Source organism: Homo sapiens, chromosome 12, assembly GCF_000001405.40.
Source record: "Homo sapiens chromosome 12, GRCh38.p14 Primary Assembly".
Classification (NCBI taxonomy): Eukaryota; Metazoa; Chordata; class Mammalia; order Primates; family Hominidae; genus Homo; species Homo sapiens.
Genome location: NC_000012.12, coordinates 71,837,258 through 72,919,337, shown reverse-complemented (window position 1 = coordinate 72,919,337; position 1,082,080 = coordinate 71,837,258). Strand labels below are relative to the sequence as shown.

General features: G+C 36.9%; 3 protein-coding genes, 1 long non-coding RNA gene and 3 pseudogenes across 54 annotated transcripts, besides 21 other annotated features; 3 read left to right on the top strand and 4 right to left on the bottom strand.

Annotated features, from left to right (window-relative positions):
• Positions 45,604-46,803: an enhancer, noted in NCBI's record as "BRD4-independent group 4 enhancer chr12:73266315-73267514 (GRCh37/hg19 assembly coordinates)". NCBI's record gives its function as "activates an origin of replication core promoter dependent on BRD2, P300/CBP, MED14 and CDK7 cofactors, and independent of BRD4, by STARR-seq in HCT116 cells {active_cell/tissue: HCT116}" and the evidence as "EXISTENCE:reporter gene assay evidence [ECO:0000049][PMID:35650434]".
• Positions 45,604-46,891: a biological region, named in NCBI's record as "BRD4-independent group 4 enhancer GRCh37_chr12:73266315-73267514".
• Positions 46,390-46,891: an enhancer, noted in NCBI's record as "NANOG hESC enhancer chr12:73266227-73266728 (GRCh37/hg19 assembly coordinates)". NCBI's record gives its function as "activates a minimal SCP1, AML or CMV promoter by ChIP-STARR-seq in naive H9 embryonic stem cells {active_cell/tissue: H9 hESC(naive)}" and the evidence as "EXISTENCE:reporter gene assay evidence [ECO:0000049][PMID:30033119]".
• Positions 102,671-103,213: an enhancer, noted in NCBI's record as "OCT4-NANOG hESC enhancer chr12:73209905-73210447 (GRCh37/hg19 assembly coordinates)". NCBI's record gives its function as "activates a minimal SCP1, AML or CMV promoter by ChIP-STARR-seq in naive and primed H9 embryonic stem cells {active_cell/tissue: H9 hESC(naive and primed)}" and the evidence as "EXISTENCE:reporter gene assay evidence [ECO:0000049][PMID:30033119]".
• Positions 210,412-211,017: an enhancer, noted in NCBI's record as "OCT4-NANOG hESC enhancer chr12:73102101-73102706 (GRCh37/hg19 assembly coordinates)". NCBI's record gives its function as "activates a minimal SCP1, AML or CMV promoter by ChIP-STARR-seq in primed H9 embryonic stem cells {active_cell/tissue: H9 hESC(primed)}" and the evidence as "EXISTENCE:reporter gene assay evidence [ECO:0000049][PMID:30033119]".
• TRHDE (thyrotropin releasing hormone degrading enzyme) lies at positions 248,580-832,072 on the bottom strand. 5 transcript variants are annotated; one of them, XM_017019244.2, is made up of 20 exons: positions 831,899-832,072; positions 813,586-813,690; positions 632,384-632,657; positions 541,217-541,343; positions 449,426-449,580; positions 446,158-446,271; positions 419,703-419,840; positions 376,982-377,047; positions 357,108-357,173; positions 356,298-356,485; positions 350,682-350,770; positions 343,950-344,083; positions 343,796-343,851; positions 300,300-300,447; positions 298,133-298,230; positions 297,587-297,694; positions 266,849-267,016; positions 266,182-266,322; positions 262,330-262,411; positions 248,580-256,286 (listed from the first exon to the last, which is right to left on the bottom strand). In XM_017019244.2, the coding sequence occupies exons 3-20, from the start codon at positions 632,525-632,527 to the stop codon at positions 256,143-256,145; spliced, it is 2,166 nt and encodes a 721-aa protein (XP_016874733.1). In that variant the 5' UTR covers positions 632,528-632,657; positions 813,586-813,690; positions 831,899-832,072; the 3' UTR covers positions 248,580-256,142. The 5 variants fall into 5 exon arrangements, with proteins under 5 accessions (XP_016874733.1, NP_037513.2, XP_011536550.1 ...); NM_013381.3 differs by lacking the exons at positions 813,586-813,690; positions 831,899-832,072 and adding an exon at positions 645,781-646,968; XM_017019243.3 differs by lacking the exons at positions 248,580-256,286; positions 262,330-262,411; positions 813,586-813,690; positions 831,899-832,072 and adding exons at positions 265,546-265,693; positions 645,781-646,968.
• Positions 279,130-279,678: an enhancer, noted in NCBI's record as "NANOG-H3K27ac-H3K4me1 hESC enhancer chr12:73033440-73033988 (GRCh37/hg19 assembly coordinates)". NCBI's record gives its function as "activates a minimal SCP1, AML or CMV promoter by ChIP-STARR-seq in naive H9 embryonic stem cells {active_cell/tissue: H9 hESC(naive)}" and the evidence as "EXISTENCE:reporter gene assay evidence [ECO:0000049][PMID:30033119]".
• CHCHD3P2 (coiled-coil-helix-coiled-coil-helix domain containing 3 pseudogene 2) lies at positions 307,891-308,731 on the bottom strand (annotated as a pseudogene).
• Positions 328,231-328,416: a silencer, noted in NCBI's record as "fragment chr12:72984702-72984887 (GRCh37/hg19 assembly coordinates)". NCBI's record gives its function as "represses an EF-1alpha promoter that drives an FKBP-Casp9 reporter gene in an ReSE screen in phorbol 12-myristate 13-acetate-treated (for megakaryocytic differentiation) K562 erythroleukemia cells {active_cell/tissue: K562(+PMA)}" and the evidence as "EXISTENCE:reporter gene assay evidence [ECO:0000049][PMID:32094911]".
• Positions 398,390-398,971: an enhancer, noted in NCBI's record as "NANOG-H3K27ac-H3K4me1 hESC enhancer chr12:72914147-72914728 (GRCh37/hg19 assembly coordinates)". NCBI's record gives its function as "activates a minimal SCP1, AML or CMV promoter by ChIP-STARR-seq in primed H9 embryonic stem cells {active_cell/tissue: H9 hESC(primed)}" and the evidence as "EXISTENCE:reporter gene assay evidence [ECO:0000049][PMID:30033119]".
• Positions 398,972-399,554: an enhancer, noted in NCBI's record as "NANOG-H3K27ac-H3K4me1 hESC enhancer chr12:72913564-72914146 (GRCh37/hg19 assembly coordinates)". NCBI's record gives its function as "activates a minimal SCP1, AML or CMV promoter by ChIP-STARR-seq in primed H9 embryonic stem cells {active_cell/tissue: H9 hESC(primed)}" and the evidence as "EXISTENCE:reporter gene assay evidence [ECO:0000049][PMID:30033119]".
• Positions 453,902-454,102: a silencer, noted in NCBI's record as "peak1828 fragment used in MPRA reporter construct". NCBI's record gives its function as "represses an SCP1 promoter by STARR-seq MPRAs in K562 erythroleukemia cells {active_cell/tissue: K562}" and the evidence as "EXISTENCE:reporter gene assay evidence [ECO:0000049][PMID:32103011]".
• Positions 474,823-475,324: an enhancer, noted in NCBI's record as "NANOG hESC enhancer chr12:72837794-72838295 (GRCh37/hg19 assembly coordinates)". NCBI's record gives its function as "activates a minimal SCP1, AML or CMV promoter by ChIP-STARR-seq in primed H9 embryonic stem cells {active_cell/tissue: H9 hESC(primed)}" and the evidence as "EXISTENCE:reporter gene assay evidence [ECO:0000049][PMID:30033119]".
• Positions 487,195-487,814, top strand: H3P35 (H3 histone pseudogene 35; annotated as a pseudogene).
• TRHDE-AS1 (TRHDE antisense RNA 1) lies at positions 645,829-665,831 on the top strand. 2 transcript variants are annotated; one of them, NR_026836.1, is made up of 3 exons: positions 645,829-646,573; positions 647,176-647,515; positions 654,717-656,791. It is a non-coding gene; the product is annotated as a TRHDE antisense RNA 1 (long non-coding RNA). The 2 variants fall into 2 exon arrangements; NR_026837.1 differs by lacking the exon at positions 654,717-656,791 and adding an exon at positions 663,564-665,831 and having other exon boundaries at positions 645,829-647,515.
• Positions 703,116-703,913: an enhancer, noted in NCBI's record as "OCT4-NANOG-H3K27ac hESC enhancer chr12:72609205-72610002 (GRCh37/hg19 assembly coordinates)". NCBI's record gives its function as "activates a minimal SCP1, AML or CMV promoter by ChIP-STARR-seq in naive and primed H9 embryonic stem cells {active_cell/tissue: H9 hESC(naive and primed)}" and the evidence as "EXISTENCE:reporter gene assay evidence [ECO:0000049][PMID:30033119]".
• Positions 703,914-704,713: an enhancer, noted in NCBI's record as "OCT4-NANOG-H3K27ac hESC enhancer chr12:72608405-72609204 (GRCh37/hg19 assembly coordinates)". NCBI's record gives its function as "activates a minimal SCP1, AML or CMV promoter by ChIP-STARR-seq in naive and primed H9 embryonic stem cells {active_cell/tissue: H9 hESC(naive and primed)}" and the evidence as "EXISTENCE:reporter gene assay evidence [ECO:0000049][PMID:30033119]".
• Positions 881,488-881,989: an enhancer, noted in NCBI's record as "NANOG hESC enhancer chr12:72431129-72431630 (GRCh37/hg19 assembly coordinates)". NCBI's record gives its function as "activates a minimal SCP1, AML or CMV promoter by ChIP-STARR-seq in primed H9 embryonic stem cells {active_cell/tissue: H9 hESC(primed)}" and the evidence as "EXISTENCE:reporter gene assay evidence [ECO:0000049][PMID:30033119]".
• On the bottom strand, positions 886,898-980,493 carry TPH2 (tryptophan hydroxylase 2). 2 transcript variants are annotated; one of them, NM_173353.4, is made up of 11 exons: positions 980,247-980,493; positions 977,605-977,754; positions 974,861-975,044; positions 974,652-974,752; positions 969,683-969,750; positions 946,623-946,819; positions 940,251-940,386; positions 924,773-924,899; positions 896,844-896,939; positions 887,947-888,080; positions 886,898-887,817 (listed from the first exon to the last, which is right to left on the bottom strand). In NM_173353.4, exons 1-11 carry the CDS (start codon positions 980,349-980,351, stop codon positions 887,643-887,645), a joined length of 1,473 nt encoding a protein of 490 aa, NP_775489.2. In that variant the 5' UTR covers positions 980,352-980,493; the 3' UTR covers positions 886,898-887,642. The 2 variants fall into 2 exon arrangements, 1 of the variants encoding a protein (NP_775489.2); XR_001748575.2 differs by lacking the exons at positions 886,898-887,817; positions 887,947-888,080; positions 896,844-896,939; ... (1 more) ...; positions 940,251-940,386; positions 946,623-946,819 and adding exons at positions 953,848-954,960; positions 956,525-957,785.
• Positions 901,935-902,229: an enhancer, noted in NCBI's record as "tiled region #15256; K562 Activating DNase unmatched - State 12:CtcfO, and HepG2 Activating non-DNase unmatched - State 12:CtcfO". NCBI's record gives its function as "activates a minimal TATA promoter and a strong SV40 promoter by Sharpr-MPRA in K562 cells, with weak activation in HepG2 cells {active_cell/tissue: HepG2 | K562}" and the evidence as "EXISTENCE:reporter gene assay evidence [ECO:0000049][PMID:27701403]".
• Positions 902,000-902,169: a silencer, noted in NCBI's record as "silent region_4660". NCBI's record gives its function as "represses an Ori minimal core promoter by ATAC-STARR-seq in GM12878 lymphoblastoid cells {active_cell/tissue: GM12878}" and the evidence as "EXISTENCE:reporter gene assay evidence [ECO:0000049][PMID:35858748]".
• Positions 960,185-960,686: an enhancer, noted in NCBI's record as "NANOG hESC enhancer chr12:72352432-72352933 (GRCh37/hg19 assembly coordinates)". NCBI's record gives its function as "activates a minimal SCP1, AML or CMV promoter by ChIP-STARR-seq in naive H9 embryonic stem cells {active_cell/tissue: H9 hESC(naive)}" and the evidence as "EXISTENCE:reporter gene assay evidence [ECO:0000049][PMID:30033119]".
• Positions 969,263-970,121: an enhancer, noted in NCBI's record as "OCT4-NANOG-H3K27ac-H3K4me1 hESC enhancer chr12:72342997-72343855 (GRCh37/hg19 assembly coordinates)". NCBI's record gives its function as "activates a minimal SCP1, AML or CMV promoter by ChIP-STARR-seq in primed H9 embryonic stem cells {active_cell/tissue: H9 hESC(primed)}" and the evidence as "EXISTENCE:reporter gene assay evidence [ECO:0000049][PMID:30033119]".
• Positions 980,328-980,627: a silencer, noted in NCBI's record as "fragment chr12:72332491-72332790 (GRCh37/hg19 assembly coordinates)". NCBI's record gives its function as "represses an EF-1alpha promoter that drives an FKBP-Casp9 reporter gene in an ReSE screen in HepG2 liver carcinoma cells {active_cell/tissue: HepG2}" and the evidence as "EXISTENCE:reporter gene assay evidence [ECO:0000049][PMID:32094911]".
• Positions 995,025-1,079,579, bottom strand: TBC1D15 (TBC1 domain family member 15). 44 transcript variants are annotated; one of them, NR_169779.1, is made up of 20 exons: positions 1,079,527-1,079,579; positions 1,064,736-1,064,775; positions 1,064,485-1,064,553; positions 1,047,170-1,047,268; positions 1,046,335-1,046,409; positions 1,038,731-1,038,869; positions 1,034,317-1,034,527; positions 1,026,014-1,026,116; positions 1,024,455-1,024,652; positions 1,023,263-1,023,391; positions 1,022,558-1,022,661; positions 1,021,397-1,021,491; positions 1,012,200-1,012,316; positions 1,011,349-1,011,475; positions 1,005,412-1,005,512; positions 1,001,541-1,001,640; positions 1,000,790-1,000,887; positions 998,491-998,607; positions 997,884-997,970; positions 995,025-996,355 (listed from the first exon to the last, which is right to left on the bottom strand). NR_169779.1 is itself a non-coding variant. In XM_011538679.1 (20 exons), the coding sequence occupies exons 6-20, from the start codon at positions 1,038,774-1,038,776 to the stop codon at positions 996,134-996,136; spliced, it is 1,779 nt and encodes a 592-aa protein (XP_011536981.1). In that variant the 5' UTR covers positions 1,038,777-1,038,869; positions 1,046,335-1,046,409; positions 1,047,170-1,047,268; positions 1,064,485-1,064,553; positions 1,064,736-1,064,775; positions 1,079,527-1,079,579; the 3' UTR covers positions 995,025-996,133. The 44 variants fall into 44 exon arrangements, 18 of the variants coding, with proteins under 18 accessions (XP_011536981.1, XP_047285318.1, XP_047285320.1 ...); NR_169774.1 differs by lacking the exons at positions 1,064,485-1,064,553; positions 1,064,736-1,064,775 and adding exons at positions 1,006,206-1,006,258; positions 1,008,754-1,008,793; XM_011538679.1 differs by lacking the exon at positions 1,011,349-1,011,475 and adding an exon at positions 1,024,963-1,025,013.
• Positions 1,018,955-1,019,249: a silencer, noted in NCBI's record as "tiled region #15327; HepG2 Repressive non-DNase unmatched - State 13:Ctcf". NCBI's record gives its function as "represses a minimal TATA promoter and a strong SV40 promoter by Sharpr-MPRA in HepG2 cells {active_cell/tissue: HepG2}" and the evidence as "EXISTENCE:reporter gene assay evidence [ECO:0000049][PMID:27701403]".
• Positions 1,035,903-1,036,103: a silencer, noted in NCBI's record as "peak1826 fragment used in MPRA reporter construct". NCBI's record gives its function as "represses an SCP1 promoter by STARR-seq MPRAs in K562 erythroleukemia cells {active_cell/tissue: K562}" and the evidence as "EXISTENCE:reporter gene assay evidence [ECO:0000049][PMID:32103011]".
• On the top strand, positions 1,068,355-1,071,046 carry MRS2P2 (MRS2 pseudogene 2; annotated as a pseudogene). The gene has a single exon (NR_024072.2). The product of NR_024072.2 is annotated as an MRS2 pseudogene 2 (transcript).
• Positions 1,079,580-1,082,080: the final 2,501 nt, after the last annotated feature.

The window sequence follows — 1,082,080 nt, the reverse complement described above, 5'->3', positions numbered from 1 at the left end:
TTTCGCCCACATTTCATAGGGAGGTGTTTGACCGCTAGGCAGGGACAGCTGAGAGGGTAGTTGTATATTGTTTTTGCAAATCTTAGAAAATTGAAACAGCCAGGAGTTTGAGGCTGATGAGAGATATAGGGAGAGAGGGACACGTCTACCTCCCCTCAATACCAATGCAAATTACTTTAAACAGACCTCTAGAGCTTGAGAAACCCTGAGGTGGGCCATAAGTATCATGTCTGTGAGAAAAAGAGAGAGAACTTGAAGTTATTTTAGATTCTGCTCAAGAAGATCATCAGGAGGAAGAAGCACACCTTGGCAGAAGGAGGCTTGAGGGAGGTTAAGGGATCAGCCGGAGGCATATTCAGTGGAGAAAACAGAACTGCAGATGAGAGCAATTCCCACATCTCCAGCAGAAAAAATCTGCCTCTTTTTAGCTGAAGAGGTATTGGGTACAGTGAAAAGGATCTGGGAAGGTAAAAAGGAAAGAAGTGTCTCCCCACCTACCCACTATCCTCTTTCCAGATGCACTTTTCCTACTCAGCAGACTTGAACTAAGGTTGAGGCAAATATTTCACTTTGATAGTCAGAGATTTTATTATTACACTGTAATTTTATTATTACATTATAACAATATTATTATGAGGATATGTTAATTACTGAACTGAGACTATTTGAGAGACTAAAGTGATAAGAGGATTTTTAAATATTATTATTATCTTAGAGTGAATAGATAATCCACCCAGGCTACCTCCCCAAATTTATTATATGAGAGAAAAATAACAGCTCTTGGGTTTTGTAGATGCAACTGTGAGGAGAAAACATCTTTATGATTACACTCTGAGTCATGGTTATTCAATATAACAGTTTAATGAACATGAAAGAACTCAGAATTTGGGGTCCGATAGGATGGTATTCTAATCCCTTATTTCAGAATTACTAACAGTATTAACTTGGGTTCCTCACTTAATTCCTTTGGGTCTCAAGATCTTATCTGAAAAATTCCAGGCTATAAAGATTAAATGCAATTAAGTATTTATGTGAAAAATGTATCAGATCGCTTGCCACATAAAAAATGCTCAATATACATAAATTTCTTTCCTATAGCAAATACCAGAGTTCCAAGCACATAAATATGCTCTGTCAATGCATGTGAATTAAACTTGATTCAACTAAACTCTTTTCTTTCATCACTTCTTCATCACAATCAATATGGTATTGATTGAATAGAGAAGACAGCAAATTATGGCTTTTGGGCCAATTCTAACCCACCACCTAATTTTGTAAATAAAGTTTTACTGGAAAACAACAATACTCATTCTTTACATATACTCTATGATTGCTTTTAGGTAATGAATTTGCATTTTATGCATCGTAAAGGCAGAGTTGAGTAGTAGCAACAAAGAACATAGAGCATGCAAAGCTCAAACTGTTTACTCCCTGTCCCTTTACAGAAAAAGTTTGCTAAACACTAAATTAAAATTAATGAAAGAAAGAGTGAAGGAGGATTGCCCACTGGCTCTTACATTTTTCTGTATGGAAGTGACACACATCACCTTCACTCCTAGTCCTTTATCCAGAGCTATACATATAGCCTCACCCAGCTGCAAGGGGTTGAGGCAGGTGTTCAGTATATGCCTTTGCCACATGCATGAAATAGATTACACTTTATAACTATTTTAAAGATAAAGATACAAGGGGTGAGGGAGATGAAGAAACTTGCCTAAGGCTACACAGCTAGTATGGCATAGTCAGATTTGAAACCTAAGCCTTTTAATCTCCACAGACCATGACATCTTTTTGCTATATTCCTTTATTCTCTAAATGTTCTTTATTTTTCTTTATTTCCCCAACTAAGCTTGCTATTCCTAATACCAACTTGGTTTTTAGTATAATAGATGTTTAATACGATGGAGATTCTTATCTAGTAAGAGATGACCTCACCATAGGATCCCTTCATTCTTTGTCTTTTTGTTTGTATATCTAGTTAAGATTGGTAATTTAGAAAGCATTTTTTTTTGTATTTATTTATTTGGCAAGTATTTATTGACTTAGGGTCTAGTAAATACTGAGGATCTAGTAAAAAATTGAATAATATAGTATTTATTTGTGGGTTATCGTATAATATTTTCTGGGGAAAGTTTCTTTTCTTTTCTTTTTGAGACAGGTTCTTGCTCTGTCGCCCAGGCAGATGTGCAGTGGCACGATCTCAGCTCACTGTAACCTCTACCTCCCAGGTTCAAGCAATTCTCATGCCTCAGCCTTCCAAATAGCTGAGATTACAAGCATGCACCACCACACCCGGCTAATTTTTGTATTTTTAGTAGAGAAGGGGTTTCGGCATGTTGGCCGGCCAGGCTGGTCTCGTACTCCTGACCTCAAGTTATCTGCCTGCTTCAGTTTCCCAAAGGGCTGGGATTATAGACGTGAGTCACTGAACCCAGCCCTGGGGAAAATTTGAAAATAATAAAAGATGCTCCATAAGAGTATCTTTTATTCCATAAGAGGAGATATCTTTAATATAAATAGTTATGCTCATGCATAAGAGTTTATTTTTTCAGGTTTCATTTCGCTTTTCTCTTTCTTTTCCTGAATCATTGCAACATAATGAGAGACTTAGGATTTTCTTCATACTCTTAGATGAATGTGACTAATATTCCAAACGAGTTTGTCTTATGTTTTTGTTGTTGTCATAGATGATTTATATCTAGCACCAACAAACTAACTAAAAACCATTTGTTTTAATCTGGAATTTTTTTTTGCATACACAAGAGTCAGAATATCTTTTTTAAAATGGTTTTGGAGAAAAGGTTTAGAGAAAGAAGGATTTAACACATATTTCAAGTGGAATTTTTTGTCTTATAATTAAATAGCCACAATATAAAAATTTAAATGATATAAATTTTCGAAGTCTAAGTGAGAAATAAGCCTCTGATTTTTAATATTAATGTTCTAGTGTAACAAAATACAGAAAAGCATAAATCATAAAAATATTTTATTTTATATTTCAGTGTTTAATAATACACAATATTAACTTCTAGGCTAAACTGATAGAAAGCAGAGAAAAGCAATAGTTATGTGTTGGGGTTTAAGCCCTCTATTCATTTTTTTTTTTTTGTAAAACTTGTCCAAAAAAGCTCAGAGAATATATCAAAGAGATGGTGACTAGATCCTGCTGAAAAGTTCCACAGGCATATTATTCAAAATTAGATATACTTTTTCTTCCATACCATTACTCTTGTCCAGAACTTGAAGTAGGCAGCTTTCAGACATGCTGCTTTTTTTTTCCCAGTTGTAGCAAATAAATGGTATACTTATTCATGAGAATCTATTTCTAATTTAGAAGCCCCACCTTTACGTGTACCTTTACCAAGCAAACCTCAGGGGAAAGTAATTAAAACAAGTGTAACGTCATATGTATGTGTTGTATTCTGGAACTATAGAAATTATTTAATTGCCATTAGAATGGTACCTTTTTCCTATTTTTTGAATTTTAATATGTAATTATGTATTTGCTATTAAATTATCTTTTTCTCAGCCACTGGAATCAGATACTGCTGTGGTGAAATATATTTTCCATAAGTTATCTTTCCAAACTCAAAACTGATTTTATTATTTGCTTCAGTAAGCAACAAAAGGGTACTTAACCAACTATGAAAGATATGTGAATAATGGAAATGCGGACCTAGTGGGAAATAGATGCTTGTAAATAATTCACCAATTTTGCAGATGCACAAATCCATTTTTAAGCTTTCAATATTTACAATCAGTATAGGATGTGAACACACAGCTTCCAGAAGAGAAAATACTATGGCATTTAAGCATGAGTGAACATAAAACAATCTCAATCACACTAAACACATAAATGCAAACTGAAGCTTCAGTGATGTTTCATATTTTTACTTGTCACATTGGCTAAGATCAAAAATTGTAAAACACTGTATTTTGACCCATTGTTTTTTGAAATAGGCTCTCTCACATATTGCTTGTGAAAATATAAAGGTAAAGCCTCTCTGGATGGTAATTTGTAGTCATTTGTTAAATTATGAATTCATATGTCTTTGACCAGAAGTTTGTCTTTTAGAAATCATTGTATAGATGTATTTAAAGATGTATGTACAATTATATTTTCAGCATTGTTTATAATGGTTTAAAAAAGGAAACAAGTTTAAATATCGATCCATTAGAACTGGTTAAATAAATTATGGAGTCCTATCTTGCTGCTAAAAGTTTTATGTACTAATACAGAATGATTAGTAAGATGCAGTGTTGAGTAATAAAAGAAAGATGCAAAACAATGTGTGTGGAAAGACTAACGTGTCAAATATTTAAGCAAAACTATATAAAGATATGTGGGATATCTCAGAAACTGAAAAAAGCAAAAGCAAAAAAGAATTGCTCTGGGGGAAGAGGTTGGCCCAGGAAGAAAAGTGAAATAAAATCTTACATTTCAATATATTTAAGTTTTTATAATTTGCATGCAATGCCCATTCAAAAGTAATTAAGAAGATAATAATTTGGGAAGCTATTTCTGAACTGCAGTACAAGAATTACAGACAAGATCATTCAATTCTTAATTTCTATAAAAAACAAATATATATCATGAAACTTTGAAATTTATATTTAATACAAATGGATTTTATATTTATTCAAGGGAAATTATGGTATTAATGAGGCTAAATAACTTTAAAATATGGTTCCGTCTATTCTCCATTCTTACTCCTATCTTTTACAAGGGTTCTAATATTTAATTTTAGATAATGAGGCCTCTTCTAAAATTAATCTTGTGCCTTTAATTATTCAACTATCCAACCTTGCTGAAATCATTCTAATTATTACCACTGCTCAATAGTATTAGTAAAAATTACATTTAAATTCAAAATAATTTAGAGATCTTAATATTCCCACAAGCATTTAGCTATTTTTATACTTTCACCTCTTGAGATTAAAAAATAAATAAATAATATTGAATACAGATAATATCATTGTTTTAATTTAAATGATTTTGTATTTTTATCCCTAATGCAATGCCATAGAAGGTGGATTACAATTAGCTCTCTATTTTTTGATTTGTAAATCCCACCTCTTGTATTACCTTTTCATTTACACTTTTAAAAATTTTATGATGCTCATATTCTTTTATTATCTGTTAGGTTAATCAGCAGACAAAATGTTATGTACATTTTCTAGTGCATTGCCCTTGAGAAATGAAGCTTATTATTCATCTTGAATAAATAAATACCATGTGAGATTGTAATGGTAGATTTCAAACAACATGAACTGCCACCCAACATTATCTGGTCTGCTAGATTATGGCATCTATTTTCTAAAAGATTCTATGCCTACATATTGAAAATAATAGTATGTGTTACTGAAAATAACATGTGGCATTTAGAAAACTAAAAAAAAATCTTTACAGTGTCTATTAAATTATTTAACAAATAATTTCCAGACTATGATCCTTCTATTTAACATTGATTTGAGTGGGAGACAAGAACACAAGTCAGCCTGAAAAATAAAAAGTAGAAATGGGGGCAATACATATACTTCTTTCATGGGTGAGTCTTAAAATTTTGATTTAGGTTAGATAAATTAAATTACTTTGGCCTGTGCTGCCTCTCCCCCACCACAGCAATATTATTCCCAAGAGTCTATTTTCTACTGCTGTATATATGATTTGCAATGATGACATTCAAAGACTTTGTATAGCATTTCTCCCTTCTAAGCCATATACAACAGAGGCACAACACACAGTAAGAAAAAAAATGTCCAGCTTAAATATGAATCTTCATTGAAATTTCTGTTTGTGACTGTTCTAAAATTCTATACCATAAATATTCTGAGATAAGCAAGCTTAAAATATGTTTATTAAAGTTTATCTTAACAAGAAAATAACTTCTTTTCTGTGACCTTTGGAAAGTAATGTGAATGCTTTATTTTTCTTGATAGTGATGCAAAGCAACAATGAAATGCAAAGCCTGGTCATTAATCACATCATAGATTAAAGAGGGTATATTTACACTGTGCCCACAAAAGAGCTCTCTGATGGCTGGAACATTGTGCCCATAATACAATGACTCCACAAATTTTGTTAACTAAATGTCAATTCTGAGCCAGCACTACAGGAAATTTTAATGAAAGATTGAGTAGTACAACAAACTTGGACACTGGTAGTAATTTTCAAGTGAATGGGAAACTAGTAACCACACTCAAAACACATACAGATTCTCCACCCATGTTTTATTTGAACATAGCCAGATTAGCATCTAAAACAAGTCTCTCCTTTCAAGCAGATGGAAACATTGACTTGCATCAAACACTTCAAAAAGTCCAAACATCAAACCTGAAGATTGAATAAGTCAATGTTTTTTTCTTTTGTCCTTTCAGGAAGGGGGAAAACTCAACCACTTCTTGCTCTTCTTTACTCAGGTTTATCTTTTGATTGCTAGCAATTCTGAAAGATAGCATGGTTTGACCCTGTAGATGGACATACTTGTGACTAGGAACAATTGTTGATGTAATGAAAGTCTTCTTCCTTTTAAATCACATGGGCCTTTAGATCAAATTGAAAAATATGCTTATACATTTTTTGAAAACAATACTTCTAATCACATTGCTGTAGTGCTTATTTCTTAAATCCAGTAAGTAAAATTTTTGATATTTTTCTCTTATTTAGTGGGATCTTTTAATAGAAAATGACATGGTTTTCATGGACACAGGAAGGGGAACATCACACACCGGGGCCTGTTGTGGGGTAGGGGGAGGAGGGAGGGATAGCATTAGGAGATACACCTAATGTTAAATGACGAGTTAATGGGTGCAGCACACCAACATGGCACATGTATACATATGTAACAAACCTGCACGTTGTGCACATGTACCCTAAAACATAACGTATAATAAAAAAAAAAAAAAGAAAATGACATGGCTTATTGCCTTCCTGAGTGATGGTGATCAGTGGTAACTCAATAATTTCTGTACAGAAAACAGGAAAGTGGAAGAGGGGATAATGGGTGCCAGTTGAAGCCGTCTTAAATAGCAAATAAAAGATATTTACTTTGATTGTATTCTCATGTATGAGCAAGACTAATAAAAAATGTCGGGAGGTCTCTAAATCTCCAACAACTCTTCTCCCAATTTGCCACTGACTCCAACTACAGACAGTGAACTAAAATGCTTTGCAAAAAATTACCCAACCAGAGTACAAGGTCTGTAGGCACTGCAATTTCTGGCAGCAGACAGAGACCACACAATACACTAAGCACTGGCAGAAAATCTCTCAACCTCTTTCTTCCTAGAAATACTTGCAACCAGAAAAGTTTTTGCAAGCCATTGTCAGGTTTTATACAAAGTGTAATTACAAATTTTCTAATATGGGTCAAAATTTAAATGAGTTACTAATTTGATAAAGGACAGCCAAACATCACATTTCATCAAACTTTTAAACAAATAATTAATGTCTTAACATGTACTTAAAATACTAATTCCATAGTTTAAGTAGAATGTCTCAGTAGCTCAAAATGTCCAATTTAATTCAAATTATGTGTGAAGAAGAAAGTAATTTTCTGAAAAATCACTTAGATTATCTTGAGGACCCAGAAGCGATTTTTGCTTCTCACAACTAATTTGAGATAAGTTTATGCTTATTTTCAATCTTAGGTCTGCTTCCATGGAAAATAGACTCTGAACTGAATATTTACACAGAGGTAGTTTCTTGGGAAGTGTATTATTCTGTTGTCATACTGCTGTAAAAAAAAATACCTGAGACGGGGTAATTTATAAAGAAAAGAGATTTAATTGACTCACAGTTCCGAAAGGCTGGGGAGACCTCAGGGAGGAAGGGGAAGAAGCATGTCCTACATGGCAGCAGGAGTGATAGAGAAGAGCGAGCAAGAGCAGGGAAAACTGCCTTGTAAAACCATCAGATCTTGTGAGAACTCACTAACTGTCAGGAGGACAGCATGGGGGAAACCACTCCCGTGATCTAATCACCACTCTGCCTTGACACATGGTTATTACAGACCTCTCCCTCAACACGTAGGGATTACAATTCAAGATGAGATTTGAGTGGGGACACAGAGCAAAACCATATCAGGGAGTGTTCTTTATAAAAATGCCTGGATGGATTAAGGAAAGGATTGGTCAGAAGAGAAATTGTGATCCAATTGCGTTAAGACCTTGGCCAATACAACAGAGTTCAAGAGAGGAGGGCCCTTCAGGATCCTAAGTTGAAGCAAGAAGGTACCAAGGTCTAAACTCTTACATAGACAAGTCATTGCATATGGTCTCCCCAGGGAAGAAACAGGACCTTAGACAAGGTACCTCACTTCGGCCTAGGGGAAGTTCTGGAGAAGAACTGACTTGTAAGTCCTTGTTTAGGAACATTTCCAGCAAATGAACAAATGACTGCCTCATTCTGAAGTGGGGGATCTGCATGATACACTACAGGATTTACAGGGCTTTTTTTTTTTCGATATAAATCTGAAGTCATTCAATTTTTGATAATGAGAACCCATCAATTGTTAGTTTCTTATATCTGCCATGCAATTATGGGTATACAGAGTTTAATATATTCAGAATATTGTTGACTCTAACACGAACACATCTTGACTATTTGTGAATGTTTGTGTTTTTTATTGACAGAAGGAACTGTTTAGCATCATTGATTTCTCATTAGCAATCTTTAAAACATAGATTTTTGACACAACACACAGTTGCAAATAGACAAAATTTGTCAATACAACTGTCACAGATGAAAAGAAAGATCTGACTTTCCTTTTGTAGTTCTGCTTTTCGATCAATATCTGTTTAGGGCTTGGATGAAAGGGTCTCCATGAGCAGGTCACAAGCTTTTGTGCTGACATAAATTCTGTGTCTTTGCAGCTGTGTGTTATGTCAAGTCTACACCATCTCTCAGCTGGATTCTTACAATCTTACACATCTTATAAGCTGCCAGTGGTTCCTCTGTGTTCCATCCTTATTTCTCAAAATCCGTTCTCTACATAGGAGCCAGTGAAAATGTGTTAAAATGTGAATTGGAAGACCTCATTCCCCTGCTTAAAATATTTCCATAGCTCCCATTGCACTCTGAATATATTCTGAAGATTTTTATCATGGCCCACAAGGTCCTTTACCATCTGGCTCCTACCTGCTTCTTTCAAATGCCCTCATAAAATCAACTGAGTTCCTAAGATCAAGCAACACTGGCCTCAGTTCTGTTTGTGTAAAATAATAAACATTTTTGACTCAGAGACTTTGCACTCTGTGTTATTTATACCTGAATTATCTTCTCCATGAGTCTGGGCAATAAACGTCCTTTCCTTCTTTAATTAAGCTATCCAAGGATAGTTACATATTGCCCTTCCTTCCCTCCTGGTCTTCTATTACTTCTCCAGGTACCTGCTCACACCTTGGCCAACCAAACCAATTTTTCTCTATAACACCTTCATCACAACGATCTGTAGTAATCGTGTTTATGAATTTGATAACATGCTTATTTTCTATCACTTTTTCACGAGAATGTACACTGCATGTTTTCTTCCTCCAATTTTTAATAATCTGTAACATCTCTCCCAAACAATATTTAATAGACATAGAAAGCACAAAGGGGAGAGCATGTGAAAGTATGATACTTGACTGTTAGCCAAGGACTAGACCAAGAAAAGTGTTTTAGGCCATGTTCAACTTCTGGAGCAATAAAAAACATTGTTAGGATTTTAGGAGTATGGTCTTGAGGTAAGAAGATATGAATATTTCTTTTTTTTTCAGATAGAATATTCTGTTTGCAACATATACATTTTATTTTATTGATATATTTATTTAAATGGTTATCATTAAATTGCATTCTCATTGCAGATTAACACTAAAATTACCTATGTTTTTGAAGCATTCATATTGGGCCAATTCTTACAAAGTATTTCTATGTATTTGCAATATTTTTGTAAAGTACTCATGAAAAAGTGTGTTTTGATTCTGAGAAGAATCAAATATGACCAAACTGTTTGAAATAGTGCCTATCTCAGGCTCTCCCTAAATTCTTTTTTTTTTTTTTAATTATTATTATGCTTTAAGTTTTAGGGTACATGTGCACAATGTGCAGGTTAGTTACATATGTATACATGTGCCATGCTAGTGTGCTGCACCCATTAACTTGTCATTTAGCATTAGGTATATCTCCTAATGCTATCCCTCCCCCCTCCCCCCACCAGACAACAGTCCCCAGAGTGTGATATTCCCCTTCCTGTGTCCATGTGTTCTCACTGTTCAATTCCCATCTATGAGTGAGAACATGCGGTGTTTGGTTTTTTGTCCTTGTGATAGTTTGCTGAGAATGATAATTTCCAATTTCATCCATGTCCCTACAAAGGACATGAACTCATCATTTTTTATGGCTGCATAGTATTCCATGTTGTATATGTGCCACATTTTCGTAATCCAGTCTATCATTGTTGGACACAATTGCTTCAAAGAGAATAAAATACTTAGGAATCCAACTTACAAGGGACGTGAAGGACCTCTTCAAGGAGAACTACAAACCACTGCTCAATGAAATAAAAGAGGATACAAACAAATGGAAGAACATTCCATGCTCATGGGTAGGAAGAATCAATATTGTGAAAATGGCCATACTGCCCAAGGTAATTTATAGATTCAATGCCATCCCCATCAAGCTACCAATGACTTTCTTCACAGAATTGGAAAAAACTACTTTAAAGTTCATATGGAACCAAAAAAGAGCCCGCATCGCCAAGTCAATCCTAAGCCAAAAGAACAAAGCTGGAGGCATCATGCTACCTGACTTCAAACTATACTACAAGGCTACAGTAACCAAAACAGCATGGTACTGGTACCAAAACAGAGATATAGATCAATGGAACAGAACAGAGCCCTCAGAAATAACGCCGCATATCTACAACTATCTGATCTTTGACAAACCTGACAAAAACAAGAAATGGGGAAAGGATTCCCTATTTAATAAATGGTGCTGGGAAAACTGGCTAGCCATATGTAGAAAGCTGAAACTGGATCCCTTCCTTACACCTTATACAAAAATTAATTCAAGGTGGATTAAAGACTTAAACATTAGACCTAAAACCATAAAAACCCTAGAAGAAAACCTAGGCATTACCATTCAGGACATAGGCATGGGCAAGGACTTCATGTCTAAAACACAAAAAGCAATGGCAACAAAAGCCAAAATTGACACATGGGATCTAATTAAACTAAACAGCTTCTGCACAGCAAAAGAAACTACCATCAGAGTGAACAGGCAACCTACAAAATGGGAGAAAATTTTCGCAACCTACTCATCTGACAAAGGGCTAATATCCAGAATCTACAATGAACTCAAAAAATTTACAAGAAAAAAACAAACAACCCCATCAAAAAGTGGGCAAAGGATATGAACAGACACTTCTCAAAAGAAGACATTAATGCAGCCAAAAGACACATGAAAAAATGCTCATCATCACTGGCCATCAGAGAAATGCAAATCAAAACCACAATGAGATACCATCTCACACCAGTTAGAATGGCAATCATTAAAAAGTCAGGAAACAACAGGTGCTGGAGAGGATGTGGAGAAACAGGAACACTTTTACACTGTTGGTGGGACTGTAAACTAGTTCAACCATTGTGGAAGTCAGTGTGGCGATTCCTCAGATATCTAGAACTAGAAATACCATTTGACCCAGCCATCCCATTACTGGGTATATACCCAAAGGACTATAAATCATGCTGCTATAAAGACACATGCACACGTATGTTTATTGTGGCATTATTCACAATAGCAAAGACTTGGCTCTCCCTAAATTCTTACCACCATTAATTTTCTTCACAGCACTTGTCCTGATCACATCTATGTATCTGTTTATCTGTTAAGTGCATAACTTCACAGGGCAAAACTGTCTTGTGTTCTCCTTTATCTCTGTCCTTAGAATAGGACTTGGCAAATAGGAAGTGCTCCACAAATATTTGTCAAATTAATGAGTGAATGGATCTCCTGATCTAGGAAATTCAAATATATGGAAGCTACTACTTCCCAGTGAAGCTGAATAAATGAGATCTCTTAGTCACTACAGTCCTTTCACTCTGAAAAGGTAATAAAATCTATCTTTCCTTTAATTCCTTGTATTTAGGTATACAAAATAACTGTCTAATCTAAGGGGTTCATATCTTACTAGGAAGTAATTAAACTCTTTTGCAATCTCTTCTATGGTCATGTAAATAATGAATATCTAATTGTTACTCAGTAATAGCTGCATTGATAGTTATTGTTTTCTACATATCTTCTTGGTAAATATGTAGTTATCACATGATAGGAGTATATGTGCTGTTTCAAATAAAGCACACACACATTTGTGGGGAACAAGAGAAATTTTTGTCTTTTTGAATAGTTATTCTATTCATGATGCTGAGTAGTACTCATGGCATCATTCAATAAATATTTGTTGAATTAATATGTTACCATAATTTACACTTAGCCGAAGTGAAGGAAAGCTCTTTACTGGGAGAGGTATCCACATATGTATCTATTTTTCAGTTAGATTTTATTTTTACCATGGATTTTTACCAAGCATATTAGGGAGGCAGGAGCACTAGATTAGAAGTCAAAATCATACTTCTCGTTCAGGCCCTTCCTTATGTGACTGTATGTAAATACTTTAAACCATCTGGGATAAAGCTTCCTGAATTATCAAAAGAACACAAAGTTACTTTATTTTTTAAGGTTCCTTTTGAAATCAGAACTGTATGTTTTCTTTAACTCTTACCATGAAAGTCCATTTTCATATACATCTGTTTTCAGAGACAATGTGTAGATCAACATAAATTTTTGTCTCTTTTCAAGTATTGTAATGAGAAAGTCAACGAATTAGTCTTTTTAATTCAATTCCCCTTTGTTGTTTGTCTCCTGTCTGAACTATATGGCATCTTTCTAATTGCATAATTAAGGGATAATAATTGTATCAATGTTGTTATTAATCTAAGAATTAATAACTGTGTGAGACGGATAGATGAGTTGACTTACAACAGAGGAGTTTTATGCATTTAGGTGCTGTTGATTAAAGCGAGAATATAGTAAAACTACCCAGGCCAGTGTTCTATACTGAACAGCTAACTCAAGCAACTGCTTGCAAGGCCAGTATGACATGGATATTGTGTTGGCTAATATAGTTTCTATCTGATTCTTGCAGGGATTTTGAGGCAGTTAATGTTCTCTATTAGCCAGTTGGATCAGTTACATTACTTAGTAACCTTTTATTCAATATAGAATTACCAATGTCTTTGAAAGTGAGATGGAGTGCTTTATACCTTATAGTATTTAAGCTATTAAAGATTCCATTAAAGAAGAGTTATCAATAGAAAATTATATTCTTTATTATAGTTTATCTAAGAAAAAAATCTAGTGAAACAACCAGTACATAAAATAAGAATGGTTTCCTTCTACATTTCAAGTAAAAGTAATTAAGGTTTTAGTCTTTTTTTATCTCTGTGATGTGAGCTATGAGATTGGACTAAGAGACACCTTAACTACATTCTCTAGTACAGAGGGCATGGTAAAATCAGTCATGTGGTTTCTTCTGTGAGGCTGTCTGGGATATGCCAATACTTTTAGGGGGAGAAATCTTTTCCTCCAACTCATGTGTATGTCTGTTTGTCACCCTAAAACAAACTCTGTTTCCTTTTTCTTCCTCCCCAAATCTGGTTATTAGAATCACTTAAGACCATTCTTGGTTATTCACCTACAGAATCATGATTGTGTTTGGGGACCCGCCATTGCACTCACATAACGGGGAATTGAAATCATCTCCAGCTCCAGAATACATGTCAACCTAAGATAGTCGTGGCAGTCTGATTCCCTCTACCGATACATTAGTTTATGAATAGGCATGGGAAGCACATCTGACCTCTTTCATTCTTTCATCTTTTCAACAATTATTTTTGATTGACCCCTATGTGCCAGGCACTCTTCAAGGAATTGGAGATACAGGAGGAAATCCAAGTCACTCTACTTCCTAGGGCTCATATTTTAGAGGAACGAAACAAATACAACAAACATAAAGAAGTCAATAAATAATATCTCAGGCCATTAAAAGGGTCATGAAGAAAACTAAAGCCAGGAAAAGTGATAAAAAGGAATGTGGGAAAAAGACCCTGTATCAATATATGTGATCAGCAAAGCCCTGCATATTAAGTGGACATAGAAGTTGTGACAAAAAAGTTGGAGGGTGGTGGGACTAGAACACAAATGGATATTATTTTAATACCTATAATTGCTGTGCAACCCTAAGAGACAAGAATATATGGAAAGAATGTAGGATTGTCTAATGTCCTGTGATCTTCATATTTATATAGCAAAGGTATGTTCATATATCATGTAGCAGACAAAAAGAAAACTCACTCAACGAATACAGCCATTTCTATGTGGGTTTTAAGTGATATTTTAATTTCACTTAAAAATTAATATTGGCCAGGCACGGTGGCTCACGCCTGTAATCCCAGCTCTTTGGGAGGCCGAGGCAAGTGGATCACGAGGTCAGGACTTTGAGACAAACCTGGCCAACATGGTGAAACCCTGTCTCTACTAAAATTACAAAAATTAGCCGGGTGCATTGGCAGACACCTATAATCCCAGCTACTCAGGAGGCTGAGGCAGCAGAATTGCTTGAACCCGGGAGGCAGAGGTTGCAGTGAGCCGAGATCGTGCCACTGCACTCTAGCCTGGGCAACAGAGCAACACTCTGTCTCAAAAAATAAAAATTAATTAATTAATTAATGTTGATATTACTCAAAAACAAGGTGTGACATACATGAACACATTTTCCTCTGCCTCATGAACTCTGGGCTGTGAACAGGTTTTATTAAATTTCGGTTACTTCAGGCTTCCAAGCTGAGAAAGCACCCTTAAAACTTACTTGGAAAGGTATTCCTGAAGATTGTGTAATATTATATAATTATTTCCTTATTGGATAGTCATCTCTAAACCCTCAATAAATTTATAATTAACTTTAGGAATATTTGGAACAAGAACATAAAACCCATACTGTTAACGATTTATATTTAAAAATCTATGAATATTTGGTAATACAAGTACTTGGTAATACAAGTAATGTTAAAGAGAATGTAATCTATTAGACAGCTCTACTCTCTGACTTGTTTAACATGTAAACCTCAACATGTTTATAAAAATTATCGCTTTACTTTGGGAATGTTTTTCATTTGAGATAAACAAACATAGTACTTGAGGAGCAAATTAAATGTATCAAATTTGTAAATACACCTTAAATATTTAATGGAACATAACTAAGATTATTGAAGGGAACAAATATTAACCAAAGTTTCCTTAAAGGTAATCATTATAATTACTAGTCTTATAAATAGAATCATAAAGTATATAAGTCAAACTTTTTAAGAATGTGATTTTATAAAAGCAATAACTTTAGTAAATTGACTATTTTTTTTTAAATTGACTAAATGTCTGAATAATCTTTAGTGTGCCAAAAAGTACCTATGTGCACAAAATAAAACTTACATTTGTCAGTGGAGTAAGTTTTGGACAGAGACGTGACTATCATGGGGAAATTAGCCACAAGGAAAGGCTATCTCTGGCAGTAGGAATAGCAGTTACAAAAGCCCTGAGGCAAGAACATGCCTGCCTGATGTTGGTGGCCAAGTGTGATTGCTGGAATTTGTGTGGCCATCTTGCTCCCAGACCAGAGCATGATGCCTAAAATAGAAAAGGTTAGTCCCCAGGACCAATGTGAAGTAGAAGCCGATTCCTGGAATGCTCTGCCCATCTTAATTATTATTATATAGAATAACAAATGTCCCCTTTTTCCAAAAAAAAAAAAAAAAAGTTTGAGTTTGCAGTTATCTGTTGCTTGCAGGTACAACACCCCAATTCAGGTTACTATTTATATTATTTTAACCTTCTTCAACTTGCCAGTCAATGAGCAGGCAATCTTTACCAGGTAGGTAGACTAGGCTATATGATTTTCAAGTAGATTTCCATTTGCAGGTTAAGATGTTTTGTCTAGATTGTCACATAATGACTTACATATTCTTGCCATGTCAGTTTTACACACTTTTTTTTTCCTCTGAGTTTCATTGAAAGTCTTCTGATGAATTTCTTCTCCTCAGTTTATGAAGAAGTAGACTGAGAGGTTAAATAACTCATACTTGAAAGCAAGGTTTCAAGGGTCAAATCCGTTGCTATTTTATTATACTCGGCTGTTAAAAACTGGTCTTTGGCATAAAGCAGGGGACAGTTGAAATTTTAAAGTCATAAATCTGGGGAAATGAACCTTTAATAAGGGAATTTTCAGCAAACTAATGAGAAAAATGATTTGGTGGAGCAGCCTTCTATACAGAGCTCTTCCAAAAAAAATTAATAATAAAATAACAACAGAAGAAGAAAAAAAACAACTATCAGTAGCCTCATCTATTAACCCTGTGTTGGAAGAGCTAGGAGCTTGTGGGGGCATTTGAGAGAATGTCTATCATTTGGTAGCTGAGTATTGAGATTCAGTTTTCTGATTACTAAATTATCACGGAGAGTAATGTACACATATAACTGCTAGCATAGCACCTGGCACATAATAGCAGCTTAATACATGATAATCACTCTTGGATAAAATAAGAGCAAAAGTGAATTGCCCTTTAAAAATTTTACAAGACATCACTAGAGGAATTGTATTTTTAGAACATTCAGCAACTGATTCTATGCTTTGAAGTTGCATAGAAAAAAAATCTTAACTTTTTTTACTAATATATTTAACACCTCCCTCCCTCTTTAACTCTGCTATTATCTTATCTGTCTAACCTCTACCTTCAGCACTCAGTCTCTGGTTGATTCTGCCCAGCATCTATTAATACACAGTAATACAATAAAAATAAACGAAGGATTTCATGAAATGTTTGAACATGGTATCGGAGATGAAGATACAGCAGTTAGATAAATTAAAAGTGATAAAGAGAAAAAGATGAAGTCAACGGGGATAATAACACAAAACATTCTAAATGGAAAGTATTAAGACATTAAAAGATCAAGACAAGACCTTGAAAAAAATAAATTAACCTCAAATACTTTTATAAAAATGAATCTCTTACAGTCACATTGACAAAGTCCAAATAAAGTAAAGAATTCCATTATGTCATACCATTATCATACATTTTTATAGAAAATAGCATTTAATTCATTATTCTTTGAAAAGACAGAACTTAATGACAATTATGAGATATTTTATTAAATATAAGATGAAATAAATTTATTGTCAATTTCAAAATGTAAAAATCCAATTTTTTTCATGATTTCATATGAAAATTTTCCTCCTCTTTTAAGCAATTTTACTGTGTTATTTGCCTTAATTAAGTTATCTTCTCATGTTAGAACTTCCTGTAAAACAGTACTGTTAAAGGCTGTTTCTCAAATTACAAGAGAAGACTGAAAGTGAAAGAAAAAAATCCATTAATTGGGGGGTAGTCAGTAATGGAAGGTTCATAGCCTGAGGAAGATCACAGCAGCAATGTCAGTAATACTGGCCCTTTCTACTGCTCACAGAAGGAATAAATAATGTTTAATGGCCTGGATGGTTTCCCCACTCAAGCTATCCCTTTGGGCCGTGGTTTCATTCAATCACTCAATAAATATTTATTGAGCATTCACAGAGTCAGGTAGGGTCTATTGGGGATACAGTAGTGTACAAAACAGATAAAAATCCTCGTGAAGCTTTTTTTCTAATAGGAGATATACCCAATAAAATCACATGTAAGTGAATTATCTAGCATGTTTTCTACTAGTAAGTAAGAAAAGAATAACGTAGGTTTGGGGTATATAAAATGTTAGGTGGGGCTATATTGGAAATCTTAAATATGAGCTAGGAAAATCCCCATGAGTGGTTATGAAGTCAACACTGGAAAGCAAAGGGGATAGCTATGAGAACCTCCGTGAGAAGGGCATTCCTAGCAGAGACAATAGTGAGTGAAAGGGCTTAGAAGTGAGAGGATGCTGAGGTGTTCGAAGAACTGGTAGAAGTGCAGAGTGGTTGGAGGCCAGCAAACATGCAGGGGAGGCATGGGAAATATGACTGGAGTTGTGATAGACAGTCAGTCTTCCTAAGCCTTGCTTCCTTTTCTGCCAAATAGGTATAATAAAGTTGTTCTCTGCCAAGGATGGCTGTAAGTATTCCATAAGATAATTCTTCCAAAGTACTTAGTACAATGACTGACACACAGTAACTGATTAATAAATTTATATTGTTTGACATTCATGGAAATGGAGCCAAAAAACTATGCATCCCTGATAGCACCAAACATTTGATTCATTTAACTGACTCCCATAACTCTGACTCCATGACTGCTAGGAAAGCCTGGGATTGTAATTTCACTTCCTCTATGGTTTTACCTACAGGAGGAATATGCCAGTATTACTAATGTAGGTGTTCCAAATTAGATGACATTAAGAGTTCCCTTTCTAAGCTGAAAAACTTTAACTTTGCCACTGAGACTAAGTAATAAGAGTTTGCCAATGAGAAACAGATCTACTTTTGTCCATTTTGCTTGAAAAATCTGTTTTATAATTTGAGATTACCAGACTCTACCATAGAAAATTCCTTGAAGTTATTCAACTCGGGGCAGCAGCCTTCAGGAAAGCAGGGCTGTCCAGGTACTATGATTGTATCACTTTTTATTTTTAAATATTGCAAACACCTGACCACCACTTACCATTACTCAATACTGTCACATACATCATCATATCTTATTCTCTACATTTTTTGTGAGTATGCAAAACAGCTGGTACCATCCTTATTTATTTGTTTATTTTATTTTATTTTATTTTATTTTTGAGACAGAGTCTTGCTCTGTTGCCCAGGCTGGAGTGCAGTGTTATGATCTTGGCTCACCACAACCTCCACCTCCCAGGTTCAAGCGATTCTCCTGACTCAGCCTCCGAGTAGGTGGGACTTCAGGCACGCGCCACCATGCCTGTCTAATTTTTATATTTTTAGTAGAGACAGGGTTTCACTATGTTGGCCAGGCTGGTCTCAAACTCCTGACCTCGTGATCCGTCCACCTCGGCCTCCCAAAGTGCTGGAATTACAGGTGTGAGCCACCACACCTTATTTTATAAATGCAGAACTAAGACATTGAGAGGTGAAAAGACAGACCTGGACCCTGAACCCAGTTATTCAAACCTCTCATCATGGAAGCAAACCTTGGGATCTAGTCCTAGAATCTCCATTATCAGTGATGTGATATTGAAATATCCTTCCTCTTTGGGTCTTTGTTTCCCCAGGGAGTTGAACTATAATATTTTGAATATAAGGACTCTAGAACTAAGATAATAGCGAAATGAGCAAATTAATAGAATATTTGATAAATAAATTAAACTAGACCAGGAATTAACAAAAGAATATATATGTTACAAATGAAAAGAAACACCTCTCCCATCTACCGTGTACAATTTATGTAAAAGAAGTTGAGGAAGTGGGAGAAACAGAGAAAGACAGGCCCTGAACATGTGTATGAAGCAAAGGGATCCCAGGCACATTGACAGCTACTACTTATGTTTCTATTTTTCCCTTGGAGTTATTTCATGGAAAAAAAAAAGTTAATTAAACTTATATTTCCCAAACAAAGGGAAATTCAAAAAAAGCCTTCCTGAACACTCCAAAAATATCTATTTCTTAAAATTTTTCAGTTTTTTTAATTGCATTTGTTCTGAAGTACATGATGAAGCAAATTATTGAATTAGTCACTACAATATTTCTGTCCTTTTAAGATCCCACCATGGAATCTACAATGGTCTGTTTTTGCTGGAGACTTCTATCTATTATCTCTTGGTTCACTGATCTGTGTGTTTATTGGACATGTTGAAGAGGTCTTGAGGGCTTTGGCAGTCCAAGTCCCCTAGAGATTTTCTACCCTGTCATCTTAAAAGGGAACTGTGCTGCATCATATGAAACCACCCTCACTAGTGCAGTGAAGTGGCAGGGAAAAGGAGGGCAGTCAACTCACCTCAAATGACAGAATATGTTTTGGAAAATTGCCTGTCTGGTTTTCTTAATTTTCCTAATGAATCTACACCAGCTATCTGAATACAACAGAGATTTCAAGAAGCTACAATTTTCCTGCTCCACACTACACTGATACTCCAGTTAAATGCATGCATTTAGGGCAAGATAATTGAAAGGATCACAAATTAATTGCACCTGTTTCAAGCTAACATAGAAAAACTCTTTAGGATCCTATGCATTAAAATGTCATTTCTCACAGGAATATACCAGTGCACATAACCTCAGATTAAGACTCTTTTATTGGGGTAGGGAAAACGGGAAAGAGGATCACTTATTCCTAAGAGAATACGTATTTCTATATCCATACATAAAACACTCTTGTATTTTGGTAGCAGGCTTTTAATTATATTCCAGGGAGAGAGTGACTTACATTGATTATTTACTAATAGAATACTGAGAGCATAAAAGAATGTGATTCCCTCCTCTATAAACAATGATAGCATTCATGTTTGTTTGTGCTGGCATTTGAAAATTTCCTCCCTTCTCTTCCCATGATACAAGATTCATTAAAGCATCATCTAAGGTTTTTTGACTTTGAAAAATCAACACAGATTTTAAATATTCGTATAACAAGTGGGCATATGGAAGCCATAGAAACTAAATTAGTCACATCACTGGATTCCACTTCTCTATCTATCTCTGTGGTTTACTGAGAATGTAACCTTAAATTTTGCCACAACTTGAATTCTTATACATTAATGTTTTTCCAAAAACTGAATATCCATAATGTTATTATACCTGGAATTCTTCATTGCTCCATTTGTTATTCAAATAAGTGAATGCTATTTTCCATTTACTTTCCTTTGAAATAGGTTACTAATAAGTTTAAGATAAATAGGAATAAGAATAGGTGCAACAATATAAAATACAGAAAATAAGTTTGAATAGCTTAATAATTTATTTATTGTAAAATAAATAAGGGAATAGCAAGTGTCACATGTAAATAGACAACATTAAAAGGAAAAAGAAATGACGTTTACTAAAGTGTATATGTAACCATAGAAGATATAAGCGATTAAGATATAAGGACCTAATCGAACCTCACTTACCTGCATCGAGAAAAAAAAAGTAACATGCAAGTTGGATGGAAAAAAAGACTGTATTTAAATCTTATTTTCAATAGGTTTAGAACTACAAAAGGGATAGATTCTGGTGTATGATACAGTCTCTATCATAGAAGGAACTCAAGTGAAATGAGCATTTTGTCGCCACCTCCTCTCCTCGTCTACAGTAAGAACATGATGTGTTCACTAGAAAGGCTACCAGAAAAAAAAAGTGATAGAATCACAGATTCACAGAATTTACAGTATTCATAAATTTAGAGTTGATGATGTTTATGCAGAGTACTTTCATAAAGGTGAGCTATGTAATTATTTATTTAAGGGAAGAAAGACACAAGTGAATATCATATTTCTTTTGGATTTTAATGTTTAACCTAATCTCTTTGGGACAGAAGAAGAGCAATTACATTTAATATCAATGCTTCCAAAATGTTTTTAAATTGAGCTCTATGATTACTTATTAGATCATCACTTTCTCTGAGAATAGCCATATGTAAAGCCTATTAAAAATACTCAGGAAATTAAACATATTTGTTTTGAATATTTGCGGTTTTTTAGGCATCTCTGAAATCACAAAACAAAGATGAGGATTCACTATTTTACTGCTTTGAGACATTTAAAAATATGTATACCATGGATAAAAAGCTAATTCTATTCTACTAGATTATCACTCCAAGAGTCATTGAAAATATGTTTGTAAGCCACTAGGTATTTACTTCTAGACTGTAGGCTTTCCTAGGGAGATCACTTTTGAAAGACTGAAATAAAATGATCCCTGATTTTTTTTGTCATTAAAAACCTCTGTTCACAAACTACAAGCCTTAAGGGAGTGAAATCAACCAAAGAAAAATATGTGCTACAAAGACAGCTGTAGCTCATGTTCTGGTCATTTAGACAAGATTTAATGTCACCATTGATTTACACCATGTATTGTAGTTAAGATAGTAATTGCTACATCACATTTGATAGTATCTCTAGTACCTCTGAAAGACGTTCTTTTTAAAACACCATTGTACACTAATAAGACATTGGGCCATTACTGGCTTTGTTGTATTTTACTTCTCAGACAGTATTTTTTAAAAGGAAATGCAAACACTTTTCCCCTAGAGTTTTAGCAATCCAAATCCTTCTACAGAATCATTCCATAGGCTCACTAAAATTTTACATTCTAAATATGGGTTTCAAGTATCAAGTGCAATGCCTGTCACTGGGGAATCAGGAATGAATAACACCAACTCTGCCCTTAAAGAGATTTTAGTTTTTGTGACTGTAAGCAACCACGTGGTTACATTATAATGTGAAAATAACATAAGTGCAGTGTGTTACGGAAGAATGAATGAGAACATCAGAAAGAGTTATGAAGGTATCACAGTGGCTTCTGAAAGGGTTTGTTGTTGATAGGGGTTAGCTAAGAGAGAAGGGGAGTGAAAAATATTTTTGAAAGATTAAAGGGATACTCAAAAGTGCAGAGGGAAAAAAAGGAGCGTGGTCATTTAAGCAATCAAAAGTAGTTCGATGTTGCTGGAGCCTATAACATGATGTAGAAGTGTCATTAGAGGAAGACAGACAGTAAAGAGGGACCCAGATCTTAAAGGGTCTGGACTTTATATTGAGGGTCATGGGTGACTACTAAAGGGTTTTATATCAGTCACTTCTTCTATACCACTGCAGATCTGTCTGGACTGACTTATCTCTGGGACCTCCTGCCATTTTTTCTCTCCAACCAAGCTACTGCTGCAGAGATCAACTTTGTGTGGGTTCAGAACAATTTTACACAGGGACACGCGAACAACTGTATTCATGTTTGAAACAAACCATGAAGTTTCAAGCCTTCACTGAGTGCTTTTTGCCTCACACTCCATGGCTTCCCTTTTGTAATTGAAGCACGACATGTCACAGGAAATGATTGTTGCCTCTGAAGTGCAACCAAGAATGTGGGGAAGGTTAGGCCCATCCTTAGAGGACAAGAGTACAAATGGATGCGTCATTCCACACATCTAAAGGTACTAAATACTAAGAACTGAAAATTAACCTAACAAGCTCTTAAATATGTTCCATCATCCTACCTTAATAACAATGTGAAGGACAATTTGAAATAAAAATGTTCAGACTCTTTGTTGTTTTGTACATGTATCAGTTACCTATTGCTTTGTAACAAATTAGTTCAAAATTTGGAAATGTGTCAAAGAATTTCTAGATTTCTGAATTTTAAGCCACCACAGCATAAAAACATATTACACTGTCCAGGGCTTATGAGCCCACTTGCATTCCCTCTCTACCATTGATTAGCTCAGCAGCTTTGCACTGTGAGTGGCCTTATATGTACCTGTATGAACACTCAAACCATACATTCAAGCTGGGTCCATGCACCACACCAATAGCTGCTTCTTGGCTAATTCTCAGGCTTGGAGGTACAGAAACCAATTTTTTAGTCTGTCATGGGAGGGTAGACTAAGGAAAGAGACGTGCAAGCTGAAGAAGAATTGTCGTTGCAGCTATTTGGGCAGTGAATTCCAGGTACCCAGAGTGTGTGTGGTCAGAAAAGGAGGGCATGCATTCTGACCGGGCATGTATTTTGTATAGACAATCCCCCAGGTGAATGAACTCTTCAATTTGTGGGCGAAGGCCCAGCCAGAGAAGGAAGTAAATGGTGTGGAACTCTACAAAATGTAGGAGCCAAACAACAGCCCCTTATATCTAAAAACAGTACTGGGACAAACTTTGACTAGTGAAATATAGAAGGTGGAAGATATTCTCCTCCCTTATGTCCCCCAAGAAGAATGGCTGTGAAACCCTGTAATTAATACAGCTTCTGAAATCCATGAACTTAAGCAGACAGCTGCTCTTGATACTAAGTGGTAGCCAGCTTTCACCTTTATATTGGCTCTCCTTTCTTCCCTCACTTCACTTTTTGCCTTTTTCCTCACTTGAGCTTTCTATAGTTACATTCCTTAATAAAACTATAGCAGATTATTTTTTTTGTCTCACATTTTGCTTTCTGAGACCCCAAGTTTAAACAAGTTTTCAGCAGAGGAATAACATAATGAGATTTTTTTCCTGATAGATAAATGCATTCATTCATCTATTTAACAAATACTTCCTGAGTACCTTGAATCAAAGGAATGTGCAAAGTGGTGAGGATAAATAAATAAGACAGATACGGCCCTATCTTCATGAAGAACATAAACTGGTGGGGAGGGAGTGCAGGGTGGCAGAGAGCTTAACTGGCAGTTCCTATAGAATGCAGTGCGGGATGCAGTGGAAAAGGGTAAGACTCTATTGGAAACCATAAAAGGGATACCTAACCCATTCTTCTAAGCTGATGGCAAGTTTCCCAGAGGAAAAAAAGACTCTAGATTGCAAAAGCCTGGGAATCAGTGACTGTATTCTTCCATCACCCACATTCATTCCCACTCCTTCCTCCTTTTCCATCTATATTTACCTTTTGTTACATCTTCCAATATGCCAAGCTCTCTCTCACCTATATTATTTCTTTGATCTGAAATAGTTTGCATCACTTCCCTCTCCTACTGCTTAATTCCAATTCTTTTATTCTTTACAGTGCTGATAGAAAGTTCTAGAAAAATGAACAAAGCCCATGCCACAGATGAATTTACGTGCCAGTGTAAGGTGTTTGAACTTCATCCAAAAGAGCAAATAAAATTGTAATATTAGATTAGCACTTTGGGAAGAGTTTTCTGGCTACAGTATAGAGAAATGGAATGAAGTAAGCCCAGTAGGCAGAGAAAGCAGCTAAGAAGTTCCAGAAATAAGACAGGAGAGAGATTATGACAGTTTAGTTGAGGGTTTGGGCAGTAAGAAAACAAGAATTAGAGGCATCTGAGAGCATTTTGATAGGAAGAATAGGAAAAATAACGAAAAGAAAGCGAAGAGCAAAGAAAAGTTTCAAAGTCATACCCAGTTTGTACCTTAGGAACCTGGATAGGTGTTAGGCAATGCAATGGGGTTTGCATTGCCACTTAAAATATTCTGTTTACTAAGTCTGGCAACCCCAACTGAGTTAGGGAACACAGAGAAAGAATGTTTCTGAGAATTATGGAAAGGAGTTAGAAACATTTCCGCCACCATTCAAACATGCAAGGATCACTTAGGAACTAAATTCAGGTTAGAAAATTTTGAAAAATTGAGGGTGCTAATCACTCATTTCTCTAAGTTTGAGCAAACTGAGGATAAAAAGGAGCCAAAAGAAGATTTAAGTATGACTTATGATTAATTTATGAATAGTATAGTACAGTACACAGTAACTTCAAAGGAATAGGCTCCCCAGAAAAAGCAGTTAAATCCAGAAGCAAAAGGGAAAAAGAAAACAGAGTTTTTATTCTATTTCTCCCCTTCTGGCCATTCTTCCTACCTGCTCCACCTGTAGACCTTAAAACCCTGTCACAGAGAATTAGATCTACACAGAAGATATTTAGCTATCAAATGACAGGGAGAATGTCTCCTATTGCTGGTATGATCAACAGAGAGAAAGAAAGACAGAAACACAGACACATAGTATCTCTATCTGTAACCAGAGTTCTATATAAAAAGATCATTACAGTTGTTATGTAGATAATACTTTAAGGAGAAAAAAATTCTGGAAACAGTTTTTGTAGTGGATAAGATAGTGTTCAAACAGAAATTAATAGTGGAAATAGAAAGTATTAGAATTGATAGGGGTGGGATTGTCAGGACTTAACAAGTGGGTTTTAGGACAGAGAAGTGTTAACTGTAGTGTCAAGCCCGAGTTGTAGAAGGGACAGCCAAATGACAACATGTGATTGTGAACATGCTAGTGTGTGTGAATGCGTGGATATTCTGGAGGTGTATGTGTGGATAGATAGATAGATAGTCTGGAGGTCAAAGGAGTGATCAAGATAGATCAGAAGAAATATCTGGGAAGATAGCAAACATTGTAGAATAGTTGAATCAAATAGCGTATTTAGCCCTATTTCATCATGATCTACTCTAGAAGCTATTAAAATGAAAACTTGATTTCTTACCCTCCAATAAAGGTGTGAATGAGCGTGTGCCACAGTTATGGCCAGTAAGACATAAGGAAAATTCTAATGTGACTCCTCTTCCTTTTCCTCCTTTTATAAAGTTCAGAACTTAGACCTAAAGCCTGAACTCTAAAATGTAAACCTGAGGACAAAAATACTAGATGCTGTGGATGACAGACAAGAAAGATAGAAAGGGAAACATTGAGATGGTGGCATAAGCCCTGCCCTGTCTCCCTCCTAGACCTTACATTATATAATAATAATAAGTATAATGACAACAGCAGCATATCCTCTCTTACTTAAGCCACAGTAGCAAAAGTGTTTGTTGGTTAGTTTGTTTGTAACTGAATATATTCTTGACTAATATAGAGAATCATTAGAAAGAGATGATGATGGAAGCACTAGGAGTAGATGAAATTATCCTGCAAGAGTTATAGAGTAAGATAAGAAGAGGTTCTAAGGCAGAATCAATCATGTAGGAACTAATATTCAAGAGAGAAGAGTCTAAAATAAAAATAGTATTAAGAAGTAAACAGACAAGTAAGATCAAGTTGGTAGAATGTGCCACCACTGAATCTCAGGAGGAAAGATAGCATTATTCAAAACAGAGAGGATTGTATAGAGTTAAATGGTGCAGAGAGCTAAAGAAAAAAATGTAAACAGTAATTTACACTTAGCAACTAGTATTCCACTGGTGACCTTGGAAAGAGCAGTTTTGGTGAAATTTAGGCAGTGGAAGCCATTTCACAGCAGGTAAAAAAGTTGAACAAAAGGTGAAGAAATGGAGAAAAAAGTGTACACATCTCTTACAAAGGTTTTCCTGTAAAGAGGAGAAGGAAGTCAATAGCTGTTGGGCAATGTAGAGTTGTTGAAGATTTTAAAAAGTACTTTTATTATTGGTGGTGGGGTTGCTTACTGATTATTTGAAGGTGTCTCGGTGTTAATAGAAATAATATCCAACCAGGTGCACTGACTTATGCCAGTAATCCCAACCCTTTGGGAGACCAAGGCAGGAGGATCACTTGAGCCCAGGAGTTTGAGGCTGCAGTGAGCTATGATGGCATCATTGCATTCCAGCCTGGGTAACAGAGCAAGATGCTCTCCTCTAACAAAAAAAAAATATGATATCATATTCAGTGGACAAAGGTCTCAAAAAGGCAGCAGCATGCCAATTACAAGCAGATGAGATACTTGTTCTATTAAAAAAAAAGGAAAGAGGGTGTATAGAAGCATGACCAGGAATTAGCATAATTTTGTGTATGAAGTATTACTTTGTATTAAAAAAAAATGAGAAGACTAAAAGAAATGTCTTCATAGCAGTCCTGAGAAAACGTTGCGGTTGTCCAGAGATTTAGCAAACCTCTACTCTGCTTTCTGTTTACAGTTATTTGGGATTTTCTTACGTGATTTTTCTTAAGTTATAAACTAGAAGATTTGAGCTATTTCTGGGCTGTTTAGGGACTACATGCACAAATAGTAAGTGAAATTATTCCCCAGAAGTGATTACTAATTTATCAATTGTATATCACAAATTTTTTTAAGGTACCTAATTTTTTGTTGTTATTTTTTCTCAGATTGACTTCTGAATATGAACAGATTCACATTAAGCATTCATAAATAATCAATATTTGGCTTTGTGTAAACTTGATATAGGTTATTTGGCACCGTATAGACAAAACTGACTAATTATTTTGCCTTGGATGTTTTATTATCATAGAAAGACAGCCCAAGAAAATTCTCTTTCCAAATTTTGGTTTCTGCCAACATTTTCTTCTAATTACTAATATGCATAATAAAGTAAAAAAGTAATTCTAGCCCAGTAACACTGTTACTCCTTTTGTCAAACCAAGTTATTTTAGGAATAATTGCTGTTCTGACTACTGTTGTAGCTTTCCTTTAACCCCCTGCAGTGACCTCTCTAGCTTCTAACTTCTCCAGCATTACCAAAATGTATTATCTTTCAATGAGAAAAGCATTGATTTGTGAACACATAGCCAATCTAAGTTTGTTCGAAAGCTAGGCAGTGGGCAGCCTTTATTTTCACTTCATTACACGCCCAGCATTTTATCAATGCAGCCACATCAAGACCTACAAATTATGTGTCAAGAAGGCGGATCCACAGGATATGCCTTCCTGAATTTTTTTTTTTCCTTCTACTTCTGTTGCTTTCGAAATTCACAGATTGGAAGTAAACAACACATGGGTACCCTATATGTAAAAATTCGTCACTCTTTCCATAAAGAAGCGAAAGTGATTGAGCACTTAAATCCACTTTTGAAGATTTTAAGCACTTTCTAAGAGTATTAGAATATGCTTCAGCATTTCATCATGTGCAGGGAGCCTAAATTGTAGATAGTAATCATTTTATTAGCTTTTTAAAGGATTTGTATTACATAGAAAATCAGCAAAGTTTTATTCACATATTGGTTTTGTATGTCAAAAAGATATTCATTTACATCTCTGCTCTTATCAGAGATTTTTAAGTATTCTTAAACAAGAATAAATTTAAAATAGTTTATGTGTCTGATTTGGTGCTTAGAAAATTCTATTTTTTAATAGGTATGTACTGTTTCCCCTTTTACTACTTCTCACTAGTGCTATTTTTTCTACTTTGCCATATTACCTGCTTACCAATAAATATGCCAAAAAATTGAGATTCTTCATCTGAATCAGTCAAAGGAAATTATTTAGTTCATCTATTAACATTTATTTTTTAAAAACGTAACCGGGTTTTATAATAACAACTTTTACAAGAAAGACGAGTTTCCATATACCATTATGGCTCATATTTAAGACCACAGCAGTTCACTGATTTTTCACTCTACATTATCCTTGAAAAAGCATTTTGCAGCATCAAAGTAATGGATCGAATTAATGGTCAAACCCTCCGTTTGTGGGTCAGGATTTTTTTTAAATCAAAAAATATTCACTATAGCATATGTATTTGAACTAGCAGGTTGTTTATGGTGCTTCTGTTTAATTCTCATAAGAAAATAACACTACTTTTCTTTTGTAGAGGTTGCTATTCTTTAAAATTCTCATTTGGTGGCAATCTGAAAATAAAAATACTAAGAACTAAAGATCTGTATCAACCTAAATTTGGGACACAATGGCCCCTTCCCTCTAATCTCTTTATTTGAGTCACTTTGCAAAGCAAATAAAGACCAAGCTCATTCTCTATGTGCCTTTTTGGTCTCAGTGCACATGGGGAGATACCACAGAGCTTTCAATCAATAGCCTCCCAAATTCCTCAATTACTTTATTCTCAAGGGTCTGTAAAAGAGGTGAAAGGGCTTTTGGTCTCCAGCCCACAAGTATGACGGGCAACATCTGTTGCAGTTTTGGCTGAGCTTGCTCTTTATCAATTGTCCATTTAAATTATACAAAAAGACAATGATGCAAACAAAATAATGCAAGTGAATTAGCCATTTTGCTAAATTTTAAATTTTTCCCCAGGAAAATGCACATCAGTGAAATAACCTACATAGACTGTTTGTTTTTAACCTTACATCATTATAGTACTATATGTAAGCAACGAATATGAATTAAACCTGTCACTGTAGTGCATCAAGAGATGCTTTTAAATTGCATGTTATGTCAATGTTTTGATGCATATCTAAAGGAAGCACATACCACATGAAAATATGCTCACTTCTCAGAGAATAGAAATGGCGTATTACCAATTTTTTCATTTGGAAGAAAAATAAAACAATTTACTTCTCTTTTTAAATAGCGAGGAAAACCTAAGTAACATTTTTCTCAGATCAAAACAGGTAAAGACCCTTGTAAATCTTGCTTCTGCTATAAGAACTTGCAATAATCAGATGTAAGATATTTTGGGGGATTCTACATTATTATGACATTTGTATGAACTTTACAATTTTACTCAGTTATTTAAATGCATTAATAAGCCAATGTACTTTGCTGTTGTTGTTTTTGGAGGGAGATGTTGTTGTTCCATAGTGTGTTTTATGAAAAAGCATGTCATCTGCAATGTTCTATAATCTTGCTATCACAGTAACTAAATGAGACACATAGTTTAATCTACATTGAAGTTTTATTCATTACTATTTATAAATTACTATTTATACTATTTATTCATAAATATCAGTGAGGTTTTATATATCATTACATAAAATCATTTATTTCAGGAAAGCATATAGAAATGTTTGTACTTATCATACTCATAACCCACTAGCTATCTTCTTTTAAAATTATGCAATATTCTCCCTAAGAGAGCTAACAGTCAGTCTCCTCCCCAGTCTTTGCTCTGTGAATGAAAGAGCAGATAAATGTTTCTCCCTAACCGTTGCCACATCCTATTGTCATATAATAGAACCCTGAGTGACTCAATGAGTTACTTCCTTACCAAAGCAACCAATTACATCACCAATGTCCCTACAGAAACACTGGAAAAGAGCCTTAAAAAGATGGAGCTGCTAAATATTTAATTCTGACCAATAGCTGCACTAAGGCAAGACAATTAGTGAATTTTATTAGTCAGGGTTCAATCTACATGATTATTTTTAAAGATAAATCTTTATGAAAGTCTAACTTATGTGTTCATTACAGAGTCAGGGTATGGAAGTAGCAGCTAGACATCTTCTGTGAAATGCAAGGCTGTGAAATTCTAAAACTCCTGTATAGGTCAGCCACATTTTTAATTTTAGAGTCTGTACCTCAATGAAATACAGACATTTTAATAAATAAAATGGTTTAAGTCAATAACAAAAGCATAAATTGCATCATCACTTATGAACATCCTTATTATTTTTTTCCTAATTTAGACACTTATTGATGATTTGGCCTTTGTAGATAATGTTCTATTATTCTAATCTGGTATATTATCTTTTAATAAACTAAATGAATGGGTTATTTTTATGTTCACTAATCTTTAATATTAACATTTTGGGTAAATATATCATTCCAACACACTGATAAATATAAAGACAGAACTATAAAGAAAGAATATCTTTAGTATAGCAAATAAAAAGAAACGAATCCTTCTCACCGCATCTTTTTCACAAAAATAGAATTGTTAAGACTTTTTACTAAGCTGACAGCACTGTTCTACTACAAACTGTATTTCCTAGACTAGTGGATATGGGTTATGGCAAATATATATAGAGAAACAACATGTGAATACCAGTAGAGAGATTATCTAAACTATATATTCATCAATTTTTTTTCATGGTTTCAGTGTCTTAGGATCACAACTATTATAACTGCATGGAAACCTGATGATAGACTGTAAACAAGTTTATTAATCTAATAGAAATTTCGCTCTGGCTGTCTTATAACCCCATAGGGATAAGGAGTTTCCTTTTGAAAATAATTTCTTTTGTGAATCAAAAGATTCCACCTGGAATCAAAAGATTGTCCTAGTGACTGCTGAAGAGGATGATGTGAGTTGAATCAAAAAGTAAGGAAAAGTATGAGGGAAGGATAGCAAGTATGAAAAAGCTTTTCGCAGTATAAGGAGCTCTTGCTCCTAGGAGAAGACATTGCCCTAGACAACAGATGACTTATGCCCAAGACTTGATCTAAGTGAGGGTTGAAGCTCACGGAGTCAGAATCAGACACTGTTAAACTAAAGATGGGCTTTTCAAAATACAGAGCCATATTTTAAAAGATGATTTATCTTGTGAAAAATAAATATTAAATTATGAGATTTATTTTTATTTCTCAAAAAATGAAGCTTTTTGGGAAAAGCATTCTTATGAGCCTCTTGACCAATAAATAGTTTATTTTGCTGAGAAACTTAAAAAACTTAAGATTCTTCTTCACTGCATCATTTAAATTGCAGGGCCAAAAATAAAATGATTCATTTTCACATGTTTGAGACAGATAGCTAAAAGCTCTACTAAACATAAGAAAATATAATATATTTGAATTATATTCACTGTCAGCGGAATGTTGTCTGGAAGTTTCATATGTTAAATATGAGTTTAATTTGAGCATTTCCATTTTTCCAATTTAGGTTGAGATAAGTGTTCTTATGACAACTTATGTTAATAAAGCTAAACCCCAGAGAGTTTATTCAATGAACCAAGGAGCCATGAATATCTCCATGAGGAAGATGATATCATAAATGACATTGATTACTATTGCTTCCTCTTATGTCTAGAATTTTACTGGTTACTTGTCTAAGTGCATAATAATTTTTAGCATTCCTGAATTATTTATTATATGAGTGTTGACTTCTACAGGTACCTAATATGAGATATTGCACGGAATTTTGCAGCAGTACTCTGAAATCACATTGAAAATTGATACATATATGCTGATCTACATGGCTTCTAATACGTTATCTCTTGTTGCCTCTGAACATTCCATTTCTGTAAGCAATATAATACACTCAGAAGCCATAAAAGGAGCGGCAGCTGCACAGTGGAGAATCAGCCCATTTAAAGACTAGTCTTACAATCAAGGCTGTATATCTTCAAAATCAACCACAGAGATTTTAGACAAAACTGCAGTTCTGATGCCAAGTGCATTTGAGCAACTTGACAATAAATGTAAGCCATGTGATTTTGCCAAGCAATAATATAATTTAACAATAAAAACCCCAGTTGCTTTAAAGTAGAAGAGACTTTAATATTTTTAAGAATGATTTTAGACATAAAAAGGGGTATTTGAAATTTTAGACAAGTAGGTGATACGCAGGGGGAGGGCACTTGAATCTATCAATGTGCAGGTCCTTAAACTTGACTTCGCATCTATATTTTCTCTCCATCCCACCCTAGAAGCATTCTATTTCTCTTTTACAAACCTAATAAGCCTATCTTGGATCAGAAAAGAGACACACACTTTCCATTAAGAGAAAAAAAAAATGAGAGACAGAAAAATAATTTTCAACAAGTTTTCTCCTTTTCTGCTCTAGCTTCTGAAAAATAGCTTTTCTTTGTTACATGCTTTTTCCTCTATGGAATAGTAATCTTGAGCCACTTTCAGATTTGGGGGTTAGGATAAAACCAATGTTTCCTCCCAAGAACAAAGCCAGCAGCTGATTTTCCTTGAAGCTTGATGACGGTGATTTAGGCTCCCTATCTTCGAAGAGCAAGGTAGAATACGACAGCTTCTAGTAGCCCACTGGAATTCCCTGAGCTTTCATCTTTGCCTTAGTTTCTCTAAGAGCCACTCTTATTTACTGTTCCTGCCTGTACTGAGAAACTGTGTTTAGGGAGTTTGGCCTCCTTGTTTATTCAGGCAGAGCTAACAAAAAGAAGACCATTTTGTGGATTTTTACAATTTTTAGACATCTAGCTGTGGATATTTGAGTTGAAACACTAAATATGTGTGCTTGCTTTGCACAGTGCAAATAAAAACTGCTTTTCCAAATTGTCATTAAAACACCAGTATTTTCTCTCTATATATATCTTTTTTTTTATTATAGTTTAAGTTCTGGGATACATATGCAGAACGTGCAATTTTGTTACGTAGGTGTACATGTGCCATGGTGGTTTGCTTCACCCATCAACCCATCATCTACATTAGGTATTTCTCCTAGTGCTATCCCTCCCCTTTCCCCCCACCCCCCGACAGGCCCCGGTGTGTGATGTTCCCCTCCCTGTGTCCATGTGTTCTCATTGTTCAACTCCCACTTTTAACACCAGTATTTTCTACTGAACTGTATTCTTCCTAAAATATGGACAGTTTATCTTTTGAGAGTTGATGGCTGCTTTTATTTGGTAAAAATCATTTCCTTTGTTCCATTTCCTTCTGTCACATTATTCAAGGTAATAAATACTCTATGGCAGAAACTGCTCCTAGGGGAAGTCTGTTTAAACCCAATTGGGGAAATGCTGAACTTTATATATTCAAAAGCTGTCTGTCATCCAACATTGTACTGTCTCGACTGATTCCTGTGAATTACATATTTCTTTATACCTAAAAAAACACCAGGCAAAAATCTACTTTAGATCACTCACATGTCATGTATTGGCAAATTTGAGCATTTTGTCAAACTTTGATATGTTTTTAAATAACAGACTTATGAAATTGTACAATTTCACACTTTCTAAATTTCCTTAGTTTGCAGCCTTTCTGGTCATTAACCATTTCTTGCTGACCTTTATGTTTTTACCTTGAGTGGAAATGGACAGTGAACTGAAAAATCTATGATTTCCACGAGGGAAATAAATTAATTAACTGCACACATAGGAGTGAAGAACTCTTGGATTATTAAAGGAGTTCTTCTCCTCTACACCCCATTAGAATCAGTACTTTTGATTACGGGGTGGTGAATAACACATTCTACCAATTAAAGGAAGTATAAAACCTAATACTTGGCTGTGATAATCAGAACACCTGTTAATAAAAAATATATACATTTTTTAGAGTTGTATAAAGATTAAAAGTAAAAGCAAATAAATGTCATTGACAGGAACCCTTTACTCTATGAATTAGCTGCTTACTATCTCCCTCAGCCTTGGTTTTACAAAATTTTGAAAATTATAAGAATGAAATTAAGCATAAGAGAGCAACCACTACTGGAAGCAAAGCCCAGGATTGAGGATCTACTAAACATGCGCAATTATGGAGGGATCTTATTCCAATGTTACAATGTTAATGTGAAGCTGCTATTTATGGAAGGGAAATTCACTGTATATCAATTTAGAATTTTAAAGCTAGTAGAAAACCTCAATGGTCATCTAGTCTGACTGTGTTAAATCTCCTGTTTTACACAACCATATAAAAATAGGCAGAATCTTATACTTTCTTAAATAGCAGAATATGTTACATTATTCTTAGGTTCATTACTTACTAAAAATTATTTTCAATTTAAACATAATGGCTTTAATGCTTTATTAAAATAAACAAAACATTTTTTGACATTAAGAAAACCAAAATTGATTGTTTCGTCAAGAATGAGATATTCACCTGAAGTAATGAACAAGTATGACTCCTAAAGAAAATATCTAAAAATTATTAAGTAATAAGGGTAATGTCCTTTTATCCTAAAACACATAGTAGGCCGGGCACAGTGGCTCACGCAGGTAATCCCAGCACTTTGGGAGGCCAAGGCGGGCAGATCACGAGGTCAGGAAATCGAGACCATCCTGGATAACACAGTGAAACCCTGTCTATACTAAAAATACAAAAAATTAGCTGGGCGTGGTGGCGGGCACCTGTAGCCCCAGCTACTCAGGAGGTTGACGGAGCAGAATAGCGTGAACCCGGGAGGCGGAGCTTGCAGTGAGCCAAGATCGCGCCACTGCACTCCAGCCTGGGAAACACAGCAAGACTCCTTCTCGAAAAAAAAATATATATAATAAAAACTAAATAATTTTACAGTATGATACTTACATATTTGTAGACAGATAAATGATTAATGGAACAGTAAAAAAATGCAGAAATAGGTTTTATAGAATATAATATACCAAAAAGAAGAAGTTAAAGCATTAAAATTTATTATAAGAAAATATTTTTAATACTTGGGGTCAGTGATATAATTATATGAAATAAAAAAGGCAACTACTTCATGCATAAAATTACTACCTCATACATAAAGTTAAATTACAAGTGGATTAGTGAATTTAAAATTAAACTATTGTTCCAGTTATACTTCCTGTATAACAAATCACTCCTAAATTTAGAGATATAAAACTCCTCAATATTCAGGACCTCATCAGAAGGCTGAACAGGTGGTGGTGTTTGGGGGCTAGAATCATCTGGAGGTCTCCATTGATTAGTCTGACTCTTGACTGGGAATTCAGTTGATGCTTCCCATCAGGGCCACTTTGCGTGGTCTCTCCACAGGTCCTGGGTTTCCTCACAGCATGGAAGCCTCAGGGTAGTTGGACTTTTTACATGGAGCCTCAGGACTAAACATCAAGTGATTAGGAAGATAAGGCAGAACTTCTGTTAACTTCTAAGACATAGTCTCAGAAGTCATATATGTTTATTTCTTCACTTTCTATTTTGAAGTAGTTTCTCTGCCCAAATTTACCAGAAAGGGCTATAGACCACTCAATTTGATGGAAGGTTGGCAAAGTCATATTGCAAAGAGCATGTGGGATGAGAAATACTGTTATGGACATCTTTGGAAAAATACATCCTGATATAATATCAAACAGTAAGTAAAAGAGGAAGTGGAAATGAAAAGAGATATTTTTCCAACTTTTATACTGTTAAAAACAGTGGAAAAACTAAAGCTGAGCATAGGCATATTCTAGGATCCAGTAATTTTCCTGCTAGGATGTACTCAAGAGAAATACATTTACTGAAAAATATGTTCCTAGAAACTCTATTGATAATAGCCCCAACTGGAAAATACTCCAATACTCAACAGCAGTTGAATAGATACCTAAATTGGATAGTCATACTTTGGAATATCATACAGTAATGAAACTAAATGATATACAGCTATAATCAATAGTATAAATTAATGAAATAAATATCTTGAGCAAAGGAAATCAGACATAAAAGTGTATCTATTGTTTGATACTATTTATCTAAACACAACAGGATGAATTAATACATTCTGTTATAAATCAAAATAACAATTACCCCATCCAAAGATGAGGATTTATGACTGGAGGAAAGCAAGAAGACCTCTGGGAGTACTACATGATGTTTTGTTTCTTGAGCTAAATGCTGATTATATTTTCAGTTTGTAAAAATTCAATGGCTTACACATTTGTAACATATGTGCTCTTCTATATGTATATTATGTTTCATCAAAATTTACATGAAAATGTGGAAGACAGTAAAAATTTCAAAAATATAACTATTAAATGTTTAAGCTTCTCAATATAAAAATTAATTAAAATAAGTCAAAATAAAATTGGAATAAATGTTTATAATATATATTAAAAAGTTCACTATGTAATATAAAGGATATATACAACTACATAAGAAAATCATTAATATCTCAATAGATGAAAAATTGACAACTTTAAGTTATTCAAAAAGCATACAAACATTTGGAAAAAGAATAAACAAACATTTGGGAAAATTTCTAAACAAACATAATCAAAGAAATGAAAAATAAAGGGAAGAATAACCGAAGTGCCCAAGAATAGTGTATTGAGCATTGATTAGTAAGTAAATGAATCTATTCAATGGATATGTTGTGTTGAGAGAACAGCTTACACCTGAGCCCACGAATTTGCCTCAGCCAATAAATATCTTTTCACTGTTACTTCCACCCCCATTTTCCTTGAAGGAATTAATTTTACCTGTTTCTCTTTGCCTCCTCCATGCCCCAGCTCTTCCCTGTTCTTAAGCCCTCCTCCATTTTCACCTTCGTGGATCTGCAAAAGAAAGCATGTTCTTACCCCCTACACAGAAAAAGGTAGCTTCCTTTTCTCCTTTACTTTCTCTACATATGTGCTATATGCCTTCATTTTTTTCTTGCTTTCAATTAATTAAGTCGCTGGGGCAGAATTGACCTTCTGCCTCACTCTCCATCCAACTTGCAATTTGGTTAGGCATTTGTAAGTTATAAATGCAACTACGCGCTAAGTGAGCCCAAGCAAACAGATTCAATTATCTTGTTCTCGCTCAGTAGTCATGCATAAACGTGCAGTTTCCATGTGTTTCTTTGTTAGATTTAGGGTATGAGCCTATTTGTCATTTTGCCCTCAGATCTTTTCCTCACTCCTTCACTACAAATTGTGTTTCTCAGACTTCTGTGCTCCTTGATTCCCATGTTGGTTTGGTCCATAGGAAGCACTGAAAGGAAAATTGGAAAAAAAATAAATAAATAAAGAGAGGAGAAGCATGGAATTACTTTCTTTATCCACATTCCTTGTCTGCTTCACTTGGCATCTCTGACATGTTTTTCATAGATACAGCTCCAGCCTGGTGTCCTTATTACTAGGTCTTAGATCAGGTCTTAGAGAATCTTCCTTTCACCCTTCTTCTTTAGGGGTGAAAGAGGCTTCTGTTAGTCTCTGAGTAACGGGCAGAGGCTGTAAGAGGGTGGAGGGTTCAAAAGAAGATAGGAAGATGAGGGAAAGTTTGGAACTTCCTAGAGACTAACTGAATGGTTATGTCCAAAATGCTGGTAGAATGCACGATGAAGTCCAGGCTGATGATGTCTCAGAAGAAAATGAAAAACTTATTGGGAACTGAAGGAAAGGTCATTTTTGTTATTCCTTAGAAAAGAGCTTGGCTGCATTGTGCCCCTGTTGTAGGGGTCTGTGGAACTTTGAACATGGAGAATGATAATATAGGGTATCTGACAGAAGAAATTTCTAAGAAGTAAAGCATTTAAGATGTTATCTGGCTATTTCTAATAATCTACACTCACACACATGAGCAAAGAAATGACCAGAAGTTGGAACTTATATTTAAAAGGAAAGCAGAACATAAAAGATTAAAAAATTTGCAGCCTGGACATGTGGTAGAAAAGAAAAGACCATTTTCAGGGAAGGAATTCAAGCACGTTGCAAAAATTTACGTAAGTTATCAGCCAAATGCTGATAATCAAGACAACGGAGAAAAGGACTGGAAAGCATTTCAGAGATCTTCACAGTAGCCCCTCCCATGACCAGCCTGGAGGCCAAGGAGGACTGAATGGCTTTGTGAGACAAGCCCAGGGCTTCCATTGCCCTGCACAGTATGGGGACATTGCTCCCTGATCCTGACCACTCTAGCACCAGTCATGGCTCAAAGGGACCCAGGTACATCTCAAGTTGCTGTTTCAGAGAATGCAAGCCATAAGCCTTGGCAGCTTCCAAACCCAGAGGTGTTAAGCCTCTGGGTGTGAAAAATGAAAGAGTTGAGGCTGCGAGCCTCTGTCTAGATTTCACAGGTTGTATGGAAAATCCTGAATGTCCAGGCAGACGCCTGCTGCAGTAGCTGAGCCCTCATGGAGAACCTCTAGTAGGGCAGTGCAGATGGGAAATGTGGAGATCCCCCACACAGAGTTCTCCAAGGGACACTGCCTAGTGGAGCTGTGAGAAGAGCGCCACCATTTTCCAGATCCCAGAATGGTAGATCCACTAACAGCTTGCATCCTGCACCTGAAAAAGCCACAGGCATTCAATACCAGGCCTTCAGGGTAGCCACAGTGGCTGAACCTTATGAAGCCACAGGGGCAGAGCTGCTGAAGACCTTGGGAGCTCACTCCTCACACCAGTGTGCCCTGGATGTGGGACATGGAGTCAAATGAGATTATTTTTAAGCTTTAAAATTTAATGACTGCCCTGCTGGTTTTCCAACTTGCATGGGGCCTGTAACCTCTTTCTTTTGGCAGATTTCTCCCTTTTGGAATAAGAAAGTTTACCCAATGTTTGTATCCCCCATTGTATCTTGGAAGTGACTAATTTGCTTTTTATTTCACAGCCATTTTATTTCATATGTGGAAAGGACTAACCTTGTCTCAAGTGAGATTTTGGACTTTGGACTTCTGAGTTAATTCTGGAATGAGTTAAGACTTTTGGGATTGTTGGGAAAGCACGATTGTATTTTGCAATGTGAGAAGGACATGAGAGTTGGGGGTCAGGGGCAGAATAATGTGGTTTGGATCTGTGTCCCCACCAAATATTATGTCAAATTGTAGTCCCCAATGTTGAAGGTGGGGCCTAGTGGGAGGTGATTGGATCATGAGGTGGATTTCTCATGAATGGTTTAGTACCAACCCCTTGGTGCTATTCTCACAATAGTTAGTGAGTTATGAGATCTGGTTGTTTAAAAGTATGTAATACTTCCCCTCTCTCTCTCTTGCTCCTGCTCCCACCATGTGAGAGGCCTCGCTCCCCCTTTGACTTCTGCCGTAATTGTAAGTTCCATGAGGCTGCCCCAGAAGCAAGTAGATGCCAGAATCATGCTTCCTGTATACTCTGCAGAATCATGAGCCAATTAAAACCCTTCTTTATAAGTTTCCTAGTCTCCATTATTTCTTTATAGCAATATGAATATGGATAAATGCAAGATGCTTTTTAAAAAGTTAAATATCTAACAAAAACAAATATAATGTATTTCTCTGCCACTTAATAAAATGGTCAATCAATAAAAATACACCACCTTCTAGAGATGGCATTCAATAAGATTGGAACACAAAGCCTAGCTTAATGTTCAAACAAATATTAATATAAGTATTAAATTATAAATGATAGAAATAAGACATGACCATATTATGTTTGTTGGCATTTGGTAAGTTACAGAATAAATAATCTAAAAATTTTACTTTTAGTTTTTTTCCTCCTTCCCCCTAACTAAGACTCCTATATCTGGCAAAACTGTTTTTCAAAAGTAAGCAGAAAATTAAGGCATTTCTAGACAAACAAAAGCTAAGACAGTCTGTTATCACTAGACCTGCCTTTCAAGAAATGCTCAAGGGAGGCTGGGCATGGTGGCTCACACCTGTAATTCCAGCACTTCGGGAGGCCAAGGCAGGCAGATCACTTGAGGTCCAGAGTTCGAGACCAGCCTGGACAAGATGATGAAATCCTGTCTCTGCTAAAAATACAAAAATTAGCCTGGCATGGTGGCATATGCCTGTAATCCCAGCTACTCAGGAGGCTGAGGCAGGAGAATCACTTGAACCAGGGAGGCAGAGGTTGCCATGAGCCTAGATGGCCCCACTAGCCTGGGCAACAGAGCAAGACTCCATCTTAAAAAAAATAAAAAAGAAATGTAATTATATCAGTCAAGGTGAATATATGAGCAATTATAAGATAAATATTATTGTTACAATGGTTTATAATTCCACTTTTTGTTTTTTAATAATATTCTATGTATTGAATAAACCTAAATATAAATATCCAAAAAAGATATAAGGCTAATATATTTAAAAAAACAATTATTAGTCTAAAAGCTAGTATGATTGTAACCTGGTTTATAATTCCACACTTGTTTTCTATAAAATTAGAGAGACTAATTCATCTAAAAGAATTATTACTTTATGTTTTGGGACACACAGTATGTAACGTTATAATTATGTGATATCACCAACAACTGAAAGATGTTGGAAAAGAGCGCTAAAGGACAAGCGTTTTTATATGCTGTTGAAATTAATCTGATATATATTCAAATTAGAGTGGTATATCCTTACGATATTGAGTAGTCACAAAGCAAATAGTTGTAGAATATATACAAAAGGAATAAAAAAGAATTTCAGTATTTTATTACAAAGAATAAACAACATAAAAGGAGACATTAACACAAGAAATAAATACCTATAAGGCTGTAAAAAACAAATAGCAAAATGTTAGAAGTCCCTTTTTGTCAGTGATTACAATTGTGCCTCAATATCCACAGGGAATTGGTTTCAGAATGTCCCATTAATACCAAATTCCACTGACACCAACATCTCTTATATAAAGTGGTATAGAAATGGTCTTATGTAAAATGGTAAGAAAAAAATGTCTATACATGTTCAGTACAGAAGCAACCATCCATTTTTTTAATATTTTTGATCTACAGTTTGTTGAATTCACAAATTCAGAACCCACAGATACAGAGGGCCAATTCTACTTTCAACATAAATGGTTTAAATTATCTAATCACAAAACAGAGATTGACAGAATAGATTTTAAAAATTATTCAACTATATGTTGTCTACAAGAGGTTCCCTTTAGGTCCAATGACACAAATAGATTAAAAGTGAAAGGATGAAAAAAGATATTTCATGCAAATAGTAACCAAGAGAGAGCAGGAGTGGCTGGATTAATATCAAAGGATAGAGATTGAAGGGAGAAATAAACAGTTTCATGATAATAGTTAGAGATTTTAATACTTTACTCTTGATAATGGATAGAACAACCAGACAAAAACTAAGTGAGAAAATATAGGATTAAAACAACACAATAAACTAACTAGGTATAGCAGACATATACAAAACATTCTACCAAAAACAGCATATACATTCTTCTCTAGTGCATATGGGAATTTTTCCAGAATAGAGTATATATAGGCCACAAATTGTTTTGATGTATTTTAGAAAGATACAGATAGACATCATGCAAAGTATTTTCTTTAACCACAATAGGATGAAGTTAGTTCATAGATTCATGGAAATTAAACAACATTCTCTTAAACAGCCAATGAATCAAAGACAAACTCAAAAGGGACATTGGAAAATACTTAGAGACTAAGGAAAATCAAAACATAACATACTAAACCGTATGAGTGGCAATGAAAAGCAGGGCTAATGGGGAAATTTATAGCTAGAAACACTTACATTAAACATAAGTTCTCAAATTAACAGCTTAACTTTATAACCCATGAAAATGGAAAGAGAACAAACTAAGCCAAGGTAGAAAAAGGAAAAAATAATAATAATGATTACATAGACATAAATGAAATTTAAAAATAGGAAAGCAATAGAGAAAATCAATGAAATCGAAAGTTGGTTTCTTGAAAAGCTCAACTAAATTGACAAAATCTTAGCTATATGGACTAGGAAAAAAAATTCAAAATACTAGAATCGGAAATGAAATTTGGGATGTTACTACTGATTCTACAAAAATAAAAACCATTATAGAGAGTGTTATGATAAATTCTATACCAACCAACTGGATAATTTAGATGAAATGGACAAAATCCTAAAAACACAAAAGCTACCAACACTAAAGCACAAAGACATAGAAAATCTGTATACACCTACAACTAGTGAGGAAATTTAATCAGTAATAAAAAAAGTCCTGGATCTGATGGCTTCATTGGTGAATTCTACCTAACATTTAAATAACTAACACAAATTCTCCAACTTTTCTCGAAAAATGTAGAAGGGAAAACACTTTGTAACACATACTATGAGGCCAACATTACTTGCTAACAAAGTCAGACAAAGACACCACAAGAAAAGAAAACTACCAATCAATATCCTTTATAAACACTGATGCAAAATCATCAACAAATACTAGCAAATGAAATTCAGCAATATATTTAAAGGATTATAGACCATGATCAAGTGGGATTTATTTCTGGAATGCAAGGATGGTTTAACATATGAAAATTGATCTGTGTAATACATTACATTAACAGACTGATAGGGAAAAACACATGATCATCTCAATTGATGCTGAGAAAGCATTTGACACAATTTAACACCCTATCAATAAGCTGGGAATAAAAGAAAACTACCTCATCATATAAAAGCTATATATGAAAAGCCCACATACTATACAATGGTAAAGGGCTAAAAGGTTTTACTGTCATAACAGGAACATAGCAAGGATCCTTGCTTTCACCACTTCCATTCAACATAGTACTTGAAGTTCTAGCTAGAACAATTAGGCAAGAAAAAGAAATTAAGCCATCAAAATTGAAAAGGAAGAAAAAAAATTCCTTTTTATAGATGTTACAATCTTATATGTAGGAGGCTCTAAAGAGTCCTATATATGAATTGAGCACAGTAGCAGAATTCAGCTAAACAAACAAAAATCAATTGCATTCTTATACACTAACAGTGAGCAATCTGAAAAAGAAATTATAAAAATAATAAAATAATTTCACTTGCATAGAATTCGCAAAGAATAAAAGCTTAGAAATTAGGCAATAAGATGAAAGAATTGTACAATGAAAACAACAAAATATTGCTGAGAAATTAAAGAAGACAAATTAGTGGAAACACATCTTCTATTCATTGATTGAAAGACTTAATATTTTTCAGATGTCAATACTGCCCAAAGTGATCTACAGATTCAATGCCATTTCTATTAAAATCCCAATGACATCTTTTGGAGAAATAGAAATATCTATTGTAAAATTCATATGTAATTAAAAGGTACCACAGATATCTTAAAAAAAAAAAAACTGAAAGAGAACAAAGTGGGAGGACTCACATTTCATGATTTCAAAATTTGCTACAAAGCTATAGTAATCAAAACAGCCTGATACTGGCATAAAGGCAGAAATGTAGACTAAGGAAATAAAATACAAGCCTAGAAATAAATGTTGAGATGTATGTCAAAAAATAATTTTTGACAAGGGTGCCAAAACCATTCAATAGAGAAAGGACAGTCTTTTCAATAAATGATGCTGGGAAAACTGTATATTCACATGCAAAATAATAAAGTCAGACACTTACCTAACACCATATGCAAAACTAACTCAAAATGGATCAAAAATCTAAATATAAGACATAAAACTATAAAACTCTTAGAAGAAAACATAGGGCAAAACTTAATGATATTATATTTGGCAATGATTTTTTGGATATAAAACCACAGGCACAGGCAATCAAAGAAAAATACAGATAAATTGGACTTCATATTGTTTTAATTGTGTAACTAAAGACAAGATCAACAGAGTAAAAAGGCAACCTGAAGAATGGAAAATAATATTTGCAAAATATAATATTTGAGATACATACACAGAGAGAGAGAGAGAGAATTTTTATCCTGTATATGTATATACAGGATATATAGAATATATAAGGAATTCCTGAAAACAACAAAAAAAAACATATTCAAACATAGGCAAGGATTTGAATGAACATTTCTTCAAAGAAGATATATAAATGGCCAATAAACACATAAAAAGATTTTCAACATCACTAATTATTATGGAAATGCAAATCAAAATTACAATGAGATAACACGTCACACCCATTAGGATAGCTAGTATTTAAAAAAAAAAAAGCAGAAAATAACAAGTGTTGGTAATGATGTGGAGAAATTGGAACACTTGTTCACTGTTGGTAGGATTGTAAAATATATATACTGTTAAAAACAGTATGGCAGTTTCTCAAAAAATTAAAAATGAAATTACAATATGATCTAGCATTTTCTTTTCTGAGTATATACCAAAACAAATTGAAAACAGGATCTCAAAGAGATAGTTGTATAACCATGTTCATAGCAGCAATATTCACAATAGCTAATATGTGGAAACAAATCAGATGTACATCAACAGATGACTAGATAAGCCAAATGTGGCATATGCATACCATAAAATATTATTCAACCTTAGAAAAAAGTATAATTATGACATATTCTACATGGATTAATTTTGAGGACATTATACTAAGTGAAATAAGCCGGTTTCCAAAAAGACAAATACTATATGATTTCCCTTATATGAGATCCTAGAGTAGTCCAAATCACAGAGACAGAAAGTATAATGATGATTGCCAAGAGAAGGAGGAAATGGGGAGTTACTGTTTAATGTATATGGAGTTTCCGTTTTATTATGAAAATAATTATAAAGATGTATGGAGGTGATGGTTGTAAAACAGTATGAATTATTTAATATGACTGAACTTTACACTTAAGATGATTAAGAGGGTAAATGCTACATTATGTGCATTTCACCACAATAAAATAAATTGAAAAAAAAAAAAAATTCAGTACCTTGAGCCAGTATCAGTCTGAGCTGACTGCCTGGGGAATGTACTTGTAAATTTTTCTGTGTTCATGGCTAGTTGACTATTGTCAAATATAGTTTTCAGAAGAAACAAAACATATTTCAAATTTAAAATACATGCTCAGTGTTACATATAAGTGAATTAATATTCTGCCATTAATTGTTCCATAAAAATACTCCGAACTTTGTGGTATAAAACGGCAACTGTTGACTAGAAAATCAGGTAAGACACTATGGAAACAGCTTTTCTCTGCTCCATGAAGTCTGGGACCAAGACAGAAACCGAAGCTCTACTTGGACAACACTGATCTCAGGGTAAAGGAAAAAGAGTAAGAGAGGTGATAAAGGTATGTTTTGGTTCATAAATCTGTTCAGTGTTGCTCACATGCCATTAATGTGGAAGGAATATATGATCCTCCCACTGGAAGCATTGCAAATCACAAGGTAATGGGTAGGAATGCACAGTCATTTTGGAGGGTTGGAAGAAGTGGCAGTAATAGATTCTATCTCTTGCTACCGTTGCAGAATTTTCTCCTTAGTTTGGCTAAAACCAGTCTCTTGTCATACGACCAGGAAAGATAAGGCTCGCGGACATAAAGAAGGGTGAGGAAAATGGAATTTACTGGGTGAAAAGGATAATGGAAAAATAACTCTCAGCAAAGCAAGAGAGAGTCCCGCTAGCATGTTTCCTGCCTCACAGATTGAATTCCAGGTCACCACCCAGGAACTGAAGAGGCCAGGCTCCTCCCCACTGCGAACCAGCGCAAACTTCCTGAAGCTCCACCCTGTCCTCCCAGTGCGCAGGTGGGCATTGCTCAGGGAGAATCAGTCAGGAAAGGGTGGGCTTCATCCAGAACCAGCAGTCCAGTTTTTCAGCCTTCAGGCTGTTGTAGACTTGAAGGCAGGGTTTCCCTGGAGACCCCTGGCTGTCTCCTGTCTCTGTCACTACGATTTGTAGTGATCTTTTCCAATCTCCAGATAGTTCTTAAGACCCTGTAGCTTTGGGAATCTACTGTTCTAGGCTTGAACTCTAAACAAACTACAAAAAAAAAAATTACAAATTATATTTTACAAAACATTTCTCTTGAGCCATCTCAATTTGCCTCTTAAATGATCTTCATAGATTTATGAGTATGCCTTTGCCAACAAAAACAATAACATGCAAATTGTAAATCTTTCAGAGTGGAAAACAAAGACTGATGACGATTCCTGCACTCACCTCCCGGATCAAACCGACAATTACCCAGCAGGTGTCCCAGAGCATTACAGCTTTTCAGAGGAACAACTTCTGTATATGCGTATGTGTTTAAGCAAATGTTTATTTGTCACCCTTTACCTTAATTACAGCTACTTATTTCCAAGTGGTTATTTCAACTGAAAGGCAGAAGGGCTGTAGGAATGAAGCATGTCAGACTCTCTGAAAGTGTGAGTAACAATGGAAATGCAAAGTATTCTTAGCATTGAATAATGACAATCTAATAAAAGCTACAAATGATGAGGTTGTCCGCAATACTGTTTGGTTATCATTAACAAATCACATTATCTTCCCCTTCTCTCTGTAGCAATCAGTCTCCTGAAGCAAACTACATGTAAATTCTTTTGACAGAAGGCAATTCCTTTTCTCTATTTCCTCCTTAACTCCATAATGAAATCCTAATGAATGCTAAAGATTTCTGTGAGTAGTACAATATTCATCTATTGTATTACTGACTGAAAAGAACTTGCTGCATATTCAGAGAGATATAAAGGACTTGATTTTCAAACAAATAGTTTTGATAGGCAGATTCAGGACAAATCTAAATTGTATTTAATTATGCTACTGTTGCAGTGCTCTTATAACAATTTTTCACATGTCAAGTTATTATCTTTAATATCTTTAAGAACTATTGTAATATGTAGAGCCTATTTCCTGATTAGCTACATCCATTTTAATACTATTTCCACCTATCAGTACTATGGGAATAATGGCATAATGGTAGTCTAGGAAGTCAAAATATTGTCCTAAATAAACCCTTTAGGGATAAAGTCTTGGAACACGTATGCCTAAAGGGAGGGGTGTCTTCTAGCACTAATTTGATGGCCTTTCTAAAAACAAAAATACTTTTGTTTTCATGCACTCTCAATTGCCTACAGGTCTAAACTCAGTTTTGTAAGGAAATATATATATATGGAGAAAAATAAAAATAAATATATATATAATGAAATATATATATATAATGAAATATATATATATAATGAAATATATATATATATATATAAAATGAAATATATATATATATAATGAAAAATGTGCTGTTTCAAGGGTGTTTATTATGGCATCCCAACCTAATGAATGACTTGCGGTAGCCAAAAGCTTTAGGCTTCAAACCTGAACACTTCTACATATAACTCATCCTGTGTGCTCACTGTACCTTTACAGTGTTAACAGAGAAAAATATGAATACATCCAAAAAGTTTTAACTCAGAAGAAAAAGCAAATGTGATTTTGTTTTAAGTTAGACTTCAAAATAAACTCATTGGGAAATTATTGCCACTTGGAAAGAATTAGCTTCATTATACTCTATGTCTTTACAGTCAGGAGCCTAATAATATAATTTCCTTGAATTTTCACCTTTTGGTGTTATTTCCATTTTTATTCGTTTCACTTTAATCCGTCTTTTATGTTTTCCTAAATATAGTTTTGATTCCTCTTTATTTAGTCATTGAAAAACAAAACAGAATGAGTGACCCAATAGATCTTTGAATTAGACTAGTGGGCATTTCACATTTATCATTTTCTTTAACTTACAAAATGAAAGACCATTTGTATCCAAGTTTGGCTACCAAAAGGAAGTTTACCAAGATACCATTTGTTTTAATTTTGTTATTAATCTATCATCTTGAAACCACATTTCGTTCACTTGAAGTTTTCAAATAGTGTTATCTTCTGTGATCACACTAATTTCATTCCACAATTGGCAAATTCTTAAACCAAATGGTAGAGTCTATGTAGAAACAAAGTGATATAAATTTTTTTATAACTTTTTCTTCTAATTTCTTTAAGAACTACTGAGGTGCTCTTTAATTATGGAAATAATTATGCCTTATATAGTTATTAAGAACCAACTCAAAATGAGCCATCTCAGCTTGGTCTTGTATTTCAAAGGAATAAAACTCACTGTACAAATATAGGAATAATAAGATACTCATAAAATAAGAGGTTAATCATGAGAAAAGTATGGTTTTAAATGTGTGACTGAAAACTGCAGAAACACTGAAGTACAATCAAGGTGATGAGGGTATAATCTCTATAGCAGGTACTAGAATGTGATTGTAATTAAGAAAGGTGGAACCCAATCAACTGTATTATAAACTGTCAAAAGAAGGTATTCAGAGTAAAGTACATGAAAAGATAATTCAGATATGTGAAAATACAAATGACTAATGAATAAGATTGTACATTCATCTAGTAACTTAATTAAAAATGAGATGTTATTTTTGCCTATCAATTTGTCAGTTTATCAATAGAATAATACCAAATGCTTGCATGAGTTAAACATTGAAAGTAACCTCACACATTTCTGCTGGAATATAAATTTTTGCCCTTTCCAAAATGCAATTAATAAAAATGTATTAATAACTTTTGAGTATATTTATAATATTTTTATTAAAACTACTTTTAAGGAGTTATTCTATGGGGATTGTGTCTCAAAATGTATAAAATTATATACCAAGCTGTTTACTGCATTTGTTAATAAAAAGTTATAAATAACCCAAATGCCAAGAATGAGAGACTGATTAAATATATACATTATTTGATATGATGAATTAGTAGCAGTCTTCAATTATATTTTTGGAGAATTTAATAGCATGTTAAGGTATAAAAATATGTACATTTTAATTCATTTTACGATTCAATTATGTTACCTTTATGTATAGAAATATGCTAGTTAAGAACATTAAAATATTAAACACTGTCATCTTTATATTCTGAAATTGTGGTTAATTTTTGCTTAATTACTAACATACATAATATATAAATGCTTAAGCATTATCTTTATTTTGGCAATGTTTATTTATATTTACTTCTTAATAGGTTTGCAAACTTCAGGTAGACCTCTGCTACTTGCTTTTTAAAAAATTAACAGTACTGGCTGGGCGCAGTGGCTTACACCCGTAATCCCAGCACTTGGGAGGCCAAGGCAGGTGGATCACAAGGTTAGGAGTTCGAAACCAGCCTGACTAACATGGTAAAACCCCATCTCTACTAAAAATACAAAAAATTAGCTGGGCTTGGTGGTGCATGCCTGTAATCCCAGCTACTCAGGAGGCTGAGGCAGGAGAATCACTTGAACCCAGGAGGCAGAGGTTGCACTGAGCCCAGATTAAGCCACTGCATTCCAGTCCAGCCCGGGTGATGGAGCAAGACTCCATCTCAAAAAAAAAAAAAAAATTAACAGTATGTTATATAATTTAATTCTGTTGTATGTAACTGTTGGTCATTTCCCTTTACTCTCACAAGAGTTGGTTTTTGCTGCATAATAAACCATATCAAAACTCAGTGGCTTAAAAGAGCGTTCAAGGATAAGCTCACAATTCTGTGGGTCAACAACTTAGGTTAGGCTTAAATGGACAATACTTATTATGCTGGTTTCCCTATGCACACATGTACAGCTAGAATCACCTCACAGACTTATGTGGAACTTGGACACTCAAGGATGGCATTCCTTACATGTTTGGCGATACGTGCTGGCTGTCGGTAAGTGATGGCTGTCAGCTCAGGTTATAACGTTAACTGGAAAAACATGTTTTCAGCCAGTTGGCATGGGCTTGTACAAACAGTGGCAGTCACAGAGTTTCCATGAGCCACAAGCTCCAATAAACAAGCATTTTTTAAGTTTCTTCTTGAAACACGTTTGCTGTTGTCCCATTGGCCAAAGCATGTGGTAAGGCCCAGAGTCAGTAAGCAAAGGTGCTATCTAAACACATGGATTAAGGAAGGGATAAATAAAAGTTGGGATTTTTACTGCTACAATCTACTATACTTTTCTATTTTATTCTATATACACTCAGCCCTCTGTATCAGTGGGTTCCTCAACTGTGGATTCAACCAAACACAGGTGGAAAATACTTTTCAAAAAATTATGTCTGTACTGAACCTGACAGACATTTTTATTGTTACTATTCTCTAAACAATACAGCATATCAACTATTTACATAGCATTTACATTGTGTGAGGTATTATAAGTAATCTCGAGATAAGTTAAAGTTTACAGGAGGATGTGCATAGGTTATATGCAAATACTACACCATTTGGTAGCAGGGACTTGAGCAACTGCAAATTTCAGTATCCAAGGGAGGTCTGGAACCGATCTCAAACAACAAATAGAGATGACTGTATTACCACAGCTTGTTTATCCGTGTTCTTCTGAACATTTAGATGGTTCCTGGAATTTGTTTTTATGAACAGTTTTATTATGAATGCTTTTGTATGTCTTCTGTTTATAGGTGCAAGAAGTTATCTTAGATCCTTAACTAGGTGGAGAATTTCTGGGAAAATATGTGAGTAGTCAATTGTATAGAATAATGTCATTTTTTTCCCATCAAGATTAGTTCAACTGTACTCCCACTGACAATGCGGGGCACACAAAATTGAAACAAATCATTAACAGCTACGTAGTTTTATTAAAAAATATATCATTTTATCTTTTTATTTTTTTCCTTTTTGAAATGGAATCTCACTCTGTCGCCCAGGCTGCAGTGCAATGACATGATCTCAGCTCATCACAACCTCCGCCTCCCAGGTTCAAGCAATTCTCCTGCCTCAGCCTCCTGAGTAGCTGGAATTACAGGTGCCCACCACTATGCCTGGCTAATTTTTGTATTTTCAGTACAGACAGGGTTTTGCCATGCTGGCCAGGCTAGTCTCGACCTCCTGACCTCAAGTGATCTGCCCACCTCAGCCTCCCAAAGTGCTGGGATTACAGGCATGAGCCACCTACCCCAGCGCATTTTATCTTTATTATTGAAAAATAACAGTTTAGTCACAAAGTAACAAAGGTAGTTTGAGTTAAGTAAGGAATGGGCTACATTAAACATACAACATGAATGCTAGAATGTGTAACTGTTTGCTCATTACTTTATTCATTCAAAAACATGTGTTAGGTACCTTATAGGACACTGTGTTAAGGGCTAAATATAATTTTTAGACGTGATCTTTATCTTCAAGGGCTTATGATTTATTCCAGAGTTTGAAAAAATAAATAATTAACAGAAACAGCTAACACTTACATCGTGCCTTCTATGTACTAGATGCTGTTCCAAGTACTCTGCATATATTAACTCACTTAATCCTCACAATAGTCCTATGAGAGGGATACTGTTTTCATCCCCATTTTACAGATAAGGAAACTGAGGCCGAGGTTAGTATTTTACACAAGATCAACCAGCTAGTAAATAGTGGAGCCAGGACTCAAACCCAGGCACTCTGTTCTCAGAAGCTTCATCTACCCCTTAATCCCCATCTACCCCTTAACTCTTCTATTCATTCAAGAAGTAGTGAAGCAAATATGAACAGCAATATGCTCAGCAGATTAACATATAATAGAAATCTGCTTATTTGAATGTGGACCTGACCTATTTAATAAAATCTCCAAGGTTTTTATACCATAACTACCAAATCACATAGCAAATGAAAATAAATACAATCATGACATGTGATCTTTTTCTTTGGTTTTTAGCCAATTATGATTAGACAGAAAACAAGCGTTTTAATATGCTAAATGAACTCTGCCTAACTTAAATAAGAGTTATTGTTCTTCTTTTCCATTATGCGAATCAAATATGGCAGACATATATGCAGGTGGAGTATCCCTTATCCAAAATGCTTAGGGCCAGAGTGTTTTGGATTTCAGATTTTTTCAGATTTTGTAATATTTGCCTTATTTACTGGTTGAGCATCCCAAATCCCAAAATCTGAAATCTGAAATGCTTCTATGAGCATTTATTTTGAGCATCACGTTGGTGCTCAGTAAAAGTTTCAGATTTTGTACAATTTCAGATTTGAGATTTGAGATGCTCAAACTGTATATGTATACATATTTACATAGGTATATGTATATATACACACAGATCACATCTTATATATTACATACTGCTTGCTATGTACAATATATTATTTAGTACATTTTATGTTATATATATGTAAACAAACACATATGTATGTATAAAACAGTGAAGATCTATCATTTGCATTCTTCATTATCCATTTTCCCTAAAAGCAGCTTTATTTATTTTGAAAAATTACCCATTTCAAGTAAAGAGTGGTCTTGTTGGAACAGTAAACTTGGATGCTGATATTGTTTGGCTCTGTGTCCCCATCCAAATCTCATCACAAATTGTAATCTTCACATGTGGAGGGAGGGACTTGTAATCCCAATGGGTAGAGAGAGGAAAGTGATAGGATTTGGGAGAGGTTTCTTCCATGCTATTTTCATGATAGTGAGTGAGTCTCACGAGATCTGATAGTTTTAAAAGTGGCAGTTTTTTTCTGTGCTCACATTCATGCTGTTTCCTGCTGCCTTGTGAAGAAGGAGGCTGCTTCCCCTTCTGCCATGATTGTAAGTTTCCTGAGGTCTCCCTAGCCATGCTTCTATTATGCCTGCGGGACTTTGAGTCAATTAAACCTCTTTCCTTTATAATTACACAGTCTCAGGTAATATTCTTTACAGTGGTGTGAAAACAGACTAATACAGATGCCCTGCTTTCCACTAATGGGACCCAAAGGAATATCTCAAGGAGGCCTCCTTTAACCACAAAGGTACAGTCAAAGCAGAGTTATGTGAAAGACATCCCAAGTATTATGAGACTTGGCTGCCGCAGTGGGTCATTTGCAATCCAAAGGAATCATACTCTCTCAATATACTGCTCACTAGAACAAAGTACTCTTTGTTTATTGTAATAACATGATGTCTTAATGGATAGTCCTATAATTATTCTAAGAATTTCATTCATTGGATGTGTTCAGTATTTTGATACTCAGAGATAGCAAATTATAAATAATATAAAAAATTCAGTACAGTATTGTATATGCTAAGTCAGAAACTACTCATTTATTTCTCAATTCCCTATTCTTTCCCTCCTGAATACCAGGCTATAGTTTATTTCCTAACCTCCCATGCATTTAGATGTGGTCATCTAAGTAATTCCTGGTCAATGGAATGAAGAAAAAGTGAGGCACTCCACACCCAAGACTAATTCATAAAACTTTCCATGCAGCTACCCTCTCTCCTCTTCCATCTGTCACTCATTATTGATTCCCAGAGCAACCTTCAAAGTCAAAAGGGAAGTTGGCAAATCCTACATCAACCTGAGTCTAGTGACAATGTTGCCATTTATACTTGCTATTTCCTCTTGTCTGAAAGTTCTTCCACTGATATCTCATAATTCTGCCTCTACCTCTGTCAGGCTTCTGCTTAAATACTACTTTATGGACAAGGCCTTCCCAGTATATCTTATTTAAAGTAGCAGCATACTTGAGGACACTCTGTGCCTTCTTCTTCTGATTCATTTTTCTCCTATAACATTACTTTCTTGCATACTTCTTTTGTTGTCTATTACCTGGCTCTATCTACTAGAATATATGCTTCATGAAGGATGAAGCTCATCCCTCATGAGCTACAATTTTTTTCAACGCTATGTACTCATAACTAAATAGAATGCTACAATGAATATTTGTTGAATGCATGAATGAATGAATAAATGGCTATTGGGCATTGCGCTTGAATTTCAAGATATTACATATGTTAAGTGGAATCATGAAAAGAGAAATCTTATATATTAATATTTTCAAGAGTTAAGGGATATATTTTTAAAACAACATAAGTACAATGAGAGATAAAGAAAAAACTTCCCTTAGAGAGAGAGTTAGTATATAAATTAGAAAAAAAAAGGAGAAATGACAGAGAATAATTACAAGGAAAGTTCAAAGGCAGATTGGTTTAAACATTACTTGTAAATTGTCTCTATTTTGATTCGCTAGTGATTCTTGTTCTGTCACATGGATTATAGAGCAGGATGAAAGGTGAGCAGAAAAAGAAATACCAGACATTTAAATTATAACCCAGCAAAAAGGTCAAAGAAATGCTGCTTAGCACTTTTCTTCTTAGGGTAGAGGAAACATTAAAAGAACTAACAGCTCAAGAATAGAAGAGCATTTGCTACATTCATGCCAAACTCAAATTGGTTTCCAGAGAAATAATAAAAATGACATTCTTTTTGCAAACAAAAAAATGCAGAAATAAAAATGCAATATTATAAATAGAAAACAGCCATCCCTCTGACTAAGTGTCCATTTCATGGGCCTGCTTCATCAGTTGTTGTGCTTCCCAATCACTTACTGTTACATATCACCCAACAGATTAGAATTCATTGGAACAGTCTAGCTGACGTGACATGATCATGGAGAAAAAGAGGCCTTATTTATCTGCAAGTTCTGCATTTTTGAATTACTATTACTTTATAAGAATGAAAAAGGATTTTTTAAAAAACATAAATGTAGCTTTTAGCCAATTTCTAAATTATCTTGTTACTCTTATTATATATACACAGAGAGATGACAAAAAGCTAGATTATAAGAGGTTGGAAGCAGAAAACAATGGGAAAAGAATATCTGTGTCATAACCAATGTATGTGACTTTTTCCATTTAATGCTTCTATCAGTCAGAGTATGCCATGTTGCACTGAAATAATACATACTCCACGATCTCAATGGCTTAAAGCAATAAAAGTTTATTTGCATGTTACATGTCCACCAAGGGTTTGCTAAGGGCTTTACTCTAGTGGTTCCCATGATAAAACATTTACTAGAACATTACCAATGATCATAGCAGACAAAAAGAGAAGGTAACAAACCACACAAGTGATATATTAAAATTTTTGCCTACATACTAATGACAAAGCATATATGTAGCCTCACCTAACTCCAAACGGGCTTAATCATGCAATCCAACCAGGTGCACAGGAAGAAAATCGAAATATCTGCTGGATAGAAATAGCAAATACTACAATGCTAATAAAAATCTACTTGAGTAGTGAAACTAAGCCTCAGGGAAGTTAAATAACTTACTCAATGACACTTGTAAGTAGCATAGTCAGTTTTGAAATTCAGGCTTTTCTGACTGTAGGAAAGAAAGCAATAAGAATTAGCAGATGGTGAGGATGAGACCTTGATTAATTCAATATTACTAATCCCTTGCTACTGGAAGTGTTGTTTGTGGAACAGCAGCACAGCATCACCGGAGAATTTATTAGAAAGGCACAATCTCAGCCCCACCCCAGCTACTAAATCAGAATCTGCCTTTTAACAAGGTCTCCTGGTGATTCATATGTACATTAAAGTTTCAGAAGTACTGTCCTAAACTTTATCTCTAAGCGCATATTAAGTTACATTGGAAATAATCCATTATGGTCCCCTGCTCCAAGTCTACACCTATCCATTAATGAGGACTTCCACCAGATTTACCACCATCACGATCACCCAGGTGTTTCTGGGACTCCCGTGTAGGAACACAATAAATACACTTATCTTTCTTCAACTTTAACACACTACTCTTTACTTTCCCCATACTCCATGATCTTCAGGCACAGTGACCCCTTCTTCCTTCCTCTGTTAGTCCTTGGGACCACAAATACATCTTACTGTCTGTGTCGGGGTTGAGGAATGGATGAAAAATGAATATCTAGAACTCATGTCACCATTACCCCTGGGTCTCTCAGCAGCAGTGCTTTGTGCCCAGGGTCAAACACGTTTGTCCATATACACAGCTCATTCATCTTTTCATTTAGAAACACTTTTCAAATGGCTCAAGATCAGTTTATGGAGCAAGTGTGTGCATTCTCCTCATCTCTATCATCCTCATAGCTTTTTTTCTCTTCCCAAGAACATCAACCCCAAAAGAATCCCCTTTAGTCAAAAATAAATAAACAAATAAACCCTCCCATGCATGTTTAATCATGTAAAAAACACTTCAGGTAAGGGAGACTACAGACTAGCAGAAATTATCTCTTGTAATTAATATATCTAGGCTATCAAATAGAAAATTATCATTTTGAGTAAATCTAAAGACTCTTATTTGGACAAGTGATATGGCTTCATACTACTTTCAATCCAAATAATTACCAAAGAGGATATTGTCCTTGAGTGTCTTGGCATCTTTCTGCTATACATAATAAATTAAAATTTCATAAGAATATCTATAATTTAAAAAGCATAAAGAATGAAAAGAAAAAGACAGATAATGAATATACATTAATAGGACAGAATGCAATACATAAAATATAAGCAGACTTGGCCTGGTACGGTGGCTCATGCCTGTAATACCAGCTACTTGGAAGGCTGAGGCAGGAGGATTGCTTGAAGGCAAGAGTTTGACAACAGCCTGGGCAATATAGTGAGACCCCAGCTCTTACAGAAATACAAAAGTAAACCAAAAATTTTCTTAAGAAATATAAGCAGATATGAGTTTTCTAACACAAGGCTATCCTTCTTTGTTTTAGAAACAAATTCCTCTTACTTCCAATTTTGGTTGCAATGCCCACCTAGACATAACATTTTCCAAACCATATGACTAAGTTTTAGCCAATGGATATGAGCAACTTTCAGATCACATTCTTAAAAGAGGAAGGCTACTTGCCTTCTACGTATTCTTTTTTCCTCCTAAGCTGAGAAATAGCAACAAGCAGAACAATCACCTTGAATCCAAGGATGAAATTTATGCTGATGATGAATAAGCAACGTTTTCAAACCTGATTATATACCAGCTTAGATTTTTAAGCAGAGGAGAAATAAATCTTCTGTCATGTTTAATTCACTGCTAATTGATCTCTCAAAGCATTTACATTCATATTCTAATATAAGACTTAATACAAAAATTATTCCAACAAAACCTAACCAAATAAAGAAAACACATATACTGAGGGTCTTGCTTGCCTGCTGACTGAGAACTAAAAACAGCAGAATTATTACATAAGAACAAAAAAAAAGACAGCTGTATTTCACTTTTAAAAAGAAACAGTTTTTTATTTAAAAAATAAATTTGGAAAGGCATTTACATTTTTCGTAGATATAAAACAAAATTTATTTGCAAAATATTTTTGTATCTAGTGAGTGAGGATCTTTTAAGTCTATACAATTTATTTTTTTTCATTTAATAAAGTACACCATGTAGACTTTTAAATCTCTTCTCTTTCCAGATTTTATTTCTTAAAATGAGACCATCATGTTCCCCAGCTCCAATCTATCCTGCCAATTTTTATTTCTACTTCTTTCTGCCATCGTATTAGTCTCTTCTTTGCAGTGCCTTTCATGTGAATTTCTTCTGTTTCACTTCACTGTTCTATTCAAATCCTTACCTACTTCTTCCAGGGTTCTTGAAATAATAACACTCTATGTGGCCATTACTCCAGCTCCAGCCTCCTGTTGCCTCTAACCTCTTGCTCTTTCTCTTCTCCCAGTTCAGAATTTACTGGGACTTACTTTTAAAAAAATAAATAAATCATTTTTGTGTAAATCACCTCTTTTCTCAAATACCTTTAAAAGTTATAGCAGAAATTTCAAATTTGTATGACTACAACCTATTTTAATGTGTTTCTTAAGTTTCTCAGTAGTCATCCGTACAGTCCTTTGTGCTTCATCCGAAGACAACTGCTCTTTAATTACTAAGTACAACCCATGTATTCACACCTCCTCCATTTGCCTATTCTACATGTGCCTGAAAAGCATTCTGCATGCAAAACTTCCCTAAAGACTATTTTTCCTGCAAAACTCACATGGCCCCCCACTCTTTCCATTAGACTTTCTTCAGCTGTCCTAAAACCAATCTCTCTGCTTCTGGTTTCCCAGGGATCTTATTGTCTGTTCCATTGACTTGGATTTTCTATTATTTCTCATCCTTCAAGGGTCACCAGCAGACACCAATCAATTATTAAATATGTTTAACCTACCATGCAGAAAGTACTTGGCCTTACGTTGGGAATTCAAAGAACCAAAAGATATGATCATTTTAAGGACCTACAATTTGGAAAGACCCATCATGAAAATTTTAAAGGATAAGTTACATTTAGCATTCTTGGGATTCAGAATAGGACACATAAATAGCTGTAGCTCTTACACCAGCACCCTGAAGATTTTATCATTTTGTCTTCCTTCTTCTTAACATCAATTAAACTACCCTCAATAATTTATATTGAAAGTTTTTGGAATTAATACCATTTAGAAGACAAAGTTTGTGCCCCTGTCCAAATCAAAGCAAAATAGAAGTGAAGTAAGACATGAAGCACCTTACTTACTGTCATAGGGAAGCCTCACACTCTTTGGTCTGTTTGGTTTAAAAAAAAAATGCTGACTTTCTCACTCCTCGCTATTTTTGTGGGTTCTTTGGAAATCTCACTATTACTCTCTTACCTGAAGTTTCCTTGACTCACACAAATGCACTCTACTTTGGGGTTTGCCTATTCCTTCTTCAGGTTCTAGGAATTAGTGTTCTGCTTCTGGTTCCTCTGCTGAGTTCAGACATGCCCGTAGAGGTGTGAACTGGACTCAGCAGGGGAGTGTCCCTCTAGGAGTGCACCAGAGCAGGACACACACCCCGCACTGCTTTCCTTTGCCCATGTTCTACATCTGGTCAATGGGAGAAAACACCTATCCTCTGTTCAGGCAAATGACCAATGTAAGGCTAATCCCACCCTAAGCAGGTGACTAGCCCATCTAGATTTCCAAGGCATGTGTGAAAGATTAGTCAATTGTATTGCCATAACTAAGAGTGTAGATATCACACTCTCCTGGTTAGGGTTGTCAGATTTAGCACTTTAAAGTATAGGACTTTCAGTTAAATTTGAACTTTAGATAAATAACAGATGTTTTTTAAATTATAAATTTGGTTTGTATTTATTATGTTTTCTAAATACTAATTATGCAAAAATTCAAAATAAATATATAAAAATCAAGTAATACATGCTTTTTTTTTGAGACGGAGTCTCACTCTGTTGCCCAGGCTGGAGAGCAGTGGCGCGATCTTGGTTCACTGCAAGCTCTGCCTCCCGGGTTCATGCCATTCTCCTGCTTCAACCTCCCGAGTAGCTGGGACTACAGGTGCCCACCACCACACCCAGCTAATTTTTTTGTATTTTTAGTAGAGACAGGGTTTCACCGTGTTAACCAGGATGGTCTCAATCTCCTGACCTCGTGATCCACCCACTGTGGCCTCCTAAAGCGCTGGGATTACAGGCGTGAGCCACCACGCCTGGCCATACATGCTTATTTTGATGAAACTAAAGTAATATACTGAAGTGTATAAGTTAAAAAAGAAAGTCACTCCCTCAAAGAGCAGTCACTATTAATAGTATTCTTCTAGACCCTTTTTCTATTCAAGGATATGTTTTCATGTCAGTATATGAAGATTACACTCATTACCCTTAACTGCAGTGTTGTATTCTATAGTATGAATGCATCACAATTTATCTATTTTCTTATTGATAGGCATTTAGAGAGTCTCCAAGTTTAAACTATTTTAAATATGCTTATACCTATGCATTATGTTATTTTTTGCTCTTAAATTGTATTTTTTAATTGATATATAGCATTTGTACATATTAATGGGGTACATATGATATTTTGACACATGCATACAATGTATAAATGTGTAATGATCAAATCAGGATATTTAGGCCATCCATCCCCTTGAACATTTATAATTTCTTTGAATAGGAACTATTTTAAATATTCTTTTCTAGGTACTTTGAAATATACAAAATATTAATGTTAATTATAGTCCCCTCAATATGGATGCAACTTAAGGTGATCATGTTAAGTGAAATAAGCCAGACACAGGAAGACAAATATCATACATTCTCACTCATATGTGGGAGCTACAAATCTGATCTCATGGATGTCAAGAAACTGGGAAGGGTGTGGGGTGGAGGAGGGGATAAAGGGGAGTTTTTAATGTGTACAGAAATATGATTTAATATAAGGAATAAGTTATAGTGTCAGATGTCATTTTTAATATAAGTGTGTGCTTTGAAACATTTTGGATATATTCTTACTAAAAGACTATTCGTTCATTATTCAGCCATTCTAATTCAGCTTGGGTATCCCATATTTTATCTTTAAACCTTTTAGTAGGGTTTACTAGGAAATCCTACTCCTAATACTTCTGTAGTCATCACTGCCCCACTATTCTTCAAACTAGGCAATGGTTTTAGGTAGAGAGGGACGTCCTCAGCACTCTCCTTGAGTGATGGTATGCATGGATCTCTTAGCTTTATACCAAAAAGGAAAAATCCTTTTCACAAATCTACCAATCTCCACTCTTTAAAATATTTTAAGGTGGGGCACAGTGACTCATGCCTATAATCTCAGCACTTTAGGAGGCTGAGGCGGGCATATCACCTGAGGCCAGGAGTTCAAGACCAGCCTGACCAACATGGTGAAACCCCGTCTCTACTAAAAATACCAAATTAGCCAGGCATGGTGCCACACGCCTATAATCTCAGCTACTTGGGAGGCTGAGGCAGGAGAATCGCTTGAACCCGGGAGGCAGAGGTTGCAGTGAGCCGAGATTGTGCCATTGCACTGCAGCCTGGTCAACAAGAGTGAAACTCCATCTCAAAAAAAATAAATAAATAAAATTAAATAATCAACTTTATCGATGACTACTTTTCTCAATATCTTTTGAAAACTTGCATTTTGGTTTAGTAGAGATGCAAGGATAAAAGCACTCTTATGCCTTGCTGGTAAAAATGTTAACTGTTACAACCATGTTTTTATACAACCTAAGTCTACTATATTAAAATAAAAAATACCTAGACACTTTGGAAATTGCTTTTCTGAGAAGAATTTATCCACCATATGATATGCACATGCACATACACACATATAAATATGTAACATGACACTAGTATAAAGATTTTATAAAAAGATTAGTCTAGCAGTATTGATTACAGAAGCAAAAATGAAAAAACTTTACTAAAAATGTAAATTAGCACCAGTATAGGAATGGCTGAATAATTTGTAATACAAACCTCAATCTAAAATATTAAAAAGACTAAATTAGAACTTTACCAGTTGACTTGGAAAGATTTCCATAAGCTATAGTTGAGTGCAAAAAAGAAAATCTAAATTCACAAAAAAGTGTATACTATGACCCATTGCTGAAAAATAATAATTTATTTTAAAAACCCAGTAGGTATATTAATATAAGCATTTTTTCTTATAACTTTGGAAAATAAAGAAAATGCAGAAGAATACATATGCTTATGTTTATGACATGGTCATTGGGTAAATAATGTAGAGGTAGGAAAATCAAGTGGGAGGGCGTATTTTAGAAAATTTTTGTGGTGAAGCCAAGATGGCTGAATAGGAACAGCTCAAGTCTACAGCTCCCAGCATGAGCAATGCAGAAGATGGGTGATTTCTGCATTTCCAGCTGAGGTACCGGGTACATCTCACTGGGGAGTGTCGCACAGTGGGTGCAGGACAGTAGGTGCAGCGCACCGAGCATGAGCCAAAGCAGGGAGAGGCATCACCTCACCCGGGAAGCACAAGGGGTCAGGGAATTCCCTTTCCTAGTAAAGACAGGGGTGACAGATGGCACCTGGAAAATCGGGTCACTCCCACCCTAATACTGTGCTTTTCCAACAGTCTGAGCAAATGGCACACCAGGAGATTATATCCTGTGCCTGGCTTAGAGGGTCCTATGCCTATGGAGCCTCGCTCATTGCTAGTACAGCAGTCTGAGATCAAACTGCAAGGTGGCAGCGAGGCTGGGGGAGGGGCACCCACCATTGCCGAGGCTTGAGTAGCTAAACAAAGCGGTCAGGAAGCTCGAACTGGGTGGAGCCTACTGCAGCTCAAGGAGGCCTGCCTGCTTCAGGAGACTCCACCTCTGGGGGCAGGACATAGCCAAACAAAAGGCAGCAGAAAACTCTGCAGACTTAAATGTCCCTGACAGCTTTGAAGAGAGTAGTGGTTCTCCCAGCATGCAGCTGGAGATCTGAGAATGGACAGACTGCCTCCTCAAGTGGGTCCCTGACCCCCGAGTAGCCTAACTGGGAGGCACCCCCCAGTAGGGGCAGACCAACACCTCACACGGCCGGATACTCCTCTGAGACAAAACTTCCAGAGGAACGATCAGGCAGCAACATTTGCTGTTCACCAATATCTGCTGTTCTGCAGCCTCCGCTGCTGATACCCAGGCAAACAGGGTCTGGAGGGGACCTCCAGCAAACTCCAACAGACCTGCAGCTGAGGGTCCTGACTCTTAGAAGGAAAACTAACAAACAGAAAGGACATCCGCACCAAAACCCCATCTGTACGTCACCATCGTCAAAGACCAAAGGTAAATAAAACCACAAAGATGGGGAAAAAACAGAGCAGAAAAACTGGAAACTCTAAAAATCAGAGCACCTCTCCTCCTCCAAAGGAATGCAGCTCCTCACCAGCAATGGAACAAAGCTAAACAGAGAATGACTTTGGCGAGTCGAGAGAAGAAGGCTTCAGACAATCAAACTACTCCAAGCTAAAGGAGGAAGTTCAAACCCATGGCAAAGAAGCTAAAAACCTTGAAAAAAAATTAGATGAATGGCTAAATAGAATAACCAATGCAGAGAAGTCCTTAAAGGACCTGATGGAGCTGAAAACCTTGGCACAAGAACTACGTGATGAATGCACAAGCCTCAGTAGCCAATTTGATCAACTGGAAGAAAGGGTATCAGTGATGGAAGAGCAAATGAATGAAATGAAGTGAGAAGAGAAGTTTAGAGAAAAAAGAGTAAAAAGAAATGAACAAAGCCACCAAGAAATATGGGACTATGTGAAAAGACCAAATCTACGTCTGATTGGTGTACCTGAGAGTGACGGGGAGAATGGAACCAAGTTGGAAAACACTCTGCAGGATATTATCCAGGAGAACTTCCCCAATCTAGCAAGGCAGGCCAACATTCAAATTCAAGAAATACACAGAACGCCACAAAGATACTCCTCGAGAAGAGCAACTCCAAGAAACATAATTGTCAGATTCACTAAAGTTGAAATGAAGGAAAAAAATGTTAAGGGCAGCCAGAGAGAAAGGTCAGGTTATCCACAAAGGGAAGCCCATCAGATTAAGAGCTGATCTCTTGGCAGAAGCTCTACGAGCCAGAAGAGAGTGGGGGCCAATATTCAACATTCTTAAAGAGAAGAATTTTCAACCCAGAGTTTCATATCCAGCCAAACTAAGCCTCATAAGTGAAGGAGAAATAAAATACTTTACAGACAAGCAAATGCTGAGAGATTTTGTCACCACCAGGCCTGCCCTAACAGAGCTCCTGAAGGAAGCACTAAACATGGAAAGGAACAACCAGTACAAGCCACTGCAAAAACATGCCAAATTGTAAAGAACATCGAGGCTAGGAAGAAACGGCATCAACTAACGAGCAAAATAACAAGCTAACATCATAATCACAGAATCAAATTCACACATAAAAATATTAACCTTAAATGTAAATGGGCTAAATACTCCAATTAAAAGACACAGACTGGGAAATTGGATAAAGAGTCAAGACCCAGCAGTGTGCTGTAACGAGGAAACCCATCTCATGTGCAGAGACACACATAGGCTCAAAATAAAGGGATGGAGGAGAAAGATCTACCAAGCAAATGGAAAACAAAAAAAGTCAGGAGTTGCAATCCTAGTCTCTGATAAAACAGACGTTAAACAAACAAACATCAAAAGAGACAAAGAAGGCCATTACATAATGGTAAAGGGATCAATTCAACAAGAAGAGCTAACTATCCTAAATAAATATGCACCTAATACAGGAGCACCCAGATTCATAAACCAAGTCCTTAGAGACCTACAAAGAGACTTAGACTCCCACACAATAATAATGGGAGACTTTAACACCCCACTGTCAACATTAGACAGATCAACAAGACAGAAAGTTAACAAGGATATTCAGGAATTCAACTCAGCTCTGCAACAAGCGGACCTAATAGACATCTACAGAACTCTCCACCCCAAATCAACAGAATATACATTCTTGTCAGCACCACATCACACTTATTCCAAAATTGACCACATAGTTGGAAGTAAAGCACTCCTCAGCAAATGTAAAAGAACAGAAATTATAACAAACTGTCTCTCAGAACACAGTGCAATCAAACTAGAACTCAGGATTAAGAAACTCACTCAAAACCCCTCAACTACATGGAAACTGAACAACCTGCTCCCAAATGACTACTGGGTACATAAAGAAATGAAGGCAGAAATAAAGATGTTCTTTGAAACCAACGAGAACAAAGACACAACATACCAGAATCTATGGGACACATTTAAAGCAGTGTGTAGAGGGAAATTTATAGCACTATATGCCCACAAGAGAAAGCAGGAAAGATCTAAAATTGACACCCTAACACCACAAATAAAAGAACTAGAGAAGCAAGAGCAAATACATTCAAAAGCTAGCAGAAGGCAAGAAATAACTAAGATCAGAGCAGAACTGAAGGAAATAGAGACATAAAAACCCTTCGAAAAATCCATGAATCCAGGAGCTGGTTTTTTTGAAAAGATCAACAAAATTGATAGACCGCTAGCAAGACTAATAAAGAAGAAAAGAGAGAAGAATCAAATAGACGCAATAAAAAATGATAACAGGGATATCACCCCTGATCCGACAGAAATACAAACTACCATCAGAGAACACTATGAACACGTCTATGCAAATAAACTAGAAAATCTAGAAGAAATGGATAAATTCCTTGACACATACACCCTCTCAAGACTAAACCAGGAAGAAGTTGAATCTCTGAATAGACCAATAACAGGCTCTGAAACTGAGGCAATAATTAATAGCTTACCAACCAAAAAAGTCCAGGACCAGATGGATTCACAGCCGAATTCTACCAGAGGTACAAGGAGGAACTGGTACCATTCCTTCTGAAACTATTCCAATCAATAGAAAAAGAGGGAATCCTTCCTAACTCATTTTATAAAGCCAGGATCATCCTGATACCAAAGACTGGCAGAGACACAACAAAAAAAGAGGATTTTAGATCAATATCCCTGATGAACATTGATGCAAAAATCCTCAATAAAATACTGGCAAACTGAATCCAGCAGCACATCAAAAACCTTATCCACCATGATCAAGTGGGCTTCATCCCTGGGAGGCAAGGCTGGTTCAACATTCACAAATCAATAAACATAATCCAGCATATAAACAGAACCAATGACAAAAACCACATACTTATCTCAATAGATGCAGAAAAGGCCTTTGACAAAATTCAACAACCTTCATGCTGAAAACTCTCAATAAATTAGGTATTGATGGGACGTATCTCAAAATAATAAGAGCTATCTATGACAAACCCATAGAAAATACACAGAACGCCACAAAGATACTCCTCGAGAAGAGCAACTCCAAGAAACATAATTGTCAGATTCACTAAAGCCAATATCATACTGAATTGGCAAAAACTGGGAGCATTCCCTTTGAAAACTGGCACAAGACAGGGATGCCCTCTCTCACCACTCCTATTCAACATAGTATTGGAAGTTCTGGCCAGGGCAATCAGGCAGGAGAAGGAAATAAAGGGTATTCAATTAGGAAAAGAGGAAGTCAAATTGTCCCTGTTTGCAGATGTCATGACTGTATATCTAGAAAACCCCATTGTCTCAGCCCAAAATCTCCTTAAGCTGATAAGCAACTTCAGCAAAGTCTCAGGATACAAAATCAATGTGTAAAAATCACAAGCATTCTTATACACCAACAACAGACAAACAGAGAGCCAAATCAAGAGTGAACTCCCATTCACAATTGCTTCAAAGAGAATAAAATACCTAGGAATCCAACTTACAAGGGATGTGAAGGACCTCTTCAAGGAGAACTACAAATCACTGCTCAATGAAATAAAAGAGGACACAGACAAATGGAAGAAGATTCCATGCTCATGGGTAGGAAGAATCAATATTGTGAAAATGGCCATACTGCCCAAAGTAATTTATAGATTTAATGCCATCCCATCAAGCTACCAATGACTTTCTTCACAGAATTGGAAAAAACTACTTTAAAGTTCATATGGAACCAAAAAAGAGCCCGCATCACCAAGTCAATCCTAAGCCACAAGAACAAAGCTGGAGGCATCATGCTACCTGACTTCAAACTATACTACAAGGCTACAGTAACCAAAACAGCATGGTACTGGTACCAAAACAGAGATATAGACCAATGGAACAGAACAGAGCCCTCAGTAATAATACAACACATCTACAACCATCTGATCTTTGACAAATCTGACAAAAACAAGCAATGGGGAAAGGATCCCCTATTTAATAAATGGTGCTGGGAAAGCCGGCTAGCCATATGTAGAAAGCTGAAATTGGATCCCTTCCTTACACCTTACACAAAAATTAATTCAAGATGGATTAAAGACTTAAATGTTAGAGCTAAAACCATAAAAACCCTAGAAGAAAAACCTAGGCAATACCATTCAGGACATAGGCATGGGCAAGGACTTCATGTCTAAAACACAAAAAGCAATGGCAACAAAAGCCACAATTGACAAATGGAATCTAATTATACTAAAGAGCTTCTGCACAGCAAAAGAAACTACCATCAGAGTGAACAGGCAACCTACAGAATGGGAGAAAATTTTTGCAATCTACTCATCTGACAAAGGGCTAATATGCAGAATCTACAATGAACTCAAACAAATTTACAAGAAAAAACAACACCATCAAAAAGTGGGTGCAGGATATGAACAGACACTTCTCAAAAGAAGACATTTATGCAGCCAAAAGACACATGAAAAAATGCTCATCATCACTGGCCATCAGAGAAATGCAAATCAAAACTACAATGAGATACCATCTCACACCAGTTAGAATGGCAATCATTAAAAAGTCAGGAAACAACAAGTGCTGGAGAGGATGTGGAGAAATAGGAACAATTTTACACTGTTGGTGGGACTGTAAAGTAGTTAAACCATTGTGGAAGTCAGTGTGGCAATTCCTCAGCGATCTAGAACTAGAAATACCATTTGACCCAGCCATCCCATTACTGGGTATATACCCAAAGGATTATAAATCATGCTGCTATAAAGACACATGCACACGTATGTTTATTGCGGAACTATTCACAATCGCAAAGACTTGGAACCAACCCAAATGTCCAACAATGATAGACTGGATTAAGAAAACGTGGCACATATACACCATGGAATACTATGCAGCCATAAAAAATGATGAGTTCATGTCCTTTGCAGGGACATGGATGAAGCTGGAAACTATCATTCTCAGAAAACTATCACAAAAAACCAAACACCGCATGTTCTCACTCATAGGTAGGAATTGAACAGTGAGAACACATGGACACTGGAAGGGGAACATCACACACTGGGGCCTGTTGTGGGGTGGGGAGATGGGGGAGGGATAGCATTAGGAGATATACCTAATGTTACATGACAAGTTATTGAGTGCAGCACACCAACATGGCACATGTATACATATGTAACAAACCTGCATGTTGTGCACATGTACCCTAAAACTTAAAGTATAATTAAAAAAAAAAGAAAATTTTTAGGATACAAAAGGTTCACAAAATTATATGATTTTAAAACATTTAAATATGTATGCATTTATACACATATGTACATGTAAAAAATAAAATATTAAAAATCTACTCTTTAAGAAATTAAGAAAATAATGGATTTTTTTTTTGCTAAAAGCAAACTTCCCTTTTTCAGTGTACAAATTCCACTTTCAAAAGCTCTTTTACAACATATTGATTCTTTCCATTAAACCAGTTAGATCTAGCCTTTATTATTGATTTTCGTATATAACCTTTACCCTAAGGCTTCAGGCTAACTTTGTATAAGTAAATTGTTCAATCATTAAAATAGTTTAAATACCACATTCAGTAGTTTCAGTTGTTTATAGGCGTATATGGTAACAAAAGACAAATAAATAAATAAATAAATAATAACTTTATTCTAAATCCTAAAAGGCAGACAAGTTGATTTTCAGGGAGACAACAGTGAACAGAGAAAACTGAAATCCAACAGGGACTTTCTTAAATTGCTCCCACAAAACACAAAACTTACAAACCTATTTATGCCAGCATATAACATATTTTTCCCTCTTGAGTTAGAAGAGATGGTTTCTCCCTTCTAAGCACAGTCCTTTAATAATCTGCTTTGGGACCTCTTCACTTTTGCATTCTGATGATCCTTATGCAATTAATTATTGTCTTTAATTCCTATTTGTGTGCCAGTTCCTATTGCCTGGATCCATCTCTGTAACATAAAATTACACAAAGTCATCCTTAAACTCCAAAGTTGCCTCCAGCTTATCTCCACACTCTTCTTTACGTCTAACTTTAAGAAATAATTGTTCATAATTGCTATCTCTGTTTCTTCAGCTCCAGTCACTCCTCAATGTATTCCAAAATGGCTTTCACTCTTGTCTACAGTGAAAATTTCCCCTGATGTCACCACACCACTGACCCTCATGCCAAAAAATTTATGAATATTATTCTCTTCTTGTCTTATTAAAGTTTCCACAGCACCTGACAATATTGCCCAGTCCATAATGTCTAGTGTCCCCGATATCATCCTTCTCTTTTCTGGGTTTCTGTGACATAACCCACTCTTTGTTTCCCAACTGTATCTTTGTTCTCTTTTCAATCTCTTGCTTATGTCCATTCTCCTAGATGTAGTTATTTAATGGTGCAATTTTTCATGGCTGGATGTCTTCTCTTCTCTCTGATTCTCTCTCTCTAAGCAATCAGACCCATGCCCTTAAATACCATCTAGATGCTGGTGACTTCCATCTTTGTGGCTCCAGCTGAAGTCTCTTCTCTGGACTACACATCTAACTGCCTGCTCAACTTACCTGGATGCCAAAAGCATTTCAAACTCCTCATATCCAAGGTTCAGCATATTATCTTCCTTCTAAACTTTGATACTCTTTCACACTTTAGGTGCCACACGTCCTGCAGATGCATGAACCAGAAGCCTAGGAGTCATTATTATTACCTCTCATTCTTTCATAATTATTTAATCATTAAATTATTTAAGTTAATCACCCAAATATATTTTAAACTTCTATTCTTATTACCATCTCATCTGAAACCAGTCCTTATCCAAGCTACTCTCATCTACTTCCTGGGTAATATTTATAATGTATTAAAAATATAAATTAATATTATTATAATTATTAGTTAACCTACTAACTGCTTTGCCTTCATCCATATTGGATGCCTCCCACTATTCTTCAAACTAGGCAATGGTTTTTCCAGTAATAAATCTGATCAGGTCACTTTCTGCTTAAAATTCAATAACTTTAGATTGTCCTTAGGAAAAATCCCAAGATCCTTATTTTTGCCTACAAGGTCCTGTATTATCTGACCCTTGCCATCTTTTTAGTCTTATCTTTCAGATCTTCTTTTCTCAGATAAATATTTTTTAATCTCACAATCCTTTTAGATCTTCCTTTTGTCACGGAAATATTTTTTAACTTCACAATCCTAGTGAACTTGGTTTATTTTATCTTCTCAGGGAATCATATTTTCTTCCTTCTGAGTACCCTCAGTTTTTAATTAAATATCTATTAATGCCTACACCTTTCATTTGTAGTCTCCTTTAGAACAGGGAGAGTTTATATTTTCTCACCATTGCATTTCTAGCTGAAGGCCATCGACATGGCACTTAATCAGTACCAAAAATTGTTTATTAAATGAATGAAGAAAAACAAAAACATAATAATGTAATCATTGAGAGAACAAACTCTCTAAAGTCAGATACACTGCAGTTCAAATTCCAGCTCTATGCTTACTAGTTACATGGGTAGTCTCTCCTAGTCTCCCCATCTATACTAAGGAAACAATAATCCTCACTTCATATAGTTATTAAAAATATCAATAGCTAGTTTTAAGTAAGTAATCTGGGTTTGGCACTGGATTAATTACTTTTACATTAATTATCTTACTTAAAATCATTAATGTCATGGCTGGACACAGTGGAATTACACACTTGTAATTCCAGCACTTTGGGAGGCCAAGGTGGGCGGATCACTTGAGGTCAGGAGTTCGAGACCAGCCTGGCCAACATGGTGAAATCCCATATCTAATAAAAATACAAAAATTAGCCAGGCATGGTGGTGTGCACCTGTGGTCCCAGCTACTCAGGAGGCTGAGGCAGGAGAATTGCTCGAACCTGAGAAGTGGAGGCAGATGTGAGCCAAGATTGCACCACTGCACTCCAGCCTGGGGGACTGAGTGAGACTCTGTCTGAAAAAAAAAAAAAAAGAAAGAAAGAAAAAGGAAAGAAAAGAAATTAGTACCATGAGGTAGGTATTCAAAATAATTCCAATTTTAGAAGTGAGGAAACAAAAATTTCAAGGGTTGGGTAACTTTACCAAGGTTACACAGGCAGTAAATGGAAGAGTTATGAGTAAAACAAGTCTGTTTGACTTCAAAGTTTATTTTTTAGCCTTATTGCTTTAGCCATTATGCTTCCCCCCATATTTAGATAATGGGTGGCTCAATTTAGATCCTATATACACTGCTTATTATGGTGTCTGGCACATAGTAAATATTCCAAGAGTAGTTTATTATTTTTCTTGATATTACTAATTTTATTAACTACTAATATTAATTAATGTTATTATTATTACCACAGTTAAGATCTACGAAATTCAAATACTACATTTCCATTTTCCTGGAGGATAAATGCATACACTCAATAAGTCCCTTGTCAATGCCAACTGCTACAGAGCTAGTGGCTTACATCTAACATAGTGAAGCATTCTTCCCAGTCTTCAAAATCCCTACAAATTATGTTATATCCGAGAGTGCTGCCCAATATCTCCAACAAGAGAAACTTATCCTCCTCAGTACTCAGTGCAACTTGAACTTCCACTAAAGATAGGGTAATTAATCGTAGGTCATGAAGCACCATTGCTTTTTACTATTATTTTTCTTCTAAGGTTAGAGGCACCTTGGCATTCCAACTGAATTATAATTTTGCCGAACTCCAGCATCTTGCTACTTTGCAATCCCTAAGCACCCAACCAAATGCTTTGCACGCCATTAGCAAAGGAACAAATATTTGTTAACTGATTGAAAAGAGGCAAAAATAATAATCACAAAAAATTTTACATCCTCTTCAGAGAACAAAATATTAATATTCAGATGTGAGTAGATTATAGGAGGGATGTTTTAAGTTCAGAGAAAGTTCATTCAGAGGAATGGTTTTTTCAGAAGCTTCTCAACAGACAGGTTAATTTCTCACTATGACTACTGATTTCCACAGAGACACTATCATAGCTTACAGGGACATTTCTGTATTTTGAAATCTATAAAATCGTAATAGAATATTTCTTAATAGAGATTTAAGTGACTGGTTTTCCAAGGGCTATTGACATTATCTATATCTCTTGCAATTATAATTATAGCCTGTACACTAATATAAACAAAACAGTGAATGTATGACTGTGAGTTATGAAAATAAAAATATCCTTGTAGAAATATATCTCCATATATATTGAAGAAGGATTTTGAAACACTTGCAATATTAATAGATAAGTATAAGGTGTTCCTAATTAACAATAAGTAAACACATACACACAAGTATGTCAATAAGTTTATTAGTTGTGTTTTTTGACATACACATACCTAACTCTTTTGTAGTTCCTATTTGTTCCCACCGCCCCTTTTCACTGTGCAAAAAAATGGTATCTTAGTGAGTGCTGTCAAGTTCATATGTACCTGTTTATTCTATGAACTGATAAGGTTATTTGCCATTAAATTAAAATCTTATAATCTTTGACATTGAATTAAAATCTTGCAATCAATACTAGGGTCCCAGATTTTCTTATAATTGTGGTTTAGAGGTAGAAATTGGTTGGAAAGGGGAAAAGGGAAGATAGAATAGACTGGAGATGTTTTGAAACTGCACTTTCATGGCAAGTATACTGATTTGTTTAGATGAAATATTTTCTTGGATTGTCTTTTGAGTAAACTATTGGAGAATATGTTTGGGGGAGGCTAAAACTGCCTTCCACTTCCCTAGTATGTACACCTAATTTTTATGGTGGTGAACCATGAACATGCTGGCCAAATAATTCACAAAGGACATTCTAGGTGTTTCTAACTTGCTCAAATCAGTAATTAATAATAATAATAATAATAATAATAATGTTAACTTTCTGTTTAGGCAACCTCTAGCTAGTCAAAGCTTTTCCTGGATTTATTTGTGCCTAAATAGTAACCGAAAATATGTTTATTTTAAACTTCATATATGTGTAAAAACTTTGGAGTCATAAATTTCAGGTAAAGGACTTTCTTGCTGACATTTTCCATTAATATAACAGTATATTACTCAGTTATTTTGCAAATAATATGCTTGACTAAGGAGGGCACATATATATATCTTTTCTGCAAGTATGTCTTTCAGAAAGGCTAGCCAAATTGTCAGTTCAGAAACTTAAATTTTAGTGTTTTTTTCCTGGTCTCATGTAAACAATGTTTCTCCAGAAATACTTACAAACACATTGTTTAATCAAGAGAACTGTAAAATAAAGAAATCTGTAGAGTGTTATAGAAACAAATACTAATGACTAATAGCATTAAAACTCACATGATATTTCAAGAATATAAAATGTTATAAAACAGATAATCTATAGCAGAGCTATGTCATGATAAAGTTACAAGATACCGTGAATACTTTTGACCACTGACAACAGTCACTGCCATTTGTTAAGTCATATTGGTAAATATGTTGTTTATCTTCATCATTTTTCCAAATGAGAGAACAACAGCACAGAGAGGCCAAGTTTCACTTGTCTAAGATAAAATCACGAGATATTAAAATATTCATCACTAACATCAAAATTTTTTACAGTTATTAAATGTATGTTTCCTTTTTTTTTTTTTTTTTTTTTGAGACGGAGTCTTGCTCTGTCGCCCAGGCTGGAGTGCAGTGGTGTGATCTCAGCTCACTGCAAGCTCCGCCTCCCGGGTTCACGCCATTCTCCTGCCTCAGCCTCCCAAGTAGCTGGGACTACAGGCGCCCGCCACTGCGCCCAGCTAATTTTTTTTTTTTATTGTATTTTTAGTAGAGACGGGGTTTCACCTTGGTCTCGATATCCAGACCTCGTGATCCGCCCGCCTCGGCTTCCCAAAGTGCTGGGATTACAGGCGTGAGCCACCACGCCCGGCCAAATGTATGTTTCTTTATTGATACAATTTTGAGATACAGTTACTAATTGTAGGTTTATTTATTGATACATTAAATAACAAGAGCTGAGTGTCCAATAAGTATAATGTAATGATGGATGTAAACAATAGTTCAAGAAATCTGCAACAACTGTCAGTCTGACCTATCTGTAATTTTCCTTTTTTATTTTTAAATTTTATTTTTTGTTCAGGGGTATATGTGCAAGTTTGTTAGATAAACTGTGTGTCATGGGAGTTTGTAATATGGATTATTATGTCACCAAGGGAATAAGCATAGTATTCAATATGTCTTTCTCCTCTCCCTCCTCCCACGATCCACCCTCAAGTGGGCCCCTTGTCGGTTGTTCCCCTCTGTGTCCATGTGTTCTCATTGTTCAGCTCCCACTTATAGGTGAGAACATGTGGTATGTTTTCTGCTCCTGCATTAGTTTACTTAGGATAATGGCCTCCAGCTCTACCAATGTTGCTGCAAACAACATGATCTCATTCTTCTTTATGGTTGCATAATATTCCATGGTGTATATGTACCATATTTTCTTTCTCCAGTCTACCATTGATGGGCATTTAGGTTGATTCCAAGTGTTTGATATTGTGAATTGTGCAAAATAGAAATCATTCTACCATAAAGTCACATGCACACATATTCTGAATATTGTTTAATATTATTCAATCAATATTCTGAATATGTGTGCATGTGACTTTATGGTAGAATGATTTCTATTTATTTCTGTATTTACCCAATGATGAGATTTTTGGGTTGATTGGTAATTGTGTTTTAAGTTATTTGAGGAATTGCCACATTGCTCTCCATAATGGCTGAACTAATTTACATTCCCACCAGCAGATTCTCCACAACCTTGGTGGCATCTGTTATTTTTTTACTTTTTAATGATAGCCATTCTGGTGTGAGATGGTATGTCATTGTTTTAATTTGCACTTCTCTAATGATTAGTAATGTTGAGTATTTTTTTCATATGCTTGTTGGCCATGTGTATGTCTTCTTTTGAAAAGTGTCTGTTCATGTCCTTTGCTCACTTTTTAATGGGGTGGTTTGCTTTTTGCTTATTAATTTGTTTAAGTTTCTTTTACATTCTGGATAGTAGACCTTTGCCAGATGCATAGTTTGCCAATATTTTCTTCCATTCTGTAGGTTGTCTGTTTACTCAATAGTTTCTTTTGCTGCACAGGAGCTCTTAGTTTAATTAGGTCCCATTTGTCAATTTTTGTTTTTGTTACAATTGCTTTTGGTGTTTTGTCATGAAATCTTTGCCAGGCCCTATGTCCAGAATGGTATTTCCTAGAGTATATTCCAGGGTTTTTATAGTTTTAGGTTCCACATTTAAGTATTTAATCCATCTTGAATTAATTTTTGTATATTGTATAAGGAAGGGTCCAGTTTCAATCTTCTGCATATGGCTAGCCAGTTATTGCAGCAGCGTTTATTGAATAGAGAGTCCTTTCCCCATTGCATGTTTTTGTCAACTTTGTCAAAGATCAGATGGTTATAGATGTGCAGCATTATGTCTGGGGTCTCTATTCTGTTCCATTGGTCTGTGTTGTTGTTCTGATGTTGTGCCAGTACCATGCTGTTTGATTACTGTAGCAATGTAATGTAGTTTGAAGTCAGGTAATGTGATGCCTCAAGCTTTGTTCTTTTGTCTTAGGATTGCTCTGGGTATTTGGGCTCTTTTTTTGTTCCATATGAGTTTTAAAAGAGGTTTTTCTAATTCTGTGAAGAATGTCATTGGTAGTTTGATAGGAAAAGCATTGAATCTATAAATTGCTTTAGGCAGTATGGCCATTTTAACAATATTGATTCTTTCTATTCATGAGGATGGAATGTTTTTCCATTTGTTTGTATTATCTCTGATTTCTTTCAAATGTGTTCTTCACCTCTCTTTGTACAGATCATTCACTTCCTCGGTTACCTGTATTCCTAGGTATTTTATTCTTTCTGTGGCTATTTTGAATGAGACTGTGTTCCTAAATTGGCTCTTAGCTTGGATGTTGTTGGTGAATAGTCATGATACTGAATTTTGTACATAGATTTCATATCCTGAAACTGTGCTAAAGTTGTTTGTCAGATCACAGAGTTCCTCAGCAGAGATTATGGGGTTTTCTATTACAGACTCATATCATCTGTAAGAAAGAATAGTTTAACTTCCTCTCTTCATATTTAAATACCTTCATTTCTTTCTCTTGCCTGAGTGCCCTGGCCAGGATATCCAGTTAGAGTGGGCATCCCTGTCTTGTTCCAGTTTATAAGGCGAATGCTTCTAGCTTTTGCTCATTCATTATGATGTTAGCGGTGGGCTTAACATAGATAGCTCTTATTATTTTGAATCATGTTCCTTCAGTGCCTAGTTTGTTCAAGGTTTTTAACATGAAGTGATGTTATATTTTATTGATAGCCTTTTCTACATCTGTTGAAATAATCATGCAGTTTTTGTTTTTAGCTGTCTTTATGTGATGAATCACTTTCATTGATTTGCATATGTTGAACTAACCTTGCATCCCAGGGATAAAGCCTACTTGATCTTGGTGAATTAGATTTTTGATGTGTGTATTTATTTGGTTTGCTAGTATTTTGTTGAGAATTTTTGCGTCTATGTTCATCAAGGATATTGGCCTGAAGTTTTATTTTTTTGTTGTGTCTCTCACAGGATAATGCTGGCCTCATAGAATGAGTTAGAAAAGAGTTCCTCCTCAATTTTTTAGAATAAAAAAGTTCGCAATAAAAAGTTTCAGTAGCAATATTACCTCCTCTTCTTCATACATCTGGCAGAATTTGACTGTGAATCTGTCTGGTCCTGGACTTTTTTGATTGGTAGGTGTTGTAAAACTTGTTCAATTTTGGAATTCATTGTTGGTCTGTTCAGAGATTCAGTTTCTTCCTGGTTTCTGGTTCAGTCTAGGGAGGTAGTATGTATCCAGGAATTTATTCATTTCTTCTAGGTTTTCTAGTTTGTGTGCAGATATATGTCCATAGTAGTCACTGATTATTTCTTCGTATTTCTGTGGGGTCAGTAGTAATGTCCCCTTTGTCAGTTCTGATTATGTTTATTTGAATCTTTTCTCTTTCTTTCATATTATTCTAGTTAACAGTCCATGTTGTTAACTTTTTCAAAGAACAAACTCCTGGAATTTTTTATCTTTTGTTTGGTTTTTCTCATCTCAGTTTCCTTCAGTTTGGCTTTGATTTTGGTTATTTCTTGTCTTCCGCTAGCTTTGGATTGGCTTGCACTTGTTTCTGTAGTTCCTCTAGGCGTAATGTAATATTGTTAATTTGAGATCTTCCTAACTTTTTTCATGTGGGCATTCAGTGCTATAATCTTCCCTCTTAACATCGCCTTATCTGTGTCCCAGAGATTCTGGTAAGTTGTATCTTTGTTCTCATTAGTTTCAAATGTTTTCTTGATTTCTGCTTTTATTTCATTATCTACCTGAAAGTTATTCAGAAGGAAGTTGTTTAATTTCCATGAAATTGTATGACTTTGAGTGATTTTCTTAATATTAATTTGTGTTTTTATTGCAGTGTGGTCTGAAAGTGTGCTTAGTATGGTTTCAGTGTTTTGTTTTATCTTGTTTTAAATTGCTGAGGATTGTTTTATGTCTGATTGTGTGGCCACTTTTAGAGTATGTGCCATGTGATGATGAGAAGAATGTATATTCTGTTATTTTGGGGTGGAGAGCTCTGTAGATGTCTGTTAGGCTTATTTAGTCTGGTGTTGAGTTCAGGTCTTGAACATCTTTGTTAATTTTCCATCTCAATGATCTCTCTAATATTGTCACTCAGGTATTGAAGTCTCCCATTATTATAGTGTTGAAATCTAAGTTTCTTTATAGGTCTCTAAGAGCTTTCTTTATATATCTGGGTGCTCCTCTGTTGGGTGCGTATATATTTAAGATAGTTAGCTTTTCTTGTTGAATTGAACCGTTTACCATTACGTGATGCCCTTCTTTGTCTTTTTGGATTTTTGTTGGTTTAAACTCTGTTGTGTCTGAAATTAGGGTTATAATCCCTGCTTTTTTCAGTTTTACATTTACTCCGTAGATCTTTCTCTATCTCTTTATTTTGAGCCTATGGGTGTCACTGCATGCGAGATGAGTCTCTTGAAGAGAGCATACCATTGGGTCTTGATTCTTTACCAAGCTTGCCACGCTCTGCCTTTTACTTGAGGCATTTAACCCATTTACGTTCAAGGTTAATATTGATATGTGAGGATTTGATTCTGTCATTGTCTTGTTAGCTGATTATTATACAGACTTGTTTGTGTGGTTATTTTGTAGTGTCAATGGTCTGTGTATTTAAGTGCATTTTTGTAGTGATTGGTAACAGTATTTCCTTTTCATATTTAGTGCTTTTTCAGGAGATAGTTCTGGTGGTAATGAATTCCCTCAGTATTTGCATGTCTGAAAAAGATCTTATTTCTCTTTCACTTATGAAGCCTAGTTTGGCTGGATATGAAATTCTTGATTGGAAATTTCTGTCTTTAAGAATACTGAATATAGGCCCCCGATCATCTACAAAGGGAACCAAGTCAGGCTAACAACAAACCTTTCAGCAGAAACTCTACAAGCTAGAAGAGATTGGGGGCCTATATTGGAGGTGGCCAAGAAACAGATCTTGTGTAGTACCTCACAGGGGTTCTCTGCATTTCCTGAATTTGAATGTTGGCCTCTCTAGTGAGGTTTGAGAACTTTTCCTTGACAATATCCTGAAATACGTTTTCCAAGTTACTTGCTTTCTCCCTTTCTCTTTCAGGGTTGCCAGTGAGTTATAAATTTGGTCTCTTTACAGAATCCCATATTTCTTAAAGTTTTTTCTCATTCTTCTTTATGCTTTTTTCTTTCTTTTTATTTGACTGAGTCAGTTCAGAGAGCTCAGTTCGAGCTCTGAGATTCTTTTCTCACCTTGGTCTATTCTGGTGTTAATACTTGTGATTGCATTAGAAAATTCTTTTAGTGTTTTTCAGCTCTATCAGATCATTTTGTTTTTTTCCTTATAATGGCCATTTTGTCTATTAGCTCCTCTATCATTTCATTGTAATCTCTTAGATTCCTTACACTGGGTTTTGGCTTTCTCCTGAATCTCGATGGTCTTTATTCTTATCCATATTCTGAATCACATTTCTGTCATTTCAAACATTTCAGTGTGATTAAGAATGCTTGCTGGGGAACTAGGATGATCATTTGGAAGAAAAAAGACAGGCAGGCCTTTTAAGTTTCCAGAGTTCTTGCACTGGCTCTTTCTCATCTCTGTAGGCTGATGTTCCTTTAACTGCTTTGTCATTTGAATGCAGTGAGTAGACTTCCTTTCTGGATGTTTTTCAGAGGGCCAGGGCTTAGTGCAGAGTCTTTATTTGTAGCTGAATCCTTGTCCTTGGTTTCACGGGGGGGTATATTATTCAAGTATTTTGGGTGTTGAAGTTTGGGCTGTGATCCAGTAGATGGTACATAAGCATACTGCCCAGTATATAGGCTCTTGCTTAGCCACTTGGCTCCTCTGTATTTCTCATCATTGCAACCATGCTCCCTCTCAATGTGCTGAAAGTGTAGGCTCCTCTCCCACTTCACTGCTGGCTGCAGATCCTGGCTTGGCACTCCCAGGCTACACATTGCAGCTCTGGGATGAGCTCAGGCTTTATGTTCCCCACCAGCTTGGAGGCAGAGGAAGAAGACTCCTTGGCAGTGGTTGTGGTAGAGGGCCTTTTATTTGTCTCTTGTGTCTCCACCCCAGCAAGATGCAGAGCTGTTATCAATCACTGTGATCAGCCTAGGAGGAAGCAGATGTACTGTGGGCCCAAGCCAGGGAACGGGAGGCCTGCCTGGTGATAAGCAGGGCTTCAGGGATGTCATGTTTGAGATAGAGTGGTTCCTTCTCCTTTGGGCCACTGCAGCTTGCTGGCAGTATGGTTTTTAAAGCACTCAGGGTCTTTGCTCCTTCCCCAGTCCAAGGGCAGCATGGGCAGTACCAGTGCAGTGGCCATGGCAGAAGGGCTTTTGGTTAACTCTGCAGCTCCAACTCAGAGAAACATGGAGCCACTGGTAACGAGAATGTTCAGCCATGGGTTGGGTGGCTGTGCCTCTGGCCTGACCTGGGGCTTCACTTGTTAAGGATCAGGAGATTGAGAACTCACAGGGAGGAGAGACTGAACTCTTCTGTATGGTGATTGTCAAGTCCTAGAAATGTGAATGAAGCCCCCAGGCTTTTTGTTTTGTCCCCCGATGAATGGCAGCATGGTCAGAACTGCTGCTGTGGCAGTGGCAGAGGGGCTGTTGCTTGCCTCTGGTAGCCTTTACTCAGGGAAACACAAAGCAACTACCAGTGGGTATGTTAAGCCAAGAGTGGGGCAGGTGTTCTGCAGTCCTGAGCCAGGATCCCTGCCTGGTAGAATGAGGAATAGAATCTCACAGGGAAGAGACTGCACTCCTCTCTGTATGGTGGCTGTGGTATGCTGGAAGTGCCAGTGTAGCAACCAGGCCCCTTGCTCCTTCCCCAGCCTGAGGGTGGTTAGGGTGGGACCATCATGCAGCTGCAATGGTGGAGGGGCTATGGGTTGTCTCTGGGATTTCCTCCTCAGAGAAATGTGGAGCCATCTCTGACTGAAGTGTTCCAGCAGGGGCAAGGTAGTTGTCCTGAGGTCCCAGGTCAAGAGGCCCCAGCCAGTGAGCAGAAGCAGGAATGGGGACCTGCGTGGGAAACAGTCTGGCTGTGTTTCCTTGGGGCAGCTGCACTGTGCTGGGAATCCATGCCAGTCCCTAATCACTACTCACCCTCCAGAGCCTGAGGACAGCAAGTGGCAAGGGCTGCAGGGCAGCAAAAGAGGCAGCCTGACTCTCCCCATAAGAGCTCTGTCCCAGGGAAGTGCAGAGCTGCTACCAGCTTGAGAGTCCAGGTGGGGCTGATGTGGTCACACTAGGATCCCAGGTCAGTGGTCCTTATCCTGTAAGGTGCAGTGAGCATGAGGCTTGCAGTTCATTGCTGCTTAGCCCCATAGATTTGACCCCTTTCCTAGAGACATGAGAGGGAGCCTGACCTCCCCTACTGCTGGATCTGTAGCTGCTAATTCCATGATGCCCAGGGATGCAAGGATCTCAGAATTCCACAGATGCAGGAGCAGTGTCTCTACCCAGAATTCACATAGCTCTCTGGGTCAGTCTGGAAGCCCCACCTGGGGGACTCACAGGGGATCTCCTGAGTCCAGGGTTGCAAAGTCGCATGGCAGAAGTGTGGGTCCCTAAAAACTCTCACTCACTCACCATTTTCCAATAGTGGACAGGCCTCCCCGGTCTCTGTGCCATTCCCAGGTAAGCAATCATCCTGTCTCATTCCTCTGTTCTCCATGGGTTAAATTGTTTCCTTGAACAATCCCAATTTGTCCACCTAGATGTACCCGTTGAAGAGCCAGTATTTATTCGCCACTTTTTCTTCTGTCCATGAGAGTGGCACACACTAGCTGCTTCTAGTCAGCCATCTTGGCCCTCTCCAAATTTTCTAATACATTTTTATTACCTTATTCCCCAATTGTTTGCTCATCTAAGAATTTGTTATTCTTCAATAATGTTATAAAGAAATATTAAATATTGAGGTTTTGAAAAGGAGCCCATGTCTTACCTATATGAAATAAATTTTATTCAATGACCCAGAGAGAAATTGAATCTCTTTCAGTAGATTCTAGACAACCTACCACCAATTTCTGAAGTGCATGTGTATTTTCTTAACATTTACTTAATTTTTAAAACACATCTGGAGAAAAACATGGACAATTAACTCTACATCAGGTGACAATGTAAAAATGGAACAGAGTCTTATAAAGCACACTCTCCAAAATAGAATAATTATCCCCCCAAAAAAATCCTTATTGCTATAAAGTATCTAAAAATTTTGTTTATAATTAACTGATATTTTTTATTTTATTTTTTAATGGGCAAGCAATAATGCACATATTTATGGGGTACACAGTGATGTTTTGATACACATAATGTATCCTTAATACCTTTAAAATACACAATTAAACTTGTGAGAAGGTGAGGGACATCTCCAGACACCAAAAACCAAAGAGGAAGCAGAAAACTCGAGTAACAAATAAACGTTATGGTCTGATAATTACAGTAAGCTGTTCTGGTAAGAAGAAAAAAATCTTATAGTTGAGTTAAGAAAAGTGACAATAAAAAAATAAAGAAGGAAACAATGAAATAGAGAAGGAAGGATATAAAAAGAAGAGAAAAATAAATGAAAGGAGATACCAGACAATGATGAAAGGGTGTACAGAAAATTTAAAGAGTGATATGATAGAGGATGACTAGCTGGCTCCTTTGGATTCAATAGTCAGGGTTTCAGCATGTTGACATTTTCTGAGATGTGAATAATATAAAATGAGATAGTCCCACAAAAACCAGGGCAAAGAATATTTCAGGCAGGGGAAATAATATTATTATCTATGAAATTTCATGCAGTCATTAAAGAGATCACAGAAGATTTATTGAAGGAAAATGTCCAAAATAAACTATTAGGTGAATTTTCCTTTCAGAAGTCAAAGTATATATAGTGTGGTGCATTTCTGTAGAGAAAGAGGGACATACAGAAGCAAAAATAATTGTGAGAATAGACAACTAATGCTTTTAGTAGTTATCTGTGAGATAGATTTATGAATAATGCTTATATTAATTTTATGTTAAATTTTTCAGATGAACCTGCATTATCTTGAAATAAGAGAAAAGTAAAATATTAAAACAATTAACATCTTATTTGAAATTCTTGTAGGAACACCCCACTGTGATCAAGGCCCCCCATTCCATTCATCTATGCCCCTCAATCAAAACACCAGGCCCTTAATTTTGAAATGACAAACTACTCTTTGACAACGTTTCTCATTTGTGGTAAGATGGACTAAATTAAAATCACGCAATGAGGAAAATGAATATGCTCTAATCTCAGTAATTATGCAACAGTTATCTGTTCCTGACTTCCATAGTAAGCTTTCCAGAAATTGATCTCACTGCAAAATTAGCACCAGTGACTCAGAATAAGATGAGATAGGAGTTTCCCCACCAGCTATTTCGAGGCCATATCCCCAAGTGTGATATGCTATTTCCCAAAGCTCACAAATGACAGTCATTAAGAATTTGTCTTAGATGTTCTCAGAGGTACCTTTGATTTTCAGAATGAAAGCAAATGTTTAATTACTGGGGAAGTATGGGCTCAGTCTTATTTACACTAGAATACTAGGTGAAGAAATCCAATCTTTCTCTGTTTCCCTTGGGAGGTCTGCAGCTGGTGTACATCTCTTCTTTCTCTCCAGGCTAAGAGACACATCCACCCAGTCTGTTACTTAATCCTGCCTCTCTCATGCTCCCATAATGTACTCAGGATTTATGTTTACAGAAGACTAACAAAATTGCAGAGTAGCATCTACAGCAACATAGAGAACATTATTGCTCTAAATAAAGGGAATTATTTGCTACTGGCAAGATTACTCACTCAGAACATAGCTCATTGCTTTCTTGGACTTCACCTATGCTTAGAACATGAACAAATCTTAGAAATAGTAAATCTAACAATCTGCAGATTTTCTAAGAAAAACGTTACTGTTCTTTTCAGCAACACAAATATTTTTGGGGTTTTTTTCCCCCCGCTTGAGGGTTTCCTACATGATTCTGTATGAGGTACTGATTTCATGAATATTACAACACTTTTATTGCCCTTATTAGAGGTTCCAGACTGACACCCTAACTTTCCTAGGGTGGTAAAAACAGGTTATAGCCTCACAGATCTTGTTTCCTCATCAGGGGTACACAAGAAGATTTCAATTCCCAATCTCCTTTGCAGTTAGGTTAGGGTTAAAATGCCCATGAAGCATGAGCGGATATTGTATATCTTTTCCCAACCCAGTCTCTAAAATCTTCGGGGCAATTCAGCTCCCTTCCTTTTTCCAGGCTGTGTGTGACTGAAAGTGAATCCTGAAACTGCTGACTCTCACAATTGTCAGAGGTGTTTGAACCAGGACAACTCCATCTTGAATAGCGGCTGGGTAAAATAAGTCTGTGACCTACTGGGCTGCATTCCCAGGAGGTTAGGCATTCTAAGTCACAGAATGAGATAGGAGGTGGGCGCAAGGTAAAGGTCAAAAAGACCTTGCTGATAAAAGGATGCAGTAAAGAAGCCAGTGACCAAAACCCACCAAAACCGAGATGGCGAAGAAAGTGACCTCTGGTCATCTCACTGCTCATTATAGAGTAATTACAATGCATTATGTGCTAAAAGACACCCCCACCAGTGCCGTGACAGTTTACAGATGCCATGGCAATGTCTGGAAGTTACCATATATGGTCTAAAAAGGGGAGGAACCCTCAGTTCTGGGAATTGCCCACCCCTTTCCCAGAAAATTCATGAATAATCCACCCCTTGTTTAGCATATAATCAAGAAATAACCAAAAAATAGCCAACCAGCAGCCCTCTGGGCTGCTCTGCCTATACAGTAGCCATTCTTTTAGTCCTTTGCTTTCTTAATAAACTTTCTGTCACTTTACTCTATGGACTCACCTTGAATTATTTCTTGCACGAAGTCCAAACAGCTCTCTCTTGGGGTCTGGATTGGGACCCTTTTCCAGTAACACTATGACTGGTTCCTGGATCCCAGGGTCCCAGCTTGCGAGAAATTTGCCAAGGAGAGACTCTTGTCCTACTTCTGACTTACAGAAAGTGAGAAATACATTATTATAATTAATGTGTTAGGCTACTGAGATTTGGGGGTACTTGGGTTGTAGCTGCACTAGTTGCCCTAAATATATTGAGTTTTCTCATCTCTAACAGGGGCACTACTCTGTACACTACAGGGATGTTGTGAGTATTAAATGACCAGATGCATTCAAAATGCCTAGAGGAGTATATCATCTTCATTCGTGTTGTCAAAGAGCCGATTCTTTGGGGGTTTTATACTATCTGGCTTGGTTCCATTATAAGGATGGACCTCACATCTCCAGTTCACATCCTCCTTTAGATCTCTTCCAATCTCCACCGTTGTAACACCAACCAAGTCATCAATCCCATCCCTTCTCCTTTTTCGCTCAAGACATTTCACTTTTAGATAGCGAGTGCATTTGAAACTATTACTTACAAGGTGCTAAAATTAGTTCAAAAGGTTACCTTACTCCAGGGATATTTGCAACTTAAGAATGGTGCTTAGTGATTGAATGGCCTTTGAGACAAAAAACAATATTGAAGTTCTGATTGTGAAATTAGAAAGAAGCAAGAAACTTGTTGGCACGCTGGAAATTATAACAATTTAATGTTGAGCACTAACTATTCACCAGGTTCTGAATGAAACACTTCAGATTATCTCATCATCAGAGTACACCAGTGAGATAGGTACAGTAAAGTACAGAGTGTATACATAGGGAAAGCTGATTTTCTAAGTGAAGAAACTGAGGCTGTGTGTGGTTAAGTGACAGGCCCATGGTCAGACACAGTAGGTAGAGAAGCTAGAAAGAGAACCCTGCTCAGACTGGCTGGCTGAAGTTCATGCCTTTCTTGTACTATGCTGCCTCCTGAGATTTGGAGCTGGTTACATAGTGAGCATATTTATAAGTTATTTTTCCTTATCCTTTCTTAATATTGTCCTTCGTATCTTATCTAGTACAAAAGACCATCCGTTCTGCTTTGTGAGAAGGACTGTACTCATGCTTGACAAGTGGAATTTAGATCAATTGTTGCTGGGAGGTAGGCAGCCTCATCCACTCCTATACAAGACACAAAGCATTAGCTAGGTGTGCCTAAAAAGATATCTGTGACGTTTTTAAAACGTAATTGCTCAGACTCATTACTGAAGAAATATAGATAAAAACAAAGTCTTCTCCTAACACAGAAAAGATTACCACAAAAGTAGTAAAGAAAAAAGAAATTTGCTACTGAAAGAAACATTAAATCAGAATGTGATGAGTATCACAGGCAATCCACCAAGAGACTGCAAAGACAGAAAAAAATCTTACCTTTTTATCTAGGCAGGTAGATACAGCCCATTATATATATGTCTTCAAGATAAACAATAACTAGTCTTTAAATAAGAGGACTAGACAATGCCATGTTTTTAATACACATAATTCACCCTAAATTCACCTGGTAATTAAGATACTATATGTGTTAATTAATTGACTTTATACAAAGAAAAAACAAATTTCTCCTATCTTTATGACAGAAGGTAATTTTGGATGTTGGAGCAAAGAGCTCCTGGAAGTTAGGCTCCTATCCTTCCACAGACACTGGGAGATGTTGGCACTATCTCACTTGATGTTTACATTTCAAAGAAATGGTCCCAAGTACTTAAGAAAGACATTCCTGAGTTTTAAAAGTGGCAAGAGACTTATTTAGCTATTAAAAGGATTTATTTATGTTTAAACCAAAAGAAGAAAGAACTTAAAAGTTTTCTAAAGTAAATGCTTTAAGAAAATAGAAGGGAGGAAAATGTCTACATATTTTCGACAGAGATAATTATCTTTTTTTAATTTGTATTTGTCAATTCACCGTTTACCGATATGAATTGATTAATTTGTTCTGGGTTGGAATCAAGGACTCCAAATCCTCCTGAAAGTAGCATCTGAGAACAGACCTAGATAAGTAATTGGTCCATCACTGTCCACAACAATTCCCCAGAAATAGATGTGAACAGGAAAATAATGAGCACTCATTGATTAAAAGAGCATGTGTTCTGTAGTAGGAATTGGGGTAATGGAGTCACAGAACAATTTGACTCATTTAAATCAATTTAGTAACTGCTGACACCAGGATACCAGGGTTGGAGAAATGTAGGGGAATTTCATGTAGATGAGTCAAGACTTATTTGACTTCCAGAAACAGAAATACAACGTAAACTAATAATATGCAGAATTAGGAAAGGCTTAAATAATTAAGATATAGCAAGGTTGGAGGGGCAGCAACCAGAACACTTTTAGACTCTCTTTTCTTGTCTCTATTTTATTCTCTTTTATTGAAGATTGATCAAACAGCCCCTTCCCCACCGCCAGTGGACAGGACATATAACTTGCAAGCATGTGCAAGGCAAATCAAGGCCAAGGCCAAAGCCTGACTGATTCGACAGGTAAAGTTACAGCAAGCCACTTTTAAATTCACACAGTTTATGACTTACATTGACAGTGAAAGGAAAAGTTAAGTCAAAGGTGCCAGCTCCCCAGGGTTTTGTAGCACTCACCAAAAAGCAAGACACTGAAGCATGAGGGGACCAGATGACTACAGTGTGAGTTGTGAGATACCCTGTTGATGAAGAGCCAATTCTAGACAGCAGTTAAGTGTTTTTACAATCTGCAGCTCTATTCCTAGGGGAGGAGAAAAGGGCAAGGCATCAGCAGCAAAGTGTGGATGAGAAACTGTCTCATGACAGACTCCTAGTAAAGATGGGGAAGCAAGGGGGTGACGGTTTCGTAGTAGCTCCTTATAGGCCTCGCATCCTGTTCTGGGAGACTTGGAAGGCATTCTGCCAAGACTCAGAATTGCTGGAGTTGCTATTCTGAGTCTTGGCACAAGCATTTGTCTGTGTGGCCTGGGCAGGCATGTGCAAGGTCATCAGGGCACCATGGTGGGGTCACTGCATTATAATAATAACTAGCCACCCCTAATTTAGAAAATCTTACTCATTTACTAGAGAGACACGATGATTTAGAAGCACATTTTCTAAATCCACGTTCTTCAAAAAATACTCGAAAAGAGACTCGTTGATCCAGCTTAAATTAGGTACCCACATTTGGACCAATCAAAAGTCTCAGACTATGGCAGTATTTTCCCACAACTTTAAGGGAAACAGGGGAATATATATATTAAAATAAACACACACACACACACACATATATATTATATATATATATTTAATATTCAGAATCCCCTGAGTGCTCACTCAGAATCTCCTGGCCATCAGCACAGTATAAAAGTCCCTGAAAAGAGCTTCAAGGAAAAGGAGGTAATGCAGAAGAATAATAAAGTTCAACAAGACAGTAAATGGTACATTTCCTATTGTCTTGGAGATTTACAAAGGCCCCAAAATTGAGAGCAGTTAGTAATCAATAACTTACTGATAATGATTGCAGAGTTTAAGACATATCTCCACAGAAACTACACAGAGGTAACCTATGACTCCTAACAAATTCTACCTTCAATCTATACAAGTGTTTCCAAAATATTGAGTAGAAATAACATCAAGTATCCTTTGAAGATAATTAATAATTTTAAAGTGAGCTATGTCCTTTCCCTCTCTTCTCTCGCTTCCTCAGCTCATGTGCCAAGTTAGGAGACCCATGACAACCTTCATAGTGATGGTGTTTGACAATAAGCAAAAGAGATTACAATTTCTTTCTCTGGTAAGACAATTAATGAGTCTATTAACCATATAAGCCCTCCTAGCGCTAGAATAGAGTATGAGAGAATTCCTCTAACTTGAGTCTCCTGGAGTTTGGGAGCCAGAGACTAGACCCAGACTTTCATCTACAGAAATCTAAAGGTAGAAAGTTGAATGAACAAGGTTGCAGTGAAGGCAGCCTGCATTCCACTGCTGCCTGGGCAAGAGTGAGTGTGTCCCATGAGCCCAGTTCAGCTGGAAAGGAGGCTGTTAGAAAGGGCTGCCTGTTAGGATGAAGAGGCCAGGGATGTACCATTGGAGACAGTAGCAAGGAAATAATAAGTGGTCAACAGGAGAGCACCTCATCCAGAGAACACAATGTAGTATGTTCTGTGAGAGGTCTCTGAAGAGACGAAAGACATCCCAGGAGAGACAAAGCCCTATGTTCCAAAGACAGAAGGTATTAATATCCAGCACCAATAATCCAATGGTCTTTAAATTACTGAAATCTCTTACATCATAACCTATGGCATAAAATACGCTTTACATGGCAATCCGGTACACACACACACACTCTCTCACTCTCTCTCCTCTCTTTCTCTCCTTCTGTCTCTTTGTGAAATGTTGCTGAGGGACAGAATTAAAATTTCACCAATTAATGCATATCTTTATTGTAAAAGATAAAATATAAAGTGTTATGTAAATTTATGCTAATCAACTTAATTTCACAATATGTTCATAATCAATTAAATTCAGTATAAACTTTGAATGGATCTTGACCCATCAGCATCCTAGGAGCCAGAAGGAGCAAAATTCGTGCAAAGAAAGTGGAGTAAGGAAAACAGTAAAGCAGAACTTTACCTGCTGTTGACCTGCAGGGTTTGGGCTCAGGCTTTAAATTGTACAACAGATTGAAGTGATGATTTTATACTTGACTCGATTTTTTTAAATCTGTTCTCACATCCCCAACACACTTGGAAAAAAGGTGACATTTTCCTGACTCATTATACTGGGGTGAGCACAGGAGAATGACCTAACCTCTTAAAAGACCATATTTGGAAAAATAAAATAGAGCTATTTTCTCTTTGTACTCTTATTAAGTTCAGCCAATGCAATAAACTTGTCTCATAATAATAGTTAGCCTTTATAAAGACCTTAACTACATGTCAGCTGTTTCCAAGACCATTACCTCATTTAATCTTAACAATAGGTACTCATAAAGTACTTATTAAGAGGAGTTTGATGGTTTCAAGTTGAGTGGTGCAGTTTTCTTGTCCTCTAACCCTTGAAGCACAATACGCAGTGTCAACTGTTAGAGATATTTGTGACAGAAACTCAGAGTGAAAAGAAAGAGGACAACATAAATGCCTTAGGGTGAAGGGCTCAAGGAGGATCTCTTTTATGTAGGTGGACAGGGAAGGGTCACTGAGGAAATAGCTTGAGAGGCAGCTTCTGCATGTAAAGGCAAGACTACCAGGAAAAATTAAATTGTAAAAATATTGCTGGGGGTTTGTGTTTTCTCTCATGGAGTTCAAGAATACAGCAATGGAACTGAGAGCTATTGATGTTATATTTGCATGAAGAAGCTTAAGAAGTTTCACCAGCTAAAATGAGGTAGGGCTAGGATTTGAATCCAGACTAACTCTCAAGTTCATGCTACTGAACTTAGTTTGTAGACACTATTCTAATTGCTAAAATGAATAGGAACCTGCATTATCTGATTGTGAAGCTTATAAACTTGGCTGTCCCTGTTACCTAAAACTGTATTACAGGACACGCCCAGTGGCTCATGCCTGTAATCCCAGCACTTTGGGAGGCCGAGGCGGGTGGATCGCTTGAGGTCAGGAGTTCCAGACCAGCATGGCCAACATGGAGAAATCCCATCTCTAATAAAAATACAACAATTAGCTGCGCCTGGTGACACATGCCTGTAGTCCCAGCTACTCGGGAGGCTGAGGCAGGAGAATCGCTTGAACTTCGGAGGTGTAGGTGGCAGTGAGCTGAGATCTCGCCATTGCACTGCAGGCTGGGCAACAAGAGTGAAACTCCGTCTCAAAAAAAAAAAAAAAAAAAGAAAGTGTATTACAGAAATTCATTTATTATTCTTAAGAATTCTGGAGAGCTTTTTGTGTAACATTTACTCTGCCATGGAAATTACCAAAGAGTTTGATAGCATAAAATATTGTAATGGACAAACTGTTCCTCATAAGGATGTCACAATCTTTCACTGTTTGTCCACATCTACTTAAGAAATTATTAACAGCCAGGAGCTCTAAGGTATATTCTCAAGAGTACTTCATTTTCAGGCAATTTTTTCTAATTGCTCATGTCACTATGATTCAGGAATAGGCTCTTAATGCAGAAATTCAATGTATTTTGTAATTGGCTTCACATTTTCTCAGAAAAAAATTCTATGTGCTTCGATGTATGTATGTATGTAGCTCTCTGTACTATCACAATAGAATGAGGAAATGAGAAGCAGCAGGTAATCTATTCAAAGCACCTCTAGAATGCTGATAGAAAGAGAAAGAATATGTGTGAATAACTGAAACTCATACACTGAGTCAAAACTCATAGAACTACTCAGAAATCCAGAAGGGTTCCTATACAATTTTTGTTAAAATAAAATGATATATAAAAGGTTAGGATGACACCTTTAAAACTACCATTTCACAAGATATTATAACTTTATCTGTAGTTAAGTTTAACTTAGTCACAAGACTTAGAACTAGCTCATGTTGACATACAGGCTGAGTTAATGTTGAAAACATGTAATGGTAATCACAAAATCTCAAAATGTTAATTAATCTGATAAAGTTTCAACAATGAAGCAGTGGTTTTAAGGCAGTGAGCAGATACAAAAAGAAAAATAAGGAAAGTTTTTCCTTCTCTTGAAGTGAGTTTTGTTGTTGCTGTAAAGAGATTTTTATATGTCACTGCCTTCTTAACAGGGCTCCTCCAAATCCTTCCACTTACAGACAGAATATATACAGATATTAACTTCAAAATCATTTCCAACAAACTAAACTAAGTCAACAAAACTTTTCCCTATCACAGTAAGCAGCCTTCAGATATTTCATATCAAAAGATAAACAGTAAAACATGGATTATTATTTTTCCATTACACATGCCAACTTTACTTTAAATTATGCATTATTCTTTCCATTTTTGAATAATTTGATTAAGTTTTAGGAAAATAATTATTTCTTAAGATGTCTTAAGATTTTATCAGCATTGCGTTTATTAGCATTCATTGTTTTTCATCTTTACATTTTTGTAGGGATGTCTGGAAATACAAGGTGTAAAGAAAATATATCTTGTGGAAATAATAACAATAAGCCAAATTGAGAAATGAGAAATTCTGGAGGTGGAAAGAACTTTAGAGATAGCTAGTCCAATCACATTGTTTACAGATGAATAAACTAAGGTTTAAAGAAATGTGAATAAGCTGGTTGACCCCACTCATCCAAAAAGGTTATCAAAATACACATTGAGTTTAATAGTCTTTCTATTATCTAATATCGTCATTCTTCAGGTAGAGATTCTTTTTGTAAGCATTTTATTCCTTTACTCATTTAATTTATCTGTGAAGAATAAGAGGCTGTACTATACTTTATATATCAATGTCTTGCTTGATTAAATTATAACAGATAACTATCTTTCGACATTGATTGGAAGCTACCCAACTACTGAATCCAAGACCAAACGCTATTTTATTAATAGTTGGGTGTCATATCTGACCTTCTAAAGTGAGAGAAGATTTTTGTTTTTCCAAATAAATATAAAAAATTCATGAAAGTGTTTTTGTAAGGAGCTTATTACCTATAAAGGTATAGCCTTTTCAGACATACTTTAGTATAAAATATGTATAACTCCCTTATAGATTATTAATAGGTTCCCAGAATGTTTAGCACACTAAATGTGTTAGAGAACAAACTGGAATGTTGATCATAAGTCTTGTTTCAGATCTGTTTTTTTTTTAAATTGTGGGACAATTTTCCTAGATTATTTATTTCTAAATTCATCTGATAGGAAGGAATTGGCTAGATCATCCAAAATGATCTTATATCGAAGAAAAACAAATAAAATTCATTTATAATCATAATAACAAACTAATTTACTCCAGTGATTCAGGTTAGGATTAATTATACCAGAGTGTAATGCAAATACAATAAAACATGTCTGCACACAAATTCAGATTTATCTACTGGACATTTTTTCCATCAACTAAAGAAGAATGTGAACTGTGGTATATAGGGACCTAGATAAAAAGCAAGATGTTAGACTCTACCTTAGTGAGTGGACAAAATATTAAGGGATTGATTAAAAATATATATATATATATAAGAGCCAATACCTATTTGAAAGCTGGTAGTCAGAACTTGTTTAAAATTTTTCAAGAAGAACCACAGAGGAAAGTTTCCATATAATGAATTTCTTCATTGCCATAACTTCATTTATTCAACAAATTTTTATTGAACATACACTTTGTGCCAGGTTCTCTTCAGGATGCTGAGGATATAGCAATGAACAAAATTATCTGTCCTCACAGAGCTTATGTTCTGTTGTAAGGAAACACATAAAATGCTATATATCAGGTGGTGAATGTCACGCGCGTCTGTGTGAAGAGACCACCAAACAGGCTTTGTGTGAGCAATAAAGCTTTTTAATCACCTGGGTGCAGGTGGGCTGAGTCCAAGGGAGATAGGGGTGGGGCCTTTTTATAGGATTTCTGTGGGTAGTGGAAAATTACAGTCAAAGGGGGTTGTTCTCTTCCGGGCAGGGGTGGGGGTCACAAGGTGCTCAGTGGGGGAGGTTCTGAGCCAGGAGAAGGAATTTCACAAGGTAATGTCATCAGTTAAAGCAGGAACTGGCCATTATCACATTATCACTTCTTTTGTGATTCTTCAGTTACTTCAGGTCATCTGGATATATACATGCAGGCCTGGGCTCAGAGGCCTGACATTCCTGTCTTCTTATATGAATAAGAAAAATAACATAAAATAGTGTTGAAGTGTTGGGGCAGCAGAAATTTTTGTGGGGAGGTATGGAGAGATCATGATGTTTCTCAGGGCTGCTTCGAGCAGGATTAGGGGTGGCGTGGGAACCTAGAGTGGGAGACATTAAGCTGAAGGAAGATTTTGTGGTAAGGGGTGATATTGTGGGGTTGTTAGAAAGAGCATTTGTGTATAGAATGATTGGTGATGGCCTGGATACGGTTTTGGATGAATTGAGAAACTAAATGGAAGACACAAGGTCTGAATAAGAGAAGGAGAAAAACAGGTATTAAAGGACAAAGAATTGGGAGGACCCAGTGAGAGACAGGACTAGCTGGATTTCCTAAGCCGACTAAGAATCCCTAAGCCTAGCTGGGAAGGTGACCACTTCCACCTTTAAACACAGGACTTGCAACTTAGCTCACACCCGACCAATCAGATAGCAAAGAGAGTTCACTAAAATGCTAATTAGGCAAAAACAGGAGGTAAGGAAATAGCCAATCATCTATTGCCTGAGAGCACAGCGGGAGGGACAATGATCAGGATACAAACCCAGGCATTCGAGGTGGCAATGGCTACGCTCTTTGGGTCCCCTCCCTTTGTATGGGAGCTCTGTCTTCACTCTATTAAATCTTGCAACTGCACTCTCTTTTGGTCCATGTTTGTTACAGCTCAAGCTGAGCTTTTGCTCGCCGTCTACCACTGCTGTTTGCTGCTATCGCAGACCCGCCACTGACTTCCATCCCTCCCAATCCAGCAGGGTGTCTGCTGTGCTCCTGATCCAGCGAGGCACCCATTGCCGCTCCCGATCGGTCTAAAGGCTTGCCATTGTTCCTGCACAGCTAAGTGCCTGGGTTCGTCCTAATCGAGCTGAACACTAGTCACTGGGTTCCACGGTTCTCTTCCGTGACCCATGGCTTCTAATAGAGCTATAACACTCACCGCATGGCCCAAGATTCCATTCCTTGGAACCTGTGAGGCCAAGAACCCCAGGTCACAGAACACGAGGCTTGCCGCCATTTTGTAAGTGCTAGCCATCATCTTGGGAGTTCTGGGAGCAAGGACCCCCAGTAACACCAGAATATCCAATTAGAGAGTGACCATGGGGGTTCAGCATAATTACTTGCTTGGTTGGCAAGTTTTGGGGCTCTATCCTTGAGTTTTTTTATGTTGTCATACACCAGGCCAGATTGATGTAGGTAAAAACAAAACTCTTCATTTAAAAATATACAGAGTCCTCCTTTTTCAGCAATGAGTAAGTCAAGGCCTCTGCAGTTTTGGAGGACAACTGCAGCTAGAGAATCAACTTGGGTCTGAAGGACTGATAAAGTTTGATAGAGTCCAAAAAACTCACCAACAAGAAAGTAATTACGCTGCACCCCCTTGGTCATTCTCTAATTGGATGTCCTGGGTGCTCCCATTTCTTTGTCTTTTAATACCTGTTTTTCTCCTTCTCTTATTCAGACCTTGTGTCTTCCATTTAGTTTCTCAATTCATCCAAAACCATATACAGGCCATCACCAATCATTCTATATGACAAATGCTCCTTCTAATGAGGGAAGAGAGAGACCCTCTCATATTGTTTTATATTGTTTTATATGCAGTACCTGTTTTAAGAAAAAAACAAAGAAGTGAAATCAAAGACAGGCAGCCAGGCGCCAGGCCCAAAACCAGGCCTGGGCCTGCCTGGCCTAAACCTAGTAGCTAAAAATCAACTCATGACTTAGAAACTAATGTTATCCATAGATTCCAGACATTGTATAAAAGAACACTGTGAAATTACTCCCTGGTCTGTTCTGTTCCACTCTGACCACTGGTACATGCAGCCCGTCACGTACCCCCTGCTTGCTCAAATCAATCACGACCCTTTCTGTGAAACCCTTAGAGTTGTGAGCCCTTAAAAAGTTGTGTGTCCCTTAAAAGGGATAGGAATTGCTCACTTGGGGAGCTCGGATTTTAAGACAGTAGCTTGCCGATGCTCCCAGCTGAATAAAGCCCTTCCTTCTACAACTCGGTGTCCGAGAGGTTTTGTCTGTGGCTCGTCCTGCTACATTTCTTGGTTCCCTGACCGGGAAGCAAGGTGACTGACGGACGGCCAAGGCAGCCCCTTAGGCAGCTTAGGCCTGTCCTGTGGAGCATCCCTGCAGGGGACTCCAGCCAGCCTGAGTGATGCAATCCAAGTAGCGCTCCCAGGTAGGCAATTGTCCCAGTGGAACGCCTCACCAGAGCAGCGAGTAGCAGGCCCCCATGGAGGATTAACACAGTGGCTGAACACCGGGAAGGAACTGGCACTTGGAGTCTGGACATCTGAAACTTGGTAAGACTAGTCTTTGGAACTTGCCCACTCTGTTTGAGTGGAAGCGTGGTCTGATCACCCACAGCATGCCTTTATCAGCACTTTGGTTTTGGTTTTGGTTTTGACTTGGTTTGAATTGCTTGACAGGACTGGTCTTGGGAACTTGCCCACTCCATTTGAGTGGAAGCGTGGCCTGATCACCAACGGTGTGCCTGTACTGGCACTTTGGTTTTTGTTTTTGACTTGACTTAGATTGCTTGATACTTTGGTTTCAGTTTTTGACCTGGCTTGGATTTCTGGATACTCTGATTTTGGTTTTGATTTTGGTTTGGTGTAAACTGCAAAAGTGTGTGGGTGCCCTTTTTTACTTGTTCTTTGTTTTGTGGTGTGCTTGTGGTGTGATCATGGTGTTTTGTCTCAAAGAAGCATGGATCAGGATCAAAGTAAGCCCAAGCCACTATGTTGAAAAATTTCAAGAAAGGATTTAAGGGATATTACAGTGTTACTATGGCACCAGGAAAACTTAAAACTTTGTGTGAAATAGACTGGCCAGCATTAGAGGTGGGTTGGCCATCAGAAGGAAGCCTAGACAGTTTCCTTGTTTAAAAGGTATGGCACAAGGTAACCTGTAAGCCAAAGCACCCAGACCAGTTTCCATACATACACAGTTACAGCTGGTTTTAGACCCCCTTCCCCCCCACAGTAGTTAAGAGAACAGCAGCATAAGCGGCTGGAAGAGGCAAAGAAAGACAAGCAGAGAGAAAAAGAGGCCATCTATACCTATTCTAAGTTAATTTAGACTAAACAAGCTCTTATTAATAGCAAAGGATAATTGAAATCCCAAACTTACAAGGTTTTCAACAAAAGTGAAGTTTGCTAAAAGTTAACAGTGTCACATGTATTATAGTAACTCCTAATCTTGTGGCCTTAGATAGTCTAGTCCACAGACATAAAGGAAGTTCACTTTAAAAAAAAATGGTTATCTTCAGAAAAAAAAAAAAAAGGAAAAAAAAAAAGGGGGAGGCAGAATTTATATAAAAAGAGTGTTATATGGTAAATTCTTGTCCTGAAAGAAATTAACTGGTTGTTTAAAGAAAAAAAAAAATGTTTTTAATAAGTCAGAAAGTTAAGACATGTCGAAAAATTGTCTACAAAAGTCATGAAAGAACAAATGTTATAAAAGACAAATTTATGCAAAAAATGTTGTATAATTTAAAAGTAATAAGGCCTCCTGAGTACTATTGAAGAAATAGTTTATGTGCAAGGTGTCTAAAAAAAGTAAAATATACCTTTGGTTAAAAGATCATAAGGAGGCATAAGAATGTAGATTTTTACCTACATTAAAAAGTTAAAAAAATTATTGTTTTAAAAGTTTAAGCAAGTTTTAAAACATTAATTGTAAAAAAAAAAAAATATGTGTTTAAACATATTAGCTAAAGTTAAAAATGTACCATCCAGTTTTTCTGTGAACTGGACATTAAAGTAAAAATGCAACAAGTTTTTCTTAAAGCACCAACCTGCTCTTTAACAAAAATTATAAAAAGTTAAAAAGAGTCTATAAAATCTTACCTTATGGTGAAACATGAAAAGTTGGATAAATATGTCTACAAGATTTTATTAAAATTAAGTTTAACATCAATAACACACTAATATAAAGGTAAAATTTAACTTATCTGGTATAAAAATCATACAAGAAGCATTATTAAATATAAAATGGTGTTTAGCTTTCTTTGGTCTAAAAACTAATAAAAATAGGTGCTAAAGGAAACATTCATTCTACTAGAGGATCATAGAAGTTAAAGACTTAAAACAAACTTTGGCAATTAAGAGAGCATACCAAGATACAAATGCCTGGTTGAAATGGATCAAATATTCCATCTGCATGTTAAAAAAAAGCAATTGTTATGCTTGTGCACATGGCAGGCCAGAGGCCCTGATTGTCCCCCTTCCACTAAGGTGGTCCTCCAGTCGACCAGGCGTGGGTGGCATGGTAGCTCTTTTCCAGGATTCTACAGTCTGGAGTAATAAGTCATGCCAAGCTCTCTCTGCTATATCCCGAAGTCCCTTCGAGTCAGCCCCCGAGGGCCATCCAGCTTCTGTCTCCCAACACTAAGTTCACTTCATGTCTCTCATGGCAGGGAGGAGACTTAGCATTCCTTGGAGACCTGAAGGGATGCAGTGAGCTTAAGAATTTTCAAGAGCTTATCAATCAGTCATCTCTTGTTCATCCCTGAGTGGATGTGTGGTGGTATTGTGATGGACCTTTACTAGGCACTCTGCCAAATAACTAGAGTGGCACTTGTACTTTGGTCCAATTGGCTATCCCTTTCACCCTGGCATTTCATCAACAAGAGGAAAAATAAAAAAATAAGACATCGAGAAGCAAGAGAAGCCCCTTATAAGTTTTTCAACTCTCGCATCTATTTAGATGCAATTGGAGCCCCGCAAGGAATACCAGATCAATTTAAAGCTTGAAATCAAATAGTTACAGGATTTAAGTCAATATTTTAGTAGATTACAGTCAATAAAAATATAAATTTTTATTGTAATACTGTAATACTACATGTATTACAACCAACAGCAACAAGCTTTTCATGAGTTAAAAAAAAAAACAACTCAGGTCGTCTCCAGACCTGGGGCTACCTGACCTGACAAAACTTTTTACACTCTATGTGTCAAAAAAAAAAAAAAAATAGCAGTTGGAGTTTTAACCCAGACTGTAGGGCCCTGGCCAAGGCCAGTGGCCTATCTCTCAAAACAACTAGATGGGGTTTCCAAGGCTGGCCCCCATGTCCAAGGGCCCTGGCAGCAATGGCCCTATTAGCACAAGAAGCAGATAAGCTAACTCATAGGCAAAACCTAAACATAAAGTCCCCCCATGCGGTGGTGATTTTAATAAATACCAAAGGACACAATTAGCTAATGAATGCTAGACTAACTAGATACCAAACCTTGCTCTTTGAAAATCCCCGCATAACCATTGAAGTTTGCAACACCCTAAACCCTGCCACCTTGCTCCTGGTATCAGTGAGCCCAGTCAAACATAACTGTGTAGAAGTATTGGACTCAGTTTATTCTAGTGGGCCCAACCTCCGAGACCATCCTTAAACATCAGTAGACTAGGAGCTGTACGTGGAGAGGAGTAGCTTTGCCAACCCCTGCAAAGTGACTCTGAAGAAGTTGACAAGCCCTGCTCCAGTCACACCCGGAAGCTGACTGGGCCACGCATGGCCAAAGCATGAGGAAACTCATTCCGAGACTCATTTTCCTTAAAATTTGGACTTCTACAGTAAGGACTTCAACTGACCTTCCTCAGACTGAGAACTGTTCCCAGTATATACATCAAGTCACTAAGGTAGGACAAAAAGATTGCTACAGTCCTATTATTTTATAGTTATTATAAGTGTACCAGGACTCTAAAAGAAACTTGTTTGTATAATGCTATTCTATCCAAAGTATGTAGCCCAGGAAATAACCAACCTGATGCGTATTATGACCAATTTTAAGCCTCCCATAATCACAATTTTTAAAATAAAATTAAGGACTGGTCCTTTTCTAGGTGACACAAGTGAAGTAATAGCTAGGACAGAAGAAAGAGGGGTCTCCAAGCATATAACCCTAAAATTTAATGCTTGTGCCACTATCAATAGCAATTGGCATAGAATAAGATGCTCATGCACAAGTGTGTGTAATTACTGGTCTTGTGTCATCTAGACTACTTTAAAAAAAGATGAAAAAGATCCTGTTTAGCTCCAAAAAGGAGAAGGCAGCCCCTCCTGTATGAGTGGAAGCTGCAACCCCTTAAAATTAATAATTACAAATCCCTTAAACCCAAGGTAGAAAAAAAGAACACATATCTCTGGGCATCAATAGGAAAGGACTAGGTCCTAGAGTAAATATCTTAGTAAAAGATGAGGTTCAAAGACGCTCTCCAGAACCAGTATTTCAGACTTTCTATGATGAATTAAATGTGCTAGTACCTGAGACTCCAGGAAAAACCAGAAATTTGTTTGTGCAGTTAGCCAAGCACGTAGCCCAGTCTTTAAATGTCACTTCATGTTATGTTTGTAGAAAAACTGCAATAAGAGATCAATGGCCATAAGAAGCCTGAGAATTAGTGCCTGCAGACCCAGTTCCTGATGAATTCCTGGCACAAAAGAATCACCCTGATCATTTCTAGGTTCTAAAAGTCTCAATTATTAGACAAGACTGCATAGCTAGAAAAAGAAAATAATTCACTGATTCTGTAAGATGACTTAGTTGCCTAGGACAAAAACTGTATAATAGTACCCCCCCAAAAAAATAACAGTTATGTGGTGGAGTTCCAATTACACAGAAAGAGATCCATTCACTAAATTTCCAAGGTTGCAGCCTGTCTAGGCCCACCCAGAGTTCCACCAGGACTAGACTGCCCCCACCAGATTATACTAGATATGTGGACATAGAGCCTATGCTAAGCTGCCTGATCAGTGGATAAGTAGCTGTGTAATTGGCACCATTAAACCATCTTTCTTCCTACTGCCCATAAAAACAGGCAAACTCCTAGGCTTCCCTGTCTATGCTTCCCACGGAAAATGAAGCATAGCCATAGGTAATTAGAAAGATGATAAATGACCTCCTAAAAAAAAAAATTATACAATACTATAGGCCTGCCACTTAGACACAAGACAGCTCATAGGGTTACCATACCCCCATTTACATGCTCAACCGAATCATATGGTTGCAAGCTGTTTTAGAAATAATCACTAATAAAACCGGTCAAGCCTTGACTATTTTGGCCCAGCAAGAAACTCAGATAAGAAATGCCATCTATCAAAATAGATTGGCTTTTGACTACTTACTAGCAGCTGAAAGAGAGGTCTATAAGAAATTTAACCTTACTAGTTACTGTCTACATATAGATAAGCAAGGCAAGTAGTTAAAGACATAGTTAAAAATATGACAAAACTGACACATGTGCCCGTACAAGTGTAGCATGAATTCGACCCTGAAGCCATGTTTAAAAATTAGTTCCCAGCACTAGGAGGATTTAAAACTCTTATAATAGAAGTTATAATAGTAATAAGAACCTGCTTACTGCTCCCTTGTTTGCTACCTGTACTTCTTCAAATGATACAAAGCCTCATCATTACCTTAGTTCACCAGAATGCTTCAGCACAAGTGTACTATATAAATCACTATCAATCTATTGCACAAGAAGACACATATAGTGAAAATAAGAGTGAGAACTCCCACTAATAAAAAGTGAGAGTCTCAAAGGGGGGAAATGAGGGAAGAAAGAGACCTTCTCATACTGTTTTATATTGTTTTATACTCAATACCTGTTTTAAGAAAAAAACAAAGAAGTGAAATCAAAGACAGGCAGCCTGGTGCCAGGCCCAAAACCAGGCCTGGCCTGCCTGGCCTAAACCTAGTAGTTCAAAATCAACTCATGACTTAGAAACCATTGTTATCCATAGATTCCAGACATTGTATAAAAGAACATTGTGAAACTCCCTTCTCTGTTCTGTTCCACTCTGACCACTGGTGCATGCAGCCCCTGTCATGTACCCCCTGCTTGCTCAAATCAATCATGACCCTTTCGTGTGAAATCCTTAGAGTTGTGAGCCCTTAAAAAGGACAGGAATTGCTCACTCAGGGAGCTCGGATTTTAAGACAGTAGCTTGCCAATGCTCCCAGCTGAATAAAGCCCTTCCTTCTACAACTCGGTGTCTGAGAGCTTTTGTCTGCGGCTCGTCCTGCTACACGAACAACCCCATAATATTACCCCTTACCACAAAATCTTCCTCCAGCTTAGTCTGTCCCACTCTAGGTTCCCACTTCGCCCCTAATCCCACTCGAAGCATCCCTGAGAAACATCGCCCATTATCTCTCCATACCACCTCCCAAAAATTTTCGCTGCCCCAACACTTCAACACTATTTTATGTTATTTTTCTTATTAATATAAGAAGGCAGGAATGTCAGGCCTCTGAGCCTAAGCTAAGCCATCATATCCCCTGTGACCTGCACATATATATCCTGATGGCCTGAAGCAAGTGAAGAATCACAAAATAAGTGAAAATGGCCAGTTCCTGCCTTAACTGATGACATTCCACCATTTTGATTTGTTCCTGCCCCACCTTAACTGAAAGGTTAACCTTGTGAAATTCCTTCTCCTGGCTCAGAACCTCTCCCACTGAGCACCTTGTAACCCCCTGCCCCTGTCCACCAGAGAACAACCCCCTTTGACTATAATTTTCCACTACCCACCGAAATCCTATAAAATGGCCCCACCCCTATCTCCCTTCGCTGAGTCTCTTTTTGGACCCAGCCCACCTGCACTCAGGTAATTAAAAGGCTTTATCACTCACACAAACCCTGTTTGGTGGTCTCTTCACATGGACGTGTGTGACAGTGATGAGTGCTGAGAATAAAAAAAAAAGAAAGCAAAATAACACAGGGAGTTTGGGACAGTACAAGGGTGCTATTTTAGATAGAGATATTCAGGGAAAAATCTCATTAGTTAGAATTCTGAAGGAGTGAAACATACAGACATCTGAAGAAAAAGATTCTAGGTGGAAGGAATAACAAGTGCAAGGACCCTGGATGGGAATAAGCTTGGCCTATTGCCACAGCATCAAGAGTGTCAGGCCTCTGAGCCCAAGCTAAGCCATCATATCCCCTGTGACCTGCACGTATACATCCAGATGGCCTGAAGCAACTGAAGATCCACAAAAGAAGTGAAAATAGCCTTAACTGATGACATTCCACCATTGTGTTTCTGCCCCACCCTAACTGATCAATGTTCTTTATAATCTCCCCAACCCTTAAGAAAGTTCTTTGTAATTCTCCCCACCCTTAAGAATATACTTCATGAGATCTAACCCCTGCTGGCAAAACATTGCTCCTAACTCCACTGCCTACCCCAAAACTTATAAGAACTAATGATAATCCCACCACCCTTTGCTGACTCTCTTTTTGGACTCAGCCTGCCTGCACCCAGGTGAAATAAACAGCCTTGTTTCTCACACAGAGCCAGTTTGGTGGTCTCTTTACATGGATGTGTGAGACAAAGAGGTCAGTGTGGTTGAAGCAGGGTGAGTAGAAAGAGAGTGATATGGATGAGGACAGGGACATAACTTGATTTTGGAGGGTGTACTGGATCACTCTAAGAACTGTGGATTTTATTCTAAGTGAGTTGGGAAGCATTAGAAGAGTTTTGAAAGTGATACAAATTATGACTGCTATTTTAAAAGATTAACCAGGCTGCTATGTGGAAAATAGTCTGCAGTGGTGTTATGAAAAAGCCAAACTCTGTGAAATATTTTAAGAGGTTTATTCTAAGTCAAGATGAGTGACCATGGCCCACAGTAAAGTCTAAAGAGGTCCTGAGAAAGTGTGCCTGAGGCAGTCAGGTTATAGTTTGGTTTTATACATTTTAGGGAGACAGAAGTTATAGACAAGACATAAATCAACACATATAAATGTCAGGCCTCTGAGCCCAAGCCAAGCCATCACATCCCCTGTGACTTGCACGTATACGCCCAGATGGCCTGAAGTAACTGAAGAATCACAAAAGAAGTGAATATGCCTTGCCCCACCTTAACTGATGACATTCCACCACAAAAGTGTAAATGGCCGGTCCTTGCCTTAACTGATGACATTACCTTGTGAAAGTCCTTTTCCTGGCTCATCCTGGCTCAAAAAGCACCCCCACTGAGCACCTTGTGACCCCCACTCCTGCCCACTGAGCACCTTGCGACCCCCACTCCTACCCGCCAGAGAACAAACCCCCTTTGACTGTAATTTTCCTTTACCTACCCAAATCCTATAAAACGGCCCCAACCTTATCTCCCTTCACTGACTCTCTTTTTGGACTCAGCCCACCTGCACCCAGGTGAAATAAACAGCCATGTTGCTCACACAAAGCCTGTTTGGTGGTCTCTTCACACGGACATGCATGAAAATAAGTGTATACTATTTCAGCCCAGAAAGATGGCAAAGTGGGGGGCTTACAAGTCAGAGGTAGATTCAAAGATTTTCTTTTTCTTTTTTCTTTTTTTGAGACAGGGTCTTGCTCTGCCACCAAAACTGAAGTGCAGTGGTGTAGTCATGGCTGACTGTAGCCTCAACTTCTAAGGCACAAGCAATTCTCCCACCTCAGCTTCCTGAGTACTTGGGACTACAGATGCACATCAACCCACCTGGCTATTTCTATTTTTTTAAATTTTCTGTAGAGATAAGCTCTCCCTATGTTGCCCAAGCTGGTCTCAAACTCATGAGTTCAAGTGATCCTCCCATCTTGACCTCCCAAAGTGCTGGAATTACAGGTGTGAGCCACTGTGCCTGGCCAATTCAAAGATTTTCTGATTGGCAATTGGTTGAAAGAGTTAAGCTAAAGACTTGAAATCACTAGAAAGAAATGCTTGAGTTAAGATAAGGGGGGGGTTGTGGAAGCCAAGGTTCTTGTTATGTAGATGAAGCTTCCAGGTAACAGGCTTCAGAGAGAATAGATGCTGTCTTTTTTTAGCATCTTAGAAGGTGTCAGACTCTAAATCCCTTCTAGATATGGGAAAGACCTAGCTGCACTAATAGAGATCCTCTACAGATTCCAAGTTTCCCCTACAGATGGCAACATTGGAGGACCATTTCAAAATATGTCAACGAAATATATTTGGGAGTAAAATATTTTGATTTCTTTCAGAGTCTGCAACATCTGTCACGTCATGCCATACCAGAGTGACGTTGCAATTTGGTATCTTATTACTACAAAGAGTCTGTTTTGTCAGTCTGAGGATCCCTATTTTAATGTCAATACTAGTCATTTGTGCCTAAGCTCCAAAGAGGAGGAGGCATAATGAGGCATGTCTGACCCCCACTTCCTGTTAAAATCCAGAATTTAGTTTTTCAGAGGGGGTCCATTCAGTTGGTTGGAAAGCTTAGATTTTATTTATGGCTTACAGAGGCAAGGATAAAGCAATAAGACCACTGTAAACCAAAAATAAAATTCTAAGCCCCCCTCCCAACCATCTGAATGCACTTCCTCCTCAGCCAGGGCTCTTAAAATTTAACCTGAGAGTCTGTTTCAGGCCCTGATGGGAAGTGCTGTTCAAACATACCTCATTATACTTCTCAACATCAATACAGACTTTAAATCTGATAGGAAACATTTTACAACCTATTCTTTCTTAAGCCTCTTAGCTAAAAGCTTTATCTGCATAGTAAAACTTTGGTCTCTACAACCTCTTTTGCAACCCAGACATTCCTATCTATTGAACCCAGATCTTTAGACAAACTCAACCAATTGTCAGCCAGAAAATGTTTAAATTTACCTTTAGCCTGGAATCCCACCTCCTGCACCTCCCCACACTTCAAATTGTCCTCTCTTTCTGGACCAAACCAATGTATTTCTTAAATGTATTTGATGGCTCATGCTTCCCTAAAATGTATAAAACCAAGCTGCACTCTGACCACCTTGGGCACATGTTCTCAGGACTTCCTGAGGGCTGTGTCACAGGCTATGGTCACTCATATTTGACTCAGAATAAATCTCTTCAAATATTTTACAGTTTGGCTCTTTTTGTTGACACCAGTTATAAGATTGATATAATAATTCAGGCAAGAGATGATGTTGAACCACAGTGACAGCAGTTGTGGTAGGAAAAGTGGTGGCACAGTAATGTATTTAAAAAAATAGTAAAAATTTTTGCTTTTGGTAGCAATTTGCTGTGTGGAAAGCAGAATAAAGGCCTCCCAAATGTTCCTGTCTAATCCTCAGAACAGAACATATGAATATGTTTGGGTATATAGCAAATGGGAATTAAGGTTGCAGATAGAATTAAGGTTACACATGAGCATACCTTAAAATAAAGAGACTATGCTGGACAATTCTAGAGGGCTCAATGTAATCACAAAGGTCCTTAGAAGTGGATGAGGCAGAAGAATGAGGCAGAGGAAGAAGTTTCTACCAAACAAAGATGCATTGCTGCTGACTTTGAAAATGGAGGAAGGGCTGCATGTTCCCAGGAAAGTGAGCAGACTCTAGAAACCAAAGAGGGCAAGGAAATAGGTTGCCCCTTAGAGCATACTGTCTAGACTTATGGATCTAAGTTCGGTGAGACCCGTGTCAGACTTCAATCCTACAGAATAGTAGGATAAGAAATTTGTTGTTATTTAAGCTACTAATTTTGTAGTAATTTGTGGCAACAGCAATAAAATATTAATCCAGATTTGATATGGTGTATAAGAGAAAGAGAAGAGCCAAGGGTGACTCAAAGATCAATGCAAGTTTATTTCTATTACTTGTTTGGCTTTAAAGTGTGGATTCATTCTTTGTGTAGCTAAATATGCTGGTTAAATCTTTTCTTTTCAGGGGAAGTTCCAAGATGGCCAAATAGGAAGATCTCCAGTCTACAACTCCCAGCATGAGCGACACAGAAGATTGGTGATTTCTGCATTTCCAACTGAGGTATGGGGTTCATCTCAATGGGGCTTGTCGGACAGTGGGTGCAGCCCCCAAGGAGCATGAGCCAAAGCAGGGCGGGGCATCACCTCACCCGGGAAGCCCAAGGGGTCAGGGAATTCCCTTTCCAAGCCAAGGGAAGCCATGACAGACAGTACCTGGAAAATTAGGACACTCCCACCATAATACTGTGGTTTTCCAATGGTCTTGGCAAATGGCACACCAGGAGATTATATCCCATGCTTGGCTCAGAGGGTCCCACACCCACAGAGCCTCTCTCATTGCTAGCACAGCAGTCTGAGATGGAACTGTAAGGCAGCAGCAAGGCTGGGGGAGGGGCGTCCACCATTGCTGAGGCTTGAGTAGGTAAACAAAGCTGCCTGGAAGCTCAAACTGGGTGGAGCCCACCACAGCTCAAGGAGGCCTGCCTGCCTCTGTAGACTCCACCTCTGGGGGTAGGGCATAGCTGAACAAAAGGCAGCAGAAACTTCTGCAGACTTAAACGTCCCTGTCTGACAGTTTTGAAGAGAGGAGTGGTTCTCCCAGCATGTAGTGTGAGATCTGAGAATGGACAGACTGCCTCCTCAAGTAGGTCCCTGAGCCCCAAGTAGCCTAACTGGGAGACACCTCCCAGTAGGGGCCAACTAACACCTCATACAGCTGGGTGCCCCTATGAGATGAAGCTTCCAGAGGAAGGATCAGGCAGCATTTGCTGTTCTGCAATATTTGCTGTTCTGCAGCCTCCGCTGGGGATACCCAGGCAAACAGGGTCTGGAGTGGTCCACCAGCAAACTCCAACAGACCTGCAGCTGAGGGTGCTGACTATTAGAAGGAAAACTAACAAACAGAAAGGACATCCACACCAAAACACCATCTGTATGTCACCATCATCAAAGACCAAATGTAGATAAAACCACAAAGATGGGGAGAAACGAGAGGAGAAAAGCTGAAAATTCTAAAAATCAGAGCACGTCTTCTCCTGCAAAGGAACGCAGCTGCTCACCAGCAACGGAACAAAGCTGGATGGAGAATGACTTTGACGAGTTGAGAGAAGAAGGCCTCTGACGATTGCTAATAAACTTCTCTGAGCTAAAGGAGGATGTTCAAACCCATTGCAAAGAAGCTAAAAACCTTGAAAAAAGATTAGACGAATGGGTAACTAGAATAAACAGCATAGAGAAGACCTTAAATGATCTGACGGAGCTGAAAATCATGGCATGAGAACTACGTGATGCATGCACAAGCTTCAGTAGCTGATTCAATCAAGTGGAAGAAAGGGTATCTGTGATTGAAGATCAAATGAATGACATGAAGTGAGAAGAGAAGTTTAGAGAAAAAAGAGTAAAAAGAAATGAACAAAGTCTCCAAGAAATATGGGACTATGTGAAAAAACCAAGTCTACATGTGATTGGTGTACCTGAAAGTGACGGGGTAAATGGACCCAAGTTGGAAAACACTCTGCAGGATATTATCCAGAAGAACTTCCCCAACCTAGCAAGGCAGGCCAGCATTCAAATTCAGGAAATACAGAGAATGCCACAAAGGCACTCCTGGAGAAGAGCAACTCCAAGACACATAATTTTTCAGATTCACCAAAGTTGAAATGAAGGAAAAAATGTCAGGGCAGCCAGAGAGAAAGGTTGGGTTACCCACAAAGGGAAGCCCATCAGACTAACAGCGGATCTCTCAGCAGAAACTCTACAAGCCAGAAGAGAGTGGGTGCCAATATTCAAAATTCTTAAAGAAAAGAATTTTCAACCCAGAATTTCATATCCAGCCAAACTAATCTTCATAAATGAAGGAGAAATAAAATCCTTTACAGACAAGCAAATGCTGAGAGATTTTGTCACCACCAAGCCTGCCTTACAAGAGCTCCTGAAGGAAGCACTAAACATGGAAAGGAACAACCAGTACCAGCCACTGCAAAAACATGCCAAATTGTAAAGACCATCGATGCTAGGAAAAAACAGCATAAACTAATGAGCAAAATAACCAGCTACCATCATAATGACAGGATCAAATTCACACATAACAATATTAACCTTAAATGTAAATGGGCTAAATGCTCCAATTAAAATACACAGACTGGGAAATTGGATAAAGAGTCAAGACCCAGCAGTGTTCTATATTCAGGAGACCCATCTCACGTGCAGAGACACACATAGGCTCAAAATAAAGGGATGGAGGAAGATCTACCAAGCAAATGGAAAACAAAAAAAAGCAGGGGTTGCAATCCTAGTGTCAGATAAAACAGACTTTAAACCAACAAACATCAAAAGAGACAAAGAACGCCATTACATAATGGTAAAGGGATCAATTCAACAAGAAGAGCTAACTATCCTAAATAAATATGCACCCAATACAGGAGCACCCAGATTCATAAAGCAAGTCCTTAGAGACCTACAAAGAGACTTAGACTCCCACACAATAATAATGGGAGACTTTAACACCCCACTGTCAAGATTAGACAGATCAACGAGACAGAAAATTAACAAGGATATCCAGGAATTGAACTCAGCTCTGCACCAAGTGGACCTAATAGACATCTACAGAAGTCTCCACCCCAAATCAACAGAATATACATTCTTGTCAGCACCACATCATGCTTATTCCAAAACTGACCACATAGTTGGAAGTAAAGCACTCCTCAGCAAATGTAAAAGAACAGAAATTATAACAAACTGTCTCTCAGACCACAGTGCAATCAAACTAGAACTCAGGATTAAGAAACTCACTCAAAACCCCTCAACTACATGGAAACTGAACAACATAGTCCTGAATGACTACTGGGTACATAATGAAATGAAGGCAGAAATGAAGACATTCTTTGAAACGAATGAGAACAAGGACACAACATACCAGAATCTCTGGGACACATTTAAAGCAGTGTTTAGAGGGAAATTTATGACACTAAGTGCCCACAAGAGAAAGCAGGAAAGATCTAAAATGGACAACCTAACATCACAATTTACTAGAGAAGCAAGAGCAAACTCATTCAAAAGCTAGCAGAAGGCAAGAAATAACTAAGATCAGAGCAGAACTGAAGGAGATAGAGACACAAAAAACCCTTCAAAAAATCAATGAACCCAGGAGTTGGTTTTTTGAAAAGATCAACAAAATTGATACACCACTAGCAAGACTAATAAAGAAGAAAAGAGAGAAGAACCAAATAGACGCAATAAGAAATGATAAAGGGGACATCACCACTGATCCCATAGAAATACAAACTACCATAAGAGAATACTATAAACACCTCTACATAAATAAACTAGAAAATCTAGAAGAAATGGATAAATTCCTGGACACATACAACCTCCCAAGACTAAACCAGGAAGAAGTTGAATCCCTGAACAGACCAATAACAGGCTCTGAAATTGAGCCAATAATTAACAGCCTACCAACCAAAAAAGTCCAGGACCAGATGGATTCACAGCCAAATTCTACCCGAGGTACAAAGAGGAGCTGGTATCATTCCTTCTGAAACTATTCCAATCAATAGAAAAGGAGGGAATCCTCCCTAACTCATTTTATAAAGCCAGTATCATCTTGATTCCAAAGGCTGGCAGAGACACAACAAAAAAAGAGAATTTTAGACCAATATCCCTGATGAACATTGATGCAAAAATCCTCAATAAAATACTGGCAAACCAAATCCATCAGCACATCAAAAAGCTTATCCACCACTATGAAGTTGGCTTCATCCCTGGGATGCAAGGCTGGTTCAACATATGCAAATCAATAAATGTAATCCATCATATAAACAGAACCAAAGACAAAAGCCACATGATTATCTCAATAGATGTAGAAAAGGCCTTTGACAAAATTCAAAGCCCTTCATGGTAAAAACTCTCAATAAATTAGGTATTGATGGGACATGTCTCAAAATAATAAGAGCTATTCATGACAAACCCACAGTCGATATTATACTGAATGGACAAAAACTGGAAGAACTCCCTTTGAAAACTGGCACAAGACAGGGATGCCCTCTCTCACCTCTCCTATTCAACGTAGTGTTGGAAGTTCTGGCCAGGACAATCAGGCAGGAGAAAGAAATAAGGGGTATTCAATTAGGAAAAGAGGAAGTCAAATTGTCCCTGTTTGCAGATGACATGATTGTATATTTAGAAAACCCCATCGTCTCAGCCCAAAATCTCCTTAAGCTGATAAGCAACTTCAGCAAAGTCTCAGGATACAAAATCAATGTGCAAAAATCACAAGCATTCCTATACACCAATAACAAACAGAGAGCCAAATCATGAGTGAACTCCCATTCACAATTGCTTCAAAGAGAATAAAATACTTAGGAATCCAACTTACAAGGGATGTGAAGGACCTCTTCAAGGAGAACTACAAATCACTGCTCAATGAAATAAAAGAGGACACAAACAAATGGAAGAACATTCCATGCTCATGGATAGGAAGAATCAATATCATGAAAATGGCCATACTCCCCAAGGTAATTTATAGATTCAATGCCATCCCCATCAAGCTACTAATGACTTTCTTCACAGAATTGGAAAAAACTACTTTAGAGTTCATATGGAACAAAAAAAAAAGCCCGCATTGCCAAGACAATCCTAAGCCAAAAGAACAAAGCTGGAGGCATCACGCTACCTGACTTCAAACTATACTACAAGGCTACAGTAACCAAAACTGCATGGTACTGTTACCAAAACAGAGATATAGACCAATGGAACAGAACGGAGCCCTCAGTAATAATACCACACATCTACAACCATCTGATCTTTGACAAACCTGACAAAAACAAGAAATGGGGGAAGGATTCCCTGTTTAATAAATTCTGCTGGGAAAACTGGCTAGCCATATATAGAAAGCTGAAACTGGATCACTTCCTTACACCTTATACAAAAATTAATTCAAGATGGATTGAAGACTTAAATGTTAGACCTAAAACCATAAAAACCCTAGAAGAAAACCTAGGCAATACCATTCAGGACATAGGCATGGGCAAGGACTTCATGACTAAAACACCGAAAGCAATGGCAACAAAAGCCAAAATTGACAAATGGGATCTAATTAAACTAAACAGCTTCTGCACAGCAAAAGAAACTACCATCAGAGTGAACAGGCAACCTACAGAATGGGAGAAAATTTTTACAATCTACCCATCTGACAAAGGGCTAATATCCGGAATCTACAAAGAACTCAAACAAATTTACAAGAAAAAATCAACCCCATCAGAAAGTGGTCAAAGGACATGAATAGACACTTCTCAAAAGAAAACATTTATGCAGACAAAAGACACATGAAAAAATGTTCATCATCACTGGCCATCAGAGAAATGCAAATCAAAACTACAATGAGATACCATCTCACACTGGTTAGAATGGTGACCATTAAAAAGTCAGGAAAAATCAGGTGCTGGAGAGGATGTGGAGAAATAGGAACACTCTTACACTGTCGTTGGGAATGTAAGCTAGTTCAAACATTGTGGAAGACAGTGTGGCAATTGCTCAAGGATCTAGAACTAGAAATACCATTTGACCCAGCCATCCCATTACAGGGTATATACCCAAATGATTATAAATCATGCTACTATAAAGACACATGCACATGTTTATTGAGGCACTATTCACAATAGCAAAGACTTGGAACCAACCCAAATGTCCATCAATGATAGACTGGATTAAGAAAATGTGGCACATATACACCATGGAATACTACGCAGCCATAAAAAATGATGAGTTCATGTCCTTTGCAGGGACATGGATGAATCTGGAAACCATCATTCTGAGCAAACTATTGCAACGACGAAAAATCAAACACCATATGTTCTTATTCATGGGTGGGAATTGAACAATGAAAACACTTGGACACAGGGTGGGGAACATCACACACTGGGGCCTGTTGTGGGATGGGGGGAGGGGGGAGGGATAGCATTAGGAGATATATCTAATGTAAATGACGAGTCAATGGGTGCAGCACACCAACATGGCACATGTATACATATGTAACAAACCTGCACGTTGTGCACATGTACCCTAGAACTTGAAGTATAATAATAATAAGAAAAATTTCTTTTTAAAATCTAAGTAAATACATTTACAAATGAAGGTCATTAATTTAAATGCAGGTGTTTAACTGTGACCAGATCACCTCTGACTAGTAATGATGATTACACCAACATAATTTTTCATTTTCAGAATATGAACACAAACTTTTATTAAATTTGATCATTTAGCACAAGAATCTGTGAAGTGCGATTGGAAAGCATGGAAAATATTTTTATGTAGCTGTTAATTAACATGGTAGAATTTAAAAATGAGAATTGTCATTTCAGACTGCCAGCTTTCATAGCTAAATCCTAATAGCAATCTGGTGCCATGTCGAAATAGGTTTAAAATTTTTTGGCATTGCCTCTAGAATCTGTTTATAAATCCTACAAGCAAATCGTATTAAGAATTTACAAAAACACTTTTTTTCCCTGAAAACAAACTAGCAAAATGTATTGCTCAGTTTATTTTTTTATTTGTGTCTTCAATATTATATGAAAAATGCCAACTGGGACAAGATCAATCACTTTCTTCACCATGTGTAACTGTAATAACTCCATTGCCCAATGCACAAAGCAAGTCAATGCACCAAGAAACTGGGTTGCAGCGGAGAAACAGGTTTAATCCGTAGGATCACCAAATGAGGAGATGGGAGGAAACCTCAAATTTAAACTCCCCAAGGAATTTGGGTCCAAGGTTTTGGAATGAAGCAAAGTGTGGGGAACATTTGTCAAAGAGTGCAGGGTGAAGTCTTGAGACAGGGAGTTGAAGAAATGATATTTTCATGCAAATCCATTCCTCTCTTGGGGTCTTCAAAATAGCTGGCCTCAGCTGTTTTGCTGCAATTCAGGATCTGAAAAAGATCTTAAGCAATTCTTAAACAAAGCCTTATGATTCTAATGTCAGAGACCCTATTTATCTTAAATAAAAGCCCTGTGATTTTAATGCCAGAAATTCTATCTGTAGAAACAATGGAGATGCAAATGGTCAGTATCTAATGCTATGTGACTTGCAGTTACAAAGAAGTAGGTCAATGTGCCGCCTGATTAATGCCCAATTATCACTATATTTCTGTCCAGAATTCTTGTTAACCCTGTGAGGACAGCTTCACATTCAACAAACGTTTGTATTTTTATACTTGGTTCACTGGACCTATATGAAAATGTCTTGTCTGAGAGGACGTACATCAGCTATTTTATTCCCTTAGCAACAAGCTCCAAGGCAACCAATCAACAGGGGAAGTCAGGTGTTAGCCCAATTATTGGGACCCGAAAGAACAAAGACATGACAATGTCATTCCTAGAAATCTGAGCATATGTAGAAGAAATTGTCTATACTGGAGAGATGAGGCACGATCAAGCTCCTGGGAAAATTCATAAAAACAAGATCAAAGACAGAGCATAAGGCTGAAGTGAGAGATTTAGTTTACATTGAAGCTTTGATCCTACAGGCAGAAATTGGTGAAATAGAGTGAATCTTTAGAGTCAAAAAAAAGCTCGGTCCTATGGTCTTATAACTGGAACCATAGTAATATGAAACACTGTAACTAGGTGAACATCTTGGGCTTATATCTAACACACTTGACTCACTATATTGTTGGCAGCTAGAGGAACATAGGACATGAGCTACACAGAAAATAGATGGCTCTGAGGGTCTCAAGTGTAGGACAAGGACTTGATCTAAAGCCAATCGACAGAGGTTGTAGGGGTTAGGGAAAAGCTGAGATTGTATTTCTTGATGCTTCTGTGATTGACTCAAGAATTAGATGGGCCTGGGTCTACATGGAGCTGTATAGGAAAATGGAAGGGTATAAAAACATAATAGAGTTAAAATAGAAAAAAATATATTGGTTGGGTTAAAATGGTAGAGTTCAAAGAAGCTTACTTCTTAAAGATGAAAAGAGTAACAGAGTTCAAAGGGAAAAGGCATACATTCCCAAGGGCCTTTTACTTGTATCCTCCTATGCAAAACTGAAGCCCTTAGCATCTGTCTCACTTTAGTAGGAGTTTTTTATTCCATACCTGTCTATCGTGTCTCTTCTGCATTGGTTACACATCTCTTTTACCATGTTCAGAGCAGGAGTTAACTTTCTAAACTTGTTAAATGAATCTCAAAGTACTCTTTCAAGTAAATGTGTAATCTAGCAATAATTTAAAAGTTTCTTTTTTTCCAGATATGCATCAGGACTTGCCTTAGAGGGTGCTAACTTTCATTAGAACTACTCACATCAAAAGTGCAGCTTATCTCAAATAATTAGGGAAATATTCAGAATATCTTAAGCAGTTCCTCCAACTACAGGTGCCAATGCTGCAGACTTTTTGCAATTTCTGCTTATCTCAGCACCCATATAGATAATGTTGCTGCCACCCAGAGCATCAAAGATGATGAAGAGGCTGTGACAATTGTCTTAGACACAAAATTTAAGAAGGTTCCAAAAAATTCAGTAGCCAAGGTAAATAATATTAAATGCAATATTTAAAAAAATATAAATTAACATAAAATTAGTATTGAGAAAATATCAAATTGATAAGCAAAATGTCAACATTTTAAATAAAGACAGGATCAGTAATCTTTTTTTGGTGCTCTGATGAAGTAATATTTGGCCTAAGAAGTGAGAATGTACTCTAAATTATGTGTGCACTAATATATTTCCTAGCATTAAAAATATGGGATTTAGTTTATTACTTTTTATATAAATATGAGAGTGTTAATTGCTAAATTTTTCTTCCATTGAAGTTATCAAATTAATTGCTAATTATTAAGTCACTGAATGTCTGATACTTTTGATTTATCTCTCATTTATACTTATCTTTCACTTATCACTGATCTATACAGAACAGATTTTGCACACTTTTATGAGATTTTTTTTTGGCACCAAGTTTTCAGATACATTTCTCAAGATACCCTGGATACAGAACTACATGAATTTTTAAAAATGCTTTTGAGATAAAGTCAAATTTTATCCATCAATGAAAATGATATATAACTCAGCTGTTAGACATTTACCACTTCTGTATAATCCACCTGTATCTATCTGAACTCAAATTTGACCACCAAACTAGCTCCAATAACAGCTTTCTGGAGAAAGCTACACACAAAGCCTATAGCTCTAATGAATATTGTTGGAATGAGTGATGGGTTACTTTGCAGTGGGTAACATGTGATCATCAGAAGGCCTGCCTTGGATGCCCAGCATTTCCTCCTGGCTGCAGTCACCAGATCACATCTCCCACTCGACCCTTCCCGCTACAGCAGGGACTCTGCCTCTCTCCTCCTTCCCCTGCCTTCCTCCAAAGGCTGAGAAAACTACATCACTTTTCTCAAAGGAATTTCTGTGTCTGCTGCTGAAAAGATAAATGTTTCAATGTACTGTTACACATTTCTTTGAAAAAAGAAAAAGAAAACATGACTTGTAGTATTCCTTCTAGAGAATGCCTCTATTATCTGGAAGATAACAATGTAGAGCATTTACCTGTCATTCCTAGGTGTATCCCACTCTTCTGACTTTCCGGGCATCTGTAACTGCGTTTCAAACTGTCTCCTGAGCTACCCAGTTACCTATATACACGAAAGGTTTCCTTCTCCCCTCCTGGACACATCTCACAACCTAGTCAAAATATTCCCATTGCTGCTTCCTGAGTGTCAGCTTCTGTCTCTAGTGGTTCTTGCCCAGGAAGCATCATAGGGAGCCAGGAAAGTAAGCCACTTCAGCAGCCTGAGTTCTTGGCTGTCATTCCTCTCCTCTCAGGGCAAGGGTCCAAGGGTGTATATATACCGCCCATTTCAGCAACCTACTCCAGCAATTCTATATCCTACAAAGAGAGGTTTTTATTAAGGGTTTTTTTCTGTCATGGTACTAAAATTGCTCATTACTCCAACCCATTTCTCATTTTCCAACATTCTCCTCTCAACTATCGAGACATAGTTATCTTTATGGCTGTATGGTCCCTAAGATCTCCATTCTTGTTTCAACCCTGCTCTTTTCTACTTTACCTAATCCTAGGAACTCCTTTATATGTTCTCTCTTAATCTACCTCCAAATTCAACTTGAGATCCCTAGGTGCTAAGAGTTCAAAGCCTAGGTGGATAAACACAACTGCCCTATTTGGGCTAACATTTAGCCAGTTTTGCTAACTGGAAGCCAGGTGACTCGTATAGTCTCTGAAGAGACCACCTGGTATCTTCTGGGCAACATTTCAGCCAGAGGTGGATGATCTGGTTACTCCCATTTCCTGACACTCTGCTTGTGTGTGATTATATTTAGGGAGCGTAATCATGATGGTATCCATGTCAGCTCCCTAAATCTGAATTGTTGCCTTCAGTCTCAGTACAACACAACTATCCCATCTTTGTTTATTTGGGAATGCTGTCTCTTTCATTTCTTCTTCAGTAATTTATTTTACTAGCAGTGAGAAGTGGAGGAACCTTCTGGCCTTTCCTGGATCCTGCAGTTTTCTTTATTGTAAATAGCTCCTCCGGCAATGTGCCCTAACTGATGGTGATTTTTCATACTGCACTCCACGGTACTTCAATGCAAAAGTCCCTCAAGTTTTGACACATATACTAAGGTACTTCCAATGATGTGTGTTTACAAAGTTGACATATACGTCTCAGCATCTACTTGTGTTATTGAGTAACTTTTTGACTGATGTCAGACATTCTGCTGTAGAAAGGAAGGCATTTTGTGGTTTTTGAAAATGTACATAATTCTTAGTACCAGTCTCCAAAAACTTTCTATTAATCTCTGTTGCATCTATATCCCTGAGGCTTTGCACCCCACTAACATTCCAATGATGTGATCTAAACACAATACAATATTTACCTCTCAAGTCTATGGCATTGAATTTTTCCCTGTCCCATCCCTGCCAAGTCTCTAGTTCCCGGGTAATACAAGCTCTCAACCAAGAGCCCAAAGATTGGCTCTAATAAGGTTTTCAATAGCAGACCTGTTACAGCTAATAAAGCCAATTGGGTCTTTTAATTAGCTCAAGCATATATGCAATACACACTTTTTTCACTTGACACATTCCAATTTCCTAAGAATGATGTCAGCTTTGGTTTAAACAGAAATGTACAGTTAGCTCCTTCATGAAGGACTTTCTTTGATCGATTCTAATCAGCTCACAGACACTGGGTATGTGTGACTCTCCAGGTAAAACATTTAATATCCAACAATGCATTTTTCCAAAGGCTTTTCCACAGCATCCTTCTGACTTTCAGTTTCTTTCCAAAGACCAGCTCTGCTCCTCAATCGATGCTCCCCACACCATTAGCCATGCTGAATAGGCACTAGAGGCTCTATTAAGAGTGATGTTTTGGCCGGGCGCGGTGGCTCACGCCTGTAATCCCAGCACTTTGGGAGGCCGAGGCGGGCGGATCACGAGGTCAGGAGATCGAGACCATCCCGGCTAAAACGGTGAAACCCCGTCTCTACTAAAAATACAAAAAATTAGCCGGGCGTAGTGGCGGGCGCCTGTAGTCCCAGCTACTTGGGAGGCTGAGGCAGGAGAATGGCGTGAACCCGCGAGGCGGAGCTTGCAGTGAGCCGAGATCGCGCCACTGCCCTCCAGCCTGGGTGACAGAGCAAGACTCCGTCTCAAAAAAAAAAAAAAAAAAAAGAGTGATGTTTTAATCAGATAGGTATCTAGATGCCCTCCTTAAAGTATCTCAGAAAATTCTCTAAGGTCCAGATGTCAGATTCATCCCTTAACAGTACAGGTTTTCTACTTCTGCCCAATACCAACCCTGGTTTTAAAATACAGCTATTTCTTCAGTTTCCAGATAATGTACCATCACACCAAGTATATTAAGATCTTTACATTTTTTTAGTTCTACTCCAGTTTCGTAGGGACATGTCATTTATTTATTTCCTAACCCTGATCCTACTCACATGTAGATGCTGAGTGGGCAGTTTGCTACATAGTTCTAGAATTCAGGGAGGTTGAATTGAAGATGTACTCTTGGGATTTTGAGAATTAATTGAATAAAGAATATTTAGGAGCCTGAGCTCTGAGGCATTCCAAATTTGGGAGGTTTGGGAAATAAGGGAGGACTGACAAATGTAAAAAGGAAGAAGAGGTCAGTAAGAAGAAACCAGGATCATGTGAAAGCCAAGGAAATAAAATGTTGAAAAGATAAGGTAGTTACCAACTGTGCCAAATAATGCTGAAAGGCCAAATCAGAGGAAGAATGTGAATTAACCTTTGAATTTGACAATAAGAATAGACTGTCATGATTATACTGACAAGAACAATTTCAGTGGGGAGGAGCAAAGGTCTGACTGAAATAATTTCAAGAGAAGATGAGAAGAGAGAAGCTGGAGGTAATGAGCATAGACAATACTTTTGAGGAGTTTTGCTGCAAAGTGAAGAAGAAAAGGGATAGAAGGCAGTAGCATACATAGGATCAGTCTGAGATTTTTTAAGTTAATAAAAATAGTAAATTTTGTACGCTTATGAGGAGAAAATAAGAAGATACAGAGAAAATAAGAGAGTTTTTGTTGTTGTTGTTGTTGTCGTTGTTGTTTTTGAGATGGAGTCTCGCTCTGTCACCCAGGCTGGGGTGCAATGGTGCGATCTCCGATCACTGCAACCTCCGTCTCCCGAGTTCAAGCGATTCTCCTGCCTCAGTCTCCTGAGTAGCTGAGATTACAGGTGCGCACCACCACGCCTGGCAATTTTTTTTTTTTTGTATTTTTAGTAAAGATGGGGTTTCACCATGTTGATCAGAATGGTCCCGAACTCCTGACCTCATGATCTGCCCACCTCCACCTCCCAAAGTGCTGGGATTACAGGTGTGAGCCACTGCGCCTGGCCTGGAATAATGGTCTTGAAAGGGCAAGAGAGCTTGAGTGAGTACACCAGTGAAAAGGTTGACCTTTACTAGGAGCAGACAGGCCATCCATAGTAACCAGAAAAGAAGGTTCAGCATATGGACCCAGTTGTCCACATGAGTAGATTTGTTGGTGGGTTCCAGTAATATTTCTTTTCTAATAGCTTCTTAATTCTCAGTAAAATAGAAAGCAAAATCATGAGCTAAGAGTGAGTATAGGGATGGAGGTTGGAGGTTTCAGAAGAAAAGTAAAAATATTAAATAATTATCAAGGAGAGTAAAACGTTTAGCAAACTAGAAATACATGTAATCTCATGGCCAGGCAATATTAAAGGCACAGGTAAAATTAGTAATCATGAATTTAAAGTAAGATAGTTGGCTACAGATTCATACAGCTTTGATCAGTTGTGTGGATTCAGACATTCAGCGAGGGTAGAATTTGGTTAGGATTAATTAGGACTGTACTTGGCTAAAACAGGTATAAGAAAGTGAGAAAGAAACACAAAAGTTGCAGCTGTTATGCAATAGAGTGACCATAAGAATTGATGAGGGAATTTGAGCAGACTAAAAAGAAGAGCAAAGATATAAGACAGATAAGAGAAAGTATAAATGGATAGAATCAATGGATTTGAGACCATGCTAGGTACTATGTTTTCTGATTTTAGAATACAAAAGGGAATGAGATGGACCAAAAAAATGTATAGATTTTGATAGGAGAGAAAAAGATGATGTTTGAAATTAAGATTAAGAACAGGGTGCGCATATGTAACAAACCTGTACATTGTGCACATGTACTCTAGAACTTAAAGTATAATAATAAAAAAAAGAAAAGAACAGGGTGTGATTTTTTTTATAATGATAAGGTCTGAACTATGACATTAGAAAAGATGACCAAGAAAAAGTATAAAACAAGATCATTGGAGAAAGTTCACAGAACTAAGCAGCCACATCATTATACGACCATCTATGTAGATATTGAAATTACGATGAATTAGGGCAGGAGCCATGTAAGAGACAGAGTGTGTACCAAGAGCAAAATCCTTCAAGGAATCAGAGGAAATGACTTAAACATTTTTATTTATTTATTTTTTGAGATGGAGTCTCACTCTGTCTCCCAGGCTGGGGTGCAGTGGCACAATCTCGGCTCACTGCAACCTCTGCCTCACAGGTCAAAGCAATTCTGTTGCCTCAGCCTCCTGAGTAGCTGAGATTACAGGCACGTGCCACCACACCTGGCTAATTTTTTATCTTTAGTAGAGATGGGGGTTTCACCATGTTGGCCAGACTGGTCTCGAACTCCTGACCTCAGGTGATCCACCCTCCTAGGCCTTCCAAAGTGCTGGGATTACAGGTGTGAGTCACCGCACTCGGCCGACTTAAACATTTATAGAAAAACTAGTCTTTCTCTCTGTTAGTCAATCTCTAACAAAAATAGATGCCTTTTTATTATGTTCTCAATATAATGATAAAGGCAACAAACAAACATATTCAGTGCACACTAAATTGAACGTTGTTATTGTAGGCTGCTAAGCATTCATTTAACCCTTTCCCTTTATTTACTATGTGGACCCTAATTTTGTTCTGTTATCCTCTTTTGTTTGTTTGTTTTGAAATTATGTACCAAAAGGACTGTTGCCTCCAGTCCCCATCTCCAAATGGTGCCTGATTGTATTAAGGATAATCACATTCCCCTTACCAATGATTGGTTAAGGAATGACATGTAATCTAATTTGTGCCAATGAAACACCACAAGGATTTTTCCAGAGCCTCTGAGTAGTTTCTTTCCAGAACTTTAAAAAATTCTTCCTGAAAGGGCTTCCAAAAGGGACAATATCTTCCATCTTCCAGTTGTTATCATGTATGGATGTGATGCTTGTGCTTCTTGCCACCAGTATGAAGATAAAGCAAAAGCAAGAAAAGGGAAAGATATCCAAATATTTCAGATTGATTGAGTCTACCTTACAACCAGTCCTATTGAGGAATTTCATTTATATGAGCCAATAAATGTCCTTATTGTTTAAGGATAAGCCCTTTTTTTTCTTTTTCTTTTTTCTTCTTTTTTTTTTTTTTTTTTTTTTTTTTTTTTGAGATGGAGTCTTGCTCTGTCACCCAGGTTGGAGTGTAGTGGTGCTATTTCAGCTCACTGCAACCTCTGCCTCCCAAGTTTAAGTGATTCTCCTGCCTCAGCCTCCTGAGTAGCTGGGATTATAGGCACCCACCACCATACCCAGCAAATTTTTCTATTTTTAGTAGAGACGGGGTTTCACCATGTTGGCCAGGCTGGTCTTGAACTCCTGGATCCACCTGCCTTGGCTTCCCAAAGTGGCAGGATTACAGGTGTGAGCCCCAACGCCAGGAAAGGATAACCCTTTTGATGGGAGTTATTTCTTACTTAAATAAAGTAGGCTACTCAATACATATGCAAAGAAAATTATAAATGTCGGTGAAATTGTTTGCATCAGAGGCATGGAAATGTAAATAAAAACACTGAGAAATCTCCACTTCACAGAGTAGGTCAGACTTTCATGGATATATTAAATTGTTGATCATTTTGATTCTCCAGAACATCAGTAAGTGTTATATATGCCTTACTTTTAGGGAAGTAAAAAGTATTCTTTTTTATAAATTAAATTAAGAAAATGAAATTGTCCAATATGTGAAAAAACAATAATTTTAAAAATCCTGAACTGTTGATAATGGAAATATACTGAGTGAAAGCATGAGTAAATGAAAGTTAGTGCTGGTGATCAAAAAGGTATCAGAGAATATGTAAGTATTTAACACATACCTAATAGTCTCATAAAAAAGAAAGAAGTTCTAAGACTAAAAAAAAAAAAAAAAAAAAACCCAGGACCAGACAGATTCACAGCCAAATTCTACCAGAAGTACAAAGGAGGAGCTGGTACCATTCCTTCTGAAACTATTCCAAACAATTGAAAAGGAGGGACTTCTCCCTAACTCATTTTATGAAGCCAGCATCATCCTAATATCAAAACTGGGAAGAGACACAATAAAAAAAGAAAACTTCAGTCCAATATCCCTGACGAACATCGATGCAAAAATCGTCAATGAAATACTGGCAAACCGAATCCAGCAGCATATCAAAAAACTTATCCACCGTGATCGAGTTGGGCTCATCCTGGGATGCAAGGCTAGTTCAACATATGCAAATCAATAAATGTAATCCATCACATAAACATAACCAAAGACAAAAACCACATTATTATCTCAATAGACACAGAAAAGGCCTCCAATAAAATTCAACATCCCTTCATGTTAAAAACTCTCAATAAACTAAGTATTGATGAAACATATCTCAAAATAAAAAGAGCTGTTTATGACAAACCCACAACCAATATCATATTGAATGGACAAAAGCTGGAAGCATTCACTTTGAAAACTGGTCCAAGACAATGATGCCCTCTCTCACCACTCCTTTTCAACGTAGTATTGGAAGTTCTAGCCGGGGCAATCAGGCAAGAGAAAGAAATAAAGGATATTCAAATAGGAAGAGAGGAAGTCAAATTGTCTCTGTCTGCAGATGACATGATTTATATTTAGAAAACCCCATCATCTCAGCCCAAAAACTCTTTAAACTGATAAGCAACTTCAGCAAAGTCTTAGCATATAAAATCAATGTGCATAAATCACAAGCATTCCTTTACACCAACAAAAGACAAGCAGAGAGCCGAATCATGAATGAACTCCCATTCACAATTGCTACAAAGAGAATAAAATACCCAGGAATACGTCTAAAAAGTGATGTGAAGGACCTCTTCAAGGAGAACTACAAACCACTGCTCAAGGAAATAAGAGAGGACACAAACAAATGGAAAAACATTCCATCCTCATGGATAGAAAGAATCAATATCATGAAAATGGCCACACTGCTCAAAGTAATTTATAGATTCAATGTTATTCCCATCAAACTACCATTGATATTCTTCACAGAATTAGAAAAAAATACTCTAAATTTGACATGGAATCAAAGAAGATCCCATATAGCCAAGGCAACCCTAAGGAAAAGAACAAAGCTGGAGCCATCACACTACCTGACTTCAAACTACACTACAAGGCTACAGTAACCAAAACAGCATGGTACTGGTACCAAAACAGACATATAGACCAATGGAACAGAACAGAGACCTCAGAAGTAACACCACACATCTAAAACCATCTGATCTTTGACAAACTTGACAAAAACAAGCAACAGAGAAAGGATCTCCTATTTAATAAATGGTGCCTGGAAAACTGGCTAACCATATGCAGAAAACTGAAACTGCACCCATTCCTTAAATCTCATAAAGAAATTAACTCAAGATGGATTTAAAGACTTAAATTTAAAACCAAAAACCATTAAAACCCTAGAAGAAAACCTAGGCAATACCATTCAGGACATAGGCATGGGCAAAGACTTCTTCATGACAAGAACACCAAAAGCAATTGCAACAAAAGGCCAAAATTGACAAATGAGATCTAATTAAGGAGCTTCTGCACAGCAAAATAAACTATCATCAGAGTGAACAGGCAACCTACAGAATAGGAAAAAAATTTGCAATCTACCCATCTGACAAAGGTCTAATATCCAAAATTTACAAGGAACTTCAAAAAATTTACAAGAAAAAAACAAACAACCCCATCAAAAAGTGGGCAAAGGATATGAACAGACACTTCTCAAAAAAATAAATTTATGGGTCCAACAAGCATATGAAGAAAAGCTCAATATCACTGTTCATCAGAGAAATGCAAATCAAAACCATAACAAAATACCATCCCGCACCAGTCAGAATGGCAATCATTTAAAAAGTCAAGAAACAATAGATGCTGGTGAGGATGTGGAGAAATAGGAATGCTTTTACGCTATTGGTGGGAATTTAAATTAGTTCAACAATTGTGGAAGACAGTATGGCAATTCCTCAAGGATCTAGAACCAGAAATACCATTTGACCCAGAAATCCCATTACTGGGTATATACCCAAAGGAATATAAATCATTTTATTATAAAGATATATGCATATGTATGTTTATTGTAACACTATAATAACAAATACATGGAACCAACCCAAATGTCCATCAATGATAGACTGGGTAAAGAAAATGTAGTACATATACACCATGGAGTACTATGCAGCCATAAAAATGAATGAGATCGTGTCCTTTGCAGGGACATGGATGAAGCTGGGAACCACCATCCTCAGCAAACTAACACAGGAATAGACAACCAAACACTACATGTTCTCACTCATAAGTGGGGTTAGGGGGCAAGAGGAGGGAACTTAGGGAACAACAGGTACAGCAAACCACCATGGTACATGTATACCCATGTAAAAACCTGCAAGCTCTGCACATGTATCCTGTGTTTTTTTTTTAGAAGAAATAAACAAAAACAAAAATTATAAAATAAATAAATAAATCCATCCATCCATCCATCCATACATACATAAAAAATGCATTCTACCAATATCTTTTTAAAAAAGCATTAGAAACTAAACTGCATTTGTATTTAAAATGCATACAATGTCAATATATTTTCCCTCAAGCATATAAATTAATTGTAAAAATTAGAAAAGTTAAAATTAATTTTTAATGGTTTCAATTTATTTTTCTTGCACAATATTCAAAATTATCTATTAGAATTAACAGGCAAAAGGAAGAATAGGTAACTAATAAAAAACATTTAAATAAAAACAAATATAGGAAATCAATTGAAAATAGTTTTGGCCATGTAGCTGTCAAAGTGTCAAGAAAAACTGGAGACACAATTTATAAGAATTTGACTATTTTGGCATTACCTAATCAACTATTAAAATGAGGTAGTAAAATAGCCATGCTGAATAGAAAACTGAACAGCAACAATAGAGCTAGAGTACACAACATCTACTAAGATGTATACAAAGGACAAATTAATCTTGGGAAATAGAACACATTAATTTATAATTAAGGAAACATACAAATTACTAAATTAATATTCTCGATTATTCTCTGCAAGTGCAGTGAGAAGATTAACCATTCCTACCTGTGCCATGTGATTTGCAGTGTTCCTCCCTACAGGTGTCAAGTATTCCAGTAAAATATGAAGTTAAGTTTTCTGCAGAAGCTTTAGATGTCACTGCTAGGCTTTTCATCTTTTCTTTTCGCTTTTTCTCAAGGACAGTGTGTCTATGTAAGGGGCTTATCAGTCAGCCTGGATTCTAGAATGAAAACAAACTGTAAAATAAAGTTAAATATAACCCACAACAGACACACAAATTAGAAATAAGTCCCCTTTTCTTTTCCTGTAAGCTGAAGAGATTTTTGATTGTTTGTTATTGCAGCATAACCTAGTAAAGACTGACTAACACAAAGCATTCAAACAACATATATACACATGTAATCTAAACAAGACGCTTTAGCTAACAAGATGTTTTGCTTGTTTTAGCTAATCTTAAGAAAATCCACCTAAGAGTCAAAAAAAATGTATAAAAGAGCTGAAATTATATATTTATGTGTATGAAGACATAGATCTTAGCACATTGAAGATAAAATTAGAGTCTTGTTAATAGTCAAAAATAACAATTGATTTCCTCTCCTTCTACCTGCTTTTCATCTTCTTGATCCTCATACACAAATTCCCTCCAGGCATTTCCAGAAATACCTCTTGGATATTTCAAGGGAGATGCAAGATTAGTCTTCTTGATTTTTCTGCAACAATTACTAGTCTCTTCCTTTCTGGCTCAGCTTGCTGCACAGATGTCTTCTGTATCTGCCAACATAAGAAAGATTATTTCCATAGCTAGTGTACACCAGGGGCATTCTCAATGCTGTTGGTATCTTTTGGAGTCTATTCTGAGGCTTCTGATGCCAGATATCCAGGGAGCTGATGTCTGCAAGAACAGCATGGTCTATGTCCCTGCTAAAGTGGTGATTGCTAACTAAACTTCAATCACCAATTCTGTTTTGCCTTGGTGTTTCGGGTCCCTCAGAAATTTTAGTAATACCTTTCATTTGCTTTCTCTCCCTCTCTCTCTCTGGTATCTTTTGCTTTCTTGTTAAAGAAAACAGAGATGACTCTAGGGTACTGATCCGGATGAGATTTTAAAAGACTAACTCTATTCTGTATTCAAAGTGGTCCCTTCTCTCCCTTGCTAGTCAGATGCCTTTGAAACCAGCATCTGTAACTTCACTCTAGGGCAAATTTTTTTCCCAGATTGGTTCACAGTCTCTTGTATATCTAGATCCCTGCCCAACACCCCCAAATTGTTCAGAAATGTATTTAACAGTCATGTATGGAAGGCACACTTCAATACATGACTATTAAGTATATGCCTAGAGATGTATTAAACAGTCATGTGTTGAAGGCACACTCCGTATGGGGCATGATGATAGGTACATACTGGAGATGGAATGCTAAATGAAAACTCATTAGCAAACTCAACCTTGGTCCTCAAGAAGCTTGCAGTCTATTAGTAAAACTGAAAAGTAAATAGAAAATTGTAGTAGGGCTAATTCCAATGTACTACCCAGTGAGTGAGAGTAAACTAGTGGTCAGGAAAGACTCTCCTAGAAAAAAGCAAGTTTGATAACAAAACCAGGGCATTAGAGAAATTACACCATCAGATAAGAGGAAGAATGGCAGTAGAGGTAGGGGAGCAGTATTTTTAAAGGCCTAGAACTGAGACAAAGTGTGATCAGTTTGGAGAACTGAAAGTCAGACAACATAGATGGGTCCATGACCAGCACACATGTAATGTGGGCAGGACAGCGTCACTGAATTCACCACGCCTGGTATTTACCTAACACATAGTAATTATTCAAGATCGTGAGGGTCCTTGTAAGGTACTTTAAGTATTTTGGATCTGACAGCAATTGATAATCATTTAAAGGTTTTATTTATTTATTTTTGAGATGGAGTTTCACTCTTGTTGCCCAGGGTGGAGTGCAATGGTGCAATCTCGGCTCACTGCAACCTCTGCCTCCTGGGTTCAAGCCATTCTCCTGCCTCAGCCTCCCGAGTAGCTAGGATTACAGGCATGTGCCACCATGTCTGGCTAATTTTGTATTTTTAGTAGAGACGGGGTTTTACCCTGTTGGCCAGGTTGGTCTCAAACTCCAGACCTCAGTTGATCCACCCGCCTCAACCTCCCAAAGTGTTAGGATTACAGGCATGACTCACCACTCCTGGCCCCATTTACAAGTTTTAATAAGAGTAAAGAAGGACATGATTACATTTGTACTTTACCAAAGTGTTAGAATGGTTTATATTGATGACTAAGAGTGAAAAAGGAATTCTACTTAGTAGGTTATTGCAGTCATTAGCTAATATTAGTAATAACCAATGCTTATTTCATATATACTATGAGCTTGGCCCTATTCTAAATGTTTTACTTGCATTATCTCATTTAATCTTGTGGAAAACTCAGTGAAGTAAATAACATTATTTTATACATTTTACAAAGGAAGAAGCTCAATCATAGACAGTTTAAGCAACCTGCTCAAGCTCAAGATCACACAGCTAGTAAGTAGGTAAGTAGTAGATCCAGGATTCAAAACTAGGTAGTCTTACTCCAAATCCCACATTCTTTTTTTTTTTTTTTTTCTTAAGACAGAGTCTTGCTCTGTCACCCAGGCTGGAGTGTACTGGGGCAATCTCGGCTCATTGCAACTTCACCTCCCTGGTTCAAGCTATTATCCTGCTTCAGCCTCCTGAGTAGCTGGGATTGCAGGAACATACCACCATGCCCAGCTAATTTTTGTATTTTTACTTGAGATGGGCTTTCACCATATTGACCAGGCTGGTCTCAAACTCCTGACTTCAAGTGATCTGCCCACTTAGGCCTCCCAAAGTGCTGGGATTACAGGGGTGAGCCACTGTGCCTGGCCTCAAATCCCACATTCTTAAACTTTTGTATATTCTACATTACAAGAAAGATGATATTGATTTATTACAAAAATAAAATTTTAGAAGTATGGTATTGGTGGAGAAAATTGGCCCAGAAAGAGAGATACTAAGGGAAAATTAACAAGAGCAGAGAACAGGATTAGATGAGTGGGATGTGAGTAAGAAAGACAGAATCAAGAACAAAGTCAAAGTTTCCAGCTTGAGCAAATGAGGAAGCATAAAGAAAGCATATTGAGGTTGGAAAGAAATTGGGATAAGAAGCTAAGTTGTAAGTACTTGTGAAATATGAAATGGAGGTGTTGAACAGGTGGATATAACTCTAGGAAGGAGATTTAGATTTAGGTCATCAACTTTGATTGTCATTGAAACCCTGTTTGGTGCATTCATTCAAGGACTGTATACAGTGAAAGAAGAAGAAAAAGAATGAAATCCTGATGTACATGAAAATTGAAGAGAGATCAGAAGTTCCCATGAAAGAAACAGATAAGAGTTAATCCAGGAGAGTGTGATTTCACAGAAGCCAGAGGGATTGAGTGTTTCAAGAAAGAAGATGTAGCTGACAGTGTCAAATACTGCAGAGATGTCAACTAAAGTAGTCTGAATATATCCAGGGACTTTAAAAGAAATAAGGTAATTTAGGACTGTGAAAAAATAGGAGAGAATCTTCCTGATAATGAGAAATTTTTAACACATATAAGATGCTCCAAGAAAGGTTGACTATTTTTTAATGCAAAGAAAAGATGAGTCTAGTTTAAGAACAGATATTGAACTTATATAACTTTTTGTTTTCAAGCTTCAGACATCAACTTCAGCTGCCTTAAAAACGTAGTGGAATTTTTTTGTACAAGCCAGAAGGGTCTTGATATAATCCAGACACAAATGCAGCCAGACTCCTATGAGAGAGTGGCAGGCAGCCTGCAAATGGCCCCAAATGATGCCTGTTTCTCAGGATTTGTGCCCTTTTAAATTCTCTTCTCTTGGGTGCAGGCTGACCTAGTGACTCATTTCTAATGAATAAAATATGACAAAAGTGAAAAAATGTCACTCCCAATTATTAGGTTACAAAAATACTGTGACATTTGCCTTGTTCAGTTTCTCCCCTAACACCTCTCTTTCAGTTTTTGCTCAGGGGAAGCCAGCTACCGTGTTACAAATAGCCATAATTTTGGCGTGCGTATGAGTAGACAATTTTTCTCTTTAGTTTTGTTGATCTAAAGATTTACAGATGATAGGAACTCTAAGGAGCTATACTTAAGAAACCGTATCTAAGAATCTTCATCTGCACCTGCACCTGATTTATACAAAGAGCTTCTGGGCTTTGAGCTGATGTTGTAATAGGATGAGACTTTTGAGGACCTTAGGAGGGGCTGAGTGTCCTTTGAATATGATAGGGTCATGAATCATTGGTGGCTAGAGGCCAGGCTATAGTAGCAGCCACTAGAATAGCACTTAATGATCTTTATCTCCTGGTATTCATGCCCTTGGGCAATCCCTTCTTCATGAGTGTGGGCTGGCCCTAGTAACTCTTTTCTAATGAATAAAATACAGCAAAAGTGAGGGGATATAAATTCCCAAATTAGGTTACAAAAAGCTTGTGACTTTTGCTTTATTCACTCTCTCTCACTCTTCCTCTCTCCCTCCAAGCCCTAGCTCGTGGAAAAGTAGCTCTGAAGAAAGCAAGTAGCCCTGTAGAGAAGTCCGTGTGGCACGGAAATGATGCTTCAGACCAACAACCTTAAGAGAAGACCTTAAGCCTGACAACAGCTATATGTGAGTGACCCTACAAGTGGACATTCTGCAAATCAAGTTTTGAGATGACTACAACCCCAGCCAATCCCTTGATTGCAGCTTTGTGAGAGACCCTGGGAGACAGGTAGTTAAGTTCTATATGGATTTTGGATCCACAAACACTATAAAATTGTAAGTGTTACTGTATTAAGTTGCTGCATTCTGGAGTAATTTCTTACATTACAATAGATATCTAATACACAGAAATGAGAACCAGGGAGCATAACTGTCTCAACATCTCTACCTCTCTATTCACTGCTTCTCTGTATCTTTTTCTCTCTCTGTGCACATCATGGTAGAAAACACAGATGTCCTTGGGGCCTAAATTCCTGGGGAACTAACTGGCCACATTTGTATTTGCTGTCACTTCTAGAAATATCAAGTATGGTCAACAGGGTAGGATTACCTCCACCATAGCCACTATTGATCATGGGTGAGGAGTGGTTCAGGTAAATGAGGTCCTAAAAATATAAGCACACATCACTTAAGCATAGACACTAAAGAAGGTTCAATTTGGAGTCTTTTAAAAGCCAGTGTTTACAATTTATTCTCAAATATATATTATGTTAAAATTTATGTATTTTCCCTAAAAACTTTTATTATGAATTTTAAGTCGTGTTAGATCATTCAACTATGTGGGTTTTTTAATTGCTTTTTACATGCCTGGGGAAATTCTTTTTGGAAGTCAGAAATTATTGTCACTTTCTAAAATATTTAATACAAATGAATACCAATCACTCCTGATCTGAGTTTCAGAGTCAAACATTCCCTCAGTAGTTTATGCAGAAATAATAATAAAATTCAGGGAGAAATATGGCCTTCTCCATCCCACAAGTAAGGGATTTGAAAGCATTCCTTTGAACAACTCAAAGTATTAATTGATACACTAATGTTCCCATTAAACCATTTATTTATAATTATTTTAATAACACAAAGAACAATGAAGACTTGTTACAGAATAAAATTTACATATATGTCAATAGTTGGATTTAAAAAGATAAAAGGTATCCAGTAGGCTAATTTTAAACTTGGTCCTGTTAAAGTATTAAGAGTTCAAGGTACTAAATTAAAACCCAAATAATTGGTAACATAAAAATATGGGTGAAGGCAGAAAAGGTTAATGTTTACTGTATCAGTCTGTTTTCATGCTGCTAATAAAGATATACCCAAGACTGGGTAATTTATACAGGAAAAAGTTTTAATGGACTTACACTTCCACAGGACCTCAGCCTCACAATCATGGCGGAAGGCAAGGAGAAGCAAGTTACATCTTATGTGGATGGCAGCAGGCAAAAGAAGAGAACTTGTGCGGGGAAACTCCCCCTTATAAAACCATCAGATCTCATAAGACTTATTCACCATCACAAGAACAGTGTGGGAAAGATCCACCCCCATGATTCAATAACCTTCCACACAGTCCCTCCCACAGCAGACGGGAATTCAAGATGAGATTTGGGTGGAGACACAGCCAAACCATATCAATTTGATTGAGGTATAATCTTGCTTCTAAAAGAATTTGATATGGGGTAAAATAAAAACTCAGGTACAATAAAATTAAATATGTGTAATTATAAAAAAGGAATAGAAAAGCAATAGACAATTAGAAAAATCAAAATGTTAAAAATATTTTTTAATATTAAGCTGAATTGCTTTTATTCTTTCATGTAGTATACATTTATTTACTCCTTTACTCCTCAGATATACATTAAATCCTCTTTTATGCCAGGCCTTCTGATAAATTCTGAATAAGACAGATGCTATTCCTGCTTTGTTGGAGTATTCAGAAAAGTTTTTTCTTAAAACAAATATCTAGATTCTGAAAATATGCCAGCCTGAAGTGAAAGAAGAAAAATGAAATTCTAAGCAATACATTTTGTAAATGTTGAAACATGTCTGGGAATCAAGGGTACTTTTCTCTTGCTATATCATTGATTACAAGATTTCCAGAACACAGTAGATTAGAGAATGTGAATACTATGACTATCGTCCTGTTTTTAGGAATTAAATATTCAGGAAATGATGCTGCTTATATTTAGACACCTTAGGGATTTTCCAGTGTTTGATAAACTAATTGAGCTGACTGAGTCCTATTTAAAGAGAGCAGAGAAAGCATAATAAGCAACCTCACATTCACAAACAGATTTTTAACCCAGTCTTTACTTAAAAGATTTTGTATTTGTTTTTAATATAGTAATGTGTTGACTGTTTAAAAAATTTAACTGAAGAAGGATGCACAAAAAGGAAATGAAATGGGATTTGGGTGGTTAGATTTTGTGTGTGTGTGTGTGCATGATAAGTTGTGCTACTGTGCTTCCTCCCTACTGGGGAGTCCATATTTTAAGAATTGTGAAAAACAATGTGAACAGAGAAGGCCTATACTTTTTCTGTATGAGTTAAGCAAGCAACTGAAAAGCAAAGATGTAAGGCATGAATAAGGCATCTCAGTCACCAACACTACATCTTGGTGGAGGATATTAGTCTTAAATGCTTGTGCCATTCACGTATTTATTTACATATTTATTTATTCAACACACAGTTATTGAGCACTTAGTAAATGTCAGGTACTAAAGGTATGGAGATATAGTGATGGCAAGGCAAAGCCCCTATCCTCATAGAGTTTACAGTCTAGTGAAACAGACACACATGCCTCTGCACACGTGCACACACACATGCACACATGCACACACACAGAGTAACTTATGTTCAGTTTGTGACAACTGCTTTGAAGAAAAACAAAGCAAGATAAGAGGAGAGATAGTAAAGGTGATGGGCATTATAGAGACGGTTATAATGAAAGACCTTTCTGAGGAGATGGTCTTTGAAAATAATCTTCATGAAGTGAAGCTGGGGGAAAGAATATTTATGCAAACATTGGGAAGAAAAGCAATTTAGGAAGATAGAGCAGCCTGTTACAGATTATAAAAACAGGCCCGGCATAATCCCAAAATGTCAAGAAAGAGGTGTGCAGAAAACGGAGAAAGGCGATCAAAGAAGGAAGATATAACACAATATACACAGATATGATGCAGTTAACCTACATTTTCTAGGCCATTGAAAGGGCTTCATATTTTATTGCTCATGCAATGAAAAGCCATTGAGCATGATATGGCCATCTCTATTATTATCTAGTGGCAAAATTTCCAATTCAACTTTCCAAAAATCAAACTCATTATCCATCCCATACTTTGTTTCCCTAAAAAGTCTTTATGTTAAGATTCCTCTATGACATTTAAAAATCAAGATTCTATCATTCAAATACATATACAATATTATGGTCACTATCAATTCCTTCTTCTTCCTTGCCTCCCCCCATAATGTGTACATAAAACTAAACTAGAAATCTAAGCATCTGGATTCTAGCCTTTCCTGAGTTACCTACCTACTCAGTGACATTAACAGGTCACCAAAACTCTCTGAATATCTGTTTTCCCAGCTTTAAGATAAAAATAGTAGATAGCCACTGTCAGGATTATTGTTTATGGGGTGTTTATTATATGCCAGGTTCCTCACAAAAGACCAATTTACAGATAATAAAACTGAAGGACTAATAGGCAAATTAATTTTCCTTGAATTAGGCATCTAGTAAAAGGTATTGGGGATTCAAAGGCAGTTTTCTTACTGCAAAGGTGAGGCATTTAGTTAAGTTTACTATCCTTCATTTAAAGTGCAGCTGTGTATGAGAGTGTGCTTTGAAATAAAAATCAAAGTATTATTTTTTTCATCCAGTATTTGACATATTTTATAGTTCTTATTTCAGCACTTACTCTAACACTTATTCTGATTCATGCTCTGTCCAGAGGATAAAAATATAGGAGACTCCAATCTTGCCCTCAAGTAGTGTCCCATTTAAAAAAAAATCTTTTCAATATTGTTCAAGAGCCTTACTTCAGTGAGAGATGAAGCAGAGCAAAAAGGTTGTATATATAAATTGACATGTGCAAGAAGTCTTGAAGGATAGCATTTAACACAAAAGTTCCAACTTGGTCTTACCATTTCCCTAACCATCACACTGGTTCAAGTCCTTGTTGCCTCAAACATTAAAAGCGGAAGAAATCTTAGTGTTATGAACTGAATGTTTGTGTCCCCCAAATTTCATATGTTGGAACCTAATCTCCAATATGAAGGTATTTGGAAGGGGAGCTTTTGGAAGGCAATTAGGCCAGGAGGGTGGAGCTCTCATAAACAGAATTAGTCCTCTTATAAAAAGAGGAAGAGGCGCAAGATTTCTTTCTTCTCTCTCCACACAGGCAACAAGGAAGACCATGTGAGGATATAGAGGACATAAGTTGGCAAAGGCCCCTCACAAAGAACCCAACTCTTCTGGCACCCTTATCTCAGACTGCTAGTCTCTAGAAATAGAAGTTTGTTTTTTAAGACATCAGTCTATGGTATTCTTTTGTAGCAGTACAATAGAAGACACTTAAGAATCAACACTTTAAGACCAATTAGTGTCCACCTGCTGGTGCCACACTGCACATGCCAATGTTTATATTCATTTTATTTTTAGCATTGTCATTTTTCTCTCTATTCTGGCTTATTCTTTAAACGTCTTTATTACTGTCCGTATTTTTCTATTGGTAGCATTGATTTAGCAGTTTCCTGTGCCTATTTTTTGAATGATTAATTTTATATGTTTTGCCCTTTTAGTTTTTTTCTTAGTTCTCTTAACTCCTTTTTCACTTCATTTAGAGTTTTATTTCTTGTTTCATATAATCCATTTGAGAGTGTAAACCACTTGCAATCTATCTTAACTGCCCCATGCAAAATTGCACCTCTTACTCTCCACTTATTCTGTTTTATTTCTCTTCTTAGCACTTTTCTAAGCCAAACTTATTCTATTTTTATTTTCTAACTTCCCAATTTGTATTTATCTGTTTTTCTTCTTTCATTGCTGTCATCCCAGTCACTGGTACATGCTTATCACAAATAGGAAGCTCAGTATTTGTTGAATTCAATGAATCTCATTTTCAAAAATGTCTAGAAGTATATGTTTTCCTAATGTGAGCTCTATGCTTTTCTTTTGCAGGCTGGTGTTGCTTTCCTTCTTTGTGTTGCAGTATTTTTTAATAGATTCAATGTTGGGGTGACTTTGTCTCTACTTACATCTCTCTGAAAGTGTGCAAATTAATCAGCAACTGGTATTTACTTGCGAAAGAGTAGGTATATTCCATTTATATCTATAATCTGTTACACCTGAGTATAAATTTTCTGTTCTCTTTCAAACTTGAGTTGGAGAGCTGGCTGTTAAGGTTTCACCTATCCAGTAACCTGAAGGAGATAAAGAAGAAACTAAGACCACCAGCAGCCACAGTTATGGAATTTTATATCTGCATATTCTTTGTCTCTACGTTTGTTAAAATTCTATCTGAAAGTTATGTTTAACCTACTGAATTGGGAGCATTTACCACCTAATTAAGGTTTCTAATAAATTTGATTTCCCACCTTGGGACAAACTCCCAATTTCAATAAAAAGTTTATTTTGAAAAGTGTGGATTCTATTAATTTCATGTGACTACACATCTTGTCCTGGCAGTTCCCTGCTGTTGATGGCCTTTAGTTGTAAAAATGGCTTTGGAAGGCCGGGCGTGGTGGCTCATGGCTGTAATCCCAGCACTGTGGGAGGCCAAGGTGGGCGGATTATGAGGTCAGGAGTTCGAGACCAGCCTGGCCAATATGGTGAAACCCCATCTCTACTAAAAGTACAAAAATTAGCCGGGTGTGGTGGTGTGTGGCTGTAATCCCAGCTACTCAGGAGACTGAGGCAGGAAAATCACTTGAACCCAGGAGGCGGAGGTTGCAGTGAGCCATCACGCCACTGCACTCCAGCCACGGTGACAGAGTGAGACTACATCTCAAAAAAAAAAAAAAAAAAAAAAAAGAAACATGACTTTGCAATATTCTTTTTCACTCTTCTGCTTTGTGCTTTTATAGTCAGTTGAATGGTAGCATTCAATAGATATGTCCACAAACCTGGGAATGTGATCTTATTTGGAAAGTAGGGGAGGGCTTTTGCAAATGTAATTCAGTTAAGGATACTTAAATGAGAAAAGTTTGGATTATCTGGGTGGGCCCTAAATTCAATGATAAATGTCTTGGCAAGGATATACAGAGGAGAGACACACAGAGAGAAAGAGATGAGGCCATGTGGAGAAGGAATCGAAGGTTGGAGTTAGATAGAAGCCCAAGGAAACTAATACAGCTCTTTATGCTAGATATTGTCCTTCCAGGTAAGGTAGAAATTCTATTCTTTATTTGAATACACTCTGCAATTATTAGAGAGTGAAGACAGAAAAAAATTAATGGAAAGCTCTGGTCACATATATTCTCCAGAAATTCTCTCATTAAAATGTCAGTATGACATTAATAATGCTCTGAGGACGGTAGCTTCCAAATGGAATATAACCTTCTTTCTGTTGTTGTCCATGCCCCTCACCCAGTCATTCCTTAATTTGCAGAAGCAGTAGAGCACTCTTGAAAAGTATGTTTTATGTGTTGTCTGTGTAGGCAGTGGTGTTTGTGGAAGTCCAAACTATTTCTTGGATTTTACCTTCTTTTTGCTGCAAATTATAGTGTGTTTGGCAGGTAGTCCAAGCAATATAAATGGAAGAAAAAAATCATTCTCTGATTTTGAAGCTAATTTTTTTTTTGGCATTCAAAACTTTCAGTTGTGTTTTTGAAAGGGAGCAATTTATAAATCTGCACTTTACATCCTATCTTTTCTGCAGTACTTCATTTTGCTCTTGAAAACTAAGAAGATAGTTGGTATATTGGCTAATTGCTCTCCTCATTGTCAATTTTGATCAACACTTATATGTGTATTGTGTATGTATTATTAAAAATAAATATAAGAACCATAAATATAAATTTCTGGTTTTATAAAGTATCTGCTCAGCTAACAGCAATTCTAATAGCATAAACTTTAATGGTTCATTGATTATTGTATATGCTTATGATCAGAGTATCTTCCTGCCTCCCACATCTTCATGGAAGAAATCTCAGGCTATTCTGCATTCCAAAGAGTTCATGTGTTTGTAGAATGTTGAGGGTAATACCACTGACTGCAAGATCTACCCCCTTCATGTGCCAACTCATTGATTTCCTCCAAAATATATATTCTACTCAACCACAGAGTACAATCTCTATCAGAGAAGTATGAAAATTATGAGACATAACTAAAAACATATGATCAAAATATTCCTTTAACATTTCATATATTGTATTTCTGAAATACATTCACTTCCATACAGCATAAATTCTCTAAACCAATGCAAATAAATAAAAACGCTATGGGGAAGGTTTTTCCAAAAAAGTCTCTTGGGACGTGAAATAAACCCTAGTCTGTTCTGTTTTAACCTCCTCATTAATGACTTGGAAAAGGGTGGGAATCAACAGCACATTAATTAAATTCACAGATGTTTCTTAATTCAAAGGTATAGCACATACAGCAAAGGACAGAGACTCTAAGGTTAAAAATAGGAGCACAGAAAAAAATGTATAAATATACAAGCAGGAAAATAATCTAAAAATCCAATTCCATGGGTTGAAGATACTTGACATGGTGTTTATAGTTCAATGACTCTCAGGTTGAAAATGAAAGTACATAATATTATTATACTATGATCAATATTTTTAATAGAAGAAGTTTAATTGTTTCACTCTTTATAGACATATATAAACATACATTTTCATGTTTATATACATATATATAGTTCCAAATCCTATATACAAATATATAAATTCTATATATAAATCCTATTTTGGAACTTCTCTGAGTATTTATTATTATTATTATACTTTAAGTTTTGGGACACATGTGCAGAATGTGCAGGTTTGTTACATAGGTATACACATGCCATGGTGGTTTGCTGCACCCATCAACCCGTCATCTACATTAGGTATTTCTCCTAATGCTATCCCTCCCCCAGGCCCCACCCCCCAACAGGCCCCGGTATGTGATGCCCACCCCCACCTGTGTCCATGTATTCTCATTATTCAGCTCCCACTTATGAGAACAGGTGGTGTTTGGTTTTCTGTTCTTGTGTTAGTTTGCTGAGAATGATGGTTTCCAGCTTCATCCACATCCCTGGGGTTTCTGCAGAGAGATTCGCTGTTAGTCTGATTGGCTTCCCTTTGTGGGTAACCCGACCTTTTTCTCTGGCTGCGCTTAACATTTTTTCCTTCATTTCAACCTTGGTGAATCTGACGATTATGTGTCTTGGGGTTGCTTTTCTCAAGGAGTATCTTTGAGGTGTTCTCTGTATTTCCTGAATTTGAATGTTGGCCTGTCTTGCTAGGTTGGGGAAGTTCTCCTGGATAATATCCTGAAGAGTGTTTTCCAACTTGGTTCCATTCTCCCCATCACTTTCAAGTACACCAATCAAATATAGATTTGGTCTTTTCTCATAGTCCCATGTTTCTTGGAGGCTTTGTTCATTCCTTTTCATTCTTTTTTCTCTAATCTTGTCTTCTCGCTTTATTTCATTAAGTTGATCTTCAATCTCTGATATCCTTTCTTCCACTTGATCAATTCAGCTACTGATACTTGTGCATGCTTCCCGAAGTTCTTGTGCTGTGTTTTCCAGCTCCATCAGGTCATTTATGTTCTGCTTTAAACTGGTTATACTAGTTAGCAATTCGTCTAACCTTTTTTCAAGGTTCTTAGCTTCCTTGCATTGCGTTAGAACATCCTCCTTTAGCTTGGAGGAGTTTGATATTACCCACCTTCTGAAGCCTACTTCTGTCAATTTGTCAAACTCATTCTCCATCCAGTTTTGTTCCCTTGCTGGCGAGGAGCTGTGATCCTTTGGAAGAGAAGAGGCATTCTGGTTTTGGAATGTTCAGCCTTTTTGCACTGGTTTTTCCTCATCTTCGTGGATTTATCTATCTTTGGTCTTTGATGTTGGTGACCTTTGGATGGGGTTTTTGTGTGGACATCCTTTTTGTTGATGTTGATGCTATTCCTGCTTGTTAATTTTTCTTCTAACAGTCAGGTCCTTCTGCTACAGATCTGCTGGAGTTTGCTGGAGGTCCACTCCAGATCCTGTTTACCTGGGTATCACCAGTGGAGGATGCAGAACAGCAAAGATTGCTGTCTGTTCCTTCCTCTGGAAGCTTCATCCCAGAGGGGCACCTGCCAGATGCCAGCTGGAGCTCTCCTGTATGATGTGTCTGTCGACCCCTGCTGGGAGGTGTCTCCCAGTCAGGAGGTATGGGGGTCAGGGACCCACTTGAGGAGGCAGTCTGTCCCTTAGCAGAGCTCAAGCACTGTGCTGGGAGATCCACTGCTCTCTTCAGAGCCAGCAGGCAGGAATATTTAAGTCTGCTGAAGCTGCCCCCATGGCTGCCCCTTCCCCCAAGGTGCTCTGTACTAGGGAGATAGAAGTTTTATATATAAGCCCATGACTGGGGTTGCTGCCTTTCTTTTAGAGATGCCCTGCCCAGAGAGGAGGAATCTAGAGAAGCAGTCTGGCTACAGCAGCTTTGTCAAGCTGCAGTGGGCTCTGCCCAGTTCAAACTTCCTGATGGCTTTGTTTACACTGTGAGGGGAAAACCACCTACTCAAGCCTCAGTAATGGCAGACGTCCCTTCTCCCACTAAGTTCTAGTGCTGCAGGCCGACTTCAGGCTGCTGTGCTGGCAGCAAGAATTTCAAGCCAGTGGGTCTTAGCTTGCTGGGCTCTGTGGGGGTGGGATCTGCTGAGCTAGACCACTGGGCTCCCTGGCTTCAGCCTCCTTTCCAGGGGAGTGAATGGTTCTGTCTCACTGGCATTCCAGGAGCCACTGGGGTATGAAAAAAAATTGCTGCAGCTAGCTCGGTGTCTGCCCAAACGGCTGCCCAGTTTTGTGCTTGAAACGCAGGGCGCTGGTGGTGTAGGCACCCAAGGGAATGTCCTGGTATGTGGGTTGTGAAGACCTTGGGAAAAGCATAGTATCTGGGCTGGAATGCACTGTTCCTCATGGCACAGTCCCCCATGGCTTTCCTTGGCTAGGGGAGGGAGTTCCCTGACCCCCTTGCCCTTCCCGGGCAAGGCGATGCCTGCCCCACCCTGCTTCGGCTCACCCTCGGTGGGCTGCACCCACTGTCTAACCGTTCCCAGTGAGATGAGCCTTGTACCTCAGTTGGAAATGCAGAAATCACCCACCTTCTGCACTTCTGCATTGATCTCGCTGGGAGCTGCAGACCAGAGCTGTTCCTATTCTGCCATCTTGCCAGCCACCTTCTACACTATGATCAATTTTAAATGGCCAGTGATCCAACTTAGTCTCTGAGAGAGGAGCACACAGAAGGACATCATACACTGTACGAAGACGCAGATAGGTCTTGAAAAGATGTATTAATCTCAAGTTAGCATAAATGTAATAGAAGATAATTTTTTAAAGATTGGCAAGAAGAGATAGCTGAAAGAACTAATAATTCATAAAAATAAAAATTTATGTAAGGTTGCTTAATTTTGTTGAACTTTCAAAGGGGCCTGGTCCAATCACGTGATCCTAAAAAGTGCTCTCCATTTATAGATAACACCAAGAAAGGCTAAGCTACTAGCCCAGAGTCTTAGAGCAAATATTTGTTAAAACCTGGGCTGAAGGTCGTCTCCTGACTACTAATTTCTGTGCTAAACTCTCACATCATTGCCAGGTCCACCTTAAACATTAGCATCCCAGGGACATGAAAATATTCTGATTCTCATATAGGAGATACCTTGTGAGGGGAATCTAGTAGAAATTTAAAATTCCATACTAATTTCTTAGAGGACTAAAGGAAGTAGAGTTCATTCTACTAGGGTGAATGCAAGAATGGTGGTTTGCGGTAGTTTCTTCTCTGCAGACCATTTTGTAATATGTTCCACACTGACTTATAAAACACTGCAAGAACACCGGAATCAGAAGAATTTGGTCTGAAACCTTAGACATTTACTTCAGCATTGTGACTCTCAGCTTCTAAATTTGCAAATTAAGGCTAGTATCTGCGCTAACCAATTGACAAGGTTGTGGTGACGATCAAATTTTTAAAATTGTATAGGAAGAGTCCATGAAAGAGGAAAAGCCTATATAAATCAAGGTATAACTTTTCCTGAATACTGACTTGGTGATATGCTCTAGCTTCCCAGGGAAAGTCCACTGGATAGAGGCCATGTAACTGCAGTAGCTTTTAGAGAATGTCTATCCAAGAAGGGAGCAGAGATTCAAGGGAAGTAAACTAAAACAAGTTTAAAGAGCTATCCTCCACTGAAGTGAAAGGTTCCTGCCTTTAAGATAAGCCAAAAAATAGTAGGTTGATATTTGGCATATGTATAATCAGTAAGTAAGCTAAAAATGTCTAAATTGATTGATTAAAAAAATGCCCAAAAGTCAGTCCAGACTTAGTGTCCAGGATTTAGAAAGGTGTAGAGAATGTGGCACAAACTTTATTATTTACATCAAAAAGTTGTTGTAAGGATTCAAAGAGCACAGGTAAATTCTCCAGTACAGTGCTGAATCTACATCATAATAATTTTTATGCCTTTCAAAGCAACTGTGGAAAATTTCTTCCAGATTAGAAAACAGTACTGTAGTTTGCATGGAAGTCGACTTCTAGGGGATTTATTTGAAACCCCAAGATAGAAACTAAGCTGTCAATGTTAAAGAAAATAAAGACTAAGGCCATTGAATGTACCTAGTTATAACTCCACCAACAATACATAATCATACTGTGAAACAGTTTTGCCCTCACAAGATGATAATATTTTAGATAATTTCATGAATCCTTTTATTTCTAATTTCTCTGGCTGTGATTTTCTAAGTAAGTTAAGGAACAATTCAAGCCTATGTGGAGGTAGCTAAAGAAAAGATTGTTCAACTAACCTTTTACTGTGCTATTAGTTCCATTAAAACCAACTCATTAAATATAGTCAGGTCAGGTTCAGAGAACAATGAAAATTAGAAATAACGGGTTAGATCTTTTAGGTAGTCTGAGCCACAAAATAATCACAGCCATGATTTTCCCAGAGCTAACCATTTATTTGCACCCTAGCACTTATGAATCATTATGTTATTGTTTTCCTCTTAATGTCTGCTATGCATCAATGGTCATAATGGATGGAGATTGATGGGGAATTGAGACTTAGCAGTAACTTAGCAATTAAAATGCTCAACTGGTCTTTGTTCTAGTGTTCCCTGGTGAATATGGCTCTGTTCATTAATCTGCATGTTGATTACAACCACAGTGTGCTGTTGATCTGTGTTTCCCAGTCCTGTGATTGTAGGAGTATTAAGTTGCCATAGGCATCTATAAAAACTCATACCTCAGAATTTAATGCTGCTGACAGTTGTGCAATGAAAAAAAATATATAATCACCTATTATTCTGACTTGAGGATAGATATGAAAAATTTCAAAACCTACCTACCTTAAATTATTTTAATAAGATAAACTAAAGACTTATTTTACTTTATACCATAGATGTTGTTCTAAAATTTCCAGGTAATAAAACCATCTTTCCTTATTGGCCCATTTTATAAATTTCAAGTAAATATTGTTTTTATATTCAAATATTAGTGATTTCATTACATTAGCTCTAAATTTCTCTCTTCTGTTCCCAACTTCTTCCTCTCTATCAAGCAGTTAATGATGTGTAAAATAACACTTAGGTGTGTTGAAAGAGCTTATATTTTTTTCAAAGATGTGATCATGAGTCTTTTTATGAAACAGTTTTTTAAATTGTGAACAATTATCCTGATATGTATATGTTTATATTAATTTTCTTAGAATGGAATATACTTCAAAATAATTGTGATATGAAGAATGAAGCTATTATAATTACCACAAGATGAAGCCTTGTTTTAGATCACAGTGATTGAGAAGAATGATTTGGTAAGACTTATATTTAGTAAACCACAGTTAATAGCACAGGTGTTAAAAATGAATGTTTGAAACATTGTTAAACTCATCAGTAGGATCTATAAATACTTTCACTTAGATGTTTGCTTTAATTACTGTTGCATTTTAACAATGTAGTTAATTTCTTCCGTTCTGTTTTAACACTAGTAGTAACACCTACTTAGTCTAAGACATTTAAATTTTCTGGGGATGTAACATGACCTTTATACATATAACTCTGTTAGAAGGATGAGAGAGTACTGAATTAGTTTTTCAAAGTAACAAAAATATTTTATTAAAGTCAAAAATCATAAACCCATATTAACATGAATATTATGCCTACATAAACAAGTATATTATAAATTTTCTTCTTCACCAGAATTTAGATATTACTATCCTTTCACTACCTTGTCTATTTCTACAAAAGTGAAAATAAATGATAAATTAACACATTTTTAACATACTGAAAACATGGAGATGAAAAGAAGAGAATAAGTTACTATCCAAGAAGCAGTGAGATTGTCTGAATATTGCCTGAGAACTACTGTTAATGCAACAACGTATGGCCTGTGCTTTTAAAAAATTATTCGGCCAAAGTCCAGTGCCTAATTGCTCTGCTAGGTCTAAGGCCACTTTATAAAGTTAAGGCAGCATAGAACATATTTCACATTATTTGATATTAAGTTTGGAAAAGACCACTTAACTGGTCTAATTCATCCCACCGAATCACTTCATATGCCTTAAAAATATTCTCGGCCAGGCGCGGTGGCTCATGCCTGTAATCCCAGCACTTTGGGAGGCCTAGGTGGGCAGATTACGAGGTCAAGAGATCGAGACCATCCTGGCCAACATGGTGAAACCTGGTCTCTACTAAAAATACAAAAATTAGCTGGGTGTGGTGGCCCATGCCTGTAGTCCCAGCTACTCGGGAGGCTGAAGGGCAGGAGAATCGCTTGAACCTGGGAGGCAAACGTTGCAGTGAGCCAAAATCAGGCCACTGCACTCCAGCCTGGTGAGAGAGCGAGACTCTGTCTTAAATATCTAAATCATCTATATATCTATATCTATATCTATATCTATATCTATATCTATATCTATCTATCTATCATCTATCTCTCTATGTCTCTATCTATCTATCTATCTATCTATCTATCTATCTATCTATCTCCTCTAGGGTCCCTGTTTAGACTTGAATATGCCATGTAGAGTTCTTTTTCAATGGGTTTCAAATAAGATCTTAGTGTACAGTTGGCCCTTGAACAGCACAGGTTTGAACTGCACAGGTCCACTTATGCCACATTGTTTTTCAATAAAAGTTACACCAAGCGTGACTTTCTTTCTTGTCTCCCTTTCCACCTCCTCCACTTCTGCCTCTGCCACCCCTGAAAGCAACACCAACCCCTCCTCTTCTCCTCCTCTTCAGCCGACTCAATATGAAGATGAAGAGGAAAACCTTCATGAGGATCTACTTCCGCTTAATAAATTGTAAACAGATTTTCCCTTTCTTACGATTTTCTTAATAACATTTTCCTTCTCTAGCTTACTTTATTATAATAATATAGTACATAATACTTATACCATACAAAATATGTGTTCACTATTTATGTTATCAGTAAGGCTTCCAGTCAACAGTAGGCTACTAGTAGTTTAAGTTTTGGGGGAGTCAAAAGTTATAGGCAGAGTTTCAACTGTGTGGAGGACTGGCACACTCAACTTCCATGTTGTTCAAGGTTTAATACTATACTAAATTGTAAGTCGTCATTATGACCTTACACTATCTGAATTCCAAAGGATTCTGTTGTATATCTCTGAGATAAATTCACCTAAAAACATTGGAAAAGCAACATTGATCTGACTTAAGTGCAGCAATTGCTTCAATGATTTATAATTTCAGAGAAATCTCAAGGCCTTACCTTTCAACAACAAAAATGTCACTTACTTGCATGACACTGACTAAAACTCTTCCTTCCCATCGCCAAACTAGTCACTTCCTTGAGTTGACTTTTTTTTTTTACAAGAAAACCCTTGCTAAAATTTAAATGTATTCCCTGAGCAGAGAAAAAGATTTACCCTCTCACATCCATTAGGCTACAAAAAGAAAAAAAAATAGACGTAAGTCAAGAATAACCTGCTGTAGGTGAGAAGGTGTTGACGAGAGGGCTGAAAAGATTGCAAACACCAGAGGATCCAAGTGTGCAAAGGAGGAAGAGAGAATGAAGAATGAAGACATGAAAGACTTGGAGGTCAAGAGAAACAAGAAGCAAAAAACAGAAATGTGTCTCCTGCCTAAACATTTTCATTTTTTGTAATTTTTTTAGGTCCTCCCAAAGTTGTGCCACTCTGACATCCAATTTTTCACCAAGTAGTCGAAATTCAGAAGCACTAACCATTATTTAGAGCATAGAACATTTACTCCCAATTTTGTTTTCTCAGTTTTAGGTTATTGTGATGATGTCAGCTTCATCTTTTAACTAGGAGTAATAGTGCTACATCTCAGCTCATCTGCGTCAGAGTTATTTTAGTTTGAAGGCTTAAGCTAATACATTATGATTTAAAGATAATAGAAGTCTTCTTTTTGCCTAGACATCAGTACTGATCTCAGTAATATTTTCAACTCTGAAATAAACAAAAATAATATCTTCATTATTTCCTATCATTCTTTCTCTACCTAGAATTTGACTTGTTATTTTCATAATAATAAAATAATGAATATTGATCTTGATTTGCATAAACTCAAATTAAATTTATTATTTTTGTTTTATAATTTAAATTTACCCTGTTTAAAGTATTGATTACTTTTTACACTTATGTACCAGTGAGAAGCAGATAAGTAAAAAATGTTTTTTAACTCAAATGCAATCTCAAAAGAAATAACTTTTTAAAATAATTTACTCCACAAAAAGTAAGTTATAAGAGCTGTTTTTATCTGAGAATCATGAAGTCTATTCCAGCAACCATCTGCTTCTTTTTATCCTGACCCCTAATCTACTCTCTAGAACATAAGTGAAAGCCAGCCTGCAAGATCTTTGCTGATATTCTCATTAGCTAAAAGGAGTTGGAGCCTCTGCCAGCCATTTTTCATCCACCATCACCATAGTGCCTTCCATCATAATGCCCTGGTAATCTGAGACCCAACAATCATAAACATAGTTCCTCCTGTGAAAAGATGCTACAATAAAAATTATTCCTAGGATTTTCTTGGCAACAGGAGCCACTGTAATTCTCTACAGAAACTTTGTTCTTCTTTATTTTTCTAAGGGCCCTGATAAATTTTGTAGCATCCAAACTGTCCTCTTAGGTACTTAACCTCATAATACAAATATTACATGAAGAATAGTTGATTGTACTCTTCCATTTTTCCAGGTATTATAGAGACCATAGCCTATGAGTTCTTAGTATTTTTGTATGTACTGACTAATAAATATGACTTATACTGCACTTAATGTTACTTTCAGCAGGGGGCAAATAGGAACAAAGTTTAGTAGAGAATGACAACATGGAACATTATGTCCACAAGTTTTTCCTCTACTTTATATTGTATAGTTAATGCTACATGACTCTTTAATTCCTACGAACCTGACTCTGCATATTCAAGTTGTAGCTGTGTAATGTAGCTTTTCTTTTTTAGTGAGTGTGAGCCTTAAAGCAGTCTTGAAATGGATGGGGAAATAGGATCCAATTTATGTAGCTGCAAGCATTCAGATAATAAAACTCATACAAAAATCATAAGAGGACTAATATAGCTAAAAGATAAAAATCAGATCCCAGGTATCCTGTATGGGATAAACATTTTCCTTGAAGACACATTTTTCAAAAGGCATTAGAAGATGATCTGGTCTGTTTGCAGGCAGATTCAGAGAGAATGAAATAATACGTGTTGAGAATGCAGGAGAAGAAATCAGGAAGTGGGAAAGATAGAATAGACTTGTGATATTGTTTACCATGACATCTGCAAAGGAAAATAAATAGAAATAATATCTGTGAAGTAGACAAGATAAGAAATACAAGGCAAGAAATTGAATATATTTTAAAAGCTTAGCGTAGCATAAAGTGGCCAGAGAAGAAAGTCAATCATAGTCTTTATAACAGAAAAGAGAATGACCAAAATCAGAGAAAAAACATATATTTATCACAAGGAAAGTTTATGCAAATGTTGAATGAGTGACTTATTTTTAACTGTAGGATAAAAAGTAGAAACAACTGACAAGATTCTACCACAGTCTGAATGAAAATAGAAGGTAATATTCGCCCCAAAAGTTGTTTTGTAATGATAAAAAATGACTTCAGAAGTAGAAAATATTGGTCAAGAAAATATTACTAGCATGCAAAAGTTAAATAAAAACTAAACAAATATGTACAACATTGAACAAGACAATTTTCAGCACCAATATGAATCTGACATGCTCCTTGTCTTAAAGAAACTTACAGTCTAATGAGATAGACAGGCATATCTATTAGTAATTTTTACATAACAAACCACTGCAAAATTTAGTGGTTTAAAACAAAAGGGATTGTATTGCTCATAAGTTTATGGATCAGCTAATTATTTCTATTGATCTGAGACAGAGTTACTTGATTAAACCTTTTAGACAGCTACATGCAGATGGTAAATCATTCGGCTGGTCCAGGAGAGCCTCAGTTCAGATTATTAGTCTCTGTTTCATGTAGTCTCTCATACTCCAGCAGACTAGGCCAGGTTTATTCACAGGTATAACAACCTGTGTCTATTGACTAACGCAAGACACAAGGCTATTAGATTTAGGAGAGAGGAAATGGGTTCTACCTCTATATGTAAAGTGGTTGCAAAATCACGTTGGAAGGGAAAAGAACAGTGTTAAATCTTAGAGGCCTGAAAAAATATGACATTCAGAGACTGAAACTTCATTTCTAATGGCTGTAAAGTAGGCTGAGTGGGGAAGAGATAACATGAGAAGATGGCTTGTGTTAAATCTTAGAGGCCTGAAAAAATATGACATTCAGAGACTGAAACTTCATTTCTAATGGCTGTAAAGTAGGCTGAGTGGGGAAGAGATAACATGAGAAGATGGCTTGGTTATATTCTATAAGAAAAGTAGAGTTTATCAAGTACTTTCTGTGTAGGCTTGTAATACACCAAAAAAAGATACAGCATTGAATTAGGGGAAATAAAAGCAAATTTAGAGTATCTGACACTTAAGAGTTGTTCACTCTTTTTTTTAGAATGCATAATGGTTAGATTTATGCCTATGCTATGTGCTATGTGATTAACATACTTACAAACTTGGAAAGTATGGACACGTTCACTTACCAATGAAATGCTTTTGATCTATGTTTTTGACAGGGGAAAAGATGGGATAAGTCTTGGAAATCCCTCAAATTTATCTTCATCATTTAAATCTCCCTTGGATGTTTTTTCCCATCTGAGTTCCACATCTTCCCCCACTTTTGGATATTGAGATGCTGTCTATTTTCCAGTCTCCTCCACCTAAAGCAGGTCTGGAATAATTTTATATATTATTGATTTGTATTTTCACTTTGTAAAAATTCATATATCTAGCTTGGTGCAGGGAAACAGATCGTATGGCTATATCCTGTGAAAAAAAATATTTAAGTCCGAAAATATACGTACTAAATGGGAGAAAAATATTACCTAAACTTTCCTGTGTGTCCAATCTATGCCAAAACTTTACATAGATTATCTCATTTATACTCAAAACAAGCCCACAAGGTAGATATAATTATTATCATCATTTAACATATAAAGAAACTAAAGCATAGAGAAATTAAATAAAGTTATATGGTCACATAGCAATAATGTAGATTTGGGATTCCAACACAGGCAGCCTGCTCCTTGAACCTATACTATTACTTTACAAATCACTATTCTATTTTATTTCTTCTTTCACAACCCTCACCTCAAATTCTATAAGGGGGTCACTTCAAGGGAATCATTTATTAGGAATTAGATGGTCTGTCAGGGACAAAAATATATACTAAGAAATAATAAACATAGAACACAAAATCAGTTACATGAACTCTATTAGGTGTCTACTGCTACTATAATAAGTTAGCAAAAACATAATATCTTAATACAAATTTATCTTACAGTGAAGAAGGTCACACATCTAAGATCAGCTTCACTGGGCTAAAATAAAGGTATTAGCAAGCCTATATTTCTTCTGGAGGTTCTAAGGGAGAATCCATTTCCTTGTCTTTTTCACCTCCTACAGTTCACCTATATTCCTTGACTTGTGGTTCTTTTCTCTACATTTCAAGCCAGCATCTTAGCATCTCTCCTGTCTGGCATCTGTTTCTGCTGTTTTGTGTGGACTATTGCTAGCAATATGGGCCTTAAAGCTGTTGCTGGTGAGGGCTCAGAATAAAGTAAGGAGCATGGTAGAGAGAGCCTATATCTTCTTAGAGAAAAAATACATTGTCATAAAAAGAAAATTAGTACAAATACAAATGTTAATGTCTCTGCTGGTGAGTGCTCAGAAGGAAATTAGAAATAGATTATTGAAAACTGAAGGAAAAGTGATCCTTGTTACATAGAAGCAGAAAGCTTAGCTGAATTATGCTCTTCAGTTGTGTGAAAGCAGAACTTTAAAGCAATGAGCTTGCATGTGTAGCTGAAGAGGTTTCCAAGCAAAATGTTGAAGGTGCAGTCTGTTTTTTTCTTGCTTTTTGTTGTAAAATGCTACAGGAAAGAAATAAATTGAAGAAAGAACTGTTAAGCAAAAAAAAAAAAAAGAAGAAGAAAGACTTGATGATTTGGGAAACTCTCAGCCAATACAGATTGCAAAAGAATAAAAAATTCGGAAACTCATCATCATGAAAATGTGCTCTGGAGTGAAAACCAAGGGTGTGACTGGATAACCTTTTGCTAATGCCTTGGCAATATCCAAAGTTCACGGTATTCAATTACAGAGAAGGCTCTTTAAAGAGTTTAGACATATGACTTGACCCATAGATCCTCTTTAGTCTTTCAAAAGAAGCCAAAATAAGAGATATTATTATCCAGTTTAACATATGGGGAGGAGCCTCTTGTCTAATAGAATAAATATCTATGACATACATTTGAGATTCACAAGATTCTGGGAATGTTGTAACAGCAGAAGCACTGACAAACTGGACTAAAAGGGACACAGAGTGGGTAGAATGAAAGAAGGCTGCTAAACTTCCAAAATTCTATAGTCAGGAAACGGGCCCATAAAACAACTCATCTGCAAATATGTACTGCTCATTTTACGAAAAGAATGGCTTCAGAGGATGAGCTGTGAGCTCACAGGAAAGAGCTGTTCAAAGTAGAGGATTATCCCCAGCCCTTGAAACCTAATGGAATCTCCCTGCTGCGATTTCAAAATTCTTGAAACTGATAACTTCTTTCTTCTTTTTCATTTTCTCCCTTTTTGAGTAGGAATATCCATAACAACTATCCTTGCCTTTCCTGTCATCATATTTTGGAAACAGGTAACTTGATTTCTAGTTTTGCAACTCTAAAGATGGAGAGGAATTTTGCCCCATGATGGATTAAGAGTTGCACACATACCTGATTTACACTATGAGATCTGGGACTCTTGAGCTTACGAGACTTAAACAAGACTTTGGACTTGAGTTGATGCTGAATGGTTTGAGGCTTTTGGGAACCTACAGATGGGGTGAATATATTTTCATGTGGAATAGACATGAATCTTTGGAGCCAAGAGGGTGTCCCTTTTTGCTTCATGTGTTTTGAAGTTATTAAAATTTCTTGTGTTTTCTTAATGAACTCAATCCATGTTTGAGAAAAAAGAAGTAGAAAAAGTATGAGACAGAAATAGGACTTATTGGTAAGGTTTATTTTTAATATTACTTTCTAACAAATACGTAGTTCAATATTCTGTCAAGTCATCCAGACAGAAATTTATTGTATTTGTCAGGATGTAATTTGTCTTACAAATTAATTCCCACTAAGTTATGAATGTCACAAAGCAAAATGCAGCGGAAGGAGCAATGGGGTTTATCAAGATATTTCTGGAGAGAGTTCCTTCTTAGTCATGCTTCATTTCGACATTCTCTATGTATAAACTGGCTGTGTTGCACACAATCCTAAGTCTCGGTTGGAGAGGATAGCGCATTTACTTAGAGAAAAATTGCACGTAAATTATCCCCTCAAATCAGAAACTCTAGAAAGCACTGAGGAAGGGAATCAATGAACAAATATTGTGGAACACATGACGTCTTCCAACCTTTACAAATAATCTCTATTCTGTTTTTTTATTACGTATAGTTCTCTTTCTCTCTGCCATATAGTATTTTATTTATTGTTTGAAAAGCTTCAAAGGCAACCTGGCCAATTATATTCTCAGAAGCTTTGTTCGCGATCTGCTCCAGCAACAAAACTTCATAGCGCTTGGTAAATTATCAGTTTCAGGCTATGTCTACACAGCACCAAATGAAAGAGATTCATAATACTATAAATATTTTTCACTACAGACTAAGAGAATTAAGCTTGGAATACTTTATAAATCACGTTTTATTAATTGTTAATAATCTCAGTAAGTAAACATTAACCAAACTTTAACTGTTAATGAAGCTACGTGACAGAAAAGAGGCCTTCTCGGAAATAAAATTTTTGCAGATACAATAGTCTCGTTGTACACTTTTTCATCTAACACATATTAATTGAGCACTAATATACACCAGGTATAATTCTGTACATTGAAATAGTAAAGAAATGAAATAAAGTTCCTTCTTTTATATTTTAATGTAAGTACAGTCAATGAGCAAATGAACTTAAAATGTCAGTGAGAAATGCTTAGAAGTCAAAAATAATGGAGATACACTTCTGAAAGATGGTTAGAAAAAGTTTTCCTGAGGAGGTGACATTTTAACAGAGATAGGAATAAAGTGAGGGAATGAGCAGGACAGTTATGTGGTGAGAAATCATTCTAAGCAATGCAAACAGCTGATGCAAAAGCCCTGAAGCAGGAGCAAGCAGAGGCCAGTGTGGCTTCTGCGGGGAAAGTAAGGAGAGAGTGGTAGGAGAGAAACTCTAAGGTCACTGGAGGCATGTGGGACATTAGATCATGTGCTGCCTTTTGGATTTTATTCCAAATGTGATAGGAGATCACTGGAGAATTTGAATAGGTAAGTGATTTGATCGAGATATTGCATAGGTCGAAGTGGGTAAGGTGATGGCAAAATAAATAAGAAGTAGTAGGATTTGGGATCTTTTTTGAAGAGATTTTGATAACAGATTAGATGAGAGAAAAAAAAGAAATATGTTTTCAAGGTTACCAGGTCAGCACTGGGTGAATGAATGGACCAATTACTGGAATTGGGAACACTAAGAGAAGAGGATTATGCTATGGGGTGGGGAAGAATTGGGAAAGAATCAAGGGTCTAATTTTGAGTATAGCAAATGTGAGGTGTTTACTTTACATGTAAACTAGATGTTAATTGGGCAATTTGCAGAATCCCAAAATGTGTTTCACAAATTTGGGAGCCACCAGCATATAGATAATATTTAAAGCCGTGAGTGTGGGTAAAAAAGAGATCTGAGGTTGGAGCCTTGGATTACTCCATGTTGGTATCCTGGACTGCTCCATCACAGAGATGAAGGAATGACTACTGAAATAGAATGAAAACAAGAATTTGTGTGATCTCGTGGAAGCCTGTGAACAAAAGTATTTTAGAAGAAAGAGAAAGTGACTAACTTTGTGCATTTGTCTCTCAATCAAAATTAATGTAACTAGGAAGAAATACACATTTCTATCTGTGGAAGAGCTAGAAAATAAAGCTGAAATATAAAATAGAAAATGTAGGATAAAATAGGATTATATGCCATTTTTCCTGACCACGAAACCTGGAATCCATACAAAATACACCATCATCTTATTTATAAAACCATTGGAACTAATAGAATAGTACCTCAGAGGAGGAGCAGATGTGAATATATATCTATTCCTGTTGCTATGTTTAATGGCAATGACAGAATCATTTTCTTTTTTTTCTGCTTTCCAGATTCAGTGATGTGGGTAACCAATATATTTAGAAAAATACCCCTAGTGATGGTGGTAACCAATGTATTTAGAAATGAATCATTCACCAAGAAACTAAAATAACTATATAGGCTGTCACTCAAAATGATCTATTCCTAGTTGATTTTTTAAAAATCCTTCTAAACTTATATCTCTTACTTAAAATTTTGAATATTACTTTGGTGCTAAAATTTCCCAAGGCTTTTTTGCAACTTTAATTTTTTATTTTTTATTATTATGGATACACAACAATTATACCTACTTATGGGATACATGTGATATTTCAACACAAGCATAGAATGTGTAATAATCAAGTCAGGATAACTGAGGTATCCTCATGGCTGTAATATCTCTGTTACCCCATGATTGCAAGTGTACAATGTCCTCAGTCTAGACAGAACACAGGAGACATCTTATTTCTTTTTCTCTATTAAAGGAGCTAAAACGAGTATATTCCTCATGATAAACACACCATCTATCTATCCCCACAGAAGCCAGTCTGTGCAAGTTAATTGCTTAGACCTGACAGTGCAGAGAACAGCATTAATAAATGGGGTGTACTGGGTTGTAGAAAGAACAGATGTGAGTTTTCTGCTCCACTGTACGAAGAATTAATTCTCTATCTCTCCATTTATATACTGTGGTCACCATTCAGGACCTGTGTTTAAAGATCCTATGGTAAAGCACTCTTCATGTAACCTCCACTATTTCAAAAGTCTCCAGTGGCATTTGAAATTTCTCCTTTAAGACATAGTCCTTTTTCACAGTGTTGGGAAGGAGAAGGGGGAATTTTACTTGAAATACCACTGAAATATGATTTTTGTTTCTGGTTGCTCTAAACAACTTGTGTTTACAGACCTACTGCCTGGAGAAACTATAATTGTACAATAACCCGTAACTTTATCCCAGTGGAAAATGTAGTTCAAATATGTTTTGTAATAAATTTTGCCTTTTTATTTTTTATCTAACTTAAGGATTCACATCTTTAAGCTCCTAGGGATGTAGCATTAGTTAAGGATTCAGAAGTGTGACCCTTGAAAGAAGTGTACATATTTTAGTACCACACTGAAGTAAAAGTGTTTTTTGTCATGAATCTCATTATTTGATATCAAATGTCTTTGCAAACCTTATGGGTACTTATTGCTTCTCTGGATACAGACCAAACACTTCTAGATTAAAAAAAAAATTCTGAGACTATTACTAGACAGAAGTTAGAAATATAGAAATATTTTTCCAGTTTCTATGATATTCTAAGCATTGTGCTGTACATATTTGCTACTCTAGCACACTTAGTTATCACAACAGTCTTGTGTAATGGTAAGAGAAACTCTGTGGAACAGAATTTTCTTAAGACTCAATTTTCTTATCTGTAAAAGACAGAGATCAATTTTATATAACTCATAAAGATTCAGGGAGTAATACCTCTAAATTACTTACATTAGTTCCTGCATAAAAAGCTCTCTTGGTTAACTACATACCACCTATGAGTTAAATAATTTGTAACAAATTAAAAAACAAATTGCTTTCTATGTAACACAGTCCAATTTCATAGACCATACGATAAAAATCTGGAATTTATACTCAAGACGATTTCCAAACATCAACAACCCCCACATTTATTGAATGGATTAACTTTGCAACATGCTAGGAATTTTCAAGTATTATTTCACCTAATTAAAAAAACACTTGTGAATAAGGTAATAATATTTTAATTTCATAAATGAGGAAACTGGAGATTAAAGATATTAAGAAATATCTAAAGCTGCTAAAGTTCATACAAGGAGGAATCAAAACCAGTTCAGGTGCACTGCAAACTCTACTTGGAGAGTAGAAGTCAAGATTTGGTTCTGTGACTAGCATATGGACAGTGTCTACTGAATGGTTGTGGAATAAATCAACCTGACTCGAAATATATATTTTAATGTATCATCAATTCATCACACTTCAAAAATATCTTTATTAAAAGTCATGTTTCAGCCAGGCGTAGTGGCTCACACCTGTAATCCCAGCACTTTGGGAGGCCGAGGCGGGCGGATCACCTGAGGTCAGGAGTTCAAGATCAGCCTGGGCAACATGGTGAAACCCCGTCTCTACTAAAAATACAAAATTAGCCAGTCATGGTGGCACATGCCTGTAACCCCAGCTACTCAGGAGGCTGAGGCAGGATAATCGCTTGAACCTGGGAGGTGGAGGATGCGGTGAGCCGAAATCACGCCATTGCACTCCAGCCCGCGCAACAAGAGTAAATCTCCGTCTCACCAAAAAAAATATAAATAAATAAATAAATAAATAAAAATAAATAAATAAAAAATAAAAGTCATGTTTCATGGAGTAGCACCATATGTAGAGCCTCAAGCCAGTAACTTAACTGCCAAGCCAAGATGGGATTTTTCAAGACTGCCACCGCAAGGGTTCAAGATGAATCCTACAATTTCAATTGTGTGTTATGAACTAATTTCTTTGGAGAGAGAAAAACCAATTTGGCAGAGTCAGAAAGAGTATGTGGACCTCTATCATGCCATGGAAAGTCATGCCAGGACTAAGGCGTCTCCTGGACAGGATGTGAATTCTCATGCAATGATACCAAATAAACTAGATTTAAATTATCACCTATTTGTAGACATTGTTTATAAAAATAAACTGCCAATTACCTGGAGACTTTGGGGCTTTTCTTTATCAGGAAAAGAAGATGTCCAGAATGTAAAATGCTCTACCTGGATATAGCTGAGTGTGGAGTTAGTCATTTTAGAATCTCAGCTTAACTAATCATCAAAATTTGATTTCAATCCTAATAACCATAAAAGTTTCACAAAATATAGTTGGTGCCAATATATTTCATATAGTGTACTTGGATAATTATTTTGAGGTGTTTTTAGTTGATAAATAATATTTGTATATTTACATGGGGTCCATGTAACATTTTGTTACACGCATAGGATGTGTAACAATCAAGCCATCACCTCCAGTATTTTATTATTTCCATATGTTGAGACCATTTCAAGTCCTCTCTTCTAGTTATTTTGAAATACCCAATACTCTATTGTTAACTATCGTCATCCTCCTCTGCTATCAAACATTAGAACTTATTTCTTCTAACTATATGTTTGTGCCCATTAACCAACCTCTCTTTATCCTCACTTTCCACCCATACACCCTTCTCAGCCTTCAGTATCTACCATTCCAGTCTCTACTTCCATGCTGTCTATTTTTAATTCCTACATATGCATGGGAACATGCAATATTTGTATTCCTGTTCTTGGCTTATTTTACTTAACATAATAACATTCAGTTCCATCCATTTTGCTGCAAATGATATGGTTCCTTTTTTTAATGGCCAAATAGTATTATATATATATAATACTATATATATATATACACACACACACACACTATATATATATACTATATATATAGTATTATGTAGTATATATATACATAATACTATATATATATATACCTTTGGTATGATGGTGTATATATATACCTTTGATATGATGGTTTCCTTTTCTTTGGATAAATACCATATAGTGGGATTGCTGAATTTTCTGGTAGTTCTGTTTTTAGTTTTTTGAGAAATCTCCATACTGTTTCCCATAGAGCTGTACTAATTTACATTCCCACCAACAGTGTATAAGAGTTCCCTTTTCTCTTCATCCTTGTTAACATCTATTATATTTTGTCTTTTTAATAGTAGCCATTCTAGGGTAGGACGTGGTGGCTCATACCTATAATCCTAGCACTTTGGGAGGCCAAGGCGGGCAGATCACCTGAGGTCAGGAGTTCGAGACCAACCTGACCAACACAGTGAAACCCGTCTCTACTGAAAATACAAAAAATTAGCTGGGCGTGGTGGCAGGTGCCTGTAATCCCAGCTACTCAGGAGGCTCAGGCAGGAGAATGGCTGGAACCCAGGAGGTGGAGGTTGCAGTTAGCCAAGGTCTTGCCACTGCACTCCAGCCTGGGTGACAGAGACTCAATCTCAAAAAAAAAAAAAAAATAGCCACTCTAATTGAGGTAAAATGATATCTCATTGTGTGGTTTGGATTTACATTTCCATGATGATTAGTGATGTTGAACGTTATTCATGTGCCTGTCTGCCATTTGTATGGCCACTTTTGATAATTGTCTATTCATGTTCATTGCTTATTTTGAATGATTTTAATTGTTGCATTGTTTGAGTTTCTTATATGTTCTTTATATTAGTCTCTTGTCACATATCGGGGGAATAGTTTGCAAATATTTTCTTCCATTCAACAGATTGTTTTTTCACTCTATTGATTGTTTCCTTTGCCATGCAGGAGTCTTTAGTTTAACATTATCTCATTTGTCTATTTCTGTTTTTATTACTCACACTTCTGAGGTCTTAACAATAAAATTTTTGCCAGTGTTTTAAATCGTTTCCCCTATGTTTTCCTCTGGTAGTTTAATAGTTTCTGATCTTGTGTTTAGGTCTTTAATCCACCTTAAATTTATTTTTTGTATATAAGAGATAGGGGTTCACTTTCATTTGTCTGCATATTTATATATAGTTTCAAAGCACTATTTATTGAAAAGGGTGTCCTTTCCTCAATGTATGTTCTTGGCACATATGTCAAAAATTAATTGTCTGTAAATACATGAATTTATTTCTGAGTTTGCTATTTTGTTCCATTGGTCTATATTTCTGTTTTTATACCAATACCATGCTGTTTTGGTTACTGTATCCTTATAATATATTCTGAAGTCAGGTAGTTTGATGTCTACAGTTTTGTTCTTTGGGCTATTGTGGTTCCATATGAATTTTAAACGTTTCTATTTTTGTGAAAAATGACATTGGTATGTCACTATAGAGTGCAGTAAGTACATAGATTGCTTTGGGTAGCATGGCCATTTAACAATAATTATTCTGATCTATGAAAATGAGATGTATTTCATTTGTTTGTATCCTCCTCAATTTCTTTCATCAGAGTTTTGTAGGTTTTATTTTTCTTTTTTTGTGGAACTCTTTTAACTACATGGTTAAATTTATTTCTAGGTAACTTATTTTGTTATATATATATGGTATTGTCTTCTTGATTTTTTTTCAACTATTTCATTATTGGTGAGTAGAAATACTCCTGATTTTTGTATGTAGATTTTGTATCTGCAACTTTGTTAAATTTATTGATTGGATATAAAAGGGTGTTTTGTTGTTGTTGTCAAGCCTTTAGATTTTTCTAGATATAAGATCAGGTCATATACAAAGAGGGACAATTTAACTTTCTCTTTTCCAATTTAGAAGCCTTTGATTTATTTTTATTTTCTAATAGCTCTGTCCAGGACTTCCAGTACTATGTTGAACGGGAGTAATGAAAGTTGACATCTTTGTCTTGTTGCAGTTCTTAGAAGAAAGGCTTTCTGCTTTTCTTCATTCAGTATGATGAAAACTGTAGGTTTGTCATATATGGCCTTTATTATGTTCAGGTACTTTATTTCTATGCCTACTTTGTTAAGTTTTTATCATTCAATGTTTTAACCATCTTTGTATCTCTGAGATAAATCCCACTTGATCATGATGTATCATCTTTTTCATGTGTTTTTGAATTCAGTTTGCTAGTTTTTGGTTGAGGATTTTAAAAATCTATGTTCATCAGAGATATTGGCTGGTAGTTTTTTGTTGTTGTTGTTGTTGTTATATTTTGTCTGGTTTGGGCATCAGAGTAATACTAGCCTCATAGAATGAGTTAAGGAGAATTTTCTTCTCTCCAAGATTTTGGAACAGTTTGAGGAGAATTGATGTTAGGTATTCTTTGTAAGTTTGGTAGAATTCTGCAGTGAAGTCATCTGGTCCTAGGCTTATCTTTTATCAGGAGAATTTTTATCACTGATTCAATTTCATTATTTATTATTGCTCTATTCAGATTTTTTTCTATCTCTTTCTAAGTCAATCTTGGTAGGTTATATGTTTCCAAAATATCTATTTCCTTTAGGCTTTCCAGTTTGTTCGTGTATAGTTGTTCATAATAGTCTCTATCATTTATTTTTCTGTGGTATCAGTTTTAACGTCTTCTTTTTCACTTCTAATTTTGTTAATTTGGGTCTTCTCCCTTTTTTTCTTGGTTAGTCTAGCTAGTGGTTTATTGATTTTATCTTCAAAAATCCAACTTTTTGTTTCATTAATACTTTGTATTTTATTTTTAGTGCATAGTTCATTTAGTTCTGCTCTGATCTGTTTTTATTTTTTTTTTTGCTTCTACTAGTTTTGTATTTGGTTTGTTCTTGCTTTTCTAGGTCTTTGAGGTACATTGTTAGATTATGGATTTAAAATATTTCTACTTTTGATGTAGGTATTTATTGCCATAAACTTCCATCATAGCACTGCTTTTGCTGTATTTCAGATTGTGGTATGTTGTGTTTCAATTTTCATTTGTTTCCAGGAATTTTTAAATTTTCTTCTTAAATTCTTTTCTGACTCAGTGGTCATTCAGGAGCATGTTGGTTAATTTCCATGTATTTTTATAGTTTTCAAAATTCTTCTCGTTATTGAGTACTAGTTTTATATCATCATGGTCCATGAAAACACTTGATATGATTTTTTTTTAATTTGTTAAGGGTTATTTTGTGGCCTAATATATGGTCTATTCTGGAGAAAGTTTCATATACTGTTAAGAATGTGTATTCAGCAACTGTTGAATAAAATGTTTCATCAATGTGTATTAAGTCCATTTGGTGTAAAGTACAGTTTAAATCCAATGTTCCTTTGTTTATTTTCTGTGTAGATGATCTGTCTAATGCTAAGAGTGAGGTATTGAAGTCTCCAATTATTATCGTATTGGAGTTTATTTCTCCCTTTAGATCTGATAATATTTGCTTAAATATCTCAGTGTTCCAGTGTTGGATACATATAGGTTTAGAATTGTTATACTCTTGTTGAATTGATGCCTTTATCATTACGTAATGACCTTCTCTGTCTGTTTTTACTGTTTTTGTCTTAAAGTCTATTTTATCTGATATAAGTATAGCTACTCCAGCTTAATTTTTGTTTCTGTTTGCATGGAATATCTATTTTCATCTCTTTATTTTCAGTCTATATGTGTCTTAGAGGTGAGATGAATTTCTCGTAGGCAGTACATAACTCAGTCGATTTTTTTTTTTTGCCACTTAGTCTATATATATTTAAGTGGAAAGTTTAATCCACTTACATTCCAGGTTATTACTGATATGTGAGGGCTTTTTCCTGTCATTTTACTAAATTATTTTCTGGTTGTTGTGTATATCCTTTGTTCCTTTCATTCTCTTTTTTTTTTTTTTTTTTTTTTTTCACTGCAACCTTCGCTTCCTAGGTTCAAAAGATTCTCCTGCCTCAGCCTCCCAAGTAGCTGGGATTACAGGCCCTTGCCACCACGCTCAGCTTTTTTTTTTTTTTTTGTATTTTTAGTAGAGACTGGGTTGCACCATGTTGGCCAGGATGGTCTCAATCTCCTGACCTTGTGATCCGCCTGCCTTGGCCTCCAAAAGTGCTGGGATTACAGGCATAAGCCACCATGCCCAGCCTCATCCTCTCTTATTTTTTATAGTTTTGGTTGATGACTTTCTGTAGTAGTAATATATGAGTTCTTTCTCTTTCTTATTCATGTGTTTGCTCTACCAGTGTGTTTTATACTTTCCTGATGGTAGGTATCATCCTTTCATTTCCATGTATAGGACTCTATTAAGCATTTCTTATAAAGCTGGTCTCATAGTGATGAATTCTGTATGCTTTTGCTTGTCTGGAAAATACTTTATTTCTCCATTTATGAATAATAACTTACTTTCCTGGGTATATCCTTGACTGGCAGTATTTCTTCTATCAGCACTTTGAATATATCATCGCGTTCTCTCCTGGCCCATATAGTTGCTGCTGAGAAATCCACTGTTAGTCTGATGGGGGTTCCCTTGTAAGTGACTAGACACTTTTTTCCTGTTGTTTTTAGAATTATATCTTTTGTTTTTTTACTTTTGACAGTTTGACTAGAATGTGCCTTGGAGATCTTTTGTGTTGTAACTTTTTGGGAATCTCTGAGAGTTTCCTGTGTCTGGATATCAAAATTTCTTGGTAGACATGTGAAATTATTTCCAGCTATTATTTAATTAAATAGGTTTTTTATCCCTTTGGCCTTTTGTTTCTGCAACACCTAATATTCAAATATTTGGTTGCTTTATGGTGTGCCATATATCATGGAGGCTTTCGTCATCCCTTTTATTCTTTTTTCTTTATTTTTGCCTGACTGGTTTATTTTAAAAGGCCTATCTTCAAGTTCTGAAATTCTTTCTTTATCTTGATCTAGTCTATTATTGAAGTTCTCAGTTGTATTTTTTTATTTTATTCAATGAATTCTTCAGTTTCAGGATTTCTGTTAGGTTTTATTTTATGATCTCTATCTACTCAGTACATTTTTCATTCATATACTCTATCTTTCTTCTCATTTCTTCATATTGTTTATCTGTGTTCTCTTGTATTTCACTGAGCTTCTTGAATACTGTTATTTAAACCTCTTTTCTGGCATTTCATAAATTTCTTATTAAAGCCTATTGCTTGAGAATTATTGTGTTCCTTCAGAGGTATCATATTTCTTTGTTTTTCCATGTTTCTTGTGTTCTTATGTTGATATTGATATCTGATGTGATTAATTCTTCTTCCAATGTTTTGGCTTTGCTTTTGTAGATGAGGATTTTTCCTAAAGATGTATTGATAATATTGATGGTGTAGGGGCACCTTGCCTTTGATTCTGGGTACATGAAGCAGCATAGTGTGAATATACTTTCTTAAGCTATAAACAGCATCAGTGGTGTCTGTGATCTCCTCAGAGGCTTAGGGTACAATTGTTAGTGAAAGCTGTGGTGAAGTTTTGCTGAGGACAGGGATGCCAGGTGGGCTAGTCCTCAGGCCCCAGTGGTGGCAGCAGTGGATCAAACCTGCCTGTCCTTGGGCTACAGGGAGATATACACTGGCACCAGTGTTAGCATGTCCAGGTCAGTCGATTTATGGTCCTCCAAGTGGCTTACAGCAGTGGCAGTTGTGGGCTATGGATGGGTGGGTCCTCAGGCCCCTTGTCAGGCAGTGTGTTGTGGGTAATGGCAGTAGTAGTGGTGGAATAACCCTCTGGCTCCCAAGAGATCCATGATAGTGTTAGTGGTGGCTGCAATGGTCTTAGAGAGCTAGTCTCCAGGCTTGTAGTTGACACATTCAGTTGGATGAGCCTGCTTCAGGGTACATGCCAGTGTGCTATAGCCCTGCTGCTGGGGAGGGGGAGTTGAGGTTATTGTCAGTGGCAACAGCCATAGGCAGGTGGCTGGCATATTATTCCATTTTCATACTGTTATGAAGACATACCCGAGACTGGGTAACTTATAAAAAAAAAAGAGGCTTAATGGATTCACTGTTCCACGTGGCTGGGAAGGCCTCACAAACATAGCGGAAGGTGAAAGGAAAGGAAAGGCACATCGTATATAGTGGCAGGCAAGAGAGCATGTGCAGGGGAACTGCCCTTTATAAAACTATCAGATCTCATGAGACTTATTCACTATCACAACAACATGGGAAAACCCAGCCCGGTGATTCAACTACCTCCCACTGGGTTTCTCCCAAACACATGGAGATTATGGGAGCTACAATTCAAGATGAGATTTGGGTGGGGACACAGCTAAGCCATATCAGCTAGGGAGCATGTGTTTCAGCTCTAGGCAGCAGCTCCAGTGGGGAGAGTTTGTTCTCAGGGCACTTGTGAATGCATGGCAATCCTGCTGCTGTGGGTAGCAAGGTTGCTGCCAGTGGCTCCTGCCAGTGGCTGGCACTTCAGCCTCAGTGGCAGCAGCTAGCAACAGTAGCAGCTGTGAGTAAGGGAGCTTCTTTTCAGGGCAAGTGCAGATGCATGGAAGCCCCACTGCTAGAGGTGGTGGGGTCACTGTCAGTGGCTTGTGCTTCCATCCCGGCAGCAGTAGTGGCTGCAGGTGGGGGCTCTTGTCCTCATAGCATGTGCAGATGCACAACAGTCCAGTTGCTGGGGACAGTGAGGTCATTGCCAGTAACCCTCAGCCCTGGCAGCAGCAGTCAGCAGCAGTAGCAGCTCAGGCAGAGGATGTCAATGCAGCTCCAGTGATGTTGTGATGTAGGGGATGTTGGGCCCTAGGGCAGGATGCAATCTGGTGGGGGCTGTGCTCTCAAAAATGGCACTGTGCTGTAACTGCTTAGGTCTCTGTGGTTGTGTGGGACCCAGCATGAGCTCCCTCTCTGGAGCAATAGTGTCACACGGACCCCAGGCAGTTCACTATATTAGTTTTAGTGCCCCTGTGGGTTGAGAGGCTCTCCCATGGCTAGGATTACAGGCATTTGCAGTGGGAATATGGATCACTGGGGATCTGTCATTTATCCTTTCCCCACAATGAGGAGCCTCTCCAGACTGCCAGTCAATACTGGACAAGGAGGCTGCTTCACTTTACTCTCCTTCCTTGCCTGAGGTGTTTCCTGTCACTTTCCTGTTGAATGTCAGTTCTCTCTCTTAGATGACCCATTCAAAGTCTGATTATCTACTCAGTTTGTTAGTTCCTCTTTGTGGAGGAGATGAATGTCAGATACCTCTAGACAGCCATCTTGAAGCCCTACTCAAAACTATATTGGTGTGTTTTAATCAACAAATTTTTTGTATAAAAATACATACTTAAAATGATTTTACATTATCATCACACAAATATTGGAAACTTCTAGAAATATTTTATTTCTGTTTCTTCTTTTAAAACAAAAGGGATACATATGCAGAATGTGCAGGTTTGTTACATAGGAATACCTGTGCCATGGTGGTTTGCTGCACCTATTGACCCATCCTCTAAGTTCCCTCCCTTCAGCCCCCACCCCACAACAGACCCTGATGTGCATTGTTCCCCTCTCTGTGTCCATGTGTTCTCATTGTTCAACTCCCACTTATGTGATATTTGGTTTTTTCTTCCTGTGTTAGTTTGCTGACAATAATGGCTTCCAGTTTCATCCATGCCCCTGCAAAGGACATGATCTCATTCCTTTTTATGGCTGCATAGTATCCCATGGTTTATATGTACCCCATTTTCTTTATCCAGTCTATCACTGAAGGGCATTTGGGTTGGTTCCATGTCGTTGCTATTGTAAATAGTGCTGTAATAAACATACGTGTGCATGTGTCTTTACAGTAGAATGATTTATATTCCTTTGGGTATATACCCAGTAATGGGATTGCTGGGTCAAATGGTATTTCTGGATCTAGATCCTTGAGGAATCGCCACGCTGTCTTCCACAACGGTTGAACTAATTTACATTCCTGCCAACAGTGTAAATGTTTCTATTTCTCCACGGCCAGCATCTATAGTTTCCTGACTTTTTAATAATTTCCATTTGGACTGGAGTAAGATGGCATCTCATTGTGGTTTTGATTTGCATTTCTCTGATGATCAGTGGTGGTATTTCTTTTCCTGGTTTATGTTATTAGATTTTTCCGAGTAAAACCTCAGAGAGTTGTTTTTAATGTTGGTGAATCCAGGGATGAAAAAAAAAATGGTTTCTAGAGTAAGACATGCTGTAATATATGAAGCTTCCCACAGACCTATACCAAGACACCTCTGCTATTTTATTATTAAACTCAGATTTTCACTGATCATTTACCAAATAATACTAAGGCCTAAACAAAGTTAAAAGAAGACAAAGTAAATTAGAGCTGTAGAGAAACAGTTAAGTCTTCCACAGTGACAAGTAGCCAGGAAAAAGCCTAACATTCTTAAAATTCAAATTGACAAATTCCAAGAGACAGGATGAATGAACTAACGTTCCACTGAAATGTATCTTGATCAAGATACAGGATTTTTGTTTAAGAGCTGACATTTAACGTAGAAAGGGATCTAAAAGTAACAGATTGATTATCAAATTTGGCTGAAGGAAAATATGAAACTATATATGATAAGAAATCTCATGTGGAAAATCCAGAAGTATTATGGATGCAAAAAATGAGAATTTTTGGACCATTTTTGCTTTCAATGATCAAAATTTAATAAGGCCTTTCATGTGTATATATCTTTTAAGTTATTGTTTTATTATGTTTTCACAAAAACTCTATTTTTATATATGACTGGCGTTACTGACACACAAACATGTCAAGTTCATTCCTTTTCTAATCCCTGTCACTCCCTATCATGTTAAAAGTTATGTGTGTAAGATAGCCTTAGAGCAGGAGAACAAACAGGAAAGGTAGTAATGGGATGATGATATAGTTAAGAAAAAGTGCTAGACTGTAAAATAGAATGGAGTTGAGACTTAGTTCCAACTTGCTGGCTATGTGTCCCTGAGTAAATTATTTAATCTCCCTAAGCCTGTTTCCTTATCAGTAAAATGAAGATAATAATTCATACCTCATGGTGATATTGTGAGTTTTAAATGAGATTACACATATAAAGGGTTTTGCATAGAGCTGATGAATAATGACACTCAAGTTTTTTTGTTAAAAATACTATTGTAGCTATTATGAGTTATCAATTAGTTCTTTACATGTGCAGAAATAGTTTTGATTTCTCTGAAATCCTCCTTTAGACTTCATATGATATTAGCCTAACACGTTTTTCTCATTGGGGTTGAGAAATGAGACCACCCTGGCTCCAAGTGGGGTTATCATTCAAACATGTGGAGAACTCATGATCAATCATTGCCTGTTAAGCTTTGAAAAACTCTCAATCTAGGGGAAAGTTTGTACATTTCACTGGCACCCTCTCCACAGACCACCACTCCAATTTTTCTAAGAGGCTGTGAGCTGGGGAGTAAAAAGAGAGTTGGATGGAAAAAAAAAAAAACCTTGGCTGTTGATATTGGAAGCAGTGAGACTGAGGTAGACGTGTCTTTTCAAATTGTGGAAAATGAAGGTAGAGGGCATTTGAAGTCCACGTCCCCCCTGAGCTTTGAGGGTACTGCAGATGAGACACAGGTCACAGTGAAGCAATGACCAGAAGAATCACAATGGCGGCCGGGCGCAGTGGCTCATGCCTGTAATCCCAGCATTTGGGAGGCCGAGGCGGGCGGGTCACGAGGTCAGGAGATCGAGACCATCTCGGCTAACACGGTGAAATCCCGTCTCTACTAAAAATACAAAAACATTAGCCAGGCGTAGTGGCGGGCACCTGTAGTCCCAGCTACTCAGAAGGCCGAGGGGAGGTGGAGCTTGCAGTGAGCCAAGATCGCACTACTGCATTCCAGCCTGGGCGACAGTGCAAGACTCCGTCTCGGAAAAAGAAAAAAAGAAAAAAAGAATCACGATGGCTCCTGGGATTTCAGTGGCAGACAATATCTGATGAGGACCCTCAGTCTCAGAGATATTCAGTCAAACAATCAAACCTTACCTGAAGCTAGGAGAATGACATAAAATTCACTTGGGAAGATGATCTTTAACTCAATGAAGATACGCATCCAGAAACAGTAGCTTGGACTGTGTGGCAAAATGCCACTGCAACAAATGCCAGTGAAATTGGAAGCCAAACAGCTGTGCATCTCTCTGGATACGAGTACAGAACAGATTAAAACCAACAAGTGGAGTTTTCTCCCTTCCAAAAATACAGACGTTTTTCATAAGCTTTGAGGCATAGAATCAACTACAGAGATAAGGAGAGTAAGGGAAAACATTTCTACATTTGAGTTTGAAATAATTACAACATGTTTAAGTTTCCCTACAATGAATAGATTACAGATGCTGACACTGGATGGAAATGGGGAGCAAGACAGAAATTAACTTCAGGTGTGGAAAAATAATGTTACTTTTTTACACACTTGAATTTGTGGTCTGTGAAACTACTTTGTTCTACTTATGCAGCCTTCATTGACTTTACAGAGCAGGTTTTATTTCCACATAGAAGAGGAATAAACTATGTATCAAAGAGCTCATATAATTAGCCTAACACACATAGGCAGACACTGCAGCTGCTACCAGATGTACAATGAGTCTTACTTGTACGATAGACCAGTGTTCCTCAAACACTAAGGTGCATAAAGGGCTTATCAAAATTATCCTACACGTTACATATTCTGATTCCTTAGGTCTGTAGTGAAGCTTTAACATGGTACCCATACTATTTTGATACCAGCTAAGCTATTCAGCTTTTTAAACTGGCTTCAGTTTAAAAATAGGAAGCAAACAGAGACAGACAGACAGGTGAACATGCATGCAAACAAACACACACACCCAAAGAGAGAGAGACAGAGAGAAGGACTAAAGCATATGACCAAATATTAAAATGATTACATATTTAGGTCATAGCACTGTACTTACTCCTTAAGGTAAGAAAGACCCTGTTGCAATATTTAGGGACAATATAAATATCTAAATTTAAACTATTGGATTGTCCTCTACCTTAATCTATCATTTATTGGACCATAAACCAATTATAATGAAAGTAGTACAAACCTTATTAGAACAATTATAAACGCAAACATTACTAAAATATGCAAATCCACTGTAAGAGTAATTATTTTAGAAGTAAATCACAATAGTAAATATGTGTTACTAAATGGGCATAGAACAGCTATTTTAAAACATGTAAAACCTAACCTAGCAATATATTGGACAAAAGTCTGGTCACATAAAGAATGAGCTGTATCTAACAATGCCACAGGAATTAGCCATTGTGATATTGGCTAGGAGGTCAGTGATTAAAATATTTACCAATAAGAAACAAATTAACTATGGGAGGACCTTGACACTCCCTTACTGTAATTTTATCTCTAACCTGTATACCTCTGTAGAAACACCTTTCACCTCTATAGAAACAGAAGATTTTGTTAGGCATTATGAAGCCATAGAGACTTTGTCAGCACATTACCACAACGATATTATCCTCAAAGTTGCTCAACTTTGCAGGTGGGGTCAACAACTATCCAGTTTATTCAGGACTAGCCTAGTTTCAGCACTAAAAATTCCACATCCTAAGAAAGAAATCCTAATTCTCAGGCAAACGAGGATTGTTGTTCACTCTGTTTGCTGGAGAAAAGATAGCATGTCTGGTAGACATTCTACTTAGAAGAATATGAAGATGTTTGTGGTGGGAGCAACATTTTGAATACTAACCATGAATTGTGTCCTTTGTCTTCTTGAGCACAAGACTTTCAATGGGTCCACCCAAAGCCTTCATCTACTACGGCATGCAGATGAACAGTGCTATGGAGAATGACAAGAAATTTGGGATTTGACATAGAAAGGATTCTTGGTGAAGGAACAGTGTAATATTTGGCTTCAGATGTGTAACTCAGGGCTATGCACTGAGATGATAGTGTTTCCATCTAGGCTATATACTTGAGAGAGTATTTACTGGATTGTTTTAGTTCCCCCTTTACCTTGATGCACAAGCTGAAATACAGAGAATATAGAGTTCCTCCAGCATAAAAATAATATTTTACCTACCTCAGAAATCCAGATGACTTTTTTGATATACAGCTCATATGATATCAGGGAATTAAAAGAATTGTTCTTTTACCCCTGGGACACTGAGGAAAGAAGAAAAATGGAATGCAAGAAAGAGACAAGTAGAGTTGTACTGTCTCTAAGCACACCAGGGAAGAGGAGAGTGTTGCATTTCCTGATTAGAGTCCAAGGAGAAGACTCTCTCCCCAAATGCCTGTCACAGTTTCAGGCATTGACATATCAAGGTAACTGGTGGAACAGAAGACCCTAAGTGACTACATTCCCAAGCCATCCTTGGTTCCCATGTCATATGGAAAAGTTGAGAGTCAGTGGCCTGCAAAGGTATGCATTATGAGGAGAAAAGTGCTCCCCTTCCCCTGTCAAGTCTGTGAGAGGATCTCCAGGCCAGTGCAACAGATGGAGAATATGGCAGATGCCCATGGTCCTACGACCAGCAAAAACCAAAGTGAAGCAGTGCCACAGAGGGGATGATCAATAATAATAAATAATAATGATGGGTTCACCAGCTACGGACTTGAGCAACAGAGGCAATCACAGCCCTGATTATCCAGTTGCACATGAGTTTGCTTCAGCAGCCAGAGAAAACTAGGCCCAAAGAAAAAAGAAGAGTTTTCCTTTTCTAACTTAAGATCATCTATAACCTACACTCTTCCACCCATGTACTAGATCTCACCTGAAGGAGAGAAGCAGACGAAGAGGGAGTCTTTAGCATATGAGACACTAAAAAATTGTATCTAAGAAAGACTAACTTTTACCACAAGGGACGGTTTGAATTATTAGATCAATTAGACATACAGTTATTTTTTTCCTACTAACTAGAGAATGGGTTGTCACAATGAAGTGCAAGTCACTGAGTAAATTTTAAAAAAAAATAGGAAACTTTTTTATTTCCCATGATTGTTATTGTAACATGAATTCGTGCTATTTTTTTAGAGTCTACATACACCCACCCTTTTTTTTAAGTGTAGAACCAGTACCCTGGTATGGAAAAGGCTGCTATCTACCCATATTCTTTTTATCATTTTCCTGGGCAAGCAGCTGGATCATATCTACACGCCTACTTTGAAGCTCATGCCATTAAATCCTAGCTAAAGGAATATGAGTGAACTGAGAAATGCCACTTTATGTTTGGACAAATAAAATCTTCCACATATACGTCTTTCAGTTTCCCTTCCAGTGGCCAGATACAGAAAACTCCGAGGCAGCAAGCATCTAAGGTCCCTGAGTACTGATTCAGATTGCCCTCACCAGATTGTAGTTTGTGTCAGACAGAAATTTTTATTGTGTTAAGTCACTGGAAATTTGGGATTTGTTTTTACAGCAGTTAGCTTTACCTTAACTAAACACATACTACACAGAAGGGAAAGTTAGGGGTGGACAAAGAGGATTAGAACAGGACTGATGGGTTTAGAAAGGAGAAGAAGGAAGATCAAACAGAGAAGGAGATTCTCAAAGGTTCCTAGTGGTGGTCTTAGACCTGAACGGCACTTTATAATCTACTATTTTGCTTGAATATGACAGAAACATAACTCAAACTAGATTAAGCTAAAATGATATTATAATTCGTGGGCTCTTTAAATTAAAAATTTTACCCTCACAGAGCTGGAACCAGGAACTTTTGTTACTCTTAGGTCTCCCTCTCTCTCACTCTCTCTTTCACTGCTCTTTCTCACTGTCTCAACATTTTTTCTAAGTGTGCTTTATTTTTACCCACCAGATGGAGAAGGATAACTTTTCAAAGGAAAAGCTTCAGAGCATGCAAAAATAACAAATATCCACCACAATGACTTACTAAAAATACAGATAGATGGATATATACATAGAGAGAGAGAGACAGAGAGAGAGATAGACAGATAGAGATATATATATAGAGAGAGAAAGAGATAATGATTCACATCATCCTCTAGTCTCTTTGTGTCCGTTTTTCAAGAAACAGAAACACTTCCTTTGCTGAAGTGGGATGGACTAAAATATCATTTCAATTATTATGAGTATAACTAAGATGCTATATTTAGAAGACTGTATCATTGAACTGTGGAAGTATTGAATTGTGCCAGTTTATGGCTGTCCTCAAATAAAAACATATTAAAGAAGTCGGCCAAACATATTCTATCACAATAACATCCAAATGATGTTTATTTTTATTTATTTATTTATTTTGAGATGGAGCCTCGCTCTATCACCCAGGATAGAGTGCAGTGGTGCAGTCTCCGCTCACTGCAACCTCCGCCCCCGGGTTCAAGTGATTCTCCTGTCTAAGCCTCCTGAGTAGCTGGGATTACAAGCAAACGCCACCATACCTGGCTAATTTCTGTATTTTTAGTAGAGACGGGGTTTCACCATGGTGGTCAGGCTGGTCTTGAACTCCTGACCTCAGGTGATCCACCTACCTCAGCCTCCCAAATTGCTGGGATTACAGGCGTGAGCCACCATGCCCGGCCCAATGATCTGTTTATTAACTTCTGGATAACAAACCACACTCCAGAACTGAGTGGTATAGTGACTTAAAATAACTATTTTAATCACCTCTCATGATTTGGTGCAATGACTAGATAGCTGGCTGGATTTCTGTGCAATGTGATGTGGGCAAGGTCAGTAGTCAATGAGGGCATGACTTAGACAAGAATGTCTTACTTAATATGGCTATTGACTTGTTGCTCATCTGGGGTTGCTGACCAGTTCACTTATACGTGATCTTTCTATGTCACTTGGGCTTCTCATAGCATGGTGCCTGTGTTACAAAGGGAGTGTCCCAAAAGGAAATGATTCAAGATGGTTAAAGCAAAAGCTGAGAGTCTGCCTAAATGCTAGGCTAGAACTGTCAAAGTGTTGCTTCAATCACCTTCTGTTAGTTAAGCTGTCACAGGTTAAAACCAAATTCAAGGAGAAGGGAAATAAAGCCCAAATAAACTACCTCTTGATGAAAAGAATGACCCAAAAGCTGCAGCTATCTTTAATACACTACTCAAACTATCAGGAAAATGGTGTGGAAAATGTGCATGAGTCCATCATGAACAACCACGGCACTGGGATACCCTCTGTTTCAGTCAGATACTACCAGAGAAACAGGAGCAATAGGAAATATATATACATATATAGATGCATACACACACATATACATATGCATATACATACATACATAGAGAGATTTATTTTAATAAATTGGCTTATACAATTGTGTAAGTCCAGTCTGAAATCCATAGAGCCATCTAGTTTTTCTTTACAGAATATGATAATTTGTGGAGCAACTAACCAAGACTGCTTTAACATTCCTTTCTGCTTGACTAAATTTTAGATAGACCTCTTCCTGACTATAGGTCTCTGTCCTCCTGTTTGCTAAAGCATTTACTTCAAAACACTTGGAATTGTAAATTGTTTCTCTGCCCCTTTGAGATGCAAATCTTCCACAATCCAGAACCCTCTTTCTCAAGGACCTGGGACCATCTCTTTGAAATGTGATCATCAAGAAGACAGGACCCCTCTATCCCAGTCTCTGCTGAAGAGTAGGAACCTCACTTCCATAAATGCCAATTAGCAAACATAAGCGATCTAATTACATTAACCAAGCTCCCCACTAATGTCTTCTGGTACTTTTCAACTAGGTCACTCAACTGCTTAAAAGCTATCCTGCTTTTCAGTGAAGTTGAGTTCTATTTCTGTCCCCTATCTCAATAGTTTTGAACAAAGTCTTCCTTGCCCATTTAACCAGTCTAGTGTAATTTTCTTTTACAACAGGTATAAAGCTAATTGCTGATGAGGCTGATCCTTTTGTGGCTTGCTTTTAAGTTTTCTTAGAGTGGTTCTCTAGTAGTCTTTTTACTAGGGCTACTTTAGCCTTAGGCATCACAATTTTGTAGTGATCTTTATTGAATTCCCTTGTTTTGTGCCAGTGAGGTTACACCACTCTGATTAGTTAGAACTTGAAATTCTACCAATCTTCTACAAGCTATGGAAATTGTTTGACTTACAACACACTAGTATTATTTCCCTGAGCATGAGCAATGCCCCTATACATGTGTACAGGTCAACTCCTTAGCCAAAGATCCAACGGGACCTCAATATAGATTTTGAGCTCCTTATCTATGTAGCTCCCTTCTCTATAACACTTTGACCAGCAAAATTTAGCTGCCTTTGTCGTTTTCAACTCCTGTTACTGATCTTGTGACTCCATGAATCATGGTTCTGAGTCTCACTTCCCCACATTGTTGTCTGGAAACACTTCTCCAGGCAAAAAGCCAGGAGAATAGCAGAACTCACTTCATTTGTTTCCCTTTTTTCATGGACCACTATCTTCTGTTTGTTGTCTAGTAGGTGAAAATTGTTGCTTCAAATGTCAGTTTTAACCCTAGTTTTTGTTTTATTGTGGTGGTGGTCAAATACCGTCTTCTTTCCTTGATAAACGGAAGTGGAAGATTTAAAATATTATATAATTTGAAATGGCTGTTCTATGGTAGATAAAGGCTTTGTGCCCAAAAAGAAGTCATTAAAATTCCCAGTATCCTTATGTGTTTATGTAAAGTGTCATTTTGTTTCCATTTGAAAAACAGAAGTTTCCTAGATCAGTGCCTAAATACACAGCTGGTCAATTGCTTGCAATGACTTAATGTTAAATGCAATTTTATATAATTATTTTCATACATTTCTAACAAACACATGGTATGTTATTGGGGTTATATTTAGACCTGTAGTATATAAAAATCTTTTAAAGTATTTGTTTATAGAGAGATATATTTTAACTGTCCTTCAAATTCTAAAAAAATTAAATAAAACATAAGAATGCTATTTGCATGGCTATAAAGTTTTCACAGAGAGGCTATTAAAAACCTGCAAGTGCATCATCAGAAAGCTTTTTCCATACCAGTGCATTTATTTTTTCTCAAACTCAAAGTTTCCAGATTCTGTAGCTCAAAGAAAGATACCACATCATGTGCGCAAGTTAACACCTGAGAGCCAGCCAAAAAAAAAAAAAAAAAAAAAGTTATTGAATGATGAGGGTCATGGTTCAGTTCTTACTGGTGAAGATAATTGTGGTAGACAAAATAAAAAATCCCTAATAATTTGATTTTGAGCTAATCAAAAAAGAGATTATCACAGATGGGCAAGACCTAATCAGGTGAGCCCTTTATTTATGTTTGTTTGTTTATTTAATTTTTAAATTATAACTTAATTTAGGTTCAGGGGACATATGCAGATTTGTTATATAAGTAAACTGCGTGTTACAGGGGTTTGGTATACAGATTATTTCATCACCCAGGTATAAGCATAGAAACAAATAGGTAATTTTATACTTCCCCTTCTCCCACATTCCACTGTCACGTAGGCCCCAGTATCTGTTGTTCCCCTCTTTACGACCATGCATGTGTTCCCATTGTTTAGCTCCCACCTATAAGTGAGAACATGTGGTGTCTGGTTTTCTGTTCCTGCATTAGTTTGCTTAGGATAATGGCCTCCAGCTTTATCCATGTTGCTGCAGAGGAGATGATCTTTTTTTTTGGTTGTTTTTTTTTTTTAAATAACTGTAAGTATTCCCCAGTGTATATGTACCACATTTTCTTTATTCAGTCTACCCTTTAGGTTGATTCCACGTCTCTGCTATTATGAATTGTACTTCAATGAATATATGAATGCATGTGTCTTTATGGTAGGATGATTTATATTCCCTTGGGTATATACCCAATAATGGGATTGCGGGTTGAATGGTAGTTCTGTTTTAAGTTATTTCAGAAATCACCATACTGCCTTCCACAATGGCTGAACTAATTTATAGTCCTGTCTGCAGTGTATAAGCATTCCCTTTTTTTGCCAGCATCTGTTAATTTTTGACTTTTTAGTAACTGCCATTCTGACTGATGTGAGATGGTATCTCACTGTGGTTTTGATTTGCATTGCTGTAATGATTATTGAGGTTCGATAGTCTTTTCAAATGCTTCTTGGCTGCTTGTATGTCTTCTTTTAAAAAGTGTCTGTTCATGTACTTTGCCAACTTTTTAATGGGGTTGTTTTTTGCTTAGAAATTTAAGTTCCTTACGGATTCTGGACAGTAGACTTTTGTCAGATGTATAGTTTGCAAATATTTTCTCCCATTCTGTAGGTTGCATGTTTACTCTATTGATAGTTTCTTTTACTGTGCAGAGGCTCTTTACTTCAATTAGGTTCCACTTGTCAATTTTTGTTTTCATTGCAATTGCTTTTGGCATCTTCGTCATGAAATCTTTGCCATTTCCCATGTCCAAAGAGGTATTTCCTAGGTTATCTTCCAGGGTTTTGATAGTTTTAGGTTTTACCTTTAAGTCTTTAATCCATCTCGAATTTATTTTTGTACATGGTATAAGGAGGCATTCCAGTTTCAATATTCTGCATATGGCTAGCCAGTTATCCCAGCACCATTTATTGAATAGAGAGTCCCTTCCCCATTTTTGTCAACTTTGTCATAGATCAGATGGCTGTAGGTGTGCATCATTATTTCTGGGTTCTCTATTCTGTTCCAGTGATATACGTGTCTATTTTTATACCAGTATCTTGCTGTTTTGGTTACTGTAGCCTTGAAATATTGTTTGAAGTCAGGTAATGTGATGCTTTATTCTTCTTCCTTCTTTTTGTTTAGGATTGCCTTGGTTATTCAGACTCTTTTTTCATTTCATATGAATTTTAAAATAGCTTTTTCTTAAGTTTGTAAAAAATGTCATTGGTAATTTGAAAGGAATAGCATTGAATTTGTAAATTGCTTTGGGCAGTATGGCCAAGAATCAACAATATTGATTCTTCATATCCATGAGCATGAAATGTTTTCCGATTTGTATCATATCTGATTTCCTTGAGAAATGTTTTGTGATTCTCATTATACAGATGTTTCGCCTTCTTGGTTAGCTGTATCCTAGGTATTTTGTTCTTTTTGTGGCAATTATCAATAGGATTGCATTCCTGATTTGGCTCTCAGCATGGATGTTGTTGGTGTATAGGAATGCTACTGACTCTTGTACATTGATTTTGTATCCTTAAAATCTGCTGAAGTTGTTTATCAGATCAAGGAGCTTTCAGACAGACACTATCAGACTTTCTAGATATAGAATCATGTCATCTGCAAAAAGGGGTAATTTGATTTCTTTTCTCCCTATTTTGACGCTTTTTATTTCTTTCACTTGCCTGATTGCTTCAAGCAAGTATAGGACTTCCAGTACTATTAATGTATTGAATAGGAGTGGTGAGAGTGGGCATCCTTGTCTTGTTCTAGTTTACAAGGAAAATGCTTTCAGCTTTTGCACATTCAATATGATGTTGGCTGTGAGTTTGTCATAGATGGCTCTCATTATTTTGAAGTATGTTCCTTCAGTGCCTAGTTTAATGAGGATGTTTAACAAGAAGAGATGTTTAAAATGACTTCATTTCAATCAAATGAATTTTATCAAAAGCCTTTTCTGCATCTTTTAAGATAATCATGTGATTTTGTTCTCACTTCTCCTTATGTGATGAATCATGTGTATTGATTTACATATGTTAAACCAACCTTGCATCCCAGAGATAAAGCCCATTTGATCACAGTGGATAAGATTTTTGATGTGCTTATGGATCTGGTTTGCAAGTATTTTGTTCAGGACTTTTGCATCTATGTTCATCAAGGATATTGGTCTGAAGTTTTCTTTTTTTGTTGTGTCTCTGCCAGCTTTTGGTATCAAGATAATGTTTTATAGAATGAGTTGGGGAGGAGGATCTCCTCCTCAACTTTTTGGAATAGTTTCAGTAGGAATGATACCAGCTTTTTTTATACATCTGGTAGAATTCAGCTGTGAATCCATCTGGTTCTGGGCTTTTTTTGGTTGGTAAGCTATTTATTACTGATTCCATTTTGGAACTTGTAGTTGGTCTGTTCATGGATTGAATTTCGTCCTGGTTCAGTCTTGGGAGGTTGTATGTGTTCAGAAATGTATCAATTTCTTCTGGATTTTCCAGTCTGTGTGCAAACAGGTGTTCATAGTACTATAATTTTTTTTTTATTTGGAGTCAGTGGTAATGTCCCTTTTGTCATTTCTAATTGTTTATTTGGATCTTCTCTCTTTCTAGCTTGCAGTCTATCTATCTTATTAACATTTTTAAGTAAGAAACTCATGGATTCATTGATCTTTTTATGGTTTTTTTGTGTTTCAATTTCCTTCCATTCAGATCTGATTTTGCTTATTTCTTATCTTCTGCAGCTTTGGGTTTGGTTTGCTCTTGCTTCTCAGTTCCTCTAGCTGTGTTAGGGTGTTAATTTGAGACCTTTCTAACTTTTTGATGTGGGCATTAAAGCTATAACATTCTATCTTAACACTGCCTTAGTTGTGTTCTAGAGACTCTGGTATGTTGTATCTTTGTTCTCATTAGTGTCAAAGATGTTCTTACTTCTGCCTTAATTTCATTCTTTACCCAAAAGTCATTCAGGAGGAAGTTGTTTAATTTCCATGTAATTGTATAATTTTGAATGATTTTTTAGCATTGATTTCTATTTTTATTGCACTATGGTCCAAGAGCATGATTAGTATTTTTTTATGATTTTGCTGAGGATTATTTTATGTCCAATTGTGTGATCAATTTTAGAGTATGTACCATGTGGCAATGAGAAGAATGTATATTCTGTTGTTCTGTGGTGGTGAGTTCTGTAAAGTTCTATTAGGTCTATTTGGTCAAGTGCTTAGTTCAGTTCCTAAATATCATTGTGAATTTTTTGCATTGATGGTCTGTCTGATACTGTCTGTTGGGTGATGAAATCTCCCAGTTTCATTGTGTGAGAACTTAAGTCTCTTCATAAATCTCTAAGAACTTATTTTATAAAGCTGGGTGCTCCTGTGTGGATGAGTACATATTTGGGATTGTTGGCTCTTCTTGTTAAGTTGAACCCTTTACCATTATGTAATGCCCTTGTCTTTTTGATCTTTGTTGGTTTAAAATCTGCTGTGCCTGAAATTAGGAGAGCAACCCTTGCTTGTTTCTGTTTTTTATTTGTTTGGTAGATTTTTTTTCATTCCTTTACTTTGGGCCCATGGGTATCATGGCATGTGAGATGGTCTCTTGAAGGCAGCATACCACTGGGTCTTGATTCTTTATCAAGCTTGCCACTTTGAGCCTTTTAATTGGGACACTTAGTCCATTTATATTCAAGGTTAGTATTGATATGTGCAGATTTGATCCTGTCATTGTGTCATTAGCTGGTTATTAAGCAGACTTGTTTGTGTGGTTACTTAAAGTGTCACTGGTATGTGTACTTAAGTGTGCTTTTATAGTGCCTGATTATGGTCTTTTCTTTCCATATTTAGTGTTCCTTTCAGGACCTCTTGTAAGGCAGCTCTGGTGGTAACAAATTCCCTCAGCATTTGCTTCTCTGAAAAGGATCTTATTTCTCCTTTACTTATGAAGCTTAGTTTAGCTGGATATGTAATTCTTGATGGGAAATTCTTTTCTTTTAAGAATGCTGAAGGTAGACTCCCGATCTCTCCTGGCTTACAGAGTTTCTGCTGAAAGATCTGCTGTTAGCCCAATGAGTTTCTCTTTTAGGTGACCTGCCCTTTGTCTCATTTTGACCTTGGAGACTCTGATGCTTATGTGTCTTGGGGATGGTCTCATGTAGTATTTCATGGGGATTCTCTGCATTTCCAGAATTTGAATGTGGGCCTCTCTAGCAAGATTGGAGAAGTTTTCATGGAAGATATCCTGAGATATACTTTCCAAGTTGCTTGCTTTCTCCTTTTCTCTTTTAGGGATGCCAATAAATCAATATTTTCTCGCTTTTTATAATCCCATAATTCTCAGAGGTTTTGTTCATTCTTTTTTCTTTATTTTTGGCTGACTGAGTTAGTTCTGAGAGAGAGTCTTTGAACTCTGAGATTCTTCCTTCAGTGTTGTCTATTCTGCTATTAATACTTTTGATTGCATTATGAAATTCTTGTAATAGGTTTTTCAGCTCTATCAGATCATTTTAGTTCTTTCTTTTCCTGGCCATTTCATCTATCAGCTCCTCTACTATTTTATTGTAATCCTTAGATTCCTTGGAGTTGGTGTCAACTTTCTCCTGAATCTCAATTATCTTCATTCTTATCCATATTTTGAATTCTCTTTCTGTCATTTCAGCCATTTCAGCCCAGTTGAGAACTCTCGCTGGGATACAAGTGCAGTCATTTGGAGGAAAGAAGCCATTCTAGCTTTCTGAGTTGCCAGAGTTCTTGCACTCATTCTTTCTTATATGTATGGGCTGTTTGTTGTTCCTTTAACTGAAGTGTAATTTGTGAACAGTCAGTAGACTTTTCTAGATATTTTCAGAAAGCAGAGACCCTGTGCAGGGACTTTATTTATAGCTGAATTCTTGTCGTTGGTTTCCCAGGGTGGGTGTATTAGCAAAGTATTTGTGGTGCTGAAGATTTGGCCTGTGATCCAGTAGGTGGCACATAAGCAAAATGGCCAGTATGTAGCCTCCTGCTCAGCCACTTGACTCTTCTTTATTTCTTCAAGATTGTAGCCATGCCCTTTCTCAGTGTTCTATAAGTGTGGGCTCCTCTCCCACTTTATTACTGGCTGCAGATCTCAGCTTGGCACTCTCAGGCTGCACACTGTAGCTCTGGTGCAAGCTCAGGCTTTATGTTCCTTCCCTAGCTTGGGGGCAGCAAGGGAAGAGATTTTAGCAGTGGTTGTGGCAGAGGGCCTTTCACTTATCTCTTGGGGCTCCAATCCAGAGAGATGTGGAGCTGCTATCAATCACAGCAATCAGACTGGGATGGGGCAGCTGAACTGTGGGCCCAAGACAGGAGGGCCCTTCCTGGTAGTGAACAAAGAGGGAGGGTGGGTAACAGGAGAGACAGACTCATCTCTTCTCCTTAGGGCAACTGCAGCTTGCTGGAGGTGCAGTTAAAGCACTCATAGTATTTGCTTCTTTCCCAGTCTGAGGGCAGCAAGGGCAGTACCACTGCAGTAGCAGTGAGAGAGGGGTTTTTGGTGTTCTCTGGGAGCTCCATCTCAGAGAAACATGGAGCCACTGCTACTGGGAATGTTCAGCCAGGTGGTTGAGCAGCTGCACTGCTGGCCTGATCTGAAGGTTCTGCTTGATGAGGAGCAGCAGGGGTCAAGGGCTCACAGGGAGGAGAGACTGAGCTCCTGTCCGTATGGTGACTGTGGCATGCAGGGAGTGAGCCCTCAGGCTCTTTGTTTCTTCCCCAGACTGAGGGCATCAGAGGAAGGACCACTGCTGTGGTAGTGGCAAAGGGGCTATCAGTTGCCTCTGGGTGGCCCTCCCCAGGGAAACTCAGAGCCAATACCAGTGGATGTGCTCAGTAGTACATGGGGCAGTTCATGTGTGATCCTGAGCCAGGGGCCCTGCTTCATGAAGGGTCAGAGGTGAACTCTTAGGTGAGCTCTTTTAAAGAGGACAAGCCTTCCCTGATATTAGAGATTATCCTGTTTTCCTAGAAGAAATAATCAGCTATAAGAGAGGGCTACCCCTCTACAACTATGAAAGGCTTCTAGTATCTGAGAGTGGCCCATGGACAAAAACTAGCAATGAAATAACAACCTCAGTTTCTATCCACCCACAAGGAACTAAATTCTGCAATACCTCTGTGACTCTGCAGCTGGACCCTGAGCTCCAGAACAGAAAGCAGTCTGACCAAAACATTTAATTTCAGTCTTGCGATACTTTGAACAGAAAACCCAGTTATGCCTTGCCTGAACTTATAACCCATAGAATTTATGAGATAATAAATTTGTTATTTTAAATCAGTAAGTTTTGGGTACTTTGTAATGTAGCAATTGATAATTAGTAAAGCCACATTGGTTAGTAAAATGTTAAATACTTCTACCAGTTTGGAAATAGCTTCTGCCTAAGCTCCTGAATATCCCTCCACCATACCTGGTCATCAGACTATCATTGCTCTTAGACTTATGGATGCATCACCTAACGGGTTAACGCTTGAACCAGCAGGGACCTCCAGGAACTTGCTTCATCAGTATAGCAGTTTCCCTTCTGATTGGCCAGTGTTCAGGTAATACTAAATATTATACTATATTATATATCATTATCTATTGAGTTATATGTATCAATATGTGCAGATATTCCTTGATTTACCATGTGGTTACATTTAGATAAACTTATAATAAGTTGAAAATATTGTAAGTCACAAGCGCATTTAAAACACCTAACCTACCGAACACCCACAATTTAGCCTTATCCACCTTAAATGTGCTCAGAACATTTACACTGGCCTACTTTTGAGCAAAATTATCAAACCCAAAACCTACTAAAATTAGTTGTTGAATAGCTCATGTTATTTATTGAACACTGTACTGAAAGTGGAAAACAAAGAGGTTGTATGCGTACTTGAAGTATGGTTTCTACTGAATGTGTGTCTCTTTCACACCATCATAAACTTGAAATCTGTATATATATTTCTCTCTCTCTCCATATATATATATACACATATATATATGTACACACGTTTATATATATATAACACAAAATATATAGTAATCTCTTATTATGTTGGTGCAGAAGTAATTGTGCAGTTTTTGCCAAAAACTGCACAATTACTTCTGCACTAACTTAATGCATTATGTAATATATATTACTATGCTACATATGTTAAAGGTATATCAAAGGTATATCAAAGAGTTGTTGAAATTGTAGAGAATAAAGCAGGAAAAGTCCCTGCCCTCATGGGGCTTACTTATGAGCTAAAGAAGAGATAGAAGAAAAAAACATCAAGTTAACAAATATGATTTTAGACAGCGATCAATACTATAAAGGAAGTCAACAGGGCCTGCATGAGATAAACATCTGCTTCATGCCAACAGTTTGCCAACTTAGCTTCCTGCCCTATTTTGTCACAGCTTCCTTCTTGGCCTCTTTTCTCATTCTGTGCTGCTGCTGATTATAATGATGATACAATAAAAATAAACACAAGTATGCATCCAGCGTTTTCTCTGTGCCAGGCATGGAGATAGTTGCTTAACATACATTACCTCATGTAATTCATTCAACAACTCTGTGACTTGAGTACTTTTTAAAGTACTTGTTTGATATGTAATATATTAATATATATATAGCAAAATATATAACATAGTAAGGATAATATTCAAAATATTGAACAGCCAGTATGGCATGACTACTGGCCAAGCAAAATGATGGAGAGTCATTGGCAGGGAAAGGACCTCTCAGAAATGTGGGATTTGAGCTGAGATCTGAATGAAGCAGAGTCAGCCATGAGACAATCTCTAAAAGATAAGTTCAGAAAGGTAAACCAGGTCACTTTATTTAACACTACTCAGACAATTCTAAGGCATGTAATTTTGTTTTTAAGTGATAGGAGTGGGCTTTCAGTAGGCTTTCAGTAGGGCAATGACACAATTTAATTGACTTTTTAAAAACGCCATTCTGCTTCCTGCTGCATTTAACCTCCAGCATCTAATAGCCAGGCAATATTGCCAGGAGCTGTATTTAGGGAGTCCCTTTACAATACTTCTCTGGACCCACCCTACTAGCAGTGTCCCACGTGGCCTCTCAAGTGAACAAATTTTAGTTAACTGGCTCCTACCAGTGTAATTCCTGACACCCTATAGTTTACAAAAGTTTTAGGTCAAACCACGTAGCCGTAGTGTGTGTTACATTTTTAAGCATATTAATGAGGTAACTTCTTAGTTGATCCTCATTTCCCCACTTCTTAGAGAAGCTGGAGAATCTGTTTTAGTACAGCTGTAATAGAAAAATGTAGGCTGGATTGCTACATGGCTAGAAAAAGATTAACTGCTGCTATATTTCCATCATTCTTTCCCATGCCTGCTAATTTAATACAGTATTTTGATGATATTGTATTTTCGGCTAGGATCTAAGTCACACAAGCTTTTCTCACACAGGGTGGTCAACACATGACCTAAAAAGGGTTGTATTTAATGACAAGTTTTAGCTGGGTAGTGTGGACGACAGTTTGGGGCTATGTATGCTCCTCCTGATTCATTTTTGGCCTGGAGCAGTGCCTTTAAGGAGCTGTCCTGCCCTGGAAGTACATGCTGAGCTCTGCATGACAGAAACATCTGCTTTATGCCAGAGTTTGCCAACTTCGTTTCCTAAACTGCCTTGTCAGTGCTGCATTGCATTCCTCACAAGGTCTCTACTTCTTGGCTTCTATTCTTTCTATGATGATAGTAACGATGGTACTTATGATGATAATACGGTAACAATACCCAACACAGTATGCATCCAGTGTTTTCTCTATGCCAGACATGGTGATAGTTGCCTAATACATATTATCTCATATAATTCATTCTATAACTCTGTGACTTGAGTATAATATTTTTTTTTTTTTTTGAAACGGAGTCTTACTCTGTTGCCCAGGCTAGAGTGCAGTGGTGCAATCTCCGCTCACTGCAAGCTCTGCCTCCTGGGTTCACGCCATTCTCCTGCTTCAGCCTCCTGAGTAGCTGGGGCTACAGGCACCTGCCACCACGCCCAGCTAATTTTTTTGTATTTTTAGTAGAGACAGGGTTTCACCGTGTTAGCCAGGATGGCCTCGATCTCCTGATCTCGTGATCCGCCCGTCTCGGCCTCCCAAAGTGCCAGGATTACAGGCTTGAGTCACCGCGCCCGGCCCGACTTGAGTATAATTTTTAAGCCCATTTTACGGAAAAGAAAACTGAAGCCTGGAGGCTTGACGATCTTATAGCTTGTGAGACATGGACTCAGAATGTATACCCAGAATAGATTAAAGCCCAAAGAATTTCCATCCATTTTTCTTTTCTGAACTGCTGAGTGTTCTTGTTCCCCTAAGCTGTAACTGGTGACTTAACTCGATGTGTACATGGACTTGTTTGGGTAATAATGCTTCCAGCTTTGTCTTGCCTTGGAAAAACCCTTCTAGCGTGCTTCTCTTGAGTAACAAAGGCAGATCCATGGTTTTCTTACTCTGATTTACCCAAAATGCTTCCTACCAGGCTTTCTCACTTAAAGCCACTTACAGAGCTCATAGATCAAATGGAAACTAGGCTATAAAAATGTTGTAATGTATACAAACTGAATTGTTATTGAATTACTTTGCAGGGGCCAGAGAATTTTTTATAAGGCCAAGAAGTATATGTTTTTATTGATTAATATACACATCGTTAAAAAAGATTTAAGGCCATTAGAAATATAATATCAATTCAACCTGAGGTTCTTTAATACAGCCTTAAAATAGTTATAGAAAATTAATTGAAAATAAATTTATTTTATTAAGTAAAACTGTTTGGAATTACACTTAGTCAGAAATAAATTATATTTGTATTAGCCATGAAATATGTAATGGTTTTGTAAAAATCTATTTTTCTCTAATCACAATGTTGGAAGTGGTAAAAGAATATTTATCTTTTAGAATCTTCTAGATTTCATCAGTACTTGTATTTGAGTATGAAAGTCTTTTCTTTCCCACTTACGAACTGAGTTAAAATAATATTCACTTTCCACAAATGATTTGAACTTGCTTTTATGTTGCATACGCATTTAATCTGTTTTTCATACTCATTTAATCTGCTTTTTTATCTGTTTGTCATTGAATAGCATGACAAGGCAATTTATGATTCTTAAACAGCAGGTAGTATTTATTTTCTGGCTACCCTTCTAATGGATGCAGTCTTCAACACAGCAAGATAGAAATATTTTCAAAAGTGCAATATTTGGATATACCCTCTGGCTGACCACAGTACCCCAACTGAGTAATTATATTGATTCAAAGGGGAATAATTCTTTAAATAATATTGCAGCATCACAACACAGTAAACAGTCCAATAATTTTCAAGAATGACTTTTCTTGTTCTTAGTGCATATTAACTCTGCATCTTTATATAAGCAAATATATAGGTAAAAATAGACCTGGGCATTCTCATCCTCAGAAATTCCATGGTAAACAAACAGATGTGTTTTTTTCCAATGGTATTTCCAGATTTACAAGTCAATAAATTTAAAATATGTTAACTATTGAAAATAAAATATTTTTAAATAGTTTTTTCTCAATAATGTCAAAAATATATTTTGAATACATTTCTGATAAATGCATTCGAATTATTTTCCCCAAGTTATCTAAACTGAGTTTATTTTCTGACTGAATTTGTCTCATTGTTTTATCTTCTAAGGCAGGGAAATTGCTATCTTCAAAGAACATGGTAAATAAATTCAAAGGGCATAATCCTATTTCCTTTTGGATATCTAAGCAATTTTTTGAAGACTTGTTGAGTTGAAAACATACATAGTAATGGTAGCAATAATTCATTTTTTAAAAATAACATTTTGAAAATATTTGTTAAAGTGCAAGAGAAGAGACACAGGTGGTTGTTATAGGTATAAAACTTTTCTGATTCATATTGTACTAAACTTGTTATCAACTCATGGAATTTATATAAATCCAATGGAATGAAATTTGAGTTCATTCTAGTACCACAGAAAAAGTAACTTAGAATCTTCTAAATGCACATAAAAAAGGACATAAAAGTTAGGTAAAATTTTTTCCTGAATCTTGAATAATATTGATTCTGTAATATAGTGACTTGGATATGCTCACCTTTCTTATTTGTTGGTGTATATATGTAAAAAGACTGTGTTTACTTTTTTATTCAAGTACATTATAATGGATTTTTCCAATAAAACCTTTCAAATCTCCAAGAAAGTTTGATACTCATGAAAAATGGTAAGCATTCAATGAATGTTTGCCTTTCAAGATGATTTTGGTTAAAAACAAAGAGTCTGACTAAGCATACTTATGGCTAACATTAAAGAGATAATCGTGTTTATTTTCAGTTCTTTTGTGATCCATTTTCTCCCCCTGGAATCCTCATAACTAGAATGACAAGATGGTCTATATTGGTTTTTCTAGTTTTTATTCATTTTATTCTATTTATTTCTCTTGAGGTCTCAAATGCTATTATATATCATAGTTGTTTCCAATTATCTAATTACTTTTCATTTTTAAGAACTAAATGATAAGGGCATAGGCCCTGTGGACTACTGGAATTTTGCCAACTCTTAATTGTTGGAGTTAACAGCAAAGCCTTCTCCACAGACAGTGAAATACTGCTCAGGCATGATTGGAGTAGTTTCTGGGGATAGGAGATTATCTTATTGTGCCTCTTGCTGCCATAAATGCATTTTTATAAATAAAATCAGGTTAAAATGAATGTCATGGGGACACATAAAGGGAAACACAAATTGCTAAAAATGTAGCAGGCGGATTTGGAGAGCTGGATAGAAGGTTGCAGGGGCCTGCGAATAGCCAAGAAACTGAATGAAAATATGGACTGTGGACTAAAAACAGTATGGACTCGAGTTCTATCTCTACCACTTACTAACTGAGCAGGGCTCTGAATCTCTCTGAGCCTAATGAGTAAATAAAGATAACATTAGCAGGTATCTCATAATATGATAAATAATTTAATACTAAAATTAAAGAGATAATTATGTCTGTTTTCAGTTCTCTTGTGATCTGTTGTAGGCACCAGGAATATAGCATTAATAAAGTTTAATCTCTGACTTCATGGAATTTGCATGGGGGAAAGGGACAATAAATAAAGATGTAATTGGTCAGGGAACAAAGATAATATAAGGTAAAAGAATAGAGAGTGAAAGGGAAAGAAAGTAGGGAGGCTGTTGATATTTTAGAAAAGATTCTCAGTGAAGATCTCAGCAAAATAATTGAGTCTGAAGGTAATGAAATAGCAAGTTATGTAAATGTTCTGGAAAAAATCATTCTAGTCAGAGAATAGCATGTAGGAAGGATTGAGTCAAGAACACGTATGGTTTATACAAATAATAGCAAGGTCGCCAATGAGGATTCAGCAAAGGAAGACAGAGGGGAAAGAAGGTGATTTTCATTAGATAAGGGGCAGCGCGTGGGAAGGTAGCAGATTATACAGGGCCTTGAGTCAAGGTAAAGACTTTGATTGATATGTGAAGTCATTGGAGGATTTTGTGCAGAAACATGACAAAAGCTTGTTTATGTTTTATAGAATAGCCCTGGCTGATGAATTGAAAAGGCAGTAGGAGAGAAAGAATGGAAACAGAAAGAAGTCTAAGAAATAAGATCATTGTAACTCCAACTAATGTAGTAGCCCAGTGAACAGATTCAAGATGTCATTAAAACATAGACTTAAATGAATTTACTTATGTATTGACTGTTGGGTAGGAGAGAGAGAGAAGGTGTTTTGCCTCAGAAATAAATTACCATATACTGAAATAGTGAAAATTAGAAGAGGAGCACTGCTGATGGAGAAGAGAGGTTAAGGATGTAATACATTTGAAATGCTCATTGGTAGGTAGTTACATGTAGGAGACTGAAGTTCAGAAAAAGATGGAGATATAAATTTAGAATCCATCAATGTGCAGCCATTATCTTAAGTCAAGACACTGTGTGACTTCTTCTGGGCAGTTAGTGTGATAGATACAGGGTCTAAAAACTAAACTCTATGACATTCCAATATTTGAAGTCAGAGAAGATCAGTAGAAACCCACAAAGGGCACTGAGAAGAAATGGCTAGTAAAAAAAGGAGGCGCACTTAGATAATTCCAGAGAATCAAGGAAGAAAATATTCCAAGGAGTAATCAACAGTTTCAACTGCTATCAGTAGATGAGTAACAGCAAGTGACTATTGAATTTTGTAACATGGGAATGACTGTTGACCTGGATAAGAGAAATTTTGGTAAAATGGTGCAGACAAAAGCACTATTGAAATGAGGTCAAGAGAAAAGTTTCGTGAGACAAAAGACAGCAACTCCTAGCCAACTCTTTCAAGAAATTTTACTGATTAAAAAAAAGAAGGGAAAAAGAATAGTAGCTAGAGGAGGAAGTGTGATTAATAGGGTTTTTTTTGTTTTCTTTTAAAATAAGAGATTATTGTGTATCTTAAATGAGATTATATATATATATAATGCATATAGAAGGGAGACTTACAGGACAGTTACTTATGGTGGCCTTAGACTAATCCAGGAAAGATCCAAGGACAAATAAAAGATCTAAGAAAAGAGGGAACCCCCCGCTTTTCCTTCATGTGGCTCTCAGAATAATCATAGTATGTGTTGGGAATACAATATTCTGAGGTAGGGAGGAACCGCTTGCAACAGCCTCGGCCTTATTCCTATTCCTCCTAGGCAATGTAACAGCTTGAATTAAAGGGGAACTGTCTAAGACAGCTGAGGCTTGGTTTCTCACTCCCCTAGTAGCAGAATATCCTTCAAAGCTTTGCTCACTGGTCCTGTTGCTTTTGAGTTATATAATCTAGGATGGTCTGCCTTTTGGGGCCCCTCAGCTGTGATGCAAGTGGGGCACACAGAGTAATGATTCCATCTGCCCCAGGCAGCTTTCCTGAGCCTTAGTGAACTGGCTCACAAGGGATCCTAGCGTTCTCTTGTTCCTTGAAACTTACCTGCAGATAATAAATCCACTTCATATAACTTGTTGCATATGAGTGTGCTCTGTCTCCATGGACTTAGACAAGTTGATAACCAGTGCACAGTGAACCTGCTCCTCCAGACTGGCATATTACAGCTCAATAAACATTTTCTATTATGGCCATTGCACACTAAATAATACGATTTTCTATACTAGCAAGATAAAATGAGCTTTTCTCTCTTATTCCTTCTCAACCTCTGAAAAAGCTAAACAACTCTAGAATCACTGAAATCTTCATAAAACAGAGAAACCACCTTGACTTGAAGCTGACTGAAGTCAACTGATTTGAAAACAAGAAAATATAGATAATCCAAACTCACGATGTGTTAGATAATGTAAACTCTCTCTATATTTTACTGTATATTTCAAACTACCGCATTTGACATTATTAACCACATCCTCCTTCATGAAGCTCTTAGTTATCTTGATTTCTACGACAACTTACTGGTTTTTCAATCTCATTGAACACGTCTCTAAATTGCCTTTTTCCTCTCTGAGTATGGATTATTTTTCAAGATTCTGTCCCCATTCTTTGTCCCTTCTCTCTCCCTTAATAAACTCAACATCTAGAGGCACCTCATTCTCAACATGCTAAAATATGAATGCATTTTCTTAACCCTACATTAGCTCTTCCTATACTACTCACTGTTACAATGAGAAGTATTATCTTCTATCTTATGGATACAAAAAGATTCTGTAACTTTCAACATCTTTTTTTTTTTTCACTTACCCTCAAATCCAGTTACTTTTCTGGTCCTCGTTTACACCTTTGTGTCTATTTGTTTAAATGCCACCTGCTATGGTTTCGAAGTTTCCTCCAAAACTCATATTGAAACTTAATCTCTATTGTAAAGGTATTAAAAGGTGGGGTCTTTGAGAGGTAATTAGTATTAGATAAGGCCATCAAGGTGGGGTTCCCATGATAGTATTGGTGGTTTTAAAAGAAAAGAAAGACTTGAAATAGCATACCACCTCAGCAGCATGAAGCCCCTAATCAGATGCAGCCCATCAACTGCGGGCTTTCCAGCATCCAGAAGTATAAGAAATCAATACTTCGTTTATAAATTACCTTGTCTTAGGTATTCGGTTATAGCAAGAGAAAACAGACTAAGGCATCATCTAATATTTATGACTCACAAACTTATATCTCAAGCCTAATCATTTCCTCTTAAGTGCTATACTCATGACATCTCTTCTTGAATGCCTAGTTGTCACCTCAAACTTGACATATCCATATCTGCAACTCCAAAGAATTCCCCATCACAGTAAAAGACATCTCCATTCATACATTCCTCTAGTATTGAATTCTGTGGTCATTCTTAACTATTCTATTTCTCTAACACCTCATCTGCAATTCATCAGCATATCTTCCAATTCTACTATCAAAATGTATCCCCAATAGATATCAGTCCTGACAATTTTCTACCCCTTCACTGCTGCTACCATTATCTTTTTCCAATAATACTGAAATAGCCTTTGTGGGAGGCATTATTTTTGTTAACCAATATCTGGTTCTTCTCTATTTGTGGGTACAGAAATTCTTGCTCAGCCATGTGACTTGCCTGAGAAAGTAAAATATGTACAAATATAATCTGTTTCATTTCCAAATGAAGTCATTTAATTACCATTGCTGACTCTCTAGACCTTTCTTTCCCTTCTTCAGCAACTGTAGAAGCACCTGTTGGTGTGGTGGTGCCATGAAATTGAAAAAACCTACAATGCTGCATGTAGAAATACCTCCAGCCACAGCACACTTTGCACTGTTGTTACGTAGCCTGACTGATACAACCTCCAAACGGATTTCCTTGATATTGCTCTTATTTCCACATACCTATAGACTAGTTTCAACCAAGCAGCTAATTTCTCTCTTAGCACATAAAACATTGTATCAGTCCTCTTCTTCAAGCCTTCTGCTGGCTTCCCATCACACCATGAATATAATCTACAGACAATACCAATACTTCCAAGGCCCTGCATACATGATTTGATCTCTATTGTACTGTTTGATGAATCTTACTACCATTTCCCCTCACTCATGCATTACTCCAGCTACACTGAACTTTCTAAATTCTTTAACTATGACTATTATGCTCCTGCTGCAGCAAAAATTAAAATAACATCTCTTTTGTCATCTACTCTCTGGTCAGGGCTTCCCAGTGACATAGCTTAACCAAAAATCAGCTGGGAAATATCATTTGCAGCTTTCTAGTTCTAGTAATACAGAGAAGAGTATACATGAGCAAGTACGGGCTAAGAGTCATAAACAACTAGCCAGTGCTCTTGGCATAATATAAATTGCATAATAAATATTTATTGAGAAAACAAAATGAATATGTCCTCCTCAAAGTTTTTCCTATTAATCAGCACTGGCTTATAAGATTATGAATAATACAGAGAAACACAGCTTATGACAATGGAAGTGGTAATTAGAGAGTTGTTTAAGTAGGTACAGTAATCCTCAAAACTCAAATGTTAAGCAAGCCAATACAACGAGACTCTTTTCTTATAGGTGAAAGTTGCATTAAAACATGTCACTGAATAATACTCTTATTCAAACTCCCCTCCTGAAAAGATGGATTATAGTGCTAGCCTAAGGCTGCAATCTGTTGAAAGACAAAATTAGAATAAATTTTGTTAAAGATCTAGTTGGCTTTTATTCATGATTCATGGATTGGGCAGCCTTTATTCTATCAAATAGATGAAAGCTCCCACTGGGCAATTGACAGAACAGTGGGATTTGTAAGGTAAAAACAACAACACAGGATAATAGAAAAAAAATGCTATTGTGCACATTAGGTTATTTCAGGTTTCTTTTCTTGTAAGGGTAAAAGCACAGGGGACTTCCTTGTTACACTGACTTGGGTGGCCTGATCTCTCTTGGATTGGGTGCTGTGAATATACTGTTTTCAGGAAAAACTGGTATGTTTGGGGATCCCACTGCTTTCTTAAAATTTCAGTATAATTATGTGACACTTAGCATAAGTGATGCCATTTTGCTTTGGTCTGGTCTATTAGGACCCATTGCAAAAGATCAGCTCAAAACAATAGTCTCTCATAATTCTTGCTTAACAGATCCTAGTATCCAAATATGGCAATGATGCTAGGACTAACATGAAGGTCACAGAGCATGAACTAAGGGAGATCTGAATGATGATAACCAGAGATAAAGCAGTAGTTTCATGAGACTAGGCAGTGAACGTAATGAATAGTGAATATAATGAAAATAAGGAATGGACAAAAACTAGAGTTACAAAGAAATAGAGAAAAGGCTTAGAATAAAGGATACAAGGCTGAACCTTACAAAAATGCTTGTAGTTCTGGAGCATAGCTCTTGGTAGCTTTCTGAACAGAAGCATGTCTTTATTCTCTTAAAGGGGAAAAGCTTCTGACACACTGTGAGATTATAAAAGAACAGATACTCTGTTCAATTCTAGGCACTGTGTTAAGCACTTTACCTGAATGCATTAACTAATTTGTAGTTTATATTTGGCTCTGTTTGTTTTTGTTTGTTTGTTTGTTCTGAGAGTGTTTTGCTCTGTTGCCCAGGCTGGAGTGCAGTGGCACAATCACGGGACCTCCTGGATTCAAGCAATACTCTCATCTCAGCCTCCTGAATAGCTGGGACCATAGGTGAGTGCCACCATGCCTGGCTAATTTTTATTTTTATTTTTATTTTATTTTTAATTTTTTTTTGATGTCTCCGTTTGTTGCCCAGGTTGGTCTCAAACTCCTAGGCTCAAGCACTCCTCCCACCTCAGTTTCCCAAAGTGCTGGCATTAGAGGTGTGAGCCACTGTGCCCAGCCTAATTTGTAGTTTAGAAAACCCCCAAAGTAATCTACAGTCTCAATTTCATATCTGAGAATGAGACCCTTAGAAGTTAAGTCATTTTCCTCAAGTCATACAACCAAGTAGGGGAAACAGACAAAAATCAAATAATGGCTTGTTTTCACAGCGATGGTGTTTCCCAGTAGCCAGATCTCTTGGTGAAAGTTTCTGGCATCAAATATATTAAATATATAGGACACATACACACACACAGAGGAAAAAACATTTTATCAATAATGCAAAATATAACTGTCTTAAAAACATATATAGTGAACTGATTTATCTTGCTAATCAAGTTTCTCATATTAAAATTAGTATTAAAATGCATTTTTTTTTGCCCAGCAGCACAAGCCCTGTAAGAATGTGAGAGCGCTCAAGGATGTTGGCTACTGGGAATAAACATTTGTGACTACAACCCACAAAACAATCTGCACATGGCTAATCAAGAGAAGACTGCATTTTCCTATTTTTGTTTATATCATACCAGTAGAACATTGTACATTAAATCTATAATGATGATAAACTGCCCATTGGGATTTTCTTCATTCTTGTAATCACCCTTAGGACTCAAAAAAATCCCGTGAGTTTGCACTTTTCAAATTCTGTTGTGGGAAATGCTGCAATTAGGTGCTATTGAACCAATCTTTGAAAATTAAAAATGCTGTAGAAAAATACATCAGTTTACATTCTACTTTTTCACTCCCTTTCCCAGTGTGTAATAGATTAAAAACAATGGGTTATCTCTGTGAAGAACTTGGAATGTAGCATTAAAATCATTTAAATGTGCTATATCCTAGCACATTTCTCTGGCAAAGGCCAGGAAGAAGCATTACAATCAAAACAACAAATTTTATACATAATTTAAAGATATAAATGAGAAAAGTAACTTAAGGAAATAAGATTTTTTTTTTTTTTAGATTTTGAAAGGAAGTAGCATTTTACCTAAAAACCATTTTGCTATTAAAGGCTAATATACGTAGCAAAGTTATGCAATCATTTATGCTTGATTTTTCATCTACCCTGGTTGACACCCATATTCTTTACTGGAACCATTATTCTTTATCCTTCCTTTACAGCAATGTTAACAGCTCTAAGGCACTTTCTAACCTCCCATTCAAACCACTACCACTTGAATCTACCAAACATGGAAGTTGCTCTCCCAGAATTTTTAGATGCTACATAGTTAAAAAGTACAGACCTAATTCAATTTTTGATGTATATGATACTATTATTTGATACTAATTTCTGATACTAATATTTACCAATACCTTCTCTTTGAAATTTTCCTTCTTTGCGTTGTGTATCAACATTCTTCTCTGGTTTCTTCCTACCTCCCTGACCACTCCTTTACAAAATCTTCTGAGGGTTTCCCCTCTGTTTTTGTTAATACTGTAAGTGTTAGCGTTCAACAAGATCAATTTCTCTACTGTCTTCTATAAGTCACTAATTGTGATCACATCTCCTCTTAAGTACTATTTTAAAAATTATACTAGATCTTTTAATCATACTGCACACTGTATAGTTCCAGTCGAGCCTCTATATCAATAAAACTAGATGCAAATCTATCATATTGACAAACAATCTGTTCTTTATCCTGTATTCTTTATTTTGTCTAATGTCACAGCTATTCATATAGTTTTCCTAGTCCAGAATCTGGGAGATGTCTTTAGCTACTCTTTCACTTGCAACACCCAACACACCTGAAGGAAAATGAATCAATATTAATACTATAATTTTAACAAATACGTGCAAAATATTTCAATTTCCTCTCCTTTTTCTACCTGTTTTCTTCCATTACAAATGTTTTATTTTATCTTACATTTATTTATTTGTTGTTTTATTTCATTTTTTTATTTCCATAGGTTTTTGGGGAACAGGTGGTGTTTAGTTACATGAATAAGTTCTTAGTGGTGATTTGTGAGATTTTGGGGCACCCATCACCGAAACAGTATACGCTGTACAAAATTTGTAGTCTTCTATCCCTCATTCCTCTCCCATCCTTTCCCCCAAGTCCCCAAAATCCATTGGATCATTCTTATGCCTTTGCATCCTCATAGCTTAGCTCTCACTTATAAGTGAGAACATAAGATGTTTGGTTTTCCATTCCTGAGTTATTTCACTTACAATAATAGTCCCCAGTTCCATCAAGGTTGTTGCAAATGCCATTAACTCATTCCTTGTTATGGCTGAATACTATTCATATATATATATACCAAAATTTCTTAATCCGCTTACTGATTGATGGGCATTTGGGCTGGCTCCATATTTTGCAATTGCGAATTGTGCTACTATAAACATGCATGTGCAAGTATCTTTTTCATATAATGACTTCTTTTCCTCTGGGTAGATCCCCAGTAGTGGAATTGCTAGATCAAATGGTAGTTCTACTTTTAGTTCTTTAAGGAATCTCCACACTGAATGGAAAAAAGTTGAAAGCATTTCCTCTGAGAACTGGAACAAGACAAGGATGCCCACTCTCACAACTTCTATTCAACATAGTACTGGAAGTCCTAGCCAGAGCAATCAGACAAGAGAAAGAAATAAAGGGCATCCAAATTGGTAAAGAGGAAGTCAAATAGGCGCCGTTTGCTGATGATATGATCATACACATAGAAAACCCTAAAGACTCCTCCAAAAAACTACTAGAACTGATAAATGAATTCAGCAAAGTTTCGGGATACAAAATTAATGTACACATCAGTAGCTCTGCTATACAGCAACAGAGACCAAACTGAAAATCAAATCAACAACTCAACCCATTTTATAATAGCTGTGAAAAAATAAAATACTTAGGAATATACCTAACCAAGGAGGTGAAATACTTCTACAAGGAAAACTACAAAACAATACTGAAAGAAATCATAGATGACACAAACAAATGGAAACATATCCCATGCTCATGGATGGGTAGAATCAATATTGTGAAAATGACCATACAGCCAAAACCAATCTACAAATTCAATGCAATTCACATCAAAATACCACTTTCATTCTTCACAGAACTAGAAAAGATAATCCTAAAATTCACATGGAACCAAAAAAGAGCCTGCACAGCCAAAGCAAAACTAAGCAAAAAGAACAAATCTGGAGGCATCACATTGCCTGACTTCAAACTATACTATACAATCAAATATGTTTTCAGTCATTGGCAGATGTTTCATGGAGGTAGGGGGGAAATTGCCCCTGGTTGAGAACCACTGCTCTAGATATTCAGGGCTCCCAGTTCTCACCTTCAAAAATTAAGATACTCTATTGTGTCTTTACTACTATGTACACTTTCCAAAAGCATAGAGAAGGAAAAAGCTTTGAAATTTATTTTACAAAACCAGACTGACAAGGGTAACTATAATCTAAAAATGATTATCGCAAGAATCTTAAAAATAATAACAATGGGATTTAACAATGTATTAAACAAAAATACAACATGACCATGTGGGATTAATCTCATAATTGCAAAACTCCCCAAACAAATATCAAAAAATCAAATTGACAATTCACTGTATTTGTTGGTCAAAAATGAAAAGGTGCAGGTATAGAATAGTCATTCATTTATTTATATTCCTGCAGGAACAGACAACCTTGTCTTAGATTAACATTTGCTTCATTCCCAACCAAGAACAACTGTGAATTTATTCTGAAATTTAACAGAAAACATTACAGAACTGAATTTAAGAACTTTATGAATGTTTAGCTGCTTATTAAACCTGGTAGCAGAAATAAAATTATGAAATGAAAAAGAGATCTGGAAAAAACACCTATAGATAAGCAAAAACAACAAAATTATAGAAAACATGGAAAATGATTGCAGAAATATGTAAGTTTAGGGGAAAAGATTTTAAAATGTGTAATAGGGGCTCCAAAAGGACAGGAAAGAGAAAAATGAGGAAGAATCAATATTTGACAAAATACTGGGGAATGGACAAAAACTAGGGTTGCAAAGAAATAGAGAAAAGGCTTAGAATAAAGGATATGAGGCTGAACCTTACAAAAATGTCCAATAACCCACTGAAGAGGCATTTCTAAGGAAACAAAGGAAAAACCAACATTAGTGTTTGGACCAGTCTACACACTAGTTCCTGAGTCCAGAGGGTAGCCAGTTGAAAGGATTTCTAGATTCTGGGCTCAAAATATCTTCAATCTGAGTAGGGGCAGGTAGTGTCAATCTGACAGGTTTTAAGACGTTATTTCTCTGGAGTTTATTTATCAGGTTGACAAGCTTTAGCTTGCATGGCATCATGATAATGTCAGTTTTAGCTTCGGTGATTAGAAATTAACAAAATGGGAGAAAAATTGAAAATGTTAGTTTGGAGAGTTGCTGCCAGGTATTGGAGGAAACTGAAAAAATTAAGAATCCAGTCCAGATTGAAGGTAAATAATAAAATCTCAAAAGCAGGGTACTAGAATCTCATAACAAGCACACTGTACTTTTTCTTTCTGAAACATAATTTTCTTTCTACATAATCCCCCATTTTTACCAAAAATTATCACGGAGAAACTAACTTATTTGTAAAAATAGTTCTACTCTCTTTAAATTTGGCCTGATTATTTACATAAGTGCAGCAAGAATAGTGATTGGTCACATAAGGTTTTAAGTCTGCTTGACTGAAACTTTCAAGAAGGAATCTCAGCTATGACTCTTAAAAGCCTCTCCAGGCTAGGAAGGCAAGGCAATGATTCACCATCAAATTTCAGCTGTAGTGAATTCCTTCATCTGAGTGAATACTTCCCATCTTGTAGTCCCCCTAATATGAGGTTCTTGAGACTCTCTGGAAGTGACAATCTTTTACTTACTACAAGGCTAGGAAACTTGTAAGAGAGCCATGTATTGAAGGTACCAGGCCAATTTTTAAAGGGTGCTTTATTGGCTATATAAAGTCAACCTCAGTTTTTTAAAACTGTTTGATCACAATAAAGATTTTAAACACTTGATCAAAACAGGTTCAGAAGTCACTGTAAAACAGTAATCATTTATTTAACCAAAGTGATAATTAAAAGATTTGAAAAGCAAATGAAGAAAGTTACACAGTTGTAGGAAAAAAACTTTAACTTTTTAATAAAGACAACTGTTTTCCTAAGTAATCAAAGACCTAATAAAGAAAACATGAAGCACAAGGAATCATCTTGATGAAATAACAAATGTCTTTTTGATTAATCAAAATCAAAAACTCAACAAAAGTATTTTGCTATATCATGAATGCTACAAAGAAATCTTGTTTAAAAGAGAAGACCAATTTCTAGTTTTGCATCAGTGTACTTCTGTATTAAGGCCCATTTTCAGAAAAGCTTATAATTTTTTTCTAATCTTAGCAAGCTTGATCACACATAAAATTCCTTTTATAAGATGTATCTTCTATAAACTCTCTACAACTTCCATATTCATTCAGTGTTATGTATATCATTTGTTACTTTATTCATTCTGAACCTCCAAACTAGACAAAATTACTTTCTCAACAAAAACACATTTGTATACCTTATCACTTTTTAGTTTACTCTCCTTGTATACATTGCATACAATATTGTTTCTCTTCTATTTAGTACTTCTAATTACATATTAGATTTTTAAGTGTTAGTAACCCTAATTTCCAATGAAAACCTATGAAGTAAGCAATTTTGAGCTGTCATGTACCAACATTTTATGAATATAAATTTCATGATTTCTAGAAACATGGGCTATTTGTAGAACAGTTTTTCATGTTTAACACATCCAATTATTTTTGTTTTTCTATAAAACTTAATAAGCCAAAAGTAAATAAACTTATATTTAGCAACTGATGGTTTAGTATTTTATTTGGAAATGATTTAGATATTTATTGAACCAAACAAAGAAGACTAGAGTTGAATACTAGTTGATTCAACTAGTTGATTCAGTTGATTTCTGATTTACCACTGCACTTAATATGTATGAAGTGGTGGATGTTGTGCTGTATTCTTATTCACACTTTTGTTCTTAGATTAAACTCATACCTTTTTTATCTTAAACACCTAATAGAGGTAAATATCGTGTTTCTGCATTATATTTAATGCTGACAGATATGCCTGTTTTAAGTAAACCAACACTATTATTATTTGCCAAAGATTTACCCAAGTCACATGGGCTTGCAAAGCATTTGTTAGTTCCTATATTTTTAGCAGTTTCAGGAGTATTTAATTTATGAGTGCTCATTTATCTTTAAAACAATTTTAATAGAATTTTTGTTCCTATTAAAATAACATGTTAGAAACAACAAAAGAATACTAGGCACATATTTCTTTTTTTAACTTTTTATTTTAACTTTGTTTTGACTTTTATTTTAGATTCAGGGGAACATGTGCAGCTTTGTTATATGGGTAAATTTTTGTCACAGGGTTTTGTTGTACAGATTATTTCATCACACAAGTACTAAGCCTAGTATCCAACAGTTTTTTTTTTTTTTTTTTTTTTTGCTTCTCCCCCTCTTCCCACCCTCCAATAATAGGATTTTGTGAAGAGATTCCAAACCATGTTGTAATTACTTAATTGTTTGTCCTGCCTGATGGACAGGCAAAACAAAATCAGTCAGTCCATGGCCCTGCAGTAAAGAAAGAGTTTAATTGATGTGAAGCTAGCCAAGCCACGTAGATGAAGTTATGACTCAAATCAATCTCCCTGTGGAGGTTAGAGATTTTCAAGGACAGTTTGGTGGAAGGGGGACTAGGGAATTAGTGATGCTGATTGGTTGAGAATGCCATCATTATTGAAATATGAAAAATGGTCCTTGTGTACTGTAGTAGTTCATTTTCATGCTGCTGATAAAGACATACCAAAGACTAGGCAATTTACAAAACAAAGAGCTTTAATGGGCTTACAGTTCCACATGACTGGGGAAGCTTCACAATCGTGGTGGAAGGCAAAAGGAAAAGTCATGTCTTACATGAATGGCAGTGGGCAAAGAGAGAGAGAGAGCTTGTGCAAGGAAACTCCTATTTTTAAAAACATCAGTTTTGTGAGATTCATTCACTAGCACAAGAACAGCAGAAAAGCATGGGAAAGTCCCACCTCCATGATTCAACTATCTCCCACCAGGTCCCTCCCACAACATGTGGAATTATGGAAGCTATAAGAAGAGTTTTAGATGGGGACATAGAGCCAAACCATATCATTCCTCCCCTCACCCCTCCCAAATCTCATGTCCTCACGTTTCAAAACCAAGACTGCCTTCCCAACAGTCCCCCAAAGTCTTAACTCATTTCAGCATTAACTCAAAAGTCCACAGTCTAAAGTCTCAGCTAAGACAAGACAAGTCTCTTCCACCTATGAGCCTGTAAAATCAAAAGCAAGTTAGTTACTTCCTGGATACAATGGGGGTGTAGGCATTTGATAAATACAGACATTCTGAATAGGAGAAATTGGCCAAAACAGAGGGGCTATATTCATCATGCAAGTCCAAAATCCAGTGAGACAGTCAAATCCTAAAGCTCTAAAATTATCTCCTTTAACTCCATGTCTGACATCCAGATCACACTAGTGTGAGAGGTGGGCTCCCACTGCCTTGGGCAGCTCTGCCCCTGTGGCTTTGTAGGGTATAACCTCCCTCCTGACTGCTTTTATGGGCTGGCATTGAGTGTCTGCGGCTTTTCCAGACACACAGTGCAAGCTGTCAGTGTATCAACCATTCTGGGGTCTGGAGGAGAGTGGCCCTCTTCTCATAGCTCCACTAGGTGATGCCCCAGGAGGGACTCTGTGTAGGAACTCTGACCCCACATTTCCCTTCTGCATTGCCCTAGCAGAGGTTATCCATGAGGGACCCCCCTGAAGCAAACTTCTGCCTGGGCATCCAGGAATTTCCATACATCCTCTGAAACCTAGGCAGAGGTCCCCAGATCTCAGTTCCTGACTTTTGTACACCCACAGGCTCAACACTGCATGAAAGATGCCAATGCTTGGGACTTCTACCTTCTGAAGCAACAGCCCAAGCTGTACCTTGGCCCCTTTTAGTCATGGCTGGAACAGCTGGAATGCAGGGCACCAAGTGCCTAGACTGCACACAGCAGAGGGACCCTGGGCCTGGCCCACACAACCATTTTTTCTTCCTAAACCTCTGGGCCTGTGATGGGAGGGGTTGTTGCACAGGTCTCTAACATGCCCTGGAGACATTTTCCCCATTGTCTTGTTGATTAACATTTAGCTCCTCATTACTTATGCAAAATTCTGCAGCAGGCTTGACTTTCTCTTCTGGAAGAATGTCTGCTTATTATTTACCTATGTCTGCATCTTAACAAAATAAAGGCCCCTCTCATAATCTTAACCTTGTGTACTTTCATTACTTTTACAAAGACCTTTTAGTTTTGGGAGTAGCTATTATCGGCCTTGCTTTAAAGTGAAACTATAAACTAAATTTCTTCCAAAGTTGGCTTGGCCTATCCCCAGGCATGGCAAGGACAGCTTAGAGGTTAGAAGCAAGATAGAGTTAACTATGTCATATTTCTCTTGCCATCATAATTCTGTAAAGATGGGTTCATTGTTGACACAACAAAATATGTACACATGTGTACATAAAAATACAGACAGACATAAACAAAGGTCTTATAGGTTTCATTTAACAAATTTTAGCTATGAGACAGGTAAAATAACATACAACTCAATAGTTTATAAAGAACAGTTGCATCTAAATTGTGCTTTTGCAAGTTAAGTGAACCTGCTCACATGGCTAAAGCCCTTTACTAATAGTAAAAAAGCCTTCAATATTTTTTATTTGGTCAATTTTTAAATGACTTAATTTTTCTGGTGAGTCATTACCCTGAAATTTATTTCCAAAAGATAGCTACTAAGTTCTAGAGAAGATGCGATAGGAAATCAACATATCAAAGGCGAAGAGAAAATAATGCAAGTTTTTCCAAGAAGAAGTTTAGGTTGTGTCAGTAAGGTCAGACATAGAGGAGGATTTAAAATGGATGCCCAGGTAACATAAAATTATAGAATTTCATTGCAGAATTTTACAAAGAAATACACAGATGGACCTAGAGAAGGTTCAGAAGTCTAACTACATTTGGTTATGGATATGTGAATCCAGCTGGGCATGGGAGGTGGGCTTGAGCTTAGGAGTTTGAGATCAGCATGGGCAATGTGGCAAAACATCATCTCTACAAAAAACAACAAAAGTTAGCCAGGCATAGTGATATGTGCCTGTAGTCTCAGCTACTCTGGAGGCTGAGGTGGGAGGATTGCTTGAGCCCAAGAGGTCGAGGCTGCAGTGAGACATGTTCACAACACTGGACTCCAGCCTGGATGACAGAGCAAGACCTTGTCTAAAAAAAAAAAAAAAAAAAAAAATACTTCTTACTCCCCTCAGGTATCCTCTTAGTAATTTTCATTCATTGCCCACCAAATGAAGAAAGCAGGGGCTTGAAGGGGAACATATCAAGGATTCAAGGGAACCAGATGGAAGATTGAAGGTGGCAAAAGGAAGGAGGAGCAGAAGGAAATGAAAGAACAAGTCTTATAGAGGAGCCAGTTTGGAAAGATCTTGAGTCTCCAAAAGAGGCCAATGAAGTTTTATATTATCCTCAGCAAAAATCATTGCAGCAAATAAAGTATAAATAGAGAGCAGAGTATATAGTTAGCATGGCTTGGAGAAAAGAGAAATTCAGTTGACTGAGATGTTCACATTGGAAAAGCAGGATCCTATAGAGAGAATCAGAGTTCCAAACAAAACAAAACAAACAAACAAACAAAAAAATATAGCCTGAATATCAGTTTTGAATTAAGCTGACTTCTGACCACAGAGCTCTTTTTAAAATTATATTTCCTTCATTATCTCAAGTGCAGGATAATTTAAGATCCAATATTCTGACATTTTACAGTATCTGCAGGCATCCTGAGATGGATAGCTGAGGTTTTGGGGTTGATAAAAATAAGTAGGCTTCAAATTGCCTCTAAACGTATATTCCTGTTTTTGTAAAAGTCTCAATTTGTAAAACCCTAACAGTTGCTTTTAACTCTTCAAAGAATTGGGATGCAGATTGAATGATACCAAGAGACTGACCGATCTGTCTAATTGCTTTATCTTTATGCTGTTTTTTTTTTAAACTAGGAGAAGATTTCCCACTAAAATGTAAATCAAAAGATTTATCTGTTTTAGATTTAGAGCTGTTCATCTTTGAAATATTTTAATAAACTTGATTCTTACATTCTGAGTATAGGGTTCCATTTTAGCTTAGGAGAGAAGACAAAAAAAATCCTATCACACTCTGAATATAAACCAAAGTACTAAACCAAAGGTATATCTACAAGTGACTCAAGACCAAAACTAATATGCAAGGCAAAATTATTAAGTCTTTTCATGGCTTTAGCCAAGGTTTCCTAAGAGAAAGCAAAAAGATTCAGCCCTTTCAAGATCCCAAAAATAGGCAAAAAGAAAGAAAAGCTTCAACAGTTAGTGTACTTAGCCGTAAATGAGGCACCACTCACATTTCTGTTCAGCCATATTCTTAGAGCTCTCAACCTTTTCGTTGGTAGCCTATACACAAAGTTCCCATAACCTGTATCCCCAAAATAGAGAGAGTTTTTAAAAAGACATCAGTTGCTAAGATAAACAGGGAAACAAAAGCTGTTCATAGGAGAAAAAAGGATCACTAACAAATGGGTACCCCAAAAATCAAGAGTCAGACCAATTCAAAACAATTAATTTAAACTAATTCTTGTAAATTTATTCAAAAGAATTCTTATAAATGCTTTTCTCTGGAGCTATAGAAATTTCCTGAGGAAATAGAGCTAGATTCAGAGGAAGGAAATTTTAAACCAGGGGCTCAGAGATCCAAAAGATCTTCAGCTTAGAGGAAGGGAATTTATGAATTTTAACTGATTTCTGCTTTTAATTTTGCCAAGAAATTCTCTAAAGTTAGCCATTACATTTCTTTGTATCCTCTTTTTAATTTTATCTTTCATTAAAAAAAACTTCTCAAAAACATCTTTTAAAACATAGCCAATTTATTCCAAAAGTGACTAAAACCAATAATCCTTCTTCATGGAAAGACATGGAGGTAACTTTTCAGATTTAGAATACCATGGCATTGTCAAAGTGGGTGCACAAGATGCAGCCCTGCCACCAATTTAGAAAGTTTACTCCCAGAGACAGAAAAAGAAAGCAAAGAAACTTTTCATTACCACAAACAGTTAAGGATTGTATCTGTGAATACAGTGATTCCAGACTCCTATGGACACATGGGGTGCCACATGGAGTGCCTCCAGTCAGAAATCTGATCATCTGTGACACTGGCTGGGCAGGCATTATTGGGATTGGGCTTTCTTAGCACTCTCCAGGCAACAAAAGTTATGATGACAAAAGCCTTTATGGACTGGGGCCTCTTAAGATAAACTCCCCTGAGAGATGGAACAGCCTGACAAAGAGAATCTTGCTTGGAACTTTGCATCTTGGGTTATGACCCTTTTTGACTAGCAGACTGATGCAACCTGACAATTGCACCCCTCTGGGTGGCAGAAACAAGAAAGAGACGTCCTTCCTCACTGGGTCACAAAGCCAAGCTCCCAAGACACAAAACAATATAAAAGGAGAATCTCTCATCCAGTTTTTGTGTTGGGCACCCACAGGAAATTTTGTCTAAGGAGAAGCTGGTCTGATGAGAACTGTGAACTCAGCAGTTCAAGGCTGGCTTGAACAGCAGGTTTACAGGATCTATGCCTGTGTGCTATAGCTTTTCTCTTTATAACAAAATGACACAAAAGATGAAGGCAAAGAAAAACAAAGACCATCTATGGAGGGAAGGGATCATAAAACAAAAATACTCACACTAAAAATAAAAACACCAAAGTCGCTATACAAGAACTCATTTACATACACTTTTTTTCCTGCTAATCTACATTTGGAAAGGAAAAAGACTCCCGCCACTTGCTCAACTAGACTCCACAGGCAGAAAGCCAGGAGACTGACTTGACAATAATTCTTACCTTTTGCCAGCTTCCCCAGGTCTCAGGGTCTCACAGCCTTCAGAGTGAGCAGAGAGATTTGTTCTCCTGGCTTCTCACTGAAACTGCAGAGGGGAGGGAAACTTTTCTTCCACTTTCTGAAGTTTTGGTAATTTGAGTCTCTGGAACAAACTGACAGCAGACAGATTAATAGGAGAAAAGACTTACAAATTTATTATGTGCACATATGCATGGGATCCACACAAAATATGAGACTCAAAGAAAGGCCAGATGGTTGAAGCTTAAATAGCATTTTGAGCTGCAGAAAGAAATAGGGGCTTGGGGTTTCTCAAGGGGAGTTGGCAACATAAGCTATGGGAGGGTTAGGGGAGGAAATGCATGATGAACAAAAGTTGCCTCGTAACGTAAATATAATTTCTGAGGTAGCAGTTGTCAGAAGAATAGATGATGTGGACCTTGAGTATCCTTTCCTATGAGTTAATCTTTCCAGTTTGATGAGACAATAGGGATGGGGGCTCATGACAATTGCATTCCTTCTAGAGGAACTTCCCTTAGTCACATAAGGGAACTTCAAAAAAAGTCCTTTCCTGCATTTGCTGCTCTTAAGGTGCTCTTGGTTTGAAATGCAAAGTGGCATATTTTGGGCTATCATTTCCTGAGCTCCAACACCTGAAATTAATATGTAAAATAAATCAAAATGTATATTTTTAAAGCAAATTGATGCAATGTGAGAAAAGAGAATCAATTGTATTTCAGATTTTTTCTTTAAGTGGCTTAGAAGCCTTAACATTGGACACAAGGAAAAGAAATTATGGTCCTATGTTGTCATGTAGCAAACAATATATCACTGATCTTAATCATGTGACCTCTGTTTAGTGCCTTTTGGCTTTGTGCTTTCCCTTTGGGTTTTTTTTTTTATTTTTAAACAAAGCCTTTAATACTAATTGTAATGACAAAACAGAATGTAAAGTATTGTGGCATGAAAAATGTATTATGTTAAAGCTGAACTTTTCTGAAATGAGACCCTAGGATAAAGATTTCAGTGCAGGTCTTTTACTAGAGCTAATTCCAGGAAAAACCAAGAGAGGAATGAGGAAAGGAGACAGGGAAGGGAAGAAAGACAATAAAAGGATTATTATTAAGCACATGATCTCTGTGGACATCTGAGCCTCATTCAGACAGGAAAACTGAGATTAATCCAGCCTCAGAGTTGCTTTCCATGGAGAGGTAAGGATACTGGCGTATGTATCTTCCAAATCTCACCTGCTACTTGCTGAAGCGTAACACTTATGGCCTGCTCTGTGGGAGGTTGGAGAGGAAGCCCTCACATAGAGTCAGAGGTGTTTTCAGATGCAAGAGACAATGTATGGGAACAATAATGCTAAGGGAATATTAGACGAGTGCCAACAGTTTCTGCTAATGTCCACATCTTGCATTGTTCAGATCTACTCACATGCCAAGGTTATATTACTAAGAGCTATCACTTCATCTTTAGGCTAGTGGACAGTCAAAATTTCTAGGGGAAAAAAAAGAAAAATTACTTATAAGTCAGGAAACTTCATGGGACAAGCTACTATTTTAGGTATTTATTCTCTGTTTTTGGCACTCATTCTAGATTTTTCTCACCCTTGAACATTATTCTGTTATCCTAGATTGCATGTTTGGTGGGTATCCCAGACCTTTATCATGAGGTATCTGAGCCCCTGGTCACTGTGCCCTTGTCAAACCTTGTTTACTGCAATTCTCATTTACGATTATCATTGCAAATGAAAGCAGCAAGAGGCAACCTACTAAATCTTCTGAGTCCTGAAATACTTTTCACTGCCCAAATATGTTACAGCATCATGGTGTCTATGTAACAATCAGGTCAACTACTCCTGGCAGTATAGTCATTCCTTTATTTGCCTGTTGGTCTGCTGGCATAAGAAACCTAAAATCATCAGGTAGCAGCTTCAGCTTGTATTTAATTGAACATTCACTATGCTCCCACTTGTACCCCCATCCCTCCCCTTACCTCATAAAGGAACCAAAAATTTTAGTCTTATAGGAATAAATTGTAAGGACAAGAATAAAGAGGAGTAATGTTGAGTTGGAGACATTCTATTGTACTTCCACCACTTGTTTCATAGACTCATGTACTTTAGCTATTTACATCACAGTAGCATAAAATGACCATTGATTTAAAGTATATACTGCATTTTGAAGAACAATGCTTAATACTGAAGGATGTCCTTTCCAGATGACACCTTATGTGCACTTTGAGAGGCTTTTCCAACACTATAAGGCTAACAGTTTCTGACCTTTGGAACTCATGATCACATGCCCCTTGTTATACTGCCTTAATCCAATAGTGGGTCCTTAGTCCTAGGTGATACTGTCAGGTCTCTGAGCCCAAGCTAAGCCATCATATCCCCTGTGACCTGCACATACACTTCCAGATGGCCGGTTCCTGCCTTAACTGATGACATTATCTTGTGAAATTCCTTTTCCTGGCTCATCCTGGCTCAAAAAGTTCCCCCACTGAGCACCTTGTGACCCCCCACCCCTACCTGCCATAGAACAACCCCCTTTGACTGTAATTTTCCTTTACCTACCCAAATCCTATAAAACGGCCCCACCCCTATCTCCCTTCACTGACTCTCTTTTCAGACTCAGCCCGCCTGCACCCAGGTGAAATAAACACCTTGTTGCTCATGTAAAGCCTGTTTGGTGGTCTCTTCACAGGGACGGGAGAGAAATTTGGTGCTGTGACTCAGATCGGGGGACATACCTTGGGAGATCAATCCCCTGTCCTCCTGCTGTTTGTTACATGAGAAAGATCCACCTATGACCTCTGGTCTTCAGGCCGACCAGCCCAAGGAACATCTCACCAATTTTAAATCGGGTAAGCAGCCTCTTTTTACTCTCTTCTCCAACCTCCCTCACTATCCCTCAACCTCTTTCTCCTTTCAATCTTGGCGCCACACTTCAATCTCTCCCTTCTCTTAATTTCAATTCCTTTCATTTTCTGGTAGAGACAAAGGAGACACATTTTATCCATGGACCCAAAACTCCGGCGCCGGTCACGGACTTGGGAAGGCAGCCTTCCCTTGGTGTTGAATCACTGCGGGGACTCTTCTCTGACTATTCACCCATTTTCCATTGGTGTCTGATCTCCATGGGGATGCCTGCCTTGATCATTCACCCACGTTCCCTTGGTGGCAAGTCAATTGCGGGGACGCCTGCTTTGGCTGATCACCCATGTTGCAGCCCAGGGCTGCTCCCCACCCCCTTCTCCCTGTCTCTACACTTCTCTTTAAACTTGCCTCCTTTACTATGGGCAACCTTCCTTCTTCTCCTCCTTCTTCTCCCTTAGCCTGTGTTCTTAAGAACTTAAAACCTCTTCAAGTCACACCTGACCTAAAGCCTAAATGCCTTATTTTCTTCTACAATGCTGCTTGACCCCAGTACAAACTTGACAGTGGTTACAAATAGCCAGAAAACGGCACTTTCAATTTTTCCATCCTACAAGATCTAAATAATTCTTGTTGTAAAATGGGCAAATGGTCTGACGTCCAGGCATTCTTTTACACATTGTTCCCTCCCTAGTCTCTGTTCCCAATGTGAATCATCCCAAATCCTCCTTCTTTCCCTCTCGCCTGTCCCCAGTCCCAACCCCAAGCATCGCTGAGTCTTCCTAATCTTCCTCTTCTACAGACCCATCTGACCTCTCCCCTCCTCCCCAGGCTGCTCCTCACCAGGCCGAGCTAGGTCCCAATTCTTCCTCAGGCTCTGCTCCTCCACTCAATAATCTTTTTATGACCTCCCCCCCTCACACCCTATCTGGCTTACAGTTTCATTCCACGACTAGCCCTCCCCCACCTGCCCAGCAATTTCCTCTTAAAAATGTGGCTGGAGCTAAACGCATAGTCAAGGTTAATGCTCCTTTTTCTTTATCCGACCTCTCCCAAATCAGTTAGCATTTAGGCTCTTTTTCATCAAATATGAAAAACCCAGCCCACTTCATGGCTCATTTGGCAGCAACCCTGAGATGCTTTACAGCCCTAGACCCTAAAAGGTCAAAAGGCCGTCTTATTCTCAATATACATTTTATTACCCAATCTGCTCCTGCCTTTAAATAAAGCTCCAAAAATTAAATTCCAGCCCTCAAACCCCACAACAGGACTTAATTAACCTAGCTTTCAAGATGTACAATAATAGAAAAAAGTTGCAATTCCTCGCTTCCACTCTGAGACAAACCCCAGCCACATCTCCAGCACACAAGAACTTCCAAACACCTGAACCACAGTGGCCAGGCGTTCCTCCAGAACCTCCTCCCACAGGAGCTTGCTACAAGTGCCAGAAATCTGGCCACTGGGCCAAGAAATGCCCACAGTCGGGGATTCCTCCTAAGCCGCGTCCCATCTCTGCGGGACCCCACTGAAAATCGGACTGTTCAACTCACCTGGCAGCCACTCCCAGAGCCCTGGAACTCTGGCCCAAGGCTCTCTGACTCCTTCCCAGATCTTCTTGGCTTAGCGGCTGAAGGCTGACACTGCCTGATTGCCTCAGAAGCCCCCTAAACCATCAGGGACGCCGAGCTTCGGGTAACTCTCACAATGGAAGGTAAGTCCGTCCCCTTCTTAATACAGAGGCTACCCACTCCACACATTACCTTCTTCTCAAGGGCCTGTTTCCCTTGCCTCCATAACTGTTGTGGTTATTGACAGCCAGGCTTCTAAACCTCTTAAAACTCCCCAACTCTGGTGCCAACTTAGACAATACTCATTTAAGCACTCCTTTTTAGTTATCCCCACCTGCCCAGTTCCCTTATTAGGCCGAGACACTTTAACTAAATTATCTGCTTCCCTGACTATTCCTGGGCTACAGCCACACCTCATTGCTGCCTTTTCCCCCAGTTCAAAGACTCCTTCACATCCTCCCCTTGTATCTCCCCACCTTAGCCCACAAGTTTCGGATACCTCTACTCCTTCCTTGGCGACTGATCATGCACCCCTTACCATCTCATTAAAACCTAATCACCCTTACCCCACTCAATGGCAATATCCCATCCCACAGGACGCTTTAAAAGGATTAAGGTCTGTTGTCATTCGCCTGCTGCAGTATGGCCTTTTAAAGCCTATAAACTCCCCTTACAATTCCCCATTTTACCTGTCCTAAAACCAGACAAGACTTACAGGTTAGTAGTTCAGGATCTGCGCCTTATCAACCAATTTGTTTTGCCTATCCACCCCATGGTGCCAAACCCATATACTCTCCTATCCTCAATACCTCCCTCCACAACCTATTATTCTGTTCTGGATCTGAAACATGCTTTCTTTACTATTCCTTTGCATCCTTCATCCCAGCCTCTCTTCGCTTTCACTTGGACTGACCCTGACACTCATCAGGCTCAGCAAATTACCTGGGCTATACTGCCGCAAAGCTTCACTGACAGCCCCCATTACTTCAGTCAAGCCCAAATTTCTTCCTCATCTGTTACCTATCTTGGCATAATTCTCATAAAAACACATGTGCTTTCCCTGCCGATCATGTCCGACTGATGTCTCAAACTCCAGCACCTTCTACAAAATAACAACTCTTTTCCTTCCTAGGAATGGCTTGATACTTTCGACTTTAGATACCTGGTTTTGCCATCCTAACAAAACCATTATATAACTCACAAAAGGAAACCTAGCTGACCCCATAGACCCTAAATCCTTTCCCCCACTCCTCTATCTGTTCCTTGAAGACAGCTTTAGAAACTGCCCCCACCCTAGCTCTCCCTGACTGATCCCAACCCTTTTCATTATCCACAGCTGAAGTGCAAGGCTGTGTAGTCAGAATTCTTACACAAGAACCGGGACCGTGCCCTGTAGCCTTTTTATCCAAAACTTGACCTTACTGTTTTGCCTAGCCCTCAAGTCTGCGTGCAGTGGCCGCCACTGCCCTAATAATTTTAGAGGCCCTTAAAATCACAAACTATACTCAACTCACTCTCTACAGTTCTCATAACTTCCAAAATCTATTTTCTTCCTCACACCTGACACATATAGTTTCCGCTCCCTGGTTCCTTCAGCTGTACTCACTCTTTGTTAAATCTCCCACAATTACCATTGTTCCTGGCCCAGACTTCAATCTGGCCTCCCACATTATTCCTGATACCACACCTGACCCCCATGGCTGTATCTCTCTGATCCACCTGACATTCATCCCATTTCCCCATATTTCCTTCTTTCCTGTTCCTCACCCTGATCACGCTCAGTTTATTGATGGCAGTTCCACCAGGCCTAATCACCACACACCAGCAAAGGCAGGCTATGCTATAGTACAAGCCACTAGCCCGCCTCTTAGAACCTCTCATTTCCTTTCCATCGTGGAAATCTATCCTCAAAGAAATAACTTCTCAGTGTTCCATCTGCTATTCTACTACTTCTCAGGGATTATTCCGGCCCCCTGCCTTCCCTACACATAAAGCTCAGGGATTTGCCCCCGCCCAGGACTGGCAAATTAGCTTTACTCAACATGCCCCAAGTCAGGAAACTAAAATACCTCTTGGTCTAGGTAGACACTTTCACTGGATAGGTAGAGGCCTTTCCCACAGGGTCTAAGAAGTCCACCACGGTCATTTCTTCCCTTCTGTCAGACATAATTCCTCGGTTTGGCCTTCCCACCTCTATACAGTCTGATAGCAGACCGGCCTTTATTAGTCAAATCAGCCAAGCATTTTTTTCAGGCTCTTGGTATTCAGTGAAACCTTTATATCCCTTACAGTACTCAGTCTTCAGGAAAGGTAGAATGGACTCGTGGTCTTTTAAAAACATACCTCACCAAGTTCATCCACCAACTTAAAAAGGACTAGACAATACTTTTACCAATTTCCCTTCTCAGAATTCAGGCCTGTCCTCAGAATGCTACAGGGTACAGCCCATTTAAGCTCCAGTATAGATGCTCCTTTTTATTAGGCCCCAGTCTCATTCCAGACACCAGACCAACTTGGACTCTGCCCCAAAACACTTGTCATCCCTAGTATATTCTGTCTAGTCATACTCCTATTCGCCATTCTCAACTACTCATACATGCCCTGCTCTTGTTTACACTGCCAGTTTACACTATTTCTCTAAGCCACCACAGTTGATATCTCCTGGTGCTATCCCCAAACTGCCACTCTTAACTCTTGAAGCAAATAAATAATCTCTGCTGGCAGGGCTATGCTGAATCTCCTTAGGCACTCTCTAATTAAATGTCCTAGGTCCTCCCAGTTCTTAGACCTTTATACCTGTTTTTCTCCTTCTCTTATTCCATTTAGTTTTTCAATTCATACAAAACCGTATCCAGGCCATCACCAATAATTCTAAATGACAAATGTTTCTTCTCACAACCCCACAATATCACCCCTTACCACAAAATCTTCCTTCAGCTTAATCTCTCCCACTCTAGGTTCCCACACCACCCCTAATCCCGCTCGAAGCAGCCCTGAGAAACATTGCCCATTATCTCTCCATACCACCCCCCAAAAATTTTCACCGTCCCAACATTTTACCTCTATTTCACTTTATTTTTCTTATTAATATAAGAAGACAGGAATGTCAGGCCTCTGAGCCCAAGCTAAGCCATCATATCCTCTGTGACCTGCACATACACATCCAGATGGCCAGTTCCTGCCTTAACTGATGACATTCCACCACAAAAGAAGTGTAAATGCATGAAATTCATATAGAAACTCATATAATATCTTTCATGCGCGTCCGTGTGAAGAGACCACCAAACAGGCTTTGTGTGAGCAACAAGGCTGTTTATTTCATCTGGGTGCAGGCGGGCTGAGTCTGAAAAGAGAGTCAGTGAAGGGAGATGGGGTGGGCCGTTTTATAGGATTTGGGTAGGTAAAGGAAAATTACAGTCAAACGGGGTTTGTTCTCTGGCAGGCAGGAGTGGGGGTCGCAAGGTGCTCAGTGGGGGTGCTTTTTGAGCCAGATGAGCCAGGAAAAGGACTTTCACAAGGTAATGTCATCACTTAAGGCAAGGACCAGCCATTTACACTTCTTCTGTGGTGGAATGTCATCAGTTAAGGTGGGGCAGGGCATATTCACTTCTTTTGTGATTCTTCAGTTACTTCAGGCCATCTGGGCCTATACGTGGAAGTCACAGGGGATGCGATGGCTTGGCATGGGCTCAGAGGCCTGACATTCCTGCCTTCTTATATTAATAAGAAAAATAAAACAAAATAGTGTTGAAGTGTTGGGGCGGCGAAAATTTTTGGGGGGTGGTAAGGAGAGAGAATGGGCGATGTTTCTCAGGGCTGCTTCAAGCGGGATTAGGGGCGGCGTGGGAACCTAGAGTGGGAGAGATTAAGCTGAAGGGAGGTCTTGTGGTAAGGGGTGATATTGTGGGGTTGTTAGAAGAAACATTTGTCGTATAGAATGATTGGTGATGGCCTGGATACGGTTTTGTATGAACTGAAAAACTACATGGAATAAGAGAAGGAGAAATAAAGGTATAAAAGGTATATATCAGCTGTGATGGCTTGGAGAAACAGTGTAAACCGGCAGTGTAAACAAGAGCAGGGCATTTATGAGTAGTTGAGAACGGTAAATAGGAGTATGACTAGACAAAAGATAGTAGGGATGACAAGTTTTTTTGGGGCACAGTCTAAGTTGGTCTGGTGTCGAATGAGACTGGGGCCTAATAAAAAGGAGCGTCTATACAGGAGCTTAAATGGGCTGTACCTTGTAGCATTCTGAGGACAGGTCTGAATTCTGAGAAGCGAAAGTGGTAAAAGTATTATCCAATCCTGTTTAAGTTGGTGGCTGAGCTTGGTGAGGTGTGTTTTTAAAAGACCACGAGTCCATTCTACCTTTCCTGAAGATGGAGGACCGTAAGGGATATAAAGGTTTCACTGAATACTAAGAGCCTGAAAAATGGCTTGGCTGATTTGACTAATAAAGGCTCGTCTGTTATCAGACTGTATTGAGGTGGGAAGGCTAAACTGAGGAATTATGTCTGACAGAATGGAAGAAATGACTGCGGTGGCCTTCTCAGACACTGTAGGAAAGGCCTCTACCTATCCAGTGAAAGTATCTACCTAGACTAAGAGGTATTTTAGTTATCTGACTCAGGGCATGTTGAGTAAAGCTAATTTGCCAGTCCTGGGTGGGGCAAATCCTCAAGCTTGATGTGTAGGGAAGGGAGGGGGCCTGAATAATCCCTGAGGAGTAGTAGAATAGCAGATGGAACACTGAGAAGTTATTTACTTGAGGACAGATTTCCACGATGGAAAGGAAATGAGAGGTTCTAAGAGGCGGGCTAGTGGCTTATACTATAGTATAATCTGCCTTTGCTGGTGTGTGGCGATTAAGCCTGGTGGAACCGCCATCAATAAACTGAGCGTGATCAGGGTGAGGAACAGGAAAGAAGGAAATATAGGGAAATGGGGTGAATATCAGGTGGATCAGAGAGATACAGCCATGGGGGTCAGGTGTGGTATCAGGAATAACGTGGGAGGCCAGATTGAAGTCAGGGCCAGGAACAATGGTAATTGTGGGACTTAAAGAGTGAGTACAGCTGAAGGAGCCGGGGCACAGAAAGTATATGCGTCAGGTATGAGGAAGAAAATAGATTTTGGAAGTTATGAGAACTGTAGAGAGTGAGTTGAGCATAGTTTGCGATTTTGAGGGCCTCCAAAACTATTAAAGCAGTGGCAGCTGCTGCAGGCAGACATGAGGACTAGGCTAAAACAGTAAGGTCAAGTTGTTTGGACAGAAAGGCTACAGGGTGTGGTCCTGGCTCTTGTGTAAGAATTCTGACCGCGCTAACCATACCTAGGAAGGAAAGGAGTTGTTGTTTTGTAGAAGGTGCTGGGGTTTGAGAGATCAGTCGGACACGATTGGCAGGGAGAGCACGTGTGTTTTTATGAGAATTATGCCGAGATAGGTAACAGATGAGGAAGAAATTTGGGCTTGATTGAAGTAATGGGGGCTGTCTGTGAAGCTTTGTGGCAGTACAGCTTAGGTAATTTGCTGAGCTTGATGGGTGTCAGGGTCAGTCCAAGTGAAAGCAAAGAGAGGCTGGGATTAAGGGTGCAAAGGAATAGTAAAGAAAGCATGTTTCAGATCTAGAACAGAATAATGGGTTGTAGAGGCAGGTATTGAGGATAGGAGAGTATATGGGTTTGGCAACACAGGGTGAATAGGCAAAACAATTTGGTTGATAAGGCGCAGATCCTGAACTAACTTGTAAGGCTTGTCTGGTTTTAGGACAGGTAAAATGGGGGAATTATAAGGAGAGTTCATAGGCTTTAAAAGGCCATGCTGTAGCAGGCGAGTGATAACAGGCTTTAATCTTTTTAAAGCGTGCTGCGGGATGGGATATTGGCATTGAGTGGGGTAAGGGTGATTAGGTTTTAATGAGATGGTAAGGGGTGCATGATCGGTCGCCAAGGAAGGAGTAGAGGTATCTTATACTTGTGGGTTAAGGTGGGGGGATACAAGAGGAGGACGCAAAGGAGGCTTTGGATTGTGAAGAAGGGCGGCAATGAGATGTAGCTGTAGTCCAGGAATAGTCAGGGAAGCAGATAATTTAGTTAAAGGGTCGCAGCCTAATAAGGGAACTGGGCAGGTGGGGATAACTAAAAAGGAGTGCTTAAAAGAGTATTGTCTAAGTTGGCACCAGAGTTGGGGAGTTTTAAGAGGTTTAGAAGCCTGGCCGTCAATACCCACAACAGTTATGGTGGCAAGGGAAGCAGGCCCTTGAAAAGAAGGTAATGTGGAGTGGGTAGCCTCCACATTGCTTAAGAAGGGGACGGGCTTACCTTCCACTGTGAGAGTTACCCGAAGCTTGGCATCCGAGATGGTCTAGGGGGCTTCCGAGGCGAATGGGCAGTGTCAGTCTTCAGCCGCTAAGCCGAGAAGATCTGGGAAGGAGTCAGTCAGAGAGCCTTGGGCCAGAATTCCAGGGGATCTGGGAGTGGCTGCCAGGTGAGTTGAACAGTCCGATTTTCAGTGGGGTCCCACAAAGATGGGACGTGGCTTAGGAGGAATCCCGGGCTGCGGGCACTCCTTGGCCTAGTGGCCAGATTTCCAGCACATGTAGCAAGCTCCTGTGGGAGGAGGTTCTGGAGGAATGCCTGGCCACTGCAGTTCAGGCGTTTGGAAGTTCTTGTGTGCTGGAGATGTGGCTGGGGTTTGTCTCACAGTGGAAGCAAGGAATTGCAACTTTTTTCTATTATTGTACACCTTGAAGGCGAGGTTAATTAAGTCCTGTTGTGGGGTTTGAGGGCTGGAATTTAATTTTTGGAGTTTTATTTAATGTCAGGAGCAGATTGGGTAATAAAATGTATTTTGAGAATAAGACGGCCTTTTGACATTTTGGCATCTAGGGCTGTAAAGCATCTCAGGGTTGCTGCCAAACAAGTCATGAACTGGGCTGGATTTTTATATTTGATGAAAAAGAGCCTAAACGCTTCTGATTTGGGATAAAGAAAAAGGAGTATTAACCTTGACTATGCCTTTAGCTCCAGCCACCTTTTTAAGAGGAAATTGCTGGGCAGGTGGGGGAGGGCTAGTCACGGAACAAAACTGTAAGCCGGACCAGGTGTGAGGAGGGGAGGTGATAAAAAGATTATAGGGTGGAGGAGCAGAGGCTGAGGAAGAATTGGGACCTAGCTCGGCCTGGCGAGGAGCAGCCTGGGGAGCAAGGGAGAGGTCAGATGGGTCTGTAGAAAAGGAAGATTAGAAAGACTCAGCGATGCTTGGGGTTGGTACTGAGGGGACAGGCGGGAGGGAAAGAAGGAATATTTGGGACGAGTTGCACTGCGCACAGAGACTAGGAAGGGACTGATGTGTAAAAGAATGCCTGGACATCAGGCACCTCAGACCGTTTGCCTATTTTACAACAAGAATTATTTAGATCTTGCAGGATGGAAAAATTCAAAGTGCCATTTTCTGGCTATTTGGAACTACTGTCGAGTTTGTATTGGGGTCAAGCAGCATTGCAGAAGAAAATAAGGCATTTAGGTTTTAGGTCAGGTGTGAGTTGAAGAGGTTTTAAGTTTTTGAGAACACAGGCCAAGGGAGTAGAAGGAGGAATGGAGGGTGGAAGATTGCCTATAGTGAAGGAACCAAGCCTAGAGAAAAAAGAGAGTAGAGAAATGGAGGGAAGCGGTTTGGGGGTTCTTACCTTCCAGAAAAGTGGGAAAAGGGGTTGGGGCACAGAGATAAGAGGTCGGGGCATGGAAATAAGGGATGGGGTGCAGAAATAAGGGGTAGGGGCATGGAAATAAGGGGTCAGGGCACAGAAATAAGGGATTGGGGCGCAGAGATATAAGAGGTTGGGGCGTGGAAATAAGGGATTGGGGCGCAGAGATACAAGGTTGAGGTACTTGCCCCTCATCTAGAAAAGCGGGACTTGCTGCTAAGAGTGAAGGAGAAGGGGTTGAGGGGTACTTGCCCCTCTCCCAGAAAAGCAGAGAAGGGGTAGAGACAAGGAGAGAAGGGGTTGGAGTACTTGCCCTGTCCCCGGAAAAGCAGAGAAGTGGTAGAGACAAGGAGAGAAGGGATTGAGGTACTTGCCCCTTCCCCAGAAAAGTGGGACTTGCTGATAAGGGCGAAGGACCAAGGCAGGCGTCCCTGTGTGGTCTGACACCCTTGAAACGTGGGTGTATAATCAGAGAGGCGTCCCTGCAATGATTAAACACCAAGGGAAGGCTGCCTTCCCAGTCCGTGACCGGTGCCGGAGTTTTGGGTCCACAGATAAAACGTGTCTCCTTTGTCTCTCCCAGAAAATGAAATGAATTGAAATTAAGAGAAGGGAGAGATTGAAGAGTGGAAAGGAGAAAGTGGTTGAGGGACAGTGAGAGAGGTTGGAGAAGAGAGTAAGAAGAGGCCGCTTACCTGATTTAAAAATGGTGAGATGTTCCTTGGGCTGGTGGGTCTGAGGACCTGAGGTCGTAGGTGGATCGTTCTCATGGAGCAAAGAACAGGAGGACAGGGGATTGATCTCCCAAGGGAGGTCCCCCGATCTGAGTCACAGCACCAAATTTCATGCGTGTCCGTGTAAAGAGACCACCAAACAGGCTTTGTGTGAGCAACATGGCTGTTCATTTCACCTGGATGCAGGCGGGCTGAGTCGGAAAAGAGAGTCAGTGAAGGGAGATAAGGGTGGGGCCGTTTTATAGGATTTGGGTAGGTAAAGGAAAATTACAGTCAAACGGGGTTTTTTCTCTGGCAGGCAGGAGTGGGGGTCACAAGATGCTCAGTGGGGGTGCTTTTTGAGCCAGGATGAGCCAGGAAAAGGACTTTCACAAGGTAATGTCATCACTTAAGGCAAGGACAAGCCATTTACACTTCTTTTGTGGTGGAATGTCATCAGTTAAGGTGGGGCAGGGCATATTCACTTCTTTTGTGATTCTTCAGTTACTTCAGGCCATCTGGGCCTATACGTGCAAGTCACAGGGGATGCGATGGCTTGGCTTGGGCTCAAAGGCCTGACAATGAGGAACCTTTAACAATAAATCAGATACTCTTTGAACTTTCAGACAATGCTATTAGCTGAGGCACTATAGGCAGGGGAGGCATATCAATATCAGTAAGGAAGAACTGTTGTCAATATAATTAGCCACCAAGTGACGGGTTGGATTCCTCAAAAGATGATACCGTATTGGCAGTTTAGTGATAACTCTGTAGCTGTGTGATACCTCTGCAGTCTGACATTCAGCAGCAGATAATCCTTGGCAAAAGGGAACTCATGCTATTGGTCTTTTACACAGCCCAAATCCCTGCCAACATGACTTCTCTATTCATGGGCCACTCGTGTAAGTACTAGGTTAGAAGAACAGAGGCTGGCTAGTGTATATGAAATTAGTAACTCAGTCCATCTGATTTTAGTAGCTTCTTTGAAACTTACACATCTAGTGAAAACTGTCCCAAAGCAAAAAAAAAAAAAAAATTAACAAGCCTTTAAATCACTCCCATATGTGTCCATTTGCATGCCTCTTACCTATATCTTCTTGTTTTCAATCAACACCTGCATTTTGCAGATTCCTGAACAAGCTGTCAAGCTACTCAGTTCTTCCCAGTATTTTGAGTATCTCAAACCACTTCTTTCTTAACATAAAATTACTGTCAAATATACTGAGTAAGCCTCTGCCCAGTAGAAAACTTTTCATTCACTGCCAACTTTTAGTGCCACCCCAAGTGACAGCAGTGTGACAGAAGTACTTTCTTTGGTTGAACAAACATTTAAACATTCTGTCCATGATCCAGGCCTAGGTGTTTTGCAATTCCATCAGCTATTCCCAAGGAATCCTCAAAGACAATGTGTCTGTGAGCTTAGGAAGAGTTCATTGGTACAAACAACAAACAAGAGTCTCTGGTGAAGGAACCAATGTGAGGTTTATACATCTAGAAACTTTATCCAAACTGAACATTCCTTTAGATACCAGAAAAATTACTACACTGTATGCGTGTGAAAGGGATGTGAATTAGGACTTCATTTATCACTTGGCCTCTGTATGCCTCCCTTGACAAGGGTGTCCATGTTGATTTTATGGTACTCTGGTGTTAATGTCAGCACAGAATCTGTATCTAAGTGCTGTCTCAGGAGATCTATGTATTTCTCCTTTTCGCAATGTATGCTATCTTATTAGAGACAAAGGAATGGTGGTGTGGGTTGCTATTGCCTTTTATGTATATTTCATCTCCTGAGTTCTTTCTCTCCTTCAGTCAATAATTCTGAGTCTGAAAACTGGCTAAGGTCTGGAAACAAGGATTGTGATTTTCCATTATAGAGGCTGACATCAATCTTCTCACTTGTTCTTGACCTTCTTTGATTATATAGGTCAGGGTCCTAACTTCTCCTGTAAAGGGCTAGACAGTAAATATTTCACGGTTTTGTAGGCCATACAGTTTCTGTTTTATCTACTTAACTTTGCCATTGTAGCACAAAACAGACATAAACAGTAGGTAAATAAATGGACATGGTCATGTTTCACAGACAAAAGACTAGATTTCACCCACAGGCTGTAGTCAGCTGACCCCGATACAGGTCAAATCATGCTGGTTGCTGGCTACCTGTCTATCTCATCCCTAGCTCTATGACTGATTACGTATAATAGATCTACAATGTAGGTCCTCTGCATGTCATCCAGACCTTTCTACCCATCATTATAAGTAGATATGCTTTGCAACTGATGGTTAGGTGCTGTCACCTGATATCAAATATGGCATGATTTTGTTATCCATATTGCCCCCAAAGGCACAAGTTCCATATAAAAATCTTCTATCATCAACCCAGAACCATAGACACAGCCACAAGTATACTTGTCATCAATGTTGGCACCTTTGTCAGTGGTGAATTCCTTATCATTTTAGTAAAAAGAGTGTCCTCTAGGTCCTTCCAGGAAACATACTCAGATGATATATTTTCCAGAGTTAGATAATAAATTCATTTTAACCTGATTGGTTCTCTGAGGTTTTCACCCCTTCTGTCACACTCTGCTAAAGCAAGTTTATTTACTTTAGGCTGCCATTCCAAGCTTTAAACAGTTATCCCAATAATATGATAGAAGCAGCTCATGATCACATTTCCAGAATTTTAATCCTGAGTTATGACAGACTACTCCCCCATATCCATTGATATGGTTTGGCTGTATCCCCACTCAAATGTCATCTCAAATTGTAGCTCTCATAATCCCATGTGCCATGTGAGGGACCCAGTAGGAGGTGATTGAATCATAGGGGTGGGTTTTTTCCATGCTGTTCTTGTGATAGTGAATAAGTCTCACAAGATCTGATGGTTTTATACAGGGCAATTCCCCTGCACACACTCTCTTGCCTGCCACCATAGAAGACATGCCTTTGCTCCTCCTTTGCCTTCTGTCATGATTGTAAGGCCTCCCCAGCCATGTGGAATTGTGAGTCCATTAAACCTCATTTTCTTTTTAAACCACCCAGTCTCAGGTATTTCTTCATAGCTGTATGAAAATAGACTAATATAGTAAATTGGTAACAAGAGTGGGGTACTGCTATTAAGATACCTGAAAATTTGGAAGTAACTTTGGAACTGGGTAACACGTAGAGAATGGAACACTTTGGAAGGCTCAGAAGGAGACAAAAAGAGGCAGCAATGTTTGGAGCTTCCTAGAGACTTGTTGAATGGTCTTCACCAAAAAGTCCAGACTGAGGTGGTCTCAGATGGAAGTAAGGAACTAGAGTAAATATGATTCTTGCTATATGCTTCAGCAAAGAGACTGGTGGCATTTTGTCCCTGCCCTAGAAATCTGTGAACTTTTAACTTGAGAGAGATGATTGAGGATATCTGATGGAAAAAATTTCTAAGCAGCAAAGGTTTCAAGATGTGACTTGAGTGCTCTTAAAAGCATTCAGTTTTATTCATTCACAAATATATGGTTTGTAATTGGAACTTATGCTTAAAAGGGATGCTCAATATAAAAGTTTGAAAACTTTGTAGCCTGACAATGTGATAGAAAAGAAAAATACCATTTTCTGAGAAGAAATTCAAGCTGGCTGCAGAAATTTGCATAAGTAATAAGGAGCCAAACGTTAATTGCCATGATAATGCAGAAAATGTCTCCAGGACATCATCGCAGCCCTCGCATCACAAGCCAGGAGGCCTAGGAGGGAAAAATGGTTTTGTGGGCCAGGCCCAGGGCCTTGCTGCTTTGTGCAGTCTCGGGACTTGGTGCCCTGCATTCCAGCCATGGCTAAAAGGGACCAATATCCAGCTCAAGTCACTGTTTCATAGATTGCAAGCCCCAAACCTTGGTAGCTTACACATGGTGTTATGCCTAAGGGGACATAGATATCAAGAACTGAGGTTTAGGAACCTTACACCTAGATTTCAGAGGATGTATGGAAACACCTGGGTGTCCAGGCAGAGGTGTGCTGCAGGGGTGGAATTCTCATGGAGAACCTCTGCTAGGGCTGTACAGAAGGGAAATGTGGGGTAAGAGCTCCCACACAGAGTCCCCACTGGGGCACTACCTGGTGGAGCTCTGAGAAGAGGGCCACCATCCTCCAAACCACAGAATGGTACATCCACTGAAAGCTTGCACCATGCACTTGGAAAAGCCACAGACACTCAATGCCAGCCCATGAAAGCATCCAGGAGGGGTGCTATACCCTGCTAAGCCACTGGGGCAGAACTGCCCAAAACCATGGGAACCCTCATCTTGCATCAGTGTGAACGGATGTGAGACAGAGTCAAAGGAGATCATTTTGGAGCCTTAAGATTGACTGCCTCACTGGATTTTGGACTTGCATGGGGCCTGTAGCCCCTTCATTTTATCCAATTTCTCCAATCTGGAATGGGTGTATTTACCCAGTGCCTGTATCCCCATTGTATCTAAGAAGCTACCAACTTGCTTTTGATTTTACAGGATCATAGGTAGAAGACACTTGTTTTGTCTCAGATGAGACTTCGGACTGTGGACTTTTGAGTTAATGCTGAAATGAGTTAAGACTTTGAGGGGCTGTTGGGAAGGCATGTTTGGTTTTGAAATGTGAGGACATGAGATTTGTCAGGGGTCAGTGGTGGCATGATATGGTTTAGCTGTATCCCCACCCAAATCTCATCTTGAATTGTCATTCCCATAATCCCCACATGTCATGGGGAGGTAACTGAATCATGGGGGTAGGTTTTGCCTGTGCTGTTCTCATGCTAGTCAGTAAGTCTCATGAGATCTGATGGTTTTATAAAGGACAGTTCCCCTGCACACACTCTCTTGCCTGTCACCATGTAAGATGTGTCTTTGTTCCTCCTTACCTTCCATGAGGCTTCCCCAGCCATGTGGAACTGTGAATTCATTAATCCTCTTTTTCTTTATAAATTACCAAGTCTCAGGTATAACTTCATAGCAGTATGAAAATGGACTAATACATTGTGTTTTTTGTTTGTTTGTTTTTTTAAGAAGGAGTCTTGCTCTGTCACCCAGGCTGGAGTGCAGTGGCGCGATCTCAGCTCACTGCAAGCTCTGCCTCCCGGGTTCATGCCATTCTCCTACCTCAGCCTCCTGAGTAGCTGGGACTACAGGCGCCTGCCACCGCGCCTGGCTAATTTTTTTTATTTTTATTTTTGTATTTTTAGTAGAGACAGGGTTTCACCATGATAGCCAGGATGGTCTCAATCTCCTGACCTTGTGATCCACCCGCCTCGGGTAATCCCAAAGTGCTGGGATTACAGGCATGAGCCACCACGTCCAGCCAAAAATGGACTAATACATTCTTAGTGTTCACTATCTAGCCTTATATTCCATTCTCCCATCCCCTACCCCTGGTATAGCATTTCAAGATTAATTATGAGGCATATTCTCCCAATTTCTGGTAGTATATTTCTACCAGTTCCTACTGCTCTTTTGGTAAACTATTCTTTTCCTTTTGTTCCATTACAGTATTTCATTACTTGGGCCATGCCGAAACAACTCTACTTATTGGTCTAAAGGCAATGGGGTGAAGCAGTGGAAGATCTTGAGGAAGGTAAGCATGCAAATAAGGAAGGGTTGGATTCTCTTTTCTTGAGAGGAGTGGTGGTGAGATGGGGGGACTCTTGCTGATGTAGAATACCTGGGATAATATGGGAATTCAAGCTTTTCATGTCCATGCACCCAAGTATCTTCATCTAGCTCTAAGGGTCCACTCCTTCCCTCTCAGAGTCCTGACATGATGTAAGAGGACTGTAAATTTAAATCTGCATAACAGCGCAACAATTAAAATCAGGAATTTCTGATTTTCAGCAGATCCTGTTCCCTTCTGTGCAAGATTTGTGATTCTCTTTATTATTGCTGTGGAGGCTTTCCGGCTTTTGCACAATCCCTTTGTTAATTGGTAGCTGACCTGATCCTCTCATAGTCTTCCTTCAAAATATCTGGGGCAGTTAACAATAGTCAATCAACTCCAAGATGTAAATAATAATCATTTCCACCATGTCTCTCAAGGGCTAGAGCTATAGCATAAGCCAGTGCATCCCTTTTCACTGGTATTTTATTACAATTCATCACAGGTAAGAGCCTTAGCAATTGTGATGCTGTGCATGCCAGGGTGAACATCCATCAGTTACTAAGTCATGCACCAGTTCCCAGGAGTTTCTTTATCTCTGACCATTTCTTCCTTCCCTAAAGTTTATGACAAGATGTACCAAATGAAGTTTTGCCCATTAGGGAAGACTTTTCCTCACTGCTATCTTTCCACCTCTGAGTAGCAAATGCGGTAGTTTTCCTTTTTCTGCTTGCACCAACATATCAAGCAAACCACTCTTGATCCAGGCCCAGGTGTTTAGCTCCTGTATTAGCTGGTTCTAAGGGTTACCTCAAAAGGCCATTCACAAGAGCTCAGAAAGAGTTTCTGATGGAGTTGTTATCACCAACTGACTGGCAAACTCTCTAATTCCAGATTATTTTTTTTAAATCAAGGGATAGATTAGGATCAGAACTTTGCATACTACCTTGAGTTCCTCAACTAGCATATCTCAAAAAATAAGGCCAGGCACGGTGGCTTATGCCTATAATCCCAGCACTTTGGGAGGCCAAGGTGAGTGGAACACCTGAGGTTGGGAGTTTGAGACCAGTCTGACCAACATGGAGAAACCCCGTCTCTACTGAAAATACAGAATTAGTCAGGCATAGGGGTGCATGCCTGTAATCCCAGCTACTCAGAAGGCTGGGGCAGAGGAATTGCTTGAAGCCAGGAGGCAGAGGTTGCGGTGAGCTGAGATCGTGCCATTGCACTCCAGCCTGGACAACAAGAGTAAAACTGTCTCAAAAAAAAAAAAAAAAAAAAAAAATTGAGGATAAGCAGCTTATTTGAGAGTTTCGAGAGTTGTTCCCAAGAAGTGTTGTCAGGGAAAGAAGGAAATAATACAAATAAGGGACAGAGGACTGTATTATCAATCAAGTTAAATATGTGGGCAACTAGAATGCAATCTTGCTGGAGAAGTCAAGGAGACAATGTAAAACATGCCTAAAATGATGTTTCCCAAGGAAATCTTCAGGAAAGCTGGAGTATTTATCTTCAAACTCCAGTCCATCAGTGGCCAAGGACTGCTCCTGGGGTGTAACTTCCTATTACTTTCAGAGGTGAGAGGAGGGAAAGCCTTGAGACTGAAAGTGGCAGTCATTTGCAGGAGGGCCCTGTGGTATGCAGTGACACAGTGAGTGCTAAGAGGATGTGAGCAGGACATGAACGTGCTGCATATGATAGATCTGATGGAATGTGAAAAGACAGATGGGCAGAGGTAGAAAAAATTTTATTTCTTAGATTTAAAAGGTATCATAACAAAGACCCTCCCAAAATGCTATGACTCAAAAAAGGATAGAAGTTTATTTTCCTCACATGTTATGCTCAACATTCCTGGTCAATAACTGGTCCACGCCATCTTTCAGAGTCCAAGACTATGGAAGTTTTACAATATTCAACGTATGGCTTCCAAGCCACCATAATGATCATCTTTTCAACCAGAGAAAGGTGAAAACAATAGAAGGTATATTAGTCAGGGTTCTCTAGAAGGACAAAACTAATAGAATATATATATATATATATATATATATATAGAGAGAGAGAGAGAGAGAGATATGTATGTGTGTGTATATATGTATATACATGCGTGTGTGTATGTATATATATGTGTGTATATGTATATGTGTGTATATGTGTGTGTATGTATGTATATATACATGTATATACATATATACATGTATATATACATATATACATATATACGTATATATACGTATATACATGTATATATATACACATGTATATGTGTGTGTATGTATATATATGTGTGTGTGTGTGTGTGTGTGTGTGTGTGTGTATATATATATATGGGGGTTTATTAAGGAGTATTAACTCACATGATCACAAGGTCCCAAAATAGGCCGTCTGCAAGCTGAGAAGCAAGGAAAGTCAGTTTGAGTCCTAAAGCTGAAGAACTTGGAGTCCAATATTCAAGGGCAGGAAGCATCCAGCTTGGGAGAAAGATGTAGGCTGGGAGGCTAAGCCAGTCTAGTCTTTTCACGTTCTTCTGTCTGCTTTTTATTTTGGCCATGCTGGCAGCTGATTAGATTGTGCTCACCCAGATTAAGGGTGGGTCTGCCTTTTGCAGCCCACTGACTCAAATGTTAATCTCCTTTGGCAACAGCATCACAGACACACTCAGGATCAATACTTTGCATCCTTCAATCCAATCAAGTTGACACTCTGTATTAACCATCACAGAAGGTAATAGTATTCTTTTAAGCAAATGTATAGAAGCTAACAGATATCATTCCCACACCATGTTTTATTAGCAAGAATTTTCTCACATGATTACATTTAGCAACAAGTCTTTCTGAGAATAATAGTACTTAGTTGGGCAGCCACATTTTAACTAAAACTGTTTTAATGTGGAAGTAAAGGAGGATGCATTTTGGTGTAGTCTTTGCCTCAGAAGGTAAGATAACTATAGGGAATCCTAGGCCCTAACTGAACATTATGGAACAAGAAATAGTAATAAATCTATTATTCAAAATTATAAAGCTAATCAACATAGCTATCAAAAATTAGAAGGAGAGGGAAGGAATTAATGTCAGCAAGACAAATAGTCATGCTTCATAAAAGGAACTGAAAAGTAATTGTTTAAAGATTATTATAGAGGTGATTCTATAGTAGCTTAATCACCAAATGATTTTAAAACAAAAAATAGTTTATAAAATAATTGCATCTAGGTATAAGTGGGAGGATAGGTAAAACTTAATCTTTACCAATGCTTTGAATATAATTAAGACACATTTTGAAAATATATAAACAGAAGTAGATCTCAATTTCCTGGTTTAAAATGATTTGAATAATATATTATTATCAGATAAAAGTGAAGTGTATAATATATTTTAGTACTATCCCATTAGTGTAAATAAAAAAGATGTACACACATACACACACAAATGTGCTTGTTTATCTTTACAATTATTTTTAGAAAGATACTTGAAAGATTGTAATCAGGGAGCTATTGTTATCATCAAGGATTGAAATTGCTGGTCAAGAGTTTGGATTAGAAAAAGGAAAATTTCAATTCTTCAGATTGTTTATTACCACTTTAATGCATTACTTTCATTTAAATAAATTTTAAAAATCCATCTACAGTGAAATTATATAAGTTCATTTGATAAAAATGTCAAAGCTCTTAACAACATGTTGTGCAACCTGAGCATTGAGCTCTTTTAAAATTCCTGTGTTCACTGCAGCCATCTGTCTCCCATCAGTTGCTGAAATTATTGAGTTATAACAAGACAGAGTTTCATTAATATGGACAAAGAAGAGCACTCTTCTTTCTCACATTCCCCATCAGTGCTATCTGACTGACTTCCATCCACTCAGAACAAGACAGTTCTGAGTTAGCATGCATTCATTCATCCATTTGTCAATTCATTCATCTCCTTAAAATTTCAAGTCAGAAGCAGCAACAAAATCATTAGAAGCAGCTGATGAAAACATCATGATGGGTGATGGATGGTGGAAAGGGAATTTCTGAAGACAGCTATGTTTGGGAACAGGTATTTGCATTATTTAATGAGACTCTAACAGCTATGGCCAGAGTTGGAAGGGATAGTCTTAGTTTTTGTTTCCAAAATTTTTAGATTATTTTAAATTTTAGATTGTTTTTATTGTAATATCTTTAGAAATAATAGACCTTTAGAAGAAAATATTGAGAGGAAGGATGTTTATTAATAATAATGATTTTCCTAGAGTACTTTAATGGATGGGATTACTAAAGTGTGGTAGATGTCCCAGTACATTTCCATACCTGCTCCCTTTGTACAGCCAAAGAGTGGTCAATAACAATCACTGTTAGTAAAACATGTATTCATGAGTTTTTTTGTTTTTGTTTTTGTTTTTTTTTTTTTTACCATAAGGCAAAGTTTCCATTTCCACATAATGAAACTTTTTATGATGTAATTCTTTTTACTTCTCAGCTGGTTCAATGTATTTTTTTCTCCAAAGGCAATCAAATTTGCCCGATAGTTTATGCAGTGAGGTCCTATGGCCATTTAGAATATCACATTGACTCTAGCTTTGTCTGATGCTTCTGATCACATGGATACATTTCAAGTTGTTTTTTGAGGTATTTACATAAATTATTTAAAAGCTTTGGTGCTGTTTTAATTTCCTCTCTTCCCCGAGGATGCTGGGGTAGGCTTGCTCTGAGTGGGGTTTTGGATTCTGCTGCACCAAGCCCAGAGCTGAGAATCTCATTCCCAGATATCAAGGTCATGGTGGCCAAAGAAGCAAACAAAGCCACAAAAATAGCAAAAATGTCCAAAATCAAAATGGTAGAAGGTGACTCAGAGGGTCATTCAATGTGAGGCTATCAGAGGCAGACTTCAGAGTAGAGGTCTGGAGGAATAGGAGTATGGAGTTTGGAAGTGGGTACAAAAAATAAATAAATAAATTGAAACAAAAAGCTAAAGAAGGTCTTAGGAATTGCCCAAAATGATGTTACACTGGTATACTTGACAATGACCAACCAGGCAGGATGGCTGTGTGTAGCTGTTCAGCTTGTTCAGTGTATAAAACAGACTGGAGATGCCAGTGGGGGCATCTCCACTGGTCTAGTCTGCCCAAGGGAAGTTTGTTTGTTTGTTTTTTTGTTTGTTTTTAATTCACCCAAAGGGTTCATACAGGATAGTGCAGCCTTGAGCTCTGTTTAAGTAGCCAAGCTTCCACTGAGCTGCATTATACCTTTTAATCATATTCCTTTCTCTAAACTATAACAGCCTGTCCTCAGTCAAGCAATAAGCTCATAACAAAATCATTGCAAAATAAACAAAAACAATAATAATAAAAGAATTAAAGCCAAAGTTAGAAGACAAATTTGCAGAACAAATTAAGAGTTTTCATATAACTTAGAATTCCTGGTAGCTACTTTCCCATACAATAAAATATATATATAATCAGATGGGTAATGTTCAGGGTAAGACTCCCTTTCACTCTCTCAATAAAACACTACACTTCTTATTATTCATTGTTTTTAATTATGGGATTTCATTATTTGCTTTCTTTTACAAAAATGCATTGAGTTCTTACGTCACATGTTCCAGGAACTATTCCATGAAATAGAGTGGTCTTTGCTTTTATGGAGCTTACAATTCAGTGAGAGAAAAACAGTGATCCTACCAAGATAAGCTTTCCAGTCTAAAGAAATAAAAAGAGTGACTTGGGGGCATGAAACAATTGGAATTGGATGGGGGAAGTAACTGATGCAGACCTCTCAGCTTCCTGGCAGCAACAGATGATATTCTATGAAAATACATCAACACATTTCACTCCACGAGATTAGTGCATTGCTTTTGAATTATAAACACCTTAATAAAATAACAAATGCCCTGTAGCAATTAATCAAGTGTTCTGGTGCTCTGAATGTTCAACTGACAGTCATAAATCTAGTTACAGACACTGGGGTGGGATCACTTTCTTACAGACATCTAAAAGGGTTACATATAAAGGTGGAGAGATAATACTTCTTAGCTCAAAGGATGGATGAGACCCAATTCTGCTTCATCCCAGCTTTCCAGTGCCTTGTAATAAAGTAACCCACTCTTTTCCCAACATTGCTAGAATTCAAAGGACTTAAATTTCAATGCCACTATACTACTTGTTACTGAACTTTCCTGCAAGTTTCATGACTTGGAAAAATAATACTTGTCAATGTTGAAGGATTAAATGAGAAAATAGAAAAAAATGCATAGCATTAAATCAATTGTGTGGTCTTTAAACAATTAGTAATCTTGTCGAGGAGTATATATTTTGATATAACTCAGGAGAAAAACTGGCCACAGCCTTGATTAACATAGCAAAAACTTGAGTTTCAATATCTATTGTCTGAGACTTGCAGCCAGCCACAGGGCCAGAGCTCTCCCTTTTCCCACTTCCCTTTGGGGCCAGCAGAAATTAATTAATTCCATTAATATGCAACTGAAGTCTGAGATGCCACAATGTAAGACAAAAGAAGGAGTGGGAACCTTGGCTTCTATTGCTACTGTAACAAATTACCAAAAACTTGGAAATTCAGATGCCAATTTATTATCACAAATTCTCTGTGGGGCAGAAGTTCAGGCACAGTGTGACTCAGCTGTTTCTCTACTTAGAGTTCGACATGGAGGAAATCAAGATTGCATTCCTTTCTGTGGAGGCTCTGGAGAAGAGTCAGCTTTCTCATTCAGGTTAGTGGGCAGAATACAGTTCCTTATGGTTATAGAGATGAGGTATCTGTTTCTTTGCGGACTTTCAGTCACGAGCTTCTCTTGGTTACCAAAGACCACTTGCATTCTGCCCTTTGCCCCTCTCATCTTTGCACCAGCAACGGGGCATCAATTTCTTCACTCTGAATCTCTCTGCCTTTCCCTTCTTGATTCAATGGAGGTTGTTCTCTACTTTTAAAGCTCGTGTGATTAGATCAAATCCAGACAGAAAATTCAGGATAATTTTTTTTTTAATTTTAAGGTCTCTAACTTTGATTCATCTGCCAACTAACATCATATATTCACAGTTTCTGAGAGATTCGCGTGCAGACATCTTTTGAGGCCATTATTCTGTTTATCTAAGCTTGGTTTCACTCTGGTTTCACCTGTGGGAAAAGGGGAGGAGGAGACACATGATAGAAATGGGCTGACAAACAGGATGGTTGACTGAAAATAAAGAACCTGCATCTGTTTGAAGATTTTATTTGGCTAGCAGGGTATTTGCTGTTTGTATTGTTTCTAAAGTGAATTTGAATGCCTTTTGGGATGGCATGTATATGGGTACTGGTTCCACATTTCCCACCATTCCTTATTATCTTACTCTGCCCTGCTTCACACAATTATCCTACATGCCTGGTCTCTGGAAGCCTCTATGTTTGCAAAGAGTGCTTTCAAGTGAGTTCCATGGAAGAAAAGGAGGATAGAAGAATTAGGGCATATGGGGGTCAGCGTTCATTTGGTCAGGGGAAGACAGAAGAGTCATGATTTTTGCCATTTCACCCCATGGGGATCTGAAGAGCACTAAAAGACCAATCTTTGTAGAGTACAATATTGTACAACCAGAAAATGGCTCCCAATCCAGAGTTATTCGATCATCAATTTTCCTGATACTTTTCATCTAGAAAGAAAATAGGAACATATCCGAGAAGACAGAAAGAAAATGTCTCCCAAGCTTAGCTACATTAGTATATAGTAGGGGCTTAGTAAATGTTTATTACTCCTACTGACTTGTCTGTCTCTCTTCACGAGCTCATTTTTAACTGTTCACTAAAATGCCTACAAATACGGTCTCTGTGCTTGCCATCTATCACATGAATAAATTCACAACATGAATACATTCATAAGAAGCGATACAGTGACATGAAAGTTAAAGTGAGCACAGGTTCTGGAGCCAAACTACTGAGATTCAAGACTTGGCCCTACCATTTGTCAACTGTTTACAACTTGGGAAAGTTATTTAACCCTTCTGGGACTCACTTTTCTCACTGTAAATTAGGAAGAGAAATAGAACCTACTACAAAGGATTTCTGTGAGGATCAAGAAGGTTACCACATATAAGGAGACCATCTGCTATTGAGTGCTTAATTAATAAATATTGACTATAATTGTTACTAAAACCTCTTTATTTTATCCGTGATATTTTTAAGAAAGAATGAGTATTGCATTGCTTACAGATTGAAATGTTGTTTTAATATTTTGTGTTTAAGGATTAAAAAATGTACTGACTTCTCACAAGGTGCTCATTGGCCTTGTAAGACTTCAAAGTCAACTGACTTTACAGGAAATAACCATAAAATTCTCTAGCGGGGAGTGCAGGGCAGGGGCAGGAGAATAAATGTGTGTCTGCGTGTGTGTGTGTGTGTGTGTGTGTGTGTGTGTGTGTGTATGTATGTATGTGTGTGTATGTGTGTGTGTGTGTGTGTGTGTAGAGGTGGGAATATAACTGACGGAGAAATAAAATTATACCTTAGCCAGAGGTGGATTTTCCATAACACTAATGAAGCTTAAACTTTAAAAACTTTTATGGTACAGACCTTTCCAAAACTTAAGAGGGGACCTAAAAATGTGTGAACTTAGATTTGTGTTGTTAATTTTGTAATAAGTTTCTTAAACTATGTCTACCAAAGGAAAAAAGTACATCAGATTTCTCCCCAAAAATGTAGCCAGGTCACCCCAAACCTGGTCTTACCCCCAAAAAAGTATTCTTCTGTAACTAATTCTATGGGATACCTGAGATCTACATGTGCTTTATAAGTATCCTTATACTTATATGCTGTTATGTATATAAGTATATAAGTATACATAACATACTGTTATGTATATAAGTATATGTTATATACTGTTTATGTCTGCCAGGTGCTGTGCCATTAAGTCTATAATAGGTTTGGCTTATTGACAGAAAATACCTAGTCTCTCTAGCCAGAAACCTATTTATGATAGGAAACTCTTTCCTACCCCATAGCCATTACATTAACAGTGGCTTACATCCTAGAGTTTCTGCCTCCTAATAGTTCTCAAGGACATTACCTTTGTTCCACCTCCACTGCCATGCTTCTGTTCAGAAAGTTATCAAATCTGTCATGGATGAATGCAATAAGCTATCAACTGATGTCAGAGCCTCCACCCTTATCCTAATTTTCAATTACCACTAGTATTATCGTCATAAAACTCAAATATGATCATGATAACCCATTTCATAAAATCCTTCAATTACTTCCCATTTCCAATAACATAAATGCCTTAGTAGGAAATTTAAGGTACTTCATAATCTGGCCAGTGTCTTTCAGTATAGTCCCATCTTCTGCCATTTGCTTTGTTCCTATTTCCCTGCAATATTGAATTACTCATTTTCCAAATATGCTGTTCTTCTTCACAATTCCACGTGTGTCCCTTCCATCTACCCCAGGTAACAATGCCTTTAACCCAAATACCCTACTGCCTGGTTGATCATACTCTGCCTGGTAAATTCCAAGTCAACTTTCAAGAGTCAGTTTTTTAAAAAAATTAACTCTATTGAGAATTCCTTGACATACCGTCAGAATTAGGCATGCTTTCTTTTATGGGCCCATTGCTCTTTGTTTACAACTCCTTCATAATTATTGCTACATTTTCTGCAAAGGCAAGAACCACTTATTTTCTCTATTGTAACCTCAAACCCTAGCCTAGCACTTTCTTGAAGATGGTATGTTTTCATAAATTTTGGGGAAACGAATGATTGAAGGAATGGAATAAATTAGGAGAGATTAACAATGGTTGCCTATAAGTTACTTTGTATGAATAAATCTTGCTCTTCCAAGAAATATTTCAGTAAGTATGTCATTGACATGCCATGTCTTTTCTTTCCATATTAATCTCTTGAGTACTTATCACAGTACAGAGAACATTGTAAATACTTTTTAATTGATTAAACAGAGAAAAATAGGAGCAAATAAAAGCCAACTTCTACTCCAGGTATGGAAGATTGCCTTCCTTCCTTAAGATCTCTAAAAGAGTACTGAGCATCCAGTTTAAGAAAGATCTCTGTGATAAGAAGCCCACCGCAGTTTTCATAGTTTCTATCTTATAAGAAAAGTCAGTGGGAGCCATTAGATCCCTTCATAGATTAATCTAATTTGGGCTTTTATTTTTTCATGGCTTGGAAATATATACTGTTTATAGCTATATTGATTTCAAGGTATGTAGGTCTGGGTTCTGCACACAATGCAAGTTGATGTAATTTATGTATTCTAATTGCAAAAAATTACAAACAAAATTAAAACAGTAGGACTATTTCTAATCTCGGTATAAACAAACAGTCCAAAGAATGTGATGGAAACTTTAAGGAACTAAAGAGTTCTTTAACGCTTTTCTTAAAAATCCCATAATTAACGTTAAAATTGAAAAATCAAAATCCTTTTTCTTAAACAACTATACATTATCATTGAAAATGCACTCAAAAAGACCAGCCTGAGCAAGACATAATCAAGTTTTAGATGTGCATGCTAAATATAACCATTGAGTCATAGGAAATATTTAAGTATTTTTCTATATAAAAATATTCCAAAAGAAATATATTTTGTCATTTATTTCTCTAAAAATCTGGTACTTAATCCAATCTAAGATTACAAGCATAAAATTAGCATATTATTATTGTAAATTAGAATGGCAGGGATATGGGCAGCAGCACATTACGAGATGCTATTAGAGAAAAATGGGTTTCTTCCTCCAGGAAATATGGAGAATTCTCGTTCTCCTACTATTAAAGGGAAAATAATCATTATCAGTTATGTTTTTTAAAAACTACTTTGTGTGTTATTTGCCAAGCTTCCTTCCTCCAAATGAAGACTGGGAAAATCATTGCCACTGAAATCACCTTGAACTGATGATATGAGATTACATGTCCCCAAGTCAGTGGTAGTGATAATAATCACAGCTACCATTTATTGACTGTGAATTATGTTTCAAGAGTTTCATGTAAATCGTTTTAAAATCTATGCAATAGCTCTAAATGTTAAATATTATCTTCTCCCCTTTTTCAGTTGATTAAATGGAGGCTAGGAAAACTCAAATCGTCCAAAGATACAGACTCGGCTAGGAAAGCACAGATTCAGGAATCTATCTCAGGTTACAGGCTAGCTTTCATCTACTGGGTCACATTTACTCTGGGAAGAAAACTTGAACCCTTTAGGCTTCTATCAACCTTATCATCAGAAAGGTTTTCTTCCTCATAACTTTCCATTTCCTATGTAAGTCTATTTCATCCAATTCTGCCCCTGAGGAAGAGAACAGCTGGTCAGTGCCCTCCTCCTAAAAATGTTAACTGATTCACTGGTTGAGTAATTTTTCTTATGAGAAATTTTAAGCCCCTAGAGAACCAAGTATTTACTCACAGAATGAAACAAATCTACACTGAACTAATGGAAGAGGAATATTTCCTTAGCATCAAGATTTACTTATGTTTTCAGTGTGAGTAGGATGAGAATAAGTAGACAATGTAAAAGAGCCAGAAAGAGAGGTATTTTCTTAATTTTTTTTTCTTAACTATGATCTAGAACTTGCTGACTACAGGCAGAAAAGTTGATGGAAACTCAGAAAGCACCAAGAAAATACCCACGCAAACAATTGCAGTGATTACATCCTAAACCAAATTGTCAAAAATTGCTCAACATGTTATAAAAGTTTTTCACTACAATAATATCTTTTTTTAGGTAGGGCCTCTTTCCTCAAATTTATCATTCAATAATCACTTTGCAACTATTCTTATTTCATGAATATTTTTGAGGGATCTTTCTGTGAGCTCTCTCATCAGGCTCATTTAATGCAACACTATGGTTTTACTCATTAATCTCTGCCTTTCCTTTGAAAGATAATCTGCATTTAATGGATACCTTATGTAATATGGAACAAGGCAAGACTCTCCTATACATTCCAAGAAGGGCAGTATCATAATGTGTCAACAGACCTCTTTGCATCAAAATCCTATTGATTCAATTATGAGTCTGGGGAATTTTAGAGCTTTACTATCTTTATTTTTCTTTATATGGATTCTAGAAATTAGAGTTCCACGTCATTCTGCTATTTCTCAATGGATTACCAACATCGCAACAAAGATAAAAACCATCATATGTCAAAATAAAATATAAATTTTAAAACTATATTTAAATTACTAAGTTCTTGGAGCAGAGGAGTTCCCTGTTCTCTCTGTATTCAAACATGACTACAGTTTCTAATGTTTATCAGGCTTGATAATGAATTCAAAGGGTAAGGTATTTTTTCTTGAGTATAAATATAATGCTGAGCCCTATCTAACCGAGTGGCTGGACTGCACAATACATAACAAGTTGTTTCTAAAATAGAAATAATTGAAAATTATTTTACTCTTTTGTAAGGAGGCAAATAACTCATCTCTTAGTGGATGAGTGAATGAATGAAAAAATTTTAAAGTAAATGGGTTGTTTGGTTATTATCTCAGTCTATAATTTCCTCCCCTGCACTTTCTTTGAAATTTTCAAAGTATGATAAGCCCACAAGTCCACAAAGGAAAATCCTTTCAGAATAAATACAGTGCTCTTCCCTCATTTCAGATTTTTAGTCCACTGTATTGACCTACTATGTATCTATTTGACCAAAGCATTGAACTCCTACTATGTGCCGGATACCATGTAAGTCACTAAGATACAAAGATAAATAAGAATAATGTTGCCCCCTTGACTTGACATTCTAGCAAGGAGACAAATGGATAAACAGATGGTTTCTATGCAGTGTGGAAAGTTTAAGATTGAGATCTGATTCAATGAAAGTACAGAAGAAAGTTAACTAAACACTTGGCAGAGCACGCATCACATCTTATTAAAAACACTTGCCATTTGTCACTTAAACTTCCTCCATGCATGCTTTACATGTACACATTTAACCCACAAAATTGCCAAATTTCTTCAAAATTCTGCCAGCCAGTTGTGAAATGTACAATAATAGCTGACTCTTATTGAGTGCTTACTATGTGCTAGTCCAGGTGTTGTTCTAAGTTCTTATGTCTATCAGCTCAATCTTCTTACTTCTCTATCTGTGTTAGGTACAATTATTAACATTTCACAGATGAGTAAACCAAGGCAAGAAAAGCCAAGTTACTTTATCAAGATCACAGAGCTAGAAAGTAGAAGAACTGAAATTCGCATTAAGACAATCTGACTCCAGATATCAAGTTCTCAAACACTCCACTTCACTGCTTTCTGATGATTGAAAGTATAATAAAGTAAGAAGAATTTGGTTTGAATCACTGCTGCAGCCCCTATTAACTCGATTTTAGGAAAGATCCCAATTTCTCAACTTTTAACCTTTCTGGTATAAAATACAAAAATTAAGTTTTTCTCATTCGGCAGTTTTAAATGTGATTTTAAAATTCTTTGGCGCACTGTCGATCAAGATGTGGGGTTTATGTTCCTCCCTTTGCATCTAGGTTCTGTAAATGACCAACATAATTCAATAGCGGTGACACTGTGACAGTTCCCAGACATCATCCTTAAGAAATTGCTACATCTACTGCTTATCACCTTGGATGCTGTCTCTTGGAATCTAGTGTCCAAGTATGAGGAAGGCCAGGCCACATGGAAAATCTATGTGTAGGCATTCAGGCCAACAGCTCAAGTAGGACTCCAGCTGGTATCAATCCTAGACATGTAAATGAAGAAATCTTCAAGATGACTCTGGACCCAGCCACTGTCTGACTCACTACATGAGAAACCTTGAGCAAGAACCACCTGTGCCCAGTCAACCCCCAGAATAATGAAAAATAATTTTTTTAAAAATAGATGGTATATTAATCAGGGTTATCTAGAGGGACTGAACTCATAGGATGTATACATAAAGGGGAGTTTATTAAGGAGTATTGACTCACACAATCACAGGTTGAAGTCCCACAATAAGCTGTCTGCAAGATGAGGAGCACGAAGCCAGTCCAAGTCCCCAAACCTCAAAAATAGGGAAGCCAATAGTGCAGCCTTTAGTCTGTGGTCAAAGGCAAGACTCCTAAAGGTGAAGAACTTGGAGTCCGATGTTCATGGGCAGTAAGCATCCAGCATGGGAGAAAGACGTAGGCCAGAAGACTAAGCCAGTCTAGTCTTTTTAACTTTCTTCTGCCTGCTTTTATCCTAGCCATGCTAGCAGCTGATTAGATTGTGCCCACCCAGATTGAAGGTGAGTCTGCCTTTCCCAGTCCACTGACTCAAATGTTAATCTCCTTTGGCAACACCCTCACAGACACAGCCAGGAACAATATTTTGCATCCTTCAGTCTAATTAAGTTGACACTGAATTTATTAACCATCACGGTTAGTTTGAAGACTGTAAATTTTAGGGTGATTTGGTATATAGCAATAGATAACAGAAACTGTTACTTATCTTGTCAATATTGTTACTAGTATGAAAGTCCTTGGCAAATTATGAAGTATTACACAAATGTAAATAAGTATTATTTAACCTATATCAAGTATATATAAACAGATGATTCCCTATAAAATAATACACCATCACAGAAATCTGTCTAATACCAAGGGCCAGTGAGTACATTAATTTAAATCCAGTGGGTATTCGTTGAGTGTCTACTCTTTGTTAGCAGTAAATTAGGTTCCATGAAGACACAAAAACAACAAAGGCAGGAGTATTCCATACATTCTAAGAATATATAAAAACCATCTTAAAACTGAGTTGTAAATGAAATGTTTTATTTAGCATCCTAATTTCTCAGAAACATTGTTGTATTCCCTAAAGCATTGTTTACTTCTTGATAGAAAGTCGGTTGGTGCTGGCATCAGGAAAATTGGGGTTTCAATCTTTCCTCTAATACTTCCTTGAGTACATACAAAACATATTTAGGTGAAGGGTTCCTATTTGTAAAATGAAGGTAAAAATATCTATATTGCAGGAGTCTTGGGAGGATTAAATGACATGTATATATTAAGAGCATAGCACAAAGAATGAGATCAGTAATAGCTCCTATTATAATTGATCTTTCTAGGTTTGATCTCCATTGCAAATTTGCAATAAAAACATCATGGACATCTATCATTATTGTTCAGAAATATGGCTGTTAGGTATTCCTGAGTTCAATTCTTAAGAGCAAAAGGCTGCATTTGTTCTTGAATTACTTCTAATGCTTCTCTAGGCACCACAGACATGTCAGCAAATCATGTCAATTTTACCTTTTTAAAGTACCCTGGATCCAGGGCCTCTCAAGACTTCCAGCAGCACCAATCAGGCAAAATCATCATCATCTCTCACATGAATTATTATAATAGCCCCTTGTTTAGATTTCTAGGGCTTTCATTAAAAAGTGCCACAAACTGGGTTGCCTAAAACAACAGAAATTTATTTTATCATATTCTGGAGACTTACAGACCAAAATCAAGGTGTCAACAGGGCCATACTCTGTTTGAAGGCTCTGGGAGAGGATCTAGATCCTGACTGCTTCCCAGTTCTGGTGGTTGCTGGCAATCCTTTACTATTTCTTGGATTGTGTCAACATAATCTCTATCTCTGTCTTCATAAGACCTTCTTGTTCATATGGGTCCAAATTTCTCTCTTTTTATAAGGACAACAATCATTGGATAAGGGACCACCCTAATCCAGAATGACCTAATTTCAATTTGATTACATCTGCAAAGATCCTCTTTCCAAATTAGGTCATTTTCACAAGTATCAGGGGATTAAGACTTCAACATATCATTTTGGGAGATACAATTAAATTCATTAAACTTCCCAGTTGATATCCCTGCTTTCCCTTTGATTCCTTTAGACTATTCATTCCATTGCAGTCAGAATGCTTCCTATGTCAAATCATGTTTTGCTTCTGCCCAAACTCTTTGGTAATGCTCCATTTCCCTGGAAGTAAAAAAATCAGTGTCATGAAAGAGGACAAAAAGTTCATCAGGAGCTCCTTTTGCCTGTCTCCTCCTATACTCACCCCAGGGTCATTTCTCACTGCTCCTCTTCCTGGAACTCATTGCATTTCACTACATCAGGTCCACTTGCAGTCCCAGTTCCCCTGCTCTGGGGCTTTTGTACTCAGGGTTCCCTATACATGGAATTCTCTCCCCTTAACTCTCATAGCCTCACAGTTTGCTTCCTTTTCCTTTGGGTTTCTACTTAAATATCACCTTTGCGGAGATACCTTATTGATTACTCCATAGAAATTAATACTCTCTTTTATCCTATATTACTTGGCATTAGTATCCTGCTTTGTATTTCTTTATAGAGTAGTACATGTCTCTAAAGGCCATGTTACATATTTATCTGTTTAATATTTGACTTTAACTTCTTACACACACACACATACACACACACACACGAATATAAACTCCAAGAAGGCAGGGATTTTGTTTTTACCACTATATCTCTTTTGCTTATGTAAAATATCCAATAGTAATGCAAATGATTCTTGTTCATAGACATGCAAGTTGTGTTTGGTAGAGATTTGGCTGATTTATTGCCTGGTGGATACTGACCAGTTTTGCCAGTTTGTCATCAATTAAGTGCATTTATATCAGCATTCCTGGTGGCCTTATATCCATGTAGTTCTTTGAGTTTTTTGAACAGCTTATAACATCTTACTATTTCCCATTAATTATCTCATTAGTTAATTTCTCATTAACTATCTCTTAACACCATTCATATTGATAAGGTTTCTAGAAAGGGGTGAATGTGAATTGAGTTTCAAAGAGTGTAGGTATGTACTAGAAGAAGGGAGGGCAGGTGACACATGGAGACTTACAAGGCAAAGAAGGCAATAGGATTTATGCATAGTAAACCCTGTTAACTCATAATTTTAAAAAGGTAAAATAATGACTCATAAAAATATAAAATAAACTCAGTTCAATGCTTTAACTTGTTAAGTAATGAGGGAACTAGTAAGATGTGAACAACAGTAGAGAGTCTTAATCTTTATAAGACCAATTCTTCAAACTGCCAAGGGCAGGAATCATTTGCATCACTATGAACAGGAGATATCTGCACTGTCATCAACTTTTCAGAAGTTTATCTGTATCCCTAGAAAGGTGAAAACTACACCAGTCACAAGTAACTCAAAGGTGCACACCATGAAATACCATAAGATAAAATAGCTCTTGAAGAGTACCCTAAAAAACATTCAATATTCCATTGAAAGGACATCAGTAAACTTTTTCAAAAATCTTTCACAATGTCCCTAAAAACATCAAGCATATTATGTAATGTATACAGGCCCACATGTTTCTGAGAGTGATGACTATTTGTTTGGTTGGATGAAGGGGTAGCCCAGTTGGTGAAAGATGTTATTGCAAGGCAAGTTAGGATTTTATATAATAAGTTATGGAATGTCACTCTAAATTCTCAAGCAGAGGAGTGATTTGATGAAAACAACATTTAAAAAGAATCATTTTAGCAGAGATGTGTAGGATGGAATCTTAGAGTTGGAAGATAGGCAGGGAGAAGACAGGAAGCAACAAGATACACTCAGAAATGTTTTATAGGAATTCAAACCTGATTTAGGCCTGAGAGTTGCAAATGATCCAGAAGAGGTTGGACAGAGAGTATTGGGTTTGGGGATAGTTGATGTAACTGAACTGACTGAGAGACAGAGTCAAGGTTCCTTGAAATTTTTCAGAGTATACCTCATTGTGAGGAGATTTTATAGTTCTAAAATGTGTACTTTCTAACATTTGACAGTCTATTTCTCTGCATTTATATTATTTTTCGATGGCATGCTAATGTTACTTTTTCTTTGAATTTAAAATATCACATTCACCTTTCATTTAAGCCTTAGGCTTTTGTAAAATTTTCTCGCCTAAAATGTTTGCTCCCTAAAATGTTTTTCACCTCTATCATTTGAGAAAGGCATACATCCATAAAATATTCAAGTGTATTTATTTCACCTCTGTAAAAGTATTTGTGATATTCTTTCTATGATGGATATTATTTAGATGTCAACTCTAGTGTAATGAATTCATATAATTTCACTAATATTTAATGCTTAAATGCAATATTGCATGCTAATTAAAGCTCTTGCAATATCTGTAGCAAGCTTAGATAAATCCATTTTTTCTTTGTAAGCTTTCTTTTAAAATAAGTAGTTTAATTACATTTTCTGTTTGTCTGTGTTTGTTTCACTGGATTTTACTTGGTTTATTAAAAAATAAGAAGCATCATGTCTTTTCAATATTAGAAAATAAAGTAAATCATTCAGGTCATTTAAATCCATAGCAAAGCTTGTTTGAAGTGCTTAGGTTATAGCCTGATTTTAGGAAAACCAAATATCAAGGAATAGTCTCATGGTAATTGCAGCTAACTATTTGAAGTTCAAGCCATGTTTCCAATCTGTGATTTGAGTATGCTTTTTTTCACTCACATGGATTTTGTAGAAATTAAACAGTGGTATTTTATGAAAACGCCCTTTTGTAGGTTGACATATTGTAAGCAAACACACATTCTAAAAATGCACATCCAAAGTTAACCTTTTGAAAATTCAAACTGTTCTGAGGACATCATAAATGATTCACCAGTGAGAGACATATAGGCAATTTTTATGACCTGAACCATGAATCGTTCTTTAGTTCTTGATTCAAATGACTACTTTTCACTATATTGAGCCATGAGTTTCAGAAATAAACCTTTTGCTGATAAGCAGATTTACAGAGAACAAAAAAGCCTGAGTCAACTATTTATCTGGGACCAAATTCTGTGAACTAAGCTTAGTTCAAGAAAGAGGTTTTCTAAGCAGTTCATTTATTTTAATATGGTACAAGTGATTTGGAGTTACATTGTAGCTTATGTTCACAGAGCTTTGACAGAAGAGGAGGGGAAAGGCCTGGAGGTAACATTTCATGCATTCTTAGAGATAAGAATTAAGCACCTGCTAGAAGCAAAGCCCCACGCCAGATGCTCTGGAGATACACAGGCCTAGCCTGAAAGGAGCTTCCATCTATTCTAGAGGGAATAAAACAAGTTCACAGATCATTATGTTATGATAAAATTATAAGATAGAATTCTATTATAAATATTAAAGGGTAAAAAACAAACTTTTTTTTTTTTAAGAAATTCCAAAGACAGAGAAAGTACATTGGTTTTCCAGGGGAAGGAAAATGACTTCATGGCATTTGAGTAGAACAGTGTTTCTTTAACTTCTGCATGCGTAAAAGATACCGGGAGAGCTTGTTAGAATTTAGATATCTGGACCATCCATAGAGATTCTGATTTCTGACATCTGCATTTCTAACCTGCACCTTAGGTGATTGAGATAGAAATGGCCCAAGTACCTTGCTTTAAAAACACATGCTTAGAGCCTTAAAAGATAAATAGCATTGAGAAGGCAGTCATAAAAGGATAAAGTATTCAGATGAAAGGAATGATAGAATTTTAAAAGGAGATAAAATGTTGAGGATCTCACCTTGGTAGGTGGGCGGCAGGGTGGGGAGGGTGTTGGAATCCCTAATCAGGATTAACCTATTAAAATAATGGTTTTCTGATGAGCAGTTCTAGAGAAAGGGAGTCTTACAACAGAACAGATTTAATAGTACTACTCAAAAATTATCTCTAAGTTGATCCAAAATTTATGAAAGAGTAAATAAAGTATCAATAAGAAGTTCTCACATTGCAGGGAAAGCTCTTCTAAACAGCTACAGGACACCAGAAGGGAAAACGTTCCAGGGAAATCACCAGGGAGCCCAGCACAGTGACAAGCTCACTTCTTTTCTTTTTCTTTTTCTTGAGATGGAGTCTTGCTATGTTGCCCATGCTGGTCTAGAGCTCCTGGGCTCAAGTGATCCTCCTGCCTCAGCCTTCCCAGTAGCTTGGATTACAGGCATGTGCCCATTTATGATCAGCTGATTTTTGAAACAACATACAGTTACAGGTTTTCTGTTGGTCTGCTTTGAGTAATTGTTGTCGTTTGCTGGTATCAGGCTGGCTCACTGTATCCCTGCAGCTGGTGAACAGTACTCAATAGCATGTGCCAATGATGGTCTTCGTGGAGTTGGGGGAGGGAAGTCAATTACCTTTCTCCTATATCCAGTTGCAAATGGTTAGGGGTTACCTGTCTCCTGTATTTCTGAGCATAAGCTTGGAATCCCTCACTTACATTTTATTTTCACTCACATCCCTACTTTACATATTATCTGCCCTCACACAACATTCTACTAAAGAAAAGGAAACTAGCACTCCTTATCTGTCTTAGCATGTGGCTAAAGCAGCAGAGGCTGGGGCTAGGACTCAAAACAAACAAAAAAAATGTATGATCGGTAAAGAGCCCATATCCAGCCTCCAGCAAATGAGAATTATCTAAATGCTCATCACCACAAAAAGCTTGCAAAAGAGTCAAGAAAATTTAGCCAATGTATGATGTACAACAGGAAATGAAAACCAAGGAACAAATAGTACATCAAAGGCAAATTGTAAAAGATCTTGAATGTTAGGGCAAAGAACTTTTTTCAACAGACCAAAGGGAATCATTCAACATGATATCCAAATTTGGCTGTAGGAAGTTTGAACTGGCTACAGTATGGAAAGCATGCAGAAATTGGTTAAAAGCAAAACAAACAGGAATTTTAAACAGATACATGAAGTTAGAATTATTCTTAGTCAGTCCCTGCAAAAATCCTTTGTTGACCTATGGAAGACATGTACTTACATGATTAATTCCAATTTGTTTCTTAAAGAGCTTTTGAAACTGTCTCCACAGAATTTTTATAAAATTGGTTAAGGGAATAAATAAATTTCAACTAGGCTTGCAGCACAATCAGCAGCAATCATTAAGCCAGCTTGCCCTTTGGTCCACTTCCTTGCAGAGGTCACTGCTTACTACACCAGGTTAATGTAATCCTTGTCACAAGTCCCTTTGTTTCTTTCTGTTCTAAAAATAAAGTATAAGAAATTGAGAGATGATAAGCTTTCCACTTGAGTTTCTCTTTTAAGTGCTGCAAACCAGTAAATTACCTCCATCACCTGATCTGAAGGGTCCAGCAAGGAGCTGACTCATGGAAGAATACACTTTCTACATCCAGATGATTTTATCCTCATTACCCCAATCAATCAATGACCCCAATTCTCCAGCTCTTCATTCTCTATGATCCCCTTAACACTCTAGGCCAGAACCCCTCACAGAGACAAATTTGAGGCTTGAGAATTGCAAAAATCAGGAAGTAAAAAAATTAAAGGATTATATATGTATTTGTTTATTTGCTTTCCTGCCATATAGTTCCATCACTCACATTTTAAGCAGGCATTTGTTCTCTATATTAGATTCTTCTTATGGCAATCACTATTCTAAAAAGTAAACCTCAGAATAGAAATACTTTGTTCTCATCAGATCAGAAAAAAAAATAAAGCTAGTCAGAGCCTTTCTCTATCTTTGGTGGATAAAAATGGTAAAGAGGAGAGATCCTCAAGGTCTTCTTATTTAACTTTTTCAATATCATACATGTCCCTTTTACCCACACCGCCCCACAGCTTCTTATCTTGCCTTTCATGGAAACCACAGGTAATGGTTAGTAATCTTTCTCCAACTCCATTTACTCCACAAAGCTTTCTTAAAGCATTCAGTCCATACACAACTTTCCCTTTTCTCTGTAGTGACCTCAAAATATATTTTGTATGTTTTCCTGTATGCTATTATATATATTATGATATATAAGCATATTAATAAATATAACATTAATATAATACATATATAATATAGAATATACATATATTAACATAATAATATATAGTTATATATAATACATAAACCTGGAAGAATTTATAGAACATATATCAAATAGGATACAAGAAAACATATATACATATATATATATAAAATATGTTTTTCTATACCATACCCTATATGGTATTCTGTTCTATTTGTAACTGCTGTTTGTGCAAATAAGAAAAAGTTATTTTAGACTAAAAACTATGCCTTATATTACTTTAATGTCAGCATTGCATCTTATATAGATTTGAGCACACAGTAGGTCAACAATAATGTACTACTTATTAGCTCCATAGTGGTTATAGCTTAGACCATTAGCAGTTAGTAAAGATTATATAATTCCACCTGATCTCTGTTTTATATTAAAATATCAAAGAATAAAAGCTTAATGAAATTTTCCCAGTCCAATCCAAAATCTTGCAAGACATTTGAAATCCATAAATGGCATCATTTTCTTGGATAGATTTACATTTTGTGGCAATAAAGGAGATACTGTGAATGTTTTCTAGATGATAATTTGGGAAGGCAGCACACGTGCAAAATCAAATATATGTGAAGTTGATAGATCATTAAATGGAAAATGTGCTTTTTTAAAATCATAGAATTTCTATTAACAGTGAACAAAAATCTCTTTGAATAAACCACATAGACACTATTTTTTTAAAAATTATCTTGGTTAGTTCAGTTTTTCAACTAAAGCTTCTCTCTCCCTTGTGCATTTTGCAACCTTTTGGCAGCTTTATTGTTGAAAAGCTCAGGTACATTCATAATTGCACCACAGTAACATGCATTTATCATTGGCAAAGGTTCCGTACTATAAATGAATTACTCTAATAGATATGTCATGAAATAGCAACTTATCCTCCTCTTCTTCTACTTACTCCACCAAGTGGGTCAAAGTTGATAACTAGTGTTGCTCTAAAGTGATATTTTAGAACAAATTAAAGAGATGGTGTGAGCTTTAAAGCTTTAGCTTTGCAGTGCTTTAAAATGATCAACACTTTTTATTCTGGTTGTGGCTCTACATTCTTAAAAGTCTTCTTGCTCTGCTGTTTTTGCTCATACTGGAAAGTTGTTGTTTTAATACTGGCACTTAGGTTGTTCTCAATCAACAAAACGTGATTGAGAATTTATTATATTTGATGTTTCTGTCAAAAATGGAAATAAATACCATCTCTACCCTTGAAGAATTTATAATCTAGCGAGGAGATAAAACATATCGATTTAAAATATGGATAGTATAGTCAGAAGGAATTATATACACGTAAAAAAAAAAAGATCTGTTCAGAGGAGAGACAGTTAAATTGATACAAAAAATTAGCTTTATCACACCACTGCACTCCAGCCTGGGTGACAGAGTGAGACTCAGTCTCAAAAAAAAAAAAAAACAAATTATCTTTGAGTATGAATAAATGAATGTCTAATTTAGATTATAAGATTTCCAGTTGGTTTTAGTCAGATGTATTTGGGAATTTTGAGAAAGAAAAATCCCTTCCCTCCTTCAAAAAGTTTTGGCAAGATATTAGAGTAAAACCATTTTTTGGCTATATGGTGTATTGTTAGCTGCCATTTCTGTTTTTCAGGTAGCTAAAAGAAAGTGATTAGAAATGTACAAGTGTAGGGTTCTGTTACCATGTTATTTTAGCTCCTTTATTAAACCCTAAAGAAGGCAGTGGATAGTCTGTGAGCACAGAGAAGTTGTCCCCAAACAACATATGGTACCATGTAAACATAGCCTAACCACTGGATCTACACAAATAACCAACTGAGGAACCAATGGCAGGTATCAGATCTACTGGCTCAATGACATCTGGGGGGAAAAAATCCCATGACAATCTCATGTCATTATTTAAATGAGGACAAAGGTGACATGCTACTTACATGTACAAAGAGAAATTGTTACAAGGAATAACATTATCGAGATCCCCAAATTCTCACACAACAACATTCAGCAAGAAAAAAATATTAATTTTTTGTCTTGTGTGTAAAAAACAGCCAACATTTAACTGAGAGTTGGCTTAACAATATTCAAACTTTGGATCTTTAATTGAGCCAAGAGCTATGTAGATCAAACTCGTCTTTATAAGTAAACTGCAAATTTAGATGTTACTAGAAGTATAGAAACTAGGGTATGCCAAATGATATTTTGCTTTATCTTTGCAGTGTGGCTAATTATACTAGGGCTGTATTACAAAACCAAATATCTCAAGTGAGGATGAGTATTATAGTAAGCAAGGAAAGCATCTATAGTCAAAGCAAATGAGATTTTTGTGCGTGAAATTCAGGCAAAGTATTTGCTTTCACTCATTTGATCCAAGTATTGAGAGTGACTAGAAACTTAACACATGGGGACCTCTATTTTAAAAAGAATTTGTGGCAGAACAAAGAGATGTTCATATATCACCTCTCGCTTTAGGTTTCCTGTTTTGTTACTAACCAGAAAGGTCAACATGAGTTCTTCAGTTTCATTTCTCCAAAGCTAGATTTTGCTTTTTCCTTCTGCTCTCAAGAGAACACCCAGTTTCTACGTACCCAGATAACTACCGAATCTTGTTTGACAGTTTTAGAAACTCATGTCACTTTCTATTGAACCAAAAATAATAATATTACACTTCAGTCTAAATTTCTCCTCCAACTCACCAGGTATATTTTCATATGTAAGAATATGAGGATTTTCAAACGAGCAAATTGAAGAAACTAATTCTAAAAGATTGAAAAATATATCAACGTGTAACATGGGACTTTAATTTCAATTTTATGTGAAAATATGCTTGGTCAAAAGTTGTGTCATTTGTTCTTAACGTTTTCTTATTCTCCCTCCTCTTCCATCTGAAACATACACACATACATACACACTTAAACACCTCATAAACACTAGCCAGCTTTTGCGCTTCATAGGCAATGTGAATAAGATTGAAGGATTGAAATTAATATTTACTTTAGAACTTGTGCTTAATCTGAAACATTACATTTATTTCACTCAATTATTTTTCTCAAATAAATTCACTGGAAAATATTTGGATTAACCAAGAACCAGAGTAACTATTGCCTATAAAATATATTCGTGACATGCTGAAACTGCCTGGAGTTATTTGCATACCTGTTGCATCTTTGCATATTCTCTGTCTGCTAAAGTCCACCACTGTCATCAATATGGTAAGCCTATTTTCCAATCCCTTATTTTGTGCTAAATTTTCATGCATGCCTCCAAGTGGTTGAAATAAAGCCTTTCCTATTAAGATTTAGCTTTAGGACTTTTACATAGATCTTTGCTCATTAAGCATTTCCCTCTTTTTCTTTTCCCAGCAGGCAGTTGTTGGAGTTCTTGGGTAGACCTAAATTTGTCACAGATGTCTCAGTAAAGTTATTCATCCTAAGAATTCTTATAACTTAATAAGAAGCTACTAAATTGGAAGGTCTTACTCTACAGAAAAATTTCCTTTCTGCATAAAAATAGGTACAATACTAAATCCTATAAAAACAATTACAAGGGGTGAAGGATGGAGAATGAAAAAAAAATAACAAAAGGAGGACAGGAGGATGAGAGTTTATTTTTTTTGTCAGATATGGCTCAAGAGTTATCCAATTAAATAATTCACCCTTTCCTCTACCAGCCTGCTAAAATGCTCAAGAGGTGACAATATTTCCAGTTCTCCTTTTATTGAAAAAAAAAAAAAAAAGGATTAGTTTGTATGCTGAAATCTCTAATTAGCTAGAGACTTTAGGAAAGAAAAACAAATTTTAACAACCCAAGGGAAGCCAGAACTAAAGGACTGACGAATGAGCACAAAGACTCAAAAGTACAACCAAGCAGTTTCAATGTATCCAGATGCCCTTTGGGTCTTGTTTGACAATCCCAGGAACACATGTCACTTTCTATTATGCACATAGATATAGAAGCAGCTTAAAAATTCTTTTTGCAATGTCAAGTAAAAATACAGTGTCTGTTGCTGAAAAGGCTCAATGCTCAGCTGGCAGGTCACATGAGAGAAAAAGAGAAAGGAGAATAAAGTAAAAACAACAACAACAACAAAAGACAACTGGAAAAGGAGTAACATTTCAGATGACAATAGTGTATAATAATAGTTTGTGGTGTGTTTATCTCTCTGAGTAACAATTTTAACATATGTCATTCCTGATCTCCAATGTCAGGCAATTGTGAAATGAGCAGCAGAAAAAAAAATTGTTTTATTTAGCAGAGTAAAGGTACAGTCATTTAATGAAAAACGCTTCCAATGGGAACCTCCTTTCTTTTTTTTATTTTTTTTTGTATTTTACTTTAAGTTCCAAGATACATGTGCAAAACAAAATAAAAGTTAAAAATTTGTTATTGTTGATAATAGTAGATGTGAAATTATTCACCCTCATTTATACAGGACTACAGGGGAAAGGGGATAATAAGATAAAGCGGGTGACAGCAGAAAGTCAGTCAGAACCAGGAAAGGTCAGGCAACCACGGGGATGGCACCAGACCACTCAGATTTATACTGTGGCAGTGACATGTCAGGGTAATAAAGTCAGTTGTCCAAACTTCTTGTTTGCTTTTCACTATTAAGCTAATTGAGAACACATTTTTGACTTCCATATTTGGTGGAGAATGCCAAGTAATAGTATGAACTTAGATTCTTGAGAAATAGGTACTTTCGGTAGTATTCTGTAATTAATCCTCAAGCTATTTTATGCTTAATTTGGTACCTCCTCTCAGGGGTCTTGAATGCTATATATTAAAATCAGGTGTTTTTAAAAATGCTTAAATGAATGCCCCATGCCAGAGTCTTCTTTAGTTGGTTTGAAGTGAAGCCCATGCATCATCATCAGGTTTTAAAAACAATTCGGGTGAGTCTGATGTAAAGTCAGGGGTGAGAAGCCCTCTATCTAGCCAATGTTTCTTAAAGTGCAGTCTAGATGGATCGCCTCCGCCAGAATCACATACAATCCATGTTCAAAATGTAGATGATTATATACTATTCAACACCTGCTGAGCCAGAATCCGTAAGCTCCCTCGTGGTTTTCAGAGAGTATCCTTGCTATCATGCCAGTATAATTCACCTTTCATTTGACAGGTTTCCAAGTTAAGATGGTACCCAACTGATATTTTGCAATAGCCATTTTCTGACTTATGTGATTTTTCTGCAGCACAATTACCACTTGGACGGGGAAATAAATAATATATATATGTATGTGCTGTTGGGGATATATACACATATGTATATATAATGTATGTATATAAGACTATGTATATACATAGTATATGGATATTTTATTATATATAGTTATACATAAATATATGTATACATGTTATACATGTATATGTAATGTAGACACTACTGGAGAGATATAAATACATACGTACACACACACACACACACACACACACACACACACAAGACACTGTCTATATCCTTTAATAGAAATATTCTTTGCTCTGGCTTGGAAGGCATTCTATTTCTTACCCTCATGTTCACGGACCAGAGGAGGATTATCTATGGCTGTATAAAGTATTATGGGAAAAGCTAAAATGAGTGGCTCCGCAAAGTCAAATTCTAATGTTTTCTGCCTAATCCTTAGAAACAGAAAAACCCAGAGACATTGAAAATATATTTTGAGTACTACTTACGAATCATGATTATATATATTTTATAGCCCTGTTGTTATTGAAAACTGTTCTTGAAATTCAGAGCCTGACAGTCTGTTGAATGCAGAAAACCTGTTAAAAAGCAATCTGAAATGCATTTCAGGTGAAATCACTTTTTACCAAAGTGCAGATCATTTCATTTATTCTAAAGGCATATAATTAGAAAGGAGAACAAATTGTTTTTATTTTTACAATATAGCACAAATATATGTTTTTATTCTAGCCTCAGCATGTGTATAGTCATGAAAAAGTCCATGTCAGAAGAGAATAATTTTTTTCCATTTGCATGGACCTCTATAATATATATACTCAAAATTTTAAAAATGTATTTTCAAGTGAAAAAAACAGATGGTATTATTTATTTTGGCCTTATCTGCATGTCAGAAAATTAAAACTTTTTAAATTGTGACACATTACACATTGCTGTACAAAATTTGATTATCAGAGGCAGAATTCATATTTTTTCTGCTTAAAATACAGAAGACAAATTTTCTCATTTAGGGAAATCAATTTTATTAGTGCTTGGTCAGAAAAGACTAAAAATTTCATGTTGAATACGTACTAATTCAATTTTTACTGAATAATTTTAAAGGCATACATTGAAAACATTTATCTGCTAAACTAACAAAAGGTTATTTATTTGGTCACTGCTTTATTAACACTTATTTACTGAAAGAACAGCTACTTTTTAATTCCTAAATCATAAAATGTTAGAAAGGAAAAGTGCTTTTATATGACATATTTTAAATAAGCCTGTTCACTTGGGGAATGGATTTAGGAAAGTAAACTTTATTACTGAATAAATTTAGGTCCACTCAAAATAGTTCATAATATTTTTAAAGATTATCTAATAAACTCAGTGGTGTCCAGAAAGCCAATTATGAAAGCTCAAAGATAGAATTTCTCTTATTGTTCAAGTAACTAGACAATGCATAATACAAGCCCTAATCTTTTTTAGTTTTTCAGCCCTAATCTGTTTTCGATATTATCAAAATGCAAAGGGATTAAAAGATAGCAATGAAAAATGAAAAATGAAAAATATCTTTATATGTGGCAATATATAGGTAGCATTCAAAAGGATAATGTGGAATTGCTGTTACACAATATTTTGAAAGGTAGAATACAACATTTGAGGAAAAATTCACTCAAAAATGTTTTGCATTTGAGATTTGCTAGTTAATAAACCTATTTTAAATGAAAATTAATAGCAAAAACTTAATAATGAATGTTCTCACTGAGTAGGTCATACGCTATGTAAAGGTGGGAACAAAATTGTTTACAAGAGCAAATGCAATACTGTGAACATAGTAGAGGTTAAAAGGGTAGCTACTAAATGATTAACTTAAAAAGTAAATGCACTGTACATTTGAGGCAGATGTTCTTAACTCCACTGTAATATTTTCTATAAAACGTTTCACTCTTTCCTTTACTTATATGACATAAGAAAAATGTGTGTGATGAGAAATAAGTTGACCTCTGCAGAGGCAAGTCAAAGCACTTATCTTAGACTGTATCTTCACACAGCAAACCCATTGAAAATGTTAAGTTTAAGTAAATTAAGCAATTGCAGTCCATGTATACTTCTAAGCAGAATGACAGAGATACTTCTCTGACCTCACTGCTAAGCAAAAGGAAAGTTCTGGCTAGACTAATATGTCTCCTCCACATGCAAAGACAGAAGTTTAACCTTAACTTTGTGGTCCACTCGTAAAACCTTTGCAATTTATTCTGTCTTTTCACTTATTTTTTTCATGTGTGTGTGTGTCTCGTTGGCCGAAATATCTGTTAATTACCTGTTATAACTTAAAACCCACTACACAACATGCTAATGTAAAATGTTTTCATGAAAACTTTTTATGGAACGTATAAAGCAACTTTGTTAAGAAATGAATGGTAAACCAGAATGCACAAATTAATACTTCTTTCGAAAGAGCCAGTGACAATGATAAAGTGTGCTAAGTACCTATTCAAATCTGCTATAGAGAATGGTCTGTACGGATAAACATTATGTTTTCATACATGCTGAGGGCAGATTAATGACTAGTTTGAGCTATATAAGGCTTCAGTTTGCAGAGTTTTGAATCCAAGTGAATACCACTAATTAATTATGTAAACTGATAACAACTCTGCCTCCATCTACTCTTTGGTGAATTAGAGCTAATGACATTTCACAGGGTTATTAATTGATGTGATACCAATAGACATATATTAGAAGACACCTATAAAGTGCCTAGCATTTAGTAGGCATTCAAATTTTTGTAGCTTCCCTTTATCTTAACTCACTTAACATTAATACAGCACAAACATTTAATTCAAAACAAAAGAATCAGTCATTTTGTTTTCTTTTTCTTAGTACATTAATAAATGAACTAGGAATGTACAAAAGATAAACATCTTCAAAATACTATCCCTAAAGTACGAAGTATTTGAAATAAAGGCCATTAAAGTGGTATGTTTTCAAAATCTGGGGTAAAATCATCTACTAGTGGGGCCAGTGGTGAAAAACCTATTTAAAAAACAAAATGCATGCAATGGCATATATGTCATATAGTTAACATTAGAACATATATTTTTAACAACTGCTTTTATTAAATATTTAAGACAGTTTAAAAACTTTCCTTACCTAAACTTTAAAATAAAATTTCACAAAATAAAAATAAAACTACTGAAGTACATTTTTGTTAGACTTTTCCTGAATCTATATCACATTAAATAAAATACTTAATATTTTAAAAAACTTCATCATTAGTTCAAAGCAATTGAACAAAAGGTTGTTCTTATATAATTAAAATTTGGGATTCTAGAATAATTTACAAGAACATTTTTTCATAAGTTCACATATACTAATTTCAACAAATAAATTATGCTTAGGACAAGTATTATTTAATCTGCTTTAAAGAATATATAATTAACTTAAAATTAACACATTGTGAGATACCGATAGTATGCTGAAACCATTTTAGAAAACTTGAACTACTTTTTCGTAAGTAGATTAAAGTATTCCTGCAACTTACTAATACTACTAAATTGTTTAAACAGCTTTTCTTAAGGATAAATTCCATCCCAATTTATATTCCAATTATTAGAGTTTAAACTCTATTATTTTATTATAATTTCAAAATGTAACATATTTCTGTAAAACACAAGTAAGCACTAGGAAATCAAACAATAAAAATTATACTAGGTATCATAAATGTTTTGAGAACTAGTGTACAAAAATAGTTGTATAATATTATGTATACCTAAAAATGATTGACTTCCCGTCTGTAGCAAGGAATTATTTTTCCTGTTGCCCTCATTCCCTTGGTTCATTATTTCTTTTTCTTTTTCATTTATTGTAATATGAGTTCATTCCTTCAGGCCATATTCATCTCTGTATTCCTTTCCCTCACTAAGTGCCTTGTGAAATAAAAGATGCTCAATAAATATTTCTTTAAGTATAGTTATATATTGTATCTATACAATATATATTCTTATGTATTGTCAAATGATAATTCAGCTATGATCTCTGATAATGAAAAATTATCTCTGATAATTATCTCTGATAATGAAAAAATCAGGTGTAAGAAATCTTAATTATTTTTCATTATATGTGCTTTTACTATTTCTTTATTAGGTGTACATGGTTACTTCATGAGAGTACCCAGGCGAATAAGCAAGCTATTTTAGGTTCTCCAACTTCTTAGAAAAGAATTCCTTAAAATTCTAATTGCCAGTAGATTTTAATTAAATATATTATTGTAAACTTCCTTAGGGATTCCTTTACTGCATCTAATCCAGTAGTACTAAAATTGCATTGTTTTTCACAACTTAATCTGCATAGATTTATAGACATTTTACTGAATATTATTTTTACTGATTGAGATGCACACAATTTATCTGCATTCTGACCATCTGTTACTATAGACAGAATTTGTCAGATAAATTTGTGTTGAAAATTAAGCAAATTATCAGTACTTTAAGGTTATGTTTAAACAATGTTCAATAAAAGATACAGACAGGAAATATAATTAATAAACTAAATGAATTAAATTATTTGTCCCAATATTTGATTATTTATACTGACCAAATTAAATCATAACATTTCATCCAGTTGTTTAACATCCTGCAAATTAGAAATGCAAAAGTTAACAAACAATGGAATTATTGCAAATATATTTAACTGTGTATTTTGATGCTGGTCTAGTATTTGGAAAATCTCCAATTAATGCAATCGATAGAGATATTTTCAACATATATTTATATTTTAGTTGGGGAATGATGTTGTGATAGACTTAGGTTGTTATATTGGTTCCCAAAATAACAACAAACATTGTGATTTTATTTTATTTTTTTAGAGACAGGATCTCACTCTGTCACCCAGGCTGGAGTACAGTGATCATAGCTCACTAGAGCACTGAACTTTTGGACTTAAATAATTCTCCCACCTCAGCCTCCCCAGTAGCTGGGACAACAGGTGCACACCACCATGCCTGGCTAGTTTTCATTTTTATTTTTATAGAAATGGGGCCTCAATATGTTTCCCAGACTGGTCTCAAACCCCTGGGCTCAAGTGATCCTCCCACCCTCAGCCTCCCAAAGTGCTGGGATTACAGGCATGAGCCACTGTGCCCAGCCCTATTTTGTAGTTTTAAATAGCTCATGTTGCTACCTGAGCCCCAGTTTTCTCATCAGAATATTAGGGCTCACAACATTTATTATGTTTTTGTGATGAGTCAAATAAAACAAAATGTGTAACAGTTCTTTGAGAAAGCAATGCATTTTATCAATACATGGCATAACCTTAATAATAGCCTCACAAGATATTATACTTATAATATTTGTAAATAATACTATCACAAAAATCTTAGTCCTATGATATAATTGTCCTGGAGATAATATAAAATAATGCAAGTTTATGACCCAACTAAAATACATGTTATTGAAACTCAAGAATAGACCTAGTATTGTAGATGTTAGTCTTAGAGGTTGAGATTGTGTATTTTAGAAACTTCAAAGATTATAGAAAAATTTTAAGAAAAAATGTGTAAAAATGGGGAAATCTTTTTATTTACGAGTTACCTGGAAATGTTTAATACTCAATGTGATAAATAATGTTGTCCTTTCTAATTGAAACTACTTTTTTGTACACATATTGGCACAGCAAATTGCTATGGCTGGAGGTTGGACACTTTCAACAGTTAGTTATTTCATGCATACATATAATTTGTAAAGCCGACAAAAAAGAAAAGATAAAAACTCTAAGTAGAAAATAGAATTTTATAACTACGTTTTACAGATTATTCCAAGAGATATCATTGGTTATTTTATTCTTTTGAAAATATTACTTATTTAAACAACTAAAAAAACCGGTAAAGCCTGATATAATTTCAACATTAGAAAGAATAAATTATTGAAAAATATGTAGAACAAAAACACCATCTTAATGCCATTGGTACCACTATACTGTTGAGCAAGTATTATATGAGGTATTGAACATTGCACATAATTATACACTTAGGATTTGAGATTGTAGATAAACCAGTTGTTCAAGGCCACTAAAATACTGAAAAAGGATTATGATTATTAACAGTGAGGAGGAAAATACAACTATAAAAGCCCTTCAAACTCAAATCTGGAAATGGTAATTTTACTCAAAAATATACCACAACTACTAAGAGATTTTAGTAATTCATGACACAAAACAAGACATCCACCTCTAATTTTTTTCTTATCTATTACATGAATTCAGTGGTGATAGACCACATATTTGGGACCTCCATCGCAGTGTGATATTTAGTATTGTTATATTTTAGAAGTTACTCATTTAATTAAGGATTTTATAAACGTGATATGTGGTAACTGGATTTTATCATTTCTGATAAATGGAAAAAGTTTAGATTTTATACTAAAAGTATTATCATGCCTATTCACATCATGTAAAATATTTAAAATTCATGTATTTTAATTGAATGAAGTGCTGAAAAATTTAGGTATGACTAATAGGTATTACTTGCTTATATGATAAAATTCAGTTTTAGGTGGTACTTTATTCTATAGATTCGGAAATAGCTCCTCTTTTCTACTAATTTAAAATAATTCTATGGCTCTGGTTCTTAAAATGTCTAATTATTTTCACTATTCAGTGCGTACTGTTAGAATATATTTCTTTCAATGATTTGTAAGATTTGGTGGAGTGAAAAACCTCAGGAAAATAAGACGTGATTTACAAACATTTGGCTATGTAGAGTAGTTGCATTGGTATTTTATACTGGTAAACTTAAAATATGCTAATTTTGAAGCATCTAAGCAACGTTTGGAGAGCTGGCCTACTGGGTGAGAATACCATTTAAAAACATTTGTGTTACACAACACACAGCCATGAAAATGGCTATTCAAAATTCCCAGGTAGAACACAGTTGTCAGTGCCAAAAGAAAAGCTTTGTACATTAACACAAGAAAAGGAACTTTTCATCTTAAGGGATGGCACAACTGGCACAAAAGGTCATTAAATGCTAATAGACCCACTTGAGGTATGCTCGCTTAATGGAGGATTAGAGCAAAACAGACTTAAAAGACCAACATGCAGAGAATTTTTTTAACTCTCTGGACTACTCAGCATAAGGTAGGAAAACAAACAAGATGGAAAATAAACTCTTTTTCAGCACTAATAATTATAAGTTTGCATAATTGTTTCATGCAAAAGGAACTTTGACAGAAAACGATGGCAAAATCTATAGGCAAGACTGACACAGGAGAACTGGAATAGTAGTTTATACAAAAATTTTGTTTGTATTCATCTTCATGTAGCAGAATAGACCACTGTTCAAGAAGTAGATGAAAAATTCATAACAGTTGAGAAATTTAGTTAGGACATAGAAAGAATAATGTTGAGATAAATTCCTTGAAGCCTTTTGCAACTGTCCTTAAGTTTATAAAAAGAGATAAATTTTCTTTGATCTGAAGACATTCTTTGTACATGTGCAGTGTACAACATACTATATACATATGGGGCTTCCCTATGTACATATACATATGCATACACTATCTATATGCCTTTTAAAATGTATACACAGCTTTAACTCAAAGAAAATGAGTTAGCAACACAGTAATCATTGCCAGACAATCCAAGTGCTGAAATAAGTGATGTTCATCATGTCAAGGGCTATTTTACCTCTCACATTGCCCAAAATTGAGAATATCATTTCTGTTTTTAGTTTTTCTTTCATTGCAATACTGATTGTCATATATAATCTTTGTGCTTTTGCATAATGCCCATCCTAGGTGTAACACATATTCACACACAACACTGGACGTTTGAAATAAGCATGCTGGAACACAGGCAGGACAATATATCCATGCACAGATATTCTGAATATGTTTTTCCAAATTGACTGTAACATCAACATGCATCACTATCATATTTGGTCCTGTACAGCAAGGAATGTACAGCTGAAGCAATCATGGCTAGTTTCACTTGCAAGAGTTTCTTTAGAGAGGAACACCCAGTAGAGAAACAGAACAGAATGAATGAAACAAATAAAAAATATCCCCCAAAACCAAAAAATAAAAACTAAAAAAAAAATTCCTCCCACACGTTAACACTGAAAATCTGGCCATTTTCTAGGTAGTACATTTTCCTCATTCCACAAAAAGCGTGTCTTCTCATAAACTTCTGAGTTGAATTGTTTGTTTATAAGATACATATATTAGTGTCTTAGAGCTTTTCCTAACCATTGGAAAAGCTCGTCTTGGTAAAGCATTTTCCAGCGCACATTGGCTTCGACAGTTTCCACAGCTCGTGAGAAAGAAGCAGCAGCTACCCCATCATAGTTTTTCATGAAGTTCTTGAGCTGGAAAGAGAAATTTTTAAATGGTAAATCTGCCTGTCTTAAAAAGAACTCATGTCCAACAAACATGAACAAGAATCTATTTGAAACATTAAAAAACAATATATTTGAAACAAAATGCCATGACCACTATAGAAGATATATTTAGTACTGTGGAGTGAGCTTGGCAACTGAATGAAATATGACAGATTATGTCAATTAGTTGTGATGTAATTGATTTTGGAACAGAAAAAAAACAGTGGACATTACAACTTAAATAGCTCCAAATTCAGCTTCATGTTTCATGATTAGATATTAAAACAGACATTTAATTGATCATTTCAAAATCAGTTGATGGGATTGTGGCAAGGACTAGTTCTAACTTCAATGTGTATACAATGCACCAAGTAGCCTTAAACACTGAATATAAGGATTAAAGTTCACATTTTGTCTGCAGAGAGAAAATTATTTTTCATCTTCTCCAAATGAGTGGTATTGGGCTTGACATTATCTTTGATGTCATTGAATAACCAAAGTATTGTCTAGTGGAAAAAAAGTAATGGTGCTATAAAAATTGTATGATTAATGACATGGCAATCACCTGCGTAACTAGATTTTGAAAGAATAAAGGAGGGATATGGTCTTATTTAGCTGGAGAATCTGAGCATTTAAGTTATAATTCTTAAATGTTTTGCCATATTTTTTGACATAAAATTTTATTTGGAGAGTTCACATACTCTGGAAATACTCCAAGATTTTACTTCAAGATTAAATACCAGAAGTTTTTCCTTTCTGTTTGATATATCTTAAGAAGCTGGCAATGAACTAACAATTGTGATGCTAATAGACAAATGTGAAAAATCAACTTGCAACACAGAATCATTATGTGGTGTAATTAGTGTGGGGTGTAATTCATCATATGGTGGGCACCACATGGAAGATATGCCAGGAGGGAAATGCAGTGTATCAAGATTGGCTCAGGGGCAGGCAGAAATGGTAGTCAAGGATGGAGTTAAAATGCGGTTATAACTTTCTGAATTGATTTAGAAATTAGTTCATGGATAGCTTAGTTTATTTATAAGTGTTACTTTGATTACATGATACTGATGGGTTTTCTCAGAGTTTTTACTCTGCTTTCCTACAAAGCCCTTTGCCCAGCAGCATTAGCAATGGATAACTGTATCTCAGAGGTACATCCTTTAGAAGATTTCTAAATCACTGTGCTTTCATAACAAACATGTAAAATAGCCAATGTATAACAAAGACTTATGGGTGTTGTCCTTAAAACTGATATGGCATTTGACCAAATTACATATATTAAGAAAAAAGGAAGAAGCAAAGGGATTGGAGTTAATAAATATTAATGTTGCAGACATTGTGCCATGGGGATAGAAATATATATACACACATATATAAAGGGGGAGTCTAATGGAAGTACTTGAATCATAATTTTAAACTTTATCTGATTAACACAAGAATACATTTGTACTTATATATTTATGTTCAGACTCATCCAGTCTATATCCTTAAGGCAAAAAGTAATACATTTTGATCTATGTTTTGAATTTTGTTTTAATTTATTATAAAAATATGATATTATAATGGCATTATTTACATGTTATAGGTCAATCGGAAAAAAATTACATATGCTCCTTTTAAAGTATATTCTGAATTATTACTTTTTTTCCTAGGCAGTCACTGAATACACCAGAGAGTCATAAATGACCCTTTAGCAACTTTAACTCTGTGGAGCATGCTCTTGGCTTCCTTATGAGATGGTAAGCCAGCCTAAACACATAAAGTAAAACTCTTAAGTCCTCCTCAAAGGCAAACTATGGGTTTGAATATGAACGTTTATTGACAGAGAGATAGTAGGTTGGATTATCCTGCAAAAGAACTCTCAACAGAAAATGTGAACTGGTGGGTCTCTAGAGATTCACTTCTTAAATCATGATTTAAGTGCAGTAAATACTCCCCTTGTGGGCTCAGAGAGTCTGAGGTGCCTCATATGTATCTTAAGAGGAACTTACTCATCAGAACACATCTGGCCTACTTTCTACAGTTGCCATTAATTGATCTTATGCCCCATAATTCTCCATAGCTCTGATATCCAACATGTGGTTGGAATTGCCTCTGACTGGCCCTAGCGCATGCTCACAGTGCCTTACAAACCCCTGCCTCACCTTAGAGGGCTTGGGGTAAAAGAAAGGCAGTTAGCATTCTAGTTTGCTTATTTCTTCCACTCTTTGGTAGGATTTATGCTGCCATTTGTGGGCGAAGAACTACCCGGGTGCCGAGGCAAGAGACTGAAGGCACAAACTGTAGCAGTGTAATAAAGAAAATAGTTAGAATAAAGAATAGTTATAATACAAATTAGATACAGAGATGATCATGGACAATTATCAATCATTAGTATAAACATTATTAATCATTAGCTTTTAATATTACTCTTTGTTGCATTACTAACATAAACTAGGAATAACCGGCGAGTATAGGGTCAGGTGCTGAAGGGACATTGTGAGAAGTGACCTAGAAGGCAAGAGGTGAGCCCTCTGTCATGCCCGCATAAGGGCCGTTTGAGGGCTCCTTGGTCAAGCGGTAATGCCAGTGCCAGGGAAGGCACCCGTTCCTTATCAGACTGCAAAAGGGAGTCTCCTTTCCTTGGAGGAGTCAGGGAACACTCTGCTCCACCAGCTTCTTGTGGGAGGCTGGATATTATCCAGGCCTACCCACAGACATCCAGAGGCCTAAACCCCTCCCTGTGGTGCTGTGCTTCAATGCTCATGTTCCTTGTCCACTTTCACGTTCCTCCCGTACTTCTGGTTCCTCTTTGAAGTTCGTAGTAGATAGCAGTAGAAGAAATAGTGAAAGTCTTGAAGTCTTTGATCTTTCTTATAAGTGCGTAGAAGAAAACGCTGACATATGCTGCCTTCCCTCTCTGCTTTGGCTACCTAAAAGGGAAGGGCCCCCTGTCCCATGATCATGTGACTTGCTTGACCTTATCAATCACTTGGATGACTTATCCTCCTTACCCTGCCCCCTTGTCTTGTATACAATAAACATCAGCACGCCCAGCCATTTGGGGCCACCACCGGTCTCCTCATCTTGGTGGTAGTGGTCCCCGGGGCCCAGCTGTTTTCTCTTTATCTCTTTGTCTTGTGTCTTTATTTCTTACAATCTCTTGTCTCCGCAAGCGGGGAGAATACCTGCTAAGTCCTGTAGGGCTGGACCCTACACCATTAGTTTTTGTTTTTGTTTTAAATTGTGTTTTCTAACTATACCATGATATGATTTTATTTTAAAATGTTGCAACTTTAGGCACTTTTATAAAATAACATTTAATAAAATGGCAATGTTGTTTGTGCTCCCTATCTTCTTAGCATAAAACTTTGAAGCATGTTTGTTAATTTTTCTATTAAAAAGATTTCAGCATTAAAATTTCCTCTTATTTCAGGGTATCCTAGATATCAACATCATAAGATAAATTATTTTTAGAGTAGATTGTAAAACATAATATACTCTTAATAACTATGTAAATGAATAGAATTAACTATTGCCCTATTACAAAGTTTATATCTTCAATATTAAAACTGTAAATGTAATGCCTTTGATGCATAGGATCTATGTTCCTCCACAACAGTGAGGTATGTTAGGTTTAAAAAGCAGAAAAATGGGCATGTGAAAGGACTGGTTAATAGTCATTAATGTGGAAAAATGGCAAGGGCCTCTGAGGTTCAAGAAGATCATCTCCATTAGTTTAAAATTAAATAAATAACAGATTGCCTTATGAAGAAATATTGTTCAAATTGCTAGAGCCATGCAATTAAAATTAAAAGGAAACTCCAGTTTCAGGTACTAGAATACTGTTTTTGGGAGAAAACCATGGAACAATGTAAGCGTCTTTACTGAATCCACCTAAAGCTGATGAGGATCATTAAAATCTGGAATGAGTTTTCAGAATTCATAAAGATGCTGATTCCCTTTTGATCTATAAACCCTTGGAAATAAGAATATGTCATATCCAAAGGGAGCCCATTGGGCTTTCTGCTTATGAGGCTTATGGGTTATGGTAGAATGCAAGTGAATTCTCCTCAGACTTTTCTATTTAAGAAAGGGTGGTTATCACCATAAAAACCAAAACCCCCACCCCATCTGACAATAATGTTCCTCAATCTTAGAGATGATGTAAGTATTCAAAAGCCTCAGGCAGCATCTGTTAAACTGCTAAGCCAGAGTAAATAACTCCAGAGTGAAGAGATTCATTCCTCATGCCACTTAGAGACTGCACTGTGATGTTAGCTGCTTTGTAGATAATGAAATAAAAGCCATAATTTAGTTTCAATTTTGAAATTATACCCTTCATTATAGGAGCACTTTGAAACATCTAAAATGGCAATTAAATAAAGTGTAAAAATTTAATAAATCAGTGAAATATGTAAGACAAAACAGTCAGTATGTGATAAAATCAATTAAATGTCTAAAATATTTTCTTTTCATAGCCTGGGTAATACCAAGTCCAGGAAAATATGAAAGGCAAACGGAGTTAGAGGAAAGCAAGAAGAAGAAAAATTAAAGAAGGGATAAGAGAGAGGTAGGGAGGAGAGGAGATAAAAGAGAAGGAGAGAAGCACAGAGAACGAAGGAAGCAAACAGGAGAGAAGAGAAGAGGGAGAGATTTTGCTCTGTGCTCACTTCAATGGCTGCACAGGTTGTGACTAAATGAGTCTTTAATTCCCAGATTATTGAATGTGAAATCATGAAATTAAAAGTACTTCATTTAAATACAGAGAAAATTGGAAGCAATCATTAATTTACTTGTTCTTTCTTTCTGTTTTTTATGGATATGAAAACAGTCCTTTCCATTTAGCTTCCTTTATTTAAAAAATAGTAAAATATGTTCTGGGGCTTTCAAATTTAATCCTTCAGGGTTGGGAACACACATAGCAGGGATAAAGACTGAATTTCAAATCATTACAATCAGAGACTTAGCTTAGCTTAGCTCATGGTGTGAAAGAAACCAAGTTAGTGCACACGGGATAATCATAGGAAACTGGACAATATTAGAAGATATTAAGGATGGTGCCAGGGTTGATGCTTCTAGGGAATGGTGCTCAGTGTGGTTAGCTGTGGGGCACAGCATTAGGCATTCTGTCAGTGAAAACTGAGAAAACCATCATTCTCAATGTCAAATATCAGCTATATTTTACAATGGAGAACAGGAGCACAAGAAAAGGCCATCAATGTTTGAAGTGCGATCCATTGTAATCAATTAAAAGAGTCTATATTTTGCTTATTTTTCCTTCATCCTTAACCCTCTCCCCATTTCTCATCTCTCTATATTAGTGAGGTGACTTAATGGCAAAACAAACAAACAAAACTAGCTGGCTTAAATTTCCAGAGTAATAAACCAGAAACAACATAGTAAGGAAATGTTAGATACTCCATAACCTGGACACCAGTCCTTAAAAATCAAGTTTATTTTCACTAATAAAATTCACTTGTGATTGTACCAAGCAGTTTTAAAGCAATTTATTAATCTCAATATGTATTACCAGATATGCTCCTTTCTACGCTTAAGAATTTGTTTCATTTAAGAGGCTACATAGCACAAAGCAATATTATTATGTACAGTATGTCCGTTGTCTGTTTAAGGCTGACCACAAAGCAGTGAGACACATGGTCTATATCTCAACACCAACCTTTGTCCATTATACAAATACTGAGTCACTGACAGGATGGTTTTGTTATTTAGTGAATCCTACAGTGGGTTAATAGAATCATTTGAGGAATAGCTGATTGGATCAATGATCTCTGAAGTGGATTGTGGGTCTCCAGGTTTGAAAATTACTACATTCAAACATTCCTTGCAGGCCTTCAATGTTTGACATGTAAAAATACTCTTTGCAAATTATGAATTGAGTAGTCTTTAACGTGTGTGTGTGTGTGTGGTGTGCGTGTGTAAGTAAAAGGAATGGATGTGAATCTGTTGGAAAGAAATGACTGAAGTAAATGCATAATTTCAAATGTTTATAAAAGAAAATAATTAGACTTCATCTTAAAATATTTACCTCTTTGAGTTCACCTTCAGTATTAAGAAATTCTGTGACACCACTGATGAGTTTGGAATTCATAAACAATGCTTCTCCATACCTCAAAAGAAAAAAAGAGTCTTAATGTCAATGCAGGTCATAATTTTAAAAAATATTACTATAAAGATTTTTTAGAGTTTTCTCAAGGGTTCGATTTGCTCAGTGTTGTCAGAGACTGCCAGATCTCTGAGCACTCAAGCCCATTTCTCTAGGGAGTCAGGGAGGGACAAAGAGTTATGGCTTTGGGATATCATCAGGTCCCACCTAATATGGTTCACAGTGTTTCAGAGAAGTCTGAGTTGTAGCAAATTTTTTAAAGGGGCCCTCTAAAACTGGATTTAGGGATTAACAGTATATTTCCAAGCCAAGGCCTGAGAACAAAATATTTTAAAACTTTCAATTACAAAGCAACCTAGCTTACTGGAAGGGAAAATGATTCCATAAAAGGCAAGAGGAGCTGCAGGATCAACCTGGGCACTGTCAGATCCTTTGATATGATTAGTCATAATTGACACTGGCATTTTCATATTATTTTATTCTTAGAAATTGAGGCAAAATGCATTCTCAAAAATGCATTTTCTTATTTCATTCTTAGAAACTGATGCAAAATACATTCTCAAAAATGCATTTTTATATTTCATTCTTAGAAACCGAGGCAAAATGCATTCTCAAAAATGTTCTCCAAAATATTAGCTTTTTTCATGTGTACATTAAAGTAAAACATCTACTTGTTCATTTGGATTGCCTAATCCTTGTACTACAGACACAATTACTTGACTTTTGACCCAAGACAAGGAACAACTTGTGTCAGTGAGTTGAAAAGAATACTCATTTTACTGATTTGTCCCTTCTATGCTAAGGATACCTATCACAGATTATCATACTTTTAGAACTAAGGTGAGTACAATAAAAATAAGACTCTGGGTTTTTAAAGACAAGGATCTACACACTGTTATAATAGGTTTTCCAGTGCTTCCCTAACTTGTAGGCTCTTAAGCATCTAATTTAAGATTTAATTTAGCTTCTGTAGAACTTAGTTTTCTCATCTATAAAATGAGAAGGTTGAACTAAATGACCACTGAGATTTGTTGTAATTCTGACATTGAACTATTCCACAGAAAAAAAGCTAGCTAAGTAAAAGCAAACAAATAGGCATTCAATAATAATGTAAGTGATCATTTTCAATCAGTATGTGGGTACAAAATTGTCCAATTATGCAGGCAAATAACAATTTTTTTCTAAAGAAGTGTTAGTTGTTTTTACTTATATTGTCCTGTGAAGATATAATAAGAAAATAATAAGGTACAGTCTGTTCCTTGAAGGTATTATACTATCCACTTGAAGAGCTAGACATGTAATCAGATAATTTCCACGTATTGTGGCTAAATGTGGTGATAAAATTATACACAGTGCTCAGAGAGGATTTCTTTATCTGTAGGGTCTTGGGAATGGCTTCTGAGAGAAAATGGCATCTAGATTGACCATGGAGTAGTTCTGAGCAACAGGAAAGAAAGTAATTTTAGGCAGAAGATGAACATAAACAAAGAAAAAGAGACGTGAAAAGACATGGTTTGTGCAGACAACTACAAGCAGTTTGATATTAACAGTGCATACAGGCCAAGGCGGTGGCTCACGCCTGTGATCCCAGCACTTTTGGGAAGCTAAGGCAGGTGGATTGCTTGAGCTCAGGAGTTCAAGACCAGCCTGGTCAACATGGGGAAAACTTCTCTCTACAAAAAATAGAAAAATTAGCCGGGTGTGGTGGTGTATGTCTGTAGTCCCAGCTACTCAGGAGACTGAAGTGGAAGGATCACCTGAACTCAGGAGGTCAAGGCTGCAAAGAGCTGTGATTGTGCCACTGCGCTCCAGCCTGGGTGACAGAGTGAGACCTTGTCTCAAAAAACAAACAACAACAACAACAACAAAAATTAGTCCATACACTGATACATTGTGAGCCTGAAGATTGAAGAACAAGACGCTGACAAAATATGCAGAGGACATATTAAGGGGCTTAAATTATAAATCTCACATAGAAAGTTTTATAGCAGGGAAATATCACATTTGCTTTTCTGAAAGGTTCTTGGGATGAAGGGAAGAGGCTAAAGTGTGTTTATATAATTATAGAGGCAGTGAGACAGAAGGCTATTATTGTAAGAGTACTGGGAAGAGATGAGAACCTGCACTGGGGAAGTGGTCACAAAAAAAGAGAGGAATAATTCAACAAACTTTAGAAAATGTTAAATTGATATAACCTAGAGTCTAATTGTTATATATGGCAAGAGAAAAGGGGACGCCTATGTAGACTTCCAGATGTTGGGCTTGAGCAATTGGTGGATGGCTACAAGATTTACTGAGAAAAGGAGGATAAAAGAAAAATCACCCATTTAGCTTTGCAGGCACACTCATAAAGGAAACCTCTATGGCCAATTATCCATCACAGGGAGAAAGGCAGGGAAAATGTCTGAATTAGAGATACAGATTTGGGAGTAATTGAAACCATGAGAGTAGAAGGCATCTAAAATTAGGAAGAACTTGCAGAGTGGGAAGAAGAGTGCCTTCAACAGAGCTCCGTGAATGCCAGCATTCAAAAAATCGACAGAGGAGCAGGAGCCAGTGAAGATTATGCTCCTATTTGTCAGTGTAAACACCATCGTATTTTTAGATAGGATGGAGATCATGGATTCAGTGAGACAAAATAAGCATATCAGGAACCAAACATTTTTTGGTAGGCAATAAACTATATATGCCTATAATTGCATTGCCCTGAACGCTGATTTACAAAACCACTCCCTAAAGAAACTGTGTATTGGTAGATGTTTGATATTCTTTTAAGTTAAATGTTTGTATACATTAATTTTACCTTAAGTGTCTATTCACTCTATTATATGCACAAAAGCAAAGCAAGCTTTAATCGTCCAACTATTATAAGATCTGAGCTGAAAATATTAAAAAAGTCAATGTGTCTTATAGAAATATCAGTGTTTTCTGACAATGAAATACCTATGGATAGAGTGTTTTAATATGACACAGCCATTCTAATTGAACTGATTATACCAGGGCAACTGATGAAGGTATGCTTAAAAATAATAAAGTTTATACACTAGCTTTTCAGAGACAGAACAGTAAGTCTGCTTACTGTCTGGGAACATTTAAGTTAAAGAAAAACAAGCAGCATTTACATGCTTTATAATAAATTGAATTTTAATAGGCCATAGAGATTATCAGAGTAATAAATTAGTGTGTATTATAATATATTTAAATGCATAATGAAATATCTTATAAAATTGAGGCTAAAGAATTCTCACCATGAAACAAGATGTCCTGGGAGTAAATTTTACTGCAACTGGAATTATACAATGATTCAAATGATTAATATTCCTTCTCTATATCATGGTTTTATTCAGGTATTTTAAGATATTTATATTTAAAGAAAATTTAAAACAATTATACGGAAGTAATTAACGTTTTATTTTTATAATACCACTGTATTTATAAATCATTTCTATAACATATTCAAGATACAGGGGTTTTATGATACAGTGTCTTCAACTTTGGACAGTCTGATAGATTTTCCAGGAAAGTTGCTCAGCTAAGCCTTTTATACTCCAAATGTTTGCACATATAATTAATTAAGTTTATCAATTTTAATAAATGAATTATAGAATTTTAAAAATAATTTGGAGTTCCACGGGAGTGGCAACATTTATCTTGGTTGAATATTTTAATATCTAAACCTATTGCATGGATCTTAGCTTTAACACAAAACTTGGGCCTTTATTCCTCCTATGTCGGCTTTAATTTACTCATTCAAGTAAGAATTCTAATTTCTACCTGGTATTTAATATCTTCCATTTATCCCTGAAAAACTTCCAGGCAAGGTCTCGACCATGTGGATTTCGAGCTACATGGATTATGACATCAATTGCATCTTGATCCAGCACCACCTCAGAATTCAGTGACAGATTTAGAAGCCTTCAAAGATAGAATTTTGTAAAAATTTTTAGTCCAATAACTTAAACATTTTTATAATCTTACTAAAATTATAGGACCTAGTTTGTCATATTCTTCAAAAGAATAGTCTAGTGCAATCTTTAATAATGCAAACTTATAAATAGAACACATTTCTGTTTATAAAAGAGGATCAAACTCATAGTATTTTAATTAAAAACATTAAATTCTAAAAAAATCTTGTGAAAGGATATATCACAATTCTGGTTTGATGATTCAAATTCTCCTTTTAAATTCTTTATATTAAACACTTTTATAATAAAATATCTTCTTAAACATATATAAATTATATAAAATAAATACTCATAAAAAGATATAACCTCTGAAATCAAGTAGCTTTAGTCATTAACATGGCAGTTTTCCTCATGTTTAGGAAGATATATTTTAAAATAACTAGCATATATTCAAGTAAATAAAAGCAACTTCAGAGCAATTTGATTAACAGAATACTTTCATTAGAGAAACACATTTAGAAAATCAGTCGGCCTACCTGTTTAATAAATTCCTGTCATCACTGCAAGTTAAGGCTTCCAATAATATTTTCTTCTCAGAAACTGCTGTGGTGGAATGGAATTTCATCCATATGAATTCCCAGACATCCTCATCCAGTAGTGACACTCCTGTACAGTATACGATGTCTCTAACATTTAGTGGTATTCTAAAGAAGCAACCCATGGTGGTTTTCTGTTAATTAAAAGCTTAACAGTATTGAAAATAAAGACAGGTTTTGCTTTATTTACTACAGTCAGTTTTTTAAAAGATTATTTTGCTAATTAGATTTTACCTGAAACAGAATACTACACAGTAATAATATTTTAAAAATATTTCTCACTGGATGAATAAAATAATGTCTTTTATTCAAAGGTAGTTTTGAACATAATTATTATTTCCACTCTTGACTATACTTAAACAAAAATAGTAACATAAAGGCTTCACAAACCCATGAAAATAAGGCACTTTATCTTTTCACCAACTTTAATATGGCTATTACACAAAGATTTTGCTCTCATAATTGGTAGACCCAAGAATGTCAAGAAAGTACCAGTTGAGGACACTAATTAATTTGGATAGAACGGAAACATTTTCTCTTAAATTCTTAGATAACTTTCTCTATCAGTAATTTTCTCAAGCAACTCTCCAAATTTTGGAGACCTAGAAGATTATAAATATAGGTAATAAACAGATACCAAAATATAAGTAGAAAGTTATTTTTTCCTATGTTTATAAAATAAAATATACTAAAATTTGACTTTGATCCAAAATGCAATATTATAGTGGGAAAGAGTAAATTTAATTAGACTTGGCTATTCATAAGTTGAAAATTTTCATCCCTACTTTGCCTTAGTGATTTTTCTTACTAAATATTATTTCTTTAAGTTTTGGTATGTACCCTACATTTACTGACTTTTTAATATGCTTCTCTGAAAAATGCTCCAATACTTTTTTTTAAAGTTTCAAAATTTAATTTTGCTTTTTTTCAACATTCACTAATCTATTATCAAATTTCTCATTAATAATTTGAATGTGGCAGTAATATACTGCTTTCTCTGGATAGCAAAAGCAAACAATGCCTTCTAAAGATTTAGGACCATGATGATTAAAATACTGCTATGATTAAAGGAGTATTTGGAAAACAGGAAGAATTGTGTGAATAACTACCAGTAAGATGATCTGAATCTCATTTTGTTAAGCAGCTAAGAAGGGCTACAATCAGAATATGTGGCACTATACCAAGTGTGTAGAATTCTAAGAAAGTATCATACAAAATTAATGTTCCCAGAAAAGGCTAAACTTATTCTTTTTCAGCAAATAAAGTATTTGGAGAAACGTTACTTTAATTTTGTTAACTGAAGCCCTTTTTCCTTGTGGCATTAGAAAACATTTTGTTTGATTTGTTTTTAATGAAACAAAGGAAACACAGACATAGAATAAACCATTAAAGAGCTTCACATCTTTCTCTTGTTTTCCATCTCAGCACTGGAAGCCCTGTGGAAAGTACCAACAAAAGCCTTCTCAATTATTGGTGACATGTTCTCTCTGCTGTGTTTATGACCAGCTTGACACAGGGCATCCCTGAAATCACTAAAGGCATTGCCACCACATTTTGAAGGATGTGCTCAGTTCTGGTTAAGATTACGGAGATGCCTCCATCTTTAATAACTTAAATCAACAGCTATAAAACAGAGTGGGTCTTTTCCTCTGTATATTTATAGGCTACAGAGCACAACAGTGCATTATTGCCCTACTTTTGCCAAAAGAGTGAATAAAAACTTGCAAGAAAAAAAAACAACAAAATATCTACTGAAATCACTAACCCATCAATCAATGTACATTTCCTTAATATTAAGCATGATACTATAGTAAGTTTACTTTCTAAGATGTATTTATTAAGCAATTAATACACTAGAGAGAATATAGGGATAGAGCCCCTTAAGTCAGGTTTTTTGTATCACCTATAGAACCAATCTCCAATATCAATGTTCAAGAAGAAAAGGCATGTAGAAATATAGAAAAAAAAGTAACAGAATATACTAAACTATGTTGCCTGGAAGGCACTTGAGTGCCACATACTATACTGGTGCCATATATGACAGTTACCAGTAAAAAGTACCCAGCCCCTGGCAACCATCATTCCACTCTTTAATTTCATAAGCTTCACTTTTTAAAATATCTCATATAAGTGGAATCATAACTGTCTTTCTGTGACTGGCTCTTTCACTGAGCATAAAGTCCTCCAGGTTCATAAATATTGTCAATATTGAAAAACGTCGTGCTTTGTAAAGGCTGAATAGTATTTCATTGTATGTGTACACTACGTTTCCTTTATCCATCCATCTGTTGATGAACATTTAGATTGTTTCCACATCATGGCTAATGTGACTAGTGCTGCAATAAACTTGGGAATGCTAATATGTTTTTGATATTTTGATTTCAATTCTTTTAGATAAATATCTACAAATGGGATGCTGGATTATATTGTAGTTCTATTTTTAGTTTTTTGAGAACATTCCATACTGTTTACCAGAGCAGCTGCACTATTTTGCATTCGCATAAGCAGTATGGAAGGGTATTGATTTCTCCACAACCTTGACAACATTTGCTGTGTTTTGTTTTTTTTGATAATAGCTATCCTGAGTGTGAGGTGATATTTCATTGTGATTTTCATTTGCATTTTCCTGGTGATTAGTGACTTTTTTTCACATAGCTGTTGGCCACCTCTATGTCATCTGGTGAGAAAAGTCTTTTCAAATCCTTACCCCTTTTTGTAATTGGATTAATATTGTTTTCCTATTGAGTTGAAGGAGTGTCTTATATATTTTGGAGATAAACCCTTATTCAGATATATGGTTTGCAAATATTTTCTCCCATTCTGTGGGTTGCCTTTTTACTTTTGTTGATTGTTCCCTTTGCTGTGCAGAAGCTTTTTAGTTTGATGCAGTCCCACAATTTATGTTGCCTCTGCTTTTGATGTCATATCCATGAAATCATTGCCAAGACCAATGTCATGAAGTTTTCCCCTATGATTTCTTTAAGAAGTTTACAGTTTGGGGCCCCATTTAACTCTTTAATTCATTTTGAATTGATTTTTGTGTACGGTATATAAAACAAAGGTCCAATTTCATTATTTCTTTTGCATGTGGACATCCAGTTTTCCCAGCACAATTTGTTGAAAACACTATCTTTTTTTTTTTATCTTTTTGTGTATTTGTCACCATTGTTGAAGAACAGTTGAGCATATATTTGTGAATTTATTTTTGGCTTTATATTCTGTTTAATTGGTGTATATGTTGGTCTTTATTATAGTACCATATTATTTTGACCACTGTAGCTTTGTAATATATTTTAAAATTAGCAAGTGTGATTCCTCTAGCATTGTTCTCCTTTCTCAAAATAGGTTTGGCATTTAAAGTAGTCTTTTGTGGTTCCATATGAATTGTAGAATTGTTTTTTTTTTAAGTGTCATTGGAATTTTGATAGAAATTGCATTAAATCTGTAGATTGCTTTGGATAGTATTGCAATTTTAAAATATTAATTCTTCCAATCCATGAACATCAGATGGCTTTCCATTTGTGTCTTCTTTATTTTCTTTCATCAATGTTTTATGGATTTTAGTACATACATTTTTCATTTCCTTAGTTCAGTTTATTTCTAAGTATTTTATTCTTTTGAAAGTTTATTTTTGTATTTTTTTTTCATAGAGATGGGGTCTCTCTATGTTTCCCAGGTTGGTCTCAAACTCTTGGCCTCAAGTGATCCTCCCACCTTGGCCTCCCAAAGTGTTGAGATTACAGGCATGAGCCGCCATGCCCAGCCTATTTTATTATTTTTGGTGCTGTTGTGAGATTGCTTTCCTGAGTTACTTTTCAGATAGTTTATTGTTAGTGTACAGAAACACTACTGATTTTTGTGTGTTGATTTTATATCCTGAAAATATACTGAATTTGCTTATTAGTTCTAATGGTTTTTGGTGGAGACTTTAGGGATTTCAACATATGAGATCATGTCATGTACAAACGGACAATTTTACTTCTCCCTTTTCAATTAGGATGCCGTTTATTTCTTTTTCATCCCTATTTTCTCTGGCTAAGGTTTCCAGTACTATGTTTAATACAAGTGGTTAAAGGAGGTATTCTGATTTTGTTCTTGGTTGTAGAGGAAAAGCTTTCAATTTTTCACCATTGAGTATAATGTTAATTGCAGGCTTTTCATATATGGCCTTAATTATGTTGAGGCACTTCCCTTTTATTCCTTATTTGTTGAGAATTTTTTTTTATCATGAAAGGATGTTAAATTTTGTCAGTGCTTTGTATTTATTGAGATGATCATGTGATTTTTATCGTTTATTCTAATAAGGTGGTATATAACATTAATTGATTTTTGTATGTGGAAGCATCCTCGCATCTCAGAGATAAATACCAGCTGGTCATGGTGTATTATCCCTTAATGTAATATTGGTTTCAGGCTGCTAGTATTCTGTAGAGGATTTCTGCATAGGGGTATTTACCTGTAGTTTTCATTTCTTGTGATGTCTTCACCTGGCTTTGCTACCAGGGTGATGCTGGTAACATAAGTTTGGAAGTGTTCCTCATCAATTTTTTTGAAAGTTTCAGAAGGATTGCAGGATTCTTTAAATGTTTGGTAGAATTCACCTTTCAGTGAAGTCATCTAGTCCTAGGTTTTTCTTTGTAGAGAGGTTTTTGATTACTAATTCAATCTCCATCCCAGTTATAGATCTGTACAGACTTGCCAATTCTTCATTGATTAGTCTTGATAAGCTATATTTTGTAGAAGCGTGTCCATTTTTCTGTTATTTCATTTGTTGGCATATAATTGTTCATAGTAGTTTCTTTTGATCCTCTTTATGTCTGTGGCATCAGTTGTAATATCTACTCCTTCATTTCTGTTTTTATTTGAGTCTTCTCTCTTTTTCATTAATTAATCTAGTTTAAGATTTATCAATTTTATCTTGTCTGATTTATTCTATTGTTTTTCTATTTTCCATTTTTTTTGTTCTTATCTTTGTTATTTCCTCCCTTTTGCTAACTATGTGGATAGTTTGTTCTTCTTTTTCTATCTCCTTGAGGTGTAAAGGTAGTTTCAGGTCATTATAAATATAGGTATTTATCACAATAAACTTCCCTCTTAGTACTGCTTTTACTGTATCCCATAAGTTTCAGTATGATGTGCATTCATTGTGCTTTCATTTTTGTCTTGATGTAGTTTTTACTTTCCTTTTGGATTTCTTCTTGACTCAATTGTTGTTCAAGAGTATCTTGCTTAATCCACATATTTGTAAACTTTTCCATTTTCTTTTTGCTATTGATTTGTAGTTTCACTTCATTTTGTTTAGGAAAAGTATGTGGTATAATTTCAATCTTCTTAAATTTGTTAAGACTTGTTTTATGACCTAACATGTAATCCAACTTGGAGAAAGTTATATGTGTGCTTGAGAAGAATGTATATTCTGTTGTCGGACGGTAGGATATTCTGTGTATGTCTGTTAAGTCCATTTGGTTTATAGTGTTGTAAGCCCTCTCTTTCCTTATTGATCTTCTGTCTGGATATTTTATTTATTATTAAAAGTTGAATACTGCTATTTTTAATGTTTTTTATTTCTCCCTTCAGTTCTGTCAATATTGGCTTTATATATTTAGGTGCTCTAATGTTGAATGCATATATGTTTATAATTTGTTATATCTTTCTAGTGGTTTGACACTTTTATTATAATATAGTGCCCTTCTTTGTTTTTGTGATGGTTTTTGACTTAAAGTCTGTTTTGTCTTATATAGACATAGCTACACCTGCTTTCTTCTGCTTTTCCATTTGCAAAGAGTATCTTTTTCCATCCCTTCACTCTCAGCCTATATGTGTCCTTAAAGCTAAAGTGAGACTCTTACCAACACTGTGCATGTAGGTCTTGCTTTGTTAATCCATTCAGCCACTTTTTTTTGATTGGGAAGTTTAATCCATTTATATCCAAGGTAATATTGATAGGGAAGAATTTATTTTTGCCATTTTAACAAAATTGTTTTCCATTGGTCTCATTTTTTTCCTGTCTTTTTCTCTTTTGCCATCTTCCTTTTTTTGAGTTTTTATATTGATATGCTGTGATTTGTTTTTCCCTCTCTTTTATGTAACTTCTAGGGCTTTATTAGTGTGCTTACCTTGATGTATACATATCTTATAACAGTCTATTTTAAGCTGATAACAACTTAAGCTTAAATGTACACAAAAACTCCACAATTTAACTCCTGTCCTCACACTGTTATTGTTTTCACAATTTGTACCTATTCATATTGTGTACCTTTTAATATATTTTAGTCATACTCATTTTAATACTTTTGTCATTTAAATTTTATACTAGAATTAAAAATTATTTACCCACCACCATTACAGTAATAAAGTATTTGTATTTATATATATGTTGATTTTTACCAGTGAGTTTCATACTTTCTTATGCTATTTTGTTGCTGTTTAGCATCCTTTTATTTCAACTTGAAGAATTTCCTTTAGCATTTCTTTCAAGGCAAGTCTGCTGGTGATGACCTCACTTGGCTTTTATTTGTCCGAGAAAGTCATTATTTTTCTTTTATTTGTAAATGACATTATTGCTTGTATAGTTTTCTTGGTTGACAATTTTCTTTTTCCTTTCAGCATTTTGAATATATCATCCCACTTCCTTCTAGCTTGCAAGATTTCTGCTGAAAAATCTTTTGATATTTCTGTAAGTGTTCCTTAGCAGGTGCCAAGTCACTTTACTTTTGCTGCTTTCAAAATTCTCTTTTTTACTTTTGCCAATTTAATTATAATGTGTCTTGATGTACATTTCCTTAGGGTCACTATTTGGGGTGTTTGGGTTTTTTGCTTCTGAATGTCCATTTCGTTCTCTAGATTTGTGAAGTTTTCAGCCATTATATCTTTGAAAGAGCTGTCTAGTCCTTTCTCTTTATTTTCTGCTTCTTGGACTTACATGATGTATATATTGGTCCATTTGCTGGTATCCCAAAAGTCCCTTAAGCTTTGTTCACTTCTTTTCATTATTTTACATTTTTGCTCTTTTAAGTAAATTTTTAAATACTTGTCTTTAAGGTTGCTGATCAATCCATCTTCACGAGTCTGATCTGCTGTTTAACCCTTCTATTAACAGTAAATTTTTCAGTTACGTTATTGTGTTGTTCAGCTTCATCACCTGTTTAGTACTTTTAAATGTTTTATATCTCCTTGTTTAAATTATCATTTTTTAATGCACTGTACTCTTGACTTCAGTGATCTTCTTTATGATAGTTTTTTTGAAGTATCTGTCAGGTAAATCATATGTTTCATTATGGTCAACTTTTGAAGACTTATCTTGTTCCTTTGTTTGGGACATCTTTCCTAGATTTTTATTTTTTTCTGACTATCAGTTCATGTCTACACGTTAATCAATTCTCCAAATTCACAAACTGGCCTTGTACAGAAGAAGATACTCACCCAATAGCCTAGCTAGAGATTCTGGGAACCTCTACTAACTGTCTTTATTCCCAGGGAGAAGCAGGTAGCTGTGGTTTTGTCTGCTTGCTCTGTGCTGAGCTGGGGAGAAGCTGCAGTGTCTTAACAGTCCAAGCCACTGCTTCTGTTCTCCCCTCAGTGGCTAGCCTGCACCAGGCCCATCAGAATGCCAAGACTGAGAAGTAGAATGTTAATTCTTTGGGGTGCCCCAGAGAAGTTTGAGCAGTAGATGCACAGTTCAACTCTTTCCCTCCCCATGGGGAAACCAAGAGCTGGGATTTTCCCTCTATTTGCTCTGTGCTGAGCAGTAGAAAAGATCTATGACACTTATTAGTCCAAACTCCTATCTCTGTCTTCCTCCAGCTAGCTAGACTATGGCAGATCTGTCAGAGCTCCAAGACTAGTAAAGCAAATGCTCATTCTTTGGGCAGCACCAGAAACGTTGAAGCACTGGAAGCATGGATCAAATCTCTCCCTAAGAGGCTGTCAAGAATTGGGATTTTTCTTTTCCCATCACTCTGTGCTGACCAAGGGGAAAAAAAAATATGGCATCTCTTGCTCAAGCCACCATCTCCATTCTCCCTCACACGGCTAGATTGTGCTAGACTTTTTAGAGTTCCAAGGCAGGCAAGACAGAAGCCAGTCTTCTGGGGATACCCTTGAAAATGGTAAGATACTCGATGCATGAACCTACCTCATTTCTCCCCTGGGAGAAGCCGGGAGGAGGAATTCTCTTTCTGATCATTTGCCTATGTGCTAGGGAGTAGAGATTCTGATAAATGTGTGTCCTGAATCTCTCTACTAGCTTTGATGAGTGGTTTTACACTCACTAATGATACAGGAACATTTCAATTAGTTTCTGGATTTCTCACTAAGGGAATATGCCCATAAATTGTTGCTGAATCATTGTGTTTGTCAAAGGAAGAAGAATCTAGTGCTTCCTGCTCTACCATCTTGCTGACACCACACCAAACATTGTATACCCTTCAAGAGGGTATCATTGCCATGACCTGGGCCTAACCAGTGAGCCACAGAGTAATACCAAGGCATCCAGCATATAATCTTCTGAGAGTTGAACTGTACACAAATGTTACCTGTAACTTTTTTTAATTACTTTTTTTAAAAATCCACAGTTTAATCAGTCATCTTTGATAAATGTTTGATGTTGGAAAGACTGGATTTCTGACAATAAGTATTCATTCTGTTCACCAGCATTGAAGTGATACTTGTTAAAACACAGCCTCTGGGTGAGTTAAAAGGACATAAAGTAGCAGTATACTTAAGGAGCTACTGTATGGCAAGCTGGTCATATGCAGAGCAAGAAGAAGAGATTCTGAAAGGACATTCAGCAATAAAATGTTGGATAAAATGACAGACAGACCACCCTGAAGGAATCTAACACAAATGGATAAAATAACAGATAGACCACCCTGAAGGAATCTAACACAAATACAGGGCAAAGAAGGTCTCTGAAGGCAAAGCTGCCTAGAACAAGGGCAGGTTCTATATTTGTATCTGTAGCCTCAAATCAAGAGAAAGACTGCATACTTTGAATGTGCTTTACAAAAAACTGCTGGTCAAGTTTCAGTCTTCTCAATGGCTGTTCGTCACATAGCAGAGATATCAAATTTGATGAAATGTCATTACTATGAAAATGAAACACACATATATTTACATATACAACTTAAAGCATGTTGATGGTCCATTGAAAAATAGTCCTCAGTCTCAGCTACAAATCCTCAAAATATCAGGGAAGAAATAGCCCTATTAGCAGTTGCTAATAGGTACAATTGCATAGGTTTAAATGACTCCTTAGAAGAGAACAAATAGCACCTCTTCTCACCCCATCAACTCCTCATGTTTTTTATCCATGCAGCAGATGAATCAATCTAAAGTTCACAAGATCATTTTTACTCATGCCTATAAATGAAACAAGATTGGTAAGCACCGGATATGCCAGGGGCCTTCAGTTCCCAATGACTTCCATTGTTAATGAAACCCCCTTTTGTTGCTAAATTTGTAAAGATGTTCTAATAACATTTCAGCAAAATGATTGCTCTAGGGACAGTTTAAGATCTCTTTGTATAAACCAAAGTCATTAGAAACAAATGAAAATGCCCATTTGTTTGTAAAGCGTGAGCTAAAAACACCCCACAGAACCCACAGTTATGAACAGTACAAATGAGTCCTGTGAGACTCTTGATATTAGGATTACAAGGAGAGGGCCCCTCCTAGTGAACATGGAAATTGTTTATAAGAATGTGAATATTCCCACAGTCATTTCTCTTTAAACACTGCTTGAGAATTAAATTCTTTAATAGAATTTTATTATCTGGGAAGGAAAACTGTGTTTGTTTTTCTCTAGGTACGGTATACATGATAAACATGAACAATGAGTTAGCCTCTCCTAGCTACCCTCATACAAGATGAATCCCGGGGTAATGCTTAGCCAAAATAAAATACCTTCATCTTTTTTAGGATACTGACATTACAGAAATTATTACCTAATTAGAGTAACTTGTTTGATAGTTTATTCCATTCTCATTTTAAATAGGATTGTGACAGAGTTCTTTGTACGATAACACTTTTGAAAGCATAGAAGTTCAGTGTATCATTGTGAAATAATTTACTTTCATATTTTACTGATATATTTAACTTTGTTATCTTACTCAAAGCAAATGCTTTAGAAGTAAAAGTGAAAAAATTAAGTAGGTAGAAAAATAAAGACATGCATCTTTCAGGAAAAATGTTTCACCAAGTTAAATAATAATGATGGCTGCCTTAGTCTGAACAGCTATGACAAAGTACCATATACTGGGAGGCTTATAAACAATAGAAATTTATTTCTCACAGCACTGGAGGCTATGTCTGAGACTAGGGTAACAGCATGGTCAGGTTCTTGAGAGGACCTCCTGCCAGGTTGTAGACTGCTGACTTCTTGCATTCTCACGTGGCAGAAACAGGGCTAAAAAACAATCTGGGGTTTCTTTCATGAGGTCTTTAATCACATTGTGAGGGCTTCAGCATCACAAACTGTGATTTAGCTCCCAAAGACCCTACTTCCTAATACTATCATATTGGGGGTTAGGATTTCAACATACAAATTTGGGAGAAAAATATATTGTTCATTCATAAAAACTGTGGAATGAAAAATATGTCATTCATTCATAAAAACAGTGGAATGAAACTAAATCATAGTGAATTGGTATTTTAGTTATTAAATGAAAAACAGTGAAATGAATTAATAAGATAAATAAGACAGTCTCCAAAGATTTTGCTGTGAATGTTTTCATTGCTTTGCGGTAGAAAATCTGAACTCAACTAATAAATCAACAATAAGGCACTGGTTTAAGTTAACATACAAATAGCAACTGACAATGATATAGATTAATAATTAGTCATATAATAAAATATACCAAAGATAAAGTAGAATGCATATATTAATGAATAATATGTATAATACCATTGCATAAGTTTACAAAAATAACATAATGTGTACGTTCTTAGTAAAAATAGACTGAAAGGACAGACGAGGATCTTAACATCTGCCTCAGGGTTTGGTCATTATAGGTAACTACTCTTTCTTTTCTTAAACTCATATATTTTGGAAATCCTTTAATAACTTTTATAATTAGTTTGGAAATAAGTAAATGTATAATTACATTTGTAAAAATAAATTCTGTTACTGTTAGAAGAAAACACATTCAATATATAAAAATGCTGTTGAATAATATGTAGAGATAAATTTAAAATATCTTACAGAGGAAAATTATACTTGCCAAAGAAAAAAATATTTAAAATACAAATTTTGATACTTATGACATAAGTCTATTTCTAAGCAAGTTTTTGGCAGACCTAATTTGACCAGTAACTGCCTCTAGATCCAGGTAAGTCAAGGTCATTTCTTTGGGCTTCATTTTTTACCCTAATTGGACAGGGATAAACACATGAGTCCTAAAGTCCCTTCTTGCTCTGTGAGTACAAGATTCTTTCATTAGTGATTGTATTAACACTGAAATGTGGATTTAATTATTTTCCAAGACAATGAAAAACATTTCTCAAACCACTAGCCTCTCTAAGAGCACCTCATTCTTTCAGTGGTAGTATACGTGCCATTGATTTAGAGTGAGGCCTAACAATTAATTTATAATTAATTAATTCATTTGAAGGATTGTTTGCCTACTCTAACTGAAAATTAAAACCTCTGGTGGAGGCTTCCTTGAAAATATTCCAAATCTGGAGAGGAGCCAAGATGGCCAAATAGGAACAGCTCCGGTCTACAGCTCCCAGCATGAGCGATGCAGAAGACGGGTGATTTCTGCATTGATGCGTGAACCTTATTACTTTAAGACTTAGATCGAACTCAGAGCTCCATTTCTAAAAAAGAAGTCACTGTTTCAGGCAAAAATTTTCTGATGCTAAGAAGCTATAATTTGATAAAGAAACAAAGGATTGAAAAAGTAAGTGAAGAAGATGGCCGAATAGGAACAGCTCCGGTCTACAGCTCCCAGTGTGAGCGATGCAGAAGACGGGTGATTTCTGCATTTCCATCTGAGGTACCGGGTTCATCTCACTAGGAAGTGCCAGACAGTGGGCGCAGGTCAGTGGGTGCACGCACCGTGCGCGAGCCAAAGCAGGGCGAGGCATTGCCTCACTCGGGAAGCGCAGGGGGTCAGGGAGTTCCCTTTCCTTGTCAAAGAAAGGGGTGACAGACGGCACCTGGAAGATCGGGTCACTCCCACCCGAATACTGTGCTTTTCCGACGGGCTTAAAAAACAGCACACCAGGAGATTGTGTCCCGCACCTGGCTCGGAGGGTCCTACGCCCACGGAGTCTCGCTGATTGCTAGCACAGCAGTCTGAGATCAAACTGCAAGGCGGCAGCGAGGCTGGGGGAGGGGCGTCCACCATTGCCCAGGCTTGCTTAGGTAAACAAAGCAGCAGGGAAGCTGGAACTGGGTGGAGCCCACCACAGCTCAAGGAGGCCTGCCTGCCTCTGTAGGCTCCACCTCTGGGGGGCAGGGCACAGACAAACAAAAAGACAGCAGTAACCTCTACAGACTTAAGTGTCCCTGTCTGACAGCTTTGAAGAGAGCAGTGGTTCTCCCAGCACGCAGCTGGAGATCTGAGAACGGGCAGACTGCCTCCTCAAGTGGGTCCCTGACTGCTGACCCCCCGAGCAGCCTAAATGGGAGGCACCCCCTAGCAGGGGCAGACTGACACCTCACACGGCCGGGTACTCCAACAGACCTGCAGCTGAGGGTCCTGTCTGTTAGAAGGAAAACTAACAAACAGAAAGGACATCCACACCAAAAACCCATCTGTACATCACCATCATCAAAGACCAAAAGTAGATAAAACCACAAAGATGGGGAAAAAACAGAGCAGAAAAACTGGAAACTCTAAAAAGCAGAGCGCCTCTCCTCCTCCAAAGGAACGCAGTTCCTCACCAGCAACGGAACAAAGCTGGACGGAGAATGACTTTGATGAGCTGAGAGAAGGCTTCAGATGATCAAATTACTCCGAGCTACGGGAGGACATTCAAACCAAAGGCAAAGAAGTTTAAAACTTTGAAAAAAGTTTAGAAGAATGTATAACTAGAATAACCAATACAGAGAAGTGCTTAAAGGAGCTGATGGAGCTGAAAACCAAGGCTCGAGAACTACGTGAAGAATGCAGAAGCCTCAGGAGCCGATGCAATCAACTGGAAGAAAGGGTATCAGCGATGGAAGATGAAATGAATGAAATGAAGCGAGAAAGGAAGTTTAGAGAAAAAAGAATAAAAAGAAATGAGCAAAGCCTCCAAGAAATATGGGACTATGTGAAAAGACCAAATCTACGTCTGATTGGTGTACCTGAAAGTGATGGGGAGAATGGAACCAAGTTGGAAAACACTCTGCAGGATATTATCCAGGAGAACTTCCCCAATCTAGCAAGGCAGGCCAACATTCAGATTCAGGAAATACAGAGAATGCCACAAAGATACTCCTCGAGAAGAGCAACTCCAAGACACATAATTGTCAGATTCACCAAAGTTGAAATGAAGGAAAAAATGTTAAGGGCAGCCAGAGAGGAAGGTCGGGTTACCCTCAAAGGGAAGCCCATCAGATTAACAGCAGATCTCTCAGCAGAAACCCTACAAGCCAGAAGAGAGAGGGGGCCAATATTCAACATTCTTAAAGAAAAGAATTTTCAACCCAGAATTTCATATCTAGCCAAACTAAGCTTCATAAGTGAAGGAGAAATAAAATACTTTACAGACAAGCAAATGCTGAGAGATTTTGTCACCACCAGGCCTGCCCTAAAAGAGCTCCTGAAGGAAGCACTAAACATGGAATGGAACGACCGGTACCAGCCGCTGCAAAATCATGCCAAAATGTAAAGACCATCGAGACTAGGAAGAAACTGCATCAACTAATAAGCAAAATCACCAGCTAACATCATAATGACAGGATCAAATTCACACATAACAATATTAACTTTAAATGTAAATGGACTAAATGCTCCAATTAAAAGACACAGACTGGCAAATTGGATAAAGAGTCAAGACCCATCAGTGTGCTGTATTCAGGAAACCCATCTCACGTGCAGAGACAAACATAGGCTCAAAATAAAGGGATGGAAGAAGATCTACCAAGCAAATGGAAAACAAAAAAAGGCAGGGGTTGCAATCCTAGTCTCTGATAAAACAGACTTTCAACCAACAAAGATCAAAAGAGACAAAGAAGGCCATTACATAATGGTAAAGGGATCAATTCAACAAGAAGAGCTAACTATCCTAAATATATATGCACCCAATACAGGAGCACCCAGATTCATAAAGCAAGTCCTGAGTGACCTACAAAGAGACTTAGACTCCCACACATTAATAATGGGAGACTTTAACACCCCACTGTCAACATTAGACAGATCAACGAGACAGAAAGTCAACAAGGATACCCAGGAATTGAACTCAGCTCTGCACCAAGCGGACCTAATAGACATCTACAGAACTCTCCACCCCAAATCGACAGAATATACATTTTTTTCAGCACCACACCACACCTATTCCAAAACGGACCACATACTTGGAAGTAAAGCTCTCCTCAGCAAATGTAAAAGAACAGAAATTATAACAAACTATCTCTCAGACCACAGTGCAATCAAACTAGAACTCAGGATTAAGAATCTCACTCAAAACCACTCAACTACATGGAAACTGAACAACCTGCTCCTGAATGACTACTGGGTACATAACACAATGAAGGCAGAAATAAAGGTGTTCTTTGAAACCAACAAGAACAAAGACACAACATACCAGAATCTCTGGGACGCATTCAAAGCAGTGTGTAGAGGCAAATTTATAGCACTACATGCCCACAAGAGAAAGCAGGAAAGATCCAAAATTGACACCCTAACATCACAATTAAAAGAACTAGAAAAGCAACAGCAAACACATTCAAAAGCTAGCAGAAGGCAAGAAATAACTAAAATCAGAGCAGAACTGAAGGACATAGAGACACAAAAAACCCTTCAAAAAATTAATGAATCCAGGAGCTGGTTTTTTGAAAGGATCAACAAAATTGATAGACCGCTAGCAAGACTAATAAAGAAAAAAAGAGAAAAGAATCAAATAGATGCAATAAAAGATGATAAAGGGGATATCACCACCAATCCCACAGAAATACAAACTACCATCAGAGAATATTACAAACACCTCTATGCAAATAAACTAGAAAATCTAGAAGAAATGGATAAATGCCTCGACACAAACACTCTCCCAAGACTAAACCAGGAAGAAGTTGAATCTCTGAATAGACCAATAACAGGATCTGAAATTGTGGCAATAATCAATAGCTTACCAACCAAAAAGAGTCCGGGACCAGATGGATTCACAGCCGAATTCTACCAGAGGTACAAGGAGGAACTGGTACCATTCCTTCTGAAACTATTCCAATCAATAGAAAAAGAGGGAATCCTCCCTAACTCATTTATGAGGCCAGCATCATCCTGATACCAAAGCCTGGCAGAGACACAACCAAAAAAGAGAATTTTAGACCAATATCCTTGATGAACATTGATGCAAAAATCCTCAATAAAATACTGGCAAAACGAATCCAGCAGCACATCAAAAAGCTTATCCACCATGATCAAGTGGGCTTCATCCCTGGGATGCAAGGCTGGTTCAATATATGCAAATCAATAAATGTAATCCAGCATATAAATAGAACCAAAGACAAAAACCACATGATTGTCTCAATAGATGCAGAAAAGGCCTTTGACAAAATTCAACAACTCTTCATGCTAAAAACTTTCAATAAATTAGGTATTGATGGGACGTACTTCAAAATAATAAGAGCTATCTATGACAGACCCATAGCCAATATCATACTGAATGGGCAAAAACTGGAAGCATTCCCTTTGAAAACTGGCACAAGACAGGGATGCCCTCTCTCACCACTCCTATTCAACATAGTGTTGGAAGTTCTGGCCAGGGCAATTAGGCAGGAGAAGGAAATAAAGGGTATTCAATTAGGAAAAGAGGAAGTCAAATTGTCCCTGTTTGCAGACAACATGATTGTATATCTAGAAAACCCCATTGTCTCAGCCCAAAATCTCCTTAAGCTGATAAGCAACTTCAGCAAAGTCTCAGGATACAAAATCAATGTACAAAAATCACAAGCATTCTTATACAACAACAACAGACAAACAGAGAGCCAAATCATGAGTGAACTCCCATTCACAATTGCTTCAAAGAGAATAAAATACCTAGGAATCCAACTTACAAGGGATCTGAAGGACCTCTTCAAGGAGAACTACAAACCACTGCTCAATGAAATAAAAGAGGATACAAACACATGGAAGAACATTCCATGCTCATGGGTAGGAAGAATCAATATCATGAAAATGGCCATACTGCCCAAGGTAATTTACAGATTCAATGCCATCCCCATCAAGCTACCAATGACTTTCTTCACAGAATTGGAAAAAACTACTTTAAAGTTCATATGGAACCAAAAAAGAGCCCACATCGCCAAGTCAATCCTAAGCCAAAAGAACAAAGCTGGAGGCATCATGCTACCTGACTTCAAACTATACTACAAGGCTACAGTAACCAAAAGAGCATGGTACTGGTACCAAAACAGAGATATAGATCAATGGAACAGAACAGAGCCCTCAGAAATAATGCTGCATATCTACAACTATCTGGTCTTTGACAAACCTGAGAAAAACAAGCAATGGGGAAAGGATTCCCTATTTAATAAATGGTGCTGGGAAAACTGGCTAGCCATATGTAGAAAGCTGAAACTGGATCCCTTCCTTACACCTTATACAAAAATCAATTCAAGATGGATTAAAGACTTAAACGTTAGACCTAAAACCATAAAAACCCTAGAAGAAAACCTAGGCATTACCATTCAGGACATAGGCACGGGCAAGGACTTCATGTCTAAAACACCAAAAGCAATGGCAACAAAAGCCACAATTGACAAATGGGATCTCATTAAACTAAAGAGCTTCTACACAGCAAAAGAAACTACCATCAGAGTGAACAGGCAACCTACAGAATGGGAGAAAATTTTCGCAACCTACTCATCTGACAAAGGGCTAATATCCAGAATCTACAATGAACTCAAACAAATTTACAAGAAAAAAACAAGCAACCCCATCAAAAAGTAGGCAAAGGACATGAACAGACACTTCTCAAAAGAAGACATTTATGCAGCCAAAAAACACATGAAAAAATGCTCACCATCACTGGCCATCAAAGAAATGCAAATCAAAACCACAATGAGATACCATCTCACACCAGTTAGAATGGCAATCATTAAAAAGTCAGGAAACAACAGGTGCTGGAGAGGATGTGGAGAAATAGGAACACTTTTACACTGTTGGTGGGACTGTAAACTAGTTCAACCATTGTGGAAGTCAGTGTGGCGATTCCTCAGGGATCTAGAACTAGAAATACCATTTGATCCAGCCATCCCATTACTGGGTATATACCCAAAGGACTATAAATCATGCTGCTATAAAGACACATGCACATGTATGTTTATTGTGTCATTATTCACAACAGCAAAGACTTGGAACCAACCCAAAGGTCCATCAATGATAGACTGGATTAAGAAAATGTGGCACATATACACCATGGAATACTATGCAGCCATAAAAAATGATGAGTTCATGTCCTTTGTAGGGACATGGATGAAATTGGAAATCATCATTCTCAGTAAACTATCACAAGAACAAAAAACCAAACACCGCATATTCTCACTCATAGGTGGGAATTGAACAATGAGAACACATGGACACAGGAGGGGGAACATCACACTCTGGGGACTGTTGTGGGTTGGGGGGAGGGGGGAGGGATAGCACTGGGAGATATACCTAATGCTAGATGACGAGTTAGTGGTTGCAGCGTACCAGCATGGCACATGTATACATATGTAAGTAACGTGCACATTGTGCACATGTACCCTAAAACTTAAAGTATAATAATAATAAATTAACAATTAAAAAAAAAGATGTTTTCCCTCTGAAACTAGCATCCAATTAAAACTCATGCATTGGTTAAAAAAAAAAAAAAGAAAATATTCCAAATCTTGTTCTGCCTTACAAATGCTTACACCCTTACCTCTATGGGGATAGGAAATTCATGACTTTGAAATAGCAAACTGAAAAATAACCTGCATTTACAAAGTTTGACCTTGTTCATAGTGTCCTCTATTCTCATTTCTTTCTATTCTCATTCTTTAGCCTCTTGTCTGCTGCTAATGAAGCCACTGTGAATAGAACCTAATGCTGTTTAGAAGGAATGGGCAACTTTTTGTGCCTATGTGTCAGTTTCCCCTTCTGGAAAATGGGGATAATAATTCCTTACAGGGCTGTTACAATGATTAAATGAGATGTCTGTCCAGTGCTTAGCACAGGGCCTAGTGTATATAAAGGGTTTGGCAGGGGCTTTATCTCCACAATGTGCACTGCCCAGTTCTGGGAAAATAGCAAATTGTTCTCAATATTTGATAATGACACTCCTCCTCCTCATTATTTTTATTATTATTGAAATGGAATAACAACCATCTTTCCCAAATGAGTAATGGAATTTTTAAAAAGCAGTAGTAAAAATAAGAATCTCACTGAAAGTGAATGAGTAATTTATTGAAAAACATGATTGATAATATGTCTCAAGTTTAAAGCATTATAATAAAATACACTTTTATAATCCCACCTAACTTTACTAGTATACTTGTCAATCAAATATAGTACCACTAAATTCATAAAAACCCTGGCAACCAGGAAGAATATGGTTTCTAGAAATCTCTACAATGCCCCCTAGCAAAGAGGATACAGAATCCCAAGTGAAACGCATAGTCAGTGATGGGTGGAAAGATCACTAGGAAGCAATGCTGTTTGCTAGGCACCTTTCATGCTGAAGCTAGGGTGGTTCTGTTTCTAGGGAGCTTTCTCACTTGTGCCTAAACAGCATTTGCATTCCCACTGAACCTTAAGTATAACCAAAAGAAATAGGAAAATCTCGAAACAAAGGAAAAGGTAGTCCAAAAAACAGTCTGCAATGGCCCTGTGAAATTCAAAAGAATAGCATTGGAGAAACCTGGTGGAGAACAGAATAAATGTATTTAAAATTATCTGAATATGTTCTAAAATGATATTCAGTACTTCTTAATATTTTAATTTTGCATGTTTGCAAAGAGGCATATGCAGCTCTTTCTATATGAAAAGAAAGAGACTTGCTGGTGGGGGACAAGGGATCTTAACTCTTAACAGCCTAAATCTATCAAAAGATTACTCTTTAAAGTAACTGCACTCCTTTCAAGTGGCTTTTAAAATTAAGGTAAATGTACTTTGAAAGGGACACTCACTTGATCTAAGTTTAAGTAATATATATGAAATTACTTTTTAAAGGTTTAAGTTCCATATATAAAATTGCTATTAATTCTGCAGAAATAAAATTGGATAGTCAGAAAGAGGGATGATGAACGTTAAGTAGCTGGGCTATAAGATCACTTTATAAAATATAATTGCCAAAGCACAAAAACATAAGAAACTGAGTGGCCCAGATAACATTAAAAAGAAAAGGTCAAAAAGGAGACATCAAAGGAAAAGTAAAAAGACAGAAACAACACAAGTGAGAAATGCACAGAGGCCAAAAAATTCATTGTGAATGACAAAGGCAAGAATGATAAAGACCTACAAAAAGGTAAAGAAAAAAAGCAAATAGAGGAAAATTCGTGACTTGTCTAGTTTTTTTTTTTTTTTTGGTCCAATGTTAAACACATCCTACTGAAAAGCCTAAATGCTGGGTATTTAAGAACCCTTATGATTTTCTTGCAATATATCCAGCACCAATTATACCTAAAAGAGTTAAAAAATGCTTTATAGGTAGAAAAATTAAGATATCTATGATGACTCAGTCTAAAACACTGAACAGCAGGCTGCCAATATAAATAGCTCTAAGAGCATAACATAATTTAATACTTAAGAGGTATACAATTGTAGTAGAAGTTGTGAAATGGCTGATAAATTGCCCTATTTATAGACTCCAGTGTTTGTTAAAGATGAGAAATTGTATCCTGATAATCGCCTGCCTCTTATCCTTGGCTTTTCAACTCATCTGCTCCATCCTGACTATGAATATTTAAACTGCTTCTTCACTCAGCTCTGGTCAGGGCACTGTAAATCTAAGTACCTGCTATCATATAAAGCCTAACTATAGAAACAAAAATTAATGGTGTTGTCTGAATCACAGTAATTGGGAATTAGCACTTTAGCTTAACTTCTTAAGATGAAAGATAAATTATAAGAATGAAACATTAGTTACCATAGCAAATACACAAGCACTGTCCTCATTCAAATCACGACCCAGGTCTGAGTGTCTATGAAAGCCCCACTGGATTATATTAGGCTACATCTCGACAAATAACATTTGTTGCTCAGGATGATTTATAGCAATTGTCATCATCTTTTGTATTCTTCACAGAAATGTTGAAAAATTACACAGATTTATCTTATCCATCAACGTACTACTTCCAAAAATGTGAGGAATCAGTGCAAATGTGGTTTACCTTAATCTCTAATGAACTGTCAAGGACACTGAGATTAACAAGGCTGATTCCTCAGACTGGGAAGAATTGATTATTGCCATTTTGTTGAGTTTTTTGGCATAACCATAAAGCTGTCTTGAGTAGAAGAACAATAATACATTTTTCTCAATTAAAAGTTTCCCAACCAAAAATGGATTTTATTTTGGCCAAAACAAATTTTGCTACTTGTGTGCGTGTTTATGTGTATTGCTCAAAATACAATTCTCTAGGCCTTTAATTGACAGTTGTATTTAATTGATTCATCATATTAAAAAATGCTGTACTTTTTAAAAAGAGAAATTTTCTTATTCACATCCAAGCCGAGATGTTCTATGATTTTGCTGAAATGTATTTTGAGCTTCCTGTTTTCTTTTTACGTGAAAAGCAGTGAAATGCATTATGAATTTCATATATATGTGTATTTTAAGGAATACTGATATAATTAAATTTGACAAAGGATACTCACTTAAATAGTTAAGAATCTAGTCCTATTTTATGAAGTAACAGAAAATTATTGAAAACAAAACAAAATAACCTAGCTTCTGGCAAAAAGGAGGATGGCATAATTGAATGAAAAAGTTACAAATTAGGCAAAAAGGGGCATTTTGCATTGTGAGATGGTATACCTGAGAAATAGATTTTAAAAGAGTTGACATGGTTTATTATTTTGTGAAAAATTGAAATATTTAAGGTGTATACATGCATATATACATGTAATTGGTTATGGTATTACATATGTCTGAAGAAAATGAGTAAACAGTACATGTTGAATGCCTGCTCTGTATATCTCAGGATGAAATAATATTTATATATGAAAATTAAATATAATATCCTATTAAATAGGATAAAATAAGGTTTATTTATATATGAAAATTAAATATAAGTCACTTTATTTTTTTCTATTTGATTTCATAATTATAAGTGGAATCTCAAGTCATTAGAAAGAAAAAAATGAAGGAACTCTAATAGTTAGAAGTAAAGAGATCCTGAAAAATAAGTATGGGTAGGTTTTTTTTTTTTTTGCTATGAATTTTAGGGAAATTTCCATATATTATTCTATTTCATTGAATGGATCACTCCCATGATTTTTTCCCTATACAGTTAAAAATAATATTATAATGGCTGATGATTATAATTTTATCTTAATTTTGTGAGCAACAAGAAGAAACTGCATCCTCAGTATTTTTATTCCTCCTTTTCTTAATGTAAATCTTAAGTAAAAATAAGGATGAAGTTTGTTAAAGTGAAAAATTTAATTTGCAATACCTCCCTGATATTCCATCAAACAAAGGAAAAAAATCAAAACTACTGATTATACATCAAGGCTTGAATATAAGGCAGAGACTGAAGGTGTGTGCATTAGTTTTCTAGAGCTGCCAAATAAATTACCATAAACTTGGTGGCTTGAAATCACAGAAATTTATTCTCTCGCTGGTCTGAGAGCAGAAGTTCAAAACCATGGTGGGTTTATCCTGAAGACTCTAAGGGAAAATATACCCATGCCTCTCTCCAGCTTCTAATGGCTCCAGCAATTCTTGGCGCTCCTCTGTCTTTACATGACTTACTCCCGGTATCTCTCTCTGACTACTTTTCCCCTATAGGGACACTCATCACCAGATTTAGAGATTTCGCTAAATCTAGGATGATCTCATACTGAGATCCGTAACTTTTTACATCTGCAACAATCCTACTTCTAAATAAAATCACATTTACATGTGGGGATTAGGATTTGAAGGCATCTTTTGGAGGCCACTATTCAACCCACAGATGTATGTGGGTGTGCTTTAATTTTGCTGTTACTGCCAAGAATTTCTGAACGATGAAAGTTCTAATTTTCCTACTTTTCAAATACTTTATATATATGTATATATATATATTCATTATATATACATAAAATGAAACAATATTGATGCTTCCATATTTTACCATATTTTTCACAATGTTAAATTGTTACCACAGTATCATTAGAAGACTAACATAAATTATTTTCATTTTTATTTTGAAATAGAGTGAATTATATGTATAGAATCAGTCTTAAGCCTTAATCACAAGGGGAAAAAGTAAACAAAAAGGAAATATTAGTGTTGTTGAAGGACTCCCCTTACTGATAATATGAATGCTTATATTACATTAGGAAAATGTGAAGGAAATCTCTTCTTTGTAGTGGTTGGCAATGATTGCAATGAGTTTTATACGCAATCTGTCAGTATAACATACTCACTGTGTCTTAGTACAAATATTTTGGAATCTGCAAATTTTTTTGGCTACTCAGCCAACAAAATTCCAGTTTAGCAAATAATAATGCTTATTATTATAAGTTTAATAAGCGTTGTTCTTAGTTGCCCATGTGAATCTATATTCACTGAGCACTTGTACTGTAATAAACAGTTGGGCTATTAAAATAGAGCTATTCTACAACTAATCAATAGGCATATATCTTTTGATAGAAGACACAGAAGTGTCTGAAAGCAGTATAATTTTAGGCAAACAATACTAGCACAATAAGAAAATTACTATTGGCAGTAATGGGGGAGATCCAATTATACTGCAAAGAAAAAAATTAAATCACATCACCTTCAAAAAAGCATACTTATGTAAAAATTAAGATACTTTGAAAAAATAACTATTGACTATGTGCCTCTATGCATGGCTAGTAATATAATTTTTTAAAAAAGTAAAATGTCATGAAAAAGACCAAAGTGTTAGGAAAAGGAATACAAGTGTATGATTATTTCTGCATTTTAAATTAGAATATAAAGTCGTTAATGCATTTAGATTAGAAACTAAATGTGACTATAAGAAAATGAATAGAAATATGCACTCACTGGAGTTATATTAGCTGTAGAAGCAATTAAAGTCCCTGCTATATAAAAACTAAATTAAAAATACAACCAGATTAGTTAGTCCCTCAAGTAGGTCATTAAGTCAAACATTTATCTCATGATGGACTGAACTGAGTTGGCATGTATTAAATTCTCTAAATAGCAAGGAATAGTGGTATTTTCAGTGTGATTTTAGAAAAGCTTAGTTGAAAAGAAGGATAAAAAGTTCTTGTCTATATTCAGGTATAACCACTATTTAAGTTAATTGTAATATATGAAGACCTGTAATTATACAAATAATAAACCAGGTAGCAATTCCTGTCTATGAAAAGGATTTTCATTTTGACAAAAGAATTCACAATAGGATAAATTCAGATAGCAAGTACACTCACTACATTTCATATATTATTTTTCTTCTATATAGCTTTTCCAAAACACTTGTTTGGTGACATATTCTGATGTTAGAATAGAGATCCTCTAAAGCTTTGATGAAGGAGCATAATCAACTTACTGGGATTTTTGCTCCTCTCAGCAAATAAAAACAAAACAAACTGATTAAATTAAAAATTAGCTTGCAAAATTTTTAGAGGATGTTCTTGTTTCAGTACGGATTCTGCCCAATCAGCTAAACTTTTTGAAAGTATCAAGAATCTAATCTTGAGAAAAGATGTTGTGAAGGAAGCTCATTTTTACACACTGTTGTTTCCACTTAACACCTCCTTTCCTTCTTAGTCTAAAGAATGTGCATCTCTCCTGTAGACCCCAGTTCAGTTGCCATTCTGCAGGGAAGTGAACTTTTTACTGACAGGTCAAATTGTCCTTCTCCTATAAACCTTCCATCTGGCTTCTCATCACAGTTAAAATACTACATTATTTGTATTACATCTGACGTCTGATTAGCATTGGTCTACCCCATTAGATTGTAAGGTAGGAGGCATGTTCTTTTGTTCATCATTGGATCCCTGGTGACTTTCAGCATGATGGCTGGAACATGGCAGAGGCTCAGTATGTTTTACATCTGAATCAAGTACTGTAAGAGTTTGAACTAATACTGGTTAAAACAAGTAAACTTATAACTATGGAAGAAATATGCAATAGCATCTTATTTTAGAAAAGTTAAAAGTCCAGTCGATCCCAGCACTTTGACAGACTAAGGCAGGAGGATTGCTTGAGACCAGGAGTTTAGGACCAGCAAGCCTGGGCAATATAGTGAGACCCTGTCTCAAAAAAAAAAAAAAATTAGCCAGGTGTGGTGGTGTGGGGCTGTAGGCCTAGATATATTGGGATGCTGAAGTGGGAGTGTTACTTGAGCCTAGGAGTTTGAGGGTGAAGTAACTTATGACAGTGCCACTGCACTTGGATAATAGAACGAGATCTCGTTTTTTTAAAAAAAGAAAGTCAAGTTGACTATTAACCAGACATGCCATTACCCATATGTAGACTGGTGAATCTGGTCCTACAATATTGCAACTGTCCACAATGAGGGATGGAGCATATTAAATATTTTATTTTTCAACCTTAAAGAACTATGAAGGAATAAATTGAAAATGAGGTGTCAATAGTAATGATGATTTTGATGATAACTGTGAATGCCAGAAGTGCCCATACCATTTTCTTCTTTAAAGACTCTTATGACCAATCTCTAAGTTTCTGTGCTAGGACTCTGCAGGCAAAAATTCACAATGAACTGAATAGCTATAACTACTGATATATAAAATTCCTATGGCAGAAAGGTGAAGGAAGGAAGATGATTATCCTTAAAGTTATTTTTCTAAGCATATGATGCAACAAAAAAAGTGCCCTGAAGTTTTATATTGAGTGAGTGTGAAATTTTGAACTTTTAGAGCTGATATAAGCACTGGAAATTTGGGGGCAATCTCCTTACTTCAGAAATACAGTTGAGATTTTGAGAAGTTAACTGACTTGTCTAAAGCCACAACCGTTTAATGACAAAGGACAAGCTAATTCCTAAGCCCAGCTCATTGGAAGGGCGGGCAGCCCTGTTCTTTTTGCTATTCCATACAAACTCCTTGCTGTATTCACTGGTCTACAAAATGTCTATGCTGGTTACAGCACTAGAGTGGCAGGTCTGACTTTAGCCTATGAAAATTTAGAGTGGAACAGTTTTATAATAAGAAAAAGAAAAATAGTGGTATAAAGAACTGAGGAAATAGGACCACACCAACTTGGAAACATAAACAGTAAGTTCGGATCTATGTTTTGGAGAAAGAAAACATGAGGTTTCTGGACGAGATATACACAGACCATAGTGAAAAGAGCCTTTTGTCCCTCCACCTTTATGTTCTCACATAAGAAAAGCAAACATTGATGAGAAGGATCAGACATAAAGGAACACAGTTATCTGGAGCTCTCTACACTATGAGATAAAGTGAGTTCTGGTGGACAAAGGGACATTTGCCATGAATAGCAACTGATTAAGAGCAAGGATGAAACAGTTATATTTGCCAGGAGGCCAAGACAGGCACTGTTCTTCAAAATAGGGGAAAAGGGGCAAATGTCCTCCTGCTCCTAATTGAGAATCTCTAAGGTAGCATTTTGTTTTACATTTTATGTCACAGGTCACATCCTTGTAAGACTCAAAACTTATAGAGGGTAGATTGAGCATTGAAGGCATTCAATAAGTGTTACTATCTCTACTGTCCCCACTTAAAATTCACACGACCCACTACCCAAAGATAGTGAAAACAAGTAGAGGGTAACTCTGAAGAACACTAGTGTTTTATAATTTTCTGCAAAGGTTAAGTATTATATAGGCATTCTTTTACATAACTCTCATGACCTGTGTGGTTAGTAATATGATTGCCATTTTGCAGATGAGGAAACTAAAAGACTTTTCCAAGGTTATTTAGGGAAACAACTTCAATTTGATCACAAGTGTCTCAACTCTGAAAACAGTAACCTTTCCCTACACCAGCGATTCCCAAAGTGTGGTACCTATATCAACAGCATCAACATTACCTGGGAACTTGTTAAAAATACAAAACCTTGGGCCTCATTCTACCTACTAAATCAGAAACTCAGAGGGTGGAGCCCAACAAACTGTTTTAATCCCATCTGATGTTTCAGGTGCATGTTCAGGTTCAAAAACCACTGGCTTCTGCCATATAGCACCATGCAACCCATGTACATAAAGCTGTTGCTTACTCACCGAAGTGAGTACTTGAGGTCTGTAGGACAATTTTTATTTATTTATTTTACCATATTTGAACTAATGTATCTTACTGATATATAGTAGTGTAATATACCACAGAACCACATACAACAGTGTTAGGGGGCAGGCAAGCTGGGTAAAGAAGTCCAGCTCTACCACCTATTATCATATAATCTTGGCAAGTTGCATAACCTTTGTAAATTTAGAATTTGGTTTTGGTAAAATAAAAAATAAAAATAGTGAGATAATACACAAAAAGCACTTAGCCAGCACCCATAATGTAGTAAATGCTCAATATAGTAAAGAAAATATAGCTTTATGATCATCATTAAAGACAATACTAGTAATGCTATAATTAATTGAATAAGTAGTGAAGCTCATGTATTATGTATGTTGCAAAGTAGAGATGTGCCTCTACTTAGAATTTTTATTATAGAATTGACTTTTTTTTTCGGTTTCAAAATGAATACTCAATTCATTTCAATTCAATAAACATTTACTATATAACAAGGTGCTGTGTTGTTTCAGGGTATTTTTTTAAGTATAGTGAAGATACCAGTCTTCAATTTATGTTAGGGAATGGACATTATTATCTATTTAGTAATGCTTTTGATTAAATGCTTTAAAACTTTACTTTGTATTGGCTTACAGCTTTAAATTGTGCCCTTTAACAGTATTTAAATACATTATTATGATACATATTTAACTTCTGGTCAAATTTATTACTTAGAGAAAACCCTATAATACCATATTTGATCTCTGTACAGTTAACTGTACAACATTGTGTTTTAACAAAGAGATTTTAAATAACAGTTCATCTGCAGTAATACTATGTACTATTTTTTTTCTACTCAGTGAGACTTAGGCCTATTATTTCTTGCTTATTTGCACCAACCAGTGAAAGAAACCAATTTCTATTCTCTTTATAATGCTTTTATGCATAGAAAAAGGCCATCATCTTTTCTGTGTCTTTTTTTTTTATTTTTTGAGATTTTCAAGTTTCACAAGCTCCTCTCACAGCTCATGTTTTCAAGATCTTTTTATCATTTGCATTGTATCTCCACCAAATGCTTGGCAATTTGTCTCCTTTTTGAAATGTGCTTTTTTGTTGAGCTTAGTCTCCAAATTGCAGCCTAACAAGACCTGAATGTAGCTCAATCCATTTTTATGCATGACATCACCATTGCAATTCAACACACTGTAGCATTTGAATATTTTAACAGGTATTAGAATGTCAACTCAATCAATTTATCATCCACTGTAACTCGTGAATTTTTCTTTCTGCTGCTACCATCTCTAGCTATTCATTGTACTTTTTGGTCCCATTATCCCTCCTTGCAGCACCTTTCACATTCATTCCAGTTTTGTGATTCTGATGTCACTGATTTTACCCATATCCCCAATGTATCAAGATTATGCTGCATAATAGTACAACACCCCCAAATTTGCAATCCCTGCTACTTCTATGACTCACTGTTTTGTAGACATATTAGAATAAATATTTATTTCCCAAGACATTTCATAAATATACTACTACATTACCTCTAGTATTCTTTTCTTAGATGACTTTTGTAAATCACTCTATTTAAGGCTTCAGTTAAACAAATAAAAAGCAAACAAACAAGGATTACTGGTCTATTGCTATAGGGCCATTTAAAAAAAAAAAGTTCTTTCCTTCTTGACTCAATTTGAGATTAAACTCAGCACCAACTACAGGATTGCATTATTGTTTAATTATCAAGCTGTCATCCAAAAAATACAGATTACACCTCTGATCTTCACACACACCTAGCAGCATAGTGGATATTATGTGTCCTCGCTGCAGGAGGTGACTTGTGTTTGCTGGGCACGTCATGTAGTGGGTTAAGCAAATCTTAGTAAACAGAGTTAATTTCACTTAACATGTTTACTTTCCCAGTTACAAAAGAAAGCAAAGCAGAGAATATAAAATAGAATTAATGAAGGAAATGACAAAAGAATCTTGTTTGGCCCAAATTTCATTATTTTACCACAGATAAGTGGCAGAGTTACCAAAACCAAAATGAGCTGATGAATTGTTCAAGTTTACAAGTCAAACGTGACCGCAATTATTAAATTAAACAGCAATGCATGTGGCTTTCTTCTGTCTGCAATTCCCATCTACCCACCTTACATATTCATAGATAGATACCTACCACTGCCTTCAGTCCTGCCCCTATCCACTTAAATCTTACTTATCCTTCATGAATCAGAATGAGATCCCTCCAAGATAGTAATGTTTCCTTTCTTTGTGTTCACACTCTATCTTGTACTTAGTTCTTACTTGAAAATAAAACTGTTTAAAAAACAGTTCCTCTATGAATGTTAAGATCCACTTCTTTGATTTCCAGCTACCAGATGGTACTGAGAATTATTCAAAAAGTATTCTTAAATAAATGAACTATTTTTAAAATAGCATTTTCCCCAACAGCTATATTTCTAAAATTTAGACAGTGATATTAGGCTTGAATGCTTTCTAGAGAAATTATGGTGATGCAATGGTGTGAGTCCAATTTTAATAACATGGTAGAAAAACATGTTTATGTGAGTAGACCCATTAAAGTGTTAAAACAATAATCAGCTCTGAAAAAGGGCACATGTTGATAGCAAGATAAAACAAAAACAAACAAAACACACAAAAACAAAAGGGAAGAGAGAAGACACTATACTTTCTCCATAATATGTTTCATCTTTTTTATATGTATATATGATATGGATTTTAATAAAATTTTGGCTGTATTTATGTTGGATAAATGTTTACTTCCATGGTCTGATTAAACGTGGTAGAATTGAAGGAGGTGGTAAAAATAGCAAAAAAGTTTGTATAACATTTTCAGGTCTAATGAAATAGTTCCCAGAAGACTTAGCAAAAAATCTTGAAAATTTTAAAAATGGGTACAGTTTGGTTCTAGAGAAGACAGATGAAATATTGGATCACTGTCTTCAAATATATGATAGATCAATTGGTAGATGATACTGATAAAATATTTTCCTTTTTAGCTTGTATAAGACCAGAAACAATTAATTTAGAGGGCAAGCAGGAAATGCTACAGGAAGGTGAGGTATTATGAGTTACTAAATAATGTAGTGAAAGATTCCTACAGAGACCTTTCGAACAGAATAGTTACTCTTTGATCTAGTCAGTTAGATATTAAATCTAAACCTAAACAGCTCTTAACAAGACAAATACCAATTCATTCCTAAGTAGGTTATACTGACTGCGGTTCTCTAAGTTTAACCAGTACAAGTGTCTTTCTTTGTTGCTCATGGGATCATCCCTCACATGCATATCAGGAACAACCCCGCTGTTGCACATAAAATGGCATCATCTGTACAAATCAAGCCCTAGCTTCTCTTCCTTCCTAGGAGGAAAGACTCTAGTTATGGGGGCCAAAAACTGGAGAGGAAGGGATATCAGTTGTCCAAAGTGTAAAAAGAAATGGTACATTAATACCCTTGAAAATATAAAGGTACCTTAAGAAGGCTTAAAATACTGTAGGCATAATACCAATAATCTTCGATTATTTTTATGTTTAGTATTCCTTTCATTAACAAGTGACATTTAGCACAGTATTTTTTTCCTTAAAAGTAATTTAATTAAACAATTTTAACCTCATATATTAAAATACTATATTGCAAAATTCTAAGATAAGATACAAGTTTAAGGTCATTGTCAAGGGTCACTGAAAAAGGAAAGATCTTTTTTTCATAACCTTTTATTTTTAGTTTTTAATATTAACATTTGTTATGCTACTTTGTTTATGACATATGCTGGTAATTGTTCTACGAATAAATACCACAACCTTTATAAAGAACCTGAAAGAGTCTGGATTGAATTTCATTATTTTGTTCTTATGAGATAGCAGAGCTTTCAAAACTTGAAATAAGGTGACAACTTAAATATATTTAAAAATAAAGACCTAAATTAATAAAGTTAGCATAAAGTCAATGAAACATTTCAAAGATACCTGTATTGTGACTTTCACACTATTGCCTTGGAAGCTGTGAACCTGACACAAAATGTTGCTGCATGCTTTTGTTTTTCCTTATCTTGTTTTTCTCCAGTTGGTAAATGAAATGCATCCACTGAGACTCTGAAAGCACTATTAAATAATATCAGAAATACAGGATTTGGCTCAGTTTACCTGTTCCTGTTGCTGGAAATCCAATCTGAAATAAGTGTTGATGCCTGTTGGTGACAGTGCTTGTTGCCAAAACTGCAGGCCAGCATTATAACTTCTCTACGTAGTTCTCTAGATATCATCAAAAGGGAAACAAATTAAAAAGAAAGTTAGGGAAATTCATTCCCTAAATAGTAGATAAGTAAATTATTAACATAAAAATGGTTTTTAGATCTGGAAATCCTATGCTGCTGAGTAAAAGTCACTTAGGCAGAGTGGAAGTTAAACATACTAAAAGTTTAACAGTACTCCAGTGAGAGGCATGGGTTCTGATCTCAATATCACCAATAAAGGTAGATCTTAAATTAAAACACAGCAAGGAAACGTCTTTGTTCTCAGGATCAGGCAATGGAAACTGTGCTACCCAGCAGCAGTCCTCTCGGGAAAGTGAAATGTAAGATGAAGAATGAAAGGAAGATTGTCTCATGCAGCTAAAGTCACAATGGCACTAGTAGTACATTATTATACAGCTCTAGGGGTAAAGAAGAGGATAAGAAAATAAAACAGTACTCATGTTGGTAGGATGCTTGAACAAGAGATCCATTAAAATTATTTTTCGGCCACCCAAGCTTGATATATGTTGTTGCAACTTGCTTTAAAATATATTCCTAAATGGGGTATAGAATAAATAAAGATAAGGTCAGTTTAAAACTTCTGTATGCTGACAATTAAAATTCTGTAATAAAATTAAAATATTCTTAAAATGTACCTACTTTCAAATATCCATAAAATTATAAGTACAGTAATGTTCTATTATAATTTTATTTAATTTAGTATTTCATATATAGAAAAGAGGGATAAAATGCTATTGGAATGGTACAAGTCTACTCTTCCTATTAAATCACTAAGTAATTTGCATGAGTAAATATTTTAGATGATGACTTTTGTAACAAAATGAGGAAAACAAAGAATATTGATAACACCTATGCGTACATATGTACAAATGTATATAGATATACTATATGAAAATGGACATCTAATATTTACGCATTTTATATCAACAAGGCATATTTAATGCAAAACTACTATGTTGGCCCAACCAATGGCCTAGTATTGATGAAGCTGAGATACACAGAACTCTTCAGTGTAATTATAATGATATTTCAAAGTCAACAATTCATTCAGCTAATGACACATTTAAGTGTCAGTATCAAGGTAAGGCATGCTCTCCCTCACTATTTTTTGTTTTTTTAGACAGGGTCTCCACTCTGTTGCTCAGGCTGGAGTACAGTGGCAACAACCACGGCTCACTGCATCCTCCGCCTCTCAGATTCAAGCCATCCTCCCACCTCAGCCTCATGAGCAGCTGGGAATACAGGCACAAGCCACTACACCCAGTTAATTTTTGTATTTCTTTTTTTTTTTTTTTTTTTTTTTGTAGAGATGGGTTTCACCATGTTGCCCAGGTTGGCTCTCCCTCACTTTAATGTGCTTCTTGAATTTTGCCAAGGAATACAAACAATGAAATTACAATAAAAATGATTCTTAACTGTTTACTGAAAACAAGGAATCTGACATGATACGCTATTCTAATGTACAAATATATTCAAAAATATATTTTACTTTTACAAAGGTTTAATATTGCAGTGTCTTTGTGTTAGGGAGAAATTAATGTGTAATCTTTCTCTAGCAAGTAAAAAATTGTATCATAACTGTAATGACCCATTTGTTTGCATGTCTGTTCTAAGGGCTTAGACAAAACTAACAATGAACGTAATTATTCCCATTTTTTAAAAAAAATCATTAAACAGTTTATTTTCTGTAGGTTTAAAGTAAAAATAAAAAGGAAGGAATTCTGATGGGCATCAGAAATCAGATGGCTCCAATAAAAAGATTCATGTCACAGGAATCCACTTTTCAGTAATCCCAAATGTGTATGTTAATTAGTACAGTATAAAAAATAAGATAATTTTATAAAACACAGGGCAGGCTCTTACGCTAACTAAAGGAAAACAAATAGTGTTCAAACATCATGGAAGGCACAGTGATAAGAAATTTAAGAATCAAAAGGCTCATGAGCAGTACTTAATCCTAATATTATTGAAAATGATTATTAAATCAGATTAGGTGGCATGAGCAGTGTAATTTTGGTTTACTAGGTTTTGAGTTCAGAAAATCTGGTCAGGTAACATTTTGGAATGTTTGTCATGTCTTCTTGTCTCTTTGGATTGTCTGTTGTTTGCTTTCCTGTATCCCCTTGGACCCAATTACGAATGGGCTTTTGCCTCAATGTTGATCTTATCCTTGTTAATTAAGGCAGTGAATTGAATTCAGTATGCCCTTTTGGATAAAAATAATGACTAAGAATCATTACTGAAAATGCCTATATTCTGTTAAGATCTTTGGGATCTTTCTACCCAGGTTAAGTCCTTTGTGAACACAGAGCCCTCTAACTCTTGGAAAGTAAGTTTGAACTTTAAAAATTTGCCATGTATATTTCTTCTTAAATTCTGAAGCATTTAAGCTTAATTGACACTTTTAGGTCAGCATTTTGTATTAAATTTCTTCTTCAAATAATTGTCATCTGTGTTGCATAGACAATCAGGACAAAAATCGGGATAACACAAACTAGAAGAACAAACTAAAATAACTTGGCATCAGTTGCATATATAATAGTAGAAAGAGAATAAAATAGTGTATCTTCTAAAAATTAGAAAGAAAAATTATATCTTTTTACATTGAAAATGTTGTAGTTTTCCATGCGGTCCAGTAATTTATCTAGAGGATAAAGAGCTCGGCTGGCAGCATGCCAAGGAAGAAAATCCTTCTCCTCAGACAGGTATCTGATAATCTCCAGAGGAATATTCTGAGGCAAATAGCCAGCCCTACAGTTAAAAAAAAAAAAAGATACATGATGATGCACAAACGAAGATTTTTACTTACGCAAATAAAAGACGGAAAAGCAAAATTCATCATAGTATAAAGAAAGCATATTCAGTGTTATAAGAATAAAATTACTCACTTTTAAAATATAGTCATACTTAGGATGCCAGTGCCACCTTAATATATGCAGAGTTGGACAGTTAAAAATTTACGAATACAAAAACATCAGAACGCATATTTTTTTAAAAGTAAGGAATTATGGAACATAAGCAAAACCGAGCCTAGGTATGTTCCTTCACAGAAACTCTTCAGAGGTTAACAAGCAATTGAAAATAATTGATCACTGAAATGTAATTTCAGTTTCTCCATGTATTGTCTTTACTTGTCATTTAGCTCAGGGTAATGATATTTAATACACATTGTTCTTTAAAAGATCAACAAATTAAAGTGTCAATTTGTAGTTCTGAGTGTTTGTTAGATTACAATATTAGCATGTTTTTCAAACCTTTTTTTAAAGTTGCTTTCCATAACACCGATAAAAATCTGAGTTAGGTTTTAATAAAGTCCAAATTACAAAAATGTTAAAAGAATAACTCTTTTTTTCTATTATTTTCCTTTCAAAATAAAATGTGTCACCTTGAGAACCAATATCAGTTTCCTTAGAAAATACTAAATTGTACCTTTTAAAAATTATCTTAACACATATTGTCTATAGTTTAAGAGGCCATATCAAGAAAAGGAGCCAAAAAGAACTATATATCTCTTTTTTCCAATAGACTGTATATAATATTCTTGCAAAATCAAAGCAATATAAATGACAGTCCACAATACATTAAAAGATGGTCTTAGCCTTGATGTCTTTGCGGCATATAGTGACACTATGTATTTTGGTGGAATTTTTCAGCATTGATATTTGCTATGGTTTGAATGTTGATATCTCACTAAAATTTATGTGTTGGAACCTAATATCCATTGTGACTCTATTCAGAGGTAGGGCCTTTGGTAGTGATTAGGTCATGAGGGCTCTACTTTCACAAATGGGATTAGTGCCCTTATTAAAGAGGTTCCAGTGCATCTTCTTGACTCTGCTTTTCACTGCATGTGCAGCAAGAAGGCACAATCTTTGAAGCAGACCAAGCTCTCATCTGCTGGAACTTGATCTTGGACTCCCCGGCCTCCAGAAACATGAACGAAAATTTCTATTGTTCCCAAATTACCCAGTGTAAGGTATTTTGTTATAACAGCCCAAACAGACTACGACAAATCAACTGAATGCAGACTGTTAACATAGGGAAGAGGGAACCACGAAAGCTACAAAGCCTGGTTGTCCTGCTTATCTATATTTCACACTGTTCTTTTGTAACATAACAAAATTAGATGGACCTTTGTATTTGTGCATGGTGGAAAGTGGACAGGGAGGAAACGGAGACTTTTTCATCTTCGTTAAAATAATTTTTCCATTTAGTCTTAATTCAATGTCATATGCAAACATTACCCTACAGATGAATATTAGTTTATACCTGTGCTTATAATGTCCATAATAAAAACCAATTCTGAAGAGGGTGCTGCAGTTTTCTTTTAATTAAAACAAAAGAATGTGTGACACTCTAACGATTTTGATTCAACCATAGTACAAGATCAACCACAGGTTCATATTTCACATAAATAGTGAGCAAACTTCAGATTTCACATAATTTAAAAATCTGAAAATTTATGATTTAGAGTGTATCTAGATTTGTGCCACTTTTCCTGTGCAAATTCCATTTTATACATTTTTGTAGAAATAGCATGAAATTTAGGCTATGGCAACAATAATTAAATAAGCCACTGTATTTTAGCTAGTACAACATCCCAATAATAAGTGAAATTTTGATTTCATAGGTTTGTTGCTCCCTGAAAAAGTAATACAATTTTTTATTAAAATAATGTTTTAGATTATGTCCTTAAAAGAAATATGGATTTCAGTAGTTCAGATTTTGTAATTTGTCTCTCTGGAACTTTTAATTCTAAATATTAATTAGTGTGGTGATTATATATTCACCTTCTCTTTATACATGCCACAAATTGTATAATGTTGAAGATTTATTTAGAAGACATTATTATTTTGTTAAATAAGAAAAGTAATGTATTTTTAAAAAAACTTTTAGTAAGTAAGTGGCTAACTTATTACAAAACTTCAAATAACTTTGGAAAGTTGCTTGAATCTCGTTTCCCATAAATTTGGACATGATAGCTTTATGTCAATTATAATTTATTGTGTTTTATTTCATCTCTAAAATTGGATAGACATTATTTAATGACTCATACTTTGTAGGGAATTTGCCTGCAAATAAAAACGATGACAAATAATGTTACGGAAAGAAACTAGCCTGGATCGACTACTACCACACTCGTCCAATTAGGCAAATAATTTATCTCTCCAGCCCTCACATTCTGTGTCTATAAAATAAAAGGATGGAACTAAGAGACAGACACCCATTATAGTCCAGAAAAGCTTTTAATCTAACCTATATATCTACAATTTAATCTACTGAAAAATAATTGTAATAATTTATTACAATTTATTTAAAAATTTGAAAAATACTTTGTAATTTTATATTCTCCATTCTTTAGTCGCTTAATATGTACAAGTCTAGGAGGCAGGACATGGATCTAGGTTTTATAAGACTTCTGGCATTGTGTGAAAAAAATAAAAGCAAAGCAAACCTGATAAAAGTTCTAAATAATGGCAAGGCAAGTAATTAAAAGCATTCATTAAACAGAGAAATGGAGCAAGTTCTGTTTTGAGTCCTTTTGGCAGAAATCGCTAACTGCTCACCAAAATCCATGCTCTTCTCTTCTTCTTTGAATGAACTATACTTCCCAGTTCTCCTGGTACTTAGGTGTGGTCATGAGACTGAGATCTAGCCAATAGAATATGAATGTGCCTCTCTGCCTGGGTTATCCTTAGACATCTCCCATTAGCTATTTTATGTTCGTTTTCCTTAAGTGAAACTTCCAGGTGACCTTGGCAGTCTTGTATTGAATATATCGAAAACCTGCCTGGGTCCCTGGATGACTGCATGACCATGTCAATTCTCACACACACTCATGTTATGTGAGCAGAAATAATTTCCATTGTATCTTATCCAAATGTGTTTTGGGGTCAATATTTTTTAACAGCAGTTAAGCTTCTTTAATGCAGACCTCGAATAGAGTAAGAAACAGATTATACTCAAATTGCCCTCCTTCTGCTGTGATACCAACATATGTAATTACCAACCACATAATTTAATATACTTGCATTTAAGCCTACGACATCACAATATGTAGGTACACTTAATTGGACAAGAGGATGATCAGTTTCATTACAAAATTAAGAATTGTAGGAGACAATGTTGGTGTATCGGTTACCTAGCTCAGATGTGTGTTTGTGTAATTGGCTGGTAATGATATCTGTGATTACTACTACTGATAATGCAATCAATATAGGAAAGTATGTGGAATCCAGTGAATGAAACACTACATTAGCTCACTGTAATCAGCCCAGTAGGAAGCGCACTTAGGGTTCTGAAGCTGAAATGCAGTTTCCCTAAATTTGCATCACCACAGGGAAATATTGCTAACAAAAATTAAAAATAGCAAATTTAAAGAACAACATATTGTATGTGTTTAATATATAATTGTGTCCTATCAATATTTTAGGAAGAGGTTGTAGGTTATACCTTTCTTCCCTACTATTGGAGTGAGGATGAGCATAAGAGATGATTTGGGAATCAAAGAAAAAACAATGAGAAAGAGGCAAATGAGGAATGTTACAAAAATAAATAAAAGATTGTCCATATGCAGCTAGACAGCTGCTCCTCCCATCCCTTGCTGCATGCACACATATATCCTTCCCTCCCTTCCCTCCTCCTTCTCCAATTTATAAGAGCTTGAAATAAAATATATCTTTAGGTGCACAAGATATAATGTATTTTATAAGAAGGAAATTAAAACCAGACTATGTTAGCTGATGTTGAAATGCTCTGACCTTAACTGGCTTTGTTTCCACCTAAGATCCCAAATTGCTTTTTAAAAACCATTCTGAATTCCTGTGAATGTTAACTCTTGAATCTTACTGAGATGGGTAGCGTGTATAGAAAAATAACCTATTTAACTGTGAGTTTTCTTTAAAGGCAATTGATTTCTGGGGTTGAAACTTTTAGAGAAATAAAAATAAAACACAATTCTCAGATTCTTTGGAGCATCATACTCTACTCTTTATTAACTGAATATTCATTTAAAGCCAAAAAATAGTCTCCTACATATTTAATAATATATGCTGAAGATACTGTCACTGTCCCTTAGGGCACAGATTTTTAAAGCACTTGCTGAAATGCTTAATTAAAAAGTTTATTAGGTTTTATCTGTTATTCTTCATTATTAAAAGACTTTATATGCTCTTTGTGGGAAAATCTTTTACGGTACAGATTGGAAATCCCAATAGTCCTTGATGTACCATAGAATAAAAGGGAAAAAACACAGGGAAGTCTCTCTGTCAACCAACAGCTAATTTGATCAGTTTCTAGAGAAAAAAAAAATATATATATATATATATACATATGTATATATAATCCAGCCATTGCTTAATTGTCTGAAGAGATGTAAAAGGAAGTTACTGATTTGTAGCCCCATAAAATTAGTGATATAGTATGAATTTTTTTCCCTGCCCAATTCTCATGTTGAATTGCAATTCCCAATGCTGGAGGTGGGGCCTGGTGGGAGGTGTTTGGATCATGAGGGCAGAACCCCCTTTGTGGATTGATGCTATCTTCCTGATGCTGAGTTCTCATGAGATCTGGTCATTTAAAAGTGTATGACACCTCCCCCTGACTCACTCTCTCTTGCTCCTACTTTTGCCGGGTGATATGTCTGCTCCTACTTCGCTTTCAACCATGAGTAAAAGTTTCCTGAGGCCTCCCCAGACTGACACCAGCACTATTGTTCCTTTACATCCTGCAAAATTGTGAGCCAATTAAACCTCTTTTCTTATAAATTACACAGTCTCACATATTTCTTTATGGCATTACAAGAATGGCCTAACACAATTAGTAATGTGAAAAGGTGCACAGAGAAAAGATCTCAGACAGCCCCTCCTCCTTCTGCTCCTTCTCTTCCAGAAAGCCTGATCCCAAACTTGACTTAGGCACCTATTTTCTGGGTTCAACTAACACTTTGAAAACACCTCTATTCGTAATAATTATCAAGACATTAGTCATGATTTTCTCATAGCATTATCTAACTCACTGGCCTTAACTCCTTCAGAAAATGAAATATGCTCCACCCATCTTTTTATCCCCACAGACTAATGCAGAACCTAGCACAAAATAGGCACTCAATAAATATTCCTTAAACCAAATTAAATTATGGCAATAATGTCATAGCTTTTGAAAACAGGAGCACTTGCCAAAGATACTATAAAACTTAAACATAACCATTTTTTTAAATTAAGCATTTTTTGAAGGTTAAAAAATAGCAGAATGAGAAAATTTTATTAGAGTGACATTTGTATTTTTGCTCATCTATTTTATTAATGATAACACATATAGAAGATAAGAAGGCCACTGCTATCTAGACAACAGCTTTAAATTAGCCAGTCTATACCAAAATAAAATAGCTTTACAGCCAGTGAGCATGTAGAGGCATTATACAAACAGCTCTACTTTATTTTTCTCTGATTAGCAAATTACTTTCCTAGAAGCAATAGTGTTATTTATGCTAGTCATTTAAATAGATTGATGGAAGGCTTAGAAATCCCTTTCTCCTAGTCAGAAAATTGGCAAGGGTAAACGACATGATTTCTAGAGTTCCTTCTTCAGTAAACATTTAAAAATTAAAAATAAGACATCCAGGAAACATTTATTTTGCAATTTATATAGTCTCACTACCACCATCATTGCATCCAGCATTTCTTCTCTACACATGCTAACTTCTGTATTTCCAAAGATAATTTCATAAGAAATCAACTATCATCTTAAAATAGAGTCCACTGGGTACTTAATAGTGTAGAGAAATAGGGTCAATGTCTGACCATTAATTGCGAGAATTAATAGATGTCAGTTATTTGGTCAAAAAGAGAAAAAAACCTTAGTTTTATGGCCCAAGTCAACTACTTTTTAGAAAACTATCAACTTAATAATTTCAAGCTATCATGTATTGAGGACTTAATGTATACCAGTTATGATGTTATGAAAAGACGGTCTAAATTTATTTCAGTCTACTATCCTTTAGAATACTTATACTAAGCATCAATATCAGTACTATTATGCCCATTATTTTGAGAGAAAGAAGCTAAAGTTTACAGAAAATAAGCCGCTTGCCAAGCTCACATGGCTAATGAGTAGCAGGGCTAGAATTCAAAGCCAGGACTGACAAGCAAGCTCCTGCTGGTTCTACCCCATGAGGCAACCTCTCAAAATACCTCTCTGAATTAGGGTTAAGTGCTTTCTTCCTTCCTTCCATTCACATCTGGCTTGCACGTGACTTTCATGGAATTTATCACATTAGACTTAATACACATATACATACATAATGTGATCCCAGATGCTATGAAGGGAAAGCAAGCAGGGTTAGGGAAAGAAGAATTAGAAGGGAGTGGTTTAAACAGGGTGGTTAGGGAAGGTGTCACCTGCATGAAGTAAGAGAACAGGTTGACAGATTCTAGAGGGAGAAGAATTCTGACTGAGGAAGCAACAAGTTTGGTGGGAGGAGAATACTGACTGAGGAAACAGCAAATTCAAAGGTTTTGAGATAGGAACAGACTGGGATGTTGAAGGAATAACAGAGGGCCTTTGTAGCTGCAGTGGAGTTAGCTGAGGAAAAAGGTTAGGGTATAAAGTTGTGGAGGTCAGTGGTAACCAGAGCATGAAAAGCCTGAAATAATAAGGGCTTCGGATTGTTTTTCTCTTTTGTCTATCAGAAAATGCATTTGTTATTAATAGTGAGTGAAGAAAAGATGTCAGTATTCACGATAGAGAAGATATTGTATAAGCTTAAGGTTGCCTTTATACTGATTTTTAAAATGCCTTATTTCACCTGTAATCATAAACATCATTCTATTAAGAGGTAAATTTTCTCTCCTTTTTATCTCTTACTGGCATGACCATCATAAGAAGTTAAAGTGAAAGAACTCTTACACAGTCAAAGGAGAAAACCAATATGCCACAACCTAGACAATTTCACACAGCACTCTTTTCCCAAGATCTAGATTTTTCCCTCTCTTCTTTACACTCCAATTATTAATAACTTACCCTCACCCTCACCCCTAGCTTTGTTAGAGTGAAGGTTCATGAAATGAAGGAGCTTGGTTAGAAGAGAAAGTTTTTATGGCCAGTAGAAGTTGAAAGTGCAAAAAGGTCAAGAGGGCTGTCTTTTCAAATCATTACTGATCAAAATGTGATATAATTTGTTCAGAATTCACCCTCTGGTGCTTCTCTTTAATGGTATTCTCTTTAAATGGGTTATTTTCTTGCTAGGAAAAAATAAAAAAAGTTCTACCTCTGGAATTAATGTTGAAGGAGATTTGCTTGTTCCAGAAGTTGATATTATGATCTCTTCTCAAGCATGTTCTGTTTGGCATAATGAACACAGCACACTTACACGCTGGCTAGTGCAAAGCCACTGAGGGTCTGGTGTGTGCTCTGGTGATAACACTGAAGAATTTTGGCCTGCAGATCAGCACAGACAGGACAAAACTCATGTCACTGAACTTTGCTGCCCTCTCTTTGGCAGCTTTCTGATATTGCTCAGTGGTGACTTTGTGGAATTCAGCTCCTCTCCTCCAGTCTAGCCAGCTGCTCCTTTTAAAATGCATCCTGCTGCTTTGCCACTAAGTCTTTCTCTTCCAGGTGCTCAGCCAGGTGTTTTGCCTTACAGCCTTCCTCCTCATTTGATAGCCTCTCTGAAGCAAAGCTCATTGGCAGTGGCCCTCTCTTGGTTGGTCCAGTTCTTTACCTTGCTTTAATCATTTCTGATTTTCAGAATCTTCTTTTGGGCATGCTCCAATGCCAGTTCCTCAGGTACTCTTCTTTTTAAATCTTCATGAAAAAACTGATGCACCATAAACAGCAGAATACTGCTGTGACATTAAATCAGATGATGGGAGTTGCTTTCTCCCATCAATTATATTTTCTGAAAGTCGGATGCCCTGCACCATGGTGATGTTCTCATTCTCATGTGCTTAGAAGGTGACTCTGTGGGGGCAGGCAATCCACCTGTGGTTCCTGCTTCTGCCCCTGCAGAGACCTAGCGCAGACCCAGGTGCACACACACACACACGCAGGCACCCGAACTGTTTGCTGCACAGTGGGAGCTCAGATTGTTTTTCTATATGTGATGGAAAGCCACCGCAAGTTTTTGAGCTGGGAAATGACACGATCTGATTTACGCTTTAAAAGGGTGACTCTGGCTGCTACGGAGAGCAAACTCAAATGTGCCACGTGGTCTTTCAAGATGAGAAGGATGTGAAATATGATTTCCCAGTTGATCTTCTCTCACTACACGGACTATGCTTACATGAGAAAAATATAAACCTAGTGAGTGAAATGAATGACATAAAAACAGAGAAGGTAAGTTTTAAAGACAGACTATGCATGATGTTTGTTTTAGAAAGTTTCTTATGAAGATATCAGAAAAAATTATTACAAAAGCTTATCCACACGTTTTTTATTGTTTAAATGTCAGAAGCAGCATTAGAAAACATAGGGAAGGTCACGGATAAATAATTTCAATAATGAATTCATTTTAAAAGAATATATACTTTATGTACAGGAAGGTGTATATTCCACTTTGGGTTAATTAGCAGAATTAGCCTAGAATTGAAATACAGACTACTGCCTGAAATGAATAAAAAATAAATAATCCACAGAGTTTATGATTTCCATGGAAAATACAACTCTTAAAGGTAGTATGGAATTCTGCTTATTGAGCAGTGAAGTTTTTTAGTGCTCTAAAGGGGCCACATGGGAGTACAAAGAATAAAAAATTCCAACAGGATTTTTCAGAGGTTGAGTCTACTGCCATCAGGACATCCAATCATTAACCTAAAGGTCCATAAATCAGTGAAGCTTCTAACTTCCTATATGGCTGATTTTTGGAGAAATATGTGAATAACAGGAAACTAGAAAAGAGTAAAAACATCACTCAAACCAAACAACTTAAAAAGAACTGACTATGTCTTCTCTAGTCTAATGTTTATGTCAAAAGTTTTGCCTTTTCTATATTATACACAGAAGTTTATATATTTAACTTATTGTGGAGGGAGGGAGGAGGTTGAAGTTTGAAAAACAACCTATTGGGTACTATGCTTATTACCAGCGTGACAAAATAATCTGTAAAACAAATCTCTATGACTTGCAATTTACCTATATGACAAACTTGCACATGTTCCCCCGAAACTAAAATAAAAGATAAAAAAATAAAGAAAGAAAAGAGCAGGAAATAAAATCAGTACTCAAAAAATTTTTTGCATGTTATTCAAATTCTTCATAATTACCTTCGGATTGGTTCTAATAATATTTTGTTGAGAAGATAAGTGTAGTTCACTATTGTTAAATATTGTGGTTATATACATGTTTTATATCATAAATAATAGGACTATGAACATCCTTGTACATAATGCTTTTACATGTTCGGAATGATTTTCTTTGGATAGAATACCCAAATTAGAATTATTAAGCTAAACATGTGTTTCTTGGAAAATCTCTGAGTACATGTTTTTAGTCTTTGTAAAGCAACAAACGATGCCAGACAAAGGAGCAGAGAGCCTTATGTAGATCAGACAGGCACTGTGATAGCCAACATTGCTTTAGGGTTCCTTGTATGTCAGTCCCTGTGCTAATGCTTTGCATACACTATGTGACTAAATCCTTTAAACAATCTTCTCAGGTTGGCAGTATTACCATCCCCATTCTACAGATCAAAATTGAGGCTCAAAAAAGTTTTCTAACCCCCCCAGGTTCATATTGCAAATAAGGGTAGAGCTGGAATTTGAACCCAGTCCTCCTACACCACACCCATGATATTCTTGCCACCATTCTAAAAAGAACTGGGGATAATTGTTTATTCTCTTTACCATGTTCTAGTAAAAGAAAATATGGGAGAAAATTATAGGGGATATGAAGTGAGAGTAATCCATGGCCTTATGAGAAAAGCATAACAATAAATGGGGATGGAGGGAGAAGTTTGGTTCATGGCTGACATTAAAATGGAGGTCTTAGTGAACTCATTGTAAATACTCCTTTTAGCCTTTGGCCATTTTTTGGCCACATTAGCCAAAGCCATGTTCTTAACCACTGATCCCATTCCCTGGATTCCTTTAGCATTTCATCCAATCTACATAAATCAGAGAACACTCTTAGCTCAGACTCTGGCCTACAGAGGCTGTTTCAGTTAGCAGTACTATACCTACCATCAACAGCGTGCATTACAATAACACTTTGCTTTCAGAAGTATTGTTGACACAGGTAAACAAATAGATTACCAGGATGTGGTCCCAAAAAGAAAAGGGGAGGTAATGATATAAAGTATCTTTAATTTACATGAGAAAAAATGCTTCAAACAAAGAAATACTTTCCATCTCAACGTTGTATAGGAAAGGCAAGAATTAAGGCTCTGGAAAGTGGTTTGGGGTTCTATACCTTGCCTGAGAAGGAAAGCGTGAAGGACTCAAATAATGGCATATGGCGCATGGGAGTAATTGCTTCCTCTACATAACTGTAGGGCTGAATTTTGGGCCTGAAATGAAACCCAGAGATAGCCCATCTCAATTAAATATCTCAAAAATAAATCTCAAAACCAAGTACAGCTCTAGTTCATACATGCAGGTATCAATACATATATGAGGCCTTTATAATTATCTAAATGTAGAGCTAAAGTTGAAATTTTAGACTGATGCAAAGTTTAATAATTAAGCAGGAAGACAATACAACACTCCAAAAAGTGGAACATTTTTGAAGGAAAAATAGAAATACTTTTGAGAGTGTATTCTAGTGATGCTAAAGGGAATGATGGCTTTAAAAAGAGGAAAGGCTTGGAAAGGCTTTAAAAGAGCAGCCAAAAAAGACAGAGGGACTCTACCAAGAGCAAAGCGATAGCAACACATTTAATCTGTGCTCTAAAACCAACTTAAAGAACCTCCTGGCCAAAGTTAGACCATTTTTGAGTGTCATTAAGAATAAAAACTGCTATGACTTGAAACCTATCTGATAGACTTAAATTCATAAGGTCAAAATGATACTTAAAGACAAAACCAAACAAAATAATTGGTCACTATGGAGCATGCTAGAGAACTGGCTCATTAGTTTTGAAACTGAAAAATAAAGAAAACCATCAAGGATTTATTCTGACTTTTTAAAAAAAACTGTATCACTGGTTGCCAAATAGTAAACAACAGCAAGTTTCTCTTTGAAAAACTATTCCATTTTCACATAAAAAAAATCAATGAAGGAAACAGCATTTTGCAACATCCAGTGAATTAAAGATTCAGACATTGAACAGCAACAGTTGTGAATATCATAAAAAGAGATACAATTATTTATGCTATGTGTGCATACAGAATCAACTCTGAAGTAATCTTGCCAAAAATTTAAACCTGTACTGGATCAAGCCTCTAGATTCAGTTACCGATTTACAGGGAAAAGAGGGGACAGAGGAACACATAAAAGTGCACAGTGCGGATGCAATTAGCAAAATCCAGACTGTGGAAAGTTGAGTAGGACAAACAACCTTCCTCACTAAATTGTTGGGAAGGAAATTTTTTTTAATTAAAATGAAAAATAAATAGTTTTAAAAGACTTGAAAAGATATTAACTACTCACTGAGCAGTAAAATCATTTAGATCCTAATTTAAGCAAACTGTGAAAAGAATATGGCATTTATGAAACCATTGGAAATTTGAACGCTTCCTGGATAGTTGATATTATTAAAGGGATGTTAATTTTTAGATGGTCATGTTTAATAATAATTATTATTAGAGATACACAGTGAAATTATTTAAATAAATTAATTTGAAGTGTGGAATTTGCTTCAAAATAGTATAAAAGGTTGGATGGGGACATGGATGAAATAAGACTGACCATGAGTAAACAATTGTTGATGCAAAATGACTGATACAGCAGTTTCATTACACTCTTTTTCCAGTGTGTGTGCATATTTGAAATTCTTCACAATAAATAGTTAAAAAACAAAGTAGGGTCTAAATCTTATTTATCTCTGTATCCCCAGTATGTATCATAAAGCCTTCCTATGGCATATGCTTAAGAATATTTGCTGAATAACAAACTTCAAGAAAGGTGACCATTTTAGTCTCAGTTTCTTCCTTTATAAAATGGGGGAAACAGTATTTCCTTTCCAGCGTCATCGTGAGTTAAAAGACAAGAAATGGAAGAGTATTTCGTAAACTGTAAAGTGCCACACAAAGGTGGCAGCCTTAAGACTGAAGAACCAGAACTAGAATTCAGCATCACGTGCCATGCATCTATATTCTGACCTTGATTTGTTCCCTACATTGAGCTAATAAACTCATGTACAGATCCCAGCACATTCATTTTCCCCTTAGGGACAAAGTACCAAATGGTAGTGTAATTGCCAAGGGAAAATTATTACTCTGTTCTGAGTTATTTCCATCATAAATCCGAAACCAGTCAAACAGTCTCTGTCACAAAAATGACAGGGTTGCTGTACAGTGATGAGAATCCCACATACAAGTGCCCCATAAATTCGTGAGTATCACAACCCTCCAAAGTCATTCTGAATCATGTGTTTAAATCAGAAGTGGGAAGTCAGACTGGCAGCATGTTGGTCAACACTGTGGAAACAATGAAAATGAAGTGATTTACTCAGCCATCAGTTAGAGAAATATCCTATCATCTGTCTCATGTAGATTGTACAACATAAGAAGGACATTTTGTTTGTCTTTAAACATTTATCTATTGTATCCAAGGAAAAAAGGCTTTTTTCATTTAGTAACAATAATAAACAGTCATCCATATTTCTTACATTGAATTACAGCTGCAAAAAGATATTAGAGCTCGTCAAAGAAACTATTTCAAGCAATAATGAATAATAGAAAATGGATAGAGAAGGACACACCTTCTATGTGTGTCATGCATTTTCACCTTCTCTCATCTTAGTAAAATATTCATTTTTACTTACAGAGAAATGAAATATCTAATCTAATTCTTTATGATTTAAAGTGATCTTTTCCTGCCTCTCAGAATATTATGCTGTATTCCAAATTAGAGTTAAAATCCCTCAATGCTATTGCAGATGAAGTGTGGAAAGAAAAAATATGTTTCATTACCAGTGAGATAGAAAAAGGACTTCAAATACACAATTCTTTGTATAGAAAACACTTTAGTATCCTCTAAAATACAGTTGTGTCCACTTGAAACCATCTTTCAGGAAGCAGGAATATTAGATTTTTGGTACTTTGCTCTCCCTCATAAGGGTGCTAAATAGTAACTGAAAGAAATAAAGGGCAAAGCTAAAAAAATACATTGAGTCGCAAGGAGTATAATGTAAATGGTGACATAGAAATAATGCTAACAGCTTATTTTAAAATTTGAACCTACAAAGAGTTTCAGAATTATTTAAGGAAATTTTTAATACTTAGAATTAAAATACTCTGAAAGCGTTTTGAAATCATCTAACACCTATATATTATAATAACTGATACTTTTTGTCCTTTGGGACATTAACTTATAGTTTATAAAACATCCAGGGACAGAGGTATTATAGGGAAGATAGTTGCTTCTAATAGCTACCTACTTATCAAATTTCTCAATTTTAGTTGCAACTTCCAGTGTCACAAAATTCAAAATACACTATTCATCTAGAAATATTTAATTACTCTTGGATCTGCAGCTCAGAAATATGACTGTAACTTTCCCTTGATTTTCTTTAATGGTGATAATGTTCAAATAAAACGTAGAAAAAGTAATGATAATGATGTTCTAACTCCTTAATGATGATTAACAATTAGAAGACATTAATGGTATAGATTTACCATGTTCTAATAGTGACACTCATTAATTTTAATAACAGTCTCATAGTTAAGTTCATGCTTACTGTCTGAAAATTTACCCCTCATTAACACTTGTAAGAAGTAATTTTCTAAAGTTGAAGCATCAATGAAAATACAAAATAACAGCAGAAAAGTGCTAGTTAATTCAGAACAAGTATATTAATATTATTCCAAAATGTGAGTGCAAAATAAAGTGACAAAATAAGAATTATATTAGTTTAAGAATATTTTATATTTTGTTAAAATGATCACATATAGTTCAACAATATTGAAAGAATTAGAAATTTCTCTTCAGTAAGAGAACCACTGATACAAGAAGAAAATTCTGGAATCTTAATAAGAGTCATTGTTGTTATTATTTAATATACAATGCTAACAATAATAATTTTCTCAAGAATCACATGTTTAATATTAAGAAGCAGAAACCTAAGAGAAAAGATGATAAAGTGATAAAATCTTCTTCAAAATTGACAGTTTTAGATAAAATGACAGAAACTGGCACATCCCCTAGGACTAAAATGCCCTTTAAAAAAAAACTTAACACCTGCTGCTTGATTATTTCAAAGAGAATTTCATCTCAGTTAAGCTACCTTAAAATAATATTTTTTCCTACGGATTTGTCTGTAGTTTGTTTAATCTGTCTCTTCTGAGTCTCTGCTAAGAAAGATGAGGAAATAAGCACACTTACACTTTATACCACCTGTTTTTTATCCTCTCTGGACTTTTGTTAAATTACTTCTAAATTTTCCTAGTTTACAGATTTACCTTCTATTTTGTAACTTTCATTGTTCTTTTTTTTTATCTTTGATTCCAAGTGTAAGTAAATTCAAGACTCACCATATCCTTTAGCAGCCAAAGGATAACTTGATTACATACAATACTTTGTATTCTAGCCACTGGATTATTTTTGCTTGTAGAAATCTCAGTCTGCCTGAATTTTCTACTTTCCAGCTAACTTGCCTTGTTTAATCTTTAAAGCTCAGTTTAGTCACCAACATGTGTCTCAGTGTTAATCCCTTTGAGTGAGATTTCTTTCCTAAAACACAGGGTGCACTTCAATCTGTATACTTACATTGTTTTTTTGTTGTTGTTGTTGTTTTGTTTTGTTTTTTGTTTTTTGTTTTGAGACGGAGTCTCACTCTGTCGCCCAGGCTGGAGTGCAGTGGCGCAATCTCGGCTCACTGCAAGCTCCGCCTCCCCGTTTCTCGCCGTTCTCCTGCCTCAGCCTCCCTAGTAGCTGGGACTACAGGCGCCTGCCACCACGCCCGGCTAATTTTTTGTATTTTTAGTAGAGATGGGGTTTCACCATGTTAGCCAGGATGGTCTCGATCTCCTGACCTCGTGATCTGCCCGCCTAGGCCTCCCAAAGTGCTGGGATTACAGGCTTGAGACACCGCGCTCGGCCCACACTTACATTGTTATTATAAGAAAGTTTACTCTGCCTATATCTTCACACTTCTTTCCCTTTGCTTTCATAATTATCAAATACAGACACACGAGCACACCAACACACACCACACACACCCGCCAACACACAGGATACCTCTTGTTACATCACTTTCATTGCTTTTTCCATTTCATTTATGTCAACTATCTCCAGCTTACTTTCCATTTGCCTGACAATGATTTCTCCTGAATCTATAAAATTTTTTACTGCTTCTAACATGGCTTTCTTTCTTGCCATGCCAGATCACTTTCATTCTTTTTGTTTCCTTATCTCTTCTTTATTCTTTTGCATGTTTTCTTCAAACTCCCCTCAAAGAAGCCTTATTTCTTTATCTGAACTCTTTGAACTCACATAGATGGGTATATTTGAAGCTTTTGCTTGGTGTTATAGTTCTGTTGTTATGGCTATTGCTAACTATCCTTCTTTTGGTATTTTTCTACCATTCTAAGGATTTCAGTCTGGTTTATGTTTAAATACCATCCATAGTTGAAGGGGCAGGTCCTATCCAGTAGAAGTAGTTGCTGCTGGATTGTGGCTAAAGGGCAATTGTGGGGAATAGATTGAAAAGTAGCAGTTTACATTTAGAGTTGTTATTTCAGACATGGTTCTAATCAAATTAGTGGTTCCATATGTTTAGGGGCATATTTCTGCTCCACAGTCCCATTTCAGAATATGCTGGAGAGCTGTGTGATTCACAGTTCAACCCTGTATATTGCAGGTTCTCATTGTGGTGATTTAGAATTTAATTATTTTTTTCCAGCTGTCTCAATTAATGGTTGCCAAGCCAATTGCCATATATATTTCTTCTCCAGCCCACCACTTCTGCCCCCTGCTTCTTGCAAAAATGGTACTTTTGCATGTCTTCTCTTTCAGGCCTGAATTTGTTTCCTGCTCTTCCATGTGGAGAAAGATGTACCAGTGTAACCCACCATACCTCCAGATTTCATTATTCCAAATAAGGCAGTCCCTTCAGAGATGTGTCTTATTTTTGTAGAGTTCTCTGTCTTATAGAGGATCTGTAATTTTTTCATATTTTCTCAGAATCCTTCTGTATTTTCATCCACAATTCACAATATTTTTCAGTAGTTCTTTACTTTTAGTGTTTGGAGTTGTGTCTGTCTCTGTTTTTTTCTCTCCCTCTCACACACATACAAATGGAGTTTTCAACCCTGTGTTTTCTTTTTCCTTCCTTGCTGGGGTTGTTATTAGACATTGATGTTGGGAAATCAGGGAAATAGAAGTATGTGTATTTCTCTCCCTTCAACTAAGTGTCCTTAAAAATCAAAGCAGAACAAACAAAAAACGGTCCTTCAGAAGGATGTGTGGGGGCCAGCACTCTCATGAAGCTCTGATAGGATATTCAATTAGTATCTATAAAGAATTCAACTTGTTCTTCACCAAATAAATTTTATTTTAATCCTAAGAACACAACCAGACTTCATGTACCCAATTACCTCAAAATTTGTTACCATGTACAGAGATATGGTAGGTTCAGTTTCAGAATACCGCAATAAAGCAAGTATTATAAGAAAGAAAGTCACAAATTTTTTTGGTTTTCCAGTGTATATAAAAATTACATTTACGTTGTACCATAGCCTAGTTAGTGTGCAATAACCTTATATCTAAAGAAAGAATGTATACACATTAATTAAAAGTGCTTTATTGCTAAGAAAAAAGCTGACAATCATCTAAGCGTTTAGTAATCCATAATCTTTTTGTGGTACAGTGTCTTGCTGAATAATAGTGGTGATTGCTGAAGGTTGGTATGCCTGTGACAATTTCTTAAAATAAGGCAACAATCACGTTTGCTGCATTGATTGACTCTTTCATGGAAGACGTCTTTGTAGCATAAGACGTTGTTTGATCACATTTTACCCACAGTAGAACTGCTTTCAAAATTGGAGTTAATCCTCTCAAACCATACTTAATCAAGCAAGTTTTATGTAATAGCAAGTAAGTTTATATAATGTTTTAATCCTTAGTTGTCATTTTAACAAAGCTCACAGTATCTTCACCAGTAGTCGATGACATTTCAAGAAGCCACTTTCTTTGCTCATCCACAAGAAGCAATTCCACATTTGTTACAAAGTTTTATCCTGAGATTGTAGCAATTGAGCAACATACTCAGTCTATGCTTCTGATTCTATTTCTCTTGCTATTTCTACCACATATGTAGTGACTTTTTCCACTGAAGTTTTAAACCTATCAAAGTCATCCCAGACAGTTGGAATCAACTACTTCCAAACTCCTGTTTATGTTGATAATTTGACCTCCTCCCATAAATCATAAATGTTCTTAAAGACATCTGGAATGATGAATCTTCTCCAGAAGGTTTTCAATTGACTTTGCTCAGATCCATCAAACGAATCATTATCTGTGGTAGCTATAGACTTATAAAATGTATTTTTAAAATAATAAGACTTAAAAGTCAAAATTATTCCTTGATCTACAGGTTGTAGAATGGATGTTGTGTTAGCAAGCATGAAAACAACATTAATCTCCTGGTACAACTGTATCAGAGCTCTTGGATGACTAGGTGCATTGTCAGTAATTGTGAAAGAAATGGTTTTCCCTGAGCAGTAGGTCTCAACAGTAGGCTTAAAATATTCAGCAAACCATTCTGTAAATAGATGTGTTGTCATCCAAGCTTTGTTATTTCATATATAAAGCACAGGAAAAGTAAATTTAGCATAATTCTGAAGAGTCCTAGAATTTTCAAAATGGTAAATGAGCATTAGCTTCAACTTAAAGACTCTGCCAAAAGACTCCTGGAACTAATAAACAACTTCAGTAAAGTTTTAGAAAACAAAATTATGAACAACTTGGTAGTATTTCTATACACCAATAACATTCAACCTGAGAGCCAAATCAAGAATGCAACCTCATTTACAATAGCCACACACAAAAATTAAAATACCTCTAGCCAATAAGGTGAAAGATCTCTACAAGGAGAACTATAAAACACTGCTGAAATAAGTCATAGATGATACAAACAAATGGAAAAACATTCCATGTTCATGCATTGGAAGAATCGATATCATTAAAATGGCCATGTTGTCCAAAGCAATCTACAGATTCAATTCTATTCCTATAAAACTACCAACATCATTTTTCACAGAATTAGAAAAAAAACTATTCTAAAATTCATATAAAACCAAAAAGGAGCCCAAATAGACAAACAAATCCTAAGCAAAAAGAACAAAACCAGAGGCATCACATTACCCAACTTCAAACTATACTATAAGACCAAATCTAAGTAAGTAAGCCAAAACACCATGGTAATGGTACAAAAACAGATACACAGACCAATGGAACAGAATAGAGATCACAGAAATAAAGTCGCACACCTACAGCCATCTGATCTTTAACAAAGTTGACAAAAATAAGCAATGGGGAAAGGATTCCCTATTCAATAAATAGTGCTGAAATAGCTGGCTAGCTATATGCTAGAAGAATGAAACTAAAGCTCTGCTTTTCACTATACAAAAAAATTAAGTCAAGATGGATTAAAAATTTAAATGTAAGAACTCAAACTCTAAGAACCCTAAAAGAAAATATAGGATTTTCTAGAAAATCTACCATAATGAAAACACCATTGTGGACATCAGCCTTGGGTAAGAATTTATGACTAACTCCTAAAAATCAATTGCAACAAAAATAGAAATTGACAAGTGAAACCTTATTAAACTAAAGAGTTTCTGCACAGCAAAAGAGATTATCAACGGAGTAGACAGACAAACTAAAGAATGGAAGGAAATATCTGCAAACTATGCATCTGACAAAGATCTAATATCCAGAATCTATCCGAAACTTAAATAGTTAAGCAAAAACCAAATAACCTCATTACAAAGTGGGCAAAGGACATAAACAGATATTTCTCAAAAGAAGGCATACAAGTAGCCAAGAAACATGAAAAATGACCCACATCACTAATCATCAGAGAAATGCAAGTCAAAACCACAATGAGATACTATCTCACATGTCAGAATGGCTATTATTAAAAAGTCAAAAAATAGTAGATGCTCATGAAGCTGTGGAGAAAGGGAACACTTTTACACTGATGAAGGGAATATAAATTAGTTTGGTCCTTGTGGAAAGCAGCCTGTAGAGATTTTCAAATAATCCAGAACTACCATTTGACCCAGCAATCTCATTACTAGGTATATATCCAAAAGAAAATAAATTGTTCTACCAAAAAGACACCTGCACTCTTTATGTTTGTTGCAGCACTATTCACAATAGCAAAGACATAGAATCAATGTAGGTGCACATCAGCAGTGGGTTAGATAAAAATATAGTACATATACACCATGGAATACTATGCAGCCATAAAAAATAAAGTCATGTCCTTTCCAGCAACATGGAAGCAGCTGGAGGCCATTATTTTAAGTGAATTAATGCAGGAACAGAAAAGGAAATACCGCATTTTCTTACTTATAAGTGGGAGCTAAACAATAGGTACTCATGGACATAAAAATGGCAATAATGGATACTTGGGACTATTAGAGGGGTAAGGGAGGGACGAAGGGCAAGGGTTAAAAAACTTACTGTTGAGTACTATGATCATTATCTGGCTGATGGGATCATTTCTATACCAAACCTCAGCATCACACAACATACTCATTTAACAAAACTGCACATGTACCCTCTGAATCTAAAAAAAAGTTGAAATTTAAAAAAAGAAAAGAAAAACTAACCAGGAAGCTAGTCTTAAAAAGCAAAACCAAAATCTAATTAATAAACTTTGCTCTCCAGGAATTCTTCACAATGACCCTTGTGGCTTCCATTTATCGCTATTTGTAATGGCAGGTATTATTCCATGCCCCACTACTTAGACTTGGTTGTATAAGGGACAACCAACTTGTTAACGCATAGGTTTCCAGACTTGATATAGAGATCTATGCCTCACTTGAAGATACTGGACTTTGAGCTGGGACATTGGTTTGTATTCAAAAAAGAAAATTGCAGAAGGTAAGCATTTAAATTCCCAGTTTGCTGATCAATAATATAAATCAAACATGCAAAAAATTGGCATTTCATTTAATATAAAGAAGATATGTGGCAAAACTATCTACTCCTTGAAGTTTATCAAGTAAAGTTTTCTCTACAATTTTCAAATATAAAAAGCAATGTAGAAACTTAGCTGTAAAGTTAGGCAATCAAATATGAATAAAGGTGACTGATTCTATGTAAACAAAATGTTGAATAAAATGTTGATTCTAACTATATTCATAGATAGGATCACTGATGTTAGCTCTGTTAGTTACTAACTATAAACCATTTGAGTTTTTTCTTTGTTTTCCTTTTCTTTTTTTGCCACTTTTTAGGTATGTTACATAATCAATTTGTTCAGGCAAGAGTTGGTTAAATTTGCTCAATTTTTTGGAAAAATAAATATTACCTGGTAATATCTGAGGCAAATGGTATTTTGAAGAATGGTATATTTTAATAAAAAAAGGATTGCAACAGTTTTCCTTTCCTTTTTCCTCCTGAGTTATGACATGTATAAGGAGAAATAGTATAGCACACTAGTGTGTTTAAAGAAGCTTCACATATACTTTCTATTTTAAAAATTATAAAAAAGTCTCATAGTTTCTATTTCAGAATATATATCTATATACATATGTATTTGTGTGTGTATGCATATATATATATATATATATATATATATATATATATATATATATACATACACACACACATATATATACCTCTCTTAGTTTTTTTTTTTTTTTAGACAAGGTCTTGCTCTGGCACCCAAGCTGCAGTGCAGTGGCGTGATCTCGGCTCAGCCCAATCTCCACCTCCCAGGTTCAAGCGATTCTCCCGCTTCAGCCCCCAGAATAGCTGGGATTACAGGCACATGCCACCACGCCTGGCTAATTTTTATATTTTTAGCAGAGACAGGGTTTCACCATGTTGGCCAGGCTGGTCTCGAACTCCTGACCTCAGGTGATCTGCCTGCCTCAGCCTCCCAAAGTGCTGGGATCACAGGCATGAGCCACCATGCCTGGCCCCTCTCTTAGTTTTCACAAATCACTATTGACTAATAATACAATATAAAAAGAATCACGACATTGCTAATAATTACCAAAAATGCATACCATGTAATATTCTAAGCATGTATCCAACACTAAGAAACCCCAAAATATTTTCAGTTCAATGAGGCCTAAAGGAGAGACATTCGTATTTTCACATCAGTGAGTTCCGGCATAGCAGTGTATAACTAGAGACACTTATGTTCTCCAGAGTGACAGCTTTTTACTTTCTTATAGTGCTATCTCAGTGATATAATTCAAATATGGTTAAAACTGGATCACATAAAAAATAAAACTGGTTGGCAAAGGGAACATTTTTAAATGGTCTTTCTATTTTTGCAGATCACTCTAACTAGGTATAGCCACAATTTGTATATCCACTATCTGGAGATTTAAAATCTGAGCATGTTTTTAAATTTAAATTCAGAATAGATTTTCATAATGGTAAGGAATTCCTTTTTAAACTTAAATTTAACAAAGATACTATCATTTTATCTTTTTCATGCTGATTTTTTAAAATGTTTTCCTCCTTCTTCTACATTCATCTGTTGCAGTCACTTTATTTTGAGTCTCTTTGAAAATCATCCTGAAATACTAGCTACGGCTAAAGTGCTTGAGATCAAGTATCAGATAATGCTGAATGGAGATATCTTTATAACATTCATGTGATATTACTTGTCTCCTTCTAGATCAAAGGTCATCCTAAATCTTCAATTGCCACCTCTTCTGTGAAGCATTACGAAATTTTCAGTATACTATCCAGAACTGACCATGCCTTCCTTGGTTATATTTGTATTTAAACCACCCAATATTATTTTAGACAAATATTAAATACCTTAGACCAATGTATTATAAAATGCTGTGTTAGATAATTGTGAAATTACAATAGCTTTCAAAATTCTAAGGCATTTGAGGATATCCTATGAGATTTTTGTTGTATATATCTAGTGCAAAACAGTGTTACAGTGGAGTCCTCATAAACATTTATTCAATGAATGAGTGAACTACATGTATTTCTTATAGCTATGATTTGACGAAGAATTTTTGTTTTCCATGTAAAAGTGATTTTAATAGGTTCTTTGCTCTCAAGCCATATTTATTCAAAGATGTTTGCAACTCCTCTATCCATTTATCAAAACTACTAAAGTTAATATAATATGCAACTGATATATCTAAAATTACATTTTGCATACTGGAAGGATTATTTTGGATTACAATGATATTTCTTACCAAAGGGAAACTAGGAAAGAATATATTACGTAGAAAGATGAATGAAGATGAAAACTGAGAGTCAACAACTTCATCAAAAGGGACTCAGTTTAAAACTTGGGTATATATTTTCAATAATATCAACCCTGAATAATTTGTTCTAAACTGATGTGAAATGAAGGTAAATAGAGAATATCCCTGATTCACTAATTTTTTAGCCCTGAAATCTCAGCTCAATATAATTTATCTTTTGAATATTATGACTCACATTCATGACTGAGTCTGCCAAGGACTGTTATATAATAACAGAAAATATTCATTAAACACTCACTGGGCCTAAGCTATATGGCATGTTTTAATTATAATATCTTATTTAATGTTCAAAATAAAACTCTGATGCAAATATTGTCTTATCCACATTTTGGAGATGGGGAATCTAAGCATAAGAGAAGTTAGTAACTTGCTCAAGGTCACATATTTTATTGAAGCTAAGACTATGTTCATACTTAATTCCAGAGTCAGTGAACTTAACCACTGCACATTTTAATTAAAATTTTTAAAAAGGGAACAATTATATTTTTAAAAATAAACATTTCTTAACTTTTTTGTCTAGAATATAGAATAATATAAAAAGTGAAATGAATGACATCAGTTTTAAAATTAGTCACTCTGGAAAACACTCATATTCTGCTTGAGAGAAATCTGCTTATCTTTAATGACAACTTGACAATTTGTCTCAATAGTTTTAAACGTATTTACAATCATTCCCCTAACAATGAAAGTTCTGAAGACAAATCTTAGTAGATAATTCGTAATAAAAAAATTCATGTACAAAAATATCCTTTATTTTGTTTTTTTGAATGCTTATTTTTGAAAATGCACTTTATTATTATTATACTTTAAGTTTTAGGGTACATGTGCACAATGTGCAGGTTAGTTACATACCTATACATGTGCCATGCTGGTGTGCTGCACCCATTAACTCATCATTTAGCATTAGGTATATCTCCTAATGCTATCCCTCCCCCCTCCCCCCACCCCACAACAGTCCCCAGAGTGTGATGTTCCCCTTCTTGTGTCCATGTGTTCTCATTGTTCAATTCCCACCTATGAGTGAGAACATGCGGTGTTTGGTTTTTTGTCCTTGCAATAGTTTACTGAGAATGATGATTTCCAATTTCATCCATGTCCCTACAAAGGACATGAACTCATCCTTTTTTATGGCTGCATGGTATTCCATGGTGTATATGTGCCACATTTTCTTAATCCAGTCTATCATTGTTGGACATTTGGGTTGGTTCCAAGTCTTTGCTATTGTGAATAGTGCCAAATAAACATACGTGTGCATGTGTCTTTATAGCAGCATGATTTATAGTCTTTTGGGTATATACCCAGTAATGGGATGGCTGGGTCAAATGTTATTTCTAGTTCTAGATCCCTGAGGAATTGCCACATTAGAGTAGTTCATAAGTAAAAGTTTGAAAATATTTCCAAAAACATGAAACTGCCTTATAAAATACAGAAAATACTTTTAATTTTAAATGAATAAAATGACAAGTGGGAATGATTTCAAAACATAAATACCAAATGGGATTATATGAGTAATTCTTATTTGTACTTTATACCTAGTAATATTAAAAAAAAAAAAAAAACTCACATCTGTAATCCCAGAGCTTTAGGAGGCCAAGGCGGGTGGATGACCTGAGGCCGGGAGTTCGAGACCAGCCTGACCAACATGGAGAAAACCCGTCTCCACTAAAAATACAAAATTAGCCGGGCATGGTGGAGACGGGGTTTCTCGAAGTGGTCAGGCTGGTCTAGATATGAAGACACTTCTCAAAAGAAGACATTTATGCAACCAACAGACACATGAAAAAATGCTCATCATCACTGGCCATCAGAAAAATGCAAATCAAAACCACAATGAGATACTATCTCACACCAGTTAGAATGGCGATCATTAAAGTCAGGAAACAACAGGTGCTGGAGAGGATGTGGAGAAATAGGAATGCTTTTACACTGTTGGTGGGACTGTAAACTAGTTCAACCATTGTGGAAGTCAGTGTGGAGATTCCTCAAAGATCTAGAACTAGAAATACCATTTGACCCAGCCATCCCATTACTGGGCATATACCCAAGGGATTATAAATCATACTGCTATAAAGACACATGCACAGGTATGTTTATTGTGGCACTATTCACAATAGCAAAAACTTGGAACCAACCCAAATGTCCATCAATGATAGACTGGATTAAGAAAATGAGGCACATATACACCATGGAATACTATGCAGCCATAAAAAAGGATGAGTTCATGTCCTTTGCAGGGACATAGATAAAGCTGGAAACCATCATTTTGAGCAAACTGTCGCAAGGACAGAAAACCAAACACTGCGTGTTCTCACTTATAGGTGGGAATTGAACAATGAGAACACATGGACACAGGGTGGGGAACATTACACACAGGGCCTGTCAGCAGGGTGGGAGGAGGGGGGAGGGATAGCATTAGGAGATATACCTAATGTAAATGATGAGTTAACAGGTGCAGCACACCAACATGGCACATGTATACATATGTAACAAACCTGCACGTTGTGCACAGGTACCCTAGAACTTAAAGTGAAATAATAATAATAATAAAAGAGTAAAACTCCCTCTCAAAAAAAAAACCTGTATAATATTCATTATTGTCCCAATGAGCATAAATGTATCACTGAATTTATTTCTCTGAAAAAACTGCCATAAGGGTGACAATAAAAGAACATGATCTTTGGAGTCACTTAGATTGGTTTTGATGAATTCCAACTCTTACATTTAATAATAGATTGAAAGTTGTGCAAACAAGTTTACCCTTTCTGAACCTTAGACACTTTATCTATAAAATAGGGGTGAGGTTTCCCTTTTAGACTGGGGCTAAGTGCAATTTCTACAGCATGTATAGTGGCATAGTGACAGCAAAAAACATGTGGAAACACAGCCTTTCTGGACTGGCAACCAAAAATGAACTTGGAAACCATAAACACTGAAGTGAGTAGGAGATCCCAAAAATGAAAGAGACAGCAAGCATATTCCTCAACTCTACTCACTTTTCTGGCTGATCACTGTAGCACTCACATATGAAAGGGATTTTAAAAATTTCACCAGCGGGGCGCGGTGGCTCACGCCTGTAATCCCAGCACTTTGGGAGGCCGAGGCTGGTGGATCGCCTGAGGTCAGGAGTTCAAGACCAGCCTGGCCAACATGGCAAAACCGTGTCTCTACTAAAAATACAACAAAATTAGCCGGGCATAGTGGCAGGTGTCTGTAATCCCAGCTACTCGGGATGCTGAGGCAGGAGAATCACTTGAACCCGGGAGGTGGAGGTTGCAGTGAGCCGAGATCGCACCACTGCACTTCAGCCTGAGTAGCAAGAGTGAGACTTCATCTCAAAGAAGAAAAAAAAAAAAGAAAGAAAAGAAAAGAAATCACCTACAGGCAAAAGGCCTTAACTAATACTAGAGCTGCCTCTACAGAAAAACTGCATTTCAAACCCAACCAAGAAAATTACTTGGAAAAATAAAGGAAACAACAAAAATAGAGAGAGAGAGAGAAAAAAAAAATCACCACAACTTAATGTGCAAACTACCAAGTACATAATCCAAAAATAACTAACTTATGAGGAATCAAAATAATAGAACATACATTAAAAAAATCAATTAACCTTGTTACTGAAATAAACCAGATGTTGGAACTAATGCGAGTACTTTTAAATGGCTTTATAACTGTCCTCAAAGAACTAATACAAAGCATGTACTCATGGTATGTAAAACTCAGGTAAGAAATATAAAATTTCAGAAGAAATATAGAAACATATAAAAATAACCAAATGGAAATTCAAGAGCTAAAAAATACAGTTTCACTGGATAAACTTAACAGCTGGTTGAACATGGGGGAAATGAAGAGAAGAAAAGGTAAATTTGGAAAGAGATCTATACAAATTATTCTTGGCAAAGAATACCAGGGAGAAGGTAGATAATGCCAAATGGCTCACATTAAGTATAACTGGAATAATATAAATACATAAAGAGCAAATGGGAAAGAAAAAAATATTTGACCAATTAAAAGCCAAGCTTTTTTTTTCAAATTTAATGAAAAAAATTTGCAAATACAAAATGCTAAACAAATACCATACAGAATAAGCAGCAAGTGCTTGCATGCATATATCATAGTTAAACTGTCAAAAGTCAAAGATAAAAATCACACTTTGAATACAGGAGGAAAAAAATATACAATTGCATACAGAAATAATGGGAAATTAATGGCTGATTTCTCATCAGAAACTATCGAGGCCAGAAGACATTGAAAAAAAATGTTTAAAGTGGTGGGTGAAAGACACCATCAATCCATAGTTCTATAATAATAATAAAAAAAATTCTTCAAGACCAAAAACAAAATGAAGAAATCTTCATATAAAAGAAAACTCTTAGAGAATTTTTGTCAGCAGAATTGCACTTCAGGAAATAATAGCAAAAAAAAAAAAAAACCCATATCCTTAGAAATTGATGAATAATTCAAAAACTGGCAAATATTAGGGTATGTACAAAATTATTTTTCATCTTTTTTTCTTAATTTCTTCATAAGCATATAAATGTTTTTAAAATTATAACATTTTCTTTTGGGTTTTTTAAAGTATATATATGCATACATTATATGTATATTTTAATACAAAGGCAGGAAGCAAATAGCATATGGACTTATGTAGTTGGAGGATTTCTATATTTTATTTGGTGGGGTAAATTGTTAACCATAAAATAAATGAAAAGTTAAAGATGCTTATTATAGTATGTAGAGTAATGCAGAAAAATTATGCAAAGAAACATAGCTCAAAATCCAACAGTGATATGGATTGGTTGTGTCCACACCCAAATCTCATCTTGAATTGTAGCTTCCATAATCCTCATGTTGTTGGAGGGACCCAGTGGGAAGTAATTGAATCATGGGGGTGGGTTTTTCCATGCTGTTCTCATTATAGTGAATAAGTCTCATAAGATTTAATGGTTTTAAAAAGAGCAGCTTCCCTGCACAGTCTCCTGCCTATTACCACGTAAGACATGCCTTTGCTCCTCCTTTGCCTTCTGCAATGATCGTGAGGCTTCCCTAGCCATGTGAAACTGTGAGTTGATTAAACCCCTTTTTCTTTATATTACCCAGTCTCAGTGTGAGAACAGACTAATACAAATGGAAAAAACAAAAAGTAATTCTGAAATTATCTAGATAATAAAAAGATAGAGGGAACAATAACAGACAAGAAGAAAACAATAACAACAAAATGACAGACCTAAATCCAACTGAATCAATAATTACATTAAATACTAAAAGACTAAACATTCTCATGAAAAGGCAGAGATTGTGAGAATAAAAATTTTTTAAATTATAAGCTGTATAAACATGCATTTTGAGTGTAAAGATACAGAGATATTTCCAGCAAATATATTAAAAGTAATAGCATGCAAAAAATAAGATTAAGAAGGCTGGAGTGACCATATTAATAGCAGATAAAATAAATTTCACAATAAAATGTATCACCAGGTACAAGGAAGATACTTCATAATGATAAAAACATCAATTAATCAGAGATAAACAGAAATGTGTATGTGACCCCATTAACAAAAATATATAAAGCAAAAATTGACTGAATCAAAATGAGAACTAGATAGTTTCCAAATGACTAAAAATTATAAGACCATTCTCTCATCAGTTTATAATACTAGTCAAAATATCAACAAATACGTAATTCTGAATAGCACTACTATTCATCTTGATTTAAATGCTCTGAACAACAGCAGAATACACATTCTTCTTATGTACATATGGTATGTTTACCTGGATAGAGTAATATCTGGGCCATAAAACAAGACTGAAAATATAAAGTTTGAAATCATATAGAGTATGTTCTCTAACCACAATGGAATTGTTTTAAAAATAACAAATAATAAAATATCAATAAAAACAAAAAAAATAAAGTAATATACTTGAGTAATCATTTTTCTCAAGAAGAAATCACATAGGAAATTAGAAAATATTTTAAACTGAATGATACCATATATAAAATTTTATGGGATGCTAATAAAACTGTGCTTTGAGGAAATTTTATGGCTTTAAATGCATATGTTGAAAAGAAAAAATATCTCAATCAGCAATCTAAGACTCCATTTAAAAAACTAGAAACAGTAAAGCAGATTAAATTTTAAGCAGACAGAAGTAAACAATAAAGAGTAGAAATAAATGAAATAGAAAATAGAATAATTTAAAAATTAACAAGACCAGAAACCGATTCTTTGAGAATATCAACAAATTAACTCTAATTAAAAGAATCACAAAAAAGAGAGAAAACAAAACATCAATGTCTGTAATAAGAGAGAAATCATTTTCACAAAACTCATAAGACATTATAAGAATAATAAGAGAATATTATATATAAGTCTATCCCAATGACTGTAATGACCTAGATGAAATGGACAAATTACCAAAATAGACTCAAGAAGAAACAAAATTTGAACAGCTCTATACCAATGAGCAAAATTAAATTCACAATTAAGGACCTTCCCATACAGAGAATTTCAGGCTCACATGGCATCACACCCATCTGATGGTAAATTTTATCAAATATGTATGGTAAATTCTATCAAATAGAAACCCCTAATGCATGTGGGGCTTAAAACCTAGATGATGGGTTGATGGGTGCAGCAAACCACCATGGCACATGTATACCTATGTAACAAACCTGCATGTTCTGCACATGTATCCCAGAACTTAAAGTGTAAGAAAAAAATAAAAGTGCAATAGAAAGAAAAAAAGAAAAGCAAATGAGCATATGAAAAGAGTCTCAACATCATTGGTCATCAGAGAAATACAAATCAGATCGATCATAAGAAAATATATTATTCACCCAACATAATGACTGATGTTTAAAGGAAAACATCTGCATGCATCTCAACTATGATATGTGAACCTCTGTCACTCCAGAGGCTACCAGGGTGCTCTGGGCATCTCTTGATCCTTACCAGGTGATATCGTTTTGCTGTGTCCCCACCCGAATCTCACCTTGTAGTTCGCATGATCCCCACGTGTGGGAGAAACCTAGTGCGAGGTAATTGAATAATGAGGGTGGTTACCCTCATGTTGTTCTTGTGATAGTGAGTTCTCAGGAGATCTGATGGTTTTAAAAGGGGTTTTTCCCTCTTTGCTTTCCACTTCCTTTTCCTACCACCTTGTGAAGAAGGACATGTTTGCTTCCCTTTCCACCATGATTGTAAGTTTCCTGAGGTCATCCCAGCCATGCAGAACTTTGAGTCAATTAAATCTCTTTCCTTTATAAGTTACCCAGTCTCAGGCATTTCTTCATAGCAGCATGAGAATGGACTAATACACCAGGTAAATAGCCATAGTATCATCTTCAACAACAGTCTTTATGGAGTTTGTCCTCATGACCTTTCTAACTAGGCTCCCTGCTTCCACACTCATTCCCTCATAGTATATTCTTAACAGAGCAGACAGAGTCAGTGATCCTTTAAAAACACAGGCCTGGTCATGTCACTCTTCTGCTCAAAACCCTCCCATATGCTTTACCTTTTACTCTGAAAAAAACTGCAAATTCTCACAATAGTTTATTACATGATCAATGTCCTTTTCCTGCCTAAACACATTCAGCCTGCAATGCTCCTTACTTACTCCATTAGAGCCACATCTACCTATCTCTTTTTCTTAAACATGCCAAGCACATGCTCCCTCAGGGCCTTTGCACTTGCTGTTCCTCTGGAATGCTCTACTCAGATGGTTCCCTTATTTACTTCTTTCAAACTACTTCTCAAGTATCAACTGGAAAATGAGGGCTTCCCTGACCACCATATTTAAAATAACTCTTTTCCAAATGTACAAAGCTATTAAATAACAGAAAGATAATACTGACTAACTTTGTATTACAGAATTTGCCATTTGTTAATTATTCTTACTAACAAGCATCAAAAATTAAAATAAGAAAGGTCAATGCACTATAAGCATTGTGAAGTGCTTCTCATGCTTCTTACGATCTTTATTTTGTCCGTGAAAGATGCTTGCTGATCGCTTACCAGTACAGGATAAGGGGAACATATAGTTCATTTAATATTGTGGATATACACTTCAGAAACTGACTTGTTTGCAATGAGAAATAGGTATCGAATGATGATAGCACATACAAACCTGGTAACTAAATATTGAAAGATTTTCCTATAAGCTTTTATGTGTTTTTAAAATTTTAAAATTTAAAAAACAGACCAACAAATTAAGAACATATTTCTGCCTTACATTTAGTTTACCATATCTTTGAAGTAGGTGAATATTTTAAAATTTCTGCATCAAACACTTGTAACTTATGTTACATGTGATAGCTATTTAGTATATAATTCATGTGTATAAAATACTTATCTCTCAGTAATATCTTTATTCCACCAAGAAAATCACTTGAATTCATTTTAACTACATATGAGCTGCAATCCTTTAATTTTAAAATTCTGTATAATTTTTTTAATATGACACCATAAAAAAGATGTCTTTCTGAGGCTAAATATAGTGATTTCACCATAGCATGAAGTGTTATGGCTCTATCTTTGTTATCCATCTACTTTTAGATCTACTTACTTTCAGATAATTCATCTGCCTATCATCTATCTATCTAATCTATCTACGTAACTACCAATCTATCATCTATCTACAAATTCATTAATGTCTACGCTGTATACCTAATTTATTGAAATAACCTACGTATTGCATCTGTTGAAACAAAAATTTTCCTAAGCATTTCTCAACTCTCCATACTTAAAAAAACTGATAATCTACCAATGTTAAAATTCAACAGAATTCAAAAACATTTTAAAATAAAGGGAAATAGGAAACTGGGAAACTCTACAAAGATGAAAATTTAAAAACTACAGTAAACTGGGAGGCCAGAGACTTAATTGCTCTGCACAGTAACTATTTTTCTGTGAATAATTGTAGTTTCACTATCAGTTGAAAAAGGATAAGTAATATTTCCCTCAACATGTCATGGATAAAATTCATGATCTGCCCTCAGCTTACACAATTAACTTTTTTATATTTGCACACTGGGAATGCAACACCAACTAATTTTCATCTATAGTTCTTTTTTATTTTGGCATTTTTGACAGCATTCCCAATAACTGCCCTCTAATTTAGAGTGTGTTTAAGTTAGCATCCACATAAAATTCTGATATTCAATCATTATTCTCTTCAGGGCCTATTAGCCTTACTTGAATTTGTCAAACACAGACTTCTAGACTAACAATATTTTCTTCCTTATTGCAAACTCTTTTTTTTTTTTTTTCATTTTGGTTAGCATGACCACCTGGTGTCCTGGAGAGTTTATACTGAATTTCTGTTTAATCCTCACCCTAATTAGATGAAGCAGCTGAGCAACAGGAAACCTCTGCTACCTCCCGTTAGAGGCGTGAATCAACTGCACTCCAGGCCATTCCTAGTTTAGGAAGGAAGAATCTAATCTGTGATTCAAATGTGATCTGAGTTCACAGGGCCCAGAACTACTTCTTAGCTTCTGTGTTGGCCTGTACTCACATCTTTAACATTAAGCAAGCGTTGACATAGTTGCAACAAGTCAGATTTTCCTAATCTGATGTTTTCTTACATCCAAAATAGTGAAGGCCTCTTCAATGATACTCCACTCCACATAAGGATATTAGAAGCATTCCACAAGGAATAGCTCAAATTGCATGCAATTAAGAGAGAACATCATGTATTTCAAATCTCCTCCTAAGGCTTTACGATTTCCCACATAAACAAAGTGTATGTTACTTCAAATTAACCACTCACTTCATTGCACAAAATCTTAGAACTAGATTTCCTTTATCTTCTTCCCCAAATTATCACCTTTTCATAGTTAAAAATGGAATCTTTTATATTTATGACTAGTGTAAAATAATGTAAAATGCTTATTTTCTATTATCTTATTCTTATCATGATAGCATTGCTACCTTGCCTACAGTTGAAGCCAAAAATAGATTTCATGAGTTCTGGGATAAAAAATATGAGCAGCTCTTTACTTTATCATTGGCTAATCAGCATGTTTAGTAAGAAAGATGATTATCAGAAGGCTCCTCTGACTCTTTGTTCTGAGGTGGGAAAAGATCGTAATGAGACAACTTAAAGCAATAAGTAATTACCCAAACATAAAGCCTGTATTAGTACCTGTATTCATATATTCCTCATTTTAAAAATTTCTTTAGAGTTTAACTAATCATAATAAGAATAAGAGGATTTTTATTTTGAGTTGTTTGAGAAACAGAGTAGATAGAGATCTTTATAAAAATGAGGCTTTTACATTGACAGGACAAATGCCAGAAGGATTCAGTTTAATTTTTCAGTAGTCTTTGTCTACCTCAAAACTCTCATTTTCTTTTCTGGTAGAATAGAATGTCCCATTTTGGCTGAGTCCCTGTCAGACTTCTTACAACAAATCAAAAAGCAAGTAGTTTCTGTCCTCTTTAGTAGAAGCAAAACCAGGTATGCTTTAGTCATATTCTACTTCCTCTTAGAGTAGGCATTAGGATGTGTGTTTACAGATGGTTTGGCGCAGCCTAGGAAAGGGGTCGGTTCAGAAGATCAATGAATATGGTGGATTGTAAGGTAGTATAGAGGAAATAACAATGATGTCTATTTACTGTGGAGTGACCATAAGTACGTGTTGTGAATGTAGGAAAGGGACCGAACAAAAATAACATTTATTTATTGTCAGTTATTTCATAGAGCAAGAATTCCAACTCTATGTAACCTGATAGCCAATGATCTTACCAATCGGGAAAGGAAATCAAATTATACAGACTTAGATTAGTGTTTAAAATGTAAGACAAAGAAGAAAGAGAAAAGACGAAATGAATTTCTAGAATACAGAAATGATCAACATATAAATTTTAATAAAATTAAAAATGATATGAAGAAACAGACATAAAATGACTTGTAGAGGCTATAGTCCCATACTAGCTAAGCAATTTCAAGCAAATGGTTGCCAACAGCCATGGTATACACTGGTCATGTTCAGGCATGTGCAGATAATAGTAGTCAGTTAAATGGCAGGCACCAGGCAGAGGCAGAGCTTCCCTCAGAAGATGATAAAAATAGTGACAAAAAGATAAGATTTTCCCAACACAAAGGCTCTACTTTGGCTATATGCTTATTAGGAGAATATAGGGACAATATGATATTTTTAGAGTACTGTTTCTGTCAAAGAGATATCTGCACTTTCATATTTATTGCAGCAAAGTTATTCACAATAGCCAAATATGGAATTAACCTAAGTTTCTATCAATGGATGAACTGATAAAGAAAATGTGGTATATACACAAAATGGAACACTATTTACCCATAAAAAAGGAAATCCTCTCATTTGTGACAACATGGATGAACCTGGAGGACATTATGTTAAGTGAAATAAGCCAGGCACAGAAGGGAAAATACCACATAATCTCACTTATATGTGGAATCTAAAAAAGATGATCTCATAGAAATAGAGACTAGAACAGTGGTTGCCAGAGGCTAGGGTTGTTGGAGGAAAAAGATCTGGGAAGATATTGGCCAAAGGATTCAAAATTATAGTTATATTAAAGGAATAATTTCAAGAGATCCATTGTACAGCTTGATGACTATAGTTAATGACAATATATTGTATTCTTGAAAAATGCTAAGAGAGTGAATGTTGTGTTCTCATCACAAAAATAATGTAAGATCATGCACACAAGAATTAGCAATACTGAACCATTTCACAACATACATATACTTCAAAACTTCATGTTGTATATGATAAATACATAAAATATTATGTCAATTGAAAAAAAATAAAATGGACCAAACCTACAGAATAATGTCAAAATACTTTGCTTTTACTTTCTACTCAGCACTCTCAGACAGTAGGCATTAATATTAAAACATTTTCTACTATAGAGATGAAACACAAATTTGGTACTGGAAGGTTACAAATTTGCTTTTGATTTAATGCAGCACAATCTAAAAGTCTCTAAGAAAGTTTGTCATCCTTGTAGTCCCAGCTACTCCGGAGGCTGAGGCAGGAGAATGGCGTGAACCCCAGGGGGCGGAGCCTGCAGTGAGCCGAGATTGCGCCACTGCACTCCAGCCTGGGCGACAGCGAGACTCCGTCTCAAAAAAAAAAAAAAAAAAAAAAAAAAAGTTTGTCATCCTTTAGAGCCACAAGCCTGCCCTTAATGCCTCAGGAGATTTGTACTTCTCATAAGTACCTGGTATAGTAGCTCCTCATAAATCCTCATCCCAAGGACAACATCTGTGACTCCACCCTCAACAGATTTCTAAAGACAGCTCAAAGGAATGTATTAACTCAATCTCTAACCTTGAGCAAACCAGCATATTCCTGCAGAAACAGTGTAGCTTGAAAATCCAGAAATATACTCTAGGCTTTTACTGAGTTATAATAGAAATAAGTCTAAAGATTCCCAGCTTGTTACAGTTAAATGTCCTGAAAATGTTTTCAGACTATTTTTAACATTTATCTGTGGCAAAGTGTTGCATAAACTGACTAATTTAGAGGTGTTTTGGATATGAATTTTTAAATAATTGCATGCAGAAAGGTATAAAACAGGAATGCTTCAAGGTGACTTTTTTTGCATGTCTCAAGACTGAGCCTTCACTGATGATGACAAATAGATAATTAGAATCCCCAACCTCAGAGATGTGAGAAATGTGATCTTTTGGGAATGGCCATGAAGCTCCTGGAACGATTCACTGTGAGACACTGCTCATATCATGGAACAACTTATACCGGTTAGAAAGGCTGAGAGGATAACAACAAGCTAATTTTAATAACTTTTGGTCAATGGCAGAAGAGTGGAAGCATATAGTCAACAATAAATCGTAGTTTGCAATAAATAATTTTATAACTTTCAGGACTTCATAATCATTTAATATTTATCCTTTTGCACACATATTCTGGTGGTTTAACAAAAGATAACTAAGAGCTATAACCATACATGGACGCCACTCTCAAATGAATCTAATACAAACAGCTGAAGAGTCATCCTTCTCTCCATGTCCAATGACAGCAATAAACAATACATTCAAATCAATGTTCTATTATTATTAATAATGCTCATAATTTCATTGTAAAACACAACTAAAAGAAAAATGTTTATACTGAGATTTGTATAGTACTGTAAAAACAGAAAAAGATAGGGATTAAATAAATAATTTTGAAACGAAGCATCCTTCATAAAATCAACAGTTATAAAGCATTAGGCAGGATATTAGAGGGATCTAGGATCCTTAATCAGGTTTTTCATGGCAGTTTTCAGTTGAAGTGATGTAGTCCTGTTATCTCCATTATAGAGTGAGGAAATCAAAACAAAAAGTCCAGTCTGCCAAAGTATTTCTCACAAAAGGTTTATAATTCCTTCTCAATTTCATTTTTGAAACGTTAGCACATTACACATTTAAACAACCAGCTATCAAAGCAGGAAAAACTGCTACTCATCTAGCCAGGGTCAGGGTGCACTTGCTTTTCAGGCACATTATACTACTATTTACTGCAATAAGTGAAAAAATGATCAACATATGTTTTGCAAGAGAAACCTTAAACGAGGTACAAGAGAGCCATCCAGAAGACACAAAAAAACTTCTAACAAAAGCCATGCCGAAAAATGTCCCAAAAGGAGCAAATTACTTCCACAGTTTGCAAATGTTGTTAAGGTTATTTTAACAATGCTGTTTCCATTTCTGAAACCAGGCTCAGAAATGAAAAAAAAAATCTGTAAGTTTTTGAAATGTTCTCATAATTTTCTTCTTCTTTAGCCATTATATTTTCAGTGGCTATTATGCTGAATTCCCAGGCTTCTAATATATCTCAAATGTATAAGCTGTTAGACAAGTAAATAAAAGCGTATTATTTTTTAACTTATATATTCATCAAACATATATTATGCACTACTGATGACTGCTCTCTAGTGCCTACAGCACTTTTTTTTTTTTTTTTTTTTTTTTTGAGACGGAGTCTCGCTCTGTCGCCCAGGCTGGAGTGCAGTGGCACCATCTTGGCTCACTACAAGTTCCGCCTCCTGGGTTCAAGCAATTCTCCTGCCTCAGCCTCCCGAGTAGCTGGAACTACAGGCGCCTGCCACCTTGCCCGGCTAATTTTTTGTATTTTTAGTAGAGATGGGGTTTCACCATGTTAGCCAGGATGGTCTTGATCTCCTGACCTCGTGATCTGCCCACCTCGGCCTCCCAAAATGCTGGGATTACAGGTGTGAGCCACTGCGCCCGGTGCCTACAGCACTTCTAAGAGGGACAAACATAATCTCTAGACACAGGTCCTTATGCTTTTTAATAAAACACTAATAATTTACAAAAAAGTAACGTCTTATTTCTTAACAAAGTTTGTGAACTAAAAATAATTTGCCCTCATCATGGGAAAATTTGTAAACGACTGGATTTTTTAACAGAGTAGTCTATAACAGAATTTTAAAAATGTTACACATGCTTAAAAAGTATGTTATGATATTAAAAACACAATAGATATGCACGTGTTTTGCAAAATTGAATATTCCAGGAAACTGGTGACTAAATTTTTAAAGTTAACATAGTAACTGCCCAGGGCAAGGAGGACTATGATGATATTTATGATGATGATGATAATGATGATCATGATTTAACCCTGTGATGCTTTTGGGTATACACAATTTTCCAAATAATTTTCATGTATTTTGGATATTTTCAAATAATGCCATGTGAATTCACAACCCAGTGATATGCACATTTATAACTTTAAAAAATTGTACTCAGAGCATGTTAAAAGCTTTAAATACCCAACCCGTTGATTATATTTTCTATTGCAAATCTTTTAAATATTTAGTTTCTATCATATAATAACTGATAAATAATTTCAACAATTAAGTAAGAATTTTCACCTTATCTGGCTGCCAATTCCACTCCAGAGAAATCTCAAATCTCTGCTTTATCCAAATTGTGCCATGAGGCATTGCTGCTGTAATAGTTCTGCCATACGTTTATTCTCTAGTTTATACTTTTTTTTTTGCTTTCATTCTCTTACTTTTAAGCATTTAATGTATTCCCATAGTAAACTTTCACTCTCCCGATGGTATTTCCTATAGGATATTTTGATGTTTTCCATAATCTTCCTAGGCCACACTAATTCTTTACTCCTTAATGCTTTCATAACATTTTATTCATAGAATGTATATACTGAATATAGTGAGTTACGTACCATGCATCTTCCCTGCTAGATTGTGAGTTCACTGAAAATAAGAAATGCATCTTGTTCACTTTTATATCCCCCAATATAACCATGCTTTATCGAAACAAACAAACAAACAAAAAACAAAAACAGGCAAGGCACTGTGGCTCACGCCTGTAATCCCAGCCCTTTGGGAGGCCAAGGTGGGTGGATCACCTGAGGTCAGCAGTTCAAGACTAGCCTGACCAACGTGGTGAAACCCTGTCTTTAATAAAAATACAAAACTAGCTAGGTATGGTGGTGGGTGCCTGTAATCCCAGCTACTCAGGAGGCTGAGGCAGGGGAATCACTTCAACCCAGGAGGCAGAGGTTGCAGTGAGACAAGATCATGCCATTGCACTCCGGCCTGGGTAACAAGAGTGAAACTCCATCTCAAAAAACAAAAAACAAATACAAACACCCAACAACACAAATATCTAGGCATTTTAGTTACTAATTTTAAAGTGCAAGCCATAATACAATAGAACTTGCAAGGCAATTAATTGATTACCTAACTGCAAGCATTGAAATTTATAATATATAAGTGTGAAAACAGTGCCAGACTGTAAAGCAGCATATACCTTTTCAAAAATGAGGAAATAACACAATATTACCAGAACCCGTGTACATAAAACCATAGGGCTTAACTTTGGGACCTGAATAAATGAAGACAAATAACATTATCGCTGGAAAACTCAAATTTGAAAAGATGTTAATACTGTACAAATTGATTTATAAATCTAATGCATATCTAGTCATAACTGTAGTGTGATTTTTTAGTAGAGTTTGTCAAAATGACTCTAAAATTTATATTGAATGGAAATATGTAAGATTCTGAATAAGAACAAGATAAAATTTGGGCAACTGCAACATACAATAAATCTAAACCTATTAAAACAATATGATGGTGCAAAAAAGAACAAAGAGAGCAGTTAGGCAAAATAAAAAAAATCTCTAAAATATGGGCATTTGCATTAGGATAAAGATATCATTTCAAATCCACAAAAATTAAAACCTTTAAATAAGTAGGATTGAAATAATTGGCACTTATTAAAGTTAAAGAAAATTAGACCTTTACTTCATTCTAAACATAAAAATTGATCAGAGAAGGAAGGGTTGAAGAGACAGATGTAAAACAAAAACAATCTCTTAAGAAAAATAGAATATTTCAAAATCTTCAGACAGGGAAGCCCTATGTGAGACAGAACCAGAAAGCTATAAAAGGAATGCCTTGACATATATATTAAAAACCTCTGAATGATAACCACCACAAAGCTTAAAAATAATTAGCATAGTGTTGAGTGAAAACTACTGTAAAGTGTATGCTACAAAAAAGGATTAATATCCAAAAACATGCAAAATATATAGGAAAGAATAGTAGGAAATACCTTTGCTCATTTTCTATTAGGTTTTTAATCTTTTGTTTTTAATTTGGTGATAATTCACAGAAGAAAACATACAAACAGCAAATGTATATGAAAGGATGCACAACTTCTTTTTAACCAGTAATGAATAACTTTTATAAAATCACTTTTGCCACTAGACTGTCAAAAGTTTAAAAAATATATACCATTCATTATAATGCAGGATTTGAGGAAATTGGGCCCGCTCACACATGGTTGATGGAGGGTTAAATTGGAAAAGGCTTCAGAATATAATTTCTAATATTTATTTAAAAAGTCATACCCCAAATTCAACTTACAAAAGTAAATCTTAAAAAAATACACATACACAACAAAAGACTCCTCATGGACACTCATTGCAATCTTGATTCTAATAGTGAAAAATTAGAAACAATAAAAAGATCCCCAGATTTATTTTTATAAATGAGTCAGAGAATAGACTTTCTGTTCATAAAAAAAAAAAAAACACTAAACAGTAAGAAAGTGTAAAGAAAAAATGGCTAGATAAATACATGCCAAATATTTTACCTGTGAGCAGGATAAAATGGCAGGGAATGAAGGGAGTAAAAGAAGATTTCATATTGTATCTCTTGTTTTGTTTTAGTCCTTTACAATTAGAATGCATTCAGGCAAATTTATATATTTAAAAAACAACCAAATAAAGAATGACTAGAGCAAGTTTGCTTAATCTCACAACAAGTCGTGGCATAAAGTTAATAGTCTAAATAATTAACAATTACTTTATCAATTCAAGTAACAAATATACACGGGCACAATCCTGTAGCAAACATTAGGGTAGACAGCAGTAATAAACGGATGACACAAAGGCTTCTCCTCCACATCATTGAAGAACTATCAGGAAACCAGAAAAGTAAGTGGTTGAGCAATAAGGTGATAATTGCTGTAACACAGATCCATAGAATATCACCTTACTTTTGCTGGGAAGGACAGATAAGTCCTCAATGAGGGAGGGTGAGTAAAATCATACATTTTTTCAATGTATGATAATAATCTCAACAGTCAAGGGGAATGAGGATAGCAAGAAATTTCATGTAATGGGCGAAGTCACTCTTACTTGAGGTCATGGACTCTGCTGTGTCACTCTTTGGGGTTGAACTACTTCCTCCACCCCTGCTCCAAAAGCTGTGCCGCCTTACCTAAGCAACTTAACCTCTCTTAATCTCAATGCCTCAGCTATAAAATGTCAACAAGTAACCACACCCACTCCACTGGTTCATTGAGAAGACTGATGGAGATCATTCATAAAAGCATCAGAACAGTACCTGGAGCATAAGTATTTAATAAATATTTGCTATTCTTTTATGTGTTATCTTTAAAGAAGCCAAAGAGTGCACGATGTGTTTAGGAGATTGAGAGAAGGTTGATATAGACTGAACAGCAAAACTATGGAATATTTACAATACTACAATGAAATATGAATAATCCTTAACTCCAAGTAAGACCAGAGAATTTGCCTAAATGAATCTAAATTTGTATTTATTTACTCTTACTGTAATAGAAAAATTATCTCTTGAGCAATAAAACAAATTATAAATATATATTCAATGAGATTCCATGTTTTTCTGGTGAATTTATACAAATGATCATGAAATTATTTACTTCAACTTTTAAGGCTCCCAAAATTGTAATTGAAAGCATGCAAAATTGGAATTGAAAGCAATGTTCTGTCTTAGGGAAGAAGAAACCTAATTTTTGAAAAAGAAATTTATCCACTAAAATTAAATAAAATATTTCATCTAAAAATAACTTATATCATTTAATGCAGATGAGTCAACAGATCCCTTCCTTTTAATTTCCATCTGGCCTCTGTCATTAGGCTATCACTACTTACTTGCTTTCTCACCATCATTTCAAACCCGTAACGATTCACATGAACGACTGCCTCGAAACCCCTCAGTCCTTCTATATCCTCTGGCTCTTTTATTACAATAAATACTATTACTTCTAAGAAGCAGCTTAGCGCTCTGGTTAATGGCAGAGGCTCTGAAGACAGACCACCTGGATCCAGGCTGTGGCTCTCCCAATTATCAGCTGTGTGACCTCTCTGAGCTTCCATTTCCTCACACTTAGAGTGGGAATAGTAATAATATCTATCTACATATCTTATAAAGTTGTGAAAATTAAACAAATTACTATATATAAAATAGAAAAGCATTTGGCTCCTTAAAAGTGCTAAATAATTCTTAGCTAATGAAAACAGCTTTCTTTGAGTTCCTTACCCTTTCTTTGTGGTACTCAACACCTCACTCTCTCTTTTTCTGCTTCTCTTTCAGTACATTATCACATTAAATACATTATCCTTCTGGCTTGCTGGACTCTCTAAACTTCTGTGCCAAAATAATCTTTCTTTCGTACATAAAACTTTCTACAAAGACTTCAGATTTTACTGCAGAGCAAAAGCCACATATTAATCATTATCTCCACACATGATTCAGCAGGCCTTTATGTAGCTCTATTATTTCTAAATTTTTGCCCAATAAGATGGTGCTATGGCATGGAAAAGCCTTCGTTTATCTTTACTAGAACTGAACCCCAGTTCTTATTACACAAATACATTAATTGGTACAATTTCATTAGCAATTTCCACGTTGTTGATAAGTTGTCCTTAGATTTGCCATTCAATTATTAGGCAAATATGTGCCTAAAATTGTACATGCCTGGTCAGAATGAGGCACTGATACAGCATCACTCACCAAATAAGAAAAATATTAGCAATGTTTTTTATTTCTTTAGTAGCAATAAGGGAGGCAAAAGTCAGAGTATTTTTTTAAATAGAAAAGCACCTGAAATTTTTTCCTTTACCCTCTATATATTTATGTTGTCCCCTCTATATTGCTTGTTTCTACAAAAATCAATCTCTGTAATTTGATCCCAAACTTTGGCTTTGCTTCTATCAAAGTAATTATCAAGTCTTCTATGTGTAAGCTTATTATTTTGATGGATTAGAATCCTGTAGTGTGTAATATGCTTTTTAACATATGGAAGAGAATTGAATTTTGATTGAATACATAAACTGTAAAAGCAGTTTCAGGTCCCATGAAAAAAAGCCTATTACTAAAATAAGTCATGTGTTAATATCAGCACTACTAACTAACCAGTTTCCCCTGATTATCTTAGAAGAAAATGTGGTAAATCATGATAACCAGGTAAGTAAAGAGAGTCACCTGTCTTAATTGACAGCTTGTATAATTTGATTTTTAAAATTAAAACTGTACTTGGCTGTGAAACAGTATGAAATATTAAAGGGACTGAGTTTGTTTTACATTTTAGTCTCAAAATTGAGCAAATAGCTTCAGTTTATGAGCAACATTTCATTTAATGACTATTCAAAGGAATAACTAATTTGAATATTATAAATCTAATTATTAAAATAACACAAATATTACTATAGTACAACTAAAGTCTTCTACAAGATTGATATATATTTTGTCAAGAACGGTCTTACCCAGTGGAATATTTAATTCTGTTTTGCAGCATAAGCTTCTTAGAATGAATAACATTCAAAAACATTTTTAAAAGATATACTAGTATACATCAGGGAAAAATTGCCAATGCTTCAAGGTAATTTCTATCAGAACTTAAATATGGCCCAATGGTCACTTTATAGAGTTCATTAATGAATTTGGGAAGAGACTATTAATCTTCAGTGTTAAATCGACCTTGTGGTGAAATTCATCAAGCTTATCCTGACTTAGAAATACCCTATAGCTATTATTGATAGAAAGTTTGGGAGACTAATTAGAACTCATATCCAAAGTCAAAGAACATAAGATAGAAATAGATTTTTTTAAATGTCCTAAATAAAAGACATATACATATTATGCAGTTTAATACAGGAAGTCTTGCAGGCACAAGTTTTTATTGGGGAGATCCACAGGAAAACATACCTGGCTAGGCTGAAGGCATCATCGATCAAGCCCGCTCGGTTACTGACAGAAAGAACCTGAGGCCAATTAGAAAAAATAATAGGATAATTTAGGATTAAAATGGTAGGTGTTCACATACCAAAAATTATCTTTGATAAGCAAATCTGGAGTGTACCTCATGATTCCGGATTAATTGATCAATTAATAATCTCCAGTTCCTTAGGTCATAGTTGACTCTAAAATAGCCAGTTTGATTGATGTTCCCCAGCAGCCAGCTTCCTTTGTCCAAATAAGTTATTCTGTGGTGCTCTGAAAAAAGCATTTTTGGGATAGATTTCAAACTTTAAGAGTTAAAATGAAATGAAGTATGTTTTCTTAACGCCAGATATAACAATACCAATAATTAAGTGAATGTCATCTTAAATACCTAATTGAAGCCTACTCTTTAATTAATCACTTGCATCTAGAATTTGCTAGAAAAACTTTTAATTGGTTACTCACTATCATCTCAATTAATTGTTTTCTTATAATTAGCATTTTTGTTCTTGACAAAACCCCATTACTTATACATAATTTTCTTTCTCAAAGTAACTGTAACCTAGAAATCTACCACTGTATTCAGGCAACTTCTAATTAGATCGTATGGGGATATGACACTAGAATGAAAGAAGAGGTTTTAGATGCATATTCTACTAATTTGATTCAGTAAGAAAATATTAAAACAATAGAGCTCATTTACTTGAAAGTCACTGTTGTTTGCCTTTTTCTTGTGCTTTCTTGAGAGAACTAATAAATAACAGACTTTTCAACATCATCAATAATGCTAGTAAAATAAATCTTACTTGTTCAAGATTTTAATATTTCCATATAGAATTAGAAACAAAGATAATAAATTCTGCTTATTGGGATCACTTTGGAAAATGGTAATTTGATTATCCTCACCAGCTAATTCAATTAACAGAAGCCAATAAAAAGTAAAAACAATATTATAACTTCTTACATATTTAACTCCTTCAAAAATAGTACAGAGCGAGGACACTATTCACTGCACATGTAGCCTTTATTGACTCCATGGAAACACAGTTCACAGTTCTAATAATTATGTTGTTGATTTTCAGGTCTCATGTTACATAAAATTGACACAGTGAAGTTGACTTTAAATGTATACACATACGCACAGACATACATAGTCTGACATCCAGGTGAAAAAAAATCAAAACCACATGGGTCTCCTCTAATTTCTACAATGACTCAGAACCATAAAAGGCATCACAGAAACCATAAGCTTCTGGTCTGAGTAGGGATACATCTCTAGTTCTTACTCCAATGTCAAAGTTTTTACACATTCAGACTTCAAAATAGAAAATAAATTTTCCCTCTCATTACCTTGAAGGAATACATTTACAGAGTACTCTCTCTCAAGTAGAGACTACACAAGAAGAGTTTATACCAGAAAACATATTGGGTGGACATAAATGACCATTCATTTCTCAGGTCTGGAATGAAGTGAACTAATAAACCCAATGCATATTATAGATGATCAATTTTTTTAAATCTGCAGTAAAATAGAATGTACTTCTACCCCAAAGTATACTGAATATAAAAATTTAATCTTTATCATTTCTAATATCACAACTTCCCACCACCTTTATAAATTGTGTCTATTAGAACAGATAAAGAAATAAGGCTCAGACAGGTTAATTGAATTACCCAAGAAAGGAAGTGGTTCATCTTATATCTCCTGCCTTCAGTGTCCAAATTTTTACTATGCTATATTCTATTGATACAAGATGGTATAACACTTTTACTATAATATGATATACATTTTTCACATTCTAATGTTGATTTGAAAGGGAGAAAATGGCACTGGAAAAAGAATTAGAGTACTATATTCTTTTATAGTACAAGAGTACTAGAGTACAAGAAAAGCTAAATTCTTGTCTCAGCTTTCCTATACGTAAGTGTTTAAATTTATGCTATTGATTCTCTTTGGTCCTCAATTTCCTTACTTGTAACCTGAGGGACAAATAATGGCCCTTAAGGTTCTTTCCAAATCTATGATTCAATGGAAGAAGACATTTATATGTACTATTTTTATATACTATACTTAATCCATGGAACTCAGAAAAATAAATCATCAGATATTTTTTCTAAAATGCAAATGATTTATCCAGTCTCCAGAACTATGATTGTATAGTTTTCAAAATTTAGTGTGTTTATTCAAACAATTGCTGCAAAAATTTAGAATTTCATATCTATTTTAAAGATGTAAAAATGACTACATAAATAAACGAGAAAATACCATTCTTTAAAATTAAAATAACCTCAAAACAGAGATCTTAATTAATAATGTCTGAATTCGGTGAATGAAAATTGAAACTTAAATATTGAGAATGTTGTTTCTTTTTTATTGTAAAAACCTTAGCAACCTTGAAGGCAGAATTAATTAATCTCTAAGTGTCTTCAAGTATACTAAGATTTTTATAACACAAAATATTTAAAATCTACTTGAATTCACTTGAGCTAAGTTGATAAATTTTATCTAAGAAGTGTTATTTTTTTCAAAAAGTTATAATGTTAAAGCACCAAGTTTAATATATAAACACATACTTTGGATTTTTACAAGTTTGAAATGGTCATGCATTCCTGTAACAGTAACTATATTTTTAAAGTTATTTCCTGTTCACATTTTAGATAACTAGAATAACTTAGCCCCATTTGATTTGCTTGAATCTAGTTTTTAAACTTAATTTCAACAACTTATAGATATGATATAGTCAAATTTAAGTTAATATGTATATTAAAATAGGAAAATAATTGCTGTACCTTCTACACCATCTGACCAGAATAAGAAAGACAGGCCTCTATTGTTCTTAAGTATGTCATTATTAAATGTACTACTAAAACCTGAAGGTTATTACTGTTCATGAATATTTTTATGCCTTTGTTACAAACGAGATCGCTGGAGAAATGATTCCCTGAAAATTTTTGTAATAGATTTTTAACTATCTTTTCAGTTCTAGTTAATTATATCCCTAAAATGTTCTTCAAATTAAATGATGGCAAGCAATGAATTTTAAAGAGATCTTTTCCAATGGCCTAATGAGGTATGGTATTTGATGAGTACCATAATAAAATGTATGGAAGTTATATCTTGATGCTGGCAATAATAATTAAAAAATATATTTAGAATGTATCCAAAATGGCACAAGGCTTAGACTATTGAGGTACGGAGTAGTTGGTATTTTATAAGATTTTATATTTTTTACTTTCTGTTGGAATAAAAAGGGAAAAGAGATTAGGTATCTCTATGCAATATTTGCCGGTTGCAAAGAATTGGAATTTAAAAATTTTTTAAAAAGGTCAACCAGAGTAAAAATGTGAGACAAACTCAGGGAAAATAATACATACTGGTCTTCTCACTCGAATTTTGTGAAAATCAAATGAGGATATTTTGTAAAACCTATAAAGAATCCTGTGCATATCAAAGACATCATATTAAATAACTGACAGATCCGTAAAGCAATCTACCATAGCAATAAATCGTGTGTGTGTGTGTGTGTGTGTGTGTGTGTGTGTGTGTGTGTGTTTGCAGAGTCAGGGGAACGGTAGGAAGCAAAGGAAGCCAACTTTCTAAAGCCACCTCTTTACGTAATCAACTGATATTTTGGACAAATTACTTCTCAAGCCTTAATTTCCTCATTTGTAAAATGGGGACAAAATAATGCACATTTGAAAGGTTGTGAATCTCAAATAAACCAGTGCTTCAAGAAAGCACTACTGCATTATGCTACTTTTCATGTTTGCTTTAATTTTCAGGATCAATTTCTCTTCTATTTTAATATTTTCTTTCCTAACATTTGGCATTACATTTATTCCTCTCCATGAACCGTTAATTGAATAGCCAGTCAACATGCAAGCTACTACATTTACAAATGTCTGAATTTTTGGTATTTGCATAATAAGAATGAAAAAGATAAACACTTCAACCTGTTTTCTAAAACTGAAAAATTGGTTTAAAAATTATTTTTAGGCTAAAATGATCTATGCTTTACCTTGGCATTAATTAAATATTTATCCAAAGTACTTTCAAAAATTGAACTGACAAGAATATAGGACGATCCAAATCTAATTTGTACTTTATATTATCCACCACTGACTGCCTTAATATCATGTAGATAAAATCTGCATCACTAAGGACAATGAAAAACTACAAAAACATTGACCTGATTGTTATAATTAAATATGGAACTGTTTTACATATGTTTAAAAGAATTTAACAGAATTTTTTCTTCATGTTTTTGTGGAAAAACAGTTTTCATTGTGATTTAGTTGACAATATCTTGAAAAAGAGGAGATGGGACAACACACAAAAGGAAACAAAAATTAACAATCTTTTATCTTTTTTTCCTAATTTTTGTTTGCTGTTAAATTTTTATTAGTCATCAGAACGAAGGACTTCATAAAAAAAATTTAATACAATTAAACTGGAACTGAAAAGGCAAAACAGGAAAGTGCTCAGTCCTTTAGATGCCTCTTGTAAACTTTGCAGATTTTTGTATTTACAAAATTTTCAGGAAACATTATCTTCGTATGGGCAATCTGCAAAAGTTTTAACATTCTAAATGTGGCAATGTTATATCAAACAGAAGATAGTGCTATGAATGTGTCCTTTTTCATTAAAATGTCCAAGTCGCACCTTACACAACTTTGGGGTGAGGGCCTGTGCCATTCATATCACCGCCTGTGCAAATAGCGCCTCCTACAGTTATCTACTGCGCAAACGCTGCAGCTGTATATTAGGACCACACATATCAAGATAGGTGATATTTTAGGCAAACATATGGTTTGAACCAATACATTGTTTTATTCTTGAATAATAATGAAAGACTGTAAAGGAAAGCAATCCCTCAAACATAACCCGTGGCTATTGGTCAAGGAAAGCTGGTATACTACTCTTTTTTTTTTTTTTTTTTTTTTTTTTTGAGACAGTCTCTCTCTCTCACTCAGGCTGGAGTGCCATAGCGCGATCTCGGCTCACTGCAACCTCCGCCTACTGGGTTCAAGCGATTCTCCTGCCTCAGTCTACCGAGTAGCTGGGATTATAGGTGCCCACCACCATGCCCAGCTAATTTCTGTATTTTTAGTAGAGATGGAGTTTCATCATGTTGGCCAGGCTGGTCTCAAACTCCTGATCTCAAGTGATCCACCTGCCTCAGCCTCCCAAAGTGCTGGGATTACAGGCATGAGCCACAGCGCCCAGCCTGGGATACTATTCTTGATATTCTGTGAGAGATAAAAATACATCATGCATAACAGCATGGAAATAACTAAGAAGTTAGAAGAAATGGACCCGGAAAGGTATCCACCAGAATTACTCATCCTGAATCCTTGCACTATCTAAAAGTGAAGTTTTGGGCTAATCCCCATGTTTGATCAGTATCTTTACCCTCTTCTAATTTTCCCATTTCCATTCTACCTTCCAAAGAAAAATATTCTACCTTATTTCTGAAGATAGTTCTATCACACCTCACAGGAATCCTATAGAGCGATGACTTCTTTCTAATTTGATCATTATAACAACTCACTGCTCTCCCTCATCATTTCACAAACAACTTATGTAGACAAACAACTACATGACAGGAAAAGACAAATACAAAATCAAATAATACAGGAAGTGTGAATTCAGAATCACAATATAAATACTAATTCCAGTAATTGAAAGAATAGATTATAATAAACAATTTAAAAGGAAAAAAACACCAACAAATTTTAAAGTATTTCAATGCATTGCTACATTACTTATCAATGCTTCATATACAGCGTATATAAATAAAAGCATATGTTTTCGTCGTATGTCTTTATGTGTTAGAAATACAATAACCTGAAAATGTATGTAAACATCTGCATGGAACTGTAAGTGTTCGTACTGCTGACAACCAGATTAGATTTTACTGTAACAACGTTTTCTTGCATGTATACATATATGTATTTTGAGCATGTAAACCTCCCTTATAATAGCAAGGCTGAGGAGAAGAAACTGTGTTTGTTTATTTATTTATACCTCACCCTATTTCAAATAAAAAATATGTGGCTTTTTAAACTAAGGCTTATGAGAGAGCAAAATAACATCAATTAACAGCATCTGAGGAAGGAGTAAGAAAAACAATATCTGGGCACACTTGACTATCTAAATCTAAATGAAATGTTACATAAAAGATGATAATTGGCTTTTTCTCTAACTCAGTGGAAAACAGAAATAAAAGGGACCTGTTTCACACTGTAGAATGAAGGCTATAGTTTGGATTCAAGAAATAGCTTTCTGACAGTAAATTGAAATAGGTCACTATCTTATTTGAAGATATTTAGAAAGAGAATAGAATCTCATCTCTCTCTGCTCCTTGAGGTTTGACCCCACCTAAGAGATGGCTTGCTAACCTGTCCAAGCCCCCCACCTTCTGGCCCTGTAATTATATAATTCCATGGAGAATATTGCCTCTCTCACCTTTTAAAGAGACAGTCTGGTAAAGAGAAGATAGGAAAGTGTAAAAATGAGACCTGTGTTTTCAGTATTTGGCACACTCTTCTCTTTGAGGTTATAATTATATTTTAATTACATGTGGAGTTATAAAGAAATACAATTTTAAACACCTAAGATTAGTATTACACTTATTTTTAAGTTTTCTCTTTACCATTAAAGAAACAAATAATTTAGTAATTATATAAACTGAAATTAGACTATTTAGAAACTATACTATATCTAATTTTATAGGGTTGATAATCATTCCTTTATATTCTCTTTCTAATTTGTCTTTATTCACATTTTATAACAGCTGAAACCAGAGGTTAAGTTGCTAAACAATTATCTGAAACCAGATACTTCCTCAGGGGAGAATATATAGTTTACCTGATTTGTTAGACACCCAAATAATTGCTTCTGAAGACACATGGCTTCTATTTCCTACCACAATAGTTAATGGAATCTGCCACAGGTAACTGCAAAATAAAAGACAAGCTTTAAGAATAAAAATAACTATATCGAAACAAAAACAAAAAACATTTCCCATGCGCCTTCTGTGTGATTTTTATTACTCTCATTAGGTGAACTAAAAAAAAATAATTCCGGTCACAAAAGTAAGGCATAGGTCAAAAAGATGAATTCACTCTTTCAATGCCATTAAGAAGACTTGGCCTTTAAGAATTTTAATTGCAATGCAAAGAGAACTGCCAACAAAACCATTTTTCTTGGGGGAAAAAAGATTCGCATTTTGAATTTGAAATAGAAAGTACCTAATATCTATACACCTGAGCCATATTGATTAAAGTCTAAACATAACTTCTTTCTACTTGTTTTTATGTTAGATTAAGACACATTTCAGTGGCTTCATGCATTTACATTTTAATATTCTCCTTATTTATTATCTAATGACTCTGTAGGACACTATTAATGTACTTTACAGAAAAGTTAATATGACGTATCTAAAGTTACTCAGCAGAAAGAAAAAAAAACTAGTCAGATTCCCATACAATCCAGATCAATAGAAAGAATATTGTGGGACACACTTAATGCTCTGTTTTGTGAAATGGAATTTCTAGCTTGATGTGTCAAAGCATCCACCAACGTGCAGGGACCAATCATGAAACTCAACTATTAAAAAGAAGCATTTTGTAACATTTACCTTTTTATAGGATAAAAATTGAGGCCTATACTTATACATGCAGTAATGTCAGTTTAATCTCAAATGAATAGCCAGAGATATGCTGGATGGTCTTACAATAAGTCCAATGACTATATTTGTTTCCTTCTTGAAATATAGCCAGATTATTTCAATCTATCATTTCACCGTTATCAATAGGGTAGCCAACAATTCCAGTATGGAAAAAATATTTTTCTGTTTTAGAAATGTAAGACAAGATATTGCGTGATCTCAATAACTGTGAGAATAAATAAAGAATTAAAAAATGTTCGGGAAACATGCCTGGGGATAATAAACATTATAATGAATATGTCTTTTGGGGAGTGAGAGAGAAGGGCATTTCCTATGACTCTGTCGTGTGAAATTTGACTATTTTATTATTCCATGTTTTGCATTCACAATAAACAGAATTCAGTAATAGTAAAGAGTCCAAATGGAAGGTTGGAAGAAATTCATAATTTTATACCAATCCTATCTCCAGTATGGAAAATCAAAATAATATGTTTACAGTTCTTAATTTTAAAACTATATCCTATACTTAATGAAAAAAAAACATTTTGGAGGGCAAACTATGTGGAGATACTATGCTATACTAATAAGGACTCCATACAATCGGTCTGGTAATAAAACAATTTATAATAGCAAAATCTATATTGACTCTTTAGACAGTAGTTCATGAACAACAACTCATGTAAACTCTTTAACAAATACTTCCAAGCTTTCAATATAGGTTTAAAAATATGCCCCAGATATTTAATGACAGATTTGAGGAAGAGACAAAGAACTGATCTATTTCATTAACAGTTGTTCTCTAAAAATATTGGGTCTCTCTTGGTTAATTGGAATACTTAGTTAAGAGACCATGATGCCCAACTATGAGTCTGATTCTCAAATTAAATGATAAGCTCATTTTTGTGTACCTAGATCTTGAAAAAGCCTGAAAATAGAAGGCATTTCTACTCTAAATCATAAATTACTATTGAATCTGATTGAATGCACTTGGAATAAAATGAAATAAAAGGCATAAAACCCATCTATAGGTAAGACAGATTAACTTCATAAACTTGACTTTAGTACATATCTTCCATATTGAGTTGGTTCAGCTAAATTGTGAAGCCAAATAAGTACTGGTTAAAAGGCAAAGAATATAGAAAATTGAGGACATTTAAAAATTCTCAAGGACAAATGTGTCTTTTTTGTAGCATGATCATAAAATGTTTGTGAATCATTGCCCCTAATATAAACATAATTTCCATGTATTTAAATTATTTATTCTAAACAACTAGAGATTATGATAAAAGTTGGTTTGTTTCTATATTTGGGTTTTAGAAAAAAATATCTAAAATACAAGAAAACGATTCACATAAATACATGCATGTCAATACCACATACATACAGCACTTCCTAAATGTCAGGCATTGTATCACACAGCTGTTCAGATACAAGTTAACTATAAGGTTAACTAAGTTAAACTATAAACCTTATAGTTATAACTATAAGGTTTGGGGATACAAACTTTGAGGCATTTTTTAAAACTTAAAAAAAAAATTTATTATTTCCTAAGAATAATTTTTCTCTACTCTATGTGTGTTTCTGTGTATGCACACACATAACGAAAATCTACATATAGTAACAAAGACAAATTAAAAGTTCCAAGTTACCAAGCATATTTGAAATTTGTATTTATTTTTGAAATACCGTACTGTTAATACATTTCATAACTTTCAAAATATCATATATGTGGACTTTTCATAAATTTCATTTTAAAATCAAGGAAAGCCTGATAATTATGCTGCTTTGTGATTATAACTTAAAAGACTAGAAGACCCTAAACATAGTTTAGTGAAAAGCCCTCTATGTTGTAAAGAAATCCAAGACTGCAATGGATTATGTTTAAAAAGATATTAGAAAAAATAACTTAGGAAATTAGATTGTGTTCCAGCTGTTTCGGTTTAACTTGAATTTTCATCACGTTATTTTAAGCATTAAAAAAAGACCCATCAAGATATTTTTTTCTTTAACAGTTCCTGGGACTGCCTCTCTTATCAGTCGTTTTCATTGTTATAATAAAGCAACTTTTATTCTAATGATTATATTAAGGTAGTAAAGAATGGGTGCATATAAACCTGAATGAGACATCTTTTTATAAAATAGCATCAATATTAATGAAGCATTTGTCCAGACTTTGTGAAAAACTGTTCAGATGTCACTGTCATCAGGGCATTAAGAGAAGGAAAGTATGACTGTGGAGGTTAGTAAAATTCTCTGCAGCAAAGAACGCTGAGAAGCTCCTCAGTGTATAGGGAATCATTACTTTACATTGCAATGCATTAACTGTATAATGAAAAAGGCTACGCAAATTCACAACTTCCCAAGTACCAAAATTCTAGAATATATTTTATACTCCGTTACACATCAGCTAACTTTATGTGACTATTCAGTTATGTAAAGATCTTTCCTTTCTATGTTGTAATACAACTATTACATATAAAAATATAATTACTGGATTCTCTTAAAATGTTCTAGGCATATTGCAGTGATGTTCTAGTATTTCTTAGAAAAATGAAAAGACAAATAATTGATTTTCCTGGCTCAGAAAATATACAGATTTCACAGGATTTCTGGAATAGATCGGTAGTTGGTTTTACTCCATCAACTGTTTGCATTGTAAAATAAAGATCTAGGAAGGCTATATACATAGGCCAGAGAGAATCGTATTGAAGCTTTGACCAGGATGTTATAGTGAATTAAATGATCAATAATATGAAATTGTAATAATAAATTTTCAGCTACAAGCTCTATAATTGCAAAATGAATAGAAAGTCAGTCATTTTTGAGACTAATAGGATGTCCTGCATTATCTTACTCTTAATATTTTATATGCCAAGTTCTCAGAGTTCAAAATCATACATATGGCTCACGCCTGTAATCCCAGCACTTTGGGAGGCCGAGGCGGGTGGGTCACGAGGTCAGGAGATCGAGAGGATCCTGGCTAACACGGTGAAACCCTGTCTCCACTGAAAATACAAAAAATTAGCCGGGTGTGGCGGCGGGCCCTTTAGTCCCAGCTACTCCGGAGGCTGAGGCAGGAGAATGGGGTGAACCTGGGAGGCGGAGCTTGCAGTGAGCCGAGATCGCGTCACTGCACTCCAGCCTGGGAGACAGAGCAAGACTCCGTCTCAAAAAAAAAAAAAAAAAAAAAAAAAAAAAAAATTCATACGCATGATTTTATAATTCCAGAAGACAAACCGACAAAGCTGTCTAGATGTTACATATGCTTATACAGCCTTGGAGAAATTCTTCCTTTAAAGAATCAGACTCCTGGCTGGTACATCTGATGTATGTTATAGGTTGACAGAATATTTTTGTTCAAAATTTGTTCTGTCATCTGCGTGTCCTTTATGTTTTTCTGCATCAGTGATGCTTGTGTCACACTGATCATTCTCAAAGGCCTGGCCCGAATCTCTCTAACTTGGCCACAGTCAAGTAGTTTTTATGTACTTCCTGGCAAGGCCAGAGTTGATGCCTACGCTTGTGCTTGTTTTGCCTGGGGCCAGACATCAGAAGATTAGAAACAGCACTTGGCAGATGTGGGAAATCCAGGCTCGGGGAAGAAGCATTGACAGAGTCAGCCCCTAAAGGTGGTGAGAGTGTGGCAGGGTACTAGCACAATCCATGAGTCTACACAGTTGGATTTCAAAGGGTAGCATGTTGAAGGTAAATATAGACTGTATATGGAGAGAGAGATAGAAGACACTGCTTTCCTAAATCGGATTCCAAATGTAGTCACCAGAAACATTCATGAATTTCTCAGTCACTTAGATTGAGTGACTGGCTGGTCTTGGAGCCAGCCTACAGGAGAACAATTTCCATTCTTCTTAGAGATGACAAAGCAAACTTAATGTCTGTTCCAGATCTCCTAGACATGGGTGAATGATAAAGTCAGACTCCTAATTTTCCAAGGTAATGGGAGACAGCATGAGTAACCCAATCCAAACATCTCATTGCGTTTATCAATTTTAACTTCTCTCCCTCTTTCTGTAGCTCCCATCCCCCACCCCCGCCCCCAGCCCTCACTGGAACGAAAGTCTTACTAGGGCATCTTAAATGAAATGAAATGGAATGATTTAAGTTTTAATATCTTTCTTTGGCTCAGACTTTAATCAGACACAAAATAGAAAACATAAAGTAGAAAAGAAAGAAAAATGCTATTTGCTGAGTTATCAGTAATTAAATGAGTTTCAGCAGAAAGTTAAAGAAACAACAAATAAAGATTCTGTGTATGCTGTCTGTTTATTGATTTTAAACACTAAAAATAAGAAAGAGAAAATATGTTGATACTAAGTGGCATTAATCATTAGATCATTTTAAGGTATCGTTTTAAATTCCTTTGACTCAGACATTATTTAATTTGATTTTTGTTTTAGTTTTTCTGCATTATGAGTTTCTGTTCTCACTTGTTTTATAAATCTCACAGTTTGCTCAATTCCTTTTAATTCACAGCAACACATTTTAACTTCTTGCATTTAATTCAAGAAACATTCATGGGGAAAAGTGAAAAATAACATTTTATTTTTTTAACCACCATGATTATTTAAAATTCTGTCTTCCTAAACAAATAACTTTGGTGTTTTTTCAGCTTGAAGGTTCAGATATCCAGGAAATGGGAGTAAAAGGAGAATCAAAGTAACTTGTGTAAATAAAGAAACAAAAACTATATTTCACTTACAATATTTCAGAATTTTGTTATTAATGCTCTTTGAAATATTAAACCTACAAATGTAAGAATAAAAACAATATTTTTCACGTAAAAAAGAATGTCATACCTGTTATTCTGAAGTTTAAGTGCTTTAGTTTTAGCACTGATATCATAGATAAAATGCTGTTGGGTAATTATTATTCTATTTTCTGCTGTTGTGTTTCCCAAGATGGTGATAACAGGATAACCCATCTGGAGTGTCCACTGATCCATTACTTCTTGTATATTTACATATTTCCCATTTCTTTTTAAAGCCTTCACAAGGAAAAATGTACAAATTAGTTTTATAAACATGAATTATCAACATTATTAACATTAAGACATTTTTATTTCTATTTTTACTATTTACCTAAATATGAAAACATTTAAAGTCATTGAAGCCAATATAATGTGTTAGTGAAATTAATCTTCTTGCCCTAAGTTAAGCTTCATAAATGTATATAAAAATGAAAGTTGTATTAACATTAAAGTTTTTACATAACATAAAATAAATGTTATTATTAAAGCAAATCCCTGAAGCATCAGTAATTATTCCCATCATGTCTAGTGTCACATTTAAATATCTGACCTATAGAAAAAATTATTTAAAACTTCAATTTTTTTTTAACATGAATATCTTACACCATGTTAAACTTATATTTCAGAAGTATTGTCATGTTTGAAAGTAGGTGAGGTATCATTTACTACCATTTGTAGTTTAGTTTTAAACCCCTTTATTTTACAATATATTATATAAAACAAAAAATCAATATGAACAAATGAAAAATGTAAAAAGTAAAAACAAACTATCAGGTGTCAATAAAGGCTATGAATGTCTTATAAATGCAATTCAAATATTCAAGTAGAGGTTTTGATATTTAAGCTTCCTATACTTTACCTCCGATAATGTATTCCAGAGATCATTTCTGGCTGCATTACCATACTTATGAATGGTTAAATAATCCTACAAGAATATAAAATTGTAATTGTAATTCAAAGGTTAAACAGTAACTAGTAAACACATTTATTTCTCAATTAATAATTTTCATTTGTTGGAATTATATTAATAAAAAAGGACATAAAAAAGATAAATAATCTCATTTAAAAATATTCCAAAGAGATTTAACTATAGAATATTTCCTAATTAAGTCGTCGAACAATATTAATCTCTTAAAAATCATTTTCATAACTATAATAACTTCTTACAGATATTCAGAGTCAAAGATCTTTCTCTAATTGAGCAAGTCAACCTCAGTCAATTCTGAAAACACTACCTCTTCAATGAAATATTTAGAGAAACTTTCCCATCAGGCTTTTGCGTTAAAGTGTTGAAAAAGAAATATTTTATGAAAAAAAGAAAGAGCTAATATATGCTGATGTTAAGAGGGATTGCTTTGCCAAAAGAATACTCTCTTCACAATCTGTCTCCATTTCAATGGTCTCTCTGCAAAGGAAAGGCTGCCTATTACAATAATGATAAATACTTATTTCCATGGATTTGAAACACACATTAATATTTGATAAGAAAAAGTCATTCCTGAGTTTATTTAACATTTTGGGCCTTAGGACTTGCCATTTTTAATGTTTAGTTATTAGTGGTAAAACCTATACACTTTCTATCCGATTCACACTTTGTTCTCCTCTAAGAAGCATGGTTTGTCTCATCAATGTGCTATTTAGTTATGGCTGGTTTGCATTATTTTTTCTGATTTCAAAACAGAAATATGAATATGAAAATAGTGTTATATTGTAAAAGTCCCTCCTCGTTCATTTGAAATTCCATTATCTCTGCAACATATATATAGTAGACAAAATCCTAAATTATATCAAAGTACTGAAAAGAAAAATGCTGACTCCTTCAGTACTTTTATGGAGTTGGCTACTCTGGGGATAATTAAACTTGGGGGAAGCAAAGTTTCTGAAATACAAATTGTAACACCTGTGACAGGTTCAGCTTTTGTTGGCAACTCACAGCACAGCAAATGGCAACTCCCACTTAATCAGATGCCTAGAGATGCAATGTCCAACACTAACTTAGCAACCACAAATTCATCATTGCCATCAGGTGTTATGAATAACTTTGTTAAAAAACATAACCCTGAATAACCATTCTGAATCCTAATTTGGCTTTGAACATTCCATATGAGGTTTTTCAACATGAACCCAGAGACCAGGATTTAACTATTTCAGATTTAACTTTCAAAATTATTCTTTATGCTTTTTTGCACTTAAATGAATAAATTTGGGAATAAGATTTACAAAATATAAATGTGCATTTTATTTTATTTTTTAATTTTTTATTTGAGACAAGATCTCACTCTGTCACTCAGGCTGGAGTGTAGTAGTATGATCACGGCTCACTGCAGCCTTTACCTCCCAGGCTCAAGTGATCCTCCTTCCTCAGCCTCCTCAGTAGCTAGGACTGCAGGTGCACACACCACCACATCCAGCTGTTTTTTTTTAATTTTTTGTAGCAACAGGATTCCATTATGTGGCCCATGCTGGCCTTGAGCTCCTGGGCTCGAGCTAGTCTCCCTCCATGGCCTGCCAAAGGGTTGCGATTACAGGCCTTAGCCACCAGGCCTAACTTGCATTTTATTTTAGTGATGTAATAATAAAAGGTGCTAATATTAGAACTCTTTACTCTTAGGTTCTGTTTATGGGTAGTGCTGCTAGGCTAATTCAGCAAAGTGGAAATAAAGGAATACTATAAAATCCAATATACAATTTTCTTCTCAAAGATCATAAAAGTCTAACTATTCATAATATGAGTTGACCTTGTCCTAGTATCATCAGTTTGAACTATTTCTTCCCTCCTCAGTTTAGAGAAAGGTTCAAGTTTCCACTTCAAGCAGGCTGAAATGAAAATTATCCAGACATAAGCAATTTCCAACTTGCCTGTCTCTGTATTCAGGGAAGATAACATATCTTCTTGAACTCTCAGTAACCCTAATATTCAGACGTTATTGGAATTTTACATGTGCCAACTTTTTTTAAAGTTTCCCTTTTTTAAAAGAGAAAGCTTGCATAAACTTACAGCTTGAATTAAGAAAATTCTGCAGAATTATAAAGAAACTTAAAGGATAATGAGTGCGTTTCAATAATCAGTCATCTATTTTTTTTCATTAATTCCACAAAATTTATGGAGCACTTAGTGTGTTCAGGTAACTTTCTAGTACAGGGGAAACAATGGTGAAGAAAAGGTTACTGAGAACAACTACAAATACTGAGATGTGATTTGTGTAGGGAGATTTCCATGACTGAAGCTATAGAAGTCTTGGTATAATAACCACTTGGCAAGATGAAATCACATTTAGTATCTCATTGAATAAAAATATTTTAAGTTCTTTTCAAACCTCTAAGTCAGTGAATATGAAAGTCCTTAGAGATATAAATCTGAAATGGAAATCTAAGTTTACATTTATGTGTATAAAAGTCAGTCTTCAGCAGATTTGACATTATGATATAAAATAGAAGAATGTTTTAATATTAACTTAAAAAGAATTGTGGTTTCTCTATACTAGGTATTTCAGAAATAATAGAGTTATTGTAAGGAATCAAATAAAGATAATCACCAGAATATTCTTAAGAGACATACCAAATAATATAGACTGATTAAAAGTTAAAACTCTATTTAACAAGAATATATTACATCTGCCTATGGAGAGAGGTATCATAGCATAGTGGTTTAAAATGCAGTAACAAGAGCCTGCCTTGGTTCAAACACAAGGTCCAACATTCACTAGCTATATGAGCTTTAGAAAGCTGTTTAACTCTTTGTGCCTATCTTCACATATATAACAATGGGGATAATAAAATAACTACTGTATATATTTTTTCTGAGAATTGAATGATTCAATATACAGTGTTAAAAGAATGAATAGTGCCTAGCACATCATAAATATTCAGTGGGCATTCTCTCTGGTAATCTTTTTAATAATCTCAGGCTATAGGTTGGAAAACTGAGTAACTGAGAAGGAAATGCATCATTATCAATAATAATGAAAGAGCACAGCACATGAAAACCGTAATATTTGTCTCCTTTTTAACACTGTGCGAGTTGCCTTATATTTTATCTCATTCAATCCACACAACACATTAGAGGTAGACATTATTATCATCATTTAAGAAATCAGAACATTGGAACTCAGAGTCTTCAGCCTACATCCAAACCCCATGCCTGTGCCTACCCAAATCCAATATCCAAGATATCCAAGCCACATAGATAACTGAGTCCTATTAGCCACATAGATAACTGAGTCCTATTAAAAACTGAACTCATTATCCTCCCCTATATTGGCTCCTTTTGGTGGCCCTTCTCCAGTGAAGACCTTCTCATCCACCTCTAGCAAAGGGTTATCTTGATGCCTTGATCACCCTTTCCACCATATTCAATTAATAATCCATGACCTAAATATACTCCAAGATTCCCACTTTCCCTTACCTGTTTGTCTACTCTACAGAATCTTACATGGGTGATGACAGCTGCCCTTGCTTCTGATTTGTCCCTTTCACATCTAGTCTCTCCCACAAAGCCAGAATATTTTTGATCAAATACACACATAAATCCCTGCTATGTTCAGAATATAGTCCAAACTCCTTAATATAACCTAAAAATGGCCCTCATAATCTTGTCCCTCTGTATTTCTCAAATCCCATTTGTTAACTTGTTGCTCCCTGCATTAATTTAGCCACTTTCAGCTTTCTGAAGATGCCTAATGGATATTTTATCTCATTTCTGGTTCTCTGCACATGCAATTCTCTACATATTCTTTTCTCCTTTGCCTACCTCAATTCAATTCAATTTCCAGGACTCAATTTTGATGCATTTCCTCCAGGAATCATTCCCCATCCACTTCAACCTCCTTCCTAAGTTAAATATCTCTTTTATATTGTCACACAATGTTCTATATAATAGCATTTATCCCACTGTGTCATAGGTGCCTGTTTATTAGTTTGACTGTTCACACAGCCTGTAAAATCCGTGAGAGTAATGATCCTGCCAGTCTTGTTTACCACTATTTAACCAACATCTTTGTGCCCAGTCTGGTACACAATAGGTGCTTTCTCTCTCTCTCTCTCTCTCCTCTCTCTCCCTGTCCTCTCTCTCCATATATATGTATTTAAAATGCAGTAATAAGAGCATGTATGTGTGTGTGTGTGTGTGTGATTTGTCTTTCTTTTTGCAATATTTGTTTCTGTTGATAACTGACAATGCAGTAAGCATAGATTACTTATATCTGTCAGGATCCCCCAAAATATCATATTTAAATATTAATACAGGACATAATTCATTATTTCAGTATATACTTGTCAGGCATATAACTTGAATGGATATATGCGATTGCATATAATGTCACCAAAAATTGTGAATGATTACATACGAGACCATTTTTGTTTTATTTCATTTGCTAACAAGTGATGTGCTTCATAACATGTCATGTGTAAAAGCCAACAGGACTAATAAAGACAAGGGGAAAAGTAAAGAGTGAGTTAAGGAAGTAAAGCACTATTATCTTTTAAGATTTACATGGAAATAATTATGGAATAATTGCTTTCCTATTAATGAGTCTTTTAGCATGCTAGGATAGAGGATTAACCACATAAATGGTTTACTCCTTGAGACATAAAGGGATGATTCCATAAAAACCATATGGATTCATTTACATGTGTTTAGCTGCAAGTAATAAACATCCACCCTAGAATGACTTTTAAAATAGGAGTATTTATTCTTTCCTATCATAAGTAGGTAGGACAGAGCTGCAGCCACTTTCTTCTGGAATTATTTTGGTCCCACCCCATCTATGATTTGGCTTCTCAGGTTCATGGCTAGATGGCAGCAGCAATCCCAAGCATCATATTCAGATGTGACATTGTACAGAGGAAAGATACAGAATTTCTTCCTGAGAACCTCCTTTAAGGAATCAGGAAAACTTCCCCTCAAATTCTGCAGCAAATTTCCCACATTTGTCATCTGTCAACATTGCACCATGTGCTCTAGCAAGAATCTGTTACTGCATCTTAAGGAGGCATTGTTTGAACTTTACCCAAGGAAAGACATAGTCCTCTAAAGAATATGGCTGTTTATAACAGGGTGAGAACTTAAAAGAAAAAAATCAGAATTCAGCTAATAAAAAAGAGAGGACAACTAGGTATAGGGAGACCACCACCAATAGTGCTTTCTCCAGTGAGACAGGGTACAGCAGCCTGGGACTCATTGACACTGGGAAGTAGGATGTCCTATAGTTGTAAGACTAGTCTGGAAATGCTAGGTAAATTCAAGCACTGATTTTTCTGAAGATGTGACAAGAAGGCTGAAGCAAGAGTTTGAAATATTGTTGCTTTCTATCAAGAATAATTGTACCTCAAAAAAATTTGTAGTGTGCATTTGTCATTTTTTTGGCTTTCCAGCATTTAAATACCAGTTTTATACGGGGGCAATCACTCACAATGGAATCTGGGAAGAAGGCAAAATCTCTGCCTCCCTCTACTGAAATGGAAGGGACAAAATACTAAATATTCCCTCTCCACTTTGCCTGGCAGCTAAAGCCTGGGCATGTGCTCTGGCCTCAGACAAGGGGATGCTTCGTCCTAGGACTATGAATCCTAAAAGAGTAGTGCCTGTCATGGTGACACTGAGGGTCCTGTGGTAGCCACTCTAATGGGAACAGCTAAACCTTCACTCCTGTGGCATAACCTTGGCTACATCTCTTGATTTCTGAGTCTACTTTAGTTCTTATTCTATTTTGTAAGCCTGGTTCTTCATCCTTCCCAATGATTCAATGGGCTACCTATATCCTTCAGATAATTTCCTTTCTGCCTGATTTAACCAGAATTTGTTTCTGTTGCTTGCATAATACAACCCTAATGGGTTAAGCAAAATGAAGGAAGACACTTCTACATTATCTTGGCAACCCGTAGTAAGAAATTAAACTATTGCCTACAACTTATACAAAATAAAAACTAAAGAACACTAAATTCTATTTAGTACATCAGTTAGGCTTTTGTTGTTCTTATGAACAGTAGATATGGCGTGAAAGACATGTATATTTAATTTTTATGTTTTAAAAGCAGACAAGAATGTTGGAGAGAAAGATTAAAACTGAAATAAAGTGCAGAAGGTTCTATAGACTGGGGGGCAGACAGAGTGACAACAACAAAAACATTTTAAAAAGCAACAGTTTTTGTCTTAAACAAAGCTTCCAAAGCAGGGGCTTTTGAACTGAGAACCGTAAGTTCTGAGCTTATACATTTGTAAGTATGTGCATTATTAGAGTAAGATGATCTTAAAGGGATCCATAAACAACAACAAAAGTAGACTAAAAGTATCAGATCACAGCAAAGTCACACAAGAGTTGAATAAAACCCATTTGAAGCCTGGCCCATGCACTTCAGAGGATGTTTTCACATTCCCTAACCTTGAGAAACAGGAGCAAGGAGACTACAACAGTGACAGATGACCAACTTAAACAAAGAAAGCTAGACTATAGACCAAGGTGTCTATGTGGATTCATACCTAGAAATTGATGGAAATTTTAAGATTAAGTAAAAATGAGTAACAAATCCCTAAGAAAGCTTTATGCAAAGATTAAAAAATAATGTTTATATTTTAATTCTATTAGATAAGAGTCAAAGATGAAAAGGTATAATTATTGAAACCTTTATTATTAAATTATATTAGGTTTCCAAGACATAACTCCAGTATAATAAGAACCATTACTAAACTTTTTGAGGTATAGCAGTTCAAGCCACTGGACATGAAAAGAAAGAAAGAGATGACAGATTTAGGAAAGAAAGCTATTGGAGAGATAGAAGAAGGATAGTTGAAAGTCAGTTTTCATGGTTTGTATACCATTCTGACTGAATTTGTAAATGTGTTTACCCTAAATTTACCTTTAGAAGTGGCTTGCTTAGATATGGGAGTATTCAGATAGTTTGCTAGGAACAAAAAAGGCATTTTACATGTTATACAAATCCATTACTCCACCCAATCAATGTAAATTTTGTAAGAATAAGTATATTTTTATAAGTGGCTGCTAAATGTAGTAGAACATCACAACATTGTAAATCAAAACAACCTGCCAGCTCATGAAAGTTTTTCTTGCTTGTTTGCTTTAAATTACAGACAATGGCATCTTCTCACATCACTTTTGTTTTCAAATATCTCCTATGTTGTAATTATAGATCATACCACCAATTCCTCAACATGCAGGCACATGACCAGAGTTACAATATTTCCACTGTAGGATTTGTATGCCATTCCAGAACAAGGTGACAGGGTCCTACACCTGTCAGTGAAATAATGTAAGTGTCATAGTCTATAGAGGAGTTCTGGGGTTCTAAAATATTTCTACCTCTCACTTTTGCTGCTGGTATGAAATATTACTGAGACATAAAGTGAATCTATTGGTAAAAATGAAATTTGTGAATTGCTTTTTCTGAATATCCTGATCAAGGGCTTTGATCACCATTCACTCCCAAAATAGATAAATTACATCCTGGCTGGTAAAAATGGACTGCTTCTTGTAAATCAAGTTGCCCACTGATTGCAGGCATGTACACAGAGTTCCCTCTCCCACCTCTTCGCTCTCTCAGCCCCGGTGCTGGTGACAACTTGGGAAGAAATGTAATTTAGTTGAGAAAGAAGATATATATAAACTAGGTATAGTTATTAACCCATGCTGATTCCTACCAGTCATGTGATCTTGGATAAAGTATCTATTTTCTCTAAACCTTAATTTCTTCAACTGAAAAATGTACATAATGTAGTGCTTACCTGATAAGGGTATGCAGAGAAAATGATATAAAACAAATAAACGACTTAGAAAAATACCAGCCACATAAAGAATCCAAGAAACTTCAGTTATTTTAATAGCAAGATAAATGGGAAAAAAAGGGCTGGTGTCAAAAGTCTTCTTCAATCTTCCCTCCAAGAGAAGCCAAAATGTTCTAGAAACACTATAAGAAAATTATATGGACTTGGCCGGGAGCGGTGGCTCACTCCTGTAATCCTGGCACTTTGGGAGGCCGAAGCGCATGAATCACCTGAGGTCAGGAGTTCGAGACCAGCCTGGCCAACGTGGTGAAACCCCATCTCTACTAAAAATACAAAAATTAGCCAGGTGAGGTGGCAGCCACCTGTAATCCCAGCTACTCAGGAGGCTGAGGCAGGAGATGGCTTGAACCCAGGAGGCAGAAGTTGCAGTGCGTTGAGGTTGTACCATTGTACTCCAGCCTGGGTGACAAGAGCGAAACTCCAAATAAAAAAAAAAAAAAAAAGAAGGAAAAGAAAAGAACAGAGAAGAGGAGAGGAGAGGAGACGAAAGGAAAGGAAAGAAAAGAAAATTATATGTACTAACCTGAAGGAGGAAATTGCCTGGGTGGGGTGGGGGGTGTGGTGGAGCGGTAGAAAAAGAAAAGAAAAATTAAGAACAAAGCTTCCTTTAGGCTTCTGGAAAGCTGCTTAGAAGACTTCCTTCCAAATACAGGAAAGTAATGGGTTTTGGACAGTTCTTCCAAGTTGTGGGGTCTAGCAGCCTGTCTTTCACTGAGCTCTACTGAGATGACAAGACCCCTGATGGGCAGTTCATGGAATGGGCACACTAATTCGACTCAGCACAAAAGAGACTTACCCAAGCTGGCACTAATGCAATAAAGACACTAATCTTACTGTTATTATTATTAATGGTGGGTTATTTGTCTATCAGATTCTTCCTGTCTTCTCTTCCCTGAGTATCCAGATTAGATTTCATAGATCATCTTAATCAAATCCTAGAAAAAAGCCTCATCTTTTTTGTTGTACTGTCCTTCAATTATAGTAGCTTGGCAAAAATCCCAATCCTGGAGGAATCCAAGTATTTATCTTCTCTAAACCTGTAATCATACAGCTGAATATCACAGAAGAAAATCATGCCATTGAAAAGCTGAGCTTATGATAAATTCATAATCACCAAATACAAATAGAAACTCAAAACTGTCAGAAAGTACCTTTCTACTCTTTGAATTCTCTATTTTCAAATTTCTCCACTTCCCACTCTCATCTCACTTTCATTCAGCTACTGACCTTCTCTCAAAAAACACTGAAAAAATATAAATCATCAGAAAGGATTTCTCTGATTTCCCCATTGCCAGCTTTCCAAATTTACTGGAGATAAGTCTCCTATTAAAGACAAGTGCCTCACCTTCTCAATGAGCAAGGTCCTGGAGTTATTTCTCACTTCTCCAACATTATCATCTCCTTTCTCTGCCAGCTTAAAACCATTACAGCTCCCTCTAATCTTTAAAAATAAAACAAAAATCTTCCTTAGCCTTTATCCCCCTCTAACAACTGACCCTGTTTTTCTTATCTCCTTCCTTGAAAAATTTGTTTAATTTTATTCTACATACTCTGTTTCCATTTCCACATTCCCATTCACTCTTTAACCTACTCCACTGAAATCAATGAATTTACAGGCTACCAAAAGGAACAGTTTACAGTCGTTACCCTTCTCCACCTTGTTACTCCATTTAACATTGTTGGCCACTTTCTTGTTCTTGAAACAAGCTCTTCTCTAAGCATTTGTGACACGATTCCCTTGGTACTCTGCCTGCCTCTCTAGCTGTTCCATCTCAGTCACCTCCATGGGCTCCTCCTTTTCTCTTAACCTCCAGTTGTTACAGTTGTTCAAGGCGTGTTTCCAGGTCCTCATCCCAGAAACCTCAGAATCATTCTTGATTACATTCTCTTCCTCATCTCGCATACCACTCTCTTCACCGAATTTATCCCTAGGCCCATTGTATTCGACCATTAAAAAACATTTCAGATCCATCTATGTCTCTATTTCTATGAACCATTTAAGCCTTGATAATCTCTTACCTGAATATAAAAATATCCTCCTCACTTTTTTTGCCCAATCCCTTTCTTGGTATGCTGACTGCCCCAATCCCAGGGTATTATTACAATTAGCCAGAGAACTGTTCTGTATGTAAATAGAGCCATGTCATATCCAGTTTAAAACCGTTTAATACAGCACTTGGAATAATATGGAATCTTCTTAGCACAGACTATTGGGCAATGCATGGTTGGCTGCTGCTCACCTCACCTACCTCTTGTTCTTACTAACTCTACTCATCCACCAGTTTCTTTCTTTTCCTAAAACATGCTCAGTTCTTGTCTTAACCCTTTGTAGGGCTCCTCCCTCTTCTTGGAATCTCCCTGACCCCCGTCTTTCTTCCTTCAGACCTCAGCATACCTACCGTCTTCTCAAGAAGGATTCCCTAAACACCCGATCTAGAGTTGCTCCAACCACCCACTCACTATGCTTTCTCACAGCATCCTATTTTTTGCTTCCTAGCATTTTTTTCACATTGAGCAAAAAAATATATTTATTTGTTTTTTCCTATCTATCGTGTGTCCCCTTTATCCTGTTACATGATACATGAGAACAGGGACCATATCCGCTGTGTATTCAGGACCATGCCCTGAATACTTGGTACTTATCATGATGTCTGACATAGACTAGATGCATAATAAATACATGTGGAATAAATGAATGACTGGACATGTCAAATGGTGGGGTATGTGAACTGTATATACAAAACTAAGCAAAGCTGGTACAGGAAGATAAATTATAATTTTGTTTTGTTAGCACAAAACATTAAGAAATGACTTTTTAACACTTATATGTGTTATTGTTCTTAAATGGAAAAGAAAATGATCAGTAAAATAATCATAGGGAGAAACCTTGAGCAGAAGAGAGAAGGTGAATACAGGAGACCGATTGGAAAAGAAAATTAGATTCAGTGTAACAAATGGGTACTACCATTTCTTTGTGTGCCATGCTAACATGAAGCTCTCTCTTCCATAAACAAAAATACAGAGGTAGACCAAAAGAGAATTTTGGATGCATATGAATCTTTTGTAAACCAGGTTCAAAACATGTAACTTAAGTCTTTGCAACACTCCTAAGCCACTAATTTGTAACGTATTTTTTCATAACAATAATTTTGACATATTAAATATAGAGGAAAAATAGTTTGTAGTAAATATGTTATAGTTTGTTACTTTTATTTTATAACTATATAAAGTTACTAAAAAGAGAATAAGACCTCAATTTTAATGCATAAGACACATGGATAAATGTTATAAAAGAATAAATGAAAAGAGTGAAATGCAAGCAGAGAATGTATTAAAATATTTCATAGTCTCATTTATGATATAATGTATACACTGAAATAATGGAAAAAGTTTTTTACTTGCTAAATTAGTAAGAAATTTATTTTGAAAATTTATAAGAATCCTGTTTACTTAGTGTAGTATAAACAGAGAACTTTCAAACTTCTAGCATTATACACTAGTTTAACATTTTGGAGAAAATATTGATACTATGCTCCTAAAAATATATATGAAGAGATAGTTGAAAATATAATGGAAAAAATCAACAATGTAAAGATTATTAGAGTGTTATTTAACAAAAATTAGACACCAAAGTAAATGCTCACAAACATGGACAAAGCGAAATATATTATGGTACCCCTACGTCATATTACTAGTATTAAACTAAGCTATGTAACAGAATCATGTCAAGCAATTATAAAAATATTAGTAAATGAGGAGAAATATTTTTAAATTAGGAGGAATTTTTTGTAACCTTTCCAAATATATAGTTCTAGGCTATTACATGCACTTTCCAAAAATAGAACATAAAATAAAAAGAAAAATAAATTTTAAAAGGAAAAGAAAGAAAACTGCTGATGCAGAAGCTAAGTAGGTTACAGAAAAATGCCTGTAAGGCAAGTTTATTGTACTACTGAACTAGCACTTTAACCAAATGGCAATGTGTACAAAGAGTCAGAGACAGTTTTTAGCAGGTATGTCCATAATTACAGATTGGCATCTGTAATCGGCATCTGTAATTGGCATAATTACAGACTGGCATCTGTAATTACAGATTTACACATACTAACATACAGATACATCCATACATCAACTAAATATGTCTAATAATTTCATAGATACATTTAAATAACCAAAAAGTCATTTTATAATATCAACCCGATTAGCTAATATGTAATACATCTTGAGCCCTTAACTAATAGATAAAAGATAACCAATAAATATAAATTTATGAGGCCTCCTGTTGAGCTAGACAAATGCCTGCAGGATTATTAAATAGAGATATATATCTCTAAAAATACGAGTTTTTTAGTTAATATTATATAGCCACATTGGTCGGTTAACAACCTTTAAATTAGAAGCAAAATAATAAAGATTCAATCAGTGGCTATATATTTTAAAAATTGATGAATAAAAGTTATTTCTCTCTGATCCAGAAATATGAATACAGAATGCTATTTACTTTTTTTAAAGTATTTGTTTGTATTAAAGATGGAATTTTTAATTCTGAAATCCATCAAATCTTTTCTCAAACTTAAATATTTCTTTCTCTATAACATGCTCATTAATTTTCCGTTATAGTTAGGTCATTAATAAATTAAATGCCAATTAAGTCAAATCCAATAATTAAAAAATTAGTAATGATAACATTATTATCATATGACATTGAACACATCAAATTATTTTCAAGTTATTAACCTTTTTACCGATAGCATATCTAAAACTGCACAGCATTTTAAGCAAAACTAGGAGACATTTGAGCAAAAGCTTCTATGGTCATTCATTTTAGATTGAGTATGATTCAGCTGCCATCTGGATAAAAACACAATATTATCTCTTCAGAAAGAAAATTAACTTTGACATACTGTCTCTGCTCCTCTATGATTTTCTGACTTTTTACTTATCTGAAAACCTACATGTAAGGGACAAAACACTCTCTCACAAATGTAAGCCTGCAGTTTTCAACTAAAAATCCTGCATACACATGTTACCACATAACACCACATTGGAACACAAGTTATTGAGTATGTTGTTGCTACTAATAATCCCTATGGCTTTGTGCCTGTCATTACCTTCAGGCTATCAGAATTTTATGAGCACAAACCAATAATAATGATATTTCCTTTTTGCTTTTTATCCACACCTCATTGCCTTACATTGATTTGCATAAGCAATTTCCACCCTGATAATTGGAGCCAAACATCTTGTTGTAGGTTACCTTATGGAAAAGAGCAGTTAAATACTAATCAAGATAAATCTTTCTTTATTCAACCATATTTTAGATGATGGTGAATTACCCTCACTGCTTGAGCAGGAAGGTGACTCAATTTCTGACAGGGATTTTAGGCTTTGAGTTTATATCAAGCTTAATAATGATCTTTCTTTATAATTTCAATACCCTGGTGTTGACTCATAACAACATGAAGAATGGTACTACTAGGCTCAAATCATTAAAACAATATTGTTTTGTTTGAAAGAAAAAGCCATAGCACAGGTACTAATTTTTTTTAATAGCTACCTAGCCAATCAATTTTATGTGAGGATTTCATAATTACAGCTTTAATTTTTATTTCCAGAAAAATCTGAAAAAAATGTAATTAGGGAGATTAAAACATAAAAACAAAATAAGAAAAATCCAAGTCATGTAAAGATATATATCCAAAAGAATAATTACTTGAATTACTTACTTTAAAAGTAAGACTTATTCTACTTACGTAGAATCAGGATTTGAGCTATTGAACTTAGATTATAAAAACAAGGTTAAAGAAGTAGATTCTAATTTATTGATCAAATGAATATTTTAACTATAAGCATTGTTGTATATGGATGAATAGTAATGTATATGTATGTAAGCACTAAGAACCCTGTAAGTCAAAGATGCAATGCAAGAATTACCAAAAGATGCTGTAAGGTGAGAAATTTTTATTACAGAAGGAATTTAGATAAAATATTTATTTATAGGAGAAGGGAATATTTCAGGGAGATATGTGAAATCACTAAGAACTTCTACAGAGACAGACAAAAAAATGAGGGCAAAATTGCAGTATATTTATACTCCAGGTACCACACAGAAAGGGAAATTCAACAACACTGGGTCCTAAAGTCTGTCCAAGAGGAAGAGAGGATAGAAGTGGGTTTGCACTGCATATATTCCACCCCAATGTTACACTAGTAAGGACTCTACTTACATTTGCAACATTTTAATGACAAAACCAGATTCCAATAGTATAAATATTAAATAGGCATGAAACCCATGAGTGATCTTGCTAGCTTGTCCTTACAAATGACCTAGGAAGGAATTTGGAGATGTGTATACCACAAACAAAAATGAGGTGCTAAAGATAAGAATGATATTATATTTAAAAAGTGTAACTTGAGCTTCTGTGCAAGAGACAGTTTCTGGTTATTGCCAACCTGCCTATTGCATTTCTCACTGACTCTGCTTAAGTTGCAATAGGTCATGTATTATGCAGATGTTTTCTTAGTCATCATTACTCTTTGGAATTATTGCTAGGAGAAAGTCCTGGGTTGGGAGAACACATAATCTTGCTTTCCAGATGTCCTGTATAGAGGTGGTCTTAAATCAAAAGCAATTTAGGCAAACTGCTGCTGTACTTTAACTTATCCCAAGAGGATTGGCCCACCTGGGGAGGTAGGAATGAGGATCCTACAGTTGTGATTATGCAAACCAAAGGCTAAATTCGTAAGTTAATCAAAAAGCAAAACAATTATTCACAGTAGTAAACTCCCGTCTTTTTTCCAGATCCTTATTTTATGAGTAATCACTTTAGAAATTTACAAATTTTATATATTACTGGTACTGATTCATCCTGATATAATCAAATCAACTCATTCAAAGAGAAAATTGGACATTACAGACCACAAGCAACTGGATTGAAGTTATGAGGTTAGTAAAATGTGGTAATTGTTGATTTGATTTCCTTATATCTCTCATCATATGTCCTGGTAAAATTGTTGAAATCAGCTGAGAACATTCTCTGCTCTAGCTAGAGAAGTATCATATGGTCTTAATACAATATTAAGGAAGAGATGAATAAAGGAGTTAATACTTTTTAAATCTCCATATGGTAAAAAAAAAAAACAAGTAAAAATAATGCAAATAATATTTAATCAATAGGACAAAGACATTTATGGATCAAATGTGTCAGACGGTTAGCCATTCACCACCACTTCCCCTGCCATCTACACTCCTGTGCACTGTATGGGTTAGAAGCTTGAATGCTACATTTCCAAGAATCCTTTGCTAGTTAGGTTCAACTTTATGTTCTGCAAAATGAAAAGCACACATAAAAGATATGGATAGCAGTAAAGAAGGAGGAGTTGTCACTGCTCAGATAGCAGAGAGCAGGCATGTGGGCTTTGTCAGAAGGCAGGGGTAAAGTATTACCAGTGGCTTTCAGGTGTACTCTAGGCAGCTGAGAATTTGTGTATTACTTCCCTATGAAACCCAAATGCCTTTATTTCTGGAAGGCTGGCAGTGGCTTTCCTGACCTTTACTTCCATAACCCTGCCAACAGTTTTAGAAAATGACTATATCCAATGTTAATTCCCTTTCTGCTTGAAATATTACTAAGGGTTTTAGTATGTTACAGAATTATGTACCAGAAGTGATTGTAGACCCTCAGAGATGGTTATCTACAATTGTTTGCCTGCCTTGATTAGATTTAAAGAAGGTAATGTCATTAATAATGAGTGATAGGATCATGATAGTTAATCATTTTCAGAGCCAAAACAGCTTCTTAAATGATCATCGATAGTTTCCTAAACTGAAGAATAAGCACTGGGAAAACAAATGACTGTTTCAATAGAACATTATAACAGAATAGAGAATTACAAAGTCTTTGAGAGGCTTGGCTATTTCTGCCTGGACTGGAGAGATTACAAAAACCAAAACAACAACCTTAGTGCTTTAAATTCTCAGCTGAAGGTTTGGCAGGGAACCAGAGATCTATGACTATGTGAAAAGAATCATGTATCTCTTACAGGCTTTGAATCAATGTATCCAAAAAGAAAACTATGATTTAAAATTCTGAGTGGCAAAATTACAACTCAAGTAAATTTCATGGATTTATTAGATCTTTTATGTGAGAGTTAGGGTATTGACAAGGAAAGTGTAGGATGAAGAATCGGAATGCAGGACTTGAAGGTCTAAATTTCACTGAGCCACCGTGGTAGCTTTTCTTGTCTCTGAAAAAGTAAATTCCCCTTGTTTGAGTTCCCTGTAACGTCACTCATCAAGGAGGATGTTGGCTCTTCTCAAAACCAACTCCAATATACCTAAATGCAAAACCAATAAATAGAATTGGTTTCACCAGATTTCAAGAGTTCAAGTAGAAATTCCAACATTAGAAGATGGAATTTACACTGAAAATCACCAAGAAATTTCAACAGTTCTTAGCATATAACATCTAAAACCACTGTAGCTTAATCATAAAATTATAAAGTATCCAGAGCCAATTATGAAAGTGAACAAGTAAATAAAAGCCAAGGAAATAGAAGTTGTTTCCTTATACTAGCAAAATAAAACTATTACCAGCAAAAACTCCCTGTTACAAAAATGCTGATCTGGTTTGACTACAGTTATAGTTCTATATGTATTGATAGTCATATAATACAGTCTAAATATTCAAATGATTAAAGATTCAAAAAAAGGGAGTCACTCACTCTTGCATATCTAGTTTACAAATGTGTCCATCAAATTAAAACAGCTGTCCCAAATTAAATATATCAAACCCAAATTGTCTAACTAGTAAACTGCATTAAAGTAATCCTAGATTTAGAGAATATAAAAGATAAAAGGAATCTTACAGTATTTAGTTCAACTCTTAAACATTTCATAACTGTAATGTCAGAGGTCAAGAGAGGTCTAGTGACTTGCAGAAAACCGCTATTAACTGGAGATAGAAATGAGAATTATTTCTCCTTATTTATTCTATTGCCTCATGTTTCTCAAAATATGCCTGCTATCATTTTGGGAAATGGATTACATAGAACAGTAGACATGTAGAATTTGCAAAAATGTAAACATTTTTGCATTTAAAAAATATTTATTAGTGACACATAATCTAACCACAGAAATGTTCAAGCTCAATTCAGTCCAGTTCCACTTTCAATTAAAACATTAAAATGGAAGCTAATTTGCTGGTGGTATCACCAACAAATCACCAACAAAAGCTGTGATTGTTCAGTAAGAAATTGTTCTCCTAAACTTTCTCATAGCTGAACCAATGGGTAATATGACTATAGAAACAAAATTTTTCTCAGAAAGCCTCTAGAGTCTCTTCCTGCTGAAAAATATATGTTTAAATTGAAATTTAAAATATATTCCCATACAAAACATTACAAAAAATTGAAAATGTAGTTGAATCTACACCGATGCTTTATAAGTTAAATATGAGTATGTGAACTAACCCAGAAACCTACTACCTTTCTATATTACATATACATATACACACACACATATACATGTATGTATTTTTAAAAAGTTTACCTTGTTTCCAAAAGACCTTAAGGTGGGTCGTAAGGATACATAAATTGCAAGAGAACACAAATTTCAGGTAGATAATAAATCAAGAAGAAAGAGCATTAAGACATTGTTCCTATGTGGAACATGAAGTTTAAGGTCTGAGTCCAGAAAAAAAGAAGAAAGGAAGAAAAGAGAGCAAGAGAGAAAAAGAGAAAAAAGGAGAAAAAAAGGGGGGAGAATAAAAACATATATGAAAAACACACTATCTGCAATTTGGAATTGCAAGTAGTAAACTTTCATTTGTCAACATGGAAATAACCATGGTTAATGTAAAAACAATTCATAGGTTTTCCAGCAGAGATAAGTGCTGACAGCCTAGATTAGCTCTTTCAACAACTTGTAAACCAAGACTCCCCAGGGCCTTCTGGATGGGAAGCACATTAATATCAACTCTGTGACCACTCAGCACCATGACATCAAGTGTCTATTCAGGAGGTCAACTCCAAAATGTATCCCATACATCTTCATGCACAAGAGATGATAATTTATCACCTAGATGTAGGGATCTACTGTAAACTAATCCAAACTGCTGATGATACACTAAATCAGTTTGAGTGATGAGTATAAATAAAGCTGCAAGCGAAGTACTGAAGGATACAGATCTATCTGATCAATGAGATGTCACCAGGCAAATGAAATGCAGTGTTGACAAACATAGAGTACCTCAGTTGAAAATTAACCATATCAAGTATCAGAGCATAAAGGCACACATTAATACAAGCTTGGAATGAAAGTTTAATATGATATGAGTCAGAGGCTATATTCTAACTGTTTCATATAAAACTGAGCAGAGTGGGTCAGTGGAAAAGAATGTATTAAAAATTGATATATTTTGCACACCATAGAAAGTATGACAGGATGAACAAAAACGTTCATAATAATAATAATAATAATAATAATAATAATAATCCTTTCCAAATAATAATCCTTTCCAAATAATATAACTGTAGTTATTCAATCTGCTGAGCAAATCCATACACACAGATGAAGAAAAACAATAAGAATTTTATACAGAAAATGATTTCACATCAACTTGCTATGAAGAAATCAAATTCAATTTATGTTGCCCTTATGAACAGTTAGATATTTTCTGAAACTGTCATGCTACAACTTCAATGGGGAAAAACAAAGGAATGGGGATAAAGAAGGACATTCCTCCAGATAGCTGATATTCATGAAGGATACTCCTTGAGAAAAAAAGATTTTCCCAACTATGTGATCAGAATAGAGCTGTTAACATACAGCAAATAGATTCAATGGATTCAGCTATTCTGAAGGTGTCCCTAATGGAAAGAGCTGATTAAAGTAAATTTCAAACCCTGCTGGAACAAATCTGTAAAAATATTTTCTGAGGGAAATTATTCTTCAAAAAATTTATTTTTATATATAGTTTCTGTTGTGTTAAGTATAGAGAGAGAGTTTGTCATAACATAGTTAACTCTTGCCTTGTATTTTATCTTTCAATTTATTTGGGGGTACAGATAGAATTATACTACTAAAATATGACCTGGACCCAGATGTAGTTTATTTAAATTTCAAAATGAAAAGCTTACTAAGAACAGATAAGATTGATTGCTCTCTCTGTCTTAGCATAATTGTGTTTCAGGTGAACATCAATTTACTTTAAAGGACACTTCTAAGTAGCAGAATGCATCATAAATAATTCATCAATCACAGCTACTAGGAACATGATTTGCTCCAGCAGATTCAATGGAATAAAAGTTTTTTCAGTATACTTGTGTCTGCTTTAAGAAGTTTAATAATCTTCCTTTTCTAAGAATTCATTCTTAGATTCTATACTTCATACTCTAAACACATTATGATAAAAACTGTATCTTTTTCTTCCTTTTTTAAGAAAAACATATTTTCTAATTAAAATAAAAACAATTAAAAACCTTTGGAACAAATAATCTATGTATATCAACAGCAAAATAACAAAAACCTAAAAGGCGCATATTTGAAAAATAGCCTTAAGATTTCTCAAATACATAATTCGAATAACACTAACAAAATTTGTTTCACCTTATTTGAATCTTTAAATGGAAGAAAAAGAAGGCAGTCTTTCTGGAAGTCTTTTATAGAACATTTAGAATCTGGCATATTTTAAAATTACTTCAATTTAAAAATGCAAATCAAACAGATTCTAAATTGTTCAACAGTTCAAGTTTTGTCAGTTGATATCGTGAGTATCCTATCTAGAATTTTCATTTGTCATATAGAAAGACATTGCTTAACTTACACATCTTAAAGTTTTCCACCAAGTTCAGCAATTTTGTATTAGCCATTTCCTAAGCTGTGAAATATATTGACAAGGAAAAATGTAAAAGAAAATAAAAAGCATTTTACTTACTTGCAAACCCCTCTGGAAAACTGAATGGCCCATAAAATTAGCCAGCATTCTTATTAAAGCAGCACCCTATAGGAAAGAATAATAAAAAGAACAGAATTTCAACAAAGTATCATGATTGTAAAGTTGTTTTACTCAAATCTAGTCTACTTCATTCATGCTATTCTATTTTCAAAAATAATTAAGAAACAGCAGTATCATGAAAACAACATCCAACTTAGTGATAACAATTTCATTTTTTTGGTCTTGTGAATTTTAAAGTTTTGTGTAAAACCTACAACCACAAAATGGAAGTCCTCTAGAAAGAATATCTCAGGGCAATGATAAGCTGTAATTCAGGAGTACTCAATATTTTATTGAACACTATATATGACAAATTTAATAAAACATGATTCTTTTACTTACAATCTCATAATTTGCTCAGGGAAGGATACCCATGTTAATAAATAATCATATTAAAATATAACTTTGAAGTAAAATAGGTACTGAATGTACTCCTTAACCAAGAAAAGTTTAGTTGTGGAAGTAGAGAGTAGAGTACCAAGAAGTCAGACTGTCTGGGTTCAAATCTTAAGTCTGCTACTTACTCACCATGTTTACTCAGTAAGAATATTTCAGCTCTCTGCTCCTTACTTTTCTCCTTGTAAAGTGTAGTTAATAGTAGTTATATTTAATATGGCTGTTCTAAAGCTTAAATAACTCAATACATGTAAAGCAGTTTGAACTAGGTCTGAAAAATAGTAAGCCATATAGGAGTGTTAGCTACCAGTATTATTTCAAATTGTCTAATCATTTTCATTTCCTATTTCTTTTTGAGGTTGTATTTAGCTGCATACATCCATATGCAAGTAAAACATATGAGATCAATATAAATAACTTGAGAAATAGAAGAAAATACTAATTTGAAAGAGTCTCTCTCATCTTGAGAACCATTATTATAATATGGCAGAACAACATGAATGCAAAAGGTAGGTACGTAATCAATATGAAACATTCCAAGGAATTACAATTAAGTATGGATGATAACAAATCTTCATGTAAAATATAAATAAGCCTTCAAGAAGACACTTGACCAAATTGAATTGGTATGGAGCAGTGGATTGTAAGCAATGAATGTTTAAATACAAATGGTAGCCTGGATTCGGGGTTACAAATTGCTTTATGACTACACATCCCATTTCATACTCAGTACAAATGTACAACTGCAATAATTCATTTCTTGCAAGATGTCTCTTTTTACAAGAAAATCGTAAGAATCACATATAGAATCATTCAGCCAGGGACTGGACTGCTGTCCAGTCCAGCAACACAACAATGAATTTCCACAGTTTGTTACTAGAATGATTTGTTAGAATTCTGGGACTTGAATGTAGTGCAATACTCAGACTATGAATCACCATTAAAGATGTGTATCAAAAAATTTCAACCACCACCAAAATTGCTCCCAAGTCAGTATTTTATTCTCATCTCAACAAATGATAGGCTGAAATATAATAGTTTTATGCCTTTTCTGATTTTTTTTCTTCTCACACCTTCCATTCATTGCTCTTTCTTTAGCTTCTTCCTCTTTATCTTCTGCACATTTGTATATGACCATGAAACATAAGCATTTATGATTCAATCTGAGGACTAGATTAGAATTCCCTTTAGAACATATCAGCTCTGTTCCTTGAATTGCCTTGACAAGCTCTCCTCCTATATATTTCCCAGTATAATCGACCCATCCCGAGGGTGGAAACTGTCCATTTTTCAGCAAACCTGACCATTGCCAACTGGGAATTGAGACTTAGTATCTAAAGCAGTCAACTCAAACTTTCCTTCAGCACTGAATAGCCATCTTCAGATGATTTAGGTGTTTCCCCCCAGGTAATGATGACTTGGTCTCTTGTCAGTTTATAAAAACTATTAATCTAGCATGGTCTAATGACACAAGAATGCTTTCTGATCATAAAGAATGTACCAATTTTCCTGTCTGAATTAAGCTGGAGAGAGTGGTAACAGGAAGGAAAAACTAGAAGTACAATCAGTATTCAAAAGTTATAGAATATCACTTAGCTCCTGATTATATTATATTGTATAACTCAATTAAGTTTTAGAAAATATGACTATGTTACCCATCTGAACATTTTAATAGTCTCTGGAGTGGCATGCACTCTTCTATGTTTAACTAGCCTTTTCTTTCCAAAGCTAAAATTCAAAAATCCTTATTTTATAGAACTTCATAGACAGATGGGCTCTCCAACTGTCATGGTTTAGCCAACATATACTAAGCACATACTATGTATGGATTATAACAAAGATCACAACCCCTAACACAGGCAGAGCTCATTATAAACTTTTTTTAAGAAAACTCAGAATCCTTTTTCATCATGCCTTTAAAACATTTGTTTATCAAGCAAACTTTGTTTACAATATTGTAACTTACATTACCTTGTGATTCAAAACTCCAGCCCCAGTCAAACAAACTGGACATTTAGGAAGCCCGAGTAGCTTTATGAAAAGTAGACATACTATTTCTGCAAGATTTAATAATTTTTGAGACTTGCTCTAGAAAACTCATCACTGTTTGCTAAACTAACATTCAAGGATATATTAGGATATCTACTTGATTTTTCTAAAGTTTCATAGAGAATATTCCACAAAAGTATGCTTATAAACCCATTCATCATTTAGCAATTTTTATATCTGGAATATCTTTTTAATGTAAGTTCCCACCTAAATTTTCTTTTATTTTACATTGTAGCCATTTGCATGCACATCAGTCTCAGAGGTATTAAACATGCCCAGAGAAAAAACTGTGTCCTCATGACTTGGTACCACCCTCTTCCTATGTCTGGCTCAGAGGAGGTGCTCCCTTAATGTAAGACATGGATAACAGAGAAAGAGAAAATTCTGCATGCATAGCAATTACTTTGTGTTCTTGTAGAGGAGCTATTCAGCCAGGATATACAGTCTATTGCCTCACTGGTATACTTCAGTGATAAATCCTCACTTTTGGAGAGGGAGATCTTCTCAACTAATTTCTTTCTTTAGTGCATGCTTATTGAATAAGGTGGTATGTTTGGTATCCTAAATGACACAAGTCTCTGTCTTTGAGGATTTCAAAATCTCATAAGTGAGATGAGATGCAAAGCAAAATAAAATGAATGACAAGAGAAAGTATTCTACTGTTTTCAGAAGAGGGAGAGGTTATATCTGGAGGGACAAAGGATAACGAGGGTCTAAAGAAGTGTTATTTGTGTTGAACCTTGGAGGATGGATAAGGGTTCCATGAGTTAAGATAAACAAAAGGCATTTGCATGTTATGACAGGAATAGACTTTATGTGGTCAAATAGGCGTGAAAGTGGAAATCACAAGTAGGGAAGTTTATATGGAAAGACAGTAAATAAAACCAGAAAATGGAAGATTAGATGGAAAATAAGATTGAGACAGTTTTTAGAGGACTTTGAATACCAGGGATAAGGAATTTGGAAAATTGGTTTTCAAAAAAGTCGGGACTTAACTGTGATACTCCAAGGAAGAAGTAAAGTAACCAGAAACAAATGATAACAATGATAAAAATCAGAGATAGGTTTAAGAAATGGAAAGATAAGTTTGTATTTTAAAGCTAGAGTGGATGATGACATTAGCAGATATACAGAATTTAGAAGAAAGTGCTGGTGAGGTGAATATAATAACATCTGTTTGTAAATGTGCTGTTTGAGGAACAGGTATAGAACCCAAGGAACAGAGGGCAAGTTCAACCACAGGAATAAAATTGAGTGGAAAGTTACGATTGAATAGATAAATTGGGAATTAGAGTGGGAGAGTCTGCCAAGAGAAAAGTTCTAAGGCTTTAGTAAGAAAAATAGAAAACAGAATCGTATAATTGTTTTCTATTTGTTTATTCTGTTTTATGACTTGCACTTCAGTGCTTGTAACAGGCGCTCAACAAATATCCATTGAAATCAACGAAGAAATGACATTAAGAGAAAAAAATGACATATTGTGATAAAAAACAGAAGGCAAACTGGGTATAAGCAGTGTCATAGAAGACATGTTTTAAGAATTAGTGCTTCAGATTTCAAGGAAAATAATAGCTAAGAGAAGGCCATAGTAGGCCATATTTAAGAGAGAGATATTTAAATAGACTTGTGGGTGTGAAAGCCAAGTGAAAACAGAAGGAAGAAAAGAGAAAGCTAGAAGCAAATTCACATGAAAGGTTTGTTTGTGATTTTCTTTGGTAGAAATGGGAGAAATTTTTTTCTGCAAAGCAAAAGATGACCCAGTGGAGATAGAAACTGAAGACACAGTCAATCAAGAAATCATTATTGAAGCAAGATTCCAGGAAAGCTAATAAGAATTTAGATTAATCTTGGGAAAGAATAACAACAATCTACTCTGAGACAGGACTGAGGCAGAAAAGGGAAATAAGAAATAAGAAAAGATACATAAGAGATGTTGAAGTGTAAAGCACAGAGGTTAAGAAAGTACATTGCACAAAATAGATTGTAATCTCCATCAAGGTGGGGAATTGGTCTGTCACCATTATACGCTCATTGCCAAAAACTGTTCCTGGCACATAGCAGGCTCTCAAAAAATATTGAACAAGTGATGGACCATCACTTTCCAATAATATAGGAGATGTGGTCTGAAGATAACATGAGTTGGAAAGACTGGAAGTAGGTTTGAAGTAACCCATTGAAAACGTAATTAGGAGTTTAAGACGTGGAAAGGTGTAGAAAAGTTGTAAGTTGTACTAGTCCGTTCTCACACTGCTATAAAGAACTACCCAAGACTTGGAGATTCATAAAGGAAAGAGGTTTAGTTGACTCACAGTTCCACATGGCTGGGGAAGCCTCAGGAAACTTACCATCATGGTGGAAGGCAAAGGGAAAGCAAGCACCTTCTTGTGAGTGTGAGCACGCAGGAAAAACTACCACTTATGAAACCATCAGATCTCATGTGAATTCGATTACTATCATGAGTAACAGTATGGGGGAAACCGCCCCCATAATCCAATCAGTTCCCTTCCTTGACATGTGGGGATTACAGGTCCCCTCCCTTGACAAGTGGGGATGACAATTCGATATGAGATTTGGGTGGGGAAACAGGGCCAAACCACACCATAAGTCCTAGCTGAAGTCATCAATAATGTATCTGTCATTCATTAACTATTTGTACTACATGCTAAGGCCATAATATCAAAAGGAAAATATTACTATCTTTATTTATCAGGTCAGAAAATTGAGGCATAAAGTTTACACACCTTGTAGAAATTGACATGGGTAGTAAACAATGGAGCCAGAATTAGAAACCCACTTATACCCACCTCCAAAATCAATAATTTAAACGAATTTAGATGACCTCTTGTGATCCCAATTCAAAATATTTACATGACTGTCTCTAGAAACATGGGGTATAGCAAGAACTTAGAAAAATAAAGGAAATTCTTAGAGTTACTGAGAGTTTGGAATCAGTGAGATGCTCACAGAAGAGGAAGAAGGAAAACCTAATTCAATGGGACATAGTTGAAATGCCTGACCCATATTCCCAGGATTAGGGATAAAATAGAAGACAGATATGAACTTGCAGAATAGGACATGTTTATGGTCTAGGAGACATAAAGCTTCTTTATGGCAGGTTCAGTAAGAACAAAAGGCTAGCAAAATTGAAAATAGTGATATTTTTATTACTGTATGTGGATGTGGCAGCTGTGAAAATGCACTGCTCAGATTTCCCACTGCTGCCCCTCTGCATTTACCATCACAAAGGTCACTCTTTCCTCAGTTTACTCCTAGCCAATCACTGAGCAGGACAGTGTAACAACTGCAGACCTGTTCTAGTGAGACAGGAGACTCCACCAATGGATAACTCTAACTAGACGACTTGTCACTGGTGTGGATGAATGTGTTTTTGCAATTGAGCTAAAGTCTGAAACTATCAACCTGACGCCTCTTCCTTTCCTCTCTCCTTGCAAAGGCTGTCAATTGTAATGTGGTCTGAAGGCAGGTCCCCCTACCTTCTCTGGCTCCTTTAACAAATAAATCTTTTGCATATAATGTTTTCTCCTTCTTAGAAAATCTGGACTAACCTAGTAGCTCCATTTTTAGTGCAGAAGTCCACACAAGTGTAAATTAATGATAGGTCCCTAAAATAAGTTGGTAATGAGAATACTCTAGTTAACAAGTAGCACATCCATCAAAACAAAATAATCTTTTCCTTCTTAGTCCTTTCAGGAAATCTTTGGCTAGTATATAGTCTACACTACAAATGTCTTAGCTTAATGGTTTGCTCTCCTCCAGCACAAGAGAAGTTAAGAAATAATGTATCATTACTTTCCGTTGACATACAGGAGAGACTGAGGTGAAGGGATTAGGTGCTTTGTCCAAGTTACTTGCTTCCATTCACTCAGTTGTTGAGTTCTTTGATTAGCAAAAGAATTATGAAGTAAGAATTTCTTTTTACTTTTTGAGTTACTGAAAGGATTAGTCTATTGATTCAAAATCAAAGTACTTTTAAAATGTAAATTTGTAAATGATGTTTCTGCACTAATTCTGGACATATGTGGAAATAAAACAATGTTCTAACAAGATTTGTTCCTGAAGCATGTCTTTTGGTATGGAATAAAAGCATACCTTAAATCCTCCATGGTTTTTTGAAAAACATGTTTTCTTCGCTGTTTTTTTTTTCCATAATAATATGATAGCTATATTTAGCATCTGAAGAACAGAAAAAGAAATACCTAATCCTGAATATCCCTTACTCACAAGTTGATTACAAAAAAGAAAGGCAGAAAGAGAGGATAGAACAAGGGAAAAAAGAGAATGAAAGGGGAAAGAAAATTAATTCCATACAAGAAAGCAGAATTAATGCCCCATTGCTTCAGTTACCCATGCTTGGAGCCTTGGAGTCCTCTATGATTTATTACTTCCTGAGGCCAAGCCTCTACCTCTGCATAGCTGAATTATTTCACTGTCTCCTAGAGACAACCCCAGATGGGTTCTCACCCTCAGGAATCCATCCTATGGGCCACATCAGACTAATTTTAATAATTATTTTAGAAGCATAATGTCTGCTAAGAGTCCTGGTTCTGTCATGTACTTAGGCATGTGAGATGATCTAAGTATCTACAATTAGAACATAACAATAAAAATGATGATGACAACTATATTACTACCTTTAATAATAAGAACACCTATTTCAAAATTTTTCTGAGAATTCATTTAAATTATTATAAAGCACTAGATACTCAGTGTTTAGCATATAATAAGGTTTAAAAAGTATATAGGTATTGATATCATCTTCATCATCACTATCATCATTTTTATGTTAGTCCCCTGCCCCCCAAATCTCTACTTTAAAAAAAAGTCCTGTGGTAGTAATAAAGGCCATACATAATGAGATTCACCACTACTTACCAATGCTTTTTTCCATGTGACCAGATAATCAGCTTCTACACTGGTTAAGCTCTTCTTCCCATTATCCCATGAGCATTCCTTACACACTTATGTTTTAATCATGCTTATTTATATCAGTTGCAATGTTAATCCTTTGTGATCCTATATTCTGAGCTCTATACATTATTAAAAGCACAGGAAAAGCCCATACCATAGTATAGTCCACACAGCTATACTGCCACCATTAATAATAATGATAATGATAATAATATTTCCATCAAAATTTTTCTTAGAATTAATTTAAATTATTCATATAAAGTACTTGGTACAGTGTTTGGTATATAATAAACTTCAAAAATGTATGTAGGTATTGTTATCTTCATCATCATCAATATCATCTTTTTATGCTAGCTCCCTGCCCCCCAAAATTGAGTACACAGTAGTCAATCTCCCCTGTCAAGAAATTCAGCATATATCTTTCACTGGGACCGTACATTCTTTGAGCATTCTCAGGCAATGGCATTCAAACTGGGTGGTCTATACTCAAGATAATAGGAGACCAAAAAGGTATTCAAGGAGGACCATAGATACCAGCAACAAGAAAACAAAGATAAGAAACTTTCCACAACTATGTTAGTTCTCAATGTTTTTCTCTCCTCCACAGTCATAAATTATTTAAGTCTGAACTAAGCAATTTGTCAAATTATTTTAAATCACTAGCTAATTGTTTCACATGACTTTGTCTCCTTCTCACAACTACATGTAGGTCATTTAACTACATTAATCTCCTTTAACTAGATTATTTAAACTAACCGTTGGCATATCTGTTAGTTGTTGATGATATAACTTTTCCATTGCAAATGAAACATGATCCTGGCTAAAAGAAGTATCCACCAACTCCTTCCTAGTTTCAAATCAGCAATCCAGACTATGAGATTGCAGCCTATACCCAGGTACTCATCAATCTCCTCTGCCATGAAATTCAGCATATATCTTTCACTGAGGCCGTATGTTTTTTCAGTATTCTCAGGTAATGGCATTCAAACAGGGTAGTCTATATTCAAGATAATATGAGACCAAAAAGTATTCAAAGAGGATCACAGATATCAGAGACAAAAAAACAAAAACTTTCAACAGTGTAGGAAATAGCATTTGCATGAAAGCATTCAACTCAAGAAATTTGAAGCATAACAATACTGTCCCATTAAATGAATGTACATAGAAGGATAAAACATAAAAGCAAAAAAAAAAAAAAACAAATAGAAAACAAAGAAATGGTTGAGAAGATGAAAAATAAAACATAAAGAGTCCATGAAAAAACTAATAAAATAGCAAAGCTCCGAGAAAGAAAGTAATAGAGGTAAAAAAGAAGAAAAGGAGAATAAAATAATGCAAATACTAAAAATGGGCACATAGCTACAGAAAAAAGTTTTTAAAACTAAAATAAGAATATTCTAGAAACATATACTAATAAATATGAAAACTCAGATTAGAAGAAATAATTTTCAGCTGGGCATGGTGGCTCACGCCTGTAATCCCAGCACTTTGGGAGTCCAGGGTGGGCAGATCACAAGGTCAGGAAATCGAGAACATCTTGGCCAACATGGTGAAACCCCATCTCTACTAAAAATACAAAAATTAGCTGGGTGTGGTGGTGCACACCTGTAGTTCCAGCTACTCTGGAGGCTGAGGCAGGAGAATAGCTTGAACCTGGGAGACCGAGCTTGCAGTGAGCTGAGATCACGCCACTGCGTTCCAGCCTGGGTGACAAGAGCAAAACTCCATCTCAAACAAAAAAAAAAAGAATTTTCTCTAAAATCATAATGTCACTAAAGAAGAAGTAATGGTTTAAAAATAAGAAATACACCAAAAACAAACAACAACAAACACATATACCAATCCAGGACAGTTTTACAGGCAAATAAACTTTTAAGGAAACACTGTCACATATTACCCTTGTTTTAGATAAAGTACTATAAAGGAATTGAAAATGAGTACAAGCTTTTCAACAATTTCTATGATGCTGTGTAACTGATATGCAAACTGGACAATGTAAAATATAGTCCAATATCCTTCATATGATCATGTATGCAAATATATACATAATTGATGGGATAAATACCACATATATAATATAGACTAATATAAAGACAAGTTAATATATATTATATGTGATAATACAATAAATAATATAATCTATATATAATATAGATTCTATGAAGAGAGAGAAAATATTTAAGTAGAATTCATTCCAGAAATTTAATAATTGTTTAATAGCAAACATATTATAATTAATTGCATTAATAGTGGAGACAAATTGTTTAATCATCTCAAATGTAGGAAAACCATTTAATATTACTTAGCATTCATTCATTCTTATTCAAAATAATAAGATATCTTAATAAACTAGGAAAAGAAGGGGACCATTAACAATAAAGGCAATCTTTAAAAAATACACTCAATAGTGAAACATGAGATGCATTCTTCTTAAAGTTGAAAATAAGAATTCACTCTACTAATATTTCTATTCAAAAGTATAATAAAATGAACGAATGAAATTTAAAAAATAAAGCAGTAAATTATCATAATTCAAAGATGATGTGAAAGTTCTCACAGAAATCTAAAAGAATATATAGAAGCAATATATAAAATCAATAAAAGAGTATAGCAAAGAGATTATTTATTCATTAAGTTAATCTCTGACATGAGATTAATGAATAAAATAAAAAGAATATGTGTTACTAAAATTGAATTTAAGGAATTAATTTATTGAGTCTTATTCTCAAAAGGAAAAGTACAAACAAATATTATAAAACAAAACAAGAAAAATTTCAAAATTGTACAGAGTTTTCATGGAGAAAATTATAGAACTTAACCAAACACACAAGGATGTAAAAATGAAGAACTATATTCTTTAGAAAGCTAGAAAAAGTTACTGCAAAAATGTCAAATATCCTAAAATTAACCTGCAAACTTCTCAAAATAATTTCTTTTTCACAGAAATTGTCTTGATCTGAAAATTCACATGGATTAGCAAAGAGTAAACAACAGCAATTTTGAAATAGAAAAAGATGGTGAATCATCTCTTTCAATAACAAAACTATAAAGTTGTAGTGGTTAGCCCTATGACAGTAATGTTGGAGCAGAAATAAACATATAAACTAGGGACCAGATCAAGGGACTGCAGATATACCAATACTGATATCTGTGATAGCTGACAGAGATGGTATGTGATACCAGCAGAATAAGAGCAGGGAATTCAGTAAATCACACTAGAATGATTTGTTACCTAAACTAAAATTAAATTACATTGGACAGCACAACATCAACGAAGAAATATCACCAAAAAATACCCAAATGGATGATTACAGAACTCAATATACAATGCAAAACTTTAAAAATATTAGGAGAAAATGAAAAAAAGCACATCTTTATGAATTTGGGATAAAGGAGGATACTTAAGCAAAACAAAACAAAAAGTATGAAGTATAAAGGAGAAAATGTACAGACTACATCTGAACTTTAAAATCTATATGATAAAAGACATCATAAATTCACAGACAAGCTGCAGTACTATTAGCAATGAAAGATTAGTATCCAGAATGCAAACAAAAAGCAACTCTCATTAATTAATTATTAAAATGAATAGGAAAACAGATTAAAAAACAAAGACCCCATTGGAAAATGGGCAATGGATATAAATAGAAAATTCAAAAAGTAAGCAACCCAAACGGCAATAAATACATGAAAAACATTTAATCTCATTAACAAACAAATAAGTATAAATTAAAACAATAAGAAAGCATTTCCTAGCCACTGACCAGACAAAATTTTGAGAATTTAGCAATAATAAGCACAGATGAGGATGTGAGAAAACAGGATGTTCTCAAACTCTCTGGTGGGAGTGTGTACATAGGTACAAATGCTTTGGGGAAGAAAATGTTATGCTAAAATAAATGTTAAGATTAGTTTATTTGTGCATTTAACAAACAATTATTGAGTGCCTGCTGTGTAAGGCACTTTGATAGGGTCTGAAAATGATGCAGAGAACAAACCAAATAAAGCTTTCATGCAGTTTATATTCTAGACAAAAGAGGCAGTTAGTAAACAAAGAAACAACAATAATATCAAATACCCATTATTGCTTTGAAAATAAATAAAGCAGGGTTAGGGGATAGAGTGTGCTGGAGAATAGGCTCTCATATGTTAGGTAAGATAATCAGGAAAGATTTCTTTAATAAATTGACATGGAGCAGAGAAAGGAATCAAATGAAGAAGCAAGCCATGTTGATGACTGAGGAAGAACATTCCAGGCAGAGAGAACAAGCATAACCGGATTTTGAAATCTAGAAGTCTGGAGAGAAAGTAGGGCTAGAAGTCCCAGGCTCCCACAGAGAGCAAGAATAGATGAAGAAGACAAAAAAAGAAAAAAAAAAACCTGAAGAATAGGTCCTGGGAGTTCCAGTATTTAGAGGTTGAGAAAAGTAATTAAGTTCCTCAAAGAGATGAAAAAGAAATGGCCAATGAGCTGGTTAAAGTTAAAAAAAAAAAAAAAAAAAAAAAGCTTCTAGGAAACAAAATGAAGAAAGTGTTTCAAACGTAAAATGATCATTACAAAGTGTGCTTAAGAAAGCAAGTCAGCTACCATGCAGACTGGATTTTGCAACATGGAATTAATTTTTGAGTTGACAAGAAAAGTTTGAGTAAATGATAAGAATGAAAGCTTAATTGGGGGATTTTAAAAGAAAAAGAGAAGAGAGAAATCAGGCTTTTGCTCTAAGAGTGTAAAGATATAAAAATAGTCTGGGTGGAGTAAGTCAAGGGAATTTTTACCAGGATCAAAATATTTTAACATTCTACAGAGGGAAGAATAATTGAGTAGAGAAGGAAAAATGGATGTTTCAAAAGACAAGAAACAGCTCAACGTGACCAACATCCTAGAGTAGACAAGAGGATGGAGTCCGGTACAGAGTGGAGGCATTGGCCTATATCATAGTACAGACCTTCATTCACTGTGACAAATAGCAAGGGAAGCAGAGTATACAGGAATTGATAGGTGAGATGCACAGGGTTGGAGGCGTAAGAACATTGATTTGTTTATTGCTTCTAATATTTTAGTGAAATAAAAGCAGAGTAATCAGATGAGAGTGAGGAGGGATAACAGAATGTGAACACTAAGAAAAAAGAAGTAGGCATTAGGTGTGTGGAAGAATGATAAATTGAGTTGGGAAATGCGGATGCATGTACCTCCCAACCCCACAATTTCTCTACCTGGATACACAGAACGACCAACACTCACATATGAACACAAGGACACATGTAGAAAGAGGTCATTTGCAACACTGTTTCTAATTTCTAATTCTAATTTCAGTAGTGTATAATAGACAAAAACTTCAAACAAACGTCAGCCTGTGAATAGGGGGATGGATTTATAAACTGTGCTTTTTACATATTGTATAGCAGCAAAGATAAATAAAATAGAGGTCTGAGTATTAAAATATGAATAAGAGTTATGTCTCTTTAATGATTACCTCTGGGAATAGAGGGAGGGACAGGGGGTTAAGAAAGGGATTAGAGGACTTCAATGTTTTATTCTTTAAAACAAGTCATATGTAAATACATCAAACAAAATAATAATAACTGCTGACTTTGGGTCTTGAGTATATGTATATCTGGCAATATCCTCTGTATGTTTAAAAATTTCTCGGTTGAGATTTTTATTTAAAAATAACCAACAGGAGTCTCTGGGAAAATTGCTAACCTGCAACACCTTATAATTAATCTCATTTAGTTCAGTCATATTTTATATAAATTTCTTACTCTTCTTGGCTTAAGCACCATGATCTATCTCCAGAGCCTTCTAAGAGTATTTTAGTCCTATAGTTTAATTTTTTGGTTTTTATTTAAAATAAAATTATCTGACAGAGGAAAAATGAAATAAGTTAAATTTAGTGAGACACTCGAGGTAACTTTTAAACAATGAAGATCTAATGAATAATAATTTTATTTTAAGAATAAAATTATTAGTGAATATATTATAATCATCGTTAAAGTATAAAGGTATTAGCAAAGCAATGGTTTAAAAGTGCTAAAAATCTTTATTTTGTTTATTTCTGAATCCAATGGAAGACTAAAATGCCCCAAACTAATAACAGCATTGAATGAGTAAAACTAATTTAATGTTGTTTTAAGAAGGGCCTGTGCAGTGGCTCACACCTGTAATCCCAGCACTTTGGGAGGCAGAGGCGGGGGGTCACGAGATCAGGAGTTCGAGACCAGCCTGAACAACATGGTGAAACCCCGTCTCCACTAAAAATACAAAAATTAGCCAGGCTTGGTGGTACACTCCTATAATCCTAGCTACTCAGGAGGATGAGGCAGGAGAATTACTTGAACCCGGCAGGTGGAGGTTGCAGTGAGCTGAGGACAAAGCGAGACTCCGTCTCAAAAAAAAAAGAAGCTCAGAAAACACTATTTGTTTGTAAAAAATCTAAATATTTTTCAGTTCTAAATTCAGTTCAGAACTTGTGAGTAACAGGCTGTAGAATAACTACACGAAGACAACATCATTTGTGTTTTTAATATCAGGCAACAAATAGTATTCTTGTCATTTATTGTAGAATTGTTCCTTGTCAGAGTTAAACTATCACAGCTAGAAAGAATATGAAATCTAGAGTATTAAGAAAAATACGTGATTAATGTTAGTGAAGAAGGCATTTCAAAGGTACTAAATAAACAAGGCTTTTAAAAGATGCTTGCATAATATTGTGCCAGAAAACGTCACAAATAAAATACTTAACAGAATTATTACAAATTAGATTTTAGGTACATTTTGAATACAAAATACTTTCCCAATTTCCATCTAATATAAAAGATGGCATAATCTTAAAGAAGCATGGCTGGAATTGGCTGAATGGTAGCAACTTAAGTAAATGTGGTTTATCATGCAAAAAACGATATATATTAGTTTTATAAAGTTTTAGTGTCAGATATTTTGTCTGAAAGTTGAGCATAGTGTTAGCCTTTAAAAAGTTATTTATTATGCCACATATTTTATGAATAATGTAAACATTCACTTTTGCAACAAAATGCCAAATACTTGAATATTTGAAAGTTATTCATAAAGTAGTTTAAAGCACATTTAGTTACATGATGAAATTCATACTTTTTCTAGTTTTTCTTTTCTAATATTTTATTGTGTATGTTGATGTATATAATATTGATGTGTATAAAATACATATAGCATATGTCAGTCCTTTCATATTTTTAACATATTAAAATAAGAAAAAATAATGGGAATGTGATTCTTACGAAAATAATATTTTCTTGAATCTGTCTCTTCTTCGTAATCTCTCCCTCAGACTCTGGCTTATTTTGTCTTTTTTTTTTTTTTAACTCCTCTTACTATCATTCCCAATAATATTCCCTTTTGAGAGACTGCGAAAAGAGTTATCTGTCTGGTCCCCTGCCTCTGATGGCCATTTCTTCTGGTCCCTGAAACAGATTCTGTACTTCCCATTATCCTTATTTTTGTATACGTTCTCCATGCCTGAAATTCCACAATTGCCCTAAATCGAATTCTTTATGCGACATAACTGTAGTATCCCATATTTCTAAGAAATCTTTCCCAATTCATGTCAAAATTAAAACTGTTTTCACAATTTTATAGCACTTGTTTTTGATAAATAACTTAGGAAATAGAACAATCTGTCTTATTTGAGAATTTACACGTAACACATACTTGCCATACCATTAGGAATCAGGAATGGAGGAGCCATGCTCTGCAAAACCCAGTATTTTGCTTCATGGCTAGACATTCAACACATACCTGTTAAACTAGATAACTGAGTAACTGCACTAATGTGCAAAATATTAGTAAGAAATGATAGGAAAAAATAAAACACTAAATAAGCATAAGAGCAGCATTATTTGAGACAAAGACTAATCCTTGGTAAATATTTCTTCTGTTTTCTAGAAACAACCCAAGTATAGATGTCAAGAAAATAATTGTTTAAAACTAGATGCAGAATTTACTACTGATTTACATTGACTCCTCTTTTCTGATTCCCAAACTTACAATTCCCTTTTATTGATTTTCCCGAATACTCTTAATATATGTATCTTCATCATTTTTCTTAATCTCATCCACTTAATCATTAAATTGTAATTCAGAATCATAAAAGTTCATTTTGGTATTATATCAAAGTCATAAAGACACATGGCTACAAAACTCAGATATCCTTGTGCAGACACACCTCACTCACTCTACATTCAGCTGAAACATAACCAAGTATATCCTTAATGAAAGTGACATTTAGTAAAGGATGAACTATGGCAGAGGACAGGCACTTTTGTGTAATCCTTTTGTTGCCAGAGAAAATTTGTTTGCAGGGTATGAAGAAATGATTTTACAGTATTTGAGAAAATATCTTTGCATATTTATGTTTACAGAATAATTGTGAATTATGACTTGTCATCAACAAAACATTTAGAAAGTACAGTCATCCCAACAACATAAAATATCAATTACGAGCTTAATAACCAAGCCCAAAGAAGCTGGAGTCTTAAGGTAATATTTCTAAATCTTCTACCAAAAGCTGACAAAAAGTAAACAATTGTTATTGTGTGAGTGGCTAAGAAAAAGGACTTTAGCAATAAATTATCTGAAAAATGTGTAAAGAAATCAATCCAGTCAAACAACAGTAGAATACATGTATTTGCTCCCGAGTATCCTGAAACTGTTCAGAATGGACATGATATTGGGATATAAACTATCATGCAGCAAACACATTATATTGAACGTGATTTGCAATAACTATGTGCTGAAAAAGGTTATAGGTAAAAATGTCAGAGGACAGCAGAAAAAATCCATAGATAAGATAAAATGTTTTAAAAACTAGATATAATTTTTTTCTGGAAAAATGGAGGCCAATCAAACACTTAAGAATAATTTTCAAATGTACAAAAGTTTTATATGAAGTAGATATGGTCAGCTGATTCTCAACTACACTGGGAGTTAAATAACGACCGCAGGGGAAAAAAATGACTGAAACAGAAATACGAAAGGCAGAAAGTGTTCCTTAAACCATGAAAGCCTTACTATTTGGCATTAATCACTAATGGTATATGTAGATTGTTTTTCAAAAAGTAGTTGAATAAACTATATTTTCTTTTTGTATTAAAAATTTAAGTATTGATCTGCAAGAAAGTAGAATAACTTTCTCTGTAAAGACTTTCCACAATCAAACAGCTGCTCCCAAACTGGTTCCTACCATAGCTCACTGATACTGAAAAGAAGTGAATAGCCGAAAAATCACCAACTTTCTCTCTCTCTCTCTCTCTCTCACACACACACACACACACACACACACACACACAAACCACACACAAAACATGAGAAGTCTAGTATAGTATTTCAAGGCTTCTTGTGATTATATATGGTAAAGGCAAACAAATTTAAGTATAAATTTCAATAATGTCATCCTAGGATATACCAGGCACAATCTTTTAATTTGATTTTTAATTAGATTAATAATCCAATTACTATTAAATATCTCATCATAATATATTATTTAGTTTTAAAAGACTTGATATTTTTAGAAATGATAAACCTTGGGAAAAAATTAAAACTGGGTTTTGACTTCAAAATAGAATATTTTAAAATTTAAAAACAATGCACATATCTAAAGGACAAAGTTATTTTATTCTTATTTTAAATGGAGATTCTAGCTTTTCAAAACCATTTTTCCTAACCACGAATATGTTCAAGTGACTTTTTAAAATACCATTAAATTGAAGTAAATAAGAGTACACTTTTGTTCACAGGGTAATTTGTGTAAACATCTATAGCTTGTTCATCTAATTCAGAAACTCCAGATTCAAATATGTCTTAGTATAAGCTTTGTCTTGGATGGATAAATGCATCATTGAGAACAGGTGTTAAAAGATTCCATGGAAAATTAAGGAAATTTAAGTCAAGGACACGAGTCTTGGAGGTCAGTTCTCTGGAATTTCAGGCATACTTTCCACATGAAAAGGATTCACTAGACATAACCATAAATAACTGTGCCCTTCATGTGTGCCCAGGATTGTCTGTTTTCCTTGAAGACCAGGATACATAAGCTGCTTCCTCTTTCAGACAAAGTGTTGCGGGGCCTCCTCTTATAGTAGAAGCTTTATTTAGCAGTTGTGGTGAACATCTCATGTGTTCTGACACGACAGACAAGGACAAAAGCATAGTATACTTTCTCATTAAGCATCCATATGAGGAAATCTTCAAGGATGGGCTCGCATAAGAGGCTGATGAGATTATTTACACAGATGGGCCATCACTGAGTTCAAGAACAATATTGAATAAAGCCATGCTTCTCAAACTCCACTGTGCTATAAAACTGAATTTACCATCCTGCTAGATCCATAATAAATAAAATATGTATTACAAGTGAATACCAGCATAACTGATGTTTCCATCATACCAATTAATCTGCAAAGGAAATGGACCAATTGAGATCTGCACCTTGTTTTATCACTCATATATATGTAGAGAAGCAAGAAAAAAAATCTTGTCTAGGGCATGGGCTTGGTAACTGAAAGACACTTTGTAATCTTCACTGTTGAATTTACTCATACATGATATGAACGATTTTCTGGAAGCTAAGAAAATTATTTTACTCTACCAATATTTGCAGGATAAGGGAAATAATTGCTTGAGTAAGGTTTTCTCTATCTCCCTTTCTGCTATTCTGACTTCAGGGAGAGTTTACGGAGAGGATAAAATGCGCTGATTAAAGTTTCATCAAACCACCTTCAGCTGTTCTCAAAAAAATAAATTAGCCTCTTCATGTATATCATTGAGAAATGGATGATTTCTTTCTTTGCTTTTCTTCCAAAAAGGCAGAAGTCACAACTTCAGTGTGGATGCTGTGCACAGCAGAGGATAATGGAGACCAGGTTAGTATTGAGGACTTGATAAAATCTAGAAGTCCATCAGTGAGGTAAATAATCATCACCATCCCAGCTTGTAAAACAGGACAGCTTTCACTTCCGGCTTCTGCTTTTTGTTTTCAGAGTGGCAAAGCACAGATGTATTCTGTCCCTGGAGAATTTCAAAACTCAAAAACATATCGTCCAGGGAACTAAAACAAGCCATTTATCACAAAGCAAACTCTTCTGACAGTGGTGTATCACGAGCAGAATCAGCCCAAGTTTTTATGTCAAGACAAGCAAATACAGTCTTATTAGAGTGTATTCAGCAAGCCCATGTAAGAAATTCATTGTTTAAGGTTTTCATTGAAGGTGCAGTTTTGTGTAATGCCATTAAGCTAAATCAATGCAATCTGAAGTTTCAATATCTGAGTTAAAGGTAAGAAAATAATTTTTATAAAACATATTGTAGAACTGGCATTCCACAAATTACATTTTGGAAAGCACGACCTTTATAAAATAAAATTTCTCAAGATATGTATGTAAAAATAAACAATGCCCTTTACCCTAGGAACCTATAAGTAAGCATTTAACACTCTCTAAGCAAACATCCACATCACAGGTCCAGTTATGGCCTCTCCAAACTTTAGCTTTTTGTATGTGGCAGCAAGTTTCTACTTCTAGCTTTCTTCCATTCTTTTCCTATTAACCAAAAGAAGAAATATTGACAGTTGCTACTAACAGGAGCCTAGAAGAAATAAACACCCTAATACCTGGTAATCTAGCACCTTTTCATTTTAAAACAATTAAAAGTAACTTAACTTTCTTATGATTTAACACAGAGCAAATGTAAGAAAGAAAAAAAAAGCAAGTTACTCTTATATCCTTATTCTTCAGGAAAAAGAAACGGTGTTCTATTTTACTTGCGACAAGTTTCTCATGTAATCCACCAGCAACATCATGGCTTCTGCCTACAACAGGGTCACTGATAAGAGACATTAAAATAAGGTGATAAAAAACATTTGGTCTCAAAGCTATAAAAATGTTTTCTCAAGCAGAAGTGGAAAATGGTGAAAGATTTAGCTCTTAAAGTAAACAAAAGTGGAATTAGGAACAAAACTGCCATAAAGGGGCAGATCAATGGTCCGTCAGACTGTGAGCTGACAAATGCATCAGGGGATGTGGAGAGGCAGGTATGTTCATTACTCTCCATGATCTTCATTTCAGAGGTGAGGGGCATGCTCTGCATGTTCCTAAATTCTCCATCGGGTTTATAGAAGGCATCACAGGACACCAGAAAAAGGGATTATCACTTGGTGCTTGAGGAAAGTAATTTAGAGCAAACTAAAGAAGTTTTATTCTCCAGTATTTTTCAGAAGAGATGTGACTAGTTCAAACTAAACTCTTAAAAAGTTAAGAGGAACACTTATTAATAAAGTATGATATTGCTTCATAGCACAGAGCCATGTTTATTTTTCTTTCCAAGCTAGATGTTTAACAATAAAAAAAATCAAAACTCATTGCTGTTAGTAATCTGAAGCAATTAGAAATTCAATTTGCAAGACTACTTTAAAGCTTCTGTGGGCTTGGAGAGCAGGATTAATGACTGTTAAATTCATTGTAAATCCTGAACTATAAGTATTAGTTGTTGCTCACTATCTGCCAGTCACTGCACTAGGTGATAACTAGGATGTTTCTAAAAACTTTAATTTAAAAGGACATACAGATAGATGTAAATAATTACAAAATATAATAACTCTACTGAAAAAGAAATGAGTGTCTCTTCATGTTTTATGGGTAAGGTGCTCTATAAACATAAAAAGAAATCAAAGGTTAAGCAGTCTGGTGTAGGTGACTAAGAGCACAGACAGAATGGCCAGTGTTTGAATCCTGACTCCACCATTTACTAACTGCAATGCTGGGCAAGTTACTGCCTCAGTGTCCTCATCTGTAAAATGGAGATGGAAAGAGTAGTAATACAGCATGTGACTGCTGTAAGAATTAAATGACTTAATATACGTAAAAAACATACACAAAAGTATCTGGTACATAGTATTATATACATGTTAACTGAGGTTATTATTTCAGACGTAACTATCTCAAAACATGCTAACTTTTCCCTAACCCTACCACCACACTCATTTCAAACTGGAAAAACATTTTTAGGCATTAGACAGCACTTAAAACTCTTGCTTTTACTCTTAACAAATTTGACTACTGAAATAGTTTCAACGGCTCCAATTTAGTAGCAAGGTTCCTGCTGTGACAGACCCCCTTCCAGAAGGAAAATTATGTGGCAATAAATGTTTGCACATTTCATCTTAAAATCGTGGAGCTGGAAAACAGTTTGGGGAATATGTAAGCAAAACACAGATATTCAGCTGGTTGGTCATGCTTTACTTGGGCTTATAGTACTTACCAGGGGAATACATACCAAAAATTCTCTACTTTAAGCCAGATATTTTTATGGCACTGAGCTAACTGCATCCTATTGTAAAATGACAGCAGAGAGGCAGCACACAACTAAACGACACAAGTTGGTTTGCTTGGATGTGCTCTACTCTGTAGAAGCCAAACCATGTTTCTCAGAATTGCTGCGACTCACACTCTCCCCTCTACACCATGCTCATCTCCACTCAGGGTCTCTGAGCTCCAAGATAGCCTTGGCATAGCGCTTTTCTGAGCTCCTTATGCTGTTGGCTCAAATTCAGAGGGTAAGCCAGGAAATACTAAATAGGGTAAAATAGGGATTGAAGAGAAGGGAGGCAATGCAAATTAAAGTATCTCATCAAGGTAGACTCTTTGGGAATTATGAAATCATGAGACTGGTTTTGTAGGAAAGAATGAAATTGCATCTGAAAGTTATTTCCAAAAAGGGAAGAAATAAATGGTCAGATGAAAGGAAAAATTATTTGGATACATGTATAGTATTCTCTGCTGTGAAAGTCAATACCTACTTGACTATATGATCAGGCAATCACACACAGGGCAGAATTTGGATTCAGGAAGGTTGAGCTGAAATGTTGGTTCTGCTACTCACGAGCTATTATGAGTCTGGGCCAAATAATTTAACTATCTTTCAGCTTAAAGTTTAAATTGCATGATATCTGGTAAAACTCTGGGAACATAGCTAACACTGAATAAATAACAGTTAATGTGAAAAAAGTATAATTTTAAGTTAATACCAGTTTTATCTCATTCAAGCTTTTAATACGGTAATAAAAGAGAATATAGATGATAAAATTGTGCTATGTTGATGCGTGAACCTTATTACTTTAAGACTTAGATCGAACCCAGAGCTCCATTTCTAAAAAAGATGTCACTGTTTCAGGCAAAAATTTTCTGATGCTAAGAAGCTATAATTTGGTAAAGAAACAAAGGATTGAAAAAGTAAGTGAAGAAGATGGCCGAATAGGAACAGCTCCAGTCTACAGCTCCCAGCGTGAGCAACACAGAAGCCAGGTGATTTCTGCATTTCCATCTGAGGTACCGGGTTCATCTCACTAGGGAGTGCCAGAGAGTGGGCGCAGGTCAGTGGGTGCGCGCACCGTGCGCAAGCAGAAGCAGGGCGAGGCATTGCCTCACTCAGGAAGCGCAAAGGGTCAGGGAGTTCCCTTTCCTAGTCAAAGAAAGGCGTGACGGTCGGCACCTGGAAAATCAGGTCACTCCCACCCGAATACTGCGCTTTTCCGACGGGCTTAAAAAATGGCGCACCACGAGATTATATCCCGCACCTGGCTCGGAGGGTCTTACGCCCACGGAGTCTCGCTGATTGCTAGCACAGCAGTCTGAGATCAAACTGCAAGGCAGCAGCGAGACTGGGGGAGGGGCGCCCGCCATTGCCCAGGCTTGCTTAGGTAAACAAAGCAGCAGGGAAGCTGGAACTGGGTGGAGCCCACCACAGCTCAAGGAGGCCTGCCTGCCTCTGTAGGCTCCACCTCTGGGGGCAGGGCACAGACAAACAAAAAGACAGCAGTAACCTCTGCAGACTTAAGTGTCCCTGTCTGACAGCTTTGAAGAGAGCAGTGGTTCTCCCAGCACACAGCTGGACATCTGAGAACGGGCAGACTGCCTCCTGAAGTGGGTCCCTGACCCCTGACCCCCAAACAGCCTCACTGGGAGGCACCCCCTAGCAGCAGACTGACACCTCACAGGGCCAGGTACTCCAACAGACCTGCAGCTGAGGGTCCTGTCTGTTAGAAGGAAAACTAACAAACAGAAAGGACATCCACACCAAAAACCCATCTGTACATCACCATCATCAAAGACCAAAAGTAGATAAAACCACAAAGATGGGGAAAAAACAGAACAGAAAAACTGGAAACTCTAAAAAGCAGAGCACCTCTCCTCCTCCAAAGGAACGCAGTTCCTCACCAGCAATGGAATAAAGCTGGACGGAGAATGACTTTGACGAGCTGAGAGAGGAAGGCTTCAGATGATCAAATTACTCCGAGCTACTGGAGGACATTCAAACCAAAGGCAAAGAAGTTTAAAACTTTGAAAAAAGTTTAGAAGAATGTATAACTAGAATAACCAATACACAGAAGTGCTTAAAGGAGCTGATGGAGCTGAAAACCAAGGCTCGAGAACTACGTGAAGAATGCAGAAGCCTCAGGAGCCGATGCGATCAACTGGAAGAAAGGGTTCAGCGATGGAAGATGAAATGAATGAAACGAAGTGAGAAAGGAAGTTTAGAGAAAAAAGAATAAAAAGAAATGAGTAAAGCCGCCAAGAAATATGGGACTATGTGAAAAGACCAAATCTACATCTGATTGGTGACCTGAAAGTGACGGGGAGAATGGAACCAAGTTGGAAAACACTCTGCAGGATATTATCCAGGAGAACTTCCCCAACCTAGCAAGGCAGGCCAACATTCAGATTCAGGAAATACAGAGAACGCCACAAAGATACTCCTCGAGAAGAGCAACTCCAAGACACATAATTGTCAGATTCACCAAAGTTGAAATGAAGGAAAAAATGTTAAGGGCAGCCAGAGGGAAAGGTTGGGTTACCCACAAAGGGAAGCCCATCAGACTAACAGCAGATCTCTCGGCAGAAACTCTACCAGCCAGAAGAGAGTGGGGGCCAATATTCAACATTCTTAAAGAAAAGAATTTTCAACCCAGAATTTCATATCCAGCCAAACTAAGCTTCATAAGTGAAGGAGAAATAAAATACTTTACAGACAAGCAAATGCTGAGAGATTCTGTCACCACCAGGCCTGCCCTAAAAGAGCTCCTGAAGGAAGCACTAAACATGGAAAGGAACGACCAGTACCAGCCGCTGCAAAATCATGCCAAAATGTAAAGACCATCGAGGCTAGGAAGAAACTGCATCAACTAACGAGCAAAATAACCAGCTAACATCATAATGACAGGATCAAATTCACACATAACAATATTAACTTTAAATGTAAATGGACTAAATGCTCCAATTAAAAGACACAGACTGGGAAATTGGATAAAGAGTCAAGACCCATCAGTGTGCTGTATTCAGGAAACCCATCTCACATGCAGAGACACACACAGGCTCAAAATAAAAGGATGGAGGAAGATCTACCAAGCAAATGGAAAACTAAAAAAGGCAGGGGTTGCAATCCTAGTCTCTGATAAAACAGACTTTAAACCAACAAAGATCAAAAGAGACAAAGAACGCCATTACATAATGGTAAAGGAATCAATTCAACAATAAGAGCTAACTATCCTAAATATATATGCACCCAATACAGGAGCACCCAGATTCATAAAGCAAGTCCTGAGTGACCTACAAAGAGACTTAGACTCCCACACATTAATAATGGGAGACTTTAACACCCCACTGTCAACATTAGACAGATCAATGAGACAGAAAGTCAACAAGGATACCCAGGAATTGAACTCAGCTCTGCACCAAGCAGACCTAATAGACATCTACAGTACTCTCCACCCCAAATCAACAGAATATACATTTTTTTCAGCACCACACCACACCTATTCTAAAATTGACCACATACTTGGAAGTAAAGCTCTCCTCAGCAAACGTAAAAGAACAGAAATTATAACAAACTATCTCTCAGACCACAGTGCAATCAAACTAGAACTCAGGATTAAGAATCTCACTCAAAACCGCTCAATTACATGGAAACTGAACAACCTGCTCCTGAATGACAACTGGGTACATAATGAAATGAAGGCAGAAATAAAGATGTTCTTTGAAACCAATGAGAACAAAGACACAACATACCAGAATCTCTGGGACGCATTCAAAGCAGTGTGTAGAGGGAAATTTATAGCACTAAATGCCCACAAGAGAAAGCAGGAAAGATCCAAAATTGACACCCTAACATCACAATTAAAAGAACTAGAAAAGCAACAGCAAACACATTCAAAAGCTAGCAGAAGGCAAGAAATAACTAAAATCAGAGCAGAACTGAAGGACATAGAGACACAAAAAACCCTTCAAAAAATTAATGAATCCAGGAGCTGGTTTTTTGAAAGGATCAACAAAACTGATAGACCGCTAGCAAGACTAATAAAGAAAAAAAGAGAGAAGAATCAAACAGACGCAATAAAAAATGATAAAGGGGATATCACCACCGATCCCACAGAAATACAAACTACCATCAGAGAATACTACAAACACCTCTATGCAAATAAACTAGAAAATCTAGAAGAAATGGATAAATTCCTCGACACATGCACTCTCCCAAGACTAAACCAGGAAGAAGTTGAATCTCTGAATAGACCAATAACAGGAGCTGAAATTGTGGCAATAATCAATAGCTTACCAACCAAAAAGAGTCCAGGACCAGATGGATTCACAGCCAAATTCTACCAGAGGTACAAGGAGGAACTGGTACCATTCCTTCTGAAACTATTCCAATCAATAGAAAAAGAGGGAATCCTCCCTAACTCATTTTATGAGGCCAGCATCATCCTGATACCAAAGCCTGGCAGAGACACAACCAAAAAAGAGAATTTTAGACCAATATCCTTGATGAACATTGATGCCAAAATACTCAATAAAATACTGGCAAACTGAATCCAGCAGCACATCAAAAAGCTTATCCACCATGATCAAGTGGGCTTCATCCCTGGGATGCAAGGCTGGTTCAATATATGCAAATCAATAAATGTAATCCGCATATAAACAGAACCAAAGACAAAAACCACATGATTATCTCAATAGATGCAGAAAAGGCCTTTGACAAAATTCAACAACGCTTCATGCTAAAAACTCTCAATAAATTAGGTATTGATGGGACGTATCTCAAAATAATAAGAGCTATCTATGACAGACCCACAGCCAATATCATACTGAATGGGCAAAAACTGGAAGCATTCCCTTTGAAAACTGGCACAAGACAGGGATGCCCTCTCTCACCACTCCTATTCAACATAGTGTTGGAAGTTCTGGCCAGGGCAATTAGGCAGGAGAAGGAAATAAAGGGTATTCAATTAGGAAAAGAGGAAGTCAAATTATCCCTGTTTGCAGACAACATGATTGTATATCTAGAAAACCCCATTGTCTCAGCCCAAAGTCTCCTTAAGCTGATAAGCAACTTCAGCAAAGTCTCAGGATACAAAATCAATGTACAAAAATCACAAGCATTCTTATACACCAATAACAGACAAACAGAGAGCCAAATCATGAGTGAATTCCCATTCACAATTGCTTCAAAGAGAATAAAATACCTAGGAATTGAACTTACAAGGGATGTGAAGGACCTCTTCAAGAAGAACTATAAACCACTGCTCAATGAAATAAAAGAGGATACAAACAAATGGAAGAACATTCCATGCTCATGGGTAGGAAGAATCAATACCATGAATATGGCCATACTGCCCAAGGTAATTTACAGATTCAATGCCATCCCCATCAAGCTACCAATGACTTTCTTCACAGAATTGGAAAAAACTACTTTAAAGTTCATATGGAACCAAAAAAGAGCCCGCATCGCCAAGTTAATCCTAAGCCAAAAGAACAAAGCTGGAGGCATCACGCTACCTGACTTCAAACTATACTACACAAGGCTACAGTAACCAAAACAGCATGGTACTGGTACCAAAACAGAGATATAGATCAATGGAACAGAACAGAGCCCTCAGAAATAGCGCCACATATCTACAACTATCTGATCTTTGACAAACCTGAGAAAAACAAGCAATGGGGAAAGGATTCCCTATTTAATAAATGGTGCTGGGAAAACTGGCTAGCCATATGTAGAAAGCTGAAACTGGATCCCTTCCTTACACCTTATACAAAAATCAATTCAAGATGGATTAAACACTTAAACATTAGACCTAAAACCATAAAAACCCTAGAAGAAAACCTAGGCATTACCATTTAGGACATAGGCATGGGCAAGGACTTCATGTCTAAAACACCAAAAGCAATGGCAACAAAAGCCAAAATTGACAAATGGGATCTAATTAAACTAAAGAGCTTCTGCACAGCAAAAGAAACTACCAATCAGAGTGAACAGACAACCTACAACATGGGAGAAAATTTTCGCAACCTACTCATCTGACAAAGGGCTAATATCTAGAATCTACAATGAAGTCAAACAAATTTACAAAAAAAACAAACAGACATCCCCATCAAAAAGTGAGCAAAGGACATGAACAGACACTTCTCAAAAGAAGACATTTATGCAGCCAAAAAACACATGAAAAAATGCTCACCATCACTGGCCATCAGAGAAATGCAAATCAAAACCACAATGAGATACCATCTCACACCAGTTAGAATGGCAATCATTAAAAAGTCAGGAAACAACAGGTGCTGGAGAGGATGTGGAGAAATAGGAACACTTTTACACTGTTGGTGGGACTGTAAACTAGTTCAACCATTGTGGAAGTCAGTGTGGCAATTCCTCAGGGATCTAGAACTAGAAATACCATTTGACCCAGCCATCCCATTACTGGGTATATACCCAAAGGACTATAAATCATGCTGCTATAAAGACACATGCACACGTATGTTTATTGCAGCACTATTCACAATAGCAAAGACTTGGAACCAACCCAAATATCCAACAATGATAGACTGGATTAAGAAAATGTGGCACATATACACCATGGAATACTATGCAGCCATAGAAAATGATGAGTTCATGTCCTTTGTAGGGACATGGATGAAATTGGAAATCATCATTCTCAGTAAACTATCGCAAGAACAAAAAACCAAACACCACATATTCTCACTCATAGGTGGGAATTGAACAATGAGAACACATGGACACAGGAAGGGGAACATCACACTCTGGGGACTGTTCTGGGGTGGGGGGAGGGGGGAGGGATAGCATTAGGAGATATACCTAATGCTAGATGACGATTTAGTGGGTGCAGCGCACCAGCATGGCACATGTATACATGTGTAACTAACCTGCACATTGTGCACATGTACCCTGAAACTTAAAGTAAAATAATAATAAATTAAAAAAAAAAAGAAAAAGTAAGTGTAGTTAAGGCTTGAATCCATGTGTTACCAATTCTCACTGCCTTTTCTATACATCTTTATGTCTCCTGCATAACTCTTGAATACACAGTATCTTCAGTTCTACCATTTAGGTTATAATTCTCTCTTTAGCTCTTTTTTAATCTGTGATGAACTTATCTGTCATATTTACTATATTCTTATTTCATTTTCATTTCTAAGAATTCTCACTGTTCTTTATGTCTGCTTACATTTTGCTTATAATGTCTCTTTTTATTTCCTCAAATTTATTAATATATTATTTTATGGTCTAAGTCATGCATCCAGTGTCTTAGTCATATGCACAAATGATTCTTCTCTTAATTGTTTCTGCTGTCTCATATTCGTGGAAACTTGTTTCTTCATGTGACTGGTGATTTTTGACTGTAAATTGGTTTTTTTCCTTGAGATTTATCTGTGGAAATCTTTTGAGATGAGATATGAAGTTGGGCTTTTCTAGAAAGGATATGTTTTAGTGTCTGTATGGTGTCTGGGGATACCTTCTAGTCCAGGACCAGCCATTTTAAATTAAATCCTGGCCTGAGGTTCACAGTGTACCAAGATGGTTTTCATCTGAGATCCGATGCCAGTCAAAGGTTGCTTGTAGTTGCAAATTTTCAGGAGAAATTTTCTTTCCGTTTTTACTTGCTGCCAAAGTTTGGAACAGGTAATTTCTTTGTAGTCCCCTGAGGATGGGGATAGGTTTATTTCTAGTTCATCTGTGTGCTAAGGTGTAACTCTTTAAGGTCCTGGCTTTATGGGAGGCCTCCCATTAAACTTCTCACCTTCGGCTTTGTCTTATTTTCTTACCTCTGTGAAACCTTAAAAATCGTGCTTAAACTCTCCTGCTTGGGAAAATGCCTTTAAGACAAAAGCCAGATTTTGTACTTTTAAAAAAAAATCTCTGTGTCTTCAAGGTAACAGTATGTTGTATGAAATCACAGTTAAGCCTCCTAATACTGATTCAAAATTAACTCAGAAAAAGCTGAAAGACATTCTACTTTTAAAAGCACAGAAATCAACGACTTGATTTTGGTTCTCCTAGGAAATATGCAACAGCATGAATGACAATAAATATAGACAACATGTAGTCTCTAGATAATTTTCTCAGTAGGTCCTCAAATGGTCCTTAGCCTCCCACGAAAGAATCCATAAAAACATCTGGGAGAGTATGTCCAAAGAAACAATTTCATCATTTCCAAGGAAATAACATATTTACCTGAGAAAATAATACTTGGGCCAAAGAGAAAGGGTGTCTTTGTTGTTCGACTAGAATTGTATCTGCCCTGTGGAGCAACATAGTTTAATCTGTTTGAAGCTGAAACTCTGATTGAGGTTTATATATGTCTTTAATTAATAAAGCCCTGAATTCTTAAATATTTCAAAAATACAATTTTTATAATGAACTGAGATAATATTTAGGTCCACACGAAAAGGAAATAGTGATAAAAGGTGACCTCAATGGTAAAAACAACGGTGTACTAATGCTTCTGAACATTATGTGTAACATTGGTAACTGTATAGGGCTTTTGAAGATGTTTATATTTCATTAACATACCATATATGGTTGATTAACAATTGGTGTGTGGTTATGCTGATTAAAAGTCATTCCTCAAATGCCAAAACACAATTCATTCACAATTATTCCATAGGAAAGATCAATTCAGTTCAACCTCCTTCAATATTGTTAGATGTACAAACACTACTTATATTCTAAATATGTTTATTCTGAATTTTCTCCAAGTGTTCTTTCTGTAAATAGGAATTTTTATTCCTAGTCTCCTTTTCCTTCCTGTATACTTCTCATTTATCAAAATGTCAACCCTTGATTATAGTTGCCTGCTTATTTATCCTTTACATCTTAATTTATTCCTTTCTAAGTACTATAGAATTCTGTCAATCTGAAAAATCTATAAAAAATCTATATTACCATTTATATTATATATTATATATGATTATATATGATAATATGATATATATGATTATATATAATTATATATATGATTATATATGATTATTATATGATTATATATTATATTATATATGATTATATATGAATATATATAATCATATATATTATATATAATATAATTATAACTATATAATATATTATTATTATATAATTATAACTATATAATATATTATAATTATATAATTATAACATATTATATAATATATATTATATAGTTATAATTATATAATAATAATTATATATTATATATTCCATTTATACTAACTGAAATACTAACTTTTTATTTTTCATTATGACTACTGATGAAGTCTAGCATAAATAAACCCACTGCAAAAGTCATTAGAACTAAGCTTTTTGCATAAGCAGAAGACAAGAACAACTGTAGCTGTAGAAGTATTTCTGAAAGCCGTGAAAGCAGAATCTCACTACAGCCAAGTTTTGCAAGCTAAGGGTTACATGGCTCTGACCCGTAAGCTTCTCATATCATGAGATCACCACTTTGGCTCTCACAAAGCCAGCGTAAGAAAGCAGAAGAATAGAGTCAAAACCAACATTGCACCTTCTTAAGCTTTTCAGCAAAGTAAAAAAGACAGAAACTGTGTGCAACAGAGGAATTCAAAAGTAGCTATCTAAACCATTAGTTAACAACAATACAATGTGACACAAAGAGGGACAAGAGAGGATAACAAGAATCCTTTGAATAGGATTAATCTATTCCTTACTCTATTCAATAACCTGCTACCTATTTTTATTAAATACAGACTTTTTCTTTCAGTCTCACCAAGTAAATGCCAAATCAGAGATGGACATATAATGGGGAGAAGTGCAAGTTTCTAGTATGAAAACTAGCTGTTTTAAGTGTTAAGGTTCGCACAGGAAAAAATAAAAAGAAACCATTAAATGATGATGAATCGGTGAAATATGTGTGCAAAGGAAAACTTGCCTCCATCAGCAAAATGCACAAGTTAATAATTTACCAGTAAGTGGTAAAGGCATTTATCACAAAAATATCAATAAAACTATCTCCTCCCACCATGTACATTTTCTTTATGAAGGCAAATAGGTATTTTCTTTACAGAATGACTTAAAATTGCTGCTGGTCCAGTATAATGTTGATTTAGCTTCAAAAGCAAAGTCTGGTAACAAAGAAAAGGAATAACAAAAATATATCTAGAAATTATTTTGATGATGTTTAATAGGTATCAGTAGACCACTCAGAGACAGATGGGAATTATTTTTAAATTTTTTCTGTTTACCTAAGAAGCTAGTAGTTCTTTTCTAAACCACTCACACTTCTATATTTATAACAAAAAGAAATTTAATGATACAAACATAAATATGCAAATACAAAATTAATTTCTGATAAGCTGTAAATTTTATATTATCTGACTATTATGTAACGTGAAGTTAATATTCAGGAGGAATTTTTTCAGTAGTTCTCCAATTTAATTTATTAATTTGGGAGCACATTTTAAATTTTATTTCTAAAGAATATCAAAGAATGAAGATTTCACAAGCCTAAGTACTTCATATTAAAATGTTTAATTGCCTTTTATGTCAAGAAGTTCTTTCTTATATTAACTGAAATTTCTTCCTGTAATTTAAGTCCATCTATCTTACTCTGACCTTGATGTTGACAGAGAAATGGTGAGCAGCCTTCCCATAACGACCATTCACATATTAGAGCCAATTATTAAGTCACCTCTTAGCCCTCTATCCTCCAGGGTGGACATATGTAAGTTCTTTAGCCTTTTCTATAGGCTTTATCTCCAAATGTTCCAAAATCAATCTCTCTTTCTCCCTTCTTTTTCTGGCTTTTTCTCCTTTGCCTAATTTTTTCAGTCCCAAGCTTGTTCACATTTTCCTTATGAGATGATCATAACCAGTGCTTATACTTCTCAGATTTTACAACCTTTATTTTTTATATGCATGCTAGTATGTTACTTACTTCTAAATAAGACATTTTTTTTCATTCATGGAATGAAAACCCAAATCATATTTTCTATTTAAACAATGGCACAATAGACAAGAATCCTGGCAGAATGAAAAGCATGAGTTAGAAACAATAAGATGTGAATCCCATGTCTGACACTTAGGAGCTGGAGCACATCATTAAACTTCCTAGGCCTCTATTTACTAAATTGAAGATAATAATTTATACCTTATATGTTACAAGTGTGGGAGATTAAATAAGTGGATGTCCAGTGGCAAAAAGTAGCTGATACTATTATCGCCTATTATTGCCATCATATAGCACACTAAAAGCCTATTGTCCAACCATTTTACAGAAATGACCACAGGTGTTATATTTAATCAATAAATGTAATATACCAGATACTGTAGAATATCTAAAGAGTATCACAAAATAGTGATCTATTATATTCATTTGTTAGTATATATGTAACTGATTCGCTGTGAGTAGGGAAAGCAAAGTCTAAGAAGGACCTGTTTAGAAAAATAAGAGCCAGGAAGACTTGCAGAACAGGAGGCTAATTGTGCCTGAGGCAGGAGAGGGAAGAGACAGCAGGAGAGTAGCTGAGCTCACAGAAGGGGGTCCCATGAGGTCCAGGGCTGAGGGGTCAGGTCACATGTGATGAAACCCATTAGAAAACTAAATGACTGGGCAACACAATCTTTCTTTCCCCTCTGGAATTCATATGGAATTACCTTGGAAACTCCTTAATCCTATTTCAAGAGCCAACTCTTTTTCCTAATTCCTATAAACAGATGGGATCTTTCCCTCTGAAACACCAGAATGTTTTGTTTATATTGTTTTTCTGACATTTACTTTAATTTAACTCAACAAATACTTATTAGAGTGCTTACTGCACACAGGCAGTATAATAGGTATTGGAGATACATTAGTGATAAACCTAGACATAGATCTCTGCCTTTATGAAGCTCACATTCAATGGGGGAAAGTGGAAAGTCAAACAATATAGTAAACATAATAGGATCAGATTAAGAAAAATGAGTGGGAAAAAGACTGAAGGTGTCAATTCCCATTTTAAATGGGAGGTCTTCTTGAGAAGGTGACATTTAAGTAAAGGTTTCAAGGAGAGCAAGCTGGGACCATGACACTATGTGGAGTAACATTTTTCCTACAACGAGAAAGGCCAATTCAAAGGCCCTCATGTGGGAAGGAGTTTGGTAGAGCTCAGGGAAAACAAGGGAGCTGGTAGAACAGTAGCACCATGAGTTTAGGGAGAGTAATAGAGAAGAATTCAGATAGATAAGAAATAAAATAAGAGTCAGGGGTCTATAAGTACCTGGGGAGAATAGAATGAGTAGAGATCAGGAAGGGATTTGTGGGTCAAGACTGTGTCTTTTATTATCATTTTGTGTGTGCGGGGGGGTGCGGTGGTTATTATGGAATTTTCAGCAAAGAACTGGCACAATATGACACAGGTTTTATAAACATCACTCTGAATGCTTGATAAAGATAGGCTGTAGGAGAACAGGATTAAAAGCAGAGAGATGTTGCAGAAAATGATTCTGGCAAAATGGTGCTGATTCAGACTGGGGTGGTATATTAGTCTATTCTCGCATTGCTATAAAGAACTACCTGAACCTGGGTAATTTAGAAAATTTAAAGAAAAGAGGTTTAATTGGCTCACAGTTCCATAGGCTGTACAGGAAGCATGGCTGTGGAGGCCTCAGGAAACTTACAATCATAACAGAAGGCAAAGAGGAAGGAGGCACATCTTACATGGCTGGAGCAGAAGGAAGAAAAGAGCAGGGGGAGGTGCTACACACATTTAAACAGCCAGATCTCATGAGAACTCATTCACTATCATGAGAACAGCAAGGGGGAAATCCACCCCCATGATTCAATCACCTTCCACCAGGCCCTCCTCCAACACTGGGGATTGCAATTTAAAATGAGATTTCATGTCCTTCTCCCATCGCAAATACAATCATGCTTTCCCAGCAGTCCCCTAAAGTCTTAACTCATTCCAGCATTAACTCAAAAGTCCACAATCCAAAGTCTCATCTGAGATAAGGCAAACCTCTTCCACCTATAAGCCTATAAAATCCAAACAAGTTAGTTACTTCCAAGATAGAATGGGGATACAGGCATTGGGTAAATACTCCCATTCCAAAAGGGAGAAATTGGCTGAAACAAAGGGACTACAGGCCCCATGTAAGTCTGAAACCCAGCAGGGCAGTGATTAAATCTTAAAACTCCAGAATATCCTCCTTTGACTCCATGTCTTACATCCAGCTCACACTAATCCAAGGGTTAGGTTCCCAAGGCCTTAGGCAGCTCTGCCCCTGTAGCTTTGGGGGCTCAGTTCCCATGGCTGCTCTCAAGGTCTGGCATTGAGTGTTTGTGGCTTTCTAGGTACACGCTGCAAGCTGTTAATGGATCTATAATTCTAGGGTCTGGAGGATGGTAGCCCTCTTCTCACAGCCCCACTTGGCAATATCCCAGAGGGGATTCTGTGTGGGGGCTCTAACCCCACATTTCCCCTCCACACTGCCCTAGTAGAGATTCTCTATGAGGGCTCTGCCCCTGCAGCAGATTTCCACCTGGACACCCAGGCATTTTCACACATCCTCTGAAATCTAGGTGTAGGCTCCCAAGCCTCAACTCTTGTCCTCTTTGCACCCACAGGCTTAACACCACATGGAAGCCACCAAGAGTTATGGCTTACACCCTCTGAAGCTATGACCCAAGCTATACCTTGGCCCCTTTTAGCCACTGCTGGAGCTAGGGCAGCCACAATGCAGGGTGCCATGTCCCAAGACTGCACAGAGCAGCAGGGCTATGGGCATGGCCCATGAAACCATGCTTCCCTCCTAGGTCTCCAGGCCTATGATGGGAGGAGCTGCTAAAAGATCTCTAAAATGCCTTCAAGGCATTTTTCCCCATTGTCTTGGCTATTGACATTCAGCTCTTCTTATGCACATTTCTACAACCCACTTGAATTCCTCCCCGAAAATGGGTTTTTCTTTTCTATCACATGGCCAGGCTATGAATTTTCCAAACTTTTACACTCTGCTTCCCTTTTAAATTTAAGTTCCAGTTTCATACAATTTCAGATCATCTCACACATATGAGAACACACTATTAGAAACAGCCAGGCTACATCTTGAATGACTTGTTGCTTAGAAATTTCTTCCGCCAGATACCATAAACCATCACGCTCAAGTTCAAAGTTCAAAATAAGTTCCCATCTCCATCTGAGAACTCATCAGCCTGGCCATCTCTGTTCATATCAATATCAGCATTTTGGTCAAAATCATTCAAAAAGTCTCTAGTGAGTTCCAAACTTTCCCACGTCTTCCTGTCTTCTTCTGAGCCCTCCAAACTGTTTCAACCTCTGCCCATTATCCAGTTCCAAAGTTGCTTCCATATTTTCAGGTATCTTTACAGCAATGCCCCACTCCTGGTGCCAATTTTCTGTATTAGTTCTCACATTGCTATAAAGAATTACCTAAGACTGTGTAGTTCATAAAGAAAAGAGGTTTAATTGGCTCACAGTTTTGCAGGCTGTACAGGAAGCATGGGTTGGGAGGCCTCAGGAAACTTACAAACACAGTGGAAGGCAAAGAGGAAGGAGGCATATCTTACAAGGCTTGAGCAAGAGGAAGAAGAGAGTAGGGTGAGGTGGTATACATATTTAACAGCCAGATCTCATGAGAACTCACTCACTATCAGGAGAACAGCAAGGGGGAAATCTGCCCCCATGATCCAATCACCTCCCACCAGGCCCCTTCTCCAACAATGGGCATTATAATTTGACATGATATTTGGTTGAGGACACAAATTCAAACCTTATCTGGTGGCAACAGTGACAGGGATGAGAAGAGGTTAGATTCTGGAAATACTCTGATAGCAGAGACAAGATATCCTTGTCTCTGGATGGCAGGATCAAGGGTAGCCTGGGAGCTTGGAGTTGCCATCCACTGAGATGGTCCATATCATAACTTGCCTTGAAATATATTTATTTGTGAAAGACTTTGTAGATAAGAGCTCAGGATTCAAATTTAGATATATCTGACATCAAATCCTGAAATGTTTATTTGCTAAATATCTGATGCTGTGGCAATCACTTAAGTACCCAAGTGTCAGTTTTCTCGTCAGTAAAATGAGTTAAAAATGCCTGCATGCCAAGTTTTCTGTCAGGAATAAATGGGATAATACATGCAAAACATTTCACAAAATACATTGTACATAGTAAGTGATCATTAAATGATAGACATGCTTTTGTAGTACTCATAGGATAATCACTATTTTTATTTCATGTGTTTTATGTCTTCTATTGGGTTGCATTCTTTTCTTGTTTTGTTTGTTTGTTTGTTTGTTTGTTTGAAATAGGATTTTGCTCTCTTGTCCAGGCTGGAGTGCAGGAGATCTATTATAGCTCACTGTAGCCTCTAACTCCCAGACCCAAGCATTCCTCCTCCATCAACTTTCTGAATAGCTGGAACTAGAGACATGCACCATGATGCCTAGCTAATTTAAAAAAAAATGTTTGAATGTTTTGTAGAGACAGAGTCTCACTATGTTCACCAGACTTGAGTTGAACTCCTGGGCTCAAGCAGTCCTTCCATCTCAGCCTCTCAAAGTGCTGGGATTACAGGCATGAGCCATCATGCCCGGCTGGGTTGCATTGTTGAAGAAAGGCATCATCTTTTTTCCCCCTTGCAGAAATAAGGCATACTGTGTGTAGCGTTAATAGTGCTCTCTCTGTGCATTAATCATCATCTGACTGACATGATGTTGTGGATGGGGAGCCTGGTATTACAAGGGGTGATAGATACAAATGGATGATTGGCCTTTCCTATTCATTTCTAGAGATGATAGAAATTTCACATGTTGACTTCTGTTGGTCAAAGGATTTTCAAATATAAGGTGTGGAATATATTGGCAAAGCGCAGCAAGTTAAATTTCTACCACAATCACTTTTTAAAAAATTTATGTCCCCAATGATCCCTTGAAGATTTTTTCACTTGCTAATTCTCTTACCTTTTATTCTATGTAATTTTGTTTGGTGTACAGATATACTAACCACGACATAAGAATTGCTGAAAAAGTGTTCCTGCTTGTAAAGGATCCCCTTTAAAATTGAAGTTATTTTGAACCCTGTTCTTCTCTTCCAAGCTTGTAGCAACCCTCTCCACCTTGGCATCATATGTAAATTTAATGAGCATTCACTCACTTTCATCATCTAGGTCATTGGGTCACTGATTCTTGTTTCCTTTGTGCTTTTAGAACAAAGAGACTGTCTCAATCCATCTATTCCAGTCCTTCCTGTCTATGGACAGTATTTTCCTGCTTCCATTACACTTTAAGAATACAAGCATTTTCAATCTACTATTAAAATGGGAAACTTGTTATTTCACCAGATCTAATTTGTTAAATAGAGTAGTTTTCATGTTTTTCTCTTCCCACTCTAAAAAATGCTTGCAATTTTAGGAGTTTTTTATTCTTTTAATAATGGTCTTGGGACTATCCATATTGAACATTACTCAGTATTTCTTCAAAGGCAGTCAGCTCTTAAATTCAATCCCAAATTAGTAGCTGGTCTATTGGTTCCTAACCTTTATTTTTTTATAATCTTCTGTCCCGTTATAATACATTTCTTTATAAAAAGCTATTTAAAGTGTATTATAATTATTATTCAGGGAGAATAACAAAAAACAGAACTGGGAATAATCAGAATAATTATTAAGGAAATAATTACAAGAGATGATAAGCTAGCAAAACACTGATGCAATGAGGGGTTGACTGTTGGCAGAGGTTAATGTTGACTAGTAACAGAGATCTTTAGGGAGAAGAACACAGAAGAGCAGTGGCAAGAAATTATTGTGTTACATACAACATTTCAAAATATAAGTGATACATTATACAACTCCAGTCTCTACAATCTTTCCTGAATTTTCCAGATCTATCAATATTAACTCCATCTCTACATCTACAGGAATATTCTTTTAGGAATGCAATTTTAATTATCTGACTCCTCTGCTTTAAACTCTTCTTGGTTCTATCTGACCTGTTGGATAAAATACAAATTTCTGTCTGGGAGCAGTGGCTCACGCCTGTAATCCCAGCACTTTGGGAGGCTGAGGCAGGCAGATCATGAGGTCAGGAGTTCAAGACCAGCCTGGCCAATATGGTGAAACCTCGTCTCTACTAAAAATACAAGAATTAGCCAGTCGTGGTGGTGGGCACCCATAGTCCCAGCTGCTCAGGAGGCTGAGGCAGAAGAATCACTTGAACCCGGGAGGCAGAGGTTACAGTGAGCTGAGATCATGCCACTGCACTCCAGCCTGAGCGACAGAGCGAGACTGTCTCAAAAAAAAAAAAAAAAAATTTTCTTAGTGAGAAAGGAAATGTCTTCCAAGTTCATATCCAGCTTATTCTTCCAGCCTATCTGCTACCCAGAATTCACATTCTGCTATGATCATGTTTAACTCTTTGATGTTCCACTTAATCACCAGTTTTCTTTTCTGAGCTTCCTCTAAAGAATGATTTTCTTGTTTTTTTACAGTTCCCCTCTACTCCCCTGTCTCGTGACTGTATCTTGTATATATTTCTGTCATAACTCCTTAGATTCTGAGGTGGCATCCATTACTTTTTTCTACTGATCATTTTCTTTCAGAAATTGCTCCTCCTCTACTTTGAGTGATCCCAGGGGGCCTACCCACTCTGGGACTTTTGTCTCACATCACAGAGGATGAGCTCATGACCTTCACTGACCAGTCAGAATACCCCATCCCTGTGGACACAAGGATTGGCCAGTAATAATCTATTTCCTAATCAAAACAAATCATAGCCCTTTGGGGAAACAGATATAGCTTCTATTGGATGGGAGTCAATTTACTCCTTCTCTGAGCTCATTAGGGTCACAAGATTGAGGCCCGTATGAGATGAGTCTTAGCATATCTTAAGGATCATCTAGAAATTAAGTCAGATAGAGAAAGAGATTCAATAAACTGAAGAAAGGTAGATTTCTGATGATACTGTAAATACGTAATTCAACTATTCTGAAAGTTAATACTACATATCAAATTTACCCATTATTTAGTCAACAAGATTGAATAAATGGCTTAAGATGACTTCAGGTAGGTGTCAACATTTAATATGGAAATATTGCTGGATAACACTCATATGTTACTGCACTGGTTTATTTATATGTTTTCTCTCCTTTGTGTATTATTGATTGTTATATCTCTTCTACTCAGCACACAGTGCCTAGAACATAAGCACAGGCTTATCAAATGATTTTGGAATAAATGTTCCAGCCAAACTTGTTAATCAAACATGAAAATAATTAAGAATACTGGCTCTGGAACCTGATTTTCTGGGAAACATATCCTTGAATTTACCATAACTCAACATACTTACCTTTAAAGTGAGGATTATGATCATAACAACCCCATCAGATGCTTATAAGAATTAAATTATATAATAAATGTAAAAATCTTAGTTCGGTGACTAGTACAGAGTATCCATGTAATAAATGTTAGCAGTTATTATTTATGTCTCCAGAATCATCTATATTACCTGTCATACATCCCAGAATGATGTGGTTTAACCTACAAAACCCAACATAGTTTACCTTTGTTCCACTTACAAAGTAATTGGTTATTACTCATTATGCACATACTAGTTTTCTTATAGGAAGAAACTGAGTGAAGCCAAATCAAAGAACAAGGCTAAGAAACTGAATTTACATAAAGGCCTGATGCTGAGATTATGAAAATGAAGTCCCTGAAATTTCAGCCTCAATGTTTTAACCCTCATTTCTCCATATTCACATTTGAAAATTATTTTTCGGATATGCCAGCAGATAACTGGGTCACTATTTTTCTCCACAGTTTTAGATGTTTGATTTGGTACTACGTGAGTGAATCCACACAATGAAGGCCCATCAAGAAAGCATGATGAATAAGTGGACAGAAAATCAATAAGGATACAGAACACTCGAACAACTCTATCAACCAACCTCACTTAACTGGCATTTATAGAACACTCTAGCTAACACTAGTGGAATACATATTCTTTTGAAGTGGATACAGTACATTTACCAACACATATCAACTTATGGGCCATAAAATAAACCATAATAAATCTAGGAAGATTCAAGACATACAGAGTATATTCACTGACCACAATAAAATTAAATAAGAAATGAATAACAGAAAATTTTCTGGAAAAATCTTCTAATATTTGTAATCTAAATAATACACTCTGAATAAGACACGAGGCAATTAACAAATGAAATGGATAATTAGCAAGTATCTTAAAGTGAATGAAAATGAAACTTCAACATATCAAAATTTGGGAGATTTCCTAAGTTGTACACTTAGGAAAAAATTTACTGAATAAAGGCTTAAAATGGAACAGAAGAAAGGTCTCAAGTTAATGACCTCAGCTTCTACCTTAGGAAAGTAGAGAAAAGAAGAATTTAAATTCAAAGTAGGTAGAAAAAGGAAATATTGATTAGAGAGCATATCTATGAAATAGAAAACAAGAGAGAAAATCAATTACAACAAAGGATGCTTTTTGAGATCAATAAAATTTATAAATGTCCAGCTAGACAAATCACAAAAAAAGGAATAATACACAAATTACCAATATCTGGAATGAAAGAGGTTATATGATTAGAGATGCTGCAGTTATTAAAGGGATAATAAGGGAATATATCCTGTAAAACTTTATGTCAATAAAGTAAACATTTTAGATGAAATGGGCGAAGTGCGTGAGAAAGAAACTACCAATGCTCGCATTAAAATAAATAAATAACCCACCATATATTAACAAAATTAAATCATTAGTTAAAAACCTTCCCAGGAAGAAAATTTCAGGTCCCTACTGCTATACTGGTAAATTCTAACAAACATTCAAGAAAGACATAATATAAATTTTATACAAATTCTCCGAGAAAGTTGAAAAAGATAATAGTTTCCATTGCATGATGCTAGCACTATAGTGACAACAAGGTGAAAGACGTTACAAGAAAGAAAATTACATACTAATATCCCTCATTAGCCCAGATGCAAAATTTCTAAACATTTTTTTAGCAAATTGAATCCAACAATTTATAAAAAGGATAATATATTAGGACTAAATGACATTTGTCTCAGGAATGCAAAGATAGTCTAACATTAAAAAATTAATCATTATAATTCACCATATTAACAAACTAAAAAACAAAAAAAATATAACCATCTTGATAGATTCTGGAGAAAAGCATTGAATTGAGTCAACATCCATTTCTGATTAAAACTTTTAGCAATGGCAAAATAGCATGCAACATCTTCAACCTGATAAAAGGCATTTATAAATATTTAGAGACATCATACCTAATGGATAAAGACTGAAGGTATTGCTTCTAAAATTAGGAACAGCACAAGGGTTTGCTCTCACCACTTCTATTTAACATTGTACCAGAAAAATATGCAAAAATGAATTGCATTCTATGTACAGCAAGACAAAAATTAGAAATGAAATTTCAAAATAATACTATTTACAATAGCCCAGAAATGTAAAATACTTAGGGATAAATCTGAAAAAAAATATGAAAAATGTATTCACTGAGAACTACATCATTGATAGAAATAAAGGGGACCTAAAGGAACTGGAGGCATACTGTATTCATGGGTCAGTCAATATTGCTAAGATGTCAAGTCTCCCAAATTGTTTTATAAACATAATGCACATTTCCTGCAATTCCAGTATAATCTTTGTAGGAGTTTACAAACTCATTCTTAAACTCATATGCAAAGGACCAAAGAAACTTAAAAAAAAAAAAAAAAAAAAAAAGAACAAAGTTGGAGGACTAACAGGACCCAACCAAAATATTTTTTGTGTGTTCACTACAATAAATGCTTCAGGGTATAACTTCTAACTTCCTAGTTATTTCCATGCGGTTATTCATGATATCTTTTTATCCCTCACAGAGTATCGAGAATAGTATTCCAGGCTGGGTGCCATGGCTCAAACCTGTAATCCCAGCACTTTGGGAGGCAGAGGCGGGTGGATTACTTGAGAACAGGAGTTTGAGACCAGCCTGGCCAACATGGTGAAACCCTGTCTCTACTAAAAATACAGAAATTAGCCAGGCATAGTGGAACATGCCTGCAGTCCCAGCTACTCAGGAGGCTAAGGCAGGAGAATCACTTGAACCCGGGAGGTGAAGGTTGCAGTGAGCCAAGATGGCGTCACTGCACTCCAGCCTGGCGACAGAGTGAGACTCCATCTCAAAAGAAAAAAAAAGTACATAGAAATTCCAACAAATGCAATTTAACCTACACTAAAAATCACAGCAGACTTTGATCCTATTTTAACTATTATTAAGTGGCTAGTGCATGTAAAACACTAAGAGGCACATCATCATGTTAAAATTAGAACAACTAAGAGATACAGATATAAAGAAAAATCCTAATCCAAGTAACAATGGGAAAAATTCATATTTGCCTTATTTTTATATCTAGTCATTGGCTCAAAATTATTTGTTGCCATTGAAAGTCTAGTATTTTAAAATTTCTTTTGTTATGCTTAGTTATTCAGGAAATGTTTAATTTTCAAAATCTCTTTTAAATAATGTTTATAAGATGCATGCATCATGTCATTACCTATATCCATTTGCATCAGCCCATCAAAATAAGTTAGTATTTAAGGGCATTGGTGAAAATTAATTTGTCACTATATGGGTCAGCCCTCTTATTAATAATAATAAAAACTGACATTTACATAACATCATTTGTAGAGCAATTTCATATCGAGTCTCCAAATATTTATTGATTAATATTTCCAATATTTCTATGCATTATTTGGCAAATATTAATCTCCATTTTGCCAACTTTTAAAGCAAAGCTGTAGCTCATAAAATGACACGAACCTAGTGACTCTGTTTTCTAAATCACAGTCTATGTCTATCTGCCCGGAAAAAAAGAAAAATACATACATCTAACATGAATTAGTTTAGCTATCTTGGTAATGAAATATCTAATTGGCACTTTGTTCTTTATTCCCACCTTTTTATATGCGATCCAGTCAAACACCCTGTCAATATCTGTTGCCTGCAGCACTTCCTGTGATACTGGATGGGAACTGGCCAAACCGTCCAGCAGCATCACTTCATGCAGAACATCGGTCAGAAACCTCTGCTTTTCCTGCAATACAGCAGACGGGGCAATATCATAGGTGATTCATAGTTAGACATATGTATATGATGACATGAACATAATGTGTGTCACTTAATTGCTGATGTTCATCAGTCTTCCAAGGCATGACTCAACTCTAAAGTGAACCCAATAAAAATGCTCCTTAAGTTACTCTAAAATGAAGGTGGTTGACTTAAGCACACCACGAAACAAAATCAATGGACACTACATTGGTCCCTAAATAGATAAAAACAGTGAACTCTGTGTTTTAACAGTGGCTAAAGCAAATGTGGACAATGGGCAGGCAATAACAACAATGAGAAGATGCAGACTTATTTGTGCATTTTACAAGGGTAAACATTATAATTCCAGTCCCAAATCACCTTTTAGGTAAGTTAAATATAAGAAGTACTAACCTTCTGTTATTCATACCATGATTTCTAGTAACATTTGAACAGCTCTTTTTTTCCCTGTCCTTCCCTCCCTTCCTGTCCCCTTCACACACTCACACAAAACACACACACACACACACACACACACACATTTATTTTCTGAAAAAATTTCAAGAGACCACAACTAGTAATAAAAGGCACTCTTCACATCAAGCTAGAATACTGGTGGGTGTTATTTGGGAATTCAAAATAGTGGACATAAAGTAGAGATCAATAGGTATTAATAATCCATTGCCATGAAGAAATGAAAATAGAAAAATCATAAGACTTCCATTCTCTGCATGTTGAGACATTAGTATTTGCTCTGGAGAAAGCTGATTTGCTATGTTAAAAAATAAACTAAGGAAAAAGTACTTCTCTGTTTTTGTTTTTTGGTTTGTTTGTTTTAGAAAGTCTGCTTTAAAGAAACAGCTAGGTTTTTGTTAATAGAAATGCTGGCAGCTAGTAGTCTTCCTGGCCTCCTGCCTTCATTGAAGGAGGAGAGTAAGAAAAAAGAAATTGCAAAATATAAAGAAGGCTAAATAGCCCCTAGATAGTTGTGACCTAAGGAGTATCATTACAGAGATTAAGACTCCAACGCTTAAATTGCTCTAGCTAATTCTGAACTCACTCCTGGTGTCTCCTAGTTTTGAGCCCAGCAGATAAACAGCATGTTATTTCTGAGTGAGTTGTAATTTCAAGCTAAGAGTGCACCAATCCTGGATTTAAAGAAATGGAAATGGAGAAAAAATACGCCAAGAAAAGAATTGTTGACTGGACATAAATGTGTGTGGTAATTTAAACCTGGCTTTAAAGAAAGATTTTTTTCATACTCATTTGCTCAATGATTTAGTATGTTTAATTGATTATTTAATTAGGTATCCGACTAGATACTGTAGGGTTTGTTTTCTAATAGATTATGTTTTATAGTCTATGGCCCATATATTTAACTTCTTCAGTCCTCTCTTGCTCTAAGAGCTTCACAGCAATGGTCTTTGCTCCATCCAAGAGGATTATATGGTAATGACTGAATCAAATCACGCTTTGAGTCCCAGAGGGCTTCTCCAGACCATAAGAGGCCACAGATGAGAAGTTCAAACTTAGACTGAATTAAATGACAAATATGACATAAATACTATATTTCTTCTCAAACCAATTTCCTAATTCCAGACAAATTAAAAAGAGTAGAATTAGACCTTATGCTTTAAAATTTTAAGATTAATAACATTAATACTCACATTGTTCATTTAAGTCCACTGAAAAGCAACACTAAGATCTCAGAAAAATAGCATAGTCTTAGAGAATAAGAAAAAATTATGTATCAATTTCAAAAGAAAAAATTTAATGTTATTTTTAAGCACATATACGACCTTGTTATTCATTCAATTTTAAAATGTAGATGAAAACTATCTGATATTTGAATTAATGGGAAAAATAATGAAATTATAATTATACTTCAACTTGACCAATGAACACTTTTGTTTATAAGAAATACGAATTAAAAGTGTGATTCCATTATGAAGATAAAATAATATTTAGCCATTTAAACAGCAATTGCCTGCTCTATTACAAGCCATTCAAGTACCTGATCTAAAACAACCAGGTAAAGTGAACTTAAAATGATGCTTTATTTAAACCTTAATTTTAATATTTGATAACAATAAATACATATTGATCAATATTAAAATTTACTAAACATACCTTGGTTTGCTAGAGATGTAATTTTTAAATGGTATAAAGTAAATGGCTATATAATTTAAAAAATAAAATCTAAAGTAAATTCCAAAGAGAAAACTTTCCTGTTAAAAGAAATATGAATTATATATCATATTACTGCCTCATGCTTCTGGAGGAAAACAAAAACAAACCTTGCCTAGTCAGTAGAATTTCAATAACCAGTGTTTAAGTTTTCGAGTGTTAAATCATTAGCAAACGATTTATCTGTCTACCTTGTTGGAGAGAACGATATTGTGTAATTAAAAAAACAACAATATTTATATGCATAAATGGATTAAGAGAGAGGGGGAACAAAGAAAAAAGCCTGGCAGGAGAACACCCACAAAGCCCAGAATAGCTAATACCTTAAATTGAGGAGGAAAAAAGAAAATTCTAGCCAGAAGCAAACTCAATTTAACAGACTTGCAAAGAGTTTCCAGCAGAGAAGGTGCTAATTTTTTATAAAGACCTGTGTCACTATAAAATGAGAAATGATCTTAGCTTGTCAGCCCTGGCAGGGGCTCTCATCATCATCAAAATCAACAATATCAGCAAGATTAAGTATTGGTTAATTGCCTACTGTCTACCTGAAACTATGAAAGTTTAAAAATAAAGAAATCCTAGCTTTAATGTGAGATAAGAGATAAAACAGAATATTTGGCCATAGTGAATGAAATAATAGTTTTATCTTACAGGCTGAATGTGCTAAAGGGATTTTGAGAAAAACAACACTGATTTGGTTTGGCTCTGTGTCCCCACCCAAATCTCACCTTCGATTATAATAATCTCCACATGTCAAGGGTGGTGCCAGGTGGAGATACTTGAATCATGGGGGCTATTTCCTACATAACTGTTCTCCTGATAGTAAATAAGTCTCATGAGATCTGACGGTTTTATAAATGGAAATTCCCCTGCACAGGCTCACTTGCCTGCCGCCATGTAAGACAGCTCCTCATTCGCCTTCCGCCATGTTTGTGAGACCTCTCCAGCCATGTGGAACTGTGAGTCAATTAAATCTCTTTCCTTCATAAATTACCCAGTCTCACATATGTCTCTATTAGCAGCATGAGAACAGACTAATATAAATACTGTTAAATGGAATGATTTGTGGAACATTTAAAGGAACAAGTAAAATTTGATCTGACTCTTGAAGGAAATTTAAAGTTTGGTGTGTATGTGTATGTAAGTGTGTACACATGCGTGTTGAAATGTTTGTGGTGAATATTCAACAGGCACTTATCATTTTATATCATATTTTAAGGCCACCATGATAAGTGACCTAACACTTTGAAAAAGCAGCACAATAAAACAAAATGGAGACTTTAAAATCTGTTTAAAATAAGTTCAATGTCAACAGTAACCATAAATTCCACCACTTCAATGTAGATACTACCTAGAGTGGTTGAATATGTGCCCACATTTAAATAGTTACAGTAATATCAAGTATATCATTTTGTATTCAACTATTTTCAAAAATATATTGCATTTGAATTTTTGGAGACTAGTACAAAGGCATTTCAGAAAAGTAAAGAAAATGTGAGTAAATGTAGAGTATATGTACATGAGTATATGTAGAATGAATACCATATAAAATAACACTGCCATTATTTTATGTATTCATTCATTTAACACATATGTATTAAATTACCACTCTATGCCAGATATTGTGCAGCATTTGAGGAATGAATATATCAGCGAAATCTAGGCCCTAACCTTAAATAACTCAACAGTAGAACAAAAAGTACAAAAAAGTACAGATAAACAGCAAACTGTAATATAATATGATGGATGCTATAAAACACAGAGGATGAAATGATTAATTAGTTCAGAAAAGGTTTCATAGAAGAGGTGACATTAAAGTGGGTTGTTGAAGGATGAGTGTTTACTCAGATAAATGGGGGAAACAGCTAAAAAAGGGCAAATCTGGCAGAGGAAACATGAAAGAAAGGCACTCTGCATTCTCAATTATCAGGTTGAAGCTTGGTCTTAATAAATAGGCAGTAGCAGGCGTAATGGCTTAATAAAAGTAGTGTCTTAGGAAAATTATCTGCAGTACACAGGATTATTTGATGCATGTAAACAGGAGACAGGAAGTGGGATGTGGTGATGATGTATTAGAACAAGGTGTTGCTGAAGGACTGTTGGATCTGAGAGATATTTTGAATGAAAAAAATTCAACCAATGTTGATACTTTGATGCCTTGGTTCCCTTAGTCGATGAAAGAGAGGAAATACTCAGAGATAACTACATAGCTTTTAGACATGATGAAACTTAAAAAAAAAAAAAAAAAAAAAAAAAACGGGGGAGGAACTATTGACAGAAATGGAGAAGTAGAAAAAGGTTTGGTTTGGAGGATATGCTAAAAAAAATCCAGTTTTAGACATTTTGCAAGGAAAATTAAGGTAAATATCTAAAAAGATATGTGCTATAGGCAACTGAAAGTAAAAGCCTGGGTCTAAGATAAGAGGCGAGTGCTAAAAATCTTTTGACAATAAATAGTAGTCTATATGTAAGTGAAATCTCACAAGGAATTCACTCTCTTAAATGTTATTTATTACAATATTAGCATTTCATATATTGGTATTCAGTAGCATCTGTGAAGGGAATTATTAATAGTTCTTATCACAGCATTAGGCACACCTGAGAAATTATATTTCTTGATGTCTTGTAATGGCTTCTGCCTGAACATGTCAAAGTCTGAGGAGTTAAAAGAGAATATGCCTGGTGTAGCTACAGTCACTGGTGATGGATGGAAAATAGGAAATAAGAGTAAGGATGTTGGCAGGTTCCCCTAGGAAGACTGACTAATTTTAAGGAAGAGCAATACAAGGCAGATACTTTGACTTTGTCACCAAAAAAAACAACCAACCAAAAAGCAGACCAAAAAAATCATAGAATAATCTAAACCAAGATCAAAGAAAGTCAGATACATCAAACCAGAGACAAGGAAGATAAGAGCCAAGACTGAGCCAATTCAAGTAGTTGTGAGGTATTCATAGGCATGGAGAAAGCAGAAGAAAAATTATCAAAGAGACATGGGTTACATCAGAGCAGCTACAAATACTCAATTTTCTAGAAGGATAGATCTGAACATAAATGGCTTTTATGGTATTCCTAGGATAAAAGGCAGATACATAGAAGCCTCCAGACTGGATATCTGCCATTCACTAGCTGTATAACCTTGAGCAAGTTACTCAAACTTTTTAGACCTCAGCATCCTCAGCTGCAAACATATGTGGTTGTAAAAATTAAATAAGATAATTAGTTCTACAAATATTTTTTAAGCACCTGCTATATCTCAGATGGTATGCCTGGTTCTGGGATAAGAAAGATACAAAGACATAAATCCTACTTGCAAAGGCTATAGAAGTAGGACAGAACAAAGGCGAAAACAAATGTTAAAACACAACTTGCTACATGTAAAAATGGAAGTAGGTTCAGGATGTAGTGTGACTACACCGAAAAGGCTGTTAATTATTCTGCCTTAGGCAGGGTAGAGTTTGAATTGAATATTTAAGGCTGATGTGAGTTTTCTAGGAGGAATGGCAGAAAAGGGCATTCTGGACAGAAAGAATAAGTGGGAAAAGTCACACAGACTTGAGATAGTGTGGTTCGTTTGGGGGACTACAGAGTTTTGTGTGGCTAAAGGCAGAGAGTATAACATAGTAAATTACCAGTAATGAGAAAAGGAAGATAGGCAATAATGAAATCATCAAGATTTTTCCATGCCTAGTCAGAAAGCTAGTGTTAGGAAGTGACATCATCAGGGCTACATTTAGAGATATAACTCTGAATATCTCTGAATAGTGGGAAAGTGGACTAGAGTGATAAGCAACTGGAAACAGAGAAACAGGACAACATTGCATAATTGTGCACAAATGGCACACAATATGTGCTTTACCTTTGTGATCAAAACACATTGCACCAATTATTTCTTTAAAACTTAGCTCTATTTTATAACCAATGGTGATCAACCAATGTATTTACTTTGAAATCCAAAATGCATACATTAAATATAGATATAAATATAAATGTAGGCAGATTTATAATGTATGTAGATGCAAATATAGATATCCAAATACAGTTATTTCCTTTTTCAGTATTTTCATTTGTTTATGTAATATCCTATTCTTGATTGTAATGTTCACAATATCTGGATATAATTTCTTAGGTACAGATAAAGGAAGTTTTTTAATCCTTGGAATCAAACAAATAGAATGTCTGACTAAAATTATAATGCTTGAATAATGCAATCTAATTCCACATATGTTTCCTGACTCCCTCTTCTATAGGAGGTCCTCCGTTAGAAGCAAAGGAGACATAATTGAGACACAATTCTGCCTTTAAGCAACTCCTATTATGGTATGAAAGACAGATACACATATAGCCCATTAATGCCATGTGATGGGTGCAGTATTATTAATAGTATAAAATACTGTGGGAGTAGAAAGTAGAGAGAATGTTATGAGTTAAAATGCTTTCAGTGTCTAAGACTATGTTGATTCAAGTTTACTTGAGCTACCATAAAGAGAACAAATAAGATATATAATTTATGTTTTACTTCTCTGGAAATCTATACTACAACATGATAAAGACTTTTAAGAGTCCCTAGGTTAAACAAAATACCACATGAATTATTACTAAACTGAACTCCTTATTTATACAAGGCTAGAATGAAGGATAAACACATAATTAGCACTGCACAGTTGGTGTTTTTCCTTCTTGTTTTTCATTACCTACTCAAATCATGACAAAGGTTAAAGCAGAGAAATATGATCAAGAGTTGAAAAAAAGTAAATATATTGGGGGAAAATATCCATCAGATTTTAATCCATGTGAAATAGTATCCCTGTAACTTTGCAATTATCATCTTTTGTAAGCATATAGCACAATGCCATATTTGTGAAAATTAGAAATTATGTAGACTTCAAATTTCCTATAACATTGAAAGAAATTTACTTTGTGAATTTTATATTGTCATCCAACTGTTTATAAAGTTCTATAATGTCCAAAAGTATTTTAAGTTCTACCAGTTGAAAGTTAGCTAGATTTACCAGTGAAAAATTATACCACCATTTAGCTGACTAGTAAATAATTTATGCACAGCTAAATCATACTGATAGAGAAAGTAAAAGCTAGTGAAAATAAATGTTGCTTCCATATACCAATGCACTTTAAAAATTAACATTTCAAAATCTCATGTGTAAAATATACTTGTCCAAGACATTAATTATTTTCTCTTGCAGCCTGTTAAAACAGTCCATTTATACTAAAGCCAATCTTGTGTAAACACACTTACATACAGAAGATATTTTTGAAAAATAATTTTAAAAATAATCACCACTAATGCCTACAATGAAACAAGCATTCTACTGAAAAGTTTGTTTGTTTGCATAACCTTTTATGGAAAGCGGTACATGATCACAAGACTCCAGGCATATCTCTTATTGATATAACATTATTCTGTGATTTTGCATAAGCATTACAAGTAACTGAAATAATGTGTTCCATATGTTATTTCTTTCAGCCATCAACTACATTTCATTCAATGCCAAGCTACAAAATCTCTAAGATGCCTTAATCAGTGCATAAACTTAAAAAGCGATTATATTTTATAAGAATATCTCAGGTGATTTTGTGCCTTTCATAATCCCAGATAACCCTCTGCACAGTTTTTATGAGCTGCTATACTCTCGGACATGATGAACACAGAGAAAGTGGGTTAAATTGTGGGTCTGTTCCATGACTAAACCCTTCAGCTGCCTCATGTTTTGTTTTTAACATCCAAGCTGAATGCGTCATGTCTCATTTTATCCAAGATGTGATGCGGCTAAGGGAAAATGCTAAGATAGAACACAAAATGAACTTAATGATATACAACCAAATTATTATTATTCTGCAGACTTACTCAAGAACCTTAAAAATATAGCAATATTGATACAGCAGAAGTTATCAATCAGTCACTCACATTTTCATTAATTATGATAATCCTGGGTCTTGTGGAACAATTGTGAATGTGCTTCAAATAATGTCAATCACAGTAATAATTACGAACAGGTTGTCTAATTACATAGCTCATTCTGATTCTCGCGGCCCAAAAAATCACTGCAAATAATCTCCATATGCCATGTGCTTTCATATAACCCTTTAAAAATATGCATGTCATTTAGCTTTCATTTATTTTTGAGGATTTCTTTTTTAGTTGCTTAAACTATGAATTGATTGTATTCTTTTTAATAAATATTATTGTGTAAATTTAAGGTATACAACATAACATGGGATATACATAGATAGTAAAATAGTTACTATAGTGAAGCAAATTAACATATCCATCATCTCACAGCTATCTATTTTTTTTTTTTTTTTTGGTTTTGTGGCAAGAGCAGCTAAAATCGACTCATTTAGCATGAATCACAGACACAGTACAATTTTATTATTTATAGTCCTCATATTGTATCTTAGACCTCTAGACTTGTTCATCCTACATAACTTAATTTGTATCCTCTTAACTACATCTTCCCATTTTTGGACCACCTCTCCACCTGTATCCACTGCTTTCTTCTCTATCTCTATATATTCAAGGGTTGTTTTTTTTTTTTTTTTACAGATTCCACATATTAGTGAAATCATGCAATATTGTTCTTTCTGTGTCTAGCTTATTCACTTAGCATAATTTGTCCCAGACATATCCATGGTATGACAAATGGCAAGATTTTATTCTTTTGAACAAAATGTGTGTGTGTGTGTGTGTGTGTATTTATACACAAAATTTCCTCATCGACAAACACTTAGGCTGTTTCAATATCTTGGCTATTGTGACTAATGCTTCAGTGAACACTGAAGTATAGATATCTTTACAAGACGGTGATTCCATTTCCTTTGGGTATGTATGCAGAAGAGGGATTGCTGGGTCATGTGGTAGTTCTATTTTTAATCGTTTAAGAAACTTCCATACTATTTTCCATAATAACTGTATATTCCTACCAAGTGTACAAGACTTTCCTTTTCTCCACAACTTTTCCAACATTGGTTATCTTTTAACTTTTTGATAATAGTCATCCTAGCAGGTATGCAGTGGTATCTCATGATTTTCATTTGCATTTCTCTGATGACTACCAATGTTGAGCATCTTTTCATATATCTGCTGGCTATTTTTATGTCTCTTTTGGAGACATGTCTATTCTGGTCTTCTGCTCATTTTTCAATTATTTTTTCTACTATTAAGTTGTATATGTTCTTTATATCTTTTGGACATCAATACCTTATCAGATATATGGCTGGCAAACTTTTTTTCCCAATCCATAGGCTGCCATTTTATTTTGTTGTTTCCTTTGCTGTACAGAAGCTTTTTAGTTTGATGTAGTCCCATTTATTTATGTTTTCTTTTGTGGCCTGAGCTTTTGGTGCATCACACCAAGATATCGTTGTTAACAACAATGTCCAAGAGTTTTTCCCCTATGTTCTCATCTAAAAGTGTTATAGTTCCAGTTCTTACATTTAGGTCTTACCCATTTTGAGTTGATTTCTATGGATGGTGTAAGACAAGAGTCTCATTTTATTCTTTGACATATGGAAATCTAGCTTTCTCAGCACCATGTATTAAAGACACAATCTTTTTCTCATCGTGTCTTCTTGGTGGCATTGTGAAAAATTACCAGAGCGTATATATTTGGATTTATTTCTGGACTCTGTATTCTTTTCCACTGGTCTATGTGTCTAGTTTAATGCCAGTACCACCCTCTTCTGATCATTATATCCTTGTAACATATTTTAAATCAGGAAGTGTGATGTCTCTAGCGTTGTTCTTTTGCTGAAGATTGCCTGGGCTATTCAAGGTTTTTTATGTTTCCATATAAATTTTAGAATTGTTTTCTTCTATTTCTGTGCATAATGCCCTTGGGATTTTGAGAGGAATCATGTTGAATCTGTACATTGCTTTCGGTAATATAGACATTTTAACATATTAATTCTTCACATCCATGAGCATGTGATTTATTTCCATTTATTTGGGTATTCTTTTTTATTTCTGAGTTATCTGTTCAAACTTCTTCACTTTAATTTTTTTTGTTTTTTGTTTGAGTCTTCTTTTTTCTTAATTAGGCTAGCTAAAAGCTTGATGATTTTGTATTTTTTTTTTCAAAAAAAATCTCTAAGTCTTATTGATTTTTTCTATGGTTTTTCCATTCTGTATTTGATTTATTTCTGCTCTGATTTCTATTATTTCTTTTCTCCTGCTAATTTAAGATTTTGTATGGTCTTCTTTTTCTAATTCCTTGAAGTGTAATGTTAGGTGATTTATTTTGGAGCTTGATTCTTTTTCAATGTAGGCATTTATTACTATAAAATCCTCCCTTAGAACTGCTTTTGCTGCCTCTCATAGATTTTTGTATGTTTGTTTTCATTGTCATTTGTCTCAGTATATTTTTTAATTTCCTTCGATTTCTTCTTTGCCCCATTGGTTGTTCAGAAGCATGTTGTTTAATTTCCACATATTTGTGAATTTTTCACAATTATCTGTTATTGATTTCTAGTTTCAGACCACTGTGGTCTGAAACGATGCTATCTATGATTTCAATCATCTTAAGTTTTCTAAGACTTGTTTTGTGGCCTTACATATGGTCTATTCTGAACAATGTTCCATGTGTCCTAGAGAAGAATGTATATTCAGCTGCTATTGGATAAAAAGTTCCATATATGTCTACTAGGTTCATTTGGTCAAAAATGCAACTCAAGTACAATATTTCCTTATTGATTTTATATCTGATTGATGTTTCCATTGTTGAAAGTGGGTATTGAAGTCCCTATTATTGTATTGCTATTCATTTCTCCCTTCATGTCCATTAATACATGCTTTACATATTTAGGTGCTCCAGTGTTGGGTGCATACACATTTACAATATTTATATTCTCTTGATTTAACCCCTTTCTCATTAAGTAATAACCATCTTTGCCTCTTTTGATTGTTTGTGATTTGAAGTCTATTTTATCAGATATAAGTATAGCCAGCCCTGCTTTCTTTTGGTTACAATTTACATGGAGTCCTTCCACCCTTTCACTCTCAGCCTGTGTGTCTCCTTAAAGCTTAAGTGAGTCTCTTGTAGGCTGCATCTAGTTGGATCTTGTCTTCTTATACACTCAGCCACTCTATGTCTTTTGATTAAATAATTTAAGCCATTTACAGTCAAGGTTATTATTGATAGGTTACTATTGCCATTTCATTCTTTGTTTTCTGGTTGTTTTATAACTCCTTTGCTTCTTTCTTCCTTTCTTATTATCCACTTTTGTGATTTGAAAATTTTCTGTAATTCTGAGCTTTGATTCCTTCCTAATTATTGCTTGTGTATCTGTTGAATTTTTTTTTGTTTTGTGGTTGTCATGAGGCTTAAATAAAACATCTTATAATCAATTGTTTTAAGCTGATAACAACTTAACTTCTGTTGCATACAAAAACTCTGAACTTTTACCATCTCCCTCCACAGTTTAGGTTTTTAATGTCACAATTTACATCTTTTATATTGTGTGTTCCTGGACAACTTTTTGTAGCTTTAATTATTTTTGACTTTTAACCTTCATACTAAAGATATACTGGATTTATATATCACCGTCACTATGTTGAAGTATTCTGGATCTGACTATACATTTACCTCTACCAGTAGTTTTATACTTTTATACATATTCATGATAGTAATTAACATTCTTTAATTACCATTTGAAGAACTTCTTTAAGTATTTCTTGTAAGTATAGTGGTAATATATTCATTTAGCTTTTGCTTGTCTGAGAAATACTTTATTTCTCCTTAGTTTCTGAAGGACAAAATTGCTGGGTATAGTATTCTTGTCTAAAAGGGTTTTTATTTTCTTTCAGTACTTTGAAAATATCATCCCGTTCTTTCCTGGCCTGTAAGATATCTGCTGAGAAATACACTGATAGTCTAATGGAGGTCTCCTTATATATGACTATGCTTTTCTCTTGCTGCTTTTAAAATATTCTCTTTGTCTTTCACTATTGACAGTATGATCAAAATGGTCCATGGAGAATACATCTTTGAGTTATTTCTGTTTGGCGACTGTTTGGGGACTACTGACAATATCACTTCCAAGACTTAGGAATTTTCAGCAATTATTTCATTAAATAAGCCTTCTCTTTCTTTTTCTGTCTCTTTTCCTCTGAAAATTGCATAATATGAATATTTCTTTACTTAATGGTGTCCTATAAATCCCATTGACTATCTACAGTTTTTAATTTTGTAAAAAAAAAATTCTGACAATCATTTCAAAAGACCTATCTTCAAGATTCTTCCTTCTTTTTGTTCTAGTCTGCAGCTGAAGCTCTTCAGTGTATTTTTTATTTATAGCTGAACTCTACAGCTCCATAAATTTGATTTGTTTCTTTTTAAATATCTATCTCTTCTTGTTTAACTCCTCACTCAGATAATGAATTGCTTTCCTGATTTCATTGTCTATTTGTATTCTTTTTGTATGTTGTTGAGTTTCCCTAAGATTATTATGTTAAATTCCTTTTTAGGCAATTTGTAAATTTCCGTTTCTTTGCAGGTTAGTTACTGAAGAATTATTATGTCCTTTGATAGAGTCAGGTTTCCTTGCTTTTTCATGTTTCTTGTGTCCCTGCATGTATGTTTGCATACTTAGTGGTGCGGTCACTTATTCTAAGCTAAGAGTGGCTTTTGGAGGCTAATACTTTCACCTGCAGATGGACATATGGGTGTCAGTTGGGCAGGGTGAAGTTGCTCTGGTTCCATGCGGGTGCAGTGGTGTAGTCTCTGTCTAGCTTCTTCAGTTGTTATCTACATTAGCAATAATTGTGGTACCTCAGTGGTCTTGGCTGCAGGAATTTGTGGAAGTGATGGTGGCTGCATAGGTTATTAGTGCAAGGGCTTTAGGGATCCTTCTCTTCTTATCTTCCCTACAGTAGGAGTCTTATCTGAGGGGATCTCTCTTGGTGTCATGTCTGACATGGCCCACAGGCACGTGGTACTTGGAGTCAAAGCACAGGTGATCAGAGAAACTGTGAAGACAGGTTTCTGGGATCAGGGTCTTGTAAAACTAACTATTATAGCACCTGGGACTTGAGGTGCAGCTTCACTTTCCAAGGTATGAGTAGATGCAGTTCTCCCACTAAGCTAAGAACTGTTGCTCTGAGGTACATCCCAGCAACCTGGACCCAGGGAACTGGGGTGTGGCTGTAGTTTTGATCCTAAGGGTCCAGGCACAGTATTGACATGTCTCTGGGGGAAAATAGGTTCTCCAGTGGCTAAGGCCTCCTGGAGCAGGATACAGCAGCAATGCAGGACCTGGAACCAACAAAACACAGTGGGGTATGAGGTACCACACAGTGGTGACTGTAGACCCTGAGAGGTTGGAACTAAGATGTATGGGTTCTGTGACACCAGGTGCAGCAGCAGCAAGTACTCAGAAATAGCAAGATGCCAATACGGCTTGGGAGCTGAAGGGTGGGAAGCAGTGCAGCAATGACCACTCCCCACAGAAGTGGGACATCTTAGAATCTCAAGCAGGGCACCTACTCAGCCTGGAGGTCAAGATAGTACAGCTCAGCCAAAGCTCTGATTCTCCAGGAAACAAGATGTTACATCTTCTCAGCCCCATAAAATGTGGCTACATGGGTCAACAGAGCCTCTGCATCCCTTTGTATGGGGCAGGACTCCGAGTTAGCTGTGACATTGGGGGTGAAACTGCGCTTGTATTCCTGAGACTTGGCTCCCCAGGGACAGGATGCTGCCTCACCTGTAGAATGGGGAGGGGTCAACTGCTCTGGTGTGGCAGAGGCCCCTGATGTCCCTCAGCTGTGGTGCCAGAGGCGTGACTGCTCTGGTGTGCAGGAGGCCTGAGGTCCCCAGGGGCTGGAGTGCTACTTCAGCTCAGCTCTAAGAGGTGGGTGCACCAGCTGCTGGAATGCAGAGGCTGGAGCAGTTCCAAAGTAGCTTGCCTCTAGGAGGTAAAGAATAGCAGCAGATCAGCTCAGGAATGGCATGCTACCAGGTGGGCATATTGCAGGGGCAGCAAAGTCTCAGGGATGGAAGGGTACAATGACTACTCACCCCTGGAGCAGGACACACTCTAATAGTGGCTCTGATTCAAGGTGGCACAGCACAGTAGCAACTTGAGCCATGGGGATGGGGAATAGCCACACTCCTTCTCTGGGTGTAGCTCAGTGTGTGGACTCTGGAGAGCTTCTTCAGCTGGGCTCAGAGCCTACGAAGACTGAAGGAGTCTCTAGTAGCAAAAACTGCAGCATCCATGGTGGTGATTGAGGCTACCTGGGTCCTCTTGCTTACCTTTTCTCTGCAGGAAGAAGTCCCTCCTGGTTCTGAGTTGATCCCAACTCAGGGAATGGGGTGACGGAGGCAATGAATTTCCTTCCCTTCCCTATGTAGCCATCCTGAGTTTCTGTGCTCTACTAGATTTCTGCTGTTTCTTTGCTGTTCTATGGAGCTCTCTTTTAGTTATTTTGGTCAAAATGTAGTTATTTCTTTGTTGTCTGGGGACTTTTCTTGTGGGGGAAAAGAGCACTAAAAACTTCTTGTTGGCCATCTTGCTGACAACCAACCTTTAGGATTTGTTGCCACCTTTTCCTGTTTCCTCAAAACATTTATCCAACATAGTTTCATACATATTCTAATTTCAATGTCTTCTTTTGTTCAATGAATGCATTCCTAATAGCAACATAGAAACTCTTATAATCTTTCATAAGTGATCTTGACATTTGTTAACATTCATTTCATAATTTTCTGTTAATTTTTGGCCAGACTTGTATTGCTGAACATCTCATATATGCTAAACTTTTAAATAAATGCTGGGAAATGATGGTGAAACAAACAGTCTCTAATCTGATAAAGCATATATCATTAGTGGGGAATACTTGCTTTCTCTTCTTTGCTAGTTAACATGAACATTCCCATTCTTCTAGAAAATGTCACTTCAGGATCCTGTCCATAGATTTTAAGTTTCTAAGAGATAATACTTCCTTCACCTTTTCAAGAATTTTATACCTACTTTGGTGGTAAGAATATTTTCCTGCATGCTAAATTTTTTAACAATCTGATAGGACATTTCAACAAAATCAAATTGGCTAATCTTTTTTCATACTTATCCATTCATTTTGCACATTAGTCATAAGGAATCTCCAATATTTTGCAGACACTTGAGAGAATTAAGGCATTTTAATATTTGACAAAATGTAATTCAGAGCATTTTTAAATGTATACGACTAATTTTCTTAAACAGATTATATTTCTGTTTAAATTTCTAATGGAAACTGTCTCATACCATTCAGGTTTGGAATAATTCCAAGGATGAGCTAATCGACTCCCAGAAGTTATTAACATGGTGATGAATTTATGTTATTTTAATTTATAAAATAAATAGCCATACAACTGATCTTAATTCTGTAACAAAATTATTAATTTTTATTAATTGATCAATAGATTTTATAAAACAAACCATTTTTGTACTTTACTTTCAATGTGATATGAATTGTCAATCTATCAAATAACCTAGTCTGATAAAACCTTAACATTTGTCAGATAATAAGAAGTCTTTATATTTCCAATGAAACTAAAAAGCATTTTTTGAAATTTGAAAATTTTGATAACCCAGAGCAAACAACTCCAGAACATATAGAGTACGAAGAGCCCAGAAAGTTAATCAATTAAGAACCTATCATATAAAACTGCATTTCAAAGTAAACTATTATATTTATAAACTGATTGTATAATTAGTAGAGAAAAGCTTTGCTCTTCAGAATGTAAAATCTGAACTTGCAATCCATTTATAAAGTATAAAAATGTTAAAATATGATTACCCTGCAGGTAATATTATTATACTTAAGTACCTAATAATAACAAAAATATTGGTTAAAAATGATAGTAAGAATATAAGTTTCTTTAATTCTTAAAACTAGTCTGTGATATAAACAACATGGGGATTTCATACATATTTTGAAGCTGGATAAACAAGATCACACAGCTATTAAGTAGCAGACAGCCAAAAATTTAATTCATGGGATAGGTAGAAAAAGGAATTGAACTTCATTCTGGCTAACTGTAAAGTAGCATTCATTACTCTAACTCTAACAAAGATAATCTAACTAAATTGGTAAAATAGGTCTGTGAGACTTAGAGGGCATTGATGTTCCATACTTATTTGAGTGTCTCCCATCCCTGACTGAGAAACCAGCCAAAAAAAAAAGGGAGGAGGCATACAGTAAATGTTTATTAAATGAAAGAAGAAAGAGAACAAGTCAATGTAGATTAATCCTTGTAAATATTTGGTCAGTGAAGAGCCCAAATATGCCAGCAAAATACTTAGCAATAAATAGAAAATACTATCTTGTTGTAGGAAGCCAAATTATTTTTAGGCCTGTAAGTTATATGTCCTGTCATCTCTCTAAAGAAGCCAACAATTTCAAGAAAAGTTCCCTGTTTTAAAACTAGGGCAACAAATTTGTTTATAGATTTTTTTAGTTTTTCATTAGTCACCACCAATAGTGTATCATGATTCAAGTGCTTCAAATTGGACCAGTCATGCAAATAGTTAGGAACAGAATGTAATTAATGCCAAATTTTCCTCTGAAGGGGCAATCGATCTAAACTTGTCTTTAATCAGGAAACTTATAAAATAAACAATATTTAGATGAAAATATTCCACCATACTACCACCACTGCCACTACAATCAAAAGAACAGAAATCTGCTATTTAAGTAACCTATCTTGCAAGCAAAGCTGTGATATTTAGGGAAAGAAGCAAGACTTAAAAGCATAACTTACCTGAGCAGAAAGATACTCAAAAATCTAATGAAATGGCCATTGTAACTAGGTTAATCTGAGCAAACATTACAAAATATGTTTAAGCCATGTAATATAAAAATAATAATAGGTAGCTAAATGTTCTGATTATTCTATGATTTTGCTAATCCTCTGAAACTTACCATGCCCAATTTTATTTTTCAAATATATCTATGAATTAGAACAACCTGATTGAGGTGATGGCTCTGTATTTTTGAGCTGCTCTGTAAAAAAGCTACTTCTGACAGAAGTATATCGGTCAGCTAAGAGCCAATAAAAAAAAATTTCCTAAATTTATCCACATCTACTAACTGAAGCCACCAAGCAAAAGATAAATACAAAGTATACAAGAAACTGATAGATACCAATTCCATATTATCATGAGATTTATTCCATAGAAATTAGCACAAGTGGCTCATTTTAGGTGCTTGACAATTCTCTGATGGAAATAAATAGAATGAATGAAATATATGAGTGAATAGAGTGAGAGAAAATGTAGCAGCAATACATCAAACTAATTTATATAAAATTATTGACCTAATATACCATTAACAGCACTTAAGAAGGGCCTCACTGAACTATAAATAAAATCTGAAGAAGAAAAACTAAAATGATTAAGGGAATTAATTGGACACAGGTGTTTTTGAAGTGGGTGCTAAGGGGAGAAAAGCATTCCCATGTATCTTCATCTTTAATGATGTATATGACACAAACTGACAAAAATAAGACTGTAATCAGTGGAATTTAATTTCATCAATCCTAGGAAAAGGTACAAAGCTAAAGACATAACAATTTTCAAAGGGAGCTCACTCAAGTTTGTGAATGGTATATCCACAGAAGTTATTCAGCTCAGTGTCAAAACATGTTCTAGCAAAAATATCTTTTGAATTAATGGTTGAGAAGAGCTGCCTGAATGGCAGAACTGAACAGTGATCTAGCCAATATAATACTCTTCAGACTCAAAAAAAAAAAAAAAAGACTGTAGAGAAATTTGACATTCTCCAGGTACTGACAGGTCTTACTCTATTTCACAGTGAATTAATATATGTAAAGTGTTGAGAGGTACAAAGTAAATGCTACACGAGTCTTTACTATTAAAACGGATAAAGGAGTAACTGAGGCAAAATCTTCATCAACCTCAAATTATCCTTTTTTTTTTTTTAACTTTCTCTTCACAGGAGGCTCTTTTCTATTTTTCTGGTTTTTTTTTTTTTTATTCTATCACTTGAACTCACTACTTTCATTTCTGGCATCCTTGTCTAGGGATATCTTGAACAGTATTAAAGTAACCTTGATAAAAAGAAAAAAGAAAAGTCCCATAAAGTGTTATGGACTGAGACAATCACTCCTTGCTTAGAAATGAGTTGTGTTCTAATGTCTTTTAAAACATATAGCTGTCTGGTTAAGGATGATTAATAATTAGAAAATTAATGAATTTTTCTTTGGTTGCCCTCTGAGTCCCCAGCTTTTAGTTTTGGCTATGTTCATGCTAGAGGCTTTGCAAGGCAAATTCATTTTACCTGGGGAAATGCTGAATAATAGCAGATGTTGAACATTCATATATTAAAAGAGAATAACGTTTTTACCAGGAGTGGTGAGAAGGAGAGATAAAATAGTGGTCTAATATGCTATGGCCACTATTATATATTTGAGAATAATAATATCTAAGAAGACATTTTGTCATTTTGGTATAATTTTTGGCATTATCAATTTTTTGGTTTATCAAGTGGTGTCTGACAGTTTTTTAGCAAACTGGAATATTCTGCTTACAAACTGCTCTTACTTGAAAAGAGAATGAATAGGTTCATTTTCCCCTCGGTATTTCTAGATATGAGAAAGGATGGCCTTGCATTATTGTTAGACTCCAGGTTTAGTAAGTGTTTTCTTCTTAGAAAGCATCTAATGCTGTAAAGTTACTGGTTGGTTTTGAAACTCCTACAAAAATGTAAAAGGACCTTGACACTATGCAAATCCCAACACAGTGCTCAGAAGAAATACTTTATTCCATAGGGAATACTCATTCATTTTAAATCTCTAGGTTTAAAGTATACAAGACCTGAAACCATCTTTCTGAGCAAAATGACTTTGCTTTAACAATCATCCTTTAAAAAATGCTCACCATCACTGGCCATCAGAGAAATGCAAATCAAAACCACAATGAGATACCATCTCACACCAGTTAGAATGGCAATCATTAAAAAGTCAGGAAACAACAGGTGCTGGAGAGGATGTGGAGAAATAGGAACACTTTTACACTGTTGGTGGGACTGTAAACTAGTTCAACCATTGTGGAAGTCAGTGTGGTGATTCCTCAGGGATCTAGAACTAGAAATACCATTTGACCCAGCCATCCCATTACTGGGTATATACCCAAAGGACTATAAATCATGCTACTATGAAGACACATGCACACGTATGTTTATTGCGGCACTATTCACAATAGCAAAGACTTGGAACCAACCCAAATGTCCAACAATGATAGACTGGATTAAGAAAATGTGGCACATATACACCATGGAATACTATGCAGCCATAAAAAAGGATGAGTTCATGTCCTTTGTAGGGACATGGATGAAATTGGAAATCATCATTCTCAGTAAACTACTGCAAGGACAAAAAACCAAACACCGCATGTTCTCACTTATAGGTGGGAATTGAACAATGAGAACACATGGACACAGGAAGGGGAACATCACACTCTGGGGACTGTTGTGGGGTGGGGGGAGGTGGGAGGGATAGCATTAGGAGATATACCTAATGCTAAATGACGAGTTAATGGGTGCAGCACACCAGCATGGCACATGTATACATATGTAACTAACCTGCACATTGTGCACATGTACCCTAAAACTTAAAGTATAATAATAATAAAATAAAAATTAAAAAAAAACAAAAAAAAATCCTTTAAAAACATGTATAATTTTTTTAATTTTCAGCTTTATTTTAAATTTTAAAAATTCATATAGGAAAGGATGTGAGGTAATGTGACTAACACACCTTCCAGATGCTTACCTGAGTAGATAGAAATATATGTTAATATACAGTGAATATACACGAATACTAATGAATTATGCTTGTTTTATCTTCCTTTTCTAAAGATATCTTACTTAGTAAAAGCTAGTCTTCCATTTGAAGCAATGAAAGAAACAGATTTTCATTTCCTGAAACTTAACACATCTTTATAACATTGAGGCTCTTCAAAAGCTTCTATTTCCCAAGCAACTGTGAATCCAAAGTCTTGATTTTTATATAAGAACTACAAGTGCAAACAAAATGAAAACATGTATATATTATATATTCTTCAGTTGTAGTATTATACTCAAAAATGTATCTGTGCTACACAATTTCTACATCAGTTAATATACTTCAACAATTAACAAAGATTGTCCAGCCTTACTCATTCATCTTTCTAACAGATGTTCTTAACATGGCCAATGCCATGTTAACCAGTGCCACAACAAGACATTCTGAAATGCACAGAATTAGTCCTAAAATGAGAAAAAAATGTAAATATAGGTTGTTATTGCATTAGCCTCAGTGAAAGCTAGTTTAACCTGTTAGTGTAACAGGTAAAGCTCTCATTTTAACTGTTTTTGTTTTTTTTTTTTTTTTTTTGCTAAAAAAAAGTATTAATATCTATTCAGTCTCCACTGGTTAGATTCCAGTGTCAGGCCTGCTTAACTCTGACATTCTTTTTGAATTATCTGAATACATACACACTTAGAGTTCTAGTTTAATTCTCAATGCATGGGGCATATGCACATTAGGATTCCTCAAGCATATACTCAGTGTACAACTACAGCACAGGAGATATTTTGCTTTAATGGCATTAGCTGCTGCTCTCATTGCTGCTCTTATATCCTCCTTGTAGTTTCTTTGTCTTTGCTATAGGCACATTATCCACCAATGCCAAAATCTTCTCTAACTGCAAATGCCAGGAGAAAAGCAAACCTTTCTCCCGTAACAGGGAGCTGCAGGTCCCCAGTTCCTCTTAAACGGAAAAACATGTTTCTATTCTTAAAAAGACGTTTATATTTTCAGTAAGGAAAAAAGTTTGCTTGCTGAGCAAATCGGCTATATTTCAGTTAGTCAATGATTTTCTCAACTTCTGTTGAGTAAAAATAAAATAGCCTTAAAAAGCAGGAGGGAACAGAGAAAGGAAAACGCAGTCAGAGAAGAGGTCCATTTCAAAGACTGGGATTCCATGAGACCCAAACAGGCATGCTTTCCACTTCCTTATGGTCTCTCAATGTAAATGTCACTTTTAAGCAACTGAACAGGATCAAAAAGACCAAAAGCCCTTGGGTCCAGCCCTAAGAAGCCTTTAAATTTCTCACATTCACTGGGTATCAGTCATTTGAGAATAAAATATCAATAAATTAAAACATTTGGATCACCTTCTAGTTTATTACTTCAGAGGAGTTATTTTGCAGACTGAACTTCAGTTGCATTAATAATTATCTTTATGCCCAGGTATGTGTCCTTACAAAAATTAAGAGAAAATTTCCAGTCTGCTGACTTTATCAAAGTATAACTTATAATGTTTTTGGTGCGTGAAGCTCTTTACCTTCCCAATTTCTTTAATGAAAGAACATACACTCATGTTTAATGATTCTCATTATAGAAGCACTTTCTTGTAATGCTATATTCAGGAACCTGAAGGAGTCACCTAGAATATAGACAACACAAATTATAATGACACCTATGCACTATGCACAGAGGATATGACTTGACCTGCATCGGCACCAGATCTTTAAAATAAGGAGTTCTCCATTGCAGTATTTTAATAAGCAACTTTCTGCTGTATTAAAATTTTAACATAAACTTTTTTCAAATTAAAATGATCAAGAGTTGTTGAAGAACAGTTACTGTGCTGTGTCAGTCCTTCTTTTTATCTCTTTTGAGGAAACACAATAAGATTTAATATGATTGCCATCAATGGCATACTGTAACTTAATCCATCCAATAATGTTGTCACTAACAGCCAACTTTGATAAAATAACATCAAGCAAAAAGACTATTCATGCTATGAATCCTCTTTGAAATGTGTCTTCAGCCCTAAGCTGAGGAGGTCGTTTCTAATGATCTTGACACTTCTCTTTGATGAATGAAACATTATCTAAGGCTTATGTTCCTATGGAATAGTCCACATTGCCAGTATAGATAAGAATTTATTTGGTGAGACTGAATCTAGATACCAAGTTTATTTTGTACGTATAAATAATTGGTATAAGCCTAAGAAGCCAAAATGGATTACTAGGGTTGGAAATGTTAGCTTATCTATACAAAAAATCAATGTACTTTTCTAATAGAGCTTTCATTTTCCCAGGCCCATGATGCCTACTTACATTTGTAGAGTGGTTCATACATTTCAAAGACCTCATAAGTTATTTTGTCTTCAAAAAAATTATGTGGACTTACTAAGTCAGTATAATTCTCCCATTTTCAAATGATAAGGATGAGTTAGAAAGGGGAAATGCCTTCCTTGAAATCTGAGCTTCTTATTTCCAATCTATCCCCCTGACTTGTATCATACTTCCTGTAAAACCCCATATCTATAAAATGGTAAAGTTGATTAGTTTGCTAGAGGACAAAATTATCACAAAATGCTTATTGTGATAATTTTATCATATGTAGTATTCCTTAATTCTATATCAGAAACTGGCTCTGAAAACACACATACATACAACCTAAGATTTTACTAACAGTTAAGCGAAGTATACTGGCCTAAGTCAGAACAAGAGCCTCCTTAACAATACTATGTAATTCTAGGCTTCTTTATTGCTAGTCCATGGAAGGTAGATTGCCATAGTATCTCTCTAGCAGATAAAATTGTTTTTCAGTGTTTGAGCCTTGATGCCTAAAAAAGCACTGTTTTTGAGATTAATGGCAAAAGAGGTCAACTTCCTGAATTTCTTTACTCCTGACATGAGCCTGACTTCTGGTTTTTCTATTACAGGCTCAGGTGTAGTGAACCTTAAGCCATGCACTTACAGACAAGCTTTTACGCATATCACAATAGTATGAGTTACTGCTGACACAGCCATTACTCTTGTCCTTTTGAGTATTTCTTTCACTCTTTTGCTGATGCCATTATGAAAATTCGTGCTGGCAGAGCCTTCAAGGCACTTAATATCCTCTCTTATTTATGTGGCTATCTTATTCTTAATTGTTTGCAAAGAAGGTATTAATTATATATGGAGGGGCAATTTGTTTATAGAGTTTCTACTTGTAGGTTTTCTGGATTTATATTGAGCTATCTCACAAACTAAAAAGCAAAAGCAATCAAATAGCAGAAAGCTTTTTAAATCTATATAACCTGAACACAAAAACACATCATGACCTGTAATCCCAGCACTTTGGCAGGCTGTCGCAGGTGGATGACCTAAGGTCAGGAGTTCGAGAGCAGCCTGGCCAATATAGTGAAACCTTGTCTCTGCAAAAAATACAAAAATTAGCCCGGCGTGGTGGCTCACACCTGTAATCCCAGCTACTTGGGAGGCTGAGGCATGAGGATCACTTGAACCTGTGAGGCAGAGATTGCAGTGAGCCAAGATCGTGCCACTGCATTCCAGCCTGGGCCACAAAGTGAGACTCTGTCTCAAAAAAACACAAAAACAAAAACAAAAAAAACCCATCATAATAAGACTTGTTTCTTCTCACTATTAACTGTGTAATTAAATGTGATGGAGTTTATTATTTCATTTTTTACTTTAATAGGATGAGTTTTCTGTGACACCGTAATTATTCTGTTGTTAGTTTTCATTTCTTAATTATTAAATATGGATTTAGAAGTGATCAAATCTTATATCTGACTCACCTCAAGGTTTTTATACTCCTAATGCATGGTCTGTGTTTAATTAAGAACAAAGTCTCAGTTGTCTTATTTACACTCTGTGTTCATTTTCAATACCTCTAAAAATATTTTCCAGAATTCCTATATTTACAATGTAACTGATAAAATGATGAAGAAATATGAAAAGTCATTCAAAGACAAAATTTGGAATGAGGATACTGAAACTGAAGATATATTACCATGCTAAAACAATCAAAAGCTGTCACTTTTCACCCCATGTATAATTCTGTTGACTACTTTTAAATCTAAGATGCATTTTTCATAATGGTGAATAGAAAGAATTTTATCACAGGTATCTGAATGAGCTAAAAAAAGCAACACCTATGCATAACACATCACTTGTAATAAGGACATCTTTTAATATTGAAACATAATGAAATTATAAATCAGGAATAATCCACAGTATAATAAAAATTAAATGAGAAATTTAAACAAAGTTGGTGGAAAGTCATCAAAAACCAAAAGATACTTTTGGAAATGTTTCAGTTACCGTAAACATTTACATTTTAAAATTACATGTTTTTTAAAGAATACTTCCAATAATATAATGTTGTATTGCTGATTTTTCTTCAGTGTCATTTAAAGGCATTGTTAATTAATTTGAATGCCAAAATAAAACACTTCAATTAAGATATTAAAATTATGTTATACATATATAAATGCCTAGGCACATAAATCAAATAAACTTATCTTGTAGATTTGTGCAAGTGAGTCATGTTGCCTTCATAAAATATCAGTAAAATTGCATGAAAATAATTAAAACACATTGATATGGTATTACTATCTTCACATTTTTGTTAAAGTAATTTCATTTTTTTTTCTCAGCAGGAGTCGTTTAAATTTATGTTGGAGAAGTTATATGATGACTTACAGATGCTTTCATATTTTACCTTGGTTTACGTGTTCTTCAAATTATACTTGGAACAATAACAGACAAGTAGATAACTGCCTATTACTACTTTAGAACATCAAAAGAGAGCAGTATAAAATATTTTTGGAAGCAATCGATCCACTGACAGATGAATGGATAAAGAAAATGTGGTGTATACACGCAAGAGAATACTATTCTGCCTTTAAAAAAGAAAGAAATTCTGCCATTTGTAACAACATGAGTGAACTTGGTACTTCATGCCAAGCGAGATAAAATAGACAAATACTACATAATTCCACTTCTATAAGAAATCTAAAATAGTCAAATTCACAGAAGCAGAGAATAAAATGGTGGTTGCCAGAGGCTTGGGGGAGGAGGAAACAAGGATGTATTAGACAAAGTGTACAAAGCTTCAGTCATGCAAGATGAATAAGTCCTAGAGATCTACTATAGAGCATAATGTGTATATTCAATAATTCTGCATCACACACCTGAAAACTTCCTGAAGGGCAGATCTTATGTTGTGTTCTTATCACCAAATAACAATAAGTAAAGAAGATAGGTAGAAAATTTTGGAGGTGATGAATATGTTTATGGCATAGACTGTGGTGACCATTTGTTTTATGAATGTACACTTATCTCCAAACTCATCAAGTTGCATACATTAAATATGTACAGCATTTTGTATGTCAATCTTGCCTCAATAAAGTGCTTTAAAACAATATATACATATATGTATGTGTATATATATGTATGTATATATATGTATGTGTGTGTGCATATATATGTGCGTGTGTATATATATACATAATCGCCTACGCTATGTCACAAATAAAAGTTGAGCTTTTGGAAATTGATAAGTATTGGTACATTGCAATTTTTACTTAATTTAATAGTACCACTTAAAATAAATTTAAATTTGAATTTCAGAACAACATATATATACCCCGGGTTCTATTTAATAATCACACTGTCACATATTGATCAGTGAAAGCTTATATAAAATGAAAAACTGATATAAAAAGACATATAGCAAAACTACACCCTCCCTCTACTTTTTCTTCTAGGATGCCCTATAACAGCACAGCTTAAGGCACAAAAACCTTTCTTCAAGTTCTGACATTCCTAAAGTATAGGTATAATATGAATAACTTCATATATAAAATTAATGACCTCTTATTAAGTCATTTAATCCTAAAATACATATATCTACAACAATAATACATCGTATCTTTTAGGTATTTTTTGTGTTTTATCTCATGAATGAGATGTCAAGTCCTCATTTTTCTGTTTGATATATTCTGTATATTTAAAATATTATTAATTACTCTTGACTTCTTTATTTTAAAGGACAATTTGCCTTTACTATAAAATACTACAATTGAAAATATTTCTATTCAGGTAAATTGTGGCATTTTGAAGCAAATGAATAGCAAATCAGATTATATAGTTCCTAATAAGTAAAAGATGACTCTTTAAGAATACTAACATTTCAATTTTTGGTTACACTTTATTGATACATTTTCATGCATCAGTTGGTATTTTTAGTCATCTCTAAGGATGGTATAAGCCTAATGTAACACTAGATCGGCCTTTTACTAAAAGTTTCAAATAATTCAAGTGCACTTACCATGTTCCAGCCAGGATAGAGGTAGTCTGTACCAACAAATTCAAAGTAGTGAGCAAACCCTTCCTTCAGCCACACGTCTTCCCACCACACAGGCGTCACAAGGTCACCAAACCACTGCAGTAACAAAATTAATGGTCATCAAATAAAATAAAATCTATCCCCAAACTATTTTATCTAAAATTACATGTATTAAACTATGATTATTATAACTGGAATTCATTCCCCAGTTGATTTTGTGATCTTAAAATGTGTTGTGGCAAAACTGTATTGATTTATCTGAGTACTTGGGTGACACTAGTTTTTTTATACATGCTTTCAGAGAAGAACAAAAAAGAATAATCAATGAACACAAAAGAATATTTGACTTGGAGAAGAAAGGGCTCAGGAGAGAAAAACTGATGAGAGCTGTCTTCAAATATTTGAAGACCTATTACGTAGAAGAGGAAAGGCTTGTTTCTTGTGACCCTACAAGGGACAAACCAGGACTAATGAACGGAAATTAGCATGGGTAAATGTCTGCTGAAAACGCAGAAAACCCTCTAACAGACTGAGATGGCCAAAGATGGGAAAATACTTCCTTGAAAGGTAGTGAGCAGTTCATCACAGGAGGTATGTAAGCATCACCCTCTAGTGGCAGAGGCTATTCAGAGAAGATATTTGCTGATTGATAAAACTAAGGGTTTTTGAGGTCCCTCACCCTTGACTCTCCATGATTCTATTATAATAAGGATTTAAACCAAAAAAAATTCTCTAAGATGCCTTCATGAAAAATAATGTAATTTTAACAGGTGTTTTGATTAGATCATGATGTATTATTCTGAAACTTGCTTAGTTCAGGAAAACGTTAAAGGAATTCTTTTCTTATTAAAAAGCAAAAAATACATTATATGCCAGGAGCTAGCCTAAAGACGAGATTCAGTGAAGAAAAGTTAGATAATGTTCCTCCTCATGCAGCTGACATTTTATTGTAGAGGTAGGGGGGATGAGGGGAGGTAGACGATAAAAAAATAAATAAGCAAATGAACAACGCAATTTCAGATCCTAACAAACTGCTACAGGAATGAGGGAGGAACTGCTTTACATTGTAAAAGCAAAAACATTCTCTCTAAGCAAGTGACATTTGAGCTCAGACTTCCATGATAAGGGACAGCCAGCCATGAGAAAGGCTTGGGAAGGAGAATTCCAGGGAGATGTAATTAACCCTTAATGTGAAGACTCTAAGTGGGAATGAGCTATTTAAGCAACAGAAGAAAGACCTGTGCGGCTGGAACATAGTGGACCAGGAGGAGGAAAGCATGAAAGAGTCCAGAAAGGCAGACAAGTACCAGATCATGTATGGCTTTAGGAGCCACATTAACAAGCTTGGCTGACAGTTTCAATAGTAACAGTAAAGTATCTGTTCTTCAAGAGGATCTCTCATTGAAATACAAATAAAAACAGCTCTCAGTATGTTGAGGACCACAAAGTAAATGTTTAACTTTTAATAATTTTTTAAATAAAAAATGCATGTTTCTCCTTTAACTTGAAATCCTATCTTCAGAATTGTGACAACAAATAGGTGGGCAGGAAAGGTAACATAGAAATTAATTGGTTAATGACAACGGAAATTATTTTAAGTGTTTCTCCTAGCTTCTGGTTCATTACTCCATAGTAAGTGGCCTACAAATACTAAGCTATAACAAGAAAGTAACTTAGAATATGAAACAAATGAAATCCAGTTCTCCGAACAATTACACATTATCGGTGCGCTTTCACTTCCACAGAACTATATATCTAACTTGTCATTTATAGGAGCATTCAAAAAGGAAACTGCTTTTGTCTCAAATAATTACATGATATTCGGTCAAAACCATCCTCTTTAGTACAGACTAGGAGCCCCAGTCATCTCTGCAAAGGATCCCCCTTAAGCCTGAGATGAGGAACACACCTCAGAGATCTGGTCAACAAGGCAGATAAAAACATCAAACATCTTACAGGTTCAGTGCAAAAAACTGACATTTAGGGGCTGGGCACGGTGGCTCACGCCTGTAATCCCAGCACTTTGGGAGGTCGAGGGGGGTGGATCACCTGAGGTCAGGAAGTTCGAGACCAGCCTAGCCAAGATGGTGAAACCCCGTCTCTACTAAAAATATAAAAAATTAGCTGGGCATGGTGTGGGCACCTGTAGTCCCAGATACTTGGGAAGCTGAGGCAGGAGAATCACTTGAACCTGGGAGGCGAAGACTGCAGTGAGCCAAGATTGCACCACTGCACTCCAGCCTGGGTGACAGAGTGAGACTCAGTCTCAAAAAAAAAAAAAAAAAAAAAAAAAAAAAAAGCTGACATTTACATAGAACGGTCGTCTGACCCGGATCACTTCATCATTAAGTCAGTATTCATTTATCAGCATTTAACTGTTTACCTTCTTTCACTGACGGCATTTTTCACATCACTCTTTCCTTAGTTTTTTCAGCTTCTAACAAGGTGTGGGTTTTATAATTTATTGAAATCACACTGTATCACAATGAGATATCTGGTGTTATAAGTTTAAAGCTCCATAAATACTGGTAACCAGGACAGGTATCACTTTCTATTGGCATGGACGTCTATTTTCAGTGATTTTTTTCCACTAAAATTAAGATTCACATAAGCACTGCGAAATCTAATACCTTCCATTCATTGTGAGAAAATGCATAAAATCAAAATGAAATTAATTTTATCTTAGCTTCACTACAAAGTTGGCAAATTTACATATGAATTTCTAAACATGCCAAGACAAAAAATATCAATCATTTGAGAACAAAGAGTCTATGGCTGAGTTAGTGAAAGACTTCCTAAGTGTCTATGTGGTGGGAAAAGGGGAATAACAAATTGATTTCAGTCAAAGCAAATTTTGACACATACACAAAACTCAGCTGCATCTTGCAGCGATGCAATAAATCATTGCCATCACTGCACTTACCATATATACACACTAATAATCACAAGAAAATAAAGCAAGGTTGATAACTGACCAGATAGGGGCTCCAAAGAGGCTGCTGGGTGGCAGTGCCATCTCACTCTTCAACTAAATGGAATGACAGTTGCTTACTCAATACGATCAGTGTGTTTGTTTTTGTTTATTCTATGATTGGAGAAAAATGACATATCTTCCAGAAAGAACTACACAGTGCTCCATATAAAATTAAAACTTCTTTGGGAGGATAATAATTTAGCTCTTAATGTAGGTATTCAAAATCATTTTCAATAGCTTTCACATTATACTTACACCTGATTCTTTTTCTCATACCTGGTGACATATCTCATGAACAATGACCATGGTGACATCCAGCAAATAAGAAATAGATGAAACACTGGGATCCAGCAGTATTCTTTGTTCCACAAAAATACTTAGTCCCCAGTTCTCCATAGCAGCATACGGATGCTTAGGCACAGCTAAAAGATCTAGAAATAAAATAAAACAGTTCCAAAGGCTTTAACAAAGACACCAGATTCTGAATTTATATCCTAAAAAGTGTCCAGAAATCCTAATTATAAGGAATACTTGATTTTACTTAGTGATTTTTTTGGCAAATTAAACTACTTGCCATTTTTACATGACAGCAGAAATATAGGCTATCACTGCAAATGCTGGTCATATCCATTCATCACAGTTCATTTTCAAGCCCAGTGCTATAGGTAGCTGGAAGTATCAGTGCCATTATTGATGGGCCCATCCTAATAAATTTCATAAGTCAAGGAAACCACATGCAGCAGGAACCTACAGAGGCAAAGGCGTTGTGCCTTCTAATGAAAATATATTTGACTCAATGCAGTAAATACTATATTCTTACATTTACCCCAATATTGTATAAGAGAAAACATTTTATATCTGTTTTAAAATGTGATGTTTTCTAATTGCTTAAATTCTAGTGTATTTTTTCAGTTATGTTAAAAGAAATATGTTACATGAAATATATCTTACAGGGAAAGCTCTGATAGTGGATATAATGGAAAAAAAATATTATTGAGGGGACCCACAGGCTCTGGTCTGGCTCTGTCACCAACTGGCTATGCGACATTAGTAAATCACTTAATTTCTTAAGACCACAATTCCCTCACCTATGAAATAAGGTCATTAGCCTTAATTATCTCTAAAATGCCTTCCAGCTCCAAATATCTATGATTAGATGACTCTAAGATCTGTGCTTATTTTAAAAGGTCATAGAGGTGTTATCAACTTCTGGTTATGGTGACACAAAGAGTTCATGCTTCGATGTACTCCCTCTGCTCCAGAGACGTAGTGATGATAAATCAAATATTAAAAGGGAAAACTAAAAAACATCTCCAGGCTTAAAAATAAACCTCTCCCTGGACCAGAAATGGTACAGAAATGCAAAGTGGTGATTGCATGTGAAGCAACAGGCCTGCTGGGCACTGGCTCCAGCAACAGGCAGTGGCGGCTGGGAATTGGCCCTGGCAGATCCTTCCAAAGCCAAAAGGACCTAAGCCACGCTGACTACTTAATGCCAGGGATTGAGGTAGGGCACACATGCTCATGAAAACAGGTTGAAAATAGCTAGCGCTCCTTGCTTCCTGGGAAAGTCAGTAAGTGGCAGGGTAGAAATTTGAACCCAGCAGCCTGGTTCCAGCACCTGTGCTTTCAATCACAATGCCAAGCATAGTGTTTACAGTCTCTGACCCAGAAGTTCTACTTCTTGATATAACCCTGGGTTAACTCCCTACGATGCAACAGAAAATTGTACAAGAATGTTCGCTATGGTATTGTTTGTACAGGTGAAAAGAGAAAATTAAGTGCTTTTAAGCAAAGGACAAAGAAACTGAGAAATATGTATATAAAGGAATATTACACAGCAATCAAAACAATTGATCTCACCACTAGATTCTAACACTGCATACATCACATGGACAATCTGAGAAAGACAATGTCGAGGAAATAAGTGAAGAGCAAAATGACCCTATAATAACATCTACTATTTAAAAACAAGTAGAATAACACCATGTGTTGTAGATGGTTACTTATACATGAACACGTGCATAGAGACAGTAATGGCAAGATGCACACACAAACACACACATATAACAATGATAAACATTAAAGTCAGGATCATGATTGCTTCATGGAAGAATGGAGGGGAAAAGGATGGAAGACAGTCACACAGTGAATTAAATAGTGATGTTTTTAATAATAATATTTCACTGTTAGTGGTATGGGTACTGATTATAATATTACTGATTCTTTCCCATATGCTTTAAATATTTCAAAATAAGAGAAAGAATAAAATAGTCAACAGTCTTATAATAAGGTTGATTTTTCTTTATTCCTGACTTTAAAAATTATCTTCTCAGCATTGGTTGTGGGTATTTGTTGTTGTTTTTGTTTGTTTGAGATGGAGTCTCGCTCTGTCGCCCAGGCCAGAGTGCAGTGGTGCGATCTCGGCTCACCGCAACCTCCGCCTCCCGGGTTCAAGCGATTCTGTTGCCTCAGCCTCCCAAGTAGCTGGGATTACAGGCACGCGCCACCATGCCCAGCTAATTTTTGTATTTTTAGTAGAGATGGGGTTTCACCATATTGTCCAGGCTGGTCTTGAACTTCTGACCTCGTGATCCACCCACCTCGGCCTCCCAAAGTGCTAGGATTACAGGCCTGAGCCATCGCGCCTGGCTGGTTGTGGTCTTAAGTCTGAAATATATATTAAAATAAGTCAAATATGACCCCATCTTCCGCTACATTTTAGACTCAGCATAAGTGCATAACAGCTATAACACGAAAAAAAGGGAAATATGAGCAAATAGTTGAAGAATTAAGAGTGCTAAGAGAGAGAAAAAATAAATCTGATTGGGGAGGTTTTCAAAGAGATGGTACTTAAGTTGGACTTCAAAAGGTAAATAGGGAATTGAACAATGAGAACACATGGACACAGGAAGGGGAACATCGTATACCAGGGCCTGTTGTGGGGTGGGGGGAGTGGGGAGGGATAGCATTAGGAGATATACCTAATGTTAAATGACAAGTTAATGTGTGCAGCACACCAACATGGCACATGTATACATATGTAACAAACCTGCACGTTGTGCACATGTACCCTAAAACTTAAAGTATAATAATAAAAAAAGGTAAATAGGATATCAACGGGCAGAAACAGGTAATCTATGCATTCATATATACAACAAATACTCATTGAGCATCTCCTTTGCTCAATATAGACGCAGTTTTGCCTTGTTCTGCAAGCTCCTTGCTCTCTATCGTCATGGTGCTTACATGCATATGTGAGCGTGTGCAGGACGTCAATTAACAAGTAATAAATGAATGAGAAAATTAGTAAATGATAAATGCTACAAAGAAAATGTAACAGAGTAAGATAGTGATTGATCGATGGGGTGGGTGTGGTGTGGTCAAGGCAGCCCTCTCTAAGGTAGTCACATTTCATCTGAGATGTGAATAATGGTAGAGGCTAGCTTGTTTGAAATCAGAAGTGCATTCTAAGAGACGACAACAAATGCAAAGGCCCTAAGGTGAAAATGAGAGAAATATGCTTGACAAAGAAGGGTGATGTGGCTGAAATACATAAAGAGGAGGAACATAGATCAGAGAACTGGTATGAATTGTAAGTTCATAACCAATAGATATTATTTTATATAAGATTTTACCTTAACACCTTGTCTAAATATGAACAAACCAGATAACAGGACCACAGTGTGTCAACTTTGTCACCGGTAGATGGCAACAACAGTAGCAGGCCTGGTGTCATTTACTTGTAGCAACATGTGACTAAGGAACAAGCCTTCTGACCCAAGCCTGTGACAAAGTAGAGGCAATTCCATAAGCTGTAGTCCTCCAGAAGCCAAGAGTAGTCGGTCGTCAAGGCTAAGCTAGCATATCAAGCCACACATTGGGATTTGGATTGGCTCAAATAGCACAGGAAGAAGACTCTATACATATGAACCAGGTGCAGTCTAGGAGTTTGGAATAAAGAGGAAGGTAGACTTGGGGGCAGTTGTCAGATAGCAAAAGCCTGACTAACAGCATAAGCAGATATGGTGTGGAAACAATTGGAGGCCGGTGATAAAGATATCAGGCACTGGTGACCTAAGCAGGCAGCTGGTTACATACTGGTATCGAAAGGTATGAGGTCACAAAAGTCAGGCCTGGGTAACAAGATTACAGATCAACCAAACAAGGACTCTTCAGCAAATGGAGCCAGAGTCAAATTAAAATCATTAAAGAATAGAGTAAAACAGATCAGTAGTAGAGGACAGCTTCTTATATACACACAGGTTTTATAATAAATATGAGGAACCATGATTATAAACGGCAGAGTAGGGAAAAAATAAAGAAAACATTGTATGCTACTAACCTTATAACCGTGTATTGAAGCAACTTAGATTTTGTTGAAGCAACTATGGAGAAGTATTTTTAATTGTGGCTCTGTTCTATGTCTTCACAACTTAAGGAATCTTATATGATAGGTTTATAATTTAAGAGCACCTATATCAAGCATATATCTACACAAACATTTGTACACAAATATTCATAAAAGCCTATTTCCAGTAGCTAAAAACTAGGAACAACTCAAATGTCCATCAATAGGTGAATAAATAAAGTATGGTATATCCATGCAACAAAATACTACTCAGCAATAAAAAGAAATGAACTATGGTTACAGTCCACAACATGGTTGAATCTCAAAACAGTTATATGGAATAAAAAAAGAAGAAAGCTATATCTACTCTATGATTCATGCCATTTATGTAAAATTCCAGAAAATGCAAACTAATCTATAGAGTCAGAAAGCACATCAGAGGTTGCCTGGGGACAAAGATGGGAGGAGTTAGAAGATAGCGATGGGAAACTTTTGGGAGTGATGAATATGTTCATTATGGTGATAATTTCCTGTGTGTATACATGTGTTAAGGCACCAAACTGCATACTTTAAATATGGACAGCTTACTGTACATTACTGTACCTGAATGAAGCTAATAAAAAAAAAAGGAAGCTCAGTAACAAAAATATTCTTTTGTTTATTTAAGGCAGATAACATTAATTCACAACGAATTAAATTATTTTAATTTTTGCAAAAGAAATTTGTTATGAGACTATACCCATTAAAATGTATACCCATAACTCCTTCATATGCCTTGAAAACAGAAGAAAATTCAAATGTTTCAGAATCTAATTTACTTGGAAATTCAAAGAAAATGCTTGATAAAATTATGCATAGTAGTCTGCTTCCAATTAAATAGTATAGTACAAAAAACTATAGACAGATATGAAATAATTCATATAATACTAGTGAATGTGATAACATAAATTAACAAAAATCTGACTTGCTCTACTTGTTTGCCTCCTACTCACCCTCAATGCACTATAATTTGCCTTCTATTCTTAACACTATCCTGAAACAGCTCTGAATAACTAAATTCACAACTCTCATGGACACTTCCCAGAATTCATCATTTTTTTGGCATTGCTGAGAATTATCATATGGTAGGCTAGTGTCTATAATAACAGAATATCCATGTTTTTCCTCCACTTCTCAGATTAGCCCTTCTTCTTGTTTTGTTTTGCTTTGTTTTTCATTTTCTTGCCACTTTCTGACTTTTGAAAATCAAAGTTTCCAGGATTTACATCTGTGGCTTCTGTGTTGTTTTGTTTTACCAACTGCTATGGTTTAAATGTGTCCCCTCCAAAATTCATGTTGAAATGTAATCTCTGTGGGTCTCTTCTGCCATGTGAAGATACAACATTCATCCCCTCCGGAGAATGCAGCAACAAAGAGTCATCTTGAAAGCAGAGAGCAGACCCTACCAGACATCAAACCTGCCTGTGCCGTATCTTGGACTTCTCAGCCTCCAGAATTATAAGAAATAAATTTCTATTATCTGTAAATTACCCAGTCTCAGGTATTTGGTTATAGCAGCATAAATGGACTAAGACACTTACTCTACTACTTATTTTCTTTGAGTGTTTTCATCCACTTTAACATCATCCATCACCACCCACATGCCCAGACTGCTCTCTTTGAGCACTAGATGAAAATATCTAAGCATCTTGTAGTAGGCTGCCATTTGATAGGCCCCCAGTGTGCTGGGCCTCCTTGTGTAAGCCTCTCCCCTTTTAATCTGGCTTAATAGTACATACTAAAGGAAAGTTAAGAAAGCCTTGCAGCTTTTTGTTTTGCCCTCTAGGGAAAGTCAGCCCTCATAAAATAAAATGGCCCATTGCCCTGAGAACATCATGCAGGGAGAAACCTCACAACTTTGCAAAAGGTCCAAAGAATCACTAAATGAGGTCTGTTCAATAGTACATACTAACTGAAATCCAGTCTCCAGCATTAGTGAAAGTGTTGCCTTATTACCCTTCTGATGAATAATCTTGTAAGCTAGAAATGCACTCTAATATATTCCAAATTATTAAATAATCACTAACAAAAATGTGTGCAATAACAGTTCTCTCCTGTCTGCCACAGTCAGATTCTTATCTCACAGGTCATGATAATCAGTCCAGAATAAGATGCTTTGCCCCAGCTTTGAGCTCCTCTAAGCCCTGGCTCCAGTGTGAAAGAGTCTGGTATCCTCCAGCTCAAATATTCTCTGCTACATGATCAAGCTCACACTCCACACTCTAAGTGTGAGAAGAGTACAGGAGATGCTCTCTGATATGTGACCTCAGATAGTTATCAATTGTCCTACTTTCTCTCATACTTTTCCTTTTGCCTAAGCCATACTACCTACAGTACTGACTTTTCCTGGCAATATTTCTTCACCAGCCAATTTCTGCCTTCCAGTTGTCCACACTCAAACTTATCAGTTCATTCTAGATTTGTCATCCATTTATTTAGCTAATTTGAGATTCATAAGTCTATAATAAGATCAGAACCTGAATGCCCCAGACTTCAACCTTAATCCTGAGGGAAAAGGGATAGAAAGTTCTGGAAGACAAGAGTTTTAATGCTGAAGAAATAAATATCCTAGCAATTCAGGAGCATCACCTCAGCAGCCAATCCTTCCATGCCTAGGCAGAAAACAGACCTGCTGCTGAGCCCCTAGTGTAGTCAGGGGATGTGGCATTTTCCTGAAAAGCAGCACTGGTCTCTGATTGAATGTAAGATATTTTTGCTCAGAAAATCTAAAGTGCCATACATTAATATTAGAAGTTGTGGTTTCAGAACAGAATAAATTCTATAAATTTGTTCTTTCTGGTTTTCCTTGTACACATAAGGTACTTCTTTGAATTAGGCATTCATTCACTCACTCAGTAAAGTTTGTTGAGTCCTTACTCTGTTCCAGCAGAGAAGGAGACTAACAAAGATGCTGCTGTGTCCAAGCTCATGTTCCAGGTTTGAGGGGTTGGGGAGTGCAGGTAGGGCAGGGGGCCAAATAATACACAAATAGACAAATAGATAATATGAGACTGCAATTGGGGCTATCATGAAAATTACACATGGTATGTTAAAGAATAACAGAGTTGGAGGCAGAATACATTTGATCAAATGACCAGGAAAAGTTTAAGAAAATTAGTATCTAAGCGAAACATCAACCCAATCCAAGACAGGGCAGTTTTAATCTTAACTGTTCATTTGCAGTGCTAGCATAGTACCAAGCATATGGCTAATATTCAAAAGGTAACTGAAAAATAAATGAATAGTTACCTTTGATGGCAAGTCATGCTAAATATAGCTTACAACTAGTTTTGCCTGCAATCATAAGCCACACAGATGTATAACCACTACCAACACCACCCAGGAAAGGGCCTTAGGTTCAACAGCTCTGGTCATGAATTCCATGGTTTCACTCTGCCATGTAAAGAGCTCTGCGGCTCTTCTAAATCACCTCTCTACTCCTATGCAAAGTATCACTCAGATGCATTCCCTTCCGATTCACAGATGGGCTCTATGCCTATTGATTCTTCCAATCCAAAACCATCTTGTGCTCAAATCTGCAAGCTTCTGACCTAACTCTTACTTCTGTTTCCTGCCCCACTTCACTCTTTGAATTTCACCTTCAATGTTGTCACCAGGCTGTACTCTAGCAGCATCTCAATCACAATCCAAGTTATTTTTCCAGCTCTGCTTCTCAGATCTTCTTGGCAGAAGGCAATGGATATAATGTTTAAAGCTGCAAGTTGTGGAGTCCATACTGGGTTTGGGATCCAAACCCAAATTGTTTAGCCTCTCTCAGCTTTCACTTCCTTATTGATAACATGGGGATATTAACAGTACCCGCTTTGCAAGTTGCTGTGAAGATTAAATGAGTTATACCATGTAAAGCACTTAGTCCTACATAGTAAGCATGATAAATGTTATCACTATTTGAGATCTTTCCAGTTCTTCCCCACCTTGGGGAATTGAATGCATCATAGGCCTCAGGAAAGAGAGGAGGAGGAGTCTTATTTTCAAACAAAGATGAAGTTTAGGTTAATATGTTCCATTATAGATTTTAATTTTCAAATTGAAATTTTATATTATGATTTAAAACAACATAGATCCTACTTAAGATTGAGCCAACAAACATTATAGGATATGCTCATATTATCATCCAGGGACACTAATTTTAAAGGCATAGTAGGCTAAAAAAAAAAAAAAGTTGTATTTTGATTATACCATGACTGGTTGTTGCTCAAGACTGTCTATATGCATTTGTGTTTAAGAATAAAAAATGGAACATCTTGCTCTGAAGATTAATATATGGGGCTAGTAAAAATATAAACTACATTTAAAACAGTAATATTAATAAGATAAAATTTATAGAAGTAACCCATAACTAATATTTATAAAATGAGAACTACCATTCTTTTTCTTCCTTTCAAGGGTATATTCTCAAGATTTTTACTCATAAACCAGTTAGGTACTGAATGACTCTTTTTCAGTTTGTTTGACAAAGAAGTTAAACTTTGCTATCCTTAGATACATTCCTACCAAATTTAGGAGTCAGTCCTTCAAAGCTTTAAAGCAGAATACATTTTTCTCCTGATGGTCTTTTTATCTGGGCATCATTCATTTAAAGCAGACTAGTTTCAGCTACACATTGTGGGTTGTAACAGAACTTTCATCAGCACTACTTGTATTCAGAAGCTTAGCTTACAAGTTCTCGAACTTCTAGCATTCTCCTGAATTAGCATTAGGCCATAATAGGCAGCCAGTGTTTTTGCTGATCCTCCTGCCACACATTCAAAAGATTTTTTTTTCATTTCAGCAATCAATTTTCCTCGACATTTACTGATTACTGTCAATTGCAATGGAAGAACACTTTACATGTGTTGCTTGATTTCCTTTTTCCCTGAAAAAGGCTTTCTATGCCAAAGGATAGATCCCATATGCACAGGGAACATTTGTCAGTTTCTCACCCCTTTAATTTTTAAAATTAGTGCTACTTTGATTCTCACCATCATATTGTGCATTTTTTGTTGTGCGTCTAGTACTTACAAAATCAGTCTTTGCTTTAAGAAACATGACTAGGTATGAACACAGAAAAGACATTAAATGACCCCTTCTTGCCATCCACTGGTGACAGCCCAAGTTGACTAATACTTGTTATATAACAAAGATTTGCTGTTATCTCAGAGAATACAGGTTGAATGTAAGGTTCCTTCCTATTAAGGTTTCATTTACAGTGTATTTTCATTTATTCCAAAAATACTTGCTCATTACCTAATACTGGCCAGACTGATTTAGGCTGGGCATATAAACACTGAACAATAAAGACAAAGTCCCCTTAAATTTTCATGGAGCTTAAAAACCAATGGGGGTTACAAACAAGTCAAAAAGCATACATATTATAGACACACATGATGGCAATTACAATGCAGTGCATATGCTACAATGAGTGCACAGTATAATGGCTACAGCATAGAGCAGGGATTAAGAACATGAACTCAATTCTGCCCCAGCACATTACTGATCCTCTCTACCCATCATTTTCCTCACCTGTAAAATGAAGATGAATATAATTGCAACTATTTTGCAGGACTACTGTGAGTGTTATTGTTGAAACACAATTCTCAAGGGTCTCTTACATTTCTGTATATCTTATGAGAACAGGCACTGACTGCTTTTTGTTCCACACTTTCTTTTTAAGGACGGTTTTGTATAGCAAAAACGGAGATAGTAGGCTCTCCAGAGCAAAAGGCATACATACTATCACTTATAAAAGAACCACATTCCCTAGGGTCAGGTATATTCACCTATCATATAATCCACTGCATGTGCAGGTATCAGCTGGACCTGTGTGTGTCACTCTTGGGAATTAGGGCTCTGGGAACTGGCACAAAAAATTGATGATACCAGCAGGACACAGTGGCTCATACCTGTAATCCCAGTACATTGAGAAGCCGAGGCAACAGGATCACCTGATCCCAGGAGTTCAAGACCAGTCTGGGCAACATAGTCAGACATTGTTCCTGCTAAAATAACAAATTAGCTGGGCATGGTGGTGCAAACCTGTAGTCCTAGCTACTTTGGAGGCTGAGGTTGGAGGATTGCTTGAGCCCAGGAGGTCGAGGCTGCAGTGAGCTATAATGTCACTGCACTCCAGCCTAGGCAACAGAGTGAGACCCTGTCTCTAAAAGAATAAAAAAAATGCTTATACTCTAGCTACTACTGTAGCTAGAACAATAATGTCTTTTATTTCTAATCCAAGAGTTTCATGACTTCTGCCAGCATTCACGAAACAGTGGTGGTCTGACTAGTTGATATTACAAGTAGGATAAGGTAAAACCTTAGACTCCTAACAGTTCTTGACAACTGTATGAATTAATATATGTGGCGTGCTTAGAACAGTACCTAGCAAGTGTTAAGTTATTAATAACTGTTAGCTATTGTGGATAAAAGATGTCCAGGTCCTCATTCCTGGAACCTGTGACTATATTAGGTTACTTGGCAAAGGGGAATTAAGGTTGCACACAGAATTAAGATTGCTAATCAGCTGAAATTAAGATGGGAAGAATATCCTGGATTATACAGGTGGACCCAATATCATCACAAGTGTCTTAAAAAGTGAAAGCAGGAGATGGGAGGAGAGTCAGTGTCAGATTGAGGAAATGTTAGAAAGATTCTACCAGGCATTGCTGGCTTTGAAGATAGAAGGGGACCATGAGCTGAGGAGTGCAGTCTCTAAAAACTGGAATAGTTCAGAAAATGTAGTGATTTTCCCCTAAAGCCTCCAGTGAGAGTAGTGTCAGACTTTCAGCCTACATAATTGTAAGATAATAAATTTGTGTTGTGTTAAGCCACTAATTAAGTGCTAATTTATTATCGCATCAATAGGGAACTAATACAGTTATTATCATCATCATCATTACCTTTATAATTATTACCATTATTCTGTAAAAGAAGTCTCTAATATTGACATAAGAATGAGAAAAAGCTTCCTTAGAGAATGCCAATTATGGGATCTGTTGAGTCAATAGTGGGTAGCCAGAGGGGAAGTGTATTTCAGGTTAAGGAGGTAGCATAGGCAAAGAAGAGACAACACAATACTTTCAGTAATCAAAAAAACTAGATCAATATGACTGAAGCACACACTGACAAATCCTGCTTTGGACATACTGAGTTTGAGTCACCCCTAGAACATCCAAATAGAGATATCTACTAAGAGGCTGAATGTAGAAGTCTGATGCATTGGGGAGAGGCTGGGGTCGGGGAAAAGATTTAAGAAGTCATCAACACATAGATGGGAGGAGACCATGACCAATGCTGAGTAGAGAAGAGGGCTAAGACAGACGTCTGAGGAGCACTGAGATTTAAGAGACAGGCAGAGGACGAAGGCAACTGGGGTGGGGCCCACAAAGCATACTGACAAGATGCTGTCATGAAAAGGGGAAAGAAAATCAGGAAAGTGTGACATCGCATCATTTAAGAGTAGTGATCCATCCACAGGGGAGGGAAGAGTTGACAGTGTCTATGAATATCTTAGGTATATTTATAAAACACCGGCAATATATAATCAAGTAGTTGAATTTTAATTAACGGTTTCAAAGAATACTAGTTGCTCATTCAATATTGTTTTCAGCAGGTTTCCCAAATAAATTGTAAAATATTTTACACAGATATAACACCAAATCGAATCACATATATTAGCACCATCACCTGAAGGGAGGGTAAAACCAATGCTCTGTTAGGGGTTCTCATAATCGGCTCTTTAATGAGTGTCAGTTGCTGAGTGGGCCCATCCCACAGCATGGAACTCAGGAGTCTCTCCTATTTTCAAAGTCTGAGGTAGCTGGAAATCAATTTAGCGGTTTGAATAGCTCTTTGACACTCTTTAATTGACAGATTCACATTTCCAGTAGAAGGGAGTATGAAAACAATACTATTTATAAATGACCATTCCTAACTCTTGAAATTTGCAGTTGTTAGTAAAACATATTTCCAAATTCTTATGTACTTTAGACAGTGTGAGTATGAAGTGGTTACCTTTAAAAGAAATTATTTATGTAGGCTTGGCAAAGTGAAAACAAAGATGTATTGTGCCTTAAGGCCAGTTCCTCTTAGCATAAGCTGTACTAGTAGTTCACACAACATTCAATAAAAAATGCAAACATATAATCCAAAGGAACCAAATGTTTGGTTCTTAGTCTAAAACTGTATAGCATTAATTTCAAACAAAATCAAATACTTGTTGAAGCCCCTGAGGAAAAAAAAAACGCCGATACCCAAAGGTTGCTTAATTTTTTAAATCACTTATTGCAGTGCGTAGTATTACTTAATATTAACTGGCATCTAAACAATGAATGGATTATCAGAGAGCTAGTTGTATAAACAGGAGATACTGAAATTCACTGTGAATTTTATAGATTCCTAGGAACAACTGAGAGTGCTTGGCGTAATGAGGGCAGAGAGAAAAAAGAAGAACAGATAATTTAAAAACAGCACAATTACAGAAATGGAAAATATGATGACATAGTGTTACTTTACTACATTTTAACACTAAGATGAAGCTAATTTGCCTTTAAGGGAACTAAAAATAGAACCTTATCAATTTAGTCCTCGGCCTGCATACTACTAAAATACTTTATCTTTTTTATATTCCAAACCTATAGACTTTCCGTTCGAAATACCATCAAGTCATTCAATGTCATGAAGAAAAATGAATGCCATGCCCCATTCAGGTTGAATTATGTATCAGCTGGGAGGCATTGATCAAATTATGAACCATGTCTTTCATTACTGAAGGTACCTAATGCTTTGTTATAAATATCTTCTTGAGAGTTTAAAGAAAGTGGCTTTCCCAAATTTTTTCACAGAAGAGTTTCTGAGAGCTTCTATTCAATGATTTTTTTCAAAACCCATTACTAGTGTTCCAAATATTCCCTAGTTCAATTTACATTAGATCAAGAAATGAAATACAGAAAGAACTAATAATGAGGCAGATATTGAACTGAATCCTTTACCTCTCCAAGCTCCAGTATCTAATGTGAATCACTAAGTTATACTCCTAAATTGTATTTTATAAGGAGGAAAACACTTTGCACCCATAACGGGAAAATGCTGAGAAGAGATTTTTTTTTTGTACTAATCATAAAAATGTTTCTCCTAATGTAAATACTCAGGGAATTGACATAATAGAAAATTGCCAGGAGCCATTTTCCTACCACCACAGTTAATAGAGCATGAGGGTTCTTTAGCTCAAAACGACATGTAACTGATCACTACACTTGCAACAGGAGACTACCATGAAGAAAATGATAACCTTCCTCATTATTTGTTTTTTCTTGTCCTCCTAATATACTATGCAAATATTTTATTTGTGTCCTTGGAATCTGTTTAAATAGTTATTAAAATGAAAGCCAGTACTCTAATATACACATAACATGAAGTGCTATATTAAAATACAGAGGTCCAAGAGCACAAAAGTGTCTGCTCATGTTTTGCAGTAGCATTTGGAATATTCCAGTCCTGGATGGGGATGGAACCCTTACAGCCTGGCCACCTTTCCACCCTTCTAGCCTGACCAGGGAATGCCCCAAAATGAATGTGATGAAAGCTAACCAACTCAAGGAACATATGTCCAACTCTCTGAGTCTCTGTGTGTGTGTGTGTGTGTGTGTGTGTGTGTGTGTGTGTGTGTGTGTGTAATTACATATTATATTTATATAATATTTCTATTATATAAATATACATACTGAGTATATATGAGTGTATATACTGCATAATATTACATATATACACATCAGAAATCAAAATATATGTGTGTGAGTATACACATATATGTATAGGAAATATATATGTAGGATTAAGATTAGCCAAATTTTGGCAAACTCGTTGAATTCTATGAGTATATGATTCTAAATTCATACTGAAAGTAGACTCCTCTGTATCTACTCCTATATAACTCCAGGCAGACAGAAAGATTAAAACCAAGCTATACTTGTGGGTTCTGTCCCAAGAGGTCCAATTTAATAATAATAGCAAATAATACTTTCAAAAAATCATTTGTAAAGTCTCCAAATTAGCTAAGTAAATACAATACCTCTAACTTTTATTTCTGACACTTCTAACATCTCAGACTGTTTTAAACCTGACATACTGATCTCTACCACCCTAAAGGGGTCTAATAAGTTGTTGACTACTAGGTAAGTTTTCATATTTAATGTAATTTCCATCCCCAACACTTCCATTTGTTACTGGAAACATAAATCCATCCATTAAAGATTCTGCACTCAATTAAAAATAAATATAATGATATTTCAAGAAAAAATATTTCTACAGAAGATATAACATTATAAAATACATTAAATAACCAAAAGTTCTAAATTTACCTTTACAAAAAAAACTTTCAAAATCTTCAGCCTTGAATTATAAAATTATTTTTAAAGTTTACAACTACTAAACACTTGTATAAAGTATGCAGATTTTTGTACCAAATAACCAGTTGGTTGTTATCATTATATTACAAAGATATGCTGCATTTTCAGATCACATATAACATTTTTTTAATGGCAAAGAGTACCGGAGAAAGTTTTTACAAATTTTTCTGTAGTGATTATCTATTGATAAAATTTAGCACTTGGAAATATCAGAAATATTAAGCCTGAGAACATCAAAGACATTAAGTTTCTAAATTTGAGATCACCATTGACTCTGAGACTTTATTAAACAGTCATCTCTCCCTTCCTCCTTCCTGACCTTCTTATTCTATATTACTGGGTCTTAGACTAAAGGTGTAAAATATTGTGTTCAATGAATCATAAAGCATTCTCAGTGTTTGGGGAAGCCTAAGATCCATGAAGAGAAATGGCAGGAGGCAAGTTAGGATGGAAGCAAATAAATCTTGAAGGATATTGTATAGCTTTATGGGTTTTTACTCAAGTAGTGCAGGACCATGAACAATCTGTGTTTAGGGAGAAAACTATCACACTCTAGCCTTGTTACTCCAAGGTGTGGTTCATGAATCAACAGCACTGGCATCATCTGAGGATTTGTTAGAGCTGAAGAATCTCAGAACCTGCTCTAGACTAACTGAATCAGAATATGCATTTTAACAAGATCCTCAGACTACTTATATGTACATTAAAGTTTGGGAATCACAGACTTAGAGTAAGTCTTCCATGATGGGGTCCTTTCCCCTGAGTTTGCTTAAGACTATCCATGAAGATTGGCGAGTAAAATACAATGTTTATTTATATTTATTTTTGCCTGGTACAATAAGAAATAGATTAAGCTTTTTCAGTATTCAATGTAAGATATTCTCTTCTGTTCATGTATCAAGGTCCATGAACAGGGATTAATGGTTCCATAGATGTCATAATAGCACTGCCTTTCTCATTAGTTCACTTTCAAGGGAAAAGGACACATGACAGCACCTGAGCACCAACTTAAATCAATTTATAAATTATATTAGTTTAAACAATCTTCACAAAATAAATAGACAGCTTAAAAAGATTCCTGCAAAAAATATTAGATTGGAGTTAACATTTATAAATGTTTAGATCCCTCAACCATTATACTCCATTTTATCCCATTTTCATTATAAGGTAAAAACAAAGAGTTGATTACATATTTTTTTTAAAAAAAAACAAATTTATCAACAAGCATTTTTGCACTATTGATTTATACTACTCTTACAATGAACTTCACTCTACACGCATATGTGCCTTGAAATTTAGCTACTGAAAATCATAAGTATACTACTTCAAAAGTAGATAAATTCAGCTAAGTCAGAACAAGTGTACTCAAAAATATCTGGTAGTAGTGCAAAACTGAAAATGAAAAGGAGACTGTGACAAAAGGTATAAATTCTTGGAAGCTTTATGACACTGCCCATCACCTGAGAAACCCAAATACTTATCCTGGTCAACTTAGGAAAACTTGTGCACCCACAGGTTTAACACAACATGGTACCTGCCAAGGCTTATGGCTTACACCCTCTGAATCAGTGGTCTGAGCTGTACCCGGGCCCCTTTGAGCCACAGCTGGAAATGGAGCAGCTGGGATGCAGGAAGCAGTGTCCCAAGGCTGCCCAGGGCAACAGGGCTCTGAGCCTGGCTCAGGAAGCCATTCTGTCCTCCTAGGCCTCAGGGCCTGTGATGGGAGGGGCTGCTTCTTAGGTCTCTAAAATACTTTCAAGGCCTTTTCCTCATTGTTTTCTCTATTAGCTCTTGCCTTCTTTTTAGTTATGCAAATTTCTCTAGTAAGTGGTTGCTCAGCCGTCAGCTTGAATTTTTCTCCTGAAAATGGGCTTTTCTTTTCTTCCACATAGCCAGGCTGCAAATTTTCCAAAATTTACATTCTACTTCTCTTTTAAATATAAATTCCAACTTATTTCTTTGTTCCCACATCTGAGCTAGGCTATTAGAAGCAGCCATGTCACATCTTGAATACTGCTGCTTAGAAATTTATTTTGCCAGATACCCTAGGTAATCACTCTCAAGTTCAAACTTCCACATATCCCTAGGGCATTTACACAATCCAACCAAGTTCTTTGCTTAGGCAAAACATAAGTGACCTTTGTTCCAGCTCCCAATAAATCTGTCATTTCCATCTGAGACCTTCTCAGCCTGGATTTTACTGTTCCTATCACTATCAGCATTTTAGTCACAATTATTTACCCAGTCTCTTAAAAATTCCATACTTTCCTTCATCTTCCTGTCTTCTTCTGAGCCTCCAAACTCTTCAAATCTCTGCTGACTACTCAGTTCAAAAGCTGTTTCCATATTTGTCTGTATCTCTATAGCAATGCCCCACTGCTTAGTACCAATGATCTGTGTTAGGCTGTTCTCACATTGCTATAAAGAAATATTCAAGATGGGGTAATTTATGAAGAAAATGTTTAATTGCCTCATGGTTTCACAGGCTGTACAGGAATCATGATGCTGACCTCTGCTTGGCTTCTAGGGAAGCCTCAGGAAAATTACAATCATGGCAAAGGGGGAGTAGGCATGTACATGGCCAGAGCAGGAGCAAGAGAGTGAAGGGGGAGGGGGCACATGATTTTAAATGACCAGATCTCATGGGAACTCACTATTGTGAGAACAGTATCAAGAGGATGGTACTAAATGATCCATGAGAAGTCCACCCCCATGATCTAATCACCTCCCATCAGGCCCCATCTTCAACAGTGGGAATTAGATTTTGACATGAGATTTGGGCAGGAACTCACATCCAAACTATATTATCCATATATGAAAAACCCATAGCTAACATTATACTCAACAGCAATAATTTAAAAGCCTTTCCTCTGAAATCCAGAACAAGACAAGGATGCCCACACTTGTCACTTCCAGTAAACATAGTCCTGGAAGCCCTAGCTAGAGCAATTAGGCAAGAGAAGAAATAAAAATCATCCAAATGAGAAAAGAATTTCAACCGTTCTCATTTGCCAATGACACAATCTTACATATTGAAAACCTTGAAGACCCCACCAAAAAAACTACTGGAGCTAATAAATGAATTCAGTAAAGTTGCAGGATACAAAATTAATATACAGAAATCAGTAGTGTTTCTATATACTAACAAGAAACTATCAAAAGAATCAAATAAACTATCCTGTTTACAGTATCTACAAAAAAAAAACCTCAGGAATAAATATAACCAATAAGGCAGAATACCTGTATGATGAAAACTATAAAACCCTGACAAAAGAAACAGAAATCGCGCCTGTAATCCCAGCACTTTGGGAGGCCAATGCGGGCAGATCACTTGAGGCCAGGAGTTTGAGACCAGCCTGGCCGACATAGTGAAACCCTGTCTCTACTAAAAATACAAAAATTAGCTGGGCATGCTGGCACAGGCCTGTAGTCCCAGCTACTTGGGAGGCTGAGGCAGGAGAATTACTTGAACCCAGAAGTCAGAGGTTTCAGTAAGCCAAGATTGCACAACTGTGTTCCAGCTTGGCCAACAGAGCAAGATGCCATCTCGAAAAACAAAACAAAACAAACAAAAAGAAAGAAAAAAGAAAAGAAAAAGACACAAATAAATGGAAAGATATCAGTATTCATGTATTGAAAGAATTAATATTGTTAAAATATTGATAAATTACCCAAAGCAATCTATATATTCAATGTAATTCCTGTCAAATGACATTTTTTGCACAAACAGGAAAAAAAAGTGCCTAAAATTTATACAAAACCACAGAAGAGCCCAAATATCCAAACCAATTTTGAACAACAACAACAACAACAACAAAAAACAAAGCCAGAGGCATCACACTGCCTTAATTGAAAACATACTATAAAGCCATAGAAATAAAAACACCAAAGTGCTGGCATAAAAACAGACACATAGACCAATAGAACAAAATAGGGAGCCCAGAAATAAATCCTTGCATTTTTGGTCAATTGACTTTTGGCAAATGTGCCAAGAACACACAATAGAGAAAGGACAGTCCCTTCAATAAATGGTGCTGGAAAAGCTAAATATCCACATGCAGAATAATGAAATTAGACCCTGATCTCATACCATATACACAAGTCAATGCAAAATGGGTTAAAGATATAAACATAAGAACTGAAACTATAAAACCACTAGAAGAAAACAGAGGAGAAAAGCTCAATGGTACTGCTTTGGGCAATAATTTTTTTTGGATACAACCTCAAAAGCACAGGCAACAAAAAGCAAAACTAAACAAATCAGATTATATCAAACTAAAATACTTCTATGCAGCAAAGGAAACAATCAACAAAGTAAAGAACGGGAGAAAATATTTGCAAACTATATACCTGATGAAGGGTTAATATAAGAAAGTCAAACAACTCAATAGTGAAAACAAATAATTTGATTTTGAAATGAGCAAACCACTGCAATTGACAGTTCTCCAAAGAAGACATACAAATGGCCAAGAAGTATATGAAAAAAATGTCAACATCACTAATTATCAGGGAAATACAAATGAGAACCACAATGAGTTATCACCTCACACCTGTTAGAATGGCTACTACAGAAAAAACAAAAGATACTAAGTGCTGGAGAGGATGAGAAGAAAAGGGAATCCTTGCACACATTCCCTTGATGGGAATGTAAATTATTACAGCCATTATGAAAACCAGTGTAGAAGTTCCTAAATAAATTAAAAATAGAATTATCATATGATCCAGCAGTCCCTCTTATGGGTCTATCTCCAAAGGGAGTACAAAATTTCCGTCAGATAGGAGGAATAAGTTCAAGTTGTACAACATGGTGGCTATGGTTAATAGCAATGTACTATATTCTTGACAATTGGTAAGAGAGTAATAAGTATGTGAGGTAGGTAAAGCATGTGTTAATTAGCTTGACTTAGCCATTCCACGATGTATGCATATTTCAAAACATCATGTTGTACATGTTAAGGATATACAATTTTTATTTATCAATTATAATGGTTAATTAATAAATTGTAAAAATTAATGCCTGGTGTTCACTTCCACCGATTCTTAATTTTTCTAAGGTAGGACCTAGGCTTCTTCATTTGTTTAATGGCCCAAAAGTGAAATGAAGGTTGAAAATCACTGCTTTAGATGGGAGGAGAATAGAAGCAGATATTGTAGTAGTCTAAGTAAGAGATAATAGAATCCTATGTAAAATATAGAGGCATTTCAGAGGTATATCTGAATATAGTACATTGCTATTAACCATAGTCACCATGTTGTACAACTTGAACTTATTCCTCCTATCTGACTGATATTTTGTACTCTTTGGAGATATACCCAGAGGGATTTCAGAGGTGGAAACAGGCAGGACTTGGTAATTAACTAAATATTAAATTCAGATGAGAAACTCAACAAAGAAGCATAGACCACACTACCCAACTGAATGAATGGGGAAATGAATGGAATCATTGTATTCCATTAACCAAGATTGTGAATCCAGGAAACTAGAAGGAGAAAAGTGAGGAAGGAGAGGGAAAATAAGTGGAGAAAAAGGAGGTAATATTTTTATATTATAGAATAGAACAAAGTATGTTTTTGTAATGTTAACTTCAAAAATTCCATTTATTGCTAGTAAAGGAAAAGTAATAACAAAAGTTCCTTCCCATAACACCATGACTGTCTTTAAATCCTTTCCAATAGTTAAATCCTGGGCTGCCTAGCTTCAGAGTCCATATTTGCAATCTGAACTCTATGCTGCATCCTGTTGTATTTTTATGTTAATGGAAAAGGGGCTCAAAGGACCTACAATAAATCAAAAATAGTAGGGATTTGCACCCAGAGCTATGAGACACTGAAAAGAGCATGCCTAAGCCATCTATCTTTCTATTACTAAAAATGCAGTCTGAACTAAAGTCTATTGTTTTAAAAAGCTTTTTGAAGGAAAAAAAATAGTAGAGGCAGTGTGTACACAATGCCAGAAAAAAAAATTCAAAAATCAGATCACATGCACTTCTGCTATTACCTAGGTAAATACTAAATAAACAACATTTACAGGTTTATTATGGATTACCAGTGTTGATTTCCACAAATATTCAGTCCCCTGTCACGGCATTGTAGTATAAAAGGCAAGACTCTGTGTCAACTTGCTCTAAATTTCTTTGCTTTACTGCCAATGAGTTTATATAAAAATTTAGTTAGACCTCTATTTCAAACATAAATTTTTTGGCTACTGAAAGCCTGCATTCTTTAGTATGGTATATTATCTGGTGTCAATGAAAAACATCAAAATGTGCTCTGCCATAAACAAACACACCCCTTAAACCTTAGAGGAAAAGAGGAAGCTGGATAAGATGCAAACCATGCTCTGTTGACATGTTCAAATTAAGAAAATATATATGGCACAGTACCGACTGCTACAATATACAAATGTTTCATTTCCACTCTGACTGAATATAACAGCAGGTGGTAAAGTGGCATTACAAGCCAGTCACTTACACTTTAAGCCCAAAGGCAAAGGATCTATTATTTTTGCAGAGTTAGCTTAAGTTATTCCTTTGCGTCTTCCACACATACAAAAAAAAAAAGTAAAAATAAAAAATTTCCATTACCTCTAAAGGCAAACAAAATGACTAGTGATAATATGTCTCCTTTTCTTTCTTTCATTTTTTTTTCCTAAATTGCTTTCTGTAATGCTGTAGTTCAAATCATTGGGCTAACCTGTAATAGCATTTTACATACTCTAAGACACTTTAGAGATAGTAAGTTGTAATTCTTAATGTCACAATTCAGAACATAATACATAACGGACACAACTTTGAAAAATAGTTCTAAAATAGTCAAATGAATTCGGTATTAATATTTAACCTTCAAATAATTTTTCCAGAACACTACTACCATAAGTTTACCAATAGATTAGCTAATTAAAGTTTATTAACTGCTTAACACTGATACTAAATAAAACCAATGCTTATTTATCAAACAATTGTTACATAGTATGTTTTTCAGTTGAAGTAAATTTGTTTTATCATGAATTTATAGTGGTTTTGTTTGTTAAACTAAATAGAGCCTTATTGCTAGCCCAAATGAAGCCATTACACAATTTAGAAAAAGCCACCTCTTACGCAAGGCACTGTAATACCATCAACCAGAAAACAGTCTTAATAAATGCACAAATCTATGATGGCAACAAATGTGAATGGCAGCCTTCTAGAGTTGTGCAGTGCACAACTTAATCCATTAGGTTGTGTCAACAGAATTAGCAAGAAATGTTTCCTAATCCATAAAGCACAAAAATAGAATGCATTCTGCAAGGAGATAGTGAAACAGGCTTTCAAAACAACAAATACACTTGTAAAGAGATGACTTATGAAACACCATTTTTGATCAAAGGACCTAGTAATCATTAAGAACATGATGGGAAATCAGCTACTTTTTTCTTTACAGAGGATATAGCAAAAAACAAATGGACTTAAATTAGAAGTGTTACAGTTATAAATTTTTTCTGACAAGAGAGCTATTGAACATTCAGGTAATGTGCCAAGAAAGTCTCTTTACTGAGCATGGTTCTCAGCTGTGCTGTACCTTAGAATAAATTGAGAACCTTTTAGAAATACTGATGCCTGGGCCCCACTCCAGATCAATTCTCTCTGAGGCTCTAGGAGTGCAGCTCAAGCATCAATCTTTTTTTGAAAATTCTCCAAATAATGTCTAACATTCAGCCAGGGTTTAAAACATCAGACTTAGAAGGTGATTTTAAAAATAGTATTCATACCCGAGATAGACTAGGATGGTGGTTCTCAAATATGAGTGTGTATCAGAGTCACCATCAGGGTTTCATAAAACAGATTGCTTGATTCCGTAGTTGCTAATGCTTTTGGTTAAGAATCATACATGAAGAACCACTGGTCTAGAACCTTACTACTCAAAATACTGCCCTGGAATGGCAACATTGACATCACTAGGAGACTGTTAGAAATGCACAATCGGTGTCAATTTTAGATCTTTCCTGCTTTCTCTTGTGGGCATTTAGTGCTATAAATTTCCCTCTACACACTGCTGTAAATGTGTCCCAGAGATTCTGGTATGTTGTGTCTTTGTTCTCATTGGTTTCCAAGAACATCTTTATTTCTGCCTTCATTTCGTTATGTACCCAGTAGCCATTCAGGAGCAGGTTGTTCAGTTTCCATGTAGTTGAGCAGTTTTGAGTGAGTTTCTTAATCCTGAGTTCTAGTTTGATTGCACTGTGGTCTGAGAGACAGTTTGTTATAATTTCTGTTCTTTTACATTTGCTGAGGAGGGCTTTACTTCCAACTATGTGGTCAATTTCGGAATAAGTGCGATGCAGTGCTGAGAAGAATGTATATTCTGTTGATTTGGGGTGGAGAGTTCTGTAGATGTCTATTAGGTCCGCTTGGTGCAGAGCTGAGTTCAATTCCTGGATATCCTTGTTAACTTTCTGTCTCGTTGATCTGTCTAATGTTGACAGTCGGGTGTTAAAGTCTTCCATTATTATTGTGTGGGAGTCTAAGTCTCTTTGTAGGTCTCTAAGGACTTGCTTTATGAATCTGGGTGCTCCTGCATTGGGTGCATATATATATTTAGGATAGTTAGCTCTTCTTGTTGAATTGATCCCTTTACCATTATGTAATGGCCTTCTTTGTCTCTTTTGATCTTCGTTGGTTTAAACTGTGTTTTATCAGAGACTAGGATTGCAACCCCTGCTGTTTTTGTTGTTGTTTTCCATTTGCTTGGTAGATCTTCCTCCATCTCTTTATTTTGAGCCTATGTGTGTCTCTGCACATGAGATGGGTCTCCTGAATACAGCACACTGATGGGTCTTGACTCTTCATCCAATTTGCCAGTCTGTGTCTTTTAATTGGAGTATTTAGCCCATTTACATGTAAGGTTAATATTGTTATGTGTGAATTTGATCCTGTCATTATGATGTTGGCTGGTTATTTTGCTCACTAGTTGATGCAGTTTCTTCCTAGCATCAATGGTCTTTAGAATTTGGCATGTTTTTGCAGTGGCTGGTACTGGTTCTTCCTTTCCGTGTTTAGTGCTTCCTTCAGGAGCTCTCCTAAGGCAGGCCTGGTGGTGACAAAATCTCTCAGAGGGAAGGGGGAGGGATAGCATTAGGAGATATACCCAATGTAAATGACAAGTTAATGGGTGCAGCACACCAACATGGCACATGTATACATATGTAACAAACCTGCATGTTGTGCACATGTACCCTAGAACTTAAAGTATAAAAAAAAAAAAAAAAAGAAATGCACAATCGGGCCCCACCCATCACTGAATCGATATTTGGATTTTGACAGGTCCCCAGGTGATTCACATGTAAATTAAAATTTGAGAAGCACTGGTCTAGCGCACGGACCAATTAAAAAGTCTACTGGGACAAGGAGAAATACAAATGGGGATGAAATAGAGTAGAGACCTGTAAATAAATGGAGAGCTCATATTCTAAAACCTTCATCCCTAACCAACCAGTGCCCACATGGGAATGCAGGCCCAGTGTTGCCAGATAATTCTAATATTTCAAGAAAGCCGGGGGGAAAAAAGAAAGCAAGCAAGCTAGTAATCTGGATTTTTATGTGAAATCTCCCAACTGTAAAATATTGGCAATTAATTCAAAGGCTTAATAACATCTTCAAGACCAAATAAAATCTATCCATGTGCCATACTTGGCCTGTAGTTTGTCCATTTGTAATGTCTGATCTAGAAAGAGTCAATCATAAATTGAGTTAGTTGGAAATAAATCAGTGGAAATCCTCTCAAAACTCTTCCTTTAAAAGCTTAAGATGAACGATATATTTGGTAACAGTTAATTATTTTCCATAGGGCACACTTCTACCTAACATGAATTCAGCAAAGCAACAAAAATAAATGTTAGGGCAGCTTTGAAATACAAGTTATGGATGAAAGAATATCCAGCTATGAGGTAGGAAGCAAGAGAGGTTGCTGAAACAGGTTGGGAGTGTCTCTGAAAAACCTGAGAAGCACAAGCAATCAATCTCAAAATGAGAAGGGCTGAGGCATTTGAGTATGGGATAAATACACCTATGAACAGGGCAATATTTTCTTCAGAGTGGAAGAAAAATAGTAGTATTATACATGACATGTAGAATTTATTTTCACTTATTAAAAAATATGTGATAAAACAACCTCAATTCCACAGTTCATCTTCATCTATATTTAATAGCATTAAATCATATCACTTCCTTTAAGAAGCAATTTGAAAAAAAAAATCCCAACTGAGGCACACAACATGCTCAATGTCTGATATTTCAGTGAATTCTTGGTCATTGAGTATTTTTCTTAAAACCTTCAAATAATCACTTGTTAAGACGTCTTAGAAGCTATCTGGAGAAGAAGAAGGTACTTGTTGGAAAGGTCACATAGAAAAACACAGAGAGCAACTAAGCAGGCTGAGAGAATCATGAAAGTCAAAATACACATCTGAATGGGAGGAAAGAGAATAGTAAAGTCATGAAAACTGCTTACTACTCTGCTACAGTACTAATAAACAAGCAAAGTTTCATAAAGGCCATGGGAATGGCACAGAAGAAGACCAGGGAGAATATCCAGCCTCTCCTCACCACGCCTCCTTTAAAATACACTCCTTTCACTATGTGATCCTTAACTCCATAAGATCAAGTGGCTCGCTCTCCAGCTTCACTAACAGACATTTCTTAGCCTGTGATAAATGGTGTTCATAATATGGTTTAGATTTAATCTTATTAAATTATTAAATACTATCTCTCACTTCTCTCCAAATCCCTTCAATTAGGCCCACAATTAGGACAGTAGGTATTTTACTCAACTATGTCCTTATAAAGTCTTCAAGTTTTGCCATTAGAATAATAAACTAAAGTTTAGCAGGATGTACTTCTTGGTTCAATATTTAAGGGTAACTATCATCTCTTACTTTACTCTGCTATCAACTGATTTTTCAAAAAAAAATGTTGGGTATGCCAGTAACAGTAAAGTAACAAAGAAATATCAGATAAAACCATTTCCTTTAAAAAAATTAAGCAGAACTTTGAGCTGCACCCAGCACCCTAAAGGACACAGATTAGCAAATGAAAGACAGACTTTTACAGTGCAATTAGAATAAGGGAATTTGTAGTAGAAGCTGCCAAGATTGGGGGTTACAAGTGTGACTATCTCCTAGAGTCTACATTTATAAAAAAGAAAACTTCATCTTTGGGGTTTTTTAAAAATATTGAAATCAGAACATCATCTAAAAGATGGGTGCACTAAAAATCAGGAGCACCTTGTTTTTTTAGCTTTGCCTATAAAGAAACAATGTGGCCCAAGGCCAAGGCATTTTGGTTTCTTTATTTTAAACTGATGTCACAATTCTTCTTTATATGCAAAAAGAGGAAGGAAATAAATTAGCATTTAGTTTACTATTCAATATCTTCCAGGCTCTGTCTTTGGCAAAATTACCAGTCAGATGGGATGATGAATTACACAATCTTTATGGCCCCTTTAATTGAAAAATTATCTCATTTCTATGGAATATTTGAGTAAATTGATATGTAAATCACATGTAAATCCTGATAATAGTAAGTCACACTAGCACTACTTTTCTCTTGGAATCCACGCTCTTTCTATAGCAGCCTCTCCCCTCTGCAGTGAATAGCTCCTTTACCTACTTGTTAGTATTAAACCCAGAAATATAGAAAGGATCCATAGCAGCAGCCAAACAAAATGCCTATCTTCCTGACCATATTGTCACAATACATTATAATATAAAATATATAGAGAAAAATAGATACAGCTTAATGCAAAATGTTCCACTCAATGTGTTCTCCATTTTTTCTCACAATACACTAAAAGTTTTCCTTATTTTTAACCAGTTTACTTCATTACCATTGTTATGTTTATACCCAGCTATTATGCTCAATCCTAGGGAAAAAAAGGTGACTAATACTCAATCTAAGTCCTTGCTTCTTAGGTCTCAACAAGGTCATGAAACATAGTTTAAGTACATAGTAAGTGCAATATAATACCTGGGATACTAGGAAAATACAAAAAGAGAGCATCTAATTCAATCATGGAACACAAAAAAGGCTTTCTAGAGTAATGGTGATTGAGTAGACTCCCTTAAAGATAAAGAAGTTATGAACAAAAAGAATGAGGATACAAGGCATCTCAAGCACATAAAGTAGTGGAAAACACACACACACACACACACACACACACACACACACACAGGAAAGAAGTAGCGAAGTATGTGTGGAAAATAAGCTATGGAATACTATTGTAGTACAATGTTGGTAGCATAGGATTCGGGAAAATGAAGCTAAAGTGGTAGTCAATGACCAAATCGTGGAGGACTTTACATGTCATGCTAAGAACCTGTATTTTATTCTAGGAGCAAGGGGAAACCAATGAAGAGTGCAAGAGAATAGCATGGTCAGATTTACCTTTTTCAAGTTTGAAAGGTGGATTTCAGGTAGAAATAACTGAAGGCAAGGAAATAAGTGACAAGTGAGTCCTTATGCTGTTCAGTGTTAACAGGACTATGGAAGAGTGGATAGAATTAAGAAATAGTTAAGATGTGAAATTGGATGACTGATATGAAGGCAGCAAGGTGAAGGAACCTAAAAATCCTCTCCTTATTGTTTATGACTTTTAGGCCAACTCCTTACATGGGAGCACAAACAATTGAGACATGAAATACATGGGAAGAGCCAGACTGTTCAGGGTGCAAAATAGGAGCAGGGAAGCCGAATGCTGTTTGGATCTACTGCAAAAATATAACTCATAATCCATGAAGGGAGGTCCAGTAAGCATTAATCAAAGTGGTAGAGGGAAAAACAGGAGGTAGTGCTATCAGAGGAAATAAAGTTCCAAGAATGAAAGAAGGATCAATAACGCCAAATGCAGCAAGGAAATGCAGATAGATAAGTAAGGAAAAAGTGTTTATTGGATTTGGCCAATCTGCCTTTGCCAGGTAGTTTCAAAGGACTGCTGGGGATGAGAGCCAGACTGCTGTAGGCTCAGGAGTGACTAAGTGGTAAAGAAGTGACAGAGTAAATCTTCCATAGATTGCAAAGCCATGTAGATAAGTGAGACTTGCCCAAGTATCTCTGCCCTCTCTTTGTGGAGCAAAAATCTCCTTTGTATTTTATCACACATCGATGAGGCTCTCTACCAAGATGGCTTAAAAATAGAATTATTTCCTTTAAACTGAGTGAAAAGCCTTAATCACATTTAAAAGTCAATGTGAATAATAGTTATCAACCACCTAAATAAGTCTCATGTAGAGGAGCGGGATGAAGCAGGATGCCAACGTAAATCCCAAATAATCCCGGCATCATTTACAGACTATCCTCTCTTTACAAGGTGAAATGTTACTCTAAATATAGCTCAAGCATTACAGAGAATATAAAGAGACTTGTAGCTTCAGTTAACACCCCCACTCAGCCTTTTGCTTAGTGTTCACAAGGAATGTTCTAAAAAATTCTGTCTGGTGTTCCCAAGTTTACTCAAGGAAAAATGGGTGGCAGAAAATCGGAGGATTCCTATCCAAATCAACTTATTCATTTATTTTATATTTCAAGCACTATCGCTGAAATATTATTGTTCATTTCTATTTCTTACTAGCATTTGCTTTATTATCTTGTTTATCTTTGGATTTTGAAATCATCAAAATTCAATATGCATGTGATGTATTTGGCCAACAACGTCAACTGGAATGGAATAGCTTCGAGTTCTCTGGAAATGAGAATACACCTATAACAGCTCTCTTCATTAAACTCAAAACTGATATTACTTATATTTTATGATTCTGCCTGTAACAGTAAACCACTTAAAAACATTTTCAGAGATTCTCCAGAAGGATTAAAAGGAAGCTGTATTTCTCATCAGGTTTTCCCCACACCTCCTGTCCTTTTCCCTTTCCCGCCTGTCCAGCTTGATGTCAATCACCTTGTGTACTGCAATGATGAACTGTCTTACTACTCACTGAAGGCTTTCAGAGAAAGAGCAAGACAGTCATCATGGAGGTAGGAAGAGCAAAAAGAGTAAAGGGAAAACTGAAAAGTTATTATTAGTCAATTTTATTACTGCTGTACCCAAATAACAAACTATTTTTTCCATGCAAATGACTACATAACTTCCATGATAAAAAGGCAAAACATTATATGAGAGGAAGGCAAATCATCATTTATAGTCAAAGCAAAACACCAGCAAAAATAAAACAGAAAGAGCCTGTTACAACATAGCCACTGAAAACTGCAAGTAGTTAAAATTTATCCATTGATTTTTTTTTTCATTAAGCCCTTATCATCTTGTATAGTACTGAAATCTAAAGAGATAGCATGGAACTGAGTATAACAGTATTTTGATTCCCCTTAATTTATCCTGATTATCTTCATTTCAGAAAGTCATAACACATGAATATCCTTCACTCCAAAAAATTGCCAAGTGTGTATTGTTTATTGAGTCATTTGTTACTAACTTCTTGATAAATATCCATTTTGAATGTGCATATCTCTATCTTTTGCAGTTGAAGTAAATATGTGATGTCATCTGAATCCCAGAAATTGAAGTCCTGGTTGCTATCATTAATAGTTACCAAACATCTACCTGTGACAGACCCTGTGTTGGGTGCGATCTACTCTGATGTTCCAAGCATACCACACCTCCCACTAAGAATACAGCAGGGGGGTTTGTACCTCAGATGCTAGAGCCAGGCTACCTATTGAATCCTGAGTCTACCACTTACTGTCACTGTTTAATCTCTTTGTACCTCAGTTACTGTTTTTGTCAAAGTATGCTGATATGGATATATATCATAGGACTGTTATGAAGATTAAATAAGTCAATATATGTGCTAGCATTTATATGCTTATATATTTTATCTAGCATTATTAACATGAAATGTAAAAGATAAATATATTTTGAGCCCTCTACAAAACGAAAAACAGTTTGCAAAAAAAAATCTCAGATGCCAATTTATTCTTAAAAATATGTATGTGAAAATTTAATAAAATTGAGATTGAATAAGTAATAAAAAGTTTCACATCAAAGAAAAGCCTATGACCTAATGATTTCACTTCTAAATTATGTAAAATGTTTAAAGAAAAACTAATACTAATTCTTCTCAAAGTATTTCAAAAAATTAGAATACAAGAGCATAGCACTGATACCAAAGCCAGACAAAGACACTGCAAAAAAAGAAAACTGTAGGCCAATATTCCTGATGAACATAAATGTAAACATCCTCAACAAAATACTAGCAAATCGAATACAACAGCACACTAAAAAGATCACTGCCCATTATCGAGTGGGATTCATCCCAGTGATGCAAGTATGATTCAACATACATAAATCAATAAGTGTGATAAATTACATTAACAGAATGAAGAACAAAAACCATATAATCACCTAAATAGATGCAGAAAGAGCATATGAGAAAATCCAATATCCTTTCTTGATAAAAACTCTCAACAAGTTAGGTATAGAAGGAATGTCACTCAACAAAACAAAGACTATATATGACAAACCCACAACTAACACAATACTCAGTGGTATGCTATTATGTCAGGAAAGTTGAAAGCTTTTTCTCTAAGATCTGGAGCAAGAAAATGATGCTCCCTCTTACCACTTCTATTCAACACAGTATTGAAGGTCCCACCCAGAGCAATTAAGCAAGAGAAAGAAAGAAAATGCATCTAAATAGGAAAGGAAGAAGTCAAATTATTCATGTTTGCAGATGATATGATCATATATATAGAAAGCCCTAAAGACTCCACTGAAGCACTGTTAAAACTAAAAAATTCAGTAAAGTTTCAAGATATACATAAACAAAAAAATAGGAAATCAGAAAAATAATCACATTTCAATAGCTACAAAAAAATTAAGTACCTAGAAATGGATTTAACCAAGGAAGTGAAAGATCTTCACACTGAAAACTATGAATGAAAGAAACTGAAGAAGACACAAATAAATGGAAAAAAATCCCATGTTCATGGATTGGAAGAGTTAATATTGTTAAAATATTCATATTACTCAAAGCAATTTATAGATTCAATGCAATTGCTATCAAAATAACCAATGATATTCTTCACAAAAATAGAAAAAAATCTCAAAATTTTCTATAGAACCAAAAAGACCCTGAATAGCCAAAGCAAACTTGAGCAAAAAGATCAAAGCTGGAGGCACCACACTACCTGACTTCAAAATATACTATAAAGCTATAGTAACCAAAACAGTATGGTACTAAGGGGAAAAAACAGAACCATAGACCAATTAAGCAGAAGAGAGAGCCCAGAAATAAATGCATGCATCCAGAGCCAACTGACATTCAACAAAGGCACCAAGAACATACAATGGGCAAAGGACAATCTCTTCAATAAACGATGCTTGAAAAACTGGATATTCACATGTGAAAAAATAAAATTGGACTCATCTCACACCATACACAAGAATCAACTCAAATGGATTAAAGACTTACACATAAGGAACTCAAATGGATTAAAGACTTACACATAAGGTTCAAAACTACGAAACTACTAAAAGGGGAAATGCTCCAACACCTTGGTCTAGGCAATGCCTTTTTAGATGTGACCATAAAAACAGAGGCAACAAAAGTTAAAATAGACAAATGAAATTATATCAAACCAAAAAACTTCTGCATGGCAAAGGTAATAACAGAGTGAACAAAAAATATTTTCAAAAATTTTGCAAAAATATTTGCAAACTCTACACCTGATAAAGGGTTAATATCCAAAATATATAAAGAACTTAACTCAACAAATAATCTGATGGAAGAAAATATGATCACAAAAAAATCTGATGAAAGCAAAACACCATGATAGACATTTCTCAAAACATGACATAAAAATAGCCAAAAAGTATATGAAAAAATGCTCATCACTAATCATCAGGAAAATTAAAATCTCAATGAGATACCATCTCATACCTCTTAGAATGGCTATCATCAAAAAAGTTGAAAGATAAGTGTTGGTGAGCACGTAGAGAAAAGGGAATCCTTGCACATTATTGATAGGAATGTAAATTAGTACAGCCATTACAGAAAACAGTATGGAGGTTCCTCAAAAAATTAAAAATAGAACTACCACATGACCCAGGAATCCCACTATGGGGTAAATATACAAAGAAAATGACATCAATAGGTCAAAGATATATCACTCTTCCATGTTCACTGCAGAATACTCACAATAGCCAAGATATGGAATCAAATTAAGTGTCCATCAACAGATGAATAGATAAAGAAAACATGGTATATATACACAATGAAATACTATTCGGCCGTATAAAAGAAGAAAAGCCTGTCATTTGTGACAACATGGATGAACCTGAAGGACATTATGTTAAGTGAAATAACCCAGTCAGTCACAGAAAGAAAATTACCACATGATCTCACTCACATATGAAATCTAAAAAAGCTGATCTTATAGAAGTAGAAAATAGAATGGTGTTTACCAAGGGCTGGGGTGATTGGGGTGGGTTGGAAATAAATTGGCTCAAACATACAAAATTTCATTTGGATAGAAGAAACAATTTTAAGAGTTCTATTGTATAAATGGTGACCATAGTTAATAATATATTGTATTCTTGAAAAATGCTAAGAAAATGAATATAAAGTGTTCGCACCATAAAAATAACTACATTAGGTAATGTATATGTTCATTAGTTAGATTTAGTTACTCCACTATATATATTTCAAAATATTATGTTGTTTATGATAAATACATGCAATTGCATGTCAATTTTTAAAAAGTGAGTCAAAATGTCAAAAACTATTGAATAGAAACTATTTTGCACTTGTATACTTTGAAGATTTCTACCATATTATGATTCCATAAAAGTGATCAAACCACATAATAAGCTGAAAATGACAATAGTAGTTCAAAAGTTGCCTGAGTCTGACTTCCAATGAATTAATTTTCCCATTCAGTATTGTTTGACAAAAATTACTTCATTCCTGAAGACAACAGAATGAGGGTATCAGACCTCTTTTAAAAGCCTAAAATATCGCATGGACAAAAGTTGGATTAGCAGAAATACAACGGAGAAATGGGTGACAGAAGATCAGAGAGGGATGAACTTTGAATTCACTTAGGGAAAAGGAAAGGTTACAAAGAGGCAAGATAATAATTACTTCCACAGAGCATTCATTCTCTGTAAGGCAATATTTGAAGTGCTTTACTCCTATTAACTTATTTAATCCTCAAAACCCAAATTAATAAGAAGATACTTTTATTATCATTGCTATTTTATACATAGGGAAACAGAGAAATTAATAAACTTGTCCAAACTTGTCCAAGATCGTGCTATAGCTAGTAAGTAGTGTAAGCAAAAATTGTGCTCAGTCTGGCTTGTATTCCTGCCTCCCTCAAATATAAGGGGATATAGATATATGTATTTAGCTTGAATAGGACATGTATAAACTGAAAATATAAATACTTGAAAATAGATAATGGAGGATGCCCAGATATGAATATAAATTTAATATGTAGATGATGGGTAGTTGCGTGTTAAAATTTTGCTGTAATGTTCTAGGATCTATGAAGCTCATAAGATTGTTCAATTATGACACTTAAGAAAGGAGTTCATACTGTATTTTTCACCTGTCCAGATGTTTCCTGGAAAGCACCAAACAGAATGGGCTTCTAAAAGCAAGACAATAAGAAAATTCAGAAAAATTACTCTCGGTTCTTCAGTACGTCAATGATCTTGAAAGTTCAAGATCATTAATTCTGAAGAGTATGTCAGGCTGATTCTCTTGGAATATTCTTAAAGGAAGCATTAGTATTTATTCCCAGGCCATGTCTTATCACTGGGCCTGACCTTATAAGAACCCTGTGAAGTTCAGGAGATGGGGTACACTTGAATAAACAAAACAAAAACAAACACCATTACTTTGTAGTCCTTCAAAATAATCCCAATTAAATAATTAGCATAATGTCTTTATATGAAGAACATCTAAAAATTTTAATAGGTTCGTATTATGATAATCAAATCAGTCTAAAAACCAACAGGACAAAAAAGAAGAAATGATTAATTAAATTAAACAAGCTGGTATACTATCAGGATTAGAAATAAGTCTGGTCATACTCTATATTTTATTAATGACCTGGAAAAAACCACGACATGTTAATTAAGTCTATAAATTCAACTAAACTGACATGATATTTTCAAAGGTTAAGCTAGGAAAAAAGTCAAAAAAGAGCATGTTCACCTTAAGAAAAATATTTTCAATAAGTAGAAGTACTGTCATAAACTCTCACTTAAAGCACCATCAATTATCATTGAACAGAGATGCTCTTTAAATAAAGGTCAAACTCCACATAATAAAACACCTAAGGACAGATACATGACCCTGTATTTAAGAAAGGCTTTGTCGTTTATATTTTCATTTAGTGTAAAAATCCTCCCTCTTGTTTTTATTGGTCGGGGGGAACATATGTGAACAAGTTAAAAAATTAAATTTTCACCTTTATCATTTATACTTTTTTTTGCCTTTCCTACTTAATGAGCCAGAAACTCTCTGTTTGCTTGTAATAGCATAATTATGTCCTTGGGAACTGGTTTTCATATTGCAGCTATTTATTCCTTTACCTATCAGGTCATTAGTTCAAAATTATATGTTTCTTTTGTAACAGCTAATAATAATAAATTCTTACATTGCATCCCCAAAGAATTATGAAAAAATGCCTATTAACCACTTCATTCAGAACAAACACAAGGCAACAGTGGATAGAAAAAACTCTGACAAAAAAAAAAAAAAAATCCCAGCCTGGGATCTATTTTCATTCAAGTACTGTATCCACAAAATTGAATCAAGAGTATTATGGATTTTTTTTCAATAAAAATAGGACAATGTTATTAACATCATAAAATTAGAAGATTTTTTTCATATTCGAATCAAACATGTAACAAACCTGATTGGAAGAGATTTAGGTGAGAATCATTCAATCCTGAATAGCTTCCCATCCTGGTTTAGATATCGTCTAACTCCCCAACACAGGGAGCTCTCAAGCTGAAAGAACACCAATGCCAATGAACTGACATCAAAAGACATCAGTCCCTACAAGATTAGTTAAATAAACTGCTGCAGTTTGATGGCAGATTTCCATCCTTTGGGGAGGACAGATTATTAAACTAGATACTAATTCATCTGGGGACCAGGTATAGATGGCAGTCATGTTTTGCTTAATCTGCAGAATTTCTTTTTAATTCGTAGTCAGCAGTTTACAAATTGGGAGCTTTCTCATATCAAATAAATCTCCATTTCTAGCTCCTCTTGAAGAATGACAAGATCTGACAACAATGACAAACATATTCACATGGAAACAATGAACTGCTGATGAAGAAGAAATTTTCCCTTTACAGGGTGATACACCTCCAATTTGCCTCAGTCCTCAGTTCTGTAATTCCCACTACACATTTAAACATGTAAGGTAGATTTAAACTATTTAAAGTTGCCATCCCTGTTCTGTAGTTCAAAGAACAACTCTTCATGCCCTTGTTCTACTCTGGAATGGCATGTACCTTACAAAGGGAGAAACGTGGGGGAACAACAGAAGGAGCACAAGTAGTGAGATTAGTTCCCATCAGAGTGTGAAAGTGTTGGGAGTGGACAGAGATTAGGTGTACAGAGGTGAATATTTATTATTTATTTACATGAGCCTTTCATTTTCCTGAAGACAGATATAGCCTGGATTTCAAGAGACATGCATTAGAGCATGGGACCTTATTATTAGAAAGAACGTACAAGGTCATTTTGTCCATGCTTCTCCAAATTGGCTTATTGTAATAATTGTTGAGAAACCTTTATTTTTGACAGGAATTTCAGTAGTGACTGAAAATCTAATCTAGGAATTCAGAATATATCCAGAATGGCAGCATGAGGAGCTCCATAAAACCACTCCTCTCACACACACAAAACTTACCTGATGAAAATTATAAAAACAGCAAACATATAAAGTATTTGGAAGTTGGTCAAAGACATATGATAAACTTTTTTTTTTTTTTTTTTTTTGAGACATAGAGAGTCTGGCTCTGTTGCCCAGGCTGGAGTGCAGTGGTGCCATCTTGGCTAACTGCAACCTCTGCCTCCCGGGGTCAAGTGATTCTCCTGCCTCAGCCTCCCAAGTAGCTGGGACCACAGGTGTGGTCCACCATGCTCGGCTAATTTTTGTATTTTTAGTAGAGACAGGGTTTCACTATGTTGGCCAGGCTGCTCTTGAACTCCTGACTTTAAGTGATCTACCCACCTCAGCCTCCCAAAGTGCTGAGACTATAGGCGTGAGCCACTGTGCCTGGCCAAGAAACATTTATTTAAGAAAATTTACTAAGTCACAGTAGAACGGTGATTGTCTGTGGCACTTCAGTCCTCACTCACTCCTCTCCCCAGTTCAGCTCCCCATTTTAGCTCCACAACAGGCAGGTACACGGAGCTCATGGCTTTCTTTCCCACCAGCTCTCAGTCAACGGCTACAGTATCACCTCTGGAGAGACAGGCTTCCAGGAATTCTCCTCATCACCAGCTCCATGTTGAAGAGGCTAAATTCCAGGCATGTGTAACAAGAGATTAAGAGCCTTCTTTCTACATCCATTCCCCACTTGTAAGGGAGACTCTACCAGAGCCAGACTCTGTATGTCTCAAGAAAAAAAAAAAAAAGTTTATTTGTCATATGTCTTTGACCAACTTCCAAATACTTCATATGTTTGCTGTTTTTATAATTTTCATCAGGTAGCTTTTGTATGTGTGAGAGGAGGGGTTTTATGGAGCTCCTCATGCTGCCATTCTGGATATATTCTGAATCCCTAGATTAAATTTTCAGTCACTACTGAATGTGAGAGGCTGAAAATAGTGAGTTCCTAATTGCCTTTTCTTCAGCTTGCTCATAGGGCAAAGGCTCCATGCTCGGGGAGGCAAGCCAAGGAGACTAAAGGCTACTGCTCCTGTCCAGCACCCCACCCATAAACTAGAGTCAAACCAAACCTCAAAGACTGGACCCTAAATTACTCCCACAAAGGGGCCTGAATTTAATTGGACCAGATGTTTAAAGAATTAATATCAGTTCTTCACAAATAGAAAATTCCCAAGTCATTCTATGAAGGCTGTATTACTCTGGGACCACAAGCAGACAATACTTCAGAAGAAAGGAAATGTATAGATCAACATCTCATGAGTATAGACAAAAAAAATCATCATCAACATGCTAGCAAACCAAATCCTGAAACAAATCAAAATGATTATATACCATGGCTAAATATCACTTATCCCAGTAAGGAAAGATTGCTTTAAAATCCAAAAATTATTACTGTAATACACTATATAAATAAAGGGCAAAACTCACATGGTCGTCTCAATAGAAGCATTAAAAGCATTTGAAAATATCTAGCACCCTTTCATAATAATAAAAAAATACACAGGTAGTAACTTCTTCAATCTAATAAAGGGAATCTATGAAAAACCTCCACCTATCAATATACCTAATGGTAAGAGACGAAATGCTTTCCCCTAAGATCAAGAACAAGATAAGGATTTTTCACTCTCTCCACTTCTATTCACCATTATTCTGGAGGTTCTAGCTAGATTAACTAAGCAAAAAAATGAAAGGCATCTGTATTAGAAAGAAAAACTGTCCCTATTCGCAAAAGACATGACATTTTACATAGAAAATCCTAATGCCCCACTGTGACCCAAGACGCCTGTATGCCAGGGGTTCACCTGCTTCTTCTCCTCCCAATCGCTTCTCCCTGGATCCCCAAACCCAGGCTTCAAATGTTTGATGATGTCTGCTGTGGGGGATGGGTCAGAGTGGTGGGAAAAACTATAGGGAAAAGACACAAACCTTCTGAAAGGCCGGAAGGTTCTGCAGACCCCGGGGAGAATAGCTGAAGGCAGCTGTCCTATAACCCTGAGGCAGACGGCAAGGAGTAGGTACAAGGGACTGTGGGGGAATTTATCTTAAACAAGGTTGTTTACTTATATTGACCAGGAACTGACCTTTGATCATCTGCACATGTGACACTGCCTGAAAGGGGAACAATAAATGTTAATTAGCTACAGGTTGTGTTGGCTCCAGGTTTTCGGCATTGTGCCTGCACTGAATAAAAGCAAGCAGCTCCAGCTTCTTGGGGCTGTTCTCTGGCCACTAGAGCCAGGTAGTCACCTAGCTGCTCTTAAACTGCATACCCATGTATGAGTACTCATTTCATCTGTCTGCCAGGGTCTGCGGGACAGACCCAGCAGTCCGCCACACAGTCTCTGTAATGCTGTTGCTCTCTAATGCCTCCGATCAGGCCCAGCAAAGGAGAAAGGGGGTAAGAAAGGAAGTCTCTATACCATGGCTTATATAAAGCAGACCACCTGCAAATCAACGATGGTAAAGAACCTAGGAAGCAACTGGCTACAAAAGTGAACCCTCTATGGGAGGAAGAAAGAAACCTCATAGTTACAGGCCTGGTACTGTGGCACTCCGTGAAATTTGTTATCAGAAGTCCACTGAACTTCTGATTAGCAAATTTCTCTTCCAGCATCTGGTCCAAGAAATTGCTCAGAACTTCAAAACATCTGTGCTTCCTGAGAGCAGCTATTGGAGCTTTGCAGGAAGTGAGACCTATCTGGTTGACCTTTTTGAGGACATCAACCTGTGTGCTATCCATGTAAAACATGTAACAGGTATGCCAATAAACAGATAATAGGCCACATACATGAAGTATATGCCTAAGAATCCACTATGATGAGGAACATTTCATTCTCAAAAAAAAAAAAACCTCTTCTTCCTGTTATTGGCAGATCTGAACATTAGGTATTTTTTCCCCATAGAATCAAAAGGTACCTAAATATAAGATTGTGAGTGGAAAAATAGCAGACAGAAATCAGATAGTGGCATTTTTTCCATTTTCATCATGTGAATTTTTAATGTAAATGTGGGGACATAAAGCATTAATGTAAGTCAAAATATTTCAGTGATCAAGTTTCAGCAGTTCAACTTCATAACAACCACAGATAAACCTGTTAAATTTTTCTTCACAATGTCAGCATTTGGCTTGTTTTTAAAATAAGTAAATTTCTTATTAACAGCAACTAAATGGTGTTTGTGGCATTTTTTATCATACAGTAAAAAGTATAGTACATCCATTGACTATACTTTTCTGAGTTGTCCTACACACAAGTTCATGTTTTTAATGTTGTCTTTCTTGAGTGCTATTTCTGTAAGTGTACTATTAAAATAAACTAAACAAAAATCCTAAGAAATTCACTAAAAAACAAAGACTAATAAAATAGTTCAGCAAGATTACTAGCTATAAGTTCAATATGCAAAAAATAAGCTGTATTTCTATACGTCAGAAATGAGCAATCCAAAAATAAAATTGAGAAGACAATTCCATCTACAATAACATCAAAAAGAGTAAAATGCTTAGAGATAAATTTGACAAAAGAAATGCAAAATGTGTATACTGAAACTATAAAATATTGAGAAAATTAAAGAACCTATTAAATACCTAAATTAGTTTTAAAAAGCATCCTATGTTTATGGATCAAAATACATGATATTACAATTACAATACTCTCCAGCCTGACACAGAGATTCAAAGCATTCTCTATCAAAATCCCAACTTGTTTCTTAGCAAAAACTGACAAGCTGATCCTAAAACTCATATGTTAATTTGAGGGATCCAAAGTTGCCAAAATGACCATGAAAAAGACTAATAAAGTTGGAGTAGTAACACTTTAAGGTAATAGGAATCAATAAATCACTTGTAGTACCAGGATAAGGACAGACATATAGATCAGGGGGACAGAATGCAGAGTTCAGAAAACAATCCTCATATTTATGGTAAATTAATTTTTTCACAAGAATGCAGTGACAATCCAATGTGGAATTAGTTTTTTCAAAAACTGGTATCAGAAAAACTGTTGTGTGTGTGTATATATATATGTGTGTATATATATACACATATATATACGTGTGTGTATATATATACATGTATATATATGCACATATATATACGTGTGTGTATATATATACATGTATATATACGTATATATGTATATATGTATACATGTATATATACATGTATATATGTATACATGTATATATACATATATATACATATATACACACACACAACAGTTTTATATGTGTGTATTATATATATACACACACATACATATATATATTGCATATATATATATGCAAAAGAATGAAGTTGGATTTTCTTACATTCACATCATGCACCAAAACAACTAGTAATAAAAATGGATTATAGACATAAACATAAGAGCTAAAACCATAAAATTCTTGAACAAAAATACAGTGACCTTGAGTTAGGCAAAACCTTTTTAGATATGACACCAAAAACAAAACAACAACAAAACATAGCTAAATCATATTTCATCAAAATTAAAAATTTTGTGCTTTAAAGTATATCATCAAGAAAGTGAAAAGACAACCCACAGAATTTAAGAAAATATTAGAAAATCTTTTATATCTATCTGATAAGGGACTTCTATGTAGAATATACAAATTATTCTTACAACTCAATAATAAAAAAATTTAAAAATTGACAAAGATCTGAATAAATATTTCTCCAAAGATATATGAATGGCCAATATATACATGAAAAGATGCTCAACATCATTAGCCATCGGATGCCAATCAAACTATGATGAGATTCCACTTTACACTAAGTAGGCTATAATTGAAAAGACAGATAATAACAAGTGTTTGCAAGGATGTATAAAAATTGGAACCCTCAATACTGGTGGCTGGAATGTAGAATGGTCCAGACACTTTGGAAGATAGTCTGGCAGATCCTTCAAAAGTTAAATATAGAGTTCCCACATGATCCAGTAATTCCACCCCTAGCCATAGACCCAAAAACAATGAAAATACATATCCACAGAATAACACGTACATGAATATTCATAGCAGCATTATTCATAATAGCCAGAAAGTAGAAACATGTAAATGTCCCTCACCTGATGAATGGATAAATAAAATGTGGTATATCTTTTTTTAATTTCCTTCTCTGTAAATTATTATTATTATTATTATTATTATTATTATTATGCTTTAAATTCTGGGTTACGTGTGCAGAACGTAACGTTTTGTTACATAGGTATACACATGTCATGGTGGTTTGCTGCACCCATCAACCTGTCAGCTACATTAGGTATTTCTTCTAATGCTATCCCTCTCCTTTCCCCTGACCCACCAACAGGCCCTGGTGTATGATGTTCCCCTCCCTGTGTCCATGTGTTCTCATTGTTCAACTCTCACTTACAAGTGAGAACATGCAGTGTTTGGTTTTCTGATCTTGTGATAGTTTGCTGAGAATGATGGTTTCCAGCTTCATCCATGTCCCTGCAAAGGACACAAGCTCATCCTTTTTTATGGCTGCATAGTATTCCATGGTGTATATGTGTCACAAAACGTGGTATATCTATACAATGGAATTTTAGCCATAAGGATTAATTAGATACTGATTCATGTGGCACATGAATGAACTTTGAAACATATGCTAAGTGAAAAGAGCCAGCCACCAAAACCACATATTGAATGACTCTTATTTATATAAAGTGTCTATAACAGGCAAAGCTGCACAGATATAAAGTAGATTCGTAGTTAGATTTTTAGGCAGGGTATGGTGAAGAAAATGGGGTTTCCTTTTTAGGTTGTAAAAAATCTCTGAAATTCTGCTGGCGATGACTACACATGTTGTGAATATACCAAAAATCATTTGATTGTACAATCTAAATGGGTTAGTTGTATAGCATGTGAATTTTACATATATTTTAATGGCCTGCACAGCATTTATTCCTCCCTTCTAATAAAAAAGAAATAAAAATAAAGCTGTTATATTAAAAATAAAGCTCAATAAAGCTGTTATATTAAAAAAATTAATCCAGGCTTTGTCATTCAAAGACAGAATGCTTGATCCTTTTTGATACTTTATCCATAATTGACAAAAGCCTTTCAGCAATTACATAAATATATACATATACACCCACAGATATAGGCATAGATATAGAGATAGAAATACATCTTAAACACACACATATTAGTATTCACCATCACATTGCTTACAAATGACACATTATGGAATTAGTGAAATAATTCAATATATCCAAATCTTACAATATGCTGTGCTTGTCATCAAGAGTCATTATGTAGATACATTTCTTCCTATGAAATGACATAGAAATATGTCCCTAGTATATGGTTAGGACAAATTTTATAAGGGTATAACACAATGAATAAACAGATTCAATCTTTGCAAAATTACATATATATGAAATAATATGAACCAAAATATTAAAAGGAATAATGTCTGGCTGTTACGACTACTGTTAACATTTATTTTTTCTTTGTTCTATGTTGTCTGAGTGCCTAACAATGATGTGGAGTTTTATAAAACAGGTCACTTGACTTCATCTTAAACCTACTACACTTCTGGAGGTATGACCTAGGAATGTGAGTTTTCCTCACGTTGTCCAAGTCATTCTGACACAGCCAATCTGGCACAGATGTGGGATTTAGAAATCAATAGTCTATCTAATTTATGATCTAATAAAAGAATTACCTTCACAGCATCTTGAACATATGGCCATCCAGCCTGTGCATGAACACATAAAGAGAAAGGGCTCTCTCAATCTCAGATGGCAGATTATTCTATCATCACAGAGCTCTATTGGTAGTATGTTCCCCTTATGTTATCTAAATATATTAAAGCCACCCTTTTGGTGCTAGTTTTGCATTCTCAATAACTTACGTGAATTGCAATAACGATCATTAAGTCAATACGAGAAAGAGTGTAAAATATCCCATGTAGTGATACTTTTCTCTAATCCCTTCTTCCCCTTCCCCAACAAAAGCCAGGGATACAAATAGAGGGAGACGGTATTGAGACTAAAAGAAGAGTAAAAACCAATGAGTCCTCTAGTGTGATATCTTCCATGAGCTAAAAGGAAATCATACTACACAATGTGAAACACAGTAGGATGAAATGACTTACAGCCCTACCCAGAAGCTGAAGAGGACAGGCTGGGTCCTGGGGAAAAGAGATGTTAAAGAGCTGTGGAGAGAGTTCTAGGGGAGAAGAAAGTGCCCATAATCAGGGCCCCTTGTAGATCAGGCACTATGGCACACATACGCAAATCAGAAAGAAGCCTCTGTCTCCAGGTAATACTACTGTCTAGATCAGGGGTTGGCAAACTATAACCTGAAGGGCCAAATTTGGCCACATCCATTCATTTACAGATTGTCTATGGGTACTTTCAGGCTACAACAGCATAGTTGCCACAGAGACTGTATGGTCCACAAAGCCTCAAATACACCACTGCTGTAGAGCCCAGATAATATAATTTGCCAGAATTTGTTTTAGAACCTAGATAACTGAAGATCAACTTTTAGTGTTCTGGGCCATCCGAGGGTCAGGACTATATATAGGTGACATTTGGCCACTAAAGTAAGAATGATTAAGATGAAGATGAATTTTCTTTTCATGGAGAAAAAAGTTTGGCAATGATAAAAATATGAGAAAAAAACAAAAACAACAAATGGAGTATTAGCAGTCATTTTCTCTGTGGCTTACTAAAGGATGTTTTTTACCTCTTAATAACTGGTCCCTTTTCCCAGGAAAAATAATCCCTAAGAATGTAAATTACATAAGAACTGGTTTTTTTTTTTTAAATCTATTTTTGTGGTTGCCATATCTCTAGCACCTATAACACTACCTAACATATAAAGGCCCTCAGTAAATAGCTGTTGAACTTGTCCTGTCTCTACCACCTACCACATAAGTGGCCTTTGGCAAGTAACCTACTATTTCTAGTCTTCAGGTCCCTCACCTAGAAAATTAGGAAAATAATAGTTCCTACCTCTTAAGCTTTTTGTTAGGATTAATGGAGTAGATACATGTAGATTATTTATAAAAGAGTCTGGCACAATGTGAAGTATTTATTACTGTTGTTATTTTTTAAATCTTCAGTTGTACTATATAATTAAACCACTGAAAGTGTTTTTCTTAGGAGTTTTAAACTTTCCTCAGTCTCTTTCACATAAAGTTTGCAATTTATAAACATGTAGAATAGGAAGCCCCAGGATATATGACATATTCTTACAAACATATTTTACCCATTAAAATACAATAACAATCTTATTACATTCAACAGAGAGAAAATATGTATGCCAGTGTGATTATTTCTTCAGTTAATCAGACATATGTTTATTTAGAATATCTCCAATAACATGTTACCACATACTTTAAAACCAAATCTACCTTGAATTATTGAGAGGTTATACATACTATTGTCACTTGTATATAATTCCATTTACTGCACACTATAGCAAATGAGTCCTTAATAATGTGAGCATCATCCCTGCCACCATTTCAATTGTTTGATTCTGTCACCAGGGTTTATTGGCATGAACAGTTGATGTCTTGCTTTTTTTTGACCTTTTGTAATTATATATATATATGAGTTTTGGCAACTCCAATAGTTCTAGAGCTTCTTAGTTTCTTTAGTGAAAATTTATTCTTGTTGTTGTTGCTGCTGCTGTTGTTAACTACAACACTGAGTATGGTTTATTTGTCACAGATCCATAGTAAAAACCAAATAGTAAATTAATTAATTAACTAGTTAATTAGTTAATTTCCACCAATAATAAGAGGCAGTATCAAGGTATTTTTTTAAGTTGCTTCTTTCAACATATGTTGGAAACAGAAATATGGTGCAGAAACTTTAAAATCTTAAATAAATGGTTACTTAGAATTGAGATGAGAGAAAAATGTTGTTTTTTCCACTTATCTTCAATCCTGTGATGAAAAATTATTTCAAGAGCATTCCATCAGCTGTCACAAGGTGAGGATCTTAACTGAAGACAAATTATGGAAACTCAATTGATTTGATAACTTAAAGTAAAACTGTTAAGCTAAATAGAGCCAACAGACATACACACAGATGATCTGGTTAACAGATTCTTTCAAATTCTTCTATAAGTAAGAATTTCAAAACATCTAAGTGTACTGTGGAACACTTAGCAATCAGACAAAAATAAAGACTGATATTAACTATATTCAGCAGGCATATTTAATCAGGAATATGCAGGTTGCATTAGCTATAGAAATGGAACCAAACAGAAAAATAAAACCAATCCGCTATAGTTTTCCAAGGAAAATCATTGAGGGTTTTGCTGGCCAATGGCATGCCAACATTTTCTGTGCTACCCTTGCAAAGCACTTTTAGAGTAAGCCAAACTAACAACAACAACAAAATGCATATGCAATTGGTCTTTTTATAAAGCTATCCTAAACCTAAAATAAAATTCAATGTAAAACACAAGACCAATATTGCTTTCATTTTTCTTATAGGAGTAAAGTTTTTATAGTAACTACAGTAAAAGTGACTATAAAATGGTTTCATAGCACATTTTTAAAGGACTTTTTTTTCCTTTCTGTGATTTCAGTTTTATTTTAGTTTCAAAGTAGCTACTCTCAAAGAATTACTTGACACTATGACAAAGGAATTATGTTCTAGATGAGAATTTAGCATTCTTTTACTAAATACTTATTAAATGAATATTGGGTGTTAGTTTCTCAAAGAGATACAAAGAATAAATTGCTTCTTCCCCCAAAAGCTTTAATATTAAAGAGACAGAAAACATAACAAAACAACAAGGGAATGAATAGTGATGAAAGTTTATTTAGAGAAGTATAAACAAGTTCATACTGGGAGAATAGATGGAATTTAGCAAGAAGAGACAGGAACTTCAGAGATGAGACAGCATTTGAGTTGGTCCACATGTTAGTTTTCTACAACTGCTGCATAACAAGTTAACACAAATTTAGTGGCTTAAAACAATACAAATTGATTATCTTATAATTCTGGAGATTATAAGTCCAACACAGGTCTCACTGGGCTAAAAGCAAGGCACTGGCAGCCTTGTATTCTTTTATGTTGAAGCCCTAACCCGTGGTACTTGTGAATAAGATCTTATTTAGAAATAGGGTCTTTGTAGCTTGAAGCAATTTAAGATGGGGTCATTAGTGAGGGCTTAATCCAATATGATTGATATTCTTATAAGAAAAGGAAAACAGCATGAAAGACAGAGACACACAGGAAGAATGTCATGTGATGACAGAGGCAGAGACTGGAGTGTGGCAACGGCAAGCCAAGGACCACCAAGTATCAATGGCCACCACCAGAAGCCAGGGAGAGGCAAGGGAAGATCCCACCCAGAGTCTCAGAGCATGGATGCCCCTATTGACACCTTAGTTTTGGGCTGTTAACCTCTAGATCTTGAGAAAACACATTTGTTGTTTTGAGCTACCCAGTTTCTTTCAAATAATTTGAACAGATTCTTTAAAATTTTGTGGTACGTGGTTATCCAGTTTGTGGTACTTGATTATAGCAGCTCTAGGAAACCAGTACAAGGGGCAAATCTGTTTCTTGTCTTCTTTGCAGCTTCTAGAGGTCCTTAGCTAGTGGCCCTCCCCCTCCATCTTCAAAGTCAGCAAGGACAGGTCTATTGCCTCTCACATGACATCACTCTGAACTCTGCTTCCATCATCACATTGCCTCTCTGATTCCTCTTCTGCTTCCTCTTCCACTTTTAAAGACTCTTCCGATTACACGCAACACACCTAGACAATCTAGGAGATCTCCCCATTTAAAGTTAAACTGATACGCAACCTTAGTAAACTGATTGCAAATAGCAACTACCTATTTGCAATCTTAAACTCCCTTTGCCATTTAATATAACATACCCATAGTTTCCCAAGATAAGAATGAGGATGTCATTAGAAGAACACTATTGTGCCTACAACAATCCATGAATTAAAGTTCCTCAAGGTGTTGTGGAGAGAACACCCATATCAGAATCACTTTGTTGTCTGTTAAAAATGCAGATTTCTAGGCTTCTCTTGCTGCGTTATGAGTGGGAATCAGAAAATCCACACCACCTTAAGAGATGAACAGAATTTTTGACTGGTGGTCTTGAGAGAAGAAAAGTAGCTCAAACGGAGGAACACTTTGATCCTATGTAAAGAGGAAGGTAAATAGAGATGCTCCTGAACTTAGAATGGAGTTGCATCTCAATAAACATATAATAAGCTGAAAATATTGTAGTTGAAAATTCATGTAATATACTAACCTACCAAACACCATAGCTTAGCCTAGTTATTAAATGTGTTCCACTTCTGTACCATCATAAGGTTGAAAAATCTTAAATAGAACCATCATAAGTCAGGGATCATGTACATTGTGATCACGAAAGTATAAATAAGTATAGTTTTAACATAAGGAAGAATTCATAAAAATAAGTTTGGATTCTAAAAGAAGTTTGGAAATGAGGATAGGACCAGAGTCAAAAGAACTCTGAGGATCTCAGTACATTTTCTGCTGCTATAATAAAATACCTGGGACTGGGTAACTTATAATGAATATAAATTTATTGGTTGACAGTTCTGGAGGCTGGGGAGTCCATGATCAAGGTCTTGGGTCATTACATAGTAGAAAGTGAAAGAGCAAGAGCACAAAGATGAGAAGCCACTCCCACAAGCCCTTCTTATAATGAAAGAGCCCTCATGACCTAAACACCTTTGATTAGGCCCTATTCAAAAACATGGTCACATTCAGGATTACATTTTCAAGACATAAATTCTGAGGGACACATTCAAACCATAGCAAAGGACCAATCTAAGTAAATTTATCTTCACTCAGAAGGTCAAGAAGCTGAAGACGTTACAGAAACAGTCAACTATTTCTTGCGCATATTTGCTTTCTCTCACAGAAATAAATTTGTTCCAGGAAGAATAAAATGAAAGCATTCTGTATTCTTTAAAGATATAATATTGAAATGAAACCATTTTGTATTACTCAGTTATGAAGCCATAAAAATTACTATTCCTATCTTAATCCATTTCTCTCCAAGAGTAAATCACACGCTAGAATTGAAAAGATAGATTGTTAATCAAAATGTCTCAGTCACTTGACACTGCATAAACCAGAACACAGTATCTTTTCTTTCACAGCTAATGAATATAGACTTGAAGGATTGTGTAGGGAATGCAAAAATTAAATGGTGGAAGTTGTAATAAACGTTACCCCTTTCCATTTCAGCGTGATTCTGACTGCAAGTTAACCAATTTTCAAACTCTTGTCATTGTTTTAAGGTGCAGCACAAAATTGGCAAGATTTTCTCCTCTTGTCACTGTTCTAAGAACCATAAAACCCCAACTGAAAAGAAACCACTACATTTCTATAGATAAAAAATTAATAATATAATATGAGAAATGAATAGCAGCAACCCCAGAACATTTTAAACCATTGTTTCAGGATGGGAGATAATAAATCATTGTAGCTATGAAAAAGACACAGGACTTTTTATAACAATAATTCTATGTCAATATTAAGGAATAAAGGTAGACATATATATCCATTGTCTCTGGACCATAAAATATTTGGCATTCTGGTTTACACATTTCTATTTAATAGGATATATGAGTATATAACCATTACAGCTTTTACAAAAATATCCAGAGGCAGTGATGATTTTAAAACTCACAACTGAACGCTTCTACCAACATAGATGAGTCTAAAAAAGCCTAAGTGTGCATCAAGAAGTGACTTGCAGGTTTTCCTAGATGTTTCCACTTTAACTCATTGTCCAAAATAATAATAATCAAACTAACTAAAATCAGTATAGTGTGGCAGATATTTTTTCAAAAATTCCCACAGCAATGTCTCCCACCCCACAAGGTCTTTTACGACATGATTTTGCAAATTCCCTTCCCTTTGAATGTGGCTTGTTTTACAGACTCCGTTGTAACCAACAAAATGTAGCAAAAATAATGCCACATAACTTTAGAGGCCAGATCAAAAGAAGCCCTACATCTCCTGCCTTGGTTCTCAGACAGATCTTTCTCTGTGCTTCTTCTCTGGCCATTACCTATAGAACTAGTTGCCATGCTGTAAGAAAGTCAAACCGCATGGAGAGACCATGTGTACCTATTCATATCATCAGCCACAGCTGAGCTCAGGCTTCAAGTCCTGCTGGCCCAGTTATCAGATACATGAGTAAGAACCCTCCAAATTATAACCCAGCCATTCAAGAGTCACCTCCAGCCCTAGGATCTCCCAAGTGAAGCCTTAGACAGTGTGGAGCAGACACAAGTGACACACTCATGAGTGTAACAAAATGGTTGATGTGTGACTAATGGGGGATTAAATTTCCAAGACATAAATTTGAGTTGGTTGAATCTGAGTTGATTTCTTATGCAGAATGAGATAACTGGAACGTTCAACCTAGTTCATATTTGGTATAGAAATGATACCAATCCCACCTGGGAGGTGGAGCTTGCAGTGAGCTGAGATCGCGCCACTGCACTCCAGCCTGGGCGACAAAGCAAGACTCCATCTCAAAAAAAAAAAAAATCATACCAATCCCATAATGAGTCTGTAAGAAAGGAATCCAATACATAAGAGGTATTCAGCATTTAGGAATCATGCTATGTGTATGAAAAGTCTACGACCTACAGGTTCAGAGCCATGCCCAGGCTTTAAACCAAGTTTGAGAATTTTGTTTGAGAGTATGTTGGGAGTTTAGCTACTAATAGTTGAGATATATTCCCTACATTTGATGCCCTAAACATGAAGTCAATCCCAATATGTGTGAAATTGATCAACAGCATACCTATATACCATCTGTGTGGTCAGTCTATATGATTGGTTTTATTCCCTAAACTCTGGTGGAATTGAACCCAGTCTATTTCAATGGTAATTTAATCCCCTTAGCTTTTTCCAAGACCTTCTCTCCAGAAATGAACTCTGCTTTTAGGAAGTTTTCAGATTCCCCTATCTATGACTAAGAACCCATATGATGCAAAGAACCATGGATAATATCATATATATCTTACGATCCACACCCATTGAATATAATACTGGCTTGAATCAGAAAGGTCCTAAGTCCTTTATAGTTGCTTATGTAAATAGTTTGCACCTTCCAGACATGAGACAGTCTTTCTGTCCCAAGATTGTTTCCTCAGCTCCTAACCATCATTCTATGAAAATCAGAATACCAGGAGTTGCTGCTAAGATAAAGAATTAAGAATATGAAACAAAACAAGGCCAAAGTTCCCAAAATTAGGGCTGGACTGCCTAGATACTAACTGTCAGAGTTCTAAACTAGAGACGATCAACTGCATTCAATCTAATTTTAGTATTGATCTTAGAGACATGGGGTGGCCTGAATCTACAGATGGTGTTTCATACTAGCTGTAGGATGTAGCAGAATGCAGAGGCCAATAAAAAAGCACTGCTTAATAGAGATGACTGATCCTCTGTTATATTCATGATGAAAACCTTTGAAATAATGTATTGTAAAATTTCACGTGTTTTTATTTATTTGTTGACTACAGTTTTGCTAATTTGTATTTTGCTTCTTTGGAAAATGAGACATTTCTCCATTTCCATTCTTATTTTCATGATTCTTCAGTGACTAGCCTAGTCTAGCAAAAATCTGCAATTCACTGGGATACAATTCATCTTGGTTTGGGAAGGAAGTGCATGGCAACTAATGTTTATTTAATTATTAAGTAACCACAATTTGCTAGACTATTTACATCAGTTATCTCCCTTAATCTGCTAATTTATAGGAGGTAAGTGTATTTTTCTTAATCACAAAGTGATATAGTTTGGATATTTTTCCCCACCAAATGTAATCCCTAATGTTGGATGTGGGGTCTGGTGGGAGGTGACTGTATCATGGGAGCAGATTTCTCATAAATGGTTAGCACCATTCCCTTGGTTCTGTTCTTGAGATAGTGAATGATTTTTCATGAGGTCTGGCTGTTTAAAAGTGTATGGCACACTCCCCATCTCCCTCTTGCTCCCACTCTCACCATGTGACATGCCTTCTCCTCTTTTGCCTTCCACTATGATTAAAAGCTTCCTGAGGCCCTCACCAGGAGCAGACGCTGGTGCCATACTTGTACAGCTTGCAGAACCATGAGCCAAAAAACCTCTGTTCTTTATAAATTACCTAGCCTCAGATATTTATTTACAGCAACACAAAATGGACTAAGACAATTGGTCACACACCTCTTCTTCCATCATTTTGTATACAACTTTTTACATTTTTTCTCTAGCAACTTCAACAAGAAACTTCCTGGATAAATAGACCAGTTTCTTTAAACACCAATTATACTATCAGAATTTAGTGTTATTTTCTGTTCCTCTAGATCCATCTACTCACTCTTGAGTCTCCATCTTAAGTGTTTAAATAGCTCCACCCTCATTAACTCTTGGATGGCAAAGCTGCTTTTTCCTAGAATTACTTCCTACCCCTTTCCCTTTATAATTTAATATCTCTTTACCTAGATTTCAGTTGAAGTAGCAGTACTACTACTCATTCTATATCCCAAGAAAATAAAGTAACTTCTGCTTATCACCATTATCCATGTGCTTCCTTGGATAACTTTTTAATAATAGAGATTGTTCTGAAGCCTTCTCTTCTTCTTTAGCATCAAAATGCACAGAACACAGCAATGTTCCTTGGTAGCAGAAACAAAAGACAAAATTCTATTATAAACTTGATCTCTGACTCAGCACATGATTTGAAACAATAAGACCTCTCTATATTTTATTTTTCTTACCTGAAATACTGGGACAATAATGTTTTCCAATTATTGGTGTGAGGATTAATGAAACAATGTTTGCAAAGCACTTTGAGTACCTCCGATGAAAGCTGTTCTATTGTCACTCTGATTTCCCCTTAAAAGATGGGGAAATCAATTTACCAGTCTCTATGGAAAGTTTTTCTATTGTCACTCTGATTTCCTCTTAAAAGATGGGGAAATCAATTTACCAGTCTCTATGGAAAGTTTTTTAAAAATCCATTTTACTCACTTTTGTAACACAGCTGGAGGACAAAGAAGAAATTCACATAGGAAAAGAATCAATAATTTTGCATTGCATGTCTTCATCAGAACCTGAAGCAGATTACACTTCTCTTGTAAGCAAATGACAGCTTTTAAATATTTTAAATATGCATGTATCTTAAAAAAATTGGCATTTTACTAGTAAATATCACATATTTTAAGTCATCCTTAAACTTAACATTAATTAATCCTTAATTAATATTTACCTTACATTCTGCCACTAAAATTGAACACAAAAAGAGAAACACTGAAGTAATGAAAACTTTGATTCATGCCTGAATAAATGTGAGAATTAAAAGTTACTCTTGAGAACGAATTTTGATTCACATCTTTATGCCTCAAAGAAATTGAGCAACAAACTCTCTGCTGGTTATTTTTGATAGCAAGAATTAATAAAGTAGGAATTATGGCAAGATTTAAACTTCAGCATAAGTTTAAAACCTGAAGCCTAAAATATTTTTTAAAATAATAGTTGGGACATCTGAAAGCACAAAACATCTTAGTTGAGTTTACAGTGTCTTCTAGACAATGGCCATATATTAAACCTACAGTTTTCTGCTGCACTTAATAAAAAATATGTGTTCTGAATTTGCTCGTGAAATTGAGAAAGAAGAAAATATGAGAAAGACTAATGAAATCTGGTCAGTAAACTTAAAAAAATAAAACCTATTAATATTTGTATTGAGGAAATTATGATGATCTAGAAGTACTTAAGGCTTATTTAGTTGGTTAGGAAATTCAGAATTAAGCTAGGAAAAACTTCAGTAACAATATGAATTATATGCACCAAATAGAATCACACAGCTCAGTGATTTGGGGGAAAAATCTGTCACAGAGCACTAATGTGAATAACATAAAGTAAATAACATTACTAAAGTCCCACCTTCCAGTACAATTTTCCCCCTCTGAAAAATAACATCAAATTCAAAATTACCAATATTATACTTGGTACAGATAGAATCAATTTCAGGCAACTTGCAAAACACAATTGTTTTACAGAGAGACTGAGTAATGCTGTGGCTTGTCCCAGACTGTACAGGGCATTTAAAAAAGTAATCAAATAAGCCAAAGCAGATGTGAAATTTGAAGAATAAAAAGAGTCTAATTGTTAATCTCTGCCAATGCTTAGTTCCTACCGATTCCAATTACATGTCTATTGAGATAACATATTAAAACTTAGGACTATCAAAGTTATGTTCCAGCCTGTTTGTGATTACTACACTTGTCATTTAAAGGTTAATAGTCCAGGACCCAAAATCAACATATGAAAAGCAATAGAATTTCTATATGCTAACAGCAAACAATCTGAAAAAGAAACCAAGAAAGTAATCTCATTTAAAGTAGCTACAAATAAAATGAAATACCCAGGAATTAACTTAACCAAAGAAACAAAAGATCTCTACAATGAAAATGGTAAAATATTGATGAAAGAAATTAAAAACAACACAAAAAAAGGGGCAGATATTCCATGTTCATGGATTGGAAGAATCAAAACTGTTAAAATGTCCATATTATGCAAAGCAATCTGCTGATTCAGTGCAACTCCAATCAAAATATCTTTACAGAAATAGAAAAGTAGTCCTAAAATTTATATGGAACCACAAAAGGCACAGAATAGCTAAAGCTATCCAGAGCAAAAAGGACAATGCTGAAGGCATCACATTACCTAACTTCAAATTATATTGCAAAGCTACGATAACTAAACAGCACGGTACAGGTATAAAAACAGACACATAGACCAATGAAACAGAATAGAGAACCCAGAAATAAATCCACATATTTACAGCTAACTTATTTTTGACAAAGTTGCCAAGAACTTACTTTGGAGAAAGGACACTCTTCAATAAATGGTGCTGGAAAACCTGGACATCCATATGCAGAAGAATGAAACTAGACCTCTATCTCTCACCATACACAGATGTCAAACCAAAATGAATTAAAGACTTAGACCTAAAACTATGAAACTATTAGAAGTAAACATTGGGGAAACTCTCCAGGACATTGGTGTGGGTAAAGATTATTTGACTAAGACCTCAAAAGCACAGAGAAAAAAAAGCAAAAAATGGGGTCACATAAAGCCAAAAAGCTTCTGCACAGCAAAGGAAACAATCAACAAAGAGACAACGCACAGAATGGGAGAAAATATTTGCAAGCTACCCATCTGACAAGAGATTAAAAAGCAGAATATATAAGGAGCTCAAATGTTTCAATATTTAGAAAACAAATATTCCAATGTTTCAAATAGGCAAAAATCTGAATAGACATTTCTCAAAAGAAGACATACAAATGGCAACAGAAATATAGAAAAATGCACAACATCACTAATCATCTGAGAAATGCAAATTAAAACCACAATGAGATATTATCTCACCAAAGTTAAAAAAAACAGGCAATAACAAATTTATCAAAAAAACAGGCAATAACAAATGCTGGCAAGGACGTGGAGAAAGGGGAATCTTCATACACTGTTTATGGTAAAGTAAATTAATTCAGCCACTATGGAGAGCAGTATGGAGGTGCCTCAAAAAACAAAAATAGAGCCACCATATCATCTAGCAATCCCACTGTTGGGTATACATTTTTTTAAAAAAGGAAATCAATATAGCAAAGAGTTCCTCACTCCCATGTTTACTGCAGTGCTATGCACAATAGCCAAGGTATGGAATCAGTCTAAATGTCTATCAACAAATGAATAAAGAAAATGTGATACATATACACAATGAAATATACAGCCGTTTAAAGTAAACAAATCCTATCATCTGCAACAGTGTGGATGGCACTGGAGCATATTGTGTTAAGTGAAATAAGTCAGGCACAGGAAGACAAATAGTGCATGTTCTCACTCATATGTGGGAGCCAAAAAAAAAAAAATGAACTCATGGAGAGAGACAGTAGAATGATTATTACCAGGGGCTGAGAAGGGTAGTGGGGAGGGGGAGCAGAAAGGAGGAAGAGGAGATGTTTAAAGGAACAAAAATATAGTTAGACAGAAGGTATAAGATCTAGTGTTTGGTAGCACAATAGGGTGACTATAATTAATAATAATGTGTTGTATATTTCAAAATAACTCAAAGAATGATTAGAATGTTCCTAACAAAAAAAATGATAAATGTTTGAGGTGATGGATACCCCAATTACCCTGATTTTCCTATTACACATTGTATGCCTGTATCAAAATATCACATATATCCCATAAATATGTACAACTATTATATATCCATTACAACTCTTATGTATGCATAACAACTAAAAATATTTTTAACTAAGTAATACATTAATGAACTGCAGCAGTGGTTCTCCAAGTGAGGTGTTGAGGAGCTGGGCAATGCAAAGCAGCATGATATCACATGGAGAGCTCATTTGTATAAATTTGTATCAAGGACTCCACTTCCAAAATACTAAAATACGGATTCATGAACCAACGAACAGTAGGAGCCCCTGTCAAAGACAGAAGTGCCTGCATAGGCCTCAGGTCAGATAAATATAACTAAACTCAAATCCTTGTTTAGTCCCTTACTAATGATGTGATTTTAGACAATTTAAAAAATTTAAGTCATTAAATTTTCTGAATCGCAGTTTTTTCATTAAAAATAAAAGCATAGTAACACTGCCATCACGACTATGTTGTAATAATTAATGGTTTAATGTATGTAAAGAGATCAACAAAGAGCAGTAAATGAATAAATTATGTTCTCCCTGTCCTCACTCTAGAAGATACTAGGAAGAGATCAATTAATACATTCCATGTCTCTACCAAAATGAAACACTATACAAATGAAAGCCTTTTAGGGAAAGCAATTTTACAGCTAGCCACCTCTAGTAGGTTATTATAGTAATTAATAGCCTTACTGCCAAGATGCTGGTCTCTATTGCTTACATAACTGCAAATTAAGTCACTTTCTTCCTGACCTTATTCAATTACCCTACTCTATTCTTAATTCGACAGAGTTGTTATTGAGAAATTCTTTGCCTTTTTCAATTCATTGTTTAAAACTAAAATCTATGAATGTCTTTTTAATCCTTCTTTCTTTATTTTTCTTCTAATTCTATGTAAAGAAGCATAACCTCAAGTAGCTAATAGCTAATATTGGGTTAGTATTACAGCACATGAATTTCGTTGTCTCTCTTGTCTCCATTAGTCTTTCAAATTTATCCAAAGGTGTTCCTGGGCTCTGATGTTTCCCCCTACTAATTTATAAAGTAACTAGTTTCATTGCTTCCTTAAAAACTCGTCAGTTTATAAAGTATTGATTTTAAAATTTGACCCCGGTCATACAAATATTTTTTCATGTTTAGAAACTTTCTGTCAGCATGTATCCTCAAATCTGCTTACAGCAACTTTGAATCCATTTGTAGAAGTAAAATAAAACACAAATAGTAATAGTCCTCAATCCCAAAACAATATACAAGCAAATGAAAAATTCTGACAGAGGCAGCCTATATAAATACTAAAGTGAAATACACTTTAAAAGATTTACTCTTTAAAAGTCACCTTACTAAGAGCTAGCATACTTATCTCATTTTATTGTTGCAATTGCTTAGTGATCTAATATCACACAATTTTATAAACAAAGGAATGAAAACCTTATTAAATTAAGTAACTTTATGAAAGTGGCATAGCTACGTTGCTGGGATTTGAACTCAAATTTGTACTACAGCAAGGCCAACAATTCTTTGGATTTTACCATAAGTGTATGACAATCTAGATTTGGAGGATGGTGATGCTCATGAACTTTTCTTATATCCAGAAACCTCAGGAAAATTTTAAGATTTAATGTGTGTATTAATTATAATAGATTAGTTTTTGGCAAGCAATTTACTATATTTGGGACTCGTTTTTATCTATAAAATAGGCTCGATTGACATTATCTTTCAGAAATAAAATTAATTACATACATAGTTTAAAATTTCTAGTAGATATATTTAAAAAATGAAATAGGTAGAGCTAATAATAATTTTAATAAGGTTTAACCATATATGTAGTCCAAATATCATTTTATTTTACATATATAATCTATATAAAAATTAATAAGATTTTTTATATTCTTTTTTCATACTGAATCTTAGAAATCCAGATACACATTTTAATTAGCCACATTTCAAGTGCTCAATAGTCACATGTGGCTAGTGGCTACCATATTGGATGGTATGGCTAGCTGTAGAGAACTTCAAGTTCTCTTCCACCTAAAAAGCCTAGAAACCTATCATTCTATAGTTTGCAAAATAAACACAGACTGAAAAGAATTTTTTTAAAAAAATTATGCCATAGAATTGCCTGGGTAGCAAAGTAACACTGACACTTATGTGGATTTGTTTTTGCCTAACTGGATCTTTTAAAAATTATTAATTATGAAATAACATATATAGAAGTAGTATATAAAACACAAATGTAATCTTAAAAATAATGATATGTTGCAACCTCCCAAATAATCACCATCTGGGTCAAGAAAAAGAACTTAATAAACCACTTCATAACCAATGACCCCACAAGTGTGCACCACCCCGATCACTGCCCATTTCTTCCCCCTTAGAGGTAAATACAACCCTGATATTTGTGATCATCATTTCCTTATTTTTCTTTAAAATTGTATTACCTAGTTATGCATCCCCCAAACTATATACAACCATTTAGTTCTGCTGTTTAATTTCATATACATGAAATTACATAGTGTGTATAATTTTGAGAATTTCAACATCTGCTCAAAGCTATCTTTATGGGACTTATACATGTTTTAGATATAGCTCATTCATGTTCCTGGCTTTATTAGTTCATTATGTGACTGTAGCATTCTACTATTTACTTACACTCGAGTTCTTTCTGGTGTTTGGCTATTATAAACAGTTCTGCTTTGAACATTGTTGTCCACATACCTTGAAGAGGTACATGCCCAAGAGTATCTCAAGAGTACACTTAGGAATGAACTTGCTGGATCATAGGACAGGCCCATCTTCAACTCTACTAGATAATGACAAACCTTCCTAAATTGATGCATAGTTTACATTTCCACTAGCAATGAGTTTTGCTACAACCTCCCCAGTGACTGGTATTGTCGGATTTTATAATTTTTACCAACCAGATGAGAATACATTAGCATTTCATTGCAGAATTATTTCTCTAATTATTAATAAAATTGGTTATCTTTTTATATACACATTGACCATTTGAATATTCTCTTTTAAGTTGCCTCTTTTTCTTACTGATTTGTATGTCTTTATAAGTCCTGGATATTTGTCTTTCTGTTTGGCTGATTTGGGTTATATAAATTTTTAAAAATTTCCCCAAGTAATTTGTCTTACCACACTTTTAACGGGGTCTTTTTGATAGACAGATGTTAATTTTAATACAAATCAATGTGTCAATCTTTTCATTTATAGGTACTGGGTTTTATATCTTGTATAAGAAAGACTTTCCTACCTTGAAATTATTCTCTTATATTATCTTCTAGACCTTTGTATTTGACCTTTGACATTTCAGTCTTTAATCTGCATGAAGGTCAGTTTTTATATGGTGTGAGATAGGTGTCAACTTTAATTTTATTTCAGTTTGATATCCAAATGGTCTAGTATTATTTATTAAAAAGTTTGTCTTTTTCCACTAATCTGCAAAGTTATCTCTTCCACTGCTCAAATATCCCTCAATAAGTGGGTTTCTTCTTGGGCTTTCTACTCTGTTCTTTTCCTCAACTTGCCTAGCCCCATGCCACTCATAATTACATAACTTTAAAATATGTTTTGATACCTGATAAGTCAATTCTTCCCATCTTATATTCCTTTAAGATTTTCTTGGCTTTTCTTGACCCTTTGAAGTTCCCATATACCTTTTGAACAAGCTTGTTGAATTGAACAAAAGAGCCTGCTAAGATTCCATTTGAAATTCATTAAATATATAGAAATCAATTCTGTCTCAACTGAGATAGAACTGAAATTTTTAATAATTTTTAATATTTTACTCTATTAATTTTTGTTCTAAGTTTATTTCGGTCATTTTAATATAAATTTTTATATTTTTTCCACAGAATTCTTATACATCTTTGTTAGATTTATTCCCAACTGCTTCATGTTTTCTTAAGTTACAGTAAAATGTGTATTACCTCATTTTAACTGTTATTTTGCTGGTATATAAAAATGCAATTCATTACTGTATATTAATATGCACCTTATTGAATTCTCATTAGTAATAATAGTTGAATCTCTTTGATGTTCTATATAGAATCATGCCAAATGTTATCAGTTGCAATTTTGTATGGTTTTTTTTTTTTTTTTTTTGAAATGGAGTCTCGCTCTGTCGCCTAGGCTGGAGTGCAGTGGCGCAATCTCGGCTCACTGCAAGCTCCGCCTCCTGGGTTCACACCATTCTCCTGCCTCAGCCTCCCGAGTAGCTGGGACTACAGGTGCCTGCCACCACGCCCAGCTAATTTTTTTGTATTTTTTTGTATTTTTAGTAGAGACGTGGTTTCACTGTGTTAGCCAGGATGGTCTCAATCTCCTGACCTCGTGATCCACCCACCTTGGCCTCCCAAAGGGCTGGGATTACAGGCGTGAGCCACCGGGCCCGGCCTGTATGTTGTTTTTAATCTCAAATCTTTTTTTTTTTTTTTATCTGCTTATCTTATTTGGGTCAGGCTTCCCATGTAATGTTGACTAGAAGTGGTGGACAGCCAGCCAGCATCATTGTCTGATTCCTGATCCAAAAGAGAAAATGTTAAATGTCATTTTAGGTTTGATTCTGCTATGCAATTTTTGCAAATAATTTTTCATTATATTAATGATGCTGATCCTAATTTGCTAAGTTTTGTCATGAACTAGATGTTGACTTTTATTGTTTTTCTGCCTCTATTAAAAGAATCATATATTTTCTCTCCTTTTTTAAATTATGCTAATTTATACTGATTGATTTTTTAATGTCCAACTAATTTCACATTTCTAGAATAAATTCAACTTTGCAGTGTATTTTTATATTTGCGAAATTTTGCTTAGAATTTTTATCAATGTTCATAAATGAGAAAGACCTATGATTTTACCTTTTATAATGGCTGTGTTAGGTTCTGATATTAAAGTTATGCTGGCCTCATAAAATAAATTGGGAAATGTTCCTTCTTTTCTACTGATATTTAAGAAGCTGTATAAAAATTATTTTACTGTTTGGTAGAATATGACAGAGTTCAATAATAAAGCCAGTTCAACTCAGAGTTCTTTGTAGGAATATTTTAACATATTTTGTTTACTTAATGGATAAAATACTATTAATATATATATATTTGTTTGTCAACATTAGTAAGTTTGTTTTTCTAGGAATTTGTTCATTTTACTTAACTGTCAAAACCATTGACATGAAATATTAATAAAGCCCTAATATTATTTTTAATATGTATGGTATCTGTGATCTTTTTATTCCTTAAATTATTTGTACATTCTTTCTTATTCCTTGATTATTCTCAACAGATATTTGTAAATTTTATTATTCTTTTTAGAAAATCGACTTTTTGGCTTTATTGATAACTTCTTTTTTGATAGTTTTATAGTATTTTAATTGCTGCCCTATTCCTGGATAATGCAAGGACCTTCAAACACTTGAATTATATTTATTCCCCTCTCAATATATATGTTATCATTACCAGTTACTATGGTTCTATTTTATGCCCCACAGTACATTATTATCATTTTAAGTAATTCATATTATTTATATTTGTCTATAATTTCCTGTCATTATGTTTGCTTTCCAGACTTCCCCTCTGGGATCATTTTCCTTCAGCCTAAATCACATCTCCAAATCATACTGCAATCACAGGTAAATCCAAAATTGTACTGTCTTACAGTAACAAAGGTTTATTTCTGTCACATTTACATCCATAGAGGATCAACTAGAGCTCTGCTGAATGTGCTCTTCATTTCAAAATCAAAGCTTAAGGGGCATCCTCTATCTGGGAAACCAGTTTCAACAGTGCTCAGGAGTGTTGCTTGTCACTTCCACATACATTGCATTGTCTGATAAAGTGATATGGTCAAATCTAATGTCATCAGGACATAAGATCCCTATTAGAAGAAGCCAGAAAAACTGATATTAATAGATTAATAGGATCTGCTCCACCATGTGTTTCTATTTCTATTAGATAGTACCTGTTGTTGAAAAACTCAGTGTCTCCCTGAAAACTGTATTTTATTTATTGAAATTCTTAAAATATATCTTCCCTGGGTATGCAATTCCCTTAGCATTTTTCCATTTAATACAATAATGATATATTTCCCTTTCTTCTGATTCTATTGTTATTATTAAGAAGTTAGCTCAGTCTAGCTGCTATTCCTTTAGAGATAATTCTCTTTTATTTCTGGCTTCTTTTAAGATTTTAACTTGTATGTGGTGCACTGATGCTTCACTATGATATATTCAAGTGTGTATTTCTTTCCACCTGTCATGCTTGAGATTTGTTGGGCATCTTGAATCCATAGACTAGTATTTGTTCTGTTCAGGAACATTTGCAGCCAACAATTCCTCAAATATTTCCTCCTCTCTATTCTTTCTATCCTCCTCTTCTGGAACTCCGATTAGACATATATGAGAATTCATATATTAGACTTTCTCTTTCTGCCCTCCATGGCTTTTTATTGTCTCTTTTATATATTTTTTCATCTCTTTGCTTCTTCATGCTACATTCTGGAAAGTTATTCTGACTGATCTTCAGAACAATTATTCTGGCTGATTCATCTATTGAGTTTTTACTTTCAGCTATTGGATTTCTCTTTTGTAAAAGTTTGATTTGGTTTGTCCAGTCTTCTAGGGTACTTTTCGAGTATTCTATTATAGGAATATTTTTATTTCTTTAAACATTGTTGGCATGGTACTTTATAACTTGTGGCTATAATCATAATATCAAGTCTTTGCAGATTTGTTTGTTTTGTTTTGTCAGCTGGTTCTTAATTTTAGTGCCCTTGTTTATTTGTGTGTGATTGGTTTATTATTGCCAGTGAGTGCCCATTAGTCATTTTCCTTAAAAGTGTGTTTATAGGTACTCTTTAAGGATAAAGATGAAAATACCTTTCTGCAAAAAACATTTTAATTTACTTTTGCTAGGTTTCTATGGATACTGAGAACCACCAGTCTAGTAAATTTGGGTGTTTAATAATCACAAAAGCCAGGTTGTGGCTATAACTTTTCTGAGAGTTCCTGCTGTGCTCTGACTGTGTTCCTCAAAAGTTCATGTGTTGGAAACTTTATCCCTCTTTCCTTATGAATGAATTAAGGAATTAATGAGTATGTTGCCCTCATCAATAGATTAATGTCACTATTAGAGAGTGCTTGTCTGAGAGTGGTTACTCTAGTATCATGCAAGTAGGTTTCTTATAAAAGCAAGTTTTTTCTAGCTTGCTTGCCCTTGCTCTGTCACAATGTGATGCCTTCTGCTGTGTTATAATGCAGCAAGAAGGCCCTCACAGATGCTGGCTCCTCCATCTTGGGCTTCCCAGCCTCCAGAACTATAAGACATAAATATTTCTTTATGAATTACCAGTCTGTGGTATTCTGGTACAGCAACAGAAAACAAACTAAGGCAATTCCCTCTTCTGCTTTGCTAAGCATCAAGGTCATGTTCGTAGCAAATGCTTGATACTGGGAGAAGGAGGCTAGTTTACTTCTAATTACTTCTCATTCCTTGGGGTTCCCAGATCTATAAGAAATGTGCTGTCTACTACACTTCCACCTAGAGTGCGCCCTGTGTTTGTTTACCCTTTACCCTATTCCACTTTTATTCAAGTTTAACTCATTTGACAAACATCCCCAGAGAAAAGTGAATTAAATGATTCTCTTATGTTCTGATTCCAGTTTTTATTTATAGTTTAACTTGGTAGATCTTTACTATATTTTTAAATCTTACATTTCTAAAAACACATTTATTTTCTATTGTATGCAGCACTTTTAGTTGTTTTATTCCAGTGCAAATGTTGACCCAAATGACCTCTCCTTGACACTTTCCTCTGAGGGTGACTACTGGACAAATTCTAAAATGACTCCACACTAGCGTTCTCCTGTGTAGCCTAGATCCAGCTAATGGAAAATGCTCCACGTCTCTTGCTGTGACTCTGGAAGTGCAGGTAAATCAAAACACATCAGCCCTCTCTTAGCTTTATCATAAAGCAATCTTTCAGTCTTTTATGACCTCCAGATTTCTCAGACAGGAGTCAGACCTCAGTTCAACCTCTGCTTTAGTTTTCTCACATGCAAGTCAGACATGAGTCCTCTACAGCTTCCAACTGCAGGAGACTCATTTAAAGTTCTAAGTTGTCTCACTGAAGCCTTCCCCATCTAGCTTTCAGAGGAAAGAACAGACCATTTCTCTCCCAAAGGCAACAGAATAGAAACTCTCCACAGAGCAGTAGCTCTCTGAAAAAAAACCTTTGTGACAACTCATCCTCCCAAATCTGATTCTTTAAGGCCTTGATCACGCTGAAGAGTACAAGACTCACGGAACAGCTTGTCATTTTGTAAATTCTGCATGGGAAGCGAACTGCCCTCTTACTTGACATCTTCCTATGGTTTTCACACCTCAGTCAAAAATGAAACATTCTGTACACTTTGATATCATTTGTCATAATGAAAAACAAATTATGAAAATTTGAGGTTTTTTAAATTTTAACACCACATTTAGCAGTAATCTGTGCAATGCTATGGTGAGAAGGCTAGTATCTATTTTCACCAACTATTTACTATTTTTAAAAAGATACAAGTAAAACTACATGATGTGCTAAATTGTACTAAATTGTTGGAACTTTATAATCACTAATTTATAAAAACATCCAAACTCTAGCGGTGAAAACAAAGGGAAATAAATATGTATCTCATGAAGAAAAAAGAGTGGGAGGACAGCAGTAAAGTTTTCTAAAAGATCAGGAGATATTTAACAAAACTTAAGAGAATCTCTCCCTTAGGAGAAGAAAAAAATTCACCCTCACCAAAAAGATCCAGGAACCCCCACTCACCTCCTATTAAAACAACCAGCACCTAACAATATAAACCCTATTTCCTCTAAAAGCAGAGTGCCTCTTACATGAAGAAAAGCCCAAGTATCTTGACCTCTGCTCAGAAGCAATAATATTACAAGCCAAGAGATTTTTTCCTAGACTTTGCTGGACTTCCACTGGGATTCTCAGTGGAAACAATAATCTGTTGACGTATAGAGTACTACACAATTCCCCTGGAAGCCCTAATTCTCATAAATCAAAAGTTCTACTTCAATGCAACTGATCTATTTTGGAGAAGGCAATCCTGCTCAGAATTAGATTTGTCACGGCACATTCTTTTAATCTTTAGCAGTATGAGCTTTGTAAACACAGTATTTGAAATAATACAGCATATTATTTTATATAAAAGCCTTGAGAGTCCTAGATTCCTGAATACTTTCTAGTAAAACAGCCAAGTTACTTAAGCTGCTGCTTCTTCTCCTCCTCCTTTTTCAAGCAAGAGAGAAGTAAAAGTCCTACGAGCTAGTGAGCCTTTAAAGAAATGTTTGAATATTGAGGGAGTTAATGAGACAGAGATAATGCTGTTTCAGTTGGCAAGTCCTACAAAGCAAAGGTTTGTGCAAAGGTAATAGTGATATGAATTGAAGACAGGGATACTGACCATCTATTTGATATTTACACCCTCAGAATCTTTTCCTCTGTAACTGTTTCACATATGTAACACTGCCAACTTGCTTGAGAATATAATCTTCATAAAATATTATGTTTTCCTTTACACTGAACAAGCATTTTCCCTTTCGGAAATATCAAAAAAGGCTTTAGTGAGGCTTTAAATCAATCTACATAAAATGTCTTTGAAGTAGCCAAGTGGTTTTCTGTTTGCTTTTAATTTTCTCTTCTGTGGTCCAAGCACTTGGAGAACAGATGTGAGAGAAGACTTTGGATAGAAAATTAAAGAAATAACAGAAGCTTTCAATGAGAGAGACTTAATGTAGTGGTGGCTCTGGGGAAAAGTATAATTAGGAATTAAGCAAATATTAGAGACCAGAGATACCAATGTACAGCTAGAGACCAGAGATGCCAATGTACAGATAACTCAAATCACAGTAGGTGACCATTGCAGAGAGTGAAGACATCATAAACATAGTAAACACAATGATCTATGGAGAGATCCATTTAAATGAACAAAAATAGGCAAGTTATAAACAAATATTCTACAAGTTCATAGATAAAAAATTAAACATTATCTCCTCTATGAAGTCTTACATAATCTGTTCCCTCACCCACAGCCAAGTTACGATGTCTTGGGATAGTGCTCTATCAGATATATCTATACATGATTCCCCTTATTGTCTCAGTTTTGTCTTTTGTAAAAACAGCTAATGATAAGGATTAAGTGGAATTAACCCCTAAAAGTCCTTAGCACACACATTAAACATAGTAGGCACTCAAGAAATAATCATTATAATTATACTGTAATTTGTTACTTAGATCTGTCTCCCTCATTACAATCTCCTTCAAGAATTTATCACAGCTAATCCATAGCTACTGTTAATTATGAAGTTATTGTACACTAGGTATTGGTCTATGTGATTTACATGCAGATAGTATTATTATCCTCATTTTATAGACAAGGCACTGACAGGATAACAAACTTGCCCATGGTTACATATCTCAGAAGTAGCAGAGGTAAGACTTTTAACCCGCATACTCTGGTGATATGGTTTGGCTGTGATCTCACCCAAATCTCATATTGAATTGTAGCTCCCATAATTCCCATGTGTGGTGAGAAGGACCTGATGGGAGGTGATTGAATCATGAGGGTAGGTCTTTCTTGTGCTGTTGTCATGATAGTAAGTTTCGTGAGATCTGATGGTTTTATAAAGAGGAGTTTCCCTGCATAAACTCTTTTTGCCAGCCACCATGTAAGATGTTTCTTTGCTCTTCCTTCACCTTCTGCCATGATTGTGAGGCCTCCCCAGTCATGTGAAACTGTGAGTCAATTAAACCTCTTTCCTTTATAACAAATCTTATTATGATGTGTTTTTGTTTTTTGTTTTGTTTTGTTTTGTTTTTTGAGACAGAATCTCACTCTGTTCCCCAGGCTGCCCAAGCTGGAGTGCAGTGGCATGATCTCAGCTCACTGCAACATCTGCCTGCCAGGTCAAGCAATTCTCCTGTCTCAGCCTCTGCAGCAGCTGGGACTTCAGGTGTGTGTCACCATGCCCAGCTAATTTTTGCCTGGCTAATTTTCTCTGTGTTTTTAGTAGAGACAGGGTTTCATCATGTTGCCCAGGTTGGTCTTGAACTCCTGAGCTCAGGTGATCCACCCGCCTCAGCCTCCCAAAGTGCTAGGATTACAGGCATGAGCCACCAAGCTCAGCCCTCGGTTATGTCTTTATCAGCAGCTTGAAAACGGACTAATACATCTGGCTAGTACGACTAGTACAACATACTGAGTACTCATATCATAGAAACACAGACACACACACACAGAGGCAAAGATGTGCTTGTGTGCATTCTGTTTACTTGTAAAAACGACAAACTTCGTCTAAGTCAACTTGATTTCCTTAACATTTTTCTTCCTATCCATAGTCAAAATCAGAAATGCCTGCTGAAAACCATCTTCAACTATGACCTACCCCCTCCACTCCACTCTGAGCCCCCATAATCTGACCTGGTAATGCTGGTTTCCTTCCTGTTGACTTCTGCTATTCTGACTATCCACTTCAGACAGAAGTCAGGCTTGGACTTCCTAGCTGGGTTTCAATGTTGGCATCATTCCAGAATCTTATTTAACCTTTGATTTCAAATTCTGCTGCCTTTGGATCTGGCTTATTCTACTCCAGCATCTAATCCAGGTCCCTGGGAATGCAGTCCTGGCTCTCGTTTTGGAATACATTTTTTCCTGAAGGCAAGTATAAATATTTAGAGTAAGTCTAACTTGGGATTGAATCCCAGGGATCCCAGGCAAGCTTTTAATTTTTCTGAGCCTCAGTTTCCTCACGGAAAATATGTGAAAAATATTAGGACCTGTTTCACCAGGTTGCTGTGAGAATGAAATAAAAAAAGATATGTAAAACAGAATTGTGCTTGGCACATAGCAAACAATGCAAAAGTGTATTGGATGAAAAAAGGATGACAAAATAATTTAGTCTGATTTTATTATTTTGTCTGAAAAATAAATACAAAGGCCCTGAATGTTCCCTGTATTTCTCACATCACCTTCATTCTTCAAGACTCAGCTCAATGATTTATTCAAGGAAGAGACCCTCCTTTGTGCTCTCACAACAAACCAAACAAGCTTTTATCTCGGTCCTTGCCACATTATGTATCATGTGTCTCTTTGTCCATGCCACTAGATTGTCAGCTTCCTGAGAGAGGCCCATGTGTGCATGTATGTATGCGAGTGTGTTGGGGGTTATTATACATTAGTCACCTCTGTTGCCCCAGTGCCCATCATAGGTACCAGATTTTTCCAGGCTTAACTAAACTGTGTATGTGATCTTCTGCCAGAATCACCAAATGAGAAGGTACCAACTGGCTAAATAATGAGATTGGACGAAGCAAAGGGAGATTCGTGAGGAAGTAGTCATCAGCTTAGAGCTGGTCCTCAACTCTGAGACAGAGTGAAGACACTCACACCTCCACCATATGAGAGTCAGATGGTCTCTCCAACATGGACTACTTACCTTTTACCTTAGGAAATAAAGGACAAAAAAGTTGTGCCCTACAGAAAAAAAAATCAATGAGGCTATTTCATAAGAAATCTAGCATCATTAAAACTAGAATGGGATATTTTTATGTATGTAATTGTGGTCTGCAGAAAGAAGTTGACATCCTAACCCTCAGTACCTGTGAATGTGACCTTACTTGGAAATAGTCTTTGCACAGGATCAACTTAAGATGATATCATTAGGGTGGGCCCTGATTCAATATGACTGGTGTCGATATAAAAAGAGAAAATTTTGACAAAGGGACAGACCCAGGCAGTAGGAAGACATGCACAGGAAGGATGCCACTAAAAGATAAAGGCAGAGATTGAAGTAATGCTTCCCCAGACCAAGGAACACCAAAGATGGCCACCATGCCCCTAGAAGCCAAGAGAGAGGCATGGGATAGAACAAGCTTGTCCAACCTGCAGCCCATGTGCTGTCTACAGCCCAGGATGGCTTTGAATGTGGCCCAACACAAATTTGCAAACTTTCTTAAAACATTATGAGATTTTTTTTTTGCGGTTTTTTTTTTAGCTCATCAGCTGTCATTAGTGTTAGTGAATTTCATGTGTGACCCAAAACAATTCTTCTTCCAACATGGCCCAGGGAAGCCAAAAGATTGGACACCCCTAGGACAGATTATTCCTCACAGCCCTCAAAAGAAACCAATCCTACCAACACCTTGATCTGGAATTTTGGCCTCCAGAGCTATGAGACAATCAATTTCTGTTGTTTTAGCCAGCCAGTTTGTGGTACTTTTCTACAGCAGCCCTAAAAACTAATAAAGACTTGTTAAGGAAATAGCTGGAGAATCTCAAAAAAAGGTAAGTATAATGGAATACCATCAAGAAAATCAGTAGTAGTAACCATTTTAAGCTTCAAACCCACTACCAAAAACATTTTAAAGTGTTCAAAATACTGAAACAGAGAAAAAGATGTTACTCATCCCAGGCAATCAATTCCACCTAATAGCTTACTATTCATATCTAGAAAGGCAAACACTCTCCAACCCAAGTTATTACTATTCTCTTTCCAAATGGTCGTGGTTCCTCCTTGCTCATCTATTTCTATTATTACAACCAAACTTCAGGATCACTCTGTTAAGTTCCCAACTTTATTATAAGATGATATAAAAAATAATTTACATAGATGTTTAAATGGCATTGAATATAAGGTTCAAACATTTCTTATTAATTACATCACTGGGTATTTTATGAAAATCTGTTGTTGATGTGAACTTGTTCATTTTAATTACATTTTTAAATTGTCAATTGCCAGTGTAAAGGAAAACACAGACTTCTCTGTTGATGTAATGGTCAGTTGCTGGCTCTGGAGTGCATTACTTGGGTGCAAACCTTAACTTTTCCACTTGCTTCAAATGTGATTCTAGGCAAGCTGCTCAACCTCTTTAAAATTTCCTCATTAGTAAAATGAGGATAATGTTAGTAATTACCACATAAGGATGTAAGAATTAAATGAGATAATGCATGTTAAGCAAGAGCCTTGTATATAGCAAGACCTCAGTGGGTGTTAGCTATTATTGTTGCCGTAGTTAGTATTAGGTATGTATTAACTCCTTAATGAGAAATTGAGAAAGCAAAACTGTCATAGAGATCTGCCTTTAAACAAGACAAATACCCACCAAAAGCCAAATATCACTTAAAAGTTTATAAAATGGTTAAAAATCATTCTCTCATTTTTACATTTTTTCCTACTGTAACTCTTTTAGAAAACAAGTAGAGCTGAATAAAGAGTTAAGCATAGAAAAAAAGGAGAAATTGGCTAAATAGGACCATCTTAAAATATTTTATTTTATAAAAAATTCCCTAAATATTCTCAGCACATTGGAGTGCATTTATCTTAACTGTATATAAAATATAGTAACCCAAGAAGAAGAAATTATTTTACTCCATTTTCTTCTTTTATAATTGAAAGTCACTTCTTTAAGCAAATAAGTAAAGTGCTCTAGGTAAGAAGACACAAGAGAACATTATTCAACACGCAAAGTGTTTTGGAAATCATAGCTTCTCTAATTAAGACAAACTTTTTCTTAAGACTGAATAGTATACAACGTACAATAAAATAAAATATGTGGTTTAACAATACATGCAACCTGTAATTCAGTTCTAACATGGTTTATTTAAAATCTCTAAAACTACAGATCTGGTTTCCTAAAGTTACTTATAAATACATGGTAATAGCTTGAAAGGTATTTCTGCCAGTATCTCTGCAAAGTCCTCACTACTCTCCCAAGGTTTGAGAATATCTAATATCTATAAATGAAAGCTCCCTCAGTGCATAACTGCTAATGGGCATAAAAAACACCAGTTTACACTGAGAATTTTTATTTGTCAGTATGTAAAACCTGATTTTGCTTACACTTACATATTAAATTAAATGTAGGCGTAGTCCAAGATGTATCTCTTCTTTGAGCAAAAGAATTGCTCGTACCAACAGTAATTAATACCAACACCTAGTTTCTCACATTGCCATGTAATAACTCTCAAAAACCAAGGAATAATTTTAATATTAATAAACTTGAACACTGTATAAAATACCTTCTGCTGTAGTGTCCTATAAGTAAATTTTCACTGTAAAAATTCATTTTACTAATATACAAGCAGATACCCTTGCCTAATCAGATAGAAAATTTTAATATAGGTATCTACTCTATATTCACCCAATAAGTGACTTTCTTACTCAAAAGGCTTGACACCCAGTTGTCAATACCCTAGACAAAAAGAATATAACAAATCATAAGATACCCATTTATTAGATTAAAAAACTGAGGTCCAGAGAGATTTTTGCCCAAGATTAAAGAGTGAGTTAGTGGCAGAGTGGGAAATTAAAACTGAAATCATGGCACTCCATTTTATCCCTTGATAGCTTATTCATCTACATTTTAAAATAGACCACAGAAAATTGAGATACAGAGGCAATAAAGAATCTAGAAATCTGTCAGTCATTTATCATTGAAAGTTTACTCTTTTTTTAAAAAGTAGCCTAGTTTTTAAAGTTACAAGAATAACTACACTTTAATAAAGAATCAGAACGAAAAAAACAACAAGATTTTTAACTAAACATGCAGAAATCATCTAAAATCCAGTGAAAGAAAGTTATTTTTGAGCTTATATGTCTCAATAATTACAAACTGGGTTTAATTTAAACTTTCTGTGTGAAAATTTTCACTTTTGCCAAGAACTATAGTGTTTTTCATGATAAAAATCAGTTTCTTGGTGAGAAATAGAATTTGAAACATTGACATTTATGTTCTTATGTGAATAATAAGTAAAACATCTCTGTTTCCTATATGTTTACAAGCAGCACAAGAGTAGTTTATTATTATTAAATAAATAAAATATTAGCAAATTTAGAGTCAGATTATTCTAGAAATTGGAAAATGACCCACTTGCTGGATAAAATGGTTAGTACTTTCCAAATAAAAATTGATATTCCTCTCTTGCAAACTCAATTTCATGATCTAATGTTTGTAAGTTTCTATTAAGCCACTCTGTGAAGATTTTTCTAACATTAGCCTTCAGATAATACTTAAAGCAGACGTTCCCAGCCTTTTTGGCTTCGGGGACCAGTTTTGTGGAAGATAATTTTTCCACAGACAGAGGTGGGGGTATGGGATGGCTTCAGGATGAAACTATTTCATCTCAGATCATCAGGAATTAGATTCTCATAAGGAGTATGCAACCTAAAGATCCCTTGCATGGGCAGTTCACAGTAGGGTTTGTGCTCCTATGAGAATCTAGTGCCACCACTGATCTGAGAGGAGGCAGAGCTCTGGCAGTAATGCTCACTGGCCACCTCCCACTGAGAGGCCCAGTTCCTACCAGGCCATGGACTGGCACCAGCCTGGGGGTTGGGGAACCCTGCCTTAGAGTTTTAATTTTTCTATTAATTTGTAAATATGTCAAGCTTGGACTAGTAAAAATGGTTATATTAACGTAAAGCATCTAACAACTTAATCTGCACCTCTGGAAGATGGGTAGAGTGAGGGATGCCCTACCAATCCCTCACTCCCATTAACCAGAGAAGCTCTGCTTCCATTTGTTGTCTTCATAGGGACCCCAAATAAGATTTAATTTATTAAAAATGCTGTTCTGCTGACTTAAAGTAATTGAAAAGTTGTTCAAATTTCTTATAGAAAAGACTAAGTCAGAAGTAATTTGAAACAAAACACTGATATTTTGATAATTCTCTTATCTAATGCATATTTGTTAAACATCTACCATATGTCAAGTACTGTTGGAAACATTAAGAATATCGTGATAAAATTCTTGTCCTCATGAAACTTTCAATTGAATAAATAGACACTGCTATATAAATGGCAAAGTACATAATACAATGGAACGTAATAAATGCTATAAAAAATGACAAAAAGTGGCGATTCCTCAGGGATCTAGAACTAGAAATACCATTTGACCCAGCCATCCCATTACTGGGTATATACCCAGAGGACTATAAATCATGCTGCTATAAAGACACATGCACACGTATGTTTATTGCAGCATTATTCACAATAGCAAAGACTTGGAACCAATCCAAATGTCCAACAATGATAGACTGGATTAAGAAAATGTGGCACATATACACCATGGAATACTATGCAGCCATAAAAAAGGATGAGTTCATGTCCTTTGTAGGGACATGGATGAAATTGGAAATCATCATTCTCAGTAAACTATCACAAGAACAAAAAACCAAACACCTCATATTCTCACTCATAGGTGGGAATTGAACAATGAGAACACATGGACACAGGAAGGGGAACATCACACTCTGGGGACTGTTGTGGGGTTGGGGGAGGGGGGAGGGATAGCATTGGGAGATATACCTAATGCTAGATGACGAGTTAGTGGGTGCAGCGCACCAGCATGGCATATGTATACATGTGTAACTAACCTGCACATTGTGCACATGTACCCTAAAACTTAAAGTATGATAATAATAAATAAATAAATTAATTAATTAATTTAAAAAATGCCAAAAAGGTTCTAATGGGCAGTTACTTTTGATAATGTCATCAGGGGATGTTTCTATGCCTCTCTTTGTCTCTCTCTCTCTCTCTCAGAAAGTAGCACTTGAACATATTTCCAAAATACATTTCTAGTGAAAAGCATTTCAGACCAAGGGAATGACAATGTAAAGTTTCTGAGGGAAATAAAAGTGATGCATTCAAATAAGCATAAAAAGATTGTATCAATAGGGAGGGGTGAGCACAAGGAGAATGGTGGGTTGGGTCAGCAAGGTAACAGGGATTAGATGGTGGAGGGCCTCATAGGCTGATGTGAGGACTTGTTTTAAATTTGATAGGAAGAAATAGAGGAAGATACTCATGTAGCGTGACTTGTGTTTTTAAAGGTTTACTCTTGGTTGTTGTTTGACAATAGAATGGACAATAGGAAAAGTTGCAAAAGTTCAAGTAAGAAGAGTAATTTAGAAGCTGTTGCAATAGTCCAGGAGGAAAAAGGTGATGGCTTGGTGACTTGGAATAGCAGCGAAAATGTGGAGAATTAGTAAAACATGAGATTATTTTTAAGGCAAAAACCTGTAGGATTTGCTGATAGATTACATAAAAGGTATACAGGAAATATGAATCAAGGATGACTCTGATTCTGTTTTACAAGAGCAGCCTGATGCATGGGTTTGCCGTTTACGAAAATGAAAAAGGTAGAAGAGTAGGCTTGACGGGTGAAAGAAGAGTTCTGTGTTTGAAATGTTTGCATTTGAATTTCACATTGGAAATTTCAAATAAGAAATTAGAGTCCACAGAGGTCGGACGTGAAGATATAAATGCATCAGCATACAGGTGGCTTCAAAGCCACAGTACTGAATAAGATCAATAGAGAGAGATACACTAGAGAAAAGAAGAGACCAAGGAGTCCATTCTTGGAATATCAAATATATAAACATTGGGAAAATAAGAAGTACACAGGAAAGGAGTCTGAGAAGGAATAGCCAGTGAGGTAAGAAGAAACTGGTGTACCATTCCAAGAGCCAAGAGAATAAAGTTTTTTTGTTTTTTGTTTGTTTGTTTGTTTGTTTTGAGATGGAGTCTCGCTCTGCTGCCAGGCTAGAGTGTAGCAGCGCAATCTCGGCTCACTGCAACCTCTGCCTCCCAGGTTCAAGCGATTCTCCCACCTCAGCCTCCCAAGTAGCTGGGAGTACAGGCATGCACCATCATGCCCAGCTAATTTTTGTATTTTTAGTAGAGATGGGGTTTCCCCATGTTGGCCAGGATGGTCTCGATTTCTTGACCTCATGATCCACCCGCCTCAGCCTCCCAAAGTGCTGAGATTACAGGTGTGAGCCATCGCACCTGGCCGAGAATAAAGTCTTGAAAGAGTGAGTGAACAACTCTCCTATAGGCTATAGAGGGGCCAAGTAAAATAGGGCTCTTAGCTGACCATTACACAGCAAACTTAGAGCCCAGGCAAAACTCAAGGCCTGATTAAAGAGAGCTCAAAGGATAATGGGAGGTAAAGAATGGACACTGTAGAGAAAACATTCTGAAGAATATGCTATTAACAGTAACAGAGAAACCATAGCTAAAGGGGCAATCAAGATCAGGAAATGTTTCTTATTTGCTTAAAACAGGGTATATTGAAGCCTGTTTGTTTAAAGATAATTTAGTTGGAAGAGTGGGGACCTGATGATGTGAGAAAGAGTGGATAATTTTTAGAGCAAAGTTTTAAAAGCATCCAGAGGACATAGGGTCAAGACCATTTTGGAGGAATTGGCCTCTATAAGTGTACAGAAAATTCATACATGGCATACCAGGAGGGAACACAAGATATATGAGTACAGATGCAGCTAGATAAGAGAAGGAATTTACTTTTGATTGCTTTTGTAAAACAAAAAAAAAATGAAATAAATATCCAGGTCATTGGCTAAGATTGAGGAAGGGAAGAGTATACTAGAGGTTTGAAGGGAGGGAAAAAGATGTGAGATTGTTTTCTTGGAGAATAGTAAAGCTAAATAATTACAGAAATGTAGAATGATTAAGGGCTCACTTTACTATGTAGTCATAAATTTAAAGTAAATACCATGATCAAGTCATCAAGTCAATGCAGGCATAGAATAAGCATAGAGTAGGATTTAACAAGGGTAGATGTTTTCAGGTGAGAGTGATAGGCACAAAAGAGTTGAAGATGAAAGCAAAGGAATGATACAATGATATATTATATCATCTAACCTGGATGAAATGAAATGGAGGATATGAGATGAGTCATGATCCTGAAAATATGTAGGATTAGTAGGTTGGGAATTCTAGGGAGAAGGAGGGTGACAAGTTGTTGGAGCAGAAAAACTGGAAGAACAAGGCTACAAAGATAGGAGACTGCAAGCAGAGTAGGATGTTTGAAATGAAGATGTTTCAAGGTGATACAGTTATTGGAAATGACAGGGTCCAGGATATGACTGTGAACTGAATGGGGGGCAATGAAGATCCATAGAACTGAGAAGATTAAGGCCTCTCAAGGGTGTTGGAGGGGTCATCAATGTGAATACTGAAGCCACCAATAAGGATGATAGAGGAGTGATGGAAAGTCAGTGTTTCAGGTTCATCAGTAACCTCATTGGAGAAGGAGGGAGAAGGTTGGGAAGACGTTGGTCAAAGGATACAAAATTTCAGTTAGGAGCAACAACTTCAAGAGATCTATTGTACAACATGGAGACTATAGGTAAGAACAACATATTGTATTTGCTAAGAATGTATATTTTAAGTATCCTCACCACAAAAAAATAATAACTATGTTAGGTAATGCATATGTCAATTAGCTTGATTAGACTTAGACATTCCACAATGTATACATATTTCCAAGCATCATGTTGTAAGCAATACATATGTAAAATTTTTTAATTTAAAAGACATTTAAGAAAACACCATTTGGTGAAATATGATTCCTGGGAGGTAACAGTAGATTAATTCAACCAAGATGAGGAAGCAGGAGGCATACGTCACCTACATCCAGTCAGGTAGCCAGAGATTTTAGGAAGGTGGCAAAGATAAATAGCAACCTGGAATTCGCTCTCAACAATATGACACCTATACCACTTGTAGGCTTGTATGCTGCAAGATGTAAAGGGAAAATTGCCCACACTTGAGAGAGTGACAGGGGAAAAAGTGTCTTCAACATATAGCCAAGTTTCAGGAAGAGTTAAAAAGTAAACAAAACATTTATAGAAGTTAAGGGCATAGGGGGATTTGCATAGGGGAGTTTCAATGGGCAGAATGGGAGAGTCTGGAACAGAAGACGTGAACTTGAATCAGATTAAGGAATGTGCACATATATATGTGAAAAAGACTCAAGGTGATAAGGGATGCCCTGGGATGTTTGAGATTATGATGATAATGAATTAATCATCTCTCTGGGGAAGGCTAATTAATATAATTATGGTGTTCTTCCTTGTACTGATCTCTTAGGCAGTTTGTTATGGTGTTGGGAGGTAAAAGGTGTGCAATTCATGGCAGAAATACTTGCTGCCCTAAGGATCTCCTTTAAATCCTGTTGTAAGTGGCATTTCCAGAATCTACTGTTAATTGGACTATTAATCAAATTTCTCTGTGTTTAGAATTTGAGAGCTCAGAAAGTATTGTCTTGCACCATTTATTAGACTCTGGTGACTTAACAAACTTAAATTAAGCATGATAAAGTAAGCCTGATAATGGTTCATTTTAAGGTCTCCAAGTCAATGGAATTAATTGTCCAAACCATATTTCTTAAACTTGTCAACCTCAATGCACATAATGGGTAATATATACCTATGTTTGTATGAGCCAGGTGTACACGTTTACAGTTACTAGCTCTAATTCCAATCCATTCATTGTCTCCCAGTGAAGGATTGCAGAAAGAAAATGCATGAGAGTTGGATTGATATATTAACCATGAGTCCACTATATTTTTGAAAGAAATAAGACTTATTAATAGCAAGATTTAATATTTTCATGAAATTCATAGTAATATCTTTATGATACTTGTAACATACTTCACATCTCAGCTCAACATTCTAAGATTTATTCTCTAGGCTCTGTACAAAAAAAATGTCAACTATAACACAGCATTATACCGATCAGAATAAATCAACCACCATCCAAGAATAAGGATCAGCGTATTTTCTTTTTTGTGATCATTTATTTGTAGTTTTCTTCATCTCATATCTTCAGTGACTGATATGTTTGACAACAGATATACAAAATCTGACACTGTGGGAACAGATCTTCAATTTTACCATTTGTTAGGTTTAAAAATGTGACAGATTCTGAAACGTGTTATGTGTTCTCTGAGATTCACTGTTTGTTTATGCACTCCCCTCACTGCCCTTGCCTCCCACACCCTGCATTTCTCAAGGATAGCTCTACTACACAGAGGACCACTTTTCTTGGGCCCAAGCTCTGAAACAGGGACTGCAGTGGCCTACGCATGAGGCTTGGACTTAGTAATTTGAAAACCAGCATTCTATCAATAATATGCATTATTATTAGATACATAAATCTGAGATTTAAGTCCAGTCACCTGATTCAAATGTCTATATGATTAGCAGTTATTCTCTATCTTCCATCTTAGTTTGAAGCATTATTAGAGGTTGCAGAGGAAAATAAGTGTTAATTCTGACAAAAAATTCAGGTTTTCCTGACATTATTCACTTCGGGTGAGAATGTAAAATAACATGAAGCAACATGAGTCTTTGCGTAAATATGTCATATTGAATATAAATATACAATATATGAAACATTAGCATTCAATCAGTATATATAAATAAATTTGTATACAAATGTGTAGTGTATAATTTTTAAATGTATGTAATAAATTGATACATAGTATATATAGTATATGGTGTTTATTAATACAAATGTAAATTCCATTAATGTGATGAATCTGCACATATTTATAAGCAAATGGATGCCCTTAAAAGGAAAAAAATGTACTAGTTATTTTAAATGTGCCAGTTTAGTTTGATTCTCAAGCATGTACAAAAATGTAGAAAAATAAATCTTGAATAAGTGCCTTTCAGAGATTTGTAATTTTTATATTATTAAACTAAAGGGGTTACCAAGTAATGCAGGGCTCAGCAAACTGTAGTCCATGGGTCAATTCTGGCCAACCATCTGTTTTAGTAAACAAGATGTTATTGGAACACAACCACATCAATTCATGTATATTTTGTCTATGGCTGCTGGCAGAGTGGCATAATTGTAACTGAGATTGTATAGTTTACACAGCTGAAAATGTTTTCTCTCTGGCCTTTTACAGAGAAAAGTTTGCTGATCATTGTGATATTGATTATGGAGGCGTCTTTACATTATGAAAATTTTTTTCTATCACATATTTTTTCACTATAAATCAGAAGGAGGGATGACACAGAGTAAAAGATATTTAAGGAAGTAGATCAATAATTTCTTCTGAAATTATCAAAGTAATTCGGACAAAATGGAATTGTGACTGAAAGAGCTGAGTAATTCATGTGGTTGCCATACTCTTTATTTTGGCCATGTCCTCACTGGCATTCTTTACTACAAATCTCAGCAAAATGATCCAAGCCTTACATAGGTGTATTAGTCAGCTTAGGTTTATGTGACAAAATACCATAGACCTGGTGGCTTAAACAGTAGAAATGTATTTTCTTATAGTTCTAGAGGGTAAAAGTGTGAGATCAGGGTGCCAGCATGATCAAGTTCTGGTGATGACTCTGTTCCTGGCTGATAGATGGCCATCCTCTTGCTTTGTCCTCACATGGCAGAGACACAGAGAGAGAGAGATCTCTCTTCCTCTTAGAAACGCAATAGTTCTATCACATTAGGATTCCATGTTAATGACCTAATTTGGCCTTAATAAAGCCTCCTAATTACCACTCAGTTACCCTCTATTTCAATACAGTTACATTAGGCTTTAGCGCTTCAACATATAAAATTTGGGGAGACACAATTCAATCCATAGCAATAGGTATAAGAAATTATGCCCAAATTTCTGCTACAGACATGGAATGTTGGTTTTGTCCACTAGAGAAGTTTGGCTCATCAAGTTTCATACCATTTACCAGCTACCTCTATTAATACTAATAAAAATTGACACGGTATATCTCAATGTATTTAAGAAGCTAAATGATCCTAAACATCATCAACCTACCAATTATTTTATGGCTTCGTGAATATTTTTCAGTCTGTAAAATAAAAAGAATAGCTAAACAATTTAAAAGCTTAAAAACATCCTATTCTATGCTGCTGAAGACACATTCTAGGTCATTTGTGAATTATTTACCATACGAAGACAGAACCCATAAGGAAAAAAAATAAAGCCAATAAAGAATAAATCTAAGTTACAAACCATTAAAATTCCTCCAACTAAAAAATGGCATTTGGGACTCACTCTTTCTTTCAAAATCACCCTTTAAAAAGCTTCAGCGATGCCCTGAAGGCTTCATTTACGACTACCATATTGGATTTGCTCCGCTTGTGTATTGCAACCTCTCTTACAGGCTAAGGTTTGTTTCACACTTCAGTCTACTTTACATTTCAAAGTATATGAGCAGCAGCATCAAAATTCTCAAAAACAGTAATGAAAGACTTTAAGACTAAAAGGTGGGCCAGGAGTACATTTTTCATTTAAAACGTCTCAAAATGTTTCATTCCAAATCCTAAACCCCTCCAGTGTCATGAGGGATAAAGTCATAAGTTTAAGATTTTTAAAAATAGCCAATTTTATAAAAAATTATTTATTATTAAAATGATTATATCACTTTCATATTGGCTGGAAATTTCTTTCTAAGGTTCTTTTTTCTTGTAATAATCTCTCAATAATCATCCAAGTTGAATTTTATACGACGTGCTGAGGACTCGCCTTTTATATTAGACAAGCAAGTGAACAAAATAAATACATCTCACTCAGGTTACAATAGTACCTCTGCTTCTTACCCCACAAAATTACAAGCAGATATCCCATAGTTTACAGCAAAGATTTTTATTATGCTTCATTATCTGATAAGATCATAAGACTTCAATGCAAAATGTAAAGGAGTGATGTCCTGATTATAATAACCACTTAGAGTTCCTAATCCTTAGAAATGATAATCAATCAATAAGTAATCATGGAGTGTCTTTACAATGGTAAGGTCTGAAAAGTTCTGGATAAAGAACACTGTTACAATAACACTGGGAAGAAAAGAAAAAAATGTATTTTGACTATTTCTCTCTTACATAGTATTTTGCTTTAATTGACTTTTAGATGGTTAACCCTAATTTACATAACTATCCCTCAGTCTCAGTTACTTGAAATGAAGCTATTTTGAAAAACCTTCTGATCTCAATACAAGCTATTTTAGCTCTAAGGTTTATGAGAATGGTCACCTTTTTTTTTAAATTGGCTGATTGGCAGTGCTGCTGTCAGCAGTAATCCCCAGCTAGACTTTAATGAAATGTTCCTCCCTTTCTCTGGGGCTTTGGATTGCTATTTGGCTATAATTAACTCCAGATTGACCAACAGCCAGTGAAGGAAGCAACTCACTCCATGAAGAGGATTATTACAATCATTATTTTAGTCTAAATACAGCTGTTCTGGTTAGAAAATACAGAAAATACAAATTACGTATCTTGCTATATTGATTTCAAATAACCAAGAGAGACAAAAGGAAGTATAAAAAGATTGGTCCTTTGTACTATAGCTACACAAGCAAGTAAACCACATGGGAAAACAAAACAAAGCTCATAGTTTTTCAAGCTTGTCACAGTCTCCTAAACTGCAGTTGAAAGTAGCTAACATCAAGCCTTCATTTGAATCTTATTATAACACAGCAAATCCTGTTGATTCTCCTTTTAAAATATATCCAGAATCTGCCCCCTTCTTACCACCTCCACTACTACCACTCTGGTCCCATATACCATTATTTCTTAGATTAATGCAGTAGCTCCTCTCTGCTTTGATCTTTGCTCCCATCCCCCAATAGTCTGTTCTACATGAGGCAGCCAATGTGATTCTTTAAAAATGTAAGTCACACCAGACCTTGCCTGCTATGTACTGAATTGTATCCCCCAAAATGCACATGCTGAAGACCTAACACCTAATAAGATAGTATTTGGAGATGGGACCTTGGGAGGTAATTAGGTTTATATAAGGTCATGAGGGTGGGGCCCCCATGATGGGATTAGGGCTTTATAACAAGATACACCTGAGAACTTGCTCATTCTTTGTCATGCGAGAACACTGCAAGGAGGCTGCCATCTGCAAGCCAGGAAAAGAGCCCTCACCAGAGCCTGACCCCACCAGCGCTCTAGTCTAGCCTCCAGAACCATGAGAAAATATACTTCTGTTGTTTAGTCACCCGGTCTATGGTATTTTGTTATGGCAGCCCAAGGTGACTAGGACAATACCTCTGCTCAAAGTGAAAGAGCAAATCTTTCAATGGCCAGACAACAGATCCTTCACCATCTGGCACAGTTACTTCAAAGATTTCATTTCACCCTCATTTCACTCTCACTCACTTTGATCCAGGGACACTGATCTCCTTGGTATTACTCCACAAGTCAGATCTCCTCCTCCTTAGGGTTTCTGTACTCTTTCAGATTTTGACTCAACTGTCACCACTTCAGCAATGCATTATCTGATCACCCACCTGTTTAAAACTGCAATCCCTCTCCACCCAGCAACATTTCTGACACTTTCTTCTCTGCTCTATTTTCTTTATAGCAGTTATCACTTCCTAAATATAACTACATAAATATTTTTTCTGCCTCTCTCCCGTATTAAAAGTCCAATGAGGACAGGGATTGCTGATTTTTGTTAACTGATGATTTTCTATTACCTAGTAGAACTGTGTCTAGTACATAAGGATATTCAATAGATGTTTGTCAAATCTACAGTAAATGTTCTCTTTTAAAAAAACAACAAGGAGGAGAAGAGCTGATAGGCAACTAGATACTTATTTCATTTTCCAATTGCAAAAACATCCCAGGTACAAAACATAACTTCTTTAATAGCCTCACCATAGGATAGCTATGATAATAATCCAAAAGCTCATTATTTCTTCCAGGTACTAACTCACCCATTTTTCACCAACAATTTCCTTTACGGGGATCCTTAATGAGAAAATAGCTGCAACTATAGTTAAGTCATCCTTCATCTCTTCCATTTTTATTTACAGAGAAGAGTTTTCTTGGTAGTTTATAAGGTACAGCACCATTATTTCTTTGAAATCATATTTATTTTATTTACACAGCAGCTGAAGCTTTGCCTTCTCTTTCTCTCCTGTGTTGTGAAAATGATTACAACAGGAAGAAGTTAGGTATTATTCATTTAACAAGAATTTATTGAGTGCCACTTTGGGCCAGGCACACATCTCAGTAGAGGGAATAGAGCAGTGAACCAACAGGCAAAAACACTTGTTTTCATAGAACTTACATTTGGGTAAAGAAATAAGGGAGATGTGGGAAACAAATAATAAAGAAAATAAATAATACATAAACAAAACACAAGTTAAGTAAGATAATTAAAAAATACCATGGAGAAAAGTAAATCAGGGAAGAGATTTGGGAAATGATCTGCAAGACTGAAATATAACAGAGGGATCAGAGAAGACCTCACTGAAGCAGAGTGATATTTCAGCCATGCATCTATTTGAATGAAAAATGTTTTAGGCTGAGGGAAGAACAAGAACAAAGGCCTTGGGTTGGAATGGGTTTGGCCTGTTGGAGAAACAGCGAGGAATGCAGTGCAGCTGAAACAGAGAGGAGTAGGAGGGAAATAAATGAGATTAGAGGGTCCGGGGGGGTAAAGGGTAGGGGCAAGCATGCAGGGTCTTGCAAGCCAAGGAAAGAATCATTTACTGTATTAGTCTGTTTTCACACTGCTGATAAAGACGTACCTGAGACTGAGTAATTTATAAAGAAAAAGAGGTTTAATGAACTCACAGTTCCACATGGCTGGGGAGGCCTCACAATCATGGCAGAAGGCAAAAGGCACATCTTACATGGCTGCAGGCAAGAGAGAATGAGAACCAAGCGAAAGGGTGTTCCCCTTATAAAACCATCAAATCTCGTGAGACTTATTCACTACCAGGAGAACAGTCTGAGGGAAACCACCCCCATGATTCAATCATCTCCCACTGGGTCCCTTGCACAACATGTGGAAATTATGGGAGCCACAATTCAAGATGAGATTTGGGTGGGAACACAGTCAAACCATATCAGAATCTTAGACTTTATGAGTAATGGGAAGCCATTGAAATGTTTGAACAGCAGAATCACCAGGTAAATTCAACATCCCTCACAAAAACTCTGTAAATTAACTCTTTAACTTCAAATTTTATTTAGGTTGAACTCTTGACCCCAAGCAAAAGAGTATGGTGGTTGGAATGCGAATACTAGCAATGGAAAGCAAAAGAGTATGGTGGTTGGAATGCGAATACTAGCAATGGAAAGCAAAAGAGTACGGTGGTTGGAATGAGAGTACTAGCAATGGAAATAGTGAAAAGTGATCAGATTCTGGATACATTTAGAGTGTGGAGCCAAAAGGATTTGCTGATAGGTCAGATGTGTCATATTACAGAAAAAGTATCTAAGGCCAAGATTTTATATCCAAATGATGGTGGTTTAAGATCTGGGGCTCAAATTTAAACATGCCAATTTAATATACTCATTAGGCATCCAAGCACAGATATCAGTAAAACATAAAAGCCTGGAGTTAAGGAGAAAGAACCAGGCTGGAGATGAAAATTTAGGAATCATAAGTATCAGCATATGGTGTTTAAAGCCATAAGACTGAATGAGGTAACCAAGGGAGGCCACTACCAATGTAAATAGCAAAGAGAAGAGATTCCAACCTGAGTTCTGGGGCATTCATGGTTTAAGCAGCTAGAAAGGCAAAAGAGCAGGGAAAGAAGACTTAGAAAGAGTGGCCAATGGGTAGGAAAAACAAAACAGAAAAAAAGTGTTGCCCTGAAAGACAAATGAAAAACTGTGTTTCAAGGAGTTGGAGAGAACAATTGTGTCAGATGCCGCTGATAGCTCAAGATAAAGGCTGAGAATGGAGCATTGGATTTAGCAGTGTGGAGGCATTATCGAATTTGAGAAGTTTTAGTATAGTGTTGAGGGGAAGTCTGATGTAAAATGCATTCAAAAGACAAGAGAGAAATTCAAGTCAGTGCAGATGGACAATCCTTTCAAGCAGTCTAACTGTAAAAGGAAGGAGAAAAAATGGGTCAGTAGCTGGAGTGAATGTGCATGTGTGTGGTTGAGAGAAATAGCACCATATTTTTAATGCTGATAGGGAAAAATTCAATAAAGAGAAAAAATTGAAGATTCAGGAAAAAAGGAAAAATTCCTGAAGCAATGTCCTTGAGCAGATGAGAAAGGATGGGATGAGGTGCACAAAAGGAGGAAGTATCTATTACTAGAGCAATGCCAGTTGACCCATAGTAATAGGGGAAACAGCGGAGTATAAGGAAAAAGGCTAATGCAATGACTAAATATGAAAACGTTTAAAATGGTTATTTCCTAACTTAATTGCAAAGCTGTAATGGCCAAAACACTGTTGGATTATGTAAAACAATGCCTTGGAGGCCTCTTTAAAATACACCCTGATTAGGTTACAATCCTGTTAGAATTAGTGAATATATGCTTAGGAGTAAACCCAAAGTTGTGAAGGTCTGAAACTTAAAACTAGAGAAAGGCGAAGGAGGGCAGTAAACAAATTAAAAATGTAACAATATTGTCAAGCTAGCAAAATAATAAAAAACCTTCTCTTCAACTAGATTTTAAGCTTCTAGGAGAAGAGGCCACTTACTATCATTGCTGAGCACAATGTACACGTAGTTACTACTCAATAAACGCTGGTTCCATTAATTCACTTGTATGTTGGTTTGTATTGCATTAAATAGTTTAGAGAAGTAATAATCTCATGCATTATTCTCACTCAGATGCATTGTTTTCATTGATTTCTTTCATCCTTACTATTGTGCTTATCTCTCTTTTTTGCATTAGTGGTTGAACATCATAAACATTAAGTATCCTATATATTTTTTGTTTTTTATTATAATCTTGAATGTATACAGCATGTAATAGCTACAAAATAGCTTAACAAGAACAGTTAAATGGCCATATTATAGAGTAATTAATGAAGGGATAAAAGGCCTTGTTAAATTGTGTTAAAATAACTATTAAATATTGAAATAACTGTGGCCATTTGAATACAATCTGGTGGTGTTTTAGCACAAGTGGTTGTCAGAGTGGGGGGTTAGAAACATATAAAAATATTTCCAATTGAAGAAAATGATAACTGATATTTTGGTTTATGAGAAAATAAACTTATGAAGGGTTTTTCAGAATTAAATTACCTACATAAAATAGGAAGACAACATTTATTTGATTTTAAAGATGGCGGAAAAGGTTAGCCCCTTGAAGAAACTTATTTCTCTATGGTACTTGCTAACTTAGAAGGCAAACTACCACCTTAGCTAAGTCTCCAGAAAAGCACTAATAATGCTAACCCACAGAGAGATCCTTAGGTTAGTTTCCACCAAGAAACCATACAATAGCTGAGTATAAGATCAAATAATTTGAAGAGCTCTTGTTGAAGGAAACATTTTGAGAGTGAATTCACATTATATAAAATTAGACCAAACTACCAAACTATATATAAAGAACCCTCAGAGATTGTATTTTAAAAGGCTGTATTACTTTAGGCCAGTAACAAAACACATACATAGTAACTCAATATTTACCTAATCAAAGGCAAGGCAAGAAAAGTCATACTTTAAAAAACATAAGAAAAGGTTCAAACTATGAGCTGTTTGATTAAGATCAAGATAGTATTACATAAGTGTCACCTCAAATTAAAAACAGCAAATATATTCACTAAAGACAAAAACACATAACCACAGAGGATAAAATGTCCAGAATCATTATAAATATTCTATAGAAATTTAATAATACAAATATGTGATGAAAAGCTTTAGTATTTGCAAGTAGTAAATTATCATCATCATCACAATCATCATCACCACAATAAAAAATATATATGTTTATTGTATCTTAAGCAAAAATGAATCATTTAAGCTGGGGTCTTATTTGTGAACTTCAATAGGGCAATTTATCCCATAATTTAACTATTCTATTATAGAAAAATGTTGACTCCATCAGCATGATACATAGATCCTAGGGTATTCATGGACTTTCCTACTATACAATTCTCAAAATGGCCTCTTCTCTCCTTTCTTCTCCAATTAAATTCATGTATTTTTTGGTCTGGCATGAAGTAAAAATAAGACTTCTCTTTATGTGCATTTTATTCCTACAGCATTGTACAATGATCCCTCTTTCAACATAGTGCTAAATATTTACTCTACAAAATGTTGGTGCTTGATTATATTCCATATTGTGCGAGTCTCTAATTCATTCATTTCTGTAAATATTGCATTCTCTCCTCGACAAAACCACAATCTCCTTGAGGGCAGAAATTCTAGTTACAAAACACCTGGGCTCCCTCTACAATCATAGCACTGTTCCAGATAGGTAATGAATTCTTCATAAAAGCATGGTGTCTTGAAAAAAAGCAATCAAACTCCTTTTTGAAACATTGATTTACAAATTACAGAGTAGTAGTAAAAGGAAACTGAACACTGTCATTAATTGAAGTCTAAATAGGGTGAATAACAAAATATTACAGTATAAGCCTGAGTCATTTTATCTGATGCCTAATTAACTATAGTGCACCTAAATTAAAACACATTTGCAATACTCACATGTCTTCAGGTTAATAAAATTATGAGTTATAACATGTGCACTTTTTTAAGTTTTCAAATTTTCTACAAAGACCATCAGTAAAATCAGTAAAAAATTAACAAAAATAGCTGTTATATCATTCCTCTGACAATCAAATCATCGAGTTTATAAGGCAAGCTATATTTTGATCTCTGAATTATTTAAATTTCTGGAATCCATTTCAGCCGAATCCCAAGATTTTGGAGCCAGACAGCCTGGGTTTGAATTCCAAATCTATGTTTTCTGCTGTGTGGTCAAAACATATTACTTAGTCACTGAGTGCCTAAATTTCCTCATCTGGAAAATGAAAAAAAAAAAAAAAACAGAAATTACCAGAAAAAGCTGCAATAAAGATCAAATGGGGGGCCGGGCATGGTGGCTCATGTCTGTAATCCCAGCACTTTGGGAGGCCAAGGCAGGTGGATCACCTGAGGTCAGGAGTTTGACACCAGTCTGACCAACATAGTGAAACCCTGTCTGTACTAAAAACACAAAAATTTGCTGGGTGTGGTGGCACATGCCTATAGTCCCAGCTACTGGGTAGGCTGAGGCAGGAGAATCAGCTGAACCCGGAAGGCGGAGGTTGCAGTCAGCCGAGATCACACCACTGCACTCTAGCCTGGGTGACAAAGCCAGACTCCGTCTCAAAAAAAAAAAAAAAAAAAAAAAATTAAATGGGTTGGAATGGTCAAAGCCCTTAAAAGTGGCTCACATGTAGTAAACACAAATAGTTGTCATTGTTATCGATATGCTTTTGGGATATAAAAAAAGATAACAATTCTTTATATGTCTACAACTTTCTTTTAAAGTAACACCCCATGCCTCTGACAGTTCTTATGAAAATAGGGCGCATAGATATAGAAAGGATTGGTGTATTGTATTAAGTAGGTGCTACACCTCTTACTACAATTTAATACCAAGAAATAGAAAATCTCTGCAAACCTTAGTTTTAATTACCTCATTTAGAGATTTAAAAACAAATTTTCACACAGCGTGCACTGGTTACTTATGTTGGCTTATCAATGATACAGGAGTGTCTTTATGTAACAAAGAGAATAAATTATTGTCCTAACAGCAAGAATCAGAATTCCTCTTAGGGAACTATCCCGATAAACTACTGGAGGTGGAAACTCAAATCCTTAGAGATGAACTAGCATGAGATGAGGCTGCAGGGGAGAAATTTAAACTAATTCCACATCAGAAATAAAAAAGAATTCAGGGAGAAAGAAGGTATTGTAGAGTTTATGACAGAACAGCAAAATGACTTTTAAGAGAAGAAGGATCCAGTACTAAGTTTTAAGATTTTTTTTGTACTTTCTTGTTTGTCTGTTTTGCAATGTAACACCCTGAAATTCACACATACAAACATTCCTTCCAAAGCTTCAGTAAAGTCAGGTCAGGCCAACTGGTAGAGAGTCTTCCTGTTTATTTATTTATTTCAATTTTTGGTTTTCTAATGCAAACCAATGAAAGAGGCAAATTCCACACCTCCCTGGACATGATTTGGGACAGGGATAATTTGTGAGGTAAGAATGCCATCACTTCAGCAGAAACAGCTCTTCTCCAGAGATGGGTATTGTTAGTATTGTTATACTACAGGCCTGTCTCCCTCTCCCTCCATTCCCAGAATCCTCCCCACTGAACATTTTTAGAAATGCCAACATGTGATCTTCACTCACTGCTTCTAGTCACTGTCCCCCCCTCCCCAACCCCATGCCCATTTGCTTTTAAGCACACCTGTCAAGTCTGTATTCTAGAACTGCTTTTGTCAAGGTCACCGGTGACCTTCATATTGCTAGCATCAATTAATGGTTAATTCTGAGACCTCATCTAACTTGATTTACCACAAATATTACTTACTTTTTGAAATGCTTTCCCCACTTGATGTCTCAGACACCACAAACACCTGGTTCCCTTAATATCAACTACATGCTCCCGCTCAGTAGTCGTTTCTGACTCCTAGGAGTCTTTAACCTCTGAGCATGGGACCAGTCCCCCTTGCTCCTGTTTTGTTTCTATCTGCCTTCACTGCTGTGGTAGTCCCATTCAGCCTCACAACTTTACACATCATAATATTCTGGCAAATGTACCTCTCTAGTCAGATTACTCACCCAAATTCCATATTTATAAATTCAACTGTCTACCTGGATTTCTTACAGACATAAAAGTGCCACCTAAATGTTAAATAGACATGTCAGTCTCAAAAATTATCACCTTCCACAATCCTTCTGTCTCACTAAATGGCAATTCCACCCTCCTGGTTCTCAGGCCAAAAGTCTTGGAATTGCCCTAGATGCCTCTCTTTCTCTTACAATCACATATTTCGTTCACTATTAAAAACTTTCGGCCGGGCGCGGTGGCTCACGCCTGTAATCCCAGCACTTTGGGAGGCCGAGGCGGGCGGATCACGAGGTCAGGAGATCGAGACCATCCCGGCTAAAACGGTGAAACCCCGTCTCTACTAAAAATACAAAAAAATTAGCCAGGCGTAGTGGCGGGCGCCTGTAGTCCCAGCTACTTGGGAGGCTGAGGCAGGAGAATGGCGTGAACCCGGGAGGCGGAGCTTGCAGTGAGCCGAGATCCCGCCACTGCACTCCAGCCTGGGCGACAGAGCGAGACTCCGTCTCAAAAAAAAAAAAAAAAAACTTTCGTATCTACTTTCAATATATATCCAGAATGCTACCACTTCTGACCTCTAACTGTTAACATCCTCATCCAAGCATCCATCATATTTTGTCTGAATTTTGCCATAGCCTCTTATCTGGTTGTCACACCTCTGTCATGTCCTCTTACATCAGGTTCTTTCAACCTTGGTTGTATTGATAGTTTGGGCTAAATAACTCTTTGTTGTGAAGAGCTATTCTGTGCATTGTAGGATGGTTAGCAGTATCAGCTGAGCCTCTACCAACTGCTAGCAGCACACAGTGTACTCACCCCCCAAGTTGTAACAAACAAAAATGTCTCCAGATATTACCAAATGCACCTGAGGGACAAAGTTGTCCCCCAATTGGGAATCATTGCCCTACAGTGTATTCTCAGTTTAGCCACAGAATGACCCTTTACAACATTAATCAGATTCTACAATGCCTCTGCTTAAAATGGACCCATAGATTTCCATCTCACAAAACAAGAAAGGAAGGAAGGAAGGAAGGAAGAAAGAAAGAAGAGAGAGAGAGAGAAAGAGAGAGAGAGAAGGAGGGAGGGAGGGAGAGAGGGAGGGAATAAGGAAGGAAGGAAGGAAGGAAGGAAGGAAGGAAGGAAGGAAGGAAGGAAGCAAGGAAGGAAGGAAGGAAGGAAGGAAGGAAGCAAGGAAGGAAGGAAGGAAGGAAGGAAGGAAGGAAGCTGCAGCCTGCTGGCGGTCCATGATCTGTCATCCACCCATTCCTCCTTGACCGTGTCATCTACTTCTCACCCCTTTACTCACTCTGCTCCTGTCACACTTGCCTCTTTGTTGTTCCTCAAAAACACCAGGAAAACTTTCACCTCAATGTCTAGGCACTTTGTTCCCTCTGCCTGTAGTTTTTGCCCCATGATATCTGCTGAGTTTAGTCCTTCACTTAAAAGCCATCTTCCTAATGAAGCCTTCCATGATTGCCCATTTTAAAAACTCAGCCCCTATCCCATGCCCCATCTGTCCCCCACACTTCCTATCCATCTGTTCTAGCTTTATTTTTAATGGCATGTATCTCCAATCTGATATGCTACAAATGTTACTAATTGCTTTAATGTCTGTCTTCACCTAAAAGAATGTAAGCCCCAGAAGAGAGGAGATTTTTGCCTTGTTCATTCACTGGTATATCTGCTTCTCATAGAAAAATGTCCACGGTAGGCACTCAGTAAATGCTTATAGATCAAATTAGGGCATGTAGAAAGGGTAGAATATGTCTGGAAAACCATCTTAGATATGAAGGGTCAAGGCAGCCTCAGCTGATATCTAGGATACATCCATATGCATCACCAGCAAATACTAAGCTGGTTTCTATAGAATTTATTTAAAATACGATTCATAATGTATAATGGAAAGTAGAGATTTGTCAAAATGCGTATGTGCTTAGGGGTTTTTATGTAAGGGGTATTTACAAAGCATATTTATAAATCCATTAACATATAGGTCTAAATATCTGTAGATATATAAAATAAGTAGAACTTTAAGAGAAATTTTACAAAGCACCATGGGCTGTGGTAACTCCCCTAGATATATAAAAAGAAGTATGCTGGGATAAGTCAAGTCATTCAATTATATACACCATAAGGTAGCTTAACAAGTAGCGGCAATGGTGAGCAAAGCTCTTTTCTACAGATGAAAGGCTGCGTGGTTCAATTGTGAGTGAAACAGAGGAACAGAAATGCTTCCTGCTGCAAGCTGACAGTTACATGGAACCCCCTGAAGTTATACATTGAGTTCCTCTGCTAATTACTGGTCTGAAGGGGACAAATAAAGATCCACATTTTATTTCTCTTGCTGTACTTGCAATATAAGCACTTGTGAATTTTACATTAGGGTCAAGCTGGGAAGTTCCCAGCCAGTTATACCTGGAGTAGATAACAGTGCCACCTTCCATGCAAATGAGGTCAAGTATTCCTTTCTGCCTTGGGTGACCACCAGGGAGATTTAAGTATAACAGATTCTAACAGGGAAGTTGAAATACAGGGAGAAAAGAGAAGGAAAACAGAACAAAACAAAACATTGATCCGGTTTAAAATAAAATTTTGCCTATGAATTCTAAAAGTACATATTTCAAAAAGATTTCAGAATTTTGTAATATCACTCATAAAAATTGTATGTCACACCCATTGATAACAATATCAACTATTCTGTCAACTTTCTGAACTAACTACTCATTGCAAGACCAATAAAGCTACACAGCAGGCAGGTACTTTAATGAAAGCGGCCTGGTTCTCCAGGGAGGAGACCCTGTGGTTCAAACACAAAAACTTTTGATCAAGTAAGCACTTTATTCTTGCCAATGAGAAATACCTTTAACGTGGAATCTGATCAAAAATGCTCTTGGGAAAGATAAGGGAAGAGGAGGGAAGAGAGGGGAGCAAAGGACTGTTGTGATGTAATATTTCAAAACAGGTTTTCTGGGAAGGAAAAATAACTTCCACATTTCTAATGCATGTAGGTACTCTTTTAACTTCCTGGAAAATCGTGTTGACTCCCTGGCAAAAGCAGCAGCCTCATTGAAATTCAGATAACCAATTAATTCATTTATGCATTTGACCGACAATTACCAAGTGCATTCTCTTTGTAAAAGGAAGAAATATAAGAACACTCACAGAGAATACAATCTCCATTATTACCAAGTTTCTCTTCTCTCTTATTTGTATTGTATTTACTATAATAGTGTACTAGATATATGACTGAACAAAAATAATCTAAGGGATAACATACATCGAGGTCTGACATGTGAAAATTTGGAAGGAGAAACAAATCAATGAATGTCTTCTCCATGTAAAATATTGAGTTGTTCGGGGAGTCATCAAGACCTAGTTTGAAATCCCAACCCCTTCACTTACTGGCTGTCCAGATGAATGGAAAACTCCCTGGGTCTCAACTCCCTTATGTGGAAAATGTTCTAGTTGTACCTACCCTCATGGTAGTTTTACTGATTAAATATGATGTTGGCAAGCACCCCTCCATAGTACATATTCAACAAATTATAGCTATTTGGCTTGTCTTTTGGAATCCTAAACTAACATAATGCCTTTCTTAATTCCTATGAGCACTTATTGGCAAGATTCCAGAAACACTAAATCTTATTTTACCTCTTCAAAAGAAATTTTTTTTTGTGCTTATCTTCTCTAAAAATATAAATCTCAGAATTTTCATGCTTCTGGATGGCTCAAATAAACACATGAAGAAGAAATTCCACTTTCAAGGAGCCCTTCCAATAAAATAACCAAGAAAATTCTTACCTAGTTTTGGCAAGGAATAGGGCACTTTAAAGTAGTCTTCATAAAATTCTATTAATCTCTTTGTTATATGGAGAGCATAGTCCCCGGATCCTCTTCTGATAGCATCAGGTCTTGCATATAATCGTACCTAATTAAAAATATATATAAAAGTTACTTTAGCCTTTTAGCACTTGAGTTTTATCTTCCCTGCAAATATGAATCTACACAAATCACTTAGAATACTACAAAACTTAAACAGGATTCTCGTTCATACACTATATCAAAGCACAGTGGGGCTGAAAGGACCAAACTTAAACAATTGAAGTAATTGAAGTAACCAAGGAGAGCAAGTCACAATTTCCTCGCTTTACAAGATGACATTGAGAAGATTTATACACCTTGCATCAAAATAAATATTCAACGTTATCACTTACATGTGCTTGCTAGAGATAGGAAGGTACAGTGGATTAGTATAATGGGACCCTGACTATGCTGAAAGTAGGCAGGATATGGTGGCTTGGCAGGAGAAAAAATTCATGGTTTGTTAAAGACAGGTTGTATCAAGCTTCCGAAGTATTACCAGACTGAGAATATATATCTATAATTTATGCTTCCTTTTTTTCTTTGGAATCAACTGTCTTTATTCCCAATATGCAAAGTAGGGATAGAAAACTTTTCATGTACACAAGCAATCACCATTCTGGAAGGCTGTCTGCAACTGCTCCTGGCTTCAAACTCAGCAGAATAATTCATATTTCTAACACAATCCAGATACTTAATATTGATTTTTAAAGCAAGCATTGTATATTATCTAGTCCTTGGCCAAAAAAAAAAAAAAGCCTAAAGCAAGTAACATGAAACTGAACAAAACTAACAATTGTATGGAAAAGGTTAAAATGAGATTAGTTTTCATAAAGCTTTCATAAAGCTATCTAGCATCTTTCTTTCCAAAGGCTAAATCTATTTTTCACAGATGTGGTCCCTAATCCTCATATCAATTCTATGAAAAAGAAATATGTATTTTGTGGAGCAGTAGAGAGCACAGTGGCTTGGGAGTTGGATTTTAGTCCTACTCTGCCACTAACCAAGGTGGGTGATATTGAACAAATTACTTAATTTCTTTGGGTCTCAAACACTCTCATTTATAAAATGAAGGTGTTGGCCACCAGCTGGCTGCTAAAGTGCTTTCAGTTCTAAAACATATTACTTCCAATCCCATTTTACAGATAAGGGAATTTGTGTTCTTTTCAAATATCTAAAAAAAAAAAATGGTTTACTCAGTATATAGAAGTGAACACTTACATTCAATAAAAAAAGAAATTTGTACTCATTGAATATTTACATTCAATTAAAAACAAATAAAGCTGTACATGTTATACATCATCTATTATTATTTATAATAAAAATTGATTATATGATTAACTCTTTATTATCTCTGCCTAAAGAGAGAGAACAGAAATGTGTGTAATTAAAAAGAGTATGAAGTCAAGGAAAACACATTCTGACTGTATGTTCGAAAGACCTGCAATGCAGTAAGTTATTTACTAAATTCTACAACAATTATTGACTGAAATTGTAAAGCTACTTTCCTACCAACAATTAAATAAAATATCAAATTTAGTCTACAGTCACCAACATTTTGGGCTGGCAGTATTAGAAAACCAAAAACTATCAGGAGAGACTACCTGCAACAGCAGAACTTGACACTCTTAAGAAGGTAGTGGTTAGGATCCCCTACCCCTGACAATAACTGTGAACAAACATGCAATATCTGAAGTAAAGTTCATAGGAAGCGGACCTTTAAAAAAGGATGAATGTACAAGTGATTTAATAAAGAAGTGCTCTAAGGAGAAACTTACAGGAGAATGGGGGAAGCAGGAAAATGGAGGATAATAAACTAAGCAAGGGTGCAATTTCAGGTGAAGTCCTGGACTCAGCCTGATCCACAGGAGCTCTGGAGTGTGAATTACGCTGGTGAGTTCACACTGCCTTGAGGCAAGAGAACTAGACTTCCATACTCTTGCACCTTGTCATTGGCTACTGGTTACCAAGGGGAAGACATAAAACCCCAGGCACTTCTGGTTCTTGAGCATCTTGGTGATGTAGGTCTCACTGCCCAGAGATAGTCCTTTGGAGAAGATGTCCTGTGTGAGCTGTTAGGAGCAAAGCAGTGGAAGCTAGAAGACGTGCATACCAAACAGGAAAAGGGATCTAGTCTGTCTGTGCACCAACAACATCCACAAGAGACAGTCTTCATTAATTTGTGCATTCATTCATTCAACAAATATTTATTCGCACCCATCTTGTATCAGGGCCTGGACTAAGCATTTTTAATTTAGCAGTGAAGAAGACATGCATTATTGAGATAAAAAGCAATGAAGATACAATCACCACTCTCAAAGACCTTCTCATTTATTAAGTTACATTGTTACCACAGATAATGATACCTGCCATATGAATGGTAAAATATAAATGTAAAATGGATACTGAGGAAGAATGAATAGCTTTCAAAAGATTCTACATAAAGTATCTAGTAGATTCATGTTAAAACCATAACCGGAACTACTCTAAAATGATACAGCAAATGTCACTGGTTTTACTCTTAGGACGCTTCCCTGTTTTTGGTGGAAACACAGCCATTCCTATCAATCGATCTTACCAGTTAGTCAAGCTGTCTGTACACCCAGACAAAAGAAACACAATTAAATTAATCTGCTTGTCAAGATTTAATGGAAATGATCCAATTTAAGCAAGAAGATAAAACATATACATGTTCAGCACAGCGTCTTCATTTGCTCATTCAAACTTCTATTATTTACCTGCTGTGTGCTAGGCATTGTACTAGGGAATAGAAATAGAACAATAAAATTCCTACCACAAAATGAACAAGACATTCATACTTACTGCTCTTAAGAGGTTCATACTATGTGGAAAAGCAAACAAATAAATTAACAACAAAAATACAATGTGAGAAATATAACAATGTACCCTCCCTTCCCTGCCATTTCAAAGGATGAACTGACTAAGCTCCTATCCAAGGCTAAGCTCTTCACATTTAACCTCCTCTTGCCTTTTCAAAGGCACAGTTCCCCAAATTCCTCCCTTTATCTCCCACATCACCAATCTATGCTTTCTTGATTACAGTTCCTCCAGCTATGGTTTCCAGATAATGCTCCTTGAAAGAGTTTCCTGTATAGCCAAGGTGAACATGTCAGTTAACAGCCAAACCAAAACACATCTGAGAATACTTACAACCTGAGACTATCGGTGCAAGTAGGGCATTCACCTATTTATACCTTTTTTTAGTCTCCCTTGAACTCATTTCAACAAGGCTTTCATTCCAACTACTCTAGTAGAACTGTTCACCTAAAGATCACTAATGGCCTCAAGATACCAAATCCAACAGTCAGTTCTCAGTCTTCAACATGCTTCAGCTGTCAGCAGCATTTGCACAGTTGATCGATCACTTCCTGTCCTTAAAGCATTTTATTCGCTTCTCTTACTTTTCTATCTATCTCACTGCCACTCCTCAGTCTCCTGCCCGATTCCTCCTTCTACTCATCCCAATCATTGATTAATGTTGGAGGGTTCCCAGGTTTCAATACATTGATCTCTTTACTTTTCTGCTACGCTCAGTGCCTGGGTGATAACATCTAGTCTCATGGCCATAAATGTCATGTAGATGCCAAAAGTTTATCCAGTTATTCCAGACTTCCAGACTCATGAATTCAACTGTCCACCTGACATTTCTACTTGGAGATCTAACAAGCATCTCAAACTTAACAGGTCTAAAACCAAACTCCTGATATCACACACACACACACACACACACACACACACACACACACACTTCTCCTTCTAAAATCTTTCCCACCTCAGTTAATGGTAATTCTTTCCTTCTATCCAGCTGTCCATACCCAACCCCTGTATGTTCATCATCCTTGTTTCCCCTCTTTCTCTCACACTCCATGTTCAGTTAGTCAGCATATCCTACTGGCTCTACTTTTAACAATACATCCAGAATCCAACCACTTCTCACAACCCCACTACTACCACCCTGGTCCATGCCTTCTCCATTTCTTGCCTGAATGACTGCTTTATTTTCCTACTGATGCCTCGTCCCTTGCTCCTTCAAGCTGTTATGTATACAGTAATCAAAACCTTCTTGTTAAAATGAGCTTCAAATCACGCACTCTTCTGGTTTTCCTCCTTCAGTGGCTTCTCCCCTCACAGTAGAAGCCAAGGTTTTTACAAGGGCCCCAAATGTCCTATACTAATCTAATCCCTTTTAGCTCTCTGGATTCATATCCTAGTCCTTTGCTCCACACTAACTTCAATCCACTCATAACACTAGCTTCCTTTTCACTCCTCAAACATACCAGAGAGATTCTCGATCAAGGATTTTGAGTTTTCCCCTAGATAGCCCCATGGCTAGTTCCTCCATCTTCTTTAGATACTTGTCCAAATCCCACACTTGCTGAAAATCCTTCCCTCTGACCCCAGGACCATCTATCTCCTTTTCTTGCTTTATTGTTTCCTGAAACACTTACCACCATTTAGCAAAATATAAGTTTTATTTATTCATTTTGCTTCTTGCTACCATTTTTTCAGAATGCACATTGCATGAGGGCAAAGATTTTTATCTATTAGCTCAAGTCACATGAAACAGCCAGTTTTTCAAGACAGGGATGCCCTCTCTCACCACTCCTATTCAACATAGTGTTGGAAGTTCTGGCCAGGGCAATGAGGCAGGAGAAGGAAATAAAGGGTATTCAATTAGGAAAAGAGGAAGTCAAATTGTCCCTGTTTGCAGATGACATAATTGTATATCTAGAAAACCCCACTGTCTCAGCCCGAAATCTCCTTAAGCTGATAAGCAACTTCAGCAAAGTCTCAGGATACAAAATCAATGTACAAAAATCACAAGCATTCTTATACACCAATAACAGACAAACAGAGAGCCAAATCATGAGTGAACTCCCATTCACAATTGCTTCAAACAGAATAAAATACCTAGGAATCCAACTTACAAGGGACATGAAGGATCTCTTCAAGGAGAACTACAAACCACTGCTCAATGAAATAAAAGAGGATACAAACAAATGGAGGAACATTCCATACTCATGGGTAGGAAGAATCACTATCGTGAAAATGGCCATACTGCCCAAGGTAATTTATAGATTCAATGCCATCCCCATCAAGCTACCAATGACTTTCTTCACAGAATTGGAAAAACCTACTTTAAAGTTCATAGGGAACCAAAAAAGAGCCCACATCGCCAAGTCAATCCTAAGCCAAAAGAACAAAGCTGGAGGCATCACGCTACCTGACTTCAAACTATACTACAAGTCTACAGTAACCAAAACAGCATGGTACTGGTACCAAAACAGAGATATAGATCAATGGAACAGAACAGAGCCCTCAGAAATAGTGCCGCATATCTACAACCATCTGATCTTTGACAAACCTGAGAAAAACAAGCAATGGGGAAAGGATTCCCTATTTAATAAATGGTGCTGGGAAAACTGGCTAGCCATATGTAGAAAGCTGAAACTGGATCTCTTCCTTACACCTTATACAAAAATTAATTCAAGATGGATTACAGACTTAAACGTTAGACCTAAAACCATAAAAACCCTAGAAGAAAACCTAGGCATTACCATTCAGGACATAGGCATGGGCAAAGACTTCATGTCTAAAACACCAAAAGCAATGGCAACAAAAGCCAAAATTGACAAATGGGATCTAATTAAACTAAAGAGCTTCTGCACACAAAAGAAACTACCATCAGAGTGAACAGGCAACCTACAAAATGGGAGAAAATTTTCGCAACCTACTCATCTGACAAAGGGCTAATATCTAGAATCTACAATGAACTCAAACAAATTTACAAGAAAAAAAAACAACCCCATCGAAAAGTGGGCAAAGGATAGGAACAGACACTTCTCAAAAGAAGACATTTATGCAGCCAAAAGACACATGAAAAAATGCTCAGCATCACTGGCCATCAGAGAAATGCAAATCAAAACCACAATGAGATGCCATCTCACACCAGTTAGAATGGCAATCATTAAAAAGTCAGGAAACAACAGGTGCTGGAGAGGATGTGGAGAAATAGGAACACTTTTATACTGTTGGTGGGACTGTAAACTAGTTCAACCATTGTGGAAGTCAGTGTGGCGATTCCTCAGGTATCTAGAACTAGAAATACCATTTGACCCAGCCATCCCATTACTGGGAATATACCCAAAGGACTATAAATCATGCTGCTATAAAGACACATGCACATGTATGTTTATTGCGGCACTATTCACAATAGCAAAGACTTGGAACCAACCCAAATGTCCAACAATGATAGATTGGATTAAGAAAATGTGGCACATATATACCATGGAATACTATGCGGCCATAAAAAAGGATGAGTTCATGTCCTTTGTAGGGACATGGATGAAACTGGAAATCATCATTCTCAGTAAACTACCCCAAGGACAGAAAACCAAACACCACATGTTCTCACTCATAGATGGGAACTGAACAATGAGAACACATGGACACAGGAAGGGGAACATCACACTCTGGGGACTGTTGTGGGGTTGGGGGAGGGGGGAAGGATAGCATTAGGAGATATACCTAATGCTAAATGACGAGTTAATGGGTGCAGCACACCAGCATGGCACATGTATACATATATAACTAACCTGCACATTGTGCACATGTACCCTAAAACTTAAAGTATAATAATAATAAAAATAAATAAATAAATAAAAGCCAGTTTTGTGAGTCGAAATATTTTGTTCAGTTTGCCTCTCAAATGCCTACTAGATACAACTTTGATGAATAAATGAGCAAATGAATGAGTTTCATAGGTATGTATAGGTCCTAAGGAAGTATGAAGTATGTAATAAGGACCCATCTCAGAGGAGGGGAAGTTTCAGCTGAATCTTGAAAGATAAGCTGGACACAGGAAGCTACCAAGAGGAGGATGATATCCCAGACTAAGGTAACAATATGTACTATGACAACAGTTCTGACCAAATAATAAGTGACCGTAAAGGGATTACTGAATACTAGGATGTTATTTTAAAATGTGTGGGAATTGGCCAGGGGCAGTGGCTCACGCCTGTAATCCCAGCAATTTGGGAGGCCAAGGCAGGTGGATCTCACCTGAGGTCAGGATTTCGAGACCCGCATGGCCAACATGGCGAAACCCCATCTCTAACAAAAATATAAAAATTAGCTGAGCATGGTGGTGCATGCCTGTAATCCCAGCTACCTGAGAGGCTGAGGCAGAAGAATTGCTTGAACGGTGCAGGCAGAGGTTGCAGTGAGCCAAGATCACGCCATCGCATTCCAGCCTTGGTGACAGAGCAAGACTCCATCTCAAAAAAAAAAAAATAACATTAACAATACATTCTTTTAAAGTGTGGGAATTCATAGGAGGATATTAAGCCAGAACATGATAAAATTAGTTTCACATTTCAGAAAAATCACAACCTATACTAGGTGAACTAAGATATAGAAAGCTGCCTGTTAAAACTGCAGGCAGAAAGACTAATTAGAAAAGTGAGGAGATATATAGTGATAGGTGACACTGAAGAAGTAAAGAGAAGCTACAAAATATATTACACAAGTGTCTGTAAACCGAATTGCAAAATATGAATTTAATACCGTCGGCACAAGCAAGTCACTTAAAGATTTTAAGCCATAGAATGACATGATCAGAATTAGGTTTTAGCAGACTACATTGGCTGCAGTGAAGATGATGGATTAGGAGGAAACAGAAACAAATAAAAGGACATGAGTTAGACTATTGTAGAAGTCCAGATGAAAGATAACCGTGGTTTGGACTGGAGAGATGGCAGTAGGGATGCAGAGAAATAGATGGATTTATTCAATCAGTCCTAACCCTCTGTTGAACATGTCCTTTAGTTACCAAGTAAAGCCAATTGTAGTCACATTTTTACTTAAAAACAATCATTCACCTTATCTGTACTCCCAGTATCTCACTCCAGTGACCTGCTGGAACACATGAGACCCAGTTGAACAAGTGGGAGAAAAGTACAAAATATTTTGCAAACCGAGTAATTCCTGTATGGTTAATCAAGTGAATTTTGTACAATAATTCACTTTACACTGTGAAAAGAAATCACAGTTGTTTTCTTCTTTTAGAGTAACTAGGTCCTACTTAATCATAACATAGAGAGTAAATCTTCATAAACATAGTTATTACTCAAAAGCAATAAAATATAATTTTATTACACCTGCTTATTTGCAGCGTTTTCTGACATTCCATGATAAGAGCCCAGCTCTGAAACTGTAAATTGCTTACTAGGCTTTATCTCTTCCTCTGCAGAGCTTCTTCCAACAACCAATATAAACCAAACTCTATAAACATTTAGTCCGGTGGAAAGGACATTACACTAGGAAATGGTATGCAGGGACTGGAGGGTCAACTTTCTGTAACTACTGTCTAGTTGTGAGAGTCATTAACTTCTCTGGGTCTCAGCTCAAAGTTCCTTCTGGGGGCTATAGTTTATCATTATCTATTTATTATATTACGTCTGAGAGGTTGGTGTGTCATACAAACATGCCAAAATTCTTCTCATCTAGTCTACATTTATTTTGAAGAGAAAATAATGAAAAGGTTTTTTTTGTCCTGACACAGTTTTACTCCTTTACATTTTTTATTTCCCTTGACAACACAAATCAACTGCTCAGCGACCTTTCTCCATCCTTTACTCCTGTGTATTCTTCTTTGCTTTCCTGACTGGCCATGAACTTGTTACTGATTGAACAGAAATCACTGTAGTAACCAACACAAAACAGACGCTGACTGTGGAAAAATATGCTTATGGCACCACCCTGGTGGTAATACATCATAGCAATGAGCTAAGGTGGAGGACTACAAATTTTTGATCCCTTAGGATAAAATGGGAGCTCCTGTTGGTGTTTCTATGGGACCTAGTAGCCTTTACTCTGTAATTTCATGGACTCGCTATAAATGTTTATTTCATCTCTTTATAGATTTTAAGTATTTTTATCATTGAAAGGAAAAACATACTAAAGGCAGATATCTTCAACCCCTTTGGTCATCTCACTTTCCCACAAGTCAAAGATGGCAATAAAGTTTCAGCTATCCTGACACTGTGGGTGGCTGCTTACAGGACATGCTGGGAAGAATCCTGAGACCATATCTGGACTTGGCAGAAAAAAGTGCTGTAATCCGTGAAATGCCAGCTGTGTACACAAGGGTAGGAAACACAGCACTGGTGCCAGATACTCAACACTATTAGGGTAGAATATTCTTTAGGAAAGTGTCAAAATGGAAGAGAACTTCAGATAGATTTGAATTAATTATATCTCATAGCTGTGCAATTTAGAAAAAGAACATCAAAGACTGTTTAAGGATTTCATCAATGGGACATTTATTTATTCAGTTAATAGTTAATAAGAGTCTATTAAGGGTCAGGTCACTATTCACATGCTGAGTGTCCAAAGGTAAGCAAAAGACAAAAGCTCCCTTCTTTCAAGAAGCTTGTAGTCCACTGGGGGAGACACAATAACATGGTCCTATAATTTAGAATAACAAATTTGATCTAATTTACATTGGCTCTTCAGAAAAGTTCTATCTAAAGAGATGGTGACTCAGCGGAACAAGGTCAGAGTCCCATGAGAGTAAAGATGAGCAATTACTCAAATTATTACATACAAAGTTCTATCTTTCATTGTACTAAAATTATTTAAAGAAAGGTAAAAATACATATATAATTGCAATATAATGCAAAAAAAGAAGACACATTCAGTTGTCAGAATTATTATGAAATCTTCTACTAAATAAATTTAGAGACTTTCTTCTAATAACTTAATGTACCTTACAGACTTTTTAAGTTTATCATCATAAACTACCTGGAATTAGCAATAAATTCTGATTTTGTTCATTAAGAATTTGAAGAGATTTTCTAGTCATTGATTCGATTTCAAGGGAATGAAACTAAATCTCTCTGTCTAAAGCCTTTCTTCTAGACTGTATTAATGATTTGTTGTTTAAAAATGAATTGTGGTAGTTGTTATATAATCACGTGAAACAGTGTATAGTTATACCACACAGCCAAGAAAAAGAAAAAAACATTTACAACAGTAGTGCACCTGTTAAAGACTTAAATAACATTTTCTCTAATTTGACATTTGTAATTTGGTACTTTAAGTTAAATAAACCTTCTGACTTGCCAGAGCTATTCTCTGAGAAAATTTTATGCTGCAAGAGTACATCAGAAACTTTGGAAGACACAGTAATTATTTCACAGCTTTAAAATACCACTATAACAATACATTTACTTCTCCTTTTGCCTATAACTGAAAAACTAGTCCCCCTCTTTAATAATTCCAAAACCACAATGCACTGAATTGCAGCCGGTAAAGCTGAATTAATTCACCTATGTGAATATAATTTGATTTGGGGGTTCTTCCTACAAATCAGGAAAACAGAACAAGCCAGGGAAAAAGCAGCAGGGTGATACAAAGAGGAAAGGATGTTGTAAACAAGAAACTAAAAGCTCAGGAGTATTAGTCTTATTTAAAATTCAGAAGATAACATTTTTTTTTCTAAGCAAAAGGGAAATAAATACACATGAAAGTCTAGAAGAAACAGGGAACTAATGCCCAGATTCACATTCAAGAGCCAATGAACATAAAGAAGAAGCTGGAAGGAGGAAGGGGAAGGCACTGGCCCGGGAGTGGCAAATGGCAGAGCCCAAAGAGCCTTGACGTCTCATATGAAGACTGGACATGAGGCTTTGAGGAGTTGAGAGCCACTGCCGAGTTTGAGGCAGAGTGACATGATTGAAAACGACAAAGGGAGATTATTTAGGCAACAGAACTTAAGATGCATTGAGACAAGAAGGCCAGTGAGTAGAAAAGCATAATATTACAGGTGAAGAATTTGTGCTGTGGTTTTTACGGCAAGAACAGCCAGTAACAGGCACCCTCCATCACCATAGTCGAAGAACTCATTCTGAGAAGGAGGAGAATTTACAATTGGTGATGGATGGGGAGTAAAATCTCAGTGCTAAGAAGGAGGCACATGATGATATGAAAACCACAACTACCTCAAAACCTATCAGTCTAACAAAAACACATTGCAGAAAGACATCTCAAAGCCTCTTGGTGAATCTCACGAAGAATCTGCACCACAGATACATATAATGAATATTTTGAGAACGATTACTTAGACTTCTTTACTGAGGTCAAAAGTCAGCCTTACGCTAAATTTCACACCATAGCAAATACTGTTATAAGGCAAATCCAAGTATTATCATTGATAAAGTTGCTCTAATGGCCTGTCCCTGCTTGTACTTTCCCCCTTCCCTCTTTACAGAATTTTACTAAAAATTCATGAGAAAAACACTCACTAAAAATTCTGAAACAGGTCTGCTACATACTATGGGGGTTTTTGGGCCCCATGGCCCTTATTTTGTAGGTTTATAGGCTCTTATACTTAAAGTGTGTTTGGCTTATCTTTCTACAAGACTTTAAGTTTCTTAACCATTGGCTCGGTCTTTTCACTCCTTACTGTGTCTAATACGATGCCTTGCACCCAATAGGGACTGACAATATGTTTCTGACTCCCATAAAATGGCAATAAACTTTGAAGGTACTTGTCCACTCTAGTACTAAAACGCTGCTATAATAGATTGATTACATCTTCCAACTGCATTTTGCTTCAGGCAAGGAAATTAGCACTGTGGCATACTGTATAGTCTCTTCTTGTAAATCACTTCACATTTATTTACTAAGCTGTGGAATTTACAAGTTTAAGTTACTTACAGGGACTTCCAGGAACAGGCAGGACTTTGCTATATTCACACTGATATTGTCACATTTTTCTAAATATGTGTGTGGTAGGCTGAGTGATGGCCCCCAAAGATAGCTACATCTTAATGTTGCCTTCTACAGCAAAAAGAACTTTGCAGGTGTGATTAAATTAAGAGATTACTAGATTACTGGAGATTATCCTGGATTATCAAAGTAGATCCTAAGTGTAATCACAAATGTCATTATAAGGGGGAGGCAGAAAGAGTTCGTTGGACCTCCGAAGAGGAGAAGGCAATACGATGACAGGAGCAGACAGAAATGTGAAAAAAATGTGAAGATGCAAAGATGGAGAAAGGAGCCACAAGCCAGGGAAGGCAATGGATGCAGTATTAGAAGCTGGAGAGGCAGGGAACCAGATCATCCCACAGAGCCTCCACAGGGACCAGCCCTCCACAGTCCTTGGTTTAGCACTGTAAAACTCATTTTGGATTTCTAACCTCCAGAAGAGTAAGACAATAAGTTTGTGTTGTGTGAAGCCACTGAATTTGCAAAAATTTCTTACGGCTGCAATGGGAAGCTAATATATTATACCTTCTTATCTTCTTGCCAGTTAATTCACTGCTTCGGATTAGATTTTCAACTTCCTGTGGGAGCACAGTGTGTGTTCCTTTTTGTGTTTCTCTCTTTGTTGTAGGTATAATTCTTCACAGCTGTGAAACTGCTAACTTTGGTGCACCTGTATCACTCACCTATATTATTACCAAGCTTCCAATACATTAATGCATGTAAGTGATACACAGAAGAAAATGAAATAATTTTAAAAAGTTAAACTCACCTACAGTTATTTTTCTCCAAGTGTCCCACAATGTTTGCATCAGAATCACCAAAGGTTATTGTTTGAAATTCAGACTCCTGGGCCTAACCACACCAGAAGTTCTGAATCATCTCTCCCAGGCAGGGCCCTGCACTTAACACACTTACAGTTGAATCATATATATTCCAAAGTTGAAGAACCACTGGACTAGAGTCACCTGAAAAAGCTTTTGTTCATTTAGCCCCACAACAAGCAAACCTCAAAGCTTGAAAGAAATATTTAGCAGAAGCCTAACACACAGGGAAAATATGTATCATGTTTCCTTAAATCTATTTCAACATCAGAGTCTTCAATGAAGATACATTCAACAGGGCTGTTATTATTTTTAACTCTAACAACTAATCTTTCTCCTGCACAATAAGCAGTAACAGATAAGTCAGATCCAACATTTGGGAATCAGAAAAAGTTGGTTAATCCTGTCACAGCCCAGAGATAAAACAGTAGCATTTAATCCCTCTGTGAAACAGACTACCTCTTTTGTAGAAAATTGAACTGCACTTTTTGGTTGTTCATTTGTTTGTTCTTAAACAAGAGAATAAACTTAGAGAATGTCCTTATTAAGCTATCTATTTTACGCCTGATCAAACTTCTTCAGCAAGACTGACAGCCAGGTACAGCTATTTGTAAATAGAGGGGCTGAATGCTGAGTTGAATTCAGTATCAATTTAGTTTGGCCCATCAGTCCTTTGATTCCTTGATTCCCAGCTGCCTGCTGACCTCACTTTGACGAATGCCATCTTCCTTTCTAAATCAACACCATCCAGTTCAAGCACAGCATTCTGCCTTCACTGATTATCTCTCTTGTATATTTTAATAATGCTGGCATCCCTCTGTCCCCAAGGGTAAGAACCTCAGGACTCATTTGTTTGTTCATTCATTTTACAAATATTTATTGAGAGGCTACTCTGTGCCAGGACTTATCCTAGGTGCTGAGGACATAGAGTGAACCAAACAAGTAGAAATCCCTACTATGGAAAGCTTACATTCTCATAGGAAAGACAGGTAATAGCCAGATAAATACAATTTATAGGATGTTAAATAATAAGTTTTCAAAGGGGATTAAGAAATGTCCAATGCCAAGGAAAGCATCACTCAGAAGGTATTATTCGAGGAAAAATATAAAGTGAGGATGTAAGTAACACGGATATAGGTTTCTGACAGGAATGAATTCCAGGAACAGCCACTTGTCCATGTCCTTAAAATCTTCATTGTATCAGTTCTCATACCTCTCCATTCAACTCTTTCATTAAATAAATTATAAAACAGTATGGCCATTTTCATGATATTGATTATTCCTACCCATGAGCATGGAATGTTCTTCCATTTGTTTGTATCCTCTTTTATTTCATTGAGCAGTGGTTTGTAGTTCTCCTTGAAGAGGTCCTTCACGTCCCTTGTAAGTTGGCTTCCTAGCTATTTTATTCTCTTTGAAGCAATTGTGAATGGGAGTTCACTCATGATTTGGCTCTCTGTTTGTCTGTTATTGGTGTATAACAATGCTTGTGATTTTTGTACATTGATTTTGTATCCTGAGACTTTGCTGAAGTTGCTTATCAGCTTAAGGAGATTTTGGGCTGAGACAATGGGGTTTTCTAGATATACAATCATGTCGTCTGCAAACAGGGACAATTTGACTTCCTCTTTTCCTAATTGAATACCCTTTATTTCCTTCTCCTGCCTCATTGCCCTGGCTAGAACTTCCAACACTATGTTGAATAGGAGTGGTGAGAGAGGGCATCCCTGTCTTGTGCCACTTTTCAAAGGGAATGCTTCCAGTTTATGCCCATTCAGTACGATATTGGCTGTGGGTTTGTCATAGATAGCTCTTATTATTTTGAGACATGTCCCATCAGTACCTAATTTATTGAGAGTTTTTAGCATGAAGCGTTGTTGAATTTCGTCAAAGGCCTTTTCTGCATCTATTGAGATAATCATGTGGCTTTTGTCTTTGGTTCTGTTTATATGCTGGATTACATTTATTGATTTGCGTATATTGAACCAGCCTTGCATCCCAGGGATGAAGCCCACTTGATCATGGTGGATAAGCTTTTTGATGTGCTGCTGGATTCGGTTTGCCAGTATTTTATTGAGGATTTTGGCATCAATGTTCATCAAGGATATTGGACTAAAATTCTTTTTTGGTTGTGTCTCTGCCCAGCTTTGGTATCAGGATGATGCTGGCCTCATAAAATGAGTTGGGGAGGATTCCCTCTTTTTCTATTGATTGGAATAGTTTCAGAAGGAATGGTACCAGTTCCTCCTCGTACCTCTGGTAGAATTCGGCTGTGAATCCATCCATACTGCCCAAGATAATTTATAGATTCAATGCCATCCCCATCAAGCTACCAATGACTTTCTTCACAGAACTGGAAAAACCTACTTTAAAGTTCATATGGAACCAAAAAAGAGCCTGCATCGCCAAGTCAATCCTAAGCCAAAAGAACAAAGCTGGAGGCATCATGCTACCTGACTTCAAACTATACTACAAGTCTACAGTAACCAAAACAGCATGGTACTGGTACCAAAACAGAGATATAGATCAATGGAACAGAACAGAGCCCTCAGAAATAATGTCGCGTATCTACAACTATCCGATCTTTGAACAAACCTGCGAAAAACAAGCAATGGGGAAAGGATTCCCTATTTAATAAATGGTGCTGGGAAAACTGGCTAGCCATATGTAGAAAGCTGAAACTGGATCTCTTCCTTACACCTTATACAAAAATTAATTCAAGATGGATTACAGACTTAAACGTTAGACCTAAAACCATAAAAACCCTAGAAGAAAACCTAGGCATTACCATTCAGGACATAGGCATGGGCAAGGACTTCATGTCTAAAACACCAAAAGCAATGGCAACAAAAGCCAAAATTGACAAATGGGATCTAATTAAACTAAAGAGCTTCTGCACAGCAAAAGAAACTACCATCAGAGTGAACAGGCAACCTACAAAATGGGAGAAAAATTTCGCAACCTACTCATCTGACAAAGGGCTAGTATCCAGAATCTACAATGAACTCAAACAAATTTACAAGAAAAAAACAAACAACCCCATCAAAAAGTGGGCAAAGGACATGAACAGACACTTCTCAAAAGAAGACATTTATGCAGCCAAAAAACACATGAAAAAATGCTCACCATCACTGGCCATCAGAGAAATGCGAATGAAAACCACAATGAGATACCATCTCACACCAGTTAGAATGGCAATCATTAAAAAGTCAGGAAACAACAGGTGCTGGAGAGGATGTGGAGAAATAGGAACACTTTTACACTGTTGGTGGGACTGTAAACTAGTTCAACCATTGTGGAAGTCAGTGTGGCGATTCCTCAGGGATCTAGGACTAGAAATACCATTTGACCCAGCCATCCCATTACTGGGTATATACCCAAAGGACTATAAATCATGCTGCTATAAAGACACATGCACACGTATGTTTATTGCAGCACTATTCACAATAGCAAAGACTTGGAACCAACCCAAATATCCAACAATGATAGACTGGATTAAGAAAATGTGGCACATATACACCATGGAATACTATGCAGCCATAGAAAATGATGAGTTCATGTCCTTTGTAGGGACATGGATGAAATTGGAAATCATCATTCTCAGTAAACTATTGCAAGAACAAAAAACCAAACACTGCATATTCTCACTCATAGGTGGGAATTGAACAATGAGATCACATGGACACAGGAAGGGGAACATCACACTCTGGGGACTGTTGTGGGGTGGGGGGAGGTGGGAGGGATAGTTTTAGGAGATACACCTAATGCTAAATGACGAGTTAATGGGTGCAGCACACCAGCATGGCACATGTATACATATGTAACTAACCTGCACATTGTGCACGTGTACCCTAAAACTTAAAGTATAATAATAATAAAATAAAAAAAAAATAAATTATAAAACACCTACTCATATAGAAAAGTACAAAGAATAATCTAACATTACTCTTATATCTGAAACAGATTTAATGTTGATATTTTTTCACATAGGCTTTGGATATTTTTTATCTTTTACACTTTATTGCATCTTTCCAACAAATGTATCAAATATTACTATTGGCATTTTATACATAATGCATGTCCAAGCATAAAATCCAATCTTTTATTCAGCTTGACACATTAACTTTGTTAAAATATCTGGATTTTCACCTCCAAAGCATATAGTTTTAACAAAACACCTGAATAAATCCCATGGGATTTTATTTAACATGGTAAAGTCAATGTTCTTCTAAACGGTGTGAAGGGCACAAAAAAAAGCTTTAAAGAGCAATTCCACAGAAGAATTAACAAAGAAGTAAAAGGAGAAACAGACACTAATATACACAAATTATCCTCAGCAAACTAGCGCAGGAACAGAAAACCAGACACCACATGTTCTCACTTATAAGTGGGAGCCGAACAATGAGAACATATGGACACAGGGAGGGAACAATACACACTGGGGCCTGAGGTGGGGATAGGGGGAGGGAGAGCATCAGGATAAATAACTAATGTATGCAGGTTTTAATACCTAGGTGATGGGTTGATAGGTGCAGCAAACCACCCCAGCACACGTTTACCTATGTAACAAACCTCCATATCCTGCACATGTATCCCAGAACTTAAAATTACATTAAATTTTAAAATATGTAAATTATCATAACTGCAAAACACTCCCTTCATCCGATTCCCATCCCTCCTGCTCTAGAATTACCCATGGTCATGAAGTATTGGCTTTCACAATCAACTGTACAATATATTTTCAATTCATTTTATATTTTTTACTCAGTTTTACTCTGTATTATCCATTTCTCTTCAAAAGACTTGTACCAATTTACATCTTACCAGTACAAGCCCTGCTTCCCCACATCCTCACCAAAATTCTATTTTGAGATTTTTGTTAAACAATGGGTATGAAATAGTGTTCCACGGTTAGTTGTAATTTGCATATTTCTGATAATAGTGAGGTTGAGCATCATTTTATATGTTTATTGACTCTCAATTTTTTTCTCTTCTGCAAACTGCCTTGTTCTGCAAACTGCCTATTTTACCTGTCTATTCTACCAGTGGATCATTTATCTTTTTCTTATGATTTGTAGAAATTCCTGTATATCCTGGATAGTAATCATTTGCCAATGTGCAATTTGCAAAAATCTCCCAGTCTATGACAGCCTTGCACATTATGGCCTTGATCAAATAGAATTTTTTACTTTGGATGTAGTCAAATATCAAATGTTCTCTTTAGGGTTTGTACTTTCTGGGTCTTTTTAATGAAATCATTCATTGCCCTCAAGGTCAAAATGTTCTTTGTTTTCTTCTAAAAGTTTAAGACTTTTGTTTTTCAAAGTCAGGCCTTCCATTCATGTGGAATGTATTGTGTGAGTGCTGTGAAATAGGGATCTCATTTTATTTTTTCTGTGTGGATAATCAATTGTCTCCGTACTATTTATTGAATTATCTTGCCTTTCCACTGACTTATAATGCCCTTCTCGCATATACCAAGTTCTCATCTATACTGGCCTCTTCATAGTCTCCTATTGGCTAGTCAGTCTCTCACCGTGCCAATACCACATTCTGTAATCAATAAAACTAAGCAATAAATCCTGAAGCCTTGTAAGACCAATACCCTTTCCTTTTTCTTTTTCAAAATGTCCTTATTATTTTGTATGAATATCAGGATAATTTTCCACACTTATACACAAAGTCTTATTGTAAATGTTGCTAGCACTGCACTGTATTTGCATGTCAACTTGACACCTTCAAAATATTAGATCTTAGCATTTATCCCCTTGGAATAATATCTCTTGATTATTTCAGTCTTTGCCCCACTTCTAAGTTTTACGATTTCCTCCACATAAGCCTTGCGCAACTTCTATTAGATTTGCGTTTAGATACTTTATGGTTTGTTGTTACCATAAATGGGATTTGAAAAATCCTATTTCTAATCTATTGTTTCTGATATTAGCTACCTATTGATTTTTCTAAAGTGACTTTGAAACAAGTCAACTTTCTCAATTAATTCAAATAGTTTTTCTGTGTTGTTTTGTATTGGCTTGTCTCAGTAAGGATTTCTAGAATAATGCCAAATAGGAGCCATGAAAGATGGTACCCTTATCTTATTTCTGACTTTATTTGGAATGCTTCTACTGTTTCACTACCAACCATAATTCTTGCTTGCAAGATAAGGAAGTTCCCTTCAATTCATTGTTTGCCAAGAATTGTATCATGAATAATGTTGGATTTTTCGAAGGCTTTCTTCACCTCTCTTCAGATATGTTTTTTTTTCTTGTGATCTGTTAAGGTAATGAATTATAGTAATAACTTGTCTAGTGTTAAATTATTTGCTTTCTTGGGGAGGTGGGGGTGGGGTACACCTACTTAGTCATGTTAGGAAACTCTCTTGTTTTGTTTAAGACAAAATTTAACTTTTCCTAAAGAGTGAGTGAAACATACCTAAACATGCCTATAAAACTGTGTGAACCTGGTGGCCCTTTTTTGTGGAGGGGGCAGTGGTTAGAGTTTTGACAACTGATTCAGTATCTTTAAGGTTCTTGATAGCTTATTGTTTTCTTAAAAATTATGCATTTCATCTAAGTTTTATAAGTATGAGCATGAAATTCTTCATAATACTATTTCTAAAATCTCTCCCTTACCTGCAATTACATTCAATTCTAATAATATTTGTACCTTTTCTCTTTTTCCATTAAGATTGTCAGAGGTAGGTCACGTAGTCTTTTCAAATAACTCTCTTTTGGCTTGGCTGAGCCTTTTTAGTATTCCTTTAGCTTTTATTTCATTAATGTCTAATCTTATCTTAATTATTTTCTCCCTTATTTCACTATACAGTTGATCCTTGAACAATGTGCGGGTTAGAGGCGCTGACCCCACGCAATAGAAAACCCATGTAGAACTTTTAACTACCCCAAAACTTAACTACTAATAGCCTACTGTCGACCACCTCACTGATAACACAGTTGATTAACACAAATGTTGTATGTCATGTGTATTCTATACTGTATTCTTACAATAAAGCAAGGTAGACAAAAGAAAATGTTATTAAAATCATGAGGAATAGAAATATATTTACTATTTATTTAGTGGCAGTGGATCATCATAAAGGTCTTTCATACTCATTGTCTTCTTGCTGAGTAAACTGAGGAGGAGAAGAAAGAGGAGGGGTTGCTCTTGCTGTCCCAGGGTTGGGAGAGGTGGAAGAAAATTCATGTATAAGGGGACCTGTGCAGGTCAAACCCATGTTCAAGAGTCAACTGTATTCTGCTATTTCTCTAAACTCTTCAATAAAGTGGTCATCTGATAATTTTAAACCATTCATGTTGTAAAGAAAACCTTTTACACTATCTCCTTATAGGTTATCAATCCCTCCTAAGTACTGTTTCAGTTGCAATCCACAAAATTGAATCAGCAGTGTTCTTATTTTTCATTAATTTTTAAATATTTCACAACTTTCCATTTGATTCATAAATTATTTAGAATTTTTTTTAACTTTCTAATGCCATAATTTTTCAGTTGTCTTTTTTTTGTTGAGATCTAACTTTATTGCCAAAAGCATGGTCTCTTTGATACTGATTCTTGGTATTTCTTTTTTTAAATACATTTTATTGTATATATTTAAGGTATACATGATGTTGTAAGATACATCATTATTACAGTAAAATAGTTACTATAGCAGAATAAAGTAACATAGCCGTCATTTCACAGTTACCCATTTTTCCCCTTTGACAAGAGCTACTATAATCTACTTGTTTAGAAGAATATCAAGTAATATTTACACTCTAATGGTCATTGCAGCACTATTCACAATAGCCAAGATATGGAAACAACCTAGGTGTCCATCAATGGATGAATGCATAAAGAAACTGTAGCATGTATACACTGAAATATTATTCAGTCTTTAAAAAGGAGGAGATCCTGCCATTTGTCACAACATGGATGGATCTAGAGAACATTATGCTAAGGGAAATAAGCCAGACACAGAAAGAACAATATTGCTTAATATCACTTACATGTGGAAAATTTTTTGAGTTAAATATATAGAGATATATAACAGTGGTTACCAGGGTTGAGGTAGGGGAGAAAAATGAATAGATGTAGGTCAAAATATACAAAGTAGCAAATACATAGAATGAACAAGTAAAAACATCTTGGTATTTTTTGAGTATTTTTCATGGACTAGTAATTGATGAATTTTGTAAGTAATAGTTATTGCTTAGGATTGCCTTGGCTATTCAGTGTCTTTCTTTGGTTCCAAATGAATTTTAAAATAATATTTTCTAGTTCTGTGAAGAATGCTGTTGGTAGTTTGATAGGAATAGAATTGAATCTGTAAATTGCTTTGGGTTCTCTCTGGTTGCTTTATTTAAACCTGGAAAGTTTTAAGTATACATAAAAGCAGAGAGAACTGAATACAGATTAAACAACTATGAAGAATTTGCTTCATCTATTTTGCTGAATTGTCTAAAGGAAATCACAGGCATTATGTCATTTTATCCATACTATATGCATTTCCGAAAATATAGATATTTTCTTATGTAACCACAATGTCATTATCAACCTAACAAAATGATCTCTGGCTCACAGGTAAGTTTTCTCTTTGTGCTTGGAGTTTCATAGTTTCACCATGATGTTTCCAAATGTGGCTTTGTTTTACTTATCCTGCTCAGGTCATTCTTGACCTCTCCCTCTACCTCACCAAACCATCCCAAATCCAATCCATCACAAGCCCTTTTAATTTTACCTCTTTAACAAATTTTTAATCTATCATTTTTCTCCGCATCCACTACAATCCTAGTCAAATGACTTCATCTTTCACATAGATTGCTGTAAACCACATAACTTCTCACATCCATTCCTTCCCCTCTACATCCACTTTTCACAAAGTAGCCAGAAGATTCTTTTTTTTTTTAACTTTTATTTTAGGTTCAGGGCTACATGTGCAGGTTTGTTATATAGGTAAACTCGTGTCACAGGGGTTTGCTGTACATATTATTTTGTCAACCAGGTACTAAGTCTAGTACCCATTAGTTATCTTTTCTCCTCTTCTTCCTTCTCCCACCCTCCACCCTCAAGTAGACCCCGTTGTCTGTTGTTCCCCTCTCTGTGTCCATGTGTTCTTACCATTCCCACTTATAAGTGAGAAGATGTGGTATTTGGTTTTGTGTTCCTGCATTAGTTTGCTAAAGATGATGGCCTCCAGCTCCATCCATGTTCCTGCAAAGGACAAGATCTCATTGTTTTTATGGCTGTGTAATATACCATAGTGTGTATGTACTACATTCTCTCTATCCAGTATACTATTGATGGGCATTTAGATTGATCCCATGTCTTTTCTATTGTGAATAGTGCTGCAATGAACATTCTCTTGCATGTGTCTTTATGGTAGAACAATTTACATTACTTTGGGTATATACCCAGTAATGGGATTGCTGGATTGAATGGTGGTTCTGTTTTTAGCTCTTTGAGGAACTGCCACACTGCTTTCTACAATGGTTATCCCATCAACACTGTATAAGCATTCCCTTTTCTCTGCAACTTCACCAGCATCTGTTATTTTCTGACTTTTTAGTAATAGCTATTCTGGCTGGTGTGAGATGGTTTCTCAATATGGTTTTGATTTGCATTTCTCTAATGATCAATGATATTGAGCTTATTTATATATGCTTGTGGGCCACATGTCTGTCTTCTTTTGAAAAGTGTGTGTTCATGTTCTATGCCCTCTTTTTAATGGGGTTGTTTTCTCTTGTAAATTTGTTTAAGTTCCTTGTAGATACTGGATATTAGAATTTTGTCAGATGAATAGTTTGCAAATATTTTCTCCCATTCTGTAGGTTGTCTGTTTACTATGTTGATAGTTTCTTTTGCTGTGCAGAAGCTCTTAAGTTTAATTAGTTCCCATTTGTCAATTTTTGCTTTTGTGGTGATTGTTTTGGTGTCTTTGTCATGAAATCTTTGCCAGTTCTTATGTCCAGAATGGTATTGCCTAGGTCGTCCTCTTGGGTTTTGAAGGTTCTTTTTAGAAGGCAATTTTACCATGTAGCCTCCATCTTGAAACCTTTATTTGCTCTGAGGAAAAGAGCCTACAAGGTATGCATGGTAAGTCTAACCAGCTATGCATGCACTCTTTGTTTAATCTTGAACACCTTCTCTAACTACAACTCTCCATAAACCCCAACCACTTCTGAATTAACTTTTACTATCCTTCAAATTTCTCACCCCTATTTCAGAGAAACCATCCTTGGAACCCAAATATAGGTCAAGGCTTTTTTCCTAATTTTTCATAACGAATACTTGGCACAATAGCAATTTTGCACCTTCCCTTTTGTTGTGTGATTATTTGAATAAGATTATTCTCCCCAGGAGACTAAGAGGTCCCACGTTGTATTCACCACACCTAGAAGAGGAATTGACACAAAGCAGGAACTTAATCAATATTGGCCAAATGACTGAATGAATGAATAACCATTTAGTAATTCTTCCTCTATGCTTCCACTCTACTCTGCAAATTCCTATCTCATAGTACTTATCACATTTGACATGATTAACAGTTTTTCACTCAATCTCCCCAAATAGATTACAGCTCCTCTGGGCAAAGAATGTATTTGATTCACTTTTGCACTTCTAGCTAGACAATTGGCGTAGTGCCTACACATACATACACACATACACACACACAGAGATAACCATGTATATGCATATTATATATTATATATATTTTATGTATACATAATTATAAAATAAGAAAATCGGTATATATTTTACATATATATTTTAAAATTATTTAAAATAATTTATTTTACAAAATTATTATAAATATAAAATAAGAAATTGGGAAAAGGGCATCAGGCACTAGTTTTGTTTGAATCTCAGATGCAGGGATCTGAGTTGATCATCCTTAATTTATATATTCATTTTTCATTCCCATTTTACTTATTAGAACACCTGCTATGCCCTAGGCACTGATTTAGGCACTCAGGATACAGCAATAAATAAAACTAAATTTCTGCCCATTAAGATCATGCTATGCTATACTTTTACCAGTGGTCTGTGAAAGTTTCCTCTTCTGTTTCAGATTTTTATTCTTACTACTGTTTTCCCTTTTATTCCCTATTCCCAAGACCACTCTTCTCTCCTTATTAGTAACTACTCTCATGTACTTTCTATTCATCAAACATATCTTTTTTTTACATGTAACAATATCCAGAAAAACACATTGCATTTTGTGTGTATTTTAGATTTTTTAAATAAATGGTATTATGTTATAATGTCATTTTCTTCTTTACTTTTATTATTTGTTCATTTGACTAATTTTGAGATCTATCACATTTCTACATGTAAAATCTAGTGAATTTCTTTTAAGTATTCCATAGTATACCATCCTATGAATATAACAAGGTATCCATTTCTCTAGAAAAGGACACCTATGGTACTTCAACTTACCACATCCCAACATTGATGTAATAAGCATCCAAGTGCACGTCTCCATGTGCATCATCTTGAGACTTTCTCTCTGCCACATGCCCAAGAGCTGAACTGCCATGACATCAGGATTAGCATACTCAATTTCCATAAGATCTACAAGAAGCTCTCTGAAATGGCCACACCATTTTACACACCCATCAATAGTAGAAGAGGTCTCCCCTTGTCTTCACATTCTCCCCAGCATTTGTAAGTATCAGAATCTCCCACTTTTGCAAATTTGATTGTGGTAAGGTATATTTTGTTATTATTTTAATATATATTTTTCTGATAATTAGTGAGATGAGTATCCATATACACGTAAGTGGTTCTAAAACAGATTTCCATTTATATCCAAGTAGTCATGAGTATATTAACTGCTCTGTGACTCAGAGCAGTTTTGTTTGGATCCCAGGTGCATGAATCTTTTACCTCCTTTGTAAAGTAGGAATGACTAGTACTTCTCTTGTGATTAAATGATTTAAAAATCAGCTACCGAGAATAAAATCTGTGACAAGAAAATGTTAGCTGTCATTATCTTTTACTATATTTTTTACTTTTATTTTTCATTCAAATAGCCTCTTCTATAAATTGCCCGTTAATATCCTTCAACCACTTTTCTTCCATATTTCCTGTATATTCCTTTCTGGTTTCCATGAGCTTCTTGTATATTCTGTGTATCAATCTACTACAAATGCTTCTATCTGAATAAGTGAATGAGTGATCACAGATTAAACACTTCAGTTTTGTTTTACAAAACTCCCGACTGTTTGCTCTTTCTGCTCACTGCCTTGCTAGGTCATTTTTGTGAACATAATTTTGAATGTCAATGTATTTTTAATCTGACCAATACATTTTAAATAAAATTTAATTTATATTCCATTTTTCTATGTCCACAAGACAAATCTACAAGTGTGGGGGAAAAACAAGTCCTAGTTCCAAACTGGAAAAATTAAACAATTGTATTCATGGTTGTATTGGGTAATTTTTTTAAAAAAGAAGCAGAAACACATACTACTTTTTTAAAAAGTAAAAAAAAAAAAGTACAGAAGAGGTACAAATTCTGTCAAATTTTCTCAGAGACAAGTACTTTGTCTCAATTTAAAGGCATTATAATTCGATCTTTAAAATAGGCTGCCCAAACAGTATAATTTTCTGCAAGATTCCCAGAGGAACAATTTATCATTGTTAAAAGGCCATAGTTAATAGAATTCTTAGCAATCATTTATAAAACCACACAGAAAACCCTCAAAAACGTCATAATAGAGCATCGATAAACATTTGATAAGAATCAGTGTTCAAAGGAAATCTATGCAATGAACCCTAAACTTTATGAACATCTTTCTAGTAACTTATAACAACACAGAAATTGATAACAGTGGCACACAAACTGCCTAGCCCAGATCTATATAGGAAGCTTATAATTACTAGATTATATTTTAAACAGATATTCAAAAGTATTATTCAGTACAAAAGTAACTGTCTTCATCTTAAAAAAGTATATTTCATATAAAAATGGGGAAGTGGGTATCACAGCCAGGCACCACCATTTCCATATACCACTCAGATGGGTTTCTAATAAATGACGCTGTTGAATTTTTTTAAATGATGAGGTCAGGTGATCTATACAAGAATTCACACATTGACAGAGAAGGCATTCTGGTGATCAACGAATTGTTTCTATCTGCATCCATAATATTCTAAGTAGGTAAAACAGACACAATTAAGAAAATGCTGGCCAAATCTTTTTTTTTTTCTCTCCCAACAAATTCCAAAGCTGATATGCTGATTCACTCAGTCAATCATTCAATTTAAGCTTAACGAATATCTACTGGATTCTGGAATTTACAAAAGCAAGGAAAAATTGACAACAACCCTGTTATGACTAAGCAGAGGAGACAAACGTTCATTTAAAAATTGCACAAAGGTGAAATTACTCTGAAAGGCTCATGGTCAACATTATAAGAGTCTATACTAAAATAATCTGACCTAGTCAGGAAGATCAGAGAAAACTTCCCTGAGCCAACATCTGCAGAAGAAGAATGAGTTAAGCTGGTAAGCAAATGAGTCAGGAGAAGCATATGTGCAAAACTCTATGGTACAAAAGAGTGTATTGAGTCCACAGCAATAGCTAGGATGAAGAGAATAAAGAAGATGCAAGATAAACTTCAGAGAAAAGACGTGTCCAGAATGTGCCTAGCTATATGTCTATCTTAAGTGTTTGTTCTTTAAGTGCAATGGAAAGATATTGATGGGCTTTAGGAAAGAAGGTTCTAATTTAGAGCATGAATTGGAAAGACACTAAGAATGGAAACCAATTATAAAGATGTTGCCATAGTCCAATGGAGAGATAGTAGCAGCTTGGACCAGGTGGTAGTGATGGAGATAAAGAGAGGCTCAGGGACTCTAGAGATACTGAAGAGGCAAAATCAACAGGACAGGATAGGAAAGGAGAGATGCAACAAATGCCTCTTTCATAATTTCTCCATGAATCTTTCTAGGCATTGTACTGCTTTCTCTATTATGGCTGCCAGTTGAGTACATCTCTGTATGTTAAAAGGGAGCTGCTCTCTTGCAACTGCTTGGACACCCAGTCAGAATTTTCCATGGATCCATCAGAGAAATAGTTTCTGCACCATTTGTGATAAAGAACACTTTTAGTTCTGGATATTCTGTAATATAAACTTTCGTAACATGGCGGAACTAATTTTGCAGACCAATATATGACCCCATTTAACCCTGTGGGACATCCATTACTTTCATTGCTGTTAACCTCATTTGTTTCTTCAGCACACCTGATTATCACAAGCAGGAAAGATGCTTACTTCCCAGAGCTTCACTCTTATCTAAGAATTTATTGCAGTTTGTGAAGTATTTTGTCTGTAAAACCCGAAGAAGCTTAGAATTTTTTCTAACCCTTTTCTCCAGCTCTCCCGTGTGTTGAACAAGGTGTGTATGACAGAAACTCAAACACATTTAAAGATTTTTGCTACAATTTTTCCTTCAAGTTCACAGTCAATTGTATGCAATTGGCTAGTTCTACCTGGCTAGGTTTGGATTCTTTTACTATAGACACTCATAGTAACATTGACCATGAGCCTGTCTTTCAGAGTAATTTCACCTGTGAGATTTTTAAATGAATGTTTTTCTCCCTTGCTAAGCCAAACCGCTAGGGATGTTATGAGTTTTTGCCATGTCCTCCCTTAACTGGAGTATCAAATTATTTGTTAATATCCATTCACATATTATGAAAACACACCCAGTCTTAATCTTTAGAATATATCTGTACCCCTATTTTTTCTATCAAGCCTCATTTTCCATAAGCAATTCAGGAAGGGAGTTCAGTACCTAGAAGATCAAAAGCTAGACAAGTAGAACAAGCCATCCCAACCACCTTCTGGAATTAGGGGCCTATACATCAGCATAGGCAGTCACTGGTTTAAAACACTGACTTTGGTATCAATCTGTTACTCTGCCACTTACCAGTATATGTCCTTGGACAAGCTGTTTAACCTACCTGAGTCTCAGTTTCTTACAAAAAGAAGATTATAATATATTATGTTCTATATTACATTATGTAACTAATATATTGAGATATATAATACGTAGATGGCTTGCAACAGAGAGATGTGTGGGAGCTATCATCGCCATTACTGCTGTCATCCTGGTTATGTTTCCTACTTTGCTCCAGGCATGACCGTCCACCAAATGGGGAGGGATGTTTAAGAAGGAAAGGTTGTGCCAATCGTCTCTGTCTCCTGGCATGTTGAAAGGTACAAGATTGAATACATCATAAAGCAATTAATAATACATTTTAAAAACTCAGTAAGTTCAGCAAGAATATATGCAGAGACAGGATGGGAAAAAGTGATGCTAGCATATGTGTTTGTTGAGGAAAGTTGGTTAGAGGAAGGAGTAAATTGTAGTTTTAAAGAAAAAAGTATATGGAATATGGAAAATGGCACATAAAATGGTATCATTTTATCAATCGAAGAAAAGGAATGATATCACAGACTTGAATCCAGTATCTCTTTTATTTTATGAACTTTTAGATCTATGTAAGGACAAGCATATTCTGGTTTGTAATTAACAGCTATGCATGAGAAACGCATGATATCTGTTCCCAATTTACAGATGAGGCAACTAGGTCTCAAAGAAGTGACTCATTTATAGTTATATATTTAGGAAATAACAGGGCAAGACCTAATCAGATTTTCTCACTTCGAAGTCCATGCTCTTTTTACTGCACCAAAGTCAATCCCAAGGCCACATGTCTTGGTCTTCTTTGACAAGAATTGCAAATGCAATTAGTTACAGTCACAAATCATCATCCTCAACAAAAAACAGATGTTGTTAGGCCTCAGTGTAAAGTCAGTAGGGTCTACTGCTCTGAACACTGTAAGGATGTGTATTTGTCTATAAGCCACACCACCCCCCCGCCCAAAAAAAGGCAAAGGGACCTAAAAGCATGCCAACTAACTTTTAAAGGAATCCTTTTTACTAGAGATAAAACAGAAGGAAGAAAAATCAAACCATGTTCATACTCAAGGCATCAATAAAGTCCCAAAGGCATCAAATAAAGTCCCTCTGATAACAGCATTGCTGGTGATATTCCTTTCAAGATTGCCATGTAATGCTTAACATTTTCAGAAGCATAGAGAACATCTATTTGTCTAATAAAGGCAATAAAATAGTCAGGCAGTTTAGAAATGAAACCATGTATTTCTATGATGATTCAGAATATTTGTATGAGCAAATGAATTTCTGATATATATGGTTAATATTTCTAGGAATGCAAAGATATTCATAGGAAAAATGGCAGAAATGCATGCTTAGCTAAATTCAACTTTATGTATGAGAAATTACAACTACGGTATAAAATCCACAGTAGAAATGAAACAGGATTACATCACTTACAATTGCTAATATTAATGGACCAGAGGGAGACTACATTCCCTCAAGCTAGAAACATGTCAGAGGGGAAAGACATACAATTCAGCTTGAAAAAGCAAAATCCATTAACCATGAAATAGGGAAACAAAAAATCAAACTTACCATATACCATATCTTACTGGAAAAAAAATCTATTAGCAAAAAAAGAGCTCTACTAAACAAAATATTTCCAACTCAGAGAAAATGTAAAAACAAATGATTTCAAGTAAAGAAAAATTCCAGAAAATTCATATGGTTATTTTCATGGCCATCTATATCCATCAAAGTACCAACATATTTCTGGGTATGTAGGTCTCAAAAGAATGCCTATAGATTGGAGCACACTTAAATGCATTTTTTAATTTAAGAAAATAGTATATTAACTACCACAGATTTGATATGAAGCATTCCAAGCTTTTGTCTCTATTGTGAAATTACTCTATCTGGGAAAGAAGTCCTAGCTTCTCTAATAAGAAGAGTAGGGCAAACAGAGATTTAACACCCTCAGTATACTTACCTCAGTTAAGATTTATAACAGCTTCTAGAATAATCTTTTTAAAATATTTCACACCAGAAAAAAGGAAAGATGGCCTGAATCAATTAGAGAGTTGCTCAAATAGCAAGACTCCCAGATGTAAAAGATCAAGGCCACTGTCAGGGATCAAAGCGATTAACTGCCTCACCAGTGGTCCAGGGTGATGCAGAAGAGATGTGGTGTAGCATGCACTCACCGAGAATTAAACCAGTGCAAGAGGCTTTCTATTGCTTTAATGGGATTAAAGAAATAACATCCAAGATGACTGACAGAAACATATTTAAAAATTGCTAAGAGAGTAAATTGTAAGTGTTCTCATCACAAAAAAGTATGTGAGGTAATGCATATGTTAAGTAGCATAATTTAGCCATTCCACAATGTGTGTGTATATATATAAGTATATACATATATATATACATACATCATGTTGTATACCATAAATACTGTATATATAATTTTTGATTGTCAATTAAAATATTTTTTAAAAGTTGAGCATCTACTTCAAGTGCAAATCCTTACATAAACAATCAAGCCTGTGTGTGGGTAGCCTTTCTAAGCGGGCCCCCAGTGATGTCCCCCTGCCTACTGGTATTCACACCCTTCTGTAATCCTCTCCTTTTGAGTGTCACCTGAGCCTGGTAATATGCTTCTATTGAATAAAATATGACAAAAGTAACGGGAGGCCAATTCTAAGATTGAGTTAGACAAGACTGTGATTCCTCCCTTACGCTCTGTCTTGTTATTCTAGCCTGTTCACTCTCTTGAAGCCAGCTGTTGTGTTGTGAGTTTGAGTTTTGAGGGTAATTTGCCGTATGGAGAGGATCACATGGCAAAGGACTCAGGGCAGCCTCCAGCCAATGCCAGCAAGAAACTGAAGCCCTCAGCCCAACAACCCACGAGGAACTGAATTCTGTGAACAACCACATTAGTAACTTGGAAGTGGCCCCACCCCCAATGGTGAACCGAGATGACTGCAGCCCCTGCCAATACCTTGATTGCAGCCTCATGAGAAACACAGAGCCAGATAACCTAGCTAAACTGCATTCGGATTGCTAACCCACAGAAACTGTGAGATCATAAATGCTGCTTTCTAAGCCACTAAATTTTGAGGTAATTTGTTACACAGTAATGGATAATGTACAATTTGTAATGAAAACAGCCTCCTAATTAATACTCATCTATGAATAAATATATTGCTGATTTTAGAATGCAAAGATCCTTGTCTCTACCCAAAATCTGATTATTCAATTCCAGGACCACAGCATCTTTCATTTAGACTTGTCTTCTTGCTTCTCATTTGGTCTCCTCTGAATCCATCTCTTATGGGTATGAGTCCCTCAAAAACCTAAACATTGAAGTCCTAGTCCCCAGAATGTGAATTTATTTAGAAATATGCCACATTTGGAAATAAAGTCATTGCAGATGTAATTAATTAAGATGAGGTCATATTGGAGTAGGCTGGGCCCCTAATCCAGTATCACTGGCATCCTTAAAAAGCAGACAATTTGGATACAGACACACACATACACACAGAGAACACCATGTGAAACTGAAGTTATCCTGCCTTACACCAAGGAACTACCAGAAGCTAAGAGGGAAGCCTGAGGCGGATCCTTCCTTAGAGTCTTCAGGAGATGCATTACCTTGCTGACACCTTAACCTAGGATTTCTAGCCACCAAAACTGTGGGACAATGAATTTCTGTTGTTTAAGACACTCAGTTTGTGGTATTTTGTTAGAGCAGCTCCAGCAAGCTCAAGTCACCTTCTACACAGCTTGCCAAGAAAGATCTATTTGAAATATGAATCTCACCATGGCATTACACCTATTCACTCATTCAGCAAACGAGAGCCTCTTTGATGCCAGGCTCTAAGGTTGGCACTCGGCATTAGTAACAAAAAAATCCAGCTGCAGCACATGCTAGCACAGTAGTACATAGGGTGCCTTTGTGCTTGAGAAAACAGAGCCATTCCCAGGCAGACAAATTGGGAAATGGCACCCCCTTGTGGAAGATGACTTAACATAAAGATGCTCCTCGGGAACAGTTAACACAAAAGCACACCACATGGGCAGACAGACCCAACAGCTCTATGTTGGCAAAGTTGGTAAGAGTGTGCCCGCTGGATTTTAGCATGCATTTCCACCATCTTGGCTGGATGCTTTTGTGAGGGACAGCTTGCATGCCCATTAATGACGGACCTGAGTAAAGGTCTCTACCCTCTCTGCTCTCACAGATCTTTCAGAACTTAAATTCCTTCAAGATTCATCAACTCTTTGTCGAGGATCCCCAAGAACTCAGAATCCTGTGCTCCAATAGCCCAAACGGTAGTTTGCTGGAGCCAGCTTCCACAACAGGCCTCAACGTCCACAGAAGGCCCCAAAATAGCAGTGGAGAATGATAGAATCTTCCAGAGGTATCCAGAAATACACCACCCTGAGCATGAAATTTATGTTCTGTGTCACTACCTTTGAAAAGCAAATGCAAATTTTTCATATCATTCCATGATACATTCTTTATCTTAATAGAAAAATAGTGGATTTTCCTCTCAAATTCCTGAGTAAAACTGATGTCATATCAAAATGCATTCTACTTTCAGATTCACCCAACCAAGGAACATCTGACACTGCTTGAGAAGCATAGAAGGCAAACTAAAAGGCACTCTGTGATCTGGCTCCAGAACCGTCCTTTTCTGTGAGGAAACAGGGTCCCCACCTGGCCCTGGGCTTTGAAGAATCTCTCTTTACCTCTTCAGCTGTCTGTCTCCCCAAGGGATAAAGTATCCAAGGGGTATGCCCACCGGGAGCCCACACATTCCTCCACCCCATTAAACAATGCTCTGTACACCCAAGAACACAAATCCCATGACCAAACAGCTCAGACAATGGTGTTCTGGAGGCACTCCTACTGGTTCACAAAAGTCCATTGTTATATTTTCAGAAATTTTGAAAGCTGGATGTTAGACATGACCATTATTAAAAATAAATTACATGAACTTAAATCAGTTATATTGAAAACAAAGGTAATTAGCATTTAAAACTCATCAGTTTCTAACTATTTTACTATTATTTATGTACTTGTTATTTATGCCTGTTGCATCTGTATGGTGGCAATACTAGACAATGGTGTGCGACTATGCATCTCTTCCCAGCTCTGCATTCAATGACATCATGTTAGTAACTGGAAATTGGCTTTAGTGTGAGTATATACACCATATAAATCAGCAAATACTGTAAGTCAGGGCTGGATTTATTTTTTCTTCATTGTCTAGGCAGAAGAAAGTGATGGAGAAAATATTAATAAAACCAATTAATCTTTAAAATGTGTCATGTCTGTAGCTTTTACATGTATGTATTAATACAAAAAATGAGAAAACATTCCTCCAGTATTTAAAAACTATTACACAATTTAGCGTAATAGTTGCACTCCTCATTAATTAACAAGCGAAGTTCTATTTGCTTGTTTCACTTTCACTTGCTCATCAACATAAATAAACATATCAACCACTGTGCCATATGTCAACCACGTAGGAATTATAATCAGAGAGCTAGTTGTTAAACATACCAGCACACAGTAGGCCCAGAGTCCATTTCCAAGGCCAACATGAACCTCTTTTTTTAATCCTTCCTCTCAAGTGTGGACCATGCTACCTGTAGTGTGTGCCCCTAGGGGACAGATGTGCAGCCAGGGGTGTTCATCCATAAGAAGAGTGTTCCTCATGATGCTTGACCAGGCAGGAGCAGGAAGACAAGAGGGTTGGCAGCAGGTCAAAGCTCAGGGGTGGAGGCTTGGGAGTGGCCTCCACTTCTGCATGTATTAGGGGCAATCCAGGACCCATACCACTCTCTCTAATTGTATTTTCTTTTGCACACCAACAGCACACCAGACTATTGGAATTCTCTGCACAATTGTTCTTGCCAAACCCTTGCTCATGTAGCCCACTTGCATCATCCTATCACTGGAACCCAAACCAGGACATGGCACACGGTAGGACTCAGCAGTTTAAAATAATGAATAAATTAATTTTATGGATTCCAATCTTGGTCCATTATCTATTAGCTATGTGGCATTAGGCAACACATTTAAGGCCCTCAGGCTTTAACTTCCTCAGCAGCAAATGAGGATTAATAAACCTTTTTTGTAAAAATTAAAAGATATGTGATAATTATAGCAGCAACCTTTATTAAGCACGTACTTGCTAGGCATTGTGCTTGATGCTTTATACAGATTATCTCATTTTAATCCTTGTACACTTTACCTCTATGAGAGAAATATTACAATAATTATGCCCATTTCAGAAATGTGGAAACTGAGGCTTTACAAGTTTATTTCTGTATCATAAGACTCAAATAACAGTTCTTCATCTACTCCTACAAAAGCCATAATATATTTTGGGTCAGTATTTAACTTTCTATAAATTCCAATACAGTGATTATTGAAATATTAATAAAGATGTAGCTCATCTTTAATCTGGCTGTATGTTCATGAAATCTTGTCCTGAAAAGCAAATGAGTCCAGTGAAAAATAATATATATATATAAGAAATGTAATAAATATAGATAAAGGAGATTAAATATAACTACCATAAAACTGGTTTAGACAGACAAGAATAACAATAGCAAGGTAAGTTTTCAGTGAACAATGTGATAGAAATGATATATTTCAGGACACCAACCAGCAAGAGGTTCCCCAGCCCTGAGAAGGGATCTCTCACTGTAGAACCAATGAAGTAGAAGTTCATTTTAGGAAGTTCAACCCTTCCTTTATATCTTTTAAGTTTCACATTACTCTATCTACAGTCAATTCTTTTTTTCACTTCAAAAATCATATAAGAAAGTATATCCATTGAGAAGAATACTCATCATCAGTTATGAATGATTTAAAACAAATAACACTGAAAACATAAACAATTGGCATAATAAACAGGAGAGAACACATAAAATTGAACTTAAAGTGACACTTAATAGGTTGACATTTACACCTGGCTTAGGACAAGAAAATGTGGAGTGTTATGGACTATAGTAAGAATCATGCAAATCTTAATGATATTTAACTTTGCAACTCAACACAGTTGACCCTTGAACAGGTGTTTGAACTATACAAGTCCATTCATAGGCATATTTTTTTCAATCAAATGTGAATTGAAAATATAGCATTCACAGGATGCAAAATTTGCATATATAAACGGCCGACTGTTTTGTATATTCAGATAGCACAGGTCAACTGCGAGGACTTGAGTATGTGTGGAGTTGAGTATGCACAGGGGCGGGGTGGGGGGTGTTCCCTGGCACCAATACCCAATATCCCACATATCCTGAGGGACAATTGTACTCATATTGAGAAGTGACTTTCTCTGTTTTCTTCTTTGGGTGATTCAAGTCGACATCATCAATATATGCTATCTATAAAGCAGCGTGATTAAGACCATAGGCTGAAGTCTGACTGCCTGGCTTAGAATCCTGGTTCTGAAAGTTAGTTATGTAGCCTTGTGCAAGTTATATAACCTCTTCATTCCTCAGTTTGCTTAGTTACACGATGGAGGTAGTAACAGGACCCACCTCATAGGACGTTAGAATTATTACATGTGTAAAGCACGCACAACAGTGCCTGCCACATAATAAATGCTGTACACTGGCTATTAATTATTAGCGTTATCATGAAAACTAAATAATATCTCAAAGCTTAGTTGCTACAATGGCTGAGTTCCAAAAAGATGAAAGGGAAAAAAAATGCTCCATCCAAGGTTCCTGTCTATAAAACTATATTACACAACATTATAGTGAAGAAAGAAAATCAATGAATGTGTTCTAATTCCTATATGTACAACTTCATCTTCCTCTAATATTAAGACAATAAAAATAGCTCTTCCTCAAAGATACTAGTTAAATCTACTTATAAAATATATAAATTATACTCCAATGTTTTTCTCTTTATTCATTGCTTACCTCACTAGTTAATGAAAATAAAAAAGATTAATTCACCCAATTCCACATCTCAATCGCCTATACTAACCATATTCTCTTCATTATTTCTTTCTTTAGGAAACAGGAAGAGTATATTCAAAAAGACTATTTAGGGAGAGATATGTCTCAAATTTTTAGCAAATACCAGGAATCTCCCTCTTCTTGAAAACCCATTCTGTTTTCTAAGAGTTCAAGATACTGAAAATTAGTTTGGAGTACACATTTAAAAAGAAATGATTAGACGAGAACTAAAACAAATTCTTAGTATGGCAGATTTAACTTATTTTCACTTAAACCACATTGCTCAAGTATTTGCCAATCTAGCAAAAAGGTTATAACCATGATTTTCTTTAAAGTAGGTTATTGTGTAATGATAAAAATGAGTGAATAGAATCAAAATATAACAGTAAAACACAATTTGAAAGAGAAGTAACAAATATGGGCAATTCTTTCTCTAATTGAGCTCCAATTTTGTTTCAAATCACTCCACAGAAATTTGGGAGTTTTTAAAGTCTTTTTTTTTTACTCATATTTGTATCCTGAGCAATGATTTTGAATTGTGTATTTCAATCCTTCCTAATACTGACTTATTTCCTGCTGTTTTGTGGCTTGTCATTTCTGTAGACTAGTTCTTCCAAAATCATTTTCAAACATTCCTTCTGAATATTCTTGTAACTTAACAGCTCAGGATTTTGAAGAAGTTACTTTTAGAAGACTTTTAGAACTGTCTTTATAAACACCAGATTCATCTTCGACAAATACATTTGTCCGCAGATACATGTTTTAATTTCTGTTGATTCTACTTCCCAAATATCTTTCAAATACTGCCCTTTGACTCTGTCGTTGCTATTGCTAAGCTCTACCCATCACCACTTCTCATCTACATTAATGCACTAATTTTAGAACTCTCTCTGCTTCTAATCTTAACTCCTTTCAATTCATCCAATTTTCAAGTTTTCAAAAAAATTTCCAAAGCAAACATCTGATAACAACACTATCTGCTTAAAAACCATCAATGCACTCTTTCATCTATGGAATAACAATGAATCCTTTAATTTGAATAATATGATATGCCAGTTAGAAAATTATTTGCAAATAACAGAAACAAAATCAGACTTAAGAAGAAATATGGGGTGATTCACAAAACTGAAGCTGGAAACCATCATTCTCAGCAAACTATCACAAGGACAGAAAACCAACCACCACATGTTCTCACTCCTAGGTGGGAATTGAACAATGAGATCACTTGGACACAGGGCGGGGAACATCAGGGGGTTGGGGGCTGGGGGACGGATAGCATTAGGAGAAATACCTAATGTAAATGATGAGCTGATGGGTGCAGCAAACCAACATGGCACGTGTATACCTATGTATCAGATCTGCACATTTTGCACATGTACCCTAGAACTTAGAGTATAATTAAAAAAAAAAAAACTGAAGGAAAGCCTGATAGAATAGAATGAGAAAAAAGAGGTTCCAAGTTTTAGAAACACATGGATGGTCCTTTAGGAACACCCTCCATGTCAGCTGTGGGTCACTCAGCTCATATACCATAAACAAATGGAAGAAATGGGCAAATACCATGGCTTAGCTGGGTTAAAGTCACTGCCCACTCCCGTATCTAACAAGATTGTACCCAGTGGGAGGTGATAGCTTCTGTGGCAGAGACTGCTAATTATTCACAATATTCTGTCTTTTCATCCTATTTTTAACTTCATATGTAGTCCTTTATAATAAAGCTTACAATTTTACCATTCTACACCGTGTGACCATGTTCTGGCCAATGGAACATATGAGGGGGCTACTGTGTACAACTCTGGGAAGTATCCTTAAAGATGAGGGCAAGCCTTTTTCTCCCTTTCCTCTTTCCTGCTGCTTGGAATGCAGGAGTAGATGGGTCTAGCACCCATCTTGGACATCAAGTGGCTTTGAGACTGTAAGCCACCCACGGCAGGACAACAGCATAGAGTGAAGTTGAGTCCCTAACACCATGAAGCACTACAGCAGCATCAGACTGACTACCTCTATACTCCTTTTATGTAAGAGAGAAGTAGGCACATTTCTAGTATAAGCCACTGTTATTTGTGGGGTTTCCATTATATGCAGCTAAATCTAATCTGAACTAAAACAGTTCCTCATAGCAAACTCAATGTGGTAATACTGGAAAAAAGTGAAATGTGTGCTAGACAGAAATAAAGCAATAGATGCTTACTGCACACAGCCATTCACTTTATGCAGAGTTCATTGCTACTTAGGGTTGCCCAAATATATCAAGCCTTATAACAAAAAACATCTGGGTAGTTGGATTGTGTTTATCTGCTTCATCTGAACAGCTAACTTCTACACACACCAAGTAACAGATCATCAATCATGACTTCTCTATCATTTTCTGAGTTCCCATACTCCCAGGTGAGTTATGCAACAGGGAGAGTTGCATACAGAAAGTTTGTTGGGATATACTCTTACAAGACATACCCATAAGGAAGTGGGGAAGGTAGGACTGGGCAGAGGCAGAAGCTGACCTGCAATGCAGTTGCAACTGAAGCCTCGGCCAATCCTAAGGGAAGATGTGTGGCTATGAAGTTTCTTCAGTGTTGTCACAAATCGAGGTAAGAAGGCATACCTGTCTATCTTTACATCAGACAGTCATTTATTTTGCCCTTACCCCTTCTCTCCCAGGGAGATAAACCTTGGCTGAATAAGGTCCCTGTGGCCAAGGGCAATTTCCAGTGGAGAACTCAACTATGATCCTTTAGTAGCAGGCATTCTCAATGGGTGGGGGATAGGTGAGCACCAGAGTATCCACCATAGTCAAGGGCTGTGTCTCATTCATTTCTAAATGTGCAATGCCTAACATAATAAAACCATGATTTGATTTTGTTTTGAATGAACACATTGATGGATAATCAAACCAATAAATAATTATGTCTGTTTTCAGGCAGAAGGAATAAAATCAATAAAGGAGAAATAGAAGATGCTCATTGGAAACATAACTATGAGAGCAAAATCCTGCTAGATAAAGGAAAATAGAATTGGAGTACCCTATCAGCTCTATGCTGACGTTCCTTAGAGATGAGGCAAATGAGACCCCCAAAAAACGTAAACGGTCTTATTAAGGTACACTTTCAGTGTGAAATGGCATAACCAGTAGGTGTAAGGGTTAAGGCATAGGTATAGAAAGATAGTCTTGAAGATAAGAAATAATACTTCATTCGTTGAGATAACAGTGGATGAAGATAGTAATACTAGTCAATATTATTGGAAAGGTAAAGGAGGAATATGAAAGTAAAAGTTTCAATATTTTCAGTAAAATATAAGGTAAACATAATTAGTAGAAATTAAACTGTGTAAGAGCTTCAGGACAGTGAAAATTTACCAAAAAGGAAAAAATTATGGGAGTATCCTAAGAAATCAAGAGATGTGAAGAAGGTGGACTTTTACATAGGGATTGCTCCACCGTGCTGGAAATTCAGTTAAAGTGAGATGGCAATTATCTGTCATACAACAAATCACAATATTCAACACATCAAAGAAAAAGGTTATTTCTAGAATTTTTACTTAAGAAATATTCTTCTACTGAAAATACAGATAAACTGAATTGGTTTACTTTAATATGATCCTTTCCTCCTATGTAAGGCCAATTTCAAAAGAGAAAGCGTTTAAAGGCTTTTTCTTCTTTAAAGAACTCAAACCATGTTGATTACGATATCTTGAAATTCTTGGAGAAATCATATACTAAGAGTCTCCTTTTGTTAGTACCTCTCTATAAAGACATGTTGTAGGTTCACAAAATTTATCTAGAATATGTCTTCCCCGTGGACTTAAGTTACATCACCATAAGCAGCAGTAGCAACAGCATCTTCATCATCATCTGCGACCTGATATGTTTATGGCACATCATTGTTTGCACAGGGCTTTACATACATCAACCACTGAGTCCTCTTTATAGCCTTGTGAAGTAGAAGAAACTTATCCTCAGTACAAACAAGTGACGTGGGCAAAGTCATATAATGAGTGGATGTCAGATAAAAAGCTAGAACCTACACTCTAACTCCTTTTGGCAAAGTACTTCTGTCCCCTGTATACCACACACTGATTCTCAAATACGTTCTTTTCTCTGCCATCAATGATCCCACGTTCTGAAGGTCAATTTAGCTATTTCTTCATCTTTCTTTAATTATTTAAAAATTACCAAGTGCTACAAGTAGAAAATACCAATTAAGATCACATTCTGTTTACACGATCAACCCTAACCGTGACATAACAACTGCCAAGCAGAAAAACAATCATCACTACCGTCCTTAGTTAGAAAACAACAGGATTTTTGCCTAAGGCAGGATGGTAGAATAGATTCTCACATTGGCAATAAAAAGCTTCAGAGGAAAAGCTTGGCATCAATCTAATAAATAAGTATAGCCAAGAAAAAGAAAAAGCATTTCTTTCCAACATTCTGTGTGAAAACATAAGCAGGCACAGCGACACTTGTACAAAAAGTCATCTGAAACATATTTTCGAGTTCCAGTTAGCAGAAAATTCCTGCAGATTCGAAATTTTCTATAAGTTGCTTTTTTTTCCGAGTTCTGCTTGAAGATTTCCTTGATTTTGCCGATAGATTTTTCACAGATCTGAACTTCTTACCTAAAAGTGTTGCTAGTACTACGTGTAACCACAGCCAATTACGTGCAATGGGAAAACAGTGTATTTTTCTGCTACATTTAAATGTTTTCAGAGGGCTGACAATAAAAATAAAAATAATAATAATAGCAGTGCAAATTTCAGAGATGCATATTAGGAACAGCAGGTAAAGGCAGGGAGGCAGCAGTGAATCTAGACCAGCAAAAGACATAAGCAGGAACTCGTCTGACTCAAGCAGTTTGGGAATAATGCAGATAAATCACAGAGCACGCAAAGGGGAATAGAATGCATTTCAGACTTGGCTCAGAGGAAAAGACATACGAGACACACTCAGGGAAACTAAATTTATACCGTCTAGAGAATGAACTTCAAGGAGGGAACCTGATCATAATCTATAAATACCACCAAGGTAACACCACAAATAATTAAGGGGAGAAACTACTCGCTGTCTCTGAAGAAGGTCTAAAAATGAAGTTTTAGATTTACTTCTCCCTTTGTTTCTTCCTGGCATCACAGCACGTGTGTATTGAGAGTTGTTTGCTCCTGCCTGGGATATACTGGGGCAAAGCACCAGAAGGGTGAGTGCCTGAAGCTCCTCTGCCCCTGCATGAGGAGCATGACTATCTCCCTTTCCTTTCAGCCATGCAGCTCATCCCAGCCTGAAAAGAACAACTACAGGAGCAGAAGGAAAAGACCTCTGTCAGCTGACACTCCTGAGACTTGTCTCTGCCACTTCAGGAAGCTGGAGCAACCGGACCTTTCTAAAACTCAAGCAGCGAAGTGGGCTTCGTGTATGTTACTGTCATTCACTGTTGCATCTAATTGCTCCAAAGAGTACTAATCATGTGCTAGGATGGGGCTTCTCAATTAAAATGCATACAAATCACCTGGCAATTTCCTTAAAATACAGATTCTGATTTAGTAAGTCTGGAGTGAAACCTGAGATTCTGCATTTCTAACATGCTCACAGATGATGTCAATGCTGGCAGTCTGCAGACCACTTTGAGTAGTGCTATGGTTTGAATGTGTCCCCCAAAGTTCATGCAGCAGTTTTGGGAGGTGGGGCCTAATAAGTGGTCACTAGGTTATGAGCGCTCTGCCCAAATGAATGGATTAATGTTGTTAATGCAACAGTGAGTTAGTTACCATGAAAGTGGGCTTGTTACAAGAGTGAGTTTGGCCTCCTCCTGCTCTCTTGCTCTTGCACATCTCCTGGCCTTCCACTTTCTGCCATGGGATGACACAGCACAAAGGCCCTCACCAGATACTGGGCATCATGCTTTTGGACTTTTCAGCCTCCGGAATCATGAGCCAAATACGCTTCTACTGTTTGTAAATTATCCAGTCTCAGGCATTCCATTACAGCAACAAAAAATGAACTAATACAAGTACCAAGGCTCTAGGACCTGTTTCTTGGGGAAGACAGACACAGAAAGGGATAACTAAATGCAACATGTTGACATGCCATAGGCAGCTAACCCATCCTGAAAGGCACAGAGAAAGCAAATTTCATGGAGAGGACAATCCTTGAGCTGATTAAATATAAGGAAAAAGCACAGAGGAAATTCTCATGATATTTTCATTCATAGATAATATGAATAACTTTTGGGATTAGGAGAGATTGTATTAGCTGCTGATTTCCTTTTGTGGGTCTAAGATTTTACAACGGTTTAACATAAAACAGTGTGCAGCACAGGTTTTGGAGTCAAATAACCTCTCTGAACTTCAATTTCCTAGTGGCAAAACAGGTATAATAAAACCTGGCTCTGAAGTTTTAGAATAGATAATAAATGGTAAGTTCTCAACAAATGTTAAAATTCTTTTCTCCTTATATTGGCACCTAAAGAAAACTGCATCTCCAGCCTCACCATAAATGCTCTATCCCACATCCTACATATGTACTTCCATTCCTAACTACTTAAATGTGCTTATGTCTAACAAAAATCATCTTAAATTTACAACTTTTACTTTTTTTAATGTGTTAAATGTATTATCCAACTTGCTCACTAGCATTTCTAAAATAATTGTTCATGAACCTCATGTTCTTTAACAGAAATACAGATGTGGCAATTGTACACCCTGGGTTTTTTAAGGCAGCTCTGAATTCAAATATCTTGCCCACTTATCAAACAATTGTCTCCAATTTTGGGCTTCCAAATATGATCACCAGAGATATAAATCAACATTCTGAATTGTTGCCACAATTTCTGGGAAATATTTTACTCAATGTTTCATTCAATCAGTTCAAGTGCTATTTAAAAATTCCTAAATGCAAGGCTCTACAAGGCAAGCCTACATGATTATGACACCGTCTGTGCCCTCAGTTTGCTCATATTACAGTGCTCATGGAGAGCACTTACTTAATGAATGATTGTGTGTGTGCAGAGAGGTAGTTGGCAGGAGGTGGGGGAAGATCTGCATGATATATGCCTACCTAAGTACAGTTTGGTGTTTGGTGCCAAATGTCTCGTTTTGGTTCCTGTCTACTTTATCTTTCTGGCCCACCACAGAAAAGACTGAAATAAAAGATGACTAAATGCCAAATTAATTTCTAGTATCATACATGGGTGTCCACTGTTCATTTGTATTTAATGTCTGCAGTTCAAGGAATGGTCTTCCTAAAATAGATATAAAGCCTTTGCAGTAATAATGGGGTGTACTCCCTGAAATCTCTTGTTAGAATCTAGAATTTACCCCCAAGAGCACATAAAGGAAATTCTCTGTGATTGGCAAGCTGTAGTGAATTTTTATAATTTTATGTTGCCTCAGCATCCATTTTGAGTATAAGTTTAACTCTCTCATGTCAGAAGCAGGGCATAGTCACCCTTGACACAGTTTCCAGTTCTACACCACACCCAAATGGATTAGGCTGTGGCCAGAGGTAAGAACTTAGAGGCATCTCTCCTGCCTACCCTCTCTGCTTTCCTGCTGCTTCCTTTAAAGGGATCATTCTGGCATTTGCCTGCGAACTTAAAAGTGACGAAGATCCTATTCCTTTTATATCCACTGTTAGTTGCCATGCTCTCTTCCGTCCCCCTGCCTGACTCTTTTCATTCCTGCCTGGCGTGACCCGGGGATGAAGGACTGCCCTCAATCATTGCACCCTCCTCGCTCAGGATCTGTAAGTAATAAATCTTTGAACTTATTTCCTATTGTGGTGGTGTATTGAATTTGTGCCTTCCATCTGATGAACTTCGGCCTACTAAGGCTGGGTTTTCCCTGGGAGGCCAGAGTGAACACAAGGTCAGGCTCCCAGTTCTAGAGCTATGGTCAGGCATGCATAAACTGGATATGGATCAGACAAGAGCTACAAGGGCATTTGCCAGGCGAAACAAGTTTCCTAGCTGAGGGACCCCCTGGTTGCAGATCAGACAGCTGGGCATCAGGCCGTCTGCCAGGTAAAAGAAATTTCCTGTAAAAAGTACACTATAAACACCCATATCCGGCTCCCCTTCATTTCTTATTAGGGCAGGGTTGCTAGCCACTCTGGTGCTAGAACCCCAATTTAGTTGTGGACTCTTAAAATGCAAGCTCCTAAGGAATGCGCACTCACAACAAACTAGAGTTTGAGTAGGAGCTGATTTGGAAAATACACTGTTCTTATATCTGTTCTATCATGAAGAATCGGATTGAACCCTGTAGCTACTCTTTAAATCATTTTTACTGAAGAAAAATTCTGGCAAGAAAGGAAAGATCTACAAATGAGCAAAATGTCGACTATGGCAATTATGATGATGAATGATTTGCTGAACAATATATTACACAGAAATTTTTACTCTCCATGAGCACTGTAATGTGATTATTTTATGCCATGCCCCTTGAAATGCAATTATAATGGTAGAAGCCACTGCTGCTCTTCTCTCTCCACTTTCAAAGAATTAAAAGAAGAGAGAGTAATTAGGAAAGCCATTCAGAAGACTCTCAATAAACCTAAAATTATACCCATTCCACTAGCTATAGAAAATCAAACGGTTGACTTTAATCCCTAAATAACTGGACCATAAAACATCACTTCTCTCCATCCACTGTCACTTAAATTTGAATTATTCAGCATAATAATGCTTTTTTAAAAAACTATGTTTCTTGAATAATAGGATTTCCAACAGGAAGTCTATGTACTCCTAACAGAAAAATATTAAGAGATGACCAAGGTTCAAAATAACACTTTACCTCAATCCCAAATTCAAAGCACTCGCTCAATCTGATGGTGTTAAGATATTTTTGTCCCCATTTCCATCTTTAGAAGTGTATTCATGCCACATGGGCAAGAGGATTAGACAAGATTTACTAAGGACATATGTATGCATTCTTGTCTATACACTTAATCATTGAGGTTTGTGAATTTCTATCTCCTGGGTTCCTATCGCCCATGTCTATCCACTTGTAGTGCATAGAACAAGAAATCTTCAGTAGTACGGAGCTCTGATTTTAACCTCATTACTGTCACAAATTTTTCACAATATCTCCCCAAAACACCTTTTCTAAAATTAGGTCTCAATTCTCTTCGCCCGGATTACTACTCTCTCCTATTCCAAATTTCTAATTGTTAACATTTTCCAATTCAGACAACCTTCAAATCTACTAAAATATATTTCCTTATTGTTTTTATCCTTGCATTGACTCTTATAGTAGGACATCAATACATATTGGTAAATGTTCAAGACAATCTATATTTTCTGATTTAATCTGTATTAGTTTCTCCATCATTTAACCAATCTGTCAGTCTTCACTGGGTACCACCAAAGTTCTTTGCCCTGAGTTAGAAGCTGAAGAAGAGATAGAAAGGTAATGAGTGCACTCCCCATTACTGGGGGCATTAAATCAAGGACCTGACAACCATTAGTCAAGGATTTTATTTCCTTCGCATCCTCATAAATTCCTAATTTTACTTTGCTCATTCTAGGAAATGTATTCATCTCCTAAGTCAGACTATCCTTCAAAGGTGGTGATAATTTCAGTAAACTTGAGAAGAAGGCAAATTGCTAAAAGCTGAATGGTCTAGTGCTTCTCAAACATTAAGGTCCAAATGAATTGCCTCAGAATATCGTTTAAATGTGGATTCTGATTCAGCAGGTCTAGGCTGCACCAGAGATTCTGCATTTCTAACAAACTCCGAGATGATGCCCAATACTGATGCTGCTGATCACTGAATAGCAAGGGGCTCCATTGTAAGGTCTCTGAGAGCAGTGTCTCTGTCCTTAACTCACTCTAGTGCCTAGCCCAGTAGACTCAGTACCTAGTATGTAGAAAATATTCAATAAATATTTTTGAAATAAATAATTAGTTGTGGAAGAGACATTATTAAAGAAGTGATATGGTTTGGATGTTAGTTCCCTCTAAATCTCATGCTGAAATGTGATTGCCAATGTTGGAGGCTGGGCCTGGTGGGAGGTGATTGGATCATGGGGGCGGATCTCTCACGAATGGTTTAGCACCATCCCCTGGGTGATAAGTGGGTTCTCACTCAAGATTTGGTTGTTTAAAAGAGTTTGGGGCCGAGCGCAGTGGCTCATGCCTATAATCCCAGCACTCTGGGAGGCCCAGGTGGGTGGATCATGAGGTCAGGAGATCAAGACCATCCTGCCTAACACGGTGAAACCCCGTCTCTACTAAAAAATACAAAAAATTAGCCAGGCATGGTGGCGGGTGCCTGTAGTCCCAGCTACTTGGGAGGCTGAGGCTGGAGAATGGCGTGAACCCGGGAGGTGGAGCTTGCAGTGAGCCGAGATCGTGGCACTGCACTCCAGCCTGGATGACAGAGCGAGACTCCATCTCAAAAAAAAAAGAGTTTGGGAGCTCCCCCTTGGCTCTCTTGCCCCAGCTCTCACCATGGGATACACTGGCTGCCCTCTGCCCTTCACCTTCTGCTATGATTGTAAGCTCCCTGAGGCCCTCATCAGAAGCAGGTGCCAATACCATGCTTCTTGTAAAGCCTACAGAACAGTGAGCCAATAAAACTTATTTTCTTTATAAATTACCCAGCCTCTGGTATGTCTTTATAGCAACTCAAGAATAGCTTGGCACAAGAAGTAAAGAATATAGACAAGGAGTGCACTCACCTTAATTCAACTTTCCTTTATGTAGAGTTGGTCAAATCATTTCTAAACCCAGCTTCTCATTCTAGTCATTCAAACTGATCCATATGTAATTCAACATGCCTATCTTCCCACCTCTTGCCACACAACTTCCTCTAGGTTGGGCCATTTTTCTCACTGCATGTATACAAAGGCACACACATCTCGTAGAGTGCCCCACAACTCATTCCTTTTCCCTCATAAACCTGGGTCCACCCACCTTTTCAGCTCAAGTCCTACCTCTTCCATGAAGTCTCGCCCAGCTTGCTCAGCCATACCTGATGCCACCCTTCCCAGGAGGTCTGTATCTCAGTTATTTTTAGGTACTGGAAGTAGAGCAAAGTGACAAGTGAGCAGCTCCATAGCAGAAATAATTAGTTCATTCGGTAGCATAGTAATGAAATGTCTTTCTGTCAAGATACAATTAACTGAGAGAGTTAACTTTCTTGTTGCTAAGTAAGTAAAGAGAATTAATGATCTTCAGTAGCTTTTTCCATTATTTTCTTGGAAAACAGGGGCAGGTCAAAAATATGACTCAAGCTATATGAAAAGACAAGACACCGGTAAGTGCTATGGGATAGTGGTTAGCACATGGTTTTGGAAATCAACACTTACATTCAAATCCCGGCTCCATTACTTGTTCTATCTATGTCTTTGGGTAAGTCTTTTGACTTGTGGGAGCCCAAAGCTCTACACTTAAAGAGAGTAAATGATACACCCAATAAAGTTTTGTAAAGATTAAATGAGATAACAGATGTGAATTGCTTAGCAAATTGCCTGGCATACAGCAGGTGTTTGCTATTGTTACTATTACCACAGAGGGTTTCATGTCGGCAGTGGTTTTCAAAATGTGGTTCTCGGAGCAACAGCTAGCAACATCACCTGGAAACTTGTTAGAAATGCATATTCTCACGCTCCACCCCAGACCTCTTGAATTAGAATCCTGGCAATGGGACCCAGATACCTGTGTTGCAACAAGTCTTCCTGGTGAATCTAAGGCATGCTAAAGTTTGAGAAGCGCTGTTCTAAAGATTAAGGAAACTGTAGGTGTAAACCACCCAAGCTTAGTGTCAGGCACAGGAGGGACTACCCACTAAATGTCTCCTATTATTTTTAATAGGATATTATTTTCGCTCTGAAAGTACTTTATTTTCCTACTTCCCAGCACTAAACTGTCCTGCCCTGTGTATGAAACTACCCAGTTACTTCAAATTACAGAGCTGCCTAACTGCCAGCCTTTGAGAGTGCTCCAAGCTGCTGCTCACAAACTATTTAATTGCTTATCCAATTGCCTACGTACACCAGTGGGTCTAATTACCAGCCGCTGACCCCTGGCTGCAGAAGCATGACCACAGGCTCTCCCATCGCCGTGAGAGTAGCTTTCCAGGCAGAGCGCTGCTCGCTCGGCTCCAGTTCTGACACTTCCGCTCCCTCACGTAACATCCCTGTGGCCACATGAACCAACTATGTGCATGATTCTGAATTGCTTTGGCTTTTTTGAGCTATGGTTTTGGTTTTTTTTTTTTTACTTTTCTTTGCCTTTATTTTTTAAGAATTGGGAGGTGGGGGGTAGGGAGGTGGGGAGAGTTGCTTTTGTTTCCTTAACAGCAGAACAGTAAAACTTTTCCATAAAAACTGTGTATTGCTCAAGGCCAGGCCGTTAAGCAGCTGGGGCATTTTGGGCACTGCCTGTTACCGATTTTATTTCCTTTCCACTACACTTGCAAGCAAGTCATTTATCTTTAAGTTAGCAAGCAAGAAATGGGAAATAAAAGAAATACGTTTTATTTAAAGCAGTGTTTGTGGCTAGGCATGAGGAGGGAAATGGGCACTGCCTACACTGATTTCATTTTCATTCCACTGCACTGACAGCGGATCAATTTATCTTTTTTGGAGTCCCACGTTCATCCCTCATCTCTCTGATTCCCTTATGTTTCTCTTGGTGCTTTCCCTCCACCGCTCCTGCCATATCAGTGTTCTTAAATTTTTATGAGAACAAACTGAATCCAGGATAAGGGATTCCTTCTGGTATCAAAAGCCCCTAGACATCTTTTTCCTCTCTGAGGGAACTGGCATAGGATAAATAAGCCATAATTTCATGGTGTAAACTAGATGGGAACCTCTTTTTTCTCCATCCAAATGGGACAAACAATAAAGAAAATGTTCTACTTCCATCACCTATTCTTCTTTAATATGGAGATATATGATTCTACCATTTATCAATGCAACCTGTGATGTAATAATGAAACAAAATAGGAATGAGCTATAAATGTCCTCAGAAACCAAAGAAATTGGTTTTTTGAACAAATTCCATTTACTTGCCTTTAAAATGTTATACAACACCCACTTTAAAGACTCGGTAAGAAAAGCTATTGCATTACCAACATGGAGGGGTAAAAATGGGTTCAATGCATTTACTATCATCAGAGTAAATCTCTGATTTCCCAAGATCTGCTCTAAATATACCTGATTCGTGTTTCCAAATCAAACGGCATTTTCTTGTAGCCTAATGTTTTAAAATTGCTTGTTTCCTGCTATTTAAACTTTTAAGGACTGGTTTACCTACAGTGGATAAATTATTCACCCACTACTGTTTATTCAATGAATATCCAAAAGTAAGAATGTGCCTCTAGCTTTGCCATAATGCCCTCTGCTTCATTTAACATAGTAGACAATATACGATAATCACTGATTTTCTTATCTGTCCCTAACCAGCCAACTGTGAGCTGGGAAACATCTACTATATCCCAAGAGTCTAGCAAAGGACAAGAATATGATGAGCTCTTCATAAATATTTTTGTGATGGAATGAATAAAGAAGAACTTTACAAAACTTTGAGACTCTCTTTTGTATTTTTCACAGACATATTTTCAGTGGCACCAGAGAAATGAAACCATATAAAAAATATAACTTATAATTTTTATCCTATATAAAGGATAAGTTATTTCAAAGAAGCTTATATAATTGAGCTATTAAACTAGTTATTATGGTATAAGCTAAAATAAACAATGAAATATTTACTCAAAAAGGATTATGCCAATTAGGAAAATCCCTTGAAATTATGCTACCTGAAAACTAATAGTATGACAAGATAAACAAACTTGGCAGCAAAGAAACTTTTCCTCTCTATAAAATTACTTCACCCAAGTCTTTTCATGTTCAACCACTTCAGCAAATTTTTTTCTGGCCCAGCTGACTTATTATGCATGTGTAGTACAGTTTATCTCTAAAATATAATATGGCAAAAATACACTAAAATCCCAGAAGTGTCTAGAATAAAGATGATACGTATGCCCCCACAAAGGCCCCCAATCATAAAGACACACATTGCTTTCCTATTTTTATCTTCCTCAGATCATGATGAATTAAATCATCAATAATCCAAAAGTAAATGCAAGATTTAAACTTTAGGCTTATGCACAAGCATTTTAAAAAAACCAATAGAAATGTGAATGTTGTTTGTGAAAAGAATAGAGATCAAACTTAAATTTAAACCATTAAATTGTAGTAAGGTGACCTACCAAGAAAAAGAAATTCCAAATTAGGCAGTTACTTACAATGTGTCTGTAACACTCAGCTTCTGTTTTAATTGTCCTTGAATGCCTAGCCCACCCTATCAAGGGGAACCTTTATAGAAATCTAATTTTAGTGTGTGTCAATACATGGAAAAACAGAAGTACACCAAACTAGCATCAATTTCAGAATGGACTTTTCAGGCCTCAGATTTGAATATTTTGGCTTTGATGGATATAATTCATGACCTGACATGGTTTAAACCTAGCAAGCCAGGTTTCTTCCTCTGATGATACTCGTGGGCCATTTACACTGCATGTCAGTATGCAAAAATCCAAGTGACTGGTGTTAATTAGACAAAAGCCAAGCAATGACAATTACTAAAACTGGGCTGCTTGCCCTATACACACTTCTAGTAAGAAAATTGATGAGGAAATGTGTGTGAGACAAGTGGCAAAAAGAAGCCTGAGCGAAACAAATTCCCAAAACAATCTTTGAAAGTCAAAGCTGGGATTTTTTTTTAACATTTACAGTCTGATATGTAATCAAATAGCTTAGGTGTTAATTTTATGTTACATCTTTTTTTCTTTTAAAATTAATCCCATAAAAGAGAACAGCTGCTAAAAGCTAGTTTCATCCAAGATTTAAGAAGTTTCAAATGAAAAAAAGTGTTCGTCTGCAAGCAAATAAAATTTCCTAAAAAAATCTCCTAAAATGATACACAACTTCTCTTAATTGTGATCTCAGAGCAGTTTCCCCTGTTGCTAATGTTACTATAAATATAGTGTTGAATTCTGAAAATAAATCTCTACGGTCAGTTTGGTGATTCAGTGTGTTCTGCTAGATGATCCATTTAATTGTAATGATTCCCCAAATCCAAACAGTTTTAGAACATCATAAACATAACCTAAATTCTTTAACCAGGAGAAGTCTTAATGATGTGAGAAAGGACATTCACTCATTCATTCACACACTCTCCCAATCAATGGGAAATCTAGACCATACTCCTATCACTGCCCAACCCTCAAGTCTCACCCCTATGCCTCATTTTCTTAGTAGAAGTCCTAAGGTTAATTAAAGGAAAATAAGAAAAGGCTCCCTAACTCGGGCTTCATTCTCACTAATTAGAGTTCCTGCTCAGTGTCTCCAACCTCCATGCCCCCTTTTCTCACTAGACATGTTAGCTCAAACAATTTTCTGAAATATCTTTGATTTTGTGAGAGATATGAGTGAGATAAAAGTTCTCACAAGGAAGTCACACCAAAAAAAAAAGATCAAAACCTGATAATAGATCTTATATCTTCCTCCAAACTGCAAAAATGTATGCTTAAAGGAAGGAACAAAACATAGAATCATAAAATCAAAGAACTGTAGAGCTTGTAGGTGTAGATAGATATAGATATATAATCATCTAGCTCAGCAGTTCCCGAATAAGAGTCCCAAAGCTACTGCCACTCCTTGTCAAAGTGTTCACCATTTAAGTCAAAATGAAAAAAGTAAGGGCAATGTAGCAAGTTTTGATAAGGCTCAATTTGTTCAATGTGAAGGATTGCCTGTTATTCTGAAAGTGGACTTCCTACGTTTTTCGTGTTAAAATACTTTATTTAATGGAATAATAGTAATAAAGATGATTTTCTTGGGGAAGAGTTACTTGTGATTACTTGACAAACTAAAAGTTTACAAATCTGGATTGGTCCACAATATTTTTTTCTTAATTTTCTGTTGTGTGAATTTCCTAAGCTTGAAAGTTTTATTTAATCCAAACACTATTTTTTTAAATTTTACTTTAAGTTCTGGGATACATGTGCAGAATGTGCAGGTTTGTTACATAGGTATACATGTGCCATGGTGGTTTGCTGCACCTATCAACCCGTCATCTAGGTTTTAAGCCCTGCATGCATTAGGTATTTGTCCTAATGCTATTCCTCCCCTAGCCCCGCGCCCCTCAACAGGCTCCAGTGTGTGATGCTCCCCTCCCTGTGTCCATCTGTTCTCATTGTTCAACTCCCACTTATGAGTGAGAACATGAGGCATTTGGTTTTCTGTTCCTGTCCAAACACTATTATTTTATAGATGAAGCCTGATAAGATAAAGAAATTAGAACAAAGTTACGTGGTCTAGTGAGTGCCAGAATGAAATATAGGATTTGTCTTTTTTGACTACAAGTCAATACTTTTTGTTTTTGAAGGTATAGGTGTCCTTTAAAAATAATAATAATAAAGACTATTTTTTTCTCATGAACATGGAACAGTTGGTGGTTAAGAAAAAGAAAAGACCCTCCAAATATTGGAGTTGTTCTGTCTCTACGCAGTTTGTTAACAATGCCAAATACTTGGAGAACTGAATTGATCATTGTTTTGAGTGGTGCCACAAGAATAAGACCCTTTTCCTTCAACAAACTGGCAAGTTATTTGAGTGAATACACCACATCAAATGCCTGGTTTATAGTTCCATAAAACAAAAATCATATTTTGTGTCGAAGCATAGTGAGTTGCACATGTTACTATCCAGTCAACTTAAGCAAAAAAAACCCCAAACCTAATATTAAAATGAGAATTGGCTTGGCTGTGTTGTCGATTTCACTAAATAGTTCCTCATTTCAAAGTAATTAAACTTATCCTTACAATAGAAAGATTTAACCACGGTGCTCAACATAGAAACATGGCTTAATAAACATTGATTAAAATCACAGAAAGACTGAAAATAATAGAGATCTACAGATATAAAGAATGATTAAATATAGGTAAAATACTTCTGACAAAAGGAAAATACTACCTTTTTTTTCTCTATGAAATAATCCCTTATTTTGTTGGTGTTGTTTGCTATATTTGCATGGTTTCTTTATTCCTAAAACATCAAATTCCAGTTACAACAACAAAATTGCCATTGAAGTCTTGCTTTACAAAAGGCTGTTTGGTAAACAGAACTGTTCATTTGTTTTAATGGCTTTCTTTCTCTAAATTTTTCCTTTCTGGGATACATGTGAAAATACATAAACCTCTGAAGATAAAAATCTAAATCTCTTTAGTGGGCAGTGTTAAAAGAATGGTGGCTATGTGAGAATAAAACTGGGGGGTACAGATTTAAACTGAAGAAATAGAATTTCATTTAGAATTAAGCCCTCAAAAAATAACAATGTTATGTCTACATAACACAAAATAAGGGTTTTTTCAAGTTAAAAAAAAATGAAGCAAATGGCTGTGGGCAATGTTTTTGTCAAAAGAGTTCCACCGAGTTTCATTCTGCTTTTCTTTTTTTAAATTCTTTTTCCATTTGGATTCAAACAATTTGCCCCTTTCTTTTGGTATCCCCAAGAGGAACATTTTGGCTCAAAAGCTCACAGTTGATGATTGACACTCCGGAAGTACAACCTACTGTACATTTAGGATTATGATCACCAGTGGTTCCTGAAAAGTCAAGCCATACCCAATGTCTAGAACGATGTTTGTGACAGAAAGACAAGAGAACATCATTTAAGTATAGTTATCCATTAAGGAGTTCTATAAAATCATACCTAAAGATGGTGTCATAGGCCTCCTTCTGATACAGAAATCTAGGGATGAAAATGAAGGTCTGCAAAGATTCGAAAGGGAAAATAATTTACTGTTTCAGGAGAAAGTTATCCTCAATATAAATTTTCGTTTATGCAGTGACATTCCGCCCCATTTCCTGACTCTAATTTCTCCACAGAACCAGCCCATCTTTCACCATGTCACAAATGGAGCACAGTTCTCTTGTATCTGCTGGAGTCTGAACTTCCCTGCCTAACTCTCGAGCCTTGCTCTGATGACTCCTGTGGACCACTTTTACCAAGAGGAATATTCAGCTCATGTCTGACTTATCACCTGATTTCTCGCCCATGTATCATTCCTTTTTATATCCTTCATGACGTTTTTACCTCTGAGTGAAAGGCCCATTTCTCCTTTGCTGTAAATCCTCCCCATCACCTGCACCTCCCCTCCTCTGGAAATCCTTCCTGTATTCATGGAGGCAATATGTAAATATCAGGGACTATGGTATCAGGGAGACCAAGGTTCTAGTCCTGGCTCTGACACATTTACTTATTTTTGACTCTGTCATTTAACTCCTCTGGGCCTCAAATGCCTCTAAGATTCCTGTCAGTTTTAAATTGATGTTAACCAATAAAAAGTACCTAGTAGGTACTCATTAAACATGAATTATTTTGATTACTACAGCCTCACTACTCACTTTTGTTAGACTTTTTGGTTCCAAGGAAGAAAGTGAATCAACGGGCTGATGCAAATGAGGGGTTATTTAAGGATAAACATGCACAGGAAGTGTTGAACAAACTGGCATCAGGAAGACCAGGAATTATGGTCAATTTTGGTCTCAGAAAGCATAAAACTTTGTAGCAAAGCTGAGCCTTGGGGTTTTCAATAAATATTTTGCCCTGTGACTGAGATGGTCATTCTGTGTCTACTTCTCTGCTGCCATCTCTACCAGCCAGATTCTCCTTTCCACCTCTCTCTCTTTCTCTCTCTCCCTCTCTTTCTCTCTCGCTCCATAATTTCATCTTGCAAGAACCCCATCCATGACAACCCCATCTCTCTATACATCACAACTGCCTTTGACCTTCAATTCCCACAGTTGTCTCGTTCTGTAACTATTTCCTAGTTCAAATTTGCTAAGAGGAAATTGGATAGGCTCCGTTCACATTTTGGCACCAAGCCTTCCCAAGAGTCAGTCACAGCCTACGGATTAGCTTCTTTTGTATCAGGTACCCTTATATAATCCAGCCATTTGTGGAACTGAGATGAGGGGGTAGAGTCAGGATCACCTGGAACAAACATGACCATGAAAAAGCAGCCCCTTCAGAGGCATGACCACCTAAATGGAGTTGTGGGAAGGACAAAGCTCCAGAATGACAGCAAGTAGGTTACTGCCCTTTTCTTAGAACTTAAACAACTTTCATTACCAACAGTTCTAAAGTGTATTCTGTTGGAACACATTCTAAGGAACAACACAAAGTGGAGAGGAGGGTTATGTGTAGTTAATCTGGAAAATTATTCCCTGCCAGGTGATTCTAATAAGCCACTCTGCCATCCATATCCAGGTGGAAAACCACTGCTCAATAGGATCTAATTTATCCTTTAATTAGACATCACTTCTTGTTTACTATTTCAATTTTAGTGTGTTCTCCCAAATTATTACCTTCTTAATTGTAGGCATTGTGCTTTATATAGACACATTTTTGTAACCTTTCTTTTCCCCTTTCCCAAGATCACAGGGAACCACATGAGCACTAAATTAAGACTTTCATTTATAAATATATATAATTTTAGCACTGGAAAGAACTTTGGAAATCTTCGCTCTACTTGTTGATTTTAGAGATAAGAAAAAAGAGTCCAAGATAGTGAAAATGGCTAAATGGCTTCTCCAATATTACACAGCTAATCAGTAACAAAGCTAGGACAAGAGCCTAGGTAGGCTAAGTCCCCAGCCAGGCTTCTGCACCCCCTATATCCACTGTTAACTGATACACAAATGTGGATAACTGAAGTCCTAAAAACGCATTTACAGTTTATCATATAGCTAGCTAGCACTGAGTTTGTGAGGTATTTCTTCCAATACCAAAGTGGTATCTGCAAATCTGTACACATATTGAAAATCAATCAATCATCTCAGTGTTTTCATAAAACACCTGGTACCATTATTCACAGCTGTTATTTCTACAAGTTGTTGCAAACACTGAATTAGCAAATACTGAATCATTGTCCCTGTGGAAAATACAAGTTTAAGTTACTGTGAGCTTCTGGTCGCATTTTTGTCAACCCATCAATACATAACTTTGTTTGATATCTGTTTCTGTTAAAGGCAGCTTATTTAATATATATTGTTCATTAACACTGAACTCATGATCAACAGCAATATAACTCATGCCTGTACAAAGTTTATCTAACACGCTATTTTCTTTATAAAGTATATGGCAGCCTTCTTGCACAGAGAAACACTAGATAGCACTAAAGCACTACATTTGGGGGCCATTTTAAATAGCAATCCTTAAATAATCACCATGAGAAAGAGTCCCTGCAAAATGCAAGAAAATAAGTGGCACTAAATAGACCACAAAAAGAATACCTGTTTACAGCATGAGGGCTGAAACAGGTAGAGCATCTCCTTGTTCGACCTCAGCTGAGAATATTGACTTCAGGTGACTCAAATTTTTTGCCATTCTGTTCATGTCTTTGAGTGACCATGAAAGCACCACAAACATTGATTTGGGGGTTACAAATACATTTTAGCAAATAGAATTTTCAAATAAGAAATCTGTGAAGAATGAGGATTGACTGAACATAAACAGACTGGGTGAATAAACTGTGTCCTATTTTCTCTTTGATACTTTATGATCTCCTATGCATAAGAACTACCATAATAAGCAGTCAACAGTTCCTTTGATGTTAGTGGAATATAGCCTCTAGGACTCTTAGGGGGTGTGTGTGTGTGTGTATGTATGTAGATATATATGTGTATTATCCACAACTAGGCAGAGAGCACCAACACTAAACACTAAACAAAATTATACATTATTTACAAATGGTTATTTACAAATACTGCTACTTTTGTACTTTACAACTATATTAACCTTGCATTTTAATGTATACCTCTATAATGCATTCACAGTAAAGAGTGACTTTTAGAAACAAAACTGAATATATTTAGAACATAATGTATATACATTTTAAGGAATATTCACTAGAGAAAAGGCTTTGAAATGCTTGGTAAAATAAACGCACCTTTACTTTCTGAAAACAACTCACAAATGTCTTCTTCCTTAGATGTATGTAGCATCAAATGCAAGGTGAATTTTGAAAACACTTTCCAGAGCAGAAATGGTGAACAAGTATCCCAAAGGTCAAATATCATGTTTGGTTTTCCCTGAACAGTGTTAACCCACTTTATGTATCTTTTTAAATTTGGAACTAACTGCAAAAAGTTATAAATTGACAGAGCTTACAAAAATTTAATTTCCCAAATTATTTGGAGAAAAATTATCTGTGCACACCATCCCCAATTCTTTCCTAGAAGCCATCAGCTGGCACTGAACAGTGGCTGCCTCTTCTTCAGGGCATTTGCCCCCTTCTGTTATCTCAGTTTCTATCACTTACTACTCATACTGTGTCTGAGTGTCAACTGCCATTTTGCTCTTGTAAAATTAAAAGATAAGCATTTCTATTACTAATGCCTCTATCGAAAATGACATAAAATTGCTGAGAATCACAAGTTTATTTTTCTCTCACCCTGCTCATTCTTATTGTCATTCGAGTTGATGATTCCTTTTCTACACTATGGTAGATACATTTCCCACTAATAAGTTGAAATATCCTTCACTTCGAATCAAAGCTTAATTAATAATCTTACCTATAGCTCTTTACAGTTTACAGAGGCTCATGCATTATTTAATTTGATCCTTCTAATAAAGCTAAGTTGGCTAGAGCAAGTATTTTCACCCTCACTCTACCATGAAATGCAAAACTCGCAATGCTTAAACAGCTTGCCTGAGGCCACACAGCTAGTAACAGACCAAGAAAGGTGAAATCCAATCTTCTGATTTGAAATCCAGAGCTTTACCTAATATACTCTGTCATATAAGCAAAACGGCTGACCCATATTTTATCACATATTGCATTTTTTAAAAATATATCCTTTTTATCAAGGTAAAACTCTGCAGTGATAGAAATTAAGGTGTTGCTTTTATTTTTATATTTCACATAGAAGAGCCAACGCAATTCTGTTACTTGCTACACACACACACACACACACACACACACACACACACACAGTCAACCCTCTGTATCCATAGGTTCTACATCTGAAGATTCAACCAACAGCAAATAAAAAATATTTAGGGAAAAAAATGGATGGTTGCATCTGCACTGAACATGTACAGATTTTTTTCATGCCATTATTCCCTAAACAATACACTGTAACAACTATTTATATAACATTTACATTATTTTAGGTATTTAGGTAATCTAGAGATAACTTAAAATACACAGAAAGTAGGTGTAGATTGTATGCAAATACTGTTCCATTTTATATAAGGTACTTTAGCATCTGCAAATGTTTGTATCTGTGGGGGGTTCCTGGAACAAATCCCCCATGGATATTGAGGGATGGCTGTACGTATATGTATGTACATGCCTCTATGTGTGTATGCATATACACTCCTCATTCCAAACAAGAACTGAAGCAATTTACAAGACTAAAATAATTGAGAAAATCATGTGTAAGGGGAAATAAAAGTAGGGTAGATAAAATAACCCTACAGGTTCAAGCCTCACCTGGAGAATCAAAAAATAAATAAATAATTTTTTAAGCCAGAAGTATTATCAGTACCATAATTAAATGTCATAATTATCAGATGCTTTAGTAGGTACCATATATTTTACTCTGAGCTTCCTAGCAGTCAGTACAAAGAGGGAGACATCATCAGCTATTCAATTCAATTATGTCCAGAAAAAAAAACCATGTTATTGATTTCTAGGAAACATTTTTTTCCCAAGAGTCCTCATAATGTCCCCTTTGGGCAATATAAAGAACCAGATTCTCCACAATATCAAAACAATGAATAAAAAAATAAACAATGGTTCTTATTATCTCTCAGTGCAAGCTGCCAGCATAATGCCAAATCACAGTTCAGTAAAAAGCAATCCTGCAAAGAGCCAAAATAATGTGGTCCAAGTACTCAGAAAATCTGATGGCCAGATTAATAAAAACAGATAGGTGATGATAGATGATAGAGAAAGATAGAGAAAGATAAAGTTACCACCTAAGAAAGTATCTAGAAAAGCACACCTTTGAGGCGTTCCATATGTACCATTTTTTCCATCCAAGTTTTGATTAAGTATTGAGCAGAAAAGAGTTCAAGGTTAAAAATCTCTGACAAGTTCTTGACATGCAAATATTTCATGTTGTTGATTAAAGTCAAATCCATAACTTCTGACGGTCTACTGAAGCAGACCTAGGTTTGATACTAAATATGAAATAAAGAGACCCACTCCCACAGTCCTACAGAGGAAGTCAAGGAAGGACCCGAGGCCAAGGTCAGCAGCACTTCTCTTTTCACCTAAACAGCTGGCCCCTCTATGAGACATCAGAAAGCAACGAAGGCTACAGCACTTGACCTTTCTCCTGAGCTTCAGTCCTGTGTCATCAGCAGTCAGCTGGACATCTCCATCTGACATAATGTCTCCCCTGACATGTGCTTTTCTATTCCTGTATTCTCAGTATTTACTGGTGACCTCCCATCCTACCCATTCATTCAATCCCAAGCCATGGTACACCGTCCAGCTTCCTCTCCTTACCCTTAGCTCTCACCGACTGTGCCCTCTCTCCACGCCTACTTCCACTATGTCGATTCGGGAGAGAATCTCCTCTTGTTTGCCTTCCAGAATCATCCTACCAATGATTTCTCTGCCATTCCTTTCTCATGGGTACCCTCCCCCAGTCCGATAGAGTAACCATTACAAAATGATAATAATAGCACTTATTGATTGAGATTTTACCACCTGCCAGGAATTGCTCTAAGTACTTATTATTTCATATATTCCTCATAACTCTGAAATCGTTCCATTTTTAGACAAGGATATTAAGGCACAAAAAAAAATAACTTTTGACAGATCACTCAGCTGGGACATAATGGAGCCAGGATATAAAAAGGATCAGTTTGAATTCATACACTGCACTCCTAGCAACTGAAAAAGAGAAGCTTCTAACACCTGGGAGTTAGCCTCACACTCACAGCTGGGCCGTGGTGTTCTCTTCTTGGGAAAAACAATCTCAGGGAACATCAGCACCGGCCAAGGTCACTGTGACTGTGATGAACTGAGACCAACACCAAGACCAATTCATAATCGTATCTAAGGACACACACAAACAAGGTCACTGTGCAAATCACAAAAATATCGCACATCACCTTCTCCCAGCTAATATGAGTGACTGTTGCTTTTTACCAATTACAAGGTTATGCCTGCACTTATCTGCCTTCCTTCTAGATACGATGTATTGAGGTACCAATTCACTGTATTCTCCTGTTTACTGATAGACCTTTATCTAGAATGTACCCTCATTTCTTTGGACTCTCCACAAAATCATCCAACCATGATCCAAATCCAGTAAGTATTTTCTAACACCCTCTGAGACACACACACCACACCCCCATTGCTCATACCTTTGTATTTTTCCCTCATTGAAGCACATAGTAAATCCAACATAAACAATTAAAGATGTGTTACTGGTGGTCTTTGGTTAAAGGACATTAACACTGCTGTGCTGTACTGCCTCTAGTCATAATTCTCTTATAATGAGAGCCCTTTGATGGCTATAAATTCCTTACATGGAAAGGTTTTAGCTCATGAGAAGGAAAACCCACTCCCCCAACCTCTTACCTGTGCCTCGTTCTTCAGCCTCATTCCTACATCCTTCCTCCTGCCCCTTCAGCCCTGCCACTCATCTTGAACGTCTTACCACAGCACTGTTTCCCAAATATTTCATACCTTTACGCATGCCATTGTTATCCGTTGAATGTTCCCTGCCCATTCCATCCTATAATTCCCCCCTTCTCTTACTCTTACTCTGCAGGCTGAGATTGGTGTCCCTCTTTCATGTACCTATGGTTTCCACACCTGTTGCTATGTTTAAATGTTTATGTCCCTCCAAAATTTAAACTATATCTCCAATGCAATATTAAGAGGTAGGGCCTTTAAGAAGTAATTGGGAGCCTTCATGAATGGGATTAGTGTCTTTACAAAAGGGCTTAAGGGAGCCAGTTTGGTCTTGTTTGCTATGAGAACACAGCAACAAAGCACCATCTTGGAAGCAGAGAGTGAGCCTTCACCAGACACCGAACCTACCAGTGCCTTTATCTTGGACTTCTCAGCCTCCAGAACTGTGAGAAATAAATTTCTATTATTTCTAAATTACCCAGTCTTTGGTATTGTATTATAGAAGTAGGAACAAACTAAGACATCTGTATTACAATTTTTATCTGCCATATTAAAATTCTCATTTAATTTACCCACTTGTATCTCCCTACCCCACAAGAATACAAACTACAGGCATGCAGAGATTAAACCTTGGTCATCTTTAAGGGGATGCAGTAGAAAAACTATGAATTTTAAGTCAAATGAAGCAGCCTAAATTCACACTTCTGCCACTTAGAAGTTGTATAAAAATAGGCAACTAATTTTAACTTTCTAAGACTGTCTTATCACCTATAAAAATGGAATTATGATACCCTCAGAATTGTTGTGAAAACTAAAAGTTCCTAATATAGTGTCTGATGCTCAGTATATGTTTGGTGAATTTATTAGTACAGGGCATAATAAAAAACACATAAACTCTTCTTTTGATATGTATTAGGCCCAAACATCTTCATCTTTAAAAATTACTCTATTCTACTTTCTCAGGAATTCGGGCTTGTATTAAATGCGGTCCTATATGAGCTACCACAAGATAATCATGTAACTTATACACCAGAACACATTTCTCTGAACAATAATTCCATTTTAAACTTTACACCAAGGAGAGACTACAGAGTCACTTAATCCAATGCACTCTTATTTTTTAAATAGATTAATCATGGCATATTCATATGATGGGATCTTTGCTACCTGCATCAACATGAATAAATTTTAGAGCCATATCAGTGAGTGAAACAAACCAGAAACAAAAGAGCATGTATGGATGATTCCATTTACACAAGATTCAGAAACACACAAAAACTAATTTATGGGGTAAAAGGCAGGACAGCACTTTCCTTTCGGAATGAGGTGGAGTTTGTGACTAAGAGGAACCTGAGAGTGCCATGATGGGTGCTGGTGGTGTTCCATTTCCTGATCTGGGTGGTGGTTATCCGGGTGTTTTCGTCTTGTAAAAAGTCGCTGGGACATAAGCATATGACTTGAGCACATTTCTGTATGTATATTTCAGTGATCGCCATGAGCATTAGCTATACCCTATGTTGCTTCCAGGCTCTTAGTGATACCTGTTTACAGGCAATGCGCTCATTTTTAAAATGAGAAGGGTGAGGCAGCATAAGTAACTACCCCAAAGTCATATAACAAATCCATGATGCAGAATTAAAACCTTCAAGTACTGATTTTCTTGCCAAAGCTCTTGATTTATGTGTATAATGCTATTCCAAGTAAATATATCAGTGTCTTTTCAAGGAAAAATTTCCTTGGATTTGTGCATTCAGAAGCTGGAATAGAATATATTCAATGACAAGCTACCCCTTTGGCCACATCCCAGCTATTATGCTGGCGGCTGGCAGAACATCCTCTGAATCTATGAAAATTTGCGAATCAAGGCCAGGCCTCAATCCGCAGCTGGCACAACACATTTCTGTTTGAAATGGAATTTAGTTGTGTTTTTCTCCCCCAGCTAAATTACATAAAAAGGGGGAAAAAATCATTGAGCATCCTTTTAAAGTAACCATAATTCCAAGGCCACACAATGTAATTAAAATGCTGCAGAAAATCAAGCTACATGGCAATAATGCTGTATTGCCAGCTCTCCTTTCCCATCAGTACCAACAGGCTGATCAAAGTGAATTAGGGACAAGAGGGCATCAGGCAGTCCTGCCTAACTGGAGGACCCAAGGCTAAACCAAAAGACACCCAGGCGTCCTGGCAGCCTCAACCACCAGTCCTGGGCTCCTGTGGCCAACCACATTTTCCAGCAGCTCTGCCCATATGCCTCTGAGAGGCCTTGATTTGCAGATCATCTGCTCAGGTACAGAGAGAAAGTGCATACCATAATTTTACAGCTACATGTCTTAATATCCTGCAGCACTTTACTGTTTTAAGTATTTAGATGGCAATAAGGCTAGAGCTATGCATAACTAGATGCTGATTAAAATGCACAAGAAATCATGAGTTATGGCACAGATGGCTGCTTGAAAAAAAAATCTAAAGTATATATGGACTTACAAAATCTAAACTACTTGTTCCATAAAATATTGCCACCTTGAGGAACTTGTATAAGACCTATCGGTTTGGTTTTTTTCTTACAAAATTAGCAAAAAGCAATCCTTAGTTATCACTTTAAAATACTTCCTAATCTCACCAGAGTCTAAAGTAAAAGTTTATCTTCCTCACCTAAATTATGCAAAGGGTTTGAGGCAAGTAGCTGAGAAAAACTAGAAATGAGTCCATTTGTTTTAAAAACATAAAGGATACCACTTTCCTTTAAATTGAACAAAAAATATTATTTTAAAAAGCTAAGGGTTAAAATACTCTGAATAAATGTTAAGAAATCATCCTAATGTAAGTTATACAGATATATCTGCCTAAACAATTTATTTTTAACTAGGTAGCAATAAGTTAATTTGGTAAATTTGCAATTAAAACATGAATTATATTAAAAGGTATTTGTGGTTCAGTGAGTGCAAACTTGCCATCTAACCATCTGAACATTAGTCCTAAATGCAGTGTTTTTAAAAATGTTTTGTAAGTGTAACCACATTTCCAAATTTCAATTCCTAATTCTAACATTTAATCAGGGAAGCTAATTCAGAATGAAAAAAAGACATAATGCCAAACATTAAACAAAACATTAAAATCACAGTCACCATTCATCTTCACTTTTTAAAACTCTGATTTTTTTTTTATCCACTTGCCACAATTCAATATAAACTTCACCTGTGACTCTTGGTAGGTCCAAAGGGAGGCACTCCACATAACTACAAACTGTAGATATATCAAACCCAAAACTATCATTTCAGTGTTTCCTACCATTTTTCCTTCAGTGACACTGGTTTGAAACAGTAGCAATTTTATGCAAATAAAATTAATTCATATCTATGTACGGTGTCTACAGTAAATGCTGCCATAGTGGATAATGTCTATAATGAAAATATTATATATGAATGGTTCATTCTCAGTTTATTTAATTTTCAAAATTAACCAGAAATCCAGAGTAACAGATTGCAAGTTTGCATTTATAAGGTTTCTTTTCTTTTTTTAAAAAAAAAGAAGGAAGGAAGGGAGGGAGGGAGGGAGGAAGGGAGGAGATAGAAAAGAAAGAAAGAAAAGAAAAGAAAAGAGAAAGAGAGAGGAAAAAAAAAGAAAAGGACAAAAGAAATGACAAGACAAGACCTGGTGTCTGCTGTTCTGGTACACTCAATTCAGCTCACATGTGATAAAACAGATATTTTTGTCAAGAACTGCTAAGGGTCTGAGATTTTACATTGCTTGCAAGTTAAGAGTTTAGCCTGTCACAGTCTCACAGAGGCTGACAAAAGACATGAGACCCCTGGGTCAGAAACATAACTTTATTATCCATAGAAGAGCAGGCAGCATGAGCTTCATTTACATATAGGCTTTCCTTGCTCCCAGGTCCTGTGGGAGTGATGCAAAGCAAACGGACGCTGCACACACACTGGATCTGAGGAATTCCAAGCTTGAAAAATCCTCAGCATTATAAAGTGAACTGTAAGGAAACTTGCCCAATCTTTGTTTCTGAAAGAGTTTGTCCTGATCAGGGAAGAAATCTGCCCTCTTCCCCAGAGGGAGACAATATCTCTAGCTTTGAAAGTTATTTACTGTGTCTCAACTATGCAAACATCCTTAAAAGATAATCCAGAATTGAACAAAAGCTTTCACAAGACTTGTAGAAAACCTTAGAGAACTGTCCCTCAAAGTTTTGTGCTATATGTTCCATACTTTGTTAAGATTACTTATTCTAAAAGCTTCTACACTTTGCTTAAAAATAAAGATGTTCTAGCAGAACATTTTTTCCATGATAAAACAGTGCAGAGTTTGGTGTCAACAAACAGAAAAAATATATATAAAAATTATAACGCCCTTTTAATGACAATTAATTTCAGTACAATAATATATTTTGGGCTATATCTTATACTATCACAGTTATATCACATTTGCATAACAGAACGCTTTTAAAAACACTCATTGGAATATTTAAGAAGTATTAAAAATATTTTCGAATGTTTTAATTTAAATAGAAGGCCAAAAGGAAAAGAAAAAACACTTGTATTAATATGTGGTCAAATATTTAAAAACTTGTATAAATATAAATATAAAAAAACTTGTATGAATATTTGGTCTATCAGGTGTTCTACAATGCCAATAAAGTCTGAAATTTTTTAAAAAATCCATCAATACGCTGAAACTAGCCAAATATTTTAGTTTTAGGAAAACAGTAAAATTATTTATCTGGCCCAGTTGTTTGAGACTATAAATATTGCCCACAATAATGAAATCATAAACCTAATAACTATAAAAAATTTTAATGTTTATATTCTAACCAAATAAAGGCTTATATCACATGAGTAAAAATATTTCAAATGGCTAAAAACCAAGAGCATAAGAGGAGGGAAGGGAGGGAGAGAGGAAGGAAGACTTCCTTTAAAAGTTTTCAAAAATGTTAAGAAAAGTTTTGCTTCAAGACCCTCAAAAACTAGATGTTTGTTGATGTATATTGGCAGAGATGCAGTAAGAAAGAGGGAGGAAGGGGAAAAATAGTGGAGGTATAGGTCACTACTTTATTACTTACTAGAATTCCTGGACCAAATACTTTTTTATAATCTACGAAGCTGATGTTTATCTCATTTTTTTAAGTGGCATAACCTTAAAAAGTGGAACTATAACCTTTGTAACATTTTATTAAGGTTTGAGAGAATAATATAGCCCAATGAAATCTGGTAAATTCGTGACCTCCCGGAAAATGTGTTCATATTCTCTGAGTGAAGTAACGGGAAATGGTGGTAGGCTACCAATATTACCTTTTTAACACCCACCACATTGTTACATAATAACCGAAGTATCATTTGTTGCATTATTTATTTATTTTTATTATTTTTAAAACAATTGCTGAGTGCTCTTGGACCATAATTAATAGCAAGCTGGAGAAGGTCTGGTCATTACTTTACAGGAAATGTCTGACCTAAAGGTCATCATATTTATTATAAGTTGTTCTAACCTCCTATATATAGAAAATAAAAAGCGATTCCTGTTATTTGTTGAACAATTGTACATAATCATAAAGTTGATGCTCTGTGAACAATACCAATACATTTAGCTGGTAGATAAATAGAGCATAAGGGACGACACTGAAAAGTCATCATGCTGCATAATGGGCAGCAATACAGGAAATCAGCAAGGTGAGGTAACTGACTATGGCCTTTGAGGGCGGTCCTGATTTTACTAGCTGTGTGACCCTGGACAAGCTCCTTTCGCTTTGCATGCCTGTAAACGGTGATAACAGTACCTACTTCTCAGGGTTTTTGTGAGGATTAAGCAAGATGTATTTTAAGTGTCTATAACATATGTGGCAGAAACTCAGCAAGTGTTTGTTCACTTTGCTTCCACTTCTCTCTACATCTTTGCTACAATCCAGACATTGAAATTTACGTAATAGTCTTAATGAAGAAAATACGAATAAAAAAAAGAAGAGTAAGAAAAGATTCCTTTCTGGAAGGAAAGTACTAAATGATTTGAAGCTATTATAGCAGACAGCTAAATAATGAGTTTCATTCTCCCCCATATGTTATAGGAAGAATTTATATTGCCCCTCAATTGCCCATTTTGCCTGTTTTTTCTCCAGTTTCTGCATTACTGGATATCCACCAAAATGTACTGACTCAACTATGACACTCCAAATTGGCCAATATAATGGACAAAACAGGATTAATACTGTCATTATTATCATTCTCATCATACAGATTAACTGAGTTTCTCCCTGACAGTAGGTAAAGCTATTTAGTTAGTATCCCATTAAAGTATCATTTGTTTCATGAATAGTCAGCAATATTTACTGAATGGCAAGTGAAAAACAATCTCTTCCTTTTGCTGGATTTTCAACAATGTTAATGTGCTGATTCCATCCATGAAGACTGCACCACTAGCCCTAGCTGCTCTAAGTTATGAATGAAGCCTGCATCTGTAGACTCATTAGCAACATCTTTACTCAGCTGCCCATAGACGACCATAATTATAGACACATACACTGATATGTTCATACATGTACAGATGTTGGATAAATCTGGGTGTCATTAGTAATGAAGTCCAATAACAGGTTTCCAGAACCTGTTTAAAAATAGCTAATTGATACAGATGACTTTCTAGAAAAGACAAAACAGTGGGAAAAGAAAAAAAAAATCAGTGGTTGCCAAGGCCTGGAGCTGGGGTAAGGGACTGACCACAAAGAGACATAAAGGAACATTTTGGAGTGATGGTAATGTTCTATATCTTGATTGTGGTGGTGGTTAATGACTATATGCATTTGTCAAAATCCTTAGAACTATATACCTAAGAAGGGTAAATATTATTGTATATAACGTATACACCAATAACCTGGCTTTAATAAAAACTAATTGGAAAAGGAAAAAGAAAGTAGAGGGGCCAGAGTGACAAAATATGCTCTGATTTTTTCTCCAATAATACTCCATGAAGCTCAAATGCAGAGTTGTCAGAAATCTTTAAAAAAAATTGTGACATTCTATACATGAATAAATTCTTGATTCAATACCATTAGAGGTCGGAATAAGCTGAAATTGGTATTGATTAGGGACTGTCAAATTTCCACTCCACATGCTAAGGAAGGAAATAGATCCACGAGGGAAGCAAAAACTTCATTTTAATTAGGAATTTAAATGGCTGCCTTCTCGCCAATATTTTTTTTCTTCAGAGTTACAAGTTAAAAATATACTCATATAAATATATAATCAAAATTATTATAATAATAATTGACAAAACATTTCCAATTCCTAGTGCAGCTCTACATTTATGTGAACATTTCATATTTCATAGCATTTTCACACTTATTGCTTTATTCTATTTAACTGAAATGCAATTAATACATTATGTAGAAATATAGTGTTTCAAAGTTACAGAACACTTTTATGTATATTATCCCATTCAATTATCACAAAAATAAACGCAGTCAAGATTTTTAAGTAAGTGAAAAGCAATCAGCAATGGTTGAACGGCTTGCCCATAGGCACAGGCCAAAGGCTCTGAATTTAGACAGGAGACTTGAATTCAGGTTTACCGACTTATAATAATACAAGCTAGACTTAGCTATTGGCACATATTAAGGCACTTAATTTTCACAACAACCCTATGAGGTGGATACTATTATTGTCTCCCTTTAACAGGTGAAGAAAGTCAGACATAGAGGGGTTATGTAACTTGTACAAGATCACACAGCTAGAAAATCCAAACACAGGCAATAGGGCTCCAGACTCCATGGCCCAGCACCACGAACTATGGTGTGTCATAGCATCTTCCATTATTCTTGTGCTGGACATACGGCCCAGTCTCACCAATGTACACCCACTCTTCATTAGTTTTAATGGAAACAAATTGCATTAACAAGCAACAAAATAGAATGATCAGCGTTTCACTGTTTTGTTTTAAATAGGGCTTCAGATCTAACAGAGAAAATAAAATGTTCTTCGCCTCACCTCTACCCCTTGACTCCTGACTCTGACCGGTTTCCTAATCTGTTTAAACTTCATGGTGCATAGCATAGTATCAACCATTCTATTACAAGCATTCAACTTCCTGATTTTCCTGTCTTTCCTCTGCATCCTCTGCAGTATCAAAAAACTCCATCTTCTTTTTTTTATTTTTCTGCTACATCCTGGCCACAAAGAGCAACTGAAAGGAAAAAAAAAACACACCCTTTTATATTTTTTTCTTCTCTGCATCTCTCAACACATAAACTTCTCTTGCACTTAATTGAGGAAGTTGAACTATCAAATATGAACCCTTCAACTGTCTCCAAGTATAGTAATATACTTCTTATCTGCATCATATTGGACCATCTCATCTCTTTTTGAGGAAAAGCTGTTTTTCCTCCTTTCCAGTTATTCCCCAATTGTGCTTTTTACCCCAGCCCCTCTCATCTCTCTGGGGACCCTCTTTCATCATTGATCTCACCTTTCCAGTAGTTTCAAAATCTCCCTTTCCACTGCTTTTTCTATTCAGCACATAACACATGCAAAAATTTTTAAAAATCCTTCCCTTAATTGTGTCTGACTACCTCTCTTTCTCACACTTTCTCTTCACAAACAGCTTGAAAGAGTAGACGATCTCTCTCTCTCCTTTTCACCTCTTCTTTGTTTCTCAAACAAATACCATCTGCCTTCTACCTCAAAAATGACTTTTAAAGGCTCACCAACTCAAACTCAGTGTACTAGCTGCTGGGGACTGGAAACAGAGGGAGTAGCAAGAAGAAACTTCTGGGGGCGATGGAAACTGTCTTGATTGTAGCCATGGTTTTGCATCTGTCAATACCCAGTGAATTGTTCATTTTAAAAGGGTGCCATCCCGTACATAAATTATACCTCAAAAAAGTTAATTAAAAAATAAACTCAAAGTGACAAGAGTTCTAACATTAAAAAAAGAACAAAGAAATGAACTTGAAGTGGATTAGAGTTATCAAAAGGTGAAGTCAGATAAATTATGCAACTAGGCACTAAATTGAGATGGGAGTTTCTTCTCAACTAAGTCAGAAAGGGAATAATACTGGATTAGAGAAGTTTCTTCATGGTATAACTTCATATCATACCATGATCACTTAGTCTTTACTTGTGAGATTTTAGGTAGCATAACAGTTTTGAAAAATAGATAGAAACAATACTTAATTGGACATTTATATATCATCTTCTATTTTAAAAAATGAGTGTATAACATTAAATTATTACACAATAAAAGCATTTTTACAGCTACTGATATAACCTGGACTGGGCTTGTTAGCTTCTGACAAGGTAATACACTGCAGGAATAGATAAGAATTGAAGAAAAATCGTCCTTCACAAGCCAGGTACTTTTTACGTGTAATCTCATTTTATCTAACAAGCTTTTATTATGCTTGTTAGATTAGATTACTTATTTAAAGTGGTTAAGTAATACAGCTAACACAGAGTAGAACCAGAATCAGTTCTAGAATCTGTCAAACTTCAAAGTCCTTCCTCTATGCCACACACATCCACTGATGTAAAAATGAATGAATTGTCCACATGACCATTAAACGACCTCTCTCAGATATCAATTGTCTGAAGAAGTTATTTGCAAATACTGGGTCAAGGCAATTTGTCCTCACATTCACACACATGCACACGAAGTACCAATAGTCTACGGGACTGGAGGAGAAATAAATGTACTTTAGCCACCGAGAAATGCAGGAGCTAGAGTTACACTGCTCTGAGAGCCCAACTTATAGTCTCGCTAGTTCCTCCCTCCATAATGATGTAAACTAGAGGATGATCTTAAAGAAAGCAAAAAATACACTTTCAGTCTTGATTCTACTGAAGCTTTCAGGCATTTATTGGTGGAATCTGAAGCATGCTAGACCATATAACATGAAAGACACAGGCATGACAAAAAAAAATCCTACCTTAACCATAAGGTATCTGATTTGTAATAAAAACTTCATTTTTACAGGTGCACATAAAATGTGTTAGCTGCGAAATTCATCCTTAAAGCCTCAATTAGTTACCTTGTTGGGTAAAGTTATTTAGTATTATCCATTTAGACAATGGAAAGATTTCCATCTTAGTTTAAATTGAGCTGATTCAGAGCTGTTCTTTCTGACAACAATGAGCAACAGCTCAGCTGTTCCCTGTATAACCTAGAAATGGTAGGCATCATATTAACATAAAACAGAGTATTTCTCGAGTTCTCTTGTTTTCTCACAACCCATATCAAATATATGTCATGAATTCCAGAAGTTCTCCCTTCAAAATATATCCCAAACCCCACTACTTCTCTACACTCAACTCCACACACTACAGTAACCACTTACATAATCTCTCTGCCTCCAGCCTTACCCCACTATAGTACACAGCCACAATGCAGCCAAAGAGATTCTTTTGAAATACAAGTCTGGCCAGGCGTGGTGGCTCATGCCTTTAATTCCAGCACTTTGGGAGGCGGGTGGATCCACTTGACGCCAGGAGTTCCAGACCAGCCTGGCCAAGTGGAAAAACCCCATCTCTACTAAAAATACAAAAAAAAAAAAAAAAATAGCTGGGTATGGTGGCGCATGCCTGTAATCCTGGCTACTCGGGAGGCTGAGACAGGAGAATCACTTGCCGGGAGGCAGAGGTTTCAGGTTTCAGTGAGCAGGTTGCAGTGAGCCAAGATCACACCACTGCACTCCAGCCAGAGCGACAGAGGAAAACTCATCTAAAAAAAAAGTCTGACAGATCACTCCTCTGCTTGAAACCTTCCAAAGGCTTCCCATAGCACTCAGACAAAAACTAAATGTCCCTATACCCACCTAGAAGGCCCTACCTACACATGCACACACATACATATCTGATCTCGTCACCTACCATTCTACTCTTCCTCCTAATGCCTTTGCAACACCTGAAACATTCTAGGCATTCCTCTGCCTCAACTCCTGTTCCCTCTGTGTGAAATCCTCTTTCCCCAGATATCCCAAGGTCTACTTTCTCTGTTCAGTCTCTCCTCAAACACTCATATTCAGAGAGGCCTTTCCTAACATCCTATCTAGAATTGCATCATTCCTTTACCCCACTTCACTTTTCTCCTTGGCATATATCACCATTTTATATATTGTATATTTTAATGCTTTTGTCAAACTCACCCCACTGGAATAGAAACAATGTAAGCTTCATGAAGCTTTGCCCATTTTATTTACTGCTGTGTCCCCAGTGCCTAGAACAGTCCCTGGAAAATGTAAAAATTTAAGTAAATATTGGTTAAAAGAACATCATTACATGACTGAATGAATGAAATCATGATACCTACACAGATAAGAATCCTTATCTTTTTCTTTGCTACTGCTGAAGTGTGTACGTCTACTTACTCTAATACTGTTGCCGAGCTGTTTAATATAAATTTAAAATGAACGAGAAATTAGGGCAAAAGTCTGTCTTATATGGTTCAGTACTAGAATTTTATGTATCATAAAATAAGTCCTCCCCACTCTCATTTAATAATGTTAGTATTATGCAGATTTTCAAAAAGCATTGACTAGCCTGTGATTTACAGAGGTATCATGCTTAGTCCATAATTACTTCCTGACATGGAATCAAAAACTGATGGATGAATCAATGAACACTGTCTTTTAGTTTGTTTTCAGTGAATACACAAATATAGAAAACGTTTGTAAGAGGTAGATTATCTAAGTCCTATTTATTTCTCTTGCAAAATACTAGATTAAGTCATCTAATCTCATAACTTTTTAGAAGAAAACTGAGTTTCGATTTGATATCCACCAGCAGAAAAAACACTTGGCCATAAGGCAGCAGAGGGGAAAAGGGAATAACAGAACAACCCAAACTGCATGAGACTTGCCTTTGGATTAGTGCTTCTCACTGGTAGTAAGCCTGGCAAAATGGAGCTGTCTGTACCACTGGAGTGTCAAGTATAAATAAGCTAAAAAGTAATAATGGCCAAGGTAGAGAGAGGTAGAACACCAAGAGAGAAATCGAGGATTGTCTTCTAAGATTTGGAGTGTGTGGAGAATTCATATAACCATGTTTGAAAAGAATCCACGTTTTAGGCACAGAATCAGTGGAACCAGTAAATGATCTCCTCTTTTCAGACTGCACCTACTCATTTTCACAGCCTTCACATCTTCAACCATAAAATCTCACTACTGATGAGTTGTTGCTTTATTGTTTTGTTTTGTCTTGCCGGCTTGGGATTGCCCAACCAGTTAATAATGGCTTTCTCCTGCATATTAAACCAGACACAGAAATATCCTTTCTCCAGTTGTAGGTACATCCTAATACAACCGCTCTCATAGAGTTAGGGTGAATCCTATTGAAAATGCTAGAACCTGTTACTGAAGAGGCAAACGATTCTTGTAGCCAAAATCCTCCTGGATTCATAGTTACCATTAGGTAATGAATTATTTGACTTGCCCCGAAGGCAATTTATGATTCTGTGATTTCATTTGCAGAAGTCATACCATGAGCAACAGCAATGTTCCATCATAATCTTATGTAATTGTCCATAATGACTTAGGCTGGAGCCTTTTAGTGGGATTTAGTAATCCATTTTTCAGGGAGGATTAATTTGTTGAAATGATTTAACCTAATTTATGGAATAACATTTATTATTTCCTACTGAGCATGTCAGTAGGAATGTCATCTTTCTAACTTTGTCAGAGTTGTTTGCTGTTACTGTTGGGATTTTAATACTTTTAAATAAAAATACAAAATGAGCCATAAATGATATAACACACATGTAACTATTTCCCATAATTAAGAACTTTTATTGTTGAAATTTTTCTGTGTCTTTTTTACTAGTGGAGTATTCTAATAGAAAAAGTTAATATCTACTCTCTCTCTCTCTCGCATGTGCTCTCTTGCTCTCTCTTCCTCTAAATCTTTAACCACAAGATAAGATGACAGACACGTGGGACATTAAGACCAATTTCTGCTTATCTACAACCTATAACCCTATACAACCTGCTTACAGAGGAAATACTTCCCTAGAGACATCAGCATGCTATGAATTGCTTACCATTTAAAAAGTCAATCATAGCCTGGAGAAATGAATTCCCTATATTAATAATTTCCTAAAACATCCCTGGTTCATTTAGATGTGTAATCTGGCATGGTGATAGTGGGAATCAAAAGAATTCTAGAAAAAATTTCAGATGAGAGTAACCATCTTAGGGATAGACTTAGCTATGGGGAACTCACTGTCAACTGTCCTCTCGATCAGACAGACATTGCTTTAAGACTTTCTAGAGACAGTTGTTTGACTGTGTCATCTCAAGATGATAAATAAAGCTTAACTAGGTATTTTTTCTACTTGATTCATGAACTAGCTATCATGGAGAGAGGCCTATATATTCATAGAAATCCAAATCAGATTTCCTGTGAAGCTTGCCCTGGCGGGATCACTCTGACAACTTCAAGATTTCATTTTATTAATGTATGATCCTCTGGATTATTGGGAACTATAAGCTCAAAATGTTGCCAAATTTACTAAATAACATCAAGCTCCCTCTGTAGCTGTTCCCACCTTATGGTGGTATTTCCTTTCCTCATTTACAATTAAGAAAACAAAGTAGATATTAAATTCAAAATATACAGTAATATAATTCTAATAAAATCAGAACAATTAAGACTATTGACATTCATATTACCAATAAGGGCAAAATATTATATATATAAATCTAAAGACTCTAAAACCTGTAACTAATAGATTACTTGAGGAAATTAAGGGAGCGTAATTAGTCTAGTGGAAAATGCCTGTAGAACCAGATAGAAGCTATTTAACATTTTAGCCCTAACATCCACGAGCTATGTGACAATGATCAAGTGTTCAGTCCTTCCAGATTCCATTTCCTCATCTATAAAATAAGGATAATGATAGCAGCCACATCACCTGGTTCCTTTTCTCTGCCCCTGGAACACATTCCGTGTTCAACAACTGTCTGATACTGTTACTGTGTTTTAATAACAGTCTGTGGCAAGGACTGCTAATTATCCACCAATGTCCCTTCCCCTAGATCCTTAGTTTAAGAACCCCTCATTTTTGGCTTGACACATGGCCATGTGACATAAAGATTATATTTCCCAACATAGTCTGCAGCTAGGTATAGCAATTTAGAAAGTTATGGCCAATATGAATTTTAAAGACATGCTCTGTGTGTGACTTCTGTGCCCTTAAAGGGAAGAAGCAGAGCCACCAAAGATCATCCCAAATAGAGGGCATGGGAAGAAAAATTTTAGTCTATGCTTCTTGCTCCAGGGTGTACCTCTGAGACTTTTAATATACCCTTAAAGCTGAGCTTCCATATCTGAATGTGCAGATTCACTAAGTCTAGAGTAGAGTTCACAAATGTGAATTTTGAAAAAAAGTCCCCAGGTGACTCTAATATGCACATGTAGTTTAAGAGCCACTGCTGTAGGGGCTCCACCAAGTCTCACACATTTAGAATATGAAGGGTAAATGAACATCAGTAAAACAGTGCATTGGAAACTGCAAACTGAACAACCCACAAACCATCCCTAAAGCCTCCAAACAATCCCTGACCATAGACGATACTGCAAAAATTTCCTTCTCATGTGTTCTTTCCACATGAGAAGCTGTTTCCTAATATTAAAAGGGAATGTTTATATCTTACCCCTTTTGTTTTAATTCCTAACATCTCTAGTGATATATACTAGGTTTCTTCTCATTGCATTTGGGTCCACGTTTATCTGGAGAAGTAAATAGAGATTAGTGAGAGAAACGAGTCTTGATAAGCCCATGTTGCCCCTTGAATATATGCTCCAAATGGGCTGCACACCTCCAGAAGGAGTCACCACCATAAGATCATCAACCACCAAAGTCATTATTCAAGCATAGTGGTTCTCAACGGGGTGATTTTGCCAGAGCATATTTGGCAATGTCTAGAGACATTTTCAGTTGTCACATCGGATGTGCTACTGGCACCTAGTTAGCTGAGGCCAGGAACGCTGCTAAATATCCTACAATGCACAGGACAGACTCCCACAACAAAAGTTATCCAGTCCAAAAGAGCTTGAGCTTGAGAAACCCTGTTCCAAAGGGTGGTAAAGGTAAAGCCTTCCTCAGCAGATCTGTGGTTAGAAGGCTCAAAATACACATTCTCTGAGAAGTGTCTACCATCTAGCTAACAAATAAGTTCCACGAAGAGAAAGAGACACCCCTGTGTCTGCCTATAGTCATTCAATCATAGCCTCTGCCAAACAATGAAGAGCAGGATCTCTGCAGTCGGATCACCTGAGCTTAAGCCCAGCTCCAGCACTTACAATGGGCAAGTTATGCCATCTCTCTCAGCCTCCATTTCCTCATCTATAGATTATAAAAATATTGTGGTAGAAACATCCTTATATTATTATAAATATTAAATGAGATGATCTTTGTAAAGACCTTAGAATAGTACCTGAAACATAGTGAATTATTTTTAATCCAATTTTTAAATAAAATTACTTGAATGATTTTTATGAAGTTCCATTAGGGCAGAAATATTCTCTTTTCCATCTTTCAAGTTGTATGTCGTTTTCCTCCACCCCACCTTTAATCACAGCCTGATAACTAGCAGGATATAATTGTGTATATAAACACACATGCACACACACACACACACACACACATACACACACACATAGATAATAATCATAGAAACATTTAGGTTACTGATTTAATCGTTATCTCTTCAAACACCTTTCTCTCTCTGGTTTCTTCCTGGAAGCAATTCTTCCACAAACCCAAGAACATTCCATCTTCCCACATGTAACAGAATCATAAATGAACGTACTTCACGAACATCTCACTTCCTCTAATAATTAGGTTATAAGTCATTTGCACAAGTTGGTAATCACAGGAAAAATAAACACTACAAATTTTGCAACACTTTCCACTGTAGCACTATGCTGGGAGATCTAGCAGTATTATAACAGAAATAGCAGTATTCCTGTCTTCACCTCATAAGCAATGCCTCCTTGCCTTTTGCAAATGACCTTTTTTAAGCTGTCCCCATAGAGGATCCCATTTAACCATCTGTGCTCATTCTCCCCCACCCTACCTACAGTCCTAGCTTGCTCACTAGTGAGACATCAACTTGATCTTACCTGTGTAGCTGCCAAGCTTTGCACACTCCTATGTGTCAAGCACTTTGATAGGCACTGTACTTCTATTGTTTCTTTTAACTTTCTCAACTGCATTACAAGATCTACATTGTTATCTCCATTCTGTATAGGAGAATACACAAATCTAGTTAAGAAACTTGCCTCTAATAAGTGGTGGAATCCAAAACCCAATCCAAATCTGCCCAATACCAGTGCTATTTCCACTAACTGTCTCTGTTCAGCCTGTGCTTGACTCCTCTATAGCCTTCTAAAAACACATTATTTAATAGGATCCCTAAATTCTCAGTTGATTCTTTTGCACAGGACTATTTTACTCTCTCACTGTTCGCACTGCCTTTCCCTAGGGAAAGTAAGGTAAAAGGACTGTCTCCACCATAAGCATCTCTTACATTCCCACAGAGGCCCTTCTGATGGAATTTCTCATTGTCTAATGAATTACTGAAAGGAAAAAAAGAGACCACTCTCCCATTTAGACAAAGTGGTCCTTTATTTTTTTCCCTGTCTGGAATACTGAGAGACACTTCTGCATTAATTCTAGGCATGTGTGAAGATAACCTAACTTTCAGCCCGACTTGCCATTTAAAAGATTTACATTTCATCAGAGAGACACAGGTAATAAAAAAAAATAGAACTCCGTATTTCTTCATTTTTCTCTCACTGATACGACAGGATCATATAGTACTAAGTTTCAGGGGAAGAAAGGAAGCAAAATGCTTCACTGTGGCCAGTCCTCCCCCTGAACCTGGAATTCAGCAGAGAAGAGTGGGTGAAAGTAAGAGAGGAGGGGAAAGAATGCAAAGAGAAAAACTTCCAGAAATAACCGCACAGGGCTAATGCACCATCTACTCAGTCAGGCAACCTGAAACTTTGAGGTTTTCTTTGATTCACTTCTATTTTTTTGTCACCCAAATAAAGGCACTCATCAAAACCTATTGATTTTTTTCTTCAGACTGCATCTTATATCAACCATCCTCTGAATATTTACTGAGTGACTACAACTGCAAGGAGCTGTGCTATGCTATGTACCATGGAGATTACATACACACACACATATATATACTGTGTGTGTATATATATGTGTGTGTGTATATACATACTATATATATCATGTGAGAACATATATATACACACACACACACGCTATACATCTTTGAGCTGCTCAGTATACACATGCACGTGCACACACACACACATATATGCCATACATTATTTCTATAAGCCTCCCAAGATGCTAAATACATATATATTAAATATATATACACACATGTATATGTCTATGTGTATATAAAATACATATATATAAAAAATACACACACATATATAATACATATCTCTGTGAGCTGCCCAGCAATGTGTGTGTGTGTGTGTGTGTGTGTGTGTGTGTGTATACACATATATTTTATATGAGTGTGTTTTTCACTGGAAACAATTCTTGTCCTCAAAGATCTTGCAATCCAGTAAGTGAGAAAAGATGTGAAAAAACAAAAACAACAACATAAATATATTAGCACAATGATTCAAAAACACTGAAGGCCTATTACAGTTCAAAGAATGAAAACAATCCAGCTGGGTCAAGGCTGCATGAGGAGATGAAACCTAACACTGCCTGGAAGAATGGTTACCCTCTTGTACTTCCTTGTTATAAAAATATTCTTTAAAATCTGCACTCAGTAATTAAATCACAGCCATTCCTGAAACTAAAAAAGGTGTTTCTTACTCTAAGAAAACCCAGTGGTCATCCTTTCTGTGTACTCTTCCTCTCACGAAGAAAACTCTCAAATTTGCCTTTCACCCACGATGTCTATCCATCCCTCAAGACCCAATACTTCTCAATCACTATCCATGCCCTCGTTGGTCTTCTTCTCTGTTCTTTTTTAACATCTAGCATCCCACTGAAGTTACCTTTTCTTTATAAAACAGCGTCTTGTACCATGTAGTGCATGATAGTATGTTTATCTTGTCTTATTGTCTGGCTCCTAAATCCCATAAAAACAAAATCATTTAAGATGATGCTAAGCCCAAAGAGGACACTGAGTTGATTAAGGTTAATCAGAAAATTTAGAAATTTTTCCTCTCTCTGTAACTCAAAGTCCTACATCTATATGAACTTCTGATGAATTCTGCTCAGTCAGTTATCTCTTTGATCTTAATTATGACAGATTTTCCCAATATTTCAGTTCATTGTTGAACACGGTTGCTCAATATATATTTGTGGATGAATAAAAGAATGTTTTTCTATGGTTTTAAGATGACAGTAAGAAATGATTTTCAGTACCATGTGAACAGCACATATGGGTAGTGATTGGTTTTAGGCATTTGCCAGTTCCTCCCCAAATTAAACTTAATGAGAAAACAACAGCATCTCCCAGACCCAGCAAGTCTTAATCTTGCCATCTGGTCTGATAAGGAAGTCAAGAAACATTAGTAGATGGTAGTGATTGAGGACAGATCGTACTATTAGTACTTTTGCTATCTTCTTCCACTCTGAATATTCACCCTTATTTATCCATCTTAGTACAAAGGCCTTCCAAGAATAATACTTGATTCTTCAGGAAATAATTTGTCTCTTTGTTTCCTACAAGTCTCATCCCTAGAAATATTAATATATCTCAACAGAATGTCTTGGTTAATCTTCCTGAAATTTGATATCAAATCCTATAAGAACCATTTGAATCTGAGTGACATCAACCTTTAGAATATAATTTTGTCTTATCATTTCTTCTGTATCATGGTCACCCAGAGATTCTTCTCTGTACTGCAACACATTTGGTGCAAAAGTTTGGCCATTTTTTCATGCCAACTGCAACCTAAACTCCACTTGCTTGCCCAGACAGTCACTTAATGCCTATTCCTTAATCCTCAGGAAAGCTGAGCTAGACCCAAATGGCAGCCTTAATGAAACAGGAAAACAGATCCTGGTCAGGTAAATAATGGAGAAAAGAAATTGAGAGTCTTTTGACAAAGAGGATAAGACATTTTGTATTATCTCCATGCTTTTAAAGAATGCTCCTTATATAACCCTGAAGCCCTCCCAAGCTCAAATCCTTCAATGGTTCCCCTCTGCCTAAAGCATACAATCAAAACTCCTTAACATGACATACAAACCCCTTCATGATCTGGCTGCTACATAAACCTCCAACCTCATCTTTCACTCCTTTTTTCCTCAGTATTACACAACATTCTACCTCTCTTGGATTATAAAGGCTTGGCCAAAAACAGTTCTTTAAAGTAAAAGTCCTAAAGAACTGGAATGTAAAAGAAGAAGAAAGTCAAAAAATAAAAACAAATCTGAAGCCAGAAAGAAAAACTTTTTAATATTATCAGATTATATGCCATTACTTTACTCTAGATATGCCAGGACCTTATCTAAGAGACAACTGGACTGGCAACTCCCTCTGCAGTCACCCAAAATTCTACCAGGAAGAATAAGGGAAGGAAGATCACAGCCAGAATCATCTCCTTCCTCTCTACTGAAGGAAAAAAATAACTGGCTGTGCACCATGCAATCTATCACACACATTATCAAGTATAAACATACTGTAATCATGGATACACTGACCAAACTGTTCTGTTTTTTAGATTTGTTTGTTTTTCACTTCAAGCTCTTTCTATTAGCTTCTATTAGCCTCTTCAATATGTAGACTCTTAAACCTCAGGGCAGTTGATAAACTGTAGATTATATAACAAAACCCATTATTGTTCATCACTGAATCCACCATAAGCCAAAGCCAGTCACAAGGCGATGGAGATTTGCTGAGGCTTACTCCATTATATCAATATCCCAATGGAAACCTTGGGGCTCAATGGTTCTATAAGCTCCTCCATTAACTAAATTTGGCCTGCTCAGTCCTCCCTCTGTTCTGTTGTTAACATGTCCCTCCAGTCTACCATTCCGTCTGCCGCATAAGTAATCCTTTTTCTCAACACTTTTATCCTTTGCACAAACCCCTGACTCCCACTACTTCTGCCCACACTCTCATCCTTAAGCAGATCTGCTCTCATCCACCCTCAGAGGCAGAGAGAAGGATGAGCACTTTCTCAGCTTCTGCCATTGCTGCTTTTACACCACTGTTCCTCCACTTCCATGAAAACAACTCTCTTCTTTCAGTGTTCATGGCTTTCACTATTCCTATTTTCTACCTGGCCCTGCAGGTGACACTCTTGAACTTTTTTCATGAATCTGAAGCCTGATTTACAGCTTTTTCAGAGATTCTCCCAACCTGTTCAGGATCACCTCTCCATGTTATTGACGCTTGTTCCAACACAACCTTTTGGTTACTTTACTTTCTGCTCACTCCATGATTCTATCCTCAGTTCCCTTCATCCACCCAATTTTGCAATAACAGGCTTAAAATTCCACCAACTCACCCTGAAATCTGAAACCCTCCTCTCTATCACATACAATCTTCCCAGCTCATCCACTTCATATCTCTACTCTTATTTTACTTTTATGGTGACTTGTAGTCTTCACCCCTGCTATCCATTTTTCTGAACATCACTTCCATTATGGGTTCACTTGCCTCCCTGCTTCTCCGGGTACCATGGCCAATGATTCCAATAATATATTTATGGTTACTCTAGATGTCTTACCCTCCTGACTGCTGGCCAAGTGTGCCTTGTCAATTCCCCAAGTTCAATCTCCCTACATTTGCTTTCTCTATTCTTATTCCTGGGTTCTTAAAACTTGCAGAAAGGCACAAAAGAGTGTTGCTATTTCCCCTACAGACACAAGCCATTAACATCAGGTAGCTCTTGGCTGCTTTCTGGAAACTTTCTGTTCTCTTCTTATAGATTCAGCTCTCCCATAATCTAAAGCTCCTTGGAACAGACTCTGCATAAATAATTTTCTTACCCCTTCTCTTAACTAGCACGCTTAAAAACAGTCTACAATCACTACATCCATTTCTTCATTCTACACTCACTCTGTAATAGAACCTATTGGCTCTGCTCCTACCACACTAATGAAATTTCTGGAGGTTCATCAATTTTATTCTTTTCTTTTTAACTTCTTAAACTCCTCGACTCTAATAAACTTCTGACCTGGCCATGTAGCCTTCTGATACCACTGCAGACCTGACTGGGTGACTCATGACTGGCTCAGGCATTTCTCTCATGCAGCAGAGGTGAGCTGGACATCATAAAAGCAATAAAGGCACCCACATGGCTGCAGACCACCGAGCCAACTCAGGCCCTACCTAGCTATCCTAGCTATGACTCAGCTATTACTAACAAATCAACAATACTCAGGCACTGCTTTCCTAATGGAGAACAGAGACAGTTCTTTGTCTTTCTGCTCACAGGAACCATCCCATTTCTCCTCAGAGTCTGCACTGGATTCAGTTCCCTGTTTAGTGGTAAACCTTTGCTCCTCAGTACCCAACTCTCTTTAGTAACTCTTTTCACTTACATCTTCCTGCGGATGTCCTTAAAAGTGATGATACTGGTATTGTAACATTTTCTATTTTTATTTCAATATTGGTCAAAATTACTTCTCACAAATTTTCAGGCTCCACATATTAACCTAGCCAAAAGATTTTGAAAACCCTTGACATGGTGGTATCTCTGATGGAAATTGACTTATTTAGACAACCAGTGGAATTTCACTGAGTATCTATCATTTTCTACATACAACATGAACTGCAGATCTTACAAAGATGGTGCCTACCTTCAAAGAGTTCACAGTCTAAAGGAGCTGGCAAGAAAGCTCTATGAACAGCAGAAAAACAGCTGTGAGAGATGAGTGTAAAAAGTTTTCAAAAAGTAGAGAGGAGGAGGATGACTATCACTTCCTAGGGTAGGAAGGAAGCCTCTACTTACATTCCTAAATAGATTGTAATCCAACTCTTTTGTTACTATTTATTTTAGTTTCTCTATGGACCATTATTACATTTGTAACGCAATCTTATTGGAATGTCTAATGACAACAGGACTTCTATTAGTAACGTGATTTAAAAAAAAAATAGAATACATGGTTAGAATACATTAACCTATACTCCTCTAATTCTCTCATTAAAATGAGACTTAATTTGTTTTCAGTAGAAAACTTCACAGAAGAGTCCTGTGTTTTAAGCGTATATACAGAATATCACATCTAGAAAAAATAAGCATCAGGAATGTGCATTATGTGTATATGTCTTGTACTTTCCTGGATGTGGGTATACATATATACATACCACCATTGTAAATTGTGTGTGTCCTTCCTATTGTAGTCAGTCCACACAATAAAATTAAACAGTATGTTTTGAGTACCTGTAGCAGTTTTTTGCCCAGCATCCCTTCTCTAAAACTTCCTTCTTTTTGCAATATATATTCCCATCCATGAGGTTGAAACAGAAGACACCATGTTCCTATCATAGTGACGGCAGCAGTGGGCCATCTGGAGCAGCTGCTGCCATCACACTGGCTGCATCAGGGAGGCGCGGCCAGGGCTGCCCTCTCCATGGAGCCCGCGAGAGCCAGGGACAAGCAGGAGCCCTGCCCCTTCTGAGCTGGGGTGGGGCTCCCCAGTGCTGCTGCAGCCGCCCAAACCACGCTGAAGACCCAGGTCTCCCTCTCCTGGAGCAGGCAGGAGCCCCGTCTGCAACCCCTCCCACCCCCCAACCACCCCCCATCCCCCAGCCACCCCCCACCACAGCTGCAGTCACCCAAACCACAGCTGCGGTCACCCAAACCACAGCTGCGGACTCAAGCATCCCTGCACTTTTGGGGGCCCAGGAAAGCCCCCCTTGCCCTTGCAGGCTCAGAAATGCCTGCTCCCACTGCCTGGCTTCTCCCTGCTGTCCTTGCCTGCTCCTATCTCGGAGCAAAGTCGGGGCAAGCTCCAGTGCTGTCACAGCACTGCTGGGTGTGCACATGCTCAGGGCAGTGTTGACACTCCAGCTCCCTGCCACCTCACCCCCCACAAATTTTGGGCACCAATGAGCATAGGAGGGAAGCCAAGGTGGAGCTGAGGGCAGCTTGATGCTGGCCTGCAGATACCCCTTGGCACTTATAGCCTGGGTGCCATGAACAGGCAGCAGGAGGCAGAAAGATTCCTGGGTGGAAGGGGGCGGGTCCCCAGTGAGCAGGGAACAGGCTGCCATCCCACAGACCAGAGTAGGGACTTGTGGTGCCTTTTCCCGGCCCAACCATGGCCACCCAATCAATGTACACTTCCTCCCCTCTGAGGCTTATAAGAGCCCCATGCTCAGCCAGAGCTGAGCAGACATCCAGACGACTGGATGCAGAGAGGAGCAACACACTCTAGGTCCTCCTCTGCTGAAAGCTGCACAAGCAACGGGATGACCAGCTGCAGAGAGAAGCTACCTTCTCTGCTAGAAGCTGAACACTTGTCAGGATACCCTGGCTGTGGAAAGGAGCTGTCCGCCCCACCGCCCCCCACCACACACACACACAGACAGGTTCCCTCTGAGCTTTTCTATCATTCAATAAGGCTCCTATTCATCTTGCTCACCCTCCACTCCCCTACATACCTCATTCTTCCTGGTCACAGGACAAGAACTCAAGACCCATTGAATGGTGAGGCTAAAAGAACTGTCGCACAAACAGGGCTGAGACATGCCCCTTACTTGCCATGTTGTGGGAAAAGAGAAGGAAAGAAGAGCTGCAGTCCTTCTGGGAGCCCAGACCTGGGAACTCCCTGAGCCAGGGCTGTGACTCCCTCTTTGGGGCCCTGTGGTTCCTGGCATCTCCAAGCTTCCAAGCACCACCATATTCCCCAGTACCAGCCATGAAAGCCGCTTGTGGTGCACCTGGTCCAGTGCCCATGACAGCATCTGGAGCTGCCTGCCCCACTGCAGCAGCTGGCATATCTGATTGTGCACCGTGGCTGGACCCCATGCTCACTCACACACCCCTCACCGTTCCACACCTGACTCATCCTTGGCTAGTGTGGGACCTAGGCCAGTAGTGTGAGCCAAGCGCAGCTGCCAGGCAAAGTGGGCGAAATGAGCCCAGCTGGCACAAGCAAAACTCAGGCAAAAGTGCCATTGGCCACAGGTTCCCAGCCAGAAAAACGACACCCCAAACATCCCATAACAATAGGATGCCACATGTGCATGCTATACACAGTAACCAGCAATGATCATTGACTCAAGCCAGGGCAATCAACTCACTCCCTATGAGTTTGGGAATTAATAATGGTCACTTTCTTTCTTGGGCTCTTCACATTAGTATGCAAAACTTGAGAACTTTTGGCAGCCATATTCCAGCATATGAACCAAAGATGAGAGGAAGCCTGTCCCCAGTAAGAGAGTAAAGAACAAGCATTGACAAAGACCCAAAATGGAATTTCTGAGCTTCCCACAGTGCTCCAAGCCCTAGGTCCATCTGTAATCTGGGTTCCTTGATACACCTTGATCACTTTCTAATACATTTCTCTTTTTGAGATAGATGGGACTTAATTAAACTAAAAACTTCTGCACAGCAAAAGAAATAATCAGCAGAGTAAACAGACAACCCAGAGTGGGAAAAAATATTCACAAACTATGAATCTGACAAAGAACTAATATCCAGAATCTACAAAAAACTCAAATATATTAGCAAAAAAAAAAACAAATATTCCCATCAACATTAGACCACCATGCTATTAATACAAGGAAGCTCAGGCCACTCAGAGAGACCATTGGTAGATGCCCCAGATGACAGCCCCAGCTGAGGTTCCATAAAACACACAACATCAAATAAAATCATTTAGTAAAGATGCAGTCAGAAGATTCTTGCCCCCAGCGATCAAGTTAACCCCAATCAACGAGACCTCTCCCACTGAGACCTCAGACATCGTGGAGCAGAGATAAGTTGTTCCCTGCTCTGTACCACCCAAACCCTTCGTGGCATTTTCATGCTCACACTACTCTCCGCAGTGAGCATTAAAAATGGTTACTTTTTGTTGCTACATTTTCAAATGATTTCTTATTCAGCAATATTGATTTGAACCAATTTTGATACTTGGAATTAGGGCACTGTCATATCAAAAGCCTTGAAATATGTAGCATTGACTTTGGGACTAGACTAGGAGCAAAAACTGGAAAAGCCTTGGGATTGTTAGCAGAAGCCTCTGGGGCTTGAGGAGGCTGTTGGTGAGAGCTTGAAGCATAGTAAGATAAATGTTATTGAAAGCTGAAGGAAAGGGGACCTTTGTTATGTAGTAGACAAAAGTTTGGCAACCTCATTACTTGTAATGCTATGGAAAATGAGAAATATAACTACTGAACTATATTTTCTAGCTATGGAGATTTCCAGGCAAAACACTCAAAGTGCCACCTGGCTTCTTCTCACTGGCCATGAAAATTATAAAAGAGAAGAGATGAGGTTAAGATTAAACTGTCTGGTTTTCAAGCAAAATTTAGAGGAAATATAAAAGAGCCAGGACTTGCTGTTTTGAAATTAAAACTTTTCCTTCTCCTCAGCTTCTTCAGATAACAGATGATTCTCATAGTAAGAAACAGCCTCAGAAAAACAACAAATTCAGGTCACTGTCAGGACAAAAATGGTCTAAGGATGAAGCCAAGGGTGAGTCTTTATCAAGACCTCAGAAACTCTTAAAGTGATGCCCCATAACCTCTTCAAAAAGGCAAAAGGCTTTATAAAGATCTTAAGGGCATGCCTCATAAAGCCTGTTAAATAAAAGAGCATCTAAGAATTTTTATTCCACAAAGCCTCAAAGTAGACAAAGGTTCATCTTAAAGAGATCTGTGGGTATCATTTTGTCTAATGGAGTGGATATAACTTGATACATAAAAAGCCAACATTTTTTAACATAAGTGTACCTGCTTGGGCTGAATGTAACAGAGCCAATACAAAAGAAAAATAGGTCTTTGTAGCCCCAACATTTTAGTGGTAGGAAGCAAGCTGAGGTTATTCAATTCCATTGCAAACACAAGCTACAGTCATCCCTTGGTATCTATGGGGACTGGTTCCAGGACCTCCCATGGATACCAAAATCTATAGATGCTCAAGTCCCTTATATAAATGGTATAGTATTTGCATAGAACCCATGCATGTCTTCCTGTATACTTTAAATCACCTCTAGATTGCATACAATACCCAATACAGTGTAAATGCTATGTAAATAGTTGCCATATTGTATTGTTGGGAAGAAGAACCAGAAAAATAAACTCTAGCTCCTGTTCAATACAGACACAATTTTCTTCAGTGGTTTTAATCCACACTGGCTGAATCCATGGATGTAGAACTCATGGATATGTGCTGGCTGTACTTTAACGCAATTATGACTATTTGGTTGCAAACACAAACTACTTTTTAATTGGAAAAGAAAGGATGCCTCAGAAGGCAAAACAAAGAGCCCAAAGGGTGGGGCCAAATGCCGAAGTGAACAGTTCACAGGGAGCGGCCATTCATCCATAATTAAGGAACTGGTAACATGTGCCCAGTTGGGTTTCAGAATTGCTGCGGGCTAGTGACTACTGTATCTTCCCATTTCCTCCATTCTTGAATGGAAATGGCTTTTGTCATAACCATATTCCAGTCTTATTATTGTCTGTTGAAGGGAGAAAAGTGAGGTAAGGTAGCTTGTATCTTTCGTTAACAGGTCTTCAGAGTGAGAGAAACTATGACCAAGAAACCAAACCAAGTGATCTCTTCTATGCCTGAACCTAAATTAGATGGTGAGGCCTGGACCTCAAGTCTGAGCCTGATGTTGTAATGGGATGAGACCCACTGACAAGTATACATTGTTTGTAGGATGAATATAAATAGTCTGCAGGCAGAGAGCCGACTGTGTTAATTTTAAAACAGGCATACAAATTCTTTTACACTCCTCCTGTCAAGAGCTGGGGCCTAATGCCCTCTTTTGCTGAAAGAACACTATCCTTAGTGCTCACTTATAACCAATAGAATGTCTTAAAAGTGATGCTCTGTGACTTCTGAAGGTAAGTTTAAAAATTCCACATAACGCCCACCTAGTTCTTTCAGGACACTCACCTTTGGAGCTCTGAACTACCACGTAAGAAGGCCAACCATCCTAAGGCCATCATGCTTTGAACAAGCCAGGCCACATGAAGAAGCCACACGTGGATATATGGCTGACAGCCTTAGCTCACATCCCAGAAGACTGATGACACAACCACCAGACAAAGATGGCTTCAAATGATTCTGGCCCCTAGCTGTTAAGTCACACCCCAAACATCCTGCTTTCCCATCTGAGGCCCCAGACATTATTGAACACAGAGAAGTTGCCACCACTGTGCCCTTCCAAATTCCTAGCCTACAGAAACTTTGAACATAATAAAATGGCTGTTTTATGCCACTAAGTTCTAGAGTAGTTTGCTATGGCATGAAAGAAACCAGAACAATATTGTAAAGGAAAAATTCATACTATCAGTTTTCAAACAAGAAAATCAGAATAAAAAGAGGTTAAGGTAATTAACAAAGGTTGCAGAGAAGCAAAGCAAAGAAATAATTCTGAAACAGACTAATCTGATTCTAAAATCAGTGTTTATAATCATCATGCTACACTATATTCCATAGAGATATACCTACCTCTGTGTCTTTTCCTGTTAACATCTCCCTGGCAAAGAATTATATGCACACAGTATCTGCTTCTCTAAGACCAAACCATCATTCAGGGCCATACTGAATCCTATCTCCTCCATGAAGCACATCCCTAGACTGCAAACCTTAAGAATTTCTCCCTCTTCCAACTAGTCTTGAACTTATTTTCTACAAGTTTCAATCAAAGCAATTCGTGAATACGTAAATACTAGTGTTCCTAAACCACAATTATTGAATTCATTGTTTTTCCTACGCACAGTCCTAGGCTACCCTCTGGATTTTCAACTCCAAATGTCTATAGGATTGATCAAAACAGGAAATAAATATCAGTGAAATGGACTAGATGCAAAAGAATAAAAGCGGTCTGGATTAAGTGAAACTGGGAAGCAAATGCCTCATGTAAGTGAGTCACCACCACCCAGCTCTAGCACAGTGATTTTCTTAATAGCATATATCACTCTCTGACATATTATATATTTTTCTTTATTGCTTCTCTCACCTCATTAGAATATAAGCTCCCTGGGAGCAGGAACCTTTTCTGCTTTGTTTGCTGCTATATCACAAGAGCCTAGAACAATACCTGCCATTCAGTCAATAAATACTTGTTGAAGGAATAAATGAACAAATGTTACCAAATAGGAGTGTAACCTTAGTGTTAGAAGAGCTTTCCATTTTTCAAGAGAAGCCAGAAATAAATAAGTTTATGTGCAATCTTCTACTTTCTAAATGTTGACAACTAATATAAAAAATGTTAAGCCATTTTGGGGATGGGTAAACAAAACATGGCTGCAGCCTTGGATTCAGTCTGAATGCTTGAATTTGCAATCTCTGTACCAGAAGGATTTTAGATTTTTTTTTAATCTTTCTAATTACTTAGAATAGTGCCTTGCAAAATGTAGGTAGCTTGATCAGCAAATAATAACAGTGATGATGATGTCTCAAATATTCACACTTAGGGCCCTACTACCATTCAGCTGTATATTATTTACATGCTACTGAAGTTCCTCTTTCATATCTCAAAGAAAATTGCTTCAGCTTCTGATCTGAAATGACCACCTGGACTTCATGTGATCATCCCACATCCAAGATTCTAAAGCTAAACTTCCACTCCTTCCAGCTGTTAAGTGTTGAGAAATGTCATTCTCATATGCTCCGAATAATAAAAGGGGAAAGGCAGTGAAAAGAAAACAGATTGGATTTCAAAACAGTGACAGAAAAAAGGAGTCAAGTTCTAAACTATATTTCCACAGTTGATAAATAAGAGCTCCCAACGGCAATTTTGTTTTCTTTTTTATAGATTTTAGTATTTTAGGTTATGCAATCTAAAATTTTATTTCAATTGACCTTTCAGTGTTCTCTGGTAGCATGTTTTATCATTTCTACATAAAAATTATTAAGCAGGAATTTTTAAATATTTACTAATTACTTAGAGATTCTTAACTCTAACAAAAAGTCACATCTAAGTAACTATTAGAGAGTGTCTGGCTTTAAAACATGGGTCACTTAGCAACAAGCATAATTGTTTAGGGCTGAAAACACTTTTAAGATACTTTAAAGAAAACATACTAGAAAAAAGAATTTCCAGTGTACCCTATGCTAGCTGACCCACAGCAAGTCAATCATCAACTTTTGAAGACGTAAAATGAAATGAGATGTCTTCGTGTTCCGTGTCTGTGTATGGTCCAATGAGTACAGCCTTGAAATGCCCATAGAAGACATCAATGAACATCAGAGAAATTCAACATATCAAATGATTATAAATCCAAAAGAGTAAAATGCCTACTGGCCTTCTAAGAAGTGTGCATTTAAAACATGATTTTAATGATTAGATAGATGAATTCATTATAAGCAGTTTTTCAGTAATGTCATTGATTTTGTATGCTGGCAGATTTTATTTTTTAAACAGGTCCCACAATGACTTAAATTAAAAGTAACAGTGAGGAAAATTTCTTTAGCCAAAACTATTTTTCAAAATTTAGGTTATTTTAGAGCTATCAACTTCCTACAAATTAAAAATATAGATTTCTATTCACCTATTTTGCTGTGTTCAAGCAACACTGAATACAAAGGTTACTGGATGAGAAGAATCACAATCTGAATTTTCCTACAGACACACAAGTGAAATGGTGAAACACAGTTCCTAAGGCACAGGGGGAAAAGCCCAAAATTTAGGATCAAACCAACCAAATTTGATTTACAGCTCTACCATTTGCTTACGTTTAGCCCCTGGACAAGTTACTTAACCTCCTTAAACTGTACTCAATTTACTTTACTCATTTGAAAAAAAAAAAAAGTGGAATCTTAATACCTTGTCTTAATGTTAATATGAAAATTAAAATAAATGCATATATATCATGTAAGCCATTGAAATTAGGAAAAAATTGTTAATTCAACATGGGATAATCTACCCTAATGCAATGTAATTGCATGTAAAAAGTGCCTAGAATACCATGGTGTCACAAATGATAGCCATCAAAGAGAATCCAATAGATTTTTATTATAAATTTAATGCAGACAATGCTCCCTCTATCTCATCCTTCCTAAGAAAATAAAATGAAATGAAAATAAGTTGCAGGACATTATTTACAATAGAAAATCACTTACATGAAATTTTAAAATAGGGTATGTATTGTAAGTGTGTGTGTGTGTGTGTGTGTGTGTGTCTATACATAGATATGAAATAATCGTAGGATAATATGCATGGAAGTAGCAAACACCAAATTCAGGACAGTGTTGATCTCTAAGGGAAAGACCAAGGCAGTGAGATCAAGGGATGGTTACACAGAGAGCTTCAACTCCATCCTATGTTTTACTTTCTCAGCAATAACATTAGACTGAAGATGGTAAAATGTTTAGTTCTATTGATCTGGCTAGTAGGTGTATGGAGTTTACTATATTACTCACCACATGTTCTGTACATTTCAAATACATTACAATAAAAAGAAGTAGTTTTCCCAGTCATACAAACAGGCAATTTTCCAAAAGAGACAACAGTAGCTGTTCCAGAGATGTACAATAGTGCAGGTAGAGATGAGGAAGAACAAGGATGATGGGGGAGGGAGGTGGAGGTGGTTAAGGGAATAAGAGTGCTGGGTATAGAAGACAGGTTTATCTCTGACACTTTGAAACTAGTAAAATATGTAAAAACCCCCCCATAAGAATTAAAGAAAGAATTCCACTATATAAGGTGTAAAAAGGTTAGAAATGACTCACTGTTAATCCAGAAATCAGGTTACTTTACAGAGTGTACATTATCCAAAAACATCATTAAGCTGAAAATACTTACTACAACCCCACTCTTGGTGGTAGTTTCTCTGTATGTGAAGTTGCAAATTGCCCAGGCTAAATAATATGTGGACATGAGAGGGGTCTGTGAAAAGTGATCCGTAACCCATCCATCTTCCTCAAACACGGAAGTTTCCACTGGCATATTAGATAAAGATAAATAGGTTGCTTGATGCTTGATGCTGATTTTGAAAGTAGCCTTGTAGATTGGCTCATCAAAACAAGGAAATGCCTTTCTGGCATGTGTAGGCGAAAACTGAGTAACACCAAGGAATCTGGAAAAAAGAAAATGACATTCTCAATTACATTTATGTTGTGAGTTAAGTTATGGCCACATTACATGCTTCTGTTGATGAAATAATATATTATTCCAAATTGCAATATTTTTTTCTGAACCAAACTTAAGTGCATGAATAGCATGAAAGCATAATCCATATGTAATATACTTCCCCAACCATAAAAGTTTTTCAGGGAGGTTTCTGCCTCAATTAAAATAAATTCGTTAAACCCAGAGAAGTGCTCATTAGATGAAACATTACACAGTACAGAAAAACAGCTCACTGGCATCACACTGGCCAGAACTGGAAAGTGATGATTCTCCTTTTCAGTGTGCTTCACTTTCTTCTCTGAAGCTGCACAACATGTAAAGACAACGAAACCAAAATCCAAAAATTATCCTCAGATATATGTAGTACATAGACCATCACTTGGGAAATCTCTGTGCCCTAAAATTTCAACAAGACACAGCCTGGTTTTGTTCAGAAAAAGGATTTTGAGACCTGATAAATTCTGGTCTGAATTCTGGCTCCACAACTTTCTTAGCTATGCCACCTTGGGCAATTATTAAACTTTCCTAAGATGTAGTTGGTCATTGCTGAAAAAGTAAATAATCAAGTCTAACTCAAAAAGTATTGCACAGCTTAGAGGAAAAGAAAGGATGTAAAGCACCTATGACTGTGACTAGCATGGAGCAGTTGCTAATTCACATCTTCAACCTTTCTTGGAGCACAGGAATAAATATTTATACAGATCAAGCCGTATCTTATTAAAATTCCAACTGAAAGCACCTTCTATATTCTTTCATGGTTTATGGTTACAAATGAAGACAAAGATTAAATATTTTAAGAAGGACTCTTCAGCCCGGCATGGTGGCTCACACTTGTAATCCCAGCACTTTGAGAGGCCAAGGTAGGCGGATTATGAGGTTAAGAGATCGGGACAATCCTGGCCAACATGGTGAAACCCCATCTCTACTGAAAGTACAAAAATTAGCTGGGCATGGTAGCGCATGCCTGTAGTCCCAGTTATTCGGAAGGCTGAGGCAGGAGAATCACTTGAACTCGGGAGGCAGAGGTTGCAGTGAACCAAGATCGCGCCACTGCACTCCAGCCTGGCGACAGAGCGAGACCCTGTCTCAAAAAAAAAAAAAAAAAGAAGAAAAAAAGGACACTCAGACACTCTTCTAAATAAGAAAAACATTCATGACAAAAGTTAATTAAACTTTTTAAATAATGCTAGTTACAAAACAATATAAGGCAAGTCAATATTAGACTGTTAATAGAATACTATTGAGTTCTGAAGCGATTTCTTTAAAAGGCTTGTTCCTCCACAAGTAGCTCTGCCACCACTCCTCTCTCCATCATCTGTGATATACATGGTTAATCTAACATGGCAACTTTCCCACCAAACCCGAACTTGGCCTCAAAATTATTCTCAGCACAGCACTTCAGGCAACTACTACCAATCAATACAGGTTGACATGCGTATTGAATCTTATTGGCTATCCCTTAGCTCAAAGCATGAGGTATAAATTTTACACTATTTTTAAATTATGAAGCTTACATTGATCATTGAGGGCCTCATTTTTTAAAGCTTAGTTTTAGAATAGAGAAAAATAAAACATTTTAAAAATTAATAGTTACTTATTTTCATAGACAAGGTTTTCGAGAGTTATCTTGGAAATAGCAACAGGCTGCTACACACCACGCTTGGTTAAGTAACTTAACTATCTGACCCTGTTTTTTCATTAGTAGAAGGAAAATATGTTTTCCAGGCTTTCCTTACAAAAGTCAAAATGATAGAATGAGATAATATATGGAAAAGAGATTTTAACTGTAAATCTTCATATGAATATGAGGTTAAAGCTAGAAGCAATATTAGAAACAAATTGTCCTATTCCCATAAATTTCTAAGTTGAAAAAGTGCATCCGGTAGGATTAAATGATTTGTCTGAAGTTACACAGACAACTTGCACAAAGCTGGGTCTAGAACTCACATTTTCTGAATTACATTTCAAAACAGTAAAATTAATTTTTAGCCATAATTTATAAACGTCTTAATTCAGCTGTAAGTAACAAAGATTCTTCTTTCCCAATTTGCCAGTATCATGGTAATATTTTTCTTACTATTTTTTGCTGATTAGTAATACACTTTCTGCTTAATGAAATGTCAGTACCTTTTAGTTAAAATGCACCCATTTACAATTTTGTCTTCATATGCTTTTATCTTACATAATGCTCGTGAATCTTATCTTTCAGCTTATTAATTAAAATGTCCACCAAGCTTAATATTTTTCACTGAGGCTATTTAAAAGATGCCCATGGGATTTTATTTATGAGTCGAAGTTACTCCCTTTTAACTTCGAAATATCTGAGAACTCCAATTCAATCACTGAACGAATATTGTCTGCTATGTGTGAGCTTTATGCTATACAGGTTGAGTGTCTCTTATCTGAAATGCTTTGGACCAAAAGCTTTTCAGAATTTGGATTTTTTTAGATTTTGGAATATTTGCATTATGTACTACCAGCTGAGCATCCCTAACCCAAAAATCCTAATAAAAAACGTTCCAATAAGCATTTCCTTTGAGCATCATGTTAGTACTCAAAAAGTTTTGGGTTTTGTAACATTTTAGATTTTGAATTTTTGGAGTGGGGATACTCACCCTGTATTAGGTACTCAGTATAACTTTTTTTTTAAGATATAACCAATTTCATATTTAAGGCCTTTGCAGTCTAATTGAAAAATATATATTTTTCCATGAAATATATATATATATGTATAATATTTCCTCATGGAAAATTAAAGGACACCTAATAATACTAGGGGAAGAGTTCTACAACAGTTCAACAGAGAGGTTGTAATTAGAATGAATTAGCCTTTAAGTAAAAATCAAAGATGTCTTTGATATTAAGTAATTAGTGGGTAAGAATTTATTATGTGTAAAAGATGTAAATACCTCTGGGCTAAGGATAATTTGATTAAACAAATATTTATGCAGAGAAAAAACATAGTGCAATCTCTTTTTGCCTTACCAAGTAAGTAAGTATGTTAGGGAAGGTAGCAATTTAAATCACTGATCCTCAGGGTTGAAAAGAACTATAAAGATCACCTAGTGACTTCTTCTGCAATTAATATTCTTAATGAATTCATACACACAGTATATATCTATGCACAGAGGGCCACCATATATTCTGATAATGTCTAAATGAGGAAATACCAATTTCACAGTCTGGCACCTGAAGATGATTGCAATTGAATTTCAATTCAGTATTTAGAAAATCAAAAGAAGTCCCTTGGTAAAGAAGAGCAGTTGGACTAGATTACATTTAAGGTCTTTTCCAAGCTTGAGATCCTATAACTGAACAAAAATCAGACGTAAAATATTCCCCAAGTGTGATTGGTTTTTTAAAGATGTTAAATTACACTACCACTAAATAGCTTTTTACTACAAGTTCTATAAAGCATTTGCTCCTTTTAATCATTTATTTTTGAGTGTTCAATACTGGGGAGAAAAAGATAAATATATATGCTTCCTTCCTGCAAAGAGTTTCTATGCTAATAAAATAAACATATACCTAGACGGGTATTATACAAAAAGCCATGACAAAAAGGGGAAAATGTAAGAAGAAATTACATTCTCCTAAAGCAGAGTTTCTCAATGTTGGCACTACAGACATTTTAGGCTGGATAATTATTTGTTGTGGGGACTGTCTTGTGCCTTGAAGGATCTTTAGCAGTATCCCTGGCCTCTACCACTAGATGCCAGTATCATCTCTCCCCAGTTGAGATGGGCAAAAATGTCTCTGGACATTGCAGATGTCCACTGTAGGAAGAAATTGTCCCAGTTGAAAACCATTAGCTTAAAGAACTCAAAGAAGTATTTATGAAGAAGAAAGCATAATAATTGGTCTGAAAACCTGGATGGAAGTTTAAAGGTCATAGTTGGATGGAGAAATGAGTGAGTTGACTACAGGTAGCACAGAAACAAGCCTTCAATAAAGTTTTCACTCACATATTAAGTTTGTGCCCTGTCTGCTGTCTTGCAGATTCTGGTTACATCAGATCTCAGTATTTCAAGTCCATCTGTAACATCTTTTTCAACCTTGATACTCTTTTTTCTAACAGAGAGAGCCAGTTTCCGGTCAGTGCCCTTAACAGGCAACAGTGCCTGCAGAATTTCAAAAATATAATTTTGTCTTCACTGCATATATTTTATGGTTGCCTTCAATTAGTGGAAGTGAGACTTCTCTTCTGCTTACTGTCATTAAAAACATCAAAGAGTCCCATAGCAACGGTGATTTTGAGAAAAAAATAACAAGTTTGGAGTGAATTTGTGGTGAGTTTGAGGTGGTAAGCAGAATACCAAGTATAATAAATATAAAAAATTAATTAAAAATCGAAATATTTCAATTATAATGTGGACATGAAAAAATATATGTAAATATAGCAAAAAGTAAAACAAAACAGCAAAAGGCAGAAGGTAATGGGGACAAGTATTTTGTTGTCTGTTATTCTCCTGCTTTCCTAAACAAAATCATTTTTATCTTTTAATGAATCTGTCTATTACCATAAAAAATTCCACTTTCAAAAGTGACATTCTGGGAGTGTGATTCGTAGAATGTCATTTTAGCATAACTGGAAAAATGTGAATAGCATACATGTATTTTAATTCTCTTCTATCTAAAATAAATTACTTTATTTTCTTAACAACTTGTCTATTTGACATTTTGGTTGAGCTAAGAAGGAAGGCTTAAAGCTCCATGTTGCCTCTGAAGGATATAGAGAATTGATTTCTTCTTATTTCTGCGGAAGTTCACTAGGCAAGCTACTTGTATCAAGTCATTATGATAACATTCAGCAGAAGTAATGCATTAATGTTGGTTGATATTGCCAACAAATTACAGTATGTGATACAAAACAATTTCTGCTCCATTATTTTTCAGTTTGCCTTTTCATAAAGGTAAGACATGCAGAGGAAACAAACATTTGCATAACACTGTTAGTATTCAGATTGATTCATGGCATTTCACTGTGGAATCCGCCAAAACCAAGAGAATCTCACAAACAGCATGGATGACTTGAAAGGTTTTCTTTTTGGCCACATCTCTGCATAACACAGTGCAAAATGATTTTGAACCTACTTCTATAGCAACTGCAATTTCTCTAATATTGCAGTAGTTTAAGATTGGTAATAAAAACTCCCAAGACCTAAAGAAAAGTTTCAATGGAACATCTAGTTACTATTCAACTGATTGCAGTAAGCGGACTGTTACAAGGTCATGGAAGTTACACGTGTCCCATTTAAAATTGTTAATCCAAAATGCAAATTGTTACTCGATGACTAAATTCTTTAAGGCAAAATGGGTCGTTGTTTAGACTGTGTGTTTTTATGCACTTCAATGAGTCATTAAACCTCTGCTATTTCAGAAGAGAAGTACTCCTGCTGAATATTCAATACTATAAGCAAGTGTGTAGTCTATTTTTTTTAAATAACCATTGGAGTAAACTAAAAACATAAGGCAATAATGCCAGCAATATGTATGTAGGAAGTGGTGCATATGTGAATAATCGTGTTATAAAAACAGAGCATAATATTCATAATTGTTTCACCATTTATGTACTAAATATGCTTACCAAAAATAAGTACTGCGTACTTGATCATCATTGTTGAAGGGTATTATGAATGCATTAAAATGACTTTCCCAGGTCATAATATTAGGTTTTCATAAAAATAAATAAAATTCGTGTCTGAGATTCACGTTTTTTTATTGGAAAGAGGCAAAATATTACGGAAGTATTATAAAGTACTGCTGTTGTCAAAACCACATAAAGTCTTAGGAACAATATCTAATGATTGAGACGCCTTTCCCTTGGTACTTAAGGCTTTTCTTCTTGCTGTACTGGTACCCTTCTGACTCTTCAGTCTCTGGTTCCTGCTATCTGGTTCCTGCTATTCTCACTGCTAATAGACAGCAGTGCTGTAATCAGAGACTTGTGTGTTTCTCTTGTTTCCCTCAGTCTTTCTGCTCCCTCAACCCTCTCCATCTCCCAGTATTTGATCCAAGCTGGGAGATTCTCTGGCTGAAATACCACAACCTTTCTTTTCCTTCTTTTTTTTCTGGTGACCAGGCTCCTCTTCTTCCTTCCCACCTTCTTTTCCCATTCCCTGTCTTTTGAACTCTGCTTAGGTGGTAAAAACAAACAGCAGCCAAAGGGATGTCCACGGTGACCATTTCCCCACTGTTTTGCCAGCAAGGGGAAACCCCAAAGCAAGAACGTTGGTCCTACACAAACTGGTACTAGCCCAAGTAGCAGATCTCCAGCCATGGAATAATAAAATTATATTTAATAACCACAGATGTGCTTACCAATTATCAGACACTGTTCTAAGTGCTTTATTACTGATGTAATCATCACAACAACCCTGTACAATAGAATATCATTATCTCCACTTTCCAGATGAGGACACTAGACACACAGCAATTAGGAAATCTGGCCAAGGTCTTAAAGCTAATAAGTGGCAGAGTCAGGATATGAGGCCAAGCAGTCTGGTTCCACAGTCCCTGCATAGGAGGAAGAGAATGAACACACTAAACACATACACACACACTTTTCCATCCAGCGACACAACAAAAGTGAACTATTTTTTAAAAGATATAAGATTTTTAAAAATAATCTATTTTTAAAAGATGTAAAAAGTAACCAACAACCACAGTTTTTGAACTACTTTCTTTGTCTATCCTCTGATTTTTCTTTTTTTAGTTGTGTAGTCATGAGGAAAGATGTGAATGATTAAAACAAAACTTCATCCTGCAGCACACACATAGGTGTGCACTGGGAGGAATTAATTCACCCTGTCCCTGTACAACTGGGGCCACAGTTCTATAAATGTCAGGTCCACCCAGGCATTCAGAAGCTTGGAGGCAAAGAAGGCAGGAAGGGTGAGCCTGGGTTCTTCACCCTTATTCAGCTCCATGCAACACTGCCAATCTTATTCTACCCTCACACTGCCACCACCACCATACAGCTGTGCCTGTTTGTGCATCATTTTAGGTTGTCCAGGAAACTGGAAAAAGCAGGAAGTATTTTTCACGTTTGAATTTTCCAAAATTCTGCCTAGTAAAATTCTATCTGTGGGAGAAAGTATGCAGTCTCCTGTAGTAGAAAGTAGGATGGCATGAACTTTGAAAAACCCTGGTAGAAGCTGGCCAGTAATGTAAATCTGGAAGGCAGTAAAGAACATGCAAAGAATTGAGAAATGATGATGATGATGATGGTGATGATGAAGATTATGATTGCTAGGGGTTGGGAGGATGAGCATTGGGGGTGAAGGAGGGATGCCCTCCTTAAAGACCGTAAAGCATTTATGCCTTAAAGGTAAATTATTTCTTCCTCACTGTTTTTGTATCACTCCTTGAAGTCATACTTACAGAGGTAAGTCCCATTTTTGTAAATCATATTGACCAAATGTCACCACCCTCAAGCACACCTAAAACATGTCCTGCATTGTTTGCTCAAGCCCATCCACATACACAGTGGCAACAATCAGTTTAAATAAACAAACATGTTGTGCAAACCAAACAAATACTGGGAAAGCCAGTATCAGGTCCATCTTTATTTGAAAGGGATCCGAAGCAGATAGGCTCAGTTTGGAGTTGCATTGAATAAATAAAAACAAAGGCAACTGCACAGGCAACAAAAGCAAAAAATAGACAAACGGGATTGCATCAAACTAAAATGTTTCTGCACAGCAAAGACAATAAACAGTAAAGTAAAAAGACAACCTATAGAATGGGAGAAAATATTCGCAGTCTGTACATCTGATAAGTGATTAATGACCAAAACATATAATGAAATCAAACAACTCAATAGCAAGAAAAAACAAAATCTGATTTTTTAAAGTGGGCAAAAGACCTGAATGAAAATTTCTCAAAATAAGACATACAAATGGCCAACCGGTATATGAAAAATGTTCAACATGACTTATCATCAGGGAAATGCAACCACAGTGAGATGTCAACTCACACCTGTAAGAATGGCTATTATCAAATAGACAAAAGATAACAACTGTTAGCAAGGATGTGCAGCAAAAAGAACCCTTGTACACTGTTGGTGAAAATGAGTACACTATAAATTAGTACAGCCATTATGGAAAACAGTATGGAGGTTCATCAAAAAATTAAAAATAGAACTACCATATGATCTGGCAATCCCACTACTGGTGGATTATATATCCAAAGAAAAAGAAATCATCATGTTGAGGAGATATCTGCAACATGTTTATTGCAGCATTATTCACAGTAGCCGAGATACAGAACCAACCTAAGAGTTCATCAATGAATGGATGGATAAAGAAAATGTATACATACACTAATGAAATACCATTCAGCCATAAACAGAAGGAAATCCTGTCATTTGAGACAACATGGATGAACTGGAAGACTTCATGTAAGTGAATAAGCCAGGCACAAAAAGACAAATATTGCATGATCTCAGTAATATGTGGAAACTAAAAAAGTTGACCTCACTGAATTAGAGAGTAGAATAATGTTTACCAGATAATAAGAGGTTAGGGGAAGAATGGAGTTGAGGAGTTACTGGTCAAAGGATATATAATTACTTAGAAAAAAGGAATAAGTTCAAGGGACTTATTGTAAAGCAAGGTGACTATAATTAATGACAATATATTATATTCTTGAAAACTGCTGAGAGTAGATGTTAAACATTCTCACCACAAAAATAGCTATATGAGATGATGCATTTGTTAATTAACTACATTTGTTCCAAATGTATGCATACTTCAAAACATTAGATTATACAAGATAAATATACACAATTTTATGTCAATTAATTTGAAAAAACTGTATATTTAATTATTATCCAGGGTGATCAAATCAAATGGCACTACAGGAAACACAGAAAGACAAACACCAATTGCATAGATTTTCTCCCTGAGTGAGTCATTATTACATGGTCAGAGCTTTTTTTTTAGTAAACATTGTCTAGATACGGTTTACTGGTGGCATTTTGAATTGTGTTCAAAATCCAGCACTGAACTCAGTTTTGCCATATGGTTATGTGAGCCTGACACAAAAACAATGAGCTAAGTCCATTAAGGAATCACAGAAAAAAGTTTTTACAGAAACAAATGGTTCTCAAAGATTTTTTTCAGTTCACAGTCCTCTATAGAGGGACAAAAAGCAATATACTCCTACTTGCTCATGTTAAGCTATCTTCTTACCGAAGTGAATGGGAGAAATGAAGTTGCTTTCGATCTAAAAATAATGTAGTGAATTTCTTGTTTGTATTAAATACCATGAGTATTAATTCATTCTGAGTAAATTACAAGGCATCAGATCACACAAATACCACAGTAGAGCAAATGCCTACCCAGAGATAAAATCCTCCATTCTCTCCCCAAGATTTTTGCAAAAGGATGGTCCCAATTCTCTTTGAGAACTACCACTATTATTTTCCCATTTTACTTGGAGACTATAGTTTCTCTCTAAACAATCCTTTATAGAAAAGGACCTCATATTTTTAATGTCGTCTCACTTTGGCATGTTATAGACCCTATTAAAGTTTGTCAAAGAAAAACAGTCTCCCTTTTGAAAGTGAACAAAATGTTCTTTATCTTGGCTATATTTCCCTTTCAATTCAACCATCTGGATCTAAATTAAGGTACCCTACTTTGAACACGGGTGCGCTCACCATCTGGCTACCCAAAAGTGGCAATTATTTCAGGTAAACGGACATTTTACCTAATTCTAAGCAAGCATACTCTTTTGTCGGAGACTACAGCATAAATACACACCCATTTTTATCTGCCTGCTGCACACCTAGTTGATGAAAAAGTGAGTATGTATTCTGCCTAATTTACTTATTGGTGTGTAGACATGTGGATTTTAGGAGAATTTATTTTCAATGTTCAACAACTGTAGTAACCAAGAGTAGAGAATTTGTCTCAACTTGGGAAAACTTGGGCTTCAAGAGGGAGCTCGTCTTCTAACCTTTGTACATTACAGTATGGAAATCAGGAAAAGCAAGTCTTCCCAGTTGTACAAAGCCAGGCTACTTACAACACCCAGAGGTGGGTAAAACCTTCCAGGGGTCCAAGGTATATAGCACACAGTAGAATCTAATTTCCCTGCCGTCACCAAAATTCTTTTGCTCAGGTCTCTGAGAAGCAAGTTGAAGAATCAGACTGATAGGATTTTAATGAGTTAGTGTTTCCACATAGGCTAAGAGAAGTGGACTGCACTGTAGTATTGCTGTTTTAAGCATTTCAAGTTGCTCAATATGACTTCCTTTATCAGATTACATATTTGTTTTTATTACAGACATTACCCTATAATTAAATTGGCAAAATTATATCTAACTAAAAACCAAAATGTTTAATCATTAATCAAATGAAAATTCAGTGCTTGCATCTGCGTCCTATTTGAAAGTGGGTTTTAAAATGCCAATTTACATTGCATTTTGTGGACAACATAAAAGTCCAACCCTAGCTGAGATGCTGATATGGGTCTGTTTAAAAATGCTCCATGCTCCAAGTGGCTATAGTAACAAAAAATGTTTAATAAATAGAAAGTTTGCATAACTATGAAATGGTTTATTAGATTTATTTCTTTTGTCTTATCAACTCCAGTAGAAACATCCAAGAAATTATAAGATTTACTCTAATAATAATAATGAGGAAGGAAAAAAAAATGAAGAACAAGGACTTTCTCTAAGATGCTGTTTAGAAATAAAACAATCCTGGGATTTTCAGAACACTGAGTTCTGCATTTCTATTGGGATGAAGAGTTTAACTATATGTTAACTAGGTTGAACTTCCAACCAAGTTGTTTACTTCTTTGGGGAAAACTGCAAGAGAGTTTGAGTACAAATACGCACTAGGGGTACAAGAAATCAGTTACGGTTCAAGCAGAAACATCTGGTCTTTTTAAGAGTCCTGTTAATTTGAAAGCATTGACCAAAACAAGCTCAGTTCTGCCAAACATATTTTGGCATGGCTCAAAAAACAGGATTTTTCAAAAGCATTTATTTCACTGCAGCAAGATGTATCAGTAATGATATGCAACTCCCACTATTGACATTTTGACCTAAGAAGCTTGTTCCTAAACATAGTATGCAAATTTGTTTTCTATGCCTTTCCCCCGTATTTGACATAATTCTGGGTTTAAAAAATATTTTTAATCTGTATTCTTTAGAACATGTTGGAGGAAGTGGTAGAAGGGGGTTTAAAATATCCATATCTAATGTCAGGAGTAAGAAAGTGAATAATTTATACATTCACTTATAGGAGGTTTTAACTATCATACAGCTACTAAAGCATTGGGCATTTTATTTATAGGAGGTTACTTCATAGAACTCTATAAATAATAAAACTTTTGCTTACTTTCACAACACATTGCAATTTCCCCAGCCTCTTACACAATAACTTCTTCTGAGAGTTTCCAAACACCATAAGCTCTGTCTGGTCCAGGGATTAGAGAACCAAAGTTCAAGTCCTAACTCTCCACTGACAAGCCTGCTCACCTCCAGGGCCCTGGGCTTCTCCGAGCCCATTTTCTGCTGTTGTGAGAATCACCTGAGAAAAGGAGAGGCTCTGCCTCATTACTGATCTGTAACCTGCCTCCTCTTCTAAAGTTGTTGGTTTAATTTTTAAGCTCACTTTGGTTGTTCATCTGCCCTCAGTCATTTAATTAATCTAAGTTATCTTAGCAATGTGGGAATTAGAGCAAAGAACAAGAATCACTTATTCATTCAACAATATACCTGAGAGCTTACTGCCACAAGACACTCATGAGAGCTAGCATTTATGGTGGATACTCTATATGCCAGGCACAGGGGTAAGTACTTTGTAATGCATTCACTCATAGACGTCTACACCAATCCTACAAGTAGAATATTATTATTGGTATCCCCAAGTTAGAATTAAAAGTCTAGGCTCAAGAGCCAGACTCCCTGGGTCTAAATCCGTGCTTTGTCTGCTCACTCTTGGTGATCTTGATCAAGCTATGTGACACACCTGTGCCTCCATTTCCCCACCTGTAAAATAGGGAATGCTGATAATAGCGTCTACCTCATAGGGTTCTTGTCGGATTGAGTACATGGGCGTGCAATAAGCACTAGAAGTAGTCATGTCAGGAAAAGGTTAATTACCTTCCTCAAACCTCCACCAGAGTTAGATGAACAGCAGAGATTCGAACTCAGTTCTATTGGATTATGAGGTCTGAGCTCTAAACAAGTGGTGAAAAGCTCCACGGCCTCTCGGAAATTTTTTATAAAAATACAAAACTACACAAATGTAAAACGCGGCAAAGACACTAACAAGGCATTTGAGACTGACAACTAGCTTTCCCACCGCTTGGCCACTGGAATCATCTCCAGAGGCAGCAACTCATAAACAAACAACCGGAGTCGCCCTGCCTTAGCACAGAGCTGGCAGCGCCCGCGAGGCCACTTATCGCTGGCTCTGGCCTTGGCAACCTCCACCCCCGTCCCGGTCCTCTCAGCCTATCTCTGGAAACCACTCTTTTCACTCCGAATCTCAACTTGAAGTTTGGGGAAACTTGACGCAGCCAAAGCCCATCCTCTGCTCTGCACCTGGCAGGAGACTAATAGTCAGGGAAGATGGGCATGTTGTGGGTGGGGGTGGAGAACGGTGTGTCCCTGACCTGCCCTGACATGCTAACCTGGATGCGCTGTTGTCTTGGCCTTCAGCGCCACGTATTTTCCCTCGACAGTAACTTGGCAAGCTTTTCATGTCACTCTGGCATCGCTCAGATTATCAGCTACCCTTCAGAAAAAGAGCCCTGCGTTTCGATGGCTAAGGAACTCTGACAGGAAGAGGAGAGGTCCCGACTAGAGGAGGGGGCAGCATTCATCTTTTGGCACCGGTGAGTCAGTTTGCGAAGTTGGCGGCAGCGAGACCCCGAGGCATCTGGGAGACCCCGGAGTTCTGACTGCCCTACTCCGCTTTCGTTTCCTTCCCCCCACCCCTGGCTTCCCGGGTATTGGAAGCCAGCTGGGTCCCCGGGGTCGCAGGCCGCCCAGAGGTTCGAGCCGCGCGCCGGGGTGGGGCAGCGCGGGGCACCGCCTCCCTCCATACCTTCTCTCCCCGTGGAGCACATAGGAGCTGCGGAAGAAGCCCAGGAGCTCATTCTCGATGAGCGCGTTGTAGATAATCTTCAGATTGTAATTCCTCTGCGCGTCCAGTGTCCTATTCAGCACCACCACTAAGACCTGGGTTTGCGGGTAGAGGAAAAAACCGGCTACAGGGACAGCCCCGAACGCCCGGTCCTCGGCCAGCTGCACTTTCTCCACCGCCACTCGGGAAGCGTGCAGCACTACGTAGCGGGTGGCGTTCCGGCACGCGATCTCCACGTTGACCTCCCCGGAGAAGGTGAAGTTCTCCATGAAGGCGGTGAGCATCAGATTGTAGTGCAGCGGCTTCAGGTGGCCCGACAGGCGCAGCTGCGTCCACGGCTCCCACGGCTCCCGCTCCTCCTCCGACGGCGGCTGGGCCGACGTGGTCCCCGGACTGGCCACCCCACCCGCCTCGGGCTGCCAGGAGTCCCCGCCTGCGTGGTGGTTGCGCCGGGCCGATCCAGGGAGGCTCCCGTTGCCGCCGCGCTCCGGAAAGCCTGAGGGGCCACCGTCGGCGCCTGGCGTGGCACTCGCCCCGCACTCGTCGAAGCGCAGGCTGAGCAGCACAGCGAGCATTGTGACCGCGAGCAATGCCACGAGGGACACAGCGAAGGCCAGCACAAGCCGCTTGTGTACGGCGATGTGGCGCTCCGTGGTGCGGGGTCGCACTCCCACTGAGTCTGCCCACGGGTCGGAGAGCCCCCTGCTGCCAGCCCGAAGCGCGGCGTCGTCTTCCCCCATCGCGGCTGCGAAGGGTGAGCTGCTCTTCTCGGCCCCCTCCTCCTCCTCCTCCTCCTCCTTCTTCTTCTTCCTCTTCTTTTTCTTCTTCTTTTTCTTCTCCTCCTCTTGCTCCCCCAGCTCGCCGTCCAGGGCCATCACACCGCCTCCTCCTCCTCCCCCGCCCCCTCTGGCACCCCCCGCGGGCGGGCCACCCGGGCCACAGCCAGAGCAGGCATCGGAGAGCTCACGCGGGCCGAGGGCGCGCGACTGGGGATGCTGGCCCGGGTTCTTTTAAGACGGGTTCTGGACACAAGCGACGGCAGCTTCCGCGACCCCCATCAGCCCCGCCTCACTCTGGACACCGGGCTGTGAGCTCTGGGACGCGCCCAACTTGGAAAGCGTCTTGCTTGCCCAGCGCGCGCTACTTCTCGGACGAGCACCCGGCGGCGGGGCACATGCTGCCCCCGCCCCTGCGCGCCTGCGGCTCCCGGCTCTCCCTCCCCTGCGCCGCGCTCTCGCCTCGCTTTCCGCGGGAGCCTTCCAACCGGTTCTCGGCTAGGGAGAAGGACGGGAGCGGTGGGAAGAGCGAGGGTGTAGAGAGGGAAGTTAGGGCTTTCGCTTTCTCCCCCCACTCCAGCGGCGGCGTTCGGTCCTCTGGGTGGAATGTGCTCGCAGCAGCAGTGACGGCGGCCACAGCACGGGAGGCACCCGAGCCATACACCCTGCAGCTGGAGAGAAAAGGATGGCCGAGGTGGGAGAGACTAGAGTGAACCAGCAGGAGGAAGTCCCAGGGCCGCGAAGCTACGACGGAGATCCGTCCTGGAAAAGCCTTCTCCACCCTGGGCACTTTAAGCGGCGGTGGCGGCAAACGGCAGGAGGTTGCAGACCCGACAGCGAGACTCCCTCATTCCAGTCTTGCTCTGCCCTCCGGAGATGACAAGTGAGAAAGAAGTGTCCGGCCGGGCCATCCCCTTCAGGTAGATGAAGCTCTGGGTTTGCTCCATATCCCAAGGGGGAGAGCCGAAGTGCGTATGTCCGAGCGCGTGTGCATGTGTGTGCGCGTGTGTGCGTGTGTGTATATACACAGGCTTCGGGTTTAGATTGCCAGGGCTACTCCAGCTGCATTGAGGGACTGAAACTCCCAGAGAAAGGCAAAGGAGAGGGAGCGCGCGAGGAGGCAGGAAAGGCGGGAGGGAGGGGAGCGACTGAGCGGCAGAGGCAGGCACTGGGAGATTAGAGAGCTTTTCTCCGCTCTGTCACACCAGACACCCACAGCCACAGAGGGGGTTGCTGAGCCGCCTGCAAGAAGTACATTGTAAATCTTCAGCGCAACAAGCCCCGCAGTCACCCCTCTTCCTGACTCCTTAGCCCCACCGCGCTCCAGGGAGAGATCCTTGGAGCCTTTGGCTATTAACATAGAGAGCAAAAGAAGATCCTGCTAGGGAGATGTGGCTGTGTCAGATTTCACATCAAGCTCGCCAGAGGATTTGGAGGATTGTATGTAAATTGAAATAAATTCTCCAAAACCTGACTACATATATTACATTATACTGTGCGATGTGTCCAGGTGTGCAGTACTAAAATAATGTTAGCAATGAAGCATTAAAATCCTCCGGAAGTAAAGGCCAAAGCAAGGTGATGTTTTCCCCATAGGATAATTCCCATCTTTAGATTGGAGAAACGATTAACACACAATGTCTACAGTGTAACATTCAGGACCAAAACCCTGAGACTGAGAAAAGCTGGGCTTATTAGAACGGTGAACGAATACATTCCATGATTGGTCAGTTTTTCATTTCACCTAGCCATAATTACTTTCTTGCAGCTTTCCAGTGTTACCATGAACATTGTTTTAACTTTGTTAGGATAGTTATCAATAGACCAGTTTGCTGACAGCAGGCAGCATCAAAATAGGTTCATAGCCCATTGGCTGGTTATGGACTCTTGTCTGAGTATATTGGAGTTTAAAATTATACTGCAGAGTATGTATAAGTATGTGGGATATCCAACCTTCAGAATTTGTGCGAAGAACTCTAATTGGAACAATATTCAGAAAACAGCCACCCCAAAGGTGACATCTAGGAAGCAGGAGTCTCCAGTGTTTAGTAAAACAAAGTGTGATTGGCTTCTGGGTTAATTAAAAAAGTGAATAATAGAAAATTAGGTAATTCCTTTTTACATGTTTCTTTCATGTCTTCAAATCTTGAAGGCATTTTACAAATCATGTCCATAGCTATTTTCTTACAAAAAGAACTGGTTAATGCTTCTGGCTTTGGAGTACTGAAAATAGACAATTAAAATATTGTGTTTGGCTTTAAAAGCATGACCAAAGAGAAGAGACCAATTACACATTAACCTTAGCTTGATAACCACTAAAAACACAGCCCTGCTCGAGGAAGCCCTTTTTCATTTATCCCCAGATGGGATACATGCTCAATGCCATGCATTCTAAATGTCCATTTGAATCATTTTTAAATGATGATGAAAATAAGTGCCAGGGTGGGATTTTTTAAGCATGTTGTATGTGGGCCGTTAGCAACAGACCAAGGGAAATGCCACATTCTGTTCAAGTTACTTTTTTCTGCTCTGTTTTTAAATGTCTGTACTCTTGCTGTCCATATGTATCTGGCTGTATGCATTTTAAGAGTTGAGGAGTTGGGGTTCATTGGTTTGTTTTCACAGAATCAGGAACTATAGTGCAAGCAAGTAAGAGGAGCCCTGCGATCCTCAGCAGGTCACCAGACTTCTCTGACTTTAGGGTTTTAAACTGGTAATTTAGTATTACTGATCCAATATCCATGGATTGAGTACATTTGATTATCAGAGGCTTCTGGAATCATCCCGGGGAGTCTAAGACCCACTGCCTAAAGGAAGAGGTTACCCACTAAGGGATCTTTAAGACTTTCTCTTTCTAAAACATTAGTCAAGAAAAGATTCAAAGAAGGCTTTTTCTGTTTGTCTTTTTTTAAAAATGTGTACAAATTTGTGGGATACATGAGAAATTTTGTTACATGCACATAATATGTAGTGATCAAAATCAGGGTATTTAAGGTGTCCATCACCTGAGTACAATACATTTTTGCAAGGTATAGTCACCCTACTGTGCTCTCAAACAGTGAACAGCCAGATTCCTTCTGTCTTGCTGTGTGTTTGTACCCTTTAACCCAGTTCTCTTCATCTTTCCCCTTTCCCTCACTCACGGTTCTCAGTCTGTTATCTCTTTCCTCTCTTTACCTCCATCTGTTCTTCTTTGTATTTCACTAATGTGTTTATGTACTTCTGAAAATTACTACAAGGAAAGTCTCAAATATTTCAGAATTAAATAATACATTTACCAATTAATAAAGTCTCTACTAACTGTGATTAAATTAGTAAATGGATTATTTTTTCAGACCCAAGTGGAGTGGACATAAGATTATTAATATAGAATGGACACAACTTACTAGCTCATGGATTCCCCTTAAATGTAACTTTGCATAATAAAACTTACTATCAAGATCAAGTAGGTAAATATTTCTTCCTTTCATATCAGTGTTACAAAGGTCTTCAGTGAGTTTTATTTTTTTAATTTCTGAAAATATATAGCACGCTTTCCCAAAGAAGCAAGCACTTTAGTAAAATAATTTTTAAATATTATTTTTTCTAGAGAATGTCCATTCTACCTTCAAAGCAAAAGTGGGGGGGTGAAATTTCAGAGTTCGCACCTCACAAAAATAAAGACATAGTTTACTAATATTCCTTTTTAAGGTTGCTTTCAGTGTTATAGGTCACTGGATTCAAGATAGGTTTGATTTTACCAATACTGGGACCATGTGGTGCTGTAAACAAGGAAATTAAACTTCCTAAAGTACCTGATGTTTCTCTCAGAAACATGTTTATTTGTTAGGAGAATTTTATGATTACTTTATTTAGCTAATAAATATCACTAAAGTCATGATGTGGCCATATTTGATTCAGGGGCTTGTAAAAGTAAAAATTGTCTGAATATTTAATATACATGAGGCCAAACAGAAGTTGTTTTTAATAAAATCTACACCTTGGTCCTGAAATGATCAAAATGAACTATCTTCAGTGAATGTATTGGCTCCAGGGTCTTACTATTTGATTGTTTACAATTTAACTGCCTTTTTTGTTTCTTTTCACACTGGTTTGTATATAGAAGCACATAGTTAGGTGTCCTCGGGTACTCAGTCTCTTCACATGTGAGTAAAACCTCATGTCCAGAAACAGCTTGGCTCGGGGGAAAGAACTAGATCCTGATCACCTTCATCTTCCTCTATTGTCCTAACCCAGTACTTAATGGACTCAATTTCTCAATATGTTAGTGTAAAGGAGTTAGATTTGGGGGTATCTTTCAGCTCTGGACTTCTGTGAAAAATATACAGTACAGAAGCTAACATACTACCCTCTTTATGTTCTCAAGAAATATTTAATTAATCTTCTTCATGAGAAGCAAAAAATAATTCAGTTAAAAACTAAAACTTTAATGGGTAAATTTTATAAAAGCACACTGTAGTAGAAAAAGAACAGGGGGAAACAAACAAATCTTACTATTCTGGCAGTCAAAACTAGACTGATGTATCGTATGAGAGGGATATGTTTCTGAAGACCTCCCTCAACTGGAGACCAATATGAAAAAAGAATGGTGAAGTTTCTGTTTAGCAGCTGAAGTGGTGCCGCCATGTGGCAATAGCAAAACAGCAGTTTGAAATTTGAAACTGATCATTTGATGAAATTTTTAATTTGGAGAAATTAACATTACTGCAAAGTTTATTAATATTTTTATACTGCAGACTTTCAAAATTTTACAACATTTGACCCACTGATCTGTTGATGTTGTTGTGGGGTTTCATATAAGAACTACCCTTCCAGACAGAACATTCCTCAAGATCTTGAAGATAAGGAAAGAATTATTTAAAATCAGCTATAATTGAGATGGTGAAATTTCACGATTTCTGTAGTTTGTCCACAACAACTAACACCTTCATTTAACTGTTAGTTGTCTGACTTGTGTATTTAAAAGGATTAATCTCAATGGAATTTACATCTAAATTTGATTATATCTTTTTACCTCATAAAAACCTGTGAAACCATGAATTTGTTTTTATCTTTTTTCATTTTTTATTTTTACTTTTTATTACACATATTTTTTTAGAGATTAGGTCTCACTCTGTCGCCCAGGCTGGAGTGCAATGGTGTGATAAGAGCTCATTGCAGCCTCATACTTGAAGTTGTTTTTAATAGAAATATTTCCTAACCTATTAATATTATACTATGTGTTTTTAGTCCCAGAAAAGTCTCATGATTATGTTTATACCAAGCTAGAACAAGCCTCACAGCATAAAATGGATATCTGTAAAGAGCAAATGTAAGGAAAAGAATGACCAAATAATTCAAGTGTCATTTCCAATTTTAGCATTACATGTTATATCCAAAGAGAGAATTAGTATCTCAAGAAAGTTATATCTTTATTTGAGGGGTTCTCATGCTAGGTTAAAACTTTTTAGCGTTCACTCTAGGCTCTTTGGTTTATGACTTCTATAAGAAAGCTCTATAAAAAGTCAAAGTATAGATCATGGAAATGTTTACAATTTATTCATGAAACCTGCAAACATAATATAGACCAAAGTCTACAAACAATAGAAATTAACTCTTGTTCCAGAAATGTTTCCGTTAAACTAGTTAATTTGTCTAGTCACTCAAGAAATGGAAATAGTGAATATACTCCTATAATTGTTACCATGAACTTAAATTGCTCAAATCCATGTTTCCAGATAAATATGGCAGGAAGAATTAATGAAAATAATAATAATAGCTAAGATTCTTCAAGGGCTTAACTTGTACCAAGTATTTGTCTAAGCATTTTATGCTGTCTTATGTAATCATGAAAATCACCACCTTCAGGTCAATGCTATTATTTCCTCCACTTGACAAATCAAGAAACTGAAGCTGAAAAAGATTAAATATCTTGGCCAGAGTCATTTAATTAGTAGATGGCAGAGTTGGAATTCAAAGCCACGCAGGTCATTTCATCACCTTTATACTTAACCTTTATGTCATACTACTTCCTGAAAGGTAAGCCAAATATAAACTATCCAATTGCATAATGAATACTTGCTACATAAATTATGAAGTCAGTGCCAGGCACTGTGCTAGGGATATAGCACTGAAGCAAACATGCCTGGTCTATACTCTCCTTGGAGAGGACAGTGCCTAGCACATGGTAAGTGCTACGTGTTTGTTAATAAATGAATAGAGAATAATCTAGTATGACCCTGAACAAAGAAATAATTATAATTTTGTAAGATAATGATAAAAAGAAAACCTGACAACATTATTATTCCTGGACTGAGAACTAAGTAATTGAAAGAGTTGACTATAGCTTATTTTCATACTGCAGAATAAGCAGTTTACATGCTTTAGGAATCTACCTCTTCAATGCATCCAAAAATATATATTTAACCCAGGCTTATTTGACAGCGCAAATTTACATAATTTGAATGGTGCCTCACCTCTCAAACCATGAAAAATATCTGCTTCAAAGGCGCAATAGATAAATATTAATGTAAAGTCACACAGACATAAAATATCCTGCTTTATTTCATCCACATGTATCTTCTAGTCCATATATGTTTTTCTGTCTTCCAATCATTTATTCCCCATTCTTTCATTTAATAATAAAATATTGTTTATCACTTAAAAACTTCGCTTACTACAGATAGATTCTGCTTAATACATAAATGTTTATCAATATAGCTGTTTAAATGAGGTAATTACAGTATTTTCTTGAATCTGAATAACAAGTGATTATTATAAATGGGCTGATGAAGAGACATTGGAAGAAATATGGTGAAATTTTTCTTTTAGATAATGAAATATCGCTAGTATTGAGGTCATATCGCTGTATGTAAATTTTAAAAGCTAATTTTGAACTACAGTGTTTTCTTATTTTTAATGATATGTAACATAATATAAAATATATATAGTTTTGCCAAGTGAGGATTCTGGTCAAAGATACAGTCATGTTGACATGAGAAACACACCTTCTGTTAGAGACTAGATCACAATATGTGTATATATAACAAATATACAACAATAATTATAATTGTTTTATTTTAAAACCTCACTGAATTCCTACTTTCAAACTATGGAAAAAGATGTATTCTGATTTTTTTCTTCAGGTACTAGATCTGTACATAAATAATATATTTTCTTAATCGTGAACTGAAAAATAGCTCTTTTTTTCTGGGGGGGTGGGGTTCATGCCTTTTCCTTGCTTATATACAGAGATGTTTGCTAGAAAATTACCAGTTTCTTCCACCACATGACACTATAAGAATCCTCCATACCTCTTTAATTTCAGGGTTACACACCAAGGCTACACCAACATACCATTTTTTCTCTCTCTGTACATGTTTTTCTGAGAGTATTGTCCCATTCACATCCCTATACAGGCTCAGAAGTTACTCTCCAAGTGCCTTGAAAGTTAGGTGAAAAATATATTTGGGGATCCAAGAATTATTCTTGAAGTTCAAACAATTAGACTTTGGCTAAAATGGCTTTTTCTTGATCATTAAAAAATTTATTTGTATGCTATAATTACAAATATTAAAATCTAAATATGTTAGTATGCTTTGTATTATAAAGTTAAATATGTTGGGTCTTTTTTTTTTACATTTGTATTAACAACATTAAGCACTAGGCACTATAGAAAAGATAAAAGAGAAACAGAGTTTACAATCAAATAATAATCATGGAGTCTGTATCTACAAAGAGAAATAACTTTCCCACAAAATAACTACACAAAAAATTCAATTATTAACTCTTGAAAATAACCAGCTGCTTGATTGAATGAAACTTTTGGCTCTAGAACAGTCTCTATTAAAAAAAAAAACAATGAACCTAAAGATAACTGTTTTGAGTTATCGGCATATTAAAATTTGGTATCATTTTATGAAATAGATTTAATTCTTATAATACAGTTGATTTAATATCTAACTTGCCTGTGATCTTTACTTTTGTCACTTTTCTCTTTAGTGCCACCTTGTGGGTCAGCCAGTAACAATACATATATAGGGTCTGGAGGGTTTTTTGGTTTTTAACTCAGCTTGTATTAAAGCTAGACTTACAAAGAAATGTGATAATTCACATATGAGACAATTTTGTTTGTTTTCTCAGAGAAGCAACCACTTCACAAGAAGATTCTGAAGTTGGCCATTTTTGATCCCAGAACAGTTTCTCATAGATTAGAAATATTGGAGTCTACACAAAAATCGATATTCATTTACAAGATCATCACTAAACTTATCTTGCATAACGTAAGTGGCAAGCTCTGACTTGTGATTTTTTCATAAGAAAAATGTTTTTTAACTTAGTATCATTTCTACAACAATGTCCCATGATAATTGATTCTAGGTGATTTGAAACACTGCTTAGTCCTGTTTTAGAAAAAGCTCCCATATCTGATTTAGTCTCATATGCAGCTTACTTCTAACATCAGATTGAATTTGCATTGAGTTACCTTACTCGGTTTATTTTTTAATTATGTTGCAGTTACAAGGGAATAAGGAAAAGTCAGTATAGTGCATTGAAATGTCTTTTTTAATTGAGACACACAAGAAATGTGTTATAGGTTCCCAAACATTCTTCATGTATTAGAGATGTTATAATAATCTTTTGAATAGCCAAGTGAAAAGGAATGGTTTCACCTGAACATGTTAGAATTTATTGCTACATTTTTTGTGTGTTGTGGTGGAGAAATAAATTTTTAAATCGCATTTATGGAGTCATTTCAGAACAAGTAGAAAACATGTAATCTGGTCACTTTGAATGTGTAAGTGTTTGTATCTGAACTCCTCCTGCCCTATTAAGAGTGGAAGGTTGTACTATATGTTACTCAAAAAGTAATTTTCCCCGGATATGCAATAAGACCTCAGATTTGACCTATAAGCTGAATGTCATAAGCTATCCATTAGCTATGCTGGAAGCACACCACCAACAACAAAAAAGTTTTAAGTATTTTTATAGGCTTGCTAAAATCTGATTATAGAACCAAGGCAGTCAAATACCATGAGTAAGACTGCAGAAACCCTAGAATTTAACTCCCTAGTTATTCTTAATGAGTGAATCCTGTGCTTTGTGTCTAAAAGCAATGTATTGTGCTTTCCAATTCAGGAAATGCATTTTAATTGCTATACTCATTGATACATCAATCTGTCCATGACATTCTGACATATATCCAGTTTCCTATGGATTCGGTATAGGAGCAAATTAAAAGATGCACTAGAATGGTAACATTTAATCTATAATCCTCCATTTAACCTTTATGTGGCTGTCACAGAACAAGTCCTGTTTTTAGAGTTGAACCAAAAAACAAACAAAACAAAACAAAACAAAACAAAACATGCACACACACTAGAGAAACGGCTTTTTTTTTTTTAACCTGGGGACCATGAAAAAGTTTTGACCATTCCCCGACCCCCATGCTTCAACTTTAGCTTTGATAGTTAAAGTATGTCTTCCTTCAGTTTAAGTTGAACAAACTTCTGCATAAGACCCTCCAGAAAACCTCTGAACACATACAGTTTTGGGGGCAATGGGGACTGAACTATGTACAAATAGGTGATACTTCAGCACACAATTCCTGGGATAAATTTTATCCTCTTCTCATTTTTATTTTTATGAACTATATGGGGTTTTTTAAACAAGTTACAAGAAGCAAAACACATTTTACCTTTACTCTGTTACATATTTCAAATTAAGCAGATCCTAATTAATTGGGTTACATTATGTAACAATAGCCTTTTTAATATCAAATGGTTTTTATGATCTGTCTTCAATTTTTCTTAAAATGAGACTGCACTAAAGATTTTCTTGACATTTCTGAGAATTTCATTTTCAGTTTCAAAAAATTATTTATTCCTTTAATCTTTCAATGTGGAAAAGTAATGAATATTGATTCATTTTTAGAAGCGCTAACATCCAACTAGGTAAACTTCATGAGTGATGGCTATTAATGTTCTCTTTCATCTTATAGACAGAAAATCAAAGCTATTTAAAGTAAAGGATTTGTTTCAAATCAATGTATGTCCACAAATTAACATTAATGTTTACAATACTTTCTGTGATAATTGTGTCTTACTTGGGTGTATATATGTCTTTATATCTATCTGTAAAGATATAGTTGCAAGTAGATGAGAGACGAATGTTCATGTTTCTATATGGTCTGAATAAAAGTGTTATCACTATGCTAACTTGCAGTGTTATAAAATGCACCAATGGCTCTTTGTGCCACTCCTTCATTTTCAGTGGTTACCAAGATAGTCAAATTAAACTGCTGATGTGATAATCATCCAAACATTTAATTTTAACACTATGATTATAGAATTTTTTTATTTCTATGAGATTTACCTATAGTAGCTTTCTGTTTAATGTTCAATGTTCTATAGGAGTTTCCTTTTAAATGTTCAGAGCAGGAGCTATACCCTCTAGGATATGCAAATAATCAAGTCTTAGCGACCTTATAAAATATAATCCACATTATGAATCAAACAGAATGAGCCTTCAGATCTGATTGCCTAAGGCTCAAAATGTTAATGCTCCTGAAATGCCTTGTACATATTAGCTAGTTGAAATTGCATTAAAACAAGAGAACGAATTGTAGTCTTGACCTCAGTCTCATTTCACCAGCCTTTGCCTGCTACTGCCAACCTGAGAGGGGAGCTTCTGCTCTGCAGATGGATGGACAGCTGCTGATCTTCACCTCCTGTCTGTTCCCACAATTCTAAAAGAATTAGGCCTGAGGAACTTAATCTTCTGGTGTTCCATTGTGAACTGACTTTATTAAATTTTTTCCAAAGTTCAGTGTTCTTCAGTTCTTTCTCAGAGTACAAATTGAAGAGACACAGAGCCAGTTCCAAATGAACTGAAATTGTTTTGTAAAAAATTAATTCAAACAATAATGCCATGGAAAAGCACTTTGAATTTTTCAATTCCCAGGCTATTGATTCTAAAAAAGAAACAATTCTAAATTATCCACATGTTCTCATTTATTAGTCTAGAGCTCTTGCCCAAAGAATTATTTGCCAAGGTAATATATAGAACATCAGGATGATTTACTTGCTTTTCTAATACCATTTTGCCCACAAACTCTATGGAACTGAAAGCATGTCAGCAGCAAAAGAAGGTCCACTAGCAGCTATAAAAGAGAGCTTACTAATGAACAATAAATATCTAAAAGTAAAGGGAAAGGAGCCAAATTCCATTTTCAAAAGCCAAAATTCTGCAGTAGGTAAATATCACAGATAGCATTGCTTATTATTTATAATCACTACTAAGAGTAATCTATCATTTCTTTAAATCCTCAAAATAGGTCTCTGCCAGCCACATTAACTGCCTGCAGAAAAGTTTGTTATGACTGCCTGGTTTTGTAAAGTCCAGACAACTTTACACTAAGCTGAATAATGTTCATTTACTCAAAAGCTAGTCTAAAATTGTAGAGTTAATGAACACTAAACCAAAGTTAGTGCTTTAACTGAAAGATAATTTACTGTACCCTTTGGAGTCCAGTCCGGTACCATCAAGATCTGGGAAAATACAACTGGTAAGCACTTTAACTTTTTCTCAGAAAATCATTATCTACTTCCTTCATACTTACTTAACATCTCAAGAAAAGGAAAGAAAGGGGGAAAATATCTAAAATTTTAATCTAAATCTTTCTTAAACTGTGCATTTCAAATACATAAAATACTGTGTGAAAGGGTGTTAAAAGTAGTATCTAGAAATGGCTTCCAACTCTATAACTTGGTGTAAGCCTTGTGGAAAGTAATTTACCAACGACTGTCAAAATTCACAAATCTAAAGACTGTAGCAAGACTCTTGAGATACCTTGTAACTATTGGCATGATTCCTTTCTACTACAATGAAAGTTTCTTCAGGGCAGGAAACACATATATTCATTTCTGTATCCACAGAGTAAGCAAAGATTCTGGGACATACTGTCCTTCATACGCGTATTTCGAATGAACGAAGGCTCCATTTGGTAGTATTTATCATCAGCTTCTTGGCCCTTACTACTCCCTTCTTTCATTTAAAGCTTATGTCTTATGTCCTCTTCCCTGCCCAGCACTCTTTTTGGCTGTATGCCTGATAAGGGTGCTCTTCAGCTTGGCCTCCTTTGACTCTATTCCTTCCCTGTTCTACTTTTAGAGTCTCAATAAACTCTTGTTTCTTATAGTGGAAAAATGCATTTATAAATCAAGACTGGGCATTAAATTTGCTCACTGCTGCTCAGGCATTGTTGCTCCCGTGTCCAGTTGCTCCCAGTGAGCCACTCTATTGGAGTTGGTCCCACAGTCAAGACCCTACTTTTCCCTAGCTCTAGCCTAGAAACTTGTCACCAGAGCATTAATCTACATTTTAGAGAGGATTACCTACCAAAAAAAAGTATCATTTTTCCTGAATAAGTAATATGTTCTAGAATCAGTGTGTGATCCTCTCAGCTTCCTTTTTGGAAACCAAATGATGGTTCTCCTGGAGAAAGAATTTGAGTAGATGTTGAAACAATTTAGGCTATACAATAGAGTCCTACTTGATAGAAGAGTTAGATTTTGAAATCAGCATATAAGGTAAGAAGCACCTAATGTCAAATTTGCACTTGAAAAAAATTCCTAAACTGTGCACACATTGCAGTAAACCATGATTTTGTGGATCCCTTCCTATACAGCAACGTGCATATATAGATGTGCATAGAAAGTATGTGCCATCTTACAATATTTTCAGTATTTTAATTAAGTTGAATTTAAATAAATAAAATACTCACATGCTATAACTCTGCTGTTTTAAGAACACTGTTACCAATTCACTACATTTACATGATGCCTAAATAGCCAGCCAATGCAGAAAGGTCAGTTAGAAAATGAGGCCAGTGCTTGCCTCTCTTTCTTTCCATTGAAAGGGTGTTACTGAGTGTCAGGGTCCACACAAAGCGGGAGCTAGAGTGGGCATGAAGGCAGTTTGATGGGAGTCAGGGTCTATAGAGGGAGGGCTGCTGAGCAGGGCAGAGGCCTGGTAGAATCAGATGCTTGGCTCCACACAGGGAGTCCACTTTCCTAATGCTGGAGAAGGTACAAACATGGAAAGAGGAAAAGTTGAGATGAATGATGTGTTATTAGATTGGAATTGGAAGAGTGGATATATAAATATATATGACATGTAAATAAACATGGATTTAAGTGTGTGTCTGTATGTATCCATTGAAGGGACCTGGGAGCAACAATGCCTGAGCAGCAATGAGCAAGTTTAATGCCCAGTCTTGATTTCTAAATGCTTTCCACTATAAGAAACAAGAGTTTATTGAGACTCTGAAAGCAGAACAGGGGAAGAATAAGGAGCTTTGAACATGTTGGGCCAGAAGGTAAGAAAGTTCTCAGAAAAACAATGAGAACATGACCAAAGGATCCAGGAGCCACCTTGAAGGAGCTCCTACTGACCAAATCTGGAACAACTTAAGCATATAAATAAGTAATGAGAGTAGTGGATTATAATCCACTGCATAAAGAGGAACCCATGAATCCACAATTATATAGTAAGTAAATAGATAAATGGGAAGAAAATAAATGGGTAAGAGATTATTTCTTAAATTAGAATGCCAAGTAATAAATACAAAAGGAATTCAAGCAAGACATCAATAAATACTAAAATTAGTGGATGAAAGTGAGATGAGAAACAGAATTTTACAGAGTTTCAAAGTATCTTTCTACAAAATGTTTAATTACAAAGGGAGAAAAAGTTAACATTATAGTGGAGAAACCTAACAGACACTATCTGATGAAGTGATCAAAGTTAACACTCCCAGTAATTGGAAAAATCAGTATCATATGTCACCTAATCAAATGCAATGAGAAAAACACAACATCACTTCTCTAAAATTTATAACCTGGTTATAATCAAGAGGAAACATTGGACAACAGAAATTTGGAGAACTTCTATTGAATAACTGACCTTGGAAAATGTCAAGGCCATGAAAGTCAAGTAGAGATTGCAGAACTCATTCAGACTAAAAGGAGATAGAGAGACATGGCAGACAATGGAGTGTAACGTCTTCTCCTGAACTGGACCTTTTTACTATAAAGACATGAGAACAACTGGCAAAACTTGAATCGGGTCTCTGGGAGAAGTATATTCAGGAGTCCACCATACTGTTCATGCAAATTTATTAAATTCATTCATGTAAATTTTCTGTAAGTTTGAAAATGAAAAAATAAAACCCACTTTATTCTTATTAATTCTTTTTTTAGGCTCTCACTGTGCAGCTCTAAAGTTATATAAGCCAAGAAAGGGACATTAATGGGAAATTAATGACAGCATCAATAAAATGGAAAAGAAGATGAACTAATTACATAACATCAACCAATCAGTTTTTTCAAAACAGGTTTTACTGTTTGGGGTTTGTCTACTCTGTTGGCATCCTGTAGGCACCAGCTTTGCCTATTCACATTTTCCTTTCACGTAGCTTGTGTACCCATTTTAAACACAGCAAAAGATACTTTGAGAATACCTTCTGCACTACTTTTATCTTTTATTTTCTTTCCTTTTCTTCTTACCTTCCTTCCTACTCTCCTTTATTTTTGGAAGCTGCATTCACCCTACTGGAAGAACCTATTCTGAACATAAAGTAATTTGCCTCATCCTGCTTATCCCCATGACAAATAGTTTAAGTAGCATCTGGTGAGACAAGAGAAAAGAGTAACTATACATTTACCCTTCTGCACCCTCATCTTCTACCCAGCTGTCTCTCCTCCCTTTTCCTCTTTATCAATATTTTCCCCTTCTTTGGACCAACTATTTAAACTGTTCTTAAAATTTATTAAATAGAAGTGGACCTCCAGCAATTTTTCTTGCTCCTATAATCTAAAGTATTCAAACTCCTCACTTGAAACATGAAAGAAAATCAGGATGTAAACGTTCCCCTTTTTAAACTTTTTTATTTTCTAAACCATCTTCCTCTGCATAAAGTCAGTCTGCCACTCTAAACAGCACTTGTCAGGAATGTGTGAAGTTATTAAAAGAGAAGGAACTTTAGAAGATCTAAATTCAAATTACCTTGACTACCATTCTTTAGTAATAAAAGGGGAGATAGAAAGAAGACAGAAACCACCAGATTTTCTAAAATCTCCAGCAATATTCATCCATCTAAAGCATCTGAGAAACAATGACCCAAGTTATATTGGGAGAGATATTTTAGCTCTCTTGCCTGAATCTAACTCACAGAAACTGGGGAAATATCAAAAATCACTTATTCTAAATGTTTCGGTCAAGAAGTGTTTTGGATTTCAGATTTTGGAATATTTGCATATACATAGTGAGATATCTTAGGGGTGGGACCCAAGTCTAAACACAAAATTCATTTATGTTTTATATGCCCTTTAAACACCATAGCCTGAAGTTAATTTAATATAATATTTTTAATAGTTTTGTGCATGAAACAAAGTTTTGACTGTTTGACTGTAACCCATTACCTAAAGTCAGGTGTGGAATTTTCCACTTGTTACCTGGAGTGCATCATGTTGGCATTGAAATAGTTTTGGATTTTGGAGCATCGGATTTCAGATTTTTGGATTAAGGATGTTCAACCTGTATTAGATAGCCTGGTGCTTTTCTCCTCATAATCACTCCAATAATAATGAAAGGATAATCATAAAGATGACAACAATTACAACAAAGATGATAAAAAAAATTAAGCCACTTGGCAACACTATTTGTGGCCTCATGAAAATGACTCCCAATGTCATAATTCCCTCTGAGATCCCCACAATAAAAAACTATTGGAACTAGAACTGCATACCGCAGTTATTGGTCATTTCACATGGTGCCATGTTCAGGCATAGCTGGTATGAGTGCTATTTGCTTTCATCCAGGGGAGCCATTCTCAGTAAGCTTCATCTCTGTGCTGATGAGAGCCTGGGTCTGTTCTTCTAGCCCAGGATCTTCACATCTCTCAAAGGACTGCAGCTCTCCTTAGATATTCTGTGTACCACAGGAAGGGGCTGTACCAATTTACAGCAATCTCTTTTCAACATGGTAACTAATGCAAGTATTAGACCACAAGGCTTCTCTTTGGAAACTTGTCCAAAGGCTGTCATCTCTGCTATTCATTCATTCATTCATTTAGTCAACAAATATTTATTAAGCAACAAACGTGTGCAAGGCACTGTTCTTGGCATAGTGAACAAAACAGATTAAAATTCTGATCTTGTGGAACTTGCATTCTAATAAGGGAGACAATTTTTTTTTAAAATGAAGTAAAATAGATAGGGCGATAGGGAGTGCTGGGCCCAGGAAGAAAGGGTTACAATACTAAATATGATAGTTAGGGAAGCCCTCAAATTTGAACAAGGATCTGCAGGAAGTGAAGTATGTTGATATCTGGGGAAGAGGGAACAACAAAAGCAAAGGAATTGATACAGGAATGTTGCTGGTGTCTGAGATATGGCAAGCAGGTCTGGGTGGCCAGAGAGGAGTAAAGTAGGAAAAAAGGAAAAGTAGGTGGGGTTGGAAAAATAATGGGGAGCCAAGACTGGGTAAGGTTTTGTAGGCTATTGTAAGTACTTAGACTTCTACTAAGTGATGGAAAGCAACTGATAAAAGTTGACTTTCAATTGGAAAGAGCCATGAAAGTTGATGGATGGTCAACTTTTGACCTGAGGAATGACATGACCTATTGTAGGTTTTAGAAAAGTCCTTCCGGTAGATTTAATGAACATTCACTGAAAGATAAAAAAGAGGGTAATTGAAATAATCCATGCAAGAGATGATTGTAGCTTGGATAAGGATGGTAGTAGAGGGGTGGTGAGAAGTGGTAAGAGTTTTGCTGAAGGATTATACATGGGTTGTAGGTAAGAAACCTCAAGGTTGATACCAGGATGTTTGATCTGAGCAGCTAGATGGATGAAGTTGACATTTATCGCAGGACAGTTCCCTGAATGGCCCTGGACCCACCCAGTTCTCCCCCTTTCTTGTTTACAGTTACCAAGAATAACTGTAAAATGTGCTGGGAATGCAATGTCCTGAGATAAGGAAGAACTGCCTGAAACAGCCTGGATCTTATTCCTGTACTTCCTAGGGAATGTAACATCTCAAGTTAAAGAGGAACTGCCCGGAACAGCCCGGGGATTGTTCCTCTCTCCTGAGAAGGAAGATTACCTCCAAAGCTCATCCACTGAGTCACACTGCCCCTGTGGTGGAGGGCGGGCTGCCTTTCCAGGTTCCTCAGCTGTGGTGTAACTGAAGCAGGCACAATCAAGACTCCATCTGCTCGAGGCAGCTTTCTCGAACCTTGGGGAACCTACTCACAATGGATCACAGGCTTCTTTTGTTTTGTTTCTTGCTGCCTATCTGTAAGTAATTAACTTGCTTCATGTAACGTGTTGCATATGAGTGTGTTCTGTCTCATAGACTCAGGGAATTGGTAACACTGCAGCTGAGGACGCAGTGGACAGAAGTGTTCAGACTCCTGTTCCTTGTGGTTGACACAGTGATGATGATCTCTTCTGTCCTCCACAGAGTGGAAGTCCTCTCTTGGGATTGGTTATTGGTGAAACCACTTCGCAATTTATTAAGATGGCAAAAGCTTACGGAGGGACAGATTTGAGGGGAAGATCAAGATTTTTCTGTCAGTATTGCAAATAGTCAAGAATATGTGGTCCAAGAAGTGATCATTATCTTTGGCATTGTGCAAGTCATTAGTGACCTTCACATGAACAGTCTCAGTGGAGTGTTGGAGGAAAAAGCCTAACTGAAGAAGGTTCAAGAGTGAATGGAAAAAGAGCAGTAGTATGTGGAGAGTACAGACAAGTATTTCCAGGAGCCTTTCTGTAAAGAGTGGTAGAGAATGGGACATCATTTTTGGATGGGGGAAGAGTTATTTATAGCATGTTCATATGCTAATGGAAGTGATCTACTCATGGGGAAAATCTTGATGATGCAAGAAAGAAAGGGATTTGTTGGAATCTTGTCCTATAACGGGTGAGAGGGGATGGGTTCTAGAAGAAAAGGCATGGGTCTTTGTTTGAGATCAGGCAATTCATCTGTAGGAACCAGTAGGAAGATGGTTAAGTGGGTACCTGTGGTAGTGGATGTTTGTGAACATTCTTTTCTTTTCCATTGTTTCTATTTTCTCAATAAAGTGGGAAGCAAAAATCAGCTGAGTGAAGATGAGGAAGAAGGTGTTAAAGGTTTGAAGAAAAAAGGAAAAGGATATACTAATCTAAGAGGACAAGTAAGTAGAACATAGATAATGAAAATGCTGGCCCTTAGGACTGTTGGGCCTAAATGCTCATATTATATTGGTAGTCACAAATTTGAACTTTCTCTAGAGCCAATTTTTGCATGTGTGTGCAGGCCTGGAGTAGTTGGAGAGTTGGATTTAATAGAATTGAGGGTCAAGCAACTACAACCAGGGAAGAGTGGGACAAGGGAGATAAAGGATATTGGCAGGGGAGCAATTATAAACATGGACCATGATCAAAACTGGACAGGAAGGAAAATAGAGATAAGAGGGGTGGAAGGTTAAAAATAGTGAAAATGAGATAGAATGAATAGGTTGTAGGTCCCTGTAAAGTTGAAGAAGTATTATTATGCAGTACTCGTTATTGAAATGAGGTCACTATGCTTAAGGCACAGTGAATCCTAGAAAATAGTGGTTTTGTTTCTCATTAGGCAATACATTCCTCCTTGCTCCAGAATGCAACATACATGTATCCTTTTCTGTACTATTTTTTATTAAGAATTCATACTTAATTCCACTGACTGCCACTCAATTTTAATGTACAGTAGGGAATTCCTGTACTATGTATTATGAATCCATTCCTTTGAATTTCATTTATAATACTTCATGACTGACACCTGGCTTTCCACCAAGACTCAATTTTCATAGCAAGCCTCATCATCATAAGCCCCCAAATTAACAGGATGAGGAGGAAGAATTGGCAGGCTAAAGAAGATGATTATATCAATTAATGCAGAAAAAGCATTTGATAAAATCCAATATTCATTTGTAATTAAAAACTCTCAGCAAGTTAGGGATAGGAATTACTTCAACTTAATGAAGAGTGTCTTTAAAAACCTTATTTTCATCAGTTATAACAAATGTACCACTCTGGTGGTGAATGTTGCTAAGGAGGGAAGCTATACATGTGTGGGGAAAGGAGATGTGTGAGCAATTTCTGTACCTTCTACTCAATCTTCTGTGAGACTAAAATTGCTGTAAAAAATAAAGTTCATTTTTTTAAAAACCTACAGCTGTCATTCTTAATGCTGAAAGACAGAATGCTTTTCTCTAAGATAGGGAACAAGGCAAAGATTCAGTTCTCACCACTCCTATTCAACACAGCACTACAAGTTCTAGCCACTGAAATGGGGGTTGGGGGGAAGCAGAAGAAGAAAAGAAATAAAATGTATACAGTTTCAAAAGGAAGAATTAAAATAGTCCCTGTGTGCAGATGACATGATTGTCTATTTAGTAAACCCATGGATTATACAAAAATAAAATTCCGAGAACTTAAAAAGTGATTTCAGCAAGATCACAGGATATAAGATCGAGATGAAAACCAATGTCATTTCTATATACAGTAAGTCCTCTCTCTTAATATCATCAATAGGTTCTTGGAAACTGACTTTAAGCAAAACAACATAAAACTAAACCCAATTTTTCATCATCAAAGTTATAACAAAATGATGTTGAACAAAACTACATTATTTCAGGACCTGCCATACATCATGTCACTTAAAATTACAGTTTCTAAGAACCTACCAATGGCATTATGTGAGAATTACTGTAGTAACAATAAACGTATGAAAACCAAAATTAAAACACATTTACAATCAACCCAAGGAAAATGAAATATTGAGGTATAAACTTAATGTTTTATGAGGCAACTTAATGAGGCAAAAAAATGTATACTATCTGATGCTGAAAATTGCAAATGCTGATGAAAGAAATCAGTGATGACAAATAAACAGAGAGACATACTATAGTCACAAATTGGAAGACTCAACATAGTAAAAATGTCAATTTGCCTCAAAGTAATCTGTAGGTATAAGACAATTATCAAAATTCAGGGAAGTTTTTTGTAGGCATTGGCTAGCCTATTCTAAAATTTATATGAAAAGCACAAACCTTAGAATATCTAAGATAATCTGAAAAGAAGAATAAAGTGAGAGGAATCACTCTACCTGATATTAAGCTTTATAATACAGTAACAGTACTCAAGACTGTGTGGTATTTGCCAAGGCATGGACTCAGATCAATGGAACAGAAGAGAAAACACAGGAATAGACCCATATAAACATTTCCAACTGATTGTTTTCCAATCGATTTGTGACAAAAGTGCAGAAGTAATTCAGTGAAGGAAGGATAGCCTTGCAACAAGTTGTGCTGAAGCAGTGAGCACCCATAGGCAAAAAGAAAAAGAGAACATCAACCTTAACCTCACATCTTATACAAAAATTAATCCAAAATTGATAATAGACTTAAATGTAAAATATAAAACATTTCACAAAAATAGAAGAAAGTCTTCAGGATCTAGGACTAGGCAAATAATTCTTAAATGATATCAAAAGCATAATTCATAAAGGGAAAAGTTGATAAATTAGACCTCATTAAAATTAAAAACTTATGGAAAATGTGCTGTTAAGAGGATAAAAAATATAAGCTACAGACTGAAAGAAAATATTTGCAAGCCACATAACTGACAAAGGACTAGTATCTAGAATATATAAAGAATTTTCAATACTCAGTTGTAAAAACAAAATAATTCAACCAGAAAATTGATATGAGCAAACATGTCACTGAAGAGGATGTACAGATGGCAAAAATGCATGTAAAAAGATTTCAACTTCATAAACCGTTAGGGAAATGTGAATTAAGCAACCAATCAGAATGGTTAAAATGTTTAAAAAATAGTAACACCACCAAATATTGGCAAGGATATAAAGGAATCGAATCACTCATGCATTGCTAGTAAAAAATGTAAAGAGGTACAGCCACACTGGGAAACCTTTTCATGGTTTTCTAAAAACTAAGCATGGAGTTACCATACATCCCAGCAGTTCTACTCATCAGCATTTATCCCAGAGAAATAAAAATTTATGTTTACACTAAAACCTATATATGAATGTTCATAATAGCATTTTTCATAGTAGCCAAAAATTGGAACCGTCTCAGGTGTCCTACCATGGGTGAATGGTTAAACAAACTATGGTGCATCTATATCTACCATGAAGTAGAACTCAGCAATAAAAAGGAATGAACTATTCATACACCTTATAACTTGGATGCATCTCCAGGTAATTGTGCTGAGTGAAAAAAAAAAAAAAAAGCCCCAATTCCAAAAGGTTATATACTCTATGATTCTACTTCTGCAATGTTTATTAAATGATAAAATTACAGAAGTGGGAAAATGATTAGTGGTTTCCAGGGGGTATATACAGTAAGGGTGAGAGGGCCGGAAGAGTGCAGTTTTATAAGGGCAACATAAGGGACCCTTATGGTGATGGGACTGTTCTGTATCTTGACTCTGTTGGTAGTCACATGAATCTACACATGATAAAATTGCATAGAATTAAACATATATACACACTCAAATGAATGCATGTAAAACCGGTAAAATCTGAATAAGGTAAATGGATCATAATCAATGTCAATTTTCCATTTGTGATATTATACTATAGTTATGTAAGATGATGTTAGCATTGGGAGAAACTGGGTGATGGATATACAGAATCTTTCTGTATTATTTCTTGTAATTGCATATGTATCTCAATGGTCTCAAAATAAAAAGTTAAATAAATAAGAGAGACCAAAAAGTGGCTTTCCAGTGGAGAACTGAGATAATCTGAGCATCTTATGCTCTAAATAAAGTATGCAATAAAAATAAAATATATATATATATATATATATATATCTGTAAGTCATATTGAAAGTTACACACCATTTTGGGGAAAAGTCAAGTAAAAACAGCAGTATACACTATTAGCTTTAACATTAGGCTTTGAGACTATCTCTGGCCTTTTCTCTGGCCAAAGGGAAAGAAATCCTCAGATCTACTCTGAAGCCTTTCTTAGACTGAGAAGCCTCTGATAGCATTTCAAAGCAGCTTAGTGCCAAACATTCTTTGAGCATCCAGTAAGAGTCTGTTTGCAACTTAATAGAAAGATTTTTTAAGTTGCCTTTTGACTATACACAATGAGTTCTCTTTTTATCTGGTTCCTGATTACTCTCTGACCTTTATCATACAAAGAAAGATCTTTCAGCCTATTCCAATCTGTACTAAAATTCAGATAAGAGGAAGCATCCTCAAAGCTGGATTATCTGACTCTGAAGCCAGCGTGATCCTCCTACTGCCTTCAGCAGCTTTTCGTAGTGTTCAGCCAGAACTGACATTTCTACATTCTACACTGCCAGCCTTTAATGACCTCTCTCATCTCCAAACTTCTATAACAATTATTACCTATACTATGCAATAAAAAACACTCATTTTAAGTATAAGTTTAATGCCATGTTGACAAATGAATTCAGCCCTGTGTGACCATTGTCATAATCAAGTAACAGAACATTTCCATCACCCTAAAAAGTTCCCTTGGCCTCTTGCTCTTTTCCCCAGCCCCAGGCAACCATTATTTTGCTTTTTATCACTATAGTTTTGTCTGTTCTAGAATTTTACTTAAGTGAAAGCAAAAGTGAATATTCTTTTGTCATCTGGCTTCTTTAAATTCTTCAGCATAATTTTTTATATTTATGCAGTTCTTCTTATCAGTTTATTTTTATTGGTGAGTAGTAGTCTTTTGTTATATAAGTTATATAAGTGGTATTATATTTTGTTTATTCATTTACCTGTTCTTGGATGTTGAGTCACCGCAAGTTTTGGACTATTACAAATAAAGCTGATATGAATATTCATGTATGAGTCTTTGTATGCCATCATATGCTTTCATTTCTCTTGGGTAAATAACTAGAAGTGGAATGACTGGATCTAATGGTAAGTGTATATTTGTTTAATATACACTTTATAAATACTCGAGCATTTATAAAGTATTTTACATTCCCATCAACAACACATGAGAGTTAGCATTCTTGCTAACACTTGCTTATTCTTTTTATTGTAGCCATTCTGGTGTGTGTATAGTTATCTATCATATGGTTCTAAATTACATTTTCCTGATGACTAATAATGTTGCACATCTTTGTATGTGCTTACCAGCTTCCATATGTCTTTTTATTTTTTGAGAGTTCTCACTATATTTCCCAGGCTGATCTGAAACTCCAGGGCTCAACCAACCCTCCTGCTTCAGTCTCCAGAGTAACTGGGATTACAGGTACATACCACCATGCCCAGCTCATATATTTTCTTTTGTGAAGTTATGCTAAAATCTTCTGCTTATTTTTAATTGGGTTGTTTCTCTTCTTATGACTGAGTTTATATATTATGGATAAAATTCTTTGTCAGGTACACAGATTATTAAAAATTACCTCCCAATTCATGGCTTACTTTTTGTTTTGCTTACGAATGTCTTTGAAAATCAATGTTTTCATTTTAATAAGATCCAATTTATCATTTTTTTTAAGTTTTGCTATTAGCCATTTTGTCTTCTATGAAAATTTTGCCTACCCCAACGTCATGAAGATTTTCTCCTATGCTTTTGTCTAGATGTGTTATAGTTACATCATTTATATTTAGTGCTAGGATGCATTCTAAATTTCTTTTGATTCAAAAATAATAATAAAAACCAGAGCTCAACACCCTTTGTCTCCATTAATATGAAACTTATTTTAAGTGAACCTGTTAGAGGATCTATGTTTTATTTTAAAAAACAAAGAATTACCAACAATGTAATAAATAAGAACATTAAGATCTATCAATGAGGGTTTCAAATATGTAAACTGTTTAGATTTTTAGAAAACTGCCTAGATTTCACATCTACCAAGGCAAAAGCATTAACTGTAAGAATTTGCACCTTAATTGTGCGCTCTTCAAGAATTCCACCTCTGGTTCTGTCTTTGCTCTTGAAATTCTCACAGCTCAATAGGTTTTGCATAGAAGACATGAGAACAGGAGGGCTCAATAGCAATTCTCCCCTTTTCCTGTAGTCAAGAGTTAGAAGAACCATTACACAATCAGTAAATTCTAAACCTTCTGCATTTGTTCTCCTTCCTCTTCTCTGATGTTCTATTTTCAGTGATTTATCCTCTGAAATGGGTTAGTCTCAGAAAATGTAAGAGGGAATTTCACAATCAGGAAAAGCATTTGTAATATTGATTCTTTTTAAAATGTATGTGAAAACACATATGAATAAGCACTTCGCTTTTTTTTTTTTTTTTTTTTTTGAGACAGAGTCTCGCTTTGTTGCCCAGGCTGGAGTGCAGTGGCGCGATCTCGGCTCACTGCAACCTCCGCCTCCCGAGTTGAAGCAATTCTCCTGCCTCAGCCCCCTGAGTAGCTGGGATTACAGGCATGTGCCACCACGCCCAGCTAATTCTTGTATTTTTAGTAGAGACGGGGTTTCACCATGTTGGCCAGGATGATCTCGATCTCTTGACCTTGTGATCTGCCCGTCTTGGCCTCCCAAAGTGCTGGGATTATAGGCGTGAGCCACCGCACCCGGCCTAAGCACTTCACTATTAAATTTAAATATTCTATTCCATTAGCTGTATATGTGCGTACATATGTACACACATATACACACATGCATGCATACATATGTACACACATACACATACACACATACATGCATACATACACACTGAGACAGATGATTAATTAATAGATCAATGATAGATATGACAGATTGATAGATGATAAAAAGATAGATGATAGATAATAGATAGATACATACATTCATAGATACATAAATACATAGATACATAGATGAATGGATAGATTGATAGATAAACTAGTGGTCTACACCTAATGCAAATGAAATTCCAGAATACCATTCTGATGTCAGTAATTCTGAGAAAGAGGGTCTTGAAATTGCTCTGGCTCAATCTCCACACAAAATAACCCTAATCTACACATTATGGCCCAATATTGTGATAATTGTATTATATTTTAAATGTTTTTGCACTTGCAGATATTTCAGTACAATCCCAAAATATACTTTGAGTGTCTATAATGAAAAACACTATGCAATGTTCTACAGTGATTTTGAACTCCAGCTGCACATTAAAATAACCTAGGGAATTTTTATAAAATAACAATGGCCAGGCCTATCCCAATCAAAATTTCTGAGTCTGAGGCTCAGAGTACCCATCATATTCAGACAGATGGAGAGCCATTGTTCTAGAATAGAAGTTCTCAAAATATGGTTCATGGACCAGTGGAGGTCCCTGAGGCCCTTTCAGGGAATCTATGATGTCAAAGGTCAAAACTTTCCCCAAAATTCCCATATACAGTCAGCCCTCCATATCCATGAGTTCCACATCCATGGATTAAACCATGCAGAAGGTCAAAAATTTTTTTTAATTAATAGTTACATCTGTACTGAGCATGTACAGATTTTTTCTTATTTCCTAGACAATGCAGTATAACAACTATTTACATAATATTTACATTGTATTAGGTATTGTAAGTAATCTAGATGTGCTTTAATATACATGACAGGATATACACAGGATACATGCAAATACTATACCATTTTATATAAGGGACTTGAGAACCCATGGATTTTGGTCTCTGCGAGGTCCTGGAATAAATCCCCCATGGATACTGAAGAATAACTGTAATTGCTAAATTGAGCTTTAGCATGCAATATATACATTTTTGTAAAGTTGAATTGAATTAATCATGATTTTGATCTTCATCCAACTGAATACAGTTTTTCTTTCCCAAGATAATTTGTGTCAGAGAGTAAAAGAACTGACAAATGTTCCTGCACCTTTAATTTTACTCAGAGGTTTGGAATAAGAAAAACAAATCATTATTTGCAAGTTCACTCTTCTGTGCTTATAGGAACAATTTGTTGGAAAAGTTTCAAAAGCACCACCTTAATATAAAGAAGAAAATGACTTTTCCAACACTTAATAACAAAGTATTAGAACTAACCAAAGCAAGAGGAATAGAAGGTGAGGTGATTATTCCTTTGGCCCTTCAGGGAGTGTCCTCAGTTTGTGTCCTTGCCAGAAGCAATATCGAGCTATTTATGTTAAGCGAGTCAGCTGCTTGCGGTGAAAGTGAGCAGGCCCGAGGAAGACCTCTCTATACTGCTGATCAAGAAAGATAAAGACAAAAATAGAAAAGTGGAAATGATTCAAAAAGAAAACCAGAAAATATGTTTTTTATAAGTCAGAGGGGAATCAAAAATCATATCCAAATAATACTGAACAGATAAATATGGCCTAGAGGAGAAAGAAAAATAACTCAGTGTTACTGAAACTCAAAATAAGTGCATGTCACTTCTCACAGAATAATGCATCAGAAGTCAGAGATGGAAAATTAAAATGTCTACAAGAATTCAGTCTCTCTCTATTTGGTTGGCACATTTTAAGAGTTATTATATGCATTTTTGCTGAAGGTGTAGGGAAATTTTTTTTCATTGTTATCTGAACATAATATGGCACAGTTTTTTTTGAGGACAATATCAATTAAAGGTGAAAATGTGTAGTCATTGATCAAGAAATCCCATTTATAGGAATCCCTTCTTGAGAAATAATTAAACATGAGCACAAAGATATATTCACAAGAATGTTTGTCACAACATTGTTTGTGACTAAGAGAGAGGCTGACCATTGTAAACCTCCTACATGGCCATAATAGTGATGGTTAAATATAGTATGGTACTTTGTACATTGTTGTAGTTAGAATAACAAGATAGATCAACAGAATATATACTATACTCCCAGTTGTATAAAAAATACCTTGACTAAATATAGGTGTATGTGTATGAACTTAAGTATATTGAAAAATTTTTAAATAATTTCCTGGGTAGAGGAATATGATGTGGGAAAAATATATTGAATATGTATATATATATGTGTGTGTATATATATATGTTCATACATACATACATATATGCACATATAAACTCCTTAATTGTCTTTATATACTTATAGTTTGATATTTTATAAATTTGAAAATTAAATTGTGTATTTCCATGTACATAGATGTATAAACACACCTGCATAAGTAAAGGTGAACCTTTTGTAAATAAAACAATATCCTGCTGCATCTGGTAGGAACCAGAGAATGGAAAATTACCACAGAGAAGACAAGAAACTTCTAGAAAGACTATGAAACCTTGAAGACAAAACTGAAGGATTTATAGCCTTGTAGGACTGTGAGATGGTAGAGTGCTTTTATTGTTTTTCCCTCTGAAGGTTGAGATTTTGAAGGAAAAGTAGTATGTGGAAAGTGAGTAGCTGGAGAGATGGGTAGGTAGAGAGCCTCCATCTCTCCAGCTATTCATTCTTATCTATATCTATATCTATCTACCTATCCACCTATGTAAAGAGATGGAGAGATAGACCTCTCCCTCTACACACACACACACACACACACACACATACACACAAACATAGATATAAAACCAAAGAATGTGAATGAATTTCTAAACCATGGGTATGGTAAGTCAGGAATGTATTTATGCCGCACAACTAATGAGATATGGACTATACATTATTTGACTTCTTCAAGAGAAATTTATATTGAATAGGATAAGCTGGAGAAAAAAAGAATGCCCAGATAAAATTTGACAATTTTTACTCTAGAGCATCAGTTTTTCCTGCACCCCATAAAAGATGTTGTAAAATTATTCACATGCCTTTCACATTCTTGTCACATCTAAAATTCTAATATAAGTATAAATGGTTACAAAGGATGTAAATTTTTTGTGTATTTTAAATAATGACATTTAAAAATAGAATCGTGTCTACACATTTAATGGGAGTGAAATCTATTTAAATACCATAATAATTTGATCAACAAGTTCTTCGTTTGCAGTCAGGATTTTATATCATTCCTTTTTTTCTCTGAACTTACATTTTCATTTCCCCATCACCAAAGAATTTGATTTTAATGTAATATATTGTTATGTTTAAAGTATTGATCAACCTGTCATACTGCCTTCAATAAAATATGTATATAAACTTAATTTTTAATTTTTAAAAATTTTATGGGGACATTAATTATGGCAATGTTTCTTCTGGATTGAATTATCACTAAAATTTTTAATCAATCAAATCATAAATATATTTAAAATTAGTATAATTAGCAAACAAAAAAGTAAAATTTTATTGGGAATTTGTCTCTTATTGAAATGATGGTACTTTTTGTTTAATTAGTTCATGTAGCCATGGATGATGATTATTTTTATCTACATTGAGGGGCCAGTGGAAATTAATAGCCAAAAGAATGGTTAGGCCATTATTAGGAGCTGAACTTACAAACAGCGTTGTTAAATGCATAATTTACAATACCCAACTCTAATATAATATCCTTTGGAAAAGCTCATTTGCTCCTATGTGTGCTTCAGGTTGAAGGCTGCTGTTATGAAGTATGTCAGTGTAACATAAAATGATGGTGAAGATCCAGTAGGCAACATAAGAAAGTCACTAGGTAGGGGGTCAGTAACATCATAGTCTCCAAAATCTATACACCAATGTGCAAACAATGGATAATAACATAAATCCAGTAGCATAGGGTGATAAATAGAGCCTCATACTGAATACCAGTCTTAGTAAATGGTGTGAGATGATGGAAAGCTATGATGTAGTCTACATGAACAGAGATATTTGAGGGAAGGCAGGGTAGGACTATATGTTATACATACCCTACACACCTGGTCTGTGGGCGAGTGTTAAAAATACAGAAGCCTGGTCTCTATGACCTAATTAATCAGGTTCTCAGAGGATAAAGCTAAAAATATTTTCTACAATAATTCCAGGCTTCAGGTCTGTCATATTTGAGAACAACTTAGTGCTTGGAAAAGAGAACTCAATAATTTCAAAAGAAAAAAATAGCCATGAAGGCTTTAAAAGTGAAGATAAATCAAGATGGTTGAAAAGGTCTTAAAACAGTCTGATGATGCAAATATAAAATATTCCAATGAACCAGAAAAGGGGGAATTCTCAAAAGCAGTGCTGTTACATAGAAATATAATGTGAGCTACATATGTAACTCTAAATTTACTTGTAGTCACATTTCAAAAAGAGGAAACAAGTGAAATTTATTCTAATGGCATAATTACTAAACCAATATTTGCAAAATATTATTATTTCAACAGGTAATAAATATAAAAATTATTAACAAAATATTTTGCCTTCTTTTTTAAAATGAATTCTTCAACATCTGGTATATATTTTGCACTTTGCAGCACTTTTCAATTCAGAATAGCCACATTTTAAGTATTCAAGAACTGCATGCAACTGGACAGCACAGGTTGAAAGAAAATAGATGACAATAGAAGGAACTCTCTGAAGTTCAGATTTAAAAACAAGAAACTTGTACAAAATGTAGAAAAAAAGCATACTGTACTTTAAGATACTTTTGGCAGCAAGTAAAAGCTTCAAACCCCAAACCTCAAAAAAGCTTAAAGGGGAAAGCCAGTAGCATTCATCGCAGGAAGTCCTGAAGTAGGGCAGACTCAATCATGTCATCAAAGACCAGGTTCTTTTCATGTTTTTATTCTGCCATCTGGGTGTTGCCTGTATCCCAAGGCTGGTAACACAATGGCAGCAGTAGTCCCAGATGTCACATCTTGATATAACAGCCTTCAGAAGTAGAAGAAAGAGAGCGTCTCTTCTTGTGTGTCTCTCCTAGTAGTGATAAAACTTTGCAGAGACTGCTCCCAATAGGATTTCCTTCATATCTCTTTAACCAGAGTTGAGTTAAATGCCATTCCTTAGCTAATCACCATCAAGAAGTGGACATGGGGTGTTACGATTTTGGTTAAGGAGAAGTAGCCATTCTCCAACCTGTCTCTCCCATTGAATGCGGTAATAAAAACCAGGACAAAACACATAGGACAAAATGCAAGTATCTACTTGAGTGAGTAGTACCAGTCAGATTGGGAAAGGAGATGGGATTCAAATCACCTCTGACCAGCAGTGAGTTATCTTTTTTGCCCTCCATTTTTTCACTGCCTGATCTCAAGGCAACCCAAAAGCCAGATGTGAACACTGGTGTGGATGGAAACATCTCAAGAAGCAGCCCACTACTTCCCGCTCAAGAAGCAGGAGAGTCTACTGGCAGCAACAGTCATGGCAGCAGCACCCTACAGCACCCAAAACAGAGGGCTTGTCCAAAATATAGAAAAAAGAATACTGTACCTTAAGATATTTCTGGCATAAATTTCTTCTCTGAGCAGAGGAGCGGTGGTCCCAAGAGGGTGGCAAGAACCCCCACTAATTTTTTCTCTCTCTAGCTTCTTGAGGCTTGGCCGTGGAGTTGGAAATGTGGCAGAGCAGGGTAAATAAAGCCCCAGCTTTCCAACCGCAAAAAGGGAATGCAGGGAACTATAAATTGCTGGGGAGACAGTGGAGAAGAGGGAGCTCAAAAAAGCAACTTTGATAACCAAATTCAAAGAAAGTCTTCATGACCCAAGATTATGCAAAGATGTCTTAGATTTGATACCATACAATCTATTTAAAAATTGATGAACATTATCTTTTTAAAAAATGTGTTCTATGAAAGACACTGAAATGTAATGATGAAATAATGTGTAGATTGGTGAAAGTATATTTAAATTATACATCTGACAAAGAATTTGTATCCAGAATAAATAAAGAACTGTTATAACTCAATAACAAAATAACTCTAAAAATGGGCAAGAGACTTGAACTTCATCACAGTGGACATATGTAAAGCAAATAAATGCATGAAATATGTTCAACATCATTAGCCACTGGGGTAATGCAAATTAAAACCATGACAAGAGACCAGTACATACCTATGAGAATGACTACGTTGAAAAAAACCTAACGAAAAGACTGATGATGATACCATAAGCAGGTGAACATTCAGAGCAGCAGGTACTCTTGTAAATTGCTGATGGCAACAAAAACTGACTCAGCCACTCTGGAAGACTGTTTGGCAGCTTCTTATGAAGTTAAATATACACTTACTCTATGGCCATTAATCCTAGTCCTGAGTGTTTGCCCTAGGAAAATGCTCATACAAAAACTCACACACAAACGTTTACTACAGCTCTATTCCTGATTCCCCAAATTAGAGACAACTGAAATGTCTTTCAGTGTGTAAATGAATAAATAACAAAAGGATAAACAAACTGTGGTACATATTTATAATAAATACTACTGTGCAATAATAAAGTATTAATGCACACAACTTGGATATATTTCAAAGGCATTATGCATAGTGAAAGAAGCCAATCTCAAAAGGTTATACAATATAGATTCCATTTACATGACACCCACAAAAAGATGAAATGATAGTAAAAAAAACTAGATCAGCAGTCCCCAGGAGTTAGGGATAAAGGGGAGTATGTGACTACAAAGGGATAGCACAGTGATGTGTTTTGAGGTGACAGAACTGTTCTGTGTCTTGATTGTAGTGGTGGTGACATCAGTCTACACTTATTAAAATTTGTGGTATTGCCCACCAAAAAAGTCCTTGTATGTTAACTGTTTTAAGTGGAATCGATTAGACACAAGGCTGCTTGTATTGGGAGTGGGGTGCAGGGTTGGATTGGGGATAATTAAAACAAATAGGAGTCCTTTTAGGAAGAAGGAAGAGAGGAATGAATAATACACGACCACCAGTGATCACTATAGGCACACAATAATGGACAAATGAAGGTAAGAGAGTGGCTTGCGGCTGTTAAAAATTGAGACAATGGCTAAATTTCTAGATTGAATCGAGATGTGTGAAAAAATAATGCCCGGATAAATTTGTTTATTTTTTAAAATTGATTGGAGAGGCCAGGCGCGGTGGCTCATGCCTGTAATCCCAGCACTTTGGGAGGCCGAGGTGGGTGGATCACGAGGTCAGGAAATCGAGACCATCCTGGCTAACACGGTGAAACCCAGTATCTATTAAAAATACAAAAAGAAATTAGCCGGGCATGGTGGTGGGCGCCTGTAGTCCCAGCTACTTGGGAGGCTGAGGCAGGAGAATGGCGTGAACCTGGGAGGCGGAGCTTGCAGTGAGCCGAGATCGCGCCACTGTACTCCAGCCTGGGTGACAAAGTGAGACTCTGTCTCAAAAAACAAAAAAAAAAATTAATTGGAGAAAGAAAGGAAGCAAAAAGCTCTCTGCTAAGGACAGATGGTATAAGGTTAACAGATGACAAAGAGGAGCTTGGAACTATCTGATCGTTATTATGCCTCCATGTTATCTGTCAAGATGACCTTATGTAAGTAAAAATGGTGAGTTACAAAAACAGAATGTACAATATAATGTCATTTGATTTACATATATATTCAAATATATATATACACAAATATATATATATACACACAAATATATATATATATATATATATAAAATGTGAGAAGGACATACCCTGAAATGTTAGCAGTTTTTATTTTTGGTGTAGGATTTTAATCTTGCCGTGCATATGTATTTCCCAAATATTCTACAATTCACACATATAACTTTAAAAATAAAACTGAATAAGTGATTTAAAAATGAAAAAAGGTGAAAGAAACTTTAAGAAAACAGAAGGTCAAAATGAGGGGGTGTTAAAAGAACACATAGATTTTTATTTAAAAGTTAACAATTAAATACACTCCAGAGCACTGCAAGAACTTTTGGAGAACAGAACACACGCAAAAGTAGTTCCAGTAAAACTATACAAAAATTCTATGCCTAATTGTTGAAAGAACAGATTTGGAGAACTTAGAAAAGAAGCACTATTAAAATTCTAGCTTAAGCTCACTGAAAATAGGACAGACAAAGTTCATTTTCTTTTCTCAAGGTACTACAAGTAATCCATTACTTTAGGTAATGGATGCTGTGTCCTCAGACTTGATCTATTCAAGACTTTTGTCTCTTATGATAGTATCTCAGTTTTATTTAGGAGAACTATTTTGGCTATTTTATAGACATCTCGTGTCTATTGATATGTCTCAATATATCTAATAGTTCCCCTAAAACCTGCTCCATCGATGATCTCTAACATCATAGGAAATAGCAATTGCATCCTTCCATTGCTCAGGCAAAACATCTTAAAGTCATTCTTGACTCCTCTCTCTTTCTCACAGTCCACATTGAAATCCATCAGCAAATGCCACTGGTTTTACCTTTAAAATCTATCAAGGATCTAAGACCTAAAACCATAAGAATCCTAGAAGAAAACCTGGGCAATACCATTCAGGACATAGGCATGGGCAAAGACTTCATGTCTAAAACACCAAAAGCTGTGGCAACACAAGCCAAAATTGACAAATGGGGTCTAATTAAACTAAAGAGCTTCAGCACAGCAAAAGAAACTATCATCAGAGTGAACAGGCAACCTACAGAATGGGAGAAAATGTTTGCAATCTGTCCATCTGACAAAGGGCTAATATCCAGAATCCATAAAGAACTTAAACAAATTTACAAGAAAAAAAAAAAAATCAAAAAGTGGGCAAAGGATATGAACAGATACTTCTCAAAAGAAGACATTTATGCAACCAACAAACACATGAAGAAATGCTCATCATCACTGGCCATCAGAGAAATGCAGATCAAAACCACAATGAGATACCATCTCTCGCCAGTTAGAATAGCAATCATTAAAAAGTCAGGAAACAACAGATGCTGGAGAGGATGTGGAGAAATAGGAATGCTTTTACACTGTTGGGGGGAGTGTAAATTAGTTCAACCATTGTGGAAGACAGTGTGGCTATTCCTCAAGGATCTAGAACCAGAAATACCATTTGACCCAGCAATCCCATTACTGGGTATATACCCAAAGGATTATAAATCATTCTCCTGTAAAGACACATGCACACATATGTTTATTGTGGCATCATTCACAATAGCAGACTTGGAACCAACCCAAATGCCCATCAATGATAGACTTGATAAAGAAAATGTGGCACATATACACCATGGAATACTATGCGGCCATAAAAAAGGATGAGTTCATGTCTTTTGCAGGGACATGGATGAAGCTGGAAACCATCATTCTTAGCAAACTATCACAAAAACAGAAAACCAAACACCGCATGTTCTCACTCATAAGTGGGAGTTGAACAGGGAGAACACATGGACACAGGGAGGGGAACATCATACACCGGGGCCTGCCAGTTTGGTGGGGGGCTAGGGGAGGGATAGCATTAGGAGAAATACCTAATGTAGGTGACGAGTTGATGGGTGCAGCAAACCAGCATGGCACGTGCATACCTATGTAACAAAACTGCACATTCTGCACATGTACCCCAGAACTTAAAGTATAATTTATCAAAAAAAGTTAAAAAAAAATATATATATATGTATGTGTATATATATATATATATATATATAATGTGTATATATATATGTATATATATATATATATATATATATATATATATATATATATATATATTAAGGATCTGACCACTTCTGACCACTGCTTCTGCTACCATCCACACCCAGTACCACTCACCATCTTTTCTCACCTAACTTATTACGATGGCTTCTAAAGGAAATCCCTGCTTTTATTCTAGGCCACCTACATTCTACCATCCTTTTCAAACACAAGTCAAGTCATGTCACCCCTTGGATAAATCCCTCCAGTGACTCTCCATTTCATTCAATGTCAATGCCAAAGTCCTTACCATGGCTTTCAGGGCCACTAATGAAATGCCTGGCCTCCTTCTTTTTCTTCTTCCCTCTCTTTTGCTCATTGGCCTTAACCACAGTGGTCTTGCTGGACTTTGTACCAGCCAGGCACACTCCTGCCTCAAGGCCTTTGCACTAGCTCTTTGTGCTACATGGATGGCTCTTTTCCAGATCCCACATAGGTATGGTGTCCCTAGATCCTGGTTTGCCTAAGAGTCCCTGAATTAGTCTGTTTCTGCACTGCTATAGAGTTACTACCTGAGACTGGGAAATTTATAAACAAAGAAGGTTTAATTGACCCACAGTTCCGCATGGCTAGGGAGGCCTCAGGAAACTTGCAATCATGGCCATAGGCAAAGAGGAAGCAGGCACCTTCTTTACAAGGTGGCGGGAGAGAGAGTGCACACAGTGGAAACTGTCATTTTTAAACCATCAGATCTCGTGAGAACTCCCTCACCAATGCAAGAACAGTAGCATGGGGGAAACCGAGTCCTTTTCCCAAAAGAGATGAGAGGTGCAGAGAAAACAAAAAGGTACTTCAATATTTTATTATATTTTGCAAATGCCACACAATGTTATAGGTTATTCTAGAGATTAATAAACCCCAATATATGGTTTGCTCCTAAATGGTTATGATTTTTTCTATACATTGAGTCTCTGATTCAGCACTTTGATAAGCTCTCTGCAATTTTACCACCTAGTAGCCAATTTACTTTGCTTTAATAAAACATATTACCAAAATATTGTACATCTTTTAGTCATAGAAACTCTCTCTTTTTTCACTATGTTAAATAATGATATACATTTTCAATTTATCTTTGGTGAATGTTAGAATATGACAGCTGTATTTGTTTTTCATGATGTAAAGTGAATGATAATATCTCACAAGCTGATTTATTTCCTTCTTTTCTATCCACAATGATCTCACTATGCTATTTCAGCTTAAAAATATGGATATTGATACACCAGCTGCTTTAACTCTAGAGAATAGCTCTTTCCCATGAACCAACAATTTTACTTAAAAGAGGAGAGAGACATAAAATAAAGAAACATTTCTCAGGGCCATCTAAACCAAATTTTAAAAAATCCCAAAACCCATATAAGCTTTGACAGCATTGCAAGATTTCTTTTGTTAGGGTACAAGATACAGAAATTCCCATGAAAATAACAAATCAATTAAAGCATGTATTCTCCTAATTAAAGTTGTCATTGTTATTTCCATGTTATTAATAGAAAAAAAAGTCTCATCCACATTCCCAATTAAATGTGCTGCATACTTGTGCAAAGCAAGTACTATAAATTGATCTAAAAGGCTGTGGATGGTATGCAGCATACTGTTTTTTGGATTTTGTTTTGTTTTATGGGTTTTTTTCACTTTAAAGAAACCTAACAGATTTTATCTTTGTTTAGAAAATCATGCATGCAGGGCCTGAAGCAATGATTTATGCTATGGCATAATATGTTTTTGACACAAAAAGTACTTGTCAAAAATGCAAGACACAGAGCAACTATTCTAAGTGTTTTAAGAGGAGAAAGGACTATCTGGCTTTCATCAGTCAATAATATATTTGACATAAATAATGATTGAAAACTGACAGCTACAAGATATGATGTAGATGCTTCAAGTTCCTGCAAATAAAAAGGTGAGAAATAAGCATTTTGTATTTATAGTTATTTTTCTTTGATGTGATTGAACTGCTTTACATTGCAACAAGCATTATAATTGTATTAGTAACTGGTGAGTCACATGAATAACATCTTTAATTGAATACTTGTTTTCATAGTATAGCTGCAACTCTGCCTTGATTTGGCACTACAGAAGAATAGGCTTAATCTTTCATCTTCCATCTGTTTTTTTCTGAGTAATTTTATATTTAAAAACATACCAAAAGAAAAACCATGAGGCTACGTAATGATGGAGAGCTTTAACTAGTTATGGTCAGTAAAAATGATGAACATTAATTTTGGAAAATGTGACTCTTCTGAACCTTGAAGAAAGACAGTATACTTTCATAAAACCAGAGAGAAATGTCTGTTCTAAGTGGCTCTGGGAAAATCATGCCATCACAAAATATTTTTCTCAAAAGACTCATAATCTGCTTTGGCACTTCAAAACTTCCCATTTGTACTCCCTCACTCCAGTGCAATAATATACTTCCCACATTACTGATGTTGTCCATTGGCCAGACTTGCTTTGGCCAATGGCATGTTAGCAGATGTTTTGTGAGGAGAGGCCTTAAATACGCTAGTGTAATTTGGGCTTGGCTATAGTGCTCTGATGATCTGCCTGAGAAGCATACCCTGGGAAGCTGCTCACCCTTCAGCCTAAGCCTACCAGAAATCACATACATAGTTAACCTGAATCCAATCTATAGCCTGGACTGAAAGCCATCTGAACCACTATTGGAAACAGAGCCATCCAGCTGAGCCCTTCATAGATTGGCCAAACCATGGTTAACCTGAAGACCTGTGAACAAGAAAATTATATGCTTGTTGGAAGACACTGATTCAGGGAATGGCTTGTTAAAGCAATAGCTGACTGATAAAGACAGGCTGCCTTAGCGTAGTATGGTTAAGAGTGCAGACTGTAAGGCTAAACTCCTTTATGTCAAATCTCTACAGTTTGTCAGCTGTGTTTCCTTGTACAAGTTATTTAAATCATGCCTCAGTTTTTTCACTTGTGAAATGGGATGATGATAATATCTATGTCATGCAGTTAATATTTTTAAAGTTCTTAGAACAGTGCCGGTACATAGCATCCTCTGAAACAGTATGTACTGGATCAATAAAATAAACCTCATTAACCCATAACTGTGTCCCCTGAAGACCCCTATCAAGAACATGATGGTTTCTATATTTGTCGCTTCTGCCAGAGGGTGCTTGATTCTCCAGAGATTGTCTCCAGCATCATCAAGAGTTCGTGTTACATAATACTTAAGAGTTCCATATGTTGAAGACTTTCTTCTGATGAGTCAGATGACCTGGATTTGAATTTTTGTTTTACTGTCTAAGCACTGTGCCAGACACTGAGTTCCAATTTCCTTACCAGTGAACTAGGTACCATAATAGCTCTGAGCTCTGCAGTTATCAGTATTATATTAGATGCTCTATAGAAAATCTTTTAGTACATTATTTATTGCATTGCAAAGACTTAATAAATGTTAGTTGTCCTTAATTTGCTCAAAAAATTTTAGGAACTACAGGTCATTTTTAGCTTATTAAGAAGTGGATTTTAACTTCAAGTGTTGTTTACCTAAATTCATTAAAAGGTAACCTTCTCTGATCAATTTAAGACAAAGTAGATTTTTTTTAAAGCACCTAAAACCAACAAAAATAACACTACATTATTTTCTCTCCTCTACTACTCCAAATCTCTTCAGCCTTTATTTTCATTTTGTTCTGATTTATCATTATAATACAAATCATAAAAATGATTCTCGTTATTATGTCTGTGTTATCTTCACTTTATTTTTATGTAAATAATGTTGTCTCTACCTTCTATTTACTAACACTATTTCTCTTATTAATCAAAAAGAGCCCTCAGATCACATTCATTTCAATGGAAATTTAATTTAAAAGGTAAGAAATGTGGATTATGTAAAATACTAAGTCACAATGTGTGCATCTTTTACATGAAAATAACCCTAATTTCCCTGCTTGACTGAGAAAAGAAATAAAAAGAATGATTGCTATAAATCAGGAAAATTTCATAACTTGCTGGAGGTGTAACAGCTGTTGATTTAAGGTCTGCATCTTCAATAACACGAGGCTGCTGGGAAGATAACATCTTTTTGACAAAGCTGTGAACATAAAAATTACAAGGCTATACTCGACATTTAAATATTTTCTCCGTATCACTTAGAGAAAAAAAATTCTTTAATTCACTTATACTGAAATATGTTTGAAGTTTATTGTATCTCATCAGCAAGCTTTACAATAAAATTTAGTGTTTTCTTGTTTCATAGGTGTACAGCAGATGTGTCATATCACAAATAAAAATAAATTATCCTCACTTTAGAGAAATGGTCTCCTGTTATGTACAAGTAGTTCTTACCATTAGTAATACAACACAGAATTGAGCATACACTTGGGATATTATTCATTTCTTTTATTATCAGCTAGAGCTAGGTGATTGAAAAATTAGGTGACAAAACAAAGCAAGTATTGCATTGGCTGAAAAAAAATCTTCTAAGTGGAATCTTGGGAAAAAAGTGGAATCTTGTAAAAGAGAATAACTTTGCCAAGCATTTGGAAACAATAGCAGAGTTTTTATTTATCTAGAGGCTGCTCTATTATTTATTGCACATGTTCGTGTACTGTTGACTCACAAACTATAACATTTTATGCTGAGGTTTTGTGTTTCTTATTTATCAGTGAAATGCACTGAAAACATCATCAAGTACCTAGAATAACGCTAAGTAATGGCCTAGTCTACTCACTCTTCAGCAAAACCCACTGTGCTTCCTTTCTTTTATGAATTGCATTTAACTTAGAAAACAAATTTGCTTCTTATTATTATACTTTTTTAATGCTTCTGTGTTTTACCTAAGACCATCTTGCAATGTCACTGTAACACCTGTGTGCCCCAGCGCTCTAGCCATCTCGAGTCACTTCTTCTCTGAATGTTCAGATAAAATGATTTTGACTCCCCACACTACATGCTTGAGGAAATACAAATCCCTTTCTGCCCCCCTTGAGAATAAGGGCAGAGTTGCCTACAATTCTTCTTGATACCTTTTATTCCAATTTTACTCTGAATTCCTGCTCTTGCCTAATTCTTGATTCATAAGAGCGTTTTCTCCTGGAGCTTCCACCTTCTCGGCACCATTTCATCCCAAGTTGGACATACTCCTGGTTCATTGTCCAGAGCTCTATTACTAAAGGTTGTGTGTATAACAGAATGTTATTGGAGGCTTGGGGAGAATGGAAGATGGAAAACAGCTTTAAGTTGAATGTTGACCATCACTTCTCATTCACTTACTCATTCATTAACAAATATATATTAAGCTCTTACCCTGTAGAGGCACTATTCAAGATCATGGAGCTACAGAAGTGAACAAAACAGATTAAATCCCCTGCTTTGATAGAGTTTGGAGTCCACTTATTTAAGAGAGATAATACACAAAATAAATAAGTAAAATAGATAAGTTAGAGAGTAGTGTTTTCAAAAGAAATAAAGCAGAGAAGGCAGAAAAACTGTAGGGAGGGGTACACTTTTAGGTAGGGAGGTAGGGGAAACATTTACTGTAAAGGTGTTATTTAGAAAAAGACATAAAGGAAATAGGAGAAGAAGCCATGGGGATATGTTTGGCAAGAGTAGTTTAGGTAGCGGAAAATGGCAAATGCAAAGGTCAGAGCCTCCCTGGAATACTAGAGTTTAGCAAAGAGGATGCTGGGGCTGAGTTCTCAAATTTCTCACCACCTAGACCCTTCTCCTGATTCTAGAGTTCTGTATTAACTCTATTATTTTGTTATTTTCTGTATTCTTGATGCTCTGTTATCTGGGCCCTCGCTGACTAGGGAGAGACTGCCCCTCCTAGATGTAGTCAATTCTTAAAAATAGCAAACTATTCACCCTGGAGTCCACTTTTACACACAAACTCACCAAACCAAAGCCCATATTCCAGCACCTTCTATATCTGACTTTCACACACCTGGAGGCAGCATTCCTCTGCCCCGATTACCCTAGGGCCAGGTACTAGACAAGGAGGGACCACCTCTATAGGCCAGAGCCTGCTACAGTTATTCAAACTGTCCAATCCGAAGACTGCTGAGCAGCTCACCTGCCTGGCCCACTCCTTCCTGTGAGAAGCACAGTAAAGTCTCTGTCTGTGCCTGCCCTTGATCATTCTATCTCCTGACTGACCCTGGCACTTCCCATGTTGCCCTGCATGGCCTGGTGTACCCCTCCTCTTGAGAACTATGAGCAACAAACTATCTTTTCAGTGGCAGTTGTCTCTTTATCTCTTGGCCCCGCCATACCTGAATAAAACCAAAATCCCAAGTACATTTTCAAACAAGTCCCTACCTAGCAGCCAGTAGACAATTTACAAATTCATTTTATTCCTCAACAGAGAAATAGGGGTAGTTTTCTTTCCATTCAGACTAGGTCTTGGGTCTGCTGTAACTAAAAGGCACGTTAATTAGCTTTCCTACACAAAATAAAAGTTTTCCTTATGGCAAAAAAATTCTACTCCAGCTCTGATTATACAACCATCACCCCTTGTCATCACTCCATAGCCTAACTCCAGTTGTCCCCACCATTAACTCTGAAGTGGTGCTTCCTAATCAGATGTCATCCACCACCTAAATAATAAGCAGTATGTTCAGCAAGGAGGTTACCAAATCTGAGCTAAGCATAGTCTTTCCAGAAGATCTTGTGACCCAAGAAAATGGGTAGTTTTTTTTAGAAGTAACCAGCTACAGACCATAGAAGCTGGTTTCCCTAGAGATTCTATGTTCTGCATTTTCTGGGCTCTAAGAAAAACACCTGTTTGGTTTGATAACACAAAAGCAGCTAAGGCGGTAATGGCCTCATGGGCCACTCCAAAGTCTGATGGGAATTTAATAAGTTAATTTCCTAAACTATCGCACAACAGAACTCTTATCAAGCTTAATATTCCTCCAAAAGGGGGTGGGGGACTTCCTTAAGCAAGTAAATTTTGTCAATACTGCATAATATGTTTTTCAAACTTGGATATTGGCACATTAGACTGTGATTTGAGAGGGAGGGGAATGTAACTAAATACTAGAACCTATAAAAACCTGATCCCAGATGTTACAGTTGTCTCAGTGACTAGGGAAACATTCAATATTTTGGTTGCTTTTGTGTGTGCTGATTTTTTTTTAATTTTCATGCCTGTCCTTGGTTGTAACATAAAAATATATTTTTATGTACTTCTAATTTTTTTAATCAAAAGACAGTTAAAACTCTTATCTGCTAAATTTCTGCCTAGTATGTGAATTAATTCTGATGACATAGTTCTGATATCTAAGTGTTGATAAATGTCCAAATTCCAAAATGACAACATCATTTTTGTTACTTCTTTTTCACAATTTATATTAATACTTGGTCCTAAAATAACCCAAGTATGTTATTTTTCATTTACATTTCTACACAGCGAATGAAAACAGAATAATGATTCATAGTAACAGTATGTTTGCCTTAAATAGAGTTTTATGCTACATTACCGTATTTTCTAGTTTATAAGCTTAAGCAGTTTATAAGGCACAACCAACTTTTATAAGCATATTTGGCTGGAGTGGAATTTTACAGTAAGGAGAGTAGAAGGAAAATGCATCTCCCTGCTCTGATAAGGTCGATGGGTCTTTCTGTGTCCTGAGAGCTTTTGCAATCAGCCACTCTGGGAAAAGCTTAGGGTTGTGAGTGGGGAGCTCTGGAATTTGTTAAAATATCAGTTTACTCGGCCATCATAGGATTTCTCTATCTAGTAGCAGCTACTGCAAATTTTAACCAGTTACTCTGAATGAGATATATTTTGGGTATGTGGCTGAACAATTTACTTCTACGGACAGCTTTTATTTGACAGAGTGAATTTCCATATTCTAAATTGACTATGATGTGATTGATACATTAGAAAACATGTTTTGCAAAACACAGATTATTGGTTATATCAGGATCATGTCTTATTGCCAATGCATTCATGTAAGAAGTAAAACTGAAGCAACTGTTACGACAGCTGCTTTCTTTATCATAATAGATGTAATAAGTATGGTAAGAATGTACGGAAGCACTGTGCTGGTGGTATCGTTAATAGTGATGAGAAAACAAAGAGCATTATTAATGACCCAAACCTAGATAGGGTCTAAGGTAATATTTATTAAAATTTCTTCAGAAAATACAATTTTATTTTTGCAAGTTTTTTTTACAGCTCTTTAGGTCTTAAGGCCCTTTTGTTCTCATGGGCACAACAGTTTTTAGAACACAACTTTTGATAACTCAGGAGTTTTGTAGGAACAAAACCGTCAGGTGGTGGCAGACCAGAGACCCTCTTGCTAGCACATCTAGAGACTGACAATATTTGTGTCATTTCTTATATTGTAAAAATATTTATTTTCCCATGTCTCTTAAAATGAATACTGTTATCACATTTGAGAAGTCCATTCTGACCTGTAACATGGTATTAGCATCTCACCTATTTCCTCTTTTGACAGTTCTCATTATCTTTAAAGACCAATTATTCTTCTAGTGTGCATTAGGGAGTTTTCCACTTCCCTCTTCCTCACCTCATAGATTGCTGCTAAATCTCATCTCCCTTTTTTATGTATAACTTTATTTCAAGCTATGTATCGGTATAAATAGTTAAGCTAATTTTAATTAAAATATTAAGTAAGCTTTCATAAGGCATTAAGCAAATGATTTTAGTAAAGTCCAGATATATTACATCTACTGAATTCCCTTCATCCACTTTGTATTTTGATCAAAGGAATGCAATTCAATGTCTGACATGATCTGTTCTGTATCAGCCCATGCTGCTTATCACCCAGGCTTTTACTACTCTCTGGATGCATATTGATATGGTTTGGCTGTGTCCTCACCCAAATCTCATCTTGGATTGTAGCTCCCACAATTCCCACATCATGAGTGGGACCTTGTAGGAGGTAATTGAATCATGGAGGGGAGGTCTTTCCCATGTTGTTCTCGTGATAGTGAATAAGTCTCATGAGATCTGATGGTTTTAAAAAGGGGAGTTCCCCTGCACAAGCTCACTCTTGCCTGCTACCATGTAAGACATGCCTTTTCTCTTCCTTCATCTTCTGCTATGACTGTGAGGCCTCCCCACCCGTATGAAACTGTGAGTCCATTAAACTTCTTTCCTTTTTAAATTACCAGTCTTGGGTGTGTCTTTTTTAGCAGCATGAGAATGGGCTAATGCAGACATTAGTACCAGAAATGGGGTACTGCTGTAAAGATACCTGAAAATGTGAAAGCAACTTTGGAATTGGGTAACAGGCAGAGGTTGGAACAGTTTGGAGGGCTCAGAAAAAGACAGAAAGATGTGGGAAAGTTTGGAACTCCCTAGAGACTTGTTGAATGGTTGTGACCAAAATGCTGATAGTGATATGGACAATGAAGTTCAGGTTTAGGTGCTCTCAGATGGAGATGAGGAACTTGTTGGGAACTGGAGAAAAGGTGACTCTTGTGATGCCTTAGCAAAGAGACTGGCAGCATTTTGCCCTGCCCTAGAGATTTGTGGAACTTTGAACTTGAGTGAGATGATTTTGGACATCTGGCAGAAGAAATTTCTAAGCAGCAAAGCATTCAAGAGATGACTTGGATATTGTTAAAAGCATTCAGTTTTATTCATTCACAAAGACATGGTTTGGAGTTGGAACTCATGTTTAAAAGGAAAGCAGAGCATAAAAATTTAGAAAACTTGCAGCCTGATGATGCAATAGACAAGAAAAACTCATTTTCTGAGGAGAAATTCAAGCCAGCTGTAAAAATTTGCATAAGTAAAGACAATGGGGAAAATGTCTCCAGGGCACATCAGAGGTCTTCACAGCAGGCCCTCCCATCACAGGCCCAGAGGCCTAGGAGGGAAAAAAATGGTTTCCTGGGCCAAGTCCAGGGCCTTCATGCTTTGTGCAGTCTCTGAACTTGGTCCCCTGCATTCACGCCATGGCTAAAACAGGCCAACATCCAGCCCAAGACATTGCTTCAGAGGGTACAAGCCCCAAGCCTTGGAAGCTTACATGTGGTGTTGGGCCTCTAGTTGCACAGAAGTAAAGAACCGAGGTTTGGGAACCTCCACCTAGATTTCAGAGGCTGGATGGAAATGCCTGGCTGTCCAGATAGAGGTGTGCTACAGGGTCAGAGCCCTCATGGAGAACCTCTGCTAGGGCAGTGAGGAAAAGAAATGTGGGGTTGGAGCCCCCACACAGAGTCCCAACTTGGGGCACTATCTAGTGGAACTGTAAGAAGAGGGACACTGTCATGCAGACACCAGAATGGTAGATCCACTGACAGCTTGCACTGTGCACCTGGAAAAGCTGCAGATACTCAATGCCAGCCCATGAAAGCAGCCAGGAGGGGGTCTATATCCTGCAAAGCCACAGGGGCAGAGCTGCCCAAGGCCATGGGAGGCCACATCTTGCATCAGCATGACCTGGATATGAGACATGGAGCCAAAGAAGATCATTTTGGAGCTTTAAGATTTGACTACCCCACTGGATTTCCCAGAATGCATGGGTCCTGTAGCCCCTTCATTTTGGCCAATTTGTCACATTTGGAATGGTTGTATTTACCCAAAGCCTGTACCCCCATTGTATCTAGGAAGTAACTAACTTGCTTTTGATTTTACGGGCTCATAGGCAGAAGGGATTTGCTGTGTCTCAGATGAGACTTTGGACTGTGGACTTTTGAGTTAATGCTGAAATTAGTTAAGACTTTGGGAGACTGTTGGGAAGGTATGATTGGTTTTGAAATGTGAGGACATGAGGTTTGGGAGGGGCCTGGGGCAGAACGATATTGTTTGGCTGTGTCCCCCCATATCTCATCTTGGATTGTAGCTCTCACAATTCCCACATGTCATGGGAGGGACCCAGTTGGAGTTAATTGAATCACAGGGGTGAGTCTTTCCCATGCTGTTCTTGTGATAGTGAATAAGTTTCATGAGATTGATGGTTTTATAAATGGGGGGTTTCCCTGCACAAGCTCTCGCTTGCCTGCCACCATGAAAGACATCTCTTTGCTCTTCTCCTTTGTCTTCTTTCATGACTGTGATGCCTTCCCAGCCATGTGGAACTATGAGTCCATTAAACTGCTTTCCTTTATAAATTTCCAGTCTTAGGTATGTCTTTATTAGCAGCATGAGAAAAGACTAATACACATATATAATACTTTTTTTCTTAATATCTACTCTGTTATTTTGCTAAGAACTTAAGATATTAATAGCCAGGAAGAGTTTATTTATTTCTAAAATATTTTTACCTTGGTTATTGTTTCCATTGTTTTTGAAATGCTTTGGTTATCCCAATCCCAAGAAATATTTCCCAATGGAAACACAAATGCCATGGGAAATTTTCCTGGCAACTAAGGGTGCTTTATTTAAACCAAAGGTGCTTAATTGCTGTGTTCCACATATTCATTTTTCAGCCTATTGAGTTCAAGTAGCTTATTGATGTTATCATTAATCTTAGGTACCATTCTTATCTTTTCAGCTAATTATCCTCTGATAGAATCGTAACAAAAATCTGTAGTTTCTCAGCCATGTGCCAGTTCAATTAGAGGTTATGTTTGTCTGTTGTTCATTTTAGAGTACTTCTAAATACTTTATGCCAACTCCATGACATATTAAATTATGCCAGCCTCAGCACATTTAAATGATGATTCTATTTATCACTTTAGTGTATTCTTCATTGCAGTAAGTCAAATAACTACTATTTGGTCTCTGGAATTCACAAATCAGCAATGAGGCTTACAGTCTGCTTATTTTATATAAGCTAAAGATCATGACTTGAATTTCTACTAAACAGAAGTAATTTATATTTTATTAATATAACTATTTTTCCATTCAAATACGCTGCAGTTAAAATTAATTGACCCTATTTTAAAGAGTTTCCCCAAAATAAAAATATTGTTTCCACACTTTTGTATATATCGGAGTTTAAAGGGAATGAGAATGTGAACAGCAAGGAATACCACTAATCCCTTTAGAAATTCTCAGGAGTGAACGAGGTAAGGTGTGCATGCTAATATGAGCAGTTTCTCCTCATACACAAAGGGCTAAGAATGTTATGTTTCCTTTTTATATCAAATCAAATCTACCTCTGGAACCTCACTTGCCATGGTCAGCAATGTCAGTCATTTTAAATGGCTTCCTTCCCTCTCACAGAAGCTTATAAAGACCCGTGGGATTACAAAATCCTGTGGAAATAAAGGAGAGATCCTGGTCTCACTTGAAATGCTCATCATGCCTATGCACACCCAAAGGTGGACTGTTCTGCAGATGGCATTCATATCATTAGCATCCAGCTAATCTGTGGTCCCCACAGGACAGCTTTTGGTACACGGTCCTTGCTGACACCTAGACAAATATCATCTGCGGAGTCATGACACCTCTTAGACACTACTTTCTGGTGAGATCCCAGTCTTCACCACATAAATTAACAATCGGTCTCTGGTTCCTTCTTCTCTGAGGAACTCACCTACTTCCTGAAAGGTCAAACCTTCATTTCTCCAACCCCTGGGAAAAATACAAACACCTAGCCTTTCTTTTCCTGGCCCCGTTTTAATGGCACATCATGAAACTTCAAACTTCAGGACCACAAAAGAAATATTCATTTTCCTGGTTTCTTTAGGAATACAATAACTGATCTCCCACCTCCCAAGGAGAATGGTGTGATTATAAACAGAAGGAAAGAAACAATACAGTTGACCTTTCACGTATTACATTAAATGCTTAATAACTCACCTTTTATACAAGGAAACCAAAACAATTATTTTTTCCAAACTGGGATGAAAAGCTTTTGAATGAATTTTAGTGTTTGTGCTTAAAGCTAACTGATACTTCATCCTCCCATTACCTACTCCTATTTCCTGGCTTTCTTCTGTCTTTCCACTGGCTTTTCCCTAACTTTCTGGATAGCTGGAGATGAATTAATGCTGTGTGAGAAGCAGATGCACTAGGCTTTTAATAAACAATAGATTTTTATACATAATGGTGATAAATATTATTTAAGCAATTCACTTGGTTAGAGGGTGTGCTGCTTATGAGGCTAATGTTGCACATTCATTCCTTATCTGAGTCAATTAACTTCAAAGAGAGAAATATCTTTCTGCAAGACTACATCTCTAACTACAGCCAACAGAGTAATTCAACATGATCACTAGAAAAAAACTTTAGAGAACATTTCCTGACAGTTGGTCAATTACATCATTTTAGTATATGACAGACAGCATACTATTATATTATTATTTGCCAGGAAGAGGTGTATTTCTCTGCAGAACTCCAATGCTTCAAGAATAGGAAAGTTTACTTAAGATCAATGCAAATGGAGTTTGTGCTATTAGTATCAAAGTAAACCTAAAATTATTTAGATCCAGTATTAATAAATAAATTAGAATAAACACTGGAATTAAAATATGAAGTGCTGAGTGAGATAATGACTATTTTAAAGAGAGGGGAGGTTAAGATTATTTAAAATGTAACTATTTGTGTAGTTGCATTAGTGGAGAGATATGGCTAATAATCATACCACTGAAGATGTTTATAACTCACTTTAATGCCTTAAGGTGGTTTATAAAATACAAATGCTGCAAAATACTCATTAGTATAAAACTGTATCCTAGCAGTTAATTTTGTTGTTACTGAATTATAGCTTGTTGATTGCTATCTTTGAGTAGCTCATAATGGCAATCCAGGGGAACCCCCAGTGTGAAGAAAACCTGCAGAGAACCCCACCTCTTTCATAAGGATGCAGAACTTATTACCACCTCTAAAAAGTAATCTCTCCCACAACCCTCCCTTGGGGAATCATGTGACCTGATGCTCTCACAACCAAATTCCAAGCAAAAAATAATATTTTTCAGTCACGAAAGTCCAGTTAGTGATATGGAGCAAATTGGTATGAATAGGATATAATATTGAGAGATCAACCTGACTGGCTGGCCTTCCCATATCACCATAACCATTATTCCGGAGCACCACAACCTATAGCCCTTTCTTGGGTAGATATCACCTGCAAAGGTCCAGAGATTTTTAGCGGCTTGTAATCCTAACAGCTCTGGTTCTGGTCTACCTAGGGGGGGGTCCTTCATATTTGTAACCAAAGTTTGAAATAGATACATGCATAGATAGATGATAGATAGATAGATAGATAGATAGATAGATAGATAGATAGATAGATACATACATACATACATACATAGATAAATAGATAGATAGATAGATAGATAGATAGATAGATAGATAGATAGATAGATGGATAGATAGATGGATAGATAGATAGGAAGGACACATATACATAATTAGTTCTATAAAGAGAAGACTGCAGTATTGTGACTTAAACAGGAGACATTTCTCCTTCACCCGTCCTTTACGTCTGGCCTCAATACCCCAAGGGATAGAGTAGCCCAGAAAAAAAAAAAGTAAGAAAAATGATAGGTTCTGTTCCCTTTCTTAGCAAGGATCTCTACCTGGCCAAGGGTGAATTAGAGGCTAGGTAATGCTTTGAGCTGGATGCGAGATAGAATCCTTAAACTGAACTTTGTACACCTGAAAGGGACTGAAAAACAATGAGATCTGTCCAAGTTCTACATAATGGATGAAAAAGGGCATGTCAAGTAAGCATGTTTGAAGTCAATTATTGGAGAAAATTAAGATCTTTTAAATCTATATACAACTGAGTTTATATTGCTGAATATACTGATTAAGATAGACAGGTAGATAAATTTCTATTACATTAACAGGTCTGTAATTTGGGGTTAGAAAATATTTATCTTTTTAAAAAAACTGAACAAGGGAGATTCTATGTGTACTGAGACAGAACTGTGATCTTACATAAATATGGGCAGAATCAGAGCCCAATATTCAAAGTTGCCCTTGAGCAATTATGGGAAAAGATGCTCTTCCCTGCCTACTTTATTTGGCTTGGCTTTTAAGTTAACTATGAATAACTTTACCAGTCACAGTATCAGGGTTTCTACAAAGTTCAGAGCTGTTAACCTTGGGTTGTAAAACCAGGAAAAATAAATCTCCAGATGTCCTCTGGATGCCAAGCTTCCATGATATCATCACCAATTTCAGATCCCAGGAGACTATATTGTACAATCTGCCCTCATTTTCTGATTTTACAGCTAAACTCGGGTCTTCTCACATGGATTAATTACACCTGAAATTTTTTAAGGCCATAAAAGGAGACTATAAGAATATTTAAATTTGATATTGGGATCCCAGATTGCCTCTTGTAATTTCTTTCTCAGGTCACTATGCTGACTTGGTGAAAAGTTTTGGGCAGTATAGCAACACTTGTCATATAGGGCCCATCACCACAGTGCTATGTAAATAGAACTTGTCTTAGGTTATCAGCCACCCTTTGATAAAAGATATTAATAAAAGGAGGAGCTTTATCTTTGGCACCTGAGGCAAAAGTTTTTTAAGGGGTCAGATGGCAACAAATTATCTTCTGTAGTATTCCTTTCCATCAAAAACTCAAGTAACCTTTGCACTCCAAATGGTAGAGGTGCAGGCTGGCTGAAATTCACAAAGCCTGGAAATTTCTCCTATTCTCCTTAGCCCACTGATCTCCCTAGGACCACTATGAATGCAGATAGGGGTCTGGAACAATCCTGAAAGGGATTTAACCATGGAAAAGGATTGCTTACTCAGGCCGTGACATCCACATGAAGGACACTAGTAAGCAAAAAGAAACAAGTGCTATAATGTAGAATGGAGGTTCTCAAAATGTGTTCCTCAGACCAGTAGCATCAATATCACCTTGGAACTTACCAGAAATGCAAATTCTCATCCTCTTATCCCCAGACATAACAAATCAGAAACCCAGCCAAAGGATCCAGAAATCTCTGTTTTAAGAAGCCTCCAGGTGATTCTGACACATGCTAACATTTGAAAATCATTGATCTACGATGCCAGTTATCAGTGCAGAGAGATGAGGAGACTTTCCCTCAGATATATCCAAGAGGTCCCAGTCAGCAACCTGTGACTTAGTGTGGCAGGCTATATTTTCCAAAGATGGCTGGAACAATCTTTCTCATTCCACATGCTCTTCTTACCAGGAACAATCTCTCTCATTCCACATACTCTTCTTACCCTGATATTGACAACCCTTCCATCAGAAAAGCAGATCTATGTCCTCTACCCCTGAATCTGGACAGACTTTTTTTTTCCAGTGTTAACCAAGAGAATGTGGCAGAAATGATGCTGTGAGACTTCCATAGCTCAGTCACAAAATACAATTTAGTTTCTGTCTTCCTTGCTGAAATACTTGCTCCTGAAGCCTTCGACCACGATGTAAGAAATTGGAGTCCCTGAAGCTTCCACATTGTGAGGCAGCCCAAAGTCACCCATGAGAAGGAACCACATGAAGAGGCCCTGACACTACACAGAGAGATGCTGGTCCAGAACCCAGTTGCTCCAAACCATCATTTCACTGCAACTGCATGAGAAACCATGAGCCAGACCCAATCATATGGGCCTTTCTCAAATTCCTGACCCACAGAATCTGTGAGAGATAATAAAAACAGGTCTTGTTTTAAGCCACTATTAGTTAGTTAGTAGATAGCTGAATGTATGGTATTCTGGTGACCTAAATTTGGTTTTTTTCCCCAAATATTGTCAGTTATCCTAATGTCATATATGAAATATTCCACCTTCTATTTGTTCTTTTTAAAAGCCACACCTACTAGGTCAAATATGTTCATATTCTTGTGTCTATTTCTGGACTTTTTCCTTTAAACTACTGATCTCTCTCCCTAGTTCTGCACCTTTTCTACACTATTTTAAATATAGCTGTATACTACATTTTAATAATGAGTAGGACTCTTCTCATCCTGAATTGCCATTTCAGTAGTGTTATCTCTAGTCTGCTGGATGAATTTTAGAACAATTTTCAAGGTCTGAAGATAAATAAACAAAAAAGATTACTGATTAGCTTGTTTTACAATAGTAAGATGTCCCATGGAACTTGATATATTTCTTCATATATTTAAGCTTTCTTTCATGATATTCAATAACTCTTGAGTTTGATTCTTTCCATGCTCCTGAGGATTTCTTCATAAATTTATTCTTAAGCATTTTCTACTTCTGTTGCAAGTGCTATTAGATTGTATCATTTTTCCCCAAAAACGCATACACACATATTTTCTAATAGGCATATTGCAAAAGTATTGTCTGTTTATAACTACCTGACTAAACTCTCTATATCTTCCTAAAGCTTTTCAGTTTATTCTCTCAAATAAACTGAATAGACTTTGTTTCCAAGTAGATGATTATATCTTCTGCAAATAATTATAATATTGCTGCCTCCTTTCTAATATTTATACCTCATTTCATTATCTTCTCTTGTTTCATTGGCTAAAGATTTCAGAAAAAAGTTAATGATTTTAATACATTTAAAAAAATAAAAGTTGTTATATTTATTTAAAGCTCTCTTAGAAACAACCACACCTATACTAACTTTCATAATAAGGAAAGGCAACAAAAAAACCCACATCAAAAATATCCAGTAGCAGTCCTTGGTGGAAGAAAAGTCAGCCAACAACAACAAAAAATTAGAGACAAGTTGATGTAAAAAGATGTCACATGCATAAATAACTATAGTATAAAACTCCATGTTAAACGTCTTCAAAGAGGTTCAAGCAAAATTATATAAGAAGAAAGAAGAAATAACTTCTGACTAAGGGGGATGGGAGTAACCTTTGAGTGAGAGTTTGAAGTATGGGTAAGATTCCAACCTATGAAGACACTACAGGAACAAAGCTGGAAAGAAACAAGACACATTTGGGAAAGAATGAGTTCCTTGGGTTTTGGACAGATTGGAAAGTGATGATAGAAGAAATTGAAAAAATAACCTAAAGAATGCAGGAATGCCAGGCTAACAACACAAATAACAAGAGTAATTTACATGAAATGAGAACTGGCCATGTGCCTGCCAGGTACTGTCTCAAGTGCTTCACTTGTATTATCTCTAAAACAAGAGCTGCAAGCCTAGACTATATGTTTTAGGTCATAGCAGTCTATGTCAGTTTTTCAACAAAAAGATAACATGACCAAAACAAGCATTAAGAATAATAATTGGATAACAACTTTCAGGACTGAAGAAAAGAAAATCCACTCACCACAAAGACATTTAAGAGGCTTGTTAAAAGATGCAATCCAAGTCATATAAGGCTTTCACTCTGTAACCTCTGGCCCCATTTCATACTCTCCCCTCCACCACACATCCTAAACTGATCTAACTACCCTAAACTGGTCTGAAAGTATGCAGTACTCCTTCAAAAGCCTGTGCCTTTTCACATCCCACTTTTTATTTATGCCTGTAAGGCTTACTCCATGCTTCTTTCATTTGTCAATCTTAACCCATTCCAGGCTTGGTTAGTTATTTCTTTCTGCAAACAGTGCTTTTCCCAGATCCCAATGAGAGTAATTACCATGTTATGTTTTAATTGAATGTTTACAATTGTTCTTGCCTACAAGTTATGAGTTATTTGGGGGAAGTACCTGTGTTCTATTTATATTTACATTCCCAACATCAGGTACAACATCTCAGCAGACCTCCAGTGAACACACACATGAAATAAATACCAAGATGGACAAAAGGACCATGGACTAACAGGGAAAATCCAAAACTGAATGCTATGCACTTGTAGTGCACAAAAACACACTTTTGTGATGACCTTTAGTAATGGTCATCAACATCTTCTGTTTTTGTCTATGCAGTTTCTCTCACCTCCTTTTAGCAATAGGCCTGTCATGTGGACCCCCAGGGCTGAGCATGTGACCCAGGATGGGAAAGGGATTGGTTCAAGGGTGGGAAGGCACATAGTTCAGGCTGAGCCAATTGGAATCCTTCCCTGAAAATGACTCTCACTGCAGCTGTGGAGATTTTTTTACCTCTTGGTGATCAAGTTGAAAAAATGTGGATTACTACAATTTGGGTTTCATGAGAACAAAAACATTCTTAGTCTTATTTATTGCAAGACAGTGATGGGCACAAAATAAGCACTTAAGAATATATGTCAGATGAATGAGTCCAAAACTTCAAGCAGCTATATTCTCAGAAACAGTTTTGGCCACTGGCAAATAAGAGTCCTAATAAATTGATAGATAAATCAGTTTAGGAGTTTGATTGCATTAGTACAGTCTTTTCCAAAATGTGCCAAGAAAAAAAAAAAATACACAAAACATTTTAAAATAATTGCCATCTACTATTACTATCACATTTTAATAAGAAGAAACTAGGGAGGACTAACCTCAGAATAAAGAACCATTCTCTACATTTAATTCATTTGACTTTGTGAAAATTTTATTGTCATTGATTCTTTTATTTCTTTGCTCTCTGGCAAAATTTAGATTGGACTTGACCAATTTGTGAAACTAAGGGATAAGGGGTTAAAATGGGTTGAATAATAGCTCCCCAAAAGTTATGTCCAAGTCCTAACCCTCAGTAACTTATTTGGAGAAAGCATCTTAGTAAATATAATTAGGTTAAGGATTACAAGATAAGGTCATCCAGATTTTGGGTGGGCCCTAAATCCAATAACAAGTCTCCTTATAAGAAGAAGGGAGAGGGAGAATTGAGACACTGAGTCACAGATGGGAAGGCCATGTGAAGGCAGAGATGAATTAGAGTTATGTGTATGCAGTAAAAACCAGGGAACATCAAGGATTGCCCAAAGCCCCCAGAAGCTAGGAGAAAGGGCTGAGATGCATCCCCCTTAGAGCCTCCAGAAGAAACCAACCCTGCTGATACTTTGATTTCAAACTTCTAGGCTCTAAAATTCTGAGAGAATATATTTTTGTTGTCCTGAACCACCCAGTTAGTAGTAATTTATTACAGCAACCTTAAGAAACTAATACATGGGGTTATTCAAATTGAAGAATGAGAAAAAAAACAGCATCATGAAAATGTAAGAAATTGTAGGAATATATGGTCTGAGAAAGGCCATTGTATTTGGTATTTTATGTCAGAAGAAGAATATCAAAGTGACAATTCTCCCAACTTTGCATTTCCTTTAGCTGAGAGCTGGTAATCATACATAGCCATAAGCTACATTTTTAATCAGACTTGTTTGATGAAATTTATACCTGATCCAGAAGCCACAATGATAACATTTTCTATTATTTTCCCTTTAAAATCTCACTTATACAAAATTGTGATCATATGGAAAGTAACTTCACATTTTTTCTGTGCCTATATTATCTATAACTCACATTAGTATCTTTATTTGAACAGATGTGTAATGTTTTATTACACATCTGTTCCAATAAATGAATGACCATGAATGAAAGTAAAATTCAAGCCTATTGATATAGACTACTTATTTGCCATTGCTAGATCATGAAGTGACCTACATCATCAATCATAATCATGTATACATTTTTGTTATAGACAAAAAATTTTAAATTTAATACTAATCTTAAAGTTTGTCTTAATATGCAGAAATAAATGAGTATATGTGACTCTAGGTTTCTGTAAGATAAGTGCAATATTTTGTTCTAACATCTTCCCATCAAACATAGTAAAAAACTTGGGTGGTTGTTGTTCTGCAATCTGACATTTAAGCCTATGTTTTTAAAATTTTTATGTTTCTCATGTTTCTGATTCATTATATTGTGCAACGAAAGCATCTCTGTTTCACTTAGCATTCTGTTGAATCTGCAGAGATCTTGCTGCTTTAAATGTATATGCACTGTTCTTCCAGCATAAAAATCAGCCATTAAGTTGGAATGATGGAGCAGGGATTTCTGGGTTTTATAGAGATTAACAAGGCTTACTTCTACCTACAGAGACCATCTAACTGACAGACTGCACATTGATGACCAAATAAGAGATTGACAGATGCAAGGAACTCTCACGTGCTGTCAGATATCCATTGAATTTTTCCAAATATAGTAAATGATCTTTGGCTTTTTAAGAAGCTGTTGAGTAAGGCTACCATCCATTGATTACTAAAGGCACTAGGAACAGTCCTTAACCAAGATGTGGATGGATAGTTATTTAGGAAACCAAAGGCTAGAAAGAGAGGTATTTAGTATTAATGAGGTTATAGAGTAACTTGATTCATTACAGCTACTAGCTGAAATTGAATGGAACAATCAAAGTTCATTACTAGGCCTGATTTCCTGAGCAGGAAAGAGTAAAGATACTGTGTATATGAACCTGTTCCTATACCTTCATTTCTGCTCTTCTTTTTTTAAGATTTCTTGCCAGTAAACATTATCCACTTCCTATTTTCTCTTCTTAGGACAGCAATGTACACTGAAATTCCAAAAGAAATCATTTATGGAGTATATAGTAAAATCAGACAACTATAATTGCTCATATAAACAACTTATTTAATACAATCTTACTTAAAAAAAAAAAAACTAGCATTACCTTAAAATCCATTCAGACACAAAATGCAAAAATACCCATGAAGTTAGGTTGCTATTTACTTTTCATGACCAATACCATTAAAACGAAATTCGAAGAATTCAATTTATGTAAATTTTTTCCATTAAATTATTCATAATAGGAAATTCTCTCAACCTTTCTGAAGTGAAATGAATGCAAATTTAATTCATTAGATGACTAGACTGGTATAAAATCTTAGAGGAAATGTAAATGGTAATTGAAAATATAAAAATGATATTTGTTTGGTGACACAACAAATCAATCAGCATAAATTGTCAAGCGTACAAAACTATTACTAGAACGTGTTCTGTGTTTTCCCTTAAAAGGCATTTTTTTTCTCTTTAAGGTGCATATTTTACAGGAGAATAAATGAAGTAGAAATTGTAGGTTCAATTGATCTGAATGCCATGAACCTTGCAAGACCACCATATTCCCTCCTCTCAGAAGAGGCCCCTAATGAAGGCACTGCTGAAGACAGGAGACCTGACTTTTATCTTGGCTTCTCCTAACAATTCTGTGACTTTGGCTAAGTCACAAGACTTCTGTAAACAAATAGTATACATGTAAAATGCTAGCCCTACATCTACCAAAAGGATTTCATAAGAATAAAGTGAAATAATGGGTTGACAATGCTCAGTAAATCATAAAATACTACGGAGCTGGCATGCTTTAGTAACTACACATGAATTCCAGGCTGCTAGCCTAGAAGTCTCATAGAATTGAACACAAAATCTACCCAGTCTTTCCTTGGTTATCCTTATTCACTAGATTTCTGGAAAGTATAAAGCTCGCTAACACTCAAATGCCTTCTAAGTCTTTGTATAGTCTAATTTAATCACTATGACAAACTAGAGTGATAAATTTTCCTATCTACATCTTACAAATGAAGAAAAGGACTCACATTGACTAACTTGCCTAATGTCATTTAGTAGAATAGAAGAGATGACATGTAAACCCAGCTTTGTCTTGTTACAATACCCCAACTTTTTCCAACTAAATCTATAGCCCATCCAAATTTTTCCTTTTGGCGAAAGTGCATATTCAGAAGTAAAATATTAACATAACCACAATCCTCTTCCGTATTCAAAGGTAGCTGCTTCGTTTCCAAATTGTCAGACTCCAACCATTTCTGAGCGCCAACCACCCCCATCCCAGGAATTCAGGTGTCACTGCCGCCATCCAGTGAATTACAAGGCATTGATATGCCATGGGCACATTTCCATCTGTCCTTTTAAACTCCTGCTGAAGACACCAAACAAAGCTGCCTCATGAGCCCAAATTTATCTAAATCATAATAAGCCTTGAAAACAAAGCTGTGGGATCCCAAACTACACTATTGCCATGACAATTTGGTAAGGGTAGCTGAAGATGAGCAAACAGTTGTTGAATGAAGTGGCAGAAAAGTGTATAATGAATTAAGAACCTAAGCTGGCTCTAACCCATGTGCTTCCCATCACTGGCAAGTAGGTCATGGATAGGGTGCACTGTCAGGCCTCTGAGCCCAAGCCAAGCCATCGCATCCCCTGTGACCTGCACATATACGCCCAGATGGCCTGAAGTAACTGAAGAATCACAAAAGAAGTGAATATGCCCTGCCCCACCTTAACTGATGACATTCCACCACAAAAGAAGTGTAAATGGCCGGTCCTTGCCTTAACTGATGACATTACCTTGTGAAAGTCCTTTTCCTGGCTCATCCTGGCTCAAAAAGCTCCCCCACTGAGCACCTTGCGACCCCCACTCCTGCCTGCCAGAGAACAAACCCCCTTTGACTGTAATTTTCCTTTACCTACCCAAATCCTATAAAACGGCCCCACCCTTATCTCCCTTCGCTGACTCTCTTTTTGGACTCAGCCCACCTGCACCCAGGTGATTAAAAACTTTATTGCTCACACAAAGCCTGTTTCGTGGTCTCTTCACACGGACCACATGCAATGCACCTAACACAAAGAAGGCACTCAATAAATGATCGTTTGCATGGAATTAAAAAGTGAAAAAGACACAATTCTTTCTTTCTAATGATGTCTACAAAGCTTTCAGAGATTCAGGACTCCTTGCTGCTATAGCACAGGAGAATATATATATAAACAAAAAATATTTTGTTTCTTTGGCCAGGAGTAGGATGAAGAGAAATTATCTCAAAGGAGAAAAAGTATAATTAAATATGGATTTTAATCACAATTTAAGTTTTGTCTTATAGGGTCTGTTTTTTTCTTCAAAAACAAATCCGTGTATTTAGCACTAGGTAAACATTATGTGTCATTGATTTTGTTTGTTTGTTTTTATTGTTTAATATTGTTGTCATGGGATAATTTTGTTTCAAATATCTTGTAAAGATCCATTCAAATGTAAAACACTGAATACTTTAATACAAAGTCATTGAAACCTTATCATTAGCCTTGTTACTCAGCAATTGAGTGAGCCAGCACTTCAAAATATCTAGAAAACCAAATTCATGACCTCAGAAAAAAGCAATAATTGTTTTGCAGATTAAAATCCTTTTCCTTACTCCAGCCAGTAACTTAATTTTCAAATGTAAATGTGGTGTGCAATGTGAGTAACCTAAAGGAGGAATTACGCAACATTTTGCCTTAGTGCCAGTGAAATATCTCTAGTTGACAGTTATTAATTTCTAGTCAAATTATCCTGGAATAGGGTCAAAGAGAACTAATGGTTTTATTTTACATTCTACGAAGTGTTGCGTTTCAGCATTCAGAATGCAGTGCTCTGGAAAGAGAACTGCAGCAGAATTTAGGAGACCTTCGTGCCCTCTCTAAAAAATGTTAGCCAGATTAATAAGTATATTAACCCTTTACCATTTCCAAGGCACTTCCCACAATCTATAATGAAATTATCAAGCTATTTATTCTTGATCTTCATTGAGTAAAATGTACAAAATTTTAACTTTCCTAAAAATATAAATATCTAATTATGTAGCACTGACCAACGATTAAAAGGACTGTTGCTGTTTTCATTCACTTTGCAGCTTGTGTTTTATTTTTAATTTGGAATTTTAGCATACTAAATATGCATATGGAAGTTAAGGAGATCTAAAGTATTAGTTATATAAAGCTCATTTTCCCCCTCAGTTCCCAATTAGATGATCTATGTGATATGGGTTGTACCATAATAAAATTAATTATTCAACTGATATGTAATCCTTTTAATTGGCTCACAGAAGTTTAAACAAATTTTGTTTTATGTTATGGCATGCAAATAATGCCAAGTAATTTGCTTTTGAATTTTACAAAATTCCAGTACAAATCCAGGCATATAAGTTAGATAAGTATATGGAAAATGTTGCAGTTTGATCTTTGCAGGTGTAATATAACCAATGGCATGGTACAGTGGAAAGAGCAGATTTCAATTAAAAAGATTTAATATCCCTGTTCTAGCTCTGTTAATTTCACCTTGGGCAAGTCACTGTTTCTCTTTGAAGCTCGGTTCCCTGTCTAAAATTTGTTTGAAAATAATAATAAGTATTATAGCGACACACTTTATTGTAGCATTTAAGAGAAATATCTAGAAAAGTGCCTTTGCTAACTGTGATGCACTCAAAAGATACTTTTAACAGCTTTATTGATATATAATTCATTTGCAGTATAATTTACCCATTTAATGTGTACACTTCAATGTTTTTAGTATATTTGCAGGATTGTGCAACAACCACCACAACCTACTTTTGAACATCTTTGTGTCCCGCTAAAAGCAACCAATACCCATTAACAGTCACTCTCAATACACTCCCCCACCCTCATCTCAAGGTAACCACTAGTCTACTTGCTATCTTTATAGGTCTGTCTATTCTGGACATTTCATAGAAATGGAATCATACATATATACATAACATGTAATCTTTTGTGACTATCTTCTTTCATTTAGCTTAATGTGGAAAAGGTTTATCTATATTGTAGCATGTATCAGTATTTCATTCCTCCTATTGCCAAATAATATCCCACTGTATGGATGCACTATATTTTATTTATCTACTCATCAGGTAATAGACATTTGAATTGTTTTTACTTTTTGACTATTATGAATAACGCTGCTATGAGCATTCATGTACAAGTTCTTGTGTGGATACATGTTTTCATTTCTCAGGTATATGCCAAGGAGTGTGACTACTGGATTCTATGATAACTCTATGTTTAGCATTTTAAGGAACTGCCAAACTGTTTTTCAAAGTGGTTGTGCCATTGTACATTCACTAGCAACTTATAAGAATATCAATTTTTCCATACTTTTGCCATCACTTGTTATTGTCTATCTCTTACATTATAACCATCCTAGTGGATTTTAAGGGGTATCTCATTGTAGTTTAATTTGCATTTCCTTAGTAAATGATGATGCTTATTAATCATTTGTATAACTTCTTGGGAGAAATGTCTAACACTTTACCCATTTTAATGGGTTATTTGTTATATTGTCATTGAATTGTGATACTTATGTAATCTGGATACAAGTTCCTTATCAGATATGTGGTTTGATAACATTTTATTTCATTGTGTGGATTCTTTTAACTTCCTGATGTTATTATTCATACCACAATGTTTCACTTTGAATGAAGTTCAATTTATCTTTTTTTTTTCCTTTGGTTGCTTGTACTTCTGGTATTAAATCTAAAAAGTCAATCATAAAGACTAACTCCTAAGTCTTCTAAGAGTGTTATAGTTTTATCTTCTTACATTTGGGTTCAATTTTATTGTTTTGTCAATTTAACACGTATAAGCCAATACATTAATTCTAAGCCAATGAATACATGTTCATTAGAGAAAAATCAGAAAATATGTACATGAAAAAAAATAAAACAAAATACATTCATAATTCTATTTATTCAAAAACAACTACTTCTAGCCTGCTGGTTTATGCTTCCAAACCCTATTTTCTGTGAATGTATTCTAATTTTTGTGTATATATGTATAGGTATGCATGTATACATTTTAGTGGGATTACATAATGCACATAGTTGTGTAGACAGGTTTTTTTCTTTGATATATTGTAAACATATTTGCAGATCAGTTTTTTGGACTTGGCTTTTCTGAACTTCAAGTGTTTCAGCTGCATAAGAGCAAGTACTTGTGACAATCAAATGAAATAATGTTATAAATGCACTTTGTAAGACTTCATCTACAGGGTAAATTAGCTTTATTCTATTATTGTATTAGTCTTTTTTGTTAAAATACTTTCTCCAAATACTCTATAAAATCCCTTATCACATTAGATTATTAAACTAGTAAGTTTTTAAAATATCTATATCTCCTGAATTCTTCAAGACTAGCAGTCTATATAGCTTTGCGTCCCCGGGGCCTGTCATAATTCCTGGACCAAAATAGTGATGAATAATTGTTGGAATTAATATGTATTATCAACACCTCTGAATATTTTAGAAATGGTACACTGTTGTTCTTTGATCACTGATTAAATTATCAAAAGCTTGCTGAATATATGATTATTGTATCTTTCTGATAGACTGACTATTTTATCTTTATAAAATGTTCCTCTTTATCATTAGAAATATTTTTTGGTTTTAAAGTCTACTTTATCTAATATTAGCACAGCCACTTCAGCTCTTTCATGGTTACTTTTTGCACAGTATATATTTTTCCATCTGTTACATACAAAGTAAGTCCCTTCAACCAGAACTATGAAGCCCTTCATCCTCATGGTTTGCCTTCCCTTTGGGCAGAACCTTAGCACCACTGCAACAGAGCTGGGAATGGTGGTCTCTGGTCTTCTCTGCTTGCCACTCCTAGTGTGGAACCTCTGTAATCCAAAAGAGTTGGGCTGGCAAGCAAAGCTTTGTCCGGAAGCAGAAAAAAGACAGAGGGTTCCTGTTTGCACAGTACTCACCTGACTCATTGAGTTCCCTTTAAGTGTGAGGAAACAAATACAGGAGTCAGGTCTAGGAGGGTGGTCGAATCAATGGATAGGCATCAATTACATGGCCAGCCAGCTGCTAAGGTTCTAAAATTTCATTAGTTTTGAAATAAAGCAACACTCCTTTTGAAATTTTTTGCCTTATGAATGTTATGTTGAGATTTAGGCACTATGTGTATGAATCAGAAAGTATTATGAATGATTTAAAAATAGTTGAAAGAAAAAGGAAAAAGAAAAGAAGTTGGTGTCAACTCTCAACCATTAAGATTATCTCTACCTTTGGTTGTTTTGACTATACTATTTAGAAAACTGATAGTAATGAAAATGTTTCTTGTTCAAAGTTATGCAAATAATTCCTGTTCATACAAATGCAAATAGACTTTGTCCAAAGGAAAATATAAATTGTTGTAAGTTAAATTCTCCTTTTAACCAGTCGTAACATCTTACTGGTTCTCATTAATTAAAAAGTTAAATAAAATTTTTGACATATATTCATTTCATATTTGTAGGAGTCATAATTTTCTCTTTTTAAAAATATTATCCATTAACACAAATATTGAACATTATTTGGACAACATTATTGCTGTTATCCTGATCTTTCTGTCCTTTATTAGTTTTCTCTCCTTTCCTAACCTTTCTTTCCTTTTCACTGAGCTTAATCTGCAGGGCAAGAAATAAACAATAGCAGACACATTGAACATAGATGATGCACAAGGGAAACAATGGCGATCATCATCAGAATACTGTCATGTCAAGAAGAAGCCATGTTACTGAGAAGAATGTTACTAAAACTTTTAATGTCATATGCTAAAGGTACACACACCCAAAAGATAGATATGCTACTTTATCAGAAAGTAGATAGATAGATAGATAGATAGATAGATAGATAGATCAATCTTATAGAACTTAAAATCATTGTGGTTCTAGATATTACAAAGCTCATATTTAAAAATATTAATATTGAAACTTTAAATAGTTAAGGTTTTAAAATTAACTGGAAAAACATCCATAAACTGTTCCCCTTGCAGTTGTTATAAATTTTCAACCTCTTAAATAATGTCCTTATCATTTATTCTTTTTTAGGCCTCAACAATGTCTACGTCTTGATCCTGGAACATTTTTCTCTGATTTTCTTAACCAACAATTCAATGATAATAAACATTCAAGCAGCATGAAGGATTTAATCAACACTTGCATAAATGCATCAGAAAACACACTGTATAAGCAGAGATAACTGTAAGCAAATATGTACTGTTCTTGTAAGCCATAATTTGTTTGAAAGTAAGTTAGTTCTGGAATAGAGTATAAAGTAGTTATTTTAACCTTAAGTGAAAGCAACTGGTCTCCACCTCTTACCAAGTTGAATCTTAACAGAATAAACATGTTTACCCCTATTTTAATGTAGCAAGAATCTTTACACAGAGAAATCAGATCAGTGAAGTAAATCATCAAATACATTAGCTTATTAGATGATCCAAAATCATCTCTATCTTTTCCAACAGTTAAATTAATTTGTTTCCTTGCCTTGGCATTTATGAATGTTAATTTAATCACACAAACTTAGACTTCCTGTGAGAGAATTTGAAACCACATTGTGAACATGATTTTCACATAGGGTTTGTTCCTTTTCCCCAAATTAGAAAATAAAATTTAAAAACTGCATGCTTGTATTAGACCCTAGGCAAAATCAGCATAGGCCTGCCATCTCCCATTACATTGATTCAGGACTCTGGGGAACCATGTCACCATCTGGACGGGAGTGCATATGGTCAGAGGGAGGCCTGGGAGAGTGTCCTCAAGAAGACCCCAGCTGGCTGAGCAGCCACCTGTTACTGAGATGAGCGAGGGCAAAATAGATCATATTCATCACAATCCATCTGCTTATAATTTCCAAATATTCAGTCCTGTCATGGCAGGGTACAGCTTCAACAGGAGAGGACTGACTCAGAGAGACCAAGACCACAAGTCCAGCTAAGCAGAAGACATGTGGAAGATCCTCTATGATGAGAAATAGACAAGGAGGCCAATCTGAAAAGGTCAAGAAGGCAGGGGTAGCAGGCTCGGAGCCGCAGAAAGGCAGGGATTATCTATGGCATAGGAGCCTAGTGAAATCATAAGAATAGCATTGAAGAAGAGGGTTGGGGGTTTCAGACTCTAAGAAGAGTGGGATGTTTTAACAACCTGCTGAACACAACTGTCTCCGGATTCAGAAATGTTGATCGTGGCTTCAAGACGGGCATATACACAAGAATTAATTCACCTCCTGATTAAGGCATGGATATAGAATCTAGGATTGATAGTTTTCATGGCAAACAATAATAATTAATAACAGTCAATAAGTATATCGCCCTTCATAAGTACTTTGCATATATTTACTAATTTAATCTTCACTAAAACCCTGTGAGATAGATACTATTATTATTCCCAATTTGCAGATCAGAAAAAAATAGATGCAGAGGATTTTAGTAACTTACCCAAATCATATAAGTAGTAGAGCTAGATTTGAAACCCAGCAGTCTGTACTCCTAAGCACAACAGTTTGCCACTGCCATTCATTTTACTTTCCAAGAGGCTGCAATGACTGAGCTCATCTCTTCCTATTTTATACTCTCATTTCCCTATCTAACCTGTTTTACCCTGATTTTCCCTGTCTCTTATATCATGAATATCAGGTTGGATATTCATGTGGAACCTGAACAATAACTGCAAATACATGGAATGTGCCCTGCCCCTCCTCCTCCGAACCCATTTGTTTAAGTTGAAATGAGGAAGGACTCTTGTTTTAGGTTCAAGGGGAGATTTGACTCTTGAATGTCTGAACTGTGTAAAGGGTATGAGGGATGTGGGTGTGTGAATGTGTGTGTGAGTGTGTGTATAAAGGGCAGAGGGTGGAATATGGAAGGTAGAAATTAGCGAATAGCTGAAGGTTGAAGGTAGAAGCTAGAAAGGCTATGTTTAAGAGGAACTCCATGAGACTTAACGATTTACACAGGCCTAGTAAAGCCCAAGCGCTAAAATGTGGGACAGTTATGGAGGGGGCAGCAGAATGGTCTGAGATGCTCAGCACGGCACCAGCACCAGCGACAGTGCTGAGACACTTCCAACAGTGACTCATGAGCAGCTGACATCAGAGACAAAAGCAGATTAATGGGATTCTTCTTCAGACTTTATAAGAACCCTCCCAGAGATGCCTAGAAATAAACAGGGGAGATTTAAAATGGGAGAAGGAAAAAATTGATGTCCCACAGTTGTACAGAAAAGCGCTACAAAGCAGCAAAATGCAGGCATTAATGTTAATGTGGCTTCATTGCTTGCAGAGAATGGTGAGGCCTGCAGATATCCTAGTTTGCTGTATACAAAGGAATAGGGAAGAGTAAGTGCAATGCAACATAAACCATCCTGTTCCATCATGTCAAACACAGCTGCTGACATATTCTGCTAATAAAGGGCAACATAGACATTTTACCAGAATTGCTTATAATCTATTGGTGCCTTTTTTGAGGTTTATTTTTGTAATTATTGCATAAATATTTAATTCTAGCCATATACTAAAGTTGCTGTCCTTTTTATTAGGGAATTCTATCTCTTATTGTGCAATTTTTTTGTGCTTTTTTCTCACTAGTATTGACATATGGTACCCAACCTTGTCACTCTAGACAAGGTTCAATTCAAGTCCTAAAGAATTCAACTGTGACCTTTTAATTGTCCCACTGAGCTTGTGCTTTCTTTGTTTGCCTAAAGTCAGATTCCAAGGATCAGGTTACATGGGATAAAAAACAGAATAAGCATTTTTGATCTAAGCTAATGTGACTGGACCTTATGTAATAGCCCTGCTGTCCTCCCATTTTCTATTTTGCACATATCTTTTCTGGTCATCAGCTATAACAGGCAATCTTAGGGGGGAAACAGCCTTTTAAAATTTCTCAAAAGGATGAAGTATGAGCAGATGTCCAAGAGAAAGATAAAATAACATTGCAAGTAAAATGTAGAGATTTATTGATTCACTTTAGCAAGCTGTAATAGAAAATGTTGAGAACCTTAGTGTATAACACTAAAAGAGAAAGGTAAAAAGTCTCATTTTCATCCCATTGTGTTCAATAAATCATGTAGTTCCAGTTGCTTTCAACAAGTTTCTTTACTTTGAGTTGTCATTAGTGTCAAGTTCAATTCATCATATGCAAAATACTTTCTCCTATATATATTATTATATGTAGATAAACATATTATATATAAGTATTTACATGTTGATTTGTAGAATGTAACATTTCATGTTAAAATAAAGCTATTACACACAAAGCAATATAATTATGTATTAATTTTCTTTTTTAAAATTTTCATTTTGGAACAGTAATAGAATAATTACCCCAACAAAATAGAATTCCATGGGAAAAGGGATAATAATGAAACACAGTCCATATTTTTCTATTAAAAAAGAAGTATATGGCTGGTGTTGAAAAGATCAGCACTTTCTATACATGCTGACAGATATATAACCAACAGGACATAGATAACCTGCTAACAGGAATTATATATAAATATGCATTGAACACCTACTAGGTACTAGGCACTATGAGGTTACTACAAATAAAGTTTCTACTCTATGATTAGTGAAGAAATAGACATGTAAACAACTAACTCAAATCCAAGACAGAATTAAATAACAATCAGTCCTGCTGGGTGTGGTGGCTCACACCTATAATCCTAGCACTTTGGAAGGTCGAGGCAGGCGGATCGCCTGAGGTCAGGAGTTCAATACCAGTCTGGCCAACATGGTGAAATCCTGTCTCTACTAAAAATACAAAAAAGTACTTGAAGGCTGTAATCCCAGTAATCCCAGTAATCCCAGCTACTTGGGAGGCTGAAGGAGGAGAATCACTTGAACCCAGGAGGCGGACGTTGCAGTGAGCCCAGATAGCACCATTGCACTCCAGCCTGCATGACACAGCAAGACTCCATCTCAAAAAAAAAAAAAAAAAATCTGTCCTTTGGCATAATAAGATATCATGCCACACCTGTTAGGATGGCCACCATCAAAAAACAGAAAAATCACAGGTGCTGGTGAGGATGTGGAAAAATTGAAACCCTTGTGCAGTATTCGTGGGATTATAAAATGGCACAGCTACTGTGGAAAACAGCATGGAGTCTTCTCAAAAAATTAAAAACGGAACTACCATAAAATCCAATAATCCCGTTTCTGGGTATATACTCAAAAGCATTAAAAACAGGATCTCAAAGAGATATTTGAACATCCACGTTCATTGTAGCATTATTCAGAATGTGAAAGCAACCTCAATGTCTATCAATTGATAAACTGGTAAAGAAAATATAGTATGGACATACAATGGAATACTACTTAGCCTTGTTTAAAAAAGGAAAATTCTGTCATATGCCACAACATGAATGAACCTTGAAGATATTACGTTAAGTGAAATAAGCCAGTCACATAAAGACAAATACTGCATGTTTCTACTTACATGGGATATCTAAAGTAATCAAATTCATAGAAAAATAAGGTAGAATAATGGTTGCCAAGGGCTGGGGGAAGAGGGAAATGGAGAGTTGTTTTTCAGTGGGTATAAAGTTTGTCATGCAAAATGAAACAGTTCTAGAGATCTGCTGTACAATGATGTACATATAGTTAACAATATTATACACTTAAAAACTTTAAAAGAATAAGTTTATGTTATATGTTTTTTAGCATGATAAAACATTTTCTCAAAAAAAAAAAAAACAGTGCTTTGGTACACGAAGGGAAGGGTGCAGGGAAGAGTATTAATTCTAATTCAGAGGATTATAGCTTCAGAGCCGTGGCAGCATTTGACCTGAGTTTTCAATAGTGAGTAAAATTTTGGTGTACCAAAGGGCATGAAAAAGCATGAACAAAGACCCAAAGTGGAAGTTCATGGATTGTTTGAGGAATAAGCAGTCTGAGTGGCTGAAACATACGCTATGGAGGGATTAGCTCAGATCATTTATCAAACAAGTTCCTTGAAAGGACAATAACATCTTTTCCATTATCTGTAACAATTTACAGCTATTTTACCAGCATACAATGTTATTTTATGTCCTCATTGTAAAAATATTATACATCATAGTTTATTTAGCACCCTTCCTAGAAAGTGTGAAGAGAAATAAAGATGGCAAATCCACTTAATCTTGACCTTTTTGCCTTTAAACTTTGAACAGCTGTTTTTCATGGCCTGACATAGGACAAAGCAACTCAACCCAATAAACATAAACACTGAAAATACTAGTGAGGAAAAAAAGTATATAGGAAGCTCATTATATAGTTTCCGATATATATAAGCATACATTTTGGTATTATCAAAGTCTTTTATTCAAAGATAGTTATTGACCTTAAAGACCCAATCTTATTCCTTTCTAATTTGACAATGATACTGAGAATTTAAATAGAAAAGTGGGAAGAAATTGCAAGAAAAGTAATGAATTTAAATTTGGACATGTTTGAGATGCCTAAGGGACATCAGCTGGAAATAATTAATCAATTAAGTTAGGAGTTTTGACCTCAGGAAAGAATTTGACTAGTAGGAAAAACACAGGGAGGCATCAAACAAAAAGTGATTGCTTAATTTATGATTTTATATAATCACCCAGGGAGAATGTGTAAGAGAAAAGAGATAATTTATATAGAAAAAAATAACAGGAAGCACAGCAATGGAGGGGTGGATAGGAGAAGATTCAGGTAAATTGAGAGACTGAAGGTGAGTCAGAAGTGAGAAATACCGTGGAAGCAAAGAGATAGGGTATTAGATGAAGGAAAATGTGGACGAGAGTATCAAATGCTGCAACAGCCATGTAGGAGGAAAATAGAAACATGCTATTGAATCTACCAATTATATGGCTACTTTGCTAGAAAAGAAAGACTGAGAAGACCAGTGAGTCAATTCAAGAGTGTATGGTTCAAAAAATATAACAGACTTGATAACCTGAAACCCTCCCACAGCAAATCCTAAGATATCTGGCTGTAATTTAACATTCTTGAAATGCATTACTAAACTCAGAAAAAAATCAAGTGAAATAATCAGGTGCCAAACAAGATTCCCCTAAACTACCATGTAGTAATATGGAGATCCTCAAACCACCATATAATGACATAAGCCGATGCTATGATTGGGAAAGCGGGGATGGGTCAAAGGGAGAGCAGCTAATCTTACTAAACTATTTTAGGACCTGACACACACAAGGGAAAAAGAATGTGTCTGGCCTATGTATGTGGAGACTTGCAACCGAGATATCCTCATAAACCCAGGGTCTTAGGGTTTCATGATCACTTAGGGGTATAATAGAAAAAATTTGTCCACTAGTACAGGCAGATGGTAATTGACTTTAACTCTTCCTGAGCTCCAAGTTAGTAAACAACTAAGAAAGTTTATTAGAAATATCACACACCAAAAAATAGGCCTGTGCTGGTGTGTGGTGTTCAGAACCTCAGAGCCAATAAATATAAAATAACATAAAATAGGTTCAGACTTTTGATATTCCTAGGGCTTCTTAAATAAATGAGTGAATTGCAGTGACGCTCCCACATGCTGCACCATTAGACCATTCTCTTTTTTTTTATTTTTTATTTTTTTTGAGACAGAGTCTCGCTCTGTCGCCCAGGCTGGAGTGCAGTGGCGCGATCTCTGCTCACTGCAAGCTCCGCCTCCTGGGCTCACGCCATTCTCCTGCCTCAGCCAACCGAGTAGCTGGGACTACAGGCGCCTGCCACCACGCGCGGCTAATTTTTTGTTTTTTGATTTTTTAGTAGAGACGGGATTTCACCGTGTTCGCCAGGATGGTCTCGATCTCCTGACCTCGTGATCCGCCTGCCTTGGCCTCCCAAAGTGCTGGGATTACAGGTGTGAGCCACTACGCCCGGCCTAGACCATTCTCTGTCTCTCCTCTCTCTCTCTCTCTATCTCTCTTTCTCTTTCTCTCTCATACACACACAAAGATGAACTAGCAATAAGCATTATAAAAGACATAATAGTTCACTATGTGTAAGAGATAGCAAACTTAAAAACAGTAGGATTGGAACTATGAAAACTTGAGATTACAGAAATAAAATTTTAAAACATATAAAATATGTTTAAAATAATAAAAATATTAAATAGCTGAAACCCAAAGGAAAAATCTAAACACTGTAACAAAGCAATGGGAAACATAAAAAAAGAACCAAATGGAGTATTCAGAAATGTAATAATATAGATAAATAAACATTTTATTAGAATAAAAGATTCTAAATGATACAATTAACAAATGTCTAACCTAATGGACATACATAGACTATTTAGAAGGGAAGTGGTATATTCCGAATTGCATGTCAGGACTGCTCTGCCTGAAATGGGACTTAGAGAAGATAATGGTTTCAAGTATTGAATGGTCAAGATTCCCACAGGAAGTGGATGGCACATTCACATTAGAATAATTCCAGGAGGGTTTATATAAAAAGAAATTCATTTTAATGTTCCAAGTGGAGATAGCGAGCCAGAAAGGATAATGCAGAAATATCGAACTAGAAGAAGTGAAGCTAAAACCAATCTTAGGCCCAAAGGGACACCAGCTTCCCACAGTAGAAATAGGAAAATAGTGTTTGACTTTCTAAGCTATATTAATTACTCTTATAAAAACAAAAATTAATTTAGAAAAGTATTTTTGAGAGTGTACATACCAGGGACTATGCCAAATTCATATTATTGAAACTTCTCAACAACTCTGTAATGTGCTTTCTCCCTGAGGCATCTAAATGAATAAATACATGACCTTACTCTCCTTTCCTCAGATCTCCTGTCAAGGCTCCCCACTGGCCAGAAACAGGAAACCAGAGGACAAGGGATCTCACTGATAGACCAAAGGGGAATCCTAGCAGCAAAGAAACAAGAACCCAGGCACATCTAAGACCTACCATGGAGTTGGATGCAAATTAAAATCAAAATCTGATTTCAGTCATCTCACCAAGCAACCATCATGATTAACTGGCTTCCCATATAGGTTCTTGCCGAAAGAGACAGTACTGTTGAGGCCAGTACAAATATCTCATCCACTCTGCATTTTATATTTGCACTCAAAATTAATAAGACAGAGTTCTGGAATTACTAAAAATGGAAACTTTATGAACTGTTGATTATTTCTTAATGAAAATTTTGGTAGTAGCTTCCATAGTTTTATGAGTCTAACAACATAAATGACAGGATGTGGCTATGACATAAGCAAAGACAGAGACCAGAGGACATTTTAGCCAGTTGTCAATATTTGAAAAAGCAGAAGATGTGGCAACACCAGAGCAGGGTTACTAGCCATCAGCTGGCCTAATAACTGCTGCTTCCTTTAATGGCACATGCTTGGATCGGCATGCTTCATTTCCCTCCTGTGTTTCCCTCCCAGCATGCTTCACTCACCTCCCAGCATGCTTTACTCCCTTCCCAGCATACTTCACTGCCCTCCCAGCATGTTTTATCACCTCCCAGCATGCTTCACTCCATTAGGTTAACTACTTCACTCCTACAAGTATTTGAGGTGATCCCTGTTATGACTCTTCTCAGAGGGTCTGGAGCCTAGAGGGGTCCTCAAGTCACCTCTTGTGTAGGGGCAGTACATGAAATTGACTAGAAGCTTAACAGAGTTAGGCTAAATTAGGGTATAACCAAACTTCAAAATCTTAGCCAAAAATATTTATCTCTCCTTATTCCAATTTTCTACTTTATTTTTTTGATATCTCTCTGCCTCCCTAAAATTTTCCCAAAAAAAATCTATAATAAGTATAAGCTATTGGATTTGGATCTTACAACTCTGTTATTGGTTCCAGCTGTGGCAATTTCTTTTTATCCTTTAATTATTTTTATTTCACTGACTGAAATTCCTTAACCTGGTTTATGAAGACTCCATGATCTGATCCCTACTTCAATTGCATCTCTTTCCATTCTTCCCTAGTTCTACTCCAGGAGAGATCTCCTAGAGAGATCAAAGAGACCTCCAGGAATACTAAGCTAACTAAACTAACACAGTTAATGACATATAGTACTCCAGAATTTTACCCCTAGCAATTTTTACCTGCTGCTACCTCTATTAGGAAATCTTCCTGTATCACTGTCCTACTCCAGACCTCTTGCTAAGGCTCAGTTTAGCTCACAGCTATTCCCAAATGCTTCCCTGACCCCACACCAACAAGATTGGTTTAGGTGCCCTGCCTTTGCACACTTATAAACAAGCTGTACAATTAGCCCTATCTGTATTATATAAGCTTGTTTACTTTTTTGTTTTCTCTACTAGACAACCAGACCCTTACAAGCAGGACAAGCTGTACAAATGGCGAAGTTAATCAGTACCTTCAGCTTGATCTAGACTGCAAATTTGCAAGACTGCCTCTTCATTGTTCTACTAGGTGTTAACAATAAAACCTGAACCCTAAAAGTTTTTTCTTCATTATATCTCCTTTTAACTCCCTGCATGTCCCAATCCAGCCACAAAAGCAAACTTTGTAATTTTTATTTGTTTCCCAACAGTCAATACTCGCCACTTATGCTCAGAAAACATGTTTTCTGACTTCATAATAATATAAACCATTATCAAAAAAAATTTTTGTAGAAAACATAACTCAAGATGAGATACCAGTTTTCTCAGTCAACAGGTGTTTATTCTAACACACATCTTTTGGATGACTTACTAAATGGAGCCCTCTTATGATAGACTTCACGTTCCTTAAATAAACTGAGGTTTGAACATTATATTTACAGACTTTCCTCCTCACTATCTTTTCTATCTCACCTTCCCTCTCCTCAATACATCCACAAATCCACAAACAATCCTTACTATACTACACAAACCTGTTTGGCTTTCAATTACAAGAGATGTCAGCTTAATGGATTGCGACTGACACTGTTCTTATTCCACTGGAGGAACACAGTCAATTGGAAATAAATCTCCATCCATCAATATGCAAGAAATAAAAAGACTCTTTAGTCACTATTTATTCACTTGAGGAATATCTTAGAACTCTGTAAAACTACTCAGTTGTACCCTACATTCAGCTGGGAGACACACATACATCCCCACTAAAATATTTACACATGCATATAACCACTAAAGGGACTCTAAAGAGTTCAAGCTAATTTCACAATTGACCAAATTTAACACAAAGGAAAAGAAACCTCAAACAAGCTAGCCCTTTAGAATTTAAATTCATACTAGGATCCAAACATGAAAATAGTGTGAGCTTCCTAATCAAAATGCACTGGTATATAGAGACCAGAAGAATCTTCACATAATGCAAGAACTAAATGGCAAGCCCCTAATTCACTGAATGAATAATGAACAAAGCAACTTACTCAAATTACCTGCCTCTTGAAAGCCTATCTCAGTTGCTGGAGTGGCATACTAGTTTACTATGTCTTTATCTTCCTTCCCTTTTTATCATGTCACCTGTTTAAACCACCACAGTAGCTCTTTAATGTTTGTAGGAGTGTTAGGGCACAAATATTACTCGGCATCTACAGCTTTTCAAATTCTAGCTCCAATCTATATCATATTCTCATCCTCCATGTGGTCTTTTCTTTGACCCTTCAACATGCTACCACAGGTTGGCATCAATAGTTTCCAGGTAGTTTCACCAGCCCAACAGGCTCTATCCAGGTAGTACCTGATAACTCTCCTCCTAGTCATTGGCACTCTACCTGTCCCTCTTTCCTTTTATTTCCAAATGCACTTATAATTACAGGAAGTTAGAGCTGAGTGCAGCTTGACCTACCTCTGTTGTGTCCAGTGAATATTTAAGCTGTTTTTTTTTAAGCTCTGACATACCTCCTATGGTGATTTTAAATGAAATAATATATAGAAGCCTGTTACTCTAAGCACAGAGTCACTCCAGTCAAAGGAAAGGGATGGTGACTGAGGCAACCTCACACTCACTGCTATGGTTTGGTTCTATGTCCTCACCCAAATTTCATGTTGGATTGTAATTCCCCATGTTGGGAGAGGGACCTGGTGGGAGATGATTAGATCATAGGGATGGATTTTCCCCATGCTATTCTCATGATAGTGAGTGTGTTCTCACGAGATCTGATTTAAAAGTGTGTGGCAGTTCCTGCCTCATTCTCTCTCTGTTTCTCTCTCTCTCTCTCTCTCTCTCTCTCCTGCTTCACCATGGTAAGACGTGCCTGCTCCCCCTTCACCTTCTGCCATGATTGTAAGTTTCCTGAGGCCTCACCAGCCATGCAGAACTGTGAGTCAATTAAACCTGCTTTGTTTATAATTTGCCCAGTCTCAGGTTGTATCTTTATTGCAATGTGAAAATAGACTAATACACTCACCTTGACAGAAAGTATTTGGAAAATATCTGATCTACTGCAATCTTTCCATTTTACAAATGAGAAAATAAGAAAGGCCCACAGATATTAAGAATTTGCCCAAAGCCACATATCTAGTTCAGACAGGAAGAACTTTTTAGCCAGGTGTTCTAGCTTAGAATCCAGTGCTCCTACAAAACAAAAGTTCACTATAAAATGCTAACCTATCCATTGAACCATGAGTTAAAAAAGCAGGCCGTATATGGTGTACCTGCAAGCCTTTATTATTCAACAAATATATATTGAGTGCTTGCTGTGGGCCAAAAATTGTTCTAGATACTGAGGAATTATTACAGAAGTGAACAATATAGTATAATCCCTGTCCTCATAAAGCATATCCTTATTTTAAAATTGACAATTAAAAAAGGAACAAGCAGATAAACATATAATTTAAAATTGTATACACACAAGAGAAATGAAAATATATATCCCACCAAAACTTGTACATAATTGTTCATAAGAGTATCTTAATAGCCAAAAAAGGAAAAACAACCCAAATGTCCATCAACTGATGAATGGATTAAAAAATGTGGTATATTCATACAATACAATATTATTTATCATAAAAGGAATGAAGTATTGATACATGCTATAAGATGAATGAATCTTGAAAACATTATGATAAGTGAAAGAAGCCAGACACAAAATGTCACATATTATATGATTCTATTTATAAGAAATGTCCTAAAAAGGCAATGCCACAGAGACAGAAAGTAAATTCATGTTGGCTAGGAACCACAAGGAGGGGAAAATGAGGAAGTGACTGCTATTGAGTATGGGCATGTGCATTATATTCAATTTTAAAAATAAAAGATGTAATCAGAACTCAGAGATATGAATAAAGCATATAGGGTACGATAATAGAGAATAATAGAGGAATACCTAGAAAATATGATGGCCAGGGAAGGCCTCTTTGAGGAGGTAATTATTAATCCCATACCTAAAGTGTAAGCAGGATCCAGATACACAAAGGAGGAAATGGTGTTCCTGGAATAGGGAACAATATCAAGACCCTGAGGCAGAAGAAAGTTTGGTGTCTTCTAGGAACTCAAAGTAGAAACAAGAAAGAGAGGAACACAAGAAGTTAGAGAGGAAGGAATGAGTAGATCACCCAGAACTTATGGGCCATAGTAAACATTTCAGATTTTACCTTAAGTCCAAAAATAAACCATTTAAAAGTTTTAAGCAAAAGAGTTACATCTGCTCACTCAATTAATAAACTTAATTATCATCAGCTATGTATCAAACCCTGCTTTGTAACAAGAAGTATAGCCATAAAAAATTAGACAAATCCTTTGCTCTCATGAAGCTACCATTCTAGTGAAGGAGTCAGCTATCCAGTAAATAAATAAGTGAAGCATATTGTATGTGGATGGCAATGTGGGTGCTATAAAGCCAAGAAAGAAAGTACCATTGTGGGTTGCCATTTTAAATGGAGTAGAATGGGAAGGCTTCACTGCGATGTGATACTTGAGCAAAGACCTGAAGGAAGTGAGGAAACACGCCATGAGCATGTATAAGAAAATCTGAGAAGGAGCTACCAATGAGGTAGGAAGAAAATGGAAATTGTGATGGCACAGCAGCTTACTAAAGATAGTGTTTCAAGGAGTAAAGAATGATCATTTGTGCCAAATGGGGCTACAACTCAAGTTAAAAATGAGGCTAAATATTGACTGTTGAATTTTGCAATGTGGAGGTCACTGGAAAACTCTGATTAAAACAGCTTCAATAAAATAATAATGGTGACTGATCTGATTGGAGTGGGCTCAGGGAGAATGGAAGAATTGGAGGAAATTAGGATAAATTACTATTTAGAGGACTTTTTTGTAAAAGGGGGCAAAAAATGGGGCAATATCTGGAGGGAGATTTGGATAGATATCATCATAAATATGATACAATGGAAAGGGAAAAAGTGATGAAACTAGAGAGAGCAAGAGGGCATCTGGACTGGTACAACTTAGTAAGTAAGAGGAGATGGCATATCACACACAAGTGGAGGGTTAGCCTTGGATGAAATAATAATGAGTTTATTCAAAATAATAGGAAGAAAGGAAAAGTGGTTAAAATGGCATAGGTATAAGTAGGTGAAAAGATGTGGTGGTGGGAACCTGTGGATATAATCAAAGTGAAGTTTTAAGAGTTCATTCTATGAACAAAAAGCAGTAGCATTTCTGTACACAAATAATGTTCAAGCTGAGAGCCAAATAAAGAATACAATCCCATCTACAATAGCTACAAAAAAGTAAAAATAAAATACCTAAGAATACATCTAACAAAGGAGGTGAAAGCTCTATACAAAGGAGAACTACAAAACACTGCTGAAAGAAACCATAGATGACATAAAAAATGAAAAAACATTCTATGCTCATGGATTGGAAGATTCAATATTGTTAAAATGGCTGTATTGCCCAAAATAATCTACAAGTTCAATGCTATTCCTATCAAGCTACCAATATCATTCTTCATGGAGCTAGAAAGCTATCCTAAAATTCATATGGAACCAAAAAAGAGCCTGAATAGCCAAAGCAAGCCTAAGCAAAAAGAACAAAGTGAGAGGCATCACATTACATGACTTCAAACTATACCGTATGGCTACAATAACCAATACAACATGGTACTGGTACAGAAACAGATACATAGACCAATGAAATGGAATATAGAGCCCAAAGATAAAGCTGCACACCTACAGCCATCTGATCCTTGACAAAGTCGACAAAAATAGCAATGGGAAAAGCACTCCCTATTCAATAAATGGTGCTTGGATAGCTGGCTAGCCATATGCAGAAGAACGAAACTGGACCCATACCTTTCACCTTATATACAAAAATTAACTCAAGATTGATTAAAGATTTAAATGAAAGACCTCACACAATAAGAATCCTAGAAGAAAACCCAGGAAACACCATTCTAGACATCAGCCTTGGGAAATAATTTATAACTAGATCCTCAAAAGCAATTATGACAAAAACAAAAATTGACAAGTGGGACCTCATTAAACTAAAGAGCTTCTGCACAGCAAAAGAAACTATTGACAGAGTAAACAGACAACCTACAATTTGCAAACTGAATCTGACAAAAGTTTAATATCCAGAATCTATAAGGAACAAAAACAAGCAAAAAACAAACAACCTCATTGAAAAATGGTCAAAAGACATGAACAGACACTTCTCAAATAAGACATACAAGTGGCCAACAATATGAAAAAATGTTCCACATCACTAATCATCAGAGAAGTGCAAAGCAAAACCACAATGAGATACCACCTCTCATCAGTCAGAATGGCTACTATCAAAACGTCAAAAAACAACAGATGCTAGTGAAGCTGTGAAGAAAAGGGAAGGTTGACTCACTGCTGGTGGGAATGTAAATTATTTCAGACACTGTGGAAAGCAGTTTAGAGATTTCTTAAAGAATTTAAAACAGAACTACCCTTTGACACAGTGATGTGGTTTGGTTGTGTCCCCACCCAAATCTTATCTTAAATTGTAGTTCCCATAATCCCCGCGTGTCGTGGGATGGACTCAGTGGGATGTAATTGAATCGTGGGAGTGGTTACCTTCATGCTATTCTCATTATAGTGAGCAAGTTCTCACAGGATCTGATGGTTTTATGAGGGGCTTTTCCCCGTTTGCTTGGCATTTCTCCTTCCTGTTGCCATGTGAAGAAGGACATGTTTGCTTCCCCTTCCACCATGATTGTAAGTTTCCTGAGGCCACCCCAGCCCTGCAGAACTGTGAGCCAATTAAACTTCTTTTCTTTATAAAATACCCAGTCTCAGGTATTTCTTCATAGCAACATGAGAACAGTTTAATACACCTAGTAATGCCATTACTGGGTATGTATCCAAAAGAAAATAAATTGTTCTACCAAAAAGACACATCCACTCGTAGCAGCACTATTCACAATAGCAAAGACATAGAGTCAATCTAAACACCCATCAATGGTGGACTGTATAAAGAAAACGTGGTACATATACATTATGGAATACTATGTAGTCATAAAAAGGAATGGAATCATGTCCTTCGCAGCAATGTGGATTCAGCTGGAGGCTATTATCCTAAGTAAATTAACACAGGAACAGAAAGCCAACTACTGCATGTTGTCACTTACAAGTGGGAGCTAAACAATGGGTACTCATGGACATAAAGATGGCAACAACAGGACTACTAGCAGGGGAAAGGAGGGGGGAAAGATTTGAAAAACTATTGGGTATCATGCTCAGTACCCCAAACCTCAGCATCACCCAGGTAACAAACCTCCACATGTACCCCCCAAATCTAAAATAAAAGTCGAATTGTTTTTAAGTTCATTCTGGGTGCTCTACAGGCAATTGGGCAAGTGTAAAAACAAGGACCTCCATAAGAAGGCTGGTGCAATAGTACAAATGAGAGGTCTTGGTAATGTAGACTAAGGTAGTGACAATGACAACAAAGTTTTATTTTATGATTAAACAAAAATATATGTTATCTCATTCTGTGTATCAACATCAATAATCTTTCTAAATGGGTATTTATACATTTACTTTTAAATAAATTCAAACTCTTAAATTCTATCTCAGAGTAATTAAAGAGAAAGAAAGTTTTAATCTCCTATCACATGTATGGCTAGAAAATTACTTTCCCAAAAGTTATTATGTTCTGTTGGGTGTTTATCAAATTATTTAACCTTATTTTAACATGATATTCAGGAATCATTAAAAAATGCAAATAATAGATGACAATATTTTTAATTACTCTTATCTCCCTCATACTTCCACCAGTTTCCACAATCATAGGTATGTGACAGGAATAGTTCCTGTGTTTTTCAAGAGATGTTACATGTAAGCTACTGAAAAAACTAGCTAGCTGATGGAAGGGAAGTGTGGATCCTGTTCATGAATTTTGAAAAAATTATTATCCAAAATGGAAAATTTCCATAGAATGGAGACTGAGAAAACATATCTCTTTATTTTTTTCATTTTTTAAACTCCACCATACTGTGTATTTATTCTTTCTGTCTCTTTTAAAGTTTCAACACCAAAATTATTGGTAATCATTTTGCTCTTTTATTTGGTCACCTGATGTGAAACCATCTAACATGCACAAAACACAAGATTCAACCCCCTACTTCCCGGTGAAGTTTGAAACAAGCCTAGACTGTCTGGTAGAAAATAGGTAATTCCCAGTGAGGGAGAATGTTATGCTGTAAATAGCTGCCTCTTGTATTAATCCACAGGCTTTACTATTTGCTCCATTTTCTTTCATAAGATTAACATTTAAAAAGCCTCTTTGTCACAGACTGAAATTGAATTGTGAAATGTGCTACTGAATAAATAATTTCTTCCTGAATGCTAATTACATAGGCAATTATCCTGAAGTGTAATTTTACATAAATACAGTGTTAGGGGTTCTACAGATGCAAACAACTGCACAAATGCCTCCTCATTTGGAAAAAAAAAAACTTTTTGAGGCTGAAATGGAACATGCTGAATACATATGAAATATTAATCTGTATGTTTATGGAATTCATCAGAGGCTTTAGGGTGACTACACAGCTAAATCTTTATAAAGACAAACTTTTTTTTCTTTATATGTTTGTAACAATGGCAAAATTTTGTATACTGATACTAGCCAAAAATTTTATTTGATCCCAGCCAAAAATTTTAAATGAGACAATTTCCAATTACAAGAATCTGAAAATAAAATTTATCCAATTTTTATAAACATAATTTCTTTCAGATAAAGTATTTTATGTGCAATTATCAGCTTCTTATTTGATAATGATACGATGATGATGATGGTGATAAACTAATATTCACAAAACCACCTCACTCACTGGCTACAGCTAATAGATTTTTGGTCAAGACTTCTTACTCCAATAAAAATTACAAATTGGATCTAGACTCATTTGCTTATTGAAGATAACAACTAGCAAAATAGGTAATATCTGAGCACTTACTATATACAGCACTCAAGCATTTTACTTGTGTTGTCCCTTTTAACGTAACAGCAACTCTGTGACACTCAGATCAGGGAACAAAGGTTAGGAGATTTTTAAAAAAAAACTTAAGTTCATACCACAACAACAAAAAATTTAGATCCAGGCTTCAAATCCAGGTCTTGCTAACTCCAAAGTTCACACTATAAAGCAGATTCTGCTTTGTAATGTAGAAAGAAACACCTCAGAGTTAAGCCAGAGTTCAAACTCTGTCAGTGCTTTCAATCACAGCCTTAAATTCTCTGCCTTCTTTCGACTTTTGTAAATACTTATCCTGAGTTGGCATTGGGTCTCGGTTAGATGCAGTATCCAAATAATTTCTCTTAATTATAAGAGTAAATCAATCAAATTATTGTTGCTGTCTTAAAAGGGCAAGACAATTAATTGATTTCTATTTTAAACTTCGGCTTAAAATTGCTTCTTATTCAAAGTGTGATCTGAACACCAGAAGCATCGATATCACTTGGGACCTTGATAGAAATGCAGAAATTCAAGATCCACTCCAACCTGCTGAGTGAGTCCCCAGTTTCAGAAGCACTAATATAAATAATAGGTCCTCCAGGTTCACGCAGACCCTGAACTAATCTCCTCTAATATTACATAAAATCACTAAGAAGTTTTACAAAAGTCATTTATAAGTAGTCACTATAAACTTATAGCATTTGATAATAATGATGAGGAAAGGAGGTCAGCAGATGCACAAAGTGAGATCTGGAAAGTACAGACCTTGTGTTTTGAAATTCCCCCAAAATTTCCAATCTACAAAGCTAGCCCAGAAAAGCTTCTATTTAGAGACTTTTAGGCAGACAGCTTTTACTTATGTTTATACTACTGCTCAACTTCAGTGGGAGGATTCTGTTTTCGGAAAGTATTTCAGTCACTGATTTTAAAAAATAATGAATAGGCATAATTTTTGTATTATATTAAGGCTTGTTTACACTTTTATTCTGTAGCACATTCCATGAATCACAAAATACCATGTTGACATCTCTAAACATTTTTTATTATTGCTAGTTTACCTTTACATTTTTTTACTTAAACTCTCAAAGGACTAATATCTATACTCTGTTTCTGAGTATTACAACGACAATAAAATATTTTAAGGGTACATTATAATCAGTTACAGTTGAAACGTTCTCAAATTTCCACATGTTAAAAGACCCTGGTTAAAATTACCTTTACTCGTATGTAAACAGTTGTCTGCAGAATTTTAGGATATTAGGAAAGATTTTCCTGCCTATATCAGTCAGGGTTCAGAAAGAAAAAACAAAATCCATAGTTACTAACTGAAACAAACATGGAAATTTTTACAGGGGATTATTAAATGACAGTCTTTAGAAGGGCTGTGGAAACTGAAGGTGGTCTGAGATTCATGGAGTGATGCCCAAAGTCTCATTCTAGGAGATGCTATGAGAGCTGCTGTCCCTGATACAATAAGACAACTATAGAAAGAAGAAGCTGGCTGTAGGATCAGGAAGCCACTGCAACAGCTCCCAGTTCCAGAATCAAATCACTTCTGCCACGATCTCCACTAACCAGTATTCAATAGAGCCCACTAAGAATTCTATAAAGGTTTTTGTCTGTAAGTGACATAGTACATGGTAAGACCAGTGTGTTCCATGAATGTCCAACCACTGTCTTACTTTTTTTCAAAATAAGTTATTTATTCTGGCTCAATGTTGTATAGAATACTATAGGAGAGGTAAAAACATTCAGCAAGTCTACAGGTTATAGTGCATGCAGAAATATGGCAGCAGGGAAAGCAAAATCAAATCCAGAATGAGTAACTATTTCAGTGACAAGTTGCTGCCCTTTCTACAACACAAAGGGCTTATTTAATTGACCTACCATTAAGGTGGCTTCCAAATTTTTATATAGTATGGTGCAAATTGCACAATGAGCAGGGCAATAGCCTGATCCATCTTGGTGAAAAGAACTGTTTTGGAGTCCATGCATTACTTTCATCCCTGCCACCACGGTCACTTTGTTCATTAGCCACTGATCCTGGTGTGGCCAGGAAAGATATAATGGCATCTATAGGAAAAGTTGTTTTGTCCACAAGGTTACAGAAGATCTCTACAGAGGAGGAAATTTGGTAAATATTCACATGGATACAAACAATTTTACATTCTGAGCCCATTATTAGAAGTCTATTCACATATTTCTTCCCCATACTTACTTACCACCAATCTTCCAACCATTGTCTTTCCAAAATTCCTGAATTCCTTAGCTTCTTTCCATGAATTGGTACTGAGCCATGATTCTGACCATTCAGACAAAATGGAAAATCACTTATACCATTCAAATTTCCACCTGCTAAAAGAATCTTCTTTCCCCATTATGCTCTAGGCACACCTCCTCCCTGGGTTAAAATGCTACAGCAGGGCATCTGTGCACTGCCCAATTACCAGGCAGGGCTCCATGTAAGCCAGACTTGAACTTTTTCTTTCTCAGCTGGTTATAGAAAACGCTTCATGAGGCCACAGGTGGGTTGATGGCGAGGTAACACTGCAACAGGAGTAGGTATTTTGGAAATGTGAGTCACCTGCTTTTACAATTTATTAGTGATCATATAGATGCCATTTCTACCTGATGATGGAGTGCTGCTAGACAGACTTGATATTAATGCCTGGTGAGGCAAAAAACACTCTGGTCATTATTGGAGACTAAGTTTACGTGGTCAGACTTTCAGTGGGCCCCAGTAGCAAGCCAAGAGCAGTTTCTCAAGGGTAGACTATTTTTTACTTCCGAATACTACTTGTTTGGATGCGTGTAGTACCTATTCGGGTAGGTGGGTGGGATTCCTAAAGGTGTCTGCTGGAAGCTACATAGGACATCCCAAACCACAGACACTTCAAGCACCACTGGATCTGCAGGCTCATAGGACTAAGTGGCAGAGCTTTGCACTGAAGCTTTGACCAGCTGCAGTATCTTCTCTTACTCCCACTCTCACCCAAAACTGATAGCTTTATGGGTTCCCTCCATAAATAGGTCAGAGAAGATTCCCAAATGTGGGATATGTTGCCTCCAAAGTCCAAAGCGACCCCCTAAGCATTATGCCTCCTTCTTCGAGGCATTTGGAGGGAATATCCCTTCATATCCCAAATCACTGGTCTCTCAGAAATTTCACCAAGGTAACTAGCCCCTACATTTTTCTTTAAATTTTTCTTCCAATCTCAAGTTACACGTTTCATACCAGGACATCTAGGGTACATGTTACTGCCTGTTTAGCAGGTCCTGCTATTATAATAACACTAAAGTAGTTCTTCCTGTTTTCCTTTGGGATGGTAAAATATTCAAGAGTCTGCATATACAGAGAAGCAGGAAAGTTGGAGGGTTGGTATTACTCAAGATATGACAGTGAGAGGGTGTTTTCTCTGAATAGAAAAGCCTCTATCCATAATGTCCACCATTCTTCCCTCAGAATACCCATTTACCTGTAAGGTTTGAAATCCTACTATTTAAAATTAAAGCACATTCTTGAATATGAGTGATGTATACCCCTGAGTTGAATATAGTATTAAGCTGTTATCAATCATTTATACCTTAGTAAAAATTAGTTGATCAGATTTCTTCACTCTGTAATATTTACTGACAATCATTGCACTGAAGCAAAAAAGAATCTTTTTTATTACAGGCAATTGCAGATGTTACTTCATTTATTCATTCTTTCTTTTCCTGCCTACCAAGATTTTAGGGCAGCTAAGTGAATATGCATTTTATTATCCTCATTTCTGAGAGGACAGAAAATGAGTAGGAATAAAAATAAGTTGCTTAAATGGCAGGTCTGTCTCCAAAGGCCTTTCTCCTGACCCTCATGGGGTAAGCATGTGGATGGGGAAGATTCTTGCAGCTGGGTAGGTGGGTACCAAAGACACAAGGAAAAGGAAGAAGGCTAAACTTCAGAAGTATGCAACTGTTAATATGCAAGGCAAAGGTTAGCCATAGGCATGCCTTCCCCTTCCCTAAGTCTTTTCCAAAATGCTTAATTTATTCTGATTTTTTTTAAAGTCTTTCACATATACAAAAAAAATCAGATTTCTTGGCATTTCTTGAAAGACTGGATGATGTGGCAACACTAGGCCCACATTTTCACACAGCAACATCAGCAGGAGCTAAGGCTGCCTCTGTAGATGAGTTCACAAGCTAATTCACCAGAGGGCCCAATAGTCTGCTGAAACCCGGCCACTCTCTCCCATTAATGTAGCCTACAGTGCTCTTGAAGGCATTTAAATTTACTGTTACTATCCCAACTCTACTTGGTACAGGGTTGGGAGCATACAGAAAAGTAGGCAATAAATAATTTGGTCTGAAACAGATCTTGATAGCTGAGATACAAAAACACTATTTTCTGATTTGATGCCAATTGTTTTAGAGATACATTTTCACAATGACTTTACCTATTTAAAAGAACTGAAAATCAGTCTAGTTTTATTCCAAATGCCAATGCAATTGAAAGAGTTTACTCACAACTATAATGAATTTCATCTTGCTCAAGACTTGGAACTACTGATTACTAAATCTCTATCCCCCAAATCATAATAACTTTAATTTGCTCCATCTCCACATTTGTTTTAGCAATTCCTCTGACTCATATGTCAACAATATATGTCATTGCTGTGTAAATTCTCTATATGGTTGCTTTGTTGAAGAGCAATATCAGGAATTATCACTGTTAATTAAGTTTATCAAACATTAACACATATGTCCTTTTGGCCAGAGTTTTCATCTGTTTGCTATGGTTATATTATCCCATATTTTCATATTAATTATTTCATATTACTTCCTTGGTTTAATGTGTATAATAGACCCCTAAACTGTTTGTTTAAACTTAAAGACAACCTGTTAATATATAATCTTAGCTACATTTAATCTGGTAATGCAGTTCACAACAGTCAGAGGCAGTACATATCTTTCAATTACAATGTAAATCCCAGTTCTGCCTCTCAGAAGTTGGATGTGATGTTTAATCTTATGTGTCAACTTGACTGAGCTAAAAGATGCCCAGATAGCTGGTAAAACATTATTTTGGGGTGTTTCTGTGAGGGTGTTTCCAGAAATGATGAACATTTGCATCAGTATACTGACTAGAGAAGATAGGTAGAGGAAGGGCAAATTTACATCTCTCACCCCATTTGAGCTAGGACATCAGTGTTCCTGATTCTTGGGCCTTCAGACTTGAACTGGGACTGATACATCATGCCCCATCCTCCTCCTCCTCCTCCTCCTCCTCCTCCACCACCACCACCACCACCACCACCACCACGACCACAACCACCACCACCACCACCACCACCCCCCCCACCTCGGGCCTCAGTCAGACTGAATTACACCATTAGCTTTCTTGGTACTCCAGCTTGCAAATGGCAAATAGAGACTTCGTGTGTGTGTGTGTGTGTGTGTGTGTGTGTGTGTGTGTGTGTGTGTGTGTGTTGTGTTTCTCTGAAGAACCCTAGTACACTACATGACCTTAACCAAGTTATTTCAGCTTGCTGAGCTTTTATTATCCGTAAAATAAGGTAACAATATCTACTTCATAACATAATCACAAGGATCAAATGAAATAAGAAGGAAAACACTTCATGAACCATTATGAATTAATCCTATATGACTTTTTAAAGTTGCCTCAATATCAAGTACTTCTTGTACTGAATGTCAAAATTCTGTTTCTAGGCTAGTGTACTACTTAGTACATGATGATATAAATATTGGTAAGAGTACAGTTCCATCTAAACTGTGAGCTTCTGAACACCTGGTCATATGCCTCATCCTTCTCTCTTCCACCATGATAGTTTCTATCATCTAATTGATAAGATAAGCTGGCAACACAGACTCTTTATCCTACTTCCTATCAGCCAGGAGACTTAAAAATCTAATGGAATCTAATTGGAACTAGTGCTACCCCCCACGCCAATAAAGGAGAGCCACTTACAACTGCAGTAGTAGGACTTAAAAAAAAAAAGATCCATGTCTAATAAAAAGTCAAAATCTTTTTAGTAAAATAATTCTATTTGCTGATGTTGTTTGGCAATGGGCAATGTCAAATTACATTAATAGAAGAAATACTTTACTACTTTCAGATAATACTGTGTTGTCTATGAAAAAAAAAAAAATCCTTACCTTGCTTCTTCAGTGAAATTGTGTCCGGAATTGGTGGGTTCTTGGTCTCACTGACTTCAAGAATGAAGCCGCGGACCCTCGCGGTGAGTGTTATACAGCTCTTAAGGTGGCGCGTCTGGAGTCTGCCCCTTCTGATGTTCAGATGTGTTTGGAGTTTCTTCCTTCTGGTGGGTTCGTGGTCTCGCTGGCTCAGGAGTGAAGCTGCAGACCTTTGCGGTGAGTGTTACAGCTCTTAAGGCAGCGCGTCTGGAGTTGTTCGTTCCTCCTGGTGGCCTCGTGGTCTCGCTGGGCTCAGGAGTGAAGCTGCAGACCTTCGCTGTGAGTGTTACAGCTCTTAAGGCAGCGCGTCTGGAGTTGTGCGTTCCTCCCGGTGGGCTCGTGGTCTCGCTGGGCTCAGGAGTGAAGCTGCAGATCTTCGCGGCAAGTGTTACAGTTCATAAAAGCAGCATGGACCCAAAGAGTGAGCACTAGCAAGATTTATTGCAAAGAGCGAAAGAACAAAGCTTCCACAATGTGGAAGGGGACCCCAACTGGTTGTCAATGCTGGCTCCGGCAGCCTACTTTTATTCTCTTATCTGGCCCCACCCACATCCTGCTGATTGGTAGAGCTGAGTGGCCTGTTTTGTCAGGCTGATTGGTGCTTTTACAATCCCTGAGCTAGATACAAAGGTTCTCCACGTCCCCATCAGATTAGTTAGATACAGAGTTTCCACACACAGGTTCTCCAAGGCCCCACCAGAGCAGCTAGATACAGAGTGGTGCATTCACAAACCTTGAGCTAAACACAGGGTGCTGATTGGTGTATTTACAAACCTTGAGCTAGATACAGAGTGCCGAGTGGTGTATTTACAATCCCTGAGCTAGACATAAAGGTTCTCCAAGGCCCTACCAGAGCAGCTAGATACAGAGTGTCCATTGGTGCACTCACAATGTGCTGATTGGTGTATTTACAATCCCTGAGCTAGACATAAAGGTTCTCCAAGGCCCCACCAGAGCAGCTAGATACAGTGTAGATTGGTGCACTCACAAACCTTGAGCTAAACACAGGGTGCTGATTGGTGTATTTACAATCCCTGAGCTAGACGTAAAGACTCTCCACGTCCCCACCAGACTCAGGAGCCCAGCTGGCTTCACCTAGTGGATCCCGCACAGGGGCTGCAGGTGGAGCTGCCTGCCAGTCCTGCGCCGTGCGCTCGCATTCCTCAGCCCTTGGGTGGTGGATGGGACTGGGCGCCGTGGAGCAGGGGGTGGTGCTCGTCGGGGAGGCTAGGGCGGCACAGGAGCCCATGGAGTGGGTGGGAGGTTCAGGCATGGCGGGCTGCAGGTCCCCAGCCCTGCCCCGCGGGAAGCCAGCTAAGGCCCGGCGAGAAATCGAGCACAGCCCCGGTGGGCCGGCACTGCTGGGGGACCCAGTACACCCTCCGGAGCCACTGGCCCGGGTGCTAAGTCCCTCATTGCCCGGGGCCAGCAGGGCTGGCCGGCTGCTCCGAGTGCGAGTGCGGGCCCGCCAAGCCCACGCCCACCCAGAACTCCAGCTGGCCCGCAAGCGCCGCAGGCAGCCCCGGTTCCCGCTCAAGCCTCTCCCTCCAGACCTCCCTGCAAGCTGAGGGAGTGGGCTCCAGCCTTGGCCAGCCCAGAAAGGGGCTCCCACAGTGCAGTGGGGGGGCTGAAGGGCTCTTCAGATGCCGCCAAAGTGGGAGCCCAGGCAGGGGAGGTGCCAAGAGCAAGCGAGGGCTCTGAGGACTGCCAGCACGCTGTCACCTCTCAAAATTACTGAGGAAATCAACCATAACAACTGCTGGAGGGCAGACTGAACCAGATTTGGAAAATCTTAGTTTTCCCTAAAGAATGGGGCAAAAAGCCATACCCTTCACCTCCAAATCAGATACAGTCAAGGCCTGAAGCTCTTAAGACACAAGAAGAAATTGCAGGTAAGGGGAATAGAAATTGCATTCTATGAGGGAGGAGGAGTAGGGAAAAAAACAGGGAACAGGAAAGAAGACAGAAAAATATCAAGGAAAGAGAAGTCATTCAGGGGAGAGAGGATTTTCTGAAGACAATTAAAGGAAGGTTCTTCCTTTCCATACTATAAGAGAGAAAGGAAGAGAGTTAAAACCTTCATCTCTTCTTCTTGATTAGTTCTGGTATTTTGAGACCCTCAAGATGCCCCATTAAAAAACATCAGAAACCTCTGCAGTAATTAAACATGTGCTTGGGCTGGGGAAGAAGCGGGGAGGGGAGGGTCAGATACAGAGTAGTAACTTCTCTGTAATCATCTTGCTCAGGCTTTGGAAGAGAAGGAACTGGAAGGATGTTACCTCCCCACCAATGGATTGCAAGAAAAAGTTATGCCTGTACATCCAGCAAAGGAGAAATACAGGTGACAGCAGAAAAGAAGACCCCAGGCACCGAAGACCCTCTGCCCCTAAGGGTAGCAAGAAATAACCTTTGGTGTTCTATATTTCATGAATAAATAAAAATAAAAAAAACTAAAAATTCATGATGAACGAGTGGCCTGCACAACCTTTGATTTTCCCTACTTGCCTACATTTGTGTTGTACTGCTTCTAGCTATTTTATGTACCCTTGGGTGGTTCCTAAACATTTGTATTTTACAGATTAGTAAAAATTCAAGAACAAATTTGAAGGCTGATATACACTTTCCACTGGTTTTTATTTTTGAGTGAGTAGATTTTAAAAGTACCATCTACTATAACATCACTTTACAAAGAAATATATATTTTATCAGCCCAAATCCCATAATATCAGGATTTTAAAATTGAAGACATTTAACTGTTGAAAAAATCCTTTATACTGTCATTATTTCTCTCATTTTGCACAGACAAACTGTGCAAAGTTTTAACTGGGGTTTGGGCACCACTTCTGTATGCTTTAGTCTAGACTAGACTCTAAACTAAAACTTAGACTAGACTCCAAACTCTGCATGAAGAAGCCCTCATCTCTCAGATACACAAAGCCATTAACACTATTATGGTGCTTAATGAAGTTGATGCATATGAAATTACCAATATTCGACTATTTTGACCTATTAAAAAAATGAAAATGTCATATGGCTAAACCTAATATCATGATCTTTTTGTCTGTACTTGACCATTTTATAATGTCAAATAAACGTTAGAACTATGACAAATGTATTCACAGCAATTCTGGGGAATTATATCTTATCTAAAGAAAGCGTTTAATAATTCTCCACACATGAACTAGTGTTCGAGAGAAGATTTTACTAAGTGCTCCTTATCACATTCTGTGCAATTTCTGGGAGTCTATATTGGGGCAAAGGGGGCTATTAAAATGCTAAACCTTTTAAATATCAAATCTTTAATTACATTCATTACAACAAATCAGCCTTTCACCAAATTAACTCAAGATTATCGGGTACATAACACAGTGTTGAGCACATAATAAAGTTTTAGTAAAGGTTAGTTAGTGTCTTAGGGATGGCTTGGTTAAAGAGGAGAGTTTTCATCCAAGTTAAGTAATAGAAGTTTGTTATAAAGAGTTGGGGGACTCTCACAGAACCCATACTAAGAAGAAGGGGCAAGCCTCATGGGGATAGAAATGTCAGGTAGCTACTTTTTCCTCATTTTCTGCCAACTGTTTGATATCTCCCCTCCTCTGCCCATATTATTTCTCTTTACAGACTCCTAATTCCTATTCCCCCATAACATTGTCTTACAACACTGGTTCCAAGACAATATGGAGAAAATAAGCCTCTCGCCAGCCCCAGACTCCTGCTTTGGCCCATAAAACTGGACATTTTCCCTGTTTCAAGAGTATTGGGAAGGAAGTGTATCTTCTCTTTACCCTCTTCCTACACTTCCTTCCCTGAACAGGATCTATCTGACTGGTGAGGCTGAGAAGAGCATCTTTGGACATATAGAATCCAGGCTTTTGTTGATTCTCTTTCTTTTGGGGCCTGCCCTTCCTATACACCTTGGGTATTCTTTCTCCACCAGGGTGGTATGATCGCTGTACAGAATGCTTATCCTGGCAGGTCTTGCTTTCAGCAGGAGTGGATAAGGGGAGGTCTGTGAAATTATATCTGTTCTTTCTGCTACTAGAAGAAAACTTCAACTACGGAGGTAAGAGGTAAGAAGCCAGCCAATTTTGGTCCTGAGTCCAGGTGATTTTCCAACTCACATTTACTAATAGCAAAGCTGATATTTTGGTACCACTGAAGTCCTGAATCTTTTTCTTTAGCATAATTACTTGATTCATTCATTCCCTAACAACAGTCTGGGGCCTCCAGCTGTCCAATTCAGTCTCTACAGCTCTTAATTCAAACAAAGGAAAGTGAGATAATTTAACTGGTTCAGTTTAAATCAACTGTCCATCCCTGTTGTGGACAGTTACTCCAGTTATAGCCAAAAGGGTAAGGTTACTCGAGCCTAGGTCTACTTCTTCAGGAGAAAATGTGGGGAAAATTCCAAAGAAGGTAAGTTGGGTAGACACACTGAAAGTCAAAGGACTATTTTGATTTCTAACATTTCAGGGCTCTAAAATACCATTCACCTGTAAAGCCATTGTTATTTAATAAGTTCCACATAATGCATTCAGTGACAGGATGGCTCTCAATTTGACAGATATAAAACATTTCTACCCAAACTCCACATTTAAAAGATGTTGAATATTTTCTACTTTTATTGCAATGTGTTTCTGAAAATCATGTCATAAAGTGGGTTGCCATTGAGCAAACTATAAAAACAACATAATAAGTGGGAGGTGTAGGCCATTGAGTATATTACAGCCATGGACAGCACATAAAAGTTCAAAATTGATCAACTTCCTTGTCCTTATCTCCAAAATTGAAGTTATCCACCCAATAGCAAGCAGAGCAGCTAGAAATTTCTAGGCTTCTCCCCACAGAGACCTGCCCTGATGAAGACTTCAAAGACAGAATGATTGTAGAAACTAGTCTCCAGTCAATGAAAATCATGCTTCAAATCTTATAAACAGGTATAATATTCTCCAGTATACTATTAGCATATACATATTTAATTCTAAATCATGCTACATATAACTAGGTTTATAGCTTCAAATTAACCTTAAACTAATATGCAGATGATAATACACATTAAATATTTAATTTAAATTATTGTTGCTTGCAACTTTGTAATTTATAAAGAGAAAAGTGAGCTGGTTTGGTTAGCCCAGGGCCCTTTGAAGAAGCTGCACAAGTGAGTTGAAACTGGGGTTCTTTTTCTCTTAACAAATTCCAATAAAGCTAGTAGAGAAATTCAAAATCATTCTACTGACCTTGGAGACGAACTCGAAGCATTAAGCCCGGAGGTCAGTAGAGGATCGTTGTTGATGCTAATGATAGGGCTTCTCTGCGTAGAAAGCATTTTAAAAGTCAAGGATGACCCAACATTTCTTTCCTTCACCCCTTCCTACTACTGAAATTTATTTACAAGGCCCTGCACACCAGACACTTCTTAATTGTGTACTGAATTGAATCCAAAACTTCAAATGTAGCTCTATATAACAAAACCAATGGTGCCGCCAGGAAAAATAAGTCATCCATTCTCAGTCTTCTTCTACCTTCTTATTTGTTACCAAGAATCAGGTACCTTCATACAGGACTGCCATCAACAATTACCAGGTCATTAGCACTCTGGATTATTTAGGGTAGGCTAACTGCCATAATAAAGAGACCTAAATAAAGTTTTACCATAGTTGTATACATTTTGCTCACATAACAGGAAGCATAACAGTCAGTAGGTCAGCTCTTCTACAGTCAGGGTCATTGAAGAATCAGACTCCTTCCATTCGTGGCTCTGCCAGGTACATGGGCCCTTATGTTCATTAGCATCCAGCTATCAGAAGGAAAAAGACAGTGGAGAAGTCTGCATGGAAGTTTGCATGGGGTAGCCTGAAAAGTAATAAGTATTGCTTCTACTCCATTCATTGGCTAGAACTCAATCTCCTGGCCAAACTCAACTGCATGGACAGCTAGAAAAACATAGTCTAGCTTCAGATCCAGGACAAAGAAACTGATTTTAATGGAGAGCTAAGGTCTCTGCTATATCCCTTTTCAAAAGGAACATTAAAATAAGAATAATAAACTCAAGGGTCTAAAATGACCAGGTGAGAAACATATAAGAAAAAGGGCCTGGTGGAACTGTCCAAAACCAGAGAACATTCCATGCCTAAAGGGGCTGGCACTATTTGAATCCAGCAAATTGTTGTCCTGAAAAATAGGGACATAGTATTACCAAATCTAATTTTTCAAGAGAAGGCAGGAATCTAGTGTTTTTAATGTTAATTCTTATTATAATATTAAGATGTTGACAATTATTTAATGTTTTAAAAATAATATGCAAGTCACACAAATATTTCTGCATGTCCTATTTGACTCAAAGTATCTAAATTGTAAACTGCTTTAAAATATATAACAAAGCTCTAAAAACATAACTTTTTTTTAAAAAAAAGCACAACTTAGTACCCTAATACATATTTGCATAGGCTGAGATAATAAAAGAACAAATGAACTTCAGAATGGAGGCACAAGTATTAATTAAGCTGCATCAATTAATACTACCTAATTAATAGTAATTATTAGTAGTAATATCAATTACTAATTATTAATAGTAATTATTTATTAGATAGTATTAATTAGCTACCATGTGCTACATGGATAGCACAACTTATTATAAAGTAACAAAGGGCAGGGACTGCCTGTACCTTTATGAAACCTGTAAATAACTAGAAGAATCACAAGTAGACGCAATCATATTTCTTAGTTTATTAACTGTTTGGAAATTAGGCTATGATTTGTTTGTTCATTTAACAAATGCTTACTGTATATACAAGATACTGTGTTAGCTGCTGTAGAGAAAATCATTCTGATTAAACTCTTCCCTTGAGGAATTTATATTTAATAAGGAAATAATATAAGAATATAACTAGCTATAATATGAGGTCAAAAGCAAAAAAGCCATACATGAGTTATGACTGTAGAGTTCAGACAAGGAAGAGAAGGTATCTCACTGAGAGGATCAGAAATGGCTTCATGAAGCAAGTGGTATTTGAAGGTGAGATTGGGATATGTAAAAATGGGGAAGTAGGGATGCCATGAAAAGCAAAAAGCATTAGCAAAGATATGTAACTTGGAAAAGTAAAGGTATGCATTAGGGTAGTGGGTGACTGGAACATGAGGTACCTGGAGGCGACAGATACATTCTATAAGAGTTTAATTTTTTAGTCCTTCGGTAATTTGTAAAATCCTTTAAGCTCATCAGTGGAGATATTTCTCTCCCAACGGGACAAATCTATAACAAAACTCATGCCAATAGCTTATAGAAAGCAGGTAAAATGTTACTGATGTAAATTCTACTGACTTCAAAATACTGTTATTTGCAGTTGTTACTCGTTTCTGTGTCTTATTAAATCCAGTATTATTCTGATTTACTCACGATATATCCTGCAACAACTCCAAGTGTTGTCATGAACTTCTTGTACCAGAAATCTGCAATAAGTCAGGTCCTGAGCTTTCTGGTTACAAGCTGCTTTTATTACATCAGTCACCTCCTGTTCATATTTCCAATAGGTGACATTTGCATGATTCCATCTGTCCAATTTATCTCTTCTCAAGGCCATATTGTTTCAGTGACATTTGGGAACCTTCCAAATTGTTCTTCTATATATCTTCAGTTTGTAGAAATTACCTCTGCAGTCAATTTCTCATGAGAAGTAATCTCAGAGATATTTCTTTTGTTTATTTTAAAGAAATATTTTGATATTTCTTGCCCTGGATTTATCATTTTATTTGCTTTCACAGTTCAGATAAATCTGTTCTCAAGTCAATTTAACAGTGCTAGCCAAATACATTATAATATCTTGTACTGGAGTTAGAAATATTCTTCTTATGTATTAGAAGTAGTAGAAAGTGATAACTTTTAAACTGATGCCTAAGTGGGATAGATTCTGCAGGTATGTAAGATTTCTCATTAGCCATTCTGGAACTACTCCACTCAGCATGATAACTACCTCTATTTTGATGTTCTTCCATTTCCATCCCTCATCAAATCTTGTCAAACACACAGGCTACAGTAATTTTGTTCCTCTCTGTTATTGAGATATTTCTAGTTAGTAAAACAGTTATCAGCTTAGGCTCCTTTATATTATTAGTTTAGGAAAATAAAATGTTTGGTCTATTGCGCAAGATTTTTAAAAATCAGTTCTTAAGAGTTCTAAACCACTTTATGTATTGTAATTATTTCTTTTGGAATTTTAAATTTTAGTCTTGACATCATCGATGCTGTTACCATTATTGTGTTTATTATTGTTTTCATAAATATTGCAATTTATAATAGCAGTAAACTGTCTGATGACTCAATATCTGGACCTGATTATCCTAATACACAGTACAATATTCTATGTACACCACCATGCTACCAAACTAAGTCAAAGTAAATACTCTCCCTATGTGTTTTTCAACTTAGAAGCATAGATTATTTAATCAAAAAAGCTTCTGAATCATCTGTGAGGCAGATGTATCAAAGCAAAGGCACAAACATTTCAATTAATGGTGCTCAATATCATAGAAACTGCTCATTTTCTGGATTGTATGTTAAAAGTGATCTTTAAAAAACTATTTAACACTTTTTAAATGCATATTTGGCAATTCTAGCCCCAGACTTATCTCTCAAAAATATCTTTATTTTATGTATCTTGGAGATTACTTTGACAAAATACAATATGGCATAAGGTTAGAAAACAGTTCCAAGTACTCACTTGTATTTTTTTATTTTTCCTTTCATAGGCGGCCCAATCATTACTTTCATAAGTAATATTGCTGGTTAATACAAATATATAGGCTCTGATGATAGTTTATAATTTATTATTTTACACATTTGGGGGATAATTCCATAGCTATCTGAAGTTTCAGGCAGCCGTGCAGTTTAAAATATTTATTTTTTAAAGGGAAAATAGTTTTATTGTCTAAGCCCACACCTTACTGCAACATTCTATAAACCTAGTTTTGTAGAAAAAAAAATTGGCTTTTAGTCTTTATTCTACATATGTAGAATTTATAATATATATTTACTCAGATGATAACATTTACAGAAATTTTACAATTTTGTTCTTACTGGTCATAGTTTGCTAGACTGTAGTTTGGATTGTTTGGGTTGTTTTTATTGTAGCTATTTGATCTTCAAAATGCCTGTGTTCAGTATACATTCCTAGATAAATGCCACTGAATGGCCTGAATTGATTAGACTTCTGGTTTCAGGTTTTAAGGTATGATGTATATTTTCCAAACTGTATTTATAATATCAAGTCTCAAAAGTACCTTATTCTCATATTTTTTAAGCTAACATACAATATTATAGAATTGTTGCAAGTGGAGCCTTCCACGTTTGGTACTTTTGAAAGAACTATAAATATAAGCAATCCAATTTAGCAATGATAAATGCTGCCTTCCAAATTCCAATCATATCTGTCCTTAGTTATAGCAATTTCCAATAAAAAAAAAAACCTTTGGTGATGCTCCGACACATATCATTTTTAAGACCTAGAAATAAAGACCTGGACTAAGGCCAGTCACTTGAATTGTGGGGATAGCCATTCCAAGAATATCACCGCTCACTTGTCGTCATGATCTATTGGGCTGCCCTAGCTTCCTTACCAATGGGAAAAAAAAACACAAAAAAAACTTTTTATTTTCCATTATTTATCTTGTTCTTCTTGCATGCTTTCTGCCTCTCTGTAAGGTATTATTCAACTTGTTCTTCTAAATAAATCCACAGCAACCTTGGTATCAAAATATCAAAATGACTATTTTAGTTTTTGTACTATCTTTAAATGAGAAGTAACTCTTTTAAAAGTCAAGTTTTCTAAGTTCCTTTATTATCTCTGAAATAAATGAAATGTGACTGAAAATTTTCAAACAAGTTAATAACCACTTTTCATTGAACAACTCAATTGCTATATTTTTCCCATTCTAAGATAACATCGGCTACACGTGCACCATAGATTTAATAACAGTTTCTTAGAAAAAAATCATACCACTACATTAATGCACTCAATTAGTTTTAACTAACTGAGATAGCATGTATTTACTCATGCAAATACCTGTCACCCCCTTTTTGAGTATTTTAGTGTGGAAAGCACAAAGATGAGCCACCCAGAAACACTCATTGCCCACACTCACAGCCTCTAGCTGTCACCTCCTTTAGGGTCTGCATCAGCTGCAGAGTCAGCTAGCCTGAGCTCATTCCCTTCCCAAGCCATCCATATCTAGACTAAGTAGGGTGAGAATGTAAGCAGTGGCACGATCTTGGCTCGCTGCAACCTCCACCTCCCCGGCTCAAGCGATCCTCTTACCTAGGCTTCCTGAGTAGCTGGGACTACAGGTGTGCACCACCACACCCAGCTAATTTGGGGGAGTTTGGCCTCTTTTTTTTGGTAGAGTTAGGGTTTCACCATATTGCTCAAGCTGGTCTCAAACTCCTAGGCTCAAGAGATCCTCCTGTCTCAGCCTCCCAAAGTGCTGGGATTGTAAGCGTGAGCCACCATACCTGGCCGGACCAGAAATTTTAGCCAGACACAGGGTTCTCTGACTGACAAGGTGGTCCATGGCCTTGTTAGGCCTGAATCACAGTTCTCTCTCAGACCAATTCTGCCTCTTCTTTCCTTTCATAGGCATAAACCCCTATAAAACAACTGATATGCTAAACTCCATCTCAGCGTCTGCTTCCAGAGATCCCAGCCTGCAATATATGATCAGAGTTGATCCTTCTTCACAATCAGACTCTAAAATTCTTCTGAATTGCTCTTGCCATTTGAGGTTATTCATAGAATCATAGTAGCATGCTTATCTTCATAATTCACACTCATGATCTTGTTTACCTTAGTAATATTTGCATTGGCAGTATACTTTTAATGGGCTGTACTTGTAAGTATAGGTGGTCCATTAGGTAAAGAGTTACAATTATTTTCATAACAAGTAACAAAAGCCCAACTTTAAGCAAAAAGGTGACCTCATTGACTCTGAGAACTAAGAAGCTGTAACACTTTGGATGTGGGAAAGGCAAGGATGCAGCCGGGACTCAGGAGTAGAGCTCTGCTTCATTTTTTCCTCTGCTGACCAGCTTGTTCCACATGAAAGGGAGTCTTTCCAGTGATATCTACCTGCTACCACTGATTGCTGATCTTATAGATTCAGTCAAACAAAGAGATTTACTTGATGCTGTCAAATCCTATGTTCAAAAAATCCCATTGAGGCCCTTTTGCAAACACCACGGTAGTAATTTGTTCTGGTAAGGAAGAGAAATCCTGCAGTGTAGGACAGCATGGCTGGACCTTGAGGATATCATGCTAAATGAAAAAAGTCAGTCACAGAAGAACGAACAGTGCATGATTCCACTTAGATGAGGTATCTAAAATAGTTAAACTCATAGAAGCAAAGAATTGAATGGTAGTTGCCAACAACTGCAGCCAGGCAAAAAAGGGGAATTGCTAATCACTGAGCATAAAGTTTCAACTATTCAACATGAATACATTCTAGAGGACTGCTGTACAATACTGTGCCTATAGTGAACAAGACTATATGATACACTTAAAAAATCTATGAAAAGAGTAGATCTCAGGTTGTGTTCTTACCACAATAAAATAAAATTTTTTGAAAAGCATAATACATACTAAAACTTTAAAAAAGTATTGTGTGAAAGTAGAATTAAAACAAGATATTTACTTTGACAATATAGCTCCCTGTAGATTATTTAGTAATAGCAAAAGGAAATACAGTAATATTACAGTGGAGAAATGAGGTGGACACCACCTTAATGAAATGACAAAGTTAATACCATCAATAATAAGGCAAACTAACATCCCATGTACTCTGATATGAAGCACTAAGAAGGACATAGGATCATTTATGTAGTATTCTTACAGAAAAAGTACATTACTTAAATCTAATCATAAAGAAACATCATACAAATTCCAACTAAAAGACGTTCTTCAAAATAATTGCTCTGTGCTATCCAAACATATCATCCATGAAGGAAAAAAAATAGGCTAAGGAAGAGTTCCAGATGAAAAGAAATGAAAGAGATGTGACAGCTAATTGTAGAGCATAAATCTGGATTGGAACATGAATTGGGAAGAAAAAAATGATATAAGAAACATATTTAGGACAATTGGAAAATTTTGAATATGGATTAGACAATAAAATTGTGTTAATGTTATATTTCCTATTTTTATCATTTTACTTTGTAGATTAGTTTCTGCTGTGCAAATAAACCACCTTAAAACTTAATAGTTTAAAGCCACAAACATTAATTCTTTCTCATGGTTCTATGAATTGGCTAGTAATTATATTCTGGGTGGGTTCAGCTGAAATTATATAGTCTAGATGACCTCACTCACACTAACGACACTTGGCTTGATGTTGACAAAGAGGATGGCTAAATGTCTCTCTTTCCCTAGCAGCCTAGCACAGGCTTGTTCACGTGGTGGCAGACACATGCCCAGTATCAAGGGAGAGCAAGTCCCAAAGCACAAGCATTTTTCAAGTTTCTGCTTACATCAACGTTTAATATTCTGTGTCCAAGGCAAGTCACATGGCTAAGTTCAGATTCAGGGGTTGAAGAAATAGACCGGTTCTCTTGATAGGAAGAGCATCAAAATTATATTATAAAACGACATGCATACAGGTATGGGAAGAATATTTAGCCATTTTGCAATGCATCATACTATAATTAAGAATGTCCTTGTTCTTAGAAAATTCACACTGAAGTATTTGAGGATAAAGGTATGTAATGTCTGCAACTTAAAAACAGTTCAGGAAAAATTAATGTGTGTGTGTGTGTGCGCGCGCAGAGCAAGAGAGAGGAAGAAAATGTAGCAAAATGATAACAACTGCTCAATCTACATGAAGGATACAAAGGGCATATGGGACTTTTTTGTCCCATTCTTGTAACTCTTTAAGTTTACAATTATTTCATAATAAAATCCTTTTTTAAGTCCCATTGAAGTATTGGTTCCCTTTAATTTGCACCCAGCATTATGGGGTCACTATAGTAACACAAGAGCACGTGCAGGAACAATGCGGGTGGGATAAGTAGGTCCTTCAAGGAAGGTGCCAGGGAGGCTATTTCAAGAGTGTCCTATGTTCTGGGTTTTGGGTACTTTCCTATTTATTTAAACCTCATATTTGCATCTTTCTCCTGTTATGAATTATGTATCATGGGAAATTGTGCCATTTCTCTCTAATGTTAAGTGAAACCTTTAGTCAGATAGCTGGTGAGCACCTGAATAGTAATCCTTTCCTACCCACTATCAGGTCACAGCAACCTCTCCTAGCTTTGTGTCACTTTAAGGTCTATCCACAAAGTCACTTCATTTCCACTTTATTTTATTCTGCCCAATTGTGACACCAGATAATGATTGCAAATGGCATTGGGGTCCCCAAACACATATTTCTAATTATTAATATCTGAAGGCATTATTTTATTATTTGGGCATTATAGAAACAATGAAAGATGTAGTTAAAATAATTTATTTTGGAATGAATTATTTATAGCTCACTAGTCAGTAGCTCAAACATAAATACAAGAATAAAAATTTTAAGTGCAATACACTAATAAAAAATAGTATTCTGATATACCTTCAATGTGTTTCTGAAGTTGACTACTAATCTCATCTCACTAGGGCAGCAGAGCCTTTGGGGGAATTTGTTGTTACACATAAAAGAGATCTGCAACCACATATGTTTGAAAAATGTTGAGTAAAACCAACATTAAACAGGTTCTGGTAATAAGCTAATTTATACTATGCATCTTTAAGAAGCAGCTATCCTCTGCAGCTTCTAGTAAGCATATTTAACATTGGAACCAACTTCTCATGAAGCATCTTTTAATCCTGGAATTATTAGGACACTGATGAAAACTTTAGTTATGAGTGGCCATGGTATTATCTTAGGTTTGGTTCTACTCCATGTCACTTTCATCTCCTGTACTTGAAACCTTCTTTGATATTTCCCACCCCTACTCATATTGGTGCCCATCCCTAATGACTACCAGTCAGTGTTATATTGGTCATACCCTTGAATCTAAACTGGAATACATTAATTACATAACTCTGTCCTACAGAGTCAGTATAGTGCTGTACTGTAGGCACTATATAGGCACTGCTTGTACAGGCACTATACACGCAGACCTGAGTTAAACTTGGTTGCCTCATATTTAAGATGAGAAAATTAAAAAATGCTTACTTGATAGACTTGCTTGGACATTTAATAAGATAATACTTGTGAAAGGCTTAGAATTGTATCTGGCATGCAGTAATTCTTGAATCAAGGTTAGCTGTCATGCAGTGTTCTCAATCTTTATGTCTGCAATCATATATAGGTCATACATTAACCAACTTCAGTTGAACCATATATTCCGTCCCGTTTGTTACTTAATAGATGAATGAAGAGCCAAGACATTGGCCATGTAGCTTTCTATGTATAAGAGATATATTTTCCTCCATTTGTGCCTTTCTTGGAAGATACTGATATGCCCTTACCCTGTCCAGTGGTAGAGATATGGCAGGTCCTTCTCAAAAACTTACTCCATTAAATGTCTAGAACCCTCTTGTGCCTTAAGAGTGTTATTAGGTTTTGGGAGAAAGCATTCTCACAGGGCAATTGAACAGTGGGCATGTGAAGACTGAAGGCTCATGTAGTATATTATCCCACTCATTTGATGACTCTGAATGTGGGCAACTTAAAGTCTCACAAATTCAACAGCTGGAAGATTGGTGAGCAAGTCTTCAGGCATGGACAGGTGACAATATGACTCATATAATGATAGGACAATCAGTAGGAGAGCTCTTGGGAAACATAGGCCATAGCATTCTTAGTCACTAAGACACCCTCTTCTGGGAGCTATCCCAAAGGCAGTGGCCTTGTGTTGGCTCCCTGGTCCCACTCAGTTCTGCAGCATGAGAAAAGTATCCCTCTCATTGGTCCTTCTCTCAGACCACTCACTTGACAACTTCTAGGCAGCAACACAAATATAGGCGCACCCTCAGAAATGGACCAGGACATCTGGGCACAATCTTTCATACCAGGCTATACTCCTCTCCTTTTGTCCACCAATCTCCCCTAACCAGAGATTCTGCCGGGAATCTGCTAGCCCAAATGGAGACTCAATGTAAATTAGAAAAAGTCCCCTTTCTCATTATATTTTCCTGTCATCTATCAGATAATCATCCAAATAATTTTTTAAGCCTAAGCTACATTAGAAAGAGCCCTTCTCACATTTATACAAAGCAGAGCTAGAACACTTGTAAGTGAGAGCCTGGGTCTTTTCCCCTTTTCCTTAAGCTTTGGACTAACAAAACTAATCCTATTTTTTTTTTCTTGGACATTTAGATAAGGCCTCTTTTTCTAAAGATTCCTTCCCTAAATCCCTAATTTTCCTTTTGAGGAGAATCTATCTTTGGTGGTGTGAAGGTGAGAAAGGAAACTGAGAGAAGAGCACAAGTTAATTTATATCAAGGAATTCTGATAATAGGCACACTGAAAAGGGCCAGTAACCCTTGCTAAAACACGTGGCCACTGTTATGATAGAAGAGAACTTATTGGTCTCCTTAGCTTTAGGAAGAAATAATAACTTCTTGGTTGAGTATTATCTGGAGGATTCTTTCCCATTACCCAGAAGCTCTCGAATAGATTAGCTTCCTGGATATCTATTATAACACCCTGTCTCCAACTATCAAAAGTTGCTTTCCTACATTCTCTGAGTTTTCCTATTTACTATTTGTGCAGAGAGAGAAAGGCAGAGAGAGAGAGAAATTGTGGAGATGGGCACACATATATAATGCTTTACCTTTTTAAGCATTCACATATAAATTGTCTACTACATGCACACAAGATTAGTTATTCTTAAAGTGGTCTCCAAACCAGCAGCATCTAAAAACTTGTTACAAGAGCAAACTCTTCATCCACCCCAGACCTTTTGAGTCGGAATAGGTCCATCCTAGATCTATGGAGCCAGAAACATCAAAGGTAGAGCCAAGCAATCCTTGCTTGAACAACCACTCCAGGTGGTCCTGATGCTCACTAAAGTTTGAGAACCACTGCTCCAGAAAGTAGACCAATGAGGGCCATATCAGTATTAAAAAGATTCTTTACACCACCAACAAGTGAGTTTAATGATAGTCAGCTGTTCCCACATCAGCTGACCATGGGGATAGATTTAGTCTTCTGTTAAATCTTCTCTAACCTCATTGCGTGTCCTTGTTGGCTTTTTAGGCCTCAAGACTTACTTTCCAATTTTCACATTAAGTCAAGAGCATTGTTCTGAAAACCAGTTTCCAGAACCATGTATCTATTCTCTACTACTCCTGTCACTGAAATTGGACCCTGGCTCTCATATTCTTGTTATCTACTTCAGAAGTCATCACTTTAAGAAATCCAGCCCTTGACAAGTCTCATTATTGTAATCCACCCTTAAATGGGCTATACTAGCCTTAACACCTTATGCCAGCTTGAACTGGACTTGAGCCTGCCATTCTACCAAGACGATACGTTCTGGTCGACTAGCTCCTGCTTCCAGCCCATACCGTTCCTATTTATTGTCACTTCTCTCCATTCTACCTTGTGGAAGTTGCCAAGTTGCCACATAGCCTAAATCTGGTATAACATTGTGATTCTCTGGCTTTTTCTTTTGTCCTAAGATCTAACCCCAAAGTCCGAGTGATTCCACTAAAGCTGTGATTATCAGTCACCAATATCATGGACTGAACTGTGTCCCCTAAAATTCATATATTGAAGTTCTAACCCCAAGAATGACTATATTTGGAGACAGAGCCTTGAAGGATGTAATTAAGGTTTAATGGGGTCATAAGGGTGGGGCCCTTTTCTGAGGGTATTTGTATCTTTCTTTTATTATTATTATTGTTATTATTATTATTATTTATAGAGACAGGGTGTCACCATGTTGCCCAAATTGGTCTTGCACTCCTAGGCTTAAGCAATCCTCCCACCTCGGCCTTCCAAAGTGCTGGGATTACAGGTGTGAGCCATTGCACCCAACTAGTATTTGCACCTTTATAAGAAGAGGAAGAGACACAGAGATCTCTTTCTCTCCACACTGGTACAGAGAAAAATCCATCTACCAGCCAGGAAGAAAGGCTTCAACAGAAATCAACTCTGACAGCACCTTGATCTGAGACGTCTAGCCTCCAGATATGTAAGAAAATAAATTCCTGTTGTTTAAGCCACTTAGGATATGGCATTTTGTTTGGCAGTCTAGGCAGACTAACAATAATTGTGAATCAGAAACATCTGGGGGAGGTTATTAAAAATGCATACCCCCTAAGAGAATGATTTATCAGAGTTGTGACCCTTGCATTAATACTTTTTAGCAGCTTCCCATATTATTCTGTGTATAGCCAAGGTTGAGAACCACTGAAACTTCCACTGGTTTGTAGAATTGAACACTTGGTCTTCTTTAAAAAAAAAAAAAAAGTCTGTTTCATTGACATAACTTGAGAACTGGAGAGGATATCTTTAGACAAATCTGTTCTCCTATTTCAAGGAATCCCCAAATAGATGAGGAAGGCATGGTTATATAGCTTGCCAGCTTGAGCAACAGAATGTAAACTGAGCTTGAAATTAAAATAACTTTAAAATAAATCAGTTCAGGATTTTTTATGTAATAACTTATTAAAGGTCTCTTTTCTGTTGAAAATAAATTTCTAAGAAAGAATCAAAATTAGTAAAGAAACTCAGTCCTGTAAATAAGACAGAATCCTAACCTTAGAGCAGAACATTTGAGAAACATTGTCTACATTTGGACTAAATTAAAACAAGTTGCCAATAATCTACATTGTTTACCTTCTCAAAAGAATAGCATGACATGATTGGAAGTGGAAATTTATCAGAAAAAAAAAATTTCACTAATATCTCCAGTTGGAGGGAAGAGATGTTGGACAAGTTCAATTGCAGAAAATAAAATCCATCCTAGCTAGTCAAAACATAACAGGATCCAATGTAGAAATCTATGTACTTAACAAAATTGCTGGAAGGTCAAGAGGAGCAGGATTGAATCTGAACAGCTCCCAAATTCACACTGTCTCTGCTATGATCAAGAAAGCTTCTTCTGCAAGAACCTACTGAATCAGGGAGTCACATTCTAAATGAGAAAGCTTTAGCAGATGACCCCAGAACCATACAACCTCTATCCTCCTCTGTTTATATAAGCAAAATGGATGTCTCACATCAATGAGAACTACCCATGTGAATCAATTAATAATAAATCTATCACATACAAAAAGATGCTTCTGATTGGTATCATCTAAATTATGTCCAGAACTCCAGCTGCAAGAGAGCCTGAAAATGTGGTTTTTAGTTTGTCAACCTTTCATTCTAGAAAATTTGGAATATTTCTTTTAAAAAGCTGCTTTCAGTTTACCCAGTATCTACATAAAACCTATTTTCTCATACTAGTATTTCCAAACAACAAAACAATCTCCAAAATATGCATATCTGCTTTAGTCCTTCAGTTATAGACTGGCAGTTATAGGAGACATTCTAGAATGTCTAGCATTATATGGCATACAATGACTAGTGTTGTAGCCATACTCCTCTCTCTGTTTCTCCCTTCATAATTAGAATCAATTATGCCCACCAATATAGGATTAGCCTCTTTTTCCTAAGAAAGCCAGTTGATAGTTTCGTCTTCCAGTTAAATTTTTGTACCCCTGGAGGACACAGTCTTCTCTTAGATACTTAGGCCTCTGAACAAGCAGAGCCTAAAATTTCAGCAGCAAGAAACAAAATGCTATAAGTAGGACATTTGATATAATTCTGAGAGATGTGATTCCCATGTCTCCCATTACATTTTCAGGCTCCATGTATTCCAATTATGGGAGAAATATGTTTATCAATGGTTTAAAGTAAATAACACATCTGGTAAGAAAGCACCTTAATCCCACAAGGTGTGTTACTTACATGCTGTCATAAATGAGTCTTCAGTAGGCCATTCCATCATTGTATACAGCAACTGCTTCTGGATTGGTATTACCAGTGAAGTCCCTTAAGCATCAACCTGATGCTTTATTTCTTTTGCTATAAAAATTCATTATTTGGTCAGAAAAAGTATTGTGTGGGATACTGCAAATAATCTGTTTAGTAGTCCTCAGATGTTAGCTTTGTAAGCAGAGAAGGTAAATCCAAATCTAGATTGAATAATCCATTTCCAGGGCAGAAAATTACTGTTCTTTCCATGATGTAAAGGGCTTCATATAATCTGTCTACCACCAGACTACCAAGGCATGATTCTCTGTTCCTTGCAGTTTGGGCAGTTAGTTGATATATAACCATATCAACTACGGTGGAAGAAAGTTCATGTACTTAAACTCATAGAGAAATCCACCTGTGCTACCATAGTCACTTTGCTGATTAGCCTATTGAGCCAACACTGGAGTGGCTGGAGAAAGAGTTTCTCTCTCACCTAACAAGTGACCATCATGTTCACTTGATTTTAAGAACCATGTCTCAGAGTGAGACCTTTTGGAGAGTAATCATAAAGGACACATGCCTCAGCCCCTGGGCGCATCCAAAGGGTCATCTACCTATTTCTTCCTCAAACATTTGTCGTCAGTCCTCAAATCTTTCCAACCCTTAGCCATTAGCTATTGCCCATGATTGAGACACACACACACACACACACACACACACACACACACACACACACACGTTCATCTACCTTTTATTCTTCCATTCTAGGCAAAATAGACTATTAGATTTATCACTGTATGTTCTGCCCATTGGGAGGATTTCCTTCTCCTCTGTCTTTCATTAACCCCCCTGAGCAAAGCTGTAATGCTTCAGCAGCCAGTCTACTTCCAGCTCATGCCCCATGTCTTGAGAAATCATCTTTATACAGGATTTGGTATTTTTCTTTCTCAGGTCATATGAAACTTCCCATCCAGTCCTAGGTGTGGGTTAAAGGAAGAATGGAGCGCATCAGAGGAACCTGCACAAGCCTTAGAAATATGTAATACTTTCACTTAAGGATAGAGCACTGCTGATTATGCCATAATTTATGACTTGGTGAATCAGACACTGCCAAATTCATGAGAAATAGCTCATATAGATATCTAGTCCCTGCTAGAGTCTCATAGCACACCAAGAGCTGTTCTTCAAAAGGAGGATTGTTAGTTACCACAGAGAGTATGGCATGTGTGAATTCTGCTGGTAATTGTATATGTGTGTGCATAGATATATGTATGTGTATATATATGTGTGTATATATGTGTATATATGTGTATATGTGTGTGTGTGTATATATATATATCTCCACATGTACATACACAGTCATGTGCCACATAACATCATTTCTGTCAAAAATGAACCACATATATGGCAGTGGTCCCATAAGATTATAATAGTGTATTTTTACTATACTTTTTCTATGTTTAGATATCTTTAGATACACAAATACCCTGGCATTACAATTGCTTACAGTACTCAGTACAGTATTGCACTGTACGGGTTTGTAGCCTAGGAACAATAGGCTATGGCATACAGCCTAGGTGTGCAGTGGGCTATAACCATCTAGGTTTGTATAAGGTAAGTGCACTCTATGATGTTCACTCAGCAACAAAATTTCTTAACAATGCATTTCTCGGCCGGGGGCGGTGGCTCACACCTGTAATCCCAGCACTTTGGGAGGCCATGGCGGGCAGATCATGAGGTCAGGAGATCAAGAGCATCCTGGCTAAAACGGTGAAACCCCGTCCCTACTAAAAATACAAAAAAATTAGCCAGGCGTGGTGGCGGGCGCCTGTAGTCCCAGCTATTCAGGAGGCTGAGGCAGGAGAATGGTGTGAACCCAGGAGGCGCAGCTTGCAGTGAGCCAAGATCGTGCCCCTGACCCTCCAGCCTGGGCGATAGAGCAGGACTCCATCTCAAAAAAAAAAAATGCATTTCTCAGAATATGTGTGACTTATTATATATTAAGTTAAGCAAAGTGTGACTATGTATGTTTATATATACATACATGTATATATAAATTCTATACTCAGGAATTGGAAAAATAATCATAGTATATACACATAAATCTACCAAAAAATACTCTGAGGTAGACATTGGCTAAAACTGCATTTCTCACTAGAACCTATAAGCCTCCCACCCTGACAAGTAGACCGTAGTGGCAGTTTGGTCCCCAGGGATTAGTGTTATTTCAGAACCAATATCAATAATTGCTGAAAGATCTGAGTATTTTCTTTTACTCCATACATTATTAACTTATTATCAGCAATGGGAGGAAGATTTATGGTATGTGCTTGTGAGATGTTGGTAGTCTATCTTCAAGGATCATTGGTGAACTGAAAACTTGAATTTGATGGTATACTAGAATGAATAAAGATTCCAGAAGTCCCTTGGTGTAACAAAGAAGGAATAATCCAAAGTCACAGAGAGAGCAATGATTCCCTTTCATTCAAGAGGCTCATCCACGTGCTGACAGATCTGGGAATTGGTGGGGAGGCCATGATTATCATAGTATCTCATTTCAGGTGTTTGTTCACAGACCTTGAGTTTTTAGTGAGCTGCCCATCTATTTTATTCCTAGGGCCCCAAGATCAATAAACCACACTAAACATTTATGTCAGCTGTAGGGTAAATGCACCTGATAGCAATAATGTAAGCATACCCTTAGAATGACCCTGTATGGCAGGTGCCCCTGAATGTGTGTTCCAAGCTTGGGAATCTGGAAGTGGCCGGCCCAGAGATTTGTTCCTAGTCTGTGAAAAACATCTGTGCCCCTAGCTCATCCCTTGCAACACAGGACTTATAGGGGATTGAGGCCCCGAGTTTTGGGTTAAGTGAGGGTTGCCAGGTGGAGGTCAGTGAGGAAAGTGTTGTTAAGTGAAAATGCTATACAAACTACATGCTGTTTGCAAGCAGTGGCAGTTTTCCTGCCCATTCTGTCATCACTGGGTCGTGTGGTTATCTTGTCCAGCTCGCTGCTGCTGGACTGTATGTAAGGTAGATAACTTGTCTAGCCAGCCCACTGCCACTGGACTGTATGTAAGGTGGACATCTTGTCCAGCCTGCCACCACAGGATCATTTCTGTAAGTAAGGTAGTTCTGTTCAGCTCACCACCACTGGACTCTCTCCCCTGCATGTAAGACCCTATTAAAACCCCATGTCTCATTTTCTGGCTCTGGGTCTTCTCTTCAGCCTCTTGAACCTGGCGCCTTCCCTATTGAGGTTAATAAGAGTTCAGCACAACACCATCAAACCACCCTTACCCTTCCGCCTATCGAGGTAACTCTGCTCAGGCTTTCTGATGTGGTTGTCGCCAGAGTTGGCCTTCATTACATAAAATTCTACATCCCCATTAAAGTTGTGATACCATTTGAATGGCAACATGTCTGTCTTTATTTCCAGCCTATAGAAAACAGCCATGTCAAAAAAACTACCCTCATCAATGCATTTATCGATGAATTTTGTTTGTTGTTGTTGTTTTGTTGTTTGTTTGTTTTTGAGACAGAGTTTCGCTCCTGTTACCCAGGATGGAGTGCAGTGGCGGATCTCTGCTCACTGCAACCTCCACCTCTGGGGTTCAAGTGATTCTCCTGCCTCAGCCTCCCAGCTAGCTGGGACTACAGGTATGTGCCACCACACCCAGCTAATTTTGTATTTTTACCAGAGACAGGGTTTCACCATGTTGGCCAGACTGGTCTCAAACTCCTGACCTCAGGTTATTCACCCACCTCGGCCTCCCAAAGTGCTGGGATTACAGGGATGAGCCACCGCGCTCTGCCGATTTGAGTACCCTTGAGAGACATAGTTGTAGGACAATTAAACTAATTACATGTTAAACCCATTCTAAGATGTGCATTTCTTCTTTTTTAAGATATTCAAAAATGTACGGCATCTCAATTTCATTTAGCTTAAGCCGCCATTAAGTCTAGGATTCATCAGTTATCAGAACAAACATAAATACTCTCAGATGCTCAGCCTACACACTGAATCCCACATCTCTGGTAATTGTGTCCATATCATGAATTTAGACCTATCAAAGCCTTGGTCTAGCAACATCAAAATCCATTTCCCACACATAATCTCTAGTTTTCTGCTGTTATAAATATCTTCACAAAAATTATTTAACTCATTTCATTTAAAAACCTTTTCCCCTAAGGCTTGACATTGCAATTGTTGCCTGAGATATGCAGGAATCTGACTGGCTATGGATGTGGTAACAATAAAGTTAGTAAAGATACTGCAAGAAGAGAACCGTCATCCCTTTGAGAGGAACCTGCCTCAGACAAGCTGTTATAGGTATTCAAGGGAGGCAAAATCAACATCATCAGGCAAAGGAGGAGCTGCTTTAGCTGGCAAGAGAGACTTGGTAAGGTTCAAGGGTATGCATATATATTCAAATCCTCCTAAATGAAACCCTTTCAATGATGAGGTCTATCTCATTCTAAGGCAATGTTTTCAATTTTTTGAAAAACAAATGGTAAAACTGTAAATTCAACCTACCTTATAATTCAACAAACTGCAGCATCAGGCTTTCCATCTGATTTCCATCTAAATTAGTCTTGAGGCTACAAAAGATGACAGCTTTTTCGAGAACAGTTGTAGAAATTCCTTGATTCTCAGACAGTTCCTAGAGCTAAGAATTTAAAATATTGAGCCTATCACTTTCTTTTCGTTCACAAACACAATTTGAAAAAAAAAAAAAAAACCCACCCCAAAGTCCTTTTCTTCCTCATGCCCCCTATGATTGTCTATCACAATAGTCATTCTCTCTTCCAAATCCTTGCCTTCAATAGCATTTCAGATAACCAGAAGTGATAATTTAAGTAATTGCTCACTCAGTGCCATAATAGCCTGTACATACAATAAAGTCCTATTTTTTATGTTCTATTGCCTGCAACCACTTCTGCTAATTACTTTATCACTCAGAGCTCCATTGCACACAACAGAATCCACTTTAACTAGTTTAAGCAGAAAGAGTTTTATGTAGGGAATTCAGTGCTTACATAAATTTGAACAGCTGGAGGAACTGGCTCCAGGCTAATCTCCCAGGACCAACTTCTAGCCCTCAGAAACATTCTGCCACTACTGTGAATGAAAAAGCAACCATCGCCAATGCAGGAAGATAATAAATCAGGAGTCTATTTGCACTATTGTTGACTGCAAAACCATACTAATTCTGATGTGACTGAAACACTGCCACCACTGTGACAGGAAGAATCTGGATCAGGAAACCATCTCCACATTAGGAGGTCACCACTTAATATGCTGGCTCCAGAACCATGTCACCTCTGCAGCAACCTGTGCCCCAATATTCTACCTCTGTCTGCTACATTCATTCTTCTAATCAAAGTCTCATGCAATAATATTTCTAAAGAGTCTAGGAATATTGTTTCTGCTTTCCATTCTCAGCATACAAGAAGAGAGCTAGGATGAATGTTAGCCAAAATATCTTGTAGTACGTTTTTCACTGAGTATCAGAAACACTTCAAAAATCACAGTGATAGGCCTAACAAAGCCAGTATGTCTTGCCATACTTTCTCTCTGTCCTATGGATGATGGGAAGACAGGAAAATTTACTAAGTGCCATAGTAAATGATCCACATCCACAAACCATACTATTGGGCAAACTGTATAGACATGCCTACAAAACCCATGGAGCTTTTAAAACAGATTTATTAAGGCATAATATGCAATATACTATCTATATTTAAAGTGTACAATGGGATGAGTGTTCATACCCATGAAAACACATATCAAGATCAAATAAACATATCTGTTAGCCTTAAAAGTTTTCCTGGATTCCTTTGTAATCTGCCATATGGAAGTTCTTTTTCATTTGACATCACACCAAATTAGCCAACTCATTCTTAAATATGAAAATAAACCAATCCTCTCCCTATACTTCTGCCAACAAAGCAGGATATGTTCTCAAATCTAAAAAGCTTATCTTCCAGTACAAAAGTTCCAGTTCACCCACAGATAACCCAGAAAAAAAAGCTCTTATGTTGGAGCATGGCTCTAGTTCTCATCTTACCTACCACAAAAATCAATATGACCAGACACATAATATAAACCACTGGCTCTTAAATGTATATAGCAGCATACTGATGTATAGCTAACATCACAGATATTCTTCCAAATTTGGATCAATGCAGCAATTTTTTTTTTTTTTTTTTTGAGACGGAGTCTCGCTCTGTCGCCAGGCTGGAGTGCAGTGGCGAGATCTCAGTTCACTGCAACTTCCACCTCCCGAGTTCAAGCGATTCTCCTGCCTCAGCCTCCGAAGTAGCTGGGACTACAGGCGAGTGCCACCACGCCCAGCTAACTTTTATATTTTTAGTAGAGACAGGGTTTCACCATGTTGGCCAGGATCGTCTCTATCGCTTGACCTCGTGATCTGCCAGCCTTGGCCTCCCAAAGTGCTGGGATTACAGGTATGAGCCACTGCAGCTGGCTGGCAAAATTTTTTATTTGCTACAACTAATAACACATACTATTAGTGGCAAAGTCTATCAGCAACTAAGAGGAGCAGGTCATACAATACAGGTACAATTTGCAGCCAGTGAGAAAGGAGATAGAGGTGAGAGGAACCAAAAATAATTTTGTATTTACTAAAACAAACCAAAAAATCTCTGGTATTGAATATATGAAAAGGAATTCCAGGACAGTGAAGAGTTCTACTCAAACACCCATATAACACTAAATACTGCCAACAAAACAGTAATAAATTTGAAGTACATTGCCCCAGAATTCTAGTATTTAGAACTGTGGCATGAACATAAATAAAATGGGAACTACGTGGGGTAGAGGGAGCAGGGAAACATATCTAAACCATTGGTTCTCAGACTTCATACTCCTAAGAATCATGAGGAAGTTTTTTCTTTTGTTTTGTTTTGTTTCATTTTGTTTTGTTTGTTTGTTTAGATGGAGTTTCGCTCTGTCACCAGGCTGGAGTGCAGTGGCGCAGTCTCGGCTCACTGTAACCTCCGCCTCCCAGGTTCAAGCGATTTTCCTGCCTCAGCCTCCCAAGTAGCTGGGATTACAGGTGCCCTCCACCAAGCCCAGCTAATTTTTTTGTATTTTTAGTAGAGATGTTGTTTTGCTATGTTTGGCAGGCTAGTGTTGAAAACTGCTGACCTCAGGTGATCCACGCGCCTTGGCCTCCCGAAGTGTTGGGATTTCAGATATGAGCCACCATGCCCGCGAGGAGGTCCTTTTAAAATATAGATTGATGGGTTTTATCCCAGAGATTCTGATTCAAGATACCTGGGATGGGGGCTTAAGAATTTGCACTTCTAGTAAGTGCCAGAAGATGCTTATGCTGCTGTTTTGTGGACCACACTTTGAGAGCCACTGACTGACTGTGAGTTCCAACTTAGTTCCTAGCAGTATTCAAATGGAAATCAGAGAGGCAGGGAGGGCAGCCAAGAAACCTTGGCCAACAATGTGGGTATGTAACATAACCAGAGAGAATTTTTTTGAAATAAATAGCAGAGGAAAAAGAAGAAAGGAACATCAAACCTATGCAAAAATTCTGTCCCCTTAAAGAAGAAAAAATAAAAGCATGGCATGAATGGTAGAAGAAGAGCACAATTAGGAGGAGATAATTTCACAATTAGATTTAGAAAATAACTAACCTCTAAAGCACTTAGAAAGATCAAGAATGCTATAAAATGAGAGATGTAAGATGAGACAATATGACAACAAAATGAGATGAAAAGAGAACTGGGAAAGGAAAGGAAAGAAATTAGAAAAAAGAAACACCATGGGAGAACTTAACATAGTATTTGCAGCAGTGAAAAGCAGAGAAAAGACAGAGAAAACAAAATCCATAATGTAGAGGACAGACTTGAGTAAATCATACAGAAATAAAGACAGGATGAGAAAAAAATTAAATTGAAAAAGATGGATATGAAGTGAAAGCAAGAGAGGTCCAATGTATAGCTAGTTGGCATGCCTGAAGAAAACAAAATAATTGGAAGATATAACATTTTCAAACGTATTTTGCCAAAGTTAGATATCTGATTTGAAAATCCCTACATATAGTCAAAAATAATTATATATCATCTTGAAGAAATGGCAGTTCAAGGTTAACAAATACAAAACTGCTAAGAAGAAGAATCATGTCATCTACATACATATTAGTGAAGTTCTGCCATTGCCTTAGCTTCATCGCTGCCTAGTTGAAAGAATTCATGTGGCTGGGTCATTCCCATCCTTCTGTTGTGAGGTCTAATGTTAAATAAAGTATCAGAAGTCTTTCCTGATCTTCCTCTACAAAGTAGATCATTGAATTACTATTACTGTACTCTAAGTATGTGTTTCTTGACAATTATTGTTGTTTTTGTTTTTATTCAACATATTCTGTGGTTAATTATCAGTAACTTTCTACTACTAAAATTTAAGCTTCACAAAAAGAGAAACCCATATTTGCCTGGTTGACCACTGTGTTCTTAGCATTTGCTAGTGATTGGTACATGTTACATAGTCAATAAATATATTAAATAAATGAATAAATAAAGTTACTGTAATTAAAATCATATTGTAGACTGACAGATCAAACAGAATTAACTAAAGAATCTAGAATCAGACCCAAGCTTATGTAGAAGTTCTGAATATATTAAAATGGCATTTAAGGCAGAAGAGGGGTATTCAGCACTTGGCACATTGATTGGCCATTTGTAAGAATAAATAAATCTCAATCTCTTGTGTGAATGGGTTTTGAGAAATTCAAGGAATGGTGAATAAGTTAGCATGGAATCAAAAAGAAGTAAATAGACTCAGAAAATCAGATGTTCATGAAGTCAGAAAATGCTATAAGATATAAGCCATCAGGAATTTGCAGATATCTTAGGAAAGGCTTCCAACAAAACAGAACAGAGGATTATGCAAATCTTATTTAATTCTGAAAGAAAACCTGACATCTGGGTTACATAAACACCAAAGCAAGAATTGAAACAGAAAAAGATGAATAGTCTTTACTGTATACAAATTTATGACTGTATTTAAAAAGTAATACCAGAAATAAGACTGAATAATAAATGGCAACCCAAATGAAAAGTTACAACATATTTGATAAACAATTATTGTTTCTAATATAAAAATAATACTAATAAATCAATAAAAAGGTGAGAATTACTGAAAGACACAAAGAGGCAATTACACACACATCATAACAAATGAGCCTGCTCTTCTACATATATAAGTATGTATGAAAGATATATATAATATATACACATATGAATGTATGAAACATATATATTATATATATACATATAATTTCACTTTTATTTTAGATTCACGGGGTACAAGTGCTGGTTTAAGAACAAACTTTTCTTGATTCTGTATTCCATTGTATTCCATTCTAGCTTTCATCCCATTCCTCTCATCCCTTTTACAGAAAAAATAAAAAAATTCATTGCCTATATCCTCTTGCAATTTTCTCACTTTTCTTTCCCAAACCCTCTCCGTCAGACTTTCATTGACATCTCCTACCAAAACATTTTTGCATGAACATTGTGAACTTTACATATGAAATCCAGCAGTCAATTCTCAGTCCTCTTCCTATATGACTCCCCAGCACTATTTGACACACTGATCGTGCCCTTTTCCCTCAAATACTCAGTTTAGTTTTTGAGATGCCACACCTTTCTCACCTTTCTCCTACCTCTTGCCTTTTCCCATCTGATCTCCAAATCACAGGCTCCTTTCTCAATGTTCTTCTCTTTTCCCTGCTAAACTAACTCCCTATCTGGTTCATCTATTTCTACAGCTTTTATTACTATCCAAATGTCAGTATCTCCAAATTTCCATCTCCAGACCTGACCCTGAGTTCCAGGCTTGTATATTCAACAGTCAATTCAACATCTTCACAGAAAAATCTAATAGGCATCTGCTGCTTAATACTCAAACGAACTTCTTATTTTCCCCTTCCCATTTTCTTCCATGGTCTTCCCCAACTCTAAAACTAGCACCACCATTCACCAGGTATATAAGGTCAAACTATTGGAATCTTACTTGATTCCTTTCTTTCTAAGACTCCATATCCAATCCATCAGCAAATCCTATTAGCTCTTCCTTTTAAGTATACTTGGAACCTGACAGTGTTTCACCACTTCTGCTACTATCACCAGATCAAAGCCACCATCATCTCTTGCTTGAACTATTATAATGGCCTCCTAAATATCCTTGTACTTCGAACATTTGCTCCTTCACACAGCAGCTAAGATGATCTTCCTAAAACACATGAGATAATGTCACTCTTCTGCTCAAAAGCTTCTAATCTCTTCCCATTATATTTAGAAGCAAAACTAAAACCCTCACCATGCCCTTCAAGGATCCTAGCTACCTCTCTGTCTTCATCTTCTATCACTGTCTTCACATTCTATACTGCTGGATTTTTTAGAACCATCATTTAAGGTTGCAGTGAGCTGAGATCACGCCACTGCACTCCAGCCTGGGCGACAGAGCTCAAAAAAAAAAAAAGAAAAAGAAAAAATCAGTGTAGTTGCTGATCCTGCCATTTCCTCTGCCCAGAACAATCATCCCCCAGATATTGGCTTGGCTCACTTGTTCACTGCTTGGAAATATCAGTTACGTGTCATCTCTTAACAGGCCTTCCATCACCCTAGCAATAACAGCATGTGTGCATATCCTGCTACCCTGCTTTAATTTTCACATGCATTGCTACCAAACATTCTATTATGTGATGCTAGAATGTCAGCTTTAAAAGGGCAAGGACTTCTGTTTGGGGAATTACTGAATCCTAGCATTCCCTATACTTGGGGCCATAAAATATGGTTGGTATGAGACAATTGCTTCATAAATATTTGATGAAAGACAAATAAATGTTTCCCTTGTTTCTTCACCTAAAATCAGCACCTCCAATACACTTAAATTCCTCAAATAGCATTTAGAACTTTGAAAAAATTTCTACTCAGAATAAACTCTAACTCCTAATCACAGCCTAGGAGGCACAAAAAGATCAACCTCTGCCTACTTCTGCAATCTTTTTTCTTCCTATTTTTCTAACACTCTCTCTATTACTCAATCTATTTAAGACTCATGGGGTGGAGCCAAGATGGCCGCATAGGAACAGATCCAGTCTACAGCTCCCAGCATGAGTGACGCAGAAGACGGGTGATTTCTGCATTTCCAGCTGAGGTACCAGGTTCATCTCACTGGGGAATGTCGGACAGTGGGTGTAGGACAGTGGGTGCAGTGCACCGAGCATGAGCCGAAGCAGGGCGAGGCATCACCTCATCCGGGAAGCGCAAGGGGTCAGGGAATTCCCTTTCCTAGTCAAAGAAAGGGGTGACAGATGTCACCTGGAAAATTGGGTCACTCCCACCCTAATACTGTGCTTTTCCAATGATCTTAGCAAACGGCACACCAGGAGATTGTATCCCATGCCTAGCTCAGAGGGTCCTACGCCCATGGAGCCTTGCTTATTGCTAGCACAGCAGTCTGAGATCAAACTGGAAGGTGGCAGCAAGGCTGGGGGAGGGGCGCCCGCCACTGCCGAGGCTTGAGTAGGTAAACAAAGCAGCCTGGAAGCTCGAACTGGGTGGAGCCCACTGCAGCTCAAGGAGGCCTGCCTGCCTCTGTAGAATCCACCTCTGGGGGCAGGGCATAGCCAAACAAAAGGCAACAGAAAACTCTGCAGACTTAAATGTGTCTGTCTGACAGCTTTTAAGAGAGTAGTGGTTCTCCCAGCACGCAGCTAGAGATTTGAGAACGGACAGAAGGGACCCTCCTCAAGTGGGTCCCTGACCCCAGAGTAGCCTAACTGGGAGGCACCCCCCAGTAGGGGCAGACTGACACCTCACATGGCCAGGTACTCCTCTGAGACAAAACTTCCAGAGGAACGATCAGGCAGCAACGTTTGCTGTTCACCAATATCCATTGTTTTGCAGCCTCTGCTGCTGATACCCAGGCAAACGGGGTCTGGAGTGGACTTCCAGCAAACTCCAATACACCTGCAGCTGAGGGTCCTGACTGTTAGAAAGAAAACTAACAAACAGAAAGGACATCCACACCAAAACCCCATTTGTACATCACCATCATCAAAGACCAAAGGTAGATAAAACCACAAAGATGGGGAAAAAACAGAGCAGAAAAACCGGAAACTCTAAAAATCAGAGCGCCTCTCCTCCTCCAAAGGAACACAGCTCCTCATCAGCAACAGAACAAAGCAGGATGGAGAATGACTGATGAGTTGAGAGAAGAAGGCTTCAGACGATCAAACTACTCTGAGCTAAAGAAGGAAGTTCGAACCCATGGCAAAGAAGTTAAAAACCTTGAAAAAAAATTAGATGAATGGCTAACTAGAATAACCAATGCAGAGAGGTCCTTAAAGGACCTGATGGAGCTGAAAACCAAGGCACAAGAACTACATGATGAATGCACAAGCCTCAGTAGCCAATTCAATCAACTGGAAGAAAGGGTATCAGTGATGGAAGATCAAATGAATGAAATGAAGTGAGAAGAGAAGTTTAGAGAAAAAAGAATAAAAAGAAATGAACAAAACCTCCAAGAAATATGGGACTATGTGAAAAGACCAAATCTACGTCTGATTGGTGTACCTGAAAGTGACGGGGAGAATGGAACCAAGTTAGAAAACACTCTTCAGGATATTATCCAGGAGAACTTCCCCAATCTAGCAAGGCAGGCCAATATTCAAATTCAAGAAGTACAGAGAATGCCACAAAGATACTCCTAGAGAAGAGCAACTCCAAGACACATAATTGTCAGATTCACCAAAGTTGAAATGAAGGAAAAAATGTTAAGGGCAGCCAGAGAGAAAGGCTGGGTTACCCACAAGGGGAAGCCCATCAGACTAACAGCTGATCTCTCAGAAGAAACTCTACAAGCCAGAAGAGAGTGGGGGCCAATATTCAACATTCTTAAAGAAAAGAATTTTCAACCCAGAATTTCATATCCAGCCAAACTAAGCTTCAAAAGTAAAGGAGAAACAAAATACTTTACAGACAAGCAAATGCTGAGACATTTTGTCACCACCAGGCCTGCCCTAAAAGAGCTCCTGAAGGAAGCACTAAACATGGAAAGGAAAACCAGTATCAGCCACTGCAAAAACATGCCAAATTGTAAAGACCATCGAGGCTAGGAAGAAACTGCATCAACTAACGAGCAAAATAGCCAGCTAAAATCATAATGACGGGATCAAATTCACACATAACAATATTAACTTTAAATGTAAATGGGTTAAATGCTCCAATTAATAGACACAGACTGGCAAATTGGATAGAGTCAAGACCCATCAGTGTGCTGTATTCAGGAAACCCATCTCATGTGCAGAGACACACATAGGCTCAAAATAAAGGGATGGAGGAAGATCTACCAAGCAAATGGAAAACAAAAAAAGGCAGGGGTTGCAATCCTAGTCTCTGATAAAACAGACTTTAAACCAACAAAGATCAAAAGAGACAAAGAAGGCCATTACATAATGGTAAAGGGATCAATTCAACAAGAAGAGCTAACTATCCTAAATATATATGCATCCAATATAGGAGCACCCAGATTCATAAAGCAAGTCCTTAGAGACCTACAAAGAGACTTAGACTCCAACACAATAATAATGGGAGACTTTAACACCCCACTGTCAACATTAGACAGATCAATGAGACAGAAAGTTAACAAGGATATCCAGGAACTGAACTCAGCTCTGCACCAAGCGGACCTAATAGACATCTACAGAACTCTCCACCCCAAATCAACAGAATATACATTCTTTTCAGCAGCACACCACACCTATTCCAAAATTGACCACATAGTTGGAAGTAAAGCACTCCTCAGCAAATGTGAAAGAAGAGAAATTATAAAAAACTGTCTCTCAGACCACAGTGCAATCAAACTAGAACTCAGGATTAAGAAACTCACTCAAAACCGCTCAACTACACGGAAACTGAACAACCTGCTCCTGAATGACTACTGGGAACATAACAAAATGAAGGCAGAAATAAAGATGTTCTTTGAAACCAGTGAGAACAAAGACACAACATACCAGAATCTCTGGGACACATTCAAAGCAGTGTGTAGAGGGAAATTTATAGCACTAAATGTCCACAAGAGAAAGCAGGAAAGATCTAAAATTGACAACCTAACATCACAATTAAAAGAACTAGAGAAACAAGAGCAAACACATTCAAAAGCTAGCAGAAGGCAAGAAATAACTAAGATCAGAGCAGAACTGAAGGAAATAGAGACACAAAAAACCCTTCAAAAAATCATGAATCCAGGAGCTGGTTTTTTGAAAAGATCAGCAAAATTGATAGACTGCTAGCAAGACTAATAAAGAAGAAAAGAGAGAAGAATCAAATAGGCGCAATTAAAAATGATAAAGGGGAGATCACCACCAATCCCACAGAAATACAAACTACCATCAGAGAATACTATAAACACCTCTATGTAAATAAACTAGAAAATCTAGAAGAAATGGATAAGTTCCTCAACATATGCACCCTCCCAAGACTAAACCAGGAAGAAGTTGAATTTCTGAATAGACCAATAACAGGAGCTGAAATTGAGGCAATAATTAATTGCTTACCAACCAAAAAAAGTCCAGGACCAAATGGATTCACAGCCGAATTCTACCAGAGGTACAAGGAGGAGCTGGTACCATTCCTTCTGAAACTATTCCAATCAATAGAAAAAGAGGGAATCCTCCCTAACTCATTTTATGAGGCCAGCACCATTCTGATACCAAAGCCTGGCAGAGACACAACAAAAAAAGAGAATTTTAGACCAATATCCCTGATGAACATTGATGCAAAAATCCTCAATAAAATACTGGCAAACTGAATCCAGCAGCACATCAAAAAGCTTATCCACCATGATCAAGTGGGCTTCATCCCTGGGATGCAAGGCTGGTTCAACATATGCAAATCAATAAACGTAATCCAGCGTATAAACAGAACCAACGACAAAAAACACGTGATTATCTCAATAGATGCAGAAAAGGCCTTTGACAAATTTCAACAACCTTCATGCTAAAAACTCTCAATAAATTAGGTATTGATGGGACGTATCTCAAAATAATAAGAGCTATCTATGACAAATCCACAGCCAATATCATACTGAATGGACAAAAACTGGAAGTATTCCCTTTGAAAACTGGCACAAGACAGGGATGCCCTCTTTCACCACTCCTATTCAACATAGTGTTGGAAGTTCTGGCCAGGGCAATGAGGCAGGAGAAGGAAATAAAGGGTATTCAATTAGGAAAAGAGGAAGTCAAATTGTCCCTGTTTGCAGATGACATGATTGTATATCTAGAAAACCCCATCGTCTCAGCCCGAAATCTCCTTAAGCTGATAAGCAACTTCAGCAAAGTCTCAGGATACAAAATCAATGTACAAAAATCACAAGCATTCTTATACACCAATAACAGACAAACAGAGAGCCAAATCATGAGTGAACTCCCATTCACAATTGCTTCAAAGAGAATAAAATACCTAGGAATCCAACTTACAAGGGATGTGAAGGACCTTTTCAAGGAGAACTACAAATCACTGCTCAATGAAATAAAAGAGGATACAAACAAATGGAAGAACATTCCATGCTCATGGGTAGGAAGAATCAATATTGTGAAAATGGCCATACTGCCCAAGGTAATTTACAGATTCAATGCCATCCCCATCAAGCTACCAATGACTTTCTTCACAGAATTGGAAAAAACTACTTTAAAGTTCATATGGAACCAAAAAAGAGCCTGCATTGCCAAGTCAATCCTAAGCCCAAAGAACAAAGCTGGAGGCATCATGCTACCTGACTTCAAACTATACTACAAGGCTACAGTAACCAAAACAGCATGGTACTGGTACCAAAACAGAGATATAGACCAATGGAACAGAACAGAGCCCTCAGAAATAATGCCACATGTCTACAACTATCTGATCTTTGACAAACCTGAGAAAAACAAGCAATGGGGAAAGGATTCCCTATTTAATAAATGGTGCTGGGAAAACTGGCTAGCCATATGTAGAAAGCTGAAACTGGATCCCTTCCTTACACCTTATACAAAAATTAATTCAAGATGGATTAAAGACTTAAATGTTAGACCTAAAACCATAAAAACCCTAGAAGAAAACCTAGGCAATACCATTCAGGACATAGGCATGGGCAAGGACTTCATATCTAAAACACCAAAAGCAATGGCAACAGAAGCCAAAATTGACAAATGGGATCTAATTAAACTAAAGAGCTTCTGCACAGCAAAAGAAACTACCATCAGCGTGAACAGGCAACCTACAGAATGGGAGAAAATTTTTGCAATCTACTCATCTGACAAAGGGCTAATATCCAGAATCTACAATGCACTCAAACAAATTTACAAGAAAAAAACAACTCCATCAAAAAGTGGGTGAAGGATATGAACAGACACTTCTCAAAAGAAGACATTTATGCACCCAACAGACACATGAAAAAATGCTCACCATCACTGGCCATCAGAGAAATGCAAATCAAAACCACAATGAGATACCATCTCACACCAGTTAGAATGGTGATCATTAAGAAGTCAGGAAACAACAGGTGCTGGAGATGATGTGGAGAAATAGGAACACTTTTACACTGTTGGTGGGACTGTAAACTAGTTCAACCATTGTGGAAGTCGGTGTGGCGATTCCTCAGGGATCTAGATCTAGAAATACCATTTGACCCAGCCATCCCATTACTGGGTATATACCCAAAAGATTATAAAACATGCTGCTATAAAGACACATGCACGTGTATGTTTATTGCGGCACTATTCACAATAGCAAAGACTTGGAAACAACCCAAATGTCCAACAATGATAGACTGGATTAAGAAAATGTGGCACATATACACCATGGAATACTATGCAGCCATAAAAAATGATGAGTTCATGTCCTTTGTAGGGACATGGATGAAGCTGGAGACCATCATTCTCAGCAAACTATTGCAAGGACAAAAAACCAAACACCGCATGTTCTCATTCATAGGTGGGAATTGAACAATGAGAACACATGGACACAGAAAGGGGAACATCAAACACCAGAGCCTGTTGTCGGGTGGGGGGTGGGGGGAGGGATAGCATTAGGAGATATACCTAATGTTAAATGACGAGTTAATGGGTGCAGCACACCAACATGGCACATGTATACATATATAACTAACCTGCACGTAGTGCACATGTACCCTAAAACTTAAAGTAAAATTAAAAAAAAAAAAAGACTCACTACCCATACTTTTGTTCTTGAAAGATTCCCAGGTCATCCCAAATCAGTGCTGGGACAATTGCCTAGAAAATTCTCTCTTACCAGCTCCTTCTGTTCAGGTTTCTGCTAAAATCCCTTTTCCTTAGGAAGGCCTTTTTTGACCACACTAGTTAATGTACTTCTCCCTGTCACTCAGTTACTATTATATTTGCCTATCTTATATTCTTCAACCACACAATACTCTTTGTAATTATCTTGATTACTTATTTGTTCCACTTCCCTTCTAGTATTTAAGATCCATAAAAGCTGAGGTCTTCAATGTCTTATTCACTACTACCTCACCAGCACCTAGAATAATGTCTGGCACATAGAAAACACCCATTAAAAATTTATTGCATTAATTAGTGGTACATATATGTTGTGCCTTTGAACCTGTATTATTTATAAAGGCTCAAAACTGGAAATAATTTAAAATCCATTAATGAAGAATCAAAGTACTTATGGAGTATCCATATAGTGGAACTCTTTGCAACCATGAATAATTATAATATAAAGCTATATTTATTCATATAGAATAATGAGCACAATATTTTAATGAATGAAAAATGATTATGTATTTCTTTTCACCCAATTTTAGTAAATATGCTTGTGTTTGGGATGTTGGATAAGATATTTACCAAAATATTAGCAATTGCTCTCTTTTATAGGACTTCACATGCTATTTACCTTCTTTAAATTTTTGTGTAGTTTGGTTTTATTTAGTTGTTTACAATAAACATGTATTATTAATTTAGCTATTTTTATTCTGAAGGGAAAAAAAAAAGAATGAGTGTTCTTTTCTGTAAATATACAACACAACTCTAATCTTGCTTTGAAACAACATGCAAATGCCAAGCTGGGTGACTTAGATTTTTAAAAATAGAGAAACTAGTGAAATTTTTTAAAACATATACCATTTTCTATTTGAAACTATATTGGCTTCATAATTAAGCAATACCAGATGGCTCATGTACAGTGGCTTATTCCTAATTCGTATTGACTGAAGAATTGAATAGAACATTTCATAACAATAAATTCTTCCTTTTTCTCTCAATCTTGGTATAAGAAGGAATGGACTATGAGGACTTATAACCAATTCTGAGTTTTCTTACTTAGTACGCATCACATACCTTACCTTACATAAGGTACCTAGTGAACTCCAAATTACAGTTTGGAGAAAATAATAGTTATTGGACTCCTCGCAGTCAGGTCTATAGTCTAATCTAAACTCAAAGAACCCTGTTTGTTTTGCAATTTTCAAGCCAGAAAAAAAAAATCATGTTAGAATTTGCCAAAAAGAAGGCACAAGGTAATCAAAGACTGCTTCTACTCAAACATTCAATGAACCATGTAATCACAGAAGCATTAAAAAAAATCTCAGGAAATTTGAGTGAAGCCATTCTTGTGAAAAGTCGTTTGAGCATACACACTGTCCTATATGGAGCTGTCTGTTCATTGCAGCAGAGTCACAGCAATTTCTATAAATCATACTGACATACTTTGTTCTAGTCCAGCTTGCAAGATAGTCGCTTTCACAAAACAAGTTGCAGGATGTAGTCAAATTACTTTTCTGACAAACAAAACAGCAAAAAGAAAACTTGCAAGGATGAATTCATAGGAGATTGAAACGTGCTTGGAAGACCAAGAACTGAGAGATCACTGCGATTCCTAAGGGCACCATGATATGCCAAAATTGTTTTATGACACTTAACCATAATTGCAGCTAACCACACTGTTGGGGTTCTTTCCTTGGCAGGATCAGAGGCTATGAATATGCGTGTGTATTTGTATGTGTGTGTATATAAATTAATTTCCTTGTGAAGATGTGATTGCTCCACCTGTTATAGTCTGTCTACATCTTTAATTTCCATCAAGTGTTGCCAATTAGTTCACAAAACAGAAATGAGAGTAAAAATTGAGGTGCAAAATGTCTGATTTATGGATGAAATTTGTTATGCCCAGTGATTTTTTTTGCTACTTTAAATATTCTGTTATTAAATTGATTAAATAATTAAAGCTGTTACAAACATGTCAGATGGAATTTCACATCAAATTTCAACTAGTGCCTTGGAAATATCACATATTTTCTAATGCTGTTGGATTCTTTACATTCCTGGAAAGTCACTTGAGGGTCTCACCTTCATGCAAGAAACAGTTGTGGAAAAATAAAAGAGTTATCTCCTAGGAATTAGAAGTTCTGGATTTTGTTATTTATAAGCACCATGATCCTGAGCAAGCAACTCACCTCTCTGAGATCTTTTTGTCACATCTAAAATACAAATATTTGTTCTGCTCATCTCCTGGGATTCTTTAAAGTTTAAATAAGGTAAGTCATGTCATTTGATGTACAGTGTGAAAACTGCAAAGTACAAAACAAATTCATTAACATTATTGTTTAAGATAAGTCACTATACCAGGAACTAGTTTGTAGTAATCATTAGAGAGCTGTTCAGCCCAGTTGAAACCACTCATCATCTGCTGAGCGCATACCTTGGAAAGCACTTCAGGTGTTCAGAGATGACTAAAAGATTGTCTTCCTTCAACAAGTTCACACTCTAAAGGAGACTACATCATACAACCAAATCTATAAATACACATGGCAATAAGTAAGTGCCAAACAAGGAATATCAGTATAAAGGTTGGGAGATGGAAAGTAAAAGATTTACCATGACCTTCAATGATGAGAGAAGTCTTGAGCCTTGATAGAAGTTTTATTTATTGTTTTCTTTTTTAATGGCTTTTCGAGTTTGAGACTGAGGTTTTAGAGTAATATAATCATGCTCCTTTTCTATTCCAAGTTCAAAGCCAACTGATAAGTAGATGCTGTTATCAAAAAGATGCAGATTTTTAAAATCAGTTTTATTGAAGATAAGATTACATTATAGGATGCAATTTAGCCTATTACTATTATCATATTCCTTTAGGTAAACTTAGCACTCAGCTCTAGTAGATCTGCACAACTGCCGGCCTCCCCAGGGTGACAAGGCAGAATAGAACTTGTACATCTGAGGACAGTCCACAAATGAGAGGAAACCTGAAGTTGCTGAACCAAGCCTGCTTAGACCTGTTTTCAAAATTCCTTAATCAGGTAATGATAGGGACAAGAGACAGGGAAATACTGGGTAGAAGAGGGCAGTTCCCCAGCAAAGGCCCCCCACCCTCAAGCATGAATACTCGCAGCCCTAAATGAGAACAGGCATTTCTGTTTTCGTGCCCAAAAAGTTGCCTTTTGGTCCACCACACCCCCTATTTTGCCCCCATATAAACCCCGAACCCCAAGCTCCAGAGCAGACCACCACACCAGCGATGGCGGAATGATGCAGCAGAGAAAGAGAGAAGAGTGACGTCTGGATGCCGAGGGGAGTTCGGCCAGGGCCGTTGGAGAAGAGTCAGGCTGCTAGGCGGCCGGACTCCAGGGGAAAACCGCCTTCCCACCCCATCCCTTCTTCCGGCTCCGCATCCATCTCACTGAGAGCCACCTCCACCACTCAATAAAAACTTGCACTCATTCTTCCAGCCCACGTGTGATCCAATTCTTGCGGGATGCTGGGCAACAGCTCAGGAAACAGAAGGCAGTCATACCGGCCCTCTGCCCTTGCAATAAGGCAGAGGGTTCATTGAGCTGATTAACACTGAAGCCGTCTGCGGACGGCAAAGCTGAAAGAGCTTTGTAACACGGGAGTTGCAGACACCCAGCCCTAGACACTACCGTGGAGCAGGAGCACTTGCCGAGGCCTCTGCACCTGCCCGTCTGCGTGCTCCCCCTTCCTCAAGGGGTTTGAGCTGCAGAGCAACCAAACGCTTTTTCATTGACCAAATTTTCTGTGTATTTAAATCTGTTATTCACCACTCTTTTCTGACCCATTAATTTAGTTCTACCCAATCTTAAATATATTCATATCTGGAAAGATTAGCCTCTCCATGCTATTTTGTTATGCCTTGAAAAATAATTAGAAGTAAGAGATGGAAATTCAGATGGGGGAGGCAGCATAAGTAAAAATAAGAGGTGAGACTGGACATTACATACTTGGGGAAAAACGATTAGTCCAAACTAGCTAGAGAAGAGAGTTTCTGCAAGCTTATTAATATAGTCTAAGAGTGAGGAAACACGGACAAGGATGACAACTGAACACATCTCCTTGAGTATTTAAACAAGACAAAGAATTTAGTTTCTCAGTGAAGGCTAGCCACTTACAACTAATAAATGGGTATGCCTCACTCCTAAATATACACTTTCCTCAAGGAGATCACTCCTAAATACCTTTAATAGCACATGGTCCTTATTTTAGATCTTTTAAATTATTTTCTTATTATCGTGACACATTTCTAGTAGTGAGAAATGCCTAGTAGGAGATAAGAATTTTAAAATAAGATTAGCACCAGGAATATCTTTAGAGGAAATTAGGAAATTTTAAAATAGAACAAGTTTACTTTTAGGAATCTCTACTTCAACTCCCAAAACCTATGAAGGAACAAGTCTTAGTTTTAATAAAAATCATGTTTTATCATGTTTTTTAAGATATTTGGGCACTACATGCACTGGGGGAACAGCTGAGAAATTCTAGAACTGGGAGGAATTAATTATCAGGACTAGAAAACTCTAACCATACCTTTGCTACCTAAATGATCTGAAGACTGAAAGAGGTTTTCATAAAGAAAACAAAACGAAATGGGTCATACAGAAAGGATTCGGTCTTTGAAGGAGTCAGCTTTTGACCATGAAATAGAATTTGTGTCATGAAAACACAATTTTTTTAAAAGATGGTATTTTACTTTCAAGCCCTTAGTGATTAAGCCCTCATTAGAATCCAGCCAGGTACTAGCTTAGAACCATCTATGAAACTTCAAGAGACATATCCTAAGAAAATAATTCAGGATGTATATTAAAACCAAGCTACACTGGTGGCCACTGTAGCATTTTTGCAGTGTTGTGAAGAAATTAAAACTTCCAAAACAAAGAGAGGTTGAATAAACTATGGTTCTTCCTCAAGATGGAATCTAAGACATAATTTTAAATGAAACATGTTTGAATGGTAGTATGCGGATCTCTGTGGACCTTCTTCCCAGCAAAACAACCATCACTAGAGAATATTATATTTCTACAAAAAAGCAACAACAATTTAAAATCTCTGGAAATTGTCCGAAGGGCATATAGCAAATGGAGAAACACTTATTCAAGAAAATACAATAAATCTCAGTAAGAACAGCTCAGTGTGATGGAAACTCAACTTGGGGCAGGTGCAGCTGAGAAGACAGGGCTCCTTCTTTCCCAGCTCCCAAGCTAGGGTGATGGCTTCTCTGTGGAAGGGGTAGTCTGTCAGTATTTATCAAGCCCACCTTCATCCCCTAATCTGTGTTGTAGAAACTCTCTTCCAAGTAGACGTGGCAGAGAAGTCTGGGACTCCCCTCCTCCACCAGCCCCTGGCAGGATAGAAGCTCTGCTACAGGCATGAAAGGCTGAGAATACTTGGCTCCAATTACCCTATCCTTGGCCCTCCCATAAGATAGATGTTACATACCAAGAGGGGCAAGCTGAGAACACCAGGCACTACTACATATCCCCAGTGCCCACTCACAGAATAGCATTGTTATTCTGAGAGAAGTGGGCTATTGTTCCTGACTCTAGCTCCAGCAGAGTAGCATGGACATTCTTCCCACTGAGAAAGTCAGGCCATTCAGACAGAGGGCTCTATAGCTCTCTCCAAGACTCAATTTGGAACAAGGAAGATGAATTCAAGCCCAGGGACTTCATGGAAAACAATGAAAATCTTGATGGTGAGCATTTACAAGGAAGCTAGTAGCTTATGATAGCCACAAGTAACACACGAGACACCTCCCCTGCCCAGAAGTTTAAAAGAGAACCATGGAAAGAGAAAGCTAAAGCTCACCTGGAGTCAGAGAAAACCTCAAAGACTACTTGGGCAAAACGATGACTTTAATTCGATCAGACTTTGGAGCAAGTTATGCCCCTAGGACATTGTCAAAAACAATAGCACAATCAGCTAGCAATTAGTAGAAGCTAATAGCTGGGTGGGACACCAATAGAGACAAAGCAGCCAGAACGTTAAAGGATGGGTGGATTGCAGAGGAGGGGGTTCAAAGAAAGAGACAGAGTCTGGCAAAAAACACTGACCCACTGTGAGTCCTACCGTGGCCCCTAAAAAGTCAACCTCTTCTGTGGTGTCCTCCCTAGAAGCAATGAATTCCTCCTCTCCTCACTGTTTCTCTCCTGATTGAGCTATCATTCCAGAAACTCATCTTTGAGGCATGACAAGATGCCATAGGTGAACAGTTGCTAGTAAAATTAGAACCTTGAACTACTGGCACTAGGAACCTGGCCCACTCCTTAAAAGCAGTGTTCATCTTTCCAATCTATAGTTACAAAAGTGGGTGATAAACTTAAGTTTTGATAAATTCATCATCTGTAACAAAGAAGGTTCAATCTGGTAATTGAACATGGTGGCAGAAGTAAACTAGTAAAAACACTTGAAACGTATTTGGGGCATGGTGTTGGGTTTCTTATACTATATTGTCATCTGGACCCAATCCAGTAATTCAAGAAATAAGATCTAGCTCATCCCTAACCCTCTAGTTATACATACACACATCATAGCCATCACTACCATCATGACCAAGGAGAGACTAAAAAGAACCAAGCAGGATGATACCTGACTCCTGCCAAAGGGGTCAGAACAATACTCTAGCCCTATAAAAATGGCCCAATGGCTGAAAGGGAAACTGAGACAGAGGCCTACTTAGTCCGTTTAATATGGGAAATGCAGGTAAAGAATTCTCAGCATGCCAGAGACATCCTCATAATCTGCTCCTGCTACTCCAGCATTACCTCTCACCACCCTGTACCCCAAATCTAACAGACATCCTAGATCTAAGCATAATCATACTCATAATTCTCAGAAAACAGAATGCTCTCTCCCTTTTGTTTCCCTGAATGAACAAATCCCTTCTTAGAAGGCCTTTCCCTCCTTCCTCCTACTCCTCTCATCTGGCCAGTTCCTAATTGCCATTGAAACTCTATTAAAGCTTCACTTTCTCCAAAAGTCTTTCCTAACACCGTTGAAATGGGAGAGTTCCCTGATCCTTGTCACAAGATGTGTGACAGGGATGTGGTTCATTTGTTTGGTCACCCCACTGCTCAAATCCCTAGTGGGATAGGGAGCATGCAGGTCGGCAGGTGCAGAGGCCAGGATGAGTGCTTTGGGCTCTCAGCCCCACAGTAGTGTCTAGGGGTGGGTGCCTGCAACCCCAGTGCTACAAAGCTCTTTCAGCTTTGCTGTCCACAGACAGCTTGAGTGTTAATCAGCTTAGTGGACCCTCTGCCTTTTCACAAGGGCAGAGGGCCAGTGTGACAGTTTTCTGTATCCCAAGTTCTTCCCCAGCATCCCAGAAAAATCAGGTCACACACGGGCTTGAGGATGAATGCAAGGTTTTATTGAGTGGTGAGGTGGCTCTCGGTGAGATGGATGGGGAGCTGGAAAGGGGAGTGGAGTGGGAAGATGACCTTCCCCTTGAGTCTGGCCGCCCAGCAGCCGGACTCTTCCCTGACTGTCCCCTACTGAACTCCTCTTGGCGTCCAGATGTTCCTCATCTTCTCTTTGTCTCTGCCATGTCATTCTGCCATCCATCTGCTGGTCTGCTAGTCTGCTGGTCTGCTGCTGGAGCCTGGGGTTTGGGGGTTTATATGGGTGCAGGGTAGGGGCCATGGTGGGCCAAAAGGCAACTTTTTGGGCATGAAAACAGGAATGTCTGTTCTCATTTAGTGCCACGGGTACCCAGGCTTGAGGGTGAGACCTTTGCAGGGGGCCACCCTCTTCTACCCGGTATTTCCCTGTCTCCTGTTCATATCACTATTAGGGTGGAAAAGATCCAAGTTACCCCAAGTCACCCCAAGTTACCCCAAGTGTATCCATGCAGGTCTGCAGCAGCTTCAGCCCTTGCCTCCTTAGAAGAAGGTATTCAACTGAGAGGCATAAAGCCAAAAAGAGACCAAGGCACGTTCCAGAGCAGAAGTGGAGGTTTATTAAAAAGACTTTAGAATAGGAAAGAAAAAAAGGAACCCATGGAAGAGATCCAAGTGAGCACCTGAAGGTCAAAGAGAGAGAAAAGAGCCTTTAACCTTGATCCTGGGACTTTACAGGCTTACCTCTTTCCCATGACTCTTCCTTTATGGTAGGCTTCCCACATATGCAGTGTCCTTTTTACCCTTCAGAATTGAGCAGGCACGGTGTGTTTAGGAAATTGTATGCATGCCCATCTGAAGATTTCTTTTTTTTTTTTTTCTGGTGGAGCATACCCAGAAGATCATACTTTGCCATTTTTGTCTCTTAATGTGCATGCCCAGGAAATTTCTTCTCCCTGGGGCCTACCTTTAATTAACACTTTAATATTAACAGGTGTGGACCATCAGGAACTAGCCTCTCCCTGGCACCAGCTGCCAATTTATCACTCTAAAAGAGGAATGTGATAATTGCCAAACCATCACCTGTCATTTCTAGTGGGTAGGGGAAAGCCCTCTCCTGCCCCAGGCAAGCCTAACTACCTGTAACAATACCCCCACTCTAATTTGAAGGTTTATCTTACATACTCCCTTGGCACCCAGAACCTCCTTCTACTGTACTACCTACATTATAGCATGTCATGTTGTATTGATATTTATGACTGTAAACTCATTAAAGATGAGAATCATTATTTTTAGTCTTCTTATCTGAAATACTTGGCATAGTGCCAGGCATAGAGGGACTCAACAGATACGAGTGAATGAAGATTGCAGCTTCAGAGGCACAAAACTGCTATAATAAAAAGCCAAGTCATCCTAAGAGTAGAAACCATAACCACAAAAATATTTCAGAACCCCCTGGTGGTCATTCTGAGACTTTAAGAGCATTGTCTACCTTGTTCAGGACTAGCTAATGAATGGATAGAGCTAAGCCCACAGGTCACAAAAGTCTTTCTCTGTGGTTATCGGGGCAGTGAAAAACTGGGGTCTCATAGCATGAGTCCCTGGTAAACTAAGATAAAATAATGCTATCATGTGATATGTTTGCATTTTTAAAAGACCTCTTGGATAGTGCCTTAACTCAAAGGAATGATTTTGTAGTGGAATATCAGGCTTTAGAGTAGTCAGGGGGAAAAAAATAGCATTTTATTCATAGAAACTTTCCTTGAGGGCCTGCTCAAGACTCACCTCATAGGTGTGACTACCTATTTAGAGTTGCCAGATAAAATACAAGGTGCCTTATATCTTCATATAAGTAGGCCCCAAATATTAAATGGGATGTACTAATACTTTTTTAAAAATCATTTTTTGCTTCTCTGAAATCTGAATTTAACTTGGCATCCTATAATCTTATTTGGTGAAAAAAAAAATAAAGCTTTTGAAAAAGCAGAACTATTACATTATAGGAGTTTTCTGATTGTTTTCAGCTTAGCCCTTTACATCAGCAGTTACTACTCCTTCCTCACCTTCTCCCCAGATTTGTTTTAAGAATATTTATGTTCTGCTCAATGAGTTACACTATTTTTATTGGCTGTTCTGCCAAAACTCAGTTGAAATAACTGTCTCAGCATATACCTGAGAAAACCATGCACAGGGAAAATGGGCAGCAGAGAACTCCCAGACTAAGTACTAGGCCATGCCATCCAGCTCCTTAACATACTCTGCCACTCATATTATGGCTGTTCTAGTCACAATAAAAATAATTATATTCTCATTAAATAAGACTATTTCTCAAAATAGTGTTGACAAAAGAAGGCAAACTCTGTAAAATATTTGAAGAGATTTATTCTGAGCCAAACCTGAGTAATCATGGCCCATGACACAGCCCCGGGAGATCCTGAGAACATGTGTCCAAGGTGGTCAGGCTACAGCTTGGTTTTATACATTTTAGGGAGATATAAGATAACAATCAATACATATAAGATACACATTAGTTCTGTCAGGAAAAGTGAAACAACTGGAAGCGGGGGTGGGGGTGGATTCCAAGTCTTAGATGGATTCAAAGATTATCTGATTTGTAATTGATTGAAAGAGTTTATCTATAGACCTAGAGTCAGTACAAGGGAGTGTCTGAGTTGAAATAGGGGTTGTGGGGTCCAAGGTTGTTGTTATGCAGATGAAGGCTTCAGAGAGAATAGACTGTATGTATGTATTCTTCAGAGAGAATAGAATGTTTCTTGTCAGACTTTAAAAGGTGCCAGACTCTTTATTAATTCTCTCCTGGATCAGGAAAAAGACCTGGAAAGGGAAGAGAATTTTCTCCAGCATGTAGGCTTTCCCCACAAGAGACAGCTTTGCAACGCCGTTTCAAAATATGTCAAAGAAATACATTTTGAGCTAAAATACTTCGATCTCTTTCAGAGCCTGCTATCTGTCACGTTGGTATGTTATTGCCATGAAGAGTCTGTTTCGTAAGTCTTAAAGTTTTTGTTTTAATGTTAACGCTGGTCAGCTGTGCCTGAATTCCAAAGGGAGGAAGATAATAGTGAATCCTATCCAACCACTCATTCCCATCATGACCAGAACTAGTGTTTCAGGTTTACTTTAAAATGCCCTTGACCGAGAAGAGGGGTCCATTCGGTTGGTTGGGGGGCTTAGAATTTTATTTTTGATTTACAATAGGGTAATTTTATTTTCAATATGAAACTGATCCAGCAATACTTTAGAATGCACAGTGCTGTTGATCTCAATGTCAGCTTACTTGGCGCAAAGTACAGAGAATTCTATTTTTATTTTCCTGTTCAGCATCACTACCACCTGTGTCATTCCTAAGGTTGCTTCTTTGTAAAAATTAAATCTCCTGCTTTGGCTGAAGACATCTCTATTCATAATGGCTACACATGAACACCGAGGAGGATTCAATAATCCCCAACTCTCCCCTAGGGAGGTTTTCTGACTTTCTTCAGATGTATTTTACATAAAACATATACTTTGATATTTTATAACCTTATTAACATTAAAGTCATGCAAGTATGACTGTTACAATCATTCTAAAGTTTTTATCATTATAAAATTTGTCAAAACTTACATGTTGTCTGAAAAAAATTGTTAAATTTACCCTTAAAAGCCATTTTACCACATTAAAAAAAAAAATCAGTTCTGCCATTTAAAATTTGGTGGTGGATGCAGAAATATTGCCAGCATTTTCATTTGTATTTCTTCCTTTACACTCAATTCTGCTAGTTATAGTAATTTTAAATGTTCCTTTAAAAAGAACACCTCAACTTCACTGGAGAGCCAAATCCTAATATATTACCAGGTACATCAAGGATTGTTTCAAAATCACCATGGTAACCCCTAGTTAGGGAGGCTATGCTCACACAATCCATTCTCTTTCTGAAGTAAATCTACTGCTCATCATTTGGTTTTGTTGAGATACCCCTTTTTTATAGAGCAGAAATGAGTTTCAACCACTCTTGCTTCCCACAGCCAAGTTCATGTGCTGCTTTTTGCATAACTTCACCATAAAAGTGTTGAGGACACCCTCCCTCTGTTTCGGGACCATTGAAAATGGGAATGTCCACCAGGGAAGTCTGGATAGTTCACAGCAATGTCAGGGCACTGATGAGTGTCACTTCTGCCAGATGACCTACAAGCACTGGACAACGGAATATCTTCCCTGGAAAATGAGGAATATGGTCACGACTCCTCAGAGAATCTCATAATCAAATTATAATGTCATTGACCTCACCTTGCACACAATTATCTGATGTTATTAATAGCAGTAGATGGGACTGGACAGTTTTCCAAGCTGGAACTGATCCTTTCCATGAGATCCACCTGGCTCTCTTCTGGTATCAGGCCCCAAATACCTACTTCAGGTGCACACCTTGTTTCCTCTCTTTCTGCCTCCCAGATCAGAATAGCCTTGGGTTTTCCCAGTTTTACTTATTCTCAAACCTTCACTGCACATTAGAAAAATCCAGAGATTTTTATTTGTTGCTTTGTTTTGTTTTGGTTTGGCTTTGGTTTTTGGGTTTTTTTTTGAAACGGAGTCTTGCTGTCACCAGGCTAGAGTGCAATGGTGTGATCTCGACTCACTGCAACCTCCGCCTCCTAGGTTCAAGCAATTCCCCTGCCTCAGCCTCCGGAGTAGCTGGCACTACAGGTGCGTACCACCACGTGTGGCTAATTTTTTGTATTTTAGTAGAGACAGGGTTTCACCATGTTTGCCAGGATGGTCTCAGTCTCCTGACCTCATGATCCACCCACCTCGGTCTCCCAAAGTGCTGGGATTACAAGCATGAGCCACCACTCCTGGCCTGTTTTTGTTTTTAAATGCCAATGTTCAGTGACCATTCTGAGATATTCTGATTTCATTAGCCTGGGGCGAGGCCCAGGAATTGGCATTTTAATTGCTCTTCCAGGTGATTCTATGTTCACCCAAGGTTCAGAAGTACTGCCATTTTCACTTTCTTACCTATTGTTCTAGTTTAAACTATATGTCACGCTTCTTTCAAGGTCTTTCCTGTGGAATCTCAAGGTGCTTTTCTTAGCTTTTACAGAACTTGGCTCTTGAAAATAGAAAGCTTTGACTTTCAAAACTACTGTTTCTTATGTGGATTTTGAGGACCTATTTGGGAAGTCACAAAGAGAACAATGGCTGTTTCCTTCTTTTTGCCTGCCTGCTATCACAATCCTAATTCTCCTGAAGGAGAATAGTTCTAACTGATCAGGAAATGGTCACATACTCTGAAGAGCAGCAAAGAAGAGCACAAAAATTAATATTTCAAGATATGATCTCACCATATTTACTCCCTTTCTTAACTTCTCTTTCCTCAAATCTCTCTTCTGTTGAAGGCAGATTTCCTTGTTGATATTCCTCTCTGCAATCATTATGAGGTTGGAAGGGCATTAGTGGTTCTCTCTAAAGGACAAGTAAAATGGCCAGAACCACAGGGCTTATTTACAAACCTTAAGGCTCTCAGCCCCAGTCTGGTAGTACAAGGATCCCTAAAAAGAAAATGGAAACATTATTAATAGCATATAGGGGATCCTTGAAGTGCCAGACTAAGGCTGAGAACCTCAAGGTTTCAAAAATAATCTCTATGGTTCTGGTCATTTCATTCATCCTTTGAAGAGAACCTATGACTGATCTTATCTATGCAGTTGCCCACAAGGAGCATAATTAGAATGAGAATCTGTCTCACACATGGATCTATCCAAAATGCCCTGTTTCACAAGCTTGGGGTCCAAAACAGGCCACTTCTCCTAGGACAGGCAATGTAAAATGACTCTGAGTCCTCTACTTGCTACCTTGAGAATGTCTTCCTATTCTTTTCAAAGGGCACCGTTCCCAGAGAGGAAATGGAAAATCTGTTCTGTTTCACTCGCTATTGCCGGGATGTTGCCCTATGATGTCACAGTGGATAACAGGTGGTCCAGAAACCTGTTGCAGAGACCAAAGTACACACTGCTGTCACAAGCATCACAATGTTTTCTTAGGGTGCAGGAAGAGGAAGCTTCTTCCCACAAATGTTACAATCAGCTAGCAACCATGCCTGAGAACACGCTGCAGTAGGTGCGAGTTTTGCCATGGTCATATGCCATAAAAAACATATGCCATAAAAAAACAGGTGCTGGGAACTTTCTCCTCCATACAACGACTACCCTCCTAGCCATCATGAGGAGCTTGTCAGCTCCATATTCCCCTTCAATTGGATATTCCCTCTCCGTGGGATGTAGATGTTCCAACAAATTGTCTTATTGCCATCAGCAAAGTACTAAATTGCAGAACATAGAATATTAACCTCTGAAAGTTTTATCCAATCCCAAACTATGATTAACAACATTATGTGTACCCTAATTAGCCATATGCTGGGCACAGAATCCACTCAGTTCATTTTACTTCCTTCTTTTTTATTTTCACCTGCTTATAGGTCAATGGGAAAGTACAAGCATTCATTTAAATTCCCCGTTACTTTGGATATGCATGCCTCTGCTTCATATCATTTCAATGTAGCCTATTTAATTGTAAATTACGGAGTCTATGAAGAGAGCTTTATTGCATTTCCCATTTGCAGTTGTTTACACTTTGCTATCAATATTTTCTCACCAATATGCAATTCAGAGGCTGTTATGCTGACACTAATGTTAATGGGTTATGTTATGCTTCTGTTCCATTACAGTGCACGTTTTTTAAAACCATCAAGAGCCCATTTTGCAGATGTTCATATAGCCTCATAGCACAGAGTTGCTTATATTCTGCACTGAAAATAAGCCTAGACATAGTCCCTTCCCCAGCCAGCCACAGTTCAGAAATTTTAGAAATATCTAAATTAATTGAAACCTGACTCTTTCACTACATATTCATGGTCCAAATAAAAGATGAGCATTGGTAGCCCTGCTGATGCAAATGAACAGCATACTTACAACAACACCAAACCATGCAGCAAAAGTAGAAGAGCAGATGTCTCCAGGAAAAAACGAGCCCCAAGATATCCATTACTGAGCTGCCCAGTACCGTGATGTCAGTACTGATCACAAAAAAAAAAATCATAGAGAATAAATGCCACAGGGGCAGCACATCTGTCCCAGTAGCATAACTCAGCCCAAGACCTGGATGGAAGCACAACAGCTTGCTTCTAAAGGGAGAAAAATCCTCAATGAAGGCAGAACAAACTTAATCTCAGAGTTCAGCGGTAAGTCTAGAGAACACTACTCATCAATCTCATCCACACAAGGCACTTGTATTTTATCACAAGTAAATAGCCCTTGTGAGTCCTTTCAGAGACTTGAGGCAGCTAAGAATACATTTTTCCCTAGTCCTTTTATTTAAAAATAACTTGTAGTTAAAAAAAAAAAAAAACATGTTTACACACTATAGAAAAACCATGAAAGCAGGTTGTCCCAGTAGACAGTTATAGGGCTAGCAAGGCTACCAACCACTGCTGAGCTTTGTCCCATGTATTGATTGAATGTGAGACCTAAGGCAGGCTTCTTCATCTCATTCTGTCTCCATGTCACCAATGGAAAGACCAGGTCAATAAAGGTGATATCATATCTCATGGGGGTTCTGCAGAACTGGTAATGAACGGAAATGTACTTCAAACAAAAAGATTGTGTAGAAATGCTTGAAAACAACATGACAAATTAATAATAAACAGAAGAGAATTGACAAAGCTGAAGAGGCTATGGAGACCTGGTCATTCCGATTACGCCTCTGGAAAATGACACTTCAGTGCCAATTTTGAGTGACTGAGCTAGAGTCCAAAACCCCACAAGCCCTGGGCTTATTGCCAGTTTTCATCTGATTTTCTGTTGGAGCCTGATGCATTTTTACATTCATGCTCACATCCTTGTCTTTTCTTTTTTCTTTTTTTTTTAATAGTGTTTTGCATATTGTGATGACTAATTTTGAAGCTCACACATATATCCAAAACAGAGCAAACATAAAGAGTCTAGCGTCAAATGACATATTACCATTTTGTTGGCTTGAAATAATTAAGGCAGTATCACAATAGCTATTAGTCATTGCTTTCATCATTTGTTTATCTGGAATTATGCAAATTACACAATCAAATTGTCCAGCTGAAATTTGTCTCCCACTCCCCCACCTCCTCCTCTGCACCCAGCCCCCAAATTTCCCTACTTTGAAAATAGCTGCATTTAGAATTGCAGAATGTCAGTGAGCCAGATAAAGTTAACATATAGCATAAAGGGAGTTCAAAGAACTCCTACGTATTAGGAGTTTTTCCCTTTCTCTTCTTTTTAAGAGTAAATTCAGGTTGTGTGGAGCCTACAGCTTATACAATTTGAAGACCCTCTTTGAGAAAAAAAAATATACTATACAAATAAAGTTTTGCAAAAATATATATTGATGGCAATGCATTGCTAGGGCCCCTCTTAGGAACTTGGAAGGAGACCATGCAACTGAGAGGGCCTGAAGCTGAAAATAAATCTGCTTCTATCCCTAAGTAACAGGGCTGGCGTGGATTTTTCCATGTATCTCATTCTTCCTTATCCTACTTCTTATGCTCCTTTCCCGCGTTTTCTTCTGTAATCCCTTGCCTCCAACTTTTTTTTCTCCAGCCGGGGCAATAGAGCGATTCTGCAGGTATGTCAGGACACCCCTATTTGTAGGATGAAGCCTAATAGGGACCAGCCCTCTTTCTGGAAAGTGTCCAGAAATGAACTTAGGGGGAAAAAAACAGACCAAGGACAATGAAATTAGTTTCTTGATTTGAATTTTCAAACTATGGTTACTTTTCTAATCCAAATCCTGGAGAGAAGGAAACCAGAGATCAGCCTGTGCCAGTAACAATTAAGAAAACCTGTCAGTTCCATCATAAGATATTAATGTTTATTCCTAAGAAAAATTTGACCCAGGACCAGGCAAACTAATTTTAATTAGAGCAAGGAGTGAATTAACAACTTTAGCTGCCAGCACAAACAAAAGCCTAGAGAAACCAGTTTGCTCCCCTTGCAGTCAGCAACATCACCTATCTCCAGTGCTTGCTATCTCTCTGCATATAGAACAGCCACCCAGGGAAAAGCTGAGGAGGAGGTGAAAGGAGAGGCAGCTGTTGTCAGAAAAGGGATGCTGCAGCTTTCGTAGTCCCAGCAGTGTACCTAGCCCAGGAGCAACCAGGACAGTAAGTTACTTAAATATTCCATAGAGAACCCAGCACACTCATTATAGTATGGGTCAGGAGATGGGCAGCCTTTGGCATGCAACAAGGGACACCTAGTGGCCCAGTGATGGACCTCTATATCAGTCATTACCCCACAAGTTCAGCATAAATGCTGTGATGTTAATGTAATTTTAGTCCATCTTGAAATTCAACCAACAGATGGAAAAATACATAGTATACTGAAAAACTGTTGGGTGCTTAATGTTCTAGCCCAGGCATCTTATAATAGGACTTCTTCTGGTACAGTGATATTATCTTCCCCAGCACCTCCTCCCTCTCTTCCAAACCTGCTCTTCTTGTAATCTCTCCCTCTTCTACCCGACACAGCAATCTCAGCCATTGTTGATTCCTGTATTACCCACCACTTTCAAATTGTTGTCAAACTATGTCGATTTCTCCTCTGAAATACAGCTTGAATCTGTTACCCTCCATTCTACTTACACTGTTACTGCTTTCACTAGGACTCACTAATTTTGTCTGGATGATGGCATTAACTTCCTACTGGTTTCACAACTTTCAAACTCTTATTTCTTTAATTCATCTTTAAATTGTCAATAGCTATTTTCTGAAGCATGAATCTCTGTGCTTTGGTACTGTATGTATACTTACAAAAGCTTTCAATGTCTCCCCACTGGCCACAAAATAAAAATTCATATTCTTCATCATGGCACCGATTCTGCAGACTCATCTTACACCACTTCCCCTGCCTCCACCATGTCCTCTCTGCTCTGGCCACATGGAGGTCTTTTCTATCGTCCCTTCTCTTTCCATCTCCATGCCTGTGTACATGCTATCTCTGTGCTTGGAAAACTTCTCCTCATCAAGATCCAGGTCGCAGGTCCCCTTTTCTACAAAATTTCACTTGACCCACCCTCCTCCAGGCTGAATTCACATCCTTGCTCTGGGCTGTCTTGTAGTGTCTATCAGTCTGTCCTGAAAGATAATTCTCTGTGTTCATGTCTGCTTGTTAGGGCACAGGTTCTATTCATCTGCGTGTCCCCAGCACCCAGCACAGAGCTGGCATGTGAATGCATCCATAAATACTTATTGAAATAAACAATCACCTCAAACACCAAGGTTTGATGTGTGAACTTAGAGCTCAGGGTTGGGCTGATTTTATGTGACAACTGCTTTTTCAGTTGTTGGAGAGAGAGTGCAAGAGTATTGTAAGGAGGTCAGATTCACTCACATTAGAACTTCATTAATCAGAAAAGGTGGAGACTGGAAAGGGGACTGCTTGTATCTTGAGGCTGTACTCTTTTAATTTTTAATCCTATACCCAAATGTCCCTGACTTGACTTTCTGATCTGGTTCCTGTTGGGCGCATGAATGTTCTCCCAAAGCAGTGCCCCCTGAAAGAATGAGAATGCCAGTGTTTCTCAAAACTGGTATAACCCTTCAGCCTTCAAAACTCTTTTTTGGCTATGAAACCCCAGCTCTTTTTTTCAAGTGCTGTTAACTACTAGTACTACTAGAGACAGCCAGCTAGCCTCACAGTCTCCAGCAGGCAAACCAGCAGGCTTCCCACATTCCCCACTTGATTAAACAACTTAAGGTAGCGCAGGCTGCAAACTCCAAAAGTTACAACAGGATACCTTTCCAGGGTTAATTCTTATTGTTAAAATATCCTTCCCCTGAGACGCTCTTACTCCATTGTTACATCATTAAAGGGTAGGAATAAAAGGAGTTAAATTCTTTTTAAAAAATTAGTCATCTGCAAATAAGCTCTATAGTAGGTTGTATTATTGTCCTTGATCATTGATCATTCGTTACTCCATTCCCAGTGAGAGGATGACCTATCCCTGCCTATTGCCATGTGACTTGCCTTGCCTCCTTGTAGGGGGAACATGCTTCCCCTCCTTGCCTTGGCTAATGATGTATGAGCAGGAATAACAATGCCAGTTAAGAGCAGAAGCTTTAAGAGTCATTATGTTTTCACCTGTTCACTTGATTTTTATCCTTTACACAAAGAAAGTATGTCCCAGAGTGGGCTGCTCCCTGAGCTGGGATTTTAGAATGATATGGAGCAGAGCCTGGCAAATCTCAAAAGAGCTGTCGCCAGACAGCAGCCATTGAATAACCGATATTTGAGGATCATTTTGTTAACTGTAGCACAACTGAAAACAATCCAATCATTTCATGCAAATATATCAAAATAAAAATACTCTTATGAAAGCTCATGTGAATCAATAAAGGGAAAACACAAAGTTCCCAAAAGATATATGGGAAAAGGGGATAATTTTAAAAAAATCTATTCATTAACAAATTTAAAATATATAGCACTGCTATAAATTTAAAAATTAAATGAAAATAACAATATAATTTTTGGTAAACTTAAAATACATTAAGTAGAGGCCGGGCGCGGTGGCTCACACCTGTAATTCCAGCACTTTGGGAGGCCGAGGCGGGCGGATCACAAGGTCAGGAGATGGAGACCATCCTGGAGAACACGGTGAAACCCCGTCTCTACTAAAACTACAAAAAAATTAGCCGGGCGTGGTGGCGGGCGCCTGTAGTCCCAGCTACTCCGGAGGCTGAGGCAGGAAAATGGCGTGAACCCGGGAGGCGGAGCTTTCAGTGAGTCGAAATCGCGCCACTGCACTCCAGCCTGGGTGACAGAGGAAGACTCTGTCTCAAAAAAAAAAAAAAAAAAAAAAAATTACATTAAGTAGTACAAGAAATATAGAAACAATAGAAACAGACATCGTAAGGCACTGTACTTTTGGGAAAACTATTTGTCAGTATGTAGAAAAAGACCTAAATTCTTATTTTTGCCACATTGCTTTATAAAATGGTGTCTCCAGTTTACAATCCACCAGGAGTACATAAAGTTTCAAGTCTCCCTTTATCTTCACTAGCAGTTGATAATATCTAGTTTTTCCATTTTTGTTCAGTGGTATGAAGTTGTTTGCAGTCACATATTAATTTGTATTTTTCTGAGTAAGAGTGAGTTTGAGAATATTTCCTGTACTTAATAGCCATACCCTGTGCTCATTTTTCTATCGCATTTTTTGAACTTTCCTTGTTAGTTTACAAATATTACCCCCAGTATTTCATCCATTGTGGTGTTTTTCAATTGACAGAAATCTCTGATTTTGATGTAGGTAAATCCATTAATGTTGCCCCTAGTGCTTTTTTGTTTCATTTGACAAATCCTTTCACATTCCATGGTCATGAAGATATTCTCCTATATTTTCCTCGGTTTAGTTGTTCATCTCTCTGGAGACCTTATTCTAAATAATCAATCCTTTCCCCTCTTATACTGCCATTAGCCTATTTGCTGGGCCCAATACCAGTACAATACTATCTTTATAACTATGGCTTTGCATTATTTCTTCATATCTAATATGGCAATCCTGCACTTCTGTTCTTTTTCAAAATTACCTCAGCATTGAATTTATAGAGTAACCTGGGTAAGACTTTTGTTTTTCTTTTTCTCTATCACCTAGGCTGGAGGGCAGCGGTGTGATCTTGGCTCACTGCAACCTCCGCCTCCCGGGTTCAAGCAATTCTACCTCAGCCTCAGCCTCCCGAGTAGCTGGGATTACAGGCACCCACCACCGCGCCTGGCTAATTTTTGTATTTTTAGTAGAGACAGGGTTTCACCATGTTGGCCAGGCTGGTCTCAAACTCCTGACCTCATGATCCGCCCACCTCAGCCCCCTAAAGTGCTGGGATTACAGGCGTGAGCCACCGCGCCCAGTCTAAAACGTAATCTTTAACATGTTCTAACAATGACTATATCTCTCCATTTATTATTATTTCATGTCCCTTAATAGAAATTTTTAAAATATTTTCCATGAGGATCTTGTGCAACCTTTATTAGTAAATCACCTAAGTGCTTTATAGTTTTTGTTTTATTGCAAATAGTATCTATTACATTTTTAATTGGTCTTTACTGGAATAGAGAACTATTATTGGATTTTGCATTCAACAATCTTACTGACCTCTCTTGGGTTGTCTATGAAATAATTATTTTATCTGAAAATTTTGCCTATCCAATAAAAGTCTTGTGTATATATTTTTTTAACTGATTGCAGTATCCAGGACCTGTAGTGCTGTGTTGGACAGTAGCAGTGAAAGTGGTCCTGCTTCTCTCTTTCCCAACATAAAGTAAAATGTATCCAAAGTTTCTCTGTTACATACAAAGGCTTTTGGCAAAGAACTTTTGTTATCCAGAAGTTCCTCTCTAATTCTAGCTTTCTAAGAAGTATACATCCTTAGGGGAACCCTGCATAGACACATAAGAGAAGGCTTATTACAATTTACAGAGTGTTAGGAAGGTTTGGAGACAATCTAGGCATTCATCACTATGAGAATGGATATCTAATTATAGTTTAAGGCATCTACACAATAAGAAAAACTCATTTTTACCCATTTTACCACTTCCAATATTCTTTGTTTCTTTTTGTATATCCATATTTTTATATGGTAGCATTTTCCTTCCACCTGAATAAATTCTTTGAGCATTCCACTTAGTGCAGGTCTGCTGGTGATAAATTTTTTTAGCTTTCAGATGTTTCAAATCCTCTTTAATTTTTCTTTGATTTTGAAAGATATGTTTGCTGGGTATAGAGTTCCAAGTGGACTTTTTTCTTTCAGGACCTTAAAGATTTACACTGTTTTCAGAGAGAAATCTGTTTTCATCCTATTCTTTGTTCCTCTGTACACATGTGACATATTCTCTGGCTGCTTTTAATATTTCCTCTTTAACACTGGTTTTGAGCAGTTTAATTATGATGTGCCTTAGTGGTATTCTTTTTTCCTCTTTCTTTCACTAGCGTTCTTTGAAATGTTTAGGTCAGTGGGTTTATAGGGTACATTAAATTTGGAAATTTTTCAGCCACTATTTCTCCAAATGTTCCTTCTATTTCCCCCACCCCTGTTTACTTTAGAGACCCGAATTACATGTATATTAGGCTACCTGAAGTTGTCTCACAGCCAACTCTTTCTGTTTTCATTTTTGTAATCTCCCTGTTAAATCTCTGAATGTTTTCTTTTGGAGCGTTTCTACAGCAATATTGTCATATTCACTAATCTTTTCATCTGTGATATGTCATCTGCCATTAATCCCCATACAGCGGTTTTTAAAATTCCACACATTTTAGTTTTAAACCCTAAAAGTTCAACTTAGCCTTTTAAAAAATATTATTTATACCTCTACTTGAGTTTTTGAACATATGACGTAGTTTAATCATTGCTTTAATGTCCTTGTCTAAAAAAATTTAACATCTGTGTCAGTTCTTGTTAGTTTCAATTGCATGATGATGGATCATGTTGTCCTGCTTCTTTGCATGCTTGGTAATCCTGGATTAAATGCTCAGTATCCAATTTTATCTTGCTGGGTACTGGATCTTTTTGTGTTTCTATGAATGTTGTTGAGCTTTGTTCTGGAATACAGAACAAATCAGTTGGCAAATCTGGAATACAGTTTATCAGTTAAGTTATGGCTAAACACTGATCATTTCTTGCTTTTAAGATGTGTTAGGCAGGAATGGTACCACAATTATTCTAGGGCTAATTATTTCCCACTACTGAGGCAAGACCCTTCCGAGTACTCAATGTGCTGCAAATGTAGAAGTTTATCAGACTAGGTGGTAAGAACATTCTTTCTCTGGTCTCAGGTAATTCCTTCATACATATGCTCTGATCAATACTCTGCTAAATACTCAAGGGCATCCTCTGCACATTTCCAGGGTTCTGTTTTTTTTGCAGCTCACTCCTAATACTCTGTTCTGCAAACTCAGGCCACCTTAGTCCCCCCAGATTCTCAGTTCCATCTCTTGCACTCAGGGAGTCTTCCAGGACCCACTATACAATGTCTGTGTGTGTGTATATATATACACACACATATATATATACACACAATGTCTCTCTGTACATATATATACATTTCAAATTTTATTTTAGACTCAGGAGATATGTATGCAAGTTTGTTATGTACGTATATTGTGTGATGCAGGGGTTTGGAATATAAGTGATCTCATCACTCAAGTAGTGAGCATAGTACCTAATGGTTTTTCAACCCCTTGCCCCCTTCTCTCCCTTACTCCTCTAGTGTCTATTGTTGCCATCTTTATGTCCATGAGTACTCATTGCTTAGCTCCAACTTGTAAGTGAGAACATGCACATGGTTTTCTGTTTCTGTGTTAATTTGCTCAGGATAATGCCTCCAACTGAATCCATGTTGCTGCAAATGACATGATTTCATTTTTATCATGGCTGCATAATAGTCCATGGTGTGTATGTACCACATTTCTTCATCCAATCCACCATTGATGGGCACCTAGGTTGATTTTATGTCTTTGCTATTGTGAATTGTGCTGCAATGAACATATGAGTACATGTGTCTTTTTAATAGAATGATTTATTTTCTTTTGGACATATACCTAGTAATAGGATTGCTGAGCCAAATGGTTGTTCTAAGTTATTTGAGAAATCTCCAAACTGCTTTCCACAGTAGCTGAGCTAATTTACATTCCCACCAACAGTGTATAAGCATTCTCTTTTCTCTGCAGCTTTACCAGCATCTGTTATTTTTTAACGTTTTGATAATAGCCATTCTGACTGGTGTAAGTATCTCATTGTGGTTTTGATTTGCATTTCTTTGATGATTAGTGAGAAAGAACATTTTTTCATATGTTTGTTGGCTGCTTCTATGTCTTCTTTTTGAGAAGTGTTCATGTCTTTTGCCTACTTTTTAATAGGCTTATTTGGTTTTTGCTTGTTTAATTGTTTAAGTTCCTTTGATTCTGGATAATAGACCTTTGTCAGATTCATAGTTTGCAAATATTTTCTCCCATTCTGTAGGCTGCCTGTTTACTCTGTTGATCGTTTCTTTGGCTGTGCAGAAGCTCTTTAGTTTAATTAGGCCCCACTTGTCAATTTTCAGTTATGTCACAATTGCTTTTCAGGACTTGCTCATAAATTCTTTCCCAAAGCCAATGTCCAGAGTGGTGTTTCCTGGGTTTCCTTCCAGGATTCTTATAGTTTGAGGTCTTACATTTAAATCTTTAATTCATCTTAACTTTTGTATATGGTGAAAGGTACAGGTCCAGTTTCATTCTTCTGAGTAGGGCTAACCAGCTATCCCAGCACCATTTATTAAATAGGGATTCCTCTTCTCATTACTTATTTTTGTAGACTTTGTCAAAGATCAGATGGCTGTAGGTGTGTAGCTTTATTTCTGCATTCTCTATTCTGTTCCAGTGTTCCTTGTGTCTGTTTTTGGACCAGTATCACCCTATTTGGGGTACCGTAGCCTGATAGTTTGAAGTTGGATAATGTGATGCCTCTGGCTTTGTTCTTTTAGCTTAGGATTACTTTGGCTAATTGGGCTCATTTTTGGTTCCATATGAATTTTAGAATAGGGTTTTTTTTAATTTGTGAAGAATGGCATTTGTAGCTTGATAGGAATAGCATTGAATCTGTAGATTGCTTTGGGCAGTAAGGCCATTTTTAACAACACCGATCTTTTAATCCATGAGCATGGAATGTGTTTCCGTTTGCGTCATTTATGATTTCTTTCAGCAGTGTTTTGTAGTTTTCCTTGTAGAGATCTTTCACCTCCTTGGTTAGATGTATTCCCAGGTATTTTTGTGTGTGCGGCTATGCAATTATTTTTGATGATTCTTTCTCTGGTCTCAGGTAATTCCTTCACACATATGCCCTGATCAATACTCTGCTAAATACTCAAGGACACCCTCCCAGGGTTCTGTGTTTTGTTTTGTTTTGTTTTATTTTTGTGGCTCACTCCTCTCTAATACTCTGTTCTGCAAACTCAGGCCACCTTGGTCTCCCCAGATTCTCAGTTCCATCTCTTCCACTCAGGGAGTCTTCCAGGACCCTCCTGGGTTCCCCATGTTCTGTACCATGGTCTGGAAAGCTGGGCAAATCATAGGGATCACCTCATTTTTTCCCCATCTTTCAGGGATCACTTTTATATTGTATGATTTCCATTATCTGGAAAACCATTGGCTAAACTATTCTGTCTAGTTTTGTTTTGTTTGTTTCAGGCCGTTATTCCTGTTATTCTGTCTTGGCCAGAAATCATTTATGTAGATTTTAAAAGCATTAAAAAATGCTACATACTTTAAAATACTATATACTTTTAAAGAACAAAAATATGTAAGTGTATGAACAATGAATAGAAGGAATACATTAAATACATAGGAGTGTATGTTGGAGGGATAAAGGAGTATTAAAGATGGTATGTGAAGGGAACCAACAAGCAATTCAATGGGTGAAGTTCTTGCCTGGTGATGTTCACTTGTCCTAATACCAAAAATATAACCAACTCTATCATGGGCACCTGAGGTCCAGTTTTTTTAATAGGTAAGCATTCAGCTCAATTAATTAGAAAACCCATGGAAACAACCATAAGAAAGCATAAGTGAAATAAAAAATTCAAATACATATAAACAACCTGGAAGGAACCTCTTGCACCACAAAGATCCAGAACAGAAGATTTCAAAGAAACAAAACTCTCTATACAAAACGATTCCAGAGAATAGAAAAATAGAGGAGAAGCTGCCCATTTATTTTATGATGATAAAGTAATCTTAGTACCAATGCTTAAAAAAAAGCACAAGAAAATAAATTACAAGTCAATTTTATTTTTTAAATGTGTGGAAAATCTTAAATAAAATATTAACAAATTGAATCTAGCAGTGTTTTTAGGAAACAAGGATATATCATATCTGAGGAGGATTTATATTAGGAATACAATAATGACTCAACATTTAAAAACCTAAAACTTTAAAAGAAAAAAGTTCATATCTTTTGTTACAGTAACTTTACTTTTCTAAATCCATGCTAAGTAAACAATGGACAATTCAATGATTTCTCTTTTTTTAGAGACAGCATCTTGTTATGTTGCAAGAATTAACTCCTGGGCTCAAGATCCTGCCAACCTCAGCTTCACAAAAAGCTGGGACTACAGACATGTGCCACCATGCCTGCAAACATGTACAGTTCAAAAACTTTGCTCATAACGTTTATAGCACCATTAAATACAGTTGTGAAAATTAGAAGTAATCTAAATGTTCCACCGTAGCTCTGAATAAGCAAAGTATGATATAATCACTCAATTGAATATTACAGTCATATAATATTAACAAAGAATTACATAGATAATACCATAAAATGTAGATCCTTGACATTATCAGACTTTACGTTTAGATCTCACTGAGGCCTAACCTGATCACTCTATTTAATCTTGCAACTACTTCTATCCCACAAACATATACCCAGCACTCCCAATCTGTTGTTCCCAGCTCTATTTTTTCCTTTTTATGCAGAACTTATCACCTTCTAACAAATTGGATGACTTACACGTTTATGTTTACTATTTATTGTAAACAAAATCTCCTATCTTCTCCTATGACAATATGATCTGAACAAAAAAAGTTATTTGGTTTGCTGATGTATCTCAAGTACCTAGAAGAAGGCCTGGAAAACTTACATATCTTAAATGTATGAATAAATTCATTGAACATTAGGGATTTTTACCACTTGCAGGTGACCTTAATTATATGGCTTATAAGAATATGCAATTATGGTGAGGCATTAATTTGATTCAGAGGCACTACGAATTAGATGTATGGAGGCTAAAATACAGGAGGTGCCTGGTATCTGAATCTCACAGTGGTTTTGTTGTTCTGTGCACATTTTATGAAGAAAATTATATGCCTGTACAACAGCATACCACTCAGTGATAAAAAGGAACAAACCACTGATCATGTAACAATATAGATGAGTCTCAAATGTGTTATGCTGAATGAAAGAAGCCAGACCAAAAAATAGAGTATATATTGTAAGATTCCTTTTATATAAAATACCAGAAAATACACACAAAGTTATAAAATAGATCAGTGGCTGCCTGGGGAAGGATGATTGTAATGAGGCATGATAAAACCTTTGGAGATAATGGAAATGTTCAATATCTTGATTGTGACGGCAGTTTCATGGATATATATATATTTCTGTCATAACTCATCAAATTATCCATTTCAGAAGTGGATATATTTGAGAAGTTTATTGTATAAAATTATACCTTAATAAACTTGTTTTTAAAAAGGTAAAAATATATGCTCAAAAGTATTAATGAATTTAAACATTATAAAAAATCTCATTATGAATCTTATAAATTTCAAGGATGAGAAGACATTATGATAAAAAGTATATACACATCATGTTTAAAACTTTGTTACCCTAACAGGAAAAAAGGTGAGAAGAAAATATGCCAAAATGCTAACATTGGGATTCAATTATGACATTTTATGAGTTTTGTAATATTCTTCTTTCTACTTCTCTGAGTTTTTCAAATTTCTCTAATGAAAATGTATTATTTTTAATATAGAGAGAATATTTTAATAGATATTTATTACTATTGTACTCAAATACAATTTTTGACATATCTTTCACAGCTCCCTAGGATTAATCTTCCAGAAATATTCACTTCCCTGCTCAAGTAATTCCTTGGAATTTTACTTTCTGGTGCAAGAAACTACAGTGGCTTCCCATTACCCGAGATTAAATTCAGTTCATTCTAGTGTACACAGCACTACCACAACCTGTTTCCAGTAGGTTTGCTAAGTCTCCAGTTTCAAAAACAGTATTGCCTGTGTATACTATAAATTAAACTTAACTTAAAAAAATTAACCTCGGGTATGAATGTTGATTTATCTACCAGATTAACAGTTGCAACCAGGGATTAGGACTAAATATTTTTCTTTTTTAAATGTGTAACTCAAGACAGTGTGGTTTGTTGTTGTTGTTGTTGTTAGCTTTCACTTTTTTTGTCTTCATCGTATCCTTTAAGGTAAGAAACATTTAGAAGGTATGTTTTAAAAGGCTGTGTACTACGTATTTAAATATATTTTTTAAAAATATTTAGGTTTGGAGCTCCTTGTGAATAAAACGAAAAAGATATATTTGGGGCTGCCACTTCTACTCACATAGAAGACCTATTTTTTGGATTAGATCATTAATACCATGATCTCTAGAGTAATGTCTATATTAGAGCTCTCAAATATCCAGAAAAGTGACTTCCTTTTGAATGCTGCCATATAAAACTCTAAGTGTTTTGAGTTAACTACCAGTTTAAAAAAAAGTTACCTTCTTTACTAAAGCAATTAAAGTATAAATAGTATCATTATTTGAAAAAAAACTCTCTAGAAATCATTTATTGCAAAAGTCACTTTCTTGGACATGACATTCTACTACAGGAAACATTTCTTTAAAAATGGGACTTTTTTCAGCAAAGAATATCCTGCTGATTTATTAAAACTGGCTAAACAGTCTATTTTGTCACTGTCTAAAATTCTTATGTGGAGAAAAATTTTAATGTCACAACTAATCAATTAATCAATTAAACCAATAGGTTTAATAAGAGCAATGTCAGTTAGGGTTTAATCACAGGCAAGAAACATGATGAATGACACAGAATAAAGAATTGATTGTAAAGATTAAATCCTTTGCAATTGGGTAAGCTGTTGCTTCTGCCTCCAGAGCTCGGCCTGAAGTCTGCAGGGCCAGTAGCACAGAAGAAAATATGGGTTTGAAATGGGGGAGAACAAAAACAAGGGGCAACTTATGAGAACAAAATGGAATAAACAAGGACAAACTAGAACCCTCATTTCTCCCACCACCTCCCTCCTTCTTGGTGTGAGTGACATGAAGAATAGTAGATATCCTTTACCACAAAGCCAAAGACAGGATTCAGAAAAGCTGAAGGAGGGTAGAGACAGAGAAAAGGAGGGGAGGCACAGAGAGCTGGCCTGGCTATGGCTCTACACAACCCAGCTAAGACAAGCCAGTAGATCATTTGGTCCTATACAGGCATCTGGCTACTGCTACACTTCCACCTTCCAAATCTCAGTTAAATTTCTCTCATAGATCATGGCAGATCAAAATGATCAAACAGAAGCCACCACCAATTGTTCTCCCCATGGGAACACCAAACTGAACCACTATCCACATCAAAAAAAAAAAAAAAAAAAAAGGCACCTTCGTAAATACCAAAAAGCAGGTGAGCTATCACAGTACCCAGTTTAACATCATATCACTGAAAGAGGCACTGAAGAGGGTAGAAAAGATAGTTTTGAATAGCTACCATCACCTCTCCCCTATCATCTGGCAGTGGCTGCATGGCATGGAGTGAGCATCTCTGTGCTTAGAGGAAAGAGAGCACAGTGATTGCGGTACTTTGCATTGGAACTCAGTGCTGCCCTGTAACAATGGAAAGCAACACAGGGCAAAACTCAGCTAGTACCCACAGAGGAAGCAATTAGACCAACCCTGGCCAGAAAGGAATTGTCCATCACAGTAGTTGGAACCTGAGTTCCAGAAAGCGCTGCCACTATGAGCTGAAGTGCTCTGGAGACCTACATAAACCTGAAAGGTTGTCTAGGCCACAAGGACTGCAATTCCTGTACAAGTCTTGGTGCTGTACTGGAGCACCAGCAGAGCCAGTGGGAATACAAGAAATACTAAAAGGAATTCTTCAATCTGAAAGAAAAGGACATTAACGAGAAAAAAGAAATCATCTGAAGGTACAAAACTCACTGGTAATAGTAAATATACAGAAAGAAACAGAATATTACAACACTGTAATTTTGGTGTGTAAATTACTCATACCTTGAACAGAAAGACTAAAAGATGAATTGATCAAAAATTATATCTACAACTTTTCAAGGCAAAGACAATACAATAAGATATAAATAGAAACAACAAAAAGTTAAAGAGGGGTGGGTGCAGTGGCTCACACCTTTAATCCCAGCACTTTGGGAGGCTGAGTGGGGCAGACCACGAGATCAGGAGATCGAGACCATTTTGGCCAAAATGGTGAAACCCCGTCTCTACTAAAATACAAAAAAATTAGCCGGGCGTGGTGGCACACGCCTGTAGTCCCAGCTACTCAGGAGGCTGAGGCAGGGGAATTACTTGAACCCAGGAGGCGGAGGTTGCAGTGAGCCAAGATTGTGCCACTGCATTCCAGCCTGGCAACAGAGCAAGACCCCATCTCAAAAAAAAAAAAAAAAAAAAAAAGTTAAAGAGTAGGAGGATGAAGTTAAATTGTAGAATTCTTATAAGTTTTCTCTTTGCTTGCTAGTTGGTTTGTATATGTAACCAGCGTTGTTATCATTAGCTTAAAATAATGGGTTATAAGATGTTATTTGCAAGCCTCATGGTAACCTCAAACAAAAACAACATAAAACAGATAACAAAAAATAGAAAGCAAGAAATTAAAACATACCACGAGAGAAAATCACCTTAAAGGAAGGTGATCAAATTAAAGGAAGACAGGAAGGAAGGAAAGAAGAAAGAGAAGACTACAAAACAACTAGAAAACAAATTTTAAAATGGAAAGAGTAAGCCAGGCATGGTGGTTCACACCTGTAATCCCAGCACTTTGGAAGCCCGAGTCAGGCAGACCATGAGGTCAGGAGATCGAGACCACCCTGGGCAACATGGTGAAACCCCATCTCTACTAAAAATACAAAAATTAACCAGGCGTGATGGCGGGCACCTGTAATCCCAGCTACTCAGGAGGCTGAGGCAGGAGAATCACTTGAACCCAGGAGGTGGGGATTGCAGTGAGCCAAGATCACCACTGCACTCCAGCCTGGTGACAGAGCAAGACTCCGTCTCAAAAAAAAAAAAGAGAAGAGAAAGTCCTTACTTTATCAATAATAGCATTGAATGTAAATGGACTAAGCTCTCCAGTCAAAAGACATAGAGTGGCTGAATGAATAAAATAAAAGGCCCAATGATTTGTTGCCTACAAGAAACATACTTCACCTATAAAGACACACATAAACTGAAAATAAAAGGATGGAAAAACATATTCCATGACAATGGAAACCAAAAAGGAGTAGAAGTAGCTATACTTAGATAAAATAGATTTCATGACAAAACTGTCAAAAGAGACAAGCTTATTATATAATGATTAAGGAGTCAATTCAGCAAGAGGATGTAACAATTGTAAATATATATGTACCCAACAGTGGAGCACCCAGATATATAAAGCAAATATTATTAGACTTAAAGAGAGAGATAGACCCCAATACAATAATAGCTAGAAACTTCAACACTTCACTTTCTGTACTGAGCAAATTGTCCAAATAGAAAATGAAGAAACGTTGGACTTAATCGGCACTATAAAACAAACGGACCTGATAGATATTTACAAAACATATCATCCAACAGTTGCAGAATATACATTCTTCTCCTCAGCACATGGATAATTCTCAAAGATAGACCATATGTTAGGCCACAAAACAAGTTTTAAAACATTCAAAAAATTCAAATAGTATAAAGCATCTTCTATGACCAAAATGTAATAATGCTAGAAATCGATAACAAGAGGAATTTTTGGAAATAATACAAACACATGGAAATTAAATAATATGCTCCTGAGTGACCAGTGAGTAAATGAAGAAATTAAGGAAATTGAAAAATTTCTTGAAACAAATGATAATGAAAACACAACATACCAAAACATATGGGATACGGCAAAAGCAGTACTAAGAGGGAAATTTAAAGTCGTAAGTGCCTATGTCATAACAGAAGAAAAATTTCAAATAGATAACCTAATGGTGTATCTAAAGGAACTAGTAAAGCAAGAGCAAACTAAAGCCAAAATTAGTAGAAAAAATAAATAAAGATCAGAACAGAAATAAATGAAATTGAAATGAGTAAAACAATACAAAAGATCAACACATCAAAAAGCTGGTTTTTTTAAAAGATAAACAAAATCAACAAACCTTTAGCCAGACTAAGAAAAAAGAGAAAAGACCCAAATAAATAAAATCAGAGACAAAAAATGAGACATTACAACTGATACCACAGCAAATCAAAGAATTATTAGAGGCTACTATGAGCAACTATATGCCAGTAAGTCAGAAAACCTAGAAGAAATGGATTTCTAGACACATACAACCTACTGAAACTGAACCATGAAAAAATCCAAAACCTGAACAGACCAGTAACGAGTAACAAGAGCAAAGCCATAATAAAAAGTCTCCCAGCAAAGGAAAGCTTGGAACCCTGTGCCTCCACTGATGGATTTTACCAAACATAAAAGAAGAACTAAGACCAATCCTACTCAAACCATTCCAAAAAGTAGAAAAGGAGGCAATACTGCCAAACTTATTCTACAGTGCCAGTATTACCCTGATACCAAAAACAGACAAAGACACAGCAACAAAGAGCTACTGGCCAATATCCCTGATGAATACTGATGCAAAAGTCCTCAACAAAATACAAGCAAATCTAATTCAACAACACACTAAAAAGATTATTCATCATAATCAAGTGGGATTTATCCCTGGGATGCAAGAATGGTTCAACATATGTAAATCAAACAAGGTGATATATTGTATCAACAGAATGAAGGACAAAAACTATATGATCATTTCAAATAATGCTGAAAAATCATTTGATAAAATTAAACATCCCTTCATGATTTAAAAAAAAACTCATAAAACTGGGTATAGAAGGAACATACCTCAACACAATAAAAGTCATATATGATACAGCTAGTATTATATTGAATGGGGAAAATCTTCCCAGATCTGGGACAAGACAAGGATGCCCACTTTCACCACTGTTACTAAACATAGTACTAGAAGTCCTAGCTAGAGTAATCAGAAAACAGAAAGAAAGGATATCCAAATTGGAAAGGAAAAAGTCAATTATCCTCGTTTACAGATGATACGATCTTATATTTGGAAAAACTTAAAAACTCCACAAGAAAACCATTAGAACTGAAAAAAAAATGCAGTAAAGTTGCAGGGTACAAAATCAACGTACTAAAGTCAGCAGCATTTCTATATTCCAGCAGTGAACAATCTGAAAAAAAAAAACCAAGAAATAGTTTCATTTACAATAGCTACAAGTAAAATAAAATACCTAGGAATTAACAAAAGAAGTAAAATATCTCTACATGAAAACTATAAAATATTGGTGAAAGAAATTAAAGAGGACACAATAAATGAAATGATAGTTCATGTTCACAGATTACAAGAATAAATATTATTAAAATGTCCATATTATCTAAAGCAGTCTACAGAGTCAATGCAATCCCTATCAAAATACCAATGACATTCTTCACAGAAATAGCGAAAACAATCCTAAAATTTATACAGAACAACAAAAGACCCAGAATAGACCAAGCTATCCTGAACAAAAATAACAAAACTGGAGGAATCGCATTATCCAACTTCAAATTATGCTACAGAACTGTAGTAGTCAAAACAGCATGGTGCTGGCATAAAATCAGACACATAGACCAATAGAACAGAATAGAGAATCCAGAAATAAATTCAAACATCTACAAGGAACTCATTTTCAACAAAGGTGCCAAAAGCATACATCAGAGAAAGGGCAGCCTCTTCAATAAATGGTACTGGGAAAACTGGATATTGATATGCTGAAGAATGAAACTAGACCTTTATCTCTCACCATATAAAAAAACAAATCAAAATGGATTAAAAACCTAACTCTAAGACCTAAAACTATAAAACTACTAAAAGAAAACACTAGAGAAACTTTCTAGGACATTGGACTGGGCAAAGACTTCTTTACAAGCACAGGCAACCAATGAAAAAATGGAAAAATGGGATTACGTTCAGCTAAAAACCTTCTGCACAGCAAAGAAAACAACACAGAGAAGAGACAACCCACAGAATGGGAGAAAAAAATTGCAAACTATCCATCAGACAGGGGATTAATAACCAGAATATTTTAAAAAGCACAAATAACTCTGCAGGAAAGTCTAATAATCCAATCTAAAAATGGGCAAAATATCCAAACAGACATTTCTCAAAAGAAGGCACACCAAAAGCAATTGCAACAAAAGTCAAAATTGATAAATGGGATCTAGGTAAACTAAAGAGCTTCTGCACAGCTAAAGAAACTATCATCAGAGTGAACAGGCAACCTAGAGAATGGGAAAAAATGTTGGCAAAATCCAGAAACTGCAAGGAACTTAAATAAATTTACAAGAAAAAACAACCCCATCAAAAAGTGGCCGAAAGGTATGAACAGACACTTCTCAAAAGAAGACATTTATGTGGCCAACAAATATATGAAAAAAATCTCATCATCACTGGTCATTAGAGAAATGCAAATCAAAACCACAATGAGATACCATCTCATGCCAATTAGAATGTCAATCATTATAAAGTCAGGAAACAACAGATGCTGGGGAAGATATGGAGAAATAGGAATGCTTTTACATTGTTAGTGGGAGTGTAAATTAGTTCAACCATTGTGAAAGGCAGTGTGGTGATTCCTCAAGTATCTAGAACCAGAAATACCATTTGACCCAGCAATCCCATTACTGTGTATATACCCAAAAGATTATAAATCATTCTACTATAAAGACACATGCACACATATGTTTATTTTAGCACTATTTATAATAGCAAAGACTTGGAACCAACCCAAATGTCCATCAATGATAGACTTGATAAAGAAAATGTGGCACATATACACCATGGAATACTATGCAGCCATAAAAATGAATGAGTTCATGCCCTTTGCAGGGACATGGATGAAGCTGGAAACCATCATTCTCAGCAAACTAACACAGTAACAGAAAACCAAACACCAAATGTTCTCACTCATAAGTGGGAGTTAACAATGAGAACACATGGACACAGAAAGGGGAACATCACACACTGGGGCCTGTCAGAGGGTAAGTGGGGGAAAGGGAGGGAGTGCATTAGGACAAATACCTAATGCATGCAGAGCTTAAAACCTAGATGACAGGTTGATAGGTGCAGCAAACCACTATGGCACATGTATACCTATGTAACAAACCAGCACATTCTGCACATGTATCCTAGAACTTGAAGTAAAATTTTTTTAAAAAAGACATATAAATGGCAAACAAGTGTATGAAAAGGTGTTCAACATCATTGATTATCAGAGAAATGCAAACCAAAACTACCAGACATCATCTCACCTCAGGTAAAATGTCTTTTATACAAAAGACACATAATAATAAATGCTAGTGAGGATGTGGAGGAAAGGGAACCATTGTACACTGTTGGTGGGAATATAAATTAGTACAACCACTGGGGAAAACATTTTGGAGATTTCTCAAAGAACTAAAAATAGAGCTACCATATGATTCGGCAATCTCACTGTTAGGAATATGCTCAAAAGAAAGGAAATCAGTATATCAAAGAGATATCTGAACTCTTGTGTTTATTGTAGCACTATTCACAATAGCCAAGATTTGGAAGCAACCTAAGCATCTTATCAACAAATAAATGGATAAACAAAGTGTGGTACTTATATGCAATGGAGCACAATTCAGCCATAAAAAAGAATAAGATCCTGTTATTTGCAACAACATGGACGGAACTAGAGGTCATTATGTTAAGTGAAATAAGCCAGGCACAGAAAGACAAACTTCACATGCGGAAGCTAAAAATTAAAACAATTGAACTCATGGAGATAGAGTAGAATAGTGGGAGGGGGGTGGGGGAAGAAGGAATGGTAAGGGTTACAAAAATATAGTTAGATAGAATAAATAAGATCTAGTATTTGATAGCACAACATGGAGAGTATAGTCAAAAATAACTGTACATTTTAAAATAACTTAAAGAGTATAACTGGATTGTTTGCAACACAAAGAAAGGATAGATGGATACCCCATTTACCCTGAGGTGATTATTACACATTGTATGCCTGTATCAAAATATCTCATACACCCCATTAATATATGTACCTGCTATATACCCACAAAATTTTAAAATAAGAAATTTTTTTAAATAAAATAATAAATTTATCTTGTAGTTAACCCAAACCTTGCAGGAACCATACCATGAAAATAATACTAAGGAACACAGTTCCAGTTTAGTTAAATTGTCAGGGAACAAATTACCACAGAAACAAACATTTTAGCCTCTGTTCTCCTCCTTACTCCTCACATTCTTTACTCTCTGCACATCCTGTACTATTTATGGGTCCCCACATTTGATCTATAAGCCTTCTTCCATCTCACCTCCAAACCACTGCACACACAGTTGACCCTTAAACACCCCTGAACCGTGAAGGTCCACTTATACATGGATTTTCTTCCACTTCTCCCTTCCCTTTGACAGCAAGCCCAAGCCCTCTTCTTCCTTCTCCTCCACCTACTCAATGCGAAGACAATATAAAGGTGAAGACCTTTGTGATAATCTACTTCCACTTAATGGAATAGTAAATATATTTTATTTTCCTTATGATTTTCCCTAATAACATTTCCTTTTCTGTACTTACTTTAAGAATATGGTATATAATATTTATAACATAGAAAATATATGTTGATCAACTGATTGTTATTGGTAAGGCTTCCTGACAACAGTAGGCTATTAGCAGTTAAGTATTTTAGAGTCAAAAGTTATACATGGATTTTCAGCTGCACAGGGGTGGACACATCTAACACCTCAGTTGTTGCAGGATCAGCTGTATTTTCGAATGCTCTTGAGGTGCCCGTGAAATATTTAGACAGGAATGTTTGACAGAGTTTGAAAGACCCAGCATGCTTTTTTTTTTTCATTCCCCAAAATGTTAGATCCAGGAGCCCCTGGCATAAACCTAAACTCAGAAATAAGAGGATATCACTCTTGGACCCAAATTTCTCTGAATGCAAGACCTGCAGGTAGGCCTGTCTAGAAAACCAACCAGAGAAAGACTGACAGAACCAATGAAGATTCTGGTAAAAAAGAAAAAAAAATCTAAGGTAAAACCTTAACAAATAACCAGCTGAGTTGGAATATAAGCTCTTAGAGTGCAAAGAACCTGATGTAAACCATATAATGAGTAGCACCTAAGCACTATGATGAATAAGAAAAAAGGACCCAGGTCATATAGAAAGTTCAAAGCATCTTTCAAGGTAATAGCTTGTTTATTCTTCCCAATACCATAATATCAATTACATGATATTATGATATAATAAGAAATATATATTTGGTTTCAGTCCTGGGTTCCTGGCACAAAGCTTTTCAAACCCCTGGAATTTTCTAAATAATAGGGGTGAGTCTAAGGTGACTCTTGGTGGGTCCCTAGAAAGCTCAGGATGGGGGCTGGTTGCCAAAGGAACCAATCATGTAATTAAAGAGTTGGAATTGGGTGCGGTGGCTCATGCCTATAATTTCAGTACTTTGGGAGGCTGAGGCAGGAGGATCACTTGAGTTCAGGAGTTCGAGACCAATCGGAGAAACATAGGGAGACTCCATCTCTATAAAACTACGTATTTTTTGCAGAAACAGGGTTTCGCCATATTGGCCAGGCTGGTCTCGAACTCCTGACCTCAAGTGATCTATGCACCTCGGCATCCTAAAGTGCTGAGATTATAGGTGTGAGCCACTGCACCCAGCCACTAACTGCAAATTCTTAAGAGAAGATTGAGCTCAGTGGCTCACACCTGTAATCCAAGCACTTTGGGAAGCCACAGTGGGCAGATCACTTGAGCCCAGGAGTTCAAGACCAGCCTGGGCAACATGGCAAAACCCTCTCTCTACAAAGAAAAAAAAAATTTAGCCAGGTATGGTGATGTGCACCTGTAGTCCCAGCTACTAGGGAGGCTGAGGTGGGAGGATCACGTGAGCCTGGGAGGTCAAGGCTGCAGTGAACCATGATCACACCACTGCTCTCCAGCCTGGGTGACAAAGTGAGATCCTGTCTCAAAAAAAGAAAAAACAATTCTTAAGAGAAAATCTGCCTGATTCAACTTCTCTTTGGAAATGAAGGTACAGGTCATACATTACTGGCTAGCCTGTGTAATGGCTGCCCTTTGGTGAGATCCCTACTGCTGAGGTTCACCTTAGGCCTGTGAAGCTGGTTTGAAAGCCAACAAAATGTAAAACGATCACATGGCTAAAAATTGGGCTTCACAGGAGACAAAGCCTCTAAGTCAGGCAGTTTTTCACAGAATGCAGTGTGAGTAGGCCAGGACTTAGAAGTTTAATCCATCTAGGAGTGTGATTAATGGCTTGCCAAAGAGAAATGTAAGTCATCTTACTGATGTATTTCTTACATTGAATTCTTACGATGTTAACCATATCAGATTAAATTCAGTAAAATATCAATGAGATCAAATTATCTATGAAAGTGTGTTGAAAAGTAATTACCATCATATAAATATGAGGGCTATTATCATCAGGAATTCAATGTTTTCATTTACTTATTTAATAGGTGGTACCTACTGTGTGCCCTGTACTACACTATTTACTGGAGAAAGCAGTCATCACTTTTCAAATTCCAGTTACACCAATGCTGTGAGTGTACACATATTTTAAAGCAATTAAATGATTTTATTTCTTTTCAGATGAAATCTGAATGGCTAATCACGGTTACTTTTCAGCTTCTAAAACCTAGACAGCAGACACGACCAGTCCTGAGTGAGACCTCTAAGAAATACACAGCATGCTACAGAAAGTACATCGCTAATTCAATGAAGTGGCATATATTGCTTTATGTCAGTGCTGAACAGATGCCCTAGTACAGCATCAGGAAACCCTGCTGCTGACAGTACTATATTTCAAAGGTATTTTAAAACTCACTTCACAGTCCCCTCCTGGCTCCCAGATACTCCGTGGCTCATATATTAAAGCAAGGGTAGGTAGATAATGAGCGAATCTTTTTGTATATATACACATTTCTGCTTTCCAGATTCTTCCCAGGGTATTAACATCAAGTTTAAACTTTTTTTTTCTTAATTTTTTTTCTTTATACCTCCTTTCCCCCAACCAAACACTGTAGCTTTGCTGGATAATACTGAACAGCTGCAACGTGCTACCCAGTGGGATTGCTGAAAATTTTGGCAATTGCTAAAATGACTCTGTGTAGACACATATTCACACATGTAGAGAGAGAAAAATTGTTTAAGAACCAGGGGACCCATCTGAATGAAAGATGCCGGCTAAGTGCTAAACATTATTATTTCATCTGAAAGAAGAATGAGGCAGAGAAAAATAATTTTTGGTAAGGCTAAAAATGCCTCAGAAGTATTATGTTAATTATTATCACAAAAGTTCATCAAGAGCCTCCAAAATCAGCAAACTGGACCAGAAATCTATTTCCCTTCTGACAATCTTTCAGCCTGAACAAGCATTCTTGCTTCTAATTACTTCAATTAAAAGTGCTTTATAATAAAATGTTGTCATTTCTCTCCCTCAGACCTTAGAACTAGGGAGATAATTGTCAAATTGTTCTTTCATAGTCCCAAATGGGATTTTGTTTCCAGTACAATGAGCTGTTTCATTCCACTTTCTACTTATAAAGAAAATAAGTAGCCTTTCTAAACTACTGAGGGAAGGTTTGCCTTTTTGTATGTTTGCTTGTTAAATAGTATGAGAAACTGAGTAGAAACAGTTAACACACAGATTCTCCTTTTGCTTACAGTCCTTTATCACCAGGGGCTGTCAAATACACACAAACTCATGTATCTAACATACATCATCAGGATAAGGAAATCAGATTATCAATAGAACCAGTGTTCCTGCTCTCTGAAATGGACTACTGCGTTGTTTCAATCACATCTGAAACATGAGTTAACGTTCAACAGCCAGAAAACATTTTTTCTCTTAAAGAGGGACTCCAGTAACTAAAGTGTGCCTCAGATTCCTCACAGGGGACATGGAATTATAGCTGGTAATGACAAGCACCGACTGGCGAAGTTGACTTGGTCAATTACCCTCTGCTGAACTAGAGTCTATACGACACATTTCACAAACATAGATTGCCTGAGAGTGACAGGAAAAGAGACATACTTGTACTTGCCAACTTAATAGGGCATGGTTCTCATTTGAGCACATCGGAATTGTACTCTATTTTTCATCATTTCCTCCCATTAAAACAATAACACAAATCTTTACTTGGCCATTTAGGCTCGTTTACAAAACAACAGTTTCTGCTAGAGTTATAGATCACTATTTCTTTCCTCTGTCTATATTGAAACAACTCTGCTCAATGTAAAATCTCCTACCCACAGTTCATATGGAATAAATCATTGTAGAACAGCAATCATGGCATCACCTAGAGTCAGAATATTAATTACCTAATATCTTATCAAAAGAACCTAGTGTTATTTAATCTAAGATATTCGATAAAGTTTAAAATTTTTTCCCCAATGTGTTTGTACTCTGGCTGGGATAGAGGTATGTTATGTAGAAATTAGCGTTGAATAACAAAGAAATTCACAACAGACAGAAAACTCTAATAAACCATATCCTCAGATTCAAATGACTTTCCTTCTATGCTGGTCTTTGAGAAGAAATGTGGGGCAATTAAAAAAAAAAGGTGAATTTTGACATCAGACCTGAGCAGGTTCAATCCACATGTTATTTAAACTCTCTGTACCTTGTCTTCCTCACTTGTAAAGGGAGGCCTTATCTCACCTGACTGTTGTAGGAATGAAATGCCCACAGGATAAAGCACTCTACAGATAAAAGGTGTCAATATACATGACCTCGCTTGGAGTAATCAAGTTTTACACAAAAGTTTAGTAAAATTATTATATAGGGAAAATGTGTCCTCAGCACTCCCAATCCCACATTTCTACATGGTTTTCCTATTTTGTTAACCTCATCTTAAACTTGCAGATTCCCAGTGATAGTGTCCCATTTTCTCTTATTAAAGTGTATCCAACAGACTGAGGCATTAGGAACGTGATGTGATGGCTTTCCCAGAAGCATTTGCATTTTAACAGAGAGATGTTTCAAAAATTATTTGACCCAAGAGGAAAAATTACACATGTATAATTCGAAGGAAAGTACCTACAGACTTTTCCATCATCTCTGACTGCACAGAGATGCCTGTGTAACCAAAGCCATTTCCCTCTTTTCCTGCTAAGTAAAGCCCAATTTTCATAGAAAGGGAATGTGCTCAGCCACAGGCAATGAGTAACAATTTATCTAAACCAGTCATGCCAATCCCATTCCAGTTCACCAATTAAAGTTCTAAGAGTAGACATATAACGCAGTTTCCACAAATATAAGGAGAAGTCTCCTAGTGATTTTGGGGGAAAATATCTCCCCTAGAAATGAGGGGGAAGGTATTTTTTCCTTTCACCTTTTGTTTTGTTTTGTTTAAAACATTGTTGTGTAAAGACATTAACTTAAAGCTTTGACAGCCATTTTGTCACCACTAGAGAAAGTGCCACCATAGAGAAAATAGCAGTCGGAAACAGTAGGAGCCTAGTTGTTAGTGATACCATTGACCTGCTATACTAACTCTAGAATTTCTTACTTATTATGTGATATTAGTTAAGTCGCATATATATTTTTAGTCAGGTATTCTGTTATATGCAGCCAAGCATATACTAATTTATAGACACTCTTTTCTTTGACTATCCTTAGAAACCTCAGGAGAAATCACAAAGACAAAAAGAAAGCTTAAGAGATTAAGAGCAAAAATAGCATCTTTTATAGTATGAGAGAGGCTAAGAGTATAAGCTTTAGACGTAACAGGATATATTCCTATCTTTAAGGTGGGCCAAATTGATGTCAATTCTTACTCTACTCTACTGCAGCATCTCTGTGAGGGCAGGAACCCAGTCTTCATCACACCACTAGCACCTGACAAATTGCCTAGCACATAGTAGGCAATCAACAAACATTTGTTGAATGACTACATGATAATTGTGGAGTGATTCATCTAATTTTGTTGTAGCTTTCTAATGCTTTGTGTTGTGGGGACCTATGGACCTCTCTGCAACAATTGATTTGGAAATGAAGCCAGAAAACAAGAATGGCTTTCTTTGCTTCATCTTTCTGTTGCAAATGGCTCTATATTGCAGACCTATAACACAAATGCTTCCCTCCCCAGTGGCCTACACAAAGCTGTGATTTTCTTCTGATTCTCTATTTTTAAAAAGTCTAAGACCATTCGTGTGTTTGTGTTTCTTTGTGTTGACTGTAGGTTTTGATATTGTTGCCAGTTCCCTTCTCATACTGTCAAATTTTGTTTTATGTTCCCGTATTCTTTCAACCATTTCAGGGGCGAAAATGCTAATTACCATGGGTTTAATAGCAGTTCTGAACTGCACCAGAACACCAGGTTCTCGCAAATACCTGTCACTGCAGAAGTTTTCAATTACCATAATTCCATTTCTAATTCAAATTACCATAATTGCCCTCCATTAATGCAACTTTCTTAAAGCTGAAACATCGAAGAAGAAGCTGGCACTCACATTAGCTTAGTTGACTACTTGCAAAAATAAACAGCATCTGTCCATTTTGCAAACAGGATGATGTTAGCCTGAAAAAATATATGTATCAGTGTTCTGAGTTTGTAATATCTATCATATTATATTATAACTATTCTGTCAACATATGTAAAAACTGAAAATCATTCATATATCTTCCTATTTCTTCTATTCTGGATGAGGGGTAAGAACTGTTCTTCTGATAGTTTCAGTATTCACCACAACAACAAAATTCAGCCTATCTACTCCTTAACTAACCTAGTTCTTACAAATCCATCTATTTGCATAAAAAGCAGTTTTGCTGCCCTACAATCAACAATATCACTTTTAATGATTCTTGTTTTTCTGAGCAAGTCATGCTTGCTTTTCTCACTTATTGGTGTGAAACAAGACCACTTCCCAGAATTGGCTGGTTTGGATTTTAGTGCTATGCCTTCTCCTGGCTGTCCCTAGCATTTTATTAGGAAGCCATAATTTTTATATTTGAAATACAGGCAATATTTGTACTTGAACTGTGAAAAAACACCCGAGGAAAGCAGGCAAAACAAAAGGTCACATCATTAGTTGGGTGATTAGAATACACGGTTCCAGGGAAGCAAGTATACAGTCCTTTAAACCAACATGTGAAACAGTGAAGTATTCTTCAATAAATCAATTCATTAAATTTCAAAAAATGTCTAAATTAGATTTCAAAAAATGTCTAAACAGGCCCTGTAATAAGTTCATTTTAAATTCTCAGCAAATGATCAAAGCCATTGATAATTTTCAGTCCTGCAGAGTCTCTGTGGTATCCAGCAGTTTAAGTCAGCCATTTAAGAGCCACAGTAGCTTTGAAGGCTGAAAATTCTGTGTCTGCAAATGCCATGGGCACCTTTAGGATTTAGCTCCAGGCTGTAGCAATGTAGAACTCTTTGTGGAAGATAGAAAACAGAGAACAGTCCAATCTGTTGGAAGATTCTAAAGAGTTCAGAAAGAGAGTTCACCTAATTACCTACATCCAATCAACAGAGAGATCCAGCAGATGAAGTCACAGGTTACGGCTAAACCCCAGAGGCATCTCTCACTTTGTGTGCTCCTAAATATTTTAGCATATATTTAGGTGATTATTGCATTTTGCTCCTCAACGTTGGGTAGAAAATAAACCCCATTGGTACCAAAGACTTTATGATACCAGATTTCTATCAGTGAGAAGCAGTCTGAGGATAATTGGAAATGAACTTCCGACAAGTAAAAAACAAAGCTGCCAATGAATTTGTGGGATAGCACATTATTAGACCTTCATATTTTTGAGGGACTACACCAAAATTAACTGTTACTCCTGGCCTAATTTTTATAATTTTCTTCTGGCTAAAAAGCAACAAAGTGTATGGATACATTAAGGTAGGAACAGAATTAATTAAAATAGACATGTCATTACTATTCATTTAGATAAAACTTAGAATATGAGTAGGGAATATGCAAATAGAAGACCAATTCCAGCACTTGGCTTGAGTCTACACAGTCTTGGAGTGATATTTCTCTGATCAGATGTTGAGAAGTTCAAGTTGCAACCTGTAGGCCTAAATCTCAGATTCATCATCTGTTATTTGAAGATGGTACCCTATGGGTTGCTGATGAGATCACAGATCAGAAAGTATTTTGGATATGGTTGCACACCTGAAGTTTTCTCTCTACCACACAGAGTATTGTTTAAAAACCAGGACCACCTAGAATAGTATATGGCAAATGGGAGATATTCAATGAATATCTGTTGAATGAATGAATGAATGAGTGAATGAAAATAGAGGCAATAAGTAAATTATCAATGCTTTTACAATGTGGCAATATCCACTATATCGGATTCTTTGGCCTATCACAGTAAGAGTAGAATTTATAAATAGTCAAGGTTTCAAACAGGTAAAAGATCTCTGAGGGATCAATATTACAAAAGTTATTCACTTTCAACTTTGCAAGCTAAAATACATCTAAGAATGTATTGAGCTTCTTTAACTACATTTACACATATAAAATGTGCCAGTCTGTGCTAGTTTCTTATACATATATAATCTCATTCGTTGTCTTTCTCTCTCATATCTGTTATTCTCAGTATATATTTCCTTTTAACTCACCCCTTTTCCTTCACTTTTGTTTATTTACCTTTTTCTTTAACTAAAATCAATTAACAATAATTTTTTAGTATTTTTCACATTTATTGAATAAAATCTTAGATTTACAACGTTTAAACTTTTAAAGTAGACAATTTCAATATTTTAAGTGATTTTTTCCTCAGGAAAAATCTGAATATGGTTAGTTTCACTTTTTCAGGAAATCAGAGACATTGAATTTAATTTTAAAAATTGAAAAATGTCCTCCTGACTTGGAAGGTAAACAGTGCTACTGTAGCTCAGACTCTCACAACCCTCTGATGTTGCAGGCAGCCTCCTGATCATCTGTTCCCCATTGGTTACTCCCCAGGCCACATTCTGATATCATCCACCAGCAATACATTAATGTTCAGGCAGCAAGGCAAAAACACTAACATGACTCAAGAGCTCTTAACTCTAGTCTGATCTCAACCACTTTCCAGCCATATGAATGTAGGAAAATTGCCTAGGAAGAGAGAGGTATATTTGAATGGTTTCAAAAATAAAATAAAGATAGAAATAAATAACTGCTCTACTAAATTCAGGGGATTGTTACAAAGCTCAAATGAAATAAAGTATTTTGTTGTGTGTAAAACATTATACACATATCAGGTGTTATTAAACTTTAAGATGTATTACCTTTAGTGGCATAGCACAGCAGTGAAAAGCACAGACTTGGAGTCAGACTGCCACCTATTAGCTGTATGATCTTGACCACATAACACTTGTGCCTCAGTTTCTCTTCTGTAAGATAATAATAATTGTAATTATGGACTTATTGTAAGGACTAAATGAGATAATATTATATAAAGCACTTCAAATAATTCCTGACCCGGAGTGTTGTATTTTTTATTATTACCATTATTATATTATTCTCTGGCTGAAAATTCTATTGTGATTTCCATGCTTGGCATTCACAGCTGTCCATAATCTTACTTTTCCTCCACTTTCTTTCTACTCCCAAACACAGACCAGCTCTGCTCTGGCTAGACCACTCTTCCCATTGCCCTGCATTTAATCCTGAATCCATGCCTTATTCACTTAGCATCACTTATCTGAAATGCTCTTTTCTCTGTGATCTCTCCGTTAATCAAATTCCTGTTCCAGTCCCACCTCCCCAACCACTTGAGCCATGCCCCACACCTTCTCTGAGTTACAATGGCAGCTTTAATGCAGACTGTTCACCCAGAATTTTAACCATGTACTTCCTTGTACTGCTGCTGATACTGTTTGACAGCATCTTCCCCTTCTGCAAAATGTTCCCTCAAACATGGTAGCTCTAAAGTCTGAGGCCCACTTCCTTGGCTATCTGACTCTCACAGCTGGTTAGTCCCTCCTTGAAGTACTTCACACTTGATGGAGAAGAAAAGCCCTCTCCTCTCTGTCATTGAGCTGCATTAGTGTGAGCGTGGAGCTGCTAACAGCCATGGTCCCAACTCTATGGAAAAGCTAGCATGAGAAAATAAAGGGAGCACAGAGAGAGGCAAAGATGAGAGATGTGAAGTGGAAATATGGATGCTCTACTTCTTGGTTCAAAATGTCCCTGAAGCTAGTTCTACCCACTGTTCCAAGTCCTTGGCTATTGAGTTACATATGTCAATAAAGTCCCCTCTTGTGTTTTTCACTTGTTTAACTGTTAATAGTGTGGCATGGATACTGGAAAATATATCTTTTTCTTATTAACAGGCCTCTGTCCCACAGCCAGGCTATTTTCAGCTTTAATTATGTGACTTGTCCTTGTTCATTATCCATATACCAATGAAGAGCAACAAAAGTAAGTGACTCGTTGCTGACACATGGCATTTCTTGAGCAGCCATTAATTAGCAAAATAGCACTTGAACATAAATTGTTAAGGAGTGTCAGCAAATAAAACTGTAATCAGAATTTTTTTTCTCCCTTCTTGTGTACGCACCTTTGTGAATTGCACTAGGCAATTTCTAACTTTAATTTAGAGCTTATCAAGGAAACCAAGTATTACATTAATCTTTAAGAACTGAGTCTAAGTGTGCTTTACCCTCTCTATTCTCTCTTTCAGAAGCAAGAGATGACCCAAGCCACACACATGCATCTTCTCTCCTCTGCTGAGAGTCTCGGACCCTCACATGGAAGGACCACATAGTTGAGCTTGGTCTCATTTTTAAGGCGTTTAATAAATAGCGACTGAGCAAATGCTATGGACCAGGCCCAGTGCAGGTAAAGGGAAATATAAGAGTAAATAATAAAATTTATGCTTGAACACCCATTGTAAGCTTATCTCCCCACACCCATATATTTCAGACTTCACCGATTTGGTGTGTGTCAACTTCCATCTGCTAGTATCTGCATCTCTGAGCTTGAATAATTCTTCCAGAAAACCACTCCTCCAGACAATGGAGGTCAGAAGTCACAGAGAATTACCACCTCCCTATGCCTCTTCAGCCTCCTATACCTTGCCTTCTACAGCTCTCAAGCAATGATTAATTGGAGTGGGTATGGAAACACTCTAATTTCTTTGACACTGGAGAGGCAGAATGCTGAGACACAGGAGCGGCTCAGTATTACCATCTTAATAATGGACAATTTATTGGCCTCCTCTCCCTTGCACTATTATTTTCTACATCCCTGTCAGTATTTTCTGTATTTCTCCCCTTGAAAAAGGAAAAGAAATTACTTGCATTCCAATTTTTGTTTCACTGTCTGCTTTCACGGCAACCCAAACTAAGACCATTTGCCCTTAAAGAACTTATACTGTAATGGGGAAGGCCAGCTTGCAAATAATATTCCTTTAATAAAGGAATGAGGACTGTGGAAACACAGAAAAATAGATGCCTCTATTCCTCATGACTCTAAGAGCAACCACAGAGAATCCTACCACAGGATTCACAGTAAATGAAAATTGTATAACAGGGTCTTCAGCAAGGGATGCTGTAAGTCGTATCTTTTATGACTACTGCTATTGATACCTAGCTCCCTTATGCCATACTGGTCTCCTTTCCCTGTGACCTGGTTAGGGCCTTATTAACTCTGTCTCCTAATAGTCTTTTAAGTGGCAGACTTTCCAATGAATTCATTGAAATAATAATTATTTAGTGATATTTTAATATGATACTTCCTTAGGATACAATGTCCTAAATATCGGATCTAACATAGCTAGCTTGGCAAAGGATTTTAAGGATTTTAATCTCCTTCTTTACTTTTCAAACCAAGACACTTTTATCCTAACTCACTAAATTTTAGCTGCATTTCCAAATGAGACCTAATTGTTCAAATTGTGTCTCAGACTGGGCTCTCTGGGACGCTGACTCTGAGATGGAATTTCATGCACAGGGTGTGCTTTTGGGAAGAAGGAAGTAGGATTGAGTAGAAAAAGAAGTCACACTGCAAAGCAAGTCAATGTCAGAGGAAGATGTGAAGCAAGCAAGGATTGTTAGTTGTCCTGTGTTTGGCCAAAATGGCCAAGCCTAGTTAAGCCATTGGATACGGGCTGCCCAAGAATATGGCCTTCGGTGAGCAGGTGGTTCTCTGCTGCTGTGACAATGCCTCCAAGGTGTCTTCTGAGAGCACTCCCACCAACTGGGGCAACAAGCCCTTCCTTGAAAGGTAATCTAGATGGTGCATCCACGACTATTCATGATACACTGGGATCTGCCTAATTTCTCAGCCTCATGTTCATCTTCACAGGGGCATATTTTAACAGTTATAGGTTAGAAAGTTGTATATTGTCAGTGATTCCCCAGAGTTGCTCCCCTTCTCCTCCCCTTAAACTCCCAAAGCTTTTGCCAAGATGTCCTAGCTCCATATATATTTTTTGGTAACCCATAAGCTGGCTATTATCAGCTGAACTAGTTAAAGTATAAGATTGGAACTTAATGCCATAAATAACCAAATTTAGGGTTAAGGTTAGCGTCAAGCTGGGATATGGAATCAGGTGGCCCAGCAGACTCAGGCCTATGGGTTTAGGTCATCTAAGACAATCAAGTTATTTGAGTATTCAATGAACCTATCGAATTCCTGGCATTTCTCTGTGTCCTGGAGCCAAATCCCTCTGCCACGTGTGGAGAGTCTTTGTATGACTGAACCAGTCTGGCTTGAAAGAAAGCTCCTCTGAGGTGACTATAGGTTTAAGCATGTCCCTCTGTCACCCTCCTAATGCCCTACTCTAAGCCCTGCTATTATCTGAAGGGCAGCAGAGTAGGAGGGCACCCACACACTGTGTAGCACTGGGATGTGAATTTAGCTTGTCCAGATACCTAAATATATCTGAGGGCTATGAAAAGCATAATTTGCACCAAGTCTCTACACTCCCAATTGTGTTCATTTTGCTTAATTACTGCTTTCTAAAGATTCCCTGTGTTCCATCGAGAGGCCCTTGCTTTAAGCAAAGATTCAGACAGGAAGAGGCAAAAAGAAAGAATCTATGTATTTAACAACACACTTTGAAATTTTAAATGATCTAAACAAAATAGGCTACCTTTATAATTAATTATGTTTTGGATTTAGAAAGGAACTTTGCCTCTAATTCAAAGTGAAAAATTATACATGCATTTACTATTTTCCAGGGTACCCACGCTGTACCATTTCAAATTCATGTTTTTCTCAGCCTGTTCTGTCTTTACCAAAACAGTCAAACAAAATAAACATAAAGATAATAGCACAATAACAAAGGGACATGAATAATTGGAATGTCTCTTCAGTCAGAAGCATTTTTGCTTCTACTAAAGGATTACACTATGATAAATATTATTACCTTCAAGATCAATGGAATGAAGGATCTGCCAAATCGAATGCAATGCCAGGAAAATCTATATTGTATTTACAGATTTCAGATGGAAAGATACAGCATTCATAGCACAAAGCATTTGTGTTCTCTTTTCTCCACTCACCCCTCAATTTCCTTCCAGAACCAAAACTATTTGCGTGACTTATTGGCAGAAAGCTTCTTGTTCTTAGAGTTGATACTGTAATCACCAAACAGAAAACTTTGAAAGGATTGTACATCAGCCATCCTTGAAACCAAGACTCAAAGCAGCCACTCACTCTGTGTCTACTGCTTCATTCCTTTCATGCTGTTCTCCTTAGAAGAACTAAGTTATTATTGAAATATAATCACCCCACCTATATTTCGAGCAGACGACCTGAGTAGATCAAATGGATTTGTAAACATTTATTGGCTGTTTTGGTAAAGTGGTATAATGTAATCATGCACTTCGAACTTCATTAGCCATGCAAAATTCCCCAGGTCAGTATTTACATTTCAGCAGCTAATTTATTAGGCTTCTAGATGCTGTGATTCAATCAGCTTCACAGAATCCACTTTGGTAAGGCTATGCTGACACAGAAATGATGGAGGGCAAATAGATTCAAATTAGTCAGACTGCAGTCACACTAGCACATCACTTTACCCTTCATTTACTTCTGAATTTGGGTACATCGCATGCAGCTTTATTTGCATCCAGAAGACCCAGAATATGCCTTCTAATGAATTTAGCAGCCAAAATGAATCACAGCTATTCAGAGGAAAGTATGAGGGATCTTGTTAAGGACTTAGCTTTCATCAATTTTCAGATTGACATAACCCTGTCATATATGTGAGGGGGTCAATGACCCAGCTAATGATTTAATAAATGGAAACAAGCCTTTCACTTTGGTAGAATGACTGGGTCCTGATCACAAATATGTCTTGGAGAGGTAAGTACAGCCAGGAGAAAGAGAGGTCATTTTCATTTCAAGGGTCCTATTCTTCACCTGATCCCAAAGGGACTAGCAAGCAGCAATTTTCAGAAATCTTTATTTCTCTATCTTCTCCCTCAGAGGAAGTAGAAGGGATGTCCACAGAAGATAAATAACTATGACAACAGCAAACACACCACAGTGATTGGGTTGGACCCAGTGGGAGCTTCTCTCATGCTACACTTTGCTGACCTTCTAGTAAACATTTATTAATGGTAACAAAAGCTTAAACTAGACAAGTTGTTGGCTTTTCGTTAAGTGTTCGGAGTACTAAAGTTATAACAAGAAGCTAGGAATAAGACAGTTCATATTAGTGGCCAAAACAGGAATATAAAGTGCAATAATAGCTGCAATCTGAGAAGTAACGAGGGGGCATAGCATTAAGTAACATTTGAATAATTATTATGTGGTATAAATTGTACATTTTCTCATTTAATCCTCATAAAAAGCCTTACACAGTATTATTTTTGCCCCTATTTTATAAATGTAGGGACTAAGGCACAAGGAGATTCAGCAGTCTGCCAAGGGTCCTACAGTCTAAATAATATAATTAGATTTTTACCCTGAGAATCTAACTTTAAAGATAGATTTCCTAACCATTATTTAAAGTAAGATCTACCCATTGGTATTTTTGATGAATCTTTAATATCTCTGAGAAAAAAAACATTGTAAAGGGTCAGTAAATATAAGCTCATTCATATCTTTACTACCTACAGAAATCTCTGCACGTCCAGATATTTTCCTGGGATTTCTGAAACATTGTACCCTTTCAGAACATATCTTGTTAAAGACTTACCATTGGTGTTAATATTAGAATCAACATAAAAATCAAAATGATAGCTACTGAATGGTTTTCAGAAAATGTAAAGAGTCTTTGAATTGCCATCTTGAGCCTGAACTCTAGATTTCCATTCTTATCTTAAAATATGATAATGTGGATTTTTCCACTGAAACATTTGTTTCACTAGATTTAAGTCTACATAAATATTAACCTAAAAAACAGAGTCTGAGTCTGTATCTACATGAAACCATTATATTTCTTTGCCAATTATCACTAAAAATTCCACATGCTAATAAGAGAGATATGAAGGCTGGCATTCATCGGATTTTCTTGATATATAGCTGAGTCGAAGCATAATAAGATGAAATCAACTGACAGGTTATGTATTTAAGGGAAAAAAAATTCAAACTATACATAGTCAATCCTTACCTGCTCGTCACCATATCAAAATCCAAGAACAAAACCTGAGTCTTTATACCTAAAGATTCTCAGTGTGAGACACTGCTGTCACAGTTACCCTCTGCAATATAACAAGTATTCTAAAAATTAATGGTAAGGCTATGCTGACATAGAAATGATGGAGGGCTAATAGATTCAAATTAGTTAGACTGCAGTCACAGTAGCACACCACTTTACCCTCTGTTTGCTTCTGAATTTGGATATATACAAATGGAATTTTTAGTGGTGATTGGCAAAAAAATTTAATGGTTTAAAGCAACAATGTCTTTTTTTTTTTCTTGACAGAGTCTCACTCTGTTGCCCAGGCTGGAGTGCAGTGGCGTGATCTGGCTCACTGCAACCTCCACCTCCCGGGTTCAAGCGATTCTCCTGCCTCAGCCTCCCGAGCAGCTGGGATTACAGGGGCCCACCACCATGCCCGGCAAATTTTTGTAGTTTTAATAGAGACAGAGTTTCACCATGTTGGCCAGGTTGGTCTCGAACTCCTGGCCTCAGGTGATCCAAAGTGCCAGCCTCCCAAAGTGCTAGAATTACAGACGTGAGCCACGAAGCCCAGACAGTGATTTATTCTTTCTTACAATTCTGTGGGTTTTGACTCAGCAGTTCCTCTGCTAGTTTTGCCTGGGCTTATTCATGCATCAGCAAGGCAGTCAGCTGGCTGGGAGGTGCAAGATGGCCTCACTCACATGTCTGGCAGTTGGTTCTAGCTGTTGGCTGGGTTCTCCACATGGTCTCTCATCTTCCAGTGACTAGACAGTCTTCCGTACAAGAGGATCTCAGGAAAACATACCAAGGGAGGAGGTAAAATGTATCTGGCCTTTTGAAGCCTAGACTATGGGACACAACATAACTTTTACCAAATTCTACTGGTCAAAGCAAAACAAATCTGGCCCAAATTTAAAGAAATAAAACAAAAGATTCCGCCTCTAAATTACAGAAACAGCAAAGTTACATTGCCAAAGAGCATGCACTTTGGATAGAAGAAATTGTGGCCATAAACGATTACCACAACCACAAAAAAAAAATGTTTAAAAAGTCATCCAGATTGACTGCATCAATGTCAGCATTTCAAGGTCCTAGTTGTGATATTATACTAGAGTTTTGCAAGATTTGACCACTGGGGGAAACAGGGTAAAAACTACACGAGCTCTCTCTGTATTATTCCTTATAACTTCATGTAAGTCTGCAACTATTTCAAAATTAAAAGTTTAATTTTTAAACAGTCAACCATAAAGAATCTCATCATAAAAAGTAATGTAGGCTGAGCACAGTGGCTCACGTCTATAATTCTAGCACTTTGGAAGGCTGAGGCAGGAGGATAGCTTGAGCTCAGGAGTTTGAGACAAGCCCGGGCGACATAGTGAGACTTCATCTCTATAAAAATAAAAAATAAAATAAAATAAAATATAAAGTATTGTGAATAAAAAAGAATTCATTATCATGACATTTTATCAATTCATGCTGAGGCCATATGTAAAATAACATATGCAGTGCATCCCAACCATTTATTCCATGAGTATTTTTTGACTGTCTACAAACAGCCCAATACTCTTTTAAGCATTTGGTAACAGGCCTAAAACCCCTTTCATCATGGAGCATTACCTTCTAGTATTTAACTCTGAAATCTGTGACAAACCACAAAAAGGAATGAAAGTGAAGGTCCTGGAGCTGACAATAAAATAGTCAATGAAGATTAGGTGCAGTGGCTCACGCCTCTAATCCCAGCACTTTGGGAGGCTGCAGCAGGAGGATTGCTTGAGGCCAAGAGTTCAAGACCACCCTGGGCAACATATCAAGACCTTGTCTCTACAAAAAAATCAAAACATTAGCCAGGCATGGTGATACACACCTGTAGTCCCAGCTACTCAGGAGACTGAGGTGGGAGAATCTCTTGATCCCAGGAGGTCGAGGCTGCAGTGAGCCAAGCTCAAAGCACAGAACTCCAAGCCTGGAAAACAGAGCAAAACTCTGTCTAAAAAAAAAAAAAAAAAAAAAAAAAAATTCAGTGAGAAAATGCTACTGCAAGGTAAGGAGGGACTAAACATATCTATAACCTCCATTCTAGAACTTTAAAGCCTTCCAGGAAACATCATCTGTTTCTAAAATTATGAGGTGACCCTCTAGACCAGTGCTCTTTCTCTATCTCCTGACTCCTATTATCAGAAGCATAGGTGGAACTGTTGAAGACTGAGCTTCTTAGTTTTCCTTTCCACTGCCTCTTACCCACCTGCCAGACACAATTTGTTCAAATTGGACAAGGATGATGTAGTATACACTATTAATTGTATTTACCTGGCATCCATTTATCTTTTCTTTTGAGAAAACCACCTCTTCCTTACTCTTTGTACATGTGGGTTGATAGAGAACAATCCAAACTCAGGTATGAAGGTGGGCATATGATCCAGTAGTAAGCTAATCAGTATATTTGGTAATAGACAGACAGATAATCGAATTGGCCAATAAGGGTTAGGCCCAGGAGTTTTGTTAGCACTCTTTTCTGCCATGCTCTTAAGTGGAGAAGATGTGAGCTAGAAGTTATTGACTGTATTTTGCCAATGCTAATGGCAACCTAGCCTGAAAGCAACAAAGGAAAATCAAGCAGGGAGGTGAGGAAGACTAGGTCTTTGTGACAATGCTTGAGATTCTGTAGTCGCCTATATCCCAGATCTTTCCTCAGGCTTTTTTGTTACATAAGCAAATAAAATGCTATTTTGGCTTAAGCTAGGTTGAGCTGGGCTATTCTTTATTCATGAGTGAAAGTGCTCTAACTAGTACAAAAAAGGAGGATGCAAAGGACCTGGGAGTACCTTGGGGAAGCAAGATGGAGGACTGGACAGAACAAAAACAACCAATTTTTTAGAAAAGGAATGAAAACTGAGTTGTTGTTTGCTTACTTTTTTGCCATCTTTGGCATCTGAGCTAAAAAGTGATCTTAGCCTTCAATAGGTAGAGGCAGTAGCACTGGTCTCAGAATTTGATAAAGATACTCAGGATTCTATTATGAAATAATCTCCATAACTGAGGAAGAAACAATCTAATTGCCCAAACTTGACATAATTGTTAAAGATTTTCTTTTATTAATACCAAAATAAAAGAGAAGCCTCTTTGTGTTTGCAGCGGACAAAGGAAATAAATAATAGCACATGATTACCCAAAATATCAGACAAGATGTTCTGGGCACAAATATTTAAGGTCCAAATGCTGGATTAGAGAAACAAATATTCCACTAAGTATATTAGTCAGAGTGCTCCAGAGAAATACAACCAATAGGATATGTGTGTGTGTGTGTGTGTGTGTGTGTGTGTGTATACACATAAGAAAAGATTTATCTTAAGGAATCAGCTCACATGATTATGGAGGCTGACAAGTCCAAAATCTGCAGTGTGAGCCATCACACTGGAGACTCAGTGAGATGCCAAAGCAGCAGTTCAAGTCCAAAAGCCATCTGCTGGCAGAATGCCTTCTTGCTCAGGGGAAGTCAATCTTTTGTTCTATTCAGCCCTTCAACTGATTGGAGGAGGCCCAACCACATTATAGAGGGCAATCTGCTTTACTCAAATTCCACTGATTTAAATGTTAATCTCATACAAAAACACCCTCACAGAAACATCCAGAATAATGTTTGACCACATATCTCGGACCTGCAGTCCAGCCAAGTTGACATATAAAATTAACCATCACACTGAGTATAGGAACAACAAGTCTTAGCAAATTTCTTCATGTCAGCAACTGAATTTTTTCTGTCTTACAAAATCCAGATCTACAGGAAAATATCCTACCAGCGTGCTATCACTGACTTCCAAGTCTGAAAGAAACAGAAAGCAGAGTTGAATATAATAGAAATAGCATTGTCCCAAAAGTGAGGGGACCTGAGTTCTAGTTGCAGATTTGGTGCTAACTTAACCAAGTCATGTCATCAAGCTGGATTTCAGCTTCCTCATCTCTAAGGTGAGGAGGGGGAGGGTAGCACTAGTGACCTCTATGGTACCTTCTAACTCAAACACTCAATTATGAGGTGGTTTTTAATCTCCTTTCTCATCTAGGACCACCAAACCTCACTCCTTCCTAGGATCTCTACAGTCTATATTTATAACACTTGCTTCAAATGCCAAATTGGATATTGTTCTCTTTTCCAGCTCCAACCTTTATGCTATTTAAATAAAAGTAGGACATGTGCTGCTGAGAATGGCAATAACAGGGGTCCGTGGGTGTTGGCAGCAGCCTAGCCAAGGTGACACTGCACTGCTAGAGACAGCCCACACTAAAGGATTTTCTCAGCTATAGCAGGTGAACATTTTGCTTTTCCAATGGAAAATAATTTATATCTAAAAGACAGAACTGGTGACAAAAACATCTCCTAGTCTGTCCTTCAGAGCTGGTATGTTCTTGAGAAATTTCTGCTGAGAAAAGATATTTAAAGATAATCAAGAAAGAATTTAGAGCAATAATGTCAACAAGATGGTGGAATAGGAGGTATCCCCCTTTATTCCCCCACAGCAATAACAGTTTCACAGCCATCCATGAACAAAAGTACCTTCGTGTTGGGATTCATGTAGGAAGTTGTGAAAGTCTGGCGGAACCTATGACTGAGGAGGACCACTTTGAAAGGGCAGACCCATGCCCAGGTGGCAGACTCACCAACTGTGTGAGTTCCTGGCTCCAGACCTAGAAAAAGCCTCATTCTCTTGTGTACTCAGCTGCAACCTTATTTGGCCTTGATCTGGCCACCAGAACCATCTGCCAGGAACCCAGATGCAGTCATGCCTACTAATGTTTTGCATGACAGACCTGCCGACCTCAGTCCCAGCTAGGACCCTGAAGTGGTCCTGTCCTTAAGCTCCAGCCCCTCTCAGCTACAGTCTGAGACCAATCCTGCCTATACAGGGACTGGAAGAGATATGCACCCATCTGTGTCCCTGCAGGCAGGCCTGCTGACTGCAGTCCCATAGCAGATCCAAAAGAGCCTGTAATTCAGCTTAAGCCCTCTCAGCTACCATTTGGGAGTAGTCCTGCCCACCTAGGGAACCACCAATAGATATGCTCATCAGTAACCCCAGAGGCAGGCCTGCAGACCCCAGCCTTGGCTATGGCCCCTTACTCAGCCCTGTAACTCAGTCCCCAGCCCCTCTCAGCCATAGTCCAGGGCCAGTCCTGCTTGGCCAGGGACTCACCTAGTGACCCAGTGACACCCCTTGCAGGAACCAAGAAAGCTACATTGTCAGTGCACCTGGTGTCATCTGTGGACTTTCATTCTAGCACCAGTCCTACTGGCCAAGGCCCCAGAGGCAGTCTGGTTCACCCAAGGACCAGACAGGAATTATGCCAAATTCAGTCCTGATAAGAGGCTCACCAACCACAGACTCCACTGCAAACCCAACAGCGGCCACATGACCCAGCTCCAATCCGATTCAACCACAATCCCAGAGGCAATCTCATCATCCCAGGGACCTGACAGAAGGTCTTTACCTGCCAAAACAGTCTGTAAAACTGGAAAAGACATTTGCTCCTTCAAATACAGATACCAATGCAAGGCCATACAGATCATAAAGAACCAGTCAAACATGACACCACAAAAGGAAACTAATAAAGCTTTAGTAACTGACCCCAAAGAAAAGGAGATCTACAAATGAGCTGAAAAATAATTTAAATAAGCATCTTAAAGAAGCTCAACAAGACGCAAGAGAAGACAGATAGACAACTAAACAAAATTAGGCAAACAATGAATGAACAAAATGAAAAGTTTAACAAAGAACTAGAAACCATAAAAACAAACCAAACAGAAATTCTAGAGCTGAAGAACACAACGACAGAAGTGAAAAATTTAATAAAGAGCTTGAATAGCAGAATTGATCTGAAGAAGAAAGAATTAAGAACTCAAAAACAGGTAATTTGGAATTAGCCAATTAGAGGAACAAAAAGAAAAAAGAATGAAAAGGAGTAAAAAAGTTTAGGGACCTATGGAACATCATCAAGCATACAAATATATGAATTTTGGGAGTTCCAGCAGGAAAAGGAAGAAAAACACAGAAAGCTTATTTAAATAAATAATGACTGAAAACTTCACAACTCTTGGGAGGAATCTAAACATCCAGATTTTGTGACACTCAAAGGACTCAAAGCAGTATTAATGCAAAGAAGAACACTGCAAGACAAATTACAGTCAAATTGTCAGAAGTCAAGGACAAAAAGGAAATTTTGAATGCAGCAAGAAGAAAGAGATTCATCACAAATAAAGAAACCATAGGCTATCAGCAGACTTCTCAGCAGAAACCTTCCAGACCAGGAGGAAGTGGGATAATCAAAGTGCTGTAAGAAAAAGCTTGCCAACCCATTCACAATTTAAAATAATTTCTAATTTTCAATAAAGTATCAAGCACCTCAGAATAAGAAATTACTCCAAGTGCATGCTGAGGGCTCCTACTATCAAAACTTAATCTCCTTCTCACAGGGGAAATGGAGAGGTTAATAAATCTCAAAGCCATACATACACATAAACTTCAAGGAAGCCTTGGGGAGGCTAAGATGGTGAGTTTCCATGGTAGAGGAGAGGAGTGTGCTAAAGAAGTTCTGAGGTTTGGAAACTGATAATACATGTAAGTTGTGACTTTAAAAGAATCATTAACTGTAGAGTATTTTTAGTACCTTTCTTCCAGCAATAGTCACCTGTTTTGACTCTTAAGCTCCTCTCCCATTCTTAGTACATGCATTTTGGATGGAACCAAGACTCCGTGGGAAAGCACATGCCCCTAGACTACACCAAACATCACATTGCACTCCGTTAGCCTCAGAGAACTGTTTGCATGCAGTCTAAGTCTTGGGACTTTTCTGGGAGCTAAAGAAATGATGCTCTCTGCTTCTAAGGGATTTCAGCCTGAAAGGATGCTATAGTCGCTTTTGCTTCCACACAGGAAGACCTGTCTGCGTATGGAGACAACAGATAGGAAGCAGGTCCCAGAGACAAGAAGAGAGAAGCTAGATCCTGATTGTACTGTTTGAGTTTCTCCATCCACTTGTGTTTGAAAACAGAGCTCCTAACTATGCTTTCCAGTTACATGGGCCAATAAATTTCTTTTTTGCTGAAGTCTTTCAACCAAAGGTTTTGATAATGTGACTTTCTTTTATAGCTACAAATTTCCTTTAAAGGCAATTCCAGAAGAGAAATTCAAAAACATTTTGAACCATGACATAGCCATAATTAAAATGAAATTTCCCAAAGTGATTACAGTGGAAAAGAAATTACTCATTCAGATGCATAGATTCTTACATATTTGGTAGTATGTTAGTCTTTTTTATTTTAACTCATGCTTTAGCTATTCTAAGATCAGATATTCTGTGGCCAACCGCCACTGCTGCTAGTTGAGACCATCATTACAGCAGTTACTACTGTTACTGCCTGAGACTGTCATTTGCAAGACTGAATGAAGGGATGAACACAGAAATGATAACAAAAGACAAAAGAAACTGTTTTAAGGAAAGGGTCCAGGGGAAGAAGAAGAGAGCTCTCTGCTTCTAGTGAGCAAAGGCAGCCCCTGAGCTTCTACAGCCCTTTGTATTTATTGGGTAGCAAGATCAAGGAGGAGGAGGTAACTATTGGTCAGCTGCTTAATTGATCATAGGTTCATATGATTACTAATAGGCTTCATATGTGCCTAGTCACAAGAAACACTTGTGCCTGGGTCGTGACTGCCCTCAGCATTCCTTCTGGGTGGCATACCCAGTTTGTCAGTTTGCCAACATTCTGCGTTTACGAGAACAGTTTGCTGTTTACTTATATAGCCCCCAGTGGTATACTGAGTTGATCACAACCCTCAGTCTTTCGGCCTCCAACAATATTCTTCTTGATGCAACCTGGGTCACGTGCACACCCTTGTAAAAGGGTGCTTGGGCACTGTTACCAGAAGAAAAGGATAAAATGGGTACTAGGCAGATAAAAGCAGCAGATATCCACTATAGTTACCTTTGAACAAGTGTAAACATTGGAATATAGAAAAGCATTTTGATTTTTCAGAATTTATCAGATTTTAAAATTTTTAAAAAGAGGCTTGTACCTTACATGAAGGATTTTAACTAGAACCCATAGGCTATTACAGGATGCAGGTTGTCCATAAAACCCCTGATAATAAATGCAAAATTTATGTGCATAACCATATAGGGATTTGAAGGAAGTGAATCTACAGCTTTTATTACACTCTCAGAGGGGTCCATAATGCAAGAAAGGGTTGGGAATCACTGCCTAGACTCGGAGGTGGTTTGATGACTAATAAATTCGGCCTGGCACAGTGGCTTTCATCTGTAATCTCAGCTCTTTGGGAGGCTGAAGAGGGAGGATCACTTGAGCCCAGGAGTTTGACACCAGCCTGTGCAACATAGTAAGACCCTGTCTCTGCAAAAAAATAAAATAAAAATTAACCAGGCATGGTGGTGCACGCCTCTAGTTCCAGCTACTCAGGAGGCTGGACAGGAGAATTGCTGCAGCCCAGAAGTTAGAGGTTGCAGTGAGCTATGATTGTGCCACTGTACTCCAGCCTAGGGACAGATTCAGCCTGGGGACAGAGTAAGACTGTCCCTTAAAAAAAAAAAAATCCAAGGGAAATAAATCCAATCTTTGAAATAACTAAAAATAAAACATGCACAACACACCAATAGGCCAAGTGGTTATCTCTAGAGATAACAGTTAATTTTTCTTTGTATCTTTTCTGCATTTTATCATTGTCTATAATAAGTATGAATTATGTCAGTAATATAAAAGGTTAATTTAACTTAAAAATATCTACCTATATCCCTGGGTCTACCATAAAACTCCCAGTCCTAACATAGCAATTAAGCCATTTCAAGCCATATTTAAGGCAATGGGCAGTACAAGAACATGAAGCATCAAAATTCAAAAGGCATAAAAACATGCTCCAAGTAATCAGAAAATTTTGCAGTTCTCTCTTAAACACACTAATTGCCCAAACATTCAAGATATAAAAGGAGAAAAAGTAAGTAAAACGTGAACAACCACTCCTAAATCAACCCTGCCATCAAATTCTATACTCATTCAAATGCTCCCCCAAGAGCTTTAAAACCTCAGTGGTGAATAGTGTCCTCCAATAAAGTGCATCATTTTGTTCAGTGCCAAAAGATTAATAAAACTTAATCAACATAATTACTTAAAAGTAGTCTCCATTGAGTGAGTCACGGTGGGAAAAGACTCATCTTTGTTAGTAGTAATTATCTCTGGGTAAATTATTACCTAACTATGCTCTCCCTAAGACACCTTCTTCCAGAGGGCTTTTACAGAGAAAACAATAGCATACTAGGGTTTATTTTTGGGTCACAATCCACTTGCCACAGTCTATGTCAACCTAAAATGTTTTCCTTCCTATTCTTCCTTTTTCCCAAATCCTCCTAAGATGTATTCATTTCTCTCTGCCAAATAAAAAGCAACACCAATAATGGCAGGTAGCACTAATGGAGTACTTAGCATAATATCCAGCATATAAAAATTATCTTTAGTCATCCATCATCTATTCATTGTTTTATTTACTCAACAAATATTTACTGAGTGTTCACCACTTGCCAAGCACCATACTAGGTTCTTAGTGTCTATCAGAAAGGAAAGCAGATGCAGATCCCAGTTCACATAGACTTCTCATTGCATGGGAGAGGAGCAATAAAGAATAAATGGAATAAGTAAGTAAATTATACAGTATGTAAGGAAGTGATAATAAAAAGTAAAGCAGAGTTAAGAGATTTGGAGTGCAATGGGTGGGAAGGTGGAGAGGAGTGGCAGTTAAGTGGTGCATTGTTAAATGGGGTCATCAGCATGGGCTTCATTAAGAAGGTATGATTTGAACAAATATTTGAAGATGAGGAAACTAAATAAGAAAATACATGAAGGAAGAGCATTTTACACTGAGAAAATTGTTAGTGCAAGAGCATAAATGATTTGTTCAAGGAACCCAAAGAAGTCTGCACAGATTGTGGCAGCATGAGATAGGAAGAGAGCAAAAAGTAATGAGGCCGGAGAAGTAAGGAGAGTATGGATTATGTACAACCTTGTAGGCCTTTGTAAAGGACTTTACTTTTCTGAGAGAAATGGAATCCAATGTATAGTGTTAAAAGAGTGATACAATCTGACCTACGTCTTTAAAGATCTCTCTGGCAGGCTCAAGCTTGCTGAGAAGAAAAAAACTGGAGAGGGCAATGCTGGAAACAATGTAGGTAACAAACTCAGATCAGGATGGCAGCAACAAAAGTGGTGAGAAGTGGCTGGTTTTAGGATATTCTTTCAAGCTAGAGCCACGTGGATGTAGTGTCTGAAAGAAAGAGGACAGTACAGATGACTTCAAGTGTTTTGACCTTGGAAACTAGATAGAGTTGCCATCGGTGAGATAGGGAAGGCAATGGGTAAAGGAGGTTTGAAAAGGAGGATCAAGATTTCAATTTTTGCACATATTGATTTGGAGATATCTAATAGCCATCCAAATGGAGAGGTCTAATAGGCAGGTGGATATATGGGTCTGAAGTTTGGAAGAAAGGTCTATATTAGAGATACATATTTAGGAATTAGCATATGGATAGTATTTGAAACCAAGAAGCTGACTGATAAGAGAAGGTAGAAGAAGGGAGGGGAGGAGAGAAAAGAAGAAGAGAAGAGAAGGGAGGGAAGAAAATGAAGCAGATCAAAGTCTGAGCCCTACAATGCTTCAATAATAAAAGCCCGGAGAGGAGAAAGAACCAGTAAAGAATGAGAGATGTGAGAAGAACAGAACTCAGGATGGGAGGTCTGTGAAGCATTTAATCCCTATAAGTAGCCAGATATTTCATCATTTCCATTTTACAGATGAGAGAACCGAGGCGCAGCAAAGTTATGCTGCTGAGGATCACACAGCTCTATAGCCTGGATTTTATTTAGATTTGTGTAATGCTGGAGTTCATACTCTAATCTAGAATGCTAAACTGCTACCTAACTAATCTTCAAGTCACATCTTTCCTCTAAAAATATTAGGTTTTTAATATACCTCTCAAATGCCCATTGTCAAACAGCCTATATACTTTAATGCTAAAATATTTGGATATCACTCACCATTCTCCCAGATCTTCTTTTCCCTTTCCACTCGCAATTTTTTAAAATGTGCCCTCAGTTCTTCAAGGTACATTAGATTCTCCTATAACTCTTTCCAGTCTTCCTCGTTATTATCATCTTTTGATCTTCACATCACTTCTCAAGATAACATTGAGGACTTAGAAGATGATTTAATTTGATATCTATGTGGATGACTATCCAACAGCCACTTTTCCACTGCTGGGACTTACTCAGCCTAAGCACCCAAGATGCTAGTACTTTATTCTGTAAACACAACCTCTTGGATTTCCTTGTCCCTCAAATAACCTTCTCCATCATTTCCACCAAATTTAGTGATAAACTTTTTCAAGTCCTCCAAATCCTGAACCCTCAATTTCCTTTCCTTTGGATACCTCCTTGACTTCACTTTTTTCTCCATTGAGCTGCAGCTTCCAAGACAACTCAACCTTGTAGAGATCCTGCAGTCCTACTCCTCCTGTTCTCCTACACCTCGGCTGGTAAATGGTGCTGGAGGAATCACACAACGGCCCAGATTGCTACTAGGTATAGTTTCTAAGATCAAATGCACTTCCAGTATTGCTGAGCAATATTTTTTTCATATTGTCTTTGCTCAATTTTCTCTCCCATTCCCTGAGCAGTTGTTCCAAGCCTTCATCACTCTAATCAATTCTTACCCACCCACTGCCGCCACTGCACATGCTATCCCATGCCATGTCACCAGAAAAACCTTATCTCCTCTTTATTTCAAAGAGAAAATAGAAGCCATCAGACACAAATTCCTGCTAGTTCCAAATTCCTGACCCCCAAAATTCATTCATTTGCATCTGTACTTACTCCTCCTTCCTTTCTTTCTGTCCCAGAGGAATAGATGACACTTCTGTGGTCTAAGATTAATCCCTAGGCCCATGCTCTGGATTATATCACCTCTCACCTCTTCACCAAGCCATGTTCTATTATTGATCCCATCTTTCTTCTGTGTCTTCAGGTTTTATCTTGCCCTTTGCTTTCTCCTGCAGCAAACAAACAGGCTCTAATGTGATAAGGTAAGCAAGTTTATATGGACTTTTCTTCTGATGCTCTTTGGGTCAGGAATGCCTTCTCTTCTGTCTCTCCACTGGAATCCTACTGTTCTTAACAGACTTGGCTCAAAAATTCCCTTAGCCGGAACATGTCACTCTATTTGAATTTTCATAGCATTTTTGGCACCATGTGGCATTCCTTACCACATACTGTACTATACTACAATTTGTCCTTCCTTTGTATCTTTCTTTTTGTTAGCAAACACTTTCATGTAGCACTTACAGTGTTTCAGATATTGTTCTAAATGCATTTTAAAATATTAACTCATTTAATAGCATTAACAATTACAAATATTTGCTCATTTAAGTATTTGTATATACTTTGCTGTATTATATTACAAAGTCCTTGAAGGCAAAAATCATAATGACATCTCTTGACCCCTCCAGTTATACTATCCCAGACTGGGTAGGCATTAACATAATAGGCATTTGATATGTTTTCCAAGTGTACAAATGCATGGAAATGACTTAGACATCATACAGTCTTCCTACCAATGTCAAAAATGCCATATCCTGACTAGTTCTGTAAAGTGAAAACATATCTTACATTGTCTTTTAGTTATGATTTATGGGGGGGAAATGTATACAGTCAGATTTACTTTTCAAAATCTCTCAGAAAGGTACAAAGTTGAAGTCCATTATGTTATCTTTTAGCAATTCTAGAATACCCAGTGTTCGAGTATTGGAAGAGATTTCTGTTTCATTTACTAAATGCCAAGTGAGGTAATTGGTTTGCATTTAGAGAGCGTGTTCTAAGACGATGATATATCTTTATATGCTAGAAATCACTTTCAGCTGGTGAGATACACAATGAGAGACATGTGTAAACTGGCACTGAGCTATAGAACTACAGATCTGTATTTCCTAACCCACAATCACTGACAGCATATGCTTATCAAGGAAAATGGCAAGCAGGTAGAATTGCCCAAATTGCTGGTGCAACCATGTCTCTTTGAATCTGAAGACATTAGTTTTAAGACACATAATTTTATATACTATTAAGAAGTTTTAAATGCTGTCAATTAAACTATGTCATGCCACCAGTTGTAAGAAGAATCCCAATTTTAGAAATGTTGACATGTGTTCTTAGAATCCATATGTACAGTATTAACATTTTTAACCAAACTGTAAGATTCCCAAGAACAAGAAACTTAATTCTGCTTACCCTATAGAGATTTTCATATGGTAGACAATAATTTTTGTTTAATTTAATCAAATGTAGATTAAAATCCAGTTAAAAGTTTCCCAGGGGGTTAGGGACGCTCTCTCAATCTATGAAGAGTCATAATGAATCAGTAGCTTACTTAAATAAGTTCAGAGGAAATTCCAATCAACCTGATAAGCAAATCCCTCCTTATTGGAAGTACAAAGCATAAAGTATTTTGATCCCCAAATGTAAATAAGTACCATCTCATTAAGCTAAATTTTTAAAACAGTCTGGAATGGTAAGCAAGAGTTCCACAAGAATTGTACGCAGAGCAAAGAAGGTGAACAACTGACCATATTTAGTATGTTTACTCTTTATGTAAGAAGTGCTGGGGTCAGGGAGCATTTCTGTCCCTCTCTTTGTATTTCTGCTCTTCCTACAGGGATGTCTCCTGTCTATGTTTCCACCACTGTCCACTCCCTGACTAGCTCATTTCCATTCTTCCCCCCACCACACACACACACACACACACACACACACACACACACACACACAAACACACACATTCCCCAGAATTCAACTAGGGAATGTATGCTACAGGACACTAGTCAGAGACCGAGGCAGATGCTGGATCCATTTCACAAGTGAACAGGATCACTGCAGTTAAATTAGAAATCCTAATTTGTAGGTTATGGCTGAGTGAGTCAGACTGGGTCTGCCGTGAAGGTCAACTATTAGGTGAGAAGGAATGGGAATTGGCTCTTGGGCTTCCAGGCATAAGTCTTATGCTCCAGCATTTATTAGACAGGCCCATCAGGCAACTACTCAGATGTTATTTTCTGCTTAAAATTAGTTCTCAGTGTCTGTTCTCCCGATTTTGGAAGTTCCAGGAAAGAGAGTGATAAATTACAGGATTTCAGCTATAAAATCCCACCCCAAACCCTTAAAGTGAGCCTCCTGTCTCCACCCATAGCCACCCCTACTGCTTTGGTGTTGCCCTATAGTTCTAACCATCTGGGTCTGCATCCATTTCAATTTGGTTCTCACTCCACCTCCTTTCCCCTCCCATCCATTTGTTATGCATGAGAAAACTGTAAACAATTCCCTAGGCTTATGATAACATGGGAACAGCCTTGACATTTACACACAGAAAATAAGTGAAAAACCAGCTGCATCCATCAAAGTCATTAATGACCTTAGAAAGAAACTTCATAAATGCAAGCATGGATGGATGGAAGGAAAGAAGGAAGGAAGGAAGGAAGAAAGGAAGGAAGGAAGGAAGGAAGGAAGGTAGGAAGGAAGGATAGAGATGAATTTGTGGTGAAACAAGGAATAAGATGAAGAAACTCTCAGTGGAAATATAGACATCTATTGAAAAATTAGAGAAATATTCAGAAAGTATGTCTTTATCTTCAATGGTTAAGATTTGTATCAAGCATGATTATTCTAAGTCTTAGATTTTCTTGCCAATTTTGCTATATATATAATTAACTTTATATTATCTGGTGGGATAAATGAATATAGCATCTCATATTGCTTTATAGACATAGGCAAGACTTTGCTTTTCCTAGAATCCTAGACTTATAGAGGTGGAAATAATATTAGTGACCATTACATTTACTCCAAATGTTTTATAGATGAGGAAACTAAAATCGAAAGATTGTCCATGACTTGCCTAATGCATTCAGCCGCTGGTTAAGAACCAATGCATCCAGTAAATAAGCTTTTACTAAAGAATGCCAGCCACAGAGACTGATCAGAGTTAAGAAACAGAATTAGAAAAAGAAGCTATACTCTTTTGTTATTTGTGTGAGGAGACAGTGTATTGGGAGAGAATGTAAAAAAGCACAGAACACAGACAAATGGGATGTTAGCAGGGACACTTGAAATACTGCCCAAAGAAACATTCTAGGAGACTGGGAAGCCCATGTAATTATTGTTTAATAAAAGCAGCTTGATATTTCAATATAAAAGCAAGAATGGCTGAAAAGTGAGCAAACCTCTCATTAAAAACCACTCTTAAATTCTCCTTTCTGGCTTCATCAGAATATCAAAGGAAATAACACATTTTTTTCTATAAACTATCAGATATTCTTTTACAGTCATTCTTGGTTTGTTCTGAAAGCCCTTAAGCATTCTAAGTGCCAACTTTGTCAGGTATATATCCACATTCTGCATCTTTACATGCATACATCCAAATATCTACCTAAATATACAAACTATTATTGCTATTTAGTGTTTCAAAAACTGAATAATTAGCATAGTGATGCAAATTTGAGTGCTCTTTTTTAAAAGCTGCTGTGTTTATATGGACATCTACACAAACAACATGGGCAAATCATTCAGGAAAAAAATAAATCCCTCAGATATACTCCTCTTAACAGAATCAACTTAATTTTATGTGACATTGTCCTTTCTAGAACTCCAAATTCAATGAATGCAGCAGGTCCTGATCTTGGTTTTTAACAGATGGCCTCAACAATATGACAGTAATAGCATCTGACATGTGTTGTTTCAATGATCTCTTTTACTCTTGGAAAAGTATGGAAGCCTTAGATCCCGTGTGTTCCTTCAGATTGTCATTTCTGGCATGCTCTTCTTGGCATATGTTACGATGAACCATTCATAACAAATTAAATTCTCATTAAGGCAAAAAAAAAATATTTATAATCCATAAGCCTACAATTTACCCCAGTTCCCAAGGTAACATTTTCTGTGCAAAGGGGCCAGTTCCACAAATAATCAAGTGTGGGGCTCGTTTAGACTTATTTTTTAAGAATTAGCTGTTTGCTAAAGCTAGGGGTAGGGAGGATGGATGCAGAATGGGGAGGTCTGGAATCTCAGAAATGGAAAAGAGAAGAGATGCCTGAAAGATCCGTGGCCTTGCTCTCAAAGCATTTTGCAGGGACACAATAATCATGGGTTCCCAGGAAATACATCAAAAGAGTCTAAGCCACATGATGCCACTTGAATGGAGCCACATGGGCTGGATACAAAGACCAGCTGGAGCAGGCAGAATTCCTGCACCTTTAAGGTAGAGTTTTTGCACTGATTGTAGCTGTAATTAACAGCTTCCTCTAACTGCAATGGAATTTTCCTGAAGGACTCAGTGGTTTTACTCACTGGCAGGTTTCGTAAAATGGGATTTCAGGCAGCATAGAGCTTTCAACCCAAAGTAGCTAAATCTAGTTAAAGCAGAAATATCAATGATTTTCAGTGAGTGCACGTCATAGAAATGTCTGAGCATCATAAACCACTGCTGATTGCTTCTTTCAGAAGCAACTGCAACTAAATGGGGACCAGAGAAGATGAGAAAGCTAGCCTAGGCCTCTCTCTTCCTGAGCTTGCACTTAAATCCCATATAATTTTTTTCCTAAAATAACGTATTCAAGCCTACTTAGTAACTGGTAGACTACTTTATTTTCAATGTACACTAAAAATACTAGCTAACAATTGGGAAAGAATTTGAATTGAATTCTTTACCTTGCCTCACCCTTAGTATAACCTTTTCCTCAGTGATATTTCAGAACCTGCATCAGAGAGAATCTCTTCCTACGTGAACTTTTGTCTATAAAGGTACTGCATTAGACTCTTCTCATTATTTTCTTTCTACTGCAAATGAAGTTCAACTATTCACAAAGATGATATAAAAAGGTGTACATTGAAGTCCAAAATAGTACAAAATAAACAGATTTACAGTAGAATATTTTATTATAAGGAGCTTTAAAAATTACCTATGCTTGTGAAATAAACACCTTATAGGAACCAAAGGAGAAAATAAAACTGAAAAAATAAACTAACAAATAAATCAAGGGAATATAATGAAAAATAGGAGTTTGGCAAGAGTTTGCTCTGCTTGACCAATTACTAAAAAGAAGAGAAAGGAGGCTGAAAAAGCCAGTAAAAAGTGGCAGTAATAAGACAATCACTCCATTGCTGAGCAGCTGCACAATATTGAACTAGAGAGAGAAGTACCAAGAAATGTATGTGCATAAGATTCAGCTCTTCAACTCACAGAAATGAGGGTTTGTGAAAGAAAGAGGCGATGAGAGCATCTGAGGGAATCAAAGGAAGTACACATTTGAGACGGGAGCATCTGTGATGGAGAGAGCACCACCCCCTGGACCAGCAGGTTGTGCAAGGGCTGGGAATGTGTTAGGAGAAACTGTCCTGGAGACTCTGTAACACTCTAGCCTTCAGTTGCTTAAATCCCTTGGAAGCAGTCAAACTCCCTTGGACAAAGTCCAAAATGAAATTGCCTTTTGGCCAAGTCTGATCTAAAGTAAATGCTCTATAGCAAATTTTCACTGTGTTAACCTGAAAATATATGTGAAAAATGGTATGGCATTACCTCCTCAGAAGATTGATTTTGTATTAGATATTTTCAATAACAGGCAAATTATTCTAAACAGAATAATTCTTCTTTCTTGAAGTCAATCTGAGTACAAAATTCTGATAGGCCTTCTAAAATATTGAAGCCTTGGTAAAGTGAATAAATCAATATTTTTCCCAAAAGAACCAATTTAATACTGGAAACAAAGAATATCTCAACAAGTTTATAAAGGCAGAATTTGAATAAACTCCATTTTCTAATCACAGTGCAATTAAAAGAAGTCAATAACAAAGCCAGAACCTCTTAGATATCTAAAAATATTCCACTAAACAAAGTTGGGTTGAAAAGGAAATAAAAAATGCAACAGATTCTTGGGGGACAAGCCACCAAAAAATAAAAATCACAATCTTTATGGGGTCAAAACAGAAATACTACCAATTTTAAAAGAAAAAATTAGTGAATTAAACATTCAAAGTAAGAGATTCAAGAAAGAACTTGCCCAAAATCCTATCTGAAACTTACTACTTTTCTCTTTTCACCATCTCAGTAGATGGCACCAGCACCTATCCAATTGCTTTGGCCTGAAATTTGTGTGATGTCCTTGATTCTATCCTTTCCTTTTAACTCTAAAATGAACTCCAATTCTTCTACCTTCATTGTCACCTCCATATTCCAAAGCCCATCATCTCAATTGGACCATGGCAATTACCTTCTCATTGTCTTCCACTCTTGCTCTCCAAAGAAGCCACTTTCCACCCTGTGGCAAGGAGGTTCTTGTGGACATGTTAATTAGATCACATCACTCCTGCTAAGACTATTCAATTATTTCCCACTGCACATATATGAAAATCTAAATTTTTCACCAATATCTTACCTGAAAGACTGGGACCTATAAACAGAATTTGGTCCACAGACATGTTTCATTTGCCCTAATAATGTGTTTTAAAAGATTGTTAATTTATTGCCAATATTTGAAAAATCGCACATTAAAAATGACAATTTCTGGATTTTCTTAAAATTTTGAAAAATCTGCCTACACCGTCCCTATGTTATCATATGGTGATAAATAACTACAGTCCCTACCACCTCATATTGGCTCTAGACCCTAGTCTGGGTATCAATAGTTCTTTTTACTCCCAGCTTTCTCAAGGTATAATTAAAAAATATGAAACTGTATATATTTGTGGTGTACAATGAATGTTTTGATATGTGTACATTGTGAAATAATTAAATCAAATTAACATATCTATCATTTCATATATTTATCTTTTTTATAATGAGGACGTTTCAGATCTACTGTCTTAGGAATTTTCAAGTAGACAGTACATTACTATTAACTATAGTCACCATGATGTACAAATCATTTTCAGAACTTATTTATCTTATCTAGAGTAAAACTTTATAACCTTTAACCAACATCTCAACATCTCCTCATTCCCTCCCCATCAATAATTCTTTTTTTGTTTTTGTTTTTGTTTTTTTGAGATGGAGCCTCACTCTGTCGCCCAGGCTGCAGTGCAGTGGCACACCTCCCAAGTAGCTGGGATTACAGGCATGTACCACCATGCCCAGCTAATTTTTGTATTTTTAGTAGAGACGGGGTTTCACCATGTTGGCCAGGCTGGTCTCAAACTCCTAACCTCAAATGATCCACCCGCCTCGGCCTCCCAAAGTGCTGGGATTACAGGCATGAGCCACCGCGCCTGGCCAATAATTCTTTATCAAGTGTGCACAATCTATTTTTCATGCCATAGTCATTAATATTTTTCCATATATAAGTATATTTATTTGCTTATTTTTAAATTTTATTTATTTATTTATTTATTTATTTATTTTTGAGGCAGTGTCTCACTCTGTCACCCAGACTAGAGTGCAGTGGCGCAGTCATAGCTAACTGCCATCTTGATCTCTAGGCTCAAGCTATCCTCCTGCCTCAGCCTCCCAAGTAGCTGGGACTACAGGTGCATACCATCACACCTGGCTAATTTCTTTTCTACTTTTAAATACGTTTTTTTAAAAGCCTTGCTATGTTGCCAAAACTGGTCTTGAACTCCTGAACTCAAGCAACCCTCCTGCCTTGGCCTCCCAAAATATTGAGATTACAGGTGTGAGCCACAGCACCTGGCCTACTTCACTTTATAAATTGAAATCTAGACTGAGAGAACCACATGTTTCTTACCTCTGGGGCATTTTGTTAGGTTATAATACTTGTCCCAACACTGGACTGAAATGGAATGTCTGCACATTTTTCAATATTATATCAAACAGACACTTTCAAATTTTCAAATGTTTAAGAGCATTTGAATATTTGTCAACACATAGAAAAATTCTGAATGATAAAAATTTTCATGTTTCAGCTTGGAAAATTAATGCAAGGAAGGAAGGAAGGAAAGAAGGAAGGAAGGAAGGAAGGAAGGAAGGAAGGAAGGAAGGAAGGAAGGAAAAGAAGTAGACCTTCAGTGAGGAGGGAGAAACAAATGACCATTTGTGAAGCACTTTTATGTGCCTGGAACTGTGCATGGCATAATGGGATACCAAAATCAACGTATAAAATGTATAAAATAAAGTTCCTCAGGCAACCTACAGAATGGGAGAAAATTTTTGCAATCTACCCATCTGACAAAGGACTAATATCCAGAATCTACAAAGAACTTAAACAAATATACAAGAAAAAATCAAACAACCCAATCAAAAAGTGGGTGAAGGATATGAACAGACACTTCTCAAAAGAAGACATTTATGCAGCCAACAGACACATGAAAAAATGCTCATCATCACTGGTCATCAGAGAAATGTAAATCAAAACCACAATAAGATACCATCTCACACCAGTTAGAATGGTGATCATTAAAAAGTCAGGAAACAACAGGTGCTGGAGAGGATGTGGAGAAACAGAAACACTTTTACACTGTTGGTGGGACTGTAAACTAGTTCAACCATTGTGAAAGACAATGTGGCGATTCCTCAAGGATCTAGAACTAGAAATACCATTTGACCTAGCAATCCCATTACTGGGCATATACCCAAAGGATTATATATCATGCTACTATAAAGACACATGCACACGTATGTTTATTGCGGCACTATTCACAATAGCAAAGACTTGGAACCAACCCAAATGTCCATCAATGATAGACTGGTTTAAGAAAATGTGGCACATATACACCATGGAATACTATGCAGCCATAAAAAAGGATGAGTTCATGTCCTTTGTAGGGACATGGATGAAGCCGGAAACCATCATTCTGAGCAAACTATCACAAGGACAGAAAACCAAACACCGCATGTTCTCATTCATAGGTGGTAATTGAACAGTGAGAACACTTGGACACAGGGTGAGGAACAGCACACATGGGGCCTGTCATTGGGTGGGGGAAGGGGGGAGGGATAGCATTAAGAGGAATACCTAATGTAAATGACGAGTTAATGGGTGCAGCACACCAACATGGCACATGGCACAGGTTGTTACATATGTAACAAACCTGCACACTGAGCACATGTACCCTAGAACTTAAGGTATAATAATAAAAAAAAAAGAATGTACTCATGTAACTGAATACCACCTGTTCCCCAAAAACCTATAGAACAAAAAATGGCCTATTAGGGAAAAAAAGAAAATAGTAGGACGTATTACTGAGTTCTGTTATCATGTGGCCTTTTTAAATACGATCGCGATTTTTTCTAATAAAAATAAATAAATAAAATAAAAAATAAAATAAAATAAAAGTTCCTATAGAGGCTGAAAATTGTGCCAAATAGGATATGTGGAACAACTAGAAAATAATTAATAGCCATATTCTGTAGATAACTACAATAATAACTCAAGAAAAAAAAGATCAGGGAAAGCTGACAAGATCAAGGAAAAGTTAAGATTAGAAAAGGGACTTGAAAGTGAAATAACATCTCAATAAATGCAGACATTTCTGACAAGGAATGCAGAATGAGCACTAGCAGGAAGGAAAAAAGGAGCAACGCATATAGCAAGATATATAGAGAGAAGACTCATTTGACTAACATGAAGATGATTAACACAATATAACTATGACAATGGCATCTTCTCTATATATTATGTACATATCAATATGTGTTTATTTGCATTTCTACATTTAGGTGCTGGGGATAAAAATAGCTTGCCATCCACAGATTTCAAACTCCTGGGGGATGGAGATATTATCCATGACACGCATCTGACTCATTTATAGCATCTTTCAAAATCTCCCTAGACACAAAGCAAAAAGAAACGGTAATAACAACACGTTGTCTTTAGATAGTATTCTTTGTGAAATAATTGGAAGAATCTTACAACAGAAATTACATGTATTCTTATGTCTCTATAAGGTAAGTAGATAAAAAGCTTTTATCTGCAATTCAGACAGGATGAATAAAGGTGTTAAGTGACTTGTCCATGCTGTGTTTCTGGCTAAATTTCAGGTGACTCTCTATAATTATTTAGCGTTTCAGGTGGCTTTGGAAATTTCTCCTCTTCTATCCCTGCAGAGTGCTTCCATTGTCTTCCCCATTCCTGCCGCAGGGCTAATAGGTCTCTGATAGTAGGCTGCAAGGGTGTCATTAGCCTCTCTCTACTCCATCAGCTCACTTCTCACCAGAAAGAGCTTCAGAACAGTTGGCTAGAAGTTTCCTATTTGGGTTTTTTTTCCTATTTTTCTTTTTTTTACTTTAGCTTGCTCTGGTTTTCCTAAACTGAGGCTGTACATAGAACAATTCAGCTGGAACCCTATAATACAATTGGATCCATTCAACCATTTCTCTGTGTTTGAGGCCATTTCAGGCACAAATCAGATTTTCAACAACCTTCAGACACAGGAACCCAATGCTTACAGTGTAAATAATCAGTTAATCCATGTTTTTAGCTCAAGTGAGATAGGAGAGATATTGAAATCTTAGATCCTCTCCTTTTCAGTCAATACATGTAAGTACAATTAGTCCTTTCTGTTGTGTTGTATATGGAATAAACCTAGAAGTCGAGGAGGCTTAATTACAGAGCCCACTGTGCCATAACTTGGTATGCAATGAAGTACAACGAGCACAGGGCTTTAAAACAGTACAGATTTCAGCAAACGTATTGACTGGGCTGTGTGACACAGAGGAAGTTACTTAACTTCTCTGATCCATCTGTAAGAAAAATAGTAACTATTTCATTCACAGGGTGGTTAGGAGGATCAGACAGATTAGCTTATTAAAAGCAACCAGTGGTGTTTCATACAGGTGGTATATATTCAATAATATTAGGAATTGAGTTAGATGAGTTTTAAGGTCCCTTCTGGTACTAACATTTTATGTTGCTATTATTTTTTCCTAGGTACTATAAATTGTATAGCAGTCTGGTTCCCTCTCCTAGCCTGCAAGCTGTACAGCTGCAAACACTTAACTCCCACCTGTAGGCTCAAAATAGCTTCAGGCTCTGAGACTCTTACGACCAAACCTCCGCATTGTACCCCACTTTCAAGAACTAAGTCGCTGCCTTATTTTCTCCCTTGTACTCTCTTTCTCTGAGACTTTAATTCAATCTTTTTCCTCCAACTCTCTCATGATGTGAAGGCCGGTCCCTGAACCCTATTATCATGGCATGGTCAGAACTACATGCTATAAGGACTCCCCGCACTGACCACCTGCCGGCTTGGACACTCACTGCCTGCCTGCTGCCAGTTTGAGAGCCCTAACCCACTAGCCAGGACACCTGTCTACAGACCACTGCCAGGCCTCCCAGATACCAGCTAGCCCCCTGCCGGCTTACCTCACAGTGCGCCTATGTGAAAGCCCCGCCCTGCTCTCTCCTGCCCAGCTGAAGCCAATCCTACTTATAGATCCTGGACAATCAGCCCAAACCTAGGCCTGCCATGGGCATGGCCACTGACACAAGCACAAGGATCTAATACTGCTTCTTAGTTCTGCAAAGAATTCATGCTCCTTATACATTTGAGATAAACTATCTTAAGCTCTGTATTTAATCTACGTTGTAGCCTATTTTTTATCTAATTTTTTCGTTTCCTGAATTTGCATTTTTGTTGTGGTAAAACATTATACAAAAAAGTGCACAAAACATAACTGCATAGCTTAATGGATTATCACAAATCAAACATACCCATGTAATCAACACCAACAAGCCTCGCTGTGTCCTCACATGGTAGAAAGACAGCTCTGGTGTCTCTTCCTCTTCTCATAAGGCACCAGACTTATCGGATTAGCGCCCTACCCTTATGACCTCACTTAGGCTTAATTACTTCCTGCAGGTCCTATTTCCAAATACAGTCACACTGCAAGTTAGGGCTTCAGTTGGGAATTCTGGAGGCACCCAGTTCATTCCACAGCAGCTGTAAAAATACATTTAAAAAAAAACTAATGTTTATTTTGTGGTTATATATGCCATTACTTTACCCACAATATCTCATTTAATGCCCCAACATCCTATCAGGTAACTACTATTATTGTCTACATTTTATGCATAAGAAACAGAACCCAGGAAAAGGTTAAATAATGAAAATCAGAACATGCCTTCCTCCTGATTAAAATTCTCCAATGGCTTCCTATTCATCTTAACATTAGATCCAAACTCTTTACCATAATATACCAGGCCTTCCTCATCTGGCCCTATCTGCCTTTTTGTTCTCATCACCCACCATTTCCCCTTCACACACTGCATTCCAGCTGCACGAGGCCTCTTCCTGTCCCTCCCCACCAAGGCTATTACCCTCTCAGGGCTTTGGCACATACAGTTCTCTCTATCTGGAATGTTCTCACAGATCCTTGCATGTTCAACTGTTCGTGATTTAAGTCCTAAATGAAATACATCTTCTCGGACCTGGCCACACTATCTATCTGCCCCTCCCAATTACCTTCCAAAATAATAGTCTATTTTTACACTCCTTATAAAACCATTTTAAATTATGTTCTTTTTAATTATCATTTCATGTTTTATTTCATTCCATTTTTGGTAGTCAACATGTGATATTAGAATGTCAGTTATAAGGATAAAGAACTTGTCTTTCTTCTTTACCTCTTTAGCTCCAATGCCTAAAACTTAGCATATAATGGCACCAAGTTACATTGAATAAATGCATGAATAGATGAATGAATGAATGATTTGTCCACAGTCACACAGTTAAGTAAATGGCAGATCATAGATTCTAAAACCATTCATTCTTATTTCAAACTCCACAAAGAAATGCCTGAAAGAATTTATTTCAAAATTATATGTCAAAATTAAAATCAAGGAATAGATTAATTTTTGGAAGGATCTGATTCAATAATAATTATAGCTACCATTTAAGAAGGGCCTACCCTGTACTATGTACTCTGCTAAGTGCTTTCTAAGCACTGTCTACTTAATCCTCAAAACCACTCTATAAAGTAGCTGTTATTATCCTCATTTTGCACAGGAAATTGAAGTTCATAGAGGTTAAGTAATTTATCCATGTCACGCCTAACAGGAGACTGAACTAAGATGGAACCCAGGTCCATCTGTCTCCAGAATTTGAGCTATCACACTCCAGACCATAAAAATTGAGTCTGTTTTAAAATAATGTCATATCAACAATATATATTTCCTGATCTAAATATGTATTTACTTGGTGCTTTAAAAATAAACTGTAAACAATTTGTGTCCAAAAATCATATGTAAATTTTATTATCACTCCTGACATTATTCTGGTCTTCAATTATTTTTCCCACTAGAGAAACAAAATATTATTTGATGGTGAAATTTTCTCAGCACTAAAATCTAATATGTTATATAGAAGAGCACTTCTACTAGTTAGAAATTATAGATGGCAGATGTCCAGTGCTAATTCATTGCCTTTTAAATGAAATAGCAAAAACATCTTTGAAGGGACATTTACACCACCTAAGTCACCTTCCAAAGTGTGGTGTGTTGGCGATTACTAACCAGCACAAACTGCCGAGGTTAATGAATAATGCTAATCTGAATCAATCTGCATAAACTCCATCTACTCATATTTTTTTCTCTAGTTTTCTCTTGAGATGGCTATTTACAAGCTAAAGTAGAAATTAGAGACTTACAAAGAGATATCAGACACCTATACTATTAAAACATCTGTGGATACAGAATACTCACTTGGACATGGGAGAAACAGATGATAAAGTCTCTTGACTGTTTCTTATCCAAGTGGTCTGTCTCCAACAGGCCTGGAAAACCAGCCTTTGACGAAGCATTTGAGTTATTACCTGTTAGATAAAGAATTCTACAAGGGAAAAGAAAAAAAAAAAAAAACAATCTGCCTAAGAAATCTAGAAATAATGACAAGAGAACAAGTTGGTATGAGTTGCTAAACTGGATAATATTCTGAAGCAAGTAAATGGAGTAAAGTCTAAACACTGCCACTAAAAAAAAGAGAAGGGAGGTATTAGAAGCTTCCTACCAACAGCCTAGAAGAACATATCCTTATTGCAGATCCAGCTTATAAACCCAGTGCACCATATTTCATGAACATCAGAACATCAGGTACCACCAAATGGATTTTTCATCACATACTTAAATTTTTCTAAATAAAAATGAATGTATATCATTCTCTCCGGTGCTTTCATGTCTCTAAACTGCTGGTGACAGAAGGATCAAGTTTAGTGATGTAAAAATTCTTTAAGTTCTCTGGAATGGATCTATAGGCCAGATCTAAATATCTCCTTATTAAAATCCACCTTTATCAAAGATATGAGAATGACTATGGAAAATGTTTCCCAATTCTACCCTTCATTTGTACTTCTTGGCTGTCTTCCTAGATGAATAAACCTGTTTCCCAGCCTCCAGTCAATTCCCCAAAGCTATCCATCATGCCTATGCCTGTTAAAGGAGTGTATTTTCCTCTTAAACTCAAGTATAAAGATATTTCTTGCCTGCCTAAAACCCCTACTAATGCCTGTTTCCTACAGAATAAAGTTCAGATTCTCCAGACTTGCCCTTCAGGCCATCTGCAATTTGGCAGTTTTCCAACTCTCCAAACATGTGTTCAGTAGGCACAACTGTGTTTCCATCACACAATTATGCTCAGTTCCCCAAGGGAAGTTAGAGCTACTTATTTCTAGGCCAGCATTTCTCAAACGCCTTTGCTTCAATGGGCTTCCCAGAAATCTTTTAGGAAAGAATGCTCTGGCCTTTGTTCAGGCAGTTCCCTCTGCCTGGGATATGCTCTTTTTCCACATGTTCAAAGTCCCAGCCTTCTGTGGAAGTCCACATCAAAGTCTCTGGCAGCAAATAAATCCCTCTCTCCCTCACTCTTACAGATCACGTGGAAGCTTTCTTTTATCACTTTATATACTAATATAAGCACCAATATGTACCAATATAAGCACAAGCTTTACAGTTAACAAAGTAACTTTCACATATATTTCACATAAAACACAATGCTTTATAGTTTACAAAATAATTTTCACATATATCGTCTCTTTAAATGATTACAAATGTCCTGTGTTTTTGGCAGTATTTTCTTGGAGAGAGAGGGAGGCATTTTTCAGGACTTCAGACCAGTTACTTCTATCTGAACATCAGTTTTATTTGTAAAATAGAAATACTAATGATACGGTTTGGCTCTGTGTTCCCACCCAAATGTCACCTTGAATTATAATAATCCCCAAGTGTGGTGGGAGGGACCCAGTGGGAGGTAATTGAATCATGGGGGCATGTTTTTCCCATGCTGTTCTCATGATAGTGAATAAGCATCACGAGATCTGATGGTTTTATAAAGGGAGTTCCCCTGCACATGCTTTCTTGCCTGCTGCCATGTAAGATGTGCCTCTGCTCCTCCTTCACCTTCCACCATGATTGTGAAGCCTCCCCAGCCATGTGGAACTGTAAGTCCATTAAACCTCTTTCCTTTATAAATTACCCAGTCTCATGTATGTCTTTATTAGCAGCATGAGAATGGACTAATACAGTGAATTGGTACCAGTAGAGTGAGGTGTTGCTGTAAAGATACCTGAAAATGTGGAAGCGACTTTGGAACTGGGTAACAGGCAGAGGTTGGAACAGTTTGGAGGGCTCAGAAGACAGGAAAATGTGGGGAAGTTTGGAACTTGCTAGAGACTTGTTGAATGGTTTTGACCAAAATGCTGATTAGTGATATGGACAATGAGGTGGTCTCAGATGGAGAAGAGGAATTTGTTGGGAACTAGAGCAAAGGTGACTAGTGTTATGTTCTAGCAAAGAGATTGGAGGCATTTTGCTCCTGCCCTAGAGATTTGTGGGACTTTGAACTTGAGAGAGATGATTTAGGCCATCTGGTGAAAGAAATTTCTAAGTAGTAAAGTGTTCAAGAGGTGCTGTTAAAAGCATTCAGTTTGATGTATTCACAAAGATATGGGTTTGGAATTGGAACTTATGTTTAAAAGGAAAGCAGAGCATAAAAGTTTGGAAAATTTGTAGACTGACAATGCCACAGAAAAGAAAAATCCATTTTCTGAGGAGAAATTCAAGCGGGCTGCAGAAATTTGCACAAGTCACGAGGAGCCAAATGTTAATCACCAGGACAGTGGAGAAAATGTCTCCAGGGCATGTCAGAGGACTTTGTTGCAGCTCCTCCCATCACAGGCCTGGAGGTCTAGGAGGAAAAAATGGTTTCAAGGGCCAGGCCCAGGGTCCCTCTGCTCTGTGCAGCACAGGGACTTGGTGCCCTGCATCCCAGCTGCTCCAGCCATGGCTAAAAGGGGCCAAGGCACAGCTCAGGCCATGGCTTCAGAAAGTGTAAGCCCAAGCCTTGGCAGCTTCCACATGGTGTTGAACTTGCAGGTGCACAGAAGTCAAGAATTGAGGTTTGGGAACCTCTGTCTAGATTTCAGAGGATGTATGGAAACACCTGGATGTCCAGGCAGACGTTTGCTGCAGTGATGGGGCTCTCATGGAGAACCTCTGCTAGGGCAGTGCGGAAGGGAAATGTGTGGTTGGAGCCCGCACACAGAGTCCTCACTGGGGCACTGTCTAGTGGAGCTGTGAGAAGAGGGCCACGATTCTCCAGACCCCAGAAAGGTAGATTCACCAACAGCTTAGACTGTGCACCTGGAAAAGCCACAAACACTCAATACCAGCCCAGGAAAGCAGCCTGGAGGGGAGCTGTACCCTGAAAAGCCATAAGGGTGAAGCTGCCGAAGGCCATGAGAGCCCACCTCTTGCATCAGTGTGACCTGGATGTGAGACATGCAGTCAAAGGAGTTCATCTTGGAGCTTTAAGATTTGGCTGCCCTGCTGGATTTCAGACTTTCATGGGGCCTGCAGTCCCTTCATTTTGGTCAATTTCTCCCATTTGGAACAGGTATATTTACCCATTGCCTGGACCCCCACTGTATCTAGACAGTAACTAACCTGCTTTTGATTTTACAGGCTCTTAGGTGGAAGAAACTTGCCTTGTCTCAGATGAGACTTTTTGGACTGTAGACTTTTGAGTTAATGCTGAAATGAGTTAAGACTTTGAGAGACTCTTGGGAAGGTGTTATTAGTTTTGAAATGTGAGAACATGAGATTTGGGAGGGACAAGGGGCAGAATAATATGGTTTGACTGTGTCCCCACCCAAATCTCATCTTGAATTGTAGCTCCCTCAATTCCCATGTGCCATGGGAGGGACCCAGTGGGAGGTAATTGAATCATGGGAGCAGGGGGTCTTTCCACTGCTGTTCTCATGATAGTGAATAAGTCTCATGAGATCTGATGGTTTTACAAAGGGGAGTTTCCTACACAAGCTCTCATTTTTTCTCTTGTCTTTTGCCATGTAAGATGTGTCTTTCGCCTTCTGCCATGATTGCAAGGTCTCCCTAGCCACATGGAACTGTGAGTCCATTAAACCTTTTTCTTTATAAATTACCTGCTCTCAGGTATGTCTTTATCAGCAGTGTGCAAATTTACTAATATAATTGGGAAAGCATGATTGGTTTTGAAATGTGAGGACATGAGATTTGGGAGGGCCTAGGGGTAAAATGACATGGTTTGGATCTGTGTCCCCATCTAAGTATCACCTTGAATTATAATAATCCCCACGTGTGGTGGGAGAGACTGGTGTGAGGTAATTGAATCGTGGGGATGGGCTTTATCAGTGCTATTCTTGTGATAGTGAATAAGCCTCATGAGATCTGATGGTTTCATAAAGGAAATTCCCCTGCACATACCCTTTTGCCTGATGCCATGTAAGACATCCCTTTGCTCTTTCTTCACCTTCCACTGTGACAGTGAGGCCTCCCCAGCCATGTGGAACTGTGAGTCCATTAAACCTCTTTCCTTTATAAATTACCCAGTCTGGGGTATGTCTTTATTAGCAGCATGAGAATGGACTAACACAACTAATAACACACAATTAAAGAATCACTGAGAATATTGTCATTTTTACACCAAGGTATTTGTTCCCAAGGACCTTAAACCGTTCTCACACAGGGAACACAAAGTGATGGACTGTGAACAAAATCTGACCAGCACATATACTGAGTTTGGCCTGCCCAGTATGTTATAAATTTAGTCAACATTTAAAAATTAGAAGTTCACATAAAATTCAGATTAGCTCTTCAGCTTCTCTCTGTCCCCTCAAAAGAAGGAGATGGAGAAGAAAAAGGACAAGCAGAAGATGAAAAGCTGGAGGAAGAGGAGGAAGGGGAGGAAGAAGAAGGATTTACCATTCCTATATGACAATAATACTCTGGAGTTGAGTAGCTGGAGTTCCCTTTGAAGAAGTGAGTGGTCTCCAGTGTGTCATAGTCCCCATCATTCTTTATTGTTTTCCTGACATGAAAGCCAAGTGTCAGCCCCCCTCAGCCATCACACATTATTTTCTCATAGAAGAGAAATATATCTCAAAGATGTCTCTATCATAATTGGAAAACTGAAGGATAATCTAAGAGAAACTCATGTTTCAATAAAACCAAGGAATAGCACAAACTCTGTGGAAGTGAAAGTTCTTTCTACACACTTAATAGTCAAAGAAAGTGGCCTATACCTGTGCTGCTTCACTCATTTACATTACCAACCTGTTCCCTGAAAACATTTGGATTTGCAACAATTGGCCTTGATTGGAAATCCCATGAAAGAGAGTCAATATTTTGCTGTTATTGTTTGCTACCATATCTTCCATACCTGGCACAAAGTAGGTCTTCAATAAGTGTTTTTAAAAGAAACACAGTTAAATACTAGGGGAGACAAGTATTTAGAAATAATAACTGCAATTGCCTATTGGCAAGTGCTTTAAAAGAAATATATACAAAATACAATGGAAACACAAATGACTTTGCCTCCTTATCCAGCATAACATATAATAAAGGTGAGCAAACAGGCATCTATGTCTCCTTGCCCATTACTCTCCACAGCACTCCCACACTAAATGTAAGCTTTTATAGCATGAGTAAGTAAATGTTTTCTATAATGAGCCAGAGAGTAAATATTTTAGGTTTCTCAGGCAATACCATTTCTGTAGCAACTATTGAACCCTGTCATTGAAGTGCAAAAGCAGTCATAGACAATATGGAAACAAACATGGCTATGTTCCAATAAAACTATATTTACATGCAGCGAGCCATATTTGGCCCGTGGGCCATAGTTTGCTGAACATTGTTCTAGAGACTAGGAACTATTTTTATCCTCTTTGCAGTTTTTGAATTGACTTGAACCACTTGGAAAACTTTATTCTTTTGATTTTGGAGTCTGATCTTTGCACACATATCCACAAAGAGAGAGAAAGACAAGGAGAGAGGGCAGGAGACAGAGCAAGATATGGAGCAAGATAACTAACACTAACCACTTTTAGAAAAATGCTGCTGCAGAAATGGAAACAGGATGCGACATCTTTTTTATACAGCTTCTTAATGAAAACAAAAATCTTTGGATTTTCACAATTAAAGTCCTGACCTCAATACCACCAGTTGGTCTTAAAAAGATCCAAGGGAATATCAGTTTAGAAACATAAGAACTAGTGTAGAGAAAATTGACCTGATTTTTTTCTGATGTGAACTCTAGGAATGATATTTACTGAGATTATGTTGCTTCCCTAAATTATAGTTTAGTTTCTTGAGGTGGAAAAAAAATAATAACAAACACCATTTGTATATATAGATAAAAGTATTAGCATATCTAGATTCTGTTAATGGGAAGATAAAGAAGCTCTTCAGTTTAAAAAAAAAGAAAATACCTTAACATAGAAATTGTCTTTTTAGTCCTGAATGTTCTTGATGGGGCTACAAAATGACTATTCTATGATTTAAAAAAAAAAAAAATTAGGGAAAGGAGATAGGGGAAATAGAAAGAGTAAGCAATGAGGAAGAGCATAGGAGAAAAAGAGAAATAAATAATAATAAATAGAGAATAAAAGAGAAGAGGAAGAGACCAATGAGCCTGCAATAGAGAAGTGGCAGACTCTCAGTAATTTCTTCAAGGTCAGGCAGATATTTCAAAGTCATGAATGACCAAAGCCTGCTTCACTGTACTTTTAAAAATCCATTCCATAGTATTTTTACAGAAGTAAAGGTAATTGGCTTATTTCAATTCTATGAATCAAAAAATCTATTCTAAATTCCAGACCAAATATAATTAACATATTATTATCTTGGTGTGTTTGGGCCCCTCAAGATCTGTGCTGGTGTGCATTGCAACTCCATCATTTGAGATCTCTGTTGTGGGAAGAATCATACTGCATGTGCCAATGAAAGATATATATGGGCTATAAGATAGGCCAGAAATTACTAAAACTGTGTAGACTGCCATTTAACATGACTGGATTTTAGTGAGTGACTGAAAAGATGACTTTTAAAAGTGTGAAAGAAGTGTCAGCACGAACTTCAGAGAAAACTCCCATGTTCTACATTCTGAAACCAGTGTTGAACCAAGATGGTGAGAGATTAATATGTGTCTTATTTCTCCTGTCATTTTGCTTCCTGGCTCCAAGGTGGTCACCAGGTCTTTAGGTTTTCTTCTTAGAGGAGTTCATGTTGTATGGCCAAAGAAGAATTTGCCTAAAGATTATGCATTTTTCTGGATTCTTTCTTCCTAAAAGCCTAAACTCATCTGGGGAGTTATGCTAGGTCTTTGGGGTAAGAAGAAAGGAAAATAAGGTGAATATATCGAGGGAAAGCTTCTCCCAAGACTACAATAGGGACTGAGATCTGTGGCTTCTACAAGGAAGTTCTACAAAAGGAGGAGATGGCAGACTTCTGAAAGGAACAACAGCATTCTGTATGTAGGGAAACTGAACACTAAGTGCCTGGGCACCCAGCCTCACGAAGACACAGGCTGAAGCTTGAAACAAAAGTAGAAGATCCCCTCCCACTCAAGGGCTGATGTGAGCTTGGGCAGAAATCCATTTGAACCAAAAACATCAAGATCCGCCTTCCACCCATCTACCCTAAATAGCACCTTTGCCTAATCCAGAAATGGAAAAAAACTCCAGTAATTATTGAAACTGAACTTTCAGCCAATATAATGAGATGAAGGCTTGGATCAGATTAAATTTGATTTAGAGAAGTATACACATACCTTGAAGATACTGTGGGTTCTGTTCCAGATCACCTAATAAAGTAAATACTGCAATAAAACAAGTCGCATGAATGTTTTGGTTTTCCAGTACATACTTAAGTTATATTTACACTATACTGTAGTCTAGTAAGTACACACATTAATTAAAAATACTTTGTGGCTAAAAAATCATGAGCCTTCAGTGCATTGTAATCTTTTTGCTGGAGGATTGTCTTGCCTACATATTGATAGCTGATGACTGATCATTTTGGTGGTTGCTGAAGATTCAGGTGGCTGTGGCAATTTCTTAGATTAAAACAACAATGAAACTTGCCACATTGATTGACTTTTTCTTTCAGGAAATATTTCTCTGTAGCATACATTACAGTCTGATAGCATTTTACCCATAGTAAAACTTCTTTCAAAATTTAAGCCAATCCTTTCAAACCCTGCTGCTGCTTTGCCAACTAAGTTTATAAAATATTCTAAATCCTTTGTTGTTATTTCCAGCAATGTTCATAGCGCTGTCACCAGAAATAGATTCTGTCTCAAGAAACCATTTTCTTTCTCATCCATAAGAAGCAGCTCCTCATTTATTAATGTTTTATCATAAGATTGCACAAATTCAATCAAATCTTCAGGCTCTACTTCTAATTCTAATTATCCTGCTATTTCCACCACATCTGCAGTTATTTCCTCTACCAGAGTCATGAACCCCTTAAAAGTTATCCATGAGGGCTGGAATCAACTTCTTCTGTACTTCTCTTAATGTTGATATTTTGACCTCCTCCCACATATCACAAATGTTCTTAATGACATCTAGAATATTAAATCCTTTCCAGAAGGTTTTCCACTTACTTTGCCTAGATCTATCAGATAAATCACAATGTATGACAGTTATAGCCTTACAAAATGTATGTCTTAAATAATAAGACTTAAAAGTCAATATTACTTCCTGATCCATGGGCTGCAGAATGTATGTTGCATTAGCAGGCCTGAAAATTTTACTCCCCTGTACACCTCCATCAGAGCTCTTGGGCAACCAGGTACATTGTCAATGAGCAGTAGTATTTTGAAAGGAGTCTCTTCTTCTGAGCAGTAGATCTCAGTAATAGCCTTAAAATATTCAGTAAATCATACTATAAACAGGTGGACTTTTATCCAGGCTTTGTAGTTCCATTTCTAGAGCATAGGCAGAGTAGATATAGCATAATTTTTAAAGGTCCTAGGATTTTTAAAATAATCAGTGAGCATTTGCTTCAACTTAAAGTCACTGACTGCATTAGCCCCTAATAAGATTCAGCCTGTCCTTTGAATTTTTGAAGCTAGGCATTGCCTTCTTCCCCTCTCTTGTTATAAAAATCTTATATGGCTTCATCCTCTGGTAGAAGGCCATTTTGTCTACATGGAAAATCTGTTGTTTAGCCACCTTCATCAATGATCTTAACTAGATATTCTGGATATTCTGCTGCAGCTTCTATATCAGTACTTGCTGCTTCATCTTCTTTTCTCAAACATCATATACCAATCTCTCCTAGTTTTCAACTTTTCTTGTGTAGCATCCTCACCCCACTCTCCCTTCAAAAGACTGAACAGAGTTAGCATCTTGCCCTGTGTTAAGTATAGACCTACAGGTATGCTGTGGCTGATTTGATCTTCTATCCAGACCACTAAAACTTTCTCCGTACCAGCAATAAGACTGTTTTGCTCTCTTATCACTTGTTTGTTCACTGGAGTAGCACTATTAATTTCCTTTAAGATCTATTCCTTTACATTCATAACTTGGTTAACTGTTGGCATAAGAAGACTAGCTTTCAGCCTATCTCAGCTTTTGACATGCCTTCCTCAGTAAGTTTAATCATATCTAGCTTTTGATTTAAAGTGAGAGATGTGTGGCTCTTCCTTTCACTTGAACACATATAGGCCATTATAGTCATTAACTGACCCAATTTCAATATTGTTGTATCTCAGGAAACACGGAGGTCTGAAGAGAAGGAGAAGATGGGGAAATGGCCAGTCAGTAAAGCAGTCAGAACATATACAACATTGATGCATTAAGTTTGCCAACTTTTATGGGTGCAGTTCATGGCATCCTAAAACAAATACAATAGTAACATGAAAGAGTGGGGGTCACAAATCATCATAACAGATACATAACAATACAAACACTTGAAATGCTGCAAGAATTACCAAAATGTGACCTAGAGACAAAAAGCGAACTCATGCTGTTGGAAAAATAGTGCCTATAGACTTATTCAACACAAGGATGTCACAAAGCTTCAATTTGTTAAAAAAAAAAAAAAAAAAAAAAAGCAAAACGCAGTATCTGAGAAGTATAAAAAAGTGAAGTGCAAAAATCGAGGTATGCCAGTAAAAGAAATATCTTACACCTAAGTATTGGGGTGGAATAAAATTCACGGCTGCTGTAGCACTTTTTAATGAGTCACTTTAATTTTATATGGTTCAGTCACATCTCACATTAAATAAAAAGTAGAATCATTCTTAGTCTCAGCCTCCTCCACTCACAGCTCCTGAGCTACAATGTGTCAGACACTGTTCTAAGAATTTTACCTCAAACCCATGAGGGAGATATTATGTCCCCCATATTACAGATGAGGAAACTGAGGCACAGAGAGATTCATTGACTTACTAAAGTCCCACAGCTTGCGAGCAAGAGAACTGGGACTCAAAGCCAGGCAATGTGACTACAGAGGCCACATTCTTTACCAGCCAGCTGTCTCCTGGCTCTGCAGACTGGGTGCGGCATCTCGCCTTCAGACAAGTGAAGTCTAAATGATGCAGAATAAGAACTTCCTTGTGCCCTCAATGTCCTGGTGTAGCCATATGACAGCAGATGTGAAAACTCTGAACATGAAAACAAAATAAGCCTCAGTGAATAGCTGTTGATTAACTGAATGTTTTCATTGACAATCTCTAAAAGCAGAAACTTAAAACCTCTTTCTATAATAGTGCCTATCCTAGTGCTTTTACATTTTAAAAAAGGTGTGCTGAGGTCCAACCAATCCCTTTTAGCTTTCCCCTGAGGTAGAGAAAGTCTTAACAGCACTTCACACCCTGTATGCCCTCACGTGGAGGAAAATGGTTCTCCCTCCTAGGCATGTGGGTGTAGCTACAGCAAGGATTGTAACCCACCAGGAGTGGCTGGGTCAATAGGTTGTCATAGGTGGGAAGTGGAAAGGGACAGTGGATATTCACTATCTTTATGAAGCTTTACACGCCCTGTCCTCTAGCCTAAGAGGATGACCATAGTTTGCCCAATACTTGGGCTAGAAGGAAATGGGAGGTGGAATGTTGTAAAAAAAAAAAAAGATCTGATTAAAATCCCACAGCATGTTCTCAGTCTAATCTCCTTTTATCTCCGCAACCCGATTTCAGCAATTGTGTTTATCACTTAAATGCCTCCTCTTGTTCATAACTTTGATGATTCTCACATGGGCTATAGACTGCTGTTTACTCTAATTGTATTCTTATTAACATTCCCATTTTAAATGACTAAAAATAAGACTTTGACCTTCCAAAGTGAATGACTGCTTACTGCCCTTCCTTGGGGAGAAATTAACTTTGGAAATATCTGCAAAGTATGTACATGGTTATATGTCCATTCATTTTCCTTCTTATTTGCTTCTTTAAGGTGGAGTCTCCTATTTATTTTCTGGAAGAGACGTGGGGACAAAGGATCACTGGGCCCCAAAGAAAATGTGAGAAGATCATATTGACAAACTGAAAACGTTTCTGTAAGAAAACACTAAAGTCACTATTCATTCTCACAGACCCACTGATCTTTTGCTTTTATTTTAGGAATGAGATTAATTAAATACCACATGTAAAGTATTTTTCTTAATATATGCCAGCCATTAAAAATGACATCATTTAAGTTCAATTTTTTTATATAAAGAGAAATTTTCATTTGATGATTTTGGAGGAAAAAATAAATAAAACAAGATTATGCATTGCTCCCAAAAAAAAAAGAGAAAAATCCTCCTTTGGGATGTGGAACATGAAGAAGCAGCATAATGAGGATTTTGTTTCCTACACAAATTGAAGATTAAAAATGAATTTTAAAACATTTAAATTTGAATGAAAACAATCAAAGATCAAAAGAGCTATTTATAAAGGCTTGAAAAACCGAACCCAACACATCTCCTGTGCCTTTACAAATGTGCATGAGAAGTGGTATGCCAGTGCTAAATAATAATTCTGTACATTTTATTGATAATTGTCTCCAGCCTGACATACAGAAGGAAATATAATAGTTGTAGAGAATTGCAGCAATATATTTAGTTCTTTTAAACCTCTACTTCAATCACCTTTCATAAAGTAAAAGAAATGAAAGGAACTTTGTAAAATATACAAAGGAAAGTAAACTTATTGATATACACTGGGAGACCTATGCCAATTCATTTAATCCAGGCACACATAATTCTGACTGCAGACCAGCCTCTATTTTCTTGGATGAGCAGTCACTCCCTCCCATTCGAGCTTGAGAAGAATATCATGATCTCTGATCATGTCTCACTATCATTAAAACTGAGGCAATATGCCCACCTTCCCCTTGCATATGAAAGGAAAGAAAAGTAAACAATAATAACCACCTTCCTAGCACAGACTTTTTATGTCTTTTCAGAGCTCCATGAATCTTCCAAAATTAATGGCAATGGATAAGCTTCCTCAGTGATTTTGCAGGATGCTCCTGGCACATTTCTGCAAAGTAAAAAACTTACTTTGCCCTCAGTGGAGGAAAAAAGTAGGGGGGCTTAGAAAAATAAACTAGCTTGAAAATAAATGTTTAAAGCTGAAAAAATAACAGATAAAAAATCTGATCTGTTCTCAATCTTAATCATCTCAAAATCTAACGGAGAATTAAACTTACTTATTTCTACAACTGAGGTCATTTTTGCTGAAATTCCAAAAACGGTCATTTTACAAAAGGGAAAAACCACATAGATTCTGTGCCCTTCAGAGTAAATAATATGGATTAAACAAAAAGAAGAAAAAATAAAAATGAAGTTCAGGTGAAAAGAAATAATTTCAATGAATATATTCTCTACCATTTTAACAACAATGTTTCAACATCTAAATGATAAAAATATTCTAGCAAAATAATTCCTAAATCCATAGCTGACTGCAGAAAACTATAAATAATCAATAATATTTCAAAAGTTAAACATCCCTAAGACATTTACTGGTAATTATTCACACATAAGCAAATGAGTAACCTTTCTGTCCATTATAAACTAAATACTGATAAAACAGTAAAATTCATTCAATCATTCTTTCATTCAAAAAATATTTATTAGGGGACTACTATGTGCCAAGCATTCTTCGAAACACTGGAGATACAGTAGTGAACAAGATGGGGGAAAAATCTCAGATAAAAGGTGTAAGAAGAGAGTTTATACTCAAGTAAAGAAAAATAAAAAAGAACAAAAAATAAAACATATGTATATTAGATGGTGATAAGTACTATGGAGAAACAATGTAGGAAAGGATAATGGAGAATGCTGGGGATGGCAAGATTTGGGGATGAGTGAAGAGAAGCAAATTGAATAATTAAGGCCTCACTGAAAAGATAGCGTTTTTGCAAAGACCTAAGAAAGACCTAAGAGAATAAGACATGTTGCTGCCTGCAGCGAAAGCATTTCAGGTAGAAGGAACAGCAGGTTCAAAGATCCTGACACAAGGGTATGGTTGACATTTTCAAAAAAACATCAAGAGGTGCAAGAAGCCTGGAGCAACACAAGGCAGAAGAAAGTAACAATGAAATCATAGAGGTAAGGGAATAGGATTAAGATCACGGTACTTTCTTTTTTAGGCCATAGTAAGAATTTTGGCTTTTTTCCTAAGTTAGAAAGGTCCTGGAAGAGTTCAAAAAGAATGACATGATCTGACATTTTAACAGGACCACTTTGGTTACCTCGTTAAGAAATATGATCAAGAAAAAGAGATAGCAGCAGGGAAACTGGATAGAAGACTATTACGGTTATCCAGATTAGACATGATGGTGGCTGGGACCTGAGTGGAAGCAGTGAAGGTGGTGACAAGTGATCAGGAGTTGGATATATTTTGAAGGTAAAGTCCATAGGATTTACTGATTGGATGTAGTAGGGGTGGAGAGGAATGTGAGAAAGAGGAATTTACTATGACACCAAGGATTTTGGCTGAGTGTAATCAGTCAAATGATTGAATCTACTTCTTCATGTTTCCCAGCATCCATGCCCTCCCCGTGGCCTCATTGTGGGCAGCATCTGTTTTTCCATTCCGTAACTATGGACTCAAACACAAATTTAACTTTGGCGAATGACATGTGTATGAAAGTGACTGCCTGCTCATTCTGAGCCCAGGACTTAAAAGGCCTTGCACATTATTTCTTGCCCTCTTACAGTTGTTCTATCAGCATGAAAAGAATATACCCTAACCAGCTTTCATGTTCTAGGAAGATAAGAAACAGGTGTAAGAGAGCTGCTCAAGTGACTGACAGACCTGCAGTAGGAAGTAGAACTGCCTTGCCCTCTGAAGCTTGAAGCAGAGGTACCTGGCCAAACCCAGATCAGCCAAATTTAAATCAACCTCAGACACGTGAGTAATAATTAATGATTGTTGTTTTAAGCCTTTGAGGGTTGGAGTGGTTTGTTATGATGCAATAGCTAGCTGATACACTGAGCAACTTAGAGGATAAAGTTATATTTGCTAAAATAAGAAATTCTGCAGGAAGAGCAAGTTTTGGGAGAGAAAACAGGATTTTAGTCTTGGACATATTAAATTTGAGATGTTACAGGGGAGATTGAATAGGAATTGCATATACCAAGAAAGAGGTATAGGCTAAAGTATAAATGTAAGCATCATAAGAATTTAGATGGTATTTAAAGCCATGAGACTAATTAAGATCTTCTAGGAAGTGAATGTAGATAAAGAATAGATGAAATCTAAATCTTGAGACACTTCAATGTGAAGATGTTAGGAAAATGAGAAAGAACCAGCAAAAGAGACTGAGCAGGAGCAGACAAAGGTACAGGAGAAGGTCCATGCCTTACATGGCGACAGGCAAGAGGGCATGTGTAGGGGAACTCCCCTTTATAAAACCATCAGATCTTGTGAGAATTATTCACTATCACAAGAACAGCATGGGAAAACCTGTCCCCACGATTCAATTACCTCCCACCGGGTCCTTCCACAACACATGGGGATTATTACAGTCCAAGGTGAGACTTGTGTGGAGACACAGAGCCAAACCATATTAGTGGTCCACTGGACCAAATTACATACTGATAGGTCAAGTAGGATGAAGACTGAAATAGTACCATTGGATCCTGCAATGTGAAGTTCTGGTAACTTTATTAAGTTTTGCTATATAGAGGAACAGAGAAAAGGGAAAGTAGCTAGAGAGAAAAATTAGGTTTAAAAAGGAGTTTTTGATTTTTTAATAGGATTGAGAATGGCTTTTTCTATTTACTGATGAGAATGAACCAGCAGAGAAGAAAACGATGAAGAAGAGAGGGGACTAATTGATAAACCGAAGAGAAGGCAGAGTATATTGAAACTCATGCTAGAAGGCAAGCAGTGTTGAGTAAGAGCATAAGGAAAGTATCTTTTATTGCTTATACTTTTCAAATGGAACAGGAAGCAAGGTCAGCTAAGAGAGACTGAGGGAGGAGATCTGAGGATTCAATAAGAAAGGAGAAAGTATGAAATAATCAGATAGGAGAATGGAAAAATAAATGCACTACATAAAGTCAGGCTGCATAAGACCCACTTGAGGTGAGTGATCACGAATTTAAAGCGAGACCAATCACATAGTTCTGTGTTTATCTGCAATCACATTCTGTCTCATGGGTGCAGCCATAGAGTAGAGGGATAATTAGATTTATACAGGTTATGATTCTCCCAAACAAAACTTATAAAAAGGGTACATGAGGGAAGCCGAGAGCACAGGCAAGGGAATAATAATGAATGACCATGGAATTGAAGCTGGAGAGGAAGGGAAATGTGTACAAGAGGGGAGTGAGGGGAAGTGAAAGACTGCATGGAAGCACTTTTAGAGTTGTGATTACTGAAGGAAGCTTCACAGTCAGGGTGGTGATGGCAGGAAGCAGTTGTTTGAAACAGAGCTTATGGAGAGATTGCAGGTATCAACAACCACAAAGATGGGGTATAGACTTTGAGAATAAAGAACTACCTGAAGGGTGGAAGACAAGAGAGGTGGAGGAGGGGAGATGAAGAAAGTGAGAAGTCAGTGTACTGGAAAGTTCACCTTCCAATATTCGATCCAGATATTGAAATTGCCAAGATTAGGGCAGGAGTACTGTTAGAGTGCCAATGATGTAAAAGGTAAAATTTTCCAGAAACTCAAAGTAAAAGATTCTGCATTTCTGCAAAATATTTCGTACCTTAACTGAAATCATAGCAAATAGCACTCAAATTGTTCTATAAAGCATTTAATAAGGATCTTAAAAGTACAGTAGAACTCTCTTAACCCATTTCCACTCAGCCAACTTGCCAGATTATCTATCCACATGCTTCCCTTTCTCTGCAAAGCTTTTCTGTTGAAGCCCAAAGATGAGAGAAAGCCCCTGGCAAAGACTGCTCTCTGGTCTGCTCACTCGGTTCTACTCCCACCAGTTGAGTTGGATGCTTGCCAAGAGTCAGTTATGTTTGTTTCCAACACTGTTAGTGCCTCTTAAATTCAATGTTATAATTACATAATGACATAGTTTCATGAGACGTTATACAAGTCAATGATATATGAATGCAAAAATGTGGCTTCTCTGAAAACCACGTGGAATGCTAGAAAGATTTAATAAAGGTGAGTCACTAAGAAACATGCTATCAGATTAGGTGTGAGTGAGACAAACGTAAAATATTTTTAAAGAATCATAAAAACGTAGAAGGTGTCAGCACTCAGGCTGCTTTACCCATGTCTTTGGGTTATTGCTTCACTTACAAAAGCAAAACCAGAACTCACAGACAATGAATTATGGGTGTGGTTGATGCAAGAAAGATGAAGCAGAGTTCCAACCAGGGGATCCATACTAGAAATGAAGACAGTGGGTCTCCATCAAAATATTGATGAGTGAATACAAATATACATGTTTTTAAGGTAAGTAAAATCTTGAATGTGTCTTTTTAAAATAATTCCTATTTTAAGCAACTTCTTCAGTTAACTTCTTTAACCAACTACTGTCTTGATTGAATTAGATTAATGGACTTCTGATGCTACTTTAGACAAGCAAAACACAGAGATCCAGTGATTCATTCTTAAAGTAAATCCTTTATAAACATGGAAAAAACATGACTTGGTTGAACTGGACAGTGACTTTGATTTTTGTTGTTATTGGTGTAAAGTCTCATCATGTAATTATTGGAATAGGAACAATGTTACAAGAGCATCAACCACAAACTTTCCTTTAAGGCAGGCTGCTTATCAATTCCTAAATAGATGAGAATCTCTGCATTAAAGTTTCCCTTGGAATGCTTTTCTCATAATAAGAGTTTTGCTGTAGTAAATTGTAACTTTACATTCACCAGTGTAGGCTGCATGAATATGGTTAAGAAGTAGTTAAATAATTAAACTGATCTGCTCCAGTCCTGAGTGACACTTAACAATGTGACAGAGAAAACATCCTGGCGATTATGCTACTAGACAATTTGACCTAATATTTCTGCCTAAATCCAAAATACTAGATGAAACTACTATAACTAGGCAATCCACGGAACAGAGAAAGACTGTGGAGAGGACCTTAAAAATACCATTAAGGTAGGATGGAGCAGATGAGAAGTATTTAGCATGATAGAAGAGAATACCAGTCTCTTCCGAACACTAAAATAGACTGTATAGTTTTAAGAAGCAGAAGGAAACTAAAAATTTGCTGCAAATAGTGAGAAATGTCCTGTTTGAAGGAAATAACCTTCTAATGTAGAACAAGGACACCATGAAATACATGGGAAAGAATCAACAAAACTTGGATGGACCAGGAGGAAAAACTGGAACCAAAACTGTTCTCTCAGACATGTTTAGCTCAGGTTTGTACTCACTCTTTAGTAAAGGTGAATTAAAATGCTGGTCTCATTATCATCATTGATAGTTTATCATATGTAATTATACTTAAGTTAACCAGATACTAAATTCTATGTAGTTTTCATTCCATACAATTAACTCAGTCAAAATTAAAGTTCAAAATTTAAAAACCCCTCCAGATATTTTAGAAGCCATGATTGAAGACTGAGTTGTAACCCTGTTAACCACTGCAAGCAAGATTCTGATACCCATTATGGATATCATCCTTTTCAGAACAATTTAGTGATCTGTAACAGGTACTATGAATTCTTCATACGTCTTCATCAAGTGATACTACATCGAGAAATGTGGTCTGTGAACATGGAGAATAAATAAACACTTATACACAAATATTTGGAGACACCCTAAATTAACAACTTTAAAGAAATAGATAAATTATGATACATTTATATGTTACTTTTGGGTCTTCCATGGACAAGATAAATAGAAAAATGGGCAATGTATATGTGTACAGGGGAGAACATTTGTTATTTTGAGAGTTGAGCACTTTGTTCTTAACAGGATAGAAACTGTTTCCAGATAGAAGAGAAGTAGCAAGCTCATATGCCTAAAGGAAGCAGACAAGTGACATAAATGAGTGAAATGATCCCTGTATAAGAGATAACATGGAAGAGTGATAGTGGGGGCATCTGTGGCATACTGAAGAGCACTTGCCAATCTATACAGACAACCAAAACTCAGCTCCAGCTCAGTTGTATCTGAGAATGTGCACCCATTGTTGCCATTTCTTCTGATTTTTTTCTAAAGGAGCTTACCGCCTGGATTTTGCTATACTTTTTCTGTCATCATAGTCAATAGTCTAAAGGGCCATTTCATATTAACCCAAGGGATGCCAGAGGGTTTGTTTTTTGTTTTTTCTTTGCATCTGGCTTAGAGGTCAAAATAAATTAAGATCCCTTAGTGACTGTGGTTTTTGGGAACAAGGAAGCTCTCCAGAGATAGCCCGGATAGGCTAAAAATAATTTCCAAAGAATGGCTAGACAAACTATTCAGCAAAAAAGGGTGGAGGAAAAGTAGACAAATGGAAAGAGGAGAGGGAATAGGAAGTGAAGTAACACAACAGTAGGTGAAGTAAGGACTTATAAGAACATGGATTTCTAAATATCCAATTCACTAAGATTGCTGTGAACCCTCGGTAAACTATGCCATGCATATAAATACCTTGGATGATGGTATTTTGAGAAAATCAAAGGACAATAGCTATTTGCACATTCCCCTTTGTTGGTGCAGGCAAGGAAGAAAAGAATCACTCTAGGAGTTGAGAGATGAGTGAGTTTCAAGGCTTTAAGGAAATAAGAAATTGAAAAGAGAGGTACCATAAAATATGTAATATCACTTTTCTAAGAAGTGATAGAAAATATAGCTAGGGTATTGTACACCCTATAAGACAGAAATTATTGAGCGTATTAAGGTAACCCTACCTGCTATCTCAAGATATCAGTGATTTAAAGCAATAGAAATTTATTTCTATGTCATATTAGAGTTCAATGGGTGGCAAGTGACAAGGTATGAACTCTGCTCCACACAGTTATTTAAGTTCCCAGGCTGATAAAGGGTACATCACACGGGTTCCAAGGTCAACCTGGACTATCAGCTAGCTCTTGGTAGGAGAGAGAGAAAGAGTGGATAACCATGCAAGATATTTCTATGTTCAACATTCTGTTAGCCATAACTCAGTCATATATGGCCACACCTAATTGTAAGAAAGGCTAGGAATTGTGATCTAGATGTATGTCCAGGAGGAAAGGAGAACTATGTTCTCTGACTTAGCGGGGTCAAGCCAAATTTACTTAAATCTCAATGAACCAGGTAACATGTGGAGGTGGGATGGATGGATGGACGGATGGATGGATGGATGGATGGATGGAATAAAGATAAAATCCATAGACTGATGTAGGGGGAAAGAAAGATAAAAAAGAGATAATTCTCAAATATTTGTGTGTTTGTATGTGTCCAGACTTGGGAGGGGAACACATATATTCAGATACAGATGAGCACTTTGTATTACTTGCTCCTTCTTAGTCTTCTCCCGGAACCCCTGTGATGTTGCCATAGTCCACATGATCCTGTCTCCCAAGACAAGGACTGACTAAACTGGAGTAGACACCTTACCCAAACTAGTACAATCAGAGCCCCATTCAAGAGAGTTGGAACTGAGGCAGAGGAGGTGTAGCTCTGTTCTTGAACTAGGAAGTCATATCAGAGGCTGCCAGTTGTCCACCAGTCTCTTTTGTCCATAGCAACACAGTTGTGGCTGGACACATTTAAGACCAGCTAGATCTGACATTCCCAAGCCTCTCGCAGCTAGCTACAATTATCTGGTTTATTTCAAGTCAAAGGACTATGAATGGAAGTCACACATGTAACATCTGGATTGTCTCCTAAAGGTAAACCATTTCTCCTGAACTAGCGCTTTTCACCCCCTCCCATGAATTGTAACTTGGGCATGCCTTTGAACCAGCTTCATCCAGACAAACTGGGCAATGCTCTAGGGAGTGACAGAGCAAAAAAAATATGTAAGGAATCTAGATCTCAGAATAACTGCAGGGAGTAGGCCTGTCTTATCAACCTGGAGTGAGATAACTTCTTTGAGTAAACTTCTTTTGAAACCACTGCATTTTGAGGGTTCTTTGTTGCCTTTTCTGAAACCTATACAAAGGCCATGTAAAGCCAGAACTGGGGTAGCCACATGCATGGCCAAAGTTGAGAAAGCCAGTCTTCAAGAGCAGAAAATCACCAAAAGGAAATAAAGATTGGAAATACATTCTGCCTTCGAGAAATGAAGAGATAAGTTGTTACTGCTGTCAGTTCAGTTACTGGTTACATTCTTTCTTAACGTTCCTGAGTTTCATAAATATGCTTTCAATAAATGTCCATTTTTTATTAAGAGAGTTTGGATTTCCATTGCTTATAGCTCCAAAAACCTCTAAGATGGCAAGAGAGCAAGAATGAAAGCAAGAAATACACGAAAATGTCAAAAGTAGTCATGTTTATGGGGTAGATATGCAAGTGATATGATTTGACTCTGTGTACCCACTCAAATCTCATGTTGAATTATAATCCTCAATATTGGGGGAGGGACCTCATAGAAGGTGATTGGATCATGGGAGTGGATTTCTCTCTTACTGTTCTCATGATAGTGAGTTCTCATGAGATCTGGTTGTTTAAAAGTGTGTAACACTTCCCCCTTCACTCTTTCTCTCCTGCTGCCATGTGAAGATGTGCTTACTTTCCCTTTGCCCTTCTACCATGGTTGCAATTTTTCTGAGGCCTCCTAGCCATGCTTCCTGCACAGCCTGTGGAATTGTGAGTCAATTAAACCTGTTTTCTTTATAAATTGCCCAGTCTCCGGTAATTCTTTTTTTTTTTTTTTTTTTTTTTTTGAGACAGAGTCTCACTCTTTTGCCCAGGCTGGAGTGCAGTGGTGCGATCTCGGCTCACTGCAACCTCTGCCTCCTGGGTTTAAACTATTCTCGTGCCTCAGCCTCCTGAGTAGCTGGGACTACAGGCGTGTGCCCCCATGCCTGGCTAATATTTTGCATTTTTTGTAGAGACGGGGTTTCACCATGTTAACCAGGTTGGTCTCCATCTCCTGACCTCGTGATCCGCCTGCTTCAGCCTCCCGAAGTGCTGGTATTACAGGCGTGAGCCACTGCACCCAGCCATCTCAGGTAATTCTTTATAGCAGTGTGAGAACAAACTAATACAGCATGCCACTTTATTTACTTTTTAATTTTTTTTATTTATCCAACATCCTGTAATGAAAAGACATTATTTTTCTGATAGGAAAAAGATTGTGTTGAAAAAGCTTCTAATAAAACAGAGGGCAAATCAGAAAAAATAATTCTTATACAATTCTCTCTTAGCCATACTCTTTGTCTGCGTGTACCAGATATTGCATAAAGAATAATGATATTCTTTACCAAGTCTCTAGCATACGCGAGGCACTCTACTAGGAGCTTCTAATATGTTATTTCATATTTTTCGGCAGGGAACAACTTCGGCCCTGCTGGAAGCCTTGTCATTGACAAAGGGACCAAAGATGTTTACTCTCTTTTGATTCTCTCTTACAGTGGAGCACCTGGGAATCTGGTTTATCTCTGTAACCCCGGGCATACAAAAGGCAGCTGGTCGGGGAATAAGCTTTGTATTCTAGGATGGAGTGTATGAGCAGAAAGCAAGGAATTCCCTTCTTCCTGTAAATCTGTTAAGCTTGTAAATAATAGGGGATATGAAGAAGGCTTTCAAACCTAATATCACCAACCTGAAATTTTTGGCAACTCTTAGCCGGTGCCTCTATTGATCCCTTTAAAACTCTTCACTGTTTTATCTTGTTAGGAAGTGTAAGATGTAGATGAAGCAGTGTATAAAGTCTAGATGGTAGAACTATGGTTTTAGAAGATGTCTCCGTCTATTTGTGGTATGCAGAATACCAAACAGGTTCATTTCCTAATCCTCAGAACCTGTGAATATTTTTAATTACATGGCAAAAGAGAATCAAGGTAGCTGATAGAATTAAAACTGCTGATGGGACTAGGGTTTCTAATCAGCTAACCTTGAAATAGGCAGATTATCATGGATTATCCAGGTGGACCCAATGTAATCACAGGAGTCCTTATAAGTAGAAAAGGGACGCAGAAGAGTCAGAGAAGATGTGATGATGGAAGCACAGTCAGACGGAATGGATGCAATGTAAAGACCCACCTGCCATTGCTTGCTTTGAAGATGGAAAAAGGGAGCCATGAGCCAAGGAATGGTGCAGTCTTGAGTAGCTAGAAAAGGCAAGAAAACAGATTCTCTCCTGGAGCCTCCAGAAAGGAGTGCAGTCCTGTTGACATCTTAATTTAGCACAGTGAGAGTGGTGTTGGGTTTCTAACCTGTAGAACTTGGGTAATAAATTTGTGTTAATTTAAGCCACTAATTTGGGGTAATTTTTTGGCAATGATAAAAAACAATACACTACTAATGTGAGAAATCTGCCTGTAAACATGGGTAGATGAGAAAGCAAAAATTAAAAGGTGACTGAGGTAAAAGAATATCTATCTGCCTGTATGGTTCAAACAGACCTCTGGGGAGGTTTCCCAAAAGTGATTAGAGGGAGTTGCAATTAGTGATTGGGTATAGAAGGAAAGTGACTAATATAATATGAGGGGAGGACACTGAGAGATGTTCCACAGTGTTAACACACTTCCTGGCAGACTAATCAGCTCTTGAAACACCTAAAAACCTTTAATAACCATGTATGACAGAGGAGTATATAGGTTTTTGTAGTCTGGGGAAAAATCCGACCTCTATATATTGACACATAGAAACAAAATTACAAAATCATGTTAAATGAATTTTAGAAAGGAAAGTAGTCTTGCAAACTATACATCCAATTCTCATTTTATACACAAAAAGAAACTGAGGTTCAGTGAGGTATAATGGTTTGCTGATATTAGTTTATGTCACAGCTAATACACGAACTCAGTTCTCCAAATTAGTAGATTTGCCTAAAAAGTGTAGGATCTGGTTACAACTCCATAATTATTCTATTTCCTAATAAACTAAAAATAAACTGTAGGACCAAAATCATTGTCTCTGGTTAGTGAGAAAAAATAAATTAAAGCCCTGGCCAAAATGGGATATTAATGTTGGATGGGAAGAAGGAGACATGCTGAGCTTGAGAGGCACTATATGTCCTTGGGAGAAAAGCAACTTCTTCAGAGCTGTGGTAGCTAAGCACCAGGAAATTTCCAAGTAATTGTCCCAAACAGGCCCTTCATCTACCCACATTTTGTGAATGGGAGGAGTCCCTTCGAGATCCTCAAACTAGTCTTGTTCCTTCAGTGGGTATGACAGCCCAGTTGGTCTCGGCCGACCTCAGTAATAATGACCAAGGATAGTAATGATAGCTGCTAGCATTATTGAGCACTTGCTGTGTGCACTGCCACGTACAATTCCAAGTGCTTCACATGTATTATCTCACTTAATCCTTGCAGTAACCCTGAAAATTTTTATCCCCATTTCATAAGCAAGATAACTGAAGCACAGAAAGGTTTAGTAACTTGTCAACAGTTATTCAGCTACTAAGTGGTAGAGCCAGAATCTGAGCCCAGATAGCCTGACTCCAGAGCTAAGCTGTAGACAGGCTCTGGCTTCCCTCTTGCTTTAGACAATGGACTACACGGGGGCAAGAATTAGGTCTTGCTCATCTATGCAGTTTCAGTGACTGGTAACATTTCAGCACAAATAGGGCAGAATAGCACAGAGGTCAGAGACTGGACTGTGGGGGTCAGTCATTCCAGGTTTTAAAAAACGGCACCAGCACTCGGTATGACCTTGGGTAAGTTACTTACCTTCTCTCAATTTCAGATTGTTTACCTTAAAAAGGAAAAAGCATAATAAAAAGAGACATCTTTATTATTTATTATCTATCGCATCAGGCTGTTGTGAAGATTAATGCTATAACACATTTCAGGCTTAGCCTAGCATTGTATTTGATAAATAATAAACGAGACTCCATACAACAGGAAGTTATTTTTGTCATCTTTCTTTGCTTTTCAAAATTATTTTTTAAATGTTCCAAAAACCTAAATGTCTCCCAAGTCCCCTCCCAAGTATCATGAAAAGTCCATTTAAGGAAAAAAAAATTTTAAAGTTTAAAAAAACAGGATAAAGAAAAACATCATTCAAAAGAAGTTTGATTCCCTTGAAGCTTCTCCTAGGCTATAATTTGGTAAAACTAGCAGTAGCAGTGGAAAATAATTGACAAAATATACAGTTTTGTGAATGTTTATAGGAGTGTATTAAGGTAGCTAATTCACAGATGTTAATTACATGGCTGAAGACAGTTCTATCTACCAGTAGATATTCTGCTGCATAAATCTCCCTGTTCCTACAGGTACTACTTATATGATAGTAGTTTCCAGAACCTGATTTATCTTGGCCTTCCATCAAAAAAAATATTACGGAGTGAAGCACAATGCTTTGTGAACACAAAAACACGTAATACACAATTCCTATTCTCAAGGAATTTAGAGTCTACTTGGGGAGACAGAATATATCCATGCAAAATAATTAACCTAATAAGTGGCATAGAATAAATACCAACTGGAGTCCAAATGAGTTGCACTTTTTTTGAGATGAAATTTCACTCAAGTTGCCCAGGCTGGAGTGTAATGGCACGATCTCAGCTCACCACAACCTCCGCCTCCTGGGTTTAAGTGATTCTCCTGCCTCAGCCTCCCGAGTAGCTGGGATTACAGGCATGTGCCACCATGCCTGGCTAATTTTTGTATTTTTAGTAGAGATGGGGTTTCTCCATGTTGGTCAGGCTGGTCGCGAACTCCCGACCTCAGGTGATCCATCCACCTCGACCTCCCAACGTGTTGGGATTACAGGCGTGAGGCACCGTGCTTGGCCGGGTTGCACCTTCAATTGCTCATGCTAGTCACTAATGTTGGTAGCTTTTTTGTAAGAACTAATAGACATCTTTCAGGAATTGACCAGTTCAGTAGTTACTCTTTAAGAGCAAGAGAGATCAGATCCAGAAAAATGCAGAAATACATCCTACCCTCTTCTCAGAGTTTGGCTAAAATCTCAGTTTGGCTAAATCTTCTGACAGTACATGATATATTTATTTGCAGATCTGTCTCCCAGCTAGCCTGGGCATTAGTGAAGGGAAATGCCCCTATTTTGGCACATTTCCATATCACATACAGGGGCTCAATTAATAGCAGTTGAATGGAATGGATATCTGTAGTGTATTATACATAGCTAATATTGTTAAAGTTGGATATTTTCTCATATTTGATATTCTATAATTTTCCCCTTTGGTCTGGTAAACCCAGTCATAAACAGACTCAATTATTTGTTGACAGTGTGTTTTCCTAATTAAGCCCCATATAATTATGTGGCTTAAATGTAACTCTCTGTAATCAAGAAGCTGGCCCATATGGACCTAATATTTGCACAAGGCATGAATAAGGTCCAAACACACACTAGGAAAGAAATAATGCTATCCACGGCCACTCTGCTGATGACCTGTCCATCCTTCCAAGTCACGTATGCTGTTTGTTGCCTCCTCTTGGAAAGCTTTTCCCTCCCCACATCATGTCCATCCATTTCCTTCACCACATTACCTCATCATCGTCCTTAGGATTTCAGCTTATACTTCACTCCCTCAGGAAAGATTTCCCAGACAGCCTGTGATACTGCCAGAGCCAATACTTCTCCTTAACAGCAATCATTATAACTGATAAACTAACATTTTCCATTAATTTTATGATTATTTCATTACTGTCTTCTGTTTCTGATTGTAAAATCCACATATGAACATAATATGTGTGCATTTTTTTGTTCATGATTATGTTTCTATCACAATGTGTCTTGTTTATGTGTCTGTGTATATACACACACACACATATATATTCACACACACGAGACACAAACGTACATGCCCTCACATAAGACACTTTGCTCCATAATCTGTACATATGAATGAATAGGTGGTGCTCAGTAAATATTTTGAATGAATGAATTCTGCAAATTTTACCCACGAATCATAAAGGAAGAGTTGAGAGCAGGGCTGGGTCATTCCAATGATACATAAGCAGAGAAACTTTTCAACTTACCACTTATCCTGTTGTCTTACCACCCCTAGGAGACATCAGTTGTGTTTCTGTAACAACAGCACCCCAAACAGTGCTTGTACGGGCCATATTGCCAATCTGTACCTGCAAGGAACAAGGAGTATATTGTGTAGCTCATCAAGAGGAAAAGGTAGGCCAGGCATGGTGGCTCACGCCTGTAATCCCAGCACTTTGGGTGGCTGAGACAGGCAGATCACCTGAGGTCAGGAGTTCAAGAGCAGCCTGGCCAACATGGTGAAACCCCATCTCTACTAAAAATACAAAAATTAGGCGGGTGTGGCAGTGGGTCCCTGTAATCCCAGTTACTTGGGAAGCTGCAGCAGAAGAATCACTTGAACCCAGGAGTGGAGGCTGCAGTGAGCCAAGATCACGCCATTGCACTCTAGCCTGGGTGACAGAGCGAGATTCTGTCTCAAAAAAAAAAAAAAAGAAAAAAAGGCAGAGGGAAGTGGTGAGAACCCACCTACATCTTTGTGGTTCTCACCCTGTTTTGGTCAGAATATTAATTCACCTGGAAGCATAGTGCTCTTACTCCCCTACTAACCATTATCAGTTCCTAATTAGCAGACCAAATATCACCTCTTTGTCTCTGTCTCTGTGTCTCTGTGTTTTACTCTCCTTCGCTGGCTCTCTTTCTTGGTTTCCCTCTTACTCTCCAGGACATTATATGTAAAACAAATATAAGAAGACTCTGAAAGTTGGAGAAAAGACGTTAGACCATCTGGAGACCTTGGGATCTGAGGAACAACATAGCAGTGAGTTCCCTGGGTTTCCTTTCTGGCTTATATATCCCAAACTGGGTGCTGGAGAAGCCAGCAACCTAGACAGACACAACAACAGGTACAGACAAAAAAGAAAAAAAAAAAGCCCCAGCAAATGCCACTGTCTACACCCAAAGAACCAGGAAATGTGCAGCCTTCCAAGACAATACCACTTTATTGCAGCCAAAATGGCAGAAAAAACTGTGGCCCCACCCCAACTAGCGAAATCCAAAGGGGAGCCTAGACTTTCCTCCTTGCCAGGCTGTAAGGAAGCACCTCAAACCCCCTACCAGGACGATGTCAGAGAAGGATGAGTAGGGAGCTGGGACTTCTATCATCACTGAGCAGTAACTGGGGCTGTCCTCTCCCACAGTGTCAGTGAAGACCACATGGGGACATGGAAGCAGTGACAAGACCCCTCTACCCTCTCTCAGCAGTAAGAGGAGCCCCTCCCCATCCCAGGTGTCAACAGAGGCTGAGTGGGAACCTGGACTTCTACCCCCACCTGGTAGTAACAAGACAGGCTCCACCCCTTTCTTTGCCAGAGTGGTGTTGGAAGAAGCCAATAAAAACAAAAGGTGTAAATGAGACTGAGCGTCTCATAACGTGATATCCAAAATGTCTAGCTTTCCATCGAAGATCATATCAAGAGCCAGGAAAATCTCAACTTGAATGGAAAAAGACAATCAATAGATCCCAACATCAAAATGACAGAGATGGCAGAATTATCTGACAAATATTTTAAAGACAGCCATTATATAAATGTTTGAAATAAACTATTACAAACATACTTGAAACAAACAAAAAATAGAAAGTCTCAGCAGAAGTATAGAAGATATAAAGAAGAACCAGATAAAAATTTTAGAACCGAAAAATACAAAAGCCGAAACAAAAGACAACAGCAGAATAAACGAGACAGGAAGAAAATCAATGAACTTGAAGATAGAGCAGCAGAAATTAAGCAATATGAATAACAGAGAGAAAATAGACTAAAAAAATGAAAAGAACCTCAGGGACTTAGGAAACTATAACAAAAGATCTAACATTCCTGTCACTGGAGTCTTGCAAGGAGAGAAGAAAAAGGGCGGGGCTAAGAAAAGGACACAAAGAAATCATAGCTAAAAGCTTCCAAAAAAAGTGATGTAATCTTATTGGCAATTAAGAATTCAAATTGAATAATAAAATGACATTTTTATCCTTTGCTTCTCTAATTGGCAAAAAATATTTATGATTGATGACATTGCATATTAGTAGGTATATGAGAAATGAGGATTCTTACAGTTAGTGACAGTTTAAATTGATGATATGTTTTTCATTAAGTTTTTCTGAATTGTCTATTGCTATCAAAATTGTAAATGTGCACATTCCCTGATGCTGAAATTACACTTCCAGAAATAAATCTATCCCATGAAATAGCCACATATGTTCAGAAATCATATAAACTATATAAAGAATATTTATTGCAATATCATGTGTAATCATGGAAAATTACAAATAAAAACATCCATTAAAACAGAAATAGTTAATGAATTGTGACTTATTTGTACTATAGATGTGACAGAGTTGTTTAATAAATGTATGAGATTGACTTACACAATTTGATATGGAAATAACTCTAAGTTTTAAAATGCTAGTAAAGGAACACTATGTATAATATGGTCCCAAACACAAGTACACCAAGAAAGGTGTATGTTTGTGAATACAATGCATAGAAAGTGGACATAGAGATAAGACATTTTAAGAGTATCCCCAGCTCCAAGCTGTGTTTGCTTGAGCCTTTGAATAAACTGAAAAAAACAGAAAATGTCACTGTTAAAGAATGGTGTGGAAGGACTGATAGAGATTATGAGGTGATCAAAATCTCCCTAAAGCAAAGGTTGACAGTTAATTGAGTTTGACAGAGGTGGGTGACAAAGGGAAATGTTCACACTTCGTTCTCCACTCTTTTATGTCTTTGGCTCATGTCCAGTGTATTGATATATTAATTGTATGAAAAAAGAAAAGTTATGAAGATATAACCTTATGATTAAAAATGAACAATGGATAAAATAATAATAGCTCATATTTATTGGGTGTCTACAAATGTCATGTGTCAAGCATTGGGCCAAATGCTTCCCATATATTATTCTATTGACAAAAACTCTGTGGGATAGGTGGTAGGTGCCATTCTGAGTGCTTTAAATGTATCATCTCATTTAGTGTTCACAGCCACTCTATAATATCAGTACCATTATTAGTTCTCATTTCACAGAAAAAAAATAGAGCATTTAGGCCAATTACCCCTGTTAGTAGCAGAATTGAGTACTCAATTGTGTTCTTTAACCCCAGCGTCTACATCTTAGCCCCGATTTCACAGAGAAAAAAAATATCCACATATCTGCTAAGCCTAAGCAAACCTGTTTCTTCATCAATACTGGAAGAATACTGATTCTTTGATAAGCTTTAAATGTGATTCAGGAAGAAGAAAAAGAAAATTATTCTATAAACCAAAAGAGAGACATTGTTTAATTGTATGTGTGTGTGCCTCTGAAATATAGGACAACGTGATGTTGTGTTCAGACAAATCCACTGTTACATTCTCTTTGGTGTCACTTTATGTGTAACAATCATACTAAAAATAATGGATATTAAACTAATCATCTTGAGAAAACAAGTTAATTAATATTAGTGCTCAGTTATCTAATTTTCTCTGGATTGAGATAGGTAATTCTAAATGATAAACTATGATTAGTGAAACAATTTAACTCATTTAAAAAAATACTACATGTTTCAAAAAAGAGACAAGAAAACTACAAATATCTTTAAAACTCAAATGTGGTCATTTGAAGCCAACATTTTTTGTTAGGTAAAAGCTTCAACTCTGAAGCATTGAGTGAAGTTAATGAGTCAATTTCTTTCTAAGATTAAAGAAGACGTTTGACACTGTGTAGACCTCTTAAACTTCAGCCTCTGCCCTCATTTTTCTAGGTTATACAGCACAAACCATCATAACCACAAGGACACAGTATACAAGGAAAAAAGTTTTGGAAAAGTTTAAGACAGAGAAAATAAGCAGGACCAAATTTTCCCACAGTAGGTACCACAAAGCTTTCACATATATGAAATCTAGCTAGTCAAATGAGATTTAGATCTGTTGTGTCAGCCTGTTTTTCTGATAGTATCTTGATAGAAACCAGGCTGCAATAAAATCTACCTACTTCTTAAAAACAAGAAAAATACCACTCCCAGAATAAGGCAAGAATCTCTGTAGGAACACATACTCCACAAGCATGGAAGTTGTCCAGCTTTGCTCATCATTATGCCCAGTGCCCAGGGTCTCCACCAACACTTCTGGAGAGACCATGGTCTCAGTTTTGCACAGTCCATATCTCCTTAACCTTTGTTTAAGATGCTTCTCCTCAGGCTTCTGGGACCACACTTTGCTAAGCCTCCTACCTCTCTTGATGCTCCTCCTGTTTGCATCATTCCTCCTCTTCAGCCACCAATTTACTAGAAGCCTTTCCAGCCTGCATTTGAGCTGACGTCAGGGAAAGGGAGAGGGAAAGGGAGAAGGAAAGAATGGATGGGCTAAAGGTGGTTTACCTGTAATATAAGTTCACTTTACCCACTCTAAAAACTAGAATATTTGGATGAAAAGCCAGCAAATCCAAAAGGGGTTCATAAATTGAACCCCTTTAGTCTGATCATTTAGGATCTAAGGACAAGCTCCATTAGGCATGGTGATTTCCAAAGGGACAATGGTTGTAGTCTGGACTCTAGAGATCTATTCAGATTTCTGCCCAGCCCTTCTGCTTCCAGGAAAGCCTCCCTACCTACAGGTGAGTGTCTCTGCAGTCATATCTAAGCCACTTTACCCTTCTATGCTGGCCATAGTCAATTGGACCAGGAATGGACAGCTGACCCACACTGGATCTATCAGATTCCCTTTCCCAAGATTATGGAATTTGAATTCAGAGGCAATGAGTCTGTCTTTGTCTAAAACTATGACCTTTACCTCAGAAGTTATAAAGTCACCATATTCCATCATGCATATGGGTAAGTAGAAAAATCCCATCTGCAGAGAAAAAAGAAGAAAAGAGAGTCACAGACAGTAGAGTGAAACCGATGTGCAGAGAAGGCATAGTAGAGGCAGAGAGAAAATTCTGAAATCTTCTCAGTTCCCAGCTCTCATTCCTTTTGAAGGCCGCTGCATCCCTGCTCTTGGATTCCATGAGTCACATATAATAAAGCTCCCTTTAGTTTGCCAAGCAAACCCAAATTATACAAGTGACACAAAAATAAAAGTCAACAAAATAAATGTAGGAAATGGAAAATGAAGCTAAGACTGAACCGGTTTTAATTATAAACCCTACTGAAATGAGGTAGGCTGTCATATGTCAGCTCTCCCAAGGCCTACCCTAGTTCCCCATGTACAGGCAAGCCACAAGCGTAATTGCTCTGTGTCTAGGCTGATGGTTAGAATTAGTGTTCCTTTCAATGTTATTTACAACAAAGACAAAATGGAGACAAAAATAAAGCTCAAAGGGAAAATGAACCCAACCATTGTTCCCCTTCCCATATTAGGATATTTTTCTAAAAGTGAATTCTCCAGCAAAGAGGACATCAGAAAGGAAACAGATGGTTACTTTAAGGAAAGTAGGAGACATTCCATATTGCCTTTCCCTTGTTCCCTCTTTTTAACAGGAAGGACTTAAGCAGTTATGGTTATTCCTCACATACATTTGAGCCATTCTGTTTATGCAATGCAAAAGACGGATAATTGCACTACTGCACTACAAAACAAGCAGCTGAATGTGGAATGGTACTCAAAATGGAAACCTTGTCAGTTAGTATTAGCAAATCATCACATGAAACAAATTGTTCACTTTTGCTCAGCCCATTAGCTGCAAGGATGAAAGGAATTGCTCTCTCAACACATAATATTCCAATTTCCTGTTTTTACTTAGCGTTTCTCTTTCCTCCTCTGCAAATAATATACATTTATATTCTGGGCCTAATTTGTTCCCTCTGACCAGGAGATTATTTTAGTCAGAGACAACTTAAGCAATTGCTTTGTGAAATGAAGCCTTGGGAACGCAGTACCTCTCATATAGAGGGGATTGATTTGGCCTTCCTTTTAGTAGATGGTCTGGTGACTAGAACATAACACCCACCAACCACTATGCCCTGTATTTCAGTTTTTCTAAGAAAGACAATTGTGGAATGGCTCAGAGCCCACTTGCCACAGTTCAATTATATATATAATAATTATGATAAGTCTGTAAATGAGGTATTTTCATTCTTATTTTTCAGACAACTAAAATGAAACCCTGAAAGTGTCAATAATTCTACAGCGATCACCCAGTTAGTAGAGATATCAGAATTTGTACTTCTGTTTACATGTCAGTGCCCATGTTCTCTCTCCTATACTCTGGGAGACAAGTTTTATTTAAAGGTGCCCTAATGAAAACCAGATCGTCCTAAGAGTTACACTGAAACACTGGGACAACAAAAGTCTTATCCAGTTATCTAAGCTGCCTCTCATCATAAGTTGAATTCACTTTGATTTTCTTTTTCCATGGAACAAACCAGTGAGTAACCTACAGAATGAATCTCAAGTTGTCACCTGGAATCTAATTAAACACTTCTGTTGAGCAATTTTGCTGGCCACATCTCACTGGAATCAAGTCACACCACTCCCAACATTAGAGGAGTATAAACACGTCAGATACCCCATATTTCTGTAGCATAGGAAGGACAAAAAGACACAAATAGTACAGACACACCATGTTTCATTGCACTTCACTTTATTACACTTCACAAATACTGCATTTTTTAGAAAGTGAAGGTTTGTGGCAACCCTACATCGAGCAAGCCTATCAGCACCATTTTTCCAACAATATGTCTTCACTTTCGGTCTCTGTGTCACATCTTGATGATTCTTGCAATCTTTCAAACGTTTTTATTATTATTATATGTTATGGTGATCTCTGACCAGTGATCTTTGGTGTTAGCATTGTAATTGTTTGGGGATGCCATGAATCACACCTATATAAGACAAATTAAATCAATAAATGTTATATGTGCTCTGACTTCCCCACCAATCAGCCATTCTCCCATCTCTCTCCCTATCCTCAAACCTACTATTTACTGAGACAAAACAATATTGAAATTAGGTCAATTAATGATGTCCCTACAATGACCTCTAAGTGTTCAAGTGAAAGGAAGAGTCACACATCTCTCACTTTCAATTAAAAGCTAGAAATGATTATGCTTAGTGAGGAAAGCATATCAAAAACCAAGATAGCCCAAAAGCTGAACTTCTTGTACCAGTTAACCAAGTAGGGAATGCAAAGAAAATATTCTTGAAGGAAATTGAAAGTTCTACTCTAGTGAACACACAAATGATAGGAAAGTCAAACAGCCTTATTGCTGGTATGCAGAAAGTGTGAGTGGTCTGGATAGAAGACCAAACCAGCCACAGCATTCCCTTAAGCCAGAGCCTAATCCAGAGCAAGGTCTTAACTCTGTTCAATTCTTTTGAGGCTGAATGAAGTAAGGAAGGTGCAGAAGAAAAATATGAAGCTAGAAGTTGGTTCATGAGATATAAGGAAAGGAGCCATCACCATCATATTAAAGTGCAAGGTGAAGCAGCAAGTGCTGAGGGAGAAACTGCAGCAAAGTTATACAGATCTAGCCAGGATTGTGGATGAAGTTTGCTACACCAAACCACAGATTTTTCATGTAGACAAAATAGCCTTCTATCAGAAGACAATTCCACGTAGGACTTTCACAGCTAGAGAGGAGAAGTCAAAGCTTCAAAGGACAAGCTGACTCTTTTGTTATGCAGCTGGTGACTGTTAAGGTGAAGCTAACGCTCATTAACCACAGCCAAAAAAGCCTAGGGCCCTTAAGACTCATGCTAATTCTACCCTACCTGTGCTCTAGAAATGTAACAAAATCTAGATGAAAGAGCATTTATTTATAGCATTGTTTACTGAATATTTTAAGCCTATTGTTGAGAACTACTGCTCAGAAAAAGAGACTCCTTTCAAAATACTACTGCTCATTGACAATGTACCTGGTTACCCAAGAGCTCTGATGAAGACATACAAGGGAATAATATTGCTTTCAGGCCGGCTAATATAACATTCATTCTGCAGCCCATGGATTGAGTAGTAATTTTGACTTTTAAGTCTTATTATTTAAGACACACATTTCATAAGACTATTGCTGCCATAGATTGTGATTTATCAGATAGATCTGGTCAAAGTAAATGAAAACCTTCTGGAAAGGATTTAGTATTTTAGATGTCATTAAGTATATTTGTGATTTATAGGAGGAGGTCAAAATATCAATATTAAGAGAAGTATGGAAGAAGTTGATTCCAGCCCTCATGGATGACTTTTTAGGGGTTCAAGACTCCAGTGGAGGAAGCAACTTCAGAAGTGGTGGAAATAACAAGAGAATTAGAATTAGAAGTAGAGTCTTAGGATGTAACTACATTGCTGCAAACTCATGATAAAACTGGAACAGAGGAGGAACTGCATTTTACGGGTGAGCAAAGCAAGTGTTTTCTTGAGATGGAACTGACTCTTGGTGAATACGCTATGAACTATTGAAATGACAACAAAGGATTTAGAATATTTCATAAACATAATTCTTAAATCAAGAGCAAGGTTTAAGAGTATTGACTCCAATTCTAAAAGAAGTTCTACCATGGGTAAAATGCTATAAACAGCATTGTATGCTACAGAGAAATATTTCATAAAAGGAAAAGTCAATCAATATGGCAAAGTTTACGGTTGTCTTATTTTAAGAACTTGCCACAGCCACCCCAACCTTCAGTAACCACCACCCTGATCAGTCAGCAGCCATCAAAATCAAGGCAAGACCTTCCACCAGCAAAAAGATTATGATTCACTGAAGGCTTAGATGACTGTTAGCATCTGTTAGCAATAAAGTATTTTTAATTATGATATCTACATTTTTAGACATAATGCTATTGCATACTTACTAGACTACAGTGTAGTATAAATATAACTTTTACGTACATTGAAAATACAAAAAAAAAATTTGTGTGACTCACTTTATTGCTATATTTGTTTGATTGCAGTGGTCTGGAACCAAACCCACAATATATCTGAGGTTTGCCTGTACTTCTTCAGGAAGTTATGATTCCCAGAACCAACTGGAAAAGTGTGAAGAAAGCAAATCTAAAATCCTCTACCCCTTCTCTCTTGCTTTCATCATGGATGTTAGAACTTTTTTGATGCCAGTGACAGCATGAAGGAAAATGAGAGCAGAGAGGAGGGGTCATTTATTAGCTCATGGACCTAGAAAGTCTAAAGGTACATCTAGCTACATGCACAGCTAAATCTGTGAGCTTGACAATGTCATGAGCTTCACAGCCAGGCCAAAGACGCTGTCTCGGCCGGGCGCAGTGGCTCACACCTGTAATCCCAACACTTTGGGAGGCCGAGGCGGGCGGATCACAAGGTCAAAAGATTGAGACCATCCTGGCTAACACGGTGAAACCCTGTCTCTATTAAAAATACAAAAAAAATTAGCCAGGCACGGTGGCGGGTGCCTGCAGTCCAGCTACTCGGGAGGCTGAGGCAGGAGAATGGCGTGAACCTAGGAGGCAGAGCTTGCAGTGAGCCGAGATCCAACCACTGCACTCTAGCCTGGGCGAGAGAGCGAGACTCTGTCTCAAAAAAAAAAAAAAAAGAAATTGTAAAACACTGTCTCTATCTTTTACTCTTGGCCTTGCATTCTCTATTTGGTGGTCCATGGAAGTTCCAGACTCACTTTCTACCACCTTACAATTACAGAAGAAAGCAGCACACCTCTTTCTCAATGGTTTCAGAAAAGTCCAGGGTTTGGCTTTAATTGGCCCAACCCAGGTCCTGGCCTACCTATGAACCAATCATTGTGACCAGAAGAATATAATAGCTCACTGATTAAACATTGGTCATAAGCCCACCCCTAGAACTGAGAAGTGGAATCAGCCCCACCCAAGGTAAGGAATAAGACCCAGGGACAGGATTCACAAAAGGAAAACTATGGTGCAATTATAGGACAATGAAGGTATGGATACTGGGCTAACAACAGCTGGTCGGTATGATCAGAGAGACAATCATCCTAAAAGACATATTTCCAACATGGAAAAATAGCCTCCGTCCAGGTTAGGAGTTTGTAGGAGCTATGGGGCTTTTTCCCTCTGTTCTCAGGCAGAAGCTCAAGAGGCAGACTCAGTCTGGCAATTAGCTGTCAGCTCATCAGCAATTCAAATGTCCTGGAGTGGGCCATGCTGATGATCTGTACTTGCAGTAATCATTTGGCTGGGTGAATCAAATTATACTTTCCAATGCCACTTCAAATCAAGATTGCTATGTCTGCACTCATTTTCAGCAGCATTACCATGCAAGTTATTTTCTTTGATATTGACTCTACGTGGGCAAGGGAGAAATTTAGGCTTCTTTTAAGTTCTGCTCAACAGGAAAGACCAAAAAGTTTTAGAGATTTGCAAGGAGACTAATTAGGATCCATTCCAATTTAATGGCTAGGCTTTCACACTGAAATGGATAGGGAAACATGTTCTGCCCTTGCAAGGTAGAGATTTTTCTTACAAGTAGCTATCTAACTTGGAAACCTCATTCTTTCATAATGCCATGTGCAGTGATCAATCAGATGTAATGATCAAAAGAAAGTTTGCCTCAATCAATCCTGATAAACAAATAACAGCTATAGTGGCAAATCTAATGTGTTCTTCACTTCAAATTCACTTGCCAATAATTGGCCTCATTAGCGTCTGTGAAGTTAGCTGTTCGCTAAAATTGGGCAAGCTGTACATTAGATGTGTTCAGTGGTTTGCAAACCTTTGGGAATAATAGACCTACTGAATCAGCAATCTTGCTAGTTCCATGGAAATGAACAAGCTAAAAAGCAAGGAGACTGCAAGAGATCTAGGAGTGAAGGAGGGACCAGGAACTTCCTCCCACCTGCCTGTAATTAATATTACCTTTCTCAACCTGTAAACTAAGGACTAGTTTTGTACCATTTTTTAAAGATTTGATTTTGACAGAAAATGAACTTGATTTCTTTGTGCCATCTAGCTTTCAAATTACCCTGCCCACATCTGTCAGATGTTTTTGTTGTTCAATTATAAAAACTGTATCCAGACTGGATTATGAGAATGCTGTTTGCAGGCACCATAACCACAGATGCCCCTGGGCTGAACATCAGGCTCACTGCAATCTTCCCAAAGAAGGAAATATACTTCCAGCTGCTGCACCAGACCCATCCTTCTTGGAAAGAGGACAAAATCACAGCAGGTGAACCTTTTCTGGAATATCTGAACTATGCATTTGGGGAGATGAGAGGCAGAGATAAGAGTGGAAATAGACTTAACTAATCCACTAACGTTTATATGGCTTATTCCTACAGAAATAGCAGAGTGAACAGTGAACACAACTATTCAGTTTGCCTGGAGGTAAGAGAGGTTTTTTTCCTGAATTACCCTATATGTCAGCACCACCAACATTCACCAATAATACCTCATTTTCTGTGTCATTTTTGCTTCTGTTGTCAATATCTGTGAGTCACAAGAAAAAAAAAATGCGTTTGCTTTTCAGTGTAGCTTTCTTTCCCTTAAAAGCTGGCCAGAGAAAGTTTCACATGATGTTTGTCAAAGGAAGCTTTAAGTATTTGTCAAAGACACAGCATATGTTTGGATGCCTTCTTTTCCAGCCAAATGAGAATCAACCCAGGTACAGATCATTCCAGTTTCTCTGCTTTTCACCTGATGGCGCCTACCCTCTTAACTTTGTAACTTATTTAATTACAACTATTTTTAATAACATCCACCATGATCAAGTAAGATATTGACTTTGCAGATCCCCAATATTGCAATGGCCTCCTAATTGGTTTCACTGCTTCTACCCTTATTCCCACACCCACCCTTTAACCCCACTACACTCCCTTTCCACAGAGCAGCCTGAGTAAGCTCTTACAAATGTAAATCAGATCTTGTCACTGTCTTCCTTACATCCCTCCAGTGACCTTCCGCTGCACGGAGAGTGCTCCTGACCTCTTGTGGAACCCTGTACTATTAACTCATCCTTGTCTTCCATGCTGCCCTCATATAATTCCATTCCACCCACGGACAACCTGTCTCTTCCTCAAACACATAAACCCAATTTGGATTTGGAGCCTTCGGTCCTTCTTGTTCCCTCTTCTGAGAACACGCTAACCATGGCCCTCTTCAGGCCTGGCTCCATCTCATCCCTGGTTCTTGGTCAAATGCCACCTGCTCAGAAAACCCTAACCCTGACACCATCTCCCCATTTCTCTTTATCAAATCATTGTGATTATTTTCTTCATAGAACTTGCTGTGATTTCAACTCATCTGTTTTTTTGTTTTGTTTTGTTTTGCCTGTATCTCCCTCTAGAATGTAGGCTCAAAGTGGGTATAAACCTCCTCTGCTTTATTCATCACTACATCCTCAGCGTCTAAAACAATGCTGATATTGCGCCTGACATGTTCCAAGAAACTGGGTGAATGTTTTGAAACTCCAAGTCGCATTATAAAGAACCATCATTTTATGTTCTAGAACTGGTTTTATTTCAAACATTTGCAAATCTAATATTACAAGAAGCAGTCTCCCATTGTTAATTCCTTTGAGTGTCCCCAGAACATGACAATTTGCATAAGAATCATTTCCCAAAAGGAAAAAAAAAACCTCAGACACACCAGAAAACTCTGGACTGCTTTCTTCTTCATTATAAGTAAGACAAGTTTGAAAGAATAAACATCAAGACTTGATTCTTTAGAAGTTGAAAATTAGATCAAATGAATTGGAGGACAACTACATCTTGTGTTAATGTTTTCCTCCTCGAATGAAGAAAATGAGGTGATGCCAGCCATGACTCCATTTGAAAATGAAACTCTGTATTTCTATTTGATTTCACGTTAAAGCACACTGTTTTTCACTGTAGACTTTTCATGTTGGTAAATGTTGCAATACTTCACAACCATTAGGCTCAGGCCCATTTACTATAAGCAAGACAAGCACAGATACATCATGCCCATAAAGCGTCATTTGTAAATTACACAGTACATAAATGAGACTAAGTCAGAAACCCAAGTCTCACAACTTTCACCACTAATGTGGAAGAAAAAAAAAGGAAGAAGAAATTTCAGTTCAAATTTTCCCACTCTCAAAAGGTATAATTTATAAATAGTCTATTATGCTTTCATTATGCCAAACAAAAGGAACATTCAAGAATATACTGTATGCCTTATTCTAACTCATAATAGACTAAAATGCTTCAAGAATAAAACTGGACTAATCAGATTCTGGCTATCTTTTGCAAAATGTGACAGGTAAGCACCCTGGTCCTGCCAGGAATTTTGTGTTGATTTCTGATTAGCTGATTACAGAAGTCAGCAGCAAAGCCATAATAAAGTAACAACTCACAGTGAGATGACAGTGAGCAAGTGTCTTTAAATTTATAATTGCCCTTGGATCTATTTAATTTAGCTTTAAGTCATGAAGCATAATTGAGATAAATGGTTACACTGAGCAGGTATCAAATATGACAAGAAGCTGGCTGTGATTATTTTGTTACACTATTTCCTTACGGGGAATTTTTCTGCCAACACTTTTCCTATGATGGCTATTAAAGTTTATAGGATTTTTCCCACCATTAGCTGTAATGGCATTTGCATGTTAAATGCTCACAACAAATGAAAACCATGATTCCATTGTTTCACAGGGGGAAAACTACGGTTACTGCTATTCCAAATGGAGAACAAATCTAAAAAGAATCAAGTAATTCCACTTCCTTGTATGATACCTATATAAGCTCTGTGGGAAAGCCCATTTACTTTGCAACTCTTTTATTTTTGAAACAAGATAGATTTTTGCACATATTAGAAAACTGGATTCCACTACAAGCCAAGCAGAAGGCACTTCAAATGCTATTTTTTTGTTGAGGGAATTTGTTTACAATTAAATATAATTCTCTCTCAAGTATATTTAATTAAGAAGCTCTAATCTCATGGGACTACAAGGGGAAAGCTTGATGGCTACTTGTAAGGGTTTTTTAATGAATATATATGACAGGACTCTAGGACTTGTGTCTAAAGCAATACCAAATTATGAAAACAACACCGAAGGCAGACATTGAGCATTTCTTAGCCAATTTTCTTCTCTGAGAAAATTCAGCAACCAGTTCTGAAAATCTGTGGATATGCTATTCTGGATTATGATTCTGGATTCTAATTTATAAGTAATTTATTCAGGGTCATCTAAAGCTAGCAAAGCAAGATATAAGAAACTATATATTTATGGATCTATGAAACTATCAAAATATATGACTGCTTGATCAATCTAGATCTTTTAAATTTGGTTTAGCTTGTTCCTCATTTCTCCACCACCAATTTTTCAAGGCACTATTCCCTTCACCTGGAATAGCATTTATATTTTGTGACTCTCACATTCTATCCACCAAATTATTTCTCAAAATTCAGTTGTTCTGAGAATGCTTCAGAGATAAAAGATCCTCAATCGTTAAGACAACCAATATTCAAACCTCTGGGTTTTCATTTTAGTTTGATCTCTCCCTGATGTGTCTTTTAGCTCTTTCTCATGTTCTTCCTGAATATATTTAGTCCAAAGATTTCTGACCCTTTGTGGGCTCCACATAAGAGTATGAATTAGTTTAAAATTATATGTAATTTCTTACTAAAAGAACATCTTTGGAAATTGCTCAAGTAAATATTTTAAATTGCTAAAGGTTATTTTGTCATTTTTTTTCTCTAGTTTTTCTTGCCCCTTCCTTCCCCAGTCCAGTGTTCCTTACTACCAAATGCAGAATCAGAAGAACAGTAGTTATGTTCAGTGAGGGAATCCAAAGAAATTCATTCACTCTCAGCAGTTTTCTATTTGTTCACTTAACCACTTAATTTCATCTTTTACTGCAAAGACCACCAAAACTGTGTGCTGCATCACTACTGTTTACCCAAAGTTGCCCAAACTTTAGGAAAGTGGAGAACCTTCCATAGATTTGGCCTGATTTGCAGCTGTGAGGGGAAACAACATATATACAGTTGGCAACCCTTGACCACAAACCAAGTTCTATTTACTGATAAACATTAGTTTGGATAGGCATTATTTCCTATCTCCAATGACATATTAACACATGCACACACCAAGATGAAGTTTCCCATCTCGGATGACACAGAAACACATGCAAGCACTGGGACGAATTTATCAGCAAAACAAAAGGAAAGTGCAATGGACTGTGAATGTTAGTGTACAACTCACTGTACTGCTTCAGGCAAATCACAACTTCTCTGTGACTCAATTTCCACATCTCTGAAATCAAAGATGATCTTTATAGCTCTGTGATTTTATTCTCCTCTGACCAGAAAAAAATTGTTTAAACACCTGAACATGATAATTTACTTTATTCCAGCATAAAATTCATAGTCCCAAGATTGATTGTCCACTGTTTAGTCTTTCCTAATGTCCTTTCCGGAAGTACTATCTTCCAAAATACTTCAGGAAGCTTGTCATAACTCAGGTTCTACAAGGTCAACGCAACCTACATAATTCCATTTGTAAAAAGGTGTTTTCTTGCATTGTGTAAATACTCAACCTAAAAATCATTCCAACTGCTGTGTTACCTCAACAATTTTTGAAATAGAATATTGAACCTTTGTTATTGTGATGGGAAGTTTCCTACAATTCTGGGTTTATCTCAAATAATGCGTGAAAACACTGATACTATTGAAAATGGAAACAGCTTCACTGCTTTTTTTCATTTTATCTAATGAACACAGAGGAAAGGCTTAGATCTGAAAAAGAAAAGGGCATAAATGAGACTCATAAGAGGGCTATTTGTTACAAATTTTAACTAGATGCAGTTTGGTTAAGGACACTAAGCAGGAATGTCAAATCTTTTTAAGATGTTTAAACATAATACGTTATTTCATACAATGAGTGGTTATCTGCCATTGGATTTCTTATGGTGCTTTATATACTAACACAGTGAGTTACAAGATGGTATAGATATATGGAATTGCATGCTTATTAGCCAAGCCATGACACAGAAGGTTATTTGCGTTATATGACATTGACTGAACTGCTGCTAAGCCCCAAAAAGATCATGCTGGCAACAACATAGTTCCAGGCATCAAATCCCCAGATATTGGTTCATTTTGTTTAAAGCATCACACACTGTATTCAAGTCGCTGCGAAGGTCCTGCACCACATTTTCAATACTTCTGGTGTCTTTCAGAATTTCAATACTCTGTGTGTAGGGATTGAAGTATACTGAGAAGGGACGGGTAATTGACTTTGCAAAGTCCCTGCAGAATAAACAGAAGTAGAAAGAGATGTGATCAACCCTCATTGGTACGAGGGATAGATAAAAGGAAGGAATAGAGACAGAAAAATAAAAAGTTATTTTCTCTAGCTAGGAGGAAAAAAAAGTTTACCTCATCTTTTCTTTGGCTTCTTCAAAACTTTCTGAAACAAAGTAGGCTTCCTGGAAGGTGGTGATAAGGCATTCCTGTAAGCAAGTTGTCTTTGGGTCAAAGGCTTTCACACATGCCTTGTCAGAAAGGGCGTGCTGCAAAATATACCACAAAACCTGTTAAACTCTGTAATGAGACTTCCGAAGCTCCATGACATCACATTTTTACAACACATTTGATAGCTCGGTAATCCTACAGAGCTGCTCAGTTACTAGTCTGTCATGAAATATGGAACTCTCCTGTGTGCAGGGTAAATTGGAAACTAGGATTTTGTTTGGTTGTTTGTTTGTTTTGCTTTTTTAAGTATGCTAGGTACTGTGGGAGAAAATGAGATTGTGGTATTATTTAATTTATTACCAGCCAAATTCATACTGAAGGACAGTTCAGAGCTATTCCCCCACAGAAATGGGATTTTAAATCTATGCTATGAATAGAAGCAGGGACAGCATAAATATGCTCCAAAATTTATTGCTATAAGCAATGTACTAAAATTTCACTTAAATGGCAGAAGTAATAATTATCTGCATGGAGAGGTAATTGGGGCTCTGACTAAACTATTTGTCTATTCATTGGGAGATATTTTGAGGCCAGGTACTGTGTATCAACAGAGTCTGGAGTGGGCCTGTATATTTGAGGATACTTAAAAAGCATTCATTTACCTTCCACCAAGTACAGCAGAGCAATATACAGCAGATAAATATTGCCACTTGAGGAAAAAAGGAGCTAATATTAATAGTCAGAGTTATGCCAAGAGCAGGTATTAGAAAAACAGGAAAGCTGGCGTAATTACTCTTTGAACCATCATTAGCTCCGTTCAGCTCACTACATGACTAGCACTAAGAACAGCAGGGAACAATGAATGACTATATTCTCAAGATAAATTCAGTGATGTTAAAAGTTAGTGGTCATTTCCTGCCATGTGCTGCCTATTTATAGACCCTAGATTGATGGTTCTAAAAATGCAATGTGCATAAGAATCACTGAGGAGCTTATGAAAATGCAGATATCCAGGGTCTCAATTTCATTTGGCAGGTCTGGATGAAACCTAGAAATCTTCATTTTAAAGGCATCCAAGTTGACTCCAATATAAGTGGTTGTGAACTATATATTGAGAAATACTCCTCTTAATTCTTTTTCTTAATTTAAGGGGGAAATTAGTTGGGAGAGAGAGGCAGAGAGAAAAAATGGGGTAGCAGAAACTGCCGTGAACTGAGAGTTGGAAAACTGGGGCTTTAGTCCAGGTCTAACTGGGTAACCTCAGCAATCATTCAACCTCCCTGTGCCTCCATTTCCTCAACTGTAAATGAGAGTTTTAGGCGGGAAGATTCTGAAGACAATCTCTATCCCAGCCTCTGGATTCCACCCATTATACTTTTCTACCTTCTCAGTCTCTAACAGCTAAGGTTTCCTGGAGAAATTCAGAAAACCCTTTCCTGTTCAATATTCTTCGTGCATTCCTCCAACAATTTCAAAATGCATGGAATGATTTACAGCCCTCCATGAAGAAGTCTGTGGTTCCCTAAGTTTGAAAATGCAATTGAGAACCAAAAGACTGACATGTAAGAGAAAGGGCACCCTGCATGTGATTTGCTTTCCTGCAAAGTTCCATTGTCCAGATAAATGCATATATGAATCACAGAATGCAGAGGGCCTCTCAGCGTGAACTCATTTTTTTTGGCCCACAGAACAACTTCATTATAAGCAGAAGGTCACTACACTTGCAAATGCATTTGTGCTAGATTCAATGCAGGGCAGTGAACATCAAGGGATTTTGGTTCCACATGACCAATAATTCTGTCCACAATTTTAGAAACATATTCACAGTTTCAAGAAACAAAATGTCCCTTTATGAAAGTTGTTGCCCCTCTGCAAAAAATTGGCTTCCTGTTGGCTTGCCATGATTTTCAGAATTCGAATTAGCTTTCTTTGCATCCGTACACTCTGGTTACATTTAATGTACTACGTTGTTCTAACAGTCCATTCATCCATCAGTACATATGGAAAGGACTGTGGCTGGCTCAATGTGTTTAGTCTTCCTACTCTCTCATCCCTGCATTCAGGGTCATGGCCAGAGTGGTAGCAGAATAGGCTGTAAGAACATTAAAGCCATGGCTCCCTTGGGACATCCTTGCTAAGCTAAAGACATTTCACTGGGTCAAGGACAAGCACAAGAAAGAAGTGAAACTCATCTGTTTGTGTCTCCATTGCTTCTATAAGACATTAGCAACCTTAGCAGTCACTATGTATAGAGGATGCCTCCAGAGGTGTGTATGCAATGACAGAGACTGAAATCAGTGTGGTTTTGGAAAAAATATCATTTTGTGACAATTCCACTGGATAGCCAGATACGTATTTAGTCATTTTAACAGCTAAAAAGCATTAAAGTAGATCAAGAAAAGGCCCAGAGCATACGGCACTCTGCCCCAGACTTCAAGAAAAACCAGTGGGTTCACACACATGTAATTTGAGGCAGGCCATTAGGAATATAGATCACGCTTGACCAATGTAACATTTAAAGGAAAAACTGGAAGTTAATTGTCTTAAGTTCTCAAAAACGCAGCCTACCCTCAGGAGTCTGCTATGCGTGTGATATGCTGGTTACCTGCTGGAGACCTTTCCACCCATGGAGTATGGGACCAGTGTTGCTGTTTGGCTGTTAATGAATATGGGGGTAATAATGGTACCCATGGATTAGCCTGGAGAATGACAAGAACCTGGAGATGGGGGAGCAGCCAGTGAATGAAGCCAACAAATGAAGTAATGTCACCCATATAAATGGCCTCATTTACCTGACCATGAGCTGACTGTGTGCTGAGTTCCAGGAACATCCATGCAGCCCATGAAGTCTCCTATCTCTGAATACTACAGTGTGTCCCAAGGGGTATAAAATAGCATCCATGTCTTTGATTCCAACTTCTATTGCCCAATGGAGAAGTCTGACTGAGTTTGCTTCTCATTTTCTATCCAGGTCTCTCTCTAAGCCCCTCAGTTTTGGGGAGCAGCTATTGTACCCTCTTCTCTATGTCCAGAGTGGATTCTCTGTAAACATTGAACCAAACTACTTGATGTCCCCAGGGAACTCTGCAGTGATTCTGTCTTGAAATGTTAGCAGTCTGATATCCTGAAGTTTGCAAGAATTAATCCAACTTCCTGCAGAGAGAAGCTTTATAATGCTGACAGAATCTGGTTGACAATCTTTTACTTTGAAGCCATTTTTAAAGTACAGGAATGCTTGAGAGTCACCTTCTCTCATCAGAACACCCTCTAAAAGGACTATTTTGGATTTACCCGTAGTGCTAGAGACAAGGGCACAGGGCTGGGAACCAGGAGACTTGGGTTCTAAATGTAGCTGTCCCCAGAGGCTAGACGTATAATATCAAATGAGTGAAACTACCCCATGTTGGGCTGCAGCTTTATCTTTGATAAACTGAAAAGATTGACCTAGATGAATTCTAAGACTCTTCTTGAAATATAATTTTAACAGGCTGCAAGTACACAGCACTCACACCACCTTTACCTCCCTCCACACCAGCCACAGTAAATTGACCATAGCAGCCTTTCCCACTGGGCCTGCGGATGGATTTCCCACCCTTCTCCACAGAGGCGGCTACTACCAATTAATTGACTTTGGCGCACAAGTTAAGACTTATTTGCCATTCCAGCTTTTTGAATATAAAAATTTCTTTTCAATATCAAAAATTTCCCAGAATCCAACTATTAGTAGACAATACTATAAGGTAATTAAAAATACAGGTCTTTATGGTTAAGAACACAGGTCTTTACAGTTAAGAATTGAGGTTTGAATCTGACTCCATCTCTACCTAACTACGTGTCCTTGGGCAAATTACTTTACCTCTGTAAGCCTATTTGAGTATTCATCTGGAAAATGGAAATACTAATAGTCATATCTATAACCTGGGGTTGTGGTCAAAATTAAATGAGGTAATGGATGCAAAGTGCCTGGCATGGGAAGTGCTCAGTATATTTAGTTATCATCACTAATTCAGTCCAGAGATGATGCTTTGTGTACATATGTGTTCAGTCACACTTTCCACCATTTGTGCAGCCCTTCTCCCTCAGGGGTCTGAAACCCGTAGAGAATTAAACGGCCCCAGCTCTGAGGCTTTCAGGTCCTAGACTATGATAGTGTCTGCCCTGGGTTCATCAGTTTAAAATCTTCCTTCTTCCCAGACACCTGCTTTTTCAATGACAGTTATTATCTCGACTATTCTATATGCAAACCCTGTGACACTCACTATCTATATTAAGACTGGTTAAAGTTGGAAAAAAAAAAAACTCAAGTGTGAAGTCAGGTTTGTGAATAGTTTGGGCCCTAGATTCTGAATAAGAATTTGCAAACACTTTACACTCACATCACAGTCATCTTTTTCCACATCAAAAGAACAACAAATATATACATACGTATATGTGTAAATGCATTATGTGTGTATATAATATTTTTGAGCCTCCCTCAAAGGCTCATCCTGCTAAACAAACACAATGTGACATCTATATCCCCATTGCCAAATTAGGCAATGATGCATTACACTTTTTTAAATTAGCGATTAGGCTTCACCAATTTGAATAAGCTGCAGGGTTGAGGGAACAACCTCCATCTTCAAGCAATCCTTCCACAAAAACCAAAGACAGAGTTTCCAGCTCCCAACGTCCAGCATTTACTCTGTCATTACCAACACCACTAACTTCATGAGAAGAAAGAGCAGGAGGAAGGGACTCGAAAGTCATCTGAACAGGGTAAACGTGAGAGCTCAGCAGCAGCGAGTCCTTACTCTAGTCACACCATTGACCAAACAGATGACATCAGAGAACCTGCAAGGCCCTTGGGCCTCTTCTATACAGACTAGCACTAATTCTGACCACCTCCCAGAGTTGCTGCAAGTGGTAATAAATACAAATTGCTTGTAATAAATATAAAGCTATTCTGAGAATAGCCATTCAAGCTTGATAATAGCTATATCAAGGCAACACAATAAATTTGCCATGCAAGATATCCTAAAACTAAAGCCAAAAAATAATAAGTAAATTTGTTTAAACCATCAGCTTTTTCAAAACCCAAAGAGCGAAACAGATGTGTTTATATGTAATATGTCAGCAACTACTATGGGGTGGATGCTAAAAAAAAAAAAAATCTAATCTCTGGCCTGAAAGATATAAATATCTAGACCTTACCTTTACTCATGAAAAAGGAGTAGAAATTGCCTTTTGCTTTTGAGATGGGTTAACTTTTTGATACAAGACTCAGCCAGTTCATTGGCTAGCAATCATTTCCTCACCACCTGAAGTGAACAAACTTTACTGTCACTTCTCCAAGAGAACTGGACTCAACAAAGATCTGTATCATCACTTTCTTAGAATTTCCCTACTACATTCCAAGTTCTTGAAATCTTGGACCATCAATTTTGTGTTTGTTGAACAAAATTAATGAATAAGCAAGCAAATAATATATCAAAAAAACGATAGACATATAGTTAGATCAACTCAGGATAAAGAGAAAAAGTGTGAAAGGAAAGACACAAGCTAGACTGTGGGTAAGGCAATAATCCTACTTTCAACCTTTTCTTTAAAGTCAGTGTTCCAGGTGACTCAGCTCATTGTTAATTGTTCTCCACAGTTATGAAAGGTATGGAAAAGCCCCACCCAAATGCACTTTTTGGCATTCCTGTAAGTACACCACAGAACAGATCATTAGAATAAGAGAGGGGCAACCATTGCTGTGGGGGAAAAAGTAGTGTTTATGGTTGTAAGATTTATGCTAACTTTTACAAGCTTTTCCATATTTATTTTGTTTCTATCTTCAAAAAGAATTAGTATTGTCAAAAAATAAGAGGAAAAAATGAAAGTTATCTGAACTATAGGTATACCACTCGGAAGTACTTGGCCAGCTCTAAAGAACAACATCTATGTCTCAGGAAAATTTAGCCCCTTATAGCACAAAGTATAGAATGTGTTCTGTTTAAGAAGAGAAGATGATTGTGGATACTTATGTAAAAGTTATAAAGGTGACACCAAAACCTCCAGCAACCCAATCTAAAAAGTTGTAAAGATGACCCCAAAACCCTCCAGTAGCTGGGACTTACATTTGGGCTGCAGTTGGAACAGCATAAAATATTTTACTGCAAAAGGTAACTGCACTCAAAACTGTAAGCTTGTTTACACAGGAATTATGATAACGCTATTAATAAAGTTATCCCTACATGGGTCCAGGACTATCATTTTTTCATTCAAATAAAGGTTAAAAGTACTCAGAAGTGCTTTGAGAGGGCTCTGGGTACTTTCACAAGCAGGGCAAGGAGAATGTGGGGGAAGAGATGCTAGGGAAAGCATCTTGTGTTACGTATTCTCTGTGAAAACTCAGAAGATATTTCACATAGAAAGTATTTCTGAATTGTAAAAATGGTCCAGTGTAGCAATCTTAGGGGTGTTGAGGTATAGAAATTGGAGAATGGAAGAATGTTAATGACTAGAGGTAATGGACCAGAGCAAGAAGGTATTCTGTGAACAATGCCCTTCTTGGTACGTATTTCTGGCTGATTTCCATTTCCAGACGATTCTGTCCACACCAGTAGGAACAAAAACAACAGATTCATCCTAGTGCTGCCCACACATGCCTCATTAACCAGACCAGAAGATCCTGTGGAAAGTCAGGGCCATGAGAGAGATCCGTTTCCTTTGTTTCTGGTGTAACTTATAAACCGTCTGAGGAGGATGTAAATAGACACAGCTCAAGAGCTACATCATTTTCTGACTCTTTTGTTCAGGGAAATCAAGAAACACTCTATAGAGTGCATGCCCTTATTGGGGATATGGCATTATGCTGTTGCTGTGGGCTTTGCCCACTGCACTAAGATTAACACCAAATAGATTCTTTGTTGAGAATTTACTTTTTAAAAAAATTACCATACTACATCAGGTCATCAGTTTTTTGTTAGGTTGAATATTATTATCCTCTTTTCCAGTGAACCCCAGACAGTTCTTTCAATGGACCAGGCTTCAGCTAGAATCTTGAGGGTCCACACGTGGCTCTCCACTGACAGACTGGTGCACCCCATCCTTTCCTTATTTACCCTTTCCATTCCTCAAGAATCAGCATGGACAGCAGGGCCCTTGACAGGAAGGCTTCTCAGGCATGGCCTAATATGAGCCAGGCACATTTCTTTCATTGTCACACTTTTTGTATTATGTGATTGGTTGTTTATCTCTTGCACTAAAATGTACTGTAAACTCTTTGATGGCAGGGATCACAGGGAGTGCAGCCTAGTGGTTAGGAGCTCAGATCCTAGAGCCTAGATGGCTGGGATTTGAGCCCAGATCAACACTTATTAACTGTGTGATCTTCGGCAAGTTCCTTAATGTCTTTATGCCTCAGTTTTCTCATCTGTGATATAAATATCCCTTATCTCATTGGGTTCTTATGAGCATTACATGGGTTAATATGTCTAAAGCACCAGAAATATTGTCTATTTAAATGCTTGTTCTGGCTGTTATCATTATTTTCTTTTTTTTTTTTTTTCTGTCAGAGTCTCCTCTGTTCCCAGGCTGGAATGCAGTGGCGCGATCTCGGCTCACTGCAACCTCCGCCTCCTGGGTTCAAGTGCTTGCCTCAGCCTCCCAAGTAGCTGGGATTACAGGTACCCGCCATCATGCCTAGCTAATTTTTGCATTTTTGTAGAAATGGAGTTTCACTATGTTGGCCAGGCTGATCTTGAACTCCTGACCTCAGGTGATCCGCCCACCTCAGCCTCCCAAAGTGCTGGGACTACAAGCATGAGCCAATGCACCTGGCCTTTCTTCTTATTCTTCATCATTATTACTTGTCTTTTTATCCCCAGTGACTGCCATAGTACCTGGCACTAGGTGTTCAACCAAATGTTTGAGGAATGAATGAATGAATGAATGAATGAAGTCATAAAATGACCAGACTCAATAAAACTACAATTACTTTGCATCTTTCAATAATGCAAATGGCCAAAAAGTACCAATAACTATATACTTCCCATTTATATTACATAAGGATAATCAATGCTCAAAATAAAAACTCAAGAATGGTCCACAATCCTGACCTTAGTCTGAATAGTCAAAGAAAGATTAAATTATTTTCAGTACTATTCTAGATTGTGTATCACACTGCATTTAAAATGCATCAAAACTTGCTATCCCCCCATGGTATAAATGGCAATTCTTAAAAGACCAGAATATTTAAATTATCAGAATATTCCAGGTCTCAACATTTCTGGAAAAAAAAAGTGACCATTTTATTGTATTTTAAAACAAAGTGACATTCTTTAGGCACCATTACACATAATAGATACCTCTCTGATAATATACTTGTTTGGTTTGTTTTTCCAAATTGTTTATGTCCACACATGTTTTAATGCACATTAATTTTGAAGAAGCTGAAACAACATCAAACTCCCTTTTAGGAAGTAGATGCTGGGGAGTCCAAAGGAGCCAGGGAGGTGATGGAAATCAGAGTAGCCAAGCCACATTCGCAAGTGAATTTCAGTCAGTAGGATCACTGCTAGCTCATGGCCCACTTTTTAGCACTAAATTTAGGCCTGCCATTTGTTACCCAAGATTTGGGCATACATTTGTCATTGCTGTTGATTTGTACACGTGGCTGCTCATCCATTTGAGTCACACCACAAATCCAGAAAGGCATGACCCATTTTCACAAGTGCGAAAAGTGAGGTCGGCACCCACATCCGAGGTGCCAAATCCTCTATGTTAAATATTTATGGAGTATCTGTGAGTAGAAATGCTCAGACAAACAAATCAATATTTTCCCTGACCTTGAACCAGTTTGCATGGGAAGGGTATTTTCATTCACAGCTTCATACCTTTAATTCTCCAATGGAGGAAAGGAGTCCTGCTCCATATGCCCGCAGTTGCCCTTCTTGCTTGCAAAGGCCAAACTCGATTGTGAAGAAATAGCACTGAAGAAAAACGAACACATATTCAGTGAACTGGTCAATGAGTTATTTGATAGGATTAAATGGCACCCAAAACAAAATGGTGGGCTGTGCATAATTTCTTCAATATTATCAATTTAAATACATTTAAATCAAGAACATTTATTGAAATCTATTCTCTTGCTCAGTATTCTCTCCCTAGGTTGAATGTATATGAAAAAAGTATTAACTACTAAGAGTCTTACGCTTCCTGAATTCAGAAGCCCTATGAGTCAAATTATATCCCCTGCAATCATTTTAAAAACAAAAAACACAGATGTAGAAATGAATAATTATATCACAATGATACCTCCGTAACAATATGCTATATATTTACCAAATTTTGTTTCAGTGACATAAATCAGTTTATGCAAATGTGGAAAAATAAGTTGGAATCCAGTAATCGCTAACTGTTTTTGGCAGTTTGTTTATTTATTCAACAAATATTCATTGGTGCCAGTGCTTGGTAAAGAATTGTGGTAAAGAAACAAGAGAGCAACCAAGAAAGCAAGTACCTCTATATGACTACCAAATTACCAAAACCACAATATTAATATACTTTTTTAGTAAAATCTTAAATATATATCTATGTTTGCATATGTATATGCACATGTAGGTTTATATATGTATTTGTGTATGTACATGCTGCTCGACTTACAATAGGTTTACATTTCAATAAACCCAATAAGTTGAAAATAATATCCTAAGTTGAAAATGTGTTTAATACATCTAACCTGCTGAACATCCTAGCTTAGCCTAGCCTACCTTAACAGTGCTCAGAACACTTACATTAGTCTACAGTTGAGCAAAATCATCTAACACAAAGCCTATTTCATAATAAAGTGTTGAAAAGATCGAAATTCCAAATTTGAAGTGTGTTTTCTACTGAATGCATATCACTTTCACACCATCATGAAGTTAAAAAAAAAAACTGTAAGTTGATCTAATATAAATTGGAAAGCAGTGGGGCGGATGTTATACACACATACACACACACACACACACACACACACACACACACACACACTTTATTGGCCCAAGTTTTATCAGCATCAACTACTACAACTTCCCCAGGACATTAATATCTTCAATTGCTTCTGTTGGGTTTAAGAAATCAACCTAAACAGACGGAGGAATCTTTGCACAACGAGAAGAAAAAAAAAGAAAAACAAAAAACTCACAGTGCTGTTGAGAGAGGCTGAACTCGCACTATTTTTGCTCTGAAAGAAAAGTGAGATGCTGACAACAAGCAATAAAAATTCCATCAAATTAGCACTGTCCTGCATTAATGATGATAGAGCACTGAAGGTGTTAAGAAAGGAATTTAAACACTCCTGAAAAGGGGCAGAAAATAATAATTATTTCCAGCACGTGTCAGTTTGCTCTATTTTTATTTGGAGGCTAAGATGTCCCTTGGTTCAGGAAGGTTATATATTTTTTTGATGTGAGGGTGATCTCTGAAGTTGAATTTTCCAAAGCTCTGCAGCACTGAGCTGGACCCAAAGGACTGATCATTTCCAGGTCATGGAGCTTAACCTCCAGAAGTAAAATTTTTTTTCCTGATTCACCTCCCAAAGAGGCTAAAATTACAGCCCTAGACTGGGCGTGGTGACTCACACCTGTAATCCCAGCACTTTGGGAGGCCAAAGGGATCAGATCACCTAAGGTCAGGAGTTCAAGACCAGCCTGGCCAATATGGTGAAACCCCATCTCTACTAAAAATACAAAAATTAGCTGGGCGTGGTGGTGCACCTGTAATCCTAGCTACCCAGGAGACTGAGGCAAGAGAATCATTTGAACCCAGGAGACGGAAGTTGCAGTGAGCTGAGTTCGTGCCATTACACTCCAGCCTGGGCAACAAGAGCAAAACTCCGTCTCAAAAATAAAATAAAATAAAATAACAGCCCTTCCTACCCTCCATCACAACCTACAGCACTTACTACCACTCCTCCTTACTCTGTTCCATCTTTTCATTCTTTCTATGAAACACTTCTTTACATAGACTGCAATTTCCATATGCATGATATGTGCTGCTTATCATCTATCCCCCAACACTAGACTATAAACTCCAAAAAAGCAGGTGTCTGTTCATTTAGGACAAGGTTTTCCAAAGTCAGCACTATTGACATTTTAGGCTACATAATTGTGGGAGTCTGTCCTGTACATGGTAGGATGTTTAGCAGCATCTCTAGCCTCTACTAACTAGGTGCCAGTAGCACTCCCACCCCCTTTGTAACAACCAAAAATGTCTTCAGACATTGGCAAATGTTCCCAGAAGAGCAACATCATCCTTGGTTGAGAACAACTGATCTAGACTATTGTCTGAAAGATAACAAGAGCCTAATAAGCACTGGATTAATAAATAAACGGTAAATGAATTAATGATCTCTAAGTTAAGCTGGCATGTGGCAGAATGACCTGGAAGAAAGAAACACACAAAGGGATCCAAGTTCTAGTCTGAGCCCTGCTTCTCATTAGCTATGTGACTCCAACCCCGGGGTTGTAGTTTTCCTGCCTGTGACATCGATCCATCCATTCATTCATCTATTCTGTGACATCCATCCACTCATTCATTCACCTATTCTACAAATACTTCTTGAGCAACTATTACATGCCAGACTCTGCCCTAGATGCTAAGGATATGCAATGAACAAGGCAACAAAGCCTGTGATCCCATGAAGCATATATGCTACTGGGATGAGACAGGCAATAACAAAAACTAAAATCAATAGCCAGATAATGTCAGGTGGAATACATTCTATGTATAACAAAACCATATAATATGTCAAATATTAAGCAGGGAATGTGACTATTTTAGAAAAAGGGTCAGAGACAGCTTCAGTGAAGGGGTATTGTTTAAGCTGCAAACAGCTTTAAAAGCAGCTTTTCATTAAGAAATTAAAAAGGCAGCTGTGCAAGGATATAGAGAAAATGATGTTCCTAGAAGGGGGGACAGCAAGTGCAAAGACCCTGAGGCAGGAATAGATTTTTATTTCCAAGAGCAATGGGAAGTTGCTGGAGGGTTTTAGGCAGGAGAAAGATATGTACTAACTTAGCTTTCAAAAGGTCATGGAGGTACTGCATGGAAAATAGATTGTAGGGGAGCAAAAGTGAGTGGAAACAGACCAGCTAGATGGCAGTGGCACACAAGAGTAGTGAGTGAACACGAGTATGACTTGGGCTAGGGATGGCAGGGGGTTGGGAGAAGTAAATATCGCAGAGCCCTTAGGAGAAGAACCAAGATAAATAATGTAAATACATGTTGAAAAGCTAAAATACAGCCTCCAAGTATATCCTCTAAAAAATTTGCATAATTCTGGGTGCAATGAAGGGAAGTAATCATACAGTCATAGAATAAAGCACAAAGGCTTGGAAGTATCTGGGATGTTCAGCTCTCCTATTTTACCAAAAGGAAAATTCAAGTTGAGGAAGATGAAGTGATTTACCCAGGAGCAGTCTAGATGGTGACATTTAAGAGATCTAGAGCTCAGGATTTTAAGGAGCTTGACATCAACATCTGTCACATTTTAAAGTTTCTAGATAAAAAATTAATAGATGCATAATTTTCCTTCACAACCAAATAATGGAGAAATAAAAGTCTAAAATGGAGGAAAACTAGAATGTCACAGTATCTTCTTAGTGTGCCTTTGGCTGATTTTCCTAATTTATATTGCACTTACAACACCTGACACGAAATCCTTGGAGCCTTAACATTGAATATAGAAGAGCTCGTGGAAAAAATGTGCTATCAAATTCAAAAGCATCCAAAATACACGTTCAGAGCCAGCTACAGGAGCGTTTGGGTCAGCCTATTAAGCACATGTTTAATTTTTTTATGCTGAATCAATGCATACATAATTCATGGTCACATTTATGATCTGAACCAAAACACGCTAAGAGAGCCTCTGAAAAAATCTGGTGTGCCATAGACACAGTCTTCACATAGATTTGGCAAACCATCCTAGTTTAAGGTAGGAATTAAAAGGTAGGTCTGCATCAATACAACTAAAGATTCAAAGATAAATCTCTCACCCAGTGTGTCTTTGGTTAATGTGCTTCTAGAATCAGAGCAACCTCAGAGGAAAAGAGCCCCTGTGCTCTTCCTTCCCATCACTTAGAATGCTCTCTGGCCCCAGACCTCATCTGGGAGTCCTTCCAGAAACTCTGGCCTTACATAGTGCCATCTGCTCATTCCCTATCTACCTTTCCCTTTGGTTTCCTGCTGTCCTCAACCAAGGAAGGTCCCTAAATGCTGTTTCTACAGCCCATTCTGTTTAGAGAATTAGACCTTTTAGTCTGAGACAGTTTTCTATTTGCAGCTCCATGTGTTGTTAAGAGATAAAGAGAAATGGTAAGTTGCATCTGAAATTAAGTTATTAGCAAAATTTGAATCACAAACTTGCTCAGGATAATTTTTCTCTTTCTGTTTTCAATACTGGTGAAGACCTCAGAATGCATAGGGCATGATCACTAATCAAGAGGAGAGGGCAACCACACATTGATTGCTACAGTCTGGTTTTAAATGCAAAGCCTACTTAGAGTTGCACTCGATGACCCCTTGAAGACCCTTCAGAAGTTGAGGATAACTAATTGCTTCATGAACGTTTAAGAAAATATAATTTGGTTTCCTCAGATAATTCTCCAGATGTGGATCTATAATATATTCCCTAGAGATTTACCAAATGAATAATCCTACCTATTATCAAGAAAACAAAAAAATAAAAATATGCTGAGACTTGTAAGAACACCTGTAAAAGAAAATTGCAGATTCTTGGCCACTAATGTCTTTTAAACAGAAACAAATAATAATACTAAGACTAACACCTCCCAAATTGAAGGGTATCTTTCATCAAAGCTGGTGTTCATGAATTCCAAATTTTACATACTATTAATGACATGTAATTATTTATAAATATTTTATTTGGATATAATTACATATAATCATTAAAAACCAAAACAGAAATGATAGCTCAGACCTCTTTTATGGAAGAATAGCAGAGGCATTTACATACATGCAGTCATTAAGCAGAAGAAAGTCTGAGTGACAATCTGAAATCCAAACACGCTGTCGACCCGAGCTGCAGTGAGTGTGCTTAGGAAAATGAGATAGGTCGCCCAATGCTGCCATCTTCAGATCACTACTGGTAGTACACCATTCTCGCAGCAGTTCGGGCCTAGCCAAATGGGCAGTGGCAAAAGCTTGAAGGGACCAAGTCCACAGACACAGAATCACACCAATAAAATATGTAATGGTGCCACCTGGTGATTTATAAAAGCACTCTATGCAAAACCCTTCTTATGTTTGGCATTAGGCACCTGAAGTTCTTGCTAAGGTCACAATTAAAGAGATGTATGACTTTGTCAAAGAACACTTGATGGGAAAGAAATTTACTATTCCCATTTCCCTACTGAAGGGCCCTTTTGCCTCCCTCCTCTCACTCCCTCTGCATCCCTCCTTGAAATAATTACATAGCCTCTTCCTGAGGGTCCTTGAATGTTCATAAATTAGATTAAAATGATACATATAAACTTCTAGGAGGAAGCCCGAGTTGCCTACTTCTTTCACTTCCTCCAGGATATTGGCTTACACACATCATTTAAGAAATAAATTCCTGAGTAAGCAAGTGAGGAAGTGACTGAGTGATATATTTTCCCTATCGCCTTCCCTAAAAATTTGATCTTGCATATTGGTAGCATATATTTTAAAATAATCACATACATCATTCCACATCTAGAATTCCATTAACTATATATCTAGCACATAGGCAGGAAGCAAGAAGTTATCAAAGAGAACTTAAAAGGGCCCTTTTAAGATGGATTTGAGATTGGTTTGAGATGTGCCAAACATAACAAAAAGTTATAGGCTAAATTGGGTGTACTTCACTTATAAGATACTCCCTCAGGTCCTCAGACCCTAGTTATCTTTATCTTGTACACAGTTCTAACAAAGCTTAGTTACGTAGCTTCCAAACCCACACCCTCACTTAGAAGGGGAACAAGAAAAATATGTCCAAAAAGCAGCCCAACCCAAAAAGTTCATCAATACAATATTTGGTGTTTGAGTAAATAAACGCTCCATATTGACGTTATCACTAAAGAACTGTATAATTCATCAATTATATAGAAATATGAAAATAATAGGAAAACTCAACCAGAAGAAGGCTTCCTCATTTAATAAAGTGTTCTCACATATGTTATCTTACTGCCCATTGTGAAGTAGATAGAGCACTTATTATTTCCATTTTATAGATGGGAATACTGAGACTCAAAGTTCAAGTGGTTTGCCCGGTTCCAAAACTAGTGGTTGCCAGAGCTAGGAATCATGCACAAGTTTCCCATCTACAAATCCAGCATTCTTTTCTTATCAGTAACTGCACTTATGGATACAAGGCCACTATCAGTCAGTCACACTGGCACAGCCATTCCTGTTGTTGAAATACTGAAATATTTCCAGGATGAGTGTAAGTAGCTATCACCTTATGCTCCCCATGACCCCAGCCACTGACACTGCCCCATCTCTTTCTAGGTTTCATCCCCCGCACCCTCCCCACCACTGCCACTTCTTCATGATCTAGCAAATAAAGGCTCAATGTCTATAAAGCTGGGAATTCCAGGGTCCTTTCAGATGCAAGTCTAGCAAGCATCTGTGCTGTTAGGGGCCCAAGTCATAACAAAAAGATAAATCTCAGAAAAGAAGACTGTCACTCAAAGATGTTCTAACATCAGCGGCTGTAGCTTTGGTTAAGTGCAGATAAAAACACATAAAGCCGGGCGCGGTGGCTCACGTCTGTAATCCCAGCACTTTGGGAGACCGACGCGGGTGGATCACGAGGTCAGGAGATCGAGACCATCCTGGCTAACACGGTGAAACCCCGTCTCTACTAAAAATACAAAAAATTAGCTGGGCGTGGTGGTGGGCACCTGTAGTCCCAGCTACTGAGGAGGCTGAGACAGGAGAATGGCGTGAACCCGGAAGGCAGAGCTTGCAGTGAACCAAGATCGCACCACTGCACTCCAGCCTGGGTGACAGAGTGAGACTCCATCTCAAAAAAAAAAAAAAAAAAAAAACAACCAAAAAAAAAACCACATAAAAGGGCTCTGTGGCTCACAGCCTTCCTTTCACAGTGTTTTTACTAACATTTTTCCATCTAGTTTTTGAGAAGACAACTAGTATGTCAATGTATACACTTACAAAGTTGTTGAAAGGTAAAGGCCCCTCAAGGTCTGCTCCCACTTACCCCTTTACCACCTACCCTAGCTACTAGAGTTGGAATTTTGCTATATCAAAATGTCAGTTTACAAGCAGCAAGTGTTTTCCCACCTTTAGCCAAGATTCCTTAATCTTGATTAAATTGCAAATGACAATAGTACTGAAATAAGAATGAGGCTTCATAGCTAAACAAAAAGCTTTGGAATAGAGGTTTTAAGGCAATAAAAATCAACGTTGGGAACCAAAAGTGAAAACAGAGGCTGCATTGCTTAAACTATGGAGGTCCCACTGCCTCTGAAATATCTATCCCAACATCGTTCATCCAAACCTCCCACCAGACATCAATTTTTGTTGTTTCTTCAATCATTTAAACTCCAAATACTCCTAAGAATCACACATAAAGCCAAATCACACTAAGGCATCAACAACTACCCCAATGCTTTGTTTTGCAGGGCAAGCATTCTTGAGTTAAAAATTTTTCTGGGCCGGGCACGGTGGTTCACGCCTGTAATCCCAGCACTTCGGGAGGCCAAGGCGGGTAGATCACCTGAGGTCAGGAGTTTGAGACCAGCCTGGCCAACATGGCGAAACCCCATCTCTACTAAAAATACAAAAATTAGCTGGGCATGGGGACGGGCGCCTGTAATCCCAGCTACTCTGGAGGCTGAGGCAGGAGAATCACTTGAAACAGGGAGGCGGAGGTTGCAGTGAGCCGAGATCACTCCACTGCACTCCAGCCTGGGTGAGGGAGTGGGACTCCTTCTCAAAAAAAAAAAAAGAAAAAAAGAAAAAAAAAATTCTGGGACTAGGCTTCAAGAGATAGCAGAAAATAGGTTTTTGCATGCTTTATTATTTTGCCCTGGGCTAGTCCTATGTAAAATGTAAATTAAGAGGGTAAAAATGCTAGAAACTTCGAGATGGAAGATGTTAGGGCTGGTCCAGAGTTCTAGTCCTCACTAACATGGTTCTGTGCAATCCTGGGGCTGCAGCTGCTCTGTAATCACAAGCCACTCATGTCACATCTTGAAGCCTCCCTTTGGCAATAGGAAGCCACTAATCAAGCATTCACAGATTTGGGAGGCAGTCATCATATAAATTCCAAGTACCACTGGTCCAAATGCCTTTCACGACTGCAGCTACACCTAGATTTCTATTCTCATATTTTACCATATACTCTCTTCGAGCCTCTCAACGAAACCCACCATTCACTGGGTTTCATAGCAAAGCTGTTGGAAAGGTGAAGACCCCTCAGAGTCCCCTCCCACTCTCACCCCTTTACCACCTACCCCAGCTAGAGTGTAAAAAATGCTAGAAACTTAGAGCTGGAAGACATTAGGGCTGGTCCATAGCGATCAGTAGGTCACAACTTCATCAAATCACATTTTTTAAATTAAATGTACTAAATTCCACTGTGCTAAGCTCTAGTTGAGATGACAAAGGTAGCTAAAGAGATGGTCTCTCTGCTCAAGAAAGGCATGATAGGGATACAGAGAGACTAATGATAATAATAAATCTCTCCTGTTTTTACTCCTACCACAAACATCTCATTCAATCTTGAATTCATCTTTGCTTATCTGTCTCAGGATGTGAATAATATGAAGCTTGTGTCAAATTTTGAAGGAGAAATGGGATCTTAGAAGGACTGCAAGAAGAGAAGTTATTGGAAAAAGTAAATGGTCTAGGACACTGGCCTGAGGTATTGGGAGGGATGGGGGTGATTTCAGGGAACCCAAAAGGCACATCATAGGAAGGTGGAGGTCAGTCAAATTACAGAATGTACCAGATCACAGGCTACACTGAGACCGGCAGAGATGGCCTCTTTTACCAGTGATTCTCCTCAAAGCAAGAGAGGGAAAAACATGTGGAGAAAAGAGAAGAGTTGGGATTTGAGAAACATCTTGTCAGCTAGAAAAAGATGACACTGAATTGTGAAAACAGCATACATTGTCTTAGGTTAAGAACAGCCATCGAATGAATTAAAATGTAAAAACCTAAACTCTGAGGAAACATTATGGCAAACCTTGTGGAAAATTGATCATCAAATATAAGAGGGACATCCGTGGAAGAAAAAAAAAGTGTCAGCAGAAAACAACTTTTATTGAAGAATATGTCGACATAGGCGATTTTCAGCAGCACTGTTTTAGTCTGAATTTTTCTGTGTGTTTCTTAACTATTGTTTCCTATATCTTTTGGGTTGCTTTCAAGAATAAATGGGTGATTGTGTTTAAGTGTACTCTGGCCATTTCAGTTTTATTGCCCCTTCCTCAGCTTATCTGGGAGCATTTTCAACTGCAAAGAAGGCCACCTGACTTCTTATTTAACACTACTTCCTATACCAGCCTTTAATGGTATTTTCCAAAATAAAAAAAAAGAAGAAAAAAGAAATATACCCCAATCTCTTCCTTTCACTTAAGGACTAACAGGAATGTCATGCATTCATCTGACATTGGTGCCACCCAAGGAGTTGGCCCACACTTAAAACTCTGGCAAGATCCATCTAAGATACTCCCATCTCCAAGACTCAATGGTAGGTCATGACAACCATCTGGTAGCCCAATGACAAACCTTCATGGTCTCATTGCTCTAGAGTAAAAGTCCAAACTTCTTTATGTGGCAGAAAAGGCCCTCCATGGTCTAGCCATCGCTTTCTCTCAACCTTCATTGCTCCACCGTCTTCCTCCCAATTGTCCACCCCATGGGGAACTAGTGGCAATTGCACAGACTGATCCTGCTCTTTGCAGATTCCACCTGGGCCTTTGCACACTGTGTTCTCTCTGCTTGGAATGCTCTTGTCATTGCCGAGCCCCTTCGTCTGATTCGTGTCCATCTGGCAGGTTAGGTGGCCCTCCTCCCTTCCCCAGTGTAGCCCATACGAATCCACACAGAAACTGCCAGTCTTCCTGCCTGTCCTCTCCACCAGACCCTGAGCTTCCTGGAATCAGGAAGAGGGTCTGACTTTTGTTGTTGTTGTTGTTATTGTTGTTGTTGTTGTTGTTGTTGAATTCCTGCTCTCTATCATCCTGCCTGACATGCGGAAGGTACTCAGCAAATAGTTAAGGTAGAAAGAAAGGAAGAGAAGGAGGGAGGAAATAGATAAGCAAGAAGAGTTGCCCTGCAGGCCATACCAACAGAGTCAATGTCAGCCTTCTGAGTGAGTCATTACTAACCTCAGCCAATTTTCCAGTATTACAGACTTTGTAAAAGTCTACAGTAGCCATCAAAGTGGTTTTCACTTATAGGTTTAGAAATAGGTCTGCTCTTTGACCTCTCTCTCTACTCCCTTTAAGCAATAGCCAGTGGTCCCCAAGTCAGTGAGGAAGGGTGGAACCAGCCTCCTTGCCACAGTCAGGCCCTAAGACACCACAGGCCTTTTGGAGCATGGATGAAGGTTGGTTGGCAGGTAGCTCCTATAGAAGTTAGGCAGCAGTTTTGTAGTTAAGTGGTCTCTGGTCTCCTTCATTACAAGTAGCAACTCTGAAGACCCATTGATTCTGACATCTGGATTCTCATCCAAAAATGTCAGGGGGAAAGTTTTTCAGTTTGCTGCTTTTGAAGGTTGTAGCCAACTGGAGACTTGCCAGGGAAAATGCTAGAGAATGGACGAGTTTGTAACAGATCCAAGCTCCAAAGTGCCTCACAGCCCAACCTGCTCAGAATTAGCAGCTACAGGGAATTTCTATCAGCATCACTGCCCAGACCTTCATTTAGCAGATGATGAAACACAAGATCAGAGAGATGCTATTTTTTCTTGGAGATGAATCTGTGAGATGTCCATCCATCCAATTCTATTTTTTACAAAATTCCATGGCTCTTTAAAAATTGGTTTTATTAATACAAACAGGCATATTTTATTCCTTCTGGACCTGCAGGTATTTTGCCTTTCACAAATCAAAAACTAGTTTTATATTCAGCAGTCTCACTCATTGGACCTTAGAAATAGTGCATGAGCCTCAGTGCAACATCTCCATAACAAAGCAATTGACAGAGTTTGGCTCTTCTTTTAAAGCAGTTCTATCTTTTTCCAAATGACCCTTTGCTGAACTTACATAACTAGCTACCTTGAAATAGCTAAACTTCACTGTGAGGACATGGACACACACACACAGGTACACATCATTTTCATATCAGGTGCATGGATCAGCATTCCATTTATATATGTGCTTAATCTACTTTGCACAGAAGACCTGCTTATGCAAATGCTATAGCTTTGGCAGTGCCCAGGAACTGATTTTTATAATCTAAGCAATTCTGAGCTCCTTGAAACAGAAGAAAACTGATGAGCGCACTCTCAGCCATTCATCCTTTGGCATGCCCTAAAATGTTCTGCATCAAATCACACATTCTCCCCAGATGTGGTGATTTTAAAGGTCAGCTCTCGAATGCTAGTATGAAAAATGAGGTTTTTACTGACTCCCACATGAGCTGTGGGTAGTCACCACTGCCTTTTAGAGGGTCATTTTATTTTTATTCCTGCATTACTAAAAGCAACACCCTCCTAGACATTAGGTCTAAGGAGCTTGCACTTTCTCGCCTATTTCTTTCCAGGCAAGACAGAGAATCCTGGAAGATGATTTCGTGTCTGAAAACTGACGAGAAAGGTATGTTTGGCAGGGAGAGTCATTCTTGCCACTCCATTGCACTGAGCAGTCTTCTATTTTAAGTTTTTATTAATGAAGTCATGTTTCTTTTCTAGTCACTAACCATCACCACTAGCATCATCATCTCTCATACTCAGAGATGACACCAAGCATCTATATGTGTAAATGGGGCTGAAAAGATATACCTTTGAGCTGGGGTCCCCGTCACATTGAGGGTCTTTTAGTAATTGAACTTCTAGAAGGCATTTAAGCTCAGTTGAGCTCACCTATCTCTCATAATAATCACTGCCAGTTACTGAAGCCTGCACTCCACCAGACACACTGTTAAGCACTTTACATCATGTTCACAACAACCCTGAGAGGCAGACATTACGAAAGTGATGTAATGTGGTAGTTTGAGCATTGACTTTGGAGTGAGAGACCAAGGTTCAAGGGCATGCTCTGCCATTTACTTGACCTTGGAGACGTTATCTAACCATTCTGAGTTTTAGGTTCCCTGTGTGTAAAATGGAGAAAATAAAATAACTACTACTTATTGAAGTTTTATTATTTGCCAGTGCTAAATCCCCCATTTCAAACATGGGGAAACTGACATGGAGCTTGAGTAACTTCTGCAAATTTAAGGGCAATAGAAGTAGATTGGAATCAAGTGTGCCTAACCCCCAAAGACTGTGCTGTTTTTACCATACCACACTATCTTCCTTCTGTCCCCAGAGTGACTGAACATTACAGGCCCCCAGAATTGATGTTTACATCGTGTTCTTGATAGTTGAGCTTGGTGTGTGCCAGAAAAGACAGGGGTCTGTCTAGCTTTCCTGCAGCCATTCTGCCATGTCCTGCCCTGGGGCAGGTGCCTTCATTTCCTTTGTGACTCCTGGATATCCTAAGAAACATAACACAGGACTGTTGAAAGCCAATGAAGAACACACACTACAAACAAGTCACAAAAGGAAGACTAGTTTTCTTAGTCTCACCATTTGGAAATGGCACTCCAACTAGCACTGCTCAAGAGAGCTGAGATTACAATCAATGAGGCTAGTTTAGAAATATAGTAAGTTGTGTCTCTATTAAAAAGCCATATTACAAAGCACAAAACAAAATACTATGTAATATTACAGCATTCTACTTATGTTTGCATTATTTGATGGACACAAAATTAATTTGGTAAAGGATAGTGAAAATTCATGAGACAATAAAGGATGATGACTTGAAATATTTCTAGTGTCTCATGGTAAGTTATTTTGCCAACTTACTCTCTGGCTTTGGCTACCAAGAGAGCTGGTAGCCAGAATGACAATCCCAAGCTTAGAATGACAATCCCTCTCTTCTCTTTCCCTTCCCCTAATCAATCAGTAGAGGCAGGACAGGCAGGTGATTGAAGATGAAGTTCCACTTCCCAGGGGAGGATCATGAACCCCATCTAAGGGAACAACAGCAACTCAGCTCTGATCAATTGGCCACTGGTATAAAGCAATCTGACTGCCAGAGAAGCTGGTTTTGTTTTTGTTTCTGTTTTTGTTTTTGAGAGAAGCTAAGAATCTGGATGTCATGTGATATCCTCTGATGTGTAAATATAGGTAATTTTTTACACTATAAGCAAGATGCAGGCATACACACACACACACATGCACACTGCTCAGATATTAGCCAGACCAGAAGATGCTGCTTTGTAATCCCTTTTTTAGAGGATTGCATGATTTAAAGACCCTGAAATCCACTTTGTAGCAACAAATTGGCTCTCCAGGACAATGAACAAGGGCTTCTGCTGTCTCACTTGGTCACAACTTACCCTAACACCCTAAACTCCTGAGAAGTAGTTTGCTAGACTGGACCCAGGACTCAGAAAACTAATGGCTCAGTCCCTGCCATTATTCTGCATTATGGTCTTACACACAACATTTAATTTGTCTGAGCCTCCCTTTATTCACCTATAAAATGGGGATTCCTTTCCTCACCAAAATTGTATTAAGCACCGAATGTGTGTGCAGCATCATGTGAATGAATACCAGGACTGTGTTAAGGGACAATATGAGTCCTGCCTCCCTTGAAGTGCCATTGTGAGACTCACATGAATGAACATATGTCAGATGCTAAATAAACGTAAGAGCTATAACTCAGGTTAAGATTCCCTGCCCTGGGACAATAAGGAACAGCATTATCTGTGTGGCTAACTCATCCCATCTCAGGATTCTGATTCTGCAAAGAAATTACATTCTGATTAGGCAAGCATGGGCTTAATTACAGGTCAACGGTTTCTGAATCTCAATCTAAGGAGTTTTCCAAGGTAGAGATAGCCCATTAGATGCAAAAGTTTCCTGAAGTATTAACATCTATTCTACCAGTAAGCATATGTAACAGCAAATTAAAATTTACCAATTTGACTGCTGAGAGAAGCCTCCCCTCAGGAAGCCACCTTTGATCAGCCATCTTGCTCCTTGAACCTGATGTGAGTGCCCGCCTTCTTCTATCTTTGCCTTCACAAGCTATAAAGTCCCTGTTCACTTATCTATATCCCTCGGTAGACTGCAAGCTCCCCAAAAGTAGGACTAGTGTTTAACAATTGAATTAACTAAGTCCTGACACATAGTAGTTGCTCAGTAAATATTACTTAATGAATAAATGAATGGGCCATAACTGACTCTATCAGCGCTGTGGAAAAGATATTTAGTAGGAATACAATAAGAGTGTGCCTTTGCTAGAACATCTTTCCAAAGAAGCAAAATCCAATGCCCTTACCTTGCCTATTATACCGTTGGCTTTTTTCTTGGAAGAACTAAGACTCTTTAATTAGATTTGAAAGAGGAAAAAGTGAACAGCCAAAAAAAAAAAGTTTTTGTGAGAGCTAAACAATTAAATGTTTCTAAAGCATGTCATTTTAAGGTACATCCCCTTGTTTTATTACAGAGAACTTTTAAACTTTGCTAGTTAGACACTAACATAGGACCCCTGTGTACCAACATGAAGAGATATCCAAAACACATCAAAACTAGAGCAAACAACATCTTTCAGAACTCTTCCAATGGCTTCTTTGCATACTTGTATGTTAATGAAGCCATCTTACATCCAAACTGCGAACACCTGGCTGGAGTTCTAAGAAGCATGAACTCATAAGGAGGAGCAGCCAAGATTTGAAACCCCAAATTTATTGCTTTATTTAGTTATTCAGGGAAGGCTGCATGTATTTATGAACAGCATCACTCCTAATCTGCTTAACAAGTTTAGTCAGGAATTCATCTTTCACAGGCCCTCACTGGCACAAACAATATTTTTTCATTTGTTTTCCCCAAGCTGTTTCCTGTGACTTGCCTTTCTCTATGCTCGGGGGAGGTGTGCTATTCACTCAGGGGAAGCCTCCTCCATCTCCAAGGAGAAGCTCGACATCTCTTAGGGGAGGCCTTACCTCTATTATTTATGGTTAAAACACTTTACATTGCAAAGTAGCATGCTATCTCCATCTAAAACCATTTTGTAATATAAACTGCATAGTCTGCACTTCAGAAGGGGAAACGTGAGTTGTTGAAAGTTAGAGGATTACCCAAGGTCACAGAAGAAAGTAAGAAACTCTCCAGGGGCCTTTCCTGGACATGAGTGCTTTCTGATATGGCCACCCAGAAGTCTGAGAGTATAGTCATGTGAAACATGCTAGCTGGCATTTTTTGAACGCTTAGCACTGTGCTAAGCAGCTTCACAATGCATTATTTCATCAATTCTCACAACAGCTCTACAAGATTGTATAGTATCATTAGCCTCATTTTAAAGATGACAAAACTGGGGCACAGAGAGGTTAAGTAACTTGTGCAAAGTTACTGACAAAGATCTTAATCTTAACCAAATTCTAATCAGGTTCCTCTGAACCATTTTTCCAGCGACACCTTGACTTTGGTGTTTCTGTGCTCATGTCTACATTGTCCAATGTTAGCAAGAATCCTGCTAAATTGTTTAATTTAGCCAGAATTCCTCACCCTTGACATCTGATCACCCTCAATATCTGACTGGAATCACCCTTGATATTTGATCACCCTCAGTATCTGATCAGATTCCTCATCCCCTACCTTTCCCCAGATGATGTCTGAATCATCCTGGCCTGCCTTCCACAAGAGTCCTGTTAGGACAGTTCAGCCAGAATCCTCCCTTGCCCCTGAGGTTTCCTCTTAGTAACTCTCCATGCACTGACCACCACCTCCCCAACCCTGTTCCTTGGCTATAAATTCTTACTTTTCTTTGTTGTATCAGGAGTTGAACCCAATCTCTCTCCCCTACTGCAAAACCCCATTGCAGTGGTTTCTGCACCTATTATGATAGTCCTGCATAAAGTCTTCCTTACCATTCTTTAACAAGTGTTATGAATAATCTTCTCTTTAACCTCATCCAGCCAGTAAGTGACAGAGCCTGGGTATAAACCCAGGTAAGTTAACCCCAAAACCTGCACTCTGAATTACCCACTATACTATACTGCCTTACTAGCAGGTCCCTGTGCTGCACAGCTCAGGAAAACCGCATAGTGTCATATATAGTAGAGTTCACCCTGTTTTATGGATTCCAGTTTCCCTTTTACACCCTAACAGTATGAGTATCTGCGACCAAGTGCAGAGGGGGAGCTTTAGAATACTTTTGCTACTGACAGATGTATGTTTATGATCTAAACTCAAAATGAGAACAATGAAAGGGGCGAGTATTGATTAGACTGGATGAAAATAGCTCTCACTAATGGGGACAGAACTAAAGGAAAATTTGAAGATTGAGGAAATATGTGTGGAAAACAATTCTTTAATTAAAAAGTGGTATGTGCTCAATTTTTTCTCAAAACAAAGAAGGAAAAGCAAACAAAACTTATCAGCCACAGCTAATGTTCTCTAAAACACTTCGGAACTTAGTTGATTGAAAGTTACAAACCCCCTATTTCTAGAATATACCCAATTTATTCTTTCCTCTGTAGATATAAAAGATAAAGACTTTCCTGACAGCACAAGTGTTTGATAAATGGATGCAAACCTCGATGCTCCTTTTTCCAATGCCAGAACTTCCATTTACTAAGTTCTTATTTGACTTGGCAAAATGACTTTTCAGAAAAGCTAGAAGACTATATGCCAAAATGTTAAGAGTGTTTATTGCTGCTGTGATAGTGCAGATGATCTTTATTTTCCTTCCTTATCTATGTTTTAAATTTTTTCTACAATAAATATATGTTATCTTTTTAATAAGAAAGAGGAAAAGAGGTTTTTGTAAAGACTTTAAAGCCCCCTCAGTAAAGAAGTCCCTGAGTCACCCTGCATTAGCCTCCTCTTCATTGCTGAAGAGATGATTTTTTATGGACGTTCTAAAGGACAGACTTTCAGATCCTGAAAAAAATGATGAGCACCCCCCTCACAAGGTGATTTACTCCTCCCAAACCTAACAGCATTTCTTACTTACCCCTAGTCTGGATTTAAGCCCTCAAATGACAGCATTTCCATTTTCTAGGAGACGTTTCCCCAGTGTGAAATTCACCCATCAGAAACAGTCCAGAAATGCCCATCCTTACAGTGGCAAGCATATAAAACTCTAAGCAAATTGCAATATTTCTAAGAAGACAGCCAAGAGATTTCTAATCACTGTGTGTTCAATCTCATGTCGTGTTTCTTATTGTGATACCATTCATTGTGGTGGCTCCTAATGTACAGTAATACATTTTACATCTACTAAATGTATTCTGGGTTTTTATATCACAGTTCAGAAGAATAGCTTTAGAAATCCTTTTGACTCCTTTATTTGAAAACTACATTTGTGGAATGGGGTAATTAAATCCCTATAGTTTGATATAACATTACCTCTGCTATTCTAGCTCATAAAAAAGTCCCAACCATCTTCTTTCTGCTTTTGCTAGAAATGGAATTACACCACAGATATTTCTGTTAATACAAGTCTAAGATTTTGAGAGCCTACTCCATTGTAGTTAAACCAGAAAACCCTTTCTTTTATACATCTTTATGGAAATTAAAATGACTGCAGAAATCTTCTGTGCTTAATGAATGTATTCTAGCTTACTTTGAGAAGAAAAAGTAAGAAGTCCGCAATATCAGGACTTTTGAATTATGGGAAAAACTAGAGAATTGGGGGACTTAAAATGACTTTAAAATTAGATATCCAATAACACACCTCCTTTGGTGCAGTTAGAATTTTTTAGGTAATGATGAGAAGAAGTATTTCCAGACCTGGGTATGACATAGATAATGTCATATGTACATCATTAAAGTATGCCGTCTCCTTTACTCTTTATTCAACATTGGGCAGTAGAAGAATATCTTCAATTGAAAGATGACATTTGAGACAAAAAGAGGTAATATAATTTGTTTCTTTGTGCCTAAGCTGAGCACAAGTTTAGGAAGTAACAAATCTAACACTCAAACCCAGCTGTGCTAACTTCAAGTTCAGATTCTTTTCACCACATTGCACCACACCACATACTGTACATCAAACATCCCGAATAGCATCTTCATTGAGCTGGGATGAGTGCTGAGAGATCCCAGCTGTTGACTATGGTGCTTCTGCATGGATAAAATGAAGTGTGTGCAAAGCATGGTGGGTTCAGCACTCAACTCAGCACATGAACAGAGAATAAAGAGTTACCAAGGTAGTTCTATCTTTATGAGTTTCCAAATATCTAAAATAGGATTGTGTTGCTTTGTTTCTCATCTGCAATTATATGATGGCTCTCTGAGAGCCCTAGCATACAGTTCTAAATAACAAAGAAAGATTTGAGTTGCAAAAATATATAACTATTCCAGATTGCAAATGTATTTGTTTCTGAACATAGTGGGCAATGCAGAGCTCCTGTTTGTTTTCCAATTCCAGATGACTGTGGTGTTCTCATCATAATATAAATAGATGGCAAACACCTCATAATGGCAACAACAAATATCATAAAGGAAACATGCACATATGAGTAGAACAAAACAGCCTGGGCTACAATATCAAAGTTCTCAGGAGAGAATTAGTCAGCAGAAAGTGTAGCCTCAGAGCACCCAGGTAGAAAAAGGAAGACCAAGATAAGGTAGTGGTGAAAATAGTGAAAAAGGACAGAAGTTAAGGTCTATGTGACTAGTTAAAGAATTTGAGCACTTCTTGCAAGATGCTACTACTCTTCTATATGTACAGCAGACATAAAAGTGAAAGTAATGACTTGGAATAGATATTATTAACTTTTAATTAAGTTACTCTTAAAAATAACACAGAAACTGATCATCCACACAAACATCTCAATTAAGAATGTATAAAAGTGCATTCCCCCCAGCCCTTTGTCAGCTTTGTATAAAATGATCCAAACAGCTGAAATAGTTCAAAGACTCTACATGGAATAAATAAGCCTGAGGCTTATTTCAAGCTTTCTGTAGAGATACTAAAGTGGTCATTTTTAATGTCATCCATGTTCAGAAAGAACTACAGCTGTGCATAAGTCTTTCAGCATCCAAAGATTCCCCATCCCCAGCCAGGTAGGCAAAGACAAGAGGGACCAGGAAACAAGCTAATATCCTCAGCAGGGAGGAAAATATTAATTAGCAATTTATAAACTAAGGTTACCTTTATAATTACACTTCTAACATAAATTATAGTTGATTATTAGTTTAAGACTGACTGTACATTTCATTACAACTCTCAGCATGAGAAAGTACTGGTTATCCTGAAAATTCAAATACACGTGATTCATGACCACCAAAAGCCCCAATCAATGCAAATTCTTTTACTTGGAACAAATAAATTATTTGTTTTAATCAAGGAAAGTACAAACAGAACCCTGTATTATTAATTTCCTGACACTTCTTTCCTGCAAAAAAAAAAAAAGTAAAATAAAATAGGTGATGGTCTGGTCATGTTCACAATGAATTTCGCCCTTTCAAAAAACATTCTAGATTTATATCTCCTAAAATGTGTTTCTTGGAATTCTAAAAGCTTGGCATGCTAATATGCATTTCCTAAAAAGAGACCACTGTGACCGTATAATGTATTTTCTTCCTTTTTGTGTTTTGTTTTGTTTCTAAGATTTGTATTACTTGTCAAGTGCACTCCATAGCAATCAGTATCTAAATGTTTAGCGTTCTAACCTTGCCATTATCAGAGCTCAGATGTAGCCACGGTTCTTCCACCCTTTTCCTGGTCAGATAAAAAACCAATTTCTAATTTACGATTACTACAGTGTATTCTCATTTTCTCTGTCTGTCTCTTGCTGTCTCTTTCTCTTCCCTTTCTGTCTCTCTCTGTCTCTGTCTCTCTCCCCCTCCCTCATCCAGTGACACCTGTGATTCTGCTTATAACTGTAAGCACTGGCCACCCTTTCTTTCTCGCCTGGGAGTATGAACAGCCAGACCCTCTTTGCATGGCATTTATCTTTTTCTAATATTATTTTTGATTGACAAATCATGGTTGTATATATTTATGGGATGCAATGTGATGTTTTGGTATTTGTATGTGACATGCATGATTAAATCAAGTTAATTAACCTGTCCATTTATCTCACTTACCTACCTATTATTTTTATGGTGAGACTTTTGAAAGTTACTCTCTTAGTTATTTTGAAATAGACATTATTATTGACTATAGTCACCCTTCTGTGCAATAGACCTCAAAACCTATTCCTTCTATCTATCTAAAACTTTGTACCCTTTGACCAACAATTCCCAAGTTCACTTTTTTTATACTTTAACATTTCCAAAATGGAGCTTCATCTTACAATATCAAAAATTTAGCTAGCTGAATCTTTTCCCTCTAAAAAAAAAAGCCACTATTAAATTAACAAAATGGTTTACAACCAATGGCACCTTCAAATGGAGGAGATATGGTAAGTTTAGAAAAATAACTTTTTATCACTTTTGGAGATTCACTCCACATATTATGTTTCTAAGAAGTTTGTAATCCCAGCACTTTGGGAGGCCGAGGTGGATGGATCACCTGAGGTTAGGAGTTCGAGACCAGCCTGGCCAACATGGCAAAACTCCATCTCTACTAAAAATACAAAAATTAGCCGGGCACATGCCTGTAATCCCATCTACCCGGGGGGCTGAGGCAGGAGAATCACCTGAACCTGGGAGGCGGAGGTTACAGTGAGCTGAGATCACGCCATTGCACTTTGGCCTGGGCAACGAGAGAGAACTCTGTCTCAAAAAAAAAAAAAAAGAACACAAAGCTGTTTATTTAAGCTAGTGTTGTCCAAATACATTTGCCCATGGGTCCCTCCTTTTACAGAACTCATAATGCCATTTCATAAGGCTAACATTCCAGGAACCGGTTCTGGGAAAGACTCCTTACTCCCTCATTACCCTTAGCCAAGACTCTTCTCTCATCAGCATTACTGAGATCCAGTAACAAATCTTTCAATCAGAAAGTGAAGGTAAACATGATTCAGGGTTGACAGAACAGAATGGATCACCTAAAACTCTTGTGGAGGAAAAATTCCAACTGGGCCAGAGGCCGATTTATTCTGCTTTGGAAACATCTGTGGTGTATTCACACTGATTGCTTCCCCCACAGATGATGCACAGCTTTGTCTGTTTCAAATGCCTTTATGATATGAGAAATGAATAGACTGAATTGAAGCCATCTGCATCATAGGATGGGATGTACTGTTTGACGAAAGATGCCCCTTTACATTTTCTAACATTTGGGGGAAGAGAAATCAATATATTTCAGGGACTATTTCCTAAATTCATCTGATCAGTAAATTTCTGTTTGTGTATTTGTATAAAAATAAATAATGTAAGTCATATGGAAAAACAGCAGACAGAAGAGGATGAGAGCAGAGACACAAAACAGAAGCAATGACATGGCTCTCATAGATGAAAGGTCTGTTTTCAGGGCTTGAATAAGTCATAAATACACTCATCTCATACTGCATGATATTTATCTGGTGATATCCTGTTCATCCAGTTGTTAGAAAAGCAGGCAAAATATGGAAATAAGGATGAAAGATTACTATGTGCCTTTCGAAAGACATACTCTCCTATTGTCTAATGGATCTGCATGTCTAAAATGCCACCCACCATTCCTGCTACTGAAATGTGGTCCTTGAACCTGCAGCAGCAGCATGATGTGAGATCTGTCAGGAATGCCAAGTCTCAGGCCTCACTCTAGACCCACTCCATCAGAATCTGCATTTTAACATGATCCTCAGGTTACTTCGTATACATCACATTTTGAGAAGCACTGATCAAGGGGATATAATCTTTGTCTGACTTCCTATTTATTATTGATTAGGGTCCACAGACTGTAAAGTTCAATGTTAATTTGTGAAGACTGACAAATTGCAAATTATTTTGTCCACAAGACATGCAAATAATTTCTGCCCAGTAGAAAAGATAACCTCAAGGTTATGGTTTTATTGCCCTGTAGAACATTAACCATTTTGCATCTTATTTCAGGATTCTTTCCTTCAGTGACTATATATTCTTGGTCCCTCAAATTCTTCTTTGAACTAGATTTACCATCCTGCTTTTCCCTCCCTCATTAATGGGTTTTAAATAAATCTTTGACACATGTTCAATGCATATGTATGAGAGTCGTGTTTGTAACAGGTTTAAAGTTATGACTCAAAGGCAAGTCACCTCTCAACCACAATAAGATACTTATCTCTACTGAACACTGTAATAGCTGTCTTTTCTTAGGAAAAATATTGTGCTGTCCAGAAAACTGTAATTGAGAATGTACAATGTGATATAAAGAAGAATCTAGCATGGGCTTGTCCCTCAAGGATAGTATAGTCTAAGGTAGAATTTAATTTTAGATATAAGGACAGAGAATTGAGAGCCTTGTAGTTCTGTTTCAGCTTTTTGCAGACATCACTTGCAGCCAAAGAACCTTTTGTTTTCTTTTAGTTTTGGAATTTGAAGCCCTTTAGCATAATATATACATTCTCCAGTTGTCCACATGCTCTGATACTCCTTATTATCTTATATCAGGCTATTTCACACGTGTGCTACCTAGCTGGCCAATGAAGTAACATTTAAGTTTACAACTCCTAACATACACACTAATCTATTAAATTCACTTCCACTAGTGCTACAGTGGTAAATAGCAGGTCTCAAAACTATAACACACTCTAAGCAGTCTTTATTGGGAATATTTTTGCATATCTATCACACACAGACCTCGGACAGCTATGATGAGTATGAAACAGAGTAATGCTGCCACAACCAGTGGTCTTATTTATTATCCACCAGAGGGCAAATTATTTACATGTATAACAATGCATTTGAAATATGTTTTCTAAGCATTGTCATCAATTTCTTCAGATACAAAAGAGTTCATTTAAATGGTTCTCAGGGCATAGAAACCATTGCCCACATTAAATAGCAGAGATAGCTTTATTCTCAAAACTGAGCATTATTAAAATGTCAAAATAAATATTCTATAGAAATATAGCAAGGAGATAGAAGAGCCATAGGCAATATAGTCTAGTACCTCGGAAAATCAGACCAAGAAGTTCAAAAGCTGCTTTGGACAAAGAGTTTGGCGGTGCCGATTAGTCCTAGTGGAGGTGGTTTTCTTCTTTAGATGGATTTGTCGATAGCACATCACAGAAAGTTATTACATGTCTGCTTTCACTAGGCATGACTCTCTTTTTCATAAGTGCTTAAATTCACTAAATAAGGAAAAGCAGGCACTATAGAAAAAGAGTCATTAATAATATAAATCTCACCTAGAGTCAAAGAGTAATATGGCCTGTCTCATTGTTCTGCATAAATAGTGATTTCCATGGCTTTCCATTTGTCCTCTCTATAGATTTTTCTCCTTTGGTGCATCTCATTGCTCATTTTCCTCTACTTCTTCAGAAGACTTAATGTGAACAACTTTGAGGAAATCAGCTAATAATACCTCTATTTCTCATCTGGCCTTGCTAGCTACCATTATCCCCCTGCCATAGACTTTTTATCCCTGCCAGTAAGACCTGAGCTCTTAATATTTTTGTTTCTGCAAGTGGGTCATTAAATTTGCCTTCTAGTTTCAGTATATGGTTTGAGGTTCATTAACATGCATGGTATCCAACAGGTTATTTATTCCAGGGCTTACTTTGAAATTGGCTGGTTGGAATCTGTGGGGTTTTTTTTCAAGACTATCTTCTGGCAATTTTCTATTCACTTTGTTTTTAACTGATGGATGGTATGTGGCTCTTGAAGTCAATAGCAGTTTTAGTATCATTTCAGGAACAATCTCCCTTAGCCTCCTCACACTGTGTGAGGTTATCCTCCTCCATACTCTCCACATCATACAGAAAAATCCTTCCAAATTTCTCTTTGGTCTGCAAAACACTATTCGAAGTAAACGGGCAGCCTATAGAATTGGGAAAATTTGGAACTGGAAGGGTCATGAGAGACAGAAAGTCAGAGTGAGTTGGGGTGGGAGCTCAAGCAATATCAAGAAAAGAGAAATGAGTGAATCAGTCAAAACCATGGTGAGGCAAACACCCACCCCTACTCCATCCCAAATTCTTCACTGCATTTAAAGCATTTATGTTAAGTCCTTTGCAAGTTTACACTTTCTTTTAAACTTTCAAAGTCATCATAAGACTGCAGGTAGGTTGGCCTCCTTGGAAGGACACTTGATCCTTCCTAGCCATGACCTATATAGAGAAGACCATCTCTTCTAGCTCCTGCCCCCTATCCTGAAGCCCAGCCTCCAACACTGAACTCAGAACTCACTCACACATGGTGAATGTTCAGCTAAATCCATTTCTTCTACATAACTACTCATGTATATAAATAAAAAATAATACTGACTCTGGGTTTTTTGTATTTTGGGGTACTAGACTGTGACTTTCTTGAAGAAACTACCACCTCTTTTTTTCCCCCTGTCCCTACCTCATGGTACCTAGGATCCTTTAGCCATTTAAAGAATGCCTGGTAGCTTAAATTGGCTTTTGCAAAAAAGCAGGTACATTTCAGGGAAAGGACAATAAAAGAGAGAGGGAGAGAAAAAGAGATGGTGAAACATGATTAATGGCCTAATGTTCTCTACTAGATGGAAGTGTTTTTAGCTGTTGGAGCTCAAGCAACCCAAGGCCAAGAGTATTGGAATTATCCTAAGGAATGCAAGCTCCTAAAGAAAACTTACTCATCCTACAAATTTGTTGGCCTAGTAAAATAGATTTCAAGGTATGAGTATTCATTTTTCCCAGAAAGTGTAAAAGTAGAAACAAAGAATAATGATCCCATAAAGATTTTGATGGCCTAATCCCCAGAACCTGTGAATATGTTACCTTTGCAGATGTTGATGATGGCCATACATAGTGAGACGGGAAGATTATCATAAATTATCCAGGTGGGCCCAATCTAATCATAGAAGCCGTTAGAAGCACAGGACTTTTCCCAGTCTTGGTCAGTGAGAGAGAGAGATGTGATGACAGAAACAAGATCAAAGAGATGCAGCGTTGCTGGCTTTAAAGAGGAATGAAGAAAGCCATGAGCCAAGGAATGCAGACGGCCTCAAGAAGGTGGAAAAAGCAACAAAACGGCTCATACCCCAGAGCCCCCATAAAGGAACACAGCCCTGCCAAACCAGAGAAATTATTCTGACTAAAACTATTCCTCTATTCCCTCTTTCACTCTTCTCCACTTGACTATCTTTTCTCATCTTTAAAGATTCAGTACAAACTATCCTCTTAAAAAATCTGTTTTGTCGATATAAGCTATAAATTTCCAAAAAGTGAGGAGAACATTGTCACATTCCTTATAAATGTAATTTGAATGATGGAATTAATTAATCATAATTTGATGGACTGAAAAAGGACAATAAAATGGTATTCATGTCACTGTTTTAGAAAAAGGACTAACTGCACTCACAAGGAGGATCCACCTCCATTTACATCCATAAACTCCTGCCTTATTTCTTCTTCTCCTCTATTTAGATGCCCATGTTCACATGCACACATGCACACACACACACACATCAGCTCCACACAGCCTGGCCATTAAGTATCAGTTTATGGCTATTCAAGGTCAGACAAGTGAGCGATATATCTTGCTCCGTGATCAAGGGTATAGGCAGAAGGGAGTCAAAGACTGAAACCAGAAAATTTCAAGGCAAGTTTGAAATGCACAGAAAAGGTTCCAAAACAAGGCATTTAAAACCAGAACCAAGGTTTCAGAACTAAACAACTTATGATATGGTGGTTTTAAAATATATCCACAAATACTTTGACAATCCTTTTTCTAAATGGTGAAAACTAATTCCACTCCAGTTGAGCGTGGGCTGAAATGAGTCCCTTCTAATGAACGGAATATGGCCAATGTGAACAGCATCTGATCAAGCCACAAAAGACATCACAGCTTTCTCCTTGCTCTCACTCTCTGTCATCACTTGTGGAGGAAGCCAGTGGCTATGTCATAAGTAGCTTAAGGAGAGGCCCACACGGTGAGGAACCGAGGCCTCCTGCCAATAGCCACATGAGTGAGCCATTTTGGAAGCCAATTCCCAAACCTTCAGACAATTACAGGCCCAGCCAGCATCTTGACTACAACGTCCTGAGAGTCCCTGAGCCAGAACCACTCAGCTAAGCTGCTTTCAAATTTCCAGCCATAGAAATTATGATATAATAGATGTTTGTTGTTTTAAGCCACTAAGCTTTGAGATAATTTATTATATCGTGATGGATAGCCAATACAAATGAGACACAATCCTTATACCAGAAGTTACAAATTGGAAGCCAAGATCTAGATTCAGTCTACAAATATATTTTCTTCAGCTATAATGGTGGGACTTTTTTTAATAAGCCAACATTTAAAAATCATTAAATTTCATTGAGAAATCTAGATTGCCAGTCTCTCTAAAAAATTTAGGAGATCTCTAGCAACACAAAGTCCTGCATCCCATCTCTGGCAACAAGCAGTAAAAGCTGAGAACCTGCTATACAAGAGACATGCTGTCCTTGTCCACCACAGCCCCCACCAGAGCCTATTCATCTCCATACTGACCCCAGAGGTCCTTGCCATTTAGATGGCTTCTGCATTGCTATTTATCTTTTAGTTGAGAAATATCTCCCAGTTCCTATATTTTTATCAAAAGTAGGAAACAAAAGATGTACTGAAAGATCTGTGTGTTTTTAAGAAATCTAGGAGAAAACTTATTTCTGGGTGGAAATGAAGAATATTCCTGCATATCAAATATGCCACTGTGGTGTACCTGTGCTGAATACATACAATTTAAGATCGCATTTTTCATCCCTTGGTGGTTTTGCTCACTAGGCTAACTGACTGGTCCCTGTAGGTAATGGGTTGGCTAAAACTGCTTTTTCTCTTCCTGGGCCCTTAGAAATGGAGCTAGGGTACAGCATATGAGCATGCTAGATCTGGCCCTTCAGCATCTTAAAGGTAGCAGCCAACATTAAACCTTTTCTCTCATATTGCTTGTTTTCAGAAGAACTTCAGTTTTAGGAAGATACTATAACATCCATTAAATCTTTTCCTGGTTTTGTACTTAGAATAATTGTTGAGCCTCAGTGTCTTATTGCTTGTTGACTCAAATTATGTCTGACTACAACCACCTAGAATAATCAGAGAGAGTTTCAGGTGCAACCCCTACTTTATCATATATGTATACCTTTTACTATTACTAATATTTCTGTGAGAGTCAGCAAACCACAGCACACAGGCTAAATCTGCCCACCACCAGCTTTTATAAATAAAGTTTTATTGGGACACAGTCACACTCATTTATTTACTTATTTGTTGTCTGTGGCTGCTTTCATACCACAGTGGCTAAGCTGAGTAATTCTGACAGAGTCCTTACGACCCACAAACCTAATATGTTTACTATCTAGCCCTTTATCTCTAGCTGACCCCCGAACAAGAATGATAAAATACAAATGTTTTGGTGGTCAATAAGCTGATAACTCATTGTGCTTCAAAAGAATACAACATAGGAAAAGGTAAATTCACCATGTTTTCTCCAGAACATTTACCTATAACTCATAGTCAATAATCCTGAAGCTTTCTTTACCTTACAAATGGACATAAATAGCACTGGTTTTAAGTTGAAAATGAACTCACCGTGGCTAGTTTCTGAACATCTTCATCTGATGCTCCCAGAGACGCCAGACCTATTTCTTGTGAAAACTGAGCAAACTTAGGATCCGCAAGTAGTGGAACATGTCCCAAGAGTTCATGGCATGTGTCTCTGACAAAAAAGACATCACAAAGACGTGTTAAATAAGAAGCTTTAAATTACCACTGGTAGAACAAGACTTAAAAACCTAAATAAGACCTTGTCACTGTAATTAATTAGTTACTACAGTTCATCAATGCTGGGACTTCTTAATCATTTTAATATGTCTGAAATCCCACTGCATCTCATAATCAACAGCACTTAAAACATATGATATACCATGTTTTAATAACATAAAAGCAACTACTATTTTCAAGCTCTTACTATATACCAAGTACATGGTAAGTGTTTTATTGTATGCTTTATATCTTTTATTCTCAAAACAACCTTTAGAGAATTAAAGTAACTTGTTAGCACAGGATCCTGTAGATCAGGGATAGGCAAACAACAGCCATGGTCCAAATCTGGTCCATTGCCTGTTTTTGTAAATAAAGTTTTATTGGAATATAGCCATGCCCATTCATTTGTGTATTATCTGTGGCTGCTTTTGATCACACTGCAGAGTTGAGTAGTTGTGACTGAGATCATAGGGCTAAAATAATTAACTAGCTGGCCCTTTACAGAAAAAAATTGCTGTTTCTTGCTATAGATAGTGAGGAAGACAAAATTGGAATCCAATTTGTCATGTTTTTCAACTCTTGCTGTTAACCCTTAAGGTGCACTGCAACTCTGTTACACTCTGCCAGGCAATGGGTAATGGCAGAGGATTCTATTGTCATCATCATCAAAGTTGCTTTTCCAGTAGATGATTTATGGCTCTAATATAAGCAACTCTCTTGTGATAACACATTAGAAAATCTCCCAGTTCTCTGCTTTGGTTAGCCTGAACTAGGTAATAATAGAAGCCTGGAACCTCTCTCATTTGCCTGAGCTTTCATTTGGAGCCAGGAAAGTGAGCAAAAGACAGGTATCTTTCACGACAATACAAGGCAGATGCCTTCCTGAGTCATTGCCATGAATAATGAACTGTTCCGTGATACCAAGCTGTAATGGATTGAATTCCCCTATGGTTGTCTGGGAATGGATTGAGATGCAGGAACATTTTAAATTATTGACTGAAAAAAACACCAATTACCTAGGTAGTAATTAAAAGATAGTTTTGATTTCACTTGTACTCCTCTGAAATCTATCACTTCAAATAGCTGCTAGAATACAAATACCAGGTGCTACCATTATTACAATTAAAAAGTATGTTGGATGGTCACACAGTTGAAGCAAATGAATGATGGTCAAGGGCCAAGATTGATGCCCACATAAAACAGATAGCATCACTCAATCACTCAATCAAAAAATCTTATTCCCACAACTCAAACCGTATCCCCAATCTTGGCCAGTTACTTCATAGAGAGAAGGTTGAAAGGGCAGCCACTTGAGAATAGTGGACAGGATACTGAAACAAACTCCAAATTCATCCCTTGTCAACTGTGTCAATAACTTCTTTTTTGGTACATGAACTGAACTGAATTTGTTTTTTAAAACAAAAGGCATACGAGGTGGTTATTCTTCAATCACATTGCTTATGGCAAAGAAGCAGATTCACTGGATTTTAGGGTATAGGGGCATTTAAATGTAATCCAAGCCCTTCATTTTACATATGAAGAAATGAAAAATAAAGAAGAGAGAGAGAATATACTGAGCTCCTACTATGTACTAGGTACTGTGCTAAATGTTTTCATGTCACATTGGTAACTGAATCTTTCCTTACGTGTTTTATAAAGGAATAATAAATATAAATAAGAGAAGCTTTATTATTCCAATTTAACAAATGAGGAAGCTAAAATTTAGTAAATCTAAGAATCTTTTCCTAGGCTACCACACTTTTGGCAAAGACAGAGACTTTTTTTTTTTAATCAGGGTCTCCCTTTGTTGCTCGGGCTACAGTGCAGTAGTGCAATCACAGCTCATCGCAGCCTGGACCTCCTGGGCTCAAGCGATCCTCCCACCTCAGCCCCTCAAGTAGTTGGGACTACAGGCGCATGCCACCACACCTGGCTAATTTTTTGTAGAAATGTCAGGGGCGGGGGTGGGGGTGGGGGTGGGGGTTCCTCACAATGTTGCCCAAGCTAGTCTTGAACTTCTGACCTCAAGCGATCCGCCCACCTCGGCCTCCCAAAGTGCTGGGATTACAGGCATGAGCCACTGCACCCAGCCCAGAGACAAGGTTTGAAATCAAATTTTTTGAACTCCAAAGCTACACTCTTTCTGCTCTCTGTTGTTTCAATTTGCAGGTATGGTGTAAGCAAGAAAGGGGCTGGGGCGTACATAGCTTAGGCCGTAGGAAGAGAGTTTAGCCAAGCTAGCTAGCACAAGTAAAAATGTAGTCAGTATTTCCTAAGTCTCTTTTCCTCCAACCCAGTGCTTCTCAACTTTCCAAATCACTTGAGGAGCATTTTAAAAATACCGAATGGCTAAGCCCTGCCTTAGACTAATTCAATCAGGCTCCCTGAGGTAAACCTGAGCATTTTTTTTAAACTCTCACCAGGTGATAATAAGACACAGCCAGGGCTGAGATTCACTGTGATAACTGATGACTCTAGGAGCTCTCCTAGCAAGCTTCAAGCAACTAGTACTTAAAACTACAACTGAATGTGATTATGTAATTTAGAGCTGTTCAAGTTTAATTCCACTAAAATTACACCATGATACTGAAGAATAATTAAAGGTGGTGACTGAGAGGTAGATGGGTAACTAATTCATTCTCCATGTGCATTTGATTCAGTTACAAGTCCAGTAGTTCTAAGCCGGGAGTGGACCCTATGGACTCATTCTTGCGATCAATTTTTTTAAAAGGTCATGCCGCCTGCACCAATATTGGAATTAAGATCAAGTAACCTACCATGGAAAAATCTGAAAACCTCCATTGTGGCTCATGATGTAAATGCTAAAGATCTCCCACTGATCCAGGCAGAAGATGTGGCAACAATAATTTTAAATTAGTCACTATGTCAAACTCCAAGAAAATACTGAAGATGATGAGTATTCTCTCATTGACATAAACAAGGTGAGCGGAAACTAAAGTAACAATTACAGTGAATGCTTACTATGAGCCAGGCACTGTGCTAAATGCTTCATAATGTAAGAAGAGAATAGGGTAGGTCAAAGCTACAGTGGTGGTAGATGCTTGGTGCAGTACAGAATTTACCTTTGAACTTGTTAAATACTTGAAGAAAGCCAATCCAAAAGACAGTCTTCTGTCTACTTAGACACTAATGGAGTCCGAAAGCTTACTGGTAGAACGTAAGGTGAAAAGTTAGCAGTTAGGAAAATACTAGAGATCCAAAGACATTCAGGAGTCAGTTCTCCATGATAGAAAAAGGAGCTATCACCTGAGTGTTAAGACGTCATTATCAGAAACCTGTAACTCACTAGCCAACTTAAGAACCTTTAATACCATTGCAATGACAAAGTAATCTAACTACACATAGAAGAGGATAAAAGAAATTATAAATTTGGAAGAAAAAAATCATACAATACAGCAGAGTAAGTTATATTGTTTCATTAAGAATGAAAGCCTGAAGCGAGTTGTCTAGCAGAATTATTAATGGAACCTCAGAGATACTCTTTGCTCTGTTATAAGTAGAAATGACCATGCTGTATTTTGCTAACTTGTGCCCACTTCTCAGCTCCATTTCCACGCAGAGACCCTGAGAAAGAACTTCCCTTCAGATTCCTGAACAAAGTGTGGACATAGCATGTCATGGGGCCAAGGCTTTAAGCACCTGTATTTCAAGACCAGGAACAAGGTTATTATATTTTATGTCTTTGGTGAAACTTTCTCAGAAATAAACACCATATTGTTCTCTATCCCACTGTGTTTGGCTCAGGTACATGTAGACAAAGGAAATTGAAGTGCCTGGAAACTCTTCAAACAAAGAGCAAAGATTTTTAACATTACTAATAAAAGCAATTCATTAACTTTGAAAAGTTTACATTTTTTTAGATTCTCTGCAGAGGACTTAGAAGCTGAAGTCACCTCCACTCTTTGGGGCAGAGAGGGGTTCCAGGCTATGGGGAGTCTGAGGGAGAATGCAAACTGCAAAGCCTTCTCTCTAACCTCTGTGCCAATTAAGGTCTGTTGGGCTGAAATTATGCTATTAAACTCTATTTTACAAAGTGCAAATGCCACTGCGCTGTGTCCTGCATGTAAAGTAGTTTGAGATCCCTACTTTGGTTGTATCATCCACAGCCGAACCCCTGAGTATCTAATTATGAACAGGTTCCCGATGTGAGTTCACAACTATTGCCTTATCTCACCAGATCTCTCCAAAAAGATTCAATTATTTGGCCATAATTGCACCTGTCAGTACATGCTGCCTCCAATCTCTACATCAGCAAACTTTTTTCTTTTTAACTCCCATCCCTTTGATACATTTTTGCCTGAATAATGCTTTTTAGAGTCCTTTTCACAAATGTGCTCTGTTCACTGGAAATACAAGACCTTTCAAAGCTGTTAACACTGTAAAACATCATGTCTCCTTTTTATTTAAAAAAAAAAAAAAAACCAAGAGCTGATATCAGACACTAAACTTTTGCTGCTCTAAATTGGAATCTTCTCTGATAAGCCCTGCTAGGGGGATTCTAAAGCCTGCAGAAACAGGTCCACAAAGGAGCCTCGGTGAAATGTCTCTGGGAAATTCTTAACTCAGTCCAAGAAAGTAGCCATCATTTTGCTATGAAGAAATAAGGGTTCTGGTTGTTAAGTTCAAATTCAAAATGAGTCTGGCATTTTTCTCCTCTTATCAGTTTTCAAAGCTGACTCTTCACACTACGCGTTGAACAACTCCTTTTTATTTTTGTTGTAAATTAAAGCCTTTACGAGGAATTGACTGAGCATCCAACATTTGCTTCCCATCCAAAATCTGCACATCTGTCTTTTAAAACATATTTCTTTAGGTTTTGTTTGCTCTAAATGACACAGAAGCCAACACTTTAGCTAAATCACGAAGAGAAGGAAAGGGAGATGAGTGGCAGAGGTGAAGACTTTGCATTAATAAAAGGAAGCAGGAGGATGAGCTGGGAGCCAAAATAGGGTGCGTTTTTCAGCTTTCACACAACAGTTGATGGGTAAATGCAAGTAATGTGGGATAACACACTGGGATGCGTTGCAGACAGGTGACTTAGTTTGCTTTCACTGCATAAGATGATAAGGGGAATTAACTTGGTAGTGAGGCAACTTTTTCTCAGGGCTTGTTTTGGAGCCATATACAGAGTTTCTTTAGTTTAGATTTAAAATAGCATACTGTAAAATCTGACCCAGATAAGATTTTAGGCAATTCTTATGATCACTCCTTCTTATATCCCTATCACAGTATAGCTACAAAAAGTCACCTTTTTTTTTTTTTTTTTTTTTAATAAAGCCAGGAACCTGGATGTTGCATTGGGGAAAATCTTCTTTGCTTTTTCCCCTTAGGAATCATAAGGATGTGCACTGATGTTTCTCTTCTTTACTACAATTCTTTTAAGACTGGCAGATATTATAGTTGTCTTTCTTAAAATTTAGTTCATTGTGTGCCTATTTGTACCAGGTGCTATATTAGGAAATGTGGCTTAAAAGTAAATAAGGCATAATCTTAGAATAACTCCTAGCAAAAGTCACCATCTGGTTCCAGAAAAAGGCAATCAAATAGCAAGTACAAACTTTCCTGATGCATAAAAAGAAACAATTTCCAGTTCTTAGAGGGACCACAGAAAGAGTGCAATGGAAATTCTGTTGGTATATCACTAGCTCCCTACTGATATAGCTTAGATATTTGTACCCAGCCAAAATCTCACGTTAAAATGTAAACCCCAATGTTGAAGGTGGGGCCTGGTGGGAGGTGACTGGATCACGGGGGTGGATTTCTCTTTAATGATTTAGCACCATCCTCTTGGTGCTGTCCTCGGGATAGTGAGTGAGTTCTCCCGAGATCTGGTCGTTTAAAAGTGTGTGGCCCACACCCTCCAACTCTCTCTCTCATTCCTCCCTTCGCCATGTGAAGTGTTCTCTTTTTGTCTTCCATCATGATTGGAAGCTTCCTGAGGTCCCCCAGAAACAGATGCCACTATGCTTCCTGTGCAGCCTGCAGAACCGCGAGCCAATTAAACCCCTTTTCTTTACAAATTTCCCAGTCTCGGGTATTTTTTATAGCAATGCAAGTATGACCTAATACACCCACCATTTCTGAAGTGTTTCTTATTTCTTGAAGAAATAAGAGACATTTAACTTTCTCTCCACCTCTCCAAGTTCAGTGTAATTAAGAAAGCAATATAACACAACAGTCCAAAGCATATACCCTACAGTCAGACCTAAGTTCATCTCTCATATTCTTGTGTAGGCAAATTACTTAGAGCAGCACTGTGCAATCGGACTGTCTGCAATGATAAAAATGTTCTGTATCTGCACCATGCAATATAATAGCCACTTGACACAGGTGTCTACTGAACACTTGAAATGTGGCTAGTGCTACTGAAGAACCAAATGTGTACTTTTATTTAATTTTAATTAATAAATGTAGATAACCACATCTCACCATATTGGACAGCACAGACATAGTGTTTTCTCATCTATAAAGTGGAGATTGTAAGATTTCTTCTCTCTTATATTATTTTTTCTTTTATTGAGATGGAGTTTCACTCTTATCACCCAGGCTGGAGTGCAGTAGCCTGATCTCGGCTCACTGCAAGCTCCGCCTCCCGGGTTCAAGCGATTCTCCTGCCTCAGCCCGCCGAGTAGCTGGGATTACAGGCACCCGCCACCACCCCTGGCTAATTTTTTTGTATTTTTAGTAGAGACGGGTTTTTATCATGTTGGGCCAGGCTGGTCTCAAACTCGTGACCTCAGGTGATCTGCCCGTCTCAGCCTCCCAAAGTGCTAGGATTACAGGCGTGAGCCACCGCACCCAGCCATCTCTTACATTATTAAACAATGTAGTAAGAGAATGCATTGAAAATCTTAGTTCCCGTAAGTTAGGTATTATTACTTATTATATTAAATTGTATTTATACCTAAGCCTATCATACTTGAATAAGTTTTGCCCTTTGAGAAGGTACTTTATCACTTAAAAAGGAGTAAGTTTCTTCAGGACAGAGATTAGGCCATGTTCGTATTTCGGTCTGCAGTGCTTAAAAAAGCCTGGCACATAAGATATGCTCAATAACTGCTTTTTTAACTCAACTGAATAGAGCAGGTGATGATGGGGCTCTGTTGTTCCAAATAGAAGTGAATCCAAGTGAAACTCAAGTATGGTTTTCCTAATTTCCAGTGTCACATAAAGGCTTTGGACCAGAACTTGGTTTTGCTATTTTCTAGTTGTGTAACCTTAGGGAAATTACCTGACTTCTTTGAACCTTGGAATTGCCATCTGTAAAATGGTGACAATCCTGTCCACCTAATAGAGATGAGTGGGATGATGCCAGACAAACAGAACGTGTGTGGGAAATGTCTGCTCCCTCTTTCCTTCTCTCTTGTGGTGGCTTCTGTGCCCACCCACAGACACAATTCTCTACACGGTAGTAAAGAGGTATGAACAGTGATTACCTCTTTCTTGCATAAAATTCAATCATTTTGGATTTCTTCTTCTGAACTTGCAATTTAAAAATGCAAATACTCCTGGAAAAATTTCTCCCTGGTCATCTCAGTCTTCCACACCTGAAAATACATAATGAACCTCTCCCTGACTACAGAGTGCTGAAGGAATATAAATTTTGATTTGGGCCAGGTGCTTCTAAGTGCTAATTTTGGATTATGGGCTCCGCACAAGGAAAACAGAACTGGGTGCAGGGGTAGGGGAGAGTGACATAAGGAATCCTGCTTTGAATCTGCTAAAAAAAAAAAAAAAAAAGAAGGGTGGCTGAAGTATTGAAGCTTTATCCCAAGTCACTACAGAAAACAGTCTAAAAGAACAAAAACAGGGCTCCAGCAGACAGTTAGACACAATTTTGGTTTCTAACTGCACATTTTAAATAATGTATATGATTTTTTAAAAATGGAATGTATATTGTTAGAATGCTTAAGCTCTTTAGACAAAAGGCTCTATAAGAAATCTCAGGGGTTATTTTTGCTTTAGGCACTTCACAAAACTAGACACAATATTATGATTGAAAACTTGGGAGTCCAGGTCTAGGAACGTGGCCTTGTAACTAAGGACGCACTGGAATTTTATGAGGCACATTATCCCTCCACATGAATTTAAGAGGTGCCGAGTAAGGGTGGACTTATTTGGTATTTTTCTAAAGCTTTTTTCTCTCCAAAGATCAAAGTGTTATTTCATCATCTCTCACACAGGGAGGTTAAATGGCTTGCCGACAGTCATACTGGGAGCTGAGAGAGGGGCCTACATTTCTGGGCAATCAGTCCTTAGGTCCTTCTGCCTGAGGACACAGCAGTCTCCTACCTGCATTACTGCCCTTTGAGAAGGTACTTTGTCACTTAAGAAGGAGTAAGTTTCTCCAGGACAGAGGTTAGGCCATGTTCATATTTGGGTCTGCAGTGCTTAGAAAAGCCTAGCATATAAGCTATGCTCAATACTGTAGAGAGGTGCTGTCCCCTTCTTTCTCCCAGTGAGATAGCAGATGCCTCCTCCTCTTGATAAATGGGGCAGACCAACTGTGACCTTGTGAAGATCAAAGGGGAGGGCAGGCCTCTAAGGAGCCTGGAAGTTGGGCCGAGAACTGGATGGGGCAGCACAGCACTAAACTATATAATAGCCATAAACAGTCTTTAGGGTTCTAGCAAATCAGGGTCACCAAATAAAAGTAAGGAAGTATCCCTTTCAAGGCCAGGTACAGTGGCTCACACCTGTAATCCCAGCACTTTGGGAGGCCGAGGTGGCTGGATCACGAGGTCAGGAGTTCGAGACCAGCCTGACCAACATGATAAAACCTTGTCTATACTAAAAATACAAAAATTAGCCAGACATAGTGGCGGGCCCCTGTAATCCCAGCTACTCAGGAGGCTGAGGCAGGAGAATCGCTTGAACCCAGGAGGCGGAGGTTACAGTGAGCTGACATCGCACCACTGCCCTCCAGCCCGGGCAACAGAGTGGGACTCCGTCTCAAAAAATAAAAAAAGAAAGTAGCCTTTTCAAATCCCTTCTACAAAATATGCCATTGGAAAACAACAACAACAACAACAACAAAAATGCTATTCAGCTTCAGCATACAAATAAGTTTTGAGTATTTTTGTTTAGTGTTACTGATTAACAAAGTAGTGGCTAAGGCCACAGGTGCTGGCATTACTCCTGAAGTTCAAACCCTGACTCACGTACTTACCAGCTGTGTTACCTTGGGCAATGTACTTAACCTTTCTGTGTCTTATTTCCTCATCTATTAACTCAGAATAATAATATAACAACTCAAAGTGTTGTAGTATTAGGTGAGTCCATCCATACATTACACTTAAAATAGTGTCTGGTGCTATTAACAGTAAACCTGTGTCCAGTTGATATATAGTAGACATGTTTGCTATTCATAATAAACGTATTGTTGCTACTGCTGTTGTGGTTGCTGTCAAGATTATCTATGCTGAAGGATGGAAGGAATTAAAGTATTTTCAGGTCTTGGGGCCTCTAACATCTTAACTGGCCCTCGGTATAGCCCAAACCGGACTTCTCCTAAGGGAGAGCATGGCTACCAAACTGAGGGTATGTGCACCAGTTACAAAGCAGGAAAGGTAGGCCAGATGACCGGCTTTCTGGGAACATGCCATTTTCCAAGAATCACCAGTAATAATGCTGCACTGCAATCCTGAGCAGCAAGAATGGTAATAGTGCTATGGAGGAAGCCAGGTGGATGAGCAGGAGGCTTGGCACCAAGCTCACATGTCCCATGGGAAAGAACAAGTTTAAGCTAAACACAGCTCGTGGGCATGCAGGTTAAACTCCGTAAAGCTCTGGTTTATCCTCCCAGCTCTGCAGGAAGACCATGCTGAGAAGACTTCAGCAAGGCCTGATATTAAAAACACCAACAACAGCCAGGGCCCAAGTCCCAGAACCTCTCGAGTGGGAACAAGGAGGAAAAGTTGGGAAAGAAAAAATTCATATTTTTCCTCTCATTATGGACCTAGTGAGAGACATCTGTTCAATCAAGAGAGGAGCAACCAAGCTTTCCTAATAAGCAAAAAATTCATTTACTTTACTTAGAAACGGATGAAAAATGTGTCAGAAATAATTCACTTTTATTTTTCTTATAAAATTAAACAGCGGCAATTATAAGAAAAATCACCTGACTGCAAAGCCTTTAAACAGTTATATTTAAAAATAACATTAATTGCCACTAAACTGGTCAACTGCAACAAAAAAGATGTTCCTTAATACAAATGTATTTCATTGTATTATGGCAATATAAGTTGCAATATTAGTCACTTGTGCCCTGAATTATTCCTCAATGCTGAAAGTTTGCTCTTTGATTTGAAAAGTGATGCCGGCAGAAAAGAAGAGATGTGTGGAATGGGAACAACACAGCAAAGGGTGCTGCTTTGGCATTAGAAATAGAACACCACACCCATATGGCCCAAGCTAGCCGCCAGTGATAAGAACTGTGAGTTATCGTTCCTACCTTGCAGACTGGGCTCTCACTTTGCCTTTTAAACAGACCACTGAGACATCTCACCATGAACCTTAAGGGGCCCACACACTGCTAGTTGCCAGGGTTTGTGCTATCTCTCTCTTTCTCTCTCTCTCTCTGTCTCTCTCTCTCTGTGTGTGTCTGTCTGTCTGTCTCTCTCTCTCTCTCTTTCTCTCTCTGCCTGACTCTCCATTCCTGATCCACAGGACCCAGGGTTGAAGGAGGACTGCTTTCCTGATACACTGCACCCTCTCTGCCTAGGATCTGCAAGTAACCCTGTTCTAAAAGATGAGGTGGACGGAGGGCATAGCATGAGAGAGCACACAATGGACTTCCCAGAGAGACAAAAAGGAGATCAGGGAGATTTAGAACTTCTCAAGATTTTGTTCTGCCACTGTACACATGCCAGGCGACGCTCACATGCCTACATAACTTGGAACTCTGCATCTTTCCCTCTCATTCCAGTGAGTGAGAGGGAAGGTTTATTGGAATAACTTTGAATTTGGCCCAATTGATTTTTTTTAAAGGAAATCATTTGCAAACTTCATTACCCAATTAGTAAGAACATTGCAACCACAGCTGATCAAAGCATGGAGCCAGGCAATACCGAAATGCAGATTCATTGCCTCAGGCACTGCTCAAAGGGAGAAAAAGCAAGAGTCCATTTCCTCTTCTAGCAGATCAGTGACCTTTCAATCCAGGCATTAATGCATAGAAAAGCAACTCCTCCCACCAGGAAAACCAGAAGTCACTAATTTGCCAGGGGTTCTTTATTGTCTTCCAGGCCAGAAAACTTTCCCCCAGGAAACCAGTCTAATCTGCCATCACTTTTTTTTTTTTATTTTTATAGATTCAGGGAGTCCATGTGCAGATTTGTTACAGGAATATATTGTGTGAAGGCAAGGTTTGGTTTCTAGTGTATCAGGTTTAGAGAAGCCAGAGTCTTTAAAACTGTAAAATGTAAAAAGAAGTCAAAGATATGTTTAAAATCCAATGTGTGTTGAAAGCTCTGATGGCAAAATACATTCTACCAGACTGAAAGGGAAAATAAAATTCTTTTTTCAGATAATGTATTTTTTGTTGCTTCATGCTCATTTCTACCTGGGTCTTCAGTGCTCACCTTTGTCTCATTAGCGCAGCCTCCACTACAACAGTTCAGCAACTGAAAGCAGTTATTTGGAAACACAGTACAAGCAGCAAACACAGTAGAGAAGTTGAACTTCATAAATTGGAGAATCTGCCCTCTAGTTGGTTTTCAATTGAGGAAATGGGATTTCATTACAAAGACAACGCCTGTGAAAGTGCTTGGGCAGGAAACAGCCCTCCCAGTATAGTACCCATAGATTCAAATTATGTGGCTGAGAAGGGACTTAGGACTTTGCAATATACAAGGATTAAAAAGATCTTTACAGAGAATTTTGTCTGCATAGTATATTTCTGGAAGGATGAAATGGAAACTAGTAGCAGTGGTTGCCTCTGGAGAGGATGCACTGGGTATCAAGGGGGCAGAGGATGGAAAGAAACTCACTGTTCACAGTATATACCTTTTAGTGAACTTTAAATTCTGAATTATGCATATGTATTACCTATTCATAAAGTAATAATTTTAAAAACCAAATGAATGGCCTGTAATCCCAGCACTTTAGGAGGTCGAGGCAGATGGATCACCTGAGGTCAGGAGTTCAAGACCAGCCTGGCCAATATAGCAAAACCCCGTCTCTACTAAAAACACAAAAAATTAGCTGGGTATGGTGTTGCACGCCTGTAACCCCAGCTACTGAGGAGGCTGAGGCAGGAGAATTGCTTGAATCCAGGAGGCAGAGGTTGCCGTGAGCTGAGATTGCACCACTACACCTGACAGAGTGAGACTCTGTCTAAAAAAAAAAAAAAAAATACGAATGATATGAAACCCACAAAAAATAAAGGGCTTGTAAAAACAACCCCAAGTGAGTGAATCCCAAGTTTCCATCCTCTGACTTAGTCTCCTCTTATCTGTGTAGTCATAGGAGACTTGGAAGAAAAATAACTACTCAAATCTATTGTGGGTGCTTTACATTCACTTCTGAGTTTATAATCTTTATTTGTAACTACCAGAAACTTCTCCATCTGGAGGTTCCAGCCATGGGCACCTCACAGACAAAATACCCCAAACCCAAATCCTCCTCTTCCCTCCCTCTTTCCTTTTCTCTTCCCTCCAAGCTTGATCCTCCTCCAATATTCTCAGTCATTATTAGAAATGACTTTCCACTCAGCTTCCCAAACAAAAACCTTAGCCCTACCTTAGGGGCCCTCCCCTCGTCTCACCCCTATTGTAGTCACTGGATATTGTTACTTCCATCTCTATGGTGTTAAGAGGGCATTAAATAGGTGCCCTCTTGTACTATACCTCTGACCTCATCTAGCTCCACACCTTTTGAACTATATTCCTTCATAGAATGTGAGCTCCCTAGCTGGTTTTCTGTGTTGTTCATTCTCAACAATTCCCCAGCCCTCACCCCCAGTCATTTTTCTCCAATACACTTACCTGACTATGCCTAAGAACCTTGGATAGCTCCCTGTTGCCTACAGAACTAAGTCCAAATGTCCTAGTTTGACAAATGGTCATTTATAACATGGCCTGAAGATACATTTCACCCCTAATACATAAACTGTATCCTGGCTATTCTGGTCTAACAAGCCTTGCACATGTATGCCTCTTGCGTGTCTCCACAACTTTGCACTTGCTGTTTCCCCTGACTTGCAAAGCCTCCCCTTCCCTCCCCGTCCAGCCTTGTACAAAAATGAAATTTCTGCTCATCCTTCCAGACTCCCACACAGGTTATACGTTCTCTGAAAAGCCTTTCAGGACTGTGCCTTCCTCTGTGCTCTCCAGCACTTTTTACACACACTAATTATAACCCTAACCACACTATTTCCTAATTATTTGTTTTTCTATCTCTGCTGCCAGAATGTGAACTGCTTTAAAAAAAATTTTTTTTAAAGCTACTATATTTTATTTATCTCTGAATCCACTGCACTGCCCTGCTAGCATTGCACATAAATGTTTGCTGAGTGAATTGGCCGAAAGTACTTTGGTAAAAATGTAACACATTATCCTCTGTGGCTAAAATCTCATTTCTTTGCCTCTCTCTCTCTCTCTGCATACCTATTGGCACGCTGTCACAGGTCTCAGGAGGGCCAGTTATTCAAAGGGAACTAACAAAGTGCCTTCTATTTGTAAACAAGGCCATTGGTAAACCCTCTGGGCTAGATTTAGAGATTGCCTTTCTAACTCTGACAGTGCTTCTTTGAGCACTCACTCCACTGAAAGAAGCATTTCTTTTCCAAATGTCTGGGGTCCTATAAGTAACCTCTGTTTACCCTGAAAACACTTTCAGGGAAGCTGAAAAAAGCTTAAAAAAAAAAATGTAGTGACCTGACAGGGACCTACCTGGACTGTGAGCCTTATGCCAGCCTAGGAAAATGAGGGGTGCTTCAGGGACTTGACTTACCCTTGCTCACTCCTACTACCATCAGCTACTTAACTGCTTGAACCTCAAAAGCTTCTCTGCTCCCCAGCGAAGACCATGGCAACCCATTAACCACAAGTGCATTCAAGTAAAGCAGCATCATAAGCAAAGCGATACCCTGAGTGGCCTGAAGAACAGTGGGGTAAGATTAAAGCAAGGCACTCATTTTAATGGAGCCCAGGAAGGCAAAAGAACCCAGAGCTCCCAGCCTCAGGGTCTTTGTTTTTGCTGTTCTTTCAGCCTGAAATTCTCCACCCCATCATATACACATTCAAGTCTTTGCTCAGATGTTTACCAAGAAGCTGTCCTGACCCAATCCAAAAAACAGCACCCAGGACTCTCCATCTCCTTGCCATGCTCTATTTGTCTTCACAGCACTTATTAGCACTTCATGGAAGCACTTACACCTGACACCATATTCCCTGTCTGTCTGTCTGTCTGTCTGTATGCTAACCATTGTCTTCACCATTCACCTGGAAGGGCAGGAATGCTGTCTCATTCCCAGACAATCCAAGCATGTAGTTGTCTCCCAGTAAATGCTTGTTACATATTTTAAAGCACTCAAAGAAATATGATACAGGGCATTTCACACTTGGAGACTGTACAATCCCACGTGTGATTAGGCCAAATGATTAACATGTGGGTGTTCCCAGCTTACTCCTGCTTCTTACCCATGTCAGAGCAGTATAGCATCACCTCTTAGCTTCTCTCCCCACTCCTAGCTTACCCATTGTCCAGGAGAGAATGGATAAAAGCCCCAAAGGAAAACTGACAGAATCAGAGAAGAATCACAAACCTCATCTATATCTGGAGGTGGCGGGCAGGACTAGAGAAGTGTTCAAGAAACTAAAATGGCAGGGAGAGCAAAGCACAGAGTTCTGAGTTTGGAGGTGACGAAAGAGATGAGAGGGGATTAGTAATGAGTTGCTATGGTGTGTGTACATGAACCTCCTTCACATGAAAGAGGCCTCCTAATGAGAGAGCCTCACATGTTCTGACCATGTGTCAGTGTCTACTTTACACTTCTGTGCCTTCTCTTCATCATCAGAAATGGAGATCTGGCCAAGCAGATGGCTCAGTGTTGGGATAAAGCTAGAGCATCGAGCCAGAGCTGGAATATCAGGGGCCCCCACGGACCCAGATGAGGAGTCTGATCCTTCAGTGAGCCCTTTTCTCTTTAGGTGAGTGATGTGACTCTCACTAGCTCAAGGAAATTAGTTTGGAGGTAAAACAGGGCCTAAGTCATTTTCAAGTAAAGGGATCATTGACCACTTTATGGTGTGGTGGCCTGGGCTTTAATGTAGGTACTCACGGTTCTGGGGTGTAGAGGGGATCTGAGCCATGCCGGATGTACTGGGTACAGTGGAACACTCTGTAGGCCAGTCCTGCCAGAAAGTCTCGTGGGCTCAGGTATCCAGCCACCGGCCTCACCGTGAAGCCAGACCTTTCTAAAAAGGCAACAGAAAAAGCCAACTAAATATTAACCCAGCAAGACTTGAGGGCCCAAGCAGGAGCTTCTACTATTTATAAGGAAGATCCAGAAACAAAGTAATCAAGGTCATAAACCTCTTGACAACTGAGTGACATATACTGTTAACAGCTATCATGTTTGGTGCTTCTGATGACTAAAATCACTCTCAAATGACGGTTTCCAGGAGAACAAAACATTCAAGAAAATGAAAAGAAGGGTGAAAAAAGTATTTAGAGATTTAAATTCAGAAGCCCAATTAGGATAAGAAATCTCAGATAAATTGATTACAATCGAAAGTGATGCTTACCGCACATTACCTGGTATCTTTCTAAGAGACATACCTAGGGATCTCTTCTGTGTGCATGTGTTCAGTGACACACAGCTAAGCACCCCCTTCACTAGCATCTTCAAATCAGTTCATACTGAGGCTTTCTATTGCCAATACCCGCTAACTCCTTCACTCTATATTGTTTTCTGTGATGTTATATAAATTATCATGATTTGAAGAGGTACACCAAAGCCCTGCTTGCTCTATTGGCTTATGGTAAGAGGAAACAAAGTAAGAATGCAATAAAGTCTATAAACCTGCCCTATACCACTAATTCAATTAGGTTGTGAGTCATCAGTGTTCTCAGTCTAAGGGCTACTTAATGTTTTCTTCTCAGGAAGGCCCAGAAAACTTAGAGCAGAAGGACTATTCTTTTTTTTTTTTTAAATATGCATTTTATTAAAATGTTGTATAGAGTCGTGCATTGCTTAACAATGGGGATACATTCTAGGAAATGCATTGTTAGGTGATTTTGTTGTGTAAATCTCATAGAGTGTACTCACACAAACCTAGATGGTACAGCCTACTCCTAGGCTACAAATCTGTACAACACATTACTATACTGAATACTGTAGGCAATTGTAACACATTAGTAAGTATTTGTGTCTCTAAACATATCTAACCATAGAAAAGGTACAGTGAAAATACAGTATTATAATCTGATAAGATCACCACTATGCATGAGGTCCATTGTTGACCGAACAGTATATATGTAGCACATGACTATTTTTAAATGGCTGCTTTATGTTCTGTTCTTTTCTCACAAGAGCAGTTCTGTTTTTTAATATAAATTGTATATATTTAAGGTGTATAACTTTATGTTTTGATACACACATACAATGAGTCCTCAACATCGTCGATAGGTTCTTGAAAATTGCGACTTTAAGTGAATGACATAAAGCAGTGCCCAGAATAACATCATTTCCTTCAACATTGTATTGTCATAATGTTGATGAGGGGAAAAATTGGTTTTGTTATACATCGTTTCACTTTAAGCCACAGGTTTCAAGAACCTATCGATGACGTTAAGTGAGGATTTACTGTAATAGTGAAATGATTACTACATTCAAGTTCATTAATATATCTTTCTTCTCATATAGTTATATGTGCACATGCGTGTGCGTGTGTCTGTGTGTGTGTGTGTGTGTGTGTAGTAAGAGCACATAAAATTTAGTAACAAATTTCCCTTATGTAATATGATATTATTAACTACAGTCCTCATGCAGTTCATTAAATCTCTAGATTACCAGGCACTGTGGCTCACACCTGTAATACCAGTACTTTAGGAGGCCAAGGTGGGTGGATGGTTTGAAGCCAGGACTTCGAGACCAACCTGGGCAACATGGCAAAACTTTTTATCTACTAAAAATAAAAAAATGAGCTGGCATAGACAGCACGCACCTGTAGTCCCAGCTACTCGGGGAATACAGGTGAGGCACAAGAATCGCTTGAGCCTAGGAGGTGGAGGTTGCAGTGAGCCGAGCTTACGCCACTGCACCCCAGCTTGGGCAACAGAGCAAGACTCTTATCTAAAAAATAATAATTATAAAAAAAGACCTCTAGACTTATTCATCCTATCTAACTGCAACTTTGTACTCTTTGACCAATATCTCCCCACTTACTCCACCTCCTGCCCCTTGTAACCACTGTTCTATTCTTCGCTTCTGTGTATTTAACTTTTCCAAATTCCACATATGAGATAATGCAGTATTTTTCTTTCTGTGTCTGGCTTATTTCATTTAGCATAACGTCCTGGAAGGCTATTCCTTTAACGCATTAGGAGAGTACCACACAATGGTTGAAAATGATCTTAAGAGGCAAGAACCAACTAAGCTTATAAAACAGGCCCATCCTGGGATTTCTGGTACCTGCTGGAAATAACCTGTTCTCAGGCCTCCTCAGACCCATAATTCGCACAGCACTATGTTCATTCCAAAAGCCTTCACTTTGGATTATTCCCCGGTGAATATCAAAAAGATAAGTGTATTTTCTTCTTTTTCCATATTACATCAATTAAGCCAGTATATCCCACATGTGGGACATATGTAACAGTACACAGAGGAACATTTTTTTTAATAGTTATGTATTTTATTTTTATGTGAATTAGAAAAAATATAAAACCATGACATCAAGAACTTTGAATCTGTAGATACCATTGCTTTAAAAGTTTCTGTTTTAAATAAATTAGGTATTTTAAAAGTGAGTCAATGAAATGATATAAGGACACCTATACTTACATCATACTATCTACATGCCAGTGCGTGATACAAACTAGGCGATATATCCAGTTCACCAAGGGTTGTGGAAAACAATAACAAAGGAAATAGCTAAGACTCTGCTATGCTTAATGTGTGTTAGGCACATTAGGCCTTTAAGGTATATCAATTAATTTCTCCTCTCAACCACCTTGTGAGGTAGATAAAATTACTATCTCCATTGACAGAGGAGGAAACAGAGACACAGAAAGGTTAAGGTGACTCTTCTAAGGTCACATAGCTAGGAAGGGGCAGAGTGGGGACTCAAGCCCTGACATTCTACATCCAGGGTCTATGGTCCAAGCCACTATACCATACTGCCTCTCATAAGAATATTAATTTGGGGGGCAAATACAACAGTATTTATGAGGTGATATTCTAACTATTGGGGTTTGGGGAACAATGCAGTAAAAAGCCATCTCGATATAAGGAGCTCTTGGTAAAGAGGTAATATGCATATAGCTCTGTGGGACACAAAGAAGAAGATGACAGGAGAATACAGTCTAGTTAACAACATAAGGCATGAGGTAATTAGGTGCTAATTAAGTGATACTGATCGGTAGTTCTCAATCTCTTTTCCTCAGTAACAAATATAGTAGATGATGTTCACACATAACATAGAATGAAATCAGAGTGGGAGAGATCATGGTGGCTTCTATAATCAAGATTCATGAAGGAGGCAGGACTTGCTCTGAGTCCTGAAGAATAGGTAGAATTTGAGTAGGTGGAGAAGAGATGAAATTTTCTAGTAAGGAACAGAGTTTAAGCAACGGTAAAGAGAGCCCACAGCAAGGGCAGAGGATTTGTACAGGGCAGTTGCAGCAGGAAACTAACTTGGAAACCTGGGTCAGGGCCTCACATTGAGGCTGAGCTGTTCAGACTTGAGCGTGTAAAACAGAGATCAGCAAACTATCACCTGGAGGCCAAATCCAGCCCACTGCCTGTTTTTGTACACCCCAACAGTGAGAATAGTTTTGTTTGTTTGTTCATTTGTTTGTTTTGAGACAGAGTCCCACTCTGTCACCCAGGCTGGAGTGCAGTGGCGTGATCTCAGCTCACTACATCTTCTGCCTCCCAAGTTCAAGTGATTCTCATGCCTCAGCCCCACAAGTAGCTAGGACTGCAGGCGCCCACCACCACGCCCAGCCAATTTTTGTATTTTCAGTAGACAGGGTTTCACCATGTTGGCCAGGCTGGTCTCGAACTCCTGACCTCAAGTGATCCGCCTGCCTTGGCCTCCCCATGTGCTGAGGTGTGAGCCACTGTGCCTAGCCAGTTTTTATATTTTTAATAGACACATTAAAATGGCTATAAAAGTACCTATATAATAGCCTTGATTTTGCCTCTTGGCCCGAAAAGCCTAAAATATTTACCAACTGGCCTTTTACAAAAAAAATTTGCCAGTCCCAGTGAAAACAAGAGGGAGCCAATGATAGTTTCTGAGCAGAGATGTCAGAAAAAAAAGTAATATTTTAGAAAGTAACATCTATGGGCAGTGGGCAGGAGAGTTAAGGGAAGAAAATATAGGCATCAAGGTTATAAAATGATGAGGACATCAATTTGGATGATAGCAGTAGAACAGAAAGGAAAAGGACAGATTTACCACATGTCATGAAGCCATAAGTGGCAATAGGGGGAGATTGTGGTAGGCTAAGTAATGGCCCCCCAAGGATGCCTATGTCTTAATCTCCTGAATCTGTGAGTATGTGACCTTACATGGCAAAAGAGACTTTGCAGATGTTATTAACTTAAGGATCTTGAGATGGAGAGACTGTCCTAGATAATTCGGGTGGGGCCAATATAATCATAAGAGTCCTTATCAGAGGGAGGCAGAAGGGTCAGAGTCAGAGAAGGAGATGTGACAATGGAAGCAAGAGGTTGGAGTGATGCAAAGAAGAGTCCACGAGCCAAGGAATGCAGGAGGACTCTAGAAGCTGGGAAAGGCCAGGGCACAGAAGCCACCAGAAGGAATGAGCCCTGTCAACACCCTGATTTTAGACTTCTTAGCTCCAGAGCTGTGAGATAACTCGTGTTGTTTTAAGTCACAAAGTTTGTGGTAATGTGTTGTTACAGCTATAATTGGACACTAACACAAAGAAGGACTGAGTATGGGATTGGGGGATAAAGTGGGTAGGAATTCAGGGGAGTCCTTAGAGGCAAGCCTGATGAGTTTAGAAAAAACAGTACTGATAGAAACTGAGAAGACAAGCAAGAAAGCAAGTTCCAGGAAAGAGAGCAGGCAATGAAGTTTTTGCTTTTGGAACTACTGCACTTGAAAGAAGAGAGAGAAAAGGGCAGAGAATCCAAGGACTTAAGCACAAGGAAAAACAGAGGAGAAAGCGGGACCACCGTGAAACTTTGCCTCTTCCCCCAACCCCTCACAAGCCTATTTCCCAGCTATTGTTCCAAGGAGGTGTTGTCAGTGAAGGGACCCACAGAGAGTGTGAAATGATGTCACTGTATGATTCATTGGGTTCACTAGTGTAACATCAGCAACAAGTACAATCCCTGACACACAAATTATAATGTAAAGTATTGATCAATTAGTTGATTGATTTATTGACTAGTTGTGTGACCAGAAAGGGGTCCCATTCCAGACCCCAAGTGAGGATTCTTGGATCTCACGCAAAGAATTCAAAGTGAGTGAGTCCGTAAAGTGAAAGCAAGTTTATTAAGAAAGTCAAGGAATAAAAGAATGATTACTCTATAGGCAGAGCTGTGGAATGGATCGCTGGTTGCCCATTTTTATGGTTACTTCTTGATTATATGCTAAACAAGGAATGGATTATTCATGAGTTTTCTAGGAAAGGGGTGGGCAATTCCCAGAACTGAGGGTTCCTCCCCTTTTTAGGCTATATAGGGTAATTTCCCGACATTGCCATGGCATCTGTAAACTGTCACGGCACTGGTGGGAGGGTCTTTTAGCATGCCAATGCCTTATGATTAGTGTATAACGAGGAGTGAGAATGACCAGAGGTCACTCTCATCGTCATCTTGGTTTTGATAGGTTTTGGCTGGCTTCTTGACTGCAACCTGTTTTATCAGCAAGGTCTTTATGACCTGTATCTTGTGCTGACCTCCTATCTCATCCTGTGACTTAGAATGCCTTACCTCCTGTGAATGCAGCCCAATAAGTCTCAGCCTGATTCTACCCAGCCCCTATTCAAGAAGGAGTTGCTCTGGTCCAAACGTCTCTGACAGTTGCCTGATTTCTCCTAGAGGAAAGTCACTAATATTCAACATTATCCATAAAATATCATCATTCAGTACATACTTTTTAACAAAGCAAATAAAAAGGCACTTTTGGAGGTCATTTCATACTCATGTAGCCCAGCACAGCAGCTCCTGGATCAGAAAAAGCTCAGAGCTGAACTTGCAAATATCCTTTGGGCCTTACCATTTACAACAACCAGCCACAAAGAGGCCTCAGCAAGCTCCTGAGCTGCAAAAGCAGCTGAGTCCCTTGCTCTGCTTCCCACAGGTGGCCGCAGGTAATTGTTGGCTCAAAGCCAACAATTTTTTAAATCACTGTTTTTCCTTTTTTGGAAAAAGAGCCATTGCTGCAACCTGTGTCCTTGGAAGGCAATTGAGGATATTGACTAATAAGAGACAGCCTGTGTGAAATCTTACCTTTCAGAAACATGGAGACATCTTCGAGTTGAGGCACATTGTCCTCTCTGTAGCCACAGTATTTAGTCAGCAGAGGGAAGTTTTTCAAATACTCTCGGCAAGCATGAGTGGGATAGAGTTTGGAGAGCTCCCGGAATACAACACCCCAAGTTTTAGTTTCTTCTTCAGTATACTCCACCCTGGGAATGGGCTGACCACTAGGCAGGAGAGAAGAAACTAAATGAATCTAACTTTGAATCACTGAGTTAAGTATTTTCTCACCTCAATACCTATCACAAGTCAGACCCTGGCAAAGTGGAGCACATGAGCGTCTGAAAGGATCCCATTAAGTATTATTTTTTAAAGCAAATGCTAACCTTCTAATGTTGTGCATGTGTATTTGAATTTCCATATAAATTATTTTTTAATTCAGTTATATCTTCATGCATCCTTAGAGAAATGTGATAAGATTTATGTTCTTAAACTGAGGTCAGTAACAAGTAATAGTTACGGGTTGGAAGGAACTGGTTTAGGTACAAAACTATTCTCTGAGAGCATTTTCTGCAAACACCTAACAACAGTAATAAATGTTTTCTCTCTTAAAAATAAAATTGCTTTATGGGTTCTTTTTGTCCCTTGCCCAGACTCACTCCAATCTTCAAGTGTAATTTTGAGATTATTTGTTCAGTGTCCAAAATGTCTGGGAGATACTGAAAGACTATGCTGAATTTAAAAGTGAAAGTTTTGCAAACCAAAAAATAAGGAGCATTCATTGCAGGTCATGCTGAAAGATACACACATTAAGCCCCCTCAATTTAGGATGAGGTCAGCAAACTTTTTCTGTAAAGAGCCAAAAAGTAAATATTTTAGGCTTGTGGGTCATATGGTCTCTGTCACAACTGTTCAATTCTGCCACTATATCTCAAAAGCAACCATGCACAATAACAAATGGATATAGGTGTATTTTAATAAAAATTGTCTTTATTTGGCCCATAAACAGTAGTGTACTAGTGACTGGTTTAGAATATTGAGACACCGTGCTGGACTGAAGTAGTCAGAGAGAGCTTCCTGGAGGAGGCACAACTTGAGTTGAGACTTCTTGGCCAGGTAAAGACCTGCAGGTTCCGACAAAAAGAAAGTCAGGAGAAACTGGTGCTCTAATATAATAGCAGCCAGCAGCCACAGGCAAGGAATATACCTCGTGCTGCAACCAGGGATGGGTAGAAGGAGGAGAATACAAACATGTGCTTTTGTAAGCTATTGCTTGAGGGACCCAAATCTGAATTTAGCCTCTGATTAAGATACCTATTCTGAAACTCAGGATTTGAGAAAACCTCTCATGACATACTCAACAGCCACCTGCAGCACGCCCTCACTTCCCACCCTGGCCATGTGTCAGAAATTCTGCCTCTGCAATTAGCAAATATACACGTACAACATATGGAAGTCCAAACATATGCACGTAAAACTAGGAGTTGTGCCCCTGCAATCTACAAATCCAGCCTGTAGCAGGTGGTCACTACAGGAACCCATGCATAGACAGCAACTGTCACTCAGGGTTGCTGCAGTGAGAGGGGCATCTTCAATGAGCTAGGATCATTCAGTAGCACCCCTGAGGTAGAGAAAAATGAGATAGAGGACTATAACAAGAATAGGCTATCAAACAGATCCCCTAGCTGCCTTCCTCCTCCCCAACCCTCTACATATTTCAGTGTTCTCGGCAAAATAGTTTCTGTTTAAAGTTCAGGTCCAAATGGAGTTTCTCCTGCCCCCAAATTATTTTTGTTTAAAAAAAATTAATTGCAGTACATGAGGGATAAGGGAATAACACATACTGAAGAAAAAAACAGAAATTCACATTTGCTTTCTCTGAATACCAAGACTAGGTCTTCCACAAACCAAATTAGAGCAAGATTAGCCTTGTTTAAATTTGGCTGTTGATAACAAATAAAAAATTACAACCTGGCAAATATTTGCTGGGAAGATCAAGGCTTCTAAGACCTCACACCTGTGATGAATTTAGAATGAAAGCTTGAAATGAAAAGACAAAAATAGAAAAGATGTAAGGAAATAAGTATATAAATGGTCTGCCTCTGGTTCCAGAAAATTCAACTAAATCTGTTTGAGTTGGGTAAGCCAGTAAAGCTAATAAGGGCTGTGCATGATCAGAAGGTAGGAAAGCAATGAGGCTGAGACAATAAAGGAAATATTGAGAAGCCACTTGAGAAGAATCGTTAGGTCAAAATTTTCCCTTCAACATCAATCTGCAAACATGCAGCACTTCAGAGGGGACCTGAATATTCAACAGGCAGAATGAGATCAAGTGTAAATTAGGATAGGAAGAAATTGTTATACAGGTCTGTTACTTAATAATGAACTTCCAGCCTCGCAGTCTTGGGAATATGAGTGGTCATGTATGTTGTCAACTGTTCTGTTTGTCTCTCCTGGATAACTTGTCCTGCTCTTTGAGTTAAAAACCGGTGCAATGCACTGCTCCTACCCTAAACCCAAGTAAGTCGGCCTCCGGTCATATCAACAGATTTCTCATACCACTCTAACCCCACACCCCAGGTAACTCTTTAAGGTAAATATTTAAAAATCAATTTGATCTCAAAGTAAATACTAGTTTTATCTACTTCGTTTCTGTTGAAAATATCCAAAATACAGAAAAAATCAGAAATTTTCCATTTTTCTATGTAGTTAATACAAGCATACAGTAACAGCTGATATTTGAGAGCTTACTATGTGCCAGGCATATGTTTAAGGTTAAGTGTTTTTATATGAATTGGCCCATTTGATTCTCACAATTCCATGAGGTAGATACTGTTATTATCTCCATTTTATGGATGAGGAAAGTGAGGCTCAGAGAAATTAAGCTGCTTGTCTAAAATCATGGATTCAGGCTTAAAACCTAGTCAGTCTAGCTGAAGACTGGCTGTAATCTTAATGGATTAGTATACACAAATTAAATGAAAAATTGTACTCCAGACTGATGGAGTAAAATTGATTTTTCACATCCCAACTTATTTTTCACATACCAAACTAAAATAAGGTTTATAGGTATGTGTATTCATATGTAGAAAATCTCATATACAATTATATGTCATAGTAGGATATATTTGTAGATCACAAAGAGTACTTTCATCTTTATTCACTCATTTAACCTTCCCAGTAAGACTGTGAGGTTTTACCTGGCTCCTCAACAAAACAAACATGTGTTTGGGGCACCAGGAATGCAGGGCACTCACATTTTTTTAGGACTTTGAAATTTGACATTTGAGAAAAAAATCATAGTCATGAGGAAAATCAGAATGTGTTGTATTTCTTTGAATTTGTTATGGGTTAGTGGGTTTTTTGTAAATCACGTATGAGAAGGGAGCCAGAGGGGTGCCCTGGTCTTTTCAAGGCCTTCGATATATCCTTGTATATCATTATGTATCTTTCTTTCTTTTTTGAGATGGAGTCTTGCCCTGTCGCCCAGGCTGGAGTGCAGTGGTGTAATCCCGGCTCACTGCAAGCTCCGCCTCCCGGGTTCACGCCATTCTCCTGCCTCAGCCTCCGGGGTAGCTGGGACTACAGGCGCCCGCCACCACGCCCGGCTAATTTTTTGTATTTTTAGTAGAGATGGGGTTTCACCGTGTTAGCCAAGATGATCTCGATCTCCTGACCTCGTGATCCGCCCGCCTCGGCCTCCCAAAGTGCTGGGATTACAGGCGTGAGCCAGCCGCTTCCGGCCCGTTATGCATCTTTCTATGGGCCTATGTTGTAATGTATATATATAACAGAAGTCATATTCCAACATCCTACAACTACGCTCTGGTCCAAAACTAAAGTTACGTAAGGACTCCACATTCTAGAGAAATTCCCCAGCAGCTGAAGCCAACCATCTCCTTACAGGGCTTGGTGAGAGGCAGCACAAATGGCCCTATCACCAACAAATTCCTCCTGTACCACCTGTACCACACTCTCCCCAGACCTCATCCACCAGCCTACTAGGGAATCAGAGATGCTCAGCATTGTGAGGAGGTCAGTGTTTGAGGGAAAGGGCAGTTTCTTTCCTCCTCTCAAAGTCAAGACAGCAGGCTGCTCCCTGAGAGCGCACCTGCGAGAAGTGGAGTAGGGCACTTTCTTTCCCAACCGGACCCTTACTGGGCAGCAGGATCCAGGCCTCCAGGTGCTGCCACCACTTCAGAGCAGGGGACCGACAGTCCCTGGGAGAGTGTCTGGAGGCCTGGGAGGATGGTGTACCACGGGGAGCCTGGACATACGTCCTCTGAAATTTGAGGTTCACGTGAACATGAAGTCTAATGCCCAGCAAAGTCTAGACATTTATGTGGGACCCAATGTGGTGTGCCTGCGAGAAAGATGGAAAAGTCCCACGCCATCCAGTTCTGCTCAGTTCTCAGGAGGCAGAAGACACCACAGTGGTCCCCATCACCGTCATGAAGAAGCTCTGAGGGCTGCCCCAGCTATGGTATGTCACTGACAAGGCCAAGGGAGGCAGAGCACATTTCTGCAGCTGTGGAGGTGAGGGAGTGGTCTCCCCCAGGAAAACTATGCCTAACACCATTTCAGCAGAGAACACTCTATCGAAAGGGATTTGTCAGAACCAGGGTGAGTGTGGCCTGAGACCTACTCACCACTGACATTCCAGCAAGCATGTAAAAGGGCCTCAGCCTCCTCCCTCCCTCCTCGCAGCCCCCAACTCTAGAAGAAATAGGTCTTAGAGAAGGGAAGGAAAAGTGTCTCAGAACCAGAGAACTCCCCAAAAAACACATGCACATCCACACACATTCACTCCAAATAACTGCGGGAGAGGGAGGATACACTTTGAATCAAGTTTGAGATTAATATTTTTTAAATGAAAAAGACCAGGTCTTAAATACCCAAATGAGACTATACTAATAATTGAAAATGACAGGAAATTAGATGTTGCTAAGGAACTTGCTTCCCAGCAGGAAAGTAGAATTCAACTCAATACAGTTGAAAGTAAAGAGTGGGAAAAATAAAACCATTTTATGTTGCTACAAGATAATACTCCTCAACAGACTAATTATATGTAAATATTATAATTGGATATCTAGAAAGTCTCCTGCATTTATATGGAATTTGTTAGGATTACAGCATTCTCAACAACCACCAAAATTATAATTCACAGGTTCTTAATTTACTGGAGAAAAACAAATGGGACTTTCAGTAGTTTCCATTCACTGTAGATTCTGCCTTCTTGTCAAAGAATGGCAAACTAAGATTGTATGAGCATCGATATGGAACCAGTGTTCAGCGACGGCAGTACTAGAAAGAAGCTAAGATGGTCACCATGGGGATGTCAACTTGAAAACAGGGAAAACTCTCTGGTGGATTATGTTACTCAGAGATGACTAAGAACTTTCTTTGAGAATATTGAAGGCTGTGGGAGGCATCTGTCTGCCTGTATGGTTAAACCCCACTCTTCCTAGAGAAAAGGAGATGATTCTGAAAAACCAGCCTTGTGCCTGCAGAGAAGAAGGAGTGGAAAGTGCATAGACAAATCTAATTGAGGGCAGGTATAGATACAGTTATTTTGTGTGAGTCCTGAGCTTATTAGACTGAAGTTGTTTAACAAACACATTTTTGACTCAGAAATTCAGGGACATATACCCCACTGAGACTGAAATTTTGGAAGTTCTTTCTACAGCCAGATGAATAAGCAACAATGATTTCATTTTGTTTAACTATTATTTGATCTTCTCCTCCAGCGGTCCAACAGCAAGCTATTTTTCTTACACATTTTTTTTAATTAGGGGAATTGGAAAATACTCTGTTGTGATGCTATATCCTGGCTGCCTCCTGGAGTCCTTGCTGCTAGAATTCATAATATGAGATGCAGTTTCTCAGCTTGTGTTATCTTTAGAAGAACTTCAGTGTGGGGAAGCAATTCACTTATTCATTGGAGGAAGATGTGACAGGCTGCAATTGATAGTATTTACATCAAGATGGCAAGACTGTCTGAATCACAACACCAATTGTGTTCTTTGAAAACAGCCGGATTTTCTCAGTGGCAAGGAGCAAACAGAGCAGAAGATAACAGAGAATTGGGTAAGGGAATGGGTGAATCTGATAGAAATAGTTAAGAATGAACTCATTTACTATTTTATTTCATTACATGTTCCTTAGGGCAGGAGATGCCTCACTTATTCAAGAGATGTTTATCTGCCTGGAATAGACTGTCCCTCTCATCTTTTCTTTCCTTCCCCACCTTTGGTGTTTCTGTCTTGATTGACATTTCTACCTGGCGGTTGGAGAAAACAAAGAAGAGCTTAAATGCATCAACTTTGCAACTCATTAGAAATTAGCAGCTCATTGGCATGTTCTGCATATGTATCTCAGAACTTAAAGTATAATAAAATATGTATAATTTTACTGTATGTAAACTATACCTTAATTTCTAAAGTGTAACTTATGGTGTTGAATCAATAAAACCACAGAATCCTTTAAAAAAAAAAAGATTTAGACAGGGCCTTTGAAGAAAGATTATGGGAACATCAAGGCTAGTGGTCTCTTGTTCCTTCTTGATTTTTCAGATGCCTTTGTTGCACTCCTCAATAAATATACCCTGAATTTGGCATAATTTCCAGAGAGCTATTTGTAATTTATCCCCTTTCCTTCTTATTCAAGAAAGCACCTAAGAATATAGAAGACTGAGGTTGACATTATTCTAACATTATTATAAGAATAACCTTATTTTTAATCTAATGTAACCTTTTAAAGGAATTCATCACTCAAGATACATTAAAGACCTAAATGTAAAACCCAACACTATAAAATCCCTAGAAGAAAACCTAGGCAGTACCCTCTTGGATATGGGAACAGGCAAAGATTTCATGACAAAGACACCAAAAGCAATTGCAACAAAAGCAAAAATTGGCAAGTGGGATCTAATTAAACTTAACTGCTTCTGCGCAGCAAAAGGAACTACCAACAGAGTAAATGGATGACCTACAGAATAGGAGAAAATATTTGCAAACTATGCATCTGACAAAGGTCTAATATCCAGCATCTATAAGGAACTTAAACCAATTTATTAAATTGGTGCAAAAGTAATTGCAGTTTCTAACAGAAGAGAAAAACAACCTCATTAAAAAGTGAGCAAAGGACATGAACATTTTCAAAAGAAGGCATACATGCAGCCAATAATCATATGAAAAATAGCTCAACATCACTGATCATTAGAGAAATGCAAATCAAAACCACACTGAGACCATCTCACACCAGTCAGAATGTTTATTATTTAAAAGTCAAAAAAATAACAGATGCTGGCAAGGTTGCAGAGAAAAGGAAACACTTATACACTGTTGGTGGGAGTGTAAATTAGTTCAACCATTGTGGAAAGCAGTATGGCCATTCATCAAAGAGCTAAAAGCAGAATTACCATTCAACCTAGCAATCCCGTTACTGAGTATATACCCAGAGGAATATAAATCATTCTATCATCAAGACACATGCATGCGGAAGTTCACTGCAGCACTATTTACAATAGCAAAGACACAGAATCAACCTACATGTCCATCAGTGACAGATTGCATGAGAAAAATGTGGTACATATACACGATGGAATACTATGCAGCCATAAAAAAATGAGATAATGTCTTTTGCAGCAACATGGATGGAGCTGGAGGCTATTATCCTTAGCAAACTAATGAAGGAACAGAAAACTAAATACTGCATGTTCTCACTTGTAAGTGGGAGCTAAATGATAAGAACTTATGAACACAAAGAAGGAAACCACAGACACTGGGGTCTCCTGGAGGGTGGAGGGTGAGAGGAGGGTGAGGAGCAGGAAAGTAAACTATTGGGTACTAGGCTTAACACCTGGGTGATGAAATAATATGTACAACAAAACCCCATGACATGTGTTTACCTATGTAACAAACCTTCACATGTACCCCTAAACCTAAAGTAAAAGTTAAAAAAAAAATTCATCATCACAAAATTTATAATTAACTCTTATCAAGCATTTGTTGCATGTCTCACAACTGAGGTGTCACACCAGGTGTGTAGAAATTTCAATCAGTAATTGATGACTCTCATTTTTAGCCAGTAACCATAGTGTTACCTAGTACTATATTAGTTGGTACCACCTTCATGAAATAGTATCACCTGCATCCAGGTGTCTACAATATACAGCCAAATACTCAATGAGTATTCAAGAAGATGGCTTATGCCTCTGAGACTGGAAAAATATTGCCAGAATATATATATATATTCTGCATCAACTAAAAATACAAAAATACTAAAAATACTAAAATTAACCGGGCATGGTGGCGTGTGCCTATAATTCCAGCTACTAGAGAGACTGAGGCAGGAGAATCGCTTGAACCCAGGAGGCGGAGGTTGTAGTGAGCTGAGATCGTGCCACTGTACCTCAGCCTGGACGACAGAGACCCCATCTCAAAACAAAACAACTATATATATATTTTTTCTGAATATTGCCAGAATGCTATATATACTAATATATAATATATAATAAGCATATATATACTAATATATATAAGTGTATATATATGCCCAGAATATTATCAGTATGTATGTGCATATATATATACATTTTTTTAAATCCCATTCCATTATCTTCCATTGATTTGCTTTCTCAGGTTTTGAATGAAACTGAGATATATGTGGCTGTTTGGGTACTTTGTGACTCCTGCATAAACACCAGTTGTTGATGCTTTAATTTCTCTGAAATGGTTTCTCCTTTTTGCTTTTCAGGCTTGCTGGGTTTCAACAAGAAGTCTCAGCATTTCAAATATGCTGAGACTTCTGTAAAGAGAAGAATAATTTTTTAAAAACCCAAGTCACTTAATTCGATTGGTCTTGTTTTCAACCTGTGTGTCATACCACCTATGTCAAATGGAAGTTGCTAAGCAGATTTTTTTTTTTTTTTTTTTTGAGACAGAATCTGACTCTGTCACCCAGGCTGGAGTGCAGTGGCACGATCTCAGCTCACTGCAACTTCTGCCTCCCAGGTTCAAGCAATTCTTCTGCCTCAGCCTCCTGAGTAGCTGGGACTATAGGCGCGTGCCACCACACCTGGCTAATTTTTGTATTTTTAGTAGAGACAGGGTTTCACCATATTGGCCAGGCTGGTCTTGAACTCCTGACCTCGTGATCCGCCCACCTCGGCCTCCCAAAGAGCTGGGATTACAGGTGTGAGCCAAAGTATCCAGCCACTAAGCAGATTTTTTAAAAACGAAAACATGTGGCCTCTTGGGCAGTACATATATGTGTGTATATACATACATATATATATATATGTATGTATATACACACACTAATACATAGTATTAGTACATATATAATATATATAGCTATATATATATTATATATATACACACAGTAAATGGAGTTGATGATGAATTCTAATTAAGGTTTAACCGTAAAGCAAATGTAATTTTTATTTACTGACTTCCAAGAATTCATAAGAAAAGTCTGGGAGTCCTGCGTTTGATAAAATTAGACTTCAGGATTCAGACCATAAAGGACACTCAATAAATTTATGATAAAATATTATCAGTAATGCCCGGGGCAAAAAAGCAAAAAGTAAAATATTCAAAATATTACTCTGCTAAATGTGTCTCCCTATTAGGATATACAGTTTTTGAAGGCAGAGATTTTTGTTGCTGTGTTCATTTTTGTATCCCTGCTACCCAGGGTGGAGCCTGGAATGCAGAGGTGTTCAGGCCAGGCACGGTGGCTCACATCTGTAATCCCGGCACTCTGGGAGGCCGAGGCGGGTGGATCACCTGAGGTCAGGGGGTCAAGACCAGCCTGGCCAACATGGTGAAACCCCGTCTCTACTAAAAATACAAAAATTAACCAGGCATGGTGGCGTGTGCCTGTAATTCCAGCTAATAGAGAGGCTGAGGCAGGAGAATCGCTTGAACCCAGGAGGCGGAGGTTGCAGTGAGCTGAGATCGTGCCACTGCACCTCAGCTTGGATGACAGATACTCTATCTCAAAACAAAACAAAACAAAACAAAAAAATAATATTTGTTAAGTGAGTAAATCAATCAATCAGCCTAAAGCAAAACACAGATTTAAATGTTAGGGAAAAAATAGTTATGCCTCAGAGAGTCTGGCAGGTATGTATTTGTCTTGCCTCATATATTTCAATTACTATGCAAAAAGCAAAGATTCAGGATTGTAACAAACTTTCTGGTAGCCTCCAATTATTCCTATGTACAATTTACATATAAGGGTTTCTTTTTTCTAATTTTCTCAATTCAGTTTTCCTGACCCTTATCTAGACATCATCACTCAGTCACACTTGTAACCAAAATTTTCACCAGGAAAGAAAGCAGCATATGTAAACCCAAAGGGACAGAAAAGTCCGAACTTAACTAAATACAGAGATGTTTCCTTGGCTGAACATTGTAATGAATGAACTTCAAAAACATTTCCAAGGCTACAGAGCACAATGATTTAATAATATTTTTTTACAAACAAAAACTCACAAATCAGTACAGCAACTTAACAACCATCTAAATGATGCCTGAATTTCAAAACATTCAAGTCATCTGACATACGTGGCTTGACGGGGACTCATCTGTAGAGGAGGTTAGGAGCCCCACGACTGCTAAGCCACGCCATAGAGTAAACATAAAGGCATAAACGCATTTTCAGCTAGTCCCCTAGGCCAGTCAGGTAAAGAGCATTTGCGATCACATATTTTATTTGCTTTTGCAAATGAGTTTTGCACACATGAATTTTCGTAAATGAGTCTACGGGCCTTAAGGAACTTTCAGATGGGAGCAAACAAAAACATTAGTTTGTTTTGTTCGCGTTGTTAATATTGGTGCTGCCTTTACAAGAGACGTAATGAAAATAAACTACTGCACCTAAGGAGCCTCAGGGAGAACAAAGATTTAACTCCTAGAAATTATTTGTTTTTATTTGTCCTGTGCACCACAGGATAGGGCTTCCCACTATTTTCTCACCTTGCAGAAAGTCCTCTTCATATTCTAGAGAAGTGATTTTCATCTGCAAAAACTATCATGAAATTAAATATCAACAGCAACAACAATGGATCTAACATCCATCAATATGTGCACGCTCAACATACACAAGGAGCTTGAGCTCAAAGAACTTGATACAGAAAAGAGCTGAAATTCCCAGTCGCCAATAGCAGCTAACAGTCTTGGGCCACTAGAATGAAGATTCACAAAGAATGAAGAGTCACAGATTTAATCAGATACATCTTGCACCTTGTTTGAAAGAGACAGAACACAGCTAACTACTAGGCCCTATCTTTTTCAGAGTGATAGATGAAGAAGCGTGATTATCCTACAGCTCATGGTCTTGTGCAAATTAATAACAGCATTCATTTATTCACCCACCCATTTCACTGTGACAATAACAATACTATAATAGTTCATTACATGGATTATGTCATATAATGCTTATCCCACAGAGTGACTAAATGACTATTCATGTCCTCACTTAACTGTTGAAGAAACTGAGGCTTACAAATGTAATAATCTGTCCAAGATCAAACAGCTAGTAAGTACAATAGTGGGGACTCAGCTATAGGAAGGCTAGCTCTAGAGACCCCACTCTTGACCAATACACATCAGTACAAGGTACTGAGTACCCAATATGTACCTAGCATCAAGGTTTGGCCTCCGTTTCCTCATTCGAAACTGAGGGAAATAAGACTTCTCACATCGTGAGGATCAAATGAGAGGTCATCTGTAAAACATCCTGGCCAGTGCCTAGTGCCTAATAGGTACTCAATATAGTTGATTCTCTTCCTCCAGGTGTATAAAAATGAATAAAATTTCATCACTTCCCTGCAGGGTTGGAAACAGGTCTGGAGATGACAAAACAGCACTGTTCCATATAAATCCATTCACCTCTCAAGCAGGACTTGTGGAAGTAATTCGAATCCTTCATGTTCATGAAAATCATTTTAAAGTAAAAATACTCATACCTCTTTCCCTGTGAAATACATTAGAATTTGGTGCAACTGTTGTCCTTGTCAGTAAGTGATACAGGACCATATTGCGTTAATGTTTTCCACAGCTGTGGGAGCCATGCTATAATCAGACAACATCCTACTGAGGCATTCACACACATCTAAAAAACCCACCAAGCCCAAAAAGCAAAAAGGAGAAACCTTTTCCAAATCAATTTTCCCTTTTGTCTTTCTTTGCAACTCTCAGGCTCCCTTCCTTTCAGCCACTGAGCTGCGCTTCAGGTAGAGAGAAACACTTGGCATGAAAATGATTCTCCCATAAAGCCTGAAGTATTTTAAATACTTATAAGAACTGTGCATTTCAAATACACTAAGACTTCTGTAAAGAGAAGGATAACTTTATAAAAACCCAAGTCACTTAATTCTATTGGTCTTGTTTTCAACCTGTGTGTGATACCACCTATGTCAAATGGAAGTTGCTAAGCAGATTTTTTAAAAAAGAAAAGACGTGGCATCTTGGGCAGAGAAAGATATTTGAATTCTACAGGAGAAGCACTCTAAAAATCCCTAATATGACCTTCCTCAGAAACTATCCTATTCATCTGGGAAATGACCCCAGTACTACAAATATTTGGTTTTGTTCTACTTTTCAATTTACCGCTTCATTTCAGAGAAATTAAAGCATCAACAACTAGTGTTTATGCAGGAGTCACAAAGTACCCAAACAGCCACATATATCTCAGTTTCATTCAAAACCTGAGAAAGCAAATCAATGGAAGATAATGGAATGGGATAAAATTAGCTCAGTCAGGGAGAAAACATATTTGCCTTCTAAGGTGCCTCTTCTCAAAAGGGCAGCGAAAGGAAAAAAATTAAAGCTTGGTTTCACATCACAGTAGAGCCTACAATTCATCAAGGTGACCACCTGCCAATGAAATTGATGAGGAAAACATCATTAAAAAGAAAAACTTGCAACGCCCCCCCCAATTAAGTTTTTTTCCCTGTTAAGAAAGCATAACCTTCCCTTCCATTCTTCCTCTACCTTCTACTTGTTATGCTTCCAATTAAGATTCGCCTATCTAAAAATAGGTAATGTGGCACTCACAACTCCTTTAGTAATGTATTCCTTTAAGCTACATTCTGAAACCAAGCAGGATCCATAAATCATGCCTCTTCTCTCATGAAATGAGAAATGCTAAGGTCAACTGAAATTTCTGGAAAGGTGGAGAGGTAGAGCCACCCCAGTTATTTTTCTGCAAGTTGCAATAATTGCAAATGCCTCTTAGGAAAAACTCAGCATCAGTAATCCCCTAGCTCAGACACAAAGCTAAACTGTCACAGCTACCTGCAAGTGGAGAAGCCCTAGTGCGCACAGTACTGAGCACTAGGACGCGAGAAGCAGGGCAGCAAAACAGCTCTACTCCAAGTCTGCAGTCTACCCTTATTAGTCTCTGATCATCTGTCTCTTTCTTTTTCTTTGCAGACCTATGGCTGAGTCATCTAGTGAAAGAGGAAACTGAGAAGACCTCCTAAGAAGTGAGATGCTGGCTTGGAAATCCAATATGTTCATTCCAAGGTACATCCATTCCATATTTATGTATCTACTCAAATATCTTAAAATGCACTGCACAGTACTGAATCTCAGTCCCAGAGGGTTTTGTTTTGACATCATGTAGTACTTGGCAGTATAAGCAGGAAGAGGAGGGTAAAAAAAAAAAAAATGCCCTTCTCTGCTTCGATGAGAATAGAAGGTTAGAATCAACACCACTCCATGTAAAAGGAGAAAATTCTCTGTCTCTCTGATAGAGCTGAGTAGAATATTCACAAGCTCACCCAAATTGAATGTGCCTGCTGAGCTGGTGATTGCATTTTTCAGATATGCTAGTCCTCTGTTGGAGCTGTTTTGTTTTAGGGTCTCTGTTTAGCTGTGTACTTACACTCAGAGCAAATGAATCACAAAGGGTGCAATTTTATAAATAAAAAAATCAAGAAATAGATAAGCTAGCAACTAGTAAAAACCAGAGTGACACATCCCTGGCAATTGATTTTCAAGCCTCAGCCCAGCTGTGTTTATTTCCATTCATTCTGTATCTCACGAGGGTCAGGCTTTGGGTAGGAGGAGAATAGCATGGGGCCTGGGAGAGAGGGAAAAATCACCACACAGAATGGAGACATGGTTCTGCCATGCCAGACCCTGGCAGATGTCCCCAACAACCTGCGAGAAACAGGTTTGCAGTGTCACAGGACTGGTTTGAGTTCTGAGTCCATAAAATTCTAAGTGTATTAAATACTTACAAGGATGGTGCATTTCAAATATGCTGAGAATTCTGTAAGGAGAATAACTTTTACAAATGCCAAGTCACTTAGTTCTGTCACTGTTATTCCCAACTTGTGTATGAAACCACCTATGTCAAGTGGAAGTTGCTGAAGCCACTTCAGAAAACAAAAAAGAAAACGGTGTGGACTTTTGAGCAGACATTTAGATTCTACCAGAGGCATTCTTGGAACCTCTAAAAGTGACCTTACTCAGAAACTATTCTGGCCATCCAGGAAATGACCCTAGTACTATAAATATTTGCTTCAGTTCTGCTCTTCAATTTACTGCTCCATTTCAGAGGAATTTTAAGCATCTATACCTGGTGTTTCATGCAAGTGGCACAATCAGCTGTGTAACCTTTAGTAAGTTTCTTAATGTCTCCGAAGATCAGTTTCCTCATCTTCAAAGTGCGTACAATAATGGCACCTACCTCAAGGGCTCGTTGTGTGGTTAAATGACAGAAAATCAAGTGACACGTTTAACACAGTGCAGGATCTAAGAAAAGGAACCTAATACAATCTGAAAGTGTTAGCTGAGAGGTCAACATAATGAACATTTTTACCAAAATGAGCCATTCAGGGATGAGTCCAACATAGCCCTGTTGCGAGCTTATCCTCCAACCTTATTCTGGCTGAGACACATTGACCTGGGAAGGCCTTTGAGGGGGCAATTTTCCAGATTAAAGAAGCAAACTATGTGCATGATTTATGTGAAGCTGGGAGGTCCCCTCACACACACACCCACACACCCCTATTTTTTAAAAGTTCCTTTAACCCAGCCCATTATGGAGCCTGAAATTCCTTAATTCAATTACTCCTTAAGATCCTTTAGAGTCTGGTGCAGTGGCTTACAATTATAATCCCATCACTTTGGGAGGCCGAGGCAGGAGGATTGTTTGAGGCCAGAGTTCAAGACTAGCCTGGGCAACATAGTGAGACCTGTGTCTCTACAAAATATGAAAAATTAGCCAGATATGGTGGCACACACCTGTAGTCCCAGCAACTCAAGAGGCTGAGGTGGGAGGATCACTTGAGCCTGGGAGGTGGAGGCTGCAGTGACCCATGAGCATGACACTGCACTCCAGCCTGGGTGACCAGAGCGAGATCCTGTCTCACAAAAAAAAAAAAAAAAAAAAAAAATCCTTTACTCATTTTAAATGAGCCTAACAATTGATTATATGAAATTGAAGAACAATTAGCTATTTACCACATGACACTAATAATCATATCTATCATAGATTTAATATCTCCTTGTGCCAGTCAGCACTCTGAGTCCTGTAATCATTGCTAATCCTCCCAATCATGCAAGGTGTTGTGCCCATTTTAAGATGACAGCTTGAGAATTAGAGAGACTAGGTCACTGCCCATGACCACAGAGCTTTTAAGTGGTAGAGCGGGAATTCAAACCTAATTCTGTCTAGCTCCAAATCCTATACATTCTGCCACATCTTCTGCTACACCATGCTACCTCTTCTTTCATAGGGATTAGTTGTACAGATAGCACATTAGCTCCCACTGTGGGAGAGCAGTTAAAAAGTGTCATAAAGAAATGAAATGGGGCCAGCCACAGTGGCTCACACCTGTAATCCTAGCACTTTGGGAGGCCAAGGCAGACAGATTGCTTGAGCCCAAGAGTCTGAGACCAGCCTGGGCAACACGGGGAAACCCCATCTCTACAAAAGATACAAAAATTAGCCAGGCATGATGGCATGCACCTGTGGTCCCAGCTACTCGGGAGGCTGAGGCAGGAGGATCACCTGAGCCCGATAGGTCAAGGTTGCAGTGAGCTAAAATCATACCACTGCACTCCAGCTCAGGCAACAGAGTGAGACCCTGTTTCAAAAAAAGGAAGGAAGGAGAGAAAGAGGGAAGGAGGGAAAGAGGGAAGGAAGGAGGGAAAGAAGGAAGGAAGGAGGGAAGGAGGGAAGGAGGGAAAGAAGGAGGGAAGGAGGGAAGGAGGGAGGGAGGGAAAGAAGGAGGGAAGGAGGGAAGGAGGGAAGGAAGGAAGGAAGAAAGGGAGGAAGGGAGGAAGGGAGGGAGGGAGGGAGAGAGGGAAGGAGAGGGAGGGAGGGAACAAGTTAAATGAATGTGGTACCCAACCTCCCAGATGGTCCTCAGTGAACCCTGACTCCTGATATTCATGCCCATGTGTAATCCCTTCCCACAGTGTGTCACAGTTGGTCTATGAATCTAATGGATACAGCAAGAGTGATGGTGTGTCACTTCCAATGCTAGGTTATAAAAGGCATTATAGATTCTGCCTTGCTCACTCTCTTGGATCACATGATTTGGGAGAAGCCAGCTACAGTATCTTGAAGATATTCAGGCTGCCTGGTAGAGAGGCCACGTTGCTAAACACTGACGCCTCCTGCAAACAGCCCTATGAGTAACCATATTGGAAGCAGGTCCTCTGGCCCTAGTCAAGCCTTTGGATGATGGTTTCCCTGGTCAACAGTTTGCTTTATGAGAGACCCTAATCTAGAACCCTCCAGCTAGGCTGTTCCCTAATTCTTGATACTCAGAAACTATGTGAGATAATAAATGTTTGTTGTTTTAAGGTGCTAAATTTGAGGATTATTTTTTATGTATCAATAACTAATATAGTGTAAAAATCAGACAGAAGTCAGGATTATACAAAAGCCTTGGCCGAGGGGAGTGGAGAAGACTGGCAACCAAAGGGTAATAAAATGATTTGGAGCATGAGGACAGACAAAAAGAAGAGATCATCTGAAGTGAGAAAATAACAATATTATTAAATATTTATATAGCACATGTAGTGTTCTAAGTTTTGTTACTATATTCGCTCATGTAATCCACATAACAATCCTATAAAGTAGTACTAGAGTTATCCTCATTTTACAGATAAGGAAACTGAGGTACAGAAGATTTAAACAATTTGCCCAGGTCACTCAGTTAGTAAATGGTAAAGCTGGGATTCACCCCAGGCAGTGCAGCTCCGACTTTTGACACTTAACAGCTTCACACGCTGCCTCTCAGATCTAAAGAAAAACAGGAAAAGCAGCCAAGGCCTTTATGTTGTCAGGGGTCTGAGTAAACCCCATGCCTTTGGTCTAGATTGTTTGATTCTTGTTTTAATAAGGATAACAAAGTACATTGTATAGCAATGCCCCACTTACTTCACTTAATCCTTAAAAAAACCTCCCAGGAGAGGCCGAAGAGATAGTTTTGTCTCCATTTTACAGAGGAGAAAAACTGAGGCTGAGCAATGTTAAGGGATGATTTGAATCGGTGAATTTTAAATCAAATGAGTTTTCTTGGCAAATTAAGGAATTGTCCAACTCTAACCTAAATTAGAGTTGGAAATTCTAACATGTTGAAACTCTCTTGTTTACCTTACCTATTGACAGTTGTAGTTGCCTATTTACATTTCAGATTCCATGGATAAAAATAAATAAATCAAAGAGGAAGCAGCCCCATGAGAAGAACATGAGGTTCATGGGCTACCTTACTTTCAACCAGGAGTAGGTACATTCATAATAAAACACAATCACAATAATATTCAAAATCAATTTAAGCAAACAAGAGTGGCATAATTAAAGTAGGAGCTCAGGGCCTCTTTCCAAGAGAATAAGATGGATTGAAATAACTACCACCATCCCCACGAAAAAAAAAATTAAATATGCATGCATATTGTTGAGGAATAATCATTGTAACAGCCCCCAAAAGAAAAATGTGTTTATTTCTAGTCAATTGAAAAAACGTATCACTGATTGTTCCCCCAACAATATAGTAATTGTGAAGTCCACAGAAATGCAGCAATGTTAATGCTGAGATTCAAATATGAAGGCACTAAAGAGAGAAAACTGGACAGTTTCAGACAAACCTAACAACTACTACATCGCAGTCATAATTTCCTCTTCCTCCACAGGCTATCTGCCCCCCACACACTTCCATTTCCTCTGAACTGCAAGTCTATATGCACATCACATTATCTAATCATGGGGTACTTTTTTCCTGTTTATACTAGAATTTATTTTATTTGGGCGGGGGAGGAGAGGCATGATCTGCGTGTTAGACATTCTCTCACAGATGATTTTAGAAAGTGTCCTCTCGATACAGGGCGTTCATTCTCAGATCTTCTATGAAGAATGATATTTGCACTAATGAGTGTTTCCTGCGCTATTATTGGTGAGGCAATTAGGCCTTCCCACACTCATGTCTGCAGGCTGCTGTGGGCCTCTGGGTAATCAATCATGTTTCTCAGCAGCACTGTCAATCAGAAGCTCGCCTGAGTGGCATCTATCGACAGTTAGCATGCCGGCGCTTTCCCGCCCCCTCTCCTCTTTCGGGTTCATGGTAATACAGACTTTGAGCCTGCTGTTTTTTCATCATAGAGTGGAATTTTTTCATTTTTCTCTGCTTGTGTTTATTCTTCCCCCCTGATTTATCCTTTCAAGAATATCACAGAAAATATAGTATTCAACACGAATCCCCCAGAGGGCTTCTTGGTTGTGGTTTCAATATATATTATTCTGTATTTCATTTCTTTGCCTTCTCCTTACCTTTAGACAACTCAAACTATATCCTGCTAACCCCTATTACAACCCCAAAATATCCATACTCCATCTTTCTCTGTATTTCTGACCACATGTTTGACTTCTTCTTCTTGTCCAGAAAGTCTTAACTAATTATCAACAGGGAATTGAATTGTTCTCCGCCTGCCAGCATGGTCCCTAATTTTATCACCAAACTATATTTGCGAGGACTGCATACGCCAGATTTTTCAAAACTACCCCAATCTCAAATGATCTATCCCTTGGACAAAGTGGTTCTAAACATCAGTTTGGAAAATCAGGTTGTTGCACACTTAAATGAGATTATTTTAAGTAATTATGGTATTCACGTCACTCTCCTTTATGTACTCAGAAAACCATCAGCACTAGAAAAATACCTATTTCAATTAGAAATTGCGTCTCTGTTTCCTATAAACTGAAGGGAAACCTTACTTGCTACATGGCAGCCTGGAGAAAATGGACAAGGCCCATTTGGAATTCGTTAGTATCTGTGCCCCACCCCCACCAGCACCATGGCAGGCACAAGAGCCCAAAAGTGACACACAGGACTGTCTCTCTCTTATCCATCCTCAAACTCATACTCAGAGAAACTTTAGCAATGACAGCATGCGGGGCATTAAGGAATGATCCTTGGCTCTACTTCCCACAAGTCCTGGGTTCGTGCTTTCCTGATTTAACTACCTTTGGTAGGCACCTTCCTCAGTTCATCCACTCACAAGAAGTACTGGCAGTCTGTATTTTGGCAGCTTCCCATGTGCAAAAAAAAAAAAGCAGGGAAAAGGGGGTGGGGAGGAATATGACTGCTTTTTATGAAATCTCTCTGTAAAGAGGAATGTGGGTCAACACAAAATACTTCTGTATATGCAACAGCCCTTCAATGGGAAACTAAACAGTTTCTTCCAAGAATGTTTTGAGCTACATTATTTGTAAATGGCATATAAACAACGGTATTAACATCACTAAAGAAGAAAACAGTAGGTCCACTGGAAATGGAAGACAGCCTGTGGAAATGGTCTGGGGAGATGTATTAAACCTAATAATATAAGTGACATTTATAATCATTGGTCATGTGTTGGGCGATGTGTGAGGTACAGCACATGCATTCTCTGTTTTAGTTCTTAATACAACCCTGTGAAATGGGTCTTATTGTTGGGCACACTTCCCAGATGAAGCAGCCTTGGCACAATGAGGTTGCACATCTGGCTTGGAGGAGAGGAGTGCACACAAGCCCAGACTATTGGAGTCCAATGCTGCAGTTTTTAAGCATGCTGTTATCCTGCCTAGGTCAGTCTGGGCTCAGCACCATCCAGGGGAGAGGGCTATAATTCCCTGGATTCTAAGCTCTCTTAGGTAAATACCCTTTGCTTTGACTTGACTCTGCATCCACCAAGTAGCCTAAGGTTATAATCTGGCCTCCTCTGCTATCATGACTATAAGGATCATTTTGTGAGTCCTATGAGGGTTGTTTCTCACTATAAAATGATGAATTGGCCATTTCCTGGCTCTCTTGGCTTCCTGAACATTCAGTTACCAACAGCCAGGCCCCTTGAACCTTAGCACTTCCCAGCCCTCCAAACTGGGACCAGATCCTGGAATGCCCCAGCTCCATCCAGCCCTCTTTTGTGTAAATGTCCACCAGTTTCTCCAATCTCTACTTTTTTTTCTCTACAGACATCACACCTTCATCTTACTCTTTAGCTATGCAAAGGTGGCAAACGCAAACTCTTGTTAACACTTTGAGAACCTCACTCTCCATCATTTTGACTATATGCTCATTTTCTGTCCTCTCCATATAAATATGTTTTCTTTAAAACCAAATGACTCCTCATTACCAAAGTTCCATGAAACTGGTTGACTCATATATTCTACTTGTATCACCACAACATCAGCTTGCCTTTGTTTAGCTTTTGAATTCTATCAAGAAGAAATAAGTAACCCTTGAGCTAGTCCCTTAGTCTTGGCTCACTGCAACCTCTGCCTCCCAGGTTCAAGCGATTCTCCTGCCTCAGCCTCCCAAGTAGCTGGGATTACAGGCATGCACCACCATGCCTGGTTAATTTTGTATATTCAGTAGAGACAGGGTTTCTCCATGTTGGTCAGGCTGGTCTTGAACTCCTGACCTCAGGTGATCTGCCTGCCTCAGCCTCCCAAAGTGCTGAGATTACAGGCATGAGCCACTGTACCCGGCCGAAATCATGTCATTTTATACACACACACACACACACACACATGCACACACACACATACATAAAACATATAGCATCTACATATAAAATACATTTTCTGGCCAAGCACAATGGCAAACACCTATAATCCCAATAGTTTGGGAGGCCAAGGCAGGAGGATCACTTGAGCCCAGGAGTTTGAGAACAGTCAGAGCAACAAAGCAAAACCCTGTCAAAAATACAAAAAGTAAATTTTAAAAATTAGCTGGGCATGGTGGCACACACCTGTAGTCCCAGCTACTCAGGAGGCAGACTGAGTGACGAAGCTATCTACTTTATCTAAGGGAAAAGGCTCTGCCAGGCATTGAGCTTCTACCATGTTCTGGCTGGTCATGCTACAAAGAACTGCCCTGCCCACACCCCCTCTAAGGATCCACCTTTACAGTCATGACCTGATTCCGCAGAAGGAGCCTGTGGACCAGGGGAAGCCAATCATAAGGCTCACAACCATCATCAGGGCCTGAGGTGAAAATGTGAGCTCAGCCCATCCGAGTCCTCTCTTGGCAATTTAATCAGGAAACACTGGGACATGGGGCTAGCGGGGGTGGTACTGAGGGTAAGAAGGGGGCCTGAGGTTGGGCTTGGGCTAGGGCAAGTGCATGCTGACATTGCAAGGTGTGGAAAGTCACAGTAGAGAGGGGAAAGAAGCTGCTTAGAACAGAGGAGATGAGAATAGGCACATGTGAAAGGACATGTGCCATGTGGTCCTGGTTTTTAAGAACATTGTTTTCCTAAATGTCGTGGAGAAAGGACGAAGGATGCCTGGGACTTGGGAGGATGAAGGGAAGAGCACCTAAGCATCAAAGGAAGCTAGGGATGCCCAGTGAGAGGTGGGATGAAGAATCTTCTCATCTGTCTTAAGCACCATGGGTCAAATCCCTTTTTATAAACAAAGCCCACACTGAGACCCTCTATAACACACGTAATGTTCTAAACTTTCACCAGTGAAAAATTCGCCTCACAGGACAGTCAAGTTTCACACCTACTCTCAATTGGGGTAGGACGAATCTTTCCCTTACGAGATGGATTTGCATTTTGTTCTGATGACAAGTTTCCTGTAGCTTGATCAATCATACCAGACAGAGGAAAGAGAGCATTGTGATGATCTATGAGTTATACTAGCATGAGTAGAACAAACACAGGCCTAACCACCACTGCATTTTTCTAAACATGGCCTGCAGTCAACATACAACACCATTTCCAGTCACAAACACATCCTGTCACTGTCAGGCCTCTGAGCCCAAGCTAAGCCTACTGAGCACCTTGTAACCCCCACTCTGCCCACCAGAGAACAACCCCCCTTTGACTGTAATTTTCCTTTATTGACCCAAATCCTATAAAATGGCCCCACCCTTATCTCCCTTCGCTGACTCTCTTTTCGGACTCAGCCCACCTGCACCCAGGTGAAATCAACAGCTTTATTGCTCACACAAAGCCTGTTTGGTGGTCTCTTCACACGGATGCGAGTGAAAGTCACTGCCACTTAGCATCATGTACTATGCACAGTCCTCACCCCGAAGTTAGGTCCTCCTCTTCCATCCCAACTCTGATCTGGGAATGGGTGTGAAACTCCTTCATAACCCCTGCAGTTTACAGGAAGTTTTCCTCTCCATGTAAAACAAACACATGTCTTCTCTATTACGGCTCCTTAACTGAGCCCTTTCACCGTTCTTGCTGAATCCTCTACTTTCATCGGGGAAGCAGGAGACTGAAGGGGGTTACTGAAAAGTCAAGGCTAAAGTAAAATTAAAATTAAAACACAGTTTCTAAGGCCTGCAGAGTGCACAGAAATGGTCTTTGTCTTGGTGGAGCTGGAAACAATGGTGTAAACGTAGCACTTGGCATGTGGCTCACAGGTCTCATTATTTTACAATTATACCCAGATGTCAAACATCAGTGTTGGCATTTAAAGCCTACAGAGTTGGTGAGTGTTTAAAATGGTTCACACCTGCTTTCTGCAAAAGTTAAAGTGAAGAGATGACAGGTTTGTTTAACACAGCATGTGTTTTTCCTAACTAGCCAGTGACAAGAAAGAGTTATACAGGTACTTACTATTTATAACCCATGGCCACATCCACAAAATACTTTCTTCTCTGTCGATAGACATTGTCCTTAAATCCCTTAAACACAAAAAAGATTAAGTTATTTAACAAAGTGCTGAAAATTAGCTGCAGAAGACCTAAAAGAAAATCACTGTGGTGTCTGAGTGTTCAATTCATATGTAAATCTTATCCTAGGATGGCCATCTTGATGACACAGACAGAAACAAATTGTGCTTACAGTAAAACCTCATTAAATTGGGGCTATACTAATTTAGGATGTGTGGCAATTCAGGCTAAAGTTTACCTTTCCACTAAGTAAGCAGAATGGCTTAGTTGAGCAAATTGATATTGTGAACAATACCTTTAGGTTTTCAAATATCATTTGCATGTAATTGATCTTAATCACAAATTAATCCTATCCTATTCATTAAAACAGATCCCTTTAACATGATTATTCAGTAACTTAACCTAATTTTAATTGCTTTGTATAAATAACTAATAAATGTGACATTTATTATAAATTCTATCATTTAGAATAATAGACACATTCCCAAATTAGTATGAATTAAAGAGGTTTTGCTGTATTTTATGACTACAGCCACATAATGCAAAATCGATTTTAGGGAATTCATGCACAGGACAGAAGCCTGGCACCATTTCACTCTGACTTCTTATAATTCTAGTTAGTCTTAGCCAACTTCAAGATTTTTATCCATCATCAGCCACTTGGGAAATTAAACATTATGTCTGTCATTTTTCAGTCAAGTGAAATCCTTCAGAGAGGACTTCTTGGTTTACCCAAAAATCTCTCCTCTTGTCAACAGACTTTCCATTTTCCTTTCCTTTAAGCACTTTCAGACAATCAATTCTTTCCAGGGTTGTTTCTTCTAGCTGTTGGAAGCTCAGAAGGAGTTATTGCAATTTGACTCCTACCACTACAGCCCTGCAACCTGGAAGGATAACCAGGAAGCAATGGCTTGCTAAGAATGGAGTCCAGGCAAGGAGACAAGCCACTGGGATCATGGCACTGGAGAGTGAAGAACAGGGTGAGGCCCACAAAGGCCTAGACTACCTCTGCTGAACCTAAGACAGCTCTGCAAGATGGGCCGCTCAAGAGGAGCCTCAAACTCATTAGCAAATCGCCCCTCTCTTGCCTGGCTGGAGAGAACTGGCCTCGAGGCTAGAAATCTTCACAGGGCTGTCTGCTTGACAGAAATGAAGAACTTCCATTGTCAACAACCTTTCTTTCAGGAATGACAAGAGAGTTACTAAGGGGAGGAGAGAGAAGATGCCCTGAGACCACCTTAACACCATGTAGAAATGAAGTATCCTCTGTCCAAGAAACTAGCACTTTCTTTTACTGTGAATTGGGAGTTTTTAAACTGGGGTTCATAGGCAGGCTTGTGAAGTCCTAAAATGTCTATATAAAAAATTTTACAAAATACTTACCACAGTCCTTGAAGTTTGGGTATTTGGTAAAAAATAATAATAATAATAATAAAATAAAATAAATAGTTACCACATTCACAAATAGATCTGTGCCCTTTAAAAAGGTCTCCTGCTGGAGAGGGTAGATGCAGTCATGCTAGAAAGTACTTGTTTCAACACTCACTAGTAAAACCAGGCTACTTGAGATGGTAAAACCAAAGAATTCCAAGCACCTTTATTATTCAAAAAGAAAACAGGCCATGACAAAAGGAAAAGCGTCCTGTGAAAAGCACAGCATCTGTTCCCCGGTTCCTGCCAGACTGGACACCATGGTAACGGCATCATAATCTGCTGGGCCTCCTGAAGAATCTCAACTGCCTCTCTTCTGCAAACACCTGCACCTTTTCCAAGGACGCAAGAGAGCGATTTACTCATCATGCCTCATTAGCTTAGTGTGGCGGTGATTACGCAAATGTTGTGGGCGATCCAGAACTTCCTGGATTGAACCATGGACTGGCAAAGTAAACTAGGGACGCTAGCTGCACTAGTAGTGACAGAGAAACAGCATTCCTTGGCCATCCATTCTGAACTGAAGCCAGGGATAGGGTTACCGGATAAAACACAGGGCACTCAGTTAAATTTGAATTTCAGATAAACAACAAATAATCTTTTTAGTATAAATATGTTCCAAGTATTGCATGGGACATACTTATACCACAAAACTACTCCTTATTTATCTGAAACTCAAATTTAACTGGGCATCCTAGATATTTATTTGCTAAATCTGGCAACCCTAGCAGCCAGAGAGTACCCACCCTCCCTCTCTCAATTGAAATCAAAGGAAATTGAAGACCCAGCCTGAACTCTAAAGTGCTCAGCTAAATTTGTGTTGACACTCAATTAGCTACCCCAAATAGGTCAACAGTGATGGAATATTAGAATCACCTGGGAGCTTTAAATAATACATCAAACCTGGCCACATTCCCAGAGGCCCTGGCATCAGTATTTTTTAATTCTCCACATGTGATGTGAATGGAAAGCTAGGGATGAGAATCGCTGAGCTGGAACATTAATTAAGACATTAGTTCTCAAACTTTAGATCTCATCAGGATCCCCTGCAGATACCTTGAAATGCAGATTCCTGGGCCATCCCTGAAAGTTCTGACTCAGTAGGCTTCAGATGAGCATCAAGATATTGTATTTTTAACAAACACCTTATGAGTGAACCTTGAACCCCCACTTCGAAAGACCTTCCCAGTCTAGATGCTGGCTCCTCAAAGTGTGGTCCCAAGACCCTCTGGTGCAAGCCTTATCTGGGAGATCACCAGAAATAGAATCCCAGGCCCTACAGACTCATTATCTGCATTTAAAAATGATCTCGAAGGTGATTAGTTTGCCCCCTGAGGTTTGAGAGGCACTGACCTAGATATTTAACCCTTTCTAGGGAGCCTCGGCAACCTTACTCTTATATTCCAAGCCCCTTCTGAAGTATCCTATCACAACGGTCCCTGTGTTTGTCTCAGGACTGGGATTATTCCCAGGCAGAAAAAGTGCTTAGACAACTTTTCCATCCTCATCAAACAACTTACAAAAACACCAATTTGCCAATATCACATTCTGTATAATGAACATTTGGTGTGCGTATAAAAGAAATATATGCGGTTTAAAAAATGACAAGAGAGGGGATTGCTAAGTGCTTGCAATTATTTCAAGTGGCTGCACAGAAAATAAGAGAAGGTATCATAAGGTGGGTATAATTAGGAGTAATGGAATAAAATTAAGCACAGGAAAATTTATGCTGGGTATTGGAATAAATTTTTTCTCAGCAAGGTCAGTGGTTCCTATGGTTGTTCCATTAAAATGGCTGAACTCCTTTCTCCAGGTTGAGTAATTTTCAAACTAGACTAAGGGGAGCATTTGGAAATAGGAGGTTATCAAAAAATCCTTTAGTGTCCAGGCATTGATCCGGATGATTTAATACAGCATTTCTATTTCTGGAATTAAGCATTTACTCTTGCCAAATGCTTTCCAGTTGTTTTATTAACTAGGCTTTTCAAACACCCCTTTGAGGTCAGTAACAATTTTATTTCCACTTTTTACATAAAGAACTTGAGGTGCAGAGGTAAAGGGACTTGGCCAAGGTCATTCTGCAAGTTAACAGCTGGTGTCTGTGCAGCCCGGGTACTGCTTAGCTCCTACGTCAGGTTCCCGTGCTAATTCTGATGCCTTCTGGAAGTTGAGAGAGGGGAAAGATAACAATGGGTGATTACTAAAGCTATTTTTTAATGTTTTTCTAATGTTCAGAAGCCTTACATGTGAATTACTGGAAAATATTCTGAAATTTTAGGCTATGTTAGCAAATATAACACATTGTTTCTTTGAGAGAATTCAGCTTTTTGAAAATAATGCAATTGAATTAGGTCTGTTTGACCATTTGTTTGAATGGTATATTTGAATTGGTCTGAGTTGGTATATTATGTCAAATGACTGGTTTAATTGAAGATTTCCCTAGGGTTAAAGTTGTCATAGTTTCCTTTAAAACAGGGGTTCTCAAACTTAAGGGCGGGCTTGTTAAAACAAATTCCCAGGTGATACTGACACTGCTGATGTTGGGGTCGCACTTAGAGAGCCACTGCGCAGAGTATAGCCACACTGCCAAACCCCCAGATTTCCTCAGTTTAAACAGCAAGGAATGTCTGTAAACTACTACCTGCAGACCACAGAGGCACCCTGTAAGCGTTAGTGATCTGCTTGGGTTTCACTCTTTTATCTGCCCATTTTTAGACAAGGGGCACTGGGGGAGGGAAAAAATGCCTATAATGAATGGGTGCATTGCTTACTTCTCCCAGACTATTAACTGTACTTCACTCTGGCCATAAAGAAGTTCCAGGTCTCTTGTGTTAAATAAAAACAGATGTAAAAGGGGGAAGGGGAGAATAATGGGAAATGCTTACCCAAGTATCATATTTCTTTACAGATGGTCATTTTTATTGGAGTAGAGGAAAGAATGATGGTAGATAGATTCAGGGTAGATGTGGGAAGAGATATGTCTTCCATCATAGCCTTTATTCTAAAACTCTCTACCTTTCCATTGAGACTGAAGTCAACTACATTACTCTACTCCTAACTACCTCCAGTCAAGGAAAATAGCAGGAAGAATTTTATTCTCTCACTGAGCCCCATAATACCTAGTCCTCCCTAGTTTCCCAGAGGCATGATCAATTTCAGTTCATCGTTTTTCCAAGGATCACCATCTGCAGGTATATTTCAGGCTGTCTAATTCCACAGAAATATTCTCCAAGGTTTAGCGTCTCCTCCTCTATCCAACCCTTTTAAAAATAAATGCTATGTGAAAATACCATCCTTCTAACCCGCTTCCAGTCAACACGTGTACAGGGAAGCTTTATCATTTGGAAGTCTGCTCTCAGTTATGGGGAATAAATAATAAATTGTTCTATAATAAAGCATTGCAGCACAGAACATGGCACAGTGCCTGGCACATGGGTGGAGCTGAAAGAGCATGTGAGAAATAGATTTTACTGGACACTTACTGGGTGGTCAGCATCAAGCTCAGAACCATACATGAGAACTCTGTGAGAGCATTTGTCTAACTCAGAGATCTTCCGAGGGAACCAGGGCACATCCTCTAGCTCTGTTGAAAACAGTGCAGGTTCAAAAATATTAGTTCACAGATTGTGTTTTCCCCTTTGCAATATTTGTCAGATTGCAAAGTTACCCGACAAGCTAAGACCACCCTTGCCTTCTTCCTCTGTCCAAATGTTCTCTGGAGGATTCAGCGTCACAATAGTGGTTTGAAATTTCAGCAACTGAATGAGCTCATTGAATTCTGTTTTCCCACACTCACAGTCCACAAAGATTTCAACCTCAGAACTTCTTCGCCGAGATTTCCTGGATTCAATATGAACCATGTTGACACGTTTTTCCTGTGGAAACACGAGCATCTGAAAATCACCTTCAGGGACAATAAAAGGAATGCCATGAGCTTTTCTTGTTCACATCTTAAGCAAGGTGCCAAGTACCCACACAAGAGGAAGAGACAATCTCTTTGTTCTTTGAATAAAACTTGGAAATGTTTCCAACCATTATTTCCATTAATAAAAAATCTATATATTTATACTTCTGTGTATAGGTTGTCCTGCCTCATAAAAAAATAGAAGGGGCATTTAAAATATAAAGTGGCCCTGTAAAATGAACATCATCATTTCCCACAGAGTGGTACACATCCCACAGGTGGCACGTGATTATTTGGGGAAAAAATTATTTATTATATTATCATGTAATATCCAGATTTATGTGTTTCTGAAAAACATAACTAAAACTCAAACCCCTAATATAAAGTTTTCTTTTAAAATAAAGTTTTAAAATAACCTTTCAGAAATAAGCTTTTATAATTTTTTTATAAGTAGACAGTACAAAAGGCAAGCAGAAATTGGGGAGGTGGCATGGAAATGACTGAGGCTTGGGAAACACTAGCCAAACTGTAACCCATATGGTACAAAAAGAATTAGGAGCAAGATAAGTAGTCAAGACAGGATCTTTGAAGGCAAAAGGAAAACAAACAACTTAGATGATTGCAAGGAGGGTGAAAAAAAGGTAAAAAAATAATGATAATAACCCCTAAATGGGATCATTTAATAATTGCTCTCTTTTGGCAATCTTCAAACTAGCTTCAGCCAAGGATGTGTTGCTGCAACTATCACTCTATGATGGATCTCAGAGATAAGGGCAGTGATTTAATATTTAAAAATCAGGTTAGAATTTCCCCCAGTGATGTGTTCTTCATTTCCTCTAAGTTAATTGAAGACTCTGTTCTCTCCATCCCAACCCACCTACAAATAAGCAGACATCTTCTCACTCCAGATGATACACTGTGATTACCAACACAATTCCTGATGCAATCCTAGATGATCTCAGAATTTTCAGCATAGGAACAGGATAGATAGTTTCCAGTGCCAGCATAGTATCAAATCAAACAGCACCCTCTCCTATATAAAGAAACTGGTCTTGTGATGAGGAAACTAAATGTCCTATTTCTGTTTTTATTAACCTTTACAATAATATCATGCATGTTTTTTCAGTTGGCTGATAATAATATTAAGATTAAGTTCAAGGCCCAATAGACTTCACATACATTGTGTCACGTTGGGCTTTTAATGACCTTTGGTTGAAGCAGAGTAGATGTTTTTAGGGGAACTGAGGTCCAGATGGGTTAAATGGCTTAGCTAAGGCCCCGTGACTAGCTGATGGCAGAGTGAAAACTCAGGGCTGCTAACTCCTTCTCCAGGAATTTATCCACTGCACCCAGCTGTCTAATTGAATTGGCCTGCCGTTGGCACTGTATGGACACAGCCTTGGATGACATAATTGTCTGTAAAATATTTCCTCAGATTTCCATTACCACTGTTTATGGTGCCTGATCCTTTCTTCGAGGTCAAAAGAGAAAAAGAAATTATTTGCCAAATCAGGCTTCTAATTCCCCTGCTATGATCATCATAGAGGCATCATAATAATGCCTCATAGTTGTACACTTTACAAAGCACTTTCACTCATATTATGTCGTCCCAGCAATCCTGTTAGGTAGGAATTATTAATGCAATTTTACAAATAAAGAAATTGAACCTAAGTAGCAGCTAGTGTTTAGCCAAGCCAGGATAACACAGGTCTGAACCCCCTAACTGCAATTGCAGCTATCTTTCCACTGCACTAGCAGCCCAAGGCATCACGCAGAGCTAGGTTCCTTATCTTAACAGCTCTCATCAACCGCCACTGCCCCCAAACAAAATGCATTTGTAAGGGAGGGTGTTTGCTGATGGGTACAGAAACCATTAGGTACATGCTGGCAAGAACACAACAGCTTTTCTGGGCTTTTCCAGCCTCATCCCTAACCAGGATCTTTCTTGAGGGTTCAAACTACAGATTTGGGCCTGAGAAGATGCTATGAACATTTCTATAAGATAAGGGAAGAGCTACCCCAACAATATATAATATAAGGAGAGTGACTCATCTTCGCAAAAAGATACATTAAGACACATAAACAATGAGACTTAGGGGAATACCGTGTGCCTATATTCATGTATCTCAGTTTTTCATAATAAACATGCTCCTAGGACATGTGTAAATTCAAATTTGAACAAATCAAATCAAGTTGCAGGCTCTTGCTACTTAAGATACCCTGTTTGGCTCTTGTGTTTTCATTTTCAGGTGTGAAGCTCACGTTTTTGAAGTACTGACCTCCTAACCTGGCAATAGTCTTCAGAGTTCCTAACCAGCTAACTCTGCATTAATAAGCCACAGCTTAGGCAATTCTGCTTATTTCATTGCTTGACAGACAACTCCCCTTTTAAAGCCTCACGAAGTTTGGTTCCTTTGAATCTTTCACCACATTATCCAGAAATTGATTCAGTAATGTTTCATAGCAGATAACAGGTTTGTACCCAGGCACACGGTCACTTTTAAAATTATGTAATGATATTTCACATTCACCTGAAAGAGCCTCAGTGCTTTTACCAATCCACCAACTTCATTCTTCAAGGAGAAAACAACTGCTGTCTTGCCACTTTCGGTAGCAGCTTCACGTTTGCTGCTTCCCTTGTTGCCTTTGTCGTCATTTTTGCCAGAGTTAGGTTTATTTAGCTTCAGGAATGTCGAAGCATAATAAAACAAAATATTAGTTAGGGTTCCAGAATCCTCCGTAATTAGATTTTTCCCATACATGTCATTCATAAGCTGGAAGCTCCACCAATCATACAAACTTAAGGTGAAGTTGCCGTGTCACTCATAACTTTCAGTCATAAATATTGGTCTAATTTATTCTGAGACACTATTTTCCAATGGTCTAAGACATCATCTAGTGGTTGAAATTAAAAGGGGATCAGATTTGCTTCACTTTAATAGCAACAAAAACCTGACTGTCGTAACGCCTGCAATATCATATATGAAAAATTCCTGCCTTTCTAGGATTATTTTACAGCACAAAATTTGATCTCTTAGCCTCGTTGAATCCTATGGAAACTATATTAATTACTAACCATATTAAAAATAAGATCAAACATATTTTTGAAAATAATTTTAGTTTCAATTAAATTTTAAAAACAAAATATCGATTTCATTCCAAAATATGTCAGCACATGCCCAGAAATTAATGGGTAGTATTACTTTCTTCAGTTAGATCCACATTGTCAATGTGAATCTGCCTGCAAAAGTTCAGCACAGACACATGTATAACTAACTCTAAGGCCATCTGTGTCAGAAGATAATATTTGAGAAGTGACTATTAAAATTCAGTGACAAATAAAAGGAAAAAAGGAGAAAGGCAGGAAGGAAGAAACCTGGCCAGCTAATTATTAGGGGCAAACAGTAAAAATCTGAGAAACTGAAAAAGATTAACACTTCATTAGCCACTTAAGATTTTATATTGCCTGATGAAGTAATGTCTATTAATCCTGCTGGCTAAAGAAAAAAATGACAGATTCCAGTAACTCAGGTCACATTGCCAGAAATGCAGAATAAAAAGCTGGAAACTTTATTTAGGAATAGAATGGGAGGAAACAAAACAAAAACAACAAGCTGGAAACTTTCATTTGACAGACAATGCAAAATTATGTGGTCTGTTTTATATTCTTTATATGCAAATACAGCATTGGGCAGACATAGAAGTAACTCCTGGCAAATGGTGATTTAATACAATCGTACCAATCTACTACATCCTCATGAAACTGAGAAATGTAGGTTTGCTTTGGGACCCAGTGAATAGTTATCTGCCATTGTCTTCTTCTGATTTCTCTACTGGCTTTATTTTCACACATCAGTATTGCCTTACTCACTAGATTTATATATAATAGAGATGGAGATTTTATTATTTATGACTTGAGGGAGGGAAGAAGTTTATGCAGACATTGACATTTGACAGTATGTTTAGTCATTAAAAGCTCAAATGTCTCAGTGTTCTTAACATCTGCCTCCTCCTCACCACACAACACACAGATCTTGCATACAGAAGTAGCATTTTTTATATAAAAGGGTCATACATTAACCATTACCCTGAGCTTACTTTGTTTTCCTTCTAGCAGTTAATTATGACTTCAAAACTCTTCATTGTAATATCTCATCCAAATATTCATGATATTTAAATGTTAAAAAATCTATTTACATTTTGGCCTCATTTTTGCAAATTGATTTAAATAATTCTACAGAAGTTGCCATGTTTACTTTTCAACATTTTTATCAGTAATAATATGTCAGTCCAACGCAGCCCTCTGGCACATATTTGGAGCTACGAAATTAAAACAGATGATTCTATGATACAGACTGAATTGGATTTGGTTGATAAACTCTGATAGTACAGTAATAAAATACCATTTAATATTTTTAATGACTAGGACCTGGATACATTTTTATTTCGTGGTTTTTATTAAATCCCATGACTACTACCTGAAAGCAGGATCTAAAATCCTGCAAATACTGCTTTTTTATCCTGTAGATATTATAAACATAAAACTCCCTTAAATACTATAGCAAGTGGTGTATTGCTTTCATTATTCCATCAAGTAAACTGAAAAAAATTGAGCAATGTGAAACACAGAAAAACTTTTGAAAGGAATCCAATCTTTCTTTTATTCCAATAACCTGCACCCATAACTAAGAAGAGAAAATAATAGTTCTATGTTTAAAGACCAGGCTTTGTAAACTGAAGGGGGTGTAGGAGACACAATGATCTTCTGAAAACCGTGGAAATTTATTTAATTTGTTCTCCCTACTCCTCCTCCTCATAATAAACGGCTTTTCAAAATTCTTCACACTCCATTTTTTTTTTTTTTTTTTTGGCTGTAGATTTAAGACATTGATTCATACAATCTCTCATTCTTAATGTTCAGGAACTTCTTAACTCTCTACTTACAAACTTTGCGGAAAAAAAGTTGAGCACGCAGTGATTGGCACACTCGCTTTACTTATGGAGAGAAGAGGAAGACTGGAGGCAGACAGGAGGAAAGCAGGGTAGACAGATTATAAAGAAGGAGAAATTTGAGGTGTGCGTGCTTACACTACAAAAGGGATTCATATGGTGAGGAGAAGATGGTCACACCCTAAAAAATAATTCTCCATAGTGCCAGGTACGTAGTACTCACTGTTGAGCTGCCAAGTAGCTGATGCTCTTCGGGCACTGCTGAATCCAGGGAAAACCCTCTCCGTGCCCAGTATTTACTGGAAAACATCATCATTGCTGGCTGCATGGATCCCGGTGTAATATTCTTTCTCTGCAGCAGGGGGTACTAGAGGGGCAGTAGCAGCGCTGGCGGAGATTGAGAGGAAGGGGCGTGCGATCAGCTGCCTGCTTGGGGCGCTGTCCAGAACCCTGGTGCTGAAGAGCAATGCGAATCCTCCCATCCCCGGGCTCCTTTATATGAATGACTGGAGACTGATGCAAGACTGATTAGAAAGAAACTCATTTCTGGTTGCCGATGGCCACAGTCAGATTACAGACCTGAAGCCTGGGGTTATCTGTGCTCATAGTGTGATTTGTTTCATAGGTCGAGTAGCTTTTTGGGCGGGGGTGGTGGAGAACAATACATAAGGGGGTGTTATTTGTACAAGAAACCATCTATCCTCTGACGTTAGTTCTCTCATCTCTCAAGCCTGCCACTGGCAAGTTAACCTCAGTCTTTAAGCAATTGTGAATTCAAAGATTTTGTGCTTTCTTTCCAAAATTAGAAAAATAATTTAAGAAAGATCAGCACTGCTGAATGCTTAAACCATTTTACGGATTTTTTAATTTTTAATTTTTATGGATAACTAATAGTTGTACACATTTATAAGGCACATGTGATATTTTGACACAAGCGTACAATGTGTAATGATCAAATAAGGTAATCAAGATATCCATTGCCTCAAGCATTTATCATTTCTTTTTGTGTTAGAAACATTCCAATTCCACTCTTCCAGTTATTTTAAAATACAAAAGAAAATAAATTATTGTGCTCCCGAACACTAGATCTTATCCCTCCCATCAGCATATTTTTTTTACTCATTGACCAACTCCATTTTATGTTAATAAGCTTTTTCTGACTTGACATATTCTAATTTTGTGCATGCAAATGTGTGAGTGTATATATGTGTAATGGCTTTCATAAAAGGGCTTCTTCTTAATCCTGTGATGCCTCTATGCAGAGTTATATGGAGGAAAATGTATTGCAAAGGAAAGGTAAGGGTTCAATTTAGCCACATGTAGATTACATATAGCTCAGATACTAATCCTGGAATCTTCCTTACTAAATGAGAAATAAAAGGAAACTAGATTCCCATATATCAGCCATTCATTTTAATACTCTTGTGGTTTTTCTCTCTACTGGAAATCATGGAAATTTAATCTTTGACATGACCCTTTCATATAAAAAGTGCTACTTAAATATACGAGATCTGTGCGTTATGTGGTGAGGAGAAAGCAGAGGTTAAGAGTACTATGACATTTGAGCTTTTAATGACTAAACATACTGTCAAATATCAATGTCAACTAGATCAAATCCAGCAACTTGACATGCATAGATTAATCAATATTCTTACTATTCAAACCTTAGAAAGTCATAAAATTCACCAGGCCACAGGAAAATGTTACCAATCTCCTGAAGAATGAAAAACTCTTGACCAAATGTGCTTGTTTGACTGAAAATCTAAACAAAATCTGGTGCTGGCACTGCTTGTCTATATAGAAAAAAAATTTCAAAACAAGTCGGGATGAACTAATATTGACTGAAGTTTAATTGTTTCTGGAGTCTTGAAGAGACATAATTATTAATTGATCTAATTCTGAAAATATTATTTGGCTTACATTTTCTGTAAGGGTCAGCTCTAATCAGCTAATAGGAGAAGCAAGTTTAAATAAGGCAAATGAACTAATGACAATAATAGTAGCTAATGTTACTGAGATGTAATGAAAGAACCAGAGATGTGAAGGGATAAAATCCACTAGATAGTGTCCCTGCTTGGATGTGGAAATGAGGGAAAAAAAGATATTAAAAGTAATTTATTTATAATATATATTTAGAATATTAAAGATTTAACTACTTTTGCTCACCCTGGAAACCCTATTAAAACAAGATAAAAAATTCCTTTTCAAGGTACACAAGAGTCGCATAAGTTGGAAAACAATGGCAACAAAAAATTAGCAGCTTGAAAGAAGAAAAAACTGATCAAAGGCTTTGCAGTCATGGGAAAGCTGAACCTTAAGCTATCAATGAAGAAGACTTAGAAGCAACGCACTTTACATGACAGAATACCCTAAAGGCTCAAATACCTCTGGAATTGAAGGTAGATGAGACTGAAAAAGAGTGGTTCAAAGTGTGAGAAGCAGTTAGACAAATCAAAACTTATAACAAAGTTACAATAATCAAGACAGTGTGGTACTAAGGACAGATATATAGGTAAATGAAATAGAATTGAGTGTCCAGAAATAAACCCTTACATGTAGAGGGAATTGATTTTCAACAAACGTGCCAAGACAATTCAATGGGGAAAGAATGATCTTTTGAACAAACTGTCCCGGGACAACTTTGGATATCCACATGCAAAATAATGAAGATGGACTTCTATTTCACATTGCACACAAAAATTAACTCAAAATGAATCACAAACACACATGTAAGAACTAAAATTAAAATTCTTAGAAGAAAGGATAGGAGTAAATGTTTTTGACTTTGGATTAGGCCATTGTTTCTTAGATAGGACACCAAAAACATAAGTACCTAAAGAAAAAAATAAGATTTCATCAAAATTAAAAACTTCTGTGCTTCAGAGGACACCCTCAGAAAAGTGAAAAGACAACCCACAATGTGGGAGGAAATATTTATAAATCATATATCTCATAGGAAACAGTATCCAGAATAAAAAATTCCTACAACTCAGCAATTAAAAAAACAGACCAATTTTTAATTGGGAAACAAAATTTATTTGAGACAGCTGGCTTTGTTACCCACAGTGGAGTGCAGTGGCACAATCATAGTTCTTGGCAGCCTCAACCTCCTGGGCTCAAGTGATCCTCCTGCCTCAGCGTCCCAAGCATCTGGGACTACAAGCACAGGCCATCACACCCAGCTAATTTTTTGTTGCTGTTGTAAAGGCAGGGTCTTGCTATCATGCTCTGGCTGGGCAAAAAAAAATTAATAGACATTTCTCCAAAGAAGATATGGCCAGTGCAAACAGGAAAAGGTGCTCTACATCAATAGTCATTAGGGAAATGCAAATCAAAAAACACAGTATGACTTCTGACCGACTAGGATGGCTAAAATAAAAAAGACAGACAATAACAAATGTTGGTAAAGAAGCAGAAAATGTGGAACACTCACACATTGCTGGTGGTATTATAAAATGGTACAGTCACTTTGGGAAACAGTTTGGTGGTTTCTCAAAATGCAAAACATAAAGTTACTGTATGACTCAACAATTTCACTCCTAGCTATGTGTAAAATGGTGTAGTCACTTTGAAAAAACGTTTGGCGGTTCCTCACAAAGGTAAAACTAGAGTTACTACATGATTCAGCAATTCCACCCTTAGGTATACACCGAAGAAAAATGAAAATATACATCCACACAAAAACTGTACATGAATGTTCATAGCAGCATTATTCATAATAGCCAAAAATAGAAACAACTCAAATACTATCACCTAATGAAAAAAACAAAAAATGATACATGATAAATAAAATGTTATTTAGCAATATAAGGAAATAATGTACTGATACATGTTACAATATGGGTGAACCTTGAAAATATTATGCTAAGTGAAAGACGCCAGTCACAAAAGACCATGCATGTATTGCAAGATTTTGTTTATATGAAATGTCTAGAAGATGTAAAAAGAGATCGTTTTAAAAAGAGAGAGAGACACACACAGAAAGTAGATTAGTGGCTGCCAGGGACTGGAAAAAAAGAAGAGGTGGGGAATAGCTGCTAAAAGGTACAAGGTTTCTGTATGAAAATGAATTTTTATACAGAATTTATCACTAATAAAATTCATACAGAATTCATCACTAATAAAATTAAATATTAGTGATATTTACACAACTTTGTGAATATACTAAAAACCACAAAATTGTACACTTTAAGGGAGGGAATCTTTTGGCATATATATCATATCTCGATAAAGCTGTTATCTTATTTTTAAAAAGGAGTTAAAATTCCATATTCCCCTTGACTAAATAGCCAAGCCACCTCCTCTTTTGCCCCCAGGTAGAAAATTGAAGGTTATTCTCTGGAAAGGGTAAAACAAAGGGCCTCTGTACTTAGGAGCATCAGGCATAGTTGAGAATACGGGTACCATTCTGATTAAATGAATGTATTGAGGTAGTGAGACTCATGATATCATGACATGGAGACTCCCAAACCTCAGAAGTCTGACAGCCAGGCATTTATTCTCCAGCCAAATAAAGACAAAAAATATCTTTGGAGAATCTGGCAAAGGCAAGATCTTAAAACACACTGAAAGCTCAGATAATATTGAAAGCTCTGAACAAAATAATGCAAACAGATTACCCTGTAGGTAAGCTCACATTTGACAAGCCTCAATTTAAATATTTGGTAGAGAGTGTGGGGTTAGATTAGTGACAACTGTATATAAAATCAGCCAGTAAAAAACCTTGATAAGAATTAACTCCCCAAGAAAAATGAAAATTAGGGCTGAAGGGGAGCATGTCTCATTTGGGGATTACAGTTACGAAGTCATAACATAAGCACTAAATATTGACCTAACCAATATTATATCAATTATATTAGAAGACAGACAGATAAGAAAGTGTGTATGTGAATAATAGGGGCTGTGGGGAGAGGGTAAACAGCTAAATTCTTGTCTTCCAAGATGAAAAATCAATGGTTAATGCCTAGAGCTGAAAATCAAAGTAGTAGCAGCATACACATATTACAGCATTGGGACATATGGAAGTAAATACCACAAGCATGACCTGACAGTTGAAAGTCTCGCCACTGGTGGGGGTTGGGGAGGGTAGGAGGATATGGATGGCGGGGAGAAGGAGAGGAACAGTTTCTCATAACAAAAAGTCTTGTGGAAACCATGTACCTGTGTGATATTGATTACAAAAATATAAACTTTAAAAATACATTATGCCGGGCATAATGGCTCAGGCCTATAATCCCAGCACTTTGGGAGGCCAAGGCAGGATGATTGCTGAGGCCAGGAGTTTAAGACCAGCCTGGGAAACATAATGAGACCCCATCTCTACAAAAGACAAAAATAAAAATAAAAATTACTAGTGTAATGGTATGTGGCAGTATTCCCAGCTGCTCAGGAGGCTGAAGCAGAAGGCTCGCTTGAGCCAAGGAGTTCAAGGCTGCAGTGAGTTATGGTCATGCCACTGCACCCTAGCTTGAATGACAGAGCAAAACCCCATCTCTAAAGTAAATAAATAAATAAATAAATACTGCATGGAAATAAGACATTTTTAAAAATAAAACTAAGTTTAAATCTTCACTCTGCTATTTGCCTACTTATGCTTAATCAGGACACATTACTTCACATTTTTCAGCCTCCATTTCTGTAATAGTAGGGCAATAATATCTAAACCTTATAGGGCTGTTATGCTGATTGTATTGTATATGTATAAAGTGATTAACATGGTGGCTGGCAGATATTCGACACTCAAAGTGTTAATTATCTCCCTATGCCTCATTGATTCTGAAGCCAGAGTAATATAAAATTGAGCATTGGTTTGCAATATTTGACAGAAATTTAAGAGACGTGGATACCTAGGTTTTAATGAGGTGGTTGCCCTCATAATTCATGATAAGTAAGAAGTCAATAGTCACAAGGTAAGCCAACAGAAGTGGCTTGGATCAAGCAGCTAAAGAGGCTAGGCATCAGGAAGCGAAAAATTGGGTGGGAAAATATAAAAAGAGATACTGTCAGATAAGGAGACCTCCAATATAAGATCTTACAGGTGTAAGAGGGCCATGTGATCATGAATGGCCATGACGGCAAACAGCTGAGATATGAAATAGGGGTCCACAAAATTAGGGAAGTTTTATATTAAGAACACCAATGAGTCCTCAACATAGGTATTTGTTGTCATTGAGGAAAGCAGTGAAATGAGAGAAATACTATAAACTAGTCCTTAAAACACCTGGAAAAATGGAAATGGCTTCTGAGAGGCTGTAGCCCATATGAACAAAGAAATGAAAAAGGCAATATAAATAAACTAAGACAACCAAGGGGATGCTGAAGCATCCATGGCCCACAACTGGAAGAGACCAACCTATCCACACCTACCAATTTCCATTTCATAGACAGAAAGTGAGAGGCCTGAGGACTCCTTATTTCTTCTCCTTCCCTTACCACTCACACCCACCATGCTGGCCAAGTTAGAAGCCAGCTGGAAATGCAATGTCGTGAAGAGAAATCTAGGCTTCAGCAGTGCAAAGAAATGTGTTCGGGAGAAAGAATGGAAGGACATGAGTAGACTTAAAGTAAGGGAGAATTTGCCTGGCAACACCCCAGTGTGAATGGAGAAAGCAGGTGTAAAGTTATTAAAGGATAGATATTGGATGTGAGAGTTTGGAGATACTCAAAGCAAAGTGAGAGTTTCAAGATTGGAATTCGACAAAAAGTCTGATTCCTTTTCCTTTAATAATTTGTCCTTTAGGTTTTAAGCCATCATTCCAGTCTATCAAGTATGTGTCACAAGCAAATTTGGTGCATGTGCTTACTATGCTTAAATTCATGTTGAACAAGGCAAGAGAAAGGGCTGACCTTTATATTTATAGCACACAATCAAGCTCACAATTAGTTTGGCTGGATTTTTTTCCCATCAACTTTGTCTTCTAGAGATTATAGGGTATACTTTGGTCTTCTTGGCAGCAATTGTTCTCTATTACTACCAACTGCTCCTAATTTTGTCAAATTAACCACATGAATATCATACCAAAATAAGTTTATTGCCTATCTAAGGTGCTTCCTTGATTTAGTAGTATTGTAACTTATCAGTAAAAGGAAATGAAATAAGCATGCAATTTTTTACCTTTAGGAAACTCAAGCAGACTCCTCCATAACACCATTTTATTTTCAAGATATGCACAAACCAACATCTCTCCTGACTTTGAGTGAAAAGCCTTGATTATTAGTCTCAATAGTCAATATGAGTGATACACTGTGCTCAGATGAAAATTTCTGAAAATTAATACTCAAGTGGCTTTTAGCACTTCAACTCATATTGTAACAGATGGTGTTTATAACACAAAAAAGTATTTGTTCCTGCTGATTACTCTCAAATACTACATAAACTATCATTTTGAGAGGGAAAAAGGATAAACAAAGAAAAATTGCACTGAAACTTTGCATGAAGGCTGTGTCAACCATCTAGACATGCAGATAATACAATCTGACCTGAAATCAAGCAGGACAATTTGGTATCAGAGTCTGACCAAATTGACCTAATGTTGAAGCATAACCAAAAACAGCTGTCCACAATATTAAGCATTAATTTGTTGCCTAATAAAATGTTCACTGACTGTCAGACACCATAATTTCCCATACTACTAAAAATGTTTAATGCAGACATGTCATTTTTAATTTTGATTATTTATTGACTTGAGGGTGATCAGACTTCATAAATAAGCAAAACATAAGCTGTATCTTACACTCATCTTTCATCATTTTTAATAATAATTTTTATAAAGGGGGAATGGATAAAAGGCAAGCATATCTAAGCAAATATGAAGAAAACTGAAGCATAAAAAGAATGGTGATTTATGGTGGGGTCAGTGAGGCTGTGGCTCAGAAGAAACCAGAATACACAGTTCAGATTTGGAGTCAAAATGACCTCAGTCAATAGAAAAAAAACCAATGGGTGCCTCAAGGCTCTATCTGTAGGATAGTATGTTTGGGGAGGAAAAGCAAACCATGTAGCTTTAAGATTCAAAAAGATAGTTTGTGGCAGTATCTATTTGGTTGCCATGAAATAATAATGATAGCATTTATAAGTGCTTTATCATGCCCAGTACCATATTAGACATTTTATATGTACTCCATTTACTCCTCACAACTGAGGTAGGTAATATCCTCATCTACAAATGAGAAACTGAGGGCTGAGAGGCCTGGTCACAAAACTAAGAAGCAACTGAACCAGGTCTCAGACCCATGACGGACTCAATCTGTGTTCTTAGTCTAAGCTTTTTGTTTTACTTCATAAGTAGACATTTTCTAATATGAACAATTCAGTTTGACTAAATTATTTTCTGACATTTGACTTCCAAAGCTTATAGAATAAATTTTATATTCTTTGCAAGAATATAAAGCACCTTATAAAGGTGACCCAGGCATCCAGACTCCACCCTGAATTCACCTTGAACTTGAGAAAACAAGCCCCTAAAGCAAGTTGTATTATTTGAAGTACCACCTATCAACACGGCTCACATTATTTGAGTTTACATGGGTATACAATTCTAAATTGTGGCCAAGAAACTTTGGGTCAGTGATAGCATATAAATTATAAGAGAACAAGAATAAAAATAAGGCATATAAAACTTCTACTTTTTTTTCTTCTTCTTCTTCTTTTGAGATGGAGTCTTGCTGTTGCCCAGGCTGGAGTGCAGTGGCACGATCTCGGCTCATTGCAACCTCCACCTCCCCGGTTCAAGTGATTCTTGTGCCTCAGCCTCCCTGTTAGCCTGGATTACAGGTGTCCGCCACCACACCCAGCTAATTTTTGTATTTTTAGTAGAGACAGCGTTTTGCCATGTTGACCAGGCTGGTCTTGAACTTCTGACCTCAGGTGATCCACCCACCTCAGCCTCCCAAAATGTTGGGATTACAGGCATGAGCCACCGTGCCTGGCGGCAGTTTTTTAAAGCAAGCTTAACAACGAAGACTGTATTTTTTAAAATCCATGGTGATGCTCTTAGACAATGTGAGACTTTAAGGAAAACTCAGGAAACTTAGGAAATTAAAATATGAGTGAACCCTGGACCAAGGCTAGGCCTCTTATGGATCCACTCGGTATTGTGAAGCTATCAAATACAATATTTATAATTCAAACCTTCTTACAGAATAAACTCTCTTCTAAACTTACTTCTTTATGTCTAATTCTGAGGGGTAGAGCTGAAGAAGGATGTGGAAACCTCAGCAATCCAGACATGGGAAAAAGTGTCACAAAATCAAATTCAGAGTGACCCATAAAAATGAGAATTTCTGTGGTAAAGAATCTCCTTTTCTACAAGTGTTGTGTATGTGTGTGTGTGTGTGTGTGTGTGTGTGTGTGTGTGTGTTGTTTTTTTAAAGGAAGTTGTATTCTTATGTTCAGAATGATTCAGTTGTCCTGTTAGGATTAAGGGGAATACATTTGGAGAAAGAATTTTTTTTGGTGGGAGGGCAGATAGTCATCACCTCAAGCACTTATCGTTTCTTTGCATTAGGAACATTCCAATTCTACTCTTTACTTTGAAATATACAATAAATTATTGTTAACTATAGTCACCCTGTTGTGCTACCAAACACTAGATCTTATTCCTTCTGATTGTATTTTTATACGCATTAACCACCCCTTCTTTGTCCCACCTCCCCACCACCCTTCCCACCCTCTGGTAACCATCATTCTACTATCTCCATAAATGCAATTTTTCTTAGCCTCCACATATGAATGAGAACATGAAATATTTATCTTTCCATGCCTGGCTTATTTCAATTAACATGTCCTCTACTTACATCTGTGTTGTCACATCAGAATTTTATTTTTATGGCTGAATAATATTCCATTCTGTATATGTACCACATTTTCTTTATTCATCTGTTGATGGATGTGTAGGTTGAGTCCATATCTTGGCTCTTATAATCATGCTGCAATAAACATGGGAGTACGCATCTCTCTTGGATACTCTAATTCCCTTTCTTTTGGATGTACACTCAGCAGTGGGATTGCTGGACCATATGGTAGTTTTTTTAGCTTTTTTTTTTTTTTACTAACTTCCAAATTGTTCTCCATGGTGGTTGTACTAACTTACATTCCCACCAAGTGTATGAGAGTTCCCCTTTCTCCACATCCTCTCCAGCATCGGTTATTGCCTTTTGATAAAAGCAATTTCAATCGGGAAAGGATTCTAGTGTGTCTGACTGATGGCTTCAGAATTCTGCCATCTGAACTAATTGACCACATTCTTATTCCTTAAATTCCATCCCTAAGATGTGCCTTTGCCAAGACAACCCATCCACTATGTAAGCTGTAGCTTATGAAGCGCTTTTCAGGTATGAAATGTCAATGAAAAGGATTTTCTCCTGTCTTCACTTGTCAATAAAACTTTGGCAAAAGTCATTCTCCACAGAAAGTTCAAAGGTTAGTTTAGAAAAACATTATTAGTAGGATGTGGAGGAAGCTAGTGAGAACTATAGTTTCTCCTCCTTTAAGAAGTCATTAGCTTTTACACAGAATGCTTAAAAGCTCTGTTAATCAAAAAAGAATAATTTGTCCCAAAGTTATTCAAAAGTTGAATAACTTTGGGATAAATATTTGAGCAAGTTTTAAAAATTCAGCTTTTAGACTTCACTACTTTACACCTTGATGTGCGAAAGAAGGAATAGCAGATGTCCATTTGGGGGAAGAAGTGTGTAAAGGGACATCTATGTGTTTATAATAGTATTACTTTTAAAAGTACAAAAACTAAAAGAACTTACATTTCACTCCAAAAACTTAACAATTTAATCTCTATATAATCTATTAGGGTTACATGCTGTTAACTTTTTTTTTTTAAGAGATAGGGTCTTGCTCTGTTGCCCAGGCTGGAGTGCAGTGGCACCATCATAGCTCAATGTAACATTAAACTTCTGGGCTCAAGCAATCCTCCCGTCTCAGCCTCCCAAAGTGCTGGGATCACAGGCATGAGCCACCATGTACAGCCTAAATACTGTTAATTTCAAATGACTTACTTCCTAGTCAGCAAATACTACATTTGGCTCATTTAAGACTTGACTTAGCTAACAAAACATGTGGCCAAAATCTTTCGGTACGTACTCCATATTCGTGCCCCTGACAGTGACTGTAGGTAGCATGCAGTGTTAATGCTGACATTCAGAAGTACCTTGATGGCTCTCCTACTGGAGAGCAACTTGCTTTCTAAAGTGAGTCAGTTACACCAATGGAAGGGATTCTAGTACCTACATGATCAGGGAAAACAACACTCAAAGCCATAGAAAAATAGCTCTATTTCTATTTTTAAAGCAGTCTACCAACCTACTGTACTGGGTCCTGTGCTTCCAATCAGACTAGTGTGATATTGGACACATTATTGACTGTCACAGTAAAAGTCCATCTTAGAAGTTAATAGGTCTTTTTAATTTAAAAAGCTAAGCTAAACTGACTGCTGCTCATTGATCACAGCAAAGCTTACTGGAATTTCTTTTCGTTCTGTCATCTTTTGCAGAGAGAGGGGGTATGTGAGGGGCAATATACTATCTAGATCATTTGAGAGGGAGAGGCATACTTAATAGTTCACTTCCTATTATTCTAACATCCTGATTTCATCAATAGGGATTGAATCACATTAGGCAAAAATGATAGGATTCTTGATTCCTGATCGTTCTTAGAAGACTTTTGTTTACAATCACTTCTTTTAAACATTGATTTCATAAACAGTGTAATTTCCCAGGTGGCTGAAAGAGGTGCTGTGGATATTAAAAAAGAGTGTGGATGTCCAGTACAACCGCAGGCACTCCCCCAACCTTTCTATCTAAGGGTGACACACCATTTTTCCCTGTGTCAAGATGCATGGCCTGAAAATTAGAAGCCTGCATACAACAATGGGGAAAGCATCTGTAATTAGAAAACTCCTCAAAAATATACAACTTAAATTCCCCATATTGTAAGATCCCAAGGGAAGAACAGGCCAAATATGGTTGCATTATTCAAACGGCAGTGTATATACATATGTCCAAGTACAGATACTTAGTATCAGGTAATGAGATTAGGTACTGATGGAAGCCTTTCAGATTCCAATAATTTAATCTTGTTTCGTGCTCAGAAGTGACACAGAAAGCTTAATTTTCTTCAGAAAGTAAGAAATGAGAAATCTACATATAACAGGCTGAGCTGTCATCACTTTTTACTAAAAATGGCGACCGGAACTAGAGCAAATATCTTAGAAAATCAAGGGACAAGCTTTTAAAAATTAAGGGAATTGTCCACTTGGCCATAAATCAAAAGATTAACATATGAAATACAATATATAATGGTAGTGCTCTAACTTCAGAGGGGCTCAAGAAATCACCTGGATGCTTGTTAAAATGCAGATTCCTGATCTGACTTCCAAAGACTGATTCTGTAAGCCTGAAGTAGCACCTAGACATGTATCTTAATAATACAGACCAAGGATCTGGAAACAAGCATTCTGAAGACATTTTAATTAATGGGAGCTCAGCACACAAAATCATTAGCATAAGTTAGACATTGTTACTATTCTCCTGTTAAATAACTTGTAACAATGGTTACCTACATTTGAGGAAAATAAGAGAACACTTTCAGAAACTATGTGACCTGCCTCCAAAAACATTCAGGTACATCCACAAGACTTTGCATACAGTGAGGTTCCTGGATCCTCTGAAAACCCCAAGTAAAGACGCCCAAGCTAAAATGATGTTCTCCTGGTACATATCTGCACGTAAGTCAGTTGAAGCTGTAGGTTCCTCAATAAACATTTAGGGTTACTTTATACAAACTGTCTTTAGTAATGGGCATGCTTATGTGAATTTCACATAAGAATTCTTCGGCATCTATAAAATTTCTTGGCAATGTCAAGTTCCTAAGAATCACTCACTATCTGTCCCAAAAGGCTGTTTTCTTACTGCTCAAAAAAAAATTTAGTCTCTAATCACTAAGACTAAAGTTCCTTATAAACAGATGAAGAATCTTAGACCCATGAAATTATTAAAATGGGGAGGTTCTTAAATGCAAAAGATTCCCATAGGTTCATGCCAGAATTGAAAATACATATGCTTTTCAACTTATATTGAGGTTATGTTCCAATAAACACATCATAAATTGAAGACATCATTAATCAAAAATGCTTTTAATACATCTAACCTACCAAACATAGTTTAGCCTACCCTAACTTAAACATGCTCAGAACACTACATTAGTTTACATTTGGGCAAAATCATCTAACACAAAGCCTATTTTATAATAAAGTGTTAAATATCTCATGTGATTTATAGAATATTGTAGTAAAAGTGAAAAATGGCTGTATGGGTACTCAAAGTATGGTTTCTATTCAGTGCACTGCTTTAAAGCCATCATAAATTTAGTTGAAAGTTTGTAAGTCAAATCATCATGTTAGATTGTCTGTACTTTTAAGTTAATGTTAGAAACTGAATTTTAACAACTTTACCACATAATACAGCACACAATATTTTACATGTTATAAGGGTGTGGACAGAGCATCTTGTGAAAACAAATAAACCTTTAAAAAACACTAGTAAATTTACCTGAACTGTGTATTTTAGCAATCTTAATGGCACAGAGTATTTGCTAACTGGACTCTGTGGACTGATTTAAGACTTCTCCTGGAACTATACTATACTATCACTTCCATATCAAAAATATGCTAGATAGAAATGCAGTTTAGTAAAAATTGTTTTAACAAGTAATTTTGTAATAAAACTTGACAGAAGTTCAACTTACTAAATGTATTGATAAAAAAAAAATCTGAAGTGGGTATCACATTACGCAGCAGGAACAAACTCCCAAAAAGTCACTGTCCAGGAAGAACAAGGAGGACATCAAGATGTTCTAAGCAATTTCCTGAATAGCAGGAAATGAAAGGCTGGAGATGCTGAGTTTTTGATCAGTTTATGTTCTTTTTCTGAATAGGCTTACTCATTATTAACTGATGAAAGATAACACACATAATATTAAAAACTAAACTCTAACGGTTCTACTGTCGTGATTGTCAGTTAATGCTCAACCAGGAAAAAAGTTCGTTTTGTTCCCTAACTTTCTTGGGGGAAAAAAGTCAATCTCTAGGACCATTTTAGAACTGCACAACTTTTTTCTCTATACTATTAGCATCAGTTGTAATAAGCTGCTTTACTGAGTCAAATAACTGTATCTTTCAAGGCAACACTGTGCCCATTTCCATGCTAATGAAAATTTTTTTTCAGTTATAAAAAGGATGGTTTTCATTTCCATAACTTATTCAGATTATCATTTTTTTTTTTTTTTTTTTGAGACGGAGTCTCGCTCTGTCGCCCAGGCTGGAGTGCAGTGGCGGGATCTCGGCTCACTGCAAGCTCCGCCTCCCGGGTTCACGCCATTCTCCTGCCTCAGCCTCCCAAGTAGCTGGGACTACAGGCGCCCGCCACTACGCCCGGCTAATTTTTTGTATTTTTAGTAGAGACGGGGTTTCACCGTTTTAGCCGGGATGGTCTCGATCTCCTGACCTCGTGATCCGCCCGCCTCGGCCTCCCAAAGTGCTGGGATTACAGGCGTGAGCCACCGCGCCCGGCCAGATTATCATTTTAATCATATAAAAATAAGAGATGAATTGAGGTCCATCTTGGATGTTTTTTCTTCTATTAAAGAATTAGCCGGGCACAGTGGCTCACACCTGTAATCTCAGCACTTTGGGAGGCTGAAGCGAGTGGATCACTTGAGGTCAAGAGTTCGAGACCAGCCTGGCCAACATGGTGAAACCCCATCTCTACTCAAAATACAAAAATTAGTCAGGCGCGATGGCACAAGCCTGTAGTCCCAGCTGCTCGGGAGGCTGAGACAGGAGAATCGCTTGAACCCAGAAGGCGGAGGCTGCAGTGAGCCAGGACTGCGCCACTGCACTCCAGCCTGGGCAACAGAGCAAGACTCTTTCTCAAGAAAAAAAATTTTAAAAAAGCAGACTATTTCTAAGTATAATTTAACTAAAAACACTACTTCAACTTCAGATTTATTTTAATGATATATACAGGAGTTAACAACTTACAATTAAAACAAAATCAGTTATGTTAATTCCACATAACTTAAAATCATGCAATACTGCATGGTAAAAACAACAGCTTTGTTCATACACAAAAATTATTATTTTGAAACTCATGAGACCATCTAGAAATTTTTCAAATAAACTTTTTGCAAGAGTATTTTATAAAAATTTAAACACCTGATTAATCAGTTAATGCATTATTAGGAAAGATAATAAACATTATTAGTAAAGTGAGGTTACAAGCAATTAATTTTAAAATTACACCAGGTACAGGGTTGAACATAATCTCATGAAATAAATGTTTAAGAAAATAGTTTTGAAAAAGATCTCATACTGAAGCCATGTTAAATTTTGATAAACCAGGTTATATAAATCAAGTCGTTTATTCAGTTAATGAAAATATGCCTAACCTTTCTTATACTCATAAATAAGTACTTATATATAATCTTTATATACAAGTGAAGAAAAGTTCAATGTAAAAAATATACTGCCAATCCACTTATTATGGTTGAAATATTTATCTACACATTAGACTGCATTGATGAAAATGTCCAATTTAAATCACATTTGACCAGCATAAATATTTAAGCTGAGTACTGTCGTAAACAATAGAGAAAAAAATCCTTTTATTTTTATTTTTTATTTCATTACTGGGTAACAATCTACTTCTCAGCTTAGAATGCTATAGAAAGCCTCCACATTTAATTTAATCAAATCTGAAACCCAATAAGCTTAAACAAAGTGAATGTTTTTCAAAGTGCATAATTTCCAACTCATCCACTTGCAATATTTATCCAATTCCAGTTCATCAGCAAGAAAATAAAATGTACTTGGCTATAAAAATACTGAGGAATGTTATCGAAAAGGAAAGGCTATTTGGTAGAAGTAACTACAAAAATAATTAGTTTAAATCTTTGTAAAGCTTTAATGTAAGAACATCAGTACACTTTCTTTACATAAACCTTAAAGCATGATCAATACCAAGATTTCAAATTTTCAACTTTCAAGTACTTGAAAAAGGGTTGCAACAAAGTGTCTCTTCCCAAAAAAGCAAGAACAGTGATCATGCAGGTGTTAATCTGCAGACATCTGAGGACACTGGTATCTGTGTTGGGCTGTCATTTCTGGCTCCACTGGCAGAGAGTGTAGGCAAGGCATTACTTTGAAATGCAGATGTAGGACAAGGAGTCATGACAACATTTTCGTCTTCACCAACGTCTGAATCTGGTGTTGTAACTTCACTGCCTTGAAGCCCAAGGATCTCACAGACTGCTTGTGGCAATTCCTGGATATGAAAAATCAAACTCAAAACCATATTTCACTACAGAGGAAAAATAACCACAAAGTAACACTTCTGTTTAAGACTACATTGATTCCAGAATCTGAGCATTTGTCCTAACAGTGTAAATGTCATGTACCCTTCTCACAACATTTTTCTCAGCTCCAAATGAAATGCTAACCACCTTTCGCCCTAAGTGGTTCTTGGATATCTTCCAAATTAGTCACTCTCCATCCCACCTCCACATTCCCACAAACATAGCATGTCCTAATATTTGGCATTTATCTCTTTCTACTTTTTGTAATAATATCTTTCTTAGATCATCTGTCTCTCTCAGTAAACAAAGTTCTTCAAGGCAAGAAGTATCTCATTGACATGCTTTGGAAGAGAACAGGTATCAAATAAATGTTTGTAGAACTGAACCAAGTAACAGTTTGGATCAATGAACAAATGATACAAGGACCAAGCAAGAATTTTCATAAAAATGCAAAGTCATAAGGGGTGCAGCAAACCAATGTGGCACATGTATACCTATGTAACAAACCTGCATGTTGTGCACATGTACCCTAGAACTTGAAGTATCAAAAAAAAAAAATGCAGTCATGGCCGGGCGTGATGGGTCACGCCTGTAATCCCAGCACTTTGTGAGGCCGAGGTGGGTGGATCACCTGAAGTCAGGAATTCTAGACCAACCTGGCCAACATGGTGAAACCTCGTCTCTACTAAAAATACAAAAATTAGCCAGGCATGGTAGCAGGCACCTGTAATCCTAGCTACTCGGGAAGCTGAGGCAGGAGAATCGACTGAACTCAGGAGGAGAAGGTTGCAGTGAGCCGAGGTCACGCCACTGCATTCCAGCCTGGACAACAGAACAAGACTCTGTCTCAAAAAAAAAGCAAAGTCATGAGGTGGGCACAGTGGTGTGCATGCACTGGTAATCCCAGCTACTCAGGAAACTAAGGCAGGAGGATCACTTGAGCCCAGGAGTTCAAGGCCAGCTTGGGCAACTTAGCAAGGCCCTTTCTCTTAATAGAAAGAAAAAGCTAAAACACATCAAAAGTATACTGCTTTGGTTCAAATTCAGATAATACATCAAATTTGCCTTGTTTTAAAATAATTAATAACTTGACTAATATAAGTGAGTGACACAGGCTAAATAATATTGATTTAATTATTTCTGATTAGCATTCATTTTTGTTTAGAGATTCTGCATATTTAATATGACAGCCTATTCTGCATTCATGAGCTCAACTGGGTAATATATCATTGCTGAAATTCTACAGCCTCTTTGTTATAGAAATATTTTCATTACTTTTACCATTTTGCCTTATTATTAGCTGTTTCCTATCTGCCATAGTCAACTGTTTTCAATTAAGTGCTGTAAATCTAGAACAGCAAACAAAAAGCCAGCCAATACTTTGTGCCTGCCCTCAGCTTACTAAAGTTGCTATTTTATTTCCAAGAAGAAAAATCTTTCTTGATCTCAACCCACCAAAAACAAACAAATCTTGCAATTACTTGAAACACTGTATACCTTGCATTTTACCATCTGTAGAGAAATTGCTTCTGCCTTGCAGAGTATATCTTCCACATCAATTTTCATGGACAATTCATTGATATGCTAAAAAGTATCAACAAAATAAAATGATATCGAAACTGAATACACTATTATATTCTATTATATAAACAATTTATTACCAGTTATATTTCACTGCAGATAAAATCCTTAAAATAAAAACATTCATATACTACAAATACGTAAGAAATTCAATATATCTTTCTTTAGATTATTTCAAGTTTTAAAGCTAAAGACTAGCTAATAAGCTTATGGAACATTAAATCCAGCAGCTATTCCAAGTCTGATATCTCAAAGTTATAATCAAAAGACAATTAATTTTTGAAAAACTAAACTACATAAAAGAGCACTTGTTGAATTTCCTTTTCTTCCTAATTAGCCAGGTAAAAATAACTGGCCAATATGTATTTGAACTGTCATTCTCAGATAGTCATTCCTAGCACTGTTATTGACACAATTTAAGTTACTCAAGAGATTTAATAATGTTCCAAGGAAACGTTCTGTATATCAGGACCACCAAATAGAAAAGCCAGAACACTAAAATCTGAATTAAAGGAATAACTACCTTAAGTATTTCATTGAAGCCATAATGCTTTTCCATTATTTGCTGCTTTTCTGATTCCAGAATAGCACAACAGAGAAGAAGATGGAAATTTGTACATGGTAGTTCGGTCCACATTACCTATAGAAGGCAGAAGAACTATTTTGCAAATTGTATCAATTCTAAAACATTTTCCTCACAGATACAATTCTGAACACTGAATGACTTCTATGCAAAGTAGATGTTGCCTGTTTAGGGTAGCCCAAGGTTTTTCTAGCTAGGAAATGAGGGGAAGGAGAGTCTTACCTTCAGCTACAAAGTAACTATCATCGAGTTTATATGAATATGATATATTCTAAATGTGGCTCTTTAAGGTAACTATAGTAAGTAAATTACTGAGCCTAACCAGTATGATAAATGTTATTAATGCAGGAGCTACAGACACAAGGTTAAGGTGTAAGGGTTAGATGTATTTTCAATATTTTTCTGAAGTATCAGTTTCTCACTTCGATCTGAGAAAAGACTAAAGCTAAGTCCTGGAAATAAAAAAAGGTTCAGTTACACAGTACATGGAATCAGAAACACCCAGAGGTAGCTCTACATTCTAAATACGTAAAACCCTTGTATCACATTTTATCCCTGATTGTGACAATAACTGAATTAACTGCCCCAAATTTATAACCAAACATAGAAAACGCTTGATCAACAGCTCAGCTGTTCCTAAATACAGATAATATCCTCGAATTTAGGGTCTTAATTTCCCCCTGCTTCATGTACCTAATAATATATTTTCCACAAAGATAAAAACACCCACACAAACCATACCATGAGATCATACCCGAAATGTGTTTACTTCTTTCAAAAGGAGTAAATCAAGTTGAATAATTTTCAAACTAAACCCAATTGTTGAAAGTTTAATTACAATGCAATTAACCTCAAAGGTTTCATTAAAAGTTTGAATTTATTTAGTAAACACAGATTGAGGAGTTATTCTAGCTATGTGGTAATAATATTCTTAATTCATCCTTTAAAACCCATTTATGCCTGAGGATGCAATTTTTTGAATTTTTCAATCAGACCTTGGTGATGACCTTGAGCAGTAGGATATAAACAACTCCCACATGCTTAGCGTTCCAATAATGGAACACTAGGCATAAATACATTAACCCATTTTTAACCCCCAAATTAAGACACTAATTTAACAAAACTGATAAACATTTAAGTACGATTCCAGATAGAGACCATGTGGGTTTTACTTCTAATCTGAGAACAGAGGAAGTGAGCATAAAGTAATCCACTTTTAACTTGTAATCAGCACAATGCCTTGTCTAATGGTAGCACAGCCATCAATAGTATAGGAATCCATTTCCAGCTGTAAAAACCTCAGAGACCACTAGAGTTCCACTGTATAAAGTTGGATTTACAATCAAAATGGATTATCTCCCAATTCTTTCCTTGGAAGAATTTCTGTTATCCTAAGGTATGATCAATCATTATACCAGCATTCTATGAACAAGCACACTGGGCTGGACACAGTGGCATACACCTGTAGACCTGTAGTCCCAGCTACTTATAAAGCTGAGGCAAGAGGATTACTTGAGTCCAGGAGTTCGAGATCAGTCTAGGTAACATAGCAAGACCCCTTCTCTTTAAAAAAAAAAAAAAAAAAAGCACACTGATTTATTATTAGCAAATACTTTAGAAAATGTGAAATGATTTGGTTTTTCATTAAAGGTTGCCATGGAAAAATAAACACTGGGGATTACACATGGGGGGATGGTGTAAGGGAAACATGGGATGTAAAATTACCTATTGGGTACTATGCTCACTACCTGGGTGATGGAATCATTCACACACCAAACCTCAGCAACATGCAATTTACCTATGTAACAAACCTGCACATGTACTCCCTGAACCTAAAATAAAAGTTGAAAAAATAAAGAGTTGCCTTGGGTAAAAAATGGAACAAAAGGAGTACACCAAAAACATAAGAATATCCTCTATAACAGATGTGGCAAAGCCTCACATAAAGTCAAGTCTCACAAAGGAAGAACAAAGGCAGCAAATGGTCTAGAGCACTTGTTCTGGGATACCTCTTGGCCCCAAATCTCACAGAGATTGTGATTTGAAGAACGAAGCTCCAAAAGACCAAATATTCAGTGTGAAACTAATTTTTAAGAAGAGGCTACCAGTTCATCAGAATTTTGGAACATACTTGCCTTAGATATTTCAGTAAGGCTATCATAATTCATTTACACTCTACAGAATAAATTGTTTCTTTTCATAATAAATATCACATTTGCATAATAATTTAAGGACTTACCTCCCATAATCGAAGAATATCTAGAAAACTAAATTCCCTTTTGAATCTGATTAAAAGCCACCTGAAGCAAAAATAAAGGTATCCAGAGTCCTGAGATTCTATGCAGAAGAAAAAAACACACATATGACTTACTCTTATGCTAATTATGTCAGAATACAGTTACTTTTCTCTAACTTTCCTATGCATCTTAGGCAATTCAAGGCCCTATACATTTGTCTTCTACGTTAAGGAATCATTTCAAACTTGAAGGCTGACTTCTTTTTAAAAACTAACAAATAATACATTTTACGAATCAAGTTTAAGGCAGAATTATACAAAGAGAGTTTGGTTCCACATTTTTATGGAACCGAAGAAAGTGCAATAGAGTATATATGTCTTTAAGTTCTTTTTTATTGAGACAGTGTCTTGCTATGTCACCCAGGTCGGAGTGCAGTGGAGTGATCCCAGTTCACTGTAGCCTCAACCTCCTCGGCTCAAGTAATCCTCCCACCTCAGCCTCTTGAGTGGCTGGGACTACAGGCATGCATCACCACAGCCAGCATTTTTTTTTCCTTGTAGAGATGGGGTCTCACTGTGCTAGCCAGGCTAGTCTCAAACTCCTGGGTGCAAGTAATCCTCCCTCCTTGGCTTCCAAAGTGCTGGGATTATAGGCATGAGCCACTGCACCTGGCTTCTTTAAAGAGTTCTTTACATTTTTTTCTATGCATTACTCTACAATTTGCTGGGTATAGTTCTGATTCACTAAACTTACCTAAGTAACTGCAAAATCCACTGTCTAACAATCGAAGTAAGGTACTCAGCTGAATTAGCTGGGTCTTCATGCCTTGCATTTGTTCTTCAAAATTCTGATGCTTTAAAAGGAAATAATTGTTACAAGTAATATTTAATAAATATTTTATAGTACATAATGACTGATAACTAAAACATGATGTCTAAGGACAAATGCTGAACTTATACCACACTGGTAATCTTAAAAAATGCGTAACTAACCAAAAATCTAACGTAACACTAAAAGGGAGGGTAAAGAGAAAGAATCCTTGCTCTCAAAACTAAGGATTATTTTTTCCTCTATTCATTTGACTTAGATAAAGAAGAATGCAGACATAGCAACTGCAGACTGACTATTTATTTCTTACACAGCATAAAAGACTTGGTGAAAGAAACACACATTTGGGAAATAAATATTTATCAAATTCTTTCCATTGTTAAATATTCCTTCAAATTATACATAATAAAATTAATTTTAGTTTTAGTATGTATTTCATTTTAAAGAATTACTTTACATTGGAGAATCTGTAAAGCCAAAACCATTTTCAGGACAATACTAAAACATTATCTGGATTTCATACTTAAATTCTTTCACAAGTGCAAAGGCTGTATGATGTGTGATACTCCAAAAGACTGAACACAGAAGCAAATATGAAAATTCAGCTGTCTTCTATTAAACCAGACATTTTTAAAAATGAAAAATTTAAAACAATCTCTTGTGTCGGTAAATTTTTCATTAGGAAAGGTTACTTTTCATTAAAAAAAAGTGATCTATGTTAAGGTAGAATGTGTTGTTATTTAATGAATTAATAAATAAATGAATACAAGTTTCTCAGTATTAATTTTTCACATAAACATCAACAGATATAACCCACATAAACAAAAACTCTTTCAGGTCTTCAATAATATTGGAGAGTGTGAAGGGGCCCTGAGGTCACAAAGTTTGGGAACTGCTGGGGTTCATATGCTTTAAAGAAACTTCATAGTTGAGTAGACTCCCTACCAACACCTGAGTCAAGGGGCCAGAAGGCACCAAAACTGATGCTCTGAAAGGCTTCTTAAATGATTTGGATCCCTTTAACTCATATGTCCCGATCCCTCTGTGGTAACCTACCGCCCTAACCCTAGTGAAAGCCTTAGAAAAACATTTCCTCCTTCACACTTACTTTTTCACTTTTACAGTACAATAGTGCTTTATTAGAACTATCATATTAGAAACAATTCATTCTTAAAAAAAATTTAAGTCTATTAATTCTCAATAAGCTGTTTCTCTTTAATGAATTTTAAAAACCAGTTTATTAATAGACTAACTCAAGGCTTTAGGATATAGTTCCTCCACATTTACCAGAGAGATCTATAGAGAAGGGGCAGAATCAACTCTGATTAACAGGATCATTTTTGCTGTGACACAGTCAAAGACTAGAGCTGATCTGGGAATACCAACATGGCATAGACATTTGCTACCCACTCTGCTGTAAAAAAGAAACATGTCCATAATGACAGACACCATATTCGAAAAAGTGGTTACTCCTGGAGAAGGGAGAGTGGGATCAACAATGGATATACAAAGGGCTTCAAATGTGTCTGTAAATAAATGTGTCTGTATGGGGCAGGGGAGGGGGAGATGGAGAGGAGAAAGGAATTAAAACTATATGGCAAAATGGATGATGGGTATAACAAAGTTCATCAGATCACTTGTACTTTGTATTTCCATGATAATAGACAAAGTCTATGCCTAGACCTACATTAGATGCAAGTAAACATCAACAAAAGTAAATTTACAGACGTTAGGTTCAGCCACCACAAAGGTAGTACAAACTTACATGAAGTAAAGCTATAAAACAGAAACACAGAATCAAGAAACAGCAGCACAGATTTAGGGACATCAAACAAGGGCAATGCAGTGAAAAACAATCATACAGGTTATTTTGATTGCCATATATTTCCCTCTCATTCAAATATTATGAAAGAAAAGATGTTAGCAGACAACATAATCATAAGATATCTTTTTTAGAATAAAGACTAGAAAAATCCCCAGAACATCCTTAATGGAAAAGGCAAACACAGAGAGCATTTACTGTGAAAATGACAGAACAAAGAAACTGAACCTTCATACACAAAAAATGACGGACTGTAAAGTGTTTATTACACATGTTCAGAAGGTAGTCTTTACATATGAGACCTATATACACACGTCTGTATGCATGTGTGTATGTGGCATTATATGTCAATATATATTTACATGCCAATATTGGATTAGTTTTATTGAAAACTTATTGCATGATACTAAATGCAGTATGTTCATCTTAGTTGTGTTTTTTTTTTTTTTTTTAGAATATCTACTATAGCAATTTAAACTAATCACTGGGGAAAGATTCACATGTTTATTCTACAAAAACCCGTTGAACAACCTCATGTCAGGCATTAGGAAAATTCTGGTATGCTACCAGTGAAACAAGATATAATCCCTTTTATCAAGGAACATACTAGCTCTGGTGAAAAGAGGATAAACAACAAAAACACAAGGAAGGCAGACAACAGTTTTTATGTAATTAGTATCAGCTGTACAGACCTTTATAACAAATGCCTCAGGTTTCTAGAGCACTTGGGAGTAAATGGAACTAAGAAGGTAGACAAATCAATCAAAAAAGGAAGGAAGACAAACTATGACATTACCAAATTACTGCATTGATAATCCTTCCAAATAGTCAAAAAAAATTAATTTATGGCAAAAAACCAATTTGAATATTCATGAATTTAATGTAAAAGAACATTTTAAATCTATCAAATCTTACCAAGTATACATTTAGAAAAAAACTGAAAGAAGCAAAAACAAGTTGAATCTATGGACAAGAGATTTGGGGAAATAGCCACAAGCAGGGAAAATTTGAAGGAGAAAGAAAAATAGGCAAGCAAAAGGGAAAGAATAGAAGTAAAGAAAAAAGGAGAAGGGTACCACTTCCAAATTTCACATTTGTATCCCAGAAACTCTGAGTTAAACCCTGTATTACAGGAAAATATTTCAGATGGTTAGATTCAAAATGTTTATCCCTTGCAAGCAAGCCAGCCATTTCAATATCCAACATAAAGGCCCAGCATCCAGTATGTTAGTGTTATTTTGAAAAAACACAGCAACCTCTATGTAGTCAGGTCTTTGGACTTCATCTGCCTTTATCTAGTCTCACCCCTTCTGCTTTTATTTTTCTGAGATTGCTTGAAGAGACTTTTCTTTTATTTTCCTGTCAATATTCTCTGCACTATTATCCTAGAACTCTGTCTCAAAGATTTAACAATGATAATAGATAAAATGTTCTTTGTACTAACATGTATATATAGACAGTTCAATTCTAATAATCACATACTTCTGGGAAAATAACAATGAATTCCTAAGAAAGTGTCAGAGTTACAAATAGTTCAAACACATCTGGAGAAAAATCAGTTACTATAATGACAAAATTCAAAATCTTCACAAAAGGTAAGGATATTACTTGGCATGACTAAGCTTTATCTCTGAAACAGATGATATTAAAGTTCAACTATTCCACAAAATTGAATTCATCTATTTTATCAATATTCTGTAATGACACATGGCTCTTTAGTAGAAAATAAGCATTTACTGATATTAAATCCTGATTATTCCTATACTACAGGCACAAACTATTTCCTGTATTAAAAATACCACCAGTATTTCTAAGCCCTTGAAAGGCTACTAAAAAGAAAAAGTAACAAAAGGCATGAGGTAATTTTTTTAAGTTCCATCATAGTTGGCTAAATATAAAAATCAACCTTATACTATAAAATTATACAACTAAAATTTTAAAAATCAGTTTAATGGAAGGAATCTCTGTTCTTACCATTTGGTCCATGTAAGAGGCAAAGCACCAAAAGGCATCCACTTCATTTTCCATCACATATAAAAGAGGGGAAAGTAAATCACTCATTCCTTGAACATATCCTAAAAAGAAAAGAAAAAATCATCTCTGAAAACCCAAGTTTTATGTAACCTTCTGCAAGTTGTGCATATCACCACCATTTCGCTTAAAATTGTATCTTTCTCCTTTGCATTTAGAAATTGGTAGACACTGATGTTCACCAAGAAAAGAATATAAATGAAGAGGAGGAACTCTAGTCATAAGTAAGAAAGATGAGTTGTTTTAGATTGAGATGTCAAACAATATATAGCTTCCAGTACGTGTCTCAGTGCAGATACACTATCAAGAGTGGGTAATATTTTTAAAAATAATGTGCAAGAGCATCATGAGAAAGAAGAGGGGTGAAGAGATAATCCAGAGGAACATCAAATGTAAGAGTATACACTCAAAGACAGGTTTAAGAAAGACCAGTCAGAGAAGTAAAGAAAAAAATCAAGCGAGAATAATGTTGCAAAAATTAACAAGAAAGTTGCAAGCCCAGAGTGGTTAGCAATGCCAAACTACCATGAGTAAGCCACATAAAACAAGAACTTTGGGTTCAACTGCTTTAACAATCAGACCTTTAGATTCACATAACAGGAGTTACAAAATTAAGAGCCTCTTTTAAATAGTCATATCTACGTCCTTCTTTCTTTTTTTGTTACTCTCTACACCCAACCAATGCCAGCAACTGGGCTTAACCCAATCAATATTTTGTACCTAAAGTGACCACTTACCTACATGTCTCTTGATATTATTACAATTTCTCAATGGTGACAGTAATAGAGCCCTTGATTAAAAGAAAAACTAGAAAATTAAGGAGTCAGATCCCTCACTTAAAAATAAGAAAAAGTGTTAGTTTTACTTTTTCACCTGAACATGTCAAACTTCTTTTTTACTTCCTCTTATAAAACCCTCAATTATCCTTGTTTTACAATTTTCAAGACTTGAAAAATTTTCAGACTTAAGAGGTTCTTGAACCAATGAAGGGACACGAACTTATACTAAGCCTTTTTACTTAAACGTTATCATTCAACTTCGGTAACTTTTGTGTATTTATTAAAATCATGTAGAAATTTCTTTATTGGTAGCTTGGGAAGTCTGGAAAATAGTCTTTCATTTGCGAATCCAAAGTTTACATTTTTATTCACCAAAATCTATCTGCACTGAAGCCATGTAAAAGTAAATATTTAATGAAAGAGGGAGGAGATAGTTCTGCTATCATATAAATGATACATAATTACACATTACTCTGTTTTGGAGGAAAACTTTAAAAAATGATCTCAGAAAGCAGGTAAACTAAATCTCTTGAGAAAACTCAGATCAAACACACAACAGACAGAAGCACTCAGATCACCTCAGAATCTCCTTACAAATAAAGTTTCAGCTCAATTTGCTGTGAGCCTCTGTCCAATCATCTTACCACCACATCTTTCCACAGTCCTGTTAACCTCACTCTGTCTACACTGCACCCTGTGGGAAAATATAGCTCTACTCAATTTAGCATAAAAGGGCACGTGGGTTCTCATGGAGGACATCCAATTATTACAGTACCAGACAATGAAGTTACCAAGACATTTAGAGAAAAAAGCTAGACAAAAGTGACATACAACAAGGTATCTAAATTTACACAGATGGTTTCTAAAATAATGCACACTTTTAAAAAAAGAATAAGATAGATGGAAGACTAAATTGTTATCATCAGAACTTTCCTACCTGACACAGTGAAATCAATGACAAAAAATAAAGGCTAAACCAATTAAAGCATGAAGGAAATCTAATCTGAATTCAACAAAGTGCAAGAGTACTACGTTACTGAGCCTGACTGTGTATGATCTACATCAGAAATATTTCAAAGTGTGCTATTCAAAAGATTTACAAAGCACCCTTCCTCTCTTAAAAAGTGCTTTATTATTAAGTTATAATGAATAAAAATTCCTAAGAAGCCAATTTAATCCTTTAAGTCTTCAGCTTTCTTATGGAATCACTACATATTTCTTCTGTTAAGTCTTAGCTGAAGCAAGTTGTCAAATTAATCTTCATGTTCTGGTTGCCTTTAATCTATTTTATTTTTTTTATTTTTACAGTTTTTTTAAATTATACTTTAAGTTTTAGGGTACATGTGCACAATGTGCAGGTTAGTTACATATGTATACATGTGCCATGCTGGTGTGCTGCACCCATTAATTCATCATTTAGCATTAGGTATATCTCCTAATGCTATCCCTCCCCCCTCCCCCCACCCCACAACAGTCCCCAGAGTGTGATGTTCCCCTTCCTGTGTCCATGTGTTCTCATTGTTCAATTCCCACCTATAAGTGAGAACATGCGGTGTTTGGTTTTTTGTCCTTGCGATAGTTTACTGAGAATGATGATTTCCAGTTTCATCCATGTCCCTACAAAGGACATGAACTCATCATTTTTTATGGCTGCATAGTATTCCATGGTGTATATGTGCCACATTTTCTTAATCCAGTCTATCATTATTGGACATTTGGATTGGTTCCAAGTCTTTGCTATTGTGAATAGTGCCACAATAAACATACGTGTGCATGTGTCTTTATGGCAGCATGATTTATAGTCCTTTGGGTATATACCCAGTAATGGGATGGCTGGGTCAAATGGTATTTCTAGTTCTAGATGCCTGAGGAATCGCCACACTGACTTCCACAATGGTTGAACTAGTTTACAGTCCCACCAACAGTGTAAAAGTGTTCCTATTTCTCCACATCCTCTCCAGCATCTGTTGTTTCCTGACTTTTTAGTGATTGCCATTCTAACTGGTGTGAGATGGTATCTCACTGTGGTTTTGATTTGCATTTCTCTGATGGCCAGTGATGGTGAGCATTTTTTCGTGTGTTTTTTGGCTGCATAAATGTCTTCTTTTGAGAAGTGTCTGTTCATGTCCTTCGCCCACTTTTTGATGGGGTTGTTTGTTTTTTCTTGTAAATTTGTTCAAATTCATTGTAGATTCTGGATATCAGCCCTTTGTCAGATGAGTAGGTTGTGAAAACCTTCTCCCATTTTGTAGGTTACCTGTTCACTCTGATGGTAGTTTCCTTTGCTGTGCAGAAGCTCTTTAGTTTAATTAGATCCCATTTGTCAGTTTTGGCTTTTGTTGCCATTGCTTTTGGTGTTTTAGACATGAAGTCCTTGCCCATGCCTATGTCCTGAATGGTAAGCATTCTTATACACCAATAACAGACAAACAGAGAGCCAAATCATGAGTGAACTCCCATTCACAATTGCTTCAAAGAGAATAAAATACTTAGGAATCCAACTTACAAGGGATGTGAAGGACCTCTTCAAGGAGAACTACAAACCACTGCTCAATGAAATAAAAGAGGATATAAACAAATGGAAGAACATTCCATGCTCATGGGTAGGAAGAATCAATATCGTGAAAATGGTCATACTGCCCAAGTTAATTTATAGATTCAATGCCATCCCCATCAAGCTACCAATGACTTTCTTCACAGAATTGGAAAAAACTACTTTAAAGTTCATATGGAACCAAAAAAGAGCCTGCATTGCCAAGTCAATCCTAAGCCAAAAGAACAAAGCTGGAGGCATCACACTACCTGATTTCAAACTATACTACAAGGCTACAGTAACCAAAACAGCATGGTACTGGTACCAAAACAGAGATATAGATCAATGGAACAGAACAGAGCCCTCAGAAATAACGTCGCATATCTACAACTATCTGATCTTTGACAAACCTGAGAAAAACAAGCAATGGGGAAAGGATTCCCTATTTAATAAATGGTGCTGGGAAAACTGGCTAGCCATATGTAGAAAGCTGAAACTGGATCCCTTCCTTACACCTTATACAAAAATTAATTCAAGATGGATTAAAGACACAAACATTAGACCTAAAACCATAAAAACCCTAAGCTATTTTATTTTATACATTATGTTCTTTGGGGTATGTCATGGGTTGTAGGGGGTGGAATTAATGTACAAATTCCTTTTAATTAAAGAAAGATTAAATATATTTAAATTGGCATTTAGTGATCTCAGAGTCTGCAGTACAACTGAATGATGCATATCTTAATCAGCACCAGTACAATTTCTAAAGTACTTCCCTAAAATTACTTCCATAGCAAATTTGTTTCAGTGTAGGCAGTGGGGGGCAGGCGAGAAATGAACACCTTATCATCCTACTGTACACTTGCTTACACCAAAAAGAAAAATTTAAACAACATATAGTTCAATTTTCCAGGTTACTGAAGCTTATCCTTTAGAGTATCAAATTAAAAAACAAAAATCTTGAGGATCAGAAATCATTCTTAAAAAACATTAGACACTCTCCTAATTTAACCTTTCATTGATTATTCAGTATCACCATTACATACCCTGCAATGATACCACCCACAGAAACTTTCTGTAGTATCCGCATTCACTAACTCGAAATCACCCTTCCTTAAATTCTTTTGTCTGCTTTTGATAATTTTTGTCTCACTCCTCCCTACTGAGACTGTATTCAATGCAAATACACCTATACCTCACCTATGGGTTAAGAAGCCAAACTCCATATAATGAAATCACCTACAAGACAGAGTAAATTTACAGTCCAGGTTGCTCTGCTATGAGTAAAGAGTAAGAAATGTTGTCTATTGCTTTTATAAAAAGTATCTTGGCTTCTATAAGGCCAGTTATCCACAGGAAGCTTGACTATGTTTCAGGTAACTGAAATGTCTATATAGAAAGAATGTGACATTAGTATAAACAAATGGAGATGGTAAGTTATCCAGTTAGCTGGTTTGGGACAATGTCCTAAGAAAATTAAGCATTCAGGAACTCCTGCTACAGAATACATATGAATTTCTATCTCAAAATTACCATCTGAGAGAATGGAGCAATGCCTTCTGTTCCCAAGGAGAATGGTCCTATTCCCTACAGTGGTAACAGAAACTAAAATAAATGGCAAGAGTTTGAAGCGCTGAAGGTGTAGAGGTAAGAATTCCAGCCTGCAATAAAAACCTGGGTCTCTACTCCCAGACCAATTATTTACTTGTGTGACCATAAGTCACACTCTGAATCAAAATAACCTTACTCATAAAGTGAGATTTCCCCACTTTTTCAAAAGGCTGCTACGAGAATTAAAAATCAAATCAAGTATGAAAGCACTCTGTAACCTGAAAAGCACTCTATTAATATTCTTGCAACAATTCAATCTGAAGCTCATTATAGGTTCTCATAGACAGGACTGACTACATTTTAAATTTTAAAGAAAACTCTGCAACTTTTGACTTACTGTCACCAAAGAGGCTGATACCTCAAGATCAAAACAGAGATTATATCTTCCCCTAACTTACATATGGGAAACCAAGAGAAATTTACATATTTATGAACAGTGAAGAAAATGTGCCCATAATTCAAGGTTCATTTAGTTTTAATGTGCTAAGTATCCAACCACCTTCTCTAAAGGATGTCTCAAGCGTTACTAATCTAGAAAACATTATTTCCACTATCCTTTAGCTAGAAGCCACTCACATAGCAGATAAGTCAAACATTTCTAGTATTTATACTTATTTAAAGGTTGATGGTTAGACAAGCTGTTGGTTCTTTAAATAAATATCTTAAGTTCTCTTGCCCCTTAAAATAATGGTTCCTTAAGTTTTCTACCCCTTAGCGTCCCTCCCCCAGGTAATTTCACACTTCTACTTCCACCGTCAGTTCTTTTTTTTCCTTGAGACAGAGTCTCGCTCTGTCACCCAGGCTGGAGTGTAATGCGGCGTGATCTCGTTTCACTGCAACCTCCACCTCCCAGGTTCAAGCGATTCTCCTAACTCAGCCTCCTGAGTAGCTGGAATTACAGGCGTGTGCCACCCAGCCTATCTAACTTTCGTATTTTTAGTAGAGATGGGGTTTCACCATGTTGGCCAGGCTGGTCTTGAACTCCTGTCCTCAGGTGATCCACCTGCCTTGACTTCCTGAAGTGCTGGGATTACAGGCGTGAGCCTCCGCACCCAGCCCCGGCATCAGTTCTTACAACAAATTTCTGGTAAAGAGATTTACCAAAAAAAGAGTAAGTTCTACATGCCCTACAAAATTTTTGCACTGCTTGTCTAAAATATCAAATCAGTATTTTTCTTCACAACGGGAAAAGCATATCAAACAACGGTTTGCAAACTTTCTCAGTTCATGGTTATCATCCTTAGTATCCCAGCAATTTTTCCCAAGGCACTCCTAAGTCTCAAAGAAATAACAACTCCATTTATTAAGCAGTTAGGTCAAAACAACTGAATAAGTATTCATATCCTATGTGCTTATCACCTACTGAGCACTACAATACTTCTCAAACCTTAAAATTCAACTGGCTATCACCATCCTCATTTATTTTCATCATTTATTTTTACACAGTACTTATCACAGCAAGGCCAAAAACCCAGCTTTGCAAAGATATAACTTCATCAAAAAGAATGTAATGATCTAATGTTAAAACCTTTAGCTATTTCAGCTAGTAGTTAGAGTGGTGTCCTATAGATGTCTTTATAATTCCCTTAAAAATTTTAAATATCCCATGGTGCTCCTGTTAGTTTGCTGCAGCAACCCAGGGCTCCTTGGTTGAGAACCATAGCCTTGTAAGTTTCCAGTCCCCTGGAGAACAAATTCTCTTAAAACTAGGCCTACAAAGCTATTACCCATGTCTAACTGGATTAAAAATGTAAACTCTAAAGTAAATATATTTACATCTTTTAAAATTAGAACTTTAGAGAACTTACCTAAATCAAAATCATACATACAGTAGGTCATCAAAATGTCATGAAGTAAAATCAACCCTGGATTATCTTGGCCTTCATAAAACTTGTTTGTTCGATCTGTTCTGTTAACATCTTTTTCTGAAGAGGAAAATCATCACATATTTGAAAAGCTTCCAAAAAACAGATTGTGATAAAGCTCACATCTTACAAGTACAGAGTCATTTTTCTTGCTATTAATTTCACTCACCAAGCTTTACTTAATGAAGAAAAAATTCATCAAATTCTATTTCAAATATGCAATAAAGTAACATTTCAGAATTTTTTCAAGAATCAGTCCTCCTCATGGGCAGATTTTAAAATATTTTTCAATTATTATCTAAACATAGAAACCTTTTAACTGCATAGTGGAAAACATTTTCAATGAATTAAAAGCAACACTAAGTAATAATTTGCATTAGCAACAAAAATGCCAGTCATTAATGCATGTCATAGATACCAGTACTTGAAAACTAATAAAAAAAAAAAAAAGCTACCACCTAATCAAGCATAATCAAAGAGATTTGTTTCATTCACAATTACTGCATTTATTATAAGAAGTATAATCAAATTCTTTGTCATGTCTCAATCATCTTTAGGACAAATTATTTCCTTATTTTCATATCTACAACATTTACTTTAGATGTCATTATAAGTTGGAAATGACTTCATGAGAAACAGATTTGGAAACATCATCATCAATGTGTCCAAAGTTGCACCGACAATTCAATTCACAAACACTGATGCCTACTAAGTGCATCACGATGTGAGAGACTTTACCACAAGGCATTCTCCAAACTTGAATCTCTCAGTAAATTAGGAAGAAGTAACTTAAACAAACTCTTGATTAATTTACTGTAGAATCAATTGTTTAAAAGTGATAACTGCCTCCCCTCAATTAAACTGAGTAACCTGAAAACTTTCTCAAAACTCTTTACAAAGAGATGAGGAGGTCAGGTGTGGTGGCTCACACCTGTAATCCCAGCACTTTGGGATGCCGAGACAGGTGGATCACCTGAGGTCAGGAGTTCAAGATCAGCTTGGCCAACATGGCGAAACCCTGTCTCTACCAAAAATACAAAAATTAGCTGGGCATGCTGGTGTGCATCTGTAATCTCAGCTACTCAGAAGGCTGAGGCATGAAAATCGCTTGAACCCGGGAGGCAAAGGTTGCAGTGAGCCAAGATCCCACCACTGCACTCTAGCATGGGTCACAGAGTGAGACTCTGTCTCAAAAATAGTAATAATTAAAAAAAAGATAAGGAGATACAACAGAGTAGAATCTAACAACAGGGTATGATGTGAGCTTAATTAGATTCTGTAAGGGCATTTAAAAAATTATTCAAATATTTTAGCTTTCTGTTAAAATGTACTACATTTGATTTTTAAAAAGCAAGCAAATACATACAGAATTGTGGATACAGTTCTCAAATAAGCAAAAGTAATACCAAAAAACTCATGCTATTTATATAAAATTGCAATTAGAAATGTCAAAATGGGCCAGGTACAGTGGCTCATGCCTATAATCCCAGCACTTTGGGAGGCCAAAACAGGAGGACTGCTTAAGCCCAAGAATTCAAGACCAGCCTGGGCAACATGGCAAAACCCTGTCTCTACAAAAAATACAAAAATTACCCAGGCATGGTGACGCCTGCCTGTGGTACCAGTTACTCAGGAGGCTGAGGTTGGAGAACCATCTGAGCCCAGGAAGTTGAGGCTGCAGTGAGCCGTGATGGCACCACTGTACTCCAGCCTGGGTGACACAGTGAGACCCCGACTCAAAAAGAAAAAAAAGTCAAACTGCTTCTGTCTCATTTCACAGTTGATAAAGTTCATAAGTTAATTTTTATTAACTCAAGCATAATTTATATTACCATAATGCCAATACAGAATATCTGCCTTAATACGTATTTTAAACATAGTAAAAAAAAGTTGTTTGTATTCTCATGAACTATCAGTATTTCTTCTTGTAAAAATATTTAATAGTGACAAGCCAGGTGAAAAACAGAAAAGGGATAAAAAGTAATATATAAAAATGTTATTTTATAATTATTTCTAGAAACCCCATTTCTGAAAAGGAGTACTTCAGTTAAAAACAAAAACCTCTTATTAAATCCAACTCTCCATCTAATCTGATGTAGCTAAAAAAAGGCTGAAGAAAAACACAACCACGTTGACTGACCCCATTTTATATTCACCATCACTAACATCAAGTGGGTCCTGAATGCTGTTTGGCAATCCTGCTCTATTTCCCTTGTCCATTCACTCCCCATTCATACAATTATTTTATACTTCCTTTCTCTTCAAGCCTCCACCTTCTCCCACATCCTAACTCAGATAAGGACTCTGCTTCCTATTTCTGAGAAAATGAAACTATGAGAGAACTTTCACAGGTTCCCACTATTCTAAGCATACAACCATGTTTGAATTTATATAGTCTCCCTGCTCTCCTAACACTATAAATGAGTTTCCATAACTCTGTGGCAAAGACCAACCCCTCCTCTTGTGCATGAGAACCATCCCCTATTGACTACCCAAGGACTCTAGTAATTTCTATCTAGTTACTCTAGTAATTACCTCCCTCTTCAGTTTTACCAGTTTTTCCTTTCTACTGTACCATTCCCATAGTATTCAACCTTACATTATTTCTTTCAACATCATTAAAAACCTTTCTTAATCCTACTTTTCCCTCTGCTAGCTCATTTTCTCTACATCTGTTTACAGCAAAACTCCTTGAAAGAGCTGTAGGTATTGTCTCCAAGTCTTCTTCTATTTTCTCTTCAATTCACTCTAATCAGGTTATCACATGCACCAATCCATCAAAATTCTTCTTTAATCAAAATCTCCAGTGATCTCCTTATTCCTCTATGCAATGGTCAATTTAAATAATCTTACTTGGCATCCCAATTATCCCTTCTTGAAATACTTTCTTCACTTGTCTTTTAGGACATCAAACTTTGATGTTTTCAATCTTTCTCTGTGGCTCTTTACTTAGTCTCTTCTGCTGTCTTCTAATTTTTCCTACTTGTAAATTAAAGTGCCCCAGGGCTCAGTTCTTTTTTTGTAACTGTACTACTCCCTTGGCAATTTAATCTATTTTTTTTCCTCCCAAGTTGTATTTTAGTTTCAAGGGGTACATTGCCAAGTTTGTTACACAGGTAAATGGTGTGTCATGGGGGTTTGGTGTACAGATAGCTTTGCCGCTCAGGTAATGAGCATAACACCCAATATGTAGTTTTTCAATCCTCACCCTCCTACCACCCTTCACTCTCAAACAGCCCCAGTGTCTACTGTTTCCTTTTTTGTGTCCACGTGTGCTTAATGTTTATCTCCTACTTGTAGTGAGAACATGTGGTATTGGTTTTCTGCATTAATTCACTTAGGAGTATGGCCTCCAGTTCCATCTATGTTGCTGCAAAGGCTACGATCTCTTTATTATGGCTGCATAGCATTCTATGGTGCATATGTATATTTTCTTTATCCAGTCCACCACTGATGGGCATCTAGGCTGATTTCATGTCTTCTCTGTTGTCAAATAGTGCTGCTATGAACATACATGTGCATTTACCTTTGTGGTAGAACGATTTATACCCCTTTGGACATATATCCAGTAATGGGATTGCTGGGTCGAATGGTAGTTCTGTTTTAAGTTCTTTGGGAAATTTCTAGACTGCTTTTCACAGTGGCTGAATTAATTTACTTTCCCACCAGCACTGTATAAGCATTCCCTTTTCTCTAAAACCTCACCAGCATCTGTTATTTTTTGACTTTTTAGTAACAGCCATCATGACTAGTAGGAGATGGTATCTCATTGTTGTTTTGAATTGTATTGCCATAATGACTAGTAATATTGAGCACTTTTTCATATGTTGGTTGGCAGTGTTTATGTCTTCTTTTAAGACGTGTCTGCAGCCAGGCATGGTAACTCACACCTGTAATGCCAGCACTTTGGGAGGCCAAGGCAGGTGAATCACAAGGCCACGAGTTCAAGACCAGCCTGGCCAAGATGGTAAAATCCTGTCTCTTCTAAAAAAAAATTCTAAAATTAGCCTGCCGTGGTGGTGGGCACCTGTAATCCCAGCTACCCGGGAGGCTGACGCAGAGAATTGCTTGAACCCGGGAGGCAGGGGTTGCAGTGAGCCGAGATTGCACTGCTGCACTCCAGCCTGGGCAACAGAGCGAGACTCCGTCTCAAAAAAAAAAGTCTGCTCATGTCCTTTGCCCATTTTTTAATGGGGTTGTTTTTGCTTGTTGATTTGAGTTCCTTACAGATTCTGGGTATTAGACCTTTGAAGGATGCATACTTTGCAAATGTTTTCCCCATTCTGTAGCTTGTCTGTTTACCCTGTTGATTGATAGTTTCTTTTGCTGTACACAAGCTCTTTAATTAGGTCCCACTTGTCAATTTCTGTTTTGGTTGTAATTGCTTTTGGAGTCTTCTTCATGAAGTCTTTGCCTGGGTCGATATCCTCAATGGTATTTCCTAGATTTTCTTCTAGGGTCTTTATAGTTTCAGGTTTTACATTTAAGTTTTTAATCCATCTTGACTGATTTTTGTATATGGTGAAAGGTAGGGGTCCAGTTTAATACCTCTGCATATAGCTAGCCAGTTATCCCAGGAACATTTATTGAATAGGGAGTCATTTCCCTGTGGCTTGTTTTTGTCAGCTCTGTCGAAGATCAGATGGCTGTAGATGTGTGGCTTTATTTTTGGGTTCTCTAACATGTTTCGTTGCTTTATGTGCCTGTTTTTCGTCCCAGGACTATGCTGTTTTAGTTACTATACCCTTGCAGTATAGTTTGAAGTCAGGTAGTATGACGCCTCCAACTTTCTTCATTTTGCATTAAGATTGCTTTGGCTATTTGGGCTCTTTTTTGGTTGCATATGAATTTTTTTCTAATTCTGTGAAAAATGTCATTGGTAGTTTGACAGGAATAGCACTGAATCTATAAATAGCTTTGGGCAGTACGGCCATTTTAAACAATATTCTTTCAATCCATGGTATGGAATGTTTTTCTATTTGTTTGTGTTATCTCTGATTCCCTTCAGCAGTGTTTTGTAATTCTCATTGCAGAGTTCTTTCACCTCCCTGGTTAGCTGTATTTCTAGGTATTTTATTATTTTTGTGCCTACTGTGAATGGGATCACATCCTTCATTTGGCTCTCGGCTTGGACGTTGTTGGTGTATACCAATGCTACTGATTTTTGCACATCGATTTTGTATACTGAAACTTTACTGAAGTTGTTTATCAGATCTAGGAGCCTTTGGGCAGAGACTATGGGGTTTTCTAGGTATAGTGTCATATTGCCTGTGAAGAGAGGGTGACTTCCTCTCTTCCTATCTGGATGCCTTTTATTTCTTTCTCTTGCCTGATTATAGTACCATGCTGAATAAAAGTGTCAGAGTGGGTATCCTTGTCTTGTTCTGGTTCTCAAGGGGAATGCTTCCAGCTTTTGCCTGTTTGGTATGATGTTGGCTGTGGGTCTGTGATAGATGGCTCTTATTATTTTGAGGTTATGTACCTTTGATGCCTACTTTTTGAGGTAATCTAGTTTCATAATTCATGGTTTTATGTAATCTCATACTATCTATGTTGATGACCCCTAAATTTATCTCCAGTCCCATGAATTCCAGCCCCATATATCCACATTCAACTCAACATATTAACTTACAGACATTCAATATAGGCATCTCAAAATTAAAGTCTAAAACTGAATTCTAAATATTCCCTTCCAGACTTTCTTCTCTAACAGTTTTTCCCATCTTAGTAAAAAACAAAAACAAAAAAAACAGCAATATTGGCTGGGCACAGTGGCTCATATTTATAATCCCAATGCTTTGCAACACTGAGATGGGAGAATTGCTTGAGGCCAGGAGTTGGAGACCAGCCTGGGAAACATAGTGAGACCCTATTTGTACAAAAAAATTTAAAAATTAGCCGGGTGTGATGGTGCGTGCATGCAGCCCCAGCTACTTGGGAGGCTGAGGCTGGAGTATCCTTTGAGCCCAGCTGCAGTGAATTATGATTGTGCCACTGCACTCCAGCCTGGGTGACAAGCAAGAATCTGTCTCTTGAAAGACAAAAAACCCAGCAATATCCATATGCCATATTCTCTTCCCTTTATATCAAGCAGTTGCTCTTCCTCTCTTCCCATCTGGATGCCCATTATTTCTTTCTCTTGCCTGATTGCTCTGGCTAGGGCTTCCAATACTACACTGAACAGGAGTGGTAAGAGAACCCCCTCCCTTTTTCAAGTTTCTATTCAAATATCACTTTCCTACTAAAAGCTGTCTCTGCTTGCCCAAGTTAAAATGGCAACATTGCACACAAACATCCTAACCCTTTTCCTTGCCTTATTTTTCTATTTGGCATGTATCACTAACATACCACATATGTTACTTACTTAACTTGTTTACTGTCTGTTCTTCCACAGGAATGAAAACTCCTTTAGGGCAAGAATTTTGCCTGTTTTGTGCAGTGATGAATCCCTAATGCCTAGAGGAGAGCCTAGTACATAATAGGCACTAAGTAATAACTTATTGAAAGAATGAATGAGTGTATGAATGCTTGAAATAATCAATTTGGTTTTCAGAAATATCCCTTGGTGATTTAAACCCATTTATGCCAGAGGTTGCGAATTTTTGTGTGTGAAAAATCAGACCTTGGAGATGACCTTGAGCAGCAGGATACAAATAACTCCCACAAGCTTAGTGTTCCAATAATGGAACACTAGGCATAAATGGGTTAATGTGTTGCCAAAGTTAAAAACCACTGCTTTAAAAACTGGGATTCCTGAGCCTTCTTAACTGTCTCTTTTTCCACTAGGTGGCACATGTTTCCATGGATATTTATACTGATAATACCCAAACTTCTATCTCCTGCCAGACTAGTCCAGACTATTCAACTACCTACTTGACATTCCATTTGTATATTTCACCTTAAGGTATATATACCTTAACACTTAATTCAATTTCACCATACCCCATTTCTCATCTCCATAAGGGGTATCACTAACTGCCCGTTTTCTAGTCAGAAACTGAGTCCTATTTTTTATTTCTCTTTCCCCTTCACACCCCATATTTCATATATCAGAAAGTCTTATCAACTCTATCACCAAAATATAACTTGAATCCACCTACTTTTTTTGGTTTTGTTTTGTTTTGAGAAGGGGTCTCGCTCTGTCACCCAGGCCGGAGTGTAGTGGCACAATCGCAGCTCACTGTGGCCTCAACCCCATAGGCTCAAGTGATCCTCCCACCTCAGCCTCCCAAATACTGGGATTACAGGTGTGAGCCACCATGGCCGGGCTCACCTACTTCTTTTTACCTCCTCTACTACCATTTATTGCCTGAACTTATGCTTTCCACTAACTGGTCTCCCTATTCCTACTCTTACTTTGATTGAATTTCCACAAAGCAGTAAAAATGATTTTAAAATATAAATAAAATACTCTTCCTTAAAATGCTCCAATAGAGTCTCATCATACTTAAAGTAAAATCCAACTTATTGGCATGTATGCAAGACCTAAAGCTTACTGCGTAGTTTTGCTTTTAATAAAAGTAAATTTATACCACCCAAAAAGCTTTTGATGAGCATTCTCAAAATACATTTGGGAAAAAGCATTATAGAAAAAGAATGCTTTAAAACTAACTTATTTTATGCACTTCTACTGGCAGAAAGCATGGTATAGCTGAAAGGCCACTCAAAATTAGATCTGAGTATGAATGAGTCTGAACTATAAAACTAACGAGATAGATGGCTTAAGACAACTGACTAACCTTTCTGGGCTTCAACTTTATCTGCTAAAAATGAACAAAGTAGGCTACAGTATGTCTCAATTCAAATTACATTATGGGGACTTTAAATATCTAAATTTTCCTACCAGTCTCCTGGAAAGGATCAGAAAAGGACATGAAAGGTTGAGAATATCAGAGACATCAACATTGATCCTTGATATAAAGGGAAGAGGATATGGCATGCAGAAAGAAGAGGCTTAAAATACAGGTTTAGTTGACCTCTAACTTCCCTTCCAGTTCGAATATTTTATGCTCAAGCAGGAGTAAAACACCAGAATCCCTTATTGTTTTTCCTACTGAAACTGAAAATATCAAGAAGCTTCAGTTAGAAACTTTAGATTAAACTCCAAAACTCAGGACTCCCAAACTTTCGCCTTAATCAGAGAAAGGACAAAGTTTATTCTGGTATAATTTACATTTCAGAAAAATAAATTCTTTTTGGATCAAAAGTATCACTGCCAAAAAGATCTTGTTTTCATGTCCACAAACGGTACCAAATCAGCCTGTTACGTTGGGCTTTCTAAATATAATTTAAAAAATTATTTCTTTCATGGGAGGGTGTTAACAGCAGTAACAAATCCCTCTATCATTCTTTATGAAACCACGGATATACAAATCCAGATACAATATAGGAATTTCAAAACTAAGTTCCAGTACTATCCAATGCTATCCTAAAATTACAGAGACAGTGTAATAAGAACATTAAACTGGGACATGTGTGACCTTGGACAGGTCATTTATGTTCTCCATGCTTCAGTTTCTCATTTGTAAATGGAGATTATGAAATGCAACTAATGCTTTAATGATAAAATTCTATCAAGCATCTCTGTGTTTTAGAGAATAGTTATCCCCAGGTAAATATTCTATTTTCAAATACTAAATTTTATATCTGGAGTCATTTATTTAATTTTAAAAATGAAATATATGTATATTTAAAGAAGTTCTGAAGGGATATAAACCAATACCTATTAACCATAATTATCTCTGGGTGACAGAAACAAAAATAATTTCTATTTACCTCTTTTTGCTCATCTACAGTTAATTTTTCTACAATAAACAGACTTTCATAATAAAAAAGAAAATAAAGTTTTTTAAAAATGAAATTAATTCAAAAAGCAAATAAAGGTAAACAATCTTTTTAGAAATTCATACTTTGGAACTGAAAATTAAATATATCAACACTTATAAATAAACTTACTGAATTAATATGCCTATTGGAAGAGGAACAACAAAGAACATTAAACACACACTGCAATGTACTTTCCTATTCTGATTTCTCTTTTGAGCCCTAGTGCTATTACCATGTATCTTCACTTCTTTACTCTTATCAAGATTTCAATGTAATCCCCCCTTGCATTTCCAAAGTTGTTAAGAAAAAATTACCGATAAGACTTCTATAATCTCTTAACCTCGAATTTCTTTTCTCTTGTTCCTGGCTGATGGATTTCCACTGCAGTTTCATTCTGAAGTATTCATCACTATAGAAAACAATTTGACATCAAAGAAAGCTATTTGAAAACTTTATTTTTAACACTGTTTAATTGGGTTTTTCTATAAACAGTATATCAAAGCATTTATGATGCTAGTGGAATGTAAGTTTATAAAAACAATAGCAAAACGTTTAAAGTTATGATAAATAAGTGAAAACAAAAGAAAAAAATAACCGATAAATATCACAAAGTTTATGTGATAAACTTTGTTCAACTACTAGAATAATTTTAGGTATTCTTTTACAAAAACATTTATCTCATCCTTAAAATCATGTCTAAAAGTATTCTAGTCATGAAATATTTTAACCACTAAAGTTTCCAAATAATTGTAAATACAAATCTAAGTGACTTTTTTTTTAAAAAATGTGACATTATAGTTCCATTTCCAAGCAGTTTATTGCAGAAACTAGTTAATGTAAAAATGTCTTAGAAGAACTGGTAAACAAGCTGAAAAGAGAAGACTGTCAGATAACTTAAATATGCACATAATGACTGAAAATAGCTTTAAATCAAAGGCTAGACTGACAACTGAGAACAAGAAGTTGTACCTGGAAAGTTGGTCTGTGTTTCCTTTCAAGTCTGAGGAATAACTTAAAATAGAAATACTCTTCCAAAAAGAATGAAGGATCCATTATAAGAGTATCAGAAAAGTAACTTAAAGGTAATTAATCTAAATAGCAAATATATTTCTTATGAGCCATTTATAATTTCATAATGAATTATAAAAATGAATCAAGATGAATGAGAGATGTTTTTAAGTGTATGTCTACGTAGTTATCTTTCAAGTATGCAAAAGGCTTGTACAAGGCTTATATAAGGGAATATGTTTATCTTCTTTTTACATATTCACAAAAATAAATGCAAAAAGGTGCTTCTAGTAAGTTTCTGATTTAAAATAATTAGAATGCTCATAATTTTTAAGTTAAAACATAAAAATGAAGTTGTTTTTCCATTCCCCAGTCTATTCCAAATCCTCATCTAGAAACCCTATACTAATTTGTATGAGTGGGTTACTTGAATCTCTTTGATAAATGTACGAAAGACCATTACTTACGTTTTTTGCTTTTGTAATTGGGTTCTTTCCTCCTTGGTACTGTCCCAGGGAAAATAACCCAGAAGAAATTTCCATGCTTGCTTTCTCAATGCATGACTAAGTCCCTGAAGAAAGCATACATATTAAATACATGAATGAAAAAGAATGTAATACTGTAAGTTCACAAAACTTGCATATAAAAAGGAAAACTAATCTTTAAGAGGTAGTTTCATATATGTAAATAGTTCAATTCAGTGAATATCATCTTGTTTTTTACTTCTAGATCCAAAAGATGTAAGCAGCTGCCAGAAAGTTTAAACAGTGCACAGAATACAGTAGACTACAGAATACAGTAGACTACAGCAGACAGACAGTGTGACTGGTGAGTCTAAGCCCAATCTTACAGAATAAGGCAAATGCCACTGGAATGCAGGCCTCCTTCACAAAACCCACAGAACTTCAAGTACGGAAGAATTCTTCCCCCAGAGTTAAGGGTCTACCCAACCCCCAGGAACATCATAAGCACCTCACTCTGTCCTACTCAATCCAGGAATTTTAAGGCATCATTCATCAAAGAAATAACAGAGTTCATTCCTCCCTACTTCCCCCACCAAAAAAAAAAAAAACCAACAACAAAAAAAAACACACCAAAACAGTAACGATAACAACAAAACCCCTAAATACTAGGAGTTTATAAGACAAGCCATATTAGAGTGTTTAAATTACCCCTCTAAATATCATCTGCTTCATATTATCTACATTTAAAATTCTTCCTTCAGAATCAATGTTCTTAGTCCATTCTTCCAGTGATACCGGTTCTCTCCTTTGAACAACAGGGCGTTCCCCCAAATCAATCTAAAAATAAGATTAAGCAATAATAAGTACATATTTAACCAGTGAAATGAAATAAAGGCATATAGAAACTAAATTTAAAATACTGTTTTTCAGACATGACTTCTAATACTTTTAAGATTGTTCCTTATTTTCCCATGTTTAGTTTAACTATAATAGTTAGCATTACATGTATTTCCCTTCTACTAAACACACAACAAACTGGGTTATAAATTCAGAAACAGAAAACCCCACAGACTAAAAATATTTGTTATTAAAAGAAAGCTCTTTACTATTTTGGGTTCAATTATGTAAGTATAGAACATTCAACATGTAAATTCTGTAAGAAACCTTCAAACCAAATGATATGCTGTATTATTTAAAAAGAGAGAATATATAATTATTCCATTAATCATATTCTAAAAATTAGCTTTTCTTCTAAAGTTTGTATTTCTCAGAATTGATTCATGACCCACTAGCTTCACTCGGCATTTTCTATAGTGTTTTATTCAATTAACAGATGTTGGTAATTTTAAAATAGTATTTGCAAGATAAACCCTTTAATTAAGCACTAAAATTTAGATATTTATAGTTTTCTAACTATGTACAAGCCTAGAATTGTAGCAAATTTAAATCTTACTGAGCACATATAAAGATCTGCCATAATTCAGGCCAAAACCCATCTTACTTAAAAAAGGAAGTATTACATGAGAATAAAAGCCCTAAAAGTAGTATCCTGACTAGCTGTCTCTGATGCCTATGAGAAAACATGCAAGTAAGGAACAGAACTAAGAGGTAATAGGAAAGGTTCGCTCCTCACTCTGCTATGCACCCAATGAAACAAACTTCATTATCAAAAGGTAATCAAAGAAGAGAGATCCAACATTAATCAAGAAAGAGTATAAGATAGAGAACAAATGAAGAACTTAGTGGCAGGACAAGCACTCATTGTCAGATATACTAGCAAAAAGTTGTTAAGAACAGATTATGGAAAGAAGCAGATATCACCAAAATTAAGTTTCTATTTCTATAGTACATGTTCTCCTGTTAAAATATAAGAGCTATATTAATACTAATCTTTACTCACTCTTGTGATGACTTCAAATCCTGGTTCTTCTTGTTGATTTATCTTTAGACCTGGAATAGCATCACTAAGAAAATCTGCCATTTCTGAAGGTGGTCGTTGATGTGTAGAGGGATCGCTGCCTCTCAAACTGTCAAAAATGTAGTTTGTGACTTTGGAAAATCCTATCATAGTTGCCGTATAAGGGTCCTTTTTAATTTTCTATGCAGTAGGAAGAAAAATATTAGCATTATTAACTCAAATAAAGAAAAACGAATACTCCATCATGAGCAAAAAAGCAAAGCTTTTTAAAAGAAAAGAAATCAGGACTAAAACAGAGTGTTCTAAGATTATCTTAAATTTGTATTTTCTTTCTTCAAAGAAAAATTTAAATTTTCTAAGCCAATCATTTCATTTGGTTAAAATAGCATAATAAATGACAAGTTAATGCTACTGATTGAATTGCAGATAAACAAATGATTTGCAGGCTTCACTCAATCTGCATACATCAGAAAACATACGCAGTGCTTACTTTCCAGTGGTGAATGGCCCACAACAGCTTTCTTCTGTCTAGCAGTCCTGCCTTCATACAAAAAAAATATTTCTTGAAGTGTGTACCACCATGCTATTCTGACACAAAATATTTGATGGCTAAATTTAAAAACTCATATTTAAATATTAGTTGACATTTTAATCTAATTATATGAATAGTAAATCATGCCAACAAGAATAATTTATTCTGGGACAGTGCTACCCTGGAAAACAGCAAAAGGTTTTTCTACTGTTAAGTGCCAGGGTAACTTCTGAAGCCCAAACTATTTGCTCATTCATATTTAGCAAAAACAGTTATTTATTAAATAATTCTTTTCACAATAAGTAAAATTATCCTTTTATTGTCCATTTTAAACAGTGTTTAGTTCTCTCTCTCATCCTCTTTCCTAAAGTTCCCTCTATATCTTATTAATCTTTACATCTTCAAAACCAGGAAAAGAATAGCTGGGACACAGCAAGCACTCACATATTTGTTAAATGAATAAGTGAATAAATAAATAAATGAATAAACCATCTCATTACTTTACATAGTCATCTGAGTGATAATTAAATTTACTTCTGCCTATTATTAAGTGCACATTTTTAGCCAAATGTAAGAACAGTACTCAAATATTCTTAGGGGAATAAGATTGTCATGACGTCAAAACAATCTACTTAAATTCAAACCAGATTTTTGCCTAAACCGATCATTAATGAATTCAAACTGGCCTACTCTGTGATCCCTGGCCTAATCAATAAAAGTTATGATACAAATCTACTGATGTCTAATTTTAGTATTATAATAAACTGAGAAATTTCCTTATGAGTAACTAAGAACCAAGGAAGCCTCTGAGTCTTGCAAATAACATGAAAACTTATTATTGTTTCTGTAAAATTAGAGAATAGTTCCAAAAAGATTACACACACACACACACATATCTATGTATATATATGTACCTGTCTCATTTTGCATACTCTCTGAGAAGATGAGAAGTACAGGGTATATAAAATAATGCAGTCAGAATAATACAGGATAGATTTAAGGAACATACTTGTATTAAACCATATGCTGGCTCATCAAGAAGATTTTCAAAAGACTGTGAAAGACTCTTATTCTGACAATTCACAAGAAGTGTTCTTTTATCCTGTGGAGATCTATAATAAAAAAGAGGATTTGTAGAAAATACTAACACACTGTATCAATTACTACATGAACAATTACTAACACAAATGTTCCTTACCAAAAAAAAAAAAAACCCAAAATATTTTAACAGTTTTCCATTAATACATTAGCAAATATTTAGTAACTATTTTAAAGGAGCTTCAAAACTACATGAAACATAAAATACAAAATTAACAAATACTAAATACACTGTATATAACGTAAATAAAACAAATATAAAGTGTATTTTTATTCCAGGTAAAGCCAAAAGGATTAAACTGGAATGAACCTAAATTCTTCTCTAGAATTATAGTAGAAAACCATTACAAGATAGCTGGCTTTATTATCATAAAAATTAAAGAAAGCCAAAACAGACATTAGGAGTCATCAGTATATAATATTTACATACAGAAAATATGTCCTATTTTGAAATCATTTCCACCTTCATTCACAGCTTAGTAATACTGCAATATAAGATGTTAAAAATGTAAGCTATATTAGTTATTTGATAAAGATCATTAATCATGCTAACCATAATTACAAACACACACATATGAACATATTTTAACAAGATTATTATGAATGGTTGGGTAATACTATGTTTTTAGTTCTTGCTTATTAAACTCTAGAAGCAAGTCTCTTCACATTTCTTAGTAATGACAGAATTTAACAAAATGTTTCCAAAACAGACATCTAATTTCTAGTCATCTGACAAATTATCCAGTCTTTTTTCTATTTAGTGAGTTTTATGACTTAGTCAGTTCTAATAAATCTACAAATTTTCTATGTTTAAAATAAAAATTAAATGTGTTATTTTGCTGCTATACACCTCCTGTTTATTATAAATGTTTGAGATAAGATCTTTAATAACAGTTATCCCTTCTCAATTCTAACATAACAGGATGTAACAGTAATGCTAGAGTGGATATGAAATCCAAAACAGGATCTTATATTCTTACACAGTCAGGAACAGCACTCGATCTGCATATACAATAGTAGCTAATAAGCCCCTTGGCCTTTCAAAAGGGGCTGAGGTTGAGTCATTTGACATAGGAGGGAAAAAAAATACATTTTAAAACATTTACTTTTCTGAATATTTTGAGGGGTCATAATTAATAGGCAGACTTACAGATTCTCTCACAAGGCATTTTTTAAATGATGGACTTTGAAATGTAGCATCAGAAAAGAAAAGTAGCTAATAAAGAAACAAAATTTTATTCCTAGCACAGTGCTGCTGGCACTGCCATCATTTTGTTTCTAACAATAAATTAAGTCAAATTATTTCTTTAAAACCCAAATAAAAAATGCTCATGAAAGTCAAACCACTGCCTATACATATAAAAGAGGAACAAATAGGCAACTTTCAGCTATCTGGGTTCAGATAACTCTATGGCTCCATATCTTAAACAGTGGCCACTAAACTGGAGATCCGAAGATGAAATGACTGCCTTACCAACAAGCAACCACAAATATTTTTTAAAAAGAAATTCCTTCTTTTCTTTTCTCATAACTATTGTTGTGTGATGGAGGGTGGAGGAAGCTCTAAGAAGGAGGGAAGATATGAAGAAATTAAAGACCTGACTGCTCCAAAGGAAATCAACAAAACACTTAAAAAGTACATCAGTCAAAGGACAAGTAGTATACTGTTACACCGCTAGGTAATTGCAGAGCTCACCATAAGGAAGACTGGTATTCCAAAATATTACCAGAATGTTTCCACCTGCTGGGTCACCACACTGATTTAATCTATAAATATATATTCTGGGAAGTTGATCTCTCATGCTAACATTATTCAAGACTTTCAAACTCATTGCAGCAGTAAGATGAACTTTTAATGATGCTAACCCAGCAATTCTATTACAGCCTGCTAAACAATTTGAAGAAAACTATAGTCTAGTATCACAACTATAGAAGCATATCTCCTGAAAATTCTGAAGTATATCCCAGGCTTTGGTGTGAGCCTGTCCCAAAGACCTCATAATAAACTCAGAAATTATAAACTGAACAATGCTTGTATACCCAAATGTAGCAGTAACTATTTTATATTTCTATTGAGAATGACCAATATGTAAGGCTAAAGAAATAAACAGCATTGCAGAGATTATCAATCAAAACTGGGAATAAAAGATAGAAAGGTACAATAACAAAATTTTACATCTAGAACCTAATCTTTTAAATGGTTGGTGCTGTTTGATGATACAACAAATTTGGCTTTTTAAGGGAATATTTTACTGCTTGGATATTTGCATATCAATGTAAAAATGGCCCAATATACAAAATAACTTAATGGAATCAACAGGTCTCATTCATATCTTAGCAACCAACTTGGTTTCAGAAAGGTAAGAAAAATGTATTTGTAGCTGATTCTTTTATCCAAGTGAATATCATATTTTAAATGATGATAAATCAAAGAACACAAACATGAACAAATATGACAATTTGTTTTCCTGGTAAATAAGAAAACTATCTGAAAAATATTAAGCGTCAAGATGGCCTATGTTGCACTGACTAGATCGGGTTGTTGAGACTGAAAGAAGGAACTACACATGACTAGCCTAGCAGAGCCTCTTCCTGGCGCTTGTGAGCCATCTAGGTTGCCCATTCCTAGATTACTAGCAATCTCTGCTCATCCATATGGTAAGGCCCTGCTCCTGTAAAAGGAAGGTCAGCTCTTTATGAAGACAAACTTAATTCACTAGGAAGTAGATTGGGAAGACAACATGGCCACAAATGCAAGCCACATTCCTCAATTTAACTTAATCAAAAATAAAAAAAAAGTTATCTGATCTAATTCTCTTGGTTTTGAACTCAAAAGAAGACAGGAGGGGTGACCACTGGCATCCCAATGAGGCTGAAACCAAGATTTCCTTGACTACTCTTCTTTGTGGTCTCTAAAACAATCTTTGACCATAGAAATAAGACTCTGGAAACATCGTTTTACTTAGGATAACTGCTCCAGGGACAGGAAATGAGACCCCTCGGGCTGACACCTAGTAGAATAAAAATTGGGTATAATATTTAGAAATTTTCATTTATTTGAACTTTAACTTAAAAATTTGGGAATTCCACTTATTTGAATCTTAACTAACAAGAACAAGAGCCTTTAAATTTCTCCTTAAGAATTCTGTAATTCACAATAGCAAAGGCATGAAATAAACATAAACGCCCATCAGTGGTAGGCTGGATAAAGACAATGTGGTATATATACACCATGGAATACTACGCAGCCATAAAAAGAATGAGACCATGTCCTTGGCAGCAACATGGATGAAGCTGGAGGCTATTTTCCTAAAGCAAACTAATGCAGGAACAGAAAGTCAAATACTACATGTTCTCACTTATAAGCGGGAGCTAAACAACAAACAACACATGGACACAAAGAGAGGAACAACAGACACCAGAGCCTACTTGAGGGTGGAAAGTGGGAGGAGGGAGAGGATCAGAAAAACTACCTATCAGATACTATACTTACTACCTGTGTGACAGAATTATTTGTACACCAAAACCCCGTGACATGCAGTTTACCTACATAACAAACCTGCACATATACCCCTGAACCTAAAATAAAAGTTAAAACAAAAAAGAATCTGACAGTGGGGGATGGCTTATATAAATTTGGGACTTTTTAAATACTGGTGAATATTTACTTGGAATAGCTTTATTCTACTACTTGGAATAGCTTTATTCTACTACTTGGAGTCTATAAAATCTATGGTGAGCTACATGGCATAATATATTTGGGCATAATTTGTGACAGGAAGGAGAATAGGGAGGGAGCACTTATTTTCAGCCTAGAGTATGGAGGGGCCTTGGAGATAAAATATTTGATGCACTGTTTTTACACATTTCAGACCATTCATGGGTCAAAACGTAAATTGCCCTCCCAGTGTCACAGGAGAATACACAAAGCAGTGGCTGATATTAGAAGAACAGCTTTTGAAGTAGTCACTTTAGACACTATCTCCTTCCCCAAGAAGAGCAGCCACATCCTGGTTCACTAAAAACTTAATGATTAAGCCTAATGAGAAGAGAACAAAGTGTACAAAGCTTTTTCTCTTTTACCAGATTATTAAAGGGTGCAATTAATCACTTAGGCTCACATCTCCTCCAACTCTATGCTCCCCTTAGTTGATTTCATTCTCTCTCAGAGTTTCAATCACTCCCACACATGGAAAACTTACATATTATCCTAATATACTTTTATATTGCCATATGTCTTATTCACGGCACTTATTATAGCTGCAACTTAAGGCAGGGGCCATGTCTTTTTTGATTACTGCTTTCTTTCCAGAAAATAGCACTACTGCATCTAAGACACAGTAGGCATTCAAAAAAAAATACTTGAATTAAATGAAAAAAAAAAAAAAAAAGAAACATGTATAAGGAACATTCTATGGCTTCACATTTCCAAAAGGAAATGAGCACTTCTAAAGACACTCTCCTTCCCAGGGACTTAAGTGCTGAGATTGAGAAAGAGTAGGGTGCATGCTTGGCATAATTCCTTCCAAGCTCTCTCTCTTTCCCTCTCTCTTAGATCTGCCTATCAACAGAGAAGGTGCTTTCATTCTGCTCTCATTCACATCCTCAGTGGCCTGTCCTCATTAGGAAAGCCTGTAGGTGTCAAGAAGTAACAACAGCCAGTTTAGTTCAAAACTAATCTGGGGTGAATTATTATAATGTCATATGTCTAAACCCCTCTAATAACAGTATTTTCATCACCATCTCTGATTCTTTTTTTTTTTTTTTAGGTAAAGTCTCACTCTGTCGCCTAGGCTGGATGGAGTGCAATGACATGATCTCAGCTGACTGCAACCTCTGCCTCCCAGGTTCAAGCCATATTCCTGCCTCAGCCTCCCGAGTAGCTGGGATTACAGCTGGCTTTCTTGTATCTGTAGTAGAGACGGGGTTTCACCATGTTGGCGAGGCTGGTCTCGAACTCCTGACCTCAAGTGATCCGCCCACCTCAGCCTCCCAAAGTGCTGGGATTACAGGCATAGGCCAGTGTGCCCATCCCCATCTCTGATTCTCATACTTCTCATTTGTTTACAAATTTAGAAAAGGAAACAAGCTTTCACTTGCTACTCTCACGAAACATGAACAACACACATTCAAGATACATATACCCCTATTAACTGCTTAAGTGGTTATCAAGACTATCCTTGAACCCATCCAGGATAGGAAACTCTACCTCCTGAGCTAAAACCTGTCTTCTAATTTCTTTCTGGAGTCACATAAAGCAAATCTCCAATCTGTTTCTCACAATAACCTTTCAAAAATTATTTGTCAAATTGATAATCATCATGCCATTTATTCATTCAACTAATATTTATTGCACATTTATTATGTACCAGAAACTGTAGCTAGGAACTAGGAAGAATATGGAAACAAGACAGATACAATCCCTATCCTTCAGAAGTATACATTCTAGAGTAAAACACAAAAGAATAGACCAAATTATTGTATGCTGTTAGATGCCATGAAGGAAGCAAACAAGAAAATTAGATAGTGAGGAGCAGAGATAGGAAAACTACATTAGATGGGGAAAGAGGGCATAAGCCCCTCTGAGGAAGTGACATTAAATGGAGACCTCAGGGATCAGAAAGAGAGGAAAATATTCCAAGTAGAAAAAACAGTATGCATAAAGGACCTTAAGACAAGAAAGAGTTTAGGGGGTTTTAGGAACTGAAAGAAATCTGCATGAGTAGAATGGAAAAGACAATGGCATGAGATGAGTTTTAAGAGATAAACAGAGCTAAGATAGGGCAGGCCCTTGTTGATGACAGTGAAGAAGTTTGGATTTTATTTAATGTTGCATTGAAATTTCTCTTCTTCAAGTTAAACCACATCCTTCAATGAAATATTTTTCATAGGACCATTTTGATCCCCTTCCTTACACTGGTTATCTCTTCAATACAGAATAGTATTTTCTATTCTGTAATCAAGTAAAAATAGTTGATAGTTGATCAAGTAAAAATAGTAGTTGATCAACTTGATAGTTGATCAAGTAAAAATAGTAGTCAAGTAAAAATAGTTTGCTTTGGGATTAATACAATGATCCGGTTTCAATAAGTAGAAAATAATATGATACTTACTCACAGAATACCACATATTTTTCAAGAGATTCAATCAGTAGTTTGCTATCTCTTACCTATAGAATAGGTAGTCTAGCACATTTAAAATGCAGTGTTTACTACTTGCAGTTCAAGCCTACTTCTCCAAAATATAATCAGTAAAAAGGAGAGAGGAGCTACCACCTCCCTCATCCTAGATATTATGCTTTAATCAACAGTCTCAGACCAAATGATCTCATTTGTGAGTTACATCGCAACACCGATACTGAGCTTACTATGGTGCTAAAACTCCCAACTCTTTAATGCCTGCTATTAAATAACCATAATTTTCTATTCCAATCATGATACTGTCTCTCCTGAAATCTACTCATCCTCTCAATGGTAACCTATCACAGGTTCTCACTTCGAGATCCAAGATCCACAATCCACATACCACCAAGCAGGTCTGACTTTCTTACACTTACTGGCACTGAACAGCTTGCCTGTTGCCAGCTAGAGGTGATTAACATGGCAGGGGAGAATCTCAGGCCAGAAAATACACAGTCGAGAATCTTCCAGTTTTTGTATCACTTCTAGCCTTATGTAATCTAAATTTAGGCAAGCCTTATGTAATCTAAATTTGGGCAAGGTGTTAAATTCTACTATAAAGTGAGGACATTATAAATGAAGTTAGCAGCCAGGCGCAGTGGCTCAAGCCTGTAATCCTAGCACTTCGGGAGGCCGAGGCAGGCAGATAACCTGAGGTCAGGGGTTCGAGACCAGCCTGGCCAATATGGTGAAACTCTGTCTCTACTAAAAAATACAAAAATTAGCCAACCGTGGTGGCGCACGCCTGTAATCCCAGCTGCTCAGGAGGCTAAGGTAGGAGAACTGTCTGAACCCACGAGGCAGAGGTTGCAGTGAGCCAAGATCGCACCACTGCATGGAAGGAAGGAAAGGAAGGAAGGAAGGAAGGTTAGCAATCATTCCCTGCAGTTCCCCCAAGCCCAAAACCTCAACTTCTCCCTTCTTACCTCCATATATCCAATCCATCACAAAATCTAATTCTAAAGACTCCAATACTTCCATCTTTCCTGTCACTATCCCAGTTCAGGCCACTTTAATCTCACCTGGATAACTGGAAGAACCTGCTAACATGACTTAAAAGATGCTTTGTGCTTTGGACTTTACTCAGCTCTTTGGCCTCATCTTTAACTGTATCACCCTCCCCTCCTCATACTTTGCAGACCTGTAATACTGAATTAATTTGTTGTGTGATTACATCATGTTTGTACTCTTCCCTTCATCTAAAACATCCTTCCCTCTAAGTATCTCCTTCCCGTTCCTTATAGTGGTCACTCATTTTTCAGGTCTCTACTTAGATGCTTCTTCCTCCAGGAAGTCTTCCTTGATCCCTACTCCCAGTCTGAATTAAGTGCCCCTCATTCCTTCCCAGGAACTCCCAAAGCGGCTTACACTTCTTCATCTTAGTCCTTCAGTTTTAATTGCCATTTTACTTGTTGACATCCTTCACAAGACTATGAATTCTCTAATTCCTAGGAACACCCCTGTTTTATTCACTACTAAATATCAAGCAACTACCAGTGTTGGGATGTAACAGATACCCAAAAAATATTTGCTGAGAGTAACAGTGAGGAAGCATGTGTGTGTACAGATGCACACAGTAACTAAATGAGAGACAAGATTTTTGGAAAGTGGTAAGGCCCTGTCTTCCAACTGAGAAATAATTTTATAAAGGACTTAGGACTTGCCTGACTTAAAGCTGCAACATCACAAGTAAAACTGTATATTTAATAGAAAATACATAATAAAGGGTAAATTAGGTAAACACATAGGCCATAAATTACTAATGCATCATCATTCATTTAAATGTATAAAAAATATTAAACTACCCTTTTCTTTGTAACAGTAATTAGGTGGTAAGTCTCAGATTCAAATTACTAAAATAACACAATATTATTCAGTCATTGTTCCAAAGAAATCAATATCCCAGAAAAAACTAAGCTGTTCATGTCCTCATATGCAAATAGGTCACTGATGCCCAAGGTCAAGTAAAAATAGTTTGCTTTGGGATTAATACAATGATCTGGTTTCAATAAGTAGAAAATAATATGATACTTACTCACACAATACCACATATTTTTCAAGAGATTCAATCAGTAGTTTGCTATCTCCTTGATGAAAGTGTAGAGCAGGGAGAACGACGTCATCCTTTAGACAGAATACCAAATAGGACCAGCCCATACCCTCTTTGTTTTGCTTGATTGATTTCAGGTCTGTCAAACTGAACAGGAATGACCATTTGCTTTTCCCATTTCTATGACTTGGAGCATCTTAAAAACAAGAAAGTGGGGCAAAATATTTTTGTTCACCTTTTTAAAAGGTACTGACAGTGCTCTCCATGACTGCCTAACATAAATTAGTTGAACCCAGGGAATCAGTATAGCACTTATATTATTATGGCTTCCACCTGTATTAGATATGGCTACTTATATGTTCTTTTAAAAAATGATTTTTAAAATAATTATCCTACCACATATAAATGTTTTAAATGTTATTCCTATGTAAAATACAAGCTTTGCCCAAAAAAACTGATCATGGCTTTGCAAGCAGGCAGACTGGATTCATATTGCAGCACTACCATCTTACTAACTGAATGACCTGGGACAAATAATTGAATTTCTCTGAGCCTCAGTTACTTCATTTGTAAAATGGAGATAATTATACTTACCTCCCATTGTAATTCTATTAATAAGAATTAGGAGATAATACTTTTCAACTAACTAGTGCAAGCCAAGTATACCGAAAATTCTCAGTAAATGTTTATCTGTCCCACTCCCCCCAAAATAAGAATAGCTTAATTCTCTTGAAGAGTCAAAAAACAAAACAAAAACTTTTATTCCTTCATTTCCTTTTGTAATTATTTTTAGGACACTACACTAGTAGTGAAGTAAGCATACTGATATAAAAAATAACACTGGAGTGAATATACAGACATTTTATTTGCAGAAAAACAAAGTATAGCAAGGAATTGATGAAAAGATAAAAAGTTGTGAATGCTTCAAAAATAATACATTCAATTGCTAAATTAACTGTCTACTAAATTAAGACCTCAGTTCAAACCAAATTATAGTTATGTAAAATACGGCATGTTCTGAGTTTGTGGCCTCTTTATAGAAGCGAAAATTCCAGGTTTGTGAACATTATCGTAATTGATAACAAGCAACTTAAACCTCAACAATTTAAATAAAAAACTGAAAGAGAAAAAACTATTTATTCTCACTAATGATGCTAGTTCTTATAATTCACTTCTAATCTAAAACACCATTTTAACAATTTAACTCCAACATAAGCAAGTCGTGTCTCTGAAATTTTAAAAAACCTTTCCTAAAATGTTATTTCTTAAGAAGTGTCACACTATCCTGCTACTCAAGACCTTTATTAATTCTGTCCCATACTACCAGTCCCACAAAGATAAACTACTTAGAAGGAAGTTGCTTACAAGACTAGATCAGAAGACTTATTAATCAGTGTTGACCTGCATGGATGTATCACCGTCCTATCTGCAATCATCTCTAATAAGATCTCTTGAACTCACAAAAAGAAATCTACAGCTTACAGAAACCTCTATCTGCAAGGAAACCATGCGCCATCATTATTTCATGGACACTTAAACAAGTATCATTTGAAGGAAGCTAAAGTAACTTATCTATATACAATGACCAGCAGCTTTCACACCAGTTTGGACAGTGAACTCACATGTAAGAGATACCAGATTAAGTGCCATGTGCCCACTTGACTACTTTACATAATGTTTCACTGGTATTTATATTTTAGAGCTCATAAGACCACTTCAAGCTGATATCTAAGTGAGAACAGTTCTAGAATTTCAACTTATTCATGAATCATTTAAGTATGAATGTACTTAGACTACCTAGAACAGATACATACTGCTGGCTTATCTGCAAAGACCAAAAATATTTCACAGAAAAACAGCAATGAAAAAAAAAAGAAAAAAAGAAAGAAACCCAAAAAACTACATATAGACAATTTTTTAAATTAAATTCTTCGTTGCACAGAGTATTTTATCTAAATTAATGCAAGAAAATCATATGAAGTATATTAAATACTATATGTATGCTATATGAATTATCAGGAGTTTATGCATATTCAAGAGTAAAGGTTTTACATAGATTTTTCCCTCATTAACAGAAGAGACATATATTACATACAAAAGAAAATGCCTCACACATTTCCACATTTAAAGCTGTGACGAAGAAATATTTAAATTTAAAGCCCTGACAAATATTCTAGGCCCTCCACTAGAATAAAAGCTTCATGAGAACAGGAACTTTATCTTGTTCACAGCCATATCCTCAGTGCTAGAAGAGTGGCTAGCATACAGTAAGTAGTCAAAGATGAACTATCTGTTGAATAAGTGAATTAACAACCTAGTATCAAGTCAACATAAAACTAAACTGCAAAGCATTCTGCTGCAAATAGCTAGCCAGAAATAGAAATGGTTACAAAGGAAAACGGAAATCAAGAGTGAATTCAAAATATCTTTCTACTCAAAGCAAAGGTAAAGAAAATTAATTAGTTCTAATGAATTTACTATGTTACCAAATACATGTAAAAACTATCTCCAACACACTAACATGAGAATACTAAATATAATAGCAGAAGAACTGAACAAACAACTCTACTCTTCTTGTAAGAGCAGAACAGTTCAGTAAGTCTCTATATGCCTTAAATAGAATTAACATCAAGGACAAATTTTATTTGGATGGATCTCTAGAACAAACATGAGACAGTCTGATGTTCTTGGAAGGAATATTTCCAAAACATTTAACTTGTCTGGTATATAATAACAAAGGATGTAGCAGTAGAAACTCTTATGAAATATAAAGCAAAATGCTCTTAAGAAATATAATTAAATAAGTCTGATAGTCAATTTTTAAAGGTTTGTCCCAAATTGGCTTTGTGCCTCACACAAAAAAGAAAAAAGTACAAAGTTAAAAATGAGAAGGGTAAAAGGTAAGAAAAACAAAAGCTTTTTCTTTGGGGGGAAAAAAACTTTTAGAAAATAAGAAAGTTTCGTAATGAAATACATTTAAAACCTCTGGAATTTCTAAGCTTGAGGGTTCAAAATAAACCCTCAAGCTTAGAAATGAACCCACGGGCTTAGAAAATGCCTCCTTAACTTTTTTTTTTTTTTTTTTTTTTTGAGACGGAGTCTTGCTGTGTTGCCAGGCTGCAGTGCAGTGGCACAATCTCGGCTCACTGCAACCTCTGCCTCCCAGGCTCAAGCGATTCCCCTGCCTCGGCTTCCCCAGTAGCTGGGACTTACAGGCATGCGCCACCACGCCCGGCTAATTTTTTTGTGTTTTAGTAGAGACAGGGTTTCACCATTTTGGCCATGGTGATCTCGATCTCCTGACCTCGTGATCCGCCTGCCTTGGCCTCCCAAAGTGTTGGGATTACAGGAGTGAGCCACCGCGCCCGGCCTTTAACTTTTAATAACTACAAAATAAAGTCTGTGGTCAAGCCATAAGCAGGATTACATCTGTCGTTTTTTGCTAAGCTACACAGCTACACAGAAGTTCTCAACTCTGACCACATATTAAAGTCATCTGAAGACCTTCTAAAATGCACAGATGCCCAGGCTATATCTCCAGAGTCTGATTTTGGGTAGTATTTTTTAAAAATCTAACCTACCCAGGTGATTTCAATGTGCAGCCAAGGCTGAGAACCACTAATAAAGTGATCTTTATTGTCAGATTATGCTTTTCTCATTCATGTAAAGCTTCTTTCTTTTATGAAATTCTGGGCTACAAACCTATATAGCAATATTACTATACTGAATACCACAGGCAACTGTAACACAATGCTAAGTATTTGTGTATCTAAACACGTCTAAATGTAGAAAAGGTGATGCACTGCACTGTGACCGTACAAAGACTATGATGTCGCTACGTGACAGGAAATTTTCAGCTCCATTATAATCTTATGGGCTTATGGGACCACTGACATATAGGCGATCAGTCATTGAAATGCTGTTATGTGGCACATGATGGTATATATGTAGAAAGGAGAATAGTCACTCAACACATATTAAGGGAAAACTGCAATGAGCCATGAAGAGTCCAGCAAGATGCTGAAATTAGAATGGTATGATTTAGTGGTATACTCCATCTCCCTCTGTTACTTTAGGATAAAATAACATGATTATTATAATTCTACTAAATTAAGAAAAATGTGCATGAAGGACAGCCAAAGGAATGTTTTAAAGTGGTTCTACTTTCTGCCATTAATAACTATAAAATAGAGCAAGTATTTTAAAATATTTTTTTGAAGCCACAACCAATAAAACAGAGATGAAAAGGGAATATAACTAAAATATGAGATTTATACCTATTAACCAAAGAAATTAATCATCCTTCTCACTGAGGAGCATTCACGAATCTTCTTTGCATTTTTGTTTATTAGTATACTGTAGCAAATCAGTTTAAGATTTCAAAAGATTTAATTCATACCTCCATTGGTATGTGGTTTCCTTTTAAATGAAACTGTATTAACCATGTCCCATTCTGCTTCGTAACTGTTCAGATGTTCTGATCCTCGATGACCTCTTTCTTTTGGGGCCTGAGTCCATTCTACAACTGAACTGGAGTCCTAAAATAATTATAACATATAAAATATTTAAAGTCTAAAACAAATTTAATTTCAATCCATATCATCTTAGCTTCAATGTTTGTAGGCAGGCTGCAGACGACATCACTGGTGGGAAAACTGAACACCATTTCCTATACTTTTCTCTCTTGATCATCTTTATGAAAAAAAAAAAAAAAAGGAAGAGAAGCTTGACTAGACTCCCCTGCAGTCAGAGTTGCCAATGAAATATAAGCAGAAGTCAACTCTGAAAATGGCTTTGCTTTCATAATAAAAGCCTCATCCTTTTTTTCCTTTTTCCTGCTTTGAATGTAACCATGCTGCCTAAAAATAAAATAAAAAGCAAGAGAACCACTGCAAAAAGCTCCCAACCTCCAAACTTTTAGTTATTTAAAGAAAAGAGCCCAATGGTGGCTATTTAAGCCATCAATGGTTGTATAATTTCTTACAGGCAATCAAAATTAGCTAAAAGCAACATATTCACAGGTATAGTTCTATAGAATTTTCCATCTTTAAAGATAATAAAACCAAAAGTCTAAAATGCAATATGGTTTGAGTAAATCAAAAATTTAATTTCTATACAACAAAAGACACCATATATTAGCTAAAGATAGCACAACTACAACATCTTTCTAAAATATATGACAAAAGAAAAATGTCCAGATTACAAAACAACTCCTATTAATTTATTTAGAAATAGACAAATATCAAAACAGAAAAACAGGCAAATGGTATGAATAGGCAAGTCAAAGAAGAAGAAATATAATGTAATAAACATAGAAAGATGTCCAACTTCAGTAACAATGAAAAGCAAGTTGACAGATTTCTATTTTTTGCCCCATTCAATTAAAAAAGATAATATCAAATATGGAAGACAACGTGAGGAAATGGACCATCTCACACTGCTGATGACAGTGCTCATTACTACTGACACAGGAGGACAAACTAGGTCTTTCTAAACACATACATACATAAAAATAAAATGCATACAGGTAAAAGTCTGGAAAGATATACATTAAACAGAGACAGGTAAGGGAGGCCGAGCGAGGTGGCTCACACCTGTAATCCCAACACTTTGGGAGACCGAAGCGGGTGGATCACCTGAGGTCAGGAGTTTCAGACCAGCCTGGCCAACATGGTAAAACTCCGTCTCTACAAAAAATACAAAAAAGTTAGCCAGACATGGTGGTACATTCCTGTAATCCCAGCTACTCGAGAGGCTGAGGCAGGAGAATAGCTTGAACCCAGGAGTCAGAGGTTGCAGTGAGCCAAGATTGAGCCATTGCACTCCAGCCTAGGTGACAAGAGCGAAACTGCGTCTCCAAAAAAAAAAAAAGAGAGAGAGAGAGACAGGTAAGGGAAAAGACTCTAGTCAAGCAGGGCTTCAACTTTCTATTACTTGAACTTTTGCAACAGGATTGTATTCATGTGTCAATAGTATAATTCTTTTTTAAAAGAGAAAAGGAAAATTAGTAAGAATGAAAAGAAACTATAAAGGCACAAGAAAAATTAAGATGTAAGAAATAGAAACAGACTGAAAAACAGTAGGGAAACTGAACAAATGAAATTATCAAATAGATTGTTTTTTCTTCCAGTTCCTTCCTCAAATGTCATTTCTTGTTTGACTAGTTTTTTTTTTTTTAAATCAACCCTCAGGCCAGGTGCAGTAGCTCATGCCTGTAATCCCAGCACTTTGGGAGGCCAAGGCAGGTGGATCACTTGAGGTCAGGAGTTTGAGACAAGCCTGGACAACATGGCAAAACCCCCGTCTCTACTAAAAATACAAAAATTAGCCGGGAGTGGTGGGGGGTGCCTGTAATCCCAGCTACTTGGGAGGCTGGAGCACCAGAATCGCTTGAACTCGGGAGGCGGAGATTGCAGTGAGCCGAAATCGCACCACTGCACTCCAGCCTGGATGAAAGAGAGAGACTCCTCCAAAAAAAAAAACAAAAACCCTCACCACCATCCCTATTAACCCTAACCCTATCGTCAGTAGTGAGGAAAGCTAAGAAGCATCTACAAGAGTACTCTGTTCCCCACCTCTCTCTCTCTCTCTCTCTGACTTCTACTTCCCCCTACCAACTCTGCATACAAAAAGGCTCAAATTGGTAGGTCATGCCAATAATCAGGGAAATAAGGATTAAAGGTCAACCTGAAGACAGGACAACTAAGTCCAAAAGGCTGGAGTTTTGGAAAACATCATTTATCTCTAAATTAGGAAAAATCAAACACAATGAGCAAAGGAATAATATACTGAAATCAGGAGAATTAACTGAAAGTCAACCTATACAAAGAAGTTGGCAAGACTCCCAGCCCTTTTTCTCCACTCATTTGCCAGAATACTGCCATCCAAGCTTACCATTTCCAGGCAGGAATCTGCAGATTCTTGTCAAATCTACTAGCCCAAAAAGACGTGAACTTTGACATTAGGGATTCTCCAAGGAAACAGCTTAGCCATGCACCCCAGGAAGAGTCTCACTATTACCAGGCCTAACCATACCTACAGAGAATATAATCACTGTTGTGCATCTGCTCTTAAATTTGTTAAATATGAGCCCCACACTACATAAGCAACAAACATCAAAGACAAGTTATCTACAGAAAACAGAGTTCAAATGAAATGAGGTGGGGGCAGAGCAAAAGGTCACTAGAGGGAAATGGACTACATAGGGAGATGAAAAACATCTAAGAAGCTATCCTTAAACTCCTCAGTAATAAGAAAATATATTACAACCACAAAGAACAGAATGCTAATGCTATTCCTTTAAAAGGGGACACGAGGACACTCAGAACAAGAAAGATGTCTTAGTAATGAAATTATAGCAAAAAATGAAAAAGGCAATAGAAAAGTGAATTTCCTAGAAAATAGTACAGACCAATAAATAAATACGAAAGAAAGAAAAAGAAGAAAGGAAGGAAGGAAGGAAGGAAGGAAGGAAGGAAGGAAGGAAGGAAGGAAGGAAGGAAGGAAGGAAAAACAGGAAAGAAAAGATTTTAAAATTACAGGACCAGTCCAGAAATTGTAGAGCTCCAGAAAGAAAGAAAACAGAAAATGGGGAAGAAATCATCACTAAAATAAATCAAAAATATTTCCCAGAATTAAAAAAAAAAGACAGAAGTTTCCATATTAAAAGAGCTCATCAAGTACCCAGCACAATGTATTAAAAAAACAAATCCACAAAGGCACATAACCAGAACATAAAACTAGAAACAAAAAGACAATAATTAAAAGCTTCTAGAGAGGTTTAAAAAAAAAAAAAACACACACACACACACACATAACATGGGATCAGGAATTAGAATGCATTAGACTTAACATCAATAAAGGAAAGTAGAAAACCTGAGGCAAAACTTCAAAAACAGCCAGGCACAGTGGCTCACGTCTGTAATTCCAGCACTTTGGGAGGCTGAGGTGGACAGATCACTTGAGGTCAGGGATTCGAGACCAGCCTGGCCAACATGGTGAAACCTTGCCTCTACTAAAAATACAAAAACTAGTCGGGTGTGGTGGCGCACACCTGTAGTCCCAGCTACTCCGGAGGCTGAGGCAAGAGAATCACCTGAATCCAGGAGGCAGAGGTTGCAGTGAATGGAGATCCTGCCACTGCACTCCAGCCTGGGAGACAGAGAGAGACTCTGTCTCAAAAAAAACAAAACAAAAAAACTTCAAAAAAAAAAAAAAAATCCACGGGAAAATTTACTTTCAAACTGTAATTCTTGGCCTGCCAGGCCAATTCAGAATAAAGCCAAGTCTTTAAAAACAAAAACAAAACAAAACAAAAAAAAGAAATGTTTTTGTTCCCATGCACTCTTTTTCTCAGGAAGCCCTGGAGCTGCACCAAAACAAGGAATAAATCAAAACAGAGGTTGGCATGGGATACAAAAAACAGAGGGATTAAAATATGGAAAAGAGGCAAAAAAGAACCCCCAGGAAAGCTGCTGCACTGCAAACTAAAAGAGCAATCAGTCCAGGATAAGCTTGTGAGAAGGCTCTGGGATAAGAGTATCTAAGAAAATGAAATTAGAAGACAATCTATGTGTTTAAATATTCTGAGAAGAAATGTAGACAACTGAGCAAGAGTTTCAAGGTGATTCACAGATAAAACAGAGCTAAATCCCCACCTTCCACAGTGAGGAGTCAACACACATATGTAAATTGGAAAAAAAAATAGCAGTGTTAGAAGAATGTTATTTAGACACAGGGCTGTAACTAATCAAAAAAACAGCTACAAGGTTTATAATTGCCTTGGGAGATGGAAAATTTGGTGGAAAAGTGAGATACCTCTGTTTTCCATAATAAAACTTCTAAAACCCAGAATTTATGTAGGAAAATGTATAATTTGAATTAGAATGAATTTTATAAATAATAAAATCTTTAGGGCTAGGTGTAGTGTCTCACGCCTGTAATCCCTGCACTTTGGGAGGCCAAGGCAGGCAGATCACGAGGTCAGGAGATCGAGACCAGCAATATGGTGAAACCCCGTCTCTCCTAAAAATGCAAAAAATTAGCCAGGTGTGGTGACGTGCGCGCCTGTAGTCCCAGCTACTCGAGAGGCTGAGGCAGAAAAATCGCTTGAACCCAGGAGGTGGAGATTTCAGTGAGCCGAGATCATGCCACGGTACTCCAGCCTGGGTGACAGAGTGAGACTCTGCTTCAAAAATAAATAAATAAATAAAAATAAAATCTTTAATAAAAAATTATGAGAAAATATTGAACAGACACATGAAAAGCACAAAAACATAACAGAATTAGAAGTACAACCATTTAATAAAAAAATCTGTTCAAATGATTCCTTATCTTACATCATACACAAAAATTAACTCAAAATGGACCATACATGAGAAATTACTTAATGGGTATAATGTACATTACTCAGGTGATGGAGACTTGATGTGGAAGCGAGGAGAAGGTAGGGAAAGGGAGGAAGAAAGAAAAAAAAAATCACCAATCTAAATATAAGAGCTAAAACTATAAAACTCAGAAGAACAGCAGTACATCTTCATAATCCTGAGTTAGGTACTGGTTTCCTGGATATGACACGCCAAAAGCACAGGCAACAAAAGAAAAAAAATAGATAAACTTGACTTCATGAAAATTAAAACCGTTTGTGCTTCAAAGCATACCAAAAAGAAAGTGAAAAAACAGTCCACCATACGGGAAAAAATGTCCGCAAATTACACATCTGATGAGAAATTTATATCCAGAATATATAAAGAATTCTTACAACTCAACAATAAAAAGACAAGTAACTACCCTGTAATGCCAGCACTTTGGGAGGCCAAGGCGGGCAGACTGCTTGAGCTCAGGAGTTTGAGACCAGCCTAGCCAACATGCTGAAACCCTGTCTCTACAAAAAATACAAAAATTAGCCGGGCATGGTGGCATGCGCCTGTAGTTCCAGCTATTTGGGAGGCTGAGGTGGATGGATCGCTTGGGCCAGGAGGCGGAGGTTGCAGTGAGCCGAGATCACACCATGCACTCCAGCCTGGGCGACAGAGCAAGACCTTGTCTCAAAAATAAAAGAAAAGACATATAACTACATGGGCAAGGACAGGCACGGTGGCTCAAGCCTGTAATCTCAGCACTTTGGGAGGCAGAGGCGGGCAGATCACCTCAGGTCAGGAGTTCGAGACTAGCCTGGCCAACATGGTGAAACTCCATCTCTACTAAAAATACAAAACTTAGCTGGGCATGGTGGCAGGAACCTGTAATCCCAGCTACTTGGAAGGCTGAGGCATGAGAATTGTTTGAACCTGGGAGGTAGAGGTTGCAATGAGCTGAGATCGCACCACTGCACTCCAGCCTGGGCGACAGAGCAAGACTCCGTCTCAAAAAAAAAAAAAAAAAAATAGTAAATATAAATAAATAAATGGGCAAAAGATTTAGAACAGGCATTTCTCCAAAGAAGATACAGTTGGCCCTCCATAGCCATGGGTTCTGTATCTGTGGATTCAAACCTGGAATCTAAAATATTCAGGAAAAAAAATTCCACAAACTTCCAAAAGGTAAAACTCGAATTTGCTGTGCACCAAGTACTATGCTACATCAAATAGAACCAATACCCCACAGATACCAAAAGACAGTGTATACACCACATGGCCAATAATCCCATGAAAAGATGTTCAACAACATTAGTCATTAGGAAAACATAAATTAAAACCACAACGACATACAACTTCAGTTATGGTTTGAATTGTGCCGCCCCCTCCCAAAAAGATAAATTAACATCCTAACTCCCATTACCTCAGAACGTGACTCGATTTGTTAGGCTGGTGCAAAAGTAATTGCGGTGTTTGCCATTAAAGCAATGTCAAAGACCTCAATTACCTTTGCACCAACCTAATGGAAATAGGGTCTTAACACAAGTAATCAAGTTAAAATGAGATTATCAGGATGGGCCCTAATCCAATATGACTAATGTCCTTATAAAAAGGGGATTAACAGACAGATAGACATGAACAAATGGAAGATGATGTGAAAACACACAGAGGACACCATCTACAAACCAAGGAATGTCTGAGGCTACTAGAAATTAGCAGACAGGCAACAGATTCTCCCTAACAGCCCTCAGAAGAAACCAATCCTGCTAATACCTTGATTGCTGACTTCTAGTCTCCAGAACTGAGAGACAATAAATTAAGACTGTTCTAAGCCACCCAGTTTGTGATGATTTGTTTACAGTAGCCCTAGGAAACAAATAGAACTTCATATCCACTAGGTTTACTAAAATTAAAAAGATAATAACAAGTGTTGATGAGGATGTAGACAAATTGGAATCCTCATATACTGCTGGATTAGAAAATGATGCAGCTGCTCTGAAAAAGTGTGGCAGTTCCCCCAAATGTTAAACACACAATTATAAAACCCAGTAATTCTACTCCTAGGTATATACTCAAGAGAAATAAAAACATGTTCACACAAAAAACCTGCACATGAATGCTCACAGCAGCATTATATATATTAGCCCCAAAGTGAAAACAACCCAAATGTCCATCAATTGATGAATAAAACTGTGATATATACACTATTAGACAAAACAATGGTATACACAATATTATTCATCAAAAACAAAAGGACCATACATGCTATGTAACACAGATGAACCTTGAAAACCTTATGCAAAGTGAACGAAGCCAGTCACAAAAAAAAACACTACATTATTACATGACTCCATTTATACGAAATGTCTAGAACAGGCAAATCCTTAGAGACAGAAAGTAGATTAGTGATTGCCAGTGACTGAAAGTAGGTGAAATGAGGGGTTAACTGCTGACAGAGTTCTGGAGGGTGATGAAAATGTTCTAAAATTAGATACTGGTGGATGGCTGCACAACTCTGTAAATATGCTAAAAACCACTGAATTGTATGCTTTAAAAGGATGCATTTTATGGTATGTGAATTATATATGGATAATACTGTTATTTTTTAAATGGCATTCCCTTAGTAACACATTTTTTTCTTAAATACCTTTCTAGCATAGAGAATACTAGAGGAATCTAATGCATCATCCAATGGTCTCCAGTCCACTATTACTTCGGCATCCTAGAGAAAGAAATTATGAACTATATTTAATATTCAGCAATATGTTATTCTTAATTATTTTATTCCCTGAACCCAAAATAAAATTTCAGCCTCTTAAATATCTACATTTTAAATATGCTAACATCATATGTAAATCAAAAATGTTACATAGATTTTTCAAATTCTGCCTACTTTTCATCATGAAAAATTTATATTGCTACAACTTCTACGTAAGTTTTAGAATATTCCATGTCATTTTATCTAAAGTACAGACGGTCCCTGACTCATGATGGTTTGACTCAGGATTTTTTTGTAATAGGATGGTGTAAAAGCAATGCACATGCAGTAGAAATCATACTTCAGGTAACCACAGAAACACTGTTTTTCACTTTCAGCACAGTATTCAATTCATTACATGAGATAATCAACACTTGATTATAAAACAGGCTTTATGTTAGATAATTTTGCCCAACTGTAGGCTAATGTAAGTGTTCTAAGCACGTTTAAGGAAATTAAGCTATGATGTCCAGTAAGTTAGGTGTATTAAATGCATTTTTGATAAACAATATCTTCAATTTATGATGGGTTTATCAAGACATAACCCCATCATAAGTCAAGGAGCGTGTGTTTGACTATTACATCATTTCGGTGTTAAATTTACAATTACTGTTCAATTACATAATTGTATCTTACACATGAAATTCAAACTTTCTGATAATTCTCCAAAGATGAATCACTACCATAAACTATTATTAAATAAAATCATTTACTAGAAACTTACCTTTTCTAAAACACGTAATATTCCTGAAATCAAGCCGTCTTGGTCATTGGTCTTTCCACAAGATGAGTGAATATATACTCCTTCTTGTTCATATATAATCTAAAACAGCAAAAATAAAGTTAGTCACATAATTTCTATTGAGTACTATTTTAACATGTTAAAATATTAAGATATATTTTCTTATCATACTTGGCCAAGTTTCTGATTATTTCATATATAAATGTATTATTTAAAAAAATACCTCTCAGAGTTAACAGCACTTCAATCAAGCAAACATAAACTGGAATTAATTCTGCTTTGTTAATGCATGAAAGTTTATCAGATTCGTGATAATCACAATCTTGATCTTCTACTTAAACAAAGATGTCAGACTAATTGCAACAAGTCTCAATATTTAAATTCCACCTAAAATTTATATTTTTTGCCAGATGCAGTGGCACATGCCAGTAGTCCCAACTACCTGGGAGGCTGGGCTTGAGCCCAGGAGTTCAAGGTTGTAGGGTGCTATGACTGCACCTGTTAATAGCCACTGCACTCCAGCCTGGACAATACTGCAAGAACTCATCTCTATAAAAAATCAAAAAAATAAGTATTTTTTTTTCATGAGCATTAAGGAAAATACTGAGCTCGAATTGAAAATGCACTTGAAAATATCTAAGAATAAGAACAAATGAAACACAATGAGGAATCAATCCTTTCTAACTATTCCCATAATAGCACATTTTTACTGTAAGATCATTTTGGCGTGTTTTTGAAACACCATGGCATAGAAATTCGGGAAATAATACAGGAATTTTAAAGAGCAGTGATGAGAACAAAAATAAACAGAGTAGTGATGGAGACTCCTAGAAATGACTCACTAACTCAATTTCACAATATTAACTGAGTGCTTCTATATGTAAAAAGCACATAAAAGACCAAAAGTACATGAAGATGATAAAGACATAATCCTTGAATAAATTCCTATGGGAATATAGGGGAGACTTAAGTTAACTCCTAAGTAAGTTTAAACATTTAAGGTTAAGCCTCATTTTTCATAGACATAATGTTATAAATTGAGATTCCATTCTTGAGACCCATTTCAAACCATTTAAAAATTTTTTTAATTATGAAAATAAGTAAAAAACAGTCACTTCTAGACCTAAGAACTTTTCACATATATAAGTCTGGTCAATAGTGTATATTATTCTATTTCTGTAGACCTTTTATTAATATTAGTCTTCAGAATATCATGGGTCAGCAATGCAAGACAAGCACTATCAGAGTCTATCACTCCTTCATTCATAAATGTAAATAGGTATGTATCTTCCTGTTTTTAGCTAACATTTACGGAACACTTATACACTAGGAACTCCTTATATTGTAACTTAATCCTTACAACCACCCTAAATCACAGATTATATAACTACATTCTACTACATCATTGGGATGAGAAGCCCATTTGTGTGAATAAGACAACTGAAAGTGGTGAAATAACTGCCCAAATGAGGCAAATAATAACCGGTGGTGATGAAACTGAAACCCAAGGAGTCTGACAACAGAAAACTGCGCTCTTAGCCACTACATTATAAAGGTTCCACATTACTTTTACTGCCTCTCTCGGATGTGTTATGTTAATCAACTGTGATATGGACTTATGTCAGGAAACAGTCTTTTAAGTAATTAAGATCACCAAGGAAGTTTTGATTTCAAAAACCTAAGTAAGATGGCCTTTCCTGAAATAGCTGTTAAGCATCAGACCAGCATATAAACAGAAGCTTACATGGGGATAGGATGAGCTGAGAAAGGGTGGGAGATAATTCTATACTGTTTGTACAGAGATGAAAAATTTTAAAGCCTACAGATAAATGTACAAAAATATGCATAAGAATATTCACAGCAGTATTATTTATAATGTTAGAGGAAGGAGAAGGAGGAGAAGGGGAGGAGGAAAGGGAGGGTATGCATCTAAATATTCACAAATAGGAAAATTATCAAATATATCCTGGGATATCCATTCTTTGGGGGATACTATTCTGGAGTTATAGGATGAGGCAGATTAAATGGATGGGGAAACAGACAATGCACACAGAAAAATCATCATGTATATATAGTATGCTGACATTTACACTTTTATGAAGTTTCTATCTGTGTGAAATATACAGAACAAATTCTGGGAGGATACTTTAAGGTATTAACAAAGACTACTTCAGGAGAGTAGGATGAGAAAAGGTTGAAACAGGAACTGTTAACTTTCTATGTTAATGCCTCTGACTTATTTGAATATTTCAAAGCGAAAATATAGTCATATATTTAAAAATAATTTTAAAGAGTAACATGAAAAAAGGAAAGTCCAGAAGTATAAACTAAATTTTCTAGACTTCAGTTTATCAAACAGGAGGGTGAACCAGATGCTCATACCTAGGAACACAAAAAAAGATATGAAAAATGGAAAAGAAATCCCTTAAAATCTCCACCTTCTGCAATACAATTTTATTAACTTTAGTCTGCATGTTGTACATTAGATCTCTAGACTTGTTCAGCATATGTATCTATTTTCTATCCTTTGACCTACATCTCTCCATTTCCTAGCAACCCTGACTAGTGGTAACCACTGTTTAATTCTCTGTACTTGAGTTTTGTTTTGTTTTGTTTTGTTTTGTTTTTGAGACACAGTTTTGCTCTGTTGCCCAGGCTGGAGTGCAGTGGCACAATTTCAGCTCACTGCAACCTCTGCCTCCCAGGTTCAAGTGATTCTCCTGCCTCAGCCTCCCGAGTAGCTGGGATTACAAGCATGCACCACCATGCCCGACTAATTTTTCTGTTTTTAGTAGAGATGGGGTTTCACCACGTTGGCCACGCTGGTCTCAAACTCCTGACCTCAGGTGACCTGCCCACCTTGGCCTCTCAAAGTGCTGGGATTACAGGCATGAGCCACAGCACCCAGCCCTGAGTTGTTTTTTTAATTATACATATTCCACATATAGGTGAAATCCCACAATTATTTTTCCTTCCGTATCTGCTTATTTCACATAGCATAATGCTATCCTCCAGTTAAATAAGTAGATTTTAGCTGCTGTTGTCACAAAAAAGTAACTATGTGAGATGACAAATATGTTCATCTAATTCACTACAGTAACCATTTTACTATCTGTATGTATCCCATAATATGTTGTAAACCTCAAATGTACATAATAAAATTTATTTTAAAAAAGATATTGAGAAAAAATATTCTCAAGTTTTTGTGACAAATGGATCAGAGACATACTCAGAAATAACACTTCAGCATATTTTCACGTAAGACTCAGCTAGTAGAATAGTCGGGAACTTCCTAACTCTCATAGTGGAAAAAGAGACACTCATTTGGCAAGAAAAGCTTGCTATCATTAACAATGCAATCTAAGGTTCTATGATACCATTAACACTAAAGAGATTCTAGAACTTTAACAAGGTGAACCCTATACAATCAAATAAAACACTTTACCTTATTTAGGCACATTAAGCAACTCTTCCTCTTACATTTGTTGGTTAAGTGTTGCCTATTTTTTTTCACTTAAGAAAAAGTTGAAAGAGTTTCCTAAGTAGTTTAGCTGGGGAAATAATAAGAATTAAAGTGACAGACACCTTACAAAAAAGTCAAAGCTGGCCGGGCACAGTGGCTCACACCTGTAATCCCAGCACTTTGGGAGGCCGAGGTGGGTGGATCACGAGGTCAGGAGATCGAGACCGTCCTGGCTAACACGGTGAAACCTCGTCTCTACTAAAAAATAGAAAAAATTATCCGGGCATGGTGGCGGGTGCCTGTAGTCCCAGCTACTCGGGAGGCTGAGGCAGGAGAATGGAGTGAACCCAGGATGCAGAGCTTGCGGTGAGCCGAGATCGTGCTACCGCACTCAAGCCTGGGAGACAGAGCGAGACTCCGTCTCGAGAAAAAAAAAAAAAAAAAAAAGTCAAAGCTGCACTCATTCTGTATTCTGTGTTCCTCAACTCTTCAGCCCTTTTTGAGGAACAAATTATACATCCCAAAACTCCTAATTCCAAACCACATTTATACTGTCTTCAGAAAGAAGTCATGTTTAGCTTTCTAATTTTGAAGGGTGTGATGTTAACTGATACAAAGTAACACTTCTGTCAGAAATGGCAAATAAAATTAATAAATTTATTAATTTGTAATAGCTACTAAATCTTACAAAGTCTTATATTTTATAAGACTTAAGGGCACAGGAAAAAAATAGTTGCATTGGTACATAATTTACTTCCAATATAAAATCACTTAGTGATAATTGTTTTAACTTAAATATAGGTTGAGCATCCTTAATCCAAAAATCTTAAATCTGAAATGCTCCAAAATTTGTGCACCAGCTTCAAGCTCAAAGGAAATGGACCTTGGAACACTTCCTTGGCTGGGTACGGTGGCTCACGCCTGTAATCCCAGCACTTTGGAAGGCCAAAATGAGAGGACTGCTTGAGCCCAGGAGTTCCAGACCAGCCTGGGCAACAAAGTAAGATCCTGTCTCTAAAGAATAAATAAATGATTTTTTGTTTTTAATGAACACTTTGTGGATTTCAGGTATTTGGAGTGGGGATCCTCCACCAGTATACTGCAAATATTCCAAAATTCAGAACACTTTTGGGTCCCCAGTTTTGAATAAGGGATAATCAACCTGTAGCACCTTGTTTCCAAAGTACCCTGATCTCACTTAAATCCTCACAGCCACCCTGAATAAGTCAAAACCAGTATTGTTATCTACATCTCTATTTTATGAAAAGAATAAATTGAGGAAAGAACTGCCAGGAAATCTGTAATCCAGTCTTTCCTTGGATAAATATGTGGTCTTCAGTAAAGTCACCAATCACAGATTTCCTGACACATTCATCCATTAAATCATAACTGTTATTGCCTAAAGAAACTACCAGAAAATTTCCACATGGCTTCCCTAGAGGACAACAGTTCCTGAAATGGCTTAAATGCAGAAAACAATGCTGCTTCAGAACTAAAAACCAATTTTTAAATGTCTACATTTATAAACCAATGCAGGAGCATTTGGCCTTTAAACAAAAACCCTTACTCTCATCTGAACTCCTAAATATTCTACACAAGAAGCTTAACCCTTTTCATATCATCTTGGTTTAGATCATTCATTGAATATTGTAGTCCTTCAATCTATTTTTTAAGGGTGTGATCTTATGTTTTATTCATATGACATATCTGTTCATCACCCTAATGTCTAAGCACATGTGTTTATTAAAATACAAAAATCACAACTCTCAAATACCAACTATTTTAAATAGCCCAAAATACAAAAACAGAAGTCCAGAGACTGGTGTCAGCAAGATGGTCGTCTAGAAGGCCCTAGGGCTCATCTCTCCCCAACCCGCAACAAGCAACCAAAACAATGAACAAACAACTACATTTTAACAAAAATAACTGAGGAGACAGGCCAGGCACAGTGGCTCATGCCTGTAATCCCAGCACTTTGAGAGGTCGAGGCAGGAGGACTGGTTGAGCCTAGGAGTTCATAACTAGCCTGGGCAACATAAGCAAGACTCTGTCTCTAAAAATAAAAATAATAACTGAGGGAGAGCACTAGAGTGCATCATAGGAATAACAGAAACCCTTGTGAGCACACAGAAACTCAGGATGGCCACATAGAGAAACAAGGAAATATTGGGATCCCATCACTCCATCCCAGAGCTGAGATCATCTGGGAACCAGGAGGAACTTCTTCCTAAAGCAAGGATGTAAACAAGAGAATACCAGCAGCCTCCACCAACAACTTAGACACCTACAGACTTCACCAGTCCCTGCAGTCCTCACAGGCACTAACCCCAGCTGAGGGAGCTGCCTCGAGTCTAAATAGCTGTGCTCCCCCAAGAGAGGAGAAGATACCGCATCTGTCCTTGTGGCCCAAAAGACTACTCCACTATGCCATCTTGGAACTGGAACTGTGGCAGAATGTGTATTGCTCTAGGGGCAAGTAGCCACAGATTCCCTTCATCACTGAGACTAAGCAACCACCGAACCACCCCAGCCCACTGGCCCATCCCCAAGCCAGCTGTGAAAAGTTGGTACACCCTTCCCTGTGGGGCCAAGTGGAAACAGAGTCAGTCCACGTACACTTGCCCTCACCCCCTCAGGCCAGAGCTAGAAGTGGCATCTTGCCTTCTGGGAAAACAGGACTTTGGCCACTCAGAGCAGTCCCATATCCCCAGTTCCCAAGTTGAAACAGTGCCTTGGCCACCCAGAGCAGTAACACACCCCAGTACCCAAGCTGAAGTGGCACCTTCCGTCCCAGGGAAATGTGCCTGAGCTGCACAGAACAGTCACACCCCACCAGGCCAAAGCTGAAAGGGCATATCACTCCCTGGGAAACTGGTGCCCTGCCTGAGCTGAGCAGCTACACATCCCCAGGCTGAGCTGACACAGTACCCCATATCCGAGAGAAACACAGCCATGCTGAGCTAGATAGCCCACACTACAGGCCAAACAACTCTAGTACCTTGCTTCCCTGGAGCTGGATTAGCACTCCAGAGTCTAAGCTGCTGAGATACTCCTCTCCCTGGGGAATAAAGTCATCACTGTGCTATTCCCTACCCCCTCTCCTGGGGCCCAAACCACAGCTGTGTTCTGCCATTCTGAGGTACTTGCTGCTACTGCACCTCGACTCACAGAGTCTGGATACTGCCAAGCCCCACCATCCCAAGGTCTTGAGTCACTACTACCCAGGACCTCATCCCCTGAGATCCACGTTACCACTGAACCCTACTGGCTCAGATTCCTGAACTGTAGCCACACCCTGCTCCCCAGGCCCAAACCTTCAAAGTACCCCTTCTTCCCAGGAGTCAGGCCAGTGTTGTGCCCTGCCCTCCAGTTAAGAGAATCACAGCTACAACCCAGCCCCCTGGGCCCAAGCTGCTAGAGAGTGACTCAGTGTCATACATCCTGGCTCTGTGGGCAACCTACATCCAACACAGCCAGAGCAGGCAAACCTGCATCCCAAGACCCAGATGACAAAATAGGTTTATAAGATGCTGAGCCTGGACATGGAAACCCACAGCTGCTCCAAGCACCTACACATAGAATACAGTGCCACTGCAGCTGCTTATGGGCCACAACAAATCTGACACCAAAAAGGACTTAGACACCCTCAGCTAAGTCTCCTGTTGTGAGGAAAATGAGACTAGGAGAACCCCAAAAGCCCTTGACAGCAAGGACATTACCACTGCTGCCACAAAATTCTACAACCTACGCCACTGAGGTGCCCACAATTATTGCTGATACTGAAAGCAGCTAAATAAGCTACGTGGATACTATACCACTGCACCTATTCGGAAACAATCACTACACCCTTCTCAACCAACAAATTAAAACCCAACTGTAGGTAGGCCGGGCACGGTGGCTCACGCCTGTAATCCCAGCAGTTTGGGAGGCCAAGGCAGGTGGATCACAAGGTCAGGAGTTCAAGACCACCCTGGCCAAGACAGTGAATCCCCATCGCTACTAAAAATACAAAAATTAGGCGGGCATGGTGGCAGGCGCCTGTAATCCCAGCTACCCGGGAGGCTGAGGCAGAGAACTGCTTGAACCCAGGAGGCAGAGATTACAGTCAGCCAAGATCATGCCACTGCACTCCTGCCTGGGCAACAGAGCGAGACTCCATCTCAAACAAAACAAAACAAACAAACAAACAAAAAAAAAAAACACTCAACTGCAGGTGAAAGTCATTCTCTATAAAAGCCACTCTACAGAGTTTAGAAAGGGAATTGTTCCACTAGATGCAAGGACATCAATGGAGGCACACATGAAACGAAAACAAAAAGCAGCCGGGTGCAGTAGCTCACACCTGTAATCCCAGCACTTTGGGAGGCTGAGGTGAGCAGATCATGAGGTCAAGAGATCAAGACCATCCTGGCCAACATGGTGAAACCCCATCTGTACTAAAAATGCAAAAATTAGCTAGGCATGGTGGCACGTGCCTGTAGTCCCAGCTACTCAGGAGGCTGAGACAGGAAAATCGCTTGAACCCAGGAGGCAGAGGTTGCAGTGAGCCAAGATGGTGCCATTGCACTTTAGCCTGGGCAACAAGAGGGAAACTCCGTCTCAAAAAAAAAAAGCAAGAAAATAGGACACCACCAAGGGAACATAACAATTCTCTAGTAGCAGACCCTAGTGAAAAAGAAATCAACAAAAGGAATTCAAAATAATAACCTTGAGGAAACACAATGAAATACAAAAAAAATACAGATAATTCAATAAAATCAGGAAAATAATTCATGATATGAATGAGATATTCCATAAAGAAATAGAAATAATAAAAAAAGAGCCAAGCAGAAATTCTGCAGCTGAGGAATTCAATGATAAAATAAAAAAATAAAAGAGAGCTTCAACAGCAGACCTGATCAGCAAAAGAATCTCTGAATTTAAAAATAAGTAGTCTAACATTACCTATTCAGTGAGGGGAAAAAAAAGAGTGACAAAAGCCTATATGCCTTATGGGACACCATTAAGCAAGCATATATTCCTATTTTGGCACTTCCAAAGTGATGAGAGACAAGAAAAGGTATAGAAAACCTATTTAATACAGTAACTGAAAACTTCCCAAGTCTGAAGAGAGATATAAAAAACATCCAGATCCAGAAAGCTCACAAGTCCCCAAATAGATTCAACCTAAAAAGGTCTTCCTTAAGGTACATTATAGTCCAACTGTCAAAAGAGAATTCTAAAAACAGCAGGAAAAAAACGTCAAGTCACATATAAGGAAGTCCCTGTTAGATTAAAAGCAGATTTCTTTTCTTTTCTTTTCTTTTTTTTGAGACAGAGTCTCACTCTGTCGCCCAGGCTGGAGTGCAGTGGCACAATCTTGGCTCACTGCAAGCTCCGTCCCCCAGGTTCATGCCATTCTCCTGCCTCAGCCTCCTGAGTAGCTGGGACTACAGGTGCCCGCCACCACACCTGGCTAATTTTTTGTATTTTTAGTAGAAACGGGGTTTCACCATGTTAGCCAGGATGGTCTCGATCTCCTGACCTCGTGATCCGCTCGCCTCAGCCTCCCAAAGTGCTGAGATTGTAGGCGTGAACCACCACACCCGGCCTAAAAGCAGATTTTTCCTTAGAAATCTTATAGGCCAGGACAGTATGAGATGATATATTCAATGTGATGAAAGAAAAATACTTCCAGCCAAGAATACTATATCTAGCAAAGCTATCTTTCACAAATCAGGGAGAAATAAAAGTCTTTTCCAGACATGTGAAAACTGAGGGAATTTATCACTACTAGACTGGCCTTATAAGAACTGCTCAAAGGAGTCCTATATCTGGAAGGAAAAAAAGATGAAAATTACTATCATGAAAACATACAAAAGTATAAAACTCATTGCTAGAGCAGATACACAAAGAATAAAGCAAACAGAATCGAATCTTACCATTACAGAAAACCACCAAACTTCAATGATAAACTATGAGAGCAAAAAAGGAACAAAGGATATACAAAACAACCAGAAACAATTAACGAAATGAGAGGAATAAATCCTCACCTATCAATAACAATCTTGAATGTAAACAAATTAAATTGCCCACATAAAAGATACAGACTGGATAAATGGAATTTTTTAAATGACCCAACTATATGCTGCTAACGAGAAACTCACTTCATCTGTAAAGACACCTACAGACTGAAACCAAGAGAGCAGCAGTAGCTTTACATGTATCAGATAAAACAGACTTAAAAATCAAAAACTGTAGAAAGAGACAAAGAAGGTTATTATATAATGAAAAAGGGATCAATTCAGCAAGAGGATATAACAACTGTAAATATATATGCACTCAACACCAAAGCACCCAGATACATAAAGCAAAATACTAGCTCTAAAGGGATAGCTATACTCCAATACAGTAACAGTTGGGGACTTCAACACCCCACCCTCAGCATTGGACAGATCATTTAGGCAGAAAATCAACAAGAAAAAAAAAATGGATTTAAGCTGCACTTTAGACCAAATGAATCTAACAGACATTTACAAAACATTTTATCCAACAGCTGCATAATACACTCTTTTCATCAACACATGGCCAATACCCTAGGACAGAACATGTTAGACCACTAAACAAACAAATCTAAACAAGTTTAAAAGAACTGAGATTATAAGAAGTATCTTTTCTGACCCTAATGAAATAAAACTAGAAATCAGAAACAAGAACTTGCAAATTTGTACAAATACATGAAAATTAAACGTTTCTGAATGACCAATGGGCCAAAGAAGAAATTAAGTAATTTTTTTAAATTTCTTGAAACAAACAAAAATAGAAACACAACATACCAAAACCCATGGGATACAGCAAAAGTAGTATTAAGAAGGAAGTTTATAGCAATAAACACCTACATTAAAAAAACAGGAAGAGTTCAAATAAACAACTGAACAATGCATGTCAAGGAACTAGAAAAACAATAACAAACCAAATACAAGTGAATAGAAGAAAAGAAACAATAAAGATCAAAACAGAAATAAAATTGAGACAAAAAAAAAATTTACAGAACAAAGTTGACTTATTAGTTAAAGGCAGCCAAAATTGACAAACCATTACTTATACAAACCAAGAAAAAAAGTGAAAAGACCCAAATAAAATCAGAAATTTAAAAACTATACATTAAAACATACCACAGAAATACAAAGGATCATTAGAGAGACTACCTACCATACTCCTACCATACTCCAACAAACTGGAGTATGGATAAAGTCCTGGACACATACTACTTATCAAGATTGAATCAAGAAGAAACCAAAAACCTGAAAAAAACAATTACAGTACAGTAAGTTTGAATCAGTAATGAAAAGTCTCCCATTAAAGAAAAGCCCAAAACCCAATGGCTTCACTGTGGAATTCTACCAAACATTTAGAGAAGAACAAATGTCAATTCTTCCCAAACTCTTCCAGAAAACTGAAGAGGAAACAATTTTTCCAAACTCATTGTATAAGGGCAGCATTACCCTAATACCAAAACTAGACAAAGACACAACAAAAAAAGAACACCATAGGCCAATATCCCTGATGAATACAGATGCAAAAATTCTCAACAAAATACTAATAAGTGGAATCCAGCAGCACATTAAAAAGATCACTGACCATGATCAAACACAATTTATCCCAGGATGCATGGATGGTTCAACATATGCAAATCAATAAATGTGATATATCACATCATTAGAATGAAGGATAAAAATCATACGATCATCTCAATAGACAGGAAAAAAAGCATTTTATAATATTAAACATCCCTCATGATAAAAACTCTCAGCAAGTTAGTAGAAGAAACATACTTGAACACAATGAACTCTACAGCCAACATCATACTTAACAGGGAAAAGTTCAAAGTTTTTCTCTAAGATCTGGTACAAGACAAGGATGGCCACTTTCACCACTTTTAGTCAACACCGTACTGGAAGTCCTAGCCAGAGCAATTAGGCAAGAGAAAGAAAGAAAAGACATCCAAATTGTAAAGAATCCTTGTTTGCAGATATAATCCTACACATAGAAAACCCTAAAAGCTCTACCAAAAAACTCCTAACACTGATTAATTACATAAAGTTGCAGGACACAAAATCAACGAACAAAAATTAGTAGTATTTCTATACAGCAACAATGAACTAGCAGAAAAACAAATCAAGAAAGCAATTCCATTTATAATAGCTACAAACAAAAAAGGAAATAATGTAGGAATAAATTTAACCAAGGTGAAAGATCTGTACAAGAATAACTACAAACACTGATGAAAACTTAAGGAGGACATAAAATAAAGGCATCCATGTTCATAGATTGGAAGAATTAATATTGTGAAAATGACCACAATACCAAAAGCAATCTAAACATTCAATGCAATCTCTATCAAAATACCAATGACAACCTTCCCAGAAATTGAAAAACAATCCTAAAATTCATATGGAACCACAAAAGATCCCAAAAAGCCAAAGCAATCCTGAACAAAAAGAACAAAGCTGGACGCCTCACACTACCAGACTTCAAAATGTACTACAAACCTACAGTAACCAAAACAGCATGGGGCTGACATAAAAACATACACAGACCAATTAAAGAGAATAAGGAACCCAGAAATAAATTTAGAGCCAACTGATTTTTGACAAAGTCACCAAGAACATTCATTGAGGAAGAAACAGTCTCTTCTACAAATGGCGCTGGGAAAACTAGGTATGTATATGCAGAAAAAATGAAACTAGAACACTACCTCTCACCACATACAAAAATCAACTCAAAATGGATTGAAAGGCTAGGCATGGTAGCTCATGCTTGTAATCCTAGCACTTTGGGAGGCCAAGTCAGGCAGCTCACCTGAGGCTGGGAGTTCAAGACCAGCCTGGCCAACATGGTGAAACCCCATCTCTACTAAAAATACAAAAGAAATCAGCTGGGCATGGTGGTAGGTGCCTGTAATCCCAACTACTCGGGAGGCTGAGGCAGAAGAATCGCTTGAACCTGGGAAGCAGAGGGTGCAGTGAGTTGAGATCACGCCACTACACTCCAGCCCGGGCAACATAGTGAGACTCCATCTCAAAAAAAACAAAAAGGATTGAAGCTTAAATGTAAGATCCAAAACTATGAAACTACTACAAGAAAATGTTTCAAAAACTACTAGAGGAAATTATTCAGGGCACTGGTCAGGACAAAGATTTTACAGAGAAGAATGCAAAAGCACTGGCAACAAGAGCAAAAACAGACAAACAAGATTACATCAAAATAACTTCTGCATAGCATAGGAAACAAGCAACAAAATGAAGATACAACCTATAGAATGGGAGAAAATACCTGCAAACTATACATCCAACAAGGGTTTAATATCCAGAAGATACAAGAAAGTCGAAAACCTCAACAGAAAAAAAAATACTCCAATTTCAAAATGGGCAAATAAGCTAAATAGGTATCTCTCAAAAGAAGACATACAGGAAGTTTATATTCAGAGCAACTTGAATCTATGCTACTGGATTGCAATCCTCAATCTTGGCCCAAATAAACTCTGTATCTACATTTAAAAATGACGATGACAAAAAAAACATACAAATGGCTAACAGGTATATGAAAAAAATGTTCAACATCACTAATTAGCAAGAAAATACAAATCAAAATCTCAATGAGATACCATCTCATCCCAGAAAGGCTAATTAACTGATGACTAATTTTTTGTCATCAAAACTACAAAAAAAAAAAAAAATGCTGGTGAGGATATGGAGAAAAGATAACTCTTATACACTGCTGGTGGGAATGTAAATTGGTACAAGCACTACTGAAAACAGTATGAAAGTTCCTCAAAAAACTAAAAACAGTGGCCAGGCATGATGGCTCAAGCCTGTAATCCCAACACTTTGGGAGACCAAGGCGGACAGATGGCTTGAGCTCAGGAGTTCAAGACCAGCCTGGGCAACATGGTGAAACCCTATCTCTAAAAAAATATAAAAATAATTAGCCAGGCATGGTGGCACATGCTTGTAGTCCCAGCTATTCAGGAGGCTGAGGTAGGAGAACTGCCTGAACCCAGAAACTGGGAGGCTGCAGTGAGGCAAGATTGCATTACTGCACTCCAGCCTGAGCAACAAAGAGACTCTATCTCAAAAAAAAAAAAAAAAGAAAAAGAAAAAAAAATTAGCATATGATCCAGTAATCCCACTTTTGACTATATTTCAAAAAAAAAAAAAGAAAATCAGCATGTCAAAGAAGCACTCCCAAGTTTACTGCAGCACTATTCACAATAGCCAAGATACGGAGTCAATCTAAGAGTCCATCAACAGATGACTGGATAAAGAAAATGTGGTGGCCGGGCATGGTGGCTCACACCTGTAATCCCACCACTTTGGGAGGCCGAGGTGGGCAGATCACTTGAGGTCGGGAGTTCCAGACCAGCCTGATCAACATGGAGAAACCCCATCTCTACTAAAAATACAAAATAAGCCATGCGTGGTGGTACATGCCAGTAATTCCAGCTACTCAGGAGGCTGAGGCAGGAGAATCGCTTGAACCCAGGAGATGGAGGCTGCGGTGAGCCGAGGTCACGCCACTGCACTCCAGCCTGGGCAAGAAGAGCGAAACTCCGTCTCAAAAAAAAAAGAAAGAAAGAAAATGTTGCATATATGCACAATGGTATACTATTAAGCCATAAAAATGAAAAAAATCCTGTCGTTTGCAGTAACATGGATGAGCATTGAGGATATATGTTAAGTAAAATACACCAGCCACAGAAAGATAAATACCACATGTTCTCTTACGTGGAAGCTAAAACAGTTGGCTTCAACGAAGTAGAAAGTAGAACAGCAGTTACCACAGGCAGAGAAGGGTTGTGGAAAGGGGAATAGACAAAGGTTGGTTAATGAATACTAAAGTACAGCTAGACAGGAAGAATAAATTCTAACGTTCTACAGCACTATCACATGATATAATTAACAATTTATTGTATATTTTCAAATAGAAGAGCAGATCATGAATGCTTCTAACACAAAGAATAAATGTTCTAAGTGATAAATATACTAAGATTTGATTACACATTATATACATATATCAGATTATCACACTGTACCCCATAAATATGTACAATTATTATGTGCCAATTAAAAATAAAAGCAAAATCTAGATTTTTTAAAGTCCAACTAAAACTTCAATAATATATAATGAAGATATTTCTTAATTACTCTGTCATGAATTGATTCCTGAGTAGTATCATCCTGCCATAGAACATTCTGCTTCTTATGTTTATCAATTGTAATAATTGATATTTGAAAAGTTATCTCTATGCATATTTGTCACAAAAAAATTATTTTGTTACAGGGAACAATTATGATGTGAATAATTTCATCTCACATAACATTTGTTAGTAGAATAAGCTTTCAATTTCTTCACTCTAGTTTTATTCATGATCTCTAACGCAAAAATTAAAAGGTTCTGGGCAGCCGCAGTGTCTCACACCTGTAATCCCAGGACACTGGGAGGCCAAGGCAGGAGGATCACTTGAGGCCAGGAGTTCAAGACCATCCTGGGCAGTAAAGCAAGATGCCCCCCCACCCCCATCTCTTAAGAAAAAAAATAATAAATTTAAAAAAATTAAATTTAAAAAATTTTAAAAGAAAGCTTCAAATGCTTTTATCTGCTATGTAATATTTTTATTACGCATTACTTTACGAAAACATTTCTATGTTATCACATCTGACCCTCAAAATTCAGTTAGATAGATATTATCATTCCCATCTTGTAACTGAAAAAACTGCAAGAAAATCAAGTGATTTGCTCAAGGTTCTTCCACTGCTCTGGGGCTGAGACTCAAAGGTCTACTCTACAAGTTTTATTTGCCCAAAGAGTACATAATGAAAAAGGCTATCAACTTAAGGCTCAGCATATATGGACACTGACAAAATTGTTCCAATATCCTACGTGCTGTTTGCATCCCAATCTGTAGTATTCACCAACTACCAGTGCTGTGAACATGAGTAGGTCCTCTGTACTACAGGAAGCAAAGAAAGAGCATCAGCAGTCCCTTTCTTCCTTTCTACTACCTAAGATTTGAGAGAAAATGAAGAGCTCACAGGAACAGTAGAAAAAAAATAAGTCAGGAAAAAAAAGAAAAAAATATATATCCCAAGAAGGTAAAGGTCAATGGAAATTACAATCAGGAATCTGGCAAATTGAAGGCTAAAAGAAGAAAAAGACTTAAACAAAAGTCTACACTACCAGAGACATGCAACATGTTGGAGACTCCTCCCATAAGAAGCCAAATTCTACAAAGAATCAGCACCATGCATCTAAAACAGCAAAAGAATGTATAGGCAATACATTCTCATGACTGTTACCTTAGGGATACAGAGGCATCAATATGTAAAAACGGAATAGCCTAATCAGTTTCCCAGACCATATCTGAGATATTACTAAAAGTCTATATAAGACCCCCAAGCCTAACAACTTACTAATTTGAGATATTTTACAAGGGAACAAATTATATGGCAAAAACTTATCTAAAATACATCTCTAATGGGGATATAAATGACGTTTTCATTTCATCTTCCAGTTCATCTGGCAGAGAACAATGAATACGAAAACTGCTCAAAGGATACATAGTGTCAAAATCAAGTTGGGTGGTTTGGCAGTATGGGGGCAGGGTGAACCATAATTTCTGTATGGTCCAATCTTTTAAAATCAAGAAATAATGTATTTGATTAAATGAATTTAAATTGAAATTTGAACAAGATACCCCCCCCCAAAAAAAACCACATACAATAACAAGACAAAAGGTGCAACTGATTAAGAAAAACAAAACTCTTAAAAACCCAGTAATACTAAGTAGAAGATATGGAAGAACCATTTTTTAAAAAAGACACAATAGCTATGTTTTAATACTACTACTAATAAAGAAATGCAAGAAAGTGATTATGATAAAAGTTAGGATAACTGTTTCTTAGGAGACAAGGGGTGGTACGTGGAAGGTCATCTGGAGTTATTGGCAAACGTCTTTTTTTTTTTTTTTTTTTTTTTTTTGAGATGGAGTCTCGCTCTGTCACCCAGGCTGGAGTGCAGTGGTGCGATCTTGGCTCACTGCAAGCTCTGCCTCCCGGGTTCACACCATTCTCCTGCCTCAGCCTCCCAAGTAGCTGGGACTACAGGCACACACCACCACGCCTGGCTAATTTTTTTGTATTTTTAGTAGAGACAGGGTTTCACCGTGTTAGCCAGGATGGTCTCAATCTCCTGGCAAAGGTCTATTTTTTAACCTAAGCTGTGATTACAAGTTTGCCTTATGATTCATTCAGCTATATGGTAAGTATGATTTTCACTATATGAATTTTTACAACAAAAATGCTAAAAATTACTGGTGATAAACACAAAATGATACGGTTTGACTGTATCCCCACCCAAATCTCATCTCAAATTGTAAACCCCACGTTGAGGGAGGAACCCAGTGGGAGGTGACTGGATCATAAGGACAGTTTCCCCCATGCTGTTCTCAGGATAGTGAGGGAGTTCTCACAAGGTCTTATGGTTTAAAAGTGGCAGTTTCCCCTGAGCACTCTCTCTCTCCTGCCGCCATGTAAGACATGCTTTGCTTCTGCTTCCCCTTCGCCTTCTGCCATGAAGTTTCCTGAGGCCTCCCCAGCCATGCGAAACCGTGAGTCAATTAAACCTCTTTCCTTTATAAAATACCTAGTCTCAGGTATTTCTTTATAGCAGTGTGATAACGGACTAATACACAAAATGTAAAGTCTTAAATAGGATCTAAATCAAATCTCAAGGGTACTGAAGGAATTTTGTCTGATGGAAAACATGATACAAATTCAACAATGAAAAAATATACCTTGAGAAAAAGAAAGGGAAGAACAGATCAAAGATTTGAGGAAGTAGCACCACCTGTCACCAAGCGAATCTGCAAAAGAAGGTGGGGGGGAGAGGAATGCAATTGTTTTGGAAGATTATACAGACTATCAATGAGAAGGAAGAAAAAAGACACTTTAATACAAATTACAAACTGGTATAAAACCACTCTATGTATATGATGATGACCTTCAGCTATCCAAACATCTACTGGCACATTCTCTAAATACATACCATCTGTTAAAATTCTTGAATATCTTGCTGATAATGTCGCCTGTCAGAAGGTACAGAACAGAAAAGAGAATTAATGCAGGCCAACAAGAAGGAAATGGTAAAATCTTGGGAGAAAAAACCATCTTAAGAGTTCATAACAACAAAGAGAACAAATTTGGAACACAAACATTCAGCCTACGATTGAAGGGGAAAAAAGATGTACAGAAGAGATAGGTATTAATTCCACCAAAAACAGAAAGGAAAAAGAAACCCTATATAAAAACTTCCACTTCTGGCCAAGATGGAATGACAGGCTGGATTTAACCTCCCACCAGAAAAATAATAATAATAATAAACTAAACTAAAAATACTGACCAATCTGTGAAACAATAGTTTTCATGATACTCCCCAGCAAACAATGAAGGATAGTGACTATTGAGAGAAAGGAACCAAATGAAGTGAGCAATACAATTGTCTAGCTTTATGTTGTGTGTTCCCAGCTATGGGAAAGGGAGAGAAAACTCAGAAGGTGTCCAGTGAGGAGAGAGATGTGGGAAATAGGGGATGCCAATACAGCTAGAGTTCACAGGAGAAAGTACCAGAGAAAAGAGAAGAACACACAGGGAACTCAAGAAATCTGCAGTCTTCCTCGAGTATTCAGCAGAGTATGGAACAGTGCATGTTTGTCAGTAAACTCTTCAAGGCGAGAGGGAAACTATTAGAAGAAACTATCTGCAGGCTCACATAACTGTTTGCACCAGTCAGAGTGGGAAATCTCATAATTCACAAAGCACTCCCTTGCCTCATCAGTGAGGCAAAATTAGTTCTATACTAAATGCAGTGCTGATACCATTTAGCAAAGTTTAAAAGCAAGACCCAAAAGTACCCAACTGACTCCAAGCAACTTAAGTGCCTTCTAACACAAAACTCAATAGTATTTTACAGAACACAAAAATATCTAGCACCCAAAAAGAGAATTCAACATATCTGACATCCAGTAAAAAATTTACCACTAAGGCATGCTAAGAGCCAGGAAAATATGACCTATAACAAAAAAAGTAATCAATTACAATTGACCACAAAACAACACAAATAGTAGTGAAGGATATTAAAGTATTATTTTAAGTCTATCCCATATGTTCAAGACACTAAAGTCACAACTCGGCCAGGTGCAGTGGCTCACGCCTGTAATCCCAGCACTCTGGGAGGGTGGTATGGTTTGGATCTGTGTCCCTGCCCAAATTTGATGTTAAATTGTAATCCCCAATGTTGGAGGCAGGGCCTGGTGGGAGGTAATGGAATTATGGGGGCAGTTTCTCAGTTTAGCACCATCTCCCTTGGTGCTGTCATGTCAATAGTGAGTTCTCCTGAGATCTGATTTTGTTTAAAAGTATGTGGCACCTCCCCTCTCTCTATTCCTCCTGCTCTATGTGAAGTGTTGGCTCGCTCTTTGCCTTCCGCCATGATTGTAAGTTTCCTGAGTCCTCCCTAGAACCTGAGCAGATGCCAGCACCACACTTCCTTTACAACTTGAAGAACTGTGAGCCAATTAAACCTCTTTTCTCTATAAATTGCCCAGTCTCAGATATTTCTTTATAGCAGTGAGTATTGACTAATACAGAAAATTGGTATCAGAAATGGGCATTGCTATAAAAACACCTTAAAATGTGGGTGCAGCTTTGGAAGTGGGTAACAGACAGAGGTCAGAAGAGTGTGGAGGGCTCAGAAGATAGGAAGATGAGGGAAAGTTTGGAATTTCCTAGAGACTGGTTGAACGGTTGTGACCAAAATACTGGCAGTGATACGGAGAGTGAAGGCCAGGCTGAGGAGGTCTCAGATGGAAATGAGGAACTACTGGGAAGTGGAGTAAAAGTCACTTTTGCTATGTCTTAGCAAACAGCCTGGCTGCACTGTGCCCCTGCTCTAGGGATCTGTGGAACTTGGAACTTGAGATGGATGATTTAGGGTATCCAGTGGAAGAAATTTCTAAGCAGCAAAGTCTTCAAGATGTGGCCTGGCTGTTTCTAACAACCTATGCTCATATGCATACGCAAAGAAATGACCTGAAACTGGAACTTATATTTAAAAGGTAAGCAGGACATAAAAGTTTAGAAAATTTGCATCCTGGCCATGTGGCAATAAAGAAAAGCCCATTTTCAGGAGAGGAATTCAAACTCACCGCAGAAATTTGCATAACTACCAGAAAGGCAAGTGCTGATAGCCAAGACAATGGGGAAAAGGCCTTGAAGGCATTTCAGAGACCTTTGCAGCAGCCATTCCCATCACAGGACCAACGCATAGGAGGGAAAAATGGTTTCCTTGGCCAGGCCTAGGGCCCTGCTGCCCTGCACAACCTCAGGACACTGCTCCCTGCATCCCAGACACTCCAGCTCCAGCTGTGACTCAAAAGGGCCCAGGTAAAGCTCAGGCTGCTGGGCCCTTTTGAGGCCCACAAGGTGCAAGCTATAAGCCATAGCAGTTTCCACATGATGTTAAGCCTGCAGGTGCACAGAATGCAACAGCTGAAGCTTGAGAGTCTCTGCCTAGAATTCAGAGGATGTATGGAAAAGCCTGGTAGTCAAAGCAGAACCCTGATGCAGGGGCAGAGTCCTCATGAAGAACCTCTAATAGGGCAGTGAGGAGGAGAAATGTAGTATCGGTGCCTCCACAAGAGCACTGCCTAGTGGAGCTGTGAGAAGAGGGCCACTGTCCTTCAGGCCCCAGAATGATAAATCCACCAAGAGCTTGCACTCTCAGCCTGGAAAAGCCACAGGCACACAATACCAGCCCTTGAGAGCAGCCACAGGGGCTGAGCCCTGCAACGCCACAGGGCAGAGCTGTCCAAGGCCTTGGGTGCCCACCCCTTGCATCAGTGTGCCCTGGGTGTGGGACATGAAGTCAAAAGAGATTATTTTGGAGCTTTAAGATTTAATGACTGCCCTGCTGGGTTTCAGGCTTGCATGTGCCTACAGCCCCTTTCTTTTGGCCGATTTTTCCCTTTTGGAATGGGAGTATTTACCCAATGCCTATAACCCCATTGAATCTTGGGAGTAACTAACTTGTTTTTCATTTTACAGCCTCACAGGTGGAAAGGACTAGCCTTGGCTCAGATGAGACTTTGGACTTCTGATTTAATGCCGGAAATGAGTTAAGACTTTGAGGGACTACTGGGAAAGTATGATTCTACTTTGAAATGTGATAAGGAAATGGAGATTTGGGAGGGGCCAGAAGAGGAATGATATGGTTTGGATCTGTGTCCCCACCTAAATCTCATGTTGAATTACAATACCCAACGTTGGAGGTGGGGCCTGGGGGGAGGTAATAGTGGGGGTGGTTTCTCACGGTTTAACACCATCCACTCTTGATGCTGTCATCACAATAGTGAGTTCTCATGAGATCTGGTTGTTTAAAAGTGTGTAGCACCTCCCCCTCCCCCTTCCTCCTGCTCTATGTGACGTGTTGGCTTGTTCTTTGCCTTCCACCATGAATGTAAGTTTCCTGAGGCCTCCCAGAAGCTGAGCAGATGCCAGCATCATGCTTCCTGTACAGCCTGTAAAACTATGAGCCAATTAAACCTCTTTATCTATAAATTACCAAGTCTCAGGTATTTCTTTCTTTTTTTTTTTTTTTTTTTTTTTTGAGATGGAGTGTTGCTCTGCCACCAGGCTGAGTGCAGTGGCACAATCTTGGCTCACCACAAGCTCTGCCTCCCGGGTTCAAGCGATTCTCCTGCCTTAGCCTCCCAAGTAGTTGGGACTATAGGCGCGCGCCACAACACCTGGCTAATTTTTGTATTTTTAGTAGAGACGGGGTTTCACCATGTTGCCGAAGATGGTCTCGATCTCCTGACCTCACGATCCACCCACCTCGGTCTCCCAAAGTGCTAGGATTACAGGCGTGAGCCACTGCGCCCGGCCTCAGCTATTTCTTTATAGCAATGTGAAAACTAATACAGAGGCCCAGGTAGGAGGATCGCCTTGAGGGCAGGAGTTCAAGACCAGCCTCGGCAACACAGCTAGACCCCACGTCCACAAAACAAAAAAAATAGCCAGGCATGGTGGCACATGCCTGTAGTCCTAGCTACCTGGGAGGCTGAGGTGGAAGGATCACTTGAGCCCAGGAATTCAAGGTTGTAGTGAGCTATGATCATATCACTGCACTTCAGCCTGGGCGACAGAACAAAAACTCTGCGACTGCCTGTGGCTGTGCAGCCAACCTGCTCAGAAGGAGCTGGGTGGCCCACTGTGCGAACCCCGCCGGCTCCACATGGCAGGTGAAATGCACTGGTTTAGAACTTCTGATGTCTTTCAAACCACTCTAGCCAGTATAGCCCCAGTATTTACCATGACAAAATTTGACAGAGAAATGTTACTTCTTTTGAAAGGAAGAAAACTGAGTTATACCAAGAGTTAGGTCTTCAAGCCAGAGATTTGAGATTTCACTATGTAATGAGTATCACAGCCAGAAATAATATGATTATCATGAGAATGGAGTATTTGAAAGCTGAGATAACTCCAGAGTGTCTTCTGATATTAGATTATCATAATTTAAACTCACAGCGATGGCTGTTCCGGGAACTCTCTTCACAATTGTCTGGAGAGGGTCAACTTGTTAGAAACCCTTTAATTTTTTGAGTTTAGAGCTATAGAAGCACTCCTGCAATACTGGATCAACACCCTTCAGGGGAAACTTAGCCTTTTCCAGCCACTGATCCTCAAGACGCTGGAAGCTTTGGTGGACCCCAAACATTCTTCTATAGACAGAAGCAAACTCCACATTTTACTACAGAATGGCAAAAGTCTATTAGAGTTAGAAACAGATATTAAAATTTTCAGAGTCAATTTTGGAGATCCTGGATGAGAAAGAGTTGCTAGAAGAGCTCTATCAAAATGGAGTGACCCCCGAGTCTTTGAAAAGAGCAGTACTGGGACTGACCATGCAGAGGAGATAGAGTTGCTGATGGAAAACTACTACCGACTAGCTGACGATGTCTCCAATGCAGCTTAGGAGCTTACGGTACTGACTGATGATTCACAAAGTATTATTTTCATCAATCTGGACAGCCACTGTAACGTGATAATGAAGTTGAATCTACAGCTGACCATAAGAACCTTCTCTCTTTCGCTCTTTGGAGTAATGGAAGTTGCTTTTGGAATGAGTTTGGAATCTTCCCTTGAAGAGGCCCATGGAGTGTTTTGACTGATTACAGGAATTATGTTCATGGGAAGTGGCTCAGCTGGAGGCGCCTGCTTTCATTCCTTGGACAACAGCTAGAAGCTCCATTGCCTCCTATGATAGCCTCCTTACCTAAAAAGATTCTTCTGGCAGATAGAAGCGTGGAACAAAGAACAGTCTCAGACCTGATGCACTTGGATCAGGCAGGAGTATCCTAACAAACCATGAGGAACAACCCTATGGACACTGAAGTTTTTTGTTTTTTTTTTGTTTTTTTTTTTTTTTATAATCACAGTTAACTTCTGATACTTTTATTATTTTCTTGTATGGAGTCAGACACTTGAAAAAAATTAATATCTGATGACAAAATATTTTGGCAGTCACAATACTAGAACTTGATTGCATTTCCAGAATTCTGAGTTAAAGAAACAAAGTGTTTGCTTTGTAACAGGCCAAAATTCTATTTCCTGCAAACTTTAAATGCTGTTTTTATAGACATGATGTGAGGCAACAGAAGAACAGACAGTTGTATAGATTTTATTTAATTTATACATAACAAGAAAAGTATAATTTCAGGCTGAATGAAGCCTAGGAGCTTGACAAACCCATAGGAAGCCATAGTTCTTTGTTACCACAGGGAATTACGTCCAAGTGAATTTCCTGATTCTCAGGTGACTAAAAAGCTAGCACTCTATGTATTAACCTTAAAACAAACTCTGAAAGTTTATGCTTTAAAAAACAAACTTTGACATAACATTATTTTCTTAGATTTGGCCCCCCTTTTATATAAGATGAATAAAAATAAATAATTTTTTTAAAAAGACCCAAATGAACTTGTATTAAAAGGATTTGTATCCAGAATATAAAATCCAGGACATAAAAAGAACACTAAAAACTCAGTGACAAAAAAACACAGTTTGAAAAAAAATAAGCAGAAGATTTAAACAGACACTTCATCAAAGAAGATACAAGGACAGCAAATAAGCACATGGAAAAATACTCAACACCATTAGTCATTACAGAAATGTAAACTGAAACCATAATGAAACACTATTACACACCTATTAGAATGGCTAAAATTAAAATGACTGACATTAAATATGGGCAAAAATATGAAGCAACTGGAACTTTCATACACTGCCAGTGGAAATATAAAACACTACACCTACTTTGGAAAACAATTTGGCAGTGTGTTAAAATGCTACACACACAACTAATATATATGATCCAGCCACCCCATTCCCAGGTATCCAATCAAGAAAAATGAAAGCATATTTTCATAAAACACATATACCAATGCTCAGAGCAGCTTTAATTTATTTTATTTATTTGTTTGTTTTATTATTTTTTCGAGACAGAGTTTCGCTCTTGTTGCCCAGGCTGGCGTGCAGTGGCAAGATCTTGGCTCACCGCAACCTCTGCCTCCTGAATTCAAGCGATTCTCCTGTCTCAGCCTCCCGAGTAGCTGGGATTACAGGCATGCACCACCATGCCCAGCTAGTTTTGTATTTTTAGTAGAGACAGGGTTTCTCCATGTTGGTCAGGCTGGTCTTGAACTCCTGGCCTCAGGTGATCCACCCACCTCGGCCTCCCAAAGTGCTGGGATTACAGGTGTGAGCCACGGCACCTGGCCTAAGAGCAGCTTTATTTGTAACAGTCAAAGTGGAAATAACCCAAATGTCTATCAAACACATGACTAGATAAACAAAATGTGGTATACCCATACAATGAATATTATTTGTGGGGTTTTTTTTTCGAGACAGTCTCGCTCTGTCACCCAGGCTGGAGAGCAGTGGCACAATCTCGGCTCACTGCAACCTCTGCCTCCCATGTTCAAGCAATTCTCCTGCCTCAGCCTCCCGAGTAGCTGGAATTACAGGCACATACCACCACACCCAGCTAATTTTTGTATTTTTAGTAGAGACAAGGTTTCACTATGTTGGTCAGGCTGGTCTCGAACTCCTTACCTCGTGATCCACCCGCCTCAGCCTCTCAAAGTGCTGGGATTACAGGCGTGAGCCACCGTGCCTGGCCCAATGGATATTATTTGGAAATAAAAAAAAAACTAATGATACATACAACACCATGAATTTCAAAATAATTATCCTGAATAAAGAAAGCCATACAAAAACAGAGTATATACTATATAATTCCATTTATATAAAGTTCTAGAAAATTAAAACTAATTTATAGTGACCAAAAAATGCTCAGTGGTTGCCTGAGGACACATGGAGTGATGGTACAGTGAGTCACGAGAAAACTAACAGAGGTGGTGAAAACATCATTATCTTAATTGTGTTCATGGGTTCATGGTGTACACAAATGTCAAAGTTGTATACTCTAAATACATGTGGTCTATCATATCAATTGTATCTCAAAAATAGCTGTATAGGCCAGGTACAGTGCCTCACCTGTAATCCCAGAACTTTAGGAGGCCAAGGTGAGCGGATCACTTGAGGCCAAGAGTTCTAAGCAGACGGAGCAACACGGCAACACTCCATCTCTACAAAAAATACAAAAACTAGCTGGGTGTGATGGTGCATGCCTTTAGTCCCAGCTACTCAGGAGGCTGAAGTGGGAGGATCACTAGAGCCCAGGAGGCGGAGGCTGCAGTAAGCCGAGATCACACACTACACTCTAGCCTGGGCCACGGACCAAGGCCATGTCTCAGGGCAAAAAAAAAAAAAAAAAAAGCTGTATAAAAAATAATTTACATAGAAAGTCCATTGTTGTAAACAGTAAAAACCTAATTAAAAATAAATACATACATACATGAGGACATTCTCACTAAAAAGAAAGAAATTAGTCCTGCCTCAAAAAAAAATTAACAATCATACCCTCACTTAGCTGGGAATCAGGTGTTCATAGGAAGCAAAATATATCAAGAGCATTCAAAGACTTGCCACTTGGTGGTGCTAAACTGACTGTATAAAATTCAATTCAACAAACTTTTATGAAGCAATTATGTGCCAGACATCATAAAGAACAGAGAAATTAAAAGGTATTAGAGTTCCTTGCTTGTCTGTACCTGGCAAAATTATTGAAAAGGTAAAGAAGGAATATTCTAAGTGTAAAAATACTACAAAAAAAAGGAGGAAAGTTTTCCTTTTGGGATAAAAATGTCTCATGCCCTCCAGGCTCTTATTTATTCTTAAATATTTGCTAAGATGCCCAAGCAGATAAGTACATTTATAAAACTTCCAATGATGGCCTGCTGAAAGCAACAGAAACTGTATTTTGTTTTTCTCCTCTAGCAAAGGAGCTATGTCAGATATACCTTATTAAAAGAGTTCTGGTGACCACAGCAAACATTTTAGAATAAATTTTCTCACCTCTAATTTAGCAAAAGTTTTAATTAAAAAGCAAAAATGAGGCAGAAAAACAGATAAATTCAACTTTTAGACAGAATGAACTTTTGCACAATCCAACTCAAGAACATCCTTCCTGACACAAAGAGCTGGAAAAAATAAGGAAGTTTCACAATACAGTAGTAATTTTTTATACTGTCCCTACACTTAATACTGAATTTTTACTTATATTATGATTATTATAATTTTTATTTATTTCCAAAAATGGAAGATAAAGGAAAAATTCAACCCAAATATTTTAAATGTAGCAGTAAGTTCAGGGTAAAATTATTGCCCTAAATCATTCTCCAAACTTGGAAACCCATCACCTATCATACACAACATGCATTCTTAACTTTAGCAATTATGTGAACTTACAGGCTAATATAACAACCAAAAAAGGTACAAAAGTTCAGTTTCTTTCAAAACTATTTGGCATACAGATGATAATTTGAGCATATGGTTCCAGAAAGCATCCCCAGGAAATGCGAGACTGAGCATCCTAATGGGCTCCACACCCAAATATCTAAGCACCTACTTGGTATCTCCATTTCAATAAGGCATCTTAATCTCATGTGTTCTATCTAAACCTGCTCTTCTTCTATATTCCCAATTCTGTCAAAGATATCTCATCCACCCACTTATTCTAAATGCTTCTTTCACCATCCAGACCCTATAACCTAAGTCCCTCGAACCTTCTCCTCTGACACTGGCCCCTTATCATTTCTAGCCTAAGTCACTAAAATAACATTCTGATCTCTCTTCTTCTGATCTAGTCACCTTCCAATAATCTGCCTAAGGTGCATAATGTATAACCACTGCCCAAACTAACCTTTACAAAATGTCCATCTGGTTATACCACACAGGGGCTTAAAAATCTTCTGACTTCACCCTTTACCTCTACAGTGAGGCTATACTTCCTGATACTCCCCAACACATAAAACATTTCTGCCTTGGGCCATTGTGAACTCTGTTACCCAAAAGCTTTGTACCTTTTTTCAGGTGTATTCTGTTCCATCTACCTGGAACACCCTTTTATCCTTTCTCTCTGCAAATAACTTCTACTAAATCCTTCAGAAAAGAACATAAGCAATAGCCTGCCCAAATTCTTTGAACTACTCTCCATTCCACTTAATCTGATTTAGAAGTTTCTTTACTCATGCATTCAGCACATTTATGAGCACCAACCACATGCTGGAAATAAAAGGTGTCAGTGGCAAAAACACACACAAGGAAAAGTGTCTGACTAAACTAGCAGTATTATGTAAGCCAGTAAATCAATGTATATAGTAGAGTGTAATAGAGGAATGCAGAGAATCCTGAATGAGGTACCATTTTCAGTTACTTCTTCAATAAATATACAGTAAACGCCTACCATGTGCCAGGTACAGAGCAAGCTACTAGGTGTAAATAAGTAAGATTCAGTCACTGCCTCCACAGCAGTTACAATCTAATGGGATGACAAGAAAACAGACAATTACAACATGTAATTGTACCAACAGGCTGCCACAGCAAGCCCTAATAAATGCTATCTTACCTAGATTTAGGAGGCTCAGGCAGAGTGAGAATCAGGAAAACTTACTTAGAGCGACATATAAACTGAGATCTAAATAATGGCAATTTTAATTAGTAGAGGGTATAGGGAAGCAGAGGATATATGTTCTTAGCAGAGGATATATTTTATACAGAGCAGTAGTTCACTGCATGATTGAAACCCAAATACCAGAGAGTAGAGTCTAAATAGTTTAGAAACAAAAACAGAGACCAGATCAGATCATAAAGGGCTGCATAAGCCATGCTAAAGAATTTAGGAGTTTGAAATTTATCCTGAAGACAGACAAACGCAACTAGAAATTTGCCTTTTCTAAGCCAATAAAGTGGCTGCAGGGCCAAGAACGAACAGCTGCAGTAATCCAGAGAGGGAGAGACTCATGGTTGCTTGAACTAAGGCAATGGTAGTGGGGATGAGGAAAGGCAGATGGCTTAGAAAGATATTTAGAAGATCAAAATGACAAGACTTCATGACTGATTAGATGTGAGAGGTGAAGGGGAGAACAGTCAAGGACAAAACTGTGTAGATGAGGTTATTTACTGAGAGGGAGAACAGAAAGAAGAAAGCTGAGTTTTATTTGGGATGTGTTAATGAGTAATGACTATGGAACTAAAAAAAATGCACAATACAGGTGGTTGTAAGGGCAATACATCACAGATAGTCTGAAGTGAAGAATGTTTTGAGATATAGAGAATGGTACAACTCTCAAGGAAGAGCAACTGGCAGAACTATTATTGCTTCTCAAGGATATTGGTGTGCCAAGCGAAGTCAGATAGGAGACGTGAATAATTTAAGAGTTGGAGGAGATACACAGTCAGCGCTGCAATGAACCATGATCACACCACTGCACTCCAGCCTGGGTGACAGAGCAAGACTGTCCCAAAAATAAATTAACAATAATAATAATAATAATACAAGTCTGTGTTTAACCACCCTTGTATCCAAAGAACTCAGCACATAGGAGGTACTAAAACGTTTGTTGAACTAAAGAATGCCAGAAAAATTTAAAAATAAGACATACTCCTATTATACCCTAGTTAACTACCATGTTAAAAGATCCAGTCTAGGAAAACAAGTCTCCAGGAAAATCTAGATACTAAGAATATTCATCTTTCTAAAGCACAAAAATTTTATAGGACTATGAGCATATTTAAAAAGAATTGGTTAGGGCCAATTTTAAGCTACAAAATAAATTGTTACTAAAAATGACATCACAAATTCTAATTAAGAAAAAAAAACAGCTGATTTCCCTATTGTTTCAAGTAATTTTCTTTTTCATTTTTTGAAACACAGTATGCCCTTCGCCCAGTCTGAACAAGTGGCACAATCTCAGCTCACTGCACTGGTTTCAAGCGATTCTCCTGCCTTAGCCTCCTGAGTACCTGGGACTACAGGCGTGTACCACCATGCCCGGCTTTTGTATTTTTAGTAAAGACAGAGTTTCACCATGCTGGCCAGGCTGGTCTCAAACTCCCGACCTCAAGTAATCCACCCACCTCAGCCTCCCAAAGTGATGATTACAAGCATGAGCCACCGTGCCCGGCCAGTAATTTTCAATAGAAAGAAATTCTAATACACTAACAGGAAAACCTAGAGTGAATGAAGTGTACTACAATAGGATTTTACAACTCTGAAACAAAAGAGCTATTAATGGACCCATTTCTCCCACTCTAATCCCTCCTCATTTTCTTTTTCTTTTCTTTTTTTTTTTTTTTTTTTGAGACAGGGTCTTGGTCTGTCACCCAAGCTGGAGTGCAGTAGCACCATCATAGCTCACTGCAGCCTCCAAGTCCCAGGCTCAGGCAATCTTCCCACCTCAGCCTCCCAAGTAGCTGGGACAACAGGCACATGTCACCACAACTAGCTAATTTTTTTATTTTTCATAGAGACAGGGTCTAGTTATGTTGCCCAAGCTGGTCTTGAACTCCTGAGCTCAAGTGATCCTCCCACCTCAGCCTCCCAAAGTGCTGGGATTACAGGCCTGAGCCACGGCACCTGGTTCCTCATTTTCTCATACCTTCTTGCTTCTTCCTCTTCACTGAATACCTATTATGTGCCAGAATCTATGTTAGGGGCAGATGAAACATTTCAGGATCTGACCTCATGATGATTAGTTCAGTCTACAGTTTCTAATATATTTACTCATTAATCCTCATACCAAGAATAAAGTAGGTACTGTTATCATATCACAGATGAGGATACTGAAGCACAGAGAGGTTAAGTAATTTTACTGAAGTCGCTTGTAAATGTGTGGAGATAATTTCTGAAACTAGTTTGGTTTCAGAGACCAAGCTCTTAACCATTACCTTTTGCTGCTTCCCTACAAGACAGAGATTAACTTCCTCCATCACTTTCCGAAACTCCAAGTTCAAAGCAAGTAGAGTTTTAAGAAAAGTTACATCCTAGGTGGAGACACTGAGAGACTCTAATTCAACAGAGCTGGTAGCCCACCATCTGTACTTTTATTAAAAAGTATCACGAGTGATTTTTGTGAGCCTTGGTTAACATTCACTCCCCTGGATTTCTAAACTAGAACTCTTAGCTAAAACTTGAAGGGAGAGGGGAGATGAATAAATAAACACACACACACATTTTCTCCCCATCCCCTTTCCTAAAGAAAAAAGATTAGGAAGTAGGGAAGCATAAAGGTATCATGTCTTTTTATGTTACATTAACCAGCTTTCATTATTATTATTATTATGCTGACGATAAAAAAGTGAAGAGTTTTCATTTGCTTTTTAAATCAAGAGATTATCAGGTTTGCGCATTAGAAAAATAACTCCAGTGGTGGTGTAGAGAAGATTAAGGGCAGAGACTGTAGAAAAGGAGTAAAATCAGCCAAGAAATCAAGAATAGAAGCAGACTAAAAGCCTGAACTATGCGCTGATAGTAAAGAAGATGCAGTAAATTTAAGAAACCTCTTAAGGTAAAACTGGTAGGACATGGTTATTGATTAGAGAGTGTTATAGGAATGAATGCCTCCAAGTATGTTTAACATGCAACCAGGTGAAAGATGATGCCATTAAACCAGATCTGAACTTACTGAGAGAAGAACAAGTGGGTTTTGTTGGTCATGATAGTATTACTTGGGAGAGGAGCAGCTTTTGGCATGGAAAACTAGTTTCAGTGGAGTGATGGCAATAGATGTGAATTTGCAGTGAATGAGAATAAATGAGGTTATGAAGCAGAATTACTAAATATAAGTCTCACTTTAAGAAGTCAGACTATGAAAGGTAGTGGCTGCAAAGAGTGAAAAATGTTTTTCATTTCACAACTCTGCTTCATTGCCTCAAGGATTCTTTCAAAATCAATCCAAACCTGAAAGAGGGAGATGTTTAAACGGAAGGGATCCCCTCTTGAAAAGTCCCAGCCTGGATCAGTTTAGATGGAAAATCAAACAGGATAATCTTCAAATACGCAGTAAGTCAAGCAGTATATCAGCATCCACCCTGAATATAAAAAGAAAAAAACTGACAAGACAACCAAGGAGCACGAATAATCCAAAAAAGGATGCCCACCTATCCTTTAAAAGAGCCAGTAGGTACAAGTGTGTAATTTTATGTTTTTTTAAAAAAAAATTTATATAACCCTAACAACTCCAATACAAGAAATAATGATTGGCATCTCCTCCATTCTACAGATAAAGAACGCGAAAAGACAAAAGTCACAATTGCCCAATTTTCCAAGGTCATACTTCAGATTAACAGCAAAACCAAGCCCATATTTGTCATTCAGCCGCCTAGTCTAATACTCCAAACACCAAACCACAAACGCTGTCAAATAATTCAAAATGGGGTAGGGAAAGCAACAGGGAGACATGAGTGAAACTCAAGGAACAGAGGACGCTATCTGCAATGAGTAAACAACCATTAGTGTTCGATGAGTCACTTCAGTTGATTCCAGCTGTTTATGAAATACTCCTGCACTGGGAAATACTATCGGTGGCATATCATAAAGCTGATAGCCCTAACTATGCATAAGATGTGCCCTCGGAACGCGAATAGGCACTATTCGACGAAATCTCCGCACGTAATTCTAGTTTCCAACGAAATTAGGCGTGTCACTGACCACCTCCGTAAACCAGCATGACCAATACTCCTACTGAAATGCCTAGGAAATAAATATTTGGACGCCTTCCTAGACAAGCACAGGATGGTGTAAATCTCCATTTCTCTCAGGAAACACGTCCTGCTGCTCACAACCACCAACCAACTCAGCAGCTTGGTAAAAACAGACCCAATACACTCGTTTCTTCTAAGCGCACAGCTAGCTGCCTAGCATCTATTCAGCTCCTCCCGAAGGAAGCATAAACATCTTCACCAAACTGTAGCAAAGAAGACAGAGGCAAGTCGGGTTAACGCTTCAAAGAGAGAAAAGACGCTGGAGTCAGAAGAGTAGACATAAAGAACTAGAGTCAAGAAACAGTGAATCGGGGGAAAAAAGGAACTAGAGAGCCACCTGTCCCTTAGTAAAGGTAATACGAATAAAAGCCTCTCTGCTCTGGGGCAGAAGAGCGCCGAGGCCTAGCTGGCCTTGGAGCAGTAGCCGGCTCTATAACTCCGCGGCTGAACTGGCATTCTCGGGAAACCAGCTGGTACCACCCAGTCTTCTCCTACAGACGCCACGGGTTGTCCGGACACAGAAAGTCCCTCGTGTCCCTCCCCCAACCAGCTGCCAGGGAGCAAAAGCATCCCCGTCCCAGAGAAAAGCCGAGGTCTTCCTGGAGGCCGTTACCTACCTTCCCGCTCACAACACCCGCCGCCGCCATGTTTCCTGCGCGTGCCTGGTAATGACGTAGCAGAACCTCACGTGTCTCTCGGACATACAACAACATCCGGCAAAACTAGAATAACATCCGGGCGGGAAAAGGGCGGGGAGTGGCGGGAAGGGAGTGGAGGAAAGGAGCCGGGCGGAAAAAAGCCGCCTGACGCGTGCGTGCTGAACTGGGCTCAGAGACGGCTGGGGTGGAGTCTCAGGCCTAACGCTACGCTTGTGCTTGCCCCACGTCCTCCCCAAGGAAGACTGCTAAAATAATGTGTACCTTACTTGTATTGGAGTTTGTCGAGACTCTGAAGCTAGCGCAGGCCACGCCAGTTTGGTGAGATGAAACGAATACCATACTGGAAGCCAGCAAGATTTGTCCTGGTTTTTTGTTGTTGTTGTAGAAAAGGAGTCTCGCTCTGTCGCTCAGGCTGGAGTGCAGTGGCGCGATCTCGGCTCATTGCAGCCTCCGCCACTCGGTTCAAGCGATTCTCAAGCCTCAGCCTCCCGGGTAGCTGGGATTACAGGCGCGCGTCAAACGCCCAGCTAATTTTTAAATTTTTATTAGAGACGAGATTTCGCCAATGTTGCCCAGGCTGGTCTCGAACTCCTGACTTCAGGTGATCCGTCCGCTTCAGCCTTTGCCCAGAGAGCTGGGATTACAGGCTTGAGCCACCGCGCCCAGCCCATTAGCCTGGTTTTGTGGCAGTAGGCAAATCACCAGTGCACTCGAAACCTCAGTTTCTTATAGTAAAATCAAGATAGTGGCGTTGCGGTGAAGATCCAAGAAAGAGCAGCACTAACATGGAGATATCCCAGGCACTATACATGGAGACTTTTCCCCTCTGTATATGAGGTTTCTCTATTTGTCTGGTCACTGCCACTCACACATGACCTCCAGCAAGGTATTTCGATAGGAACTGTGATAATACCACGCCCTCATAGCTGCAGAGCCCAAGGCACATAGTTTATAGCACCTACACATTACTTATTAGCTCTGTGACTTAAAGCAGGTTTCTAAATTTATCAGAGCTTCAGGATGTAAACTGGGAATTACTCCTGCATGGAGTGGTTGTAGGGATTTCATACGACAATACATGTGTGGTAAAATGATTTGTAAAGATACTAAGGTAAGAATTTTACTTGTTCTCAGTGCTGTAAAAGAATGCAGAGAATGATTATATACTACCCCCTTGATAACTCTGGCACAGATCTGGGATTTCCCTAGCTCCGGGGCAGAATAAAAAGTCCCTTTCACCAAAAACACTTGTGTCCATTGAGGTACTTCCGTCTTCACACAGTGGAGAGGGGTTAGAGGCTTTTGAGTTTGGTTGAGGTAGGTGGCAACTAGCTGAACGACAGAAAAGGAGAGTTGCCGGTTATGTGACTACCAGGAACCTAATAGGTGAGGAAAGTGGTGGAACCTTAGGTGGGAATGAATGCGTAGCATATTAGGGAGATTGCGTGCTAGGTATCTGAGATTCCAACCATGACCAAGACCCTTATGCCCAAGCTTGGCAGGGAATCAAGAAAGCAGCTCACCTACAAGGGATGAATGAGGTGGGAAAATGAGAATATTAGCAGTAATCAGCATTGAGTGAAGACTAGAGGGCCTTTTCCAAATGTACTGGACTGAGACTAAGACCCCTAGAACCTTCATATAATCTTGGGTGTGGAGTGGAAAATCCTACTGATGACCCAAATTACATTTTCCACCAGCTCAGAGCATTGGGATGTGGTTAGAGAAAAATTTTAATGTGACATCACATTTCTTACACCCTGTGTTTTAGAGAAAATTTGAAGCCCTTAGCACAGTGCCAGGAATAAAAGGCTCAATAAATGTAGTTATTACTTATATTTTAAAATATAAGTTTGAGAACTACAGGCTTCTCATTGAAAAGCATCATTGGCATCTCAGGTTCATCTGCTACTTCTTGACCTTCTTAAATTTCATCCTACAAGTGTGCCTTAAATAATGGCGCTACCCATGGGCTGGCCTTGGGCCTCTCTTCCTTTTTCTCCAAACACTATTCCTGGGCCGTTATCCTCATATTCTGGCATCAAAATCTCCTATGTACTGATGACTCCCAAATATTCCCAGCCCAAGTCTCTCTTTCCTAAACTCTAGTCCCTGTGTCCACTGCCACTGGACTTCTGACTTGAGTGAGCTAATCATACATCAAAAAAGTATAAGCCTTTACTACTCAAAGTGTATGTGTACAGACCAGCAGCACCAGCATCAGTTGAAAGCTTGTTAGAAATGCAGAATCTAACTGGGCACGGTGGCTCATGCGTGTAATCCCAGCACTTTGGGAGGCCAAGGCAAGCGGATTACTTGAGGCCAGCAGTTCAAGACCAGCCTGGCCAACATGGTAAAACCCTGTCTCTTCTAAAAATACAAAAATTAGCCTGGCGTGTTGGTGCATGCCTGTAGTCCCAGCTGCTCAGGAGGCTGAGCCAGGAGAATCACTTGAACCTGGGAGGCAGAGGTGGAGGTTGCCGTGAGCCAAGATCATGCCACTGCACTCCAC

Coding starts and splice junctions, on each gene's coding strand:
- TRHDE (NM_013381.3), bottom strand. CDS start 646,694: ATGGCCCTGGACGGCGAGCTGGGGGAGCAAGAGGAGGAGAAGAAAAAG. Junction 356,486..357,107: donor TCTGGAATACATTATCGGAG/GTAAAGTATAGG, acceptor TTCCTTGTGAAG/GCTTTAAAAAGAAATGGGAA. Junction 350,771..356,297: donor CTTAAACTTCAGAATAACAG/GTATGACATTCT, acceptor TTTATTTTGCAG/TTACCTGTGGCAGATTCCAT.
- TPH2 (NM_173353.4), bottom strand. CDS start 980,351: ATGCAGCCAGCAATGATGATGTTTTCCAGTAAATACTGGGCACGGAGA. Junction 969,751..974,651: donor AGCTTGATGCTGACCACCCA/GTAAGTGTCCAG, acceptor TTTGTGTTTAAG/GGATTTAAGGACAATGTCTA. Junction 888,081..896,843: donor CCTCCATTGGAGAATTAAAG/GTATGAAGCTGT, acceptor TATATTTTGCAG/CACGCCCTTTCTGACAAGGC.
- TBC1D15 (XM_006719564.3), bottom strand. CDS start 1,057,895: ATGTGTCCAGGACTTTATCCATACTCCAGTTTGTTGGAGTATGGTAGG. Junction 1,026,117..1,034,316: donor AAATATGTGGTATTGTGTGA/GTAAGTATCATA, acceptor TTTTTATTATAG/ATCTCCACAGGATAAAAGAA. Junction 1,022,662..1,023,262: donor AGCAGATGATATTTAGAGGG/GTAATTTAAACA, acceptor TGCTTTCTTCAG/GGACTTAGTCATGCATTGAG.